Below are 1,084,655 nucleotides of genomic sequence, written 5' to 3'. Positions count from 1 at the left end.
AATTATTTGTTGAGGGACTACAAAACAAATCAGTGGAATGTTTTTGCTGCAGATGTACACTACTGTTCAACAGTAGTGAAACATAAACAATCTCTGACCTGTATCTTTTCTTAATCTTTTCTGACATTTCCAAAAATGCCTTGTTGGCTTGTGAGGAAAGCCAAAAGCTATATTTTGAGATGTTAGAAAAAAGTTTAACTTTAAAAACAACAAATCACATTTATCGCATAACATGTATACAGCATGTACCTCAATAGATTGGGGTACCCTTATTTTCAATAATGTTCTGTGACAGAACTTTCATTTTTCACATAAATAATAATTATTCCATTAAATCACTTTAGTAGGGGCAAAGCAATGTCAACCTCTAATGTTGCACTTGTGCTCACTCATTCATCCTGAATGAGAGAGTTGAGCACAGAGGGACAATCCAACAACTGCTTCAAGCAATTTATGAACAAATCTTTGATATTCTTAGTTATTACCTTTTAAATGCATATGATTCTTGTTTACCCAATAATCTGTGCAAATTGTATTTTATTTTAAAAAATTTCTATGGAAAAACTGTTTTCCTTGGGCATGAAAATGTACTCTTGTGTATGGTTGCAAAACTATGCTGTAGTGATAGATGGCTGTGAATCTAAATTCATTGCAATTCATAAAGGAGTTCATCAGGGTTTGATTTTGGGCCCTTTACTGTTTAGTGTGTATACAGCTCAAGAAAAATTAAGAGACCTTTAATAATAATAATAATACATTATATTTATATAGCGCTTTTCAGGGACCCAAAAACGCTGTACAAAATTAACAGGAACAGAATCAAACGAACAAACATATATATGTATTGGCAATCATCTCGTGGGTGTCTAGGGTCCAATGATTGCTCTGCATGGTCGTATAAAGGCCAAGGATCATGAAGTCTTTTTACAGGACTAGATGTACTCTATGGTGCAAATACTGTTTTATCATGTTGTTCCAATATATCAGGTTGATAATGCCCCCATACACATTTCTATACAAATTCAAGGGCAGTTTGATGTACACCAGAAGGACGTCAAAACGCCTTCCATGGCCTTCCAAATCACTATCATTGAACCTCTATAGGGAGTTCTGGAGCACAGTCTGCAAGGTAGATTTCCACCTCCTTCATCCCTCAAAGAACTGGAGGATTTACGTTGTGAAGTTTGTGCGATATCCCACTACACAGTTCAGGACTTTTATGACAGCATTCTACTCAGGATTGGAGCTGTTCTCAAGGCAAAATTCAGCCCAACTCATTATTTCCTTGATATTAACATATTGTTGGGTGTTTCTGTTATTTTGTCCACCCTCAATATGACTATTAATAGTTTTGAAACAATAAGTACCTAACTTTTAGACTTATTATGGACTAAGGAGCTCCTGGCAAACATGAAAACGATCCCAAAAATAAATATGTCAATTATTGTGGTTTAACTCTTTCTTTCATAAATGGTAAGCCTAGCAAGCCTACAGTTTGGAATGGTTTGCTACGCAATCTATTTCAACAAATATTTTTAATGGAAACATTGGTAAACTGCCAAGCCTTTCGGCTCTTCAGAATGCCAGCCTCAATATTACATTTTACTGCTGGGCAGTACTGACATTGACACTTATCCAAGATTCACAGTCTCTCTCATCTTCAATGTTTATTACTATTGGGGCCTATAGTTCTTGGCATCAAAATGCATTCTGCAAATAACCAATAATGCAAGAAAGTATAATTGGGTTTTATTGCCCTATAAAACAATGGCCCTTTTTAATTAAGTGACAAAACGACATATTTTTGCGAATCAATCAATGTAATCAATGTTAACATGTCATACTGTTTGATTAACTTTTGCTCAATATTAGCATCCATCTTTGTCACAGACAAGGTAGTCGCATCTTCGAGCACAACGAACAATGGCACACTGGGGCCCAATTTAAAAATGATTTCCTGATTGTTATAATGAAACTGCTTACTAAACTTTTTGTAGGGAATTGTATGGAATTATTGTCAAATTGGTGATGAAGAGCTGTTCTCCTCTTTCACATTTACTGTGCTGTGTTCTCTTAAACATGTTTGCTGTGTTGTGTGGAGCTGTGTGCGTTTTTCTTTTTCAGTTCCGTAGTGTGTGGTGAGTTAGCAATACTAACTAATGAATGGTTGTCATCTTATGATGTGTGAAGTATTACTAAGTGTGCTGTGTGTTTGCTGTGCCAACCAATCATGAGTTAGTATAGTTAACTCACCCCACACTACGGAAATGTGATAAGCTGTGAAAGTTAAGTGATACTTTTCCTGCTCTTAAGGATGACAGAGTGATATGAGTCAAGATGAAGGGCACATTGAATATACTGATGATTAATGGGGTTGTGGACAGTATCTTGTGCCAAAGCTATACCGAATATATTGGATGTATGAAGGATAAAGATACTTACCTGATTAGAACTGATTCTTGCCTTGTTCTTTCCAAAAGCTCAGGAACTGGAAGAAGGAGAAGAACCAGGAGAGGAAGAAAGAGGAACTGTACTATTTCAAGACAAGGCCTAAATTGTTGGCTACTACTGGATGAGTACCCTATGGCGTCTCATCAGATTTATGGATGGTTGTGCCCCAAGAGAATTGTTGGATGTGTCAATAATTTTGAATATAACAGGACTCAGGTCATTTTATTACTTTGGAAATTCACTGGGGCCAGAATAGAACATTCTGACAGAATTGAACATTTCAACATTATTGTAACATCTAAATGGTGTTTTCTCGATATATACAGGTGCATCTAAAACATTTTTTTTTAATATATAAAATACCATGGAAAAGGTCATTCTTTTCTGTATTGAAATCAAATCATATATTCTAGATTCATTACACATATAGAGAAACATTTCAAGCCTTTTTTGTGGCTTACAGCTCATGGAAATCAAAAATCCAGTACCTTAAAATATTAGAATAAAAAATTTATAATACAGAAATGTCGACCTGAGAATACCTCTAATCAGCTAATTAACTCAAAATACCTGCCAAGGTTTCCTAAGTATGTTTATTTATGCACTCAATACTTGGTCAGGGTTTCTTTTCCTCAAATTACTGCATCAATGCGGCGTGGCATGGAGGCAATCAGCCTATGGCACTGTTGAGGTGTTAGGGAAGCCCAGGTTGCTTTGATAGTGGCCTTCAGCTCGTCTTGGTTGTTGGGTCTGGTGTATCTCATTATTCTCTTGATAGGTCAGGCAAGTTGACTGGCCAGTCAAGCAAAGAAATACCATGTGCAGCAAACCAGTTACCAGTTGTTTTGGCACTGTGGGCAGGTGCCATGTCCTGGAAAAGGAAATCACCATCTCCATAAAGCTTGTCAGAAGATGGAATCATGAAGTGCTCTAAAATCTCCTGGTAGACATTTGCACTCTGGACATGACAAACACAGTGGACCAACACCAGCAGATGACATGGCACCCCAAATCATCACAGACTGTGGAAACATCACACTGGACATCAAGCAACTTGGATTATTTGCATCTCCACTCTTCCTCCAGACTCTGGAACCTTGATTTTCAAATTACTTTCATCTGAAGAAAGGACTTTGGACCACTGAGCAACAGTCCAGTTCTTTTTCTCCTTCATCCAGGTAAGACGTTTTGGATGTTGTCTCTGGTTTTTGGAGTGGCTGACACTAGGAATGCAAGCCCCTGGACACGTCTGTGTGTGGTGGATCTTAATGCACTGTCACCAACCTCAGTGCATTCATTGTGAAGCTCCCAGAAGTTCTTGAACCAGCTTTACTTGACAATCCTCTCAAGGTTGCGGTCATCCCTGTTGCTTGTGCACATTTTCCCACCACACTTTTCCCTTCCAGTCAACTTTCCAAGAATATTTTTTGATGCAGCACTCTGCAAACACCCAGCATTTTGAGCAGTGACCTTCTATGGCTTAACCTCCTTGTGGAGGGTGTCAGTGAACGTCTTCTGGACAACTGTCAAGATGAAGCTGAAGGCCCAGGGAGTTAATTAGTTAATTAGAATATTCTACTTCTTCTAAAAAAAACTCCTGGGTTGCTTTCACAGTATGTTTTGGGTCATTGTCCATCTGTAAAGTGAAGCACCGTCCATTCCGCTTTGCTGAATTTGGCTGAATCTGTGCAGACAATATATCCCTATACACTTCAGAATTCATCCGGCTACTTCTGTCACATCATCAATAAACACTAGTGACCCAGTGCCATTGGAAGCCTTGAATGTCCATGCCATCAAACTGCCTCCACCATGTTTTACAGATGATGTGGTATGCTTTGGATCATGAGCCGTTTCAAGCCTTCTCTATAGTTTTTCTTCCCATCATTCTGGTACAGGTTGATCTGTCCAAATAATGCTGTTCCGGAACTGGGCTGGCTTTTTTAGATGTCAAATCTGGCCTTTCTATTCTTCAGGTTATTTAATGGTTTGCACCTTGTGGTGAACCCTCTGGATTTGCCTTCTCTTTATGGTAGATTCGGATAATGATATGCCTACCTCCTGGAGATGTGTTCTTCACTTGGCTGGATGTTGTGAATGGTTTTTTCTTTACCATGGAAAGGATCCTACAATCATCCACCACTGTTGTCTTCCTTGGACGTCCAGGCCTTTTTGTGTTGCAGAGCTCACCAGTGTTTTTTTTTTTTTTTCTCAGAATGTTGATTGTTAATTTGGCCACTTCCTGCTATCTCTCTGATGGATTTAAAAAAAAGATTGCAGCCTATGGATGGCCTGTTTCACTTGCATTGATAGCTTCATTGACTGCATCTTGTGGGTTCACAGCAATAGATTCCAAATGCAAATGCCACACCTGGAATCAATTCCAGACCTTCTACCTGCTTAATTGATGAGGAAATAAGGAAGGAATAGCCCACACCTGTCCATGAAACAACTTTTGAGTCAATTGCCCAATTACTTAGGATCCCTTGAAAAAGAGGGGGCTACGTATTGAAGAACTGTAATTTCTAAACCCTTCCTCCAGTTTGGATGTGAATACCCTCTGAGAGACTGCACTTTAAGCACATATTCATTATTTAACTGTAACTTGAATATATTTTGGTAAACAACCAAAATAACAAAACTTGTGCCAGTGTTATTTCTGGACCTGTGTGAACTGTGTGTGTGTGTGTGTGTGTGTGTGTATGTATGTGTATATATATATATATATATATGTTACCCCAAAAAGCATTCAGGGATGCATACTTCGAAAATCCCCCAGAAATGGTAGACCACATGGGAACTTTTGGGATACTATTTTCAGCGTACTATTGTTTGGAACATACTAATCTTCTTGCATACTATATAGTATGCAAGTATGTGATTTGAGATTCAGCCTCTGTGATTTCTGTGTGGGCACACAGCGTACCAGAATCATGCCCTTTTATGGGTATTGGTGGGGCGTTTACATTTTTGTAATTGGGAACAACTGGGATGCATTGGAATTTATCATTATAAGAACATAGGTGCGAACAATTCTACGGTTTAAGAACAAGTCATGAATCTGACATAGACCATTTTTAGGACCTTTCTCAAGGGAAAATGTAAGAAACAAATGAAGGGGTTATAGCCCGGCACTAACAGCAGGGTCCCAGGAGTGGTCTTAGTGCAGCTGAGCAAAAATGGAAGAAAACAAAACTTCAGAATGGTCTAACATACTTCCAATCCCTACTTGCTCAAAATTCCAGGCTTCTTCCTCTAACCCATGGAAACTCTTCTCAAACTTCTACTCTGTTCTTAACCCTGCACTTCTTCACTCGCAATCCTCCCTCTATGCAGATAGCTTCGTCACCCCCTTTCAAAAGACAGTTGACAATATCTCCTTCACTCAGCCTTGCGGGCACACTGGTCGCTCACAGGCAGAACTTGGCAATGCATAAAACACCTTTTCCTGGCTCTTACCAGATTATAACCTGCTGCCCTTGATCTCCTCACTTCTCCAGACCATCTCAGGAGACCTTCTCCCATTTCTCATCTCCCTCATCAACTATTTGCTGAGCTCTCACTGTGTCCCAGTGGAATTCAATATGGTCAAACTCACTCCCCTCTTAAAGAAACCAACATGTACCCTCTGATGTTAGTAACTACAGGCCGGTATCCAAACTGTCTTTCCTTTCCAAGACACTTGAGCACGCTGACTCCACTGAACTCTCTTCTAGGCTGTTTGAGAGAAGGTTTAAATCCTAATTAACCCATCCAATGTGAGTATAATCTGATGTTAAAATGGGCTAGTTAATACATTTACAGTAGGCAACTCTAGCAGGTGTCTATCTGTCTTACTCAACACATTTCACGTCTTTTTCGGCTACTGACATCTCACTTAACATCATTAAAATATGAATAGTAATACCCAATATACCCAGACATACTTTATTCTGTCTACACTAGCCTAAACACCCGGTAAAGAATGGTTGACATCAGCTGTAGGTGCAGAGCCTGCATCACTGTAGCCACGAATCAGGATAACAAGGCTTATGTCCCCACATCTCAATGGCCAGAATAAGTCCTAACAAACCCTACTGTAGTTAAAATAATTCCCTTTTTGTGTATGAGCTGTTTGCAAAAAAGGGTGTAATCTCACATGGGATACATCTTTTGTCCTACTTGGTGTAAACAAATTACTATTCATTCTATTGGCCAATCAGAGATGCATATGGAAATATCTTCAAATGTGCTTTCTATTTCCCACATAATCATTATGAGCATGTCAAGAGCCAAAGTTATTAATAAAATACATAAGAACACACTGATTTCTGAGAGATAAAGGGATGATTTAAAAATACAATTATAAAGACGGCATGGGGGCTTTAATGCATTCCTCATGAATGCTGTTCCACAATGCCCCAATGGGCAACATGTCAATGTATGTGTGAAGGGGGAAACCTTTGTGTCCTTATGCACACTGCAGCAGACAACAGGTAGAAGTTATGTGAATTAATGCATTTTGCTCAACTCCATCACGCATTCAAACATATAGGTCTGGTTAGCATTTCAGCACAAATTAAATGCTGTTGATTCGGCAAACTGAATGGTTATAGTAAGACATATAAAAAGAGAAATGATAAGCAGCTTGTTGGCTAGTTGGCTTAAACTAAGCCTAGTGCTCCCATGACTGCAAGAGGATTTGTTACACCACGAATGGGGCAAAGAAGGATCTGTGCTCTTCTGATTTAACAATTTGGGATTCTCTGAATCCCAACAGTTTGGGTTCTGACACAGTGGAGAGAGATCAGCCATGAGCTAGCAGGCAATTTCTATCTGTAAACCATCTACATTAGCATAATTTCAACTCAGATTTTTTTACATTTGCACCGCCCCCACCCACACACACCCACCTTACACAGATATACAGTTGTGCTCAAAAGTTTGCATACCCTTGGAGAATTGGTATTATATGTACCATTTGTAAAGAAAACATGAGTGAGCAGGCAAAATAAATGTATTTTATTTCTTATAAGATTCACATTAAACTGTAGGTCATAACAGAATAGCACAACCATAAAACAAAACATGGCAACAAAGAAAAAAATGAACTGACCCCTGTTCAAAAGTCTGCATACCCTTAGTTCTTCATACTGTGTATTGCTCCCTTTAGCATCAATGACATCGTGCAGTCTTTTCAAATACAGTAGTTGTCTATGAGGCCCCAAATTCTTGCAGGTGGTATAGGTGTGCATTAGTCTTGGCAAAATGCCTCCAGGTCATGTAAAGTCTTTGGTCGTCTTGCGTGATGGACATTTGAGATGTCCCCAGAGTGGCTTGATGATATTAAGATTAGGAGACTGTGATGGCCACTCCAGAACCTTCACCTTTTTCTACTGTAACCACTTGATTGTCAACTTGGCCTTGTGCTTAGGGTCATTGTCGTGCTGGAAAGTCCAAGAGCGTCCCATGCACAGCTTTCATACAGAAGAATGCTAATTCTCTGCCCATATTTTCTGATAACATGCTGCATTCATCTTGCCATACATTTTCACAAGATTCCCTATGACTTTAGAGCTCACACACACCCCACCATGCCTCACAGTGGGGATGGCATTCTATTCACTATAGGCCTTGTTGACCCCACTCTAAACATAGCGCTTATGGTTGTGATGATAAAGCCTTATTTTGATCTTGTCACTCCAAATGTTCCCAGAAGCATAGCTGTGCCATGCTATTGCCAGGCATATTGTTACCAGGCTTTTTTGTGGCATTGGCACAGTAAAGGCTTCTTTCTGGCAACTCGACCATGCAGCTCATTTCAGTTCAAGTATCGTCGTGCTCCTTGAAACAACCACACCATCTTTTTCCAGAGCAGCCTGTATTTCTCCTTAGGTTACCAGTGGGTTTTTCTTTGTATCCCGAACAATTCTTCAGGCAGTTCTGGCTGAAATCTTTCTTGGTCTAACTGACCTTGGCTTGGTATCAAGAGATCCCTGAATTTTCTACTTCTTAATAAGTGATTGAACAGTACTGACTGGTATTTGCAAGGCTTTGGATATCTTTTTATATCCTTTTCCATCTTTATAAAGTTCCTTGTTACCTTGTTACGGAGGTCTTTTGACAGTTCTTTTCTGCTCCCCATGGCTCAGTCTCTAGCCTACTCAGTGCATCCAGAATTGATACAAAGACACTAATTGCAATATAAAAAGTCACATGTGTGGGGAATTTACCTTTAATTGCAATTTTCACCTCTGTGTGTCTGTAACAAGGCTAAACATTCAAGGATATGTAAACTTTTGATAAGGGCCATTTGGGTGATTTCTGTTGTCATTATTATTCACAAGCCTGCAGTCTTCACAAGTCTCCACAAGCCTGCAGAACAACGTTCCCCATTCATATTCCTTTATATTATTTTCCTTCTTTATTCATTGTCTTCTTTATCCATCACACTGTATTTGTGTGTGTACCTACGTACTTATGTGTATGTGATGTGGTCAGATGCCCGGCTGTGCCTGTCTTAAATTGTACTGGTTTGAAAGGTGGGATCTTACCCCTCTTCAAAAAACCTGCCCTCCTCACTGGCCCCATTCCAGCCCTGTATAACGGACTGTAGGAGGAGGTACCATCTCACAATTAAACATAATGCACAAGCTAATAGCAAACACCATGTATCCCCACTCGAATCTTTAAGGATAATATTTCCACTATGTTGTGTCATTTGATGAAAGTTCCCCCCATGCTTGACCTCCAGTGACCCCCACCAACCACAGTGCTATGGCCTTAACCCTCCAGCTACAGCTACGGAAAAAATCAAACCTCAACAAAAAAGTGCATTAAAAATGTGGGTGTGTGTGGTTGGGCAGCAGTGTGTGCCATGGCCAATATTGTCATTACATATGGCAGCATAATTGTTTTCTTAATCTGCATAATCTTGTTTGTTGGCCCAGTTTCAGGTATCAGGGTGAGACAGAAGCTTGGTTTTGAGGTGAGTGAGAAAAGGGTATACAACTGCTTCATGCAATTTTCCCTCGGTAAATCCGGTCAACTCCTATCCCCATCCCAGGGGATTTTGTTTCATGGGCCATGAACAGGACTCACTGTCTATACAGAATATGGGGAGTCTTGCCTTACTCTAGCCCAGTTTCAGCTGGGTGCTACAGTATCCTTCTGCGACTGCCTCCGAATTCTGAGGTTGATGGCGTCAATGACAGTCATCATTCCCTTAGGTCTGGGATGTTTTCTACACGCCTGATTGCTTCTTGCCACCTTCATCAGAGGCTCCAGGTGTCATAATTCAGCCCACACTGTTTGTCACTGATTCTTGTGGCCCCATGTATCCTCGCTGTTATTTCAGTGTGTCATGTGGGAATCGATAGAGCAGCCCCAAGGGCAACTTGACTCTGGTTCTGGACACACACTGTGCGACTCTATTGGAAGCATTATAGTCTGTAGATAGTATTTGATTCCAAAGTCACTTTACGCCCTATTAGAGCTTTCACAGCTAAGGTTGTGTCTTTGTCCTCTAACCAAGATGACTGACAGAGGCATGCCCTGTGTGTGGGTTATGGACACACATGGTGCCCTCAAATAGGGGAACTTTGTGGTGACTCATTTCTAACTTGGGGATAAAAATACACAAGTGAAAAAAGGACAATCTATTCTTTAACTCCATAATACACCCAAAATAATTGGTATAGTAATTAATATAGTAATTTCAAATCCAACCTTTTGAGTAAATTTAGAAGAAAAGTGATTCACTGTACCAAAACATACATAGCGCACTTGATATATCTAATCTCATAATCACCGAGTCATTACACTACTAGTGCCATCTTCAGTACTCTGGAAAGCAGAGAACGTTGGTTTAGAACCCTGTTGCCAACTTGTTTTATGTGTCACTTCAGGAGCAAAATCAAAATAAGCAGTTATTTAGAACCTGCAGCCATTAGAAAGTGCAGGGGTCTCAACTTACTACCCCAGTCGGTCTTTAACAGACGTTTCTGATACAGACGTTTCTGATACAGACGTTTCTGATAGGTTTCTTTGAGACTTGGCAGTTTTGTAGTGAAATCCCAAAATGAGATCTGGTTGCAAAGATGCCTTATGACATTATGATAGGTTGTACTGTAGACTGGTGTGTAAGGATGTTTGGTAAAAAATACTTTAGTGGGGACATTTGGGGAGACCATTTCCAGCCACGTAAAGTGAATCACTTAAAATGTTGCCAAACCTTAGGGTCTTTTAGTAACTCTCCCAAAAACAGAAGACAACTTTAAAAAAATGGTCAAAGAAACAAGTCAAGCCTAAGTAATCCTTTATTATTCTATCTGGGCTAAACAAATAATTGCATAGCTGATGAGAGGCTTTGCTCTGCGTTCCTGTGTCACAAACTCCTCCCCCCCACGACCCTGTCTCAGTGCCCAGTGGTAGGCTGGCATGGAACACTCACTGTTTGGCACTCTGGAAGCTGGGAGGGGTTAACTAGATCAAACAGAGACTGGGTCACTCTTCCTTCCGGCCCCTGTGGGCTACATGGGTCGAGAAATGTGGGGGTTGTCAGTGTGTGTGCTACCCACCCATGACACATTTGGATTCATACACTCTGTTGGAAAATGTGGGAATTCCATGCTATGATCAAGCCTGGTATCAACAGAAAAATGTCAATCTGGTACATATTTTCCTCCACATATATATATACTTACATAACAGGAAACCAGGCAAGCCTATTTCAGCCGGCCCGCAATAAAAGTGGCTGCCCTCTCAAGAGTCAAACCCGGGTCACACACATGAAAGGCCGTGTCGTTAACCACTATGCCACAGAGCTGTACATTCTTTGGGTGTCAGCATAGCCTCTTGACATGATATAATTTTGTCACACATTAAGATCACACCAAGTTTGAATATTTCGTTATAAACCATTAACCATTGCGTTAAACTGAGTAATGTTTCTTATTAAGTTTTCCTGCACCACAAATAGCATCTATGAACTGTCTTTTGCCACTGGCCTTTTTATCAGCTTATTAGCCATTTGTGAATTACATTGATACAATAGGTGACGATAATGGACTTTTTTGTCAAGTGAAAAGACGAGGGAATTGTGTAGCCAGCAAAGTGTTTGTCTATCCTGAACAAATCCTAAGACATAATTCGAAAATCCACCAGAAATAGTCGCAATATAACAGTAAACAATTTTGTTTTAGGCTTCCCATAACATAGCTACTGAAGGTTGTAGACCGCAAGGTTTTTGTCTATCCTGAACAAATCCTCTTTTGCCACTGGCCGTTTTAACAGCTAATTAGCCAATCGTGAATGACATTGATACAATATCTATCAATATAGGTGAAGATAACTGACTTTTTTGTCAAATGAAAAGACGAGAGAATCGTGCAGCCAGGGAAGTGTTTTGTCTATCCTGAACAAATGTTTTATTTTAGGCTTCCTATTACGTAACTACATAAGGTTATAGCCAGTGAAGTTTTTGTTTTTCCTGAACCTCAGGCATAATGTGTTTTGAATGTTATGGGAGTCAAACGCGGGACCTGTTGTTCCGTAGCCCACCTCTCTAACCAGTACGCTATTTAACAAGGGGTAGTCAGTCAGTCAGTGAGTCAGTCAGTGAGTCAGTCAGTGAGTCAGTCAGTGAGTCAGTCAGTGAGTCAGTCAGTAAGTAAGTAAGTAAGTAAGTGACATTCGTTCTTCTAGGTCGGCTCTGCTTACGCGGTCCGGCAAAAACTTAAAGGAGACTAGGCTGAAATTATTAAATTCCATTAAATTGGGGAAGAATATACAACAAACTAATGATGCGTTATTGAATATATTGTTTTTAATATGGGGTTCAGATCACAAGACTATAGAGGCATAAGACTGACAGGCAGGCAGACAGAGGGACTCTCTCTATTCTAACCCCCTCCTTCTATCTGTCCACTCCTCCCTCGGTCACCAGATGATCCTGATGTCCCACATGCACGCCCACATCCAGCACCCACAGCCACAAGTTGTGAAGTATGTAAAACCTTGTGAAAAAGTACTCACTTTTAATGCAATTCAATGCAGGACTCTTTCAGGCCTTTCTGGGGGCAGCTCCACTGTTCTACCACATTCAATAAAAAAAATGTATCCGCCACTGCAACTTATAAATTAAATAGAAATCATGTGCATGTAATTCATAACCAAAGGTCTTGTTCAAAATACTCTATAGACCGTCATGTCTTTCTACAGAGATTAACATTTGATATTCCTTCTCATGTGATTTTTAGAATTGCACGAGATGTAGGTTGAACTTAATCCCCATTGCCTTGCATTCTGTATGAATGAATTGTGAACCTGTTTATAATAGTCCTACATTTATTGACAACCCAACTGATCTCAAAGGGGTCTTGGATCAGTGAGATATGGTAATGAGGCAGGAGCTGCAAAATCACCTCATTAACCCTCTGCAAGACCTCAAAGGGCCAAATTGCCAAAGTGAGCTTTTGGAATATTCTTCCCAGGGCAGGATTGTGGACCACTCCCCTGGCAGTCCTGTCAGTAGCTGTAAAGGAGCCTTCCTAGCTCCTGGTTAAGCCTCTTCACCTGTCCGTTATACTGGGGAAAGTACACAGAGGTGACAATGACCGCAACCCCCAGCTTCTCTATGAAGGCCGTCCATTCTTTTTCAAAATAAAAGCCATCATTGAAATATATAAGGCAATATAGTTAGCAATCTAGTCTGTACATTTTATGTTTAATGTCTGTTCCAATATTGTTTGTGTCTGTTCTTTTTTACAGACTGTAATGTTAACTATATTGCCGTATATATTTCAATGATGGCTTTTATTGTGATAAAGAATATCTGAGTGCTGCCGGCATAATATCCTGCGGCTAAAATAATGCTAATGAAGCCTTGTTTGGCCATCACGACCAAGAACACAGTGGGCTCCCTCATTCTTAAATGGAAGGAGTTTGGAACCACCAACAGTCTCCCTAGAGCTGGCTGCCCGGTCAAACTCAAGATTGAAGTGTCAAACCACTGCTCATCCCCTGGCCAATACCATCCCTACGGTGAAGCATGGTGGTAGCAGCATTATACTTTGGGGATGTTCTTCAGTGGCAGGGACAGAGAAACTAGTCTGGATTGAAAGAGGAATGGAGTACAGACAGATCCTAGATAAAAGGTGGGTGTCCCTTTGGTTGATATTTGGCAATGTGTTTGGATTGATTTCGTGCCTGTTGGGCCCTGTCCGGGGTCTCCCCAAGATAGGGCCACAGTGTCACCGGACCCCCCAGTCTCAGCTCCAAGGTCTTACGCTGCTATATTATTGTGCTGGGGGAGTTCTCCACTATAAAACCTTGTAGATATAAGGAATGCATTTTAAAAATGTTCCCTGTCTCCTGCTGTTTTAAACTTAGGAGGACATGAGATCTTGGCCCACACATGAGTAGTATCTGGCTTGAAAGACCCTATGCTGTCCCTGTCCAAAGTCCTCCTGGTTGTGTTGCAGATCAAGATGATATCTGACGATTTCAGCTGCCACTGTGCTGACACCTCCCCCTCCCCCGTGTTGTCCCTGTCCTTGTCCATCTGGTCATGCTTCCAACCTGGACTAAGTTTAAATAGACTCTGGACTCAGCCCACATGCATTTATTAATTATAACAATTTGTACTCTTAATATGTTCACAGGCAAAAGAGGACTCGTCACCCCTCCGAGCCTGGGTCCTCTCTAGGTATCTTCCTAAATTTCAACATTCTTAGGGAGTTTTTCCTAGTCACTGAAATGTAACACTACTGTTGTTTGCTCTTGGGGTTTAAGGCTGTGTGTTTTGTCAAAAGATGCCAACAGCTCCCGTGAACTTACTCTGGGTTCTTAGATACTTCTTCAGTATGGTTTGGATTAGGTCTTGGTCTGAAATTGTGTTACTTGTGCCCTTGATTACCCATGGTCTAGAAAATTCTGTATTTATAGATTTCTCATCAGGCATTGGAATAATTTACTTGGTTTTGTAACTCCTATCAACAATCATTTTTCTGGGGACCACAAGGAGGTATTTTGATCATGGCATCTATTATGGAAGTCACGTTGCTTAGCAAGTACCTCTTTGCCGGCCCTATCCAAGACATTTTAAGCTAACTGTAAAGCAAGCTTACTTCACAACATTAAAAGCATTAGATTGCATAATGAAAGTTTAAAGCGTGGAATCTGGGTCAGAACGTGATAACATCTCTCTTGTGACCTCTCACCAAGGAGAAAAAGGCAGTAGAAATAGAAATGTGAACACTCTCCTTGTATGTCTTAACCTCAGCAGAGCACTAATTAGCTGTTGGAAAATCAATAGGAGCAACGTTAACAAAATAAATGCAAGGGAGGGATCCTATGATAGATTTAACTCTGCTACATTTGCAACAATACAGTAAAAGTAGTATTTTCTTTAAATAGTAGTCCTGTGATATTTCTTATGTTAAAATGACAGTTGGATGAGATGCGGTACCATAATTATGAGAGTCAGGTGGACCTTATTGTTAGGGGCATGCCGTCAACTATATTTTTTATAAAAACAATCTCTACTCATTTATCAAAACTCATAAAAGACAAACAGAAGTGTATAGTCCTAAACTCAGAGTTGCATTTTTTGGTTTCCAAGCACTAAGGCAAAAAAGATAACAATCCAAATTAAAGGGCTTATTGGTGTTTACTGGAGAGTATTAGAAAATCAGTAATCTGGGGATCATGCTTATGGGCGTTACCACTGGTAAGCCTGAGTAGAGAGCTATCCCTTGGCAAATTCAAGTGATCATAAAAAGCTGATGAAACACTTCTCTGAAAATGTGATTGCACAGCTTTGGCATGGCTTGCTTTTATTTTTGTAGCTCGGTGCACATGTTGGTAAAAAACGTGTTGATTCATTTGTTTTCGAGACATAAGATGGTGTAAGCTAAGACAAATCAGTACCTAAACTAAGTGGTGGGTTGAGTAGTGTTGGCCGATATATTGCTTGCCACTACCATTGAGAATCTCCAACAGAGTAGAAATAGAGCAATTTTAGCAAGTCTGCAGTGAATACAAAATCATCACACTCTTATTGAAAACGTGTCATTTGTTGATGTAAAGGCTAAAAGCAAGCCATGTTAGACCTTTTCACTCTTAATAAGAAAATCTAATTAAATTATTTTTGGGGGATGGAACTTGGAAAGTGCTGTTATTTTTAATTGGTCAAATGTTAACACAACAAGAACACTCCATTCCCTGTTTTATGCCAAGATCACCCAGAATTGGTGACCATCCTGTCATACAAATGAAACCTGTCTGGCTGGGACACCCTCAGTAGGTTGGAGCACATCAAAGCCCAACTTTAAAATCTCAATTTGTGACCAGCTGCATTTCAGTTGCTATCCTGCCCGGGTGCCTGACTGTTGTCGTATAGTGGGACCATCTTTGTGAGGCTTTGGGCATCCTCAAGGGCCCCAAGACACAGGACAATGGAACCTTCACAAGAAGGACTCTGATCCTGCTGGATTACAACAAGATAGAAGGCAGAAGATATGGGGTTGTGACTTCCTTTAGATTATTAATATTGTTCTTAATCAAACTGCAAATCTGTGGGAAGCACCACCCTGTCACTCTGAAAGGAGTAGGACTAAAGCAGATAAAAACGCTGATTTAAACATTGTATTATATTACATTTGTCTTTGATATTGAACTTGATAATGATTATCAACCCATGTTTGTGAAAGCAACTCTTTCGCTCTGTGTTCTTGGTTAATATAACCTGTTCAATCCTGATTAGTAATAAATTCCCAATCTGAGATAAGACCTTTACAGCTCACCGTTAGCATCAATACTCTAAAAAGACCACACTACTTTATACATTTACCTGTATTAACCTTTGATGCATTTAGCAGCTGACTGCTCTAAATTCAGATATAAACAATGGAGATGATACATTTCTTCATCACAACTCTTTCTTGATTATACAGTGTCCTGAAAATACTAACCTCAGTCAAAGTGTATTGAACCACTTATATTTGAATGTATAGCAAAAAGGAAAAACTTTGTACATTTACAGCAAATTATGATAATTGAGGAGAATTGGGCAAATACAATATCAGCCAAGTTGTGAAAATGTGTCTTATTTATAGCAACGACAAATATGTTGTTCTGTCCCTAAGACATTTAAATCTAACTACTCACGTAGTTGCTATAAATAAGAATGTATTCTCAGTTAACTCTAGTAAAAAAATAAAAATACCCTGAAACACTGATGTCAATTTCAACCATCATTGGCCACCAGCTATCCGCTCCCTAAAAACACTGTTATGGTTATGTTTTAGTGTTACTTGAAACCCACATTTCAGAAGATAATTCTGCCCTCTGGCAATGTAGCCTCTGGCAGTGTAGGAATGGAAAAATCTCTATCCTATGCACAGTGTAACATATCCAACAATGTCCTCTACTCTGTCTTCACCGTACAAAGGCCTACTATTTGTATGTGTTCCGTCCGCTGACTGTGAAAGACAATTTATATATGCCTCTATCACTACAGCGGGGTAATTGCATGACTGTACCAGCATAGCTTGTATGAAATATTGCATTTCCAGTGATTTCATCATTGCAACAGAGAACAGAGAGTGCAAAAGAATGGTCAGTGGCTAGGCTTATTTTGTTTTGCGGAATTTAAGAGGCTGTGTTACAAGAAAGTGCTCTCAAAGTAAACATGTTAAGATGTGCATTACCAAAGCAATTAAAATAGATGACTAACAACTGCAGCTTCATTGGTCCAAAAAGTTGACATATTGTTTTAATATTTGTTGTAGCTGATTAAATCAACATTATCCCAGGTTTTCGTCAAATAGACACAAATTGCCTATTAGAGCACCAAAAAGGACACGATTTTTCAGATCTTCAGTTACGAAAGACATTTCTATAAAGGACACAATTTTTTCAAATATGGCCCGAGCAAAGACATTACTGTAAATACTGTTGATTTTAAGGTAAGATTAGGGTAAGAGTGATGGTTATGAGGATACAAGAACTGGGTCTAACGTTCTTTTAGCTCATTCACAATGCAAGTCCTGCCCTATTCCTGATTCAAAGTTAAGTCAACCAGTCACCTTACTTCAAACACATTTCAACAAGAATTGCACTGTATATAAATGTAAACAAATGATACTCTATCATACAAATAATGCCCCATTGTTATTTGAATTTCATTCATTTGATCAATGGTTATGCAGTACCCAATTATTGCTCCTTCACACTTGATAAACTGTCATGACTACTTTAGTTGGAGATCAGTCTCTCACATGGAGCTGCTTTAACTCTGCAGTGTTTTTGGATTAATAAGCATGAACTGCTCTATACAGATCCTGCCACAATATCTCCATTGGTATAGTTGTTCCTCAGCTTCCTGTGTTGGTGATATCTGCTATTCTTTATTGACCCATGTCTGTCTACGTGGGGATACAGTAGCAGACCATTTTGTCAGCCCATTTGTAAGGAATGAGCCATATGGGATTGTGCTAGCCATGGAATTAGCCCCCCCCATCCTTATTGTGTTCACCTTCAGGTTTTACTCTTAACCAAAAAACCATGTCCAATCTAGTCATTTGTCTCCTTATACCATACTATCTATCCCACTGCAAGTGAGTTAGCACCTAATATTGCCAATTTCCCATTGCTTATCTTGAATAACGTGGACACATTAACCCCTGCTCTTTGGAAATGGACAAGCAGCACTATGCCCCTGAGCAGAGGATTACCTGTCTTCAATTTCTTTCGAGTGTACTGGGGTCTCAAGTGGTTTTGTACCATATCCTTGGAGAGCTTTCTGTGACAAACTTGGGTGTGGTACTGTATGGAAGGGAGAGGAATACATGCATGGGGGGCCACCCATGAAAATAAACACTGAATAAGAGGTTGTTTTTAGATTGTAAAACATATTTTGCCTCTAATAGGACACATAACTAGTTAGCTATTGGCTAAACTGATATGCTGATCAAAGACAAAACATTATTAGATGGACAATTCACAGAGCATGTAAAAAGAACTCTCAGCAATCTCAAATAAGGTTAGTCACAAATTATGTTTAGCTTTGATGGTCAAGTCCTGGCAGAATAATTCCCACTCTTGATTTAATTCCAGCACTGCTGTTTCTTGCCTTTTGAGGCCTCTGCAATGGAGAACGTGCCAAAAGGGACTTTGAGTATTCTAAACACAAGCATATAGAACCTAAAAAGGGAGCAGTCAATGTCCCTATTTAGTTCATGGGATTAACTTCAAAGCAAACAATATGTCAAACCCACTGAAACATTATGAGTACTGGAAAGAAATACCTAATACAAAGAGAAAACTAACTGTGGATTGAATATTGAGTTGCTTGGTTATATACAGGGCTATAGCAAACGTGGGAAAAGGTGGGTATGAATCACAAGGCCCACGGCTTGGCTGGGCCTCTGATTGTAATAATGTCAATGTCATCTATAAGTGAGGGGGCCCAGGCACAAATCTTATCAGGGGGCCCAAGAAACAATAACATTTCTCAATTTCAACATTTGATATGTTGTCTTGGTACTATTATCTAATAGGGTTTAAATTATTTTTTAATCAGTGTCCCAACTTGGGTGGGAAAAATGGGTTTGATGGTCTTGGCCGGAATGGACCATTGCGCTTCGTGTTTTCTGTGTGTCCTTGGTTTGCCATGTCCTTGTTTGGTCTTTCTTGTCCTCGTTTCAATTAATCAGTTTTTTTCTTTCACCTGTGTTTAGCCCCCACCTGTTTATGTTCTCCTTGTTAGTCTGTGTATTTAAGTTCCTCCTGCCCCAGTATTTCTGGTCAGTCATTGTGTTGTAACTGTTGCGTTCCTTAGTTTTATGAATTTTCTTTCACATTTTGTTTGAAAACCTTTTATTCAGCCATTGGTTTAGACCAAAATTCATAGAGGGGGTATGGTTTGGAAGCAAACAGTGTATATTTTGTCAAATGGTTGCATCGCTTTGTTGTATTTTCTGAATAGATGGCAGGTGAAAATCCACCTTTGTTTATATACAACCAGGATGTTCAATCATTTATATTGGCTAATTAGGGCAAAAAATAAATAACAATTTTCAAATAGTGCAAAAGCTCTTCAATTGAATGAAGATCAGTACTTTGGCAGGGCCACTGCAGAACATCCACCTTTTTGTTCTTGAACAACTCCAATGTTGCTTTGGCCTTGTGCTTGGTATCATTATCCCAAGTCTCTGTTTTCTGGTGGATTGAAGCACATTGTTTTTCAGTATTTTACTGTGTTTTATCCATCCATTCCTTCTACAATTATAAGATTTCCCTTGCATTTAAAATCTGTGGCACTATTTGAACACTTGTCCATTTGCTTTGTTTAACAAACTTGAAGAATGCCAAGGATGGACAAAAATAAGCAACTGTGGGAAATATTTACCAAAATGTAAGTAAAACTGGAGATACACCTACAGTAAGAAAATACATCTCCCTTACATGTTTTTGCAAAGAAACAGCAGACACTTTTGACGGTTTCTATTTTAATCTGTATTTCTTTAGACACCGGCTCAACTTGGAAATAAACAGACATTGTGTGGCTCTCTCCTATTTGCAGTTATTTTAAGATATTTAAATAATTACCTCACACTGGACTGAGTTGATGCCTCCAGATGTAGACACTTTTTTTGTGTGTGTGCAATTTGCACGTTCCAGCATTCATAGTACATGAACAGAATAGTTTTCAATTAGCGTGTTCAACATACAGTATTAGCAGTAGTTATTCTGTTAAGCAGGTGTGACACCTCACTTCCATGTTGATTGGACTGCAATTTTAACCTTATTTTTGTTTCTTTTTTCTTCTCTGGCAGATATTTCTTAATGAGGACTTAAAATACAGCATCTGTTTTTTTTTTATCCATGATAATGCAGAATAGTACCCTTGAAATCCACTGTTGTTCACCTGAGACCCTTTCAAATGTACCATTTATTCATTTCAGAGTTTACAGCGAAGTCATATATCGCACTGGCATGACGGAATTAGGTAATATCATTGTACAACCCCATTTCCACAAAAGTTGGGGCGCTGCGTATAAGGCAAATAAAAACAGAAAGCAATGATGTGCAAATCATTTATCCCTGTATTTAATTGAAAATAGTATAAAGACAACATATCAAAATGTTGAAACTGAGAAATTATATTGTTTTGGGAAAAATACATGCCGATTTAGAATTTGATGCCAGCAAAATGTTTAACAATTTTTGGGATAGAGGTATGTATACCACTATGTTGCATCACCTCTTCTAACAATACTCTATTAGCATTTGGGACCTGAGAAGACCAATTGCTGTAGTTCTTAGTGTTTTCCATTCCTGCTTGATATAGGATCGCAGCTGCTCAACAGTTCGGAATCTCCTTTGTCGTAATTTTCATTTCATAATGCACTGAATGTTTTCAATGGGTGACAGGTCTGAATGTGGTTTTCTATTGTCTTGCTGAAATAAGCAAGGCCTTCCCTGAAAAGGATGTAATCTGGATGGCAGCATATGTTGTTCCAAAACCTGTATGTATTGTTCAAAGATGTGCAAGTCACCCATGCCATGTGCACTAATACACCCCCATACCATCATGGGTGCTGGCTTTCAACTGGGCACTAATAATGAGCCAGATGGTCCCTCTCCTCTTTAGCTAGAGGATGCATTGTCCATGATTCCCAAAAATAATTTCACATTTTGATTTGTCAGACCACAGGACTTTTCCACTTAGCTTCTGTCCATATGTTGTCTTTGTACTATTTTATATTGAATAAATTAAATTATTTGCACATCATCGCATTCTTTTTTTCTTCACATTTTACACAGCGTCCCAACTATTTTGAGAATGGGGTTGTATTACCCATAGTTCTTTCTGTGTTTGTGGTGTTGGCTCATTTCTTACTGTAGGCAGCAGAATCTTTTGAATGAGTCAATATAAGCTATTAATCAATTTGCAATACTAGAATGAGTTATTTTGCTGAGGTAGAGTGCTGGAAGAGACAGAAATCACAAAGACATCTGTAAATATTGAACCGTTTGCATTGTATACATTGATCCAGAGGCGTTGCTACGATCACAATACCCACCCCTATAATATTTCTAAATAATCTGACAAATGTATCTTGAAACAATTGTATTTGTTAACTTTGCACTTACCGGCATTGAATGGAAAATATATTTTGACCTCAAGTAATTATGAGCTTTGATTATCATACACGTTAAGTTGTGAAAGCACACGGTTTCCATTTAAAATCATCCAGGTGTATTTGATTATACGCTGCTCAGAAAAATTAAGGGAACACTTAAATCACATATCAGGTCTCCAAGAAGGAAATACATTAAAGATCAAAATCTTTACTGTACATTGTGTAATTCTTTGAGAACAAAATGACATCACTGTCAATGCATGAATTTCATCACGGCAACTCATAATGTGCCTGTATGCACTCCCAACAACATTCAGGCATGCTATTGATGAGATGGCGGATGGTGTCCTGGGGGACTCCTCCCAGACCTGGATCAGAGCATCAGTGAGCTCCTGGACAGTCTGTGGCGCTACTTGGCGGCGTCATATGCACAGATTTTTCACATCTGTCACATGTGCTCATTGTGAACCTGTGAAAATAATGGCGCACCAATGGTGGACCTACCAATTCTGGTGTTCTCTAGCGAATGCCAATCGAGCTGCATGTTGCTGAGCTGTGCGCACAGGTTCCACTATAGGATGTTGGGCCCTCATGCCTCATGGAGTCAATTGCTGACAGTTTGGTCAGAAACATGCACACCAGTAGCCGGCTGGAGGTCATTTTGTAGGGCTCTGGTAGTGCTCCTCCTGTTCCTCCTTGCACAAAGGAGCAGATACTGGTCCTGCTGCTGGGTTGATGCCCTTCTACGGCCTTGTCCAGCTCTCCTTGTGTAATGGCCCGTCTCCCGGTATCTCTTCCATGCTCTTGAGATTGTACTGGGAAACACAGCAAACCTTGCGACAGCACGTATGGATGTGCCATCCTGGAGGAGCTGAACTAACTGTGCAACCTGAATGGGCTGCAGGTACTGCCTCATGCTACCAGTAGTGACAAGGACACTAGCAAAATGCTAAACTAGAGAAGAATTCCACTTGTGGTAAATTCAATGGAGTGGACATAATTTGTAAAGGCACATCAGTCTATATAAAGTCCCACAGTTAACAGTAGAATGTCAGAGCAAAAACCAAGCCATGTGTTTGAAGGAATTACCTGTAGGGCTCTTAGACTCAAAGCACATTTCTGGAGAAGGGTACCAAAAAATATCCAAGAAACCGGTGGCCTCCATTATTCTTAAATAGAAGAAGTCTGGAACCACCAACACTCTTTTTCAGCCGAATTGAGAGATCAGGGGAGAAGGGTTTTGGTGACAGAGACTGTGAACAACATAACATGTTCTTGCATAAATAGTGGCATCCTGTTGTAGCCTATGTTCCCACTAAAGCTATGTTATGTGTTGATCAGTGCATAAATTAGATATGAGCTATGCATCTGAAAATGAATTGCTACTTGTCCATGGCATGGTGTTATGACAGGCTCCATTGAGCTAGGCTTAATCTGTGTCCGCAAAACTAGCTCTAAATCAAACTGCTCTGATTGATCCATTGTATGACCATCTTGAGGCATCTCTTTAGAAATTAAAAGCCGAATGAGACGCAAAAAAGGTCAAGGACTAAGTGAGTCAGAGAGATAAGAAAAGCCTACCAATTCTTACATTATTTACAGTAGATGTCCCTGTGTATTGTCTTTTTTTGTTAGGACATTTTAAAATTGTCTGCTCTCCATGGCCCAATTAAAACAATCAGTGCATGACACAGTTCACTTTTACTTCTTATATTACTTGTGGGAGGTGAAGCTATATAGCTATAGGGGATTATACTTTAAACACAACTGTAACCATTCAATGAAAGGGGCTTCAGTTCACACACAACCATGACATTTTTCCCCAACTATGTCTCTCTATACACTCTCTGCCTCTATTTATTTTCCTTTGATTAATATACAGTAGAAACTGATTATCAATCATGCAGGACAAACTATTCAACTAAACATTCAACTAAATTAAATTGAATCTATTTCTAAACCTTACTGGAAATTTTAACAGAACCTGGATTTATTCATATTAATTGTGGGCTGGGTGATGAGTCATTGCCAGAACACACAGGCCCGCACCTGTGCACGCACACGCGCACACACACACCCCTGAGTACCATGTGTGGGTGCAATGACTTACAAATCTCTAGCTTCATTTTCGATTAGTCACCTGACAGCTGGTCTTTCCAGCTAATCCAAACCCCCTCACGCTGCCACAGAGATTGCCCTTTAGTTGCTGCAGACAGGCCAGTCATCAAAGACTAAGCGCTTGTGTCACCCTTTGTGAGCACTAGATGTCTGAGATGACATCTGGCTTCATAAACAGGTCAGGGGGTTTAGTCAATCCACCCGGAAACTCCTACAATGGCTTTGGCCCAAATGGCACCCAATTACCTATCTATTGCACTGCTTTTGACCAGGGCCCAGGGGTAATTTTACAGTGGTTTAGCGCAATGCTCTGTTTGGTAAGAGGTTACAATAACAAATATTAATATATATTAATATAAATTACTTATCAAAATGAATACGGTATTGCAATCAGAGTGTGAAACTCAACAATCACATTGCTCTCTGATATCAGCCAGAAGTCATTGATGATGGATGGCGCTGATATGGCCAATTAATCAGTCATGGATGTCATCAAATTCAGTTGTTAATGCAACTAATGTAACTCATTATGAGCCATCACTAAAAATAACTTTTTGATTCTGTGTAGTCAACTGATGGTGTAACTGGCTTGCTTATGAAATATGGATAAGGATGTAAGCAGCCCTGTTTTCAATGACGATGAAACAGAATGTTTTTTTATCAACAGCTGAATCACTAGGTCTATGTCTTGCAAAATCACTTAACAAATCATTTACATTTAGTAGGTTATTCTACAAAACAAATAGTAGCAAAGTATAATGAGTCTTAAATGTTTTAGCATGCAAACCTTTATAATTCTGAGTAGCTAATTGGCTAACACTGGGATATGCCTTGCTTCTATTCTGAGAAATGCTCACACAGAAATGTCACTACAATGACCAAAATGAGGCTGACATTTTTATTGGGACAGTGTAAGTGCCTGTGTAAGAGTGCTTCCTCCATGCTTCCTACTACTGATAAACATTGTTTGTCCTCAAGGTCAATAACTTTTTTTCTGACTAGAACTGCTACATTCAAATGTAAAATGCGAAAGAGTTGTGATTATGTTGTTAAAAGTACATCATTTTGCATCTCAGCTCAGAGTGCTGTTAGAAATCAGCCGTTTCGTATAGTGGTTGTAATAATTATTGCATACCCATTTGTCAAGGGAGAGAGAAATTATATTATTTATTGCAGCATTAGAGTCTTGTTAATGAGGTTACGGACCTGGTCTTCCTTACACAATCTCAATCTCATCTCACTCAATCTCTTCTCACTGTAATGTTAGTTACAAGCTGATATATACATTGAAGGGTGTGTCTACCTAGCAAAAATCAGGTTTCCAAGACAGTAACCCCCATGCCAAATGGTCAATGTAGTTAGTATAGCACAACCTACAGAGAGATAATCTAAACAGAGAGGTTTCTGTTGTTCTCATTATCTAGGCACATTCACCTACAATGAAACGTACATTCACATTGTAATTGTTAATGCTCAGATTCCACAGTGCGAATGTATACATTTCAATCTGTTTAGTTTATTACAATGATATGAAATGAATGGTATGTCAAGGAAACCAAACCTTTTCTGACCAAACTATCACTGCATATAATTTAATGAGATACTTAGCTGTAAAAATGAGGAACCTTTGCCTGCCACCTTTCAATATGCAAAGTAGACCATGTATGAACAGAATCTACAACTACAAGGCAGTGTTCCCAACTAATCTCTTGTAGACAGCCTTCGTGAACATAAACTGTTCCGTACATCTTTTGGGAGCAGCGATTAGCTAAAGATAGTGATCAGTGTTAGTTCTGGTTCCCTAGACAAAGGTGTTCGTTTGAATTCTGAAAGAGGATGGGAGATTTGGCCCATCAACATGCTATTTATTTTGACTTGGACAGGGTGGAGGCTCTTGATTCTGGTTCCAGTCTCAACTCCTACATATGGAAATTAATCGCGCATCTAACTATACATGACTTTAGTTCTGGGTTAACCTACTTTAAAAAACATTATGGAGCTGACCTTATTAGTCAAAAGACCAAGATCAAAAGACCAAGTGGTTAAAATGTTAAATGCAAGTGTAGAGTTATTTTAAGAAGGATGCTGTTTTGACACATACTAAATCAGATATCTAATTCAGATGCATCTTTCACTAATTGGTATTTTGGCCAATCAGATATTAGTGGGGAAAAATATATATGAATTGTGCTGCTTATGTAAATGCACCGACATGGACAAACTGCACCGTCAACGAAATGTTGATTTACATAGCATAGTTAACAGTGGTTAGCTATTCAACTGTCATTGTTTTCTAAAGAAACAAACCAACCATGGAGTATTGAAGTCATTGTTTTCCTTATAGGCACTGTCCAGTATAGCTTTTAGCTAGCTTAGTGATCTATTTCTAATTTAATGTTGATAGATATTGGGCATGAAAAGTAGCTGAATTACACAATGTATGAGAGTATTAATGATCTCTGTACGAAGGACACTAGGTAGGAAATGTGATGCCCCATTTCTGATGATTTCCACACATCCTGTCCATACCTCCTGATAGGAGTTTTCCATCTGACTGTCATAGACCCTATGAATAGACCCATGAACCGTAGGTTGGCACATACCATTGTGAGGAAACCTGTCTGTACCTGATGATATGCATGTATTTTAGTTCTATTCTCTTGTTAGAGGAGTGGTTCGTTATCTTGTGCTATATGAGGTACCGTATCACAAGCAGTTGGTATCTACTACTGAGGGGCCTCACACAACCTGATAAGCTGTGGAGCCAAGAAACTTAAGAGGGGACACTATTAGGCCATGTAAGGTTAGGATGTAGAATACACATATGTGATTGGAAGACAGCCAGATATTGGAGGGGATGTGCTTGGGCATAAATACTGTGTCCACTTTGTAATCATTGGAGAGAGATTTAAATCAGAAATGGAAGGTTAACATCATAGACTCATGCTGAATAAAGATGGATCTCCCCTGACTTCCGATTGCATTTATTTTGTTCATGGATCAAACTTGGACAGAATCTAACAATGTGTTGAATATATTGTATTGACCTTCTACCTGTTATAGGGAGCTGGTTTCAAGAACTGGGGAGTTTCGACTAATTAGTTTGTCAAGTCAGTAGTAAACAGACACCACATCTCTACACACATCACGTGCAGGACTAACCGCTGTTAAATAGCCTAGTGGTTGAAGACAGTCTGCCGCGTAGTGAACCGCGGATCGAATCCAGGGAGGGACAACACCATTCATCCCTAATCGCAAGCCGACAGAACTAGGCTTGCCCTTCAGTTTAATTCCCTGCCCCCCAGTTTAAGTTTGAAATACCCAATTTTTAACTGCCCTGTCAGTCACTTCACCTGGCGCCCGGCCTGCTGGCCAGGTTTATTATGTGCCACCTTGTTAAAGCATATCAAACAACTGCTCAAGGGTAAATTACCATGTCGACAGGGCTCTGGTGGGGGGTATTCATTTTGCTAGAGAAAGGAGTGAACAGATCACCAGCGGAGATGTCAGTGCCTCATTAGGAATAAATTAACAATTAATTTGTGGCAAGTTGGTCTATGTTGATATGAATGAACTTGAACCTGTCATGACTTAAAATAGGTAATAAAGAGGTCATTGAATTGGGCAAACTCTCCTTGTCCTTTGAATCTGAATAGTCTTCTTTGGCGATATCCTGTTAAACATTTATTCCCAAACCCGAGAAGAAGTGCTGGTGGGAAGAAAGGTTTAGAACCTTTGCAGGACTCATCTGGAAAGTCATGGACTAATTAACAAGAACTCCAACTGACTTTTTCGTCAAGTGAAAAGACGAAAGAATTCTGGAAACCCCTACTCTTTTGCTGCCCAAGGGGTTATGATCTAGGCTATATTACCCCAAAAAGCATGCACGGATGTGTACTTCGAAAAAATCGACCAGAAATAGTTGCAATATAAATTGTTTTATTTTAGGCTTACTATAGTGCAGCTACTGAAGGATGTAGCCAGCGATGTTTTTGTCTATCCTGACCCAAAAATCATGCACAGATGCGTACTTCGAAAATCAACCCGAAATAGTTGCAATATAACCGTGTTTCAAGTTTTACAAGTTTACTTTAGGCTTACCATAATGCAGCTACTGAAGGTTGTGCTTTGACTGTGACATAAGGAAAACGCAGGACCTATTGATTAAGCTTGTCAACAAGAGGTTGTGAGTCAATCAGTCAGTTAGTTAGAGACATTCGCTCTTCTTGCCCGACTCCACTTACGTGGTCTGGCAAAGAATAATTACCGTATCAGTATGTGCAAAATCTACAGTGCATTAAGAGAATTCACTAAGAAAAATGCAAAGGATGCGTTGTATACTGTGCCTGGAGAAGGCCGTATTAAAGTAAAATTGCCCAAGTTAGACATCAAGGGATATCTATCTGATATTGGTTACGGCAGTCCTTTCGGGTCCAATTTGCATAACATGTCTCTGAGTAAAGCAGTTCATTAAAATCATACCTTACCAGTGTAGCAGGGAATGTAGTGGCAAGATTGATCTCAAGACAATTATGACAATGGTGCAAAAATCTTTAAACGTGTATTTGGTTGTAAACATTTAGTTATTAATGCTCACCTGAGCTATTTGTGGAAAACCTTGTTAAAAGTTAAACTGACAATAAATCATTACAACAAATATTTGATGATTGTGAGATTATCAGATACACACTTTGACGCCCACTGGAGTTGTTTCAGACATGTATGGAAGCCTCTTATGTCCTATTCCTCTGAAATGTATTCCTGAAGAGTGGGAAATAGAGTTCACTAGGAAAATACAAGAGGATGATACATGGGAATAGATGACTTGAATAGTTTCATCCAGAAAGAATTAGTGGCCAGAGCACAGACACCGTGAAGAAATTTGCTAGGATTAGTCGGGCCAGGTAGTCCTGAAATTCAAATTTACAGCAGAGACATTGCAGGGAGCCTACCTAAGATCCAACAGGATACAAGAAAAAACAGGATACATTACCCAAGATAGGACCAATAGTAGTCACTAGATTGATTGAGAAAGGTGAGTCTGGGGACACTGTGGCAACTACTTTGCCAAGCAAAGCCCCAGATCATCGAAGGAACACCAACAGACCATTAATCATCGTGAAACAAGGCAGTATTGCCCACACAGTTCTCTCCTACCACAAAGAAATGGAAAGATCTCATCACTGACTCATCACAATTAAGTAAAGAATGGCAAAAAGACTGACATGATGTGATGATGCACCCTCTTACGGACATCAGGAGAGAACACGAGTAAGCCAGTGACTCTACCCCTGTAATAGCATTGGAGAGATGGTATCCAGTGGACAGATGGGAGACTGCCAGGCAGAGACTGCTAAGATTGTTTGTCGATCCAGTGCTTTCCATTCACATACCTCAGTCATAGGACCAGTAACACGTTGAAATCAGCCTCTGATTTATCATGACACTGCATTGGCTTCCAGTTTAAAACATACATTCACTATAGGACCATGGTGTTTCCCTACAGAGCAACAAGGAGTAATGCCCCTACCTACCTTCAAGCAATGCTCAAACACTACATCCCCACCTGAACTAGTCTCTTGGTTGTCCTACCCCAGGGGTGGGAAGTTCCTGCTCAACCCAGTCAAACCTTTCTGTTCTGGCACCCCAAAAGTGAAACCAATTTCCGCTTTAAGTAAAAAACAGCACACTTCCTGCCTATTTTCCAAATAAATTGCTAAATACCCCACAGCCTCAAAACTTGCATCTGTGGTGGATTCATGCTGGACCACATAAATGGAGCTGGCCTAGAAGAGTGAATGTCTCTTACTGACTGACTGACTATCCCTTGTTAAAAAGCATAGTGGTCCCGAGTTTGACTCCTGTCACAGTCAAAATACATTATGCCTTAGGATTTGTTGAGGACGGACAAAAACTTCACTGCCTACAACCTTCAGTAGCTACGTTATAGGAAGCCTAAAATAAAACAGTTCTGTTGGACTTTTGAATTATGCATAAGGATTTGTTCGGGATAGGCCATATTCTCTCGTCTTTTCACTTGAGGGAAAAGTCAGTTATCATCACCCATATTGTTATTGTATCAATGTCATTCACAAATGGCTAATAAGCTATTAAAATTGCCATACAGTTCATAGATGCTATTTGTGGTGGAGGTAAACTTAATAAGAAATGTTAGTCAGTTTAACACAAAGCTTAATGGTGTAATGTGTGACAAAATGATCTAGTGTCGAGAAGCTATACTGACACCAGATGAGGTTGCAGTTCTGTGGGGCAACAACTTTCATCACTTTCAATTGTGGGCTGGATGAACTTGGCTTGCCTGGTTCCTTTTCTGGTTCTCAACTGAAAGCGGGCTGCTAAATCTGGGCCCAGCATGCTTTGCGGCCACTGTAAATATTTTATAGCGGTGCTTAGACTTAATTGCTACCATGGGGAAAGGCAGAGTGGCCATCTCGTTTGCGTCAGAGGGATAGCAAGGGATATCACCGCAGACCAGAGATTTCCACAGACTAATTTAAGAAAGCTCTGTTGTTAAAAGGGACTTCTGAGCAACAGCCAAAGGGTCACAATGATGACAGTAACACAGAGGGACTGGAGCTCGTAAACATGGGGGTGGATTTTGGGTCAGATGTTAAAAGCAATGTAACAACAAAGCAGACATTATTTATGGGGGAAACAAATATGTGTGTTCTATTACTGGCTGCCCTTTCAAAATCTTTGATAGCACAACTCCATGGTGTATATTTAGGAACAAAGGTCCTAAAATAGAACTTTCTTTTGACATGGTAACGGTCAATATTGAGGGCAAAATGTACTTACAGTTGCATAAATCCTCTCTAAGTCATCACCATGCAAAATAGTTTGGAAATTATTAAAATACAATAATCAAATATTTCTGGAAATCTTAGATGCATTGATGTAGCACAGTCTGTGTTCTATTTTGGTATATGTAAATGTCTGTTTATTCACACTACTATATGTTTGGTTGACAGTTAGCTGTATGAGAGAGTACAGAATTGAGTGTTATCAATTTGCATCCCTTCAACAAAAATGACTGACTGTACACTGTATAATGTATTTAGTATCAAATCAAACATATACATTCTCGATTTGACTATAAAATGTTCAAAGGAGATGTGTATTAAAATGTTCAAAATAAAGCTGTGACAAAAGACTAAACAAGTGGCAGCTATTTCAGATGTAGTAGTATTTGTCAATTGCCGAAAATGCTTTTTAATTTTATTTAAACTGTAGTGATTATCCCTCTTAGTTTTAGTCTACTTTTAGTCGACAAACATTCACCATTTTTGTAGTATTCCATCCTACAGTACAGTAACATAAAATGTTTTTTTTCTCAGACTCAGCGACCCCCAGCTTCATATTTTATATTTTATTACTTCTAACCTATACTAGGTCAACTTGGCTATTAAAAGTATTAGACATTTGAGCAAGCAATCAGGTTATGTAGGTTATTTCAATAAATAATAAAACAACATACGTTTTTAGCATACATCTTTTTATTTTGTCTCTGTATCCAGCCTGTTGGGTTTGAAACGTCCCAATGATGTTGGGGCTAAAGTGCAGGCTGTCAGCTTTTATTTGACAGTATATTCACCCATATGGGATGGACCATTTAGAAATGACTGCATGGTATGTACATAATCCACTATTTCAGGGTGCATCACGGCTGTTTCTTTTGCGAATATACAAGAGAGCTGTCAATGTGTAGTCCTGATTCTACTATTCACATTTTCATTTGGAGTCTGTTGCTTGTGACTGACAACACAAAGGTTTTATTTCAAGGCAAGCTGGCATAGGAGGCGGATTCATCTGAATAAATCGATCAGACAGACCAAACAGTAGAAAGAACGCTCACCAGAGACCAACATTAACATGTACCAGAGTGAAGCCAATTTACTGGCATACCACCTATTTTCTATAAAATGCTGGAGGGGGTGTCATGTTTTGGGCATGTCTGCCTAACACTGGAACTGGCTCACTTCAGTGATATGACTGCAGACGACAGCAGCAGAATTAATTGTGGAGTGTACAGAAATATCTTGTCTGCTCAGATACAGCTAAATACCTGTAAACTCATTGGATGGCCGTTCATCATACAGCAGGACAATGACCCCAGACACACTGTCATTGCAACCAGGGAGTTTTTCACGGGGTAAGAATCACTGGGGAAGCCAAGACAGAAGAGTTGGGATGAAGAGAATTTTTATTACAACCAATGGCCTATTCAGGGATTGCATGTTTCAACACAGATTTACTAATGCCCAACTGAGCATTCTACTCAATGCATCCTTACTGAGAGCTGATGAAGATTTGGTTTAAAGTGCATTACTAAGGTTTGAGAAACACAATACCATCTGTAAAGAAAGCAAATAATGATAACATCACCATCTGTCAGTACATTTTTATAATGTGATGGTGATTCTAACATTGCTTCCTACTAAACAGTTATCTACTTTAGTTTCTCAAAGCACCTATAGTATAAGTACTGTAAGACTAAAGTGTAATTAGCCTCTATTTGAAGTAATTGACCCACATTTATGGACTCAATTTCACACCTTATTTATTGATCATAAATGTGAAAAAAGTAATAAACATAATATTTTCAAACAAAACATTAGTTATCTTTTCATGTGACAACACTGAATAAATTACACTTTGGTACAATGTAAAGTAGTGAGTGCACAGATTGTATAACAGTGTAAATTTGCTGTCCTTAGAGCTAAAGAAGCTGAGGGTAAAGATAATGGACTGGCCAAGCATGTCTCCAGACCTAAACCCTATTGAGCATCTGTGAGGCATCCTCAAACGGAAGGTGGAGAAGCACAAGGTCTCTAACATCCACCAGCTCTGTGATGTCAGTGGAAGAGGACTCCAGTGGCAACCTGTGAAGCTCTGGTGAACTCCATGCCCAAGAGGGTAAAGGCAGTGCTGGAAAATGATGGTGGCCACAAGATATTGACACTTAGGGCCCAATTTTCACTTTTTTGTAAATTTTCACAATTTTGTACTCACTTTTGTTGCCAGCGGTTTAGACATTGTGTTGAGTTATTTTGAGGGGACAGCAAATTTACACTGTTATACAACCTGTACACTCACTACTTTACATTGTAGTAAAGTGTCATTTCTTCAGTGTTGTCACATGAAAAGATATAATCAATATTTACAAAAATGTGAGGGGAGTACTCACTTTTGTGAGATACTGTACATGTATATGCATATTTCACTGAATTTCTTTACACAAAATGTTAATAGAAAATAAGAACATAAATCATCAATCTCCCAAATGTCTGCTTAACAGGTGAGATCAGATGAAATGGATAACTTGTGTATCTATCCTGACAAGTGTATTGTAGTTTATTAAGCCATTAGTTCTTTTCTCAAAGATAAGTGTTTGCTTTGCAATTTACTACACAACAGAGGGAACATATAGCTTGAAACCTACTGCTTGAAATCATGTTAATATCGACAATTCAACACAGATGGGGAAATTAACTTGGTGTGTGGTTTCAAAGGTGATTGGTTAAACCTGAGCTAATTTAAGATTGCTATTACAAGGTGGTTAGAATTATCCACACCTGCACCTGATCTGGCCTCGTTTAGGGGAAGATAACAGGAGCCCAGAGAAGCCAATCCGGGCAGCAGCAGCAGCAGAACTGGAAGTTGAAGTGACAGAGAAGAGAGGGGCACTCCAGCTACTTGTCCTTGTTGCTGCATTTTTTCCTTAGCGGTGTATGAGGTAGGAACACAGCCTTAAGACAACAAGTGCACCAGAGTCTGGCAGAGCTTTGCCTGCCAGTACTCATACCTCTGAAGTTGCTGATGTTGTCTCCCCTCCAGAGTATTTTTTTTCACCACTTCCTCCTCTGCTCCTGTGACATTTTAATTTCACAATAATGAAATAAAGCTCCTTACATGCTTAAGAGTATAGTATGTAAAAGTGGGGTAAAAATCCTACTTTAAGTGGATTACAGTTTATCTCAATGGTTTTGGCTTATTTCTCTAATGAGAATTATTTTTTTCAAAACAAGTTCAAATTTCTGAACTATCAGTATCTTTCTCAAACCAGATTAGAATTTCTCATTAATTTAAGCAAATTGCATGTGGTTTGGCACAACGGTCTACAATAGGCTCAATACCTGCACATAGCTTGCTGATCAAAACTGAGGAGTTGGTTCTCATTGAAATTGTCATACTCTGAACAACTTCTGAACATTCTTTCATTGTGTGCCATCACATGCAAAATGATCTATTCAATTATCAAAATCTGTCAGACATACATGTATATTCCATAAATATTTTAGATTAAATGTTTGTGATATCTGCTATATTTGCAGATAACCTGCCAGGTGACATAGTAATGAAATAGGAATCGCCAGGAGATTTTCCCACCGGTACATCGAAAACATCAGACGTGATGTTGATGAAAATCTCTTGCCAGACCAACAAGAGAGACAGGATGTTCAACAAGAAGATGGGAACTTCTAGTGTTATGTACCATGAGGAGGTGCAATGCAAGTTCTTTTACAGAACTACTGCAGGATTTTTCATTGGTGCAGTTTTTTGTCATGGATATAATTTTGTGGTGAATCTTCCGCTCACTATATATATAACTTTATATGCAAGAAATATGTAGAAATTGAATTGCAAAAGTGAATTTTCTGTTTACATGTAACACCGCTAAATTTACTGTACACACACAAACGTGCATAATCTTTGTTTACTTCAGAATTGTACAGTATTCACTTTTCCCAGTGAACTTTTATCACTGTTGAACTGGTATCTAAAAAGCTCTGTGATACACACCAGCCTTCAGCTAGAAAAAAGTAGAACAAAACTGAAATTTAGATATAACAAACATTTCCAGGGTTGAATGCCATGGTGAAAAAAACATCTAGTACCAGTACGGCTTACACAATGTGAAAATAACTTTTACTGACCCAATAACTATTCATTTTGAAGAATGAATCAAATGTTTTGTGTGAGTTACTACATTTTGCAGACATGCCATAGTGTTGTGATGTCCCATGAAACAGTTGTGACGCTTGTACAGTTTAGAGAATGTTAAGACTGTTTCAAAAATAGAGCCAATGCAATTGAGGAAAAACTGTTACCTGAAACAATAAAAGGAGAGAACTTCAAGAGGATGTAGACTTTCTGTAGGCATGGAATGTAAGAAATGTAGATTTACACTTTGCCTATGGCAAGCAAACCTAATCTGCAGATTGTAATCTGCATGTGGTGTGAAAGCCTTATTAGGGAAAATAAAAAAATAGATGGAACAATGTAACTTTAGATTTTTATTGACCATGTGTGTCAACTAGCTAATAAGGTGTTTATACAACTACTAACTTGCTGTTTTTATTATTCCTTTCCAGCCATGTAAGTCACTTTTTATTATTCCATAACTTCATGCAGAATCACTGCCATCATTCTTTAAAGAGGAAGAGTGTCAACATATCTCAAGTACAAGCCCCTGGAAATCCCAGATACACCAGCAATGCAATGCACTTTGAAAGGTAGGTATCAAAAAATACAGTGTCCAGTATTTTCCCGGGGACATTAATGGGGAGGATACACAGTGTTGCAGTCATCTTCACTATCCTCATAGTGTCATCATAGTCTTCATCACATCTCCTTTGACCCTCCCTTGATCAGAGGCACGACACGGAATATCAACAAGACCATTGATGTCTCTTGGAATAGGCTCTGCTACTTGAGCCAACTATTCACTCCCTTGAATGAAGGTGGCGGATGGCACAGTGCTCAAGAGACTATTGGAGAAGAGATGTACCAGAGATTAGAGTGTTAAGGGGCACTGGGGTTCGGCCCTAAGAGTTTAAAATCTAATCATAAACCTGTCAACATGTATTACTGTGATGGCTGCTGAAAGAAAGTACAGACTAGAATATACTGGGGACTGTTTCCAGTGTCACGGAATGCAGGAGATACCACTTGCTAAAGGTAGGCCATGATTCTTTTTTCTGTAAGAAGATGAGACATTTCATTTAGTGTATCGCAAATGTTTGTATTTGAAGGAAAATGGAATGAATAATAAAAAAAAAAAACACTAACCAAGAAAATATACAGTATCTCACAAAAGTGAGTACCCCCATCACATTTTGGCTAATATTTGATTAAATATTTTTCCTTAGGGGTGTACTCACTTTTGTTGCCAGCAGTTTAGACATTAATGGCAGTGTTGTGTTATTTTGAGGGGACATCAAATTTACACTTATATACAAGCTGTACACTCACTACTTTACATTGTAGCAAAGTGTCATTTCTTCAGTGATGTCACATGAAAAGATACAATCAAATATTTGCAAAAATGTGAGGGGTGTACTCACTTTTGTGAGATACAGTAACATTAAATTGGTCTTCAATTATAGTTGATATAAACCAACATTGAGCAATTTATAACTGACTAACATGACTATATTACATCACAAATGGTAATTAATTCCTTATACAGTGCATTACTTTCTGTCAAATATGTATAGTATATACAGCAGTATTTCATTTCAATTTGTCCTTCTCAGAAGTTTCCCCCCTAAAATACAACATACAAAACTTTTCCTTTTCTTCAGAGAAGTAGGGGGCAGGATAAGATATGTAGGGGGAATACATTAGGAGTTACAGGCTGAATTGTATTAGCTGCCGAATTGCCCGCTGTGCTCTGAAAAGCTTTCTATGCTTTTGATTTTTTTAAACCTTCCCCAGATCAATGCCTCTACAGAATTCTGTCCATAGAGAGTCCCTTTTACTTTATAGCTTGGTTTTTGCACTGACAGGCACTATAAATCTACATTTCTTACATTCAGTGCCTACAGAAAGTCTACACCCTCTTGAAGTTCTCTCCTTTTATTGTTTCAGTTTACAGTTTTTCCTCAATTGCTTTAGCTCATTTTTTGAAACAGTCTTAACATTCTCTAAACTGTACAAGCGTCACAACTGTTTCATGGGACATCACAACACTATGGCATGTCTACAAAATGTAGTAACTCACACAAAAAAATGTAATTCATGCTTCAAAGCCAAGTTATTGTGTCAGTAAATGGGCCAGTACCACCAAAATGAAAAGTTATATTCTCATCGTGTTGAGCTGTGCTGGTCAAATGTTTAGATGTTGTTCCACCATTGCATTCAACCCTGGAAATGTTTCTTATATATATACACATTTCTGTTTTGTTCTACTTTTCTGTCTAGCTGAATGCTGGTGTGTATCTCACTGAGCTTTTTAGATACCAGTTACAAGAGTGGTAAAGGTTTACTGGGAAATGTGACTTCTGTACAATTCTGTAGTACACAGAACAATTTTATGCACATTTGTATGTATACCGTCCATTTAGCGGTGTTACATGTAAACAGAAAATTAACTATCCCATGTAAATTTTTACATATGTCTTACATATAAAGTCATATATTGAGCAGAAAATGTGCCACAAAATAACATCCATGACAAAAAAACCTGCGGTAGTTCTGAAAACAATTAATTGTACCTCCTCATGGTACATTACACTACAAGTTCCAATCTTGGTGGACATCTTGTATCTCTTGTTGGTCTGGCAAGAGATTTTCATCAACATCACGTCTGAGGTTTTCCCTTGCGATGCACTGGGGAAAAATCTCCTGGCGATTCCTATTTCATTACTATGTCACCTGGCAGATAATTTGCAAATACAGCAGATATCACAAACATTTCATGTCATCAATATTTATGGAGTATACATGTATTTCTGACAGATTTTGATAATTTAATGGATAATTTTGCATGTGATGGCTCACACGATGAAAGAATGTTCAGAAGTTGTGAAGAGTATGACAATTTCAATGAGAACCAACTCATCAGTTTTGATCAGAAAGCCATGTGCATGTAGGTATTGTGCAAATTGTAGACAATTCTACTTGCTATTTAGCACACCTGTGCCAAAACACATGCAATTTGCTTGAATTAATGAGAAATTCTAATCTGGTGTGAGCAAGAATCTAATTATTCAGAGATTTGAATCATTAGAGAAATAAGTCAACACGATTGACAATAACTGTATATAGAAAGATGTAGGACTTTCTAAATCATGTCCAATGTATTTGCCACAGATACAATTGAATCAAGTTCTAGAGACATCAAGGATAATCAAAGAACAGGATGCAGCTGAGCGCAATTTGGAGCATCATGGCAAAGGGTCTAAAAAACGTATGAACATGAGATATCGGATCAGGTTTTAGTTTCAATAAATTGGCACATTTCTGTAAAAGGTTTTTCACTTTTTCATTAGAGTATTGTGTGTTGATTGATGGCAAAAATAAATATAAACAATTTAACATATTCTGCAACCTCAAAAAATCTATGTTTCTGAATACTTTCCAAAGGTACTGTATACAGGTGCTGGTCATATAATTAGAATATCATCAAAAAGTTGATTTATTTCAATAATTCCATTCATAAAGTGAAAACCCCAAATTCAGTATCTCAGAAAATTTGAATATTGTGAAAAGGTTCAATATTGAAGACACCTGGTGCCACACTCTAATCAGCTAATGAACTCAAAACACCTGCCAAGGCCTTTAAATTGTCTCTCAGTCTAGTTCTGTAAGCTACACAATCATGGGGAAGAATGCTGACTTGACAGCTGTCCAAAAGACGACCATTGACACCTTGCACAAGGAGGGCAAGAAACAAAAGGTCATTGCTAAAGAGGCTGGCTGTTCACAGAGCTCGGTGTCTAAGCACATTAATAGAGAGGCGAAGGGAAGGAAAAGATGTGGTAGAAAAAAAAGTGTACAAGCAATAGGGATAACCGCACCCTGGAGAGGATTGTGAAACAAAACCCATTCCAAAATGTCGGGGAGATTCACAAAGAGTGGACTGCAGCTGGAGTCAGTGCTTCAAGAACCACCACGCACAGACGTATGCAAGACATGGGTTTCAGCTGTCGCATTCCTTGTGTTAAGCCACTCTTGAACAAGACAGCATCAGAAGCGTCTCACCTGAGCTAAAGACAAAAAGGACTGGACTGCTGCTGAGTGGTCCAAAGTAATGTTCTCTGATGAAAGTAAATTTTGCATTTCCTTTGGAAATCAAGGTCCCAGAATCTGGAGGAAATGAGGAGAGGCACAGAATCCACGTTGCTTGAAGTCCAGTGTAAAGTTTCCACAGTCAGTGATGGTTTGGAGTGCCATGTCATCTGCTGGTGTTCGTCCACTGTGTTTTCTGAGGTCCAAGGTCAACGCAGCCATCTACCAGGATGTTTAAGAGCACTTCATGCTTCCTGCTGCTGACCAACTTTATGGAGATGCAGATTTCATTTTCCAACAGGATTTGGCACCGGCACACAGTGCCAAAGCTACCAGTACCTGGTTTAAGGACCCTGTTCTTAATTGGCCAGCAAACTCGCCTGACCTTAACCCTATAGAAAATCTATGGTGTATTGTGAAGAGGAAGATGCGATACGCCAGACCCAACAATGCAGAAGAGCTGAAGGCCACTATCAGAGCAACCTGGGCTCTCATAACACCTGAGCAGTGCCATAGACTGATCGACTCCATGCCACACCGCATTGCTGCAGTAATTCAGGCAAAAGGAGCCCCAACTAAGTATTGAGTGCTGTACATGCTCAGACTTTTCATGTTCATACTTTTCAGTTGGCCAACATTTCTAAAAATATTTTTTTTGTATTGGGCTTAAGTAATATTCACATTTTCATAGATACTGAATTTGGGATTTTCATTAGTTGTCAGTTATAATCATCACAAATAAAATAAATAAACATTTGAAATATATCAGTCTGTGTGCAATGAATGAATATACAAGTTTCACTTTTTGAATGGAATTACTGAAATAAATCAACTTTTTGATGATATTCTAATTATATGACCAGCACCTGTATGGCCATGTTTGCACCAGTTTTTCAGTGACATTCTTTACACCAGCAGGAGTCTCCAGAGCAAGGATATTGCTATAGAGAAAGTGGAGCTGGGAGAGCAGGTCAGCGGGACTGACATTCACTATACCCATGACTCATTGCGTTGGTGTACCGACAAACACATAGGCCTTGACCTGTGGGGGAGGGACTGTCATCCCATAAAGTTGAACTGTCCACTCCTGCATCACAAAACAATTAAATTAACTACCAGAGTCTATTGCTATTTAAGGGTGTGATGAGGTGGTATGTCAAATATTTTTTATCACAACATTGAAATGGATAATCTTTTCATCCATCATGTGTAAAAAGTATTGGTTTCCCATATCTTTTATGCTAAAAAGCACCGCATAAAAGGGAAATGGCAAGGACACAGACATGAAGTCAAACAAGTTGTAGGTCAGAAATGTGATTTTAAAGAATTTAAATAATTTGAAATGGACAGTCCGTTAAAAAAAAAATCAGATTTGAAAGTACCCTTACTATGGGGGTTGTGTCTGAAGGCCACAGGGGTCATAATCCACAATACGTTTCCGCTTGCCATGTAGCTCTGGGTATAGCGGTCACCCAGTTTCAATTCATGAATTTTGACAATAGAAGTTAAGCTTACTCCGTGTTAGGACAAAACAAAACAATGTATTTTTATAGATTATGAGACCATAAGCTTTCAATCACAACCCAAGTTAAAGGGAATTTTAACCAAATATATTTTTCAAACAGTATATTTACTGTAAGTTCTCCAACTTGGATGTCCTGATGAACAATGCTCACTTGGGTGAACCAATCACAAAGACACATCTAGTTAGGTTGTTAAAAGGAAAATACACAATATTTTGATATTGTTCCAGTGTCTACATTATGATGAGTGACTTGAGGTGCTCCAGACACAATTATGCACCACAGCAGTAATTTAGATTTTTTTTTCCTAGGAATGTTCAACCAATCATCTAATTAGTTGACTGAGCACTCTGTCTGATCTAACAATTAGAGTCATGTTTTATAGCGACTGTGTGTCCTCTGTGTTTTACCGATTAATGGATCACACCAGTGGTGGGTAGATGTGGTTGACCATGTTCAGTAGTCACTGGCTTTGTTCCTGTCAGCCATAACAATTTATGGTTGACTAATTGCCGCTGGCATTGGAAAGACTACAGCCTGATGAGAGTCCTTTTCCAACACTCAAAGGTACAGTAGGCTTTTAGGAAAAAAACAATCACCCAAACAGTACTTATGTGAATAATATCTCTCGCCCTTGAAACATTTTATCAATCCTCAAGGAAATGCAATATAAAATAAAGCTGTCGACATCCTCCTATATTTTGCTTTAATTTTTATTATAATCTATTTACAGTGAGTGTGTATGTTAGTATGTCCTCCAAACTCCCTTTTCATGAATAAACGACTCAACAAAAAGTCCCCAATGGTGAATTTACCTAAGGCAAATGGTGGTCAGTTCCGTAGTCCAGAGAATGACCAGTGTTTTTTTTATTACTTTAATGTACATGAATGGCTGGGTGAAAAAACGAATACCATGGTGTTGCCATTTTTTCTAGCGCGTTCGTCACAGCGCTGTGCGGGTAGCTCCCTGCTACATCTGTATCTCCCACGCTCTACATGTTTGCTGACTCCACACAAAGAGGGGTTGGAGTAGAGAACTGACTCACAGCTTTTGATTTAAAGGCTATGTCGACAGAGGTGGTCCCACACACCCACGCTCTGACACTGTTTTGGGACTGTTGATGAAGGTTGTACTGAGTGGAATTTGTTGTGATAAACTGCTTGAGTTAATGCAACATCGATACATAGATTAATGTATTTATTACATTAACGGTAACTACCGATTTGTATGTGTTAACCTTAAAATCGTAGTTTAATTTATTTAGCCATTAATTACCCTATAACATGTACATAAGACACAGACGGGCAGCGGTAAGCGGCAACTGAAAATTCTGCCGCCTGACTTTGCGTTGAAGCAACAAGAATGGTCTGGAGAAGCTATAGGTTTGGCATGTTATCTAAAAATTACTTTACAGATGTTGTAAGCTTTTGTAAATTAAATAGAAATGAAAGACAAGTAAATTGTATTGTTTTCTGTGTGTTCATTTGAAATAATGTAGTTGTCTAGGTAAGCAGATTATTTGCATTTCTCTTCTGTGTGCAATATTATTGTTATTATTATCTGTATGACGCCTCCCAGAGTTGCTCCGCCTTCTGTCGCTGTGATTAGCTGACAGATCCCTCAATCTCTGGCTAGCTGTTGCTGAGCCGAACCTAGCGTGCATGTCGCAGCCAAGTGACATCTCGCAGATGACGCAACCCAAGATGAATTACAACTTCAAAGTTGTAAAATAAAGGAAGCTACATGCTATGCTTCTACTCCCTGCTTTATACCCATCCCTCTAAGCCAGAGGTCTCAAACCGGTTCCACGGAGGGCCGAGTGTCTGCAGGAAAACCCAAAAACATGCAGACACATGGCCCTCCGTGGAACCGGTTTGAGACCTCTGCTCTAAGCATTCGTTATAGACAGCACCCACTTAGCCTCCTCCTGGCAGCTGGTTACCTCCCTCCCTGATGATACAAAACATAAAATGACACACAAATAACAATAATATTGAGGATAAATTATCTTGCACTGGTCGCGGATCCCCACGGCCAGTACAGATAAAAGCGTCTTTGCCATTTTTTATAGTGCCGATCACTGCACTGAAGAATGTCCACTTTTGGGAAACCGGCAGTGACCCTACGTCCCTTTTCCCGATTCCTAATCGACCTGGTGGAGTTATCGTTCGCTATAATCCACCGCCCACACTCTGCCTTCCCTCCCTGCTCGCCATCTTTCTATTATACTTCGCAAGCGTTGAGCATGGTATCACGTCCTCTGGTCCGATCACTCGTCAGTAGTTCGTCCGAACTCCTCGCATACCTCCGACCTCTCTCCGCGTTCCCCTCCTTCTCGTTCGGTTCCTTGTCATCCGCTCTCAGTCCTTGGGCCAGTCAAAGTCCATCTGCATTAATCAGTCGGCTACCAGGCACCTGCCGCTGTTTGTACAGCCCACCAACCACACAAACATATAGTGGGGAGAACAAGTATTTGATTAATTGCCGATTTTGCAGGTTTTCCCACGTACAAAGCATGTAGAAGTAATTTTTATCTACAACTGTGAGTGACGGAATCTAAAACAAAAATTCAGAAAATCACATTGTATGATTTTTAAGTAATTAGCATTTTATTGGATGACATAAGTATTTGATACATCAGCAAAGCAGAACTTAATATTTGGTACAGAAACCTTTGTTTGCATTGACAGAAATCACATGTTTCCTGTAGTTCTTGACCAGGTTTGCACACACTGCAGCAGGGATTTTGGCCCACTCCTCCATACAGTCCTCCAGATCCTTCAGGTTTCGGGGCAGTCGCTGGGCATAACGGACTTCCAGCTCCCTCCAAAGATTTTCTATTGGGTTCACGTCTGGAGACTGGCTAGGCCACTCCAGGACCTTGAGATGTTTCTTACGGAGCCACTCCTTATTTGCCCTGGCTGTGTGTTTCAGGTCGTTGTCATGCTGGAAGACCCAGCCACGACCCATCTTCAATGCTCTTACTGAGGGAAGGAGGTTGTTGGCCAAGATCTCGCGATACATGGCCCCATCCATCCTCCCCTCAATACGGTGCAGTCGTCCTATCCCCTTTGCAGAAAAGCATTCCTAAAGAATGATGTTTCCACCTCCATGCTTCACGGTTGGAATGGTGTTCTTGGGGTTGTACTCATCCTTCTTCTTCCTCCAAACACGGCGAGTGGAGTTTAGATCAAAAAGCTCTATTTTTGTCTCATCAGACCACATGACCTTCTCCCATTCCTCCTCTGGATCTTCCAGATGGTCATTGGCAAATTTCAGACGGGCCTGGACATGTGCTGGCATGAGCAGGGGGACCTTGCGTGCGCTGCAGGATTTTAATCCATGACGGCGTAGTGTTTTCTAATGGTTTTCTTTGAAACTGTGGTCCCAGCTCTCTTCAGGTCATTGACCAGGTCCTGCCGTGTATTTCTGGGCTTATCCCTCACCTTCCTCATGATCATTGATGTCCCACGAGGTGAGATCTTGCATGGAGCCCCAGACCAAGGGAGATTGACCGTCATCTTGAACTTCTTCCATTTTCTAATAACTGGGCCAACAGTTGTTGCCTTCTCACCAAGCTGCTTGCCTATTGTCCTGTAGCCCATCCTAGCCTTGTGCAGGTCTACAATTTTATCCCTGATGTCCTTACACAGCTCTCTAATCTTGGCCATTGTGGAGAGGTTGGAGTCTGTTTGACTGAGTGTGTGGACAGGTGTCTTTTATACAGGAAACAAGTTCAAACAGGTGCAGTTAATACAGTTAATGAGTGGAGAACAGGAGGGCTTCTTAAAGAAAAACTAACAGGTCTGTGAGAGACGGAATTCTAACTGGTTGGTAGTTGATCAAATGCTTACGTCAAGCAATGAAATGCAAATTAATTATTTAAAAATCATACAATGTGACTTTCTGGATTTTTGTTTTAGATTCCGTCTCTCACAGTTGAAGTGTACCTATGATAAGAATGACAGACCTGTACATGCTTTGTAAGTAGGAAACACTGCAAAATTGGCAGGTTATCAAATACTTGTTCTCCCCACTGTATATGACAGGCATGGTATAAATTGCAGTACTAATCACCCACATACGACTTGCACACTGCCTGCTCGGGCAGGGCGTGTCTTCCTAATCTATGCCAGTGACAGCCAATCAGGCAGGATAGGGGAAACATCAGTCTCTGCAAATATTAATAAGTATTTAGTATTTGCGTGACTCCTCTACAAAGTGTATTACGACTATGCCATTTTGTCAATGTTAAAATGGCAATTTACTTAGTTTTATGTCATGCATGTATCACGCACCCGTAGATTCCGTCTCTCACAGTTGAAGTGTACCTATGATAAAAATGACTGACCTCTACATGCTTTGTAAGTAGGAAACACTGCCGATTTTACAGGTTATCAAATACATGCTCTCCCCACTGTACCTGACCTGATGTCTGCTAGTTGTCCTCGCTCAAAGTCCACCTGGTTGTGTTGCATATCTACACAGTGAGGATAGGTGACCTGGCCACCCTTGTCTTTGTCCACCTGGTTGTGCAGCTGATCTGCTAAAAGACTCAGCCTACTTGTATTTACTGACGCCAGTAATTGGAAAATGCAGAAGTATTGGCCCAAAAAAGGTAATGTATTCTTATGAATTTCTATGAATACATGAATACAAGAATACATCCTAAGTTCTGTTCCCAGATTTTTTCATAGTCACTGTGTACCCATTCCTTTTAGAGTATATGCACTTTTACAACTGCTAATGCAAAAAGGGTTCCAAATCTGATGAACAGAAATCACTAGTGGGTGAGTGGAACAACATATAACGCACCCAACATACGGTCTGCATTACAGTAATAAATCATTTTTGATTTGTATTGAACACTGAGACAACCTATATCATGAATATTTACCAATGAGAAAGGAGAGGCTCTGTAGATAATATACACTGAAACTACAGCAAAATCATTGTTCAATTTGAAATAAGTGCTGACAAACTTTCAAGCAGTAGATGAACACAACTTACCAGCAATGGATTGGGTGGACAGCCTGGCAGGATTGATGAAACTGAGGACCAGCCTGACCCTTAACCAGTAAAATGTTTTATGTTCTAGTCCAGTTTGTTAATGTCAATCGCATGTATGCCTGGACTTGTACACCACACAGTCATTTTGGGGTCAAGGTTTTTGACTGGATGATACAAGCAGAGATCTTGTTTCACAGGTAGATGTATCCATATTTTCCACCACCCCAGAGATATGAACTCCCTTTAGACCCAGAACTTGTAGTCTGCAGCATCAGAGCTCTGAATAAACAGACAGATATGGTCACTGATGGGATGGACAGGAACAGTAAAGAGTTATTGACTAATTAATACACATGAATAGAAGACTCATTTGCAAAGTAGATTGTTATTGAACCTGTTATTTTACCTGGTAAGTTGACTGAGAACATTCATTCAGAACAATAACCTGGGGGAATAGACACAATGGGAGGAGGGGATGAATGTGCACATTGGAGACTGTTGATGATTAGGTACCAATGTTGTTTTGAGACCCATTTTATATTTAGCCATGAAATGGTTTAAAACCCATACTCATACTATCAGTGCCATGGGACCTCTAGTGATCAGTCAGGATCCCTGTTTAACATCCCATCCCAAAGACAGCAAAATGTTCAGAACACTTAAACCAACTTCTGGTCTCCAAAATAAGACCTGACCCTGCTTAGCTCGAGAGGCAAGCGAGCAATGGGATACAGAGAACTTCTATAGACAGTAGGAATGTCATGATGCCAATACCAGTGAAATTCCATGATTCTCGATACCACGATAAAAAACAAAACAATAATAATAACTTCAACATACACAAAAAACAACAGTGTCAAGTAGTCTGCTGATACTGTGAAAGGAACATTAAGATTTCAGTTATCAGCTCAATAACTAAGAAAACAGCAGAGGCTACACACACACACACACACACACCTCAACTCAGAGTGCAAACAGTAAATTTACTGACATGGTGACTGACCATTAGTCCAGTAATATATATTTAAAACACAAACGTTATATTTGATGACAGACTGAACAGTAAGGACGGTAGTCTACTACTAAGAGCTATGGTTACATTACGTTAGCCGTAACCTGGTAAACTTTAGCCATTGCAAAAGTCATATGGAACATAGTTGGATAGGCTACGCAGCAATGCCAGCTGTCTCAAACAAAAATAATGGTAATGTGTATTTCAGAATAAGAATACAAAAAGGATAACACTTTGTATACGTTGTTAATGTAACGTGAATTGAAACTCATGCACCATTAATTATTTAAATTAATCTGGATGTTTTTTTCTCTTTGAGGTGCTTCGCAAGTTGGAAGTCCATCCATCCATCCATCTTCTTCCGCTTATCCGGGGCCGGGTCGCGGGGGCAGCAGTCTAAGCAGGGATGCCCAGACTTCCCTCTCCCCAGACACTTCCTCTAGCTCTTCCGGGGGGACACCGAGGCGTTCCCAGGCCAGCCGGGAGACATAGTCCCTCCAGCGTGTCCTAGGTCTTCCCCGGGGTCTCCTCCCGGTGGGACGGGACCGGAACGCCTTCCCGGGAAGGCGTTGCGGAGGCATCCGAAAAAGATTCCCAAGCCACCTCAGCTGACCCCTCTCGATGTGGAGGAGCAGCGGCTCTACTCTGAGCTCCTCCCGGGTGACCGAGCTTCTCACCCTATCTCTAAGGGATCGCCCGGCCACCCTGCGGAGAAAGCTCATTTCGGCCGCCTGTATCCGGGATCTTGTCTTTCGGTCATGACCCAAAGCTCATGACCATAGGTGAGAGTAGGAACGTAGATTGACTGGTAAATCGAGAGCTTCGCCTTGCGGCTCAGCTCTTTCTTCACCACGACAGACCGATACATCGACTGCATTACTGCAGAAGCTGCACCGATCCGTCTGTCAATCTCCCGTTCCATCCTTCCCTCACTCCTGAACAAGACCCCTAGATACTTAAACTCCTCCACTTGAGGCAGGCACTCTCCACCAACCTGAAGTGGGCAAGCCACCCTTTTCCGACTGAGGACCATGGCCTCGGATTTGGAGGTACTGATTTTCATCCCCACCGCTTCACACTCGGCTGCAAACCGTCCCAGTGCATGCTGAAGGTCCTGGTTAGAAGGGGCCAACATGACAACATCATCTGAAAAGAGCAGAGATGAAATCGTGTGGTCCCCAAACCTGACACCCTCCGGCCCCTGGCTGCGCCTAGAAATTCTGTCCATAAAAATTACGAACAGAACCGGTGACAAAGGGCAGCCCTGCCGGAGTCCAACATGCACTGGGAACAAGTCTGACTTACTGCCGGCAATGCGGACCAAGCTCCTGCTTCGGTTGTACAGGGACCTGACAGCCCTTAGCAAAAGACCCAGGACCCCATATTGCCCAAGCACCCTCCACAAGATGCCGCGAGGGACACGCGGTTGGAAGTGTTTCCTTTAATCTCGAATGTTCGAAGGTACTGTTTGCATACTGTTTCTTGGGAATTTAATAGTCCCTGACCACCTACCTTGAACGCTGAGTACTTCCATAAACGACTCTTACCGTTTTTCTTTTCAACGTGTCGAGGCGGAGCTGCAGCGGCACTTGCTGCCACCTGCCACGTGTTGGATCCCCGGTACCTACAGGACTGTACAAAAACCAGTACCGTCATGTTTTCAGAATTGTGGCAGCGACTTGGTACTGAAGTATCTGTTCTTGTGACATCCCTAATAGACAGAACTTCAGGATGCCATTCTTATCATTCACACAAGTATTCATGTAGTCACTACCTGCCCTGCTGGACATTATTGCCGGTCACCCCTCCAATGGTGCCTGTAGACCGGCTGATCAACGGTTAGTGGGCACCAGTTCTTCACACTTCTTATCCTGGTCCATCTATCTCGTAGTGGTGTACATAGAAAACAGAGTAATTTGTAGTGTGGTCAGTATTCAAGCAATTGGCTAACCAAGAATCATGGCAAATTAGTCAATTTAGGCTATATCAGTATCTGAGGCAACTACTGTATGGACTGAATTTAATAAATATATTATTTATTGGCAGCTAGGGTTGCACATATTGATTAAGATACACGTTACTAGTAGCATTTATTATTACTACCAGTTAGATATGAGATTAACTTAGCTAACATGAGGTTACTGTGCTGTTATTTAGCAAAAACAATATGCTAACAACACACACAAGTGGCTACATTAGGACTGTACCTAGCAACTGTATCTAACATTTTGCTGTCACTTGTGTCCACAAAGTCTTGTCACGATCATTTGGTTTACATGTGACACATCTAGATAGCTAACATGCATATAATACGATAGTAATGATTTACACTTTACAAAGCAACTTTACCTAATACTCTTACCTTAAGAAAAAATTTATGTGCAACCCAGGATGTCCTCCATGCTGGCGGCATGGAAGTCTAGCTATTAGCTAAATGTTTACCCCTCCCCTAAATTCCCATTGGTCAATTGTAGTCAGCTGACATTTGGCACAAATTTTATGCCACAGTAGATTTGCAAAGCTGTAGAAACTGTTTCGTATCTGTAGAAAGTGATTTGTATCCGTAGAACGCATTTTGTATCCATAGAAAGCGATTTGCTAAAATATTTTAAGTACGGATTATTTATTACATATTCACCACTCAGGAAATACAAGTATGCAAATCTAACACACTTGTCTTTGTATTTGGTGATTTGTCTGCATAAATAAGGAGTTGTATGTCTAAAAGTCTGAAGTCGTGTATGTGTAAATATCTTTTGAAAACGTGCAAATAAATAATTTGGACAGATGAAAATTGTTAGTTCTTGTAAGTCTTTAATCGCATTCACAGATCTATAAATACAACTACGAAATGCAAAACCATGGTGTGGATTGTGATTTACACAGTGTGCAAATCGCTTTATTTACCCACAAGACATTTGGTGGTTATTTGAGCCCAGAGGTGTTTGTAGAGATTTGGGGGACCTAGCAGAGACTGGTTGAGGCCCTTAAATTATGTATTTCTTTACCTTCTGAACCATACCGACAACAATTTGAACACACCTTTCTTTATGGTTGTTTGGAAATGCCGCTTCCTAAGACACATGCATTGCTGCCCCTTTCTGAAGAGAGTAAATCAACAAGTTAAAGTATTTAATTAAGGATATATGCTGCCATATCAGCAACAACTACAGTAAATCATGTTGATTAACTACAGTGAAGCACCTAATCATGTTGTTTAACTACAGTGAAGCACCTAGTCATGTTGTTAAAGTGTAATGTTTCTAAATTATAATCAATGAATTCATATACCTTATGATTTTTCTGCCTCATTAATATCCTGGTCCTGATTCTAATGGTAGCGCCACCTCTGTTTGAGCCCATACCATAGCGGTTACGCCCATATGCAGCCATCTGGGGCAAGGCAGCGCGTTTGCGGGCAAATTCGCGCTGGAATAGTGGACGTCTAAAACATTAGCTACAGGTGTCCCATTTTTGTAAACCAATGTTTTACTAAGTTTCCTTTAGGTGTGATACCATTCACAATTATTTATAAATTAACTCCAATCCTTCATTCACACACAATCTGTGAAATTGCTTTTACGTTCCGCTAGGGACAACGGGATGCAGCTGACATTGTACCGCCTTTGCTGTTTTGACCAATCAGTTACTTATTTTAAGATGGAAAAGTAGCCTTTTGTGTTCAAGGAAAAAGGCAGGCCCAACATAAACAAAATTGAGTAGTAATCTCTGTTCATTAAAACTCACTAAAAGAAAACACAGGGTATTTGAGCAGATTTCTCTGCTAGCCTACTAGCAATTCAAGAGAACCGTGACAGCCCTGCAGAAATAGTTCATTAAAGAAAATGGGTGCATGCCATTTGTTTTAAAAATACTGTAGCAGGTAGCTAGTATTTTGGTTAGGTTATGGACTATTCTGTGTTGTAGTACCTCCAACAAGCATTCCTATTGGTTTTCCGCTGTGCTCTGATTGGCGAAGGAGAAGAAAAGAAAACGTGCTCTATTTTTCCCAGTCTGCCGTTCCACTTCAAGGAGCAGGGCGGGAAGCATTTTTTGAATGGCAAGCAATGGAGCGCTTCCGCTTTCAACAACGGAATGCCGCTTATGTGTGAATGAGGGGTGAGACCTTCACTGAGGCCCGTGTGTAGGTACCCACAGCCCGTCTAAGTGCCTATATTTGTAAACTTACATCCTTTCAAATTTCTGTAGTGTTAAAACAAACATGTGACGAGGCAATGCTTTTAAACGTCACTAACAATGGAGAGTAATTAGGGACATAGGCCTATCTCTCTGCACTCATGAAAAAGCTGTAACGCACAAATCTGCATTCCCATGTACTCAAGCTAAATGACTTGTCCAAGGCCTCATCGGTGAATGGATGGAGGCTGACAGTGAGTGAACAATGGGCTGGCATGTGTCAGACTTGATAATGATCTCTCCCTTGAGAACCCATGTTGCCCTCTGGAAAACAACTGTGAAAATGAAGAGAAAGTGATGAGAACATGGATAGCCACACGTTCTGAAGCACTTAGTGGTAACCTTGTGCTCACAACATCTGTGTAGTAGAACACTTTGTATCCACAGAGAGAAAGGTCGTAAGGCTCTAATTCATAACAACAGGACCCGTAGGGATTAAATTGCATGGCAACATGTTGGCAATGACAACTAACTACAGGTTAGGGGAATGGAACAGTGACATTACACTATGTGATAAGACCCACTGGTATTTGTATTAGCAGGGTTGACTTATTCATCAGCAATGGCTGGTGGGTGCGTGTGACTGTGTTTCAGAATTGATTTAAATAGAAATGAATTGGCTGCACTGACATGTAACTTCAGTAAAATGGCTGATATGGAATAATGGAGAGATTGTTGCTATGATGTGCCTTAAAACCTCTCACCTTAAAATGATTGAGGTGGAACAGAATATATGCATTAAATAATGCAAACTTGAGAACAGGTTTTGCATACCCAACTAATGATCCATTAAAATGGACACCATGCACTTTGTGTACATGCATTTGGAGTTAATTTATAATTAATTGTGAATGATATCACACCTAAAGGAAACTTAGTAGTATCGGTTTACAAAAATGGGACACCTGTAGCTAGTGTTAAATCCCTGATCAGCCCTGTGATATTTTGATGACTTCAATAACTATGAAAGCGGAAGTGAGTTCTCATTTTTCTTAAATCCTTTAAAAATAGAGCATTACACCCATTACAGCGCCTCAAATCGCTTCACGGCAATGACTGCTGATGTCACAAATCTGTACCTTCAGATCTGGGTGGCAGCCCATTTAAATTAATTGTGATTCTGATGCCTCAATTTCATTTACACAGATTTTTTTCACCTTCTCACTGAGGCAACACAATGGGATAACATATCTATTCGCTCAGCAGATTGATTTACAAAGTTAACCTTGAGTTCCTAGGCTAGAGTCTGTAAGCTATGCTCTGTACAGCAGATACTCTCACTCTGGTTTATGGAAAACATTATGTTGTTGGTCAGGTAAAAGTCAATAGCAGAGAAGCTTTGGTCTGGATCCTTTTGATATGTGTAACGACCGGTCACTGCCTGCGCCGTGCCGGTCGTTACATTTTCATGTTCTATGTAGTTCTGTTCTAGTTTCTCTGTTCTAGTTGTCTCATCGGTGCATAATCCGTTTATGTCTTGGATTAAAGAACCGTTGTTCAGTCTCCTCTGCACCTGTGTCCTGCTACCTCCTACATCGTGACAGAACGACTCACCGGCCAAGGACCCAGCGGAGGTGGATGGTAGAGGAACTTGGATTAAAGAACCGTTGTTCAGTCACCTCTGCACCTGTGTCCTGCTACCTCCTACATCGTGACAGAACGACTCACCGGCCAAGGACCCAGCGGAGGTGGACGGTAAAGGAACTTGGATTAAAGAACCGTTGTTCAGTCACTTGTGTCCTGCAGCATCCTACTCATCAAGATAGGCCTAGAAGTGTGGTGTGCCACTACATTTACTTACTATAAGCCGATACTTGTAAAACTGCATTATTTAAGGCTTTCCTTGTATTTACAGTGGGGAGAACAAGTATTTGGTACACTGCTGATTTTGCAGGTTTTCCCACTTACAAAGCATGTTGAAGTCACATTTTTATCATAGGTACTCTTCAACTGTGAGTGACGGAATCTAAAACAAAAATCCAGAAAATCACAATGTATGATATTTAAGTAACTAATTTGCATTTTATGGCATGACATAAGTATTTGATACATCAGAAAAGCAGAATTTAATATTTGGTACAGAAACCTTTGTTTGCAATTACAGAGATCATATGTTTCCTGTAGTTTTGACCAGGTTTGCACACACTGCAGCAGGGATTTTGGCCCACTCCTCCATACAGTCCTTCAGATCCTTCAGGTTTCGGGGCAGTCGCTGGGCATAACGGACTTCCAGCTCCCTCCAAAGATTTTCTATTGGGTTCACATCTGGAGACTGGCTAGGCCACTCCAGGACCTTAAGATGCTTCTTACGGAGCCACTCCTTAGTTGCCCTGGCTGTGTGTTTCGGGTCGTTGTCATGCTGGAAAACCCAGCCATGACCCATCTTCAATGCTCTTACTGAGGGAAGGAGGTTGTTGGTCCAATCCATCCTCCCCTCAATACGGTGCAGTCGTCCTGTCCCCTTTGCAGAAAAGCATCCCCAAAGTATGGTGTTTCCAGCTCCATGCTTCACGGTTGGGATGGTGTACTTGGGGTTGTACTCATTCTTCTTCTTCCTCCAAACACGGCGAGTGGAGTTTAGACCAAAAAGCTGTATTTTTGTCTCATCAGACCACATGACCTTCTCCCATTCCTCCTCTGGATCATCCAGATGGTCATTGGCAAATTTCAGACGGGCCTGGACATGTGCTGGCATGAGCAGGGGGACCTTGCGTGCGCTGCAGGATTTTAATCCGTGACAGCGTAGTGTGTTACTAATGGTTTTCTTTGAAACTGTGGTCCCAGCTCTCTTCAGGTCATTGACCAGGTCCTGCCGTGTATTTCAGGGCTTATCCCTCACCTTCCTCATGATCATTGATGTCCCACGAGGTGAGATCTTGCATGGAGCCCCAGACCGAGGGAGCCCCAGACCGACAGTTGTTGCCTTCTCACCAAGCTGCTTGCCTATTGTCCTGTAGCCCATCCTAGCCTTGTGCAGGTCTACAATTTTATCCCTGATGTCCTTACACAGCTCTCTAGTCTTGGCCATTGTGGAGAGGTTGGAGTCTGTTTGATTGAGTGTGTGGACAGGTGTCTTTTAAACAGGTAACGAGTTCAAACAGGTGCAGTTAATACAGTTAATGAGTGGAGAACAGGAGGGCTTCTTAAAGAAAACAGGTCTGTGAGAGACGGAATTCTTACTGGTTGGTCGGTGATCAAATACGTACGTCATGCAATAAAAAGCAAATACATTATTTAAAAATGACTTTCTGGATATTTTTTTTTTATTCCGTCTCTCACAGCTGAAGTGTACCTATGATAAAAATGACAGACTTCTACATGCTTTGTAAGTAGGAAACAGGTCGTAACCAGGAAATTCAAAATTCCGATAACCTCTAAGAACGCTTGGAATGCAGACAAACTGGCAATACCTCACAAACAAACACGGGAAATGGACTGACATACAGGTGCTGGTCATAAAATTTGAATATCATCAAAAAATTTATTAATTTCAGTAATTCCATTCAAAAAGTGAAACTTGTATATTATATTCATTCATTTCATACAGACTGGTATACTTCAAATGTTTATTTGTTTTATTTGTGATGATTATAACAACTGACAACTAATGAAAATGTCAAAATCTGTATTTCCGAAAATTAGAATATTACTTAAGGATTTTTAGAAATGTAGGCCAACTGAAAAGTATGAACATGAAAAGTATGAGCATGTACAGCACTCAATACTTAGTTGGGGCTCCTTTTGCCTGAATTACTGCAGCAGTGCGGTGTGGCATGGAGTCGATCAGTCTGTGGCACTGCTCAGGTGTTATGTGAGCCCAGGTTGCTCTGATAGTGGCCTTCAGCTCTTCTGCATTGTTGGGTCTGGCGTATCGCATCTTCCTCTTCACAATACCCCATAGATTTTCTATAGGGTTAAGGTCAGGCGAGTTTGCTGGCCAATTAAGAACAGGGATACCATGGCCCTTAAACCAGGTACAGGTAGCTTTGGCACTGTGTGCAGGTGCCAAGTCCTGTTGGAAAATGAGATCTGCATCTCCATAAAGTTGGTCAGCAGCAGGAAGCATGAAGTGCTCTTAAACGTCCTGGTAGACGGCTGCGTTGACCTTGGACCTCAGAAAACACAGTGGACCAACACCAGCAGATGACATGGCACCCCAAACCATCACTGACTGTGGAAACTTTACACTGGACTTCAAGCAACATGTATTCTGTGCCTCTCCTCTTTTCCTCCAGACTCTGGGACCTTGATTTCCAAAGGAAATGCAAAATTTACTTTCATCAGAAAACATTACTTTGGACCACTCAGCAGCAGTCCAGTCCTTTTTGTCTTTAGCTCAGGCGAGACACTTCTGACGCTGTGTCTTGTTCAAGAGTGGCTTGACACATGGAATGCGACAGCTGAAACCCATGTCTTCCAGACGTCTGTGCGTGGTGGTTCTTGAAGCACTGACTCCAGGTGCAGTCAATCAATCAATCAAATGTATTTATAAAGCCCTTTTTACAACAGCAGCTGTCACAAAGTGCTTTACAGAGACACCCGGCCTTAAACCCCAAGGAGCAAACAACAGTAGTGTTGAATTTCAGTGGCTAGGAAAAACTCCCTAAGAAGGTCGAATTTTAGGAAGAAACCTAGAGAGGACCCAGGCTCAGAGGGGTGACCAATCCTCTTCTGGCAGTGCCGGGTGAGATATTAAGAGTCCAGTTGGAATAATAAATACATTTCTCTGGGCTAAATCCAGAGTCTATTTGATTTTAGACTAGGTCAGAAGTATGACCAGGTGGACAGGGACAGCAACGGCCCCCCAAACCAGGTAATCCGCAGGTGTGGACCAGGACCTCATCTCCTCCTAAAATGTAAAACTGGAGGAGACTGAGAAAAGTTAGTAGTGCATTCCTCATATCCCCCAGCACAATAATATAGCAGCGTAACACCTTGGAATTGAGATGGGGGGGTCCGGTGACACTGTGGCCCTACCCGGGGGAGGCCCCGGACAGGGCCCAACAGGCAGGAAATCAATCCACCCACATTGCCAGGCATCAACCAAAGGGACACCCACCAACCGCAACCCCCCTGAATGAGGGCCGAGTATTGCTAGCAGCGTACAGCCCAATTGCACAAGTACGCAACAGAGAGACAACAACAAGCCAGTGACTCTTCCCCCGAAAGGTATTGGAGGGAGGGCATCCCAGTGGTGACGAGAGCCCACCTGGCAAGACAGCAAGGGTGGACGGTATCAAGCCTACTGGTCACCTTCACGCCCCCGGGCCAGGCTACACCTAATTATAAATCGTGCTGTAGAGATGAGTTTTTAGAAGATACTTGAAAGTTTGCACTGAGTTTGCATTTCTAACCTTAATTGGCAGATCATTCCACAGGAGTGGAGCTCTATGAGAAAAGGCCCTGCCGCCAGCTGTTTGTTTAGAAATTCTAGGTACAATTAAATGGCCTGCATCTTGCGACCTAAGGTTACGTGTAGGTATGTATGGGTGGATCATTTCAGCAAGGTAAGTAGGAGCAAGTCCATGTATTGATTTATAGGTTGAGAATAAAACCTTAAAATCAGCCCTAACCCTAACAGGCAGCCAGTGTAAGTACGCTAGGACAGGAGTAATGTGTTCCAATTTTTTTGTTCTAGTTAGGATTCTAGCAGTCGTGTGCAGCACTAATTGAAGTTTATTTATTAATTTGTCTGGATAACCAGAGAGATGAGCATTGCAGTAATCTAGTCTAGAAGTAACGAAAGCATGGATTAATTTTTCTGCATCCATTTTTGATAGAAAGTTTCTAATTTTTGCAATGTTTCGAAGATGAAAATAAGCAACTCTTGAGACGTATTTTATATGTTCTTCAAAGGAGAGGTCAGGGTCAAGGGTGACGCCAAGGTTTTTTACAGTTTTTTTTTACACTCTTTGTGAATCTCCCCCACATTTTGGAATGGGTTTTGTTTCACAATCCTCTCCAGTGTGCGGTTATCCCTATTGCTTGTACACTTTTTTCTCCCACATTTCCTTCTCTTCGCCTCTCTATTAATGTGCTTGGACACAGAGCTCTGTGAACAGCCAGCCTCTTTAGTTATCAATCAATCAATCAATCAAATGCATTTATAAAGCCCTTTTTACAATAGCAGTTGTCACAAAGTGCCTTACAGAGACACCCGGCCCTAAACCCCAAGGAGCAAACAACAATAGTGTTGAATTTCTATGACCCTTTGTGTCTTGCCCTCCTTGTGCAAGGTGTCAATGGTCGTCTTTTGGACAGCTGTCAAGTCAGCAGTCTTCCCCATGATTGCCTACAGAATTAGACTTAGAGACCATTTAAGGCTCTTTGGAGGTGTTTTGGGTTAATTAGCTGATTAGAGTGTGGCACCGGGTGTCTTCAATATTGAACCTTTTCACAATATTCAAATTTTCTGAGATTCTGAATTTGGGGTTTTCATTAGTTATAATCATCAAAATTAAAAGAAATAAACACTTGAAATATATCAGTCTGTGTGGAATGAGTGTATACATTATACAAGTTTCACTTTTTGAAAGGAATTACTGAAATAAACTTTTTGATGATATTCAAATTTTATGACCAGCACCTGTATATTGGACCGTGATTAGGGACAGGAGTGTGTGTGTGTACAGGTGTTTAGAATTCCGGTGATTGTGCTCTAGGGAGTGTGCTGCGTTCAAGTGATGCAGGAAGTGAGTTGTCTGCAGGCGAGTCAGGGCAGAACTGAGGGCGAGTCCTGACGGCAGACCTCGCAGTCATAATGTTTTCCTTGTGTTTCCGACATTTAGACATAGATTTGTTGACTATAAATAAAATCTAACTGTATGGACTATTGGAAATTCGCTGGCATTGCTTAATATATTGCATGGGCTGAATCTTATCCAAGACTAGGCCATTGTTCCATATTGCAGCGTGTTGCAGAACTGATGAGTTGCTTGATTATTTTTTTTTCCTGTTTGAAGCAGTCTTATACCTATTTATTTAGCAAGACTCAGAACCTGCGGTAAGGTAAAGAGGAAGTGATTCATGCTAGTGATGCTTTCCCTTAAACTTCTTCCTTGATCCTTGCAAAGTAATATGGCCTTTGTAATTAACTTGAGGATAAATACTGTTCTCTATCAATGGATATATCTTCATCTAACTAATATTTTATAATAATAATAATATCATCATAATAATAATAATATCTATATAATACCAAAAAGAGCTCTCAACTTCGAAACATGGTTAAGTTTAACCTTTATTGAAAGAGCTCTGTAATTTAGGATCAGACAAAATCTGGCTTTAACAGAGCATTTGACCCTGGAGGGCCTTTAGATGGTTTGTGTCATGTTTGAGAAATTCTACAGTAGGTATGTGAGATTTGTTTCACACATTAATGGCCAGAAGGAGAGTGGGAATGGTAACAAAACATTTATTGAAGGACTAACAAAATATATTAAAAAAATATTTAGTCATGTTTTCTTTCATTTTGCAAAGTGTCCATGTTATACAGATTATGTTAGTGACCAAGTTGTCAAAATCTTTCCTGTTTCTAAAAGACCACAACCCTGAGGAGCCACGGGGTGGGTTTTCTGTACATCATGTGGGTAGACAGGGTACTGGTAACCTGTTCAGTTATTTTATATTACACAACACCATGAACAGTCATCATGGTTTGAAGTATATATTTTGGAAGTGTTTTTACATGGTGATATTGAAACATAGAGGTTTGAACCAGAGCTTTTCCCCTGACACTATACTGGTGAAATGCATTCAAATACAAATTGAAGAATGTATTCACTAATCGCATTTGGACCATGACAGTTTTATAATGACCAAGCCGGCAAATAAGTAAGTTCATTCTTGCTTTCTGCTAAACAAACAGTGGCAGGGGCGAAGAGACACTGCTCATTGTATAACAAACTTATTTAGTGGAAAGTTGAGAAAGCATGAATTTGCTTGCTTTTATTAATGAAATGTTAATTGAAATAAGTTATTTCTTCTGGAAAACGTGTTAATGTTTGTGTTTCTGCCAACTGTAGTGAGATATCCGCTAAGGTAAGCCTACTTGGCATGTACAAAACATTCAGAGTATGTAATCCACTAGGCAAACCATGAAAGAGCATGAATTCGCTCGACAAAAAGAAAGTATCGTTGGAAAAGGTTATTGCAACTGGTAAATGTGTGTTAATGTTATTGTTTGTTGGTATGGTATAAGTTGCATAAAGCGAACGGGATGTCATGAGCAGCATTTGAGTGAAATGTTGTACTCTGCACTCCCAAGTTATACAGGTACATGGCAGAAGAGCAAGGCAATTAGTTAAAGGGATACTTCGGCCCAGATTCATATTTAGGTAAAAGCGAACGTGATGTTTACCTGTGAGGTCTGATGTAGTTATTAATTAACATGCAGTTGCTTGTAATTACAGGAGCTAGGCACAAAACACCATGTGGGACTGATCTTCAAAAATAACTATTGTTTTAAAAAGTGTATATTTAGTCTTTTGAAAAGTATTACTATAGCCTTCCCTCATGGCCATTTTGGTAGAGGCGGTATGTAACACTATGAATGTTGTAACTTGTGTGTTATTAACAGACACAGATTAAGTATTCTAATGTGAAATTCTAATTTGTTTGTTCTAGATTGAGTTGAAGGGATATTGTATTTTTATAACGTCAATATATTATTGCTAACATTAGTAATTAGTACATAAATTGGTGAGCAATTGTTAAATTCATTTTTAAAACTGTGGCTAAATCCCCTGAGCAAGTAAAGCAGTAATAAATGGCAAAGGTTGCCCCCTAGTGAATATAACAGAAAAACAGCTCTAATGACAAAGTCACCTCCAAAATTATTGGCACCTTTAATAAAGATAAGCAAAAAAGTGAAAATGAAATCTGGATTAACATTATACATATTTTAAGTACAGCACATGTCGGTCTTAAGGAAATGTATTGTTCCCTTCAATGGCTGTCTGTTTCAATAGCTTATTCAAATCTGATAACACGCATGTTGAATCTCTTCATCGTCTATCACTGTTAGAGATGAAATGGTATATAAATGTAATGTATCACGGTAATAGGGACGCTTATCAGAATTATTACACTTATCAGTATTATCACACTTATCAGAATTATCACACTTATCAGTATTATCACACTTATCAGTATTATCACACTTATCAGTATTATCGCGGTATTGTTAAAATGTGCTGGAAATGTTCAAAAAGTACTGAAATCCGCACTGAAATCATTGCACCAAGTTTCATATTGAAAAGTAACAAACAAATAGCTAAAATTAGCACCACTATGCACTTTTTGTGTGCATGAACATTGAAATCAAATTGAGAGATAAGTTTCCCTAATGCAGGTTTTAATAAACAACCTTATGTAACCTATTCAAATGTGCATATAAAAGCAACACAAGTAAAGCAATGTGCGTGTAAGAACAATACAACCATATCTAAACAAATCCAATGTGCAAGTGTTGACATTAAAATATCAACACAAAATATGTAAACAAGTAAAATGAACAGCCCTGATTTTACTTCCTTTCTCTCCTTCATGAAAACATAAGGTGCTTCTGGCCTGACATCCTGTATGCATGCATCTTTGTTCACTTGAGATTAAAATGCAAAAACTGTTTTAATGGTCATTTAAATTTGAAACGTGAATACTAACCGTTGGGGAAATCTACCGTGGTTTATCGTGAAACAGGTAACCGTTTCATCCCAAATCATTGTGAGAATAAGTAAATAAATAATAAATCAAAGGAGACATGGTTGTTGACCTTCATATACCAGGAAAACGGAATGGCAAAATAACACAAAATCTTACATATCTCATTTGCCACTATTATTAGCCCAATAATGAACCAACCGAACTGTGTTAACCTTGCCTGGAAAAGAATAACCTAAGGGCCACACAGTTGAAGAGTTACAGACCATCAGTGCTGGCTCTAGCCATTTTGGGGCCCTAAGCAACATTGTATTCCACTCCCCCTGTTGGTTGGGGGCTCCCTAGCAGTCAGAGGCCCCCTAGCAGTCGGGGGCAAAAAGCAACTGATTATGTTGCTTATGCCTAGAGCCGGCCCTGCAGACCATCTTGGGGTAAACACATCAAATCTACAATTAAACACATTTTCCTGTCAATTACCTATTTGTAAGGGTTTCCAGAAGAAAAGCCATTACTGAGTGGATGGGATTCAGGTCAGGAGAATGAAATGTTGCCAAATATTTTGGTAAACAAATCATTTTAATTGCATGGCTTTATCAAACAAAAATAGCCCCATAACATAAAAAATCCACCACCTTTTCTCAGTTTATCAACACTTAATGTCCTTTAGACAACCGCTCTATTTTCAGTTCATCTGAGCACAGCAGTTTACAGTCCAAGTACCAATGCCATTTAGCAACCTCTAGGTAGGGCTTATAATAATTTCATCATATACACCATTTGCACTTGTTCGCTATACAATTCTTACGCCCTTAGAACATTTTCACATGCATGATCTAAAGTGTAGGACATGTTCATGCCATGAATGTAGAATGCTAAGTTATGATAAATAGCAAACCTTTGCAAGAAAACTGCATTATACATACATATGCAACCTTTATAAAAGAGGCACCCAGATTATACAGTAAATCAACAGCCTTTTCTATGCATATGCAACAGCTCTACAACAAAGATGATGGTTACATTCCAGCCTCAAGAGGGCAGCATTTCACTACAAAGAGGACATAACTATCACCAGAGGCATACAAAAGTGTTGTGGGTTTTTAATTTTACACTGAAATCAGTGACATTTGCCAAAGAGATGTAATATATTATCAGTCAAATTTTAGGTTGAAAGCTATGCTGACTGAAACCTCCAAAGAACCCATATAAGCACACTGGAAATGAAATACCCCAGAAGAAAGAAACCTTGATATGAACCAGATATCTTGCATCTGGTTTGGACTAAGAAAGTTAACAAAAGTGCAGATGTAACAGAATTAAGAGCATACCATAGTCTCACGCTAGCTAAGCATTTGGTGGCTTTTTCTTTTTTAGTTCAAATGTTTGGAATGTTGTCAAGGAGGGCGGTCATGTGTGTTCCAATGCAAAAGACCACGAGTTTGTACCCTGTGTGGGGCCATGCGAACTGCTAGTGGATAAACTGTTAACAACAGCATGTTGAACGTCATGTTAAACATCAGTTTCAGAGACAAGCAGCTATAAACATTTTGGGGCTGCCGTGACCTCCTAGGATTACACCGCTGTTAGGCACATTTTGGTATGTCAGTCCTCACATTTTACACAGAGGACTGACTTTTAATGACTTTGCTGAGGGCAGGTGTTTTGCACAGGTACACCCATGAGCTGTACAATGAAACCTGACAGCGCAATTAAACTATGGGAAGGATGGGAAGAAAAATGTTTGTTCTATAATTAACAGCCACATGCGGCTATGAGAAATGAGTTAGACCCCTCCCCAAATGGCTTTGGAATATACAAAAACAGTCCTGGGGGCATCATTATTTAAAGAGGTATATTTGTGGGCATCTTAGATGCAGGACCCCCCTAAATGGGGCGTTTTGGTCAATGTGGAAAAAAACTACAACCGCACATAGTATAGTGCATATAAGACAAGTCCACTCAACAGACACATGGGTCATTATTTGAAGACATCACTGGACATGTGAAGTGCCAATTAAAGCATTTGTGTGCTTCCTGTTTTTTTAGCACCACCTACAACTCCTCATGCATGGAGATGACATTTACATTGTTTCTATAAATCGTGAAATGGAGAGCGCATCACCAAAACCAGTTAATGGTGCAATCTCTGATGTCTTTAATTAGTTACTGTAACTGCTAAAAGGTGTAATCACTTGAAAAATAAAGTATTTCTTATTATGAACTGTAACATAAATGCGACATACATATGCTGGCTTTGTCTATAGAAAACTGTCATTGAACATTGTGATGATGTTGTTGTTGTGGATAGTGATGACATCATGCTGAATTCTTCTTTTCCCTTTCACCACCAGAGGGGGCAAAGGTGTCTGTCAGATATATAGTTACTCAGTAAAAGCATGGCATTGCATATTAGTTGTTTGTTTATTCCTGAAATGCTTGTGATGATTTCAAGCCACACTTTCAGAAAATGGATGTCAACAAGTGACCAAAATATGGTTGGGAATGTTTTCATCTAGTACAGTATACTGCAGTTGTCATGAGTAGCATTTTAGTGAAATGATGCACTCTGCACTCCCAAGCATTCAAATGCATTATACAGGTTATATGGCAGAAGAGCAAGGCAATTAGTTAGGGATACTTCGGCCCAGATTCAGATTTGGGTAAAAGCAAATGTGATGTTTACCTGTGAGATCTGTTGTTGTTATTTATTGTGGGTGCAAAGAAAACATGCATTTACTTGTAATTACAGGAGCAATGTACAAAACACCATGTGGGAATGATCCACGCTGTTTCTTTAAAAATAACTATTGTTTTAAAAAGTGTATTTTTAGTCTTCTGAAAAGTATTACTATAGCCTTCCCTCATGGCCATTTTGGTAGAGGCGGTATGTAACACTGTGAATGTTGTAACTTGTTGTGTGTTATTAACAGACACAGAGTAAGTATTCTAACGTGAAATTCTAATTTGTTTGTTCTAGATTGAGTTGAAGGGATCTTGTATTTTTATAACATCAATATATTATTGCTAACATTAGTAATTAGTACATAAATTGGTGAGCAATTGCTAAATACATTTTTAAAACTGTGGCTAAATCCCCTGAGCAAGTAAAGCAGTAATAAATGGCAAAGGTTGCCCCCTAGTAAAGATAACAGAAAAACAGCTCCAATGACAAAGTCACCTCCAGAATTATTGGCACCTTTAATAAAGATAAGCAAAAAAGTGAAAATGAAATCTGGATTAACATTAAACATTTATGTCGGTTTTAAGGAAATGTATTGTTCCCTTCAATGGCTGTCTGTTTCAATAGGTTATTCAAATCTGATAACACGCATGTTGAATCTCTTCATCGTCTATCACTGTTAGAGATGAAATGGTATGAACATTTTATAAATATCGGTAATAGTGACCAAAATTATCACGCTTATCAGTATTATTGCGGTATTGTAAAGAACCCACATAAGCACAGTGGAAATGAAATACCCCAGAGGAAAGAAACCTTGATATGAACCAGATGTCTTCCATCTGGTTTGGACTAAGAAAGGGAAAAACAAGTGCAGATGTAACAGAATTAAGAGCGTACCATAATCTCATTCCATGGCTAGCTTGATAAGTCACCTACTGGCATTAACTAGTTCTACCACTCTGAAGCCTGTCATTTCAGCTGGTTAAGATGATCTATTATACAATGTATTATACATGCACAGTAGACCAAAACCCACAAATATTATTTAGTTAAAATTCCCATTACCTTGGATTGTGTCTGTAGACCAATAGGGTCATATTCTAAAATAATCCATTGACTACTTCTACCCCAGCGTGTAGTTTGACATTGGTGGCATATAATAAAACATTTTAAACTCTTACCTATACTCTCCTGGAATGTGCCTGTTGCTGACATTAAAAATGTGTTTGACATGGAAACGAATGCTTCTGACAATCCAGTGGCACGGTTAGGCATTCTTTTTACTGTAAAGGAATTCACATTCACATACGTGACAACTCAATGAAATGTAAATCAGAACCGAACTAGACATTAAACTGATCTCAGCCCAGTTGAGAGGGATGGAGATAGGAAGGAATGTGGAGTTGCTTGCTAAGCCCAGGCACTTTAATTTCATGTCATGGACAAAATAAATAAGTGGAAAATCCTCTACTAGTTCATAGTGTCTCCATAGCTGCTATTGGTCTGGACTCTCAGCATTCCTTCTTAATCTCAAACTTGTTCTAAAACAGTGTGTTATCAACTGGAAGGATAAGACACTCAAACAGTAAGAAGCCTCAGCGTTACCCTTGACCCTGATCTCTCCTTTGATGAACATAGAGGCAGGGCCTTTTCTCATTGTGCTCCAATACTGTGGAATGATTTGCCAGTTAAGGATAGAAATGTAAACTCAGTGTAAACTTTCAAGTGTATAATCATCTTTACAGCACGGTCTATGATTAGGTGTAGCCTGGCCCAGGGGCGTGAAGGTGACCAGGAAGGCTTAATACTGTCCACACTTACTGTCTTGCCAGATGGGCTCTCATCGCCACTGGGATGCCCTCTCTCCAAAGCCTCATGGGGGCGGAGTCACTGGTTTGTTGTTGTATCTCTGTTGCGCACTTGTGCAATTGGGCTGTACTCTGCGGGCAATGCTCAGCCCTCATTCAGGGTGGTTGCGGTTGGTGGGTGTCCCTTTGGTTGATGCATGGCAATGTGGGTGGATTGATTTCCTGCCTGTTGGTCCCTGTCCGGGGCCTCCCTCAGATAGGGCAACAGTGTCGCCAGACCCCCCGGACTGGTAAGACCAGTCCCAAGGTCTTACGCTGCTATATTATTGTGCTGGGGGAGTAGGGTCAGTTCTCCATCTCCACTAAGTTCTCCTTCTCCACTATAAGTCCTTGTTGATATGAGGAATGCATTTTCTGAATATTCCCAGTCTCCTCCCGTTTTGAACTTAGGAGGGCATGAGGTCCTGGCCCACATCTGCGAAGTACCTGGCTTGGGGAACCTGTTGCTGTCCCTGTCCAGAGTCCTCCTGGTTGTGTTGCAGATGGAGACGATGCCTGACGATTTCAGCTGCCACTGTGCTGACACCTCCCCCTCCCCCGTGTTGTCCCTTTCCTTGTCCATCTGGTAATGCTTCCGACCTGGACTAAGTTTAAATAGACTCTAGACTCAGCTATCCAACATAGTGACAGTCTAAAGGGCATCACATCAATAATGGTCTTTTACATGTAAGTAACATAATGAGAATCATAATAAGATACAGTGGATATAAAAAGTCTACACAACCCTGTGAACAGGCCAGGTTTTTGTGATATATCATGTCAGAACTTTTTCCACTTTTAAAAGGCCCCAAATCGAACCCTGAGGAACTCCTTTATGAACTGCTGTCTATCACAACAGCCAATCACGGAGATCGTTTAGAAACTATAAGTGTCCATTTTCATGCCCAAGGAAAACAGTTTTTCCATCATGATGGAGTGGCTGCCAGAATTAAAGGCCTTGGCCGGTTCAATAAATAGAGCCACACACCTTAGTTTCCCACCTAAGGCTTTAACAATATAATCTATAACCAGCGTGGTCACAGTAATTGTACTATGTTTTGATGTAAAACCTGACTGAAATTTGTTCAATATGTTATTTTCAGTTACATAGTTTCATATTTTATCCAGACAGGACAGCTTAGCAATAATTATTAAGGATGTTAATGTCTCCACTTTTGTGAAGTTGTAGCACGTGCGGTTTTCCAGATCTGTGGAATAACCCCAGTTGTTAATGTTAGATTAAAATGATGCGCTAGTGTACCTGAGATGAACGGAGCTGCCTTAAACAGCAAGCATGGATCTAGCTTATCAGGACCTGATGATTTCTTAGAACATTAGACCATTCACAGTAGCACATGTTCTCAGCATAACCAATGGCAAATTGTTATATACAATACAACATGGATCACAACTCTTTTGATAATAGAGGATTGTAAAATGGAATTGTGTGAAACAGAGGTATCGTAATAGTGCTTAGAGGAATTTTTGTTGATTACCTTGGAAGGCCTAGATTTCAGTCACTGTTTCAGCTTTACAATGTAATGATGGGAGAGGACCCAAGAACCGAGATTATTTGGATGAATCCCATAATTTTTAAAATACATCTACGCGACTCCATTCACTTTGCAATAGCCCTGAAGTAATACTTGGAGGGAGAACAGCCTGCTAAAACACTTGTCGCCTTTTCTAATCATAATGGGTTCTAGAGGGCAGATTGGTCACAGAGGAAGAGAAGAGATATTCTTATGGTTTCATATGATTACACAGCTCTAGGTTCCAAAAAAGCAAGACACACCATGGCATTCATGTGTGTGCGTGTGTGTGTGTGCGTGTGGGTGTGTGTGTGTGTGTGGCCCTTGTGCAAAATAATATTGTTCTGTAATGACGAGTGGGATGTTACTTGTATTAATGCTGTGGATTGAGAGCAATTTGTATGCTATCATGATGGTATCCAGGGGGATTATATTTATAATTAATTATGCTAAAACCTTTGACTGGTATGGATTCAGAGTGCATTTATGGTAACCAAATAGTGGAACAATGGTATGACTACTAAAATGGTGTCGACAAGAGAGCGAAGACATTTCTCAGTCCTTAACAAGCTATTACTAGCCCAATAGCATACACTTTCCTCGTCAGATGGTACACTTACAACCTGGTATGCTGCATTTATCACAAAACATAGCTTTCCGAGAAGCAGAGGAGCATACGTGGCTAACAAGCTGCCTGTGTCAGTTATTTAATTTATTTGAAATGTATGCTCAAAGAAGTGAAACCATTTTCTATTGCGATGGGTCATGGTGCACATTCAGCATACAGCAGACTAATAAGAACGTTTTCCATAGTAACACTATCGAAGCAGTCTAGTTATTACAAGTGCATTTACATTTTTGCTGGATAAGAGTGTTTTTGAAAGTGATCATATTTAGAATAGTGGTGAAATTAGCAAACACTTTAAATCAGTCCTCCCAGTTAGCAAAGTGTTTGTGTCTATTTTATTTGACCAAACAACTGAATATGCAATGTTTAAGCGGACTATTTTTCTTCTTCTATTAACCTGTATCAAATTGAAACAAAACGTGAAGCTAAACTATTCATTTGATGTGAGGAGAAAGACAGGTGTTGTGCACTGACCATCGTGACACCATGTTCGCGGCACACTTTTGTTTCATGGAAGAGAAAGGACGGACAGATCTGCTTTCTCAAGAATGTGCCCTGGAAATGAAATGCCTATGAAAGAAAAGTCTTGGACCGTGTGTGATTTACAATGGATGTGTTGATTGATTGAGCGGCTCACAAAAACAATGCTAATCCACATGAGAGCAAAGCGCTCTATACCCAATCCATGCTAATTAGCATTAGATCAGCAAGTCCCTCGCTGTGGGTGAACAGGGTGGGGGAAGGGGAGGGGGCTAATGCATTGTACAGTAGGAGACCCAGGTGGTACTCTACCATGAAATACTGTAATGAAGCATCTGCAAGCAGGGCTGGGGGCCAGCACTTCTCTCCCCAGTAAGCTCACCTCTCAGTGCAGATGTTAGCACATCACACACACTAGAGACTAGAGGTGCCGAGGGAGGAGGGCGGCCCAAAGGCTGGTCCCGTGGCATCATGGAAGGGGAAAGTGTAGAGGAACCACACACCATAGCTCTGATACAGTACACCCCCTCCCATCCAGTGTCAGGCTGTCTGCTGGGGAGACAGAGAGGTGGGGGCAACAGCTGTGTGAAGAGGGAGAGACATTCGTTCGTTCTTGGCAGGCCGCAGGGGACAGGTGGGTTGTGCTCATCTGAGAGAGACTGCATGTGTGAGGGGTTGAGTGGGTCATCCTGGCCAGAGCCTGGCACTTGCATCACATGCCTGAAAGCCCAGGAATGGCAGCTCTGGCTACTTGATAATCCACTTGTGACTAATGCTTGAACGTGACTGAAGTTAGAGGGTTGGAAGATATACATTTAGGGCGATAGATAAAGGAGTGTGTTGGAAGTACCCCTGATGTCAGAGGGTAGGATGATATACATTTAGGGCTATAGATAAAGGATGGTGTTGGAAGTACCCCTGACGTCAGAGGGTAGGATGATATACACTTAGGGCTATAGATAAAGGATTGTGTTGGAAGTACCCTTAATGTCAGGGGGTTGGATGATATACACTTAGGGCTATAGATAAAGGATTGGGTTGGAAGTACCCCTTTGACAGAAAATGTCAAAGGGATACATCATTAGTGTGAAAATGTTTGTGATACTGTATATTGTTTTAGCTAAAAGTGTATGCTAAATGTAAATATAATGAAGTTCAAATAAGGTTAAACAAAATAAAAAATCTTACCAATAAAGATAAACTATTGTTTTACTGTCCCATGCTCCTTCAAGAAGAACATGAGGACAGACTACTGAAACACTGTTTTTAATTTAGTAATATGAAAAAATGCAGAAGCAATCCCCTCTTCACATTAAGACCTATAAGAAGAAAGGTGTAAGAGGTTTATGCTTTTAAATCCCTAGAGAAAGCTCTTATGTCCTGGATATTACTACCTAAGAGCCTTTGTGGCTTTGTCATGTCACAAAGTACAGAGCATTCGATTGAAACAGCTCCCTTTAATCCCGCTTAGTTTAGGTACGTAAACGACAAAGGCTTAACGTTCATGACCCTACCACCCAAATAATTTTTAGAATTGATTATCTCCTGGTCGAGTTTGCCTTCAATTAGATTTGGGTGGGATTTCAATGGGTTACTTGTGAGTATTGGATGAGTGTTTGATCGCGTCAACTTCTCCCTCTCTCGGTCAGTCTCTATATCTCTGTCCTCCATTCCTCCACCTCTCTGATATTTCATACTTTCTCTTCAACTACTTTCGTCTGTGCTGTCATTTCATTAAATTCTCACACTTGGAGTATTATTCTATTCATTTTTTTATGCACTACTCTTTCCTCTCCTGTCTTCACCAAGGAGTTTTAAAGGAAGGTGAGGTGTGAGTCAGCTGCAGCCCACTCCCCTACCTTGACTCCCCCCAGCCCACTCCCCTACCTTGACTCCCCTCAGCCCACTCCCCTGTCTCCCCCCAGCCCACTCCCCTGTCTTGACTCACCCCAGCCCACTCCCCTGTCTTGACTTCCCTCAGCCCACTCCCCTGCCTTGACACCCCTCAGCCCACTCCCCTATCTTGACTCCCCCCAGCCCACTCCCCTGTCTTGACTCCCTCCAGCCCACTCCCCTGTCTTGACTCCCCTCAGCCCACTCCCCTGCCTTGACTCCCCTCAGCCCACTCCCCTATCTTGACTCCCCCCAGCCCACTCCCCTGTCTTGACTCCCTCCAGCCCACTCCCCTTTTAAAAAAACAATAATTCTGAACTGTTAAAACATTTGTTTTAGTTTATTGTTTTTTTGACAGTATGTTGGTGATGTTAAAAATAGGCCTAGCTTGGCAAAATGGGGCAACCCTTTGGTGAGGATAGCGGAGGTAAAATAAGTGAATAAAAAAGTTAACATATGGAAAATTAATTATGAGAGAATAATTTTTATTGTGTGAAAGTAAAATCATAAGTGCACAGAGAGGGAAGTATTGAAAGAAAGAGAAAGTAGAAAATATCAGTGAGATGGAGGGAATGTGAGAAAGGGGAGGTCAAACGACTACAGAGAGTGGGAAAATGTGCATTGTTGATGCTAGCTTCACCAGTAAAACGAAAACGTTACTAAACTGAGGACAAAAAGGGCAATTAAAGCGTCAGTGACCCACTCTAGCAGGTTCAAGCTCTACCTCACACAGGAAGTGGCTTAGGTACTAACAAAGGCAGTCACTTATCATCTCATGTTTGGACTACTGCAACTCACTGATGGTTGGGCTCCCAGCATGTGCCACCAAACCCCTGCAAACGATGTTGAATGCTGCCAACAGTCTGCTGTTCAACCTTTCCACTTTCACCCATGACACCCCGCTTTTCCACTCACTCCACTAGCTTCCAGTCAAAACTCAGATCTGCTACAAGGCCAAGGTGCTTGTGTACGCAGCATTCTCAGGTAATTTATATTAGTGGACTTCACCAGTCCTGCTCCAGATTCCAGAAGTGGTAACTGTAGTAGTACGTGTAAGGTCAAATCACATTAAAGGGCCTTTGTGCATTGCAAAACATGGCAAAACTTTAAATTTTTTCTCACAAATTCAAAGAGGTATGTTTACCTAAACTGATTTAGTAAACAACTAAACCAATCCATCTTAAAAAGACCCAACTAAGGCTACATTGATTGTCATCATACTTACAGGGACCAAATTAGTAGTAATTCTGTTGTTTTTCATGTTCTATTGTTCATGTTCTATTGCTGGTATATGAGATTTGCAACTGCACAAAACTAGACCACACATTATAAAACTTCTCAAAAAAATTAAGGAAACACCAAGTTAATTAAAGTTAATGGATATCAATCTGTCCAGTTCAGCAGCATATGCGATTGTGAATCAATGTCACCTGTTTTGGGTCAAATTGAAAGTAACAATAGGTTCACTGGAAAGGCAACAGCAAGACAACCCCAAAAAAGGGAATGGTTTTGCTGTTGGTGGCCACAGACAATTGCTCTCTCCTTATCCTTGCTGATTGATTCTTCGCTAGTTTCGCATTTTGCTAGTGTTGTGACCATTTAGGTTGCATAGGCAGTGCAGCTCCTCCAGGATGACACAACCATACGTGCAAGGTTTCTGCACCTTTGTGCGAGGAGGAACAGGAGGAACACTGCCAGAGCCATACAACATGACCAGGCTACTGGTGTGCATGTTTCTGACCAAACAGTCAGAAACCGTCTCCATGAGGGTGGCATGAGGGCCCAACATCCTCTAATTGGACCTGTGCTCACAGCGTAGCACTGAGCAGCTCAACTGGCATTTGCCAGAGAACACCAGAATTGGCAGGTCTGACTGCTGACTGCTGTTATGTACCGGGATTAAATCCTCAGACACATCGTCAGACCTTGTGCTGGTGCAGTGGACCCTGGGTTCCTCCTGGTGCAGGACAATGCCCGGCCTCATGTGGCCGGAGTGTGTAGGCAGTTCCTGGATGACAAAGGCACTGATGCCATTGACTGGCCCTCACGTTCCCCAGACCTGAATCCAACTGAGAACCTCTGGGATGTTATGTGTATGTATGTTATGTTGGTGCATCCGATGCCGCCAAGAAGCACCACAGACAGTCCAGGAGCTCACTGATGCCCTGATTCAGGTCTGGTAGGAGATCCTGCAGGAAACAATCCACTGTCTTATCAGGAGCATGCCCAGACGTAGTCGTGAGTGCATGCAGGCACTTGGGGGCCATACACACTACTGAGTCACATTATGAGTTGCCGTGATTAAATGAATGCAAGTTCCAGCAGCCTGCTATTTCAATCATTTACTTAGATTTTTGGTGAGAGTTTGAATCCAGCCCTCAATCGGTTGGTGATTTTCGCTTCCATTGACAGTTGTTATGTCATTTTGTTCTCAATGAATTACACAATGTACAGTAAAGATTTTGATCATTAATATACAGCTCTGGAAAAAATTAAGAGACCACTGCAAAATTCAGGTTCTCTAGTTTTACTATTCATAGGTATGTGTTTGAGTAAAATGAACAGTTTTGTTTTATTCTATAGACTACTGACAACATTACTAAATTCCAAATAAAAATATTGTCATTTAGAGTATTTATTTGTAGAAAATAACAACTGGTCAAAATGACCAAAATATATGCATTGTTTTCAGACCTCAAATAATGCACAAAAAAAACATTCATATTCATTTTTCAACTACAAAAAACTAATGTTTTAACTGAGGAAGTGTTCAGAAATCAATATTTGGTGGAATAACCCAGAATATTTATGACCGCTTTCATGCATCTTGGCATGCTCTCGAATGAGTTGACATTCGAATGAGTTGATCATCTTGGTCAGTGGACATTCGTTTTCACCCTCTGCCAGTCTGTAGCTTTATTGTTCCAAATGTCTATTGCTTGACCTTGTTCTTATGAACCACCGTCTATGAAATGTTCAGGATGGAAGCAACCTGATCATCTGCCAGTAAAGCCAGAATCAAACCCTTCTTTTCCTCACTTTTGTCATGCTGAATATTTATTTTATTTTTTCAAATTACTTTTGAGGTACTACTTGCACTGTTTTTGCCATCCTGCTGGTCCTATTGCAAGAGGATAGTGATGATCACAGCAGTGTTTTTTTTACTTTTCCTCATAAAATTTGATTTGGATCAGCAATTACCTAATCAGTACCTCATTAAGTAAAAAGAGGTTTGCCTGTGTTGGAATTTAACAAACACTGGAATGGAATGGCTGCCATACATGTAGAGATGCTGATTTAAGAAATATATTATGAATGGTCTCAATTTTTTCAAGAACTATATTTCCTTCATCCAGACCTTATGTGTGATTTAAGTGTTGCCTTAATTTATTTCAGTAGTGTATTTAAAATACATTTTTGAATTGTAAATAAACATAGTTTCATGCAAGATATATATGAATTAGCCCAAGCAGATTTTACTTCTGCCCTGTCGGTAGCAGACATGCATGCACCCTTTAAAAGATTTTGGATAAAGAACAGACCATTCAGTCTTACAAATCCTACATGTACTGGTCACAAAAGCACAGTTTGTGGGGAATAATAGCAATTTCTATCTTTTTTTTAGATATAAGCAATCACGAAATTATACTTCCTACCCAGAAACAAAAATTGTGTTACATAGTGTCATTACCTAGATTGCCAAGCTTGCAAGTTTTTATCAGTGACTTAAGGATATTTAGAGTAATTAATAATGTACAGTGTTTTTGCTATTCCCCTGGTAAGTGTTATAGGGCTGAGATGAACAATTTATCCTTTAAACTGAATCTCAAAGTAAGTTCTTCTCTGTTACTGTATAGAATGTAGATAAAGAAACATCATACATTTTCACTTTCTGTACTTTATATTGGGTTGTTTTGTATACCTACATTCTGTACATCCTAAACCTCAAATTCAAATTGCTTAGTGATCCATGCTATGTCCATGTTTAAACAATTCCATATGTTAGCTTAGTAGATTTTTAAAACATTCTCTATTGGTACGGATAAAGACCTTGTCCTTGGCCAGCCTATCAGAATTCTGATCTTCTGAATTAGTTTTGTAATCCATTAATCAGGGATTGTAGATTTATTTTCAGTTTTTGATAGTTGTTTGTAGTTTCTGATCCTAAAAAATCTGGATTATCTTGATCCCACTTGAAGGATGAATTCAGGGTGGATTTAGAAAGGTAGGTAAATAAAGAAAACATCAATGTAACTAAAAGGATGTTTACACTACGATAGTTTTACTGAATTACATTTACTTAATATATAAACAAACATTTTCTATTCAAACTATATAGTGTAGTGTAGTAGTGTAAAAGCCACAAAGCTGTTCAAGTGGATCATCACCGTCAGAGTGGTGGAATAACGAAAAGAGTTATTGGGTTATTGGGTTCATGATGTGTCACTATTTGGCCTATAGTACCCACCCAAACAAGTCCAATTTAATGAAGAATGAACATGATGAATAAATGACAAGACTATTACTGTTCTGAAAGAAATATCTACATAGTAGATTGCTAAAGTCTATTTTCTATGGATAGGCTAATACTAACAAATAGGCATACTATGTTTTCACCAGGTAAAATTAGCGGAATATATAGCAAATGCTTCACAGTCATGTGCTCCTGCATTTTATGTACTGTATTGATCAATGTACAAATAAATTAAGCACACAACCATTGGTTGTAAACCACAATGTTTGCGACAATAATTTATTGCAATACTATACACTTATGTTAGAATCCAGAGTGTGATGAAAACAAACAAAATTTGATTTGAAACAGTTCGGCCAAGACCAAATATTCTCCACGGCCAATCCTTTAAACAGTGCTGTGACGCCCCTAGTGGATCATGGACCATAACAGGCAGCTGTGCCAAGGAGATTGTCACCATAACAGTTTGAGCTGTTTGAACAACATGCCCCAAGCTGGTATGGCAAAGCAGAAAAAGAGCTGGTCGTAATTCTGGTCACCATTGTTTTTTTTGTTTTCTTTTAAAGTTAAGTTCTAAGTTAAACAGTTATTCAGTGTATCCTAATTTACTGTCTTTTTAGTACACTTTAAAACAGGTTCTATTCATAGGATTTCAGTGCAGCTTAGAATAAGAATCAACCAATCACAATGTTTAATTTGACCAACCCGTTAGAGAAATTAAGGGAACACTTAAATCACACAGATCTCGATGAACAAAATAAATGAAAGATCAAAATCTTTACTGTACATTGTTTAATTGTTTGAGAACAAAATGACGTAACAACGGTCAATGGAAACCAAAATCACCAACCGATTGAGGGCTGGACTGAAACTCACACAGAAAATCAAAGTAAACAATTGAAATCACAGGCTGTTCCAACTCCTAGTGTGACTCAGTAGTGTGTATGGCCCTCACATGCCTGTATATGCACTCCAGACAATGTCTGGAAATACTCCTGATGAAACAGCAGATGGTGTCCTGGGGTTCTCCCCCGAGACCTGGATCAGGGCATCAGTGAGCTCCTGGACAGTCTGTGGTGCTACTGGGTGGCGTTGGATGCACCGATACATAGCATCAATTTGGATTCAGGTTTGGGTAACGGGGGGGCCAGTCAATGGCATCAATGGCTTCATCATCCAGGAACTGCCTACACACTCTGGTCACATGAGGCCGGGAATTGTCCTACACCAGGAAGAACCCAGGGCCCACTGCACCAGCGTAAGGTCTGACGATGGGTCTGAGGATTTCATCCCGGTAGCTAACAGCAGTTAGGGTACCGTTGGCTAGCACGTGGAGGTCTGTGCGACTCCACAAGGATTTGCCTCCCCAGACCATCACTGACCCACCGCCAAACCTGTCATGCTGGATGATGTTGTACGCAGCATAATGTTTGCCACGGCGTCTCCCGACTCTTTCCCGTCTGTCACATGTGCTCAGTGTGAACCTGCTCTCATCTGTGAAGAGAAGCTGCACGGTGCTGGGCTGTGAGCAAATGTCCCATTAGAGGAAGTAGGTCCGTCATGCCACCCTCTTGGAGTCTGTTTCTGACAGTTTGGTCAGAAACATGCACACCAGCCTGTTGGAGGTCATTTTGTAGGGCTCTGGTAGCGCTCCTGCTGTTCCTCCTCGCACAAAGGAGTAGATACCGGTCCTGCTGCTGAAATCATATTACAGGACGCCTGGACCAATGTTGTAATACAATTTAAGACACCCCTAAAGTGAACCATACCATTTCTTAACCTTGACTATAGTCTGCCTGATTGACTCAGCCTTACTCCCAACGTCACAGTGACTTTTTTAAATGAAAGCTTATCTTGATTGCTGCAGCAATCAAGGCTTGATGCCCTTCTATGGCCCTGTCTAGCACTCCTCGTGTAACGGCCCATCTCCTGGTATCTCCTCCAAGCTCTTGAGACTTTACTGGGAGACACAACAAACATTCTTGTGATGGCACGTATAGATGTGCCATCCTGGAGAAGGTGGACTGCCTGTGCAACCTGAATGGGCTGCAGGTACCACCATTACTTCTATCAAATATGTCAGACATTTTCCCTCATTTGCATATTTTCTGACTCGCTCTGTGCCTATTGCTTGGTACTTTAGCCCAGGAGAGTCAACCCAAACCTCTATGGTAAATTTTTTTAAATAAGACAGATTTGATAGAATCTTCAGCCAAATTTGTCAGCTGTTTTCTTACCTTGAAAATTGTCTAATAGTCTAAGGAAACAGCTGACAAATTTAGATTATTGTGCGGTCTATGCCATTAATGTTAGTGAGGCACCAGCCTAGATGCTGTATGGTAGTAACACATCTGCCTCTTTGGCATTGTCTTTGGTTCTGGTATTGTGTTGGTCTGTGTTTGAGCAGAAACGATGGTCTGCTGCTTTACTGTGTGTGTTGGTCTGACTTGCTGCCAGTTTTGCACTAGGATATTTTGTTAATGACCCCTGACTACAAAGGTTGTTGTGTGTTTCTTGCCAAATGAGCTGGTGTATTGGATTGGATTTGCCATCATCTACAGACTGCAGACATTACGTTAAAGACTGAAGAGTGCGCCTGCGGAGTACTGGATTCCCTTTACACCCTGGAGAAAAAGTTGACCCGCACGATTGTCATTGTGTAATTCACACTCTGGAGACAAGGACACTAGCGGAATGCAAAAGTAGAGAAGGATAAGGAAGGATAAGGAAAGAGTCTGTGGCCACCATCTGCAAAACCATTCCCTTTTTGGGGGTTGTCTTGTTGTTGCCTCCCCAGTGCACCTGTTGTCGCTTTCAATTGCACCAAAACAGGTGACATTGATTCACAATCACTTATGCTTCCTAACAGGACAGATTGATCTTACAGGCACTTGCAGACGGGCCACGGTAAGCGACAGCTGAACTGCGGGAAAATTCTGCCTATCGTGTGTACACCCATGCAGGGCTGTACATGGTAGCCATCATGCCTGACTTTGCTTTGGTTACCATAGTAACAGCAATGCTCTGGAGAAGTTAGGTTTGGTATGTCTTCTAAAAATAACTTTACATATGTTGTGTTTTTTATAAATAATAAAAAAAAGCCAAATAAACTGTTATTTTCTGTGTGTTTATTTTAAATAATGTAGTTGTCTAGGTAAGAATATTATCTGCAATTCTCATTTGTGTGCAATATTATTCTTGTTTTAATTATTAGGCTATATTGTTATAATAGATCAACAAAATCACACATGATGATTGCCATTTAATTAACAACTAGTTGTGCATGTACGAAACTAGCCAGTCAAACCAGTATTATAAATCCACTCTTCTCCTTTTGCATCCACTTAACAACCACCTGATAAGCCCACAATGGCACCAACGTTCTTCCACAATGCTTTTTTTTTTAGGTCTGCAGAGTTCAAAGTGAAATTGTGTAAATCCGGAACAGCAATAATTTATTTATCCCCCATTTCCTCACTCGCACAGCTCCGGAAGAATTAAGAGACCACCGCACCTTTTTCTTTCCTTACCAAAAAAGTTAAAAAGGAAAGTTTTGAGTGAGGAACAGACGCGTCTCTTAATTTGAACACTTCGGTTCCTCACTCAAAACCTTCCTTTTCGACTTTTTTTGGAAAAGGAAAAAAAGTTGCAGTGGTCTCTTAATTTGTTCCGGAGCTATATATGGGTGTTATCAATGAATGAGTGTTTTATTGGTTGACAAGATGAACCCCGTTCATTAGTCGACATGGGCGGCGGCCGTTGAAGCGTTCAACAAATGTCAACTTTTGGCGCCTGGCTCTGCGTGCAAGCGGGCACAATTGCAAGTCAATGAGATAATCACCGCCATCGCGGCCAGTCTTTGGTGCTTGCAATTGGGTGTTTTAGGAGCCTTTGTGTATTTATTGCTTATGTACTAAAGACAAGGTAAATTATGCAAAACCTACTGGTATTTTTTTTACATTTCTTCAACTTTCTATAACATAGATTTTATATTAAATATATTAACATACTAAATGCTAAAATTGTCATTTAAAATATCAAAGACCATTTCTTTTAGAAATGTTTTTTTTAATAGAATGGAATTTCTGTGACATAGGCCCGGCAACTACCCATATTATCAAATTCAAAACAATTATCCTTCGTCTTATGTAGCCGATCTTAATTAGACAGCGCAGATTCACGTCTGCTATAAGAATCTGTAGACTTTAAAGCCTAATCAGCTTCAAGCTGCCGGGTCCAGGGCTGTAAAACGCCTGGCCCTTCCAGATTGTGAACCGTGCATTCTTGACTGGGTGAGCGATGCTTTCGGTACCCATGGAAACCCGATACAATAGATTAATTCCTGCTGTCTCTCTCCCTAGCCAGCCCTTACTCTAGCCACTGAAAAGCTTTATACTTTGCGCATGTACGGTCGAACTGAACAGTGCATCGACTCCAAGATGGCGTTAACACGTCTGGCTTGCATTCTGGTCCTCCTCTCAACTCACTGTAAGTAAATGCATGAGGACTGCTTTGAATTTTCGTACCTTTTATTCATTGCTCAGATACATTCTGGACATGACATTGTGTTTTTCGAATTGAGCTACTTTATTATCTTGTTTTTCGCGAGCTACAATGGTGGATCTGGGTTAGGATACGGCTGTTGTCTCTTACCCAACTAAACTCAACAAGCTAGCTACAGCCAGCCAGCTATCTTGCTGTGTTGGTGATGCTCCGATTTAAATTTTGATACATTAAATTCTGAAGTAGGTTGTCGAAGAAGATAATTAATACATTTTATACGCGCCGTGTTGGAATGTTTGATCAATCGAGAGCTTTTACAGTTATCTTTCTGGCATTTGGAAATATGTCTAGGTTCTGTAACTCTTCAAATATAGAAACGCCTAACAAAATGCCCCGCAAGCAGTTATTAACAGCTCATTTTAAATTGCTACTTTACATCTTGAAATAGCAAGAGACAATCTACTCGTTAATTGTGTTGATGTATCAAATGAAATAGCGGAGTACCCCTTTTACCGTTACTTTGAAAAGTTTTGTACTATGCAAATACATCTCAAAATGTGTTATTGTCTTTAAGGAAATATGTCTATATTATATATATTTACATATGTTTTTAAAAGTAATGTGTTTGAATTGGGTGTAATTTGCCTATACGTTAAAGCTGTCAGTATTCAGTGATTCAGCCGAGATCACGGGTTTTTCCATTGTGCAATACAGACTGACGGTCCACGGGAGGAGCCTATCTAAAAGCATCAGGCAGCGCGCTTGTGTAGAGAACTGCATCGGTTCTAAACAATTATTGTAACTTTTTGTTAACCTCATCAAAACAAATTATTTGTTTCATCTCTCCAACATTTCTTCGTCTGGACACATTTTTAACAGTTATTTAATGTTTTGATTTGACTACCTTTCTAGAAGTGTTTGATGCGATGTAGCCTGTCCCCGGGAAGCGCTTCATCGCGTTTGGACAACTCATGCATGCACAGATCTTTCCAGGAAATAACTATTAATCATTATGTTGACATTTCAGTGATTAATCTATTTTAATGTGCTAAATCAAACAGAATAGAACTGAACAAGTATTGTATTGTAGTGAGACGTTTATTAACAAAATATTTCAATAAAAGTTAATGCTATTTGCATAGTCTTATACATGCCTAGACTAGATAATAGCAGGTTCTAGAAGAGCTCAACATGTGATGGACTGGTTGTGGATTTGCTTTAAGGCTTGGCTTAACTGTTATTTTCAGAAGTGCTTTAAGCCAGTATTGAACCCTTCATGAAGACAGACACAGAACAAAGGAAGACCAGACCTCAGAGTGTGCCTTCAGCTCCTCTGATCATCCAAGTGTGTGGATTGGCTTAAGTCTCTGTGGATTTAATTAGGGATTGCGAAAAGGCTGCTTGCAAAGATGTTTTGGTGCCTTTTTCGTTGCAGAGGCCTACTGAGAATCTGATTTACAGTGTTTGAAGTGTATCCAATTATGCCAGAAGGCTACGTAGGACTAATTAGAGCAGGTATACAACTCAAGTACAGTGCTGAAATGAACATAATAAAACATTTTAGACATTTGAGTTTTGTACATGTAAACACCTGTTACTATATAACTGGATTTTATTGCTTTAATATAATATTGATTTTACTTATTTTGTTATTCACATTTGTTAGTTTTGGGCTAATTAATCACAGGCTTCATTTTTTATTGCACATGTTGCACAACTGTTTTGAATAGTTGAATGCGAGATGTAGCTATTAGGGATTTTTCAAACATAGACCTTAGAGACCAAGCTGACACTCAGGAATGGCATGTTTCTGCCAATACTTGGAAGTGCCAAGATAATTTGGGAGCTGGACAATGCTCAAAGTGGAACTGTACTGAGTCAGAAAAACATTGAGACATTTCCTTAATAGTCTAACAAGCACCTGGGCAAATTTAATCGCTTCTTGTCCAATTCCTCGTAGTGGGGAATTATAAAAAATGAATACATTGTACCTTTTATCATCTTTTTGGGTGCATTTGATCCCCACATGTCCACATAACCTGGATCTCACAAACACACAAACAGTGAAGGATAAACTGACTTCCTTCTTTGCTAATTGAGAAGCCTGTAATTTAAAGTTGAGCCAGACGACAGGTGTGTTCCACACATTTCATGTCTGAGAAGTGTGGCACTGCCAGGGGTGAAGGCAGAAGTTTTGAGCCCTAGGGAAAGTGCTGATAGTGCTTCCTCCAGAAGGTACTTGTTGTCACATCCTTCCCTTACCTCCCAGAGCTTGGGAGCCACAACTTGTGAGCAAATGTTTGAAACACTCTCTGAATGGCAGGATGTAGGACCCCCCCCCCCCCCGGGCAATTTGCATACGTTTTGACATTTCAATGGAGAGAGAGTAAACGGATGGAAAAAAATCAAACAGCACTGCAAAGAGAGCGGTGGTTGCCCACTCAGCACTAGTTTGTTTAGAGAGCATTTCCCAACCAACAGCAGTTTTACAAGAATGGTACTCCCACTGTCTGTGGTAGCCAATTGCCCGCATTTACACTTGCAGCCCTAGCTTACATTTACAGTAGAGCAAGAGAGAACATGGTGGTGTCCCTCAAACTCCCTCAAAGGAATAAAAGGAACCCCAGTGGAAAACTTAGGCTTAAAACATGTACAAGGATGTTGAGCTACTTAGCTACTAAGACCGAAAGCATGATCATTGTTTTAAAGAGACAGTCTGGAACCTTTGCAATTAACCAAATAATTGTTTATACCTTCCATTTTAGGTGGGATGTTGGACTGTATCTTTAAGGGAAGAAGAGTGGAAACTGGATTTGAATATTATGGCCTTTCATTAGATCCACATGAACTATGCTCCTAAAAGTCTCCTTTATCCTGCATTTTTAATTTTATTATCTCCTTGGTGGCAGATGCTGAGGGGAAAGTTGGAAATTAACATGCTTACGTTCCAGGAAGGACAAAAGTGCATGCTTTAAATGTCAATTAGATTACTATGTGGATGAGGTATTGAATTTTTTTTTAAAGATAGACACCCCATCAAAATGTTTTGTTTTTGTAGTAAGCCTATTTGTGGGCTTTAATGTAATTTCTTAAAATGACTGAGATCAACAATTATTTATCTTTCTTATACTTTGTTTGTAAGATATGGCATAATACGTCTGGGAGTTATGTCCCTTGTCACTATCAGGCAAAATCCATTGTTTGTTTTGCCAAGTCATTATAATGCGATGTTTACTCTGTGTCTGCTGCATAATCTTTGAAACCGTCCTCGGTCGTCTGTCTGAGTGTAGTGTTTGGGAGATTTCCTGTATGGCGATATTTATCTGTGGTCACATGATCCAAAGGCGAGGAAGCACAGGAGTGGTTTTCCTCCCTGTATTCAGTGTCTGGATTCCGACAAAACCAGCACAATAATAGATCAGGAGGAAACTCCACCAATCACAAATTGCGATGCTGTCAAAAAAACGACATATTCATTAATGAAAAAGCACAGAAGAAGTATTAAACTCTCAAATGATGGTTAGGGTACATGCTGGGAGTCATTGCCAGACAACCTCTTTGGCTTCATCCTCTGTTTATAATACTGCCACAAAAGCAATTACTCTCTATAAATAGCTAGATGCCAGAATCATATGACAGCCTCAGGTGTTTGAACACTGTTCATTCCAAATCATTGGGCTTGTATTCAAGCAACTATATATGATTCTACATGAGTCTTGCATATTCCTGACATATAATGCATGGTCAAAATATCCTTACATAAATCTTTTCTCCAATAATGTTCACAATTTACTAGGACTGTAATTCTCTAAATATGTACATTAACTGTAAATGTATTAATTGGATATAATCACCACCACTATCTCTTAGCTTGTACTCTTGTAGAATCAGCATTAAATGCATGTGTTCTATAAACATTTTGTAAGGGATTTTTCTCATCTTCTACATTGCTCTATTGAAAACAACTTTGGGAATGGTTAAACAGCACTCACAATCTATTTTTAATTACAGACGTTTATGGATGTTGTAAGTTGCAGCCCTAACTCTCAGTTCCCAAAACACGTTTATCACGAACAGCCAAACTGACTGTCAAAACACTCTCCTTGCGATAGACCCCATGAGTGATAATGAGTCCTTCACAGCAACCAGTTGAGTTCCTAAGTGTCTTTTTCAAAGGGCAGATGACACCAGTCTTGTGATTAAAAAAGACACCCCAATCATTTTGTTGACCATAACTAATCCATGCCAAGGCGTTCTCCTGATGTAGGGCCTTGCGAAAGAGGTCGATATGCCAGAGCAATGAGTGTCCTAGGTCCTTTGGAGGGGGATGTGTGATTCCTGTGAATGTTGGTGGCCATCCAAGGAACTTTTTGTTAAGGAGTATTGCGTTGAGTAAGGGTGAAGTTAGTAAGTTCACTGACTTCTCATGTTTCCATCTGAGGGATTCAGTCCAGTTGCTTTAAATCCAATGACACATTCTACAAATTATTCATCATCACAGAGGCACTCCATCTCAATTCATGCTAAATCATTCCTACAATCTTCTCAACCTCAGGAAATGTAGTCCACTGCAGACTTCCATGCCATTTTCAAATGATAAATTTTTTGGTCCATCAAAGGATGGCATTCATGTCCCCCTCAACCCAGTCAAAGCTCTGTTCTGGTATCCTAGTAGTGGATTTAGCTTCCCTGATGCTATAACAGCATGGTCCTCAACCACCCATTTTGTCCAGAGGCTCATTTTGGGCAGTTGATAGGTAGAACCATAGTAAACAGTTTCCAATTGAATATTAGATTAGATTCAACTTTATTGTCATTGAACCGTGCAAGCATAGTACAATGAAATGCAGTTAGCATCTAACCAGAAGTGCAAATAGAGGAGGGCAGAACATTTACAAGTATTAGCAAGTATTAAATATATTTATATTACCAGTGGAATGTGAAAATATGACTGATCATGCACAATGTTTTATAAATTTAAGGATAGTATGAAGGATCATATGAAGCCATTTATTATCACATAGTTGTTTGGCTCCTTTTTAAATCATAATGATAACAGAAATCACACAAATGGCCCTGATCAAAAGTTTACATTACCTTGAATGTTTGGCCTTGTCCCAGACACACAATGTGACACACAGGTTAAAATGGCATTTAAAGGTGAAATTCCCACACCTGTGGCTTTTTACATTGCAATTGGTGCCTGTGTATAAATAGTTAATGAGTTTGTCAGCTCTCGTGGATGCACTGAGCATGCTAGATATTGAGCCATGGGGAGCAGAAAAGAACTGACCTGCGTAACTAGGTAATGGAACTTTATAAAGATGGAAAAGGATATAAAAAGATATCCGAAGCCTTGCAAATACCAGTCCTGTTCAATCACTTATTAAGAAGTGGAAAATCTCTTAATACCAAGCCAAGGTCAGTTAGATCAAGAAAGACTTCAGCCAAAACTGCCTGAAGAATTGATCAGGATACAAAGAAAAACCCACTGGTAACCTCGGAAGGAATACAGGCTGCTCTGGAAAAAGACGGTGTGGTTGTTTCAAGGAGCACAATACGACTGCATTGTCAAGCTGCCTGAAAGAAGTCTTTATAGCACCAACGCCACAAAAAAGCCTGGTTACAATATGCCTGACAACACCTTAACACACCTCACAGCTTCTGGCACACTGTAATTTGGAGTGACGAGACCCAAACAGGGCTTTATGGTCACGACCATAAGCACTATGTTTGGAGAGAGGTCAACAAGGCCTATAGTAACACAATACCATCCCCACTGTGAAGCATGGTGGCTCACTGATGTTTTGGGGTGGTGAGGTCTAAAGCCACAAGGAATCTTGAGGGCAAGATGAATGCTGCATGTAATCAGAAAATACTGGCAGACAATTTGCATTCTTCTGCAAGAAAGCTGCGTATGGGATGCTCTTGGACTTTCCAGCACGGCAATGACCTTAAGCACAAGGCCAAGTTGACCCTCCAGGGGTTACAGCAGAAAAAGGTGAAGGTTCTGGAGTGACCATCAGTCTCCTGACCTTAACATTGTTGAGCCACTCTGGGGAGATCTCAAACGTGCGGTTCATGCAAGACGACCAAATATTTTGCATGACCTGGAGGCATTTTGCCAAGATGAATGGGCAGCCATACCACCTGCAAGAATTCAGGGCGTCAGACAACTACTGTATTGGAAAAGACTGCATGCTGTCATTGATGCTAAAGGGGGCATACACAGTATTAAGAAATAAGGGTATGCAGACTTTTGAACAGGGGTCAGTAAAAAAAAAAATTTTGTTACCTTGTTTTGTTTTATGATTGTGCCATTCTGTCATAACCTACAGTTTAATATGAATCCCATAAGAAATAAAATAAATGTGTTTTGCCTGCTCACTCATGTTTTCTTTAAAAATGTTACATATTTTAACAATTCTCCAAAGGTATGGAAACTTTTGAGCACAACTGTATCTTCCAGGAAAGCCTCTCTTTAGACAAGCTGTGCCATGGAAGTACACTGAAAGTCAGATAGCCCTGAGCTATCTTTTCTGTTTTAAATAAATAATTGAGCAGATGTCACTAAAGTGGGTTAAATGTTATATGTAGCTGTTAAACAGTTAAAGACCAGGCTATCACAGCTCTTTACATTTTCCCCACAACTTACCACAATAACTGAAAACCCATGGAAATCTAATTGGAAGGTTGCTAGTCTGTTATCCTATAATTCTAATATCTCTTACCATTGTGCTATTGATCTGGGTACTATGTATAATAGGTACAACTTTATTCTACTAAACTTCTATCTGCCCCTCTTACCTGGAGAGCTGCTGGGTGGGCAGGCATTGGATCCAACACTGAATGTATAGTAGTTAGAATGGGTTCAGGTGTAGCTCAGTTTGTAGAGAATAGCGCTTGCAAATGCCAGAGGTTGTGGTTTCTGATCCCACAGGGGAATGTATGCACCCACTACTATAAGTAGCTCTGGAAAAGGGTGTAAACTGACTAAAATGTAAATGTAGGTGGGGTCTGTAAACAGATCTCTTCTGATGGATGGATAGTTGGCTACAACCAAATACTTATTTCTTTATTAAATTAATCCAAAACTCAACCAAATGCATAAAGTAGGCTACTTGAATAATAGGCAAATCCATAAGGTAGGCTGTGAGGTATCTGGAGATGTTTATCTACAAACATGAATCAGGGAAGATCTGTAATTTATATAAAGCATGGAAGTTGTTTATTAATTCCACTATTAGAATATATTTTGATAGAAACGTGATCGGCGACTACATTAATTCTTGGCCTACACTAGCAAAAGCATTATATGATAACTTACCATGCCATTAGCTAGGTGTTGACAGGTTGATTCGCATACACACAGCATCTCGGGACTAGTTGGAGAAGAGGGTCACAGTTAAGGGAAGGAACCGCTGGCCTGCTTGTTCATTTGGGTTTTTGAAGGGAGATGGGGATGGGGGACGCAAGGAGAGAGATTCAAATTCCTGACAACTAGAAACTGCCCATCCATTGTAATAATGGATGTGTAGCCTACTAACGCACTGTTAAGCATGATTTATACACTAGTCTCAAGTAAAAACAAATAATTACAATATTGAAAGAAGTACCTGTGAAAAGTTGACATTCTTTTTTTTTGTCCTACCTAGGCTTCATCTTTGTCCACAAAACCATCTCTGAGTATGAATATTTTATTGTATAGGTGTCTTCTGCAGTTGGACAACTTAATAATAGCAAATCTGATTGGCATGAACTAAATTTACATGGATGTAATTACAATATAGATATTAGTAGAGACATTTAACCTCACACATTTTTTTTTCTTCTGCTTTGATTTCATTCCTAAAACGGTAATGAGCATAAAGGGTACACACTTACCCGACTAATGAGTCATCTGGCCTATGTTGATCTAAACAAACATTAAAGGAGCTTCTTGGCCACTAAAGAAGCACGGCGGTTTGATGTGATCCTTCTTTTTGTGTGGAATTGGCCTAATAGTAGCATGTGTTTAGAGTAGACATCAGATTATTTTGGGACCATTCCTATTGGTTCTATAATGGCAGAGTGGATTTCTGCACACAACTGCCTCCGTTCAAAGAACACATCCTTGCACTAGCCAATGGCCCGTGCCTTCTACAGGAACACTGTCACCAGCCAAGCACAGGCATGTTCGTGTATACAAGGTCTGACACATTTTAAACAGCTCTGTGTGTCCCCATTTAGCTGCCTGGTCAGATCGTGTTAGGAGATTGTAACCCAGCTGCGTAGTCACATGTGGGTCTGGGTAGACCGGTGTCCACTGACGGTGGAGTTAGACCTGGCCAATCAGAAAACAGCCTGGTTGACTCTGAAGCAGTTTCTAAAGCCATTTTGGTATGCATAATTTGTTGCTTCCCATGAATTATGGTCTGACATAATTGCTCAAACCGTTGTCTTGGAACGGTTTGGACTATTAGCAACTATGTATCTGTGATACTATCGGGAATGTGTGCCTTCTGATTCCCTACAGCGCTCACAGGCAATTGAACACTCATTGAACTCTACTGGGCTAAACCCCATGGAAAGAAATTGCAATTGTGATACTTTTTTCAAAGAAAGATAAAGTAGGCCTACACAACAAATGCCTGATGAATTTTCCTGAATTTTGTCAGTTTTAATTTGCCAAATGCAAGTAGGTCTCTATACTTTGTGTCATGAAGAGCTAAACAGACCTTTGTGAATTGCGATAGATTGTTCAAACATTTACTCCCAAGACTATAATGTGATGTAAAAGTTGTTGAATTTTGTATATTTCTGTGATCATTTTAACACCATGACTCACTGACTCAAAGGCTATTAAAAACAGCAAGCCAGGTTGTAACATAAGATAATTATTGTGTAACCTATATTATTAACATTTCATTATCATTTAATACATTGTGAAGCATTTGTGAAACTCCTGAAGTGACTGGAGCACCCTGCTTTTCAGCAACCTCTTGTTTTCGGCCATTAAATCAACTGCCTATAAATTGTGCATTAAGGAAATATAAAGTAAGATACAAAATGTACAGTGCTTAGAATAACATGATCAGTGAACCTTTGCAGTCAAAAAGCTTTAGTATTATTAAACACTAATCTTAATTTTTGTAACAATTGCCCATAGAAATTCAAATCAGTTTCATTCTCTGTTTTCTACTACTTGCTCCATTTTGCGAACATCCTGTGACCTTTCGATCTTCAATATTAACCCTTTACACTTGTACCTGCATATGGGTTAAAAATTGCAGATTTGGTCACTTATATGCATCTTTGGAAGTTGGAAGAACAAAATGAACAATAAAACATCAGAGTTTAGGGTCTCTGCTTTACAGTCCTGTATGGGATTCAGCTGACAGCTAATTTAATTTGAGCACTATGCACTACAAGACTTCTCAATCCGACAGAACATGTATGAGAATGCACTCAGGACTCCATTCTAGGCACACCAAAATTTATATTTCTTTGAGGGGGTGTTTTGAAAGCCTTACACTGTTAAAATCCTATTTTATTACTTAGCTATTCATGTTGGAAATGGAATACTCTTTCAAATTATACCAACCTGACACACGTTATGACTTATAATGGATGTTTTCGGGATTGTGTAAACTAAAGAAATTGTGGCATTGTGGAAATGCAGGCTTATGTTCCCAAAAAATTTAAATATGCTTGATTCAGTACCTTAACAGCACAGCTTGGAGATCTTAGTAAATGTTTACATTCAGTCCAGTGAACTGATGTTTTCACCTTTTGGTCTAAGAATCTCTCCAGAAACTCCAAACTGTTCCATTTCAAATGCCACCTAGGTTTCATTAGTAAAAAACATTTAAATTTAGTCTTTTCCATATAGGACAGTTCTCAGTGAGAACTATTTAATTGGCATATAACTAGAAATGAAATGAAGTGTTAATCACTCAATTACTTAACCCAATGTTTTTGCTGGTTTAAATTAAGAAAATGTTATGTTTTCAAGTATTGCTTTTTTGCTTTTTAGTAATGACCAAATGTCATTAGTCGATAGCAGGTAAATATATGTAGAAATAAATATAGCCAATCATAAGAACATTGTTTCACAGTGGCTTTCAGCTGACCTAGTCTTTAGCACATCCATTAAAACTTAATCAGGTAGGTGGGAAAAATCCTGAGAAAAGTGTTGGGCCAAGCATGCATACATACTTAATGAGCGGCAACTTTTTTAATGGCATTTCCTAATCCTGTCACAATGTATCACTGGGACGTGGATGACCCAAGTTTCTAGGTATTGCCATGAGTTGAACCTGAGAACACAGAAGAAACCCCGGATTACAGCATGTACTCAACACCACTACTATGTGTGTTTGAGTGCATAACCTGGGAAAGTGCCTGAGATATTTGTCAGCATGCTAGACATTGGTGAAGAGCAAAAGCGAAACAATTTGAGTCATTTTCACTGTGACTCAAAGCTTCGGCATTGTTTGTCATCACTGCAACTGGACAGTAAATGAGGCCGCAGCCTCAGACTTTGAGAGGGAGGGTAATGGCTCCCATCTGCGAAGATTGCTCCAGTCAGTTTTAGTAGTAGAGCCTATGGGGTGCTCTAACTGCTGGTGTCCCTCAAAGCTTGGTTCTTGGCGCTTTCCTGTTTTGCCTTTACATGAAGTCAGCCAGCTCGGTCATATCCTTTTATGGCGTCTATCATTGCTATGCAAATGGCACAACTACAGTAATCTGCTGGCTACACCCATACCCCACCAACGTACCCACTACGTCTCCCTCAATGGCCATAATTCAGATTCAGCTGCTGTTACACAGGGTGTCCCCCAGGGCTCTGTTTTTGGCTCCTTGCTCTTCATCATCTACATCCTCCCCCTTGATCACATCCTCCGTCACTTCAAACTTGACTTCCACCGCTGTACCAACGACACTCAGATTTACCTTAGCACCAAATATCTCACCAACCCACCTCTGGCCCACATTGAATCCTGCCTGTCAACAATAAAAACATGGATGCACAAAACCTCCTCAAGCTCAACAGTGATAAAACTACTACTATTCATAGGAACTAAATCCACGCTCACCAAAACTGGCACCTTCTCCTTCACCATTGATGACACCGTTGTCTCTCCTTCTCCCCATGCATGCAACCTAGGCATCCTCCTGGACTCCTCCCTCAGCTTTGAACAACACATAAAACAGACAGTCAAATCATAATTCTGTCACCTCTGCAATGTTGCCAAGCTAAAGGAAACCTTAATACATGCATTCATCTCCTCCCTCCTAGAGTACTGCAACTGTCTTCTTTCTGGCATCAACTCATCAGTCCATAAGCTACAAATGGTTCAAAACTCAGCAGCCAGACTTCTCCCCCAAACCAAGTCCTGGCAGCACATCACCCCTATCCTCCGGGAACTTCACTGGCTCCCTGTCCTTCAGTGCATTGATTATAAAAATTTTCTGCTCAGCTATAAAGCCCTCCATCAGCTTGCTCCACCTACCTCCCAGATCTTGCTCCACCCTACCACCGTACCTCATCATCCCCCGGTCCAATCTATGGAGCTTTGGAGACAGGGCTTTTTCAAGAGCTGCTCCAAAGCTCTTCCACAATCAATCCGTGACTCTGTTACCATCTTCATCCACCGCCTCAAGCCTAATCTGTTCAAACAAGCCTTCCCCAAGCACCTGCCCGTTCCCTTCCCTTAGCACCTGCCCGTTCCCTTCTCCTAGCCCCTGCATGTTCCCTTCCGCTAGCCCCAGCCCGTTCCCTTAGCCCCTGCCCGTTCCCTTCCCCTAGCCCCTGCCCGTTCCCTTCCCTTAGCACCTGCCCGTTCCCTTCTCCTAGCCCCTGCATGTTCCCTTCCGCTAGCCCCAGCCCGTTCCCTTAGCCCCTGCCCGTTCCCTTCCCCTAGCCCCTGCATGTTCCCTTCCCCTAGCCCCTGCCCGTTCCCTTCCCCTAGCCCCTGCATGTTCCCTTCCCCTAGCCCCTGCATGTTCCCTTCCCCTAGCCCCAGCCCTTTCCCCTTTGTCCAGTGTCATGTCTGAGTCCTTTTCTTTACATTTGTCTGTGTATCGCTCTCCTTGGCTGTTGTTTGTTTTGTACCGGTTTTAAAGCATCTTTGGGTCCCTGAAAAGCACAATATAAGTTCAATTTATTAATATTATTAATTCCCTATATCTAAGAGAGGTGGCAACACACATGTATCTGGCAGAAATCTCAGTTTGACATCAGTCCACCATCCAATTGCCGAACCTTGATAAGGAGGGAGAGTTTGGTTGGCAACATGCAGCTGGATTTGCCTTTGTGATCTATGATGGCATACCCCTTGCCACATGCTGTATTTACTTTTGCATCTTTAATGAAAGTCACAATGTTGTGTTTAATTCATCTTGTGTGCATTGTGTTTCACAGAATCATTAGGATATGTTATGCCGCATTGAATTCTGCAGTACAGACTTTCTACAGGATCTGGGTTTCTGTATTCATCCTGTGTCTTTGGTTAGGATAAACGGTAGTTGCCTTCATGGGAACACTGTCATCCGCAATTTTACATAATGAAGCCAGTGACTGCTAATTTATATTCCTCAATGTTGGTGGAGTCCTTTGTGGATATAATACACAGGCATAATGCATGTTGGTGTTATTTTGTATTACAATCTTCTGAGACTATAAAATACAAACATAAGGCACTTATTCCATCACGATTAATACTCCTTCTTGGCTTGTGTCACCAAACCGCTGCAGCCCAACTTGGGATCAACCATCCAAGGATCTTCCATGTCACTCTGCTGCTCTAGGCACAGCAGTGGCTTCCAGTTGAAGCTTGCATCCATTACAAGACCATGGTACTTGCCTACTGAGCTGAAACAAGCAATTGGCCCTTCCTACCTCCAGACTATGGTCAAACCCTACATCCCTACCTGAGCACTCCACTGTCTCTAGGCTAAACCTAATCGATTAGTCAGCTTTCGCTTAGCACAGTCAAACTGTTTGCCAGGGGATCCTGTCAGAACGTTTAGCCGTTTTTTTTTAACTTAAATACCTTTGTATGCTGAGGACTTCACTAGCACTGTATCAACTTCAGGCTGTGCTATGTGTAATTAGTGTATTTAGCTCTCTAGCCAGCTAGATTACAATTAGCATTAGTTGTAATACTAGGTTTAGTCACAATTCTAGGAGAAAATTCAAGATTGTGTTTCGGTCAGTGGTGCTGAAAGAAACAGACAGATGAGATGTGTCCATAGGCCAAAGTAACACACATCTCACTGTCTGATGGACGACTCACGACACCCATCGGCTGTGGTGTCACACGTCACTTTTGCTTTCTCAGGGCTAAACCAGAGACTTTTCTGGGGACAGCAGCTTTATGCAATGAGAAAGGGCTGGGTGTGGAAAGCAGCATGCCGGAGAAAGAGAGAATTCAAGTAGCAAACAGTCACTATAAAAGCGGACGTTTCACCCAGTTGCACATCACATTTTACAAGTAAAACATTATGGTAAATTGGTAGATGTGGAACAGCTGAATGTGAATGTGTCACATCTAGCTCAGAGAATTCCTAAACTCTAAAACAGAAAAATAATTAACTGTCAGTTTCTTAACGTTCTGGTCTTATTCTAATGTGAAATGCAGCACGGAAATCCCAAAAGGACCAGGCCATCTCTTCTGCCATTTCCTCCTGTCTCCCTTAACATAATTATACGATGGCCATTATCATGGCTTACAAGATTTCCTTAAAAGGAGCCACCAAGACCATGGAGAGGTTTCCAACAGGAAGAATGGTTGTTGGGTTTGCAGGATTGGGTTAGTCATGCAGTAATATTGAAAAGGATTGTTTGAGGCTTGAAATTGTTTTTTACAATGTGTAAAGACATATGTGTAAAGACAAATAGTTTCATAGTGTCAACGTCACAGCAGTTCATGGCAACGTTGGAGCAAATTCAGTACCGCACTAGACAAACTGCAGAGATACAAACATGAGCAAAGCAAATGTATCCTGGCAACATGGGAAATGAGACAATGAGAGATTAAACTTGTCCCTTTTAAAACCTATTTAATCCCAAGAGAAGCAACAGTAATGCTTTTGAAGTCAGGATTACAATAGATTGTGATAGAAAATTGCATGTTATTTAGTTCTTCATCCCTTTTGTAAAGCTGAAACCATGAAAATGAAGCAGTATATAGGCAGACACAACATTTATCTTGTCTCCACTTGCCTAACGCTTTGCTCTACCAATGTTCTCAATCATTACTTGATAAGGCTCTATGCATATCAACATCCAAGTTATCACACAAACAGATGCTGATAATAAGAAACAGCATTATACTAGTGCTGTGCCAATACAATTTAAAAAAAAATTTCACTATTGTAGCAATATTCTGATCTATAGATGTTTATTTATTTTGCTGTCGACAGCCGTCTTTAAAATTACTGTAGCGGTCGTTGAACGTGCGTTTCTTTAACAATAATAGTTATGTATGTATCACAAAATCTACCAGATAAAAGCCTGTTACTGTATTCCCATGGATGTCGTCATTAATAAGAAACCAGAAAAGGGTATGTTGTCATTTTACTTTTTTGTTTTATTAATTTCCTTACTCAAAATAATCGCGCCAAAGCGGCCACGACTTGGGTTGTTTCTGTTTGGTGATACGAGGTTAGAAACGTCCTTGAAAGTGATAATGATGTCGAGGTGACTAAGAAATAAACTTTGGCTACATTTTTTGTTGTCCACAACACAAAACTGAAAATGTTGGTAATATCTTTTAGATTACAACAGCAACCCTGAGGTAATAACTTGATAGACAAGCACATCAGCTGTGGAGCTCTAATGGTTGCTTGCTCAGTCTTGTAATGGAAAGCGTTGCTAGTATGGCTGTGTGGCCGGCTGACTAGTTGGTTGTTTTCTCGCGTTTCTTCCGATTTCATTCAAATATGGAAAATGCCATTGCTAACAAGACAACTAATTGTCTAGTATGTTTCGTCTGTCAGACTAAAATAAAGTTATCTACCCGCAAATCAACTTAGCTAGTGAAGATACGTTAAGCGATGAAGTATCCCTTTACAATAACTTAAGGTGAATGCTGTGGTACAAGATTCTATCCTATTACTCATTATGTCCTGCTGTAACATTGTATCTGTGTCCCATGATGGTGTTCAATCTGTACCACTGAGACAGAAAAATGTTATGTTCTCAATACATTTCCATGTGACAGAGACAGAGTGAAGAAGTAGGTATAATGTAGGGGTGGGCAAGGACCTTGCCAATACCCATACGATATATATATCACAATACACATGTTATGATTCAATAGATCATGATTCATCATGATATCACAACTGAATCCCAATACTTACTCAAGTAAGTACGCACGGCCAAGGAAAGTGTGCTTTTTCAATATTTTATACTGCCTTGATCTGATGTCAAGGGCACCAAACATTTTGTAGGTGATCTCTATATCTCGACAGTTCTGAAAAATCAGAAGTACAATTACCCAGGATGGAATATTCTGGAATGGCAGTATCAATAGTTAAGACACTGAGCTGACAGAAGGAAGGAAAGAAAGAAAGAAAAAGAAAGGAAAGAAAGATGGATAGATTTCTTCTGGGGCTTGACCTGTGTTCTATATATCTGTTATGTACTTTTCGTTTGTTGAAAAGGTGACTTATAGTCTTTCAAAGAACAATGAGAACACAGATGTGCATCTACTAAAATATTCAACACATGAAAAGAGAGACAGAATAGAGCTAACAAATAATTTATTGAGAAAATAAATAAGACTGATAGAAAACACAAGAACAAAAGCCTTTTAGGCTGGATGAATTACGTTACAGCACTCTATGCCTCAGAGTAGGAAAAACACAAATTGAACCCCAGTGTCTTTGAACCCATCTATTCCGGCTGTGGCCGGTTTGTGCCAGACCAATGATCTTATGGGTTTTTGCATTTTCACCACACTTTCAGAGGGAATCTGTGTCTCTTGGCCGATGAGACCCTTTAAACAGCCTCGCCCGAGTTCTCTCTGATGGTCATTCATGCAAAATTGACCAACCATGCAGTTTTATTTCAGATCATCAACACTCAGGATCATCCTGCATATGTCTGTGGGCAGCAGCCTGTGGTTTTAGGGCGAATATAAAAGCAAATGTTTCGATACAGACCTCCCTTGAGCTGGAAATGGCCATGCTCAGAAGACCTCATGATCAAGCACACAGATGTATGAGGCCCCACATGTGGGCAGTGAAGTTAGCTTACAATATGATCTGTAGGTTTAACCTACTGATGCCTACTTAATTTGATGTGCCTACTCGATTTGATGGGTTTTCCACTGGGTATGTCTGGACCTTTGTCCAGAAATCAGACAGCTGTTGGCCTATCAGTTGGAGTCATCATTTATCAGGGGTGGGGTTCCTGTAATTGCTATGTGCAGCTGCAAAGATTCCATCAGAATCTGGACATTCCTAAATGGCGCAATTTGCTGACAAGTGACTTCCCAGTAATTGACGGAATATTCTCCTTAGTGTGACTAATAAGCTTGGCTATAATGAATACCAGTTACCTCTTTTTTCTTCGGTAAGCCAAGTTATGCTAGAATTACTCAGATAGTACGGCAATAATACTATTATGATTTAAGTCCATCATAGAACTTCTATATTGTGTGAGACAGAAAATGAAATGAGAACAAGCATAGCAAATGACCGATATTCAAATTCTATTTGCCTTTCAAGTCAATTAAGAACAAATACTGTTTTACAATTTTGACTTGGCCTAAGGCAAACTGCATTGTATTTACCTTTATTTAGCTAGGCAAGTGAAGTAAAAACGAATATTTATTTACAAATATGACATGGGAAGAGGCAAAAGGCATCTTGGGAAGGTATGGTTGTTAGGTGGGGTTGTGAACACACACCTCAGCAGTGCACTGCACATCTGTCTATTGAACAAAGAATTTGGCTAACAATTTACTTAGACTACATATCCATCATTGGAAATCATTGGAAATAAAAATCTATGAACTGTAGGTTTTCACTGGCCATGCAATTTTCTAATGACGCATTTTGGCGATGCGATACAAAAGCGCATTGATTTTCAAATCAAAGATTGCTTTCTGGCACAGCACCTGTCCATAGCTGCCATTTTTTAAGGACATAAATTCTTAAAGATCTTACCCAACTGCTAAATACAAATAGCCAGGTATAGAGGTACAATTGTGTTCTTCATGAGACATTTCAACATGCAGCTGCATTTGTTTAGCCCAATCTTTGTTGTTACTGATAAATGAGGTTTCTTTAACTAAGCTCAGTCTACATTCTCTTTGTCATTTTTTTAATTATATTTTTATAATATATTTATGTTGAGTCCTGCACACTTCTAAAAACCCCATAAGCCATTTCCCTATTGAATACAGTAAGAGGAACCGGAACCCTTAACCTGAAAATACAATAGCATCTGTAAAACTCCAACCATTTGAGCTAGAAAAACGTAGCAAAGGTGTGAGACAGGTTCCATGGAGGGCCGAGTGGCTGCAGGTTTTTGCTGTTACCTTGTACTTGATTATTTATGTTACTAATTGGTCAGGGTCTCCCCTCACCGGGTTGTTTAGGTCTCATTTGGGCACCAGTTGAAAGGAAACGGCAGAACCCAGCATACATTAGGCCCTCCGTGTGATCAGTTGGACACCTGTGCTTTTGATGTTCTGGGTTAAAGGCGTATTTTTTCTGGTTGTGCCACTATTGAAATGTCCCTGTCTCGTAGATTGTAGCATTAAGAACAGTTTCCCTAGCTCAGAAATGGCTGCAGCTTTTGTGGGGCAATGGTAACGATGCTTCCTGGGTGACAGTGGTCATGGTGTTCAGAGGATTGCTGGTTTGAGCCCTGCGTGTGGTGGTTGGAACAGAACAGTTACATGAAGATTACTTTTATTTGTGGTTATTTTAAAAGCCCAAAAAGCAACTATATCATCTAAAAATTATAATCTCTGTGGCCTTTCAGACCTTTGGAGAGTAAATATGTTTTGGACGGCAGGCATTATTACATTTGATGGTGGTTCTATAGAGGTTTGAAACAGTCCTCAGAAATTCTCTAGCCATGTGAATGTCTAGACATGGGAATAGTGCATTATCTATTATTTAAATAATTCAGTCATTCAGAGCTTCAGGGAAGGACAAACCATATATTTAAAAAGTTCCCATCAGGCTACTGGTTTTTATATGTAACTTTCACCTTTTAAATCTTGATGTTTCCTCCTTTTTGCTCCTTTAGTTTTGAGGCAAAATAAATATTAGAGAGGTCTATTAAAGGTAGAGCGCTTCAGCTTCATCAAAAAGAACACCACAGAACACTTACATTTGATGTAAGCAAAGACAGGCAGGGGACCAAGGTCAACAGCTGTCCTCTATTCTTGCTATGAAAGCACTTTCATGGCTCGCCAATGGTGTCCCAATGACCAGGTTGCATTCTAACATTGTTCAGCAGTCCAACTTCCTGTGACGGCATGATTGTAACAGCACTGCTAGCTTTTACGCTGGCCATAAGAATGCAAAGCACGAATTGCTCTGTGTTTTTTCTATGTAGAGCGTTTGTTCGGCATTTCCCATGGAAACCTGTGGGGGATTCCTACCAAGCAGGTGATGGAGCCAGGGGTCCTATGGGGAGGTCAGTGGTAGCATGTGGCTCAGATGGTTTCCCCCTTTTCTACCACCTGTTGTTCAGCATTCTCTGCCCTGCTCCTCAGATGGCCTATGCTAACTATTTGCGTCTGGAGTATGCCTTTGTGCACATGTGTTGTTCTGAAGGCTTGTACACAGAGTCAGTCATTGGAATGGGTCACCAGGGAATTGCACACTTTGAAGTCTCAATCCTTTTCTGGTATAGGAGGGTGTTGTGTTAGACTGGAAAATGTATTTGAAATAATTCTGATCTATTCAGATATGTATCCAACCATGTGGAACTTGGGAGTCTTTGAAGTTGGTGTAGGGGTAGATTTAGAGCCTCTAATCGGAAAAGTACACTAATTATGTGATGTCAACAAACAGGAAAACCTCTGAGAAAAGTACAGTTCAGTTCACATCTACTTATACTATATTTTAACAGAGTAGTATAATTGCCTCTAAACAAGAAATGAATCCATCATTTTATATCATTTGAAGCAGGGCATTCACATAAAAACCAAGGAATATCGAAAACGAGGGTAACAAATGAACATTTGTTGTTATAGTTGACCTCATCCTGGGGCAACTTTCTCCCACTGAAAGTCTGTTGATAGAATGTGGGTGAGCTTGAAAAGTGACCCTTGTCCCTGTCCACGCCTGTCAAAATCCTGCATCACCTGTGACCGGTTGTCCCCACGGTGTCACACGCTTTGGGCGAACTCACATTCTGTACTCCCCCACATTCACTTCATGCTAACTGCTTACTAAGGAACAATGAAGCAGGCCAGAACTCCCGCTGCCAACAGTAGCCTATTTCACAGAACCATGTTTTTGGAGTTTATTTCTACAAGTATGTCTCTTAGGTGAAGCAGTATATAACTTAAATGACCTCTGGCTCCCACATTTGATGGTAGTGATTGTTAACCGCTCTAAACCAGAATAAAAGGGATGATAACTGTTTAGTCAGTAAATAAAAAACAAACAAGCTGCTGTAGGAATGCCTCACAGCATGTCTCTGTATGATTCCAGTGTCGTGTATCATTCCTTGATTTAAGGATTGTACCCTGAAGTTCATACCTTGTTGCCAGTCTTGCTACCAAATCACAGTAATGCTACCAAATCACAGTAAAATCATATAGCTGAGAGGAAATATTCTTCATTGGGTTACTCAAGAACTGCCTGGACTGTATGGCCAGCAAATGCCAGAAAGACGGCTGATGTAATTTTACCTACACATATAGATGCTTAAAGGAATGAACCTACATTTTTACCAATAGATAAGCAATCATCATGGTAGGCTAACTTAATATTAACATGTATTTTTGCATTCTGTTTTTATAAAAAATGTAAGCAGTGTCCCAACCTTTTTTGAAAGTGAAGGAGGCAGTTGTGAGATTCCAAACAGAATGATTTAATGAACAAGTATAGAAAAAACAAGGCAAAGGTGCAAAGCACATGAAATACGACAAATACTTTCTCAGAGCAAAATAATCTTCAAACCTGAGAATCAAGCAAAAGCATGGGGAACACATGCAAACAAACACTGACAATCGTTGACAAAGACTGGGGGAAACAGAGGGAACTAAATACACAGGTTCATTGGGAATAGTAATTTAGCTTCTTAGGTATTACAAAGATGTATCTTCCTGTGGCAGTGAATCAGAAGAAATCTGAAGCATTTCTGTTACAAGCTAAATGCATACAACTCAATCTGAAACTGCCCTGTTTAAAAATTTGCTACATATTCATTAATGTAGTGACATGCTTTTCGTAATGTCACTATACTAGCATCAGCATGTGTTGACTTGACACTGTGCTTTACAGCAAAGGCTATGTAACATTGCCTCCACCATGCTTGACAGATGGTGTCAAGCACCCCTCCAGCATCTTTTCATATGGTCTGCGTCTCATAAATGTTCTTTGTGATCCAAACACCTCAAACTTCATCTGTCCATAACACACATCTTCCTCTGTCTGGTGTTTGTGTTCTTTTGCTCATCTTAATCTTTTCTTTTTGTTGGCCACTCTGAGATATGGCTTTTTCTTTTCAAATCTGCCTAGAAAGCACACATCCTGGAGTCGCCTCGTTACTGTTGACATTGAGACTGGGGTTTTTGCGGGTACTATTTAATGAAGCTGCTAGTAGAGGATTGTGAAGCATCTATTTCTCAAACTAGACGCTCTAATGTATTTGTATGAGATCTTTAGTTTCTTGGCAATTTCTCTCATGGAATAGTGTAGATATTCCATTAGATGTCTGCCGTTTCTAGCTACCATTAGTCATTTACAACATTTACAATGTCTACAATGTATTTCGGATCAGCCTGATGTTAATCAACAACATATGTGCTTTTCTTTCGCAAACAAGGACATTGTAGTATAAATATGATATTGACGCTTTATTTGTAGAATTAATAAAAATAGAAGGATTTTTTTTTTGTAATTGCCTGTAAGATTTCCATCCTAATGCGCAGTAATAAAATGTAACCACTGTATGAAACAGGGTTTGTAAAGTAAAAAGAAATAGCTTCACAGAGCTTAAGCATAGAGAGTTGAATAGAAAAATGTATTGGCTTTTTTATGCGTTCAGCTGGCCTAAATGTCTATGCATTCAGCATTGCTGCCCCACCGCACAAGATGGCTTTTGTTGAGGAGTGCAGACAAAAGGCAATTAATGAGATTGGCTATGGGGGGGGGGCACTGCAGGAGAAGACAATGGGAGCATAGGGATTGTGCTTTGCCTGCTGTTTCTGTGCCGATAGCATCTACATGATTGGACAAAATGCTGCTGGGAGACCCATTATGGAGACTATGAGCTTCCTGCTCTCTTCTCACAGACTCTGCACTGTGAACACCGTTATTGTGTGGTTAAAGAGTTCTGTAAGTGACCATCTCTGTCTGTGCTTAAATTTGTTTCCACCATTGTCACATTGCCCATTACAAATGTGGCCTGTTCCAATAGGATCTAAACCTATGTAATAGATTACATCCATTAGATGAAGAGACATGAAAAGATGAAGCCACATCCCTGCTAAATGTTGCCATAGATATAAAAAAGGCTCGGTTTTGTGAAACACAAAAGTTTAGAATAGCTCAAGCGAGCCTGTGAAATCTGGCCAATGATCACGCCTCCAGAGACCGTGTCACAGGGGATGTCCTTTCAACCTAGTCCTTTTTACAATCCGCGAGCATCCTTTGGACCAGGAAGTGAGGGGGATTAAGGATTTTACCCTCACTAAGTCAACACGTGTCTGCGAGCAGTGTGACGTTATTATTCGGCTGTCAGACAAGTCTTATCTCACTGTTGTCCACTACACGTATCGGCCGGCAATCTCAACAATGACCGCTTATCGCTGTAGCCCTGGCCAGTGCGGCTGAGCCTAGCCTAGTGTATTGGCCAAATAGGGAATTACAGAGTGAAGTAACCGTTGGGGTGGTGAAAAAAGGTCTGTTAATAGTGGTGTGTAGATCTGGCTGACATTGCATTGCCGTCTCTGTGTGCTTGTGAGGAATTATCACAGATTTGTATCATGCTGATGGAAAGCCTTAGGAAATGGTTAGTATTGTAGGCATAGAGATGATGGTTGGGATGTACGTTTGTCAGGTTTGTGGGAGCTAAGGTTGTTATGAAATGATATTATACATAATGTAGTTCTTACTCTCAGGAACTGAGAACTGGGATTTAATCCAGGTACCGCCATTTATTATATTGTACATCTGTATGTTATGTGTATTGTTAGGAAAACACTGGCGAAGTGCTCAAGCAACATCCATGAGCCATTGCTTTAATTGAAACATTTTGACCATATCTTGACCAAAATGTTTCAACCAAAAAACTAAATAGGATTTCTTTTTGACACAAACATGTATTTCTTTTCCAGGCACTTGGAAAGGCTTGGTTGGAAATGACATTCCTAATTAGGATTAAGGAAGAGGTCGGTCTGCTTGGACTAGAATGTAAGGCATTTGTAGCGAGCAGGGCTGATGCCATCTGTTCAGAGTGCAGTGAGTAGCTAATTCTGGCACCCGAGTGCAACACCATTTAACAGATTTTCGTGGTAGGAGCTTCGCTCCGAGCATGGGATTGACTGTCCCCCGCCAAAGCCCATGGATCTTTTAAGCCCCTACTATGGTCTGAGGGAGCTCCCCAATTTATTTTTACATCCAAAATGTGTGGCGTGTCAGATTGTTAACACAGGAGTGTTACATCAGGAGCACCATCCAATTTGCTTTATGCCTTTATTTGCCTTCAGCAAGAAGCTTTTTTAGCATCTTACAAAGTGGCTAGCCAGGGGATTAAAAATGTGCCACCAACTAATGTTATTAACAGAGGCTGATCAAGGCTTTCCCAGCTGCCTATGAAATGGCTGACAATTCTGTACTGCCACACTTACCTGAAAGTGCAACCAATTAGCAAACTGTGGGAGCCCAGACTGGCACTGACAGCCACTATAAATAGCCACAAGTCTTCTCAGACGCAAATCTGTTATGACCCTACTGAGGAATAACTGGCTCTGATTGTCCACCACATAATCACTAACCTGCACTGACACCACCTTAAATTGCAGTTTTGTCTCCAAAACCTCTCTCTAAATCCAGTATTTAAAAATTCTTGAGTTAAACAGAAATATTTCACACCTTCGTAGGCGTTAGAGCAGCCAAAGGCTTGTTTACATTACACTACATTTTCGGAGAAGATGTACCATAGAAGATTTATTTTGTTGCGTCAACTTTTAGACATTGATATCTCGAGATGCTACCTTCTCAGGTAAAGTGCGCTGCATTTTTGAACAAGCCCCCCTGGAGTTTTGTAAGTGTCTAGACAATTGTCGGAACTGTATCAAGTTTCTGTGCAGTCACAGCTCGTTTTTCCTGAGATTGAAAAACAACTGTGTGGTACATCTCGAAAATGCTTGTGTAAATTCAGTACGTTTATCCTGAGTTTTATTCTCTCTCGTAATGTAAACAGGTTTAAGTACAAGTTAACAAATGCAAATCTTGTCAGGCATGGATTCAGAGCAATCAGTAAACTTCATTCCATTAGGCCTATAGGCCAGGAGTGAATAATTACTGGCTGCTTTCTACTGGGTAAAGCTGGAATTCTTTTGTTCTGTTTAATTTAGGAATCACTACCCTCTTTAAACTGTGCCACAAAACAAAGGTCATGCATTATGTCCGGAACCATGTGAACCACTACTGTGGCACCAGTGCAAGGGCAATATTTGAATTCAGGCCACTGTCTCGTCATGCCAAGATGATGCACATGGTTCGATGAATGTGGTTGGGAATAAGTATAAGACTATTAAGGAAATGTTTTTTTTAAGTTTTAATAATTAGTTTTATTACCACATTTTAAAGCACTTCACACCCCTTATTCAGTTATAACTGACAACAGATCACAATTGGAATATCTTTCTGTTGCTGTGTGTATTACACCCAAAGGTGAAGAGTGGAAGTTCTGTGCAGCACTCTGCAGACCAGTAGTAGCTACTCCACTTGAGGACAGTGAGTTTGTGCCAGATGCAATCTCTAACACTGATTCAAAGTGACAGGTTCCCAGGCATTCGGTGACACCGTCATTCCTCCAGTCTCTCATTGGTTTTCATCAGGGCTAGTCTGTGACCTGCGTAGACGAAGAGGACTCCCACCCTGCAGTAAATGCACAGGGAGCTGTCCTAGAATAGCAGGCGTCACAGAGCTAAGCATGGCCTATTGCAGCCACACATGCAAATTCAGAATAAATGAATACATAAATAGTGCTTCCGGGTGATACTGGACAGGGTCAGAGTAGACCTGGAAGAGATGGAATGCAAACAAGCTCTTCTGATATCCAGCCACAACTACTAAACAAGGGCAATTTTTAAGCACTCACGAAAATAGTAACTGTCTCCAAGGGTGTGTCAGTCACCCTCGGACCAGCTAATTTACTGTTTAAATGGCAACATGTTAGAGCACCGAATGTACTTTCAAAGGTGTGCGCAGTGAAAAAGTCTAAATACGTTACCTCTTATAATATCTTTCTTACTCTAATTTTGTCCCTAGCCCTATTTCATCATATTCAATTGTATCCACAACCTTGTGTCATCACCCAAAAACATCCAATGGATTCAGGTTTAAAATCACAGTAAGCTGTCTTCATACAGTAGGCATTCTGCCTTGTTCCACACTGCTCTTCCAACCAGGAGGTCATGTGGTGTAGGGCTTGAGTTTAGGCTCATCTGATGTCCTCATTTTGCTTTGTATGTGCTTGAGCCACCTGAGGAAAAAATATTTTCAAATTCAAAATTATACCTTTTTTGAATTATAAGTAGTCGATTTGGAATGTAACTAATGAATATAACTCCTTTGTGGTTGACATTAGATGATATGAGAGCATTAGTTAGTTTCACGAAGCTGCAGTAGTAGCTTTGACTTCATGCTGTGCTTTTAGAACCACCCAGTTGTTAGCCACACTAAACTTACGTTGACCAGATGCCAGTGAAGCAATTCTAATGAGTCCAACACAACATATCATTGTTTGATCATTGTTTTAATGGGGAATTAAAGGAACCAACAATTACCAAAGGGAGGGGATTAGCAAAGAGTAAATGGAAGTTTGCAGCTCTCTTGCACTCACTACACTTGGCCCTCCTTTCCAAGATCAAGCCTCATGACATTTGTTAGGCAGCTGAAGGAGTATCAGGCATTTTTCTTGAGGCTTACTTTATCTTTGCTTGAACGGCACTATTTGTTGTCACAATGGTTTGGGGGAAGACAGACTATAAAGCCCCTCCTCTACATTTCTAAACTTGGCATTTGATTGACTGCAGGCATTGTCAGCAGCAAAGTGTTCATCTTTTCAGTAGTTTGACAATCAGTTGACAATGTACTTTTAAAAATCACATAGATGAAGACAATGTGATGTATTTTCTTGCACTACAGCAGTATCCACTACCAGCACCAGCCTCCTGGATACAAAATTACTTTCCACCATTGGTAGACTGTTCAGCAATTACCCAGTTATTATAGGAGAGGGTATAACAACAATGGCAGGGCACGTCCGAGTGATTCAGGAAAATGAGGCGCTGTCTCATAACCTATTGTACCGTACAGCATACCAACATAATAGTTATTGTTGCATACACAGATGCTGTTATTGCTCCTTGTGTTTAATAATTTCCTGTTTGTGACAGTGTTCTTTTCACAGTTCCTGGACTTTGGTTCAATAAGGAGATAATTTGCAGTTTTTGAAAGTTGCTGATTTAGCATGACCAGTTTTTGAAATAATGGATGATTTTGCCAGCACTCCCCCCCAAAAAAACATTACAATACAATGATACATCCTGTAACAATAGTGGGCCAGCTGGTAGGGTAAAAAGGTTACAGTATGCCCTCTCTCCAGTTTTACAGACCTTCTCCACTGGAGGCACAGGGAACTTTTTCAGCTGACACCACCAGCAGGGATTTATTCACACCCATGTATGAGTGAGTTTTAAAGTAATTATAAAAGGCTACTTACAATACCAAGGCTATTGGACTGTGCACAAGGTATCCTGAACAAAAATATAAATGAGCTGAAAATAACTTTTCCCAGACATTTACCATTTGCAGAAAAAGCTTAATTCTATCCGATATTTATAGATTAGGGCCTCATTTCACTGTATTGATTTCCTTAAATACCCAGTAAAAAACCTTTGAAATTGTTGGATGTTTTTGTTCAGTGCATTTTGATGTAACAATGGACAGGTAGTGAAGAATTGACTAGCAAGCATGGTTGATGGTAAGTAGTAAATAAGTAAACAACAAAGGTAATAATGAATACCGCTGGTCAAATGTGTCACCATAGTTCAGTGTGAAGGAGTTGTGTACACAAGTACATATCTTGAAAGTCCAGGCAACCACTAAAATTATTTATTAGTTAGAGTATTTCAGTCCTCATTTACTTATATTTTACTTCATTTCATATTTTAGTCTTCATTTACTAACAACAATAACCAGTCACAACTGTTATTATTGTAGTCAGTACCTATGCTGAATTCTACCACTGATAAATGAGCTAGCAACCACCCATTTGTTTTTGTCCCTTTTCAGATTTTTTAAAATTTCAGGAATACATTATTGTGATTGTATGGTGCCGCACTGTTGGGACCAGTAAAAGTTGGTTTTGCACTCCTATCAATACCAACTGGTCCTAAACCCTGGATATGCATCCACCACTTGATAAACTATGGTAGACCTGAAGTGTAAAAATAGGGGCAAGTGGGGAAAAGTTGGCTGGTCCAGTCAGCTGTCAAGAGTGACCTCCACTAAGGGGACTGGAGGTCCCTGCCACTGCTGGATGACCACAGCTGTGACAACACAACCTGTGGTCAGTTTGCCTGTGAGCTCTGCCCTGAAACCAGTCCCTTTTGTCATTGTTTGTTAGAAAACATTATTTTAATGGAAGGCTTGCAAGGTCAGTTCTGTCACTTTCTCCCCACCTCACATAGGTGTGTCACTCCCAGAAAGTCTAGGAATTTGCATGTTTAGTTATAGAAAGTGCTGCAGGATTTGGCTAATGCTATGGATGTAAATATCCATTTATGAATTAATCTGCATCCAGGTAGAAAATTAGCATGTCAGGGGTAATTGACATCTTTAAGGGATATGAGTATTTTTCATACTTGATACTCCCAGTAATAATAATAAATACATTTATAAGGTATTATACCAAATATAATTTTTTGCATATCCCGCTCTCCCTAAGGCACCTTTGGAGAGTTTGGTCAAAGCCACAGAGTTACACTTTTTTGCACCAAATGTAATTCTGGGGGATTCAATCTACCATCCCTTTCGGTTTCTGATCAGATATTCTAACCACTAGAATACCTGTTCCTTTTACATAAGATCCGTTTTTCAGAGAAAACAAAACCATTACACTGAGATTAGGCTCATTTTGGTTGGACACTATCCTGTCTGACAGTATTGTAAAAGTATTTGGATTTAGTCTGATAAATGTAACTCAAAACACAATCTGATTTAGCCCGCAGATTTAATAAAAAAACATGCACTGTCAAAAACTGCTACCTAAGTTTTGATAAATATGTATAATTAATTCAGGAAATGATGTATTCTCTTTGAAAGCCTTTCAATTTTTCATATAGCCTCCCTCAGCTAAAAGTTTAAAGTCACTTTCCGGGCCAAAAGACTGTGGAAGTAGGGCTGCACGATATATCGTTTCAGCATCGACATTGCGATGTATGCATCCGCAATAGTCACATCGCAGAACGTGCGATTTAGTAAGGTAAACATATATCAGTCTACAATATATTTTTTTTTCAAATGGAAAACCAGCATTATATCTGTCTGATATAAGGTCATTTACTCTGATTTAGGGGTTATTAGATACGCAGTTAATTATTATTATTTTAAACACAGTTCGTTACTGCACTTAGTTGACATGCAGGCTCTGTTTGCGCGTGACAAAATGATGAGCGAGGTACAGGCAAAAAAGACAGAAATTGAGAATTTGGTTTCAAAAAGAAATGCATCCTCAATTACGTGGAAATATTTCGGCTACAGACAGGATGATGTTGACCAAAAGCATGTACTTTGTCGAGAGTGCCTTGCAATTGTTGCCACAACACGACCAATTTGTTCGATCATTTAAGGTGGCACCACAAATCTTCGTGTGACCAGTGCAAAGCATCTCTATGCCGTCTAAAGCAAAAGTCTGTTTCGGGTGCATTTCCCAGTATTACGCCACACAAGAAAGGTTCCAAACAGCAGAGAGAGAAATCACAGATTCAGTAACATTTCACGTCGCCGAAGACATGGTACCAGTTTTTAAAAACATTATCCGGTCGTTTGACAAGTGGTATGTAATGCCATCACGCATCTATTCTTCTCAAGTTGCCATCCCACAGCTGTACGAGAAATGCAAGGCACAAGTTGAAAAAGAGCTGTCTCAAGTGGAATATTATACAGCAACAACAGACTTGTGGTCCAGCTGGACAATGGAGCCCTACATCATTCTGACTGTACACTTTATTAATGAGGACTTCCACCTGAAAAGTTGCTGTTTGCAAACTGCATTTTCCCCAGAGGATCATACAAGTGAGAACATCGCAACAGGGTTGAGAGAAGCTTTAGCTGATTGGGGCCTAGATGAGAGTCGTCTTGTCTGTATAACAACCGACAATGCCGCGAACATGTTGAAGGCTGCACCTGAACAAGTGGACCAGATTGCAGTGCACAGACTGCATCTTGCAAGTTATACCCAATTGCTCATTCTATTTTACAACTGTTGCTATTGCTATACTGTTACCGTTACATATTATTACCTAGCAACCTGTTCTGAAATATATTTTTTTTTATGAGGTTCATACATTTTAATTGTAGAGAATGGGGCTGGGGAAGAATGAAGCATACACACTGTCAGGTTGATAGCCAAAGCTCTTTCTGAAGACATACTGTGTTTTTCATATCGCAGTATATATCGCAGAAAAACAAAATATTTCAATGTCAGTTATTTCCAATATCGTGCAACCCTGTGTGGAAGTACTTGGATGTAGCTGACCGTGTTGGAGAATGTGTGACCACTTCCAGAGCAAGGTGGTTTGGTTGCAATGCAAAGCCTTCTAGAGAAGCTTGAGGAGTGTTACACTGGACATTATTTGTCTGATCAAGCCCCGTTTAACACAATCAAAAGATCTGCAGAGCACCAAAATGCATCCCATCCGATTGCCATCGTAAAATTAGGAGAATAATGAATTGCTCCGTAGGCACCACTTGCTCAGAGAATGCACAGCCCTCCTACTCCTCCGGGAATTTAATCAATGCAGCAGTTTAAAAATAACTAGGAATATTATCTGCATCATGTGCTACTGAATTAACGTGATGTAAATGTTCACTGACAAGACATGTCAAAGCAGATTCTGTTCTGATTCAGCCAAATGACCAAGTGTAGTGTAATTGTTAATCGTATGTGTTTGTGTTTAAACTGTAGGGTATATCCTTGCACATAGAAAGATCTGAAGACTGCAACTACCAAATATTTTAAGAAACAAAGTATCTTGACATCTGTGTTATTCAAAAGTGTATGGGAGTTTCTTACACCCATTGTAGATTAGCATAGTAAAAAAAAATTGTATTTGGATGTGAAACAAAACAAAATGGTTAGCCAGAGAGCCACATACTATATTAAACATGGTACCTGGAGAAAATTAAATTCTCATGAAATACCATCACAGATGGCTGTATACTGATCAGCATTTACACATGACCAATCCTAAGAATCACTTTTCACATGAACAGGGTTTGTAATGCAAAGTAACTGGACAATTTGCTGTTGCAAAACTGAATTACATCTTAAATGTTTAGACATAATACATAGCCTAAGTACTTAGCATATAATGGGTGCCTGTTGCAAGGTTTAGTTTGTGAGTACATCATAACTGAAACCAATAGCATATGCCTGTTTATTAGAATTCTCTCACTGGTTTGACAAGAGAATGAGGGAGTTCATCAAATTGTAAAAATAAACTGGATAGTATAAGTAGAGGGCATAACATACAGTGGATATAAAAAGTCTACACAGTCTTACAATAACCTGGTTGCACACCCTCTTATAACTGGGGATGTGGCTGTGTTCAGAATTAACAAATCACATTCAAACTCATGTTAAATACTAGTAATTACACAGTTGCCATCATTTAAAGTGATCAATCAGAAACAAAGTTCAGCTGTTCTAGTAAGATTTTCCTGACATATTCTTAGTTGCATCTCAGAGCAAAAGCCATGGTCCGCAGAGAGCTTCCAAAGCATCAGAGGGATCTCATTGTTGAAAGATATCAGTCAGGAGAAGGGTACCAAATAATTTCCAAACCATTAGATATACCATGGAACACAGTGAAGATGGTCATCATCAAGTGGAGAAAATATGGCACAATACAGACATTACCAAGAACTGGACGTCCCTCCAAAATTGATAAAAATATGAGAAGAAAACTGGTCAGGGAGGCTTCCAAGAGGCCTACAGCAACATTAAAGGAAGTGCAGGAATCTTCATAATTTCAAAGAAAATCATCCAAGCCCGGCTGAAGTTTGCAAAAACAAACATCAAGTCTCCCAAAAACAAGTGGGAAAATGGGTTATGGTCTGATGAAACCAAGGTTGAACTTTTTGGCCATAATTCCAAAACGTATGTTTGGTGCAAAAACAACACTGCACATCACCCAAAGAACACCATACCCACACGGAAGCATGGTGGTGGCGGCATCGTGCTTTGGGGCTGTTTTTCTTCAGCTGGAACCGGGGCCTTATTCAGGGTGGAGGGAATTATGAACAGTTCCAAATTAAATTTTGGCCAAAAACCTTCAGGCATCCATTGATGTAGATGAAGAGGAAGTTCACCTTTCAGCACGACAACGACCCAAAGCACACATCCAAATCCACAAAAGCATGGCTTCACCAGAAGTAGATTAACGTTTTGGAATGGCCCAGCCAGAGCCCAGACCTGAATCCAATTGAACATCTGTAGGGTGATCTGAAGAGGGCTGTGCACAGGAGATGTCCTCGCAATCTGACAGATTTGGAGCACTTTTGCAAAGAAGAAAGGGCATATATTGCCATGTCAAGATGTGCCATGCTAATAGACTCCTTCCCAAAAAGAGTGAGCGCTGTAATAGGTTAAAGGGTGTGCACACTTATGCAACCAGATTATTGTGAGTTTTTTTGTTTTTATTTTCCCCCCTCAAAGATTTCAGTTTGTTTTTCAATTGAATTGTTCACTTTATAGGTCACATTAAAGGTGGAAAAAGTTCTGACCTGATTTATCTTTGTCTCATTCTTTTACATCACAAGAACCTGGCATTTTAACAGTGGTGTGTAGACTTTTTATATCCACTGTACAACTAGAGAGGTTATGTCTGATGGTGAGTTGCAGCATGGAATGGAAACTCTTTTTCTCCTAAATGAAAAAATGAAGATGTACAAAAAAAGGATGTGCAAAAGCCCTAACTAAAATACAGACTTCAAAAGTTAAAGTAGCTTGAGTGGGTAAAGCAATAGTGGGGAGAGTCAAAATCTACTTGTGTATGTATGAAAAGCAAATAGGAACCTTTGCATTCCCATCAAGATAATCATTGAGTGTTTGAAAAGAAGATATGCATTGCTTTCAGTTGCAATACTGCCACAGTTGCTTTAATCTGTCTTACACAGCTTAGCTTAATTCTACCTTAAGCTAAGGAACGTTTTTTTCCCCAGTTGCTCTTCTATTGTATTATTCATCACTGCATAGACCTGGTATATTACATTAAGATTACCAAGAAATATCACCTCATCCTCTTGAGGAAAGAGAGACTGAAAAGATATACTACTGTTCAAAAGTTTGGGGTCACTTAGATCCAGCTACAATAGTCATTTCCAACATTAACAATGTCTACACTTTATTTCTGATCAATTTGATGTTATTCTAATGGACAAAACATTATCTTTTCTTTCATAAATAAGGACATTTCTAAGTGACCCCAAACTTTTGAACGGTGGCGTATATCATGTAGATTGCCAAATCTCAGACAGGATCCACTCTTTTGTTTTCAGTTCCCCTTCGTTGAATGTAATTTCCATGTATAATTCTAATTCATACAGGGAATGGCTTTTGTCTCCAGTAGCTCTTCTATTGTATTATTCAGAACCGGAAAGATTCTTTATGTACATTACACTCAGATTATCAAGAAACAACTGATCCTATTGAATAATGAGTGATTAAAAAGAAACATATCATGCAGATTGGCCAAATCTCAAACATCTGCTCCCTGCCAGAAAGAAGAGAGAGAAATAGAGAAGGAAATGTAATGTAGGTAATGTAGGTCACAGAGGGCTTGAACTACACACAGACCTGCACACACTGCAAATCTCTGGCCATCTACTTGAATACAGTGAGGCTCCTCCATGCTGGTGTCTGGGTCCATCATGGCCCTGGGAAGAGAGGGCAAGACCTTAAGAAATTAGAGAGCAAGGACACAGGGTGACGGAGGTGCCTAATGGCAGGATGCGGCAGACAGGAAAGGAACATAGACACCTGTCCCACACTGCACAGTCATCACTCCCTTATTGTGCGCTTAACTGGGCCCTGCAGTCTTAATCAGGAAACCTCCATCTGTTCCTGTGCAAATGGACAAAGAGGAAGTAATTGTTAAGAGGATGTATTTTGAACCAGGCTTTTGTTTTGTCCAACTACCTTGCCATCCTTGGGAAATGATTAGGAATTCAGCTTCCTTCTCTGCAGACTATTGTTGTGTAAATAGTATCATGTTATCATGATTTGTCAGGGAAACTATATTTTTTACCCTTTTTATTTAGTGCTGTTTTAAGAGCTACACTGCCAAGCGTGTTTCATAAAGCCAAATAGACCTCACAACATTTTCAGTGTCAAGCTCACTTAAGTACCAAATGTGTACAAATGCTTTAAGTTAAAAAGCAAAATGAAACAGATAACAGGATAGTGTACACTAGTCCATTAGCCAGTGAAATTGCTAGCTGGGCACAGTTAATCAAAACGTTAACTTGGTTAACCGTTAATCTGTTTAGCTTTGATAATCGTTAGATTATACTTATCTGGCATACTATATGCGATTCAGCCTTACAATTATTTTCCTGTGAAAGATGGAGCTCTTTTCTTGATAATAGAAGCATTTTAGTTAATTTCCGTGATCTACAAGGCCCCCTCCTCTCTGCCTAAAACGGGTACCTCATTCGTTCTCCAATCTTATGTTTAGAGACCTACAATGGAGAAAGCCAATCACAGACCATGTTTTTTCTGAGTCATTGGTTACCAGACAACCAATAGGACCATATTATCACATACAGAGGATATAAAAAGTCTACACACCCCTGTTAAAATGCCAGGTTCTTGTGATGTAAAAGAATGAGACAAAGATAAATCATGTCAGAACTTTTTCCACCTTTAATGTTACCTATAACGTGAACAATTCAATTGAAAAACAAACTGAAATCTTTGAGGGGGAAAAATAAAAACTAAAAAACTCACAATAACCTGGTTGCACAAGTGTTGAGGTGGAAACATCATTCTTTGGGGATGCTTTTCTGCAAAGGGGACAGGACGACTGCACCGTATTGAGGGGAGGATGGATGGGGAAATGTATCGCGAGATATTGGCCAACAACCTCCTTCCCTCAGTAAGAGCATTGAAGATGGGTCGTGGCTGGGTCTTCCAGCATGACAACGACCTGAAACACACAGCCAGGGCAACTAAGAAGCATCTAAAGGTCCTGGAGTGGCCTAGATAAAAATTACAGACTTCTACATGCTTTGTAAGTGGGAAAATCTGCAAAATCAGCAGTGTATCAAATACTTGTTCTCCCCACTGTATCTGAAGTTTTGAGTAACCATGCATTTGGCATGTTGATTGTCCACCAGTGTTTTTTTAGAGAATTTGGCAGTGTGTTCGACCACCCGTAACATTCACTGACAATGTGTAACCACTCAAGGCCAGGACCTCCACATCTGGCTTCTTCACCTGCAGGGATTGTCTTCAGATAAACCAGCAAGACAAATGGTAAATCTGTGGGATTACCCAAAAAGTATAATTTCTGCCCTGAAAGTAAGGTGATAAAATCTGCAAGCTTGAACTGCAGCTTGGTGTCGTAACTGACATTAGTGCGCAAACGCTCTCCTTGGGTGGCCATTGTGCACGCTGTGGTCTTTACAGATTAATCCCAGTTTGAACTTTACCAAGAAGGTGGTTGTAAGTCACTGTGTGGCTGAGTGTTTAGCTATTGTCATAGTTGTTATCATTGTATCCCAGGGTATCCGTAACCAAAAGTTGGAAATTGGTATTCCCAGTCATGTGAAATCCATAGATTAGATTACATTTATTCCAACTGACTGATTTCCTTATATAAACTATAACTTTGACCAATGTTTTATATTTCACTATGTTGCTCAGTATATTTTTTCAGTGTACTTTCAAATGTATTTTCATAGTTGAAAATCCCTGTTCCTCTTGTGACTATTCCAATAAAGTAGATTTGAGTTGACATCTGAAGATTTTTTTGCCACATAACCATGGCTGCAAGGGCTTGTCAGAAACATTAGAGAGTTACCAAACAACCAAAACAAGGTTTTCTTTTGTGGAGCAATTATATATGCCTGAACACTTACCTTTCCTGGAAGAGAGGAAGTTGTTTAATATGTTGCAGGCATTGACAAAACCAGTTGATGTTTTAGTATATAACTGCAGTACAGTAGCTAATTGGACAACTAATTCTGTACACCTGGTCCCAATTAAGTCATCTTGTATTGCCGCCTGCCCAGCTATTCTCTCTCTCCCCCTGAAGTGGGTGCCCATGTGGCAGTAATGGGCCATGAGCACTCTGAAAACATGCCCCGCTTTGGTCTGTGACAGGGACAGGCGCTAGAAGCAGGCAATGCTGAATCACCCAGACAGGCCTTGTATCCCAACCCAGTCATACATCCATGAATTGTCTCCCTGAGACTTAATTATTTCATACAGATTTTTATGTTTTGTTACTTCCAACACCACTTATTATTTAATTCAACATCTCGAGGCAAAGCCCAAAATATGGTCATCAAAGATTCATAGCAAATAACAATGAGGGGGAACATTATAGTTTCAAAGGCCTACACTAAATATTTATTTGTAGTCCTAATTTCCATAGATCCCACCCATGAACATCTCATAAAATTTCAATCCCACTTTACTATGTTGGAGTAAAAGGGTGAATAGTAATTTTTAAATCTGTATATTTTATGTACTGTATTGAAAACACTGCTCAAAAAATTTTAATCACAAGTGAGGCCTTTCCAGACCATCACTGACCCACCGCCAAACCGGTCATGTTGGATGATGTTGCAGGCAGCATAACGTTCACCACAGCATCTCTAGACTCTTTCACGTCTGTCACGTGCTCAGTGTGAACCGGCTGTCATCTGTGAAGAGAACGGGGCGCCAATAGTGGACCTGACAATTCGGGTGTTCTCTTGCGAATGCCAGTCGAGCTGCACGTAGCTGGGCTGTGAGCACAGGTCCCCCTAGAGGAAGTCGGGCCTTCATGCCACCCTCACAGAGTCTGTTTCAATTTGGTCGGAATCATGCACACCAGTAGCCCGCTGGAGGTCGATTTGTAGGGCTCTGGCAATGAAGAATAAGTCAGGAGAAGAAGAATTTGTCAGGATGGAAAAGGAGAGAGCAATTGTCTGTAACCACCACCTGCAAAACTATTCCCCCTTTGGGGGTTGTCTTGCTGTTGCCTCTCCAGTGCACCTGTTGTCACTTTCATTTGCACCAAAACAGGTGACATTGATTCACAATTGCTTATGCTTCCTAACTAGACAGATTGATATGCCTGAAGTTTAATTGACTTTGTGTTATACTGTAATGTTTGTGAAAAGTTTTGAGTGAGGAACAGAAGCGTTCAATTTACAGTGGTCTCTTAATTTGAACCCTTCTGTGGCAAACGTAATACATAGCGCACACACACACACACCAAGGTGTTTAAACTAACGACATAAGGTAACAAGCCATTATCAAGTAATGGTCTCAGCTTACCCCATCTGCTTTAGAATGCGACCCCTGACAGCTTCGACACACGCAGTATTGGAGAGATAGCTGGGAACTGATATGACATCAAAACAAGCTGATCTTGGTGAATGACATTGAATATACACCTAATCTAATTCCCCGGTGAGGAGGAGTGTGGAATAGTCTACCAAACAAACCATGACCATATGCTTTCAGACAGACTTGTCTCCTCAGGTCACAGACTCAACTGTCTAATCTTCAGTGTCAGCAGAGGCCTGGTGAACTCAAACGGTAAATGTCTCTAAACGTGCTCCTGTCTGTTTTAATGGAGCTGGTCAGACAGGGAAGCTTGGACACATTGAGGTGCCAATCTGTGTTACTGGATCAGTAAGGTCCCTGGGGGTAGCCTCTTAAGGAGAACAGCAACAAAGTTGGAATCTGTTATCAGTTCAGTCAGCTGAAGTAGCTACTGGCCTCATTCATGACAAGCTGTATGCGCTGGGCCCAGTGCAAGGTATATTACCAATACAGGTCAAGGTGCCACGTCAAAAAGATGTCTACTGACATTTGCTAATAATAATACCAGACTTTCAAGTAAGGTATAAATGATCGCTGCTGCACTTAATTTAGGAATCCATTTGAGTGCTAATTTCCCCCCATTCACATCCCCCATTCAGGATGTATTCAGTGTAGAGTTATATTGTGTTTGGAACTCTGATAGAAACAATATCAGTTTCTCCTCCAATTTGGTGATGATATGGTAAATCGTTTTAACTTTGAGTGACGCGATTCAGGTGTATTTGTGGGCAGTGTGTGTGTCGTTCGCTGGGGGCAGCCATTTAAGAAAGCATAGCTATGTCCTTCATTAAAAGTAATTAAAAGTAATACGTAGTTTCTCTGTTATTTCTACACTTACCATGTGAATGGCCTTTAAGCTGTAGTTTAACACTGCTGTAGACCCAAAGTAAAAAAAAAAAAATGAATCATCAAACTATCTTCGGAAAAGCAGGGATAAAATGCTGTCTGAACCTATTACGTGTGCCTCTGACTTTTGACCATAGTTCAGAAGCCTCTTCTATGCTTCTGGCGCAGCACATTTGAAGGATGACTTTCAGACAGCACTTAACATTAGTTAATTCACTCTGGTATTATAACATATTTTAAAGTAAATGTTATTGAAATAAAGGTTTCTTTACTCAGATTTGCAGATTAAGCATTGAGGACTAAGATTAAGCAATGAGGGGAGCATTTGTATGCACATTTGCAAACTCAAACCCCCAGATGATAAGTAGAGTCCATAGAGATTAAACACCTGCATTTGTTGATGAGAAAATGTTATTACTGAGCTCAACCAAGTTTTGATGTAATTAATATTTGTCAGGCAATGGAACCTTTCATAACTAAAGATTAGCTGATATCTAGTTACCTGAGTTGGGGTTGGTGCTAAACTGGCAGCAGCGTGGTACAAATACACACTGGTATGTCAAACTAACAGCTCAACTAGTCCGGCCTGCTCTAAAATTCTATTCAGTTTGGCTCACTATGCCTAACGTTGGCAGGGGCACACAATGTAGTTAATTTAGGATACAAACTAACATTAACCAGGACAGCCCTCTCAGGCCAACTGACCCATCCTCTGTGACCCTAAACAGCAGCTACTTGAGCTTAAACATCATCTGAGTCTCAGGGAGACAATTCATGGATGTATGACTGGGTTGGGATACAAGGCCTGTCTGGGTGATTCAGCATTGCCTGCTTCTAGCGCCTGTCCCTGTCACAGACCAAAGCGGGGCATGTTTTCAGAGTGCTCATGGCCCATTACTGCCACATGGGCACCCACTTCAGGGGGAGAGAGAGAATAGCTGGGCAGGCGGCATGGCTGCCAATGGCATGGGAGAGCTTGCGCCGAGAAGGGCTCGCACCTCCCTGCACAATTACTCACCGTGTGTAGAAACTGAGCACCCCTTTACGTAAGCCCACATTGGTTTGCCGTGCCAGACTAAAATTGGAAGGTAACAGATCCAAGCCATGGTATGCTGGAAAGAATGAAGAATGTGTCTGGGTGTGGTTGTAGACTGGAAGCTAGAGGATGGAATGGTTGGATGTTAATTGCATTTCTGGAAGCTTCGATGGAATGATCATTTCAAAACATTCATAATGGGGTTGAAAAGAGAACTATCCAATCATTGGCCTGTAAACAGCCATGAATGGATATTGCAGGTAATGAGGTTATCAGTGTAATAGCAAAGTTGGTGTGGCCGTGTGACAAATTCTTCCTCCTCTTCTTCCCTGTTTTGCAGGCTACTTCATTGTGTTGGCAGTAATACTGAGAACAACGAATGAGGCACCATGGGCCAATGAGTTTGAATGTAAGAGACCAACATGACAATCAGTCAGACGTTTCCTATGTGACCTTGACATGACAGTAAAGAACCAGAAACAGGCAACATCCATCACGTGGTTATTCCTTTTGAAAGCCTTACATCTAATCTCCACTCATCTTCTGTTGCAGCTGTCGAACTCTCCTGTCTGATAGAGTCTATCTCCACAAACAACCCCAGAGTCGAATGGAAGAAGATTAAGAATGGGGTGCCGAGCTATGTCTATTTTGGGAACCAGGTCTCAGGTAACACAAACTCAACTTGAGTTCTTTGTCCTAATGTCAGCTTCACCAATCTGTAATATCATTTTCAAAGTGACATAAAAGGGGAAAAATAAAAATATGTTCAGATCATCTTACAAACAATTCCAGTTTAACAGGATTTGATTCAATACTCATCAGCAATTATGCCAGTATTAAGTAAATGGGAATTTGAAGCTTGTACCTTTTTCCTGTAGGGGATTTGGAGAGCAGAGCAAGGGTCAGAGAGCCTGCAACATTAGTGATAACCAATGCCACGAGATTGGACTCAGCCAGTTATCGTTGTGAGGTTACTGCCCCCGATGACCAGAAATCCTTTGATGAGATTCTGATCAACCTTGTTGTAAGAGGTAGGTCATCTTTCAAAGCAACTTCAGCAGACATCTGCTCAACATGTCATTTTGGAGAACCATAAAAACATTTGTTGTATTATTTAAGTGGGAATAATGTTGAAACTTTTAAGACTATACAGCACACCCACACAAGATCCATCAACCTATGTATTTTACTGCAAATGCATGTTTTTAAGGAGCACTTCTGCTACCTTACTGAAATTGCGTATTACAATTCTTTAATGAATCTCATGTCACTGCTAAAATATACTATATGATGTTAGTCTTAAACCTTGTAGCTTAAAAAATGTAATGGAAAACACTGTAAAAAAAACAATCATTATACCTAAAAGTTTCAATTTCCCCCATTTTACTGAAACAATGCCACATTAATGGTCAACACTGAGGCTGTATGCAGAAGTTTCCTCAACTCTTTGAAACATGTATGTGGATGCTTTCTGACCATTGCATCCCTGCCTGAATGGTGTGTTCTGGGCTATATGGGGAAACTTATGAAACTGCATCTCCACTAAATCTCAGCTAAATATGGAAAGTGTTGGCAGGGTTTGGCATGGGGAAGAAAACACGTATACACCCTCTGAGGTCTTTAATCGGGCCTAGTATCAATTATTCAATGTATTTCAGGATGTGTGCTATTCAGACCCAATCAGATGCTGATTTTGCCATTGCTAAATGTACCAACAGTGAAACCAGTGGTACCAAAATGCACCGTCCCCAAATCGGTGCCTGTAGGAAAGGCAGCAGAACTGCGCTGTGTGGAGGAAGAGGGTTTTCCCAAATCTCAGTACCAATGGTTCCGCAACAAGGAGGAAATCCCAGATGACCCCAAGACCAGCCCCAAGTTCTTCAACTCCTCCTACGTACTCAATGCTGAAACGGGCATCCTGGTCAGTGTTTGTTTGTTTGGGGGAGTCCAATTAAAATGGGTCCCTGTAGGACTGGGCGAGGCTGCAGGGAGGGTGGCCCGGCACTCAGGGGTAGGGTCGGATATTTGGGGCAGACAGTTGATGGTGTGAGGGGGCTTGAGCCACGAGGGGAATGTGCTGTCCTAGTTGGCACATTCCTGAAGTCTCTTCTCGTCCGCTCAGCCAGACAGGCTCACCCCCTGGCCACACAACCTTTACACTGGCCTCTAAAGTTTGGCCTGGCTGTCATTAACAGACTTCCAGGGAGTCACACCCCACTACATACTACATATGCTGCCAGATTAGATGTTCATATCCAATGTAAAGCCAACTAACCATCATCAGGACTAGTGTAAGAGGACCATCTTTAGCCTGGGTTAAAATGTGATGGGAGACAGCACGCAACATATATCTAATTTTGGGCATAGGCTCATAAGCCATCTCTTTCCCACATGCAGGCACATACACCAGAACGACACTGTTTATACAATGTAATTGAGCCTTGCTGTTTTTGATCCTTCGTCTGTAGAAATTCAGTGCAGTCATAAAGGATGACTCGGGAGAGTATTTCTGCCGAGCAAAGAATGACGCAGGTCAATCAGAGTGTGGGCCTCAAAAGATGGAAGTTTGTAAGTATGTCTGACAGCTGACTAAGTTGTACACATGACACATTTGTTGAATGTTTTTCACTAGTCTGGCATTTCTTTCCACTGATCCACTGATGCTTTCCTGCTGCTTTTTCTCCCCAGATGATATCAACATTGCTGGGATCATTCTGGGAGTTCTGGTGGTGGTGCTAGTGCTGTTGTGTATAACAGTGGGCATCTGCTGCGCGTACAAGCGAGGCTACTTCGCCAGCCAGAAACAGACAGGAAACAAGTGAGTAAAACCTCCTCTTTGAGTGGAGATAGGAATTGATCATGGCCTATTTAACATTTGCCCATTTACACCTTATGAACAGCCTTGACTTTGTTTCATCTGATGAACTCATGTGGGAAATAATTATTTGGGTTGGGTTGTTTTTGCAACAGCCTAAATGTCTTCTGATCAGTTTCAATTGTGTCTCACAGTTACAAAGCCCCAGCTAAAGGAGATGGGGTGGACTATGTCAGAACAGAAGATGAAGTAAGTGGAAAAAAGAATACATGGAAAATAAAATAAGAAAACAACTATACGATCCAACTTTTTTCTTGTTATTCTCTTTTTTTTCTAGGGCGACTTCCGACACAAATCTTCATTTGTCATCTGAAGAGGAATTTAAAAGGCATGGAAATGAAAGGCATTATACTTTGGATTGAACTCATTATGTTTGTGAGAAGACCAGTTTAGCTGCCACAATACTACGTGCCTTGAGCTCTCAGCACGTCTCAAACAATTCAAGTTTGCCAAAGGTGAAGCGTTTTCACAAATCTATATAACTATTAACCATTGTTATAGACACAGACAATTATTGAAACCTACTGTCATCACCAAACAACGGAGTTTGCCAAATTTTTGTTTTTGTATTACAGTAATTGCATGTTTCATAGGGTTTTAACACCATCTGCTAGAAAAAGCATTTATGTACAATTATACATTTTGAGCTAAGTTCTGAAGTAAATCTAACATGAAACATTTCTACTGTAAACCTTTGCTTCAATCCTTTGTCGTTTATATAACTTTTTTCTACCAGCAACATTTGTCAGACTATTTTTGATGAAATATATTTTGAAATGCCAATAGATGAAAGGTTTACTTTTTTAAATATTTGTAAAATACTAACACTTTTTTATTTGGTTGATAGAAAAATATGTAAGTTTAACCACTCAGTAATTCCCCTTTCCCAATCATGAAAAAAAAAAATACAATGACTTGTTTTAGCATATCAAGGTAAAGTTCTTGAATGGTCTTAGAATTTATTTACTGCTGGAATTTTCATGTTAATATTGAAAGTTTGATGTTTGTAGATAGTCCTAGACTGTAAGATGCTTCACTGGAGTACCAGCCAAAAGCTGGGAAACACAATCAGTACAATCAGTGCTGTGTATCCTTGATTTTAAGTGTCCTTCTATGCTTGCTGTTTATCTTGTACATATTGAATATACTGTCCAGGTTTTTTTTGTTGTTGTTGCTGTATGTCAGGAATACATTAAGTATTTGTAATAATACAGTTTGTTGGCTAACAATTGTACTGATTGTATATAGATAACTGTTTTCATACAGGAGGTCGTCACTGTTCATTCTTTCCTCCCCCAAAAATGTAAAACATTTGATTTAAATAGAAACAGAACTTGAAATGAAGGTTTACTACTTAAATACAATGCTTTCCAAAATCAATTTCAGACATTTACAAGATCTCTAAAATGTTCCAAGACAGATTAACAGTAATTGTTTGTAGCTAGTAGAAACCAATTAAGAGAGAAAAACTAATTTCCACAAAACATATTGGAAATGAAGGTCTCCATTTTTACATGACTAAAGAATATTTTTCTTTAGTGCCTTCTGCCATTACAATAGTAGATCAGCTTAATGGTATCAAACTGTTTTACATTATATTTTTTAACAATTTTCCTCTCAATCCTGCAAAATGCATTTTAAATTCTCTATGGTTTTTGGAGAAGAGATGAGTGACATTGGCGAGCCATTTCGAAGACAACAGTAGTGAAAGACTTCTCAACTCAAACTACTTAATCTGCTTTGTTGTGTAAATAGATTTTATTTTTGCATTGATTTGAAGGACTTTTTTCCATTGGAGTAAAATAGAGATATATTATGTATTAGTGCCTAAACATAGTGGGAATTATTCTTGCAAAAGATGCATAAAACTGGCATACAAACAAAATAAATAAATAGTTCATGAAAAAATTAAGAAACAAATGCATGTTGCTTATTTTAGGCCTACATTTAATATGAATGCCTAAAGATACCTGTAACATTCAAGGCATTGAAAATATGATTAATTTACAAGCCTTCTTCAAAACAGGCTGCATATTGTCAAATGCAGTTAAACTGGTTGGGGCTAGCTAAACCAAACAGTCAATCATGAGATTCCTCCAATCCAAGGATAAGATTACGTCCATCAAGTGTTGATATGCTGAAGGTTGGTGTTTATCACATAGATGTTCAAGCATTAAGTGTTCATTTATTCATTCGAGAACATGATACTTCTGAACCAAACTTATGTAAAACCCATCTTGGGACTGGTACAAAACCTCTGAGAATCCTTGATCTGTATGTTTATGTTTAATAAAACTCACTTCTAATACTCTGACGTGTGCTGGAGTTTCATTTACAATAATACCAAAAATATTTGTGATTTTAGATAGGACAAAGCCTTGCGAAAATTAGATAAAATGAAAATCACAATAACAATCACAAATTATTTTATTTTAGTTAAGGAGCATTCCATGTGAGACTAATTATTAGAATATTTAACATTTTATGTAATGCCCTCATTGGAAGGTTGTCTTTCATTTGCATAGGATTCTTGAGCTAAACTATCCCGCACAGATCCCTGACAGCCACAATCACTCTCGGCTTCAACTTTTCTTCATAGGATCAGGTTAAAAGCTCTTTTACTACGATCAGAGTTGCTGTAAAAAAAAAAAAAAACTCCAAACTCGATTTACTGACCAGTTGGGTATTATATTTATATTCAAGGAATTTAACAGACACTTGTAGAGCAACTTAGTAAGTGCTGAGTGCATTCTTAAGATTTTATACACTTGCTTCAGACTGAAAAATTTGAAAAAATATATATCATGTTATTGCTTTACACTTTTTGTATTGGCATTTGTCAAAAGAATAAATGAATGCAATTTGTCAAATGCATTCCCCGTTGTCTGGTTGTCCAGAAAGTGATTAAATGTGTGGCTAATGACTAGCATGCAAAGCAAGCAAATATTTAATTGTGAAAAACATTTTTATTATTTCTCTGGGATTATTTATGTCAACAGTGTGTCCAGTATCGACAAAAAGAAAATGCTATTTCTGGATCCGTCTTGATCTTTTTTGATTGAGTGGGGACTGCACGTTCCATTGTTTCGGCACAGGAGTTCTGAAACAACAAGCGAAGACTCAGGTTACATTCTGACCAATTACATGGTATTGCAGACATTTTACTGAAGCCATATAAAGCTGATTTACGGTTTATCAAATTTAAGTTTTCCAAAAGTTAGGCAAATGATGGAATACAAAATTGTAACCCTTGTAAAATTGCCAAACTTAATACCACACCTGAACTTAAAGGCCATCAGGTATAATACTTGAAAAATGGATTACAACAGACATTTCTCCATACAGATCTACTTACATATGAAACAACATTCTACAAAAACTGAAACACAATTGTTAATTTTATTACACTACATGGTGGAGCCCCCTTTGACAGACATTTCTGGTGTGAATAATATTCTTGCAACTAAGCATAACTCAATTAGAAACATGTATTTTGTTTTTGTCAAAATTGCTCAAGTTTGTTATATTTTTTTTGATCCTTTTGAAATCATAATGATAACAGAAATCACCCAAATGGCCCTGATCAAATGTTTACATACCCTTGAATGTTTGGCCTTGTTACAAACACACAAGGGAAAATTGCAATTAAAGGTGAATTTCCCAGTCCTGTGGATTTTTAAATTGCAATTTGTGTCTGTACATAAATAGTCAATGAGTTTGTTAGCTCTCACGTGGATGTACTGAGCAGGCTAGATACTGAGCCATGGGGAGAAGAAAATAACTGTCGAAAGACCTGCGTTACAAGTTAATGGATCTTTATAAAGGGTATCCAAAGCCTTGCAAATGCCAGTCAGTACTGTTCAATCACTTAAGAATTGGAACATTGAGGGATCTCTTGATACCAAGCCAAGGTCAGGTAGAAGAAAGATTTCAGCTAAAACTGCCAGAAGAATAGTTCAGGATACAAAGAAAAACCCACAGGTAACCTCAGGAGAAATACAAGCTGCTCTGGAAAAAGACTGTGTGGTTGTTTCTAGGAGCACAATACGACGATACTTGAACAAAAATGAGCTGCATAATCGAGTTGCCAGAAAGCAGCCTTCACTGTGCCAATGCCACAAAATAGCCTGGTTACAATATGCCCGAAAAACACCTTGACATGCCTCACAGCTTTTGGCACACTGTAATTTGGAGTGACAAGACCAAAATAGAGCTTTATTGTCACAACCATAGGCGCCATGTTTGCAGAGGGGTCAACATAGCCTATAGTGAACAGAATACCATCCCCATTGTGAAGCATGGTGGTGGCTCATTGATGTGTTGTGGGGGGTGACCTCTAAAGGCACATGGAATCTTGTGAAAATGTATGGCAAGATGAATGCAGCATGTTTACAGCCAGGAAGGCTCAGGCATTGGAGGTGGCTGCTCATTATCAGAATCAGGTGAAGAACCGACAACTGAGACGTAGATTTCGGGATCATCTAAATTTTGCAGCATCTACAATGCTGTCAGGTTTGCCACTGTCAACTGAACACTGCAAATCGTGTCTGAGTTCTTTCCGACTTGCTCACAGAGTTCAGATTATACACAGTTTCTACCCTCGGTAGCAAACATGAAAATAGACACAATGAGGGAAAAACATTCTGTTCCCTTGCTGATTTTGTACGTTTGCCCACTGACAAAGAAATGATCGGTCTATAATTTTATTAGCAGGTTTATTTGAACAGTGAGAGACAGAATAACAAAGAAATCCAGGAAAACGCATGTCAACATTTTAAAGAGTAAAATAAGTATTTGATCCCCTCTCAATCCCCTCTCGACTGAAATCCTGCAGTGCCCGCAAGGTCCCCCTGCTCAAGAAGCACATGTACAGAGTCGTCTGAAGTTTGCCAGAGAACATCTGAATGATTCAGAGGAGAACTAGGTGAAACTTTTGTGGCCATATGAGACAAAAATCTAGTTCTTTGGCATGACCTCAACTCGCCGTGTTTGGAGGAGGAATGCTGCCTATGATCCCAAGAACACCATTCCCTCCATCAAACATGGAGGTGGAAACATTATGCTTTTGGGGTGTTTATCTGCTAAGGGGACAGGACAACTTCACTGCATCAAAGGGACGATGGACACGGCCATATACTGTTAAATCTTGGGTGAGAACTTCCTTCCCTCAGCCAGGGCATTGACAATGTGTTGTGGATGGGTATTCCAGCATGACAATGACCCAAAACACACGGCCAAGGCAACAAGAGTGGCTCAAGAAGAAGCACATTAAGGTCCTGGAGTGGCCTAGCCAGTCTCCAGACCTTAATCCCATAGAAAATCTTTGGAGGGAGCTGAAAGTTCGAGTTGCCAAACGTCAGCCTTGAAACCTTAAATGACTTGGAGAAGATCTGCAAACAGGTGGGGGACAAAATCCCTCCTGAGATGTGTGCAAACCTGGTGGCCAACTACAAGAAACATCTGACCTCTGTGATTGCCAACAAGGGTTTAGCCACCATGTACTAAGTCACGTTTTGCAGAGGGGTCAAATACTTATTTCACTCATTAAAAATGCAAATACATGTAAAAAATAAAAAATGTGACATTCTTTTTCCTGGATTTTGTTGTTGTTATTCGGTCTCTCACGGTTCAAATAAACCTACCATTCAAATTATAGACTGATCATTTCTTTGTCAGTGGGCAAATGTACAAAATCAGCAGGGAATCAAAAATGTTTTTCCCCCCACTGCAAGTCATTTGTCGATTGTATTGATGAAAATAGTAACGTGTGATACATTTGCTGAAATTATATCTGGTGATGATTGGTATTTAATTTCGTGAATAATTATTTAGCCTTTTACATTTGTAGAATCTTAATTTTCAGTAAAATAAGCAGAGAAAATAAAGAGAGATAGGATGTGTATGCGATTTTGTTTCTCCTAAGATAAACAGCAACGTGCAACACCTTTGTTGAAATGGGAGTTGGACATTATTAAAGAATGTCTGGCATTTGGTTTCTTAAAACATTTAGATTTACATTTTAGATTAACATTTGATGAATTAGCCTACACAAGAAGCTGAATATTGAAAAACGGTCACGTGTGACGAATGTTGAATTGTCAAGTAGCCTATATTATTCATAATATGGTTCAATAATAGCCTAATTAAATGGGTCAATGTTCATGGAAATCGTGTATTTCATTTGTATGTTCATTCAAATACAGCCAAGACTATCATTCATCTGGTAATATCAAACATTCATCCATTGACCTCATGCATTCAGGGGGGGTGTTTAGCACCTGGGTACCAACGCTAAGTGCCTTGGGCTGTAGGGCAATTAAGATGGAAAACAGGGTAAAAACTGGTAAATAGTCTCTAAATAGTTTTTCCTTTGAGTTTAGAATTCTGACAACAGAACAATGTAATATACGCCTGATTAGGTTTTCAGAAAATCTGCCTCAGTAATTTTTTTAAGTTTGGAACCGTAGTCCAGTGATAACACTCCTGGCTCTATTAAAATATGAGGCTCCCTACTAGGGAGCAGCCATGTCTGTTCTTCACCAGTCTCGCCAATACTTTGTATTCTATATAGGAAAAAAATAATTGTATTGTTGACACTTATTTTTTCACGTTTTCTTTAACTCTACTTATTCACAACACCATTTCAACCTGTCTCTTAAAAATAATCAATTTCGAGTTTGGGTTTTCAAAACAGCACATACATATTTCAGTAACATGAGAGAATTACTTTTGTCCTAATAAAATTACACCTCTTTTCTGATTAATGCATTGCATCAGAAAAGAGCTATGTAGCATAACTTATTGTTAAAAAACATTTTGGCTTGTTCGATTTTCTATGTAAGTGGACATTACTTTCAGTTGAAATGCTCAAAAGTCACCATGTTTCATAATACATAGTTGTGTGCATTTGTTGTAGTGACAATTTTTCTATGTATTGAAAAGTATTGGCCTGTTTTATGCATGTTTAATCAGAGGACAAGGTTGCAGAAAAGTCATGAAAATGTCTGTGATACCCCAATCATAAAGCAAAAGAGAAACCAATGTAGAAACAAGTTACATAACATAAGAGTCTAAGGAGAAGAGCCATAGAAACAGTCGTCATTGTTTTTTTGGCTGTGACTCACAGGCAGTGCTACAAAAAACTATTTATAAAGTCACTGGTGCCTTTGATTTGAAGGTGTTTCGACTGAACAAAGGATGACTCTACAAACTAATAAATACACCAAACTAATAGTCTCAGTAGCACAATATCTTTGCTTACAGAAGCTGTGTGTGTATCATACAGCAAAAAGTACTGTTGATGTAAAAATGGCAATAGATGACTATTACATAAAAATTCCTGTAATTCACAGACATATAAAATGCACTTAATGTTTGTATTTCTAAAGACTTGTGTTAATTAGTATTGTGTATATGCTCCATAGCAGTTAATGAAAATTTTACTAATTTCTAAATATACTGTTTATTAAAATAGAATGTAAACCTGGACATGTCCTAAAATTCTAAATCAAATTGCTAAATAATCATTGGCGCAGAGCCCTCTATTATTGGGACAGCAAGCATTCCGTTTGGTTGTCTCAATACGTCCCAACTTCATATCCAATAATTATAGAGGGCAATGCATTACCATCTTAAAGCAACTACAGGTTAGCCGAGTTGAAATTTTTCAGTGACATAACTAAGAAATCATTCTTTGAAATCGCCCTTCCAAAGACAAAATGATGGGAGATAGATATGCAAGTACGTACGTTGTGGCAATGAGTTTCAATGGTGAAGGCACAAATGTTACCGCCCCCCCCCAACTAAAAATAAATAAAATTGATTAATATATAAATAGAAAGAAATGTTATCTCCCAGAAAATGTTAAAGCATGTATTTGTTAAATAGGAAATAAACTATGTCTTACTGCTGTTCAGGTGACATCAAATGAAGGACACATCCTTCGTCTCCCATCTTGGAACCTGTAAGAAACAGAAAGACAGATTGAACAATGTCCTGTCATAATCAATGGTAACATCCAAAAGTAAATGAGGCATACCTGTTCCCCTGTCACTGAAGATGGCACTGACTCCTTCCCCAAACGTAACTTCGTTTACGTTACCTGATTAAAATGGAACAGGGATATTATGTTAGGCTGTGTCCTTATTAGTCTATAATGATACGTCTAAGGTAAGCAGTGTGGTTAACCTTAGAGTTACAAAAATGTGTGTGTGTGTGTGTGTGTGTGTGTGTGTGTGTGTGTGTGTGGGGGGGGGTCCAACTTACCCTGTGGGGTGCTAATAGCTCGATCATTAATGGCCCCTTTGGGCTTCACTGTGAAAGAGGAAAAGTAAAATACTGAATCACAACTCAGATGGAACTACACAGTTCTGGTGAAAAACTAAATCTCTCATGTCAGCGGCAGTGATGTCAGGGAACCATACCTGATCCACTCAGGGTTGTGCAGACTCGGTCACTGGTCGCCCTGACCCAGCTCCTTTGCTGTGGTGGCAGACGCCTGGGGGCGAGCAGAACACCCAGTCAGAGAGGCTCAATCAAACTTTCCCATTACATATAGCTGCAGGGTGTTGCCCATAGTGGTAGAAATGGTGGTTGCTGACGTAGCAGCACTAGAAACAGGAGTATATCCATTCTAATGCCAGATCGACACATTTCCATTGGATTATACATTTCAAAGCGTAACTTCAGATGTGCCGATCTGGATTGGATAAAATCTATGGAATCTTTTTGTAACAGATTATTTTAATCTTTTGGGTCAACACTCCAAAGCCTTGGAATCAAACCAGTATTATGAGGATAGAGTACAGCATTTTTTGTATTTATTTTTTCAAGTATTCGTGTACACCACTTAGAAATAAGTATTGGTTCACCACTTAGAAATAACACTTTATAGTTCTCTTTTTTAGGGCACCAAGAGTTGTGGGGGAGGTTAACATGATCAACATGTTGTTACCTGTCTGACTGGGAAAGTCTTGGGGTGAGCAGGCCACGGTGACTGGGGACGACAGGCTGGGGGGTGGCAAAGCCTGTCGGGAGGAACCTTTTGTCAGCTGCTGGAGAGCCAACAACCTGGAAGACAGGGAGGGCGAGTTATGGTGGAGGGACCAATAATAAGCAGTTATAAAGAACAAGGTGTGGTAGATATTTACAAAATAGACACTTAGACATTTCCTAATTTATCTTCAGCTAGAACCTTGAATTAAGTCACATTTTAAATAAAGTTTATTAGTTGATGTTGTGGTTGCTGCAATCTTAAATTCTCATCTCTAATTCACATCAAAGCATGTACGCAAGAGAAATGTGGACTTGAACAGAGGTTAGGATTTACCCATCGATGCCTTCTTCACCAGAATGGTTTGATGGATGCCTGTTCAGTCTATAACTACACTCACTGGTATAGGGTAACAGCTGTAGTACTTTCTAAATTCAAGACCTCTTGGATAACTAGGCCTAGGGCTCACCGGCAGGCCTCCTGAGGAAGCCTCTCCTCCTATGGAGCCATGGGCCATCTGGGCTTCTGTCTCCAGCTCTTTCTCGTACATCTTCAGGTTATACTCCAGCTCTGCTGCGAGCTGCTCGTCCGCAGCAAAGAATTCCTTCACTTCGCCACGGTAGTCCTGCATGGTCAACTAGACAGTACAGAGAAGGTAACTCTAGTTCCATTACACACCTAAAATCATTTCACAAAGATAAAAGATCGATTTCAGGCAATTAAAATGGATTCCAAAAGAGGTGGTCCACATTCAAATTTTACTCCAAAACGTCCTGGGTTAATGAAATCATGAGAATGAACAACGCAGTGTTTTATTTTTAAATACAAAAATACAAAGGCAATTTCACTCTACTGTTTACAATTTCCATGTAGCGACAAACATTGTTCTGGGGGGGGGGGGGGCTACATTTTAAGAGGCAACAAACCATGCCCAGTTCTAACTTCCTTTTCTTACCTGGAGGTAGCCCATGAGGTCCTTTAGAACTGGGGAGCGCTTCTGTTCCAGTATGCTCTTCAAATGAATTATTATAGGAATCATGCTCTCAATGAAAACTTTCTTCTGGACCTGTGGGGGGATTGATTGAATTAATTGACTAGCAAATGGCGCCGTCTAGTGGCTCAGACGTGGGTATTAGTACGATGTGAGACAAACGAAATGCTTTCTGTTTAGGTCACCCTTGGCCAGTCATTGTCTTGCAAAAGTATTCCAACCTCTCCCATCTTACTGAATTACAAATGATGCATGAAATATCCAAGTGTAATTCGCAAAAAATATATATATATCTTAACAGCGCATACAAAAGTATTCACTCAAACGTAGGCTGCATTCAAGATAATGTAACCTTTACTTAACATTTAATAAACGTTAACGGCAGCTGGTGAGCTAATGGACGTGATATTACTACAGTTGGTATTTAATAGCGATCATGACAAATATGTATAAAACACACTACAGGTTGCAAACTTTCAATCTATCAGTTCTACAAGTGGTGTTGCATCTTTAAAGATCCAGTCTGGGTTAAAAAAAATATTAACACACAATTTTGTGCTGATGTGTAAAATGTTTCAGTTGTGCATAATCTTTAAGTAGAATATCATACCAAGCCATGAAATTCCAAGTTTTGAACAGAGTAGTATTGATCACATGGGGGACAGTGACTCACGATATAGAACACATTTCTGGGACCCTTTTGTTCTTTACAGCAACACATTTAGAACCAGTGGCTAAAACGCTCTATTCTATCAGTACTCCATGCAACAATCTACATCAACGTACCTGGGAGATGGCCTTTTTCTGGGCCACCTCCATGACAGCCTTGGCCATGGCCATCTGCTCATCCTCCTGCGGCTCGTCGCCACCAAGCCCTGCCGCCCCACTCAGAGCTGACAGCTTGATCTCCTTGAGGCTGAGGATGCCAAAGGTCTCGCCCAGCACTGCTGCCCCATCAGCATCCAGAAGCAGCTCTCCATCCACAAAGCATGCTGAGGGGGAAGCACAGACATTGTAAAAGAGGGGGACCAACTGAGAGCGCTAGTATGAGCGAAACACACACGCTGACCCATACACAGATGAAGAATGTTATTTTATTGTCAAACAAACTGTCATTGGTTCTCTTTAAAATGATTACTTTGCCTGTTGAACAAGTACCACTTCCTCCTGACTATAGTACATGCATTTCCAACACTGGGACCTGTGCTTCACCAACACGTGACCGTCCTTCTTCAAGCATTTTTACCACATATGCCGATCAAAAGCTGTACTGTACAAACGTACCGCGACAGCATGGGAAACTAAGGTGAAGAGTAAGTTAAACAATCTTTGTGCACTACTCTTACCAAGGATATTCTGGCAGATTTTGATGGTGATGTTAAAGCGCTGGGCATCTGTGAAGTTCTCCAGCAGGAACCTATAGATTCTGAACCTCTTCTCTTTATTCTGGGCTCCTTTCAGGGAGAACTTGGCTCTCTCACTTGTGGACAAAATAAAGCAGACATTTAATATTGTTTCCACATTTAGCATATTCACCCAATAAACAGAAATGTTATTTTAACAGTCCTGTGTTTCACTGAAATAGGCCCTATGAGATAAATCCTTTTCTGAAATTAGCATGTTAAAAAGTGGCTTCTGTGTTAGAATGGTGAGGGCTTTACTACAATAACAGAATATGGAAGGCATACACAGCTCATAATAACACAGAAATGGTAGAGAACAGCTGATTTGCCAGCGCTATCTTCTCTATACCTCTGACTCACCAGCTTAACCTGCTAAGGAGTATTTCAACATCCTCCATGGGATGTTTGAGACTGTTTCATTTATGATTCGAGCAAAGCATATTTTCAATCATGAAGCCTATTTTCAAACTATAGATTTCTATACCTTTTTGGCATGGGGTTCCAACCTTTCTGTTACTTGTTCTGAAACTGGTTGTTCTCAGGGCATTTTAAACAGTTAAAAAGAAAGACTTCAAAACATGGGATTCAGGGTGGTAGCAGAAAAAAAGAGAATTGTCCATAATTTTTGCCTGGTAAGTTAAGTGAGAACACAATGACTAGGGCAAAAGTTACTGGTTGGAGAGAGGATGACTGATCCAACTGACTAGGTAGCAAATCTGACCGATTAAAATGGCAATTTATAGACCTCCCTAAGTTTAGTAGGAACTGAGCCAAAAAATAAATATTAAATGGCATAGGCCTATGGGTCATTTATTTTAAGTGGCATTGCACAGAATATAACAACTGGAGAAAGGTTTAACCTCACCAGTAACACATGGTATACCAGTAAAATGGTATATCAAGCAAATTTCACAATGTGATTTAGCCATCTGAGGAGCTGATTAAAAGATCACGGACAAAATGAGTTTCAACAGATTTATAGAAAGTAATTGGTACCCAGCACCCATTATGAAAGCACTTTTTGGCCCAAAGTAGCTAGTAGATAATAACAAAGCGCTTATAACACCAAGGTTGTAGGTTCAATTGCAAATGCACTTGCTACTATAAGTCACTCTGACATTAATTAAATGTATTAATCTTGGCCCACAACAGGAGCATAACTTTACCTGTCAGTCTGAGGGAATTTGTTGTACGTATTGTGTTTCTCATACGAGTTGAAGTGGAATATGCACTCAATGAAGTGCTGCGAGAACATCACTGGATTCTTCTTGAGAAGCTGGTGGACGAGGCAGTACTCACAGAGACTGGAATGAACAATAACATTTGGTTTTGTGTTCATTTCTTGCTTTTTGCATTATAGTGTATTGGAACTGGTAACAGAATGGTCACTTACCTAGCAATGGAAGGATCAGGATCCACCAAAGCAGTAACAAAACGGAAGAATAGCGAGCCCTTCCATTTGACAAACTCCTCCTACAAACAGCACCATCAAGGATGAATCATTCTACTTACTGCCAACAAGTTTGTTTTCCTTTGGCAAGTTGCATGGGAAAAACTAGACAGACCGAAGTCGAATTTCAAGGGTTATTGTTCATCAATAACAACTTAAGAGGGCAGATTTGATCTCAAGGAGGATAAAATATAAATTGTAATGGTGATATATTCAATTTATAGCTGCATAGTCTAATATATAGACATGACTATGGCAGGGCAATCATTTAATAAATATTGTTAGACTATTTTAAAAATCAATAATTTTAATAATTTAAGTACATTTTAAAACTACAAAGACACCACACACACCCCCACCCCCACCCCCACCCACACACACCCACCCACACACACACACCCACCCACCCACCCACCCACCCACCCACCCACCCACACCCACCCACCCACCCACACCCACCCACACCCACACCCACCCACACCCACCCACACCCACCCACACCCACACCCACACCCACACCCACACCCACCCACACCCACCCACACACACACACACACACACACACACACGACAAGAAATCTTGAATATAGTGTGATGTACGTTTTGGACCCAGCCCTAATGATGACAGACATGATCAAATAGCCTATTCTTACTCATTAAATTAGCAAACCAGGTAGCAATATCAAGTAAATCGCAGCGGCAAATCAGCCATAGATATGCCAAGTATAAGGATAGCCCTGTATTAAAGCAAATCAGCCATAGATATGCCAAGTATAAGGATAGCCCTGTATTAAAGCAAATCAGCCATAGATGTATCAAGTACAGGAATAGCCTGTATTGTGTTGGGAAAGTTGCATTTCCTTGGTGCTCCAGGATGGTCCCTGACAATGTAAATTAAAAACTAGCAAACCGTTGTTACCTAGGGCAACACTGGGCATGCAAAATGAATTTAGTCAAAATCTTGGGGCGGCTGGAGAATCATTCGAAGCTGAGAAAGAAATGTATTCTTTGTACAGACAGCAACAAAAACAGATCATCATTTAAATGTGATCCATTGTCATGTTGCCAAATGTAGCTTACTGTGAAAAGCTGACTGTCAGTTGTAACTCGGGAAAGGAAGAATATCAGGTATGTTTTTTTAAACAGTAATGGGTACTCATACTTACAAATCTGTGAAACAAAATGTAGGCACATGGAAAAATACACTGCATTTTTATAGAAACAAGTGGGACAATCTGATGTGCCACATCAAGGTCAAAAATATAATGTGTACAGTGGATATAAAAAAAAAAAAAGTCTACACACCCCTGTGAAAATGCCACGTTTTTGTGATGTAAAAGAATGAGACAAAGATAAATCATGTCAGAACCTTTTCCACTTTTAATGTGACCTAAAATGTGAACAATTCAAATCTTCAAGGGTGGGAAAATGAAAAAGAAAAACCTTACAAGAACCTGGTCGCACACCCTCTTATAACTGGGGATGGGGCTGTGTTCAGAATTAACCAATCACATTCAAACTCATGTTAAATAATAGTCATTATACAGTTGCCATCATTTAAAGTGACTCTGATTAATCACAAATGAAGTTCAGCTGTTCTAGTAGGATTTTCATTTTGGAATGGCCCAGCCAGAGCCCAGACCTGAATCCAATTGAGCATCTATGGGGTGATCTGAAGAGGGCTGTGCACAGGAGCTATCCTCGCAATCTGACAGATTTGGAGCACTTCTGCAAAGAAGAATGGGCCAATATTGCCACGTCAAGGTGTGCCATGCTAATAGAGTCCTACCCAAAAAGACTGCTGTAATAGTGCAGTCATAAAATCAAAAGGTGCTTCAACAAAGTATTAGTGCACACTTACGCAACCAGGTTATTATGATTCTTTTATTTTTCCCCTTCAAAGATTTCAGTTTGTTTTTCAATTGAATTGTTCACATTATAGGTCACATTAAAGGTGGAAAAAGTTCTCACATGATTAATCTTTCACTCATTCTTTTACATCACAAGAACCTGGCATTTTAACAGGGGTGTGTAGACTTTATATACACTGGTATGTGTAGGGCTTTAAGTCTTTATTTTTGTCTTTTTATTTTGTCAGTAGCCTACTTATTCTATACATTTTTATAATTTACAACCGTAGGTCATTGTTTAAGAGCGTTTGCGAAATTAAACGTATCTAAAAGCGGTACCTCTTAATAAAACACTATCTTGCAACCACCAGTAGAGCAAAGGGCAGTGTCTGTCCGATGTCTTACCTGTAACAGGTTGGTTAGCATGGTGAGGGTCTGCTTGCGGATGAGAGGCTCCTTGTCGCGGAGACAGGCCGACACATTAGGCACGTAGCGGTCCACCATGTTGGTGTAGCGCATGCACAGGTCACACATGACCACCACCACATTGCTGCGCACCGCCAGCTCGCGGCACATTTCCAACTCCCGGGCGAATGCCGGCAGGTACTTGCGGGTCAGCTCCTCGTGCTGCAGGCAGAACTTACCTGGGGAGAGACAGTGTGTTTACATTGTTCCTGAATGGGGTCACTGCCAAAAAGAAGAATCCCCAGCGGGGAGGTCATACCGAGGGTGACGACAGCATGAGCACGGACAGTGCTGGGCATGGAGGAGGGCTTGAACTGAGTCAGAGGTTGGGAACCTGCCAGCTCCTCGGATGCTTCTGCTAAAACAGGGAACAACCCAAACTAAGAAAAGTACAATGGAAAGGGAGACTGTTTATTAGTGCCTTTGAAAGGGCAAAAAAACTAAAACATGAATAGGCCGTAAACTAAACACTATCTGGAATGAACAAGGCAGGACCATAAGCTCAGCTGTATCTCGAGATCACTTATCCAAAACTAGCCAAAATTGTGCCACATCCTCTCTACTTTTTTTCTGTCACAACTCTCCCCAGGCCTTTATAACCTCACAAGTTACTGCAGAAGAAAATAATGTTTTGTGATAACAGCACAGTCTGCACAAAAATGTCAATACTGAACGAAGAAATAACAGTGTATTTAAACATTAAGTTAAAGCAAAGCCCTCTTGGGCACATTATATTACTGTCCCTCCATAACAATCTGATAAATAATTAGATGTGGTGAGTGCTAATGATTTGTCTTCACCAGGTCAAACTTTTGTCCCCATACCTGTATGGACGTCCACATTGGAGGTGAGGACAGACTGGACTAGGATCACAATACGCTTCCCCACTTTAGAAGGACAATGGAGTGATACCACACCTAGTGTGTAAAGATGCTTCACCTGACAGAAAAACAATATAGTCAGGAGATGGATGGGCAAGGTGACCCCAATTAAAACCACACAAAAGCTTCAGTTTGCCACATGCTGTGAAAGACTATTGGATGTCAGGGAGTAATTGTAGTAAATGTTAATTCCTCTCACCACCAAATCCTCATTTAAGTTCTCTGCTCCATTTTCATTCAAGATGACACCGGATAGATATACCTCGCAGAGGGAAACCAATTCTCCACAGTGTTCGTTAAGAAACTTCTGCAAATAATTCAGCTTTCAGTGTTTCTCAAACCTGTCAGTATCACCAGCCATTTTGCCGCTTGATGTATTCCAGGTAATTTAAATGTTCACCTAATAATAAAGACGTCTTAATACACCTCAAAAGTGCTAGTTAGGTATGAATTAATCTGCCAAATTCCAAGCTTTTCAACAGCAGGAAGGTTTAAGACAATTTACGATGTCTGTTACTTGCCAGTCAAGTGTGTCTGTGAGGTAGTGTCATACCATATTGAAACTAATGAAGAAGCAGTAGTTGCTAAGCAGTGTGTCATACATAATATTAGTCCTGGAATAGCTCAAATAACTGGTCTGGCTGGTTGGGAAAGCATAGTTAAATAATACAATCTGAATTAACATCTAAGAGTGTAGGATGTATTGAACATATTTAGCAGTCACACCACACCGATAACCCAAAACATGCACCTGTGTGTCGACAATTGTCTCAGCCTTTCCCAATCGACAAAGTGTCTCCACACTGGCGCTGATCACTTCCAGAGGCATGTCAAAAATCTTCAACCATGTCATTATATCCTCTGTCATTAAATATAAAATAGTGTTAGTGTTACGTCGACATATTTACAGTATACAGTACAGATAGGGTCACGACCAGATGTTTTCCAGATCATGTGATCAAGATTATAATCTGGTCACAGGTCCTGTGTCATTCCACTCAAAGCAACTCTAACACCCACCAACAATCCTGCACTTGGTGTCCTCGTTCAGATGCTCGCAGATGTCCCCAATCACGCACAGGATGTGGCAGGATGTTGTCACAGTAAAATTTTTTGACCTAGAAAATAAAACACAGTAATGCAGTTAGGTCTGGAAATATTTGGACACTGACACAATTTCTCTAACTGTCTCTGTATGCCACCACAATGGATTTGAAATGAAACAACCGAGAGGTGCAGAATTTGAAGTGCAGAATTTCAGCTTTAGTTGAAGGGGTTGAACAAAAAATGTGTATGAAACATTTAGGAATTTCAACAATCTTCATACCCTTATTTCAGGGGCTCACATGAAATTGGATAAATTTACATAATCACAAATAAAATGTTCATTTGTAATACTTTTCTGAGAATCCTTTGCAGCAATTACTGCTTGAAGTCTGGACATCACCAAACGCTCGGTATCCTCCTTTGTGATGCTTTGCCAGGCCTTTACTGCAGCTGTCTTCAGTTGTTGTTTCCTGGGTGTTTCTGCTTTAAGGTTTGTCTTCAGCAAGTGAAATACATTCTAAATTGGGTTGAGATCAGGTGATTGACTCGACCATTGCAGAATATTCCACTTCTTTGCTTTAAAATAAGTCCTAGGTTGCTTTTGCAGTATGTTTTGGGTCAACTTTGCTGAATTTGGCTGAATCGGAGCAGACAATATATCCCTATAAACCTCATAATTCATCCAGCTGCTTGTCTTCTGTTACATCATCAATAAACACTAGTGACCCTGCGCCACTGGAAGCCATGCATACCCATGCCATCACACTGCCTCCACAGTGTTATACAGATGATGTGGTATGCTTCGGATCATGAACCGTTCCAAGCCTTCTCCATACTTTTTTCTTCCCATCATTCTGGTACAGGTTGATCTTAGTTTCATTTGTCGAAAAAATGTTGTTCTAGAACTGGGCTGGCTTTTTTAGATTTCTTTTGGCAAAGTTTAATCTGGCATTTTTATTCTTAAGGTTTGTGAATGATTTGGACCTTGGGGTGAACCCTTTGTATTTGCTCTTGTGAAGTCTTCGCTTTATGGTAGACTTGAATAGTGATATACCTACCTCCTGGAGTGTTCTTGACTTGGCTGGATGTTGTGAAGGTTTTTCTTTACCAAGGAAAGTATCTTACGATCATCCACCACTGATGTGTTCTGTGGACATCCAGGCCTTTTTGTGTTGCATGTTCCTGCTATCTCTCTGATCCATTTAATTTTTTCAGCCTAAGTATGGTCTGTTTCACTTGCATTGAGAGCTCCTTTGACCGCATGTTGTGGGTTCAAAGCAACAGCTTCCAAATGTGAATCCCACACTTGGAATCAACTCCAGACCTTTTACCTGCTTAACTGATGAAGAAATAACAAAAAGGTATAGCCCACAACTGTCCATGAAAAAGCTTTTGAGTCAATTGTCCTTGTACTTTTGGCTACACATTAGAGCTGTAATTCCTTCCTGCAATTTGGATGTGAATACCCGCAAATTAAAGCTGAGCGACTGCCCATATTCATTATTTAACTTGAATATATTTTGGTAAGCAGACAAAATAACTTGTGTCAGTGTCCAGTTATTTCCGGACCTTAATGTATTAACAGTGCATGCAGCCAAGTGATTCCACAAGTCTGCATGTCAGCAAGGACAGGAGGGCTAAATAAGCAGTGCAGCAAGCTGAGGCACAGCTAAGTCACATGAAAAGAAAATGCTGTAGCAGGCCTCCAAGTTGTGAAGTGATCAATGGCACTCTTTGGTAACATCAAACTGACCACCAGAGTTTAAGGCTGTGCCTTGACAATGATGCTAGCTGACAATTGGCTGGGGAAGCTCCATTGCCAGTGAGATGGTAAAACACCACCACATCAGGTTCACACCTAGCTCTGGGCTAAAATAACCCAGTGGGCTAGCCGGCCCAACTCTGGAGCAGGAAACAATGTGACAAAATAACCGGTATAGAACAAAAGCACTGAACGTTTATTGTCCAACAAAAAAAGGCTGTACTTTCACTTAATTCACATACGCTCGTGACAAGCGCCATTACCAACAGCTACACGACAGCTCTATTTCGGTCCGTTTATTCAGGAAGTCTCTCTTGTTTACAGTCAGACACGTCCCATGCATGTCAAATTCAAAGGCATTTGAAAAAGGTGCCATAGAAATTGTGCTGTAATAGTACCCCAAATATTTCTCTGTGAAATGTCTGACCCACACTAACCTGACCAGGTCATCCCAGGCGTCCAGGATCTTGCCGTAGTCAAATAGGGGACATGAGCTAGCCACTTTGGACAGCAGTAACCATGCCCCAGCAGCATGCTCTGCCTCGGTGTGAGAGATGAGGTTGTTGATGAAGGCTTCAGTGAACTTGTTCTGCTTGGACCACACTGTGAAAGCCCTGCTAAAGTACCGGCTGAAGACAAAGAGGAGTGAAGTGTGAAAATAGCTTGTGACCTGCTCCAGCCACTAGCTATAAACTGTGCTATTGTTTGATCATCTCCACATACCCCGGAACCTTCTTTTAGTCCAGACTCCAGATTATTCTGTTTGACCCTAACTGACATACTCTTGGATGGCAAAGCTCTAATACAGCCTCTCCCATCGAAGGTTCTCTACCTGGCTCTTGCTTCAGTAACTGCTAAGGTAAGCCTCTACTATTTTACCATAGGTAACAGTCTCCTTGATGAAATTGTCAAGCCAACTAGGTGAAAAAAATTGGGTTCTGTCCCCGAATAGAACAGTTAACACCAACTGATCCCTGGGCGCTTCCCACAAGACTAACACTGCTCCAGTTTACTGTCTGGTTAGAATGTTAAAGTTCTGAAAATGAAGCATTGTCCATTTAGCAATTAAAGCTGTAAACGCTGAAGTTATGGGGTTTGCTTAAACTCTTACAATGTTTTGGTCTTTGTGGAAGAACTGTTGCAACTTCATATTTTAAGAGCAGAATTGTAGAGGAATGTTTCATTCCAATGTTTTTGTCCTACAGCCAAAAACAGAGGACAGTTGTTCTAAAAAGTAAAAGACTGCAATTGATGTGGGTATTCAAACAAATTGGTGTCTTGGGTAATCAAACAAGTAATCTACAGGTTCTGTCCTTTAAGCTTCTACTTGCAGCTAAATACCACTCCCAGACATATTAAACTCAATATTGCAACTTCAGTTAACATGAAATCCTCAAGGGCAGTGTAGTTGTGCACCTACCTGAGGTCCTGGCAGTCGTTACACAGCAGGCCCAGCAGGTCCCATGTCAGTGTCTGATGGGCGTCTCTGTAGCTGTATGAGCTGTGGCTCTTTACCTGGCTAAGAATGGTCTGCTCCAAGCACTCCAAGGCCTTCTCCTGGACAGAGCTCTCCGTGTCCACCATAGCAGGCACCACACCCCGCAACCACGCTTTCTGCACCATGTTACTCTCCGGGTGGGACTTAACAGCAAACGGGACAGATGAGCTGGTTTACTTTGAGCTTATGAGCTATTTTATGGAAGTGATTTTTTTTCCTTAACATTTTATAAGGCTTTTTGACATCATAAAAGATCAATCGATGGAAAAAATCTCCAGTATGTATTTTCTTTCCCTAAGTCAAAACTTCATGTGACACCATGTAGATAAATAATCTGAAAACGAGTGCAATGCTCGTGTACCCCCTTATTGGATTAAAAACGGAAACAGTATATTTTAAAAGAGAAATAGTTAAAAGATCGGTGAAAAATAAGTAATTTTAAACCTAGGCCTGTAATTAAAAGGAAAAAATAAAAGGCGCTTAGCGGATATACCACGAGTAGTTTATACAACCATATCAAATATAAAAACAAACGAACCGCAAAAACAAACCTTTTTCATTATTAAAATGACAACAATGTCAAATGAAGTGTCTCTGGACTCCGATTACTAAATTTCAGCAAGCTGATCCGATTTCCATGGAAGCCTAATGATTTTGATTTTAAAAAATACTCAGGGGCGAGTTGCGAGCGCATAGGGGGTTACGGTTAGTCCAGCGGTTGAAAACACCCGTTTGGGCGGCTCGGAGAACACGGGGATGCGCCTGTATTGGCGGGGGAATCTTCTTCCAATTAGCCTACCTTCCACTAGTCCGTTGGATTTCTATTCAGCGGTGGTAGAATATCCCGCAAAAAATTACTCTCAGTAGCACTTTTCTATGCTCCCGGTGACTTGAGAGTCGCAACGTAATGCTATATCCCGGTTTTGTCAAGTAACATTGTTGGCATATTCTTAACACACAGCATATGCAGTGAACATGATAATTTTTTCAATCAAAATTATCACAAGCCACGCTTATTTTTGCTTGCTTAATCTTTAATTGGATTATACCGCTGTAGATAATTCAGAGGGTTCCCCACCCATCTAGTTACATTTTGTTCTCAAAACTAAACTGAAATTGCCTACGTCGATCAAATAACAGGCCGTCCTTCGATATCTTAAAAATAGCTCAGTTTGTCTGTGGTTTTTTCAAACATTCTTACGTTTGAGTCAGTCTGCCCGACTCATTGGAGCAGCTTGCGACAGCCAGCGTATGGCTAGCGGCTAACACTAGCCAGCGAAAACTAGCTAAACAATAGTTGGCTTGCTCAAACGACAAAGATCACAATATAAAAATATATTGCGTTATTCCTTTGGTGTCTAAGAAATAATTTCATTATAGTTCTCACCAGTGGCGTAGGTTTCATTATACATGAGTGGGACATGTCGTCGTCGTCCCCCATTTCTTGAAAATGGCATTTTGTCCCCCCACTTTATTAAAAGAACAGCATTAGAACGGTGCGGAGGCAGGACAATAATTCCTAATTAAGACTGGCTTTTAGAACACGCGTAGGTACTTAGCTTTGAGGAGGTTGCTGGAAAGGTCATGTGCATGGAAATCATGCGCATGGAGATCGTGGAAGCTGTCGTTGCTACTAGCAACTGACATCTGGCACATTAAAGTTCAGTAATTTCAGTGTCTCCCAACCGTTTTCAGTTACTGTACCCCCAAAATGCTTTTGCACTGCTTTCAGTACCCCTGAGGTACCCCCTCATGTTAATTTCACTAGTAAGTCTATGGTGTCATGAGTGTTTTCAAGTACCCCCTGTGGAGAGGCCAAGGACCCCCAGGGGTCCTAGTACCCCTGGTTGGGAACCACCGATTTAGCTGACACTCTCTCTAGCTAACTACCTCCCGTAACATGAATGGTAATGACCTGGCAATATTTTTTTTTTTACTGCAACCGTGGTAAGTGTGGTTTGCAACAAACATTATATATTAACTAGTTGCAAAATAAATATTACAGCTTGCTAGCTAACGTTTTGTTCGCTAGATAGCAAATAATCTAACACTTGTCCACTCACAGCTAGCACCGAGATGACACCAGCCAAGAGACTTAAATTAGACATACAGTCATTTGTTCTATGCAAAGACAAAGTGAGTGCTACAGCTAGCTATATATGTGACATTACAAGATATAACTAGCTAACTAACTAGGTTAATTGTAAATCTCTTGAAAAGTTAGCTAACGTTACATGTTGTTCCCTATACATAGATAGTTGCATTTACAATTTTAACCCAATGTGGATCTTACAGATCAAACATTGCCATCAGGTTCTGCAGGAATCAGTCTAGATCAAGCCATTCATGTCATATTTTGTACTGCATTTTAGCAGGATCAGATGGTGACCATGACAGTTCTCCATCACAGCAGGATCAGAGAGCCAGGGAGAAAAGGTCAATCATGGAGCTGAGGTGAAATGTTGATACATAGCATTAGTCTATAAAACTGGATAATTTAACCAAAATTATTTGTTATCATGTGTAGCCCATATCTTGAATGTTCACATTAATTAGCAGAACCTGAAGAATGTTTCATCAACCAGTGTAGTCATGCCAGAGGGTTGTGGTGGAGCTTGGGTGTTGAGGTTGTGAAATTCAAGTACAGTACAGGCAAAATTTACATATAGGTCACATTATGTCACCCACACTAAGAGCACACATTCTAGACAATATCTTTACTATGTAATATTAAATAAAATGGCTGAAGGAAGTATTTTTCATGTTTATTCTAGCAGAATCAAAGAGTTGTGTCCACCAGTGCACATACACCATATGGCCAAAATTGTGGACACCCAACCATCACACCTATATGAGCTTGTTGGACATCCATGTGCATTTGCAAAAAATATTTGTCCCCCTCAAATTTGAACTCAAACCTACGCCCCTGGTTCTCACCCTATGGTATTAGTTCACCTGGGCAGAAGTTGGACTGTTACTGTTGGCCCAGGCCAGATGGCATTTTCAGTGGACCACTCAGACATGACTATTGAGGCCTACAGGAAATTAGAGTCTTAGCACATGAACAAGAGATTGCAGATGTTGCACCATATCTGGGGGTGGTGGAAGGAGAAGCAGTGGGGCAGTAACCCTCCAACAGACAGACAACTACTCACAGCCAGGAGGTCCATGAGACACTGCAGGGCCTTCTTCTTAACGGAAAGGGCGGGGTCACGGGTGCGCTCCGACAGCACAGCCAGGGTCACCTCACTGAGCATGATCACATTGTGTTTCAGTAGTCCCGTTATCGCCTAGAAACAGTTCAAGTTGGTAAGATTATAGACAGTAGGTGTTGTCCTGCATGCAAACCTTGGATTTGTGGTTCTATGGTCCATGGAGCCCGGTACATCAGGGCTGGATCCAAAAAAATAAGAAACCAGGCAAGCCTAGTTCAGCAATAGTGTTGCCATCTCGAGATTCGAAACTGGGTCACCCACATGAAAGGCTGTGCCATTAACCACTACACCTGAGCTGTACAATTGCTGGGTGTCAGTATAGCCTCTTGGTCTCTACCCTGAACAAATCAGATTTTGCCACTGGCCATTTTAATAGTTAATTGGCCATATGTGAATGACATTGATACAGTTAAATTGACTAACGTTTCTTAACTCCACCACATATGTATTGCGTTTTCCACTGGCCGTTTTAACAGCGTATTAGCCAGTAATAACTAAATTCCTCTACAGTATCTACTAAATTACTGGAATAATAATAAGAATTGAGCAATTGCTAGCGAGTCTGCCAAAGCTATTTCATTTCATGGCATAAGAAAGTATTTTTTTCTTTCATGCCAAAACAACATACTTCTTGATGGGCATCAGTGCGCAGAATATTATACACACACACACACACACACACACACACACACACACACACACACACACACACACACACACACACACACACACACACACACACACACACACACACACACACACACACACACACACACACACACACACACACACACACACACACACACACACACACACACACACACACACACACACACACACACACACACACACACACACACACACACACACACACACTAACTGGTATCTAAAATAGTACAGTGTTGAATAAAGTTGTAGATAAATGTACATTATAAAATGTATGATAGGAAGCAAAAGTAGCTTGTTTTAAGATGTTAAATTACATTGGGCATCTACCTGAAGGATTAATTCAGTGTTTCCCAGTACTGGTCCTGTGGACTCCAAGGGATGTGTGCACTTTGTTTTGTCGTAGCACTCACACACTTGATTCAAATGAAAGACTTGATAATAAGTTGATTACATCAATCAAGTGCACAAGTGGTAGGGCAACATTTGAATCAGGTGTGTGAGAGCTAGGGCAAAAACAAAAACCTGCACCCCCAAGACCAGGATTAGGAAACACTTCCCTAACCCCAGCTCATTGGTTAGGTCATTTTAGGGTTGTTGTTTAGGAGATGTTGTTTAGGAGAATGGTTTTTAAAGTTGTATGCTTCTATTTAATGGAAACCTCAAACCTGGAGAATGTAATGTAAATATCTCCTTTGTAACCTTTGATTGCCCAATTACATAAGCATATTTACTTCCCATTTATAACAAGCACTTTCACTGCCCATGTAAGACATACACCAATGTTTTTCCTCTTTATTTCAATCATAGAAAGTAAAATAATAATATTAATTACAGGCCAACAAACCAGATATTATAACAGTTTCCACGCTACAATGTGTGAAGTAATCTATGGAGTTAGATATCTGCCAAAATGTTTAGCATACCTTTGCTTTGCAAAGTCTGATAAGTAAGTTTTCAGTTGTTACATGTACCCGTCTACCTCAGGAACCTCATGATATCCCTGCATTTCAATTGCATACTACAATACCTTACACCTCCAACATGCTCGATTGCACAGTCAGAATTGCCATTTGTGCTTGCATTTGCCTCATTGCACAACTATTAATTTCCCACATGTACATACCTATACTTAATACTTTTATACATTTTCTGACCTCCCCTATTTGCCTTCATTCCTCATTTAGAAGTGCCATTTTCACTGTATTTGCCTTCATTGCACATCTATACATTCCACTAGTGACATGCACGATACTTAATACTTGTAAATTCCCTGCTCTCTTTTATTTGCACTTCTGGTTAGATGCTGAATGCATTTTATTGTACTGTACTCGTACTTTTCAATGACAATACATTTGAATCTAAATCTAAAAATCAGCTATGGACTTTTATTTTGAACATGAAACCAGGAATCACAATGCTATGTTTAGAGCACTGGTCTAGTTGTCCAACTTATTGCTAGCTTTACAGTTCAAAGAGCTACGTTCGGATCATATCTTCGCAGGTGCCAGATAACTGACAAAAGTTTGTATGTAGAAAAACATTCGGTAACAAATAAATGGAGACGTAAAGTATGAATTTAACATGTAAAAAGTAATAAAAGGGTGTTTGTATGTTCACAGATCTAATTTCAGGCCTACGTTTCTTGTTTTACATATGAATTTCATTTTACGAACATACCAATTTACGAATGTCTTTTCTTACAATCCTAACAATACGTATGCATAACCTTTTGGCAGATATCTAAATCCATAGTAATCAATTGGATGCTCTAAACAATTCTGACCAGCAGGTTCCACTAGTGTACACTGTGTTGAAGTCTAGTAAGTAACCTATTTTTAATATTATTGCCTGGAAAGCTTAATGCATCATAAAACATTGTAAAACAAGTATCAAATGTTCCAATCGCATAAACGTATACAGTTTCAGTTAAGGCTTACTATAGCGTAACTATGTTGTTAAGCCAGCAAATGTGTTTGTCTATCCTGACCCAAAAATCATGCACGTAAGCTTACTTCGAAAATCCACCAGAAACAGTCGCAATATAACTGTAAACTGTTTTATTTCAGGCTTACAATAATGTATATACTAACGGTTTTAGCCAGTGAAGTTTTCGTCTAGATGGAATAATTCATAATGCGTACTTCACCTGCAAGGAGATACGAACTCAGGACCTATAGATCAATAGTCCGCTTCTCTAACCACTACGCTATTTAACAAGGGGTAGTTCAGTACATCACTCATTCAGTAAGAGACATTCGCTTACACGGTCCAGCAATAATACTTTAATAATATTCATTTAAGTAAGTAATTATTTAACACGATTTTTACATAGATAATCAAATTAATATTTTGGTACAAACATACATCAACAACAAGGTGGGGGCCATTTAAAATGTTAATCCACAGGACCAAATAGCTGATTTGCTCAGCCAAGCATTGCTGTACAAAAACTCCTTTATTGCTATATGCTATTTTTATCTATTGACTGGATTGGGAATGGGTATGCAATCCAAAAGCTGTTTCAATGACATACAAGTGGAGCATACAAGAATTTAAGGGATGTCAAGCCAACTACTGACACAGTATACTAGGTGTGCCAAAATCATTATATATCCCACTTAATACTTGTAATTCTCAGAAAGTACACTTATATGCTGGTAAAGCCAATAACTCAAGTCTGCATTACTGCACTTTCAAATAAATTATACAGACAGATATTCAGCTAATAGCCCAATTACTAGATACTGGTGCTGATCTGCACTAAGTTAACAGACTGGAGCGGTCTGTGAGTATATTTACCTAATTGAAAGGACGGTTGTAGAACAGTGTTTTTTAAACAAAAGTAATGGAAGTACGCACCTGCAGAGCAGACTTCCTCACATTTGTCTTTGGGTCACTCACACGGCATTTCAGTAAGGCCATTGTCTCTTTTGCTAACCAAAAAAGAATAATAATAATATTTTTCCGTTAGCTAAAATCATATCCCACTTAACAGTAACATATCAAAAAAAGCATCAACATGTCTTTTTTACTTACATTCAAAACTTGCATTTTCATTATTGGTGATCTCAATGGTCTTGAAAGGTAAAGTCTTGAATGTTTTTTGGGTTGTCTGTGAGTTTAAAGAGCCTTAAAAAAGAGAGGAGTAGGTCACATTTTTTAAATTGCAGAGTGAAATTAAGGACACACAGTTAAACTCCATTGTAGAGCTTACCATTAGAACCGTCACTCTCCAAGACAGTCTGTGCCGATGCTAAAATGAAAAGAAATGACAAACACTTTACTGATGTGCCCTTACCTACCTATTAAGTCTCAGAGTAAAATATAATCCTTACTGTTTTAAAAGGTGGACTCTCAAACTCAATTACATATGCAACCAAATATAAAGACCCTTGAACTTCACACATGAACCATATGCAGATCAAAGAAACAGACAGACCAAAGGACATGCATTGGCTTCATTATAAAAATAATATATCAGACTCTGAAGAGAAAATAGATCAGCAGTTTATTATGACAGTAGTTATCCAATTTAGCCCTTTTATTAGCATTTTAAATTATTTGAAATACCTGTGCAAATTGAAATGTGTTTTTTTGCATTATTCATCTTGAGACATCGGAGATTAGGTCACAGCAAATCGACATGGGAGAAATTGGATTTAATGGAGTTGCTCAGGGACACAGACTGATTGATTACATTGCCAGCACGGGGATTCGAACTACACAGGATTTAGGTTCCTGGGTCAATGCTCTAACCCCTAATCGACCTACTCTGTAAATGTGTGTCTGTGGGACTCACTGGTGGAAAAGAGCTCTTTGACGCAGCGTGTGGCATTCATGGAGGGCAGCTCCAGGCACTGGGCCAGGCAGGTGAGGGCATGGCCCCGGACAGTGGGTGATGTGTCGGAGCGACGACCAAACACCATGTTGTGGACCAGGAACTTGTGGGGCAGGAACGAGACCAATTCTGGGGCCAAATTCTCATCCCCTTCCCTCTCTGGCTGCTCCAGCAGAACCATGGCTATATCCAGGGCAAACATTCGGTATGTAACCTGGGGTAGATCAATACGATTAAACAAAGTTCAGTTCCAGCTCAAAGCCCAAATAAGTCATAGGTCAGAGAAAGTACCTTTGCGTGTCTGGAGTAGTCAAACAACCACTTGATGAACGATGCATAGCCAGCACAGGGCATTTTGGTCAGCAGCCTGGCCACGGCCTGGGCCCCATGCATACGGTAGTCTGTCTTGTCCACCATCTGTAAACCCATGTCAGTTGGAAGTTCTTATCTAATGTAATGGCCAACCCAGTCGCATCAAATACTATTGTCTTTTCTGTAAACACAGATTGCATTTTAGAGTAAAGCTGGGTTTACCCGGAAGCATATGTGCTGCAGGAGGATCCGTAAAACGGGCAGTGCCGGCTCTTTCAGCTCATCAACAATGTGACTATAATGAGACACAGAGGGAGAGATTGGTTACAGCAGATAGGTGGAGGACGGAGCCCAGACCCGGTCAAGCATCACAGAAATGTACTGAGACTGTAGCCTAATAAAGAGAAAATGTCAGGAGCTTTCCATAGACCTTATTGCAGTTCCTCTAACATGGCAGAGAATGCAGCGAGCAAAGTGAACAGAAAGGGGAACCTTGCGCCTTTTAAGTGAAGAGGGGAAGAAGAACTTGAATATAATGAACAGATGCTGAGGATATGCGGTTTCCAAAACATCTATAGCCTGTGTCTCTGAAAAATGTATAAACCCTGCTACGTCAGGGCCTGTGTTGGATTCTGTCAGCTCCAACAGACTCAACAACACCAACATATCTATGCAGACAGAAAAAGTACTTTCCAGTTTATTAAAGTAACACTTTGCCATGTTGCAATAATGACTGTAATATCAGTTTGAATATGAACAGAAAGTTACAGATCATGTAATCAGATTCACTTAAGCTGTTTAAAATGGTCAGGAAAATATATTTATTAGATGAGGGCTACCCCAAGCACATTCCTCTCCTGGTTGATCACCTTTCGTAAGTGATCAAATATTTAGTATATCATTAACAATAATTAACATTTAGCCTAATTGCAAATAGTCAACATTACCTTTGGCTACATTCAACTTTGCATTACCAACAAAAATAACAGGTGTATATACCCCGTGGTATACAGTCTCATAAAAACGGCTATCAAACTATCAGCATTCAGGATACAAACCCCAGAGATGCCTTATTGCGAATAGAAAGCGGTTAACAACCCCACTAGAGCGATAGAAAGTGATGTTGTAACTGTGATATACAGTCTTATAAACCACACCTGTCAGCCAATCTGCATTCAGAATTTAAACCACCGGTTTTATAGTTTCATTTCACTTCAATTCAAAGAAGTAGAATCATTAATGGGTTAAATAAATTGTTAGAGTAATGAATAATCACTGCAACAAAAACCTGAAATTCTCTTTTAGTGGGTAGCAGACAAACAATTAAGAAGAGATTCTGAATTTTGCGTCAGGTTAATTAGAAGCATAACCAAAAGCAAATATGAATCAGATCTGATATCGGACAATACGTTCATTATTGGTAGGACTGTGCACAGACCTTTCCAGGAGCCTGGGCTGAAATTACAAAAAAGGGATCACAGGATAGAGTTGTGCTAAAAAGCTTGCATACTCTTAGAGAATTTGTAATGTGTACCATTTGTAAAGAAAACATGAGTGAGCAGGCAAAACATGTCTTATTTCTTATGGGATTCATATTCAACTGTAGGTCATAACAGAATGGCACAATAAGAACAAAACATTAACTGACCCATGTTCAAAAGTCTGCATACCCTTAGTTCTTAATACTGTGTATTGCCTCCTTTAACATTAATGACAGTGTGCAGTCTTTTGTAATAATTGTCTATGAGGCCCTGAATTCTTAAAGGTGGCATAGCTACCCATTTGTCTTTGCAAAAAAACTCCAGGTCATGCAAGTCCTTTGTCTTGCATGAACCGCACATTTGACATCTCCCCAGAGTGGCTCGATGATATTAAGGTCAGGAGACTGATGGCCACTCCAGAACCTTCACCTTTTTCTGCTGTAACCACTGGAGGGTCAACTTTTCTTAACTTAGGGTCATTGTTGTGCTGGAAAGTCCAAGAGTGTCCCATGCGCAGCTTTCGTGCAGAAGAATGCAACTTGTCTGCCAGTATTTTGTGATAACTTGCTTCATTTTGCCATCAATTTTCACAAGATTTCCCGTGCCTTAAGAGCTCACACAGCCCCAAAACATCAATGAGCCACCACCATGCTTCACAGTGGGGACGATATTCTGTTGACGCCTTTCCAAACATATCGCTTATGGTTGTTACCATAAATCTCCATTTTGGTCTTGTCACTCCAAATTAGTGTGCCAGAGGCTGAGGCGTGGCAAGGTGTTCTCAGGCATATTGTAACCAGGCTTTCTTGTGGCATTGGTGCTGTAAAGGCTTCTTTCTGGCAACTCAACCATGCAGCTCATCTTTGTTCAAGTATTGTCATATTGTGCTCTTTGAAACAACCACACTGTCTTTTTCCAGAGGAGCCTGTATTTCTCCTCAGGTTCCCTGTGGGTTTTTCTTTGTATCCCGAACAATTCTTCTGGCAGTTTTGGCAGAAAACGTTCTTTGTCTACATAACCTTGGCTTGGTATCAAGAGATCTGCGAATTTTCCACTTCTTAAGTGATTGAACAGTACTGACTGGCATTTGCAAGACTTGGATATCTTTATAAAGATCCATTAACTTGTTACGCAGGTCTTTTGACAGTTCTTTTCTGCTCCCCATGGCTCAATATTTAGCCTGCTCAGTGCATCCACGTGAGACCTAATAAACTAATTGACTATTTACACACAGACACTAATTGCAATTTAAAAAGCCACAGGTGTGGGAAATGCCATTTTCACCTGTGTGTGTCACCTTGTGTGTCTGTAACAAGGTCAAACATTCAAGGGGATGTAAACTTCTGATAATAAATGGCTTTATGTGATCACTATGCTTAAAAGACAGTTTCTGTGCATCAGTCATATTTTCAAAATCCATGGCAAAATGTCACAAACTATGCAAGGTTATGCAAACTTGAGTGCAACTGTAAATGCCGGCAGTGGAACGAACAGTCAGCTTCCGCAATGTGCATCATGTGTCTGGGCTAATGACACGTGACACGCTTGTACAGACGAGTCGAAAGGACACCAAGATATACGTTACCTAGCATCAGACCTAGCGTACTTTCAATGCATTTGTTAATAATTACATACAATACATGGACGTGTGTGTGTGTTTTCCAAGTGAATCTGCGGCCCCCTGATGACCAGTACATAAATTCTGTGGCCCCCACCACCATCCAAGTTGCCCATCCCTGGTCTGGAGCCTTGTAGTCGAAAGAACGGTTTAGGCGATACAGCATCTTACCACTGTTATTGTTTTCAAATATCTTGCCAGGTTTCCTCATTATTGTAGGCGCAGAATATTGAAATATGGTCCCAAAACTAGCATTTCTTACCAGACAAAATGGACAGCCTGGTCCCGGGCAGCAAGAACAGCTTGAGTGGGCATCATGAGGGAGGGCTGGCCACTGTCTCTCTTGTCCATCATCAAGATGACATACAGGATCCTGTGAAACACCCGGCTCAGAGACTGGAGAGGAACAAAATGCTTAGCACAACAATAAGAAAAGCAGAAACATTTATATTTTCATATTAGGCCAAAAAGCCAACAATTGTTTTGTGTGAAAACATTACAGTACTAAGTAGCAGGGCAGATAGCAACTAGTGTTATTTTTCGTTGTGTTGCAAATGCCTCACCCCTTTCTCATCTCCATGACTGGGGGAGCAGAGTAACCACAGTCCGTAATAAGCCAACTGGGGCAACGACTTCATTCCATCAATTTCCCTGGTCAAAGATCAATAAAGTTTTTAGGAAAATATACAAGTTTAACACAAACATTAGGTTTCAGATAAATTTTAAAGCGGCTAAAAAAGCATATACTGACTGTCTGGCACCAAATGTCAGTTCTCCAATGACAGGTTCAAAGTCAGTCAGCTTGGCAAACATCTAAATTCAACAAAGAAGTTTATGTTTTGAATGATGTGATTGCTAAAAAATTTTATATTTAAATATTAACTGAAAGCTTAAGAATCTTAATTAAGACAGCTCACTTTCTGGACATGAGCTTTTGCTAAATGACAAAACTTAAATATGCAAGACAGGAGAAAACAACCTAACCTAGATAAAATAATAATCCAGCATTACCTGTACACAGTTTTCTGCACTCAGTGGCTCATCCTTAAGTGGGAATTTGAGGAGGAGATGGAGAACGCTCTTCACCAGTAAAACAACTCCCTCTCGCATTTTCAGTAGGTCCTGGGGAGACAAATGGACCTCCTCTTCTTGCTCCTCATCCTCATCAATTTCCATCTTGTAGGTGACAACCAAGACAAACATCATTAGAATAAACATAGAATGTAACCTTTAAATGGACCTGAACACAATGGATTATTGGTGGTATATCTTCAAACCTCATCATTGTCTCTATCATTGTCTTTTCTGTGTGGTTTGGATCGTTTCCCATCACCCTGAGAGCTCTTCAGGGGGTCTTTCTTGCGCTTCTTGACTGAGCTCTGGGGCCAGCAGTGGCTCACAGTGTTCAAGCAAGTGTCAAAAAGGATTTGGTGAAACACTTTGTTGACCACACTTCCTGTGGAAGACACAAAAAGACCAAGACAGAGAATAGTAAACATTCACAGAACGTCCAGAACAGATCCTTGGCCAATAGAAGTCTCAATCAAACATGTTGACAATTCTAGGGCATAAACTTTTTTTAGCACCAAACTGACCACCTCAGTCCAGGTTTGAGCCTCGACTGTGCTATCAGATGACATTTGGCTGGCAAGCTCCATTTGCATTGCAAGTTGCCCAGCAATTCCCAAGAGGCAAGGAAGCATTGTCAGCAACAATTTCTGGATCTCGCTGTGCTCTTGCAACTCCTTCAATTGATATGGGAGCTTGCAAAACTAAGGTTCAGTTACCACTACAACTGCCAGGCCTTTCAGATCGCCAGTATCACTAGAGCCAACACATTCATGCCGTTTCCACCTTATGCACTGAGGACATACACAAGAGCGCAATGAAACATCTATTTCAGGGTCCTTCATCTGACTCCATCTCATTTAAATCTTGCAGCCTCTGCAATGTTGTCACAGCATGTCCATTCATTGGGTTTGGTTTGCCATGGGGAACGTTATAAATTATATTTAGCGACCAAATTGCTCACCAGATTATACACACCATTCAACCAATACTCAATCATCTTTCATCTGAGGGTATCATCCATTGACATCATTCATTCAGTGAAGGGTGATTAGCACCTGCGGGTGCCAACGCAAAGTGGCGCGTCATTTTGGCAGAGAAGGTAGGAATACAGGGTAAATTGCACAGGTAAACGGTCTCAAAAAAAAAAATCTGTTAGTTAGTGTAGAATTCAGAACAATAATAATAACAAATAACAAAATACATCCATTTTGGAAAATTGAAGGAAGGTAGGAAGGTAGCTTTCAAAATTGCAGATGTATTTTAATTACAGACTCCAATGCAAATTGGCCTAGGCTTTTGTCAGACCTAGTGTAAATTTAACACACCAACACACAATTTAACCCACATGATATCCTGGTTAGAATAGTGCAGAAAAAAAGCAAACTGTGCTAAGACAGAGCTCCGCAAAGTCTTAAACTCTCCTGAATCCACAGGGAGCTGTTGAGATGGGGCAAACGGATATGATGACATTTTGGTAGGGAGAATTAACGTCTTCTCAATAAACAGAACTTACCTGGGATTCCCAGTAGCAATAAGTAAAGGGAGGCTGCCTGTAGAGCATTGATCCTTTGCTGAGCATTGGCTGTATGGGACTTCCCCCCCAAGACAAAGTATGATAGAACTGCCACCAGAGACTTGACCGAGATCCCGTTGTCACCAAACACAGTCCAGACACTCTAAAAATATAATCACAGGTCTTCTCAACCAAAACAATCTTTTGTTATAATTATTAAATACGTATGTTCTTATTTTCATAGTAAACATACATGTTGCATAGGTAATACTGTGTTATCTCAATCAAGACCAGTAAAAAACGCTCTTAAAACATGATTGATACTATGAGGAACAAGCACTACAGATTAAGGGCAGGAATACATTTTTTTGCAATTGACCCTTTGAATAAAGTAATTCTTACTGGTGATGCGGCATCAGTTCCTTCAGTGTCAGTCACATACGGTATTAGGCGATTATACAAGGTTTGGAATTCCACCGATCCATTTTTAATGGCAATTGCAGCATCTAGCGGTTCCGTTTCAGTGAATTCAAAATCCCAGACAGCATCAACCCATCCTGCACAAAAAAGAACAATGAATATTAGTACCAACTCTTCGAACAATGACACAATGGCTGACTCGACAACCAACTACTGTAGCCATCTGTGGGTATAGTACACTTCCTTTCCACGGGGGGGCACAAGGAGCAAACAGACAATGCCATGTTGAGTGCAATACAGCCATTCATGTTTCCTACTATGGTGTCCATGTCTCTGTGTAACATAACTTGGTATCAGAAGTAGGACCAACAACCACTGTGTTCACAAATCAGTGACTCTGAAGATGTAGTTGGCCATCTTGTCATGTTTTGAAGACATGTTAAATGAGACCAAAAGAGCATGTTACATATAGGGCTGGTTTCACAGACACGGGTTAAGCAGAGTCTAGGACTTTAATTTACATACACTTGTACCACAGTAGTGAAGCCAGTTTTTCTTCAAAAGAACTGCAGAAAGACACTTGCAAATGCGAAAGCCAGAATGCAAAGAGTTAAAAGCTTCAGCACAACATTCTATCAGGACAAATCCTTATTATAGTCCAACAATATCTATTTGAAATGTGTACTTTTTCAAATGTTTTTCGTATCTATGCAGCTAAAAAAATTTAAGAGAACAGTTAAATCGCACATTCTTGAAGGGAATATTGGGGATTAGAATCTTTAATGTTGTGTAATTCATTGAGGAAAAAATACATGACAGTTGATGGAAACCAAAAGTCACCAACCGATTCAGGGCTGGATTCCAAACTCACACCGAAAATCAAAGTATACAAATGAATTGACAACCTGTTCCTACTCGAGTGAATTTCATATCACAGCAACTCAATGTGACTCAGTAGTGTGTGTGGCCCCACGTGCCTGCAGGCACTCCCAACAACGTCTGGGCATGCTCCTGATGAAACAGCATCATGGGTTCCGGGTTGATCTCTTTCCAGACCTGAATCAGGGCATCAGTGAGCTTCAGGACAGTCTATGGCTCTACTTGGCGGCATCGGATGCACCCATACATAACGTTGTGGAATCAAGTCAATTGGATTCAGGTCTGGGCAACGTGAGAGCCAGTCAATGGCAGTAATGCCTTTGCCTTTCAGGAATAGCTTTTACACTCTGGCCACATGAGGCCGGGCATTGTCCTGCACCAGGAGGAACTCAGGGCCCACTGCACTAGCGTAAAGTGAATTTATCCTGGTACCTAACAGCTGTCAGGGTATCATTGGTCATGCAGGATGTCATTGCAGGCAGCATAACGTTTGCCATGACGTCTCCAGACTCTTTTACATCGGTCACATGTGCTCAGTGTGAACCTGCTCTCATCTGTGAAGATGACACCTGCCAATTCTGGTGTGCTCTGGTGAACTCCAATCGAGCCGCACGGTGAGCTGGCTGTGAGCACAGGTCCAACTAGAGGACGTTGGGCTCTCGTGGAGTCTGTGTCTGACAGTTTGGTCTGTAAAATACACACCAGTAGCCCACTCTGGCAGTGCTCCTCCTGTTCCTCCTCGCACAAAAAAGCGGATAACAGTCCGGCTGCTGGGTTGATGCCCTTCTACAGCCCTGTCCAACTCTCCTTTTGTAATGGCCTGTCTCCAGGTATCTTCTCCATGCTCGAGACTGTACTGGGAGACACCTTGTGACAGCATGTATGGATGTGCCATCTTGGAGGAGCTAGACTACCTGTGCAGCCTGAATGGACTGCAGGTACTGCCTCATGCTACCAGTAGTGACAAGAACACTAGCAAAACACAAAACTAGAGAAGAATCAGGAAGGATATGGAGAGAGCAATTGTGAGAGGTCACCACCTGCTAAACCGTTCCCTTTCTCAGGGTTGTTTTGCTGTGGCCTCTCCAGTGCACCTGTTGTCACTTTCATTTGTCACCAATATAGGTGACAATATAGGCAACACGCTAGAAGCTATGGAATAATGGCCACAAATAAAGATGGCCAGATTACTAGCGGTACTGTGTGAACATTTATAGTGGGACGGTAGGCCCACGCCCCCCCCCCCCCCCCCCCCAAATAACTGATTTGTTAGCAGTTTTGCTAACGTTGTCGACCCATATCTTAATTTAGCTGCAAACGTCACGTCCTCGATTGGAGAGAATGGTTTGATAATATCGTCACTCCAACTAGCTAACTTAGCGAGTTAATTGCTTACAGCACTACATTGTTTTAGATGACACCAGCAGAATGACAGTCAAAAAAGGAGTGTAATTAGGCCCTTCTTTAGAAAAAGTTAATAGAAATGTCTAGATTTACATTGTTATCTACCGTAGGTTTCATTATACATGAGTGGGACAGGTCCCCCCCACTTTTTGAAAACAGAACAGTATTATAAGAGAAGCTCAAACACTGCTTTAGAATGGCGCGGAGGTAGGACAGTAATTTGTAATTAAGACTGGCTTTTAGAATACACATAGGTACTTTGCTTTGAGGTGGTTGCTGGAAAGGTCATGCCCATGGAGATAGATACCGAAGTTGAGTGCATTGCTACTAGCAACTGTGATAACTAGCTCTGTGGTTGCCAAACCTCACCTGCCTCCTGAACTAGCTCACCTGATTCAACAGGTAAGGGTTTGTTAATGAGTTAATCAGTTCAGGTGTGCTAGCTCCGGGATACATCTAATAGATGGAATTGCTGTCGGGGGGGGAAATTATTTGTCATCATGTGTAGCCCATATCTTGAATGTTCACATTTATTAGCAGAACCTGAAGAATGTTTCATCAACCAGTGTAGTCATGCCAGAGGGTTGTGGTGGAGCTTGGGGGTTGAGGTTGTGAAATTCAAGTACAGTACAGGCAAAATGTACATATAGGTCACATTATGTCACCCACACTAAGAGCACACATTATAGACAATATCTTAACTATGTAATATTAAATAAAATGGCTGAAGGAAGTATTTTTCATGTTTATTCCAGCAGAATCAAAGAGATGTGTCCACCAGTGCACATACACCATATGGCCAAAAGGTATGTGGACACCCAACCATCACACCTATTTAAGCTTGTTAGACAACCCATTCCAGAACCATGTGCATTTGCAAAAAATATTTGTTCCCCTCATATTTGAAATCAAACCTACACCCCTGGCTAGATTACACAGACAGCTGATAATGATTCTAATAGAATATGTAGAAATAATTACCAAATTAAGCAATCATACTTTCTCTAAACAGCATGCGTCAATTTTTATAACAAGAAAATGAAGACCGTTGCTCAAAGCAGCAGCAGCAGCAGGATAGAATAAGAAACAGGGTCACAAGTAGTGACGGCCAAATGAGGCTTCATTAGCATTATTGACAGCAGGCTAATATGCTGGCAACTACTTTTGTTTCAATAAGAACAAACTAAAGTATTAGTATTGCAAAATGAATGCATATAATTATTGGAGAGGGAATATTTTTTCTTGATAACGCGATTGGGTTAAACAAATGTTTTTGGCTGCAGTTTTTGGACGCAAGTGAAATAAGCGCAACAGTATGTTGACTAAACAACCTAGCCCGGATATACATCTGCCTAATAATTGTTTGTGATAAGAAAAGGTTCCATAGTTAGTAGCTATCCAACCAGGCCAATGGTACTGGCTAGCTACATTTATAACAAGGAGGACACCAGGAAAAAGCTATGGTAAATTGTTTTGTGTCTTGTAACAGTTGGAACAGTTAAATAACTAGCTATTTAGGGTTCTGTAGTCTTACTTGGATAGTTAGGATGGAGAATAAATGGCTCTTTCAACCACCTCTATGTCTAGCCCAGTAGTTAAAGTCAAGTGATATACAAGGAGCATGGTAGAGTTAACATATATTACATTTATATTTATTCATATCATGCCCCAGTGACACATTTCTTTAAAGGGGTTGGTGACAGTATGGACTGAAATCCCTGTAGTTATTTTGGGAGGGGAAAAACACTTTATTATTTGCTCCATACCAGACATTGTGCATCTGTTGTGAGTGGGACAGCTAAATAACTCCATTGTAATGTGCAGGCAACCCCAGCAAATTCTCCATCAGATACCTTCCTGTATTTGAGATGCTGCTGGACAAGCTGCCTTCCATCAGTCAGGTGAAGAAGCTCTCCTATGTGAGGAAGCGAGGGCTAGATTTGCAACAAAATGGCAAAAACAAATGTGTTGCCCTGAGCCCCCTTTTCAAATAGTTTGTATTACTACCTTCAGAGAGGGATTGTATGAATGCATACTTTGGTTTAAGATTATGAGTTGTGTCCTGATTCAACACCCTGTCAACGTGTGGACTAGTTTTGATGGACAGCAAATGGACATCAGTTCCCTGTGTCAATCAAGTCCTTCAACTACTCAAAATGACTCCAAATTGCAGCATACTGTTCATGTGAACTGTGAAACACTATTAGTTTCACATTGACCCTATGTTTTAGGTTTCCCCCTCCACTGTACCCTTTTAAGATAATTTGTGTTCTTTTATCGCATGTGGCTTTGGCTCCAAGGCGGTGGAAAAACTCAGCAGCAGGATGAACTTAGTTTCCAATAGTATTATTTATAGTATATTTCTAACTATTGATGAGGAAGGGGTGGGCAGAATTATCTATTATCACTCAACTGTGTCAAATCGACAGTCCCTTTTGTTACAATCCCTTGTAACAAGTTCAATAAGGTTTGCTGCAAATGTAATTACTCTACAGATTTTTTCTGCCCTTAAGGTTGATTTAAAAAGTAATGTCTTTTTAATTATGACTGCTTATATATTTGTTTAATGTTGTCTATTTGTTATTCTTAATGCTTATACTTGCTGCTGCCTATCTTGGCAAGGATTCTCCTTAAAAACAGATTTTTAATCTCAATGAGCCTTTTCTGGTTAAATGGTTAAAAGTGTTGGAAACTATTATTGAGGAAACCAATTTGAACACTTTGTAGCCCTTTTCTTATACTGTAGGAATAACCTTGTGTGTGAGAATGTAACATTAATAATGAGTTTGAGTGTAACATGTGAAGATAGTGTAATGGTTAGTTGTGCAGATTGGTTGCCATGAAATGACAAAACAATCAACTAAAAGCAATAATTTCCAGACTCAATGTATGCCCATGTTTTGTAAGCTATTTTACCACAGATTTACTTGCCGAATGTTGTCTGCTGTGCCTCTTAAAATTGTATAACTTAAATTAACGCATACTGGCCATACTGCATAGCTATGTTTACATTATGATTTTGGGTTAGTTCTATTCCACAGCTAACTAGCTAAATGTTAACATGCTGTCATTTGTATGTGTCAGCTTTCTAGCCAGCTTCATCTTAGCCTGTTAGATATCTAACATAGGTGCACAAGATGATTGTTCAGTGAATACAATCGACACGTCTTATATATGGAATTTGATAAAGCAACTTCAAAGTATGCATAGAGTAACAAATAAACGAGTGGCAATTTTTATCAGAAAGCAAATATATTGGGTTATATTTTTACTTGTAGAAACCCAAATACACAATAGCATGTCTACTTTTTAGTGTAAACGAACTGGAGCTGTTGATGTTGCCCAGTCTGGTTGACCAATAGAGATGCATTTTCTCTCTTAAACCCGCCCACCGTGAAATTAGTGTCAAAAATTCGCAACCGCAAAAAAAAAAAAACTCTAGAGTAAAATCCAGGGTCATGTAACCAAAGATAGAAAACAAATATATAGCTTTTAGGGCAATCAAGTTAACAAAAATATTTCTTCAAAAAAAGATTTGCATTCATTTTTTATTTGTTTTCGCATTTCAAAAGATTTAATTGGCAATATATATATTTTTGATCTCAATACTTTTTAGTTAATGTTTTGCTTTCAATATTAATTTTGTTTGCAATACTAATACTTTTGTTTGTTCTTATTGAAACACAAGTAACTCCATAGGCAACACTTCTCCATTTTGTTTATCACAATAAAGGCCATCATTGAAATATATAAGGCAAAATAGTTAATCTAATCTGTAAAAAATAACAGACAACAACAACATTGGAACGGACATAACACATAAAATGTTTCAAGTCTCAATTTCTTCCGGAGCTGTAGATTGAAATATTTAAGGCAATCTGAGTTTGCGCTGCTAGCATAATATCCTGCTTCTAGAAGGTATTGAAACCTCGAATGGCCATCACTAGTCACAAGTAAGTACTTATAATAGTTTAGTGTGATTTTAACAGTGAATGTTACACAGATTAACAGCCTATCAGTGTAGCTAGTAAGCTGATGTTAGCTTAAGAAATTTGTTGACAACTGTACATGCATCAAAAAGCAAGAATATTACTGTACCTGTACTGTTTGAATAAACCTACATAATTTTAACTACAGCCATATAGTGAGGATACGCAAGCATGCATCTACTCATACATTGACAGGGCAGGGGTATGGATTGGTGGGTTAATAAAAAATTAAAAAAGACCCACCAATGATCAAACCAAACCTACGCCTTGAGTAGTGTTACTATCTGCTGTACTGTACTACAAGTTAGCTCCTCAAACATACACACAATCCGAATATAAATACAGTATTTCGAATGTCTGCTTATTGAAGTGTAATATCACTGTCGATACGTTCACGTCATTGGAGTTGGTAAGTCTAAATACTGCACTGGCGATAGTGTCGACTTTGCAAATGTTTGGGTAAACAAGCCAACTAAGAAGATAGTTACATAGTACGGTAGCTAGCAAAGCCAAACAACACCGTTTTGGAGCATGACATCGTTAACATCTTATGTGTTCCAATGTCGAGAAAGCTAAGCAATCAAATTCCTATAAAGACGTTAATTAAGACTTACCAACTGAGACTTCTTTCAATTTTAAAAATTCTAGTGCATGTATCAACTCCATCTTTGAATAAACCCGCCAACAACAGTGCAGCCCGCTTGATTTACGTCTTCTTATTCTGCTTTTGATTTTGGGTGGCAGATCGCATATACCGCCACCTACTGTTTTGGAGTGTGATGTTTTCCAATGACTCAATGTGGCACTCAAAACTGCACCCATACCGCAACCTGCTCAATACCACTTCCTCTCTCCTAAGTCCCACAATTTCCATATCTGCCCCCACAGACCTATGGCACTAAAAATGCCTCCCTTTACTACCTCCACCCCACTGTCTCTCCCATAACTCAATCCTGGGACCCGGACATCTTCCTCCTGCCTCCTCGCAGCACTTTTCGCCACCATATCAGCTTCTTTATTCCCCTCTAACCCAGCATGAGATGGAACTCAACAAAACCTCACAACCACTCCCATTTTCTCTAATACTAGCAATATCCACACCATCTCACCCAACAAGTCTTCCCTTTACATCATCTTCGTCTGAGACAAAAGAGGAAATCGAGACGCCTCAGATTCCTAGATTAGTGATAGTGTTGATGGGCATCAGAGCACAGAATATTATTCCCACACACACACACAACATAACTGGTATCTAAAATAGTACAGTGTTGAATAAAGTTGTAGATAAATGTACATTATAAAATGTATGATAGGAAGCAAAAGTAGCTTGTTTTAAGATGTTAAATTACATTGGGCATCTACCTGAAGGATTAATTCAGTGTTTCCCAGTACTGGTCCTGTGGACTCCAAGGGGTGTGTGCACTTTGTTTTGTCATAGCACTCACACACTTGATTCAAATGAAAGACTTGATAATAAGTTGATTACATCAATCAAGTGCACAAGTGGTAGGGCAACATTTGAATCAGGTGTGTGAGAGCTAGGGCAAAAACAAAAACCTGCACCCCCAAGACCAGGATTAGGAAACACTTCCCTAACCCCAGCTCATTGGTTAGGTCATTTTAGGGTTGTTGTTTAGGAGAAGTTCTTTAGGAGAATGGTTTTTAAAGTTGTATGCTTCTATTTAATGGAAACCTCAAACCTGGAGAATGTAATGTAAATATCTCCTTTGTAACCTTTGATTGCCCAATTACATAAGCATATTTACTTCCCATTTATAACAAGCACTTTCACTGCCCATGTAAGACATACACCAATGTTTTTCATTATAGAAAGTAAAATAATAATATTAATTACAGGCCAACAAACCAAATATTATAACAGTTTCCACGCTACAGCGTGTGAAGTAATCTATGGAGTTAGATATCTGCCAAAATGTTTAGCATACCGTTGCTTTGCAAAGTCTGATAAGTAAGTTTTCAGTTGTTACATGTACCTGTCTACCTCAGGAACCTCATGCTATCCCTGCATTTCAATTGCATACTACAATACCACAGAATTGCCATTTGTGCTTGCATTTGCCTCATTGCACAACTATTAATTTCCCACTTGTACATACCTATACTTAATACTTTTATACATTTTCTGACCTCCCCTATTTGCCTTCATTCCTCATTTAGAAGTGCCATTTGCACTGTATTTGCCTTTATTGCACATCTATACATTCCACTAGTGACATGCACGATCCTTAATACTTGAAAACTCCCTGCTCTCTTTTATTTGCACTTCTGGTTGGATGCTAACTGCATTTTATTGTACTGTACTCGTACTTTTCAATGACAATACATTTGAATCTAAATCTAAAAATCAGCTATGGACTTTTATTTTGAACATGAAACCAGGAATCACAATGCTATGTTTAGAGCACTGGTCTAGTGGTCCAACTTATTGCTAGCTTTACAGTTCAAAGAGCTACGTTCGGATCATATCTTCGCAGGTGCCAGATAACTGACAAAAGTTTGTATGTAGAAAAACATTCGGTAACAAATAAATGGAGACGTAAAGTATGAATTTAACATGTAAAAAGTCATAGAAGGGTGTTTGTATGTTCACAGATCTAATTTCAGGCCTACGTTTCGTGTTTTACATATGACTTTCATTTTACGAACATACCAATTTACGAATGTCCTTTCTTACAATCCTAACAATACGTATGCATAACCTTTTGGCAGATATCTAAATCCATAGTAATCAATTGGATGCTCTAAACAATTCTGACCAGCAGGTTCCACTAGTGTACACTGTGTTGAAGTCTAGTAAGTAACCTATTTTTAATATTATTGCCTGGAAAGCTTAATGCATCATAAAACATTGTTTCCTCATCACTACGATGAAGTATCAATTGTACCAATCGCACAGAGATTCTGTCTGGGCCACAATACACACTTCCTTCTTCTCCAAAGCAATTTCCACCGCTAGTACGTGAAGCAGTAGAATATGCTCTGTCGTGCCTCTGTGTTGCCTGGACCTGATCAGGGGTTCTGGTCCTGTGACAGTTGTGTCTTGAAGTGTGACGTCTCTGCAATGTCTGTCCCTCTAGACCTTTATGGCTTCTGGTAGCAAGGTTCAGGTGCCGCTTCCCAGGTGCATATGGCCTACACACCTTGGTGCCTTTGGTGCTTTTGGCTTGGGGGTCGGATGGTCTTGTAGCCTTGCCCGTAGGTGGTTGTGGCCCCTCTTTTTTGGAAAGGTTGTCTCGGCCCCTCATGTCAATATTCCATGTTTTCGGCTTTGCAATACTGGGTACTGTCCCCATAATTGCGTTGAAGTGACTGACCAAAAGGGACATTTTGGATATGTATGTAACTTTCCCTGAGGGTGGCAAAGGGGTACCACTGTTTTTGGTCCCCACGCATGCGCATATAGACATTTGCGGAGCGCACGGTAAATCTCTATCCTGAGCTTGACCTTACACGCATGCGCTTCTGAAGAGGAAGCTCTACAGCGGACATTGCTACACTACACTGTAGCATTAGGAAACATTGAACAATCGCTGCATTTAGTTTCGTATAGGTCAGCATAGTAATTCCAGTGGCAAAGAAAATCAGTCGTTCCCGTACTAAGCATTTGACATAGGCTTGTTACGTGGGGTCTTTGTTGTATGCTTACATGCAGCATACAGTATTGCTGAAAAGGTATAGGCTCTGAAACAAGGTGCAGTGATGAGCTTCTTTAGTTTTGGTCAAAGTGCAGAAATCGATATTGTTTTGAATGACGCCGAGACAAGAAAGAAAGCAGAACATAAGACGGAGGATGGGAAAAAGGACAACTATTTTCTGTTCTATGATGGCGAAACAGTATCTGGAAAAATCAACGTAACACTCAAGAATCCAGGGAAAAGACTCGAGCATCAAGGCATCAAAATCGAGTTTATTGGGCAGATTGGTAAGTCAGTGACACTTATAGGACAACATTTTTTGTCATTGCCCAAAAAGCATAAGTTAGAACAATACATAGATCATGGCGCGATAAATAATTAACTTGGATGTTCTCATCTTAGTTGTATGGATTATTAAAATTAGCGTTATTTTCATGATTGGAAATAGTTGCATCTGTAACACGAAGTGACAGCCAGATCAGTCTCGTGACATTCAGGGTGTTCTATTTATTTGCACCGGCGCCCGAATAGGCGTGTTTTCGAATGGGACTGACTCCACCGCGTAAACCAGGTGCGCGGTTCGATGACCACCGGCGAAGTCGGTGAAAATCAGTTGACGCATTCGGGCGGGGAGAAATGAAAAGGGGTTCTGTTTGTCAAATTGATGGCATGTTGCTGAAAAGCTTTTTCTGTCTATGCAATGAAAAACATAATATAAATGGTTCTAATAGAAATTAGGCTTTTGTTTCTGAACGAAGTTGACAATATCAGGTACGCAGATTAGGTTACTGTTTGAATTTGTAAATGCGGTCACTATTTTTCGCTTTGACATAGCCCATTGTAGCCTGAGCTAATTTAAGTCTGTGATCTTCAGGCTGTTACTCCAGAGGATTGCGTTCTCTTGATTATACATTGCATCCATTAACCCAGTGTTTCCCAATCCTGGTCCTGGGGACCCCAAGGGGAGAATGTTTTAGCCCTAGCACTCACACTTCAGATTCAAATGTTGCCCTACCAGTAACACACTTGATTGACATAATCAACCTATGTTGTGTGTGTGTGTGTGTACAGCACTCTATGGCAACAACATGCACCTATTGGGGTCCCCAGGACCAGGATTGGGAATCACCTCATTAACCACTGGTGGTATCATAAGCTGATGAATCGACTCATTAATTAATGTGGTTAGCTGATACACAAAATACCAGTTCTGGGATTCTAAGATTTGTCTGGCCCTAAATTAATTTAAAGCAAAGGAATTCAGGACTGTCCTTAGGGTATTTGATCTGTTTCACAGCTAACACAAAGTACAGACATTACAAAGGTCAGACATCATAAAAATACCAGAAATCCACACAAACACCATTGATTCCGTGAAATTGAATATAAAACAGTGTAATCATTGTATTGCTGACATTAAGAGAATCTTTCTAAGAAAGAAAAGTTGCTACTTTCCCTTTCTACCAATGGCTTCTGTGTATTCCAATTGTAAAGGGTTGCCTAGCAAATACTAACTGGGGTCTTGACTCAGAAAACAGAATGCACTCCTGGGGATTCCAGAGTGACCTGCCTGTTGTTTTGGATATTGTTGTTTCCGAGACTTGTAGTTCCCCATCGATTTCCCATTTCGGTTCCCCCCGTTTGCTTCTGAGAACAAACGGCAGTTATATGTGGGCCCTGCACACTTGTTTGTGTAACCCACTCCATGCCAGTACCGGCATGGGAGCCAGCACTGGTGGGAAGGCTACAGGTCATTTTGCATTGTAAAGTTGTGGTGAAGAACGGGCCTGAATCAGTGGGCTCCGTCGTGTGTTGTTTTAATTTTGTGTGTGCAGTCCCCCAATAGAAGTGTTGCACCTCATTCCCTCCCTCAGAGAACCATGGTTAAACGCGTAATCCCAAGTTTTTTGACCCTCCAGGTGTTTGCAGACAAGGTTGAGGAGCCACATCTTCCACCCTGCTCTTGGGTATACATACTGCCAACCTCCCTCTACTGCTCGAGTGATGAGTCCGGCATACGATGCACTGGAATTGAAGAGCATGTATTGGGTGTAATTTTGAATTTTGCTAAATTGTCAAAACAAGAGAAGGGTTGCCAGAGTTTAACAGAATGGAGAGTCTGAGTTTGGGCCTGTGGTATGTCACAGTGTGATAACAGCTTCCCCTAACTAAAGTTTTTTAAAACTGAATACACGGTCATTGACTTTTGAAGGCAGGTACATAACATGATGCTCATTGTGGTAATTTTTTGCTCAAGTTAGATAAAATATCCACTCTACTCTAGTGTTGTGTTTTCGGATTGTTGTTACGCTGAAAGGTGAACTTCTGTCCCAGTTTCATGTTTCTTTCAGATAGCAGCTGGTTTTCCACAATGAATTTCCTTTACATTGCTCCATTAGTTGTCTCTATATTCTGAGAAGTACACTCACGGACAGTAAGGCATGTAGCCATGCTGTAACAGCAGAAGTAGCTTGGTTAATAGAAAATAAATCACCAGGTTTGTTTACAGATTTAAAAAGAATAAGTCTGCTTTTTGTTTTGTTTTCAGTGTGAAAGGTTCAGTGTATTGACTGCCTTTCTTGCGTGGGATTGGTTAAAAATGTGTCAAGCAACACAATTGAGATTTAGTTTTGTGTCTTATCTTGAATAAATAGGTTTAAGTTTCCACCTTTTTTTCAAAATCATCAAGGTGCACAAATAAAAGGTACAGCCAGCCGTCTCCAACAGGTAAAGATGATGAATAAAATAACAAAAGGAAAGCCACTGAACTAAGTATGTGAACACTGGGATACTGTCCAAAAGAGAAGGTACAACACTTACAACTCAGGCTGTTTCAATACTTTGTGAGAGAACAAACTATCGTAACTTAGGGCAATCAGATAGTAGCAGTTGTCGGTGTTGACACTCCATATAACTAGTCAGTGACAGGCAGATGTCTTCAGTGGTGTCCTCTCATTGGTAAAAACACAGCTCTCTGGTAACAACTACTGCAGTCCTCTTTTGAACACAAAAGCAATCAACAGCAAGTGCAATCATTTATGCTCTCCCTATATTCACTAGGATGGCTGATGATCTGGCATGCACAAGAACATTGGAGGAGAAGATGTAGTTGCTATCCAGGCATATATCAGTGGTATTTGACTGTGAAAGAATCTGTTCGGGGGAAACCATAGTAATCCAGAGCAGAGAGCATCCACTGCACAGGCATAGCGATTTAAAGAGCCAATAAATTAAGAGCAAAGCAGGAGCAAGGCAGAGCCTAACTAACCTACACATAACCAGCTGGTGCTTTTACCCACATGTTTAAAACACCCCCCTTGTTAAAAATGCAGTTCAAAAAGAGAGCAAAGACTTACTAAAAAATAGGCCCACAGCATAGATTCTTTATTGGATCCTTGTAATAAACATTATTGTACTGTATACTTATACTAAGTATGCTGATATTCAGAAACCAAATTAGTAGTAATTTCTTGTATTACCATGAATATTTTTATAAAACCTGTAATTTATTTGTAATCGTACCTCTTGAGATTTACTTTCACCATTGAAAACTGGTGACACTGCCCTTTGAGGAAAAGAGGTTGAAAAGTTGTTGACATTTCTGCTCACTAGGTAACAACCGTTTTTCTTGTCAGAGCTGTATTACGACAGGGGAAACCACCACGAGTTTGTGTCTCTGGTCAAAGACCTGGCCCGACCTGGGGAGCTAACGCAGTCCCAGACCTTTGACTTTGAGTTCACACATGTGGAGAAACCATACGAGTCCTACACAGGCCAGAATGTCAAATTACGGTAAGAACTTGTAAACAAGCATCAAAAAGCATCACCAACAGCACAACATGAAACATCCATGAACCAATAGGATTGTTACATTGGCTACATTCTTCTCTTACTCCACCAATTGTGCTCACTCAAATACAAGCGTGTGTTTTTGAATAAATCATGCATGCACCATTTGCACGACATAGGGCTTAATCAATTATCTTGTCATACAATTTGAGTTCCATTAAATCACTTTTTCATCACCTAATAACTGTGCTATTTTTTTGTTGTTTTTAACAGGGAATTGTAAATGGATTGCATTTGATTTGGCCATTTTGTTAGCTGATTTTCTGTGATGAGATGCTTTTGTCAGAAAGTATTGACCTATTAGGCATAACATTTTTTGATTAAACAAATCTGAATTGTTTTGTTTGTGTAGAAATAATACTGAAATTCTGAGTTGACACCCATGTCTCCAGTGTAAATCCAACATGTCTTTATTTAATTTGTATCATTTGTCCTTTGACTGTAATGCATGCAGTGATATCAAAGCATTTGTCATGCAAGAACGGGACTCCTATCACCATTATTTTAGGTTTTATGTATAGTTTTATTGTGTGTTGTGTATTTATACCTATGTGAGTAGATTAGTTGATGTTAATTTTTCTTTCTAATTTCAGCTACTTTCTGAGGGCAACGGTAAGCCGGAGACTGAATGACATCAGTAAAGAGATGGAAATTGTTGTGCACACACTCAGCACATACCCAGAACTCAACTCGTCTATTAAGATGGAAGTGGGAATCGAAGACTGTCTACACATTGAGTTTGAGTACAACAAGTCCAAGTATGATGCTGTTACCAGGGCTTATCCTATATTAAATGAATTGATTATATATAATCAAAGTCAGTATTTGGAGAGGGACACAAGTTTAGGGTGTTTTGGGTCTGTGCTCCAGTATGTTAAAGCACAGTCTCAGCTTTATGCTTTAGGGTGTTTTCATCCACATCGAAGGCACCATTTAGAAATGACTGCACATTTTGTACATAGTCCCCCAATGTAAAGGGGAAGTTCAGCTTGGGGGAGCCCTTAGTTGGTTTTTATCATGTATCAGATATTTCTGGGTCAGGAAGATTTGTTTCACACCTGTTTGGGCATAAAGAGTGCTGGAATGGGCTTTCCACCCTTAATGATGCTCCAAGTCAGGTTTTGTTGCATTTCCCAAAGCCTTTGTGTTCAGTTGAATGTACGACAAGTGCTTGATTGAGCCATTTAATGGTCAGTCTTTAATGTCAATCACCTGACCCTCATCCAAGTGAGTACGAGTTTCAAAGTTGAAGACAAGACTGAATGCAAAAGTGTTAAGTAACAAACAAAAACCGAAGATGGCTGCAGCATAGACCTCCCAGTGCATCACCAGACTTTAGGCACTCATCGGATTAAATGGATTTGCAACCATCTACTGAAAATATGCAGTACTGTGCAAAAGTCTTAGGCCCCTGAAAGTCAAACTAAGGCCATTTATTTGGGTAGTATGCATTTGAATAAAAAAACGAAACAAACATACATTAATATACAAATATTTTTTTACCATCCTATCAGGTGCCTGAGATGTTTGCACATCTCAGTTACACACCTGAGTTAATTTGCTGTGCAAACATCTCAAATTTAATGAGTCAACAACAAAAGTTGAATACTTTTTTAATATATTCATTAAAGTTAATCACCCATTTAGATTAAAAAACTGCTTATGTCACATTTAGCCGCAATGGCTGCAAAAAAATGCCAACTGATCAGTCTTGCACAGTGCCATTGAGGGATTTTTACCCACTCCAAGCAGAACTGCTTTAATGTACTGATATTTCAGGTTCTTCCACAACATCTCAGTGGGGTTTTGATATGTACTTTGACTATTCCAAAACATAAAATGTTTAGATGTTTAACCATTCAGATGTTCATCTTCTTGTATGTTTTGGGTCATGTTTTTAGTTCTTGACCCAGAAGTGCTTTGGCTTCAGCTCACTGATGGATAGATTGACTTTCTCTTGTAGAATTCTCTGATACAAAGAAAAATGTATGTTGTTTTCCAGTGATGGCAAGTTCTCCAGGTCTTGATGCTGCAAAGCATCCCCAAACCATGACACATGAATCACCATGCTTTACCATCTGTCAGAGGTTATTAATGTGGAGTGGAGTGGAGTGGAGTGCAGTGCAGTGTTTTTTTTTTATAGGTATAACAGGATCAATGTCACCCAATAAGTACTTTTTTACTCTTCTGTCTATTGATAACTGTTGCAGAACTCTTGTGGATCATCTTCCACATTGCTTCTCTGCCACAAGTCCTATTTTTGGCCAGTGTTGTTCTGATGGTGAGGTCATGAACACTGACCTTAGCTGAGGACTGTAGATCTTTGGATATTATAGGTTTTATTGTGACTTCCTGGATTATTTTGTGAATGGCCACTGGGAAGTCCCAAACTTTCTCTATTTAGTCAATTCTGTTGCCCCAGTTGTCACAAAGTGCTTTTACAAAACACCCACCCAGTGATATGGACAAATAACTGTTTTCCATGATATTTTGATCATAGCATGACTTAGATGTGTATCCTGTGTGGTAACAACTTTAACCTAATGGCAAAGGCCAAAGTTAGTCTGTTTTATAATGGGCTGGGCTAGCCCAAATAAGGCTGGATTGTTTTCAAGGTATTCAACAGGCTAAATAATAATACTTTGTTGGGTACTTTGATTGGGTAAAATAAATTCAAACCTGAGGATTGCATCATTTGATTACATATTACACCAAAGAAATGAAACAAACACCTATCATATGGTGTAATTTCATCTCTCAAACTATTTTTATGTATTACTATAACCCACAAAAAGATCTGACAAAATGTAATGTGGAAGAATGCAGAAAATCTGAATGGGGCCTGTAATTTTTCCTGACACTATTTGTTTTTTTAATTATTATTATTAATTATTGTTATTGGAAGGCCTGCAATATTACTGTTTTTGAAGATGTCAAACATTGCTTTAACTTCTTTTAAATTGGCAAAAGTTTTTATATAATGATTTGTAAGCTATTAAAACATAAAATAACATTTAAATATGTATTTCACAATATTGTATTTACACTGGCCAGTGTAAGGTAAGCAAAACTTTAAGTAGTTTGGACAACTTATTGAAGCATTGCTTATAAGCATTTGATAAAAGTGGCTAGTAAAGCAAAACCAATATGTGCATTTCTGTCGCTTCCTGTCCATTCTTAGCAAGAAACTAATAAATACTAAATACTGTTATTATTTTAACTGTCCATTTAACACAGGTACCACCTAAAAGATGTTATTGTGGGGAAAATCTACTTCTTGTTGGTACGGATCAAGATCAGACATATGGAAATTGATATCATTAAGAGAGAGACCACGGGAACTGGCCCAAACGTGTACCATGAAAACGACACCATAGCCAAGTACGAGATTATGGACGGAGCGCCAGTAAGGGGTAAGTGGTAATGGCAACCAGTAGAGATTGTGTAGGCAGCTACAAAGATTGTTTTTGAAATTGAAAATAATTTCCCATCTTGATTATATTGAGAGACAGCTGAATGTAAACATGTTTGATTTATTGGAATTATTAACAAAAGAAATGTGGGGGGCAGTGAGAAAATAAATCGCTGGCAGGCTCCCTATGGTAGAAGCTGATGGATGGGGGGCTCATTGCAATGGATTGAATGAAACCGTTTGTTTGATACTTTTCTGCTATGTTTAATACTTTTTGGTACCTTTCTCCTACCATCCTCAATGGTTGACAAGCCTGGATTTATGCAACTTATGGCTATTGGGTGTGGACTGAAAGTATCTGATGAAAATGATGGATCTTAAGGTTATTATAGCTGGTGGTGGTGGGGAGATTTAGGTAAATTAACCCTTTCCAGCCAGAGCGGAATGTTCCATTTCTTTATTGATCAAGAGCTGCTGTTGGATTAATGTGTATGAATTGGCATGGTGACACACTATTTGAAAACATGATACATCTAAAGAAAGCTTAGAAACAGCCCTTTCAAATCATATGAAACACTATAGGAACCCAATCAAGGAACTGGTGATCAGTTAAGAAATAATACCTGTGGAAATATTATGAATCCAATATGCTGACAGGCTGCCATGCAGCATGTATGTGATAAGAAAAGGTAAGTGTGAGGAATGTGCAGGAGCTGCAGTTCCCAAAAGTAACTGCGGGTGAAGTAGTTGTGACTGTGCCGATGGCTGGTTGGCCAGCAGTACGAAGCAGAGCCAATGGGGAGCTAAATGAAAGGACCAGAAGGAGTTGAGGAAGATGAGGCGAGGCGAGGGTGGAGTTGATCTTACATAGATAGATAAAATAGATAACAATACACTTCAGTCTCATTGTTTCATAAACCCATAACACATAAACAAAGGACTTACTGAAAACCCTTTCACATGTTCCTTGTGTCTAAATGGGCTCATCATACAACCATCAGGGGAAGTGATACAGTAGTGGATAAAAACATATATATATATATACATATGTATAATGGCCAGGATGGAGAACCATGTCAGACTGATGACAGAACCTGTTGCCTTGTTTGTAGATATATTTTACATTGATGTCAGCTAGTTATGTATAATCAGACATGCTCTTTCTACAATGTCGTCATATATAGAGAAATAGCCACATATTCATTCAGAATCTGTGTAAGTGGATTGCTACTAGAGCAGGCCAAATAACTTCTGTCAAGCTAATTTAGCAAACGTCAAACTGGTAGTCATTCAGCACAGAAATCTATCTAGTGACACTATTAGTAAAACATTTTAATGAGCAATTTTATATCTTCCTTACCTCAAATGATTGACTTCGTTTGCACATCAAATCTGCAAAAGTAAGACTCCAGATCCACTCTTCTGACTGGTCTAAAATCGCCTCAGGAAAATGTGGATTTTGCTCCGTCACCTTTAGGAGCTGAATAAAAAAGGTTTCCAGCCAATAATGCATTAACCAATTATGTCAGTTTGTAGCTTATGTCGTCTAGAATATATGGCAGTTTTCAAATTAAAAATATGTGATTGGACAGCAGAGGAACGAAGAGTAAAACCATCGGAATTAGGATTCCCGAAATTAGAGCGCTGCGGCTAGAAAGGATTAAAGTTAATAATTACCTGACATGCCTTGCCTGTAGTCTGCTTAAAGGGCATAGAAACCAATATGTAATGTGGTTTAACTATCCCTTTAAATAGTATGGGTTTTGTTTTTCAGGAGAATCAATTCCTATCCGACTTTTCCTGGCTGGCTATGAGATGACTCCTACGATGAGGGACATCAACAAAAAGTACTCTGTGCGGTATTACCTCAACCTGGTACTCATAGACGAGGAGGAGAGGCGCTACTTCAAACAGCAGGTATCTACTGGCAACAAACCGCTAGAGACAGCAGACTCACGTTAGAGATGGAATGGTATTGCTACTGTAGATATGAGCTGATTCCTAACAGAGGTTGACCAACTATGGTTTTTCAAGTCTCATTCTGACATATGCAGCCGATTCTTTAAAAAACATGTTTCTATTTAAAACAGTTTATGCCCTGTGGACTTCACTGGCCTGCTGTGCTCGATTTAGGTCAGTGACTAATTGCACCAACAAATGTCGGTAGAGTGTTAGTTTTTACACCAATCTTTGTGTTAATAATTATATTTTAGAGGTCTATACCGACAGGCATTATAAGGTCAGAGGTTGCCTTATGCCTACATGTATTTGTTCCAGTAAAATGTTTTATGTGAGATACTATACCTTTGCCTATTTTATCTGGTTACTAATATATGCCTATGGTATTACATCAAATACTTTAGTCTTAGAACTAAACAGCTGTGCATCTTGATAGTTGAGAAATAATGACCAATGTCTGGGAAATTCTAATGAGAAAACACAGAGAGACTGTAGATTCTTAAAACAATTACATTTTTATTATGGTTTAACAAGCTGTTCTGCTGATAGCGGAATAACAAGATGTCTACAGCCCTTGAGATGTTAGCCATAGCTGTACTTATCTGCTGTAGGCATGTCCCGTTCAGCAAGGAGAGCAGAACCACACACACAGTGGCCCTATACATGTCATTAGTATGGATATGGGAAGGGGATACAGGGCATGCATATCCATATAATAACCAGAAAGCACCTACTTAATTTATCTGGCTTGTCTGATGAAAATCGTACACATACCCTTTACACTAATCCAAAGGAAATACAGTTTAGAAAACTTAAATGGAGGCAAATGTAGGCTACCTGGTGATTTGATTGAGCGTTTCATATGTCAGAGACCTGGTTTGGTTTGCATTTGGCTGTGTCCAAGTATTCAGAAATTATTCTTAATATATTTTGGTGAATTAATTGTTGGATGTGTTAGGAAGAAATTGTCAGGCCAGTGGATTCAAGCTTTGAGCCACTGCTTTGTTCCTGCAGATCAAAAATGACAACCACTGGCTTTATAGTCTTTTCGCTAACTGTGCAATTACCTAATTATAATACTACGTTTCCCCTTGATTGTTTTCCTCACTGTGGTGGAAATCTAATTAATTGCATCTCTCACCCTCTCTACAGTATCTTGCAATGTAAACAACTGTTTAGGTTTTGTTAAACCAGCAGTCTTTTGGCAAAGTTCCTGAAGGCCATGGTATAGGGGTCATTTCATTATAAGGTAACATTGCATCATTGTAGGCTAGAGCTCATATTAGCTTTAGAAGTCAGATTATTTGGCTAGCTAATCAGCTAGTCATATCAACCAAGGGAAGCAAGCTAATGATTGTGACAATATTATTATTATTTTAAGAAACATTCGTTTCATACCAGCTAGCTAGCAACTTTCCCTGACTTATCTAATTCTAGTTGTTTGGTTGTTCTGACCAGGGGTCACACTTCTGCACAGTCGCATGGATTGCTATTTAAAGATGGATTTGACGGGGATTTGTGGCCGCTTGTTGTGAAAGTGGCACTGTTAAGACAGAACAGGTCTCAGAAAACGGTTTACTATGTTATGTATGTCACTATGTGCCCCATGTCATCATAATCTCTTGCTTTCAAAGCCTCACATCAACTCAGATTTACTGCCCGGCTGATCAATTGGACAACCTCTAGATCATAATGCTTGCAATCTCCGCTAGATCATTGTTAATTTAGATTCTGTGTGTGAGTGCTTTGTAACTGAGGTTGTCCTATCATATTCCTATATAGATGTTGGTTGTTTGTTTGTCGGTGCAGTTAGGTATTGTTCTGTAGGATGCGCAAGATTTCTTTTTCCCAAATGTTTCTTGTTGGAAAAGTTGAAAGACTTGCTGCGTTGTTATCCAGGTGGTGTCAAATGAACACTACAACCTTCTATTTCCTTGCATAGGAGATCACTCTGTGGAGGAAGGGGGACATAATGAGGAAGAGCATGTCTCACCAAGCCGCCATCGCCTCGCAACGCTTCGAGGGCTCATCCAGTGCCGAGAAAGCCCTTGCTCAGGCCCAGGCTAAGGAACAGGAACAGTAAACCTCAGCATAGCTTACATGGGATCTGTCTGTGTGTTTCACTGCGTCTATGAATGTGCTTGTATTTTTCAGACCATTATTTGACTGTATTTCTACCCTAGCACCGTCACAATCTCATTACCAGCCGTGATGGAACCACTTTCTCCAGCAAATGCAGCTGAAAAGGGATACACATTTAGATTTTATAATTCAGTGTTTCAAGAAATTAGGCATTGTCAAAGTATAGTTTAATTTCTCATCAAGCTTTTCTGCAGTTCTGATTAGCTTATCATGCTTTGCTCTTCTCTGTTGTTCAACAAGCAAGTGAGGAGGCTGATTACATCAGTGTCCTATCAGTTGAACTCCCTGAATGTCCAAGTTTGCAGTTAGCTCTAAATGTATTTTATTCATCCTTCAATGTGTGTACTTGACTGAATTTATACTTGGGATATTGCTTGTCCACAGCAAAAGTAAAGAACAATCACTGGAGGATATCTTTCAAAGCTTGGATACACCTTGCATTTACATGTGGACTGGTCAAGATGATCAAATCTCTATTTTGATCAATTCCACCTGCGTCCACCTACTGTACATGGAATTGGTCTGCAACATTTTATTCAGCAAAATGTAATGCAAATGTAATTAAAAACTTGCTTAGGGAAAATGTTTCTATTGTTGTTAAACAATGTACAATACATTTCATTCCATTATAACATTGTGTTTCATTCCATTGTCAAAAATAACATTTCATGGATGTTATTTCATTATAATTAGATGAAATATGTTGATGAATCTTTCCTTAATGTATTTTATTATCTCTTAAGCGCTATAAATGTTTGCGGTTCGTGTTGTCAGTTACACTGACTGGTGGCTCATGTACTTTAACATTGAACACATTTGTTTTACATTGTTTGGTGCCCTGACTGATATAACCGTTTAATTGGTCTTTAAGTAAAATCTCCATCCACCCAGGGTGACGGTCATAGCAAAGAACAACTGGTGCGTAAAGTACAGATTTTGGTTGACATGATCTGACTAATCACGCAACTAACCTTTCCAACCAGATATAAAACCCAATTTAATCCCAGTATATGTATGTGCAATACTTACAAATTATGCAAATTCACTCTACATTTTTAGGGGGTTTTCATGGAAAAACCACCAAGCAGACTCCCAGCAAAAAATTTAATTGCTTTGGTTAGATTTACTCTGGAGTCAATGCTTGGTAGTCACATTTGGCAGTAGTTACAGCTGTGAGGGTTTTAGGGTTGTTCTTAACAGAGTTGTTGTGGTGCCATTTTCTTAAAAGCTTTCTAAAATGGATTTAACACTGCAACAGTGTTTAAAGTGTGGGAACTTTTAAATAGATGTGGTTGATTTGGATATACTCTCTACCATGCCATGGGGTCTTCTAGAAACAGGTATAACATTTCATGCAGTCTTTATCTCATAAAGTCACTTCTGAAGGAAACTGGCAAAGGGGTTGAACACTTGCCATATAATTAAGACTTCTCAGTTTGTTATTTGTAGTTAATAAAAAAATATTCTATACTTGTCACTGATATACAACCCCGTTTCCAAAGAAGTTGGGACGCTGTGTAAAAATGCTAATAAAAACAATGCAATTATGTGAAAATAATTTATCTCTATATTTAGTTGAAAATGGCAGAAAGACAACATATCAAATGTTCAAACAGATTTTATCTCAGTAGCACATTGCAAAAAAGTTGGGGCATGTTTACTACTGTGTTGCATCACTTATTTGAACAATTCTCTGCAAGCGTTTGAGAACTAAGGAGACCAGGTTGACCAGGTTGTTTGTTGCCCTGCTTCTCTGTTCTTTGTTTGTACTGACATAATGAAAACAATTCTAAAAAAAAATTATAATAAAAAAGAGAACTAAGGAGACCAATTTTTTGCGGTCTCTTTTGTCGTATTTTTCGTTTCATAATGCTCCAAACGTTTTCAAAGGGTGACAGGTCTAGACTGCAGGCAGGCAGTTTAGCACCCGGCCTCTTACTGTGGAGCCATGTTGTTGTTATAGAATGTGCTTTGGTCTTCCCGAAAAATATGTAATCTGGATGGCAGCATATGTTGCTCCAAGACCTGTATATATTGTTCAGCATTAATGGTGCCTTCACACACAAGTCATCCATGCCATGTACACTAACGCACCCCTATACCATCACGGATTCTGGCATTTAAACTGTGCACAGATAAGTCGAATGGTCCCTCTAATCCGGAGGATACGACGTCTATGATTCCACAAAATAATTTCACATTTTGATTCGTCAGACCACAGGACAGTAATGCACTCTGCCTCTTAAATGTGCTCGGTCCCAGTGTACGCGGCGACGCTTGGTCCCTTGCGTACAGAGATTTCTTTGGATTCTCTGAATCTTTTAATGATATTATGTACCATAGATGATGACATCCCCTAACTCAAATTCAAAGTGGGCAAGAAACAACTTTTCTCAGTTTCAACATTTGATATAATGTCTTTGTACCTTTTTCTATTGAATATAGGGCATAAATTATTTGCACATCATTGCATTCTTTTTTTATTTAAATTTTATGCAGCATACCACATTTTTGGAAACAGGGTTGTAGATCAGTGACAAAAAATCTAAGTTACATTTTAAGTCTGGATTGTAACACTACAAAATGTCCATGAAGAATGCATGCCGCTGGTGTCTCCTACCTACATTTTAGTTCTAAAATTCTATTAATCCATATTTGGATCATGTATATCAAAGATCTCTCAATAATAGTCATGGTATACCCCTCTAAAACGGAAATAATAAAAATACCTGATGCATCAGCTTTGGTCAGTTATAGTAAATTCATTGAATTAAATCATTAAATGGATTGGTTCTCAAATTACAGTACATTCAGAAAGTATTAAGACCTCTTGACTTTTCTCACATTTATTTACATTACAGCCTTATTCTATGGATTATATTTTGTTTTTCCTGATCAATGTACATTTATTAAAAAAAAAACAGAAATATATCACATATAGATAAGTATTCAGGTACAAGTCTGTGCTCTGGCTGGGCCACTTAAGGACATTCGCAGATTTGTCCAGAAGCCACTCCTGTGTTGTCTTGGCTGTGTCCTTAGTGTAATCCTGTTAGAAAGTGAACCAATGTCCCAGTCTGAAGTCCTGAACGCTCTGGAGAAGATTTTCAACAAGGATCTGTATTTTACTCTGTTAATCTTCCTCTCTATTCTGACTTTCCTACCAGTCCCTGCCTCTGAAAATATCTCCACAGCATTATGCTGCCACCCCAATGATTCTCCATAGGGATGGTATTGGCCAGGTAATGAGCAATGCCTGGTTTCCTACATAAATGATGTTTGGCATTCAGGCCAGAGAATCTTGTTTCTCATGATCTGAGAATCCTTTAGGTGCCTTTTGCCAAAGTCCAATCGTGCTGTCATGTGCCTTTTACTGAAGAGTGGCTTCCGTCTTGCCACTCTGTCATAAACGCCTGATTGGTAGAATGCTTCAGAAATGGGTGTCCTTCTGGAAGGTTTTTCCATCCACTGTCTGATGGAATCTCTTTCAGAGTAACCTTTGGGTTCTTGCTCACATTCCTGAACAAGAGCCATCTTCTCTGGTTGCTCAATTTTGCCAGGTACACAGCTCTAGGAAAAGTGAGGAAATGTAAATATGATATCTGAATTTGCAAACAATTCTAAACCTGTTTTTGCTTTGTCATTATCAGTGACTATGTGTAGATTGAAAAAGATTTAAAGAAGCATTTTAGAATAAGGCTTTAACATAGCAAAATGTGGAAAAGATGAAGGGTTATGAATGCTTTCTGAAAGTTCTGTACGTAACTTTCACATTTGTTCAATAACAAATGTCAAATCTGTCATTTATAATTCGTCCCTGTATTTATATTTGTAATGTCTCTTGAATAATATTTCTAATTTGACACTGAATGAAATGACTACATTTTTTTCTTTGTTTCACAAGATATCAATTTATACATTTTCAATGTATGACAGCTGAGCAAGCATACATTGAAATAATTTATTTTCCTTGAATGATGGTGTCTGCATCTTATGGTTGGTTGTTGGTTGTCCTCATGTACCTAAGACTCAGACTAAATATGGAATAGAGTGCTATTTGGGACACTATCTACTGCCTACTTTTTAACATCTCACTCAAATTTGCCTCTCAGGAAATATGTTAATATACAACTAATTTAAAAACTGTGGTTACTTTCAGTATAAATCAGTCAATTTACATTCGCTATCAACATATCCCAGTGTAATTGGTCCTTAATGACTCGCTATTACATTGCTCCTTAACATTTCGTTGTTGTGTTGATCCTTAAAGTGCTTGATTAAAAAAGAAAAAAACATTATGAATAACATTTACAGTTAAGGTTAGGCAAGACAGTACTGGCGTTAATGCTCACCCTCCATCCCCGACCACACAAGGCCACACGATACAGCCACTCCATTTAACTATTAAAATGTTAGTAACTATCAGTTTCTGATGTTAGGTAAATGGCACTTCCCATATGTTGACACTGAAGGCAATCATAAGTCATTAAGGACCAATAGCACTGGGATATGTTGATATTAAATGTAATAGCACTGTTGATATGTTCATGCTGAACATAATCGCGGTTTAGAAGTTAATTTCATATTTATATAATTCCTGTGATGCTGGGTTGGGCTCACCATAGCCTGGTTAAGAAGTGAAATGGCCCTTTTAATGCTTTTCATATAAAATGCCTGTTAGTAAAATATTGCATTTGGACACTGTGTATCATTCAAGATAAACAGTATTATATATTGTATATTTTATACCTACATTAAAATAGGTTTAATTTCATTTACTATATGCTTTCTAAATTCTAAACAATATTTAATGAATTATCTATATGTGCTTAATTAAAAATAAAATATATCAACTCATAGTCCTCATACTAATTCTTAGAGCTCCAATCTGCAAATGGATAAATAACAATGTTGTTTCTTCCACTTATTTTGGTACACTGAGGGATGACATAATGTAACCTCTCTCAAATGCATAGACAATGCTCCAGATCCAAGGACTGACAGTTTGTTTTATTCAATTGTTTGTAAAGAATGACAATGTCTTATTTTTGGCTTGAGTTATGTTCTTCAAGTCCAGGGCTGTAAACAGTATTTTTTAATTGAAAGTGAACATTAATATTCCTGACTGTAGCTTTAAGTATATTTACAGCAATGTATATATATTTTTGTGAAATGCCTCTATCATAAGCTGCAAGGTACTAGCCTGTTTTTAAAGGGAATGTTGGTAAACAGAGGGAAGCTGTCGGTGTAATGCTAAATGCTAATACGGTATACAAGTACACATTGTAATATTTTCTGCCTTTATAGTTGTGTATATGATTAATTTTTTAAATTGTATTTCTCTGATTAAAATTATCTAAAATTATGATGTTTTTATTCAATGGCTGGTTTGCCCATCTCATGAAACACTACATGATTACTAGAGTAAGGCTACACTAGAAACTTGAAGGGGAAATTCAGTAGCAGCGAGTAGGCAAGTTCTGGAATAGAGCATGTAAAAGCATAAACAGGATAGATATGTGTAGAACATCATCCTGGGAGGCATAGAATCTTCTGGATCTTTACTGAAAATGTTACTATTTCAAAATGGAAAGAGAAAAAAGCATCCACTCATGGCCTAATAAAAAATATGGTTTATAATTATCATATATTAAAAATCACAAATGTTATTTTGACTTAATGTGTAAAGATCAACAAAACAGATGCTTTATAAGACACAAACTTAACAATATCTTAGATTTTGTAGAGGTTATCAATAAAGTGGGTGGATTGCAAAGTAGATTTGGTATACATTTTCCCAAAAATGTAAACAAAATATCAATACATTTAAATAGGAAGTTAGCAAAAATTGGTAAGATCCTGCAAACTTGGAAGAATAAACATGAAAAGGAACCAGGCAAGCCTAGTTCAGCCAGCCCATGATTAGAAGGTTTGAATGTTGTTGCCTTCGCTGGATTCAAACCTGGGTCTCCCATGTGACAGGCTGTATCTTTAACAACTATGCCACTAAGCTATATGTGTGTCCGTATAGCGTCTCGACATTAGAACATTTTGTCACACATTAACACCACACCAAGTTTTAATATTTCGCTAGACCCCATTAAGCATTGTGTTAAACTGACTAACGTTTCTTATATAGTTTACCTCCATCAAACATAGCTTCTATGAACTGTATGGCTTTTGCCACTGGATGTTTTAACAGCTTATTAGCCAGTAATAGGCTTACTAGTATCTACTAACTGTATAGTCATAAGAATTGAGAAATTTCTAGCGAGACTGAAGGATGTACTTTACACTGCCAGAGCTATTTCATTTCATGGCACAACAACACTCATTATTCTTTCATTTGTGAATGACATTGATGCAATAACTATCAATATAGGTGATGATAACAGAGTTTTACTTCAAGTTAAAAGATGAGAGAATCGTGGAAAATCCTCCTCTTTTACTGCCCAAGGGATTGTGATCTATGTTCATGCTTTTTTAATGTGCTATGTTAAAAAAGCATGAACAGCTTTTTTCCCGCAATATAACCGTAAACAGTTTTATTTTAGGCTTACTATAATGTACTTACTGAAGGTTTTAGCCAGCAAGGTTTTTGTCTATCCTGAACAAATCCTAATTAATAATTTGTTTTGACTATGGTGAGGCTCCAACACCGGTCCGCTGCATGGCAGTCCACATCTCTAACCACTACGCTACAGTATTTAACAAGGGGTAATCAGTCAGTCAGTCACTCAGTAAGAGACATTTGCTTTTCTTGGCTGGTTCCGATATGCGGTCCGCCAAAATGTTTCTCCCGTCCAAACTGGATTTCCAGTAGATTATAAAGAAAAACTCACCCCTAGCAAATGTCCACTTCAGATGGATTGATAATAGTCCTTTTTAACATTCCAACCTTTCTAATTTGTGTAGGGATGGCTACAATTACAAATTCGTTCACCAGAAAACACAATTAATATAGCAAATCATTACTCTGACATACTAAAGTGGGGGGGGGGGGGATTCTGTGAGAAAATGTATACAAATTTTATTAAATTCATAAAGGACATTGTAAATAATGACAAGTAAGCAGTTAAAAGTATACGACAATGTATTTTCAAAAGAAGGAGAATACTCAAAAAGGAGAATACTCATAAGTGTCAGGTCCTGGCTGGGGGCTTCTAGGCATCTCTATACGCCTAAGGGCCTCAGTCTGGACCTGACCACAGAGGTGCCTCTATGCGTCTATGTTGGTACTATTTTCTGTTCTCCCCAGTTTGAGGCAGCTACACCTTGTTGTCTCTAACTGGGGACCCAATTTTATTTGCCCTTTTGAAGCTTTATTTTGTGGATCATTGTTTGGAGTTAGCTTTGTGTTTGCTGCCCTTGTGTGGTTTTGACTCTCGTATTGTTTTTACAATTGAAAGGATGATATCCTCACAGCACTTTACATCCTGCCTCCCTCAAGCATGACAATAAGACACATTACGATAACAATTAGTCTGCCAACAATTTAAAACTATGAATGGTTTAGAGGAATTGGTATACATCGGGAAATGTATCTGTTTCAGTTGAGGTCAAAAGGGTGAACAGTTAAATCATATAAAGAACATGTCAGTTGGGAACAGATATTTTATACCAATACCATGGCATTGAGTCTATGCTCTAATATTTAAATCAACAATTTTAAATCAATAAGCACATTCCAATTAAAATGATTACATAAAATTCTATAAAAACAATATCTATGGGGAACAGAAGAAGTTGACTTGTGCAGGCTCTGCCAAGAAGAAACTGAATCAATAAATCACCTCTTCTGATACTTTTTGGTAAGAGTAAGCTACTTCTAGTGTCTTCTCCGTTGAAGGTATGGAGTGGGGTTAGATAGCAAAGATAATTGGCGATAAAGAATTAAAGAGAGATTACAGGAGTAACGCTCTAGTCTAACCAACCTAGCACGCCATGTCACTGGAAGGCTTCAATATTGCATATCAATCATCACTCATCACATGTAAACTTGCTACTTACGTGCTTCACTCCCTTAAGTTCATTGAGACATGTTGGCAGTGTTTAATTCCCTGACGATCTTTGGACTGTTGCCTGGTGTAGGGATGATGTTTGAATGTCAGAGACTTGATGGCCATTTAGTCTTGGTACACAAGACATTCATTTTTTTGGGTTTATTTTGCATTAACCCCATCACACACTGATAATAATGTTAAACCGGTCAACCCAACAAAATACAGACCTCTGTGCTAGGGAGAGATAGGCAGATGGCATTGCCATATGTGCCTGTATCACTATCAGGCTCCGTTTGAATCTATTATGTGAGTATGTGTTTTAATTCCAATGCTGAAGTATTTTAAAAGTGGAAAGGGTTTTCAAGGGGGATTTCCTCTCCACGTAGAATCAGATTAAAACCAGTCAGAGATTAGGGACAGGAAACAGGTCAGGGACTGAAGAAGGGGTTGGGAGGGTGCATTTGTGTGTGTGTGTGCTATTATTATCTGTATACAGTGTCAAAATGTGCAAATGTTAAAAGGATGACTGGCGAGGGAAAATTAACAGTTATGTTTGCAATATTGTGTGTGCTCCACTGGTTGCCCTTTTCTCGTGTCAACAGGATTTCACACTGCAATATTTAGCAGATATCACAGTTTATTAAAATGACAGTTATTTTGTGGGTCTATGTAATCTTTGGTCATGTATTTCACAGGAGATTAGGAAGTACAGCTTTCACCTCATTTTGTGGACAGCGACCCAAGACCAGCTGGCTAAGGAGGCTTTTCTCCAGGTTAATCTCTCTGAATATGATGGCTTTGTAATTATGGGTGATGCGAACCCTTTATAAAGCACGACATATGTTTATAGATGCTTTGTAACACATGTAATGCTTATGAAGGTGTCAAAATGCATCTCAGCATAACATCATTAAAAGGAGGACTTTGTTTTAGCAACTTGAATGAAAAGACAACATTTGATAGTATGGAAGCAGTTAGAATTTGGGACATGAAAAATGCAAGCATCTCCACGGTAGTCTTGACCACTTGTATGCAAAAGAGTTTATTGACCTTAGAAAATATCTTTGTTGTTTCCGTCCCTTCACACACCTCTGGGAGAATCAGGCTGTAGCTAGTTGGGGGTTGCTGTAACATGGACTTGGTTAGAAACCTACAGGTTGTAATAAATGCAATCAAAAGTATTTTCTCTGGTTAAAAATGTTGTTTTATTTATCTTTTTAGGTATGGGTGAATATTTGTTCAGGTTTTGTTGCTTTTTTAAGATTTGTTGTCAGGCATTTTGTGGTTTTTGGATTGTAAAGACTGGAGTCAAACCCATGTGGCAGCAGTACATCTACACTGAAGGTAGCAGCTTAGACCGCTGGACAACCCCAGGATTTCCTTTACTTGTTTGTCACCGCTTAATTTAGGAATGCCTTATAACTTAAGTTTATGCACAGTACAACCTAAGTTTTTTCATTTCACAATGTGAAGCCAATTGTCAACTAACTGGTTCATAATTCTTCCTGGAGTTAAATATTATTAATAGGCTTTGCTCATTCATTTGCATAATCTAATGCAAGTCACTGTGTTTAGGTATATTATGCACATATAAAATAGTATTACACTACAACACAAATGTTACAACATACTATGGAATATAGTGTGATTATCTGTCAGTCATGAGTCTTTTAAGCCTGGAGTGCAAAACTCTGAACACACTGCAGTTCAACAGTTTGGCCATGAGATGGTATCAGATACCACACATTATGCACACCATTTCCATAATAATTCCATGTTCCATGAATAACATTATACAACAAATGGTTATAATTGTTTAGAGTTGATTGTGATGTGAGGATGAGTGGCTGTGACTGTGGTAAGTGCCTTACAGATAAGCTGCAGGTTCATTTCTGACCTGCAGGAAGCAGCAGGGAACCTCCCTAGTCGAGCAGAGTCACCATCCTTTGTGCAAGGGCTCACCTGTCTTCAACGTTTCCATCCACACCATCTGGAAAATCTCTGGAGCTTCAATCCTGCCCCTCAAGTAGTATTTGGTATATATAATACTGTTGAAATTAAATGCTGTATTCTTATTTGTTTGACAGATGTTGAGAAATATTAAATTAGTAGAAAATATGTCATTTATTGGTTTTCTGCTAAACCTCTTGACATGAAAGAATACAAATCATAAAGCCGGTGTCCAGCCATCATTAGGTCAAACTAGGCTAATGTTTCTGCCTCGCAGGATATTAGGCCATGGATGACAAAGAAGTGGATTAGCAGCAGCCGTTTGGAGAAGATATTGCATGTAGGCAAGACCTACTGTAGACATGAATAATGATAAATATATAGTGAGTGTATAGCTTGTTTAACAGTGTACATTTGCTGTCACCTCAAGATAACTCAACACACAGCCATTAATGTCTAAAACGCTGGCAACAAAAGTGAGTACATCCCTAAGTGAAAATGTCCAAATTGGGCCCAACTAGCCATTTTCCCCTACCCAGTGTCATGTGACTTGTTAGAAGTCTCTTCTAAAGATGATGCACAAGAAAGCCCACAAATAGTTTGCTGAAGACAAGTAGACTAAGGACATGGATTACTAGAACCATGTCCTGTGGTCTGATTAGACTAAGATAAACTTATTTGGTTCAGATGGTGTCAAGCGTGTGTGGCGACAACCAGTTGAGGAGTACAAAGACAAGTATGTTTTGCCTACAGTCAAGCATGGTGGTGGTGTCATCATCTGGGGCTGCATGAGTGCTGCCGGCACTGGGGAGCTACAGTTCTTTGAGGGAACCATGAATGCCAACATGTACTGTGACATACTGAAGCAGAGCATGATCCCCTCCCTTTGGAGACTGGGCCGCAGGGCAGTATTCCAACATGATAATGACCACTGCCTTGCTAAAGAAGCTGAGAGTAAAGGTGATGGACTGGTCAAGCATGTCACCAGACCTAAACCCTATTTAGCATCTATGGGGCATCCTCAAACGGAAGGTAGAGGAGTGCAAGGTCTCTAACATCCACCAGCTCCGTGATGTCGTCATGGAGGAGTGGAAGAGGACTCCAGTGGCAACCTGTGAAGCTCTGGTGAAGTCCATGCCCAAGAGGGTTAAGGCAGTGCTGGAAAAGATGTTGGCCACACAAAATATTGACACTTTGGGCCCAATTTGGAAATTTTCACTTAGGGGTGTACTCACTTTTGTTGCCAGCGGTCTAGACATTAATGGCTGTCTGGTGTTATTTTGAGGGCACAGCAAATTTACATTGTTATACAAGCTGTACACTCACTACTTTACATTGTAGCAAAGTGTCATCTCTTCAGTGGTCACATTAAAAGATATAATCAAACATTTACAAAAATGTGAGGAGTGTACTCACTTGTGAGATACTCTGTATATATAAATTCAACACCCCAAGACAGCCCTTTAACTTTGTCTAATAAGCAATTCGGAGAGATCTAAGCTATTTGTTAAAAGTTTTCCTTGGAAAAGTCAACATCTCTTGTTTTTTTCCCTTGTTTTTTGTCCCTGTGTTACACTACAGGCCTGTATGGCCATTTCCTTTATTACTGAGAAAAAATGTTGAACAAGAGTCGATACTTGAGTAATTCTGAATATTCATATTTCTTTAAATTGCTGACACTTAAATAACGGACTTTCTCTGGTAGGCTTGCCAGCACAATTGAAAACAAATCCAAAACATTGTACTGGATGCCTTGTGCAAAGTGGATTTTCTGTAGTCTCCTGTTTCTTGTCTTTCAACTTGATATAGAGTATGCCATCTCTGAGTGAATACGAGTTTGTTGCCAAATCGTTTTCTTTCATGGTACGTCAAGGTTTCATGGCAAGCTTTATGTTTTGCAAATAGCAATTGTATAGGGTTGAAAATATAGTTTCTAGTTGTCAGTTTCATAAGACAAAACAAAATCAGACATCCCACAAATTGTCATTCATGTAGTTAGTTTTATTTAATCCAGGTCATTCATGATAAAGTCACACCATTGGATAACTAATAGTCTTCCGAACACTAGGGGCACAGTGTAGCAAAACACAGAATAGGTATGTCATTTCACAAGGCAGAAGAATAAAGCCTGCACAGTGAAAGACAAATGTGCTTGCTAGGTCTTGTGAGGAAGAAATGGAAGAGTGTACGCCAGCTGAAGGTACATTTTCTCAGGGCACACCTGAGAGATAAAAGTAGTACAGAACTATTAGATGGTCTTAGTAATGCTAAACAAAATGACAGGGAGAGCCCACAACAGTTTCTGTACAAATTAATGGAGTTGAAACAGTGTGTTTTGATGCATCTCAGCAAAGTGGGAGAGATTTCCAGTATAACAAGCTAGTGCAGGGAGTTTTACAGTTACACTAGGTGAGACCTGAAACCACACATCCAACATGAGCATTACAGATTATAAAATAATCTGTAATTTAAATAAAACAGTCAATTAGTGAAGACAGAGACAAACACACCTAAGCCCTTTACACAAACAGAAAACAGTCACCATGAATGCAGTACAGCAGGATGCTGACAGACAGTGTTACTGAAACTCAGGCAGTAGCCAATCGTGGCTCTATACAAGAACCGATAGTGCAATTTCTGGTCTATTAGCCTAGAGAAAGCCTTTTTACCTTCAGCACGAGAGGATAACTGTACCATTCCATCAAGCTCTTCAACTGCCAAAGATATTGAGGCAAAAGTGAAGTATAAGAATTGAGTCCCTCTTGAGGTTAAATAGTTAGAGTTAGGGTTACCTCCTGCTGCTAACCATCCAAAAGGTCCAAGAAACCAGCCAAAACACGTGTTCCTCAGCTGAAGATGCATGGTTACTTGTCATCAGAACAAGCCATGACTAAAGTTTCAACTTATTAAAAGCCTATTATCAGCCTGTCACTTTGAGGTCTCTGCAGCTAATGGGAAAACTGTCATTTGACAGATGGATCATAGCCCCCCTGGAAATGAAAAGTAACATATTGGGTATAGTGGAGATCTTTGTGCCAATGCTAGTTAGCCAAAGCTGTGAGACCAACCTTCTGCTAGGCTTCAATTAAAGAAGATTATAAAAGGACAAGTCATTAAAGAGATTATAAAAAGGGAACAACAAATCGATAAACGATACCAGGTTACATGACTTGTTGTCCAAGGCAATGATCAGAGAAGCATACTGCCGAAGTACTAGTCTCAGCGGTTAATGAAATGACACTACAGGAGGACCATACAGACCGGTCTTATTGTCCGAAGTGGTCAGACTGTCCAGGTGAGGTGTCATGTCAGATGTCGCGCCAGTGGAGGAACAATGCTCTTTGAACCAACCAATGAGAACCGACCGTAGAGAACCGACCGTGGATCAAAACTTGTAAGAATTCCAATCCAAAACCCCACATTTCATTAGATTTTCTTACCTCCCAGAACGGTACTAGGCCACCTTAAAGACATTACTGATAGTGGAGTTATGTTGCCCTCAGCTTCTCAAAAATTTCAGCCATGTGTGTTCAGCCCAACTGGGATCAGCTAAAGACACAGGCATGGAACCAGAGCTCCTGAGAGATCCCAAATACAGGAGAAATGGCACACACTGGTCGATCTTATACATCTTTTAGATCACGAACAGAAGATTGTGCGACAAATTATTTGAGGGATTGGGTGTTTGCCAACGGCAAGTGCTATATTGGCTGCATTCCAGGGTTACAGCGGAGTATTAACACTACAGAACTGTCTTGTTCAGCAAGTATACAAATCCATCCCAAAACACTTTTATAGAGAGGTAAAGGAATATGTGAGCCATCTTTTGGACAGAGGCTGGTTCAGGAAATCTACGACAGCCAACTCTTCTCCTGTGGTATGTGTACGCAAGAAAGACCAAAGTTTCCACCTTTGTATGAGCTTAAATGAAAGACCATCCAAGATCGCCGTCCGCTATCACAAATTCAGTATTTGCTGGATAGCCTGGGGAGTCATTCATGGTTCTCAATACTGGATCAGGGCAGTGCCTATCACCAGGGTTTTCAAGGGTTATCAATAAACCCTGAGGACTGTTTGAATGGGTGTGCATTCCGTTCTAGGTATATAGGATGCATGGTCTCAGGAGACGGAATCCAAATGGACTCAAATTGGTACTCTGGACTGATGAACACCAGAATGTGGTGACAAAGTTTGTGGACATGCTGACCTTCCTATATTAGCATAGCTGACTTCAGAGGTCAGAATTTGGGTATCTGCAAGAAATTCCAGGATTCTCTGTATTATGTCCCTACTGTACCTTTACAGGTAACAACCCACTGACCTATATCCTTTGTACCACCAGGTTGAACACAATTGGACATTGGTGAGTGGGCGAGCTAGCCGACTTCAACTTTTACATCAAGTACCGCCCAGGAAGGATGAATGCTGATGCTGATAAGCTGTCCAGATTTCCAGTCGATCTCCAGGAACTTATGAGTGAACATACTGAGACACTGCCCCCAAAAGTGGTGTCTGTAGTGTGGCAAGGAAGAAACACAGTGTGTGTTTCTTGGGTTGCCATGTTACAATTCAAAGGTGATGGTGAACAGCCAGAATTAATCAACAGCACAGCTAGGGTCACACCCAGTGGTAGGCCTGAAGCAGCACAAAATGACAACCCAGCAATCAAAGAAATCATTGAACTAAAATGAAGACAATGGACTCCAAACAAACAAGAGAAACAGGAGATGAGAGACCCAGTAATTAAGTGGAAGAGACTGGAAATTCAAGATGGGATACTTTACCAGAAGGCAGGACAAAACACTGGTGCTCCCTAACAAACTGAAAATAGTCACACTGAAGGGGTTGCAAGAGGACATGGGACATGTCCATTGTGGGTGGATTGATTTCCTGCCTGTTGGGCCCTGTCCGGGGCCTGCCCCGGGTAGGGCCACAGTGTCACCGGACCCCCCTGTCTCAGTTCCAAGGTGTTACGCTGCTATATTATTGTGCTGGGGGATATGAGGAATGCACTTTCTAACTTTTCTCAGTCTCTTCCAGTTTAAAATTTTAGGAGGAGATGAGGTCCTGGTCATACTAGTCATACTGGCAAATGCCTGTAAAACCTGTAATGCTACCAGACGGAGGCAGGTGTTGTGGCTCCAGTTGCAGTGTGCACCACTTTATTTGATAATGGGGTCCAGCTGAAGTATAGTCAGAAGTAAAGGCTGGGGTCATACACAGGAAGGCACAAGAGGGCTTGGCAGGTCTTTGGGTCACAGGCAGGCAGAAGGTCAAAACAAAGTAGTCCAACAGACAGGCAAAAGCACAGACAGGGCCTAGATCAGGAATCGGTGCCAAAGGTAGATTGGGCAGAAGCAGGTTGGTACACAAAATCCAAAACTGTAGCTAATCCGAAAAGGGCTTAGTAATGATACAGCGAACAAACAATCAATGTGCACAGGAGATGTCCTCGCAATCTATCAGATTTGGAGCGCTTTTACAAAGAAGAGTGGGCAAATATTGCCACATCAAGATGTGCCATGCCAATAGATTCCTACCCAAAAAGAGTGAGTGCTGTAATAAAATCAAAAGGTGCTTCAGCAAAGTATTAGTTTAAGGGTGTACACACTTATGCAACCAAGTTATTGTGAGTTTTGTATTCATTTGTGTTTTCCCCTCAAAGATTTCAGTTTGTTTTTCAATTGAATTGTTAACATTTAGGTCACATTAAAAGTGGAAAAAGTTCGGACATGATTTAACTTTGTCTCGTTCTTTTACATCACAAGAACCTTACATTTTAACAGTGGTGTGTAGACTTTATATCCACAGTACCATACAAGGGGATTTTGTAGGATAAACCTTTCTTATTGGAGGATACTGGACTGTGTAATGGTTGACTATGACCACTGACTGCCTCCTATGTGTCCTGGCATTAAAGACTGTGTTAACTTTATAATTATTGAAGAACATGTAAGAACTATGGAAGATCAACATCTTGGACTCTTGCTAAATTAAGATTCTCCCCTGACTTTGGTTAAATCAGTGACTCTGTTCATGTATCAAAAGTGGACAGAAGCTAACAACATCCATGCCACAAACTGTTTGCCCTCCTACCTTCAGGCAGATGGTAGAGGTCTCATTGTAACCACAACAGCAGGCTCAGAAAGAGTTTCTTCTCAGCTACAGTTACCATGCTGAACTCTGTAACTAACACTATGCATACTCACCTGCCCACCGCTAAGTACTGCCTCTCAGGGACCTTGTTGCTCTACTCTCCTTGTACGTCTGGACGCTACTCTGACACTGCTGTGCAAAGTCTGATAAGGACGTTTTCAGTTGCTACATGTCTATCTCAGGATCCTCATTGCTGTTACCCCTGCATTTCAGATGCACATAATACCTTCATTTGCCTTCATTGCACATTTAGAATTGCCATTAGTACTTGCATTTGCCTTCATTGCATTATAAATCCCACTTGTAACGTACATTATACTAAATATTTGTTCATTTTCTGCCTTCTTCTACTTGCACTTCTGGTTAGATGCTAACTATTTCATTGTACTGTGCTTGTATTGTTCAATGACAATAAAGTTGAATCTAGTCTAAAATAATCTTAAGAAAAACCCAGAAGTCAAACATTCGCAGAGAAGTGGGCCAACAGAATGTGAGCAGCGTACCAGATCGCTGCTGCCAACAGTCAGAAGTAATCTGGTAAAGACAAGAGGCAGTATGACAAGACCAGTAGAGGTGCTACTCTTTAACCAGGTGATCAAATTCTATTCAGAGATCTCTCTGAAAGAGGAGGTCCAGGAAAATGGCATGCCTATTCGGAGAATGTGATACATTGGTACAGCCAGAAAGGGGCACCTTCCTCATGATCATTGATGCCCCACAAGGTGAGATCTTGCATGGAGCCCCAGACCGAGGGGGATTGACCATCATCTTGAACGTCTTCCATTTCCTAATAATTGCGCCAACAGTTCTTGCCTTCTCACCAAGCTGCTTGCCTATTGTCCTGTAGCCCATCCTAGCCTTGTGCAGGTCTACAATTTTATCCCAAATGTTCTTACACAGCTCTCTGGTCTTGGCCATTGTGGAGAGGTTGGAGTCTGTTTGATTAAGTGTGTGGACAGGTGTATTTTATACAGGTAACGAGTTCAAACAGGTGCAGTTAATACAGATAATGAGTGGAGAACAGGAGGGCTTCTTAAAGAAAAACAAACAGGTCTGTGAGAGCCGGAATTCGTACTGGTTGGTAGGTGATCAAATACTTACGTCATGCAATAAAATGCAAATTCATTATTTAAAAATAATACAATGTGATTTTCTGGATTTTTGTTTTAGATTCTGTCTCTCACAGTTGAAGTATACCTATGATAAAAATTACAGACCTGTACATGCTTTGTAAATAGGAAAACCTGCAAAATCGTTAGTGTATCAAATACTTGTTCTCTCCACTGTATATATTCCACAATACTAAATTGTTTTTGTTAATTTTGTAAAAACCACTACATACATTCTAATATAGTTATTAAGAGCATTAATGAAATATAGTGGAGACTGAAGATGACTAATTTTATTACTGTAAAACCAACTTATAGATATACAGTAAGTACATTGTTAGAATGTATGCTTAATGTTTCTGACTGGAACAATGTTCTCCATGTTAGATAGTGTTTAGACACAGAATTTGACATATTGATAAAATCTATCATATTGGCAATATGTAAGACTAGCTAGGCCATTTTTATTTTTGAGTCTCTCAATTTAGAATGTTGCTACTCTTTTATCTTTATAATGACTGATCGTTCTCTCAATGACACCCCAATAACATTGCTTAAGTTTTATGTAGAGGAGGGGGAGTTGTGGCATGTCTTTTTAATGTCTAGAACTAGAAGTTTCACAGGCTCTCCCCATTTGCCCTAAAGACTGGAACATCCGTTTGTGGGGGATGCCACTGAGGGTGGATTAAGAACCTTAGTCACATGATGCATTGAACCATTTCTCTCGCGCGGTCAAACGTGGTGTGCTCACATGCTTTTATGGGTGTGAGTTGTAATATTACCCCAGGACAAGGGGAGGTGTGCAATCTTCTGACCAATCACAGTTTGCAAACGTAAGTGAAACAGAACAAAGCTAGAAATGAAATCATATGCGCAAAACTGACAAAATCCCTCTGTTGAGTTGAAACACCCCCCACCAAAAGAAACAAATGTATGCAATCCATGCACAAATGGTGACCTTATACACACCTTCAAGTGGATGCATAAACTAACCTTTAGTGTAGGGTTGATTCTTGACCAGGGGAAGGGGGAAGGTTGGGAAAGAGGTTTGACAATGGAGTTAGCAAGTTGATACATGACAAAAAGAGGGGTGAGTATTGAAAAGGAGCACTTATGCTTTTTTGAGGTAAGGGTGAGCTTTGAGATGGAAGAGTGACACAATTCCAAATACATACTGTTTTCTGTAGGGGGCTTCTGGCTCTGCCTCCTTGCTTGTCTGCTCATGCATATTAGAGAATTAAGGGAAAAAGGCAGAGAGAGGAGGGAGGGTGAGGAGGGAGGCGTGGACAAAGGAAGACCAGGAGAAGGAGGAGGGGAGAGCAGAATGATGATTAAGGCAGCCAGGCAGTGCAGCTAGCCAGGCTCTCTAGGCTGCTTATTGATTGGAAAACAACGGGCTGCTGCCGGCTGAGAGAGATAAGCAAGGGGGCTGTGTGGGCTAGTGGAGGAATACGTACGGACAGAACAGCACCGGCCATTGTCTGTTTTCTTTTTCTCCAGTCTCTGTGATTGCTGCCGTTGTGCCAGAGTTGGGATTTGCAAAGGAAGGTGACGTAGTGCAGATTTGTTGTGCCTCGGACTAAGAGGGATTGGGTCTTTTTTTCTTTGTCATATTTCTGGAGGCCCAGTTGCTGCAGGTAATTTATTCTTCAATCCTTCTCTACTTCCACCTAACCCCTCCATCATTGTTTTCCTTGATGTCTTTCTCTCCTGTGTATGGTACATGGCATTCACATCCATCCTGTGGTCCCCTCCCCCTCTCCTCAGAAGGACTGATGACATTACAGTACAGTCTACAGTCAGGGCTTGGAGTCCATCTTTACTATAGCACCATGCCTACCGAACAGGCATACATTTTTTGTAACTGCAATGCAAAATATTATCTGAATGTTCAACGAATGTTCAAATTAAAGTGACTTTTATTTCTGCATCACAGCCAAATCAGTTATCTTCCATAAAGCGTGTGGGTCTGGGCAGTCATGTTCTTAGAAGCCAAAGACAGTAATAGATGTTTACCAAACATATTTATGTTTACCAAAGGAGTGTCATCAGCAGGCAGTCACGCAGCCATATAAATACTTGTATTAGAGGATGTGTTTGTATTGTGAATGCAAACACATGATGCACCCATTGCTGTATCAGTAGAATTGAAATGACCCAAATGTGTCAAAAAATTATACAAAGAAATGCTTGTTTTGCTTTTTCTAGCTATATCATCCTATGGAATGAATTTATGACAATACGTTTGGCATCACAAAAAAAATGTATTTGTTTCTAGTCAGTGTGCTTGCTGTTTTTTATTGCTGGTTTCATATGGGGGCAGTTATGGTTTCTGGGTGTTTTTTGCCCTCTGCCAGAGAACAAAACAGTTGAAGGGTGGCACACCCATACACCTGGGTCCATTGGTTAAGGTGAAGGACACACACACATACACACACACACCCACCCGCCCATACATATATTATTACCGGTACTCAGCCTGCTTTGGTAATTTTGACCCATCTACCAGAATGAAAATAAATCTTTTCTTTCTATCGACCAAAAGATATACACACATGGCCAAGAAATAACAAATGATGGAGCCATGAAAAGCATACAAGTATCTAAAATTGTCAGACAATTCATTTTAATCGCCTAATAATTCCTTTGAGAATATAGTAGACAATGTCTACCTGTAATACACATGCAACTGGAGTTAATATTTCCACATGTGCATTGTTGTTTCCAGTCTTTTGGATTGAAACAAAATGGCACAGTATTTCTATTTTCATATGCCAGTTGTCAGTCACATACATAATGGAGATGGGGGATGATTCATTGTGGTCTCTGTTGAAGGGGATTGTGGGGCTTGTAGTCATTTCCTTGGCTGTGCTTTTTAAGTCAATTAGCATCTTATTTAAAAAGCTTTCTCTGAGTAAGAGCACTGATCTATTATATTCACCAGCACTCATGCTATTTAGATTCTATATGAATACAGACCCGTAGTCTTATCTGCAGAAAATAAGGGTGGGTATTAAGGGTGAGTGAGACAAACAGAGAGACAGAAGAGAGGCTGAGAAATACTATTAGGCTTTTGATGAAGCGGCACTTTTCTGAGTGATGTAGGGAGAAGAGTCTTACACAAGCTTATTTAAAATTGATTCCTCTCCACTCCCTTCCCTGACTATAGGCAAAGATCCAGGAACAGCTTTGGAACATTTAACCTTCACTACGGTAATTGCACTGCGTCAGAACTTAGCTTGAAATATAACTGTTTTTCCAATTGTACTTTCTGAATTATCTATATTCCACAACACTAAATTGTTTATGTTAATTTTGTACAAACCACTACATACTTTCTAAAATAGTTATTTAAGAGAAATAATGAAATATAGAGGGATTCATAATTGCAGATGACTACCTAGGCCATTTCTATTGTTGAATGTTTCTCAACATAACATTTGGCTGCTCTATTGTCTTTGTTATGACTGGTCATCCACTCAATGATATTCCATTAGCGTTGCTTAAGTTTTACATTTCAACTTTCAACTTTATTTGTCACAAATGTAAATTCGTTTTGCAGTAAAACATGAGACAAAAAAACTAAATTCACACTTTCGGTTGGTTTTCCACATGGTTATTTCAAATGAAACCCCTGGACCTAACAATGATACACACACATAGTTATACTAATACATCTGAGGTGACCATCAACATCCTATAAGTACAGTACATAGAGTACTATTCACCCACATCAGCAGCAGCAAAAAGTACAGCAGGTAAGTGAGGTTTTCTGTGCATTCTGAAATACACTGAACAAAGTTATAAACGCAACACTTTTGTTTTTGCCCCCATTTATCATGAGCTGAACTCAAAGATCTAAGACTTTCTCTATGTACAAAAAAGGCCTATTTCTCTCAAATAATGTTCACAAATCTGTTTAAATCTGTGTTAGTGAGCACTTCTCCTTTGGCGAGATAATCCATCCACCTCACAGGTGTGGCATATTAACATGCTGATTAGACAGCATGATTATTGCACAGGTGTGCCTTAGGCTGGCCACAATAAAAGGCCACTCTAAAATGTGCAGCTCCATCACACAGCACAATGCCACAGATGTCGTAAGATTTAAAGGAGTGTGCATTTGGCATGCTGACTGCAGGAATGTCCACCAGAGCTGTTGACCGTGAATTGAATGTTTATTTCTCTACCATAAGCCGTCTCCAAAGGCATTTCAGAGAATTTGGCAGCACATCCAACCGGCCTCACAACCGCAGACCACGTGTAACCACACCAGCCCTGGACCTCCACAACCAGCATCTTCACGTCCAAGATCGTCTGAGACCAGCCACCCGGACAGCTGCTGTTACAATCGGTTTGCATAATCAAAGAATTTCTGCACAAACTGTCAAAACCATCTGCATACTCGTCATTCTCATCAGGGTCTCGACCTGACTGCAGTTTGTCGTCGTAACCGACTCGAGTGGGCAAATGCTCACATTTGATGTCGTCTGGCACTTTGGAGAGGTGTTCTCTTCACGGATGAATCCTGGTTTTCACTGTACAGGGCAGATGGCAGACAACGTGTATGGCGTCGTGTGGGTGAGTGGTTTGCTGATGTCAGTGTTGTGGATCGAGTAGCCCATGGTGGCAGTGGGGTTATGGTATGGGCTGGCATGTGTTATGGACAACGAACGCAGGTGCATTTTATTGATGGCATTTTGAATGCACAGAGATTCCGTGACGAGATCCTGAGGCCCATTATTGTGCCATACATCCACGACCATCTCCTCATGTTGCAGAATGAAAATGCACGGCCCCATGTTGCAAGGATCTGTACACAATTCCTGGAAGCTGAAAACATCCCAGTTCTTGCATGGCCAACATACTCACCAGACATGTCACCCATTGAGCATGTTTGGGATGCTCTGGATCGGCTTATATGACAGCGTGTTCCAGGTCCTGCCAATATCCAGCAACTTCGCACAGCCATTGAAGAGGAGTGGACCAACATTCCACAGGCCACAATCAACAACCTGATCAACTCTATGCGAAGGAGATGTGTTGCTCTGTGTGAGGCAAATGGTGGTCACACCAGATACTGACTGGTTCCTAGACCCCCCCAATACAGTGAAACTGCACATTTTAGAATGGTCTTTTATTGTGGCCAGCCTAAGGCACACCTGTGCAATAATCATGCTGTCTAATCAGCATCTTGATATGCCACACCTGTGAGGTGGATGGATTATCTCGGCAAAGGAGAAGTGCTCACTAACACAGATTTAGACAGATTTGTGAACAGTATTTGAGAGAAATAGGCCTTTTGTGTACATAGAGAAAGTCTTAGATCTTTTAGTTCAGATCATGATAAATGGTGCAAAAACAAAAGTGTTGCGTTTATATTTTTGTTCAGGGGAATTGAATCAACAATGTTGCTGAAGAAAATACTGGTAAAACACAGGCAATATAAACATCTTCATCATAACCCCTCAACATCATCACTATCATTGTCATCCCTAACCTACTTTCTCATCTTTCATTCATTCAAAAGGGTGGTTGTATCTGTTAGTCCTCACAATGAGGAATTCATTAACTGCTGTTAACCACAAAGCCCGACTGCCATTTTGGCACCATTTGGGACTGTCTTCTCTAGTCCATCCCTATTTGGTGAGGACTAATTTTGCATTTCAAGAGTTCCTGCCACATTCCCATGTATATTTTAATGGTCAATGTCCAGTTGCTATTACTATTTAGCCAAGATTCTATCCAGCCCATCACAATCACAACTCATCACCTTTCTGACTAGTTTAAACTTCATCACTATGTACTTTACAGTTTACCCTTCACTCACTTCATTTCTGTTTTGTACAATCCAAATATACAGTAGTATACAATGTTCACAACAGGGATGATTTAGCAATTCAACTGGACATTTTAAAACACCTGTGGGTATCTTTGTTTCATATGCATTTTACTATATTTATATTTATTTTACATGAAAATACAATTGTATAGGTCTATCAATGCATTAGATGCATAATTGTGCACATCCCACTTGTAATAATTAGTTGTAAGCACATTTTCCTTGAGCAATAAGTCTGTTTGGATGGGTCGGTATTAAACTAACACATCTGGATTTTGCAATTTTATCCTACTTGACTTTGCAGAATACTTCATGCTCAGTCAAATTGCAAGGCAAACTATGGTATATAACAAAAATATGTTTTTAAGAAAAACCCATTTACAGTATTTATTCACAAAATTAAAAACAGCCATTACATGAAATACAATCACAACATGAAATGTGTTTTGCACACTTACAAAAGTGTGTGTACTTTCACACTTACTCTCTTACACACACCTAACCATACACACCCTATCTCTTCCTTTCACACACACTGACATATGTCTGCACATTGATGTGCTGGGTGCTTTCCATCCCTGTAGAAGTCAGATCGTGTCAAAGTGATATACCAGTGGTTGTTGAGGTCCAGTCCTGGCTGATTCTGTTCAGAAGGATGTGTGACTGGGTATATGGTCTTTCCTGGATGCAGCAGTGCACGGTGCTCAGACACTGTGTAGTGGAGGTGGTGGTGCTTCTTCACTGCTGCCAGTGCCTTGAATCTGGGTGTCAGGAAGCCTAGCCAGTCATAAGAAGGGACAAAAGTCTCATCAGAATCTCTGTCAACAGGTTGAGGTATGTTGACCCCTATGAATTTGCTTGCTATCAGCTTTCTTGTTTAACAACAATCATCTCTATTAGCACCAGATGTTTTCAGCTAAAATAATACAGAAACACAGTCCAATTTATTTTTTACTTTATTAAAATAATTGAACTAACTCCTTAATTACATTTAGCAAACTAGAACTTGAACACACTATGGGCTACAATCCCCTTAAAGGCACAACAAGGACATTTTCTCACTTTCTCTCACACACACACACAACATTTTCATTATCCCCTTGTGTGATTACTAGAAGTGACTGATATATTGATATTTGTGGGTTTTCATTGTTCTCTTCTGTCCTGATTAAGTTATGAAATATGATGCCGCCCACCTGCTTGACAGTAGCGACTGAATCTTTTGGGTGATGTGCGGAGTTGGCTTTGAGTCAAACATATCTGTTGAAATTAAGAAGTTCATAATTGCAGAGACAACGTGCAAATCTGAACACAGATACAACCCCCATTATAATTCTTTTTCAGCCAAATTTGGCTTTTAAGTTTTTCAGTTAAAGGTGCCGTTTCTAAGATTACCACCACACAAACGCAGAAAAACACTAATTATAATATAAAAGTCTATGTTGTTTCCTAGGGATCCTTTCTCTGTCCTTTTCTTTAAACTGGGGACACCCACCATGGAGGCCCCACTTGTGTGCCTGGACGAAGAGTTCGAGGACCTCCGGCCCTGCCAAGTAGATGACATGGACCGAACTGTGCCGCACAGACGGCCCACGTACACTGTCCCCTTGGCCCCAATCACCCGTGAGGAATTCTCAGAACTGGAGAACTTCTCTGAGATGATGAGCTTCAAGTCCATGGAGGACCTGGTCAATGAGTTTGATGAAAAGTTGCATGTCTGTTTCCACAACTACAACACCAAGACGGAAGGCTTGGCACCTGTGCGTAACCAGTCCCACACCGAGGAGGATGAGGAGCGGCTGCAGGATGAAGAGTGAGTGTCAGCCATGACCTTGGTGTTTTTTAAGGTCAAGTCTTTGAATAAAAAAAACACACCAGCACAAAATACAAGAAATTGTATAATTTCTAGAGTAAGAGATAAATTATTATTATTTTTTAATTAATATTACATTTAAATGCAAACATGTAAACAATGCAAACAATGCAAAAATTCCTGTGCAAAATATTCTAAACTCTACAAATGTTAAAGCAGAAAACACCTGTGCCCTGAAAGCCCGGTTCTGGTGATGTCCCTGCACAAAACTATGTGCAGCAGAATACAGTCTTTGTATAAAGTAAAGCTAAATCAGAGTGGATTGTCATAATCCAGAAACTATCACTTTTCAGGCCTAAAATGTACACTGACAATATCACTAGCTAATGACACAAGTATTATTTATTGAATTTAAAGATTGCACATGAAAAATATGAACAGGCTTATATTAGTCTGCTCTGCCTTTGTCGTTCTTCACAACAAGACTGTACATGGCTGGATGTAGTCGTACCAATGCAGTGTTGCTATACGATGGAAAATATCGGGGGACTATGAAACGGCTCTCGAGACACTGAGATGTATGTATTACATTTGTTGACCCAACTGAATGACCGATGACCACATACTTTCCCAAAATACAGTTATATTGTCACAGAGTCATAACACATCTGTATTTATTTCCGGTGGTATTATGATGGATTTGATTATACCTTCTCTTTATGTTGCCTGCCCACAGTTCATGAATTATTCAATGTATTTTTATATGCTAGGTTTGCTCTATTGGTCTGTCTGCTGTTGCTACCAGCATGCAGCTGGCACTCCCATTTGCCAAAGGCCTCTGAAACAGAAACGCAGACATTCTCACATTGGCAGGAAACAATCCCTCTCCTTACAAATAACTTATAAATTATAACTGGGTATGCCTATTCATCGAGTGAAGGATAAAGGATAATATTGCAATGACAATGATGTTATGGAATGCTATTAGCATTTGGGGATGCTCAAAAGCTAGTGTTTTGCACACAGATGATCTAAATACACTTCAGATTTAGAAACCATATCATACAGCCTCTGCACCTTTTTCTTTCCTTTCCAAAAAAGTTGAAAAGGAAGGTTTTGAGTGAGGAACAGAAGCATTAAATTTGCATTAGTCTCTTAGTTTTAACCCTTCTGTTCCTCAATCTAAACCTCCCTTTCCAACCTTTTTGGTGCAGTGGTCTCTTAATTTCTTCCAGAGCTGTATACAGTATATTGATGTTTCTAACCCTACTATTATACAATTTATTTCAGGTGGAAGAATGATAGTTCATAGATCCTATAGTAAATCAGCCCCATTGCTGGAATGAGTCATCAATTTAAGGACCAGATGAATTTAAGTTTGCAAACTTATCTGACAGTGCTGTACCAGCTTGTTCCTTCTTGGCAGATAGAATGACGGCTGGTGTGTGTGTGCGTGTGTGTGTAAAGCACAACATTCATGACCTCTGAGGTCATGAGTCTAGATGAATGGATGCTTTTTTCGTGCATGGTGCATGGCTGGGCAGCGCCACTAAAAGGGTAGGGTGTGGGTGCCCTGCCAGGCTGGGGGAGAAACAGTGAAAGGGACAACAAAGGCAGACTTCAACTCCGGTCATTTTCAAACGGCTAAAGACTTGATTGGAAAGACGTTCTTATAGTTCGAGGAGGAACTGTATAATGCAGTAAGGGGCTATTTTCAGCCTAACTTCTTCAAATTGGACACCTGGGTTTTCTTTTGTTTGGTGATATTGTGTATTGCAGAGTTGAGTACGTTATGTGGGATTTCATTAATTATCTTGTCCAGGGGCTTTATTCTTGAGGCAGCTAAAAAAATGAGGGGAATAAATTCTATACATATTTTCAGACAGTTACAGCCTTGCTGATTTACTGATGACTCTGAGTGCTAGCTTGTGTTGCGGTGTTTGATATGTCCTGTTACAAGATGTGCTGATAGTGGTTAAGTGTCTTTACTTTGTATTTACTTAGCATTTGTTTCCTTGTGTATTTTTCTGTTGTGTTGCAGGGTTGTTGATTAAATGTGTGTGCGTTTGAGAAGTTCCTGTATCAGTGTTGGCAGTTAAGTGTGTTTGTGTCCGCTTTTTTGTGGTGTACTGTGTATTTCTGTTGTGTTGCAGTGTTGTTGATTAAATATGTGTGCGTTTGAGAAGTTCCAGCATCAGTGTTGGCAGTTAAGTGTGTTTGTGTCTGCTTTTTTGTGGTGTACTGTGTATTTCTGTTGTGTTGCAGTGTTGGTGACTGAATGTGTGTTTGTCTTGTCAATGTTTCAGTGTGTGGGATGCGCTGACGGATAACTACATCCATTCCTCTGTCTCCAGCTGGGACGAGCCCAACTCAGAGGGATTCAACGGAAATCTCTCAGATCAGGAGGTAACACTCTCTATTATGCCACATGCTTTAGGGTCAGCCAAGAATCATGTTTATCATGTTTCATTTGGAAAGACCATGATTCATCAGTCACCTGTAGGCACAAATATATGTGGCACACAATGCCAAGTGGTCAAACAGACCAGCTAATGTAGAAAATATTTTTTGTGTGAATTAAATTGTGAGAAGAATAATTAAAAGCTTTAGATGTAAATATTTTTCAATTGGTAATTTATGCAAAGTGTATTAAAAGGCTTCATTATATCAGTATTTGCAAAACTATATTGAAATATTGTAACTGTCTGAGATAATGGGGATTGAAATGGGGATTGCTTAATTGTTTACTTTGAAAAAAAAATTGGACCGTGAAAAGCTTCTAGCATTAGAAGTGTTGAATAAGATTTCTAACTACTTCATCTAAAGCTTATTGGACCATATGCACTGACCTCTTATTTTGCACTGACTCAATGAACAAACAACTGGCCTCTACCCACACGTACTGTACTCACACACAAACTGACATTCCAACACATTCTTGCTAGTACATACTCAGACAAACACACACACACGTTCACACAAATTACATAAGCAGCAACTTTTCTGTGTTTAATATCTATCCTACTGCCTAGTCACTTTAACCCACCCATATACATATACCCCAACAACCCTGTACACCTGTACATGGCATCTGTGCTAGTACTGCCTGGATTATTTGTGTACCTATTTATAATTAATATATTTCACATTGATCTTTTCTTATTATTTTTACTGCATTGTTGACAAGGGGTTTGTAAGTAATTTCAATGGCAAAGTGCTTGTGGTATATTTGGCACATTTAAACAAAACATGAAACAAAACCAGAAGAATGGGCTTGTGAGAGGGGATGAACGGGTGGGGCTTAATAAATGTTTTTCTAATGCTAAGACACTGATCCTTGTTAGTTTCCAATACTCAGAAATTAAGCTATCACAAATGTTGAGGGGTTTCCATGGTTTCTCTTGCTTTGCCTAGATTCATGAAAAAGAGGAGGAGGAGATGAACGAGAAAAATGACAACGCCAAATGCCTGAGCGAGGAGCCTCTTATCACTGCTGATCAGGTGACTAGATTCACATGCACGTTTGGTCAAATGGGAATAATGGCAAAAAATCGAAAATGTGTCTGGGTTCATAAATCCTTCCGGTGTTGGACGGTCTGTTAAAGTGAGCAGCTCCCGCACTGAGAGAGAAGTCAAGCTAGACTGAAGGTTATTTCATCAGGACGCTAACAGTTGCATAGAAAGTCTAAAGACCATCCATTTGAGTGTTAACTAAATACTGTTTTGACCAGCGACAATTTACACATTCTGGTTGTCTACAGTTGTCTACAGACAACTTAGAATAATTTTGAATGAACCATTATCCATTTTATCCATATTTTTTATTTAGGTCAGACATACAAAATAGAATTCATATATGTCCTCTTTACTACATAATAACAGTGAAAGCCAAGGAGGAAAGTATAGAAAGATTATATTTCAAGTACCATTTTGCATTATAACATAGGCTTCAGGCTATATGAATAATACATGCCAGACAACCATTAGCAGTTTACCTATTGGTGATGCATAGATTCTTTGAGTGTCATAAATTGATTAATCTACTTTACCTTGTACCTTACTTTTCCCTCCATCACCCCTTCCCAATTCCAACCTCTTTGACCAAGGTCATTGAGGAGATAGTTGAGATGATGGAAAACTCTCCGGACCCTGGTGAGACAGAAGAGGAGGATGAGGAAGAGAGTAGACACTCCTCCAAGTCGAACCCATCCCTTCTTGAGGAGATCAGACACTTGTCCCAGGCCTCCAATAACAACATGCCCTCTTATGAAGGTAAGTACTCAAACAAAGGTTGCCTAAAGAGTTTAACACCAAGTTTTGTATGCAGTTCCAAGAAGTTGAATGAACAGAAATGTGCTAATTTGATCAGTTCAAGGTCCACTAATCATCATGGATGGAAACTTATTTTTCAAACCAATTTTCTGTTCATACAACAGATACATTTTGTGCTTAAAGAGTGAATGTAGTGTAAAGAGTTGAACTTGGTCCAAATCATCAATTAAGGGCTCCGGTTTGTAGTTTGTCACCTGTAAGATGCCTTTCAAAAAGAGCAAGGATTGCTCCAAAATGACTTTGTCATCCTGACTATAAACTTGTGTTTGGATCAACCAGTTCCTTACATAGGATTCTATGACTAATACTAGGTTCCTAGGTTTAGGCCAGGTTACAGGTGAAGCTCCTTAGCTCAGTTCTTGTGGTTGCCTTTCAATCCAAAAATGTTTGATGTGATTTCCTCCCATATGTTGATGTTGGATGTGATGCTGTGAGTGTATTTGTGTATCTCGGCATTGCAGTTCTGAGTTGTCCATTAGTTCCCCAGTGTCCTTCTCAGTCAGTGTTCTGTACAGTGCAATCCATAAGTATTTAGATAGTGGCACAACTTTTGTTGTTATACTCCAACACTTTGGAGATGATATAATGTCAGCCTTGTTTTTCTATTTAAAAATAACACTACATTTTATACATAGCCCCCCCCCCCTTTTAGGGATAACAAATGGGGGGGACTTGGCATTACAGCTGTTTCTTATTTGACAGGTGTGTTGGTTTCCATCCTTTGTGCATTTTCTTGGGAGGTCATTTTCTTGTCTTGATTGTAGGCTTTGCATTTTCATTTGCAGTCGACAGTGCCTGACAATATGAGGAACAAAGGAGTGTGAATGCAAGTGAAGTTGGCCATGATGATGTAGTTAAATAAGAAAATAATTATTAGAGATTTAGCCAGAAAATGCAACTGGCATACCAACTTATCTGTGAAATAAGGTGGTGTCGTGATTTGGGTATGTGTGGTTGCCACTGGAATAGATGTCATTGACTGAACTTTTCCGGCATGACTACAGCCAGTCACCCTCATTTCTCAATCCACACCAGACACTGTATGAAATCAACACATTAAATACTGAGCTATATTTTATGCTAAAAATGTAATCTAACGATAGCCCTATCTGGATTTAGCTAAATGGCATTAGAAAATATGGTGTTGTTAAACTGGTGTATCTTTAAATTAATGGGGCCAAGAACTTTACCAAAAACAATTACCTATATGTGGAAATTCCACGCAAATCCACATAGACATAGTTAATGGACCACAATAGCCAGCCCCGTTTATGGCCCTTATCAAATTATCTTCAAAGAGACTGAGTCAATTAGTCTGATGTGACAATTTCGCCCTGAGATCAAGGCTAGCGTACAATAATTTCATACAGGCATTCCTCTCTCTTCAGGCCTGAGTCTGATGCCGAGCTCAGCCCTGGTGGAGCTGCTGTGCCGGGTGGAGGCAGCCATCAGGGAGTACTCAGAGGAGCTGGTCACCCAGCTGGCGCGCCGCGACGAGTTGGAGTTTGAGAAGGAGGTGAAGAACACATTCATCACGGCCCTAATCGAGGTGCAGAACCGGCAGAAGGAGCAGAGGGACACAGGCAAGCGCCGTCGCCGGGGAGACAAAGCCCTCAGTCTGCAGGGTAATGCAGTTACCGCAACCGTGGTTGGTGGTACTACTACTACAACCCCCACCCGGACAGACTCGAAGCCCGCCACCATGCCCATCAAGGTTAGCCCCGTGCCAGGGAAATGAGGGTGGGGTGGAATGTGCAAGCACTTATGGGTGTGTGTGTGTGTGTGTTAATGACCATGAAGGTGCATTTCAGACAGCTCTCCTGAACTCTCTACACCACACATTGATATGGATAATGGGCCTATAGTAGAGGCCATTAGTTACTACTTAACTGCACTTACAGGAAGACAAACAGACACAGTAGTCAAAGACGTACCCATGTTGTCATAAAGTTACAGGATTGACCATTAATCCATATCCATGGAAAGTATTTAGAATGCATGACTAAACAGAGGGAGCTCATAGAAAGTATTTATAATGTTTTTAGAATACATGACATGTTTTATACTTTTATATTTATACTTACTGGTTGTGTCTGTCTTTGTTCCAGCGTTTCAGTATGGAGGGCCTTTCCAACATTCTGCAGACAGGCATCAGACAGACTTTTGGCAGTAATGGGACAGAAAAACAGGTGAGGCACTTAAAATAATCCACCCTAAACCACACATTCCTAAAATGCATATTGTTAAATAAAACCTATAAGAACAATACATGTTGTGATATTTTCCTGATAAAACAAGAAGTTAATAAAATTCAGAAAAGGTGAAGAAATGTTGTTCCTGAAAAACTCCCTAGTTGCTCAGGCGTTATTTTGGGGTCATTGTATGAAGCAGCATCCAGTGGGTATCTAGGCATTTGCTTGTACTTTAGCAGTCAAGATGTCTCCTTACACTTCCAGAAGGAATTCTGTTGCTGGGACAGTGATAGTCCTACATGTCCAAGCTGTAACAACCCCAGAGATTTGTTTTCATGCAGTTGATTTTAGGCCGTTTTTTTTTACTCATCAGTATACAATACATTTCCAGGACACTGCAGGCTTTTTTTGGAACTTAAATCTGAAAAGGTTGGATCAGAAGCATCTCTACCATTTCAGACAAGATAATTCTATTCTGGTATAGAGTGTTCAATAAAGTTTCCCTCACTACTATGAATGTTGTTGATTGGTGTGCCATGTATTGTTCCTACAAAAAATAAAAATATGTTTCATAGTAAATATCTTGGTAAGTCACATATTAATAAACCACAAAGTACTTTTTCTAAGAGGGTGGTCTGCACCCGGGCAGCTTGAGATTATTTCATGGGCAGTTCTGGTTCCCTAGTGATGGATGTTAGTCAAAAGAAATGCCTGTCCTTAAACGTATTCTGCATTCAAATAGCTGTTGTGTGACCTTATGATGTACAACTATGTCATAACAATAGATATACAACTATGCTGTAACCATAGATATACAACTATGCCGTAACCACATGTTTTTGAGGCACGTTTGTCTGAAAGTATATACAAGTTGGCACCATGAATTGTAGCAATGTCTGATGGTGACGTGACATCTTCTGGGATGTTTGTGGTGGACACATCCATGTCTACATCCAGGAGAATGTTCCTAATCTGAATGATATTTATTTAGGCATTTTTTCGTAGTGAGCATTCTGTGTTCACCCACTGTAAAGATCTTAATTGGCCATCCAAATCGTTCGAGCTCACCAATACTTCCTCTTACTAATTAAGTACCCAACTGTTGTTTCTGGTAAGTGTAAGGTTTTCCTATTGTTTTTATTAATATGTGCCTCATTATGGCTTCCTTGACATTCATTGGCACCTCTTTGGTCCTCATGCTGACTAACCAACAGACAAACATAGAGCAGATAATTCTGACTGGACAATGACAGCTCTCTTATGCCTAAAGAAATTATGTAATGGAAATTACCTGACTACCAGAGACAACTGAAGCCAATTGCCCCAATTTTTTTTTTTTTTACATGACATTGCTGTCATTATTAAATTGTAAAACCAATATGTACACAGATACCTTAAAATAACAGCTAAGAATCAATACTAATTTCAAAGTTTTGGTGATTAATTCCAAACTTTTTTGATGTATAGAGTCAAAAGATGAAAAATGCTTCACTATCCTGATACTTACATAGGGCACTGTAGAGAGTCAGATAAACCAACTGCTCGGTAGAGCAGTTAAAATCTCCAAGTTGAAAACCATTTTCAACTTGATAGAGACTGCGTTTGTTGCTCAATGCTCTGGTCATCAGGTTGTTGTGGCAGTGTATCTCTCTGCAAGCAGGGAGACAGTGAGGGGAGATAGAAGAACTGCTCTGCATTAAGCTGGCTGAGAGAACAAGGATATTAATCTGAGGCACACTGCATAATTTGAGGACATTTTAACACAATATATGCTCTATCATGAAGATAGAGACAGATGAAAGCATACTACACAAGTATGCATAATTCCATCTATTGGCTGATTTGGCAATGTGTGTGTACAGGTCATTGTTATTATAGCAATGAAGCATTACTACGCAACTGATTTTGAAGATGGATTAGAATTGAAATTATATGGAAAATGTACAACAGTCCAAGTACATGTATTAAATCTACAATGAAGCATGTCAGTTCAACACTGTTACATTACTTCTCGTTTGTTTGTTTTTCAGTATCTAAACACAGTAATTCCATATGAGAAGAAAGCAACTCCTCCAACTGTGGATGACCTTCAGATGATCACGAATAGTAAGTTGGCAAAAGTAAATTTTGTTCAGATAGCGTCAAGATTTTCAAGTAGGCTATGATTCAGGTCCTCAGTTAACATTGACAATGTGGAAAGAACTCTCCAGAACTATGCCAAAACCACGTTTAAAGGCAATTATTAGACACCCTTATCCAGAGCACTCTACAGCACTATAGCCATTAGGGTTAACTGTCATGCTCAAAGACACAATGACAGCTTTGACGCCTTGCTGGTTTGGGGATTCAAACTAACACGTTTCTTCCCCTCCCCCAGTTCTTTACGCTATGAAGGAGGACAGTGAGAAGGTGCCTACACTACTGACTGACTACATACTGAAAGGTAACTGTTTGATGAGGTTTACCAATACTAAAGATTCAAACAACGCTTCCTACCTTATGAAAGACTATTCAAAGGACAAGAAGATGTTGCTACATTCGTTTATTACATAGTATGCGGATAAATTGGTACCTATTTGTTCTTGAAGAATATATCTGACAATATATCTGACAATATATCTTAGCCAATTCACACCCCAAATATATGCTTAATTGATGCCAATGTTTGTAAACAAAGTAAATGTAAACCAACAATGTATAGCCTCAAAACTTGGTAGGACAATAATTTGATACATTGGACCAGTTAGTCTATAAATCATATAGAGCACATTTACTCAGTGCACATTTACTCATAGAGCACATTTACTCATAGAGCACATTTACACATAGAGCACATTTACACATAGAGCACATTTACTCATAGAGCACATTTACTCATAGAGCACATTTACACATAGAGCACATTTACTCATAGAGCACATTTTTGCAAGGGATGCAATTCTATTACAATAATTATTAATAAATAGTGAAAAATCACATTTAATTAGTATAACAATAAAATATCAGTAGACACACTATTAATGCATGGAAATAAATAGAAATAGGCAATATATAGAAAACAATGAATCAATTGTCTTAAAATGTATTAATCAAACATTTAAACTTGTTTCCTGTCCAAATATATGTAATATGAAATAATACTGGCTAATAGAAAAATTCTAATTTGATTAGCACAATTTCTTACTTTTCTCCAGTTCTTTGTCCTACTTAAAGAATTCAAGCCATTTGCTGCTGTCTGACGGAGACTTCGTAGAGGGCTTCCAACCTGGCAACCCTCCACCTTTCCCCGTCCAAGCTGCATGAGCTCCCCACTCTTTTACTGTCAGCCATGGATTGTTTCCATCTATATCATTGTACCCTACTCAATTAATTAAATAACTGCCTTTTGCTGAGCTCACCTTGTTCTTCCTGCACTTAAGATCTGTCCAGGGCCAAAATGGCCACTGCCTGAATACTACTGTATGGGGCCTCTGTACCCCATTGAAGAACTAATTTATCTTTACTGAGAGCATGATAAGCTAATACTGACCACACAGTTATACAGGGATATATTTTTTGTTATTTTGTTTTACTATATCATGTTATTTTGGCCTTTTGTCTCTCTACTTATGTCACATTGTACAGATTGAGGAGTTATAGGTGCATATTACATAAATCTGGATGAAAAACCAAATCTTTTAAAATTAAAACAGCCATTTACCATTTTTGCCATGTTACCTAGTTCTGTAGATTGTTACTAAGGTTGCAGTATATTTGAATATTTTATTTCAGCCAATAATTTTGAATATCCAGTGCTCTTCTGACTTCTGATAATTTATTTTTATTGTGATCCAATATTTAGTATAGGCCATCATGATACTGTTATTTGATTCATTTTATACATTCATTTAATGAATAATCAGTGTATCACCGCAATCTCTCACATATAATGGAGTTTTCATTGTCACTGATGAGATCGGCTCATTTGAATAAGCCAAATGATTTCCTTTGAGCCACGTTGGAGAATATTACATTGTTAATTGCAAGTTCAAATAAACATGCTACCCCACAACTGGATGGTAGGAGTGTTTTTTGTCTTTCCATTCTCTGCTTACTCAATTGAGTTTACATCACCAGAATCTCCAGTAGAACTTTACTTTCCAGCTCTGTACTAACATCGTAATATGTATGTTTTTTCCTCAGGTAATTAACTACTTATCATCATTAGTAGTTACAATGCTTTCCACCGAATACTTTCCTGAAATCCCGACCTGCCTATAACGTGTTACCTGGAAACTGACATGGTAAATTTGATGTATTTATTTACACAGTTATCCTTTTACATTTCCTAATATACTTACTAGTAGTTACATGGATTTATCTTTATTATGGCAGCCCATCGTGTGTAACCTGGAGATACAAAATTGCACAAAATAGTAATTGTCATGGTCTTAATGTATGATGAAGCACCATCATGATGAAGAACGATGAGTTCGGTGGCATTTGCTTGTATTTTACCAGACAAATTAAGCTTCTGCCGTTTGCAGTGTCAACATGACTAAAGACAAGTGAGCCAGATACAGCCATATGTGCTGAAGCCATAACACACAGATAAACTGGTATGCATTTACATTCTTACTTTTAATTAACAAACAGACCCTTATTCACAATCACTTACTATAGTGAGGGCATACACTTTCATACCGGTGCCCAGTTGGAACTTAACCTTCAACACTGGCTTTGTAATCACAATGCTCCACCAACTGAGCTAAAACCAGTGGTCCTTTTAATAGTACTGTCATTGTAGAATCTAGCTATAGAGTCAAGTAATTGAAATATCCCATCTCGCTTATGGCGTTACTTGGTAACAGACATGGAAGTATGTGTTATTTGGTTACAGACATGGAAGTATGTGTTACTTGGTTACAGACATGGAAGTATGTGTTACTTGGTTACAGACATGGAAGTATGTGTTACTTTGTTATAGATATGGAAGTATGTGTTACTTGGTTATAGACATGGACGTATGTGTTACTTGGTTATAGACATGGAAGTATGTGTTACTTGGTTACACACATGGAAGTATGTGTTACTTGGTTACAGACATGGAAATATGTGTTACTTGGTTACAGATTTGGAAGTATGTGTTACTTGGTTACAGACATGGAAGTACGTGTTACTTGGTTATAGATATGGAAGTATGTGTTACTTGGTTATAGATATGGTAGCATTTAGGAAAAATGCATCATTACCTGTCCCCTGAAAGAAAAAACACACAAAAGAAATGATATGTGGTCAGATGACAAATAAGGGTGAAACAGCATTTTTTTAAATAAAGTTCTAAATTGTTTGAGAATTGTATGAATTTGTATAGTTCAAATACTGTTGTTTTTGAAACTGTTAAAGGCTAGCAGATTTTCTTTTTCATTATGTTATTTATTAAGTTTTTCTCACAGCTCCAGGCAAAATATGTCCTGCGGTGTGACATGACATTACTATAAAATGTAAATATTGAAATATTATTAATTTCAAATACAAATCAGGTATGTTTTAAGTTTAACAAGTATTCTTAAAGAATGATCATTAAAATTCTGCATATTATTTTTTTTCACAGCTGTTTTTCGATTATATTCTTTGCTTGTGCCATCTTTTACCACTCACTCCAGTTGAAATATTGTGTAAAATGAGAAAAAAATATTTGAAAATGTTTTTATATATATATATATTGTTATATTTTGCAATGTTTTCAAATGCATATAATTATTTAAGCTAGTTAACATATAAAAGTCATTTAATTGTGTTTGAAGTAATGTCACACCACAGGACATCCCGTCACACCACAGGACAAAATTAGACACTGTATGAATATTTATGGTAAAATGTATTGAATATTTTTGTAACAAACAAATTCATTTTCATCTATATTTGAACAAAATTGAAAATGCATCATTTATTTTATTTAGTGTTTGAATTTAGTGAACAAGAGATACTGAAATATTTACATTCAGGTATCAAATCAGACCTTATCAGGCAAACTTATGTGTTGAACATGAGCCAGTCCATATTCGTTAATTTCGCAACTCGACCATGGGGCTCAGGCTCCGTAATCGTACCAATTATGTCACTCCGTGAGTAGTAAATGGTATCTTCTTTGTCCGGCCACTGGAAGGCATTCTTGTTTCCATGTTGAACCATACAGTTCACTTGTATTTCCTCTCCCTGAATATTCAACACTTGGCCCACATATCGCTTCTCATCATATATTACTATGATGAACTTTCCCACTTCACACACTTGGTCTTGGTCACTTTCAACATCTTCATCCAAGAAGGACGGGGTAGGGATAGGGGTAATCTCTTGAGCTGGACTGTCACCAGTCATCGTGACTTTTGTGACCTTGAAGCAGCCACACACTTTTGGGTAGCTGCAGAAGCAACTTACTGCCCTATGAAACACCTCCCCTGGTGTTGTAGAGAAAATCATGCCATCAAGCATTGCTTTTAGCTCTTTGTTTTTTCTTTCCAGCCTCTTAATTTTTGCTGTCAACTTGGGTGGACTAACCTTTTGGGGGAGACTTGGAATTGGGGAAATGGAACCAGCAGGAGATGAACTGGACTAACGGACACATCAAGTTCTTCGGGTGATGGGGGAGTGATATCCAAAATGCTTGCCAGATCCTTCTTATTCTTCCTGTTCCTTGTCTTTGTCTTCTTCCATTCCTCACGAAGCTTTGCTCTCTTATGTTTTGGGAGGCTGGTTATTTTTCGTGGTCGAATTTCCCCTTTAGATTTTTTTTCTTGATATCTGTTGATGGAACAAAAACAACTGTTTTCTATGTGTACGTCTTAGAGAATGTTTCACCAACTCAATTTCCCTATTATAAACTTATTTACTTCCTCCTTCTCTCCCTAAGGATCTCCTCATGCCTGGCTTCATCCTGTGCTAACCTTTCCCGGTACCTCCTTGTCGTTTCTTTGCTCATGCCTAAAAACTGACAAAAATCACTTTAAAAACAATGATCGGTGACTGTTAACATACATATACAACAAACAAAGGAAGACAGATATATATTTTTTAATATATATATAGGTATATTATGCATAATAAAGACATATATATTTGTTTAATATATGTATAATACAGGTATATTACATATAATATTTACAATATTTGTTTAATATATATAGAGAGACAGAGATATATTTATGTTTAATATAACAAGCATAACAGACGAGAATCTAGCTAGACATCTGACTTAATTATGTCACACTACAGGACGGGCTGTCACACCACAGGACTCTTTCACCTTTGCGGCCATTTTGAGTCATTACTATACAAGACTGATCTTGGGCCTTACAATAACTGAATAAATTAATTGTTTTAAACCTGAATATGATTCTTTTTTTTAAATATTTATATTTTTTCTCGAACTAGATCAGTCACACCACAGGACTATCAAAAATGGACACGTTCATGGTCTGACAGAAATTATGAAATGTATCAAATTAATAAGAGATTAACACTCACCTTTTTCCCTCCTTAGATCATCCAAACATCTGGGGAATTCCCTGGTAGGGGGCTTGATTAAAAGACCCCTATGGCTGTCCATGTAACAGCCAGTACAAAAATCTAATATCCTATGTCACACTGCAGGACACCATTTGTGTTTCAAAACTAAATGTACTGTAAATATTATTTTAGTAATTTTTTATCATTTTGAAAACATAAGTTAATCAAGTAAATACATACAAAATAATGCCAAAGCATTTATTAGCTGCTCCAAACATATCTGCTTTATTTGATTAATATTTACATTTGATGAGTCATCAATGTTACAGTCACACCGCAGGACATTTTGCTAATTACCTTGAAATATGAACAACACCAAATACATTTTACGTCCCAAAATCATAATACGGAAATAAAATGATGTTTTATGCCCCACTGGCAAGTGTTGTTTTAGTTGAGAAATGCAGTTCAGTAAACATTTACACTTAATTACAGAAAAAACACGCGTCACGTCATCTGCCGATGTGTCCTTGTGAATGCAAAGAAAACTACTATGACATGACAGAGCCCAATTCCCAATCATAATATTACATAAGTGTGGATAGAGAAAGAGATAGGATGGACAGACATAGCATAATGATATTGATCCAATATAGTGCATGTGAGGCCATTGTTTTTTTAGCTGTAATACGTGTACAAGTAACACATAAAATGTAATTCTATTTGACTACAATGACAACAAAAACATCACATCAAAAACTATTTGTTTTGCCCAGATACAAAAGCCCTCGATGAAACCTTCTTAAAAAATATCTCAGATTCGATGTGATTCATGAAACTGTCGCCGCTGGTCGAAATGAGCGTAGATGTCGCCGTAGATTGACAAACTGGATAAAGCCATGGACGCGAGCACGCCCTGCACCTGTCCTTATTTACATATGTGGGTGTGGCGATCATTTATTCCGGTGTGGCGATCAACAGCCTATGAACTGACAGATTTCAACATAAATAGCTTGAAACCGCTAATTCATCATTCATCATTCTCCATGACAAAATCAGCGCAATTACGGAAAACTTTCGCGTCTCAGCCCAGAGTCGAAGCAAACTCTGCCATCATTAGGGTAACTGCTCGAACCAGAACCACTGGTTATTTATCCTCTCACTTGTCAATTTAAGACTTGTTAGCTAATCATGATGCCAGCCACCGAAATGATAACGACCATTTATGCTCTCTAAGCGCATGTCGATACGGCTGAGTGTCTTAGGAAAAGCAAGGCAACGCAAGTTTCTCTAGTGCATTACACACACAAAGGCATTTCAAACCTTACAAACGCATGAACAATAGAAGAGAAAACGCAGAATAAAGTGAATTAAAGAATACAATATTAGCCTACGGTAGTGATACAATATTTAATATTGTTTTATATAACCTATTATTATAATTGTTGTGGTTAATTGTTACTGAGGCTTTTTTTTCGTGATAATGATGGTCTTATTGCGAATCAAGCATGATCAAAATGTTGATGTTGGATTACACGGTCTCCGACCAGACGTGAGTTTGATCGTAAGTATATGACAAATATTGATGAATACCAGCTCTGTAAAATGATCGTACGTTCATTTGAAGATCAAATTTGATCGTGTGCACGGTTCATGAATGAGGGCCATGTGGGTAAATGTGCCCTTCTGAAACTATAATATTCAAATTTCAACATGTTTTAGCCCACAAACAGAATCATGGTTTTGACTTTCTCTTTTCAGAAATAGCCTATGAGGTAGCAATGTAGGCTACATCATCTTGACCAAAGCACTGTGAATAACTGCATATATTATTATCCAATGGTCAGGAAGCTTTTTAAGACCACAACCAGGACTGGGATTTAGAACAACTGAGTTTTTAATTCTTGAACTATTTGAGACATATATTTTCTATGCGGTAATACACTACCAAATTAATTGAAAACGTAAACATCGAAGTATAACACCAAGTCAATGAAACACACACATGAACGTCTGGAGACGCCGTGGCAAACATTATGCTGCCTGCAACATCATCCAGCATGACCGGTTTGGCGGTGGGTCAGTGATGGTCCATACCATACGCTGGTGCAGTGGGCCCTGGGTTCCTCCTGGTGTAGGACAATGCCCAGCCTCATGTGGCCAGAGTGTGTAGGCAGTTCCTGAATGACGAAGGCATTGATGTCACGTTCCCCAGGCCTGAATCCAGTTTTTTTAGACAGCATTATGATTTAAACCCTTTACTGATGTGGATAATCAAGCTAGTGAACGCCTACCTAACGTCTGTTTCTCAATGTAACTTTACATGGGTTTTAAGATGTCATGTAGGCGGCATAGTGACCACGTGTACACGTAAAGACTTGCTCACGGCGGTGTCACGATGGGTGGAGTCTGCCATATATATAATATCTATTTAAAACACCGAAGCAGCTCAAATTAAATTTGTAACGGCAAAAGGAGCTGCTATCATTTTTTAGATATTAAATAATATTTGTATAGGTCAAATCCACTCAAAATAGGCTCAATCATTTGTGCTCCTTTTGTGCCGATAAATGTTTGTTGTTGCGACTGCTTTCTTATGGATAGTTACAGAGCTATAGTGGAAAGAGTACCCAAAGAGAGTAAAGCCAGTGCGCTATCCAGTAGGAATGTAGGTATGTACCAAAAACTGTAGTAGCACAAACATAATATAAATGATTGATCCTATTTTGAGGCACTTTGGAGCATGTTGTGGGGCTGGTGACAGCTAAAATTAAATGACTAATATATTAAATGCTGCATCAGCATAAACGAAACTTTTAACGGCGAACTAAAGCATACGACATTCACTCACGGCGACGTAAAGCCAAAGGGAATCACTGACGGCGACGTTAAATGGGAGCAAGTTGACGGTAGCTCGCTTATCTACATGTATATGGCAGAATCCACACCCCATAATAATATACCTCCTACTGGATGCGAGAAAAAAATCCTGGCAAACCCGCCTTGTAAGAAAAGAACGGTAAACTGCACTCCATTAACAAGGATTTAAGATGGCACATAGAACACATGAAATCTGAGGTGGCGTTTTTATATGTAAAAAAACTGGTATGGCACAAAACCATTTCAAAATATAGGATACATACCAGTAAATCAACAAAATTCCCTCTTGTTACTGATGTGTATTTAACACATAAACAAACAGCGTGGCTCCACAAAACACTTAACCACAGAGCGTCTTGCTTTCTACCAGGTGTTGTAGTACATACTGAAGAGAGAGAGACATTCTTGTGTAATTGCTCTAGTCTCTCACACACATGTAAAATTACCACTGTCACATTTACAAACCTAAATTAGGAATGCAACCAAGCTCAGAACCAATGTGCCTACAGGGCCATACGCAAACAGCAATCAGCTAAACTCCACTGAAGGTCACAACGAAGACATCTTTTTAGGGATACAGATCCATTCTATGACAACAACCTTAATAGATAAACATGGAAACACTGACACTCGTCAACATCTATATCAATCGATCCAGCACAAAAACATGACCAATGCACGGACCAGCACCACAAAGGCAGGATGATAAAATATGCTTTTAATCACCAAGGCTGAGGGCTCACTTGAAGAGAAAGGTGGCACGGCGGTTCTTCCTCTGGGCAAACTTTTCGATGACTTTGGGAATTAAGTCATGTAGCTGCTGAATCAGCTGGCTTTCGATGGACAACATGGCCAATGTGTTGAGTCGCGGCTGTCCCATGGTATTGCGAGTGAAGGTTCTTACCCTCTTCAAGATGGAAAAGTTCCCCTCTGACTTGGATGTCGTCATAGGTGTTATTATGATTTTCAGCAGAGTGACGGTCTCAGCAAAAGCCTCCTCTAGGTTGTTCTCATGAATAGATCTTAACAGAGACAGGGCCGTCTTACCAGTGTGAAGCTCAGTGTGGCGGTACAGAGTGGTCAGCTCAGACTTCAACTTTTCCTCGTTTCCAAGAAGCCATCGTTTCACTCCACAGTCAAGCTCAGATGTAGGGAATGACAGGACAAATTGTGGGAAGAGCGGGCTGTCAACCAGCTTGGCAGCGATAAGGTGGTCAATTTGTGAAAACCTCTGCTCCACCTGGGAGATGACTGTGTCGCATGCCTCCTTCATCACCGATGCTGTGTTGCTTACTCGTCAGCCTGGCTCGTCTGTTCCATTGTGAAAGGTGGCAACCCATTCATCAGTTTGCTTCCGCATATTCTGGACATTCTCCTTGAAACACGTGAGTGCACTGCTAATCCCAGATGCATCGATGTATAAAACATACATTTCTGGCATAAGGAAGAAAAAAAATTCCAGCAGCTACAGAAAGGCTCTGTCCCTGAGTTTTTTTGACAGGCCATATGCCTCACTTATGGTGGCCTCATCCCATCCTGGTTGTGTGCGTATGTCCTCCATACACAGGAGCAGCGCTGCGTGGTTTTCCCAAAATGCATTGACACTTTTAAAGTTCCATCGTACAGAGGGTGGCCAGTTGTGGAGTGCCTGAGAAAAAGGTGGCAAAAGCAGTTAAATCTGCAAAAAACAACTTCAGGATGCTTATCCTTGCTGAACAAAGTTACTGCAAGGTCAGGTTCAGCTGGTGAGCATAGCAGTGAACAAACTGGGCATGTGGGTATGTCTCCTTCATTAGCGTCTGTACCCCTCTGACGTTTCCACGCATTACAACTGCTCCATCATAAGACTGAGCATCAGCTTTTCTCAGTGGTTCCAGCACACCCTTGATGCTATTAGAGAGGCCAAGTCCAGTTTTATCTTTGACTTCCACAACCTCCAAAAACCTCTCTGTCACTGTATTGTCAGTGAACACGTATCGCAACAACCACCATTTGTGATTTACAGGAGATATCAGTTTGGCAACAGATGATGTCTTGTCCACTTGCTTGGCTATCTCCTCCCTGTACACGTCATATATACAGTTTAACGGTTCGTTTTGTACAGTGCTAGATGTCCCTTTGAAGATGTGCTGAGCATCATAGATCCTCTGAAGTCTCGAATTGCCCTCATACATAGTCTCAAAAATGCATCTGAATATTCCAGGACTCAGGGAGTCCACCGACACATCGTTCCCTGCAGTGCGGTTTCATATTTTCCACACAGTTTAATACAGTTATGATCCGAATGAGAACGTACCTGTTTTCCTCCACCTGTTTGTTATGCTGCTCAATGGAGTGCCTGTATGCACTGTCAACTTGGGCTGCCACATTTACCCTTCCTAGCAAGCCCAATTTCACAGCATTGTCCAGATGACTCCTGCTGCTCTCATGTTTTGCAATCCTCTCAGAAAGAGGTTTCAAATCTTTGTAACCCGTCCTCGACCATGTACCATCTCCACTAAACAGCAGACATGGAAAACAGAAGTGTGCCTTCTTTTGAATGCTAACCGTTAGCCACTACTTCTTCACAAACCACTCCACGTTAAACCTGCGGTTAATCTTACAAGCAGTTTGAGTGATGACAATATCCCGTGGCTGATGGGCAACAAGTTGCTTTACATCAAGTTTCTCCTCCAAATAAAGGGTTTCAAACCGGTGCTTGAGTATGAAATCCACTTTATTCATTTTCTCAAGTTATCTGGCGTTTGTGAAGCTAACAAGCTAGCTAAGACAATCTACCCTCCTTGCTCTTCTTGCCAACTAATGTTGGCGCCAGACAGACAAACAGCCAATCAGGTCTGAAATACGAAATGACACTGTAGTGGGTAGTGGGTGGCTACTGGCTGTCAGCCCCACTTGGCCTAACATTTGTGTGATCTACGTTGATCACGCTAACATTCTGAGCATGCATATTAATATTTCCACACGTACAATGTACATTGCCTTGTGAGTGAGAGGCTAGCCCCACATTCACGCTTAGTCTATGGCCTACTAATGCGAATTTGAATCGTCAAAATGCAGTCTGAAGCAGCAAAGCAGGGACCAATGAACATGAAATAAAATCCTAACACAAATTATATGCAATTTAGGAAGATGCTATATTCATAGATAATAAATTATAGGAAGTAATCTTTGAGAAAAAAAATTTCTGTTTCTGTCAGCGTCCCTGCGCCACATACCGTCCTGGAGCTCACTGTTGCCCAGATCTATGACATTGTAAAATTCACAGTTTTTACCCCATTTTGTTCTCAACGAATTGCACAATATACAGTAAAGATTTTTATCTTTAATATATTTAGTTCACCGAGAAATGATTTGTGTTTGGCGGAAATCTCAGAGGGGGACAGGGGGGGCATGACCCCACCCCCCCAATATATAAATGTAAACGTAACTATGTAATTTCAATAATAGTAATAAGACGCAATGAAAGCACTTGTACTGATTATTGACACTTAATAGCGGGTTTAAGTTAAAAACATTGTGACACCGTGCCTTTTGCCTCACAGTTGTTTGATCCACTGCCCCCCAGCCCTCAGCAGTGGCACATTGTGCAGGTACAGTACATGTGTGGGAATCTGACAATGTGTCGTTGGTGGTTGACTTTCGGTATGTAGGTCAAACAAAGGATATGTTTCTTTACTTCTACCACTCAATACAATAAAAAACATTTATAACCGTCACCAGACTTAATTTTCTCTGCATTGAATTACAGGTCACTCGTTATGTTAGCTAGAGGTTAGCTGATGTTTGCTAGCAAGCTACAGTAACATCAACCAGCTTTTGCAGCTGTTTGAATTTGAGTCAATGAGAGAAGCTTGCAATGTGGTGTATATAGTGTTCCTTAGCTGGCAAGGAGACAGTGTTCGTGTCTATAGTCTGAAAGACACTCAATGCACGTAGCTAACGTGAGGTTAATCTACTAAGTTAGTTTCATGTTAGTAGGCTTCGCACACAATAGCTGCATTTGCAGAGCTACAGTACCAAGAAAACCGATGGTGCAAACTAAAACAGTATTACAGCACTATTTTTGGTGCCCCAAAAAATTGCTCTTGAGAAAATGTAATGTAATTGTCCCCTCCAACTTAATATCAGATTTTCGCCGCTGAGTGTTCCCTTAATTTTTTTGAGCAGTGTAGTTGCTTAAAATAAGTAATTAGCAGTTACTAATCCATGTTTTGAATACATGATGTACAACCATGGATTCTTGGCATTTGTAATGTAGGTTTTACTCCCAATGTTTGTAATGTGTCTAACACATTCAGTGAAGTGTCTACTGAATTTTGGTTTCTTCCTTCAACTTGTGTCTAATCAAGACCTATTTTACCAGGTGAGGTGAGTTAAAATATATTACCATCAGTAAAGTACAAAGGATTAACTACCCACAGATAGTTTGCCCTCTGTGCAAAAATAAATATATTTCATAGCCTCAACATGGTGAAAATTCTAATATTGACATCATGGATGGTTAGTCAACTTTGTCTATGAATTTAAGTGTATACAAATCTCTAGCTCCATCCCTCATTTTTATCAAAATAGGAAGGGATATTGCTTTGTTTTTGATGCCCCCTGCATTTGACCCCTGCACCATTATGATGGATACATTGTGTTTCTTTAAGAACATGTGGATTGGTTCAAAGCATGTCACTAAATGTCAATTGTCAATTATAGTCAATTATTATAACTCATTGGTGGCAGCCGTAAATGCTTAGTGCTGCAATGTTATTTATAGGCCACAAGGTGGCGATATAGAAACAATTCTTTCCTATTACTTGATTCCATGAATAAAACAATACACTGATGTCATGTTAAAATTCAGCCACATTGTTATAAGACCACATATCTGCAGGCGGAATAGTCATTGTTAGTCTTCCTGTTGGAGGTATTATTTCATCATACACTTTAAATTGCCTTCTCTAGGTCAAAAATCATAATTATACACTCTTATAACCATTTCTTTAATATTGACATCCATGATATATAAATATCAATAGAAAATAACTTGCTTTCACATAAGATAAAGGAATGCATGAACACAACATATGTCTATGGTTGCATATATATACATACATACATAAATCACAACTTTGGTAATCATTGAGTGTTATTGTGTTCCATTGTCATTCACCACAATAAAATAGCTTGTATTCATGAAATGTTCTGTATTGTTATCCTTTGGGGAACAAATTGTGGTTCATCTCTGAAAATGTCGTCCCAGTTCCTTTGTGCTTGGCCACAGTGGCTTCCTCTCTCCGTAGAGAGTGGACATAACAGGATGCACAAACAGATACATCCGGTAAACCATCTGGCTCCATGTTCTATAAATGGAATGCTTTCTGGTTTGCTTCACTGGATACACTTGCAATGGCTGCTAGTCTACCCATCATGAATATGTGCATCTTTTAACAGTGACCTGGGCATTTTGGCTGACCAGAAACAGTCATCCTACATTTCTTGACCATCAAAGCCCTGTTAATGCACATGCATCAGATAACTACTGCTCCAGAAAAAATTTAGACCACTGCACCTTATTCATTCCTTTCCAAAAAAGTTGAAAAGGAAGTTTTTGAGTGGGGAACAGGGAGGAAGGGTTAAAATTAAGAGACCACTGCAAATTGAACGCTTCTGTTCCTCAAACAAAACGTTCCTTTTCAACTTCTTTGGAAAGAAAAAAGTGCAAGTTTTCCCGGGAACTGTATATTTAGGACCAGTTATTAAATCATGTTTTACATTTCCCCTTTTTCAAAACAAAATATGCCATGGAACATTTCTATATAGCTGATCTAGAAAGATATTTCTCAGAGCCATGGTACTGACAATAGGTATTTGCCAGGGATGAAGATGTTTATTTGAGGTGGAGAGATGTAATAATCTGGGACTATATCATAATTACAAGGTTGTCAAGTGTGCAACACTTCAGCTCTTGGAGCTCGTACAATGATTCTAATTCATAACCTAAGGAAACTCTTATCCTGCTTCACACAGTCATGTCTGAAAACAATAGGCAAGACAAGGGCAAACAACCTGCTAGTGGAGTCCAAAGTAAAGTCTTTATTGAAAGGAACTATAGTTTTTCAGTGGAAATCAGTCAATTGAACTACAGGGTCAAGTTGGTAATGATTTAATGTATAGTTGACGAATAGAATCAGATGCGCTAGTTTATAGTTAAATGTGAAACAATTTCTATTCAAGTTGTTAAACAGAATTCAGACCTGCATAATTACATTGGACATTTTACTGAGGATATGAAGTCATAGGCTGGCTGTTGGGTTTCTATTCCCTCCAATGTAAACTCAGTCATATTTTCAAATGTTGAAGTTCAAATTGAACCAAATTGTCTGCTTTCATGACTACTGGTTTCAATTATATTATGAGGCAAACAAAAACTATTCAAGTACTTTATTACATCAGCACTGCATGAACAAGCTCAATAACTCCAGCTAACCAATTCTGAAGAATGTTTTACAGTTATTTTAGCCAGTATGCTAGCTAGCTGTTGCCCAAGCAATGCAAAAAAAACTTCAGGGGAGTATCAGAGCCAGAAAGAGAAGCACCTTGAAAGTATGTTTGCTGTGTGCTAAAAGTGGACACATTTGATTGGTCTGAAAGTTTACTTCCTCTAGTTTGTTGAGTGTAGATCATGACTCCAAGTTTAAGAAGATACACAATACTCTTTAGGGATGTGGCCCTCAGAACAGCACACCTTAGGTTTAGCCTACCACCAGATCAAGCTAGCTGGAATTGTGGTTCTCAGGTCAATAGATTCTCTGGTTGCGTTGACATACATAGTGGGTGTTTCTGAAGTAATATGAAAATAAGTTAATACTTGTAAAATGTTCATGCTAATCACGCTTACAATGCCTTTGGTAGCCATACATTTTTACTAACTGCACAACTTCTACTGCAACATACAGTATAGCCATATTTTTCATCCAAATGTCTCAGGCTTAATACATTTCATTGGGAATTGTTTATGAACCGAAGTTTTCAAACATTGACCCCAATTTTCAAATACATTTAAGTTACTAAGTTTTATAACTCAGAACCTCTTTTGCCTTTCTGGTGTGGTATGCAGCATTGACATTTGTATTACTTTTGTCTATTTTTGAATGCAAATGTTTCTATGTTTTCCCTGGGCTTTACTCCTGTAAATTATTTTGATCCTGAAAAACATTCCAGTTCTTACAAATTACAAGCAGACACATAACATGGTTCTGCAACCAAAATACTTGAAAATACAGAGGACCAAAAACACTGCACTCACTGCACATTACCGGCCTCAGTAATGACTGTATAATCACCTCTTCATGTTGACACATTTCATTTGATTGACTAAATTTGTCAGTGTTTTGTATTTTTAATACTGTAAAATCTTCCCATGAAATGCTTACAACAGGTATATTTTATAAATAGGTATATTTTAAGTGCTGTGTCTGTAGAGAATTGGCATAACATTTGACCCAGCTTACTGCGGCGTAAATGCAACCTCTCATGTGTCAGCGACAGGCCATTGCCCCAGGGAGAATCAACTGGCCCATGGCTGTAAAAACTGGGCTGTTGAACCCAACCAAGCTGCTAGCATTGAACGCAGCTCAGCTGAAACCCCTTGACAAGGCCTACCTGCCCCCAGTCAAGCCTTATCAAGTGGTAGATAAAAGGGCCCCAGAAAAGCAGCAGAAGATGGAAAAGAAAAGAGCGGAAAGCCATATCCCACCAAACATTTTGCTTTTCAGTTTTGTTTGCTTTTCCTGTCTGCTATTTTTGTTAATGAAACATCTCCATGGCCCAGAACACTGGCAACTGCATCCTTATATGCAGGTATTTTTACATTAGTCCACCTTCCACCATATTTGTCACAATAATATACATGTTTGAAAATACATTTAAATAGACAAAAGAATAAAAGTTATAATATATACTTCGTGTTGCACAACTAATTTGGTACTAGTATTAATATCTATATATTTAGCAGGGAACTAAAACAACTTTGATGCACGTTCACAGTTGATGTAACAGCTTGTCCTCTCCCTGTGACAGAATAGAGTGTCCTTGGTAGGATGTGGTAGTTAGGAATAAATACAATCTCGCTACAGTAAGACTCCAAAAAAGCTGCACTGAAAAATAGTGTAAAAAATACATTGACAGTTCAATAGAAATAACAAGAAACTGCACAAATTTATGAAATCCAAATCTATACATAATTTGCATATATAGAATATAAAAAGCATTTAAAAAAAAAAAAAAGTACTTTGTGTAATTCATTAAATAATAATTGCCTTATGTAGCAACCCAGTCGGTCTCTTTAAGGTTTTACCTATAATTGTAATGCATTTTGACTGGTTAAAATGCTCCACCTTCTCAAAGACCCATTCAAGCTTAAATGCTTACATTAAAAATGCATTGTTTCAGTTGAATCTTAATCTTTTAAAAATAGTAGACCGATGAAGGTCTGAACCGTGTTACACCAGTGAGCCAGCCTGGTTCTGAGCTGGCACCATGATTGGAACCCCTCCCATCCGGGAAATGTTGGATGCCGTCACAACAGCGGGCAGAGGTGGTGGGTGCGGGGCCGCAGGCGCTGCCTGGTTCTGGGTATGGATTTGAGGGTGCTTGGATCTTGGCACCGGGCTACCGTTGGCACTGGGCGCTGCAGAATTAGCCAGTTGACTGCGGGGCAGGGTTGTAGCCGTGCTGTAGCCATAGCCTGGCAGGGCTTGGCCACGGGTGGGGGTGGAGGCACCCTGGCGGGATCCGGGCCGGTGACCGGTGCCTGTGGCAGTGAGGATGGAGGCGGTGTCGGAGGGAGGGCGCTGGGGATACTGCTGCAGTTGTTGGTGGTGGGACAAGGGCTCCCGCTGGTAGATGTTGTTGGAAGTGGTGTTGATGGAGGACAGGGTGCCATTCTTGGAGACCACATCCGAGCCGGAGCCACCGCTCTTCGCCCATGAGACGCGCTTGGGTGCCTGGGCATCTTCCCTGGGGACGGGGGGTGGGAGATAGATGGGGTGAGAGACAGGCTGACATTTATTAGGCACAGGCCACCATGTCTTAAACGGGAGGTTGTTTTAAAATGCATGCGTGCGCATGCTGTGGGTGTGAAGGGGACGTCTTACTTGATGTCGTTGGCCAGGTCCTCCTCAGTGTCTCTCTTCCTCTTCAGGAGGAAGATGAGGAAGAGGATGATGAAAATAAGTCCAAACACAGAGCCCACAGTGGCTCCGGCTATCATTCCTGTGTTGGTCGCTGGGGAAACAGAAGATTAACAGAAATCATTAACTTTCACTTGATAAAATAAATACTTGAACACTTTTTGAAATTCTTAAAAATGTAGCAAAAAAACATTCTTGTCAAAACAAACCACAAAATAATCTTATTTTTGTACATTAGTTTCATGCTTGGATTTACTCTGGACCCAGTGCTTTCTCCAACCGTGCATGCACAGCAACACGCTTGCATGACTAGGCAGAGATCACTTCTAAATGATTTGCTCTGGATATCAGCAGTTCTGGTTGTCAGCGTCATTGTCACATGCAGGAGAAAACCGAATCAGAAAGCGTATTTCCTGTATTCTGACTGGTTCACATACATGTAATGCATAATGCGTGGTGTATGTCCAGTGTTGCATAGCACCATTACATCTGTACATACCGGTAACGACCTCCAGGTTGATGTAGCAGGTCTCTGCGCCAGCCGTGTTGCTGGCCGTACACACATACTTCCCAGACATTTTGCTGGTCAGGTTGCTCAGCTTCAGCGTGCCTGCTCGCTCGTCTGTAACACATGGAGCGAATGAGACGTGCGCGTACTGTACCCAGCAGCTTGGGAAAGTGTTCACGCACACTGTACTTCCCCCACATTTTGGGTTATTCATAACAGACCTTACTATCTTGCAGAAAGATAGTAAGGTCCCCATGAAATATTCAACGTTTACAATAAATATACCATGTATGGTTAACCAAACAGATTTGCTCAAGATGTTAGTTCCTAAAGCTAGACAGCTAGGTTTCAGAATGCAGTTCTTTACTTACTGAGCATGGGAGAAAAAAAGACTGTGGACATGGGGCTGGTCTTCTGCCACTTGTACAAGGGGACGGGCTTGCCTAATTTGGATTTGCAGCTCAATGTGACGTTGCCTTTCAGAATTGGTTTCCCTGACAGCGAACACTCTGGGACAGAAGGAGGGACTGAAACATAGGAGAAGGTATTATCACAGTTAGCTGACCATTTGTGATGGGGTTAGAGACATTATTTGAATAATGAATGAAGTCATGCATTTGCCCTTTAAGAGGCATGTACATCTCTTTTATTGAGATGTACATGCCCACATCCACACAAACATGTTGCTGTAAGAATACAGGGTGCTGTATGACTACACAAAAAGGGATTCGTTGTTCTTACCTTTGACAATGAGGTCAAGCTCTCCAGTCAGGCCAGTGGCCCCAGGGATGATGACCTGGCAGGAGTAGTGTCCGGTGTCCAACTCCTGTGTGTTATTTATGTACAGGGACAGGTTGGCCGAAGGCATGGTGGCCATGAAGCCAACACGCTCCGAAAACTGTGAGTCGCCAAAACTTACAGCGTCTGGGGTATATGAGATGATCTGTGAGGGATGGATGGAGGGAAAAGGAGACATGAAGATTAACCCTTAACAGAGATTTTAATTAATGGAATATTTAGTGAATTCGAGTAGAAAAAAAAAAAAGGACTAGAGTACTTAAAAACAACAGAATATTATATGAATGACGTTTGAAGATAATAAATCGACATTGTTTTTAAAATCATATAGGTGTTCCTTCTTGGTACAGACAAGCAACACAGATTTTCCCTTTGGGGCTAAAGACAGCACAAGCCGATTTAGAGTTGAGATATGGGCCCACAACTCAGACTCTGTTAAGTTTGTGTCTCAAGTCACATAACTGGGCCTTTAGCCACAACAGCTTGCTGTGTTCAGGCCAACAACAGCAATCCACCAGCAACTGCTGGTGAGTGGTACTGAAGTGGAATGGTAACTATCAGACTAAATCTGGATTTGTTGGTCTTTGTTGGATCCCCTATGGGAGCTGACCCATCTGTATACTGATGAAAAATAATCTGTAATAAATAAACCCAATCATATCCCTAAACAACACTGCAGATGCAATTAAGTGTGGCGATGAATAAAGGAACATGAGAAAGTTATTAAATGTACTCCATAAATCAACTCCAGGTGGTAATAGAAAAAAAAAAGTATAATATTAACAAACATTTATAGTGTTTACACCCTACCCCAAAATCAAAACTCTGACTGAGTGGTTTAGTACCATAGGCAGGGTACTTGCCAATATTAGTGGGCATTTCAAGTCTTTTCAGTAAGCTGGCAGTTCTGGCTCCACACACCTGAAGAGAATCTCTCATTTGGTGGTTTTGCAGTATGGACATACACTGAATATTTTTTTAAATTTTGTGAATCTTTTGCAAAAAGTGACGTTCTTCCTGCTACACAGAATCCCACCGTTATTTATTTTTTCCAATTCACATGACAGAATGAATTCAAGCAGTAGCCATCGAGAATTGAACCTTGTGATTCATGAAGTTTGGTCATTGCCATTACACTTGACTAAAACTGGAGTTGTATAGCAGCGTGTTACTAATTCCAGAGGAGGCATTCCTTAATGGCTGATGGCAGCGCTGGATGCTCGATGGCTCTATTGTAGCTTTTAGATTATGGTTGGAAAAAGCCCAAAACAAGCTATTATTGTTATACTGCATATAGAGTTCCGGAAGAAATTGAGACCATTGCACCTTTTTCTTTCCTTTCCAAAAAATTTGAAAAAGAAGGTTTTGATTGAGGATCAGAAGGGTTAAAATTAAGAGACCACTGAAAATTGAACACTTCTGTTCCTCACTCAAAACTTTCCTTTTCAACTTTTTTGGAAAAGAAAGAAAAAGGTGCAGTGGTCTCTTAATTTTTTCCAGAGCTGTATATAGCAGATGAAAACAGAATGGAAAGACTGAGTATATACATATTTACAGTTCAATATAGAGCACTGCCATATACAGTAACCACCAGACTTGAGGTGAGCGTATACATTTGCATAGTCTTTGGAACAAAGAATATTTCCATGGAGAGTTAAGTCATTGCCCCAGGATATTCAAGAGCCTACCCACTAATTGGTCAAAGAGACATACATATATCCCAAGTTGAGAAATACAGTATACGTTTCTCAGGAACAGCCTTTAATCAACACAATCAGCACCACTACAAAATAAATCCAAAACTCTCACCAGTTTGGTGTTATTTGCCATAAAGCTCCAGATAACGGTGTTCTTGCTAACGCTGGAGCTGGAGGTATACCAGGCCGGCAGCACCACCTTCTGACCCTTGATCACCTCCATGCTTTTTACTGGAATGTGGACATCTGTCAGCACACCTGGAAGAAGAAAGGGTCCAGAAGGGGACAGAACAGAGAACTTCAAGTATCAATAGGTATAATGTATGTACAAAGCAACAACAGTTAACAACTCTAATTGCCAAACTAATGAGAATATAATCAACTCCTTCGGCTCTACTGTTGTGGATTTGCAGGGGTTAAACTGCACAGTTGTATCATTTTACAGACGAGCCATAATGAACAAGTCATTTTACAATAACAACATTTATTCTAAAGTGAAACCTCCAGCAAGGCTTTAAATTCATTAATTGGTTCACAGCATTCAGGCCTGAACTCATTTTGCAGCTTATTCTGCTGCTGTGGGCCAAAATCACAGGCAAATGCTCCTCAAGTGGTAATGGTGATATGCATGCTTAGAAACAGTCAATATAATGCTAAGTAACTGTGGTGGCAGAGACTTTACTTAGGACCATAATCTAAAATGTGTGAACTCTGTTTTACATGGCCAGGTGTCCGTGGTGGGCAATCTAGTCCATGTGGGGTCTGTCAGAGACAGACTGCACTGTCTCCAAATGTCCATGTGGGGGAAGCAGATAACCAGAAACTGGAACTGAACACTGACAAGCTCAAACAACAAGAGGACCAACCACACATCGACGTCTACTATACAGGAGTACAGTTCCTCAAGATTCATTAAGATAACAGGCATTGTCTGGGGTTCAAATGAAAACACACACAATAAAATCAGGGATGTATTCATTTAAAAAATAAAAAGACATATGAACCCTGAGCCAAGTGATTCAGTGTGTTCAGTAGCGTGTTCATATACATGACTACAGGGGGTATGTGTTCAACACACGGTTTCTAGAATTAACAGAACAAACAATCTAACGAATGTTCCGTCATGTGAGGCAGCTGGTGAGTGTCTGTGTTTGTTACTCCCCTCCCCTGTGCGTCGTTAGGCAGCTGGATCTCCTCTTACTCTCATCCCTCAATCCTTACGAAGACGCCTCAGTAAGGAGGGGAACAAACCAGGTGAGGGAGGCGCAACAGGGAACCGCAGTCTACAGTGACCTGCTGTTATTAAGCAGAGAAGATCCCTTCTGTCTTTAACCAACCCTCCCTCCTCATACAGCGCCCTACGCCAGGGTGTTAGCTGGCCTTTTCCTCTCCCACTGCTCCCCTGCTTGAAGTGCAGGCAGGAAGCACCCAGAAGACCCTCACGGGGGAAAGAAACTACAGGTTTAGGAGGCTGTGTGTTTTATGTGTTCATGTGGTGTATAACGCAGCTACCTGAGAGCATGGCATGCTTAGTTCTGACATAAAGAGGAAAGGTGAGCGAGGGCTTGCTGCTTTCTGCAGCATAAACAGAGAATGGAGTCTACCGTCAGATAAACCTTCTAAAAAAAAAAAAGTCTCTATCACATCATTTGTCAAATTCACATTTCTGATTCCACTGGAATTTCATTTATTTTCTAATCTTAGACTGTTACACAAATGTAGATGAAAACAAACATGTATTATTGGACAAGTTCAGGGAGCATGTCCATGCCCATTTCTGTATTTTTAAAAGCACTCATAATAGGCAGTCATAAATAAACAATATTTCCACAATCCTTCTGTTGCTTGATCTTAAAGTTGTTCATGTCACATTATAAAAAGGTATTTTAAAGCAGCTTCCAATATATTAACAGACTAAGTAATATTCATGTAGACACTTAATTGCAGTCCCAACATTCCATCTCTCTACCCCAACACAGCAAATATGATCTTCAACTGTATACACGCAACAAATGACAGTATCCCTTTCAGTACAATGGGAAATAAATGAAAACAAATCCTTATCCTTGGAAAAAGAGAAGACATTTTGAAAAGAAAGGGGACAGAGGTAGTGAGAAGTTGGGATGAAGGGCAAATCCTCGCCTGTAAATATCCTAATCATCAATGAAGACTCAGGACATACGTCTTGTATGCGGAGGATGACTGTTGCTCTTGACTGTTGCTCATGTAAGCAGGCCTTAATTACAGGAAGGGTTGTCCCTTGTTCAAACCCTCCAGAATCCCACCAGTAGATAAAGCTGTAGCTTGTGCTTTGACGGAAGTGCTGGTTTACATAATGTCTCTTCATGTTTCAAACTCAAGCTATGTGAAAGGAGGGGAATTTCGATAAGAATCAAAATAAAAGACGAACGCAGATCAGAGCTGAGCAGGGGGTTGGAAGAAATGAAAGAGAGCGGGGGAAAAAATGATGTGATGATTACAGTTCTGAGATCAGAACTGTAATCATCAAACGTGCTCCTATCTTCTGAAGAGGAACTCACTACAAAGAGAGGCAAATCGACTCATGAGGACGGGCGTAATAGTGCAGTTCTAAATGTTGATGGAGATAAAAAACATAAAACACAACAGACTCCATGGAAAAGTCACCCAGTCACACCCGCACCACATTTTGTAATCACAAAACAAGAATAAAGGGATGGGCAACATGGACGCTCATTTTGTTGTTCAGCTGCACTGTGTTGTCCATTCCATGCATTAACGAAGGAGGGATCAAGGTCTCCAAATCAATACTATGAGGACTAAAGGCTGAAACAAAGTGACTTATTCCAAACCTTAGTCTACAAACTGTCTAAGCACGTTAGTGGTTCTGTCTATTTATTGATCAGGATCAAGGAATCCAAGCAAAGATTAATGGCCCACACTGTGACTGGTGGATTGATACAATCCAAAGACTGCATCTGATAGAAATTTTATCTAAACTATGTGAGATATGACTGGAATTCTGGGGCAATGATAAATCATGCAGAAGCGAGGGAAGCAATTAATCTACTGTTGCCCGTCAAAACACTTCTCTATAACCACATGCACACCATCTTATCATGTGGGAGATGAGTCCCTCTCCCAACCATGTCTTCCAGTATAACTAAAAGAGACAGTGGCCTTAAGAGAAACATTTCGGCCCCATCTTGCCTGAAATCTTCTTTGGGCTTCATTTAAAGCCATTGCAAACATTTCACAAAATATCTCAAATAAGTAATAACTGTTTACAAATATAATAACCGTTTACAAATGTGGACAAACACTTAAAATCGTGATCCACGCTATAAAGACTTGTTTCTGATTATAAAACCAGTAAAAGTAATGGCACATATGATCACAATACCATATAGGGGTATGCTGATTTTGCAAGGCCATATTTCCAACTATATTTCCCAAATAAATCACACCCAAAAACATATCCATTTACGTCGCACTTAGGGCGACCACATTTTCAAACCCCCAAACCAGGATCCTTGCGTAACCGCACGTTAATACACGCGCACATGTATGCGCTTATGCACGCATGATGTCGGTCATCATGCGTGCTTGTGGTTGGTGGAGCTTTGATGAGATGTTGCTTTGCTACGCAGTTGTACGCAGCGGTTTGTTTGGCTCCGACTCCTACATGGAAACATTGTAGTATTATTATTAGCCTAATATTATTATTGTGGTGAAAACCGGGCCAATTTGGTAGTGAATGTCAGAAACCAGGACATTTTAGTGTTTTACAGATATTTGTCGGGACCCGGGACACCCAGCTTGAAACCAGGGCAATCCGGGACGTCTGGTCACCCTAACTTAACTCCCCAGACCAGACTGACTCACCGCCAAACTGGTCATGCTGGAGGACGTTGCAGGCAGCATGACATTCAGCATGGCAACTCCAGACTCTTTCACGTCTGTCACATGCTCAGTGTGAACCTGCTCTCATATGTGAAGAGAACAGGGCGCCAATGGTTGGACCCGCCAATTCTGGTGTTCTGGTGAATGTCAATCCAGCTGCACAGAGCTGGGCTGTGAGCACAGGTCCCACTAGAGTGGTTTCATGTCACACTCATGGAGTCTGTTTCTGACAGTTTGGTCAGAAACATGCACACCATAGCCCACTACAGGTCATTTTGTAGGGCTCTGGCAGAGCTCCTCCTGTCCCTCCACACACAAAGGAGATGATACAGGTCCTGCTGCTGGGTTGATGCCCTTCTATGGCCCTGTCCAGCCCTCCTCGTGTAACGGCCTGTCTTCTGGCATTGACTCAATACTCTTGAGATTGTACCTAACTTTAACCCTTACCCTAAACCTAACCGTTGTAAACTGTTGCTTATCAACAGATAGTATTACTATCAACAAACTTTCAACAAAAGCGTATCAATAGAACATCTACAATGGAAATTGGTTATACTTTCATTTTATATTCCCAAACTTTAGTGAAACATATTCTGTTCTACTGCAAAGCAGTCAGAATTCCTTATACAAAGAAAAAATCTAACCCTCACAGCCACTTCCTTTATATTGTGCAGACAGGAAAAACCTGGGCTTGCTGATAGGGGTCTGAGGATCGGGCTGTGCTCAAGAATTAGCAGGCTCTGGCACAGAAGCATAGGTCAAACAGGAAGCAACAGGCAGGAAGGTAGCTCGTCATACATAGCTGTGGATACCTGGTTCAAACATTGCATTGCAGGAAACGACTTCCTTTCAAGACGTGTGGTAACAATAGCTTTACGATCATGGCTTGTGATGTCATAGGATGACACACTGAATGACACACTCATTTCTTAGATTTAGTGTAGGAATGGGGGGGGGGGGGGGGAAGTTGGCACTCCAACACACCTAAACCAGAATTTCCAAGAAGAAAATCTACAGTGCATGCTGAGAATGTACTATGTGAGTTACTTAATTTCAAATAACATCTCCACCCAAACCCTTTGACATATAATTAGCATTGTTTTTTTGTATAGCAGAAATCTCAAAAGGCTCCTAAATCATGCAGCTAACCGTAATAAGATAAGCATATGGTGTCACAATGCATGACTGTTTTAACATGGACAGATTTTTCACTATGGACCTAGTACCCATGTAAAAGTACTTTTTACTTGTGGACAGCAAATTCAGGTCTTTGGGAACAGTCCGGATCAATTACTGCATATTTTGATTATAATTGTAGTTACTGGCAATTTTTTGGGTTCATATCTAGGTGGGTGATTTAGATTCCTCTTAAGTAACATATCAAGTGATAATTACTAAGATTTGATGTCAAGTTTATAGGCCCTTTATGGACCCTTGTCTGACTTCTGTTTCCAAAAGGTCCCTCATTCTAATCCTCAAACCACCTAGGTGAAGGCTATCTGGTTCCGTCCCTGAGCAAGGCATTTGAGCCGAATCGTTGCCACTTCCCCTGCAACATTCCCCGTCAGGTCATTGCTGTTAATGACAATTGGTTGTAAAAAAAAACTTGCCCAGTTAAAATAACGGTACATATATTACACAAATATTTTTTTTTACAACGTAAGTAGCCTAACTAACTTCTTTCTACACAATGTCATAATTTCTCTTTCAACTTTTGGTTCTGATCGGGTCTCTAGGAACTGAAAGGGCACGTGGCAGATTTCCCCTGCTACTTTTTGGTAGGGGTCTGTTTTTGTCCGCTCTCCATTTTGTATTCATCCATGTTGGGTCGGTGAGAAAGTCATGGGTTTATTTTGGAACCAGTCCATCATTTTGAAAGGGACGTCACAGTATTAGATGGACCATGTCAGAGACCCAACCTCAACATAACAGAATCAAAAGAAGAATTGCTGCAAGAAGGTTAGAAGAATACAACACAGGATATAATAATATAATACATGACAGTCTACTAAAGTGAATTGTTTCAGTTTAGTCTATGGGAAGAAAGAATACACAATTATTTTAAAAAGCAAAATGTTTATTACTTTTCCCTGTATGCATTTTCCTTTGTGTTTACTTCAATATAGTGTTTCCTTCCTTACAAATAAACAGTGTTCAGATTAATTGCTTTAAACAATATTCTCAGCTAAGTCCTGTAACTTGCCTTATGAAACATTTTATACAGCGGTGTTCTTGTGTTCGTACCTTAGCCTCTCTAGCTAGCTAGCTTCAGTGCTTTTCCTTCAGTCCTGTTCAGCTTAAATCTAGGACATGAGCCCTTGGACCACACCTAAGGACTACCAGGCCCGAAAGACTCGTAGCTGTCCTCCTGGTCCTCCTGGTTGTGTTGCAGATCAAGTAGCTGATGATACCTGATGATTTTGGCTGCCACTCTGCTGACCATTCCTCCCCCTGTTAGTTGCTCTTTGGGGTTTCAGGCTGGGTGTTTTGTAAAATCACTTTGTGACAACTGCAAATGTAAAAAGGGCCTTATAAATAAATGTGATTGATTTTTGATTGAAAAATGCTAATAAAAGGTAGCAAATCTGACCGTCTATGCAGAGAATTTGGCTCATGAGTGATACACTATTTAACTACAATTGTTGCATTCTCAAATGTAGTCAAAATGATTAGGTTCAATGGCAACTATTGTCTTGTTAAAATCTAGGGTTTCTGCTCTACAAAACTGCACTACTAGATTTTGCCCCAAAAAATATAGTATGTCGTTTTCAATAATGGCCAGGTGGATCATGACGAGATGTTAAGTAGCTCCAATCAGGTCGATATGCACATTTACGTTGCTATTGTGGTCATATTGCGATAAAATTATTTAAATTGCATTGAGTCCGTACAAAAATCCAGATTCCTGACCATAATATTTATAGATAAAAAAAACGTGTTTTACAAAACACTACAGTGCATAAAACATTCATGGTCGACAGACAACCTCAACTGCTTCCTGTAAGCCTGCATGTCTCAGTTTACAGTGAAGAAACGTAGCCTATTGTGGTGTTGTAACGCAATGGACCGGAGCCCCTACAGCACAATCTGATCTGTCCAGGGAACCCATCTGACTGACAGCTGGGGACATCAATCTGCACAATACTGAAAGGTGACAGGTGACACAATCCTCTCAGGACATGCTGGATTACAGCCATAATGAGTTCTCCCCACCCCCACCTCAGATTATTTTCCTTCCCCCTGCCCATGTATGATGGAAAGGAGCCCCCCCACATGAACATGTCTCAGCCGGGACATCAATCCACTGGGTCAATATCGGACAAGCGTGAGGGGTTGTACATGTGAGGACTGAGATGGTGAAAGCATGGCACCGGATTTAACGAATAGCTCACCTCCAGTTCCTTGAAATGGTGAAAATGTAAACATGAAAAGGACACGTTCCAAAAGGACAGAATTACAGAAGTCAGGACATTATACAGCAACGTCTTTTTCTTTCATGGCATGTTTGTAAAGAGAAGGTAGTTGTGCCAGATTTGTCTCACTTGCCTGGGACCAGCTGGCGACGTACTCGGGGAGATATAATAAAACAAAAGGCATCTAAAGTTACATCCTGGACATATCCAAGGACAGAGAGTTCAGTTCCCCTCTGCTGGGAGGCAACCTAATGAACCAGTTGTCTGGGCTGTGTGTCTGTTCTTCTGAACACGTTTTGGACGCGTGTTTCTCCAAGGGGTGTACAGTGATCACTGCCCAACAGTCAGACTAGACATGGTTCGTGAACGCCTATGTACAGTATCTGAAAGGCAGATCAAACAACCAGCCCAGAACCTCAATGCAACCTCTGGTCTGGACAGAGGTCCGTAGTGGTTACAGGGAAAGAAGTTAGAACAGTCTTTAGACCTCAGGGACTGTTAAAAAAAATGCCAGCAGCAGAAAGAGTAGTCTTTGAAGGCATGAGAGATTTGGGGTGTATTATGCATTAGCAGACAGGATCACTGAGACGGACCTCAGAGAGGGGGCTCAGGTGAATCCTATCAGTGCCAGGACAGAGCTCAAAGCAGACAGGACTGTCCCACTGTACTGACATCAGCATAATCACTTCCACAGTGGCTAATGCCAATGGGAGAGCCAGATCACAATACATTGTTGTAAATGCTCTGTGGCACGGGTGTCAGTCTTATTCCACAAAGAGTGACAGAGGGTTGTCACTCCTCCTTTGTACATTGATTACTTCCAAACTCCCTTCACCTATTTGTCTAGGTCTCAGTTATACACGAAAGAAAAAAAGAAAAACAGCAGCACTAGGCCCTCAGTGGAAACAGATTGACAGCTGCTGGCATGTCTATGTAGCCAAATGCTCATCTATCCATTTCCCCAGCTATCATCGGTAGACTACAAAACTACAATTACTATGCTAGAACTTAAACGGTTTCAGACTGATTACGTTTAGCTACACTAGATGACCATGATCAAACTGTGCAGAAACATTAAGAATTCCAATGAGGTGTTTAACATTTCAAGAGGCTTGACTTACGCACAGAGGGGATTCAATATGAAAGATAAGAGGAAGTGAGGCATTAATCTTGTTTTGACGTGAGCACTAAAAATGGCTCGGCCTAGGGTAGAAATACTAATTGGGGCTGTTTAACATGCCAATAACGCCCAGAGACCTAATCTCTTATGTCACTTATGAGGTACATTTTTTCTCAGACAATAAAATGTGGGTTACCAGATTAGAAAGGTGTAATGCCACTGGAAAGGTTTTCATATGAAGCAAAGGGGGGAATAAAATGGAAAAAGAGATTTGAATTAAGAGGCTATATATATATATACATACATACATACATACATACATAGAGTATATATATAGACACGGTATGGTTGTTACGAAAAGCCAAAATTAGAAACTCTACAATCTCCAGTGCAAGTGAGACAGGCGGCAAAGCGTCACTGGGCTGGATTACATTACGCTCTCTCAGAGGACTTAGCAGTTTTCCCACACCCTGTCATATCACTTTAGTGACGGTATCTGTAAACACACCGGACAGAATCAAACAGAGGGATTTCAGCTCTTAACCCTGGCTTAAACAAGCCCATGACAAAATATGCCCCCCACCCTCATGACATACAGTCAGTGAGTGCATGCATTTGCACACTTTTCCTGGCCCCACATGGGAATCGAACATGCCCAGTCTGTGTAAAGCTGGTAGACCACTTATAATGCAGGGATAGCATATTTGGAAGAAAACATTAATCTTTGATTGAGTTCTGATGTCTTCCTGACACAAAGGGGTGGTGTCCTCTCAATTGGAACAATTGTGTGTTCCCTTGGGAAGGGGTCATGCAAAACAGATCTCTGGAGAGTTGCACGTCTTTAAACAGACATCCTACTTCCTGTAGATTATTGAGGTTTCCTCCCTAAAAAGGCCATATCCCACTGAGCACTCTGCTTTTCTCCTTACCCACAGACTAAATGGGAAATGACAGCTTTGGATTTGTGGTAGCCAGTTGTGTAAACTAAAAGATCTACCAAAGATTATTTAAAAGAACACCCAATCCGTGACAATCATTGGATTGGGAGGAATTGTTTATGGAAAATAAAAACATTTGCTCAATGTCACAGATCTTGGGCCGACATCCAACAATGACAACGCAGCCAAAGACAAATCTCTGAGGCCCATGAAGTAAATATGCGAAGAGTATGAGGAGTGCAAATGCCCAGGGGCAGTAGAGTTGGACCTTATTCTGATGGAATGAGTCATGTGGCAAGTTAACAGATCTAATAGAAGGAACTCATACCTGTAGTAATGTGATGGTGTGGAAGGAATGATTGAAAATGCCCAATGCTTCTTCTACAACCACTAAGAAAGCAGCACTTTGAGAAAGCAGCCCTGTTGTTGTTAATACTTTGAACACATTCCACAAGACTTCAAACCTGACATTATGTCATTTCTTTCCAAATCTGCAAACAAGAACCTGGTCCGATTGTTATGTTTCACATGCTCTGGACATGGGATTTCCACTTGGAAGTCTCACCTGCCTACAAGGTTTTCGGTGTGGCTACCATCCATTTGCACAGTAATGTTGCTCTGACCTAGAGAAAACAGTGGTATTGGTCGGAATTGCGTAGTTTACAGTCAAGCCCACCAAAAGCATTTTCTTAACTTAATTGAGGACTCTGTCACGAGGGCTTTGTTTCACATACACAATTCCGCTGAACCGTCAGAAAGAGATAAGCAATTTGTCAACTGACTAGGCCACTTGTCAGCACAACTGCAGTCAGAAATGAAATGGCCTTTCGATGTCTATTGGGGTACGAGTGACATTTTAGCAAATTAAGCGTCTGAGACATCCCATGTCAGGTAAATATACACATATCTATTAACCCACTTTAAATGAGGATTTGTATTCAAGGTTACACGGTTTAAACCTGCAGGGTCGGTAAATACCATTACAAACAACACAAAGTAATTGATATTTCACCATTTAATGTTCTGGAACCCTTGAACCGCTATAGCTATAGACTCGAAGTCTGATGCTTGTGAAACAAACTGGATTAAACAGGGCTGATTATCAAGCGAGCAAACACACGCACGCATACACACGTGCACGCGCACGCAGTGTGTGAAAGGCTGCTGACACCAGCAGGGGAGTGAGCGAGTGTTGATGCAATACGATCCCAGTCTTGAGCTTCTGGAAAAGGAAAAGTAACTTGCTCTACTCCCATTCAGGTACAGCAACCTGTTTCTAAATGAGGCCACTGTGTCCAGGCCCAGCACCTAATAGCCTGTGGCTCTGTCCCAAATAGCCTGATCAGTCCTGTCAAAAGTAGTCACCAAAAGTGAATAGGGTGGCTCCATTTGGGACCCATTCTGTGGCAGTGAGACCAGTCCTGAATAATGGGCAAAAGCAGTATTTTTAGGATCAACTCCCTCCCTTCCCACAACCTGCCAGGACAATAGACACGACTTGAATTACCCCCCTGCCCTACACTACTCATTGAAATCCATCCCCCTACCGACCCATTCTTTTTAACAGATCTCAACACAGGGGACCAGTGTCAGGAAGGACGAGGTGTGGTGCTAGGCTGCAAAAGCAGGTTTCCGTTAACTATGGAGTTTGAAGGTCAGTTCTGTAACTGACCACATGAGCAGATTTCTGTTCGGTTCAGAGTTGGGATTCGCACCAGACTTTATTTTGCCATGCTTTGACAAACATAGTGATGGAAATAAATCATGACAGGAATTTCTTGTAGTATTCTCAGTTAGAAAATAATGATTTGCAGTTCACAGTTCAGCATGGTTAATGAATATTCAAATTCTAGCACAGTGAATTATTAACATTATTCTGGCCCAAGTTTACAATTCCACTGAAAATTCTAATGTCATTAGACAACATAAATGTGCCCCCCCGCCAATTTTAGCTTTTTAATTTCAGTAATAAGAAGGTCAAGTAGAGAATCCTCCAGGCACAGTTCCTTATGGTAGCTTGTGCTCATCTGAGGACGGCTCCTCCCTGTTCCATCAAAGAGGGAATTTAACTTCATTTAAAAAACAATCGAAGCTTTTATATATTTGGATATATTAGGCAGCAAGTGAACATTCTGTCCTCAAAGCTGATGTGTTAGAAGCAGGAAAAAATTTTAAGGATCTGAGTGATTTGACAAGGGCCAAATTGTGATGGCTAGACGACTGGGTCTCCAAAACTTCAGCCCTTGTGGGGTGTTCCCGGTCTACAGTGGTCAGTAGATATCAAAAGGGGTCCAATGAAGTAAAAGCGGTGAACCAGTGACAGGGTCATGGGCAGCCAAGTCTCATTGATGCACGTGGGGAGCGAAGGTTGGCCCATGTTGTCTGATCCAACAGACGCGCTACTGTAGCTCAAATTGCTGAAAGAGTTAATGCTGGAACTGATAGAAAGGTGCCAGACCACACAGTGTATCGCAGTTTGTTGTGTATGGGGCTGCGTAGCTGCAGACCAGTCAGGGTGCCCATGCTGACCCCTGTCCACTGCCAAAAGTGCCTATAATGGGCACATGAGCACCAGAACTGGACCACAGAGCAATGGAAGAAGATCGCCTGGTCTGATGAATCACATTTCCTTTTACATCATGTGGATGGCCGGGTGTGTGTGCGTTGCTTACCAGGAGAACACATGGGACCAGGATGCACTATGGGAAGGAGGCAAGCCGTTGGAGGCAGTGTGATAGATGTTCTGCTGGGAAACCTTGGGTCCTGCCATTCATGTGGATGTTACTTTGACATGTACCACCTAACTAAGCATTGTTGCAGACCATGTGCACCCTTTCATGGCAACATTATTTCCTGATGGTATTGGCCTCTTACAGCAGGATAATGCACCCTGCCACAAAGCAAAAATGGTTCAGGAATGGTTTGAGGAACACAAGAATGTTCAAGGTGTTGACTCGGCCTCCAAATTCCTCAGATCTCAATCCAATCGAGCATCTGTGGGATGTGCTGAACAAACAAGTCCGATCCATGGAGGCCCAACCTCGTAACTTACAAGACTTAAAGGTTCTGCTGCTAACGTCTTGGTGCCAGATACTACAACACACTTTCAGAGGTCTAGTGGAGTCCATGCCTCGACGGGTAAGGGCTGTTTTGGCAGCAAAAGGGGACCTACACAATATTAGTCAGGTGGTCATAATGTTACGGCTGATCAGTTTATAACTTTGACAATCAGCAATTAATTGTGACATAATCCGCTGTCAAATATGAAAAACAAGTGCTTTATAATGTGCAGCATAAGCACATATTCCTCATGAATCATATAGAGAGTTCACAAAGCATTTAATAACGTAGAGGATTAAAACATTAAAACACCAAGATAGTGGGTGTGATTCCTGGGCCCACACCTATGGCAAGGTGTGTGTATGAATGACATTACACCAGTATACAGTGTAATTCTGGCTCACTAATAAGAGATTACTGTAAAACGTTCATAGGATGGCTCAACCATTTCCCCTCTTGGGTGCATCGGCATTCAGGGACTAAATATTGTTCTCATTCAAGGTGACTATAGGGTCCTAATGGTATTTAGATGGCTTGATGGACATGCAATGCCTGTGTGTGCGCGCGTGTGTGTGTTTATTTGATAAAAATATCAACCCAGCCACCAGTGAGGTGTCTGGGGCTTAATTACAAAGTTGCTCATTATAATATGGCACAGGATGAGTGTCATACGATGTCATATTGTCATGATGTCATTCAACTGTGTTTAATGACACATTTTTACATTGACAAACCCTTTGTAAACCATGACATACGTGTGTTGCTTTACAGTCCTGAATCAACACAGTTACCCCCTCAGACACCAGCCTTCAACATTTCATCACATAACACCCCCACCCCACCCCAAATGGGTTTCTGCATCTACGACAGGACTGTCATTAACCGGTGCTTGTGAGCTGTCACAGAACAGCAGTCCCCTGTGTTGAGAATGCATTGTGTCGCAAATTCAGAGATGTATTTATTTGAGGCAGAAAGGCATACTGTGTTATCCAGGGTGGGATCGGCGCATGGCTGGAATTGTACGCCGTGGCGGAATGGAGGAGGAATGTTCCGGGAGCTTATCTGGGACTGCCAGGCTGCCGGGAGGGGAAGTGGAGTGTCAGAGAAGAGAAAAGGGGGCAGGACACAGAGCTTTTCTGCTAATAGACAGCCCAGGGGAATCTGCTCTGCAATGGAGCATTTCATTTTTAACCTCCCCCGTATCTGCAGGTTCAAACGTTCAATGGAAAACTAATTCAAAAAATGCCACCAAGAGAGTGATATGTTAACGGTTGGCTTGGATTGCTGGGAACGTCAAATCATTGTGCAAGACTTGTCAACGTACAGTGCATATTGTATGTCACGACACCCTCCTCCGTGACATGTGTGTTATGTGTGTTTCGGTGGTCTCTTTGCTGAATGAGTTTCTCCCCTGTGCGCTTGATTCTGTCTGTGTGCTTGTTGTCCTTTTGTTCTGGTCTCCCCGGCGACGAGAGAGGGGGCGGGACGTCTGCACTGAGGTGTTTTCTATGCCCAGAAGCTCCCTATCCACAACCACTTCTTCCTGCTCTGCTAATAAACGGCAGTATTTAGGAGAAGTCCTGACGTCCTGTCCCTGCCGGATCATTAAGTCACCTCAGTATGTTTACTGTGTACCAGCTTAACTCCGTGCTTCGTTTGTGCCCCGTCATTTCTTGTTCGCCTGTTTGTACCGGTCTCGTCATTCTGCTCTCCGTTCCCCACCCAGACATTCCTGGCCCGGGGACCTCACTTGCCTTCCCTAGATTTTCAGACCTGCCCTGCCACGCCACTTGGTTACTCAACGGCACAACTCACCTGGGAGATAGGACACGCTTCGCCACGCCGCTGGGATAACTCACCTGCTTCACCTACTTGGGACCCCTGACCTCCGCACCTTGACCCTGCTATTCACCCCAACCCTCACTACTCCCAATGTTGTTGTTGGTTGTTTGTTCAATAAACATTCTTCACTTCGCTACGGTGTCCGGTCTGTGTTTGGGTTCAGGCCCTGAAACTCTGACACTGTATGTAATGCCAAGTGGTATCCGGTATTAGTTTTACAACAATTGATCGAATGTATACGTTTCCATCCCTTAAAGTATTAATGGGGAGCGGGGTGAACAACTGGTCAGTGAATCCTAGGTAGGGACCTTAACCCTGATTAAAATCACAGCCTTCTGAACTTTTGATAACAGAATAAATTGTGTACACATTGTACCAGAAGGGAAAAACGCATAACAATGTTGAGGCTGAGTTTTTTTTTTTAAATAGGGTTAAGAGATATTTTATTTTTGTAAAAACCACAAAAGATATATAAAACTGTGTCTTACGAATGTACTATCATACCACATCATGCAATGCTTCAAAACTAGAATAATTATCAGAAGGGTGTACAGTGGATGTAAAAAGTCTACACACCCCTGTTGAAATGACAGGTTCTTGGGATGTAAAATAACTTTTTCCACCTTTAATGTGACCTATAATTCTTTTACATCACAAGAACCTGGCATTTTAACACGGGTGTGTAGACTTTTTAAATCCACTGTATGGCTACAGAAGTGCAGTTTCTTACCAAACACAAAGTACATTCTGACCCCCCATAAAATTCAGTAAGAGAAAAAAAGCAGAATTGTAATAGAGGTGTCAGTTCTGTATGTTCAGAAGAGCTTTTGGACAGTAGGCATGTTCATTTCTTTTCCAACAAATTATTGAAACTATTAAAATAAAATATATTTCTTTACATTTGAACGATATCTTATTTCATATAGAAATCTAAATAGCAAGAAAATAACTGATTCAACAAATGCTGTTCTAATTAGTTGGACTTAATTTCAATTAAAAACAAGCTCAATGTGCCACTTCTCTAGAGATAAATAAAATAGACAATATATACTGTGGAATTAACCAAATGTGAGGATGAGGGCTTCATGTAGTTGTAGTTTCATTAATAAATCTAGTTCAGTGGAACATACTTAAAAATGAACTAAAATGACCATAATTAATTGCGCACTAGGACACAGTTGTACACTGTGACATCGGCTAAATCGATCACTATGCCCTAAAGATCTGTAAGGATTAGAATGGATTACAATGAATTGTACACTTTACAAAAGTCTAGGGCAAGGTGGAGCACTTACTAGATTGCTTTCACCTTTGAAAGCCTCTCAGATTTCCAAAAGTGCAGGTGTGAGGTCTAGGGGGTCGACTGATAGATGCTCCAAGAAATACAGTTCTGCAAAAACCAATCAATGTAAAAGTATTTTTACTTGTTAGACCGGCTTTTATAAATGTCTTTTTTTTTATTGTTATTTTGGATTGTGAGGTAGAGGTTTAGCTTTGTGTTACTCTGTAGCAGCAACTAATGGTCTGTGGTAATGGACCCATTTTGGGGTTCATACTTCAACATCTTTGTTTTCACAGTTTTCCACCCACTTCACAACGATGTCAGTAAAATGCAGGTCTCTCCTCCCTCATGGCTCAGGGAGGAGAGAGCGATACACAAAGCAAAGAGAGAGAGAAAACAAACACCCTTCAAAGCCTCATGTGTGATTTTCTTTAAGACCAAAAGGAAATCTCAATATATTTTATAGAAAGTAACAGGAAGTGCAGGAAGTACACCAGTATACAACAGTACGGAGAGAGAAGGGCGTGGTGCAGGAAGTACACCAGTATACAACAGTATGGAGAGAGAAGGGCGTGGTGCAGGAAGTACACCAGTATACAACAGTATGGAGAGAGAAGGGCGTGGTGCAGGAAGTACACCAGTGTACAACAGTATGGAGAGAGAAGGGCGTGGTGCAGGAAGTACACCAGTGTACAACAGTATAGAGAGAGAAGGGCGTAGTGCAGGAAGTACACCAGTGTACAACAGTATAGAGAGAGAAGGGCGTGGTGCAGGAAGTAAACCAGTGTACAACAGTATAGAGAGAGAAGGGCGTAGTGCAGGAAGTACACCAGTGTACAACAGTATAGAGAGAGAAGGGCGTGGTGCAGGAAGTAAACCAGTGTACAACAGTATAGAGTGAGAAGGGCGTGGTGCAGGAAGTACACCAGTGTACAACAGTATGGATAGAGAAGGGCATGGTGCAGGAAGTACACCAGTGTACAACAGTATAGAGAGAGAAGGGCGTGGTGCAGGAAGTACACCAGTGTACAACAGTATAGAGAGAGAAGGGCGTGGTGCAGGAAGTAAACCAGTGTACAACAGTATGGATAGAGAAGGGCGTGGTGCGGGAAGTAGGTCATTTTTGACTGGATTAAGTCAAAGTAAAATGCACCACCTAGGTCACGCACAGCCAAACTGCTCTTTTTCCTCTTACCGCTGTCACTCTGACCAGTGATTAACAAATTAGTGCAAATCCGTTCATGATAATAATGATCATGTTCACTATATTCTCTGAAGTCTGAGAAGAAGAAAAAAAGAGACCCTGAAACAACACAATGTACATTTTTAGAAACAGAAGAGTTTCAGAATATGATCTTTGGGAACCGATAACCTCCACCAGTCTTTTCCCTACTGGCTGAATGGGGACTGCAGTTGTGTCAAAAGCATCAACGGCAACCTGAGATGCTTGGAGGCTACATGGCCAACCACATGATTTATGTATGGTTAGAGATGCAAGGGGCTCGACAGTGGCACTCTGAGGGAATTCTTCCTCGTGCTTACAGGTATTGATATTGTGTGCAATGTGCTACCATTTTAGATCAACCACTTACGTTGGGTGATTGGGACCCAAGGATAGCACTTAGGCCACATAATGGACCACAGCCTCCTCTCCTGTATTACACAGAGAACGAGAGAACAAGAGAGAGAGAGAGAGAGAGAGAACAAGAGAGAGAGAGAGAGAGAACAAGAGAGAGTGAGAACAAGAGAGAGAGAGTGAGTGAGAACAAGAGAGAGAGAGAGAGAGTGAGAACAAGAGAGAGAGAGAGAACAAGAGAAAGAGAGAGAGAACGAAAACGAGAGAGAATGAAAGCAAGAGAGAACGAAAGCAAGAGAGAACGAAAGCAAGAGAGAACGAAAGCAAGAGAGAATGAAAGCAAGAGAGAACGAAAGCAAGAGAGAACGAAAGCAAGAGAGAACGAAAGCAAGTGCGAGCAAGAGAGCAAGAGAGAGCGATCTATCAGGGAGGTTAAAATGATCACCGAAAGCTGCAGACGGCAACACCAGACAGTGCGTGTTATCAAAATAACAAATGCTATTAATAATAGACAGCAGTTCCTCAACTACATGCATACACTGTCCTTTTAGATGTCACAGTGTCGCGGGGACCTCTAAAAAGCTTTCCTGTTCCTTATGCTCAAAGTGTCTCGATTGTCTGGGATGTTTTACACTATGTCCATCCTCTTCGAGTGAGTAAGAGCGAGTTCTGAACTCATACAGCCTACATAGGGTCTGTAATTACTGGATGGCCACCATGACAGCCACATCCTCCCTTCCCTTCAGATGTTGGCAGTGGGTGTAGCATGGGTCGGCCCTCCACATCATCCCCTGGGGATGAGGCACAGTCCCCCGTGCCCACACTAACCAAACAACTCCCTGACGGAAGGATTAGTTGAGAAGAGGGTCGAAGATTAAGTTGACACAGCCAACAAGCTGGATCCTCAGAAAACCTTCAAAACCTTCAACCTTCTTCAATCACTACACCACAGTGCTATACCTTTTCCCAGTGTCGGTATAGCATCTTAACATTAGATTATGTCACACATAAACATCACCCCAAATTTGAATATTTCGCTAGACACCATTAAGCATTGTTAAACTGATTGTTTCTTATAAGTTTATCTCCACTACAAATAATATCTATGAACTGTATGGCTTTTGCCACTGGCCGTTTTAACAGGTTATTAGCCAGTAATAGGCTTACTAGTATCTAACTTACTACTTGGAATGGTCATAAGAATTGAGCAATTGCCAGCAAGACTGAAGATTAACTTTATACTGCCAAAGCTATTTAATTTTATGGCACAACAACGTTTGCGTTTCCTTCATTCCTGAATGACATTGATATGGTAATAACTAAACTTTCAAGAAATATATAGGATACACCAGTACTTAACACGTCTGCTGCAAAGAAACTAGCAAATTGAAAAATGCATTATGGATCATTACTACCATTTTATCAGAGGAGACATTTACAGAAAAGGACGCATCAATTCTGGTCTGGTGGTCCTAATGACAGCACAAACGGGTTAGAGTGCCATTTTATAATTAATAGTTTTGGTCAGACAAGCTAATGCTAAAAGTAACAATATATGCCTAGGCCCAGAGATCATAGGCTACTAAATAAATCATGTCAATAACTATATGTAACTGACTGCACCTCTAGGACACAACTATCCTTCCTACTGAACAACAAACTACCCATAGGTTGTCCACTGGAAAACAAATGCAAATGGACAGCATTATCGCTTTACATTAAACAGATTTGAATCTACTTTGATTGTTTTGGTTTCATAAAAAGGGTATACTGACTACACTGGCATAGGCAACTACCCAGAGGTGGCTGGGCCAGTCAAGCATGGAATGGTCAACAGTCAGAGGCTGTCTGCAGCCAGTGGAGAGTGGAAAATGTACGTCTATCCCCCAGATGAAATGGACACAGGGACAAAACTAGAACAATTTAGAAGTGCTAGTTATGTTGTAAATTAGCTGGATTAGGAATTTGCCCATATTGAAGGTATTAATTGCACACAAGGTCCCGCTTTTAACCCTCTTTTAAACATTGCATTACAGATTTTTCCACCTTGTCAGCTCAGGATTGATACATAATGTACAAAATTTTAATTGCAACACTTCATAGATTTGACTGAGTCACACAACAAAAAACCTGGATTTATCCCTGAAGAGCCCAAATCCATTGAAGGAGCATTTGCCCACAGGAGTTGGGTCAGGACAACGGGCACGCAAATGAGCTTCCCCAAGGCCGTTTCTGCAGAGTTCTTTGGTTATGTAAACCCAGTTTAAACAGCGGCCCAGTTGCTGGTCTCAGATGATCAGCATGTAAAGAAACCACACGGAGGTCCTGTGAAGGCATGGTTGTATGGTCTGCAGTCGTGTGGCTTGTTTGCCAAATTCTCTAAAACGACATTGGGGGCAGCTTATACTAGAGAAAATAACAATATAACCTTGATGCTGACTAGCAACTAGTGGACATTGCTAGTCAGCATCTTAATTGTGCGTACCCTAAAAACCTGACATGGCATTACATTTGTGTGAGAAAAATGCAGTTTCCCATGGACTTTTATCATCTGCAACACAAGGTGAACCTGTATTTGGATCATGCAGTTTAACCAGCTTCTTGAAATGCAACACCGGTCAGTCAGATGGATTTACATGACAAAGGATAAATTCTCAGTAACAGGGATGTAAACGCATTTTTACACAACATTAGAGAGAAATAGGCTTTTGGTGTGTATGGAAAACATCTAGGATATTTTATTTCTCCTCATGAAATGTGGGATAAACTCCTTAAATGTTGCGTATTTCTATTTATTTCAGTGCAGCGACATTTCGGTTCTTGGCATAAGGCTCCTAACCACTAACCTACCTAACATCTGGCTTATCGGCTCTGAGCAGGTTTCAAAGTGTCTGAGCTTGCTGCTGCTCACACTACTTCTCCATGGCTAAGAAAAAACACATTTTCACTTCAAAAACCAAAATGTGGCAAAGAGGTAATACCTTTCTCAAAATGGTATTCATGAGGCACTTGCTCTGGTAGAAAGAAGGATTATGAGATTACGTTCGTAAAACATTTAACAGCTCTGTGGGTAAGTATTCTTTAATTTATTTTACTGGTAATGACATACACATACCTTTCACCAAAATCTTGGTATTCTGGACTAACCAAGGGAGTAACTGTCCACATTAAAGTCAGAGGGGATAAGGGATGAATAATTGAGGGAAGCAAGATAGGCAGTTGGATCCAAAGTTTGTAGGCAGAGGCTTGGAAAAAGAGAGAGGAGGTTGTGGTAGGATGTTATGTCCTTAAGAAGTTTAGGTTTTCCTACATTTTGGCTGAAAACAGCTGTACTCTGAGCAGGCCACATTTTACTCAGCCATAGAGCAGAGGTGAGGTAGAAAGGAAGGTAGAAAGCAGACAGAGAAAGTCAAAGGAATGAATGTAAGTTGGAAGAGCTTGACATGCTACCACAGAGCTGTGGGTTTCATTCCCACTGGGGACCACAACATTGTATGGAAATGTACAAACTAACTACTTTCACTCCAACATTCATGTAACAGCGAGTAGGGTTTGAAGAACGTCTGGAGGTATAAGGGAGCAGAATCTAGCAGCTGGGAGACATCCTAGAAGAGTAGACAGTAGTGTGAGATTGAAAATTGCAACGGCACATTACCATCTGTGTAGGAGCTCAGTGAATTGTGTTGGTGGAGGGATAGAAAGAAAAAAAAGAAAAAGTAGTGGTCAGAAACCTGGAGAAGGGTTGCCGTGAGATTAGTAACGGATCATCCTCTAGGACACCAAGCAAGTGGGAGTATACTGGGATAGGGTGATGTCAGGAGGCATGGAGGGGAAACAAAATTGGGGAAATAAATGAATCAAAGCAAGGTGTCAGTAGGTTGAATTAATTTAGTACAAGGAGGGGTGAGCTACCTCAACTTCCATTCACTCCATCAGGGGACCAGGTAACTTCTACCAGGCATATCTATGTTGATGCTAGGGACTTAGAAACCAAATGATCTACTGATGTGCACATTCACACAATACATAGAAAGATAGAGCAGAGAGTCAGTGCTTATTAACATGTTTTATCGAATTACTTCCAGACAATCTAACCAAATCTAAAGAATGTGTGTAAAGCCTCAATCGTGTGAGCTAAAGACAAGAGTGAAAGCATGGAGTCTTGACTATAATACTGCATTGAGTAGCTAAACTAGCATTAACATTTTAAATACAGACACCAGTGGTTAATCTTATAGCCCCATGACAAAGATACACCAACGTATTTTACACTAGGTAAAGGGATCTTTTCTGCTTATGCATTCTCATGTTGGCGCCAGTCTACTGGTGAGCACGGCCAATTATTAGGTTGTCTGAAATGTAACCGCTGTACAATATTAAATGCAGTTAAGTATTCTATCCCTTTGTGTAAGGAGAACAATAACAATACTTTGGGTGGCCTTATAGACTGTCAGCACAGACCTTAAAGCACATGATTAAATCCTGCATTCTCAAAAATAACAGGGTATGAACTGGGCCGGGCGAATCAAGGGTGAATCTGTGTCCGTCTCTCTCATCCACCCTCCACCATCATAAGATTAAACAGCAGACACTACCCATCCCCCTAATATTACAGCATCACACACACACACACACACACACACACACACACACACACACACACACACACACACACACACACACACACACACACACACACACACACACACACACACACACACACACACACACACACACACACACACACACACACACACACACACACACACACACACACACACACACACACACACACACACACACAGACCAGCTTTGTCCCATTCTCAGATTCAAGCCCAGAGAGCTAATTTGCAACTCCACAATTCCTGCATAATCCCATCCTAATCCTCACAGGCTCGATTAAACAGGCAAATCTCCCGCGCAGTATCTCCCTGTATCTTCTTCAGTGTGAACTACCTACTGTATTTCAAGACTGAGCACTCAAATGGGGGATGTTTTGCCTTTCCTAAAATACAAATCCTATAACACCACCCTTTATCAAAAATCTGTGAACTTAACCTGTAGAATTTTGTAAAAACAAAACTGGACACTCACCATGCCCTTCAGAATTTCTGGTTGCTATATTATTTCCTACGCTAACAAAAACCAAAATAACCAATTAGAGGGCCAATAGAACAATCAGACCTCTTAACGTGCCAACAATTAACTGCAAAACCAAACCATACATCCTAATGTGGATCATCTTAGAATGTTCAGGTAAGTCTCCTACTGCAATTTACATGGTAGAAATATCTTGATAAGCTTTTTTCTAAAGGCAAATGCAATTTAAAACCTTTTTTGAGGGACTTTTAGACCTAAACCACCTCTAAAATGATTGGCACCCTTTATAAATCTAAGCTAAAATGGCTGGTGTAGTGAAAACTGGAGTGGACGATTCAAATGTAAGTATAGCCTATGAAATAAATGTAGCCTATTTTTGCAAACTATATTTCAAACTGAGAAATGTTTATTAAAAAGGTTTCATTCCAACTGTACTTTTTAATCAAACAGCATTCAGTGCAACAGTATGGTTTTGTAATGTTGGCAATAGGCTTCCATTTAAACAGCTAACTTGAAGGCTAACAAATTTGAGTGAAACATTGTATTGTAAAAACAACATTGTTTACAGTGACTTTACAGTTTACTGCAACTCAAGAAACATCTATACAATGGGATGGAGAAAACAAGAACCTATGACAGGGGTACCCAAACTTTTTTGGCTGACGACCCCATTTCAATATCAAAAAATTCTCGCGACCCCAACCATGTGAAGGAAGGTTATATAATCGTATTTATTTTATTTGAGGCTATGAGAGTCAATTGTAAAACATTCTCCCTCGACCCCATTTTCATATCAGGTGACCCCACATGGGGTCAAGACCCCTAGTTTGGGAACCTACGACCACAACACAGCAGCTGTGTGATATTTACAGGGGATGAAAAGCTTAATTGATTGTGACAGTCTATGTAAAATATTTACATTTGGCAATTTAGACATTAAGCCATCACTTATCCAGAGACAATTACATACGAGCCAATTGCATACATCAGCCTTACATCTTACAATAGGTTCCATGAGATCTTGTGAGACCACATAGTCAGGACACTCATTTAAAGTTCTTGTTCTATGCAGGGCAATGTCCCCGTCATTGGGATAAAATTGGGATTTCATCTTTAGAGTAAAGAGGCCCTATTACCTCCAATGTGAATAGAATGTAATAACATTTCCATGTTGAAGAAAATTATTTTTTGATTAGGCCAAAACATTTTTTAGATTGCTTGGGTATACTAATGTTCACTGTTAAGCCTATGTCTTAATAAGCAAGCCATATTCAAAAGATAGGATGAACATCAGGATGAAAATCCATTCCATCCTGTGGTATTTGAGTTAATAACGCAGAAGCCTATATAAATCTGAAAACAACCACACATTTAGCCACGGTGCACGTGGTCAAGCCTCAAATCACCTACAACTTAGTTATTATTGAAAACCCAGCCTTTCAGCATTGGCGCCAGGTACAGCTCTGGTTGTTTAAGTACAAAAGACCTTTCAGGTACACCCCCTAACCTATGGCATTAACACCAGCCCTACGATTGAGCACCACACCAGGATTATAATGAGAAAGACACTGGCAGGACAGACAAAAAGGGAGGATTCCCATACCTCTGTCATTTCTGGTGGCAAAACACAGGAAACATGAGGAAGAGTAAGGATGAACAAGCGAGTCATGCCAGTGGAAAAAATGAAGGCAAGATATGATACACTGAAGACACTAGAGGACTTCTCTCAGTCACAGGATGGCCTAGGAAGAGCAAATTCCTGTGGAGTTTCCCTCACACTTGGTCCGGAGGCTTTGCTTAAGGATGCATGTTTTAGACTTCAGCCGAGCACTACACAGCATTCAAATAAATAATGAAATAATAATAAAAAATATTGGAAAATGAATAATAGGCTGTTACGTTTTATAGCCCAAATGAGTTATCACCCACTCTGGCTGAGTGGACACCGGACACCCAATAAATACAGTGTTGAGTAATAAAAATATAATTAAGAGGGTCCAGGGCACAGAGTTAGTGTGGAAAAGTCAAACAAGATAAAAACTGAGTGTCCCATCAAACTGTGCTTAATGCTGGGTTAATGGACATGAGTCCGATGGAATGTAATGCCATGGGAAATCAATGGCGGTAATGAACAGACACTAATGAACTTCCAAAACATCAATGACCACATTGAGGGAATGCTTTCAACAGAGATACCATCAAAATCACAATGACTAACCATTAAACGTAGTCTTCACACAAGCCATTTAGCACATCAGAAAGCAGTTGTAAAGTACAAATTAAGCATTATTTGCAGCGGTCTAAACCTACTGTAGCAGAGTAAAAAAAACCATTTACCTACTGAATTTATATCAAGAAATTGTATTAATGGGCTCGTGTACATTATGATAAAATCTCCCAGACATTTCGAAGGCTTGAGGTGCCAGATTATTTTGTTATGTCAACTTGCAGACATCACAAGAAGCTCAAGACACCCACTAACAAGGCAGTGTGCTCCACATTTCTGTATAGAGTCCATCCATAGGATTGCAAGTGCATAGACACTGAACTGTAACACGTTTCTGCACAGTGAGCAGGCATATCGTTTGATTTTCCTGAATTTGACGGCCAGAATCTTTTGCAGTACACCTTGAACATGCCGGTGTAAATTCAAACGCTATGGAAAGGATTATGTAAACGGGATAGGTCTATCTGGCATTTGATTCGCTCTCTCGTAATGTAAACAAACCCTAAGTTGTATAGATGTTGGTTAACATGCCCAAGTTATATACGTTACATTAAATTCATGCTAAACTAGGCGGCTTCCAATCCAAACGTAATCCTAATAGAGTCTGTTTAAAGATGTGGAGTTTTTTACTGAATTCTAAAGACATCCAAAGAAAATACTGTGTGATACAGCACTGCTTATGTAGGCTACTTTAAAGGCATACAGAAAAAACAGAAAATAGGGGACATTATTCAGTTGCAAGCAGAAGGGAAACCAAACACACAGGAGGACAGGCAGAGGAGGAAGCACTCAGTCTGTGGGGTCAGCTGGTTTATAAATGTTGTTGTGAAAGAAATAAGAATAGAGAAATGAAATGCATGTGTTTGGTACATAGAACTTGCACAATAACAGTAACTTCTGGTAGCCACTACATATTGTTGTAATGAACAGAGTGCAATCAGTTTTTTTCCTGCGCATCTGGCTCTAACTTAATGGTTTATGTGAAAACATGATATGACTCCATTCGCGAAATATAAGACACTGAGGAACCTGTAGTGTCCACCAGAATTATTGGACCCACTGGTAAAAATTTGAAAAAACATGACATTTTTGTTTGTTTATAAGCTTGGCCTTATACTAAAAAGATAAATCTCTAATTTAAGTCAAATGTTAACACATTATCATGTAATCCCTCATTATCATGTAATTTCTCATCACATTATCATTATCTCAATGAGACTTTGGTGTGAAAATATAAAATAATAATACTGATGACATAGTGGAATACTGAGGTTGTCACGCTGAACAAATTAAATTTGCTTAATTTAATTCACATTAGTGATAATGGTGGAATTTTAGGATGTTGTCCTCTGTCCAGCTAGGCTAGTAGATGGGGATTGTGTTTATTTTCATTGAAAATTATGCATAGCCGTCTCTTCTGGGAGTAAAAAAAGTACATAAAAGTAGGTTTTTCGGGCCTCCTTGTATTTCTCTGATCGGTCTCCCTCTTGGACTCATTGTAGTCTCCACCAATCAGATTCCTCTTCTTACTCTTCTCGCCTGACTGTCCTCATTGTCTCCTTCCTCTCATGTCCTTTCCTGCCCATCTTCCTTGTCTACTTCCTCTCCCTATGTAATTTCCTGGCCATGTTCCTTTCTTATCCACTCTGCTTCATCTACTCTTTGGTCTTGGTACTGTCCTTAATGCAATGATATGAAAGCTGAAAATAAAGGCAGATATGCTTTGAAAAAACACTTAATATCAAGCAACATATACCTTTTAATGTTTCCTATTTCAATTAGGCTTAAGATGAATGAATAGGAACCTTAAAAAAAAAAATCAACAATTCATTTATATGGTTGCTTCTCAACATGGTACCACCATTGGGTTTCTCACTCAAATAACTTTACTAGTAATTATATAGGCTACATATTTTCCAAATAAAATGTTCCACAAACACATTAGTTTTGCAGACACATTAGTACAGAGATGCAAAAGGAAGCAAAAACTCCATCCCCCAATATATTTTCCCGCTAGACTCCTATTCATACCAACTATCACAGTGGTGTCAATTTGAGAGCCATTCACAATGGTAATTGTCTTAACTCAATAATCTTGAATGTATACCATCATTGCCACATAAGCCAGATCTGCTGTAGATCAAGAACCATTAGTCTTAGCGCAAAATAAAGCAACAAAACAATGGGCATTGTCACAACATTTCACTCTTTCTCAGGGCTAAACTGAGGACATTTCTAGGGACAGCTCTAGGCAAGTATGTCTGGTCACAGCAGACAAATTGCAGTCAAGTCGACTAATGCTGGACTAATTTAGATCTAGTTATTTATAGTCCCTACAGAATACATAGCAGTTGTTTCATGACAAAATTTTGTCATTAGTCACATCTTCCACTGATGAACCAGTTCTCCTAAAATGGAGATACTTGCCACAAAGTAAAAAGAGTGTGCCTATCTTCAATATTTCAAAATGTTTTAAAATCACACAGATCCACACATGGTCATCTTCATGTGCCCAACCATGCACACACCCAATGTCTATGGAACTCATTATACACTCAAATCTAATAAAAATCAGGTCGGTTGTGTCAGCGATTTCATGTGCGTACTCACAAATGCACATTAATATCTCTTTAAAGCTGGTGGGGTTTTGTTGACGAGTGCAGACAGAAATACACACTTCCAAACTTAAAAACAACTTAAGCGTTTCCTTTAGCGAGAGCCAGGGAGATGACATCTGTACAACACCATTAGATTTATTAAATATTTGAAAAGGTTTTGAGGAAAAACCAACCCACAAGGTTCACTCAGCGTTCCAATTTTATCTCAAGGCTGAAGTCACTTCTGCCCAGAACTAAACAGTATGATTCAATTAGATTAATTAGATCAAATCTAACAGATGACAATAACAGGGAGGTATACATAGCGAAATTGTGAAATGGATGTCATCTTTTTAAACCTTTCTACATGAGGAGCAAATTATAAATGCGGGTACGCCACACTGACACTTGAGGAGGCCTTCCATAAGCAGTTTGAAGGGGGAGAGCAGCACCTCCAAGCTATCATCAAAATAATGACATCATAAGACTCCGAAGCACTGTTGTGTAACCAAAACACCCCCATGGATGAAATCCTATAATTACACAACACAATGGAAAGGCAGAGGACAGTGAGGGAAGGAGAGAGCAAATAAAAGGTTAAAGCCACCAAGTGGATGCTTGCCTATGGATCTATATATAAAAACACACACACACACACACACACACACGCTTGTTCTGCTTAATAATTCGTCCTAGTTCTAACCTCATGGCTGATCTGAGATGTGCTGATGAGATGTTTGAGATTCAGCCTTCTGGAGAGAGGAGTAGGGCTTGGGAGAAAGAGAACCAGATGAGGCAGGAGAATGTGGTGGGAGGTAAACCTGTCACCCTTGGGGTAAAACTCAGCTGGGCAGGCAGAAGCACAGGTCTGCTTTGGGACAGGTGAGGAAGACATGCAAGATGCTCCTGGCTATAGAGGTGCTGAACTAATGAATATCTGTGGGTGTGTGTCTGTGTGCAAATTGGTGTAGTACACAGACACATGGGATTTAGAAGGGCTGAGGGAGTGAAGAACAGCGCTGTCACCCTTGGGGCAGTTCTCAGCCCGCTTTACCCACAGTGACTCTAGATCACTTGCTCCGCCTCACTAGGAAAATGCTTCATCCACTCTGCCCTGAAGGGATACACTTAATAGTGTGGATATAATGACTTTTTCCACAAGGCTGGCTGCTCCGGGGCAGCAACAACATACACAACTACTGTGGGTGGTAAAGGAAATGTAATTATCAAATTTGTTAGAGAGGTAATCCACCCCCAGAAACACAAATCATAAAACTCCTATTAAGTTAATTGAAATGTATATTCTATCAGCGGGGGAACTAACTTTTTGTCACCATGACTAAACAGAAAGGTTTCAAATCAAGCAGTAACACATCACATATTTATTCTGAAAAACTGAGCAGGGGAATAAAGTCTATCAAGTGACACAGCTTTTAAAACAATTCACTGCACTCCCGATTTCTAAACCCACTAGTAAAATTTACGGCCACACTTGTCCAGAGCACATTAATCTGTCTATATTGTCACAACAAATAATAATTAAATATAAATATCCTTAAAGTTCACACTGCGCTGTCAGATTAAAATACTTCATTCAACTACAGTTAAGCAATGCAGTGCATATTCCTCACCATCCCCCAGATTCCACACTCCTGGTCACAGGACTATCATAGATTGGGACTAAAACAGTGATAGACACTATCTTTACCTATTTGAACATGGGATTTTGTAACTCCTTAATTGATATTTTAGTTTAAGAGATTCTACTCCATGTAACTACCAAATCTTGATGGGAGATTAAAGTGAAATTAACATAGCATATGAACATTAAGACAGTTGCAGACATTCAACATTATAATGCTACACATGGTAACTACCTGAAAGTCTCACCTGAATGATGTAATTGGCTGATGGAGCCTAGTCCAAAAATAATAAAGCAAGCTACAGCGACTTGAAAAACATATTCCCACCCCCGTCCGACTGTTGAAGGAGCATTGTTCAGGCTGTGAATTTGAAGGAAAATGATGACCAAAGAGTATTCTATGGAAGTGAGTGATAAAGAATTACAAATGCATTAATTAGGAAGATTTTTTTAAATGATATCCAAGTGTTTGGATATCCCAGTAAGCAGTTTGGACAATAATCTCAAAATAGAAATTATATCTTTCCCACCACCCAAACAGAGCCTAGAAAAAGCTTTCCTTCAAAACTCGGGAATTAAATAAGGACACCCGGGCAAAAAGCAACAGAGAAAAACAATCACTTTGAAGAAGCTACAGAGTTCAGTGGCTGGGCATGGTGAAATGATACACTGATCAACCATATCAAGAGCTCTTACACTGGTCTGTATGGGACATGACAGCTAGTTGGATGAATATCATAGAGCTAAGTGGGCTGCAAACGTAGCACATGCCATGTATAAAGACAAACCGGCCCAACTGTGAAGTACACAAGTGGAAATGTTTTCCACCAAAACAATGGAAATGGCATGGCATTGGCAACGATTTCTGTGGTGGAAAGCTTGGAAGTTGTGTAAGTAATTACATTGTGGGGCTGTTAAGAAATTAATTATAAAATATTGGACAAATATTTCTTGGTTACATCATAGTTTTTGACTGCGTGCCAATGACAACATCCTTCTTTTCCTAACTGGTGTGGGGGGCCTTCAGTCCACTATCCCAATGACCTCTTTACCACATCTATCATGCTGTTGGGATGCTTCACATCAGCAGGGACTAGATGGAGCAAAATACAAGAAAATGATGTTCTGATAAATACTTCCCAACATAAAACCAACGTCACCTTACAAAAACTGATTACTTTGATTAATTTCTTTGTATTGAAGATAACTGAATTGCAATGTACCATTTGTCATTTAGTTATGAATGAATTAGTCAGTGTGAATACTGTAAACATTAACATTCAATGCAAAAAATATTTTACACAACTTGTTTGAAAAATATTTTAAATAAAATAATTAACAAAACCTCTATTTTAATAACCTATTTCCTATTTTACAGGAGGTGGGTTTTAAACAAATGTATATACAATTAAGCCCAAAAGTATTCATACACATGCCACATTTTGAGCCATAGTGAATTTTTATTTGACCAATAGGTTTCTTCTGGCCGGAAATGACATAAAAAAGTGACAAAACACAGTTATACATTGTGCTGGAGATACAAATGAATAACGTAACTATATTTTTTTTCCCATTTCTACAAAAAATGCCATGTCCAACATTATTCATACCCCTTGAAATTGTGGCACATTTATGAGAAAATGCAAGTATCTATACCATTTTAAATGGTCTTGTAATTTCCACCATGAGAGAGCATTCTAATCACCTATACAATGAGAACAGCTGAACAGCAGTAGTTCTCTAGTCAGTTGATAGCCAACTGCAAGTCATGGCTAAAAACAGAAATAGTTAAGTTGTTCATTTGTATCTCCAGCACAATTTCCAAATAAATAAAATAAAAATTCACTATGGCTCAAAATTTGCCATGGGTATGAATACTTTTGGGCTTAACTGTATGCAGGACAAGCAAATGGTAAGAAGCAACATACTCTATCTGGTTTTTGGGTGTCACCACATAGGTCAGAGTTTTTACAAAATATGTTTTTTTTTACATCTTTTCTTATCAGGCAATACAGCTCCCATACCATCAGGACAAATTGCAACTCTACTGTTGAATTACCTCACATTTTGTTGAATTACCTTCGGCACGTACAGAGATGGGTAAAAAAAGAAAAACAGCCCTGTTCCCTGGCCCTTTCACTCTGAATGAACTGCAAAAGGGCATGAAAATGCTGGAGCTTGTCCCTCTGAATGGATTAAATGTAGAACAGACAATGATGTGGGGGCTGTCAATATTTTCAACACCTCTAGTTGCACCACACCTTCCAAATCAATCTCCTTCCTTTCTCAATGAGTAACTTGAGTTTTAAAAAAGAAGCGCTTTGAGTTTGATTTGTTTTGGAACTGTGAATGCTGCCATTTTGGATAGATCTCTCTTTGAAAATAGTTTCTCAACAAGACTAAACTTAAACATTAAATCAACACTAAAAATAACATTGTTATTCTATTACAAATATTAGATGTTTGGCTAATTATTTCTGTGTGTTTTACATTGTTTAGTTTGACAAGGGAAAAAGTTAAACCCAACAACAGACCTCCAGATCCAGAAGGTCCAGATAAAAAAAACAAATATCTGGACCTTCTAGAACATGCCATTTACATGGAGAAAGAGACCAAAGGGGGAGGGAGCATGTGTCTTTAAGGGCATCGATAGGCCAGGCGCAGAGTGAGACTTGGGAAAGTCGCCCACTGCATTTCTCATGACCCCTGGCCAGCTTGGAGTCTGCTGTTCCTCGTGGGACAGTGCATGCCAGGAGTTGTAGAGCAGAGCAGCCAGGAAGTGACGTCCTCCTGGGGCTTCCACCAGGGGGATGTTCTGTGAGGCAGAAGCCACTAGTTGGACTGAATCTGATTTTAAAAGGTTGTCCCCTTCCCCTGGCTTGCCCACGTTCACTTCCCAGTATAGTCTGTGTGATTATCACTGTGGGTTGAAGGGTAGCCAATTAAATCTATAGGTTGCCCATTAAATTATCAACATATTTTGTGTCATATCATGCTTGGAGCGACTGTTCAAAAACATGGTTGTGATAGACTGTGACAGACATACAGCCTCTGCAATGAAGACAGTTCCTGACGTTAGTACAAATGATGCAGGTGTCTCACAGTCTACAGGCAACACATCATTTGTATTCGGTTCAACTAGGAACATCTTGGTCAACCAGCAACATATAACCAAAACAATTCATGTGCTGACTGAACGGTATGAGACCTAGAAACAAGAGAGAGTTAGCCACGTCAGATGAGGGAATTGCTTGGACAGCAGGCCCATATCAGTGTCCACAAATATAAGAATATAAGAGAGCTGGCTGTTAAAACTACAAAAGTAAAATGTAATTTCAAAACGATAGAAGATGCATTGGTGTTGTTGTGATGGAGTTCATTTTGCATCCTGCCTCAAACACTGACAGGTGAGGGACCTTGCCCTCATGCACTTTACTTGGCGGCAGGAAGAGCATTGTACAAAAAAAGCAGCATGGCTTGACATGGAGGCCTATGAGCAGAGCATGGCACAATCATAAAATTGTCATGGATTCATTGAGTGTTTTTTTTAAACAGGTAATGAGGAAAGTGTTAACTTCACAGCAGCCTATACCTCCCTGGCCAAAGAACATCATGATGCTTAATCAAATAAACTAGCCTAGGCTAGATAGGAAATGTAAGTTCAATTAACAGAACTGAAACCAAAAAAGTAATTGCAGGTCGAAAATCTAATTTAGCCTAATAGTCAACCCAAAGTATATGATTATCTTTTCGACTATGTTAAATACAGTATCAACATATAGTTCATTCCTGCACGACATGTGAGATAAAACAACTCATTTCAGGTATAACATCTCAGTCGTAGCAACACTATTTTGGCTATATTGCTAATTATTGTCACATCCCTGACCACAACTGTGATCAACACACAACAACCCAGGTGAACTCATTCCCGAGGTTCCACGATGTGTATCACGATATGACATCCCTGGTGTGACGTATATGTCAGAGGCAATACAAAAGATTACAACAGCCCATGTTCCAGATTGGACAATTCTCATTTGACCTTGTCAGAACAAGTGACATGGGTTGTTGTTCTTTCTATCATTACATGTCACAACAGTCCAGATAAATCCATAATCCCGAGCAACAAATTAAAAGCATACCAGTGGCTCAAGTCCCACAAGGGACCAGCGACTCCAAATTGGGCCTGTAATCCTTGCTCTACACACAGGGCCTTTGGAAAGCCTCCAGTCCATGTTAAAGAAATAACCAGAAAGATAAGGCAATGTTGATGTAACTCAGTAGTCTTAAAGGGTGGGGAACTCAACACTACAGCAAAGAAAGCGAACGGAGGAAACAGACTAAAAGCAAAATGAACAAAAAGCTTTTTTCAAGTGTAACAACACTGGTACAGCTTTCCTTTGAAAAACAAGTCCCAGCACATCAAGAAGCGAGAGCAGGGTTTGTGATAAACACATTTCAGTAATGAGATTCTGTAAAGTACTGGAAACATCACAAGGTCATTTAAACAATTAAAACACATAACATAATCATGTACTCAGCCAACTGAAATGAGACAAACACACTTTAAATTAGCTAAAGAAAAATGATTAGGCTCAGACATGACTATCCCAATTGATTTAGGGATCTTGGATCAATGTTACTAACATGTTGTGATGGACCTATGACATGCGATTACTGTATGTTTTATAGCTCTGTTGGGGGCTGTGTTGAGAGAATAGAGAGTGTGGTTAAAAAAAAAAACATTTAAACAAACCAAGCAAGAAGCTGTGATGAAAAGAACAGTGCTGGCTATTGGCTTGATAGCATCTTAATGGCATGGGCTGCCACTGCTTGCTGCGCAGCAGTGTGTTTATAATATTCATTAGTCTAATGTAGCCTACTTTATCTCCAGTTCCAAGACACATGTTTACCCAACTTCAATAGACCACCCCCCATTACTCAAACTACTGATTGAAAAGGCGAAAACAACTTCAGGTCATCCTGTTTTCAAGAGAAGACACCTTCCTTTTAATAACAACTTATGAATAAGCACAACCAATGCATGGTGGGAGAAGTGAGCAATCTTCCTGTCAGAAAAACACTAGATCATTTCCTTCCACTGCTTAGTCCATGGGGTATAGTCCTGAATCGAGTCAGGAGCCCGCTGCAGGTGAACCGGAAATAAATCGTGCAATGTGCATATATAAAAATATATATATTTCAACCTGTGGGTCAGAAACGAAACATAAAGAAAAAAACAATTTATTTCTGTGATTGTGAGACAATAAGCTACAACGCAGTGAGGAAGATGAGAAGGATCTATCCCAGGAACAATCCTCTGCCCTCACATAAGAACTGTCATACTAGCTGTATGGCTTACTTTTCAGCTGACATGAAGTCACCTAGTTAGCAAGAACAACAAAAATTAGATTAAATATCATGAGTGAAGAAGACTGTGCCCCAGCCACACATGCAAAATCACTGCTTGGACACATTTGGGGGGTTTGTGGATAATGGATACAACCTACACCAAGTAGAAGCAATTAATTGCCATTTGTTAACTAGCTGGAAGATTTAAAAAAAATGTCATGCATGAGTATACGGCATTGTAACATTAAATGGTTTAAAGAAGCAAGCCCCCAAATACAATTATTGCAGAAGACTGGAATTGAGAATATGACTAGATGTCTGGAGGCAAGAACACATTTGATGGTTTTCAGTAGGTAACGGTTTTGTTTTCAGTAGGTAACGGTTTTGTTTTCAGTAGGTAACGGTTTTGTTTTCAGTAGGTAACGGTTTTGTTTTCAGTAGGTAACGGTTTTGTTTTCAGTAGGTAACGGTTTTGTTTTCAGAAATTCTGTCCTTCCGTCTGAACAGATGTAGCCAAAGCAGTCCATGTATGGTTCTAAAAGTGGCACTTGGAGACAACCATGTCACAGCACTCAGGGTAAACCTTCGGTAGTTTATTGGTGAGTCTGCTGAAGTAATTAGGGGAAAATTATATAATTTGAGATATACATCATAATATCAATGAATTAGGAGTCCAGCTACTCCATCTTCTTTTGCACTTCATACTCAAAAGAATGAGGACAGATTGCACTTAAGTGTATTAACAAGTCAATCTATGTAATTACCCACATTTTAAATCATATTTGGCAATTCTAAACCTTGGTGATATGAAATAAGCTAGGGTGAGATTGCCAGCATCAGCACTTATGGTTGTTTTGGAAACAAAACACTTAAAAGGGCATGGGATCCTGAGACAGATGATTTGGGAAATACAGATAGGAAGTTGTGTCAAATTCCAAAGCCATACAAACAATAGAAAATGATAAACAAATGACTTTCTAGATAGTACATTATCATTAAAAACTAAATTAGTAACATTAGCAGGTTTTTTCTAAATTGTAAACAAGTAAATAATGTCACTAGTATAACCTAGGGTTAGGGTTAAGACTGCTAGAATGCGTGACAGATGGATCAAGGCTGCTCAACAGTGTTAACCCATGGTACAGGCAGTCTGTCCATTATTCGATTGCCGGCATAATTATGCTTAACACACGCGTTTGAAATCTATGGAAAACGATTACTCATGTCAAGTAGGAGTACGTCTATCTAATTTCAGGTGTAATAAACATTATTACAGTTATTAGATTTTGTATTCTTATTCAGAAGCACCACGAACATTCTTTCATGACTGTTTTCAGAAAAAAACCTTATCGGTTGTTTTATGAAAACACCACAATAGGCAACTGAGGCAACACTTCCAAAGAAAATGCTTTAAAATAATTGTCTTACCTGGAGAAGCCAAGAGAAATGTAAATGACAGCAAGGTGCCAAGTTTCCTTGAAGTACACATCTCCATAGCTCAGCATGCACCTTCAGTGTGACCCACAGTCGCAGTTTCAAGTCTTAATGTATACAGTCTTCTGTTATCTGCGCGCAAATTCGCCTTCGGCACTGTGAAGTCTTTCAAGTATAGCTTCCTTGAACACCCAGAGAAGACGAAGGAAAGATAGTTTACAGTGGGAAATCATGTGACATTACCCCGAATTAAAAAATCTAGATTCCAGCAGAATCAGTTGGAGTTAATATAATACAGCCTCACGTTTGGAATCCAGCGTCCGGAGTGAGGAATTATTCCAGTAGCCTATTTCAGCAAGTGTCCAAGCCGGGAAAAAAGATGTCTTCATCGACTTTTCCTTTTACGTTTTCGGGTTTAAGGTTATTCCAAAAATGGATATTACTGTCCTCGTCAAAACCAGCGAAAGTTGTCATTGTGAGAAACCTACGGCCAGACACCACAATGAGCGACACCTGTGCTCATTTGCACCGCCCCTTTCCGAAATTCGGAATCCTGCGCGCATCCCAGCATACCTGGTGCAGTGGTTTTGGTACCAAATACAACATTTCTACATAAATCTCACTTTACTGCATATACCACATGACACAGGTTTGTATTAGCTGATAAAAAGTGACATTAAAACCATTGCTGGAGGCTAATGGAAAGCATTTTAAACATATCTTTTAATTTAGGGCCAGATTTTAATGCATTCTAAGGTTTTGTATATTTTAGAAAGTGTAAGGTTAAAACGTGGAATGCATCTCAATGGCCAAATCCAGAGCTAACACTGCCTGTCACCGTACTTCAATGTCTTCACCCATCCAACTTTTTTTTTTTGGAGTAGATCATCCATGAGCGAGCAGACATAATCTATCCGTAAACCATCCATATTTGCATAATTTAAACTCTGCCTTTTGAAATGAGTGCACACCTACTCCCCTCCGCACACCCACCTCAAACAGACAAACCCACAATCAAATCAAAAAGTAGAATGAACAGTGCCAACCCCTGCACCCCAATCCGCAGTCCCACAACCTAGGAGAAATACAGACTCAAGGGGGGCTGTAAGTTCCCTCAGCTATCACAGGCCTGAGTTCCACTGTACCTGTGTGTGTGCTTACCACGACTGTGCCTGTCTTAGTTTGTAACGGTTTTAAAGGTTGGATCTTACCCCTGTTTAGATAACCAGCCCTCCTCACTGGCCCCATTTCCAGCCCTGTATAACGGACTGTAGGAGGAGGTACAGTCTGCACAATTAAGCATGTTGCACAAACTAAGAGCAAACACCATGTATCCCTCCTTGAATCTTCAGGGATATCATACCACCTCCCCAATGTTGTCATGCCTCCTGAGCTTGACCTCCAGTGACCCACACGAACCACAATGCTATGGCCAACACCATCCATATACACTACCATTCAAAGGTTTAGGGTCACTTACACATTTCCTTGTGTTCGGAAAGCATATTTTTTTTGTCCATCGAAATAACATATATTTTTTTTATGTAATATCTACATAGGCATACAGAGGCCTATTATCATCAACAATCAGTCCTGTGTTTCAATGGCACGTTGTGTTTGCTAATCCAAGTTTATCATTTTAAAAGGCTAATTGATCATTAGAAAACCCTTTTGCAATTATGTTAGCACAGCTAAAAACTGTTGTGCTGATTAAAGAAGCAATTAAACTGGCCTTATTTAGACTAATTTAGTATCTGAAGCATCAGCAATTGTGGGTTCAATTCCAGTAACAAAGAACTTTCTTCTGAAACTCATCAGACTATTCTTGTTCTAAGAAATGAAAGCTATTCAGTGTGAGAAACTGCCAAGAAACAAAAGATCTTGTACAACGCTTTGTACAGTTGTGCTCAAAAGTTTGCATACCCTTGGAGAATTGGTAATATATGTACAATTTGTAAAGAAAACATGAGTGAGCAGGCAAAACACGTCTTATTTCTTATGGGATTTACATTCAACTGTAGGTCATAACAGAATGGCACAATCATCAAACAAAACATGGCAACAAAGAAAATAAAATAACTGACCCCTGTTTAAAAGTCTGCATACCCTTAGTTCTTAATACTGTGTATTGCCCCCTTTAGCATCAATGATAGTGTGTAGTCTTTTGTAATAGTTGTCTGTGAGGCCCCAAATTCTTGCAGGTGGTATAGCTGCCCATTCATCTTGGCAGAATGCCTCCAGGTCATGCAAAGTCTTTGGTTGTCATGCATGAACCGCATGTTTGAGATCTCCCCAGAGTGACTCGATGATATTAAGGTCACGTCACTCCAGAACCTTCACCTTTTTCTGCTGTAACCACTGGAGGGTCAACTTGGCCTTGTGCTTAGGGTCACTGTCGTGCTGAAAAGAACATGAGCGTCCCATGTGCAACTTTTGTGCAGAAGAATGCAAATTGTCTGTCAGTATTTTCTGATAACATTCATCTTGCCATCAATTTTTACAAGATTCCCTGTGCCTTAAGAACTCACAAACCCAAAAACATCAGTTAACCACCACCTTCCTCCACAGTGGGCATGGTATTCTGTTCACTATATGCCTTGTTGACCCCTTTCCATAAACCATAAAGCTCTGTTTTGGTCTTATCACTCCAAATTACAATGTGCCAGAAGCTGTGAGGCGTGTCAAGGTGTTGTCGGGCAAATTGTAACCAGGCTTTTTTGTGGCATTGGGGCAGTCAAGGCTTTTTTCAGCTAATTTTTTTTCAAGTATCATAGTAGTGTGCTCCTTGAAACCACCACACCATCTTTTTCCAGAGCAGCCTGTATTTCTCCTGAGGTTACCTGTGGGTTTTTCTTTGTATCCTGAACAATTCTTCTGTCAGTTTTAGCTGAAATCTTTCTTGGTCTACCTGACCTTGGCTTGGTTTCAAGAGATTCCCGAATTTTCCACTTCTTAATAAGTGATTGAACAGTACTAACTGGCATTTGCAGTTAGTAGTGCATCCACGTGAGAGCTAACACATTCATTGACTATTTATACACAGACACTAATTGTAATTTTCACCTGTGTGTTTGATATTGTGTGTCTGTAAAAAGGCCAAACATTCAAGGGTATGTAAACTTGTGATCAGGGCCATTTGGGTGATTTCTGTTATCGTTAGGATTTAAACAGGAGCCAAACAACTATGTTATAATAAATGGCTTCATATGATCACTATCCTTAAATAAAATACATTTCTAGTCATATTTTCTAAATCAATGTGAATTGATTTCTGCCAGGGTATGTAAACTTATGTACACAACAGTACTACTCCCTTCACACAACAGCAGAAACTGTCTCTGACCAAAATAGAAAGAGGAGTGGGAGGTTCCAGTGCACAACTGAGCATGAGGACAAATACATTAGAGTGTGTTGTTTGAGAAACAGACGCCTCACAGGTCCTCAACTGGCAGATTCATTAAATAGTTCCCGCAAAACACTTGAGGCTACTCCGGGGTGCTGTCTTTCTAGGCAGAATTGCAAATAAAAGGCCATATCTCATACTGGCCAATAAAAATAAAAGATGAAGATGGGCAAAAAAACACACACTGGAAAGAGATAGATTGGAAAAAAGTGTTATGGACAGATTAATCTAGGTTTTGAGGTGTTTGGATCACAAAGAAGAACATTTGTAAGATGCTGGACAATGATCTACCACAGGTCAATCACCCAGAGCACAGCTCCAAACTATGTAAGAACTATTTAGGGAAAAAGCAGTCAGCTGACATTCTGTCTATAATGTAGTCATCACATCTCAACCCTATTGAGCTGTGGTGGGAGCAGCTTGACTGTATGGTACGTAAGAAGTGTCCATCAAGTCAATCCAACTTGTGGGAGGTGCTTCAGGAAGCATGGGGTGAAATCTCTTCAGATTACCTCAACAAATTGACAACTAAAATGCCCAAAGTCTGCAAGGCTGTTAATGCTGAAACAGAGGATTATTTGATGAAAGAAAGGACACAATTATTATTTAAATTTAAAAACATTATTTCTAACATGGTCAGTGATTATATTTACTATTCATTTTGTTATATTTCCTATTCAAACTAATTTCATGTATGTAAGTAACCGTACTGTTTTTAATGGTAGTGCATATACAACTTTAATTTAATTATGTCCTACCCATTCATCTTCTTCAAGCTATTAATGACAAAATAATGTGATATTTCTCCATTTCTATTTTAGATGTGAGATACCTGCCATGCAGTACCATAGGAATAGTATGTGGCCTTGGATCTCATAGACAATATTTAGATCCTTCCTTTTACACCAATTTGTGTAGTCTTAATAACAAAGAGCTGGCCTTGCAATCAAGACCTACAAAGCTTTTCATGCAATGGACAGATTGAATGGATGAGATGATACAACGCAGTGTGCAATATAACCAATTCCAAAATGATTTGGTCTTGGCTACCTCTATGTAGGCTACAACATTTTTCAAAAAAGGCAGTTCTCTTTTCAGTCTCTTGAAACTGCAGTTCATGTTCTATTGCTCATCTGGATTGCTCAGTTGGCTAATGCAAAGAAACAAGCCTCAGTGGCTAGAGCTGTGGCAGCCCCCAGCACTTACCAGACAGCATGGAAGTGGCGATTGTAGACAGTCCCAGCCCTCGAAGGTGTATACCTCCTTATTCTGCTTTCTCCAAGGCTGCTCGGTTGCCATGGAAATGCTGGTGAGGCTAATGCAGAAAGACTGCTCAATTATTACAGGCCGACAGGGCTTACTTCTGTGATTACATCTGACATGGCTCACTTCTGTGATTAAATCCAAGGCTACTGGGTTGCATCTACAAATAGGTACAGTAGAGAAAAAGTCTACACACCTCTTTCACAGTGATATACTTTTTTTCCTCGCAAAAAATCTAAAAAGGAATAGATTAAAATTGTTCTATCTATTCCCCAACATAAAGAACATTAAGCCATTTACTGTTTTACAAAGTTTATATATTTCTTCTGACAAAAATGTCTTGATTACCTATGTCTTTGCAACCCAGAGTTCTTGCATGTTCGAATCAACTTAGGCAGCTATTTCAATTGTGAACCATTTTGAATAAGATTATGCACAGAGAAATTACCATTGTTTTTGTCAAAAATGGCTAAAGCTTAACTTAAACTTAGACAGCTTCAGTGTATTCAAATATAATCTGCTATTTCACAAGCAGGTTTAGCACAGGACTTATTATTATAACACTCAAGAACGTAAAATACTTATTGAAAGGAAAATTTGATGTTTTTTGCCAATAGAATTTGTGTAGTTACAGTATCTTGTCAGAAAGTAAAAACTATCCCACGGGTCAGAGGAATGAGATGGGTGTTCCTCGAACTTGGTTATGGGTGTATCTCAACATCTGTAAATGTCCTAAATTACATAATATCCCCTTTAGACAAAGAGCAGTATTAGGAAGCAGTTTTTATTGATGCCTTGGCTACAGACTTTGATTCTGTCAACCACTGCATTCTCATCAATAGACACATCAACCTACAGTACTCAGAGGACAGTCTAGCCTGGTTTATATTCCTCTGACCATGTACAATCTGTCAATTCTGAGGGCCTACTGTTCAGAACTATGACGAAGAGTGCTCCTATGTTTATATTAACGCCGTTGCCCTTGCGGCTGGTAACTCCCTCATCCATCTTTTGATGCCAACAATAGATAGTATTGAACTAGTCAACTGGCACCTCATTGAATACTGCGCTATCCACCATACATAGCTTATAACACCATGCCTGTTTTGTCCTCCATCGACTCTTCAATATAAAAACGTATTATCTTTAATACCACAACCTGCCTGCCACCCAAAACATCCTTGCCCTCAATGGGACTGAGTTGGAATCTAGACAAATACAAATATGTTGGCATTTGTTTTGACTGTTCATACACCTTCAATACCAGAATCACCCACCTTCATTCTGAAGTTAGATATAGAATCAGTACCTTATTCTGCAACATGCCATCTTTCAATCACAGTTAAGTATGCCCTTGTTAAAATGACTATCCTGCCAATCCACAGCAATGACAATGTAGTCTTTATGCTAGCTGCCAGAAAGTGTAACCTACACCCCTTCAGCAAATCGTGACCTTTATTCTACGGTAAACTGTCAGTCCTTACATATATACGATGTCAGACTTACTGGTACCATCTTATTTACAAGCCCTTTTAGGTAAAAGCCCCCTCTATAGTAATGCCAGTGACACTATAGAGTGGCTTTCCAAGAGTGTTTGGGTGTTCCTGAAAGGTTGAGTATCATTCTTGACATAACAATGATGGAAATATCGAAGGCAATAAACAATCTACACACACTGTTTTTAGTAGATTTTTCGTATCTTACATTTGTCTATACATATGTGTTCACATTTGGAAAATCTAATGATTTCATGTTTGATCAGTTAATTCTCATACATCTGCTTCATGAGGCTTGACTTGTATTGAAACTTCCTGGGTCCTTATGTTGTTGGACACCAGCAGGAATCTCCAAATGCAAAGCCAATAATAAACACTAGACATCAACAGCTCTATTAGGCACTAAAGATGCAAACAAACACTTAAACTGACACATCTGAATAAGGAACAGCTACGAAACCAATGGGCCTAATACTTTAGGCACACTGAAAAGGAGGTACAATGAACAAAATGCGATTGATTTTCTCAGATTCATCAAAATATAACTTACAGCCTCCACTTTAACCCTATAATCGCTGTATTATTTCAAAGCATTGGATTAGAGAAAAGTAACTAAGTATTAAAGAAGTATTACTGCCCTTAGAGCCCTGTAGTTCGAAAATGGAGGACTCCATCTGAACCTTACCTGAATTATAAATGGACAGACGAAGCAGCTGGTATAGTCTACAATATGTAGGCTATACCAACTGAAGGTATAAAAATAAATAGCAGGTATGTTGTTATTAAGGCCTACTGACGGTCACCATTGACAGTGGTTACATTTAATGTGACAGATGCTGGAATTATGAAGGATATGTTGTTAATGGTGGAATATGATATCTGTAGTCACGCTTCATTTCTACAGTCTTCAGCCCAACTTAATACCTGATTGAAATATCATATTCAAGGTCTGAATGTGTACAGAAAGGTCTTACAACTTTAAAACAAGTTATGTTTACTTTTGTGTAGCTCAGAATCAGTCAGATTGGGCAAAAATAAATGCTGACTGTAGCTTTAAGTTATAGCTATCTGCTGCCATCTGGTGATCAAAGTGGTGCATGAAACATTAACAGTCCTACCAAAAAGGTTGATCAGAATAGGACCCACAGAAAGAAGCCTGCCGTTACAGTGATCCTCTTAAAGTAAAAAAATAAAACTAATAATACATTCCGCTCTAACCAACGAGTACACTGAAACTATTCAGTAAGTGGCAAATGATGGTCAGTGCCCCCCGTTTATTGTTTTTTCAAAACATGTAAACATACAAGACTGTGACCAGGAAACAAAAATACGCAAAGACACCGTGTTAACCAATAAAAAATATATATATACCAAAACATTAACAGACTTCTTTGAATGTCATATGTTCGCAAATGCTGGAATGCTTGACAACATCAATATATATTCTTAAATATATATTTCTATATAGAGATAAATTCAATATTTTATATTCATATTTCCCTTGTCTTTTTAACTGTTTCACGTTCCACACATTATCTTCACCCCAGGATCTTTTTCTGGCACTTTAGACCTGACAATAGACATCCAAATTCAAAGAAATGTAAAGGCAGTTTTTAAACAAGCGCACATACCATCTTGTGATAAATATATATCCACTGCTATATCCTTGAGGTAGGGAAATGCATCCAACACTGACCATTCCCGCTCATGTTCCCTGATAAGACAGAAAAACTGCAGACCTGGTTCAAAGACCTTTTGAAATATTTTAAATATTTGTGTTTGCTTCAGCCTGCCTGGCAGTTAAAAGAGGTGGGGATTGCAGTTTCCTATTCTTTTGGTTGCATTGACCCAGACAAGCTTGATGAAACCTTGCTCAAGTATTTTAAATCATTTCAAATAGTATTTAAACTCAGCTCTGCGATTAAATTAGGGGAAAGATATACTGCATGTCCCTCTGGCTCTCAATACTTGTGGTCATCCTTCAGTTAACGGAAGTTAAAACAACATGCGTTACAACGTCTCTTTGTTGTACTTTAAAGAGTAACCAACTGCAATTTCGAGACACTCCACTAAGGAGCCAGCAGAAAGGAAATCAAGCTCCACTTCAATGAATTTGATGTAGATGGCTGAGCGTTCAGGGCCCAAGGAGAGGCCCTCTTCCCTGGCCTGCTGCCCGGTGCCACCGCAGTTCCCCTGGAGGAAGCGTGTGATGGCGGAGGGCTCCTTGCGGCTGTAGTGTTTGCCTGAGCTCTGAAAGTGCTGGAACAGGCACTGCTGTAGGGTCCTGTCCTCCGCAATGCCGAGGTAGCAGTAGGTCACTTTGGCCCCTGTCCTCTCTCCGTTACCCACACGCACCCCCAGCCCCAACGCACTTTCAGAGCCGGACCCACCAGAGCCCGATGACCCGGAGAGAGGCAAGCTCTGGTCAGAGTCTTGGAGCTGCAACGGAGAAGTTGGGGCCTCATCATCCCCTGTGTAGTCCGACTTAGCCGCCACCTCCTCGTATCCTATGGTGTACAGGCCGTAAGTCTTGGGGATGCCCCCTGGCAGCAGGTACTGGGAAGTCCCGTTGCTACAGCCCGCCACTCTAGACTGGGCTATGGGGATCCAGTCGACCTCCATGTGCAGCTCCAGGCAGCGTGCCTCACTAATAGTAATGTCAAGGAACTTGTAATACACATTCTTCCAGTTCATCTTCTGCACTTTGGTCATGATGACACGGCCCTCAGCCTTCTCCGGGTTAAAGTACTCTCGCAGCCGCTTGCCCAGTGGGACCTGAGAGCTGATCTCGGCATAGTGGTAGCGGATGTCCTCACGCCAGCGTGTGTTGTAACCGACGCCGAAAATGGCCAGCTTGTTGGAAAGGTGTAGTCGGGAAAAGTCGGTCCATGTCTGGAAGTGTTCCCACTTGACCTGCACAGACTCCAGGATGCGCACCACATTCTGCATGACCTCTTGTTTCCTGAGATGGACAGAAATACAAGAATGGTCAAGATGAGGTTTGAACTAGTGGAGTTTTGGTAATGAGAAGAGAAAGTATGATGATATTTTATTAAAACAGACAGACAAAATCAATTATACTTGGGTGAAATTGGCTTCATATTGGGAAATATTTGGATATAGAAATAAACTGAAATGTGTTGTTGGCCATTCTCCTTTATAGAATTGCTTTAGTTTGTTCCGATGGGTTGGATGACGCTTATGGACCGTGATTTTAAAATACTGTCATAGATACTGGGATTGAGGGCAATTCTAGTACACTCGCCTTTTTGTTTTTGAGGCACTCCAATGTTGCTTTGGCCTTGTGTTTGGGAGCCTTGTACAGCTGAAATTCCTCCCAAGCAGAATTTCTTTGGCATTTTCTCTCTAATTCTCTTGCAGTATTTTCCTGTACATTTGTCAGTACAAGATGCCCATGCCCTGCTGATAAGAAGCATTCCAACAGCATGATGCTTTCACCACCACACTTCACTGCGGAGACAGTGTGTGTAGAGGCATGAGCAGTGGTAGGTTTGCACCACCTCACTTTGGCCAAAAAGCTCTATCTCAGCATGATCGGACTAAAAAAACCTTTTCCTGTAGTGTAACTTTTTCTTAAATCAGCATGGCAGCCATTCCATTCCATTAAATTCCAACAAAGGCACACCTCATTGTACTTAATGAGGTACTGATTAGGTGCTTACCTGAACCAAATCTAATTTAACAAGGAAAAGTATAAAAACCACTGCTGTGGTCATCACTATCCTCTTGCAACAGGACCAGCTGGATGCAAAAACAGTGCAAGTAGTACCTCAAAGGTAATAAAAAAAAACTATTCAGAATGACAAAAGAGTTAAAAAGAAAAGCTTTGAGTGAGGAAAAAAAAGGGTTCAATTCTAGCTTTACTGGCAGTGGGATACAATGAGCGTCAGGTTGCTTCCATCCTGAAAATATCAAAGACGGCGGATCATAAGAACAAGGTCAAGCAACAGACATTGGAGACAACCAAGCTTCAGACTGGTAGAGGGAGAAAACGACTGTCCACCAACCGAGATGACCGCCAACTCATTCAAATGTCACTCAACAACCGTAGGATGTCACAAGTGACCTACAAAAAGAAAGGCAAACAGCAGCTGGGGTGAAGTGCACGGCGAGGACGGTTCGAAACAGGCTCCTAGGGGCAGGGCTGAAGTTGTGGAAAGCTAGAAAAAGCCCTTCATCAATGAGAAGCAAAGAAGAGCCAGGCTGAAGTTTGCCAAAGACTGTAAGGATTGGACCGTAGAGGAATGGGGTAAGGTCATCTTCTCTGACCAGGTCAAATTTTCAGCTTTGCCCAACACCTAGTCGTCTAATGGTTAGACGGTGACCTGGAGAGGCCTACAAGCCACAGTGTCTCATACCCACTGTGAAATTTGGTGGAGGATCGGTGATGATCTGGGGATGCTTCAGCAAGGCTGGAATCGGGCAGATTTGTCTTTGTGAAGGACGCATGAATCAAGCCAAGTGCAAGGTTATCCCGGAAGAACACCTGCTTCCTTCTGCTCTGACAATGTTCCCCAACTCTGAGAATTGGTTTTTCCAGCAGGACAATGCTCCATGCCACACAGCCAGGTCAATCAAGGTGTGGATAGAGAACCACCAGATCAAGACACCTGAATCACAAGGACACCTGAATTTTTGTTTATCATATCTCATGTGAAATTGTATTCCCAATATCTAGAAACAAAATCCCCAGATTTGTATCCCATCTCAAGCAGCCCTAATAGACACATTTCATTGTATTTCATTGCTACACAGTCTCCTCATGTATAATTTATTCTATTAAAAAAACATACTGCACTTGCTTCGAGGGCTCAGGTTGAAGCTGCAGGACTCTGGCATTCTTTACCGGCTGTGTTTCCTCTGAGGAAATGAAAGAAATGTGTGTTTTATTAACATTAAAATAAACACATAAAACACTGCCTGACAGGCTTAGAAAACATATTACTCCTATGAAACTCCTGCTTTCCAGATACTGAAGAAAGTCCACACATTACTGACATGGCTTCCAAAAATATCTCATATTCCCGTAGTCACCCTTATCAGCTCCCTTGACAGACTTAACCACTCATTTAACCAGAATAAGACTGCTGACCCCATCATTATTGCCCACTTTTGTCATCATTAACAGCACTAACCAGTCTCCATCTCTCCCTCCTGGAAGGCAGAGGCCAGCACCTGGTTGCACCAATCTTCCTGGGAGAAGTCCTCCATTGTGCTGCCATCAGACTCCATCTCCTGGTACAGACCACTGCTGTTGATGAGGACGGGGGCACATGTCTGGGAGTCCCAGCCTCCCTGGCCAAACACTTTCTCCAACTGCTCGATGGAGTAGCTGCTCTTCCTCTTGCCAATGCCGTGCTCCTTCACTCGGCTGTAGCACCGGCGCAGCGTCTGGGGGTCAAAATGGATGTGCGAACATCAGAGAAAGATCTTGAAGTTAGTGTTGTTATCTATTAAGTGATCTATAGGAAAATACTGTTAGAGCTAAACATTTTTGCCCATAAGCTGTTGGAGGCTGGTGTAGTCAAGTGGGCAGAACCTAGGAAAGGAGGTGGGCAATGCCAAGCACAAGCTAACAAGATCGTATTAGGCAAAATTGCTCTAGCATGTTTCCTTTAGGAAATATCAACTAAGTGAAGTGTGCTTGTGTAATAACTCAATCCTTTATTTTATCCCCTGCCCTCCTAAGATATGCAATAAAAAAAAACTTTGGAGATGGGTAAAAAATATAGTACACTCTGTTTCGAATACAAAGTGAGGATGTATTGATTCCAGAGTTATTAAAAGTGAAGATGTATCTTACATCCAGAGATATTAAATGGTGGAAGCATCTTTGACAGCCCTCATTTATAGCTGTAAATTATTTGGAATAATATTCAATCAAATGTTTACAACTCTTAAGGCAACAGACATGCATTGCTGTTGACAGAAATGCTCATGCTCAATAGATTTGGTTGGCAATTATTGATAGGTAGCAATATTCAAGCTGTGTCTCTTTTTAACCAGATTAAAGTTTGAAGTCAGACCTGACAATTCAGGTAAATTCAACCATTCTTGGAAAGCCAATCTGGTTGTGCCTGCACTGGCACAGAAATATTATACTCTTTCACTCTGATATTAAAAACAGGTTTTTCAGATACACACACACACACACACACACACACACACACACACACACACACACACACACACACACACACACACACACACACACACACACACACACACACACACACACACACACACACACACACACACACACACACACACACACACAGGTACATCTCAAATAATTTGAATATTGTGGAAAAGTTCTTTTTTCCCAATATTGATGATTACGGCTCACAGCTCATGGAAATCAAAAATCCAGTATCTTAAAATATTAAAATAAAAAATGTATAATACAGAAATGTTGACCTGAGAAGAGCACTAATCAGCTAATAAGCTGTAATCATTAAGATTGAAACAAAAAAGGCTTGAAATGTTTCACGTTATGTGTAATAATGTACAGTGGGGAGAACAAGTATTTGATACACTGCCGATTTTGCAGATTTTCCAACTTACAAAGCATGTAGAAGTCTGTCATTTTTATCATAGGTACTCTTCAACTGTGAGTGACGTAATCTAAAACAAAAATCCAGAAAATCACATTGTATGATTTTTAAGTAATTAATTTGCATTTTATTTCATGACATAAGTATTTGATACATCAGAAAAGTAGAACTTAATATTTTGTACAGAAACCTTTGTTTGCAATTACAGAGATCATACGTTTCCTGTAGTTCTTGACCAGGTTTGCACACACTGCAGCAGGGATTTTGGCCCACTCCTCCATACAGACCTTCTCCAGATCCTTCAGGTTTCGGGGCTGTCGCTGGGCAATACAGACTTTCAGCTCCCTCCAAAGATTTTCTATTGGGTTCAGGTCTGGAGACTGGCTAGGCCACTCCAGGACCTTGAGATGCTTCTTACGGAGACCCCCCTTAGTTGCCCTGGCTGTGGGTTTCGGGTCGTCGTCATGCTGGAAGACCCAGCCACGACCCATCTTCAAAGCTCTTAATGAAGGAAGGAGGTTGTTGGCCCGATCTCGCGATACATGGCCCCATCCATCCTCCCCTCAATACGGTGCAGTCGTCCTGTCCCCTTTGCAGAAAAGCATCCCCAAAGAATTATGTTTCCACCTCCATGCTTTACGGTTGGGATGGTGTTCTTGGGGTTGTACTCATCCTTCTTCTTCCTCCAAAGACGGCAAGTGGAGTTTAGACCAAAAAGCTGTATTTTTGTCTCATCAGACCACATGACCTTCTCCCATTCCTCCTCCGGATCATCCAGATGGTCATTGGCAAACTTCAGACGGGCCTGGACATGCGCTGGCTTGAGCAGGGGGACCTTGCATGCGCTGCAGGATTTTAATCCAATATCGGCGTAGTGTGTTACTAATGGTTTTCTTTGAGACTGTGGTCCCAGCTCTCTTCAGGTCATTGACCAGGTCCTGTCGTGTAGTTCTGGGCTGATCCCTCACCTTCCTCATGATCACTGCAAGATCTTGCATGGAGCCCCAGACAGAGGGAGATTGACCGTCATCTTGAACTTCTTCCATTTTCTAATAATTGGGCCAACAGTTGTTGCCTTCTCACCAAGCTGCTTGCCTATTGTCCTGTAGCCCATCCTATCCTTGTGCAGGTCTACAATTTTATCCCTGATGTCCTTACACAGCCCTCTGGTCTTGGCCATTGTGAAGAGGTTGGAGTCTGTTGGATTGAGTGTGCGGACAGGTGTCTTTTATACAAGCAACGAGTTAAAACATGTGCAGTTAATACAGGTAATAATGGAGAACAGGCTTCTTAAAGAAAAACTAACAGGTCTGTGAGTGACGGAATTCTTACTGGTTGGTAGGTGATCAAATAATTATGTCACGCAATAAAATGCAAATTAATTGTTTAAAAATCATAAAGTGATTTTCTGGATTTTTGTTTTAGATTTAGTCTCTCGCAGTTGAAGTGTACCTATGATAAAAATTACAGACCTCTACATGCTTTGTAAGTAGGAAAACCCGCAAAATTGGCAGTTTATCAAATACTTGTTCTCCCCACTGTAGAATATATATCACTTATTTATTTGCATTACGGACTTAAGGACAAACTTTTCCATGATATTCTAATTGTTTGAGATGCACCTGTATACATACACACACAGAGAGACACAGACACACACACACACACATTACCATTCACAAGTCTGGGGTCACTTAGAAATGTCCTTGTTTTCCATGATAACATACAGTCATTGACAAGGTTAGAAATAATGATACTTAATTGAAATGACAATCTTTGCTTTTGTCAAAGAATCCTCCATTTGCAGCAATTAGATAATTTGAAGATATGTCACTCAATGCTTCCTGAAGCACCTGCCACAAGTTGGATTGGCTTGAAGGGCACTTCTTACATACCACACGGTCAAGCTGCTCCCACAACAGTTCAGTAGGGTTGTGATCCGGTGACTGTGCTGGCCACTCCATTATAGACAGAATACCAGCTGACTGCATCTTCCCTAAATAGTACTTGCATAGTTAAGAGCTGTGCTTGGGGTCATTGTCTTGTTGTAGGAGGACATTGGCTCCAATCAAGAGCCATCCACAGGGTATGGCATGGCATTGCATAGCCTTCATTCTTCAAGAACCCTCTTACCACGTAAAAATCTCCCACTTTACAACCACCAAAACAACCCCAGTCCATCACATTGCCTCCACCATGCTTGACAGATGGCGTCAAGCACTCCTCCAGGATCTTTTAATTTGATCTGTCTCACAAATGTTCTTTGTGATCCAAATAACTCAAACTAAGATTAGTCTGTCCATAACACTTTCTTCCAATCTTCCTCAGTCCAGTGTCTGTGTTATTTTGCCCATTTTAATATTTTCTTTGTTATTGGCCAGTATGAGATGTATTTTTCTTTGCAGCTCTGCCTGGCAGGCCAGCATCCCAGAGGCACCTCTTCACTGTTGAAATTGAGACTGGTGTTTTGTGGATGCTATTTAATGAAGCTGCCAGTTGAGGACCTGTGAAGCATCTGTTTCTCAAACTAATGTATTTGTCCTCTTGCTCAGTTGTGCACTGGGGCCTCCCACTCCCTTTTCTATTCTGGCCATTTTGAGCTTGTAATCAAAACCCACAATTGCTGATTCTCCAAAACACAACTAGTCTAAAGGATGTCAGTATTCTTGCTTCTTTAATCAGCATAAGAGTTTTCAACTGTGCTAACATAATTGCAAACAGGTTTTCATAATTGCAAACAGATAATTATCAATTATCCCTTTAAAATTATAAACTTGGATTAGCAAACACAACATGCCATTGGAACCCACGACTGATTGTGGATAGTAATGGGCCTCTGTAGATATTCCATTAAAATGCAACCGTTTCCAGCTGCAATAGTCATTTACAAGGTCTACAGTGTATTTATGATCAATTTCATGTTATTTTAATGGACAAAGAATATGCTTTTCTTCCAAAAAGTGACCCCAAAGTTTTTAACGGTTGTGTATATATTTGCTTTGAAGGCAGAAAAATAGACTGTGCAGTGGGTAGGTGGACATATTATTCACTTTAAATTAATAGCTAGGCTAGTTAGCTAGATACAGTAGCTATAATCACATCATCAAATGGCATAGAAAGCTAGCACTGCCAACAACCTGAAGATGGCACAACGTTTTCTGGAAAGCAACAGCAGCAAGCATCTAACAAATTGATACCTATGTGATAGATGAACATGCTTACTCTGTCCCCAATTACCTTCATCCTCTCCCTGCATTGGGATGGGGTCCTTTCGTATCCGAGCTCAGCTAGGGCTCTTGAAACCCGTTCGTACATAGCGGGACCAGGAGCTTTTCCAGAGAAAACAGTGCCTGCAACCTCCAGCTGCTGCATTCGAGCCTCCGTTAACCTTTCGTTTCCCCACACTGCTATAAGAGCGTTTGTTTCGGATGGGGTCCACGACATCCCTCGGCAAGCAGTGAAGCTATTTGAGGCACAGGCCGATCCACTTCGGCCTGCGCTCCCAGAAATCGACAAACCTACGTTAAGAGGCGAAAACCGATTAGGTGTTGAGGGATTGGAATGATATTGATTGCTATCGCTTAAATCTCCCGATTCTGGTGATGGCACTTCTGTTTTCGGTATCTTTAACGGAGTCGATATCTCGGGAGAATAACCAGCATTACTGGGCGCCGCCATCTTGCTTCTGTTGCTAAGGGGAGGGGATGGGATTTGACGTCTTCCGTTAGGACACGCCTGGTGAAAAAATGTATGACGTTCTTTGCGCAACTAGAATTGAGTGGGAATATTTCGTGTGTTCTGTCAGTTCAGTCGTCCTGGTGACCCCTTCCCAGGTACCTGGTGTTGACGGAGTGGCATGCTCTGTATTTCTGTTATACATATATATTTTGTTGTTTGGTATTCTGTCATTTGTATTTACCTGGCCTTAACCAGGGGAGTAGGTTTGATTTCAAATGTGAGGAAATGTAATTTTTTTCCCCTCACATTTGAGGAAAACCATGCACACGGTATTGGAATGGGATGTCCAACAAGCTCATATGGTCACCCGACTATCACATCTATATATAGATATACCCGATAAATATATATATTTAAAAAATTCTCAGGAAGTCGCTTGTAAATCACATTTACTGCATTTGGTGTGCACTGATTGACACCACATCTCTTTGATTATGCTAGAATAAACATGAAAAAAACTGCCTTTAGCCATTTCATTTAATATTACTTAGTTAAGATATTGTCTGATGTGTGCTCTTAGTGAAGAGCTACTACACAGACCTCTTTATTTCAATGTGTGTGTGATCAAAAATGTCTTGTAGTACTTTAGACTTGTCCTGTGGTAACCCTGTGGTACATATGGTACTTCAAATTTGTGTCATAAAGTACCACAGGAATATTAACACCTGCTGCAATGACAAGAATACAACAGAAAGGTCATGTGGTAATGTAGAACATTTTCTTTTATTGTGTGGTACCAAATATTTTATGTGGTATATTACCACAGAAATAAAAAATAATGTGGTATAATATCATAAGAAACATAAAATCTATATTGTAGTTTAAATAGAAAAATCTTGTACTTTGTAAAGATGCACAGTAGGTTAGCAGGATACTGGATGTTTTGTGCCTTATTATAATTAATTTTGTTTTTTAAATGTAGTGAATATGTATATATATATATATATATATATATATATATATATATATATATATATATATATATATATGTATATGTGTGTGTGTGTGTGTGTGTGTGTGTGTATATATATATATATATATATATATATATGTATATAAGTATGTGTATATGTGTATATATGTGTATGTATGTATGTGTATATGTATATATATGTATATGTACATATATATATATATATATATATATATATATATATATATATAAACATGCTTTAAAGATAGTTAAATGTTACAATGTAGTCATATGTTTTATTACATGAGCTATTCAATTTTATATTCAATCCAAATGTATAATTTACATTTTATTTATATAAAAACATACAGCATATAATATTATACAACTATTTAGATAAAACCATTTGGACTAAGTAGTTAAACAAAATAACGCCCCATAACAATGTATTTTATGAAACCAAAGTTTTTTTTCCACAACACTGTCAACTGTACACCTTGATCTGGAGAAAAATACTGTTGTATTTCTAATGAATATTTAAGAATATGATTGAGTGCCAGTGTGGACAACGGCGTTCACCTCTCCATAAAAGGTAAAGTTTGCTCTTTTGAATGCATTTTTGTGAGGACAATGCTATAAAACCATGCAAAATTCACATGAATGAAGGGCAATTTGCATGCTTTTGGTTCAGGATCTTGTCAAACACTGCATTGATATGTTCTTGAAAAACATCAATCAGACTCAACATTGTTGGCAAGAGGCACAACATATGTTTTTCTGTCAAGGAAAAGTACTTTTCCAACATTTCTTTAGTTACCGTTGGTTGCAAAAGAAAGTGAACAGAAAAAACAAGCAGACACCAGTGCTGATAGTACGGACTTGCTACCTCATTGAGCAACATGAACATGGAGTAATAAAGCAAAAATGATTTCCATTCTGTAGCCTTCCAGTATTGTCGCTCACTGAGGGATCGTGGGGCACGGCTAATTTCTCTAGGTGGCCTTATGGATAGCCTTATGGTTTCACATATCTACCTAAGTACCATGGGTTCAGATGGTATCGAGGGTCTAACCAAAGTGTCACCATCTGTTTCACCACACCTAGCAGTACACAATCCATATAGTCGGGCATAAAGCCTTTGACTATTTTAAAGAGAGGAAGAAAAAGTAATTGGCATGGGCCCTTAACCCCATTCACAGGAGCTTGTTGGGTAAAAGCGGTGATGGAATCATCTTTCCACTGTGCTTGAGTCCTAGGTTCAGGCTCAGGCAAAAGAAAAGGGTATGCATGGACATGTCCTGCTCCTTTGCTGACCATTTCCCCAGGATGCACACACCAGTCGCACCCAAACTTTCCATTGAACTGGAGTTTTTAATTCTGGGGTGAGCAACAGAGTCACAGGCACTTGTTAGGAAAAATGCCAGAGAGTGGATGACTTGATGTGTGGCAGCACACTTCCATGAGAATCTTTCTCTGCAAGGATCTTTGCCTCCTGAATGATCTTACTGAATACAGTGTCAATAGCTGGCTTGTGTTTTCCAAACCACAGTGCATTGAAAAGAACATGCTTTTTCCGAAGTTCTGGAGGTAGTTCATTTACCACAACTTGAACTGGCCAGATAGAGTATCCTGAAGACTCAAAAACTGGTACTCCATCACAGTTCCACAGCAAAGTTTGGTCGCTGGATTTTAGTTTCTTATTATGAACCAAGTTCTTCATCTCTGTCCCTTCAAAGATGTCTTCAAGGGCATTTCCATCCTTGAGTTTGCATTTTTCTTTAAGCTGTGATGTGATTGGCAAATACAATTTAACCTTTTTTTTATACTCATCTATATTACAATTTGCAATTTACAACAGCTCATTAGGACAAACCCCTAGATCAATATTACTGATGTGAGTATACTACACTTGTGACAGTAATAATACATTTCTGTCTCCTCTATTATCTTGGAAAACTTCTGTTAAAGCAAAAACTTGGAAGATGGTAGTAAAACTGGTAACAGTATATTTAACAGAGAAAGCATGTTTTGAAATGCAACACCACTAACATTGCCACAGGACAAAGATAGTAATAATTAAATGAGCCTGCTTCTTTAGAATGGCTGCTGCACTCTGGATCTCGGCCCATCTCATTGATGTTGTTGAATTCTTCTGACAGTTCAGAGGTCTGCTATTGGAGCAAAAGACAATTTGCTTTAGTGTTTCTGAAGTACTGACCTGTGCACTAGAAGGAACATTTTCTCAATACATAAAAAGAAGGCTTGACAGAGAATCTTTTACAATGGGGAATTTTGTTTATTCTATTTCAGTTTCATAAAATCTGAAACTGGTAAACCATATAAAATACATCAATAGTCTAACTTCTACCTCTTCCAAGGCATCCACCCAGTCAGAGTCATGGTCCATTACATCTCTTGCTTGAGTTTGGCCCTCTTCATCAATCTATTGGAAAGTAAATTGACTACATTGTTTCTACCAAAATAGACTTATCACATTGGCATAGTGTTTAAAAGCTAAAGACAGATTTGAATTCTAACCTATTGTATAACATCTACATCAGGTAAACCAGTCATTGTGACAATATCTCAATATTTGTACAGAACCTATACCTCATCTATGGAATCCATCCACTCTGTGTCATCATCTAGCCAGTCTTTTCCACTGTCTGACCATGCCAGTTCTTTATCCTGCTCTCTTTCCTCTGTCAGTTGAGGGTCTTCTGTCAGTTCAGTTTCCTGCTATAGGATAAAAAGTAGATATGAAGTCTGTAATTTGCAGAATTTGGCAGGCACATCTTATTCAAAAAATATCATATCTTAGACACTGCTTGAAAGGATGTGAAGAATGTTTAACACATTTAATCCAGTGGTGCAACAATACCAATAGTCCACCAAATTTGTTGTACCTACCAATCTCAATGGATTTGAAGATGACCAATTATGTTGAGTTTGGCAAGGGATCTTTACGGAATTCTCTCTTAGATAGACTTTATATCTTCCCCTTTTCTTCTGTGATTCCTCCTGATTATTTTAGAAACAATGTTAAACATCATATAAAATGTATTTGCTATACAATTATACATTTTAAGAAATTAGCAGACAATAATAAACTAGACTTTCTGTTCCTTTCTGTAAATTTTTGCAGTTAGTTTTTAGCTGCCATAAGGTTAAAACAACAATGCTCAAATTAGAAAGGTGTAGCTTGCTAGTAGAGTATCTATTGCATACTTATAAATTAAAGCATACCACTGCCAGTTGGTTTGGAGATAACCAATTAAGTTGAGTTGGGCGAGGTATCCGTGTATTCCCTCTTAAATACATTTTATATCGCCCTCTTTTCTTCTGTGGTGTCTCAGGTTCCTGATCCTGATCCATGACGAATGCCTTAGTCTTCTTTTATACATTCACAAATGGGATCGCAGTCAAGCCTTAGTCACAAAATGAGCGGGAAAGATCGCGTGCTTTGAGTCACGAGACCATTTCTTGTTGACTAAACAGTTTGGTTACAACTGCTGCTGGAAATTCAATGGTCTGTCTTGGTCAACTGTAGGATGTTTAGTGTTTTGAATTGTTTTGAGGTGGGAGAGGTAGAGATAGGCAAAACCACATTCATTGAAGGCTATGATGAAATTAAATTTAAATATAACAATAAGGAATGGGACTCTTCTACGGAGGTACAGGTGAATTGGCCCAGCGGAAAACTGGGGACAACGCCATACGTGGCTAGGATTATTTATTTTACAGGTAAAGTTCTCTCGCTAACCCAGCCAGACCGCTCTAATTACGAATCCTAAATCCTAATTCTTAATATCTCTGCTGTACAATCACATATTTCTTATCTGAAAACTGCCTTAAGTACTTGACAACATAAGCTGCAAACTGATCTAACTAATTAGAGCATTGTCAGCGGGAATATTTTTTATTCAGCCCCAAATGTGATGGAGTAAGTGGCAATTTTAGGCCATGGTCAGAAGAATGGATCTGGAGTCTTACTTTTGCAGATTTGATGCACAAACAAATTCAATCATTTGAGGTAAGGAATATATAAAATTACTTATTACAGTGTTTTACTAATAGTGTCACTTGATAGATGAAATTATTTAAAAATAAGTAGATTTTCAGCGCTTAACAACTACCACGTTGACGTTTGCTAAGTTAGCTTGTAAGAAGCTTTGGCCTGCTCTAACTACAGTAGCTACCCACTTACACAGTTTCTGAATTAGTATGTGGCTATTTCTATATAGGACGATGTTTAAATGAATAAAAAAAATTGTGAACAGCAATGTGTCGATAACAAAGCTAAGTTTGTCACCAGTTTGTGAAAGTAAATACACTAAACTTAGCAAGTTATACTGTAGCCGCAAGCTAAAAACTGAGCCAGAATAGGAGATAATTCACTTTCTTTTTCACAGTGCTGGCTTGCTTGTTAAATCTTGCTTCTAACGTTTTGCATATCTAATTTATGAGGTGTGTATCATGTAATTGCGTCAATATGAAGTAAATATTGTTTTAGAAAAAGCATTATACATAATTATATTTATATAATTAAAAGCATTATACTTTTAGAAAAAGCATTATACTGATTATACATAACTAGCTGCCATCAATGTAAAATATGCCTACAAGTCAGGCAACAGTTACAGTCACCTTCAGACTGATGTGGTTTTCTATTCTTGCAATTATATTTCTACTACACAGTATGACACTGCTACTGTACTTAGATAGTTTACTATTACATTACTTAATTCAAATTGTGCTCATGATAATTTTATGATAGTTTTTTTTCCACTTCATCACTTTCCCTGATGCTTTTATCCATGAGATATGAGCCAATTTAGACACAAGCAACCTGTGAAAGTGTTTTCAGTGTTATAGATTCATGAAACAAAGAAACTACAGTGTACTGTTATATATCTTGTGTGTCTAGGTAAAGATGGATGGTGGTGTTGACACTTGCTTACATCCAACTGATGGCTGTCCACCTTTCTTCCTCCACTGCCAGCTACCCAGCCTCTCTCCCTGATCTCCCACTGCCCCATCCAAGACAAACTCCACCCTCCAATTGCCTAATCTTCCTCAACTACTGCTGGTCTCTTCATTTAGGCCCTGTTTCCTATTGCTCGCCAACCAGCCATCAGCTGCACAGTCACTACTTTTAGCTGCAATTACTTTTAAAAACTGTAGCTCCTGGATGTTCCTCACACTTATGTTTTTCTTTCCTTATTACATACATCCTGCATAGCAGCTTGTAAGCATATTTGATTCATAACTCTCATGGCTTTGACATGTTAAGGGCTTGTAAAAATACTAAATAAAACTTGGAAAAAGTGGCTTTTAAAATTTGGACATTTGTATGAATTGTAATGAATTTAATTGTTATATAATGCAATCTATTTGAATATGGTTATGCTATTGAGATAAATGATATGAGACAATGTATTCCCCAAACCTTATTATTTTAATAAAATTATTATATTAATATTTTAACTTGTTTAAATCTTTCCTTATTATGGAAGACCAAATGCTATTTGTAAGAGATTTTGGTGCAGATCAGTCTTAATAATCTATTTAGAAAATAAGGTTCTAGTCAGCGAACATTCCATAGAATCTTCGAAAAATACCATTGGCCACTTAAACGGCTGTTACTTGTAAACAGTGACAGGTATTTCTATTCTGATTTCAGATTTTTAAACCTTACAAAACAAAACTCAGTATACGTTTTAGTCTGTCTTTAGAAAGTTGTGTAAATGGCAGTTTGGGAAAAGAATAATAGATTTTGTCCAAAATAAATATTTCCACAGGTATTATTTCATCATCAGTTTATTTACTGGGTACTTCTAGTTCATATAGTATGTCATAGGAATTTCAATATCACTACCAAAATTTGCTGCAAGTTTACAGTACTCTTTTTAAACTGCTGCCAGTGTACAGTATGTATATTGCTTTATCTTCTCGATATATTTTTGCTGTATATATTTGTAGTGTGCTATGCCACCATTCATAAGTTTATACACTCATATGTATCTGTAATATTCAATAATTTTACCACATTGCTGCTAGTTTACATTAAAAGAAATAGCAAAGAAACACTAAATTGTGCATACAATATCAGGGAATGAATATGGGTAATTTTTTACCCATGTTGTGCATTAGAAGAGTAGTGATACAAAAAGTAAGAGAGGAAAAATGAAAACAACTATTTGTTCTGATCAAAAACATGTTAATTGAGGAAAACCTGGAATACTGAATGAAGAAGTAAATGTATTGCAAAGATATGGAAAATAAAACTGTCAGATAATTTTTGACCCATGTTGTGAATCAAAGGGTTAAAAAATAAAGATCTATGATATGGACAAATTAGTGACACGCAGGACAATATTATTTATATTTATATATTAATATTTGGTTGTACATGCATTGATCAAGATAACTACAGTTAAAAAGTGCTTGTAACCATTAGCAAGCTTTTCTACTACCCCGCTCTTCAGTTGCAAACTGCTCCAGTTAAACACTATATTCTTACTATTGAATACCTCACCCCAAAAGACTGATCAGCTTAATTCATGATGTCTTTAAGATATTCAAGTGCCCTCGTCTGGCAGGGTGGCTCCTCACTGTTGGGCAGAACATCCTCAATGCTTTCCATAGTATCTACTGTACCATCTGGTTTAGGCACATTGTGGCCCCCTGCCTCACAGCCTTACTTTTTCCACCATGGAGACAATGGAGGAACATGTCCATCGTAAAAACCTTTGACTATCTGTAGTTCACAACTAAAACCATCAGCCCAGCTGGGTTATTTGTGATCGGGCCAGTGCCCCCTGGTGCCGACAGTTGTGTACTTGAAGGCTCGCTGCCACTGGTTAGAGGCCCAGCCATGCAAACATTTCCTACTTGTGCTGGAAAAGATCTCTGGAGACCATGTGAAGTATATTGCTTCATGCTGTCATGTTTTATGCTTCATTTCTAGACCTTTTTCTTTGACTGACTGTTTTATAAGATGTCATTTTAAACGTCCTTTTCACTGCCACCTTTGGATTACCTGATATAAAGTATAAACCCTGACATTCGTTTCAACTCCCCAAAGTGGTCCAACAACATTATGAATACAATTTATATTACTCTCGCCAAGTAGATTGACTTCGGTTGCCTAGAGAGGGCTACACATTCTAGTGTTTTTCACTGTAAAAGTAACAACAGAAGCTGTGTGCAAGGTGCAAAAGAAAACTGTTGGTCTCTCAAACCAGAGGCCAAATAACAGTTTACGGTATATAAGTACACACAAGTTCACTGTCAACACATTAACCTGTAAGTTGTTGTTTCATTAACAAGCAAATGTTCATGGCATGTGCCATGTCACAATAATTTCATTGTTTGGAATATATTCGTTTCATTTGATATATAAAATACTTTTTTGTCACTTTCCAAATTCTGGACTATACTGGATATGCCATTGGAAGATCTGAATTATGCACCATATATGCACATACATAAATTATGGTGATTGCTGTATTTATACTCCTTCAGGATGTTTGAAGGTGCTTTTGATATAAGCTGAATGGTATTATAAGCTTTGTGGTGTCATTAGAATTTTGTTTGGCATGCTCAATGGTCATTCTGTTCATGAGTGTCTTTATTAAAATGGTAATGTATTCATGAGAGATGGGATTTGATTGAGAAGGAGGGACAATATTTTACTTGTGAATATTATAATTGTAATTTTCAATCAGCCACCATTTTCTGTTTGTGAAGTGGACGTTGCAGGTTTTGAGGTAGATATGTTTTAAAGGTTTCCTGCTAAAGATTGCATTTTTCAGCATGGCATATCCATTTCCCAAGCCTACTCAATCCATTTCCCTATGACCATAGAAAGTCTAAAATTGTCATAACATGCACTTATTAGAATAATACCCTTATGTATTTAGCAGAATCCAAGATACAAACACACACATTTGGCATGACCTGATGTCACCTACTGTATATCGTAGCTACCCTCCTTTATCTCCCTTTTATCTCTTGCTGTCACCAATTTATGAGATATGTGGTCTTCCACCTACATAGAAGCCTCCACTGGCCTAACTACAGTACTTAATGGTTACGGCAGGTTGATTAAAAGGCAGTTCTTTGTATTCTTTTTGAATGCTGATGTTATTATCCTAACACACACTACCTTTCAAAAGTTTGGGGTCACTTATATATTTCATTATTTTGGAAAGAAAAGCTAATTTTATGCCCATAAAAATAACATAAAATTGATCAGAAATGCAGTGTAGACATTGGTAATGTAGGAAATGACTATAATTGCTGGAAACTGCAGATTTTTCATGGAATATCTACATAGGCGTACAGAGGTTCTTTATCAGCAACCATCACTCCTGTGTTCCAATGGCACTTTGTGTTTGCCGATCCAAGTTAATCTTTTTAAAAGGCTAATTGGTTACAATTAGCGTAACGTCTCGTACAACACTGTGCACTACTCCATTCACAGAACAGTGCAAACTGACTCTAACCAGAATAGAAAGAGGAGTGGGAGGCCCCGGTGCACAACTGAGCAAGCCTCATTAAATAGTGCCCACAAAACACAAGTCACAATGTCAATAGTGAAGAGGCTGTTATGACAGGTGTTTTGAAGGTACTGGCCTTATAGACCAGGAGTTGCAAAGAAAATGTCTGGGATGCTGGCTTTCTAGGCACAGTTGTAAAGAAAAAGCCATATTTCAGACTGACCAATAAAATAAAATATTATGTTGGGTAAAGGATCAGATACACTGGACAGAGGAAGATTGGAAAAAAGTGTTTCTGAACAAGTCAAACTAATCTAAGTTTGAGATGTTCACATCACAAAACATTTGTGAGACACAAACCAAATGAAAAGATGCTGAAGGAGTGCTTGACACCCTCTGTCAAGCATGGAGGAGGCATTGTGATGGTCTGGTGGTGCTTTGGTGGTTGTAAAGTGTGAGATTTGTCCAAGATAAAAGGGATTTTGAAGAGGGAAGACAATGCAACTGCCTTGCCATACCCTGTGGAATGCACTTGATTGGAGCCAAAAAAAGATTTCAAAGATGAAATAGCCTATGACTTTTCTATAGAGTCACTGACACATATACAACACGTTAGGAATGCTTATGAGATAGTCCGACAAGAATAAAAACAGATTAAAGAAGCAGGATGACTTCATGATGTTAGATAACCCATCGGCTACAGTATAGGATACATTTTTGTTGGACCAGCCTTTAACAGATGATGTATAATTTCAGCTGTTGGTGGCAGTACTCGTTGCTTGTCTTCACTTACAATACTGCTTTTACTTACAGACAATGTTGCTTTTCAGCTTCTTATACAATATTATATGGTTTGCCTTAAGACCGAACACAGATGTATTAAAATGACACTGTACAGCTTACACATATTTCCTTATACAGCGCCGGAAAAAGTTAAGAGACCACTGTACCTTTTTCTTTCCTTTTCAAAAAAGTTGAAAAAGAATGTTTTCAGTGTGGAAGATAAGTGTTCAATTTGCAGTGGTCTCTTAATTTGAACCCTTCTGTTCCTCACTCAAAACCTTTCTTTTCAACTTTTTTGGAAAGGAAAGTAAAGGTGCAGTGGTCTCTTAATTTTTTCTTCAGCTGTTATATATAGTTATATAGCGAAGGTAAATCATACAAACATACATACAAACGCCCAGGGAGGTGTGAAAATCTGAAAAAAGTTAACTTTCCATCAGGGTTACAGGTGAAATTATAACCGGAACTTTCCATTTAACACTTCCTGTTATAATCTCACCTGTAACCCTGATGCATCCTCTGCCTCTCTTCCTACCTCTCTGCAGCTGGCAGTTTCCCCTGCCTCTTCTGCCTCTCTGCTGCTTTTACTAAAATAACATCTAATATCCATTCTCAGCACCTAATGTAAAACTGAAATTATTAAAAATATAAAACTACTTGCAGGCATAAAACACTTTCCATGTACTTTATGTAATATAAACATTACGTTGGACTTATATTGTTTTTCTGTGCAGTCAGACATCAGTTGGTAAGTTCGTTACATGTCTGGTTTGTCTACTAAGTGTTTGTGAGTAAGCCTTGTCATGGTTCAAAACCTACTACTACCTAGCCACCTTTGCAATGGTTAGCTAGCAAGCTAGCTCTGACTAAAGCACCAGTGCAGTTTAGACTTAAAGTTAGGCATTTAACGTTAGCCAATGCTAACTATTATCATATATACAGCTCTGTGAGTACAGAAAAATAATAGTCAACATATTTTATTCCCTACAGTTTGAGAAAATTAAATCTTACTTGCTGCTAATCATGTTCTTGATGAAACGCAGATCAGGATCTCTTGGACGAGTGATTGAGTTATGTTAAAATAAACTGACTACAGAGACATGAGGGAGGAAAGAATCCAGGTTGTTAATTGGATATTGCGGAAAGCTTGCTGATTTTGAGCTGTCAACCAGACCTACTTTTGCAACTGATTTTGTTACGCAAGTCATGAATTATATTTCTAAAAAGAACAGTTTGCGATGTTGCAAATTATAATACCAAAACTAAATGTTTTGGTAGGGACAATTCGTGCTTCCATGGCTTTGGTAGGGACATGTCCCTATATAAAACTATGCCTATGCAATGTAACAATGTAAAAGGCGATTTGGATGTCAAAATTGTTGTGCAGTGCAGAACCATGTAGATTTATTTGCAACAAGGGAATTACTGAAGGACTTGTCTCAGTACACGTTTGAAGAGAGATGTGTCACCTCCTGGCAGGCTTGCCATGCCAATGAGATCCAATGCCCTCTCTCCCTCGTTTGCATCACACAGACACCTGTTTTGATGTGTATTGTCTTCACCTTTTTCCCTGATCACTGTTCCTATTTAAGTTCCTCCATTCCTAGTGTGTCTTGTCAGTCTTTGTTTGGCACATACAATACCTTATGGTTGTTCTGTCTGATCTTGATTTTCAGTGGTTCTTTAGTTGTAGTTATAGTTTGTTTATTAAATGTTCTCCCTGTGCATGTGTTTTGCCATATCAATCGTGACAAGAAGACAACATATCAGTGCCACCAATGGCGGATAGGGGTAGTATTCCATTTGACCACAAAAGCTGGGGAGGCTTCATTTGGCTAAATTTTTGTATACACAAACATATTCTGGTGAGAAAAACACTATTATCCCACTTTTATTGCAGATAAATTATAGACTTTTTCTTGCATTACAAAGAACAAACTCTACACAAGGGCCCTTTAACACTAGGACCTCCAAGCCTTTCAAACGAACATTAACAGCCAGAGCCAAATGCAGTTTTTTGTCATTAGCATATGTATCGGCCCCTATTAGCATTGGGGGTGCACGACTCAATACCGTTATTGCAATATCACGCTGTGCAATATCAAAACATTTTTTTTTAATTGAAATATATAAGGTAATATAGTTAACAATCTAGTCTGTACATTTTATGTTTAATGTCCGTTCCAATGTTATTCTTGTCTACTCTTTTTCACAGACTATATTGCCTTAAACCTTTCAATGATGGATTTTATTGTGATAAAGAAAATCTGAGTGCTGCCAGCATAATATCCTGCTGCTAAAATAACGCTAATGAAGCCTTGAATGGCTATCACTAGCGAAACAAATCAAAGGAGATGGATAGAAAGAGAGAGAGAGTGAAGCGATTAAGAGGAGCGAAAGAAATGAAAAAATATAGAAAAGTAAGAGATGAGAGGCTCAGGGAGACAACCAAACACCGGAGATGGAAGTCGACACGTTAGTGGCCAAAAAGTTACATGATAGACTGTAACTGTCATTTTTATCCACGTCACAAAAAGCATTACAAAAGTATAATCCAAAATCAATATAGCCATCTTGGCATTCAATGGAGTCAAGAGTTTGAAGAGTGTGCGATAAAGAGTGAATGAATGTCCAATATCAGCTATAGAGGCAATGATTCTGAAATGCCTTTGCACTAGATTTGAGATCTAATCAATTAAAAAAATCTCAAATGATGTATGCACTTCCAAGAAATACAATAAGCACAAGCGTTCCTTTACTGTAGAGACTAAACTTGGGGGCATATCCTAAGAAATTCAACTAATCTACAAGTACAGTGCAATGAAATGCGGTTTGCATCTAATCAGAAGTGCAAATAGAGGAGGGCAGAAAAATTACAAGTATTAAGTATAATGTACATACAAGTGGGATGTATAGATGTGCAATGAAGGCAAATGGCAGTTCTGAACCCAAATTTGCCGCACGCATCTGGAACTCTAAAAAGTTGGACAGGGTTAGCAGGTCTGCTGTACCACCAGTACAACATGTCCTTTTGTGTAGACATGGTCTTTATTTATTTATTCATGTTGTACCAGTCCAGTATGACTGTCAGTTGACATAAACCCTTGTGTTCTAAGAAAACATGTTTTCATACACTGAAAAAAAGTATAAATGCAACACTTTTGTTTTTGCCCTCATTTATCATGAGCTGAACACAAAGATCTAAGACTTTCTCTATATACACAAAAGGCCTGTTTCTCTCAAATATTGTTTACAAATCTGTCTAAATCTGTGTTAGTGAGCACTTCTCCTTTGGCGAGATAATCCATCCACCTCACAGGTGTGGCATATCAAGATGCTGATTAGACAGCATGATTATTGCACAGGTGTGCCATAGGCAGGCCACAATAAAAGGCCACTCTAAAATGTACAGTTTCACTCTATTGGGAGGGTCCGGTGGGGTCCAAAAACAGTCAGTATCTGGTGTGACCACCATTTGCCTCAGGCAGTGCAACACATCTCCTTCACATAGAGTTGATCAGGTTGTTGATTGTTGCCTGTGGAATGTTGGTCTACTCCTCTTCAATGGCTGTGCGAAGTTGCTGGATATTGGCAGGACCTGGAACACGCTGTCATATACGGCAATCCAGAGCATCCCAAACATGCTCAATGGGTGACATGTCCGGTGAGTATGCTGGCCATCCAAGAACTGGGATGTTTTGAGCTTCCAGGAATTGTGTACAGATCCTTGCAACATGGGGCCGTGCATTATCATGCTGCAAAATGAGGTGATGGTCGTGGATGAATGGCACAACAATGGGCCTCAGGATCTCGTCACGGTATCTCTGTGCATTCAAAGTGCCATAAATAAAATGCACCTGTGTTCGTTGTCCATAATACACGCCATAACCCCACCGCCACCATGGGCCACTCAATCCACAACTTGGACATCACCAAACCGCTCACCCACACGACGCCATACACGCTGTCTGCAATCTGCCCTGTTCAGTGAAAACTGGGATTAATCCGTGAAGAGAACACCTCTCCATAGTGCCAGACACCATCAAATGTGAGCATTTGCCCACTCGAGTCGGTTACGACGACAAACTGCAGTCAGGTCGAGACCCTGATGAGGATGACGAGTATGCAGATGCGCTTCCCTGAGACGGTTTCTAACAGTTTGTGCAGAAATTCTTTGGTTATGCAAACCGATTGTAACAGCAGCTGTCCGGGTGGCTGGTCTCAGATGTTCTTGGAGGTGAAGATGCTGGATGTGAACTGCACTTTTTATAGTGGCCAGCCTAAGGCACACTTGTGCAATAATCATGCTGTCTAATCAGCATCGGTGGATGGATTATCTCAAAGGAGAAGTGATTACTAACACAGATTTAGACAGATTTGTGAACAATATTTGAGAAAAATAGGCCTTTTGTGTACATAGAGAAAGTCTTAGATCTTTTAGTTCAGCTCATGATAAATGGGGGCAAAAATAAGTGTTGCATTTATAATTTTGTTCAATGTATGTTATGAATCTATTTTGATGGGTTTTCCCATAACTTGTGTTTCTACATATGTTTAAGAATATTAAAATGAATATCGATTTCGCAATATTCATGATCAATATCGCAATATCACATTTTGTCAATATTGTGCAACCCAAATTAGCAAACACATTCTCCACACATTCTTCAGCATCACCATCCAGCCAGAACATCAGTTCATGTACTGGGTCGTCATCAAACTATATTGAATAGTCTAAAAAATAATGACTCATAGAATTTGTTTGATTTAAATGGTTAATAAAAAATAGGTCTCATCATACGAAAAAACTAAAAAAATAAATAAATACATAGAACGATTTTTTCTAAGCACACAGGCTATAGTATTTTCGTCAGGTTTTTATGCTCTACAAATATATGAAATTAAAATGTCACAGTCCATTAGAATGTATTTTTCATTTTGATCTAATTTTGGTGATAACAGACATTATTGACCAGTTTGTGACGATCAGAGGATATCTGCATGAATAGTCATACATAGGCATAAAGCACGGTTGCTTGATTTCAACGGCAATGCATAATTCTAGTCTCCTAGATTACTGGCATATACGATTTGTTTACAGGTGACATTAATAAGTTATCGGAAAATGACGCCTCTTTGCAGGTCTCTCCTGGGGGTTGTAGTGGGGCTATCAAGTTGATTTCAACACCAATGCATAGCTCTAGTCTCCTTGATTACTTGCATATAAGATTTGTTGAATTGGTAGTTTGGGATTGGTAAATAATATCATTGATGTTTTGTGAATAATTATTTTGCCTAATACATTTTTAGAATATTAATCTTGAGTAAAATTTGCAGGGAAAATTCAAAGAGACACGATAGGATGTGTGTGCATTTGAGTTTATCTTTCTCTCCTAATATAAAAAATGTACCGTGTAATACCTTTGTTGAATTGGTAATTGGTGATTGGTAAAAAATATCCTTGGTATTTCATTTTGTAAATAATTATTTAACATAATTTATTTGTAGATTTACATTTTAGATTTACATTTGATGAATTAGCCTACACAATAAGCTGAATATCCTATTGTAACCTGTGATAAGTAGCCTATCATTTGTATTGTTTCAATAATAGCCTAATTAAGTTTTTGAATTGTCATGGAAATCTTGTATTTCATTTGTGAGTTCTTTCAAATTCAACCAAGTCTCTGATCATTCTTCTGGGAATATTACGCATTCATCCTTTGAGGTCATGCATTCAGTGAGGGGTGATTAGCACCTGGGTACCATTTGGGTACCAGCGCTAAGTACGGTGGGCTGTTGGCAGATTATGTCAAAAAACAGGGTTAAAAAAAAAAAACAGGTACAGTAGATATAGTCTATACACCCCTGTTTCTTGTGATGTAAAAGAATGAGACAAAGGTAAGTCCTGTCAGAACTTTTTCCACCTTTAATGTGAAAAACAAACTAAAAATCTTTGAGGGGGAAAAAGAAAAAACTCACAATAACCTGGTTGCATAAGAGTAAACACCCTTAAACTAATACTTTGTTGAAGCACCTTTTGATTTTACTGCAGCACTCAGTCTTTTTGGGTAGGAGTCTATTAGCATGGCACATCTTGACATGGCAATATTTGCCCACTCTTCTTTGCAAAAGCGCTCCAAATCTGTAAGATTGTCCTGTGCACAACCCTGTTCAGATAACCCTACAGATGTTCAATTGGATTCAGGTCTGGGCTATGGCTGGGCCATTCCAAAAGGTTAATCTTGTTCTGGTGAAGCTATGCTTTTGTGGATTTGGATGTGTGCTTTGGGTCGTTGTAGTGCTGAAAGGTGAACTTCATCTTCAGCTTTCTAACAGACGCCTGAAGGTTTTGTGCCAAAATTGCCTTGTATTTGGAACTGTTCATAATTCCCTCCACCCTGACTAAGGCCCTTGTTCCAGCTGAAGAAAAACAGCCCCAAAGCATGATGCTGCCACCACCATGCTTCACTGTGGGTATGGTGTTCTTTGGGTGATGTGCAGTGTTGTCTTTGCGCCAAACATACCTTATGGAATTATGGCCAAGAAGTTCAACCTTGGTTTCATCAGACCATAACACATTTTCCCACATGCTTTTGGGAGACTTGATGTTTATTTTTGCAAACTTCAAGCTTGGCTTGGATGTTTTACTTTCTAAGAAAAGGCTTCCGTCTTGCCTACCCCATAGTCCGTTCATATGAAGAATACGGGAGATTGTTCATTTTGCTTCAGGCCTCTTGGAAGCCTCCCTAAACAATTTTCTTCTCGTCTGTTCATCTATTTTGGAGGGACATCCATTTCTCTGTGGTGCCATATTTTCTCTGTTTGATGATGACTTTCTTCACTGTGTTCCATGGTATATTGAATGCTTTGGGACATATTTTGTGCCCTTATCCTGACTGATATCTTTCGTCAATGAAATCCCTCTGATGCTTTGAAAGCTCTCTGCGGTCTGCGGTCTGCTTTTGCTCTGAGATGCAACAAAGAAAATGTCAGGAAAATTCCTCAATTCACGTAGGCATTTGGCGGTCCCACTGTTAAGAATTTATCGGATTGACAATAAACATGGTTTAGAGATAAAAAATAGTTTTCTCTCAACAACATCACCTAAATTAAGGGTAGGAAATCATCTCATATCTGAGTGTACAATCAAGCTGATAAATGACTTTTTTATTTTATTTTATAGCCTTTTCATTGTCATCTTTGCTATGGGAGCCAATAATTATGGAGGGCACTGATAAAACCTAGGATATTTTCCCTGTAAAGTTCAGAAGTCCAGGGTCACCGATAATTTCAAAATTTACTGAAAATGTAATGTCTTAATTTGATCTAGATTTATACATTTCTACAGTTATCAAATGTTTGGCTCTACATTTGGAACTGTTGATACAACTCTGAGATAAAACCATCTGACCCAGGATATCTTAACCACCTGAAAAAAGTCAAATTAACCCAGAACCTAACCATAGAATAGTCAATGGAATGTTGTCGTGGAAAACTTTACTGTATTACAGTGTAATCATATTGCTTATAACTAAGGTAAATGTAAACTATAATCACTGAACAGGATGGACCTAGAGCAGATAAGTACAGCTATGGCTAACTTCTCAAGGGCTGTAGATGCCTTGTTGTGATGATCTTCACAGAACAGCTTGTGAGACATAGTCTAATCATGCATGTGAAGGGGACACAATGGGCTGTTCTGAATGTATATAGGCCTGAGCTCAACGTTTAATGGAGAGCTTTTGACCTGCTTCTGCTGAGATTGTTAACTGCTCCAGGTTTGTTTAAAAAAAATAAGAAATAATGGCCTGTCTCCCTTTTTTAATTAGAATTTACACAACATCATAAGGAGCGAGCTAGTACAGGAAATCATTGATTAATATTATCTATAAGTATGCTCTGTTTGAGCAGATTTTTGCATTAATCACTTTGTTCTTTCTTTGTTCTTCGCACCACCACAGTTAGAAAAACTATGATACAAAGGGAACAATGGAACAGAGTATCTTTTGCCATTGACTAGTTTAGTTTAAAAAGGTCTTGATATTGCATGGATATTGGTACCTCCTTTTAAAGCAAAAGGTTTAATATCTCAGCCTGGCAGATTTAATATTTTAACAGATTCAGCAAAATGAAAATGACTGCACACAACAAATCAATTCATTCTCATCTCACTTCCCAATTAAGTTAGACAGTCACACTGAATTCTCCTGCATATCTTCAAATAATAGACTCCCTCCAACCCTGTCCAGTCCCGTCCCCCCTAACAAACAAAGGCCAGCGTATCCCTTGATCCACAGTGTCCCAACGAGAATTAACCTTGGCGGTTTCCCACAGCTGAGTCCAACCTTTTCCTCCCCGAGGGAGCTCCAGGCCCTAGGCTAACCTCCCACAGAACAACAGAGGCCCAGGTGCTATCCCCTAGTCAGAGGTGGGGGTAATTTAGCCTGGCACACCAAAACACACGCGACTCCCTCATCAGGGAACTTAGGCTCTACATTAAACACTGTCTCATTAGCTTGATGTGGACGAGGCCAGAACCTAATGAGAGCCGTTGTCATGACCAAAAACATCTGATCTCCACCCGCTCATGACAAAACAGTCAGGTAGCTTAGGGTCAGGGCCAAAGTCATGTTATTTTTCTATTATTCAGAAGGATTGAGGAAGCTTGAGCTGTTAGGGAATCCAAGTTCAAGTCATTCTGGGCTGAATAGGTATTGAGGCTTTGTTGTGTTGGGGGTGCAGAGGTCATGTTAGACACCTGGCTGTCTTGGTTTTAAATAGGTGTGTATTTTATGAACTTAACTCATTCTTATTACAGTTTTTTTCAAACGTTTTGGTTAATTTCTCAAATGAGATTTTTTTTTTTAGAAACAATAATTTCTTGCTTACACCAGATTAGAATTTCTCATTGATTTAAGTAAATTGCTTGTGTTTTGGCCCTTGTGCAAAAGAATAAGTACAATTGTCTACAATAGGCACAATACCTACATGAATATGGCAAACTGATCAAAACTGATGAGTTGATTTTTAGTGAAATTGTCATACTCTTCAGAAATTCTGAACATTCTTTCATCGTTTGAGCCATCACATGCTAAATTATCCGTTCAATTATCAAAATCTGTCAGACATACACTCACCTAAAGGATTATTAGGAACACCATAGTAATACTGTGTTTGACCACCTTTCGCCTTCATAACTGCCTTAATTCTACGTGGCATTGATTCAACAAGGTGCTGAAAGCATTCTTTAGAAATGTTGGCCTATATTGATAGGATAGCATCTTGCAGTTGATGGAGATTTGTGGGATGCACATCCAGGGCACGAAGCTCCCGTTCCACCACATCCCAAAGATGTTCTATTGGGTTGAGATCTGGTGACTGTGGGGGCCATTTCAGTATAGTGAACTCATTGTCATGTTCAAGAAACCAATTTGAAATGATTCGAGCTTTGTGACATGGTGCATTATCCTGCTGGAAGTAGCCATCAGAGGATGGGTACATGGTGGTCATAAAGGGATGGACATGGTCAGAAACAATCCTCAGGTAGGCCGTGGTATTTAAACAATGCCCAATTGGCACTAAGGGGCCTAAAGTGTGCCAAGAAAATCAGCTTGAATCAGTCGGCCCATTCTCCTCTGACCTCTAGATTCCACAAGGCATTTTCGCCCACAGGACTGCCGCATACTGGATGTTTTTCCCTTTTCACACCATTCTTTGTAAACCCTAGAAATGGTTGTGCGTGAAAATCCCAGTAACTGAGCAGATTGTGAAATACTCAGACCGGCCCGTCTGGCACCAGCAACCTGTCCACGCTCAAAATTGCTTAAATCACCTTTCTTTCCCATTCTGACATTCAGTTTGGAGTTTAGGAGATTGTCTTGACCAGGACCACACCCCTAAGTGCATTGAAGCAACTGCCATGTGATTGGTTGATTAGATAATTGCATTAATGAGAAATTGAACAGGTGTTCCTAATAATCCTTTAGGTGAGTGTACATGTATATTCCATAAATATCTATGACATGAAATGTTTGTGATATCTGCTATATTTGCAAATAACCTGCCAGGTGACATAGTAATGAAATAGGAATCGCCAGGAGATTTTTCACCCAGTGCATCACAAGGGAAAACATCAAATGTGATATTGATGAAAATCTCTTGCCACACCAACAAGAGAGACAGGATGTTCAACAAGGAGATGGGAACTTGTAGTGTTACCTACCATGAGGAGGTGCAATTCATTGTTTTTTCAAAACTACCGCAAGAACTTTCATTGTTGCAGTTTATTTGTTTTCATGTCATTTTGTGGCAAATTTTCAACTCACAATACAGCTCTGGAATAAATTAAGAGACCACTGCATCTTTTTCTTTCCTTTCCAAAAAAGTCGAAAAGGAAAGTTTTGACTGAGGAACAGAAGGGTTAAAATTAAGAGACCACTGCAAATTGAACGCTTCTGTTCCTCACTCAAAAATTTCCTTTTCAACTTTTTTTGAACTTTTATTCTTTATATATAAGAAATATGTAAAAATGTACATGCAAAAGTGAATTTTCGGTTTACATGTAACACATTGCTAAATTCACTGTACAGTGAGGGAAAAAAAATATTTGTTCCCCTGGTGATTTTGTATGTTTGCCCGCTGACAAAGAAATTATCAGTCTATAATTTTAATGATAGGTCCATTTGAGAGACAGTGAGAGACAGAATAACAACAAAAAAATCCAGAAAAACGCATGTTAAAAATGTTATAAATTGATTTTGCATTTTAATGAGGGAAATAAGTATTTTATCCCCTCTCAAGAGATTAGGAACACACTCTTAAAGGGAGTGCTCCTAATCTCAGCTTGTTACCTGTATAAAAGACACCTGTCCACAGAAGTAATCAATCAATCAGATTCCAAACTCTCCACCATGGCCAAGACCAAAAAGCTGTCCAAGGATGTCATGGACAAGATTGTAGACCTACACAAGGCTGGAATGGGCTACAAGACCATCACCAAGCAGCTTGGTGAGAAGGTGACAACAGTTGTTGCGATTATTCGCAAATGGAAAAAACACAAAATAACTGTCAATCTCCCTCAGTCTGGGGCTCCATGCAAGATCTCACCTCGTGGAGTTGCAATGATCATGAGAACGGTGAGGAATCAGTCCAGAACTACATGGGAGGATCTTGTCAATGATCTCAAGGCAGCTGGGACCTAGTCACCAAGAAAACAATTACACACTACACCGTGAAGGACTGAAATCCTGCAGTGCCCGCAAGGTCCCCCTGCTCAGGAAGCACATGTACAGGCCCGTCTGAAGTTTGCCAATGAACAACTGAATGATTCAGAGGGGAACTGGGTGAAAGTGTTGTGGTCAGATGAGACCAAAATGTAGCCCGCTGGCATCAACTCAACTCGCCGAGTTAGGAGGAGGAATGCTGCCTATGACCCCAAGAACACCATCCCCACCGTCAAACATGGAGGTGGAAACATTATGCTTTGAGGGTGTTTTTCTGCTAAGGGGACAGTAAAACTTCACTGCATCAAAGGGACGTTGGACGGGGCCATGCACCGTCAAAACTTAGGTGAGAACCTCCTTCACTCAGCCAGGGCATTGAAAATGGATCGTGGATGGGTATTCTAGCATGACAATGACCCAAAACACATGGCCGAGGCAACAAAGGAGTGGCTCAAGAAGAAGCGCATTAAGGTCCTAGAGTGGCCTAGTCAGTCTCCAGACCTTAATCCCATAGAAAATCTGCGGAAGGAGCTGAAGGTTTGAGTTGCCAAACATCCTCGAAACCTTAATGAGCTGGAGAAGATCTGCAAAGAGGAGTGGGACTAAATCCCTCCTGAGATGTGTGCAAACCTGGTGGCCAACTACAAGAAACATCTGACCTCTGTGTTAAGTCATGTTTTGCAGAGGGGTTGAATAACTTTTTCACTTAAAATTCAAATCAATTTATAACATTTTGTTTATAACATGTGTTTTTCTGGATTTGTTGTTATTCTGTCTCTCACTGTTCAAATAAATTATAGACTGTCCAGTTCTTTCTCAGTGGGCAAACGTACAAAATCAGCAGGGGATCAAATATTTTTTTCCCTCACTGTATACATACAGATGTGCATATCCTTTTTCTGTGCACTACAAAATTGTACAGTATTCACTTTTCCCAGTAAACTTCTCCCACTGTTGAAACTGGTATCTAAAATGCTCAGTGTGATACGCACCCGCATTCAGCTAGACAAATAAGTTGAACAAATCTGAAATGTATATATAACAAACATTTCCAGCGTTGACTGCCATGGTGGAAAAACATCTAAAAATGTTGACCAGTACGGCTCACACAATGAGAAAAAAACCCCTCTTAATTTTGGTGTCACTGGCCAAATTACTGACACAGTAACTAGGGTTTTGAAGCATGAATTAAATATTTTGGGTGAGTTACTACATTTTGCAGACATGCCATAGAGTTGTGATGTCCCATGAAACAGTTGTGATGATTGTACTTACAGTTTAAATTTTTTAAATTTTAAGAAAAATTTGCCTAAGCGATTGAGAAAAACTGTAATCCAGGGATGTCATCGTCTGAGAGAAGAATGGAGGAAATGAATGATGGATCCCTAATGGTCATTGTCTTTGATCCATGGTCCCACTTGAGGCCTCACAACAGGCCCCCAGTGAGAGGAGCACCTGAGTGATCAAGGGACCACTCCGTGGTGTGGGGGATGAGGGGCCTTTTTGCCCCTAGTGGGCAGGCATTTGACCTCAGGCCTGTCCACAGTTCAATACGCCATTATCCCTGCAGCTGTCCTAACCCCTATCCCCTGCTCTGCCCTAAACAGAGCTCACTCTTACTGGCCACTTGGGCTTACTGGGAGAGAATTGTGGTGTAAATGGCTGCAGACCCTTTAATTCTTCACCTCAAAAAAACGGCAGATTCATTCAGATGCATACAGTCAATGTCAATCCTGATTTTTGATCCAATGTTGTTTTAATGTCGCTCTATGATACCTGAAGTTAGACTTGGGCAGGTCATTATGTGAGGAATAGAGTGAAAGTTGATGACAGTCTGAACTAATTAATCATTCTTGATTGCAGGCAGAATCTATTCTGTCAGGGTAGCTCTGTTTTCCTCCATGGGGGTTTAGCACTCTTTGTGTCCAGGTGACTGGGTGCTATGACATTTTAGAAAGAGGTGAAAGGTCTCTGACCAAATGTCAACATAACCGGGGGCCCCTAGTTAGGCAGATGGCTCACTGCCTCTGTGACCACTGTCCAGAAATTATGATTTGGGAAAATATCGCTATCTGTTAACTCCCAAAGATTAGATCAAGTACTATTCATCTGACAGTAACAATTTGGTTCTTTGTCTTACAGTTTTTCCTCAATCGCTTTGGCACATTTTTTGAAACGGTCTAAACATTCTCTAAACTGTAAGTACAATCGTCACAACTGTTTCATGGGACATCACGACACTATGGCATGTCTGCAAAATGTAGTAACTCACTCAAAACATTTAATTCATGCTTCAAAACCTAGTTATTGTATCAGTAAATTGGCCAGTGACACCAAAATTAAGAGTTTTTTTCACATTGTGTGAGCCGTACTGGTCAAATGTTTAGATGTTTTTTCACCATGGCAGTCAACGCTGGAAATGTTTGTCATATATACATTTCAGTTTTGTTTTACTTTTTTGCCTAGCTGAATGCTGGTGTGTATCATACTGAGGTTTTTAGATACCAGTTTCAACAGTGGGAGAAGTTTACTGGGAAAAGTGAATACTGTATAATTATGTGGTACACAGAGAAAGGATGTGCACATTTGTATGTATAGAGTAAATTTAGCAATGTGTTACATGTAAACCGAAAATTCACTTTTGCATGTACATTTTTACATATTTCTTACATATAAAGTAATATATAGTGATCTGAAAATCCACCACTAAATGACATCCATGAAAACAAAACACTGCAACAACAATAAAAAATCCTGTGGTAGTTCTGAAAAAACAATGAATTGCACCTCCTCATGGTAGGTAACACTACAAGTTCCCATCTCCTTGTCGAACATCCTGTCTCTCTTGTTGGTGTGGCTAGAGATTTTCATCAATATCACATCAGATGTTTTCCCTTTTGATGCACCGGGGGAAAATCTCCTGGCGATTCCTATTTCATTACTATGTCACCTGGCAGATAATATGCAAATACACTACACTGAAAATCAACTCATCAGTTTTGATCAGCAAGCCATGTTCATGTAGGTATTGTGCTGATTGTAGACAATTGTACTTATTATTTTGCACATGTGCCAAAACACATGCAATTTGATTAAATTAATGAAACATTTTAATCTGGTGTGAGCAAGAAACGAATTGTTCAGAGATTAATTTATTATTTAGAAAAAAATTATTCTAATTTGAGAAAGGAGGCAAAACGATTGAGGATAATCTGTAATACCTACCTGCCCTTATCATATTTGTAATTTTAGTATTTCAGCAGATACAATTATCCAGAGCAACTTACAGAAGCAAATAATTAAGGTTCACTGTCTTGCTCAAGGACTACATTTTCATTTTACCTGTATAGGGATTTTGATATACAATTCTTTCAGTTATTGTTCAGATGATCTAACTGCTACTCTCTCTGCTGTGTTTATAACCCGTTATTGTCTATGGCTCCCCAATGAGGTGATATCTATCCATTTGATTTACTCTATTTTGACAGACTGGATGTTGGGAAGAGAGGAGAGTCTCATCATATCTTAGTTTCTCTGCCAGGGTCATGACCCTGATTGCCACTGGACAGCAGCTTACTAGCAGAGAGTAACAGAGAAGAGGATGATCCACACACACTAGAGATCAAACCATGTGAGTGTTTGTGTGTGTGCGAAAGGGTTCGTTGGTGACAGCTGCTCCCTATTAAAGAGGAGTCAATACATGTCTTGCCTTATCACAAAGGTCTTGGTAGAACGATGGCTGTGAATGAGCAGATTTAAAGTTTTCCTCAATCGCTTTGGCTCAACAGTCTTGACATTCTCTAAACTGTAAGTGCAATAGTCACAACTAGACAGTGAACAAAACATTCACCACAAAATGACATCCATGCAACTATAAAATAATATATATATATATTTTTTTATAGTTCTCTGAAAAACACTATTGTGTACCTCCTCACAGTACCCATTTTCTTGGTGGACATCCTGTCGCTCTTGTTGGTCTCGCCAGAGATTTCCGTCAACATCACATCTGATGTTGATATTGTCTTGCAATGGTATTTTGCCAGTTTAGCAGACACAAACATTCCATGTCATATATATTCATGGAATATACATGTATGTCTGACATTTTGATAATTGAATGAATCATTTAGCTTTTTTGCATTTTGTGATGGCTCACATGATGAATGTTTAGATGTTGTGAAATATGACGGTATGACAATTTCACTGAGAATCAACTAATCAACAAGCGATGTGCATGTAGCTATTGTGCAAATTGTGAACAAGTGTACTTTTGCATACACATGCCAAAGCATGTGCAATTTGCTTAAATTAATAGGATATTCAAATATGGTATGAAAGTAATTGTTTTGTAAGAGTAATTGAATATACAGAAAATGTAATCTGTGGATCTGACTTTCACATTGTTTAGAGCTTTATTGAAAGGAATTAGGAGATGGTAGTATGCCATTTACCAATGTCTAATAAATAGTTGGCACCAATAAAATATTTATATATTTCTATATCTGTGAGATAGTGACAGACCAACAGGAAATTGAAAATAAACACATCAGACCATCACTTAGTTCCCAGATAGAATAAACGTCAGACAATCACCTAGCTCCCAGGTAGAATAAACATCACACAATCACCTAGCTCCCCAATAGATAAAACTTCAGACAATCAACTAGCTCCCAGGTAGATAAAACTTCAGATAATCACCTAGCTCCCAGATAGATCAAACATCAGACAATCACCTAGCTCTCTGGTAGATAAAACTTCAGATAATCACCTAGCTCCCTGGTAGATAAAACTTCAGATAATCACCTAGCTCCCAGATAGATCAAACATCAGACAATCACCTAGCTCCCTGGTAGATAAAACTTCAGATAATCACCTAGCTCCCTGGTAGATAAAACTTCAGATAATCACCTAGCTCCCAGATAGATCAAACATCAGACAATCACCTAGCTCCCTGGTAGATAAAACTTCAGACAATCACCTAGCTCTCTGGTAGATAAAACTAAAAGAGAGCATGGTCTTCAGACTACTGAAGGGTGCACGTGCATCTGCCCTCTGAAGGCATTAACACACCACATTAATCAAAGGCAAAGGGGAGACCGGGAGGGGAGATGAGATGAGGAGAGACACATAGGGCTCCGCTGGGTGCAAAAGCAACCCCTCTGTTCCCCGACCCTTTTAATTAGACTCACAGTGGGGGCACATCGCTGAAACATGTGCCACTCGCCTGCCCACACACAGACACACACACATTTTTGGGATTTCCTATTCCTATACAGACTTAAAAATTGTATTCCATTCTTAAACATATTTTCCCTAAACTGTAAACATATTTTTAAAACTAACCCCAGTTGTTACTGTTACCCTTAACCTAACCTCTATGTCTTAAGTTTGCCTTTCATAGAGGCCTGTAAAATGTCCCAACAAGGTCGAATTGTACTAGTTTCATTATCCTTGTCATGGGGACTGGTCCAAGTATAGTGAATTGCAAGTATAGTGAATTCAGAACACACACACACGCACACACACATACACAAACACAATCACATATAAGCACACACTGCACCCAATGTTACTGTATCCATTTTGGGGTGGAGATATAATCCTTGCAGTAATTGCATTGTGGTGTGTTAGTGTGACTGTGAGTGGCTTGAAATACCAATGTAGCCACTTGAACATCAGAGGGCGTACTGTTATTCTTTCAGAGGTTATTAAGTGCTGCTAAGGTCAGGAAGTGCCTATGGATTCCCCATCTAATCCTCTTTATTTTCTACTAGAGAAAAAACATGTATTAATCATGAGTGTTCTTAATCCCATTCCTTTGGCTTATTTAAACAGGACCATTAGTTTGTTAGATTTGTCTACACCTTTGGGGATGTTGGATCAAGTGAGGAATCCTTTTTTGCCTTTGTAACTTTGAATCATACTGGGGTATAAGTGGGTATCGACACATTTGAAAGATAGTGAGTATATCCTTGAAATTCTGTTTATCACAGTCATTTTGATTGAGCTGATGCCTAATCTTCCTAATTCATTTTTGAAAAAGCTGTGGGAAAAGTTATTTGTACAAGGTAAAGGTCATTCATTCATTGGCATTTCAAAAAAACTTTGAAAATAGTTGAATAAATGATGTCCATAACACACCAAACTGTGAAAACATTAAGGGGTTTGAATACTTTCCAAAGGCACTGTAGGTTGAGTAAACATAGAGGTTTAAGAGAATGAGAAATGAATATATTAATGTACAAGGATATGCAGTGGATGAACATAGTATTTATAGTATTTAGTTTCAGTGGATATATATATCTAAAATGGTGTGAGTTGGATATGAGTGCAAATATAGTATAGTGCTGTTATTAAGGTATAGATCTCTCTCACTCTATCCCTCTAACCTGCATTTTGGAGGCTACCCCTGTATTTGATCATGGTCTTTCAGAGCCTGATGCAATGACATCTTTCAACCTTCCACCCTTCAGTGCTGGCATCTCCATTCATTTACATGGACTCTTCATTTACACAAAATCCCTCATTCTCTCCATGTATCTTTCCTTTGTTAGGAAGAACCCCCACATGAGAGCAGACTGCGTCGTCCATCACCCCTGCCACATCGCCCTGGGACCAGTCGGTCGGGCCACAGCCCAGCATGCATATTCAAGCTGAAACTCAGTACTAGCCCCACTAACTCCCTAAAGCAGGATAAATGTGGCGTGGTTGAGGGAAAATGCGGTCCTACTTTATGTACTTTTCTAAACCCAAATGTGCTAATAAAGAGTGAAAATATTCAATGCTTTAATGGCCCCCCAGGGGCAGGCTAGGTGATTAAAGGAGGGCGTCTTTAAATGAACAGTTATCACTCATGGCCAGAGAGGACACAGATGTATGTGTATGAATTGTTATCTAGGAACACAATTGCTCATGGTTAATACTATAGGTCAGTGCTTCACAAACTCTTTTGCGGCCTGGAACCCCTTTTGTGATAGGAAATTCACGCTCAATATCAAAACCCCTCGAGGGACACCCTCATAATCAAAACCTCTTGAGTGAGAAAAATAGGCAATGACAGTGAATGGCTTAATGAACCAACTTTGACGCCTTGGGATGTAACATTTTAAAATCCTACCTCTTGAGCCTTTCGTTGGCTTGTGGAAGTCTCTAACGGAAACAGAGCCAAGAGAGCTGGCTCACCCAGAAAAGGACACAGAGATTAGCTTAAGCAATTCTTACTCTTCTAAACATATTCATGATGATTTAAACAACGGCCAAGTAAAAACATTTTGGGAGTCAAATGCAATTCCACCTCACCCTAATTTGGGCCTGTGCCATGAAAGTGAATTACAGAAGGTCAAAACTGGTTGGCAACTCCAGTACGTCTAGTGTCACTCATGGTTGTATTGATGGCATGTGTCTCCATAGAGGGATGCCATCATCATACTGTAGATATGACCACACTATGTGCTAATCTAAGGTTCGATGAAGCATCAAATCTTTACAAGGGCCTCATCATGATCTCAATTAAAAGATCTACAGCCTAATTATGCAGTTCTTCACATTGGGCAGGAACATTGTGGTTAAAGGTTTTGGGGGAGAAAGCCCTTGTCGGGTGGGGGTGTCGATGATGAAATGGAACACACCCTGTCCGTCATTGTGTGCTGTAATTATCCTGTCAAATGCCTTTGTGTCTGTGTGCATAAATGCATGCTTGTGTCCTCAGCTGGCATTAGAGGCCTATCCCACAGCGAATTCTCAAGAGAAAACACTGTCACTGCCTAAGAATGCATGAGCCGGACCAACTACATACCCACTTTTGTTTGTCATCTTCCCCATAATGCCGACTTTTCAAGACAAAAAAAAACATCACCATGGCTAGATATAACTCCCTAGCATGGCTCTGCGTTGTCTTCTTGAACTTCATGAACAAAACAAAAATAAGGCGGTCACACTCAATCGATCCAGTGCACAGCCCATTTCTTCTTGGAGACATGGTTAGAGGACTTGTGTTCCAGCATGGACATTGTCACTGAAGGCCGCGTCATCAGTCAGTCATGAAAGATCTCTCCAGGTGACTTGGTTGCATTGATACACTTCAACACGGAAGTGAACGCTGCCTGTGCTCAAGCAGACGTTAAAATGACACGAATGCACAGACGAGACGTCTTTCCTGCTTTTACAAATGCTCTTACATCATCAGTCCACTCAATGAATACAAGAGATTCCAGGGACATCACATCAGATAAATGTGCTGTGTGTTGCTGTCCCCACAGCAAACCTAAACAACTCAATCCATCATAAACTGTGACCGTCTTTGATCTCAAACTCAAAACGAAAGCACTCCTTATTAGTTTCTGCACCAACCGGGCTGCTGAACTAATGGTTTCAGTGTGACAGAGATCACAGAGGGGGAACCGGTGGCAGGGCTCAGCTCATACCAAGAAAGGACCAGAGGCGGCCGGAGCCAGACTAGCCAGGCCTTTCATTTATCCAACTCGTAAAGGGCCACTTGTCTCTCTCCTAATTGCCATGTAAACTCTATCAAGCTGGGCTTATTGGGGACGGAGGCAGGGGGCTGGCCTCATCTGAAGAGCTTTGTTAAGCTAGCAGGCCCCTATTCCACTTCCCTTCCCCTGAGGACCTGCGGTGGGCTGTGAAATGGACATCAGATCAGTTGCAGGCAGCACAGCACAGAATGGGGGCGGGTTAGTGGGCTTTGTGAGATGGATTTTTTATTTTTTGCCATCCTGGATCAGATCATACTTTCTCTTTTCGAGTCGTAAAAAGGTTGATGATTGTATACAATCATTCTGATCTAGATACCACAATGACAGTTTTGTTGTTCTTTCAGTAGGATTGCACCTTGCTATGCACTTTATAGTTTCTGATACCACGTCATTGCTGTCAATGGAAACCAATCTGTACATTTTATTTGAAAACAACATGAAGTAAACAAAGAAGTAAACATATTATAGAGCCTGAATACAACTTTGTCAGTAATTACATACATTTACTTTACATTTCTCAATAAAATTATTTACCATGTTCATAGAAACATCACTTTAACAACAACCATTGATTTTCTTGGTTGAAGTAAGATTATTTTTAGTTTGAAACTCATCACCTTAATTACATTGACATTTACTGGTTATGGTGCCGTTCATCCTGAATGAAACACTTTAGTGGTATCACGATACTGTAGATTTTCTGGGATCAAAAGTCTTTAGACCGGTGAATATAGGTTATTATCTTTCCGGATCGGGGCAAGGGTAACCAAACCTTATCACTACCTAGTGGATCAGAATCGAATTGTTCCATAAAAAATAACTATCATATTTTATACTATTGGGGTAATACATCTAGTTTATATCTGAAACAAATGTCACCTAAAAAAAACAATAACGCTGGTTAGACCAGATTGTAGGGCATTTTAAGCTGTGACACCACATGAAGCATGAAAGATGGCATTCTTGGATATATATTATGTAGTAATTGTTTAATGTCGGCTCTAATTTAGCTAATTAATACATCATGTTTTGACAGTACGTAACCACATTGCATTCTCTTTAAATACTTAAATCATATTTCTCCAATTCTGTCCGAGACACTTAGCATTGTGTAATTCAAACTTATTTCAAGTGCAAGACATACTATTATAGTAGGCATCATGAGAGACGTATTATGTAGTGTACACTGTAAACTGTCCAGTACCTTAGAAAAAGTATTCAAACCTTTGTCCATTTCTGTCATATTATTATAATGTGTATTCTGTTTGATATTTTAGTGACTGACACTCAAAACCCATTAATGGCATATGTTCTGTGTTGGGCGATATTTGTAAGAAAATAGGATGCTTGCTTAGTTTTAACAAGATGTCCAGTCCCTGCTAATGAGACAGCACGATGCTGCCACCACTATTCTTCACTATATGGATGTTGTGTGTTGATGCATGGAAATATTTGGTTTGAGCTATAAATTGCACTTTGCACTTTGAGTTTGGACCAAAAACTCTTGGTCTTATCTGATCACAGTCAATCAATCAAATGTATTTTATATTTTAATATCAGCATTTGTGACAAACACCCAGCCTGAAACCCCAAAGAACAAGTAACAACAAGATTGATGTACTGTGGTTAAGAAGAACTCCCTAATAGGGTTGAAATGAGGGTAGAAACCTAGAGAGGAATCAGGCTCTGAGGTGTGGCCAGTCCTTTTATGGCTGTGCCAGGGGTGAACATTTTAGGAGTAGATATTATAATAATTAATATGTGCATGTGGGCTGTGTCCAGAGTCTGTAAAACATTATCCAGGTCATCAGCATGACCAGATGGACAAGGACCAGGACAATCGGGGGGAGGAATAATAAGCAGAGTGGCAGACGAAGACAGCACCTTATTCTGCCACACAACCAGGAGGACTTTGGACAGGGACAGCTGTGAGACTTTTGGGCTTGGTAGTCCTGAGGTATGGTCTAAGGGCTCATCCTCCTCAGTTTAAATGGAACAGGACACAGGGAACATTTTGAGAGTGCCTTCCTTAGATTTACAAAGGAATTAGAAAGTAGAAGGTGAACTGACCCTACACCCCTGGCACAATAATATAGTAGCGTAAAACCTTGGGGCTGAAACAGGGGTCCAGTGACACTGGCCTTCTCCGAGTGTAACCCTGGACAGAGCCCAAAACCTTCTCCAACATCTCAGCTGGGTCACTCATGGTTTCAGATGATACTTTTGATTAACAGCTTAACAGTAGGCTACTCCACTCCCAGCCACTGAAATCTTTATTTTCTTCAAAATAATTGTTGGCCTGTCTGTGGCTTCTTATGTCTCCTTGTTTGAGCACTGAGTGTTAAGGGAAAGCCTTTTCTTGGCGGTGCCTAGGGGGTGTGATGCAGCTTTCATTTTCTGATTATTGATTGAAATGTGCTCACTGAAAAGTAGTAATTCTAATCATAATACATGTTTTACCAATCTCAGAAATCTGTAGAAATGTGTCGTCTTTAGAGCATTTTTTATCTGTGCAAACTGGATCTTCCGCAGCACAGTTTGTTAATCCAAGTTTATCATTTTAAAAGACTATGTGATCATTAGGAAAACCTTTTGCAAATATGTTTGCACAGCTGAAAACTGATTAAAAGAAGTGATAAAACTGTCCTTCTTTAGTCTAGTTGAATATCTGGAGCATCAGCAATTGTGGGTTCAATTACATCCTCAAAATGTCCAGAAACAAAGAACTTTATTATGAAACCCATCAGTGTATTCTTGTTCTGAATGAAGGCTTTATAATGTGAAAAATTTTCAAGAAACTGTAGATATCGTACAACGCTGTGTACTACTCCCTTCACAGAACTGCACAAACTGGCTCTAACCAGAAGAGAAAGAGGAGTGGGAGGCCCCGGTGCACAACTGAGCAAGAGGACAAATACATTATCCTCAACTGGCAGCTTCATTAAATAGTACCTGCAAAACACTAGTCTCAATATCAACAGTGAAGATGTGACTTTGTGAGCTTAGTATATACCTAGTATATACAAAACAGATGTGTTATATTACATCCTTTTTCAAAATGTTATTAAATTTAACAGTTTTCCCTTCCTACTCTATAAAATGATTTACATTTTGACAGTTTACCAGAAGTTTCTAAAAGTTTTTGGTGAACAACCGGACGGTCACACAACCTCCACAAAATGACTTTAGGCCATCACTTCTGTGGTTTTAAAAATGTTCCAAGGTCTGATCATTGACAACATAGTTAACCAAGCGAGATCCAGGCAGTTTTTATTGGGAGGAGAGAAATTAATGGGAAAAGTAAATTGAGAAGGAAAGGTTGACAATGAGTCTACCTCATTTTGGTGTCTGTTAATCATTCCCAGAGCCCCTCTGGCCCCAATAAGGTGTCTAAAAGAGAATAAAAGAACAATTTGGGCTTCCCCAGCTGTGAAAAGCAAACCCATCACAAACACAATAGCTCTGTAGCAGCCACAGTAATTCAGTGTGTGATCACGGACACACCCCTCTCTCGCTGTTTCTTTGTTTAAGTCTGCCAACAGCCCCCCCCCCCACAATGGCCAGATGGGTAAATCCATAATGCAAGGGAAAAGGTCGCATCCAGAACCCCCCTTTTTTTGCCCGTGCTCCAACATGGCTTTCATAACGCCCCATTAGAGGCCAATGGGAGCCCCCCTCTAGTCTAATTAAGCTCAGCTTTGTCGGTCCTGTGCGCAATGGCTCACCAACCTGGGAGGAGGCCCCTGCACCTGGTGTTGCTACCTGTTACTCAGCCCAGCTCATCAGCCCTGCAGAGATGGACCCAGCTGGCCAAGCCACTAGCCAGCCAGGCAGCGCTGAGTTTGGTATGGGGTGGGTCCGTAGCTGGTGATGCATGATGGCTGCGTATGCAGTTGTGTTAGTGGCCTTTTGTGGTCCGTTAAATGTTGTTTTAGGGAAGTCACCCTTGACAGGCGCACATGCTCGCTTATAGAGGCATATACCCTGGCTAAGGCTACGTGCACAGATTGTGCTCAGTCGGCCCGTACCAGGCGATATAATCGTACTTGTTAATCTCACTTTGTTTTGTTTCATATGTTTTTGTTTGATCATGGTTTTTACTCATTGTGAGATTGTATTTATTTAGCATACCAAACAAATAAAAATATTGTTCGCAGAAATAAGGAACCAATTTTGACTTCCAGGCTCCACACTCATGTAAGTTAGCGCAAGGGATATGAATGATCTAATATGTGAATGAAAATGCATGTTAGCCAGTATTTCAATCATTGCATTTGCATCGGATTTGTCAGGTTTATATTCAAAACATCATATCATGAAAAGTACACTTGGTAAATCCGAGTTAATCAGTGATCAAGACTTTGGCATAATACTTTCCCAAGGTTCTCTGACCTGGAACTCGTAACTTTTGCAAGTCTCACTTCAAACAGCTGACAGCAGAGTGGGAATGCAATCCAACTAAAGGTCTGTCCCCCTTGAAATATCTAGGCTGCCATATAATTCATATGGTTTAAAAATCAATACACCACAGACCCTCTGGCATGCTACTGTTTTTTCTTTCTAGTACTGATTGGAATGAGCTCAAATCTGACACATTCAGGGAATTGATTGCAAGAAAGCAGCCCATCTCACTGAGTCGGGAAGGTTGTTTGAAACTAGCCATATTAAGTCTTGTTGCAATAGATTCAAAATGCCTGTCTGGAGAAACACTTGAAAATAGGAGAGAAGAGCTATGAGCCATTTTGATGTTAGGACGTCAACCTAAGTGAGACAGACATATCTGCAGTTTTGCTAAATTAGCACATTTGGTTTGGAAGGGGAGGTGTTCTAATGCATATTTAAATGAGTGCTTTGCATTTTTCAGCAAATTACCTTTTTATGAAAAAAGAGAAATACCCATGGGAGAGGGTTGGGGCAAAATTCATGAAATGCAAATGTCAGACGGGTATGAATGAAAGGGCGTGCTTTCCAACTTAATATCCATGGTGTCGTGGCTAATTGTGTCTTTGTTGTGCGATTACGCAGAGTTTGCCTAGGGTTTAGAGTTACCACAGTGGGCTGGAGCCAGAGTTTTGTTTAACTTCCTCCCATTGTGGCCCCAAGTGTACATTGGGTCCCTGGAGAACAGCTAATCCTTAGACCAACAACATATTGACTCTGTCAACCTGTCATCTCCTGGCCTCCCTTAAATGCCATTTTCAAAAAGAAGGACATGGGTGTTACCAGAGCATAGCTCTGATTTTGAACTGCAAAGGTTTGCAAAGTTTTAGTTACAGGGTCTGTGTTTGAATGATTTTAAGCAAACAGTCAAGTTTAGATTTGTGACAGGATTGGAAAGAAATTAGGTATTTTATCAGGAGACATTGGCTACCATGCTCTGGGTGGCTTTTCCCCTCTTGCCTCCAAGCTTAACATGAATGCATTGAGGCACCAATTACGCCACCCTGGCATATGGGCAGCGCGGGAGTGCCACTCTAATGACGGAGAAAGCCAACTGCTTGCCAGCCGGGGGTCAGTGGCCCTGGTGTTTTTGCCAAAAAGGCCCCCAATTATGAGGCATTCCCTTCCCCAAAGGCGGTTTTGGATCCAGCTGTGAGAGGGCCAAGGACCCACATGCACGACACACCTGCATCCTGATCACAGCATGGGACAGTCTGTCCGTTGCCACCTACATCCAGCTGGGACCTTCTGTTCTATACTCCTGGAGCTCCTTAGGGGGGTCAACTGCAGATGTGAACAACAGAAGTCTTGTCTCACTGAAACTCACTCGTGTCAGTAGACAGTCATACTGTATCTCTGGGGGAACAGGCTGTCATGATAATCACAAAGCCAACAACAATGGATTGTTGTGTTGGCTCACTTGGTGTAGTGACATACAAGTGTATCCATTAGATTTTTTATAGACATACAGTTTTCTTTCATCATTGACCCGTTCTGTCTAACCATTCATATGAAGAATTCCTTCAAAATGCTAAGGTCCCAAGTCTAGACACAACAAACAAGGCTTAGGTGAGTGGTGGATATTTACAGACCTGGTGATCTCAGCAGAAGAGCATTGAGACTAAAGACTTTGCAGATGTCAGTAGAAGGAGTTCATTGCCATTGATTCCTTAGACAAAACCTCATCTCACATTTTCTCCCTGAATTTCTCCCTGTATTACCATCGTTTGAGATGGATCACCATTGTCCCTTTGCAGAAGAATGCCAAGCAATGCCTACTAAATTACTATCAAATTACTGTAGCCCTTACAAATCAATGACCCTAAAATTATTAGAAATCATATTAATTGTATATATACAGATCCACACAGGTGATGCAATCTCTATTACAATCTTAATTAAATGTACGGACTAGAGTATCCATTTGGGTATAATAGACATTCACATCGTTGATCCATGTGCCATTTAAGACATTCATATTAAGTATTACTTATGATGGCTGAGCTACTTTAATATTCTAATTATTTGAACCTCAATCTTCATTACTCTCTATTATGTGAGTACACTGTACCACTGTCATAAGATACATGTTGTATATATTTAACTAGTTAACATTTGGGGTGGTAAGTTGCCCAGCCATGTGCAAACCCTGAGGAACAGAGTGTCTCCTCACCAGGCTCCACACTGCATAAAATAAGCTTCTCAATAGTTTACACAAAATGACAGTGGGTTGTTTGGCTGATTTGAGGAGACATGCTTGAGGAGTCTTAATAGCTCAGCTTGTACTGTAGGAGTCTGTATTTACTATGGTTTAGATCCCCTTCATTGTTTGTATGCAACAGATTCAGGTTGTTGCGAATATGCAGATTCACTAAGCTGGCATTTTGTTGGACAGACATCATTTGCTGGATTTCAGCTATAGGTTATTATAGCTATTTTGTTGTTGAGTTTCCCCTTTCCCCACAGTTCCCTTCTGGGCCTTGCCACATGGAAAGCTTTGTAGAAAAGGCTAGGAAGAATTAACAAAGTTGGCTAAGGGCAGCATTGCATAATGGGCGTTTAGAGAAGCGGCAGTCACTAAATCTCCAGTTACTTCTTGTGTCTTCCAGTAGTCGACGTCCTTTGTTTAGCGAAAGCCTGGGTGCGTCCTTAAGATATGTGTGTAGGCATATTTGTTTCTATTCTTGCAAGTGTTTGTAGACAATGTTAACACCGTATTAATTAAATGCTAATTAGCCTTTTTCCCCCCCGCAAATTACTGCATTCTAGCAACTGTAATCTTGCTAGCTCTATTTTTGTTTGTTAGCTTATTTCTTCTAGCATTGGATGTGTGCTGTACAACATTCATATCTTAATTGTTAGTTTGACCTGAAGCTAAACATATATTGCTGTATTAGCTAGTTTCTGTGCATGTTGTTTGGTGATTTTGTACAGGTGTATTCTAGTTCATGCTGTTCTGTGGGGCTATGGAGTCTTGTTTGCTCCTTCAGTGGTGCTGTTGTGGATATGTTGTTGTAGCCATGTTATTGATTATAGCTCATGCAGTATTAGACTGGTTTTAAGCTTACACATTTCAATCATTATTGCATTCACTTTCTCTTAGTTTTCAGAACCACACACACACAAACACACACAAATAATTGTCAAGCAACGTACCAGGATGTCCATGTAACATCACTGTCCTATTGTGTATCCTGGTTTGTTTGAACCTTCATTAAACCCCTCAACTAGAGTCATACCTTTCCTGTCATCTGTGCCCTTACCAGCACACAGGAGCGAACACATTCCAACAGGTCCACAACTACAGGCACTAATCCCAGTCGGATCACAGTACAATTGCCCTTGGGGGCCCAACAAGCTGTCCAAAGCCCAAGCAGCGCCGTACAATCTCTCCAGAGGCGTCCAGCAAAAGCCTGCAAAATGGCGCTGTGAAATGAAGCCCGGGTCTGTAATCAATAGGACCTTGAACAGCTTCTACCTCCAAGTCATAAGACTGCTAAATTGGACTGCTGAATGGTTCATTAAATGGCTACCAGGACTATTTGCACTGACTCATATTTTGCATCGACACTGTTGACATGCATTGGATTCTACCCACGAACACTGTACCCTCACACATACAGTTGTGCTCATAAGTTTGCATACCTTGGCAGAAACTGTGACATTTTGGTATTGATTTTGAAAATATGACCGATCATTTTGAATATATGACTGATCATGCAAAAACTCTTTTATTTGAGGATAGTGATCATATGAAGCCATTTATTATCAAGTAGTTGCTTAACTATCTTTGGGGGATATCCAAAGATATTCAAAGCCTGGCAAATGCCAGTTAGTATTGTTCAATGACTTATTAAGAAGTGGGAAATTCTGGGATCTCTTGATACCAAAGACAAGATCAGGTACACCAAAGAAGATTTCAGACAAAATTATTTGGGATACAAAGAAAAGCCCACAGGTAACCCCAGGAGAAATACAGGCTGCTTTGTAAAAAGATGGTGTGGTTGTTTCAAGGAGCATAATACGACCATACTTGAACAAAAATTAGCTGCATGGTCGAGTTGCCAGAAAGAAGCCTCACTGCACCAATGTCACAAAAAAGCCTTGTTACAATATGCCCGACAACACCTTGACACGCCTCACAGCCTCTGGTACACTGTAATTTGGAGTGACAAACCCAAAATAGAGCTTCATGGTCACAACCATAAGCGTTATGTTTGGAGAGGGGTCAACAAGGCCTATAGTGAACAGAATACCATTCCCACTGTGAAGCTCACTGATGTTTTGGGGGTATGTGAGCTCTAAAGGCACAGGGAATCTTGTGAAAATTGTGGGCAAGATGAATGCAGCATGTTATCAGAAAATACTGGCAGACAATTTGTGTTCTTCTGCACAAAAGCCGTGCATGGGACGCTCTTGGACTTTCCAGCACGACAATGACCTTAAGAACAAGGCCAAGTTGACCCTACAGTGGTTACAGCAGAAAAGGTGAAGGTTCTGGAGTGACCATCAGTCTCCTGACCATAATATCATTGAGCCACTCTGGGGAGATCTCAAACGTGCGGTTCATGCAAGACGACCAAAGACTTTGCATGACCTGGAGGCATTTTGCCAAATGGGAAGCTATACCACCTGCAAGAATTTGGGGCCTCATAGACAACTATTACAAAATACAGCATGGTGTCATAGATGTTTAAGGGTGCAATACACCATATAAAGAACTAAGGGTATGCAGACTTTCGAACAGGGGTAATTATTTTCTTTGTTGCCAGGTTTTGTGATTGTGTCATTCTGTTAGAACCTACAGCTGAGTATGAATCTGAATCCCATAATGTGAATCTGAATCTGCTCATTCATGTTTTCTTATTTATTTTTTTACATATATTACCAATTCTCCTAGGCTATGCAAACGTTTGAGCGCAACTGTGTACTGACATTTCAATACACACACAGGCACACACTACTTATGTTCTCACACAAAGAAGCACACACATGCAAACTATCATCACGCCCACACCTTTCATTATGTGCCCTGGTGCTACTGTACATTATCTAGATTGGTGCCTAGTACAGTACACACAGTATCTCACAAACGTATCTCTCAAAAGTGAGTACACCCCTCACATTTTTTATTATATCTTTTCATGTGACAACACTGAAGATGTGACACTTTGCTACAATGTAAAGTAGTGAGTGTACAGCTTGTGTAAATTTGCTGACCCATCAAAATAACTCAACACACAGCCATTAATGTCTAAACCGCTGGCAACAAAAGTGAGTACACCCCTAAGTGAAAATGTCCAAATTGGGCCCAAAGTGTCAATATTTTGTGTGGCCACCACTATTTTCCAGCACTACCTAAACACTATTGGGCATGGATTTTACCAGAGCTTTATTTTGGTTTCATCAGACCACAGGACATGGTTCCAGTAATCCATGTCCTTAGTCTGCTTGTCTTCACCAAACTGTTTGCAGGCTTTCTTGTGCATCATCTTAAGAAGAGGTTTCCTTCAGGGACGACAGCAATGTAGACCAATTTGATGTAGTGAGCGGCATATGGTCTGAGCACTGACAGGCTGACCCCCCACCCTTTCAACCTCTGCAGCAATGCTGGCAGCACTCATACATATATTTCCCAAAGACAATTTCTGGATATGATGCTGAGCATGTGCACTCAACTTCTTTGGTTGACCATGGCAAGGCCTGTTCTGAGTGGAACCTGTCCTGTTAAACTGTTGTATGGTCTTGGCCACCGTGCTGCAGTTCAGTTTCAGGGTCTTGGCAATCTTCTTATAGCCTAGGACTTTTTTATGTAGAGCAACAATTATTTTTTCAGATCCTCAGAGTTCTTTGCCATGAGGTGCCATGTTGAACTTCCAGGTACCAGTATGAGGGACTGTGAGAGCGATAACTCCAAATTTAAAACACCTGCTCCCCATTCACACCTGAAACCTTGTAACACTAACAATTCACATGAAACCGGGGAGAGAAAATGGCTAATTGGGCCCAATTTGGACATTTTCACTTAGGGGTGTACTCACTTTTGTTGCCAACGGTTTAGACATTATTGGCTGTGTGATGAATTATTTTGAGGGGACAGCAAATTTACACTTTTTATATTTACACAAATGTACACTCACTACTTTACATTGTAGCAAAGTGTCATTTCTTCAGTATTGTCACATTAAAAGATATATTTAAATATTTGTGAGGGGTGTACTCACTTTTGAGAGATACTGTATGAACCTGAAATGCCACATACCCCAGTACATCCACTCACCACAGGTACTCCCTTAATGTTCTACAGTACATATGTACCTGAAATACCACATACCCCAGTACATCCACTCACCACAGGTACTCCCTTCACATTCTTCATTGCGTATTTATTCCTCATGTTATTATTTGCATTTTAATTTGATCTTCTACGCTTTCAGCTTCATTGGAACAGGACCTGTAAGTATTTTTAGTTACATTTAATTATGTGTTGTTTCTGAAGCATGCGAGATAGAATATGATCATCTCGGCCTTCAGTGCAGTAAACAGGTTAAAATCATATTGGAGAAAACAAACAAAACACAACCTATTGTTCTCACTCATTTTCTTGGAGGCTTCCAGAATGTAAAGTTGAGTCAATAGACGACTGCACTTTGTTGCTTCTTTACTGAGTCAGACTAATTGTTGGAGGTGCCTAGGGAGAAGATGAAGAATGGTAATGAGAGTTCGATTTTGATTAGGTTTTCAAGCAGGGAAAGAAAATAAGCTGGACTCTATGACGCAGTCACTGCAGTCTGAGTTCCGAATTTAAACACTGCCACTCAGTAGGAGAGCTGGGGAAGATAATATATATATATTTTTCTATCACTTCAGTGACCAACAATTTTAACTGTAGATAAAGAGTATCAAGGCCGGACAAATGACAGTGTGATCAAGATGACCTGGCAGCTATAGCCTGTCATAATTGACCTTTTAAACTGTAATTGTAATAATATAATGACTGCCGTCACATTATGTTAACGACAAAATACCATTGTGTTATGACAAGTGACACAACGTTGATAGCTTTACATTTAATAATAATAACACAGGGGGTTTTAAAGCACTGTTTAAGAAACCCAAGGACACTACACAAGACACTACAGCAATAGAAAATCGCTAACGAAAACAAGAAACCACGATAACAGAGAATTTAACTACAAGTTAGTGAAAACCAAGCTATGCTGAGGGAAAAGCCAGGCTGAACAAGTCTGTTTTGAGTCATTTGTTGAAGTTGGTGAGAAAGTCCCCCCCAAAAAAAACTCTTGTATTAGAATAGTCTAATATCTACACTGCTCAAAAACATTAAATGAACACCTAAATCACACATCAGGTCTCGATGAACAAAATATATTAAAGATCAAAATCCTTACTGTATCTGGTGTAATTCATTGAGAACAAACCAAAATCACCAACTGATTTAGAGCTGGATTCAAACTCACACCGAAAATCTAAGTAAACAATAGAAATCACAAGCTGTTCCAACTCATTGCGTGACTCAGTAGTGTGTATGGCCTCCACGTGCCTGTATATGCACTCCCAACCATGTCTGGGCATGCTCCTGATGAAAAAGGTGAGCACAGGTCCCACTAGAGGACTTCAGGCTTAAACTGTAAAGCAGTTTAAGCTTGATCATTTGATTTCATAAATGTTTTTGTGTGACAATATAATGATAAATGTTTAGTTAATGTTTGTCCTAAACAAACTTAAAAATCTGCTATATGGTCAGTGCACCTGTTCAATCTGTCAACCTACCTATTCATGTGTTTTGATGTCCTGTTACTGTACTTAGTGTTATTTAATGCTTTTTTTTTTCTATTCCCTTGCACAATGGGCACATTATTAGATTTTTTTATTTGTATTTTTTTGCCACAGAACAATTTTCTTTTTACCTGTTCCACCTCAATTGAATCGTGGTCCGCGCTGAGAGGTGCTCTGGATCAGGTTTTATTCATTGACCTCTGTATTTGGCTCTGTTTATTCTTCTCTCAGTCCTGACCAGTCTTCCTGTCACCATCTCCAGATCCTTCAGGTTTCAGGGCTATCGCTGGGCAATACAGACTTTCAGCTCCCTCCAAAGATTTTCTATTAGGTTCAGGTCTGGAGACTGGCTAGGCCACTCCAGGACCTTGAGATGCTTCTTACGGAGCCACTCCTTAATTGCCCTGGCTGTGTGTTTCGGGTTATTGTCATGCTGGAAGACCCAGCCACGACCCATCTTCAATGCTCTTACTGAGGGAAGGAGGTTGTTGGCCAAGATCTCGCGATACATGGCCCCATCCATCCTCCCCTCATTACGGTGCAGTCGTCTTGTCCCCTTTGCAGAAAAGCATCCCCAAAGAATGACGTTTCCACCTCCATGCTTCACGGTTGGGATGGTGTTCTTGGGGTTGTACTCATCCTTCTTCTTCCTCCAAACACGGCGAGTGGAGTTTAGAACGAAAAGCTAAATTTTTGTTTCATCAGACCACATGACCTTCTCCCATTCCTCCTCTGGATCATATAGATGGTCATTGGCAAACTTCAGAGGGGCCTGGACATGCGCTGGCTTGAGCAGGGGGACCTTGCGTGCGCTGCAGGATTTTAATCCATGACGGCGTAGTGTGTTATTAATGGTTTTCTATGAGACTGTGGTCCCAGCTCTCTTCAGGTCATTGACCAGGTCCTGCTGTGTAGTTCTGGGCTGATCCCTCACCTTCCTCATGATCACTGATGCCGCACGAGGTGAGATCTTGCATGGAGCCCCAGACAGAGGGAGATTGACCGTCATCTTGAACTTCTTCCATTTTCTAATAATTGCGCCAACAGTTGTTGCCTTCTCACCAAGCTGCTTGCCTATTGTCCTGTAGCCCATTCTAGCCTTGTGCATGTCTACAATTTCATCCCTGATGTCCTTACACAGCTCTCTGGTCTTGGCCATTGTGGAGAGTTTGGAGTATGTTTGATTGAGTGTGTGGACAGGTGTCTTTTATACAGGTAACGAGTTCAAACAGGTGCAGTTAATACAGGTAATGAGTGGAGAACAGGAGGGCTTCTTAAAGAAAAACTAACAGGTCTGTGAGAGAAACATTTATTTTATCTTGTTTTAGATTCCGTCTCTCACAGTTGAAGTGTACCTATGATAAAAATTACAGACCTCTACATGCTTTGTATGTTTGAAAACTAGCAAAATCAGCTGTATGTGTTTGAAAGAACAAATCCATTGGCATGTAGTGGCTATGAGTTTGAACCCTATTATATGTACAGTTTTGTTCCTGTATTCTAGCCTTGGCGTGGTGTAATTTCACATCACACTTCACCCTGGACTTACAGTATCAGCCAGAGCACAGAGCGTACAGGCTGCATCCTAATCAGTCATTTGACACCATTGGTCTTCCATTTCTCGGCTCACCACTCCCAACCAGAACTTGGCTCCTTGTCATTTGCTGGGGACAGAAATGCTCCATATGAATGAAAGAAAAGTGGCACATATCTAAACTGAGAGTGATTAATAGGGTACACAGCAATGTTTTGGCATCAATATGCCATCTTCAGGTTTGACCTGTCTTTACAAAGGGCATTATTGGCACTGCCAGTGAAGGAGTGCTTGTTGTAGAATAAGAAGCCATTTCTGCATGTAAATTTCGACTGTTGGGTGATATGGTTGTTCAAGTATGACCTTTCAGGGCAAGGCTGTTCGAGGGCCAAGCAGGTTTGGGTAAACCTTTTGAAGAAAATAATTTAATATTTATTCACATTGTATTTCATTTAATATTTATGAGTTTAGTTAGGCCAAAATAAGGTTTGTTGGATGTTAGTAAAGCTGTGGTCTCTGTTCAGTGAAGGGCTAGTTGTACACTGGTTAATGTAACTAAAGGTGGTTGAGTTTCTTACTAGGAACAAATGGGGCATTATTAATATAAACAGAGGGTCTTCCCAACAATCAATCCTTGACTGAGTCCCGTAGTCAGAGATTTAATTGGCAGGACTTCAGATTAGACACACTGCACACAGTCTGAGAAGTACAGTCGTTTTCATTCGAGGCTAGACAATCCTCTGAGAATCCTAGGTTGCTGAGTCTATTAATTAGAATGAGATGGTTGACAGAGTCAAGGGCTTTAGCCCAATCAATAAAAACAGCTGCACAATAATGCTTGCTGTCTAAAGCCGATATGATGTTGTTTAGGACCCTCTGTATTGCTGAGGTACACTCATGGCCAGCTCTGAAGTCTGACTGCCCCAGAAACAGAACACTGTGGGACTCAAAATGGTCAGTTAGCTGTTTGTTGAGCAGCTATTGAAAAACTGTCGAAAGACACAGCAGGAATGAACCATGCCTCTAATACTTGTCTAGTGTGTGGACCTTTTTGAAAAGTGAAATGATCCTGCTGGATGACTGATGTTTGTAATGAGAGGTTTACTGTCTCAGACCCAATTGCCTGGCTGTTAGAGACAAACAGCAGGCAGCTGGGGAACAGAGTTACAGAGGAGTTACATGTGTTACATGATGTAACTATGCATTTCCCTTCAGTCGGTCACTCAATACAACCGACAGACTGCAGATTTATTTAATCATCACCCAGGCTGGCTTAATGGACACCAGACCAGGCCTTCTGTGACAGCCAACCCAAGGAGCAGGGGGTAAAATAACCCTGCCAAAGCCGCTGGGCAATACACAACTACAACGTCACCTATTCACTCGATCAAGGGAGTGACTGGAACTCTTGTCCCCTCACAGCATGCTAGATGCATTTGGTTTGAGACTTGAGAAAATCAGGAAACAGAGTCTGGGCTAGTTACTGTTAGTTTGATATGTTTTATAAGATGGCTGCTATACAGTCTATAAAAATGTTTCACACAAAGAACTGGGGAGCTCAAGCATGACCTAAGATAACAATCTTGACCATCTGTCACTGAATAGGTGAAGCTGCATATTCCATGGGGCATAGCCTTTCAAGCAACTGCAGCATAGCAGTCTATGTCACTGTTTATTTTTTTACCAGTCAACCAGTTAGCCAGCAGAAGAATAGTCAGTAATGTTAGCAGAGAAACTTGAAAACATACAAACTTTAGCTCACAATGCCCAAAAGGTTGAACCCAGTTCCCCTAAGTGAACAATTCATTGGTGGCCAAGATGACAAATTTTTGACATCTCTATATCAAATGCATTCATTGTTCTACAATGAAGAGCAAAGAATCAGGGAAGTGATGGACAAGGCTTAATTCATTACTCCTGGAAGGTGGGGATCTTCCGGTTGGCTGGGTGCTTTACTGGACTCTGAGAGGCGTGATTCTATAAATTGTTCGGATGAATGTACATTTACCCGAAGGGCGTTGTGCCAAGTAACCAACCAAAAGGGAACATTTACCTTAATAAGTCATCTTAATTGCATTCACCTTTGAAATGGCATTTTATTAATGAGGTAAAATTATTTGTTGGTTTCAAAATTATTGCAACTGTGTAATTCATTTTAAATTTGTTTACATTTTATATAAATCTTGCCTTAGCATAATTTTCTCTGGTTATATCCATGTGATGGATTTACAATTGGTTCATTTCCAGGACAGTTTATCATTCAAAGGTTTGGAAGACAAAGACGTGTCTTGTAGCAAAGGCAGGAATCCTTCTCAGACATGTAATATGATTCCAAATGGGAAGATTATGCTGTATGTGTGTTTCCCAGTGGGTGGTCATTGTGCCTGCTAGAAAATTATAGTTGGCTGTGGAGGATCTACTTTCAAGCAGATGTGTGTGTGTGTGTGTGTGTGTACATGTACACAGACAGAAGTCCTCAGAAGTAGAGTAACCAATGGCAATTATGGCAAAGTAAGGGCATTTTGCCGTTCCTCACTTGTGAAAAAGCTTTTCTGCTTGGGTTTAGGGTTACAATTAGGTTTAGAATCGGGGTTAATGGTCAGTTTTAGGCGAAAGAATCACAAGTAAGGTTTTTGGGTTAAGGTTAAGGTTCGTTTTGAGGTTTGGCATTTTGGTCCACAAAAAGGTCGCAATTTTAGTATTGGTTTATTTCTGCGAATGCACACTAAAGAAAGATTATTTGAACTGCAATACATGTCTTTACTGTCTACTATTACCTATAGAGATAATCTATACAATGCTTTCACCTCACCAGCCACTATGAGGCACCCCAGTCCCCACACTGGTGAATTGGTGTGAAGGCTGAGTGGTGTAGAGATGTGATGATGCAACGCCCATTTGCAAGTAGCCTGAGAGGCTATCGATCTTACGTGTGGGGTCCATACCGTCCCCATATTGTCTGCTGATTAGAAGCCTACGTGGAATATTCTGGCACAGCTGTCCCATGAATGGAAGACCCCTTAAAATTAGGGGTTCCGGAAAGTTACCCGGGTAAAGGGTGTCACGCCAACTTTGTAGCAGGGACGGCTCCCATTGTCCCCGAGATGGAGCGAAACAACAGGGGATCGACGGGGGGGGGCTCTGCTAATAAGAGTCACACTATGTCTGTCAGCTGGAGGCTGCACCACACACATGGGCACCGTTCTATACACAATACACAATTTATTATATCCACACTTCTCACATCCGCACACACACACCCCTAAATGAGGCATGAAAAAACACTAATACCAGGAGAAAACATACAATTCATTCCAAATAGGTTGGCTCACACACGTACACCTTTATTATCTCTTAGAAACATAGAGCGCACGTGTGTAGCTATCTGCATTCACATGCACTCACAGCCCACATTCATGCATACACATGCTCACACTCGCAGGCAGGCCTTCCTGCATGCATGCACGTGCATAATACTTCACACAGTGTGTTCCTCGGTTGTGCTAAGCGGCGCTACATCCGTTAGGTGTTATTAGTTATATATTGACATCTATCAAATATGTGAGTAGATACATTTAAGGTCAATATATCAATATATGTATAGAAGACGTAGCAAGATTAAAAGACAATGGATGTTGTTTTGTTAACCAACCACTTTCCTTAGATGTTTTAACGGCATATGGTACACATAATGACAAACATTTTGAATGTTGCACTTATGTACAGTCCTGGACTTGCAAATGAACTGTACGTTTTATGGCAAAATCCTTACTGGGTGGCCAATTAAGAGCTAAGAATCAGGATTCTTGTGTTTGACACCGACACAGCACCGTTCTAGATCATAATACATAGCTATACAATTTATCTTACTGAATTTGATTACTCTGACCAGAAAAGCCTCCTACTATTATGTAAATGATGTGTTGAAAACATTGTTTGGTATGTAATATATTATGCTAATGAACAGTCTCAGACAGGAGTAATGAACGGGTTCTGGCTCGATGTAAAGTAATACTGTACTAGAAAGGTCAAGTACGAACAGACATAACAAGTAATCATCGGTTGTTGTTTGTTTATTTTGCATACTGTGTGTGTGTGTGTGCATTCATCTATGGGTGACCGCCTGTGCGTGGGTGTGTGTGTGTGCGTGTGTGTGTGTGTGTGCGTGTGTGTGTGTGCGTGTGTGTGCGTGTGTGCGCGTGCACGCACATCCAGTGACGTGTCAAGACAGAGACAGTGTATTCTCCCTCTCCCCTGTGCCTCCAGGGATGATTATTAATCCAATAATTAAACATTTATTGCCAACAGCACCTGCTCTCTCTCTCCCCCGGACCCCCGGGACCCCATCACACCATTCCGGGAAGCTTGAGGATAGGAAGAGGGGAGAAGAGGGAGGGAGGGAGGGACAGGGGCTCCAAGAGGGAGGGGTGAAAAAAAGAGCAGCAAATCCAAAGGGTCATCAGATAGAAGCTGGATTCTTTCACAGCGCGAGGTGTTTCTGTGACAGCAGACGCTGTGTGAAGTTATGTGATTCCAGAACAAAAGGAGAGCAGGAGGAAACAATCCGATACACTCAGAGGAGGAGAAAGGAGAGAAGAATAGAGAGCAGGGTGACCCCGATGGGGAGTCTGACGATTCGCAAGAAAAGTTGTTTTCCCTTTTTTCATCCAATCTGCTTCTTCTAACATCTGGAATTTTTTATACAAAAAAACATTTTTCTAAAGAGGAAGACTGCTAAATTAGCATTTCATCTAACATAGGTAATAAGTGGACATTGATTACAATTTGAGGACCCTCATTTAATAGTTCTTGTAACAAGAGAGCGTGAGCCAGAGTCACTCAGAGTCTTTCATAATAGAGAGGGACGCGGGTCCCCTCACTCTTTGAGAGCTGTAGAGGCAAGATGCTGCGCTACCTGATCAAGACCCTGCTGCAGATGAACCTTTTCACAGACACCCTGAGAGACCCATCCAACAGCAGCGACCTGCTCTTCAACCTGTCCTCCATTCCCTCTTTCAATACCTCCCTGCTGCTAGACTGGGGCAACTTCACCGCGAGCTTCAACGGTGAGTGGTGCTTCTTTCCACAGTCTGTATTCTGATATATGTGTGGGGCTTTGTTGAGTGGTAGGAACATAAATGGTAGTGTTATCATACAAGCATATGTAAAGCCATCTTCTACAGTGACTGGACGCTTAGTCGTACATTTCTCAGTGGTGCCTCTTTCTGCTTTTTCAAAGAAGTTTTATAAAGTGTGGTGGGCATGGCAGCTTTTCTGAGTGGTAATAAAAATGTAATGAAGTCGATCCCTGAAACTTGTCTAAGACTGACTATGACAGAAGTACTGTTTCGCTCTATGCGATTAAAAGCTACTGAATTTGAGGGAGGGCTGGTTGTTAAAATAGGTAAACTCATTAAAGCATGTGTAAAGTATTAATAGCTTCTAAGAATGACTTCATAAATAACTAAATGACTGACCTTCTGACAAGATATGTGTGGAGAGAAAGATTTGAGAAAAAGGAGAATAAGAAATGTAATCTAATTTAAACTTTTTATTGATAGGTATTTTAAAAGGAATTTATATTTCAAATATTTTTTTATGTGAACTCCGCTATTATTTGGTTTACATGATGATGATGTATAGATTGTAATTTCTTATTAACAGTTTATATGAAGTGTGCCTAACTGAATGTGCAATAAATGATTAAGGAGGATGTGACAATGCTTTTGTTGAGCTGCTGTCAGTGAACGGTTTGAGGAGAAGGACTGTGACATTTGGAATGCACTCTGCAGCAGAACACTGGTAGTTCAATTTGCTGTCTGAGTTATTTGCTGTCTGATGTGAAATCGCCTCAAGCTTTTCACATCTGCTTTTACAAGCAACTTATTCCTTGGAGCTCATTTTTGTCTGCATTAGATATTTTGTTAGCAACTTTCTACCTAGACATTTCGCATGTTTATCCATATCTGTTTTATGACAGATAGAAAGGGAGCCAGATAGACCCCTCAATGTATGAAACTGAAACATCAAGTCGTCCTTTCTGCTGCCCACAGAAAGAGGATGCCTAGATTGGCTCTGCCTGCCTGCTTTCCTAGGTTCTGTCCTGTTGGCCGCACTAACCACCTATTCGAAACTACAGCTTCTTAGGCTTGGTTTGTTATAAAAATTATAGTTTTTTAGTCTACATGTGCATTATCTTTTTGTACGAAAGTTTTTTGTACATCAATAAACGTCAGTCAAATGCATTCTTCAATAAATAAGGCATTAAAAACAACATATATATCAGGGTATGAATAGAAACATGTCTAAAGTCCAATAGGTCTCTGGATATCATGCAATCTTGTCTTGATCTGCCTGTGTGTTGGGTTATATTTGTGCGTTTGTATACTAGCGTTGTATAGCTGGGTGATTGTGTCCAGTATGTGTTTTACCAGCAGGCAGCTAGGCAGACAGTGAAATGGGAAGCTACCGCTGTGACCGGTTCCTCTGGCTCCTGTAATGAAGCGGTAGGGTACGGGGATGGGGAGGGGAGAGTTGGGGAGGAGTTACGTGGAGGGAGGGAATATTGAGTTCACCTTGATGTATCTCTAATGAGCTCCCCCGCTTCGACTGCATGTCGCGCCAATCAATACAGTAATAGTTGCCAACACACACAAACACACACCTCCACTCACGCCTCACAGCTCTCATGGTCATGGTCATGGGGAAGTTACTGTATATAGGCTGTGTCTAGGCTATATCATGTGTTATGGTTGGTTTAAGTTGCAGCTTTTTGCATTAAGAGAACTACACAGGGGAGTTGAGAAATTGCTGTTGACTGATGTTGACTCATACAGTTTTATCTTTGCAATTAATGTTTTGATCGACCTGGCATTTTTCCTTACGTTTTTACGCATAATCTTTCTTTTTTTCTTTACGTTTTACAGGGTCTCAAAACACAGAGACTAATAGGAAAACAATACTTACACATACCTAAGAGTGAGTTAAGCTGACATGAATGCTTAAAGAATACAGACCAGAAAAATGCAAAGCAAAAAAACAGACTAAAAACAAAATAGGCAAGAAAGGTAAATGTTCAGCTTTTTCTTATTACATTTTGACAGTTTTCTGTCTGGACGTGATTGCCACTCCGGAGTGGTGGTGTTTTGATGGAGAAGACCTGGCATCCAACCATTGAAAAATATTTTCAGTAACAAAAATGTTTTGTTCTCCCCTGAACACTGGACAGTTTGAATAATAGTATTTTTTGAGTGTGTGTGTGTGTTGCACAGGAGGCAGCAATTCAACGGGAACGTGTGGGTGGTAAATTTGCTTTTGAAATGCAACCTCCCTATAAGCCGCTTATCTCAGCAGTGGACGCAAATTGATAATGCTGGAGTCCATAGCCTCTCTCTTTCCCTTTCTGTCTCTTCCTTCTCTCCGTCCCTCGGTCTCATCACACAGCCGTAATGGAGTGCAGATAGAGATGGAGAGACAGCCCACTCTTCTGTTGGAGCTCAATGAGGGAGGACTGTGCCCACTGCCCACTGCTGAGGTAAATAATCTATAACCAGGCAATTGACGGATGTCAGCACTGCAGATTCAATCTGAAGAATTGATCAGACATGCCCCTTGTTGAATTGAGCTCATAGCCAATGTGGTGGATTCGTTTCAGAGCCGTGAGCAAACTGAATTTGAGTGATCACTGGACAGTCTATATTGATAGTTCTAATGTGTGGATCAAGAAGATTCTCTCCAAAATAACTATAGCTTTACAGATCAATGGCCAGTATTTCCAGGTTTGAAGACATTACTGAGAGACCCATCACACTTTAGCAATGGTGTGATCCTTGTTTTAGTAAACCCTCCAAGACAAGAGTAACTGGACAAAATGGAGAGTAACAGAGCCAAAGAATGTCCCAAAATATTTATAGACCTCAACAACACAGCATGAAATTAAAAGAAAGGAATAATGGAGGCTCCTGTTTTGAAAGACTCTGCTCTTTCTCATTGTCTCCTTTTCTTCTTGTTAGTTACCACAGCCAGGTCTGGAGCAACTGGGACTGGTCCAGCTAGTCTTTTTTGTGTGAAATCCGCCTGGCTTAAAGTATGTCAATTATCTTCTGTTCCATCTCTCTGTCCTTCTGAGCCGATTGCCTTTGTTTGACTGTGTTAGCTATGTAATTCTAGTCTTTTTATCACACGCACAACTACTCCCACGATTCAATGGGCTTTGTTCGTTTTGCACATTCAGCAATTTTGTTGGTTGGTGCTCATACGTCTGGCATGGCATGACTTTTGCAGGCAGAGATAGCTCTATTTGAGGAGGCACACAGTAAATATTGACAGCTTTTGACTGTTTCTGGTGACTGCTTTTTCCTATTATCGTTCAAGCACGTTATTTCTGCTTCTCTAGCAATTCCTGTGACCTTCAGAAAGTATGATTGGCTATCTGCAATAGCTTTTGAATGTGTGAGCTCAAGTGTGTCGGTTTTTATAGTTCATATACTTGGTTGTTCATTGATATAACCTAAATGGTAATACCTCCTGTCCAGAGATATCCTCAGGTTGCTAGTTAAAGGATCCCATAGAGTGTGGAGAAGGAAATTGTTTTCCGTGTTAAAACCTCAGCTCTGTTGGAGTGTCATCCCTGTGGTCTAATTAGAGAGGAGTTTGTGAAGATGAGGTGGTCACTGTGTGTGTGTTAGTGTGTGGGAGTGTTTTTTTTTATTGTCTATGTGAAATTGCATATGTTCCTGTATGCTAATTCCTCTGTGCTAATTGTTGTGCTCCACAGGGTGAAGTGGCCTCCCCTTTGCTATTTTCATCAAGTCAAATAGTTAGGTCATTCATTCAACATGTTCATCTGTATGTGTGTGTATGAAAGTGGGAATTATTAATATGTGTGTACATACACTACAGGTCAAAAGTTTTAGAACGCCCCCATTTTTCCAGTTTTTACATCTGTTCAAATACCAGTGAATAATTGTAAAAGTTAAAAGGGTAAGCAGTAAAAAGCCAGAGCTAAAAAACAGTTTAGGTTACCAAAAAGTAATATACATTTCAGCCTTATAACAAAAAGCCTTTCTCAGGGAACAAGTAATGGGTTGAAAACATACAGCTGTTCGGCTGCAAAGAAAAATAAATTAAGCATTGCTAAAAATTCCTACAGGTGTCCCAACTATTGTAGTAGTAAGAAAGCCATTGCTAAGATGGCAGAATAAGAAGAGGCTTGTCTGATTAATAAAAATGTGAAATCTTCAGTTCATCACACAGTGTTTTTGTACTCAGTCAAGTAGGTGAAAAGATGGTTCCTCGGTGTATGACTGTCAAACATGAAGGCGAAGGAAGATGGTCTGGGGCTCTTTTGCTGGATCCTGAGTCGGCGACTTGCGACCCTGAACCAAAACGGTTACTACAGCATTTTGCACCGCCATTTAATAACCTCTGGTGTACGACTAGTTGGTCAAGGGTTTATCCTACTGCAAGATACTGACTCAAAAGGTAGCTACCTCCAGACAACACTTTGCAAAAACCCTGAAATATATATACAGTGATATATACAAGGCTATATTTTCCCGAATTGAGTAAAGAGACCGCAAAATACGGAGTGAATATGCTCCAACCACAACTGTCATTGACTTCATATCATGAGAAAATATCATGAAGGTATGCTTGATGGCTTTCCAGTGCTCTCCCTCCCAAGTCTCACTCTGGTGTGGCTGGACCTGGGATCCTTTCCCTTTTCTTGCTTATCATCAAGTGCCCTTTGGCATTGTTGAATGACGCGAGTAAGTTCGGAAGACCGCCACTTCGGAGACAAAACCTCATATGATGTTTTATCTTCCTCGCCACTCTCATCATCTGACATCAGAGACACAATGGCTCCCTTGATCACCCGGGGTGAGGATCTTCTCCGCATCTTCACTCTTTTTGTATAGCTGAAACAAAAGTATGCAAGGAAATGTTTGGATCAATGTCATAGCAAAAAAAGGTTGCAAACTAGCATGTTTGTTCAGTTGAAAGTACAAAAACGGCCATGCCTAATTGCCTACTCGTCTGCTGTAGCCTATTTACACCTCAAAAAGCATGTATACTAAGTATAAAACAGTTTACCCGGTTGCAGCGGTTGATAAGGAGTTTCTTGCATTACATTTTGTCCGTGCTGCCCTCCACCTCAATCTTCCATTTCGTTTAGATTTTCAAATGCCCTGTTGCAAGCCTCTGTTGGAGTAGTAAAACAGGGGTGTAAAAACTGTGCGTATACAGTAGTATCCTTTATTAATCTATGTACTTGTTAAAATATGCATTGCCCAGCTGAGATTGCCATCCCTTACAGCCTGCACAACTGCCGCTGTGACGTCTTTGTTGTGCAAGGTGACCTGAAACCAAAATAATTAGGAATTTGTATAAATACGCTCAAAGTAACTGCTTTAACCACATCAGACATTCAGTCAGGTGTACAATGTAACGAGACTTCAAGAGCTTGAGTGATAGTGCTTGCAATGTAAGTATAACATGTCAAAACGTTTTGAATGGTAGTCCGACGTCTTTGTTGGTGGTGCCTGCTTGTTGGCGTCTCTTTTGGGCCGGAGACCATTGATGACCCCTGGATCCTTGTCTCATTCGGTCAAAATAACTTTTCTCTGGGGTGCCGATGGAGGATTCCGAGGAAGGCATTGTTAGTCAGTAACTGCTACGACCTACTGGTCTGAAATCCAAATTTTAGTGGTTTTAGGGGTCTTCCCTAGAGAAACATTCAAAAATATTTATAAGACTCTTAACCATCAATATTTACACAATCTGATACCACCTTGTTGTTGTTTTTCCAACTACATCATATTAAATGTTGCTCCAGGACCATCTTTGCAACTGACCTGTAGTTAGTTGGTTACCCCAGTCTGAAGACATAATATTCCCCTGCCACTCAACCTTTGACCTAACCCTAACCTCAGAGACACCTGTGCCTAAACCTAACCTCAGTTGTGCCACCGTTAATAATGATGTCGTAGGAACAACACCAACACAGTGATATCAGAAATGACATCAATATTCGCTCCTATTCTCACTCACCTCTATGTCGCTCTCCCTGCCCTGTCGGCATCCTCATGCACTCACAAGCTCTCCCTCTCTCTTTACTCTGAACGCACCAGAGTGAACATGATGTATACTATCAGTAAACAAGTGGTGTTTCTTGTCATGTGGTTCAGGAATGGATTACTAACCATTTCGTATGAATGGCAATCATTATTGTATCAATAAACATCTACTCACCTCTTAAGCTACTGTATACTTCTATGACAGACACTCATTTTGTTATGTGCTGTACACAGGGCTTAGCTGTAAAAGAGACCCTAATTTCAGTCTGGCTAAGCCTTGTCCTGTTGTTTTTCCCAATATTTTAAGGCAACCTACAGAACTTTTGTGTCTATGCCTAGTTATATAGCAAAACAATATGTCATTATACTTCCAATATTATAGAATTTCTGCACAAGTCCTGATATATTCAGACACAGCATACGTTAGTATCAATGCAGTATATCATCAATAAACTTGATATACATGGGAGACATCTACATTTTGGCAGAGATGATATTAGCTCATATTGTGACATTGGATATGAGAAGTGTTCGTTACGGTTGAAAACAGTTGACATGAGTAGTCAAGATATGTCATTATACTATCAGTATTCCAGAAATTTCTGAAATCTCGATACCTTCAGACACAGCTGCAGTCCATATCAGGATGCAGTATATCATATGCATGGTACATTGTTCATATCCACAAACTTTATATGAACTTAAGACAAAAAGGATTTCAGTATTTCTCCGGATATGATGCATAAGTAATGTAATCTGCATATGCACTGGAAATGCCCGTATTCTCTGAAATATCATGAAAATATCATCTTAGTTTTGACCTTTTTGCACAGTGCAAAAAGAACTATTTCAGGAGAAATGAACAAGATGTTAGGCTTCAAATCATGGAATGGCCAGCACATTCTCCAGATTTAAAACCCATCGAGCTGGTTTGGAATGAAAACAGCAGAAGGGTGAAAGTAAAGCAACTTACAAGTGCAACACATTTGTGGGAACCTCTGCAACAGTGTTGGAAAAATCTTTCTGAACATTATTTGATTTCCATTGTAGAAAGAATGCCACAAATGTGTTTGACTGTTATATCTGCAAAAGGTGGCTTTCAGTTTCAGAAAGGTGCACGTTTCAAGTTTCAAGGTATATTTGTCAAATGCACCGAACAACACAGCATCATCCTGCACAATGAAATTCTTATGACATGGCACCCGACAAACTACTTATCTAGAGTTAAAAAGAAGAGCATATAAGCTAAAATATATTTAGTCGGAAAATAATAATATAAATAAAGCGATAATATACATTACACTGTACACTAGCAGCAATTTAAAAAAGAGTACTGTAAAAATCTGGGTAGTATTATTGTTTATTTAGATATGGCAAGTATGGAAGTAATATACATAACAGTGTGAGCTAGCAGCAATTGGTTATTGAAATATTAGATACATATGAGTGCAATAAGCTTTTGAGTGGTTGCATAGCACACCACAAGTATGTAGTGTTTACTTAAACAAAACGATTACATTGTATATTTTTTTGTCTCCAGTTGTTTATTTGCTCTACACTTTCAATTCAGAGTACATTATGACGTGTAGAAAACGGTGTGTTCTAAAATTGAGGTGTTCTTTTGACCAGCAGTGTACATATCCAGAGAGAATATATATGCAATCTCTTTTTACCCTGAATACAATAAATGTTTTGAGATGTACAGTGTCATGTAAAAACATTTCTTGGTTTGTTTTAACTCAACGTGTTCCTTCTGCAGCTTTAGAAGACATCGAATTTAACATGTAATGGTTAGAACTGAACCTGCAGCGCCTTGACACCGGGGCTTTGCAGTCAGTGTAGTGTCAGTCAGAGTCAGTTTAGTGTCAGTCAGTGTAGTGTCAGTCAGTGTAATGTCAGTCAGAGTCAGTGTAGTGTCAGTCAGGGTAGTGTCAGTCAGAGTCAATTTAGTGTCAGTCAGTGTAGTGTCAGTCAGTGTAATGTCAGTCAGAGTCAGTGTAGTGTCAGTCAGTGTAGTGTCAGTCAGAGTCAGTGTAGTGTCAGTCAGTGTTGTGTCAGTCAGTTTAGTGTCAGTCAGTGTAGTTTCAGTCAGTGTAGTGTCAGTCAGAGTCAGTTTAGTGTCAGTCAGTGTAGTGTCAGTCAGTATAATGTCAGTCAGAGTCAGTGTAGTATCAGTCAGTGTTGTGTCAGTCAGTTTAGTGTCAGTCAGTGTAGTTTCAGTCAGTGTAGTGTCAGTCAGAGTCAGTTTAGTGTCAGTCAGTGTAGTGTCAGTCAGAGTCAGTGTAGTGTCAGTCAGTGTAGTGTCAGTCAGAGTCAGTGTAGTGTCAGTCAAAGTCAGTTTAGTGTCAGTCAGTGTAGTGTCAGTCAGAGTCAGTGTAGTGTCAGTCAGTGTAGTGTCAGTCAGTGTAGTGTCAGTCAGTGTAGTGCGGTTGTGATGAGTGCCTGTAAGGCGGAGCGCTGACTGGGCACACACTTCCTGAGCCAGAGTGTCCCGTCGTGTCTTCTGAGTACCTGAGTGTCCCGCCGTGTCTTCTGACCGAGTACGAGATGTTAGACCGCACAAGTCTGTTTGGTGGCAGTGCGTGTAAATTGTGTTGCACTGAATGTAACTGTCAACCCCCCGTCTTTACCTGGCTCTGGCCCAGCTCTGAGAGGGAGAGAAGAACAGAGAAACATTTCTCCCGGAACATTTGTCCAAACGTCTAGTTTCATGTCTGGAATTGCAAATCAGTGGAAGAGAGACAGACTGGGTTACAGACAGACAGACAGACTGTCTAAGTCTGTTAGCTCAGTAGTGGCGCCCCACTGGCACATCCCCACTTCAGTTTTTCTCATTTACTCACTGGGTGTGAGTGGTCAGGGTTGCATAATTAATGGAATGCTGGAGAGCTTTTGCGAAGCCCAACATGTTTATTCATACTGCAGCCAAGGAGCGGAAACGCCAGGTGTCCTCCTCCTCATCTCCCGCTCTCTCAAAGCCTGCCATTACCCACGCTAAACTGGCACACAGGAATCCAGCACAGACACAAGCGTGCTTTTAAACACACGTGCCAGATAAACCGAGGCTGCCATCATTAAGTCTGACCTTTCACAGTCGACTGTTGCCAGTCCTGATTCTCTGCACGAGGCTGGGCTCTGGGACTTTGTAGTGGGCTAGAAAGAGAATACCTAATAGTGAGACCAAATGGCTGTTGGCTGCCTGGTCTGGCAGGCCCCATCGACCAACGAGGCTCTACATTTCTCCCTCATCATTTTTGTCAACAGAGACCGATAGTCATGATGAAGCTGAGGGAGCATCACCTGATGTTTCGTAGTCACGTTCAGGTTTAAATATTGCAGGTTTGCCCCTTCCAAGCCAGACAGATTCAACAGCCACAGAATGTCTGACACAACTGACATTTGTGAACACGTTAAATACTGCCACATACAATAGGCTATAGAGACTGCCTCATCTGTCCAGCGAGCATGGTGCCATTTTAACACAGAAGTTGTGACAGTGGTCCCCTGTTGGTGCTAACCTGTTGCTTCTTCTCATTTATTATGGTCTGGATGTGCTCTGGTCTTTTATACTCTTAGTAATATCACAGGACACACAGGTTAGGCAGAAAGCAGAAGAATGAGAGCATGTCTTCTTCATCCTTGAGCTTCCTTCTTCCATCCCAATCACTCCCCTTCATCTCTGTGTATATTAACATCTTCTACTCTTCCTACCCATCCTTCGCCTCCCTCCATCTTCTCCTCTTCCAGACCCTCCCTCCCTCCCTCTCCTCTGGCCGGTCCTCCTATTATCTCAAGTCCAGAAAGCTGGAAAATGACTGTCATATCATCCCTGTCTGTGTCCCAAATGACACTCTATTTCCTATGTGGTGCCATACATCTGACTGCATTTGAGACTCAGTTCCGTTCTTTATTTGTGCCTCATCTGCCTCTCCGTCGACCGCGCCACTAACCCTGACCAGCTAATCCCGGGGTCTTAATCCTGCCATGATGATGACATGCAGAATTATGTACATAACCTAATGGGAATGCAAATGAGACGGCACCGCCACTGCATCTGCATGTGCGAAGTGATAGTTAGCTGGCGGCACGCAGGACGAGACAGGACCCCGGCAACACGAGCGGGTTAGCTTTGCATATGCTAATGCACGTTTCAACGACTTCCTCAATTACAGAGAGGATTGTTTGAGATGTTGGAGGGGCGGAGTAATGTGGTGTCCCAAATGGCTCCCTGTCCTCTGTGGAGTGCACCTCTTTTGAGCAGAACCCGAAGGGACGGCGCCTAGATTGAGAAGTTATTTAGCAGAGACTGCGGCGCGGTTTATTCAAGGCTGCTCAGGGTGTTAGCGTGGTATGGTGACAAGCAATCAGGGAGGTGTACGAGTGCTGCTTTAGTGATTGTGAGGAAGAAGTCGCCACTTCATCTTGTTTAAGGGGACTGTAAGCTTGCCCAAGCAGGGGGATGGAATGCATCTGTTTGGGGTGATATTATGTCATTGGGATTTGACAGGATGTGTGGGGGTTGTGTTGCGAACGGTAGCTACGTGCCCTACAAATATTGTGACACCTGTTTACACACACAGTATATTCTTGCTTGCTAGAAGGTGACTCTATTATGGTCATTGTCTTGCTGCAGTTTTTGAGCTCCTGTCAATAATTTCATCGATATTATAAATTGAGATGAACACTCCTTCTCTCCCTCCCTAGTGATTCTCTTCACTCTCATACAGCCTATCACTATCCCCTAGAAATATCCTTTGCTGTCATAGTGCCTGTAGTTGGTGTTAACATTAGGTTTGTGTATTCAATCAAACGATATGTACCAATTACCAGAGTCACTTTATGTTCACTGGTCTGGCTTACAGGGACGTTCTTATCCACGTGGGAGCTACCCAACAAGCAGGAAATCAATGAACGTGTGCTGAGTCAATTAAGAGTACAGATGACGCAGAGGTCGCCGGAGGGGGCGTGCCCTAGCACCCATAACACAGGACACGGGGGTTCATTTATTTCCCATCCTGTGACATGTCGATGAGTTACCTCCCCCCAGACCTCACCACCCGCGGCAGTCAGGTCAAACAGCACAACGCAGGGCTATGAAAATGAGCCTGGGCTATTGTCTGTGACATCTGTCCCCTCCATTGTTATTCTAATGCCTGTAATCAGTCATGTGGTCTTGTGTCGGCAAGGGTACTGCAATGTCCATGTTTGTACCTGGGCGGTCGTCCAGGTGGGACAGAGTAGGAGTTGTTCGGACATCCCAAACTGAAAGTGCTTGGATTACCTCTGTAGAAAGAGTTATAATTCATTATCGTGGTAATTGTGACGATACTGAACAATAGACTGAGCCCCACTGGCAAAACCCTGGTGAATCCCAGTGCAGGGGGCCTAGTGTGGCCCCCGTGTAGCCCCACTGACAAAACCCTGGTGAATCACAGTGCAGGGGGCCTAGTGTGGCCCCTGTGTAGCCCCACTGACAAAACCCTGGTGAATCACAGTGCAGGGGGCCTAGTGTGGCCCCCGTGTAGCCCCACTGACAAAACCCTGGTGAATCACAGTGCAGGGGGCTTAGTATGGCCCCTGTGTAGCCCCACTGACAAAACCCTGGTGAATCACAGTGCAGGGGGCCTAGTGTGGCCCCTGTGTAGCCCCACTGACAAAACCCTGGTGAATCACAGTACAGGGGGAGCAGAATAGCAGCATGTGAAAGTAATCACATGTACACAGAAGGTGAATGTTAACAACCTACATGCCAGTCTTTAAGAAAAGAGCATAATTGTGGCTCTTTATAGAGCTGTCTGTTAAAAAGGTTAAACACAATATACAATCCGGGAGTTGGCAACAGTCCACCCCTGGCCAAAACGGGAAATCCCCAGGCCCTCACAACTTGTTTTTATTTCTTAGTTTTTTTATTGAAAAAGTCCCAGTTTACACCTCAAAACTTCTATGTCCTCATAGACCTTTAATTAAGTTTCATTCATACCCAGAAAATAAGTACTAGATATTAGAAAATTGCAAACGAGGCTCTCTGGGTAGCATGTACAGTTTTTGCATCAGGCACTAATGCACAGGTGGGACTGGGTGGGCAGTGGTTTTGACATTATTTTATATTAATAAGAATGCACACCTTTTAAGGAGAGGATAAACGCAAAAGAGGGCATCCAATGTGTCTCTGCCGGAGGAGGTGTGTGGAATAAACATGGTATATCATAATTTGGCTTGAAACAAATTTAAGTATTTCTTGGATAACCTAACTGAAAACAAAATGGATGTGTGCATTAACACAAAAGTAGATGGGGTATCTGTTAAAATGAGCATACGTTAACATGAGTTTAAAATGTATATTTACTATGGATATACTAATTTGCATGTTAGCAACCGTCCAAGGAAAGCTAAAGTGAGCAAACCAAAGTCGTTTTCAGATGGTTTGCTTATCCAAAGTTTTTGAATATAAACAAGCAAGGCAAATACACCACATTTACACGTAAATGTATTTTCTAGTTTATATTGATATTTTATTATTTTTCATTTGTTTATTTTGATGTTGTGTATAGTTTGTCTATTTCTGTTCATTTTGTGTTATATATGCTAACCTCCTTTACCAGTTTTGGCAGCAGCTAACAGGGATTCTAATAAACTAACTTTCACAGACCAGTGGATACAGCCTTCCATAAGACCATCACCTATTGACTTTACCACCCAAAACATGGAAACGAGATTCTGATGAGCACATTTTTTCTCAGGCAAAAACACAGATTTTGCCTGAGAAGTTGCAATGATAAACCCACAAGGTCAAGGGAATCTTGGTCACTAAAACTTATACTCCAAACAACCCAGAGAGAAATCCATAACAAATCTGCTCTCGAATAAGTTAATGAAGAATTCAAATGGGATTACTTCATCTTTTAGAGACAGTTGCGGTAAACGTTTGTTAAATGTTAAGCTGGTGTAACAGCTCATCCATGACATGGTTTGTTCAGCGTTAATATGGTCTGCATATGATCACTGTCTCTGTTCCTGTGTGTCCGTCACACTCCTCTGGCTGCATGCGGCTATTGATTCATTAGCCAACAATGTTAATGGCTGGTTGATTTGCGTAGTGTGTGTGTGTGTGTTTATCTGTATCTGTGTGTCGGGAGGAAGGGAGGAGAGTGTGTGGACATGATTAATCACTTCAGTGCACCAGACGGAGAGCTGTGTGTGTATGTTTGGAGAGGGAGGCTACCCTGTGGAGAAGGGATGCATTGCCAATCAATAGGCATTTCCCAGTTAAACACTAATTAACTCATTACAGAGCAGTACTGTCAGGATCATGCCCATAACCCCTCCACCTCTCTCTCTCACGCGCATGCACGCACGCACCCACGCGCGCGCACACATGCATACACACACATGGACGCACATATCCTCTCCTCTCCACAGCATTCTTCATCTTACTAATGATGAAGGGTCTAAATGTACTGCAGCATGCATAGAAGCAATCATCGTAATAATAATCACACTTTTAATCACCAGTGAATGAGTGACACCCAGACCAAGAGAGACACAGTGCAGGGCAACTCATTAGCCCTATAGAATAGATACATTCTGGAACTTTTTGAAATGTCTGTGTCAGTAACTGAAATGCTATGCTTTACACAACAGCGGATTTGTCAGGTAAAAATATACTTCTGATTGTAATTATGCCCTGTAAGGAACCGGGTTTGCTGGGATAAAGTTCCCCTTAATTATGAAATAACGAATGAATGTTAATGCATGGAAGACATATGCTGGTTGGATGGGAAACATTAATACAGATCTCATAACAGTGACATAGTAGGACCGCCTCTATCTCAGACAGTCCTGTTGAGTCCTGCTGAGACTGAGGTTGTCCTTAAATGAAGACACAGCATATGTCGCCATCACGTCTGTCCTAAGGAGAGTAACCACCCAGGGAGTGAATGAGACATGCAAAAATGTGTATACGATTCAGTTAAGGGATGTGAATAACGGTCACGTAAAATATGTAAAGGCTGCCATCATACACAATTTATACAATAAAGATAAATCACATGTAAATGTAATGGATCGAATTCTGGCTCTACTTTGTTAGATTAAACACAGCGTTTCTGTTTTGGCTGGCTCCCCTGCTGCTGCCTCCCCAAGCCTGCTCCCTGGTGGTGGGGGAAGGGGGCGGCATCTCTGGCCACTGGGCTGGAGGAAGAGGAGGGGCAGAGGAGGAGAGCAAAGGGCAGTTGCACTGAGGCTGTAGGGAGGGAGAGCGGCACGCTGATTTGTGAACAATGGATTCACAGTGCAAAGGAGTTTCACATCCATTTCCTATTATTACTGAGTAGATAGGGGAATGGGGACAAGAAAGCAAGAAAGGGAACCGAGCCAAGAGAGGAATACAAAAGAGACAGGAATACGGAGTGCTGCAGGGGCCATGAACCCGAGAGGGAGCATGGATGGAGGTGGTGAGACCTGTATATATCCTCTGTAGAGCACAACAGAACAACCCCCCATTTACTGAGATCGTACATGCTTGTTTGCCTGAGGATGGGAGAAAGAAGGTGAAGCCAGGGGCACAGATAAGGGGAAGCGAGAGAGGGAAAGGCGAGTACCGCCTCTGTCTGGCGCCTGATAGAAATGTAATAAGAGTATTAGAATTGGCAGCTCTGCTTGCCAGCCCTATTAGCATAAAGCTATTTATTAGGCTGATTTCCCAGGCTGAGAGCAATGTCGCAACACCGACAGAATCCCACAGAAATGCCAGGGTGAAGGGCATGTTGCCATGGTAGCACAGGGGGCAGAGGCGTGAGGGGGAATGCTCGCTGGCCGTTTGCAGGTGGAGGGGTTGAATGAAGACACCAATCAAATTCATGGACACAAATCTCTTTTACTCACAATTACACACACACACACACACACACACACACAGAAAAATCCACTTCACACTGATGTGCATCCCTAGTCACTACTTACTCTCTATCCCTAGTACATCCTGTTAAATGTATTTGTTTTAACAGTATATTTATATTAGGGAGATGTTACTTACTTTAGTTTCTTGAAAAATGCCTATTTTGCAAACACAGTATTTTGCTACAACTACTATAATGTATATTCAATAAAACCAACGTTTGTATTTCATTTCACGCCTTTGAAATTAAATACACTCTGTAGCATTTTGCAGACACTTTGCTTCTTACACCAGAGTTCATATACGCATCCAATGGATTGGAAATGGATGACATGTATTTTTCCTATTGGCAAATTATTGGTTAATAGACAAAAGCCTGGAAAATGAATTAAATGAAATAGATCTTGTCTCAAATCATCTGCATGTAGATGTACAACTTGTCTTACTTGTATTCCCCATAATATAACATTGTAATGGCTTATTGTTTAAAGACAGTGGTTACCTTCAGCCTGCCACCCATAACAACATTTAATAGGGTCTGTGTGGCACTGAACTACATAATGTTAGGTACAACATGCTCCTGTCTGACAAGCTTGACAGCTATCAGATCATAAGGCTTTCTGCAACTTCTGCATTGACCAGGATGTAACAGCACTTAATAATGGCAAATCTGATGCCTTAAAATAAAAATATTAAAAAGGATATAACAAGCCTATATATATTTATATATATCTCCGGACCACTGCACCTTTTTCTTTCCTTTCCAAAAACGTTGAAAAGGAAGGTTTTGAGTGAGGAACAGAAGGGTTAAAATTAAGAGACCACTGCAAGTTGAACATTCTGTTCCTGACTCAAAACTTTCCTTATCAACTATTCTGGAAAGGAAAGAACAAGGTGGTCTCTTAATTTTTTCCAGGGCTGTATATATATATATATATATATATATATATATATATATATATATATATATATATATATATATATATATACATTCACCTAAAGGATTATTAGGAACACCTGTTCAATTTCTCATTAATGCAATTATCTAATCAACCAATCACATGGCAGTTGCTTCAATGCATTTAGGGGTGTGGTCCTGGTCAAGACAATCTCCTGAACTCCAAACTGAATGTCAGAATGGGAAAGAAAGGTGATTTAAGCAATTTTGAGCGTGGCATGGTTGTTAGTGCCAGGCGGGCCGGTCTGAGTATTTCACAATCTGCTCAGTTACTGGGATTTTCACGCACAACCATTTCTAGGGTTTACAAAGAATGGTGTGAACATGGAAAAACATCCAGTATGCGGCAGTCCTGTGGGCGAAAATGCCTTGTTGATGCTAGAGGTCAGAGGAGAATGGGCCGACTGATTCAAGCTGATAGAAGAGCAACTTTGACTGAAATAACCACTTGTTACAACCGAGGTATGCAGCAAAGCATTTGTGAAGCCACAACACGCACAACCTTGAGGCGGATGGGCTACAACAGCAGAAGACCCCACCGGGTACCACTCATCTCCACTACAAACAGGAAAAAGAGGCTACAATTTGCACGAGCTCACCAAAATTGGACAGTTCTAGACTGGAAGAATGTTGCCTGGTCTGATGAGTCTCGATTTTTGTTGAGACATTCAGATGGTAGAGTCAGAATTTGGCGTAAACAGAATGAGAACATGGATCCATCACTTGTTACCACTGTGCAGGCTGGTGGTGGTGGTGTAATGGTGTGGGGGATGTTTTCTTGGCACACTTTAGGCCCCTTAGTGCCAATTGGGCATCATTTAAATGCCACAGCCTACCTGAGCATTGTTTCTGACCATGTCCATCCCTTTATGACCACCATTTACCCATCCATTTTACCATGGCTACTTCCAGCAGGATAATGCACCATGTCACAAAGCTCGAATCATTTCAAATTGGTTTCTTGAACATGACAATGAGTTCACTGTACTGAAATGGCCCCCACAGTCACCAGATCTCAACCCAATAGAGCATCTTTGGGATGTGGTGGAACGGGAGCTTCGTGCCCTGGATGTGCATCCCACAAATCTCCATCAACGGCAAGATGTTATCCTATCAATATGGGCCAACATTTCTAAAGAATGCTTTCAGCACCTTGTTGAATCAATGCCACGTAGAATTAAGGCTGTTCTGAAGGCTAAAGGGGGTCAAACACAGTATTAGTATGGTGTTCCTAATAATCCTTTAGGTGAGTGTATATATATATATATGGCTGTGTGTTGACTTATTTTGAGGGGACAGCACATTTACACTGTTATACAAGCTGTACACTCACTACTGTACATTGTAGAAGTGTCATTTCTTCTGTGTTGTCACATGAAAAGATATAATCAAATATTTGCAAATATTGTGAAGGGAGTATTCACTTTTGTGAGATAACTTTTTTTTGTATATAAAGTATCTTTTTGATTTCAATATTTGATGCAACGTATGGTTTCTTAAGCCATTCAAAATGGTGAGGAAAGACATGCTAACCTAAACTGCTGTGTAAACATTTGATTAATTTCCTATCTGGATGTAACTGCATCATGGTTACCTAATGACTGTCTCACACATCCCTTCTCCCACCCGTAACAGAAATATGTGATATCCTGTAGGTACTAAATGTAACCAATGAATAATGTGTGTCGCTCTCTAAAAGACCTCTCTAAAATTTCTAAATGTAAAATGATAAGAAGACAAAGTTACTTTTAAGCCTTGTTAAGACAACTGGTCCCGGTCTCGCCTGAAGCAGGGGAATCCAACTAACGTAGAGCCCTATAAAACCTACTTTCTCTCTATTCTGACTAACGTAGAGCCCTATAAAATCTACTTACTCTCTATCCTGACTAATGTAGAGCCCTATAAAATCTATTTACTCTCTACCCCGACTAATGTAGAGCCTTATAAAATCAACTTACTCTCTATTCTGACTAACGTAGAGCCCTATAAAATCTACTTACTCTCTATCCTGACTAATGTAGAGCCCTATAAAATCTATTTACTCTCTACCCCGACTAATGTAGAGCCTTATAAAATCAACTTACTCTCTATCCTGACTAACATAGAGCCCTATAAAATCTACTTACTCTCTATGCTAATGTAGAGCCCTATAAAATCTACTTACTCTCTATCCCGACTAATGTAGAGCCCTATAAAATCGACTTACTCTCTATCCTGACTAACATAGAGCCTTATAAAATCTACTTACTCTCTATCCTGACTAACGTAGAGCCCTATAAAATCTACTTACTCTCTATATCCTGACTAAAATAGAGCCCTATAAAATCTACTTACTCTCTATCCTGACTAATGTAGAGCCCTATAAAATCTACTTACTCTCTATCCTGACTAACGTAGAGCCCTATAAAATCTTCGTACTCTCTTTCCTGACTAATGTAGAGCCCTATAAAACCTACTTACTCTCTATCCTGACTAACGTAGAGCCCTATATGAATATGTAATGATATAATGTTTCATTTTTAGTTTGGCTTGTTTTCAGGATGATCAGATGAGAATATTCCTAACTCTACATTCTTCCTGCTGTATTTATTACAAGAAATCTGACTACTGACTGAAACTTCGGCACTGAGGGGCCTCCCCGCCCTTCTGATCTTTTGCCACAAGAGGGAGGCTGTGCTTGATAGATCAGTCTCAACGCTTGGTATGTTTAGTGTTTCTTTCTTGGTTTTGATCACTACGTGCGTGAAGTCACTTCAGTTTTAGGGATAAATCAAATGTTTTGAAGATACATTACATTATTCATGGAAATACTCAGATGCCCATTTCCTAATTGAATTATGATATGTACATTCCATATCTCTCCTCTCTTCTTTTGAGTTGTAGAATGGATCAAGGCGTGGGGTTTGGGGGCGGATGAGGAAAGCTGTGTGTGTGGGTGTTGTTATGGAGGTGCATTGTCTTAGCCTGCCTTCTCTCAGCCTCTTCTCCTTAAGGGGCTCCTCAATTAGCATGTGTGCCAAACAATTTACCCCGCCAATTAAGAACTGCGGTAGTGCCCACAGGGAGAGGCAGCAGGGGAGTGGAAGCATCATCATTCTCCCCCTGAACCCCTCTCCCTCCCTCGGCTCTCCCCTCCCCAGTGCCTGATGCTTTGCATCTGAAAGATCCTGCTGCCAGCTAGAAGACCCACACATGAAAGTAAATGTCAGGGGCAAAGGGCAGCTCTGATAGCTGCTCATCAAAGCTGGCCATTCCCTGGGTGACATTTTGGAGAGGAACCCCACACCCTGCCTCTATTTCTTGCCTCTAGTCTGGACAGAAGGTGCTGGAGTTTGGTGGTGGAATACGCTACTAGACCAAGCTATCCAACAATTCTTCTGTCGCAACGTTTGAGAATGAAGAATAGGAACATAGAGGTTTATTGATTTGTTTACTGATGGCAACTTTACTATTAGATTATTATTAAATGCTGGGAATTATGTTATATTAGTCAATGTTACAACCTGGTCCTCAAAGTACTCGGCAGACTGCAGTAAAGTGACTGTGTTTTTCGGCTGTGGTAATATTTTAAGTGTACTTTTTTTTAAATTAATATTGATAATACCAGGTCAACCTGCTCCTCTGAATGTTATAAATCTGAGATGAGGTCTCCCTCTTGTGGCAATGAAGTGAACAACTATTTAGATTGCAGCATAAAATTAGAATCCCCTTTATTCGCTGATTGCATTCACACATACTAAGAATTTGATCTAGTGTCAAATTGGTGTTAAACTATGTATATGTATGCAGAGGATAAACGCTACTTCACAACAGTACATCTCATGTTGTTATCAATTTGTTCTGGAAATAAATGTAATTAATTTAAATACAAAACATTAAATTATCTATTTCAGAGTGGTGTTGTTTACAGAATTTATGGTCCCAAAGTAATATCTTACTCTACGCAAATAAATTCCAGCTGGTCAAACTGCCCTTTGATCCACTGATGCATGTCCTGCATTGTCACCAAATAGACACTTGGTGGTGCTAGAGCCCTCCATTCCCAAGTTCCGTAAAATAAAGAAGTAACTCAATTATTTATTTGGTTAAAATTATGTTAGTATACATTTGTGTCTTTGATATTTCAGGTAAAACTATTTTTTACTGAGTATACTGAATAATAAAACATATTTACAGTATAATTGCAAAATACAACCATTTCAAATATTTTACTGGGTTACAGACTGGGTTATCAGTCAATTTAATTTATGGATGTCCCTTAACTGGACATACAGATATGTGTGTATGTAACATTTCTTTTATTGGAGATCATGAAACAAGGGACACAAACTTTACCGTACATGTTGCTTTTATACTTTGGTTCAGTGTAGATTGGATATAGTTTTAGATTTTGATTACTTTTAAAAATAACTTCAGTTATGCAAAGTAGCTTCAGCTGAACGTATTCCATTGTGAGAAGTAATTGGTAGCTTTTTTGGGGTATTTATGCAGGACCCAATCACCTGGTTCAAGATTATGAAAATACTGCCACCCAGCAGCCACTAGAGGGCAATGTAAGTCTACTGTATTTGATGACATTAGCAAGCAGACCATGGCTTATGCTATGCAACAATATACGCTATATAGATGTGCACAAAACTTAATTAACAAATCAAAATCAGAAAGTATACGAATAAAGCTATGCACTTCACATAAACATAAACATTTCCATGGATTTTCAAATCCATCATTTTTGAAAAATATTCGTCATTTGGCACTTAACCATTTTAAATTCATATGAAAATAGCAGCGTCTACTCTTAAACAATTTAATGTTGTATACATCTCAGCTCTTTCATTCGTGATTAATGCTGTAGGACTCAACATCCTTGTACATAGTACGCAAAGGTGACATAGGCCTCTTTCCGAATGTAAGGAGCGAGCAGGATTTCCACAAAGTGCTTCTGTGAAAACATATGTATCTACACAAGTGAAACATGTCTGACTTGACTGATCAAGCCTTTTTTTGAAGACGAATGTGCCTGCTTTTAATATTAGGTTGCATGTTACACAGTTTTTTTTTCCCTTGTCATTTATTTTGTGCTAAACATTATGCTAAACATTATGCATACTGTGCACACTTGTTTTTCTGGCTAAAAGCAGGTAAAACACAGTGTGTGTGTTCACAGGCGTGTCTCTTTGTGTGTGCGTGTCAGGAGCACAGCTGGTGTGGTGCCCATTTCCCATCATTCATTTGGGCTGACTAGAAGGTTTTGTTGGGGTGCGCCATGATGGCAGGTGAGGGGGCGTGTCTAGTCTGAACCATACGTTGCACTCATCAATCCCCTCTGTCCCCAGCTCCAGCCCAACCCTGTCTGTCCTCTGTCACTACACTGTCTGTCTGGGAGGACTGCGTGTGTGTATCACTCTGTCACACACTCTGTCCCCTGTCTCTAGGGGTCCCAGGGGCAGCGTCACTTTACATCCCTTTTATGCAAATCTGACCCCATCTCTGCTTCTTGCATAGGACCAACCACAGGATGACAATGGACTACACCCAGTGACAAAATATACTTTGTCTTTGTGTCCCTGTATTTTTCACTCTCTTATATTATGAAATGCTCACCCAATCATTTTCTCTTTCTCTTCCTGTGTACATTCATTTATTGTGAATAGATCCTGCCTTTACCTCAATCTCAATAATCGGTCATGAAAGGGAGTATATAGTACACCAAACTGCAGTAGTTCCACTTCTTGGCATTTTGGATGTGCTTGGACTCCGACTGCTTCAGGCAGTTACTCACAATTTTAGTTTTGGTCTGAAGGTGTTACAGAACCTTTTCATAATGCGGAAGTAATAGTAGTATTATGGTGTTTCACAGTACTACATACGCTCCAGGGTTTTGATTGGCTTCGAAATTAATAGATCTTTGGAAATTGTCCCAATATTCATGTTTTTCTCATCTCTTTATGGAATTTCATGTTTATCTTATTTACGAAGATGATTCTGCATAAATAAACACACATCCAGCCTAAAATGAAAGGTTTAAAGCGTAATTATTAATAGAAGTCTTCGAAAATACATTTTAAGTTACTAGAAGGTTAACACAACTCCAAAAGTCTCTGACATGGCATACAGTACAATTCCTGGTAGTTTATTGGGAGAATAAACAGTAATACACCACCCCTTTGCAAACATAATTGTAATACGTGTGGGTCTATAATGTACAGAAATGGCATCAAAAAGCACAAACTATGTGTGTATCACATGAGAGAGAGCGACAGATTGACAGAGAAGGCAGATGTGTTTAGCAGTGTTGATGTGGGACAGGACACAGGAAGGACAGTGCCGTGCTCTGGGTAACAAGATATTTTGGGCTCCATTCAATTCATCACACCTGCACTCCAGGCATCCTGGACAAACACTCCATCCTTTCTGGGAGCCTAATCCCTCACTACATCCACCATCACCCACCACCGTCAATGGGTCCCATGAGGCCGTAAGTCGGGAAATGGCAGCCCTCTTTCTTAATCAGCTTCCCAAACAACAGTAGTGTGACACCACTACAATCAGCCCCGTCCGTCTCCATATAAGGGGGCTCGTTTTGACAGCGCACCACCAGGAAGTGCTGTGACATCCTGTTCCGGTTTGTCTGTTTGTTCAGGATGTGTAACTTGGTGTATAGGAAGATTTATGACATCTCCTGTCCAGTCGGCCCAAGCATTACCCTTTTTCTCCTTTTTCATGTCCAGCTGCTAACCCTTTCCTTCGGATGGGTTACGCTCCTTATTTCGGAGAGGGAAGTGAGGAATCAACCAATGATTCTATGATAGATTCTGCCGACATTGGGAAATGAAAGGGTTTGGTTGGTGGTTCAGGAAAAATGTAATGAGATCCTTGAAAGCTATTACGTTTGATAAAATATGGTCTTCCCAATATGGGGGTGATACAGCGCAGGGGGAACCCACAGATAAATCAATACAGTAAACTGGGATTGTGTAGGAGAAGACAGTCTGGCAGAAATATTAACAAAGCTTTATAGAAACACAAGTCAAAGCCTATGAAGGAGAAAGACTGGAGGGAAAGAGCGATGCCGATAACATTAAGAATGTTAAATATAGAACATTCAGGAGAACTGGTGCATTTTTGAATAAGGTTCAAGGGTGACAATTTTGGCAATAACTCTTTCACGCATTGAAATGCATTTTACAATGCAGTAATTAATAAATAAATAAAAATAGTGTGTTAAAGACAAATAACAGAAGTGTTAAATCAGTCATAAATTCCCCTCAGAAAAGAATCAAATCTTGTGCAACAGGGATAGGAACATCTTTTATTGTCAAACCTATGTGTAACTGCCTTCATGTGTCATGTTTGCAATTCATATAAAACATTTGCATTATTCATATAAAACATTTGTTTCATGGATCTATTGAACTTTCCATGTGACGTTCATTAAACCGTACTTCAGTGAATATAACAGGCTTTTACAATAAAATATTTACACTTAAAATATCAAAGGGATACAAAACATACGCTTCATGGGATAACCCAGTTATTTTTGAGTTTTTTATGGAAAATGGAATAATGAGATGGGGGTTAATTTTTTGATGTGGTGTATTGAGAACTCATTGCGTTTTATTCATAAGCACTTTATTCTACTGGGTATATTGTAGGGAAAATGCCAATGTGAAATATTTAGTTTTGCCATTAAAAGGCCTGGAAGATTGTCAAGACTCATTTTGTACCTTCACCATTCTCTCCTTCTCTCTTTCTCTCAGTCTCTCCGTTCCTCCCTGACAACCTGGTTCCTCTCTGACAACCTGGTTCCTCTCTCACAACCTGGTTCCTCTCTCCCAGCTCTCTTTCTTATCTACTGAGTCTCCCTCCCCACCTACTATTCATCTGTTCAGCCGATGGATCTCTCTCTCACCTCTTTGTACAGTATGTCCTTGTTTCCTTTCCTTTCCTTCACACACCTCCTCTCCCCTTCCCAGTTCCTTCTAGTTCTCTCCTGTAATGACTTTAGAAATCCCCCCGCCGGCAGACACAGATTCCCAGCAGGGCTTGTGAGTTGTGTAGCCTGTCTTTAGAGCTAGACTGCAGTTCAGACAAGGGAATGAGAGAGAGTTATAAAATGTTAAAGCCCGGTTTATTCCGAGAATGGCAAACAGGGTGCAGCGCTGAGGTCAGAAGGGGGTCAGTAGATATATCCCCGATACACACAGTTAACTGTAGAACCTTGAGCGCACACACTCTCTTCTGTTTTTGTATATGGACACATGGACGGACACACTGTCACTAACATACTCTCACATGGAATCAGAGTACATTTACAAACCGGCTGATGGTGGAGGAGGTGAGGACCCTGAGAATTTGAATGCTTCAGCCAAACGAACAGGTCATGGCCTGGTCTTTTATTGAGTTCCAGGTTGTTTCTTTTACCACATCGGGCCACAGCCTAGTGGAATAATCCCCATCTGATTGGTGTCATTTGCAACCTTGCGATGCGTTGTTGTAGGCAGAGTCTTTGCTGTAGAGTGAGCAGCGGATGGGAGCGAGCATGGATCCGGCAGCGCTCCATTCCGGGGGCATAAATCACCCCTATCTGTGCGAGTGGTGTCCTGTTGAACAGGACGTCGGTGACCCGCCGGCAGACGTTGCTGGACACCTTCAGCTCGGAGAGTTTGTGTGCTTGTACTTTTGGGATGTTGGTGTTCGACGGCCCTGAAAAACCAACAGCCCCAAATTGTATTTTTGCGGAATTGTTTTGGTTGTGGAGGTGTTGAACAAGGTAGTGGAGGCCCAACATTTCCATCAAGATAATAAAGTTTCAACAATACATCTATCTAGTTGTAGGGAGATAGTGGTTAGCAGTTAACGGGCAGGAGGCGTCTTGAAGTGGGAGCATCCTCCTGTCAATAGGTGCAGGGCAGATGGAGAGTTACTGAGGGCCTGAGTGTGGGGAAATAAGCTGTTCATGTGGTGGGAGTTATTTGTTTTGAACTGACCTGAACTGTCAACTCTTTTTTTGTATTATTTGTGTGGAACCAGCAGGTTTGCTTATTCTAATCCATGGTTTCCTCACACGTATTAATTGTAGAATGGTAGGGAATAGATTCACAGTCAGAATTCAGTCTATCCATTATAAACTGCATTCAGTGGCTCTGTACATACGCTACATAGTGAGTGGAAAGGAGAAAAGGATGCCTCCCCAGCATATAGGAGACTATATGTCCTCCAGGTAGTGTTTGTAACATTAGACAGACAGACAATCTCCATTCAAAAGCAACGTGGGTCAGGATATAACCTCCTAGATCCAGAAGATCATAAAGGACATGAAGTCAATAAATAAGGAGTGAAACTTGAAGCCTATGCAGGCATGCCAAAAGGATGAACTGATCATCATGACTAAATTCCTGTCCTTTCAAATGTGCCAAATGTAATGAAATCCTACTGACTGTTTACTGCAACACAGAAGGCACCATTAACTACGTGCAATAAATGACAAGCAGATGCCACTAAAAACCCGAACTGCATACATAACCTGAATGAGAGGCAGAACAGCAGACCTGGTCCGATCAGGGTAGTAACAGGGCTTGACTTGGGCCCGGAACGGTCCAGAATAGCATTCCGTTACTTCAAATTTTAGGCAAACAGTTCTAGTACCTTTCTTTAGGCAACGGAGCCGTCTGTGTCCTGGGATAGGCTACGTTAATGGAACAAGCCTTATTAACACATACATTTTAATGAACATAGTCTAATGTGCCATTTGTCAGTTCCGGCACTTATTTCATCCCAAGTCAAGTGCCTGGTAGTACTGTACTTCAGTCCAAAACACTCTAGTCAAAGAGATATGCTTTGTGTGCTGGTCTGTTGCATTGGGACCAGAGGATCAGCTACAACAACATGACTGCCTCACTGCCTGGCCCGTGCTGGCTGGCTATCAGGAATAGGATTGTGTGCTCAGCATACATGTCTGAGATATAGAGATTTGAAAAGAGGGCTGTTGGGTGCCGAACCAAACAAATATTGCTTCAATACATTTTAAGGCGGGATAAAAATCTATGTGTACTGTAGCTGGAAATATTTGGACCAATAAAAGTATTCTTAGGCAAAACAGATATACAGGGTATTCCTAATCTAATAATATCTCCAATGCAAATTACAGGTGGTAGGTGGTAAACCAGTACTAATGGTTGTGACACAATCCATAATCCATTGCAAAGTTCTAGTTGTTTTTACATGACAAAGTCATTGTGCCTATATTAAACCATGACTTTGACTTGACTATTTCCTAAGAAGGGCATCGGTGCGAACACGAAGGCACAGAGACTATAACAAACTGAAAAATGTTGTTCTATAAACCCGTATGAAATATATGGTCCTCCTCTTTCATTGAGAAGAACAACACTGACACGCACGTAATCTGAATGACAATACCACGATCCGCAGCCATATGTGCTTCCATCTGGCTAAGAGGTCACGTTTGCCACACAGCACCGGGGTGGATTTTACAGAGTCACATGCCTCGTTTGAAGTCACAATATGCTAGCGGTTATGGGGTTGGGCTGGTGACGGAAAGGTTGTCGGTTCAAATCCCTGAGCTGACGAGGTCAAGCATCTGCTGTTATGCCCTTGAGCTGAGGACCACGATAGCTTTTGTAAGTACCTCTGGACAAGGCCAGGCAATATGACTGATTAGATAACAAAATTACCGAATACAGGAGAAACAAAGGAGATTGGATTGCTACTCACCAAAATGGCTTGCCAGCTCAATAATTTATTGAACCAAAAAATAAGACTTTTCAATAATATGCATCTGATTCAAGAGGCAATGATTCATTGATCATTTAAATTCAAGCAGTGTTATCATCACCTATTATGGTTCCAATTAGAAAAACATTTCCATAGTGAAGTGGGTTCTTGGTGTTCCATCAGGAACACTGCCATTCTATATGAAGACAAATTGATTATGCTGGGAGGAATGATGGAGATTGATTTGGGAAGTTACACTGGCAAGTCTTCATTTGGGTTCCTCAAATGTGCTTTCTTTTCCCGGTACTTACCAAATCAATCAAGGCCCCTTGTTTCGCCTTTCTCCTTCCTCCTCTTTGCAATCTCATTCAATCCAATAGGGGTTTTGGTAGCATGTGTTAATCAAGACATGGTAAATGACGTGTAGGGGATTGTGGAGGGAACAAGGCATTAGAGATTGGCAAGGTCACCTTATGTTTCCCAGGGAGCCTCTGTATACAGCATAGATAAACCATTAGTGCAGCCTCCACCAAACGCCATCAACATTGGCTAGTAGTATTCCATAATTTTAAATATCATCTCCTTCCCGTTTACGTTATTGTAATTGATGTAAAACGTAACGGAGAAGTGCAGAATGTTTTGCTTTGGATATAAATCGTCAGAACCGGTTTAGTATGTTCAAGTATTGGTTACCAATAAAAGAAACAGACAAATGCAAGACTATAAAGTATATTAGAAGACAAACACTAAAGAAGATTTCAGGAGTCATTGCCATTTAATTCAGGAAAAGCTCCTCTAGCCCTCCAATAACCCCATTTACCTCCTCTCCCAACATTACACCCCCACCACCTCATCATTTCCTTCTCTGAAATGAAGTATTTAGGAGGGTATTTTGTTATCTGTCTGGCTGATAGGCTGCTCCCAGGCAGAGAGAATGGCCTGGCACTACTGTCATCTGTTGCTTATCTCCTACCTCAGTGCTGCATTGAATTGAAGTGAACCACAATCCCTCTCTCTCTCTCCCTCCTTTCCTCCTACTTCTCTTTCCCCCCACCGATACATCCATTTCATTCCTCCCTCTCAACCACCACAGCCATACAAACAGAGGCAAGGAACACCTAGCTCTGCTTGGCAGGGCAATGGTAATTAAAGGGTTAAAGCCTTTTGTAAGCCAGTAAGTGGGGGGAGGGAGGAGGGGGGAGGTCATTGCTCTCTGGTGACACTTAATCAGCCCGGCAGAAATGAGGACGTCTCATCTGCCCCCTCACCTATGTTCTCTCCCCCATCGCACTCTGTAGTAGACTACGTGACTGCACTAAACAAGGCATCCGTAAACAAGTTGTCCACCGCAAACGACGTCCTGCCACTCTGGGCCAATCCAGTTCATTAAAATGCTGGAATTCTCTTTCACCCGAGTTTGGTGAAAATCACCCTGCAGACTCACGTGAAAGATTTCATCACTAGAAGTTAAACGGATGATTCACATTATTACATTTTGGCCTGTTAGCAGATGCTCATATCAGTAGCGAGTTACAAAAAAGGCCCTGACTTCAAGATGTCTAGGTCGGACAACCACACAATCCAATAGTAGTAAGTACATACCAGTCAATGAAGTTGACAGTAAAGTCAGTGCTAAAACGAAGAGAAGAGGAGGGGTGGCATGGTCAAGAGACCAGGGGTGGAATAACAAAGGACCCACCCAGGGACATGCTACTTCACAGGGACGCATCGCAGTCGACAGGTAGCCTAGCGGTCAGAGCAGAAAGGTTGCTAAATCCCCAAGACGACAAATTGTAAAATCTGCCATCCATAAGCAGTACAGTGAACCCTAATCGCTCCAGGGTAAAACATGTCTAATTGCCTGTCAGTGACTCCACTCTCTGAGGGAGTCTCGGGTAGAGTGAGATGTGCAAAAAATACATTTCCAGTTCACGCGTATGTATAGTAGAAATATATATTAACATCTGCTATACTGCCAATGAATGAATCCGGCCAAACAGTGGATTTTCTGCACACCACTGACATTTTGTCCAAACTGAGATAAAATTAGAGAAGACAGAAGGGTGGAAAAAGTTCCAGGTAACATAATGGACGGAAAGCGTCTGGCTGAGGCCATAACTAACCAGACCTCTATCTTTGAGTTGAGTAGAGGGGACGTGAGCATGTATCACACAACAAGGAGGATTCAACAGGGAGAGGGATGGACAGCTCTACCAACCAACCGGAACGCTGAGATGCTGTAGTAATAAGAACACATTTAGCTTTTTTACATCAACTTTCACAACATTGTGTTGAATGTAAAACCAAACCAAAAAAAATCGATATTTAGCGTATTACTGATAAAAACAAACGTGATTTAGAGTATGAATTTAATCACATAAGAACAAGCCAAAAGTGACAATAAGATGACTGTACATTTACACGAGTGGTCAGTGGTAAATTATGCCAACACCCCAAATTACAGCCAATCTTTGTTTGTGGAAGACACACTTTGTTGTGAGGATGTGGCATTGGCTTACAATGCTTGGGAAAAGGAGAAAAGCTATCTAAACACACACCAAGCCTTGGATTGATGGAGAAGCAAAAAGAAAAGATGTTTCTGTGCAGGGGGGCAGCCATTAGACTTCTGAGGCTCAGGAGCCAAGATTGGTCTAAATTGCTGGTACTTTGCAGGCACAGGGAGATTCGATGTTTTTGGGGCCCGCAGGGACAAAATGAAGTGTGCACATTAGCCAGGTAGCTGAAGATGGCTAGTGACACTAGGCTAGCTATAGCTTCATCACAGGGCTCCATCCCATCCTACTTATCCAGGGCAAGAGGCTTCTTCTCCTGGGTGCGTTTCATCGCTCCTTCCCTTCCTTTAGACCCACAATCAGACCTGCAGGGATTGAGGAAATCACCCAGAACTAAAACATGCCTTGCTTGGGCAGCACCGCTCTGTGCCTTTCTGTTTTTCCTTTCCTCTTGAAATGATTTAATGTCTGGAAGGGACATTCCCTTTATCCCCTGCTGTGGTGCGCTCCCTTGCTTTTCAGAAAGAAGCATTTTGCAGATATTAACATGGTAATGAAGGGAGGGAGGGAGGGATCAGCGCTGGGGTCACAGGGTTTTAGCCGTGGTCAGGGAAGGCAAATGAACGAATGCCTGCTGAGCTTTGAAGTGAAAAGCTGTGTATCCACTTCCATCCAATTCCATTAACATTGTGTGTGTGTGTGTGTGCGTGTGCGTGTGAGTGTGTTTGCCTTCAAATAAAAAATGGAATATGTTGGAATCATGTGTGTGAGTATGTGGGGGTTGTGAATGTGTGTGATGTTTGTGTAGGTGTCCATGTGCCTGAAGCACTCTTTTTGACAGATGTGTGCAATCCACTCATCACGTTACAATCCATCTAACTTACAGCCCACTTATGGAAACTTGCACAGTTTATAAATGTGTAATCCTTTGTTGTATGTCCACTGTTGTAGGTGCGTTTTATCACCTAACTACACTTCCCTGGAAGTGGCATCACCCATACGTGTTTAAAAGGCCATACATTACAGTGGTAGCAATAAATAGGGCAATGAATAGATTGTAATTCTCAAGTAGATTGCCCGCACCACTACCATTACACAGCCATAATTGCCACCACCACTCTGCCTGCCACTGCAAGTGACAGCTTGACAACGGCTTTCTTCATTAACACTCACAACATTGTCGGAATGCTCTGGAATGGTCCGTAGGGGTGCGCCTGCCAATTACATGCACACACTTGAGCCTGCATTCTGGGGGCCTGTTTTTATGGATAGTGCGGAAGTGCATGCCAGATGAAATCCTATTAACCCAGTCAAGTCAACCTGGCTATAGTGCTACGTCTGGAAATTGGTAATCGCATTGCAAGAGGCTAATTCCTTCCCCACCCCAAAGGTCAATTTTGACATGAATAGCATGTTCCAATACACAGCTACGGTGGCCCCCAGGGCTATGTCGGGAAACTGAATTAGCATGGCTATGCATTTTACTGGCTGAGTTTCAAATAAATTCCCAAACAACCTAGTTTAGTTTAATGGACTGACACATGTGGCAGCTTATTTCTTTGCCAAGCATGCGTGGCAATGTGACAAGAAATCGACAATAGTAAAAGGTAACCAAACTGGATTTCTGCGTAATGTAACGGTGTGCAAATAATACAGTTGATCACATATGCGTGAATGGGGAGTTTTGTGTGCACCATATGTTGTGAGATAGACAGCAGGGGATGCACGCTGGAGACCCACACAAATACTTAAGGTTTTTGCTTTGGTCATTTTCATTTTCTATCTAAACAAGTCCTTCAGTGGGCAGGTTTTATCAACCTGCTGTGTCAACTCGAAAGCAAATGTATTTCATAATATTCTACCCTCTGCGTACTGAGAGTGGTAAGTTGTGAGGACTGTAGCTAAAGCTAATCCAAATAAACCTTTTGTTGTTATCTCCCTTCCTTTCCACTTCCTCCTCGGGCGCCTTGATGGATGTCGTTTCCTGTCATTCTGCGTTCCGGCTAAAGGTAAGTCATTTTATTGTTTACAACTAACATTTAATTTTAGGCTTAACTAATTCAATGATCAAGTTGTCAATTGGCCATAAAGCACCTACAGTACACAATATGAAAAATATAGCCCAAAACTGTGTAAGCAAACACATGCACACACATGCATATGCACACACCCATCATTCACTACCCTGGGAGGAAGGGAGCCGGTCAGCCTATCAGTGCTTGGCCATAGAATCTATTCCATCTTGGAGAGACTAGAGTAAAAAAAAAAAAAGACAAGTGGCCTTAAGTATGAAATTTTTATTCTTCCGCCCTTTGGTCAGTGACATTACAAGGTTATCCAATATGGCTTTAGATTGTTGTTGGACAGTGGAACCTGGGGGTGCCATAGTGCTTTGTTACTCAGACCTGGTGCATTATGTTAGGGAGGGAGGGAGAGAAAGGAGATGATGATGATGTGTGTGTGTGTGTGTGTGTGGAGGTGAGTCTGCATACATGTGTCTGTGTCCCATCTCCCCAGTGAAGGACAGCCACAATCAATAGAGGCCATTAATGTTGCATGAGAGCTGGAGAAGAGGCAGTCAACATTGAGGTCCTTCCCCCTCCTCCTCCACCAGGCACACACAAACACACACAGATACTGAAAGATGACCCCCATAGTCACTGTTCTACTGAGGAAGGTCACCCGCGAATTCAAATGCAGACTTCCATCTCAGCTGCAGACAGGGGAGAAGTCTAACTCTATCACTCCCACTTTCTCCCCTGTTAGTATCTTTAAAGGGATTGTCTAAGGCCTGACATGTCAGGCTCGGTCTTTCTCCACTTCTCTCAGAGCTCCAGGATTATATGTGGCTGTGGAAATAAGATTAGATAGCGTACATGAGTAACCGTTTTTCTGTTCAGGCTTCTTGATATTTTTAATTGGGGACTCTTAAGTGGGGCACCGGTCTAAGGAACTGCATTGAAGAGTTTAGGTGTTCCCCAAAATCTAGGTTCAAGCCTTGACAGTGCCACAAGCTGGTGTACGACTGGGTTCCCCTGGGACAGTGTATATAGTGGAGGAATGGCCAGGGTCCAGGTGTCAGGTGTCATCATCACACACTCCTTACGAGTGTCTGCCACAGGTGGGACAGTGCCTGCATGGGAACCGAGGGACAATTCTGCACTGAGAACAGTATTCATGCACGACGAACATAATGGAAAAAGTATTTGTGTAATCTATTACAAATAATATTTTTTACAGTTTTTTGGGAGATGTTAAACCACCAATATTGATTGTGAGATCTGAAAGCAAACCTTCTAATCCTAAAATTCCTTTAACTTGTCAGAGGACAGACCATCTACACATACAAACTGATAACTTCCTGAAGATTTTTTTCTAAACCAGGCAATATGGGTTTCCAATCCCTTCAAAAGAAGAACGGTGATCATTGGTGTTGAAAGAAGCACTAAGGTCAAATAGCACAAGGACAGAAGCAGAGCCTTGGTCTGACTCCATTAAAAGGTATTTTACCACCTTCACAAGTACAGTCTCAGAAACATAATGGGGTCTGACCCTACATGCACACTGTCCGCTCACTAGAGCTTCAAAGAGGCTCGCTCTCATTCATTTCCAATGAGACCCAGCGAATCACGGCGACAGTGGGCGGAGCTACTCTCGGAGGCAAAATCTCCCAGCGACAGTTGAGAAATGTTCAACTTTATGCTAATTTCCAGAGAGCAAGTAGTGACGGAGTTCAGCGACTACCAATGCCAGGGCAGATGTTCTCTGCAATGTGAAGTCTCTCTTTTCTACTTGCTAGCTTAAAACTCACTCGCTAGCTCATAAAATTGATTGGAAATGTATAATTGAAGTCCCTGGTTTGCCCATTATTTATGATGCTTCTCTGGCTAGAAATGGATGCATGGAAGGTTTCAGAGATCGTTGGGATCACGGGTGAGTGATAAATGCATAAAATAAGACTAAGTAAATTGCCATTTGAACAACACATCATTGTCTTGGCATCATCGTAATACATTTTTAGTTGTGGAGTCACACAAAGAATAAATACTTATTAATATTTGCAGAGACAGGTGTTTCCCCTATACTGTTTGACTGGTTGTCGTCAAAGCGACAGCTCGCCAGAGATTAAGCGGCTTGCGAGTTGAGCGAGCGGACAGTGTGCATGTAGCATTAAACTGGACTAGAGCATTTGATAACCATTATTTGTCTTCCGGAAGGCAGTGAGTTAATGGCAAACAGCTTTTACTTAGATTTCTGAGAGGAACATGAGGTTCAATATTGGTTATTTAATTTATCCAGATCAAAGTTTTCAAAACAGTTGGGATGCTTCCTAAAATGCAATTATAACAGAATGCAGTGGTGTGCAAATCATGTATCCCTATTAATAGTTTTCACATGATGTCGTGGCATATGGGAACGCCTACTTCGCGGGCAAAACAAAGTCTCCTTCCATTGGCCTCCATCGACTCAACAACCTTTACTTGTTATACTTCAAAATGCCAGATTGTTGCAGTTCCATTGGATGCTCTAAATGCATATACGCAGATCAGCCATAACATTATGACATCCTGCCTAATATTGTGTAGGTCCCCATTTGCTGCCAATATAGCCCTGACCCGTTGAGGCATGGACTCCACTAGACCTCTGAAGGAGTGCTGTGGTATCTGGCACCAAGACATTAGCAGCACATCCTTTAAGTCCTGTAAGTTACGAGGGAGGCCTCCATGGATCTGACCTGTTTGTCCAGCACATCTTACAGATGCTCGACTGGATTGAGATCTGGGGAATTTGGAGACCAAGTCAACACAACTTGAACTCGTTTTTGTGTTCCTCAAACCGTTCCTGAACCATTTTTGCTTTGTGGCAGGGTGCATTATCCTGCTGAAAGAGGCCAATGCCATCAGGTAATACCGTTGCCATGAAAGGTTTGCTCATTTGTCTACAACAATGCTCAGGTAGGTGGTACGTGTCAAACATTATATGACAGGACTCAAGGTTTCCCAGCAGAACATTGCCCAAAGCATCACTATGCCTCCACCGGCTTCTTCCTATAGTGCATCCTGCTGCCATGTGTTCTCCAGGTGAGCGACACACACGGACCCAGCCATCCATGTGATGTAAAACAATACGTGATTCATGAGACCAGACCACCTTCTTCCATTACTCCATGGTCCAGTTCTGATGTGCCCATTGCAGGCGCTTTTTGCAGTGGACAGGGGTCTGCATGGGGGCACTGACTGGTCTGCAGCTACGCAGCCCCATACACAACAAATTGCGATGCAATGTGTGTTCTGACACCTTTCTATCAGTACCAGCATTAACTTTTTCTGCAATTTAAGCTATAGTAGCTCTTCATTTTGGATCGGACCATGCATCAGCCTTCACTCCCCATGCATCAATGAGCCTTGGCTGCCCATGACCCTGTCACCGGTTCACCTCTTTTCCTTCCTTGGACCACTTTTGATAGGTACTGACCACTGCAGACCGGGAACACCCCACAAGGGCTGCAGTTTTTTAGATGCTCTGACCCAGTCATCTAGCCATCACAATTTCGGCTTTGTCAGTGTCACTCATATCCTAACGCTTGCCCATTTTTATTGTTTCTAAGACATCAACTTTGAGGAATTTTCACTTGCTGCCTATTATAACCCACCCACTGACTGGTGCCATGATATCGAGATTATCACTGTTATTCACTTCACCTGTCAGTGGTCATAATTTTGTGACTGAAAGAATGTACGCCACCACAATGGATTTGAAATGAAACAACCGAGATGTAATTGAAGTGGAGACTTTCAGCTTTAATACAAGTGGTTTAACAAAAATATAGCAGGAGCATGTTTACCACTGTGTTGCATCACCTCTTCTTTTAACTATACTCTGTAAGCGTTTGGAACTGAGGAGACCAATGGCTATAGATCACACACATCCAATATTGGTTATCAGCCTTGTCCCTTCCTACAGAGATTTCTCCGGATTCACTTAATCTTTTTATGTTATTATGTATTGCAGATAATGAGATCCCCAAACTCTTTGCGATTTGACGTTATTCTTACATTTTGCACTATTTGCCTGCACAGTTTTTCACAGAGTGGTGAACCCCTCCCTATCTTTACCTCTGATAGACTCATCCTCTCTGGGATGCTCTTTTTATACTCAATTGTGTTACTGACCTGTTGCCAATTAACCTAATTAGTTGTGAAATGTTTCACCAGGTTATTTTCTTTTTAGCCTTACACAACATTTCTAGTCTTTTGTTGCCCCTGTCCCAGCTTTTTTGAAACCTGTTGCTGGCATCAAATTCAAAGTGGGCATATATTTTTCAAGAAACAACAATGTTGTCTTTGTACTACATTCGATTGAATATAGGGTTTAAATGATTTACACATCGTTGCATTCTGTTCTTCTTCACATTTTACACAGTGTTCCAACATTTCTAAATCTGGACAATAGAGAGCAATTTATTACGTTCAGACAAAACACCACGTATGAGTTTAACCATTTATTAGAGAACCAATCTACAGCCTTCTGCATGCAAATCTTGGCATTAGGTTTTGCTCCTTTAGGGTAACACATTACCATCACATGGTCATGTATACGATACATCTGTACCACAGTATCATACCTTTGATAATACTTATGTATTTCCCACGGCAATGAGCAAGGTACACGGTTCTGCCCCCCCCACGTGGAAGACAGAATCAAACAGGTGAAGGCAGGGTTGGTGGGTGGGCGTGCACCTACTTGTACGAGCTCAACACCGACTGAGTGAGTACCCTGATGGTTAAACAGACAGGTTTACAATCTGACATGTGATAGGAGCGATCCTGCATAATTTCGATACAGGCGGACAAAGCACGGGAAGTTACTTGATTAGTTGGAATGTAGGGTCCTACTGACAGTTGGGCAGTTTTGAAATGATTAGTCTTTTAGTTATCGTGTCAAGCAATACCTAATGAAAATGTTCAGGTGTCCCCATTGATCATAGTGCTTGGAAGTTGTTGTTTTTTTGTAAGATTTATGTCTGGACTAATTGCCGGTCACTTTCCTGGGTGCATTTAGACGTTTTTTTGCGGGTCCCTGTTTTGCTGGAAGGCACATGAACTTTAAAGGAGACCCAGATATCTGACACTGGGTTCGTCATTGCCTGCAGTGTCACGGGCTTGATATTACTGCATACGGTGGAAACATCAACATCTATGGGCTACGTCCATGCTTGGCTGCAACATTGAGTCAGACCTCAGACAATTCTCTGGTTTTCTTTCTTTTCTCCACGCACTTAATGGTACCACAATGACACCATTTTGTTCATATCGCAGGCACCACATGTCAATTACCTGCCCAGAAAAAGGATAATCACCTGCTTGAAATCTAGTTGTAACTACATTTTTGAGGAATAAGTCAATTATCCAGATTTTCTTGTCAATTGCATACCTAAGACACGTGTGTATGTCAAAAGATTTGAGTACAAATGGAGCATTATTGGAACAAAGTGCAGGGGTGACTATACATTTCACCACCTCTGTATACTATAGATATTATATCAGGGCAAAGAGAGGGACAGAGATGGTTCGTTAAGAGGCCCAAGGTGACAGTTAAGAGGCCCAAGGGTCCAGAAATGTGAAAACAAAAAGTGGCCCTTTGCGGCTCTCAGTTTGTTCCGTAGGGCACTCTGGACAGCTGTTCTCCTATGGGTCCTCACCACGGTCTGGAATGAAAACGGGGGAAACACATTTAATGTGACTATCTCACAAAATGGAACTTGCGTCCAGATCGGTGTTCATGAGAGGCAGGTGTGGAAGGGTGGGGCTGGCCCTCCCAGCTGCCTCAAATGTTCCCCCGCACAGGCTCTCCCTTTTCAGTCAAGTGACTCTTGTACCCGGTGGGGGAGAGACACTGATGGGATCGGCACACTACTCTATATACTGTCTCTATATCTGTATGATCACAGCTGTTCTACTGTATATCACTCACCTTGCGTGACATGTTCCTGCCAGTATGACTTTAGCTGGAGAGGGGAATGGTGTTTCCAACTAAAACAAAATGACACATTTTGTTATAGTTCGAAACAACATTCTCCTCTCCAGGGCATTTTTCATGCGCTATCCTAAAGGCCCTTCTCATAAGTAATGCATAAGTTGCCGTTTCTAATACAATCAAACTCATCCTTCTAAAAAAGCATTTCCCTTCTTAATTTTCTCTTAATTCTGGCCCCTCATTCCAATATGTTTTTTTTTTTTACGAAAACCGTGTCAACGAATGTGCCCGTCTCACTTCACGTTTCGTTCCATATCTTTCCACCAACATATGTTATGTAGAAAAGTTTGGTTTATTCTCCATCTAATGTAACATTTCATATGCATGAATCAGCGTTTTAATCTGTCAGGTTGGAGGGTGGTGCTATGGTGTCTGTGGCTGATTCCCACTGGGGGAAAGCGACTGGGAGATCTGATGTTCAGCTCCATGTTCTGAAGCTTATACTTATTGGATTTATTTAGGGTTCGTTGCTTGCTGGCTGTTTCAAAATGGGACAGCACGCATGATGAGCATCTCACACGCAATTGGCGAGATTGATGTGTGCCGCTGACACGAAGAGCAGGGAAAGAGGGAGGGAAAGGGGGAGGGAAAGAGGGAGAGAAAGAGGGAGAGAAAGGGGGAGAGAAAGAGGGAGGGAAAGAGGGAGAGAAAGAGGGAGAGAAAGAGGGAGAGAAAGAGGGAGGGAAAGAGTGAGAGAAAGAGGGAGAGAAAGAGGGAGAGAAAGAGGGAGAGAAAGAGGGAGAGAAAGACGGAGTGTGAGTGTCTTGGAAACAGCAAAACAGGCCCACTTTAAACACAACACAAAACAAAACAAGCTCAATCAGACTCATCATGTCAGACAGACAGACAACACAGAGACATGCATTACAAGTCTACATGCAGATTGATTCTGATTTGTACACACAAACACACACAAACTGACACACACACACACACACACACTCACACAGAGACTCTGGAGGGAGAAATATGTTTTGGAGACAGACTTTGTATACAAATCTTTGTAGAAGCAATGCATTCTGCAGTACAAAATGGGGAAAAATAAGCATATGCTTCTATCCATATTTTTTTATTATGCAGCATATTTCCCTATAGATGTAAGGCTATGCATAATGAGCTGGGATGGTATGTTGCCCTCAGTTCTCCCAGGTGTCTATTTAAAAACCCACTGAAAGTGACTGGGATGGATCCATTCCCGATGAGATTTAAAAAAGTTTAGCAGCATAGCAGAAGGATGACTCAGGCTCGGTATATGTACTGTAAAAAACATATCACCTTCTAAGTCACTCCTGTTGTCTAGCTGCAGGAAGGAAAGAAAGGGGGATGGGAAACAGTGAACAAGTTAATTGCATCTTTTAATTGAATCCCAAGTGTATTTAGAAGCCCATAGGTGATTGGAATCAAAAAGCAGTGTCGCCTTTGTTTTTCCATTCTCTTAAATGCTTCAGAAAATATACGACTGGAGCAAAGGATTCTGGTATGTTTCAGTTATGAGATGGTTGTATAACAAAGTTGCTACCTATTTCTATTTGGCTGTAGCCCTCTACCTCAATTTCTACCTTCATCTATTTCCCACTCCTTCCCTACTACTGTCCTCATATCCATCCTTTGGGCTTTCTTTCTCTATTACTTAATTTCATCCTTCAAATTTCGACATGTCTTCATCGGGTACACAGGACACAGCTGCAGCTGTAAAAGTGTACAGTGAAATACTTCGCAGCCTTGTCCTTCCTACTTACCTTCCATCTTGTCTGCTCCCTCGGCTTCTTTCTTCTTGTGTAACAAGCCCACCTTTTCCCCTCTCCCTGTCCCTCTGTTTTCCTCTGTGTCCCATCCCCCTTCCTCTTCCACAGCAACCTACTGCTCTCTCTCTCTTGGTTCAGGCCTAATTAGGGAGATGCCTTCCTGATCAATAGGTCTTCGTCTCGGGAGAGCAAGCAGCCCAGCCAGTATGGTGTTTGAATATGTGTGAGCCAAGTGTGTGTGTGTGTGTGTGAGGAAGAGTATGGAGACAACAGGGTGGATTGGAGGCAGTCCACCTTAGGGACAACAAGATTGTTAACAAAAACAAACACACACACACACTCCTTTGTACTCAACATGCACAGACCACTGCAGTGTGGACTCCGAAGACACATGCCCACAATGGTTTACAAGTTCCTTATCTCCATGGCCCTGTCTGTCATTTATGCAAAGGGATTTGTGTAAGACAAAGAGATGTTGTAGGGTTGAGCAGCTAAAGTGACGCCACACTATCTTATCAGTCGCTTATGTTTTGTCGCTGCTGCTGAAACTGGGGTCTGAAGTTGTGGTGTGGCTCAACTTTTGGCTCTTTAGTTCTATTCCTTTATGTTTCAGAGGTGTCCTAGACCACAGTATTTGACCAGTAATTGCCCTAGAAGGCTGGTAACACAACATAGCTGTGTTGTGTACTGAGTACTGAACAATGTACTGTATCTTTTTCTAACTCTATTTTCTGACTTTTTATTGTGCTGAAGTTCTTAACATTTTACTCTTCTGGCTCTGGAAAGTGTTGGTGTAATTCAAATCAATAATGCATTTTCATCATTATCAGCAAATTATTTGTTTTCACAGGTAAAGACCATGGTTCCATGGTTCCATCCATGTAACTCAGTTGGTAGAGCAGGATGCTTGCAAAGCCAGGGTTTTGTGTGGATGTCTTTATCAGTTACCAAATAAATCCTACATTACCTCCTACCAAAGCAATGCAGCAAATCTGAATTGCATTTGGTTTCAGTGTTGTAGACAACATGAAGACAGAATGCCCAAAATCAACTCCAAGTTCACATTAAATGATATACAATTTATAGTGGCATATCAATTTTAACTAGCATGTCATTAATTAGCATTTCTGAAATGTCAGTCGAAATACACTGCTCAAAAACAGGAACACGTAATCATCACAGTATAACACCAAGTTAATTAAACGTATCGATATGTCCAGTTAGGAAGCATAAGCGAATGTGAATCAATGTCACTTGTTTTGTCTAGTCAACGGTACCCTGACTGCTGTTAGTCACAGGGATGAAATGCTCAGACCCATCATCAGACCTTACGCCAGTGCAATGTGTCCTGGGGTCCTCCTGGTGCAGGACAATGCCTGGCCTCATGTAGCCAGAGTGTTTAAGCAGTTCCTGGATGACGAAGGCATTGATGCCATTGACTGGCCCTCGGGTTCCCCAGACCTGAATCCAACTGAGAACCTCTGGGACATTATGTATCGGCGCATCCGACGGCGCCAGGTAGCGCCACAGACTGTCCAGGAGCTCACTGATGCCCTGATCCAGGTCTGGGAGGAGATCCCCCAGGACACAATCCGTCGTCTCATCAGGAGCATGCCCAGATGTTGTCAGGAGTGCATACAGGCATGTGGGGGCATGTACAGTAAAAACGTTGATCTTTAACATGTTTTGTTCATTGAGACCCGATGTGTGATTCATGTTTTCCCTTAATTGTTTTGTGCAGTGTGTTAATATTTTCAGCTAGTTGCTTATGTAGATAAATACAACCCCCTATCATCAGCCACCATCCCCAATTATTAGCCACATTACTATTTTGTTGAATTACATTATATCTCCTTTTTATTGGTGTTACAAATGACAGATAATAGTCTGTCAAATGTAATAGACTGTTACAACCTCGTTTCCAAGTTTTGGGACTCTGTGTAAAATGGAAAAAAAACTAAAACAGAATGCAATGATGCAATAGAAAATAGTGCCAAGACAACATATCAAATATTGAAACTGAGAAATGTTATAGTTTCTTGAAAAATATAGGGTAACGTGGTAATCTGCCCCCTTAAGAACATTGTCTACTTGCGGACACAAAAATGAAAATGTTGAGGGATTTGGTGGATGATGATTACGCTTACTGTAGGAGAATAAGGGAACCAAATGGATGTCGTTTATGCTTTTTTAGATATTTGATGAAATGTGGTTTTTAGAAAATGTATTTATTTTCTTTGTACTGGGGGAAAGCGTAGCGCTGTACAGTATGTCTTTGCATCATAATACACATGTTCACTGGAAATGACTGAACTTCCGTTGTTACGCATATGCATGATGGATTTGGTCTGGCCAAGGCGTTAACTGTTTGCCATCACTCCTCGCATGTTGAGGGAGGCGCTATTTCACAAAAACAGTTAAGTGCCTGTAACGATGAACTAATGAGGGGTCCGAAGCACTCGTTAATGTAACGATGAACTAAAGATGGGGAGGGGTTCACCGCTCTGTGAAAGACTGCGCAGGCAAATAGTGCAATAATGTAAAAACAACGTTTCTTAAAATAAAATTGCAAAGGGTTTGGGGATCTTATTATCTATGGTGCACAATATCATAAAAAGATTCAGCGAATCTGGAGAAATCTCTGTATGCAAAGGACAAGGCCGAAAACCTATATTAGATGGCCATGATCTTCAGGCCCTCAGAAACCATTGCATTGAAAACAGACACGATTGTGTGAACAGTTTGTCGCTGCATCCACAAATGCAAGTTAAAACTCTACCATGCAATGAAGAAACATTATAAACAACATCCAAAAATGCTGCCGCCTTCTCTGGGCTCGAGCTCATTTAAGATGGACTGAGGCGAAGTGGAAAACTGTCCTGTGGTCTGACGAATCAAATTGAAATTATTTTTGGGAACCATGGACACCGCATCCTCCGGACTGAAGAGGTGAGGGACCATCTGGCTTGTTATCAGGACACAGTTCAAAAGCCAGCACCCATGATGGTATGGATGTGCATTAGTGCACATGGAATGGGTGACTTGCACATCTGCGAAGGCATCATTAATGTTGAACAATATATACAGGTTTTGGAGCAACATATGCTGCCATCCAGATGATATCTTTCAGGGAAGGCCTTGCTTATTTCAACAAGGCAATGACAAATAACATTCTGCAAGTATTACAACAGCATGGCTACGTAATAAAAGAGTCCGGGTGCTAAACTGGCCTGCCAACAGTACAGACCTGTCACCCATTGAAAACATTTGGTGCATTAGGAAACAAAAAATACGACAAAGGAGTCCTTAAATTGTGTGCTGGCATCAAGTTCAAAGTGGGCATATATTCAAGAAACAATAACATTTCTCAGTTTCACCATGTGATATGTTGTCTTTGTACTATTTTCAATTAAATATAGGATGAATATCAATGTCCAATCCAACACAAATATATTTATTTGAAAATAATGTAATTCAGATACTTCTAATGATGTGACCTTCCAGTCATTGTAGATATAAACATTTAAAATACTCTCCTCAGATACATTTCAAGGTTCCTCAGATACATTCCATGTTCTAAATACACTGTTTTTAGATAGCATTTGATTAGGAGTGGCCAAATCAATAGTCTGGTACATTCTGAGAAAAAAAGAACGCACTGGTGAGCTCTGCAACACAAAAAGGCCTGGATGTCCACGGAAGACCACAGTGGTGGATGATCATAGGACCCTTTCCATGGTAAAGAAAAACTCCTTCACAACAACCCTGCCAAGTGAAGAACACTCTATTCAGGAGGTAAACATATCATTACCCAAGTCTACCATAAAGAGAAGGCTTCACGAGAGCAAATAAAGAGGGTTCACCACAAGGTGCAAACCATTCATTAACCCTCAACAATAGGCCAGATTTGACTTTGTCAAAAAACATCTAAAAAACCCAGGCCAGTTATGGATCAGCATTTTTGGACAGATGATTCTAAGATCAACCTGTACCAGAATGATGGGAAGAAAAAAGTATGTTAAAGGCTTGGAACGGCTCATGATCCGAAGCATACCACATCATCTTTAAAACACGATGGAGGCAGTGTGATGACATGGGCATGCAGTGTGATGGCATGGGCATGCATGGCTTCCAATGGCACTGGGTCACTAATGTAAATTGACGATGAGACACAAGACAGAAGCAGCCCTGTGAATTCTGAAGTGTATAGGGATATATTGCCTGCTCAGATTCAGCCAAATTCAGCGGTGTTGATTGGACGGCACTTCAATTTACAGATGGACGATGACCCAAAACATCCTTCCAGTGGATCTGGATCTCTGCACAACCAACAGTCTTTTTTAAAAACGTTTCTATTTACATGCCCCTTGTTTTTATAGTCCAAACTGGCAGATAATTGGCTAATTTAATCGCTGGCAAATTCTCTCCAGTGAGGAAACTGAAATGTGCCGAATAAACATGCCATCTGCTTGCATGCTGTGGTCTTATTGTATTCTGAAAAGAAGCCAGAAAATAGCAAGTTAAGTCAATGGAGGTTGCAAAGCTCACCATTAGCGATGAGCAGATCAATGTGATCTGCTGTGACAGGGAGGTCCATTTCCAGTGACGAAACCAAAACTGAACTCAATATTGTCCGCAAATTCTAAAATCAGATGTTCCTCAGGGTAACCCATTTGAGTCACTTCTTCCCAACTCAGTGTTCAACTGGCCTCAAACAGGCTGTCTGCTCTGCTGTGTTCAATTGTCTTGTCTACGTCAGTGTTCAACTGGCATGAAGGAGCCGACAAGGTCTGAGGCAGTTTGGAAGATACTAATATTTAGTCTTTGCTATTCTAAAATGCACAACATTAAAACCAAGCAGCTTTTCTTTTTGTGATTAGAAGAAGGGTTGTGGAGCCCTTGAAACACAACCCAATTTGTTTGTGCAATGATTGGGTCTATAGTGGTTTCTACTTTTATTTGTTTCTACTTAGTAGACATTTCACACAGGTAGTTAATACCCCACACTTGCATCATGTCTAAGGCCCTTATTAGAAGGAGGAAATCAAAACAAGTGTTTCAATACCCCAGGACCAAAGTTGAATAGCCCTTCTTTAGTGTATTTCAGCCATTGTAACCAATTTGACTGTTCAGTATGGGCCATTTGTCTCAAAGGATGACCTGTCAGTACATAAAACATAATAAGCTGTGTGGTAAAATATCCACACAATCAATTTTGTTTCACCTTTACTTGGTAACAGTGTTGCAAAAAGGCATCAACCAGTGGTGATTACATCTACTTTTAACCAGTTGCAAACATTTTCATGTTAATTTCAAGGGTGAAATCTGAACAGCCAAATTAAGTCAGAATTGTAACTCATTTTCAACATAGACCTTCCTTGTATAAAACACATGTAATCTTTCATATTATATCCACTGTAAAATAAAGGAATAGGAATCCAAATGCTGTGCAGAATTACCTAATGGGAAATTGACCCATCTACAGTTATCCATTTAGTTTCCCACTAAGGGTTTTAACCAAGCTTGCTGCTTAGCTGCAATCCAGCATCGCAGGAATTATGCAAATATGTAACTAACTTGTAAACCTTGATTAACTTCAGTATGAACATACAGTGGGGAGAACAAGCATTTGATACACTGCCGATTTTGCAGGTTTTCCTATTTACAAAGCATGTAGAGGTCTGTATTTTTATCCTAGGTACACTTCAACTGTGAGAGACGAAATCTAAAACAAAAACACAGAAAATCACATTGTATGATATTTAAATAATTAATTTACATTTTATTGCATGACATAAGTATTTGATCACCTACCAACCAGTAAGAAGCCCTCCTGTTCTCCACTCATTACCTGTATTAACTGCACTTGTTTGAACTTGTTACCTGTATAAAAGACACCTGTCCACACACTCAAACAGACTCCAACCTCTCCACAATGGCCAAGACCAGAGAGCTGTGTAAAGACATCATAAAATTGTAGACCTGCACAAGGCTGGGATGGGCTACAGGACAATAGGCAAGCAGCTTGGTGAGAAGGCAACAACTGTTGTCGCAATTATTAGAAAATGGAAGAAGTTCAAGATGACAGTCAATCTCCCTTGGTCTGGGGCTCCATGCAAGATCTCACCTCGTGGGGCATCAATGATCATGAGGAAGGTGAGGGATTAGCCCAGAACTACACGGCAGGACCTGGTCAATGACCTGAAGAGAGCTGGGACCACAGTCTCAAAGAAAACCATTAGTTAAACACTACGGCATCACAGATTAAAATCCTGCAGCGCACGCAAGGTCCCCCTGCTCAAGCCAGCGCATGTCCAGGCCCCTCTGAAGTTTGCCAATGACCATCTGGATGATCCAGAGGAGGAATGGGAGAAGGTCATGTGGTCTGATGAGACAAAAAATAGAGCTTTTTGGCCTAAACTCCACTTGCCGTGTTTGGAGGAGGAAGAAGGATGAGCACAACCACAAGAACATCATCCCAACCGTGAAGCATGGAGGTGGTTTTATGAAATTAAGTATAATTTCCCTACCATTGGAAACTGGTCGCCAGGGGCATTGATAGATAAATAGAGTGCCTGTTTGCTACAGTAGTGTGGTGCGGTTGGGGATGGTGGGCAGGTGTTTTCGCCACTGATGTTCAGTTCCGATGATTATGAATTTGATTCCGGTGAGATTCTTTTTTGTTGGGGAATTGTGTTGTTAAGGCAGGAGTTTTCTGGTTTTGTTACCTTTCCCTTAACCTTCATCCTAACCCAAACCTCAGAACTGTGATGCCTAATCTTAACCGTAACCAGACCTTAACATTATTCCTAACCCTAACGTCAGTACCTTCATGCCTATAGACAATAGTCAATGTCATTGAATAAATCTATTCCTGGTTGTGTTTTCCTTGGGTGCATCTCAACCATATAAGTTGGCTTCCAGGCATTTTTCCTTTTAACTTTGCATTAGTGTACCTATGATGAAAATTACAGGCCTCTCTCATCTTTTTAAGTGGGAGAACTTGCCCAATTGGTGGCTGACTAAATACTTTTTTGCCCCACTCTACCTACTATATGTTTACGTTCAGATTTGTTTCAGTCTGGATGTGTGTGTATGCTTAAGGCCAGGCACCACCCTCTACTTTTCCTTTACTCTTATCAGACTGAAACCTTACCAGTTGCAAGTATTCAGAAATACACGATTTCTTTGTATTACAAGTTTTACTTATTTAACTATTCAAATATTCAAATAAGGCCTACAATTTCACTAATTTGCATATCCCAAGAATACATTTTGCAACACATTACTTTCAACTAGAATGTTTTTGGTTTTTCTATTGTGATAAGACACCCAATGGTCAGACTTTTACCGAACAGTTTATTAAAATATTGTTATTTCATGAAATAATTTTTAAAACAATATTCATATGTATGACATATGCATATTTTGCCTATATTTACATATAAAATGACATTTAAAATTTAAATGACACAAGATATTCAAAAAAGCCTCTGTATAAGTCTGGCTATAAGACCTAAGAACCTGTGTGTGGGATACTGTGAATGTATCTCCATTGAATATACATCGGCATATGCAAAACATGCCATCTTAAGAAAATTGTTGGCATGAAATGTTATGCAGATATTCAAAGGTGGGTGAACTGGGTGAGAATGGGGGTCTTGTGCGTAGTTTATGTTACAGGCAACATCAGAGTGAGTATCGTTGCAGAGGCCATTTTGTTGCTTGGCAGAACTCCATTGGCGTAGCGTGGTAACGCCAAGCCGGGGTGCAAGCTGTCCTTACAGGCCACTGACAAAATGTTTACGATGTGGTATATACTCATGTAAAGCCGATACTGGTGCAGATAATACTCACAGCCGACATCTGACTGTGATAACCATATATAAAAAAAAACACGATATAAACCAAAAAACACAACAAAGAAATTATAGAGGTCCAGCATGGGTGAAAATGTGTGGAGAGGCCTTAAATATCATTTGGGAGGAACACTTCAAATATGTCTTTACTGAAACAGTTTGCAGTAAAAGAGTGGACCAAACTGCTAATATAGATGTGCAGGAAGCTCATTCATGGGTATAGCAACGTCTTTTTTACAATTATTTTGGTCAAAGCCTACGTCCAATTTTTCTGATTTAAAGGGATATAATAGGCAGACCAAAAATGTTTGTCAAATGCAATGCATTTATAGAGGCATGTGCTTTATTTGAAAATAATGCAATGGTGCCGGTACTTTTGGCCGTGACTGTGCAAATACTATTTCTTTTACAATGTTCTTCGGTGCCATAGCAGTAATGGTCATTTAAACAAAAACATTATAAACGTTTTTATCAGTGTTCTTCCCAAATTTTTCAACAGGGGCCACTTTAGTAGATAAGACATGAGTGTGAGGGCCACCACAAGACAAAATAATCAATCCTTAATGCGATGGTGGACACATCCCAGGCCATCTGGGGCCACGGCCTTGCAATGAACAACAGTATATACAGTGACATGTAGCATTCCAACACCAATCTCTGTCATCTAGGCACAGACTGCTCCTGCACTTCTTCAGCTAATCTCCCACATTACTTGTATATTCCCGCAATAATATACAGCCAGAACATTTGCACTTTTGTGGTAAAATGCCATGTGCTTAGCTTACTTTCACACCTTTCAAGATGCACCTCTCTTTTTCACAAGGACCGTCAGATGAGGTGAGTGTACAAGTTATTCATTTTGCATACATATGCACCCACACAATTTAGCCTAGCCACCAAGGTTGAACTGAATCCATTACTTACGTAGAGATGTGACTCTTTCTCGCTCTGTTATGTACGCATTAGCAAAGGATGGCTCTCGATGCCCCGAAAGATGATGAGCTTTAATGTTTCCCCAGGCCCCGGCATTTTAAACCTTTTTCCTTCTGTTGTTGATTTCTCACAGTCCCCTGCCCTGCATACTTCTTTATTGTGTCTGTAAGCGATAAATGCTCTCACACTCCATGTCGACCCACACCCTGCTGTCTTTTCACAAAGTACCGCGCTGACTGATACTTCCAGTATTCAGTTGAGTGCCCCCTTCAGTTCCATTAGAGATGATCGTGGAGGGTCTGTTATAGCATACAAAACACTCTCAATGTTTTTGTTACAGTGTCAAGAAGTTCTCTTGATGTGCATTAGCATTTCATATCTACCACTACTGTACCCACTAAGACCCACTGAGAGGGTGGGTCATCACCTCCATTTATTTTATACATTTGTCACAAAGTGCTTATACAAACACATCATCTAAAACCCAAAGGAACACACTGGCTAGGAAAAGCTCCCTAGAAAGGCAGGAGCCAAGGAAAAATCCTAGAGAGGAACCAGGCTCAGAGGGGTGTGGCTGTGCTTAGTACCATTAGCACTATTAAGGATGAATTATTAATTAAGATGTTCAAAATGCTCAGAAGTTAACATAAATACGTTTTCATAGCTGAACATTCAATTGCAAATAAACTATTTCAGTGGTGGGTATTTAATTAATATATTTAACATAATTCTTCATCATAACTGAATATCTTATACATTTGGTGTTAATATATTTTTATGAATAAAATGCGTGTTAAGAAACCTATGTACAATACTGTGCAAAAATCTTAGGCACCCAAAAATCTAACTAAAGTCATTTGTTTAGATATTAAATGCTTATTTGTAAACAATGGTGCTGCCAGTTGGAGCTGGAGTTGGCCCTTGGAACAACAATATTCCACAGGTGTGAAATACATTGTAATTTGCTGTAATTGTTGTGCTGTTTTCAGAAGGTCACCAAAATATGCAGTAGGTCACCAAGAGAGAGAGAAATTGCAGGACCAGAATATTTTGTTTGGGTGATGAAAAGTCTACTCATTGCAGAATATCATAACATCATATACAACTGATTCATTGTTCCAAATAGGCAAAGCACCTAATATTCTTCTTTCTTTCTTTTCTATATAAAAGCATTACAAATTAGACATTAAAATAATTGTAATAAGTAGTCCTTAAGAACATTATAATCTTACTCTTTACGTTCTGTTAATTAGACAAATGTTAGCTTGTTCTTTGATCTCTTTGTGCTATAACAGCCAACTTCTATGGCAACATAACTGTTATATATTATAACTTTTATAAGTTAACAAGACAGCATGAACACACCTGGGATCAGACTGGAGCATTATGGTTACCACCAACAGCCTGGTCTGTGGAGCTGCCTCCCCCACCAGCATCAATGTAGGAGGATTAGGAGGAACCAGGTCAGCTGGATCTCTGCCAGACAGTGTTTGTTCTCTGTGTGTGTGAGATCTTCTTCATCCTCATCTTCACAAATCAGATCCTTATCAAAAGTATTTTCCACCAGGCAGTCCATGGTCATCTTTATCCTGCTGGCCTTTCTCAGCAATGACTCCTTAGCATATTGTTGTATGGCTAACATGTTGAAAACTTGATGAATTGTGTTTGCAAGTGGACAAGGTTATATTTCAGTTTTTCTTTAATGTTTGAGAAAACGTGTAACATACTTCCATAGCTAGGTTTTTACCTGAAATCATATTGGTTGTTATGCCTGTAAGTAGGATGTGCTATTTCTTTTGTTCCCCCTCATTAATTCACTGGTGGAGCAAAGGCCGCTTATTTTTATGCGGAAAGATACATTCCAGAAAAATAGTTTTGAGTTAAAAATATATAATTAGTCCTGTTATTATACATTTGCTGCTCCAGCTTTAGCGTTCTAAAATGCACCAGCTAAAAAATGCCCTGTAATGAAGCTGCTTTTAGGCAGCCTAAACAAGCAATGGCAATGCAGACTAAACAAGCTAACTATCAAGATTTAACATAATTAAATGCTAATACTTATCATTGCTATGCAGATGACAGTCAATTATTTTTCTCCTTCCCCCATTCTGACAATAGTACCAACAAAATGTTTTTCTTGACAAGCAGACACCTCTTCTTGGATTTCAATCCAACACTTCAAGCACAACCTCAACAAGATTGTGCTGCTCTTCCTCCGAGGGAAAGCTTCTCTGCCCTGTATTGAACCTACTCCAAAGACCTCTCCATCACCGTTGACAACTCAATGGGATCTCATTCCCAGAATACAAAGACCAATGGCATAACACCCTGTCATTGGCGTGACACCCTGCCGCTCTCTGGAAGAAGGTAGTGACTTGCTCCAAAGGATCATGCTCTACCTTGCCTCACACAGGAATCAGCGCTGGTACTAATCCAGACAATTGTCACCTTACGTCTGGACTTCTAGAACTCACTTTTTGTAGAGCTTCTTTCTTGTGCCAGCCTGTCCGGTTGGCTGCAGCCTGCCAGGTTTTCAACCTTTCCCAGTGTCATCCTGTTTATCTGCATGCTCCACTGGCTTCTAGTTGAAGCTCACATCCACCAAAACAGGGGTTCCTATGGGATACCGCTCCAAAACGGGGGCCCTGTGACTTTTAGTAGTATATATTGTGTATATGTAGTCATGTGACAAAATAAGTATACTCTCTTGAAAGTCAGCAATTTTCACAACATGATACCCAGATACCTAGCCTGAATTTCCTGAGGTAGAACATTTTTGCACCCCCCTACTTTTATCATCACATAAAATAGCAAAAATTAGATGAACTGGCCTCCACCATCACCTGACCTCATTCCAGTTAAAATGGTTTGGGATTAGTTGGACCGTAGAGTGAAGGAAAAGCAGCCAACAAATGTTCAGCATATGTGGGAACTCCTTCAAGACTTCTGCAATCCAGGTGACTACCACATAAAGCTAGTTGAGGGAATGCCAAGAGTGTGCAAAGCTGTCACCAAGGAAATTCGTGTCTACTTTGAAGAATAGAAGATGTATTTTGATGATTGAGCTTTCTAATTGTGACAAATACCAGCTGACAGGAAAGTGTACATGTGAAGTTTCCACTATGACCACTATTGGTGTTCTTGTTTTGATTTTGTTTTGAGTCCAATGGATTTGTCCTGTCTAGTTCACAACAACGTAACAGTCACTGACCTTCAACATCTAGGTTGAACAGGTGCTCTAAAATGTTTAGCTCTTCAAATTTCCTACAACCTATTTATACTTAGTTGGGTACAATCCAAACTTAGTACAATATACATTTTCTCTGGCAGTTGTTTATATGTTTGTCTGGGGTTTGTTTGTTAAATCCCATTATCCACCCTGTTGACCATTCATCCACCTCAACAGATGGCACATTTTTAACAATCAATTATTTCTTACAACGTGGTGTTTTTGCTCTATCCTCTAACTCGATCAAGCGGATAGGCATTTTGCTTTAAGGAACCATTAGTGGTTTTCTATCCCAACAACATCACACTAATACCAAACATGTAACACAACCCCAAGGGACTGTGTCCGACGAGCTGACGCTCATTGTCATGCTCAGTGGGTCAACGTCATGCCCCCATCCCAGAATGCAGCCATTATTCAGTTGGACGTTCTGATAGACCTTGTGTGCTTTTTCGTGATAGACCCATTCACCCTAAGTTCAACCCAGCTGACTCCCTCAGAGTGATAGGCAGAGGCCATTGTCTCCTGAGCAGCCAAAGCCATGACGCGCTAACCGCTATCCACCATATCTGCCTTGAGTTTCCTCCAGGGAAAGACTCTACTTTTGTCTCCCAGGCCAAGGCTGTTCCCTTAGGCACCACACATCTCTGGCTGGGCTGAAGGTGTCATAAATAAAGGGACAGGGCAGCCGGAGAACAGCAAAATGGGCTCTACATCTTCCATCTCTCCCCTCCCTCTTCTATTTCCTCCTCATAGGCCACTGGGGCCATTGTAAATCAGTGAGAAACCCGAGCCGTGGGGGAAGAGAAATACAATCCAACATTAAAGAGGGAACCATGCCCCAGAAACCAGACCTGATATCATGATTAGAAGGACAGGGGGAGTGTGGGAGACAAAGGCAGGGACAGGCATGAAGAGGGAAAGGCATAAAGAGAGGTATACATACATACATGTGTACACACACACACACAGACACACACAGAAGAAAGAAGAAAGCATCAGCTGGCGATGGCTTTAGCTATGACAACATGACCACACAAATCTGGGGAGGAAGGGTAATCCAAAAATAATTGGAAGTGAACAAAATATATTTTTTATTTTCCGCTTGTTGTTGAGGGAAACAAAGTCATTTACAGGGGCTTTTGGTCAAAGCACTATTCCATAGCAACACCGTACCCACCCCTACCAACCAACGTCCTTGTATTCACAGGAATAAAGGCCCCTTCCTCTCTTTCAGTACAATGACAGAAAATATGTGTGAAGGAGAAGTGATGTGTGTGTCTGAGTGTGTTTGTGTGTGCATGCTCATTTTGGCTGGGTGCATTGTGTGTTGGTGTGTGCTCTCATGTGACTTCCCGGTCTTCACTAAGGACTTGTCTTACCGTCAACACACAATTAGCCTTTACACACGCTACACTCCTGCGCGAGTGTGTAAAAACACCAGCCTAGAACATAATTGGTCCAAATGTACTAAGGCATCCCCTGGCACACAGTGTGTATATATAGTATAACATTCCCTCATATGTTGTTTATCCATTTTGCCATGGTATTTTTATTCAGTAGTAGCTCATCTGTCTCTCTTTCTGTCTCTCTGACATTTTTCCACGTACCATATGGCAGCCTCACACACCACTAAACAAGCTTTTGCTATGTTTTGCCCTCTATCCGTGCTACAATTCCTAGATGCTTACCCATCATCTCACATTTTCCCCCTGAGCGGTTGAAGGGGACTGTTGACAGCTTCCAAAAGAGGTGAGGAGGAGAAAGTAGTAGAAGTAAAGCTCTTTAAAGTACAGTACTGTGCAAAAGTCTTAGGCACCTGAAAAATGAATTAAAGTAATTTATTTGGATAGTAAGTGCGTATTTGTAAAAGTCATAAGTCATATTCATGTATTTATATATATTACCTACATTTTTATTTTTATGTAAACACTAGCCAAATAAATGGCATTAGTTTGACTTTCGGTGCCTAAAGCGTCTGCACAGTACTGTTAATTGTAGCAGAATCATCTTGATGTTTTATTCAATTCAATAAATACACTTTTAATTAAAGGGTCCCTGTTTTGGCAAACTCTTTTTAGTTTCCTGTTAAAGATTTTACCATCACACCAATTAAACAACACTTGGATGGGACCAGCCTGATCATTGTGTTCACTGAAGCCTCAATCTGGGTTCATAAGCATTTTCTTTTGCTCATTCTATATATTCTCACATTTCTATTCACACTATGTTTTGAAATCTCCAGTGTTAAAGGCAATGACATAAAAGTGTCAAACTGAGATCTGAAAAACCAGAAAGCATGTTAAATGGCTATGGGGAAGATAACCAATCAAAAAATCATAGATAGATAGAGCAATGGATGCAAGGACTTAATTACCATTCATGAGATAATATAGCTTATATAGAATTATATAGTTAAAAAAATAAATTGTTTATTTAAAATGACATTATTTGCAAAACAAGGAGTGAAAAAAATATTATAATATATGTTGATATGCACAAGTTAATTCTAAGTTCATGAGTTATTTTTAAGTTATTGTATATTCTTCCCAAATAAATGGAACATTTAGAAATAAATGTCAAGTGTGTAATGTATTGTTTTTAATAACCTTCTTTCATATTCCCCTGTCAAATTGTCCCCTGGCAACAAATTCATTAAAATACTAATTTGAGTCCTGCTTGTGGATTAGCTGAGGGCATCTGCAGAGGGAGATGCAGTTGGTCAGCACCATCAGAGTTTCGGACATTCGAAATTGAATATGGTTGCCTTGTCTTGTTTGACTCTAACCACTCTTTGTAGAGGCTTCTGCACCTGTAAGCTCAGCCAGAAGACTGGAAAATGAATTCCCTCCAGCACGTAAGAATTCTGGTATAGACCTCCTGGTTGAGTGAGCAGCATGATAAGAACCAGAACAGCCTCGGATGTACTTCAGAGAACATCCTTTTTGAGATCCACTGTTTGGGGTCCGTAGGGAGTTACGATGAAGTAGGATCTACATCACAAATTGGATATTACTCAATTGGGAAGAAAATGTAATAACCAACATTAGTTCTATTTCCGTGTGTATCAGAAAATAAATGAACATTGGATGAATGCAGCCTTTGTTGTTACTTCCTACAATCAGAGCCCAAAACATTAAATTGCCAGATCCACAGACAGATAACTACTCACCAAGTGATTGTGATGAACACCTGTGCGTGTGGGTCTCTAGTTTCACAGAGATGTGAATATCTGTTTTGATATTTCATAAAACCTGGTCTTTAGATCCAGCAGAATCAAAGAAAAGAATTGTGAGAGATTTTCTTAAGGTCAGAACGGCTGGTACATGCTGTTGCTGATCCCTGAGCGCGGTGCATTGGTCTGAATCACTTCCTCGCGGTACAGCTCTGTTATTATGGCAGGAGTTCAAAATCCCCGGGGTCCCGCTGAGGGCAGTGCAATTGGCTCAGTACCGTCTGAGGTTGTTGGATGGGATGTAGGACAGGGCTGCCTTGCCTTGTCAAGGTCTAGAGACTGCTTGTAGGAGGTTGCAAGATGAACTGTGGTTGTTGGCTGGGGTATGTAGACTCCTACCAGTGTGTGTGTCGACAAACACTTCTTAGTTGAGCGCACAGGGTGATAAGAAACAGAACGTCTTGGTAAAAAGGGCATGTATATTTGAAGGACTCTTTGTATGTATATTTCGATATTCAACACTTGTTGAAGATGTTTCAATGAGGTTAAGCCATAATAGCCAATTGGACATGGGAGGAATTTGGTTGGGAGTTTAGAGATGAAAATAGGTTGTATAAATGATGGTAATTCTTTTATCAGATGTTGTTGGTTGTAACAGCACTGTTTAGAAAATACTTTAGATAGATAGGTATTATGTGCTATTGTGATACTCGTACATATTTTCAAGGACATAACATAATTTACAGATAAAAATGAATATGTCGCTACTACAAAACAAACATCCAGGTACAGCTATTACTTTTCTACCACCTTCAGCCCTGACAAAGGTAGACCATCTTGAACGGCTGTTTCTCAATTGTACTCGACATACCATAATTAGAAGCCTGAGAAACCCAGCCAGCCTGTTAACATGGGGACAGAACCAAAATCAAAATAGGACCTTGTATAGCAGTTAGAGAAAAGGTGGGCATCTTTGTGAGAGCAGCTTTTCCCCAGCACGGTTAGGGGAGTGTCGGCTATAATTGCTGCCGTCTTCCTCTTCGGAGCCCAGAAGCAGACTGTGGGAATTGGAAGAGTCATTTCATCTCCAGGGAAACAGGGAGTTCAAATTTGACCAGATAGTTGAGGGAAGGAGGAGCAAGGGGATGTGGAGCGTGTCATTAGAGCCAGGGACCTACACACAGTCTGGGGCCAAATTACATAGCATGAAGTCCCTTGCTTCTGCCTTCTCCCTCCTGCAACAGTAGAGCCAGGCGGCCATCAAGAGTGAGCCTGGACATTTAGGCTCAATTGTCACTTATGGTCAACTACAGTATAATCAACAACACATCTGCTTCGTCTGACCTCATACTTTCTAAGGGTCATCCTGAACTTGGATGGTTTGCTCAGTTATGTACAACCACAAACGTACCAATGCCTTATCCAAAATAATCTCTCTGGATCAAAAACAGGATCTCACCCAAAAACACATTCTAAATGTAGATTCAAAGACTCCACAACCATCTGCTAAGAGTACTTTCCAGTGCTGTGTTCGAAGGACAAACTTCATCCTTCCATATTATACAATTCAAGGATGACCATTTTAATAAGAATAATATCCAGTGGTGAACCGTGGCTATTGGAGCTAGGCCCCCAGTAGCACAAAAAGATCTGACATCATACATATAGATAGAGAACTCGGGTGCCTGTGTATACAGGGCATGACTTGAGACCTTTCTTATGCAGACCTATGTAGGGGAAGCAATTCTTAGATGACAGAGTCAAACGGTCCCTAAGCCTCGGCTGTGGCTCACAGAAGCAGCAGACTTACACAATGGCTGCAAATATCAATAGCAGGAACCACGTTACAAGAAAATACAATTGTGACATTTCAAAGAACCATTTGCCAAAACAGTCACTCAAATAGTGGTGGGATAAATTCAACCACACAACTACCCACATTGTGTCAAGACCACGGACAGCATATGCTGTCAGGGAGATTAATGTTGCGCTGTATTCGATGTCCAGCATGCCATAAAATGCGCCACAACAGAAATCTCATGTACCCAGTACTTCATATTGCCACGTCGTTACCTTTGCTTTTACCACAACACAACCACTGATGTAAAGTTCAAATCATTTTTTACACATTATATTCAAAATGATGTGAACGAGATAGCAACAAAAAGCAATCTGTAGATGAAACACTCACCATTGTCACTCACCATTATGATTATGCGTGCATTAATGTGCGGTGCACAAGGGGTCCTGGTTTGGGGGTTTGAGAAAAACAAAGTCCATTCTCCTGTCCTTCTTGAAGTTCATGTAGCTTGTCTTTTGATTGAGTTCAAAGCCAGGGCTAACAGTCAGGTCATCGCCATCCTTATATACAGTACACTCACTGCAAAAAGCTAGCCAGCTAGCTAGGCTCAAGAGGGCTCAAGCGTGAGAAAACAAGATTAGGCTCGCTGTTGGCTCTGAATTAGTGACACAGACTTAGGCCCTCATACAACAGTTTGTGATTGGTTGATTCTACTGTCATCCCAAAATGCTGCTCTAATTGACGTTAATGTCAATGATGTTGACTGGTGTCTTCTATTCAAAACCTGAGGGCCTAGCCAATGAGCACTGAACACAACTAGATCATTTCTACCAAGATACTACCAAAGAAAACCTCTGACTCTATTTTTTTCTCTTGGAAATTAACCCTTATTTTTCCAACACTAACTGAAGAATTTCAAGAGGAATATCATTACAATTAAGACAAAAAATATTTCTATATAAAACTATATATAGATTTGTATCTATCCTTAGGCCCTCTCTGAGGAAGTAGAGGCCCCTGGTGGTTCCCCACTGATAATAATATAATGAATAATAATGAATCACATTGAAAGACAAGAGGTTAATGTCCCTTTTGGCCCTCAGGTCGTCTGCCATACCATCATTTGGTCGGCAAACGGAAGCCTGGGTGGGGTCTCAGCCCCTTTTGTATTCATCAGTCTCCCTATTCACCAGAAAACATGGAAGAACAGAGTTACGTTCTTCAATTCACAGCCCAGCAATTAATGTTGGGGGCCTCACGGAAGAGTCTCAAAGACAAAGCTACCAGACACAAGGGAGAGTGAGGCAGTAAAAGAAAGAGAGAGAGACCAAATCAAGGAGAAACAGGAAATTGGCCATCCCCAGGACAGCATCCACTGATTCCTCTCATTCTGTACACATCCTCCCTCTCCTGTTCTCTGCCTCCTTTGGGGTGATTGGGTAGCAGCCAATCTCATTGAAAGGTAGATCAATGAAGAGATATATTGTCATTTTCCCATGCCACACTCTTAATCAATTAATCTATAATAGAATCCATGGAACCTCTTAAAGGGCCAGCGGCATCATTAATGTGGTTGCTCATTACAATAAATGAGAGACAGAGAGTAACCGATTTGTAGGGGATTATTTAAAAGTAATTTCCATTAATTACAAAGACATATGTGACATGCATTTCTATGCAGACAAGTTCAGCTAGTCTGTAGAGTTCCTATTCCTACTACAAACAATGCTCTGTGAGTAATTATTGGGACTAGCCACTATAATTATCTTACCATGTCTCTTCACAAAGTTAATGCACTGAAAATGACTGGGATCAGTCCATGGCCACACAGTTGTGGCTTACCGCACTGTATGTTGTGGATGTTATCTTAATGCACTTGCAATTTTGTGTCAGCTAAAAGGCTTTTCATCCCAGTCGAGAAAGTCTGTAGGTTAAAGGTATTTTAAATAAGAGTCTTAAAATGACGACTGGATGAGTGTCGGCTTCCGACCAAGGAGAAGTACCTTAAAGACACTGGGCTCTCTCTGAAGAACCACAGGCACAATTCGATTTCTGCACCCCAAAGATATTGTCTGGGGTAAAAAAGCCTTGGAAAGCTATAATCCTTACAGACATTTGGTAACAGAGAAATGCCAGAAGGCCTTAGTGATGCCATATGCCCGCAATAATGTGGACATTATAAAAAGGTAGAACAAGATATCTTTTTGCCGGACGCATAAGCTGTGCCGGCCAAGAAGAGTGAATACCTCTTACTGAGAGCCTGACTGACTGCCTGACTGACAGACCACAACCCCTTGCGCAGTAAATAGAGAGGCTTCCACGATTCTCTCGTCTTTTCACTAGAAGATAATGTCAGTTATTGTCAACTATGTGGATGGTTATTGTATCAATGTCATTCATAAATGAAAGAAAAACAAACTTTTTTGTGCCATAAAATTAAAAAGCTTTGGCAGTGTAAAGTTCATATTTAGTCCCGCTAGAAATTGCTCATTCTTATGACTATTCCAAGTAGTGAGTAAATACTAGTAAGCCTATTACTGGCTAATAAGCTGTTACCAGTGGCAAAAGCCATACAGTTCATAGATGCTATTTGTGGTGGAAGTAAACTTAATAATAAACGTTAGTCAGTTTAACACAATTCTTAATTGTGTCTAGCAAAATATTTGGCGTGAATCCAACGAGGGCCACAACATTCTCAGGCAGCGGAAGAAATAGCAGTTTGGCCTCACGTTGGAGGCTGGATAGGTCCCAATGCACCTATCGGCTTCGTGCAGCCTGCTCTCCAGGACATTTTCTACACATAGCTCTGCAGAAAGGTGTTGGAGGGTTGGAGCTCAGCCACCAGAGCCACAGCCTGTTTACACTGCTGTCATATAGCAGTCAGACAAGTGCTGGAGCATCGCTAACAACACACAAAATCTGAAAGAAACATCTTTCTCCAGCGCATCAGACTGTTAAACTAACTGCCTATCTACCGTGCACTCTGACCCACCCCGTAGAGTTTGTCTACACACACTCTCCATGAACACACTCAGCACAATCTCCATGTACACACTCAACAAACCCTCCATGTACATTGTAAACACACTCTGCATATACCCTCTGAACACAGACAAAGACACTATACAGACACATTCACACTTGTTTAACTCACATACTAGAGTTCCTATGTTCAACCAAGGCACAAGCCTTTCTCAGCAATCTTATTCTGTGAAAGTGACTCATAAAACTCAGAAACTTGAGGAGAGGGATATTAGCTCCACATCTGATGAGCAGCAAGACTCCAGGATATTGGCAGATCTGTGCCACGATGTGTAAATAAAAAAGCAAACCCTGCCTCTGTGCTTTTCCCCACTGCTCACACTGTCTCTGTCAAGTCTGCATTGTTTTCCAAATTCAATGAGGGTGTCTTCCAACCATGTTTCAGTGAGACAAATCTGGTTAGCCTTGATATGCCCATTGGAACATAACATTAGCATCTAATTTATTAGAGGGATCCTATGTTTTTGAATAGTGTAGAAGCATATATTCCAACTATCAAGCCTCTGAATGGTCAATACAGACCTTAAGGAGTTGCAATTTGTGCAATGCCATTTTTACGCCATGTGAATGGAATTTTCATCAGCAGCGCGTTTATGTAGCTTGAGAATTATCACTGGCCGTGTCATATCTTACAAACTTGTGGGAGCACTGTTGACACTTGATTGTAATCTGATCTGACTAGAACACAGTATCCATTAAAGCAGACTATTTCAAATGATAACTAAATATACTTTCAGCAACTATTGAATTGGTCAACCAAACAATAAGCTACCCCAAACTCTAATGTGTTTAGCGGCAACAACATGTGATTACAAGTTATTGTGAGATTTTAGAAACTGCTGTTACCCACTCGCTTGGCATATGCTTTTTTTTATCCATGACCAAAATATGACTTTCTATTTTTGGCTGATGTCAGTAAATACGTTCAAAGAGCTTATCAGCCTGAACATTTGGATAATGTTTTAGCAAGTATATTCACATTTGCCACATGAAGTAGTATATATATTTTTTCCAAGGCATATTTTTTAAGTCAGATTATTTCACATGGAGATGTTAGAACAGAGAACGGGTCGGTATCTAGTCAGAGCGCACTTACATTCCCTAGTGACTACCTGCACAAGCCAGACTCCCTCTCTGGAAGACACGTTGTTGGCTGTTCCAAAAACCTCTGACTCCCCAGGCAGATCCATGCATGTAAGGTCTGTAGAGGTCTTAAGTCTTGCCTTACTCTTCAACTGGGGCTTCACCTGTTTTTTTTTTGTTGTTCTTGCCACATGCCAAAAAGTTCAACCTTGGTTTCATCAGACCATAACGCATTTTCCCACGTGCTTTTGGGGGACTTGATGTTTGTTTTTGCAAACTTCAGCTGGGCTTGGATGTTTTTCTTTGTAAGAAAAGGCTTCTGTCTTGCCACCCTACCCCATAGCCCATTCATATGAAGAATATGGGAGATTGTTGTCACATGTAGGACACAGCCAGTACTTGCCAGAAATTCCTGCAGTTTCTTTAATGTTGTTGTAGGCCTCTTGGAAGCCTCCCTGACCAGTTTTCTTTTCTTCTTTTCATAAATTTTGGAGGGACTTCCAGTTCTTGGTAATGTGTCTGTGATGCCATATTTTCTCTACTTGATGATGACTGTCTCCACTGTGTTCCATGGTAAATTATTTTGTACCCTTCTCCTGACTGATTCTGATGCTTTGGAAGCTCTCTGAAGACCATTTTGTTCAGAGATGCACCTAGGTTAATGTCAGGAAAATCCTACTAGAGTTTGAATGTGATTGGTTAATTCTGAACACAGCCACATCCCCAGTTATAAGAGAGTGTGCACACTTATGCAACCGGATTATTGTAAGGTTTTTATTTTTCATTTTGCCCCCTCAAAAATGTCAGTTTGTTTTTCAATTGAATTGTTCACATTATAGGTCACATTAGAAGTGGAAAAAGTTTAGACATGATTTATCTTTGTCTCATTCTTTTACATCACAAAAACCTGGCATTTTAACAGAGGTGTGTGTATGCTTTTTATATATATTAATATATATATATATACAGCTCCAGAAAAAAATAAGAGACCACTGCACCCTTTTTCTTTCTTTTCCAAAAATGTTTTTTTGGAAAATAAGTTTTGAGTGATGAACAGAAGGGTTAAAATTAAGAGACCACTGCTAATTGAACGCTTCTGTTCCTCACTCAAAACCTTCCTTTTTGACTTTTTTGAAAAGGAAAGATAAAGGTGCAGTGGTCTCTTAATTTTTTCTGGAGCTGTATATATATGGACTAATCACCTTAATGTAGCTGTTTGCTTTTTATTGTTGTGGACTCAGTATTGTCACTTTAAATAGACAGCTCAAGGTCATTTTGCAATATTTTTTAATATGCAGGAATACACTGGAAGGTTGGAGGAATATTGAGTCCTGTTGTTCAATCTGTATCCCCACTCTTCATTGGCCTAGCTATTCCTATTATTAGTTTTCTTTTATCTCAGTGTAGCAGCATATCAGCATATCATTTGTGTGGTATTGAATATGATTATTGAAATATCTGATCAAGTGTAATGATGTTGAATTTGAATCCATTATTTTAGAAAAGTACAAAAAAATACAGACACACAAACCTGATCAAATAATTGGTAGACATAACCCTTTTGTGTTTCCATCTTAAAATTCATTCAAAATCTTGATTGTTTTTATCTGCACACATTATCTGTCTTTCGGTTGTTGCCTTCGGTGCAAACTAATAACGGTCAAATTGGAACCACAAGAAACTAAAATAAAATCCTTCGAAAGATGAAGCACTGAAGATATATCCATAACACATTTACCGACAATCTAGCCAACTGAAATGAACTGACATAATTTCACATTTAGAGCAGCGTGTGAAATGTAGTCAAGTATTATTTAGACCTAATGTTACCTTCAGTCTCCATGGCAATCACAGGTTGATTTCTCTGCCATGTGTGTGGACACCTGAGTTGATGGATAGCAGCAAGAAATAAGGCTTGGCACAGACGGATATGCAGTATATTCAACACTGTGACCCTTTGTGAAAAGGTGAACATTCACAGCCTAAAATAACACAGCTTCAATGTACTGTAAATAGACTGTGGATCAACTTGGATTATGACGGAAAATCCTAAAAGCAAAATTGACTAGTGTAACTAGGGATACAAAACAATATATTCTGACCTTAGATAATGTATACGGTTCCAAGTTGTGGATGCATGTCTTTACAGTAATCATTACGCATGGTTAACCTTGTTACACAAACCCATTACAGTCAGACGAATCTTTTGCATCCTGGCCAGTTTGCTATCTATTAACAATTTTCATAGAATATCATTTTGTTCATCTGAAGGCTCATCTGAAGTCCTTAATTGTCTGTTTATTACATGTTGTCTACTTGCACTGTCTCATTGTAATTCCACCCACAACAGCCCACAAAGATATGTTTTGATTGCTAATGACAAAAAAAAAAAGGGATAGTACGACCCCAATTGTATTAACCCTTTATATTAAAAGTTGGTTATTTTACTTTTGCTATACTACACTTGTTAATGTCCCTGCATCATACTGTCTACATTCTGTATGCTTCTACTACACGTCCACATCCACTGTAATTCCATTTTTACCATGTAATGTACAGAAATGGCTGGGATTTTCCCAGCTTATGCTTCACTACACAATCAAGACATAAGTAACTATTTACTTGAAATATCTTATGTTTCATTAATTCATTCATACTTTCTTTTGTTGCTACAGATACAACCAGCCATTTTATATATTTATTTATTGAACTAATGTGGAAATATAAACAAAACATGTAATTCCTACTAGTGAAAGCTTGCAGATGTTATTGTGTGTGCCTTGTAAGCCTATAAATACACTCACCTAAAGGATTATTAGGAACACCTGTTGAATTTCTCATTAATGCAATTATCTAATCAACCAATCACATGGCAGTTGCTTCAATGCATTTAGGGGTGTGGTCCTGGTCAAGACAATCTCCTGAACTCCAAACTGAATGTCAGAATGGGAAAGAAAGGTGATTAAAGCAATTTTGAACGTGGCATGGTTGTTGGTGCCTGACGGGCCGGTCTGAGTATTTCACAATCTGCTCAGTTACTGGGATTTTCACGCACAACCATTTCTAGGGTTTACAAAGAATGGTGTGAAAAGGGAAAAACATCCAGTATGCGGCAGTCCTGTGGGCGAAAATGCCTTGTTGATGCTAGAGGTCAGAGGAGAATGGGCCGACTGATTCAAGCTGATAAAATAACCACTCGTTACAACCGAGGTATGCAGCAAAGCATTTGTGAAGCCACAACACGCACAACCTTGAGGCGGATGGGCTACAACAGCAGAAGTCCCCACCGGGTACCACTCATCTCCTCTACAAATAGGAAAAAGAGTTTGCACAATTTGCACGAGCTCACCAAAATGGGACAGTTGAAGACTGGAAGAATGTTGCCTGGTTTGATGAGTCTCGATTTCTGTTGAGACATTCAGACAGTAGAGTCAGAATTTGGCGTAAACAGAATGAGAACATGGATCCATCATGGCTTGTTATCACTGTGCAGGCTGGTGGTGGTGGTGTAATGGTGTGGGGGATGTTTTCTTGGCACACTTTAGGCCCCTTAGTGCCAATTGGGCATCGTTTAAATGCCACGGCCTACCTGAGCATTGTTTCTGACCATGTCCATCCCTTTATGACCACCATGTACCCATCCTCTGATGGCTAATTCCAGCAGGATAATGCACCATGTCACAAAGCTCGAATCATTTCAAATTGGTTTCTTGAACATGACAATGAGTTCACTGTACTGAAATGGCCCCCACATTCACCAGATCTCAACCCAATAGAGCATCTTTGGGATGTGGTGGAACGGAAGCTTCGTGCCCTGGATGTGCATCCCACAAATCTTCATCAACTGCAAGATGCTATCCTATCAATATGGGCCAACATTTATAAAGAATGCTTTTAGCATTCATATGTCCCACATATGAAATATAAATATAGGACTGACAAGTGAAGGGTGTTACCAGCTTGCATAGTGATCGAATTAACGACTAGCTAACGTCCCAAAATATAAAACGAAAAGATAAAATGAACAGCTAGGTCACCTCTGTATCAAACATGATGAAGCATGAATACGCAAATAAAATATGTACTGTACATTTACACACACAATTTAGGGTGGAATGTGCCTATGTTACTGTTCATTGGAAGCTGCGCAATAAGCAGGATGAACTCCTCCGTGAACGTTGGCTTATATCGCTTTCTGAACATTATGCTACTGTAGCCTTTTAGATCTTTATTAGGTGTCCCGTGTATTAATCCATATGCATGCCATAACTCACTATTAGCAAATCAGCAACAGGCATTCAACGTTTTTTTGCTACAGAATGTATGGAAGAGTGATTTTGTGTGTTCTGTTTGTTAGTACTACTACCACCAGCAGCACCATCCCTGCAAGTCTAATTGGATGGGTGAATCTGATCCTGTACTGCTTCACATGAAACCCTGAAAGTCACACTCATCTGATTTAGCATTTGTAACATCCAGCGATAATTTACTGGTATGCAGAGCATGGAAACTGACCAAGAGGTAGAAATGGAAAACCACCCCATTAACGAAAGTCGGGGGCCCATGCAGATCCAATCGCATTGATGGGCTGTCGGCCGTAATATGACATCTAATGGTGGAAAATGTGTCTTCATTGAATGAGTAATTTTGCTGACAGCTTGGTCATGTGTTTGATTGGCCTGATACTAGGCGCATCTGTCATAGGCAAACTAAAATGTAATTAGGGACTGTGTCGTCATGTTTTATTAAATAATGCACTAGAGCTCAATTAATCAGTTTTCACAATTAAGTTAAACATGCAAATGCATGGAACATGAGGGAGATATCAATGGAATTCACATTCAGGGGTGTTTTCCTTGGTGTTGTTTTGTTTCAAGGGGATGTATTTCAATCAAAATGTTATTAGATTAGATTTTGAAGATTGTCTCATAATGCATGGGTTTGCATAGTATATTAAGATTTTACATAAGAAACCTTGTGAGTTAGTGAAATCTTAATCACTGGCCTACCACAGAATGCCAAGAAATGCTGATAACATCCCAATTCCTGCACCCAGCGGTGCAGTGTTTTCACATTGATATGCACAGGCAGCTCAGTAAATGCCATCTCCTGATGCATTTCGATGAATGTCAAGCACTGCGTGTTCACTTGGGTGTTTTGCGATCCCTCATATTTATTTGGCCGTGCAGCACTATATCCAATCACTTTGTGTTATTGCCCACTGCGGTATTCGATGGGTCCTGCTATGTTCCGCTCTGTCATATCTCATCCTCTGCCGTTTCCTCCAGTCTCCAAGCACATGGAATATTGCCTTTCACCTTCCATCAAGTCAAAACACAGCCCTTGTTCAAATAGATTGTGACATTTTCTTAGTATTGTGGGGTTTGTTTAGATTCTGGAATGGTCAGTTTGATTGCTTGCTTTGTGTAAATAACATAATATACCCATTCAGTGTGAACACCATTGTGTGAATGACGTTTTCAAATGTAAAGCATACATGAATTTATTCCACCATCATGTTATTGACGCCACGCTCCCAAGGTAAATGAAATACACATAGTGCTGAATAACGTATGTGTTGCTGTGTGAATACTGCGAATCAACATAACCCAAAGGAATTGAAACCTTTATTTGAACTCTTATTCTTTAGCAAGTATTTCTTACCTCTGATCAACTCACATGACAGTGATACATTTTGATTTGAAGAGGTAATCCTGACACTTAGCTGACCCGTTTCACGTAATGATTTGACAACAACACATTTTATAGATCTCTCTGCAGCACGGTGTAGATGCATATTTTATTAACAATAGGCAATTGATTTTATACTATATGAATGGCTAATGCAAATATTAAAGAAATAGTAAAGAAATAAATATATTTTACGAAGATAACTTTGTAAATAACTTTTTACAAAGATCCAGTGCAGAAAAAGTACTATGCATTTCATTTAAAAACGTTAACCCAATGTTGATCTTCAGATTATTTTTTATTTTTTTATGAGCCAAAACATTATGACCACCTGCCTAATATGCTCTTGGTCATCTGTGTGCTGCCAAAACAGCGTGGACCTGTACAAGACCCAAAAGGTGTCCTGTGGTATCTGGCACCAAGACATTAGCAGCAGATCCTTCAAGTCCTGTAAGTTGTGAGGTGGAGCCACTGTGGATCGGACTTGTTGGTCCAGTACATATCACAGATGCTCAATCAGATTGAGATCGGTGGAATTTGGAGGCCAGGGCAACACCATGAACTCTTTCTCATGTTCCTCAAACCATTCCTGAACAATGTGTGCAGTGTGGTAGGGCGCATTATCCTGCTGAAAGAGGCCACCGCCATCCGGGTATACCATTGCCATGAAGAGGTGTACCTGATCTGCAACAATGTTTAGGCAGGTGGCACATGTCAAACTGACATCCACATGAATGCTCAGACACAGGTTTTCCCAGCAGAACAATGTCTTGAGCATCACACACCCTCCACTAGCTTGTTGTCTTCCCACAGAGCATTCTGGTGACTCAACGGACTCACCAGGCGACCTTCTTCCACTGCCCAGTTCCAATGCTCGCGTGCCCATTGTAGGTGCGTTCGATGGTGGTCACAGGGATCATCATGGGCACTCTGACCGGTTTGCAGCTATGCAGTCCCATACGCAACGCTGTGCAATGCACTGTGTGTTTTGACCCATCATTATTCACATTGTCTGTGACTTGTGCCAGATTTGACCTTCTGTTTGTTCAGAGTTTGGTCCAGACGGGATTGCCTTCGTTGCCCTCGCGCATTGATGAGCCTTGGGCACCCAACACCCTGTCACCAATTTGTGGTTTGTCCCTCCTTAGACCACGGTCAGTAGATACTCACCACTGCTGACCGGGATCCCCCCACAATCCTTGTCGTTTCAGAGATGCTCTGACCCAGTCATCTGGCCATAACAATTTGTCCCTTGTCAAAGTTGCTCAGGTCTTTTCTCATGCCCATTCTCTGGCATCCAACACGTTGGCTCCGCTGCTAGCGTACAGTGTTACGTATATTATTGCTTTGCCTTTTTTTGCTATGTTTTTGCTTTATTTCTTTCCTAATTCTCACTAGGTAGTTGTCAGGTGTCATGTCACAAGAATTTCATTGTGCAGGATGACGCTGTGTTGTTTGGTGCATTTCACAAATAAACTTTGAAACTTTGGATTGTTCGCTTACCATCTAATCTACCCAGACCTTGACATGTGCCCTTGTTAGGGGATTATCAATGCTGTTTGCTTCACCTGTGAGTGGTGATAATATTTTGGCTCATCAGTATGTATACAGTTGTGATCATAAGTTTGCATACCCTGGCAAAAACTTTGACATTTTGGCTTTTATCTTGAAAATATGACTGATCATGCACATCCATTTTTATTTAAGCATAGTGATCATATGAAGCAATTTATTATCACATAGTTGTTTGATTTACATACCCTTGTGTATGAATAGTCAATGGGTTTGTTAGCTCTCACATGGATGCACTGGCTAGATACTGAGCCATGGGGAGCAGAAAATAACTGTCAAAGGACCGGCATAACAAGGTAATGGAACTTTATAAAGATGGAAAAGGATATAAAAATACATCCAAAGCCTTGTAAATGCCAGTCAGATCTGTTCAGTCACTTATTAAGAAGTGGAAAATTTGGGGGTTCTCTTGATACCAAGTCAAGGTCAGGTAGACCAAGAAAGATTTCAGCCAAAACTGCCAGAAGAATTGTTTGGGATACAAAGAAAAACCCACACATAACCTCAGGAGAAATACAGGCTGCTCTGGAAAAAGATGGTGTGGTTGTTTCAAGGAGCACAATGCGATGATACTTGAACAAAAATTAGCTGCATGGTCGAGTTGCCAGAAAGAAGTCCTTACTGCGCCAATGCCACAAAAAAGCCGGTTACAATATGCCTGACAACACCTTGACATGCCCAGTAACGTTTGGCACACTGTAATTTGGAGTGACGAGACCAAAATAGAGCTTTATGGTCACAACTATAAGTGCTGTGTTTGGAGAGGGGTCAACAAGGCCTGTAGTGAACAGAATACCATCCCCACTGTGAAGCAACGTGGTGGCTCACTGTTGTTTTGGGGGTGTTTGAGCTATAAAGACATGGGGAATCTTGTAAAAAGTGATTGCAAGATGAATGCAGCATGTTATCAGAAAATACTGGCAGACAATTTACATTCCTCTGCACAAAAGATGCGCATGGGACGCTCTTGGACTTTCCAGCAATGACCATAAGCCAAGTTGACGATCCAGTGGTTACAGAAGAAAAAGGTGAAGGTTCTGAAGTGGACATCACAGTCTCCTGACATTAATATCATAAAGCCACTCAGGGGAGTCTCAAACATGCGGTTCAAGCAAGACAACCAAAGACTTTGCAGGACCTGGAGGCATTTTGCCAAGACAAAAGGGCAGCTATACCAACTGCAAGAATTCAGGGCCTCATAGGCCCTATTACAAAAGACTGCACGCTGTCAATGATGCTAAAGGGGGCAATACACAGTATTAAGAACTAAGGTTTTGCAGACTTTTGAACAGGGGTGAGTTCATTTTTTTCTTTGTTGCCAGGTTTTGTTTTATGATTGTGCCATTCTGTTATGACCTACAGTTGAATGTGAGTCCCATAAGAAATAAAAGACCTGTTTTGCCTTCTCACTCATGTTTTCTTTACAAATGGTATATATAATACCAATTGTCCAAGGGTATGCAAACTTTTGAACAAAACTGTATTAGATATTCTTAATTTGCCTTGTGGAAGTATAATTACAGAAACAACAAATTATGCAAATCAACTCTAGCCTACTGCCCAAGTAAGTTTCAATTTTGCTTACAAAAGCTGTAAAAACAATATTTCTTATACTGTAAGAAATGAATATACACGTTTTCGCTAGCTTCTACCATTGATCGTCTCTGGACTTGAGGGATGATTGGATCATTGAACACTAAAAAGTCTGTGTTTAAGGAAGCACTTTTGTATGCATCCAATATCATTTCTGGTGAATAAGTGGTGTGAAACACTATAATACTACTATCACGGCAGGTAGTATGGACATTTTGTTTAACTATAATGTCAACATTTTGCATGGTTTCTTTAAATTAATATAGTTGGTTTCCCTTTGATTTTGGTATTTGGCTGTGTGTTGAAAATATCAGTGTCCAGTTTAGCCATTGTGCAGGCCTGACGCCACAGCTGGGTAAAAGGGGGCATTGCCCGTCCAGATAGAGTCTGTGCCCCCTCAGTTTCCCCATAAACACTGCAAATGGTATATGAATTAGATATTCCCCCTCATTTATGAGAAATGCCCCATCAGTCATTTCATCCTGCAGCCAGGCCCCTTACACATAGTTAAGCACTTCCCTTCTGACGAATGTCATTCATGTGAATGGAGACTTCCACAGCAGAGAGTAATTACAAGGCCCCCTAGTGGAAGAAGTATCTGTAGTACAACTACGCTCTTTGTAATGACATACTTGCACAGTGTACATGGCTTTTAGGGGCTTTAGGGGTGTTTTGGGACATGATTGGTTGGTAGAAAAAATTAATTAGCCTATGCCAATCCCCATGCCAGGGGTTCTCACGTTTTTTCTTTTGGGTAAAGAAGGCCAGTTTAGACACTTTTGTGCACCGATTCTTCTAGTTTAATTTGCGGAGTGATCTTAGCATGAAATTGCTAAGTGCGCAACGTGATGGTGCAATTTGTATAATGGTTTTTCGATTCGTTAAGTCATGCGAAATATATATTCACTGTCTCTTTAAGAGTGTTCACTATATAGAATACTGCAGGGGCTAGGGGGTGGGGGCTTCAGCTACAAGAGCGTGTTTGGGATAACGGGAGTTGTAATTCAGTTCATTGAAGAGAGGAGGGAATTGGAAAAAGGGGTAGAGAAAGGATTGAAGACTCACAAAACAATTAAGCTGTACAAACTCTGTCAGAAGCATAACGTTTTGTTGAAGAAGTTGGCTCTTAACATAGAGACTGCGTTTTGAAAATTGCTCATCAACAATGCGGTTACAGCGTCAGAGAAAACTAAGAAAATAGAGGATATTTTTCTCCTGCCGACAGTGTCCAGATACGAAATTGTGCCATCATTCCGCGTCTTTTATAGGACAAATACATCTATGTCATAAAAAAATGCCAAAAGCATTTTTCCTAAAGTTCTTATTTAGGCTTTTTGATCTGTTGTGATGTTTTTTTGGTGGACATTGTCTCAACGCGTGGGGTTAACTTTACAAAGTTGTCGGCTGCTTCTTCCGTAGACTTGGAAGACAATACCTCAATTTGGAAATATATAAAAATATTTTTATTTTTTATTTTATTTTAACTCTTTATTTTGGATAGCCTACCTGACCAACTTTTGTATGCGTTTGAAGAGGTTTTTATCATACCAGAGGGTAATGGAGTTTCGCCTCACTTTGGATACCTTAACGTTTTATTTCGCAGTTTTTGGACTTGTTTTTGGTAAGTCCATTGCATTGCTAAATGAGATTGCCTATACATGATCAAAGTGTGTTAAAATTGTTCTCGGTGCATTAGCCAGGAATAGGCGACATGTGTGGCTTATATGCGCACATGTGTTGATGCTGTGACAGACTGAGGCGCAAATAGGAATTAATCTAGTAACAGACCTATAAAATGTGCAGTTAAGAAGCTATTTTGATGTTCAGGCTTTGATTGGTGTATTCTCCTCAAAATATATGTTTTTAAAAAGTGTGTAATAGTCTGAGCTAGTCAGTGTCAGCAGAAGCGCATCCTCGAGCTATCCGTTTCACTGCATAAACGCAGACTTGGAAAATGCATCCGTAATGGAAGGCATCTTTATGAGTCCACCTTGACAACGCATGAGCAATCAAAGAAATAGCTTTTTAGAGATACCATTGGGAGGGACACCACTTAATTTCTGTCATTGTTAAGTCTCATTAGAGAAAATGGATGGCTCTGGGACCTTGGCAACATGTTGACCTCTTGTTTGATTGTGTCTTCAAGATCCGTATTCTTAAATATTTGTCAGTTTAGAGGGCTAATAAAAAAAAGTTTTTAGTAATACAGATATAGGCATACAGTAATATGATAAAATTACAGTGACATTTATTATTTTGTTTTGTCACAGATTTGTTTTTTCATAGACATGGATTATTTACACCTGTTCAATATTAAATATGTTATCATTACTTGCTATCGCCTTTGTAGCCATTTGGGACTATTCCTGGCTGCACACAGATACCAGTGTAACAAGAATCACTGGGATTTGTAGCTTCCAAAGGTAATGTGCCTTGAGCTCTACCCAAAAAGCTAGCTGTAATGAGCCTGACATTGGCTTAGAGTATGAACCCATAAATCTTAGCCAATCTGAGAAGTCCCTCCTTCAGTTAATCCAGTTGCTACTATGGGACTACAGGGGGAAATTAAACATGCCATCATTCGTATCTTTGTCAAGTCCCATGTTCCTGTTATTTCTAATATCATTTTTGCCTTTAACAATATGTTCAGTAAGTACAAATATGATGACCTGTCTTCACGGGTCATTTTCACTATGTGCTGAATGTCACTCCAGCTATTGTCCATCACCTTTTCACACCTGATAAGAGCCTTCAGCTGGAGTCAGTTTCATGGCTTGATTTCTGTTTGTCAGTTAGTCAGACTCTCAGTCAAGCAAGTTGTTAGTTTGTGAACCCAGTTCCCAGTCTCTTGAATGGCTTAATGTGAGAGGGACATGTGTTTGCTCAGGTTCTGTAAAGTGACTGGAAAATGGCAGCAGAACAGCTGGCCGTTTTCTCATGACTGTCCCAAACAGGCCTTAATGCCTGTAAAAATACTATCTTAGGGGTCTATAGTTGCCTACAGTTTATAGTCTGAACATTATAAATAGGTGTTCAACAATTATTTCTTTAATGTTTTTTCTATTATCATTGGAGCCATTAGCAAGTAACTACAGTGTGGAGAGAATTAAGTATTAGCCTGCAAGTTAAGTGAACAAACATGATGAACTGCATAACTACTGTTCTGTTATTGTATGACATGAAGATAGACATACATTTAACCGCTACATTTGTCTGGGTTAGTCTGACATGCCCCTTAATTCCCCATAGTGTCTATGCATCTCTGTCATCTCTGTAACTCAGTGAGTCATTTCCTAAATGGTGACATGAATGACAGAGATTGTTGGACGGTAACGGGGGTGACTCACTAGCCCACCATAGATCAGGCTGTTCCTGTTTGTTTCTTGTAAACACTATTATGTGACTGCTACCACCTCATAGAGTATAGAGCGGACAGAGAGTGGCATCCAAAGTGAATACACTAGGCACCTTAATCATCCTGTTTCGGGTCTAATATCGCCACTTTGAGAGGATCTGGAAAGTTCTACAGACAGCAAGATATGCCATGAGAATGAAATGCAGAAAGAAGACAGGGGGAAACAGGAAATCCACATACACAATCCTCTCTGTACCTTCTCATCTGTTATCAAATAGATCCTAACTGTTGTCTCTCTTCATCTGTTATCAAATACATCAATCAAACTGTCAATATCTTGGAAGGCATTGGCATGAACTTTCTCCCACAGCGTGGCAGCTCATCAGATGTATGAAGGTTGTCTCCTAATGGTCAACACCTCAGATCCGTTATCATAAATATAAAATAAAATACCCTTCAAAGGCAGAAATCCTTTCAAGGTCAGTTAAATCTGAATAACATATTCATTTTTCTCTGGCCTAAAATAAGGCACCCCGACCTCTTTACCACTGCCAGACAGAGCTGAAGTATTTCCAGTTCACCCTGGCATCAAAAGAAACCTAACAGACCACAGGGGGTGCCTTTTAGCATTGGCTGCTGACAGCATCTCTCCCCAGACATTGAGGAGCTCCACCACAGCTGTCAGAGGTGAAAATAGGGCCACGGGGGCCTCAACAATACCAGGGGCCATGAATGTGACGGGCTCTTGGGCCGGGCCCCAAGTCACAGACAGGTTAATGGCTGGGGGCATTTGTTCCAGTGGTCCAGTTGTTTTGGAGACATTGTGGGGACGTTGATAGAATGTTATGGAGATGCTGTACCCCTAGAGCTGGTCACACACTGAAATATAGACACATTGTTATTTATTATACATTTATTTTTAAACACTGTGGTGATGAAGACATCATATTAGATCTGCATATGATTGCATGGACTTTAACGCAGTGCTCCGTTTCAGCACAGTGTCATGGTCTTATCTGGAGACATACTGGTTGGATTTTTGCTAAGTGATCTATTGAAACTGTCCCCTCTGAAGGACACTTGAAAAAGCAGTGGCTCACTGCCATGTGTGCACTCCCATCAGGAGCTCTCCGTCTAATGACTCTGAGCACACACACACACACACACACACGCACTCTCTCTCTCACACACACTTACATTTAGACTTCCAGACCTGACAACCTGCTAGCATTTTGCATACCTTGCAAGCGATAAAAAAACGTATTACCCCGCTGCCAAGATTTTACGTGCACCTGCACTAAGAATGTGCTGGGTTCTGACACTTTTGGTTTGCTATCACCAATGAAATAGCCTTACCATCAACATTTATGTACCTGAACTGGAGTTTATTTGAGGCCTAGAATGCAGCGCGTGCATGGATTTTTTTTGATCCATGCTAGAGTGTAGGCATGAGTGCACTGACTTGCAGTGGAACTTGTTGGGATGATTGAGTGTGCAATGCTGCATGGAAGGAAACAGTCTGGTCAAAAGATATCTGTTCTGGTAATGCTGCCCTTCGCAGAAAACCCCTAAAAGCCATGTACACTGTGCCAGTATGTCATTACAAAGAGCGTAGTCCTATGTCCTGGGATATAGCCATATGTCCACAGGCCGCTAATGATGCATTAAAAGCCTAGTAATCAGTTTACCTATGAGAAGGCATATTGAAATAATGGCAACCAGAGACTCGTAAAATATGTTGCAATGTGACTTTGCCTCAGCGCTTTCCCATCAGGTGTGGCACTTAGTTATAGGTAGATTAAATGTATTTACACAAAGCGAGGGAAAGCCTGTCTTTTCTCATGAGTTGTGAGCTCAGAGGCTAGTCACATCAGATCTTTTTGGAGTCACCAATTACCAAGCACTCAGGCATTCTGACAGGATTATTAAGCATTCTGAATCAAACAGTTAGGCCTTCTGAACATCATTATTAGGTTAAAAATGCTATTTGCTTATGGCTTGTGCAGTGTGTTGTGTGTTGCAAAGCTGGATGGTGCTTCCCCCGAGCTGAACTTCTAGTCATAAAAAAATATTTAAGGTTGGCAAGTCTGCTTGTTGTTGATTATTTCACTTGACTATACTCACACCAGTAAAAATAGTCTCTTTTACAGCTAGTAGCTATTGCTTCATTTTCATGTTGCTCAGCCGTTACAGGTTATTTGATAGAAATGTACAAGAAGTAATGTATAATTTCTTATTGCCTTGTTTACTGACAATATTGATTTCCCTCCTGCCATCCAATCTGGCATATAGTAAAGAGGAATTTGGCATAGGATCAGACTGTTCTCTTCCCCTCCTGAGCCTGTGTCCCTCCGCTAAGTGTTTAAAAGTCTGTCTTAAAGATAGACACAGCAATAGGTAAAACAAACAACCTCATTTGTTTTTCTCTGTTTACCTGCGAAAACAAGTATTCTCCTAGGCAAAGGACTTGTCTGTCTGTCATGTCATCCAGACGACCAGACTTCGCAGATTCAAGCTTTTCAAAGGCTCAGCATGGCAATTGTTTGATGATTCATAATTTACTGTTCTCGGTTTCTAAGGTACCTAGTTTCCTGTCAGAATAGAGGAGAATTGAATATACTTCTCAATGTTGGCATCCGTCATTAGGATGAGTTCCTGTTTTTTCCCGGTAGTCTCAAATAGGAATTTCAATGTGTGAGAAGTAGTCAAATAGTTTAACATCTTTCTCCACAGAATTACTGAAAATGTTCACCATTTCCTGTTGTGCCTATCTTTTGTCAGTCAAACCGGGTTGTGTATGGTAAAGCAGCGTTGTCTGTTTGGAATGAACCATAAGGGTGTTATCTCTGTGGTAAAGGTTGCTGATTTAGTGTAAAACGTGCTTTGCTGCTTCTTTTTGTAACCTGGTTTTATTGTTCCAGTAGGTGCCCAATGCCCAAAGGTATCGAGGTTAGGCCTCTGACCTGAACTGCTGTCTATAACAGAAAAGACTCAAAGAATGTATGATTGTTTTTAGAACAAGATTTGCAGCCAGACATTTGTTATCCCCCCACCAACCCCTTACTACACCATTTAATATCTCCCCTAATAACATCCAGGAAGTTCACATTGGTCCCTTTTCCTCTGCTGTGGTGATGTAGGGTCTGTAGGTCCGACAGGATATGATATCCCTTTTAGATAGGATCTGTGGAATTGGCGCAGTGTTTTCTTTAGAAAAGAGGTCAGTAATTATTATTTGGTTGGGGTTTATACATATATAAATGTTTACTCCAAATATAAGCACATTTTAGGTTTTACATAGACATTTCAGTAAATGGGAAATCTGACATGTACATTTATCACAGTCTTTGCAGCAACATAGCCCAGGGTTTGGAGCCCCTGGCTTGCATTATTTGGTTTGCTAATAGCAACAGTATCTAGTACATCTGGGCTTGAAATAAACACTTGTTTTATTTCACAGTTTGGTGTGCTTCATAAGTATGTAGTATTTCATGAATGAAATATACTACTGTTGGATAACCATGTTGGGTTTGGGTACCTTTCCTATCAAAAGCCTGCATATAATTAATTCACTGCATTGTCAAATTGCCTGCATTCAGGCTGTAAATGAATGGCATATGAGTTAGAGCCAGTTGGTGCACACGTGTGTGTGTGTGTGTGTGTATGTGTGTGTGTATGTGTGTGTCTACAGTACAAGTATGGTCTTTAATCCAGAGGAATGTTAGACTGGGGGTTGGCACTGCATAGGACAGGAAGCTGATAGTATCTCCCCCAGCCGTACTAGTGGTGGGAGTGAAGGGCTGGCCTCAGTGGAATCCCCAAACCAGGAGCAGACCCCCACCCCTGTTGTTGCCATACAGTCAGGTCATAATAGTGGTGGGGGTGAAGGGCTGGCCTCAGTGGAATCCCCAAACCAGGAGCAGACCCCCACCCCTGATGTTACCGTACGGTCAAGCAGGGGATCTGATGTTGCACACACACAGTCCATTTATTAGCAATATGCCTTCTACTCCCCTGAAGAAATGGTTAAGCAAAGGGGGGTGGTTTCGTGTGTGCTTGTGCATTAATGTGATCATCTGGCAAAGCAGCGTCAATATTTCACTGATTCCACTCTCGTTCTCTTCTCACATTCCCTCTCTCACATGGACTTGAAAGAGTTAAAAGGTTAAACTCTGACAGTAGCAGAAGGAGTGTAGCAGGTGTCTGGATGGTAGGTCAAATTGCTGAGTTGCTCCTGTTCTCTCAAGCCTCTCTCCCCAAAGTATTTTTTGGAACTTGCACAGAAAATCAATAGTAATTGCTGGGAGCTACCAAAACCAAGCAAGACAGCAGTTAGTGGATTTATGATTGCCCTGAGAGTGTATTTTCTGAACTACTTCTAAACCAAAATGCAGTAATGATTGCAAAGAGACCATGTATATCAAGCAGTAACACTTTTTAATTTAAGGTTTCCCTGCAACTTGCCATGTGGTCCAACATTAGTCAACATTTGTAGACTTTATCATCATTTTACACATTTGAAATACATGATTGTTATTACATTTATTTTTATCAAGCATTATTGGACACAAACGTGGAAAGAGATTGAGGAGAGAGTATTTTCTGAAATAGCAGTGGGCTGGCTTTGAACCCATTCTACAACTGTATATGTGCACCAGAGGCAATGGCTTAGACTGCTTTTCATTCAGATTTGACATTTTGTTGAAACTATGTCTGTCTTCCTTAGCCATTCTTATTTCCCTCTTAAAGACAGAATGGGTCCCTTGTCTGGAAACTGATAAGCCCCAAGAGGGAGAAGGGACAAGATAACGCCGAACTGACTCCACACCCTTTTACTCCCTTGCAACCAACAGTAGCTCATTTATGGAGGGCTAGCTTTACAACACACAGTTTGTATTCTCATGCAAGTGCCTCATTTTGCTGTCCCCTGGAGTAGGCATGTGAGAGAAAAGACTCACTCCTGCCCCTCTCCTTCCAGTTTAACTTAGGGAAATGTATGCCCATTTGCAAATCAATTGCCAGGCTTTGGTGAAAGAGAAGAGGAGTTGGAAGAGGGCTGCTGTAAAACAACAAACTTCAGTTTGGAGAGATGGCAGGGCTGTCTGGTTAAAAGAATTGAAGATGAAGGGAAGAATGAGGAAGTGGTTGGTTTTCTCTTTCCCCTAAAGCTTTTTTCCCCCACTCTCTCCAGTTTATAACCCTATTTAAATGTGCCTATGATATTCAGCTACAAATGTCTTAATGTGATCAGTTCGCTACAGCATGAAATGAATCCTGCAGCAACCAGAGATATATTTTTTATTCTGAATATAATAAGTGGAAAATAGTAGGGGTTGATACATTTTTGGGGGCAAATCAGATCTGACATTTTGAAGTGAAAATGACAAACTTTAGAAGCCTTTTTACATTTTGAATACAATACAAGTCTGCATTCCCTGCTGAGTAGGACAATTCCTGCCACAAGAAATTATGACACAACTTCTTTATAGTAGCCACTGCTCTGAAATTACAATGTAAAAGGATCTATCCTGTGGAGACTACAGTATTATTTAGAGAAATACAGGAATTGGTTTGAAGAAGGGGTTAGCTTAGCTGTGATTTCAAAAGCCAGTGCATGGATTAATCTTCTCTTTTTAGCCTCAGTGGGTGACAAGGATTTTAGGTACTGTGTTCTGAAATGCAACCCAGGACAGATATATTCTAAAAGAAAATCCTAGCTCCAACTGAACTAAGATGTCATCAGGGTCCAGATATATATTTGACAAAAGTTATATTTATGGATTTTGACTATCAAATCGAATTCAATGCAAAGATATAGAATTAATAGAATAGTGTTCCCGTTTCAAAACAAGGTTTGTTATTTCATTTCATTCTATTGCTTGTAAGGCATGTTCCTTTGGTTGGCAAAACACACAGTCAGTCCCAATATAATTTAATATGAATTAACCCACCAGTTATCCTCACGACAAACCTGTTCTTACCAACATGACATGACCAGAATCTTTACACATGACTAGAATTGCTCACGTATTACATACATGATTAGTCTGACAAAATATCTATTTACTAACCACACTTAGTATTGTAATAAGCGTTGTAAGAATGACCACTGTTGATCAAGGCGTCTCTTCAGCCAATATTACAACACACTTTACTAGTTGTCATTAGTGCAGTAAATTTCCATTTAAATTTGCCAACTGTACACGAGTATTGTTTTATTTTTCACCCCAATTTGACGTTTGAGCATACTTTCTTGATAGAATGCTTAAGTATCTACCTTTCTGCTTTCTTTTTTAGTATACTCAAAGGCTGGATATTTTTTTAAAATACTGTTTATGTTATGTTTTGTATTTCTAGAAAAGTGCATACCCTCAGAAATGTATTATTTGTAATATAACATGTAATGTAATAATATAATATGCAACAGAATTTAGTTTACTTGGAAGATACTTTCCCCCACTTGGCTAGGCAGAGATTGATGATGGAGATTTAAAATTTAACTTGTTCCTATCCACAGGAACTTAATGTAGAGAGTAACATTTATTATTTAAATGTTATGATATTTGTGCAGTTTGTGGGATGATGCTCTAAATTGCTTGTCTTTTTCATTTCTCAAACAAAATGTTTAAGATGTAAATGACCTTACATGCAAATTACTTTCCTGGCCCGTCTCACCAGAATGTCGGTCAAATGAGTACTTAAGTGATTTGTGAGAGTTGGGTGATGTGCAGATTGGGTTTTCTTTCCCATAGAACTAGATCAATCTGCTTAGTGGTTAAAAGCCCTTTCTGATGGGCATGGTGAAATAAATAGTGGAGGGAGTTGGCAGGGAGATGAAATAGTGGCATGCCCTCTTGTTTCAGACGACAAGGTCAGACTATCCCACTCGCTAACTTGAAGAGGTGAAAAGGCACAGGGTCAGCATTTTCTCATTCTCCATTATAGAAAGACATTGAAATCAGACTGTTCACTTACCAGGTTCCTTTCTCTTCACTCTTTCTCCCTGTCTTTCTCTTTCCCTCTAATTCTATTCCACTCTTTTATCTTTTATCATTCCTTCCTGTATCCTTCCCTTCGCTCTCTCTTTCTCACTCTTTCCTTTCACTTTCCCGTCTATAAATCCCTCTCATTCCACTCTACCTGTCACTGGCTTTCTCCCTCTTTCCCTTTCCTACTCTCTGTTTCCGTTTCACTCTTTGCCATTCTGCGCTGCTCAACTGTACTGATGTTTGGTGATAATCCTGATCATGCTTAGTCTGGAATTTGTTCCTGTCATTTCAGGGCTTACCCAACGAGCATGAAATACTCAAAACACTCTCATCCTTGCAGCTAATCAGTCACGATAGGTTGCTGTGGAGACTTAGTGGGCATCACAATATTGTATGTAATATTCTCAGAAAACTCTTAGTATGATTTTTGCAAGATTAGCATAGCGACCATAATGTAATTTCAGGCCAAACTTAGGAGTTATGTAATCAACACATTGTCCATGCGTACATTGATGACTGGTAAATACAACCACTTTATAATAAAGCATTCCATGCTTTTATAATCACATTAGTGTGGTGGGGTATAGTTGAGCAGTTGTCTACACATGGCAAATCATTGTATTAGAGTCCCGAAAAGAATGTACATTACAGAAAATATAAGCACTCTTTTTTTCAGTACCACCCAAATTGAGTCGCTGAATGCAGACTACAGCTCAGACCAATTAAGAGTCACACAGATTGTAGAGGGCTACTAAATAAACATCCCAGCGGCACTGGTTCTCCCAATGATGAAGATGATGATAAAGCCAACAGATTTTGTATCTTAAACTGAGCTAGTTAGCAAAATGAGCAAAAGGCAAGCACCAACAGATTAAACTGCAATCCATAGATTGCAGTTTCCAGTCATGACTGGCAGCCATTGCTAAATGATATGGTTAGAGGTGCCAAAATCTTTGTATTGATTTTGTTTGTAGCCGTAGTACAATAATAACAAGTTCTATCATTGGCATATGCTGCGTAAATTGAAGCAATCCCGACTATGTGCTTGTCATCAGATCTGACTGTGTTATGGGGTTAAATTCCTCTGATATTTAATTTTAGAATTATTTTGTGTCTGTTCAGACAGAAGAAATGGAATAAGTTGATTTGAAATACGTTTCAAATATAATCAGTTATTAATTTTTTTAAACCAAAGTTAATGGTGCTACAGCACCTCCAGCACTCGTACAACAGACCAACTTTCTACAGTTTCTAATCAACTCTCCTATAGTTTGTCAACTCCTCCACTTTCCTGGGGCACTGAACTCCATCTCTTGGTCAGCAGTTGGCATTTCTAAACATTTGCCAGATATTTAGCATGGCACTTCATTCTCCTTTAAAAAATGTAACATAACACTTAGCTCCATTTCTCTTTAAGTCCTTGGTTGCTATAATACAGTACATTAGTTCCCTTCACCTTTTCAAAACATTTGGTAAAGTATCTACCCAACTGTTCCGATCAGCCATGTCTACAATATTCATGGAGTAGCTCGAAAACCTGTCCTTCTGGGTTTCAACCCCCTAACTAATGTAGATCTGTTCAATCCTTTGACTTTAAAAAGACAACACACTAAAAGAAACATCTGTTTTTATTTTCAACTACATTTCTATCCCAGTTATCTGGAGTGTCAGATTGTTACCTGGTCATCTGTAGGCCCACGTAGGCTATAACAAACTGCTGGAATGGAGGTCATCTGGGAAAGGCCTATCATTCTCTGTGATAAGACCTATGATAAGGCATGGGTATTCAACTCTTGGAATCAACACGTTTCTTCTGGAAGAAGGTAATCGGTTTAAGTGATGGTTCATTAGTGAATGCCGTCATCTTGTATCTCCTCCGTCCACTAAAAGCATCCTTCCTTTGACTTGGTAATCCTGTGACCCTGGAGGACACGTCTGAGTAAAGGCATTCGCCCCGTGGATACAAATCCGCCCTCTTATCTGTGGTTATCAGACACGTTTGAACCTACGTTGTGACACCTGGCCCTGTAGAGAGCACTTCAGAGCCTCAGCAGCTCCACACTCCGCTGCCGGCGGGCCCTCTGAGCTGAGCTGGATTGGTCCTGGCGGGTCCCTGGGTTAGAGACCAGATGCTTCTGGAAGGGATGTTGAAGGGCCCAAAGAGGCCGCTTTTCCCTCTGGTCTAAGGATCAGTAGCCCAGGGCAACAATGGAAGATTGCCTTGCATGGGCTGGCGTCGTTCAGATGCGACATTAAATGGGTGATCAGATGGGACATTAAATGGGTAGCAGCTTGCTACATTCCCAACCTGGTGCTTATGCCATCATGTAGACCTAATGATCTCCCTTATAGGGGCTTTGTGTAAGGTTTTACTGTACTACTAACATAAATAATAGAACAAATGACCAGAGGACATTTGCAGTTATTTTTTTTAAAGTTGATGCTTCAAATATTTTTTACAAAGTTGTTCAGAATCCCTGAGATATTTCCCATTTAAACTCTCTTGGCGGTCTGTCTATCAGTTTGCATTGACTTTTCTGGTCTCCTAAGGCAAAGGGAGGCGAAAACTAGTCCGTTAGAAGTTGTATTCTATACAGTGCACACACTCCAGCAACAAAACCTGCTGAAATATAACCTGTCCTCGTGTTTTCAGAATCTAGAAGTTGAATGGTAAAGGTGTGTTCTTCGCCTATGTTTGAGTGTCCAGAGGTACAGTTGAAGAGCTGTTGACTAGTTTGTTCTGTGGTGCCACCCACTGAGCTCTTTTTTGGAGTGTCTCTCCTGTAAATAGAGGCCGTGTTTGGGGTGGAGTAGCAATCTGAAGCACCATAAACGGTGCAGTTCTGTCACTGCGGCATGGGACCGAGTACTGGATACGCCTGACAGTACTGCTGGAAAGTTCCGGAAAGGTGTTGTATATTGGCACATCACCGTTCGGGGTTTGGATGGGGATGGTCTAATCTCATCGTGCCCTAGTGGGTTGTCATTGGAGGAGCATTCCCATCCATTGGCATCGGTCCAGGTTATTCCTGGCTTCCACATAATGATTAGTACCAACCGCCCCCTGTAGAACCCTGTCCAACAGCGTACACACTGGAGCATTCAGAATAAAATAGTGTATATGTGTGTGCATGTTTCCTTACTTCAAATGATTCTGTTCTGAAAATATGCTCTCTCTCTCTTGCGCTATTAGTTAACACCCTATCTGGTATAGTGTATTGTATTAACCCCTTCTGAACTCAGAGATGGGCGAACATTATATAACAATATCCAAAAAATCACAAGGCAGAACACGCCATTAACTCTTTCTCAGTCTTTCGGTTGTACATGACAGTGATGAATGGGGTACACAGTCGACCTACTTGGTTAAATAAAAACAAACAGGGAAATAAATATAAGAAATGAAGTCAAGTCACTCACCCAATTCCTTTCAATCCCTTGACCCCCGCACGTCTATTCCAGGATCCCGGCCCAGGCTGGAGGATGCCCCCCCGCGGATCGTGGAGCACCCCTCCGACCTGATTGTGTCCAAGGGAGAGCCGGCCACCCTCAACTGCAAGGCGGAGGGGCGTCCCAGCCCCATGGTGGAGTGGTACAAAGACGGTGAACGGGTGGAGACGGACAGGGAAGACCCGCGCTCTCACCGCATGCTGCTTCCCAGCGGCTCCCTCTTCTTCCTGCGCATCGTCCACGGTCGACGGAGCAAACCGGATGAGGGGGTCTACGTGTGCGTGGCGCGCAACTACCTAGGCGAGGCAGTGAGTCGCAACGCGTCACTGGAGGTGGCAAGTAAGTGCCTTGGCTGCTGTCTGCTGTTTTGGCTCTCGGGGTCAGAGGGTGGTGTGTTTGAGCCGGTGTGGCAGATTTGGCTGGAGTATAGCACTGACAGAGAAGCGAGGCCGTCCTCCGCCGATTGGTTTATTAATGCAAATCAGAGATGGCTCAAGCAAAATACTGGGAAGGAATCCTGTTGCTAGGTCAGTCGATGGTGGTTGTTTCCACTTGTTAGCGCCCCGATATATTTTGCACACACAATATTGAAAACCCTGTTCGAATGGAAAGCATTGGAAATTGGTTCCTATCAGCTTTTCACAACAAGACGCTGCTGCTATCTGCTCTGGTCTAATGAAATGTGTTTGGGCCAATATGATTTCACTGTGAGATAAGCTGATGTGCTCTTGCATTAGAATTGCATTTTATTTTTATTGTAAAGGCTGGCTTTTCCCCATAACTGCCTATCCTCACAATCCTTCAAATAAGCCCTGAAGCCCAGAAACGGTGGTTTTACTGACAGTGTTGTACAATTCAGCGCTTTCATCCATGCATTTTTGTTCACCATATATTCGGTATAACTGCTGAAGAGTAAGTGAGCAATATTATCTTGGAAGGCTACTACACTATAAACACGTTTTCAAGCCTAATTTCCCTGCTTCCAATTCTTCCAGAATGAGTCCATTGCATGTTCTGTGGCAGGCTTGTTAGGCCTGCTTGTGTCACCTGAACGGGGAGCGTAACTCAAAGGGTGACCTTCTTACCTTGTCTCGCTTTATGTCCTAATGCCACAATTTGTTTTTATGGCTTTGGCTTCCAGCAGGAACATTGGTGTTGTGGTCCTGAGTGGCATATTTGTCTCTTTAGCGAGGTGTACTTTGGCCAGTAAAGCCTAAAGAGGTAATGGTCTGTTCTAGGGGAGCATGCTGCAGAGAACACAAGACCTAGAGAGCTGCGGAACAGGGCACTTTGCTGTGTTTTTGCAAGTGTGTGTGTGTGTGTGTGTGTGTGTACACCCAACAGGAGATTTTCTGTGCCCTGGCCCAGTGTCGGTTTACAGCTGAGGTGGCCTTGAGAGAAACTGCTCTCCTCGCCAGCTGTGGGCGCATGCCAAACTTGCCAATGTGTGGGTGCCCGATATAAGATTCTGGACAATTGGTGCCAGGACCCTCGGTGCCAGGAGAAAGAGCGTGGCATCGATGTGGCATGGTGGCGGCCTGTCAGTGGTGGTGTGCCCCAGTTAGTGAGCAGAGAGTAGGAGCCAGCTGGCAAGTGGGGGGGGGGGGGGGGGGGGGGGGTCACTCACAGGTTCAGGGGGTTTAACCTCTAAATGTCCCATCTGCTGCCAGCGGGAAGTATGCATGGAAAGGCACTGAGCAGCACAGTTGATTGGTGGTCTAGAGATTAGACAGGTACTGTCTCAAGGGTGCGTGTGTGTGTGTGCGTGCTAATGTTTCATTCTATCTACGCATGTGTGTGTTAGTGTTCTAGTGTGCATGTGTGTGCGTGTTTGTGCGAGTGCTTTTGTGTTGTGCACAGTGTCCACGTCACAGGTCCTATCCCATTTCATGGACTCCAGAGCCATGTTTAACAGCATGTAACGTGTCATAGGAGCACAGTGGATCCAGTGTTTGAGATTCAGACGGCCTGGCCCCAGGTCTTTGACGGTCAGTCCATTGTTTGGTGTTTTATAGTTTTGCTCTGACGGTTTTATCGCGCCCTCCGTCTCCACCACCGCTTTTATGGTTCATGTAAAAGGAGGAGAGGGGAGGAGGTGTTCCAGGGAGACCAGGGGACAGACTGCCCTGAGACACATTTAAAATAAGGCTGCCTTGGCGGGGGGAAGGGGGGGGGGGTTGTGGGGATGGGTGTTCCCAAAAAGAGCCATTACGGTCAACTGGAGGTCAGCGGTGGTTTCCAGAGAAACAGGTGAGGGCAGGATGGCAGCTGCCCCCTGGCATTCTGGTAATAAACAGGTGAAGGGAGGATGTGTCGACATTGTCTGGTGTCGTCCCCACACCACCGCGCACACACATGCATACCCTGCGCATGTACAGATGTCCTCGGCGACTTCGTGAAAATGTATGTAAGCGCATAGGCTACACGTGTCAAGAACAGATCACGTTGGGGTCACCCTGACAGAACGTCTCATGTAGCCTATTAATCAGACCTGCCCGTCCTCAAATGCACCCCCCCCCCCACCACCCCTCCCCTGGATTTGGAGGTTTTGGGGAATTAGGAATGGCAGGAAGGGGGAACTTGGCAGATAAGAGTGTCTGAGTTGCACCCCTCCCTTTTTGAAATGGCCAAGCTGCTGCAGGTCAGTCTGTCCTCAGGCGGCTCCAGGCTGGTTGCCCTCTCTGTTATTAACCCTGGGTGTCAGGGTCAATGGGGCCACGTTGCTCCAGAGCTGCTTCACGCTCCTGACTAAGCACTTTCCATCCTCACGTCCAGCTGGGAGTGGAAATACAGACCTTAGCCTACAGTCGCAAACAGATAAAGGATGTTTTCTCGCAGCAGTGCCATCAGTGGTTCTGAAGCAATTTGTCACCTTTGATATACTTGCTTCATTGTTTTCACCTATTTCTAACCTCTCTTTAAGAGATCATTAAAAATAAAATTGAACTCACACGAGCGGTGATATTTTCATTCAATTGGTTCGTGCTTTTATTGTGAAAGCTTCAGATTTTCAATGATCTTGCCGGTCACGTCTTTGTGTGCATTGGCGCCATACGTTTTTTATGGTTAGTCTACAGTAAGTTGTGACAAGTAACATTATTTGATTTGAGATGAATTTCCGCTGAAAGTGCCCTCTGGGACTTTGCTGGATGATGTAGTCTCCCTTCAGTAGTTGACCTCTCCGAGTTGGACTGTATCTGAGCTGAGCTGTCTCTGAGCTGTCCTGTGTGTCCAGGCTTCACTAATGGGATCAGTAGGCTTGCCTTCAGGCTCGTGGAGGCTAAGGACAGGCCAGAGGACAGGACCAGGGGGGCTAAACACAAAAGGAGGTGAGGCCGGGCCCCTCTGGCTGGCCCCTCTGCTCCCCTATCTGTCTGGTAGTCATCGATCTGGGCCCACTGGCCAAACCTGTTCTACTCAGAGGATCATGAATTAATTAGACCAGACTGGGGCTAATGAGACCGAGGTAGTGCTGGTGGCTTGGGGCTTGTGTGTGGGTGTGTCTCTGTGTTTTTGCGTGTGTGTGTGTGTGTGGGTGTCTCTATAGAGAGGGAGGATAGAGGAGATGGTGTGCTCAACAAGTGATGTGGTTTTTAAATGCTGACTGAAATCATTGATTTGCCAATTAGAAAAAAACACGTTTCGTTCTTGGGTTTATGGTTCGATGTGACAATTACTGATGTCTCTTGGAGCTACAAAGCCAGTTTGACAATCTCAGAATAGTCCCAATAAATCTGCCATTCATTTTCACATTTGATATTTGAAAAAGTTGTTTTGTGTAGTATTTGTCAAGTATTTATCTGAACAAATCTGATGTGCTGTCTCACTGTCTTTGTTCTGTCCTTTGACTGTCTTTGTTCTGTCTCTCTCCACTGGCTTTATAATCCCAAAAGCTGACCTTCATGTACGTTGTGACGAACTCAAGTACGCAAATCTCCCCAAGCTGCTTTAGAACACTGATTTCTTCGACCACCATTATCCTACTCATACTGGAATAAATGTTTCTGGCTAATATCAACATCACATATGCCGTTATTTCTACGAGAAGTTGGTTCTTGAGTTCAGTTGACCTTAAGAAAATGACCCCCAAACCCCTGTCACACATAAATGTGGGCACAGACGCGCGCACACACACACACACACCATTCACTCTTGCCCTTATGCTAATGAGCAGTGGGGCATCTGCAGGGCCATTGTGTGCCCTGGGTTACGGCGGGAGCATGCTGACTAACCCCGGAGAACAATAAAAGCCTGATCCGACCGTTGTGACTAATCAAGCTCCATTATCTGTCATTGCTACAGATCAGCAGGTCGGGCGGCTATACGCCACACTGTGTCACCAGACCCTCCCACTGACCTCAGCCGTCTGTCTATCTGTTTGTTTGTTCCCAAACTGTTATGCAAGGCTCGAAGTGCTGGGCCAGGTATTTATCATACGAGCTCTCAGTCGATTTCTCTCTAATAAATTGTAGTCCCGTAACCCTGTTAAACTGTGGTGACAGTATTTTTCAGATTTGTTACATCTGAAAAGCACGCTGTTTGAAAACAGATCAACTCCCATTAATTTCCCCTGAAACCAATGGGGTCTGGCTCAGTGGATATGTTGCTGTTTTCAGGTCCAACCGACAGCTTTGACATGTTGTGGAGTCTTCCTTTTCCCCAGCATTTCATTTCAAAGTCAAATGTTTGCTTGCCAGACTTTGAACGTTTTACTGATGGACCCATTGAACTCTGCCGTACGAGAGGACAATATGGTGTGTGGTTTTATTATAAAAGCATTTGAAGGGATTTGAGTGACCCTGTGCAAATGCTAAATAACCAAGCAAACAGACTTTTAAACTCACCATTGATTTTTACAAGTTGTTTTTGTCTTGCCTGAAATTCACCTTGAGATGACCTTAGTCAAATCCATCTGCACAGGACCTGTTGACAAGCTGGTTTTGCTGACCCCCCCCCCCCCCCACACACACACACACACACACACGCTAGAGAGGAGTTGTAGGGGAGAGTTTATGACCATGGCACATGAATGGGTACTTGGAAAATATGACCCACACTTGGGTGGGCAAAGAGTGAGTAGAGTGTGCACCTTTTACCATCTGTTCTTGGAACCAAAGGTTTGTCAGTAGCCGTCACGCTTTCCAAATGTCCTGAATGGTCAGAGACAGCTGACACATCCAGTCCTAACTGTCTCTGGGATGAGACAAAAGTGTCAGAGATTACTGCCCTTAGTGTCACTCAACAACAACCGAAATCAATCACACTGTCAGGATATTGAGGACAGCCGACATGGTGTGGGCAGTGCCTGCAGTGAGGACCCATGTTTGTATCCGGTCGAACTGACCGGACGCAGCCAGAATGATACAGAGATGATGGAGATGTCCATGTGTCTGTTCTCTGTGGAAACTGCTGACAACGAACATAGCAACACACAGCCTCTAGTCCTACAGTATCTCCAATAGACAAGTGTGATAACATGTACTTCAGTTAAGGCAGAAAGGCTAGAATGAGCCAGCTGTAAGGAATCAATGGGACGGAAGAGGATTCAAGTGTGGGAACGCACTATGTTACTGTGAACTAGGGGCCATGCAGAAATAAATAGCAGGTTCATACCCAGCAGGCAAAGGTACAGGTAGGGGCGAGGCAGTAACTAGGTGGAGGACAGGCAGGCATCAGACACGGGCGAGGATGGTGGAACCAGGCAAAGGTACAGGAGTGGCGAAGGCTAAAGACGTAGTCGGTGAGAAAATCAAGGGTCGTAGTCCAATCTCCAAAGGTCTCTGTAACGATAGGGCCGGCACAGACCAGCAAACAATCTCTCACGAAAGTCTGGTGGAGACTGCTGGCTTAAGTACTGTGGCTGGAAGGAGAGAACAAGCACCAGGTGATCACAATTAGTATTCAGGGGAATGAGATCTGCCAGAGTGGGCGTGGCCAGGTGCCTGTGTGAGTGACAGTAACCTCCACCTCCACAGGCGGCACCTGAGGCCTGAGGAAAACGGCCGGAGGACGACCCCGCGGGCGAGGAGCGGGGCGATCCGGATGAGCACGATGGAACTATCGGATTAGTAGGCGATCAAGGAGGGATAGTTGACTACCCCTTGTTAAATAGTGTGGTTAGAGATGCGGACCTCCAACCAATAGGTCCTGTGTGCGAATCTCATCACAGTCACAGCAAATTATGCATGGATAGACACCTTCAGTATCTATGATACAGTAAGCCTAAAATAAAACTGTTTACAGTTATATTGCAACTATTTCTGGTGGTTTTTCAAAGTATGCATCCGTGAATGCTTTTTGGTGCAGGATAGACAAAAACTTTGCTGGCTACAAGCTTCAGTAGCTACTTTATAGCAAGCATTAAATAAAACTGTTTATATAGCGACTATTTCTAGTGGATTTTTGAAGTAAGCACCATGCATGTTTTTTGGTGATAATATAGGCTTGATCAAAAACCCTTGGGCAGTAAAAGAGTAGGGGTTTCCATGATTATTTTGTCTTTTCACTTGACGAAAAAGTCAGTTATCGTCACCAATATTGATAGTTATTGTATCAATGTCATTTACGAATTAAATAAAAAATTAATTGTGCCATGAAATGAAATAGCTTTGGTAGTGTAAAGTTCATATTCAGGCTCGCTAGAAATTGCCCAGTTCTTATGACTATTCCAAGTAGTGAGTTGGATACTAGTAAACCTATTACTGGCTAGTAAGCTGTTAAAACGGCCAGTGGAAAAAGCCATACAGTTCGTTCCATACATGCTTTTTGTGGTGGAGGTGAACTTAATAAGAAACGTTAGTTTAACTGAATGCTTAATGGTGTCTAGCGAATTATTCAAACTTGGCGTGATATTAATGCGTGACAAAATGATCTAATGTCGAGATGCTATGCCGACACATACATGTAACACTGTGGTTTAGTGGTTAAAGACACAGACACTGATGTGGGAGACCCTGGGTTAGAATCCAGTGAGGGCAACAACCTTTATCACTTTTATTTGCGGGCCGGATGAACCGGGCTTGCCTGGTTCCTTTTCAGTTTTTTCTTCATGTTTTCTTTCTCTGATGCGCTGTTTTGTTCAGTACCAGACTTAATCTTTTGTCTCTAGTCCAGCAAAAATCATATGGTGATGTAACGTTAGGTAGTAGAGCTGATTAGCCATCATGGCGAGGTGAGGTTTCCGTTCATGCCATGTGAGTTCCACTGCCTTGATTATGCAGTCTCCTGTCAGGATGGACATGGTGTAATGTGAGCTCATAGAGTTGACTAGTTAAACTACTGGTTAACATTTTTCTTTTATTATGTCAAATAAATGTTATCAAGAAAACTTGAAAATAAGCTTAGAAATATCAATTGTTTTCTATCAAATTATATTTTTCTTATATTTTAAATAAATAAATAACATTAGATTGTTATAATGTGGTTTACTTTTTCAGTAAGCCAGTGTGGTGGACAAGTTCACGCATAGAGCTAGACCTCAGCAGCAAGATTCTGTGTACTAAACATAATCATCACAGACCTGTGCCCAAAGTTTACAGTGGAGGTGCAGCAGTCTCAAGATGACAAAGTGTGTTTTTATCTTGAGAAAAAAAGAATGATTATGTTATGGTAATAAGTGTATGTCTATCACGGCCCTTATCCCAGACTAGACCTACTCCCACTCCCAGACCTAGTCCCAGACCAAGACATTGTCCTAGACCTAGCCCCTGAACTAGTCCCAGACCTAGACCATGTTCTGGACCGAGCCTCTTAACTAGTCCCAGACCTAAACCTTGTCCCAGACCTAGTCCCAGACCTAGCCCCAGTCCCAGACATAGTCTCTGACTCAGTCCAGATTTTACCCTTCAGATTTGTCTCTGCTTTTGTGTACCCATGAGTCATACTGACTATGTTCAGAATATTTTTTCCTCCAGTGTTGGCTCCTGGGAAGGCGTGCATAGATACTTATGGGATTTGGCAAGTTGCCTCACATTGCATGATGGGCACCAAGAAAGCATCCCAGCCCACACACATTCTGTGACTGCATGACTCAATGGTATTTTAGATCACTTTACAACTTGGCCTAAACTTGAATTGAGTTTACATAAAGGTGGTACAATCAAAATACCTATCATTGTTATTGGAGGTAAGGTGCAATTATAAGCGGCACCGATTCTGCTGTAAACGAATCAGTGTCCAAGGGAAAGGAAACTGTTCGGTCTGTAACCTTTTGTTGTTGTAAAAACCCACAGCTGTGGCAGTTTCATCATTAAGTATTCCAGCATTTTATGTTTTGTTTATGTGACCTATATGGCAATGTTATTGTTGTACAGATTTTAGCGAATAGCTGGTCATCAACTCTCTGTTTGTGTGGAATAGCAGTACATGCTCAGGGCATGATCAATCAAAATATCTCACCAACTAAGCCCTTTCCTGCTACACCGCTTTCATAACATGTCCCCTGGCTGCAATGATTGGTTGTTTATTTTGAAAGGCCTTTTAGCACCCTTAAAATATCCCTTGGGATATTTCCTCCTCGGAGCACCTTTTGAAAGCTAATTTTAAATGATTAATCAGACTTTTATTAGGAAAAAGATAACTTCATAATGTCCACTAACCACAGTTGTCTGACGTGTGCGGGTTGCGGATAGGACCAGGATGACCAGTGCTCATGTCATTGTACTGGGGCGGTGAAGCAGCTTTACGTTTTTCCAGATGGCTGAAGTACAGTAGATGGAGCAGAGAGGGTCAGTGGGGGGAGTTTGGGAGAATGGGCACAACTGCCCCCTTTTGGACAATGGGGTTCCTCATGGCCCCACACCCCCCTCTCATAGGAAAAGGCAGACCATTACTAGATTAAAGTAATCCTCTTCACGGGCAGACAATGTCTCTATTAGCTGGCCACACGCATGAGATTAGACCACCTCAGTAATGGTCTTATTGTTGAGGGTATCTGCATACAAAAGGACAGAGCTTGGGGGCCAAATGGGGCAAGATCCCCCATGTCATAACCCTGCCATCAGCACTGCCGAGTTTCCTCATTCGCCAGCGCCCTCCTCCTTCTCAACACGCCCCTCTCTTTGTTTTGGCTGTTCAGTTGTTTTGTGTCTAACCTTTTGTCCACTGGGTGTACGCTGCTTATACTGCTCCTCGTGCGTACTGCAGACACTCAAACACTACAACACACATACAGACACTGGCTACTCTCATACACACACACACACTTCAGACATGACGTACGCACTGACTCACAAACAAACGTAGCGTTAGCAATTAACTGTGGCCTGTCTTCCACAACGCTTTTCAAGTCTTAAGAGTTTGTTTTTGATAAATCATTTCATCCAAGGTTTTTATTCAAGATATTTGCACTATGTCTCTCATTCTGAGTTGTCCTACAAAGCTATCATGACTAAATTATTGCGAAAAATTCTTAGACTTGCCAAAGCCACTTAGCGTGAGACTTTTTCATTGCTAATTCATTCAACTGTGTGGGAAGCTGGGCTGCATCTCTCAAATTAAGCAGAAGTAAGTAAGTACTCTGCGACCGTTTGAATATTTAATTATGTGCTGATAAGAAAGATATCCACCATACTGTTTCAGACTGTACTTAATTTGCATTAAAACAATTTAATGAAAAAATAATGAATCATTGTTAGGGATTTAGTTAAATTCTTGAGTTGCCCTTCCAGGGCGAGTTAAGATGGTCTTACACATTTGGACATTTACGAACAATTCCATTTCCATTGTTAGGATTTAATTCATTTCCCTCTCATTACTGGCATTATCTAACATAGTCACCAAAGAGAAATGCTGTAGATAAAAAAAAACAGAGTGCTCTTATTGTTATTAAGTACAGAAATCGTTTCTTTTCTTAGACCTAGTTGTTACGTGCTATAACTTGGTGATGTTTTTACATTTTCAGACAGTGACAGCAGACATCCAGATTAGGACCCTATTCTCTTTATAGTGCACTACTTTTGACCAGTGCATGTTTGGAACATGGCTTCAAAGCTGACTTCAGAACAGCCAAGTGTGACAGAAGATATGTTGGAGAGGGTTTCTTGCCTGGCTGGAGACATGCTGCCCTATCACTCTCCCTTTGAACTGTGGTGCTCAGCTAAGCCTGGCAACCAGGAGCCAGGCTGTAGGGAGTGTAACCTAAAAACACCCACACAGAATGATGAGCAGAGCCAGACTTGGACCTGCAATGTGGAGTAAAGTATTGCACTGAGAGGACACTTGGATTGGATGGTATCACACTCCAAGGAGGTGTGTATGTACAGGTATTTTATTTTAGGGACCAGAAAGATTAGTGACCCATAGAAACTGTCGGCAGTCTGAGCAAGGCAGTTTACCCCATGTTCTCCAGTCATTATTATTATTATATTATGTGTTATTAGTCATATTTACCTGGTACCCCATGTTCCCCAGTCATTATTATTATTATTATATTATGTGTTATTAGTCATATTTACCTGGTACCCCATGTTCCCCAGTCATTATTATTATTATATTATGTGTTATTAGTCATATTTACCTGTTACCCCTGTTCACCAGTCATTATTATTATTATTATTATTATTATATTATGTGTTATTAGTCATATTTACTTGGTACCCCATGTTCCCCAGTCATTATTATTATTATGATATTATGTGTTATTAGTCATATTTACCTGTTACCCCTGTTCACCAGTCATTTTTATTATTATTATTATTATTATTACATGTTATTAGTCGTATTTACCTGGTGAAATAATAGATAATATACATTTTGTTAAATGAGGATGTTTTGTCATTCTTCACATGTTTACCTTGTTCAGAGTGGGGGATTAGATTAGGGTGCAGTGTTCCGTCTAAGCTGCGTGTGTGCACAGCCATGCAGCTCCCGTAGGTCTGGCAGAATGGCCGCCCCGCACAGGTTTGAAGTAGGTCTGGCAGAATGGCCGCCCCGCACAGAGTTTGAACTATAGAAAACCTAAATGTAATTAATCACATAATTATAGTATCAGAATAAAATTTCAGCGCAACTAACCATGATAACAAATCTAACTTGCCATGTTCCACTTGGTCTGTGATTTTGTTGTCGGCAGAGCAGGAATGCATAAACCTGTGCGCCATAGCCAATTACAGCTGCAACAAGGCTATATGCAAATATTCCATTTGCAACATGGGTCATTTCAGTCACTGAGGAGCGGTTTAAAATATACTGTAGATAATTCGCTAAAAAGCACTTGTTAAAGCCACAAAAGTCCCCTGAATGTTTTACTGCAAATATGTACGTACCGCGGTAGTCCTGTATTTGGGAACATACCAGTCCTGATCAAACAATTATGTACAGGCAGGCTCTCACTCCCCCTCAGTAGCCTACAGTACGCAGGAACTAAGCCGCAGCGATTAGTTACAAGTGAAAAGTAGATAAAGCCTCTCAACATTTTTATCTTGTTGTCAAATTTTGCTAGCAACAACCCTGGTCACAATGCAGATACAGTAATAGGACCTGAGCCCATTTCAGAAATGCCTATTCATTTGATTGACACATGAGATGAGATGGTAACTGGATGACATGAAGTTCAGTATAAAGAAACTGGATAGTAAAGAGAGTCATTCTTCCACTTAACTATTTTAAAGTGAAATAGTGTGTAATCCCATAACCAGAGGTAGAAAAAAATTATGTTCATTTTATACCTGATATTTGACTACCAAACAATTTATTGGCTAATTATATTATTAATTTCTTGAACTTCATCAACAGTCAGCCAAAAAGTAAGCCAAAATGTCTATGTCATGGAGTGTTTTGTCTCAGTATAGCCCGTTTTCAAAAACGAATAGGAAGGATTGCTATACTTGAGGAGTTTTACATATATTATTATTGCCTATGATTCAACCCTTTAAAGTACTTAAAGTGATGTATTGTAAAGACAGTCTTGATTAGTCGTGGCCAAAAGTTTAGAGAATGACACAGAAATTAATATTTCACTTTCAAAACGTACAGGGATTGGACTTCTGAGGACTGGGGTAAAGTCATTTTCTCTGATGAATCCCCTTTTCGATTGTTTGGGGCATCCGGACAAAAGCTTGTCTGGAGAAGACAAGGTGAGCACTACCATCAGTCCTGTGTAATGCCAACAGTAAAGCATCCTGAGACCATTCATGTCTGGGGTTGCTTCTCAGCAAAGTGAGTGGGCTCACTCACAATTTTGCCTAAGAACACAGTATTGAATAAAGAATGGTACCAAAACATCCTCCGAGAGCAACTTATCCCAACCATCCAAGAACAGTTTGGTGATGAACAATGCCTTTTCCAGCATGATGGAGCACCTTGCTCCAATGTTGGGTCCATGGCCAGGAAACTCACCGACCCTAATCCCATTGAGAACGTGTGGTCAATCATCAAGAAGCGGGTGGACGAACAAAACCCCACAAATTCTGACAAACTGACAAACTGCAAGAATGGGCTGCCATCAGTCAGAATTTGGCCCAGAAGTTAATTGATAACATGTCAGGGCAGATTGCAGAGGTCTTGAAAAAGTAGGGGTCAACACTGCAAATATTGACTCTTTGCATAAACTTAATGTAATTGTCAATAAAAGCCTTTGACACTTATGAAATGCTTGTAATTATATTTGTAAGTATACTGTAGTAACATCTGACAAAAATATCTAAAAACACTGAAGCAGCAGAAATTTATATTTGAGATTGACTTACATTGTTTATGTCTGCATAATATCGTTATAATGTATTTTAGTCGTTTATTTTTGTATGTGGCGGGCAACTGTGTTACATACCTACAATGAAATCATGAATAATGTAAAATAAATGTAGCTGAATCTAGGCCTACCACATAAAGGATACTGTAGGCTACATGATGTAAATCAAAGCCTTTTCGATATAAAAAGTCTATAGGCTTTGGCCCTTTTATAGGCCTAACCTATGCTCAGACAGCCACAGCAGCTGCTCTAAAATTGTAACTTAAATTGGGTACAACCTAAGGGCATAGTTACATTATGAAAAGTAGAATTAAACGCTAGATAGAATTATCTTAGTTTGCATAATCATTTCCATAGAATTTGAATTTACGCTGGCACGTTCGAGATGTACTACGTGGCTGTCAATTGTAGGGAAATATGAGCCATATGTGTCCACACTGCTCAGAAACTGGATACAGTTCAGACACAATTGTCTTCATACTTCATACACCAAGGGGGCTTAATTGAAAATGTGGGGGATGCTATCTTGGAATCTGGCGCCTCAAGCTATCGATATCTGCAAATTTACACATTCAAATTATCTAGCGTCTCAAATTGTTTTCGATATATCTTGGAAAATGTATCATAATGTAAATAGGTTGGACAGAAGTTTTTATTTTCCACACAGGACAACAGACATTTGCTTGGTAAATGAAACATTAGAGGGAACATAGGTTAGGAGTACAATTGGGTTATCGTTAGAAGAGGGGGTTTGTTCATGTTAAGGATCAAAGTGGGAATTTGTTTGTGTCTTGGGTTAGAAGGGGATGTGTATTACAGTAGTTTATTTGGAGGTTAAGAAATGGGGATTTCTCTTTTAAGGGTGAGAAGGATGAGTGTGTTATTTTGTTTGTGGAGTGAAAAGGGGGAATGTGTTTGTGTGCTGGGAGTTTCTGCAAGCCTGTTAATGAAGCCTTATACCTCTAGCTCCATATGAGGCCTTGCAGGTCATTCACCCTTCACATTCTGTCGCCATACCATCATTTATTACTCCAATTTGTCGCCCTGACACATCTGGGTGTGAAAGGCTGCCGAGGAGATCCAGGCACAGGCGTTTATGAGCACTTACAAAGCCCGGAAATGTTGCACCTTGACAGCTCAACTAATCCATCTCCCTCATCCCACTTCTCCTGGCCTCCACCAACTATTTTCATGGTGCTCTGAGCCACCATGTCATGTAATGTTGAGTTACAGACATTATTTGTATTTTGGGTTCTATTGTGCTGCTAGTGACATTTGACGATGTACCCTGGACAAAGCTGCAACCTTTTTGACACGCTGTAAAGAAATTAAAGCTACGTAATTGGAAAATTGAATTCGATGACAGTTTTACCTTATATCTACCCAAACCAACACATTATTTTAACCAACATGCAAACGCTGTTTGTTGATCTACAATTGACTTTGCTTTTCTGTCTGTCTCATGAAGTAAATAATGTTTCATGCCTCGTCACCACCGCCGTGGGGCCAGCTGTCTTTCATCCATCAGCCGCTCAAAGGCTTGTGTTTTCGGGGTCCGACCGTGGGGCTCTGGGGCGTCTGTGAGGGGAAGGGGAGGAGCCCCCAGCTGTTGACTGGACTCAGGTGACGGGCCTAACCAGGGGGGGAGACTCTGAATGAGCTGCAGAGCAAGGACAGGCATGCTCCGCAAACATAAAGGAAACGTATTTAAATGAACACGTCATATATTACATGTTTTACGTAATAAATAGTAATTAGCATGTATAGTATATTACATGCATTTAGAATGATCTAAGTTGGGGCGGTATAAAATAAAGGAAGAGGACAACAACAAAAGGAGGTGGTGAGGGGAGAGAACAACACCCCCGGGTTCCTGTATCTGTCGGCTGGACCCTTCTGGACCCTCCGAGCCCCTTCTCATTTCCCTATCATCCCCAAGGCATCGTCTGTTGGGGTACTTCAGTGCTGCTTCCCCAAAGTCGTCCCAGAGTTCCCTGCTTCCTTCAACCAGTCTCATTATCCAGAGTGGGTTTTTCTTTGATCCCTATCGTGAGTTTGGAGATGATGAACCGTCAAGGGGAGAGTGTGGTGGGAGGGCTGTGTGTGTGTGAGTGTGTGTATGTGTGTGTGTGTGTGAGTGGGGCTCTTGTGGTGGGACAGATGTCCAGGCCGCATGTGCATCTAAGCACCAAGCAACCACCCTCTCTTCGTACACACACACCTCCCCCCTCAAACCAGCCGTCCAACTCATCCCATCATGCCCCCCTGCACCGCAGACACACACACACACACACACACACACACACCCCTTCATGACAGCTGTGGTCCTATCACTAGGACAAACAGGGCTCTCTGTCTACATCCCAACACTAACAGCCCCTCCACCATGAAGAGTAACTAGAGATTGTCTGCCCCCCCAGGTAGTCATTTTTGCACAGTGGCGGACAGTACAGGGTTATCACGTTGCCTGCCTGTCTAAGTGGGATCGCTCGTGAGTCTGCCTGAGAGTGTGAGCCTCGCTGTCACTAAATGGGTGTCAGTGGCCCACGTGTGTTGGTGTCTTAAATAAGAATGTACAGGTCAAACCACAACTGTCTTTAAGCCCAGTGAAAGTGTAGAGGCCAGGAGACCTTAGGGCCCCCACGGAGAGGCCCCAAAGGCATACCATCTGCAGCCCGCCCACCACCCCCCTCCCACTAGTCAACACTCAGGTTTATTGATCACCCCCACCCCCCCCCCCCCCACCCCGCCAGCCCAAGACACCGAATCCCTCCAGTCCATATACATCTGCCTATGTGTTGGATGGGGGGGTCGAGGAGGGTTCTATTGAATGTTAAGAACTGGAGACGGGCTTAGTCAGCTGTGAATAGACTTTCATGTATAGACGAGTAATATATTACAGTTTCAGTGTGTTGTTCTGAAAAGGATCTCAGGGCTCTGGAGAGACGGTACAGGTGTGTATTTGTAAGGATATGGTTTGGCGTGTTCTATATCAGTCCAATGCTTCAGGATATTATCGTTCAGGGATTAGTGTGTGTGGAGGCCTTGTTGGCCTGCCATCCGTGTGTGTGTGTGCGATCCACGTCTTGGTGTACATCTGGGAAACCGATATACCCAGAAAGATAAACCTAAAGAAAGGCTGGACATTCGGTTGGGTAGGTTTAGATATTCCCAGTCAACAGGGGTCGCGTTATCAGTGAAAAAACAAAAAAGATTGTCTTTCATTCTGAAAACACATGTACATTACAAGTGTAATGACCATGAGATTACATTTCAAATGGCAAGTTCCAACTTTTTATTGTTGAACTTTTTGTTGAGTTATTCCGAAAAGTCTGATCTTGCAAATCTTACGTTGCTCATGCCTTTCTGCACAGTGCGAGGCGTGTGTGGTTGAAGAAGAGTTGCATTTTCGTTGTTAGTTTAACTCGTCTCTCCTGTAACCTTTCCTAGTCTAACACCCAAGACTAGCTAGCAGGGTATTTGAAACATATGCTGTCATTTAGTGACTAGATGATTTAACAAAGTTAACCAAAATGTATTTTCTTAAGAACTCTGCAAAACATTGTCTGACTTTGTTTTGCAGGCAGGTAGTCCTCCTCATTAATTAACCATGTCATTCAAGCTCCTGTAACAACAAATGAAATCACATGAATAATAAAATTTCGTTTGTAACATGCAAAACGAGTAACATCTACAACTCCGTTTCCAGAAAGTTGGGACGCTGTGTAAAATGTAAAGAAAAACAGAATGCAATGATGTGCAAATAATTTAAACACTATTTTCAATAGAAAATAGTACAAAGACAACATATATAAAATGTTGACACTGAAAAATTTTACTGTCTCTTGAAAAATATATGCCCACTTTGAATTTGATGCCAGCAACACGTTTGAAAAAAGCTGGGACAGGGGCAACAAAAGACGGGACATTTGGTGTAATGCTAAATGAAAAACCTGGCGGAAAATCTCCCAACTAATAAGTTTAACTGGCAACAGGTCAGCAACATGATTGGGTATAAAAAGAACATCCCAGAGAGGATGAGTCTTTTAGAAGTAAAGATGGGGAGGGGTTCACCACTCTGTGAAAGACTGCGCAGGCAAATAGTGCAACAATTTAAGAATAATGTTCCTCAACGTAAAATTGTAAAGAGTTAGGGGATCTCATCATCTACGGTACATAATATAACCTACAGTACATAACATCATTAAAAGATTCAGAGAATCCAGAGAAATCTCTGTACGCAAGGGACAAGGCCGAAAACCAATATTGGATGGCCGTGATCTTCGGGCCCTCAGGCGGAACTGCATTAAAAACAGACACGATTCTGTAGTGGAAATCACTGCACGGGCCCAGGAAACCATTGTCTGTGAACACAGTGCTGCATCCAAAAATGCAAGTCAGAACTCTACCATTCAAAGAAGAAACTGTATATAAACAAAATTCAGAAACGGCACTGCCATTTCTGTGCCCATCATGCACCCCGGCTCGACATCACCACGTCATGCCGGTGGTACAGAATGTGGTTAACCGGAGATGTGATGCAACACAGTGATCAACATGCCCCTGCCCGGCTGTTTTTCAAATGTGTTGCTGCCATTCAAATTCAAAACGGGCATGTGTTTTTCCAAAACAATAACTTGTCTCAGTTTCAACATTTCATCTGTTGTCTTTGTACTATTTATGTATAAACTATATATACGTGATTTGCACATGATTGCATTATGTTTTTATTTGAATTTTACGCAGCGTCCCAACTTTTTTGGAAACAAGTTTGTTAAAGGAAATCCTCCTGAAATAAATAATGATCGATGCATATGCAATGCTTGTGATGTTTTCTCAGCCCTGTCAATCAAGTACAGTCGCAATAATAAAGTTCTTATTATATAACTTTATTATAGCAACTAACATTTAAGAGTAATAACATTTTATTACTCTAACCTGTGATTTAAAATAGACGTAAAGGAAACTATGTTCACACAGCATTCTGTAAGCCTATTTATTCCTACATTCTAGAGCACTGACTCCACCATACTTGTTTGTTAAATTCTAACAATGGTAAAGTGTTTAAATCACAGAGTGTATACATTTTGAAAATGCAGACTTTTGACAGCTAATGCACCCCTGCCAGTTAGGGTTAGGCATTAGAGCCAGGTTCAAGGGAAAACCACTACTTTGTAGTATTTGGGTAATTTTTTCATTGCCCCTAAATAACGGGAGGGATTTTAGACATATGCACCGCAGTATATTGGATATGTTGTGCCAGGAAAATGTAACTAACGGCGTCTATGGTTCATGGAACCTGCGGTCTGGTTTTAAAAGTCATGTTCTGTGGTAATTATTGTGGCCTGTGTCTTTAGCTGATTGCTCAATCACCCTAGTGGCGAGTGGATATCCTTGTCTTTGTTCTATAGAGATACTGGACTCTGTCCACAACATGCAGAACTTTGTAGAAACTACAGCCTGATGAGAGCCTGACATCCTTACGTGTTGGTGTTAGGTTTTTTGGTAAGTAGTTTGGTTAGGGTGCATTTTAAGGTTAAGTTTAGTATTTGTGGTTAGGGTTAAAATAGGTAATAACATCTGGTGTGTGTATGTATATGACAGTTGTCTTATATTGGCTTGAGATTTAAGAGGACAGAGCCTGAAACCCACATCCAACAGAGCCTGAAACCCACATACAACTGAACCAACAGAGCCTGAAACCCTCATTCAACAAAGCCTGAAACCCACATACAATTGAGCCAACAGAGCCTGAAACCCTCATCCAACAGAGCCTGAACCCCCCCATCCAACAGAGCCTGAAACCCTCATCCAACAGAGCCTGAACCCCCCCATCCAACAGAGCATGAAAACCCCATCCAACAGAACCTGAAACCCACATAGAACAGAACCTGAAACCCACATAGAACAGAGCATGAAACCCCCATCCAACAGAACCTGAAACCCACATAGAACAGAGCCTGAAACCCTCATCCAAAATAGCCTGAACACCCCATCCAACAAAGCCTGAAATCCTCATCCAAAATAGCCTGAACACCCCGAAACCCCCAAATAACACATAGCTCTTCTTGCTCTCTAGCCATGTTTTTTCTCTCTTTCTTTCTCCCTTTTCATCAGGCTGATGCCATCCTTCTCTCTCCCTCTCTGTCACCCCTCCCCGTTTCTCTCTGAATATGTAATAATTTTTCTCACTAAGAACACACACACTAGCTTCGTCCTGAATGTCTGATTAATGTTTCGACGAATTTGCTGAATGTTTGATGAATGTTTAATCACTACGATAAAGTGGATTTTTAATTAAAAGGCAGCCGCCTGCCTACCCAGAGCGTATATGTCAAATTAGGAGCACAAACGATGCGGTGGCGTATTAACGAGGTCCTGATATTCAGTAGCATCATTGTAGTGGGAACATTAGAATGTTGACACATCGCATAGTGATCTCTGGTGAGTGTCATTCACCGGTCAATACTGAAAACATTGAAAAGCTTAGGTGAAATTGTTGTCTGGCCTGGTCATTATACTGTGATGATTATGGGGTATATGTGAGCAACAACTGGTTGTATACTCATACAGTGTGTTGGAAGGTAAAATCCTATTGGAAAGGGAAATGGGATGAAGGGACAAGGGAAAGATGATAGGACAGAGAAAGTTCACATTGCGGTACTGCAGTTTCACATATTGAAGCTCTAGGGACGTGAACCTTTGTAGAAATCCCAATAAGACATGGTCAACCCAAGTGAGACTGACCTCCTGGCTCATGGGTTACGTATATTGTTGATTTTGTTGACTGTGCTGCTTTTTGTTTTTCATCTATGAGAAAATAACATTCAAAATCAATAGAAGGGATGTGTTTGCACATTGAGTAATAAGCTCAGACTTGGTTTGTCATTTTGTGTGACTAGTGGATTTGCCACTAATGTAGACCAACAGCTACACTGGCTGAGGGACGCGTGCTGACAGCTAACTCAAACAGACGTGCTGCGTGATTGTTGACTCTGTAAAAGCACTCACTTAGAAACAGAAAGGGCTTCAGGGATGAGAAATTGATTTTTGTTAGTTGATAGATGGAATAAGGTTTCCTTCATTTGGGTATACCTCTCTCATGAGGTGTGTCTGTGTTTTTCCGCCTACTAATTGAAGTGGACCGCGCAGGCCCAGCGGTAGGGATTATGCCTGCCTTTGTTGAGGGGCTTTCCCCGAGGGGCGTCAGCGCTGGAGGGTCAAGGGTCACTTGCTTAATCTGCCCCCCCAGGGGCTTTATGGGGTAATCGTTAGTGCCTAATCAACTTTCTGTGGAGCCCCTTCTTTCAAAGCTGCCTGCCAGTCATGATGTGAGTCCCAAATGGCCATCTATTCCCTATAGAGTGCACTACTTCGGACCCAATGGGCCCTGGTTAAAAAAAGCACGTACTATATAAGTACATGGGTGCCAAATGTGATGCACCCCTTATAGCAGAGGCAAGGGAGAAGATTCCAGGGGACCCAAGAGCAAGGGCCCATTGCATTGATTTGGCAATGAAAGTTTTCCTCAGCCCTGTGGCAGCTCAGTCTATGACCAGGAAGTAGCAATCCAACCCACAAATCACGTCTTGAGTGGACGGAGTAGTTTTGATGGAGCACTGTTTTGTTCTGGGTTATATTGTGTGAACTGGTCTGTATCGATTGGGCTATATTTCAATGTTTTTAGGGGGAAATGTCAAAGGTATACCAAACCATATTGTAGTAGCAGGAGAAAGATAATAGTCTGAAGATAATGGAAATTAGAGAAAATTGGATTTTGAATAATGATTCACTAGAAGGGTAGGGTTAGGAGTTAGGGCGATACCCAATGTACATGTACAATATAGATGTATGATTACAGTCATTGTTATGAGGTATAGCCACTACAAACATCATTCAGGAAACAAAGAGCAGTTTAACTTCAGTCTCAACACTTCAGAAAACATCTTTGCTGTTTCTTCGTAACACTGTTAGGAGGAAATGAAATACACAAAACATCCCCATTTTCTGCCAATCTGACACTCTCATCTAGCTGTAAAGAAACCCTTTATGGACACACATAGAAGGGACGCCACGCTAACATTGACATTTGGAGAAATTATCACAGTGAAGAGAGGGGCACATGGACTGACAGAAATTGGCATTGACAGAAATGCGGAGTCCCCTGTGAAGTTCCCATTAGGATGGTTATGGTGCATTGAGAAGTTCCCATTAGGATGGTTATGGTGCACTGAGAAGTTCCCATTAGGATGGTTATGGTGCACTGAGAAGTTCCCATTAGGATAGTTATGGTGCCCTGAGAAGTTCCCATTAGGATGGTTATGGTGCACTGAGAAGTTCCCATTAGGGTGGTTATGGTGCCCTGAGAAGTTCCCATTAGGATGGTTATGGTGCCCTGAGAAGTTCCCATTAGGATGGTTATGGTGCACTGAGAAGTTCCCATTAGGATGGTCATGGTGCCCTGAGAAGTTCCCATTAGGATGGTTATGGTGCCCTGAGAAGTTCCCATTAGGGTGGTTATGGTGCCCTGAGAAGTTCCCATTAGGATGGTTATGGTGCCCTGAGAAGTTCCCATTAGGATAGCTTTGGTGCCCTGAGAAGTTCCCATTAGCATGGTTATGGTGCCCTGAGAAGTTTCCATTAGCATGGTCATGATGCCCTGAGAAGTTCCCATTAAGATGGTCATGGTGCCGTGAGAAGTTCCCATTAAGATGGTCATGATGCCCTGAGAAGTTCCCATTAAGATGGTCATGGTGCCCTGAGAAGTTTCCATTAGCATGGTCATGATGCCCTGAGAAGTTCCCATTAGGATGGTTTTTGTGCCCTGAGAATTAGTTGGCTTCTCTCCACCTTCATTATTTGAGCCATTGTCATTAATCAGAAGGCTCAGAACCACCCTGCTGGGTGTGACATTGCGGGACATTAGTACTGTAATTTAGCCCCTAATGAACAGTGGGAAGCACTCTAATTTACACATGCGTATGCAAATTCACACACAACTGCTGAAGCACTGTAATAAGCATGGCACACAAAAACCCACAAACAAAACGAACAATTTGCTCGCACAAAATAATTGTACACAATACCATACGGACTGGGCATTGTTATACACAGTCCATACGGTACATGTATTTACACACACTCACCTATAGGAACAAGGTACAGTATATGTGTCTGTCCTACAGGCCACCATAGCAGCCCCCACACAACACCATCCACTATCTATGTTCTGAGGGCAGATATAAAAGCAGCAATTACAGGGCCTTCTCTCACCGGGAATCTAGGAGATTGGTTCCTTTAAAGATCTGTGGATTGAATTGAAAAGGAATTCCTAAGCTGTGCTATTGCCCAGTGGAACCATAATTCATTGCTATAAAAAACTGCAGTTGCCGGGTACTGAAATGGGACCTACTGTCGCTGCCTATTTAATCAGTTTTAGGGTACTGAAATGAAACGTTCCATTGCTCCCTGTTAAATCAGTTGTGCGGTGCTGAAAATGGGACCTTCTGTTCCCTATTAGATAAGTTGTATGGTAATTCATTTCTATAAAAACTGCAGTTGCAGGGTACTGAAATGGGACCTTCTGTCGCTCCCTATTAAATAAGTTGTAGGGTAATTCATATCTATAAAAACTGCAGTTGAAGGGTACTTAAATCAGTTTAGGGTACTGAAATGGGACATTCTGTAGCTCCCTATTAAATCAGTTGTAGGGTACTGAAATGGCAACTACTGTCTCTCCCTATTAATTCAACTGTAGTATGTAACAATAAGACATACCTGTGAATGTTTTTTTGCCTTGAAATGAGAAGGCTTTTCTGTATCTAACAAAACCATAATTAATCGAGCAAGAAATGTGTAGGGTATTCACAGGGTATTTGGTGGAACACTGATGCTCCCTAATTAGGTACTTTTTTATTCGCCACAAAAGTTGGAATCTCAGTCAACATGTGTTTTTCTTTCTTCTTTTAGCTGCTTTTTGCTATCATAAAGAGAAATAGTGGCGTGTTCAGTAATTAGTCTTTCATAATTAGCTAAGTAAGATGAGAGGAAAACACTTTTTCTTAGCTTGCTAAGGGGTACTGGTACTTTTCAGAGTGTGACTTTTCCACTGAATATCTAAATAATAGACGGTAAAGAGCTTGGGAGCTGTTGAAATTAATATAGGGTGATGCCTTCAACTTGCCTTCAGTTTTCTGGAATATTTTCACACTCATGGGGGGAGGTTCAGTGAGGACGTAGTGAGAATGTCTAGCATTGATATTACTTATGTATGTTACTAATCAGGACATCATAATGTATGCGTCCCCATAACGCTCTCACACGTTAATAAGTCATCCACCATCCTTTATGTCTGAATCTCAAATTCACTCATAGTTTAAAAGATGAGTGGGCAACTTTAGAAATTAACTTCAGAATGCAAACTCCCCACCCCCCATTTTCACAAGTTTCCCATCGGCTCACAGTAGGACAGAATCTATATTGAAAAAAGTATAGGGAGGGTCCATTTTACAAAAGGGGTTTTTGCGGTTGAGATTTGAGAAGGACCAAAGCCTGGGGTTAGACAGTGATCCATCTCATAGATCCCCAGCCCACACTCCCTCCAAATCTGTGAAGTGGCTTATGCCTGCTCAAACATAAGTGTGGCTTGAGGTAGACCCCTGTATGGCAAGAACTCACCTTGGAACTACAAAAGACAGGATCTCAGTTGCAACCTGATAGGTAAAAAGAAAGAACAAGGAGAGAAAATAGAGGCCTTCAGGTAGAAACCGCAAACAGGAGGCTGAAGAGGGATTGAGGGGATGACAGGGACGGATGAGAGGAATGAAGAATGTGGGGTTGCAGTACTGACCAAAGAAACCTTACATGCAGAGTGAGAGAGATAGTGGCTTGTTATGTTGTTTTTCTGAAAACCAAATTACAACTTGCAGTTCCAGGCCTGTTAGTCTGCCATGTATCAGTTGATTTGCTATCATGCAGGATTTGAGTTAATCTGTCACTAAGAACGGCTTCTACCTCATCCATTGAAACTGAGTTCTATCCACATTTCCCGTGTCACCAGCTACTTGTGGCCTCAGAGAAAATAAACCAACAAAAAGTCCACTCCACTATCCTTCCTGATATTAATACAATGATACAGGCTACTGCCTTTTTCTAACAGGCTCCACTCACTTTAGTTCAATCAATAGCAACAGATTGGATGGAGTCCTAAGCAATATCACAAAGACCTTCTGCTCATAAAGTTTCTCCTCATAGCAAGCCAGTGTGGTGCTAGCTGAAGGGCATAGCCATGCAGCAACAGAAGATTGGCACCGAGTGGAATAACGATTGAGTGTGTCAATTTGGAGAGATACGGAGCCACGGAGTACAGTAAATGGAAGTTGTGAAGCGGTGCAGAAGTACCGTATCTGATGAACAGTAATTAAATGGGAATACAGAGGGAAGAAGAAGCGTTGATGTTTGATTGCATTTGGGCTGTAGTTTTGGAGAGCTAGCTGAAAAACAGTGGTTGGTTTTTGTTGGTAAAGTTGTGTATGCGCACGTGTGTGAGTAAGTCACCTGGCATTGGTCGTGTGGTTTTGTATGTGGGTGTGCATGCACATTATGTGTGTGTGTGTCTCTAGGTTCAAGTGGTTACATTTTACAGCATGTGTCTTGAGGTGTGTGTTTGTGTGTGTGTGTGCATGTGTTCGCGTGTGTGTGAGTGCACGCTGATGTTTCGGGAGTAGAGCAGTTTGAATAATTCACACATTTTGTGTCAGAAGGAGCCTGTCCATTATTGATGCCTCAAATGTGCACACACACACACACACTCACACACATTCAACACTGAGTCAATGAAGACCATAGGGAGTCTCCCAAGCTACCAAATAACCTGCACACACACACACTCACACAAACTCAACACTGAGTCAATGAAGACCATAGGGAGTCTCCCAAGCTACCAAATAACTTGCACACACACTCAGACCACATGGACGCTGAACAGACACAGACACACACACACACACATACACACACAAACAACAATATTATGATTGGATTCATATCATTATGCCAGAATTGAGGGCTTTTGCATTCACACTAAGAGGGACACTTGCTTTTTGAATTTCATCTGTTTTTCATTCATTAAGAAAGTGAAGCTGAGACTTGATAACAGAGGCAGAACAACCCTTCATGACACACAGTAACTACTTGCACAGAAAATGTATCCCGCATGCAGTTACCTTGTATATTGATGAATATTTTAGACTATTTTTATATTTTAACGTAGCCGCCCAAGGAAGCTTTGTGTCTCCCCCCAACAGAGGGAAAAGCAGAGATGTAATTCCTGTCAAAGTTATTAGTTGTAATAACGCAATGCGTAGATAGTCAGGGCTTGATTTGGAATTGTGCAGTGGACATAATGTTCTTCCTCTCATTCCATTTGCATTAGTGCTTCATTGGGAATAAATACCTAGACTGAAAAAAGAAACAGTTGCTGTATGATAACGACACAAACAACACCCCCTCCCCGTCTCTCTTCCCTGTAGTCCTCAGAGACGACTTCAGGCAGACGCCCAGTGATGTGGTGGTGGCGGCGGGAGAGCCAGCGGTCATGGAGTGTGTCCCGCCACGAGGCCACCCGGAGCCCACCATCTCCTGGAAGAGGAACAACATGAAGGTCAACGACCACGACGAGAGGATCACTGTGAGTCCCATGTGTCAGGTCCAAAACTAGCAACCCCGTAGATGACAATAAGCAAAATAACTTTAGAAAATAAATAACATATTTTCTGTAAACGTTTTCAAATGATGTCCCAATTTTTTTGCGGTGGCGCTTTGGCACTATTTTCACTGTGGTCAATCAAAAGTCTTCCTACAAAAATCTTCCTGGAACACATTTATTCTTACATTCAAAACCACTGATCGGGCTTTTGTATGGTTAGTTCATCTTTCATCACACAGTTGTTTCAAATGCTAAGTTTTATTTTATTCATCAATAGCAAACAATGCCAGACACATTTTTCAAAATAACCATTTCAACTGCTGAATCTCATCTGATACAATATATCACGCTGTTTCAAAATTAGGCAGCACCCTTATTGTAAACTACCAATCAAAAATCTACTGAAATTACTGAATATTTTGTGGAGTCCCCTATTTAAGTTAAGTACTGGACAGATTTATACAATGTGATCTCATTGCAGGTCGTATAGTATGTAGCCATACATAATGTTATGTCCCTGGATATGTACTTACTTATGAGCGGTCAGTCAGTTTTATGTATACATGTTAACGTACTATGTATACACTCACCTAAAGGATTATTAGGAACACCTGTTGAATTTCTCATTAATGCAATTATCTAATCAAGCAATCACATGGCAGTTGCTTCAATGCATTTAGGGTTGTGGTCCTGGTTAAGACAATCTCCTGAACTCCAAACTGAAAGTCAGAATGGGAAAGAAAGGTGATTTAAGCAATTTTGAGCGTGGCATGGTTGTTGGTGCCAGACGGGCCGGTCTGAGTATTTCACAATCTGCTCAGTTACTGGGATTTTCACGCACAACCATTTCTAGGGTTTACAAAGAATGGTGTGAAAAGGGAAAAACATCCAGTATGCGGCAGTCCTGTGGGCGAAAAATGCCTTGTTGATGCTAGAGGTCAGAGGAGAATGGGCCGACTGATTCAAGCTGATAGAAGAGCAATTTTGACTGAAATTACCATTTGTTACAACCGAGGTATGAAGCAAAGCATTTGTGAAGCCACAACACGCACAACCTTGAGGCGGATGGGCTACAACAGCAGAGGACCCCACCGGGAACCACTCATCTCCACTACAAATAGGAAAAAGAGGCTACAATTTGCACGAGCTCACCGAAATTGGACAGTAATGTTGCCTGGTCTGATGAGTCTCGATTTCTGTTGAGACATTCAGATGGTACAGTAAGAATTTGGCGTAAACAGAATGAGAACATGGATCCATCATGCCTTGTTACCACTGTGCAGGCTGGTGGTGGTGGTGTAATGGTGTGGGGGATGTTTTCTTGGCAAACTTTAGGCCCCTTAGTGCCAATTGGGCATTGTTTAAATGCCACGGCCTACCTGAGCATTGTTTCTGATCATGTCCATCCCTTTATGACCACCATGTACCCATCCTCTAATGGCTTCTTCCAGCAGGATAATGCACCATGTCACAAAGCTCGAATCATTTCAAATGGGTTTCTTGAACATGACAATGAGTTCACTGTACTGAAATGGCCCCCACAGTCACCAGATCTCAACCCAATAGAGCATCTTTGGGATGTGGTGGAACGGAAGCTTCGTGCCCTGGATGTGCATCCCACAAATCTCCATCAACTGCAAGATGCTATCCTATCAATATGGGCCAACATTTCTAAAGAATGCTTTCAGCACCTTGTTGAATCAATGCCACATAGAATTAAGGCAGTTCTGAAGGCGAAAGGGGGTCAAACACAGTATTAGTATGGTGTTCCTAATAATCCTTTAGGTGAGTGTTTATAACTGTGTTGGTGACAGAACAAATTAGAAGTAAGATTACAAAAAAGTTAAGGTTAGGATTAAGGTTATGGTGTTAGGGTTAGGTGTTAGGATATCTAAGGCTCTGTGTATCTAAGCGAAAACTGTCCTGGCACTACCCTTTCGATTAATGTGTTCCACGAGTGTGTGTCACAAACAGTTCGATGTTTACAGACATCTTAGTGCCGTCTGTTTCGTTTAGGGCGCCCCACCTCAGTAAAAAGACAGCAAATGGCGCTTTCTGGTAAGGCATTTACTGTAATGGCTGATATTGCCGGGTTCACAGGATTCTGCTGGACGTAGTAAAAGATGATGTTAGCTAGCACAAACATAACGGAATCATGCAACGCGTAATGACATTACTAAATTCATGAAAGACCTGTATGGATTTACTGAAATTGCATAGTGTTGCTGTAAATTAGAATGTGTACTTGGTGTACTGTATGTACCTGGTAAAATAAACACAACATTCCCTCCACCCCACTTCACAGACTATGTGGTATGCAACTTCCTTTTTATCTCCACACTTTCTTCTTGCAATTACTGTGGTACACTCTTTTCATCTTTCTATCATTCTAATCCCAAAGTGCTGGAATATAGCCAAAAAACTTTCCAGTTCACTCTGGCTGCACACATGGTGTTGTTGCTCCCCACGTTGTCCAGCTACTTACATTTGACCGATGAGGTTTTGGCCGACTAACGCCTTCCGTGTTTTGGCCGACTTAATGCTTTCCACATCAGTTTCTTTTGAATAATGATAATAATATTGCTCAGAAAAATTGTTCAGTTTGCAAGTTGTTTCCTCTCAGATAGGAAAGGGTCACAGTGATTGACAACCAGATTCATATTAATAAAATCAAACAAAATGGATTTAGCTAAAACACTGAAATAATTGACAATTTAAAGATAATGTCAATATCCATAATTAAATTGAGTCTTCATATGAATCTTAACAGTTTTAGTAGATGATAATAATTATACCATAGTGTTTACCTTTTATATAAATGATCATAAAAAATGTATGGTAGGCAAAATACTGGTAGTAGTAACCTACCTAAAATATGTTGTGTTGTTAAACTGCGGAAAATTACAGGAAATCAGCTTCAAAACAAACAAGAAAAAAAAATCCTAGATCTCTCAAATAAAAGTAAATCAAATGTGGAGGTTTAAAACCCTTCAGTAATGTACAATCAGGTGAATGGAATTGCATTTATTTTTGAGTATTGTGAATGATGGAAATGAATTGATTATATGGCTTTTTTCATTTAATCTCTTTAAAGGTGTAATGACAAAAACAGCACTCAGATACGCTACATAATACCATCCACACATTACTCACAATACAACCACTTTTCTAATTAAGGGGCTTTCGTAATGTATCGCACATTCGTCTATGTGGAGCTTCTCTCAATGTCAAGTACAAGCACATGAATAAGATGATGTGTCGTTTTTCTAGGAAAGGAAAAGGGAGAGGGGGGTGGGAGAGGGACATGGACTGGGGTGAGGTGGGGGAGAGAGAAAGACAGAAACAGAAAGAGGGGGGTGGGAGAGAAGGGGGTGTTTGAGATGGTTCAAGAAAGGCAATGAGATGCTATTGGTGTTGGAGAGAGAGATTCAGGGAGGAAGAGAGCCAGAGAGAGAGATAAACAGACACAGATTACCAGATAATAAACGCCTAAAGATGTTGTTTTCTCAATATACGGCGTGATAGTGAATGGGCTTGGGGACATGACAAGAACATCATCAAGCCAACATCCTTCTGTGGTGGATTGTAAGGGGACACTGACGGCTTGCTAACATGCTTGTTTATTCCCCATTCATATCCCTCTGCTCTCCTAATCTTTCTCCCTCTTCTTCTTTCGGTAGATCCGTGGAGGAAAGCTGATGATTTCCAACACAAGGAAGAGCGATGCTGGCATGTTTGTCTGTGTGGGTACTAATATGGTGGGGGAGCGGGACAGCGACCCGGCGGAACTAGTGGTGTTTGGTGAGCAGAACTGTTTTTTTGTAATGTCCCCCCCCCCCATTTTCCACTTGTACTCTTTCTCTTTCCGTGTCTCTCTCACCCAAACTCTGTTCTTTCTCTGACCACGTCTGTCTCTACTCTGTCTATCTGTCAGAGCGGCCCATGTTTGTTAAGCGTCCAGTGAACCAGGTGGTGTTAGCTGATGACACAGTAGACTTCATGTGTGAGGCCCATGGAGACCCTGCACCCACCATCCGCTGGCGGAGAGAGGAAGGAGAGCTGCCGCGTGGCCGGTGAGGAGAGAAACACATACACGCACACAGCATTACATTAGCACTTAGCACTGGTCACCACGTATCAGTTAGGGTGAATGGAATACCAGTTAACGTTCCACATCACGCTGGTCTATTGTCGTTGCAGGTCCGAGATCCGCAGTGACCACAGCCTGCATCTCACCCAGGTCCGGGCAGAGGATGAGGGCACCTACACCTGTGTGTCCGAGAACAGTGTGGGCAAGGCCGAGGCATCAGGCAGCCTGCAGGTCCACGGTAAGACCCGACGTAACACATATGAAGGTGGACATGAACACAGGGGCTCAACTAAATCTCCCATGGGGTCCCCCAAAGGCTACAGTGCATGCACACGCATACCGGCCTCACTCAGCTGGACATGGTCAAGCGGTTTAGTTGTTGTTTGACTGAACATAAGGATGGGGAAGATGTGTCATCTAAACAGCTTTGACTGTGGTATGACTGTTGGGGCCAGATGTGGTGGTTCCAGTATCTCAGAAACAGTTGACCTCCTGGGATCTTCCGAGAATATTGCAATAAAAAACATTTCTGTAGGTGAAAACAAGCTTGTTAATGAGGGAGGTCAGAGGAGAATGGCCATACTTGTTTAAGCTCACAGAAAGGCCACAAATAATCCAATAACCACTCTCTACAAGTGTGCAGAAGTGCACTTTTGTTCACCAATGTGCAACACAATCAGAATTTAAGAAATACCAATTGACCGTATTATGAAATCTAAAGCGTACCTAAGCTGACTCCACAAACATTGGAGTGACTTCAGTTTACGCCTACTACCTGGACAGTCCTCTGATCTCAGTCCAATACAGCACCTTTGGGATGAGAGGTTTGCAGCATGAATGTGTGACCGAAAATACTCCAAGGACTGTGTGATGCTTTCAAGTCTGCATGGACCACAATCCCTAAGGAATGTTTCCAGCACCTTGAATCCATGCAGAATAAATTCAGGCTGTTCTGGAGAAAGATGGATCCTACACAATACTAGTATGATGTATTGAGTAAAGTGAGTCTATATATGATGTGATCCAAAAATGTATATGTGCGTATATATATCCAAAAGTATTAACTACAAATATTGAATATAATGGGAGATCCCGTTTTCTGCAGACAATGCCTACAGTACGCTGTTTGTCTTAAACTTTTGTGCCTTCAATGAAAAAAGGCATTTGTTAGTCCCATGATATATCTTCATCATGCTCTCCAAAGCACATATTCAATGTATTTAATAATTCTATATATAAATCCTGTATGGGGCTGTCTGAACACCCACTTAATGTAATACTTAGCCACAGATACAAGGGATTGAGCTCAATTCCATTTTAATTTAGTAAATTCGGAAGATAAAAATGTTATTCAAATGTGGAATTCATTCAGGTTATTTCAGTTTTACTTCTTGACTTGACTAAATTTAAAAGAAATTACTTGATCCTAAAATATACTACATAAAACGACATTTCAAACTAGGAGATACTAAATGTTATTACATTGGACTGCCCTGCTCATGAAATCATCGAAGTCTCACCCAGTCTCATTTCCATTCATCTCTTTTTTCTCCATCTTTCTCCACTCCAGTGGGTCCATTCAGTAAGTACACCATTTCATCTCATCTCCCTGCATGTGGATGTGTATGTGTGTGTGAGTGGGGAGGATTGATCTGATTGCTTGCTTCACGTCCATGTGGTGTCCCTATTGGGCATAAAAGAAATGCCCTGTTTGCTTTCATATGATTGATGTGTCAATGACAGAGGCAAAGTCTATATGCATTAAGTGCTGCACCAACCCTGTCAACTTATACTGCTGCTATACCATATATAGGCATGCCTCAATATCAGCAAACCAGTCAGCTTTGAGATCATTTGTAATATTGTCTACACTATAGTCTGTATTGTATCCTCTATACAGGAACATCTATTAACACCTCAACCATTAAGTCAGAAATAATAGAAATATAGAGCCTGCCAGATACCATGCATGTTTATGTGTCTGTGTGGGTTCATTTGTGTATGCACACTAAGGCACAATTCATCAAATAGGCTAGTGGTATGGGTTGACCTCAGGTATTTCCACCATCATTGGCGAACGACTTAGGGCTGCTAGCATGATGGTGCTGAAAGATGAAGGGGGGGGGGTGATCTGTACCAGCTCAGAAGGGAAGGTGACGGGCTGGCAAGTTTTTTTCTGCGGGGAAGTCCAACTGTAGCTTTAGCGTCATATGTAAAGGTTGCCCTTTACCACATTATCTGGAAATAGAAATCTGACCACGAGTCAACATTTGTGGACAATTTAACAACTTTTCTGCTTCCTGGTAGTTCAGATGGGGTTTGGCTACTAGTTTCGACACTAAAGCATAACCCTACTCAAATAGCAGAATATTAAATACCCGCTTCCTTGCTAAATCTCCATACACTGTTTCCAGCAACAACACAGACAACTAACTTTTAAGACACCAAAATCCATAACCGTCAAGCAATGGAATAAATCAGCTACTCGTATATTACTTCAACTTACAAGTTTGAAATTATACATGGTCTAAATTAAATTATGTTTTTTGTAACAGTCCAGTGACGCAGTGTTTTTTGTAACAGTCCAGTGTATGCTATTTTTGAAATAACCCAGAATAATTCCCTCCTCATGTATAACAGAGCCAGAGTTATGAAAGGAATGTTTTAGCAATATATTTCTTCAGTGTGCGCATGTCAAACTATCTTGGAAGGGCAACATTTAATTTTAAGTGAGTAAGCAGCAATTTTGCAAGATACAACCCTGTTTCTAAAAAAGTTGGGACGCTGCGTAAAATGCAAATAAAAACAAAATGCAATGATGTGTAAATCATTTATCCCTGTATTTAATAAAAATATTGTACAAAGCCAACATATCAAATATTGAAACTGAGAAATGTTATTATTTTGGAAAAATACATACCCATTTTGAATTTGATGCCAGCAACATCTTTCAAAAAAGTTAGGACAGGGCCTGTTTACCACTGAGTTGCATCACCTCTTCTTTTAACAATTCTCTAAGCATTTGGGAACAGAAGAGACCAATTGCTGTAGTTTTGAACTTGAAATATATTCCCATTCTTGCTTGATATAGGATTTCAGTTGCTCAACTATTCAAGGTCTCCTTTGTCGTTTTTTTCCATTTCATACTGCTCCAAATCTTTTCAATTGGTGACAGGTCTGGACTGCAGGCAGGCCAGTTTGGCACCCAGACTCTCTTACTACGGAGCCATGCTTACTACAGAGCCATAATATGGGCAGAATGTGGTTTGACATTGTCTTGCTGAAATAAGCAAGGCCTTCCCTGGGAAAGACATCTGGATGGCTGCATATGTTGTACCAAAACCTGTATATATTATTCAGCATTAATGGTGCCTTCACAGATGTATAAGTCACCCATGACATGTGCGCTAATGCACCCCCGTACCATCACGGATGTTGGCTTTTGAACTGTGCAATGATAACAAGCCGGATGGTTTCTTTCCACTTTAATCCGGAAGACGCGGCATCCATGATTACAAAAAATAATCAAAAATGTTGGTCAGACCACAGGACAGTTTTCCACTTCGCCTCAGTCCATTTTTTAAAATATGCTCGGGCCCTGAGAGGGTGTCAGCGTTTCTGGATGTCACAGACAATGGTTTTTAGAAGTGTTCCTGAGACCATACGCTGATTCCAACTACAGAATTGTGTCCATTACGGCCATCCAGTATTGGCCCTTGCGTCACTAGGTTTCTCCAGGTTCTCTGAATCTTTAAATTATATTATGTACTGTAAATGTTGAGCTCCCCAAACATTATTCTTAAATTGTTGCACTATTTGCACTATTACACAACTTTTCCAGTCTTTTGTTGCCCCAGTCCCAGGTTTTTTGGTTATATATTTCAAGAAACAATACAATTTTTCAGTTTCAACATTAGATTTGTTGTCTTTGTACTATTTTCTACTGAACATAGGGTTTAAATGATTTGCACATCATTGCATTCCATTTTTATTCATATTTTACACAGCATCCCGACTGAAAAAGTGGAAATGTTAAATTAAATGGTCACAACTTTAAGGAATTGTTGAAAAACAATATTTAAACCATTCACAATAGGAAGTGGGCAGGTCCAGTCATCCATCTACGAAGATAAAACATTTTATCATGTCTTCGGCACTGATGTCTTAAGAATTAGCATGTCCTAAGAATGATGTAGTTACATCAGACTGAGGACATGGTTTATAAGTCTGTTGGAGGGGCAGAGTTGTATGGGGATGTGTCAGAGAGGAGAGTGGGGGCGAGGGTAAGAGGGAGCTCTACAAAGAGAGAGAGAAGAGACCACAGCACTATCAGTCCTGTAAGCATTTAACAGGGATTACTGAGTTAATATGAAACAGATTTTTATCGGTAACACATCAGCATGCAATGTCAGTGCACCGAATTTCACTTTCATCTTCCAAATTGACTACGGATAGAACATTTTTGGGGCTTACAATAACATGAAGGCAAGGGTTACAGCACAAAAAGATGCTGTTTCTATAGCTGCTGTCTGTAATTGGGATAATTTTAACATTTTCTTAAAGTCCTCTCAAGCAGAATTAAAAAAAAATAAACATTTGTAGTCCTCCTTAAACGGTGAGTGTGTCTACAAGAGTGCATGAGACTTGTCTGTCTGTGTCACCATACATCTTTGACAGCTGCCTGTCACTCAAGCCCTGAGGATGCTCTCTCCCTGAGGACACAGCTATGTTTTCTTCTTATCTGGGGGGTGTGGGTGCTGAGTTTGTTGAAATGGGCTACACTTATACTGTACACACAAACGCATGCACTCGGCCACTGTACGTACTGACCACCTCACAGCTGATTTCTCTCTTCCTCTGACCACCAGTCTCCTTCCTAATGAACCTTCATCAATTATCGTAAAGAACCGACACCCACTGGCTAACATCACTAATTACATTTTTTTACCGTGTTTTTTTATCCCATGTGAGAAGGTGACAGTTCGTATCCCACGAGACAAGGTTAATGCCTCTCCCTTCTCTGCCTGACTCTGAAGTTCAACGATATAGAGCTGCCCCGATTATGGATAATTTATTGTTGCCATAGGCAATGTGTGAAATAACATGTATCCTCAAATCAAGCAGCACTATTGTTGTTCTTGAGATGACTTTCGGGAGGGTAATAGTACCAGTTTAAAGCTCAGTAATCATTCTAAGATAAAAGCAACTGAATTTATTCTTAGTTAAGATTTGCTCTTAGTCCTATAGACAAATGTCACCCTGGCTCAGCCCTGCAAATGGTCAATACTACATTAACAACATTGTGTTTTTGTCATGAATTATAATAGGTGAACTATTCATGTCACCAACAATAGCAAGCATTTTTAAAATTCACTGTTAGAATCAAGACTTTTACTTAATTTGTATTTTGTATGCTGATACTGTACCACAGTATGACCTGCGTTGCCAGGATGTAAGGTGTTGTTTACTTAAGCTCACACACCCAATCTTAAAACCTAACCATGAAATATATATGTTTTGTGTAAAAACTCAACCTGGTGTGTTGTGGACACAGGGTGTGTTGTCTTGGTGTTTGGTTAGCTATGGTGGGGTTTTGATCATGTATTTGTATGTGCGTGTTTGCGTCTGTCTCTGTGTGCACAGGCCTAGGTTACGTAAGAGGTTTCTGTTTCTTGACTGTTTCAGAGCTTGCATCAGCCATGAGAATTGGATCAAATCAATAGTAGCTCATGCCCTGGAGATAGCAGCTGAATGGCGGAACATCGATTATGCTGTTTGTTGGTGGTTACCTTTGTTTTCTAGCAAGCTGTTCTGTAGCTCAAAGCTGAAAGCCCAAATGACAGTAGGGAACGTGAATCATGTTTGACCTTTTTGACACCTGAGGTCGGCGTGTGGCTTCTCATTTGACCCCTGGACACGACTCTCTATGACCTCAGCCAAGGGTCTTCTTTGCTGGTGATTTATCTCGTTGTTGCCGTGCCAATCACGTATGTCCCACTTTGAGAAGTGTGAGGGCTCAAATAGGGAGGACGAAAAGCTTTTAATAATACAAATAAAACATGAGAATTCCATAGCGCTTTTCAAGGACCCCAAATTATTTAGTTCACTGTGACTGTTGGGAATGCCAAGGCCTGTATTGGTTGGATTAGTTCAAATAAAATCAGTGTAGGATTTGTTTGTGGAAATGCTGTCATGCTCTGGGTTTACTGTATTCATGTGATGTAATTCAGTAACAACTGGGGATGTTTTCAGACAGATAATTGTCTCTACCTGACAACACTGCTGTGCATTATACCACTGCTTGCACTAAATGTAGTTTTTCATTTGAGAGAGCGGTAAAAAAGCGGTAAATTACTGGAAATTCCTGTTCCTAGTGTATATTGTGCTATTTATCAATATCAGATTATATATTATTTTTTTCACCCTGCCCTAGATGCAACCAAAAACACTTTTAATGTGCTATTTTAGGACCTCTCCCCTCTGTTCTTTTTCTCGTTCCCTTGTCCCTGTTGCTGCCTTTCTCCGCGCTCTAATTGAGTGTGAAATAAGAGAGGGGGATCAGGCAGAGAGATACCAAATCAATTAGGCCCTACTAGGGCAAAGGTGACATCATTATACATTCAGTCCCTCCATGCAAAAGGAGCCAGTAGCTGGCAGTGAGATCAATAGCAATCAAGAGGCTGTGTGTGTCATGGAGAGGATTGTAAGGATTTAGCAGGGGTTTAGTCCCTTCCCCCCTATTTTATTATTTTCCTCTTCAAAGACTTCAGATGACCAGGTCCTGGATCAAGAAGTTATCCCCCAACCTCCAGTTTTCTGCCTCACTGACTGGGTAGTGTGGAGAGGCAGAAGTGGATTTTTTATTCTCCAGTATTCTATGGGTGCTAGCTGATTAGCATCTTGAAGAGCAGGCTCCAGTGACCCAATAGGGAACAGAGACCAATGAGAATTAAACAAGCTGACAATTATCCTGGATCACGTTCTTGTGAGGAATGCTTTGAAAAACCATTCACATCCTATTAACTGTAGTTGCTATTGGATGGGTTTTTGACATGAGCACAATTTATTCTTGAGAGGGCTTCAAAACACAAACCCATGAAAACTTGTAATGCGTGTGGACATGTTTTCTTTTAAGCATGACTTGAGAGCATCTAGTGTTTCTCTTGATACTCCTGATATATTTGAAGGCACTTGATCAATATTTTATGTGGTCCTGAATCTGTCTTTAATTGAGTATTCTCAATTAAACGTTTCCCAATGAAGCAATGTCTACTAGAAATGAAACTGTCCTTGAAATCCACCACAGACTCTTAATTGCATCTCCATTTTGTCCTATTTTGACATTTGTGGTATACTTTGTCAAAACAAATACTGTAAACAACTAGATATCCTTACAAAAATACAGCTTTGTATGTGTTACGTTGACCCATAATATTCAGAGACTGGATTCTCTGGGAGATGTGGTTTAGATGTTTGTGTTTTCCTTACTCTAAACAGTATTCTGTGTGTGTGTGTGTGTGTGTGTGTGTGTGTTTATTTGTGCCCCCATAGTGTTTGTTATGTAGACAGGAATGAGCTGTTATCATCATCATCACACAGTGTTCTGATGGCCCCCTAAGCCTTCCACACATGTATAGTGTCTGTGGTGACAGCTTGGAACACACACACACACATTGCATGCACACCAGACACACTGACATTACGACGGGTTCACCCACACAGGGACACACAAACACACCCGGACGCATACACCCTGACATAAAGGAATGGGTTCACACAGTCCAGCAGAAGTAACAGCGTACACATCATCCCAGATGTTCTAACGCAGGCCGCTTCTCTCTACAGTGCCCCCTCAGATTGTGGTCCGGCCACGGGACCAGATCACTGCTCAGGGTCGCACAGTGACGTTCCTCTGTGGCACCAAGGGCAACCCTCCGCCTGCTGTGTTCTGGCAGAAAGAAGGCAGCCAGGTAAGAGACCCACCAAATGCTGTATCTCAGGGCAACAGGTCACCTGACTGTCCTACCACTCCACTGTGAAAACTGATTCACTCTGTCTGCACGGCTCTGGCAGAGAATGACTGCCACGCATAATCTAGAAAAGGTAGATTATATTGAATCAGTTATATGCTTATAGATTCCTTTGCGTTGTGCACATTTCAACATATACCGATATCAAGCCTAAAAGCCCCAAGGGCCTGCAATAAGATGTTGAAGCACAGTTACTGGAAAAAACACTCAAGATAGGCCGGATCTAGGAAGAGAACTAGAGAGGAACCAAACCAGTACTCTTCTGGCTGTGCCGGGTATAATAGTGCATGGCTTTTTAAAGTTAAATCGATCATTAGATCAAAAATGGATATGGCTTTTCATAAATGACTGACAGTGTGACTGCTGGAGAAGAGAAGAGTGAAGAATGAATATGTCTATGGCCAAATGCCTCACATCGTCTGATGCTGCCTCTTAGGGACAGCATGGTAGAGCGCAAGTAAGCCAGTGACTCAGGCCCCATAATTAGGTCAGAGGCAGAGTATAGTTTGTCCCTATGGAGAGAGGTGGTTCGTCCATCTGATGCATATTCTTGGGCTAATTTAAACTCAATCATATGACCTATTAAAAGAGAGGAGTTGTCAATCGACTTAAAGGTTGAGATTGACTTTGCCTGTCTCACTTAAATCATCAGATAATTCCACAAAAATTTAGCTTTATAATATAATAAAGCCCTGACTTCATGTGTGTCTAAATTCTATGTACAGTAAGAGTCATGTGTCTTAACATACCTGTAGGCCTGTGGGACGGGACAAATTCAGAGATGCATGTTCTTATAATACTTTGTAGGTTAACAGTAAAACCTTGAAGTCTGCCCAAGCCTTAATATACTATCAAATGTGTTGGTGCTGGTCAAGATTAGCAGTGCTTTGCCCTAGTTGAAGAATAGTTATTGTCTTATTTGCCTAGGGAGAAGTGCATTGCTGTGTTTGAACTACAGGATTCCTGTGTAGGCAATTTTGGTACTTTGCCATGTTTCATCAAAATGCGCAACTCTGTATCATCTGCATAGCAGTAAAAAATTTCAAATGTTGAAAATGTTACAAATGTACAAAGCCAAAATATCAAATGTTGAAACTGAAAAATGTTATTGTAAAAGATGTAAACCTGGTATATCACTCAACTTATTAGGTTACTCACTGGCAACTGGTCAGTAACATGACTTGGTACTGTGGCCAATGGACACGCATCGTCCTTCCGTCTATTCCTAGCTCCCCCTGATCAAGACAGCTGGCCGTGGTTATGCGGTACTTTTTGATATTGTACCATACTGTCTTTTCAGGCTAACCAAGATACTGCAATGCCATGGCATCTTGGGTGGTCCCACATTTTTGGTCCACTGTAGCTCAAGTGGCAGAGATTTCTACTTGCAACTCCAAAATGGAGTTTAGATTCTTATTTAGGTGGTTAACATATTTTGTTCTGACATCCTTGGGTAGGTGGAGGGAGTTTGGAAGGGCATCTAGACATAATTGGGCTGTCTGAGAATTTGTTGTGCTTCTTTTTAAAGTCCTTGTTTAGGGTGTAAATGGATTAGTTTTTGCGACTATAAACATAATGAGATGGTAGTCCAATATATCCGGATTATCAGGACAAACTTTTTGATCCACAATCCAAACTCGATGCTGGGTAGGATTGTGGCAATATGTTTGTCCTGAGGACATGTTGGACACAAATGATTTGGATATATTCTGTCACCACTATGAGGTCCAAGAGGAATTCAAGGAACACTGAGGTACGCTTGTATGTGGCCCAAGGGGTCAGTAAACAGTACCAATGAAAAGGGAGTAAGTTCCAAGTAGAACATGAAGCATACATTTGCCATGTTCCACTTCACATAGTCTACTTTTTTGTTATAAGGCAATATATTTTGAAAATACAATGTAATACATTTAACAAAATAGTCTGTACAAACCAGTCTGTACATAATTAGACAATTTATAAATACCGGTATGTACATTTTATTAATTAATATTGTTCTTAAAACATGTTTTTTAAACCTATATACTTTTCCATTTATAATTCTTTGCATTTGCTCGAAAACAATTTGCTATCTTGAGAAAGAATTATACACATTGTGATGTATTGACACATTTTGAAGGATTCGCCATTACTGTACGATTGTGATGTTATTGTTAGTGCTGCTGGCACAATCCTAGTTTTTTTTTATATATAGTGTTATTGAACACCTTCATTTTGAGACAGAAATACCCAAACAGAGTTCCATGCTACTGGATTTAAATTATGCATTTCAAATGCCTGTAAACAGGGCCGCATTTGTGGTTTATTTCCTACCTCAGCACAAGGCCGTAATTATAATATACATTGGGGGAACACATTCCACTGAATATTCAAATATGCTCAAAATGTCCCCCCCAATATATTGATATAAAAAATATTAATAAAATAAAAACCACGCACCACCATGGTCCAAAACAATAATTAGCAAATGTAATCATAATCATAACTAAACTCAACAAATAGCCATTACACTACAATTAGTATTACTGTGTACTTAAGTTCTGCATGTGGTTTGTCCAAGTGGTGTTGCCGTACACCAGCAGAAGCAATTGCTTTAGTGCTGTGAGTAGGGGCAATCATTAATGTCAAACAGTTTACTGTCTCTCTATTTCATTATTTTCAGTTGTATTAAAAAGTTGAAAACTAAAATGTAGTATGTGCTACGTAAGCTGTATCACTGTCGATTGTGCTAGTTTTAATGACAATGTCAATAAGTAATTTTGTGCTGGAACTGTAGCCTAATTGTGGAAATAAATAATCCTTTGCTAAAAAGTGTCAGTAATTGTATTTGGAAACATATGTTTTTGGTGAAAACGGGATGAAAACGAGTGCTAATCAATCAACCATCACTAACTTTAGCTATCTTAGCTAGGTTACCTGGAAAGTTAATTAGCCACACATTCAGCCAGCAACCAACAATGGTGCTCACAGGTGTTTTCAACTAACGTTAATGTCTTTTATTATGTTATATTTGTCAGAAAGCTAACGTGAAGTCTGAGTTAAGTGTCAGTCATTCATGTTGCGCTGCATGTAATTTATCTAGACAGTAGTAGCTTTCATTTATTGTATACTCGTATAGTACTGTATACAGTGGATATAAAAAGTCTACACATCCCTGTTAAAATGCCAGGTTCTTGTGATGTAATTATTACAGCACTCAGTCTTTTTGGGTAGGAGTCTATTAGCATGGAACATCTTGACATGGCAATATTTGCCCCACTCTTCTTTGCAAAAGAGCTCAAAATCTGTCAGATTGCAAGGACATCTGAAGAGGGCTGTGCACAGGAGATCACCCCACAGATGTTCAATTGGATTCAGGTCTGGGCTCTGGCTGGGCCATTCCAAAACATTATGCTTTTGTGGATTTGGATGTGTGCTTTGGGTCATTGTTGTGCTGAAAGGTGAACTCAAAAAAGAGATACATCCCAGACCCAGCAATCAGCTGCAGACACTGGTAAAATGGGCTGCTTCAATAAATTAACTGCCGAAGAGCTTGTTAAATAGCTAGCATCTGCTAATTTTATACTTTCTGCTCTAATATCAAATCACAAACGTTATCATAAAATACACACTATAATAAAGCATTTCGCTCTCATATTTCTCCCACGCATCACCATTACCACGACAACGGTGTAGCTGACAGCTTGACACATACACGTGCACACACATACACAGACACACAGTCCTGACATCTCGAGCTGCTCTGTGACAAGAGCACTGGGTATACTATGAAGCAATTTGAATGAACAGAAATGCCCCAGCTAGTGTTTAATTTATGTTAAGTGAGTTAGATCACTCAGATGGTCACGTAGGCAATGTATTATTTTGAGACAAAACAGTAATTAGTACAAACCAAACCAATACTATATTTTACGGGTGGCAACCCTATATGATTACCCTTTTTAATATTGTCGGCTCATCTGTATGTCTTTTCAGATTGGTCTTGGGGCATTTTTGATTGACAAATTCGTGGGATATATTACAATATGTCAAGGGTGCAGTAAAAGTTAGAGGGGCATTTTGGTAAGGGGATGGTGGATTGGCGGAAACATCCCTGACCTTCACTCCAATGGTCAACCAGAGGTGGATTTTTCAAACCATAACTCATATCTCAACCCCCAGTACTGAGATACCTAATGATAACCAAACCTTTTTTGTAATATAATCTTAACCCAAACCTTAACCCAATCCTTAGCCCCAGTGCTATGATTCCTAACAGTAACATTACACTTAATTCGTAACATATCATATATTTGTGTAAATTAATATAGGACACGTTTTTATTAGCATTTGTAACATATGTAATGTTTTAGCAGATTTGTAACATATACATTTTGGTAGCGCTTTGGAATGTAACGTAATGTAACATTTCTTACTAAATCGGGTGTCACAAATTTAGATTTAATATGTGACGTATTTCCCTGAAACCGCATTGATCTTTTATCTAGAAATGCATGTTTAAATTCTTTTCCAGAAAATGCATTGTTGACTATGGGCAAACAAGCATAATTTGTACACCAATTCTTCTGTGTTCACAAGTGTGTTTGTGCTTGTGGTTACACAGTGGTCGCAAGCTTCAAATCAAAACCTTTTCAGGTCTGTGTATCAAAACATTGCAAATGGATCCCAGGCTTTGTAGGCTATACTCTAAATGTAATATACCATCTAACTATTTCTCTTGATTTTCCATGCTGTGTTGGAATTCTAATTCATCCCGTCCTTGTAGTCACTCTACCCTGTAATGCACAGAAATTTTTATTAAGGTTTTTTGTTAAACCAGGAACAGCTACAGTGATTTGGAGATAGAATAGCACCCGTTTCGTACTAGCTAGTTTGCAATTGACATCAATTACATTGTCAACAGTCACAAACAGCAATTCCTATTGATGCCGCTCCATGTTCTGTTTGAACAGGTGTTCAACACTAGTGGATATGCCCCCCCCCCCCCCCCAAAAAAAAGTAATGTACATAATCGGCTTTATAAAACACAGATTACCAGTTGTTTTCAAAATGTCTATTCAGCATGGATTTAGCAGGCCTCTAATTCTAAAATCATGAATCTTTTTCTAATGTTAATCAGTATAGTTTCTTTATTGTTAGATATTTGATAAATCTATTTAAAGCTTCTGAAACGTATGGGTACCTTTGGTGTGCGTTGGCCCAGGGGCAGTCGCCCCTCTTGGGAGGTCAACCCTGGTTGTACGGTGTCATTCGTTATTCCCTGGGTGGATTTATAATTTTCGAGCATTATACCAGGAGTATAGACAGATACCTGTGTGTTTGTGTGTGCATCACAGTCTGCAGCAACATGTTGAAAGGTCTGGTGGGAGTGTGTGCGTGGGAGCCTGTAGCACTGCTCTCAGGGACAGATGAAGGAAAGAGAAGAGCAAAATAGAGATGAGAGATAATGAGAGATGAAGAGAGTCGACTTGAATAGAGGAAAAAGGGGTTGGTATAGATGGTGGAGTCCAAGGGAGAAACAGAAGGGAATAGAGAATTGAGGGATTTGGGTGTCAAGTAAGAAAACCTATTTTTACCAATGGGCAACATAATTGCGGAAATGATCCTCTGAGAAAATCAATGGTACAAAGCTCATGTCTATATCCTAAGATGTTCCAATGTTATTAGAGTTTTAGTACATCAGATGGGGCAAAATTAGACTGACCAAAGTAGGCGAAAATCAAGAAAATGTCATCCCAAAGGCCTAACTTATGAAGTAGCCTATTTCTTACTTTAAGACAGACCATGACATTTTTTCTAAATTAAATTCACCCAGTCCATGTCTTAATTATTAAAAGCAAATAAATGTATTCTATCTGTAGTAGAATAACTTTATATCCGAATGGCCATGAATATTTGCTGATGACATTGATTTTGGGACATGACACATTATATTTTACTGAACACTTATTTTGATCCATTACAATTTCTCAGAAAACTATGCATACCTCTGTAAAATGTAAATTGATATTCTGAGCGTACGCCAAACGCAAGCCCTTTACATTTAATTTTGCTTGTTTCATGCTGATTTAGCTTTTTTCTGAGCCGCAAAAATATAAAATGTGAAAGACTATGACCAGAAAATGTGTTTCATATCATAAGGGAGTGACATTTCATCTCCAAAGAGTGTTTTCACCCACTCTGGGCGGACAGGGAGGACACCCTAGAATATGAATGGAAAAGTAGATAATGGCAGAAAGAGAGCAGGGAGGATTGTATGTGGGAGTAGAAGGTGCAAAGAGGGAGACATAGAAGGAGAGAGAGGGAGGAAGGGAGTGCTCACCCATATGTAGCCCTGCCAGGGCTGTGTTAGATAACACTAAACTGCCTGGCTCTAAATAGCACAAGACCCAGGGAAAGAGAGAGAGCATAACAGAGGGCTTCTCTTTGGTTTAACTGTCTCTGGGGAGGGACATGATTCCCCCAACCTCCTTTCCCCCGTTCTTGAAAAAGAGCTCAGAGAATTAAGGAAGTGAGGGAGGCAATGCAATGGGTGCCTCTGCAGGACCGCTAGGCAGGATGGGGAGTAAGTAGCCTTATGACCTCCTATTTAGGTATTGAATTGTAATGAACATTAACATTGATTCCTTGCACAAAAGTGTTTCATCATGTGTAAATATATATATATATATATATATATATATATATATATATATATATATATATATATATTTGCAATGATGTTTGCGAATGACTCTTTTTTCCCCTTATGGTTACAAATCATGCTGCTATGATTGCACATTGATGCAGACCAGGGCCCGGTTTCCCAATAGCATAGCATTTACGATGGTTTAACGATACATGTAGCCTTAAGTGGGACTTTGTTACGACAGACTTACGCCTGTTTCCCAAAGCACCGCGTAGGTCGCTCTTTATAAAGTTAATCGTAAGTGCCATGTTACGGCCGTTTGGAATGGAATTAGGACATATTTGGGGCTAAGAATGGAATTATGCCATGAATATATTTTGAAATATAGCCTATTGCATTTTGGTAGAACTTGCTTACTTATCAGAAGCATTTAATATCGCTGGCGATGTATTCAACTACTACTTCGGTATCAATAAGAAAATGTTAAACCCGAATAAGTAGAGGTATTTATGGCTTGACGAAACTGTTATTTGCAACCAGGGGGTTGACTTCAGCCAACAAAATCATATCTCTGGAAATTGATCACGTGACATCCAATTATCAATTCCGCCGGTAGCTATATAGAATATAAGCCACATAGCAATCAACACGATTGGTTAACTGGGAATATAAAGCATAGTGAGAAAAATCTATTCTAATTGTTTGGAATACAAATGGAACGCAATAGAAAACATGCATTCTGGCATGTTCTTCTTGACGAGGTAGAGGCACCAGCACCTATCCATCAAATAATAGTAGCAGTACGATGCGGGCTTTCATACTCGTACAGTTAATTTTGAACACTTTTTCTTAAATAGCCTAATTGTTTTACGTACGTTTTTCTTTATCCTCAGTTGACCAGTTGTATTCAGTTACATTTAAATTCAGTCAAGCACTTATTTCATTTGTCTAAATAAATGTGTCTAAATCAAAACTGTTTTGATACGTTTTATTCGTTTTATTGCCTTGATATTAACTGTTTGCGATAATTCCTCATGTTGAGGGAGGCGCTATTTCACAAAAACAGTGAAGTGCCTTTTAAGATCGGTTAAGATGGACTAACGAGGGGTCCGGAGCACTTGTTAATTACCGAGGGATGTTACGTGCCACTTAAGTAACGATGCTTTCGAGAAACGCACTGATAAAATAACGAGGCACTTACGTGCATCTTACCATCATCTTAGTGCTTTGGGAAACCGGGCCCAGGGGGGTTATCAATGATTTGTGTTCCAATTCTTTGTAGGTCTGTGGGTTCTGTGCTTCTCTAATGTGGTTGTACATTTTGCCGGAGTTGAGGAAGTGCAGCTTTGATTCCACCTTATTATGTGGGCAGAGGGAACAGTCTGTAAGCAGGGCATGCTTTCTCATGATGTCGGTTGATTGTAATTGTACTGGTATTTCTAGGCTCTGTAAAGTCTGTCCTGCTCTTCTATCCCTCTGTTTAACACTCTCCTTGAACCTTTCTTCATTCCACTCCTCCCACCCCTCTCACTCCCACTCGCTCTTTCTTCCCTTCTCTCGTTCTGCGTTTTACCCCACCCTGGCTCAGCAAGCCTACTCCCAGTTCAAGCACTGTTTTATTGCAGCACCAAACAAAACAATGTGTCACTTTCTGTTTGGAAGAGCTGGGATAGAGTGCCATCTAAAACTGTGTTCTGCTCTTCGTCTGACATTTTAAGCCTCTGCCACTCTCTTGACACGGTGCGAGGGAATCATGTTGAGCACCAGAACAGTTATTTCACTGTCAAGAGTCATAGTAATGTATATTCATGTGAAGTTGCCTTGCCACCACACACTCAAAAGAAGTGCAATAATGGTTTTGGGTTCATGTGTGCAGGATCTTCTCTGTGGTTAGCAGCTCTACTTCCCACACTAAAGTAGATTAAAAGTATGACTGACATAGGGACTCTTTAGTAAGTGATTTACGAAACCTGAAGACCAGTTACGCCAACCTCAACCCTTTAAGCTAATCATGTTCATATTTACTGTTTTAAACATGAACTTATTCAACGTTAAAACATTAACTTATTCACTATTCACTGAATTGTGATTTGTCTTTCTTAACTTTTCTTCTTTAACAGAAGCGTGTGTGGTCATGCCTGAATTTCACCCATCAACTACCAGGTAGAATAGCCAGACAATGGCTGTATAAAACCAATTGGTTCGTCAGGCAAAACTGTCAGTTGCGACAGTCTGCTCTTAGGTTCTATTCACCTCACCATGTTAACTCTGCATTAGCAATCTCAAGCTTTTTTAATATTCTGTGAAGTATTCATAGGTGTGCCCATCTCTTCACACTTTGCTTGACGCATAAAATTCTGTTTAGGCTTTTTAGATTTTCTGTTGACTGTTTTCAATCAGGTTTGTCATTTCGCACTGTTAACATGACCAAATGATGGTAAAACAAGCATGGTGTAATGAAGGTGGCATTACCTGGACTGACCCGTTTCACCCTACCTGCTGTGTGATGTTGTGTTTCCTGGCTCCCCAGATCCTATTGTTCCCCATCCAAGAGGCTGCCCAGTCAGGCCGGTTCTCTGTGTCTCTGAGTGGGGAGCTGACCATCACAGATGTCCACAGGGAGGACTCAGGATACTACATCTGTCAGGCCATCTCTGTGGCCGGGAGCATACTCACCAAGGCCTTGCTGGAGGTGGAGAGTGGTGAGTGTGTGTGGAAGGACCCACGCAGGCCTGTTGTATGACCAATAGACGCTCTCCAAAGTATTCACCCCCCGTGGACATTTTCAAATGTTATTGTGTTGCGACATGAAGTCAACATAAAAATACATTTTATAGTATATAGTCAATATTTGGTACATTTATTTTATTTATTTTATTTATCCTTTATTTTACCAGGGGATGTCCCATTGAAATAGTAAAATCTCTTTTACAAGGGAGCCCTGGGGCAACAATTACACAAATTACACAGAATCACAGAAACAGTCACAACAACAAAATCGATTTACAAAACATGTGAAATTATTAAAAATAACATAAAGGGGTTATTTAAAACATGCGCATTGTTCAGATTTGGATTGCTTAAGTAATTGTTTAAAATTACTTGTTTAAAATTAGATAGCAATTACAGCCAATAGTCTATTTGGATACGTTTCTACCATCTTTTCACATCTAGACACAGCAATATTCCCCTTTTTCAAAATTGCTCAAGGTCTGTCAAGTTTACGGGGACCTTTGATGAACTGCATTTTTTAATCCTCCCTATATTCTCATTTGTACTGATGTTTGGGCTTTAACTGGGTCACTCAAGGACATTCACAGACTTGTCCTGAAACCCCATCCAGAGTTGTTTTGGCTGCGTGCTTTGGGTCATTGTCGTGCTGAAAGATGAATCTTCACCCGAGTCTGAGCTCATATGCACTCTGGAACAGGTTTTCTTTAAGGACCTCTTTGTATTTTGCTCTGTTCATCCTTCCCTCAAAGCTGACCAGTCTCCAAGTCCTCTCCCAGCACAGCCGTGGAAAACTGTAACTCCTTCAGAGGACAACCTGTTCCAGACAGATTCACAGCCATATTCTTTTCATTCTTCATTTTGGACTTTACTGAGCTCCAGGGGATATTCAATACCTTGGAAATGTTCTTATATCCTACCCCTGATTGCTGCTGTTGAATAACCTCATTACAGATACGCTATTAATGTCCCTTTGTCTTAATGATGTAGTTTTTGTTTGCAAGTGCACTAACCAACTGTGGGACCTCCCAGAGACAGGTGTATTTAACCAGAAATCTTGTGAAACACCTTAATTGCACACAGCTGGACTCCATTCAACTAATTATGTGATTTCTAAATACAATTGGTTGCACAGCATCTTACACAGGTTTCACTGCAAAGGGGGTGAATACTTATGCAATCAATTGTTTTCTGTTTTACACAATCATTTTTTAAAATAATTTATTTACGATTACACAAACAGTGTGTTACGTGTTGTACATCAAGGTGTCCGCACGGACACGTCATGGACAGATTGGCACACATTCATAACACACGTGCTACAGGCGGATCAGTCAATCGTGTATATGACAAAACTGTGACAATGTTCACCTTTCATAACACTGCCGTTAAAGATTTGACCCCTACAGTGCCATAAACACAAGTCATGCCTACGTATCCCCAATAACCATCTGCACTGTCACCACCTAGTTTGTAAGGACAGTTGATTACCCCCTATGAGTCACTATTACAAGCGCCCATTAAAACCCTACCAAACCCATTCCAGTGCCTTCCTTATAGACCCACATACTCCGTGACAAGATCCCTGGGTCAATAGTAATGGACTAGACAGATTATATGGTTCCATATGACCTATTTCCCAGTACCTTATGACTACGTTTAATTTTGACATATTTCATGGACGGCTGGTTTGACCCTTGCCTATCCCTCCACCGCTCTTCAGTCCCTTCAGAAATGCTTAAATCCAACTAAATTAAAACTCTTCAAAGCCATCCCAAATTAAAAACCGCTATCCACCACAGCCCACCAAATAACCTAACAGCAGGAGGTAAGACAAGATGTAATCAAAAAGAAGTCGGAATGACGCTGTTCAAATTAACCTCACCAGAAACATATGTTCCCCTCGTAGCGCTGCATGCATTAAGAACAGGAATAAACTGTTGTTAAGGGCAGCTGTGCTCTGCATGAGCCTCACGAGACTATAGCTTAGCTATCTTATCTACTGAAACGTAGCATACAGACAACAATATAAGGAAAACTGCCAACAGCTCATTATTGGTTTCTCAACTTCTTTTTGTCAATCACGGTATTTGATATCATAAGCCAACTATATAATTAGATATTACATTTCTGGTTGTTCTAGAAGGATATTAATATTAATGTGTCGATGGTAATATTCATTCTGAGGTAAATTGTGATTTACGATTTTGGTCTTGGTAATATCACACTAATAAAACAGCATTTGAAAAAAGAACTATATATATATATATATATATACAGCTCTGGAAAAAAAAAAAATTTCCTTTTCCAAAATGTTGAAAAGGAAAGTTTTGACTGAGGAACAGTGTTCAATTTGCAGTGGTCTCTTAATTTGAACCCTTCTGTTCCTCACTGAAAAACATTTTCGACTTTTATTCCAAAGGAAAGAAAAAAGTGCAGTTGTATTTTAATTTCTTCCGGAGCTATATATATATATAGTATCTCACAAAACTGAGTACATTTTTGTAAATATTTTAATATATACTTTTCACGTGACTACACTGAAGAAATGACAGTGTTCCCTCAATGAACTGTAGCTCCCCAGTGCAGGCAGCACTTATGCAGACCCAGACCATGACACTCCCACTACCATGCTTGACTGTAGGCAAGACACACTTTGTACGCCTCACCTGGTTGCCGCCTCACACACTTGACACCATCTGAACCAAATAAGTTTATCTTTGTCTCATCAGACCACAGGACATGGTTCCAGTAATCCATGTCCTTAGTCTGCTTGTCTTCAGCAAACTGTTTGCGGGCTTTCTTGTGCATCATCTTTAGAAGAGGCTTCCTTCTGGGACGACAGCCATGCAGACCAATTTCATGCAGTGTGTGGCATATGGTCTGAGCACTGACATACTGACCCCCACCCCTTCAACCTCTGCAGCAATGCTGGTAGCACTCATACATCTATTTCCCAAAGACAATTTCTGGATAAGACGCTGAGTACGTTCACTTGTTCTGAGTGGAACCTGTCCTGTTAAACTGCTGTATGGTCTTGGCCACCGTGCTGCAGCTTAGTTTCAGGGTCTTGGCAATCTTCTTATAGCCTAGGCCATATTTATGTAGAGCAACAATTCAGATTCTCAGAGAGTTCTTTGCCATGTTGAGGGAGTGTGAGGGAGTATGAGGGAGTGTGAGAGCGATGACACCAAATGTAACACACCTGCTCCCCATTCACACCTGAGACCTTGTAACACTAATGTGTTACACGGGGGAGGGAAAATGGCTAATTTGGCCCAATTTGGACATTTTCATTTAGTGTCATTTCTTCAGTGTTGTCACATGAAAAGATATACTCAAATATTTACAAAAATGTGAGGGGTGTACTCACTTTGTGAGATACTGTGTGTATATATATATATATATATATATATATATGTATTTAATTGTGAGGCTCCATTGAGCCACAGCAGTGTAAAGCATACTTCCATGAATTGCCAAGCTTACCACCATAGTCTGGGTTTGGGCGTTGACTGTGCCATTGGCTGATATAGCTCCATGGTGTGATGCATATTGTCCAAGCATAGCACAGGGTAGGAGGTGGCATCATCACAAGGATTTAATATATAATTATAATCTTATCTTTTTCAATTTAAATAAAACGCAGAAATCTTTGGTTGTAGCAAGTATATATGATGGGGATGGAAATCTGCAAAAGCTAACTGTCATCCTTTGAGTGAGTGGACTTACATCCAGATCTGACTTGGACTCAGTGGGCAGTATGGAAAAAGGCAGAACCCCTTGATGTGGATGCCCAAGAGGAAGACATGCTCCTGTCTTCGAGATGGGTTGTGTAGGTACACACAGTATCACACAATCTATTGGTATCTGTGGGACAAAGTACCTTAATAAAAAAAAAAAAAGATTTCTATTCATAAATAATTTCTATTGTGCAGATTCCATTTAAGTAGGTTGAACTACCCACTGAAGGTAGGATAGAGCGGTAAAGTGTTAAAGTAGAAACAGATGTCAGCACACAGTGGTGTTTAATTGACCGCCTACCCACTGACGGACGGAGGTGTCTATATAGTGTATGGACATTTCTAGTCTATTCCCAGATTCTATGCGTCACTACAGGGTAAACACTCTGGGATTCACTGCCAAGAGCTTAACTGTTGACTACAGTCTACTGTATACCCCATACTACTTTCATCCTATAACGCTTGATGCGAGTCAGTGCAGAGAATGCCGAGGCACAGAAAAACATAATAATGCTGCCTATCTGACTGTGTAATGGACATTTTTCACACACAGTCTTACACATGAACACACACTAACACTTGGTTCTTTTATCCCATTTCCAGCCTCTATGTATATTGCAGTAGGTCACGCAGACATCGTAATTGAAGCCGTTTTCACAATAGGCAATGTAGCAGAAATAGAAGCCACTTAGTTTGTTGTGAAAGATCTTTCCCTTCTGAGACGTTTACTCATAAAAGTATCTTCTTGGACTTTTGGAACAGAGACCCATAGCTCAAACCCAATCTCAGTGTGTCACTATCCCAGAAGTCATGTCCTTGGTTTTAAAGTCACAACTGTTTGATATTGAAGAGGTAATAGAAAATGCCAAGGTAATTAACTTGTCAATGACTAATTCATGGTTATATTCCTCCTTAATACCATTCGGCACATGATTTCCAGGTCTAGTCACAACATTGAATTATTCAGCAGTACTTAGGCTTGTTAAACCATAATGCTCCAGTCTAGTGGGAGAAAGCGATTTGAAGATGTTCTGGTAAATCAATATAGGCAAAACACCCCGGTCCTGTCATTGTCATACAGCAGGTAAACATGTTCTGACCAAAACTGAATTTGACATTGAAAGGAAAATTCTGCTACATTAAAAATGTACATATTGCATTTTCTATCTTGAAATTAGTCTGTGGATTAGAAGTGACTCTAATCTACACTGCTTTGTTAAGATTGACAACAAATGCTAGTATTGGCAATAAACTAATTGATTTCAAACTGGTAAAAAAAACACTCAAGCAGAAGAGACCTGTCATTGATTGGATGTGAAATGTCTGAGATTTGTAACCTTGCTTATGTGTTGTTTTTTTTACAGCTGTAAAGCTGTTTTTACACTGGTACTGGCCTGCTTTTAGTAATGTGTCAGCTGTTAATATACATATTTTCCACTTCTAATAGCATTACTGGTGGACACCATCCTGCAAATATTTGGATTAATTAAATAGTAATCACTGTCAAATTAACATTAATGTATACTGTTTATTAGTTGTTTAATGATCTCAAGTATGACTATCTTTCCAATTGCAATATGTTTGTACTCTGTTATGTTGAGTATTGTCTTTCTATGGAGTTCACTCTACACCTCCATAAAGCACTCTCTCTTTCCCTGCCTTTCTTTCTCTCCCTCTACCTCCCCCACACAGTACCCTCTGACCGAGTCCCGCCCATCATACGCCAAGGGCCATTCAATCAAACTCTAGCACCTGGCTCCACTGCCCAATTGCAGTGCCACGTAATGGGCAACCCTCTGCCCAGCATTCAATGGGAGAAGGATGGCCAGAGGATCCTGGGCAATGAGCGTGTGAACCTCATGGAGAATGGCACGTTACAGATCACAAACCTGCAGGTAATCCCCAAAGACAATGATGAGCACAAAATGTTCCCAAAGACTATTATTAATACAGAATCTTCCCAAGTATTCTCTTTCCCTCTTCCACTATAAATGCCATTTACCCAGCATGTAAGCATATTCGGTTAAAGGTGCAGTCTGGTACTTTTGCAATTAACAACATATAATTTTAAAAATAGCCTACCATTTTGAGCTGAATGTGAATATGTTGTTAATATAATGCATAGTCTATAAGTAAAATCATATGATAGGAAGATGAAAGGAAGTAGTTTTGGTGACATTTTCAGTAGGGGTTAGAACAAATAGTCGAATTGTCGACATTTCGTCAAGGGTGGCATTTATCGACAAGTTAATCTAATTTGCGAAAGTTACAAAAAAAATCTGTATTACCGATAGACTCACTTGGCAGCAGTAATGACAGGTTGTTTCTTATAGACTAAACAAATCTGGCTAACGGCCAAGTACAGGAAATTATCACAGCTAGCAAAAGCATACCTGTGCATCTCGGCAACATCGATAGCCTTCCGGGTGATAGGGTTTTCTCGGGTGCGGTCTGATAAGTCTACAGACTAATAAGCCTACCTGTCAACTCCCGGAGCACGTGGACATACTAATTTTTCTAAACAAGAATAAATTAGCATAATAATATGGACATTGCCTAATGATTCTTTATATTTTTGTTAAGATCTTGCATCTGTCGATGCGCTAGACAGATTTTGTTTGGTTTTAGTTAATTAATTTTATATAATTAATTCCTATTAAGCTTCCTTCCAATTATATTTTTTTATTCACTGGAGCGCATCAGTAGGTTTGGTTGATTTAATGCAGACTGTAACATAAAGGGAATGTATATTAAAAAAAAATTGCTGGCTAGATGATCTAATACATTTTGTATTTTGTTGTTATGCCCAGAAATCATTGAAACAAAGACATAAGCTAATGTAAGGCAATTCATACATTTCTCTGTGCTAATGTTGAATTTACATATTACATTATATTTACATTCATTTTTTTTCGCTTTTCGCTTTTTTTAGCTGAGGAATTATCGATAGTGAAAATATTTGTAATGCACAATTTCCTCTCCATGCACTCTGAGTTTCATTATGGCCAGAGATCAGAGCAAATCTTTGTACATTAACACAGAATTCAATTCAAGGAATAATTCAAATCAAGGAATCAAAAATACCTGAGCGTTATATTCCACTCAGCATTAATGCAATTTACATTTAATTCCAGCAAAGGAAACTGTCCTCAATAATGATATTTACTCATTGACTGGCATGGGTCAAACAACCCATCCACTCAGACACATAATGCCAATCTAATGATGCAGTTATTAATATTACAATATTGGACTTCTGCAGTGGATTTTTTGTGGTTTATGGGTGACTCAGTGACTTAGCAGTAATTAGCTGTCGCGTTTCTGTGGTTGCCAAAAAGCTCAGCGGTGATGCATAATGGGTAAGGTAATGAGCAAGTGGGGTCGTTAGCTGTCGTTAGCACTGGCATGTGAATGGTAATGAAATCCATTCTACCCAGAACCCTCTGGGGTTACGGACTGCACCTGCGGGTCACCAGAGTGTGTGGCAAGCTTCAGGGCCTGCTATCGCGTTAATTAGTTGATTGTCGGGGCCACAGTGATTAACGATCGCCGTGACTTTAATTAATTCTATGTTGAGATGGTGAAAAAAAGGAGGGAATGAGAGTCAGAACAAGAGTGCGAGAGAGAGAGAGAGACAGAGAGAGAGAGGGAGCTCAATTCAAGCATCACTGTGCTCCTAGCCATTTAACAAACACTGTTTGAATGTCCTCCTCTTTGTTGTAATCACTCTATTCCCCCTTTTATCAGGGCATTACTCCTTTAACCAAGACAGAGGGCACAGGAAGTGGATTTCAGGGGAAGCATGAGAGGAAAGAGGGGAGGGTGTTGTTGGGGGGAACAGACAGATGGTCTGTTTGTTCCTCTTTGGGACTGAAGAGATGCCCATTACCCTGTGACCAGAGCCAGACATACCTCCCTGAGGAGAGACAGAGGGAGGGAAAGAGGAGGAGCAATAGGGAGGGAAAGAGAGAGAAAGACAGAGTGTAAATGGGGGGAAGAGTAGCCAATGCCTCAGGAGTAACCTAGGGGGATCCAAATAAAATACTAAATGGGGAAAAGAAAGGGAAAGAGAGGAAGAAAGAAAGAAAGGGGGATGTTGGGGAGGAATTAAGTAGTGAGAGAAAACAGAATATTGACATGAATAGATGGAGAGAAACAGAATAATATATGATACAGTACTGAGAAAGAGAACTCAAGAAGATATCAGAACAACGATGAAGGGTCGAAAATAAAGTCATTCCACAATCAGGAAAGAGCTCAGACATTTGGCTCCCAGTCAACGCCCCTCCTTCATGTATTTTTTACAATCTGTTTAGCGCAACGCCCAAAGCTGCCAACCATGATTAATTGTCAAACGCCCGCCTGTTTACTCCTCACTCCTCTCCCCCAATCACCAGGCAGAACCCTGGGCATGTCGCACAGACAGCCACATCATTGGCTGCCAGACAGATCTATTCAGAGTCTGATGGCCTATAAGAAGAAAGAAAGAAATGTGATGTGCTGTTGGACTTGGAGTCACCTCTCCTGCCTCTCTTGGGGCTTTTAGACAGGGCACTTAGACTTGAATAATCCAACGCCACTATGACTGGCCACACACACCCACACGCACACATTCACATATACACCAACATTCAAATACACACACATAATAGAGTGACGTTGTGGATGGCAACCTAGCACCAGCAACGGTATGATAATCTTTATTGCATTCTGTTAGCTCAATGTGTCCTTTCCTTGTGTGCTTTGTATAATTCATTAGCTTTCATTGTGAATATGAGTGGTGTTAAATTATACAACAAGGCTGAAAAGCTTCTGTGTGTGTGTGTGTGTGTGTGTGTGTGTGTGTAGCCCACTAACCTGCAAGCGGTTGGCCATGAGCTGTCACCACCATTAGATCCTTGTCTGCAAATGAAAGTCCCTACATCTTCCACTGTTGTAAACAATTTCTAACCCTTGTCTCGCTCCCAACCGCCAAATGAAATTTTAATAGACACAGACACAGACAACACACTTAGTCTCAAACAAACATACACAAACACGCACACAAACACACACACACAAAGTTTCCCATACTACAAACTCACACGCACAAGCCTTGTCTCAGCAGATAAAGGTCAACTTTAGATATTCCTCCATGTGTTCTAAAAAAAGAGTGCTATTACAAATAAAGTGAGTGCTATTTCATTTGCTAGGGCGTCGTGTTGACTTTGTCTTTTTGCAGAGGCCACGCTAGTTTTCCCTGCATTTGTCATTCCTTCACTTCACCCATAGACATTTTACGACCCTGGACAATGTCATGTACTTATGTGAAACTGTGAGATCCCATTGCGTGCGCACACTCAGGAGGAATTAACACTGTATTTTCAGCCTGCATTGGTGGTAACTGTTAGGTGTTCTGTTTGAAGCACAGTCAGCCACAGAAGTACCTTTGCAGAACCCTTCATAATTCTGTTCAGAAAATGAAATAGAGCTTCACAATGAATACAATATTTCCACCACAAGACAACATCTGTGGAAAACTGAAGAATGCCTATTTGTTGCTACTTACTAAAAGTCTCCTTTGAAATATTCTGTGTTCTGGTCTTCCATTGTCAAAGATATTTGTAATGTCAAAATCAGGGGGTTGTACAAAACAGTCATCTGCAAATGTTATCCATATGCAGAGTATCAAAGCCATGAATTTATGAGTAAAAAAATTGCTGCTTTGGCTGTGGTCCAATTCATTGGTTTCTGAGAACAATCAGAATGGTTTGACTATTTTTGGATAGCCAGACAAAAGTTTTACTTTGGTACCACTGTGGTACCAAAGAATCAGTGTGCAGATATCAACTGTCTCCGAGCAGAAGTGCAGACCTATGATTGGGTTTTTGTGGAGCTGTAGCTTTTCAATGAAAGGGATTAGCTGACAATGTTACAGACATTCAAAAACATACTCTTTTACTTTAAAAATAAAAATATAACACAAAAGTACATATGGGTATTGGTCTTTGGAGAGTCACCATTATAAATAACTGTTGGAGACTACAGATAATCTGTAGATTGTGGGCAGATGTTCATGTTGACTGGAAAGATTTGCCCAGGAACACTGAATGTAAAGAGGCAAAGGTGTTGTGCTTCAGTACATGTTTACCGATGTTAACTAGGACCTTTCTGTTCATGCCAGGAAACTGACTCAGGGGCCTACACCTGTGTGGCATCCAGCTCGAGTGGAGAGACAACATGGAGTGGAGTACTCACATTGAAAGGTACATTTGTGCACTTCCCTATAGACCATTAGCATGCCTCTCTGACATCTGTATAAAATCAATATTGGCCATAGGAATTCTACTCCCTATTGTAATACATAGAGTTCAGGTTTACATTTTTGTTACTCTTTTGCCGTCTTCCAACAACAGCTATAGTATATTAGTAATGGTTGCAAGGAGATGCACAATCACCTCACTTCTGTCTCTTCTTAAATAAAGTTGGATCTGCTTGCCATTTTCAGAGAGTGGAGATTGGTCTGTCCCCCAGGCATCAGAACCCTTCCAGCTGCCCGGACCACCCCAGAAGCCTGTAGTCACCGACGTGACCCGCAACAGTGTCACCCTGACCTGGCAACCCAACGCCCATGAGGGCGGGGCCGCTGTCACCTCCTATATCATTGAGGCTTTCAGGTGGGTGGACTGAGCTCATATATTATGGAGACCTTCAGGTGGGTGGAGTCAACTGCTATATCATGGAGGACTTCAGGTGGGAGGGGTTAGCTTCTATATCATGGAGACATTCAGAGTGGGTGGAGTCAGCTTCTATATCATGGAGGCCTTCGGGTGGGTGGGGTCAGCTTCTATATTATGGAGGCCTTCGGGTGGGTGGGGTCAGCTTCTATATTATGGAGGCCTTCAGGGTGGGGGGAGTCAGCCTCTATATCATGGAGACTTTCAGGTGGGTGGAGTCAGCTGCTATATCATGGAGGCCTTTGGGTGGGTGGGGTCAGCTTCTATATTATGGAGGCCTTCAGGGTGGGGGGAGTCAGCCTCTATATCATGGAGACTTTCAGGTGGGTGGAGTCAGCTGCTATACGTTAGACTGGTAATACGTTGCCTAGAGTAGGCTCCACTCAATGCCCGGTTGAGGTGGAAAACAAACAAACTTGCAACAGCGTAAACAAGACAAACTAGCTAGGTTAGACTAATAACACTTTTTATGCAGAAGAGTTGCTGTGTAGTTGGTTACACCGACAATAAACCCTGATCTCAAATCTGTTCCCCTGCTATGTCCTAAAAAAGATTCATATTTTCTGTGCATCTTGTGTGTTCTATGGTAGGCATAGATTATTCGGTCGAAACAGATGGACGGGAATCATATCAGCTCTTAGGAAAATAATTATATCTGAAAACAAAATATACTTGCAACTGTATGTGTGTGGGTGAGCCCTGCTGCCTCATGCCTAGTTCACCAGGCTCATGTCATGACGTAGTTACTGTCTGAAGACTTAATGTTGCTAAAATTGTGTTTGGAGTGTATGTGCACATGTATATGTGTTTTCCTGTGTCCCACCGACACTTCAGCTTGTCCTCCAATAATGTGACCTTGGATTTATTACAGCGAGTATTGGGAGGCCTTCTGGAGGAATATTTACAGCTCAAGCAGCTTTTATTGCTGTTGCCTAATTGTATAGGTCGGCTGTAATGTCAGTCGCCTGCTGCCCCAATTGCTGGGCTGGAAGGGAAAATAAAAAGAGAACAGATGAAGGAAAAATATATGTCTGAGCAGGAGTAATAGGACCATGCCACAGAGAAACAAACAAGGGCAGACAGTAAATTAAAAGCTAGCAGCAGGAAAAATAGGCAAATGGCACCACTGAAGGTCAAAGAAGCAAGAGCAAATTTCCCTTTACCTTCATTTAATGTGTTGTTCACAAGACGGATCTCATTATTTCAGATCAAAACTGTATCATTATGCAAATCTTCTCACACATAGTTGTTAGAAAAACAAGCCAATTTAAAATGACAAAATCAAGAAACTGAACAAAAAAACCTGTCCCAAACACACAGCTGGCATGATTGTCATTTACCAGATGCGTTCTGGCATGCTGTGATGATGCATCGTGGGTAAAAACCTGAGTCGGCTAAAAATAGCCCCGCCATCATTGCCTGAATCTGTCACCAGGCTTGGGAACGCAGTGCGTCAAATGAGCGTGGCAAATGGCAAAGCACAGTTGAACACATCACTTAATGACTAACGCGGCTAAGCCCCAGCAAACAGCTCAACACTGGCTCCACAGTTCTCTGGGCTCCGATACGATTCTCTGTAAAAAGACATAGGAGTCTTTTTTTTGTCTTTACCAAGTTGTATTCTCTGTAAGATGATGGTGAAGTTAAGTTTATGGTCACCATTGAATGTGGAATTGGAAATTACAAATAATATGACATCACTGTGTGTGGTCTCCTACTCTAGCCAATCAGCAGGCAGTACATGGCAAACGGTGGCCGACCTGGTCAAGTTGGAGAAACACACAGTCGGTGGTCTCTTCCCCAACACCATCTACCTGTTCATAGTGCGAGCTGTCAATGCCTACGGCTTGAGTGACCCTAGCCCCATCTCTGAGCCCGTCCGCACTCAAGGTCAGTACCTGGTTGTTAGTGCAGTGTTAAAAGTATATCTGTGATAAAAGTGGAGAAAAACAATCTCATTTTAAAGCCTTACATTATGAAGGCTTCAAACTTGTGGGCTGTTCAACCAACTTATGGGCTGTTCAACCAATCATACTGTATATGTGAGATAAACTACTGGGTTTTTATTGTTTTAGTTCTTTGTGTATTGATTTTTTTTGTTTGATGATGGTGTTTGCAGATGTGAGTCCTACCGGACAAGGAGTGGATCACAGGCAGGTCCAGAGAGAGCTGGGCGAGGTTGCTGTTCAGCTACAAGAGCCTGTCACTCTCACGGCCTCCAGTGTGCAAGTGTCCTGGACAGTGAGTACCTTACTGTCCTGGTGGAGACCACAAATAGGGACAGTAAAACAATGAAAAGCTGACCCTTCACTGGCCATTGAGGAAACATATTATTATATGACTTAGGTGGAATGATTAGTGTAAAAGGGACATTTGCAGTTAGAATTATAGTTAGGGGTTACATTAGGTTTAGGTTTAGTGTTATGTTTAAGTTTTTGGGGTTAGGTTTGATTTTTGTTAAGGTTTAAGGGAAAATAGTATTTTGAATGAGAATCATTTTGGGTTGACCGCAAGCGTAGTGAAACATGTCTGTGTTTAGGTCTCTTCACAGTGCCCGTGGTGTCTTGATGTCTGCTGTAGTTGTGGATGGAATGGCGTTCTATGTGATCACGTCTCTCTACGATACTGTCTGTAACTCCACCCCTTCCCGTACTCTTCTGGGTCTCCCTTCTTTCTCGCCTCCCCAGGTGGACCGTCAGTCCCAGTACATCCAGGGCTACCGTCTCCTCTACCGGCCCGGAGGCGGCACCTGGCAGCTGCAGGATGTCAAGGCCCCATCAGAGAGGCTGGCCGTGATAGCTGACCTGCTCAAAGGCACAGAGTACGAGATCAAGATCCGGCCCTACTTCGATGAGTTCCAAGGCAAGGACAGCCGACTGCTGTTGGTCAGAACTCCAGAGGAAGGTAAGACTGGCGAAAACCTGAAAACTATTGACAACGCTCACAATTACTGTCCTTGTTGAGACTTTATCCTTGACTTACTGTCTTTGTTGTATGGAAGGGTGGAAAACTTACACAGAACTTTCATGTTTAATTTCAGCTATAATTTGTCATGAACAGTCATTGCTGTCTAAAATATTCTGCCTTGAATTTACCCATTTAGTCTTTTATTTGTATTCTTTTCAATTACTTTGCTTGTCTTGGAAGGCATAATGCAGGCTGCTTTTTAGTTCTCTGACTTAATAAAGCCACAGTGTTCAAGGGCCTCTATCATTGAAACCTCAGAGCAGTTGAAGCATTTCAGTCTCAATTGGTTTGCAATTCCCTGTGTGACCTTCATTCTGTGTCATCAAGACAAAGCACTATTCAGTTCAATAACCACTTCATGGAATTTGATGAGTTTGACATTTATATTAAACTCCAATCACATTTTTGCTATCTTGCCAAATGCACCCATTTCATCTTTTCTATGTATATTAAAATTAAGTTGGGGCTCTTTCACACCTTGCTCCTCTTTCCCTGCAGTACCCAGTGCTCCTCCTAGAGCTGTCACCGTGGTAACAGTGAAGGTGAGCAACAGCTCCAGTATTAATGTGTCCTGGGAGCCTCCCCCTGCTGAGATGCAGAACGGAATCATCCAGGAGTACAAGGTATGCTGACTGTAGCGAGAACACCATTATTGAATCAGTCCAATGACTAGAAAAAGCAACATGGACATTTCCTATTAATAGTTAAACTCCATAGTTCATTTAGGATTCATTAAAACAGATATTGTACTTAGACACAGAGGGGTAACTAGGAATTGTTTCGATTTTTTTTAAAGCAAGTACAAGAAACTAAGAACAGTTGACAAATACATTCTTAACCAAATACCATGCTTCCAAACTTAAAACAGGGGAGGAAAACAGTGTCAACGGGCACAACTAACATGGAAGCCTCTTTCATCTCTCACACCAACAGGTGTGGTGTGTAGGCAACGACACCCAGACCCGCTACCACATCAACACCACTGTGGAAGGCACCGTCCTGTCCACCGGGCTCAAGGGGCTGCTCCCCGGCATCCTGTACCAGGTGGAGGTGGCAGCGGTGACCAGCGCTGGAGTGGGTACCCACAGCCGACCTGTGCCAGTCCTTATCAGTGAGTCTCCGAAAAACACAAATCACCTCCAGGATATCAGGCAGAAGGACAATAATGGCGGGACGCTAAAACCACAACACACATTGTTTAATGAAACAGGCGCATATTGATCACTTGTGAAGCAACATTTTTAGAGGCTGTCTAATACTTACACCTGAATGGTGTATTATTTGTAGCCTTTTAAACCCCACTGACATTTTGTCTCACATCACGTAAACCATGCAGTGTTAGAATATTCACAGGGTAGAGGAGTTTTCCACTGAAATCCTCACTGACTTGCCGTTTCCCCACAGAGCTCCCACAGGAAGCCCCATCAAAGCCCGGTACCGGCAGGGGCGAGGAGAGTGACGAAGGCGTTGTGAGCCTGGCCGAGCAGATCACTGATGTGGTGAAGCAGCCAGCGTTCATCGCCGGCATCGGTGGAGCCTGCTGGGTCATCCTCATGGGCTTCAGTATGTGGATCTATTGCCGCCGCAAGAAGAGGAAGGAGCTGAGTCACTACACAGCTTCATTCAACTACACGCCCGCAGGTATCTCACGCACCTCTTATACACCACGTAATGTTGTAAACCATATAAATGTTCTCCTGTACTTTACAAGGACAACTACAGTATTTAACAATATATTGACTTCGCCAAACCATACTGCACCACGTCCTCCTCCCAACATTACAGATGGAGGAGCCCAGTACTGTTGGTTACCTATTCTACTGGCTAGTTAGATGTTTTCACCTGATGTCCCGGGTTTAAATAAGGCCCTATTTGGAGGGTTAGAATGAAAAGCAGCTATACTCTGGGTCCAGACACATGGAAATGAGAACCTCGGCATTTTAGTATTTTACCATTCCATTCACACCTAAATGCACGTCTCCTTTCTGCTGCAGTTGGCTTTCCACACGGAGAGGCGTCTGGGCTGAATGGACGGTAAGGATGCTTGTGCAGTATGTTATTTCAAATAGATTTGACTATTGTTATTACGAAACCTTCTAGTAAATCCATGTTGTGTGATAAGAACTCAGCTATGGATTGGCAGATAAAAACAGTGTTTCATGTCTTAGGCCTGGCATGCTGGGTGGGAACATGGGCAACTATCCGTGGCTGGCAGACTCTTGGCCAACCACCAACCTGGTCCACACTGGCAAGGAGGCAGTGAACTGCTGCACCACCAAACACGAAACTGAAGAGAGATACTACAATGGTATGAAACACAGCCTGATCATGCTCACCGTGACAACCAGGGATGATCTCTGTGTATCAGTTCTGCTCATGTGAAATCCACTTGTATGACAGATTTGGGTGTGAATCCCCTCTGACAGCCCAACAGGTTAAATTGTTGAGGTTCCCAACCTAGGGCCCGCACCCTCAAAAAGGTGCCTGTGATTTCTGAGCCCTGGGCCTTACCTGATTTGAGGGGTAAATATATTCTCTTTCATCCATTTTAAAGGGGGTGTCATGAGCAAACAAACTTAAAGGAGATATCGTAATGTTCTCCCAGCTTGTGGAAGCCAGCTGTATTACAGAAACACTGGTACACATTTAAATCAACTCTCCTCTTATAGCATACTCACTGTACTCACTTTAAATTTTAGTTTACAAGCTTACAAACGAAAGCAATATAGAGGTAGATGGCACAAAGTTTCTCTACACTATACAGTGTTTGTTTTGTCACAGCAGATATTAGATGACCTTAATGTTGGCAACAAGGAAATTACAATGGGATTCTGTTTGCCATGTCTGTTCATGTTCCTCTGAGTAGAGATGGTTGAATGTCTTAATGATATCGATGGAAAAGAGGGAGTAGGTCGTTTTCCAATTGGACCAATATAAATTATACATTTTACGATACAATTCTGTACGCATTTCTGGTGAATAAATGTTGTAAAACATATATACTGCAGATACATTAGAGAAATCTTCTGATAATACAATGTCATTTTTTTTTATTATGGCCATTTAATGGAACCGCCCCAAAACTTCGATTTCACTCGAATGCAACTGCTGTTTAACCAACACAACTAACTGAACGTCACTGTCAGTTAACTGTAAGCCAGATAAGTATTCTGTGGGGAAGAAAAAAACAACACTACGACACGTATCCCACAATATTATTGTTGGATTTGTGGGAATCACTACGACACATTTTTTGTGTGGTGTGGTCAGTGACTAAAATAACAAAAGATGACCCCAGTTGAACCTGACTTCTTCCCTCTGACCTACTCCCCACCAGAAGCGGGTATTTCCAACTACCTGAACCAGACTGAGAAGTACAGCACCGGTGGCTCTACTGAAGGCCCAATCTACAGCACCATTGACCCCACTGCTGAGGATCTACGGAGCTTCAACAGCCCCTACTCCTCCACCACGCCTTACGCCAGCACTCCCATAATGCCCTTCACCAACCAGGCGCACCAGGGATCTCACAGCCCTACCGAGCAAGACGGGGGCCACTGGATCACTCAGCCTGCCGGTCCCTCCTCCCAGTATGCTCAGCCCGAACGCTGCAGGATCGAAAGTGGTAAGACTGTACACAAGACTGTGGGTCCGATGGTTGATGTTTAATGGGTGGGGCACGAGGAACTCAAAAATGACATTCACATGTATTGAATGTCAACATATTAAGAGAGCAAGCAACACATAGCCATAGCTAACCTACTACCTAGCAAGAAAGATGAAGTGGTTACTTACCTACTGTTTGTAACAATGAAAAACTTACCAGCAACCAACAGGTGGGTTGTCACTCCAATTCAGTGCCATTTGAACTTGATTCCTTGGTGAAAATATAACTTCTGAATTCACCAAATGTTAACATTTAGTCAAGCAATTCAGCTGTTCCAACACAGAATAAGAATAAATGACAATATGAACTGCCCTCTGTGACAAAGTCACCGGACTGACGGTAACAAGGTGGGCAATGAAATCATAGATCCAGATAAATCCCTCTGGTGCCAGAAGAAATAGAAACTTGTGTGACAGTTGAATACAAGCTTCATAAAACATGTAGGTCCGTAGCAAAATGCTGGATGTAGGCCTATAGCAAGCATTTCAAGCATTTTTCTTAAATTCTCTGTGTGGCCTTTATGAAAGTTCTCATCATTTAATATATAGGCTTTCAAATGTAATATTTATGAACAGTTTGTACGTAAAATATCCTTGGGCTTTTTCCTGGTACATCACTAATCTATGTATTTATGTGTTCATGTAACTCAAGCCGGTAAACCCAAGCAGAAGTCCATGGGTAAGGCGGTGAAGACCCCTTCTCTGAACTGGACCGAAGCCCTCCCACCGCCCCCCTCCTCTGGGGAGCTGGAACAGTGCGTGCTAGAGGAACTGCCAGTGGAAGAGCACGAGGACATGGACCTAGGGTAAGCACGCAAACACTACCAAACAAAATGTTGACCGTTTTCAATTTGCTCAGGGTTAAGAGAAAACTTCATCAATGTACCATGACACGTATATAGAAACATATATAGACCCTTGGTGGCCCCGTTCTTCCTTTTCCACCTTCCCAGGTCTGATGAGGATGAGTGGTGCCCGCCCCTTCCAGAGAGGACCTATCTCATCGAGGGTTGTGACGACGGTGCAGCTCCTCCCTCGAAGGTTGACGCCTCCTCCCCAGCCACCTCCTACAGTCACCAATCCACCGCCACACTAACGCCATCGCCCAGAGAGGAGAGCCGCCATCCTCCCCACGACGCAGCACGCTTACACCACCTCGAGGGGCATCTGCACGCACGGTATGATCTGACAGCAAACTTAGTAACATTCTTAAAGTCACACCAGAAATATACTGATGAACACTGGTAACAGTTGGACTGTTGCCATACTAATGGTGACAGCAGTGAATAATAAAAATCTATTTATAATAATTGCCTTGGTGCTGTAATTTCCCAATACCATTAACAGATAGCATTAAATTACGTACCCTAGCATAGTAAAGTAAGAAGCCTGTCATTGCTTTGCGGTTCTGCAGTAGGTTACCTTGCGGTCCTGTCCCGGTGCCCAGGGCTCCCAGCCCACCCTTCACACAATCAAACCCCAACCTCTCAGCCCAGAAGCATGGTGAGAGCTCTCAAGGGGGCACACCGCTCCGCAACGGCCTGGCCCACCGCCGAGACCTCAGCCAGGGAGTAGCGCTGAGTGCCGACAATGTCAGCTCCACCACACCTGGTCAGTGATGCTAATTCCTTGCGCTCACAATGTGAATGTCCCACGCACAAATGTGCATACAGAGATGCATTCAAACCTATATGTACACACACACACACACACCACATTATTTCCATACAGTATTTAAGTTCTATAACACCCAAACAATCTGCTGAAAATGTATTGTTTTCTTTGTACAGTGGTTTAAAGGATCCATCACTGTCTTGTAATGTTGTCTTTGTCACCGGTCTACAGTACGAGCTCGGCCTTCCCCAGCAGACAACACACATACACCCCCTGGCCAGAAGTCACGAGTGAAAAGAAAGAACCTCAAGAGCAGTGCTTACAGAAGAGAGGTGCTCACCAAGGAGGTGAGAGTGTGTGCGCGTGTGTCTGTGTTCGTATGGATGGAAAAACAAACATAAAAATCAATAAATGTGTGTTAGGCAGAAGCATAGATCTATGTGAAATGTCTCACATTTTAAATGTATATGGAAAGGATCCACAAAGCAGACCACACAACAAAATGTTTACTTGCTGCTCGGTAATGAAAAATGTTTCTTGTGCTTTTCCGGCAAGGTCTTTAACTTTAACTCTGTTGTCCATGTGTGTTCTCTTCCAGATCTTCCTACTTTAACCCTGTTGTCCATGTGTGTTCTCCTCCAGATCTCCCCCCTCCACCAGAGCCACCCCCAGAAGACAGAGGAGTCCGTGGCCCATCTGGAGCCGTAGACTATGGCCATACATCCCTGGAGAGAGAAGCTAACCCCGGGACCTTGTCTTCCATGGAAAGGAGAGAAGGAGAGAGGAGCACCCCCCACAGGAAAGGACCGGGACAGCGACGCCAAGATGGTGAGTGGTGCAGATACTGAAGGGTGTTCAAACTCATATCACCAGAAACATGCACAAACAGCCAGCCATAAGCATTGCATTAGCCTGTTAACACTCACATACAAATACAGTCACTCAATCACCTGGAAAATACTTAGATGGTTTAATATTTTTCTAATATAATCTAAACATCCTGAGCTTCATTGGCTGCATCCTGAGCTTCACTGGCTGCATCCTGTGCAATGTTCCCTCAAATTACACTGTGGAATACAAATACACTGTGGAATACTATGAGCAACATCAGACGTGCACGCTGTGGCCACATACCAGTATCACACCTGTCCAAAACCCGAGATCATAGCAAGTTACATGGCTTATTAAAATAATCTAATTACAGCAGTAATTTCTGTTAGTTTACTTTTAATATAAGTTATTTGGCCCACTTAAAATGAAAAAGACAAAAATCTTGTTGTTAATGAGCTGTGTAGTATGTTATATGTCAGTGTGAGGGTCATGCTCTTGAAGAATTGAGACATGTACACCTTTCAGAGATAAAAGTTTGTTCACATTAAAACATTCACTTTTTGCACAATGACGTGTGCTGTAGCAGAAACATGTGATACAGTGTAAATTCCTGTAACTCTTTGTCTATAAAATATATAATTATACAGTTCTTTATTAGCGTTTCTACTACCCACAAATTATCTAGTAGTAACTACATTTAATGATTAATATCCATAAATCCTTAAAATTCTTAATAAATGACACTAGAATAAGCACAAAGCTGACTTAAATTTCACCTTATTTTCACCTCTCTGTCCTTCTCACTTCACCAATAGTTGTGCACTTTGTCCAGGTTGACGGCCCCGTCTGCTTCTTGCTTTGTCTTTAAGTGCGTCAGCTGGTCCAAATGTGCCACTTCAACATGATTTCTGGATGCTGTTTTGATATGATTCATTAAAAATAAAGCCTCTTTCACAATCTGCACTGGAAGCTTGAAATGTAGCACAACTATCCCCAAGCTGTGAGACCTCCTTCAGCTCATCGCATCTAAGTGCTGCAGCCACTATATCTGATAATGTGCTGATTGACCATTGTTCAAGGTTTTGCTTCATTATGTACTTGAATTCAGCATATTGACTGTTAATGGCCTCCATAGACTGTGGGTAGTGGAGAATGGCCTCATACTTCTTTGCCAGTGTAGCAATGTCTGCTGATCCATAGTCAAAACTGATATCTGAGCTCAATGCTTCAATGTCAAATGCAGACCACTACTTTAATTCATCCTGTGGAAAACGAGCATCCAAGTGATCACAGAGCTTACGAATAGAGTAATCTCACCAGTATTTCTACCATCAGCTGATGAGGTCCTCAACACCTCTTTGACACGGTCCTACTGACACTCTGAACATCCTTCTCCTTCAAGTATTGGGAACGCAAATTCACTTGCAAAGCAGTGCCCTTCCATCACAGTCAGGTTGCGTCTCTGATAAGAAAGGCAGAGTTGTGCTAGCTGGCCCAAAACATCTCTCAGAGCAGTTTGAGTAACCTTGAACTTTGAATTACTCTGTTTTTTGTAGCAGTACTTTGCCACTGGATCTCTGTTGTCACTGAATTCTCTCTTGCAGTATTCTTCAAGCAGTGTAGTTCCTCAGAACAGCTTTCACAGCTTGGTGCCGCGACAGCCATCGCAATTCGTTCAGAGGCCTGAATGACAGAGTATCCCCATCAAGAATTTGCTAGGTCCTCCATTTTGCCCCTCTGAACAGTGGACCGATAGAAAGTGGAATATACAGTTCTAAGAAGAGTTTCCACATCTCACATCAAAGACACATCTTTCCAAGCATCATCAATGCCCAAGTCTTCTCTATGGGTCACACAATGTTGTTCAGTTAGGTGTGGTATTTGCCGCTTTAATAAAGCTGTGCTTTCCTAGCATTACTGAGGCGCCATTGGAGGTCAACATCACCATTCTCTGCATGTCCAGTCCATGCTTGGAGTAAAACTGAGTTATTGCCTGCACAGTGTCCTGAGCAGTGCATGCAGTCAGCTGGATGACGCCGCCGAACATAGTTTTATAGTTGACGTCATTTTCCTCCCTTTATTTAATACATATGACTAGCATTTTGTGCTATGTCTGTGCTCTCATCTACTATCAGGGTATCCCAGGGTGCATTTTTAACATTGCACCTCGTCTCATTCTGCACTCTCTGGTTGATTGAGTTCGCCAGCTTTCTGGTATACTCACATACTTTGCCATGTGATCGTGGATTTGTTGAACCGACAGCATTGATGCATTCATTTTGAAGGCGAGTAGAATATTGTCGATGAGAACTTTAACTTGCTCAGGGTCAGATTTATTTTTGTGTGACAGCTTGTTCCTCTTCTCTCTGTCTTTTGCGCTCTCCCGCAATAATGTACCAATCCCCTTTCCCATCTTGAGTCTTCATACAATTCCAACAGCATTCAAATGACTTTTCTGCTGAATGTGACGCTTGAGTTAGTCCAACTTCCATTCAGTCCACATTTTTCCTTCCCAAAACTCGCTTGCTACTTTGGCTTCGCAGCATGTTTTGCAGAGCAGACCTTTCTCACTTGAAAAAATCTCACTTAGTTTCACCGATTGTTCTTTTGTTTGCACACACTCCGACAGCCATCATAAAAGAACTACATTTCTTTTTTACTTTGGCTTGGTGAGTGGATGTGCCACTGCCTGTTCGTTTCACCATAATAAGGGGTTAGTAGCATTTGCTTCTCTTAACTCCGCCGCACTGTTACCTAGCTGACCTGCAAAACACCCGCGTCGCGTACACACTGGCAGGGCACATACACATAAATGGCTGTCAATGACATTGATTGGATGCGTAAGTGAACTTCATCATATAATTGGCTGGACACCTGTACATTGCAAACTGGTACAGAATAAATTGTTATGTGTTTAATTAATTTACAGTTAATGTTGGATTTTATTTTATGCACTGCATAGATTTTCTTGTGCGCGGAGAACGCGCAAGTAGTGCGCGATTGTTCAAGCGCGCAGCTTAGATAGAACATTGATCCTGTGCTTCATTGGCTGCATCCTGAGCATAAAAGCACAGATCTTGAAATGTGTGTTTTTATTTTGTAACTCATTTCTACATCCCCACTACTACCTCTACACACTGCTTGTCTAAGGTATTACATTACATTATTGGCACTGTTATTGTGTGTTTTGTTATGTTTAGTATTGACCAAGAAATGTCTGTCTAAAAACATTGAAGAATTGGAGCAATTCCCTCCCAAAAAGTAGACCAATTTGCCAATGGCTGTACAACCAAGTTATAACTCTGGCGTGTCTGGAGACTTTAGGTCATTATTCTTTATATTCACAATATTCTTTATGGACCCCGAAGTTAACAAATATTACATAGTCTCTGCAATGGTAAAATTCAATAACTAAATGTCCAAAAGTAGGAGAGCAACTTAATTTTTTTTACAAAAACCAAAAAGAAAAAATGTAAGAAAAGTGCAGGCACATCTATACAGCCATATCTGTACATCATGTTTATGAACACGTTCACACATGCCCACAGGTACGCATGCGCGCGCACACACACACACACACACACAAAACAGACAAAAAAATCGGATTTGGATTAAAGACACTGACACATCCTCACCTGTACACTGGCCGACATCTGAGTTGAAGCGTGCATCCCAACCAAAAAACATTCTCAGGCCAAGCAGTTAGAAGTGTTCAACTGATACGTTACCCAATTGGAAGCATTACAAATTGCAGATACAGATCTGTGATCCCTCTTTCATCAGTAAAAAAAAAGGAAAATCTCTGACCCCTGACCCCAACCATCCCCATCTCTTTCACAGATGAGGACCTGATCCCATATGGCAAGCCCTGCTACCTGACTGGCAGAGGGAGTCAGATGTCCAGTAACTGCTCCACCACTGGAAGCTCCTCGTCGCGGGGTTCCACGGGGTCACGAGGAGGTCACGGCTCGGGCAGAAAACGCAATGAGGTGAGGCAGTGAAGGATTCTTGTTAGTATGAGCCAACATATCTACTGGTTTTGAATGGAGGGATGGTTAGAATATACTCTAGAATACAGTAACATGGTTGGTTCTAGTTCTTTGGTTCTGTGATATCCACTAGTGTTATTCAAGGGTGAGAACAGATAATAGCGTAGGCCAAATAGTGACCTCCCTAAAAAATATATATGAATGGAATATTCATTTTCATACTATAAGTAAGATACAATGGCTGCAAGAAACGATTGTGGGCCTTCACTTAAAAAACATAACAATAAACTACACTGAGACCAAGTGTACTGTTAAACATAACAGTATTTTAAGAAAAACAGATAAAACAACATGTTCCAAACCAGGACCAGAAAAGTCTCTTAAACTGCAGACATGTAAAATACAAACATGACAAAAAAGAAAAAAATTTGGTAAGAACAAAAAGTTCTCAATTAGACTTTTTTAAATGCCCTAGAGAAAGTTACACAACAAGCACTCAGCAAGCCATTCAAAGTAAGTTTGAAGAGAAACCTCCAGCGATGCTTTAAACCAATTAAGAATTACAAAGCATTAAAGCCTGTGATCATTATGTAGCAAATTCCACTTCTGTACAGCAGGAAAATTTAAATCTGTCTTTCATAGCTCTGAGGTTACTTTAGGTTTACCTAGTCTTATACATAGTTTCACAGTGATATATTCCTATAGTGCCATATATGCTGGATGTTTCTACAAGTGCTTTTAAAACATAAGAGAATGCATCTCACTTCTTATATTTAGAGACCCATCATACCTTCTGAGACAAAACACAGTAATGAGTCGTGAAGTTGTCTGTGGTGATGAATCTTAGGGCAGAGTGGAAGACAGCAAGACAGTAAAGAGACTGTATGTATATTAAATCCTTGTAGTCTAAAACAGACATAAATGTAGTATGGACTGTTTCTAATGTCAAATGACAGAATCTATAATTGTAAAGGATTCAAATGTGAATCTTCAATTTCTTTACTAGTCAAACAAGATGCATTTTGAAAGAAAACATCCAAATACCACTATCTGTTAGAAAAAAAGGGCAGACATTTGGAAGCACTTCAAATGTCAAGTTCTGTTAACGGAATGCAATGTTTCCCCTGGCAAATATAGCATTTGCCACCACAAATTGATGGAAAAATACTACAAACATCAAAACACATCTGAAAGCGCATCATCCCAATATATTCACAGAGAAAATCAGTGGTGTGGTGCCTAAAGTGGGTATAACCCAATTTATCAACTATCTAAACTTATTTTCCTCTTGTTCTTACATTTCCAACTAATATTTTCATCCATGTCAATTAAAGTACTCAAACAATAATGCGAGTGCTGTATGCATCTGTAGTGGCTAATTACATTCCATTTACAGATCCATACTATGCACAACGTTGCGCTTAAAATGTTAATAAATAATAGAAGGCTATCGATATTGTTAACTAAACGTTATATGTTCCATCAGCCTTACTTTACATTGTATATAGTAGCCGTAAACTATTTTGACACGTATCAGTATGGAATTAAGGAGTATATACGCAATGCCTACTTAAAAAGGTGTATGGACCCACTACAAGATTAATAATGACGCTAGCTAGCTACAGTATTTTGTTAGAGTTGTTCTATTCATACAATTGAGATTTTGCAATTGATTTCATTGGACAAATACATGTTTATGATTTAGAGTAGTTTAAATATATTTCACCTCACACAATCAGTGAATGTTTTTACATTCATTCTTCTACCTATTTGAGAATAGAATCATCCAATAATGTTTATGCAGAAAGATTTGTTGGTAGAACAATTTATGTTTGTGTACTCAGAAGTCAGTGAAATGTTTATTATAGATTAATCAGGCAATACTTTTGATTTGACTAAAATGTGACTAAAACTAAGAGCATTTGTTGACTTTTGACAATAATTATACTAAATCATTATTCAACTATACGAAATTTGAATAAAGCAAAAGATGTTTAGTTTTTTAAAAGGTGCTAAAATGTACATTGATGTAATGCAAGTCTACGTGATGGTATCCAGAATATAGCATGCAAAATGCAGTTCAGTATTTGGACAGTATTTTGTCATTTGGATTGAAGCATTTTGGATTTGAAATAACACAGTGAAATAAGGCTGTAATTCCTACATGGTTCACCGTTTATGTATGTAGATACATTGAATTTAAAAATGACAGTCTGCACTTAATTCTCATTCATTGTTAATTTAAAAATCCAATGTGCTCAGTACAGGGCCAAAACAACAAAACGCGTCAACGTCCAAATACTTATAGACTGCACCATATACACCGTACACAGTAGTGGTTATGAGTCTTGTGTTGGTTATCCAGCCTAATGAAATCACCTACCTCACTAAAAAGGAGTGAACAGTGTCAAACGATTAGTGTATTTCTATACACAAAGCAACAGAGTTACAGGTATTATCCAAAGTCTCCAAAATGTAAGCACTGTAACCTTGTCTAAAACAGAGTTAATGTACATTTAGATGATCCATTTCAGACAGAAAAGAGCGAAGCAGTACATTTACCAATGATTCTAAAAACCCTAGCTACGCAAGACAGATATATATTGGCCAATAGTTATAGAGATTACAAGCATCCCATCCTCATGGATTTGTAGCATACAGTCGGCAGCGCACAAGGAATAATTTACCCCTCTAACAAACATTGGTCTTTCTTAATCAAGAAAGGCTCAGCTCAGTATCCAGCACATGTATTCAGTTTCTTCATACAGTTCATTGCATACATAATAAAATAGGAGTTATGTGTGTGTTCAGCATTAGTGTCATACATAACTGACATGAACTGGCATTCACTGGCATGGACATTTTAACAAGTTTAGTAAAATGACAAACCCTGTGAAACATATAGAAATGTATTTATGTCTACTGTTCTTCACAAATACTGTCACTTTTATTAAAAATATGTTTGTCCTTAAATACACAATCCCCTGCACAGTGTGGAGTAATGTGAGGCCAGGCCTGTGGTCCCCTGTCTTGCATTACACTGCAGGATCGCTGCTTTAAGTGCCGTCTCTGTAGACTCCATCCCTAGTGAAGTGGCAGAAAAGCCTTTTAAGTGCTTACAAGCTGTGTGTGCACGCAATTCCTCAGGGATAAAATGACTAGTAGAAAAAGTTTAAAAGAATATATTTTTACATATTTTCCACTTTACCGTAGTCACCCTACAAATCACAGATTGGTTCATTGAATTTTCTTTGAGCTCTTGTTTACAATAGTAATGTATTGTACACTGTACGTGCTACTAGCCTTCAACCGACACTGTTCGTGACCAATGGACCTTAAACTTACAGTGAAAAATGTAGTGTCTCACAAAAGTGAGTAAACCCCTCACATTTTTGTAAATATTTGAGTTATATATTTTGACAACACTAAAGAAATGGCACAATGCTACAATGTAAAGTAGTGAGTGTACAGCTTGTATAACAGTGTACATTTGCTGTACCCTCAAAGTAACACAACACTTTAATGTCTAAACCACTGACAACAGAAGTGAGTACACCCCTAAGTGAAAATGTCCAAATTGGGCCCAAAGTGTCAATATTTTGTGTGGCCACCATCATTTTCCAAGCACTGCCTTAACCCTCTTGGTCATGGAGTTCACCAGAGCTTCACAGGTTGCCACTGGAGTCCTCTTCCACAACATCACAGAGCTGGTGGATGTTAGAGACCTTGCGCTCCTCCACCTCCTGTTTGAGGATGCCCCACAGATGCTCAATAGGGTTTAGATCTGGAGACATGCTTGGCCAGTCCATTATCTTTACCCTCAGCTTCTTTAGCAAGGCAGTGGGCGTCTTGGAGGTGTGTTTGGGGTCGTTATCATGTTGGAATATTGCCCTGCAGCCCAGTCTATGAAGGGAGGGGATCATGCTCTGCTTCAGTATGTCACAGTACACGTTGGCATTCATGGATCCCTCAATGAACTGTAGCTCCCCAGTGCAGGTAGCACTCATGCAGCCCCAGACCATGACACTCCCACCACCATGCTTGACTGTAGGCAAGACATACTTGTCCTTGTACTCCTCACCTGGTTGCCGCCACACACGTTTGACACCATCTGAACCAAATAAGTTTATCTTTGTCTCATCAGACCACAGGACATGGTTCCAGTAATCCATGTCCTTAGTCTGCTTGTCTTCAGCAAACTGTTTGCGGGCTTTCTTGTGCATCATCTTTAGAAGAGGCTTCCTTCTGGGACGACAGCCATGCAGACCAATTTGATGCAGTCTGCGGCCTATGGTCTGAGCACTGACAGGCTGACTCCCAACCCCTTCAACGTCTGCAGCAATGCTGACAACACTCATAAGTCTATTTCCCAAAGACAACCTCTGGATATGACACTGAGCACGTGCACACAACTTCTTTGGTCGACCATGGCGAGAACTGTTCTGAGTGGAACCTGTCGTGTTAAACCGCTGTATGGTTTTGGCCACTGTGCTGCAGCTCAGTTTCAGGGTCTTGGCAATCTTATAGCCTTATAGCAATTCTTATAGCCTAGGCCATCTTCATGGAGAGCAACAATTCTTTTTTTCAGATCCTCAGAGAGTTCTTTGCCACGAGGTGCATGTTGAACTTCCAGTGACCAGTATGAGGGAGTGTGAGAGCGATGACACCAAATGTAACACACCTGCTCCCCATTCACACCTGAGACCTTGTAATACTAACGAGTCACATGACACCGGGGAGGGAAAATGGCTGATTGGGCCCAATTTGGACATTTTCACTTAGAGGTGTACTCACTTTTGTTGCCAGCGGTTTAGACATTAATGGCTGTGAGTTGAGTTATTTTGAGGGGACAGCAAATTTACACGTATACAAGCTGTACACTCACTACTTTACATTGTATCAAAGTGTCATTTCTTCAATGTTGTCACATGAAAAGATATACTCGCATAATATATAGATATATAGATGGTTTACCTTTCACATAATCTAAAACACATATAGATATATTTGCATAAATGTGAGGGGTTTACTGATTTTGAGAGATACTGTATGTTACTGTAGTTGATTTATTTTTTATTGTTGTCAAATATGAAATATACAGTATCCATTCCTAACAGCCTATCATCAGATCTAACTTCATAGTTTTTCAGCTGTTGTTTTCCATCCCCAAACATCTTGCCTGGCTTAGCAGCCAACCCTCTAGGTGTTTACTGAGTCATGTCTTACTTCTCCCATAAAACGGATGACTAGTGTTTTAAGTTATTGCAAGATAACTAAATAGGATTTTTGTCTTGGTCTATAAATATTGTGATGGTTTTTAGTCTAAAATGCAAGGACAACCCCTCCAGGGTTGTTATTCCATTCTGATGAGGTTTTATAACTGGTTTGAATTTAATACATTGTGTTCTATTCAAAACCAGCAATGTAGCCTGACTGTGATTTTGTTAGAATGATCCTCAATACAGGTTTTATGAGATCTCCTTACTGTTATGTGCAGATGATTACTTAGAAAAATCTGTCTGTCTGTTGCAGGAAATGAGATAAGTGGACACAGGAAGACTCTCATGGAAAATAAAAAACACCTTTGTCATTCAACGTTCCTTTGATGCCTCCTGTTTTCTTTCTTCCTTCGAAGCAAACAGTTAAATAATGTGTAAAAGAGAAGACCAGTGTACAAAGAACAATTAAAAACAACAGACTTTCATCCCTTTTCTGATATTATCATTATTTATGATTATTTGGGCTTGTCCCACATTCATTGTACATAGCCATCTCTGTACTGTTTTTACATGAGCTCTAGTTACAGGGAAAGAAAAAGTATATTGTATTTATAAGGGAAAACACAAATGTAAAAAATTTTCATTATAAAATGTACATGTCATGAATGTGCCAACCTCTTTTTGTATAAATATATACTGTTGGGAAAGCATAAAGACTATTGCACTCTTGTTGTGGAGGAGAAACAACAAAAAATATGAAGCACAATGTGTGTTGTTGTCAGACGGCCAGCCGGACAGCTAAACTGCAGTGGTCTTCGTCCTCTCAGGGCGCCTCTGCCTGTCTTTTGGATCCTTATTGCCTGTGGTCCGATGAGAATGTTGTTCTTTTCTACGTTTTTTTTATTTCATTTTTTACAAAGAAAGCTTGTTGTGAACCAATGGTTAGATGAAATGGTGAAAAGATTGTAACTGTCACTTGAGGGAGTGTTGCTGCGATTACGCGATGACTTGCGTACTCTGTTCAAAAAACCAAAATGTTCTGTCGACTAACTTTGGAAGTCTTGTTGTTTTGTTAAAATAAAATGCATTTGTTGAACAATACAGTGGGAACTTATTTTTTGCCAGTAATGCTAAGATTTTTTATAATAAATTTGAATACACAACAAATAAGAAGCAGTCAAATCATCCTATGACTCATTTCTCCAAACGCAAAACATCTTGAAAAATTATCAGATGGAGTAAAAATGCTAAAGATTTCCTGAAGCCTTTGACTATTCATAGTAGATTCCACCTGGTTGGCTTTGCACAGAGAAACATGAAATTACCAGTTTGAAGGAGCTTCATAGTTGTGTCCAGTTTTTGGACACAGCTATGAGTGAAGAATAACTCACTCTCTTCTCTGCCCACCTGAGACATCAAGCATAACCCCAAGGTGCTCTGTACACACTACAGCCAAGTTAGTCAAACAGTCTTCGGAAAGTGTTCGAAACCTTAAACTTTCTCAGCATTTTTTGTATTATCGACTTAATTTGTTTTGCAGTAAAATCGACACACAATAATGCTGAGTTTAGCGTCTGGGTGGTGTGATGGGAAGGAAAAGGGAGGGCTGGGTGGTTAGGGCACTATCAGAGGGACAGGCTTAATGTGTGGTATTTAATGGAGGTGTGTCGTCACTGGCCTCACACTGTGGTGCAGTAGGTGGTGGGGTATGTATCATAAAGAAGGATGCGATCTGCCAACACAATACCAAAGATGAAGAACTTGACTCCAGTCACAAAGTACACAGCCCCTAACCCTACATCCTCAACCACTGATTAACATGTACATCATCACATCGGAGTGTATTTGCGAGTGCGAGAATTTCTAGCCCCCTCAGTTGAAATTGTAGCTCCCTTTGATTTAGTTGATGCTCCCAATCAAAAATCAAATCCTCAAATCAAATCCCAGCTGCAGCTTTTCTGTCTAAAGACGATAATCTAATACCAACTGGTACAAAGCACTGTTATTGCTTAATTGATTACGTGGCAAGTTAAAATGTAAATTTGTGTAAGTGTATTGTGCCATATTAGAAAAAATGCTATATGCCGACGCAGAGGCATAGGTTTCATTATACATGAGTGGGACATGCTTCTTTGCACATTTAGAATTGGCATTGTGCTCGCATTTTTGCAGTTGTTACACACACGTCTTTCTCAGGGACCTCATTGCTTCTATATCTGCATCCCAATTGCACATTGTACCTTACTACATAACTCCTTCATTTGCACATTTAGTATGCCATTTGTAAATGAACAACTATTATCCCAACAACTATTATTAACATACACTATATCTAATACTTGCCCTCCTCTATTTGCCTTATTGCACATTTACTGTTGCCATTTGTACTGCATTTGCCTTCATTGCACATCTACACATTCCACTTGAAATATACACTCACCTAAAGGATTATTAGGAACACCATACTAATACTGTGTTTGACCCTCTTTCGCCTTCCGAACTGCCTTAATTCTATGTGGCATTGATTCAACAAAGTGCTAAAAGCATTCTTTAGAAATGTTGGCCCATATTGATAGGATAGCATCTTGCAGTTGATGGAGATTTGTGGGATGCACATCCAGGGCCCGAAGTTCCCGTTCCACCACATCCCAAAGATGCTCTATTGGGTTGAGATCTGGTGACTGTGGGGGCCATTTCAGTACAGGAAACTCATTGTCATGTTTAAGAAACCAATTTGAAATGATTCGAGCTTTGTGACATGGTGCATTATCCTGCTGGAAGTAGCCATCAGAGGATGGGTACATGGTGGTCATAAAGGGATGGACATGGTCAGAAACAATGCTCAGGTAGGCCGTGGCATTTAAACAATGCCCAATTGGCACTAAGGGGCCTAAAGTGTGCCAAGAAAACATCCCCCACACCATTACACCACCACCACCAGCCTGCACAGTGGTAACAAAGCATGATGGATCCATGTTCTCATTCTGTTTACGCCAAATTCTGACTCTACCATCTGAATGTCTCAACAGAAATCGAGACTCATCAGACCAGGCAACATTCTTCCAGTGTTCAACTGTCCAATTTTGGTGAGCTTGTGCAAATTGTAGCCTCTTTTTCCTATTTGTAGTGGAGATGAGTGGTACCCGGTGGGGTCTTCTGCTGTTGTAGCCCATCCGCCTCAAGGCTGTGCGTGTTGTGGCTTCACAAATGCTTTGCTGCATACCTCGGTTGTAACGAGTGGTTATTTCAGTCAAAGTTGCTCTTCTATCAACTTGAATCCGTCGGCCCATTCTCCACTGACCTCTAGCATCATCAAGGCATTTTCGCCCACAGGACTGCCGCATACTGGATGTTTTTCCCTTTTCACACCATTCTTTGTAAACCCTAGAAATGGTTGTGCGTGAAAATCCCAGTAACTGAGCAGATTATGAAATACTCAGACCGGCCCCTCTGGCCGAACAACCATGCCACGCTCAAAATTGCTTAAATCACCTTTCTTTCCCATTCTGACATTCAGTTTGGAGTTCAGGAGATTGTCTTGACCAGGACCCCTAAATGCATTGAAGCAACTGCCATGTGATTGGTTGATTAGATAATTGCATTAATTAGAAATTTAACAGGTGTTCCTAATAATCCTTTAGGTGAGTGTACATATAATTAATACTTGTACATTTTCTGGCCTCCTCTATTTGCAATTCTGGTTAGACGCTAACTGCATTTCGTTGTACTGTATTTGTACTGCTCAATGACACTAAAGTTGAATCTAATCTAATTATCTGTTAATTAGCTATACTATTATTAAAAAACTATAAGAGAATGTTCCCACTCGTTACATGCTGTACTTAAGAAAAGCATCTTGTCCCAGGTGCTGTCTTGGATCGTATATTTAATAAAGGTGCGTAACCAGTTTAGAGACATACGTGACGGTTCATACTTTCAGTTGCGTTTTTATATGTACAAAATTGGTGGGGCAAAAACCATTTCAAAATATAGGATACATACCAGTAAAGCTACAAAACTCCCTCTTGCTACTGATGTGTTTATTTAACACATCAACAAACAGCGTGGCTCCACAAAACACTTAAAAACAGAGCGGCTTGCTTCTACCAGGTTTTGTAGTACATTCTGAAGAGAGAGAGACATTCTTGTGTAATTGCTCTAGTCTCTCACACACATGTAAAATTACCACTGTCACATTTACAAACCTAAATTAGGAACGCAACCAAGCTCAGAACCAATGTGCCTACAGGGCCATACGCGAACAGCAATCATGCTAAACTCCACTGAAGGTCACAACGAAGCGGAAAGACAACTTTTTAGGGATACAGATCCATTCTATGACAACAACCTTAATAGATAAGCATGGACACTGACACTCGTCACCATCTTTATCAGTCGATCCAGCACCACAAAGGCAGGATGATAAAATATGCTTTCACTCACCAAGGCTGAGGGCTCACTTGAAGAGAAAGGTGGCACGGCGGTTCTTCCTCTGGGCAAACTTTTCGATTACTTTGGGAATTAAGTCATGTAGCTGCTGAATCACCTGGCTTTCGATGGACAACATGGCCAATGCGTTGATTCGCGCCTGTCCCATGGTATTGCGAGTGAAGGTTTTTACCCTCTTCAAGGTGGATAAGTTCCCCTCTGACTCGGATGACATCATATGTGTTGTTAAGATAATTTTCAGCAGAGTGACGGTCTCAGCAAAAGCCTCCTCTAGGTTGTTCTCATGAATGGATCTTAACAGAGACAGGGCCGTCTTACCAATGTGAAGCTCAGTGTGGCGGTGCAGAGTGGTCAGCTCAACTTCTCCTCGTTTGTAGGGAATGACATGACACATTGTGGGAAGAGCGGGCTGTCAACCCGCTTGGCAGCGATCAGGTGGTCACTTTGTGAAAACCTCTGCTCCACCTGGGAGATGACTGTGTCGCATGCCTCCATCACCAGCGCTGTGTTGGTTACTCGTCGGCCTGGCTCGTCTGTTCCATCGTGAACAGTGGCAGCCCATTCATCAGTTTGCTTCAGCATATTCTGGACATTCTCCTTGAAATGGGTGAGCGCACTGCTAATCCCAGATGCACAAATGTTCCGTTTTTGCAGAGTGTTATATAAAACACCACCAAAAAACATTACAGCAGCCGCAGAAAGGCTCGGTCCCGGAGTTTTTTGACAGGCGGTATGCCTCACTTATGATGGCCTCATCCCATCCTGGTTGTGTGCGTATGTCCCCCATACACAGGAGCAGCGCTTCGCGGTTTTCCCAAACTGCATTGACAGTTCTACTTTTAAAGTTCCATCGCACAGCGGGTGGCTGCTGCTGCTCAATGGAGCGCCTGTATGCACTGTCAACTTGGGCTGCCACATTTACCCTTCCTAGCAAGCCCAATTTCACAGCATTGTACAGATGACTCCCGCTGCTCTCATGTTTTGCAATCCTCTCAGAAAGATGTTTCAAATCTTTGTAACCCGTCCTCGACCAAGTACCATCTCCACCAAACAGCAGACATGGAAAACAGAATAGTGCATTATTTTGTATCCTAACCATAAGCCACCTTTTCTTCAAAAACCACTCCAGGTTAAAACCGCGGTTACTTTTACCAGCAGTTTAAGTGATAAAAATATTCAGTGGCTGATGGGCACCAAGTCGCTTTACTTCAAGTTTTTCCTCCAAATTAAGGGGTTTCAAACCGGTGCTTGGGTATGAAATCCACTTTATTCATTTTCTCAAGTTATCTGGCGTTTGTGAAGCTAACAAGCTAGCTTCGAAAATCCATCCTCCTCGCTCTTCTTGCCAACTAATGTTGCCGCCAGACAGACAGCCAATCAGGTCTGAAATACGAAATTACGCTGTAGAGGGCTACCGGCATCAAATTAGTGTGATCTACATTGATCACACTAACATTCTGAGCATGCGTATTAATATTTTCACACGTACAATGTACATTGCATTGTGAGAGAGGGGCTAGCCCCACATTCTTGCTTAGCCTATGGCCTACTACTGCAAACTCGAATCGGCAGAACGCAGTCTGAAACCAAAATCCTAATACAAATTATATGCAATTTAGGAAGACGCTATATTCACAGATAATACATTATAGGAAGTAATACAATTCAAGAAATAAAAATAACATAATTTTGTTGCAGTTCTTTCTGTTGACAACAGGTGGGGCTGCCCCTAATGAGCAGTCGCCCCTGCATACTTAACACAGCTGCAGAGAAGTACAGTAATGATAAGAAATGCATCATGCGCCATAACATCATCCTGAAGCCACAGACTCTTGCGAAACTAAAAGTGTTTTCCAAGTTACTATAGACAGACATTTAGCAAAACGTTTTTCCTATATAGCATTTAACCAGTGGGGATTTCTTTAAGACTGCAAGGGAAGCTCGGCTTCACCTATCCGCAGGGTGGCTGGGCGATCCCTTAGAGATAGGGTGAGAAGCTTGGTCATCCGGGAGGAGCTCAGAGTAGAGCCGCTGCTCCTCCACATTGAGAGGGGTCAGCTGAGGTGGCTTGGGCATCTGTTCCGGATGCCTCCTGAACGCCTTCCTGGGAAGAGACCCCGGGGAAGACCTAGGACACGCTGGAGGGACTTTGTCTCCCGGCCGGCCTGGGAACGCCTCGGTGTCCCCTCGGAAGAGCTAGAGGAAGTGTCTAGGGAGAGGGAAGTCTGGGCATCTCTGCTTAGACTGCTGCCCCCGCGACCCGGCCCCGGATAAGCGGAAGAAGATGGACAGTGGGGAGAACAAGTATTTGATACACTGCTGATTTTGCAGGTTTTCCTACTTACAAAGCATGTAGAGGTCTATTTTTATCATAGGTACAATTCAACTGTGAGAGACGAAATCTAAAACAAAAATCCAGAAAATCACATTATATGATTTTTAAACAATTAATTTGCATTTTATTGCATGACATAAGTATTTGATCACCTACCAACCAGTAAGAATTTCATCTCTAACAGACCTGTTAGTTTTTCTTTAAGAAGCATTCCTGTTCTCCACTCATTACGTGTATTAATTACACCTATTTTAACTTGTTACCTGTATAAAAGACACCTGTCCGCACACTCAATCCAAAAGACTCCAAACTCTCCACAATGGCCAAGATCAGAGGGCTGTGTAAGGACATCAGGGATAAAATGGTATACCTGCACAAGGCTAGGATGGGCTACATGACAATAGGCAAGCAGCTTGGTGAGAAAGCAACAACTGTTGGCGCAATTATTAGAAAATGGAAGAAGTTCAAGATGACGGTCAATCTCCCTCGGTCTGGGGCTCCATGCAAGGTCACACTTCGTGGGGCATCAATGATCATGAGGAAGGTGAGGGATCAGCCCAGAACTACACGGCAGGACCTGGTCAATGACCTGAAGAGAGCTGGGACCACAGTCTCAAAGAAAACCATTAGTAACACACTACGCTGTCATGGATTAAAATCCTGCAGCATACACAAGGTCCCCCTACTCAAGCCTGCGCATGTCCAGGCCCATCGGAAGTTTGCCAATGACAATCAGGATGATCCAGAGGAGGAATGGGAGAAGGTCATGTGGTCTGATGAAACAAAAATTGAGCTTTTTGGTCTAAACTCCACTTGTTGTGTTTGGAGGAAGAAGAAGCATGAGTACAACCCCAAGAACACCATCCCAACCGTGAAGCATGGAGGTGGAAACATCATTCTTTGGGGATGCTTTTCTGCAAAGGGGACAGGAAGACTGCACCGTATTGAGGGGAGGATGGATGGGGCCATGTATCACAAGATCTTGGCCAACAACCTCCTTCCCTCAGTAAGAGCATTGAAAATGGGTCGTGGCTGTGTCTTCCAGCATGACAACGACCGGAAACACACAGCCAGGGCAATTAAGGAGTGGCTCTGTAAGAAGCATCTCAAGGTCCTGGAGTGGCCTAGCCAGTCTCCAGACCTGAACCCAATAGAAATCTTTGGAGGTAGCTGAAAGTCCATATTGCCCAGCGACAGTCCCAAAACCTGAAGGATCTGGAGAAGGTCTGTATGGAGGGGTGGGCCAAAATCCCTGCTGCAGTGTGTGCAAACCTTGTCAAGAACTACAGGAAACGTATGATCTCTGTAATTGCAAACAAAGGTTTCTGTACCAAATATTAAGTTCTGTTTTTCTGATGTATCAAATACTTATAGCCTGCAATAAAATGCAAATTAATAACTTAAAAATCATACAATGTGATTTTCTGGATTTTTGTTTTAGATTCCGTAACTCACAGTTGAAGAGTACCAATGATAAAAATTACAGACTATATTGCCAAAGTGGGAAAACATGCTAAATCGGCAGTGTATCAAATACTTGTTCTCCCCACTGTAAGTACTATTTCATTTTACACATTCTACAGGCGACATTTTTAAAAATGCTGAGCATCTGATTTCCTTGCAAGTCGTGTATTGGAAATGCTTTGCTATTTCGTTGTCTTGCAAAATTAATAATAAAAAAACGTTGCTGTGCTTGTTTGGGTGTATACATTTTGGCTAAAATACTGACAGACAGATCTGTAGACTATTTGAAATAATGATGACTTTTTATCCTCATCCTTTTATGTTGTTAAAAAAAAGCTAGACTGCATTAAAATATTGTATGGCTTGATTATTTTTTTTAAAATACTCATACATTATCACAACATTTTCTGATTTTGTTTTAATTATTATTCAACAGAAAAATTAATGGAGCGAATTTGGAGTGGAAATTATTTTTCCATTGAGCGAATATCGATTTTGAGCAGAGCGGTGGGAAAGACGTGGAGTGGAGTGAAAGAGTGAGGGAGCAGAGCGTAACCTTCGCTTGAGAGGTTACATACTATGGCAGGTATCAGTTCATGTAATATTTCTTCAAAAGTGAACTACATTTGTATTCAACATGTGCCATGACCAAACGTGTGCGTTGTATTCAGTGTGTGACTGTCAAACCTCAGATGGACAAAAATACGGTGATGGTCGGGGTCAAATGTGGGCGGAGTCAAACGTTTGACGTTTGACATGGGGGTACTTGCATAAGAATGGTGTGGTGGCATTAAGCAATTGCGTAATTCGAATTAGACTGGCTTTAGGACCACACGCAGGCACTTTGCTATGAGGTAGTTGCTGAGTCTAGTTGCCGTGGAGGCTACCGTTGCTACTAGCAACTATGAACTCGGGCCCATAAAAGTTCGGTTATCTAGCATTACCTCTAGATAACTACCTCCTATAACGTATGCATGGGGTAGATATTTCGGTTATCGATCAAAGAATGTTTTTTAAACCGGCAACCTTGTTTGGTGTGGTTAGGCTAACGTTAAATATGAGCGATAGTTGCAACATATATTAGCTTGGAAAATAGACTACATTATATTAAATCAATGTCTATGTTCACCTCACTCACAGCTAGCAACGAGATGACTCCAGCCAAGAAAATACTTAAGTTAGACATACGGCCAGCGTTTTTTTATGCAAGTTTACATACAATGTCAGTCCATAACTTATCACAATAACTGCCTGCATCTAAATGTAGCCCATGTAAATCTAAATAGAATCTTGCCATCTCATATCGTTTTCCTGAATAAGACACCAAGGACAATATCTGCTACGTTAGGCTACTGTATAAAACACGTATCAGCCCCTATATCTGGACAGCTACATGGTGTGCAGGCATTTAACCCATTGTATCACACCTAAGCTGGTCAAGGTATTGTCCTTTGATATTTAGGCTGAAATGTGGTTAGAATGGGGTTCAGGTGGGTGCCTATAAACATTCGATTTCCTGAAAGATGTTAGCCACAACCAAATACTTCATAAAGTATCTCTATTACATTTCCCCCAACTTCAACCAAATGCACAAGGTAGGCTACTTGAATAGGCAGTCATAAGGTAGTCGACATCATGGTGGAGATGTTATATACAAATATTAAATCAGGGTACATGTAAATGTAATTCTCGCTGAGCATCGTTGTTTGCTAATTCCACTATAAGAATATACTTTTGTGGAAACAATAATGCTTAGAATAGCAAAAACATTAAATAGTTTGCCATGCTACAAGAAAAGTGTTAGTAGGTGAATTCATGCAACGGAGCCATGGCTAGCATTCTCGTTTGATGGGTTTTTGTAGTGAGACCGGGGTGCGGGACGCATTTCCTCACATACATTGCACAAAAGGATGTGCCGCCTACTAACGCGTTTTAGGCTGTTGTTAAACTAGTGCCGAGTAAATACGATTCACGACATGTATGCAAACTCTCAAATTATATATTGAAAAAAATGCCTGTGAAGTAGTGATGGCCATTCGAGGCTTCATTAGCGTTATTTTAGCAGCAAGATATTATGCTGGCAGTTAGCACTGCTAGCATAAGATATTATGCTGGCAGTTAGCACTGCTAGCATAATATCCTGCTGCTAGAAGAACGGCCATGAAGCCTCGAATGGCCATCATTACTGTGAAGCGCTAATAAAGTTACCGGTAAACAATAAATGCGTGATAATAGCGTTATCCCGTCAGCTCCCGCTGAAGTAAGCTCGAATGTGCCGAGGTTAAAAAATAAAATAATGCGCAGGCGTTAACGCGTTTACTTTGACAGCCCTAGATAATGTGTAGCCCATACCTTGAATGTTCATATTTCTTAGCATAACCTGAGGCATGTTCAGTCTCATGCCAGATTGATTTGTGAAATTCAAGTACAGTACAGGCAAAATGTACATGTTCATCACATTATATCAGCCACACACACAGATATACAGAGGTCTGTAGTAGCTATTCACTAAGAGCACACATCCCAGACAATATCTTAACTAAGTAATATTGAAATAAATGGCTGAAGGCAGTATTTTTCATGTTTAGTCAAGCAGAATCAAATATATATTGTGTCCATCACTGCACATTCATCATATGGCCAAAATATGTGGACCCTCGACCATCAGACCTATAAGAGCTTGTTGGTTGTCCCATTCCAAAACCACGGGCATTTGCAAAAAATATTTGTAATCAAACCTACACCCCTGTACAGACAGGTGACAAAATAAACAAATAACTGAATAAATAACTGGAGGAAAACATTATGAATCCAGATGCTTCATACAGATGTACTCCATGATACAGTTAACGGTGGTCTCTGGATAGATATGGAATAGTGAATACAAATGATACATTGTGTGCGCCACAGGATGTGCAGTCCTGTTAGAATGCGGGAAAGGCACTGCTGAGCAGACTCAAGCAATGCAGTTTAAAGGCAGTGTTCTTGGCTATGCTTTGAGGAACATGATGCATGCTTTCCTCTCTTAAAAGGTCCATTGAGGGAGCGACTGGGGACTGCATATATTATACTATAACACAGCTGGATTTGTATGAATCTAATTGTAGTAGGCCTTTGTGTTGTGGTTGTTTGGACCGTCATACTGTTGGGTTTGCTTACTGATCATCTAGCCTAAACATAGATGGTAGCATTTATCTGATACTGTGTTTTATTGTGTTGGTCTGTGTTGTTCTGCTCACTTTAACTTTTCAACATGAACTGCTATTTAGTATTTTTGTTTTCATGATTACATGCTACTTTCAGCATTTATTTGAATTATTATTTTGGTACCCTTTCAATCTTCAAAAATATATTGCCAATAATGTATTTTTAGTTTGTTTGTTGTCTATAGTGCTTAGCTGATATAAAGCTATACATTTCACAAATCTCTAAATCACTCAGTGGTCTCACAGTGGAACTATGTATCTTCTGGTAGGGTGAAAATCAACAGAATTCAATACATATTCATTGCTAGAACTGATGAAAAATGCGCCCCCTTGCTGATTTAATTTGCTCCCTCAGTCACTTGATCCTGCAGCTGGGCCTGTGTGTATTGCCTGTTAACTGTTGTTCCAGGAAAAGCAGCCTGTTAGACACCAGGTATTTACTGACAGTCATGTGACCTTCTTTATCTCTTCCCGACCGTTCTCCCAGTCTGTTCCCTCTAACTTACATTAGTAAGGCTCTGGCGTTTTCTTGGTTATCAGATCTTCGTGGTCGATATTCATATTTGACTCACCTGTTACCATTCAGTACATCAACTCCAGTGCAGGGTTCTACAGTAACTATCCTCACTAACATACACACAGGTGCTTTTCACTGTCAAACAACAGAATAAAGTGGCAACTCTTTTACCCTCTAGAAAATACACAGTTCACCCATGATCATCTGTCAGTGTTTTTTGCCCGACACTCCTGCATTGGTGATACCCATAGAGAAAGCATTAGAAATCACTGATATGGATAAAATCAATGTCCCAGTGTGGCCTAAACCCCATCAGGTGATAAAATTTTATTTCTGGGGAAATTCTATTTAGAAACTCCAAACCTAAGCCCCCAACTGTTAATGCGGAAATGGAAAATCAACTAGTTTTACTGTTGATTTGACTTAGAAAGCCACATCAATCACCAGCCACATCAACTTTCCATTTTTACACCTCCCACGGAACCCCGCACCCCCAAACAGATCCTATTAAGACTACTACAATTGCTGTGAAAACAACAACTCACGTCAAAATCAAATCACATTTTTTCTCCACTAAAATAACATCAAATTGAACAGAAATGCTGTGTAGACAATTGTGTTTAGAGCTAATTTGCATGTGCAAAGTTTCCAGAAGAGTTTATTTCTTACAACTGGATAAAATCTTATATAGCGACTTATCTGTAAAGGCCTTGTACTTGTCATCATTAGAAATATTTTTACTTGTATGGACACTCTGAAACATGCCTTTTCATGCAGGTTGTAAGTGCTGGAAACGGGTGATTTTTAATGGAATATCTAAATAGGCATACAGACGTCCATTATCAGCATCCCTTGTTCCAACGTTATGTTGTGTTTGCTATTCCAAGTGTATCATTTTAAAAGGCTAATTGATCATTAGAAAACCCTTTTGTAAATATGTTAACACTGCGCTGATTGAATAAGCAATACAACTGGTTTAGAAGCAATTTAGACTGGTTTAATATCAGGAATATTAGCAATTGTTGGTTCGTTTACAGTCTCAAAATGACCAGAAACAAAAAACTTTCTTCTGAAGAATAAAGGTTATTTAATGTGAGAAACTGCCAAGAAACTAGTACAACCCTGTGTTACTCCCTTCACAGAACAGAAAAAACAGTCTCAAACCAGAATAGAAAGAGGAGTGAATGCACCACTAAGCAAGAGGACAAATACGTTAGTGTCTAGTTTGAGAAACAGACGCCTCACAGTTCCTCAACGGGCAGCTTCATTAATTTGTACCTGCAAAACACCAGTCGCAACGTCAACAGTGAAAAGACGACTCCGGGATGCTGGCCTTCTAGGCAGAGCTGAAAGACAAAGTCATATCTCAGACTGGCCAATAAAAATAAAAGACTAAGATGGGCCAAAGAACACAGACACTGGACAGAGGAAAATTGGGAAAAAAAAGTGTTATAGACAGACAAGTCAAGTTTGAGATGTTCAGATCACAAAGAAGAACATTCGTGAGACACAGGCCAAATGAAAAGATGCTGGAGGAGTGCTTGACACCATCTGTCAAGCATGGTGGAGGCAATGTGATGGTCTGGGTTTGCCTTGGTTTTGGTAAAGTGGGAGATTTATACAGGGTAAAAGGGATCTTGAAGAAGGAAGGCTATCACTCCATTTTGCAGTGCCATGCTATACCCGGTGGATGGCAGTTGATTGGAGCTTATTTCCTCCTACAACAGGGCCATGACCCAAAGTACAGCTCCAAACTATGCAAGAACTATTTAGGAAAGAAGGAGTCAGCTGCTGTTCTGTCTATTATGGAGTGGCCAGCACAGTCACCAGATCTCAACCCTATTGAGCTGTTGTGGGAGCAGCTTGACCATATGGTACATAAGATGTGCCCATCAAGCCAATCTTATGGGACGTGCTTCAGGAAGCATGGGGTGAAATCTCTTCAGATTACCTCAACAAATTGACAACTAGAATGCCAAAGATCTGCAAGGCTGTAATTGCTGCAAGTGGAGGATTATTTGACGAAAGCAAAGCTTGAAGGATACAATTATTATTTACATTTAAAATCATTATTTCTAACCTGGTCAATGACTATATTTCCTGTTCATTTTTGCTATATTTCCTATATAAAATCATTATGTATGTTTTCTTGGAACTTAAGGAAATTTCTTAGTTACCCCAAAGTTTTGAACAGTAGTGTGAATAACATTTTCATTTAAATAGTTTCTACCACTGGTTTGGCAAGTGGAGGGCAGGCTGGTGGACCAGATTAATCATGACCAAAAATGCCTGCCAACTGAACAAATGATTTTCCCGTACTGTGGCCTTCAGTGACCAGCCATCTGTCCCATGAAATCCTTGTATATTTCATGGTTATATGTTGCATACCACTAGGAGCACAGTTTCACCAAGTACAATTCTGGGTATGTTTAAATGTACTCATCAAATGAAGGACAATCTGATTCTGATGCATAAAGGTGCATAGCTTTCTTGATAAACCCCACTATATTGTACTATATTGTAGTCTACATTACGAGGCACTCTTAAGGCTAATTGTAGATTAACAATATATTTGTTTATGAAATATTTCCTTTACATTCATTCTCCTACCTACCATAATTACAAATAGTATAAAATGGATCATCAGTTGAGCAGCTGAGAGGAAAGAAATATGCTCTTTCTCCAGCAAAATTGAGTTACAATAAAAAATAACTTACATTTAGATGCCAATGTGTTATTTAAAATTATAAGATGAAAAGGTTATTTACAATTTCAAGATCATCATCAAAAAGTAGGTCTTTGAATATCCATGTATAAATATCAAACTTGCTTCTGACTGGGTAGCCTAAATTTCACACATTTGGTATATGTGGCCTTTCTCTTTCTGTGTTTCTAGTTGAACATCCAAAACATGTTTGTGTATATATTTATACAGTATATTTTAATTACAGATAACATTTCACTTTGATAAAATGCAATATAAAAATGTGTCAAAGCGTTATAACATGACACAAAACAACAAACTGTCTCATATGAAATCAGTCCGATTCAATACAATGTCCCACAGTCTGCACTGATTATTGTAATTTTTATTCCACTGTCCCATAAATCCTTGTTTGTTGTTGTAAATGGCATTTTCCAAACATGGATTTATTTGTCCCCTTCTGTTCCTTTCCTCTCCATCAGCCCCGGCTCCTGTTATGTATACAGTGTCTTGAGAGCCTAAAAGATTTCAGTGTTTTTAGTTTTCAATGTAAAACAAAAATGCCATCAACAAGCTCAGATGCATTCCTATGTGGTTAATCAGTGCAATGAGCTAACCAAAAGTACATTCTACAGGTCTCATGGCACAATACGCACCTTCAGGCCAACTCATGAAGCAGTTATTGCTGAGCTTGACAGACAACCCAAAACAATGATGTATGAGTGAAAAGTACTTCTACCACACTGTTGGAGCGATGTTCATGTACACTTAAACACTGCGCCTGATCTACAAGGACAAATATACGGACAGTATCTCTGATACACTACTGTAGCTTAATGGCCTTTGGTACTAAGACATAGAAAGGCCTTGCTGTTCACCCTCAAACCTAACCTCACTTACCTCACACACTCATTGGCATCCTGGAAGGCCCCTTACCATAAATCATCCAGCTCATTCATTAGGCCAGTGTCAAGCAAGGAACGCCCACTCGGGAAAGAGAGAGGGAATAGTCTAAGAGAGATGGAGGGATGATGAGGAGTTGTGGATGGTGTAGAGTGAGTCATTGAAATCCCTGTCCCGTCCAAAATGTCACACTCCAATTTCCATGTTAATTGCGTGGCAGAGAAGAGATGGATGCTTTTGACTTTTGGGCAGACGTTCTGTATGCAAAAGGGGTCACCAACGAAGCCATATGCAGTCAAGAAGATATGTGAGCAGAGATAAAGAGATAGGTAGATTTGACTGTGAAATCTGTGACAGTCGAGCTTGGTATCAATGTATTATACATTGAGAAACATGAATGAATATAAAGTTATGGGGATTGCATTCCAGTTTGGGGAATTTGTTTGAAGAGAAAACGAAAGAAGAGAGAAAAGGTCTGGAGCGCCAACAGAAGGCATGCTCATGTGGTCATGCTAATCTATAGGCTCTAATCACACAATGCATAGGAAACACCCCCAACAAACCCAATATGAAACCACCAATCAGAAAAGTGCTAGAGAAAAAGTGTCTGCCAACAAATTGGACCCTGATGTCCCCATAAAGATAATGAAACCAATAGTTATTTTTTATTGCCTAGACGTAACAGACATTTAGAATAGAATGTTATGTGGTCAATTTGAAACAAGGAGGCTTGTGATCAATGCAACTTTCTCCCGTAAAAAAACTTTAATTTTGACACCCTAAATGTGATGACTGAACCTGTTCATATAATTGACAGTTATTTTCAGCCGGAGTGAGTGTGCTACAAACCACGGTGGTTTCTGTGGGACAGCGCCACTGATGCATTGCACTCGAGGATCAGGTTCTTGTTCTCGTCATAATACACTGTAACAAATACTGTATTTGGATTGTTTTCCTGCTTCAGGCTCAAACTCCCTCGCTTTTTTCTCCACACATTTTGCAGATGTGCCAATAACATGGAGAATTTTGTAGAAACCTATTATAATATTTCAAGTCATGAATAGTTTTCCAGTTCTCTATCTGGTGCCTGCTGTACAGCTTTTTGAGTTGCTGTCCCTTTTAGCTTGTTTGCTTAGCCTACACGTGTAGCTTTAACACTCATTCCCAAACACACTAACATTGGTGCACATCTTGAATTAGGTTACAGACCAGTTAACTAGTAACTGGACCCGAAAGTTGATTTCAGCCAGGCTGGTCAGCTAGGCATAAGACTCCTGTACAAAAGGAGTGCAGCAAAATCTAGTTACTGGTTTCATAGAATACTTTAGAAAAAACACCTGAAGTAGGAATTCATGAAAAAACAAATGTATCAGACTCATACTTGTATTTATTAACAAGGCCACAAATGACAACAGTGGGTTAGTTAATATTAGTGTTCAGTAATGCATAAACATTTATATAAAAGGAATAATTATTCTTCATCTACAGTGAGATACATATTTGTCCAGTCCTACTGAACTTGTTCTTACAAAAGAAGAACTTTACAGCATGTTAAAAACAGACTTATTTACTTATTGCTTTACAGACCTTTCAGCAGTTACTTCAGCCCAAATCCTAACTTGTGCTTGCCTGAGACATTTATGAAAGTGAAGGATTGATGGCAAAGGGGGATTTGAACAGAAAGTTCAGTCATGCACATACATCTGAAGTTAGTTTACTTCCAAGTCAAAAGGAAGAGAAATTAAACTAAATCTGAAACAGAACATAACTACCTCTCCTGACTTATTGTCTAAAAAGGTAAAAAACCAGTGCAGTACATATTTTCCCTGTTTTCTTGATACCACTTCCACACCATGAGGTTGAAATAAACACTGGTATTGTGAAAATAATAATGCCCTTTTTTGTGTAAGCTAGTAAAAAAAAGGACATATATATAATTGAAATTGCCTGTTCAGGTGGGATAGAACATTTACCTACTTTGTAATGTCACAAATTTGATCAGTAGTATATTTCTGACTTATCGGGATAAAGGGGTGGGCTCTGCTATCAGTCAATCAGAAATATGTACTGTATGTAAATGTTTGTATTTGTATCCTCACATGCACATGATCAGACTGTCTATTTCAACGGCCAAAGAAGGCTCATACATTGATAAACATTTTGGGATAAAAAAAATAAATACAAATTAAATAAGCACGCACAGTGATATGTCAGATAATTTAAAAAGAAAAATTACAGACTGCAGTTTTAGCTTATAAAACAGATGTAGCACAACAGTAATACAAATGACAGAACTTGATGTTGTTAAGTGAACAAAGATGATGAAAGGAAAAGAGGCTAAAAATGGATTGGAAAGTCACAGTGTTCATGGTTCATTAAATAAATTGTGTTGCATATATTTACATTCTATTGAAAGTGAATGATCAGTAAATGGGCTGTACAAATTAGCTCCTGTCGATTTGGTCTATTGCAAATTATTAATAAATGGTCGGTATAAATTAGCCCCTCTTGTTTTCAATATGCTGTAATATGAGAGGATCATAGCATGGTTGAAGCAGATTAAACGCTGTGCTCACCACTGTGCAGTCAGTAGGTTTTAACCAGGCTTAGTGGATCATAGCCCTTGGAAAACTCAGAAACATATAATAACTGTTTTACAGTGTCACTGCAAGCATAACACTCTGCGACTAGTTGCTCTGGAACAACCTGGTAGGACGTTATCTGACAGAATTTTAATGAAAATGTTTTTAGTGGAGGGTTTTGTTATTCAACTCCTGCAGAGCCCTACCCACACCAAGTCATATGGGGAACACAAAACATAGGAGACACTATAAAAATACAAGATGGCCACTCTAGTAATTACATTTTAAAAGTAGACACGGCACTGAGGTATTGTGGTAAACCTAGTTTAGGCAGCCAATAGTGGTCAGGACAGGAGTCATTAAAAGGTCAACTCCATTTAAACCCCCGGTCACATTATTACTCATGACTGGTAAACCACTCGGGGAAAAGGCTTTTCTATGATGACCTAGGTAATAAAAGAAAATTGTAAATTAAAGTTGCATTCTGGGAATATTTCGATTAACAAAATCATGTTTTTAAAACTCCCCTGTTGGGCTGTATGTATAATATATTTATTATATGAGCATACTGTAACAGTAGAATCACTGTCATGCCTGTTAACCATGACATTCCAAGTTTGAAAGCGAGTAGTTTTGATGAAGTGGTACAAATTGGCACATACATAACATATTACACACTTTTGACTTGACAGCATCACTTTTCCAGCCAGTGGCCAAACATCTTGGTTTGCATCTTCAAATGCATGTCTTGACAATGACATGGATTTGATCAACGAGTCATCGACATTAAATCAATCATCGCTGTGAGGTCGTCTTCAACTCCCCTTGTCCCCCACGCCCAGCCCCTCCTGTGGCTTGACGATCGTCACCGTGACGATCACTGCGGCGAAGAGCCCAGGTGTTGCAACCTGGGGGTGCTGCTGCCTGGGAGGGGTACATGGCTCGGTATTGTGCCTCCATCTCCTCAACCCAGGCGGTGCCCCAGTCCCAAATGGGCATGGGTTCCAGCTCCCCGAAACACTCCCCTCGAGCCGTAGGGTACAGGGCACTGAGGGGCGATGCTGGAGGAGAGAAGTCTGGAAAGGAGACGGCGGGACCCAACTGAAGTTAACACACACGCCATCATACAGGACATATCATCAGACTATGACAGAGAGATATGATGAGAATTGACTACCGTATGGTGAATGGTGAGATACTGATATGACAATTGACATGGATAGAAGAGTGATGACATCTCACACTGTCTCTCTAACCCTGTGTCACAGTGTGTCGGTTCTGAGGGCTTGCTGTCTAATACCTTGGTTGTATCTTTGGTAGTTCCTTAAGGTTTGATTCTGGGGCCGACTTTATTCATTATTGCCAACGACACTGACCTGTATACAACTGGCCCCTCAATGACACCTGTTCTGACCACCCAACAACATTGCTTTGAAAATGTTCAACATTACTTCTTTGTCCTCCACCTATTCCTCAATTCCATAACAGAAATGCATGCACTTCATCAGAGATAGAATATGCTGACATAAAACTGACATGTCTGCTCTATGGCAAAAGTAATACAATATTTAGCGGGACACAAAGAGAGATACACATAGCTTAGGTAACACATAAATATAAAAATATTAATATATCTTCAATAATTTATTGAAATTATTGGAGTGCATTTCATAATAACATTCACACCAAATAACTATAAGACCACTTACAGTTTTTCCCGATTGCTAACAAGCACCGATCAATACTGAAGTTACATTAACAAAACTCTTCTCACAGTCAGCAAAACAGAAGTGTATGTGGACCAAACTGTGGATCATTTTTCATTGCCTTCACACAAAATGCATTCAATTAACATATTCCCCAAAATCCATGAACTATCCATGAATCATTCTCCACCACCTACAAAACAATATACACTCACCTAAAGGATTATTAGGAACACCTGTTCAATTTCTCATTAATGCAATTATCTAATCAACCAATCACATGGCAGTTGCTTCAATGCATTTAGGGGTGTGGTCCTGGTCAAGACAATCTCCTGAACTCCAAAGTGAATGTCAGAATGGGAAAGAAAGGTGATTTAAGCAATTTTGAGCGTGGCATGGTTGTTGGTGCCAGACGGGCCGGTTTGAGTATTTCATAATCTGCTCAGTTACTGGGATTTTCACGCACAACCATTTCTAGGGTTTACAAAGAATGGTGTGAAAAGGGAAAAACATCCAGTATGCGGCAGTCCTGTGGGTGAAAATGCCTTCTTGATGCTAGAGGTCAGAGGAGAAGGGGCCGACTGATTCAAGCTGATAGAAGAGCAACCTTGACTGAAATTACCACTCGTTACAACCGAGGTATGCAGCAAAGCATTTGTGAAGCCACAACACGCACAACCTTGAGGCGGATGGGCTACAACAGCAGAAGATCCCACCGGGTACCACTCATCTCCACTACAAATAGGAAAAAGAGGCTAAATTGGACAGTTGAAGACTGGAATGAGTCTCGATTTCTGTTGAGACATTCAGATGGTAGAGTCAGAATTTGGCGTAAACAGAATGAGAAAATGGATCCATCATGCCTTGTTACCACTGTGCAGGCTGCTGGTGGTGGTGTAATGATGTGGGGGATGTTTTCTTGGCACACTTTAGGCCCCTTAGTGCCAATTGGGCATCATTTAAATGCCACGGCCTACCTGAGCATTGTTTCTGACCATGTCCATCCCTTTATGACCACCATGTACCCATCCTCTGATGGCTACTTCCAGCAGGATAATGCACCATGTCACAAAGCTTGAATCATTTCAAATTGGTTTCTTGAACATGACAATGAGTTCACTGTACTGAAATGGCCCCCACAGTCACCAGATCTCAACCCAATAGAGCATCTTTGGGATGTGGTGGAACGGGAGCTTCGTGCCCTGGATGTGCATCCCACAAATCTCCATCACTATGGTGTTCCTAATAATCCTTTAGGTGAGTGTATACACAGCACATTTTCTCAGTTCTCAAAACTGTTAAAAACACATTCCAAACAGAATGATGGCAACTGTTGTGCATTTCTGCAGTAATCAGATTGAAATATAAAGAAAATGTTTCATATTTGTTAGAATATTTTAATAATAGAATATTTTATCAATCCAAAAACAGTTGATTGCAGTTTCAGCTGAAAACCTACCCATGTATTGTACACTGTGCTGTACCCTTTGATTCAGCCTGGCAAAAACATGCCGCAGGGGAAGAAATGTGATTGGTCATAGAGCCAACGTGGATGTCCCAGTCCAGAGAGGAGCTAACATCACAATGTGTGCAGCACTATCCAATGATGGGTTTGCTGTTACACAAACCACTCATTGGCCCCTACAATACAGGAAGGCTAGTGATTATACTATACTTGTTGATGTCTGTTTGTTATTATTGCAGCCCTGGAGTTTCGGGAAATTCATTTTTTCTTATTTTTCAAAAGTACAGCTCTGGAAAAAATTAAGAGACCACTGCACCTTTTTCTTTCCTTTCCAAAAACGTTGAAAAGGATATTTTTGAGTGAGGAACAGAAGTGTTCAATTTCCAGTGGTCACAATTTTAACCCTTCTGTTCCTCACTTAAAACCTTCCTTTTTGACTTTTTTGGAAAGGAAATAAAAAGGTGCAGTAGTCTCTTAACTTTTTCTGGAGCTGTATAATTTAGTATAAGCAAAGATATAGAAAAAATTAAGGATATTCCTTCAAATTGCTGCCTTTCTGATTCATTCTGGTTCCGTATACAGTGAGGAAAAAAAAATATTTGATCCCCTACTGATTTTGTACGTTTGCCAACTGACAAAGAAATGATCAATCTATAATTTTAATGGTAGGTTTATTAGAACAGTGAGACAGAATAACAATAAACAATGACCTGTGTGTTTTGGGTCATTGTCATGCTGAAATACCCATCCACGACCCATTTTCAATGCCCTGGCTGAGGAAAGGAGGTTCTCACCCAAGATTTTAACGGTACATGACCCCATCCAGGTCCCTTTGATGCAGTGATTTTGTCCTGTCTCCTTAGCAGAAAAACACCCCCAAAGCATAATGTTGCCACCTCCATGTTTGACGGTGATTGATGGTGTTCTTTGGGTCATAGGCAGCATTCCTCCTCCGCCAAACACGGCGAGTTGAGTTCATGCCAAAGAGCTACATTTTTGTCTCATCTGACCACAACACTTTCACCCAGTTCTCCTCTGGATCATCCAGATGGTCACTGGCAAACTTCAGACGGGCCTGGACATGCACTGGCTTGAGCAGGGGGACCTTGCGTGCGCTGCAGGATTTTAACCCATGACGGCGTAGTGTGTTACTAATGGTTTTCTTTGAGACTGCAGTCCCAGCTCTTTTCAGGTCATTGACCAGGTCCTGCCGTGTAGTTCTGGGCTGATCCCTCACCTTCCTCATGATCATTGATGCCCCACGAGGTGAGATCTTGCATGGAGCCCCAGACTGAGGGAGATTGACCGTCATCTTGAACTTCTTCCATTTTCTAATAATTGCGCCAACAGTTGTTGCCTTCTCACCAAGCTGCTTGCCTATTGTCCTGTAGCCCATCCCAGCCTTGTGCATGTCTACAATTTTATCCCTGATGTCCTTACACAGCTCTCTGGTCTTGGCCATTGTGGAGTGGTTGGAGTCTGTTTGATTGATTGTGTGGACAGGTGTCTTTTATACAGGTAACGAGTTCAAACAGGTGCAGTTAATACAGGTAATGAGTGGAGAACAGGAGGGCTTCTTAAAGAAAAACTAACAGGTCTGTGAGAGCCGGAATTCTTACTGGTTGGTAGGTGATCAAATACTTATGTCATGCAATAAAATGCTAATTCATTATTTAAAAATCATACAATGTGATTTTCTGGATTTTTGCTTTAGATCCCGTCTTTCACAGTTGAAGTGTACCTATGATAAAAATGACAGACCTCTACATGCTTTGTAAGTAGGAAAACCTGCACAATCGGCAGTGTATCAAATACTGGTTCTCCCCACTATATGTAATGATCCCTGTTGTTAGTGTTTTTTAACGCCAGTGTGTTATGAGTGACAATGTGTGTTTCTGAGTGAGAATTGTTGCCAGTGTTATGGTTGAACAAGCTTATTTTGAGACATGTATGAAGTGTTTTGGTGGTTTTAGTGAGTTTTGGAGGTGAGATTAACTGTTTGGCAAAGGTGCATGTTAGAAACGCAGACTGTGAAGAGTTTTGTTCTTGTGGTTTCAGTATTGACCAATGCTTGTTAGCAATCGAGAAAGACTCTAATATGAACATACTTAATGAATAAACAAAATTGACTTTCAGATAAAAGTTTGGTGAGTAACGCAAAGGCACCGTTCAAATGTGTGCAGACTTGTTTAAAACATTGTTCCATTACTTTTGTTTAGCGTATGCCACAAAAGCTGAGCAGACATCTTTTGTTTAGAAAATGTTGGATTGTATAACTTTATCCGTACAGCAACCTTACCAGCTACCACAACTGTGTGATTCTGAAATTACTTGAATCAATTTCTGTGTTATAATTACCTTTGTTCACATTATACGAAAGGCCATGTTGCTTTGAAGGTATAAGAAAACGACTGGCTGAATTTGGGTACTTCCTGTTTTACTCATTTGGCAACATTGGCAGGGGTCAAAAGCCTTATTGACGATCAATTATAACATCCCTGATACACACACACACACACTTCCGTAGAATCTGTACCAAAAGCAACACACAAATTAGCAAATATTAACAGACAAATGCAGTAAAGTTGAATCAGTCGACTCCACATTTGGCTGATTGATTAAGTGCTAGTGAGAATGATTCCTTGTTAGCTCGATTTGCTGAGAGGTCCTTGCCACCGCTGAGTTTCTCTCTCTCTGTGTGCCTGTCTTTCTGTATCTGAAGATGCAGTAGATGTGATTGAGATGAGTGTAAGTGCTGTGCTGTGAAGATGTATTTGTCCTCATTTTTGACAGTTACATATTTGCCAATTTAGTGTTATAATATTAGATTTAGGTTGAAGAAATTTTTTGAAGAAACTTTTTTATTTTTTGACGTAGCCAAAAAACATTTTATGGAACTGAGAGTCTTATTGATTAGTCTCAGGGGTTTCAGCAGACTGCTTAAATGAGATATCCCTAATTTTCACCCACTTTTTGGAAGCTGAATTACAACAACAGCACATTCATAACAAATCTCCCCTCAGTTTGCTTTTGGTGGACAGTCTCTTATGGACAAAGAAAAGGTGTTTTAGATGGCACCTAACCTATTCATTTCTTGTTTTCTCACTATTTCACAGGAGATCATAATGGAATCAGACTACACTAATGTCTGCTATAAGTCATTATATACTCTGCTGTTAATTGGACTTCCAGGAACCTTTTTAAGATTGCCTGGTAAGAGTGCACCACTCTGTGGTAGTTGGTGGAAAAACATCTCAATGAACATGTTAAATATGATTGGCTACTTTTATGCAACTATACTCAGCAATATAGAGCACCCATCATTATTATTGAATAAAGTTTCTCCAAATCTTGCCTGAGTAGGATGCTCCGCTCATGGACTCAGCAGCCACGGTGGCCAGCATGTGGGCAAAGTTGGCGTCGTTCATGAATGAGCCGTCTGATGAGCTGATGAGGCTGGTGCGGGCACTGTTTTCCATATTGCCCTCTGACACAGAGCCCCAGCCGTTCCACAGCGACCCCTCCCATTCGCTGCAGAGCGACGAAGGCGTGCTCTGAAACCTGGACGGCCGTAAACCCATTGGCTGAGACTCCTGGTCATCAGTCGTCCCGTCTTCCAGTTGGTCAGAGGGAAGGGGCCCACATATGTAGCCCAAGGTGGGTGTGGGAGAGAAGGGGCGGGACAAGGAGGAGGGAGGAGTGTCCGACATGTTGCTGGAAATAGTGAGGTAAGGGCTGAATTAAGTAAAAGCTAACAACACTGATTGAGAACATTTAACACTACACAACAAAAACACTTGTCAGTAATATTCATTCATCAATGTAGTGAAATAAACAGTGTGTAAGTATCTCCCTTTAATCAATGACACTGATTGTAACCCTCTCTCCCTGCAACCATACCTGAGCCTCCCAGCCCTGGGGCTGAGCTCCAGGTACTGAGTGAGGTTATCATGTGAGGTTATCGTCCCATCCTGCTCCTCATCCAGTGACAGGCCATAGGAGGCTGTGGACAAGCGGCTGTAGGAGGGGCAGCCAGTGTTGCTGGTGGGGGGCCCGCGGTGACCAGAGGCAGTGCACACAGACTGGCGAGACCCGGCATCTACCGTAAGCTTAGTGGACCTGCTAGACCTACAGTAGATGTGAAGGATAGACAGTCCAATTCACAACTAAATTCAAGACCTTTACAAAGTGACTTTCTTCAGGAGTCAGTCGGTATTTAACAATACGGTTTTAAGACAATATAATCATTGCATAATACAGTAGGTAATATTAATTATCTGAGGAATAAAACAAAATGTACCTAAACATGTACTTTGAGTATAAGAGGAAATCATGCAGGGAGTCGCACTTGATTATTTCATATTGTTGAAATGTAAATTGTCAAGTACATAGAAATGTTAAGTGGGTGTTGATTGCCATTCAATTAGCATCATCATCAGGGCTAAGAGTAAGGAAGAAGTACAATGGTTTCCCCAGAGGGCGACAGGAAACCAGTGTAAGCCATAGGGTTCTTCTATAATGGAAGAGGAAATTGAGTGAAGCAGAGCATGTTGACTCATTAGAGTGGGGAATGGGAGGAGCTGTGTACAGATTTTTGTCAAGGAGTGGCCACAGGAAGTGAACAAGGCCGTCCTGTGACAGAGCGTGAGAAACATAGACGTGGTCTTGCATCCCTTAAAGTAGAATTCCAGACACTTGTAGAACATTTGAAGGGACACTGAGGCTGTTCTAGAGGTTTGTTGTGGCCCAACAGCCTATAAAGGAGCCCTATTTATGTTGATGATTCCTTTATTTGAGCTGATATCTGTGCAGTATGTGCCTGACAAAACCAATCATCAACATTCCACAGGGAACGTATTCATATAACCCCACAGTCACTGAACAATTGAACAGATGGTACGTGTATTGAGCTCAGTTTAATGAGTACTGTCACTGTGTTATGTGTGCTAAGTGTCATCAGTAGTCCTGATCTTGGAACCGGGGCGGGACGTATTGAACAGTGGCACCGAGAAGGAGCGAGTTGAATGAGTAGCCTTGACTCAATCCTATGGGCATGTAGACACTGGGCATGTGGTGTGTTTCTCACCCTTCCTCTGAACTGAGGCTATATGTGTCGGTCGTATCGTCCATGGGCAGTGGGGGTGGTGTCGACAACATGTCCACTAGTTGCAGTGAAGCGGAGTAGTGCAGGATGCGGGGCGACGCCATGGGCTTGATGCACTCTGAACGACCACCTGGAGGAAACAGACCCACACAGGCACCAAATGAAATACAAAGAACTATATTCGAGAATAGTTGTTCTGGTGTGTTGTTATTGTTTTAATGATAACCCGCTAGATGTAAGAAACTGAGTACCAGGCCCTGCATTAGTTGAATCAAGGGTGCTACTTCTGGGGTAAAAGGATGACCACATGTCTGGGAAAGACGCTGCGTGAGAGTCTCAAGAGTTGGAGAGTATGCTGTGTCATTGTGCATGTGTATAATGTAGGTGTTAAGTGTGAATTAATGTGTGTGTGTCCATGGAAGTGCATGTGTGTGCAAGTCAAAACAAATGTATTAGTGCATAATCGGGACAGTGCAGATGTCATGTCAAACTTAAGGCTTGGTTGACAGTATCTTAACCAGTTCCATCACAGAACTGCATAGACTGAGTTACATATTCCCAGAGCACACAACTCAAATAAAATCACAATGCTATGCTCTGTTTGTGTAGACTGTGTTAGTGGTTAAGTGTGGTATTAGTACCTGGTGGGAGCTGGCTGAGCCTCTGTCTGTAAGGCACTTCCCTTACAGCCAGTGCTTGGCTCCTTGGTGACACCATAGGGGCACTGTTCACAGCATGGAGCTCTGGGGGAGGAGACAAAGTATGTGACTCAAAATGTAAATACTGACATTAAAATAATGTAAGGAGGGCAAACTGATATTCACCTCGCTTGTAGTTCTTTTCCCACGACTCCTTGAGCACACCCATCTTGGGTTGGGCAGGGGGCAGGGCCGGTCTCCATGGCAACACCTGGCCATCCTGGCAGAGTGTGGTCTTGATGACGGTGGGAGGTTGGGAAATGCGCACGGTCTCTGTTCCATTCTGAGAGGAAAGTGAGGAGGTGTGGCAGTGAGGTCTCTTGGGGCATCGGGCAGGGCTGTTGAAGGTCTTGAGGCCATTTCCCGCCAGATCCACATAAAATGTCCCATAGACACCACAACTGTCGGCCACGATGGGAACAGCCGAGTCCAGGGAGCCGGGGTCCTTCTTGGCTGTGATGGGCAACGCTAAAGTAATAAGAGAACTATTTTGAAATTCTTTATTATTGTAATTGTTTTACATCATGTTGCAGCGATAGCTAAGGTCCCCCTATTATCAGCCGTTTCTGGCGGTTAGAGAACTAAATCAATTCAAGTTCAAACTGCAGATTGAGGAGCACTTCAGTAAGAACTCCGAACCCTGACGCATGTAGCAGGGCATCCAAGCCATCACAGACTACCAACCAAAGAACCCTACCCCCACAGTGACATCTTTCTCGCTGACAAGTTAAACAGGTTCTACGCCCGCTTCGACAGGGACAACAAAGAGCCAGCCATTAAAGCTTTTTTGGCGGGGATTTTTTCCTAAAGATAGCCGGTGAGTGATGGAAAGGATGTTTGACCAAACAACAACTATAAAAACATTGGTTTAATTTAGTCAGCTAAGTAGTAAGGTGTCAGGTGTTCATTTCAATAATTCAACTTTTTAATACCGTTTTCGGGCATGTATGGACCTGGTCCATTCAACTAACGCACAAGTTATAGCTATCGACGTTAGCTTTGGGTCAACAGGGTTATCAGGATAGCTTGTCTGTAATACTAGGCTATTTTATTACAGGGATCTTTTTTATATTCTGTGCTTTTAATATATTTGTTTCTGCATTATCAAGGTGTTGTATGATAAAGTGCAATCTCATGTTCACTGCATCGTCCGTGTTTTCACCACTGTCAAAAGCTAACTAGTAGAATACCGCTCATCACCAAGAAAATTAATGAGTTGTCCGGTCCACCGCTTGCTGTCTGAAACCCCCTATAGCAGTAGAACAAGCCAGAAGTAATATAACTGGCCAATACATTTTTGGTAAATAAATAGCTGCTTTTCAAGTCCCATCACCACAGTCACTTCTACCCACGGGCCAACTGAACTAGAGTTTTTTCTATTTAAGTCATAATAGTCACAGTAAGACCTGCTGGAAGATGATTCTAGTAAAGCAGTAAAGCAGAACTCACGGATTTTCCTGAAGCCAGGGCTCCCCTGGCTCTGAGCCCACAGGCCCTGGGACTTCTCCTCACTCTGAGCCGGTCTCCACACACCTGAAATCCAAGGAGAGTCTGGTGCTGCCATTCTGCAGAGACATAGGTCAATCAATTAACCAGTCAATCAATACCATGTACAGTGCTCTCCATGAGTTTTGGGACAGTGAAGCATTTTCTTTCATCAAAAGTCTGGATTTAAAATCAAATGGTAAAGAAAAGAGTCAATATAGAACCTGACTTTAATTGCGGGTTTTTGTGCGCACATTGATTTTACCATTTCAAAACCTTTTTACTCAGCAATTGCAAACAGACTGTTAGGCCAAGAAAGCCTCTGCATGGGGAAAAAAATGGTCACCATAATAAAATACTTTGAAAAATTAGACATGGATGTGTCAGCCCCCACAATCTACACAAGACTTCACAGGCAGAACTACAGATACAATGCAAGCTGCAAAACCACTTGTCGCCTTGAAAATAGTTTTACAGTTTGGTTATAAGTACCCGGGTCACTTCCATCACTGAATACAATTAAACGTATTTGGAACATTCAAGAAAGATCTTGTCTGCTAAAATAAAAGCAAATGGCTGCCCTGGGGATACCAAGACCCTTACAGTAAATATAGTTTATCAATACCTCATTATTTCATTTCAAATATGAACTTAAAGGCAAAAGAAGAAAAAAATGCTTCACTGTCTGTATAATTACAACAGGCATGGTCTTTGGAATGGTTACAAAGTCAAAAGTTGGAGACACAAACAGTGGATCAAATCATATTAAACAATAACAAAAGGAAACATAGCAACAGCAATATGGACATACCTGTGTTTGATGATGAGGTCCTCACTGGCCAACTTGTACAAACCTGAAATCCCAGAGTCACATTCACTTAGTCTGGATGATTCCCCAAAGATGGAAATCCATACAGAGGAACATTGAATATGGTAATAGAAATCCTGTCATTCAACACTACCATGCTATCACATCCCTAATAATACTTCTTAAAGAGCATTCCATATAAAAGTCCAAATCAACCAATCTAGATAAAATTACATCTGCTATTATACAACCTTGTGACATGTAAAACATGTAGTGTTACGTTAAATAGCCTCAGAATGTCTTGTTTCAGCCAAATAATATACATCAAGTAGCCAGTGCTAATCATCTATGCATGACAACATTGTGAAGAGAACCTATGAATAGCTGATGCTATACTGAACATACAAACATCTAAGCTAGTCCCCACTCCCAACCTAAATAGACCTTTGGCTGTGCCGTTGCCGCATCCTAGCTGTTTGCTGGGCCGGGTGTGGCGGCGGTACAGGCAGGCGGCTGTCACCATCAGGGTGCACCACAGGAGGGCGCCAACACTCCCAATGAATGCTGGGTCTCTAAGCACAGACAGGACGCGAGTCAGATTACTGGGTCCGTCTGACTCGGGGGCCTGGTAACTCTGGGAATCTGCAGGAGGGAGGGAGTCTATGTTCACAAAGGCAGCGCAATTCAGATTTTTTCTTATTTATCCCATCAGATAAGATCTTTTGTTAGTAATTGGGCTGCTTGTGTACTGTAAATGCAGCCCATGTGTCTTCATAAACACAATTACATACACAAATACAGTTTTATTCCAACCTTTCAAACCATACTGGATGCATATATCAACCCACAGCCTAATTCAAATATTTTTCCTGCGCCAGTGGAAAAGGGGACCACATATACTGAACAAAAATGTAAACAAAACATATTAAATGTTGGTCCCATGTCTCCTGACATCAAATAGTGATCCAAACTACAACGTAGTTTATCCTCATGTTAGTAACCAATCATCCCTTGCCAAGGGTTATCCATCCACCAGACAGGTGTGGCAGGAATGTTGAGTTATATTTTTGTTCAACTTGTTGTTACTGACCTATGACCAGTCTATAGGGGTTACTCTGCACCCCAATGCCAGCTCCATTGACTGCTGCCACCCGGATCCAGTACTGTTTTCCAAGGTCCAGAGCAGTTATTTCCAGACTATGGGTCCCACTGTCCACTGTCCAGTTCAGGTATTGAAGCTTCTCTGACTGCGCACACCACACCTGGCCGGGACACACAAACGGACCTCAAAGAGGGAACCCTGGGAAGCATTACAGACAACTCTGTGTGTGCAAGTGTGATCAGAACTGTCTCAGAAACCACTAAAGATATTATATTTATCATGCTGGCACTGACAATTAGGACTCTCTAAGACATTGCTGATGATCTTATAGCAGACAGCTTAAAAATAACTGATGTAACCTGAAAAGGAATATTGTTAAGAAATACATTAGCAATTTTTTCTGTTGAATTGATAATCCAAGAATACAGTAAATATTCCTGGGTCGATTTACAGTTTTGACTTCAATGTGCTTGAAAGTCTACTGTGTGCAAAGACATGAATGGTCTTTTTACACGTAAGTAACATAATGAAATAATCATAATGTAATCGAGACTTATGTAATTTCTTGTCTGTCCACCAGTGAGCATGCGTTGTTTGTCTGTTCATTAGTATTACACACATGAAGACTGCCAGTGGGCATGCTTCCTCTGTCCATTTCACATCTATTGGCTACTGTCAAAATCTCTGTCATTGTTAGCAGCCTCTGATCAAGACACGGCCATGGTGGAAAGTACAACTGATGTACAATGAAAGCTTTTCCAGTCATTGACTGTGTATGACAAGTCACTGAAAATGTGACGTGGCAGGTTGGTCACAAAGTGACGTGGGGGTTATATAATCTTATAACATTAAACAGGATTGGGCACTGAGAAGCAAGACACAGCATGTATTTTGTCTGTATATCTGGTCCTTATTCTGCTCAAGAATATATATTACAGTAATGATGTGTGTGTGATTTAGCTCATAAATGTGGTGAACCGACAGACGATTGTGGTACTGTAATGATGGTATCCATTGGGATCATTCTTATAGGAAATTATCCTTAAACCTTTTTTGGCATAGACTCTGTGTGCATTTGTAATGACCAAACAGTGTGACTTAACAAAACGTCTTCCATGCTCTCAAAAGAGTTGTAAAATACATTGCGGTGCACATAAGAATACCAGCTGACCGGGTTACTTTTTCAAACTAAAAGTTTTTGTTTTGCCATCTGGTTCTTACCTGGTATCCCTGAATGATGCCGTTGTGAGTTTCATAGGGGGGAGGCTCCCAGGTCATAATGACCGTGTCATTGTGGTCGGGGGTCATTGTTATGGATATGGACTGAGGTGGGGCGCTCGGCACTGTAGGAAGATCAACGTGTAATGGGAATGTAATAACCACACATACACACAGCCCTTCTTGATTCTAGTAATTGTTTTTAATCGTCATAGCGCAAAATGGTGCACACAACCGTCTTTTTTCACTGAAGCTAGATTACCCCTGAGCTACAATATCCAGGCCTAAGACATGTAAGTATTGTCATATTTTCTAGTTCAGAGTTGATAACCAACCCAAACTGTTTTGAACTCTTACCTGTCTCAGGTATCCGTAGGTGCCTGGTGTTGCTCTCTCGCCCATACAGGTTGCTGCCATAGGGACGCACTTTGAACTCATACCTGTAGCCCCTCTTGAGTGGACCAACTAGGGTTTGAAAGTTGGGTAGTACCACCCTCTTAGCAGCCCAGTCCGAACTAGCAGGCTGGAGAGAGCGATAGAGGACCTCAAAACCATCCAGGTAGTGAGGCTGTGTTGGAAAAGACTGGAGCTGAAAGAAAAAGAAAACAATTTTAAAGGAATATTTCATTTTTTGCATATTACACTTAATTTTAACACAATTATTTTGTGTTGGTGCATCACCCATGCTTCTGTAGGATTTGCCCTGTGCCACTATGGTTATAGAACTTAATTTTGGAAAGGACGGAAATGCCAGTTAATTAATTTGGAAAAACTAGATCAATTAAGGCTGTGCATCAACACTGACAAACTACCTTGCATTCACAATTTAGATGAAAAACTACTGAGGAGAGTGAACAATATGGCCATTTGTTTTTTGCCATGTATTTAAACTGAGCTAACAGAAGATTTTTGTCCCTTGACTTGGACGGAAGCCAAGGTCATTCCACTTCCTGAAAATTTAGCTCCGTTGACTGATTTTAACAGCTGACTGATCAGTCAATACCTGATTCTTAGCAAATTGTTGGATTTTGTATTTTTTTACCATATACAATCTCTATTGAACAAATCTCTTTCCGCATATCAATAGAACATTTACTGCACTGAATACTGTTTTATTCTTTGAAAAAATTAAGAGACCACTGCCCCTTTTTCTTTCCTTTTCCAAAAAGTTGAAAAGGAAAGTTTTGAGTGAGGAACAGAAGTGTTCAATTTGCAGTGGTCTCTTTATTTTAACCCTTCTGTTCCCTCACTCAAAACCTTCCTTTTTGACTTTTTTGGAAAGGAAAGAAAAAGGTACAGTGGTCTCTTAATTTTTTCTGGAGCTGTATATCAAAGAATAAAACAGTATTCAGTGCAGTAAATGTTCTATTGATATCAATAGTTTCAGTAAAATACTTTGTAGTATAGTACGTGCATGTAAAGTAGTGTATAGTATGTGCATGTAAAGTTGTATATAGTATGTCCATGTAAAGTAGTGTATAATATGTGCATGTAAAGTAATGTATTGTATGTGAAAGTGTGTCCTTGTGATGTGGCTGATCTCTCTACCTTCCATTGTACTTTAGACATGTTGGAGTTTGGAGACAGCACCGTCACGTTCTCCAGAGCCACACGCAGTGCCGACAACTCTTTGTGAAGTTCCCTCTGTCTGGTGCTTAGGGCTTCTGTGTAGGATGGTTAAAAACATTAACAGTAAAACATGCTGATCATGAATTCAAGTTTCCTTTTGGCACTGTGTTATAAAAACAAATTTCATTTCTTTAATTTCCAACTTCAATTTCCTGAGGGGAGTGTAGCGGAGAGTGTTTATATACAAAATAAACACTCTTCATTACACATTCAACAAATGCCCAGCACATAACGTAGCAGTAAAGGCCCAAGCTGAACGGACTCACCCTCCACCAGTAGCTGTGCACTGGCAGTGACCACCCCCACATCATTGACAGCTGTGCAGGTATACCTCCCAGAATCCTGTGCCGTTACAAAGTGGATCTGGAGACTCTGGTCTGGATTCACTAGATACCTACAGACATGACACCAGCACAACATTCAGTACAGCTGTACTGTGTAGAAGCTATGGTAAGAGAAAACCCCAGGAAACAGACCAATTAATTAAAACCCATGTTAACGTCTTTCATATTTTTGATGTGTTAAACCTCATTTCAAGACATGCACTTCAACTGTCAAGGACAGTTTTTAGTCTAATATACGAACGCTTATTAATAAGCAAATAAGTGAAGAATCACACCTGCCATTGGGCAAAGTGCCCTGCTCACGGCTCCACTTCACAGCAGGCTTGGGATCTCCTTTCGCTTCACATGAGAATTGGGCGGACTCCCCTATCTCCACCGACACATCCTGAGGCTTCAGCACCAACACAGGCTTCGCTGGGGATTGGCGAAATAGGAGCAAGTATAAAAGTATGGTTATTGAAGTCATATCTCTATGCATTTAACTGCAGTCCAATCCTGGTCCCTATTTTTTGTAGCTTAACATTTTTTGGAGCATATAATAACTTTTAAACATTGCTGTTGCCAACCCAAACTGTGGTGACTGCTGTTTTCACATTGTCATTTCCAGGACATTTTGAGTGACAACAACAGATGCCTAAGCAGGTCAATGTAATAAGATGATCTAATCAACACTGGGATTATTTTCAACTATCTCAGCAAACCTTCCAACTATTGCTTTTTCTGGCATGATTTCGACACCAAAACACAACAAAGAAATATTACTTACAACCCGGTTCCAAAAAACTTGTGACGCTGGATAAAATGTAAATAAAAACAGAATGCAATGAGGTGCCAATCATTTAAACCATATTCAATAGAATATATTCAATAGAATTTGCCCGCACAGCCTTTCACAGAGTAACAAACCCCTCCCCATCCTCACTTCTGACAGACCCATCCTCTCTGGAATGGTCTTTTCATACCCAATCATGTTGCTGACCTGTTGCCAGCTGACCTAATTAGTTGTGTGATATTTAATCAGGTTTAGTTTTTAAGCATTACACAACTTATCCAGTCTTTTGGTGCCTCTGTCCCAACTTTTTTGAAATGTGTTGCTGGCATCAAATTCAAAATAGGCATGTATATCCCCCAAAAAAACGTTTGATATGTGGTCCATGTACTATTTTCAATTAAATACAGGGATAAATGATTTGCACTTCATTGTGTTCTGTTATTATTTGCATTTTACATAGTGTCCCAACAGTTTTGGAAATGGGGTTGTAAATAAATAACAGAATACTACATATTTGAAATGTGACAAATAAACTTACTCATATTATGGTATTCACCAAATGTAAAGTAAAATTTTCAATACTGTTTCACAGCTTTGTCATTCAATCTTTTTGTTACTTCATATGAGTGAGTGTCTGAAGTCCTTAAAGTAGATGCACATGACAAGATTACATACAGTTCTTGACGTACAGTATAAATGCCTTAATTTCGGGTAGATTTATGGCAACCTCAGAAAGTTTCCAGTAACATGTCCATGTCACCCTACCTAGGACAGACAGGCGGGCGGCCCTGCTCTCTCTTACTCCAATAGTGTTTGAGGCCACACAGATGTACATTCCAGAGTCATTCTTCTGGGCAGGGGCGATGATCAACTTTCCATTTAGCTCCTATAGGTCACATGGGGAACCATACAATATGTCAAAAAAAGTTTATTCCAGAGGATTACATGCTTTTTGGGTAAAGAGTAGGAGTCTGGGGGAGTCATTAATGTCTAAATCAAATCTTTGTAAAACAGTGCGCTCTATTGATTACACAACACATTAAGAATAATTAAGACAAACTGATGAGTCAAAACATTATGACCACCTGCCTAATATGCTGTTGGTCCTCCATGTGCCGCCAAAACAGCGCTGACATGCCGAGGCATGGACTCTACAAGACCCCTCAAGGTGTATCTGGCACCAATACATTTGCAGCAGATCCTTAAAGTCCTGTAAGTTGTAAGGTGGAGCCGCCATGGATCAGACTTGTTGCTCAATCGGACTGAGATCTGGGGAATTTGAAGGCCAGGGCAACACCTTGAACTCTTCATCATGTTCCTCAAACCATTCCTGAACAATGTGTGCAGTGTGGCAGACCTAGGGTGGCCCTGCAGAACATGCCCAGAGCATCACACTCCCTACACCGGCTTGTCATCTTCCCACAGTGCATCCTGGTGCTGTCATTTCCCAGGTGAACGGCGCACACGTACACAGCTGTCCACGTGATGTAAAAGAAAAAAGCACTCATCGGACCAGGTGACCTTCTTCCACTGCTCCAAGGTCCAGTTCCAATGCACGCCCATTGTAAGTGCTTTTGACAGTGAGCGCCCTGATCGGTCTGCGGCTACGCAGCCCCATACACTGCAGGGTGTGATGAGACACATTCCTCCCGTAACCACCATTAACATTTTCTGTGACTTGTGCCACAGTGGACTTTCTGTCGGTTCGGACTAGACCAGATTGCCTTTGTTGCCCTCACACATAGATGAGCCTTGGGCACCAAACACCCTGTCGCAGGTTTGTCCCTCCTCAGACCACTGTTGGCAGGTACTCACCACTGCTGACCGGGAGCATACCACAATCCTTGCCATTTCAGAGATGCTCTGACCCAGACATCTGGCCAAAACAATTAAAGGCCCTTCTCAAATTCGCTCAGGTCTTTACTCCTGCCCATTTCTCCTGCATCCAACACATTGACTAGGAGAACTGATTGTTCACTCACCATCTAATCTACCCAGACCTTGACATGTGCTCTTTTTAGGAGATGATCAACGTTATTCACTTCACTTATGAGTGGTCATAATGTTTCGGGTTCATCAGTGTACATACTGTTGATCGAAGACTGTCTCAGGTTGGTATAAATTAAATGTCAACTTGTGTCACGTTCAGAAATTAAGTGGATTAATTCAAATATTAAATAAAACTTAAGTTTTGGAAATCAATTTCCTACACTGAAATGCATAGCCTAACAGCTATCCCATGGTCTCTTCCCCCCGTGTAGATATGTTTAGACATCTCTCACAGTGTAGTGTTGGTCGGTGTTATGGATGGGGACCCCATCCTTCCTCCAGGTGACATTGGGTTCAGGGTGGCCCATCGGTGGGCTGCAATTCATCACCACCACCTCCCCCACTGCCACCTCCATATCACTTGGCTGCACCCGGAAGTCCTCTCGCAGAGCTGGAAGAGCACAGCATAGAAAAGGTCCATTCACAAACAGTGAGTCTGAGGCTAGCTGGTGTAAGGCCATATCATTACATTGCATTAAATGATCAAAGTACGTCTATACGCCTACAGTTCATTAACAAAGCCTGGGAAACCTGTGTTGCAGCACAAAACGCAACACAGCTTGACTTGGCTTCCCCTAAAAGTTTTGCCACAGAAAACAATGAAGAACATTAATGTCACCCAGATCAAGTAATGAGGAAATGTTCAGTGAAATCTGAAAGGATAGTTACAGTATGTTGGTTTCAGCCAATTAGAATTGCACAAATTGTTAATGTCCTGCCCTTAATTGACAGATTAGTCAGTAGAAGTTGCGAGCAGCATTTGAAAGACACCTCATTTTGACAGACCTCGCTAGCTTGATTTTGCTATACTGAACTGTTAAAATATTACAATAACTACCACAATAATTAAGAAATATAATGTACTGGTCTAGTGCCATAAACTGCTGGAAAAATATTTCCACTTTTGTTCAGCTAAATATCAAGGACAGTTGAATAAAAGTGAATTATTAAACTGTATGGCTAACAACCAGTCCAGCTATACCTACAAAGGTTACGATTATCAAAATATACCTACATTGGATATATCTGCTGTTTTAACTAAATTGTTTCTGATTTGCACCACCAATTTAACTGCTCCAGGGAAGATACCCTAAACTCAGGAATCCAGTGCTCTCAAGTTGACCCTATTGTGAGTGCAAACAAAGGCTGGGTGTCAGTGGTCAATTACCAGAGTGTTTGTCCTGGAGAAGTGGGTAAACATCAACAGTGGGCTCCTTAGTAGTCACACAGACAATACCCCAGCCTTTTCCTTCATAGCTTGTTCACCAACTTTTTAAATACAAAGCCAATTTGTTCTCAGCTATTTTTATTACATTGCTAATACACAAACTCATGTCCCTCTGAAGCAATAACAGTATTGAATTGCAGTACATAACGTAATAATGATGATAATCTCCAGACCCACCAATATACGTCCATCAACACTGAAAGACGTACCTGCGATATAAAGAGAGGCATTGCGGCTGGTGGCCTTGCCCGCGCTGTTTCTTGCCATGCATGCGTACACGCCTTCGTGTGACTGACTCCGTCTTCCTGGCGTCACGCTCAGGAAGAAGAGGCTGCCCTCCGGCAGGACAATGGGCTGGGATTGGCTATCCAGCTTGGCCATCTCCAGGGGCTGGCCATTACGGAGCCACTGGATGGTGGGCTCAGGTGTGCCGTCAGCACGGCAGGACAGTGTGGCGGGGCTGCCTACCTTGACCACCACATCTGAGGGGTGGTGGACGATCCGCGGGGGCACCTCAACCCCCTCTGCCTTTAGTCTGGACCCTGAGGAGGACAGTGGAACAGTGGAACAGTGGACGTTAGATTCCATTCTGCTTGATGTTAGCTACTTGTCTCTCTGCCAAATGTTTGCTTTACAAAGCCATCCAAATCTAATTCTTTACCAACATGTAACATTTTTATTCAGCTTTATTTGGACATGGATGTAGCATTTTGCTATCTCACTACATCTGTTCTAACTATAATATGCATATATTAAGTACTATTGCCTGAAGGTCAACATTTTAAATGTTACAAGCCCAGCTTCGACGCGATTATCAGGCACTATCTATTTAATGATTTATTTGGTGATTTTTCGCCACTGGCTGTAAAAGGGACTCTGTTGATGGAGCAGCATCTGTGCCATGAAACAGCACCTGTGCCTTTCTATTACCTGCAATATTAGACTATAAAAGAAGCATCCAGCGATCATACATTGTCTATTCACGGTAGGCCTGCCAATAACAAGGTCAACCTGCAGGTGGATGCTGGATAAAACTGCCAAGTGGTGAGAGTAGAGAGCTTTTGGCAACAATTATGTTAAAATGGTCACCAAGCACAAGAGCTTTAGTGTGTTAACTAGCTAAAAAGATTGGTTAACATTGAGTATTTGTCTCTTGCCTCCTCCCAGTTAAAATTAAAGGTAGTGGTGAGATCTACAATTGACTTCCGTAACAAAATTGCTGGCTGAAAACAGAGTTCTGCCCCTCCAAAAAGATTTGTAATTAACTAACTTCCTTCATGGGACTTGCCCCCCCAAAAAGCCCAGGCTGACCTGCTGAAGACTGATGCACCATCCAAGCAGGACAGATGATGTTATTATATCAGTGAAAACCGACAGAGTCTAATGCCTTTAGCCTCACCAAGGTGAAGGTATCTCAGCAGGCTGTAAGCTATCTGCTTAATGATTGGTCCCTACCAGTCAGTGTAGTTGGCTCAGTTTTCCCCATTGAGAGTGCTTTTATCTAGGTTGAGAACATCCAAAATTAGTGGTGTTGGCCTTGCCAATCTTACTGGAATAAAGACCTAGCCCTTTTGTGTAATTGATTAAAATAATGAATAACTCTCGATATGGAGCTATCACAGTCAATTAACTAAGCACTGAGCATAAATGTGATGTGAGTAAAACCCTGACTTAAGCTTGATGAATTTACTGTCCTAAATGAGGTCTACCGTTTATAGTCTTTGTGGGACCTATACAACTGTCTTCACAGAGTTCCAATAAGACCTCTTAATCATGGCAGAAAAGAAAATTGGGAGTTTTTTACCTAGCCTGGAATGACTAGCCTAGAAAGATTGCGATTACGGCGATCTACTTTTCCAAAATGTTTTTTGGTACAGATACAAAGTTAACTTAAACTAAACATTCCCCAGTGAAGCAGTGATGAAAACATCACAATAATTAAAAGAAAAACAATATGAAACTGCACAAAACTGCCAGGATCTCAGATCAATGGAGAAACTCAAAAGTTCTTGAATTCTGCTTGACTTCACTATAGCTGGTCTAGATCCTGTTCCAACTAAACTGCTGCCTTGATGTCTACCAAAGTAAAAACAAATGACAGTAAAAACAAGAAACCAGGCAAGCCTACTTTAGCCAGGCTGCAATAAAAGGTGATGATCATTCAATGGAGTAACCACTACTCCACAGAGATGTACCTGTTGAGTGTTCGTATAGCATTTCAACATTAGATAATTTTGTCACACATTGATATCACAGCAAGTTTCAATAAGTCGCTAGACACATTAGGCATTGTTAATCTGACTGACATTTCTTACAAATCCTAAGGCATAACATGTTTGGACTGTGAGTCGAACACAGGACCTGCTGCTCCGTAGTCTGCATTTCTAACCACTACACTATTTAACAATAGTCAGTCAGTCAGTCAGTCAGTCAGTCAGCCAGCCAGCCAGCCAGCCAGCCAGCCAGCCAGCCAGCCAGCCAGCCAGCCAGCCAGCCAGCCAGCCAGCCAGTCAGTCAGTCAGTCAGGCTCCGCTTATGCGGTCTGGCAAAAATCCTTTACTAATAAAACCATAACTTGAAACAAAACATTTTGTTTTGTTTCAAGTTAGCCTAGCCTAGCCTGCTGGCCAAACTTTCAGATCTGCCAATCCTCAAAAGAAATTATGAAAAAAGCTATTTCTTGGCAACTCAAAGCCTTCCAGAAGACAATTAACATACACATAACACTTCAGTCTGATATTAGGCCTGAATCATAGTACTGAGAACGAACTCTAAGTAACATTTTCAATGGCAAAGGGCCAAGGCTCTGCATTTGTCCTTATGCCTCTTGTTCTTGGTGCCTTCAACACCACTGATCCTAAACTTCTTAAGGAAAGAGACCTGGTTCACATCTATCAGAAATACAGTATATTAGTTTGTATCTGTGGATTTTCTGTCCTCAAAAAATCAACAATATGTTCCATTGTTCCTTGCAGTTAAGTTTTGTTTTCACTATACAGTTCTTTCTGTAAATAAAGATTATCTTGGAGTTGTACATGTAGTTAAACCGAAAACTAAAATATCTACATATAATTCAAAATGTAATATTAAACATTAACACTGCATGTTTTGTCCAGAAGCCAGGTCTGTTTGTGCTCCAATCAGCTTCTTTATCATTGTTGACATGCTTAACATTCCTGAAAAATGTAAAAGGTAAACATAGTATAGCTTATATATTAATTCTATATGATAATGCAATGTGTTCTATCAAGGACAACAATGATAAACAAATATAATCAGCAAATTCTAGCTTCATATGCACTTGTTTCCTGCTGACCTTGCCTCTGTTTGAAAGTCCACTGAGGTTGGAGGAACCTGATACTTTACTCCTTCAGCCCCCCAAAATTTAGAAGGATGTGAAACAAAATGGAAATGTTCTCGCCTATTTATTTTTTAAACCCATAAGATTACAAGGTGGCAGGGAAGGTACCTTTGTACTTCTCATCCAATGGGTTTTGAGAAGGAGACGAGACAAGAGAGGCTGTAACAAATCAAGGACAAATAAGTAACCGGTCAAGCAAGCTACAGTATATTATACCAACAGCCTGTCCAGAAACAACCATTCATTTCTACCCTCTAGTCTAAACACTTGTGGAGATTGGAGACAGATTGTTGGGTACTGACATGGTGAGCACTTCACCTTTCCTTCTTAAAATGTATAGACAATTTAGGATTCAGCAAGTCTCTTAGGTTTGGTTTGGAATTGTTCAGATGTTTTTTCCGGGAGACACACCATTACTGATCTTGTGCTGGGCCTGGATCCAGACTTATTATCCTAATAATCCAGTGTTATCCTACTGATACCCACAGCGTGGCATTACAATTTACAGCAACTCAGTTTGGTGATCACTGATACTATGTATTGAATTGAGTCACATATTGAATTTTTTTATCATACAGTAAGACTGTGAGATTATATTACATGTTTTAATTACGTTTCCTTTTTTCACACTTTTTATTCCAGTTAAGATGTGCAACCACCAAAATCTAAAATGCATCACACATATGTTGGGCATAGATTGTTTCCTGACTATTCTGTTAATCCAGAAAACGTCAGTGTTATGTTTGTGAATCAGCATCCCCCGTTTAGTTTGTTCTTGTACAAGCACTGTAGTTTGGCAAAAAGGTCCACATTCATTTGGGAGTTTTGATGTTGTGGTTATGCTGGCTAGCTCGCAAATGTGAGAACATGTTAGTGAATAAACAAAGCTATTTCTAAAGAACAAGTGTCCTTCCTACAAACATTACAGTCCATGAGTGTGGCATAGCCACAGATAGCATTGGAAACCAGATGGCCAACTGGAAGTACAAATGTGAAGCATCCGGTTGTTATTTCCTCTACCCATGGGAAGAAGAAGCCAAGTAGCTGGAAAGTGGGAACATATGGAGTGAGAGGGAACTCTGCCACAATTTTGGAAATGCTTTCAATTATGAATTATCTGATCTTACTACAGTGTATCTTTTCCAGAGAGTAAATGTGTTAAGAAAAGAGTTGACAATTTGTTTGAAAAGAAGAGTGGACAAAAGAAAAGTAGTCCAGAGCAAATTGAGTTACTGAACAGGTAGGCTTCACAGATTAAGTGCCACTCACAGAAAAAAATCCAATATATTCAAGGACATAATAGCATCGAGCGACCGTGTGCTTGGCTCTTCTCACCTACTTATAAGTTACGCCCACTTAGCTTAACTAACCACCAATTTAAAGCAACAGCTTGCTTGCTGAATTTCTCTCTTTCCAGTGAAAAGCAAATTTTTTGCTAAGGTAGCTAGTACTACAATCCTTGGCTTGAGCGAAAAAACCCATGGATAGTTTGCTGACAATATTACAAAAATAGTGTTGTGCAATAAAAAGGCAGATGGTTGTGCTGTAAGCATTTTAGTATGTTAATATAATTACACTTACTTACTCCTTAACGGACACTGTAATGATGTATAAGACAACAAATTACCATTGTGCACATTTATTCATTAATCACTAAACATTTGGATGGGAAATACTGTTAGCCATCTCATTTTGCCCTAAAGTTGTGCAATCAGGAGCAAACATCCTGACACCTACAGTGCTTTGTGGTAGGTCAAACTACAGTACCACACCCCTACGGTTTGGTCTGACAAATCGGTAAGATAACCAATCTAATTTCTTTCAATTTTAGCCAGATGGAATCAGTGTAGCAAAACAGAATGGAAGTTTGAAAGGTTGTTCTACCAACTAAAACATAGGATTTACAGTGATGGGGAGCATGAATGAAGAAGAGTGTGACTAAGATGCTAAAGAGAGCAGATGCTGAAAGCATTTGGTCCAGGTTCCTTAAATTCCAACTGAAGTAATTTGTGTGGTTCCTTTTTTCAAAATGGAGCAAAGGTACCCTGAAGAGTCAGAAATAGGGGGCATATACAGCACAGTGTACACCACACCTAGAAGTAGCATCTGTTCCAGAGTCAGCTCATATAAGTAGGAAAACCCACCAAACACAGGCAGAAACACCAACGATTTCTTTGTCTTGAGGTCAGCAGGATTGGAATCCCCATTTATTTTTCAGTTGTTTCATGGAATTGGATGACCCCAAGTATCAGGAAGTGGGGGGATAATGCTGTACTTCCTGTATAGGACAGGAAGCTAAAACATTTGCAAGGCCTATTCACTACTGTGGCACTACAGAATGGAAGAAAAGCTCATTTACAATGACACAATCAAGAAGGCTCAAAGGGAAATCAGTCACCTGGGCATAGAGCACAGGGCAGTGGCAGTGTTCTCATGCTATTATTGGAAATGTCCTTATTGAGTACTAGTGGCAAAACATGCCAATCACATAGAACAATATGAGAGGGTCTAGGAAGAATGATATACATATTGATAAATAATGCTTACACTGTAGCTATGCATTATTGAGTACATAGTGCATCTGTGCCTGTGTTGATTTTGAAGCTTTACTCATGCATGACTTAGCATGTTTACAAACTGAGAGCATTGTTGTGTGTTACAACATTACATAAGCTAAATTTGCTAATGTAAATGCACACCATGGGCCTACTCCTGATCATACGATAAGGCATTCTTGGCAGTGGCTTTCTATCAAAAGTTTGTATTGTTTCAAATAGAGCTATTTCCTGAGGAAGAGACTTCCCAACATCCTTCAATTATTTTTGTATGTATGTAGTATTGTGAGATGGGCTGACTTAACAGGCACTACAGGCTACATCAAGTTTGAATTTACTGAACAACTGAAAAGTAGAAATAATAAAATATACATACAGTTTCCCAGCTTTCCAGAGTTGCCAAGCAAACAAAATACTTAAAAGGACAAAATTAACAGATTGGCCTAAAGCCTAGCTTTAGAAAGCTATTTTTATCCATAAAAACAGTGGCTTTATGATACTGGCATCTTAATGTGTAAACTATTTTTGAGATCAACTGTAGAGAATTAACTTTTGTAAATACATGACATTGGCCTGACATAGACCAAGAAACAATAACGTCGCCACGCAAATATTAAAGGGTAATAGGCTACACGTACTATATTAGGAAAGCATTTTAGTAGATGGATATTAATACATTTAGTAATGCTGTAACTTAGCCTACATTTTATTTCATTTCAATGCCTCAGATATTGTTCACAGGTTTATATATTGCCAATAAATGTTAATAATAAAGTATCATGTAAAAATAAAAACATTACCTGCAAGATTGCCAAGAGTTACGAAACATATCAACATATGTCTTATGAACACCTGCTCCTTCATTGTACAGTCTATTTTAGTTGCCAAAAGAGTCCAAGCGAAATGCTTAATGCGTTCACCAATATCACTGAAAACGCGTTTCCTGTAAACTTATACGCATGAAGTCAAATTCTACTGGCGGGCGTTCCTTCTCAAGATATTTCCATTTTTACTTTATTTGACATTCCTTTATTGATTACTGCTTCATCGAAATCTAAGACAGTGCTAACGCAATTAGGAACAGTCCGTATTGACTAAGCAAAGAGAGAAGAGGTAGGCAAAAGGGGCAAACCCACCCTAAAAGGGCGACACTCCCACATTTTAACTAACTCCGGACTACAAATTAGTCTTTCATCGCAAGGGGAAACTGCCCAGGTTTGTCACCAACTGCTAATCATTAAAAACATAAGTGGGATAAATGCCGAGGAATAAAAGCAGTGACACTGCATGAAAAATGCACAGGATATAGCCTGCGGTCTACTTTGAACATTTTAAGACAGCGTAGGCCTATCATTCTTTTTTGAACAATAATAAGACATTTTAATATTTAATAATTCATTACATTCATTTAAAAGTTCCCTTATTTAAGGTGCCAATTCATGTTATCAACTCAGGTAGCCTAAAGCAATGTTGATCCTTACACGCTTTAATTGGAGCTATGTTTGGTTTTCTGCATCATTTGAATGCTTATACAGTCGTCCATGTGGACTAGTTTTCAAATCCCATGTTTATGTCGAAAACGAAGTACCCAGCAACTGTTCTATCAACATGGCATGGAGAGCCAGGAAATGTGGAGGCTCCCATGTTTTCTAAACAACTGATGGAAATTACATGATCTAATCTGTCATGAATTCAAAACTATTTTAGAATAATTGCAATGATGTCAATATTTCTGATAGTTTATCATTGAAGTGTTACATTTATTTGAAAAATAGGATGTTGCATAGTTTTTCAAGAGACACATAATGGAATGGAAATGCAGCTCATAAAAAGAAAAGAAAAGTGTGAAACATTTTAAAACCGTAAATGTGAAATTAAAAACATTGCATAGTGAATATATTCCCGGTAAAAATGTATGCAGTCCAATGACAATATGTCACACGTTTAAGTTATTTCAAAATGCATGAAAAATGAAAAAAGTCTATTTTACACATATCCACAAATATTTTAATATTTATATGCATTGTTGTGTTGAGAAAAGCAATTTAAATTTCCACAAGCTCCAGTCTAGAGGATGGTTACAATACATGTGCCCAGACCACAATACCATGGGTCCTGGATAACAGGTCAATTTGCACATTTTCTTTCAGTCAGAAGACTGAAAAGTCACATTTTAATTTGGCCAAAACGAAAACTGCATCTCACTTTTCCACACTGCTACAAAGTCATCAACTTGTAACAAGCTATATTACAGCAAAATTTAATCAGATTTTTATTTTGCCAAATAACAATGAGGCCTAGAGCATGGCTGTGAGTAGAAAGGAAAACAAGTTCAGGAGCTAATAGTAACTATATACCTATTATCCAAGATCCTGTGCAAACAGGGATCCCAGAGAGAGAGAGAGAAGAGGAGAAAGTTAGAACTACCACTGGTAGTTCATTCCCTCTCCAAGAACACATAAATAAAGTGTTGCTTAGTGAACCAGCTATTGTGTCTGTGAAAAAGGGCCCAGTCGAAGTGACAAACGCTTTTATTGATCCAACAACTCAGGCTTGATGGCCTCTGCATCGGCCAGCTTTCAGCTAGTAACAAAAGGTTTTGGAGAGGCTGAAGGAGGATGGCTTGCCCTAAACACAACGCATGGAAATGATGGTGGGTTAAACATGTGCTGGGGAATTGCTTTATAATTGACCTCTTTTTATGTTATAAAGTCTCCAAAAGTCAATGAAGGGTTGGAATGGGTGAGAGGTGAATTAAATTAGAAAAATTAAGTGCTAATAGAGAGAGAGAGAAATATTAAAGGGTCACTACATAAAATGTACTGAAAATGTAACCAATCAAACCAATCTAGTGTTAAATAATTTATAGATACAGTTCAAAGTCAAAAAGTAATATAGCTAAGGGTTTCTTCAGAGGTACTTTTACTTCTTCAAGGTCAGTTCAAATATTCTCAAACAGAACTCACTTCCCTAAACATTTCCATTAATATATTCTCAGGTATGTCCTTAAATATCAAGATGATTCAAAGTTTTGTAAATCTAAGCATTAGAAAGAAAAAACAACAGGGGAAATATGCATTGTGGATCAAAAAGTAAACCTGTTACAAATATGCTATTAACATATAGAGAACATGAAGAGATTCCAAGTAAACTATTTGAGCAACAGTTGTTTGCCATTACAAACACTTTGGTTTTCAACAGTATTGTATTTATGCCAATACAGCTGCCAGACTAAAGTCTTGGGAAAGATCATGTTTTTAATCTGTAAACTTTCCTTCCATTGGTACAAATGCAAAGGGAATGTGTTTTATAACAGTTTGAAGAAAGGATTGCTCCCAAATGAAATTGTTAATTCAACCTAAAGTTACAACTGTTCATTGTTTTTATATATATTCATTATGTATATTATTACATATACATACACATATATAAAAGTATACATAACTTAAACTATATATATATATATATATATATATATATATATATATATATATATATATATATATATATATATATATATATATATATATATAAATATTTTGGTTTATTGGATTTAAAATATATATGACCTATTCATTATTTTATTTGCAAACTTTTTGATTTTTTACGCTACTATTATTTAATACATTAATAGTCAATCAAATAATGAATGTGCTACCTAATCAGTAATGCAAGATCAAATAAGATGCCTAATTGTATCGATGCATTATTAATGAATTGTGTAGCCTAACTGCACAACGTCTATCATGCAATCAACTGCTTCAAAACAGCATACCATTGATTACTGCCTGTTTTAGTAGCATTACCACGCCACAGCTCAACAATATGGATATGTTAAAGATTTCTCATAAAACATGTTTCAATAAGGTCAGGGGGCAAGGAAGGGAGATGCTTACCTTTTCTCCGGTGTGGCTTGTCCCTATGAGGACGATGTTCTACTTGATGACGGACATGCTCCTTGACCTGTGTCTTGGACCTCTCAGCCAATCCTTGCTCAGGTAGACAAGTGCATTGGCACTGACAATGGCGTGATCCTTCTGCCCAGGTATAGAGACAGGTCGCCCAGAGCAGCCACCTGCCAAACTGCATCTTCTAGCTTCTGTGACTTCCCTATCTAGATGACACAGCTCCATACGCCAAAGTTCTTAGCCTAGAGCACCATTTCGGTAGACTTTGAACCCCAACATGCGCAGCTTCTCTAGTCTTTCCCCTGACAACTCTTGGACCTCCCTCCGTTAAATTATTTGGAAATTGTGATAAAGAATGTTTTTTCTTTATATTCCTTGCACCCCGGCTTTTGTGCTGCCCTTCCCTCCCTCTTTCTTTTTTGCTTCTCTCCTCTCCCTTTGCTTTCAGTCTCACCCTCTTTCTCTGTGCCTTTTTTTTCTTGAGGGTGGGGGGGGGTGATTGAAAAACAAGTTTCAGGCCCCATGCTGGGAGAGGAGCGCAGGGAAAGGGACCAAGGGGTCCTGTCTTTTCCAACAACATCTGTGTCATTCGTTCTGCATGGAGGTGGTGGGGGGCAGAAAACAAGGCCTGGAGGGGGTGGAGGGAAGGACGAGAGTTTGGGGCAGAGGGGAGGATACAGAAAAGCCTGTTTTACCAATGCTAGATCAGTTCCATTAATCAAGTCACTGATCAAGTTCAGCACAATACCACTTACTCCCCTCCACAACATCAAAGGGATTGGATATGCATCTCCCCTCCACTCCCATTGGTTTGTCCTACGAAATTATTGCTTCCAGATCTACTGACTAAAGTAGGCAGGCAGTATCGGTTACTCTGTGCTCCCCCTTATTGCCCAAAGTGCTTTAGCCCAAGGTTTGGACAGAGTGTTTCCAAACAAGTCTGACCCTTTTCGATACCTCAAAATGCATCAATGCCAAAAAAAGGGCAGGCCTTTCTTGGAAGATATTCATGCTTTTCAGGCAAGTACTATTATTATAGGCCATGAAAAACAAATGCAAGATTGAACAAAACTAGACATCAAGCTGGTGAATTCTCAATTGTCAAGGTGGAGATAATTCATTTTCACCGGTGACAATTTCAATTTCTGGAGCTCATGTATCAATTATCCATCCACAGGAATGTCAGTTCCCTTTGATGGGAAATCCATGAATGGGAAAAGGAGGCACAAAGGGGCCTTTTCCCCTCGCTGTCTTCCTTTAACGAGGCAACTCAAACACCCATTACCCACCCCCCACTAGCGCAACTAGCCAGGCAAATTTGTAGCTGCCTGCTCGCACAGTATGGGCCCTCGTTCATCATCTTGGCTCAGCGATCACAATCAGGCAAACGTTTTTTTTTTGTTTTTTTTTACAATGACCTTGTCGAAAACGCTCTGGTGGATGTTTCACCAATGTGTCTTTCCCCATTCCAGCTGGTTAGACTAGCGAGGCCTTGGGGAACTGTGACAGACCGTTCTAGGCTAACACATCTGACCTGATCTTGTATTTTATTCCAGCAATGTGTTATGACTGGCCTTTTCCTGACCTGATACAAGTACGACACATAGCTTGCCAAAGAGTAAACCACATTAAACAGAAAAAATAGGGGGCTTCAAGGTCAAACTCTTGAGTTATCAATATTATTAACTATCTCTATTGCTTTGGAGGTTTTTTGATAGCCAGGTGTCTTTTGACGCAAACAACTTGGAAGATGGGGATTGCTGAATAACAAAATGTCTGTGGTGGTGTTAAAATGACGGACTACATTTTTATAGCCTATATCTTAACTTTAGTGTAAGATTTCATGTTTTATTTGTCATATGAACAAAAAAATAAGGTATGGGCCCCCAGTAATTAAACAACAATAAATAAATATATGTAAAATAATAAATACAGGAAAAAGGACAATACAAATGAAATTGAGGGCATGCAAAGTAGTAAGTATTTGTAGTATGTAAAAATACATTAGGTGAGGTTTATTTATTGAAATTGTTCTGCAGTAAATAGTAACAGTCATAACATTAGTGAATAATGAAATGGAGTCTGGTAGCAGTAGGTACAGTGGGGAGAACAAGTATTTGATACACTTACAAAGCATGTAGAGGTCTGTCATTTTTATCATAGGTACACTTCAACTGTGAGAGACGGAAAAACATTGTATGATTTTGTAATTAGCATCTTATTACATGACATAAGTATTTGATCACCTACCAACCAGTAAGAATTCCGGCTCTCACAGACCTGTTAGTTTTTCTTTAAGAAGCCCTCCTGTTCTCCACTCATTACCTGTATTAACTGCACCTGTTTGAACTCGTTACCTGTATAAAAGACATCTGTCACACACTCAATCAAACAGACTCAAACCTCTCCACAATGGCCAAGACCAAAGAGCTGTGTAAGGACATCAGGGATAAAATTGTAGACCTGCACAAGGCTGGGATGAGCTACAGGACAATAGGCAAGCAGCTTGGTGAGAAGGCAACAACTTTTTGTGCAATTAATAGAAAATGGAAGAAGATGACGGTCAATCTTCCTCGGTCTGGGGTTCCATGCAAGATCTCACCATGATCATTGATGGGGCATCAATGATCATGAGGAAGGTGAGGGATCAGCCCAGAACTACACGGCAGGACCTGGTCAATGACCTGAAGAGAGCTGGGACCACAGTCTCAAAGAAAACCATTAGTAACACACTATGCCGTCAAGGATTAAAATCTTGCAGCGCACGCAAGGTCCCCCTGCTCAAGCCAGTGCATGTCCAGGTCCGTCTGAAGTTTGCCATTGACCATCTGGATGATCCAGAGGAGGAATGGGAGAAGGTCATGTGGTCTGATGAGACAAAAATAGCTTTTTGGTCTTAACTCCACTTGCCGTGTTTGGAGGAAGAAGAAGGATGAGTACAACCCCAAGAACACCATCCCAACCGTGAAGCATGGAGTTGGAAATATCATTCTTTGGGGGATGCTTTTCTGCAAAGGGGACAGGACGACTGCACCGTATTGAGGGGAGGATGGATGGGGCCATGTATCGCGAGATCTTGGCCAACAACCTCCTTCCCTCATTAAGAACATTGAAGATGGGTCGTGGCTGGGTCTTCCAGCATGACAACGACCCGAAACACACAGCCAGGGCAACTTAGGAGTGGCTCCGTAAGAAGCATCTCAAGGTCCTGGAGTGGCCTAGCCAGTCTCCAAACCTGAACCCAATAGAAAATCTTTGGAGGGATCTGAAAGTCTTTACCTAGCGACAGCCCCGAAACCTGAAGGATCTAGAGAAGGTCTGTATGGAGGAGTGGGCCAAAATCCCTGCTGCAGTGTGTACAAACCTGGTCAAGAACTATAGGAAACGTATGTTCTCTGTAATTGCAAACAAAGGTTTCTGTACCAAATATTAAGTTCTGCTTCTCTGATGTATCAAATACTTATGTCATGCAATAAAATGCAAATTAATAACTTAAAAATCATACAATGTGATTTTCTGAATTTTTGTTATAGATTCCGTCACTCATTTGAACAGTACCTATGATACAAATTACAGACTTCTACATGCTTTGTAAGTGGGAAAACCTGCAAAATCGGCAGTGTATCAAATACTTGTTCTCCCCACTGTATATGAAGTGTGTGTATGGGGCAATATCCTACTATGTGGTTCCATTTCTGTCCTCAGCAAAATGTAATTAATTTAGTGTAAATTTGAGTAAATGGATTCAAATGGCTTGTTAATATGAGGGCAATCTTCCTTTCTTTTAAAACACAAATACAGCTCTGTAAAAAATTAAGAGACCACTGCATCTTTTTCGTTCCTTTCCAAAGAAAGTCAAAAAGGAAGGTTTAAAATAAAAAAAAAAACAACGGCAAATTGAATGCTTCTGTTCCTCACTCAAACCTTTCCTTTTCAAAATTTTGGGAAAGGAAAGAAAAGGTGCAGTGGTCTCATAATTTTTTCCAGAGCTGTATATTGATCCTGAAAAGGCATTATATGCATTTATTTATTGAATGTATTTTGCCACTTTGTGTGTTACTTAACAACCTCTTTGAGAAATACAAGACACATTTTTAATATCAAATGCAAATAAAGTACTGATTCTGAAACACAATAATTGTAGTTTAATAATTATTTGATGAAAATAAAGAACATATAGTTGTGTCCCCCTACAGGGTAGAAATGGCTTGTGATCTCATGTGAACAATCGGTCTACGTTTATTCGGATTAAAGTACCTGATTTTGATTTATTTATTTTTTGTGTCACTGCATTGTAGGAATGACCCCGTGTGTGTGCGTTGAGGGGGATGTTTGTGTTGTCACTCCAGTTTTAGTGTTGAGCAGTTCTAATGACTTGCAAATAGAAGCTGTCTTTGGTAGATCTCATGCTCTGGTGCAGACCCTCTGTCTGATAGTAAGTGGATGAAATGTGTGCTGGGATGAGTGGTGTCGTTGATAATGAGGTGGATAAGGAATAATTGCTGTGGAAATATATTTCATTACAACCTAATTAGCTAGCCAGTTTATCTGTTTATTCTAATATGAATCATGCTATTATTAAATAATACTACCATATTATTATTCCTACCTAATTAATTACCACCTGAATGAGTTTGGCTTGTATACAGTTCTGCTCATAGGTTTTGCAGAAATTGTGATATTTTGGTCTTTTATTTAAGCATAGTGATCAAATGAAGCCATTTATTATCACATAGTTGTTTGGCTCCTTTTAAAATTATAATGATAACAGAAATCACCCAAAAGTTTACATACCCTTGAATGTTTGGCCTTGTTACAGACATACAAGGTGACACACACAGATGAAAATGGCGATTAAAGGTGAATCTCCAACACCAGTTGCTTTTTAAATACCAATTAGTGTCTGTGTATAAGTAGTCAATGAGTTTATTTGCTCACACGTGGATGCACGGAGCAGGCCAGATACTGAGCCATGGGGAGCAGAAAAGAACTGTCAAAAGACCTGCATAACAAGGTGATGGAACTTTAAAAAGATGGAAAAGGATATAAAAATATATCCAAAGCCTTGCAAATGCCATTCAGTACTGTTCGGGGATCTCTTGATGCCAAGCCAAGGTCAGGTAGACCAAGAAAGATTTCAGCCAAAACTGCCAGATGAATAGTTTGGGATACAAAGAAAAACCCACAGGTAACCTCAGGAGAAATACAGGCTGCTCTGGAAAAAGACGGTGTGGTTATTTCAAGGAGCACAATATGATGATACTTGAACAAAAATTAGCTGCATGGTCGAGTTACCAGAAAGAAGCCTTTACTGCCCCAATGCCAAAAAAAAGCCTGGTTACAATATGCCCAACAACACCTTGACACACCTCACAGCTTCTGGCACACCGTCATTTGGAGTGACCAGACCAAAATAAAGCTTTATGGTCACAACCATAAGCGCTATGTAGGAGAGGGGTCAACAACGCCTATAGTGAACAGAATACCATCCCCACTGTGAAGCATGGTGGTGGCTCACTGATGTTTTGGGGGTGTGTGAGCTCTAAAAGCACGGGTATCTTGTGAAAATGTATGGCAAGATGAACACAGCATGTTATCAGAAAATAGTGGCAGACAATATGCATTCTTCTGCACAAAAGCTGTGCATGGTATGCTTTTGGACTTTCCAGCATGGCAATGACCCTAAGCACAAGGCCAAGTTGACCCTCCAGTGGTTACAGTAGAAAATGTGAAGGTTCTGGAGTGGCCATCACAGTCTCCTGACCTTAATATCATTGAGCCACTCTGGGGAGATCTCAAATGTGCGGTTCATGCAAGATGACCAAAGATTTTGCATGACACACCAAACTGAACTAATGCATCCAGTGTCTTTTGATCGTTTTAGTCTCTAGAACTTCATGTCTCCAGAATTGATTATAGTCCACCTTTAGCAAATTCAATTGATTGACCACACATTTCACAGCACATGTCAGAGCAAAAACCAAGCCATGAAGTCTAAATAACACTCTGTAGACATCTGAGATGAATTGTGTTGAGGCCTAGATCTAGGGAAGTTCTAAAAAAAAATGCCAAAACATAAAAAATGTGTACAGTAGGCTCCGCCATTGTGAAATGGAAAACATTTGGAACTACCAAAACTTTTCAAAAAGCTGGCCTTGGCAAGAAAGGCTTTGGTCAGAGAGGTGACCAAGACCCCAATGGCCACTCTAATAGACCTTCAGATTTAATTTGCAGAGATGGGAGAACACACCAGAAGGACAATTATCTCTGCAGCACTCCATCATTCAGGCCTTTATGCTGACATATGACATGCCACCTGAAGGACTCTGAGAGCATGAGGAATACATTTATCCATCTGATGAAACCAAAATCAAACTATTCGACCCACATTCTAAGGGCCTGCCTGGTGAAAACAAGGTACGGTTTATCATCAGGCTAATACCATACCTATGGTGAAGCAGGGTGGTGGGAGCATCATGCTGTGGGAATGATTCTCAGTGACAGGGAGAATACCTGACCGAACGTTCCCTGGACCTCAGATTGTGGCACAATGACAACCAGAAGTACACTGCCAATAAAATGCTGGACTGGCCTCAGGACAATGTTCTTATGCAGCCCAGCAAAAGCATGCGTATCCTGGAGGGGCATTACGGAGTATTTTTTTAGAAAATACAAGCATGGTAAACATTGGTAAGGAAGAACGTTACTTCTCATCGAGCTAGTTAGTTCTCTTCTTAATACAATTTATGTTAATTTACAGATTTGCTTTTTACCACTCATTTGAAAATGCAATGTCTCTAGAATTTTGAAGAGCATCTGAGTGGACACTAAAAGCACCTGTACATTCCATCTCTGTGTCTGTACGCGGATGAAACACTGAAGTATAGAGATCTAAAGAAACTATTCTAAATCATAAATGATACTCATGTTTGACTGCATTTTTGTGGCTAGTTCAATAAACAAAAAGTAGCATGCCAGATACACAACAATCAGATAAATATGGCCACCACAGTCAAAGGGCACTAAGAGCAAAGGAAGCGAGGGAGACATCATTGAACTTACTCTGGAACCCACGCTATACCCCCTCTTTGGATATATACTATTAGGCAGAATTGCACTGTTGTTTTTGCACAACGTTGTTGTCAAAAAACAAAGGTGTTCAGAGTCCGCCACTCAAAAGCACAAGTCTCCGCCCCAGAATACTATGTTGACTATGTAGCGCCCATTACAGTTCGGAGTTCTTCGGTCTGATTATCCAAAATGTATTATGTAAACAGTAAAACCAACAGGTGTCCTGGCCCGATCATCTGATCAACATTTCTTTCCATTAGACTACAGTGAGCATGTGTCAACACATTTTTATCTCAATCTTTATGACCATAGTCTTTCTTAAGCCTTTACCCAGGAGGTGGTCTATGTTCGGACACCTCTTCCAACAGCGACCCCAAAATAGCCACGCTTTACCCCACGTTGGGGTGTCGGGTCCAAGCTGCCGGGGGGGCAATTGGATAGAACTTTGACCTCTAAATTGGGCCTTCATCTTCCCTCCGGGTGAAGCAGCTTTGGGGTAATCCCCTCCTGAGAGAGGAGTAAGAGGTCGAGGCGACGTCGGGTCCTGGGACTCGGGATTTGTTCCCGGGTGTGTGGGGCGCCGACAGCACTCTCTGGCAACACACAAAGGGAGTAATGGAGCGAGACCAGGGAGGTAGTGAGAAAATCCACACTCCTCAGCCCCAAAAATACACCGTCTGTTGCCGGGGAAACCCAGCACCAAGCTAATTTCTACCTACATTTATTTTTTCCAGCTATGGTGAAGCAACCAGCCAAGCCAGGGCAGTGAGGGGACTTGCCAGAGTTTTGGATGTCCACAGAGTTCCACTTGTTGGTTAGGGAACCCTAATTCAAATTTGGGCTCAGGAAAGATTCAGGGGAGGCTCACCCATTCTTATTGCCTTTCCCCTGTGCCCAAATTATTTTTATCACTGGTGGTTTGCGTAGCAAAGGGCCCCAGGTTCAATTTTCAACTTATTTCGTATTACTGGGGCTTGCTTAGGCCCTAGGTTCGATCTATGACATACTTCTTATTCCTGGGGCTTGCGAAGGTCCCATGATCGATCTTATACATAGTTATATTTATTATTATTAATCTTTTAAATGCTATTCATCACTGTTTAAGCTAGAAACTCTTAGGTTACTTGTACACAACTTATAGAAATACTTTTGTGTCTCCAGTGGTATTTCTTAATTTACTTTGATGGGATACTAACAGTATCTCTTTCTTTTGAACCATTTGAACTACAGACCACACCAACTTTGTTTCATATGTTTAGTTTATCTTAACATGCTTAAACGAACCATTAAATGTTCAAGCTAGAGACAACAAAGTTGGTGTGGTCTTTTCTCTTCCTCTGTTTCTTTGATATTCACCGTGGTTGAACAATTGTTCCATTACCATCCATATCTTATTTTGAAGTGGATCCTAAATCTAAGGTCAATACTCGTACTGCCAAACCATGGACTTGTCTCTATGGATGGATGCTCTGACCTTTCGGTAAGGATGTTGGAGTAGTGATAGAGGATTGTCAGGGTTAGCTTGAGTGAGTAGAAAGACTTAGTGAAACTGGCCATATTGCACAAGGGAGGATGGAGGAGGTGTTGGTGGTGTGAAAGGAAGGCAGGAGTTCTGCTTCAGTGGACCTAAATACAGCATCTAGTGAGGAGCACCATCCCCTTCCCCTCCTTTTAACCCTCCCCTGCTTCAAAACTAAGCACCCACTCCCACATCCTGGGTTTTACACACACCTCTTTGCCCCCACATATCTCTCCAGTCTCCCCCATCTCTTTGTATATCCAGCTGGCTGCTCCACAAAGGCTCTGGATCGAAGTCCCAAATGAGTCTCAAACCCCCAGACGCTTTGTTCTGCCCATTTTCCCACTACCTAGAGGGTGAGTTTGGTAACAAAAATGAAAAAGGGATCAAGCAAAAGAAAGAGGGAAAAAGTCCAAAGAAATGCACTAAGATCTGCTAGAGTACTTTGGACTTGTGATTTCCACAGGCCTTGAAGTGTCAGATTTGGAGCAATATTGTGACCTTGAAATATCTTTTGTTGCAGAAAACAAACTACTTTCAAAAGACAATTTCAATGACAACCCTCATACATTCCAAAAACAAAACAGCCTGATTTAAACATGTAGGCCACATTGGTTGACATCACCCCTACCAGGTAAATCCCATCAAACCACTGTCAAAACATTCTACCGCTTTATGACATTAGTTTACCCCTCTATAAGAAGGATCATGTTTTTTTGGCGATCACGCGGCCGACTACAGGCCAGGAGCCCCCCCCCCCCCCCCCCTTGGGTTAAATGATTTCAGATCCATGCCCATCACCACCACCCTCCGTTTCCCAGCCTTTCTGAGAGGGACCTGTGGTGGTGGATGGGCCGGACTGTGTAGAAAAGGCCTCTGTGTGGATACATGGGCTGGAACTAATAGGATTGGTTTTGATTCATTAGATTCTCTTTCATCATCCTGGTTGGAATTTCACTGCACGTCCCTTTGGGCTCAGTACTTTAAACTGGGGGATGCGTCTGTAAGAAGCCAAGAGGGGGGATAAGCAATTGTAATTGAGACCCTAGATTCTAAAAAGCTTCATACTCTGTGGAATCATTCATGGTACTATCATAATATTGCCAACATGCAACAGTATAAGATAAAGAACAAAAGACTGATAAAAACAGGAGCAAAGACTTCTTTAGGTTACTATATTGAAATAGTTCAAATTAACCATAAACGTTCCCTTATGTTTGGGGTAGCAAATGGAGGTGTATCACAGGAAACACATTTACCAGTAAACTACCAGAATCAAGGATTTTATGTAGTAAATGTAATCTAGTGACAAGATGTGTAGTGGCCCTTTTGGGTATAGTAATTTCTCTGGCCTCTGTTATAATTAAATTACAGGGGGAAATGTAATTGAAAAACCCATAGAAAATTGAAAGAACATACTCCTATTTCACAATGTTAATATTTATTTGCTGTCAGTGTTTAGTTGGAAGAGACCACCAAAACAATGACAACAGTACAGAGTTCATTAAAACGTTAATCAATTTAAAAAAAGTCAATTTTCTCTTGAACGATATTGTCTATTAGATCTTCCATGACAGCTAAAGCTTAGTAGCAATAAATTTGTCATACACTAGGTCTGTAACTAATCCTGAGGTTAATAATTATAGTACTTCTGAATGGATTCCTTATAGGATGTAGTTTATGTCTTTCAAGGTAATACAGAACTGGCCTCCCAGGGACATAACTTTTGATGTTGTGTTGAAATAAAATATACAGAAACATACCATCTACTTTTAGAATTTCTGAAGGCATTTTCACACAGTACAATGCACTCTTTTGATAAGCAATTACGCAGTTTTATCAGAGACCGAAATTGCATGAGATCAGAACAGTTTTATCGATGGGTTTTTGAGATGATCTTTCACCACTGTAGTTGAGTGTAGATGCAATCTGGTTTAAATGACAGCAAATGTGACAGAGCACAGAAGGCACCTGAAGTTAACACACTCCATATAAATACGCAAGGGGGCTACTGACAGCTCCGTCTTCATTCAATTAGCTTGACTGACTTGAGAGACTTCAGGAATCAGACAGCTATGACGAATGTTATCAAATATGATATCTTAGTTAAGCCCAATGAATTAAAACCCCACCCAGTGACATCTAAACGAGGAAGACAACATGTTTAATGCATATTCATGCTGGGTTCTGCAACAGAAGAACTTGCCCTCCAATCTTTATTTATTGCATTTTGATGCTGGATAATTTAATGAAAAGTATTTATTTTCATATTATTATTTTACTTTTTTTTTAGCATATTTAGCATCAGGAACCTTTTAAGAAAGTAAGATTCCCAACACTGTACTGTGCAAATATTCATTTGCAGTAGAAATAAAAGTTGAGTAAAACACATTAGAAAAACTTTAATTCATCCTCTGAACCTAACGATAAATATTTTCTGTTAATATAAGCGCTCACCAACCATTTAAATGAAAACAACATGGTATGACTGGCATGACTACAAAACATCCAAAAATGGCACCTATAAGAGGGTGACTTATTCCTTTAATTTTGGTTGGCCCCAGACTCCCTGCAACAACAAACAAGTGTTGCCCACAGAAAACATTGGCCCTGCCTGTGTTTTGGCCCAGATGCCAACCAGTCCTGCGCTCCATTTCACTAGGACCCTCTTAGTTGGCCTCTTCTCATATCCAGCACTGCACATTGGGCCTTAGCCACCAGTCTAGTGGGCCAATTTGGCCTGGCCACTCCACACTAGTGTGTTTTCAAGGGTTTGGCATAGACGGCTTCCAGAAAATGCAGGGGCAGCAGGCCGAACAGAGCAACCAGGAAACCCACGCTGGCCACCGACAGCAGGACGTATCGACCAATGAAGAAAGTGTCCACGATCTGCAGGAGGAGAGAGATAGGGTTGTGATGTTCAGACATGTATTGAACGGATTCATCAAATACACCAGCCTTGATCAAAGTCCAAACTAATGATGAGGACAAGATTGACTACTGACAATAATAAACAGCTTTCGCCAATGGTGACACCACAAGTGTTTATTAATTTCCTTGAATAGTGCAATAAACATGACATCCAGCAGCCAGGACTTTCAGTGAGCGGGAACAACTAGAAAGATTGTTTCTGCACCCTTTCCCTTGAATGCACGTCTTGCAATCTGAAGCTTTTGGTCAAACAACCATCATCTGAAACATTAGTTGTTCTTAAGATTGTTTTAAACGGTGTGCAAGTGTAATTGATAGGAGCATTTTAATGTAGGCTAAAAGATATACCGAACAAATAAGGAAAAACAACATGCAACCATTTCTAAGAGTTAGTGTCCATCTGGTAGACATGAAAGCAGAAGTTTTGTGAAGAGCACACTTCTCCAGCATGCCAGTGAAGGTAAGCATTTACCCAATGAATTTGGTTTCCTATTTAATTCAATCAGGTCAAGACTAAAGCCCTAGGTGACGATGACGAGAACACAGCGGAGCATCCCTGAGATTATTTCAGATTTGTTTGTGCAGAAATTCAATGGTGCACACCCCACGGTTTCACAGCTGTCTGGTATCAGGGACCTTGGGACCCACGCTTCACATTTTGTCTTTATATTTGTGTCATTCTCCGATGTGTACCGACTGCCTCTGGACTGGTTACCCGAACTGATGACAGTTTGAGTATGCTTGTGTTAACACTTCCTCTTTCTTCCAACAGATGTCACAAGAGCGCCACAAAATCCCTGGCTCCAGGAAATCAGAAAGCAGGGCCCTTCTGTCCAATACAGTCAGCTGAACTACAACATCATGACCGTTGTTGCACCACAAGTTCACTTTTCTAACAGCTATTCTTTTGGTACTGAAGCAAACATGGATGAGGTCAAGTAATGGACACGGCAAAGGAATGTCAGCCAAGAAGAACATTACAAAAACAAAGGTCACTATTAATGTTTGATAATTTACTGAACCCCGCAACTGAAATGGATCAACTAAAGATTTGTATGGTAAAAAAAAAACATCAAGTCCAATCTTCCTCAAAAGACAATAACTACAAGTACGCCCATTTACCGAAGTCGAATATTACTTATTTAATATAATACATTGTTCACAACATCAAGGAGGACTCTATCAAGGAGGGCTCCATCATCTTGGTTAATCCAGAACACCCAGTGAGCATGTATGTGGATCCCTATGACTTCAGTACAAGGTTACCCATGGACCGTTGCTGTTGGGTTTATCCTTTTCCCAGTTGGAATGAAACAGGAATCCTGAGGGAAGAGTCGAAAAGAAAACCAAAAAGCACATTTCCCTGCAGACCTGCTTCACCATACGAAGCCCAAATCTTACCAGGAGGCAATGCAGTGTTCTCTCATTTAACGCATCTCACTTTGTAATTTGCCAATTAGCCACCAAGCAGAGCCCAGAGCTGGGCCCATGTTTTATTAATGTGGCATCGAGCCGCATGGTACTGGGGCCCTGTCTGGGGCTGGCCTAATTGGCACTGTGATATTTTGCTTTTGTTTAACAGCGAGAGGTTAGCCGCTTCTTTCACATTTACAGACTTGTGGTCACACACACACACAAATGCACATTTGCATACACACAAACTCCATCATTCACATGTATATATTTTCTCTCTCTTCTGGCTCAGTTAGTAGTGCATACCTACTGCGTTAGTTGACATGGAGGCAATGATAACAGGACTTAATGTTCAGCAAAGGTTGGTAATCATTTTGGGTAGCTAGATCAACTCTCAAACTATAACCCAATTTCCAAAAAAGTTGGAACTATGCATAAAATATACATAAAAATAGAATGCAACGTGCAAATAATTTAAACCCTATATTCAATAGAAAATAGTACAAAGACAAAATATAAAATGTGAAAACTGGGCATTGTGTTTCTTGAAAAATATGCCCACTTTGAATTTGAGTCCAGCAACATGTTTCAAAAAAGTGGGACAGAGGCAACAAGACTGGGAAAGTTGTGTAATGCTAAAAACCTAAACCAGGTGGAATATCACACAACCAATTAGGTCAATTGACAACAGGTCAGCAACATGATTGGGTATTAAAAGGTCATTCCAGAGAAGATGGGGTTCACCAGTCTGTGAAAGACTGTATGGGCAAATAGTGCAACAATCTAAGAAAAAAAATTCTCAGTGTAAAATTGCAAAGAGATCTCATCATCTATGCTACATAATATCATTAAAAGATTCAGAGAATCTGGAGAAATCTCTGTATGCAAAGGACAAGACCGAAAACCAATACTGGATGCCCATGATCTTCATGCCCTCAGGCGGCACTGCATAAAAATTCTGTCATAGAAATCACTGCAGTGGCTCAGGAACACTTCTGAAAAACATTGTCTGTGAACGCAGTATGTTGCTGCATCCACAAATGCAAGTTACAACTCTACCATGCAAAGAGGAAACCATAAGTAAGATCCAGAACTGCCTCCTCCTTCTCTGGGCCCGAGCTCATTTAAGATGGACTGAGGCAAAGTGGAAAACTGTCCTGTGGTCTGACAAATCACAATTTTAAATATTTTTTGGGAATCATGGACGTTGCGTCCTCTGGACTAATAAGGAGAGGGACCAATCAGCTTCTTATCATCGTACATTTCAAAAGCCAGCATCCGTAATGGTATGGGGGTACATTAGAGCACATGGCATGGGTGACTTGCACATCTGTGAAGGCATCATCAATGCTAAACAATATATACAGGTTTTGGTGCAACATATGCTGCCATCCAGATGATACCTTTTTCCGGGAAGGCCTTGCTTATTTCAGCAAGACAATGCCAAACCACATTCTGCACACATTTCAAGAGCATGACTAAATAGTAAGAGCCTGGGTGCTAAACTGGCCTATCTGCAGCCTAGACCCATCACCCATTGAAACATATGGCGCTTTATAAAAAGAAAAATACGACCAAGGAGACCCCGAACTGTTATGCAGCCAAAATTGTACATCATGCAAGAATGGGAATACGTTTCACTTTCAAAACTACAGCAGTTGGTCACCTCAGTTCCCAAACGCTTAGAGTATTTTGGTAAAAGAAAAGGTGATGCAACACAGTGGTAAACATGCCCATCCCAACTGTTTTGAAACATGTTGCTGGCATCAAATTCAAAATGGGTATGTATTTTGTTGTCTTTGTACTATTTTCAATTAAATATAAAGAAATTATTTGCATTCAGTTTTTATTTGCATTTTACGCAGCGTCCCAACTTTTTTCGGGTTGTAGTTACGTAGCTAGTAATATTCACATGCAGTCGAAGTAGCATAGCACTCTAATACACTTATTGCTTATTTTAAAGTTGGCAACACAAACAGCTCAGTTAAAAAAGCCTGTCTTCCGCCAGAAAAGGCAGACATGCTTATTTAAACAATAAACACCTGAATGTTAGTGCTGTGCATAGGCACTGATTTCCAGATTTTATGGTCTTGATTTGATTCGGAATACCACTATTTCTTAAGAGAGACTCGCGGAGATTGAAGGCTATGAACTGCACTGGGAACCCTTTAGCTTGTATAACATGGCAGATTACAAAAGATGAAAGATAAACATGGACGACCTGGCTCAAAATATTACATTGAACAATTTATTTAACAAATATGAATAACCAAAATACATAGCTTCTATTTTTTTGTACAAAATATCAATAATTTAAAATAAAAAGTACCTAATTTATAGACCATGAAATGAAATAATGGCAAATTAGCTAAGGCTCTGACTTGTCTTTGAAAATAATGAAAGTCTTCCAGAAAAGTGCACTTTAATAACAATAAATAAAGAATAATAATAGTATTGCGAACACAGTCACTGATAATCTAGAACTCTGTGGCTAGCCGTTCGAATTAACAAAACAGTAATTCAAACAAACAATAAAATGTAATTGAGTTCACAAGCCTTTTTTTTTCTGCAAAACATCACGTTTATGTTTTGACATAAATGTGTCTATCATCAATAATCAATTAACTGCATTCATTATTATACCCTGGCCTGCATCCAATTATCAGTTATAAACATGTCTACATAATGCTGCTGGCTTAAAATTTTTATTGTGCGAATATAAAAAGAACAACTGTTGGTTGGAGCACTTAGTTGGAGGATCACATTTGAAACATATGATGCTGTAGAAATCCCCTGCAAACCGTTTCGAATGAACGATACAGTTGAACGAGTTACTAAAAATAACTTGTTACTCTCGAGTTAGTAAAAAGTAGCTCAAAAAGAACAAATCGTTCACGATCTGCACATCTCTAGTGACAGCAGAGATGCTGAGATTGCTGGCTGCAGCTCCAGGAACCTTCCTAGTGTATTCAGCACACCATTCCACCTGGGCACCATGTCAATCAGCAACTTTGGCATCTCTTCAAGCTCGTGGCAGGCTGTAGTGCTACAGAGAAAAAAAGTTACAAAGCCCCTCACCCGACCAAGCAAGTGTGCGATCGCTGGAAATTGGAGAGCAGCCTGCAAGACTAAGTTTAACGTGCGTGCGTACGAAACAGCCAAAGTGACGCAGCTTCATCAATGCCACAACATGTATCATACTAGCAGCACTGTCCGAGTCAATGGCTGGCTCTCTCTCTAACCTCCCACTCATTTAACACCTCCAAAAAGAAGGTGTTTCTTGCTCACACACACAAGCTTTCTCCCACAAACACTCCCTCCCTCTGCAACACACACTCTCTCATACGCGTGCGCGCACACACAGAGGTGTATGAGTGCTCAGGGAATAGTATCACTACCATATAGTAAATACTGGGCATAAATTGTTGTCCAATTATTTTTATCGTAATTTCTGACATTTTACTATGGTAGGAGACTATGATTGATGTACATTGTATAGGCATGGGATGCATTGTCATTCTATATATTTCTCATTTGGTTACCGTCACTTTAAGACAGGTGGTGAACAGCTGTGTGATTTGCTGTAACGAAGTGGGTGTCTGGGGTTTTGGACAGTGGTTGCATAAGATATATGTAAGAATTACTTTACTTTGTCTAAGAAGTTTTCTTTAACATACTCTGTTAACAGTGAAGAAAATAGAATAAACACCATACATTTTATTATTCGTAACTACATGGAGTCCTCTGAAAGTCTTTCCTTTATATTACCATGCACATGAGTCAAGGAGTTGTTGAATGATCATTTTAATATACATTAACCTCTTCAATTAAATAAATTTACATTAGCATCTATAGAATGAAACAGAAGGTTTGAATTTTTTATTGAATATGATTTAATTATTTTCTTTTTTTAATAATAATAAAAATAAATCCCACCGGAGTAGTGCTGGTTCAGGGGTACGGGGATGGGCAAACAGGGCTGATGGGCCTGTTGGGTTTGGCATCAGGCAGGGGCAAGAACAACTGATTTAGTATCAATAGTTTGCTAAAAGTATGCCTGCATTGATTAAATGTCGGTTAAAAGAGGAACGAAATGTAAACACTCAGAATTTTCTGTGAAGATATCAAAAAAAACTAACGTTAGGGGTGCAAAAGTAGCCTATTTGACTATGGACTAAGCTAACAGGTTCATTTCCACCACTCATGGTCTACACCCACCTCCCTTTTGTGTAACATACTATCCGTCACCCTCTCTTTTCTCTCTTTTCGTTTTTCTTTCTTAATATTTAGTAAGTGGAGAAATCCTCGATGGTCCACCGGTACTTCTCACACGCAATTCACTGCTAGCAAGTACCGTTCGCACCTGGTTTGGAGACCGGACCATTTCATGTGGAGGGTCTCTGGATGTTATCTTTTTGCCAAAAACAAGGAAATAGGATAAGTGGATGGGATAACAATTTAATGTATTAATTAATATTTTAATGTTTTAATAATTAAAAGATTTTTTTCACCACATGTTCTAATATATTTTTTTCAGGGCCCCTTGTCAGCACACACATTCTGTCTTGCGCACGCCGCACACCCACCCGCACACCCACCCGCGCACGCACACACGCACCCACACACATTCTGTCTTGCGCACGCCACACACCCACCCGCGCACGCACGCCCACACGCGCACCCACACACCCACACACCCACACACGCACACGCGCACGGCCACACGCGCACCCGCACGCCCACCCGCACGCCCACACACTCTAACTGTTTTCTGCGTGCAGCTCATTTCATATTTCCAATGTGTCTGGCTGTGGAAAGTAGTAATCTGTCAGACGGGGGTTGACTGGTAATGGATACAAACTACTTTGACTCATCAGTGTACGGAGTTCAATAGAGTTATGTTGAACGACCACTGAGTGTGGTTTCCAAAGCGACATATCGTTCATTTCTGACTCCATCCGCTGGCCAGAAACCAAATAAACTATGTTCCACGGACGTCACCAGACTGTCAGATCCACATGGTGCACTGCTGCTGTTTTACCCAGCACAATTCATAAAACGCTCCCAATGTTGCACCCGTGGGCTCTCATTTCATTACATTTCACACCATTTCAGTGGCGTTCATGTCAGTTTGAAAAACACTTGGGGTTGACCAAAAATCAAGCAGAAATAATTAACTGGTCCAACCTAGCAGCGGTGACACAATTTGCACCCACCTCTGCTGAACTCCTAATCAGAATTCGGTTGTGTACAGGTGTCTTTTATACTGATAACGAGTGGAGGACAGAGGAGCCTCTTAAAGAAGAAGTTACAGGTCTGTGAGAGCCAGAAATCTAGCTTGTTTGTAGGTGACAAAATACTTATTTTCCACCATAATTTAGCAATAAATTCATTAAGAATCCTACAGTGTGATTATCTGGATTTCTTTTTTCTCATTTTGTCTCTCATAGTTGAAGTGTACCTATGATTAAAATTACAGCCCTCTCTCATCTTTTTAAGTGGGAGAACTTGCACAATTGGTGGCGGACGTAAGACTTTTTTGCCCCACTGTATATTGCGACTATTTCGGGTGGATTTTCGAAGTACGCATCTGTGCATGCTTTTTGGGGTAATAGTCTATTGATCACCACCCCTTGTGCAGTAAAATAGGAGTTTCCACAATTCTCTCTTTTCACTTATATTCAGTTATCTATATTGATAGTTATTGTATCAATATCATTTATGAATGAAAGAAAAACTACCATTGTCCCATGAAATGAAATAGCTTTGGCAGTGTAAAGTTCCTCTTCAGTCTAGCTAACAATTGCTCAATACTATAACTATTCCAAGTAGTAAGTTAGTAGATACTAGTAAGCCTATTACAGGCAAATAAGCTGTTGAAACGGCTGGTGACAAAAGTCATACAGTTCATATACAGTGGGGAGAACAAGTATTTGATACACTGCAGATTTTGCAGGTTTTCCTACTTACAAAGCAAGTTTTCCTACTTACAATTTTTATCATAGGTACTCTTCAACTGTGAGTAACATAATCTAAAACAAAAATCCAGAAAATCACATTGTATGATTTTTAAGTAATTAATTTAATTGCATGACATAAGTATTTGATACTTAATATTTTGTACAGAAACCTTTGTTTGCAATTACAGAGATCATACGTTTCCTGTAGTTCTTGACAAGGTTTGCACACACTGCAGCAGGGTTTTTGGCCCCCTCCTCCATACAGAACTTCTCCAGATCCTTCAGGTTTCAGGGCTGTCGCTGCGCAATACGGACTTTCAGCTCCCTCCAAAGATTTTCTATTGGGTTCAGGTCTGGAGACCGGCTAGGCCACTCCAGGACCTTGAGATGCTTCTTACGGAGCCACTCCTTAGTTGCCCTGGCTGTGTGTTTCGGGTTGTTGTCATGCTGGAAGACCCAGCCACGACCCATCTTCAATGTTCTTAATGAGGGAAAGAGGTTGTTGGCCAAGATCTCGCGATACATGGCCCCATCCATCCTCCCCTCAATACGATGCAGTCATCCTGTCCCCTTTGCAGAAAAGCATCCTCAAAAGAATGACGTTTCCAACTCCATGCTTCACGGTTGGGTGGTGTTCTTGGGGTTGTACTCATCCTTCTTTTCCCTCCAAACACGGCGAGTGGAGTTTAGACCAAAAAGCTCTATTTTTGTCTCATCAGACCACATGACCTTCTCCCATTCCTCCTCTGGATCATCCAGATGGTCATTGGCAAACTTCAGACGGGCCTGGACATGCGCTGGCTTGAGCAGGGGGACCTTGCGTGCGCTGCAGGATTTTAATCCATGACGGCGTAGTGTGTTAATAATGGTTTTCTTTGAGACTGTGGTCCCAGCTCCCTTCAGGTCATTGACCAGGTCCTGTCGTGTAGTTCTGGGCTGATCCCTCACCTTCCTCATGATCATTGATGCACCACGAGGTGAGATCTTGCATGTTCTCCCCACTGTTCACTGCATGATCCAATTAAGCAAATAAAATCCCATCATGCTCTGAGGCATGTGGTAAAAAAATAAATGCAGAGTAGGCCCAGTTGACCTCAATTTGGATTAAGACGGTAAGAGGAACAAATCGATATGGCTCTGAAAGAGGTTCCATTATTGGGGCACGGATGACACTGAATGGTTTGATGAGTATGAAAATTATGTGAGTCATATGATATGGCCTTGGCAGTCACCACATCTCAGCTCTCTCTGCCCACCTTCATCAAAATAGCAAATGAGGGAACATGTTTTGGAAGAATGGAGTTCTATCCCTTTACTAGAGTTCCCCAGACTCGCATAAACTAAGGCGCATTGAAGCAGTTCTGGCAGGTCGTGATGGCCCAACACCTAACTGAGAGACACTTTTGGGGTTTTTCCTTTAATTTGTCACTGGTCTGTATATACACACCTAATAGCCAGAGTGTAAATCACAGAAAAATAAGGTGTAATTTCATCATTGAGGAAAAGTTGAACCTATTTCAAAGACAGTGTTCTACAACATAATTGTGCTATAACCTTGTGTTTCAATTCATAATGATTTTTGGTGCATTGATAGTTAGTATTCCAGTTAAAGAAAACTGACAACTATCTAGGCTACATGTAGCAGCAGAATAAAAAAATTCAAATACTGCTTTTTTACTTTAATTTAGATATGGACTAGAAATGACGTACCCCACTGGTAGTCTTTTAAATCAATAAAATGCTTAGTGTTTTTATTTATTACACATTAACAGGATTTTAAACTCAAGTCAATACATATTCTACCACATAAAACGAACTACATTAACACTTAGCTGTGGAAAGGCAAAGATCTTTATAAAGTATTAAGACAGAACAACAGCACATAATGAATGTATTCACATAAACTGAATGCATAATGAATGCATGCAGTCAAAAATAGATTGTCTGAATCTGAATCATTGGGTGTGTGTGTGTGTGTGTGAGCTGATCTTGCCCAGGGGCCCTAAACTAACAGGAAAAACCCTAAGCCTACAGCACCATGTCTGTGTCCCAAATGGCATCTTTGTCCCAGAACCTTGCCAAACCAGCGCACTGAATAGAGAAGAGGGTATCATTTGAGACACACACCAACTCTCCTTGTAATTCTGGTTTTCCCATGAACAGAAACTGGCCCGGCTGGCAGTGTTGTCTGTGGGGTGGCTGCTTTGCGGATCTGGCTGAGTTATTTGGCACATGGTGCATGAGGAAAGTGCTGCAGTCTGTTTGTGCTGCACTGCTGTTGGGGAGAGATAAACCAGACCCGGTCTTCACGACAAACACAGCACTACATGTTCCAACTGCAGCTCTGCAGCCAGGGCCAGCAGGCCACACTGCCAGGCCTATATGCATGGACCACAAAACAAAAGCCATGACGATAAAATAAACTGTATTACAGTTTACTCGCTGGAAGAAATCCATCTGTGATGTTCAGAGGAATGATTTGATGAACTGACTGAGCTCAAACACTCCATTCATATTCCAAAGATCTCCACTTGCCATGAGAAGAATTCTTGCCTACACAGCACTGTAGTGATTTAGCAGGCAGGAACTCTGTGCAATGTTCAGTCTGTGTGGTTAGTACCCCCTGCTCAATTTGAATATCAATATTACAAAACACATGACACCAGAGGCTGCCACTTCTGAAGAGTTTTTGAACCCCTAGGGTCTTAACAACAGTCTTCTTGTCTCACAGGGCTACTATTGAGGCAGCAAGCTGCAGTGTAGTTGCATTTGCATGTGTGTGAGGTATGTTATTAGTGCTCTTGCTTACCTCCATGTCTTTGAATGGTGACAGGGCCTCTGAGCTGCGGGGGAAGAACACCAGGATAAGAGTGGCTACTAGAGCCAACAAGAAGACAGGGATGACCCCTAACCTGTTAGTTAGAAAACAATGCAAATAGTTTAAAAATAGGGCTGTCAAACTTAACATGTTAAAGCGTAAGATTATTTTATGAATGCAATAATATTAATTGGCATTCATGTTCCTGAATAAAAAGTCAAAAATCAACTGGCGTCACTACAGCACTCAAATGAATCCTCTATAAAATGATACCAGAAAACATAGCGGACTAGCTAACGCCAAACTGCATATGCTATATTGTTCATGTTCAAAAAACCTAACTACTAAGTGAACACGAATGTGTAGTAATACGTTTCATTTATGCCCAGAACATAAATGTATGAATTTAGCTTGTGTTTTCTAAGCCACAGTTATATACTGTATTTCGTAGAGCATTCGCCAAACTAGTGACATGGATGAATCTCCAGTAGGGGCTACATCCCTCAGAGCGATGCGGACGTCCACCACGGTCACATGGACGTCCTCGCTACGGGGAGCCCTCGGGTGGGTGTTTAGCAGGACGGACGACCGACGAGTGATGTTGTGCTGGATGTTGAGCCGGACGGACGGGCGATGAGGGATGTTGAGCAGGACGGACGGGTGATGAGGATGGAGGGCATGGTCCGGACGGACAAAGTGGCCTGGACGTCAGCATCCAGCTCTAACTGGATGTACAGTGAAGCAAACTGGATGTCTTGTCTATGAGCATATTTTAAAAGTAATAAAATGGAGAAAGAAGCGATCATCAATCAAATTATGACTATTATCCAATGACAATGTATTCTTTCTGTAAAGATTATGCTAGAAATCAGACTAGGCTGCACTGTTTCTTCTATTGTGGGAAGTGTTTTGTTTTAGGCAAAAACGACACTGAAGTCTTAAGATGTTTTACTATGATGTGTTTTATACCACAAATAGTCGATTTAATTTCACTTTGTAACAATAAGTCTTAGTTAGGCTATATTTTACAGTGTTATGTATATTATCGATTTATTTTTACTACGTACCGACATCTTACTACGTAGATGTCGGTTACTATGTGACAAGAATTTCTTTGCGCAGGATGATGCTATGTTTTTCGGTGCATTTGATAAATAAACTGAAACTTAAACCTTAAACATTCTCACTATACCGAGAAAAACATAAATTTAAAGATAACCTGTCTGTCAAGTCCCCCTTTATTTAATTATTTCCCACTTTTGTCATGTCAAAATAATGAATAATTTCTACATATCACGTTTTAAATAAGACTCAATTTTTTTTTCATTTATTTAGAAATACAAATAGAAATACAAATTCCCAACAAAACAATAATTGTAGTGTTATTATTAACAAAGAAATGTAAATACAATTGCACAAGCCATTGTATATCAGTGTCACATGTTTTGGGGCACCTGAAGGTGACAACAGGTACACTGGAGAGCCAACAGAAAGAGAACTCACAAAACAATAATGGTTTTGCAAATGGCCAGACAATTGCTCTCTCCTTATCGAACGTCACTCGTACGTCCTGCTAAAACATCTACTCGAGGGCTCCCCCTAGCGAGGACGTCCACGTCGCTCAGAGGGATGTAGCTGCCTCTGAATCAGTGTGACATTTTCCATTTGACAACAAAAGCCAGCGCTTTCATATAAATTCAGCATTTTTGGATGTGCTTTTATGCACCCAAAACAAATTATGGTAAGTAAATCTTGTGAAACACTATCCTTCCGCTTTTAATTTAGATTAAATGGTCATGTATTTATATTACAATGTTCAATTTCTACATAATGCCCCTTTAATATCTCTGAAATACATAATTTGTACAGTATAACCTAATGTATGGTCTCAATAGGTCTTTGTCAAGCGTTTGAGGTGGCACAGTCCTGGTGCCATAGAAGTTCAGTCTAAGGTCAACAATATATTTATTGCCTGTATCGTGGAACCTATAGGGTTCAGTCAGATGGTCTGACTCAGGCCTCTTGGCAGAGAGTAAATGTAGTAAGCTACGCAGGGTAATATGAAAAAATACACAACTTACTTAGTTGGTCCAGTAGCTCTCAGGAGGATCATGGTCAGGACGAGAGCTATAATCCAGCAAAGGACAACGAGGAAAACTCCAGTGCCCACGCCCAATACCGTGCCAGCCATTCTTCACCAAGCCAAACTATTAGCCTGTCCAGCTACAGCTGTTTACTAGTGTTATCGGTCAAGCAAAGTTATTCGCATGAAATTACATTTCTACAAAATTATTTTCATCATATTATGCCAATCGGTTCGTTTAGACCTGTTTTACAGAAGTTGTTGTCTGGTTTGGTGAAGTTCAAGCTAGCTAATCGGCTAGCTCGTGCATTGAATACATGTGCACGCGTGCTGGTTTTTAAGACCGCTTGTATAACACAAAACTAAGGCAATACAGAGCATAGATGCAAAAAACCAAGACCCCAATGTTGTGCACACTATGTGCGTTTTTTTAGCAACCATCTGACTTCCGTGACTACAAATAACCTTACATTTCATAGGGTAGATCACTCCGGTAGGGAGCCATACAAAGTGGGTGTTACTAGGTGCTATTATGCTGGGAAGTGTAGTGTATTCTGACGCTCCGATAATCCTGGGTTGAATGTCTTGTATTTGCTAGATTCAACCAACGAAGCATTGACTTGGAATGCTATCTTTTTCAATAGTAGGCAATAACCGCATCAAATCCAATGAATGACGATGACTTAATTACCACATTAATCACAGGCTGCCTCAGGAAAGTTTTTGGGATACATCCCCAGCACTGACACTTAAATCGGCCTACAAAAATTGTTGCCTATTGAATAATAAAGATTTGTAAAATATTGCCGCTTTAACATTGGAATAATGTCATAAAGAATAATTAGAATAATAGCCTTAATTGAACAAACCGAAAACTATTTTCACTGGTGTGACATCATTTCACAATATATCAATTCTCTTTTAATGTCTAATGGTAACAATTAATGTAGTCCGACGTTACTGGCTTCTACGAACGTCAAGATGTAATGTTTGATATCTGTCGACAGGGGGCCAGCAGACTCCGCGGTTTGAATAAATGGAGATACACTGGCCGGGGTTTGTGCGGTGGGAGACAGTGGAGGTGTTGGGAGGGGGGCTATGAGGAGGCAGAGAGGGGATGGTGGGAGGGGTCTTACATGGTATACGTCACTGCTTGTGCAGGGGAGTATAGGCTGTGTTGTCAGCCTAGTGTCAGTCTGATGAAGATTGGCATTCAGGTAAGCTGTCATTCATTTTCAATGTCAGAGCATGGAGCAGGCTAACACTCCAGCGTCTTTTTTTCCTCGCCCTCATTACAAAAGGCAGCACATTATTCATACAGACAGGGCCATGCTAGGGAGAGGGAGAAAGAGAGAGGGAGAGAGAGAGGGAGAGAGAGAGAGAGAGTGCGAAGGGGGGTGGGGGGGAGCAGAGAACAAGAAAGACTGGGAGAGGGGAGGAGGGAGAGTGTGTGAAAAGGAAGGAGGAGGAGAGGAAAAGAGAGAACTGAGAAGAGATACATTTTTGTACTGGATGGAAAGACTGGGGATTTTTTTGCTTGATGCACCGTTTGGATTAATTAAAATAGCCTAGGCTATATGTTTGGTACGTTATTATGGCATTTAGGCGTTTTCTTTTTACGAAGATTAGTGTTGTTTTCAAGGAATATGAAGAATAGAGCAATGTTTTGGTTGGAGTGAATCGAAGACTGCACCAGACAATTATAGACTGCACGTAAACACGCTTCCCGCGCGACAATGGATTCATGTTAATTGAAGAATGACTTATGAATTAATTACGATGCATTTGTTTGTAGTTGGTTTATTAGTTCGGCTATATTTTAAAATGTGTTGACTGGCTTAGGTCTGTATATTTCAAGTATTTTCATTGTTTTCATATTTACATATGTTGTCTATTCTTAATCTATTTAGCAACTGGAGGATTGATTTTAAACTTCATTATCGATTTTGTCATTTTCATAAGCTTGTGTTATGGATGGGCTACGTGGAAGCGATCTTCTATTTGGTTAGGCAAAACAACTTTTGCTGTCAGACCAGCGTTCTAAAAAACTAGTTCTACCAATAATTAAAGCTATATACATACATTTTTGTTTAGCACCAATATCCGATATTCACTGTAAATATCTGCTATTTAATTTCATATAAATATAAGGAAGGATGGAAACAATGGTCACGCGTGACAAATGGGCTAATTTAAAAACCTATTTAAGTTCTAGGCGTTTTCTTCTTGGATGTATTGCATTAGGTTTTTCGTTATGATAGCCTTTATTTCCAGCATAATCATTCACAATTTGTCTAAAATACACATTTCGTTAAGAAGTCAGATTTTGATTTTCCAGTCAAATCTTGCAATAGGCTGAGTATTGCAGTCCTATTTAAGAGTATGTCCTGTGGTTCAGATTTAATTACGTGGATGTCTTGGCAGTAGGCACTATCCAAACCACTGTTCTATTTGTGTTCACATAGGCTACGGTCACATTTTGGTTTGCATTACATCTGGAACAGCATGTTATTAAAAATATATATATATATATATAAGTCAAGTGACTTTACTCCATGTCAGAACATATTATTCAGTGTTTGCCACTTTAGCTATCTACCTTTCTAAAAGGATTGCAGTATGATATATCTAAAGGGAATTGCTTGTGGCTGTCAGCAACTCTGACTTCAGTGTTTACTTTTCATTGACGAGGCATACCATGCAAGACTGAACATTTGTGCTCTTTGCGTGACACGACTCAATGCAGTCGCTACTTTCTATTTTGGATAGCTGATTTATTCCAGAACTGGGCTTGTAGTGGGCTAGGTGCTTGACAAGAACATACAAATATTTCCACATAATTCACCATCGACTTCAAATGAGATTCATGTATCCATAATGTATTTCCATGCACGCCACTTCGTAGATTGTAAATATTCAGCATTTATTTTTGTTTGAACTTTAATGCTGCTGTTAAACATCATAGTGAGTTTTCATCTAAAATAAAAATGAATGCCGTGTATTTTTATATTCAATATACCATTACGATTTTTTTTAGACAAAGTAGGTCTAGCTAAGGCATTATTTGTATTTTCTCCTGGATCTGTATGAACTCCCTTTTTGACATATATATAGTTATATCATCACGTTTTGTGAATTCACTGATTTCAGATTTATATACAAGGAATTTCAGATGATGTGTGTGTGTGTTTGTGTATATATATATATATATATATATATATATATATATATATATATATATATATATATATATATATATATATATATATATATATATATATATATATATATATATATATATATATATATATATATACACACACACACATCTGATCTGAAATGTGTGAATTGACAAAATCATGATGATATAACTTATTTTGGCAATAACTTATTCCATACTGAGAACATGATTCAAAGCATAGAGCTAAATCAGAACCCATCTTATAATTTGAGTGGTCTTTAAAATGAAGTAATGTACATGCCAAGCCATTGAAGACATGGAATGTATAATATATCTGCTACAAAGAAACAAAGACCTATCTTTTTGTAGGTCGGCTAATACTGGAAGCTACTCAACTAAGGGCCAGTTAAATCATCTTTTAAAACGTCTGAACATCCTTATGGTATCCTGCAGTGTCCAGTGTTAGTATTGTGCATGTTGTATTCACAGTACTAAACACAGACGGTAAAGTGCTGAGCCCGTGGTATAACGGTTCCATATCCTGGTCACTATGTACAGATACTGATCCCAGCCGGACACCGGTGCTCAATCCCTGAATCCACCTTCTACGCTGTGTCTCCACGCTATATCCCATCTAATACAACCCGTCTGAATAAAGCAAAAATGCTGAAAAAAAATGTATCTTTAAAAAAGAAAGAAAGTGCAATAACATTTCTGTGGCAATGTAAACTCAAGACACACAGCAGAAGCTGTTGACTCAGGAATTTAGTTTCTTATGTAACTACCACATCTGGGACAGTTGTAAACACCTCAGTGGACTACACTTGATTTAACTTCGACTAGGAACATAAACAATACTTTCTATTAGTTTTTGTTGCTGTTCTGACAGATTAATATAAATTATAGTGTCCTTAAAATAAATGTCAGAATTTAAGCAAATCAGTTAAAAATTGTTCACACATCTGGAAACGAGAGTCAAATAACACTATTTTAAACATTATTTTTTTATTTTTTAAATGTATGTGCTTTATTTACATTCCTCAAATTTACAGTTGTAATCACACGCAAGCACACATACATTTGCACCATATGTATTACAAACCCCTTTTTACACACACACACACACACACACACACACACACACACACACACACACACACACACACACACACACACACACACACACACACACACACACATATCAATTCCTTGTCACAAGCAACTCATCCTTAGTGTTTGTGCTTTGTTATGTACCCCATAAGGCTCAACATGTTGGGAGATAGGGATATTGACAATTTAGATGCTCCAATACCCTGCTGGGATCGTAATTGACGATTTGTGTCATGGGACAAGCAGCCCAGGGGTAAAACTACAATACAAAACACCAAGACATTATTTGCATATTCCATTCCCCACTTCATGGGTAAATTACATTATTAGGGGTGATGCTGTGCTCTCCTGCAGCTTTTTAGGGATAATCACTAATACAGTGATTCAGTCGCACTAAATGAAGGAAATAAACAGAGAGAGAAAAGCATATGTTATTAACCAATTTGTGCATTTATGTATGGCCATAAAGCAACTGAAAAAATTGAAGCAATGTGCAAATGCTTTCTACTCCCTTGTCTTAGCCTCTAATACTATCTCCTTCATAAAAAAAAAAATATATATCTTATTCTCAGAGAAAATCATGAAAGTTTTTCAGGTCTTGTTCTAACTAATAGCCCTATTTCCTAATCTCTTTCTTAGAAATCAGACAAAGAAATAGAGGAGAGGAAAAGACAATGAGAAACCCTAATTGTTTGGGTCTTTTTTTGAAACACCCAGCATAGAAAATAATGTTTGTTTTGGGAATAATTCATGAGGCTTTAGTCGGCTCTGTTTATTCCTTTGGAGCGCACCACTCTCTTGTTCTATCCCTTGGAACATGTGCTGTATGGGGCCTTTTTCTCTGCAGCACAGGCCTCAAAAGTGTTGCACCCCCAGCACATGTTGAGGCAGTTGGGATTCATTTTGTGGCCCTTACATCAGTGGCCCTCAGCGGCTAGTCCTTCTAAGCTTGCTTGATCCCTATTTCTCTCCTGAAGAGAGTCAGGGCTTGCTTTAGCTGTCAGAGAGCTCAGTATAAGGATGACCCTGCACTATGTTATACCTTACCTATTGCCCAATTCCCCACTTTTGCTGTGTTGGCTTCAGTTTGTCACTGGGGACTGACACAGAGAGAAAAAAAAAACGTATTTGCTTGATTTATGCCCCGAGAGGAGTGGTGGATCTATAATATCTGCAATATTGTTTGCATCATGAGCAGTTAGTTGATCCTTCACTGCTGCTTGCTCAGAAAATAGACAGGGCTATAAACTTGCATACACAATACCTATAGGCTTTTGAGGATTACCAAAGCAAATACTGAAGACGGCAGGTGTGAATTTATTTATTTATTGTATTTATAACAAAATGCTTTCTAATATCCACAGATCACCATACATACTATCTTTATGGTTCTGGTGAGGTTGTCAAAACAACCCTCAAGTTCTCGAGATCCTATTAAGAGTATATAACTAACAGGACAGTATGTCATTAATAAAACAAAAGTTTCAGTCAATTGATAATGGTTTTTCCATCATCAATTTGATTGTGTCATGTTTTTTTGAATGACAAAATTAAGTAACAGCACAGAGACAGTCTAGAAACTAAATGCTCAGAAAACAGAATGTCACATTTTTATTGTGTGTATAGTGTTAGATCATAGTCAAACAGTGCATTAAGGTATTTATTGGCAACAATAACAATGTTATATTACATAAACTAAATAGGCCTTCATCCTCATTATTATTCATACCAAAATCAACACATTATTTTAGACTGTAATTATTATGATTCAACAATCAAAAGCTAAATCAAATTAGCAGCAGCTTATTATTAATTCTGCATTTAAAGACCTTTAACAAGACTGCAAACCTCTTTTGTGCCTTTGCTTCTTATCTCTGGTGGAATGCAGATAATCCTAATAAATTAATATAGCCTCACAGAGAGAAATATGAAGCCTGCAAGTAAATCCTGAATATATTATTTTCAAGAGCCCTAGTAACAGCTGAGCGGAGGGAGGTAAAAAATATTTGATTTGGACTTAACAGCAAATCAACGCAAATACCCCCCCCCCACCCAAGAAAAAAACTGCTGTGGCTGCTGCATATTTCTTTGCTTCCATTCTCCAAAATACATAAACATATTGGCAAAAATGGTATCCGTACAGTTGCGAAAAAATGTAACACAATTGATGGGACTAATTAAATGTAGGTTAATACAATACGTTGATGCAAGAGAAATGTAATTCACAAGAGCCAGGACATTCCGTCCAGTTTTTACAAAACTTAGAGCGAGTTACTCCTCAGTAGTAGCCATGTGCCAAAATAGGGAGTTTCCTCTGCAGTTATCTAGATGGAATTTGCTTATGTTGATGACTGGCAAAAGAGAGTAGTTGACCATTCTTTGAAAAACAATATGCAGCCCCATTGAATGGTTGTCATTTTGTCCTATGAACTGCCCTCCCAGTTTGCTGAAAGGACATCACTCAGTCCTTTCTGTCACTTCATGTTTATGTGTATTTTTCAGTTCATTATATTACAGGACATCATTAGTTTGGTGGAGAATATTTTTCCCCACTTTATTGCTTTTTAACATTGGTGTATATTTGTGTTTCCTTCCTTGCAAATCATTTGTGTACCTTGTTTTGTTCTCCCTATGGGGCCCAGAGAGGTTTAATAACAAAAGCCAGTCTGACTTAAGAAATCGAGGACGTTATTCTCAAAGACTTTGTTATAGCAGCAGGACTGCATCAAAAGGCTGAAAGCATTGCTTAAGTGGTGAAGTCAGAACAATTTATTGTAATGTGTTATAGTGGTTATTTCACCACAAATTACTTTAATTTGATCCAACCCCTTACTGTAAAAGGTCCATGTTTGGGGAGTGCAATTTTGTTTCTCCATGGTAATGGTATGTCAATTTTTTTCTTATATTCTGACCAAAAGACTTAAAGGAGTAAAATGTTATCCTCCAAAAATACAATTTATGTTGTGGGCAATGTATACAACATATAGCCCATAGCTAGCTCTATTAGCGCCTGAGCCTATGAACTATGGTTTTGTGCATTGTGCGGGCTGAACTCATAGATATCCAGGTTATTTTACAGATGGAAGTAAGCTATTTTGAAATTCAGCTTCTCAATATACTGTATACTCCATTGTTAATACTATCCTTATTTCACATGCCCAATGATTAAGTATCTGAAATATAGTGCTATATGCAATTAACAGTTAACATATTAATTAAGTAGATCTCATCACATGCAGTTCTAATTTTATAACAGATACATTCATGTAGAAATGACCTGCCTTCCAAATTATGGAACCTCTTTCCTTTGATAATTAACATTGATTTACAGGTGGTAAAAACACAAGAACACCAGATAACTGCTGCCGATTCATGTAAAATGTATACTGTAACAGTTTTTTATGACTTCTGTTGAGAACAAATTTGAGAAGCCATAAACTTAGTATACCAAGACAACCTTATCTATCATTGCTTTTTGTTAATTCCCTCTTTCCTGCTCTCACTTCATTAGTTTTAGAACATTATGAGGCTGGCACTCTTGACAATGGCAGAGTGTATGAGAAAATTAATCTGAGCATGAGAAAAACACTGGCTGTATATCTCAACTTTAAAGGTTTCAATGCAGGATTGCATTGAGGATCAAATCCTTAGCAATTCACTTTTAATCAGTTATGTGGTTTCTGTCCCTATGCTTCTGGTGTATGTTCTGAGTATGCTTGAATGATTATTTTGTATTTATCAGTTATTGTAAAGAATCAGAATAGGTTTTCACTCAGGTAATGTGAGAATGTAATGTTATTGCTAGTTGCTCTGCAAGTTGGTAATGTCTAATTCTTACTTTCGATGCCTTTGTAGAAAGATCATGCTTAGCCCTAGCCATGCCTCAACTACACTCCTGTATCCCAGGAGGGCTGGTGACCAAAGGGTTCTGGGTTATGTGGGAGCAATGATTTCCTATAAATAGTGTAAGGTAGGACCGAGATGCTGATCTGAATTCAGTTTTGCATCCCTAACCTCTAATGATTAGGGTTAGGCTTTCAAAAGGGTGAGTCGATCTCTATGTAAGAGCGACTTTACCCAGTACAAGTTTTCACCCCTTAACAGGAAACTCTTATTGGCCCGTTCGAGATCTCATTGAACTTTGTGTCCAATAATGTCATTCAGACTTGAAGTGTAGCAAAGCCAGAGAGTTCAATATGAAATCCAAACCAAATGCAAATAAAATGACTATGTAAGAATATTTAAACTAATATGTCTTGATTTGTAAGGACACTCACACATTGTGTGAATGAAAGCTGTGTGATGAGTGTGTTTGTAAGCCCATTTTAGTCTAACTACATGACAGTTTTGAATTAAGTTGTGTTTTCATTTATTAACTCAACATGCCACTGCTTTTGTTTTATATTCTTTCGCATTTGTTACATTTGAGGCAATGCATGAAGTTATTGCCTTTCAAGTCAGAATGTAAACAAGAAGATGGCAGATTTATTAAGTGGATGAAGAGGCTCTGGGAAATAGTGTGCATTCTTGGGATTATCATAACAGAGACAGACTCTAAAGGAATCTGCACACAGAGCAGTTAAGCAACAAAAGGAAGTTGTTTTACTGTCCATTTTAGTTCCCCCGTGTTCGTTATATCCATTGTAACAAAAGATAAAGACAATATGGAGATTACTCCGTTTTATGTATGTCAATTTCCCCAGTTCTGTCTTCATAGTTTTTCATAATTCTCAATATACAAGAGAATGATATATTTTTTGTAAAATTATTAAACATTTACCATTACCTTCGTATTAAAACGTGTGACCTGGCTGCATCCAGTGCACATATGCTGCTACAGTGTGGGTGCATACAAGTTATTGATCTCTCCACAAAAAAAAAACTCTACATTATCTTACAATAGTTTCCTGTCCAATTTTCTAGATGTTAATTCAGGGACTCAAGTAAATTATACGAGAGATAGTACTCCTTTTCAACCTACTATAGTCTTGTACTGAGAATTTCTCCACTACAAAGGCTAATCCCATTTTGTAACTTCTGTCCATAATTGGTTACCACTCTTTTATCTTATTATCAGTGTGTGCATAATTATTGCAGTCATCACATTAGAATATGGCATGCATAATAAACAGATTCAAACTGTGTGCTGGGTAATTAGTATGTTAGGATATGTGCCGTGATATAAGCTTTGCTTTCCTAATGATCCTATTGTTCCCGCTGTCCCTGAAAATTGAGAGTTACTGATAGACATTTGACATGGTTAAGTAAGCAATGTATTTCATCATACTATTTTATTTCTGTGTACTTTGCTCTTGTTGGAAGATCCAGCCAATACAAAAAATATACAAAATAGATATGGCAGAGAGCATTGATAGACACAATTTTCTTAACTCAGTTTGAAAACCCAAATGTTCTACGAGGAACATAATGCGTTCATAGCGCCACTCTGGGCCAAGAAAGTTGGGATGCTAAGAACGGTGTGGTTTTGATCCAGAGTAAGAACTCCTTGCCAAGTTAAGGTCCAGTGGCTGAATCCTGAAATGACCTTTGAAGTGATCACTTGGCTGTTTGTTGTGTCAGGATATGGGAGGTAGGTTTGGGTACACACTACAAGGGTTCACATCCACAATCCATCCCCAGGTGGCAGCACCAACTGAGGCAGGTGCTTTGCCAAGCCATAGGTTGTTTAACCAAAAACATGTTTTCATGACAGCAATTTGTTGATTGGATAAAAATGCTTATGTTAGTGATGATCAAGAAGCAACTTGTTTTACAATACTTGCGTATTACTTTGCTTTGGCCTTACAACAGCATACAGGATGAAACGGCACAGCATCCACTATATTGTGATGAATATATATACGATAACATTCAAAAGTGTGGGGTCACATAGAATTTTTTTTGCATGAAAACATACACTACCATTCAAAAATGTTCATCAATTAAAATAACTTTGATCAGAAAATCACAAAATGATCAGAAATACAGTATAGATATTGTTCATGTTTTAAATGGCTATTGTGGCTGGAAATGGCTGATTTTCAGTTAAATATACAGAGGCTCATTATCAGCAACCATCACTCCTGTGTTCCAGTTGCATGTTGTGTTTGCTAATCCAAGTTGATCATTTTAACGGCTAACTGATCACTAGAAAACCCTTTTGCGATTATGTAAGCAAAGCTGAAAACTGTTTTGCTGATTAAAGAAGCAGTAAAACTGGCCTTCCTTAGACTAGTTCAGTATCTTCATCATCAGTGTTTGTGGGTTCAATTGAAGGCTCAAAATGACCAGAAACAAATAACTTTCTTCTGAAATGTAGTCTATTCTTCTGAAAAATTAAGGCTATTTCATGTGAGAAATTTCCAAGAAACAGAAGATCCCGTAAAACGCTGTGTACTACTTCCTTCACAGAACAGAGCAAACTGATTCTAACCAGAATATAAAGAGGAGGGGGAGGCCCCGGTGCACAGCTGAGCATGAAGACAAATACATTAGTTTTCGGGAAAGTATTATGACCAGGGCGGCATAACCTTTAACCCCGGAACAAGGCTCTCTCCTAGTACAGACTTGACTGACGGCTGTTCTACCTTCCCTCTCATTGTCCTGATATTATTGGCTCTATATCTTTAATTCTTAGTTTGAAAGTAAATTAAAATTAATAGTGAAACGTTGTGGTCATTTCTTACAAGTTACTACTCAAGTTACTACACAAAGAATAAGCCATATCTCAGTTCCCAATAAAAAAAGATTAAGATGGGCAAAAGAACACAGACACTGGACAGAGAAAGAACTCTGAACTCTTTTCTTTCGAAAACAAGGACATTTCTAAGTAATCCCAAACTTTTGAATGGTATATATACACTCACCTAAAGGATTATTAGGAACACCACCCTTTCGCCTTCAGAACTGCCCTAATTCTACGTGGCATTGATTCAACAAGGTGCTGAAAGCATTCTTTAGAAATGTTGGCCCATATTGATAGGATAGCATCTTGCAGTTGATGGAGATTTGTGGGATGCACATCCAGGGCACGAAGCTCCCATTCCACCACATCCCAAAGATGCTCTATTGGGTTGAGATCTGGTGACTGTGGGGGCCATTTCAGTACAGTGAACTCATTGTCATGTTCAAGAAACCAATTTGAAATGATTCGAGCTTTGTGACATTGTGCATTATCCTGCTGCAAGTAGCCATCAGAGGATGGTACATGGTGGTCATAAAGGGATGGACATGGTCAGAAACAATGCTCAGGTAGGCCGTGGCATTTAAACAATGCCCAATTGGCACTAAGGGGCCTAAAGTGTGCCAAGAAAACATCCCCCACACCATTACACCACCACCACCAGCCTGCACAGTGGTAACAAGGCATGATGGATCCATGTTCTCATTCTGTTTACGCCAAATTCTGACTCTACCATCTAAATGTCTCAACAGAAATCGAGACTCATCAGACCAGGCAACATTCTTCCAGTATTCAACTGTCCAATTTTGGTGAGCTCGTGCAAATTGTAGCCTCTTTTTCCTATTTGTAGTGGAGATGAGTGGTACCCGGTGGGGTCTACTGCTGTTGTAGCCCATCCGCATCAAGGTTGTGCGTGTTGTGGCTTCACAAATGCTTTGCTGCATACCTCGGTTGTAACAAGTGGTTATTTCAGTCAAAGTTGCTCTTCTATCAGCTTGAATCAGTCGGCCCATTCTCCTCTGACCTCTAGCATCAACAAGGCATTTTCGCCCACAGGACTGCCGCATACATACATACACATACAGTGGGGAGAACAAGTATTTGAAACACTGACGATTTTACAGGTTTTCCTACATCAGGGATAAAATTGTAGACCTGCACAAGGCTGGGATGGGCTACAGGACAATAGGCAAGCAGATTGGTGAGAAGGCAACAATTGTTGGCGTAGTTATTAGAAAATGGAAGAAGTTCAAGATGACGGTCAATCTCCCTCGGTCTGGGGCTCCATGCAAGATCACACCTCATGGGGCATCAATGATCATGAGGAAGGTGAGGGATCAGCCCAGAACTACACGGCAGGACCTGGTCAATGACCTGAAGAGAGCTGGGACCACAGTCTCAAAGAAAACCATTAGTAACACACTACGCCGTCATGGATTAAAATCCTGCAGCGCACGCAAGGTCCCCCTGCTCAAGCCAGTGCATGTCCACCCCCATCGGAAGTTTGCCAATGACCATCTGGATGATCCAGAGGAGGAATGGGAGAAGGTCATGTGGTCTGATGAGACAAAATAGAGCTTTTTGGTCTAAACTCCACTCGCTGTGTTTGGAGGAAGAAGAAGGATGAGTACAACTCCAAGAACACCATCCCAACCATGAAGCATGGAGGTGGAAACATAATTCTTTGGGGATGCTTTTCTGCAAAGGGGACAGGACGATGGGGCCAACAACCTCCTTCCCTCAGTAAGAGCATTGTAGATGGGTCGTGGCTGGGTCTTCCAGCATGACAATGACCCAAAACACACAGCCAGGGCAACTAAGGAGTGGCTCCGTAAGAAGCATCTCAAGGTCCTGGAGTGGCCTAGCCAGTCTCCAGACCTGAACCCAATAGAAAATCTTTGGAGGGAGCTGAAAGTCCGTATTGCCCAGCGACAGCCCCGAAACCTGAAGGATCTGGAGAAGGTCTGTATGGAGGAGTGGGCCAAAATCCCTGCTGCAGTGTGTGCAAACCTGGTCAAGAATTACAGGAAACGTATGATCTCTGTAATTGCAAACAAATGTTTCTGTACCAAATATTAAGTTCAGCTTTTCTGATGTATCAAATACTTATGTCATGCAATAAAATGTAAATTAATTACTTAAAAATCATACAATGTGATTTACTGGATTTTTTTTTTAGATTCCGTCACTCACTGTTGAAGAGTACCTATGATAAAAATGACAGACTTCTGCATGCTTTGTAAGTGGGAAAACCTGCAAAATCGGCAGTTCTCCCCACTGTATCTAGCAACTTTTGAACTGTAGTGTGTAGTGTGTATGTAGATATACACACTACACCAAATGTCACAGTGTGTGTGAGACACTGTGGCTTGTAGGCCTCTCCAGGTCTCCATCTAACCATTAGATGACGAGGTGTTGGGCATAGCTGAAAGTTTGACTCATCAGAGAAGATGACCTTACTCCATTCCTATATGGTCCAATCCTTATGGTCTTTTGCAAACTTCAGCCTGGCTCTTCTTTGCTTCTCATTGATGAAGGGCTTTTTTCTAGCTTTGCAGGACTTCAGCCCTGTCTCTAGGAGCCTGTTTGGAACTGTCCTTGCCATGCACTTCACCCCAGCTGCTGTTTGCCATTCTTTTTGTAGGTCACTTGATGTAAGGTTGTTGAGTGATATTTGAATGAGTTGACGGTCATCTTGGTCAGTGGACAGTAGTTTTCTCCCTCTGCCAGTCTGTAGCTTTGTTGTCCCCAATGTCTGTTGCTTGACCTTGTTCTTATGAACCGCCGTCTTTAAAATTTTCAGGATGGAAGCAACCTGACACTCACTGTATCCCACTGCCAGTAAAGCCAGAATTGAACCCTTCTTTTCCTTACTCAAAGCTTTTCTTTCAACTATTTTGTCATCTGGAATAGTTATTTTTATATTCAAATTACCTTTGAGGTACTACTTGCACTGTTTTTGACATCCAGCTGGTCCAATAGCAAGAGGGTAGTGATGACCACAGCAGTGTTTCTTATACTTTTCCTTGTTAAATTCGATTCAATCAGTACTTCATTAAGTAAAATGAGGTGTGCCTGTGCTGGAATTTAACATACACTGGAATGGAATGGCTGCCATACATGTAGAGATGCTGATTTAAGAAACATTAGGAGTGGTCTCTTGTGTGGTCATAAAATTAGAATATCATCAAAAAGTTGATTTATTTCAGTAATTCCATTCAAAAAGTGAAACTTTATTATATTATATTCATTCATTATATTCATTCATTACACACAGACTGATATATTTAAAATGTTTATTTCTTTTAATTGTGATGATTATGACTGACAACTAATGAAAATCCCAAATTCAGTATCTCTGAAAATTTGAATATAACTTAAGACCAATACAAAAAAAATATTTTTTGAAATGTTGGCCAACTGAAAAGTATGAACATGAAAAGTATGAGCATGTACAGCACTCAATACTTAGTTCGGGCTCCTTTTGCCTGAATTACTGCAGCAATGCGGCGTGGCATGGAGTCGATCAGTCTGTGGCACTGCTTAGGTGTTATGAGAGCCCAGGTTGCTCTGATAGTGGCCTTCAGCTCTTCTGCATTGTTGGGTCTGGCGCATCGCATCTTCCTCTTCACAATACCCCATAGATTTTCTATAGGGTTAAGGTCAGGTGAGTTTGCAGGCCAATTAAGAACAGGGATACCATGGTCCTTAAACCAGGTACTGGCAGCTTTGGCACTGTGTGCAGGTGCCAAGTCCTGTTGGAAAATGAAATCTGCATCTCCATAAAGTTGGTCAGCAGCAGGACGCATAAAGTGCTCTAAAACTTCCTGGTAGATGGCTGTGTTGACCTTGGACCTCAGAAAACACAGTGGACCAACATCAGCAGATGACATGGCACCCCAAACCATCACTGACTGTGGAAACTTTACACTGGACTTCAAGCAACATGGATTCTGTGCCTCTCCTCTCTTCCTCCAGACTCTCGGACCTTCATTTCCAAAGGAAATGCAAAATGTACTTTCATCAGAGAAGATAACTCAGCAGCAGTCCAGTCCTTTTTGTCTTTAGCCCAGGCGAGACGCTTCTGACGCTGGGTCTTGTTCAAGAGTGGCTTGACACAAGGAATGCAACAGCTGAAACCCGTGTCTTGCATACGTCTGTGCATGGTGGTTCTTGAAGCACTGACTCCAGCTGCAGTCCACTCTTTGTGAATCTCCCCCACATTTTTGAATGGGTTTTGTTTCACAATCCTCTCCAGGGTGCAGTTATCCCTATTGCTTGTACACTTTTTTCTACCGCATCTTTTCCTTCCCTTTGCCTCTCTATTAATGTGCTTGGACACAGAACTCCGTGAACAGCCAGCCTCTTTAGCTATGACCTTTTGTGTCTTGCCCTCCTTGTGCAAGGTGTCAATGGTCGTCTTTTGGACAGCTGTCAAGTCAGCAGTCTTCCCCATGATTGTGTAGCCTACAGAACTACACTTAGAGACTATTTAAAGGCCTTTGCAGGTGTTTTGGGTTAATTAGCTGATTAGAGTGTGGCACCAGGTGTCTTCAATATTGAACCTTTTCACAATATTCTAATTTTCTGAGATACTGAATTTGGGTTTTTCATTAGTTGTCAGTTATAATCATCAAAATTAAAAGAAATAAACACTTGAAATATATCAGTCTGTGTGGAATGAATGTATACATTATACAAGTTTCACTTTTTGAATGGAATTACTGAAATAAATAAACTTTTTGATGATATTCAAATTTTATGACCAGCACCTGTATATACATACACAGTCCTCTGTATTCACTCCTCTGACCAATTCTCTCATATTGACCAATTCTTTAATTCTACTGAAATATAAACGGTACGTTGACATTTCTTTGTTTGAAATTTCCTTTTAAAACACAGACCCTTAAAATAAATTATGGTGACACTGGTTTTATGTTGTAAAATATTTTGCCAAAAAAAACTTCAATATGTTTGATAAATGTACTGTATATGTTTCTCTAGGTTTTCTCAGTTGACTAGCGAATTGCAAAGTATATCCTCAACCATGATCAAGAAAAACTTTCTAAAGGACTGAAGGCACAGCGATCTTTAAAGACATAAATTAGGAGACAAGCATGAAAAGATTTCAAAGGCCTTCAAGACATTTATTAATAAGTGGCAATTGAATGGCACCAAGACCCTGCCTAGATATGTCTGCCCTTCCAAACTGTGTGAGTGAACAAGTAGGAGACTGATCCGAGAGGTTACCAAGAGGCTAATAGTCAGGGGTATATACAAGGACACTGGAAGCAGATGCAAGGATTCAGCAGAACGTTTTCAAGAATTATAGTAAAATGTTTGACAGACCAAAAAAAAAAAAACAAGCAATCATCTCAATAGTAAGGAACAAGATATGAAATGTCTATGAACAAATGCTTGTAAGACAAAAACAATGACATTATGTGACAAAGACTGTGAGAACAGAGGGATACATATACTCAAGATAATTAGGGGAATGGAAACCAGGTGTGTGTAATGGGGAAGACAAGACAGTCCAGAAGTGCATGATGAATAGGGTGTTGGGCTGATGACCAGGGAAGTGCAGGAAAAGGGCATTGGGTTGATAGCAGCTAGAAGACTGGCGACGCAGAGTGTCAGAGCAGGAGGTGAGGAGAGGCAGATATGATACCAATGGCAACTTCTACTGGGCTGTACGTTTTTATAGCCAATACTGTACTAATTGTGCATGAGACAACAACATAAGAAGCACTCCAACAATATGGCCTGTGTGGTAGGTTGGAAGCCATTACTCCTAAAAGTCCACCTTAAATCCTTTTTTAGGTCTTAACCCATTTGGCAAAAATGTTGTACTCTGGCAAAACAAACACTGAGCTTTTTGGCCTAAAAGCAATGAATTACATTTGGTGCAACACCTATAGTGCATAATCACACAAAGTACATCATCCATGTTGTTTCGATTAGTAGTGGCAGCATCAAGTTATGGGGATGTTTATTGTCATCAGGGACTGAGACATTTGTCAGGATAGAAGGAGCAATGTAAGGAAAAGTCCTTGAGGAAAACCTATCTTCAGCAAGCTGAAGCTGGGACAGAAGTTCCTCTTTTAGCATTACAACAACCTGAAGCACACAGGCAAAGCTACAGTGTAAGGCAGTGTTCATCATTGCAAGGCACACAAGCTGCTGGCTGCCCCTGGTGGCCCTCTGATGATTTTCTTGTGTATGTTTTGGTTTAGCTGGTGTGTAGCACTGCCTTATCTCGGGCTGCACATTGTTTGACATTGGCCACCCCACTTCACCAATTCTAGGCAAAATACAAACAGCAAGATTAGAATGGAATAATAGGCATCCAGCGCCTGCAGGTTATAGCAGTACTGCACAAAAGAAAATAAAGTGTTACCAGTCTCAAATGCATTGGGATAAAGCGCTGGATAAAACCTAAACTAACTTAGGCATAGCTTATGAATGATTTTGTAATCCATGGGAAATATCCGCTTAGTTGTCCATATCTTTCCTATATATGACACGGATACAATATACAGGAACAAAATAACATTATCTAGAGTGCCAAGCTAGCTAGCTGGTATATAGTAAGCTGTGAAGGCTATCTAGAGACATAAGCACATTGTTTCTGCTATTCCACCTTTAGATGTAGGCTACATATTCCTCAAACTCAGGGGTGGGGGTTGTGTGGTTCTCCAATTATGATATAAAATTATGTTTGTATTTTTATGTGCATTTTTAGACTTTCTATAGGCACTGTAAATTCGCAAAGTGGTAGTGTTATTTTCTCTGCCAAACATAGCCTGCCTCTTTTTTCAAAAAAATCTGACAAGCGCAAATCAACATGGGCCCTCTTGATACTGCAACGCTGGAATGTTCTGTCCCCATTGAGTCTTAGAGAAGGTCTTAGAATTGGTCAGGACCCCTGAATATTTGATCTGGGAGTAAACTTTCTACCTATGTTTAAGCCAATCTTGCATGCATGCAGGCAATTTGTCAGTTCCTCATCTGCCTAAGCCTCTTAGGTGTGATGGCTTCTATGATAACTGTTGTACCCCTTGGGCTAGTATGGATTTGCCCATTTAAGCGCTGGATCTATTTCAGACATCATAACAACCTAAACAGAGTAATGCAAGGGTCCTCTTTGTGCCTGAGGGGCCCTAGCCTGATGAAGAAACCCCAGCTATTACTACAGGGGGTCCTCATGGGAAGAATCACCTCACAAGGTGATCATGACAGATGCTTCTCTCTGGGGATGAGGCGTGCTGTGCAAAGTCTACAAAGGAAGGGTAATGTGTTCAGTGGCTCAAAGTGCAACTAATATACATTTTTGTGTAGCTGTTGGTGGTCTTTTTCACAATCTCAGCCATTTTTGCCTGAAGCTAAGGGGCCCATCAATTGCCGGTATGGGCCAACAAAATGGGGCTGGTAGCATAAATTAACAATCAGATGGGGACCAAATCTCTCTGCTGATTAACCTGGCACAGTCCATACTGAAATGAGTAGTGTGAGGTTGCTTTTGCTAACGGCTATGTCTTCCTGGTTGCATCATCCTGATGTGGGTCTTCTATACATGGAGGCTCGTACCTCCCCAGGATTGTCTCCCATATTCAGTGTTCAGCAAGGTTGATGCGAAAATCTATGCTGTGCGAGAAATTACATATTGTTGCCCCTTTTTTTTTCCACGAGGGACCATGTGCTCTATTAGGAATGGATGTGCCAGACTATATGTGGCCTCAGGCTGTTTGTGTTCCCTCCCATAGACCTGATTTTGATGGAGCCCAAAGTGTTTTGTCAGTCAGGCTATGTTCCTAGTTGACATCTCTTTGGTCCTGTAAGAACCTTTTGAACCAGGCAGTTACTTTCACACTCTGATAATAAATTTGGCTGTGACTTTTGACATACTATGAGGATTTCTCAGGTGCCACTCAGGGGTTTCACAATTGGAAAACTTCCATAGGGTATTGGTGTAGTGTCCTTTGTGTTCTTAATCACAGTCTATAGTTCTTTAGTTCTGTATCTCACTTGCCCCAGTCAGTTTTAATTCAGGAAGTAAACTGGAATGACATTTAAATGATAGAAATTAGAGCAAGTATTATTAAATCAAAAATCTCTTCCTAGGCTGACAGCTATGACAAAGCTGTCAGCCTTTGTAGCACACAGCCAGTTCTTGACAGAAATTCCTGCAGATCCTGCAGTTCTTTTAATGTTGCTGTAGGCCTCTTGGAAGCCTCCCTGACCAGTTTTCTTCTTATTTTTTCATCAATTTTGGAGGGACTTCCAGACTTCCAGTCTCTGTTGTGCCATATTTTCTCCACTTGATGATGACTGTCTCCACTGTGTTCCATGGTATTTCTAATGCTTTGGAAATTCTTTTGTACCCTTTTCCTGACTGATATCTTTCAACAATGATATCACCCTGATGCTTTGGAAGCTCTCTGCGGACCATGGCTTTTGCTCTGAGATGCAACTAAGAAAATGTCTGGAAAATCCTACTAGAACAGCTGAACTTTACTTAACTCTGATTAATCAGAGTCACTTTAAATGATGGCAGGTGTGTAATGACTTCTATTTAACATGAGTTTGAATGTGATTGGTTAATGAACACAGCCACATCCCCAGTTATAAGAGGGTGTGCACACCTATGCTACCAGATTATTTTAAGGTTTTTATCTTTCATTTCCCCCCCCCACTTTTTATATCCACTGTACATTTTAGTAATTTAGCAAATACCTCTTATACAGAGTGACATACAGCTATTACATTCAGCTTAAGATGGGTAGATGGGACAACCACAAAATACAGTAAAAGTACATTCATTTTACACCATAATAAAGTAGCTATGAGCAAAGTCAGTGGAGAAGGAAAAAGTCCACTTTTTCAGTTTTTAACTTTGACACTCTTCAACCTGCTGCACCACTATCTCATTTTAACAATAAACTTGACCGGTTTCACAATATTTGTTTGGATGATTTGGAAGGTATTTGCCTAGGATGGGTATGCCATGTCACAATAGTTCATCTGTTTGTTATGACACAATATTAACAGGTTGAATATCAATAGTTGAATCAGCATAGCCTCACACAGCTGCCTGATCCCACAAGCTTACATTTAAAAGCTACATGGATATCTTGTCGGGATGAGTAGGCTTACGTTTTGAGCCGGCTACAGTTTAACCAGGCCTATCAGCACACTTTCATGAATTTTAGGTGTGGTCTAGTTGATAACGAGTACTAACCCAAAATGGTTTTTCAGGAATGTTCAGCAATATTACACCTAATACTTAGTTTTTGTGAAAAACCTTTTGATGCACAAATGTTTGTGACAAATACGGCAATAACCATTTTCAGGCATGTTAATAAGCTACACAGAGCTGCTTGTTTAATTGCTGTCGCTCGATATACAGTACTGTTTGTTGTGGTGAATTATGGCATTTTGGCACCATGTCATGTGCGTTGTTGGTTTGAATAGTTGAAGGTCGATCCAATTGCTTTTCAATTAACATTGGAAACACCCCATACCCAAACGGTTTGAATCTCAGCCGGACCAGGCTGTTATCTCTATAGCTTTTTAAATATAAGCTTGCGAGATTGGCAGTTGTGTGGGGTTAGATCCAGCAAGCTTGCCAGAGTCATATCAATATAACCGCCAGTCTCTTACCAGAGTCATAACAACACAACCCTCAGTCTCTTACCAGAGTCATAACAACATAACCACAAGTATGTTACCAGAGTCATAACAACATAACCACCAGAGTCATTACAACACAACCACCAGTCTCTTACCAAAGTCATAACAACAGAACCACCAGTCTCTTACCAAAGTCATAACAACAGAACCACCAGTCTCTTACCAGAGTCATAACAACACAACCCTCAGTCTCTTACCAGAGTCATAACAACATAACCACAAGTCTGTTACCAGAGTCATTACAACACAACCACCAGTCTCTTACCAGAGTCATAACAACACAACCCTCAGTCTCTTACCAGAGTCATAACAACATAACCACAAGTCTGTTACCAGAGTCATTACAACACAACCACCAGTCTCTTACCAGAGTCATAACAACACAACCCTCAGTCTCTTACCAGAGTCATAACAACATAACCACAAATCTGTTACCAGAGTCATTACAACACAACCACCAGTCTCTTACCAAAGTCATAACAACCTAACCACCAGTCTAATTCATCATGACATTCTATAGACAAGGACCAATCACCATTCTTCCTCAATCCTGGTACGGTTAGATTTGAAACAATTATAAGAAGCCCTGGCACAAAAGGCACAGTTGAGAACACTATTTCAACTAATGATGATCCCCTGTCCTTTGTCTTCCACTTGACTTCAGTTCACCTCTGTTTAACTTTATAATGGTGCCCCTGAAATAGTTGAGGGCTCTGTCCTAAAAGCTCAATGTAAACAGCTGCTGTGTAGTTCAGGGAGTGTGGGGATGAACACGGCAGCCAGAGTGGCCCACTGCCATGTCTGTGCTATAATAACAAGGCCTTAGCAAGGTGTGGAGAGAAGCCTTTCCACAGGGACAGCAGTTTTGGATGGTACCCAGTGTTCTCGGAGTACAGTACATGGCCCTTTTCCCGGGGTTTGCTCAGGACAGTCAGTTGTAAATGGACATTGTCGCCCCTGAATGCTGATCTGGGGTCAGGTGTGTTTATTTAATCTTAATAGGTAAGGGTAGGAATGGGGGGAAGCAGCGCAGCTTTACTGGACATAAAGTGTCCGGAGCAGGATGTTCTGTGTTTGTCTGTGTGTGTGTGTATAGCAGCCATTCAACAGGCTGGCTTATGTCCCTGTTTCCCTGCTAACACTCTGCTGTGTTGGTATTTATAAACTGTAGACATTTAATACAGATTGCAGTGCGCCTCTCAGGTTTCCATGCTCTCTTAAAGATAAATTGTCCTTAGAAACACACAGACAAGTGGCTAAACTGTAAACTGTGAACTTTATGTGCGCACATGTCACATCTTCATGGAGTTTGTGTTGAGCTGGTGCACATTGACCCATTGAGTACCGGCACCTCATGTTCTTACAAAGTATTGTTTCGAAAATATTGTCCTTATCGTTAAACTTGAAACAAACTCAATATTCAGATGCGGTAAACTGATGACGTAGGCTAGATTACCCACACAGGTATTACAAACACAAAGGTTTAACTAGATTATGCATGAGTTTAGAAAGGGTTAACCTCTTCCTTCCCACTCAAAGAGAGAGAGAGCTCTTGAAAAAACACAGGCTAAAGGTCAGACAGTCAATATGATTTCAAACACTGATGGGGAATTTTGCACTGTCTTGTCTTTCCAGGTTCTTGCCCTTCTTCCACTTTTAGACAGAACAGAATGCCTGGGAGCTATTGTGGGTCTATTTGAGCTCAATGGAAAGCAGGGAAGACACCACTAGGGGGACATTGTTCTTGTGTCCCTCAACATACGTTCAAATCAGCCAACCTAACCTGAGCTTGAGCTTTATTTTGGTGTTTTAGAAGCTAATTTCTGACAATTCTAGACATTTTGCGAAAGGGTGGAAAACAAAGTTTGAAGTTTTTCCACCCTCTACACCCAATTCATCCTCCAATCTGAGGAACCAGATGAACGCTGAATGTGTGTCTTCTCCACTGTTCCCCGGGGTGTGCAAAAATAAGAACCCAATTTTTCTTGCTTGTAAGAGATTTTATTTCTTTGCAAAATAATTGTTTTGGGTAAGCCACTCTTATATCTAAAACTATAAGTATGTAGAAATTCTAATTAACCTACACCTTTCAAATAACTGCAGTTCTTCTGGTCTGCATCATGTTGTTGATGAGGAAAAAGGCCTGAAAAATGTGACCCTCCATTGCAGCATGTTTCGATATCCCAGTATGGTGCAGGAACCAAAAATGATTGCCCACCCCTGACCTTACAGCACCTCCCTTCTTCACCCTCAGCTACACCTAATGCACCCCACTGTTTTTTAGGTCTAATTTCTACAGTCTTTGGACCAAGAGCTTGTCCCAGTCTGCTGGGAAGTGCTGGTTGGCCTGGGCTGTGTTGTGCTGACACTGGTCGGAGCTGTAGGACGAGTGATGAGGCTGATGATATTAGGCTTGGATTGTGGGTATGGGGGGCTGCCAACAGGAATATTGGGCGAACGAAGCTGGGGTATATTGGGATAGGGCCTTCAATGACTAAGGTTGAGCTACACCTATAGAGCTGAGTCTGTGGTGGTAAGGACTTGACGTAGATCTGGGCTGGCCAATAGACAGGTTGCTTCATCCTGGGGTAAGCAAGCAAGCAAGTTTATTTATATAGCACAATTTATACATGGAAGCAATTCAATGTGCTTTAAAATGAAAATAAAAAAATAGTCCAATTGTCAGATTTGTTACAATTCTCCAACCCGGCAGTCTCCACATGAACTTCAACACCCTTGCACTCCAGTGCTTGGGTGAACCCGTCGGTCCCTTTGTGTCTTACTTGGCTCTCTCCAATTGGACATTTATGCCATGTTTGTACATGCATTTTATATTCATCCTCAATTAATTACAGTTCTCATAACTGTTTACTGGTATCGGTATCTCAATCCTCGGTATCTCAATCCTCGCGCTCCAGCGCTTGGATATACTCGACAGTCCTTTTGTGAGATAATACCCTACATCGATGTCTAAACAGCAGCACAATAACTTGTATTATCCATCATCGGCAAATTGTTACACTGAGGTTAGCACTAGAACTTGCCTTACAGAAAAGAATGTGGTAAAACATAGCAGAATAGAAATAGAATAACAACAAAATAATAAAACATTAAATCAATGAGAGAAATATAAAATACATCATTCTCAAATGAAAACTATCACATCAAAACAACATCATAATAAAAAAACAAGAATAATAAAATAGAAACAGAATAAAAACGGGATAAAAAAATAGGAAGCTATAAAAGCTATAAGGCTGAACAGTGCAGTTAAGTTTAAGTGCTCAGTCATAGGCGTCTGAAAAGAGAAGTGTTTTTAACCTAGATTTAAAAATGTATACATTTGGGGAATGTCTAAGATCTTTTAAGATCTTTAGGGCCTTAGAATTTAGCTCTTTATTAAAACTAGTTCTTTTATTTTTGGTGCCAAACACAGTAATCTCTGTTATCATTTTGGTTCATCCAGGTATGTTTGTGCTCTGTGCAGTGACAGAGTGAGTCTATTGAGCTGGTGTCATATTGTTTGAGAGACCTATATATTTGAGTATCATCGGCATAGCAATGGTAGTTAATTTTGTTGTTCTGTAGAATTTGGCCCAGAGGTATCATATAGAGATTGAACAGAAGCGGTCTGAGAACTGATCCCTGGGGAACTCCGCATGTCATAGCCTCCCTATCAGATTCATGATTACCAATGGTGACAAAGTAACTCCGGCCATCCAGATAAGATCTGAACCAATTAAGGACTGTCCCGGAGAGTCCTACCCAATTTTCCAGCCTATCTAGAAGTGTTTTATGATCTACGCTGTCAAATGCTGCACTGATATCTAATAAAACCATAACTGTTATTTTATCCAAATCGCTATTCATCCAAATATCATTTAAAACTTTTATGAGGGCCGTTTCAGTTCTGTGATGAGGTCGGAAGCCTGACTGAAATTTGTCCGCTTGCATACACAAAATTGCTGAGTTGATTGAAGACAACCTTCTCAGTGATCTTGGCTAAAAAAAGAGATTTGATACAGGTCTATAGTTGTTCAGTATAGATGCATCCAGTGTTCTCTTTTTTAATAGGGCCTTAATGGCAGCTGTTTTTAGAGACGTTGGGAAAATGCCTGATTGCAGAGAGCTATTAACTATTTGCTCTAGGTCCATTGTTATAGAGTACATTATTTTTTTTTAAGTCAGATGGCAGTGTGTCGAGACAACATGTGGAAGCTTTAAGATTTTAGGGGGTTTGTAAGGTAAGGGTAAGCTAAAGACCATATTGTGCATTTGAGGCCAGCCCGAATGGGCATGGTTCAGATCACACAAGTTATGTGTGGTAGCAAGAGAGCTCCTTCATTTTTATTAGATTAGGGAGGGAGTGATGGAATAGCATAAACTAAATGGATTTGTTAGAACATGTCATATCTTATAGCATTTAGCAGCATTTTCCCATATCGTGACGTTAACAATATGGTTACTCTCTATGAAAATCATTTTGTAACTTGCTTCAGCTCTTTGAAAGTTTATTTTAGGCCAGTGGAAGAAGCTTCAAATGTTTTACTTAACTGAAGATGTAAAATATAATACAAGCTAAATATATTAAAATATCTGGTCTGATGATTTTTGTAAATGTCTAACTACTTATATGTGGTAGTTACATTACATATATATAATTAATTACAACTAACTAAACTCAGACTACAACAGTTTTACTCATACCAAATTAGAAACAAACAAAGTGTCTTGCAAAAGTATTCAGACACCTGTGCTTTGGAAATTCCCAGTTTAAATAGATGCCATAACGAGGACACAATTATTTCACATTTAGCCTCCACCTGTAAACCATTAAAGTCACATTTTCTGGATAGAAACTCACTATTGAAGGATCATTATTTAGACTGTAAGTGAAGACAAAAGAGCATTATACAGAAATGAGAGATTAAGTAACACAAATGAATATATTAGGAAATGTGCACAAAATAATAGCATAGTGTTTGGATGTCCCAGTGAGCACAGTTGGATAAATAATCAAGTTTCCGAAGCACTGTCAAGAAAAGGCTGTCTCTCAAAACCCATAGCAAAACTCATAGCAAAAGCAAGAGCTTTGCCTAACACAAAATTCCTTTAAGTAAAGAGAAATTATAGTGTGTATTCCATTAATTAAATCAATGGGTTCAACCATATATTTCAACTCCGACCAGCATGCAATTGTCCTGATGACATATTTATTTGAAAAACATTTACATAATATGCAAATACTTTCCTATTCACACTAAATAACAACAAACTCTCATTGGGCCAGAGGTGTGCCTTGAGGCTCAACACATGCAAGCGCAGTGCATTGCTTGTCTCCTGTTGTGGAAGGCATAAAAACTTACTAACTATGTTGTTTTCCTGGTAACTGACATGGAGCTCTTCTTCGAAGTTCTGTTGCTGGTGAAAGTTCTGTTGTGCCAGTGTGGGATTTTTCTTATTGTGTATATCATAAGTATTATTACTGTGCATACTGTATACATACAGGATTTAACATTAATATATTAGGATTCACCCAGCCCTAGTGTGTTCATGTTAACATACTGTACATCATCCAAATGCACTTCTATTTTTAAGCTTTAGCCATTATGGCAAACCTTTATGTTCAGACTTCGGAAATAAAAGAAACTTTGCAGCAGAGCATTTTTGATAGGTACTGCACTGACTGGGTATAAAATAAGTTTCATGAACAATAATATATTGTGCAAAACTGTAGTGCTGTAGACTATTAACTGCTTAGTTACACCTTTGTATTATGAATTGGCTAGCTGAAGCCAGACGTTGATATAATCAAAGTGTTTGTTTACATGATCAAACTTCAGAGATGCCGCTCAATTTTATAGCACTACTTGGAGTATTTAGATTGCTACTTTAATCAGTAAGGTCACTGAAGAAAGGTCCTTCCTTAAAGGTTAGGTAACCTTATCCCCAGACTAAGACAGTTTCTGCTACAGATGGAAAACCTAATATTTCTATTATACCACCTGTCACATCGTCAAACCTATATTAGATTAGATTAAACTTTGTCATTGAACAGTACAAGTACAGTACAACGAAATGCAGTTTGCGTCTAACCAGAAGTGCAAATAAAGGAATGCAGAAAAATGTACAAATATTACGTATATGTTTATACAAGTGGAAATATAGGTGTGCAATTCACAAATTGCAGAAAATTTACAGGTATTAAGTATAATGTATGTACAAGTGGTATAAATAGTTGTGGCAATTCTCAATGGCAATTCTGAATTTGCAATTGATGCAAATTGATGGAGTAGGGTAGCATGTGCAACTGAAATGCAGGGATAGCAGCAATGAGGTTCCAGAGGAACATGTGTATGTAACAATTGAAAATGCAAGTACAATATAGCGCTTTCACATACCCATTGCTTTATTTTAGTAACCTAATGCACATCCAGACTTTTCACAGTAGCTGGAAAAGGTCCAGACATAAGAAGAATGTCCACGCACCATTATACTGCTCATAAATATACAGTTATATTAATATATGCACCATTTGTAAAGGAAACATGAGTGAGCAGGCAAAGACATATTTTATTTGTTATGGGATTCACATTCAACTGTAGGTCATAACAGAATGGCACAATCATAAAACCAAATGGCAACAAAGAAAAAAATTACCTGACCCCTGTTCAAAAGTCTGCATTCCCTTAGTTCTTAATACTGTATTGCCCCTTTAGCATCAATGACAGCGTGCAGTCTAATAGTTGTCTATGAGGCCTGGAATTCTACCAGGTGGTATAGCTGCCCATTCGTCTTGGCAAAATGCCTCCGGGTCATGCAAAGTCTTTGGTCGTCTTGTATGAACCGCACGTTTGAGATCTCCCCAGAGTGGCTCAATGATATTAAGGTCAGGAGACTGTATTGGCCACTCCAGAATCTTCACATTTTCTGCTGTAACCACTGGAGGTTCAACTTGCCTTGTGCTTAGGGTCATTGTCCTGCTGGAAAGTCCAAGAGCATACCATGCGCAGCATTCATGCAGTAGAATGCAAATTGTCTGCCAGTATTTTCTGATAACATGCTGCATTCATCTTGCCATACATTTTCACAAGATTCCCTTTGCCTTTAGAGCCCACCCCCCCCCAAAACATCAGTGAGCCACCACAATGATTCACTGTGGGGATGATATTCTGTTCACTATAGGCCTTGTTGACCCCTCTCCTACATAGCGCATATGGTTGAGACCATGAAGCTTTATTTTGATCTCGTCACTTTTGTGTCAGAAGCTGTGAGGCCTGTCAAGGTGTTGTCAGGCATATTGTAACCAGGCTTTATTGTGGCATTGGGGCAGGCTTGTTTCTGGCAACTTGTAGATACAGCTAATTTTTTTCCAGAGCAGCCTGTATTTCTCCTAAATTATTGTGTGGATTTTTCTTTGTATCCTGAACAATTCTTCTGGCAGTTTTGGCTGAAATCTTTCTTGGTCTACCTGACCTTGTCTTGGTATCAAGAGATCCCCGAATTTTCCACTTCTTAATAAGGGACTGAACAGTACTGACTGACATTTGACTATTTATACACAGACACAAATTGCTATTTTAAAAGCCACAAGTGTGGGAAATTCACCTTTAATTGCCATTTTCACCAGTGTGTGTCACCTTGTTTGTCTGTAACAAGGCCAAACATTCAAGGGTGTGTCAAGGCCATTTGGGTGATTTCTGTTATCACTATGATTTAAAAAGGACCCAAACAACTGTGATAATAAATGGCTTCATATAATCACTATCCTTAAACAAATACTTTTTTTTTTTCATATTTTCAAAATCAATGCCAACATTTCACAATTTCTGCCAGAGTATGCAAACATATGAGCACAACTGTATATCAAAATATTGGAATCATCATACAGCTCTTTGGAGTAAGTGGCTGGGTATCTGTGAAAGCACTTTGTAAACTGCTGATGTGAAAAGGGTTTTATAAAATATATGCGATTGATTGAATTTGAAAAGTCAACATACCTGTATATACCAGCCCGGTCCAGTCGTCATAGTAGGCCTATGGTAAGTTGCATATATAGGCCATGAGTTATAAATGTAAAACAAGCAGTCGTTACAGGAAAATAACTTCTATATAAAAGGTTCACTTGTATTTGCTGAGATTGTAATCTCTTCTTTGATGTGCATGGACTAAGCCTACAGTATATCATGAAGGATGTTTTATTCTTTTCCAAAAGGAGAGCTGCATGGCCAAAAAATATATACCTGACTATAATGCAGCGATAAAAACAGAATGTAATCTTTGGTGAAAGATTTCCTTCCAAACATTCTCATAAGCCAAACTGTTTTTAGAGTTTTGATTGACTTGGCTATTACATTAGGTAGGGCAAACACAAAGAAACAGCTGTTGCTAAGGAGGGGACAACATCTTTGTTTTTGTTTTCATCTAATAAAAATTCTATGTATGTAAAACAAAGTTCACAGGCATGACATGCACATTACTTTTGTTCCATAAACATGGGCAATGTGTTGGATCAAGGCTGGATATGCTGCCTGTCTGCTGTAAACGTGGGGTAGAACTATATAGGTTGGTTGTAAATAATCCCTGCCTGCCCTGCTTGAAATGAGTCCTTTGTATCACAATTTTTTCATATTTATGTAAATCGGTGGAAATGTGTAACACGTTCTTTAGGATCCAAGTTGAGCAGACAGAGTGAAGTAGAAATCAAACCAAATCCAGATCATTTTAAACATACAAAATAAAAATCATGGCAATCAGATCTAGCCATCCCCTCACAAAATAACATTGCCGGTACTGGTACATGTTGTCAACTTCTTTTAGCCTACCTGAACCCATACAAATTAAGACCATACATACAAACCATGTATGAAACACAAGAAAACACAGGATGCAACACATTCTAGCATTCAGTCGTCCCATATCTTTAATGTCCCATTTTTCTCCCACCAAAGGTTCTGCATGACTTGTTTCCAGGATGGTCCACACCTCTAGACTACATCACTTCCTGTCCGTGTCTGCCTAGAACAGCAATCAAACTGAACTTAATTACAGACAGGTGGACTATTCAACTTGTCACTATTCAGGCAATCTTTGCACATTAGTTAGAAAATGGCAGAGTGCTGGCTTTAACAGCTTTACAGTAGCATTGCCAGCCAAAATAGATTTCAGATTATTCTAAGTGACATCAGGGACTGATTGAGTTCTTTGGTATTACTGGCCAAGGGGCATTAGTTATTGCTAGCCTGAACTACAAAGCAACTTCTATTTTGAGTAATATTTCGGTTCTAATCATATGTATTATCATATTTGCCTTCATTGCACATCTATACATTCCACTTACATATACAGTCATGTGAAAAAATTAGGACACCCCTTTAAATATTCAGTTATTCATTAAGAAATGTTCTTGCATGTACAGCCTGTTTCAAGTCACCCCACAGCATTAAGATCTGGGCTTTGACTAGGCCATTCCAGGACTCTGTTTAGGGTCATTGTCATGTTGCAGGGTCCAGTTCCGCTTCAGCTTTAATTTTCTTACAGATGGTCTCACATGTTGCTCAAGCACCCTCTGATACACTGTAGAATTCATGATGGATTCTATGATGGTGAGCTGGCCAGGTCCTGGGGGTGTGGGGGTGTCCTAATTTATTCTTCACCAGAAATTGCATGTTTATTTTATTACTTTTTACAGAAAGTTTTTAAAAGTATTTTCCTCAGTTTTACTTGTTTAGTTATATTATTTTAATCTCTCAGTTTTGTTAAAATTGATATTAAATATCCATATGTCTAAAATCACCATAGTTCAGACATTACACAAACGTTGCTAAAAATTATAAATTTTTTGATCCATTGCTATTGCAGAAGCAATTATGTCCATTTTAACGGGATTGCATGTTTTCAGTTCTTAGGAGGATAAGAGCTATATAGACAAAGGGATGAATTAGAATCCAACCTGACTCATCACTTTGCTCAGGGATATATATAGCCAGTGAATTCCCTTTCCTGTTTGGTTTTTCCCCTGTTTGCTCATGAGGAGAGGAACATTCTTCTTCTGTCAGATCTGACTGGAACAGAGGGGAAATCCATGTTTGAAATAATCCACTGGCAAGTTTGTGTATATCCATGTGTCCGGTGCTTTGTCTGCCCCAGCTGCCTATATCAGTGGCTTGCTCGTTAAACATTGGTTCAAACCTCTAGTGACGCCTTAAAGTGTCCTGTTACTCCCTGTAGGAATACCTGCTATTGTCAGCCAAAGCTCCTTCACCCCCCAAGAATAGTCTATAGTCATTACCCTTAAACAACACTTAGGCCTACTGTCCTGATTGTAGTCTCTAATGTTGATCTTAACTCCTAATGTAGATGCAAATGAGTTCTGTGCAATTTGGATGGTAAAGTATGTACATAACAGAAGAAATGTGTGATGGTGAAAGAGAATATTGTTTGCACTGTAAGGGTTCTCCTCACATCAAATTGCTTGATTGCTAGATTGATGCCAAAACGCATACCCTTGAAATGATCACTGAATGTACTGTAGTAGTTGATACCTTCTAAAGTCTGATAGAGTCCTTGGTATAATACTTAGTTTTCATTTGTCTCGTCAGCACCCTAAGCAATCCCCTCAAAGTGAGGGATTTTAAAGTACTTCAATTTCTGTATGGCCGGAGGAAATAAATTTTTTAAAAGAGTTCTATATCCTGTTTGACAATGATGTGTGATATTCTGGAATACAGCTGTAAGGCTTGACAAAATATTTAGGTTTCATTGTGTGTGTGTGTGTGTGTGTGTGTGTGTGTGTGTGTGTGTAGAAACCATTGTTAGGATTTTATATCGACATTTAGTTTCAAGCGTGGGGTGTCAAGTTTATGCATTGGTTTTCTGAGTTTGGGTGCATGTGCTACCGGAACTCACTAATACAAAATTAATTAGCTTGTCCATGGCCTACATTTTAGTGTAGAACAATGTGGCACTTTTGTTCTTGTGGTTTATGGAAATGAAATTATGGTATAATGTCATTTTTGTTATTAGAACAGAGAGACTATGAATATGAATCAGTTCACTGTTGTCATAGTAACACGAAGCACTAAACCTCCATGCAGCTGTTGTTATGGCAGGCTTTGAACAGCTGGGGGGCTATTTGCTCGCTGCTGCCAAGGGATTGTGGGAAATGAGTCCTTTGGTTCTTCCTGCTCACCTTGACCTTCCTCCTCTTAAGAGGAGAATGTGGGGATCTTTAAGAGGTCCATCTGGAATATTGTGTAAGGAATTTGATTATAGAATGTTTTAGTTAGGATTATTACAGGTACTGAATATTATCTACTCTGAATATTTCCCTAAAACTTGAACAGACTGATTTATATTACTGGACAATAATGCAATAGGTAAAAAACTATGCCAATTGGGTTGGAACGTTTCCTAACCTGTGATTACAAACAAGATATCGAGTGCGTCCCATTACTTGAGAACCAATGTTGTCCTGTGACTGCATTATTCGTTTTTTAAAATCCCTCGCATGGAATACAGCACCTTGTTGTTGGAGTAACGAGGCCTCTGTATCAAAAACAAGATCCCCACTTCTTCCTCCTGACTCTTCGTCTCACTATGCAGGAAGGCCCAGTCTCTCCGGTCCTCTCCATTTGGGGGCCAGCCAGACTGACAGCCCTTAGCCAGGCTGGGGATGGTGGTCTGCTGTGGTGGTCTGCTGCTCCAGGAATGCTAATGCTTCCTCTGCGGTTTATGAGGAACACAGTGATTAACCCTCCAGCCCCCCGGAGGGAGCCTGCTGCTTTGGCCCCGCTCTAATTCACTTTGACGTCAACAGGAACAGTGTCCCAGGGTCTCTGGGGGGTTGTCCTGGAGGAAGAGGACTGGGGGGGACTCTTGGTGCAGCTTGGGCAGGCCGGGGCCGTTGAGCCACCAGAGAGGAAGGCCACTGCTGGCCTCGGAGCTTAGAGGAGGCTTCCAGCGGGATTACAGAGCAGGCTAAAATGTTTTCTTTGTAGCTGGAGGAAACCCGAGAAAGGCCTCCCCTTCCAACTCCCCTCATCCTTCTTTAGTGACTGTTGTGTTGGTGAAGTGAACAACCAAAGCTATGGGCTTCATTGTAAAGCATTCTCTTCTCAGCTTTCCTGAGCACTGGTCTGAAATAAGTCTATACCTTGAAACCAAATTGTACATGGTGTCATCATGACACTGTCATGCAACATCCTATCTAGTAATTTTACTTTTTAGTGGTCTTGAAATAAAGGAAAGAAATAGGCTATTGAACTGCTATAGTCAGTAAATCCCTGTCATTCCCTGTCGGTTCTATATCCAGTCTCTTAACTCCCTAGTCTATACCTCACACACAGTCCTGATTGAGCCGTGCAGGTCTTGATAAACATAGGCCAGCCAGAGCTCAGGGTTACAGTAGCTGCTGGAAACGATAGCCTGCTGGGAGGCGCCCTGCACTCCCACTGACAGGAGGTACAACTAGTCGGTCAAGCGAAAGATCAGGTGTCCAACCCCAAATGTGTGATTGAACTTAAATATGTTACATGTGCACACTGACTGACCGCAATGCACCATAACTCCTCAAATCACTTTGAGTCCAAGAGTCTATGGAGGTTGAAGGTATTAAGGAATTTATCTCAGATTTAGCTCCTTGAAGCCAGGCGTTTCTACATTTAACACACTTATTACTATCATGTGGTGGTATTTTCATGCATGTAGTATTGTAAGACAGTAAATGCTCTTTCTTATGATACCCTTGTATTAATCTAAGTGCAAAGTTACAGTCAATGACTTTGGTTACATGTGTGTATAGAAGGAAGATATACAGTCAACTGAAGTAGTACCCATCATAAAACAACACATTGTTTGTGTTGTTTTTTGCAAGTGAATGCAAAAAACAACACAAACAATTAGTCATATTTTAGGCTCAAACAGAAGGGGGAGCCGTATACTTTTATTTCAACACAACAATTTCGGAAGCAAAATATTTTATTGTTTTATTGAGTACTACATTTTGTTCTGCAAAACATAAGTTTCAGGAATATTGGCACCCCTAAAGTATTTAAAGTAGAACCAAACAAAGTGCCATCTGTTGAAATTCTATGCTTTTTAGTTGGTTTCAGACTTGTATTGATTCCTTGCACGAAAGAAGCCTTTACTGAACCAATCCACAAATTGCTGCACCTGAACTTTGCCAAGTGTTATTGGAACCTGGATTAGCTCAATGCTGCGGGACCATAACATCAGTGTTTTACAATGGCCATCACAGTCTCAGGGCTTGAATCCGACTCAATATCTTTGGTCTGAATTGAAGAGGGCAGACACAAATCTAAGACTATCAAGGATCTTGAAATGTTCCATATGGAGGAGTGGTTCAAGATCCCTCCAAAAGTGTTTGCCAACTTTGTCAGACTTAGTTTTTCAGCAAAATATCATACTACTTCTTAAAATGTTTTGTGTTTGAGAAATTATTGTGTTTAAATAGTACATGGCTCCACCTTATATTTCAGCCCAAATTAAAATGTGTTTGGGTTGTTTACTTTTTTCATTCACATTTGTTAAATTTCATAATGGGTGCCAATACATATTGAGTTTACTTTGTCCCAAAATATGACTTGATATATGTATACCTACACAGAAATATCCATGTGTTTTGCAGAATATGTGTGGAGGACCAGACAATAAAGCGTGAAGAACACACAACGACAACATTGACTGCTGCTGAGTTGCCAAGGGCAAACTATCTGTAAGTTCTCCCATCACCTTTTCACAGTTCTGTAATATGGAAGTGAGACTTGAAGCTTTCATATCTAGAGTTACTGTTTATTTAGCAAGTGTGCAAGTGTAGTCTTTAGGCATGTGTTTTTTAAGCGTTAGTATCTGAAGGGGTGTTAGCAACATATCTTAACAACATATCTGCTACATCTGTCAAACTACCTCTTCAGACCCATCCACTAAAACTGTACAATGAAGTGTGACTCCTACCTTAAACAAACAATGCAAGCCGCTTTGATTTACCTCATCACATTTAAGTTGAGCTAGCTCAACTGCATTATTTTCTTAATGCTCTTCCTAATTCCATAACTCCGTTGTATTTCCCAATTTGACTTAAGTTCATTTTTCAAAGTTTGGGTGTTGCTTTTTCCTCTTCATGTTTTTTAATAGCATGTAGATTCACTCTAGAAACACTATTTGTGTCTTTAATGGCTGAGCGGGCCAGGACGGAAATGACTGGAGTTGACATGTTCTAAGTAAAGCTGTGGGGGCAGTTTGAGGCGAGGGCTTTACCGTGACTCTGTAATGGCAGGCAGCAGGGAGGTGAAATCATTTTTATTGTTGGGGGGGGCTGGGAATAGGATGAGAAGGGAGGGTGGAGGGCAGAAACAGAGAGAAGTCTCATTAATTGAGTGCGAAAGCAGCTGGGTATTCCGAACCATTTCACCCCACAGCAGCAGTGCATTGGCGCTGCCCGTCTCCATGTCCTCTCAGTCCTAATCGCTCCCAGCCACTTCCTTCTTTCTCTCTCCTCTCCCGCCTGGATCCTTCAGTGCCCTGCCGAGGATTGTTTTACGCTTAATTTTGTTAGACCTAACAAGATTTTGCTAATTAAATCTCCTCCTGGCTGGAGCCACCATCTCGCCTGTCGTGCAGAGCGATTGTTGGTATAGATCTTTTTAGACAAATAAACATTTTCATTGTGAAGGCATAGGGAGAGGGGGGGCTATTGAGGGAATGAGTTCTGCGTTACTTTTCCCGCTCCTCCTATTTCACGTCGAGCTGCTTGACTGCACTTTTGAATGAGGGAAGAGGAAGTCATCTGAACCCGACACCACTGTCTCTCCTCAGTGGAATGACAGCCTTGAGATGATAGTCTCTTTTAAACCAATGGCTTCCAACCTCTTTCCCTTCCATTACATAATCTCCTTCTTTCAATGACCGGATAGAAATGATTATTCTGGCAATTTCATTCTGGATTTCTAAAAACAAAATCTGTAAAACATTATTTTATTTTTTTACAGAAAACATACCAATGATATACTCATTCTAAAATGGAAAGGGGTATGAATACAAACACTTAATTCTCAAGGTGTGGCGAGGTCTCAACATGCCTTTGAAGGGCCTTGACCTACTATTGTGGATACCTCCTCAAGAGACTCCACAACCATTGTGGTAGCAGACTTCCTGTTTCCCATTTGGGCCCTACACACCCATTGTCAGGCCTTATAGTCTCTCTAGCCAAAGGCTTCGTTGTATCCCCCATCCACCTTCTGCCTCCGGTCCCTGTTACCTTCCCAGCCCGCATCCCCCTAACTCCCTCTCAGGTTCAGCTCTATCAGACCTTTGCCAACATTGTGGGTGGTGTGGGCAGGTTGCCCAGTCCTGGCAGAGATGCCTCCTGGGGAAGGTTTGTGCTTGGTGATCAGGTTTCTTCACCTGTCGCTCAGCTTAGGGAAGAAGGGAGTCAGGAAAAATGCCCAGGCATGTTTTTTTTTTTTTTTCCAATACAGTGTAGTTATTTTGGTAGAAGCATTTATTCTGAGCGACTTACGTTAGTGAGTGCTTACATTTTCATACTTTTGTGTACTTCCCCATGCAAAAGCCACTTGGGCCTTGTCATTTTCAAGGGTACTGGACCCCAATGTTCTGGACATTTTCATTTCATTTCCCCTCTTATTTATTACAGTGGAAATAATTGGTGGTAGGACATCCTTAACTTTAGCATGTGACTAATAACTAGCATCCCAAAGCTAGATAGCTGTTAATGTTTTTTTTTGTATTCAAAGATATGTGGTTTATTTTGCTGTGTTTGTATAAAGCCATTAGATTACTTTTCTGTCCAAAATGTATGTGGCATATGAAGTACCGTGTCTTGCACAAGCTCAGCATGGTTAGCATAGCAATTCAGAGATGGAAATCCTCCTCATTAAAAAGATTACATGTAATGTTCAGTCTCAGATGAGTGTAACTAAGTTTAATTTAGATTGAAACACCTGACACTTCTCACTGTCTGTACAGATGATTAAATACATTAAGCTGCCATTTTCAACCCTACAATGAATTACAATGTAAACCATAGAGGAAATAATTTACCCTTCACTGCCTGTGTAAATATCAAGCCACATTAGTGTAGAATCTGTTACATTGTGAGAATACAGTGCCAACAGAGATGACGGCAAGTAATAAGGCCTAAATGAATTAGCTGTCATGGATAATGGAACCAAATGCGTTTTACATTTAACTGAACAAAATGGAAAATACCTATATTGTCCAGCAAAAGTTTCAAGTTCACCTTTATGCCTTTCATCATAACTGTTAGCACATTAGCTTCTCCTTCTCTGGTCCCATCTTTCTTGCCATCTTTACCTCACAACCCAACGTTGAAAACACCATCTCCTCACCTTGCTAGAAACCCAACCCTGCTCTTGTTACCTCACCAACCCTAATTCTAATTATGTTGATTTAACTTATCCACATCCCCCTCCTTCTTCCATCCCTCCATCTGAATGGAGGCTTATTAGTTTAATATTTTTTTTATTTATTCCCCATTTCTTGGGGTCCCTGTCGGCATTTCCAATTACTCTCACCGCGCGGCTGTAATTGCCTCCATGCTAATGGCCGCCAGACAATCGTGCTAAATGAGGTGAGGCCGAGAGGCTGCGAGCCCGACTTCATTAAGAGCTAATGGGATTTTATTGGGGGGACTGAAGACCCAGCTCATCAAAAAGGGGACGATGGAAGGAAAACAAAACAGATGGAGAGAAAGAGCCAAAAGACTCTGCCACGTAGCTCCCTATGTAGGCAGCAAATCATTGTATAACTCCCACCTTGCCCCACAACCCCCACCCAATCCCTGTAAAAACTGTCATATTATTGAAAGATAAGGCTGATTTGGAGTCTAAAATGTTTTAAAAGTGGTCTACGGGCTTCCACTTACGTCAAAGTATTTACATTACAGTAAAGTCATGGCTGCAGGGAGAGATTTGGATTGTTAGGGTAAAAAAAAACGTTCTAATATTACATGTAGGCCTATTTCAAAAATAATTAGCATTACAGCATACTGTTGAGATGAGTATTAGAACCAATATTTGTATACAAACAATAGTTCAGGCCATTATAAAGGCATGCAGATTTGACAATATTTTGAGAAGATGTTAGCTTGCTTCATCTCACTCCTTGTAGTTGCGTGGGTGCCTGTGAGCTCAATCATGGTAGATGACCGTAGAGTGTTTTCCCTTCAGTGTGGAAGAATTGCTGTGTATTCTTCCTGGTCCAGCCAGCACCATGATAAGAATCACAGCATTCGTTGTGCTTCTGAGGACACACACCTTACTGACCTGAGTCCGCTGGGAGATGGAGTGATATCCAGTTAATGACAAATTGGATATTTATCTTCTTACGTACCGTACAGTCAAGCTTCTCCCACAACAGCTCAATAGAGTTGAGATCCGGTGACTGTGCTGGCCACAAAGCAAACTGGGAGTTGTGCTTTGGTTCACTGGACTGTTGTAGGAGGAAATTGGTTCCAATCAAGCACCGTCCAGAGGGTATGGTATGGCATTGCAAAATGGAGTGATTTTTCTTCAAGATCCCTTTTACCCTGTACAAATATTCCACTTTACCACCACCAAAGCACCCCCAGACCATCACATTGTCTCCATCTTGCTTAACAGATAGCATCAAGCACTCCTCCAGCATCTTGTCATTTGGTCTGCGTATCACAAATGTTCTTCGTTGTGATCTGAACACCTCAAACTTAGATTTTGTCTGGTTTTGTGCCGATCTTAATCTTTTCTTTTTATTGGCCAGTCTAAGATATGACTTTTTCTTTGCAACTATCCCTAGAAGGCCAGCATCCCGCAGTCCCCTCTTCACTGTTGATGTTGAGACTGGTGTTTTGCAGATACTATTTAATAAAGCTGCTAGTTGAGGACCTGTGAGGCCTCTGTTTCTCAAACTAGACACTCTAATGTATTTGTCCTCTTGTTCAGTTGTGCACTGGGGCCTCCCACTCCTCTCTCTATTCTGGTTAGAGCCAGTTTGCCCTGTTCTGTGAAGGGAGTAGTACACAGCGTTGTATGATGTCTTCAGTTTCTTGGCAATTTCTCACATGGAATAGCCTTCATTTCTCAGAACAACAATAGACTGATTAGTTTCAGATTTTTCTTTTTGTTTCTGGCCATTTGAGCCTGTAATCACAATTGCTGATGCTCCAGATGCTCAACCAGTCTAAAGAAGGACAATTGAATTACGTTTTTAATCAGCACAACAGCATTCAGTGGTGCTAACATTATTGCAAAATGGTTTTCTAAAGATCAGTTAGCCTGTTAAAATTATAAACTGATGGTTGCTGATCATGGGCCTCTGTAGACTAATGTAGACACTACATTAAAAATCTGTTGTTTCCAGCTACAATAGTAATTTACAACATTAACAATGTCTACACTGTATTTCTGATCAATTTGGATGTTCTTAAGGAAATGTCTGAGTGAACCCAAACTTTTGAACTGTGGTGTATATTTAAATTTCTACGGGTATATGAGTAAAATGCAGTTGGTCTTTTTTTGCTACAATGTATTCCTGTCACGGCTTCGGGGTTTGAGGAGCAAGGAGGAGCAGGAGAAGGCGTGGTGGAAGGATATTTAATCGTATCCACTCGAACATATACAGCGTAAGCTGAACAAAGCGTAGCACAGCTCTACACACAGGTAGAGACAATCACACACAAAGACAGGGGGAGCAGAGGGAACATATATACCGGGGGAAACAGCGATGATGAGGAACAGGTGCACTAAACGAGACACAGGTGAAATGTATTATGAGACGGTGGTGTCAGAAGGCCGGTGACGTCGACCGCTGGGGCCCGCCCACTGCAGGGGGAGGTGAACCAGCAGAGGTCGCAGTTGTCACAGTACCCCCCCCCTGACGCGCGGCCCCAGCCGCGCGACGACGCCGGCCTCGGGGCCGACCCGGGGGGCGCGGAGCAGGGGGGTCCGGCCGACGCTGATGGAAGTCGCGGACAAGGACGGGAGCCAGGACGTCCTTCACCGGAACCCAGCTCCGCTCCTCCGGGCCGTACCCCTCCCACTCCACGAGGTACTGGAGGCCCCCCGCCCGGCGCCTCGAGTCGACGATGGAGCGGACAGAGTACGCCGGGGCCCCCTCGATGTCCAGAGGGGGAGGGGGCACCTCCCGCACCTCACACCCCTGGAGGGGACCATCCACCACCGGCCTGAGGAGAGACACATGAAACGAGGGGTTAATACGGTAGTCGGGGGGAAGGCGTAACCGATATGTTACCTCGTTGACTCTCCTCAGGACTTTAAAAGGCCCCACAAACCGCGGGGCCAGCTTCCGGCAGGGCAGGCGGAGGGGCAGGTCCCTGGACGAGAGCCAGACCCGGTCGCCCGGCCGATACACCGGGGCCTCCCCGCGGTGGCGGTCTGCAGAGGTCTTTTGACGGCGGACAGCGAGCCGGAGGCGGGATTGTACTGCCTCCCATGTGCCCGCTGCCCGCCGGAACCAGTCGTCCACCGCAGGGGTACCGGTCTGGCTCGGCGTCCACGGCGCCAGGACCGGCTGGTAGCCCAGGACGCACTGGAAAGGCGTCACTCCCGTGGAGGAGTGGTGCAGAGAATTCAGTGCGTATTCCGCCCACGGCAGAAACTCTGCCCACTCCCCCGGCCGGTCCTGGCAGTAGGACCGGAGGAACCTACCCACTTCTTGATTGACCCGTTCCACCTGCCCGTTGGACTGGGGATGGTAGCCCGAGGTCAGGCTGACCGAGATCCCCAGGTGCTGCATAAATGCCTTCCACACCCTAGACGTGAATTGGGGACCCCGGTCAGACACAATGTCCTCGGGCACCCCATAGTGCCGGAAGACGTGTGTAAACAGGGCCTCCGCGGTCTGTAGGGCAGTAGGAAGGCCGGGCAGGGGCAAGAGGCGGCAGGACTTCGAGAACCGATCCACAACGACCAGGATGGTGGTATGGCCCTGGGAAGGGGGGAGATCAGTCAAAAAATCAACAGAAAGGTGGGACCATGGTCGTTGTGGAATGGGCAAGGGGTGCAACTTGCCCACCGGTAGGTGCCGGGGTGCCTTACTCTGGGCGCACACCGAGCAGGAAGAGACGTATACCCTCACGTCCTTGGCTAAAGTGGGCCACCAGTACTTACCGGCCAGGGCGCGCACTGTTGGCCCGATGCCAGGATGACCGGAGGAGGGAGATGTATGCGCCCAGTAGATGAGGCGGTCGCGGACAGACGCCGGCACATACGTACGGCCCTCAGGGCATGTGGGCGGAGAGGGCTCGTCGCGCTGCGCTCGGGCGATGTCCGCGTCCAGTTCCCATACCACCGGTGCCACGATGCATGACTCCGGGAGCACGGGAGCATCATCCACAGGCCTCTCCTCCGTGTCATGCTGGCGGGACAGCGCGTCAGCCCCGACGTTCTTACTCCCCGGCCTGTAAGTGAGAGTGAACACAAACCGGGTGAAGAACATAGCCCACCTTGCCTGGCGAGGGGTCAGCCTCCTCGCTGCCCGCATGTACTCCAGGTTCCGGTGGTCAGTCCAGACGAGGAAAGGGTGTTTAGCCCCCTCTAACCAGTGCCTCCACGCCGACAGAGCTCGAACCACGGCCAGCAGCTCACGATCACCAATGTCGTAGTTCCGCTCCGCCGCACTGAGCTTCTGGGAGAAGAAGGCACAGGGACGGAGCGTGTTACGACACCCCGTCCGCTGGGAGAGGATGGCACCGAGCCCACAATCGGACGCGTCCACCTCCACGATGAACTGGAGCGACGGGTCGGGATGGGCCAGGACCGGAGCGGTGGTGAAACGGTGTTTCAGTTCCACAAACGCCCGCTCCGCGTCCACGGTCCACCTCAACCGGGTCGCCCCCCCCTTCAGAAGGGAGGTGATCGGAGCCGCGACCTGGCTAAAGCCCCGGATAAACCTCCTGTAGTAATTAGAGAAGCCTAAGAAACGTTGCACGTCCTTGACCGTGGTTGGGGTCGGCCAATTACGCACGGCGTCAATGTGAGGCTCCTCCATAGCCACACCTGTGCTGGAAAAGCGATATCCCAGGAAGGACACAGACGACTGGAAAAACAGACACTTCTCGGCTTTCACGTACAGGTCATGCTCCAGCAGTCGAGCCAGCACTCTGCGCACTAACGAGACATGTTTGGCGCGGGTAGCAGTGAATATCAAGATGTCATCAATATACACTACCACTCCTTCGCACAACAAGTCCCGGAATACGTCGTTGACGAAGGACTGGAAGACTGAAGGAGCATTCATCAACCCGTACGGCATCACTAAATACTCGTAATGGCCAGATGTGGTACTAAAAGCGGTTTTCCACTCGTCTCCTTCCCGGATACGCACCAGGTTATAGGCACTCCTGAGGTCTAATTTAGTGAAAAAGCGGGCCCCGTGCATCCTCTCCACCTCCGCAGAGATCAAAGGGAGAGGGTAGCGGAACGGAATGGTGATCTTGTTCAGCGCCCGGTAATCGATGCACGGGCGCAAACCACCGTCCTTCTTTTTCACAAAAAAGAAACTCGAGGAGACCTGTGACTTGGAGGGCCTAATGTATCCCTGTTCCAACGCTTCCGTAACGTAGGCGTTCATAGTCTCCGTTTCGGTGCGAGACAGTGGATACACGTGACCCTTCGGGAGTGCGGCTCCGTCAACGAGGTCTATCGCACAATCCCCCAGCCGGTGTGGTGGCAACACAGCAGCCTTGGCTTTGGAGAAAACCGTAGCCAAGTCCCTGTATTCGGGGGGAATGGGCACGGCGGACGCACTGTCTGGACTCTCCACCGAGGTCGAGCCAACGGAAACACCCAAACACCTACCCTGGCACTTCCGCGACCACCCCGACAGACGTCGACTAGACCAGGAGATGACGGGGTCGTGTAGGGATAACCAGGGGAAACCTAAAACTATTGGGAATGTGGGTGAGTCGATTATGTGAAAGGATATGGTTTCACTGTGTCGGTTGTCGGTAACCAGGAGGAGGGGAACAGTGCAACTCGTGACCAGACCTGACCCTAGTGGCCGGCTGTCTAGAGCTCTCACGGGCAGGGGGGTGTCGAGGGCCTGGAGGGGTATGCGTGACCGCAGGGCAAAAGACTTATCCATGAAATTTCCGGCTGCGCCTGAGTCTACCAGCGCCTTACACCGGGAGAGCCGCGGAAAGCCGGGGAACCTAACAGGGACAGTGCACATAGAGAGGGAAGAGGTTAGTGGTGAATGTGCATGTGCTACCTGGGGTGATGCGGAAGTGCCCTGCCTGTCACCTCTTGACTCGGGGAGGGAGGTGCGGTGCGGCGCGGTTGTACGGCCTCGTTTCCTCTTGGAGGCACTCCGCACCTCTCCTCCCCTACACCTGCCCGACAGCGCAGCCGCCCCCAGGGCCATGGGGACGGCGGCGTCTGGTTGGCAGGGTGGAACGGGCGGGCCTCTTCCGGGACGTCCTCGGGCAGCTAGCAGGTTGTCGAGACGGATGGACATGTCCGCCAGTTGGTCAAAGGAGAGGGACACGTCTCGACAAGCCAGCTCCCTCCGGACGTCCTCGCGAAGGCTACACCGGTAGTGGTCGATCTGAGCCCGCTCGTTCCACCCCGATCCCGCTGCCAGGGTCCGGAACTCCAGAGCGAATTCCTGCGCCGATCTCGTCTCCTGCCGCAGGTGGAACAGTCGTTCACCCGCCTCTCTCCCTTCGTGTGGATGGTCGAACACGGTTCGGAAGCGGCGGGTGAAATCGGCGTAGCTGCCCTGGGTGGGCTGCTCGGTGTTCCAGACGGCGGTGGCCCACTCCAGGGCTTTTCCGGATAGGCAGGAGACGAGCGAGGTGATCTTCTGAGCCTCGGTCGGCGCAGGGTGCATCGCCTGGAGCGCGATGTCCAGTTGTAGGAGGAATCCCTGGCAGCGGTCCGCCGCCCCGTCGAAGTCCCTGGGCAAGGGGAGATGCAGTGCCCCCATGCTAGGCGGCGAGGAAAGGGCAGGCGGAGAAACGGCCGGTGCTGCGGGGGTCTGCTGGCTCAGCTCTAGGCGCTGTACCGCTTTCAAGATGTTGTCCATTGCCGCGCCTAGGCTGGCCAGCATTGTTGAATGTACTCGGACCGCCTCCGCAACACCGACCTTGCCTGTGGCTCCTGTAGGCTCCATATCCTTGCTGTCTTTCTTGGGTGTGTGATTCTGTCACGGCTTCGGGGTTTGAGGAGCAAGGAGGAGCAGGAGAAGGCGTGGTGGAAGGATATTTAATCGTATCCACTCGAACATATACAGCGTAAGCTGAACAAAGCGTAGCACAGCTCTACACACAGGTAGAGACAATCACACACAAAGACAGGGGGAGCAGAGGGAACATATATACCGGGGGAAACAGCGATGATGAGGAACAGGTGCACTAAACGAGACACAGGTGAAATGTATTATGAGACGGTGGTGTCAGAAGGCCGGTGACGTCGACCGCTGGGGCCCGCCCACTGCAGGGGGAGGTGAACCAGCAGAGGTCGCAGTTGTCACAATTCCAGACATATCATTTACCATAACACAAATGTTATTTCACTTGCAATCTTATATGACTGTGACTTACACCGACTAATAAGATAATATCCTAGTTTATATCCTAATTTGTTTTCTAGTTTGTTTTCTCCTACTGTGCAATATATCCTTAAACTAACTAATAAATGACGTAATTTTAAAAGAGTGCAAACAACCAGACTGAATAAAAACCTGGTTTTAACCCCATTGGGGCATTCAGCTTGTTTTACAGAAATAGAGGTGTATTAATGCATCAGCTCAGTGGGAGATATGGCAGCGCTTGATGCACTTAGAAACAAGGACCTCTAGTACTCAACTCAAAATGAGGGCATGCAAAGTGCTACAAGAATAGCTTTTTCAACAGCAATGTTTGGTTTTGTACATCTTGTTCAAGTGCTCAGTTTATAGAGTGCATTTTAAAGGGATATGTTAACTTCTTCACAGTGCAGATCATATTTATGGGATGGGGATTAGTGAGTGATGCATTTAGTACTGTATGTATATATTTGGTAGTAATGCCCATGAAATGGATATGAACAATCCCTTTTCTGTCACCAGTCTGCCCTTGATGTGCATGCGTAGCTGGCCCGCCATTTTAGGGAACCTCAATAGGGATGAATGTATTGTCAGGCTTGCAGTTGCCCATATTTTAATCTTCCAAACTGACTGACTTGCCCAAAGCAAAGTCCATACTCAAAAGACAATTGAACAATTCAAAGTTTCCTGGCTCTAGAAACTTTTCATCCACATTTCCTCGCCTTCACGAACTGTACTCAGTGTCTGTTCAGGGTGGCTGTTGGCCTAGGCCTGGTCCTGGTAGTAACAGCTGTCCTCCAGCTGCCAGTAGTTCCTGCTGGGAGGAAAACAGGCCCAAACCTCCAGGGTCAGAGCTGTGGTATGGCGGTCTCCACGGCAACCGGCATAGAATCTAGAGCCCTGAGAACAATCCTGCCTCTGAGAGAAGAGCTACGCTCCGGCTAAGCTCGCCTCTGAGCTCAACACAGGGGAATGTGGGCGCTCCCTGAGTGGGGGGACCGAGAGGGGAAAGAACGGGGAGGAGAGGGAGGGATGGATGGGGAGATGAAGAGAGGGGGTGAGGGGTTGGGAAGCTTGGTTTTAGCCCTGACTAAACAGTGGTTTTCATGTTATCCCTATCCCCCCCATCCTTCCCATCCTCTCTCTTTTGCTCGTTCTACAACACCTCACCTTCCTCAGTTATTTCACACAGGGAATGAGCCTATAGTGGGAGCCTTCTGTTCCACCTATAGAACTCACAAGGCAGCGTTCAAATGACTGCATGGTGTAAAAAAATACTGCCTTGTGTGTAAAACTCTACTGCCTTGAGTGTAACACTAACACGTGTTGCTTAGTTTGTTATACATGTGCTGTATTTTACAGATAATGCTAAACAAGGTATATTCTATGGAAAGTCAAGCTCTTCATGTTGCAATTCATGTTTTTAAAGCAGAGTAAGGTTATTCTGTTTGATTTTAATCTGGTTAAGATAGGTTTGTTGCTCTGACTAGTTGTGATTTGTTGCTATACACTTTGATTGTAAACAGTTACAATCACACTATATGCTGTGGACCTGAACTCAAAATACAATTTTATTTTATATTTTTGTGCTCATTCAAAAATGAGCACGTTCCTTAAGCAAAAGCATATTTAAGATTTAAATCAATAAGCAACTACTGTTACAATTTAAATCAGCGACACCCCTATCAATCTTTTCATTTATCTACTTCTGCAACTAACCAGCTACTACAATTATTACTGGAGCATTGTATGGACTGCATTGATTTGGTGAATTTTCCAACCAGCATTTCAATTTATTTCAAAACCTTAAACAAGCTACCTAGCACACCACATTTTCTTTAGTAAATGTCCTTTCTAAATGTTTTCAAACATATGATAAATGGTCATTATCTGTATGTGTAATCAAAATGACTAATAATAAGTGCATGTAACTTGCTTTACACAGCTCTCTGAATACATGACATGAAAAAGTCTCTTGCACTAGATTGGGGGTCCCAACCTGTATTTCATCCTGGACCGGCATGCTACTTATGCTCTTTGAAAAGTTTAAGCTGAATGTTTGTTCCTTGACACTGTGCAGTGTAACCTTGGGACAATGTTTGAATGTCTGAGACATTCTGAAGCTTTTTTCACAGAGTTGTTTTACGGTGTAAGGAATGGATTTGCCTCATTTATAAATGTATATTACTGGAATATCTGTTTTGGGATTGTTTTATTATTTAAGTGAAAGATGAAATGCTTCAAATGTTCCAAAAATCATATATGTAAATTATTTTAAGGTGAATGGAAACTGAGTTCAGATAATTGTTTGTATTGTTATGTTCCCAAAAAAAAAGGAAATTATTGTTCTTGTTTTATGTGTCTAGGCCTCCAAGCTTTAACAGTAGCTTGACATGGACAGTATGACAAACAACAGTTGACGTTGAGGGAAGGAAACAGAATGCTAGTTATTTAACTCAAGGTCACCACTTTTTGCCCAGAAAGAAACACACAAAGAGTATACTGATCAAAAAGAGAGGCCCCTGTCGTTGCACCGTCAGTTTCTATGGTAACAGGCTCCCTGCGAAAAGGTCATCGTCAGAGGCAGCCTCAGAAAGGCACAAGAGGATTATGGGGGATTTGAAGAGAGAATAAAATCTGTTTTATTCTGTTAAAAAAATTAAATATTCTGCCTTAGAATATCTGTTCGATGATAAAAACATAGTATTTGAATAGTGCAATTACATGGCTCAAAACGACAACAGCCTCTCTTTTTTTATTATTATTTCTTTATTTTCTTTTGATGTCAGAATTGAAAAGGGAGTATGGTCGGCAGTCGCCTGCCGCCCAAGCTTTGTGCTTGCCGCTGATACGTACCCGCCATGCCCCCTCAATCACTGGCGGCTTCTTCCGCACCCCCCCCTCTCAAGTCATTTTAATTAACTCAGTCTCGCTGGCGTGGCTGGCAAAGATAATTGGAGTGGGTTTTGGATGCCATTTACTCTAAATGTCGCCTGTTTCTTCCTTTTCCTTTTGGTCTGCCTCGTTTGGTCTGGATCTGCCTTTCCCCCCTCATCTTCTGGTGTGGAGGCTGATGGAGCTACGGTACCTACCGTACCTCCCCTCTTCTCTCTGTCTTTCACTCCCATCTTATATTTAAATGTGAAATGCGGTTTAACCTTGTCTGGTGCATGGCATGCCGCAGAGAAGTTCCTGTGAATTCCACAAATGGGCCAACACTGCAATTTATTTGAAATGGCAAATCAGACGATGGCAATTTATTTGAAGTGAGAGGACTCTTTTGAACTTTTCTATGAAAAGTTTCAAGAAAACTGAAAATAGGGCAGATACTAAAATGAAAGAGCTTAAATGGCCAATATGTAAAATGTTTTACTGTACTACTCACATAAAAATAAGCAAAAATGACCTGTTGAAATCTGCAGCTAATATTTTAAGTTAACTTGTAATCTCCTTATACTTGCTTTACAGTTGCAGTACTATCTTTCCCACCCTAAACCACACTGGACTGACTAGTAGCAGACCGGTCTCATTCGGTAAGGGAGGACGAGGAAGAGACAAGTCATGTTGTTGTTAAGAAGCAGGATTATACACAACGCCCCTTAAAGAATTTTTACTTAAAGGGATAGCTTGTCCAAAATTCTTATTTTTCTCAAAGTTTACTTAGCAAAAGATCTTCCAGAACAGACGTAGAGTCATTTTTTCAAACAATCCATTATTCAGCTCTGTCCCAGTCTGTAATTAGCGTTTTTAGCATCGCCCAATTCCATGAATAGAAATTTTTCGTACCCCTATCGCAAAGCTGAATTGCAAGTAGAAAACTACTACAAAACACTTGCAGTAATCTGTTGTTGTAGCATGGATATTTTTTTAAAAACTGTACACTGTACACGAAACAGACAGCAGAATTGGCTTAATTCAGACTGGGGCTAGCGAACTACGTCCTATAGCCACCATACACAGCATCTCTTCTTTGGCCGTGATCTCACTGAGGTGTGTGAGGACTTTAACCTCAACAAGCTATGTGAAGATAGGTTGCTTCGCCTAGCTTTTTAAAATAGCTGCTCCAGTAGTTTACTCTTATTCATAGTATTGCTATATTTATTGCAATTTTTTTGCTTTATATATTTCTTAATTCTTACTACTTAGATGTCATGTGACATATCACAATAATTTAATTTTGAAGGATGACAGTTATTCAGTGCATTTGATACATTTTGCAAGTCTGGATTTCCTTTGTTATTAAGTATCGATGTTGACTTCTGTCTGCTTGTGGATCTTGAGTTAATTCAATTCTACCCACTCTGCAATTGGGACAACACCTCTGCCTTTCCCGAGTCCTATTGTGTGAGAATCAATGGAGCAACTTCGCCAACGAGACATACAATTTCTGCCAGAAACATTTTAATACAGAGGATTGTGCCCCACGTTCACTTAGAAGAGGACTAAAGGCAAATGCAATTCCATCGAGCTACCCTGTTCAACCTGTGGAGACAAGACAGATTGTAAATAACATTTCTGATTGCTATGTTATAATACACAGAGTATACATTGCCTGCTTTGAGATATAGGGGTATGTACAGTTTCCATTCATGAATTTGTACGATGCTAATAACACTAATTACTGACAGGCAGAGGTGAATAATGGATTGTTTTAAAAAACGATGTGCCTGAATGACCAACTGGGGGTAAGGGGACGGTCACTGAAATAAGATTTCTGGACAAACTATAACTATAATAAGCAAAAATATCTGTGAAATGTCACTGCTTTGACAAACTGGAAGTGAGGCAATTCAATTATTTTCATATTTTCAATGAGTAGTTAAGAGCAAATAGTTACTTGGGGGAGCTTGTCACGACAAATTGTGTTGATGTGAGGTTTTCAGCATGACGTGCTTTCAGACAACAAATTGGTTTATTGTCAGTTTAATTCACATTATTACTACAAAATGGGGTTAGAAACAATAATAGAAACTTTAATAGTACTGTCACCTTTTTTCTTTCTACATCAGTTCTATGCAGTGTAGGGCATTGTTGAGAGTTTAGGAATTGAGCAATAAGTAATACATGGTGTGCAATGAGTTTTAACTGCACACTTCCTTCCTTTGTCAGTGTTCATTTAGGTGCTTGAACAGTTGGCTTTGGTTGGAACTCATTGTTAACTTCAATTTCTTCAATCAAAGCTAAAATTACACCAGTATCTATGAAACATTTTCAAATTAGCTACACAACAATCAGGTACACAAAAACCTGTCATGATCCATACTGCCATCAACGAGAACGATTTACTGGATATTTGATAAGGTCGCAAAAAAAAAATCTCACCTAGTTCAAATTCTAGACGGCAGATCAATGCCTGACAGCAATGAGAACTTAAAACAAAATTTGTTGGAGTAACAGTTTTTATGAAATGTGTAATTTATTACTGTTACATGCTAAATTCTCCCAGTAGGAAACCAATGTCATCCTACCAAAGTCTCAATCATAAACTGGCCACCCAAACTTGTTGCTTAGCAACGACACATTCAATAATGTTTGTTTGCTCATCCGAAGAGCTCTGCGACCTACTGTACCTTACCAGTTAGCTCAAATGTAGCCTATTTTCACCATCCTCTACTGGATTCCTTGTATGTCTTCATGCTGCATCAAGGATTCAAACAAATGGACTCAATGAATTAGAATACTGTGCAATTTGGGGGCCTGTAGGACTTCAGGTCGTGATTGTGGTATACCAAAAGTGCACAGGGCCCGGTTTCCCGATAACGTGACACTTACAACGGTTTAAAGATGCACATAGCCTTAAGGTGGACTTTGTTACGACGGACTTACGCCTGTTTTTGAAACAATCACGTAAAGTACGACGCTCTTTATAAATTGCATCGTAAGTGCTACCTTACGGCTGTTTGGAATGAAATTATACCGTGTTTGGAATGTAATTAGGCCATGAATACATTTTAAAATACAGCCTATTACATTTCGATGGAGCTTGATAACTTATCAGAAGCATATCACTGGCGATGTACTTATGCCGCGTTCCATTTACCTCGGAAGATGGAACTGGGAATGACGTCACATCAAAGTTAACCCAAGTTGATCACATTCCAAAAGTCTAAGTCAGAAAACAAGATGGACGCCCCCATTAGCCTTTGATTTGCTTGCCCTTTCCGAATATATACAGTATCTCACAAAAGTGAGTACACCCCTCACATTTTTGTAAATATTTGATTATATCTTTTCATGTGACAACACTGAAGAAATTACTCTTTTCTACAATGTAAGTAGTGAGTGTATAGCTTGTATAACAGTGTAAATTAGCTGTCCCCTCAAAATAACTCAGCCATTAATGTCTTCTAAAGATGATGCAAAAGAAAGCTCGTAAACAGTTTGCTGAAGACAAGCACACTAAGGACATGTATTACTGGAACCTTGCTTAAGAAGCTGAGGGTAAAGGTGATGGACTGGCCAAGCGTGTCTCCAGACCTTTGATCATCTGTGGGGCATCCTCAAACGGAAGGTAGAGGAGCGCAAGGTCTCTAACTTCCACCAGCTCCGTGATGTCATCATGGAGGAGTGGAAGAGGACTTCAGTGGCAACCTGTGAAGCTCTGGTGAACTCCATGCCCAAGAAGTTTAAAGCAGTGCTGGAAAATATTCACAATATACTGACACTTCGGGCCCAATTTAGACATTTTCACTTTGGGGTGTACTCACTTTTGTTGCAAGCAGTGTAGACATTAATGGCTGTGTGTTGTGTTATTTTGTGGGGACAGCAAATGTACACTGTATTACAAGCTGTACACTAACTACTTTACATTGTAGCAAAGAGTCATTTCTTCAGTGTTGTCATATGAAAAGACATAATGAAATATTTTCAAAAATGTCAGGGGTGTACTCATTTTTGTGAGATACTGTACAATGGTTTTCATTGTGTAGAAAACATTTTTGACCACTTTTTAATCGCCCATTCTGTAAGCGGTAACCTTACCTATAACCTGGACAGGCGAGTGCTCTTCAGAATATTGTAACATAACTTTAAACGTCATTTTCCTATATAATTTATAACACTAGTTTGCTAAATGGCATAGTGTGCTGCCATCTTGGATTATGAACTCAGGGCTAGTGGGGTTGCTTCGACTTTCCAAGTTGAAATTCCGACTTGAGGGGGCGTTCCAGTTGAAACTTCCAACTTGGAACTCGGAAATTCTGACCTCCGAGTACAAATGGAAAGCGCCATTAGGCATCAATAGACCCATTTGGAGTGGACTTAACGGTTACGTCACTGATGCTTGGTGGTGACAGAAAACTGCCAGGTACAAGTGTAGGGAAATGGGCAAGTTCCTCGGACTAAAGGAAAAAAAATATTGTTGTGCTGTTGGATGTCAGCAAAGAATGCAAAAAAATATGGCCTTCATTTTTTATAGAATACCGTTGTCAAAGCCACCCTTTGAAGCTAAATGCAGACTGGACTGATGAAATCATCTGGAATGCTTGTCTCTGCATGCTCATTTCAGTCAAGGTTTTGGTCCACTGTTTATCAGACATATAATCAATGATGTAGTTACTGTAATAACAATAAATTAGTAACCACAGCAACCACAAAGCTGACATTCTCAGTAGGCTATTTCACCATGGTAAACACCTTGAACCAATGTTAACAACATTAGCTAGCGTGTAAGCAGAATTAGCATTCAAACAAACCAAATTGCTCATACTTAGGCAGTTTAGCTTACATCACTCAGTATTCATGCAAGCATTTAATGAATGAAAGGGGTATACGGTATTATTATATCTGTGACATGACATTAACTCTTCAAAATAATTGGAGAATGTGTACGGATGATCTAAATGTTGAAAAGAGGTTTCTGTCACTTTCTGCCACCAGTTCTGATCCGCCCAAAAACTGCTCCGACCACTTTATTGATTCTAGTTTTACATACTTTTTTCTTTATCCTCAGTTGACATTTGCATTCAATTACAATCACATCCTCTCACGCACTTATTAGGCTATATAATTTGTCGAAATAAATTTGTTTAAATAAAGTAACTCTTCGAAACTGTATAGCTAGCAACAATAAGTTGGTTATATGTCGTGGAGCTCCGCCCCCTAAAGGGGTACTGAAATGCCGCCATCTCAGCCCAGTCCAGTCCAGTCAGCCCAGTCTGCTCTGCTCGGCATCTCCTTGGCAACGTGTCCCCGCTCAGGGTACAACGTCCGCGTATGCAAATGGCGGGTTCCGCTCTCACTCAGGTTCTTATGGGCGAGAGCGCAGCATCATCTATATAGCAGGATGGCTCAGTGGTTAGCGTCCTCAGCTCTTGATCGGTGGACTCGGGTTGGCCTCCTGAGACGGCACTTGATTTTTGTCCTCATCCCTTTCTGCCCCTGCCCTCCTTGGGCCTTGTCTCTTCCTCTCAGGTCAAGCGGTGGTGAGGGCAGAGAGGGAATTCTCACCAACGCCCCCCAACTCCTTGCTCTTCCTCTCTCAGAGCATTATTGGGAGTGGTGTTGGCATTGTACCATGTCAGCCTGGCTCGATCGAACGATCAAGCAGGGTTATCTGATCCAGTTTCGCTCGGTTCCACCCCCCTTCTCGGGGATAGTGGAGACAGTGATGTCATCACCCGACAGAGCGTCCGCTCTACTGTCAGAAGTGACGGAATTGCTGAGCAAAGGAGCGATCTCCGAGGTCCCGGAAGATCTCAGGCAGGACGGCTGGTTCCCAAGAGGACGGGAGGAGTGAGGCCGATCTTGGATTTGCGCAATCTGAATGTGCACGTAGCCAAACGACCGTTTCGCATGCTCACCGGTTACGCTCTAGCCCCACGCACCTACTCCAAATGTCTGGAGGTGGCACTGGAGCCCCTACGCAGAGAGGGCATCAGGATTCTGGCCTATCTAGACGACCTCCTGATTCTAGCGTCGTCCCTGGAATTGGCCAGGACGCACACTGTCCAAGTGGTGTCCCTTCTCACGCGACTGGGTCTCGCGGTGAATTGGAAAAAGAGCGCGCCAAGGCCAGCCCAGCAGGTTTCTTACCTGGGCCTGGTCATGGACACATGCACGATGAGAGCATGCATTTCGGACATGTGGGCTCTTGATCTGCTCTCTGCCCTCAACCTGTGCCGCCCGCCCTGCAGGCGCCCGGTTCGCGCCATCATGTCCCTGCTGGGCATGATGGGCGCAGCACACAGAGTAGGTCCCCTGGGCCTGCTGCACATGCGCAGCCTACAGGCTTGGTTCGCTCGCCAGCGGGTCGACCCGGTGCGTCATCGGAACCAGACTTTGTCTCTGCCAGTTCGCCTACAAGGGGACCTGAACTATTGGAGGGACCCCTTGGTTCTCACTCTGGGCGCTCCGTTGGGCAGGGTGTCAGAGTGCGTTCAGGTTTTCACAGTCACCTCTTTCCACGGTTGGGGCGGTGTGTGCCTGGGTCGAGCGGTCGGGGGCGTGTGGCCTCCCGGCTTGCGCCACATCAACCTGCTGGAACTGGACACGGTCTTATTGGTGCTGATGCATCTCTCAGACCTGGTCGAGGGCCGCGACGTCCTGATTCGCTCAGACAATAGGGCCACAGTCGCTTACATCAATCGCCAAGGGGGGGTCATGTCTCCTGCTCTCCACCGGTCGGCGACGCAGCTTTGGCTGTGGGCTCATGCCCATCTCCGCTCCCTGACTGCTTCTCACATTCCGGGCCGTCTGAATGTGGGCGCGGACAAGATGTCTCGGGGCGGCCTCCTTCACGACAAATGACGTCTCCCCCCAGATATCGTCTCCCTCATCTGGCAGAAGTTTGGGGAAACTCAGGTGGACCTGTTCGCGTCCAGACGGAACGCACACTGCCGCCTGTGGTTCTCCCTGTCCCAGACGGATCGCCCCCCTCCACGTTCGTGCACCACCCCTGGCCTCAGGGCCTCCTGTACGCATTTCCTCCGTAGCGCTGCATTGCACGTCTGCTGGCTCGGATCAAAGTGGAAGGGCCATCCTGGTGGCACCCGACCGCCCTGCGGCTATCTGGTATCCAGAGATGATCCAGTTGCTGGCAGACCGGCCGTGGTCGGTTCCGCCCAGGCAGGACGCACTGTCCCAAGCGGAGGGCTCGATATTGCACCCCCCATCGTTCTCAGGAGCTCTCAGGGTCTGGCCCCTGAATGGGACAGGCTTTTGAACAGGGGTTTGTCCGCTGCCACTGTGCGCACCATCCAGGGCGCTAGGGCAGTGTCTACGTCCAATTTGTATTCCTCTCGCTGGAATATGTTTGTGTCGTGGTGCACGCAGAGATCCTCGGACCCTTCGTGTTGTCCTGTGGAGGAGATTCTGTCATTTCTGCAGTATCTCTTTGATATGGATAGGTCTCCTTCGACCATCCGCGGATATGCATCGGCCATCTCTGTGTGTTATCTCTTTGATATGGATAGGTCTCCTTCGACCATCCGCGGATATGCATCGGCCATCTCTGTGTGTTATCTCTTTGATATGGATAGGTCTCCTTCGACCATCCGCGGATATGCATCTGCCATCTCTGTGTGTTATCTCTTTGATATGGATAGGTCTCCTTCGACCATCCGCGGATATGCATCGGCCATCTCTGTGTGTTATCTCTTTGATATGGATAGGTCTCCTTCGACCATCCGTGGATATGCATCGGCCATCTCTGTGTGTTATCTCTTTGATATGGATAGGTCTCCTTCGACCATCCGCGGATATGCATCGGCCATCTCTGTGTGTCATGAGGGTTTTGGTGGAAACACGGTTTTCAGCCACCCTCTCCTTCGCTGTTTTCTTTCGGGTACGCGCCGTCTGTGCCCTGACGGCCAGACTGGGCGCTCCTCAATGGGACCTTGCTACGGTGCTGGGGGCTCTCTGCAAACCCCCGTTCCAGCCCTTATAGCAGTGTTCTCTCAAGTTGCTCTCCCTTAAGACGGCCCTGCTTATCGCTCTGTGCTCTGATAAGCAAGTGAGTGATCTCTGCACGCTCTCTGTGCGCCCGGGGTGCCTGGCTATCAGAGAAGACTTGGGTCACGCTACGTTGAGACCTAATCCGTCCTTCGTACCTTTCGGTCGAGGACTATCGACTTACAGGCCTTCTTCCCTCCTCCGCACGTCCGTGAGAAGGACAAGAGGCTTCACTGTCTATGCCCGGTGCGTGCTCTCGCCCTTTACGTAGAACGCACCAGGTCTATCAGACTGACTCCCCAGCTGTTTGTTTGCTATTCGGATTCCCAGTTGGGTCGTCCGCTTTCCAAACAGCGTCTCTCCCACTGGCTTTGTGACTGTATCACTTTAGCCTATGGCACATCGGGTTCTGTGGTTCTGGAGGGTCTCCGTGCGCACTCCACACGGGGTGTTGCCGCCTCCTCTGCCCTTTTCCACGGGGTTAGAATGGATTACATTTTTCACCTCGCTTGAGCTCAACATCCCTTCTCCCTGGGTTGGCCTATGTTCATGGGCCTACACTAGGGGGATTCCATCATTACGCATTCGATCATCCCTTTCTGACCTTGTCAGCTGTCGGGGTAATTTTTGGCTTGGGGTTTTTGGTATCGGTTTTTACTGGATCCTGTGAGCTTACTGGTGTTCCGGCAGGGAGTACATTTTTGGCTTGCTCGCTCCGCCGTGAACCACTAGGAGCTATAGCTCCTCTAGGGGGCGGAGCTCCATGACATATAATGTTAGTTACCTAATGTAACTCCGGTTATATGAGTGGAGCGGAGCCCCCTAGACCTGTTACCCTGCCGTCTCACAAGTTATGCTGAATAATCTCTACGCTACCAAGTATTTAGGCCATAGGCGGAAAACCCGGGGGAGACATGACCCCCATCCCCATCCTGGTGGTAACTATGATTTGTCCCCCCGGTATATAAATATAAATTACAGTTTCGAAGAGCTACGTTCGGGTCATATCTTTGCAGATGCCAGATTACTGACAAATGTTTGTATGAAGAAAAACGATTTATTAACAAAAAAATGGAGATGTAAATTAAGAATTTAACGTGTGAAAAGTCGTAAAAGGTTTTTTGTACATTCACAGATGTAATTTCACACTTACTTTTCATGTTTTACGTCTGACCTTTTTTACGATCACTCCAATTTACGAATGTATTTCCTTACGATCCTAACAATACGAATGCTTAACCTTTTGGCAGATATCTAACTATATAATTTTGTGCAATGGCAGACGTAGCCAAAATAGTGCTGGTTTTAATCTTGCTTATAGGACTTTTTACATGTTTACCCAAATAGTCCAGTTACTCTCCCACTTTATTGAGGAGCAGAGGCGTCAGAATGCGCTACGGAGGTCACTGCTACATCCAACACCCACGCCATTGTTGTTAGCCTACTGGAACTGGTAATAACCTTTTTTCAGGCTTCTGATTAGCCAATGTGGCTGTGAGGTTAGGGTTATATCGTCACCTGTTGATTTGGCATGCTCCTAACTGTGCTTGACAGTATGTTTTTGTGTTTTCATGTGGACAGAGATTTTTTTAAAACAGTGCATGTATGGACAGTATTTAATTTTTTTATTTTTTTTTAAAGATACCAATGTACATATGAACTAGGCCTTAGTGCTTTGGGAAACCGGGCTCTAGAAGAAGGCAGGGCGATTTGGCTGTGGACCATCCGGGGTATCTGGTAGGGATGTCAGATGGCATTGCATCTGTATTAAAACGGTATAGCATCTCTTCATGGAGGGTCGGTGTGGTTATTGGACAAAAAACACACTCTCTGTCAAACGTGTAGGTTTAATCAGAAACCTCCTGGTTGATTGAGAAGTGTGATAAGAAATAGAACAGTATGCCAGGGTTTGCTTACTATACTGCTCTTTAGGCTAGAAACAAGCTGTAAAAAGCACAATAAAGATAAGCCTCTAGTATACACAGGGACAACTTTGTTTTGTCTTTATTGCCAGGTTATATGACATTTATTGGAGCAGATGACATAAAACTGTTCTTTGATATTCAGTCATATTTTCCAATTTTAAAATGCCACCTACTTTTAACCATGGTGAATTCTACACATTATGCATTATTTTCGAACTGATTGGAGCTATTAGGGCAAGTACCAGATAGCCAGAGTATAAACCAGAAACATTTGCAGCTGCCTTGACATGTGGAAATGTTGTACAATACACCTGAAATACAACAGAACACTGAAATACAACAGAACACTGAAATACAGCAGAACACTGAAATACAACAGCTGAATAAGAACATACATTCATCCACTACCAAGATTTCCCATCACATAGCTTTGATCTACTGCAGTATGTATTTTAGACTGTTGTGTAAATCTTTAGTTTTCTCCTTGTTTTGGATCCTTTTTCCCTTCAGGCTTGTCCTCAGCATGTGAAAGGCTTGCTCAAAGGTCTCATGTATTAGGATTGGATAATTGACTTGGCCAGTCAAGCTCCCTGTCTTAAAAAACACTTGTAGGTAGCCATGATATTGTGTATTGTGGTATATCTGATATTGTGTATTGTGTGTATCTAAGCAGGCAATTAGTTTCTTCAGAATTCACCTTGCTGCTGCTGTCTGCAGTTACGTGACCAATGATGACAAAGTAGCCAGTCCAAGAGGCAGCCATACAGAGCCCAAAACAATCCCCCCAATACATTTCACAATTAAAAGGAAGTGACAGCTCCGGTTTGCATGCACTAACGATGCAAATAAACATACCTGCTGAAAGAAACTGGTTGCAAGCAAACATACCTGCTATATAAGAAACGTGGTTCCCTGGTATACATCAAAATACATGTCCTCAAATTAAAGCTGACATTATGCACTTCAACATTCTTCCATAATTACTATAATGTCAAATCTACAGTGCTGAAATACTGAGTCAAAAAAAGAAAAACATGCTACTGTGCAAAACCATTTGGAGCTTTTGGAGTTCACTGTATTACACAAACTAGCTAATTGTTACAGAAAATGTAGAAGGTTTTATAGGCGTCACTTTATATATGAGTGAATGTGTCCAAGAACACCCCCACCTAATGTTGCACCCCTACTGACTTAACGCTACAATTAATTTGGCTAGGAGTTTGAATTAGGCGGATTTAGAATATATTTTTTAATACCCTTAGGGAGGAGAGGATGAATGAGCCAATTACAAGGTTGGACTTTTTTGTTGGCCATGATGATATTAGTGCCAGATTGCAAAAGTATCCAGGACACTGGGGTTAACACACCTACTCTTACTGTAAGTGCAATGCGATCTTTAGTGACCATAGAAATTCCAGACACCCATTTAAGGCCCCATCTAAAGGCTGACATCCTTCACAAGGCAAGTTCCCCGGTCTGCCCTGGGGCATTGGGATTTGATTTTCAGACCAGAGGGAAGAGTTACCCCTATTGGCCCTCAAGCACCACTTCCAGCAGTATCCGGTTTCTCATCCAGTGACCAACTAGTACAGACGCTGTTTAGTTTCAGAGGCATGCCAGTAGTGGGGTGCAGGCGCTATGCTACGGGTATACAATTATTTGCAGTACATAAGACCAACATAACTACTGTTGTGGAGCACATCAAAGTTGTGTGCTAGGAAATTTGGGGAAGGCTTATATGAAGTAGCCACTGGGTTGCTCATGTGAATTATATTTCTAGGCTTTTGATCGATCTCTACTTTTTAAAGTAATACTAAATTTACATCAAAGTACCCAGTGATGTATAATGTGGTGCATGCAGTTTAATGTTTGCAGTGTGTGGCATTTGCGGTGTGTGTGTGAGTGTTAAGTGTGTGTGAGGACTCCTCCAGGCGGTCCCCTATCAATCACAAAGGGCCTGCTGCTGAAAGGGGGCCACAGTGGCCCACCCATCCAGCCTGACCGCTCGGGGGAGATCCAATGTCCTCAGAGCTCTAATGCACTCCAGATGTCCTGTTGGCTGGGTCTAGGACTGAGCTACAGGGAGATGGCAAGAACTATGAAGCTATGGGCATTAGGTACTGTTTAATGGGGGCCAATGGAAGGAAATCAACTGAAATGAGCAGGCTCTATCTAAACCTGATCATTACAAAACAATTTCCATTCTAAAGATTTTCCACCTTTCCTACAGCCTAGCAGAGATAAGATCCGTATGTTAAGACCCCGGACTAAACTAGGTTTTGTAGAAACACACTTGTTTAACTGATTTCTATCATGTAGTTTCATACCCTCTTCCCCCAGTCATCACACAGTATTTGGACTGTCATTTCAGATGGTGCGTGTGCTTGCCGTTCCCAGCCACACCACCGCCCACGGAGGCTAGGTGACACGTCACAGGGACCACAGGGCTCTGGCTATGACCCAGATAGGTCACCTTTGATTACCTTATCGGAAATAGTCTTGTAGTTGTCAGGAATTAGGGACTTTGGCCTTAGTGTTTTATTTCGTGGGCCTCCTGTGTATTGGCCTGTATTATCCTGGAGGAAAACTGAGGCGGACAAAGGGACTTGTTGATTCACTTTCAGCAACTCACCAGTTCCCTCTTCTGATTGTTGGCTTATATTTGTGATGCACGGAGCATCTTCTTTTCCCCATTTTTTAAAACAGCATTGGTAATACCGAGTCCCCATTCCCATTCTGTCTGAGGTTGGGTGCTCAGTTCTCTCTCTCTCCACCTCTATCTTACCTTCTTTCTTACTTTAATCTATGTCTCTTCCTCTCTTCCACAACCCTTCTATCTCTTTCTCTAGTTCTCTTCTCAAACCCCCTCTCTCCCTGGTCTTCCCACACATGCTCCCCTCCTCTCCCTCTAGCATTGGAGAGAGGAAATGTAATATTGGATTGTTTGGTGTTTCCAAGGATTCCATTCAGCTGGGTTTCTGCTCCGACAAAGACAAACATCAGCTGTCGGTTCCAAGAGCAGCAAACACCATCATGTCCCTCATTATTTCTCTGCTCTCATTTCGATGGTCCATACAACTTTTTATTGCCTCTTGCTTCCTGGTTTATGTTCTTCTTGCTCTTCTTGCACTCCATGAGTCCTTAAAACTCTTCTTGCACCCATATGTCCTTAAAATACTCAATTCAATTTCTTTCCTACAATGTGTTTTCTTTTTTGAATGATGGTGGTAATATCATAATTAGAAGACTATTGGGAATGGTTGGTTACTGTTAATTTTACACTAAAAATAAATCTAGATAAAGAGATAAAATTTGTGGAGCAGTTCTGTGTTGCAGTGTATGAAACTGGAGATAGGGATAATAGTCGTTTAATTTCCAATTATTTTGAAGGGAGCGCGCATGAACTGGATTTCAATTAGCTAGCATATTCAGTGGCATAGCTATCTTTCAGACTGCACAAATCTCTCATTCACGTCAATTCAGTGACACCCTTTGGTTTGCTCAAAGGTCCAACCCCATATTTAAATGGAACACCCTTATGAGGTTAAGGTCTTTGACAGTACCATCCCTTCATTTCTTCCACACTCTATAACAGTCTGACCCGTTGAAGGTGCTTCATCCTAGGCTACCCAAACCTCCTCAGGATTCTGCTGACAATCACGCCTGACTGTCCCAACCTATTCATTTAACACTGTACACTCCTCCTTTGCCTGCCCGTTTCATGGGGAGGGACAGTGTGAAGGAGGGAGGGAGGGATCTGGAATCTAATGCACCCCTCATTGCCACATGTCTACCAGGACAGCTATACAGTGTTCCTAGGCCCTCTGGCAAGGCATTGCTCTGCCTGTACTTGAACTTATGCCTACCTTGTCAACTATTTATTTAGCCTTGGTGCCAGGATATTCACTCAAACCTGTTGTCTATTCGGGCCCCTCCAAGGTACAACCACTACCTGAAGTTTAACCGGAGTGACACGCTCACTCACGTCTGCCGATAAGAAGGTATCCATCTTGAAGAAGCCTGGCAGATGCAATAGCAGATAACCCACACAATGTTCCCACTGGGGTATCGCCTGTGAACATGAGAGCAGAAGAAGAAGAGAGAGAGTGCCGCGGAAACGATTCAATGACAGCTAACTCTTGTAGATTACACTCCTCTCACCAAGCTCACGAGTTCCAATTTCAGGCAGAATTTCTGGCCTTCAATATTCCGATTTTTATCAGCTTGCAACTGCTGCGTGTCAACCGCGGGATACATTGCCTGCTCTGCCTTGCGTACGGCTAATAACATCAAGATGCTGGTTTAGTCAGAGCCGGCTTAGCACAACGCATAGAAAGAAAGCTATGTGACATGTAGGAGGATGCAGTGAAGGTGTCCAATTGGAAGTCCATCAAAGTACTATTTTGACTGGATTTGAAAGTCTTTGATGGGCGGAATGGAGGGAGGATAAAGCTATTGCTTACTCATACCCAAAGGAGGGCTTAGCCTCCTTTAGAGTTTTAAAACACAAAGGCACATATAAGCTATAGGTTTTATTAGACTTTCTTTAGATTAATGTATTTTGTTCTGACAGACAGGGCATAGTAAGTCTGACTGAAAATGTAATATTCTATATTCTAGCTATTTTTATTGGGGTCATCAACAAAGATCTGGAAAAGGTCGGGTCACTGTAGTTTACCTGCTGGATACCAATATTACATAAGTCAAGACAAATCATATCAGAGCTTTTTCACCTTTAATCAGATCTTGTAACTAAATATCTAATTGCTACAGTAGCAGAAAGAAAAGTTGCATCTAAAAGGTAAGAAAAAGCTTTACAGTGGATCCTTATGATATTGTCCACATGAAGTGTCACAGTAGGGTAGTCAGTGATGGGTGGAGGGTATACAGTATGGTAGTCAGTGATGGGTGGAGGGTATACAGTATTGTAGTCAGTGATGGGTGGAGAGTATTCAGTATGGTAGTCAGTGATGGGTGGAGGGTATACAGTATGGTACTCAGTGATGGGTGGAGGGTATACAGTATGGTAGTCAGTGATGGGTGAAGAGTATTCAGTATGGTATTCAGTGATGGGTGGAGGGTATACAGTATTGTATTCAGTGATGGGTGGAGGGTATACAGTATTGTAGTCAGTGATGGGTAGAGAGTATTCAGTATGGTAGTCAGTGATGGGTGGAGGGTATACAGTATGGTAGTCAGTGATGGGTGGAGAGTATACAATATGTATAGTAGGGCTACATACATGTGAAGGACAACCACAGAATTATGTAGCCCTATGAATATGTTTGCTCATTCAGAGCAGAGAAATCGTGGCAGACTTATAAGAAAGATCATAAGAATTAATCAGAGTTGTCCTCAAAAAGGCAGTTCCCTTTCATATATTGGACAAACAGGTTGGTTGGGCAGGAAAGAATTTGAAATGCAAAACACACAAACCATACAGATAAACAATGGGTCTCTGGGTCAACATAATCTAGGTATCCTTCAATTAGTCCTTCTGTAAAGTACTATTTCCCTAGACTTAAACACTGCACACCATTTCTCCAACATGAACGTACCACTGGCCACATCGAACTCAAAAAATGTGGCTGATATATTGGACAATGGTATAGATTAGAGATTAAGACAAAGGAGGAGCAACTTTTTTTCAGTCAACATAGCAGAGAAACATGTTTTTTTCTTGTTGCAGGACAGCTGTACCTTGTTTAATTTGATAGTGCCAGTACACAAAAACGTGTAATGACATTTCATCAAATTCTTTAATGATCAGGCACTCCAACCTTTAACGTACTACTGTCATACAACCATTTCATTTGAGATGTTGCTGATCATCCTGATATTTTGCTGATCATCTGTAAATAGCCCTGGCCATTATAGTTAAGGCATATATTGTTTAGATTTTACTGACATGCTACAGATATGCTTTTGAAATGTATAGTCAAACATGGTTTGTTGAGATGGAATATAGACTTCCTAGTTCATTTGAATTCCACTGAAAGGCTAAAGAAATGCTGTGTGTATAGTAATGAGTCTAGTAAGTAGAATACCCTTACAGGACTTGTTGAAAGTCAACAGACATGCAGATGACAATCTTCTTATTCCAAGTAGCTCAAATATTCCAACTGCTCTCATGAAATCTTTGGCCGAGGGACAGGCGTTGTTGTAAACACAAACTAATGTACAAGAATGGAAGGTTTTGTTTGTAAAGCATTTACTGATGAATTAGTTTATGGCAGAACATTTGAAGAAAATACAATTTAGTTTACTAAAATCGCATACTTTTTATGATTTGGATGATAACTAGACTAACTCATTGAAATAACTAAGACTGAGTTATATTTTAGTCAAAAGGACCACACAAAATCTAAAAATAATACTGCTAAAGCAATCACAGTGAGTATGCAAACCTTTGGCCATAATAAAAAGAGAATATGTCATTTTGAGTGTGTATATACATTGGCCAGACATTGGCAAAAACAAGTTAATAGTTGGCTGATGTCAATTATGACAAACTGTAGAACTTAATATGTAGGCATTCTAAACACATCTGGACAATGTTCAAATGTTCTCCATACTACATCTTCCTGATGTATGATGTGTGTGTGTGCATTTATGAACATTTCTTCACAAATGTTCACCCTCAAAACAATCTACATTGAGCTGTAATTCCCAGCATGTGCAGTTTTGTATTATCGCATCCATGTGGACATGTACCTAACATTTCCACCAAGATAATACAAATCGGAAAAATCAAGGTTAATATAGGCAAGGTTAAGTTTTGGCCTAAAATGTAGGTTCTTGTGGTTAAGTTAATGCTAGGGGAGGGCTTGGGTCTAGGGCAGGCAAATAGGGAACAGGGATTCTGTTTGGCCAGGGTTGGGTCTCAGCTCCCCATAAGGCTAGAAAGGTAAACGTGTGCGTGATAAAAGGATGAATGCTAAGTAGAGAGACCAGGCAAGGTTAAGGAGTAGTGTTGTGGTTATGGACGGGGGTGGGAAGGAGGTAGAGGGGACGGAGAGGAGGCCTTCCTGCTGCCTGGCCAGGTTAATGAGGTGGATTGGGAGTAAGCGGCCCACTGTGATGCGTGGGCATCTTCCTAGCCCGGGGGCCATGTGGCCAGAGGACTGCTGTTGGGCCACACGCCTCAGGCTGTCTGGTGGGTGAGTTAGCGGAGTCCATTTATATGTCATGACGCTGTACGTACCTTACCGAAGGGGTGTGTTGCGTGTGTGTTTGTGTGCATGTCGAAGTGTGTGAGCGTACTGCTGTAAATGTTTGATACTATGTGTCTGTGTGCAGAAGTGTGAGCGGTGCCCCCCCCCCCTTACCCCAGCCTCATTTTTGCGTGCCAAGTCCTTCCCTTTCACATGTTCCATACCCACCAAGACCTCCCCACATCCTGACTCCCCTCACCTTTTGCATTGCAAATTTTACCCTACCAATGACCATTGATTGGATATCCATATTCAGAATGCTTCATTTATTTCTTCATCTGTGCTACTGTAATGACTCAGGACATTAAGATGCATGATTATTTTTGCCTAAGTTTCACCTCAGACACAAATGTTATTCATTGCATATCCAGGTCATCTTCAACCTCATTGGAATCTTGGTAAAAACATGTATGAAATGGGAAAAGTGTGGATTTTAGACTAGGAAATGGCAGCCCTATGGCTATAGCAAATGTTGTGGTTGTAGCCATTCAGTGTTCTTATCCTTCATGATCCTGAATGGGTAATTTAAATCAGAGTATCGACTTTAAGCTGCCATAAGATCAGATTCTGAGAAAACCGACAGGTTTCAGTTTTTAAGTCTGGCATATTATGCAGCATAAAACAATGTGAGATCAATGTTTTGAAATGTAATGCTGTTGATAGGTTTTCAGAATGTATGTGTTGGAAACATTCCAAAAGATGATTTCCGTAAGTCATTTTTCGTTTAGCAGAATGTGAGAATATTTGAATGAAGAGTGTGTGTGTGTGTGTTTGTGTGTGCACGCTATAAACACTCATTTACTGCAGGCATCACTTGTTTTCTGTTTGCTGGAAAACTTAGCAAAGCTCTGTTCAAGATCACTGAATCACTGTGTTTTAAACACCTCAGTAAAGAGTTATTTACACATTAATCACTCAGGCTAATTTCTTATCCACACTTCTTATTTCACAGTTTGTGTTTGGTGAAGGAGTCTAAATATTACTGCACAGTGTAATGAATGCACACGTTAAGAGAGAGGTGGTTGGATCCAAGAGCAGAGCGCAGTTTTATTGGTAATATAACAACAAATCAAGAAGCAGGCTGGCACGTAGTGGTAGGGCGGGCACAAGGTCGGTACACAGAAATCAAATAGGAGCAGAAGTACAGAAGGGGTAATCCAGAAAACGGCAGTCAGAAAAAGTAGGCACAGGTCAGAACACTATGAATGTTTATAGTTGCACTAATAACAAACAATACCACACAAATGGTAATGAGACACAGACCTTAACTAAATAGGAAACACAGAACAAACACAGGTTGTCCTGAGAGGAGAGTTGCATTCAGTGACGCCATGGCATTGGCTAGGGACAGAACTGGAGATGGACCTGAGAGGAGAGTTGTGTTCAGAGACACCATGGTGTTGGCTAGGGCCAGAACTGGAGATGGACCCGAGAGGAGTGTTGCGTTCAGGGACACCATGGTGTTAGCTAGGGCCAGACCTCACACACAGATTTGTTAGAAATCTGACGCTTGTTCTGTATTGGCAAAAGAGGAACATAAATGTTTGTGTGTATGCCAGTGTTGTTTTCCTTATTTTTCATGTTAGTTGACAAACATATTTTGTTCTCAGTGTCTGACTGACTAGTAGTAAATGGACTGGGCAATAGATATGTTCAGCAGGGGGAAGTATGCACCACATTCAGGATACACAGCCCACATCGGCTGGTGAGCTGCGATGATGACTGTTGGTGGTGAAGGAGATAAGCTCAAGTCCAGCTCTGCCTCCTGTATTACCCATGCACAGGTCAACTTGACCACAAGAGGGAGATAGGTGAAACATCTAGGTGATTAGAAACAAGTAGATGGTCATGCATGGTAGGGTGTGTATAACGTGAATTCTTGAGCTGCATTTTGAAGCAAAATGTAAAATTAAAACATTGTTGGTATTGTGAAATTCAATTTAGGCTGATGGATTGGTTCTATGCTTGGCTAAACTAGCAAGTTTGTTTGGTTACCAAAGCAACTACTTTTGCCTGCTAGTATTTGACAATATCAGTTGATATTGTCAAATATCGACAAATACATTAAATTATAGCCATGGTATAAAAAGGATAAGAACTCATGGCTGGAATATAATGGAACTACATGGAAGGTCAGTTTCACTAAGCTAATGCATTCTTGAACACATCTTTTACATCATGCATTATTTTCCAGATATTGTTCAAGTTAAAGGTGATGACTCATGGTTTTGTCCAATAGCAGTAAATGACCAGTGCTGCTAACTCAGGTCGAGGTATGAAAAAAAACGTGTATGTAACCGTGATGGTATATACTCACTTTCAGTTTAGATTTATTTGGGACAAGATTATTTTTAAGCAGCCTCTACTGCTCCTCCTGGAGTGAAATGTAAACCCAGAAGTGCTTTGACAACCACTTGCATCTACAGTGAAGTTTACTTTATGCCTTCACGCTAAACACTACAGCCAAGTATCTGATCTTGTTCATTCATCTTTTTTTCTATTATATTTGATTGTATAACCAGCTATAATCAAAACCTATCTGAGAATAAGTTTAAATTCTTAGCTAGCTTGCCACATTGGTCCTAATTGCAATTATAGTATGGCACTATATCTGGTGTGAATGTGTGCAATTTGTTTGCCTCCAATATGAAGGAAGACAGGTTTTTGTTTTTAGTGATGTTAGGCTTACTGTGTAACCATTACTGAAAATTTATTTAATTGTATTTAGTCAAATTCTAGTCAAAGATCACTAGCCTAAAAACCAAAATGACCATAGGTGTTTATGTGCATTGTGTTTGTGCATGCGTGCTGCACATGGGTTTGTGTGGTTAGCTGCATGTGTTGTAGAAAAAGAAAGAAGGAAAGATGAAATTGTGATATACATGCAAATGGGTATGTTACCACACAGTATGTAAGATGCAGATAACATGATGATTAGAGCCAGCCAGATACATGAGCAGCTAGATACTGCAGTGCTTTCACCTGCCACAGCCAGCCTCATCAATAGCCCGAGCACCCTAGGTGCTTGTATAAATTAGCCACCATTATCAGACAAGCTAACGATTGTGGTCAGGGGTCATGTCAAGAATTATTGATGACATCTTTAGCTTTTCCTCAGCCAGGCCTCTCAAAGAGCAAGAAGAACCTGGTGGGAATACTCGCCGATCAAAGCCAACATTTCAGCCACCGAACAAGGGTCTTGTTAAAAAACCTCTGAAATACAACCTTTCATCCTGGCAGCACACAGAACTAGTGTAGTTGTATTTGGGAACCTTATAGTGTGATAACCTTGGTCTCATCCAACTTATCGATTCTTCCCTTAAAGAACAGACACATTTGCTTATGCAGCTTATACTTTTACAACATTTCCCAAATTTCCTGATTACAGAGCCCAATGTTGCCTGACTACATTATGATCTGACGTGACCTGTAAACACAGTCTAAAGCGATCATCAGATCATGAGACTGGATATGGATTTTATATAAATACTATGGGTAAACAGTGTTCGGCCACAGGCTTTCAAAGTCATATAGTAAAGGTGCCTGGTTGGAAAATTTCATTTGAAAAAGGAGTGGTACTGTAATATTATGTAATATGAATCTGATTGAATGGTAACAGTGTCTTCCTTTGTATCTACACTCCTACCAATTAAGAAAATATTTATATCGTTTTTTGAGCAGTTGTTTGACTTCTTTATCCTTGCCATTACATTTTGACATCAACAGCAATATGCACTCATCAATGATACTTCTCGGTCCATTGATGCTTTTCGAACATTCCTCTTGATTAGAATAGTATTACAAATCAGTCAAAACAACTGTTTACACTGTGATAACTTCAAACACAATAATACAAAACAATAGTCAAAATAACAATGTGCCATAGAGTTGCAGTAACCAGTCCTGACCAGTCCATGGTCCAGGTGGCCGAGGTCCTTCATATGGCATACTGTGTACGGCAGGAAGGCAGGCAGCGTTCCCCGGAGTCTACACTGGGTTCACCACATTTGAGTGTTATATTTCACTCCTTAAAAATACAGGTGCTGTTTATTGGCTCCTTTGTTGTTCATCTCTGTATGTTTGTGAGTGTGTTTGATTGTGTGTGTGTGTGTGTGTATGTGTGTGGATGTGGGTGTGTGTATGTGTGTTAGTAGGTATGTTCAGTATTTGTTTGTTTGTGAGTATGACTGGATTGTATGTACAGTATATTTGTGTATGTCTGTGAGTTTGCATGTAGGTACAGTCCGTGTGTGTGTGTGTGTGTGTGCGTGCGTGTGCGTGTGTGTAGTACTGTACTGTACTGCATCCCTCCAGGCATTGGAGAATTGCGAGTCTGCCGAAAATACTGTGCAATAATTGGAATTGCTTTATCTCTTAGTCTCATCAATTAATGTGCCAAAAAAAACCTGCTCCCACATTTGCAATTCAAATGAGAACCGATAACGGAGAGGATGCCTTTTAGCTGATAGGAGATCACAAACTAGGAAGAGCAATCAGTATACAAATCATATTTATTTAGCTATGCAAATGGAGACAACAAAGTTGATTGGCCTTAAAATCCTACTTCTACTAATCCTGACCCTAAACCTTACACTAACCCTAAACTGAAATTATACGTGCCAAGAAAAACAGAAGTCCCTTGTTTGGTTTTCTTAAAAAAGCAACCTAACCTTAAAATCCTAACCTTAAACTGTAACATTTGCCCTAAACCTAAAATGTCCTTCTTTATTTTTTGGAAAATTAAATAAATTGAAAAATCAATTGGTGAAATCTGGAAAAATTTCACCAATTGAAAAAAATTTTAATCACAGTTTAGGGCTATTTGCATCCCAAATGTATAGTTCAAAACACAGCCACACACACATAACATCCTCAGATTGTATTATTTTGGATTAAAACTCCTCATGTCCGATCAGAGCCAGGATCAAATATGAAGATGGCTATTCAGAAATGCCTTTTCAGGGACGCAGTTGTCGATGAAGGGCTGATTATCATTAGCAGGATGATGTGTTAAAAGCTGCATTGATTTAAGTTGGGGCTAAGATGCTGGATTTAAAAAATCTGATTTGGCCACTAACATTGGTGCAAGGCCTGTGTCCTGGGATAGGATGAGCTCCCTGTTGGAGTATTCCTGTCCTCTCGTTAATCCTGTCTGTGTCTGGGGAAGAGATGAATATCCATTCAAACACTTCCTGTACTGTCTGGTTGTCTGAGTCTGTGTGCAGTATTTTGCAACCCATCAAACTGTAGACACTATTTTTAATCACAGTAGAGCATGAACATTCTTTACGCTAATGGTAACCGGGTATGCTAAAATTGGCAATTCTTTTATCCTAACAAACAACATATTTCAACCTTTAAAAGCACCAAGATAGTTTTAATCCTGATTAGAAATTGTGGCAAAATTCTGATATTTTTAACCATTTTGTAACACCTATTAAATGTTGTAAATCCCCCAAAATATGTTCAAACATTTATTTATATATATAAAATATATATATATATAATGGCCACAAGTAGTTATATATATATAATATGTATAATATAGCTACTTGTGGCCATTAATCATTGAAATTGTCGTGTTTCTATAACATTCAGAGGCTGGGAAGTTGCAGTTTTCGCTCATCCTAGTATGACCTACAATGGCCTCGATAGGTGTGCTGGTGCGAACTAAATATAAGCTATAAATTTGGAATAATAAGTGTTATCATTTCACTTACAAGTCTGCCTGAAATATCTGACTCTCTGCTATACATACATGCATACATACATACATACATACATACACACATAAAGTGGGGAGAACAAGTATTTGATACACTGCTGATTTCCTACTTACAAAGCATGTAGAGGTCTGTCATTTTTATCATACTGTGAGAGATGGAATCTAAAACGAAAATCACAGTATATGGTTTTAAAAAATTAATTTGCATTTTATTGCATGACATAAGTATTTGATCACCTACCAACCAGTAAGAATTCCGGCTTTCATAGACCTGTTAGTTTTTCTTTAAGAATCCCTCCTGTTCTCTACTCATTACCTGTATTAACTGCACCTGTTTGAACTCGTTACCTGTATAAAAGATGTATGTCCACACACTCAATCAAACAGTCTCCAACCTCTACACAATGGCCAAGACCAGAGAGCTATCAGGGATAAAATTGTAGACCTGCACAAGACTGGGATGGGCTACAGGACAATAGGCAAGCAGCTTGGTGAGAAGGCTGTTGGCTCAATTATTAGAAAATGGAAGTTCAAGATTACGGTCAATCTCCCTCGGTCTGGGGCTCCATGCAAGATCTCACCTCGTGGGGCATCAATGATCATGAGGAAGGTGAGGGATCAGCCCAGAACTACACAACAGGACCTGGTCAATGACCTGAAGGGAGCTGGGACCACAGTCTCAAAGAAAACCATTAGTAACACACTACGCCGTCATGGATTAAATCCTACAGCGCACGCAAGGTCCCCCTGCTCAAGCCAGCGCATGTCCAGGCCCGTCAGAAGTTTGCCAATGAACATCTGGATGATCCAGAGGAGGAATGGTCTGATGAGACAAAAATAGAGCTTTTTGGTAAAATTAATAAGAACTTAATAAGAACTCTAGTTAGTCAGTTTAACACAATGCTTAATGGTATCTAGCGAAGTATTCAAACTTGGTATGATGTTAATGCGTGACAAAATGATGTCAAGACGCTATACGACACTTAATAAGTGTGAAGTTCTGTGGTAAAGTAGCTAAAGACAGCCTTTGATATGGGCGACCCTGGTTTGAATACTGTGCGGGCAACAACATTCATCATTTTCAATTGCAAGCTGACTGAATTAGGCTTGCCCCTGGTTCCTTTTCTGGTGTCATTGAACATGAGTCATTGAACATGAGTCATTGAAATTGTGTAGCACAACATTTCTAAATCCTATGGTACTTTTATTATGGAAATGCTTTGGAAAGACATTTCAATATTATTGTAATACAAAAAGTAAAATGCTTACTTACCTTATTAACGGTTATTTAACCATGTTTAAATTAATTGTAAACACGGTATGTCAAAATGATCAAAAAAGTGATGATCAAAAACTTGTCAATGCTTGTCAAATAATTAACTCATTTTAATATAGCCAACTGTATTTTCTCCATTTCAACTGTATGCACCAGTAATTGGAATCTTTGTTAGACAAGATTATTTAGAAATTGTGCAGTAGTTGTCAAGGTTACTAGAGGCTCCTCCCTTATGGAGTAGTAGACATAAATTAACATTTTCCAAAAAGCGGCAGGATTCCATTTACAATCAGACAATGTGTTTACATGGAGGTCTGACTTACAATACAAGAATACTTACTGGTTCAGGTAATGTGGTATTATGAACAAGTGCAAACCACCATTTGGTTAATATATTTTAGTCTATATCTGCTGTGCTGGTAATTTTTATAAAGAGGGAGTCTAATAAAATCCTCTCATTATACTCATCCTGCCTGAGTCAACATCCTTGTGTTTGGAGAGAAATAGCAGGCTGACAAGATCATAAATTATGGGAATATTGGCAATTTGTTTTTTTCCCCCAATTTGGCACAATTCGTTTTGTGCCAATTAATACAACATAAGCAAAATATGGCTCCCATTGAAATCATTGGTGTTAATATATTTGTATTTCAAACTTAACTAATAAGTAAATGACAAATAAATTTTCCTTTCCATAGCCAAAAACTATTTTTAAACACAATGTCTGACGGTGAGTTGTCCTTTCATGCTTTGTACAGCTTAAAGTAAAATCTTCAATCTATAAAGATTTAAGATGTATCAAGTTAGCTAATGTAGCCTTTGAAAATATGTCTAGATGTTAGAAACTGAGAAGGACAGGTCAAGTTTCTGTACGCTACTTTGGCTGATTCCAGCAAAAAAATCTCTCATTGTGTAAAAAACCTATCATATACAGTTTTCTGTCACTTTATACAGTTTTTCTCTCTAATTTCATGACATCCAATTGTGACAGTGACATACCATCAAATATGACATGAGTTTCTCTGTACTCAAGTACATATTTGGTTACCCTGAAACACCTCTGATGCTTAATGATTGTTTTTCTTTGCTTGACCCATGCAACATTTCAACTGTGTATTACTTGTTATAGATAAGACATGAACCATGGGTTGGATCTATGTCTTCTATACTTTTCCTGAAATGGATATGATTATCTGCAATTAAGGTAAAAACCTTTAAGAAGTTGCTTGAAGCTTATTCGGGTTCTGGTATAGCTGATTGCACGGATCCTGTGTATTCCATGTCTCTTTGCTAAATATTACGCCTGTACAGTAAGCTTGTTAACTCAAGTTTTCACATAGCGTTTATTTATAAAGCAAGGCTTAGCTCTAGAAGGTCTGTGCACCCTCCCACACAAAAATCATGAACAGTTAAAATCAATCGCAGTTTGAATTTGTTGGATCTTTTATATTCTCTTAAAGGGCAGGATTATCATCTCTGATTCTCTAAATGATACTATTGTCCATTAACTTGGATGTCTGAGGTACTAAATATCTTGTCATGTAAAGGTGTGGGTGGTTGTTGTACAAAATAAACTGGGCAGCGTGTGTACTCTATAGTGTTTGCTACCTCATCAAAAAATTCTCAAAGACATACACAGTGGGGAGAACAAGTATTTGATACACTGCCGATTATGCAGGTTTTCCCACTTACAAAGCATGTAGAAGTCTGTAATTTTGATCATAGGTACTCTTCAACTGTGAGAGACGGAATCTAAAACAAAAATCCAGAAAATCACATTGCATGATTTTTAAGTAATTAATTTACATTTTAATGCATGAAATAAGTATTTGATACATCAGAAAAGCAGAACTTAATATTTGGTACAGAAACCTTTGTTTGCAATTACAGAGATCATATGTTTCCTGTAGCTCTTGACCAGGTTTGCACACACTGCAGCAGGGATTTTGGCCCACTCCTCCATACAGACCTTCTCCAGATCCTTCAGGTTTCGGGGCTGTTGCTGGGCAATACGGACTTTCAGCTCCCTCCAAAGATTTTCTATTGGGTTCAGGTCTAGAGACTGGCCACTCCAGGACCTTGAGATACTTCTTATGGAGCCAATACTTAGTGCCCTGGCTGTGTGTTTCGGGTTGTTGTCATGCTGGAAGACCAAGCCACGAACCATCTTCAATACTCTTACTGAGGGAAGGAGGTTGTTGGCCAAGATCTCGCGATACATGGCCCCATCCATCCTCCCCTCAATAGGGTGCAGTCGTCCTGTCCCCTTTGCAGAAAAGCATCCCCAAAGAATGATGTTTCCACCTCCATGCTTCACGGTTGGGATGGTGTTCTTAGGGTTGTACTCATCCTTCTTCTTCCTCCAAACAAGGCGAGTGGAGTTTCAGACCAAAAAGCTCTATTTTGTCTAAATCAAACCAATTACCTTCTCCCATTCCTCCTCTGGTTCATCCAGATGGTCATTGGCAAACTTCAGACGGGCCTGGACATGTGCTGGCTTGAGCAGGGGGACCTTGCGTGCGCTGCAGGATTTTAATCCATGACGGCGTAGTGTGTTACTAATGGTTTTCTTTGAGACTGTGCTCCCAGCTCTCTTCAGGTCATTGACCAGGTCCTGCCGTGTAGTTCTGGGCTGATCCCTCACCTTCCTCATGATCATTGATGCCCGATTGACCGTCATCTTGAACTTCTTCCATTTTCTAATAACTGTGCCAACAGTTGTTGCCTTCTCACAGCTGATTGCCTTTTGTCCTGTAGCCCATCCCAGCCTTGTGCAGGTCTACAATTTTATCCCTGATGTCCTTACACAGCCCTCTGGTCTTGGCCATTGTGGAGAGGTTGGAGACTGTTGTTTGATGAGTGTGTGGACAGGTGTCTTTTATACAGGTAACTATTCAAAGAGGTGAAGTTAATACAGGTAATAAGTGGAGAACAGAAGGGCTTCTTAAAGAAAAACTAACAGGTCTGTGAGAGCCTTACTTACTGGTTGGTAGGTGATCAAATACTTATGTCATGCAATAAAATGCAAATTAATTATTTAAAAATCATACAATGTGATTTTCTGGATTTTTGTTTTAGGTTCCGTCTCTCACAGTTAAAGTGTACCTATGATAAAAAATGACAGTCTTCTACATGCTTTGTAAGTAGAAAAACCTGCAAAATCAGCAGTGTATCAAATGCTTGTTCTCCCCACTGTATAACAACATCTCTGATCAAATAACAAACAAATCAGAGAAAAGTATGGTCATTAGGTATATTGCTGGAGTCTTAGAGTAACACACTTAACAATATTAGAGCTCAATGACTGAATTTAAAGTGCATTTTAAACAATGAATTATGCTTGACATTTTTCACATACCAGGGGTCCATGGTAATAATCTAAGGCTTTGAGTGCTCCTCAGCCAACATGATTAGGTGGCATGACCTCAGTTTTCTAATAGGACCACAACTATATATTTATATGAATAGCTGAAAGTGACTGTATAAAAAGCTAGGTCACTGTATACATATAAGCCACAGGCACATAGAGCATTAGACACCTGCTGAGATGAACCTGCTGTGTTTACAGAAAAGGTTGTGATGCAGGTAGGGGGTCCTTATGTGCATTTGTGTTTGTGTGTGTGTGCATGTATATATGTGTGTGTTTAATAAAGGTTTATTTTGCCAATCACCTATCTGGCACATCTAGAGGAAATCACTCGTGAATATCAGATGCAGCACTGGACTGTCCTCAGGCTGCCGGGATAACTCAATGCAATAGACTCTGCCGACCACTCAGTCTCACATTCTGTGTAGCAGAACTGCTGGTTTTGGGGAGGATTTTCACCTCTACTAACTTTTGGCAAGGATACAGATTTCACCATCAAAAAAACAAACGCTTTGGTATTGTGCAAGATGGAAAAGTGTTCGCAATTCATCAAGTAAAAACTCTTCAGTCGTTAGCATAACAGTTAATTATTTCAGGTTTAATCGTATATACGGAGGAACAGGTATCATGAAAAAGTACCCGTACAGAGACCAACACAAAATAGTGTCATGACCGTTGTTCTAATTTTACATGCCAAGGTTCAAACTTATATTCCTTCCCAAATGTACAGATGACGTACAAGGAATAGTTGCCACCAACATTCTTGGGTGTCCATGAAGACTTGTAATTCTTATATTTGGGATAATGCTCACAGGCTGACAGTGTTTGACCTCCACATTGCAGGGCCTCTCTAAAACCAAGGCAGAGCAACTAACAAGATAGTGATCAGTGCCTGCAGTCATGGTCCACCTGTTGGTATGGAGGATGCCATTTCTGTACCTATAAGTGTCCTGATATCGATTATCCTTTAAATGGTTTGAAGCTTTTAATTTACAATGTCATTTTAAAAACACCTCTCCTTGAACTGCCACCTTAACGTGGTGGAGGGGTTTGAGTACCCGAGTGACCCTAGGAGCTATGTTGTCTGGGGCTATATGCCCCTGGTAGGGTCTCCCAAGGCAAACAGGTCCTAGGCGATGGGTCAGACTAAGAGCGGTTCAAAAACCCCTTAATGAAGAAGAAAATTGTGTGTCCTGTGACGTCGCCCGGCATGGCGCAGCCGGGGCCCCACCCTGGAGCCAGGCCCGGGGTTGGGGCTCGTTCGCGAGCGCCTGGTGGCCGGGCCTTTCCCATGGGGCCCGGCCGGCCAAGCCCGAACGAGCGACATGGGGCCGCCCTCCCGTGGGCTCACCACCCACAGGAGGGACCATAAGGGGCCGGTGCAGAGAGGATCGGGCGGCAGTCGAAGGCGGGGGCCTAGACAACCCGATCCCCGGACACGGAAACTAGCTCTAGGGACGTGGAATGTCACCTCGCTGGCGGGGAAGGAGCCTGAGATGGTGCGTGAGGTTGAGAGGTTCCGACTAGAGGTAGTCGGGATCACCTCTACGCACGGCTTGGGCTCTGGAACCACACTCCTTGAGAGAGGATGGACTCTTCACCACTCTGGAGTTGCCCATGGTGAGAGGCGGCGGGCCTGGGTGTGGGTTTGCTTATAGCTCCCAGCTCTGCCGCCATGTGTTGGAGTTTAACCCCGGTGAACGAGAGGGTCGTTTCCCTGCGCCTACGGGTCGGGGATAGGTCTCTCACTGTTGTTTGTGCCTACGGGCCGAACGGCAGTGCAGAGTACCCGACCTTCTTGGAGTCTCTGGGAGGGGTGCTGGAAAGTGCTCCGACTGGGGACTCTATCGTTCTACTGGGGGACTTCAACGCCCACGTGGGCAACGACAGTGATACCTGGAGGGGCGTGATTGGGAGGAACGGCCCCCCTGATCTGAACCCGAGTGGTGTTCTGTTATTGGACTTCTGTGCTAGTCACAGTTTGTCCATAACGAACACCATGTTCAAGCATAAGGGTGTCCATCAGTGCACGTGGCACCAGGACACCCTAGGCCGCAGGTCGATGATCGACTTTGTTGTCGTTTCATCTGACCTGCGGCCATATGTCTTGGACACTCGGGTGAAGAGAGGGGCGGAGCTGTCAACTGATCACCACCTGGTTGTGAGTTGGATCCGATGGCGGGGGAGGAAGCTGGACAGACTCGGCAGGCCCAAGCGTACTGTAAGGGTCTGCTGGGAACGTCTGGCCGAGTCTCCTGTCAGAGAGATCTTTAACTCCCACCTCGGCAGAGCTTTGACTGGATCCCGAGGGAGGTTGGAGATATTGAGTCCGAGTGGACCATGTTCTCCACCGCCATTGTTGAAGCGGCCGCTCGGAGCTGTGGCCGTAAGGTCTCCGGTGCCTGTCGAGGCGGCAATCCCCGAACCCGGTGGTGGACACCGGAAGTAAGGGATGCTGTCAAGCTGAAGAAGGAGTCCTATCAGGCCTGGTTGGCTTGTGGGACTCCAGAGGCAGCTGACGGGTACCGACATGCCAAGCGGACTGCAGCCCGGGTGGTTGTGGAGGCAAAAACTCGGGCCTGGGAGGAGTTCGGTGAGGCCATGGAGAAGGACTATCGGCTGGCCTCGAAGAGATTCTGGCAAACCATCCGGCGCCTCAGGAGAGGGAAACAGTACCCTACCAACGCTGTTTACAGTAGAGGTGGGCAGCTGTTGACCTCAACTGGGGATGTCGTCGGGCGGTGGAAGGAGTACTTCGAGGATCTCCTCAATCCCGCCGTCACGTCTTCCATTGAGGAAGCAGAGGATGAAGGCTCAGAGGTGGACTCGTCCATCACCCGGGCTGAAGTCACCGAGGTGGTTAAGAAACTCCTCGGTGGCAAGGCACCGGGGGTGGATGAGATCCGCCCTGAGTACCTCAAGTCTCTGGATGTTGTGGGGCTGTCTTGGCTGACACGCCTGTGCAACATCGCATGGCAGTCGGGGACAGTGCCTCTGGGATGGCAGACCGGGGTGGTGGTCCCTCTTTATAAGAAGGGGGACCGGAGGGTGTGTTCCAACTATAGGGGGATCACACTTCTCAGCCTCCCCGGGAAAGTCTATGCCAGGGTTCTGGAGAGAGGAGAATACGGCCGATAGTAGAACCTCGGATTCAGGAGGAACAGTGTGGTTTTCGTCCAGGCCGTGGAACACTGGACCAGCTCTATACCCTCTACAGGGTGATGGAGGGTTCATGGGAGTTTGCCCAACCAGTCCACATGTGTTTTGTGGATTTGGAGAAGGCATTCGACTGTGTCCCTCGCGGCATCCTGTGGAGAGTGCTTTGGGAATATGGGGTCCTGGGTCCTTTGCTAAGGGCTGTCAGGTCCCTGTACGACCGAAGCAGGAGCTTGGTCCGCATTGCCGGCAGTAAGTCAGACTTGTTCCCTGTGCATGTTGGACTCCGGCAGGGCTGCCCTTTGTCACCGGTTCTGTTCGTAATTTTTATGGACAGAATTTCTAGGCGCAGCCAGGGGCCGGAGGGTGTCAGGTTTGGGGACCACACGATTTCGTCTCTGCTCTTTGCGGATGATGTTGTCGTGTTGGCCCCTTCAAGCCAGGACCTTCAGCATGCACTTGGATGGTTTGCAGCCGAGTGTGAAGCGGTGGGGATGAAAATCAGTACCTCCAAATCCGAGGCCATGGTCCTCAGTCGGAAAAGGGTGGCTTGCCCACTTCAGGTTGGTGGAGAGTGCCTGCCTCAAGTGGAGGAGTTTAAGTATCTAGGGGTCCTGTTCACGAGTGAGGGAAGGATGGAACGGGAGATTGACAGACGGATCGGTGCAGCTTCTGCAGTAATGCGGTCGATGTATCGGTCTGTCGTGGTGAAGAAAGAGCTGTGCCGCAAGGCGAAGTTTTCGATTTACCGGTCAATCTACGTTCCTACTCTCACCTATGGTCATGAGCTTTGGGTCATGACCGAAAGGACAAGATCCCGGATACAGGCGGCCGAAATGAGCTTTCTCCGCAGGGTGGCTGGGCGATCCCTTAGAGATAGGGTGAGAAGCTCGGTCACCCGGGAGGAGCTCAGAGTAGAGCCGCTGCTCCTCCACATCGAGAGGGGTCAGCTGAGGTGGCTTGGGCATCTGTTTCGGATGCCTCCGGAACGCCTTCCTGGGAAGGTGTTCCGGTCCCGTCCCACCGGGAAGAGACCCCGGGGAAGACCTAGGACACGCTGGAGGGACTATGTCTCCCGGCTGGCCTGGGAACGCCTCGGTGTCCCCCCGGAAGAGCTGGAGGAAGTGTCTGGGGAGAGGGAAGTCTGGGCATCCCTGCTTAGACTGCTGCCCCCGCGACCCGGCCCCGGATAAGCGGAAGATGATGCATGCAATTTTAAAAACATCAGCGAAGTATCTAAAGGGTGTGTGTCAACCCCAGAGACCAACTCTGTAAGACAATTAGCTCCCCAAGGAACTCTACTGAAATCCAACTCTGGACAATAGCAATTAGTCAACTGAATGGAGGTTTAATTGGACACTGATTGGCTTGGTGTCAAAACTATAATCATATCTGGTAGGGAAAACAAAGGTACCATTCCCTTATTGTTATGTTGTTGAGTCCAATTATAGTGTTACCTATGATGCTCCATTGGATATTGGATATACATCTTGCACTGGTAAATGAATCAGGCTTATGTGTGTGTGAATGAGATGGTGAAGGGAATGGAGAGAGAAACAAAGTATGTACGTAAAAGACAGCAAAAACTGAAATAGAATAGAACGTTTAGTATCCTTCCCATCTCCCACATCTTAATCGTAGCACCTTGTGGTTGCCTAGTGCAGCCATACACCAGACAACTACCACTCACTTATGCTCAACACAAGACACTTTTTATATCATATGCAGCAAGTAAATCTTTTTGTAGATTTTTTTTATTTGGAAGTGGGTTTTCTGCTGATCTCTGTAAAAATTTTTTTACATGTTTTTCATTAAACGTGTTATCAGTTATCACCCTGTTAAATGACAAACAATCAGGTATTTTATTATTTAAATATAAATATTCATTTACATAATTTAGATTGAAAAGGAAGTTAGAGTAGCTAGGAAAAGCTTCCCACTGAAGCGGATAAGGAGAAATAAAAAAGTGGCAAGGTTGCTCTCGGATCAATATTGCAAACGGAATCCTACGGCCCGCTTTAAAAAAAATGTATGAATACAGGCTCTGATCTTGGGCCAGTCGATAAAGTTGCCACTTTCACCAACCCCTGATAAATATGAGGATGTATTCTGACATAGTATTTGTTTTCTCCCCCTGCAGGTCTCCATGTGTCCCCTGCACCAGCACTGACAATGATGGCCACTCAGAACGTCCCTCCACCATCGTACCAGGAGAGCCAACAGGTCACCTGTTCCTTTAAGGCTCAGCTCAAGTCAAAGCAGTTCAGGATATAAACAAAAAGCATTCTGTCCTTAGTCAAATGGAATACCACATAATCAGCTTTTGGTAGAAGCTATCCCTACCAAAACCGCAGATCCAGGACCTGCTTCTCCCTAACTAGATCTTAACCATTGTCGCTAAAAGAGAAAATGACCATAGACTTACAATTCAACCTCACTCTCATACTTGCACAGCAGCATACTCGAGCAGGAAGTGGAGCAGGTTCATAAGAGAGCCCCCCGCAACACCCCCCCACCACTGTCTCCTTCCTCCCGGAGGATTAGTGCCAGGGGGAGAGCTCCCTATCCGCAGTCAGTGCTGGCAACAACATGCAAATGAGAGCTAGTTAAGTGTGAAGAAGCTAATTTATTTCCCATTTGGGGCTGGGATTAAGATTTGAAGCTTGCTACCCAAACCAAGGTTGGTGAGGGAGGGATGAAGGGGGAAGCGGAGGAGGGGCCCCATACATTTCCTTCTCTCTGAAGGTTGAGGGGGTGAGGGCAGGGGGCCTGGGCAGAGATAGAAAGAGGTAGAACGAGGAGGGAAGTGGGGGTAGGGGACCCACAAAACTGAAGAGAGGCATTGTACACATCCACACCACCATGTCACAAAAACACATTCTTCTTTCATACAGTAGCCCTTGCAAAAAGCTCAAGCCTGGCTGTCTAACCACTCTCATGATGTTCATATTATTTGTTAATGTTATATATATACTGTGTGTGTGTGCATATGTTAGAGATAAGTGGAATAAAAATTCCAGTTCTGACTACTCTGTGTATTGCCCTTAACTGTGGTTCTGTTTGCTGTGCCTTCAGATGACGGGTACCACTCAACAGAACTCCAAGGCCCAGCAGGTTCACATTCCAGCTTCCTCTGCAGCAGGGAACACCCCTGTCAGTGTGACCCTTGACCCCCAGGCCCAGCTGGAATCAGACAAGCGGGCCGTGTACAGGTAAGATATCATTTCTAAACATACTACCGAAAAGGGACAGAAAGAAGAAAAGATAATAAGGTAAGACCATTGGGGTCCCAGGAAAGAGAAAAGGCTTTTGACTGGGCTTTGAACTATAACAGCAAAATAGTATAGTTTACTGAAGTTATCGTTCGAAATGCCTCTGTCAACAAGATTCTTAGATTAAAAGATTATTAGTGTGTATAATTCACAATTCAGGCATACTTACACATTTTAAATCAAACCAGGAAACATCAGCATTAGTTCTTATATTACAATATGTTGAGTAAATTGTCACAGTCAATTTGTTGTGATAAGCAAGGAAATATTTGGATTCAGGTGGATTTAACATATATTAATTGTTTACCGAGAGCATGGGTTACAGCATCAGCATGGGTTACATTTTGACCCACAGATATTTAAGCACATTCTCATCTCTGTCTGTCAAGCAAAAACATGCCTAAAAACCATACAAATATATTTTACCTCATTTGGGATCCTGACACTGCTCGCTTACAATTTGCCACTTATTTCTAGGATTATTTACAAGGTGGAATCTATCAGTTATATTTAAGTTTCCTCCCCCAAAATAAAATAAATAAATAAACATAAGTAAATAAAATAAATAGACATTTTAGTCAAACCAGCCGCAAGCCAGATTTTGTCCGCAAGCAGTATTTTGGCCTGGACTTGGCAGTTACAGTCAAATAAAATCCAAACGTATGTACATTTGGTAAAACACCCTCATCTCAACTCATCACTTCAATATTAATATACTTTCATAATGGGCTAATATTATGTATTTATGAAGTAAATTATTTACTGAACACACTACCATTTTCAGCTAACTCCATGATGACATTGCATACTCTTTGCTCGGCTGGCTGCCCTAGCTCCTTGTCTCTCCCCTTGTGCAGTTATCCGCTGCTCTTGTCTGAGTGTGCTGTTGGCTCTGCAATTGGCCAACTCGGGCCCCTTAGGCAAGTGCTGTGAAGGCCTTGCCAAGCCTGGGGCTGAATTTCTAAGCTCCTCTGAGATACAAGGCTTCTCTTTGATGTGAGCAGCCAGCCTGAAGGGAGCTGTGGGTGCTGGAACAGACAGCCTCAGACCACCCTTCTGAAAACACACTCACAGGCGGACTTGAAATCATGCTCACACACACACACGCACTCAAGCCCACATATATATACATACATATATACACATACATACCTAGGGTGTGCTTGAGTGCGTGTGTGTGTGAGCATGATATATACTTGATATATATGATATCAAGCACACACATGGCTTGCTATATATATACTATATATCATATATATATCATATACTATATATAATATATATATATATATATATATATATATATATATATATATATATATATATATATATATTATATATAGTATATGATATATATATAGTATATATATATATGTATGTATATGTATGTATATGTGTGTGCTTGAGTGCGTGTGTGTAAGCATGTAACATACATGTGTGTATATTCTCAACCCCAAAAAAGCTTATCCTTCCCTGTTTCATATTGTTCTACTTCCCTGTCACATTTCAGGGTTTGGAAAGTTTTGTAGCAAGCTATTAGTATTTAGTTTTGTTGTAATTAATCCAGGAAGTCTGCACCATCTCCGTCTTATTAATGATTGTGTGCACGTCAGTTCTTTTTGCTAATTGTCTGGATAGTGAGTTTTTTGTGTGCTGAGCTCACTAGCTCCTCCATTCTCCTTGACGAGTTGTCTCTTAATTATTACCGGCAGAATCAATGTGTGATAGTTATAATTAGCCTAATGAGTTATGAAGCTCCTGATGAAGATCTGCTGCTTTTGGTTTGTCTTATTAACAAACTAGCAGGTGGTCTGTTTTTCACTGGTCACTCCACTATGCCCAACTGAAAGAGGTTCAGCCCACTTTTAAATGGAATCACTGGAGACTGCAGTTTGTATAATTATTTTTTATGTAAAGTATTTGCGATGTGGGTTGGGTAAAACAGCAATGTTGTTTGGAATTGTTAAACTGTAATACAACTTAACTGTTTCTTTTATTATTTTACAAGGAAAACAGGAATGGATATCTCAACTATCTCTGATGTCATATATGGGGATATTGGGGAACAGTTAATATGTAGTTAAAGGGCATCTCAGCCTTGCCAAAACCATGCATGTTTAAGGGTGGGTATTGGCAAGTACCTTGCAATACGATATAAATCACGGTACACATTACGATTCAATACATCACAATTCATCACTACATCACAACTGAATCACAATACTTACTGAAGTGCTAAAGAAAACCTCAAATAATATTAGGCTATAATGGACAATCTTTAGCTAATCCCCATGAGCAACCCCTAATAAAAAAAGAACCACTCAATTAGAAATAACTTAGAATGTTTAAATGTAATCCTTGAGAGCCCTACAGAATTGTAGAATGCATAATAGTCAAAAACAGTTTTACTTAACTCTGAGCAAGCCCATGGTATCTCTAGGATAGAGCCAAGTAGTGTGTAACAAATTGATGTATGATGTAAGAAGGATGTATGCAAAAGTTTGCACCAGTAACAAAACACAGAACTGATGATAGATTGAATCCAGAGGTTTCAATACTGATGATGAAGCTTGCACCATCAAATTGGATTGAACAATTTAATTTCTATCCTGAGAAGACAGACATCATGTATTTCTCTAAAGTAAATACATTTTAACCGTAAAGGGATAGTTCGTCCAAAAGTCCACTTGCAAAACGATATTCCTGAATACACATTGAGTAATTTTTTCGAACAATCCATTATTCAGCTCTGTCCCAGTCTGTAATTAGCGTTATCAGCATTGTCCAAATTCATAAACTGAAACGGTTTGTACACCTATCGCCAAGCTGCATTGCAAGCAGAAGACAACACCAAAACATTTCAAACTACATGCAGTAATCTGTTGCGGTAGCATCGATTATTTAAACTGTACACTGACAAAACAGCTAGTGGAATTGGCTGAATTCAAACTGGTACTAGCAAACTATTTCCTATCCATACACAGCTTCTGTTCTTCGGCAGTGAGGTCATCGAGGTGAGCGTTAACTTTAACCTCAACAAGCTATGTGAAGATAGGTTGCTTCGCCTAGCTTTTTAAAACAGCTACTAGTTTACACTTGTATATTATTGGTATAATTCTTTATATATTTCTTAATTCTTACTAAGTAGATGTCATGTGCCATATCACAAGAATTTCATTGTGCAGGATGGCACTGTGTTATTCGATGCATTTGATAAATACATACAATTTGAACTTCCGGAATTCCTTTGTTTATAAGTATTGATTTTGACTTCTGCCTCCTTGTGGACCTTGAGTTGATGAAATTCTACCCACTCTGCAATTAGGACAATACCTCTGCCTCTCCAGAGTCATATTGTGGGAGAATCAATGGAGCAACTTTTCCAACGAGACGTACACTTTTTGCGAGAAACATTTTAATACAGAGGATCGTGCCCCACGTTCACTTAGAAGAGGACTAAAGGTTAATATAATTCCATCAAGTTACCCAGTTCAACCAGTGGAGACAATAATTTATTTCTAGCTAGCGAATACTTTCGTTTAATGTGTATACACTTTCTTCCCAAATGAACACATGGATTGATACAATTGTGAACAAAACTGACCGGTAAACACTGGAAGAACCATTTATTTGAAATGAAAATGTACGGTTTCCATTCATGAATTTGTATGATGGTAATAAGGCTAATTACTGAGGACAGAGCTCAATAATGGATTTTTTTTAATACTCCTGTGTGCCTGAAGGACCTACTCAGGTAAGGGGACTGTGACAGAAATATGATTTTTGACAAACTATCCCTTTAAGCTTTTAAACCAGTTCCTCAATGTGTGTTTTCATAGAGAGCTTAACATCTCACGAAAATCCAAGGTACTCACAGGAAGGAAAACATTCTATAACAGAACAGTCAAGGAATTCCAGCTACACTCGGATAGTGTGTTAACATAACAGTCAGAAGTTTTATGCAGAAGTTTCTTAATTGCTTAGAAGTCTGCCAGTCAGAATTAAAAGCTGCTAGCTTTATCCCAAACTATATATTTTTTAATGAATAGCATACAATATGCCTGAAGTGAACCAGGGATTGAATCTCTTCTTGACTGTTATTCTTTTATATGGAACATGTCTATCAGCAATAGAAGTAAAGTTTGTTAGTGCTAGAAATGCAGTCAATGTCGCTTTGATAAAGGTCTTGTAAGAAAGCTTACTCGCAAATATTTCTAAAATGTCTTTTAGTCATAATGCAAAGTTTGGCTCTCTGAATTCTGAAAGCACCGGTCACTAATATGTAGTAGAAATACACCACTTGCCATATACTTCTTTGTCATTTATCAATATGTAATGGCTAAGTATAGACTTAGGATTCTTTAGATTAGCCTGTGTCTGTTTAGTTGTCAGCTCGGTCAGGTATTAATCAACACAAAAAATCCCCAAGGATAATAACTACAGATTATATAAATTAGGCTAATACATTGGTTAGCTGGTTTAGCATACCTGTCTTAACAGAGGATGGGTGGTATACAACAGTAATGGGAGGAGTATAATCTTTCCTTAATTTAAGGCCTATGGCTAGTGGCTAGCTAGCAATTCAAATTGTTTAGGAATAGAGATTGACTTTAACAGAGACTGAGAGATGACTTTTTTGGATAAAGGGCAACACCTACAGAAAGACATAAATACACTGTAATAATCTAAGAGCAATAGCATCATGAACATGTAATGAAAAGGATTTTGCTATTAACTGACATTTGTGCTGTACTTTACTAATCATAATAACCTTCTGTTCCACATTGTAAATATGTTCAGTCCCAGGCCTCTCTGCATCTCATGCATCTGAGACACACACTCCAAAAATAAAAGATGACCATTGATGAGCAGGCCAGGTGATGCAGGAGGTGAGGTGTTGGCATTTTTCCATTCATGGGAATATAAGCATATGTCAACTCACAGCCCTTCATCAAAGATATACAGGGCGAATACACATGCACACACACACACACACACACACATAGTGCACTGATTTTCACTATCAAAGTGAATTACGATTTGATTATTCAACTGAACTCTGATCAAAGGGAGTTAGGTACATGCACCATATGTAGAAGCAACCTGCAGAAGGCAATCCTTGTAAACAATGCACTTCATCATCTTATGATGTGCTGTTGACTGGAACCGGGGGTTGAATGGGAGGGTCTGTGACTGGGCGACATTCGTAATACACAGCCAAGTGGTAAATTGCATTTGGTTCACAACCCAAATTACTCGACTACTTTTAAAGTATCTACTTGGCAAATTAATTGGAGTTCTACTTGATTTATCTGGGTATTTTGAGTTAAAACCTTTCACTCAATATACATTACCTGTCTTTGTTGTTGAAGGCATCTTTTGCATCAGGGTAGAAACCTAGGTCACTATCTGATATTTTGTGATGATCTATGTTATTTTACCTGTTGTCTGACAAGTTCTAAAAATAGTAGGTGAACAGTGAATTAAGTTATTATTGGAAGTCTTAAACCATTGCTATTACATTGCTCGACATAATGTTTGCTCCATCTGGTATGTTTGAGCCCTGGTACAGTTGACAGAGAGACATGCTAGCAGTTCATGACAAGGGGATGAGTCTGCACCCAAATTCTATTGACTTTGTCCAACAATATTTTCCAATTTCGTCAACATCTTTCAATTACTGTACAAACATAACTTGGGAAATAAATATTGTTCTTTGGAAGCTAATTCTTGTCTTAACAGATGTATAGAGACTGAAGCTTTAGACTGGATTAGATTAAGGCCATGAATGGTTTAAACAACCTACTGTGACATGTTTTTTCAAGTGACCTTGCTTTGTTATTTCTTTGTTTGTTGCTCCTATTTTACTGTATTAGCTTGTCATACGGAGGTATGACAAGCACCTCTGTGAAGTTGGCACCCCATAAAAGGAAATAATCTCCAAAACTATGCCATTCGTTTGTGCTGCGTTTGTGCTGATTTGTGCCGTAAAAACTGACGTTTGTGCTGGTTTTGTTTTTGAGATATTGAACATAATTTTTTTGGTTGTGTTATGTCACTCTCCACCCCATGTCATTCAAAGCGCTCCAAACCGGTGTCATTCGTTTGTGCTCGGTTTGTGCTGATTTGTGCCGTTAAAACAAACACTATCTATTTCCCGTTCACAGATATAACAATTTTAATTCGGGAGCTGTGACGTCATCTCTCCACCCCATTTCGTTCAAATCTCTCCAAACCGGTGTCATTCGTTTGTGCTGCGTTTGTGCTCGATTTGTGCCGTAGAAAGAACCATCATACATTATTCCACTCTTTAGTTTAGACAAAATCTTTGCAGTAGTGACGTCACGCAAGCAAGCTGCGCTCTCCATCCATCTCGTCTACAAACCTGTCTGGTTCGTTGTGCTCGCACAGGGCCACAGATGTCATTGTTCTTTTCTTAATTAGATAAGGAAATGTTATATTTTAGATTTGTGCTAGATATTGACATTTGGTATTTATCATAGGCCTAATCGTCAATGCAATATGATATGTAGGCATAGCCTATATAATATAGCCTACTGTCACTATACTCTGTGTGACTTTGCCAATAAAAAAAAAGTTCAATACCTCAAAAACAAAACCATTGTTTATAGCCTGCGGCACAAATCAGCACAAACGAATGACACCCATCAGCGCGCAGCTGATCACCATCACTCATAAACCAGCTGCAGCTCATTCAGCTCATCCATACTCACTGTGTTGTCTGCTTCTCCTTTGTCATATCGTTGTTTGGTGCATCGTTCGTGTGTGTGTGTTCAGTTATCCTGTTTAATGTTGAGTCGAGTGTGTAGCCTACCTGTTTACGCTCCTGATCGTCTGTGTCTTCACTTCTGCTGGATTATTCACCTCATCACTCTTCATCACGACTGAGCACTTCATCACCATCACCGGCCATTGAAGTCCCTGTGTCGCCATCATCATCATCAGTGTTTGTGGACTTATTGTGTGTTATCTCTGGACTATATAGCCTACTACATTAAAACTTGAGTCACTTGCATCTTGCTTCCGCCTATTTACCTTGACAGTCTTAATAACTCGATCAAAAAAAAGTTCCTATAGGCTTATCTCAACATACAACATCATAACCAAAGAAATAATGTTCAATATCTCAAAAACAAAACCAGCACAAATGTTTGTTTTTTACGGCACAAATCAGCACAAACCGAGCACAAACGAATGACACCTGTCTTGGAGCGATTTGAACTACATGGGGTGGAGATGACGTCACAGCTCCCGAATTAAAATTGTTATATCTGCAAAGGGGAAATATATATAGTGTTTATTTTTACGGCACAAATCAGCACAAACGCAGCACAAACGAATGACACCGGTTTGGAGAGATTCGAACGAAATGGGGTGGAGAGATGACGTCACAGCTCCCGAATTAAAATTGTTATATCTGTGAACGGGAAATAGATAGAGTGTTTGTTTTAACGGCACAAATCAGCACAAACCGAGCACAAACGAATGACACCGGTTTGGAGCGCTTTGAATGACATGGGGTGGAGAGTGACATAACACAACCAAAAAATTATGTTCAATATCTCAAAAACAAAACCAGCACAAACGTCAGTTTTTTACGGCACAAATCAGCACAAAACGCAGCACAAACGAATGGCATAGTTTTGGAGATTATTTCCTTTTATGGGGTGCCAACTTCACGGAGGTGCTTGACCTACACATACACACACATGGACTACAGTGTTAATGTTCATGTATTCACCAAATGTCTTTGTAGTTCTACAGCTCCATAAGAAATTAAGAGACCGCTGCACCTTTTTCTTTCCTTTTCCAAAAAGTCGAAAGGAAGTTTTGAGTGAGGAACAAAAGGGTTAAAATTAAGAGACCACTGCAAATTAAACACTTCGGTTCCTCACTCAAAACCTTTATACAACTTATGTCGCTGTTTTACCTTCATAAAAAAAAAAATCCAACTACAAAAGTAAACAAAGTAATTTGTTTGCAAATATTTTTGTACAAGTGTGCAACCTAATTTACAACTATAAAAAAATGTATGTAGCTGTTTTACCTTCATAGGAGCTACTCTCAGAGAAAAAATCTACCAGCGACAGTTGAGAGTTAAGACCATAGATGTCTATGGTTAAGACAAATTTCCAGTGAGCGGGAAGTGACGGAGTTCGGCAACTACCAATGGCAGGGCAGATGTTCTCTGCATCTTCAAATCCCTTCTCTTTTCTACTCTCTAGCTAAAAACTCAATGCTAGTTTAAATAAACGTGTAATTGCGGTGTCTGGTTTCCCCATTATTTATGATGTTTCTCTGGCTTCATGCAGAGATATCATTTTAAAAGAAATGATGCATGGAAGGTTTCAGAGATCGTTGGGATCACGGGCAAATGATACATGCATAACGTAAAACTATAAGTACATTTATATTTTAACATTGAAAAATCATTGTCTTTGCATCGTCGTAACACATTTTTAGTTGTGGAGTCACGCAAATACTAAATACTTATTAATATTTGCTGAGATGGATGTTTCCCTATACTGGTTGACGCTGGCGTAGTTTAGGAAGATACGCCCTGCCCGAGCGAGCAGTGTCTTTGCTAGTTTAGGTTCCGCGACAGCTCGCTAGAGTGATTTGCAAGTTGATCGAGCAGACATTGTGCACGTAAGGTTGTCCCCACAGTCATAGAACTTCATTGTTCATTGTGTTCAATGCATACCGTTTTGCTCATTACAAGAGCTAGGTTTTATTATGTGCTAAAGCACAAGGCCAAGGGCTGTGTATATATTCTCCCAACTGCACACAATAGAGATATATAATTTTTTTCTAAGGCATCCCTCTCCCTGGCCTGGTTGGTTCGATCAGAGTCAATATGATGTCCGAGTGGATTCCAGATTGTTGAGAAGCAAAGAGTAGTATGCTCTTTGCAGTTTGACATTTGTCACATAGAGGAGAGATATCAGGAAAGATTATTTCGTTTTTGAGTAGTGTAGTCTACAATTTTGAATTGTTGAAGGCAGTGTCTAGAGTTGATTTTACATATATGAATGTACTCTCAATCTATCCTCTGTTTAAGATGGATATTTAACTTCAGAATTCCTCCTCCCATTTTGCATCAATAGAATCTGTTGAGGGTGCATTGACAGATTGGACACAAGTTTTTTCTGGAAAAAAGTTATTTCTGGGAAGATGATAGGGTTCCAAATGAAAGAAAGCAAACATTCCCCTGCATTTTAACTTGCTACTCAGTAGTCAAGCGCCATTGTCTTTTAGTGGATACAGCTGCAACTGGGAGTGAGGGGAGTGTGTGCTGGTTTATATGGGAGAAGTTGGGAAGTTTAAACAGAAAGTGGGCAGCAGCCTACGTAGAGCAAAGGTTTTATGGCACAAGCAAGAAGCCCTACTAACAGTTAGTTGCTATGGGAGGATAGTTTAGGTTAATTTGATAAATAATAAAGTAACCAGCCTATCAAGCCATATCACCAGCAGTCCCCTTTCTTTTGCTGTTTTTCCATAAATCATTATTATATTTACATTTAACTATAATACGTATTGTGTATTCAATGTCTGATCATTGTAACAATATTTTTCTGTAAAACTCAAATAGATTTAGAAAATAAACGTGTATTCACCCTTGATCTAGAGGACCACAAATTAAGTGAATGTATTCAATTATCCAGTCAGAATTCACAAACACCCACATGACCTTATTACATAAACAGCAAGTATTTTTATTTTCAATGACCTAGGAATAATGAGGTTAATGGCATTGCTCAAGGAAAGCAACCAATTTATTTTCTGTTTTCAGTTGTGATCACATTAAATTCCAGTGGACAGACAGATTTACATGGAAGCAAGGAATCGCATCATACATGTGTTTGTACATGAGAGAAAACTCTGAGGCACCGGGGTGAGACAAAGGCACTGGGTTATTTGCAATATTTGCATTTTGTACATCAAATCTGTTTCTTTCATGACAGAAACTTTGGTGACGCTTCACATTCTGCTATCTGCTGTGTGTTGCAGATATGCTATGTACGAGCCCTAATGTAAAACATTAAAATAAAGAGTCTGGAGGAATTGGGCCCCAGAACACACGCCCTGCTTGCCCTTTTGGTAATTCAGCACTGTTAAGGCATCCCGTATCGTACACGGCGGGATTGCTTTTAGTTTGGCAGAGCACAGGGATTGTGGGCACCATACTGTTCCTGGGGTTTGGTAATGCACCATAAAGTCTGTTTACCTTCCTCGCTGTGAAGCTGTCGACGCCATATCGGCTCCCAGCCATTCCTGCCATCCTAATGGCTAGTGCTGTTAGATGGTGCAAAAGCTAGTCACCCATGTTCCTTTAAAAGGCTTCCCTTCAAGAGGTCAGCGGGCTTCTGTTAAATTGCGTTAAAAAGAGGAGTTAGAGGAGTTTATGTTTGGTAAGGTTAGTCTTTCTTTTTAATGAGGTTCCTTGCTATTTTACTTTTTCAAAGAGGAAGAGCTACACAATATTTGTGAGGGAAATTAGCCAGATTAAACCTGACTTGACAGTTTAAATGGGCGAATACAGAGAACTAGCTTGAAATGAGTAACATGAAAGAAGTGGCTATAAACTGGATCAATGACAGTAGCACGCTCTGATGGAAGGAAGGTGACACCATCTGCCTCTAACTCCCATGGGCCCACTTGATTTCTACAATCTGACAGTGGCTGAGACAGAATACAAGCATTAAGGCAGACATGCACACACCACACACATACACTTTTAACCATGTAACACATACCCAGATTTTCCGTGTAGCAGACACAGCACCCTGTGCCAGCTTTGCCAATATACCCCGCATTGCAGCTAATAGAGGGAGGATGGACAAGGATGTAAAGAGAGTATAAGTAGACAGAGAAAGATGGATGAGAGGGACGAGGAGGAGGCGTGAAAATGACAAGAAAGAAATACGGGGGCGAAGTAGTGAAGGGAGGTTGGATGCCAAGACAGAAAAAGAATTAGACATCGAGAAAAAAGAGGAGTAGTCATTGACATGCATAGATGGGGGGTGTCGGCAGTTAAACCCAAGTTGGTGTGTGTGGGCACGCGTGTGTGTGTTTCTTTGTGTATGTCTCTGTGCATGCTTCCTTGAGTAGATGTCCGCGCTATTGTGAGTGGACGGGGTGTCCTATGTGGGATGGGGGGGATTGTTGAGGACAGACAGCGTGGTTCTTGTCAACTGGGTTCAAATATAGTGGCGGGCATACGGTAAGACTGATTAGGATGGCAAACACGGTGGACATGCCGAGACAGCCAACCACGCCCCCCCCCCCCCCTCATCTTGGGTAAGCTGCCAAAAGCTCCCAAACAAAAACTGTGGCAAAGAACAATTGAATAGGAAAACACGGTTGCTTTTCTTGTGGGTTGTCACTGTTTTGATATAGGTGAAATACAGGGTGCTTGTATTTGTCCTGTTTCACATATTGGATTGTACAAATATGTTGTTGCGGAGTGGAAAAGTGTTTTTCCGCTCTCAGGCATTGCTGAGTGGGGTTACAACCAAAGGATCAACCATTATGAATGGTTGACCTGGAGACTGCCTTACACCGGACAGATTGTCTTTCTGTATCACAGGGATTTATTGTGATGTTTACAGAATTACTCCCATTGTTCATGAAGAATAAATAACCCACTGAGGAAATAAGTATGCGCAATTATAAGTATAGATCAAAAAGCCAAGACATTTAAATGACACAACCCTACCTAATTATAGGAAGGCCACAAACCTGTATGAAATTAAAATTTAAAATGGTGTGGTTCAAACCCTGAATGCTGATTGGCTGATAGCTGTGATATATGTGAGCAATATGATACTATGGGGTGTAGTGTATGGCCAAAATACCACGGCTAAGAACTGTTCTTATGGACAAAGTATCACGGAGAGCCTGGACCCAGTGCTTAGCAGTGGTATAGTGGCCGTACCCCATAACCTCAGGTGCCTTATTACTTACATATATCACAGCTATAAGCCAATCAACATCAGGATTTGAACCATACTGGCAATATATGACAAACCCTTCAGGTGAGATTATACCATGTTTGTGTTTGAAATGGCACTCTTTTATCTCATGCACTACTTCTGATTACTTCTTTAAACAAGGATTAGGGAGCAAATCAGGGATGAGTTAAATTCCAATTTTATTTCAAAAATTTAAACAATTCAAGTAATGGAATTGGAATTCAATAATACTCATTGATCAAAGGAAATGTGTTCAATAAATTAAATATTACAATCATTGTTGTTATCATTATTTAACTGTAGAATTCAATTGTAAACTGTTAACCCTAAAAACATCTAGCCTAACATATGATATTGTACTGGAGTTCAATACTTTGACTTAAAGTCCTAGTTAATTAAATTAATACACATAGTATTGAAATTTGTTTTTATTACTTTTAACGAGTATCCCTGTTTAGCTAGCCTGTCTGAACAATGACACAATCAGTCTGAAAACAAAGGAATTCAAAATAATAATTGTGACAGTTTGAGAGGGATAATGTAATAAAATTCTTGAAAGTGACCTAACATTAGATTATTATTTGTCACTCTCATTGACTCACCGTACATTTATCTTAAAATAGCGACGTGGGACAGCCACATAACTCAGTTTCAGTAAGTAGCTACATTTTCTTTCTCAATACATATCTCTAACAACAAAGTCAGTGCTATAATGTAGAATTCAGAGGATTACATCTCTGAATTCAAAGACAATAAACTGGAAGGAGAGAATTGAAGTAGAATTACATTTGTAGAATTGAACCTAAACATGGTGCTAATTTTGTGCTGTGTATAGAGCTCCATTTATTTTGGACACCCCCGTGCCTTTCATTCACATAGGATACTGCTGATACAGTTTTTTTTATAACCATTCCCCATCCTTTAGGTGATGTATCCCACACGTGTGATTCATGGACGACTGTTTGCGTTGGGGTGTTTTCTCATGGCTCGGTCTGTGCATGAGAGACTTTGTGCTGAATGACTGCCCCCTCACAGCCCCGTCCTGTAAATGGCAGTTTTATGGCCCGAGTTACGATCCTCCAGCGGCAGTCTCCACTCCGTCGCACTGCAGGTAGAGCCTGGCTGCTTTTTGGTGCCCGGAGTGGGCTGGTGGGTTGGGAGCTCCAACCATGAAGACGGCAGATATGGACACACGACTGTATACTCACACCTGACGTCCTCTAATGTATATAGCAACTACAGGATGTCTAAAACTCTGTCCATATTCAGATAACCTTAATATACAGTATCGTGTCCTCTGTGAAGCATTTTCCCCCACATTAGGCTTTGCACTCCTAAAGTAAAAAAGGAAAACATTGAACAATTACAATGAAAGGGAATATTTTAAGCTTTTTGTCACACGCATGCCAGTGAGATCCAACGCCCTCTCTACCTGATTTGAATCACGGACACCTGTTTTGTTTTTATTACCTTCACCTGTTTTTCTCATCACTGTCCCTATTTAAATTCCTCCTTCAGTGTTTGTGGTTGGTTATTATTTACTTCTCGTGCCACTGAAACATGGTTGCTGTTTTCGCATGTAGTCTTTGTTACTTAGTTCTTTTATTAAAAGTCCTCCGTTCTCCCTGAACCTGTGTCCTGTCTTCTGACTACAGCATTACACGTTTTTCTTAATGGTATTTGTGTACATATCTGTTTCACCATTCAGAACCTTAAAATATGTTAACGATTTTATCATTATACAATAAAGTCAGGGAGCCATGGACATCAACCAGACACTAGAATTTCCTGCCACCTTCAGTTGTTTTTGCCTTAGTTGTCATCTTCAACAAAAGAAAGGCATGCTAGATTGGATTTAAATCTGGAGATTGAGTTCCCTCTGAAATGAGGATTAAATGTATTTACTGCTGTTTATTGCTTTCCACCCTTGTTTGTTCCAATTCTATTCCACCAGCCGGCCAATTTAACCATTTATGTACACATAATGTCCAGGAGTTGTGAGTAGAAGCCCCAGTGTGTCATATCTCCATTGTGTGTGTCTGAAGTAAACAAGGCTGAGGAAGGGGAAACAAACAAACCGTCTGAAAAGCAGAAACACATTACCTGTTGGGGGTGTGTGTCAGGTGGCACAGTCTCACAGTGTTGAAGCATCCATCACAGTCTGTGTCCAGGGATCCCATTGGGCCGTGCTTATTGGACAAAATTGCACCAGGTGTGGGACCATCATCAGCAAGGATCTCCTTGAATAGTCATGCTACAGTGACTACCTCAGGTGGATCGGGCGCCAGGAAGATGAGATTGTTAGTTGAGTAAGAGTGACCTCACATACTCTCATTGATCTGTCTGACTTCCAGGTTGGATGAACAGTTAAAAAAAAAAAAAAGCAGAAGAAGAAAGCAACTCTCCTACTCCATTCAGAGAGCAATTTAAGCAAAGTCGTAACTACAATTGAAGGGAAACATTGTGGAATAAATCAATAGAATGCTAGCGGCTTTGAGAATGGCAGCTATTTTACGCAACATCACAACAAATTGTTGAAATAATTTTTTCCAGACATTTTAGGATTGTTTTTATTGTCTTAGATCAGCGGCTAGTTTCATAATAATTCGACGAGTTGAAGACCTGCCACTGCATAGGACCTGAAAAACAAGCCTTAATGAACATATTACCCTCATGCAGCCCATCCGCCGGATCCCCTCCTCCACTCCTCTCCACAATCTTCTCCTTCTTTATCCCCTTTTCTCTGTGTGCGGGTTCACTTATTCAGATCTATCTCTCCTTCCCTTTCTCTCTCTCTTCCACACACACAAACACACCCTGGTGATGAGGCCGGGGGGACTGCAGCTCGGCAGTGTGCGCATGGCCGTCTGTTTAGTATTCGTCTCACGTCTGGCTGAGGGAGCCACATTAAATTGGGATCAGGCAGATTAGAGGTCTAATATAGCGGGCTATTAAAGGCTGCAAATGAGAGCCATGGGTTCCAGCCAGAGCAGGGGCCCACTCTCCCAGCAGCCTAGAACAGATCTTGGCTGCATGTCCCCCTGCCTACCTTCTCCCTCACACCACAACCACACGCGTGCACGCACACATGTACACACACAAGCACACATACATCACTAACATAGAGACACACCGGGAGGTCCATTTTGGTCATGTTTTTTTGGTGAAAGTTTGAAGTAATTGTCATGTTTCTAGTTATGAGGTGGTGCCTCTGATGTTTGGGCTTTAACAAGGTGAGATGTGGAAAGATATAAAGGTTGATTGGTACTATAGATCACTTGATGAAGGGGTTGCATTGTTGGAATAGATTTAGGATACACTTTCAAAGGATTTGTCCTGGCATTTTGGTGATTATGTTTATATCTGCTCTGTTTGATGTTCTGTTGTTTTCTGTTTTACTCTTGTCCAGTCAGTTAAGCGCTAGTTGTACTGCAGTGAACATGCATTACAAACAAACTATTATCATTGTTATTCATTTAATTATTAGTGGTATTACAGCCAACAGGTTTCTTAAGGTGGCCTCAGGATTTCTGAAACACTACTAACTGGAGATTACATGCAGTTTATCTGCCCCCTGATTGAGCCGACATATACAGTGTTCATTGTGAATGCAGTTTTTGCAAGCATGTTATATTGTCTTTAAAGGAGAGCGGTCAATAAAGCAGAATTGGATTGAATCCTGACCACCGTTTTTGAAAAAGATACACATGCTTCAAACATGCCAAAACCCACACAGCGCAATTAACATAACATTTTCTTTGCTCCTGGAAATAGTCTCTATATAGCATCTGAGATACAGATAGAGATGTCTGTTTTTCTGACTTCTCCTTCCAGACATCCCCTCTTCCCACTGCTGGCCCTGCTATTTGAGAAATGTGAACAGGCCACCCAGGGCTCAGAGTGCATCACCTCTGCCAGCTTCGATGTGGACATTGAGAACTTTGTCCACCAGCAGGAGCAGGACCACAAGCCTTTCTTCAGTGAGGATCCGGAGCTTGACAACCTGGTTAGTAGCCTGCATGGGAGCCATCTCAAAAGAATGACATGGCTTTATACCATCTAAATCTAATGCTGCCTAACATTGAGGAGTAAATTCTGTCGTCTTAATGGAGCTTTTTCACGTTGAGGATATGCGATACGTAGCTCAATAGTCTAAAGCAAGGACAGAGGGTGTTTTGGTAGTACAACCCTTGTTGAAACACTTGTTGGCCCTCGTTGCGCTTTTCTTAACACCATCCCAGCTTGCAAAACAATCAGATACTCTATCTTTGCACAAGTTATACACATGGACATGCAAACTCATCATGCCAAAAAATATATTTCCGAAGACCGTTTCAAAAGACCATGGGCTGTAGCCCTGGAAGCACAGGCCTAGCAACATCACTGGTCTGATGTGTCTTCTTTCACTTTCAGGAGACGTCTGACTTATCTGATGTGACCTAACTAAGTTAAGCACCTTTGGTCCCTCTATTGGTGGAGGAAGGCATTGCATCTCTAATACGTTTCTTCTATATTCTACTCATTTTTCATTTGTGTTTTTTCTTGTGTGCACTGTTCCCTCATATACTATCAATTAGCTTTTTTCTTATTTTTTCTCTTTCTCTGACACACACAAAAACACATTCTTTTCTCCTTTGTCTCTATTTCTATTCACGGTTTCTTTCTCTTCCCCAGTCCCTATCAAGATTTCTCCCTCTCACCCTTCCATGACAACTAGCAGTGATTAGAAATGAGAGACATATAGAGAGAGAAAATGAGGAAGGGAAAGGGAAGGTGGGCTCTCATCATTACAGGGGTGCTCGGCCGACAAGTGGTGTGGCAGTCAATTAACCCTGCATCTGTGTGCTTTACGAGGTGCCGGTCGAGGGCTGGCTCTTGCAGACACTAACTCTTCCACAGGACAGTAACACTGGAGCAGACTGGATGAGACGGGACCCAGTTATACGACTAGCGGTAATTGGAAGATTCATCCCCTCCTTGGCAGAGCACTTTTCCACCCCATTCTGGTGCCCTTGAGTGATGATTTTGAGGGAATTAGTACTGGGAGGGGAAGCCTAAGTTGGAGAAAGGACAAAGATTGGATCATGGTAAAGGATATGAAATAGCTCATGGATTTGCACATTAGTTAGCAAGTGGATTATTTATGTCAAAGGCAATCTGGGAATGTTCACTGACCGACTAAACCCAGACAGATCGTCTGTGAGGCACTGTCCAACAGTCTACCTCAGTCATTTAGCCGGCAGGCTTTTGTTCTTTCTCTCCTCCGAAGGTGAAGGCCATCCATGAGCTACATTTACACATTGTTTTAGCTGGAGAAAGCAGCAATGGACTTTGCTGAAACTGAGCAAGTATAGACTAGCATTCAGGCTAGCACGTGGCCTCCTTTGTTAACCAGTTTTTGAGCCTGCTTATTTTCCTCTGTCTACTCCTCAGATGGTCAAGGCCATACAAGTGCTGAGGATCCACCTCCTAGAGCTAGAAAAGGTTAATGAGCTCTGCAAGGACTTCTGCAACCGCTACATCACCTGCCTCAAAACCAAGATGCACAGCGACAACCTGCTCCGCAATGACATGGGTGGGCCGTACTCACCTTCACACACGTCACTCAGCCTGCAGCAGGTCAGAGACAGAAACACTTCGTACTTACTCTAAACAGACTGTATTTGATATGCACTTTGAGGGAGCCAGCAAGGGGTTTCAGTTTTCTTTCTATTATGTTTTTGTCCAAACAACATCTTTCAGGACATTTATCTTCTATATGCAGCAATAAAGAACGTATGTGCTATTCAGCGCTATTCATGAGATTTCTATCTGCAGCATTTAGTACATGCTGAAAATCTTTTTTTTCCCCCTCAACCCACTCATTGGTTACCTCTCTTTCTGTCACCTCTGACCTAATCAGGATCTCCTCCAGACGTCGTCTCCTTCCATGACATCAGTCTCCAGCTCTGTCAACTCCTCTGGCATCATGGTGCCCACCGGAAACCTGCAACAAGGCAATGTTTCCATGACTACTATCAACTCCCAGGTGGTGTCAGGTGAGAAGACTTTCCACCTTCTACAATCCAGTTGTATGTAAAAATTGCCTTACTTCCCATACTTTTTGACAATGGTCCCTTATGATTACTTCTTGGATTACTTCAATAGAAAAATAATAGCTGTAATCATGACACGTTGCATGACAGATTTATTTCTTTAATATTTTGCAAACATTCTAATTTGAACCCAGTTGCGCGACTCAGTTGTTGTGTGTGTGATCATGTGCGCAAAGGAGGGTGTGCATAACAAGATTAGGGACCGATGAAGCGGTAGTTTTAATTTTCTCCGTTTTTTTACCCGTTTGACCCGCTCTCAAATACATTTTTACTGTAGCCACCTCAACATCATACAGGTAGGCCATGTGATTCTGCTTGCTCTGGATCTCAGAAAAGTGGTAACATTGGATATCATTGGCTAACCAATATCATTGGTTATCACGTTTGCGTGGGTAAAATATATTTGAGTGTGGGTCACGATTGCGAACGTGCATTTGCGTGCCTGTGGTTTCTGCATCGTTTTGACAGTGCTGGTGATTGTCGAGCAATACATCAGAAAATTGCAGATTTATTGTATGTGCGAAAAGTGACAAATATCTCGATTTTTATATAAAATAACGTCAATACCCTTTTTGACCATTTATTTTTCAAAAATGTTTTTTACACAAATAGAATAGGCTAAAACATCATTAGATTTTGGGTTATGTTCAGACAAAAAGTCTGATTCTTGAAGATCAAGGGATTAATTGGAATAACTGAATATCTGACTGACCTTTAGCGTGTAATGTAGAGATCTAGCCCAATTATGCTGAAGTAGAAAACAATGGTTTAGAAACCCTTTCAAAAGTACTGTACATGACCCATAAGGTAAAATGTTAATTAGGTTTTTGGCCAGCTATGTAAACTCTAACATTGACTGATCCTGCAAAAGGTGTTCATGAGGCATTGAGTCCATTGAGACAACTCAAAATCAAATTCAATATAGCCTATATACCTGAAGAAGAGACTAGTCAATTAAAACTTTCAATCTCCACTACTTTTCCTTGTGCGCCTACATTTTCTTTGTGTGCTCCTATATTTTTAAAATTTAGGAGCACATGTGCTCCTTGTAAAAAATGCCAGCTTAGAGCCATGTACCCAACCCTGCAGGTAGGTCATAGCATATCCCAAATTAAATAAAGGATGTTCACGTATAATTACAAATATACATTTAGTGTTAATGTAGGGGTTCTATATCACTCAGCAGTGTGAATATGGGTTTCTTGTCATTGTGTATGGCAGAATGTTACCCCTCCCCTCCGGAAATCCCTTTCAACCCAGAATCTCATTGCAGCTTTCTCTAAGATCAAAACATACTCAAAGCTCAAAGTAACAGCCAGGATTAGAGATTCTAAATTAGTGCTAATTAGTAGCAAAACAACAACCCCTTCTTCCAGGACCCCTAGGTGAAAAAATACATGTTTTGTGCTGTCCTTGTTTACGTGTGGATGATGGTATTGTTGTGGTAGAGGGACATGATAAACTACATTAGGGCTTACTGCTTTTAACAGAAGAACAATTCACCAACGTTTTATGACCACAAAATATCCCCTTAGGTGGCACCTTGTATCAGCCGGTTGCCATGGTGACGTCGCAGGGGCAGGTGTTAACCCAGGGTCTCCCCCAGGGGACTATCCAGATCCAGAACTCACAGGTGAGGTTGCCAGTAGCTTTCTTAGTACATCCTCTCCCTGCTTTGTCCACTATTCAGTCCACCACCACAATCTCATCCATCCCCATAATTCAAGATTCAAAACCACTCCTACTAACACTGATTGTTAAAAGGCATTGACCACTTCGGTAAACAGGGCGCCCCTTGTTTCAATGTTTGCGAATGCATCATTAGACGAAAAGCAGTTTTGTTTATTAAGTCTATTGCCAACACTTTATTCCAATTAATATCATAAAGGTGTTAAGTATTGTAAATCCTACCATAAGATGTGCAGTGTAAATGAATAATGAGTGACAAATACTCTTAATGCAGTGCAATAACATTTATTTGGCATACTATTTACAGTACCTGCCATCAAATGGCAGACCTATCATTTATTACCATGTTACGACACACCTGGCATGAAATATGAATGTTAGAGTAGTAGAATATTAACTAATATTTCATTATTAAACCAAAAAGGTTCCAGCACACTTCGCAAAGTATCCCTTTTTTTATGAATGTTTCAGCCTTTATCCTTTAATTTGCTGACATTTCCTCCCTGACACAATGTTAGCACAATGTTAGCATCATTTTAGCACAATGTTAGCATCATTTTAGCACAATGTTAGCACAGTTAACAAATGCACTGCACTGCGCTGCATCCTTGTTGATTTTCATTTCAAATCTAACGAAACTCACAGAAAGCTCTGGATCATAGTATGCAAGTATATCTCCCCTTTAACCCTGGCAATTCCTACCCAGGTGGTCCATATCTAAATCAGACCACCTGTATACTGGCCTCTGGAGCAGACTGTGGAGTGCTGTGCTCTGCGGCCGTATTAGACAGCCAGTGTCAGCCAGGCAGGTAATTCTGTGTTTGACAGACAGCGGCAGCCTCGGTGAATACCCAGGACTCAGCCGATGCGGCGCTCTACACGTGGGCTGGGAATAGAGTGCAGCCCCATAGCTACATCACCGACAAGCTCCCGGTAATGATACCCCGGCTTGGTGCCGCCAATTAATTCAACCCCGCTTTCCCGGAACATGCATTCCCAGGGCCGAAGGGGATAGGGGGAGGGATATCCACGTGACACTTAGCTGCAACTGTAATGAGGAGTGTGTGTGTGTGTGTGTGTGTGTGTGTGTGTGTGTGTGTGTGTGTGTGTGTGTGTGTGTGTGTGTGTGTGTGTGTGCCTCTGTGTCTCTGTGTGTTTCTTAAATATTTACATCAAAATCAGCCTGGAGTCTTTCCCTTCTCATGATTTTCTAATGCCAGTGTCTGCATGAAATTAATCAAATTAGTGTATTGTATTTATTTGTTTATTTACTATTGCGTTTTGTCCTACCAATGTATACACACAGACGCAAGGCTTATATTTTCTGTCAGGGAGACTTAAGGAAAGCATCAAACATGTTACGGTTGAACTAGGACATTGGAGCAGTTAATTGCGGTTGAGTACTGCCTACCCATATAAACTCGACAGACATATCGGTGCTTTTTCATGATTTCCTCAACCACCCACCGAGTTTGCACAAAACTCTTATCAAAGCCAAACTTTTAACTAGAAAAGGAGATTTTTTGAAGTAAATCTGGTGAGCTTGCTAGTTTTGCAATATTAATGCTTGTAGAATAATGGCATGGTGGTTGTGTTGATGGCAGATTTAATGGTAATAGTTAGAACGGTATTAATCAAGTTGTACTAGGATATGTCACTTGTGTAGAATGCTAAAGACTGCATTTCGCAATTGAAATCAGGACAGCAGAGTCCCTTATGCTTTTCTGAAAACTTCTCGGGTCAGCTAGCAACTTTTAACATAGTTTTGGCACTTGATTTGGCAGCAGCAGAAGAATAATAATAAGCATTAATTATTTTCAGTTGTTCTTTATTTTCAGTAAGCACATTTCATTTCAAGCTTTTTATTTCTACTGCCTGGTTTTTCCACACTTATCCTTTTTTTTGAGACAGACTTCTCATCTTAGATTTCTTTTTCATGTACCATCTCAGGTCTAAGTCAAGTGTGTTGCAAATCAACGTTCCTTCCTTGACTTTTATTTTAAGTACCATTACTAAAATTGGGTTGCTATGGCGATGGTGAAGAGGGCGGTTCTGCTTGTGCCCTTGTGAAAGGACAGATAATTGGCACTCTCCCTTTGTTACTGTGGCAACAATAACACCCCAACCCTCTCCATCCTTTTCTTCCATTCAAGGTAAACCTGGACCTGGCTTCACTTTTGGACAATGATGACAAGAAGCACAAGAACAAGAGAGGGGTCTTGCCCAAGCATGCCACCAACATCATGCGCTCCTGGCTTTTCCAGCACCTCATGGTGAGCTACCAACATTTCAGTGTTCACATTGAAGTGTAGGCACTCTTATGTATCACCATGTTGACCACTAATATTTAAGTATGAACTTACAGCTGCTGGCTGACAAGTGACTAGAAAGCCCCCATGGGCGGTGCAAATAGTTCAGCCTTATTTGGGAGTGGGGAGGCATCGTCAGCAGAGATTTACTGGTATTATCACTGTCTAGAAGATCCATTAAAAGGCATGGGTGCCTGCTAAGCTAACTGAGGTTATCAGATGAGTGAAAGTGTCCTCACATGTGTTTATGAATGTGACATACTGGTTGGAACAGTGTGGAAAAATTAAGGAGTGCTTGCCAAGGATGAAGACTTCCCACAATATCTATCCCAAATCAGTTAGGATCTGTTGTGTTGTGACAAGTCCATAGATACAATCTGATGTAACAAAGTTGGCCATTTACATAAAAAAAAAAATATATATATATATAATATAAATAAAAAGGATTTCTTAAAAATAAGAGTTTTGTTTGGTGTGCGAAAACAAGGAACCCTGATTAGCAAAAAATTGGACAGCTTCATAATAATTGGGGTGAAGGTTAGTAGGTGAAAAGTTAGGGCTGGCTTTCTGTTGGTTTTATGTAGACAGTTGTCACAGTGACATGCCAAACATTGTTGTCCAGCATCAAACGCAGGAAAAAGTATGCATGACATCAGCAGCCTGATGATTGGTGCTGCATCAATTAACCCATTGGTTTAAAATTAATAAGGTAGTTAATTTTTATATACCAAGCCAGGCAACTAAAAGTAACTTAATGACTTTTAGTTTTGGTTCATTTTTAGTTTGTTCAAATAATGTCCAGCACATTAGCTTACAGTATCTACAGTAACTCCCCAATCCAGTACCTATCTTCAATCCCTGCCATCCCTGGCATTCAAGATCCAAAAACATCTGCACATCAACAGAAATAAAAATCTTAGCATCAACACAAATTATTGTTAAAGGCATTGATCACCTAGTAGTGGCTTTCTTTGTTCCAATGTTTGTAAAGGAGCCATTAGAGGGACAGCATTTAAATGTTTTTAATGAATTGGTAACCCTCTCTGTCATATAGTGACAACGTCTTAAATACCATAAATCCATAAGCTGTACAGTAAAGATGGATAATGAGTGATGAACTCCAAATACTCTAATACTCTCTAATTTGTATTTACTATTACAGTCAAATTCATTAATGACAAAAACATGTTTTGTTTGTTATATCTAAACCGACAATTGCAGCAATAATCCACAATCTAATTAATGCTGTTTCGCCAGCAACATCAAACAGCATTCTGGTTGTCTACAAACATGTCGATAGAGAAAGTATGCACAGGTTTTTAGTGTAATAGCTGTGAATAACTGAGGCCTCATCCACACAGCACCTATAGCTTCTACCCCACACGCACTCTAGCTAGATGGAGGCAATATCATACTAAAAACATAAATAATAATAATACTTTTTCATATTTATAGTGTTTTTCATAGAATTTCTCAAATCGCCTGCATTGTTAAAAACAATATAGGTCATCGTAGGGGTCTTACAGCCACTGGACTTCTCTTTCATTCTATGTGGAGCCCTGGCTGATGCCTCAGCAGCTCTGGGCACTAGAAAGCTCAACAGACCAAGTTCAGAATAGTAGCCAGTTGCCCTCGCTACGGGCCCTTTGCATTTTCACCTGCGATTCCTCTGTCCCCTATGTCTCTCACACTTTAGGCGTCCCCACAAATAATGTTCTGAAAATTCAGAATCTGGCAGCCAATATGGATCGTTCCGCCCTCCGTCCAAATCTCCCTGATGTTTAGGGGTAAATGAATGAGACTGAGAAGTGAAGATATGGACTATGGATGGGAGATGCCAGTGGCTTTGCACTCTTCATTCATATACTCAATGAAATGTTGGCTTTTCTGTTGGTGTGCCAAATATCCTGTATCTTTCCCTTTTGCAGCATCCCTACCCAACAGAGGATGAGAAAAGACAGATTGCAGGACAAACAAATCTCACCTTATTACAGGTCAATAACTGGTAAGATTTTAAAACAACTACTGTAAATGCAGTGAAATGAAAGTTATATGGCTAAAGTATGGATGAAATCATTAGACATATGTGAGTGTTCAGAAGGAATTTTGATCAATTCAAACTTCAATGCTTTTTACTACCTGATGGTTATATATGATATATTGGCGCCATCTTCTGGTATACAAAATGCTCACAGTGAGCTCAGTGTAGCTCACTTGGTAAGAGCGTGGCAATTGCAACATAGAGTGATGCGTTTTAATTTCAATGTGGGCCAGGAAAAGTATGAAAATATATGCACTCTCAAGTGTAAGTCGCTCTGTATAACAGCATATGCCAAAGTACTTCATGTTTCATGGACACAACAAAATGTTTCACTTTGTGTCTCTCTTTGGTCTCTTTTCACTCACTTCAATCCTCTGTCTCTGTTTATATGTCTCCCATTCTCTCTGTGTCTCTCAATCTTTCTCTGTCACTCTCTCTTTTCATCTCTAGGTTTATTAACGCTCGCCGGCGCATTCTCCAACCTATGTTGGATGCCAGTAACCCAGACCCAGCTCCTAAAGCTAAGAAGATGAAGTCCCAGCACCGGCCAACCCAGCGATTCTGGCCAGACTCCATTGTGGCTGGAGTCCTGCAGTCACACGGACCTCATTCTAACAACACTGACAGTATGTCCAAACCTATTACAACATTTCAATGCTCCCAGCAAAGATAGCTCTGGTCAACATGGTTTCCATCTTCTTTCAACTTCCTTTTTGCTTCATTCAACCTTCATAATTTTGTATAAGCGTACATGGTTAGTGTGTACATACTCCGCCTCATAGATTTAAAGCAATGAATCAGTGAATACACCCCCCCCAAGAATATTGGCATGGGTTATAGGGATTTTATAACGGACAGTTCATTCCTACAGTTGAATGAGATAAGAAGAATTAGAATGAGGAGAATTAGAGGAAGTCGTGGTGTTTTAACCACGTGCTGTCTCTTCAAACAGACCCACTAGGCTTGGACAGCCTCCAGCCCCTGTCCTCTGACTCAGCCACCCTGGCCATGCAGCAGGCCATGCTCGGGACCACCGACGACTCCATGGACGGCACCGAGGAAGAGGAAGAGGAGGAGGAAGAGGAAGGGATGGAAGAGGACGAGGAAGAAGAGGAGGATGAGGAGGAAGAGAGTGAGGGAGGGAGACACATGTCCGGCGGGAGTGGAAGAAGAGGGCTGGGCATGGAGCATAGAGAGGGAATAGAATAAGAAGAAGGGTCCGAGGACAACAACAACGATTGTGTTCATAGTTACCAAACAGACAGAAAAGTGACTAATGGGATCTCTGATAACAAACACTGATTTCTGTTGCACAACTTTTTGTTATGTGCGCAATAACACATTCGACCCGGCCCATACACTTCAAAAAAATGCTTGGCATTCTGGATGAGCCACCTTTAGGTTTTGCAGGATTTGGGTCGCTTTGTTGGGTTGTTTTCTTGAGAAAGAACATGGTTAGGTTATTGAGACATGACCCAGCCGGCCAGATCCGAAGACTGGGGATGCTTCGTAGGCTTTCATTTTGGCTACCTGTGGGAGTAGATGTAATTCCAGTAAATCTGTTATGTTGTCTTGTTATTACATATTTCAGTTAAGATTGACAGTTTTGTAGCTTTACTGAGGCTTACACAAGTTTATGATTTCCCTATGAGCCTATGCAAATTCCAACGTTGGTATGATTATCATTTTGTAACAATTTGTAAATAATAATAATGTTATTATTGTCATTTTAATATGTAATGTTGAAATTTGCAGTGTACAAGCATAACATGAGGAACAGAATTTTCATTTACTCTCACTGGAGGCCAAAATTTATATCTGAAAGCCACTCCCCTAATAAGCCATAACTCACTGAAAACTGTCAAGCCAGCATTTAAGTGAGTAAAAAAATAATGAAATTATGCTTATATTAACACGTTTTTGAGTAATGCCAAGATATTAAAGTTGCAGTGCAGTCTTAGTAATTCTATTCTCAATTCATCCCCATATGTTTAACAAATCACTGTGTGTGTTTGTGTAATACACACCGCTGATTGGCTGACAAGATGGTCTAGTGCCCTCCCACTTACCCCAATGAAAAGTCTGAAATTCTGTTTCTTATTTTTTTAAATAGCTTTTACTTAAAGTGCGGAATGATCATAGTTTTCACAACTTTAGATTACAAAAACAGTAAAAGCATGTCATTGAATGTTTGAGCTTTAGTGTTGGGTACTTAAGGCAACCCAACTGGGTTGGTTAAAATAACCTAACCTGTGTTCTGTCCAATATTTACCCATTGCTGGGATGTAACATTTCCCAAATTGAATAGTTCTGAACCCAGCATTTTTGAGGTTTTCTCTCTCCACCACCCACGCCTCCATATAAACCCATCAGTTGACTGACTTGTTCCTTGATTCAAGACAGAGACTAAATGGGCCTCTTGTCTTTTCTACCATGAATGTCTGTCTAGAAACTACAGATTGGTCCCATCAGACCTCTTAAGACTGAAGAGCCTATATTAGGATGAGGCTGAAGGTGTCCTAAAATGATTACTATACTGTGTGTGGACTAGCAGGACAACAAAATCCTCTTATGTTTTATTATGGATGAAATAGTTGACAATGAAAATTGTCATTGTATTGGGTTCCATGCTTTGGTATCATCCATGCCTTAGTCTATTCAAGTGACTCTGTGGTTCTCAGGTTGACTCTATAGAATCCATAAGCCCGACACTATCAATGTTTTCCACTGTTTGTTTTTTTTAACACTGATGACAAGCGATTCTTTGCTTCAGCAACATTTATGTTTTTGGGCATGATTTAAACATGATTTGCATCCAAGAGCAAAAACTGTTTTCTGTAACCAGTGTATACTGACAGCACAAAAGTATGTATATATTTTTTTTTTACACTTCCGTTACGTTGTTGAAGGATTGCATATTTATTCTTTCTCTTATAGCTCTCAGAAGTCGGGTCAAACCACACCATTTTATAGAACGCGCAGAGTTATTGTTGTGACATTTTGGAGGTATTGTAGTTGTGTGAATCTAAGTTACTAATGGCCAGTCAAGATGACAACATTTCTAGACTGGAGAATATTTTGAGGATTCACAGAAAATTGAGGATTCACCAAAAAAGAAAATGAGACATTTTAACACAAACTTAATTGAAGGTTTTAACTGCCACTTTAAAATCATGAGCCCCTCCAACTTGGACCTCTTAACTAATTCTAATCAACACATTTGTGAAGCTTTTTTTATTTCACAAACAGAATGGGTGTATTTTGCAGTTTGAATAGTGTATGCAATTCCTTCCCAGAGGTGCCAAAATTGAGTTTTTCAAATCCTCCTAGGGTCACATGCATGTAATTGGATTTCTGTAGTGTCTGTAATAGTGGATTCCAAAACACCATTTGCCAAATAACTTTACAATTTCCCCCAACAGCATATAGAGTCTTTAAGTCAAAATCCCATTGACCGTTAAGGGCCTTGCCTTTTTAATGTTAAAAAACACACCAAAATGTAGACCTTTATATAGGGCTGTCACTCACACAGTTATGATAGTAAGTACAGTTATTTCAACAGTAACGTTCCGTCTTCGGCCATTGCATGAAGTAGGAGAGGAGTGTGAGATGGGTACTCAGCCAATAACTGTACACGTTTTTGCAGCACCTGTCCAGTTTCGGGTAGAATCCATAATAGATACAGGTTCTGATGGAAAAGTGGTCAACAGCAAGCATGCCCAAGAAAGTTTTAAATCCAACTGTTCGTCGCTACCCCCACCTCCCCTTAATTTCACAAGATGGATGACAACATTTGGACGCTCACTGTCTTTTCAACTTCCTGTTTGCAGCAGCGTGTTGCCCAGCTGCCAGGCTGATTAGTTAGGCCAGGGATGCCCAACACTTTAGTTTTTTAAATATTATATGGCACTCATCTGCTGTGCTCAGTATGACAGTGCTGGCATCAATCAATTGGGCCCTGCTCAGAGGTGCAAGTGACCAGTGTTTCATCAGAATAGTCTCCTATTAAAGATACTGCGCAACATGCTGTTCCACCAGGTAAAATGACAGGCCATGGTAAAACTAGCAAGGTGGCTAAATACACAGCAAGACCTATTCCACTCTGGTCCACAAACCTGGGTTAAAAAACACTAAGTGAAGGGATCAAAGTACTCAATTCACAGAAATAATCTTTGGGGGAAAAAATCATATTTTAAGGAGAAGCCTGGATATTCAAAGAGAGCAGTACCATTTCGAGAATGATTGTCTTTTATGTGAAGGAAACTGTGAAGGCTAATTTCTTTTTGTGCTAAATGAAATCCACAAAATGGAGTCACCCATTTTCTGATGTGATGTCTAGAAAAGAAAATCCTATTTCTTGAATGTTCTTTGGTCTTTGTGAAGTATGTTCTTCATTATGAATTTTCTTGATTGCTTATTTTTTAAATGGTTCTTCCAGAGCAAGTGACGATAGGGACAGGTTTAATTTTGTTTATACACATTGTTGTCATAATCTATTGTGTTTCAATAGACCATTTTTAATAATTAAAAGAGATAAAAGCTACTAGTTTGAGTATCTTTTCTGAGGCAGAAACATTTGTATACATCCAGTTGTGTGATTTTGACAGTAATCAAACATCTTCCACTTACTTTGTACATATTACAGTTTTTCTCAATCGATTTGACACATTTCTCCAAACTCAGGTAACTGCTCTCATAACAGTCAACACCGTGATCTGAACACTTTGTAATTGTCCTAAACAGATTGGAACTTAAATTAAATGAAGGAAAATTGACAAATCACATGCATAATTTCCTCAAAACAGCGTGCACAAAATTCTCAAATGTTTTCAAAGTACCTCATAAACCCAACCAAACCTTTTTATATCAGGAAAAAATAATTGCAGCTCTTTTTATTGATCTTTACAAAAATCACAAACATTTGTGCACCATTTTCCACATTCTCAGTTGCAAATGGTTTGTTTCCAATCAGCCCTGAATTGATATCTGATGAGTTAATAATACACATAGCACAAGCAGTGCACATTTCCTAATTGTTTACACATATGTCTTAATTACAACAGCTAGAAAAGGGGAAAAGAAAAACAGCAAAGAAGAAGAATGAGATGCGGACGAGGTTTAAGAGTGAGAGGTGGTGGACAGGGCGGAGGGAGAGGAACAGTTGAGGAGGTAGAATGAGATGACAGGAAAGGAGTAGAGGGTATAGGAAGAGAAGGATCAAGAAGAGTTGAGGATGTAGGAGAAGCAAGAAGAGTTGAGGATGTAGGAGAAGCAAGAAGAGTTGAGGATGTAGGAGAACCAAGAAGAGTTGAGGAAGTAAAAAGTGTTGAGGATGTAGGAGAAGTAAAAAGAGTTGAGGATGTAGGAGAAGCAAGAAGAGTTTTGGATGTACTGTAGGAGGAGAAGAAGAGGGAGGAGTAGAGGGAGAAGAGATGCATAGATTGGAGGGCAATGGTTTAGTGGATAGAGCAAGAGAAGAAAATATAAGAAGACATGGACAGAGAGGAAGGTGAGGACAAGGTGTGAGAGGAAGGAGGAGAGGTAGAAGGACAGGGTACAGACATGTTTCAAATGAAATCAGAGCCACCCTTATTGACCATGTCATAAATCATAGTCTCTCCTTGAGAGAAGCTGGGCAGAGTTCAGTCCAACATTAACAGATCCACAGTGGCTTCAATTATCCGCACATTTCAGAGGGTAAGTAACTATGCCATTCTACTTCTACAGTGAGAGTCTATGTAGCCTTGTTTTACATAGTTCTAGTTTTGTACTGTAAATGTTCCTGCTTGTCCAAATATTATTCAGAAGTGAAGTTGGAAAACATTCAAGTGGACAAACAAGCCAGAGAGTAGACCCAGCAATTGTTTTTTGCGTTAGGTGGTAATTCGCCTTATTCACCCACGTCACTTCCTTTAAACCAAAACGAGGCTGTGGGGTACGGAAGTAACGTTGGCCTGCCCATCTGTCATAACGTTACCCATAGACATAATAAAGAGTAGACGCTGCATCGACCGCTACTGCCTACTGGCGCTGAGCCGTGGGACCGCCATCTTGGACCGGTCCGCCACTCCACTCAATGTAATCTGTTTTGGCAGGTAAAACGAGCTGTCAGCGCATTTAATTAATCATACCTCACTGAATACCTTACTGATTTTCACGTGGGTTTTTTTGCTGCAAAGGTCATACATGTAGCTATGACACAGTACACATGGTTCGGCGTATTTTAATATTCATAGTTTAATATTCATCAAAACTGTGAACATAATCCCCAAAAAGGGAGAAAAACAGGAACATTTCCAGTTTGACTATCATTCTGATTGAAACACCTAATGTGTAAATAGTGGCAGTAAAGTCAGAAATATATATTTCTCTCTCATTTCACAGCCCCCATCCCAAAATACACACATGGGTCCCAGTCTAAAATAGCAGGATGAAATGAAAAATGACAGTTTTTATTTAAACTGCACATTTACTTTGTTGAAACTCCCTTGAAAAGTCTGCAAACTTAATTAATGTAGCAATTTTCAAAACACAGTTACAAGTGCTTTTCAGAACCCAGAGGGAAAGAGATCAGGGCTAAGACAATCACAAGGACATAATGTAAAGATAAACTTCATTATACACAAGCTCACAAACCCAGTGTAAGGCAAAGGAGACCAACATTTGGATTCCTGGAGACATACACCATGAGGCTAGAGTTCATGAAACACAAAGAAACAGAGGTATTTACAGACCCACCAACACTTACAGCAGAATTCACATAAAATGTGACAGACCACTGTTTTCAGGCAGTTTTAAGCCATTGCTTTCAGTTTCAGTGTTAATCTTGTCAGAATGATGACAGATATGACAAAGATACTATGTGTGATGAGTAAGGTTAAAGTACAGATATAAAGCTTAGAATTAGTTTTGGGATGCTGGAATTTAGGATTAAAGTTTTGAATTGTCGTGGAACCACACACATGCACATGCTCTAAAACCTCTGAAAGAGGACAGTTCTTCCTCGTGCTCCCTTTCTGCAGTTCAAGAGAGGTGAGTTTGGTAATGTGGTGCAGCCTTATTTTGAGAAACACAGACACAACCAATGACAACAAGTCAGAATGATGGTTGTCGATGCCAAACTGAGTCTCCTCAATGTGTTCCCCAAGCAGAAAAACATCCCCTGTTCCAATCTCCTCCCGGACCATGTCTGTGACTGTCGACACCTTAGGAGATGGCATTGGTGAAGCTTGGCGGATCACCCTCACTGCAGCACTCAGCACCTTATTAAAATAATAATAAAAAAAAATACATATATTTATATAGTGCTTTACACAGGTGAGACACCACACCGAACCATCAGGCGGCTGAAGATGGCCTGGAAGTGCCGATGGATTGTTATTCCAGCCTCCTTATATGGAAAACAGGCACACAATAAATACATTACTCACAAGACAAAGATATTCATTAGGTATATTTTCAAAATTGTAATTAAAAGAACACCAACCCTACCTGACGCTCTGATTGAATTAAATAGGAGCTCCAAGGGATCTTGGCTGAACCTGTAGGTGAGCACATACCGCTGAACTAAATAATAAGCTTGTTTGAAAACCATTCTACTATCAGATGTTCTGTTGCCTTTATTTTAAGTGGGGTGGGTATGAGAAATGAGAGGTAACTTACTTTTATTAGGGTGAATTACACGTAAAAAATACACAGTGTTGGGCAAGTTACTTGGAAATTGCAGTGAGCTAAGCTATTAGTTACTCTGTCATGAATAAAGCTTCACTACACAAAAGCTACCACCCAGTCAAATGTAGCAAGCTAAGTAACACAAACACAGCAGTAGGCTAGTTCATTACATAGGAAGCTACTTTAAGTTGTGCTCATTTCACATGACAAGAAAATTAGCTTGTGTGGCCAAGCTACTTGGTAAATAAAGGAGTTACTACTATTGAAAAGTTACTTGATTCTGGAAATAGTGAAGCTACCACCAAAATACTAAGTTACTAGCTAAGCTAGTACTGCCCAACAATGATAATACCGTCTTTTATTTATATAAATATATAATTAGCTGGCCAGTGTTATACCAGTAATATTTGCTTTATTTCTACAATATCATTCTTGAGTCAGTTGTAATCTAAGTCAGTGTTATAGAATATGACTTATCAAGTCTCAGTTCGCTGGGTGAACATAAACATAGCCTAGCTAGCTGGATACGATTTCAGTACAGTAATATCAAAGATCCTTGCTCCTTCTCAACTCTCTGGTAATATTCTAGTCACAAAATACAACCAATAATACGGTAATGTTAAATCTTACTTGTGAAAGGTAATCCCCCGAGCCCTGCTTTCGATGGTCCGCCGATATGAGCAGAAGTATGCTCCACAGTGCTCTGGCATCGTTGCTTCTGCTGCTACGCAAATAGGCGTATGACCGGTCAAAGATGGCGGTCGTATTTCTCGCGCCCCAGCAGCCAATGCGGCGTCTACTCTTTATTATGTCTATGACGTTACCTACAATGCCGCCGCATTGTTGTGTTCCCAAATGTACATCTTCAAAGAGAAAGAAATCCTATACAAGTCAAACATTCCATCGTTTCCCAAAAGATCCTGTACTTTGCCGTGAATGGATTCATAATATAAGAAGAGATCCCGGTCGCCATTTCAAGGTAAGATATTAACATTAGTTTACGATGCTAACGTTAGCCATATTTATGTTAACTGTCATAGAGATAGCTAGCTAAACCTTCTGGCTAAATAGACATGACTTGATTAGCCACGAACCGGTCATTTTTAAGTTATAACAAGCGATGGGCTGATTCGGGGGTAACGTTAAGCAAGTAGTTGCTCTTTTTACTAGCCTGGTCAGCTAACGTCCTGCCATGGGTAGCGTGTCTTACAGCAAAATATAAACAAGACGTGATCTGTGCCTGTTTATGATAATAACCATTGCTAATCTAGACCATGTTAAGCACACAACTATGTATAAACAGTGGAAAAACAGCAAGCGTATTTGTTCTAGCAGTGGCACCACTCCGCAAACCGAGCAGTTTATCCACAGTCATGATACCTGAATGTTGTAAGGTGCCTCGTTTTTTCGCATTGAGCGAAAAGACTTAGCTCTCACACTGACTGTCTCGCTCCTCTTGACTGTAGGCAAAATAATTTATTGTTAACACTCAAAATAACAGTCAGGCTGGTGTGGTTAATATATCTTAACAATGCTTTGCATCAGCTTGTAATGTTGTCACGTCCTGTTGTTTTATCTAGCTAACAAACTAACTTCAACAGTAACGTTAACTAATGCTGATTTCAGAAAAAAGCTGTGATCGTCCGTGCATTACCTTCCACGTCATGCACATATCCCTCGATCCAGTTGCTGTATCCTTTAAGCAAAACAGCCCGGGGAATCATGCAGTCCTTATTGGCCCATTTTTCGACATAGTCCACTGTTATGTTGGGAAGACATGAAAGATTTGATGTCCACAAAGGTATGGCCATGATGATAGACGCCCGCTGCTGCGCTCTGTCAATGAACTTCCGGTTAGAGTGTACCCCCCCCCCAGCCTCGTTTTGGATTTCAAGATGGAGGCCCGGTGAATAAGGTCCATGAACCTTTAAACAGATTTTCCGAAACAGCGGCCCCACATGGCCAGTCAGTGCCACACACCACGGGCCACTTTCACATCTCATTCCGACCACAGACAGGTTTGGTGACAATCGGACAAACGGTTGCTGTGAAACTCACTTGCTTCCTCGGCTATAGATCATCTCTGCCAATTTTGGGAAGATTGGACAACATTTGCAACCTGTAAAAAAATTGGAGCTTTAACAGGAAGTTGAATATGGCGGAAAAACAAGATATTGGAGCTCGATGTTCCAAGAGGCAATTTTGTCACATTGTGTGATATGATTTGGGATTTCAGCTCAGAGAAGCACAAAGATATTTCTATTTGAAAAGCTCAAGTTTGACGACACACTGTAGTGCCCCCCAATGGCCAATCTTGCCCAAACATTTATTGGTTGTTGGGGGCCTATAAGACTTTCAATTCATCAAGTTTCATGGCGGTCAAGCATTTCTAAAAGCTTTAATTGATAGCTTGAATTTGATTGTTCCGTTGCGGTCACATGGTTTGGAATGCCGACTCCTTATTTGTTGTAGTACAAGAACCTATTGCACTCATGCAACTGAACTCGTTTGGTTGAAATATCTGTTTGCGTTTGGGAGTAATGAGCCATACACGTGGCTTTTTGGTATTGCGCCCCCATATGGCCGATTAGTGCCAAACACGGCAAGTCTCCTCTGGTTCTCCTTCCGAACATGCATAGGAAGTTTGGTGCCAATTGGACAAATGGAGGCTGAGATGCAACCTCACGTATAGAATGGCGGCATTGCCGCCATTTCTGTTTGGCTGTAACAGGCAACAGGCTGTAAAGATTTTGAAAATAAAAAATCCACCAAGTATCTTTTGTTACGCTTCGCCTGTAGATCATCTCAGGCCAAGTTTCGGGAAGAATGGACAAAATGTGCGACCTGTAAAAACCTTTTTCAAAGGTTTTTCACAAAATCCAAAATGGTGGAAAATCTAGTTAGGCGCAAATTAAAATGGCCTCTAGGAAGGTTGTTCAGCACGTGGTCATGCATCATATGACAGTGGTTTCATGTCTCTAGGCCAAACACAGCTTGAGTTATAAGCGTTTGGAAATCGCGACTTTGACCAGATGGTGGCACTAGAGGCATTGACCAATGGACACCAAAATCTTATTTATGAGTTTTGCAGAACACTCTATGGATGTGCCAAGTTACAAAAAAAGTTAGCCAGTAGAAGTTGGTAAACTTGCATAAACGGCGGAAGAAAGATAATAATAATAATAATAATAATAATAATAAATTAATAATAAAACTAAATTACAATAGGGATCAGGGACCTCTCTGCATAGTGCTGCATAAAGCATCCCCCATATTTTAGGATGGTGTTCCTTCAATCAATCAATCAAATGTATTTATAAAGCCCTTTTTACAACAGCAGTTGTCACAAAGTGCTTTACAGAGACACCCGGCCTTAAACCCCAAAGAGCAAACAACAGTAGTGTTGGATTTCAGTGGCTAGAAAAAAAACTCCCTAAAAAGGCTGAATTTTAGGAAGAAACCTAGAGAGGACCGAGGCTCAGAGGGGTGACCAGACCTCTTCTGGCTGTGCCGGGTGAGATATTAAGAGTCCAATTGGAATAATTTATAAATTTCTCTGGGCTAAATCCGGAGTCTATTTGATTTTAGACTAGGTCAAAATTATGACCAGGTGGACAAGGACAGGAACAGCAACGGGCCCCCCAAACCAGGTACTCCGCAGGTGTGGACCAGGACCTCATCTCCTCCTAAAATGTAAAACTGGAGGAGACTGAGAAAAGTTAGAAAGTGCATTCCTCATATCCCCCAGCACAATAATATAGCAGCGTAACACCTTGGAACTGAGACGGGGGGTCCGGCGACACTGTGGCCCTACCTGGGGGAGGCCCCGGACAGGGCCCAACAGGCAGGAAATCAATACACCCACATTGCCAGGCATCAACCAAAGGGACACCCACCAACCGTAACAACCCTGAAATGAGGGCAGAGTATTGCCAGCAGCATACAGCCCAATTGCACAAGTGCGCAACAGAGAGACAACAACAAGCCAGTGACTCTTCCCCCAAAAGGCATTGGAGGGAGGGCATCCCAGTGGCGACGAGAGCCCACCTGGCAAGACAGCAAGGGTGGACAGAATCAAGCCTACTGGTCACCTTCACGTCCCTGGCCAGGCTACACCTAATTATAAACCGTGCTGTAGAGATGAGTTTTTAGTAGACTCTTGAAAGTTTGCACTGAGTTTGCATTTCTAACCTTAATTGGTAGATCATTCCTCAGTAGTGGACCTCTATGAGAAAAGGCCCTGCCGCCAGCTGTTTGTTTAGAAATTCTAGGTACAATTAAAAGGCCTGCATCTTGCGATCGTACGTTACGTGTAGGTATGTATGTCTGGATAATTTCAGCAAGGTAAGTAGGAGCAAGTCCATGTATTGATTTATAGGTTAAGAGTAAAACCTTAAAATCAGCCCTAACCCTAACAGGCAGCCAGTTTAAGGACGCTAGGACAGGAGTAAGGTGTTCAAGTTTTTTTCAATTCTTCAATTGAAAATTAGCAGCACTAATTGAAGTTTATTTATTAACTTGTCTGGATAACCAGAGAGAAGAGTATTGCAGTAATCTAGTCTAGAAGTAACGAAAGCATGGATACATTTTTCTGCATCAGTTTTTGATAGAAAGTTTCTAATTTTTGCAATGTTTTGAAGATGAAAATAAGCAACCCTTGAGACATATTTTATATGTTCTTCAAAGGAGAGGTTAGGGTCAAGGGTAACGCCAAGGTTTTTTACAGTTTTTTGGGTTACCACCATGCAGCTGTCGGGGTTCACAGTGAGATCTGCTAACAACACTCTTTGTTTCTTGGGTCCTAAAACGAGCATTTCTGTTTTCCTTGAGTTTAAGAGCAAGCAATTCTCTGTCATCCATTTCCTAATATCTGGAACGCATGCTTCCAAAGTAGCTAATTTAGGGGCTTATCCATGCTTCATTGAAATATACAACTGTGTGTCATCAGCTTAACAGTGAAAGTTTACATTGTGATTTCGGATTACATCACCCAGAGGGAGCATATATAGTGAGAACTATAATGGGCCCAGATCCGAGCCTTGAGGAACACCAAAGCATACCTTTGACTTGTCAGAGGATATGCCATCCACACTAACAAACTGATATCTTTCAGATAAATAAGATTTAAACCAGGCTAGAACGTGTCCACGTCTCAGTACTATGATGGGATCTGAGTATTTCATAAATGTTATTTGTCTTTAGGAAGGCATTCAGTTGTTGGGAAACACATTTGTCTCTTTGAGAGGAACGGGAGGTTCGATATTGTAATTGTTTAATATGTTGGGATCCAGATTAGATTTTTTTTAGAATAAGCTTAATTTCCGCTATTTTTAGTGAGTTTGGTACACATCTGGAGGAAAGGGAGCAATTTATTATGTTCAACATTGGCTGAACTAGCACAGGAAATAACTCCTTAAGTAATGTTGTTGGAATCGGGTCTAGCTGAGAGTTTGTGGGTTTAGAACTCATTAAAAATTTAGTAAATGTGTTGAGCGATACGGTATCAAAAAAGTGTCCCCATTGACATCTGGTCAGAGAGGTTCAGGACATTTTTAGGACAACTGAGATTTTGAGGACCATAACTATTTAAGGAGGAGTCAGTTATTTGTTTTCTAATGGTGATGATCTTTTCATCAAAGTAGTTCATGTATTTATTACAACTAAAGTGAAGACCCACTTCACTTGCTAAGCTTTGCTTTTTTGTTAACTTTGCAACTGTATCAAAGATACATTTTTGATTGTTTTTGTTCACCTAAATCAGGTTGGAGAAATAAGCTGATCGAGCAGACGTGAGTGATTTTCGGTATTGTAGTGTACTTTCTATCCAGGCTAGTCTAAATACTTCCAACTTGGTGGAGTGACACTTTCGCTCCAATTTTCTGGAGGCTTGCTTAAGTGCTCTAGTATTGTCGGTGTACCAGGGAGCAAGTTTCTTGTTGCGTATTTCTTTTGTTTTTAGTGGTGCAACTGTATTTAGATCCTCGATTTGATCGTTTACAGATTTATTTACTCTGTCATTAATGAGCGAACTTGTAAGAATATCAAGGAATTTTTTTGTAGTCCGAGAATTTATAGTATGGCTTTTGAAACTCATTGTTTGCGGAGTAAGTGGATTTCTTGTTTTAACGGTAAATGTAATAAGACAGTGATCCAATAATCCAGGATTTTTTGGGGGAAATTATTAGATCTACAATATCTATTTCTCGTGACCGGACTAAATCTTAGGTGTGATTGTGGCAATGTGTTGGACCTGAGACATGTTGGATAAAACCCATTGAGTCAATTATGGCTTCAAAGTCTTTTTGAAGAGGATCATTGGACTTTTCCATATGAATATTGAAATAGCCAAAAATTAAAATACTAACTTTCTACCATATTCTCCTTTCCTGATTCCAATTGAGGAGCTCTTCTCTTGGATGTGAAAAGTATATGATCACAACCCTTACAACCAAGTAAGTCATCTTCAAGCAATGGAAGAGGCCTGTGAAGAAATTGAAGCACTAGCATGTCAAGGATGGATCCAGCATTTACCAAGTTTTTTCCCATTATGCATGACTCGTGAAAATATATTCTGTGATGTTCATGAAATTTTCTGGCCAGATGTAATTGAGGCTGGATCAATAAAGTTAACTGATTCAACGATTGCAGTACATTAATTCATTTATTTACTTATGTAATTATCTACATATAAAAAAATGTAGGGGTAGAAAACTCATTGTTATACAACTGAACTCCTCATTGAAGAACACAAAAAAAAAAAAAACATTCATTTATTCTACAGCTGAATTTTTTATCAACTCAACCGACAACACACTTGTAGTTTTGATGTTAGTATTTATTTTAAATAAATGCATTGCTAGAATAAAATGCAGTGCTTCATTATGCAGTGAATGTTGACCTGTTTCGCCAACATAAGAGTGTGTTTAGTTTGCTGTGTTAACTGTTTTGAGAGCAGTTACATGAGTTTGGAGAAATGTGTCAAATAGATTGGGAAAAATTGTAAGACAGCCTTAGTCTCAGCCTATCACTGTCACTGTAAGGGGATAACAGTGAATTTTTGAAGTTTACATCATAACATCAGTACAGGATCATGACAGTGTTATAGCCCCACCCTCCTCCCTGTGGCAAGAATGGGAATTGCAATTCCAATAGCAGTGCAATGTCATATTTCAGTAAATGTATCTGTAATAATGGTGAAGTGGTTATTTTATCTACATAGCTCAGGCTGTACACTGTTAAAGTTGTGAGGAAAAAAAACATGTTGTCATGAATGTGTGGCTGTTGCTCATTGTTAAGTCTTGCTCTATTGCTCCTGTTGAACCCAGTCAAATCCCCTGTAGCATGCTGAGAGTAACCCAATGCTCTGGGGATCCAAATAACTGCTGGGCCTCTGCTGTTCAACCGGGAAAGACCACTAGAGTTAACCTCGCCAGTATTAAAGAATAACCACAGGTCTCCTTCTTAACTCAAATCCTCCCCCAGAATAACCTCACAAATTACAGATGAAGCACAGACTAAGCAGCCTCAGTGTAAAACAACCTCCCACATCTTTTTTGTCTCTCCTCTACCCACTGGTTGGTAATCAAGCCTATAGTTTAGCCTTGCTGGAGTACCAGACAAATCCATACCCACTTCTTCATTGTGGTGACCCATGTAAGTAAAGATTATCACTACACATTTTGCTGAATATTCTAGAATGTTAAGATATTCAGTAGATGTCTGGTATACATTGATTTCAGACATTCTGCTGTTCATCAGTATTATAGACACACACACAGAAACCCAAACATTTGTATTTCTATCCTTTTTACATTCACATACCCTATTCTCAAGCAACAATCCTAACCCTAACTAAAACCTTAAAATAACCCTAACCATAACTTCAGTAGCTTAATCTTTATGCCTACACTCAGGTGCCTGAACCTAAACCAAGCTAGTAATATAACCCCAATTCTAGCACTAATCCCAAATGTAAATTCTACCCTAAACCTAACCTGTAAGCGGGCAATATATTCTTTTTCCTGTGGAGATCTGGCAAAAACCTTTTGGGGATAAGAGACCTGGAATAGACTATAGATCTGGATCACACACACACATTCCATGATTGCTGTAACGTTACCATTAGGCGCTATGGCAAATGATTCAACATCATTACCATTCATCTTGTTCCTCTATGTCCTAGTAGCAGAACTGAAATAACTACAGCAGGCAGGGCCAAACTGTACTCGCCATCCTCCGTATGAGCTTCAGCAGCCCTGGAGCCAGTCTGAGATATAAATAGGAGGGAAAATAACAGAGTGAGAAAAAGCCACTGGTGCTGAGGCCTTGTTTGAAGTGTGTCTCCGGTTGGGACCTCAGTGGAGAGGCAGGGCAGTGTGACATAGGCACACAGACATAGACATACAGACATATGCACACAGACATAGGCACACAGACATAGGCACACAGACATAGGCACACAGACATAGGCACACAGATATAGGCACACAGACATAGGCACACAGACATAGGCACACAGACATAGGCGGACACATATATATGTGCACATTCATAGACAGACACACACACACACAGTCACCCCCACACCCCTTTCACCCCACACACACATCCCCATACAGCAGTCACCCCACACCCCTTTCACCCCACACACACATCCCCACACCCCTTTCACCCCACACACAGTCAGCCTAACACCCCTTTCACCTCACACACACATCCCCACACAGCAGTCACCCCACACACACATCCCCACACCCCTTTCACCCCACACACAGTCACCCCCACACCCCTTTCACCCCACACACACATCCCCACACTGCAGTCACCCCACACGCACATAGTCACCCCCATACCCCTTTCACCCCACACACACATCCCCACACCCCTTTCACCCCACACACAGTCAGCCTAACACCCCTTTCACCTCACACACACATCCCCACACAGCAGTCACCCCACACCCCTTTCACCCCACACACAGTCACCCCCATACCCCTTTCACCCCACACACACAGTCACCCCAATACCCCTTTCACCCCACACACACATCCCCACACAGCAGTCAGCCCAGTAGGAACCACCACCTCCATCTGGGAACTAGCACACAGCAGAACTCGTCCCTTGTAATTAAAAAATAACATAGAAGCAGAGGCCCGGCCCAGCCCAGCCCAGTCCAATCCCAGTCTCTCATTTAGCAAGGCCTACTGGACTACTTAAGAGCCTCGCCAACTTAGCTCTGGCCTTTAGAGGGTCATTTGGTTTCATAGACTCACTGGATTCCCACACTGGAGTTACTGTAAGAGCAAGTGGATTGAAGGTAAAGTGGAAGCTGTTTTTATATTTATAGATGTGGAATGTAAATTATTGAAGGCCTTTTGACATGGACATAGAGGTGTATACAATATGTGATATTTATTATGGGACTTTGGTTGCCATCTACACTGGTGTCAAAGGAAGGCATTTCTGATACATTTTTTATTAGTTATGATGAACAACAGTTAATACCAATTGTATTTCTCAGACTGGATATTGCAACTATAATGCTAGTTGCATTAGATAGTCAATCTGAAATCTGTGAGAATGATTAAACAAAAAACCTTAGGAAAAAATAGAAAGTACACTCTAACACTATACAGGGTAGGAAGAAAAGGCTTTCCTGGTGATAACCCAGAAGCTCTTGGTTGCCATTTGCTATTAGATCTCAGTTCCATTCATAAAACTCTTGCTGCCAGTTTGGATTTAATTCTGAATGCTCAAATACAGATCTGTACAAGGGTAAATGTCAGTGCTGTCCATGGACTGAGGTTGAAGTCAATTCCACATTTCTGTCAACATTTCCTCCAGGCGTCAACATGTCCATTGCTAATGCGGCCGCCCAGGCCATGCTGTCAGATGCCCTGCTCCGGGATGGTCCAGGGGGCAGCCACACCGCTCACCTGGAGCTGGAGCTGCCACTTGACAGGGTCATCAAGTTTGTGTCCGTGGGGCTGCCTTTGCTGTTAGTGTCCATGGCCTTCGCTCGTGAAATCTCTATTGGTCAGTGTCTTCCTGTCTCTCGCTTCGTTACTCTTTCCAACAGTAATTTTTTTTTATTGGCATGGTAAACATTTGTTTTCATTTAATCAATCTATCTATCTCCTAGTTCTTTTGTTATTAAACATATTCAGCATGTTCTCTGGTATGATTTACTTTCTTGTCGTTTTGACTGTTCCTTTTCCTTTATTTTCTAATTCTTAATGACTCTTCACCATTGTCTTTTCACTTTCTCATAATTTTAGTCATTCATTTCTACTCTGTGATTTTTCATTTTGCTGTGCATGAATGAGAAACTATGACTGTTTTCTCACTACGATAGTTTTATTTAGATTACTTATTTTGTAGTGTGAATGAGCAACACTATAATCGTCACACATCCAGAGGTTACTTCCGAGGTTACGTGAGACATTTTCCGGTCAGATACTCCTCTCAGCTATTGAGCTTTAAAGACGATGTCTTAGCAATGTCTCCATGTATGAACAGAATCAGAAAGAAATTAAAACATCTCACACTGGAACCTCAAAAACAGTTGACAGACAGACCTATATTAGTTACAAGGTAAACATAGTGAGTTCATACTCTGGCCAATAACAAAATGTGTTGCCTCTTGTGCACGGAGTGTTCATCATTACAGAATCGAAAATTGTATTTCCATATTAGTTAAAAATGACATTTTTGAGCATTATGAGACCAGGCAGTGGTATCAGACATCCACCTGTCCAGCCCAGCGCTGAGGCAGTTGCACTGCCCTCTACTGGACTCTAGGGATTGTACGCCACAAACAGGAATTGAACACCTGGCAACATATCCTAAAACATTCCAAAGGAAGTCTTAACGTTTTACAGCATGAATAAAATCCTCATGTTTTGACATGGCTAGCCTTGTTCCACTTCCACCATCATACTAACCCACCAACGTGAGTAGTAGTGCCACACAGAACACGCTACAATAAGGCAATCTTATTTTCTTGTTAAATTGGCATTGAGCAAATTATCATCTTTTCATTGAGTTGGCCTACTGTATAATCAGCTGCTACGTATGCTAATTGGCTGTTGGGAGCTAAGAGCAGCAGTGCTCTATTTTAGTCAGATGAGAAGATATTTTAATTAACTGGAAGATGTTGCAAAACTGAGATATGTCTTGGAAAAATTGCATGGATCTTGGCCCACCTTATCTAGCTTGTTTTGTTGTCTGCTTTATCTTTCATTGATTGCACTGTCTAGTTGTTGTCTGTTGTGTGCACCTGCTGCAGCAATCAAGATTCCTACCAACAGCTACAAATAGCAGCTGGGGGAAAAGGAGACTGTGGACAATGTGTAACAAGAAAGATAGGGATGGCAATAAGGGTTCTTTGTCAAACTGTCTGTGGTAGCAGGAAACATGCTCTTGTAGCTGTCTCTTTTGCTTTGCAACCAAACAGTTTTGTAAGACAAATTCCATTTAAAATCATCCGTGTCCAGACTTAATTTTTTTCAAAGGAACTTCTATTTTTGTGGGGACCTCAACATTCCAATTCGAAATCCTATTTTCCCTAACCCATAACCCTAAACATAACACTATCCTTAACTACTCAATCTAAACTCTACTCTAAATTCTAACCCTAACCCAAAGTGTAAGTTTTAAAAGAAACCTTACTCCTAAGCTGAAAATAGGGACTGGAGAAATGTCCATACTGTACATAGTAGAATGTTCCTTGTTTTACAATCCTTGTGAAGCGATTTAGTCTCCACCAAAATAGTTGGTAAACAATGCAAACATACTGTACACACACACACACACACACACACACACACAGAGGATATTATTAGTTATCTGTAATAATTCAGCATAAGCCTACTCCATGTCCTGTCAGTAAATTGATGGTTGGGTGTACTTATTTTAGGAGACTCTCACAGATGTTGAGGCTGTCTTTAAGAACAGGGTGTCTTGTATTTAACTATGTGTTTCCTCTGAAGTGGAATGGGCACACCCATTGCCCTGCCCACACTACTGTTGGAAGAAGGGAAGGGTGTGGACCACTGGTTTTTTGGTTCAGTGTATTTATATTCATCTTTTATATATACATCTGTAAAAGACTCACACATTAGGAGAGTAATACCACCCTGTTTTAAAAACAATAATTTATTATTATTGACATAATATATTGTTCTGGAACTTTTTAAAAACTCTCTCTGTGGTGTTTCTGTGCAGGCGAGTACTAGTACCCTCCATAAGTACTGCTTCAAAATGTTGCTGTACACTCCAGTGCATGTAGAAATACAATTAAAGGGGGAATATGAAGCCAAAGTACAGAATGTCACCTTTCAGTTTCTACACTGTTGAATCAACTAAGAATAATAGACCTGTCAGTGTTCCACCACCCCATTTTGTGAGCGTGTTCCTATTTAATAAACACATGCTCATAATAGATACAGTAATAAAAATAGAGAAATAAAACAATGTTGTAGGAATAAAGTTACATTAATCAGATATATAATATCAGATCCATATGAACAAAAACAAAAATACATGCAGCTTCCAAATGAATGAATAGGTATCTAGGTTGAAATCCTTGGTAATGTTAATCTGTTTTGAAAGTTAGTTAACGTTGGAAAAGGTAGCCAGCTGTGTTTTCACCTATGACAGTGGGGGAGCATCCCATCCTCCTGGACCTGGTGTGCACATTAATGCATCTGTATGTCTATGAAAATAACATTTCTGACTGAACTACTGCCACTGTTGAGCTAAAAATAGTTCTGATTTCTATGTATTTTTTCTTCTAGGCCCACAGATCAGTTGTTTTCCCCCCAACAACTTCACAGCCAAACAGGCAGCATATGTGGACACATACTGCTGGGACTCCCTGATGCACCATGAGTTTGACACTGATGGAAACTTTGAGGAGCGATCTCTCTGGGTGCACAAGGTACAGTACGTACTGGTGTGTCATAATGGAGAGACAATTGCACAATCCACAATGGGAAATGTATTGCAATACTCAAAGGGTGGATTGTTTAGTAATGTGACAAGGAAAAACAATGTCATCTTTAACCATCCCTGATTTCATATTCTCCAATAAAACATTGCAATTTGCCCCCACTTGAATGCAATGCATGAATTCAATGCAAAATGTTTTCCATTTCCATCATCAACACACAAGGACCTACGTATAACAGAGTGTATGTCAGCTGATCATGCAGACTTCAGGGATTTAACATGGCAAGGAGCTGGATAATGAGACTAACTGAAGTGGATGAAAATCATTGCTATATTGGATAGATTTTGTGTATAATGGTATTTTGCAATGTGTTCTAAATATTCTTGATAGAAACCCTGCTGTTTTAAAAGGGCAATTTAAAGAATTCTCCTGAAATAACATTGTTACTAATTTGACAGGACATGGAGAACTTGAGATTTCTGTTTCTGAGAGCATTAACAATTCATTACCCATTCCAGCCATGTCATTTTAGAGGGATTCTATTAATATGAAATAAACAGTTCTATAAATACTGGGCTGTCCAAGGACGATGGATCACATGCTCATGGTTATAATGATAGCTGTGCATCCATTTGTGTATTTTTGTTTCTTTTGGTACAGTCTTTTCAGATGGGGTTGAAGAAAAGCTGTTTTTGCGTGTCTATTTCTGTATGCTTTTGTGCATTTGTGTGTACAGTATGTGTTTGCATGAATGTGTTTCTACGCACAGTAGTACAATACACTCTTTTGGAGTTTAATGTGAGTAGATATATAAAAGATTCTCTGCATAGTTTTACATAAAAAAAATTAAATTCTTGGTTCCTTATTGTTGCAATTAAGAGCAACAACTAAAAGTAATTAACATTTATAAATAATAAATTGTATAAATAATACATTTTTTAAATAATGTCACTGTAAATCACTCGTGTTCTCATTTCTCTGTCTTCACTTGTTCATTCTACTTCCCTGAACTCCTCGCTTTCTCTTCCTTTCATATTCTCCCCCCCCACACAGATGTTTCCGTACTCTCTGTTGGCCATGGCCATGATGATGTACCTACCAGCCCTCATCTGGCGTTTCCTGGTCATACCGTCGCTTGGCTCCGACCTGCTTTTCATCATTGATGAGATGGACAAGTCTTATAATCGCTCCGTGCGATTGGCTCAGAGCATCCTAGACATGCGTCAGAACACCCAGAACCCCCTTACCTTCCAGGCCGAGCTTGAGAGGTGAGTGTGGTGAGGCAGATCGTAGGATAGAGACATTTTTATTTATTTATTCAAACCTAATATAATCCTTTATATTATTATTTCTCTAAATGTGACAGTTAGGAAATACAATATGTAGGGGCTTAGATGTTGGGCTTTATTTGCAGTGTGAAAAACAATAATATTCTAAATATTTTTTTATCCTCCATATCCACTTACTATCCACAGTATTCACATATTTTCCTAAGCCTGCCATTCTTTGTCTCATCCAAATAATCTGCCACATCACGCTGATTATGCATTTTACTCTGTGTATATCCCTACTTACTTATCAAAAGAAATCTGGATAGGGCTTTTTACATTAAACTTTAACGAAAAATAACATAAAACTGTGAGCCAGCTGTTCTCTTACCCATTTCATCCATGGTCTCTTCTAGGGCCAAGCGGAAGCGTTACTTTGAGTACCCCTTACTGGAAAGGTATATGCAGAGCAAGCACAACTCCTACTTCCTGGTCAGCATGCTCTTCCTACGCGGCTTCCTCCTGCTCACCTTCATGTCCACTGCCTGCCTCTACCTCATCTACTTTCACCTGTCCGCCTTTCTCCAGGATGAGTTCAGTTGCTTTGTCCGCACCGGACTGCTGCGTGATCAAAACTGGGTGCCTGAGCTTGTCCAGTGCAAGATGACAGGCCAACTGGTCTTTCAGGTGATTAGCGTGGCTAATGGCGCTATATACATCCTGCTGGTGCCTATTGTGCTGTTCAGCTTGGTCCGTCTCTTCTGCTGGGATACAACTTTATTGTCAGTCTACGAGGTTCTCCCTGCACTAAGCCTTAACAGTGGTCGCAAGCTGGGATGCCCACTAAATGACCTCAACGTTCTGCTGCTGTTTCTGCGTGCTAACGTGGTGCATCTGCAGTCTTACGGCCGGCTCAGGGCTGTGTGCTCGCTGGCGCCTCCACAGATTGGGAAGGGGAATGGCGTGAAGGGAGCAGGCATGCTGACCGCCGAGGAGATCGAGGAGATGGCAGAGGCAGCGCAAGAGATGCAGGAGGAGGCGGAGGAGTTACAGGAAGATGGGAAGCTTAACTTGGTGGATATCATGACTATCTTGGGAGCAGCTCGAGGAAATGTGGTCAACTGCACCGAGTCCAGGCCTCTTGTGGAGGAGAATATGAGTCTGGGTACCGTAACTCTTATCTACACACTCAAACGTGTTCTGCTAGTGGGATTGTTTGTCTATATTGTTTGGGATGTTCAGAAAATTATAAAGTGACGGAACTCTCTTTGGGATACTACAGGAAAGGGCGGGACAAGGCTAAGCAGTTAAAGCATCTGACTAGTAAACAAAAGGTTGCTAGACAGCATCACCAAGCCAGCAAAGTGAAACATAAGTTTTTCTTGCATTCAGCAAGGCAGTTAACCTTCTGGATGAGAGTGTGTACTAAATGACTAAAATGTATATATGTAAAATTAAGTTCAAATAGATTAGTAAGCGACTGTACTTTCACAAGATACCAGAGTAAAATATTTTAATTAAACAGCTTATATACTCTTACTGAATATTGGATGAGAAGGTAGTAATAGTAAAGTACCACTCTGGTAGAAAGCAATAATGAACATCAAAACCAAAATATTAGGTGTAGTAAATACACATGTAACCACTGTATATGCAACTTTTTATTTTGCGCAAGTGTTAAGTCATCATTTGCAAACAGATACACTAAATGTATAGGGAGCTCTTTTTTTTTGCTCACCGCAAAATAAGAGTTATCCCACACAATTCTTTATCTCACAAAAGCCACTGTCCATAACATACAGTATGTTCTTTGTAACTGTGATACAAATACGCTTTACACAAATAATATTTTCCACAATTTATTTTTATTGTCATAGTTCCAGTAGGTCTCATATTATTTGTTTGAGAGTATCCCGCTTGACCAAACAGCCAATAATTCTAAAAGAGGCTTTCAGGAGCTAAAGCAAGAGAGCAGATTCAATTTGTGGTCCTTCCCACTCCTAACTCCCCTCTCTGTCTCCTTACAGAGCCAAACCACCAGGGGTACCATGAGTTGAAGGAGACTGCATCATGTAATCATTACTAAACCACCAATGGACTGAACCATCAATGTGATACCAATCTGGGGATAGAGGGGAACCAAACCTGCACCTTTGTTCACAAAAATATATTTTGTCCAATCACTTCGGTAAAAGCTGTTATGTTACTGGTCCAATTACAAATTATTTGGCTCCTTATGTAAACAGAACCTAACCAGGTTTGGAAGAGTTGTAGGTTTGGAAGACTTTTAACCCAGAAGAGAAATGAAGGAAAGGGTTTTGATCCAATTGTTCCACAAAGCCTCTATTAGAAATAAAAGCTTGGTTATTCAAGGCGTTGCTCATTGTGTGACTGCGATTTTGTGTTGTTAAGACTCAACCTCTCACATCCTGTTTTCCTTTATGGTAATGCTATTTACTGTAATTTGTGATTTGTCAGCAGGTAAAGTGTGTTAAACATAAATGTGTTTTTGTTGTATGTAAATTAATAAAACTGTAATAAATAAAGTTGATTTTAAGACTGTTCTTAACGCAACAACTGCTGTAGGACATTTAGAGGTTTGGTTGACAATGCATTTTAAACAAAATGCCTCTGAAAATTGAAAAGGTTTGACCAATTAATACAATTAAACAGAATTCAAAAGTTCTTACTCTCTGAATTTGTAAAATGTTATTAAGGAGACAAAGCTGATATGAAACATTTAGAAAGCTAAATGGATTTTGAGGATTACAGGAGCACCAATCTTCTTTCTGTCCAGACAAGGACAAAGGCATCAATAAATGCATGACAGGACCTGACCTAAAATGTAGGTGTTCATTTGAGCATCCATCAGGCACTACAAGTCTACAGAGAAATCCCATTTGACAGATGTGCATCGGTGGCACCAGGCTGTCAAATCTCGGTCATGTGGTGATGTGTTGTTTTTTCATGTGAAACATCACCCTCTAGTGGTCTGGAAGAGCAATGCATCTATCATCAAGAGCTGTGCCATACAGTATTAACCAAGGTTGTTGCGTGTGTGCAGGACCGTGTGTTTTAACTCCCATCCACCCAGATGCCAGTCCGTCTGTTCAACCCCTGCTCAGACGAAGGAGCTGCTACACAGGGCAGGTTAAGTAGATTAGATAAAAAAGTTGCAAATCACAAAATGTAAACAAACTGTACCAAACCATTTTCCTCACCAGAGCATCCTTAGAGAGTGAAAAAACAATAGTCACTTCAAATTTAGAACTTGATCATGTACTTTACCATGTACCCCCGCACACACAAACACTGCTATTTAGTAGAAATATAGACAAGACTATTAATGTAAAAGTCAAGAATGTCAGAGAATAAAACAAAGGGAGGAGAGAATGACAGCACTGTTTGTTTTGTTGCATGTTCACGCCATAGAATCCAACTGCAAAAACGTGGAATTTGTTACTAGTAACAAATGAATAGTTACTAGTAGTTATTGGAATAGATATATTAATCGTGATGTATAAGGATACAATATCTCACAAAAATGAGTACACCCCTCACATTTTAGCAAATATTTGATTATAACTTTTCATGTGACAACACTGAAAAAATGACACTTTGATACAATGTAAAGTAGCTTTTATAACAGTCTAAATTTGCTGTCCCCTCAAAATAACTCAACACACAGCCATTAATGTCTAAATTGCTGGCAACAAAAGTGAGTACTAAGTGAAAATGTCCAAATTGGGCCCAAAGTGTCAATATTTTGTGTGGCGACCGTTATTTTCCAGCACTGCCTTAAACCTCTTGGGCATGGAGTTTCATCAGAGCTTCACAGGTTGCCACTGGAGTCCTCTTCCACTCCTCTATTACGACATCATGGAGCTGGTGGATGTTAGAGACCTTGGCTCCTCCACCTTCCGTTTGAGGATGCCCCACAGATGCTCAATAGGGTTTAGGTCTGGAGACATGCGTGGCCAGTCCATCACCTTTACCTTCAGCTTTTTACTCTTTTTACTTCTCACCTGGTTGCCACCACACATGCTTGACACCATCTGAACCAAATACGTTTATCTTGGTCTCATCAGACCACAGGACATGGTTCCTGTAATCCATTTCCTTAGTCTGCTTGTCTTCAGCAAACTGTTTGCAGGCTTTCTTGTGCATCATCTTTAGAAGAGGCTTCCTTCTGGGACTACAGCCATGCAGACCAATTTCATGCAGTGTGTGGTATATGGTCTGAGCACTGACAGGCTGACCCCCCACCCCTTCAACCTCTGCAGCAATGCTGGCACCACCCATACGTCTATTTCCCAAAGACAACCTCTGGATATGACACTGAGCACATGCACTCAACTTCTTTGGTCGACCATGGCAAGGCCTGTTCTGAGTGGAACCTGTCCTGTTAAAGTGTTGTACGGTCTTAGCCACCATGCTGCAGCTCAGTTTCAGGGTCTTGGGAATCTTCATTTAGCCTAGGCCATCTTTACAGTGGGGAGAACAAGTATTTGATACACTGCCGATTTTGCAGAAAAGCATCCCCAAAGAATGATGTTTCCACCTCCATGCTTCACGGTTGGGATGGTGTTCTTGGGGTTATACTCATACTTCTTCTTCCTCCAAACACGGCGAGTGGAGTTCAGACCAAAAAACTCTATTTTTGTCTTATCAGACCACATGACCTTCTCCCATTCCTCCTCTGGATCATCCAGATGGTCATTGGCAAACTTCAGACAGCCTGGACATGCGCTGGCTTGAGCAGGGGGACCTTGCATGCGCTGCAGGATTTTAATCCATGACGGCGTAGTGTGTTACTAATGGTTTTCTTTGAGACAGTGGTCCCAGCTCTCTTCAGGTCATTGACCAGGTCCTGCCGTGTAGTTCTGGGCTGATCCCTCACCTTCCTCATGATCATTGATGCCCCACGAGGTGAGATCTTGCATGGAGCCCCAGACCGAGGGAGATTGACCGTCATCTTGAACTTCTTCCATTTTCTAATAATTGCGCCAACAGTTGCTGCCTTCTCACCAAGCTGCTTGCATATTGTCCTGTAGCCCATCCCAGCCTTGTGCAGTTCTACAATTTTATCCCTGATGTCCTTACACAGCTCTCTGGTCTTGGCCATTGTGGAGAAGTTGGAGTCTGTTTGATTGATTGTGTGGACAGGTGTCTTTTATACAGGTAACGAGTTCAAACAGGTGCAGTTAATACAGGTAATGAGTGGAGAACAGGAGGGCTTCTTAAAGAAAAACTAACAGGTCTCTGAGAGACGGAATTCTTACTGGTTGTTAGAATCTGTCTTGCACAGTTGAAGTGTACCTATGATAAAAATTACAGACCTCTACGTGCTTTGTAAGTAGGAAAACCTGCAAAATCGGCAGTGTATCAAATACTTGTTCTCCCCACTGCATGTAGAGCAACAATTCTTTTTTTCAGATCCTCAGAGAGTTCTTTGCCATGAGGCTCCATGTTGAACTTCCAGTGACCAGTATGAGGGAGTGTGAGAGCGATGACACCAAATTTAACACACCTGGTCCCCATTCACACCTGAGACCTTGTAACACTAACGAGTCACATGACATCTTGAGGGAAAACAGCTAATTGGGCCCAATTTTGACATTTTAATTTAGGTGTGTAGTAACTATTTTAACTATTGGAATAGTTACTAAAGTACTAGTAACTTTAAAATAGTTAGTACAGTGGCGGAGCTTAGCTTTCTCTCCCGTGGGTGCAAACCTTTTGTCTGCAGCCATAGCATATACACACTTCTTACTGTTGTGTATCAATATAGTACAGTGAACGCATGTGAATAATTACAAAAGCAAATGTTTAAAAACTACCAATAAAGAAATGATGTGCCCGAGACAGACGTATGAAATTGTTCTGATTGGCTGGTTATTCAGAACCATGTTACTTAACTTCAGTCAATATTCAGTTTTTCCCCCAAGACAAAATTCTAATTGTATAGGCTTACGTTACTTCCGAAATAAATTATGAAGCGAACACATCAAACAACATTATCTTGTCCAAAGTAATAAACGAGCAGCAGACAATTTGGACAACGATTTTGTGCGGGAGAAGAACGATATTCCCTCTGCTGCAACTACCAGCTCTGCTTGTGCACTTTACTCAGCCGATGACAAGAGTGCTCCCTCGGCGGAAGATGGTAGCGATTCGGTTGACAAAGGAAATATTATCCAAGAGATTTTGAAAGCAACCGGATCCTCTGTGGTATGGACTTGGTACCTCCATTATATCAGTAAATTAGGTCTTTTTGCCTAAATCAATTTGTCAATGTTGTGGTTTGGCAGTATTGTCAGTGTTGCCAACTCCTCAGTAAGGAAAGTCGCTATTGGCTGTCCTAAAAGTCGCTAGAAGTCGCTAAATGACGTCATGGCCTAATCTGCATAATTTCCCATCAGCATCATGAACAGATTTTTTTTTACATACAAAACTCTCGTTGGGGAAAATAATATACATGCATATTTACAAATGTTGTCCATGTACAAGAAATAATCACCTGAGCAATAAAACAAAGAACAAATAAAAAAAGGGGGCGCTATTTAATCAAAAAGCTAGAAAAAATATAAACATTTAGACACACAAGGGGAGATATCATCATGGTCCTGGATTAAGAGAACTGCACCAACTGCACGTGATGGACACTGCCTGTAGGAGAGGAATAACATCGTAGGAGAGACAAAAAGTGAGTAAAAACATCCTAAATATGTTTAGAACTACAAATTAACTTTCTTCTGTCGATTCACAGCGGCATCCGCTGCTCGTTAAGAAGAGTAAGAACAAGTCTCTGATAACAGCACAAAAAGTCGCTAGATTTGTCGCTAGTCGCGTTTTTGGAAAGAAAGTCGCTAAGGGGTCTGAAAAGTCGCCAAATCTAGCGACAAAGTCGCTAAGTTGGCAACACTGAGTACTGTACTACCTGTTAACTAGCTAAGGTTTTCTAGCTAACTTACTGTTGACCAGAGCGTTGCTAGGATTACAATACATTCGCCCTCCCCCCCATCCCCCGCCCCGGGACAGAAAGTACAGGGATTTGAATGTACATGAGGAAAATGTCAATGTTCATGTTAGCGGCCTACACGTCTACATTGTCATAACGCGCGATCGGAATTATAGATTAATAGAGCAGGGGCTATTTATTTTTTGGGGTCAATTTGAGACCCGGGGCTATTCATAAAAGATCTGCAGCTATAGCCCTGCAGCTATATTTATCAACAAGTAAATAACATTTTCGAAAGTTACAAAAAAATTATCTGTATTACCGATTGACTCACTTGGCAGCAGTAATGACGGGTTATTTCTTATAGACTAAACAAATCTGGCTAACGGCCAAGTACAGGAAATTATCACGTCTAGCGAAAGCATACCTGTGCATCCAGGGCAACAATGGGTAGCCTATCTGTTGAAAGGATTTTCTCGGCTGCGGTCTGATAGTCTACAGACTACGTAAGCCTACTCGTCTATCACATTTTGATAGTTTTTTGTTCATACATTTTATTCCTAATTTATTCCTATTAAGCTTCTTGCCAAGGATATTTTTTCCGGACCGCATAAGCGGAGCCGGCCAAGAAGAGCGAATGTGACTGACTGACTGAAACTGACTGATTGAGACTGACTGTACCTTGTTAAATAGCGTAGTGGTTAGAGAAGCGGACCTGTAAACTTTTGGTCCCGAAGTTCGTATCTCCTCACAGGCGAGGCGAATTATGGATCATGAATTGTTCTGTATAGACGAATACTTTGCTGGCTAAAACCTTCAATATCTACATTATAGTAAGCCAGAAATAAAACAGTTTACGGTTATATTGCGACTGTTTCTGGTGGATTTTCGAAGTACGCATCCGTGCATGTGTTTTGGGTCAGGATAGACAAACACATTTCCTGGCTACAACATACAGTAGTTATGTTATAGTAAGCCTAAAACTGTATCCGGTTATATTGTGTTTCTGGCATGGAAAAGTTAATTTTCAGTCTCGTTAGAAATTGCTCAATTCTTATGATTATTCCTAGGAAGTTAGTAGATACTAGTAAGCCTATTACTGGTAATAAGCTGTTAAAATGGACAGTGGCAAAAGCCATACAGTTCATTGACGCTATGGTGGAGGTAAACTTAATTAGAAACGTCAGTCAGTTTAACACAACGCTCAGTGGTGTCTAGCAACTGCTGAAACGTGTAGTTAAAGACACTGCCTCTCATGTGGAAGACTATTGAGAGCAACAACATTTAATATTTCTGATAGATTCCACGATTCTCTTGTCTTTTCACTTATGAAAAAGTTAGTTAACCTCACCTTTACTGATAGTTATTGTATCAATGTCATTCACGAATGAAAGAAAAAAGTTTGTTATTTTCCCATGAAAGAAAATAATACATTCTTATGCCAGGGAATGAAATAACCTCGCTAGCAAATGCTCAATATTTATGACTATTCCAGTAAGTTAGCAGATACCGGTAAAGCTTGTTACTGGCTAATATGCTGTTAAAAATTCCAGTGGCAAATGCCATACATAGATGCAATTTTTGGTGGAGGTAAACTTAGTAAGAAACATTAGTCAGTTTAACTGTATCAATGTCGTTCATGAATGGCCTATTAACTGTTAAAGCAGCCAGTGGCATAAGAGGCTATACGTTTCTCAAACCCTGGTCCATAGACCACTCTATTATTTTTATCTACTGATTTTTAATTAATTGCTCATACATTTCAAACAAACAGTTGTAACAAAAAAAAACATTGGAAGTATGTGTCAGCAGTGGCAGGACATCAGCATGATTAAGTGCCAACGTCGTCAGAAAAGCACATTACTAGCTCCAATCTTGGCTAGCAAGTGAAAGTGACAGCTCGTCGCCTCACAAAAGAAACATTTCCGTCTTGACAACTTTTCTATAGTCTGACATACGAACTGAACCGGACAATTAGCTATATAGTTAGCTATTGTAGTTTCCATATGTGAATGAAATGGTAAGAAACGCGAAAAAACATTCAACTAGTTAGCCGACGAAACAGCTAAAAACGGCAACGTATTCAATTTCAAGACTAAGCAACCTTTCAAGCTTCACAGCTGATGCACTTGCCTATCAAGTAATCACAACTATTGCCATCTAAAATATATTACCAACATTTCACAGCATCAAATATAGACAACAGCAATTATACTATATCCGCATTGTATTTGTTAATCAACACTACATCATTATTGCTTTCAAAGAGCAAGGACGTTTCCAACTAACACCAAGCACAGAAACAGTCTCTTACAACGTAAAAAGTTGTGGCCGCTTTGCAGTTAACATTTTGAAAAGAAAATACAAAAAAAAGTCAAATGACAACATACAGTTTTTCTGATATATTATTCATGACAACATCCACGGGAATACAGTAACACGTTTTTATCTTTGGTAGATTTTGTGATATTTACACATAAAGAAACACAGCTGTCTGTGGCCCCTATGGGAATCTAAAAGAAGGGTCAACGGCCGCTGTGGGATCAAAAGGGTTTTAACAAAAAAAACAATGCTCAGCAAGTGAAGTGGGTCTTCACTTCAGCAGTAATGCATTAACCTTTTTGATGAAGAGATCATTACCATTAGAAAACAAATGACTGACTCCTTAAATAGCTATAGTCCTCAAAATCTCAGTTGTCCTGAGAGTGTCCAGAAAAGATCCCTAACCTGGTGTCAATGGGGACACTTGAATTTTTTGACCCTGTATCACTCGACACATTCACTAAATTTGTAATGAGTTCTAAACCCACAAATTTCCAACTAGACCCGATTCCAACAAAACTACTGAAGGAGCTAGTGTGCCAATTTTGAACCTAATTAATTGCTCCCTATCCTCTGAAATGATCCAGCCATACACACCTACACGTAAGATTGCAAGATACAGGCCTTCTAATTGTATCTAAACAAACAGCTAGAGGCAAAGCTTTCTCTCATTGAGCTTCACTACTGTGGAATGATCTGCCAATTAAGGTTAGGAATGCAGACTTCAAGTTTCTACTAAAGACTTGTCTCTTCAGCATGGTCTATGATTAATTGTAGTCTGGCCCAGGGGTGTGAAGTTGAATGGAAAGGCTTGATACTGTCCACCCTTGCTGTCTTGCCAGGGGGGCTCTCATCGCCACTGGGATGCCCTCTCTCCAATGCCATTCTGGGGCGGAGTCACTGGCTTGTTGGTGTCTCTCTGTTGCGCCCATTGTGCAATTGGGGTGAACTCTACTGGCAATACTCGGCCCTCCTTTCAGGGTGGTTGCGATTGGTTGGTGTCCCTGTGGTTGATATGCTTGGCAATGTGGGTGAATTGACTTCCTGCCTGTTTTATGCTGCTATATTATTGTGCTGGGGGAGTAGGGGCAGTTCACCTTCTCCTTTGTAAATCCTTTGTAAATCTAAGGAATGCACTCTCTTCCCTTGTCTCCTGCTCCATTTAAACTTAGGAGGACATGAGGTCCTGGCCCACACCTCCCGAGTACCAGGCTGTAAAGACTGTTGCTTCCGGGCTTTATATATAAATAAATTGATTGATTAGACAAACAGGGATGAGAAACAGAGTGATGCTAAGGCAGGCTGCAATTTAGGAAGGGACAGTAACCCTAAGAGGAGGCAGGTTAGTGCTTTAGTAGTGTAATTAATAGGTTTTGTTAATAATAAAGGCCAGTGTATGTTTGCCTAATCTATTGAAGTAGTGAAATCCGTAGTATCTCATTGGTGTAGCCCTCCCCATAGGCAAGCAATTAATCTGCAATCCCAGTGCTGACCATTCAGGGGAGGTAGGTAGCTGAAGAGAGTTTAACAATATTTTACCACCCAATCAGGACTTTCACAGTCACAAGTTTCACAGTCACAAGCTCCCCCCTAATGTCCACCACTGACACAACTGCAATATCCCTCCATTATGTAACAACATTGCAAGTACAGAGAGATCAGGGATACATACTAAGAACAAACTGTTTGGAGCTGCCCATTCATGTACATTTACATCTTTGCAATAGGCCTCCAGGCCATGCAAAGTCGTCTTGCATAAACCGCACGTTTGAGATCTCCCCAGAGTGGCTCGATGATATTAAGGTCAGGAGACTGATGGCCACTCCAGAACCTTCACCTTTTTCTGCTGTAACCACTGGAGGGTCAACTTGGCCTTCTGCTCAGGGTCATTGTTGTGCTCGAAAGTACTCTCTGATAACATACTGCATTCATCTTGCCATCAATGTTCACAAGATTCCCCATGCTTTTAGAGCTCACTTTTCTGTGGTATTGGTGCAGTAAAGGCTTCTTTCTGGCAACTCGATCATGCAGCTCATTTTTGTTTGAGTATCGTCGTGTTGTACTCCTTGAAACAACCACACCGTCTTTTTCCAGAGCAGCCTGTATTTCTCCTGAGGTTTTCTTCTGTCAGTTTTGGCTGAAATCTTTCTTGGTATACCTGACCTTGGCTTGGTATCAAGAGATCCCCGAATTTTCCACTTCTTCATAAGTGATTGAACTGTACTGACTGGCTTTTGCAAGGCTTTGGATATCTTTTTATATCCTTTTCCATCTTTATAAAGTTCCATTAACTTGTTACACTGGTCTTTTGACAGTTCTTTTCTGCTCCCCATGGCTCAGTATCTAGCCTGCTCAGTGCATCCACATGAGAGCTAACAGACTCATTGACTGTTTACACACAGACACTAATTGCAATTTAAAAAGCCACAGGTGTGGGAAATTCACCTTTAATTGCCATTTTCACCTGTGTGTGTCACCACGTGTGTCTGTAACAAGGTCAAACATTCAAGGGTATGTAAACTTTTGATCAGGGCCATTTGGGTGATTTCTGTTATCACTATGATTTAAAAAGGAGCCAAACAACTATGCGATAATAAAAGGCTACATATGATCACCATCCTTAAATAAATGATCAGTCATATTTTCTAAATCAACCCCAAGATTTTACAATTACTGTCAGGGTATGCAAACTTATGAGCACAACTATTTTGCAGCCTGAAGGTTGCTTAGAGATGCAACGTTTTCACAATGGGTGATGCAGGGGAGGGGAATCAGAAAAATACACAATCAATCAAACTTTGTGCAGTGGTTTACTGATTATGACATGCAGTTTTCACTGCACCTCTGCCACTGCCGCCTTGAGGCCTTTCAACAAGCTTCTCCATGTGACTGTAGCCCATTGATTCTGACTGCAGTGACAGTGCAAAGAGTAAACCAGAAATGCATTCTGTTCAGCTGTGATATCAATATATTTTTTAAATAATGCAGCCTCGATGTTTTGCACAAACCAACTCTCACAAAAAAGCTAAAGAAAATGGTTTATATTTTTGATTAAGGTTATCGTTATCGTTCACATGATCTTTCTTCACCTTATAATGTCATTCTTGATGTTTATTGACACCTTCTTGGTCAAAAGATGGTCAAAGCCAAATGGACATACAAAGCCTTTAATCGGGCGATATTGATGTAAATTATGTAATGGAGCAAATCTGAGAAACACTTGTCAAGCCAACTTATCCCAAAATATTGGTGCCCTGAAATAGGGTGACTATTTATGAAAAGCATTGCTTCAAATGGTGAAACTAAAATGTACTCAAATACCATCAATAAAAACAGAGAATATGTTACTTCATAATAGTTGTTTTATTATAAATCCAAACATACGGTAGAGATAAAAAAATAAACAATGAGTCACTGTCCCAATGCTTAAGGAGGACACTGCATATTTAAATTCTCATGTACCAATAGTACAAACACAGAGCAATGGCTGGGTCTGACTGGCACCCAAAAGCCTCGGCAAATGAGAGGACGAGCAGAGGCAGACTCCACCTCTCCCTTAGCTTGTGAAGCATTGGTCCCTTTGTGTGTGTCTGTGTGAGTGAGAAAACTGACTCAGAGGACTTGGTTGCTGCTTGCTTCCGCAAATTGCACTGGATTTTTATCTCCAACAGCATAGAGAAAACCAGAGCCAAAGTAAAACCTCCACAGTTCTAGATTTAGGAAGGGGAGCAAAACAGCCCTGTTCCTGTTAAAAGAAAAAAAGAAAAAGAAAAGATACAATAATACAAGAAGAGGGTAAAGAAGAAACATAAGTGTTCATTGGTGTCAATAGATTGCGAAATGTATAATTCTATGTGTTTCCTCGTAATGTCATGGGTGGTCGCTCTACTTGTGTTCCCAGGTAAGACTTCTCTTCCGCTCTTTTTCTCTCTCTCCATTTCCTGCTTTCTGGCACCTATTTTGTTGCTGATGTTGCAATGTGATGCATTATAGCAGCAGAGATCTGTTGGCCTCTCTCTCCTTCGCTCCCAAAAAAGTTCTTGGAAATATTTAGGTGAAAAACTATGGAAGTTGGTAAAGGTATTTTACTAGGAAGCTTTTGTGTTAGTGGTCCTAATACAAAAGCATTGCTAAAACTGCCAATTCCCATGTTTTTTGTGTGTGGATAGTACAGGATAGCAGTGATGTGCAGATTAAAGATTGTAGATGAAATGTTGCACGTGTTAGGAATACAAAGTGAACTATTGGATGTGCTGACCTTTTTTTTTGTTTTTACGTTTAAAACACTCACCACGTCATTTAAATCACTTCCAAAGCTTGTGGTTTGAAATCCACAATGTAGGTGGGAGGTCCATGCTAGATGGTGATGGATTGAGAAATCCGCCAATAAGAACCAGCAGTCAGTCAAAGCTGTGAGCTGGAAAACCTGCATTAGAGTGTAAATTAAGTACAGAATTGTGCTGCTCTTGAATTTCCTTTGTTTTTCTGTTTCTGACTAAGCAATACTTCTCACTGAAAAAAAACTTTGATTGAAGTCACATTCTGAAAACATGGGAAATCAGACATTAATAGAGATAGAAAACCAGTTGGTGGACAATATGATGTTTGTAGTAATGACACTTTTGGTTTGGAGCTGGGTGTTTTGCTGCTACCTCACTTTATTAAATGTCATATCCTGTTTTCACCCAGGAGATTAATATGGATAATTTAGGGGCCATTCATAAATAGCTGTTTATATCCTCCAGGATAATGGCAATACTTTTTCATACCATGACTTCAAGGTCTAGGTTGTGTCAGTTGGAGCTGTACGTTTTTGAGTGACATAACACTCAAAAACATTCAGCACTCATGTTGATAATCAACAGAGAAAATCAACAGTGTGTGTGTTTTATAATGGGAAAAAGGGCTGATGTACATTTACATTTGATTTGTTTTACTTATGGCATTGAATAAGCAGTTACTGGAGAATATAATATTTTTCAAGATACGCCTAAAATATTAGTAGTAGTAGTTATAGAGTGGCCTCTGATATTTTTGTAGCAATTTATTGCTGTTATATATGAATTGTAGAATAATTATTTATTTTATTATATAACTTGTTTCTCTAGGACATATATTTTATAAAATTACAAATGTATTATGGATACATGGTGAATGTACAGTATTCATTTAAATAACTGTAGCAGATATTATCCACTTTTGATCCGTGGAAAATATATTAAAACCAGAAAATTAGGGATCAACATCTTTATTAAACATATTAAATAATCATAACTCATAAAACATAGTCAATTACTTTGAAGGCAATTTTACGACAAGTATACAAGTATTTCCAACACAATCTCTTAGATATGAATGTGTACCTAGATGTGATAATATGGACTGCCAATTACATGTTCTGGTTTATGTATATGGGTTATGTATGGAGACCCCCAAATGTGGATAAACGTGGAAGGAAGAGCTGCAGTACAAACAATGTTTAAGTGTTAAGGTTTGCTAATAATCCAGTATGATTCATGTTAGGATTGGGGTAACGTTAGACAACAAAAATGGTTAAGGTTAGATAACACGTCCGGTGTGGTTAGGTTAGGGATTACTGATCGTGATACGAAAGCACAATCATTGGGCAATCATTTATGCCCTCTCCAGAAACGATTCCCTAGCAAAACTTTTACAATTAAAGCTACATGTGTGTATTACTGCCCCTAACGGTGGTACTTACTGTACAAAACGTGCAAACGTATGTAAAAGACGGAACTGTTCTATTGTTGTATAATTTACTCATCCAATATGCATCTGCTCCGGGTATTCATACAGATAAACACAGGTAAACATTGCAGTCTGAATACTGATCTTGATATTCCTCACGTTACTCCTCTGCTTGGGTTGAGTGAGAAGTTGTTGTTCAGCTTTGGTTAGCAGGAGATTTTTTAATCAGTTCTGTCCATTTCCAAGTAAGATTCTTGGTTTCACCTGAGGTTGATGTGGGATCAGGCGAGATCTGTGCCAATGTCAGGAGTTTCCTTCTTGATTGGCCGCCATACTACATGGCTGTGTCTGATCCATGGGGCACCTAGCGCCCTGTGGTGAAGAGTCCCTGTTTATGGGGTGTTGATGGATGATGGATAAATTAATTGCACAATCAAGGAAGCCAGGTCATTGTTCTGCTTACAATAACCCCTGCCCTGGGTTAACAAAAATGACATACTTTCCTTGAAATATAGGGATGTTATTAACAGAACATGCAGCTATGAAAAAAATAAAGAGACCACTGCACTGTTTTGAGTGAGCGTTCAATTTGCATTGTTCTCTTGATGTTAACCCTTTTGTTCCTCACACAAAACCTTCCTTTTTTAAAGAAAAAGGTGCCGTGGTCTCTTAATTTGTTTCGGAGCTGTACACTGAATAATTTACAATACAAGACACACTGGTCAAAGCATGACAGTACTCCAGTTCCAAACAGTTCTGTTCTGACAAGTTGTAGACAGTAGGTCATGATTTGCATTACAAAACATTTTTACCATCCTTTTGGCAAACAAGCACATACATTCTTCTTTCACAGGGTTAAATGTTTCAAGCGTAGTCACTAGATTAGATTTTATGTTGCCAACAAAGATATTTCAAAGTTATCTCTGTGTTCCAGTGAGTCCTCCACTTTTGGAATTGAGAGAGGGAGCCCAGTTTCCAGGAACCCATGTCCTTGGCCACAAGCAAGTTGCATATGTTTCCAAAGCAGTGGGCGTAGGCTTGTTGCCATTCATTGTTTGCAGGCTTGTAGACAATCTTTTGAATAGCTGACTCCAGACAATAGTGTTAAAATAAGGTAGTGTAGTAAGGCTAGACTTACTCAAGTGTGACATCACTGGACCTGCAAATGGCATTCTTCAGCCATCAGACGAAGCAGGAAGATAGAAACACTGCTGTGTACTGTAGATGTCTAGCTCAATGTGAGAATTTGGTATACAACTGAAATGCCCTCTTTGATTGTCCCCTAGTTCAATGGATGAATTAATTATATTCCACTGTAATTACAGCTATTGACATTTTCATGTTAGATGATACACCGTGACACTAAGACCCTTTGGCCACAAACAGCATGTTAGGAAAGTCTACTGTGTTTGTCTTTCCAGTGCTCACTCATAGTCCACTCAATTCCCCTGCACAACTGAGACTTTCTTTGAATGACATTTAGTCAAATATGTTTATTTTGGTAGAACCACTGTACAAGCATGATTTGTGTGCTCTGTCCCTGCAGTAGCATCCCTATTACTGTACAGAGACAGTCACAGCCCAGAGCAGGTCATGTCCTTGTCAAAGTTCATCAAATCTTTGTAATAAACAACACAGTGCAATGCCTGCTTACCATCTCATGAAGGACTCCAATTTCTGCTAAGGTCAATGTTGCATCCAAGTTTTTGGAATCAATCACTGTTATTGTGGATTTTATGAGATTTGGCGTGGATGTTGCTTCACTGAATCTACAAAACAACCCTATTTCCAAATATCAAATGTTGAAGCTGAGAAATGTTATTCTTTTTGGAAAAATTCATGCCCATTTTGAATTTAATGCCAGCAACACATTTAAAAAAAACCTGGGACAGGGGCACGATTACCACTGTTGTATCACATCTTCTTTTAACAATACTCTGTAAGCGTTTGGAGACCAATTGTTGTTGTTTTAAAAGGGAAATGTTTTCCCATTCTTGCTTGATATAGGATTGCAGCTGCTCAACAGTTCGGGGTCTCCTTTGTTGTATTTTTCGTTTAATAACGCACCAAATGTTTTCAATGGGTGACAGGTATGGACTGTAGGCAGGCCAGTTTAGCACATGGATTCTTACTATGTAGCCATGCTGTTGTAATAGGTGCATAGTGTAGTTTGGCACTGTCTCGCTGAAATAAGCACGGCCTTCCCTGAAAAGGACATTGTCTGGGTGGCAGCATATATTCCTCCAAAACCTGTATATATTGTTCAGCATTAAAAGGTGCCTTCACAGATGTGGACTAATGCACCCCCATACCATTTCGGATGCTGGCTTTTGAACTGTGCACTGATAAAAAGCTGGATGGACCCTCTCCTCTTAAGACCCGAGGGTGCGGCATCCATGATAACAAAGCCAGATGGTGCCCTTTCCTTTTTAGCCCGGAGGACGCGGTGCCTGGAGAAGACAGCAGGGGTTCCAGATATTGTTTATGTATGGTTTCTCCTTTGAATGGCAGAGTTTTAACTTGCATTTGTGGATGCAGCGACATACAGACAATTTTCGGAAGTGATCCTGAGCCCCATGCAGTGATTTACACTAGAGAAGCGTGTCTGTTTTTAATGCAGTGCCTGAGGGCCCAAAGATCACAGCCATCCAATATTGTTTTTTGGCCTTGTCCCAAACAAATTTTACGTTGAGAATTATTATTCTTAAATTGTTGTACTAATTGACCGCCCAGTCTTGGGATGGTGAACCCCTTCCCATCCTCACTTCTGACAGACCCATCCTCTCTGGAATCATCTTTTATTACCCAATCGTGTTAATTACCTATTGCCAACTGACCTAATTAGTTGTGTGATATTTCACAAGGTTTCGTTTTTTTGCATTATACAACTTTTCCAGTCTTTTGTTGGCTCTGTCCCAACGTTTTTGAAACGTGTTACAGGCATCAAGTTCAAAGTGGGCATATACACCAGACAGCCATAACATAATGACCATTGACAGGTGAAGTGAATAACACTAATCTCGTTATCATGGCACCTGTCAGTGGGTGGGATACATTAGGCAGCAAGTGAACATTCTGTCCTCAATGTCGATGTGTTAGAAGAAGGAAAAATGGGCAAGCATAAGGATCTGAGCGACTTTGACACGGGGAAACAATAAAACAAAACTTGGTTCTCTGATGGTTACAAAGGGGTTATTACATAAACAGTATTATTGCTACTACTATTTATAATAGTGATGTATTTGACTTCACAGAGCTTTTCTGGACCCCCAACATGCTTTAAATAAGATGAAAGCTCACCTCATTCCCCACTCTAAGCCCAATAGTTGCAAATGAGGAAAACTGTCTAAGCATTGAGCTTTACAGTGAGGGAAAAACAGAATAACAACAAAAAATCCAGGAAAACGCATGTCCAAAATGTTATAAATTGATTTGCGTTTTAATGAATGAAATAAGTATTTTTTAAGTAAGTTTGATCCCCTCTCAATCAGAAAGATTTCTGGCACTCAGGTATCTTTTATACAGGTAACAAGCTGGGATTAGGAGCACACTCTTAAAGGGAGTGCTCCTAATCTCAGTTTGTTACCTGTATAAAAGACACCTGTCCAGAGAAGCAATCAGTCAATCCAAACTGTCCACCATGGCCAAGATCAAAGAGCTGTCCAAGGATGTCAGGGACGTCAGGGACAAGAATGTCAGGGATGTCAGGGACAAGAATGTAGACCTACACAAGGCTGAAATGTGCTACAAGACCATTGCCAAGCAGCTTGGTGAGAAGGTGACAACAGTTGGTGCGATTATTCGCAAATGGAAGAAACACAAAAGAACTGTCAATCTCTCTCGGTCTGGGGCTCCATGCAAGATCTCACCTTGTGGAGTTGTAATGATCATGAGAACGGTGAGGAATCAGCCCAGAACTACACGGGAGGATCTTGTCATTGATCTAAAGGCAGCTGGGACAATAGTTACCAAGAAAACAATTGGTTTCACACTACGCCCCAAAGGATTGAAATCCTACAGTGCCCACAAGGTCCCCCTGCTCAAGAAAGCACATGTACATGTCTGAAGTTTGCTAATGAACATTTGAATGATTCCGAGGAGAACTGGGTGAAAGGAGGAGGAGGAGGAATGTTGCCTATGACCCCAAGATAATCATCCCCATCGTCAAACATGGAGGTGGAAACATCATGCTTTGGGGGTGTTTTTCTGCCAAGGGGACAGGACAACTTCACCGCATCAAAGGGACGATGGACGGGGCCATGTACCATCAAATCTTGTACCAGAACTTCCTTCCCTCAGCCAGGGCATTGAAAATGGGACGTGGATGGGTATTCCAGCATGACAATGACCCAAAACACACATCCAGGGCAACAAAGGAGTCGCTCAAAAAGAATCACATTCATGTTTTGCAGAGGGGTCGAATACTTATTTCCATCCATCATCTTCCGCTTATCCGGGGCCGGGTCGCAGGGGCAGCAGTCTAAGCATGGATGCCCAGACTTCCCTCTCCCCAGACACTTCCTCCAGCTCTTCCGGGGGGACACCGAGGCGTTACCAGGCCAGCCGGGAGACATAGTCCATCCAGCGTGTCCTAGGTCTTCCCCGGGGTCTCCTCCCGGTGGGACGGGACAGGAACACCTTCCCAGGAAGGTGTTCCGGAGGCATCCGAAACAGATGCCCAAGCCACCTCAGCTGACCCCTCTCGATGTGGAGGAGCAGTGGCTCTACTCTGAGCTCCTCCCGGGGGACCAAGCTTCTGACCCTATCTCTAAGGGATCGCCCAGCCACCCTGCGGGGGAAAGCTCATTTCGGCCTCCTGTATCCGGGATCTTGTCCTTTCGGTCATGACCCAAAGCTCATGACCATAGGTGAGAGTAGGAACGTAGATTGACCGGTAAATCGAGAGCTTCGCCTTGCGGCTCAGCTCTTTCTTCACCACGACAGACCGATGCATCGACCGCATTACTGCAGAAGCTGCACCGATCCGTCTGTCAATCTCCCGTTCCATCCTTCCCTCACTCGTGAACAAGACCCCTAGATACTTAAACTCCTCCACTTGAGGCAGGCACTCTCCAAGCCATCCTTTTCCAACTGAGGACCATGGCCTCGGATTTGGAGGTACTGATTTTCATCCCCACCGCTTCACTCTCGGCTGCAAACCGTCCAAGTGCATGCTGAAGGTCCTGGCTTGAAGGGGCCAACACGACAACATCATCCGCAAAGAGCAGAGATGAAATCGTGTGGTCCCCAAACCTGACACCCTCCGGCCCCTGGTTGCGCCTAGAAATTCTGTCCATAAAAACTACGAACAGAACCGGCGACAAAGGGCAGCCCTGCCGGAGTCCAACATGCACAGGGAACAAGTCTGACTTACTGCCGGCAATGCGGACCAAGCTCCTGCTTCGGTCGTACAGGGACCTGACAGCCCTTAGCAAAGGACCCAGGACCCCATATTCCCGAAGCACCCTCCACAGGATGCCACGAGGGACACAGTCGAATGCCTTCTCCAAATCCACAAAATACATGTGGATTGGTTGGGCAAACTCCCCTGAACCCTCCATCACCCTGTAGAGGGTATAGAGCTGGTCCAGTGTTCCACGGCCTGGACGAAAACCACACTGTTCCTCCTGAATCCGAGGTTCTACTATCGGCCATATTCTCCTCTCCAGAACCCTGGCATAGACTTTCCCGGGGAGGCTGAGAAGTGTGATCCCCCTATAGTTGGAACACACCCTCCGGTCCCCCTTCTTAAAAGAGGGAACACCACCCCGGTCTGCCATCCCAGAGGCACTGTCCCCGACTGCCACGCGATGTTGCACAGGCGTGTCAGCCAAGACAGCCCCACAACATCCATAGACTTGAGGTACTCAGGGCGGATCTCATCCACCCCCGGTGCCTTGCCACCGAGGAGTTTCTTGACCACCTCTGTGACTTCAGCCCGGGTGATGGACGAGTCCACCTCTGAGCCCTCATCCTCTGCTTCCTCAATGGAAGACGTGATGGCGGGTTTGAGGAGATCCTCGAAGTACTCCTTCCACCGCCCGACGACATCCCCAGTTGAGGTCAACAGCTGCCCACCTCTACTGTAAACAGCGTTGGTAGGGCACTGTTTCCCTCTCCTGAGGCGCCGGATGGTTTGCCAGAATCTCTTCGAGGCCAGCCGATAGTCCTTCTCCCCGAGTTTTTGCCTCCACAACCACCCGGGCTGCAGTCCGCTTGGCCTGTCGGTACCCGTCAGCTGCCTCCGGAGTCCCACAAGCCATCCAGGCCTGATAGGACTCCTTCTTCAGCTTGACAGCATCCCTTACTTCCGGTGTCCACCACCGGGTACGGGGATTGCCGCCTCGACAGGCACCGGAGGCCTTACGGCCACAGCTCCGAGCGGCTGCTTCGACAATGGCGGTGGAGAAAATGGTCCACTCTGACTCAATATCTCCAGCCTCCCTCGGGATCCAGTCGAAGCTCTGCCGGAGGTGGGAGTTAAAGATCTCTCTGACAGGAGACTCGGCCAGACGTTCCCAGCAGACCCTTACAGTACGCTTGGGCGTCCAGTCTGTCCAGCTTCCTCCCCCGCCATCGGATCCAACTCACCACCAGGTGGTGATCAGTTGACAGCTCCACCCCTCTCTTCACCCGAGTGTCCAAGACATACGGCCGCAGGTCAGATGAAACGACAACAAAGTCGATCTGCGGCCTAGGGTGTCCTGGTGCCACGTGCACTGATGGACACCCTTATGCTTGAACATGGTGTTCATTATGGACCAATAACTGAACACCGCTCGGGTTCAGATCAGGGGGGCCGTTCCTCCCAATCACGCCCCTCCAGGTGTCACTGTCGTTGCCCACGTGGGCGTTGAAGTCCCCCAGTGGAATGATAGAGTCCCCAGTTGGAGCACTTTCCAGCACCCCTCCCAGAGACTCCAAGAAGGTCGGGTACTCTGCACTGCCGTTCGGCCCGTAGGCACAAACAACAGTGAGAGACCTATCTCCGACCCGTAGGCGCAGGGAAACGACCCTCTCGTTCACCGGGGTAAACTCCAACACATGGCGGCAGAGCTGGGGAGCTATAAGCAAACCCACACCAGCACATCGCCTCTCACCATGGGCAACTCCAGAGTGGTGAAGAGTGATCCCGACTACCTCTAGTCGGAACCTCTCAACCTCACGCACGATCTCAGGCTCCTTCCCCGCCAGCGAGGTGACGTTCCACGTCCCTAGGGCTAGATTCCATGTCCAGGGATCGGGTTGTCTAGGCCCCCGCCTTCGACTACCGCCCAATCCTCTCCACACCGGCCCCTTATGGTCCCTCCTGTGGGTGGTGAGCCCACGGGAAGGTGGCCCCATGTCGCTCGTTTCGGGCTGAGACCGGCCGGGCCCCATGGGGAAAGGCCCGGCCACCAGGCGCTCGCGAACGAGCCCCAACCCCGGGCCTGGCTCCAGAGTGGGGCCCCGGCTGCGCCATACCGGGCGACATCACAGAACACAAATTTTTTTTCATCATTAAGGGGGTTTTGAACCGCTCTTAGTCTGACCCGTCGCCTAGGACCTGTTTGCCTTGGGAGACCCTACCAGGGGCATATAGCCCCTGACAACATAGCTCCTAGGGTCACTCGGGTACTCAAAACCCTCCACCACGTTAAGGTGGTGGTTGAAGAAGGTGGTTATTTCAAAATGCAAATCAATTCATAACTTTTTGGATTTTTTTGTTGTTATTCTGTCTCTCACTGTTCAAATAAACCTACCATTAAAATTACAAACAGATAATTTCTTTGTCAGTGGGCAAACTTACAAAATTAGCAAGGGATCAAATAGTTTTTCCCTTCACTGTAAATAAAACTGACAAAATATTGTTAAAATTCAATTTTATTTATTTCTTATTTAACTGCGACTAATTAATTTAAATAATCATGTTTTGCACTGGAAAATATGTGATATTCCTTTAAATAAAATAGTTTTCTTTACTATTTATTTGCAATTGCTTGCTGAGTTGACATCATATGTTATTATTAGTAGCACTGCCAGTTTCAGAGAAATTGGGACAAACATCTGCAAAAATGGATATGGACTGATATGGACCTGAAAGGCAAACTGTTGGCCATATTTCTCAACAGGCAAGCTATACTGTATATCCCTAGCTTGAAAGCTGCTCATATAAAGCTCCAGAAAAAATTAAGAGATCACTGCACTTTTTTCTTTCTTTTTCAAAAAAGAGTGAGGAACAGGAGGGTTAATATTAAGAGATCACTGCAACTTCAACGCTTCTGTTGCTTACTCAAAACATTCCTTTTCAACTTTTTTAGAAAGGAAAGAAAAAGGTGCAGTGGTCTCTTAATGTTTCCCAGAGCTGTATCTGTCTCTCACCACTAGCCTAGCACATGTGCACAGTTTGTGTTATACCAAGGGCAACATTTTACTAAATCTCAACAAAAATTGGTCATTTAATCTATTTAACAAAAGGTTTACTAAGTAGTCAGAATAACTTCCTCCCTGATTAGCAAAGTTGCATGCATGCTGCAATGATCTAATGTCAAACTTACTTACTGTTTGTCCTGTTTTGCCTTATTTATTTGACTTGCTGCAACATAGTAGTTTATTAGACGTATCCAGTTAGTGGGTAGGGTGGAAGTGGGAAGGGTTGTTGAGGAAATGGAGGTAATATGCTCTTATGTCAGTACACTGTTATTTGTGTTTCCAATACAAACTTGATATTAATTACTTCTTCTCACTGTGAAACCTCATTAATGTTGCCTTAAACTCCCCTGAAATCGTGACAAATACTTAAATGTGAATTAATAGGTGCTAAAATACAAAACTGTAATCCTTTAAATGGTGCAGTCAAATTTTTCATTTAAAAAATGTCTCCATTTCTGTTTTTGGTGGGAACCCATAATATTCATAGTAAGGAAATTAGAAGGGATGCATTGTATTTTCTTACCAGGAAATCCTCCCAAACTGGACAAGGTGCTAGCTGTAATTAATACTCAGGAGGAATTCAAGCGCAAAGCACATCAGGCTTGATTAAAGAACACTCCACAAGAGAAAGCTGAAGTCTTGGTCGGGACGCAGGCAGGGGGTCATACAGGGAAACACAGGACGAGAATGCAAAGGCACAGGCAGAGAGAAGGAACGTAATCTAGGTAAGTTGGGCAGAAACTGGTCGGTACACAAGGAATTCAATAAATAATGGGTAATTCAAACAGGCTGAGTCGTCACGAAACAAACAACACCTCACAAACGAGAAGGTGAACTGAACAGAACTACATAGTGGGGCGAATGTGACACAGGTGAGTAAACAAGTGACTAGAATTCCTGGTGATTGCGATCTAAGGAATGAGGTGCATTCAGGTGATTGGGAGAGTGAGGTGTGTTGATGGGATTGGGAGGTGCGTTCAGCTGATTGGGAGAGTGAGGTGCATTCATGGATTTGGAAGTGCGTTCAGGTGATTGGGAGAGTGAGGTGTGTTTATGGGATTGGGAGCTAGTTCGAGGACCTGAGCTGGAGGCGGACATTACACTATCTACATAGTCTGTAAAAGCACTCTGTGAAAACTGCTGATGCAAAAAGGGCTTTAACATATTGTTCTCCATCTTTAAAGCAATACAAGTTTGTTTGTTCCACTTTGACATAGGAAATGTACTATATTTATGAAAATGCTTTTTCATTATAACAAAATCTCTAAGATTAGAAATTATAATTCTGAAAAATTATAGACAAATAAATATAACCATATTATTACAAAAAGACAAAGCTTACTTGGTAGGAATGGTAGACCAGCCAGCCAATAAAAATTAGTCTTAAGGCCAGCTTTAAAAACCAGACAGTATGAGCAGCCTTGAGATTGTCAGAAAGTGGGTTCCAAAGTCATGGTTCATGTGCAGAAAAGGCACGGTTGTTCATTGTGCAGAGCCGGATCCTGGGTGAATGAAGCGGTTTGACATATCAGTATGGGTGCTATTAGATAGTAGGCCTGAAGTGTAACAATAACTTTACGTTAGGCCTAGGCTATAGAATAATTTTCTTGCTTAGTCGAGTCAACATGAAAGATGGGAGCATTGCAAAAAAAAACATTGAACTGACTTATCTTAAATCATATTCTTCTCTTAATATAGGTTAGAACATGTTTTGCTGTTCAACTTCAATTGTCAGCAGATTATGGGCAATATAACGTTGTCATGAAACAAGTAATGTTGCATAGTAATAAGGACCAAATATTATTGGGGTGTTTTTCAGCAGTAGGGACTGGGAGACTAGTCAGGACTGAGGGAAAGATGAATGTAGCAAAGTACAGACAGATGCATGATGAATCTTGCATCTGTACACAGAACCTCAGACTAGGGCGAAGGCTCAACATCCAACAGGACAATGACCCTAAGCAGGCAGCCAAGACAACACAGGAGTGGCTTCGGGACAAGTCTGTGAATGTCCTTGAGCCAGCCAGAGGCCTAACATCTCTGGAGACACCTGACAATGGCTGTGATGCGATGTTCCCAATCCAACCTGACAGCCTGACAGTGCTTGAGAGATTCTGTAGAGAAGAATGGGAACAACTCCCCAAATATCGATACAGTCTCACAAACAATTTGCACATAAACATTAAAAAAAAGTTATGTTTCGTAAAAAATGTTGTGTTAGTGTGACCTATTTGTGTGACAATATAATGCAAGTCCCTCACCAAATGGAACCATATCACAACTTGAGAAATATTCCTCTCTTTGTGCAGGTGCGATCACAAGTTCTGTCTTTGATGATGTTCTCTAAGGGAGAGATCAGAATTTTATGTGATGAGCCACGGAGGGAAATGGAGGAGGGTCATGCTTTTCTAATTTCAGTCTTGGGGAGCGCTTACAGTTTTTTTATTAAGTCCAAGGGATGATCATTTAATTTTATAATTTATTACATTTCAGGAGCCTACTATATCTGTCAGACATTTGAAATGTAAGCATTGACTGGCAGAATATATCTTATTACTCTATTACCTTTCTATTGTCTATTCGATTAGTCTCTCTTTGTGCATGGAGTATCCAGATCTTGGATATAGCGCAATTTATTGTGGAAAAAAAGCTTGGAAAAACAAAAACAAAAAAACCTTCATGGCATCTCAGAATTACGGAGGGAGTGCAATTGTCCTCTACTCAAGAATTTCAGAGTATCTTTGCAGTCTGTTTGCTGTAGATGTTCTTGATGAACTTAAAGAGTCGAAGAGAGATGTTCCATTGAGGAAAAACTGAGTTGAATAAATTGTGTGTTTGGGGAGCAGGGTAACATAATTTTGCCTAGGAGGAGTTTTCCTCTTTTTTCCAATGTCATGTAGAAAGGGAATGGTTTCAGGATTGCTTGCTGAACCCCGATTATGGCATTCCTGTTTTAATATAGATGATTATCAGGGACACAGCTTGGTTTGTTCTTCCTTTCTACAGTCACATTTGAAGACAGAAGATGGGCTAATGTACTGTTTGTGGCTGCTGTTCATAATGCTGTTCATTATGGCATAAATACAGTGGATATAAAAATTATACACACCCCTGTTAAAATGCCAGGTTCTTGGATGTAAAAGAATGAGACAAAGATAAATCATGTCAGAACGTTTTCCACCTTTAATGTGACCTACACTCACCTAAAGGATTATTAGGAACTCACCTAAAGGATTATAATGTCCTGTTCAATTTCTCATTAATGCAATTATCTAATCAACCAATCACATGGCAGTTGCTTCAATGCATTTAGGGGTGTGGTCCTGGTCAAGACAATCTCCTGAACTCCAAACTGAATGTCAGAATGGGAAAGAAAGGTGATTTAAGCAATTTTGAGCGTGGCATGGTTGTTGGAGCCAGACGGGCCGGTCTGAGTATTTCACAATCTGCTCAGTTACTGGGATTTTCACGCACAAACATTTCTAGGGTTTACAATGGTGTGAAAAGGGAATGGTGTGAAAAGGGAAAAACATCCAGTATGCTGCAGTCCTGTGGGCGAAAATGCCTTGTTGATGCTAGAGGTCAGAGGAGAATGGGCCGACTGATTCAAGCTTATCTCCACTACAAATAGGAAAAAGAGGCTACAATTTGCACGAGCTCATCAAAATTGGACACTTGAAGACTGGAAGAATGTTGCCTGGTCTGATGAGTCTCGATTTCTGTTGAGACATTCAGATGGTTGAGTCAGAATATGGCGTAAACAGAATGAGAACATGGATCCATCATGCCTTGTTACCACTGTGCAGGCTGGTGGTGGTGGTGTAATGGTGTGGGGGATGTTTTCTTGGAAAACTTTAGGCCCCTTAGTGCCAATTGGGCATCGTTTAAATTCCACGGCCTACCTGAGCATTGTTTCTGACCATGTCCATCCCTTTATGACCACCATGTACCCATCCTCTGATGGCTACTTCCAGCAGGATAATGCACCATGTCACAAAGCTCAAATCATTTCAAATTGGTTTCTTGAACACGACAATGAGTTCACTGTACTGAAATGGCCCCCACTGTCACCAGATCTCAACCCAATAGAGCATCATTGGGATGTGGTGGAACGGGAGCTTCGTGCCCTGGATGTGCATCCCACAAATCACCATCAACTGCAAGATGCTATCCTATCAATATGGGCCAACATTTCTAAAGAATGCTTTCAGCACCTTGTTGAATCAATGCCACGTAGAATTAAAGCAGTTCTAAAGGCAAAGTGGGTCAAACACAGTATTAGTATGGTGTTCCTAATAATCCTTTAGGTGAGTGTATAAAGTGAATAATTAAATTGAAAAACAAACAGAAATCTTTCAGGGGGGAAAGATAATAACAATAACCTTGTTGCATAAGTGTTCATTTCTAAAACATTAGATATACCATGGAACACAGTGAAGACAGTCATCATCAAGTGGATAAAATGTGGCACAACAGAGACATTACCAAGAAGTTCCTCCAAAATGTATGAAAAGATGAGAAGAAAACTGGTCAGGGAGGCTTCCAAGAGGCCTACAGCAAGTTTCTTAGTTTCAACAAAGAAACTGCAGGAATTTCTGGCAAGTACTGGCTGTGTGCTACATGTGACAATAATCTCCCGTATTCTTGAATGGGTTATGGGGTAGGGTGGCAAGACAGGCTTTTCTTACAAAGAAAAACATCCAAGCCAGGCAGAAGTTTGCAAAAACAAACATCAAGTCCCCCAAAAGCATGTAGGAAAATGTTATGGTCTGATGAAACCAAAGTTGAATTTTTTGGCCCAAATTCCAAAAGGTGTTTTTGGCACGAAAACAACACTGCCCATCACCCAAAGAACACCATACCCACAGTGAAGCATGGTGGTGATAGTGTCAGGCTTTGGGACAGTTTTTCTTCAGCTGGAACCGGGGCCTTAGTCAGCGTGCAGGGAATTATGAACAGTTCCAAATACCAGAGATGTCCTCGCAATCTGACAGATTTGGAGCGCTTTTGCAAAGAAGAATGGGCAAATATTGCCATGTGAAGAGGTGCAATGCTAATACACTCCTACCCAAAAAAACTGAGTGCTGTAATAAAATCAAAAGGTGCTTTAACAAAGTATTAGTTTAAGGGTGTGCACACTTATGCAACCAGGTTATTGTGAGTTTTTTATTAAATGTTTTCCCCCCTGAAAGATTTCAGTTTGGTTTTCTGTTGAATTGTTCATATTATAGGTCACATTAAAGGTGGAAAAAGTTCTGACATGATTTATCTTTATTTCGTTCTTTTACATCACAAGAACTTGGCATTTTAGGGGTGTGTAGACTTTTTAGGGGTGTGTAGACTTTTTGTATCAACTGTATTTGCAAATGTAATCATGAATACGATTCAAGTAAGAGCATTGAAGATGGTTCGTGGCTGGGTCTTCCAGCATGACAACGACCTGAAACATACAGCCTGGGCAACTAAGGAGTGGCTCCGTAAGAAGCATCTCAAGGTCCTGGAGTGGCCTAGCCAGTCTCCAGACCAGAACCCAATAGAAAATCTTTGGAAGGAGCTGAAAGTCCGTAATGCCCAGTGACAGCCCCGAAACCTGAAGGATCTGGAGAAGGTCTGTATGGAGGAGTGGGCCAAAATCCCTGCTGCAGTTTGTGCAAACCTGGTCAAGAACTACAGGAAACGTATGATCTCTGTAATTGCAAACAAATGTTTCTGTACCAAATATAAAGTTCTGATGTATCAAATACTTATGTCATGCAATAAAATGCAAATTAATTACTTAAAAATCATACAATGTGATTTTCTGGATTTTTGTTTTAGATTCTGTCACTCACATTTGCAGACTACCTATGATACAGACTTCTACATGCTTTGTAAGTGGGAAAACCTGCAAAATCGGCAGTGTATCAAATATTTGTTCTCCCCACTGTATGTTTTTTATGGTTATTAAAAGCACTCCAACATCTCAAGTTTGATCCAAAGTACATACTAATTATTATTGACCTATAAATGTGTCAATAACTGTGCTTTTCTGGCCAGCAATTAGATTTTGACCAACACATTTTACATCAAATAAAAATATGAGCAACCCTCCATTGAACTTCAAAATCCTTATTTTAGCCTTGATCCAAAAAGTCAGATAGGTATTTCATTCTCAGCCTGAACCCGATCACAACCAGGCTGGGCCTTATATTTTGATAATGTAGTCAGACTGGGCCTGCGACAGTGATAAAAAAAAAAAACACACCAACAAATAATAATAGAAACTAGTGCTCTCTCCGATAGCTGCAATGAAGACATGCAGTTAATGCAGCATTGTGCATTTTAAGCTGTGTGTGTCAGCTGGTGGCATAGTTGTTACAATATTCATATTTCTATAGATGTTTGGAAAAGTAAAAACAACGCAGATTTTCAGGCACAATGAAAACTTTAAGTTAGAATACTTTTTTTGTTTTTGATATATAGCCAATCTAAACTATATGGTTGAATATTTCCATTTATTTGAATTATTGGGAATATTATTGAATATCTCCACTTATTGGATCAGTTGTTGGTACAGTGGGTCTGTAATATAGGCTACATTTGCATGGACATTGTTGAGCAGAAGAGTTTGTCTTTGAGACCAAATGTGCTCAATCAATTTTTTTATTTGCATTTCAAACGGGGAGGGTCATGTTTATTTTCCGAAGGCTAGGGGAGGGTGATGTGTATATACATTTTGCTCGGGGAAGAGTCAAGAATTCTCATATTTTCGGGGGGCATCCTCCGGATATCCCATGTCATAGAAAATGCGTCCCTAAAGAGAGAGGGAGTGAGAGGTAAACGAGAGTGATAAAAATAGAGAGGGAGGGAGGGGGAGGAAGAATGTATTAATTCATTTTCAGGCACATTGGCTTTTCAGTCTATAATGCCAACTCATGCCATCTCATCACCTGCCCATTCTATCAGCTACCTAGCAACCTGAAGTATGGTCCTATAACTAAGCCCATGTTAATGCACCTAATGCAAAGATTTAGAAACATGTTTTATTTTTAATTTTGGAGGCTCTTCAAACTAAATGTATTAGAAAAAATACACTAGCTACATGAAATCTATTTGGGGGATTTAAATAGCTGAAAATCTAAGAGCTTTGTATCTTCCCTTTGGTTTCTCACACCAGCAGCAAATGACCAAGGTCAACATAGTGAGGTCCTTTTGAAGGGCACAGGGTGTACACTGTGGTAAAAGGCCTAGGCATTAAGCTAGTGGGCCTGGCCCTCACCATAGCATTTTGGTCCCAGCCCTCTAGCTTTTGACATTGCAGGGATGACTGGGAAAGAATGTTGTGCATGGAATGTCCTTCAGCCACTAATATAATATGAATACATAGTTGCCGGAATCAAAATGTTCATTACGCGTAAGAACTCAGATGAGAACACACACACGTTCAGCAGCACGCACCCCCTCCCCACATAACCATCCAGACAATTGCCAGCTGCATATGCACACAGTCTAGCCACATACACACAATGCTTTCAGGGTAACAATTGTGTATGTGACTAACAGTACATATCTTCTCAGGGACTCATGACACTTCTGGCAAAGTCACGCAGAAATAAGGGCACATGACCACCTGAGCCAAATACCACATTTCTTATCTGCGAAAAAAGATTAAAAACATGAATATCCTGTTTTCACTCACATCCACAACAATGCGCAATGCCGTTGTTGTACAAGGGATATCTTGAGAAAATAATAACCAGATATTAAATCCCTCCTTTTTATTTATTTCAACTTTTGTGGCCAAATATGTGTACGTCCCTTTGCTGAGCATTTGTCTTTTGCCAGGATAATCCATCCACCTAACAACAACATTGAAATGGCTGCATGTTGAGTTTATATTTTAGTTATGATCAGAGTTTCATCACAACACACATTCCAACATCAAACTCATTCAGTGCATTAACATGTGAATGCTACACCCTTGTTTTTACTCGAGAATTAAACAATATTAACATCTATGTCATCTAAGTATTTGCATTATTATTATATGTTTTTTTCAGAGAGGGAGAGAAAGTATTGACATGCAAGTGCTAGCTGTGTGTTTTTCTTTTTTCCTCTTTTCAGGACCAGAATTCACCAAAATGTACACAAGTACTGACTTGTGTACAATTTACTTTGACATACAAATAATGTTTTAATTACATATTTAATGAGCCTTTCATGAATATGTTTGCTTTATAACCTTTCCTTATTATCTATGCCGTCACACAATTGCACCTCAGAGGTCTACTGTGATTGATTTGGTATACTCATAAGATAAAACATTATTTTGACATTATTAACCTCAATGGGCACTGGCACTGGCAGGCTTTTGATAGATATTTACGAAATTACACTAATAAAGTAACATTATTGACTATTCTAAAACGGCTGCTTGACATGAATTGATTCATTGTGAATTTGTGATAAAGCTGTCATGTTTTCAAGCCTATTAATGAGCAGATTAACCACTTTCTTTGGTTAGAAGATCAGTGATCATAATCAAATGTTACCATGTGCTTAGGCAACTCATCACAAAATGTGATGTCTTTAATAGTTTTTCTGCAAATTCAGTTTTGATTTGGTAGAATCAAATTTTTTTGTTCAGGTTACCTACTGAAATAACATTGTTAGGTGAATTTCAGATCTTTTATGTTATGTTCCCCTGTGGTTTTTATTTGGTTGTTAGTAAATTTACGTTCTATGAACGCTACATCCATGGGTTTCTCTTTGTCAATATAAAAGGAAGGAGGAGTTAGTGTTAGGAGAAGTGCCCCTAACATTAAATCAGATAGATATATACAAGACAGTTAAAAGACAGTTGTATGCCACCTTGATAACCATTGCAGTTCACTGTAAATGTTGGGAATATTGCTGCCAGGCTGTTATAGTACAATGTTTTGAGGTAGGCTAATAAAATAGAGATTCATCCTAAAACTACAGGAAATATTTATATAAAAATTTTAGGATTTAGCATATTCACATATATATTAATATATATGCACTGTTTCGCCTCAGGAGAGGGAAACAGTGCCCTACCAACGCTGTTTACAGTAGAGGTGGGCAGCTGTTGACCTCAACTGGGGATGTCGTCGGGCGGTGGAAGGAGTACTTCGAGGATCTCCTCAATCCCGCAGTCCCGTCTTCCATTGAGGAAGCAGAGGATGATGGCTCAGAGGTGGACTCGTCCATCACCCGGGCTGAAGTCACTGAGGTGGTCAAGAAACTCCTCGGTGGCAAGGCACCGGGGGTGGATGAGATCCGCCCTGAGTACCTCAAGTCTCTGGATGTTGTGGGGCTGTCTTGGTTGACACGCCTGTGCAACATCGCGTGGCGGTCGGGGACAGTGCCTTTGGGATGGCAGACCGGGGTGGTGGTCCCTCTTTTTAAGAAGGGGGACCGGAGGGTGTGTTCCAACTATAGGGGGATCACACTTCTCAGCCTCCCCGGGAAAGTCTATGCCAGGGTTCTGGAGAGGAGAATACGGCCGATAGTAGAACCTCGGATTCAGGAGGAACAGTGTGGTTTTCGTCCGGGCCGTGGAACACTGGACCAGCTCTGTACCCTCTACGGGGTGTTGGAGGGTTCATGGGAGTTTGCCCAACCAGTCCACATGTGTTTTGTGGATTTGGAGAAGGCATTCGACTGTGTCTCTCGCGGCGTCCTGTGGAGGGTGTTTCGGGAATATGGGGTCCTGGGTCCTTTGCTAAGGGCTGTCAGGTCCCTATACGACCGAAGCAGGAGCTTGGTCCGCATTGCCGGCAGTAAGTCAGACTTGTTCCCAGTGCATGTTGGACTCCGGCAGGGCTGCCCTTTGTCATCGGTTCTGTTCATAATTTTTATGGACAGAATTTCTAGGCGCAGCCAGGGGCCGGAGGGTGTCAGGTTTGGGGACCACACGATTTCGTCTTTGCTCTTTGCGGATGATGTTGTCGTGTTGGCCCCTTCAAACCAGGACCTTCAGCATGCGCTGGGGTTTGCAGCCGAGTGTGAAGCGGTGGGGATGAGAATCAGTACCTCCAAATCCGAGGCCATGGTCCTCAGTCGGAAAAGGGTGGCTTGCCCACTTCAGGTTGGTGGAGAGTGCCTGCCTCAAGTGGAGGAGTTTAAGTATCTAGGGATCTTGTTCACGAGTGAGGGAAGGATGGAACGGGAGATTGACAGACGGATCGGTGCAGCTTCTGCAGTAATGCGGTCGATGTATCGGTCTGTTGTGGTGAAGAAAGAGCTGAGCCGCAAGGCGAAGCTCTCGATTTACCGGTCAATCTACGTTCCTACTCTCACCTATGGTCATGAGCTTTGGGTCATGACCGAAAGGACAAGATCCTGGATACAGGCGGCCGAAATGAGCTTTCTCCACAGGGTGGCTGGGCGATCCCTTAGAGATAGGGTGAGAAGCTCGGTCACCCGGGAGGAGCTTGGAGTAGAGCCGCTGTTCCTCTACATCGAGAGGGGTCAGCTGAGGTGGCTTGGGCATCTGTTTCGGATGCCTCCGGAACGCCTTCCTGGGAAGGTGTTCCTGTCCCGTCCCACCGGGAGGAGCCCCCGGGGAAGACCTAGGACACGCTGGAGGGACTATGTCTCCCGGCTGGCCTGGGAACGCCTCGGTGTCCCCCGGAAGAGCTGGAGGAAGTGTCTGGGGAGAGGGAAGTCTGGGCATCTCTGCTTAGACTGCTGCCCCCGCGACCCGGCCCGGATGAAGCGGAAGAAGATGAATGAATATATATTTTTTTTTTTTTATTGTATTTGTTTAATGAGCTATGTTAGATTACATTTTCCATGTCTATCATCTATTACGTCTATCATTAGCTGTGTTTTAAAAATATATATGAATTGTAACTTCCCTCTTTCTATTCCTCTTTAGTACTGTTTTAACAAGTTTGGTAATTACATTTGAATGTTTAGAAAAGGAGAGCAATCAATTTGATTCACTAAATGACTACCAGACTTGACAACAGTCACGAAGTGAAGTGATTGCTGGGAGTATGAATTAGTTTGGTGAAAATGCATTTGTTTTTAATTGCAGTATTTTGAGAAGTAAAATGCAAAAAGCTCATACAGAATTAGATAATTCATTGAATTGATCTGTGATAACAATTAGACTGTTAAACAAGCTGTAAACATTTACCAGCCAATGTTAAGCATTTGCTTCAATAAAATAATTGCTTTCAAATAAAACATGAATTTTAAAAGTGTCACTCTTCTGACTTCTAACAGCGAAAGTCTTTGTAATTATAAATTAATCGAACACAGGCTGCAATCAGCAGTAATTATGGTATAAATTGCAATTTGCCTCTGATTGCCTCTGATTGCTTCCCTATAAACGAGGAATATCCACTTATTGAAACATACTTTATAGAGAAACTGAAATGATGACTGCACAGAGGTGTCAGTAAACATTCTATTCTGGTTGAAAGTTGGAGACGCATCATGCTGTTTCACAATTTCCAGACAATTACAATGAGGTAAAAGGTTCTTATTTGGGGTTGGACATTGCATTCTATTTTCTTTCTTTCTTTAATAATTTTTAACAAATAATGTAAAACAGGTATATCAATTAATAATATATGTTTTAATTGTCTTTTGGTTTTCATTTCAGTTGAAGTAGTGCTATATTTGTTAAACTAATTTGTTTAAAAAAAAATGTTTTGAACCAGAGCATTTACATTAATGGATATACAGTATTTTATATTATAAATCTTCTGGCATAACTCACTGCTACTGTAACATGGCAACTGGTAAACTTTCAGACAATAAAAAATGAAAGATGAAAGAATTCTGCTCTGATGCAGAATGTTGACAATTGTTTCCCTGACCACTATAAATGTTGTGTGTTTACAGGTAGGTGGCATTATGCATTTTTATTTTTACTTAATTAGTAAGTCACAATATTAATAAAAACATTTATGTACTTTTTTAGGAGAGGCTGGTCTACACCCATGCAGCGGAAATGTAGGTCTCACGAATGCTGCTTGAGATGATTTGATAGATCTTTTTGCCTAGTGATGAACCTTACTCCGGGTTCAGGGCATTTCCTTACAGGTCAGTGGATTTTTTAAATTCTCTAGGCCGTGACAGAATCACGGTTGGGGCGCCATAGTCCATACTGAAAATACGTCTGAAAATAATGTAATTATCAATTGACTCTATTACATCTTCATCACTATTGTTTCTTAAATAGATGATTATATGAAATCAAATTAATTTAACATTTCCTGTTTAGTCTGTAATAAAGTTCTGCATTTCATTCCAAAAGAATCTGCTCATCATAAAAAATAAACATGAACTCCTCAATTCCATAAAAATCTAAAGTATAATCAGGATCTTGAATCAAAGAATTCAAAGGATTTATTCAACACAGTTGACCTTGTTATTGATACAGCAATCCTCTGTGCTTTCTGCCATTGTGTGTCATTCACCATAGCTTTTCTTGAGGATGTTAACATTTTCCAACTAATACATTTGTGTTAATCTATGTTGCTAATCTCTACCAAAGCAGACTAATAAACAGCCATTTCCAAATAGCTTGTTGGCTTGGAGGTTACATATAATTAATGCTTTGGAGATTTGGTGACTCAAAGATTTTATTAACTTCTTTAGCTGTATTTAGTTAAGAATTTTAAGGTGACTTGTTGTGACTGACTTTATGAAATCATGACCATTAAAATCCCTAAAACTAACAGTTTTTCCCCTCTGTGCTGCAGCAACCGGCCATCAGAGGTTATATGACTATTGTATGCTCATGTCTAGCTGCCTTAAAACTATTAACTAGATAGGTGCAATATACAAAAGCAAAGAAAAGCTATTGAAAATGGGTTGAAATAGGCCATTCCTGTTGTGAACCACTGAACCAAAAGGGCATTGTATTCTGTCAAAGTTGTAGCAAAATCTACCATAATATACCTTGAGTAACACTGACATCTGCTGGGATAATATGGAAACAGAAAGGAAATAAGTCTATGTTAAAACACTAAATACAGGTAGGTTAAAATTTACATTTAGTCATTTGAGAGAATCAATATTATTATAATATTTCTCTCCCTTTTCAGGTAAGAATAATTGAAACCCATCAGCTGTGTGTCAGGTCCTGGCGGGAGTGCCTCTAGGCATCTATATGCGCCTGGGGGCCACAGTCAGGGCCTGACTGCAGAGGTGTCTCTGCTTCGGGACCCTATTTAAGTTTTCATTTTGGTCTTTTGTGTTTGTGCTTCATTGTTTGAGTTTTGTGGTTCAGATCATGGTGTACCTCTCCTTATGTTGTTTTTTTGGGAACTAATAAAAGGAATGACTTCCCACTCCTACCCTGCACCTTGTGTCAGTACTACAGTGAATTAGTCCACATCCCCCTGTTGGTGGAGAGTGTGAGATATTTAATCTCTCTGTAATAATGATTTCTGTGATAATAATCTCTCACTGTTGTCTCTGACCTTAAATGTTGACCATACATTATACAGTTGACAAAACACATTGGTTTATATGATTGGTCTGTAAAGGCTAGCTGCTAGAATGTCAAACAGACCAACCTGCTAAAGTTAGCCGTTATGCTGGGGCCAAAAACATGACAAAAGAGACAAAGTTGTTGACCGAAGAAAGCAGGCAATGACACATACAAAACATTTCTACTCATATGAAAATGCCCATCTAAGGTGTTGCCTTAATCATGAAGAAGATAAAATGAACTGAAGCTTTGGTTAATGTAAGAGATTCCATAACAATGTGTCCCATGGACACCAAGGAGTAAGGATGACAGTTGGAGAATTGCAGAAGTTTGTTGAGTCTTGCTGTCACCAAGTCTCCAAAATTACAATTAGACAACTTCCATGGCAAGAAGCAGAAGAAAGTCTCTACTCTCAATCAGAAATAAACGTTAGTGAGTTTAACATCATTGGAACTTTGATAGGAAAAAGGTTATGTAGCCAGATGAGAGACAAATACAACTTTTTTTTTAATACAATGGAGAAAGTTTTTCCTCTAGTGATTGTAAAAAAAGAATATACACGACCAGTCAAAAGTTTGGACACCTACTCATTCAAGGGTATTTTTTTTTTTACTATGTTCCACATTGAACAACCCCGTTTCAAAAAAGTTGGGACGCTCGGTAAAATGCAAATAAAAACAGAATGCAATGATGTGCAAATAACTGAATCCCTATATTTTATCCAAATAACTGAATCACAGGGCCGGCTCCAGGCATGTCCAGCTACGAGGGAGCCCTCGACCGATAGGACCCAAATCAAATTTTGCTTAGGGCCCCCAAAAGACTAGAACCGGCAATGCAAAGACAACAATGTTATTGTTTTTGGAAAAATATATGCTAATTTTGAATTCAATGCCAGCAACAGGTTTAAAAAATAAATAAACTGAGACAGAGGCATGTTTAATATTACGTATGCATCTCCTGTCCTTTTAACAACACTGTGTAAGCGTTGGAGAACTGAGGAGACCAAAATGTTTTGAATGTTTTCCCATTCTTGCTTGATATAGGATTTCAGTTGCTCATTAGTTTGGGGTCTCCTTTGTTGTATTTTTTGTTTCATAATGTGCCAAATGTTTTCAATGGGTGCCAGGTCTGGACTGCAGGCAGTCTAGTTTAGCACATTTTAACTTCAGAACCATGCTGCAATTGTAATATGTGCAGAATGTGGTTTGGCATTGTCTTGCTGAAATAAGCAAGGTCTTCCCTGAAAAAGACAATCAGTATATGTTGCTCCAAAACCTGTACATATTGTTCAGCATTAATGGTGCCATCACACTAATGCACCCCCATACCATCCCGGATGTTAGCTTTCACACTGTCCGCTGTTAACAAGTCAGATGGTCCCTTTTGTTTATAACCCGGAGGATGTGGCGTCCATTTTTCCCAAATGAAGATAGAAAAACTCAAATTTGGACTGATCTGTCCAAAGATTTTGACTGGTAACAGAGGAAACTCTGGGTTTTCCTTTCCTGTGGCAGTCCTCATGAGAGACAGTTTCATAGTGTTTGATGATTTATGCGACAGCTCTTGATGAAACGTTCAAAGTGCTTACAGTTTTGACCGACCTTCATGTCTTGAAGTAATGATAGAGAATAATTTCTCTTTTCTTAATTGTGCTGTTCTTGCTACTACTACTACAGTACAGTAATGATGGTCTTCTGTATATCCACCCTAACTATATCATAACACACAGGGCTCACCAATAACGATGGCCTGGGGCCAGTAAAAAGTCAATTTGGGACTAATAAAACTAGCAAGTTACTGTCCCGATCGGGCCACTGCAAAAATAAAAATATACATTATCGCATTATAAACATCCTCTAGTTGTTTTGTAATCTGGCGCACGCACAAATAGCTATCTTGCAGCTCCTTTCGCGCTGTGTTGGCTAGTCAAAAGTTGAGCAGTGATGTGACGCGTGGCGGTCTGGTATTGTTTTTCAATAAAACATTAAAAAAATTGCGCGAGACACTCAATTGAAGGAGGCAGCGAAGGATAACTGCAAGCTCAAACGAAAGCATTTTTTTTACCTCAGTGCAAAAAATTGTTTACCTGTTTCAAATTTGACAGAACTCAGATGCACCCGGCTCGACAGCAGCCAGCTATTTCAGACCAGTCATCTAATCAAATGGTTATAACGAAAGTTAATGAGTATGGCCCCAATTTATTAAAGATTTTGTTCCCTGAGAGTTGCTGTGTGGCCCTCCTAGAAATGTATATATGTAAAAGAACTGTCTTCCCATTAACAGATTGTCATTAGAAACTCTTATAAGTGGCCATCCATGAGTTTATTCATGCATTTGGTGGCTGAGCATATCTGTGTGTGTTTTATCAGGTGCCATTAAAACCTAATTACATATACGTGGTATTTCTGCATGTTGTTGTTACTGTTATGAATTTGGGAGCCAAACAATTAGGGCTAAAATATATTGCTCATAATGTGTAACCTTATCTTTGATTAGCTAGGCTTGTGTCTTCACACAGGTGACCAAAGTTTCACATCCTCACTCACAGTCTTCACATGAATCTCTTAAATGTTTGCCTCCCTATTCAGCCTGCATATCAAATGGCAAAATATTCCCTATAAAGTATATTACTTTTTAGAAGAGTCTTATAGGCTCTGATTAAAGAAATGATATTGTTATTCGGAACCAATGAGGCATTAAGTACAACAGAGAAAACTTGCTATACTTCAATAAATGATAAGGAGAAATAGATTAAGGGCCTATTTCTCAGACTTGTTTTGAGGCTTTCTTATTTGAAGGAGCTGATGAGGTTTGATTTAAAAACAAAATCTGTTCATTTCCAGGGAATTTGATTAAATGAAGATAAATAATTAACATTCTAACATGTCAGTGGTACAGAAGGCTTCAACTACTATCATTTTGTTATGGAAGGCAATGCAAAATTAAGAAAACTTCTTGGAGAAGTGATGAAAAACACAGTAAAGTCATAAGACAGGGAAATGTTTGAGCTGAGATTTCTACGACGAAGTGTTTGAGCTGGTAATGGCCGTTTGGATAAATCTTTCAGTCCCAAGGAGGGCAACAAAGAAATCAATACATATCTCAGATTGTTAAAATCGGTCAACTAGACAGGAAAAAATTATTCAAGCAATGAAGTATAGGGTGTCATCGGGGACATCAATTCAACAAGGAAAAACATTTGTTCCATTTGTTTTGTAGATAGGGCAATATGTCACAGGTCTATATGTCACAGTCCAGAATGAATGGAAAAGATAGGCACCCCATATATTCGAGATTTGTGGTGCTTATCTTTTCCATTCATTTATGATTGGTTAATCTTGACCTTATGCTACCATTACATACTAAAGCAGAAATACAGGTTTTCTGTTAGGGTTTTGGTGTGGGCAATGAAATGTAGTCCCCAGGCTGTAATTCAACAACCAAATCCATTTTTCTCCTGCCAAAAGTCCATCCAGCAACAGCAACTGTTGATCCAGCCTGTCTGTCTGTGATTGTATTTTGGTTCCCGTTTCCTATTTCTAGTTTATCATTGTATGATAAGGTCACCTCACTTCACTTCACCCACAGCAACCAACTCCCATTTGCTTTACTGCTGGCTGCCATGCTATTATCAATTTGAAATGTGTCCAACAGACAGTACTTACAGCTGTAAAACAGTGAAATACACACAATTGAACAAATAAACGTAGCTTTTTACACTGTGAGCTAAATGACCAATAAATATATTCTCGTTGCTTTTATTAAGAGGGTGCCTATTAAACCTCTTTTCTGAAGCTTTCTGACAGGAAGAGGCCAATCTTTTATGAACGATGCTGAAACAAGTCTAAAGCTGTGAAGGTTTTTATTGGATAACAATTTAATTCAATAATTGTCTGACATATTTCTATGCTCCATAATGTTAACTGCTAGGAAATCAAAGCTTTTTTAGGTGCATGCAGTACTCTGTCCTCCAGAAAGTCACTCGGGGTGTACGGCTTGGTAATTCTTTGTTTCTGTTGTTGCTTAGAATTGGAACAGGATAATCCCTAACAATTCAAAATACTAACTTTCATGACAGGGATATATGGATGTGAAAAACAACAACATTAACTTTGCTCATAGTTTGGTTTTTATTTTTGGTACTAGAAATTACTACAGGTAAATACTGTATTAAACACATTCATGCATGCCTTTTTATTTCACACCTATGTTGGACAACAATAAATCTTGTTGTGACAGGGTTCCTCATGTAGATAAATGTAATGTAGAAGAAACAAACAGAAAGTAAATAGAATATGACCTAGTTGTTATAAGAGGGGAGAGCCATGGGACTAAAGTATTCTGTTTCTTTGCTGACATACATCCTGGTTAACCTAGAAGTACACTTAAAGCAACACAGGGAACTGCACTAAAAAGTTTAGCTTACATAACCTTTTTATGAAAAGAAAATCATAGGCTTAAGTAATCCTCTATACAATTTGGTGCATTGGTATACAATACTTCTTTATATTCCCCAGAATATATAGCTACAGTTTATAGGCTTGTTCAACTCTGCTAAATGTTTGCAACATAATGTAGTCCAAAAAATATAGCCTAGCTGCAATTTCTAGGATCTTCTCCCACTGGCTTGCTCCACACAAATACACAGAGTACAAAAGCAGTAGAAGCAGGGTGTGTGAGCAAAAGGGAGAGAACCCTAATTGCTTATTAGGTTGCTCTACAGGTGCTGGTCATAAAATTTGAATATTTTATATATATATTCACATTTTCTGAGATAATGAATTTGGGATTTTCATTCGTTGTCAGTTATAATCATCACAATTAAAATAAATAAACATTTGAAATATATCAGTCTGTGTGTAATGAATGAATATAATATACAAGTTTCACTTTTTGAATGGAATTACTGAAATAAATCAACTTTTTGATGATATTCTAATTTTATGACCAGCACCTGTAAATAAGAACATCTGCTAAATTAGTAAAATGTATTTATGTAGCTGATTTCATGGATCAATTATAACCAGAACTCCTCATAGGAATTCATTTAAATCACCAACTGCACTCAAAACGCATTATTTTACTTTAAATGTTACATATTATTATTTCTGGCATCTTCCAACCAGTCACAATAAGCATAAACCATAACAGAATTAACAGCAGGCAGTTAAGTCTTGCTGGGATACCTAACAAAAATATGTGCATCTTTTTTACAGTTAATTTTGACAGGACAAATATAAAAAAATGTTTTAATATGATTCTTAAAATAGCAGTGAGTTGTGTTTTGCGCCTGTTATTTACGTCCAGTGTTGCTCTTTGGGGTAGTAGGGGAGGTTGTGTGTAAAAGTCAGTGTTACAGTATAAAGACGACTATACAAATAATTAACCTAGTAAGTCAAAATTACAGAATACAACACACAACCAAGGTGTTGATGATGGAACTTTCCCTTAGTTAGAATAGTTCAGCAAGAAATTGCCACGTATTAGTTTAACCAAATATTGCAAACATAGACACAAATCATTTTACAGGATTTGGCGTTAGGTTTTGCTACTCTGGGGAAACTCACTGCAAACACATGATCAGGTATACAATACTACTAATAATATCACACCATAATATCCTTAATAGCAATTCCCATAGGCAATCCCCATAGGCAATGACCAAGGTACAAGGCAATGACCAGTTCTGATCCCCCTGTGAAAAGCAACTACAGAACCACACAGGTTGATGCAGGTTGGATGGGTTCAGACATACATGCTAGTAAGACAGGCACGCATCAGTGTATGTAACCCGATGATTAAATATTCAGTATGAAATCTGATACTGTGGTAGGAGTGATCACTGGTGTTAGCCCGAAACGTCACTAACCAATGACCACTCAGTTTTCATGTCTGAACTGGCAATGCTAATTGCAAATGGCATCTTTAATAGGATTTAGTTAAAAGTGCATGTTTAAAACACAAATTTAATTGAAAAAATGCATCACAGTTAATGACAACTTAATCGCAGGCTTCAAATGTTTGTGTTTTTTCATGTGACATAAACAGTTGGTATTTGGGCTGCATGTCATGATCATGTTTAGTGAGGACTATGAGGGGCCGTACTCTCACATACATACATTCTCCTTTCACATACATATATTTTCACTCTCACATACATACATTCTCTTTTCACATGCATATATTTTCCCTCTCACACATACATACATTCTCCTTTCACATACATACATTTTCACCCTCACATATTTACATTCTCCTTTCACATACATATATTTTCACTCTAACATACATACATTCTCTTTTCACATGCACATATTTTCCCTCTCACACATACATACATTCTCCTTTCACATACATACATTTCACCCTCACATATGTACATTCTCTTTTCACATACATATATTTTCACTCTAACATACATACAGTTTTTTCTCCCATAAGAATATATTTTTAACTCACACATTCATACATTTTACTCTTATATTTCTATATTTTAACTCACACAAATATATTTTTCTCTCATATTTCTAAATATAACATACATATTCCTACATTTTTTATCTCATGCACATGCAGTCACAATTTTAAATAATATATGTATATTCTTCTCTCACATACATATATTTTCTTTACACATGCATACATTTTCTGCTTATATACATATATTATGTAAAATTGTGACTGCATGTGCATGAGATCAAAAATGTAGGAATATGTATGTTAAATTTAGAAATATGAGAGAAAAATATATTTGTGTGTGAGTTAAAATATAGAAATATAAGAGTAAAATGTATGAATGTGTGAGTTAAAAATATATTCTTATGAGAGAAAAAACTGTATGTATGTTAGAGTGAAAATATATGTATGTGAAAGGAGAATGTATGTATGTGTGAGAGGGAAAATATATGCATGTGAAAAGAGAATGTATGTATGTGTGAGAGTGAAAATATATGTATGTGAAAGGAGAATGTATGTGAGAGTGAAAATATATGTATGTGAAAGGAGAATGTATGTATGTATGTGAGAGTGAAAATATATGTACGTGAACGGAGAATGTATGTATATGAGAGAGGGAAAATATATGCATGTGAAAAGAGAATGTATGTATGTGAGAGTGAAAATATATGTATGTGAAAGGAGAATGTATGTATGTGAGAGTACGGCCCCTCATAGTCCTCACTAAACATGATCATGACATGCAGCCCAAATACCAACTGTTTATGTCACATGAAAAAACACAAACATTTGAAGCCTGCGATTAAGTTGTCATTAACTGTGATGCATTTTTTCAATTAAATTTGTGTTTTAAACATGCACTTTTAACTAAATCCTATTAAAGATGCCATCTCTCTTATGAGAGAAAAAACTGTATGTATGTTAGAGTGAAAATATATGTATGTGAAAGGAGAATGTATGTATGTGTGAGAGGGAAAATATATGCATGTGAAAAGAGAATGTATGTATGTGTGAGAGTGAAAATATATGTATGTGAAAGGAGAATGTATGTGAGAGTGAAAATATATGTATGTGAAAGGAGAATGTATGTATGTATGTGAGAGTGAAAATATATGTACGTGAACGGAGAATGTATGTATGTGAGAGTGAAAATATATGTATGTGAAAGGAGAATGTATGTATGTGAGAGTATCAGAATGAATAATGTCTTATATAGCCCCTCATAGAGGACTGATACAATTTTACGAAACCATGTAGCCCACAAGTTGTAATTTCCAGGGGGAGGGCAGAGCCAAGTAGAAGCTAATGGGATTCTATTGGGCAATAGTAACATACAAGTATACACATTTACACATACACATACACATACACATACACATACACATACACATACACATACACATACACATACACATACACATACACATATATATATATATATATATATATATATATATATATATATATATATATATATATATATATATATATATATACACACACACATGCATATATACACACATGCATATATACACACATGCATATATACACACATGCATATATATATATATATATATATATATATGCATGTGTGTATATATGCATGTGTATATATATATATATATATATATATATATATATATATATATACACACAATTATTTTAGATTTAACTTTTTATAACACAGAACTGCTCAGGTACTTTATTGGAAAGCTGCAGAATGCCAGAACTGTTTTATCCTGCTCCCAAGGCTTCCTCTGCCCAGCCACTGTGCTTCCTTTCCTTGTGGTGAGTGGAAAGGATGACCTGATGTTTCAGATTTATATATCAAATGGGCTTTCTGACTCTGTGTCCATATGTGCTTTCTATTTAGCTTGCCACCAAAATGTGCAGTGTAACTGATCATGTTTAAAAAAAAAATTGATATTGGATAAAATCTGTATAAAATATTGAAATCAGTTGCCAAACCAAGTTTATGTAATGTAAAATTGTGTTTGCCAAGCGAAGTGTTGCCAGTTATGTAGTTCTCCATGAGGGGACTGTTTCTCGTACATCAATAGAACATTAGCTGCAACTTGTTAGCTAGACTGTAGAAAAACAAGCAAGTTTTTTCCCATGCAGTGGATCCTTCTGGTCTGGAGCATGTACTGCTTTTGGAAAGTCCGTGGCCACTGTTGTTCTTTAAATCTTCAGCTCGCCCCCAAATGAAATAGAAATGTGTACATGAAAATGAATGCCTTATTCTTTATATTAGTTATATTTGTTTTACTGACACTGTGACTGCATTCAGTCAGCTTCTGAGAAATGAACCCAAGTGCCTAAGGAATCTGCTTGACCAGTATCAAGTTGATGTTCTTCAACATTAACAATTATCCAATTCTTATTCAGTGGCACTTTCTCCACTTAATCTTCCACAGTGTAACAGTCATCTTGTGAGTCTCGAGAAATGATCTGCTCTGTATCATTTTGTACTATTACTATAACATGCTGGCAAAATGCCCAGATAATATATTCAATATAAATATATTTAAGTGAATCATTTTGTAATATAAAAATGTTTTGTACAATTGTATGGGTAAACACATAATATGTACTGAACACATAAGCCAAACAAATGTCAGGGGTGTACATAAAGTATACTGTATGTACAACGATGTTTCCAAAAGGTTGGGACGCTGCATAAAATGCAAATAAAACAGAATGCAAGGATGTGCAGATCATTTATCCCTATATTTATTTGAAAATGGTACAAAGACAACATATCAAATGTTGAAACTGAGAAATGTTATTGTTTTTTTTTTAAATACATGCCCATTTTGAATTTGATGCCAGCAACACGTTACATACTTACCACTGTGTTGCATCACATCTTCTTTTAACAATACTCTGTAAGCATTTGGGAACTGAGGAGACCAATTGCTGTTGTTTTGAAGGTGAAATGTTTTCCCATTCTTGCTTGGTATAGGATTTCAGCTGCTCAACAGTTCGGGGTCTCGTTTGTTGTATTTTCTGTTTCATGATGCTTACATTTTTTTTTATTATGGGATAACAGGTCTGGACTGCAGGCAGGTCAGTTTAGCATCCTGACTCTTTTACTACGTAGCCATGCTGTTGTAATACATGCAAAGTGTGGTTTGTCTTGCTGAAATAAGCAAGGGCTTCCCTGAAAAAGACATTGTCTGGATGGCAGCATATTTTGCTCCAAAACCTGTATATATATTTCAGCATTAATGGTGGATTAATAATGTGCACTAATACACCCTCATACCATCACAGATGCTGGCTTTTGAACTGTGCACTGATAAGCTGGATGGTCCCTTTCCTTTTTAGTCCGGAGGACGTGGTATCCATGATTCTCAAAAATGATTTTGATTGACTTGCATTTTCTGTTGAGAAACGTTATTCTTAAATTGTTGCACTATTTGCCTGCACAGTCTTTGGGGAGTAAAACCCTCCCCATCTTTACTTCGGAAAGACTCATCATCTCTGGAATGATCTTTTAATACCCAACTGACCTAATTAGTTGTGTGATATTCCATCAGGTTTAGTATTACATAACTTTTCCAGTCTTCTGTTGCTTCTGTCTCAACTTTTTTGAAACATGTTGCTGGCATCAAATTATATGTGGGCATACAGTTTCAACATGTTGTATTCATACTATTTTCTATTAAATATAGGGCTTTAATGATTTGCACATCATTGCATACTGTTTTTATATACATCTTACGCAGCGTCCCAACATTTGTGGAAACAGGGTTGTACACATATGCAAATATATTTAATTAAAACGTTTGCCAATGTATTATTATACTACTACATAGTATGTTTAGCATATAGGTTGTTATATTTATTTTGAAAAGGCTGCATTTCAAATATCAACAGTGGTATCATTTTATAGACACATTTATAGACATTAATAAATAAGTATAATATTTCCTTTACCTCTCTGTTGCACAACAAACTGAAATTCCAACTCAGCCCGGTAGTAACACATGCACTGATTCTCCATTCCGGCACATTATACAGCTCAAACCTGTAGTCTCCAGGGATCAATTCTTAATTCCCATCTTGGTCTGTCTCCATGTCTGACCTAGCAGCTGTGGAGTAATGTTATGTAAATCACAAAGCACAAGATTGCCATCTTCCTCGTCTAACGAGGAGCCTGGCCATTTGAATTTCACACCTATCATTTCCTCCCTCTCTCTCATCAGTGGGTAATGGCAGTCTGGAACAGCTTAATTGTCTCAAACTGAGCCCGGATTAGATTTGGTACTTAAGACAAAACAACACAATCAAATTGCAAATCTCATATGAACTGGTAGGTTGTAGGGGACTAGCATGGAAATGAAGATGTTGTGGTTCAGAATAAATGTTGGAATATTTATATCTTGAGGGGTGTTGCTTAGAATACGGGGGAATCCTCTGTACAGGAAACAATTGGAAGGATAACAGTGGGTAGGCAATTTGACTTACATTGCCTTTAATGGAAATACCCCATTTCAAATATATAAATGGAATATGATTTTCCATTATTATTTGGTTTATTAAATGGCAACAAACACAGTTTGTTCATGGTATGACACTTAATATGGATTTTTATATTATTGTACAGCCTATATTATTGTAATTTAGCCCAAAAACTACAGTAGAAAAACACGTATTGACTTGAATCTAGTATGGTCAATCTAGTATACTTTCAGTCATATGCTAATAGACTGGGAAATGTGTTAGAAATATGTCAGACTTTTAGAACAAAATACACAAAAATATTGCCAAGGCCATTTATATAGTGTAACTGGTTTAAACATCTACATATCGCCTGATCATTCATCCTTATGACAGCTAGTATATTATTGCAATGGGGACAGATTACAGACACACTAATCCAAATCAATGTTGCTGTTTCAAGGCTGGCTACTGAAGGACTGAAATGTGATGGAGTGAGTCACACAGAAATATAATATTATATATATATATATTAAGAGAGAGAAAGAGAGGAGGGAGCAAGAGAGATATACTTGTTCCTTCCTTTGCCTCAACAGAAAATTACCATCTGTAGCTAAATAAAAACACAAAAACGTATAACATCACATGTGCCATGCAGAACAGCACCATTTTGTCTGCACTTGTGAATTAGATGGATGTTAGATAAACACTGTAAATATGTGCCAAGCTCTACTCTAGTGCAAATATGCAAATCCTTCTGAGACCTGTGGTGCTTCTCAGGGCTTCAGACTGTAATTAGTTGACGGAATCATAGTTAGGACCTCAAGCTTCTGGCATATTTTCAAATCCATGAGGCGAATATCAACTCATCTCAATTAGATGGGGTAAAATAAGTAATCTGTGTTATCATATTAGAGAAATTGTTACAATAAAGAAACACCTTAATTATTTTTTATTGCTTGTCTTCAGGTGTGAATATGTTTGTGCTATCATAGGGTGGTCATTTGTGCCTTGTAATGTATCCTACAACATAAGTTGCTCTTGACTGTTTGAGTTGTAAAACATATGCGAGTTAAATGTTGTCTTTGGTTTACCACTATCTGCATATAATGTGAGCTAGATGAGGTCAAAATTATTGTGCAATAACTGTATGTTGTGTATTGGGTATGTGTGGAGGATGGTATGAAGTATTTCACTACTTTTTTCCTACATTGTCCCTCAGGGCCACATTACTAATATACACACAATTTTTATTTAAGCAATAAGGCACGAGCGGATGTGATATATGGCCATTATACCATTGGTGAGAGCTGTTCTTAGGCACAATGCAGTGTGGCGTGGCTGGACACAGGACTCAGCTGTGGTAAATTGGCAAAATATCACATACCCCAGAGACCCTGTCTTATTGCGATTTTGAACCGGTTACCAACTCACTTAGATCAGTAAAACGTACTGTGAAGGCATACCAGTGGTATACGTTCTCATGTATCACAGCTATCAGCCGATCAAAATTCAGGTTATATCAGCAACCAGTTTATAATTCAGTGTATGTGCTGGTTGCCAACATACTTCATTTGACCACTGAAGCAAGAGAAGGGATTATTTCACAACACAGCGCCTTAGAAATGTCAACAGCCTACAGGACATAAAAATAAAATCTGTACTTGCAGCTCATGTTTGAGCCACTGGAGGGCAAAGTAACACCATGGAAGCTTCAAGAAGCTCTGGAAATGACCTATTTTTTCAAATGCAGAGCTCTGGTATTTGTGTATGTGGCGATAAACATTCAATGTTATTACCATATCCTTAGTGCAAGCCCTAATGCTGCTGTGTCATATCAAAAAATCCAAGCATATGGCCAAGCAATGTCCCTGCATCAAATGATGCTAAGGTACAGACTACATGAAGTCAATAAAGGGGACTGAGAGCCAAAGCCAGGCTTTTAGATGTCTGTGCTCCTACTAATTACTGGCTTTGTAGTAACTGACATGCATGTATGCCATACATCAAAATGGATGCCGAGGGTTTTCGTTCTCCCCCTTCAACATCCTATCAGTTGGGTACTTGGGAGACCATTTGTGGATACTTAACTGGATTTAAACTCCATCTACATGGCCATAAATAATCCACCTCAAGTATCCTCTTACACTTCAAAGAGATGCAGGCTGAAGAGGAATTTTTTGCTTTTACTAAGGGGGAAAGGACTATAAATAGTTTGTTAGAGAGATACATCCAGTAGGTTGTGTGACTGTAGGCTATTCCACTCCGAATGCTTGCTTACTCTCAAAGGGGTACAAATCTGTCCCTTAGGGTCATTTGTGTGGCTCAGGGCTAATAGTTTGCATCTTCCATGAAATCTTGATGAACCCCAAGCATCCGGATGAAGGCAAATTGAAATGTCTTCTAACTAGCGACTGCCTAAATCGGGCTACTGACGGTGTCTGCTCCGCTGGGCCCTACTGTAGCCCAGACTGAGGGAGAGGAGGTGTGAGCATTAACTAGGGCAAAGAACAGACTACCAAGGGGTGGTCCAGATTAGACAGACAAGATAGAAGGCACCCTTGGCGTGTGGGAAATTAAAATGGAGGTTGGACGTTGGGGTGGTGCTGGGGGTCACTGTAGGACATGAGAGGACTGTTCGTTCTATCAAAAATATTAAAGCTGCATTTACACAGGCGATGCAATACAGATATTATTTTTTTCCAATAATAGCTATTTTGGCCAATTACATTGGACCTTTTCAAATTATCTTTTCAGAGCTAAGCTGATTGACCAAATGTTAAATTTATGATTTTTTTTAAATCAGAATCAGTCTTCCTGTCTTAACACATCCATCATTTTTGGGTATGTGTAAAGCACATATCAAGTAAAGATGATTGCTCCAGGACAGCTGGTTCGATGAGAATGAACATAATTTGCGTCTTTGCAGACACAAAGAGACTGATTTGTTTATTAATCAGCCAAACTGTATTACAAATGAACAATTTGGCAACAGTGTTTTAAAAAATGATATTAATAAACAGAATAAATAGAACACTTGCTCTTGAGGAATAGCAAGGAATGACTACACTATTACATTTGGGGTTCTATACAACTTAAAAGTGTTTCTCAAGGCTAGCAAGATGCAAGAGAATATTATGCATTTAATAAAAGCAACTCTAAGATAAAATGAATTCAATGTAGCACCTTTTGGTAAATTAAATTTATAATGCAAAAACCAGGAGTAATTTCAGCATCAATACACAGGTCAAGAGGAAGCTGCTGTTGATGAAATAGCCTAGTAATATGCATTTTATTTTTCTACTACGTAAGGTACTGTAAGCAAAGTTGAGTATTTAATTCAAATATATGATTAGCTACTTTCTAAAAGGGTTTTTGCCTGAACCTGTAGGGGAACTGAAAAACAACATTATATACAGTAATTTTGCCTACAAATTAAAAATAAATAATAATAAATCGAAAATTTGACTGATCATGCAAAAATTATTTAAGGATAGTGATCATATGAAGCCTTTTATTATCACATAGTTGTTTGGCTCCTTTTTTAAATCATAGTGATAATAGAGATCACCCAAATGGCCCTGATCAAAAGGTGACATACCCTTGAATCTTTGGTCTTGTTACAGACACACGTGGTGACACACACAGGTGAAAATGGCAATTAAAGGTGAATTTCCCATACCTGTGGCTTTTAAAATTTCAATTAGTGTCTGTGTATAAATAGTCAGTGAGTTTGTTAGCTCTCACGTGGATGCACTGAGCAGGCTAGATACCGAGCCATGGGAAGCAGGGAAGAACTGTCAAAAGACCTGCATAACATGCACGATGGAAAAGCATATAAAAAGATATCCAAAGCCTTGCAAATACCAGTCAGTCCTGTTCAGTCACATATTAAGAAGTGGAGGGGGTTCTCTTGATACCAAGCCAAGGTCAGGTAGACCGAGAAAGATGTCAGCCAAAACTGACTGAAGAATTGTTTGGGATACAAAGAAAAACCCACAGGTAACCTAAAGAGAAATACAGGCTGCTCTGGAAAAAGACTGTGTGGTTGTTTCAAGGAGCTCAATACGACGATACTTGAACAAAGATGAGCTGCATGGTTGAGTTGCCAGAAAGAAGCCTTTACTGTGCCAATGCCAAAAAAAAGCCAGGTTACATATGCCCGACACACCTCACAGTAATTCTGCAATTTGGAGTGACGAGACCAAAATAGAGCTTTATGGTCACAACTATAAGCAGAATACCATCCCTATTGTGAAGCATAGTGGTGGCTCACTGATGTTTTGGCTGTGTGTGAGCTCGAAAAGCACAGGGAATCTTGTGAAAAGGTATGGCAAGATGAGTGCAGCATGTTATCTGAAAATACTGGCAGACAATTTACATTCTTCTGCACGAAAGCTGCGCATGGGACACTCCTGGACTTTCCAGCACGACAATGACCCTAAGCACAAGGACAGGTTGACCCTCCAGTGGTTACAGCAGAAAAAGGTGAAGGTTCTGGAATGGCCATCAGTCTCCTGACCTTAATATCATCGAGCCACTCAGGGGAGATCTCAAACATGCTGTTCATGCAAGACGACCAAAGACTTTGCATGACCTGGAGGCATTTTGTTAAGACAAATGGGCAGCTATATCACCTGCAAGAATTCGGAGCCTCATAGACTACTATTACAAAAGACGGCACTGCTGTCATTGATACTAAAGGGGGCAATACACAGTATTACGAACTAAGGGTATGCAGACTTTTGAACAGGGGTCAATTCATATTTTCTTTGTTGCCATGTTTTGTTTTATGATTGTGCCATTATGTTATGACCTACTGTTCGTGGAGGAAAATCAGCATGGCAGACTGCATGTGCCATGTTAGGCAGTGTGATGTGGGGCTACATTGCGAGACAGCCTCTAAAAAATTCGCCTTGAGACTCAAAGCGCTGGTGCTTTGCCATAAAGACAAACTAGATCTTTGCAGTTGAGCTCTCTTGTTTACAGTCCTGTGTAGGGAAATAATACACTCAAGCAGGAATGCTAGACGTCAAAATAAATCTACTTCTGATAGTTGGTGGATACAGAAAAACATTAATATCTCATAGGAGTTGATTCAGCTTTACAGAAGAATAGCAATGGCAGAATACAACATTCATAGTTGTAAACAAGCCAACCTGGATTCAGTACTTTCTTTTCTTGCTATTGTTTTGTACAGGCAGTCACAGCCATGCCAGATCAAATTGAACAATGATATGGTGATAAAAAGTAAGGATGTCATGTTATGGGCACAAACTCTTCCTGCCTAATGGTCTGCACGTGTATTTTTGCTGTGCCATTATTTGTTTTGCACTCAGTGATGTATTGCAGATTGCCAACAGGGGGAGCCGAGGAGCTTAATTACATCCCTTAGGCAGGAGGAGACTGATCGTGAACACATCCCTGCACAAAGGACTGGATTGGAGGACCAACTGATGCTAATCAACAGCTAATGACTAGTTGGGGAAAAGGAACCATTGGGCAGCATGAGATGAACATGGTAGAGGTTTTATGACCACAAGGGCTGTGAACACCAAGTGTGGCAAGTAGTGATGGGAAGTCAAGGCTTTCTGAAGCATTCAAGTAGTTTGTCAAATTGGGACAAAAAACTGTTAATTCTCACAAGGCTTTTGAACTCACTGGACAGTGGTGTCACCTGCAGGTCAGGAATAAATATCACGTTTAATGCTTATATAGATGTATTTCCTATAATATTATTCAAGACTTTGTGGCGTAATGGTTAGGTGGCCGCATTGTGAATGGGAAATAGAATGCAGGTTCGTATCCCACGTTCATCTTGCCTTCCCAGATAGATTTTTTGAACTGTGCATCCATTCTAATGATTTGAATTATTAAGGCCAGAGTGTCATAAGATACACTAAATGAAAGTAATTACATGACCAACAATAAACAGTATTGTTATAACCCAAGAAGTTTACTAAAGTTAATCTGGATTCAATCTCACACCACTACATTAATGATTATGAGTCCACGACGCTACCTGTTGCACCAAATGCTGGATTGAAATGCCAACAACCCCCCCCCCCCAAATAAGTTATGTTTTTTTGCATTTATCTTCACCCCATACCAAACACTTTGACTAGTCTGTCTCAAACCTTCTTTATTTCAGTGTCACAATGTTTGAAACACAAGCGCACACTGTGACTAGCGTTTCGCCCATGACGGCTGACTCTGACTTACATGGCGCAGAGGGAGCGGTTACTGTCACAGACCTCCAGGGTTTCTACTCGATTCTCATTTCGGAAATTACAGCTCTCATAGCTGTTCAGCTGAGATCGTCTATTGAGGCTGCTTTGGCACCTGCTATTGTGGCGGCTCTGGTCCTGTTCTCTTCTGCTCCGGATGGTATCCGAGCCGCTGCCAAGGACCAGGTCCACCGTATGAATGCCTTCAAACACCACCTAAGTGGTTACAGTTACCGCAAAGTGTCCCTTGAGGAATCGGTTGCCTGGCTGATCTGAGAACCAAAAACTGGTGGACAAGACTGACGACCCGGAGGCCCGCTCACGTCGCTGCAACCTTCGGGTAATCAGAATTCCAGGGTAGTTGGAAGGTGGGGACCCTGTGGGATTCATGGCTGATATTTTCTTTTCTATTGAAGTGTCGGGTTCCACTCTCGTTCCTGCTTGCCTGAAATTGGACAGGGCTAATCGCAAAGGCCCTCCCCCAATGGGTGGAGGCGACAACACTGGGCCCAGGATTTGTATAGTTTCCAGGACATTTCCAGGACAAGAGCATATCCTCCGAATCCAAAACAGAGACCTACTACTACCGGGGTCCAAGGTGTTTATTTTCCCTGACCTCACATCGGGTGTCGCTAGGAGAAGAGCTACATTCCTTGACGTGAAACGCAACCTATATAAGAAGAAAGTCTAATTCTGTCTCCACTTTCCCGGCCGTGTATTGAAAACGTAGGGGAGAGGCTGCAGTTCAATTCTCACAAAGAAGCCCAGCACTGGTTTGACTGCCACTTGAGTTGCTTTGGGCACAATGTGACCTGGCCGGATTAACTGATTATTGTTGTATTCTCAGGTGCAATTTGACTGCCTTTTTCAGCCTTCAGTCAGCTGCTATGTGTTGTTGTGCTTGTCCCGAAGCTACCGGAGTGGTAGGATTCCTTTTTTTTCCAGGGTGATCACTGTAGTTTCGCACAGCAATGGTGCTAGGCTTGTGTAAACTTTTTTGTCTGTTTGTATAACCGTTCTTCTCTGTCAGGGGTATAATGTGACTTTCATTTTCACCCAGTTATTCCTTTGTGACAAATTCGCTGGCTGTATCACACATAATCGGCCTATGTTCATGTGCACTGTTTGTTGTGCTGCCTACTCTGCTGTTCTGGAATGCTATCTGTTTCGATCTGTTGCGAATGCTATGGGGCCTTTCCACATTGGAACGCTAGCATGCACTGTAACTGCGTATGATGACGACCTGCTGTCTCCATTTGGAAAGGAGACAATGGTTTTGGGTGGGAGTTATGGTTGGGGGGAGGGAAATGTGTTTATGTTCTTGTTGTTTTTTGTGTTTTTTCTTTTTTTCTTCTTTCACCGCATTCTCTGTTTACTTTGCAAATGCTTGGCCTGTTTTCTCATATTTTTCCTTTCATTATTTTATACGGCTGGAGGAACTAGCAGTGGTATCACTGGGCTATGGGGCGTTCTTCTCTAAGGTTTTTATCTAGGAATACCAAAACAATGAATACTCCTGTCAAGAGGTATATGCGGATGTGGTATTTATGCACTTAGCATCACTTAAGGCTACAAAACTCCAAGTTTAGTCTCGTCTTCCATTCACAGTTTAACTCCAAGCCCACAGGAGTTACACTGTGACAGTTTAACTCTCGGACAGTAATGGCATGTATTTAGTCGTAACGGGCATCATCTTGTACACACCAGTAGTTTTGGTCAATGTATATGCTCCCAACTTTGATGTTGAATTTGCCAATGAGGGGTTGAGGAAAATCCCTTCTCTAAACACAGATCTGTTAATATTTGGTGGGGATCTGAATTATGTTGTTGATCCGGCTCTGGACCACTCCAAACTCAGAACTATGACAACCTCTGCTATGTCGAAGTCCTTTTCAGATTTTATGTCTGAGAATGGGTGTGTGGACACCCCCCGGGTGCATCACTCTCTCGTACTGACAATTTTTTATTGACCGGGCATTGCTTTCAAATGTGACCTCCTCTGAATGTATACCCATTGTAATATCTGAAAACAGTATCCTGGCCCTTGACATAGTCTTGTCGGAATAACCTCGTTCTCCTCCCTGCTGGAGGTTTAACTCTTCTTCTATCTGATGTGGCCAATTATCAATGGAAGTGACCTAATTTTCACTTCCATTGATATATTTATTTTATCAAATCAGACTGCCTCTACTTCAAACTCTCTTTTGGGACTCTACGATGACCTATCTATGAGGCGTGATTTCAAACTTTTCTCATGTAAACAACGCTTGAAAGACCAAGTTAGAGGAACTTTCTAAAGCCATCTATACACTACATCACCAATATGCCTGGATGCCATCTCCAGAGCTTATGAGTTCTTTAAGAAATGTCACACCAATTTAGCACCCTTGCTATTGTCTATGTACAATGAGTCACTGGACTATGGCTCTTTGCCACCGACTCTTAAGAAGGGCAAATATCCTACTTCCTGCTCTTCATTCTGGCCCCAAGCCTGCATAGTGTCAATTTGGAGGTGCTGGCTAAAGTGACTAAGTGTCTGGAATCATATCAGAGGAACAAACTGGCTTTATTAACACTAGAAACGCCAAATGCCTACGCCAATTGGCATTTGAATTTGTAATAAAAATAAAACTGCCAGTTTGAAAGCTACCTCCTTCCATGACTTTTCCTAAACAGGCGTATATTACATTGTTACATTGATCATTCAAATACTTAATTAGGCTATTACTGAAACATAATACAAACGATACAGGGTCCTTATTACACATTACCATTTTCCAATAAGAGATTCAGCTTATTGTGTAGGCTAATTCATCAAATGTAAATCTAATATGTAAATCTACAAATGTATTACTCAAAATAATGCCAATGATATTCTTTAACAGTCACAAATTACCAATTCAACGTATTATAAAAACCCGATTCCAAAAAATGTGGGACACTGTACAAATTGTGAGTAAAAAAGGAATGAAATAATTTACAAATCTCAAACTTATATTTTATTCACAATAGAATATAGATAACATATTGAATGTTGAAAGTGAGACATTTTGTAATGTCATGCCAAATATTGGCTCATTTTGGATTTCATGAGAGCTACACATTCCATAAGAGGCCGGAAAAATTAAATGTACAGATAAGGAACAGCTGGAGGACCAATTTGCAACTTATTATGTCAATTGGCAACATGATTGGGTATAAAAAGAGCCTCTCAGAGTGGCAGTGTCTCTCAGAAGTCCAGATGGGCAGAGGATCACCAATTCCCCCAATGCTGCAGCGAAAAATAGTGGAGCAATATCAGAATGGAGTTTCTCAGAGAAATATTGCAAAGAGTTTGAAGTTATCATCATCTACAGTGCATAATATCATCCAAAGATTCAGAGAATCTGGAACAATCTCTGTGCGTAAGGGACAAGGACGGAAAACCATACTGGATGCCCGTGATCTTCGGCCCCTCAGACAGCACTGCATTACATACAGGAATGATACTGTAATGGAAATCCCAACATGGGCTCAGGAATACATCCAGGAAACATTGTCGGTGAACACAATCCACCATGCCATTCGCCGTTGCCGGCTAAAACTCTATAGGTCAAAAAAGAAGCCGTATCTAAACAGGATCCAGAAGCGCAGGCGTTTTCTCTGGGCCAATGATCATTTAAAACGGAATGTGGCAAAGTGGAAAAGTGTTATGTGGTCAGACAAATCAAAATTTGAAGTTCATTTTGGAAAACTGGGACGCCATGTCATCCGGACTACAGAGGACAAGGACAACCCAAGTTGCAGCCTGCAGTCCAGATCTTTCACCCACAGAAAACATTTGGCGCATCATAAAGAGGAAGGTGCGACACAGAAGACCTAAGACAGTTGAGCAACTAGAAGCCTGTATTAGACAAGAATGGGACAACATTCCTATTCATAAACTTGAGCAACTTGTCTCCTCAGTCCCCAGACGTCTGCAGTCTGTTATAAAAAGAAGAGGGGATGCCACACAGTGGCACACATGGCCTTGTCCAACTTTTTTGAGATGTGTTAAAGCTATGAAATTTGAAATCAACTTATTTTTCCCTTAAAGTGATACATTTTCTCAGTTTAAACATTTGATATGTCATCTATGTTGTATTCTGAATAAAATATTGAAATTTGAAACTTCCACATCATTGCATTCTGTTTTAATTCACAATTGTACAGTGTCCCAACTTTTTTGGAATCGGGTTTGTACATTACTGTTTTTATATTAGAAGAGAAAAATAAACTAAAACGCAATTTTCTCTGCTTATTTTACTGAATATTAAGATTCTACAAATGTATTAGGCTACATAATTTTTCACGAAACAATACCAATTCAACAAAGGTATTACACTTTACTGTTTTTTATTCGGAAAAACATGAAATGGTTTTATAAAACAGTTTTATTAAGAGAGAAAGAGGAATTGCGTACTTGTTTACATTCATTTTCAGTTGTTAAACTTACATGTCTACCTTGGGAACCTAATCAAATCTAATGAATAGCATTGGAATAGCAAAGATATCAATGGGTGAATGGGCTCAACCCAGTCACACCTATGCATGTGAATGAAGTGTAATGATGAAGAATGATGATGAGGAAAGAAACAGTATATAATCTGAACTCGGTGAGCAAGTCAGACACAACTCAGACACACAATATACAGCGTTTAGTTCACAATGGCAAAACGAACCCGATGATTCGACGCCCTGACAAAATTTCGATGAGATGGAGTCAGATGGAGGACCAGAAATAGATCCTGAAATCGACATGTCGGATGGTGGGTCTTCTGATTCTGATATTGATCTGCCACCGCAAATGCCTGAGCCTCCTTGTAAAACAAAAAGAAATGAACCAACGGTGAACCCAAATGCCACTGCAAGTCAGGAGTCTGGGTTGAACGGCACAATTTGTGTAGAAAAGAGCAATGAGAGCACACCAGGAAGACAACCTTTGCAGAATATCCTCACAGAGAGTCCAGGCACAACAATACAAACCAGATGACATATTGGCAGCGCACTCAATAGTTCTTTGTTTGTGTGACGTGCAGATGCTGCAGCACATCAGAGATTGTACTGTTAGTAGAGTGCACAGAAAAGCATTAATTGCACTCTTGTATGTCTGTGGCGCATACGGTGGGAAGAGCATGAATTTGGTGTCATTTTGGTCTGATCGATATGGGATTACTTTTTCTGAGAGACCATGCCACGCAACCACTTCAGAGAGATGATGCGACACCTGCGTTTTGACAAAAAAGAGAGAAGACTACGCTTGGAAATCTACGTTTGCTGCAATCTCAGATACCTGCAATGTCAGATACCTGGAAAAATCTTTTAAGAATTATATTGCTTGTTACAAGACAGGAGATAACATAACTGTTGATGAGCAACTGTTCCCAACAAAAGCTAAGTGCTGTTTTACCCATTACATTTTGGTTAATTGCTGATGTCGACACGAAGTACATGCTCAATGGCTATACACACCTGGGGAAGGATGAAACTGATGGTGAAGAACACAAGCCTTCTGGGAACCATGAACAAACCGAGATGGGAGCTGCCACCCTGCGCACAAAACAATACACCAGCGGAGCTCTACTCCACAACAGTGATAGAGAATGGGAATGCTACGCTGTAATGTACAGATGTAAGAAGAACAAGAGTGTTTGCCTTCTCAGCACCGTGCATCCAACTGTCGCCATTAGCAGTGGACCCAAGAAAAAAACTGAGACACACAACAATCACTCAAAGGTCTGTCTGCCTAATAGCTTTAGCCTTTATCTACCTTGCCCAAATTATGCTCACTCAAACCCCCGAAGCGGTGTGCTGACTGTGGGGCAGTTCAAGTTTAAAGTTCAAGCGAGATGCCTAAATGCATGAGCTCACATCATACAAAACAATTGATATATGAACTTTCTTTATTTTATCAAAATGTCAATTTCGTTATTCATGTAGGCTACTCGAAATCATCCTTTGGTCTTTCTTTTACTGTAATCAAATTTACAAATACAATTATTTTGATCAACTTCATAAATGTTATTTCAACAAATAGGCTGTAGTCTGTGTTATTCATTTTTTGAAATGTATCATGTTTATCAAGCAACCGTACTTTAGGCCTATGTAGGTTAATCATGCATATATCCTTTGATTGTCGCAAACTACTCGATAATGTCTCTTATTTTACCTTTTACATAATGAAAATGAAATCTAAATTCTAATGTATAAATCCTTTAATAATTTAAGTTATTTGTTTGTACATTTGTAGGGCATGATAAACTAATGTAAATACTATAGCCTGTGTCCTTAGAAATAATGGTTCTATGTATTCTTTTTTTTGGTCCTTTTTTTCATATGATAAGACCTTCAATACAAACACATAATTGTTTTCTAATTCATTAACCATTTTAAACAAACATTCTGTAATTCATAAACTATTGTATAAAGTTTGATGATGACTCATCAGATGAACTCATTATCTGGCTGGATAATGATGCCGCGAAGGATAATGTCCATGCTAATAGGGATGATTTGTATGTAAATTACATTTATTTTATTATTTTCTGCTCTGGCAGATACCGGAGTTCTAAAAGGCTTGGCGGTTCTAGTGTTAAGGGTAGATACTCCTTTTTTAACATCCGGAAGTTGTTCAATATTATCTATTCCAAACAACTCTCCAAATGTCCTGAGGTAGTATTCTGTCTAGATGCAGAGAAGGCATTCGGCATAATTTAATGGCACTACCTTTTTGCTGTTCTTTAGAATTTTGCATTTTGGGACAAATTTGTCTCATAAGTCCATCTATTGTATACGTCTCCCCAGGCCAGTGTCTGTACCAATGACACGTTCTGATTATTTTGCCCTTGAACGTGGGACAAGGCAGGGTTGCCCTCTCTCCCCTTTGTTATTTGCCCTTAGCTATTGAGCCCCTTTAAATAGCTCTATGTGCATCTTCCTCTTTCCAGGGTGTGCCACGGGAGGGGGTTGAACATAGTGTAACAAATCATCAGCATATAATGATAACCTATGTCGTTAACCCTGCAACCAGCATACCTTCCATTCTCTATTCTGTACTTTCCAATCAATCCAGCAGTGCTGCAGCTTAAGCCGACTGACTTGCATTTCCAAATTAGCTGGTCTGGTTTCATTCACATACCTTGGAATGAAAGTAACACATTCACTCCCTGCCATTTTCTCATGCAAACTTTGCTCCTGTTCTTGTAAAAATTAAGTCTGACATTCAGGGATTGGCTAGCTAACCGCTATCACTTACAGGGTGGATTAATGCTGTTAAAATTAATAGTTTGCCCAAAATTCCTTTATTTATTTCAAGTCCTTTTTTTAAGTCAATCAATCAGACTGTTAAGTTACTTATCTTGGGAGGTAAGGTAACCAGAGTCAGTTGTTCTTTGCTTCAGAGATGCAAATTTAGTGGAGGGCTGGCACTACCCACATTTTTGTACTACTACTGGGCTGCTAATTTTCAGAAATTGCCATTCTGGTTGCCACCTTGAGGTCCTGTATTTCTAAATATCTTCCCACTTTGCTCTGCTGTTCATTGCCGGCACCCCTTCTCGCTATTCTGGCAATCATGTGGTACTTTCCACACGTAAGATCTAATATCATTTTCTTTCTGCATCGGCTATGGGCCCTTTTAATAAGAACGTCTTCCCTAATAGACACTGCTTTCTGTCTCTGGGCAAGGACTGGTATTACGACATTCCAAGATCAGTATGACAATTGATTCTTTTCTGGTTTTCCCACTCTGGTTTCTAAATACTCTCCACTCCCCCCTCACTTTTTCTGTTACCTGCAAGTCAGGCACTGTGTCTCCTCACAATTTTATGGCTTCCCCACCCAACCCCCGGCCGAAAATGGGAAAATATATTGTCTTTACCACCTCGACAGAAGGGATTAACCTCTCAGATCTACAGTGGGGAGAACAAGTATTTGATACACTGCCGATTTTGCAGGTTTTCCCACTTACAAAGCATGTAGAAGTCTGTAATTTGTATCATAGGTACTCTTCAACTGTGAGTGACGGAATCTAAAACAAAAATCCAGAAAATCACAATGTATAATTTTTAAGTAATTAATTTGCATTTTATTGCATGACATAAGTATTTGATACATCAGAAAAGCAGAACTTAATATTTGGTACAGAAACCTTTGTTTGCAATTACAGAGATCATACGTTTCCTGTAGTTCTTGACCAGGTTTACACACACTGCAGCGGGGATTTTGGCCCACTCCTCCATACAGACCTTCTCCAGATCCTTCAGGTTTCGGGGCTGTCGCTGGGCAATACGGACTTTCAGCTGCCTCCAAAGATTTTTATTGGGTTCAGGTCTGGAGACTGACTAGGCCACTCCTTAGTGACCCTGGCTGTGCGTTTCGGGTCGTTGTCATGCTGGAAGACCCAGCCATAACCCATCTTCAATGCTCTAACTGAGGGAAGGAGGTTGTTGGCCAAGATCTAGCGATACATGGCCCCATCCATCCTCCCCTCAATACGGTGCAGTCGTCCTGTCCCCTTTGCAGAAAAGCATCCCCAAAGAATTATGTTTCCACCTCCATGCATCACGTTTGGGATGGTGTTCTTGGGGTTGTACTCATCCTTTTTCTTCCTCCAAACACGGCGAGTGGAGTTTAGACCAAAAAGCTCTATATTTGTCTCATCAGACCACATGACCTTCTCCCATTTCTCCTCTGGATCATCCAGATGGTCATTGGCAAACTTCAGACGGGCCTGGACATGTGCTGGCTTGAGCAGGGGGACCTTGCGTGCGGTGCAGGATTTTAATCCATGACGGCGTAGTGTGTTACTAATGGTTTTCTTTGAGACTCTGGTCCCAGCTCTCTTCAGGTCATTGACCACGTCCTGCCGTGTAGTTCTGGGCTGATCCCTCACCTTCCTCATGATCATTGATGCATACAAGGTGAGATCTTGCATGGAGCCCCAGACCGAGGGAGATTAACCGTCATCTTGAACTTCTAATTATTATTTATTTTCTAATAATTGCGCAAACAGTGGTTGCCTTCTCATCAAGTTGCTTGCCTATTGTCCTGTAGCCCATCCCAGCCTTGTGCAGGTCTACAATTGTATCCCTGATGTCCTAACAGCTCTCTGGTCTTGGCTATTGTGGAGAGGCTGGAGTCTGTTTGATTGAGTGTGTGGACAGGTGTCTTTTATACAGGTAACAAGTTCAAACAGGTGCAGTTAATACAGGTAATGAGTGGAGAACAGGAGGGCTTCTTAAAGAAAAACTAACAGGTCTGTGAGAGCTGGAATTCTTACTGGTTGGTAGGTGATCAAATACTTATGTCATGAAATAAAATGCAAATTAATTATTTAAAAATCATACAATGTGTACCTATGATAAAAATTACAGACCTCTACATGCTTTGTAAGTAGGAAAAACTGCAAAATCGGCAGTGTATCAAATATTTGTTCTCCCCACTGTATTTGGTTATTCTGTCATTGGACAAGCATTCCACGAACAATGCTAAATCTGCCTCGGAGCAGGAGATGGGCATGGAATTCACACAGGATTGGTGGGATGAGGCGATTGACAGGGTAATTCTCCACTACATCTTGGCCGTATACAATTTAAGGTTGTGCATAGGGCAAATTTTTCCAAGCTGAGGCTAGCTGAAATCTATCTGAATGTAATAGATGTCATGTTTCCCCATGTGACTTTAATCATATGTTCGTTTTAAGTTTTCCCCCAGTGTTCCAGTGCTGTTGTTTTAAGGAATTGGCGTCCTTTTATTTAATATTTTTATTTCACTTCAAAAAAAATTATTCAATGTTTTATTATTTTTATATTTTATCTATGTGACTTTAGTGTCTTGGTTTTGTGTTTGTGTGTCTTATAAAAAGAAAATAGACTGCTATGTTTTATCAACTGATCAATGGCATATTGCTAAATGTTGAACAAATAAATATAACTGGCTGTTGTCATTTTTCCCATTCCTGTGCATCAAATGGCTAGAGTACCATTCCGGTGGTGCCAGTCATTTAGTAAAAGCATTAGATTACATTTGCATCATTTTCACACTCTGGTCAAAAGTGACATGCAGTAGTTATTGCATTCATTTAAATACTTCTTTCATCTTGGTCCCCAATGGGAATCAAATTCACAACTCGGGAGTTGGCAGTGCCATGCTCTACCAACTGAGCTACATAGAACTATTTGGGCACAGTTGGGTGGTTAATCACCATTCATTGATAACTCTTGGCCTGAACTTTGTCTTCATGGTGCTCTCTTCTGCATATTCACTTGCTCATTCAACAACAGCTAATATTAATGGTGTTTTCCACTCTCTATGATTTGCTTTCTGTATGCTGAGTTCATATTTGGGTGGGAACTGGGAACTTTGGATATCTCTGTCTGGCTGATACATTTTAAAATCAGCAAATAAGGTTTTAAAATTAATACATGTATCTCGTGGCATTCGAATTCCCTTACTAAGCATGACTTGTGGGGGGACAAACTCCCTGATGTATTTATGCTTCTCTTATTGCAAATTAATGTTATCTGAATATGTTTTAGTTCACATTAGAATCATGCTTATCAATTTTACATTTAGTTTGGAGGGCCAAGTGAGAGATGTGGCAATTGTCTTACATATGTGTAAAAATGGGAATAATTGCTCACCTTTTTGTTGCATTACCTTGTTACTTTGGCCTCAGTCATGTCACCTGGTTTTCAGGAAATGTAGTCTTCATATCGAGCTTCTTTCTTCTACTGTCTCCAATTGCTTGATGTAATCCTCTTGCATCTTATCCTGGTTTCCATTGTGGGTAGGTAATTCCTTTTTTACTTATCTGAAGTTGTGGCTTGTTCTATTTGTGAGCTTTGTTTTATTAAAATATTTTTAGAGGGTTCTATTTTGTGATGGAATATGCTAGTTCCAAGGTCAACACTGAGATATACACTGATGAGCCAGAACATAATGACCACTCACAGGTGAAGCAAATAACGTTCATCACCTAAAACAAGGTCAAGATCTGGGTAGATTAGGTGGTAAGTAAACTATCAGTTTTCATAGTTAGTGTGTTGGTGCAGACAACTCCAGACAATTGGGTGAGAGCATCTCTGAAACAGCAAGGCTTGTTGGGTGCTCCCAGTCAGCAGTGGTGAGTACCTACTAACAGTGGTCCGAGGAGGAAAAAAACAGAAACTGGCGACGGTGTTGGGTGCCTAAGGCTCATCGATGGGCGAGGACAATGAAGGATATCCCTTCTGGTCCAACCCAACCGTAGGTCTACTGTGGCACATGTCACAGCAATTTTTTATGATGGTTACGGGAGGAATGTGTCACAACACACATTTCATCACACCCTGCTGCATATAGGGCTGTGTAGCTGCAGACCGGTTAGTGCACTTGATGACCCCTGTCCACCATTGAAAGTGCCTACAATGGGAACGCGAGTGTCGGAACTGGACATTGGAACAGTGGAAGAAGTTCAACCGGTCCAATAAATCCTGTTTTCTTTTACATCACGTGGACAGCCATGTACAGTTAGGTCTGGAAATAATTGGACACTGAGAAGTTTTGTTATTTTGACTGTTTACCAAAATATATTCAAGTTACAGTTAAGTAATGAATATGGCCTTAAAGTGCAGTTTCTCAGATTTCATTTGAGAGTTTTCACATCCATATTGGAGGAAGGGTTTAGGAATTACAGCTCTTTCATTTGTAGCCCCCTCTTTTTCAAGGGACCAAAAGTAATTGGACTGTTGACTCAAAAGCTGTTTCATGAACTAGTGTGGGTTATTCCTTTGTTATTTTTTCATCAATTAAGCAGGTAAAAGGTCTGGAGTTGATTCCAGGTGTGGCATTTGTATTTGGCAGCTGTTACTGTGAAACGACAACATGCGGTCGAAGGAGCTCTCAATGTAAGTGAAACAGGCCATCCCTAGTGACAACAGTGGTGGATGATTCCCATCGTAAAGAAAAACCCCTTCACAACAGGAGGTAGGCATATCATTATCCAAGTCTACCTTAAAGAGAAGAATTAATAAATACAGAGGATTTTACCACAAGGTGCAAACCATTCATAAGCTTCAAGAATGGAAAGGCCAGTTTAGACTTAGCCAAAAAATATCAAAAAATACGAGCCCAGTTCTAGAACAGCATTCTTTGAACAGATGAACCTGAGATCAACCTGTACCTGAATGATAGGAAGAAAAATGTATGGAGAAGGCTTGGAGCGGCTCATGATCCGAAGCATACCACATCATCTGTAAAACACGGTGGAGGCAGTGTTATGGCATGGGCTTCAAATGGCTTCAAATGGCACTGGCATGGCTTCAAATGGCACTGGGTCACTAGTGTTTATTGATGATGTGACAGAAGGCAGAAGCAGCCATATGAATTCTCAAGTGTATGGGGATATATTGTCTGCTCAGATTCAGACAAATTCAGCCAAGTTGATGGGATGGCGCTTTACTTTACACAGCTGGACAATGACCTAAAACAAGTTTTTTAAGGCAAAGAAGTTAAATATTCTGCAATGGAGTCAATCACCTGACCTCAACCCAATCGAGCATGCATTTCAATTTCTAAAGACCAAATTTAAGGCAGAAAGACCCACAAACAAACAACAACTGAAGACTGCTGCAGTAAAGGCCTGGCAAAGCATCACAAAGGAGGAAACTCATTTGGTGAGGTCCATGTGTTTCAGACTTCAAGCAGTCATTGCCTGCAAAGGATTCTAAACAAAGTATTAAAAATGAAAATGTTATTCATGATTGTGTTAATTTGTCCAACTACATTTGAGCCCCTTAAATAAGGGGACTGTGTATGAAAATGGCTGCAATTCCTTGAATGTTTCATATATTATTTTTGTTCAACCCCTTGAAGTAAAGCTGAAAGTCTGTACTTCAGTTGCATCTCGGTTGTTTCATTTCAAATCTGTTGAGGTGGCATACAGAGCCAAGATTACGAAAACTGTGTCAGTGTCAAAATATTTCTGGACCTAACTGTACATGTGCGCTGTTTACCTGGGGAAGTGACAGCACCAGAAAGCACTGTGGAAAGACGACAAGCTGGTGGAAGGGATGTGATGCTCTGAGCAATGTTCTACTATTCAACCCTCAGTCTGGGCATTCATGTGGGTGTCAATTTGACACGGGCCACCTACCTAAACACTGTTGGAGACCAGGTACACCCCATCATGGCAATGTTTTTTCCTAACGGCAGTGGCGTCTTTCAGCAGGATGATGTGCCCTACTACACTGCGCATGTTGTATGGAAATAGTTAGAGGAACACAATGACGAGTTCAAGTTGTTGCCCTGGCCTTTAAATTCCCCAGATTTCAATCCAATTGAACATATGTGGGATGTGCTGGACCAACAAATTTGATCCATGGTGGCTTCCCCAATGCAGACAAGGCTTGTGCTAGAGGTCTACGATGGCTGGGAGCTGGACACCAGTGATGTGCTGGGCGGTTTTCACCATCCATTGCAGGGCCTTCTGGTCGGCCACCAAACCACACTGTGGCATAGTTCATGAGAATATATCTTCAGTTTTTAGCTATTCCACTGAATTTCTCTATAATAACCAATACAGCAAAGTGAAAACCATTAGTAGACATTTAGTACTGAATTCACATGTCCGAGTAAAGTGTAACACAGACTGTGATTGAGAAGGCAACAGCCTACAGTCCACACCAGCTCCATATCTAAAATGTTCTTGTCTCCTTTTTTAATAAGACAAACCTGAAGATAAGTTGTCTCATGAGGTTTGAGGCTGGCAAGGTGTTTATCTGCCTGTCAAATTGTATTCAGTGATATATAAGGAAGACAGAACATACAGTAAAAATAAAGGGGAAAATCAGTGGGAAAATATTATTCTTACCAATGAATAGAACTCCGAAAATACCATTGCAATTCCATCATTTTGTATCTCCTTACAGAACAACAAGAACAAAACACAGGGATGACCAAAACTCATCCAAAAACAATCTTAATATAAATTTCTTATTTCTACATGAAATGGAGTGCAAAATGTACAAGCAAAATCTAATTCAGTAACACATTATTTTGAAAGTCACAGTAGTGTGTCTGCAGATGCTCTACAGATTATCTACTGACTATCAGTTGCTTTCTAACAATCTGCTAACCCTTACCCTAACCTTAAGTTTCATCCTAACCTTGACCTAAACCTTCTAAACATAACCTTAACTTAATATATAGTTTGTTAAACATTTGTTGATAGGACTACTATCTATAGAACATCTACAGATGGAAATTGGGAATCAAAATAAAGTGTAACCTGAAATTCCTAAATTTTCCTCTGAGTGATGAGTTCATTTACTCACTTGACTAGATAAACAACAAATACCCTCCCTTGTTGAGCAGGTGTTGCCGTTAAACATACTTCAGGGAACATACTAAATAAAGATAAGTTGTCATGTTTGTGTACTGAGGGGTAACCTGTAAATAATGCCATCCGCATTGATGCCTCAAAACCAAAGAGGTAGCTGTGCAAGCATATTCCAGCTCTGTGGCTCACATCCCACTGGCTTCCCCAGTCTGGCCAACAAATTCCCTTATCTCAAAGAATAACGCTTGTCTCACATCTGGCATATCACAGAAATTAAAACTTGCTACCTTGCTACCTTGTCCAACAGTATTTTTGTGAATATTCCAGACTTGGAATTTACCTGTCAAAGCTGGCTTAGACGTTTAAGTCGTTGCCGTCACACTGAAGGGGAAGAAAGATTATGTTAAAGTTCAGAGACGGTAGACCAAATTATTGCAGAGGATTAGCTTTGCAGACTGTCATCTTTGCTACATAGCCCCACAGTCAGCAGCCTGTCGACATGGACTAACGGCAACCTCTGATTTAGGGTGTGTTAGAACATCATAGTCTAATGTAAGCATGTTCACTGTTTACCCCAGGCCAGTATCTGGAGTTGCAAAGATTAATCTACAAAATAAATACATATAAAATTGTTTATATGCTTTTATACAATTTTACATTTAGTTAAATGCATTCCATTGTTATACATACATTGAGACCCATGAGAATTCACTATTGTTACACCCATCAAGACTTCAGTGGTACACAAAACACTGAGTTTTGTTACTCACAGCTGTACATAGTCTTTTCTCACCAAAGAAATATGATGAAAGACCCGCTGGCTATATTTGTACAATAGAGACAAACACATCATGGGTCCATCATTGGCCGGTGCAGGCAATTTACAGTTATAAAATACATTAACAATGCATCAAAATAAAATAATTTAATATTTAAAAATATAATTTGCCAGGACCCCCCTTTCTCAAGAACATGCTAGTATACTGAGTGTGTGTGTTATATATATATATGTGTGTGTGTGTGTGTGTGTGTGCCTTGAAAATGGATTCAGTCCTTGACCAATTGTATAATTTTATTGAATTACAGATGCTACACTGAAAATGTGGTCACACTGATATGTATTTTAAAACATGGACATTCTGAATCAGTCCTTGTTAGGTGACATAGGTTTTTTTATTGCATAAATTTTAAATCCCTGTGCTGAGTAATCTCCTAGTTTACACAGTTGAAACTGGCTTAATTGTCCCTAAAGACTGGATGCTAATGGTTACCTTACCATTAGCATCCAACAGTGAACTTAAAAGTTGCTGTCATTTTCTGGATAAATACCCAACATTGAAGGATCATTGGTCACACTGTGACTCAAAGACAATAAAGACAAGAGAGCATTTTACAGAAGTTACAGATAAAGTAATACAAATGTATAGATTAAGAAATACATAAGAAATAGTAAGTGTTTGAGCAGAGTTGCAGTTACACTACCCAGGCACTACTGAAAAAAGGCCATCCCTCAAAGTTCAGCTCTCAAACAAGAATACAAATTCACTTAATAGGAGCTACAGTGTTCAATGGCTGTTAATGGAAAAATGGTGCAGCAATGAACAATTTTAAGAGTTCTACATAAAACTGGCCTGTATTGGAAGGTGGCCAGAAAGAAGCAATTACTCCAAAAATACTAACTATTTGTACCACATGTAATTAACTGTTACATGAGGCACAAACAAACTGCCCATGCCTCTATACAGACCATATAATTTTTGACACCCTAAGACAGAAACGCCATTCTGTCTTCTGGTACAGTTTTGTGTCAAGCATCTGCTGCTGCAGGACAAAAAGCAGCCCTTCTTATCTTGAACAGATACATCTCCCCTATACTCCCTTTAAGCTAGCTGGGGCTGCGGGTGGGTGCAAACAATGTTATCCCAAAAACATGAAATTACAATCTGGTTCAGTTAGATAACTAGCAAGGTGTAATGTCATCGTCTTATTAATAATTTTTGTTGATGGTCTTAATGGACCTAGTCCATTCAAGCAACACACAAGTAGAGAGGCTACTGTAGTTAGCAATTATAACCATATTAGTTTTTGCTTGGGGCAACCAGAGATGAAAAGGGCTATTTGGCTACAGTAGGTTGATTAGTTTATCTATTCAGCAGCTGGATACCTCTTGCTGCTGTAATGCACTTCTAGCCCTTTCACTGTGGCATGTGTAACATATGTGGAAAAAAGCTGAATTTGCAATATGGATGATTCTGAAGCTCAAAAAACAAAAATGTGTTAACAGCTACAATTGTTCTTCTAGAATTAACCTTTTCAAACTGCATGTATTAATTAAAATATGTTTACTGTAGCACAAAACATATTTGAAATGCATTCTCCCCATCCTCCTCAAACGCTTGTATTTTGTTCCATATTGGTTGATAATAAATACATTGATTGGACTGTAATTTATGGCATAGCTTCAAACTAGAATATAATAGTGTTGCTGTCTCCAGGGCTGTGGCACATACGTATGTAATTGTTAAATTATCTCAAGTCTTATACTGTGTGTTGTTGGTGCTGATGTCATTAAGGTTGAATCCATTAGACCTCATTAGCTTACTCTACAGTATAGTGCCAATTCTATTTAGCAAGGTTGTGTGTGCACTATGCATTGCATACAAGCTAAATAAAAATAATCTCATGTAGTATCTTCCACTTTCATTCCCATGGGTCTTCAAATCTAAGATGGTGATTGCAAATACTTAGTTTGAGTTGATATACTGTACAGCACAATGGCTGTCTGATTGTCAATTACTCAGCTGTAGCCAAACTGTTTGGCACACTAGGATGGAGATGTGTTTGCTGAAATCAATACAAACTGGTTACCAGCTGGGCCAGTGAAGTTGGACCATAACAGTATTTATTAAGCATAGGCGGTGAGTCTCATTGAGTAATGTCAAAGTAATATCAATATAATGAAGTAGATATAAAAAATGACAGGCTTGCATTGCATTAGTACTTAATATTTAATTTAATATTGAAACCAGGTATGTTGAGCTGGAAGCTCCTCTACGCCACAGCTGACATCTCCAGTCAGTGGGAGAAACATTTTGTTTATAGTTTCAACAAATTTCTCCTTTGGTTCTCAAACATCCCTGGAAAGACTGGAAGAGAGGAATATTCGCTTGAGATCTCATGAAACATGACAAGCTGTTTATAATCCCCAGAGGGATCAAAAAGGTAGTGTTCCGGAATGATTTTGCTTAATGAAAGTGAGCAGGTGAGATGAGAAGACAACTACATGCTTCACCTACACCCCAGATTAATATTCTGATATTACTGACACCATCAATTCAGATGTCAATCAACCCCTGCTGGGCAATTATAAGATAGGAAAGGCAGATCAAGCTCTTGCTAATCTAATGGGAGAGGACGTTGGCATTGGAGAGAAAGAGAGCAAGAGAGTATGTAGGGGGATTAGTGTGATAAAAAGATAGGTAGAGGGACAGAAGGACGAAAGGAGACTGAGATAGACAGACATAAACACCAACAGAAAGAATGTGTTAAAGAGTGATTACTGTCATTGACAACAGTAGCTAGCTACAGAATAGTGTGTAGGGACAATGATAGTATTTTAGCTATACCCTGGGAGGATAAGGCATTGAACGGGCATGGTTCTGGCAGATTGGTGCCACTGAGAGAATGGTAGCCCAATTGTACTGCAGTGCACTGATTAGCAACGTATTTTACACTTCCACTAAACTCTTTGGCCATCCCGTCACAGTCTCTGAATTTAATCAATAAAAATAATCAATTTGTTGGTTCTTTTCCTTCGTGGAAATGCACAACACTCCAGAAAATATTAAACCTGACATTCACTACAATGTCTATGGCACAAATTGCACTCAGCAAAATGTTCCTTTTGATTTCATGAGCACACTTCAACTCCAGTTCTTGTTGTTGCAGTGGACTAACTATGCTGAAAGAATGGACTGGCTCTACCTGTTTGCTGGTGATCCACTGATACCAATCCTGGTTAGAGGGAAATAAGGCAGCCCATGAGTGCAAAAGCAACAGACAGATCCAGCACTAATGGTGGCTATCACTTTTGCATCCCAATGCAAAAAACAAAGGGCTTCTTGGCATCAGACCAAAATACTTGACTTGACTGGAAAGTGGGTTTTAGGACAATACTAATGTATCCATGTTGTGTCTTTGGGTGAAAAATGTTTGCTAATGGAAAGTTTGATGCTGTGAATTATTACCTAAATGGATGTATGATTTCTGTCGTAATTTGTATCTGTTCTGGTAAATTACATAACATTTTATCAACCTTGGTTTGTAGGTCCTCTCTAACGACTGGCCCGCTTCAGTATGTAAATCCCAGATGCTACCCTGAGTATTTGGAATGGTTAAGTGCTACAATATATGTTAAGAAAGGTATCTAAGAAAACTCAAGTCACTAAATTATTATGCTTAAAATTGAGGACATCACTTGAACCAACCCCTGTGATACTTTTTCAAACAAGCTGCTCTAGAGGCCTAAAGAGAAAAAGGGTTCTGCTCTACTCGTTTGAGCAAAACAACAAAGTGAAGGTAGTTATTTTTTAGAGACTTTAGAGAAAATTATTATTTCATCACTAAGTTGGATAATAGATTATAGAAAGCAGAATTACAGATGTCTGAAATGAAAATATGTATAAATTATTACATTATGCAATAAACTGCATTTTGGCCAGAGGCTTGGTTAGCAAGTGGTTAGCTTAATCATTATTGGATCAGGTTGCATTATACTGGTCCTGTCCATATTGCCATTCTTTAGTTTGTCAGAGTTTAACTAGTACTGGTTCTGGTTTAATTACAAAAAACATAATCGACTGAGAAAGGACTGCATACTGCGCCAATGATTTGAGTAATGTGTCCATAAAAAAAGATTGTGCTTTGCGGTTAATAGGTTTCTATTTCCAACTAAGCTAATGAGTGACCTCGAAAAGCAATTTACAGCAGAAAAGTGGTGTGTGTAAGCTTGTTTACATTGGAAATGTCTGATTTTGAAATTGGTGTAGCCTGAACATGTTAAATGCAGTTTGTTCCGTGTCTCTAGCTTGAACCTTTCAAGAGATGCTTTTAGAGGGTTAATTAACACTAATTATGCAAATTACACTAATTAATATGGTCATTGTTGCTGAATGCTTAAGAAATGTAAGTTGGGATAACCTTATCATGAGAAAAAAAGTTGGTTTAGTGTCCCAGTGGCTCTCATTTTAACCCATATTCATTCATGCTATTTAATGTCTATTGCCAATTATTCAAATAGTAAAAGTTCAAAAATAACTGAACAAAGCTAAGTTGGGCCAGTTAGAACACCTCAAAATTATGTTTTTCATGTTTCTGTTCACACATGCAGTAATTTTCAATGTTAGTGTGACTTTAAACTGCAACTGCTAGCAACCATGGCAAATTATTACAGCTAGTAAGTGACGACAGACAGACGCACGAAATCAAGTGCTGTTGTCTCTGTAAATCTCTCCTATTTTTGCAAATTGAGCAGCAATATACCATGTTACCATTTACTAGAAATACTTTTATTTTATTTTTGAATCATTACACAAGATATTTCTTTATGTTTTTTATTGTGTAAAGAAAATCGGATTGGCAGCTAAAATGAGTGGCTGGTAGATTTTTGTGAACCAAATCGTTAACTTGATGCCCTGCCTAGTTGAATTGAATACTTTTAAGGCTGCAAACAAGTACAGATATGACAAAACATCAGTATTGGCATTGGATGATTGTGGAATACAAATATCAGCTATCGTGTCGGCCAACAATTTTGCATCACTGCATTCCTACTTGATGCATTGGTTAGCTAGCTTAATTGTTTAGTTCGTTAAAAATTTATTTATTTACACAAACAGGAGTTTCATCTTAATATAACAGAAAGTGACTGGTCGCATGGATTCAAATCAATCTTAAGAATATAGAAAACTAGTGCAGATTCATTGTTTCCAAGCTTGTAGCAAGCAAAAGCTAAAACAATCAAAAGGAGGTATTTTTCAAGAAAACTTGCTGACGGGCAGGCAGACTAATATTCTGTGTTTCCCCTACTTTTTTCCCCCCAACATTGGGTCTGGGGATCTGGGCCAACACGCCGGCATCAACGACATAAAAGACTCAATGTGTGAAATGCTAAAACATCCTCATTGTACACTTGTCTCTCTTTTTTCATATTAGTTGTTCTCTCTACAATAAAATACTTAAGCTCTAACCATTTCTCAGTGTGCTCCACCTTATTATAGTCTTATAAAAATAATTATTCTTATGTAAAGTATTATTTAAATAGTAATTTGGTTTTTATTTTCCCCACAATACTATATAGACACACAGCAGACAAATACGAAAACATTTTAGTCTTATTGTTGCTGCCAAATGTATGTAATGTTTCAACACAGATGTTTATTTTGAAGGCATTATAGATATGGCAAGTAAGGCAATAATATACACCGATCAGCCATAACATTATGACCACCTGACTAATATTGTGTAGGTCCCCCTTTTGCCGCCAAAACAGCCCTAACCCATCGAGTCATGGATTCCACTAGACCTTTGAAGGTGTGCTGTGGTATCTGACACCAAGACGTAAGCAGCAGATTCTTTAAGTACTGTAAGTTGTGAGTTGGGGCCTCCATGGATCGTACATGTTTGTCAAGCACATCCCACAGATGCTCAATTGGATTGAGTTCTGGGGAATTTGCAGGCCAGGTCAATATCTTGAACTTGCTGTTGTGTTCCTAAAACTATTCCTGAACCATTTTTGCTTTGTGGCAGGGCGCATTATCCTGCTGAAAGAGGCCAATGCCATCAGGGAATACCTTTGCCATGAAAGGGTTCACATGGTCCACAACAATGCTTAAGTAGTAGGAGTGTAATGGTACGCATATCTATACCGTTCAGTACAGGAAGTTTAGTTTGGTATGTGCTGTGATCCGAATGAATATAGACTAATCTTAACTACATGCATTACTTTTTTGAATGTGGAACTAAAATTCTAAAGTATCAATTTCTCCCTGGATATGGATTTTGGAGCTGTAACTTAGCAACTGAAGCAGCTTAGCACATACTACCTCATCACCATCATCATCATCATCATCTTCCGCTGATCCGGGGCCGGGTCGCGGGGGCAGCAGTCTAAGCAGAGATGCCCAGACTTGCCTCTCCCTAGAAACTTCCTCCAGCTCTTCCGGGGGGACACAGAGGCGTTCCCAGGCCAGCCGAGAGACATAGTCCCACCAGCGTGTCCTAGGTCTTCCCCGGAGTCTCCTCCCAGTGGGACGGGACCGGAACACCTTCCCAGGAAGGCGTTCCGGAGGAATCCGAAACAGATGCCCAAGCCACCTCAGCCGACCCCTCTCGATGTGGAGGAGCAGCGGCTCTACTCTGAGCTCTTCCCGGGTGACCGAGCTTCTTACACACTACCTCGTAAAAAATATGACAAGCCAGATGACAAACCCTTACCTTTAAGGTCTCCCTTTGGGAAAACTTCACAATGAAGAAAAAATGTAAAGAGATGCTGTAATTGCTGCTAGTTCACATTGTATATGTATATTTTAGCTTTATATTTTACTTAATACTTACTGCATAGACGTCATGTGCCATGTCTTAAGAATTTCACTGCTCAGAACAATACTGTTTCATTTGGTGCATTTGACAGTAAAACAGACTTTGACTTTGATGTTTTGTTTTGCATGTCTTTTTTCCACTGTACCGAAATCGTACCGAACCGTGACTTAAAATCTGCGGTACGTACCGAACTGTGACGCGTACTGTTACACCCCTATTAGGTAGGTGGTACGTGTCAAAGTGACATGCACATGAATGGCAGGACCCAAGGTTTCCCAGCAGAACATTGCCCAAAGCATCACACTGCCTCTGCCAGTGTGCCTCCTTCCCATAGTGCATCCTGGCACCATGAGTTCTCCAGGTAAGTGACGCACACGCACCCGGCCATCCACATAATGTAAAAGAAAACATGATTCTCAGACCAAGCCACCTCCTTCCAATGCTCTGTGGTCCAGTTCTGTTGCTTACGTGCCCATTGTAGGTGCTTGTGGCAGTGAACAGGTGTCAGCATAAGGCACCCTGACGGGTCTGCGGTTACACAGCCCCAAACACAACAAACTGCGATGCACTGTGTGCTCTGACACCTTTCTATTGGTACAAGCATTAACCTTTTCAGCAATTTTAGCTACAGTAGCTCGTCTGTTGGATCGGACCACACGGGCCAGCCTTTGCTCCCCACTTGAATCAATAAGCCTTGGCCACCCATGACCCTGTTGCCGGTTCACTGCTTTTCTTTCTTGGACCACTTTTGATAGGTACCAACCACTGCAGACCAGGAACACCCCACAAGGGATGCAATTTTGGAGATGCTCTGACCAAGTCGTCTAGCCATCACAATTTGGCCCTTATCAAAGTCACGCAGATCCTTACACTTGCACATTTTTCCTGCTTCTAACACATCAGCTTTGAGGACAGTATGTTCACTTGCTGCCTAATATATCCCACCCACTGACAGGTGCCATGATAATGACCCCTGCCATAGAGCTACAAACCATGTCCAAGCACTAAATAATTAGACCTCTACTCTCTCGATTTCTTCTTTCCTTTCCCCTCTATCCTCTTTTCTTATTCCCCCCTCTCCATCTATTCTCAAGAGTTGTTTTGAACGCGATCAGGGTGCCTGTGTTCCTGGTTCACCTCGTCTGCATACAGCATGTTGGTGGCTCTGACTTGAGTGCAATCTGCGTTTCTCAAATTGCATGCAGAAATTCAGTGGGGAGAACAAGTATTTGATAACCTGCCGATTTTGCAGGTTTTCCCACTTACAAAGCATGTAGAAGTCTGTAATGTTTATCATAGGTACTCTTCAACTGTGAGTGACGGAAATCCAGAAAATCACATTGTATGATTTTTAAGTAATTAATTTGCATTTTATTGCATGACATAAGTATTTGATACATCAGAAAAGCAGAACTTAATATTTGGTACAGAAACCTTTGCAATTACAGAGATCATACGTTTCCTGTAGTTCTTGACCAGGTTTACACACACTGCAGCAGGGATTTTGGCACACTCCTCCATACAGACCTTCTCCAGATCCTTCAGGTTTCGGGGCTGTCGCTGGTCAATACGGACTATCAGCTCCCCCCAAAGATTTTCTATTGGGTTCAGGTCTGGAGACTGACTAGGCCACTCCAGGACCTTGAAATGCTTCTCACGGAGCCACTCCTTTGTTGCCCTGGCTGTGTGTTTCGGGTCGTTGCCATGCTGGAAGACCCAGTCACGACCCATCTTCAATGCTCTTACTCAGGGAAGGAGGTTGTTTGCCATGGCCCCATCCATCCTCCCCTCAATACGGTGCAGTCGTCCTGTCCCCTTTGCAGAAAAGCATCCCCAAAGAATGAGGTTTCCACCTCCATGCTTCACGGTTGGGATGTTGTTCTTGAGGTTGTACTCATCCTTCTTCTTCCTCCAAACACAGCGAGTGGAGTTAAGACCAAAAAGCTCAATTTTTGTCTCATCAGACCACATGACCGTCTCCCATTCCTCCTCTGGATCATCCAGATGGTCATTGGCAAACTTCAGACAGACCTGGACATGCGCTGGCTTGAGCAGGGGGACCTTGCGTGCGCTGCAGGATTTTAATCCATGAAGTCGTAGTGTGTTACTAATGGTTCTTTGAGACTGTGGTCCCAGCTCTCTTCCGAGTCATTGACCAGGTCCTGCCGTGTAGTTCTGGGCTGATGCCCCACGAGGTGAGATCTTGCATGGAGCCCCAGACCGAGGGAGATTGACTGTCATATAGAACTTCTTCCATTTTCTAATAATTGCGCCAATAGTTGTTGCCTTCTCACCAAGCTGCTTGCCTATTGTCCTGTAGCCCATCCCAGCCTTGTGCAGGTCTATAATTTTATCCCTGATGTCCTTACACAGCTCTCTGGTCTTGGCCATTGTGGAGAGGTTGGAGTCTGTTTGATAGAGTGTGTGGACAGATGTCTTTTATACAGGTAACGAGTTCAAACAGGTGCAGTTAATACAGGTAAATGAGTGGAGAACAGGAGGGCGTCTTAAAACCCTCTGAGTACTACGCTTAAAATTTTTGGGTGTCACTACTTTTATATTTGGGCTTAAAAACAATATGTAATGAAAATCGATCATTGTGTATTTGGCATCAAATTATTCCAAAGTACCTCAGCTAATATAAGCATGCATGTTAATGTTCTTATAAGGTAGAGTTCTAGGGAAAAATGCACAGAAAAGTAAATAATTTCATAAGCGAAATCAGATTTTTTCTATATATCTCTCTCTCTATATCATTGAATTCTGAGCATAACACACCCATACGGAGTGATACTCCCAATACAAATGTTCTCTGCAAACACAATGCACATTTGTGTAAGAAAAGGCTTCACAATGAAGGTGAACAGAAAAATGAATTTGCCTTTGCCTTTTGTCCAACACGTTTTTGACAAAAATGTTCATTGAAATCAGCCCAAAAACCCTTTTGAAACTGTTTTGCCATTACACAAACACTTTTCAAACCCTTTTTTTGCACAAAAATGTATTGTATCACAATAATGTGAACAGAACAATGAAATTAGTCACCTTTTGTGCAAGCAGTCCAATATGTTTATGACAACCATAATTATGTCACTATTTATAATTGAAATCAGACCACAAACAGCCTCGTGGAACTGTTCTGCCATTCCAAAAACCCATTTCAAACCCTTTTTCTTACACAAATATGCATTCTATCACAATAAAAGTGAACAGAACAATTAAATAATTCACCTTATGTGCATACAGAACAATATGATTATTACACCCATAATTATTTTTCTATTTATGATTGAATTCAGACCACACACAGCCATGTGGAACAGTTCTCCCATTCAAAATACGCAAAGCCGACAATGCCTATAATGATCACATTTGTATTACATTATTTCATGATAAATAGGTTAATACTTACCAGACTGTTCTTGCGTTAGCATTAGCCTGTTGTTAGCATTCATCCTTTGTTGTCCGGTAACCAGCATTTGATAACCGTAACGGACTATGACTAGATTTAGTAAATGTTTTTTTTCGTTTTGCCATTTTATACTAATAATAATACTTCTAAAACTGTTGAAAACACATCCTTTCTTTGTCTTTTCGACAAGTTAGCGTTATGCAAGGACAATGCTAAAACGTTCGCTAATGCTAAGTTAGAATGCTAGCTAAGCTGACATACTGCTACAACCTCTTCCACAGGCATATTGAGCAAATGAAGAAAACGAAACTTATGTCCCACCTAGCAACCTTAAAAAAAAAAAAAACTTAAAATAAATATCAGATACCTTCCCCTGATTGGGTAAAATAAACTATTCTGCATAGCAATAGCCTTCCATTGGATGCTGTCACCCAACAGCCCATCCATTGGTCAGGTGCACAAGGGTTTGGCTGCATTTGGACAGGATGACGACAACAAGGAAATGTGCCATGTAAACACAAATAGCGTCTGTGTTTTCATCGGAAGCTCGTGGAAACAGCAAAGAAAACAGAACCTCTCTATCACAAACTGTTTTGAAAATATGTAATACTATGCAATTGTTATGCAAATACGTCCAATGCGTGGCCGCTACCGCCAATCTGTCTTCAGGGGGTTAAAGAAAAACTAACAGGTCAATGAGAGCTGGAATTCTTACTGGTTGGTAGGTGATCAAATACTTATGTCATGAAATAAAATGCTAATTAATTATTTAAAAATCATACAATGTGATTTTCAGACCTCTACATGCTTTGTAAGTAGGAAAACCTGCAAAATCGACAGTGTATCCAATACTTGTTCTCCCCACTGTAGCTCAACTTGCTTGACATGGGGAGAAAGAGTTTGCCATTGCAGGGTGCCACGGTAAACTGAAAGCAGCGGAATCAATGGTATAGATGCATATGAGTGTAATACGCTTATGAATGGTGGCATAGCACACTAAAACTATGTAGTGAGAATTGAAAAGAAACTTATATTTACAGCAAAAATATAGCAAATGTTTTTTTTTTTTTAAATAGCAGCAGTTTAAAACAGAATAGTAAATTAGCAGCAATGTTGGTATTGAATATTATAGATATGGCAAGTATGGTTGCTGCCGAATCTCTAAAGTTTCCAGCATGAAACTAATCTATTGTAACCGACTGTAGCTATCGAGTTGTAATAGTTGATTATAGCTAGCTAGCTTCTTCCCTTTAGTTGTCACTCAGATGGCTACCTTCTTTATATCAATGTCACAGCCACTTTCTGACAGTTCAACACAAACGTGTGTGTGCACAGACACAGCCAGTTACTTTCTTAGACCTCACTCCAAGGCTTGGTGTGAGGTCAGGTGCAGGACGCTCTTGTTCTGCTCTGATGTTCGTGTAATGTTATCATCATAGTATATGAATTAATGTGTATGTATATTCATGAAGTAATACTTGCTTTTCTGGATTTATTTATCCTGGGGATCATTGCTTGAAAATGTAAGTTGTAGTGTTGTTCAATTTCATGTATGAATTGTATGAATCTGAGGAAATCTTTCAATAAAATGTATTTTAATCTAAAAGAAAAGTAAACTGTGTGCGATTGTAAACTGCGTTCCACTTGAAATACTCCTCTCTCTTTCCTTTCTTGTCTTGTAGTTTAAAGGGCACTATCTCTGATTGGAAATCAAACTCCTGCCTGGTCTGTGGATTGATCAACAATCAATTTGAATAGACAAGTTGAATTGCTATAGTTCTCTGATCTATTTTGCTGTACCTGCTGGTATTACGATTAGTGAGAATATGCTGTCTGTTCGATTTGGGGAAATGGCCTAAATATATAATATGCATCTGTTAATGAACTATAAAATCATTGTATTATGTCTCTGTGTGCATTAATTAAGATTAGATTCAAATACACCACACAGCTAGAAAAATGAAAATAAATAAATGCTAAATATGTTGTTCAATTCAGAAAATGTATCCACATATAAAAGAGGAAATAACGTTATTTTGTTTTTAAACATTATCTTTAGATAATCTCACCTAGTTCATATTTCAATTACCCTTCTAGGTTAGAATGCACAAATCATCAAATGCATCATAAACAAGTACTGGGAGGACTCACACTTACAGTCTTCCTCTTATAATCGATGCACCATAATAAAGCACTGGGAGGAAAGATGTTGTTGCCTTGCACAGCCTCCTGATCCCGCAAGCGTACATTTAAATTGTACAGTACAGGGATATTAGTCTGGTTATGATGTTTAGGATTAAGTTTGGATCCGGCTAGCGTTTAACTGGAACAATTAGTACACTTCCATGAATTATGGGTTTGGTCAAGGCAATGATGTGTACTCACCCAAATTAGATTTTTTAGGAACATTCAGCAATGTTAAACCTAATGCAATGGTGTACTGGCAAAGTCCTTTGAGGAAACTCTGCTGCCCTGTTTGTGTTGTGCTGGTATACAGTAAGGATGGAACGGTACATGGTATGTTATCGAAACCGTTCGGTATGACCCCTACGGTTCAATACGCCCATGTGAACTGCGGAGTTACGATATGCCGGTCATTTTTTAAATAATTTGCAAAACATGCTTATTGTGCTGCAGACTACATGTACATTGTAGATTCATATCCACAGAACCAGACGTGTAGGTTGTGAACAGGTAAGGCAGGCAACTGCTTGGGCCCCCAGGCCGTTAGGGGACTCCTGAGGGCTGACAAATTTTACAGCAATGTCTCAAAATGTGGCAATCACAGTGACCACAATGCCCCCCCTTAAACAACTAACGGACAATTTGCAATGACATCTCAGAAGGAATCCTCCCTAAAGACACCCCAGGAACAGAGGGGAAACTTAAAACAATATTCTCTCAGCTCCAACATGCCAATGGCGAGCACTAGCGAGACAGAGAAGCAAATTTGAAGAGGCACCTCCGTCTTTCCAATGTACTAGTTGGGAACATTGTGGATTCAGCATTCAATACGATGATGAAGATAGGCAGACCGTAAACAAAGTACAGTCTGCAAGCATTGCTTTGCCATTGTCGGCTACTCGAGTGGAAACACTTCTAACGTGTCATTCATACCGAAACCGTACCGTTGCTGTGACCCACAAACCATGAAACCTACCGAACCATGGGACCACTGTACTGTTGCATCCTTTGTATACAGTATACCAGACACAACTGTGATAGCCTTCAAGATGTTGGAATGCGTAGAGGCAGGAACAGTAGGATTGTTTTATGTTTTATTAATTCATTAACCTTTATCCTGATTTTCAATTATGCCTTTGCCTCATCACTCTTTATGTATCTGAGAGTCAAAAACCAAGATATGCAAATCTTGCTAAGCTGTTCAGTTTCTTATCACACTACTTACTCAACCAAGAATTACTAACTGGCACACACACACAGGGATGAGATAGAATTCCCTACTCAACAATCACAATTGAGCTTACAGGTTAGAGCACGATGAGACTAGGCAAGCCTGTCCAACATCCACCCCACCAAAACCTGACAGTTCTGAACCAATTTGTACCACCCATTGAGACAAGCGTTATGCCATAACTAGTATGCGAACTCCTGGTTGCAATTATGTAGTTATACTAAGAAGCCAGTGACTTAGACCACTGCAGCACTCAAGGGCTTGTAGTTTTCTTTTTACATATGTTATTGGAACCTTCAGGTCCAACGCTAACAATGTTTTTCACTGGCCCTATCGGGGGCAGTTGGTCTGAAAGCTACTGGCCCAGACTGTATTTTTACTGGCCCGAACTGAATCAAAAAAAATAATAATAATAAAATGCAATGCACATAATTACTTTTTATTAAATTATTATCAAAATATTAGTTACTATATATATCATTATCATCTTTTCATAAAGATGCTTGCTTATTTTATGTGACATAAAAGCATGAATATAAAATAATTGAGTTAGTTAACTGGCTTCTTTGGCAGGCGTACAGTAGTTAACCTGACATTTACTGTCGACAAGCCAAGTCCGTATGGTTTCTCTATCCGTATTCAACAGACTATGTCATGGCAGTAGTCTGTGAATGGTTTAACAACATTATAGGCAGTCCTAATACGTTTTTCAATTTAGCTATGTGTCACCTCATTCATTCGGAGCAGGCAGGCATTCATTACTGCAGCCGCAGGGTTGTCAACATTGTCCGAAACTACCTTTTTGGCTCACGTGCCAAGGGGGCTGGTAGATAAAACTATCCCTGGCAAAGCATATTTTTTTCCAGAACATATACATCATTTCAGTACAAATTAGTTGTTTCTGCTTTTATCTTTAGCATATTGGCCACACAGCTCGTCAACATATCCTCAGCATCATATAGTAGCCAGCCTCTTGAAACTCCTTTATCTCCAAACTTTCAATTCTCACAAAGCATAATTTTTCTATGTGATACTACAAACAAGTTTTTTATGTACTGCAATAATGTCATCCCTTTACACCAGTGTCTCTTCCTTGTCAAATGATTTGACAATGCTTAACATAATTTCCAAATAACCTAAGTACTCCGCCTCAATTAACCATTCTCTAAAACTGTTCATGAATTGCCTCCCAGATTTATAACACAAACCCTCTCCAAAGTTAATGAGCAAAATATAATTACCAAATATAATATAAAATGTTTTTTTATATATTAAAACCCTCTGGGGACTGAGCAATTAATTTTTTCGGTTTTCACTATTCTTACATTTGGGCTTATAAACAATATGTAATGTTTATGGATCATCATGTATTTGGCATCAGATTATTCTACATAACCTTAGCCAACCTTTTCATTTGCTAGAATACACAACAATTACCTTCCCCTGATTGGGTAAAAGAAAAATGTTTGCATAGCAACATCCTTTCTTTGGTCGGGTGCCCTAGGGGTCGGTTGCATTTGGACTGGATGACGACAAACAAGAAATGCCCCACGTACTGTAAACAAAACGCATACAGCTCATTTCAGCGGAATCTCAGGACAAGAGCAAAGAAAACAGAGTCTCGCTATCATAAACTGTTTTGAAGATTTCATTTTTACTGGGATTTTACTGGGATGTCCTCGCCCGCCCCCAAAGGTTCTCTACATGAACTTAAGCTCTAACTGTATCTCAATGTGCTCAACCTTATAATATTCTTTACCATATATAGTATTATTGAAACAGCAATTTGTTTAATTTATATTTTACCCCAGGTAGTTTTTCCTTTTAAAATGTCCACAATATACACTACAGATCGCATACTTTAAAACTATGCACTACAGATCGCATACTCCGAAAACCGGATGTCTTGTTGTTGCTGCCAAATCTATAATGTTGCCTGCATGACGTTAATCCATTGTAGCTATTCGTGTTGTGACATTTAGCTAGCTAGTGTCTTACCTTGGGTTGTCGCTTAGACGATGGCTACCTTCTTTAAATCAATGTGACAGCCACTTACTGACAGTTCAACACGAACGTGCACTTTTCTCTGACCTCACTCGCTATCTTGATACTCAATTCAAATTTATTTATAAAGCAGTATTTATAACAGCAGTTGTCACAAAGTGCTTTAAAGAGACACCCGGCCTTAAACCCCAAAGAGCAAACAACAGTAGTGTTAAATTTCAGTGGCTAGGAAAAACTCCCTAAGAAGGCCAAATTTTAGGAAGAAACCTAAAGAGGACCCAGGCTCAGAGGGGTGACCAGTCCTCTTCTGGCTGTGCTGGGTGAGGGTGAGTCCAATTGGAATAATTAATACATTTCTTTGGGCTAAATCCAGAGGCTATTTGGTTTTTAGACTACGTCAGAAGTATGACCAGGTAGACAAGGACAGGGACAGCAACGGGCCCCCCAAACCAGGTAATCCGCAGGTGTGGACCAGGACATCATCTCCTCCTAAAATTTTAAACTGGAGGAAACTGAGAAAAGTTAGAAGTGCATTCCTCATATCCCCCAGCACAATAATATAGCAGCGTAACACCTTGGAACTGAGACGGGGGGTCCGGCGACACTGTGGCCCTACCCGGGGGAGGCCCGGACAGGGCCCAACAGGCAGGAAATCAATCCACCCACAGTGCCAGGCAACAACCAAAGGGACACCCACCAACCGCAACCCCCCTGAATGAGGGACGAGTATTGCCAGCAGAGTACAGCCCAATTGCACAAGTGCGCAACAGAGAGTCAACAACAAGCCAGTGACTCTTCCCCCGAAAGGCATTGGAGGAAGGGCATCCCAGTGGTGACGAGAGCCCATCTGGCAAGACAGCAAGGGTGGACAGTATCAAGCTTACTGGTCACCTTCACGTCCCCGGGCCAGGCTACACCTAATTATAAACCGTGCTGTAGAGATGAGTTTTTAGTAGACACTTGAAAGTTTGCACTGAGTTTAAATCAGCCCTAACCCCAACAGGCAGCCAGTGTAAGGACGCTAGGACAGGAGTAATGTGTTCAAATTTCTTTGTTCTAGCTAGGATTCTAGCAGCCATGTGCAGCACTAATTGAAGTTTATTTATTAATTTGTCTGGATAACCAGAGAGAAGAGCATTGCAGTAATCTAGTCTAGAAGTAATGAAAGCATGGATAAATTTTTCTGCATCAGTTTTTGATAGAAAGTTTCTAATTTCTGCAATGTTTCGAAGATGAAAATAAGGAACTCTTGAGACATATTTTATATGTTCTTCAAAGGAGAGGTCAGGGTCAAGGGTAACGCCAAGGTTTTTTACAGTTTTTTGGGATACGACCATGCAGCCGTCGAGGTTCACAGTGAGATCTGGTAACAATGCTCTTTGTTTCTTGGGTCCTAAAACGAGCATTTCTGTTTTCCTTGAGTTTAAGAGCAAGAAATTCTCTGTCATCCACTTCCTAATATCTGAAATGCATGCTTCCAAAGTAGCTAATTTAGGGACTTCTCCATGCTTCATTGAAGTATATAACTGTGTGTCATCAGCATAACAATGAAAGTTTACGTTGTGATTTCGGATTACATCGCCCAGAGGGAGCATATATAGTGAGAACAATAATGGGCCCAGAACCAATCCATGAGGAACACCAAAGCATACCTTTGACTTGTCAGAAGATATGCCATCCACACTAACAAACTGATATCTTTCAGATAAATAAGATTTAAACCAGGCTAGAACATGTCCACATAGCCCAATATGGGTTTCCAGTCTCTCTAAGAGAAGGGAGTGATCAATAGTGTCAAAAGCAGCACAAGGGTCAAGAAGCAACAGGATTGATGCGGAACTTTTGTCTGAGGCCATTAGAAGGTCATTTGTTACCTTCACGAGTGCAGTCTCAGTACTATGATGGGATCTGAAACCGGACTGGAGTATTTCATAAATGTTATTTGTCTTTAGGAAGGCATTCAGTTGTTGGGAAACACATTTTTCTTGAGAGGAACGGGAGGTTCGATATTGGCCTAAAATTGTTTAATATATCGGGATCCAGATTAGATTTTTTTTAGAAGAGGCTTAATTTCCGCTATATTTAGTGAGTTTGGTACACATCCGGAGTAAAGGGAACAATTTATTATGTTCAACATTGGCTGACCTAGCACAGGAAATAGCTCCTTAAATAATTTTGTTGGAATCGGGTCTAGCTGAGAGTTTGTGGGTTTAGAACTGATTACAAACGTAGTAAATGTGTCGAGCGATACGGTATCAAAAAATTCAAGTGTCCCCATTGACACCTGGTCAGGGAGGTTCAGGACATTTTTAGGACAACTGAGATTTTGAGGACCATAACTATTTAAGGAGGATTCAGTTATTTGTTTTCTAATGGTGATGATCTTTTCATCAAAGTAGTTCATGTATTCATTACAACTAAAGTGAAGACCCACTTCACTTGCTAAGCTTTGCTTTTTTGTTAACTTTGCAACTGTATCAAAGATACATTTTTGATTGTTTTTGTTCACCTCAATCAGGTTGGAGAAATAAGCTGATCGAGCAGACGTGAGTGACAGGCCTGGCCCTATTTCTGGGAGAGTCCCAAAAAGAAAGTCAGTTATCTACAAACTCTACCTCCTGCGACGGGCAGAACTCTGTTTTCAGCCAGTGATTGAGTTGCGCAAGTCTGCTGTTGAGCTCGTCACCACCCCTAGATGGGAGGGGGCCAGAGACAATTACTCAATGCCGACACATCTTTCTAGCTAGTTTACACGCTGATGCCATGTTCTGCTTCGTAACCTCTGACTGTTTCATCCTAACGTCATTAGTGCCAACGTGAATAACAATATCTCTGTACTCTCTATACTTGCCAGTTTTAGACTTCGCTAGCACCAACCCCAGATTTGCTGATTCTTTAGTCTAATACTGCGAGTAATGGAATTGCCGATGACTAAAGTTTTTAATTTTTCAAGGCCACCGGTAGAACATGCCTGCCGATCATTCCCCTCCGAAGACGGCTCGGGCCTTGACTCCGACTCCAGTGGGGAAAACCTGTTGAAAGTCTCAGTTGGTTTTAGAAAATTCAGATTTAACTGGTCGACGGCATTTCTTCCCAGTGACCAAGAGAAAGTAATTGCCCGGCTGCAGGAGCTGTGCCGGGGGCTTAACAAAACTATAGTTTCTTCCTGGGTGGCACTGACGCAGTTTTTTCTATTTCTACACTAGCACAATCCTTGCCAGACATTTGCGTCAGAAGCCGAGCCTCTAACTGTGCTATCTTTAACTGAAGACGATAGTTCTCCTCCGTGTTGTTGCTACAACAATTACAGTGATAAGGCACTGTAATGATACTTAGCCTCGGGTGTTCAGGGGTGAGTAGTTCCATTAATTATGTCCAAAAAGAGTCCCGGTGTAGTAAAGTTGGGTAAGATGTCAACAGATAAAAAAATATTGCGTTGGTAAAACTCTTAAAATAGAATTTTGACCAATTAGTTAATATAGAGTAAATTCTCAGCGCCGCTCTCTGCTGCTCTGGTTACAATAAGAGGGAAACGTTAGGTACAGACATTTACTCGCCAGTGTGGTGGATAGCCTTCTGAGATATACTCGACAAACATTAAATCTAACCATATTTGACGGAGGTAAATTGGTTTATATTCGCACATTCAACAGACATTCGCCAATAGCCATTTACAGTTTTAGAAATCAATAACTTATTAATTGATTGACATATACACATCAAGCAACGTCTGATTTATTCTATAAATGCCTGGCATACTTTTACAACCTTTGTTTTCAATAGAAATTGTACTTGGTTCATATGACTGTCAGGATTTTATTTATGCTGTCCAAAATCATCAGAGATGTAGGCTACATCATGTAAATCAAATAAAGAGAGACACGTGAAACAGAAATGTAAGAAAAGTTAACATGCGTAAAATGTTATCCACACAGCTATGGACCCAGCAGTAATGCTACCGGGCCCATAGCACCGGAGAGAAAAGTTGATAGGCAAACAGATTCACAGACACTCTGAATAATAAAATATTCAGCTTCAGCCATACTGAAATTATTTTGCAGGTATCATTTAAAAATTAAGATACATTTTCCACCCTGACTGTAATTTAAAATTGAAGATTTAAGAATGCATTTAACTTGGATAGCGTTATTATCATGGTGATTATCCTATGAGCACACCCGGTACCCAGTGCTGATAGAGTACAGGAGTGTTATCTAGTGTGTGAGTAATGTGCCTGACTTTTAGCTGTGAATAAAGATCGGGGGCTGGCAAGAACTGCAAGCCACAGTGGTAGGCGTGCCTGACCTAAGTGTCCTCCACCGCAGAAGAAGGTGGAGAGCCAGTCTGAGTTCGCTCCAGAACCAAATAATGCATCCAATCCACCTCCACATGTAGTGCTGGGTTAATTGACTGGCCAGAGCAACGGCAGCTTGCTGGTTGGCTGAAAACTGGAGAGAGTAAAGAGTGTGGGTTGGCTGTACTTAAACTACTACTGCCCTCTGAGTGGCTCATTAATTAGCTATCTAACTAAATGAAGGGCTTTCTAAACATGGGAGCCAAACACAGATGAATCATTGTGAGGCCCGACAATGCCAGCCTTAGTGCCAAGCCTTTGTCACAATGTTTTATTTGAATGGGGGATTATTGTGATGTTGAGATGTGACATACACGTACTAGAGCTGTCGTGAATGTGTCTGCTCTTTATTTTATTGTCAAACAATTAACTCTCTTAGAAAAGAAGAAAGCTGTTGCTGGCACAAAATGGAGAGGCAGCGGCCTCCAAATCCAGCTGAGAGAAAGGTGATGTCTGTGACATAATCGCTGAGGAGCATGACTTATCTCAAACACACGTTCATGTTGGCGATCAGGCAGCCAGTGGGGATATGCCAGAGAACCTGAAAGAGGCTTACAGCACCCACTGAGCTAGGGATGTGTCATTTCAGCAGACAGAGGTTTGCTCTCCCCTTTCCTAAAGAGAACAAACCATCAGGGTTTAGGGAAATGGTAGAGGCATGCTGAATCACCACTCACACTAACCAGCCTTTACTCAAAGCAGGGGATTGTATGATGGAAAAAAAGTGTTAAGCCAGATAAAACACATCATGTTGTGTAAATTTTCTGAAGGGTCTGCACTGTACAAGGTGCTTCCCAAATACAGTAGGATTGTATGTCTTGATGCATGGAAGTCTGATGCGAACCTACATGTCTGTGGCCTTGAAGTATGTCAGAAGGATATCCTAAATTGTGCTGATCTATTCTGGATTAAATTTGTTCTACGTTGCAAGGGGCTTTCAGCTGAATTTCAATCCCTTTCTCCCTTCTCTGTAAAATGGATTTAATTGAATATTAGTGGCAGCACAACTAGCATTCAGGCTGCCTGAGTGCAAATCAGGGGTCTCTCTTCTAGACCATTTCTCTTATTAAATAGAATAGATGCTGCCAAGCAGCTGCTTTCATCCAAAGTGACTTACAGTACATTGATAACATAATCGTTTTCTGTGTACTTTATATGATCCCTATCCACAATCCTCACACTCTTACCAACTAAGTCATATCCACTCTGCACATTCTAAGTGTCCAGCTGACGGGGGTTGATAAAATAGAGTGATAACTTCTTAGCGTACATTTGCGGTAATGCACACCACTTTCCAAGAAGCACATTGCAGCTGTTTTTCCATAGCTCCATCCTTAGTGTACATGATAATTTGATAGCAACATTACAGAGAAAAAGAACATTGCAAAGCTATTATTTCTTGCAACTATTTCTATATCAAAGCATTCATATAACCAATATAGAAAGTCCCACAAACAATTTAAATGAATTAAAATGAATCAATAGACATGACAAACCAGTTGATAGCTCTCACAGTATAGAGCTGCTGTATCTGTAATATCTAACGAGTGCAATGAAATGTGAATGCCACTCACTCACTATGGACAGCATTTTTTAGCCTTTCATGGAAGATGGAGCACTAGACTACACTAGTAATGCTTCATTTGGGGTATTATGTATGTTGATTCATTTGTTTATTGTGAAGACTCTTTCAACTCAGAAGAGAATGACATCAACCTGCAGATGGCCTACCTATCTTATGGCACAAAAGTGCATAAAAACGTGATATCAGTTTGTCAGAATAAAGCGTGCAGTCTTTTAAAATGTATTAAGAAGAAAGATGAAAAAGCTAGAATTAGAAACTTAAATAGAGAATGAGTATTTAGGCCCTTAATGGTTTATCTTTTTAATTTGTCTATTCTTCTCTGTATTCTCCTCTTCTTTTGTTTTACGTTTTATGTCATAGACCTGATTCACTCAATATATTATAGTAATCCCCACTTGTGTCCAAAAAGCTGCAAATATGTTTTACTTTTTAAAATAGCACTCACCCATTTGTGAATAGAGCTGTAAAGACTGCATCACTCCAAATACAAAAGGGTGGCCAACAATATCCTTTCAATGCATATAATATATAAGATAATACAGAAAAATGCAAAGAATCCCTATGATAAGTTTAATCATGTATGGTAAAAAAGGAAAGCCTGAATTGCAATTATGTATAATATGAATTCTAAAGTATGCAAATGTCATTCTTCCAATTCAAGATAAATTATTAATACTAAATGAATGTAAGTGATACTGAATGATGTATGTCTTTGACAAAGTCTTATGTGGCTGGTCATTTGGATATTCAATTAACATGTAATGGTTATTAGAATCTCTTTCAGCCTACGGAAAGGCTTATAGTCCATGAGTTATAATCTTCCAAGTATTGTCAAGTCTTCCAAGGACAAAGTCTGCTCTGAGGTCAAGCTTGATTTTGTTATCTATCTCAGTTTGGTTTATTAAAACCGATAGTAAAGTAGTGAGAAAGACTGGATCATCAATGGATCACATGCCTGGCCTCGGGAAGAGTTGTTCAGTGGGGGTTGCTGAGAAGTAAAAAAACGAATCCCTTTATATTAAAGCATATATTACTCTGTTTATACTATATCAATCAAATTTCAATCAATCAATCAAATTTATTTATAAAGCCCTTTTTACAACAGCAATTGTCACAAAGTGCTTTTACAGAAACATCCGGCCTTAAACCCCAAGGAGCAAACAACAGTAGTGTTGAATTTCAGTGCCTAGGTAAAACTCCCTAAGAAGGCCGAATTTTAGGAAGAAACCTAGAGAGGACCCAAGCTCAGAGGGGTGACCAGTCCTCTTCTAGCTGTGCCGGGTGAGATATTAAGAGTCCAATTGGAATAATTAATAAATGCATGTGGGCTAAATTCAGAGTCTATTTAAATTTAGACTAGTTCAGAAGTATGACCAGATGGACAAGGACAGGGACAGCAATGGGCCCCCCAAACCAGGTACTCTGCAGGTACTCTGACCAGGACCTCATGTCCTCCTAAAGTTTAAAACGTGAGGAGACTGGGAAAATTCAGAAAATGCATTCCTCATATCAACAACGATTTATAGTGGAGAAGGAGAACTTAGTGGGGAAGGAGAACTGATTCAATCCCCCAGCACAATAGTATAGCAGTGTAAGACCTTGGAACTGAGACGGGGGGTCTGGCAACACTGTGGCCCTACCCGGGGGAGGCCCCGGACAGGGCCCAACAGGCAGGAAATCAATCCACCCACTTTGCCAGGCATCAACCAAAGGGACACCCACCAACCGTAATCACCCTGAATGAGGGCCGAGTATTGCCAGCAGCATACAGCACAAGTGCGCAACAGAGAGACAACAACAAGCCAGTGACTCTTCCCCCGAAAGGCATTGGAGGGAGGGCATCCCAGTGGCGACGAGAGCCCACCTGGCAAGACAGCAAGGGAGGACAGTATCAAGCCTACTGGTCACCTTCACGCCCCTGGGCCAGGCTACACTTAATCATAAACCGTGCTGTATAGATTTGTTTTTAGTAGACACTCTAAAGTTTGCACTGAGTTTGCATTTCTAACCTTAATTGGCAGATCATTCCACAGTAGAGGAGCTCTATGAGAAAAGGCCCTGACTCTGGCTGTTTGTTTAGAAATTCTAGGTACAATTAAAAGGCCTGCATCTTGCGATCATAGGTTCCGTGTAGGTATGTATGGCAGGATCATTTCAGTAATATACTATACAGTGCCCTCCACACTTATTGGCACCCCTATTAAAGATGAGTAAAAAAAGGTTATAAAAAAGGCCCCTTTTGGTGAATGAGCTTAATGTGAGCTTAATTAATTAATTCAAGTAAATCTGTTCTGAGAAAAATATCTGTAATCAAGAAATAATTATTTCTATCAAAACCACATGTGCTACAATTATTCGCACCTCTGCGTTTAATAATTTGGACAACCTCCCTTTGCCAATAAAACAGCAAAGTCTTCTCCTATAACATCTAATGAGGTTGGAGTACACAGAGCAAGGAATCAGAGAACATTCCTCTTTACAAAACCTCTTCAGATCATCCAGGGTCCTTGGTCCTCTCTTATGCACTCTCCTTTTCAGCTCAGCCCACAGGTTTTCAATGGTGTTTAGGTCAGGGTACTGAGATTGTCATGGCAGAAGCTTGATTTTGTGTTCAGTGGATTGTGTTCAGTGGACCATTTTTGTGTTGATTTGGGTGTTTAGGATCATTGTCCTGGATCAGGATCCATTGACGACCCAGTTTTGGTTTCCTGGCAGAGGCAGCCAGATTCAGATTCAAAATGACCTGGTATTCCATGGACTTTGTGATGCAGGGTACCCTACCAAGATTCCCAGGGCCTTTGGAGGAAAAACAACCCCAAGACATCACAGAACCTCCACCATACATAACAGTGGGGATCAGGTCCTTTTCGGTATAGCTGCCCCTCTGTTTACGCCAAACCCACCATGAGTGTTGCCAAAAAGCAACATTTTTGTTTCATTTGACCATAGCACTCGGGGCTAGTCAAAGTTCAAGTAGTTTTTAGCATACTCCAGGTGCTTACAATGGTTGGGTAATTACAGGAACAACTTTTATCTGGCATGCCTTCCAAATTATTCATTAGCATGGAGGTGGCATCTAATGGTAGTTTTGGAGACTTTATGACCCAAGTTGTTATTGTCCTCTGTAAATCTCCAACAATGATCTTTGTGGGAGTTTTGCCTCTCTTACCATCCTCCTCACTGTACGTGGGGGCAAAATAAACTTGGTTCCTTTGACAAGTTTGTAACAGTTCCAGTTGCTTTGAACTTATTTAGTATTGCCCTTTCAGGTGAGAGGCTATATTTTATAGCCATTCCCTGAATTATGAAGCTTAACACACCTTTCCCTCATTTGATTTGTGTGTTCTCTTATCTTTCCCATGTTGATGTATAAATAAGGGAATATTGCCTCTGTGTCACCTCATATTAATACCCCAGTGAAACAAGAAGTCATTGATCCTGCTTGACAGTTCCTCAACCCTCTGATCAACCTAAAAAAGTACAATCTAAATGGAAAAAATGCTTCAGTTACATTTTGTTCATAAGAATTTCTAAGGGCACCAATAATTGTGGCACACGTGGTTTTGTTAGAAATACAAATTTCTTGATGGCAGATCAGAACACATTTATTTCAATTAAAGATTGTATGTTTCTAAATCTTTTCAGTGTGATTTTAAACTGATTCACCAAAGGGGTGAATTTTTTTAACCCTTTTTTACTCATCCTTACTAGGGGTGCCAATAATTGTGGAGGGCCCTTCATAAATATTTCCATAGTGTAATACAATTGTGTGTTATTTTCTTGGATTTCCATCTCCAAGACAATGTAGCAGTGTCCAAAAAATGCAATTCCAGTGGCACTGACACCGTGATTAAGATGAAGGATAGTCTACTTACCATTGATGGCCCATGCACTCATACCAATAGGATAAACCTAAGACAAGATGGTTTTAAAAAAACGGTTCTCAGATTTTCCTGGAACTTGGAATTTGTTTTCGCGTTTACCTATAGATTCTTAAAATTTTCAGCAGCAGGGATTCTCATTTCAGACTATGTTTGTCCTATGATTGTGACTAGGAATATGTGAAAGACAAACTGACCGCCCCAACTAACCACTGAAATAGAATTTATAGATGGCAGTTCCCATTCAAGTCAGGACAGACAGCCATTGCTCATGGGTTTAACAGTTAAAATGTGTTTGAGGTGCCCAAACTGACCACAACAAAACAAGCTGTTCTATATTTTGCACGTTTCACAAATTGCGTCATTACAAACTGTGCAAGTTATAAAACCTGATCCAGAGCTTTTTTTTTTATAAGCTATTGATCTCTAAATGATGCTTGCAGGTGCAGTCTTTTGGCTGCAGTGTTTATGTCATATCATTTTTGGAGAACTATTTCTATTTATCAGAGGGCACTGCACTCCTGGTTTCCACAACTATGACCACATGTCCATTTGGCCGAGGGGAATGATGTTCATAGTCATCGACTCACAAGCTGTCAAGCTGGTTGATACCATGTCAAAAACACAGCCTACGGTATTTCATCACATTGCATCACCACCCTCACCACAACAATGTTTTTTACAGTCATGAAAAAGTGAAATGGTGTCATCTAAGCCTAACATGTAATCTAGGACCGTGACACTTTGTATGCGCTACCAGATGGTAGATATGACACCATTAAGTGTGAGGTGTGTGTGCTTTTCTGCCATGGTGCAAGTGTCAAAGCGTCACTGTATTGGATCCAACTCCCTGGATAGGTACTGAATGCTTTCCCTCTCTCTACTGGTTAGTCGTGGTTAATGATAAAAAATAATTTAAAAAAAATGAATTTCAGTCCTTAGTCTATGATGGGTGCCTTGTTATTGTCTCACATAATGATGGAATTCAGTAGATCTATTTCTATGGTCATCATTGTATTTATATTTCTTTACCATATAGAACGGTTTTCAAGCACATTGGGATTCCACTTAAGTGCAAAACAAAAAAACTATTAATGCTTGTGGTGTTTGCATTGCAGAAAACTTCACATCAGTTTAATATACTCATCATTGGGAGATAATATTGTTTTTAACCTATTGGCTAGTGAATGTATACACACTCCGCTTCTTCAAAATGTAAAACATGACAAAGTGGATTATTTTAAAATCCAATTGTCTGAAATCTTAATTGGCACAACATACAAATAATCCAACATAACAATTCAGTTTGAAGTATAAAAGAAGTAGTGAAAGGGTTGCATAGATCACTGCCACTGGGCTTATTCTGCATCAGAAGCATCACAGCATCCCAAGCAATAACATCATAACATGGCAGACATCAGTAGATTATAACATTCTCTTTTTTAAACTTTTTCTTTCTACTGTGAGTGATGGAAAATAAATCAGCCTCAGGAACATAAACACATTAGGTTGATGATCAATTGATGTTTTGTACACAAAGCGCATGGCTAAATTATCTAATTAGGAATTGTGCAATCCGTCCAACCATCTGCATTTCTTTTCTGGGCCTCATGCCAGTCAAGCTTATTTGCCATATACCACCCTTACAGCGGGGTATTTGATACACTGCCGATTTTGCAGTTTTTCCTACTTACAAAGAATGTAGATGTCTGTAATTTTTATCATAGGTACTCTTCAACTAAATCTAGAAATCCAGAAAATCACATTGTATGATTTGTAAATATTTTATTAGCATTTTATTGCATGACATAAGTATTTGATCACCTACCAACCAGTAAGAATTCCGGCTCTCACAGACCTGTTAGTTTTTCTTTAAGAAGCCCTCCTGTTCTCCACTCATTACCTGTATTAACTGCACCTGTTTGAACTTGTTACCTGTATAAAAGACACCTGTCCACACACTCAATCAAACAGAATCCAACCTCTCCACAATGGCCAAGACCAGAGAGCTGTGTAAGGACATCCAGGATAAAATTGTAGACCTGCACAAGGCTGGGATGGGCTACAGGACAATAGGCAAGCAGCTTGGTGAGAAGGCAACAACTGTTGGCACAATTATTAGAAAATGGAAGAAGTTCAAGATGACGGTCAATCTCCCTCGGTCTGGGGCTCCATGCAAGATCTCACCTCATGGGGCATCAATGATCATGAGGAAGGTGAGGGATCAGCCCAGAACTACACGGCAGGACCTGGTTCAATGACCTGAAGAGAGCTGGGAGTCTCAAAGAAAACCATTAGTAATACACTACGCCGTCATGGATTAAAATCCTGCAGCGCACGCAAGGTCCCCCTGCTCAAGCCAGCGCATGTCCAGGCCCGTCTGAAGGTTGCCAATGACCATCTGGATGATCCAGAGAAGGAATGGGTCTGATGAGACAAAAATAGAGCTTTTTGGTCTAAACTCCACTTGCTGTGTTTGGAGGAAGAAGAAGGATGAGTACAAACCGAAGAACACCATCCCAACCGTGAAGCATGGAGGTGGAAACATCATTCTTTTGGGATGCTTTTCTGCAAAGGGAACAGGACGACTGCACCATATTGAGGGGAGGACGGATAGGGCCATGTATCTCAAGATCTTGGCCAACAACCTCCTTCCCTCAGTAAGAGCATTGAAGATGGGTCGTGGCTGAGTCTTCCAGCATTACAACGACCCGAAACACACAGCCAGGGAAACTAAGGAGTGGCTCCGTAAGAAGCATCTCAAGGTCCTGGAGTGGCCTAGCCAGTCTCCAGACCTGAACCCAATAAAAATCTTTGGAGGGAGCTGAAAGTCCGTATTGCCCAGCGACAGCCCCGAAACCTGAAGGATCTGGAGAAGGTCTGTATGGAGGTGTGGGCCAAAATCCCTGCTGCAGTGTGTGCAAACCTGGTCAAGAACTACAGGAAACGTATGATCTCTGTAATTGCAAACAAAGGTTTCTGTACCAAATATTAAGTTCTGCTTTTCTGATGTATCAAATACTTATGTCATGCAATAAAATGCAAATTAATTACTTAAAAATCATACAATGTAATTTTCTGGATTTTTGTTTTAGATTCGTCACTCACAGTTGAAGAGTACCTATGATAAAAATGACAGACCTCTACATGCTTTGTAAGTGGGAAAACCTGCAAAATCGTCAGTGTATCAAATACTTGTTCTCCCCACTGTATATGTACAGTGCCCCTCACTAATATTGGCACCTGTTGTGGAAATTCTGAAACCTGATGCATTCTTACTGTTTAAAGGACTGAGTTCCACTGTTTGGATTTGAAAATGAATGTGTTAGAGAGGGATCTGGTATTTGTCCTAGGGGGCATTCTTGATTGGTAACAGTAGATTATAGGGTTAATCATAGGGTTATATAGGGTTAATCATAAATCTGTAGGTTGTCCAGATGCTTTAAGTCCCCCTCAAGTGTTGAGAAGGTAACCCAGATGCGGGAGGACAACATGTGACTTGTTTGAAACCTAGGACATGTGAAAGAACAAAGGGAATGTGTTTAATTGATAAGACAGATGGGCAACTACTTACCACACACCTTTTAACTGTAATAAATATGGATTGTTCATGTGTTAAGTCAGAGACTCCTCGGACGATTATGTTTGTAAGCGTTTGACGCGTCTCTCTTATTTGCAAATAATGAATAAACTGTTATATTGTGCCAAGAGAATTTTGTCTCTGTTTCTTACTCCTTTAAGAGACGATCGATGGAATTGCCATAACACACCCCTGGTAAATATGTGCCATATGATCCATGAAAAAAATATCTTTGCTATTTATCCTATTGGTCTTTTATTCAAAACATATATCACAAAAAAAAAAATTGTAAAGTAAAAAAGCTAACCCCAACCACAATTACTGCCATTCCTAGACATTTTGTTGAGGAAATTCATAAATTCACCTCAGTGACTAGGGACACTTAAGTGGTGAGCCATTCCTGTTTCAATGGGGAATACATTGGGTGCTGATATTGCTTCCAGAGGTAGTTTGGAACACTGAGGTATGCAACAGATGATAGGCGATTTGTATGTGCTACGCGCTTCAGCACTCGGCGGTCCTGCTCTGTGTGTTTGCATGGTCTAACACTTTGTGGCTGGGCTATTGTTGCTCCTAGACGCTTCCTCTTTACAATACTAGCACTTACAATGGATCAAGTCAGATCTAGTAGGCCTAAGAACAGCTCTTAGATATGATATATTGGCAAATATACCACACCCCGTTGTGTCTTGTGGTTTGATGCTGTTATAAAATATTTGCACTCTGATAAAATATTTTAAGGGGGAGTATATATATTATTCACATGCACTTTTTAACCTGTTTTTACTGCTATAGTATATACTATTAAAATATTTTACACTGTAGATTTCCATATCTTTTCCATATAATAACTATACATTTTGGTCTGTCTAAATGGGCTGCCATTGGATGGCGCCACCACAGAATTGCCACTGTTTTAGCTTTCATTAATGTTTGTCCTTGATTAGTTCAAATTTAAACATTCTTATGGATTTTTTGTTTGCTGCAAAAACACATGTTCTGTTCCTCAAAACCAATAGTTGGGTTATAGATGTTGGATCAATTTGTTGGTGTTATTCTCTGCCTTTTGGGTTAACAGAAATCCAACATTTTAATGCTATAACACAATGAACATATTTTTTTTATGGAGAATGTCATATTTAATCACACATTAAATAAGAAATGTATTATACTCATTAAATAAGAGCTTTATTTAGGCCTACATACATGGTCACTTCTAGTCTATGGTGAATTAGAAAATTAGCACTCGACAAGTCTTGGTACCTACACAGTTTCCGAAAAGTTGATATCAGAAAGATTTCATCTGACCTTGCCCTCATGCTAGCAAACAAGAGTGAAGACAAGCATTCCATGCACTACTTGGTAAGTGTTTTCAGTGAGGCAGCTGGATCTGCTGGAAGTGGCTGTGTGTGATTTATTGAATACCGTATTATGTTCTTTATTTTGGAATGGCTCTAACGACTGACATTAGTGCCAGCAGAGTGCCGAGTGATTGTGCTCCAGCGTCAGTCCAACTATGTCTGGAGAGAAAAATGACAGCCAAAGCACTAGAGATGGGTAATCAATACTGTATTTATGCTTCATGAGGAAACAACATCACTCACTCTTGAGCCCAACAGCACTATTATCGATACGCCTCTCAGAATTTTCTGAGGAAAGATAATGACCACTTCTTTATTTAAAGTATAAAAACAACATGCCTGTCAATAGTTCTGGGGGTCTAGTAGGAAATACAAACTAGGGCCATATTTGTAAAACATTTGCCAAAGTTCAAGGTAAGAAGATTTGCATTAACCAACTTGTAGTCACTGAAGATGTTGCAAGTAGTATAGTGCAACATTTCAGCTTCTCACATCAGGTAACCAGTCAAATGTTGCCTTATGGTAAAAGACCGGGATTGACTACTTCCGTGGCCAAATCCTCAACAACCAATTACAAATCTTGACGTTGACTACTTGACTTGATTGAACACTTTCTCATCAAAACACCCTCTACAGTACAATGCAGTCAGAGTCAGCACTTTTAAATTAAATGAAACACAATAATGCATAATGAGGTGGCCAATTTCAAAGTCCATTGTTATAATTCCTGAAATGTAAACATGTATATGAACAAAAACATTCTCCTATCCAAACAATGAATAGATAAATAAACACCCTAACAAATATATAATCCCAAACTGACTTATTTTGTTTATAGTGATGGTCTTTCGTTGTGTTCATATGAGATCATTGCATGTTCTATAGGGAACCGTAATGATCTCAATTCATGCGTGTACAGGGTAATCATTCACAGAGCCTTCTCCCCCAGCAGCAGCGGCCTGCCTCCTAGAGATCCGAACAAGTGTAGCTTTAAATGGCAGGAAGGCTCTCTGTGTTCTAAGCCATGACTAATTTAACACCAAAGCCTACAAACACTCCAAAGTAATCCCTCCAATCTTCCTATGCACTCCACAACCTTTGATGAAAGTCAATGAAGATCAAGGGGATCTATCAAGTGGTTTCCAATTTCCCAAACCTAATATAACAGACAGGCATTCTTCAAAGGAGCCTTGCGTCACTGCTTGGCTCGCAAGTTCATCGTGAACAGGTCCACGTTCACAACTACTCAGTTCTGCCGTATGACAAGTGGGGTTATGTTTGCCACATTAGATTTGGGCTTCTGTGGAAAATCCATATTTGAGGAGGGGCAGAAATGTGTCCTAATTAAATTGAAAGGTATGGGATACAGCTTGCATTGTAATATATGCAATTGCATTGCAAAATGATATTGATTCTACAACATTAATTTACCAGAAATTATTTTGGGTGCACAAAAAAGCTCATTCCAAAATGTTGAATTTCTATTGTTCAAAGAATGCATATTGCCTTTACTTAAAATCTGCTTAAGTGAGAAAACAAGTAGTGACCTACAAGTATAGGAAATCAGTGTGCCAAACTTTTTTATATAAAAAATAAATAAATGATGTTTTTACTTACTTTTGTTAGTTGGTCGATCAAATATTTAAATAAAACTTGCAACAGGTGAGAGTTGTTTTGATTGTGAACAGTTGTTGCTGTAATTCAACTAACTTCCACAATATGAAAACAAATTGGGAATATTACCTTTAAGATATTCTCTCCCAACCAGAGGAATTCTGATTTGGAAAACCTCCCATGGCCAGAGCTAATACAAAATTTTCAGAATAGAAGACGGAATTGAAAAAGAATGGAAGCCTCAACATGATTATCTCTGACCTTCGTACATGGTCTCAGTATCTGCTATTGCACATTCAGCTCATGTTCCACAGCCAGATGCCCTATTGCCTGCCTTAAACCTTAACCATTACTCCTAATATCCTTGCATCTTTTACCGAAATAATCTTGGTAATCTGAACAGAGAGACTGGCAGAAGTAATGCTTTTAAAAAATACCAACAGATGCTTAGTTGGACCGATTCAATCTTTCACTAAATGTTTCTTTCTCCACCTACAGTAGATATAAAAAGTCTACACACCCCTGTTAAAATGCCAGGTTTTTGTGATGTAAAAGAATGAGACAAAGATAAATCATGTTAGAACTTTTTCCACCTATAATGTGACATATAATGTGAACAATTCAATTGAAAAACAAACTGAAATCTTCGAGGAGTTTGTAGACTTTTTATATCCACTGTAAATTGATTGCTCATTCTTTAGGTATAACTGTTAATCAATCTATGCTATTCACAATACTGCTTCTTCCCTAAATAGTTTTTGATAGTTTGGAGCTGTGCTATGGGTGATTGTTCTGTTATAGGAGAAAATTGGCTCCAATCTAGTCTCACGAGCCAACACCTCCAATGTTGTCTGGCCACCTGTGAGGTCTGGAAACCATCCTATTAAAAAAAGTTGTCTCTGACCCTCAGTGGCAAGATTTCTATTTAATGTTAGTTTTCACAAAACCTCCACTCACAGGCTGATTTAAGGCAGGTTTAGTGGGTTTTCACTATTTCTTCGAACTGGATGGAACACATTTCCTGAGAATTTTAAATTCCTAACAAGTTTGCAACATACATCAGAAAATAACCAAAGATGGAGTAAAAATGCCACTTTAGAAAACCCATAATTTGTTACCGGTCTAATTATATCTTCTAAAGCAAGTGTACAATCCAGTTGCTATGATGACAATTTACCCAGGAAAAGGTTATGTTTGTTTTTTCAAAGACTAATGTGGTGCAACAAAATCCTAAAGGTATTCCGCAGGCCTAGTGACAAACCAGGTTTAAGGGGCTAGCCCCAATCAAGTGCCATCCACAGGGCATGGCATGGCATTACAAAATGGAGTGATAGCCTTCCATCTTCAAGATCCCTTTCACCCTGTACAAATTTCCCACCTTCCCACCACCAAACCACCCCCAGACCATCACATTGCCTTCACCATGCTTGACAGATAGCTTCAAGCACTCATCCACTTTGCCTAAAAAACAAGCCTGGAGTCGCCTCTTCACTGTTGACACTGACCATGTTATCTAATGAAGCTGCCAGTTGAGGACCTGTGAGGCATCTTTTTCTCCAATTAACCACTCTAATATATTTGTCCTCTTGCTCAGATGTGCACCAGGGTCTCTCATTGCTCTTTCTAGTTTGGTTTGAGCCAGTTTGCGATGTGAAAGGAGTAAACACACTGTACAAGATCTTCAGTTTCTTGGCAATTTCTCGCATGCAACCGGCTTCATTTTTCAGAACAAGACTGCCAACATAGACTGCTGAGTTTCAGAAGAAGGTTCTTTTTTTCTGGCCATTTTGAGCCTGTAATCGATTCCATAATTGCGGATGGTCCAGATACTCAACTGTTCTAAAGACACAATTTTATTGCTTCTTTAATCAGCACAACAGTTAATAGCTGTGCTAACTTAATTGCAAAAGTGTTTTCTAATGATCAATTAGCCTTTCAAAATGATAAACATGGATTAGCAAACACAATGTGCAATTGCAACACAGGAATGATGGTTGCTAATAATGGTAGATATTCCATAAAAAGTCTGCCATTTCCAGCCAGAGTAGTCATTTACACCATTAACAATGTCTACGCTGCCTTGACGATCAATTTGATGTTATTTTAATGGACAAAAACATTGCTTTTCCATTGGAAAACCATTACATTTCTAAGTGACCCCAAAATTCTGAATGGCAGTGTACGTTCCAGAGGTATCCTCTCAGAGACCTATAGGTTTCCTCCAGTCTGTGATGCTGTCTGCATGTTTCTGCGAATCACACTCTGTACACTTAACATAATCGGCAGATGGAAGACTTCTACACAGAAGGGAGAGGGAGTCTGAGTCCCCGTAGCCACTACACAGATAAGGAAATTAAGGTCACTTGTCAGCCCTCATCACAATGTTGGTGTATGTTATGCAAGCAGCCGTAGCTTTGTGAGGATGAAAGTAAAGGTCATTCACAAATTTTTTGTTACACAGTATCACATGCTGAATGCAGATTATTATGCAAGAACGTTATAGCGCACATTTTCTATACATCATTCAATTACTGCATAATGTAGTTTCTGACAGAAAACACCACATCTTAGTTTATCCATTTATTGTGGTACTATGCACAGCAATGTGCACACAAAGTCATGGAATTAGGTTCTGTTCCTCTGAGGCAACTCACTGCCATCAAAGGATTGTGTCTATGATACTGCCAACAATAACATCACCTTAATATTATTAACTGTATTCCCCATAGGCAGTGAGCAAGGCACGCAGTACCAATCCCCCAACAAAAAGGAGGAAATGGAGGCTGGGGTGGTGGGTGGATTTGCACCCGCATGCTAGTACGACCGTCAGCATATCAAACTGAGTGATTAACCTGACAATTAAACAGACAGGTATGAAATCTGACATTGTGATCTGAGCGATTCAACGTCAACTGGTACATAGCTGACTTCAAGTTTCCTGACTGAAATGGACATGCTAATTTATATTAAACCTCCCAGAAATCAAAAGGGAGTTTGTCTTGTGGGTGCCATTTTAAGACCTATCATTATCTAATGTTAATATCACCAATATTAACAACATACACAATACCTGAACATATCCCTAGGGGTTATTTAATAATGTAATGTTTAACTGGATTTTCAAGGAGAAATCAGATTTTACAATCGCAAGTGTGTATTAAACAATTAATATTATTTGTGTTTCACACAGCAATTGCTGTAACATTAAGTGACATTCAAGGCATTGATTTCTTCTAAGATGTTGAGTGAATCAGACAGAAACTGGGAACTGGTGTAGCCTTGACTGTATCTTCAAGGTCACTGGATTTGAGACATCTGTGCCTCCGTATGACTTATATTGTATCGCTGTTTTTATTTTTTATATGTGATATATGGTCATATTCAACTCTTCTCTTCAAAAAGGTTAATTAAAATTATGTGGTAGCCTTAAAGGACATTTCCCTGACTTGGTTTGTGTACAGTATAACACAGCAAGTTGTTTGTGTTGTTACAAAGCTGTGACAGTGGATATTTTTTAACCCACATATTGGAGTATTTATAGAACAAGAACATACTCTATTTTTCCTTTTGTCAAATAAAATTTAATTCTGGTTTGCAAGGACACCCAACATTTATTCAGAAGGACACAGCATTACAGAATGTTAAGGTAGAAAATGTAGCTTTGTGTAAAACTTGGATGAACAATTCCATCACTTCTATTCAACATTTAACTATAACATTGCAATTCTGATGAACTGCCCTTCCTTTCAGCATTTATATATTTTCGTCTACATGCATGTGTCACAAATAGATAATTTCTCTGTAGTCAAGTACTTTTTGATTGACTGCAGTTTTTGAACACAGCTAAGTTTTCCCGCTTTCTCAAGTCACTTATAGAAGGGAGATCACTCTGGTTAATTATTGTAACAGTTTCATTCATCAAATATAACTGAAACTTTCAATTGTAATTTGTTTTATCAATACCATATCTTGGTATCATTTTATTAACATGCATCCTCAGATATCTTAAAAAAACACGGCAATAACTTTAAATAATAATTATTGTTTGGTACAGTGCATCAAATTAATGAAAACAAGGTCTAATTTGGCAAGTCATCATGACAATATTTTTTCAGTAATAATTGTTTTGAAGCCTGAAGAATAAATTAAAAGTGACTTAACATTTGTCATTTTTACTGCTGAGTTATAAGTGCTTTTTGACATTGGTTTAAGTTAAAGGTGCTATGCAACTTAATGCCACCTATCGGCAATGAGTTGTATTATTGGTCCTATAACTCCATTAGGATCTGACATTGTCATTACTAAGAGCAAACTGACCGGTTTGAAGCATTGTCACCTCCAACTGTCGACGCTGGAACAATGAACAGAGACTTTGATTTCATACAGGGTTAAAGTGGATGGGCCCTTTGCATAACTACAGAACACAGAATAAACAGCTAAACCAATCAAAATGTCATCTGGGCTATCTATTGCGTTAGATGCATTGCCACATTTTTGAGACTTGTTGATGGATATCTTGTGAAAGTGAAATCCTAATTGTGCTAGCTACCGCTAGCTGGAACAATAAGATGCACACTTCGACCAGGTTGCACATAAATAAATCTAGCTAAAAGGCAATATAATTGCTTCTTCCAAGCAATATTCGTTTATGCATAAGGTTTAGATCAGATTCAGATTAGATTCAAATTTATTTACAAAAAAACGAAAATGCAATTAGCATCTAACCAGAAGTGCAAATAGAAGAGGGCAGATGGGGGGTTGGGGGGGACGGGTGTATGGTTAATGATGGGTCACAGAGTTTCAGTTTCAAGGTTTATTTGTCAAATGCACCAAACAACATAAAGTGATGGTATGGCACCCGACAACTACGTAGTGGGAGTTAAGAAGAATATACAGTATAAGCAAAAATATAGCCAGACAAATAATAATATACAAATAAAAAAATATATACATAACACTGTACAATAGCAGCAGTTTAAAGAAAAAGAGTACTGTACACTAGCTGCAATCTGGGTACTATTTTTTTACATTTAGCTATGGCAAGTATGGCAGTAATATACATAACAGTGTAATCTAGCAGCAACTAGTAGAATTATTAATTATTATAGATACATATGGAGTGCACATGGTCTGCAACAATGCTTAAGTAGGTAGTATGTGTAAAAGTAACATCCACATGAATGGCAGGACCTAAGGTTTCCAGAGGTGGGGGACTCGAGTCACATGACTTGACTCGAGTCTGACTCGAGTCACAATTTTCAGGACTTGTGACTTGCTTGATTAAAGTATGAAAATGACTTGACTTGACTTTGACTTGAGAACAAGTTACTTGAGACTTGACTTGACTTGAAGTGGAAGACTCGACAATGACTTGAAATTATAATAAACAAACAGCAATACAATTATTTTATATGTTGTGACATCAGCAGCACTAATCAGCGTATGTGCCTTTAACGCTGCACAATTCAAACCGCGCCAAACATGGCAGACAGTAAAGTTAGTCGAGCTCCACAAATTGTATCGTTTGGATACAAGGACTTTGAACTGGACCGTGTGAATAAAAAAAGATTTGCCAGATGCAAAATATGCAACAACGTCAAATTTCATTCGTCATTTTAAGAACCACAAGGAAAGGTAAGAAAGTAATCTCTTTATATTCAGTTTCACTAAGATCTATAACGATTAAGTAATGAATTAATCTTTTGTTTGTCATAATTTGGCCTTGGTTGCATATTTTATTTTATTTTTTCTTGTTAGAAATGTGACCATTATCATTACAGAATACGTCTGGTAAATAGATGTAAGGGAATTTGACTATAACAGTGGCATAGCCTGAATTTTAATGTTGATGGGCATCTTAAAATGAGCGGGCATGTATATTATTACACGTAGGCCATAATGTCTGTATTAAATGTGCGCATTTTAAAGTGTTTGTGGACTGCGTGTGGAAACTAAAAAGCATTGTGCTTACACCATAACAGTTAACTTTACTGCATGAAAGGCTAACATGGAGGCGCCGATGTGATTACTAGCACCTAAACATTTCGAAGAGGTTTATTTTTTTTACTCATACAGACAAGAATCATTACAGCGTAATTACATATTAGGCAGTTTTTCAGTCACAATAATTAGTTCATAAGGTTGTTATTATTAGCCCTTATTACATGTATTGGCTGAATTCCAGTGCAGAATGCGTGTTATTTCTTCAGACCGTTGCCGTGAAAAACAGCGCGTTGCTATGGACGCAGCAGGATTCTAACCAGAGACGGAACGGACTATTTTCTTTAGAGGAAGCAATACAATCGTTTTTAAATCAATAAATTCCTTTTGAAATCAATATTTTGTGTCAAATTATTGATTTATTTGGTAGGTAGCCATGTAATAAGCGGGATAAGTATGCACTCATACTAATAGAATAAACAAGAACATTGAATGATTTTCTACATAGTACAATTGTTTCTCCGTCATCATCAATCTAGTAACTTACAGATAGATTTCCTTCAAAATCTGGCCAACTAGCTAAATGAGGTGATGTAACCTTCTTGTCAAGTAGAATGGTGGCCAACTCTGCATTACTGTTCACACAAACTTCAGCTATTGCCATCAAATGCAAAATTTTGCCTGGTTTGTCTCATGCTTGTGTTTCTTCCGCATATTTTAGTTTCTGGAGCATTCGGTGTAGGCAACATGAACCCAAACAAAGCTTGTCATTGGACTTCACCTCACACACCTTCGAGGAAGTACAGGCCTACGAACGTCCCGGCCTTCTACGTTTTACTTGCAACCATAGCACAGGGGATAGTGTCAGTCCTGATGTTAACTGATAGTGTCAGTTTTTTAACGTTAACTGATAGTATGTAAAGGTTATTATCTAATATTTTAAATGGAAAATGCTGCATAGGGCACCTTTAAATAATCCAAATCGTTGGGGTTGAGTAAATATTTTCATTACAAAGAAAATACATCCCTTTGTCTTGTTTTTTTGTTAACTGTAATATTCTAAATTTCTTACATAAAGTGCTGCTTGAAAGTATGTGAACCCTAGAGGGACAGTCATTATTTTTATTTCACGTAAACTCAAAATAAAGGACACAAACAAAAATATATGATATATACATAGTTTAATTGTTTAATAAAAAAAGCGTATTTAAGAAAAACTTGATTTCATGCGCAAAAATATATGAACCCCTTCATTTATTGACTTGTGGCAACTCGATTAGCAGCGATAACTTGGAGTAAACATCTCCTATAGCCAGTCTCATGCCATTTTAGTTTTTAGGGATTTTTGCTCACAGAATTTGACCAATTCAGTGAGGTTTGAGGGGTGTTTGGAATACACTTCCCACTTCAGTTCCTATCAGAGCACATTGACTGGATTAAGGTCAGGTTTCTTACTCTGCCAATCCAAAATACAAATCTTCTTTCTCTTGAGGAAGATTTTGATTTGCTTGAATGCTTTGTGTTGTTGTCTTGTTGGAAGACCCCTTTTTGGCCCAGCTTTAACTCCACTGATTTGTTTTTCAAGAATCTCCTGGTATACCTGAGAATTGATTGTTCCCTTACTTATGCATAGTCAAGCACAGATGAGGAAAAGCAGCCACAGTTCTTGACAGTGATGGGTTTTCGACAAACATAAGGGTTGTGATTGTGACTAAAAGGACCCTGTCCAGAGAATGTACTTCCAGAATAATTCAGGTATGTCCGGCAGTGTATGGCAAAGTTAAGACAGGCAGTTTCGTTCTTTTTTGATAGCAGAGGTTTCTTCCTAGCAACCTTGCCATAAGTGCCATTTTGATTCAGTGTTCTTATTGTTGAAGCAAGCACAGTAACCTGAGATGCAGCAAGGGAGGTCTGCAAATCTCCAGATGTTATATTTGGGTTGGCATTTACCTGATTTATTAAAGTTGCTGTCACGTTTCATGTCTCCATTTGAAAATGATTTGACTCACAGTGGAGTGAGGAAACTCTTTTTGAGATGGTTGTATGGCCTCCCCCAGACTGATGTGCTCTTACTACTCTGTTCCAGATGTTCTTCGAGATTGCCTTTCTTTTCAGTATGGTGTGTTTTGCATTCTCCTGTATGTTTTGCATTCTCTAAACTGACCAAGTTTTTTGTCTCTACCAGAGTCCCTCCCAAACTCTGTTTCACACCCAGTAATTTACCAACTTGATTCTATTTACTTGATTTAACCAATGCAATTTGGTGTTCATTTAATTTTTACCTGCAATTCCTTTTTAATTTAGTTTTTCTAATCCACACATAATGTCCTGCAAACCAACATAACATAACTTTAAATCTTTTATGTCATAAAAATGACAGAAAATTATTAAATAAAGGTTTTATGGTGATTATTTAAAAAGTCTGTATTGCCCAGGGACAGCCCCGAAACCTGAAGGATCTGGAGAAGGTCTGTATGTCAAGAACTACAGGAAACATATGATTTCTGCAATTGCAAACAAAGGTTTCTTTACCAAATATTAAATTCTGCTTTTCTGATGTATCAAATACTTATGTCTTAAAAAAATTAAAAATCATACAATGTTAAAAATGTATAGAAATTACAGACTTTTACATGCTTTGTAAGTGGGAAAACCTGCAAAATCGGCAGTGTATCAAATACTTGTTCTCCCCACTGTATTGGCACATAGTACAACCTTTTCGGTTACCCATTTTGGCTTTTCATCACAACAACCAGTGGCCAAATATCAAAGAATGCATCTTAAACCAGCACTATATAATAAATGTGCATACATTTGCATAGGTTAGAAAAAAATAATTATGAATGTACAATAACTCTTAGGGCCTATTCACAATAACAGAATTATTACATTTACATTAAGATAATAAAATTGGCAGTCCTGACTTAATGGACTAGACAAGTAATTATTAGTCTGTTTAGTGGATCAGAATTCCTGGAATAATGCATCATAAGAATTGCTCTAAGATGTTCTAAGAGAGACTTACAGTTAAATAATTAATTTAAAGATGACTAGGAGGGACAAACATAATCTAGTAGTAGCATGTAGACCTTAATTAATGAAGTAACTATCAGTATATTAGTGCTAATATGTAGTGAATGAAAGGAAACAGTGTGTTTCTGTGTTGTTTTTGAACAGTTTTTTTAAACATACCTTTTATGAATGCAGTAAGTTAAATACGGAATGCATTCATAATGATTCAAAAAAAGGAAGAATCATTGCACTGTATTCTCTTACATGCTTTGTTGTTTCATCATATCTAATTAATTATTTCAAGGCCTGTTCATCAGTGCTTATAATTCACTCAAATTAATAGGCTCAAATGTTATGTTTTTATTTTATTTTAGAAACTGACATCAAATGCATATGGAAGTAGTTTATGATACTTTATCAGGATAGCAGAAGCACTATACCGTCCTCTTGGACTACTCAAAAGACAAACGAGATTTAACCCCATTCTTGTACTCAGTTCCAACATTATTCCATTGCCCATTGTAATTGCGCCCCCCAGTCTCTCAAATGGTATAATAGTGCTCTTCAATTGGTTGGTTTAATATTACATAGGAGGACATCACAATACCTTAGTGGGCAATTTGCCTTGTTGCGGTAATATTTGCTTGAAAGCAATAATAGTTTATTTAGTTAATTTAATCAAAGTTTATTCAATCAAATATGGAAATGCAAGTGACACTTAGAGAGAGATTAAGTTCCATCTTCAAGAGTAAATAACTTCAAACTTTGGCAAATGACTTGATTCACTTACACATAATAACGTAAATTCAATTTGAAAGAGAAGATCTAATATCATTACCTGATTATGAGCAATTCTTCTAAGTTAAAATTGTCTAAAAGAATTGTCAGACAAATTGATAATTGTCAATTGCATGTCACTGAGGGCATTAATGGCTTTTCACTTCACTGACCTTTGGTTGGGATACTGTTTATTATTGTTTCAGTCTACCTCCTATGCAAAGAGGTGGCTATGCCACATATTAGAACTAATGCATGCAAAATACCGCATTTATACATTACAAATTCAAGAACAATCAGGAAGAAATCAGACCTTACATATGCACATACATTATTGATTTTCTTTAGACAATTTCCTCAAAATATGATTTTTAAACTTCCTTATTGATGCCATATTCAGTATTGAGACCAAGGTCCAGACATTCTTTGACTTGGTTCAGTATCAGTGATACTGTTGTTCAGGCGTATCCAACTGTTTTCAAGCATGAGAGATATTTCTTTGTTATTATTAAAAAGGTTGCCAACTACCAATAATGTCTAATCCGGTGTGTTGATTAGATAGTATCTGGACATTTGCAGTGTCTGATATATGTGATCGACCTGTTGGAAAACCCTGCTTTAATTAGTATGCATTTGATTCCCTCCTGGGATAGTAATGTAAAAGTCAGCAACTTCCGATACAGGGTAAAGGCATATTGATGTCAAATATTTACATTGGATACTAAGTGAATATTAAAGCAATGGATAATTCAGAAGGAATGTAATTGTTTAAAAGCACCAAATGCTTAAATAATGAATGTATTTGTGCCAGAATACACTGAAGTAATGTACGTTAACACTTGAAATTCGAAAGAGAACAGTGAAAGGTCAATGCAGCATATACTTGGAGCATTCAATGTATGTGTGTCATGTTTGTCATTCTAAGACGCCAAAATGTACTATGCTGGACTGTGATAAGTATGAATGACTAGTGAGAGCCCCTGTCCAATGTTCAGTGTCAGTCTAAATGTCAGTGCATGCATAAATACATTCATGAAAACATCAATAGAAAGAAAGGTGCTTTTATAATTTCTATAAATCTATTGTTTGTATTATAAGAGAATCTACATAAAACAGCCTATTGTGAGAATATAGAGCAGGGGTTGGCAAGTAAGTTTGGAATCGGGACAAACATTTTTAAACCACTAGATGGTGTGCAAGAAAAAAGTCATAGTATAATTGATTTCATTGATGAAAAATGCAATTAGAATTGCCTGTTACAGACTGTTACAGTCTGTAACTGCTTAGTAAGCTGTGGTTAAATCCTGTAGGACAGTCAGAAACAAAAAGTCACTGTCCGGGTTTTGTGCTGGATTAATTAATACAGAGAATGACACGTATGCCTAACCCAGCAAGTGTCTTCATTCAACAACTTGCAACACAGACTGCCTTTCTAAGACACACATACACTCACCTAAAGGATTATTAGGAACACCATACTAATACTGTGTTTGACCCCCTTTCGCCTTCAGAACTGCCTTAATTCTACATGGCATTGATTCAACATAGAATCAAGTGGTGCTGAAAGCATTCTTTAGAAATGTTGGCCCATATTGATAGGATAGCATCTTGCAGTTGATGGAGATTTGTGGGATGCACATCCAGGGCACGAAGCTCCCGTTCCACCACATCCCAAAGATGCTCTATTGGGTTGAGATCTGGTGACTGTGGGGGCCATTTCAGTACAGTGAACTCATTGTCATGTTCAAGAAACCAATTTGAAATGATTTGAGCTTTGTGACATGGTGTATTATCCTGCTGGAAGTAGCCATCAGAGGATGGGTACATGGTGGTCATAAAGGGATGGACATGGTCAGAAACAATGCTCAGGTAGGCTGTGGCATTTAAACGATGCCCAGTTGGCACTAAGGGGACTAAAGTGTTCCAAGAAAACATCCCCCACACCATTACACAACCACCACCACCAGCCTGCACAGTGGTAACAAGGCATGATGGATCCATGTTCTCATTCTATTTACGCCAAATTCTGACTCTACCATCTGAATGTCTCAACAGAAATCGAGACTCATCAGACCGGCCCGTCTGGCACCAACAACCATGACACGATCAAAATTGCTTAAATCACCTTTCTTTCCCATTATGACATTCAGTTTGGAGTTCAGGAGATTGTCTTGACCAGGACCACACCCCTAAATGCAATGAAGCAACTGCCATGTGATTGGTTGATTAGATAATTGCATTAATGAGAAATTGAACAGGTGTTCCTAATAATCCTTTAGGTGAGTGTATATGGGAAATACATAATGGATAAAAATAACTCAAGAAATAAAACAGGACTTGAATAAGCCCATTAATGGCCTGTTTGAGTCATGGTTTATTTCCTCTTTCCATATTGTGAATAATAAATGTGTATCACTTTAATTTGCTTCTTTGTTACATATCGGAGCCTAGCTTATTGTAATAATTATTTGACGTAGTTTTCTTTTACTCCCAGAATTATTCCTTTGCATCTTCACATACTACATTGCATTTTTTGTATTGTTTGCATGCTGGAGGTAGGCTACGCCATTATGCTTTGTGCAAAGCTAAACATTTAAGCTAGCTGTATACACAAAATGGCACTATCAAAGAGTCTAAAGAGGAAAGTTGACAACAAAAAAAGACATCAGCTTTGCAAGAAGACTGTAAAGACAACTATTCCTTCATCCTACCTAGTTCCGTGAATGCAAAGCTGATGTCTTATTTGCACTGAAGTGTGTCAAGTAAGCCACAATTGAATGCACTTGAGAACTTTTCAAAGTAAAAACTCTCAATTCAACTCCAAATAAAGCATTGTTGCAAAAAACATGTGCACACTTATTTTGAAGAAGTGTGGAAGTGTTTATGTGAGTAAATGTTGCTGTCATGACTCATGATCTATTTCAGCACCAGCCGCTGTCAAAATAATCATGCCGTGGGCCAGATATTTTTGCTGGCAGGCCAGTTTTGTCCCGCGGGCCGTCTTTTTCTGAACTCTTTAACATAATAAAACAGTATAGCAGGGTTAGCACCGACTTTTCAGGGATAGCCCCAGAAACGTGGTGATAAAATATTCAGAACAAAACTATAGAACGTCCCACCGGGAGGAGACCCCAGGGAAGACCTAGGACACGCTGGTGGAAATGTCTAGGGAGAGGGAGGTCTGGGTATCTCTGCTTAGACTGCTGCCCCCGTGACCCGGCCCCGGATAAGTGGAAGAAAATGATGATGATAAATAATTCTACTAGATTTTTGTGTCACTCATTTACTTTATCATAAACCAACAGGCTATGGCCAAAAAATGACAGTTCTTGTTCATAAGTTTGCATACCCTGGCAGAAATTGGGCAATTTTGGCATTGATTTAGAAAATATGACTGATCATGCAATAATACTATCTTTTAAAGTGATCAAATGAAGCCATTTATTATCACATAGTTGTTTGGGCTCCTTTTAAAATCATAATGACAACAGAAATCACCCAAATGGTCCTGATCAAAAGTTGAATGTTTGGCCTTGTCACAGACACACAAGGTGACACACAGTTGAAAATGGCAATTAAAGGAGAATTTCCCACACCTGTGGCTTTTTAAATTGCAATTAGTCTCTGTGTATAAATATCAATGAGTTTGTGGATGAACTGAGCAGGCTAGATACTGAGCCATGGGGACCAGAAAATAACTGTCAAAAGATCAGCGTAACATGGTAATGGAACTTTATAAAGATGTAAAAGGATATAAAAACATATCCAAAGCCTTGCAAATGTCAGTCAGTACTGTTCAATCACTTATTAAGAAGTGGAAAATTCAGGGATCTCTTGATACCAAGCCACGGTCTGGTAGACCAAGAAAGATTTCTGCCAAAACTGAATAAATAATTGTTTACCCACAGGTAACCTCAGGAGGAATACAGGCTACCCTGGAAAAAGACGGTGTGGTTGTTTCAATGAGTAAAATACGACAATACTTGAACAAAGATGAGCTTGCCAGAAAGAACCCTTTACTGGACCAATGCCACAAAAAAGCCTGGTTACAATAAACCTAATCTTTCATTTAGTGAAAATTGTTCAAAGACATCAAGAAATAATAATTTGATTCAAAACCTGTGGCATACTAGTTGAGGAGACTTACTGTACAGAAACAGAAACAAGGTACATGCAGATACAGGAGTTTTTAGTGGGAATTTGGGCATGGTGATATTTTCCAAAATACCTTATTGGAATGGACTGATTTAGATTAATAACAGACCACAAAATAGTAGTCCCTCTGATGAATAATAAAAACCTAAATGCAATGCAATAAGATGTCAGAGACTGACCATATTCGAGGGAACAGCTGAATATGAATGGCTGGTAGTGTCAGACACACTATCACTCAGCTCGCTTAGCAGGGCATGAAGTCAGCTGATGTCAGCAGGCACATCAACATGGTTATTGACAGCTTATCCATGTCACAATACAAGCTGGATAGGATCAGAGAGGATACATAGACAAACAAACAATTACAAGTTGTACAGAGACGAATTAAACAAGGTTGGCCAGACCATGCTAAAACCAGGGCTGGAAATTAAGCTAATTTTAGAACCACTAGTCCGTCAGTCGAGTGAACTTTTGCCGATTTATTTGAGGGAGTTTTAAATGCAGGGACTAAGATAATTGAGTCATCAGCCCTCGTAATATGAGGCTCATAATCAGTCCGCCAGACTTGCCTTAAAACAGTCAGAACCTTCGCAAAGCCCTGTACCTTGGTTACTGTAGCTACAACTGTAGAAGAGAGCAGCTATACGTCACTTTCCTCTCATCCGAACGACCACGCCCCCTATTGGGGGAAAGCTAGCACTGTAAAAGCGTAGAAGGCAACAGCATAAAATCTGAAAAATTACTGATACCATGCCTAAAAGCTGCTGCGTTGTGTTTTGCACGTCGAATAAGAGAAAACATCCTAGTTTACCCTTTTCTTTATGTAACCGGAAGGTACAGGCTTAGACTACGCCCATAGCCGCCACCACCAGATGGTTAATAGGGAGCTCTTTCAATAGTCAGATGGTTCTCTGTGTGAACAACTAGTTAACACGCAGTGCGCTGCTAGCTATGAAGTGCTGCATTAGTGAACGCGTGTGACAACGGTGCGAAGTTTCTTGTGCAAACAGAGGACATGGTGCTAAATTTTAATGTTTATTGATGTCACTGTTTTACAATACTGACTTAAATCTATTCTGTAACCATCCATACCTTTTATAGTATTTGCACTTGAGCTTGTTGTTTCGGTTACAATAAACTATTTTTGTATAAAATGAATACTGGTCTGTGCCTCTAAATGATCAAGGAACCTGAGTACACTATCTACATGTTACATTTACTTCCCAAAAAAGCGAAAGACAGCAAAAGAAGAGATCTGTGGCTTCAGGCCATCCGCAGAGAGGGTAAATGGTCAACTATGGGACCGGTTCATTCAACACCTTTATGTCTGTGGCAAACACTTGATCACAGGTTAGTTAATGATTCTAAAGTAAACAGTTATAATGTTAAGTCAAAGAAGTGAATGTTGATGCTGCATTGAAAAAGCAGTACATAGAACATTCTGAATATTCACTTCCCTGAAATTATTTTATGTCATGATTATCGTCATAATAATCCCAATTCAAAATGTGTCTAAATGCTGATTGATTTGAATCCTTACATCGTGCATGTGAACTTAATGTGATAGGGATGAGGATGGAATTATTAATTGTCCACTGTAGCCTACCTTATATAGTGCAGAGTGTTAGCTAGTTAAATTCCTAAACATGTTTAGCAATTTCATTAGTTTACAGTAACGCCACATTGAACAGACTATAGCTACCAAAACAGCAAAAAAAAAGTGACAGATGTCATAAATACATTACCTGGAGATTCCTTAAGGTAGTTTTATATATCAAGATATGACACCTCCGGCCACTTGGTTGGGTCATTCCTCCACTTTGATGGAGGCAGACTGAATGGACACCCCTATTTCTTGAGTTTCTCTATATATAACGTTGCCCATCGGCAATGACATAAAATAATTGTTTACCCTGACTGACCATAGTGTTTGTGGTCCTAATAGCTAAAAAGCTCTATGGGTTTCTTATTTCGTATAAATTAATTGGCAAAGACGTCTGATTTTGTATTCACCGCCAATCAAATTAAATGGGCTGTTTACCCCCAAAAGTGGCAGGAGCATGACGCGAAGGTAAAGTACCCGGATGGGCTGTGCTCATCTATTGTACTATCTTTGGCCATTTTATCAGTTTTTAGCATAGACTGTAAAAAAAATGGACGACGCCCTTTCGCTCTTTTCCATTGGTGAAAACTGAAGCCGCCAGTGTCCCGATACGGCGCTGACATCCTGCGTCTGCGCAGATAGCGATCTTGGGACCAGTTCTGCGCAGTAGTTATGCGCAGTAGCGAGCAGGAAGTAAAGCCGTAAAGCCGCGAAATCAACGGCCCCACCCCTGAGCCCCGCCCTCACTCTTCCTCGCAGAATGCGCATACCGTAATCAATCGCAAGTCCAAGTACAGTACAACCTTTGCTTGTTAAACCTAGACGATATGTTATAGCCTAACTTACATCATGTTTAACCTTAATTTAGAATAGGCCTAATACAAAAATAATTGGTAACTTCTAGCTAACGATCACCTGCTAGCTATTAACATGGCTATTAACGAGGCTTGTTGTCTTTTAGCTAACGTTAGCTAGCCCATTACATTTATTTACTAATTAAATAGCTTATAAATTTAACTTACCAAAAAAAATTCAAAGATCGTTTGGAAATGATAGATCGGTTAGCACAATGTACTGCAGAACAACCCATTATGTCCGTGTGAAATTATATCAATTATAGAAATTTAGAGATTAAATGTAAAGCTCCAATCTCCTCAGTCCTCCGAAGATCGCGAAAAAAGCCCGATGTCGCTTCAGTGGCTCCTCGGCTCAGATAGCTGTCAATCACAGCTGTGAATCACGACGTCACACCACCGTTTTTAGAGCATTAAATAACTAACTAAAAACCAACTTATTTTAAAAACAAACTCTTGAATTTATATTAGCGTGATACAAACTACAGTAAATGACAGAAACCAGCTTCGGAAAAACGATATTTGAAGGGTAATTTAATTGTTTAGTTGGTCTCGCGTCCCATTGAATAACATGGGGAGGGCGGGGTTTATGACCTATACTGGGACCACTCACCAGGGGGCGATCGAGACGTTTTGGCTTCACTTTTCAGGGCTTGTGCGGCACGCTTGGTTTTTAGCTGTTTCTCAATGTCAAGGAAGGATCCTTAGAAGCCAGAATTTGGAGGATGCTACGTCGTCGACGTCTGTCGAAGGACTGTTCCAATGTCGAGGATCCTCCGAATCCCACCAAGGACTGAGTCCATCGTTCGGAGAATTTCTCTTAGACGGCAAAGGATGCATATGTGTATCCTTCACGCTCCTATAATACCCACAATCCTATGCGCACGGCTTTGCCAGCTTGTAAAAAAAAAAATGTCAGACCTAAGCGGAGTGACGGGGCAATATGCTTTTAAATGTAAGTATCTTTAGTTTCGTGATTAACGTTACCATACCTTTGTTAAAACGGTAGTACATAAAAATAAAGTTAAACATTTAAATGCCAGTACAAATTGCTATTGATAATTAGCTTAATACCTCACGAATAGAGGAAGGGTTCAGTTTTGCCATTTATTAATATAATAATAATATTTAATAATATATAATATTTGTTAAACTATTAAACATATCATAAAAAAACTGATTTGCAGGGGGGGGGAGAGACTTAAACCTGTTCCCTTTTGCTGGTTCATTAACAGCATCTGTTCACCTTGTCATTTTTACTTCATATAGACTTTTTTTGTTGATCACAACAATCATAGTAGTGATTTTTCTCCATATGGTGATGACAAATAACGTTAACTCCCATGAGTTTAAAATTTATTGACATAATATAATAGCGGTTGTAAAAAAAGAAAACATTGCTAAATCAGGAGCTGACATTAGCCTATTAGTGTAACATTACTTATTCACCCTTTATTCACGTTTTAACGTCACTTACCATCCCACGTCTTTGACGACAGAGGTGGCGACAAATTAGCCTCCTCCTCCTGCGGGCAGCCTGACGCCGATGCTCACTCACCAACTCCTCCTCCATCTCAGCAAAGATGCTGTACAGCAAAAAAATCAGCAGCACATCCATTGTCCACTGTTGAATCGCAGTGCGGGAGGTGGGCTGAAGGCGGGACAAAGGCGGGCCTTTTCACTGACGTAATGACGCAATGACGTGCACTTGGTAGCCTGTTCCATTGTACGTGTTCTTCGAATGCTAAGGAGGAGCCTGGCCTAGCCTCTGAAGCATCCTTCCTTGGAAGGACTAGTCCTACCAAGGAAGGATCCTTGACATTGAGAAACAGCTTCCGTCAGTACTTCTGTTCTTGTGAACTCGTTTGACGTCATCTTTCATGGCCCAAGTATGGTTCCATCCAAAGAACGCAAGTTACCAAGAACGCCTAAAATTCTAAAATGTTTTACATTTAACTAAATGTGAGATTTTGTCCCTTAAGGAATCAGTCATCAAAACTGTTTGTGGTATTGCTGTTAAAAAGATGGTTACTTAATTAGGGATCAACATATCTTGTGATAACAAAGTAATGAATGACTCCATTAGGAAAAACATTTACTCATGGCTTTTAAGAGATTTATCTCTCCAAGGTAGAGTTATGTTTTCTAAAGCAGAGGGATTATCCTGTGCCTCATACCTCTTCTCCTCCCAAAACCAGATGCATAGCATTAGATAAGCTGCTATATAATTTCATTTGGAAGAATAAAATCACACAAAATCAAAAAAGAGGTTATAACTAATAGATTGAGTGATGATGGATTTTTCTATATTCAACCAGACTTCAAAAATCAATTGGATAAAAAGATTCTTGACAGACATATTTTGGCATATGATTCCATAAATTGGGTGGAATGGCCTTTTTGCTCAATGTCCATTTGATGTGGGTAAACTTCCTGTTAAATTAGCAAACTATCATAAACAGGTTCTTATGTTCTGGTCCTTACTATATAATCATAACTTTTCACCACACAAATGCTACATCTGGAACAATCATGACATAGTACATAGAAACAAAACGCTCTTCCTTCATAATTGATTTTCTAATAAAATCACCATAGTTGGTCAATTAATTAAGAGTTCAGGGCTTTTTTATAGCTTTGAGGAATTAAGTAGCCAATACAACTTACTTCTGCCTCACCAGGAATTTGAAAAGATAATTAAAGCTATCCCAAATGGGTTATTAACCTTGTTAAAAGAGCATTTGACATTTAATGAACACACTGCAATAAATTTGGACACTGTCAGGATTAATGGAATATACTTTTTGGATTAAAAATTCAACAGCCTGATGATTAGAGAACTTTTGAACCAAAAGTATATCCCAGCATCTATTTATAAATGGGCCTCTTCTTATAACAATATAAACTGACAACATTTTTGGAATGATCCATATAAATATGCACTCACAAATAAGGAGAAATAAGCCTCTTACAAAATCCTCCACATATGTTATCCTTGTTACCAGCTTATATCAAAATACTTTGCTAATGTAAATATAAATGTTTGTACAATGGAGATCGAATCTATTGAACACCTAGTTTGCAACTGCATATATAGTGAATTTTTCGGGATAAACTTAAAAAACTATTTAAACAAAAAATGTTATACATGCATTAAGCTTACAAATGTTGATATTATTTTTTACTTTATTTTTCATCCATAAGAGTAAATTCATTAATTTAAAAAACCTTTATCATTTATTTACTCTTGAACTAAAAAATTATATGGATTCCATAAATTGGCTTATCAGGTAAAAAAGCTGGAAAATGTAAAGAATAGCTACTTTCAGCAAATATATTACAATTGTAAACAAACCCATTGTGTTGTTTTGATAAAAATAAGAAATACAATTATTTTCTTCTTTCTTATAATTTTCTTCTTTTCCAATGTATGTTAATCAAGTAAAGTTGTAACAATTTAATTTAATTAAAAAATCTGCCTGGATGCATGGGTTGGTGACTTGTTCAGCGAGATCGCATCTGATATCCCAGAAGTCATTGCAAGATGTCAGGAGAGCAGGAAAAAGTTGCATTGTAGTCGCTGAATATTTGCTTGTTTTATTTTATAAACGGCAAAAAAATATATTTGCTCCGACTTTTCGATCAACTAGCAAACGTTATTCAGTGCATTGGAGAGGCTTGTTAACGTTAGCTAAGTTAAGTAATTACAGTATTGGTAGAGGGGGGCAGCTTTTTTAGAGTTACAGTTGATTTTCACTTTCAAAAAAAATTCATATACAAATGTCATATCATATGATTATGGCTATAGTCTCCATACAACCTTCTGCCATTCATATAGGCTCTGTGCACAAGCGTATGGACAAACTTCCGCTTTAGCCAGATGTCGGCATATCAGTTTCCGGTTTACTTAAGGCCATCACCCGCGTCGCCCAAAATTTCAGTTTTTAATAGATGTCTCCATGACCTGCCTAAAATAAGCATTAGTGATGTCCATCGAATTGTTGATGCCTGGTCCCCTGCTCCAACAAGCAAGCGGAACAAGGGATTCAAACTCTACGTATCAAGTTATCTGCACAACTACGAGGGTAAGTAGTTTACTGTGGTGTGCCGGCCGGCTATCGGCTAAGCTAGTTAGCGACATGTTCCTTTTTAGTGTAGTATTAGGCAGGACAATAGAATGCATAAAAATTCACCCTAGCCTCAAAAACGGCAAAAGAATGCTGGCTGAGCTGGAACGCTTGCGTGTCCCCATAGCAAGTGAATTGAAACGAACCTTCGTTCAGCCTCTTCAACCTGAATGAAGCTTAAAATTCCATAGCCTCAAAAAAGCACCAAAACAGGTCTCCTCTATTATTTTACTACTGTAACCTCATTTCACAAAAAAAATGTAAAATAACAACTGGCATAGGAAGTACATGGAAGTACATCTGGTCCTACATGGTATTAATTGCGCTTAAACCTGCGTTATGTGGAAGTATATAAAAAAATCGCCTTTTCTGACTATTTCAAGTCTAGCGTTTGAAGTCATTGAATGGCGCAAGCCATATTTTATTAAAAAGAGGACATTCTCCTGATTAAAATGATGCCCCACTTGTACCTTTAAACTTAAATGAGTCACGTATGTTATATTTCTTTTTTTTTCGTACAACAGCATCACTCATCTTGTTGTGAGTTTAAGTGTTTACTAATGAGTATTAGTAAGTAAACCGGAAACTGCAATATCGACTTCTAGACAAAAGCGGAAGTTCCTCACTACGCTGGAGTCAATCAAATGTTCAATCAAATGTATTTATAAAGCCCTTTTTACAACAGCAGTTGTCACAAAGTGCTTCAGAGAGACACCCGGCCTTAAACCCCAAGGAGCAATCAACAGTAGTGTTGAATTTCAGTGGCTAGGAAAAACTCCCTAAGAATGTCGAATTTAGGAAGAAAACCTAGAGAGGACCCAGGCTCAGAGGGGTGACCAGTCCTCTTCTGGCTGTGCCGGGTGAGATATTAAGAGTCCAATTGGAATAATAAATACATTTCTCTGGGCTAAATCCAGAGTCTATTTGATTTTAGACTAGGTCAGAAGTATGACCAGGTGGACAAGGACTGGGACAGCAACGGGCCTCCCAAACCAGGTAATCCGCAGGTGTGGACCAGGACCTCATCTCCTCCTAAAATTTAAAACTGGAGGAGACTGAAAAAAAGTTAGTAGTGCATTCCTCATATCCCCCAGCACAATAATATAGCAGCGTAACACCTTGGAACTATTCACATTAATATTTTATTGAGGGACTAGGAGGAGGTTACAGCCCTCTGAGTGTAGGGGTATTGCGCTATAGCCAAGTACACATGCATCTCAATCCAGATAAGCACGTTCTCTCTCCTCACGATCTTGCAAGAACGTTCTTCTCAAGGACACAAGTACGTTCTTAGCGTACTTGGAATTGATAAACAGCCTTTGTCTCTTTACAAGCCACGAAACACGCCAATCATTTTAAAATTAGTTTAGCGCCAAAACAGTAAGGATGCGTTCAGTAGACTGAACCTGTGCAACTTGTTAGTGTGTTTTTATATATTTATCATGATCACTGTTAAATACCACCAGTAGTAATATCACATCCACTAGTCTACCAGCTGCCGTTAACGTTCAGAATGTAAAGTGAACGTTATATTATTCCGAATTCAGCCTACGTTTGAGTGAATACTTTTGTATATTTTTTTTGCTAATTACACTTGGTTGGATATTTTTGGGTGGCTTGCAGTTACAAAACTGTTCTCTCATTCTAAGTGGTTATATAATATTGTGCACAGACTAACATGAATTCCGGAAAAAATATAGAGAAAACATCTATAAACCACTAGCCCTGTTTGTTACTCTGTAAATAGTTACAAACAGGGCTAGTAACATTTTACCTGGGTAGTGGCTGGTAGTGCCAAAAATCCTTAAGATCCACCACTGGTTAAAACTATACCAGCATCAGCAAACAAGTATAACATGACTTATAGGGCGACACCTGCAACATCACCGAGTGTGAGTCCGGCTGAGCAATTAATGGGAAGGATAACACTGCCAGCCAGTTCCCTAGTGAATGAGACAGAAACTCAAGTCAGCCCAGAGCTAGGAATGCAAGCGCAACAATGTTCGAACCCACAAGCAAGCTTATCTACCCACTAAGGTTAGTTAACCAACAGGTCCGCCAGCGGTAGCGACTCAATCCAGTGGGATAATCAAACCATTTGTGAAGCAAAACTTACAACAAAACTTTAATGGTGCCAATAATTTTGGAGGGTACCGTATTTCCTGTTTGGGTTTTTGCTGTGATAAGATGCAGATTAGCTTGTCAAGATATACTTTGGAGGATACATGCCTCTGTCTTCGACTCTCTTCATCTTGTAGGGATTTGCAGCAATATGGTTGTTGCAATATGATAATAATTTCTGATACACAAAGCAATACGTCTGCGGGAGTGAGTTTGATATTCGGGGGAACACATTTTATATTTTTTGCAGTGTTCTGAAACAGAAAGGCAAAAACAAATATTATTGGGGGAGTCCAATTCACCAGCTTTTTACATTGATGCATAGAAAATGGTTCCTTACTCTCCAGATAAAAATATTTTCTGTGGAGACAAATAAATAATGTAGTTTTAGTATTTGCATACCTGTTGTGATTGCAGGATAGCTGTCAAGTCATATTTGACGACTGAGTAAAAGCCAGTCTCTTGAATATCCCATGGGGGACTGGTGTATGCTAAACAGGCGGATATTCAGGCTAATTTCCCATTGCTAACATTTAAGAACATGTCAAATTCAATTTCTGTCACTGATATACACTATATGGTCAAAAGTATGTGAACACCCAACGATCACACATATGAGCTTGTTGGACATCCCATTCCAAAACCAATAATATGGAGTTGCCCTCCCCCTCCCCTTTGTAACTATAATAGCCACCACTCTTCTGGAAAGGCTTTCCACAAGATTTTAGTGTGTCTCTGGCCAGGGCTCTGTGAATTCCTCCACACCAACCTTATCAAATCATGTCCTTATGGACCCCACTTTGTGCACAGCGGCACAGTCATGTTGGAACAAGAAAGTACCTTCCCTAAACTGTTGTCACAAAGTTGGAAGCACCCAATTGTCTGAAATGTTTTTGTATCTTGTAGCATTAAGATAACTGGATTCACTGGCACTAAGGGGCCTAGCCCAGACCCTGAAACACAGCCCGAAACTGCTCCAGAGTCCATTGGTGGTGTGCTTTAAACCACTCAAGCCAAAGCTTGACATTGCACATGTTGATGGGAGGCTTCCGTACAGTTGCTCGGCCATGGAAATCAATTTTGTGTTCTTGTGCTGATGTTGCTTCCAATGGCAGTTTGGAACTCTGTGCTGAGTGATGCAACAGATGATAGGCGATTTTTCCACCCTATGCACTTAGGGGTGGAGCCGAACCCGAATACGGTATTCGGAAAGGCACAAATAACGTGGTTTTTACAAATACTTATTTCAAACAAATACTTAAAAAAATATTTGTATTCGGGAACAAGAAAACCGTTATATCAAAAAGCTGCATTTTCTCATGAGACCACAGTACATGCCTGGATGAGTGAGTGAGTGACGTTCAGTCGGGGGAGGGGAAAAGAATAAAAGCGGTAACTGACACAGGCTGCTCCACACATCTCCATTCTCCACACAGCAACAGAGAGTGCCCTGCTGAGCGAAAAAACTTAACTGCGTCACAATTTTGTTTAATAGATTTTTGTACCTTAACTGGGTTCCAAAGGCAATTTATAACTTTCAGGAAGCGGAGTTTGATCGGGATATTATTTCATTACGCTGCAATCGGGTGAACCAGCCCTAACGCAAAAAAAACCCTGGAATTTTTACGCCTATTTTGAATTTTACTTGAATACAAATACAAATACTTTTCCCCCCTTAACAAATACAAATGCTGGCTGCTTTGCACACCCCTACTATGCACTTATGTGGCAGCTCTGCTCTGTCAGTTTCCATAGGATATCACTTTGTGGCTGTGCTGTTGTTTCTCCTAGACCAGGGTAGGTCAAACATTTTGGCTCGGGGGCCACATCAGGATTTTCCAATTAAATAGAGGGCCACATTTATTTTGTATTGGTTAATCATAAATTATTTTTGCAGGCCAGAAAATGGCAATAATTAAAACATTCATACAGTAGGCCCATAAATTCAGATTCAGATGTATAAGAATGGGTTGGTGAGCTATGTTCCATGACCCAGCCAGATGGGTCGTGGCTGGGTCTTCCAGCATGACAACGACCCGAAACACACAGCCAGGGCAACTAAGGAGTGGCTCCGTAAGAAGCATCTCAAGGTCCTGGAGTGGCCTAGCCAGTCTCCAGACCTGAACCCAATAGAAAATCTTTGGAGGGAGCTGAAAGTCCGTATTGCCCAGCGACAGCCCCGAAACCTGAAGGATCTGGAGAAGGTCTGTATGGAGGAGTGGGCCAGAATCCATGCTGCAGTGTGTGCAAATCTGGTCAAGAACTACAGGAAACATATGATCTCTGTAAGTGCAAACAAAGGTTTCTGTACCAAATATTAAGTTCAGCTTTTCTGATGTATCAAATACTTGTCATGTAATAAAATGCAAATTAATTACTTAAAAATCATACAACGTGATTTTCTGGATTTTTGTTTAGATTCCGTCACTCACAGTTGAAGAGTACCTATGATAAAAATGACAGACTTCTACATGCTTTGTAAGTGGGAAAACCTGCAAAATCGGCCGTGTATGAAATACTTGTTATCTCCACTGTAGTTGCGGGGGGTTGCGGGTTTGCGGTTGGTGGGTGTCCCTTTGGTTGATGCCTGGCAATGTGGGTGGATTGATTTCCTGCCTGTTGGGCCCTGTCCGGGGCCTCCCCCGGGTAGGGCCACAATGTCACCGGACCCCCCCGTCTCAGTTCCAAGGTGTTACGCTGCTATTTTATTGTGCTGGGGGATATGAGGAATGCACTACTAACTTTTTTTCAGTCTCCTCCAGTTTTACATTTTAGGAGGAGATGAGGTCCTGGTCCACACCTGCGGATTACCTATTTGCATGTATTGTTCACAGGTCATGCTCAAATCATCTTGAAATTACTTTATTGAGCTTCACAATCAACCCTAGGTACTTTAAGATTGTGTTAAAATTAGTTACAATTCTAATATTATCTACTATATGTCATATTGTAATTTGAATGAAGTATTCCTTAAATTAAGATTAATTAACAATCTGAAAAATACAGTTTTGATGTTATTGTATGTTTATTGTACACAAAATGTCACTCTAATCAGCTGGGGATATCTTCAAAACAAGTATTTCACAGAGACATCCCACCAACCTGGTAACATACACTAATTAAGACCACATATCTTAGCTTTGCTGAGATCAGCACAAGGGGTTTTAATTAAAAAGCCATTGAGTTGGATATGCACATTGTACACGTAGACCATCCTCAGGTTGCATCACAGGCTAGATATAGTTTTAATTAACTCTTATCTTAGCCCAATTTTTCTGGCTCGGGTCATCATTATAATTCCCCCACTAACGACCTAAGAATAAATTGAACAGTGCCTCTGTAAATCCAAGGGTCTGTGTGCCTGTCAAAACAAACAGTGACCCCTATTTCCCTGGCTCCTTCCAGCCAATCAATCCTCATGCACACAAATAAGCATATTTTAGTGGATGCAAATAATAGGACAATTCTTTCGGTGTAATATATGGTCTGGGAGCCCTTGGATGTAGTTCTATGTATGCAGGACAGAATGTGCACGTTTCCAATAACAATGTTCACTTGTCCTATCACAGAGATGTGCACTGCATTGCATAATAATTTGAAGCGAAGATCCTGAGGACACATAAGTGCTTATAATAATAACATTGGTTTTTCCTCTAGATTTTCTCTTCCATCAACCGGAAGTAGCATTTTTATTTTATCTGCCTTATGCAAAAACAAATATACTTGCATTAAATTTCACCAAATGGCGGCCTGGTCCAGTCAATAAAAACCTGGTACTTAACAAAGACAAAACATTTAAGGGGATGGTGAAGTTCAGGAAAAGCTCAGCTGTTATTTTGGCTATAATGTATTTCCCAGACACTTGGGACAAAATTCACAGAAGGTCTGGTGAACTCTTGTTTCAAACATTGCATAGCCTATTAGAATACCGTCAGAAATCGGTGGCTAAATAGCCATTGGCTAATACAGTTGGTAAACTTGAGCAACCAACCTCCCACACCAACCCCCATTACAGTGGGGAGAACAAGTATTTGATACACTGCTGATTTTGCAGGTTTTCCCACTTACAAAGCATGTAGAAGTCTGTAATTATTAGCATAGGTACTCTTCCACTGTGAGTGGCGGAAACTAAAACAAAAATACAGAAAATCACATTGTATGATTTTTAAGTAATTCATTTGCATTTTATTGAACAAATATATTTGGTACAGAAACCTTTGTTTGCAATTACAGAAATCATACATTTCCTGTAGGTTTTGACCAGGTTTGCACACACTGCAGCAGGGATTTTGGCCCACTCCTCCATACAGACCATCTCCAGATCCTTCAGGTTTCGGGGCTGTCGCTGGGCAATATGGACTTTCAGCTCCCTCCAAAGATTTTCTATTGGGTTCAGGTCTGGAGACTGGCTAGGCCACTCCAGGAGCCACTCCTTAGTTGCCTGGCTGTGTGTTTCGGGTCGTTGTCATGCTGGAAGACCCAGCCACGACCCATCTTCAATGCTCTTACTGAGGGAAGGAGGTTGTTGGCCAAGATCTCGCGATACATGGCCCCATCCATCCTCCCCTCAATACGGTGCAGTCGTCCTGTCCCCTTTGCAGAAAAGCATCCCCAAAGAATGGTGTTTCCACCTCCATGCTTCAAGGTTGGGATGGTGTTCTTGGGGTTGTACTCATCCTTCTTCTTCCTCCAAACACGGCAAGTGGAGTTTAGACCAAAAAGCTCTATTTTTGTCTCATCAGACCACATGACCTTCTCCCATTCCTCCTCTGGATCATCCAGATGGTCATTGGCAACCTTCAGACGGGCCTGGACATGTGCTGGCTTGAGCAGGGGGACCTTGCGTGTGCTGCAGGATTTTAATCCATGACGGCGTAGTGTTACTAATGGTTTTCTTTGAGACTCTGGTCCCAGCTCTCTTCAGGTCATTGACCAGGTCCTGCCATGTAGTTCTGGACTGATCCCTCACCTTCCTTATGATCATTGATACCCCACAAGGTGAGATCTTGCATGGAGCCCCAGACCGAGGGAGATTGACCGTCATCTTGAACTTCTTCCATTTTCTAATAATTACGCCAACAGTTGTTGCCTTTTCACCAAGCTGCTTGCCTATTGTCCTGTAGCCCATCCCAGCCTTGAGCAGGTCTATAATTGTGTCCCTGATGTCCTTACACATGTCTCTGGCCTGTCATGTCTGGATGTTCTTCAACTATCGAAGCATGCCTGGACTTCTGGTAAGGATGCTTCACTGAGAAAGTGTTAGATCACGTTCAACTATACATAGAACATTTTAATGTCCTTTTAAGGACAGTTACGCAACATCATTATCTGCTCAGCTGGTTGCCCCTTAGCATTATGTCTAATATAGCAAAATACTGTAGGCCTATGATAGAAGCTGGTAGCTAGTCATTTCAGACCAATGGTTTTACCACAAGTACACATGTTTAGCCTGATTTGTTTAATTTAAAACATAGTTTGTGTGTAATCTGAGATCTAGGCAACAAGAAAAATACAGTAAATATTTGTGTTTTTTTATTTAATGTATTCAACAATGTCCTGATAGTCCTGATAGTCTTACTCAAACTTGTGGATTACCAACAATTTGCTAAATGTTACAGTAAGGGTAAGTTTAGTATACGGGTTAGTGTAGGGGTTCATGTTTAGTTTTAGAATGCTGGTTAGTGTAGGGGTTCATGTTAGCTTTAGGATAAGAGTTAGTGTACGGGGTTCGTGTTAGGTTCATGTTAGGTTTATAATACGGGTTAGTGTAGGGGATCATGTTAGGTTTAGGATAAGGTTTAATGTTAAGTGGGTCGTCAATTATTGCAGTTTTACTGATCGTCCATAAATAGTCTGTAGAGCATTGGGCAGCATTGTCCAAATGAAGATTAATACACTGAGCTTTTATTTATTTTTATTGCTATTGTGTAGTGGTTAACTATATCTGACATTCGATTTTGATTTAGAAAAAATAATTTGGTCTAGTCAAAATGCCACCATTTTCGTGGAAAGACCTTCATTACGGTTTAGGCAACCGATTGACCAAGTATTTATAGTGTGTTTTTTTTTTTTGCCTTTATGATGCAGACTATGATTTCGTTTCAAGGACGTATTCATCCTAGCCTATCACTTGCTTGATCACCCACTGGGGCATTAAAAAAGCAAGAGTGTGTATGATGCGTGGATGGCTCTTATAGTTTTATAACCTGCGCGGAAGAGAGCACTGCAGTCTAGGCTGCGCGCGAGGCACACATTTATATATTAGTAATTTTATTTGATTCTGCGGGATTGACTGCCTGGTGGATTTAGTTGGTATCTAGGCTACTCGACAATAACCCAAAATAGGGATACACTACTGTTTTAAGAGTATTCTTGTTTCAACAGTCACTGCAGTGTTGAGCTGTAACAGGAGAACTACCCAAGTGGAGACTTTTCTGATGCATCTTTGCGCGAGCAACCATCTGGCGATTACAAATAACATACACAGAGCTGTGGATACGGTGTACATCAGCATTCCGAAAACACACAACGCTTGTCTCTCCGAAGCCTCTTGTAGATGCTGGAAATTTGTTTGAGATATCCAAGAACAGATTACCGAAAGCGCAGATACAGCCTACTTTTTTGATATTCGAACGAAAACACGCAGCATTTTCACCTTCCATTTGAGACAAATAGAGGTCGACCATCACAACAGCGTCTTGGCTGGAGTCGATTTTCTGTTGCTTCACCATTTTGCAAGAAGGAAGGAATATTTGACATTCAAGTTTTTGTGGAAGTTGCGCACTTACGGAAAATGGGCATTAGTGGTTGTTTTATCGCGCCTTGGAAATGCCTTGTTTTCGTCGGTCTAAGACTGTTATTCCTTGTACCTGCAGGAGTGCCAGCGAGGAGCGGTGATTCTTTTTCAAAGGACAACATCACTGTTAGACAAGGGGACAGTGCCGTCTTAAAGTAAGTCATTTAATTTGTACCTCATTTATTGCTTTCAAAGTCATTCGTTTTGTAAATCACGAGATATTGCGTTGGGGCAGTCAATGATAGTCGACGGCACGTGCTAAAATGTTTTGGAATGAGAAGTGCTATATCCACTAGGTACATTGCAAGCGTTATGTTTAGGTGCGTGATTGTGTTGTTTTTTCTATATAATTCAACTCGGTCTATACATTAACAGTCTTAAGCAAGAACTATAGAATGCAAAAGCCATACTTGCCTTTAGTTTCATAGCACTTCAACGTTGGTTCATTTAAGTCTTTTAATTGATGCTTTTGGCTGAGATACTCAGAGGTCGGGATGTAGGGAGGGGTAGGGTGGCGTTTTCAGCTTACTATAATGCAATGTTAACTGTTGTGGTATTGTAAGGACAATGATTACGATTATTCAGTGACAGAAAGGAATAAATTACACTTCCATTATTTGTAACTACTTGTGCCTGGAACCCATACACAATGTATACATCTCTCTCACTCTCTCAGAGAGCCATGGATCCTATCTGAATCTCCTAATTCATGTTAGCCATAAGTAAGGGGGGCAGGGTTGACAAAGTCTGTATTCATGAATGGGGTGACTGAAGAAAAAGTGGATCTTATGTCACATCGCAGCCTTGTTTTGCCAAGTGCCTGGCACCATGCAAAGTAGGAGACATTCTGGAGAATTTGAGTTGCCCGTGGTAGCCCCTCCTGACACTCACTAGAGGCTTGTAGAGCGATCCTTGGGAAAGCTTAATTTTGATTATAAAAACATATATATATGTATGTTGTATCTGCTGTTATAAGCAAAAAGCATTTTTAAAAATGCATTTTTTTTACAAAGCATTCAGTTGAAATTGTGATCTCGTCCAGAAATGTCTTGCTGCAAAGACGAGGCTGTGCCCTCGTTGTCTGTTATTTGGAGGAGTAACATACAGACTGTTACAGTATATACATTTGGACTTTGCCTGTATTTTGAGTTTCTCCCAAGAATATTCACTTAAGGTGCGTAACATATCTACACTTACTATTCACTAACCAGTGAAATACAGAATATGTTGTAGAGGTTGAAATTGCAAGAAAAACCCTTATTATTGCTGGCCAATCAGCTGCCTTTATTACAAATATTTTATGACCAGTATATGCCCACACCAGAGCCGTTGAAAAAGAGAGTTGCGACACATTATGATCTCGCCGCCACGCAGTCACGTGGTTTATGTAGCTCTCAATAGTTCCAAACAGAGCTGCGCTGTCAACCAGTTTGAATGAGTTTAAGCGGGACAGACAGCAGCAGCTATATTTGCAGAAAGTATAGGTAAATATTGACGCATAATGTACATTGCTTATTATGTTTACGCTAACATTAAATGCATACAATATACTTTTTTTTGGGGGGGGGGGGGGGGTGATGGAAACAGCATTAATACGTTTTTGTGTTTAATTTTGGAGGGAAATGGACTCCCATAACATAGAATACATTTACACCAACGACTATATTTGCAGCAATGTTCGGTAAATATAACTTCATGAAATGAAACCGGAGATATAATTACTGAGTGAATTAACTATGTTCCTAAATACGACTCATAACTGTTAATGGGATTGATTTCAGTATGGCAAATGTACCCATTCATCCTTCCTTAATCATAGACTTAACCATGTATCAGAAAAAACACACACAAAAAAAGAATAATACATCCATACGATATGATGTACAGACTAGTATAGGCCTACTCTTAAGTATAAATATGTACACAACTAACCCTAACCCATTATATATATATATATATATATATATATATATATATATATATATATAAAACATTTAATGTTAGCGTAAACATATATATATATATATAAATACACACACACACACAATCATCTATTATCTTCCAATAAACATTACCTAAAACTGGCTACATAAAACAAAACTACTGACTAGATTCATGAGAGGTCGGAAAATGTGTTTAATAGTCAAAATTACAATAATTTCATCAATTTACCAGCGAGCGTACTTAGGAAGCTCCTAATATTAATGGTCCTCAGTGCTGGAACTATCTGTGTTTGGAACTATTGGCTGCTCCACGACACGTGTTACTTCCGCATTCCAAAGTTCCTATGGCGGTCTATGGGAGTGTCCCACACCATTCTGTTGTTTGGGTATGCCGTCACCAATTCTTCACAAAATAATACTTTTTAACATACTTCATAAACATTTTTTATTAGTTAATCATTTAGAGAAATTACTTTGAGAATTATTCATTTTTATCCTCCAAACAACATGAATTCCAGGTTTTTGGCCACTCATTTTACAAGTGGCGCTGTCGAGACAAAATCGATCCCTGGAAATTGTATACTATTTCATTGTGGCAGTGTGTGCCACGTTGTCAAAACCCCTACATTTTTTATTGCTAAAAGATTTAGGATAGTGATTATATTTATAGACACTGCATGTATAAACAACATATTGCACATCCAGCCCAGAAAGTGTGGTGTTTAAAAAAGGTTTGTTATTTGAAAAAGTCATTTTGTTATGTTAGTTTGGATAGTTAGAATCAGCATAAAGTCAGTCACTTTATTTACTTAGTACTTAGTTGACTTTGTCTACATGCTTTTTTCCAAATTGTATTTTTTATTGAAATTCAGACAATATAGAAAAATTACATGGAAACAATTATAGAGTTCCAAGAGCTGTAAGTTGGTTGTACCTTTTCCTTTTGTAAGGGTCACTGCAAATAGATATTTATTGTAGCCATCATTAAGCTTGCTGCAGCAATTTGTCAGACTCTTCAGCAGCAATTGGGTAATAACTCTGTTTCAAAAGGGCCTCCACCAACTGCTGTTTTAAAATGTTGGTTTTGGAATTGATACAGATCTGGATACTTGCCCTGCCAGTCCAGAACAGTCCAACATCTTTACTTAAAGGTCCGGTAAACATTCCACTTCAGCCAACGGAAGGAATCAATTGCTGGGATTTTTCTAGACTGGATCGAAACATGTACCTGTATGGTGCAACGGTGCTGCTCACTAATAACAACATTTAGAATTCTCCTCTCAATGCAAATTATCTCATATGTGTTCTCGTGTCTGGCATAGAGCCTATAGTAATAGTAGTTCTTCAGGAGTCAGGTAGAAATTGATTTTATTTATAGGGAGCCATGGCAAGCATGCAAAAGATTTTAAAGCAAGGAGTTCCTTCCTGACATTTTCAGTACCTTTCTGACATTAGCGCTCTTGTTTAACTACCTTGGCAACAGTCACATGATTTTCCATGTAAGTATTTTGTGCGCTTATACAGAAACAACTATTTCTGTATATTACCTTTTTGTCTTTTTTCATAGCTACTGGTATTCAGTGTTTGCATGTACATCTCTGATCTGGAGAAGGTTACTTAAGGTTGTGACACGTTTTGCACTGCACAAAGATTCACTGCTGTTGTTGTTTTTTGACAGTTGCTATGTGCGATTGTTTGTGTGGCATGGACGCGTTAATCATATCTATGAGGATTAGGTGTACACTGTATCTGAACACTGTGTTAAACCTTGGACTCCAAAACGCCTGATTATTGTCTTATTTCATGATGTCTTGCACATGTTCAAAGGCCTTCTGTATCAAAAGCAGCAAAGCAACCACACAAAATGATCAAATCTATCTTATCTTTGATAGTAGGCAGTAAGGGTGGGAATTCCAGGGGAACTCCAGATATTATATTATCCTGTGACTTTGGTTATTATGATTGTGTTTTGCGATAAACTCAGTATTATCATTGAATATATTACATTTCATTTTTCACTTTTCATATTTTTCATATTTATTTCTCATTGATAATCATGCACGTGAGGACAAACATAGCAAAAATTCACTACACATCCTTATAAAAAACGTTTAATCAACTAATTTCATTTAAAACTTGTGTTTGTGCGTCTGAACACTATGAACAAGTGTTAATTGAACACATCTGAAGCAGGGTTGTAGTGGAGGGTAAACAAATGCCGTTTACGCACATTTTAATTTGTGAAATCGTTTTTACTCTCATCTTCATTTAATTAATTATTGTTTACCTACTTTTTACTGCATTCCCAGCATTGCTCAGGCACGCAAAATATGCTCATTTTGTTGGCCTGTGTATGCTCGATTTGCCTTGCAAGCTTACACTGATTCATCTATCCAACAGAAAACTCGGCTCATCCGCTTGCAAGCTATACACTGATGATGTAGAACTACCCACTCCGGCTTAGAAGCTGTGAGAGCTGGTGGCAGCAATCAGTCCCACTAAGACAGAGATGATAGACATACGAAACTTTTTCAAATGTCCATTAACTCCTGCGACTTCCTTGTTTTCACCTCCCCACAAAAACTTCAGGCTCTTGGATAAGGATGTATCAAATGGTAAATAAAGTACTGTCGTTTCTGATATTTTAGTTAGTTGGCTAGCCACCTACAGTAGTTAGCTAAATGCTGTAGCTCTGTTTAAGTAGCTACTGACTGTACTAGCTAGTTAGGTAGCTAGTAAACTGGCTAACTACATGTGAGAGACTGAAAATGAGCTATATATAGCCACCTACAGTAGTTAGCTAAATGCTGTAGCTCTGTTTAAGTAGCTACTGACTGTACTAGCTAGTTAGGTAGCTAGTAAACTGGCTAGCTACATGTGAGAGACTGAAAATGAGCTATATATCAAAAAATATACTTCTCTATTTATTCTGTAAGTATAATTATCATGACCGGAAATTATAAAAAAAAAAAATTGCTTCACAGACAGTAAAGAAACAGTCAGGGGGAAAGAGAAAGAGCACATTTGGTGCAGAAAGAGAGCGGAGAGGTTAGTGGTTTCCTAGTGTCAATTAATTATGTTTTTTTGATAATAAAGGCCTTCATATTTTTATCTAATCCAATGAAGTGGGAAAATTAAGGAAATGTAGTAAAAAACCTATAGCCTTCTTTAAAACTTTTTTTTTTACAGAGTAGTGAGATAGACAAAGAAGAAGCAGGCCATGATGTTGAGATGTTGTGTTCAGTTCAGATTATCTTTTTAGATTAATAACCTCATTAATTACCTACACTAGGACTTCCTGTTTAGTAGACATGCATCAAATACAATCAATTGATCCTGTTTAAAAAAAGCGGATGAAGATGAGATGTTTAAAAAATGTAATAAATTTTCAATTATATTGATGAATGATTTGTTGTGCTCAAATTATCCAGAGTAATTCATAGTTTACCAACCTTTTTCCTTACTGCTACATCACTGATCTGAAGGGAACTCATTGGCTACTTACAAAACTTACTTAGATGCAGTTATTGAATAAATAACTGTCAATAAGAAGAAAATTGTAAAAGAAATATAATTTTACAAACTAAATAAAAAAACAATGTATGCACTCATTAAAAAACGTAACACGTAAACACAAATATTTCCTAAAGAACAAAAGTGTTTCTAGTAAAAATGTATGTGGTGTATTTCTACCCAATTTCCAGAAAATCTTTTCAGCCAGCATTTCACATATCAGATATTTTATTTACCATGGTGATGGTAAATTTGTATACCATACTGTAGCAATTTTTATCACACACCCCAATGTTTTTTTTCATTAAATGCTTAATTTGGTCATCAGTAAACAGAGCTCTGATCTGTATTGCCAAAGAGATTAAGTTGCATTTAATGGGTCCAAAGAACATTTCCCCTGGGATTTAGAGTGCGTTTGGTGGGTTTTTGTGAAGATCAATCAGGCTTCTTTGTGCCACCTTGAGCAGTAGGGACTTTCCATGTTTACCAATTACCAAAGAAGTTGTTAAAAACACCCTGACTACAATCAATAAATATTAAAAATACTTTATGAAATCAGCAGATTAACAAGGAGACAGGGATGTTCACATTCACCAATGCTTTTCACTCTTGCCATCCAACCTCTTGCTTAAACTTTAGGTCTCATGTAGCACATTGTTATAACACTAAAGACACTCAAAATATAATTCATCTGTATGTGGCTGACATTCCCATTTATGCAACTGAGCCTTGGTTCAGTATCCCAGTCTTTGCCTTGGTCAACTTATTAGTTTATTTCTCTAGATATAGATCTGCCCTTACAGATGGTTAACCAAACGTGTTTTCCAAATTTAAATTCATGCAGGAAAAAAAGACCAACTCAAACAACATTTTTGAGAAACATTACAATGTCCTTGCTGGGAACAATTAATGACAACAAAGATATTCCTCCCCCAATGACTTAACCCTTTCTAGAATATCCATGAAGTCATACCTAATTTTTACAACAGGATTCAATTATTGTAATGACTGAATCTGAGAGGAGGGTTACAGGTTCCAGAAGCGGAGCATTTGTATGATTTATTGGAAGTTTGACAGCTCCAAGCAAGGGCAAGGCTGAAAGCAGAGAGGTCAAAGACAAAAGGTCAAAACTGATGGCTAACACGAAGGTTCAAAATCACAAGGCAAGAGCAAAGTCGAGATGGGATATCGAAGTATGATATAAGGAGTGCGCTAAACAAAGGCTCAGTAAGTTGGCAACAGACAAACAATATCTCACAAAGGTGTACTAAATAGGAACTACTAGAGAGCAGGTGAACAGAAACACAAGTGAAACTCATCAGGACTAACAGAGGGTAGAAGGCTACATTCAAAAACAACAGTGAAACAACTTTACAAAACAAAAACAAAACATAAGAACAAACATAGGCAAACCCCAGACCTCACAATGATCAACTGACTCATCTGGGATTATAAGTCACATAAATTTAAGTCCAAGCTAGAGAGAGGATTGGCTCTCCAACATTGTATATTTTATTACTGGTCTACTAACAACTGCACTGTCTTGTTTAGGCTTGATAACGCTCTGTCTTCCTCCAGCTGGCTTAGGCATGAAGAAATAGTGTGAATATTGCCACCTTTTTTCTTTTGGAGCAGTGTTCCTGTCTTCTGTCACTCTTAAAGAAATCACATTATAATCATTATCCCACGATACATAGTGCTTTCTGTATCTGGAAGCAAATTAAAGGGCATTTTGAGCCTTGGCCAATGTAATTTGTGCTCCCATGATATCCAAAACCCACCCCTTGTAACCTTGACAATATGTTTTTGTGATGGAGAGACGATCTGTATATAAAAGAGCCTTTGCCTCTTTTGAGTTGCTGCGGTAAACCTGCAACCATTTCAGAAATCGTTTTTTAGATATCTACAGATTACAGACTGTGTTAGAAAACATCTTGCTGCATTTGTAAATGCTTGGCCATCTCTATTTGATGCGTAATGCAAAATGTGCACACACAACTGTATGATGCATTTCAATCTGACAACTCACCCTCAAACACTGCCATTAAGGCAGGGTTGAAGTTTTCAAAATGTCTGCAACAGACTGGGAGGATAGCCTGGAACACAGCCATACTTCTTCAGTCAACTCCAGATATTGTTTTATATTCATTCAAGATTCTACACTGATTACATATTTAAAAAAAAAAAAAACTTAATTGGATATTTCCAGACAAAGGTCATAGCTATTTGTAGGCGAAGGATGCCTTATTGCTGAACAAGAAACTAATTCTGATTTTAACTTTGGACTGAATGTGGGTGATATGGGTATTGAATGAGTATGAGCAGTCTAACCCTTTAAGGAGGTATTTGTATGTGTCGACATACAGTATACTGTAATAGTTTTAGTTATCATGTAACTATTACCAAATCATGGCATGGATGTTACATACTGTAGGTATGTAAATTAAGGTTGTCTCCCGCTGAAGTGCATACATTGTTTTTGTAAAACGTAGTAGGTGGAGGTCAAATTTGGCATGTTGAATGTTATTAAAACAGTGTTATATGGTGGACATCAAAGCATATAATGAGGGGATTTTCTGGAAATTGAGTAGTAAGATTGTTGTATATAGGATAACGTCTTGGCATAAAGGTGCTTGTTACCAACAGCAAGTGCAACAATATTAATATTCAGAGAATTTGGTTAGTTTAAGTAAGGAACATTCATAGTTATCGGCAGAGGTAAGGACAGCAGTCTGCCAATGTGGCACATGGTGGGATACATGGTCAGATTCAAATTCGTGGCCAGCCCTGACAAAGGGACTGTTGAGTGGTGAGTGTGTTCTCAAATGTGTGTACTGTAATGAGCTGAGCATATCTGACATTGTTCCAAAACCTTTTTTAGTTTAAAATTGGCAGTAATAAATTAAAACCAGTTAATAATAAAGTCTTAAATTACATACACAACTATGGCATTTATCAGATAATTTCTGTTATTTGTAATTAGTCACATCTTATTGACTTGCTTGTCAGTTGACTCTCATAATATTGTAAGAGAAGAAAAAATTAAGAAAATTCTCCTCAAACAACATAAAGCTTAAAGGAATAGTTTCACCTAGATTTAAGGGAAATAACACTTACCTTGAGTTGTTCTTGGAGGAATATGAAGTCATTTCTTACAACAAGCCATTATTTAACTGTCCCAGCTTGCAATAAGCATTATTAGCATTGTCCAACTTCATGAATTGAAACTGAAAGCAGCATTGCACGTGGAACCTACTCCAAAACACTTCCAACTAAGATTAGTGGTGTTGTTAATCTCAAACAACATGTCATCCTCTAAATAATGTTTTACTTTTTGCTATATCTTACTCATTTTCAACTGAACTAAAACTTCCTATGATTACCTGTCAGTTTTGTTCACAATGGTATCAATCACAATGGTATTAATCACCCAGGCCAACCACCTAGCATTCGCTAGCTACCAATTACATCATTACAGAGTAAAAGAGCCTGTTTGTGGTGGCTTCAGAAAATATTTTGCATAGTGCCAGTTTGAGGTCACCAAATTCTGCCAGCTGTTTCATCAGTATGCTGTCAAACAAATCAATGCTAGCTTGACAATTTTCTGGATTTATTTTGAAGTGTGTTTAGTTTCCATTTGCAATGCAGCTTTAGTTGCTTGGGACACACAGATTCAATTCATGAATTTGGACAATGGTAATAATGCTTATTCCAAGCTGGGACAGAGGTGAATAATGGCTTGTCATGTAAAAGGAATCCATGGGCCTTCAAAAAAAACTCAGGGTTAGCGTTTTATAATGAGTTCAGGATTGCCAGATTTTAGTGACAGTATACCGCAAATCACCCGTGGACTCCACAAAATAACAACCCAAACGCTATTTTTACTATACAACCCTATTTGTAAATCAACCCGCCCAATACCATTTTTGCCTGCACACACCAATTGTGCGGGAACTCTTTGGCAACACTGAATGAGTTGCCTTTTTTGTGTTCCGATGCAGCACCTAATGCAGGCCCTGGGCTAATGCTTTGAATTAGATTTGATTCTCAGGTGATCTGTAGAGGTGTAGAGTTACACATACTTCATAATCTGCTTTTTTTGGTAATTTGAAAGGAAAATAGATGACATAATTTGTAGTACATCTGTAGCGTAGCTGTTCCAGTGTGTAATCGGATCCCAGTTCGAATCGGCAAATACATTTACACATAGTCAGAATTTTACTTGGTATAAAGATACTGCAAGTGATAAACAGCACATTACACAAAATCCACTTGAGTCACTATACATTTAGGTACATTCTAAATTGTATGCTTACGTTACATGTTATGTGCCCATGTTAAGAGTAAAGCCCAAATCACACCACAGACGAACGTCAACGGTGTCATTATTGTGCATGTAAAAAAAAGTGGCCAATTCAGGCTACTGCAAACGTTTTCCTTTGTTTATTTAGCTATATTGACACCTTGCTAGGAACTTGTTGGAATTCGTGGTGAAAAGTATTTATCATGGTTAAGCTGTGGTTGACTTGGGCCTTCTAATTTTAGGCAGATTTCCGGTTCCTTTTGTAGGGCGTGCCATATTAACACCTACATTTTCATTAACATAGTCCAGTGTGCATTTTGTCTGTTCCTGCGCTTATTTCATCCAAAGTCAAGGGCTGTGAGTTAGTGAGTGTTCAACTATTTGTAATTCAAATATAACTTGATGATTAGTTAGCTTTTAAATGGGATAATGTTAACTAAATTGTCTTCAATGTATTAATTTAACAGCTGAACTACAGCCTGTTGATTGGATTCACACATGTTCTTCTTGAAATTGATAATTCTGTCAAGCTAGCTGATGCATGCATACAAGCTAGTGCAAATGTACTAACTACATATGCAGCTAAAAGTAAATACTCACGAGATGACCTGGAGAGTATTGAATGAAATGTACGCCAAGCAATTTCCTTATTTGGTAGGGCACACTGAGTATGTTCAGTGTTTTATATCAGCTAATTTCAGCAAGGGATGTGCACGTAGACACAAGACTTATTTTAAGCTCCCTGACACCGTTGAGGTCTTGGCGCTGTCTGTACTCTTTCATTCATTCCCATGCGTTCTGTCTGCAGTGTATTTGCGTGAGTACGCAGCTCATATGACTTGGGCTTAAGAGCAGTGAGTGAGAGTGTATTCTACAATAATTTAAGTTATTTACATTTTGGCATGGTTAATGCATACATCTATCTTAATGAAGGGAATAGACAACGTTTTAGAAGTAGAACTGTGGTTAATTTACAGTTAACAGGAGTTGATTTTTAGCAGGAGTTTTGATCATAACATGTATTAAACTGTGTGGAAAATGTGAAACCACACTGCAGGGGCACGACGAGTCGGTGGACTCCCTGAATCCTGGAATATTCAATTGCATGTGAGGGTGATTCCAAACTTCAGAAGCACTATGACACTCAGCCCCTCTTCAAAGGGACATCTAGCACTGTACAAAACGAACTATTAGACTGTATGTATGAAGTGTTTAGGGAGGAGATAGCCAAGCAAGTGAACGACTCATCTTTTGTTGCTTTACAGGCAGATGTGACAACTGATGTCTCCTGTAAATCACAAATGCTGGTTGTGTTGCGATACATGTTGCCTGACAATACAGTGACAGAGAGGTTTTTGGAGGTTGTGGAAGTCAAAGATAAAACTGGACTTGGCCTCTCTAATAGCATCAAGGGGATGCTGGAACCACTGAAACTGGGAGAAAAGCTGATCGCTCAGACTGTAGTGAGTGGAAACGTCTGAGGGGTACAGACGCTAAAGAAAGAGACATACCCAAATGCCCAGTTTGTTCACTGCTATGCTCACCAGCTAACCTGACCTTGCAGCAAGTTTGTTCAGCAAAGATGAGCATCCTGAAGGTGTTTTTTGCAGATTTAACTGCTTTTGCCACCTTTTTCTCTGGCACTCCAAAACGTGTTGTGGCACTTGCTGAGGCAACACAGAGATGCATTCCAAGGCCGCCCGCTGTACGATGGAACTTTAAAAGTAGAACTGTCAATGCAGTTTGGGAAAACAGTGCTGTCCTGCTCCTGTGTATGGAGGACATACGCACACAACCAGGATGGGATGAGGCCACCATAAGTGAGGCATACGGCCTGTCAAAAAACTCAGGGACCGAGCCTTTCTGTAGCTGCTGGATTTTTTTTTTTACTCTGCAAAAACGGAGCATCGATGCATCTGGGATTAGCAGTGCACTCGTTTCAAGGAGAATGTCCAGAATATGCGGAAGCAAACTGATAAATGGGTTGCCACCTTTCACGATGGAACAGACGAACCAGGCCGACGAGCAACCAACACAGCACCAGTGATGAAGGAGGCATGCGACACAGTCATGACAGCGTGACAGCTCGCTCTTCCCACAATTTGTCCTGTCATTCCTTACATCTGAGCTTGACTGTGCAGTGAAACTATGGCCTCTAGGAAACAAGGAAAAGTTGAAGTCTGACCTGACCACTCTGTACCGCCACACTGAGCTTCACACTGGTAAGACGGCCCTGTCTCTGTTAAGATCCATCCATGAGAACAACCTAGAGGAGGCTTTTGCTGAGACCGTCACTCTGTTTAAAATTATCATAACACCTTTGACGACATCCAAGTCAGAGAGGAACTTTTCCACCTTGAAGAGGGTAAAAACCTTCACTCGCAACACCATGGGACAGGCGCGACTCAATGCATTGGCCATGTTGTCCATTGAAAGCCAGCTGATTCGGCAAATAAATTACATAATTCCCAATGTAATCGAAAAGTTTGCCCAGAGGAAGAACTGCCGTGCCGGTAGACGGTGACAAGTGTCAGTGTGTCCATGTTTATCTATTAAGGTTGTTGTCATAGAATGGATCTGTATCCCTAAAAAGATGTCTTTGGTGTTGAGCTGATTGCTGTTCGCGTATGGCCCTGTAGGCACATTGGTTCTGAGCTTGGTTGCATTCCTAATTTAGGTTTGTAAATGTGACAGTGGTAATTTTACATGTGTGTGAGAGAGAAGGAGAGCAATTACACAAGAATGTCTCTCTCTCTCTCTCTCCAGTATGTGCTACAACACCTGGTAGAAGCAAGCTGCTCTGTGGTTAAAAGCGTTTTGTGGTGCCACGCTGTTTGTTGATGTGTTAAATAAACACATCAGTAGCAAGAGGGAGTTTTGTAGCTTTACTGGTATGTATCCTATATAAAAAAATCCCACCAATTTTTTATATATAAAAACCCCACTGCACACATCACAGTGAATGTCAAAGCTAAAAACAACCATCAAGTCGAAAGAACCTATGTAAACATCTGAAACAGAATTTTGAAAGTTGCATTACAGATCAATGAAAAATTTAACTCAAAATGTCTGGAGTCCTATATTACACTTAAGAAAATAATAAAAAAAATGAATTGACCAAAAGCAGTAAGCAAACTGACTGGGCAGTTGTTAAGGCCAGCATTGGGTGCTGTATCATTTTTAGGTGGTAGAATTAATTTAGCTTCCTTCCACTCTGTGGACACATTCACTGCTTCAAGCCTTGGTTAAAGTTATGGCGAATCAGGATGGCACTACAACCTGCAACTATTTTTAATAGTCTCTCATCAAGTCTATCCATACCGGGTGACTCATAATAATTGATACAGACAACACAGGGCTTGAAGAGGATGAAAAACAAGTCAGGAGTGCATCATTTCAACAGTGATGTGACATAATTATACCATCCCTTGTTGAGGCAGAAGCAAAACCAAGTGCCTTTGGATTTATTGCAGAGTTCAGATATCTGCCTTGTTCAGTTGGAAGCTGATTGTACCTGCTGCTTAATTTAGTATAGAGTCATTCAACTTGATTTCCATAAAGCAGAAAATGTAAGCCATCTTTGCATTTGAAAGTAGAGTATTTTATCAATTTTGTTGCTGAGTGAATGCACATTGGGGGGTGAACTATCCAGGAAGATATGGCCAGTGTACCTCATGGGCACTGTTTAAGGCCACCTTCCTGAAAGACATTAGTGATGCAGCATGTTGCGCTTCCGCTTTTACTTTTATGAGGTTCTACCAGCTGGATGTTACAGCTTCTTCACTGGCACATACTGACATAATTTACCTGGTCCCTGAGGGATAATATGTAAAAATTCATAAAGCTTGTCTGTGGTACAGTAGTAGGCAACATCCTGTAGCTGATACATTATGAAGTATTTGAAAGAATACGCAACATAACCACAGTGACCCTGGATAAGTGTCTTCCTAAAGGTTAGAAAGACGTATTATTAACCCCTCAAAACAGGAACCTCTTGGTTGCTCTAGTTGCTAATAATAACAAGACTGCAGCCTGTATACCTGCTGTATTACAAGAGTTTGGGCCTTTAATGACAGTATGTTATAAACAGGTGCAATGAATAGTTCGTTTTGATAGAATTCCAATACTCAAATGATGACCCAAACACTGAATATCCTTAATTTGTGTGAAATAGATACAGAATATAAAATGCCCATTCTGATAATAATCGACGCATGACATTTGGCAGTTTGAGGCATTTACAAATACAAGACAGGTACATCCTTTTAAATGTAAATCTGATCCAAGGAATGAGCAGATGGTTGCCAGTCTCCGGTTCCCATTATTAGCTTGGCTTGATATGAGTTATCATTTTTTATGAAGCCAATTACTCAGACTAACATAAATGAAGTGTTGAACATGCAGAAGCCCCACACACCCTGGTGTTTAAATGAGGGTTTCATTAGCTTGAGCTGCCATTTAGAAGGACAGGGCTCTACAGTGGAACAATTTCCCTCTGATATGCAACTAAAAATGTATCTGCTTGAACATGATGCTCCTGTAGTTTGAATGTTTCAGCTTTTTAATTCATAGTTTGTAATCTCACCGATATATACTATTGCCAATATACATCCTGCAACTCAACTAGCTGATAGTATCCTAGCTTAGGAAAAGGTGTTTCGAAATACTTCATGGGAATGAAAGGGCATGTAATGTCCATGCAGCCAAAAGGACGGGTTCCCAGTCCTCACCATCCCACATATTCTAGTCACCTTATTTCTGTGTTGCCACACCAAACATTTCCTTTTGTGTTTAATTCTTACAGAAGTATGGTAATTGTTCAGAAAAATTAAGTGACTTTTTTGTTGATAAGAACAGTAGTTAATTATGATTTACTGGAAGTACACAGCAGAGATTGACATGGGAATGAATTCTGTAAATACATTTCCTATAATGTCCCAATGCTGCTAAATTTATATAACATACATGTCATTTCCTGATAAAAAAAAATACATTCCTCTCGTACCGCGCTCATTAAGGTAGCCTTGGTAAAATAGTTACATGTATTAGGGTTGTGATCATAAAGAGTGAGATCTTTTTAAAAAATCACTGCCGACGTTCAAACTGGTGTTTTGCGAGTACTATTTCATGAAGCCCGTTGAGGACCTGTGAGGTGTCTGTTTCTCAAACTAGATAATCTAATGTATTTGTCCTCTTGCTCAGTTGTGCACTGGGACTTCCCACTCTTCTTTCTATTCGGGTTAGAGCTGGTACGTGGTTTGTGCTTTTCTGTGAAGGGAGTAGTACAACACGTTGTACAAGATCTTCAGTTTCTTTGCAGTTTCTCGCATGAAATAGCTTTAATTTCTCAGAACAAGAAAGGACTGAGGGGTTTCAGAAGAAATGCATTTCTTTCTGGTTATTTTGAGCATGTAATCAAACCCACAATGCTGATGCTCCAGATAATCAACTAGTCTAAAGAAGGCCAGTTCTGTTGCTTCTTTAATCAGCGCAACAGTTTTCCAGCTGTTCTAGAATAACTGCAAAAGGCTTTTCTCATGATTAATGAGCCTTTTAAAATGATATATTTGAATTTGCAAACACAATGTGCCATCGCAACACAGGACTGATTGTTTCCGATAATGGGCCTCTGTACACCTATGTAGATATTCCATAAAAAATCTACCGTTTCCAGCTACAATAGTCATTTACAACATTAACAATACTATTTTTGATCAATTTGATGTTTGCTTTAGAAAACAAGGACATTTCTAAGTGACCCCAAATGTTTGAACAGTAGTGTATATTATATAAATAAAGATATATATATATATATATATATATATATATATATATATATATATATATATATATATATATATATATATATATATATATATATATATATATATATATATATCTTTATTTATTAAAACACTTACATCCAAAATAAATGACCATAGTTTTGACTTTCAGATGCCTAAGACTTTTGCATGGTACTGTGTGTTCATACTGAATAACCATATTTTCCAAAATAGTTACGTATGTACAGAATTCCTGCAATGCTTATGTACCAGTGCCTCCAGGATTTTTGCAGGGGATGACAATTTTAGTGTTATGGAGATTTAAAAATCAAACCAATAATTGCCTCAAAAATGTACCTTAACAAAAAAATACCATAACAAATTCATTTATCTAAAAATAATTTTACAACACATTAAATAAACGAAGCAAAGTCTATTGGGGAAGAATGGGTGAGTTGGTCAAATGGGGAATAAAATCCAACTCATACATTGCATAAAGACAAACAACACATGTTATTTGATTATTTGATATTTTTTTATGAGAAAGTTAATTAAGACCCTGATAAACCCAAACAATTGGTTAATGTGAAATCATTATTTTAATGTTGCCTTCAAAATTACTGTTCATTAGCTGCTAGGCCCTGCACTTATGTTTTGTTAATTTAGCCTATCTGCATTTTAAATGTACATTAAACAGAAGGAAAATAATGCAATGGAAGATCAATAGATTGATTTCTTAATTGCAAGTTAATTGCAATCATAAATAATCATCCCTTTGTCTTGATTTCCTGATTCGAAATAGTACCAATTACATGTCTTAATTGAAATTATTACACAGCATGATGAGGAGCTGAATGAAATGTGCCTGAAATCATTCCCCTGGTAAGTCAGCATTCTCCCTCCATCCTCCCTCTCTGTCAGTGAGTAAACAAAATTCTCAAATAAAACGAAATCATGGAAATCGATTTAGGATTAATATTTCCCTTTAATTATGAAAAGGAAATGAAATACAGTTAATTAAAAAGTAAAGAAAACATTGGGCAGCACTGCTCCCTTTTCCTGGTCCAAAAAGTGGAATGTTCATGAATGTTCTTAAAGAAAATGACCCTACCTAAATCCAACTGAGCATGTTTCACTTTTTGAAGACAAAAGGCAAAAATGCCCTGAAACAAACAAAAGAAATTGAAGATGCATGCAGTACATGCCTGGCAGAGCATCACCATTTAAGATATCTGGGGATGTCTTAAACAGTCCCAGGCTTTAGACGGTCATCAAATGCAAAGTATTTGCAACTAGGAACTACATATTTTGGCTTTATTTAAGATTGTTAATTTGTATGGTTACTTTTGGCCCGCCAAAGTTGGGTGACTATGTAGAAAAAAGGCTGTACCTCCTACATGATTCAATCTGCGCTTTAACCTCTTGTTTAATTTGAAATCCAATTTGCTGAATTACAGAGCCAAAATAGCAAAAAAGTTGTCACTGTCCAAATACATATGGACTGCACTGTACTTGAAACTAAAGTGAAACTGTATGTGTGTGTGAAGCTAACAAATTAAGAATGCTTTCAGAGTTTCTGATGGATAATTTTAAAGGGGATTGTACAGCATGAAGATGTAATGGTGTTACATTGGATTCTTACTGACACCTACTCTAACTTGACATCCTGTCAACTCACCTCAATCAGGGCATGTCCATATTAAAGTTATTTTGAAATGCTCTCTAAGAACCTGCTGTGAAGATGTGAAAATCCTTTGCATTCTACTGTGCTTAATACACTGAAATGAGGCAGAACAGAAGGCAGAAAGAGGTGCTTGTAAACCTTTCTCTTACACTAGAGCTGCACAGATAATAGTAAATAACAGTTTTTTAAGTTGTATAACGTTCACATTCATCTTGTTTTAATAACAATAAACTTGTCTTTTATTCATTACATTATAGTGTCTGGTAGAATAGAGAGTGATGATTATTCCTATGAGGAAATTTGTTTTTGCATCCTAGCAAAGATCTAACAATAACTAAATACATCCCAAAATATAAATGCACAAATTCAACAGAAAAAAATGTAAGTGCAGAATACAATACCCACTATACAATGCTAGTGCAGCAGTAAATGGAGCTGCAGTTCAAATAATAGTGTTTTTTTTTTTTATCTGGTTTAAGTCTCAGAAGCCTTTATTTTTGCATAGCAAAGTCAAAAAATAAGGGATGATGAAGGTATCTTAGAATGGATTGAGCCTTTCATATACCATGTGAGCAAAGCCAGTTAAATTATTACTAATAATATTACTGCTATATTCTTCAAAAGTACCATTCAGAAATTTTGTGAACTGTTATTACGTTTAATATAAACATATCCCCATTGTAATTTGTCCTTAAGAACTCGCTATTACGTTGCTCCTTAACGTTTTGTTATTATGTTGATCCTTTACATTATCGATTAAAAAATGAAAAATATCTCATTACATTTATATTTCATTATGGATTTGGATGGATTCGGGCTCAGCCCGAACGAGCGACATGGGGCCACCACCCACAGGAGGGACCATAAGGGGCCGGTGCGGAGAGGGTCGGGCGGCAGTCGAAGGCGGGGGCCTAGACAACCCAATCCCTGGACACGGAAACTAGCTCTAGGGACGTGGAACGTCACCTCGCTGGCGGGGAAGGAGCCTGAGATTGTGCGTGAGGTTGAGAGGTTCTGACTAGAGGTAGTCGGGAACACCTCTTTGCATGGCTTGGGCTCTGGAACCACACTCCTTGAGAGAGTATGGACTCTTCACCACTCTGGAGTTGCCCATGGTGAGAGGCGGCGGGCTGGTGTGGGTTTGCTTATAGCTCCTCAGCTCTGCCGCCATGTCTTGGAGTTTACCCCGGTGAACGAGAGGGTCGTTTCCCTGCGCCTACAGGTCGGGGATAGGTCTCTCACTGTTGTTTGTGCCTACGGGCCGAACGGCAGTGCAGAGTACCCGACCTTCTTAGAGTCTCTGGGAGGGGAGCTGGAAAGTGCTCCGACTGGGGACTCTATCGTTCTACTGGGGGACTTCAACGCCCACGTGGGCAACGACAGTGACACCTGGAGGGGCGTGATTGGGAGGAACGGCCCCCCTGATCTGAACCCGAGCGGTGTTCAGTTATTGGACTTTTGTGCTAGTCACAGTTTGTCCATAACGAACACCATGTTCAAGCATAAAGGTGTCCATCAGTGCACGTGGCACCAGGACACCCTAGGCCGCAGGTCGATGATCGACTTCGTTGTCGTTTCATCTGACCTGCGGCCGTATGTCTTGGACACTCGGGTGAAGAGAGGGGCGGAGCTGTCAACTGATCACCACCTGGTGGTGAGTTGGATCCGATGGCAGGGGAGGAAGCTGGACAGACTCGGCAGGCCCAAGCGTACTGTAAGGGTCTGCTGGGAACGTCTGGCAGAGTCTCCTGTCAGAGAGATCTTTAACTCCCACCTCTGGCAGAGCTTCGACTGGATTCCGAGGGAGGCTGGAGATATTGAGTCCGAGTGGACCATGTTCTCCACCGCCATTGTCGAAGCGGCCGCTCTGAGCTGTGGCCGTAAGGTCTCCGGTGCCTGTCGAGGCGGCAATCCACGAACCCGGTGGTGGACACCGGAAGTAAGGGATGCTGTCAAGCTGAAGAAGGAGTCCTATCAGGCTTGGTTGGCTTGTGGGACTCCTGACGCAGCTGACGGGTACCGACAGGCCAAGCGGACTGCAGCCCGGGTGGTTGTGGAGGCAAAAACTCGGGCCTGGGAGGAGTTCGGTGAGGCCATGGAGAAGGACTATCGGCTGGCCTCGAAGAGATTCTGGCAAACCATCCGGCGCCTCAGGAGAGGGAAACAGTGCCCTACCAACGCTGTTTACAGTAGAGGTGGGCAGCTGTTGACCTCAACTGGGGATGTCGTCGGGCGGTGGAAGGAGTACTTCGAGGATCTCCTCAATCCCGCCGTCACGTCTTCCATTGAGGAAGCAGAGGATGAGGGCTCAGAGGTGGACTCGTCCATCACCCGGGCTGAAGTCACAGAGGTGGTCAAGAAACTCCTCGGTGGCAAGGCACCGGGGGTGGATGAGATCCGCCCTGAGTACCTCAAGTCTCTGGATGTTGTGGGGCTGTCTTGGCTGACACATCCTGTGGAGGGTGCTTCGGGAATATGGGGTCCTGGGTCCTTTGCTAAGGTCTGTCAGGTCCCTGTACGACCGAAGCAGGAGCTTCGTCTGCATTGCCGGCAGTAAGTCAGACTTGTTCCCTGTGCATGTTGGACTCCAGCAGGGCTGCCCTTTGTCGTCGGATCTGTTCTTAATTTTTATGGACAGAATTTCTAGGCGCAGCCAGGGGCCGGAGGGATTCAGATTTGGGGACCACACGATTTCGTCTCTGCTCTTTGCGGATGATGTTGTCGTGTTGGCCCCTTCAAGCCAGGACCTTCAGCATGCACTTGGACGGTTTGCAGCCGAGTGTGAAGCGGTGGGGATGAAAATCAGTACCTCCAATTCCGAGGCCATGGTCCTCAGTCGGAAAAGGGTGGCTTGCCCACTTCAGGTTGGTGGAGAGTGCCTGCCTCAAGTGGAGGAGTTTAAGAATCTAGGGGTCTTGTTCACGAGTGAGGGAAGAATGGAACGGGAGATTGACAGACGGATCGGTGCAGCTTCTGCAGTAATGCGGTCAATGTATCGGTCTGTCGTGGTGAAGAAAGAGCTGAGCCGCAAGGCTCAGCCCTTCTAAAATTCAAAACATTATAAAGAATTAAAAGCTGAAGGGAAAAAGCACTTGCATAAAAATCCCTTCTTGGTGGTCAGGGAGCCGGAATGGCTCAGTTGGAGGCAGCGCTGGTAAAGAGGAGGTTCTAGGTGGTTGGTCTGGAAGCTGGGTGCAGTTTTTGTGCCATAGGTGGTGCCGTTGCACTGGTGGTGGTGATGCTGCTTTGGTTTGGCTGTACCGGGTGAAGGTCTGGTGTCACTGATGATGGTGCTGGATGGTCCAGGAGAATTAATGCTGTAACAAAACCTTAAGGAGCAACATAATAGCAAGTAATTTAGGACCAATTGCACTGGGGATATGTTGATTAATTTATGTTCATACTGAACATAATCGCTGTTCACAAAATAGTTCCATATGAACGTAATTCCTGAGAGGTAACATGGCCTGGGCACATTACTATCGCAGCAACTACACTTGTACACTTGTTGATATTGTCAAAGGCTTAGATGAGATAGCTGCATTGCTCTGTTTGTTGACCTTCGATACAGTTGATCACATAATCTTATTGATAAAGCTGTTGTCATGGGGCCTGGCCAATGACAGTTGCTTCTGGTCTCAAAATTACCTTTTTGACAAAACACAGGCTATTGTAGCTGAATTAAATGTAAAGTCTTGTATTCCACAAAAGAGGTTATACTTTGTTACATTTTGGACCCTATATTGTTCACTAGAATTTACTGAAATCTGTAAGAAATTGTGCATTTCATTTTTTGCTGACGAGTCGACACAGTACTATACACTATGGTTCCCTCTCTTGCATAAGCTGTTGGTACTAAATGCAAATAAAACTACTACTAATACTACTTATAAAGTAAATGGTACTTTTATAGAATCATGGAATGCCATTCAGAGAAATCTTAGGTTACATTTAGTGCCTATAAGACATTTGACCTTTTTTATAAATTATATTGTCAATTGTGATTGTTATTGTTATTCTTAATATTGGTTTATTTACATGTTGTATGTGTATTTGTAGTTGTAAAAGATAACTTGGTCTCACATTAGAGTTAAGAAAGCTAGGTGACACAATCCCACGGTGAGAGATTGTGTCACTGAGACACTGCCTTGATGTTAGCAGAGAACGACAGGCTGTTGACTAGGGTCACGCCAAGGTTCTTTGCACTCTGGGAGGGGGACACCGTGCAGTTGTCAACCATGATGGACATGTCCTGGTGCGGACAGTCCTTCCTGTGGAAGAGCAGCTCAGTCTTGTCAAAGATAAGCTTCAGGTGGTAGGCTGACATCCAAGACAAAATGTTGGCACACAGTGATATGTGTTTTACCTCCAGGGGTCCTAGTACACCTGGGTGGGAACCACTGACCTGGTGGAAGGTAGGAAAGAGAAATTATGTTTCTCTTATCTACATAGCAGTGATAGGAAAGAGTCAAGGACTTGTTGTATGGAGAGAAGAGGAGAGGGCATAGAACCGAGCCTTGGGGAACACCAGTAGTATAAGGGTATGCAGCAGACTCCTATCCTCTCTGTGTCACTTGTGGGAGGGCCATGCCAAGTAGGATGCAATCCAGCAGTGTGCAGAGCATCACACTTAGGTCCAATAGGCTGGAAAGGAGAATGTGATGGTTCAGTATTGAAGTCAGTGGATAGATCTAGGAGGACGAGAACAGTGGAGAGAGAGTTAACTTGTGCACTGCGAAGAGCTTCTGTCAATAAGTAAATCAGTATTGGTTGAGTGGACTGTTTTGAAGCCTGACTGTTTAGGGTCAAGTACGTTCTGAGAGAGGTAACAAGAGAGTTGGTTGGGGACAGCATGTTTCATCTTTGAAAGGAAAGACCAAAGGGCTGCCGGCCTGTTGTTTTTTACATCAGTGGGGTCAAGTTTTCGTTTCTTTATGAGGGGAGCAACTCCGGTCATCTTGAAGTCTCCAGGGACACAACCAGTGCTCAGGGATGAGTTGATGAGGGAGGTAAGGAATGGGAGGTCTCTAGAGATGGTCTGGAGAAGGGAGGAGGTTGTTCTACATGTGAACGACCTCCCAAGGCTGAGTGAATGAGGTACCAATATGAGGTCTTTAATGAGGTCATCAACCTTATTTTGAAGGTGATTGACAAAGTCATCAGCAGAAAGGGAAGATGCCGGGGATGCAGGTGGAGGGTTAAGGAGTGACGGGAAGATGAAAAAGAGTTTCCTGGGGTAAGGGGAGGAAGCTAGGGTGGTTTTATCAGCAGGTAGGGAGCTAGAGAAAGTATTGAGGAGTGATTATAAGGATGCTAGGTGATAATTTTGTTTTCGCTCAGCTGCCCAAAGCCCACTTCTCTGAGCTTGCAGTGATTCATTTAGCCACAGACCAGGAGAGGAGGGCCTAATTGAAATAGACAATGGGATGGTGGAGGGCATAGTTGGGTGGAAACCGATTGTTGCAGGTTAAGACATGGGTGGAGGCTGACAGTGTAGGTTGGAGAAGAGAAAAAGTGAGAAGGAGACAAAGTAGGTGTCTGGAGTGTGTTAGTGGTGTGATAATTCGACATACAGCTAAATTATAATTGCATAAATGTAATTACAAAATTATATTTATTAGTTTGACATTTCTTGGAAAATACTCTGAAATGTAGTTTATTATGCAACTCATTGGTTTAACATTGGGAGATATTGTGATGTTACGTGGTGCTAAATGGAGTCCTCTGGAGTGTGCGTGAATAGAAAAGGGGTGTGAAACCAAATGCTTTGAAAACATAACATCCATTTGTTCCCTACAACAACCCTAAGCAAGGGTAACTCAAAGTACAAAACAAGTTGTCAGCTTACGTCTTAAGTCTCAAACAAATTCCAGTATGGTGTCTCATTCCTAACCAAAACACACTGTGCCATTTCACACTGTTCTCCTGTCTGGCTGCTTCTAGGGGTAGTAGTCCTTTTACTGGAACCATCTTGACTTCCAGGAAGAAATGTAGGACCCCTCAATTAACAAGCCCCTCGTGACATCACAATATTGTTTAAGAACTGATATGTATAAGTATTCAACCCCTGTGCTGTGGAAGCTCCCATTTTACACTGTCAAAATAAATTCCCATAATGAGCACACAGTAACCCTACTATTGGCTTCCACCTGTAAGCCGTTAATGTTTCTGTATTCACGCCTCATACATTAATATTTGGTCATTTCTATTTATTTCCCATGTTTTACTGTCCTCCCAATTTGTTAAAGTCCGGATTATGGTCTTGTTTCTTGGTCATGGTCGAAATTTGACGTTTTCTTCAAGCACATCTTGCCAAGTCTGTCTGATTCTTATCAAACTGCTTTCTCAAACCACAAAGCTTTTTGCTGGTACAGACAAGGTTAAGGCTGCCGCATTTCCGAGCTTTACAACAATGATTGGGTTCACAGTCACCGATCTACACAAGCTGTTGGTGCAGAGATTACCCACCTGCCCACAGCTTAAGTATTCAATCCCCACATATTAATATTTTGTAGACACCTTTTGCTGCAATTTGGGGTTGAATACTATGTACCAGCTTTGCACATAGTTTCAGAGAGAGTTTGGCCCATTCTTCTTGGCAGATTTGTTTCAGATTGTTTAGGTTGGTTGGATAAATAATGCCACTCATTCACAATGTGATTCATATTAGGACTTTGTCTATACCACTGCATAGGCTTTGTTAAGTTTGCACCACACATCGCTTTGAATCTCTATTTTGCTCTCAACTGAGTACAAAACCTTTTCCCACATCACAGCTGGGATGTCAAAGTGATTATTGGCCTCTTATTAAGTCTCTCTTATTTTAGCACTGATTATTGAGCAACAGCCTGGGTGGTGTTACGTAGATTCCATTTCCTAATTATTGATACAGCTGTGCTTACACATCTTTTTCATAGTCTATGCATTTGTATTATTTTATCTTTTACTTCTGTAGAATGCTTTAAGTTTCCTTCAGATTCACAGTGTAACCAATTGTACTTCAACAGTGGGGTTTTTATTCCTCATGTTTGAGGAAGGAGTATTGTATTGCTGTTGGGAGTGTGTCATCATATTGGTGGTTATGTTTTGTATGTGGGGAGTGCTTTCATATTTTGGGAAGGGGTGATGTATTGAATTGGGAGTGTGTTAGGGGCAGTATATGACTTGTGAACACAGCTAGACAGCTGAATAAATCTCTGAAATGAAAATGAGGTCCAACATGCTTAAAAACTGAATGTCCCTTTACATAACTTAGAAAATAGGACATTATTTGGGCCGTTCTTGCTACCTTGCCCTGGGTATGCTTTATAGACACCCTATTTATCTCTTCATCTCTTTTCCACACCAACTGTTTCAAGTAATTTTTTTAAATAGGTATCTTCCCAGACACCTGACCTCTAGGATGTTTTCCGATATGAATCGAATACGGAAGCAATGGACCTTTTAACAAAATACTTGGTGGTTTCCTCATGAGAATTCAACAAATACCGAAGTCAAACAACAACAATAATACTAATGAAATGAGGGTATTAACAAGACGTGAGTTCGCAGCAGTAAAAAACAAAATAGTCTGTGGATTTATGAAATGAAGAAGTAGTCTAGGAACAAAAGTGTATGTGTGTGTGTATGTGCAGTCAGCCAGTTCCATTGAAGTGTTGAGCAGTTAATAATGGCATGCAAATAGAAACTGTCTCTGAGCATGTCGTTATGGGATCTCATGTGCTGATACAAACCCCCTACGTCCGACGGTAAGCAGATGAACATTGTGTGACTGCAGCGTGGTCCTTGATAATTCTGTGAGCCTTCATCAGGCAACGCTTTGAATAGACGTCTGAAATGGGCCTTGTGGCTGTATTTGGAGGAGATCCTATTTCAGGCTGTGGTCAAATTAGTAGAGGCACTAAAAAACATTTTATTGGTTCGTAGATAGCTCTTTGACAAACACTGAAGTGGAAAGAGCTTTATAAACAAAATTTGACAGTTTAATAAATTTTTTATCAATAACCAGGATTTAATCCCACTTTTGTATGTAAGTAAATAACATGTAGAATAAAACATTTCACAACTTGGACACTAGATGGAATCAGCAAATTTGTAAACTTTCCATATGTCGAAAATGTAAAACACTAGGTAATGTTGGATCTTTTTGTGTCTGTGAAATGTTTTGTGCAAGTAATGATTGTGGAAGCCTTAATGTGGATACATGAATATTCTAACCCTCAATACATTTTTGTTAAACAAAGATATGTTTTCTGGTGCAGTGTTGAATAGTTACTTGTATGTATTTAACCAAGTCATTAAAAATGAAAAATCTTTACACAATTGACAATGGTATCTGATATTATGTGCCAAAAGACAATGATTTAGTGCAAACCAAAGATCACTTACAGCTCCCTGCCAGGATTGAGTCTGTAGATACTTTTTTGTTATTTACTTGACCAAGTTATTTTATCAATTTTTTCTTGATGAGTTCCACCTATTTATTTTATCAAAGATAACTATGGTAATTAAGGAGTACATCTCAAACTATGCAGCCATTTATTTTCTTGATCTTTTGGCCCTGACTTACGCACGGATTACCTCAGAATAAACAAAGACTTTAAATGCTCCAGCTGCTCTCTTTTCCACCTGACTGAGTTTTCTGATAGTCCGGGAGTTAATTTCTCTGAAGTGGATATTTGCACTTTCCCCTCTCGCTCACCTGTCTGTGTCTCCTTTTGAAATCAATGCTATCAATGTCCCTTATCCATTCAATCTTAACATTGTAGTCAACTCATTTCCTGACAGTGGCTCAACAACCTCCTGACGCCTGTCTTTTTTCCACCTCTTTCCACTATTTTCCACTTTTAACCTCATAAGGGAGGCAATGTGTTTGACCGATGTTCCCCTACCCAGATGGTAATACACCATTGCAGTCTTAGTTCTCTCTCCCCTACTGTACTTTGCTTCTGTCCTATAATCTGTCTCATATACTAAATCATTCTCTTCTGATTATGTCTCTTCAACCCTACTCTCTTCCCTCACCATATCTTTTGACTTTTACTGTCCCCTTTCGTTCGACTGGGAGTAAAACAACATTTGGAATGACCTATCATACTTTCAGTTCTTCCTCGCTACAGTCTCTTCCTGTCTATCAGCTAAAAATGTTTGGTAACTTCAAATTTCATTGTTCCTTTAACTCCAGGAAAGTCTGCCACTTTCTCTTCCTATTGAGTCCTCTGATTTCTGAGAGGGACATAACTTGTCTAGGATTAACCTATTTTTCCTACTCATATCTGATGACATCCTGTAACTTATGATGTGCAGTCACACTCTGACTTCAATGTGGTCAGAATTGCTCCCCCCTTCAAGAAACCAAAACTTGACCCCATTGACGTCTAACTACAGGATGGAATTTCTTCTGTATTTCCTTTACAAAACATCTGAGGGTCCTGTCTCTGACCAAGTCTCCTATTTTCTTTCTCAGAATGATCTCCGTGACCCTAACCAGTCAGGCTTCAAGACAGGTCACTGAAGCAAGACTGCTATCTGTTGTGTCAAAGTCGGTCTATATGCTGCCCAAGCTGACCCTCTCTCCCATTTTCTTTTTTAGATCTGTGCCCTGCCTATGACACTGAATAATCAGATCCTCCTTTCCACCCTCTCAGACCTGTGTATCCCAGGAAATACACAATAATGGATAGCATCCCACATGCCAGGCTGCCCCTACCATACGACGTGTAGTGGGGCTGTGTGAGCTCAACGTTCTCACTACTGGGATCCCCATGGGCCTTGGTTCTACACTGCAAAACATTTAGCAAATGGAACAAGACAATTTCACAATTTTTTGGGAAATATTTGCTTGAAATAAGTTAATAATCTGCCAATGGGACAAGACAAATTATACGATATTCAAGGCATATTTTCTAAAAATGGTATATTCTAGCTTGTTAAGAAAAATTTACCTTATTTTAAGGATGGTTTGATTTTTTAACCTGAAAACAAGTTAAATATTCAGTGGGGAGAACAAGTATTTGATACACTGCCGATGTTGCAGGTTTCCCCACTTACAAAGTATGTAGAAGTCTGTCATTTTCATCATAGGTACTCTTCAATTGTGAGTGACGGAATCAAAAAAGATAATCCAGAAAATCACATTGTATGATTTTTAAGTTAAAATTTTGCATTTTATTGCATGACATAAGTATTTGATACATCAGAAAAGCTGAACTTAATATTTGGTAAAGAAACTACAGAAATGTTTGCAATTACAGAAATCATACATTTCCTTTAGTTCTTGACCAGGTTTGCACACATCGCAGCAGGGATTTTGGCCCACTCCTCCATACAGACCTCCAAATCCTTCAGGTTTCGGGGCTGTCGCTGGGCAATACGGACTTTCAGCTGCCTCCAAAGATTTTCTATTGAGACTGGCTAGGCCACTCCAGGACCTTGAGATGCTTCTTACGGAGCCACTCCTTAGTTGCCCTGGCTGTGTGTTTCGGGTCGTTGTCATGCTGGAAGACCCAGCCACGACCCATCTTCAATGCTCTTACTGAGGGAAGGAGGTTGTTGGCCAAGATCTCGCGATACATGGCCCAATCCATCCTCCCCTCAATACGATGCAGTCGTCCTGTCCCCTTTGCAGAAAAGCATCCCCAAAGAATGATGTTTCCACCTCCATGCTTCACAGTTGGGATGGTGTTCTTGGGGTTGTACTCATCCTTTTTCTTCCTCCAAACACGACGAGTGGAGTTTAGATCAAAAAGCTCTATTTTTGTCTCATCAGACCACATGACCTTCTCCTATTCCTCCTCTGGATCATTCAGATGGTCATTGGCAAACTTCAGACGGGCCTGGACATGCACTGGCTTGAGCAGGGGGACCTTGCGTGTGCTGCAGGATTTTAATCCATGACGGCGTAGTGTGTTACTAATGGTTTTCTTTGAGACTGTGGTCCCAGCTCTCTTCAGGTCATTGACCAGGTCCTGCCGTGAAGTTCTGGGCTGATCCCTCACCTTCCTCATGATCATTGATTCCCCATGAGGTGAGATCTTGCATGTAGCCCCAGACTGAGGGAGATTGACTGTCATCTTGAACTTCCTCCATTTTCTAATAAATGCGCCAACAGTTGTTGCCTTCTCACCAAGCTGCTTGCCTATTCTCCTGTAGCCCATCACAGCCTTGTGCAGTTCTACAATTTTATCCCTGATGTACTTACACAGCTCTCTGGGCTTGGCCATTGTGGAGAGGTTGGAGTCTGTTTGATTGATACGGTGTAACTGTTTTGGGTGTTATACGGTGTAATACAGTAATACAGTGTTATACAGTGTAACTGTTTTGGGTGTTATACGGTGTAATACGGTAATACAGTGTTATACGGTGTAACTGTTTTGGGTGTTATACGGAAAACTGAGACATCTGTTCTTTTTCAATACTGAACAAGAAAATGGTTAGTAGGGGAGAGTGGGGTAATACGAGCCTGTGGGTTGATCCAGTTGACCTACCCCCTCTATCTAGACAACTGTACCCAATTTTTGCCATGTGATCATATAATCAGGAATAACCCAGAATTTTCCAACTGGCAGTTATGTTGAAAAGCTGCATTGGGTACCATGTTTTTTTTACCCCAAACTTTTTTTTTATTGTCAAAGTTATTTTTTCATGTCACTGCATGTCACTGTTAGTGTTTACAGTGTACTAGGACCCATTGGGGTAATTTGCCTATCCACAGGGTGTACTGGTAAAATGCATGGGAAAGTGTAACTTAGGGGAACTCTGGTCTGAGTAAGTGTCTGTTACTCTTAATGGGTCTCACCCATTTTCAGAATCTCATCCAGACTGGCCTAGTGCAGCACACACCAATACCATATCATTAAAGTGATGCGAAACATATTCTTACACTCATCTTTTCTCTCCCATTCACTTTGAGGTGGTGAAAGAGTGTTGCAGATATATTTTCAGTTCTACCTCTTCTTTTCAAACTGTCCACATACATCTTGGTATCAATCAAACAAGTCACGTAAATAATTATTTTATTCTTGTCCATATTTCCCAGTCTCCATTTGCCTTGCTGCAATGATGCTTGGAATACTTTAGACTTGCAGTGGACTGGCATCTAGATTCCCTTGCATTTGACTCTCTGGCAGCCTATACTTTGCTTATCCTGCCAATATATGACTACCCCATAATTTTCCTTCTCTTTTACACATTTATATTCGATATCTGAATTTTGGATGTTTCTTGACATCCTCACCATTTTCTAAATAAATATGTGTAAAGAACAGATCCACCCCTGGATCATTTCTGACACAGTATCTAACCTCAGAACTGTGATGCCTAACCTTAACTGTAACCTAACCCTAACAATTATTCCTAACCCTAATGTCAGTACTGTCATGCCTAACCTTAACACTAAGTTAACTTTAACCATTACCTTAAATGTAATTAAATGTAATGAGGCATTTTTCATTTTCAATTGATTACATTAAGGATCAACATAATATTGAAATGTTAAGGAGCAACGTAATAGCAAGTCATTAAGGACCAATAATAGCACTGGAGATATGTTGATATTGAATGTAATAGCACTGCTGATATGTTCATACTGAACGTAATTGCGGTTTACAAGTTAGTTGTATTGTAACGTAATTCCTGAGTGGTAGGCCTACGGTTAATTGTGGGACCTCCAGGAGTGTAATTGTGGGAATGCCCATAGACATGTTCAACCTTTTGTGAGAATTTGCAGTGGGCATGTCAAAATCATAATAATGTATTTAGTTTATATATCACACACTTCAGATGAGGTTACACAAAAAGGAATAACTATTAATAGATGTTTTATTTCATCTTTTTAAAAGTATTTTAAATATATTTATTAAGTTCTGTTAGCATTGTGAATAGGTAATGCAAAAAAAATTATGTGTGGTTTCTGAATGCATTTTGGCTCTGGTCATGCACAGAGAGGTACCACGATTTAAGTCAGAATGTTAGATGCCAGCAAGACACTTGGATGGTTGGCTGCTTTTCTCCCAGCACTGTTATTCATGAGGTAGATAGCTAGCTAGTACCAATCTAGGTAATTTAACTAGCTACATGTACCATGGGAAAGTGCAAATTCAATCAGAAGTTGTTAGACAACAGACATTTTTCTTTGTGGTTGAAATCTGTTGAACGGAAAGATGACAAAACTCATTGTGTTCTTTGCAAGAAGTCTTTCAAACTTCACACTATGGAAATTAAATCTATGGAATCCCATATGTATTGTGATGAACACACAAACAACATAAAAGCAAAACGCCTCCAATAAGCACCCCACATTTCTTACTTCTGTTTGGTCATACCGCAGACAAGAGAGTTCAACTTCTGGCACCTGGACCCGTGAGCAAGCGTGCCCAGAAAGAGGCATCACTGACGGGACCGAGCACCACACACTGTGCCGCTTGCAAAACCTTGATTGGCCACACACAGGAGGGAATTAAACAACATTGGAGGGAGATACAGTAGCCTACTTCACTATCAATGCATATCAGTGCCACTGTCATGTTCCCCTGTCGTCACATGCAAATACGGAAGCACCTCAAACAGCTGCTTGTTTTGGTGCTCATCAACCACTATATCCAAAACAGCAATAATTAATTTCTCCTTCATTTTTACGCTGGTTTAACAATGTTGTCAATGATTTGATTGGTTGACAAGATGAACACTGTTCATTGGTCGACAAGGGTGGCAGCCGCTCAAGAGTTCAACAAATTAAAACTTTTGGCACCTCGACTCGTGAGCCAGCGTGCTCAGAAAGCGAGACCGCTAACTGGATTGTGCACCACGCACCGCACTGCTTGCAAAACCTGCGTTTTGTCACCCGCTGCCCTACTCCAATAGAAAGTCTATGAGACCTTCCAGAGCATCCACGGCTCCTCTGTAAAGGCCTTAATTGAGTCTAATTGGTGTCCTTGTGTATTTTCTGAGTGGGGTGTTGTTGTGAAATTGGTCTTAAATGGAATTTGAAGTGGCATTAAAAAATACTTATATTTTGCTGATACCCTGTGGATAGAAAAATTGTGATACTATGTAAATGTCAGTCTTCGTCAAGACTGTACATTTTTTGTGACAACAGTTATTAATATACAAATAGTTAAATAAATGTCACTGTCTTCATTAAAATACTTTATGAGAACAGTGCTGGCTGCATTTACAGAACCTTTACAAAATGTGAGGACCACTAACGGGGGTTATTGTGAGTGTGGTGGGAATTGTGAGTCACTGGGGAATCGTGGCGGGAGTGTGATGAATTGCTGGATACTTAATGTTTGTTGGACATCTTATATTGATACTTGCACCTAGATTGTCATTACAGGACCACCAAGACCATATTTAACGTTTATCTAGACTTGTTTGTCACTTTCAAAGCTTTTTGAAATTCAGCACAACTGAGAAGGCAATGAAAGTAATTAGCCATTTCCATCTGTCATATCACCCTTTCAGAGAGGATAAAACACCCTCTTTACAAGAGATGAATACATTAAACAAAATCGGTGTCTTAGACGAGCTAAATAACAAAAGTGTAAACAAACCTGAGTTGACCTTGCTTTTAACCTTGCTTTTATAAAAAAATGTAAATAGGCTTATTCCCCCAGCAATTTATGGCACTCGAGACTATTGGAAGAAATGAAGCCATTAAACTTCAATATCATGATTATACATGTGCATTCACTTTGTTCTTGGTGGGATGAAAAGAAGCACATATGCCTTTTGAACAGCATATTGACTAGGAGTAGGGCATAATTATGACACACTGTGACTCTTATCTGAGACCACATTGTGTTGTGCTCTTTAAAGAAACTGCGGATGTACATGCATACTGTTCCCACTACATAGCAGAGAATAAATTATAACTGTGACAGTCTACCAACAACACAGCCCATAGGGACAACATAAACTGACTTCACCGTTTTCCTTTGTCCTCTAGTCTACCTTGACTGTAGAATCCAATGCCCCTCACTTGCCATTGGAAATAATGACGGTAATAAAGGGCATGTTGTTTACAGCGACCCCTCTGACTCCTGTATTAAATTTACAGAAATGGCACAGAGGCAATATGTGATCTTCCTCAGAGGTCAAAGGCACTGTGTCCATCACTGTGTAATTAGCCCAGAGGTGTCTTTTTAGTCGGTGAGTCAAGACAATCTAATTCTTATATTGTTTTTTTTTAAATAACCATGAATGGGTTATATTTAGGAGGGAAATCAAATGTTTTCTTTCATCTACGTCATGCCATCCTCAAAATATTCCCTCACCAAGGGGATGTTATACACAGTGTGGAAGAAGGATTTCTCTGGATGTAAATGACATTGCGTCTCTACAGGGCAGGCTATGTAATGTATTTCAAAGAAGTATATGCAGTGCTATCACACCCTTACGTATAATGGTTGTGCTATCTAGGAACAGATTTTTTTGTTACTTTTGTTTGTTTTCCAAAAAAGTCTGCGCATTGTAATGAACATTTATGTAAAATGTTAAGCCCATGTAAAAAATATACACCCTCAGTATTTTTCACAACTTTTGCCTATTAATCCAGAAACTAATAACGAATGAGAAACGTCTTATCAGAACGACTCAAGGTATTTTTTCATCCAGCAGCCAGCCAGGATGATATACTTTTAAGTTGCCGCCCCCTGCTCAGTGTGTCAGTGTGAAAGATTGCCAGAGCATCCCCACAAGCATGATCTCTCTACATCAACAACAGTGTGACAGAGCTTTTACTTTTCCCCTTGATGATATTCCTATCTTGAAGAAATTCCTGCCCAAAAGTGTTCAAGAAGAAGGAACAAAGGGAGAATATCTATCTGTAGTTATCTGTAATATTTCATATGTTTTATTCACCATTGTGCAGGAAAAGATAAGCATCTCTTTTTGGGGAATAACCACAGTAAATAACATGGTCATTTTCCAATGTGAAATGCTTTTGGAAAGTGCCCTCTGATGGATTAATATCTGAATAGAGACTGATAGCGCTTAATTAATAATTTGGACGGTCAGATTTTGGTGGCCTGTTGGATGTAAGATATCACATTGGTAGAGCTGTCTATTGCTTTGAGGGTTCCTTTGGCTTTAAAGTGCTACAGAAAATTAAATATGAATGTAGAAAGTAACCTTAAAGCCAAGAAACAAACATTGCATATGACATCTAATGAATGATTATGTTCATCTTCTGACCTTAGTACTACTTATTACTGGGACACCATGCAATTTTGTGCATTTGCAAACACATTTTTTGAAAAACACTCAGGGCTATATTTTTGATACAGTGGGGAGAACAAGTATTTGATACACTGCCGATTTTGCAGGTTTTCCTACTTACAAAGCATGTAGAGGTCTGTAATTTTTATCATAGGTACACAAAAATCCAGAAAGTCACATTGTATGATTTTTAAATAATTAATTTGCATTTTATTGCATAAAATAAGTATTTGATCACCTACCAACCAGTAAAAATTCCGTCTCTCACAGACCTGTTAGTTTTTCTTTAAGAAGCCCTCCTGTTCTCCACTCATTACCTGCATTAACTGCACCTGTTTGAACTCGTTACCTGTATAAAAGACACACTCAATCAAATAGATTCCAACCTCTCCACAATGGCCAAGCCCAGAGAGCTGGGTAAATACATCAGGGATAAAATTGTAGAACTGCACAAGGCTGTGATGGGCTACAGGAGAATAGGCAAGCAGCTTGGTGAGAAGGCAACAACTGTTGGTGCAATTATTAGAAAATGGAAGAAGTTCAAGATGACAGTCAATCTCCCTTGGTCTGGGGCTCCATGCAAGATCTCACCTCGTGGGGCATCAATGATCATGAGGAAGGTGAGGGATCAGCCCAGAACTACACGGCAGCACCTGGTCAATGACCTGAAGAGAGCTGGGACCACAGTCTCAAAGAAAACCATTAGTAACACACTACGCCGTCATGGATTAAAATCCTGCAGCACACGCAAGGTCCCCCTGCTCAAGCCAGCACATGTCCAGGCCTGTCTGAAGTTTGCCAATGACCATCTGGATGATCCAGAGGAAGAATGGGAGGTCATGTGGTCTGATGAGACAAAAATAGAGCTTCTTGGTCTAAACTCCACTCTCTTTGTTTGGAGGAAGAAGGATGAGTATAACCTACAACCCCAAGAACACCATCCCAACCGTGAAGCATGGAGGTGGAAACATCATTCTTTGGGGATGCTTTTCTGCAAAGGGGACAGGACGACTGCACCGTCAAGAACTACAGGAAACGTATGATCTCTGTAACTGCAAACAAAGGTTTCTGTACCAAATATATTTGTTCTGCTTTTCTGATGTATCAAATACTTATGTCATGCAATAAAATGCAAATTAATTACTTAAAAATCATACAATGTGATTTTCTGGATTTGTTTTAGATTCTGTCACTCACAGTTGAAGAGTACCTATGAAAAAAATTACAGACTTCTACATGCTTGGTAAGTGGGAAAATCGGCAATGTATCAAATACTTGTTCTCCCCACTGTATATGCAAGCTGACATACTGTTTGTTTTGGCAGTGTCAGAGGGGGAATTCAGCCTACTGCCACACCAACTTAATGCCTTGTAAAAAAGATAATCAAATTTTTACAAATAAGATAAATATTTGATCTCTTAATATTGGTCCCAAAACGTGATGATTTCATTTACATTTAATTTGAAGAAAAACATTTAAATAGTAATTATTTGTTCTGTGTAGATTTTTTAACTCCTTACATGAGTGTCACAACTCAATAGACACCAGAATACTTCTTTGTCTGCCAACAATTTCATGAACAGAAATGAAAATATTGGTTACAAATGTAGAAAAGGGATCTATAGAGATGTAAAAACAATCATCGCTAATATGACTTAGAAAATGCCAGTTAAGGTGATTTGAATCACCTTAATTGAACTAAGGTTCAATCAGATGAGCATCTAATACTGTAGCTGCTCATTTGAAGTAGCATTGCCTCAGTCTACAAAACTGTGCAAACACCCAGACGTTTGCCCAACTTCATTCTGTACTTGTGATCATTCTTCAGGAAGAACTGGTATCTATGAGCATGTCAGATCAATTGATGTATTGGCATACATTCACTCTTGTTATGCAACATCCATTCTCCTTGGATATGGCCTTATTTTCAGAATTTAGACTACACTCTTGTATGGAATGTTCCGTATTGTTTTTTCTCTCTCACCCATTTTTATTTGAAGATGGGAAACAGTGCCAGATGAGGCCCAGCAAGTCTAAATCCACTAGAGCTTTCACATCCCTTTTTTCTCTCCCAACTATGATGGAGTTAACAGTACAAATGTATATAGCTATAGTTTGGCTAGTTAATTTCCAGCCAGCTTATTGGTTTGTTTCAAACTCATTTTGAAACAGGAAAGATGCAGAGGCCATACTCTGTGTTCAATCATTTTTTACTTGTCTGTCCAGCAAAACCATTTAGAGGGCCGGTGTGAATAGGCTGTGAAGGCACCTCTGGAGCTTCATAAAAACATGATAAACCTCATCAATCTTTTTGTACAGCCATCAAATGGGGACAGATGTTCCCATGTTTAATCAATTCCAATTGAATGGACAAAATACTACATGTGTTGGATCTTTTTCTGAGCATTTAGAGATGATTGTCCTTGTAAAGTGTCCTCATACAGATTTTGTAGACCTTTCTCTTCACAATTTTTGTGTTTACCTTAGTATAATTTTAAACATTTGTATTATGAAATTACTATATTAATCTAGAAAATGAAATATGTTTGCAGATTTTAATGCAGATTTTCAAAAATGGATGCTGAAAAATATTTCCTCTGAATAATGCCCAGGTTTGTTTGCAGTTAGTTGCCGGTAATGAATTAGATTACATCCCTCCTAGCCCAAGTCATCTTCAGAAACACATTTTGTTGAAGGGGCGTTTCATCATAGCACAACAACATAATGTGTTAATAATTGATGTTAGCAATAATACATTTCTTTCATGAAAAATACAAGATTGCCTCAACACAATCTTGAATGAGCCAATCTGAATTTCTTGGTAGAATCTACTTCCTCTCTGTTGGTCTGATCATACAATTTCAGAGAGAACTTCCAGACATTCCATAGCTGATGTAGATCGCTAATGCATAAAGAAGAAGCAGTCAGCTGGTATTCTGTCTATAATGGAGTGGCCAACACAGTCACCAGATGTCAACCCCAGCAGCTTGACTCTCATTATTAATTGTACTCACCTGGCTTAAATCAGTGTTTGATTAGAGAGTTGAAAAAACGTGAGTGGAACTAGCTTCAAGGTCCAGAGATTAGTTTGAGGGGTATAGAGTTTGTAAAATTTTAAGACAATTGGCAGCAGCTCTGCTATCCCGGCTGTAGAAGCTGTTCTCCTATTTGATGGCTTAACTTGAGACACAAGGTGTTGGAACGGAGTGTTTAAATTATGGTTAAGGTAACAATGCGCTGAGTTTGGCAAGAACAGCAGATTTATGTTTATTTTTTGTAGTTTTTCAGTTAACCAGTAGAAGCTCAAGCAATGGGGGCCTTTCCTTTTTGATAAAATTGTGGCTAAAGTCAAATGTAATGTTTAGTCTTGCTTCAAGGTAGACTGTCTGAAATTATGGAAATGCAGAAAATATACAGTATAGTGAATGCATTTCTGCAAAAAACTGAAGTGATGCTTAACTTCTCAGCTGTTTTGATCTTACTGTACCAGTTTGAAGGAAACCTGTTCTCCTATGCAGACACAGTGTGACTAAAGTATAGGAGGGCAAAGTCTAGCATCTCGTATTCTGGCATTTAAATATCTGCGGTGCTGCTCTTGGCGAGGTCATTTTGCAGTCTAGTTTTAAGGTGACCTTGCTTTCTGTTTGGAATATTTTCTCTGTAGTCTTTCAATATCATGTGCAGACATGTATCTCAAATATCCATTAATAATGAATACTGTCCGATATTGGAATTAAAACTAGTTCAAACTGTGGCAAAGAAACAACAGTCCATTTGGCCAGATGTGATGGGAAACTAATACCATAGAGTCAGATTTTTTTTTATTTGGGATTATTTTGGGATTGCGGTCATTAATGACTAACGTTTGACTATATATTATATAACAAAACATTATCAAACATAGTTTGGGCATTTGATGAACTTATCCAAATATTGTGTCAGCACAGCCACCAATCAGCTGTAATCTTTGAATTAGACGTATTAACACATTATTATTGTTATTTTTAAGTCAAGTTTAGCCATATGTGGACTTACTATCAAATACATTATTTGATAGTTAGCAACAATAATTACAACTTGTAGATTGTTAATTGGCATGTTATACCATGCCTAAAGTAAATGTTTTATTACTCTTTATAGTACTACTAGCCGAAGATGCACTTGATGTGCTAGAGGCTACATGTAAAGTTAGAAGACATTGATTTTGATAATAATCCACTTCAGTGTATGGAACATATTAGTGATGCATTGTAGTAGCAAGTCTCTTGACATGTGCCTCTCGTGTGCAGAGTCTAATTTGCCCCTATCTTCTAAGGACAGAACTCTCAATCACTGAATCACCCTTGTCCATTTTCATAGAGCCTTTTTTTTTGCTGTGTCTCACACAGTTCAGTGGTGAGTCACCACATCCCCTGCTGTTGTCACTTTCTCCCAGAATGGTTGTCGGGCTGCTACGCAGCAGATGTTTTAAGTGGACAGTTGGCATTATTTTGCTAGGTTATTTTTTAATTTAACTTTATTCACACAGGGGAGTCAAATGGTGACTTAGGACTATTTTACAGTTGAACCCTGCTAAAAGCAATAAATACAAAATACATTTACAATAACACATCTTCAGGAGAAGATGTGTTATTGTAAATGTATATAAAACAACTTTTATCACGCAATTGAACTGCCTTAAAGGCACCAGGGTTTTTAACTTTAGGTCACTCTGCCAAACATAAGCAGCTTAATCAAGCTCTGAATAAGCCTGGAGTATCTCTTGGACCAGCCAGTCCTGTGAGCATGTTTGATAATAGCTGTTTTTTTTTACTGAAAGTGAGATAGATCAGCAGGTTCTGCAGGAAAGCCTTATACACAAACATCAACCAATGTCTGGCCAGAAAAGTATGTGATTAGTTGTGATTAAAATTGAAATATATACAGGGGGTGCACAAAATAAAGGAAACATCTATTAACATCAAGGACCTAGTGTGGTGTAAGGCCCTCAGAACAGCTCCAATACCTCTTGGAATCCGATTGTAAGACAGGCTGACGAGACCAATCCATGCCATCACCCTTGGATCGCCCTCTAGCCCACAAACATATTCATGGCATGGGACGAAGATGGCTCTGCTCTGACATCTGCCTTAGGGACATTGTTGTGATTGTTGTGTTGTTCGTGCATTACTGACTAACGGTGAGTTACCGTTAGAGTAATAAATATTCTACACTTCTGGTTCAATTAGTAATTGTAGTATACACTGAAGTTACATAATAGTTTGTTTGTGCCCTTTTCCACTGTGAAATCTGTGTGATTTCCTGAGTTCCTGAAGTTCAGTGCTGTTTGCAGTGTTGAGAGGTGTGCTTAATTTTATATGCATTCAGGGAGATGTATATCAGGAGGACAGTATGTGAACATGAGACAGTGTGGTGCCTACCGGCAGTTCACCCTTCATGTGTACAGTATCTCACAAGTGAGTACACCCCTCACATTTTTGCATATATTTGATTATAACTTTTCATGTGCCAACACTGAGGAAATTAAACTTTCCTACAATGTAAAGTAGTGAGTGTACAGCTTGTATAACAGTGTAAATTTGCTGTCCCCTCAAAATAACACACAGCCATTAATGTCTAAACCGCTGGCAACAAAAGTGAGTACACCCCTAAGTGAAAATGTCTAAATTGGGCCCAAAGTGTTAATATTTTGTGTGGCCACCATTATTTTCCATCACTGCCTTAACCCTCTTGGGCATGGAGTTTCACAGGTTGCCACTGGAGTCTTCTTCCACTCCTCCATGACAGCACCCCAAAATATTATTCCAAATGTTGCAAGTAGAAATGCACAACATCACTTTAACAGCATTATCACTCACAATTTTCTCACTGAGGCAGATTCAATGTTTTTTTTTTTAAGATTGTCCATTCTTTTATGAGTATTTACACATGTTTGGAATGAGTTAATGTATTTGGAGAGTCAATCTGTAGATGCTGTACAAACTGACAGATCAAAAGACTAAGTGACATGTAAGTAACATGTCAACAATCTGACAACCCTAGTCTTAACTCTTAACCTAACCATAGCTCTTATCGTAATCCATGTTTTAATCATAACCATAACCTTAACAAGCAGTTGGCTATCAACCGGTCGTTTGCTGATGGTTTGTTGATAGTATAACTGTCAGTAGAGCAGATGGACATTCGGTTTCTCTAAAAATATTATTTGGGGGTGGGGGGTATGGCTTTGGCTGTCATGATAGCAATTCTGGGTTCTAATGTAAATGCTTGATGATATCAGTTATGTATTCTTGTTCACCTGAGTGCCACTATAACTCATCAATAAAAGCGGACATGATTAGTACTATGGAATATCGAATAATTTGACAAATCCTTGTCAACAAATTCAATTTTCACTTGTACCCACAACGGGGTTAACCGAAAATGAATTCTGACATTTAATCTGCCATCGTATAACCTCCAGTGGAAATTGAGAAAATGATGTGTACACACAGAAATACACAAAGGCCCGCACCGCATATGTTTTCACTCCACTGGCCACGCTTGCTGCCATCAATCTTAGTATGCAAATACTGTACGAATCCATCAGGCCCATTTTGTACCATCACCACTGACAGCTTTAATAGCTGCATAGAGCATGATGGTCACTCAGAGAGAGAATGTTCAGGATGTGTTCAGGCTCAGTGAAGGGATGCCAACCTCTGTCTGTCTTACCTGAAGCCTCACAACAGAAGTGCAAAGCCTGGTATTAACTTTAACTTAAACTCCAAGGTTGAGTGGGTCTCTGATTGACCAAAGAATAAGTTCTCAGGGAGACAGCTAGTTGAGTGGCAGCCTTGGAATAAGGCTATGCATAAAGCTGCACAATGAGGGGAATGTGGCCTTTTACCACAGCCTCACTGGGTTGCTTCTTGGAATTTTCCACTTTCATTTTCAGAAAGAAAAGGGAAACAGTCTGGGTTTTGTTATACATAGTAAATAGAAGAAGCACTGTTTAGGTCAAGATGGTCTGACCAGTTCAGCTAATTAAATCAGCAGTGATAGTTTTTTGGGTGCAGGTAGGGCCCTCTGCTGCCTCCATTCTTGATTATTCTTAAAAGATTGCATTTTTACATGTCCAGTTATTAAAATGTGTTAATTCATTGAAGATGAGAAATTCCTCTGTCTCTACCCAAGCAAGTTGATTCTTATTCCTGTATTATAACTGGAAATGCTAAGATGTTTTACACTTTTTTTAATCAAAGTAGAGTTCTTATTTGAAAGAAAATGTAGTCAAATAGGTCTGGTTCAGGCAGGGAACTGTTCTCCAAACATTTCTACTAGTTAACTGTTAATGTGACCTTAGAAAGGGTAGTCTAGGTTTTTCTCTATGGGAGTGCATAGTGTTCTTCACTTGGCTGGATTTTGTGAGGGGTTTTTTCTTTACCATGGAAAGGATCCTACAATCTTCCACCACTGTTGTCTTTGATGGACGTCCAGTCCTTTTTGTGTTGCAGTGCTCATTCTTTTTTTCGCAGAATGTACCAAACTGTTGATTTGGCCACTCCTAATGTTCCTGCTATTTCTATGATGGATATTTTTTTTTAATGGCTTGATACTTGGCCCTGTATTGTTTACACTCTTTACAAATTGATTGATGTGTACCTATGATAAAAATGACAGACCTCTACATGCTTTGTAAGTAGGAAAACCTGCAAAATCGGCAGTGTAACAAATACTTGTTCTCCCCACTTTATATGCATGCTGCTAGAACTACTATAAAACCCCAGGATTAGGTTTTCCATTGTGGAAAACATATTCCATGTTTTATTACAAGAGTTATTTTGAGCATATGTATGTAAGTAGAGAGTAGCATTTCCTGATATTTGTTTATCATGCACTATCGCAACAACGTCTCATTTAACATAAATGTATTTTAATATTATAAATGATTGAACCAGGTCACATTTCGGTTTCCTTATGTATTTTTTGCGTGGGTTGTTGTTGTGAATTCGGAGGAGCATTAAAAAAGTTTTAAAACATCTTAAATGTAACTTCCTGGAACCTGCAGATACACTATGGGGTGTCTTTAGGAAGGTTTCCTTCATATACTGGTGGGTCGGGGTGTTGCTTTTACTTACATTTCTTTTGAGCTTCTTGGTTACTGTGGTCTTGCTGCACAAAGCATGGGCCAGAATTTGTGAGAGTAGGTTAACTGTCTGTACTCCCACTCATTACTCACTGAGCGGTCCTCTCCATGCAGGCAGTGGTGTTCATTTACTCGTTCTACTGAAAACCAATGCTCACTCTGTATTTGCTCAATATATTTTGACACCATTCCTTCTGCAATTATCTAGGCTACCATTTGCTTGAGAAGAAGCACTGAATTGCATTTCATATGCTTTGACAAAATATAGAAAGGCAATCAAAGAAAATAACCAAATGATGCACGCTCCTCTCCAACTCCACTGCGCTCTGGCTCGGCTCTGTTCGATTAATCCATGATGTCATCAAATGGCATTGATTTTCTTCCTTCAGATATTTGGTGTTGTGCACATGTAAACAATTGATGATGTGATTCTGAGATTTTTCTTCATTATTAATCAGATTGGAACATTGTTTTGAGGATTATCCCCCACCCCACACAGAAGACCTAGGTCCAATAGCCACAGTTTGCTACTGGCAGATTAATATCCGATTGCCTGCATTTACTAGGACAGAGCTCAACACAATGATAAACAATAAGGGTCCATAAGATGGGTGCAATAAAGGCTTCAGGTGCTCTATTTTCTCTGACATTATTATTGCACAATGATAAGCTATTACTGGGCACCAGCCATTTGACTGAGTGTAAAATAATCTTCAATTTGAGCCTTATGGTTTCCCCGCCGGGCACAGGAAATAGCTGTTGTTCTGTCCGAGAGAATGGCATCGCCTGTAATTAAAGGAAAATGAGTTCTGCTTTTTGACTCAGACCGCCTCAATTTTGGCCAACTGCACTGCAGGTAGCAGTCTAAGGATGTCTGTCACAAATGTGTGTGTGTGTGTGTGTGTGTGTCTGATTGCATGCGTGCATGCATGACTGTGTGTATGTGTGACTGAGAGAAAGAAAGTGGAAAAAGTGTGTTCAAAAGTTGATTATGTTTTGGGCTCTCTATATGGATGACAATCACAAACTCATTCTGCCCTGGAAAGAATTCTAGGAAAAAGCAGCCAGTTTTATTATTAAAGCCTTCTGAGGGACCAACCTTTTCTAGTGTCAGAAAGCATCACAAGCAGATAAAAAGTATCACAAAAACATATCCACCTTCTCACAAAAAATGTTTGGGAAGATATTGGATATACACTGTTTCTCAAAAGTGTTTGGCCCCTTGGACTGTTCCTCATTTTATTGTGTTACAATATTAGGACATTTTGATCATCATCAGGTCAAAGTAATTAAAAGTACAAAACAGAAAATAATTGACTGTGTATGTATTCACCCCCTTTAGTCATTATTTGGTAGAGGCATCTTTGGCAGCAATTACAGCCTTGAGTTTATTTAGATAAGCTTTGCACATCTCAAGCCAGCAATTATGCCCATTTGTCTTTGCAAAATTGCCCAATCTATGTCAAGTCAGTTGGGGACCTTTATTGAGCATACATTTTTAACTGTTTCCACGTATTCGTCATTGGATTGAGGTCCACACTCTGACTACTATGGTTTTGAGTCTATGTTTGGGGTTACCATCCTGCTGGAAAATGAATCTTTTCACCAGTCCCAGGTCTGTTGCAGACTTCAACAGGTTTTCCTCTAGGAATTCTCTGTACTTTTCTGAATTCATTTTGCTCTCTATCTGTTGGGAATTTCCGCAACAAACTTTCATTCTGATGTTTGTGAGTTTTATTGCAGTCAGAGGCAAGACAATTATTTACGGGAAATTGTTGTTTAGACAGGCGTTTCTCACTTTTTGTAACCTCAACCAAGGTTCAACATTAACGATGGCCTGGGGCCAGTAAGACCTAATGTCGGGCCAGTTTGACAAAGACATCCCATTAGGGCCAGTGCTGAATTTCCCCATTTAAATTCATAGCATCGTATTAAAATGTTTGCTTTTCATCTGTCACTCTTCCCGCTTCAATTTTCGCTTGATCTCACATTACAATGTGTATGTGGCGCTTTTTCTCCCCCTAGGTGTGGTACAGTACCGGTGTCGTCTTTTTGACCAATAATATTCGATGGCTCGACTGTTTTGACCAATCATAGTTAATTCTAGAGCAGGACACATATGGTATCGTACGAAGCAAAGCAAATACACTCATTTTTGTTTTTCTGGTTCCATTGGTCAAAAATGATAATGGCAAGGGACACGTAGTGCAGTTCATGTTGTGCGTTCCTAACGACAGCCGATAAGGCAGGGTCGTTTATTAAGGGAACAAACAAATACTGAAAACCTGCTCTTAAATCCATGCAGCATGCGGTGTGTATTGTGGCCAAAAGGGCTGTTGACAACCCCGCGGCTGCACAAATGAACATCTGCCCACTCCGAAGGAATGAGGTGGTACGTTTCGTAATTGAAAAATTAATTACGACCGCCATCATGCTGTGAAGAGGAAGAACACATTCACAGACTACGTCCATGACATAGTCCGTTGAATATGGATAGAGAAACCATACAGACATGGCTTGTTGACAGTAAGTGTCATGTTAACTACGCTTCTCTAAACACTTGCTAGCAGTGACACACAAAAAGCCAGTCACCCAACTAGTGCAAGTACTGTATTGCACCATATATTACCATAAATATATTAACTCAATCCTTTTATTTTCATGCATTTGTCACATCAAATGTGCAAGCATTGATATTGATATTTCTAGTAGCTAATATTTTGATAACCATTTATTAAAAAGTAATGATGTGCGTTGCTACATATTTATATAAACAGCAATTTATTGTATCAGCTCTCATGTCTCATATCACATGCAAATCTGTGCTATATATCAATACTCTTATGATATGATATTTACATACTATATATCTGTAAAATTCAGCGAAAATTCAGTCCGGGCCTGTAGATTTCAGGCCTTAACATTCAACCTAACCCTAACCTCAGTATTGTGATGACAAACCTTAACTCTATTAGTATTACTAATCCTAATGGCAGTACGGTCATGCCAAACTTTAACACTAAGTTAACCTTAACACTAGAAGCTGTACATAGGTAAACATGATCAATTTCAAAGAATGCATAACACATAGGCTACAGCCTATTCGTAGAAATAAAATTGATAGATCCAAGGATTTATAGCCTCTCTTCAAGTAAAAATATTACAGTGTATTATTCAATTAATTGTAAATTTGATTAGCAGAGTAAAAGGATGATCAAAGGATGATTTACAGTAGCCTACACTGTCATGGTGCCTCCCGTGATCACGCCTCCCTGTCACCGCCCTATTAGCCATCACTGTACATTCTTCTGGCTACTAGCACCACATTCACGGAACACCCCAGACTCTCCAATCGTACGCACACATGTTCCTCATCACATCACCCTGAACTTCCCATCATTACACACAACGGATCTTCACTCCTTCAGCCTACAACTGCCCTTGTGTTTGTCAGAGTCTTTGTGGAGATTTGTCTACTAGGTGTTTGTTGTTTTTCTCGCCTAGTGCACTTGTTCCTTTGTATCAATTCTAATCGTTTCGGCCTTCATTGTATTACGCTTTACTCTTTTCAGCTTAGGAAACCCTTGTTTCACTGTTGCTTACCACACCATGACATATATGAATTACCAAATTTAAAAATGTAAATTCGATTAGCAGTGTAAAAGGATGATCAAAGGATGAGTTACACTAGGGTCTGGAAGTGGCATTTGCAGTCGCTGTTGGTTTGTTTCTTTTTTGGGAGGAGTCTCAGGCATTTGAGTTGGCGGCTTAATATCAGAATCAGATGAAGCCCCGACATCCGAAACGTCAATTTCAGGATTTATTTCTATGTGACGCCATCTCATCTAAGTTTTGCAGCACCTGCAATGCTGTCAGGGCGTCGAATCGTTGGGTTCTATTTGCCATTTTGAACTAAACGCTGTAAATTGTGTCTGAGTTGTGTCTGACTTGCTCACCGACTTCAGATAATATGCAATTTCTACTCTCATCATCATTCTTCATCATTACTCTTCAGTCACATGCATATGTGTGTCTGGGTTGATCAGGGGGTTATTGCCCATTCGTCCATTGATGTCTTTGCGATTTCATTGCTATTCATTAGATTAGATTAGATGTAACTATTTTCATTGAACAAGCACAAGTACAGTATAATGAAATGCATTTAGCATCTAACCAGAAGTCCAAATGAAAGTGCAAAACCTTACAAATGAAACAATTAAGAACAATGTATTTTATAAGTGGAATGTGCAAATGTATGAATGTGCAAATTGAAGGTGCAAGGTCGTATGTGCAACTGAAATGCAGGGAGAATAGCAATGAGGTTCCTGAGGTAAACATACATGTAGCAACTGAAAAAGAATGTAAACAACATACATACACAATTTCAGAAAATGATTTACAGTAGTCTACATGAAAATATAGAAAAGTCATTTGTCAATTTTATTGATGAGAAACATTAACGTGTAATACATTTGCTGAATTGTTAATTGGTGATCGTTGGTATTTCGTTTTGTGAATTATTATTTAGCGTAATACATTTGTAGATTCTTAATCTTCAGTAAAATAAGCAGAAAAAATTCAAAGAGCCATGATAGGATGTGTATGCGATTTTGTTTCTCTCTCCTAATTAAAACAGTAACGGTGTAATACGTTTGTTGAATTGGTAATTGGTGATTAGTAAATGATGTCTGGTATATTGTTTTGTGAATAATTACTTAGATTTACATTTTAGATTTACATTTGATGAATTAGCCTACACAAGAATGCTGAATCTCCTATTGAAAAACTTGTGATATACAGTATATGTTGAATTGTCAAGTTGTGTATATCGTTTGTATTATGTTTCAATAATAGCCTAATTAAATTGATGAATGGTCATGGAAATGTATTTCATTTGTAAGTTCAGTCAAATTAAATCTGGGAGTATCGTGCATTCATCCACTGATGTCATGTATTCTGTGAGGGGTGAATTAGCACCTTGATACCATTGGGTACCAACTTTAAGTGCTGTGGGCTTTTGGCCGATTAAGTCAGAAAACAGGGTAGCAAAACAGGTAAATAGTCTCTAAATATATGCCTATTTAGGAAAAGTAATTGAAGGAGGAGGTTGTAGCTTTCAAAATGAGTTTTATTTTGATTACAAACTCAAATTCCAATTCCCGTAGGCATTTGGCGGTCCTAGTGTTAACTGTTTTCATTTTTTATCTATTTTGTTAATGCCTCACTATTACATTGCTCCATAAAATTTCACTATGATGTTGGTCCTTAAGGACCAATAGCACTGGGGAAATGTTGATAGAAAACTTAACTAAACCGATTTATGTTCATACTGAACATAATCGTGGTCTTTCAAAACAGTTCCATGGTAACGTAATTCCTGAGAGGTACGATTGAATTGTTCTTATATCCAACCACTGATTGGTAATTTTGATAAACTTAGTCTGAATTTGTTTTGAATATTCCTTTATTTTTATCATGACATTTATATTAGGAATTTTGCTAACTTGCACCACAGCTCATTCAGGTTTGTCATATCAAAGGTGGCGAACACTTATGCAACTAATAATTGTATGTTTTATATTTGTAATTGCTTTTAAAACAATTTGTTGATTTTTATTTAGACTTTTTTGTGCTGATCAATGACAAAAGTTCCTGTTTGAAACCATTTTGATTTCTTGTTGTAACACATTGAAAGGTGGACATGTCTAATGAGGTGAGAATACTTTTTAGGGCCCCAATTGCCATGAGTGGTGGAGGTAATGTTATACCTTGCTTTCAACGCTGTGACTTGATGGAAATGATGTGCTGAATTATGAAAAGAGTTTGTGTTTAGTTATATGTAGTCACCAATCTAGTTTGACATTTGTTCTTGCTTTTACTTATGTCATTCATGTAGAAACAACCCCTGCTCCTTGTTGTAGCTAGCTAACTATTTGGTTAGTCTGTCAGGCTACCAAGAAAAGTTGTGTGGCTGTGAGTAAGTGCTGCACTGTCAGAAGGAGAACAGGAAGCAGAGGGAGAGGAGAAGGATGATGGAAAAGAGGACGAAGATGGAGAAGAGTAGGAAGAGGGAGATGCGGAGGGAGAGGTGGATGAAGGAGAGGATGAGGGCAGATGTAGGAGGAGGGAGCATACCAGGAAGGTTAACAAAACTTGTCTAAGACAAGAAAGGAGAAATCAAATTATATTATTCAAAGTTACATTTTGTTGTGTCAAATTAAAGAAGAGTATTTGCTCTTTAAAACAAAGTACACAATAATTGTAATTTAATTGTAAATTGTTTGTTTTGGAAAAATATATTTTATTTAGGGAATTCTCAGTAATATACAGCAGCATTCTAGTTTTATATTGGGGTCTAAATTGAGAAGCATTTCAAATACTTCTGTTTTGCAGATACAATCCAACACTTTAGCTTTTTCTTGGCCTCTGTGAAGAGGGATTTATACCTGATCATGGGCTCCTCCTCTACAGCAGGGAAAGAGACTTATGAGCTTTTTTCTTTTGCAGGGACACCTAAGCTTGCCAGTGAATGATGGCTTGTCGTTGTTTTATGCAAATTCCTTCAAATACCTTGATGGAGGCTGAGACCCTGACAGTGTATTTGTGTATGCTAGCATTGTTATCCTTGAATGTCTCCTACTTGTAGTGTCAAGGCAGTCCTTTCTGCACTGTCTAAGGATCACATGGTATGAGTTCCAAGGAGAGTGTTTGTGGCAGTGCAGTAAGCACCTTTAATAGGGCCGTAAACATGGTCAAGGTTACATCCATGCTTGCTTTTATCTGAGCATTTTTTGTGTCTGGCTCGTGATTAAAACCCTCAATGATGATCTCTGTGTAATTAGGGTATTTGACTACTACCAAAGCTATCTTGTCTGCCAAAAGCTGTTGTGCAATGGTAGCACAGGCACTTGAAGCGATGTAAACTCCTGCCAAAATAACTGAGCAAAATTCACCCAAACGAATTATTAGGTTTAGCAGTGTATGACATAGATTTCAGGGGACCTATCAATCATTGTGTAAGCAGAAATCCATGTGACTTTGATTAGTTCAGAATAAAAGCAGTTGGAGGACTCAATTGCTTAGTGAAATTGAAAGCAAAGAATCCACTATGGGGGGATGGATATGGTTTTAACAATTCAGGGGATGGATATATAAAAAAATTCAAAGGCTTTGTCCATCCACTGGAGCACAGTTAAGACCATTATTAAGAAGTGGAAGGTGTATGAAATCAACCAGACCTTGCAAAGATCAAACCATCTCTCCAAACTGGATGACTGGGCTAGAATGTGACTGATCTGAGAAGGTACGAAGCTTCAGGCTTTTATCACAAAGGGCTTTAGGCCTTTATCACAAAAACACTGAACGTGTGCATGTAACCAAAATATCACAAGCACTCCACACATCTGGCTTCTTTATTTATTTTACCTTTATTTTATCAAGAATTCCCATTGAGATCAAAAATCTATTTTAAAGGAGAGACTTGGCCAATGCGGCAGCCGTATAAAAACAGAACATTTACAACATGATATACAATTAATACACAATAAAACAAAAGAACAGCTATTCAACCACAGTGGCCTCTCAAGAAAAACAACCACATGCCTCCGTCACCAAATTCTTTGTGATTCCCATAAATTCATCATTGGTCTAGTTTTAGATCTTTTTGAAGATGAGGCAATTTGGATACCCGGTAAGGATGTGAATTAGACAAGATTTTACTATCAAAATAGTATCTGGTTAACCAAAATACGTGTTTTTAAAGACTGCCGATACAACATGAGCACTACTACATAATGCACGAAGGAGTGGGTGTTGTTCTCATTCGTGTGAGATAAGAGCGACTGCGGGTATGGAGGAAGCCGTGTGGGTGACACGCAAAACTCATCTACAGAACTACAAGACAATATTTATCAACACATAACATTGGGAAGAGTCTTGGGAAGCTATTTAGCTAAGCAAGCCATCTATATTCTATTTGCTTAACTCACTGTTTTCTGCACTCTCAAATGCCTTTTGATTCCACAGCCGTAACTTTACATAGGGTTTAGTGGCCAAATATTTTTAGGTAACATTAATTCAGTTAATATATTCAATTTTCCCTTGAATTAGGTAACTTTCAACAACTTGCTAACATTTGCTTGATTCTGTCTGACTGGACCCCACCACACTTCTACCGCTTTGATTGACGATTGTAAACAATCACATGTGAAGGTGCGTGTGTTATAAAACCAACTTAAAAAATGCATGCGCCCCAATACAGTGAAACTACACATTTTAGAGTGGCCTTTTATATCAGCATCTTGATATGCCACAACTGTGAGGTAGATGGATTATCTCAGCAAAGGAAAAGTGCTCACTAACACAGTTTTAGACGGATTTGTGAACTATATCTGAGAGAAATAGGCCTTTTGTGTACATAAAGTCTTAGATCTTTGAGTTCAGCTCATGAAAAATGGGGGCAAGTGTATTAAAAGTGTATTAAAACTAAATTAATTTCGGGTATTCAAATATTCAACCCTTTGTGCCCATTACAGTGACAGACACAAACAATATATAAGCATTGTAAGAAAAGTGGAATGGCTAACAGGAGCACTATGCCAAGACCCCTATGGAAACCAACACTGCTCTCAACTAAAATCAACCACACCGGTGAAAAAACCCCTGAAAGACCAGTCAATGCTGACAAATGCCTTGGCATCTCAACTTCGACAGTCAAGTGCTATAACGAGGCAATAACGAGGGACATCAGTGTTTTCTCATGTGAAATCAAAAAGGAGAGAAGCCAGTCAGTTGAGTTTGTGGCAAAACCTTTTACAGTGCTTGCATATTATTTTGTCTTCTGCTGCATATTATAACTCATAAAGTAGAACTGAAGTGACCTTCATTACAAGATGATTAGTTAAAACATTTCAAAATGCACCTGCATTGTTTTGCATTTTGTGATTTTCAGTTGAATAAAATATCATTTTCCTAGTCCTATTTCATTATTGAAGATTTCTTTAAAATAGTGTGAAATATCGTCTCATCTCGTTCTAGTGAACTCAATATCGTGTATCATCTCATGTCGTGAGCTAAGTGTATTGTCACACCTGTAATATATAATATATCACCATAATCAATCACAGACAGAAAAGTAGCTTCCACATGTTTTTTTGGCATTAAAAGGAAAGCTAGATTTATTTCTAAAATAAAAGTTGATCTTCATTTTAAGCTTCCTAACTAGATTAGCAAAATGCACATTGAATAATAGCTTGTTGCCTAACCACATACCCAAGTACTTATACGAGGGCATCCTTTCAATGGATTTACCATCAGGCGTAAGAATGCTAAATTCATCAAGCAACCAACTGTAAGAGAGTTTTTGAAAAGACCATACACTTAATTTTCTATGAATTTTCAAACCAATTTTAAACTCATCAGTTTGTAATGACTGAAATTCAGTCTGAAGCTCTTGCACCCCCTGTACTACGGAGAGAGCATGTGTATGAATGTCAGTGTCATCAGCCTAGAAGTGCATTTCTTAGAAGTCATTTATAAAAATAAAGAACAGAGTAGGTCTCAAAATGGAACCCTGGGAGACCCCTTTAGTTATCGCAAGAAAATCTGATTTGTGGCCCACTGCGTGCACACTCGAGTCTGACCTACAAGGTATTTTCTGAATGATTTTACAGTCTAGTACCAAAACCAAGATTTCTAAGTTTATTCAGCAGCAATTCGTGGTCCACTGAATCAAAAGCCTTGGATAGATCCACAATGCTATAAGACAGCACATTGCTGTGTTGTGTCCAAGGCACCAATGAGATCATTTATCACCACCATAGCAGCAGCAATGGTACTGTGGCCAGTTCTATAACCAGACTGAAAATAGTTTAAAATGTTATCAATTAGAAACTGTTTTAACTTTATATTTACCTCGGATTGAAGGATCATAACCAGGACTGAGAGTTTGGGGATCGGACATTAGTTGTTCATCTCGGAGGGGTCGCATTTTTAAATTGCAATTAGTGTCTGTGTATAAATAGTCAATGAGTTTGTTATCTCTCACGTGGATGCACTGGGCAGGCTAGATACTGAGCCATGGGGAGCAGAAAATAACTGTCAAAAGACCAGCGTAACAAGGTAATGGAACATTATAAAGGATGGAAAAGGATATAAAAAGATATGCAAATGTTGGTCAGTACTGTTCAGTCACTTATGAAGAAGTAGAAAATTCAAGGTCAGGTAGACCAAGAAAGATTTCAGCCAAAACTGCCAGAAGAGTTGTTCAGGATACAAAGAAAATCCCACAGATAACCTCAGGAGAAAAACGGTGTGGTTGTTTCAAGGAGCACAATACGATGATACATTGAACAAAAATGAGCTGCATGGTTGAGCTGCCAGAAAGAAGCCTTTACTGTGCCAGTGCCACAAAAAAGCCTGGTTACAATATGCCTGACAACACATTGACATGCCTCACCGCTTCTGGCACACATATTTGGAGTGACGAGACTAAGTGACGAGACCTAACCTTAATATCATCAAGTCACTCTAGGTAGATCTCAAAAGTGCGGTTCATGACCTGGAGGTGTTTGCCAAGACAAAAGGGCAGCTATACTACCTGCAATAATTTGGGGACGCATATACAACTATTACAAAAGACTGCATGCTGTTATTGATTCTAAAGGGGGCAATACACAGTATTAAGAACTAAGGGTATGCAGACTTTTGAACAGGGTTCAGTACATTATTTTCTTTGTTTCCATGTTTTGTTTTATGATTGTGGCATTCTGTTATGACCTATGGTTGAATGTGAATCCCATAGGAAATCAAGGATGTGTTTTGCCTGTTCACTTATGTTTTCTTTACAAATGGTACATACAGCTCTGGACAAAAGTAAGAGACCACTGCACCGTGTGTGCACCCCAGAGCTGTAGGTTCTGAAAAATATGTTTAAATAAAGCTAAACTGGCAACAGGTAAGTGTATTTTTAATATTTTAAGTCTGTCATTTTGGTAACAACAGCAATCTTGTCATAAAAGTTACTTTTGTCATTCAAAATATATTTTTAATGTTTCAATTTATTCCAAAGTGAAGAATATACCGACTCATACAGACCTATGGACTAGTGGGATTTAAAAATAACTAATAGGCTTAGCGTATTATTATTATTTTTTTTTAATGATGCTGCTTGTAGTAGAAAACTTTGAATTTCAGGAAAAACAGTTGGATTATGCAATATGCAATTTCCCACTTTCGAATAAGCTAGAGATGTACTGAAAACAGAAGTGAGTTTAGTTTTTCATTTGACAAAAATCATAATTCTTTGAAACACATGCTGCAGACATCGTTTCCAAGCGTTCATAAAGGCAATACACGTCAGAAGTTCAATGAAAGTTCTAAATATTTTAATTGACACACAGACATTCTTTTCACAATAAAATGGTCGGCCAAAACCAATGCATGTGTTAACAAAGTTTACTACCGAACAAGTAAGTTTACTTAAGGATTTACCGTATCATTGTGCATGACTACTACTCTCAATGATTTATGCACTTTGACTAATACCCAATATCCTCTGCTGTTAGGGTTGCCAGCTAAAAAGAACAGAAACATATCAACAGAATCATGGAACATTAATAGAAAAATATGTAATGTGTAAATATGTATGTTTGTAAATATACACTTCATGTATTCATTGGACAAATATTTTTATAATCGTAAGTAAATGCTGTGTCATTGTCTAGAAACAACACTATGTTTGCAGCAGCTATTATCTTTATAAATGGTTTAATACTGCTTGTCATTAACCCAATGGTTGTCAACTTGAAAAGGCAGCCAAAGTCCGATGCATTTAATACCTTGAAGCACAAGGCTTTCACAGCTTGTAAATGGTTTATAGCAAACTCTATGATTATCTTCGGAGTAAGTAAAATAACAACGGTGATTGGCCATCTGCTTTCCTGAATAAAAATCATAGTCTACCCGTTAATGGTAAGAAATTATGTGTAAAGCAAATAATATACAAAGCAGTAGTGAAACATTCTAACTATCTCTTTCTGAGCATATGATTTGGAGCTCAGACAGAAAACATCACAGTAACTGGACAGCCTCCTTGATGATAAAATAAGTCAGTACTTAGCATGCATCCAAACACAGATAAATGAAGAACAAGACAAAAAAAACTAGCGGAACATATTAAAAGCCCTGGCTGTTTCACTGTGGAGGTGTCTGACCCTATGGAGGACAATAAACCTGAAAACTGTTAGTTGTTTAACATAATCACAAACAGACATGGCAGTTATACCACTGTAGAATATTGGTATAAACTTGAATTAAGTACAGGGAAATGTGTCATGACAACAATACTTAGTCATGATAATTAATCAAAATGCTATGGATAATATATTCGAGCAGGACAGAAACAAATATACACATGCATTCATATGATCAGGTATTTCTACTCCCACTACTACCATTGTTGTTAGAGTGTAAAATAGTTTAACTTAAGCACTCAAAACAGGTACATACACTTAATGGCCACGCCTGACTGTCACACCTATATGAGCATCCCTTTCCAAAACCATGAGCATTAATATGGAGTTGGCCCCCTTTTGCAGATCTCACAGCCATCACTCTTCTGGGAAGTCTTTCCACAAGATTTTGCAGTGTCTCAGCCAAAAGAGCATTCGTAAGGTCAGGTACTGATGTTGGACAATAAGGCATGACTTGCAATCGCCATTCCAGTTAATCCCAAAGGTGTTCAATAGGGTTGAGGTCAGTGCTCTGTGAAGGCCACTTGAGTACCTCCACACACACCAAGCTCGTCGGACCATGTCTTTATAGATCCCGCTTTGTACACAGGGGCACAGTCTTGCTGGAACACCCAATTGTCAAAAATGTATTTTTATCCTGTAGCATTAAGATGACCCTTAACTGGTACTACAGGACCAAGCCCAAAACCTGAAACACAGACCCACAACATTATCCCTCGTCCAACAAACTTTACAGTAGGCACTTTGGTAGGTAGCGTTCCCCTGGCATCCACCACATCCACATGTATCCATTAGACTGCCAGACAGTGAAGCATGATTCATCACTACAGAGAACAGGTTTCCACTGTTTCAGAGCCCAGTGTCAGTGTGCTTTCCACCACTCCAACCAACGTTTGGCTTTACACATGTCAATGTGAGGCTTGCAAACAGCTGCTTGGCCATGGAAACCCATTTTGTGAAGATCCCGATGCACAGTTCTTGTGTTGATGTTGCTTCCAGATGTAATTTGGAAATCTGGTGAGTGATGAAGCAGATGATAAGTGATTTTTACATGATATGTGCTTCAGAGCTCGATGGCCCTGCTCTGTGAGTTTGCATGATTTACCATATTGTGGCTGGGCTGTTGTTGCTCCTAAACGCTTCCATTTCACAATTATAGCACTTATGGTTGGCTGGGGATGATCTAGTAGGATATTTTAGGAACTGACTTGTGGCAAAGGTGGCATCCTATGACAGTGCAACATTTAAAGTCACTGAGCTCTTCAATATGTCCCATTGTACAGCCATTATTTGTCTATGGATATTTCATGGCTATTTGCTGGATTTTATGCACCTGTGAGCAATGGGTGTGGCTGAAACACCTGAACTCAATAATTAGTAGAGTTGTCCACATACTTTTGGCCATATAGTGTATTTCTATGAAGAGTGACTGCTGATGCAGAAGTGAAAAATGAGATGCAAAGAGGCAGCTCTATAGGTGTACAGAAGTGCAAGATGAAATCAAAGACATCGAAGAGAAGCTTGCTGTTTTCTACAATTTACCTGAGCGCAAAAAATAATTCATTTGGACTTTCCTAATAAGTTGTTGCATAGAGAACCATGAAAGCAGCATGTGCAGTCTGTAGCTATTGCTGATAGCTTAGTAGCACTGCTTTTACTATCGGGTATGATCCATAGGAATGCAGTGTAGCACTAAATGTCCAATACCTTCTCAAAAAATCTCATGTTTTTTGTGTCATTATGTGTGCATTTAACCCCAGCAAGCGAATTGAATATCAGCAACCAACTTCCAAAAGGGACAGTAAACATGAAAAGTTTTGTTTAATTACCTCACAAGTGACCTGTGGGATGTTGTATGTTTGTACTGCATGACTGGTTTCTTTAACAGAGTTAAGTTTATAACCATGTCACTAGTATTTGCTTTAAAGTAGTCAACGTGCATGGTCCAGAATGAGTCTTTTCTATGTATTGATATCAAGTGACATAATATTTATGTCCAATGAAAGGCTAAAACAACATTTCATCCATTTAACAAATGATACACCTGTTTTTAATTCCTTGAATACATATTTCAGGGTTATGGGGTCTATATTTCTAAAACATACTGCTCAATTTTATTAATAGGTATGTTCTGTTTATGTGCTTGTCAAGCATTACCTGAAAAAAGTATATAGCAACTTTAAAACTAAACTAAAATCATCTTGCACCTCTATATTACCAATGAGTCAAGATAAGCAAAGCAAGCACTTGTAAATCTAAGTTAAGGGCAAGTAATATTGCCATAAAAAATGTATTAGTTCTTGTTGTAATGTAATTAATAGATAACGAAAAAACATTTACCCAAGCAATATTGCCATTTAGAAAAATATTAGTTGTTGCTGTTGTAATGTAATTAGTAGATAACGAAACAACATGTACTCAAGAGTTATAAGAATATTAGTCCAATGAAACAGATAAACTCTCCAATTTACAAGTTGAACTGAGCATTGCAGTGATTTGATTTCTTTTGAGGTTAATCTTTATTAATTATTTTGCAATTTTACAGGTAACAGAATGCAAACCACATATTTTCTATCAACGTTCCATGACAGGTTTCTGCTGTCATGGCCACCTGTTCTCTTTCTGGTCTTTGAAAGAGGATGCTGGGTAATTAGTCAAAGTGGAAACCACAAAGCTTGTAGTCATGCGCAATGATATGTTAAATCATGTATTGTGTTTGTTGCAAACTGACATCTGTTTTTTTTTTTATGATCAACAATTTGCGTTTTGTAATGTGCTACTCATACTTGTAACCTTGATGCAAAGTAAAATCCCTTGTATTTTCTAAGTGGGGGTTGGGACTTTTGGATAATTAACACTTTACATTCTGTGTCCATAGGCAGAGGTCCCGCCTTCTGTCAAAATTAGTTTAGATGTGGCATATACCTTACCTCTCTCTAGTAATGTTTTTTTGGAAGCACGTATTTGGTGTTGTTGATGTCAAATTTATGTTCTGTGTTGATAAAGCGTATAAGGAAAGACTGTAAAAGAAAAAGGGAAATGTGTCATAGCAGTCCAGCAATTTGAACATTTGTGATCCCATAACAGGAGCCAAATCCAATGTTGTGCTTGTTGTTCCTGAGTTTTATATAAATATAATTTTTTACTGAGATAAAATATTGCAATTAAGGATGATCAAATCTTCAGATATCTTGTTGGTGCATAAGGACCAGAATTGGATGAATCTGACACACCAGCCTAATTTCTTAGTGATAAACAAATGTGAACATTTTGTTATTTAAATGTGACATTTTTTGTTATTAAACACAACAAATGTACAGTACTGAACCTTTTACAAACAATAAAGTTGATATGATGAATGTGAACATATAATTATATGATGATGATTTCAAAGTTGGTTCCAACATATACAGTTTTGCTCAAAAGTTTGCATACCCTTGCAGAATTGTTAATATACACTCACCTAAAGGATTATTAGGAACACCTGTTCAATTTCTCATGAATCTAATCAACCAATCACATTGCAGTTGCTTCAATGCATTTAGGGGTGTGGTCCTGGTCAAGACAATCTCCTGAACTCCAAACTGAATGTCAGAATGGGAAAAAAAGGTGATTTAAGCAATTTTGAGCGTGGCATGGTTGTTGGTGCCAGACGGGCCAGTCTGAGTATTTCACAATCTGCTCAGTTACTGGGACTTTCACGCACAACCATTTCTAGGGTTTACAAAGAATGGTGTGAAAAGGAAAAAACATCCAGTATGCGGCAGTCCTGCGGGCCGACTGATTCAAGCTGACAGAAGAGCAACTTTGACTGAAATAACCACTTGTTACAACCGAGGCATGCAGCAAAGCATTTGTGAAGCCACAACACTCACAACCTTGAGGCGAATGGGCTACAACAGCAGAAGTCCCCACCGGGTACCACTCATCTCCACTACAAATAGGAAAAAGAGGCTACAATTTGCACGAGCTCACCAAAATTGGACAGTTGAAGACTGGAAGAATGTTGCCTGGTCTGATGAGTCTCGATTTCTGTTGAGAATGAGAATGAGAACATGGATCCATCATGCCTTGTTACCACTGTGCAGGCTGGTGGTGGTGGTGTAATGGTGTGGTGGATGTTTTCTTGGCATACTTTAGGCCCCTTAGTGCCAATTGGGCATCGTTTAAATGCCACGGCCTACCTGAGCATTGTTTCTGACCATGTCCATCCCTTTATGACCACCATGTACCCATCCTCTGATGGCTACTTCCAGCAGGATAATGCACCATGTCACAAAGCTTGAATCATTTCAAATTGGTTTCTTGAACATGACAATGAGTTCACTGTACTGAAATGGCCCCCACAGTCACCAGATCTCAACCCAATAGAGCATCTTTGGGATGTGGTGGAACGGGAGCTTTGTGCCCTGGATGTGCATCCCACAAATCTCCATCAACTGCAAGATGCTATCCTATCAATATGGGCCAACATTTCTAAAGAATGCTTTCAGCACCTTGTTGAATCAAGGCCACGTAGAATTAAGGCAGTTCTGAAGGCGAAAGGGGGTCAAACACAGTATTAGTATGGTGTTCCTAATAATCCTTTAGGTGAGTGTATGTGCCATTTTTAAAGAAAACATGAGTGAGCAGGCAAAACATATGTATTTTATTTCTTATGGAATTCACATTCAATTGAAAGTCATAACAGAACGGCACAATCATAAAAATAAATAATAATGGCAACAAATAAATTAATAAACTGACCCCTGTTCATAAATGTCTGCATACCTTTAGTTATTAATACTGTGTATTGCCCTCATTAGCATCAATGACAGCATGCTGCGTTCATGCAGAAGAATGCAAATTGTCTTCCAGTATTTTCTGATAGTATGCTGCATTCATCTTATCAGTTTTCACAAGATTCCCCGTGCCTTTAGAGCTCCCACACCCCCAAAACATCAGTGAACCACCACCATGCTTCACAGTGGAGATGGTATTCTGTTCACTATAGGCCTTGTTGACCCCTCTCCAAACATAGCACTTATGGTTGTGACCATAAAGCTCTATTTTGGTCTCGTCATCCCAAATTACAGTGTGCCAAAAGCTGTGAGGCGTGTCAAGGTGTTGTTGGGCATTATGTTACCAGGCTTTTTGTGGCATTGGCGCAGTAAAGGCTTCTTTCTGGCAACTCGACCATGCAGCTCATTTTATTGTTGTATTGTCCTCCTTCAAACAACCTCACTGTATTTTTCCAGAGCAGCCTATATTTCTCCTGAGGTTACCTGTGGGTTTTTCTTTGTATCCCAGACAATTCTTCTGGCAGTTTTCGCTGAAATCTTTCTTGGTCTACATGACCTTGGCTTGGTATAAAGAGATCAAGAGGGTATGTAAACTTTTGATCAGGGACATTTGCGTGATTTCGGTTATCATTATGATTTCAAAAGGAGCCAAACAACTATGTGATAATAAATGGCTTCAAATAATCACTATCCTTAAATAAAATAATTTTTTTTTGCATAATTTCACAATTTCTGCCAGGGTATGCAAACGTATGAGCACAACTGTATTATCTGAAAGGTTAGTTCATGACCCTTTACAAACGCTTGTCAAACAGTCTATAACCTGTCAGGGTTTCTCTTTTAAAGCAATTTAACTAGATATTTCTAATATTACACTGAAGGTTCAACAAAAATGAACCAATTGCTGCCCTGCTATTACGCATTATCCCACACTAGAGACATGAGCATTTAAAAAATTCACTATGGGACATCAGCACCACAAGTGAGCCTGACTGATGTACCTGATTAATAGATATCAAATATTGGTGAGTGTATAATATACATTCATTTTTAATAAATAATTTAGAATCAAATGATGAATGATATGTGGTCCAGGTAATTTATCTCACTTTTTAATGATTACAATACAAATCTGTTCTAACAATCCACTGTGGAAATGAGATCTCTCATAGAGTGAGAGGCTTTACCCTCCGTGTCCAGAGGCTATGCTTGGTTGTTAGTTCTCAGACCTTCTCGCCAACCGTATTAATTCAGATTGATTAAAGATAAAGAAAAGGCGATAGTATCTTCAGGATGATGGACAGCTACGTATCAGAATTCGATCAGGTTTTCTTATGTGGGCCACACATTCACCACAGTGATAGAGTCTGACTTCTATTAGTTTCTGTTCCTGGTAGACACTGCAAGTAATACTGCCTCTGTTACGCTTGTTAGTGATATGTTTTCTGCACTTGATGGAAAACTGCATCCCTGCTCTCTGGTGGAATGTGCGTGAAATAATTCACATTCTTGAAACTGAAAACAAATGTTTCAAGGCTGAACAAGAAGGTAGTCAACCCTGGCTTATGGAAAAGGAAATTAAATTGATAAGCATAACTTCTGAATAGATAAAGAGAATGCAGGTCCCCTAGTACATATATTGTCTTAATGCAAACTTCTCTATGTTCACTGTAAGTATACTATCATGTAATATACTTTGTATACTTGGCCCTTTAAATCAGTGGATCATCATTTTTCTTATAGTATTTATTTTATATTTAATCAACCTTTGGACATGGATTTTTTTGTCTGCAGGTTTAGGTCAATATATTGACAGGGTGAATACCAATTTCAAATAATTTACATCTCACTCTGGCCTCAAACACAGGCATAAAATAGTAAACGCAAACTTGGCACATTTAAATTAGTAAAGTATGTTATGTTTGGTGTTATCTAGTTCCAAGACACTTCCTCCCAAATTCATGGAAAGTCTGTGGACACTTGCTTCAAAGTATTTCCATAGCCCGCAGAAGAATACCACCAGAAATCGGTGGCTCAATAGTCATTAGCTCAAGCAGCAAACCTGAGCCACCAATCTCCCACTATAGTCTCCTCTGTATGTATTCTGTAGGCCACAATTTATATTCCCCCTCTATAGCCGTTGGATTTGCTTTTAATAAAGTAGAACTGTAATATGGGGGAATAAAGTTAAACCCCTTCTAATGCTACTGAATGGACAGGTAGGAAGATTAGTGCAGTGAGAATCTATGACCTATGTGATAATTAAATGTCTATTAATCTGACTCCATATTGTTTTTAAACATAAGCAATCATAAATGGCCATAATATGCTGGAAGTTCTTAGAGAAGGAAGTTAATCTTTCATCACAAGCCAAACATTAAAAAAAACATGTTTCATGGCCTACGTTATCCTCAATGCTCCTCATCAGTCAAGTCAAGAAAACAAGGGATGGTGTAGCATCCCGGAACTCAGGGATGATCAGTCTGGTCACATCGATTTTGGCTCTAACCAGAATAGAATGATGAGTGGGAGGCCCTGGTGCACAAATGAGCAAGAGGACAAACACATTAGAGTGTCTAGTGTGAGAAACTGGTGCCAGTCACAGGTCCTCAATTGGCAGCTTCATTAAATAGTACCTGCAAAACACCAGCAAATCCAGGATGCTGGCCTTCTAAAATGAACTTTTATCCTGATTATCTTGATTAGGCATTTCTCAATTTGCTGCATTGTTTTACCAGATTACCAGATTGTGTAGTGTTAAATGCTCGGCAGACCTTTTTCATAATCGTTCTTAAAAACACGATCGCATCTAACTTAATCTCAAAGAAACATCCGGTCATACCTCTACTTTATAGACATTGCAACCAGAATACAAATCACAGTACTGTAAGCCCATTGGCTAATTACAGTCGCTCTTTGAATGAACTTGACTTCCTGTGCACAGATAAACAGATGTTCTGTTATAAACTAAACATACACTCCAACATCGCCCTTATTATAGATGACCAAAATGGTGTATTTTTTCTAAATAAACACAGTTATTGTTGACCATCATAACTGAGGCAAGGGTACAAACATATGATGTGGCCTAATTTTATACTCCAGTGAAAGTCATTGAAGGACACCATATAGTTCCTTAACACTGAAAGACGTACTTAAGTTTTAATTTTAATGTAGATTTTATTTTGTTTATTGTAAGGTTCTCAAACATTTTTACATCTGTTGGGGATTTTTCTGTGAGCAGTTTTATTTGTATATATAATAGAGCTTTCCTACACTTTTTTCCCCCCTAAAATGTAATATATTAACAGTATTAGTAATTTTCTAGAGACTTTTTTGGAAGTGTTTATAAAGGGTGCCAATCATTTTGCAGGTGACTATATATATTGCATTTTTAAATACAATGCGTATTACTATAAACTTTTTGGCCAAGGGATCTGTGGAATAGGTTTATATATTGTTTGTAAATGTTCTTGATTAATTTACAGGGTTTTTACCTGCAACACAAATCTCTGTATAAACAGAATGGTATTACAATGGTATTATAAGATCATTCCAGAGAAGATTGGTCTTTCAGAAGGGAGGATGGCGAGTGTTTCACCACTCTGTGAAAGACTGCATGGGCAAATAGTGCAACGATTTAAGAATAATGTTTCTCAACTTAAAATTTTGTTTGGGGATCTCATTATCTATGGTACGTAATATCATTAAAGTGTTAGATTCTTTCCATTTTTAATCCACAAACAAAATTAATGCAACTGGTAGTCTGGGGAGAATCTTTATTTAGCATGAGTCCAAGATGTTGATCTTACATAGTTCTTACTTGTTCTCCAATAATTATAAAGTTAACACAGTCTTTCATGCCAGGACACATAGGAGGCAGTCAGTGGTCACAGTCAACCATTACACAGTCCAGTATCCTCCAATAAGAAAGATTTATCCTACAAAAGACCCTTGTATGGTGTGTTCCAACCTATGGTCCATGAGCCTATTCATAGAGCATATGACAGTTACATGGACAACTCCTATCAGGAGGTATGGACATGAGGTATGGACAGGATGTGTGGGGCCCATCAATAACGGGCATCACGTCCTATCTATTGTCCTTTGTTCAGAGTTAGTCAGCACTTATGTGTTGTTTTAAGTTTCATATCCTATCAAAAGGATTCAGAGAATCTGGAGAAATCTCTGTACGCAAGGACAAAGCCGAAATCCAATACTGGATGGCCCTGATTTTCGGGCATGTTTTGGTACAACATATGCTGCCATCCAGACGTCTTTTTCAAGGAAGGCCTTGCTTATTTCAGCAAGACAATGCCAAACCACATTCTGCACATACTATTACAGCATTGCTCCATAGTAAAAGAGTCTGGGTGCTAAACTGGCCTGCCTCCAGTCCAGACCTGTTACCCATTGAAAACATTTGGTGCATTATGAAATGAAAAATATGACAAACCAGCTGAAATCCTAAATCAAGCATGAATAGGAAAACATTTCACTTTCAAAACTACAGCAGTTGGTCTCCTCAGTTCCCAAATGCTTACAGAGTATTGTTAAAAGAAAATGTGATGCAACACAGTAGTAAACATCCCCTGTCCAAACTTCTTTGAAACATGCTGCTGGCACCAAATTCAAAACGGGCATGTATATTTCCAAAAACAATAAACATTTTCAGTTTCAAAATGTTATATGTTGTCTTTGTGCTATTGACAATTAAATATAGGGTTAAATGTTTTGCACATAATTGCAGTCTGTTTTCATTTCAGCGTACAAACACTGAATTTTTTGGAAACTTGGTTGTAGTTTACTCATCCACAGTTAAGCATTAGCAATGTTGCTAGTTCTTTACAGTTATTAATGTGTTTGCACATTTTAATGAACTCTCATTGAAGCACAAGTGTAATTAATATTATACAATTTGAAAATTCCATTATTAATCAATTGGATATGGAATCATTTCACATAATGTAAAATGCTGTTATTGGCAAATTAATTGGTGTTTGTGGGTTTATGAATCTGTGTCAATTGTAATGCATGTTTGTGTGACTGATGCACAATTTATGTGCATGTAACACTGTTGCAATGTTACACTGTGACAGACAATTTGAGAACCTTTGACAACAGTCATCAGTCGACTTAATCTCACACAATAGCCACTATCATGTGATGTCATCCAGTATATTTATTTTACCCCCTTTCTCTGTGGTATCCAAATGTAGTTTCAAACTTGTCTCATCACAGCAACTGCCAAAGGGTTCAGGCGAGTGAAATGCTTTCTCCAAGACAGGTTGCACCTTACCATTCTTTCTATTCTGGATTATCATGTGAGATCCCTGTTGCTCGACTAACAACATCAGTTACCTTGCAGACGGCCAACCTACCAGTAAGAGTTGCTAGAGTATGATGAGTCAAGGAAATTCAATGCCGCTACCCACCCTGGTGTTTCTGGCCCCATGGGACAAATGGAATGCTTGAGGCAACATTCTAGACTGTGGTGTACCTCAACACTGTAATGGATTGATTTACGCCCTATCATCCAGAAAATCTAACATGAATAACAATGAAGTGTCATTGCTGCATTGCATTAAAGAAATCCAAATACCAATTTTGAAAAAATATCAAAATAATAAACTGATGTATTCTGTCTCTGTCTGAGGCTTATGGTGTCATTGTCCAGCTGAAACTGTTGGACAATGACACCATAAGGACAATGACACTGTTGGACAATGACACACCTTCACTTCACCATATATCTAGTATTCACTACTATACATCCTCTTTACTATGCCCTGTAGATCCATATTATTATCAGCTAAGACAAGTAATGCTGTTTTCCACCTCTATGCTCCCATGTCGGAATGGACTGATTGTTGTTTACTAACAGCAAATGTGCTTTTAATTTCTTGATTGCTTTTCTTAGGATGCTGTCAGACCTTAAGTTGGCAACCTTTTGTGTTAGAGTAGAATGTGGATAAGGTTTTATATTTGTACATGCCCAATGCCCCCTTACTGATTGTAGTATAGAAAGACCATTGTATAATGTACAACATCGATTTCAAATCTCACACACAGATACAACTGACTGTACTCTGCAAAACATTCCAAAATGTGAAACTTTATTCTGTTTCTGGATGTATTGAAGTGTGAGTTTCTGCTATGAAATGCAATCCCCATAGACCACAGTGCTGAAATCTGTGCCACTGTCATCTGCATTTCAAACTGCTATTTTGAGCTAATGAAGTGGAGGCACAATGTTCCCATCCTTACAATCCATCACCAACTGTACTCATGTATTCCTTTGTAGAATGAAATCTGACACAATCTTTTTAAGGGTTATTTCCAATTGGTGCAACCAGTAATAGGGTTAATGAGGGTTATTTCCAATCTGTGCTGTTGTACAGTGTTACAAGATAGAATAATTGATTAAATTCTTGTGTTAAGTTTGACTAAGGGCATATCATCAATCCATTTTCTGTGGTGCTGTCTAAAATATACATCAACACATTTTATTGCCAAGAATGCTATGTGTCCATGGTGTGATGAAAGATCCCCATTTGGTAAGCAGAGTGGCACATTTTCTTCTTTTTAATAGGTTGGCTGCAGAAGAATAGAATATGGCCACATTCTCCTGCGGGTCAATGATCCACTTGACTAGTTAGCCATCGTCTTTTATTGGCTGACATAAATAGAATGCTAATCAACTCACCATGAGTGTTGACACCAAAAACAGACGAGAAATGCTCAGACACTCAACTATATGCTTTGGGGTTAGTTGTGATCGAATAATACTGTAGCTCAGAATCAGTTTTTCATGTTGCATTTTGCAATGTGCACAGTGTGGAGCTTGTTAGTCCAAAGTGACTATTGGGCCTTTTTTTTCCAAAATGGTTATATGGCAAATAAATGGGAGTGTTATACATTTCAGGACTTGATCCTTTTGAAAGGAAGAATGTATACTCTCTTATACATTCCTATTCACTACTTAAAGAGCTAAAATAATTAAGGTTAATGCTTATGAGTGAATAATTTGTATGAAAAGAACCCAGTATACTGTATTTTCATGGCATTTTCATCTTTCTTCCATGTCTGCCATGAGGGAAACTGTAGTTTGATTGAATCTATTGCTTCATCATTCCAGTTATGGAATTCAACTGTATATTTTGAAGTTAGTAGTTAGTATTCTGACTTACCTTTTGCAAACACACATGGTGCTTCACAGGTGTGGCATCCAAGTGGACACTGAATAAATGTAACTAAATCAATGAAAATGAATTTGATAGTTTTGTAGTACATTTATATAACCTTTAATAAAATTGTGTCCATAGACTCATTAGAAGAAATGAAGAGAATGGGTTCAGAATATTGGATCAATTATCTAAAGCAATCTCAATAGCACATACTTGCATAATTCTCAGAAACAAAACCCTGATGATGTTTAATATTTGGGCTGGTAACATATTTGGGAATGATAACAATAATAATGACAAACTATGTACATTTACGTACTGTGTACAATAGTTTGATTCATTCTTAAACTTGAACCAATCAATTCCACAGCCCATGGAGAAGAATACTGTACATAGAACTATAATAGGGTGAATAGAATGCAATATCCTGGTTTATTGCCTGTGCTGATTAAATGGTCAAGTACAGCAGCATCTGGCTCATAATAATGTTATAGAAGACAAAGGTCTACTGTATGTATTGAAGAGAAAAAAAAAAAATCTACCCCCTGGAAAAAGCTGTTGTGGGAGAGCCTGCAAACATCTGAAGGGAAAAGTTTGCAGGAGGTTTCACTTCACATGGTTGTTCCCAATTTGTCTCCATGCATTGAGGTAGAGGTCCGCCACCCTGTCCTGACAGGAGAAAGGAGAAGACAAAACATTGCATCAGTTTACTTTTTTTTCCTGGGCCCTAACGTCAAAACTACTGCAATTCTAAAATGTATACCAAATTAATAACGTGATGGTGGGCCTTAATGTCAGAAAGAAATATCTCAGTTGTGATTTACAATTTTTTAACCAATGATTGATTTAGAAAAAACTGAATATGAACAAAAATATGACCTTAAGAGAGTTAGTCATTTGTGCACTAATGGAAGTTAAAAACCCAGGTCACTGCCGAAGTCACTGCCGAAGTCACTGGCTACACCAGTGTCATACCTGGAAGGGTCCACATGTTCTCAATAGGATTTAAGTCAGGTAAGGAAGGGGGCCAGGTCATTATTCGGGCATCTTTGAGGCCCTTGCTTGCTAGCCAAGCAGCGGAGTACTTGGATGCATGTAATGGAGCATTGTCCTACATAAAGAACATGGCATTCTTGAATGCTGAGGACTTCTTCCTGTACCACTGCATGAAGAAAGTATCTACCAGAGACTGCCAGTAGGTATGGGAGTTGAGCTGGACGTTTTTGTGGGGGGGGTTTCCAACCTGAAAAGATCCTACTACCTCTTCCTTAATGATAGCAGCCTATACCAGTACCCCTCATCCAACTTGCTGGCGCCTGACTCAAAGTGTTGCCCTGTGCCCATTAATGATTCAGCCACAGGCCCATCCATCTGGTCCCTCAAGAGTCACTTTCATTTCATCTGTCCATAAAACCTATGAAAAATCTGTCTTCAGGTATTTCTTTGCCCAATCTATACGCTTCAATGTGTGAATCTTTTTCAGTGGTGGTCTTCTTTCAGCCTTCTTGACCGTGGCCATATCTCTGATCACTTGACACCTTGTACTTCTGGACACTCCAGGTAGGTAGCAGTTCTGGAATATGGTGGCACTGGAGGATAATGGGTTCCTGGTAGCTTCACATTTAATTATTCTCAAGTCTTTTGCAGTTAATTTGTGTCTTTTCTACTCCAAACATTTTTTGCACCGCAGTTGACTATTCACAACAAAACGTTTGAGTGTCTGGTGGTCACGCCTCAATAGTTGAACTATTTCTAGAGTGTTGCATCTGTCTGAAAGGAATTTTACAATTTATTACTTTTCAGTTAAATCTCTTTTTTGGCCCATTTTACCTGAGGTCATGAAGCTGCCTAATAATTATGCACACCTTGATATAAGGTGTTATTCACTGTTGCCACACCCTCCCTCATTACACAAATACATATCACCTGAAAATGATTCAATCCAATGAGCATTCAAGTTTATATGGTTTGGAGTTTGAAAATGTGCATAGATACAATAATATGATCAGAATACTTGCATAATAATTGTGCATGCAGTGTATGTCTAAGAACACAGGCCATAGTATTTTATTTTGTTATCAGGCCCTACAAATGTACAAAATGAAGATTACACAGTACTTAAATTATTCAAAAATTAATCCATTAGAATTTAGTTTTCATTTTGATCTCATTTGTACAAGGTAAAATAGCAGACATTGTCGACTAGTTTGCGACGATCAAAGGATATCTGCATGAATAGCCGTTCATAGGCCTAAAGCACGGATGATTGATAAACACAGTACAGTTGATAAATAAATGAAAGGTTGATTTACAGTAGCCTTCACTGTCACAGTGCGTCCCATGATAATGCCAGCCTCTGGCTGGTAGCTCCTCATTCACAGAACACCGCAACCTCTTCACTATTACACACACCTTTTCCTCATCACATCACCCCAGACTTCCCATCATTACGCACGCCAGATCCTCATTACTACAGCTTATAACTGCCCTAAATGTATTCAATTAATTTCTCTTGGCTTGTAACAGGCAATGCAATTCTTGACAAAACCTTTCCAGGTATCTGAGATTCCAGCAAACTTGTCCGTTTCCAAGCGTAGTCTTCTTGTCTCCTTGTTGTCAAAACGCAGCTGTTGCATCATCTCTCTGAAGTGGTTGCGTGGCATGGTCTCTCAGAAAAAGTTCACCCCAAATCGATCAGACAAATATGACTCCAAATCCATGCTCTTCCCACCATATGCGCCGTGGACATATAAGAGTGCAATGAATGCTTTGAGTTCATCAACAGACATGTCCCACACACACTCTCCTTTTCTGTGTACACAGCTAACAGTGCAATCTATGATATGCTGCAGCATCTGCACATCAAATAAACATAGAAATCTGTCGAGTGCACTGCCAATGTATCCTCTGGCTTGTATTGTTGGGCCTGGACTCTCCGTGGGGATATTCTGCGAAGGTCGTTTTCCTGGTGTGCCCCTCAATGCTCTGTTCTACCCCTCCCAGACTCCTGTCTGTGGCATTTGGGGTTGCCGTTGGAATTGGAGGTGGATGCTCATTATCAGAATTAGATTTTCTGATCCTCCATCTGATGTCATTGCTATTCATTAGATTAGATTAGGTGTCTTTATTGTACATCATAAGTACATTGAAATGAAATGCAGTCAGCATCAAACCAGACGTGCAAATAGAAGAGTTTTTTTTTTTGTAAGTGAAACAATTAAGAACAATGTGTATTAAAAGTGGGATGTATAAATGTGCAAATTAAAGGTGCAACGTGGCAATGCAGGGAGAACAGCAATGAGGTTTCTGAGGTAGATATGTACATAACAACTGAAAAAGTATGTAAACAACATGTACACAATTAAAAAGAATGATTTACCGTAGCCTACATGAAAACATAGAATACTAATTTGTCAATTGTATTGATGAAAAACAGTAACGGTGTAATACGTTTGTTGAATTGATTATTGGTGATCGTTGGTATTTCTTTTTGTAAATAATTATTTACCCTAATCCATTTGTAGAATCATACTTTTCAGTAAAATAAGCAGAGAAAATTCAAAGAGCCATGATATTCTCTCCCAATAAGAACAGTAACGGTGTAATAAGTTTGTAGAATTGGTGATTGCTAAAGAATGTCTGATTTTGTTATGTGAATAATTATTTAGATTTACATTTTAGGTTTACATTTGATGAATTTGCCTTCACAAGAATGCTGAATCTCCTATTGAAAAACAGTAAGGTGTGATACATACACTCACCTAAAGGATTATTAGGAACACCTGTTCAGTTTCTCATTAATGCAATTATCTAATCAACCAATCACATGGCAGTTGCTTCAATGCATTTAGGGGTGTGGTCATGGTCAAGACAATCTCCTGAACTCCAAACTGAATGTCAGAATGGGAAAGAAAGGTGATTTAAGCAATTTTGAGCGTGGCATGGTTGTTGGTGCCAGACGGGCCGGTCTGAGTATTTCATAAACTTTCATAATCAGTTACTGGGATTTTCACGCACAACCATTTCTAGGGTTTACAAAGAATGGTGTGAAAAGGGAAAAACATCCAGTATGCGGCAGTCCTGTGGGCGACAATGCCTTGTTGATGCTAGAGGTCAGAAGAGAATGGGCCGACGGATTCAAGCTGATAGAAGAGCAACTTTGACTGAAATAACCACTTGACTGTTACAACCGAGGTATGCAGCAAAGCATTTGTGAAGCCACAACACGCACAACCTTGAGGCGGATGGGCTACAACAACAGAAGACCCCACCGGGTACCACTCATCTCCACTACAAATAGGAAAAAGAGGCTACAATTTGCACGAGCTCACCAAAATTGGACAGTTGAAGACTGGAAGAATGTTGCCTGGTCTGATGAGTCTCGATTTCCGTTGAGACATTCAGATGGTAGAGTCAGAATTTGGCGTAAACAGAATAAGAACATGGATCCATCATGCCTTGTTACCACTGTGCAGGCTGGTGGTGGTGGTGTAATGGTGTGGGGGATTCTTGGCACACTTTAGGCCCCTTAGTGCCAATTGGGCATAATACTAATGTATTAGTATGGTGTTCCTAATAATCCTTTAGGTGAGTGTGTGTATATAAATATGTATATGTGTGTGTATATATATATGAGCTAAACTGTTAAACTAAAATGCTAAACTGTTTGCAAGTGAAACATAAGTCTCAATGAAATATTATACAATTGAGAACAACATTGTTGGTATTGCAGTCGAAAGTTTCATGCCGAGCAAAGCTTTGCTCTCGTTGCAATCTTCAGTTTTTCAGAATATTTGCAAGTAATTTTGCTTGCTATTTTTTATTTTTTTTTGCTTAATTTGATTTCAGATTACAAATGCAAGAATATATTGCTGAAGCAAAAAAAGAAATACGGGCATAAATACTGTATCATTACAAATAAACCTGTTTGTTTTACTCATCCATTTGTTTTAGATCTTGGTTGATCTGGGTGTCACGACAACTTTGCCCTAATTGGTACCAATCTGCCCCAATGAGTCCAATTCCATTGATGCACAAAATACACACATTATAAAGAATATGTAGATTTAATCAATTATTTTACATCACAAAAGCTGTAATCCCTTAATACCTCAGTGTCTGAAGACGGTTCATGAACTAAAACAAGACTTAAGAAATGTTATAAACCGCATGATTGGAGTCTTAATGTCTCTGTGAGATTAATGGGAAAACAAATATGTATACAATATGCAGTATATGTGTGCCTCTTTGGTGAATGTCAGGAAGGTTCGGGTATGAAGTTTCCAGCCTTTCAATTCCAAAGTAAAGCTGAAGTAAAATCTAAACTGAGCAAAGAACTGCACTGATTTTATAAATAAAAGTGGAATAACAACAAATATCTAAGATTTGTCTAAATGTATAGATCTCTTGAAGTAATTGTCTCTCTGTGCACATTACTCTGTCCCTAAAGGAGAACAGATTTGAGCTAGTGCCAATGCAGCGTCGTTTTGTCATATTGTTCTCTCCCCACTAATGCAATTTGATAGACCTTAGTGAAATAACTATTATTTTGGTGAAAAGCGGATGTTCTGTCACAGCTGCAACACAAAATTGGGGAACCCCAAGTAACTGTGGTGCGTGATGTATACATTTTATGTTATCAATGTAATTTTTTAGGTTTTAAAGTTTACCATTTCTAATATCTCCAAAGATGGCTTGTGCAGTAATCCCTTGAGCTGTTTATATCATCACTTTTGCCTACATGAAAAAACATTTGCAGTTTCACCTGTGAAAACAAACAGGGGACTAAGTATAATTGCTCTTCATTTCACATGATGCCAAAGACTGACATCTAATAGTAGTAGTATTCAGGGTAGATACAGGATTATGGTAAGTATTTTGAGCTTGATTGTCATAAGAGGTATTTTGTAGCCTGGCACAGTCCCTGGTCCTGTGAGATTACATGAAATGGACACAAATGCTGAGTGCATTTCATGTAAACTTGGTGGAAAAGCAGCTTTGCCAGGACAAGTATTTTTAACCCCATCTGAATGTAGTATGATTTTTTTTTCCACTGAATTTAAAGACTCGTCCTCACGTCTCCTGTTATGTGGTCATTGTGAATTCACGTACATCATGAACTTCATGTTCGTTCTCACCCTGCCAAGAAGACATCTTTCATTGGAGAAAAACTGGGGTGCTTCAAGGGAGCAGTGTTTCCTTATTTTACGTGCTGTGTAACCTTCTGTTAAGTGAAAAAAGTCAATTAAATTGCTAATGTCCCGGTATACCTGAGGGTGTGAAGGTCTTCCCAGTTGATTTGCCATTCTGCATAAAATAATCCACCAAAGCATTCAGTTACCTTGAATGAGTGAATCCACTACTGGTATTAACAATGGCTAAAATACTGTTCTGCTTTGCCATAGTTAACCATTAATAGCCAGGAGTAACCTGAATAAATGTTTGATCATGATTATGTTTCACAGTAGTGAAATATTTGCCGTCAAACAATTCTGGGGAATTTTTTGCTATTTATCTACATTTTCACTTTTGCACAGTTTAATGAATGACATGGCCCATGTGGTAAATGGCATAAATGACATAGCTCTATTGGCAAATTTTATATTTGAGATGGCCCTTGTGGCAAATTGAATATTTGTATATAGCCCTACTGGAGCTCTGATGGCTGTGGTGCACATGTCTCTGTCAGTTACAAGATCAATTTACATGAGCTCTAGCTCTACCTACAAAAAAATCACAGAACTATCAAGTTAGATTCCTTATTATGGTTTGTTGCACTAAAAAGTGATCTGATAGTTAATCATCTCTACTGAGCAAACACATAGGGCGTTTCATTTTGTGGGTCTGTGCAGTTTGCCATTTCTTCAGTGTGGCAGACCTGGAAGAACTGCAATTTAATGGACATAACAAACTTAGAGGAAACATTGTTTCCTCCCTAATAAAAATCTACATTTTCCTAAACATCCTAATGTTCTGTTCATGTATTTATTCTCTCTACTGTCTTAATATATATATTTTTTAAAGATCTTAAAACACATTTCTATCCATATTATTTCAATGGTTTATGAAGTTGTCCTTCATCATTTTTATTTTACAATTACATTTTATTTATTCATATGCATTATCTGTCAATTTCTTTTTATTATTTTATATATATAAATATATTTATTTGCATTTCTTTACATGCATATATTTTATTTACTCCATATAATAACATTGTGCAATAATGCCTTTAATTATTTGAGATTAAGTGGGTGAAATGTATATCCTGCAGCTATTAACACACATTCCGAAAAGCAAACATTTCCTATGGCCTAAGAAGACTAATTTTGATAAGAAGAAACAAACAGCATGCATCTAAAATATAGAATATGCATGTTTGACAATTCTGATTAATCCCAATCCGTCTCCCAAGTTGGTGGGGAGATTTAACACAAGAACCAATGGAATGCCAAATCAGGGTACCGGGTGCCATGTAGAGTGAATAAGCACACTTTCAAACTCTGATATCCAGTTACTGTATGGCTGCACAGCGGTGGGACTTGAGTCTAGCAAAAGCCAATCATGTATTGTCTATCAAACCACACCTACATTGTAATTAAGTCTATAAAATATAGCCATAGGCTAAAGTTTACTTACATAAGTTACATAGGTTAGAGTTATGTGCAAATACAGTTGTGCTCATTAGTTTGCATACCCTGGCAGAAATTGTAACATTTTGGCAATGATTTTGAAAATATGACTGATCATGCAAAACAAATGTCATTTTTTTAAAGACAGTGATCATATGAAGCCATTTATCATCACATAGTTTTTTGGCTCCTTTTTAAATCGTAATGATAACAGAAATCACCCAATGGCCCTGATCAACAAACTGAGATTAGGAGCAATCCCTTTAAGAGTGTGCTCCTAATCTCAGCTCGTTACCTGTAAAGAAGACACCTGGGAGCCAGAAATCTTTCTGATTGAGAGGGGATGAAATACTTATTTCATTCATTAAAATGCAAATTAATTTATAACATTGATATGCGTTTTTCTGGATTTTGTAGTTATTCTGTCTCTCACTGTTCAAATAAACCTACCATTAATATTATAGACTGATCATTTCTTTGTCAGTAGACAAACATACAAAGCAGGGGATCAAATACTTTTTTCCCTCGCTGTATGTTTGGATCAGTGTCAACAAGGCCTATAGTGAACAGAATACCATCCCTTCTGTGAAGCATGGTGGTGGCTCTCTGATGTTTTGGAGGTGTGGGAGCTGTAAAGGCACGGGGAATCTTGTGCAAATTTGTGGCAAGATTAATGCAGCATGTTATCAGAAAATACAGGCAGACAATTTGCATTATTCTGCACTAAAGCTGGGCATGGGATGCTCTTGGACTTTCCAGCAAGACAGTGACCCTAAGCACAAGGCCAAGTTCACCCTCCAGTGGTTACAGCAGAAAAAGGTGAAGGTTCTGGAATGGCCATCACAGTCTCTTGACCTTAATATCATTGAGCCACTCTGGGGAGATCTCAAATGTGCGGTTCATGCAATACGACCAGAGACTTTGCATGACCTGGAGGCATTTTGCCAAGAGGAATGGGCAGCTATACCACCTGCATAGACAACTATTACAAAAGACTGTCATTGATGCTAAAGGGGGCAATACACAGTATTAAGAACTAAGGGTATGCAGACTTTTGAACAGGGGTCAGTTCGTTTTTTTCTTTGTTGCCATGTTTTGTTTTATGATTGTGCCATTCTGTCATGACCTACATTTGAATGCGAATCCCATAAGAAATAAAAGACGTGTTTTGCCTGCTGACTCATGTTTTTGGTTTACAAATTTTATATATATTACCAATTCCCCAAGGGTATGCAAACTTTTGAGCACGACTGCATACGTGAGGTATCTATCCAAATTTGAGTTCTGTTCATGAAACAAGTTTCAACTTAAAATTTGTGAAAACATAAATGAATCACTAATCACATGAAATATATAAGTAGTAATTACTGTGATTAAGTGTGTTTAGATCTCCCTAGAAATTATACAAGGTACCTGTAAATATGCAATATTTCTGAACGTTAGCAAGACTTCATAAAAAAACAATTCACAGTTTCTACAAAAATATCTAAGGGATGCTAAAGACACCCATTTCATGGAATGATGAACATGCCCTAGAGCCAATTCCAAATATAGGATTATGTGTATAATGAAGAATCACATATAAATGCTGACCTATAAATATTTTCTACTTTTTCAACAAACACTGTTACATAAACAAGTGGTATCTAGACAACATGTGAGGCAAATCAGATGCAAAGTCTCACAAACCTTATACCTAAATACAGAACATAACGCCAACCCCTTCTGCTACTGACAGATCTAGGGGGAAGTAGGATTAGACAAGTGCCATTTTCACATTTCAAGAAAAGCCAATAATTCAGTTTTCTTCTTTCACTTCTCAACTTCCTCAATCAGCTGTATTCTCTAGACACCTTACCCGTCCAGTAGAGCATATGTCTTGTATTTTTAGTTGGACTAGATATGGCCGGCACTTGACAAATGGCACTGTCATGCGGTGTTGTCTGTTCAATTGCTCATATAGGCATTCCATCAGTCATCCTTTGGAAATAAAAAAATCACAACTTTCTGTTTAATTTCAATGTTTTATTTTACTGTCAAACTAAATATTGATTAGCAGATATTATTATTTGCACCCTTGGAAAAGATAAGCAAAACAAAAAGGTAATGGAATAAAATGTCATTGTTATTTATCAGCTAAATCTTACATTCTAAATATGAGAAATCTCACCTTTTTTTTAGGGTACAATTGTTGAACAATAGAACAAATTATTTGAATTAATATTATTCTTAAAAATGTGTCTCAGTTATCAACACCCCAGCAAATTTAAAAAAAGTTATAGAATTGTAGTAGTCACACCCATACTAATAAGGTATGTGGATGTATTGCCAAAAGAAAGCCAATAATTTCATCAAGGCATAAACATCAACATCTCACTTTACGGGAACTTTGGAAACAGGTTCTATGCAGGGATTACAACGTGTGATCCAAATGGCAGAATAGCGAAGTTGAGCCCCAATACCTTTGCTGATGCAAATTTGAAATACAACATTTGATGTGAGACCTGACCCGACAAAGTGATTAAAGGCAAAATATGTAATTTTTCCCAATTATTTTGCCCTAGAAGAATTTTTCTATAATTCTTGTTCAGATGAAGAGGCAAGCTGTTTTGAGTCTGTCAGCAGTGAAATTTGCTAGTGTCTGTCCCTATGAATCACGTACCCAAACAAGGATAAAGCCTGCCATCAAAAACATGGAGACACCATGTAGATAATGTCCTGACTGTTCACCCCAACACCTTTTACCCCCACAAGGCTGAGCTAAGGTGTGTCAATACCCTGTTTCTCAAAAAGGCAAGACAAAGTCCAAATTACTGTATTTCTAGGCTTTAAAGTTAGTGCACACTGCTTTCATGTTCTAATTGAACAAGACTATTAAATCTTGCTGGATGCATAGCGTGGATACACAGTTAGCCAGTTAATTTGTTGGCTAACAAACCTTCTAGGCTACTCACGATGCTCATTGTGGTGGAAGTGATTGACCGAAATCTCCAGTTAAAATGCATGTGAAAACACTAATATACAGCTCTGAATATACAGCACAGACCGCTGTGAAATTATCAGTTTCTCTGGTTTTACTATTCATAGGTATGTGTTTGAGTAAAATGAACAGTTTTGTTTTATTCTAAAAACTACTGACAACATTCCTCCCAAATTCCAAATAAAAATATTGTCATTTAGAGTATTTATTTGTAGAAAACTGGTCAAATTAACCCAAAAAAGCTGGTCAAAATAACCCTCAAATAATGCAAATATAACAAATTCATATTCATTTTTCAAAAACAAACTACTAATGTTTTAACTTAGGAAGAGTTCAGAAATCAATATTTGGTGGAATAACCCAGATTTTTAATCACTGCTTTCATGTGTCTTGGCATGCTTTCCACCAGTCTGGGTGACTTTGTACCACCACTGGTACAAAAATTCAAGTAGCTCGGCTTTGTTTGATGGCTTGTGACCATTGCAGAGGTTTTCAATGGGGTTCAGGTCTGGAGATTGGGCTGGCTATGACACAGTCTGGTAGTCCTCCATCCACACCTTGATTGACCTGGCTGTGTGGCATGGAGCGTTGTCCTGCTGGAAAAAACTATTCTCAGAGATGGGGAACATCGTCAGAGCAGAAGGAAGCAGGTGTTCTTCCAGGATAACCTTATACTTGGCTTGATTCGTGCGTCCTTCACAAATGCAAATCTGCCCGATTCCAGCCTTGCTGCAGCATCCCGAGATCATCACCGATCCTCCACCAAATTTCACAGTGGGTGCGAGACACTGTGGCTTGTAGGCCTCTCCAGGTAGGCCTCTTCTTTGACTCATTGGAAAAGATGACCCTACTCCGTTCCTCTACAATCCAATCCTTGCCAACTTCAATAAAGGGCTTTTTTCTAGCTTTGCATGACTTCAGCCCTGCCCCTAGGTGCCAGTTTCAAACCGTCTTCGCCATGCACTTAACCCAAGCTGCTGTTTGCCATTCTTTTTGTAGGTCACATAATTTCCTCCTGTGGTTTTTGAGTGACATTCAAATGAGTTGACAGTCATCTCGGTCAGTGGACAGTCGTTTTCTCCCTCTGCCAGTCTGTAGCTTTGTTGTCCCCAATGTTTGTTGTTTGACCTTGTTCTTATGAACCGCCGTCTTTGAAATGTTCAGGATGGAAGAAACCTGACGCTCACTGTATCCCTATACCAGTAAAGCCAGAATGGAACCCTTCTTTTCCTCACTCAATGCTTTCCTTTTCAACTCTTTTGTCATGCTGAATAGTTATTTTTTCATTCAAATAACCTCTGAGGTACTACTTGCACTGTTTTTGCCATCCAGATGGTTCAATTGAAAGAGGATAGTTATATACTTTTCCTTGTTAAATTAGATTTGGTTCAGGTAATCACCTAATCAGTACCACATTAAGTAAAATTAGATGTGCCTGTGTTGGAATTTAACAGACACTGGAATGGAATGGCTGCCATACATGTAGAGATGCTGATTCAAGACAAATATTTAAGAGACCAGGAGTGGTCTCTTACTTTTTTCCAGAGCTGTATATATTTGGCTAAATGTAAATGGTGTAGCATATTGGTGTAGCAACTTGGTGATGGACTGATTTCATGCTTCTGTGTGTGATTATTGTGGGTTAGCATTTGACCAAGGTAATTAATCATGATATTTCACCTCTAATGTACAAAATATATAGAGTTGTGCTCATACGTTTGCATACCCTGGCAGAAATTGTGAAATTTTGGCATTGGTTTTAAAAATATGACTGATCATGCAAAAAAAAAAAAAGAAAATGTATTTAAGGATAGTGATCAAATGAAGCCATTTATTATCACATAGTTGTTTGGCTCCTTTTTAAATCATAATGATAACAGAAATCACCCAAATGGCCCTGATCAATAGTTTACATTCCATTGAATGTTTGGCCTTGTTACAGACATACAAGGTGACACACACAGATGAAAATGGCAAAAAAGGTGAATTTCCCACACCTGTGGCTTTTTAAATTACAATTAGTGTCCGTGTATAAATAGACAATGAGTTTGTTATCTCTCAGGCTAGATACTGACCCATGGGGAGTAGAAAAGAACTGTCAAAAGACCAGCGTAACAAGTTAATGGAACTTTATGAAGATGGAAAAGGATATTAAAAGATATCCATAACCTTTCAAATGCCAGTCAGTACTCTTCAATCACTTGAACAGTACTGACTGTAAGAAGTGCAAGATTCAGGGATCTCTTGATACCAAGCCATGGTCAGGTAGACCAAGAAAGATTTCAGCCAAAACTGCCAGAAGAATTGTTCGGGATACAAAGAAAAACCCACAGGTGACCTCAGGAGAAATACAGGCTGCTCTGGAAAAAGACAGTGTGGTTGTTTCTGGGGCACAATACGACGATACTTGAACTCGTGCATCAGAGGTTAATGTAATTCTTAAGATTCTTAAGAAGTTTGGTAATTTAATTGCTGTTGATATATTATTCTCATCAGCACATCACTGAGTGATAATGGCCAGGATAGGACAGCACAGCCTACACCAGAGCAGCACAAAACTTCACAGGCCAGGAGAGTGCAGACAGATCAAGCCAGCACAGCTCTGAGCGGGACAGATCAGCAAAGCTCAGGACAACACATAGACTGTACTCATCGATGAGAGCACTTTTTGCACGATTTTTGGTTTGGCTGTCTACCTTAGAACATCTATTCACTGGACAATGCAGCAGGAGTCACTATTGTGTTGCTCAACTGCCGTCTGATGTATGGCCTTAATGATACCTTCTTTAAAGAGTACCTAATTCAGTGCCTAGTTGGATTCCATTCAGAGTTCTTCGGTGTTAGGCAGAAAGACCGGGGCACATAGAAGATTTCCATATCTGATTGGCAGGCATTGGCAAAATCGTCAGCTGGAGTTGTACTGTCTTTATAATCAGTCACCTAAGAACCTGCAGGAGCTTCACAGTAATGTTTCAGATTTAAGTGTTCTCTTGAAAAGTATTGGTCTGGTCTTGGGGGTAAGGTGAGTGGCATTATCATATAGAACTGTTAAAGCAGTCATGGTCAATGCATGGTGCACTTTATCATCACTTCTTAACTGCCAGGGAAGATCAAACACTGAATTTTATTGAAAGATCCATGAATGAGGGCCTGGCATCCTTAACCAAGCACTGGTGGAAGGGTTGGACCGGGTGGTAGGTGAGTTGAAGGGGGTTAGGGTGGAACAAGAGGTGGAACTGGATTTAGATTTTTAATGAATTCCAAATAGTCAACAAATTAATTGAATATATAAAGAGAGTATTACAATTTCAGTACAACTGTCAAAGCTTAAAGTACTCTGGAGATTTGAGATGTTTGCAAGTGCATAGAAGCATGTAGAGTTCAGGAATAAATGCAAGAGCCTTTCCCAAACGTTCTCTCTGGTTATATCCTAAAACTCAAGTTGTGGGGGTTTGTTAACTGACCTAAGGAAAAAACAGTCCTGTAGAATAGACTTATCAATCAGTTACCCCTTCTGATCTGTTTCCTCTGGCTCTTCCTATGACCTTTTGTCCCTGCATTCCCACTTTACAGAAATATCTGTTACCCATAAACATTCCAATGACAGCCTACTAAGACAGAATTACAAGAACATAGAAAACATTTCTATACTGACTAAGAAAGATTAATTTAACTGGTAACTAAATTGTGGACTTTACATTTTTTGGTTCCTTCACTAGGTGGGAGGGATTTGTACCTGAGGGATGGGGGAGGGAAGTATCTTCATTTTAATGTTCTTGTTGTCTTTGTGTTATCATTCTTATTCCAACTTTTTCATTTAATTTTATTAGCTTTTTAGTGTTTGCATTCCAAAACTTGAGTAGGAGCTAAAAGCAGGCAATTTATAATTTGAGGTGTACCCTAATGTACTGTGGTTGTCTGAACCATGCTGGCAATGTCTTATTGAGATATGTTCTTGTATTATCCAGACAGGTTATATCAAAGTATATACAGAAAGGTGGGAGACATCTTGAAAGTTGAATTTGGGGATTGAACCACGGTCTCTGGTAGGGAACAGTGTATGTGCATAGACCCATAGGTGTGTTTCCACTAGACAGACAGATGGACGGACAGTCGGTATACTGTACAGCCTTTTGACCACGATAGTAGAAATAATGTGTGTTTACAAGAAAGCCTTTTGACCACAATAGTGAAAGTAATGTGTGTTTACAAGAAAGCCTTTTGACCACAATATTAAAAGTAACGTGTTTACAAGAAAGCCTGAAACATCACACAGTGCCATGTCTTCAGCTTCAGCACTGGGATCAGTTGAGGGGAAACTAACAAATACAGCAGGAGTAAAAAAACACTACAGTATTAGGTACTCTGCTCAGGGTCTCTGAGCAAGTGAGAAAAACCTAAAAGAAAATGAGCAAAACTAAAAACTAGAAACAACTTAAAAACTGGTTCTACCACTATCATTCAGTCCATTTCACCCAGTAGCTCCATGCCCTGTCTTGGCTGTCGAATGGAGACAGAATTTGACATCGCCTATGTCTTTTAGGAGTATTGTTTTCTGTTTCCATGTAGCCCTATGACCTTCCCACCTGTGCTTCTTATTAAGATATAGGGCATGGTGGATGCTGGGTCTCACTGGGTCATATGCCTCTACCTGTTTGCTTGAGTTTACTTTCTGGCACTATAACTTAAGATAACACTGTTCGCCATATGACACACATTGGCCCTCATTTATCATTCTTGCGTAGAAACGGGCGTATATGTTGGCGTAAGATTTTGCTTACACTCCTCTCATCGCCTGATTTATGAAACTCTGCGTACCTTTAAAATCCAGGTGTACGCAATACCTTCCCTTGATAAATGCCGCGGATGAAAACGATCGTCATTAGAATAACACGCCCCTATATATTCAAGTCTCCGCTTCCCCCACGCCCTCATTTTACGCCATGGACACACGGAAGACGGCAAAAAAGAGAAACTTCTCTGACGTGGAGATTGAGACGATCACCAGGGAGGTAGAAAGAAATAAAATTGTTTCATTTGGCAGTTTAAAAAGCGGAATAAAAGATGATGATGTGATGTGGAGTACCATTCATTCACATTAATAACTGCATGACAATTTGTAATATTCGTCTTATTATTTCATGATATTTATCAATGACGTTTATTGTTATTTAGAAGAAGAATGTCGTTATTATTATTATTTATATTATTGTCTAAAAGAAGAAGAATGTCATTTTTATTATTTTGTCAGTCTGAATTATATTTTGGTAATTCAAAGCCTTTTATTACTGAACCCAGTCCATGCGCAACTGCCGGGCCTAACCCTGAAACGTCATGTAAAGCGCACAGACTCGCATCTGAAGGAATACATGTAAGTCAAATGCTTTGGTAAAGTCACACAAATGAAACTTTGAAGTCCATGTTGCACAAAAATAAACACTGAAGTTTGTAATTATGTTGTTGTTTTTTTTTTTACAGTAGGTCATAATATATCACATCTTTTAGTTTGTCAGTGCGTTAGGATTTTCTTTTCTGCGCTGTTAAGGTTTCATTTCTCTCCGCCATGTCCATGTGCAATATTTTGTTGTCATCCATCCACCAAAGATCACTCCAAATATAACTATTAATACTGTTTTATTTTCAGTTTACTTCTCTGCACTGGCATAACATCAGTGCACGAGGGAACTGCAGCAGGGGCTGAGTATACGGCTACACATTTTTTACTTGAGACAGGTCAAAATAAAAGTCCCGTCTTTTCACACATGCGCACAATTAACTATTGCACAATTTTGGGTATACAACAGTCAGTATCATAATTAAACAACATAATATAACATAAATGATGAGAACATATAACTCAACATGCGCATTTCCGCACTAACTCAAAACGTGCGTACACCACCTCCTGAGCTGGCGTAGGATTTGAGAGTGCCGTACGCCAACGTCCATATTGATAAATCTCAAAGTCACCGTGGTTTTGGGTGTACGCCAGGTGTACGCTGGAAATTTGGTGTACGTACTTTTGATAAATGAGGGCCATTATGTGCAGATTATGTGCAGATAAAATATGTAAAAGACAAACAAATCTTACGCCAACATATACGCCCGTTTCTACGCAAGAATGATAAATGAGGGCCATTGTGTTGGCAATGTCACCAAATATTCACCTGACCAATAAGGTTGACCTAATAGACCAATCCAATGCAACACATAGAGTTCAGTAATGATGAAAGGTCCAGTATATAATTGCAAATGCCCAAATCAAGCTCATATTGATTATTGATGTTTTAAATCTCCTTTCTCATTGTCTCCTCCTCTACACATACAAAAATTGACAGTGCTGCGAATAGGCTACTTATTTCAAACAGATTCAAAATCCCTTGTTAGCATACTTCTCTTTAATTAAAACTGATTGTACTTTTTCATCACTATGTCAAGCTACGTTATCAGATTGTCCTCCCTTTCCCAATATCCAAGTTTTTCCTCACTTATTGGGGTTGTGTCTGAATATATTACTAATGATCAAATATATGCTCTGTCCTTGTCTTCGCAATTCCTATCAGTGCTCATTGGAGGCGGATGGTCAAGAGAGGGACATCTGGTCCTTTCCACTAAGCCCTTTTAAGAGAATTCGAGGAAACAAGGATGGAGGAAGCAAGAATTTGTTTTCAGACCCAGCCTGGACTCCATCATGTTTGTCTTGCCAGGTTGTGGATACATCATTTATATGTCTCTTCTTTCTGAGAGAGCCTAACAAAGTTGCTACCATACATTGCAGCCAATGTAATGATGGTCATCAATCCACTTAGCATCTAGAGCCAGGCTATCATTTATCTCTTGGCTTGGGCCCTGGGAGCAGCCTGGGCTGCTCACAATAATCTGCAATCACTAAAAGTCCTCTGCTGCGACTGGTGACCTATCCATATCCAGTCGCAGTCCACAGATAAATAATACGACTTTACACATTACCCTTTTTTGTAAAACATGGGGCTTTCTATCATGCTGACAGAGAGATGTAGGTTTTCGCTGAAAGCTTTTTCCAAAGTTATGTTCTTGTAATGATTATATAATTAACAATTAAAGGAACACTTGTTGTACTGCTGTGGAAACAATTGTTCTACAAGGCTATATAGCTATAGAGGATCTTATCATCTGTGAGCCAGTGTTTGTCCCACTACTTTTCCTTTTTGCCACTTGGGACTAATACATATCATGTTCCTACTATTACCAATATTTCTAGTTGTCAGTCTTGCGGACACGTATCATTAGGATAACTGCTGTTATTATTTCTGATAGGGACATAAATATAGTACCTGTAATGTTAAAGTCTGGAGTTATTTTGTATGTCACTCTCAATGATCAGATCTCTCTTTAAATTGGGTTTGTGAATATTGAAGCTGATTTGATGAAGCAACAATTTTACCAACACCATGTACAAAACAATTTTTCTTTATCAAACAAACACTATATGTTTATGTGCACCATTAAATGTTATGCTGGTTATGCTGATGTGCTCAATTGTCTATTTTATTTATTATCTCTTCAAGGCATTTCCAGACTGTATCTGCATTTGGCTATTAATATTGTTCAACTATATAGATTTCCCTATAGTGCTATTAACACACTGAAGCATGCTGGAGTCGATCAGTTTGCAAAGTTTAAACTGCAAGGATGCTCTGCAACCAGATATTAAAGTGACACAAGGGAAATGAATACATGAGGACACCAAAATTAGTCTAAACATTTCATGAAAATCAGTTTATACTGTCTATTAGAAAGCAAATGAACTCAAATTGATGCTGCTGTCACTGCGAGTCATCGTTTCAATCAGGATAAAATAATAATGTTGGAATGGGAGACAAAATTACAGCTTGCAATTCCAGAGTAAACAACATTGAAGCATAATATGACTTCATCAGGTACTAAAACCATGTAACATAATGAAATGTAAATGGACAATTTGACAGGTCTTTATACATTACAGCGTTGGGTTGTCATCGGAATTCTATTGCCAGATTGCGTTTGGAGTTAATCGCCACACAATCAATTTAGATAATATTTGCCTGTATTATTGGCAAAGTATGACATTTATTTTTAACAATTGCTTCTACTACTGTAACTGGCAACCCAAGACCACATCTGCATGCCCTATGCTATCAATGTAGGCTATTTAAATATGTTGAATCAGACATACCAACAAACAGCACATTTAAGTAAATGTCCCAGTTCACATAATATTTTTATTAAGATATACTTTCCAACATTGGTGCTTTTTTTTGGGATAGACAAGGAAATATGGAAATGAGACTCATTTATATTTTGTTGAAAGAGGATTATGCATGATTTGAATTCATGCTGCAGCTGTACATGTACTCCTGAGGCAGCAACTTAGAATACTGGACCGCCCTAGGACATAGAATGTTAATTCTCAATAGTTCCATATTTACCTTTCAGGGAGACAAACAGTACTTTAATATGTTGTATTTAATTCAACTTGCTGTAATTAATCTGAGATGAGTGTGAAAGACAGCCCTGCATGATAGCCTTTAACCTACCATTCTGGAAATGGAATTTAATTTGTTTATTTGCTGCATTACTTACTGGGTTATTGTTAAATGCATAGCCTTCAGTATGATTTAAACTAAATACTGTATTATGTCCACCTTATTTTTGAATGCTTTTGAATCACAGAGCCCAATGTTGAAACAATCTGTAAAACCTAATCTGCGCTCATGCATTATCAGAATTCATATTCAAAACAAAATTGTTTTGTGTATATAAAAAATGATTTGCAACAAAAATTGTTGTTTCAACAACCCTGTTGTTTCCATTTATGCCAAAACGTCTCCACATACTGGATGGATAAATTCAACCGAAAAAAATCCAACCTATGCACCATACAGAATGCACTGCAACTGTTCAAAATATATGTAGCCTACATTCGGTATATCAAACATAAAGCTCTAGTTGTGATCAAAGGCAAGGACACATCAAGTGGTTATGCTGATTTTTAATTTGAGTGTACTTAATCTGTGTTAAACTTTTAGATAAGGGTCTAGGCACACTAATATATTTTTGGTTTCTATATTTTATAGCACAGGTATCATCAATAAGATAATAAAACATCACATGCTATAATCATGTGTGTAGGGATAGAGAGAGATAACTAATTACTATTTCTAACATGTCTAATACAATTTCACATAGCTCCACATTAACTCAGACATTACAATAATATTTACCACAGAAATTACTTAACTAACAAACTACTCCTATCGGGTAGTGAGATCAATTAAACCTATAGGGGATTTAAAACAATTCCTTGGACAAAAATATACGGTTGTCTAGTCCACAAACTTTAACAATTAGTGTATACAGTTGTGCTCATAAGTTTGCATACCCTGGGAACATTTTTAAATTGTTGGCATTGATTTTGAAAATATGACTGATCATGCAAGAATAGTGATGATGATGAAGCCATTTATTATCACGTCTGTGTATAAATATTCAATGAGTTTGTTAGCTCTCACGTGGATGCACTAAGCAGGCTTCAAATTCTGTCACACTGTAATTAGGATTGACAAAATCAAAATAGAGCTTTATGGTCACAACCATAAGCGCTACAGTGAGGGAAAAAGGTATTTGATCCCCTGCTGATCTTGTGTAGGTCTACAATCTTGTCCTTGACATCCTTGTACACCTCTTTGGTCTTGGCCATGGTGGAGAGATTGGAATCTGATTGATTGATTGCTTCTGTGGACAGGTGTCTTTAATACAGGAAACAAACTGAGATTACGAGCAATGGTCCTAATCTCAGCTCGTTACCTGTATAAAAGACACCTGGGAGCCAGAACTCTATCTGATGGAGAGGGGAGTGAAATACTTATTTCACTCAATAAAATGCAAATCAATTTATAACCTTTTTGAAATGCTTTATTCTGGATTTTTTTGTTGTTATTCTGTCTCTCACTGTTCATATAAACCTACCATTCAAATTATAAACTGATCATTTCTTTGTCAGTAGACAAACATACAAAGCAGGGGATCAAATACTTTTTTCCCTCGCTGTATGTTTGGATCAGTGTCAACAAGGCCTATAGTGAACAGAATAACATTCCCACTGTGAAGCATGGTGGTGGCTCACAGATTTTTTGGGGGTGTGTGAGCTCTAAAGGCACGGGGAATCTTGTGAAAATTAGTGGCAAGATTAATGCAGCATGTTATCAGAAAATACTGGCAGACAATTTGCATTCTTCTGCACTAAAGCTGCATATGGGACGCTCTTGGACTTCCCACCACGACAATGACCCTAAGCACAAGGCCAAGTTGACCCTCCAGTGGTTACAGCAGAAAGTGGTGAAGGTTCTGGAGTGGCCATCCCAGTCTCCTGACATGCCAGGATGTGAAATTGTGCATCAGAGGTTAATGTCATTCTTAAGATTCTTAAGAAGTTTGGTAATTTAATTGCTGTTGAGTGGCCATCAAAGTCTCTTGACCTTAATATCATCGAGCCACTCTGGGAAGATCTCAAATGTGCGGTTCATGCAAGACGACCAGAGACTTTGCATGACCTGGAGGCATTTTGCCAAGATGAATGGGCTGCTATACCACCTGCAAGAATTTGGGGCCTCATAGACAGCTATTCCAAAAAACTGCACTCTGTCATTGATGCTAAATGGGGCAATACACAGTATTAAGAAGTATTAAGTGTATGCAGACATTTGAACAGGGGTCAGTACATTTTTTTCTTTGTTGCCATGTTTTGTTTTATGGTTGTGCAATTCTGTTATGACCTACAGAATGTGAATCCCATAAGAAACAAAAGACATGTGTTTTGCTTGCTCACTCATGTTTTCTTTACAGATGGTACATATACACTCACCTAAAGGATTATTAGGAACATCTATTCAATTTCTCATTAATGCAATTATCTCATCAACCAATCACATGGCAGTTGCTTCAATGCATTTAGGGGTGTGGTCCTGGTCAAGACAATATCCTGAACTCCAAACTGAATGAAAGCAATTTTGAGCGTGGCATGGTTGTTGGTGCCAGACGGGCCGGTCTGAGTATTTCACAATCTGCTCAGTTACTGGGATTTTCACGCACAACCATTTCTAGGGTTTACAAAGAATGGTGTGAAAAGGGAAAAACATCCAGTATGCGGCAGTCCTGTGGGTGAAAATGCCTTGTTGATGCTAGAGGTCAGAGGAGAATGGGCCGACGGATTCAAGCTGATAGAAGAGCAACTTTGACTGAAATAACCACTCGTTACAACCCAGGTATGCAGCAAAGCATTTGTGAAGCCACAACACACACAACCTTGAGGCGGATGGGCTACAACAGCAGAAGACCCCACTGGGTACCACTCATCATCACTACAAATAGGAAAAAGAGGCTACAATTTGCACGAGCTCACCAAAATTGGACAGTTGAAGACTGGAAGAATGTTGCCTGGTCTGATGAGTCTCGATTTCTGTTGAGACATTCAGATGGTAGAGTCAGAATTTGGTGTAAACAGAATGAGAACATGGATCCATCACTTGTTACCACTGTGCAGGCTGGTGGTGGTGGTTTAATGGTGTGGGGGATGTTTTCTTGGCACACTTTAGGCCCCTTAGTGCCAATTGGGCATCGTTTAAATGCCACGACCTACCTGAGCATTGTTTCTGACCATGTCCATCCATTTATGACCACCATGTACCCATCCTCTGATGGATACTTCCAGCAGGATGATGCACCATGTCACAAAGCTCAAATCATTTCAAATTGGTTTCTTGAACATGACAATGAGTTCACTGTACTGAAATTCAGATCTCAACCCAATAGAGCATCTTTGGGATGTGGTGGAACGAGAGCTTCGTGCCCTGGATGTGCATCCCACAAATCTCCATCAACTGCAAGATGCTATCCTATCAATATGGGCCAACATTTCTAAAGAATGCTTTCAGCACCTTGTTGAATCAATGCCAACGTTCTATCAATCTGGTGTTCTATCCATGTGTACAATAGTTTTCTACTATGATTTGACTGTGATTGTCATTTTATCTCATTTGTGATTAATGCCTTGCCTGATCACATCAACTCCCAGGAGACTCGGGACAGTCGAGTATGTGTCTGTGAAAACATTTCTGGTTGTTATCATGTGGCTCCCTCAACCAAAAATTCAATAACATCCTTAAATGCTGAAGGGAACAACTTCTCTGCTCTTCTCTTTTTGTGAAGCTGAATACGAACCCTCCAAACCCAGACAGTGCTGGCCCAAAGATATTTATATTATATAAATATTAATTAAAAGTAAGACTTTGAACACCTACTCATTTATGGGTATTTCTTATATTTTTTCTATCGTTCACATTGTAGAATGATAAAAAAACACATCAAAACTATGGAATCATGTAGTAACCAAAATACATTTCATATTGTAGATTATTTTGTGTTCATACCCTATGCCTTAATGCTTTTAGCACTCATTGCATTCTCTCAACCAGTTTTATGGGGTAGTCATCTGGAATGCAGTTCAATCAACAGGTTTGCCTTGTTAAAAGTTAGTATGTGGAATATATTTTCATAATGCGTTTAAGCCAATTAGTTGTGTTGTAACCAGGTAGAGTTGGTATACAGAAGACCATCATTATTTCTGTACTTTAGTAGTCCACATTATGGCAAGAACAGCTCCAATAAGCAAAGAGAAATGACAGACAATCATTACTTTAAGACATGAAGGTCAGTCAATCTAGAAAGTTTCTTCAAGTGCAGTCGCAAAAACCATCATGTTCTGTGATGAAACTGGCTCTAATGAGGACAGGCACAGGAAAGGAAGACCCGGAGTTATCTTTGCTGCAGTTCATTATAGTTATCATTCTCACAAATCGCCAATTACCTGCACTTCAGATTGCAGCCCAAATAAATGCTTCACAGATTTCAAGTAACAGATATTAACTGTTCAGACGAGACTACGTGAATTAGGCATTCATGGTCGATCAGCTGAGGGCAAAAATGCTACTGAAGGACAAATGTAAAAAGAGACTTGCTTGGGCCAAGAATCACTACCAATATACATTAAACCGCTGGAGATCTGTCCTTTGGTCTGATTATTCAAAATTTGAGATTTCTATGGTTCTAACTGCCATGTATTTGTGAGACTCAGAGTGGGCGAAGTGATGATCCATGCATGTGTGGTTTCCACCATGAAGCATGGAGGAGGTGTAATGGTATGGGGGTCCTTTGCTGGTGACACTGTCTGTGATTGATTTGGAATTCAAGGCACACTCAACCAGCATGGCTACCAAAGCATTCTGCAGCAATTTGCCATCCCATCTGGTTTGCGCTTACCAGGACTATCATTTGTTTTTCAACAGGACAATAACCCAAAACACACCTCCATGCTGTGTAAGAGCTATTTGACCAAGAAGTAGAGTCATGGTGCTGCATCAGATGACCTGGTCTCCACAATGGCCCAACCTGAACACAATTGAGATGTTTTGGGATGAGCAGCAAACTATTGCACAGCAAATGTGGGAACTCCTTCAGGACTGTTGGAAATATTTTCAAGGTGACTAATAAAGAAAAACCTTGAATGAGTAGTTGTGTCCCAATTTTTTTGTGATTTCTCAGGCACCTAGGAGGGACAAACCACAAATCGGCGACAGGGTGTTGGGTGCTTGTAGGTATGAAAGGCTGTCCCGTCTGAACCGACAGATGTGTACTGTGTCACAAGTCGCAGAAAATGTTAATGATTGTTATGGGAGCAACGTGTTACAACACACAGTGCATCACACCCTGCCGTGTATGAGGCTGTGTAGCCGCAGACCGGTCAGAGTGCCCATGATGACTCTATCCACCTACAATGGGCACACAAGTTTCGGAACTGGACTGTGGAGCAGTGAAAGTTCCCCCGGTCCAATGTGTCACGTCATTGTCTTTAACATCACATGTATAACCATGTACCAATGAGCCATGTTCCTGGGGAAGTGATGCCAACAGGATGCACTGTGGGAAGACGACAAGCTGGTGGAGGGAGTGTGACGCTCTGGGCAACCCTGGGTCCAGGCATTCATATGTGGACATCATTACAGAGCAGGTGCACCCCTTCATGGCAATGGTATTCCTTGATGGCAGTGGCCTCTTTCAGCAGGACAATGTGCCCTGCCACATTGCACACATTGTTCAGGAATGGTTTGAGGAACATGATGAAGTAGAAGTTGATAAGTTCAAGGTGCTGCCCTGGCCTCCAAATTCCCCAGATCTCAATCCGATTGAGTATCTGTGGGATGTGCTGGACCAACAAGTCTGAGCCATGCGGCTACACCTCACAGCTTACAGGACTTGAATGATCTGCTGCTGATATCTTGGTGCCAGATTCCACAGGACACCAGGGGTCTTGTAGAGTCCATGCCTCGGCGGGTCAGCGCTGTTTTGGTGTCACATGGAGGACCAACTGCATATTAGGCAGGTGGTCATAATATTTTGGCTCATCAGTGTATATGATCCAAGTTCCACTGACAATTATACCTCAGGTTCTGATATTATTTTTTTTTATAATAATATATTTCTCAAACAATCCTCCTCACGATACATTGGGGTTGAATACACTCCTCTTTAAGGCAGGTTTATAACTGCTACCATTAATTTAATTGCCCTAATATTTGAGATGTATTATTTTCTTTTTTGATTAACAATTTGTTTTTCATTTGCATTTTATTACCTTAAAGGTTAGATTTGTCTCAGATAAAGTTGATACAATTTAAACCAGGTTACTTAAGCTGGTGTTATGTTAGGCAAACTGTCAGACTTTGAGATGTTATAAATAATATTATATAATCCATACCAGGTACACAAGGGAAGAGCAAGTTAAATTCCTCATAAAAATGTGCATGGGCTGGAACACTGTCATTCCTTCAGTATTTAATTTTCTGGTCACTGTATGTTCTCATTAAAATACTCTGGTTTTATGCAATATTAATGAGCACAAAGTGCATTAGTGGTGTAAGGCACACCCTGCCTGTGTTCTGCTTGCTTAACCAACAAACATCAATCATCTTGCCCATCTGAGCGTCTCCAAAATAGGAGACTCTAGCAGTAACCTTGGCCGGATGCAAACATTTAGCATATTTAGCATATGTTGAGACAAACTACTCCCGCTAAAAGAGAGCCTTCCCTCCTTAGTCTGGAGGTTGGATGTACAGTTTGTGGCAGATGTTGCTGCTCTGTTCTCCAGTTCCACACTTTTCCAGGTGTTAATGTTTGCCACTGCTTTAGTGTCAATGTATGTGCTTATATTACACTTATATTACAATCCAGCCTGCTTCTTATTCAGCAGTTTTGCACCAAATTACCTTTCACAGGTCCAAATGTTAACACCAGGTTAACACTTAAGCAAACAGGTCCTGATAGACAAGCAGTCAGACTTTATTTTCACTGTAACAAGTGGTAACACAAGCAGGAACAATGCCATAAAAGTTTGCTGTCTGATGTTTAGCATTTTTGCATATTTTGGCATGCAATGTTATCAGACCAAAATCTAATATTAGATAAAAGGGAACTAGAGAACAAAGAACATAAAAATTTGATAACATTGCTGTGGCCCAAAATGTCACAGTGTTATTACCTTTAACCGGCACAGCCAGAAGAGGACTGGCTACCCATACAAGTATGTCTCTTCTCTTGGTTTCTTCCTAATTTTTGTCCCTGCCATTTTTTTCTAGTCACTGCGCATCAATTATTGATATTGTTTACTTTTTGGGGTTTCAGGCTAGGTATCTGTAAAAACACTTGTTGACAACTGCATATGCAAAAATAGATTTATACAATACATTTGACTGATTGATTCTGATATATTAAAGAAGGTTATGCAAAACCCAATGCTACATGACTTATTGGTCAGTCACTCACACCACCATGGAGTAATTTTGGCCCGCTCCTTCATGCGGAACTGCTTTAACTCAGGGACATTTGTGCGTTTTCAAGCAAGAACTGCTATTTCAGATCCTGCCACAACTTCTCAGTGTGCTTTAGCTCTTGACTTTGACAAAGCCTTACCAACATTTTAAATCTCTTCAAACATTTTGATGTAGACTTGCTTGTGCGTATCGGGTATCGGAAGGCAGTCAAGACCAGCCACCATTCATCTTCAGTTCACCAACGGATGGCTCAATGTTCAAGGTTTATTTGTGAAATGCACTGAACAACACAGCGGCATCCTGCACAAATAAATGATTGTGACATGGCACCTAACAACTATGTAGGCTGTCAGGATGGCCTGACATTCTCCTGTAGAATTCTCTGATCCAAAATAGAATTAATTCTAAACTGAAATTATATGAGATGTTTATAAAATGTAGACTATTAATTAGCATAATTAGAGTAATGTTAATTACCCCTAAAACTGTATCTCTTGAACCATTTTAGCAACAGGGACTAAATCAATGTTCCACATGTTTAGGATATCCTACTGAAAATTATTTGTCTAACTTGCAGAAATTGCTTTAGCTTAAGCTAGACAGACAAAACCAACTTTCTAACATGTTTACGCTATCCCAACTTTTCTCTTTTTTTGTAGCTATGCTGTTCATTTTAACACATTCATCTGGAGGGATCTGTGTGTATTTTGTTGGCATTTCCTCATATGTAGCCCGCAGTCAGACTAATATCCTTTCTTAAAACCATGACACAAAGTAGAGTTCTGCTATACTATACATGTCACCCTGCTTGCCAACTCTGAATACTAATTATGCATTGCCATAGCCACCTGATTCACTCCTGTTAAGTTGATCTGTTTTATAATAAGAATGTGCATTGGACATGATATTATTATCCAAATAGTGTGTGTTATTATTTTAATGGTATTCGGTTAAACGAAAAAAAAAAAGAAAAAAATAACTACTGATATTAGCCGTCTATATAAGCCACAAAGGAGTCTGCTCTATGGTCGTTTGTGTGAGAAAAGAGCAAGCATTATGCAGGAAGCCATGTGGTAGACACACACAATTCAACTACATTACCAGAAGACAATATTTATCAAGATATAACACTGAGTTTATTGGATGGATGAGATTAAACAAGCTAGATATCTAAGCTAGCCAGCTATATGCAGTAATGCTTAACTCACCTATGTGCTTAACTCACTTAACTCAATTAGATTCCACAGCTTACTTTTTAGTATTCTCTATTAAAAGTATTGTCTTGTATTAAAGTATACTTCTAATTTAATTTGCTCTTTACCTGTAAGACGTTATTCTGAAAATCAATACACATCAGACAAATCAATAAAATCTGTTATAGACAATTGGGTCAAATATATATACTGTATAATCAACCAAAAATGTAATACACTTTGAAACCCTTACTTCCCTACGATAACTTTTGTCTGTACAGTCAATAAGTTGTCATTAAGTATAATAAGATAGAGACTCTTTGTTTTTGAGTAAAAATATCAACACATGTACCTGAAAAGTAGCCAAGGTGATGTGCATTTTCACTGAACATAGCTTTAAAATGAGTTAAATTTGAAATGCCATGTAGTAAGAATATATATGCATCACACAGCTTCTGATCAATTTGTTAACAATATAACATATCTAATGATAATTTTTAAAGCAAAACCTTAAACAAAGTTGACATTTGATGTTAACAATAAGAGTTGACCACCCGTAGTTAAAAGACATCAACATGCCTGATTCAGAAACTTTTAAATCCATATTTAAATTTTAGAACAATTATGTATTCCTAACAAATACATCTGAATTACAGATCATTCATGAACTTCATTCATTCATCATCTTCCGCTTATCCGGGGACGGGTCAGGGGGGCAGCAGTCTAAGCAGAGATGCCCCTCTCCCTAGACACTTCCTCTAGCTCTTCCGGGGGGACACCGAGGCGTTCCCAAGCCAGTCGGGAGACATAGTTCCTCCAGCATGTCCTAGGTCTTCCCCGGGGTCTCCTCCCGGTGGGACGGGCCCGGAACACATTCCCAGGAAGGTGTTCAGGAGGCATCCGGAACAGATGCCCAAGCCCCCTCAGCTGACCGCTCTCGATGTGGAGGAACAGCGGCTCTACTCTGAGCTCCTCCTGGGTGACCGAGCTTCTCACCCTATCTCTAAGGGATTGCCCAGCCACCCTGCGGAGAAAGCTCATTTCGGCCGCCTGTATCCAGGATCTTGTCCTTTTGGTCATGACCCAAATCTCATGACCATAGGTGAGAGTAGGAACTTAGATTGACCGGTAAATCGAGAGCTTCGCCTTGCGGCTCAGCTCTTTCTTCACCACGACAGACTGAAACATCGACCGCTTTACTGCAGAAGCTGCACCAATCCGTCTGTCAATCTCCCGTTCCATCCTTCCCTCACTTGTGAACAAGACCCCTAGATACTGAAACTCCTCCACTTGAGGCAAGAACTCTCCACCAACCTGAAGTGGGCAAGCCACCCTTTTCTGACTGAGGACCATGGCCTCGGATTTGGAGGTACTGATTTTCATCCCAACCACTTCACACTCGGCTGCAAACCGTCCCAGTGCATGCTGAAGGTCCTGGTTTGAGGGGGCCAACACGACAACATCATCCACAAAGAGCAGAGACAAAATCCCCAAACCTGACACCCTCCAGCCCCTGGCTGGGCCTAGAAATTCTGTCCATAAAAATTACGAACAGAACCGGCGACAAAGGGCAGCCCTGCCGGAGTCCAACATGCACTGGGAACAAGTCTGACTTACTGCCGGCAATGCGAACCAAGCTCCTTCTTCGGTCGTACAGGGTCCTGAAAGCCCTTAGCAAAGGACCCAGGACCCCATACTCCCGAAGCACCCTCCACAGGATGCCGCAAGGGACACAGTCGAATGCCTTTTCCAAATCCACAAAACACATTTGGATTGGTTGGGCAAACTCCCATGAACCCTCCATCACCCTGTAGAGCAGTGGTCACCAACCTTTTCAAGCCTAAGATCAAATCCCAAGTCCGAATGTAAACCAAGATCTACCACTTGCAAAAAATTATGAAAAAAACGAGGCCACAATATAGTTTGACATTCTTTGTTGCTTGTTAGTCACTAGCAAAATACTTATTATACAAATAGTATATATTATATATCTCTCCGGCACGTTCTGCGAAGATCACGGGTCAGTATCATCAACTTCATCTTTGCAGCCGACACATTTGTTTGTTAATAAACAATTAAAACGTCTCATTGAAATATTTTACATATTCATAATCATTACTTTTACTGGTTCTTTGAGACATCTCTTAGGTGCCGTTTACATGAACGCGTCACCACTCCATCAGAACCGAAAACATAGAGAGAGCTCTTCATATGTAAACTAGGCTATTTGATTGGACAGCCTCTCCCTCCCCTAGACACCATTTACTGCACACAATAGGCTCACACATGGTGCATTTAAATTAATAAATAATAATGAATAAAAATATATATATTTTTTTCTCTGATTTTGAAATCTCTTCGCGATCGACTTAAAATGCTTCCAAGATCGACTTTTCGACCGCGATCGACGGGTTGGTGACTCGTGCTGTAGAGGGTATAGAGCTGGTCCAGTGTTCCACGGCCCGGACGAAAACCACACTGTTCCTCCTGAATCCGAGGTTCTACTATCGGCCGTATTCTCCTCTCCAGTACCCTGGCATATACTTTCCCGGGGAGGCTGAGAAGTGTGATCCCCCTGTAGTTGGAACACACCCTCCGGTCCCCCTTCTTAAAAAGAGGGACCACCACCCCGGTCTGCCATCCCAGAGGCACTGTCCCCGACCGCCACGCGATGCTGCAGAGGCGTGTCAACCAAGACAGCCCCACAACATCCAGAGACTTGAGGTACTCAGGGTCGATCTCATCCACCCCCGGTGCCTTGCCTTACAGTGATCATCTGATGGAGGCGCATTATCAAAAGAACCACTGGGAGTCATTTTGGCATCTTCTGTACAGCTTTGTCCACAGCTTCCTCGTCAGAAGTTGCCCAATTTGCGGCATTGGGTTCCTTGTCTGCCCTGCATGTTTCCTTCTGTGCCATCTACTTCTGCCTTCCATACAGGGTTGGCATTTCGCAGGGCCTTGTATTGCCATTGCCTTTCTGCAGAGTTTACAGTTTCCACCAATATGGGCCTTAATTCTGTGTACTGACCTCAGACCAGATATGCATGTCTAAAAATTATTATAATAAAAAAGTATTGAGAGATTCACTGTAGTATCACAATAACAGATTCAACAAATAATTAACAACATAAAATGATTTTGTGTTAATTCTAGTTGATTGTATTAATCAGGAGCCAAAGACAGACAATAATGGGTGGGGTGGTAGTCATTTAGTTCATATTTTATGTGTTTCTATGTATAAATTCTGCCTAAAATTTACATCAAGCATTATTATTAGTGAATGTTTAATATAATTAGAATTATTATTTAAAAATGATTCAATAAAATATTTTTCAGGGGAAAATAACTAAAGCATTATCTGGGAGATGCAAAATGTACCCCCAATTATTGAACTAGCCATATATTGCATAATTCTGACTGACAGGATCACCACACCAGTACCATGCCAATTTTGTGTATCATCAAATTTGTGACTGGAACTATTATGGTAGTTAGAAGAATCATGTTCAGGTCAATTTATTTCAACTAAAGAAATACAATGATGTAACATGCTAACAGTCAATAATGACGATGTTGCCTTGGTGATTACAGAGCCCATCTGGTCTCTTCAAAACTTCATGAAAGACCACTTTGCTATATTAACCCCTATTAAATTTCCCTTAGGAGCACATTTGTAACTATGACATTTGGGGATCTCTGTATAACTATCTGCCTCAGCTCTGATTCCTGAATGAAGATTTGAGACCACATCATAAGTAACACTTATCACCAAAGGACACATGGAGGTATGCATGGGTGCACCACCACATCTTTTTGATGGAGGCCTCTGGATACAGAATTGATAGGCCCCGTAAAAACCTGCTGGATGTCCGCTCCAGTTAAACAGATTTATGGTGTAAAAGCTCATACTGTAGTCATTAGGGATGGATGGAGAGACAGCAACATTGGCTTACAGACATGGCTGTCTTCACTGCTGCATTCAAAACACAATCTCAAAATGACATAGTTGTTTTAGAAACAATAGTCTGGGAGCTGAAGGAAGCCAAGGGAAAAAGAGCGTAAAGAATGCTGTCATTGCCAAGTGGCATCACAGTGTTTCTGATGTCACTAGCTCTTTTTACAACTGGTTGTAACATTAATCTGCTGTCCTAATATTGTGCACATTCTGATTGTGCCCACATATGTTGATAGGTGTAGACAATGTGAAGACGCATTGTGAACTGACTGTGATTCGGTTTTCTAGGCCTCCAGAGTTATTCAGAGCCACTTCTATAAAAGAAAGTCTGACAGCAAAAGTGTTTACATTTGTCCAACATGACAGTTGTCTCAGGCCCTCTGAAAATATACCGACCAGTTAGGATACAAAGTTATCTACAATTCCTACTGAAATAGGATAACGGCCTTCATCAGAAACCAAGGCCTACTGGCGCTGTGGTTGGATGCCACAGTACAACTGAGATTTAATATCACATGATACCATACCATTTAGGATAAAAAGGTTTCCCATATCTTAAGTATACTATTTTAAACAAATATGGAATGGCTGAACTCAAGGTACATTTTATTCACGGTTCATTTGGTGACATGTGTGGGGCATGGACATCCTCATGGCAAGGTAACCTTCACTGAGCGCTTCATACACTTGTTTTGTAATGAGAATAGTATAATTTGTGTGTTATTAAATATTGAAATAATAGTGGTATAATAATGCAGTGGCTTGTCTAAGGCTTGTCTATTTAAACATTCAGATTTAAAGGTACATCTGGATAATAAGGAGAACACATTATAATTGCCTTACGCTTGTGATGAACTGCCTTCTGCTGTGACTCAATAATTTTCTGCACATTTAATTCTGTTATTATTTTCTATGCAAATCTTTGAAAATACTAAAACTAGAAGGCAAATAGCTATCAGAATATTATACAGCTCTGGAAAGAATTAAGAGACCACTGCACCTTTTTCTTTTCTTTCCAAAAAAGTCGAAAAGGAAGGATTTGAGTGAGGAACAGAAGGGTTCAAATTAAAGAGACCACTGCTAATTGAACGCTTCTGTTCCTCTCTCAAAACTTTCCTTTTCAACTTTTTTGGAAAGGAAAGAAAAAGAGAAGTGGTCTCTTTAATTTGTTCCGGAGCTGTATATCCAAAATAATATGTAAAATAACATACAGTGGGGAGAACAAGTATTTGATACACTGCCGATTTTGCAGGTTTTCCCACTTACAAAGCATGTAGAAGTCTGTAATTTTTATCATAGGTACTCTTCAACTGTGAGTGACGGAATCTAAAACAAAAATCCAGAAAATCACATTGTATGATTTTTAAGTAATTAATTTGCATTTTATTACATGACATAAGTATTTGATATCAGAAAAAGCAGAACTTAATATTTGGTACAGAAACCTTTGTTTGCAATTACAGAGATCATACGTTTCCTGTAGTTCTTGACCAGGTTTGCACACACTGCAGCAGGGATTTTGGCCCACTCCTTCACATTGACATTCTCCAGATCCTTCAGGTTTCGGGGCTGTCGCTGGGCAATACGGACTTTCAGCTCCCTCCAAAGATTTTCTATTGGGTTCAGGTCTGGAGACTGACATGGCCCCATCCATCCTCCCCTCAATACAGTCGTTCTGTCCCCCTTGCAGAAAAGCATCCCCAAAGAATTATGTTTCCACCTCCATCCGGTTGGGATGGTGCTCTTGGGTTGTACTCATCCTTCTTCTTCCTCCAAACACGGCGAGTGGAGTTTAGACCAAAAAGCTCTATTTTTGTCTCATCAGACCACATGATCAGGTCTGTGAGAGCCAGAATTCTTACTGGTTGGTAGGTGATCAAATTCTTATGTCATGCAATAAAATGCAAATTAATTATTTAAAAATCATACAATGTGATTTTTTGGATTTTTGTTTTAGATTCCTTCTCTCACAGTCAAAGTGTACATATGATTAAAAAAAAACATACCTTTACATGCTTTGTAAGTAGGAAATCCTGCAAAATCAGCAGTGTATCAAATACTTGTTCTCCCCACTGTATTTCTGTATGCATAATGTCAAAGTTCAGTGTAGTGTAGCCTACACTACAAGGGACTCATCAGGCTACATTTTATATTTATTTGTTATTTATTCATGAAACCATAGTATTGGCGTACCATGTGGCACAGCGATCTGTCATTTTTTGTTGCACTAAAATGACAACCACAGTCTAGGACGAGTGACTTGGAAACCCCATGGGCAAAGCAAAGGGTAAAGCAGACATGCACATTCAGTGGCAGTTTTAGTGATTTCGGGGCCCTAGGCAGAGATTGGTTGTGGCCAATACATCATCTGTTTTTTACCTATTGTTCTTATCAAAGCAATACATTTTGAAGAAACAATATAGGACAGACCATTTGAGAAGCTTAAGAGACAGGGATTTGGTCTCAAATTGTGTTGAAAGGCATGATTTTATTTGAGTATAATTTTGAGTAACTTAATCAAGTCTTTAGACTTGATTGTATTATTTTTTAATTGTATTTCAGTTTTAAGTTTCATGGGGCTCTGGGCCTTCTAAGGCCTACCTTGCCTAATGTTATTGTTCGCCACTGCGAAAATAACCATAGATAATCAGTGTTCAGATCATTTTGATTGGATAACAACAACCACATGCTATTTTGAGATGTGACCTTCCCTCTTTCATGATGCAAATATTTTTTGGTCAGAATCCTTATTTATGAATTTGACGAAGTATGTTTGGTATTTTCTGAGAAGGAGAGTTCACTTGGGTCACAAAGAAATACAATTCAGCTTGGCATTGTACTATAAGATCTATACTGGATGCATGAGATCTGAACTAAGCAATATTTGCAACATTTCAATTCTAAATGCAGCTGTAATACTCATAACCTATACATGATTTGTTGCGCTTTAAACTTTCTGTAAACTCTTCACATCTCCATGTTTTACAGTGGAAACACCCATGTAATCCTCTCTTGCAATACTGATTGAAATGGGTGAACAAAGAGAACACAGTGAAAGTGACAGTTCGTGCTCTCATCGGTTCACATTTCCACCCACCATTGTACTGCAAAGCAAAAGCCTTGACACCGGGAAACAATAGCTCTGACAGCTATCACAGATTCCCTAACATTAATTGTGATAATAACAGTAACATGCAATGAGATTGTGTACACATCCAACACTGCTGACCTTGCTCTTGAATAAATGAATACCCAATGAATAATTCATCATAATTATTTGTTGTATTATTTCCTGCCTTGTTTTCAGCGAAAGAGTAATACATATGCCACAACCACGCGTGACCTTCTCATGGAACAATTATGAATATTTAATAGAGTACTTTTTTATGAACAGCGATGCAGAGGAGGTAAAAGCCAAATGTAAATGTCTCAGCACAACAGAGTAGGTTTTTTATCATCTTATATGTGGTTTCAAGTATTTGCAAACTCAACATTTCACTTAATGTTTAAAGTTGTCACAGGTGATATGTGATTTTTGATTAATGTGTTAATTATTTTTATGATAACACGTGGGTGTGCATTGATGGCTATGTTGTACAGTTGAAGTCAGAAGTTTACATCTTAGCGAAATACATTTGCTCAGAATCCCTGACATTTAATCCTAGCAGAAATTACCTGTCTCTGGTTAGTTAGGATCACCAATTTATTTTAAGAATGTGAAATGTTAGAATAATAGTAGAGAGAATGATTGATTTCAGCTTTTATTTCTTTTATCACATTCCCAGTGGGTCAAACGTTTACATACACTAAATTAGTATTTGGTAGCATTGCCTTTAAATTGTATAGCTTGGGTCAAACGTTGTGGGTACCCTACAACAAGACTTCCTACAATAAGTAGGGTTAATTCTGTCTATTTCCTCCTGACATAACTGGTGTAACTGATTTTTAGGCCTCCCTGTTTGCACATGCCTTTTCAGTTCTGCCCACAACTTTCTATAAGATTGAGGTCAGCGCTTTATGATGGCCATTACAATATGTTGACTTTGTTGTACTTAAGCCAAATTACGAAGTATGCTTGGGGTCATTGTCCATTTGGAAAACACATTTGCAACCATGGTTTAATTTCCTGACTGATGTCTTGAGATGTTGCTTCAAATATTTTGCCACAACATGAAGAAGGAAACATAGGTTTCCTTCTTTGTGATGACATTTATTTGGTGAAGTGCACCTGTCCTTCCTGCTGCAAAGCACCCCCACAATATGATGATGCCACCACTGTGGTTCACCATTGGGATGGTGTTTTTTGACTTGCAGGCCTCCCCCTTTTTCCTCCAAACATAAAGAAGGTCAATATGGCCTAACAGTTACATTTTTGTTTCATCAGAGCACATTTCTGCAAAAAGAACAAACTTTGTCCCCATGTGCAGTTGCAAACCATATTCTGTCTTTTTTATGGTGGTTTTGGAGTGGTTTCTTCCTTGCTGAGCGGCCTTTAAAGTTATGTCGATATAGGAGTTGTTTTACTGTAGATATAGATACCTTTGTACCTGTTTCCTCCAGCGTCTTCACAAGGTCCTTTGTTGTTGTTCTGTGACTGACTTGCACTTTTCGCACAAAAGTATGTTAATCTCTAGGGGACAGAATGCATCTCTTTCCTGAGTGGTATGACGGCTGCATGGTCCAATGGTGTTTATACATGCATACTATTGTTTGTTCAGAAGAACGTGGTACCTTCATGCGTTTGGAAATTGTTCCCAAGGATGAAACAGACTTGTGGAGGTGTAAAAAATTTTTCTGAGGTCTTGGCTGATTTCTTTTGATTTTCCCATGATGTTAAGTAAAGAGGCACTGAGTTTGAAGGTATGCCACAGATACAACTCCAATTGACTCAAATGATATCCTCAGAAACCTCTAAAACCATGATATAATTTTGGGTAATTTTCTTAGATGTTTAATGGCACAACTTGTAAGTGAAATAATCTGTCTGTAAACAGTTGTTTGAAAAATGACTTGTGTCTAGCACAAAGTAGATGTCCAAAACGACTTGCCAAAACTAAAAAGTTTGTTAACATGAAATCTGTGGATTGCTTGAAAAATACGTTTTAATGATTTCAACCTAAGTGTATGTAAACTTTGTTTGAAAATGTTTGACGCCTGAGAAAGACAAAATTGTTAATATTACAAGTGCATGTACTGATTTTTGTGTGTTTAACAGAAACAGGGATTGTGTGGATATTTGGATATTTTTTATATACTGTATACATTAAAACATATGACACAGCATTGAGTCTTCTCCTATAATGTTTGATGAGGTGGCAGAACACAACCATTCATCCATACAGAATCCTTCCTTTAGAGTCCTTGGACCTTAATTGTGGTCTCTTCTCTTGCTGCCCATGATTTCAGCGGGGTTTAGGTCAGGGGACTGGGATTGCTATTGAAATGTTTCATTCCGTGGCCAGTGAGCCACTTTCTGGATGTAAGCTTTGGATCATTGTCATGCTGAAAAATCCAATGACGACCCAGTTTTAACCTCCTAGGACAGGCAGACAGATTTTGCTCTAAAATCTGTGCATGCTACCATGTACTCTAACAAGGTTCCCAGGGCCTTTGAAAACAAAACAGCCCACACAACCCCATATCCACCGGCATACCTTACAGTGGGGAGTTAATTATGTTCTCCATGACCATACACTTTTATACGTCAAAGACAACACTAGTGTTTTTGGCCGAAAGGCTCTATTTTTGTCTGACTTGACTATATAACCTAGGCCCTCATTCATTAAATGTGCGTTTGAATGAAATTTGACCTTAAAATGATCATACGATCATACAGAGCTGGCATTCATCAGTGCTATCTTTGTCGTATCCTTAGGATCAAACTCACGTCTGGTCGGACACCATGTATGCCAACATTAAAAAATAAGATAACTCTTGATTCACAATAAGACCATATTTTTCACCAAAAACCACAATCATAACAGCCTCAATAACAATAACCACAATTATAATAATAGGTAATATAAAAGAATATGACAAGGAATATAACACACAAACGTACCACAGTATTAAATAGTGTATCACTACTGTATTAATGCATTATTCATTTATTTCATTTTATTCTGCATTTTATATCACTTATTTCTGTCGTTCATGCGTTCGTAATGTTTGAATTGTCTTTGTGTATGTAATGCGCTAGACAAATAAGCTTGCTTTTCCTTTCTTTTCATCAGTCATTCAGGCGTTATAGTATCGACATACTTGGAGATCATAAATGGTTGTTATAATTTTGGTGCCTGGTATCTAGCTAACCGGTCATAAACTGACTTGTGAGAGGAGAAATAAATCAGTGTTTCTGGGTCAAGCAGTTACCCTAATGATGGGAGAGCTTGCTCTTCTAAAGGATTCGGCTCTGGGCTGAGACGTGAAAGTGTTCTATAACTGCGCTGATTTTGTCATGGAGAATGACTAATGGTTAATTAGCTGTTTCAGGATATAATTAATGTTGAAATCTGTTAATTCATAGGTTGATGATCACCACACCTACCTAAATTACGTGTGTGTCCTATGTAAATAAGGACCAGTTGTGACAGTTTAGTGAATCACACTAAACTGATCATATGTCTCTTCCCATGCTCGAATCTGAGATATTTTCTAAGAAGGTTTCATGAATAAGGGCCATAGTTCCAATCAAGATTCTAAGGATGTTTAGCAATCACTGAATTTTGTCTTGAGAGTAGAGGCTTTATTTTAGCAAAACCAAATGGTGTTTTTACATGGAAGAGGCGTTTAATTGTAGTTTTGGATACCTGGTGATGCTTGGCAAATTGTTTACCTCTCAAACCATCCAACAATGGAATAAGGACCACACATACAGATGAAATGCATGCTGTGTCCTGCTTCTCAGCACCATTAAATCCTATGAAGGCCATACAAATATCCCTCTCTTCTATTCCACTGTGAAATATACTCGAAAGTATTTTTATACTTATACTTTATATGTATAAAATTATATTCTTGGTGTGGTGTCTGTAATCGTCATTGTTTGATTTTTGTGTTGTTTGATCTTTCCCATGTTGATAGATGTCTTAGGGTGTTAGGCCAGTGTCACTGCATATTTATACTCAGGTAAAACAGGAAGTAATGGATGATCATCTAATGGCTAAAAAACACACTTGAATATTCACACATATAAATAAAGGAGAACCGATGGGCAGCGATGGTCAGCACCGTCAACACTGTCAATAGCGCATTAAATTATCAAGTACATTTTTCTCACATTCATGCACACTACTGTGGTAAAATGATCTGAAACATTGACAGAAAATAATGGCTTGAAAGTGAATCTCTGTCAAATGTTTCAAATGCAGGGTGTGGACAGAATAACATAAACCCATAAAAATGTATTTATATCCAGGACCTAATAAGGGTAGTTGCTCAATGTACCAAAATCACAGCCAAAAAATTAACACAGAATTTAACCAACACCTCAATGACCCAGTCTCAACAAAAACTGTACATTGTGAGAGTCACAAAACTGGAATTTATGGTAGGGCTGCCAATCAGAATATGCTGGTATCCGAGGCCAATGTACAAAGATGCATTACCAGGTTTCTCTATGCTGCAAACACTGTTCCCTCATTATGTTCCAGTATTCCAGGATGATAGTGACCCCATACACACTGCTAAACAAATTCAAAACTTGAACACCAGAATTATGTCAAACTCCTTCTATGGCTTCCCCAATCACCACATCTGAACATTTATAGATCTTTTGATGATGTCTCTTTAACAGTTTAAAAGCATTCAAAATAGAATAGGTCTACAAAAAGTCTCATTCAGTGGTGCAAGAAAATAATTGGTGGTTGAAAAAAAAATTCAAACTCATTTTACTTTTAAATGTTTAGGCTATATTGTAATGGAATACAATTAATACCAATACTACTACTACTAAAAATACATTCAACAGCTTTTACCACTGCAAAACCGGTCTTGCTGCATAGAAAACCAAAACAAACACACACACACACGCACACACAAATCTGACTTTAAAAAAAACAGGCATGTGTGCTTTCTTAGGCAGTGTTACCTGACCCCAACAAACATCCCTATTTATTAGTCTTGTATTTACTGGGACAATATTTTACATGTCTTATATATCCTATGTGCAGTACTGTAACACAAAATTCATATGTTTTATTTCCAAGTAAGTAGGCTACAGAACTCTGTAAACTGCATGATGTGAATAAATAATTCGAAAAATCACAAACCTTGATGCGTTTTGAAGACAGTAGGTGTGTGTGAAAAATATTTGGGCAAACCAAACTTGTAAAAAGATAACATTATTGTGTGATAATTTTGTTGTTTGCTCTATAACGCCACACAATTGCATTCATGCTCTCTATAAAACCCTAACTATAGGAAAACCAGAAAAACGGTGTGTGTGGTTGTTTTAAAAGATATAAGAGGGGAAAATAATGAACCTGTTTATTATCGAGAGGGGTCAGCTGAGGTAGCTTGGGCATCTGTTTCGAATGCCTCCTGAACCAACATTTAAATGGCGCCTCAATAATAATGTATGGGCCATATTTTATTCACTGTTCTGCTTGAATTGTGACCACAAACTTGTAGAGATCAAAGGCAAGGATGTTGGAGTGAGTTTCATTGTGGGAGAGAAATAAATGTTTGCAAAGGGTTGTTATTATTGTGGGTGGAACCAATTCATTTGTTTCTAACAATGGAGGGGACTTGTCCTCCCTGCTCCTACACTCTTGATCAGAGAGAAAATTAAGATCCAATCACAATTTAGACACAATGCGGTGAGCATGCACACATTTTAATACCAGGTGTAATTGCAACAAATGTAACCCTTTTTTTGGAATGTTATCCTTTCCCAATTTCTCATAGAGATAATGGTGTACACAATATAAATATGGTAAGAGTGTTCCCAGTATCGGCTTCCCTCTTGTTCAAATGAATGGTTAGAACATGCTTTTCCACAGGGCCTGGTTACCACGAGAAATGTATCATGGTAATTGGTAAAATGTGACAATCTGCTTGGCAAAATATTACGTATGTCTAGTTTTTTTTTTATAGAATGCAATAAATAACTACCAATTAAGACTAATTTGTACATTGATGTAGGATACGCATACAACAATCTATTCTTTATTACAAAGATGCTAGTCTATTGAAATAGTTATGAAATAGTTCAGCCTCACTGAAAGTTATCCTCTAAGAAGTCTGTTCTTTTGTAAATGTCCTGGGGACTTCAGCCTAGCGCTTACACAACTTGATTCAAATACTCAAGGGCTTGGTGATTAATTATATTGGTCTGGGTAAAAAAGGTATTGTTAGGTATTGGTCTGGGAAAAAAACATTTGCATCCCCAGTAACTCCACTGAAGGACAATGCTAACCAATCTTACTTGAGAGAGCCCATGGGCTTTCATGATCAAAACGTTAGATAGAATAGAAAAGTGACATCCTCACACATTTTTTTTTACTAGATTGGGTTTGAATACTGTCAAAATAAGCTGGAATGCTCACACTCATTTTCTGTCTCTCTGTTTCCTCACAGATGTATTGTGGACAGCAAGGTATCACGGGTGGCTTGGCTCAACCGGACCACGATTCTTTATGCAGGCGCTGAAAAGTGGTCTCTGGACCCTCGCGTGGTCCGACTGGAAAACACACCCATGACAGAGTACAGCATAAAGATCCATAATGTGAATGTTCACGATGAGGGACCCTACGTGTGCTCCATCCTCACTAGCAACAAACCCAAATCATCCAAAGTGCATCTCATTGTTCAAGGTAATCCCCTTTCTATCAGATTCTGTTAGCTTTTCACAGTTCTCCTGTGGTTTGTTTTGAGTTTTGTCAAGATGACCTGCATTTATATTGCAGTCTTTGCTCTGTAGTCTGACTGACATTAGTGTTGAATTTACAGATGGTTTATTTCAATCTGTCTGTGATGGTTATGCAATCGGAGATAAGGAGAAGAAAACCTCCTAGTTGCCTTCACAGGGATGATGTAATTAACTGGAACTCGCCAAATCTGACTCCCTGAGATGAAATTGGAATTTAATCTAGGTTTAATTTCAAATCGTTGATAGATATTGATTTGGAGACACAGCAAGTTGGAAAATACAATGGCCCTGTTTCAGTGCAAGGCAAGGGCTTGCTAAATCAGCTGTCGATAGTTGGACTTTTGTTATCATTTAAAGTGAAATCAATTTTCCTCACACTTCAGTTTCCAAAAACAATTAGGACTACTGCCCTTCGCCAGCTTTCGAGGTAAAGATCATGTAGACACATTTATTTTACATTTAATAAAAACTGAATTAGATTAAGTAACAACAGCACTGTCGCATATACTATTGGATCTTTCATTTAGAAAGGGGCTATGCCACAACACTACAATAGAGAGTCATATGCAAAGGCTGTTCATTCATTACACATTTTTATTTTGCCCTGACATAAATTAAGGGGAAACATAAATGAAATAATTGGCACCCTAATTATATTCTGGTACAAAATGTTATGCGATCAAATTAGTATACTTAGTATACTTGCGATCAAATTATATATAGGTCTATATATATATTTTAACTATAACAAATCATTAATGTGGATTTTGGCCACACTGTACTCTATGATTACTGTTAAATATGTAATTAACCTAGTCTTGTGGTTTTGAAGTAAAAGCTTTTGGCAATGATTTATTTTAATTCTACCTCATAATATTTCCGCAACTCACTATCCGAATGCAAAAGGCTTTGGTTCATGTCGGATAACGAAAAGTAACCCTGAAACAATAAATCTGTTAATAAAATGTAATTATTTATCTTCTCCATGTAATCTGTAATTATCTTCTCTGTGTACTTTTTCTCTAGCCTCCTTTGTATTCATGACCAATTAAGATACTGCGCAACATTAAAGATGGTATGTAAAACATGGCCAAACTTGTCATACTGTTTTTGTAAGATAAGACATTTCTCGAGACCAGAACTCGGTGAATTTCTGTGTGACAGTGAATTTGACACCCTCAGTGTCAGGCCCTCAGTTCACAACAACCAACACAGCACTGCAGCCTTCCATCACACCTCAGCTATTAATATTTCATGCTGTGTTTAGCCATGACATGCTTCACAAAAGAACTATTTATAACATTTTTTGCTGCATGCTTAAAAATGCACTGCTCCGCCTTCACTGACACCCTAGCTATTTATACAACACAGGGATGAGGTAGGTGTAGAATTGTGCTAGTCTCCTTGATAGTTACTATACCTGCAGTACAGTGCTTTTGGAAAATATTCCAACCCTTTCACTTTATCCACATTTTTCTGTGTTATAGAATTAATTTACATGCATACATACATAAATACATCTTCTTCCGCTTCATCCGGGGCCGGGTCGCGGGGGCAGCAGTCTAAGCATGGATGCCCAGACTTCCCTCTCCCCAGTTACTTCCTCCAGCTCTTCCGGGGGGACACCGAGGCGTTCCCAGGCCAGCCGGGAGACATTGTCCCTCCAGCGTGTCCTAGGTCTTCCCCGGGGTCTCCTCCTGGTGGGACGGGACCGGAACACCTTCCCAGGAAGGCGTTCAGGAGGCATTCGAAACAGATGCCCAAGCTACCTCAGCTGACCCCTCTCGATGTGGAGGAGCAGCGGCTCTACTCTGAGCACCTCCCGGGTGACCGAGGCACTGTCCCCGACTGCCACGCGATGTTGCACAGGCGTGTCAATCAAGACAGCCCCACAACATCCAGAGACTTGAGGTACTCAGGGAGGATCTCATCCACCCCCGGTGCCTTGCCACCGAGGAGTTTCTTGACTACCTCTGTGACTTCAGCCCAGGTGATGGACGAGTCCACCTCTGAGCCCTCATCCTCTGCTTCCTCAATGGAAGACGTGACGGCGGGATTGAGGAGATCCTCGAAGTACTCCTTCCACCGCCCGACGACATCCCCAGTTGAGGTCAACAGCTGCCCACCTCTACTGTAAACAGCATTGGTAGGGCACTGTTTCCCTCTCCTGAGGCGCCGGACGGTTTGCCAGAATCTCTTCGAGGCCAGCCGACAGTCCTTCTCCATGGCCTCACCAAACTCCTCCCAGGCCCGAGTTTTTGCCTCCACAACCACCCGGGCTGCAGTCCGCTTGGCCTGCCGGTACCCGTCAGCTGCCGCAGGAGTCCCACAAGCCAACCAGGCCTGATAGGACTCCTTCTTCAGCTTGACGGAATCCCTTACTTCCGGTGTCCACCACCGGGTTCGGGGATTGCCGCCTCGACAGGCACCGGAGACCTTACGGCCACAGCTCAGAGCGGCCGCTTCGACAATGGCGGTGGAGAACATGGTCCACTCTGACTCAATATCTCCAGCCTCCTTCGGGATCCAGTCAAAGCTCTGCCAGAGGTGGGAGTTAAAGATCTCTCTGACAGGAGACTTGGCCAGACGTTCCCAGCAGACACTTACAGTACGCTTGGGTCTGCCGAGTCTGTCCAGCTTCCTCCCCCGCCATCGGATCCAACTCACCAATTGGTGGTGATCAGTTGACATCTTTGCCCCTCTCTTCACCCGAGTGTCCAAGACATATGGCTGCAGATCAGATGAAACATCAACAAAGTCGACCATCGACCTACAGCCTAGGGTGTCCTGGTGCCACGTGCACTGATGGACACCCTTATGCTTGAACATGGTGTTCGTTATGGACAAACTGTGACTAGCACAGATGTCCAATAACTGAACACCGCTCAGGTTCAGATCAGTGGGGCCGTTCCTCCCAATCACGCCCCTCCAGGTGTCACTGTCGTTGCCCATGTGGGCGTTGAATTCCCCCAGTAGAACGATAGAGGCCCCAGTCGGAGCACTTTCCAGCACCCCTCCCAGAGACTCCAAGAAGGTCGGGTACTCTGCACTGCCGTTCGGCCCGTAGGCACAAACAACAGTGAGAGACCTATCCCCGACCCATAGGCGCAGAATTAATTTATCATCAAAATAATATACATATTTTTTAGAGGTGTCAATCTACACACAATACCCCATAATGACTAAGCAAAAACACAGGTGTCTCAATTTATTAAAAATACAAAATGGAATAATTTCATAAATATGTACAGTGGGGAGAACAAGTATTTGATACACTGCCGATTTTGCAGGTTTTCCTACTTACAAAGCATGTAGAGGTCTGTTATTGTTATCATAGGTACACTTCAACTGTGAGAGACGGAATCTAAAACAAAAATCCAGAGAATCACATTGTATGATTTTTAAATAATTAATTTGCATTTTATTGCATGACATAAGTATTTGATCACCTACCAATCAGTAAGAATTCCGGCTCTTACAGACCTGTTAGTTTTTCTTTAAGAAGCCCTCCTGTTCTCCACTCATTACCTGTATTAACTTCACCTGTTTGAACTCGTTACCTGTATAAAAGACACCTGTCCACACACTCAAACAGACTCCAACCTCTCCACAATGGTCAAGACTAGAGAGCTGTGTAAGGACATCAGGGATATAATTGTAGACCTGCACAAGGCTGGGATGGGCTACAGGACAATAGGCAAGCAGCTTGGTGAGAAGGCAACAACTGTTGGCGCAATTATTAGAAAATGCCCTCCCTCTGCTCAAGCCAGTGCATGTCCGGGCCCGTCTGAAGTTTGCCAATGACCATCTGGATGATCCAGAGGAGGAATGGGAGAAGGTCATATGGTCTGATGAGACAAAAATGTAGCTTTTTGGTCTAAACTTCACTCGCCGTGTTTGGAGGAAGAAGAAGGATGAGTACAACCCGAAGAACACCATCCCAACCGTGAAGCATGGAGGTGGAAACATCATTCTTTGGGGATGCTTTTCTGCAAATGGGACAGGACGACTGCACTGTATTGAGGGGAGGATGGATGGGGCCATGTATCGCAAGATCTTGGCCAACAACCTCCTTCCCTCAGTCAGAGCATTGAAGATGGGTCGTGGCTGTGTCTTCCAGCATGAAAATGACCCGAAACACACAGCCAGGGCAACTAAGGAGTGACTCCGTAAGAAGCATCTCAAGGTCCTGGAGTGGCCTAGTCAGTCTCCAGACCTGAACCCAATAGAAACTCTTTGGAGGGAGCTGAATGTCCACATTGCCCAGCGACAGCCCAGAAACCTGAAGGATCTGGAGAAGGTCTATATGGGGGAGTGGGCCAAAATCCCTGCTGCAGTGTGTGCGAACCTGGCCAAGAACTACAGGAAACGTACAATCTCTGTAATTGCAAACAAAGATTTCTGTACCAAATATTCAGTTTTTCTGATGTATCAAATACTTATGTCATGCAATAAAATGCAAATTAATTACTTAAAAATCATACAATGTGATTTTCTGGATTTTTGTTTTAGATTCCATCACTCACAGTTAAAGTGTACCTATGATAAAAATTACAGACTTCTACATGCTTTGTAAGTGGGAAAACCTGCAAAATCGGCAGTGTATCAAATACTTGTTCTCCCCACTGTATTCAGAACCTTTATTCAGTACTTTGTAGTATCACCTGACAGTGACCACAGCTTTGGGATCTTGATTGTAAATAAAATAGTTGTAAATTTAAAAAAGTCAGATATCAATCAAGGTGGACGCGAGAAAGCGATATGCTGCTTTCCTAACCTCTATCCAAACTGCTGGAGGTGGGCAAAGTGTGACAGATAAGTCTGCCAGTGACTAGCAATCACTGGCATCATTTGAGGAGATCTGAGTGGAAAATTCCTAGATCGGGACACCGACATCTCAGTGTGGGATGGTTGCATCTGGTCATACTTTGGGGGGCCCATTGCTGTCCCTGTCCTTGTCCATCTGGTCATACTTCTGACCTAGTCTAAATTTAAATAGACTCTGGATTTAGCCCACATGCATTCATAAATTATTCCAATTGGACTCTTAATATCACACCCGGCACAGCCAGTAGAGGACTGGTGACCCCTCTGAGCCTGGGTCCTCTCTAGGTTTCTTCCTACATTTCGGCCTACTTAGGGAGTTTTTCCTAGCCACTGAAATTCAACACTACTGTTGTTTGCTCCTTGGGGTTTAAGGCCGGGTGTTTCTGTAAAAGCACTTTGTGACAACTGTTGTTTTAAAAAGGCCTTCATAAATATATTTGATTGACTGATTGATTGATTGGATTGATTGCAGTAAGTGATCATTTGCCATTAGGCTAATCATAACATTTCCCAGTTCAAAGCATGTGGGCCTAGGACTTAGCCGTTATTTTCGCTACAGAACAAGGATTGGCAGTGGCATACCGGAGTGAGGTTGCGGGGCTCTGCAAGTTTGGGAGCGTTCTGTATGGAGTGAGGACTGTACCAGGTCAGCGGTACAGCCTAGGCTGTCTTGCAAATGCAAGATCTGTTAAAAGAAATAGCAGCCTAGAAAATGTGGCCAAGAAAGTATATACAATTTCAGAAGTTTTATAGAAGATCAATGACTCTTGGAAAGACCTTGTATTAAAATTATTGTTCCAAAGTGAAATGCATTTTTTGTTTGGCGCTGCATAGCAATATCCTGTAACTTCTATATTTTGGTATATATCTCCAATTCAACCACTTGGCTGTGCATACACATGGGTTGAAATTTGCATAGAGATATGAACACTTTTCCATCAAGTTCAACATTGATAAATGACAACCTTTGCGTCAAAACTGGCGTACTCATAGACACACATATTTGGGTTTACGCATGATTGATACCTGAGGCCCCAGGATTTGGGCATTCTTTCTTGTAAACAGATCTCCCCACAAATGTTTAATGAGGTTCAAGTGTGGGCTTTGGCTCAGCCACTCAAAGATATTCACAGACTTGTCCTAAAGCCACTCTATAGTTGTCTTGGCTGTGTGCTTTGGGTCATGGTTGTGCTGAGTTAGGAATCTTTGCCTCAGTCTGAGGTCCTGTGTTCTCTGGATCAGGTTTTCCCATATGTATTTTTCTCTGTTCCTCCTCCCTCAATCCTGACCCATCACCCGGTCCCTGTTGCTAAAAAGCATCCCCATAACATGATGCTCCTACCAACTTGAATGGTATTATCCAGGTGTTGAGTGGTGTGTTGATTTCACAAGAGGATGTGCAGTACATTCAAGCCTAATAGTTTGAGTACCAAAGAATCATGTTCCATATGCTCTCTGAATACTCCAGACAGGATGCTGTATGCCTTTTATTCCAGAGTGACTGTTTTCAAGATTTTGTCCATCTGACAGGTTCTACCATCTATGCAAAGAAACACTGAATCTCCATTGGCCATTGGGTTCCTGGACACCTCCTGGACACCTCCCTGACTAAAGCCTTTCTTGCCTGGTAAATGAGTTTGGTCAGACGGCCAGCTCCAGGAGGAGTCTGTGGCTTAAAACTTTCTCCCTTTCACCATAATGGAGCTTACTGTTCACCTGGGAACTTTCAATGCCTTAATAATTCTGTTTTAACCATATCCAGATCTATGCCTTGAAAATTATTTATTGGAGGACTACAAACCAAGCCTTGGACTTCATGGCTTGGTTTCTGATGTGATATTCACAAGTGTGTGAGATTATATATATGGGTCTATACTTTTCTAAATCACGTCCAATAAATTGACTTGGCCACTGGTGGACCAATCAAGTTCTAGAGTTGGATGATATATTTCAAGGATGATCAAAGAACACAGGATGTATTTGCACTGAGTTAGGAGTGTCATTGCAAAGCATCTAAATTACACTGCTCCAAAAAAATAAGGGAACACGCAATCATCACAGTATAACTCTAAGTCAATTAAACTTCAGGGATATCAATTTGTCCAGTTAGGAAGCATGAGTGATTGTGAATCAATGTCATCTGTTTTGGTGCAAATGAAAGTGGCAACAGATGCACTGGAGAGGCAACAGCAAGACAACCCAGACAACCCTGACTGATTCTTCTCTAGTTTTGCATTCTGCTAGTGTGCTTGTGTCCTACCTACTGGTAGCATGACGCAATACCTGCAGCCCATTCAGGTTGCACAGTAGTCGCACAGCTCCTCCAGGATGGCACATCCATACATGCTATCACGAGAAGGTGTGCTGTGTCTTCCAGTACAGTCACAAGAGCATGGAGGAGATACCAGGAGGCGGGCCATTACATGAGGAAAGCTGTACAAGACCATCAACAAAAAAAACTATCTTATGAATTAGCAATGTTAGTAGTACGATTAGATATAGCTTGTGTAAAGTTTGATTTCAGTAGAAGAACAAGTAGTAATAATAATAAATGAATTACAAGTAGTAATACTAGTCTACTTGTCATATGTATTACTTATTCATTATTATCTTTGTACCTGGCTGGCACCAATACAACCAGCCTGTAAATAATGACGAGACATTAATACATTTTCAACACTGTTAGTTAGAAAGACAGTGCAAAGGTGTGTGTATTAAAAAAATGCTTGAAGGAAATAGGCCTACCTTTGTATTGGGAGCATCAAAAGTTGAAATGACATTTTGTCATTTTGATATTTTATTTTAAAACTGTATTTTCCCTGACAAGAGCACAATCACTCCACGGGGATCCATTAGGGTTCTTAAAGGATGTCATAATTTTCTAGATTAAAAAACAGCAGTTGAAGGATCATTGGTCAGGCTGTGAATTTGAAGTATAATGAAGACGTGCAATGGCGATACTCGAAGAAGATGGCATGCGTTGTCTGTCTGCATGATGTGCATCGCGGATGGCTCTACCAAATATTAATGTGTGGGTGTTGAAAATACAAACAAAAATATCTTCCCTTCTTAGTCACTTTAGTCACCAATTTTGACATATGAATCCCTGTTTCAGTGCAACAATTTCCAATGGATTTACGACAGATTAATGTAATTGCAAACCTAACCTTTAGGCATCAGAGCCAAGCAATTCAGATTATTTTCACATTGGTCCAACCAAAATGTCACAAGGGTCAGTCTGTCTGAGGGCAACCTCAGTTAGCCATACAGGCATCTAAGGCACCACCTGAGGCAGTTACTAGAGCATATTTTGAACAGGAATTCCCTACTAACAATAATTTCCCGTCCCCAGATGATGCTGACCAATTTGCTTCACCCATGGGTCATGACATCCACCTAGCAGCTTACTATGTCTCTTTTGTTTGAAAATAATTCCAACTGAAACATTTCATTTAGCAAAAACCTGCATGTACTTAAGAGAAATACATTATTTTAATTGATCAGTAGCAATTTAGAAGGGGACAAATAACAAAAAAGAATGTAAAGTACACAATGCCCAGACAGAAATACTCAAACATTTAGCTTTTTCAATTTTAGAGGAAACAAAACAGCATTGAAACAGGACTTCATACTTAAAATGTGATTTTTCATTGTGGAGTTTGAAATGTGGCTACAATTACCTCTCCTTAGTTTATAACTGATAGAAATGAAAATCAGTTTGTGTTCACAACAAATCCACTTTCACAGTCTGTATGCCCCAAAACTTTTGCTAACATCCCAGGCCAGACTGCATCTTCTTCTAGATACATTCTGCCATATAGTGTATGTGAACTCCAGACCATCACATGTATATGAGTTTGAAGGACATCCCATTCCAAAATCATGGGCATTAATTGGCCCCCGCCTTTGCAGCTATAACAGCAGCCACTCTTCTGGGACGGCTTTCCACAAGATTTTGGAGTGTCTCAGTGGGAATTTGTCCGTATTCAGCCAGAACAGTATTTGTGAGGGCAGGCACTGATGTTGGACAAGAAGGCCTGGCTTGCAGTCGCCATTCCTATTCATCCCAAAGGTGTTCAGTGGGGTTGAGGTCAGGGCCCTGTGCAGGTCACTCAAGTTCCTCCACACCAACCTTGTCAAACCATGTCTTGATGGACCCTGCTTTGTACATAGGGGCACAGTCATGCAAGAAAATGAAACGGCCTTACCCAAACTGTTACCACAAATTTGGAAGCACCCAATTGTCTAAATTGTCTTTGTATCCTGTAGCATTAAGATTAGCCTTTAAGCATCATGGGCTTCAGCACTCGGTGGCCTCATTCTGTGAGTATGCATGGTCTACCACTTAGTGGCTGGGCTGTTGTTGCTCCTAGATACTTCCACTGCAAAATTATAGCATTTACAGTAGTCACTGAGCTCTTCAATACAGCCAATACACATTGTACTGCCAATGTTTGTTTATGGAGATTTCATGTGCTGGATTGTATGCACCTTTAAGCAATGGGTGTGTCTGAAACACCAGAAATCAATAATTAGTAGGGGTTTCCATATACTTTTGGCTATATAGTGTATTTCAGAAATGTTTTGTTCAACTGTCAGTCACTGTAGGATCACATTTTGTTTAAAAACATAAACAAAAACCTTTTCAAATGATGGAAAGCTATAAGACAACATCACTACAAATCCAGAAGTCCATGCTCAAAAAGGCTTCAACTATCTTAGCTAACTAATGACTAATGCCTTAGTGTACTCATCGCAGTTTGGGTTAGGTGAGGCGTACATTCGATTTCCTCTGATATGGCCCCAAGCTTGGAAAGTAATGAATAAAGTAGTCAGCCAACCAGGTAGGAACTCCCGTTTATAGCAGGAGAGAGAAAGATCAGGAAGTCTATGGGGACAGTACTTTTCTAGTGGTCCTTCTGCCCCCCACAGCCCCCTCCCTCTGCTACTGCCAATGAAATGGATATCCATGTTAACCTGCACAGAGGAATGGCCTCCAGTGGCAAACATCAATCACCCGAGTAACCTTGTTGACTAATACCCCCAGGAATAAGGGACCTGCTTTCAGGGTGACTGTACAGAGATGCTAAAGTTGAGCAAACTGCATTCAGGGGACACTACCAAAAGGAATATGTTATCTAAGGTAAAGCTTTTTGCTGCATATCTTAGTAGTCTTCTTCCAGTACTACAGTTGATGCATTGGAAAAGAGCTGGAATGTGAGACAGTAGTCAACCAGTTTAAATTTAAGAGCATTCAGATTGAGGGATGGAAAATATGCAGGTTTTTAGTCTTTCTATACAAGGGTTGTAGGAGTGGGCATGGACATTTAGTAAATGTTTCAATTTGTTTATTCATTATAAAAAAATGTATCATTTCATTTTATTTTTGGTTTTGAATTAAGGTAAATTAGCATAGGTTACGTTACACATATTACATGTATTTGTTGCCACTCAAATTGATAGCAAATGTGTTTTTCTTCCAATACGCAACAATATTTTATGGTTGTTTCAACTGTCCTCTAACAGAAAATGACCACAAATGGCATTCCGGATGCGATACATTTATGGCTTATTTGGTGGATTGTTTCAAAGTTTTAAAGAGTTGGAGACCAGGTAAAAGGCAACCTACTGTTTGTTGTCCTTCTTTTAAACTAAGGCTTTTGATTTTCCTCAAAACTCTTGAAAACTGAATGATAGATGTAATTTTATGCATGGTTTTTATCATGCTTAGTAACAATGTGTGGGAAATCTTTGGAGGCATGAAATATGAGATGCATTTAATAACTTCACTAACAGAGAGAAAACAAAGCAAGTATCTTCATTATCTTCTGAGCAGACTGCAACTGTGTTCTAAGAGACACAACCAACCTATTGGATCTCAACCTTTTTAATAACATGGGGTAGTCGTTAGGCATTGCATAATTTTCTCAGTAGAAATATATGCAACTTGTGGGCAGTAACTTAATCATACCCACATTGGCATATTTACACTAGCATACAAATATACTTTTCCATTCCTTCCATTGGGAAATTAAATGGCAAAATGGTTCTGGGTCCAAGGAAAATAGAGGGACACCTGTTTTCCTAGGAAATATTAATAATATTCATTTCAAATAAACATACCAGAAACATTCCGTAGCAGGTTTGATGAAAACTTGGTAAATTTCACCCAACATTTACACTACCATTCAAAGGTTTATCAGTTAGAGTTTTCCTGGTTTTTGAAAGATAAAATTTTTTTGGTCCATTAAAATAAATCAAATCAATCAGAAATACAGTGTAGACACTGTTAATGTTGTAAATGACTCTTGTTTCTGGAAAGAACATTATTTTTAATGAAATATCTACATAGGCGCATTGTGTTTGCTAATCCAAGTTTATAACTTTAAAAGGCTAATTTATCATTAGAAAACCCTTTTGCAATGGTTTAGCACAGATGAAAACTGTTGTGCTGATTACAGAAGCATTAAAACTGGTCTTTAGACTAGTTGAGCATCTGTGCATCAGCAAATGTGTGTTCGATTACAGGTTCAAAATGGCCAGGAAAAAAAAGTATTTCTTTTGAAACTCATCAGTCTATTCTTGTCCTGAGAAATTTCTCAAAGAGTCTAAAGATGCTGTACAATGCTGTGTACTGCTCCCTTAACAGAACAGCGCAAACTGTGTTTAACCACAATTTCAAGAGGAGTGAGTGGCCCTAATGCACATCTGAGCAAGAGGACAAATACATAATTGTGTTTAGTTTGAGTAACAGACGCCTCAGGTCCTCAACTGGCAGCTTCATTAAATAGTACCCGCAAAACATTAGTCTCAACATCAGCAGTAAGGAGGCGACTTAGGGAGGCTGGCCATATTGGCAGAGTTGCCAAGAGAAATCCATTTCAGGCCAATAAAAAGAAAAGATAATATGGGCAAAAGAACACAGACACTGGACAGAGGAAGATTGTTCAAGTGTTATGGACAGACAAATCTAAGTTTGAATTGTTCGGATCACAAAGAAGAGCATTCACGAGAAGCAGACCAAATGAAATGATGCCAGAGGAGTGCTTGACACCATCTGTCAAGCATGGGGAGGCAATGTGATGGTCTGGGGGTGCTTTGGGGATGGTAAAGTGGGAGATTTGTACAGGGTTAAAGGGATCTTGAAGAAGGAAGGCTTTCACTCTATTTTGCAAAAACCATACCATACCCTGTGGATGACATTTGATGGAGCCAATTTCCACCTACAACTGGACTGTGGCCCAAAGCACAGCCCCAAACTGTGCTAGAACTGTTTTGGCAAGTCAGCTGGAATTCTGTCTATAATGGAGCCTGACCATGTGGTACGTAAGAACGGCCCATCAAGCCAAACCAACTTGTGTTAAGTGCTTCAGGATTTCTAACTTTGGTGGATTTCTAACTTGGAGTACATAGTGTGAGGATTTTCATATCTCATAGTTATCACAAGTTATCTGTGGCTTCCATTACCTGTAAACGTGATTCGGTGAGTGCTTCAAGACAATGCTAATCCGTTTAGCTTTCCCAGCAGTGGTCATCCACTTGTAAATGTGAATAGACCCAGACTGTAGGGATGCTCAGCATGGCATTCGCCACTCATACTAGACATAGTGGGGAGCCTTTGAATTCTGATGGCTGCTCTGGTGCGCCCCCAAAACATGTGCTATCTCCTGAGAAAAATGTCACACACAATGTGATGTGTCAGGGGGCAGGCGTGGTTCAATTTAATTATAAAGCTCTCTAAACGGACTACTGGATAATCTTCTATGGTGTGTGACTCTGTGTTTTTAGATTAGACCCAAGCCCTCTCTAGCATGAGGGGCGTCTGAAAGAAAAAGGATTGTCCTCGCAATTCAATGCACATTGCCCTAATAAGCTTTCATTATTATATTGAGAGGAGCCTCTTCTGTAGCCCTTCAAAAGCAAGTAACGAGGCTTTTGAAATATTCAGGCAACATTAGGAGAATTGAAATTGGAGCCAGCTTCTATGCTTTTGTCGGTGTAACATATTAAGACGTGAACTCTTTGTTGATTTCTCACATACTGGGTTCTTAGGCTACTGGTCGGTTTTGCACTGCCTTTATGTTTTCATTTTCTTAATGATATTGATGTGTGCAACGGGAGTATTTAAAGCTATTTTGCCAATCATTATTTCTGTTTTTATCCAGAGTCACAGATGTATACCTATTCATGTATAGTCAGGTCTCTACAAACAAGAAACCAGGCAAGCTTAGTTCAGCTGGCCTGCAATAGAAAGTGTTGCCACCTCGAGATTCAAACCTAGAACGTGAGAGACTCTTGTCTCTATCCTGAACAAATTATCTTTTGCCATTGATAAAGTTAAACTGACTAACGTTTCTTACTAAGTTTACCTCCACCACAAATAGCTGCTATGTATTGCGTTTGCCAATGGCCATTTTAACAGCCTATTAGCCAGTAATAAGCTTTACCGGTATCTACTAACTTACTGGAATGACATAAGAATTGAGCAATTGCTAGTGAGTCTGCCAAAGCTATTTCATTTGATGGCATAAGAACATATTTTTTTATTTCGTGGCAAAACAACATACTTTTTTCCTTTCATTCGTGAATTACATTTAAACAATAACTATGAATAAAGGCGACGATAACTAACTTTTTCATCAAGTGAAATAATTAATAAATGTTGTTGCTCTCAATAGATTCAAACTTAGTTCTTCCACATGAGAGGCACTGTCTTTAACCACTACGCCATGACATTACACTTTTCAGCAGTCACTAGACTCCATTGAAGATTGTGTTAAACTGACTAACGTTTCTAATTAAGTTTACCTCCACCATAGTGTCTATGAATTGTATTGCTTATGTCACTGGCCAATTTAACAGCTTATTAGCCAGTAATAGGCTTACCATTATCTACTGAATAATCATAAGAATTTAGCAACTGCTAGTGAGACTGAAGATGAAGTTGCAATATAACCATAAACTGTTTTATGTCAAGCTTACTATAATGCAGATACTAACAGTTTTAGCCAGCAAAGTTTTCGTCTATATGGAATAATTCATAATGCGTACTTCGCTTCACCTGCGAGGAGATACGAACTCAGGACCTATAGTTTACAGGTTCACTTTTCTAATCACTACACTATTTAACAAGGTGTTCTCGGTTGGTTGGTCTGTCGTTTGGTCGGTAAGTTGGTAAGAGACATTCGCTCTTCTTGGCCCGTCTCCGCTTACGCGGTCCCGCAAAAAAAGAGTTGTACAGTGTATTTCAGAAAGTATTCAGGCCCCTTCACATTTTTCATATCTTGTTCGCAAATAAATATTGTTTTGACATTAATCTACACTCAATGTCAGATAATGACTGTGGGAAAACACATTTTTAGAAGTCTGTGCAAATGTGTTGGGAATTGGAACCTGAAATATTGCATGTTTGTAAATGTTCTCAACATTTGCGATGACTGTCCAAATTGAACTCAGTTGCATCCTGTGTCCTTAGATCATCATTGAAATGTCTTTAGAACTTAGTTAGGGTCTGTGTCAGAATCAACTGACTGGACATGATTTAGAATGGCACACTTCTAAATAAATAAAGTCTCACAATTCAAATTGCATGTTTGCAAAAACATGTTTGTTTGCAAAAACCAACCCATGAAGCCCACGATTGTGGGCTCCTTCAATGTGAAATCATAGAAGTTTGGAATGATCAAGCCTCATCAGAGAGTGGGCTGTCCGGCCAAACTAAATAACTAGTTTGGTCAGAAACATGCACACCAGCATCCCACTGGAGGTCATGTGGTAGGGCTCTGGCAGTTCAAACGGCAAAGTTAGAGAAGAATCAATCAGGAAGGATAAGGAGACAGCAATTGTCTGTTGCCACCACCTGCTAAACCATTCCCTTTTTGGGGGTTGTACTGATGTTGCCTCTCCAGTGCACCTGTCGTCACATTCATTTGCACCAAAACAGGTGACATTTATTCACAATCGCTTACGCTTCCTAACTGGACAGATTTACGTCCCTAATGTTTAATTTACTTGGTATTACATGATGGTGATTATGTGTTCCATAAATTATTTTGAGCAGTATAAATTATGAAGCATGGTAGTGGGGCATCATGCTATGGAAATGCCTCTCAGCGCCTGGGACTGAGGACCGGTCAGGTTCTAGCAAAAGATGAACGGAGCAAAATACAGAGAGGTCCTTACAGAGAAAAATATCTTGAGTAGCTTTACGTCAAGACTGTGAATGCCCTTTTATTTGGGTGTGTTGGGGTGAGGTTGTTGCTGATTTATCAACAGCGCACACTACACTTCTTCATAATATGGTTGTTCGATATTCCAAAATAAAAACTATTCATAAATTAGCCAGCAGGTATGTGTGTTATGGGGACAAGTCACTTAGCTTTGCTAAATTGTTCCTATTATTCCATGATACATTTCCATTGTCAGTTTGTTTACTACAAGCTTATTATTTTATTGTTGGAAATACAAAAAGATACAGAGTATAACAACACATTTTGTTCATTACAGATTAACATGTATTCTTGAATGGTTACACATGCTCATGGTCTTGTCTTGCACTACAAACAAATCTTCTGCAAGATGTTTAAGTTGTGAGTGATGAAAGTGGACACCATCAAAAACCATCATATCTGGAAGAGGCATATCTACTGATTAATTAGAGAAATATAAGTCCAAATAATTAGAATTTGCTAAAATGTTAATAAGCATATTGCTTTGTTAATGTGGTAAAACGCCATGGTTTCTGTCAAGTCAATTTGGTGCCAGACAATATGACTGGCAGCTTTTTCATTTACCTGACATTTCAGGCTACTTGTAACCTCCTATTTTCAATGTAATTATTTCAGTCTGTCAAGAAATGTCATTAGTTTTGCCCAATTGATGATCTACCTAAAGTATCGTGCGTAAATTGATTTTCTCCATTCCCACCAGAAGTCATCATAACACACTGTTGAAATACCAAAATCATTTGTAAACCAATATTGTTTTATGGATAGGTCGGAAAACACGCATGAAACATTCAAGGAAACTAAGATAGCTTGATGTTGCTAACACTTCTTTATGAATTAAATGTATTTCATACGGTCGTTTTTACATCAGCAGTTGTCACAAAGTGCTTAGACAGATACCCAGACTAAAACCTCAAGGAGCAAGCAACAACAAGAAAATGATACACAGCATCTAGGAAAAACTCCCTTATAGTGTCAGAACCTAGGATGAAACATTGAGTGAAGTTAGACTCTGAGGGGTGGTCAGTCGTGAGGATGAATCCACAGACTAGTGGAAGAGGAGATCATTTTAGTAAATATATTTGAATAATCCCTCGTAGTTCATCTTTCAGGGTCTCATGTGGGGTAGAGTGTTTGCTGCGCAGCCGGTCTAGTTTGCAGTGTGAAATGCTGTCATCATGGGTAATGCAATGTCATGTTATACAGTTTTTTCCCCATCCAGACAATTTGTTTGGCAGCCAATACTTTTACCAGCTTTTCAATTGTTATTTTGGCTCTGTACTCCAGCACTTTGGATTTGATATAAACGTTAAATATATATGTTAAAATACAGATTCAACTTTAGAGACTGCTTTCATCAATGTCGGATCAACCATTTACAAATAACAACGCGTTTTGTGTATAGTCCCCCCAATTACAGGTATCAAAAGTGTGTTTGTTTGCATAATTAGAGGGTGCACAAGAAACGTGTTAAGTTAGTTGCTGGTACTGACAATACCAGGACCAAAGTGTCAACTTGGCACTCAACAACCGCACAACTCAGTAGCAAGTGCATTCTACTCAATTCATTAGTTATTATTGTTGGAAAGAAGAAAATACAAAATATAAGCATAACTAATGTAGGAAGTGTTACTTTACAAATGCTACAGAGTTATTTAGGCACAAAGGTAGGGTATCAGATGTTTTTTGAAAATTGGCAGGTATTCTGCTCTCCTATCCTCAAGGGGAAACTGGTATTTGTTAATAATAATCTAACCTTATTCCTAAATGAAATTAATCCCAACTCCTAACGCCAGTCCCTAATGCCTTGTAATTCTAAAACTATCCCCAATTGTAAGTTTTACCCTTAACTTACTCTTTTCCTTAATGGGGCTCAACAACCAAAATTGTCAAGTTGCTTATGGAAACATCTTTTCCTGTAAGACCTGGATCACACACACATAAACATGCATGCAAGCACAGAGGGCCATTCAAGTTAGTGGATTCAGCTCACAAGTTAATGTCTGAGTCCAGCTCCTGAACTCCATCAGTGACCGGTTGTAATGGAAAATGGTGTTCATGCCACACATCTTAATGCATTAAATCATATAAAATGTCACCTAATTGCATTGATTTGTTTAATTAATTACACTGAATCGTTTATATTTTACCTGAATTTCATGCTCATGCTTCGAGTGTAAGATTGCACTAGATACCTACAATGCAGTTTTTTACTGCCTTTTTGCTTATCTTAATTAAGATTGCCAATAATCTTGTAGGGCATTATATTTACATATTATCCACATGAAGTATGATGTAACACATGCAAATACTTCCATTGAGCAGATTTTTGGGTTGACATTTCATATGCATTTGTAAACAAATATCTGCATTTTGTTCACAGACAAATGTCTATGCATCTGCCACAGACTGGATACGTGCTGTTTATGACAGCAAATGCAATTACCTAGTGCATGCTGATGGCTTTTCACTGAACCTCTAATAATGTTAGAGCAGCCAAAATGACCCAGTTTAACGGGGGTGATGAATCAGCGGTCCATTCCACTGCCATAAACGCAGCCCCATTAATAACATTATTAGAGTGGAGGGGAAGTGGCAATCGCCATGCAAACCCACTGTTATGTTCACTCAGCATGTTATGCACAAACAGCTTAGCTTCCATGATCCCCTGGAGGTGGTAGTAGGCAAGCAATTATAATAAAGGCCACACATAACGCTATTGCAAATGCAAAGATTTAATATTACATTAGCGTTCAGGGGGCTACTTAGTTTTCACCCTCTGGGTTTCTGGTGGCATTTCTCAGGGGCAGACAGGAATTGAAGTGGCATTCACAAGCTTGCTTCTCTAAAAAAAAAATGTATTCAAGGGGATGCTGTTGATCCCTATATCACCAGCTCTCTACTACAATTCGTTTAAACTACTGTGCCTTCAAAATCTATTTAGACCCCATCCCTTTCTCCACATGTTGTGTTATAGGTGTATTTTGTAATTAATAAAATTAAAAACTACTAAAATGAAATGTGGGGGGAAAACACATTGATTCTATCAAAATGGCGTAGATTTGAAAAACTTTGAAAAACTTTTAAAATACTGAAGACCCCTCTACCATTTCAGATAGAGTTGAGAGGTACTATTAGCTGAGAGGCATTTTACCACTTTTATTTACACAAAGTAATAAAAACAGTGAACAGCACCCCCTTAGAACTGCAATTACAAACTTGCTGAGGTATAACATATCACCTTCCAGATCACAAATCAAGCTTATTGGCTACCATCTGTGATCAATTGTAATGACTGATTAGTTCAGAATAAAAGCAGTTGTTCATAGAGGACTACACTGCTTAGTAGAGCAATTTCAAAGCAAAGAATCCACTATGGGCGGAAAGGTACTTTCAAAGACCAATGAGATAAAGTTGTGGAAAGGCACAAGTCAGTGGAATGATACAAAAAGATTTTTGTCTATTCCTTGGAGCACAGTCAAGGCCTTTATTATAAAGTGGAAGGATACCACCCACACCTCGAATAGATCAGGCCCTCCCACCAAACTGGATGACCAGGGAGAGAGGAGACTGATCAGAAATGCTACCATGAGAAGCTACCAATGGCAGCTTTCAAAGAGCTTCAGACCTGTGGTCTGCAGCGGAGCAGCTGCTGTACCAGGCAGTAATGCAGCCTGAGAGGATGCTTTCACTGGTGTACCTGTAGAAGTTGGTGAGAGTTTTTACAGGCATGCCAAATTTCTTGAGCCTCCTCAGGAAGTTTGGGGCAGTTTTCACTGCTGAATTCGCTAGTCTGGACCAAGTAAGTTAATCTTTGATGAATAGACAGAGAAACTTGAATTTGGAGACTCTCCACTTCAGCTCCATCGGTGTGTATGGGGGCATGACCCCTACTCTGTCGCTTCCTGAAGTCCACGATCATCTCTTGTTTTAGGCGTTATCTATAGGATGTGAGGAGCAAAACCAATTTGTGATCTGCCTTCCCGAATGCATGGCGGGGGAGGGGTTTGTAACCATTTCGTATTTGTGAATAACAATGGTCAAGAATCTGATCGCCCAGGTAGGATATTAAATGTGCTGGTGATATTTTGGTAGAACTTTCCTCATACAGTATCTGCTCTATTGAAATCGCCAACAACAATAGCAGCTGCCTCAGAGTGGGCGTCCTCTAGTCTATTTATTACTCCATATAGGACTTCCAGTGCTCGCATTTTATCCGCCTGCGGGGTATATAGACTGCTGTGATCAGAGATGGGCAAAGATAAATCAAAATGTTTTTTAAAGTAAGATACCAAATACCTTAATTTTAATTATATCAAAATAAATGAAAGCCACACCATGTATCAAAAATAAACAACTGTTTTTCTGTATTTTGAAAATACTAAAAATACTTTTACAAGGGAGCATGAAATCTCTTTGCAAACCTTCCATCTATTGGCCTGTTTGATCTATCCCTTCACCAGTACACTGACTCAGTTGAGCAGAAAATGTTTGATAGCAACAGCTTTTCTCTGTATAACGAGTCATGCAATAAATCTCACATGCAACCAGTTAACAGATCTAATATTTTTATATTCCCGTGACCACCTATATAATGGTTAGTTTTAAAGTAACCAACAGTTTGTTTAAATAATGGTTTGCTAATGACTCATAATTGAATCCTAATTTAGTTACTTGGTGTTTGGTAATGAAGGACCTACTTTGCATCAGCAACACTGACTCAATGACAAACAAGTCATTCATAAGACAACTGATGGCACCTTTATTCATAGCAAGTAGTTTCTAAGTAATTAATCATTTGATAGTTAGTCATAAATACATTGCTCAAAAAAGTCTTGATGAAGGAAATGTATTAAAGATCAAAACTTACTTTGATTTGAACATATCAACGGTCAATGGAAACCAAAACCACTAAAAGATCAAGGGGCGGATTCAAACTTACACCAAAAATCAAAGGCAACTTATAATGTGACTCAGTAGTGTGTACAGCCCCCACGTTCATGTATGACAACATCTAGGCAAGTTCCTGATGAGATGGCGGACGGTGTCCTGGGAGATCTCCACCCAGGCCTGGTTCAAGGCATCAGTGAGCTCCTGGACCGTCTGTGATGCTACTTAGTGGTGTGGGATGCACCAATACATAACATCCCAGAGGATCTCAACTGTATTCAGATCTGGGGAACGTGAGGACCAGTCAATGGCATCAATAATGTCGTCATCCAGGAACTGCCTACACACTATGGCCACATAAGGCCTGCACCAGGAGGAGCCCAGGGCCCACTGCACCAGCGTCTGACGATGGGTCTGAGGATTTTGTCCGAGGACCTAACAGCAGTCAGGGTACCGATGGCTAGCACGTGGAGGTCTGTGCAACCCTCCAAGGATATGCCTCCCCAGACCATCACTGACCGACTGCCAAAACCGGTCATGCTGGTTGATGTTGCAGGCAGCATGATGTTCACCACGGCGTCTCTAGACTCTTTCACGTCTGTCACATGTGCTCAGTGTGAACTTGCTCTTATCTGTGAAGAGAATGGAGCGCCAATGGAGGACCTGCCAATTCTGTTGTTCTCTGGCAAATGCATAATGCTGGGCTGTGAGAACAGGTCTCACTAGAGACAGCGGGTCCTCATGCCACCCTCATGTGGCCACCTTAACAGAGCTTCATGGTTTCTCTGCAGTGACGAGGGAACCTCGTCAATTCTGCAGCACTCCATCAATCAGCCCTTCACGAGAGATGGGATAGAAAGAAACCTCCTAAGAAACGACATATGACATTTCACCAAAAGGGCTCTGAGAGTGAAAAAATAGGTAACATTGATTCACAATTGCTTATGCTTCCTACCTGGACATATTGATATCCCATGAAGTTTAATGTACTTGGTGTTATACAGTGATGATTGTGTTCCCTTCAATTGTTTTTGAGCAGTAAACTGTGTTAGGCAATCAGTCATGCAATGGTATGCAAAATCATGATCCTACTAAACAGCTACTTGAATTTGGGTACAATTATTTAGCAATCAGAACTTGTCAAGGAGTATTAACCCAACTCCAACCCCTGAATCTATTGAGAGAATATAGAAATAGAGGACAAATACACATTAGTAGTGTAGTAAGAACATTTATTTTAACTACAATAGAGCATACTACAGAACAGAGGCCTATACTATGAAGCAATTTCAACATGCCCAGGATTTATTTTTGTTAGCTGGCTTCACTAAACCTAACAACCGCAGTCCCATATAAGCGGTGTCACGACAGTGGTTATCAATTTGTTAAATCAACCCAGGTTTTCCCAATCTAGTGATCTAGTTCACGTAAAAGGGGCGGTGTTTGCAATATATGTCCAGTTGCAAACATAGACCAGTCTACCAGGAGCCACACATTTCATTCATGAGTAGCAAACAATAATTTTAGAGAAATATGAAGAATATGTAAATATATACACTCACCTAAAGGATTATTAGGAACACCATACTAATACTGTGTTTGACCCCCTTTCGCCATTCAGAACTGCCTTAATACTACGTGGCATTGATTCAACAAGGTGCTGAAAGCATTCTTTAGAAATGTTGGCCCATATTGATAGGATAGCATCTTGCAGTTGATGGAGATTTGTGGGATGCACATCCAGGGCACGAAGCTCCCGTTCCACCACATTTCAAAGATGCTCTAGTGGGTTGAGATCTGGTGACTGTGGGGGCCATTTCAGTACAGTGAACTCATTTTCATGTTCAAGAAACCAATTTGAAATTATTCGAGCTTTGTGATGGTGCATTATGGTGCATTATCCTGCTGGAAGTAGCCATCAGAGGATGGGTACATGTTGGTCATAAAGGAATGGACATGGTCAGAAACAATGCTCAGGTAGGCCGTGGCATTTAAACGATGCCCAATTGGCACTAAGGGGCCTAAAGTGTGCCAAGAAAACATCCCCCACACCATTACACCACCAGCAGCAGCCTGCACAGTGGTAACAAGGCATGATGGATCCATGTTCTCATTCTGTTTACGCCAAATTCTGACTCTACCATCTGAATGCCTCAACAGACATCAGACCAGGCAACATTCTTCCAGTCTTCAACTGTCCAATTTTGGTGAGCTCGTGCAAATTGTAGCCTCTATTTCCTTTTTGTAGTGGAGATGAGTGGTACCCGGTGGGATCTTCTGCTGTTGTAGCCCATCCGCCTCAAGGTCGTGCGTGTTGTGGCTTCACAAATGCTTTGCTGCATACCTCGGTTGTAACGAGTGGTTATTTCAGTCAAAGTTGCTCTTCAATCAGCTTGAATCAGTCGGCCCATTCTCCTCTGACCTCTAGCATTGATATTTATCTTTTCATGTGACAACACTAAAGAAATGACACTTTTCTACAATGTAAAGTATTGAGTGTACAGCTTGTATAACAGTGTAAATTTGCTGTCCCCTCAAAATAACACAACACGCAGCCATTAATGTCTAAAACGCTGGCAACAAAAGTGAGTACACCCCTAAGTGAAAATGTCCAAATTGGGCCCAAAGTGTCAATAATTTCTGTAAATGCGTGGGAAGTTACAAGGCTTATCAATATCCCTGCCCCATCATTCAGGCACAACTAGATCTGACTATAATAATAATTGTGCTCTCCATCTTTCATTTGCAACCCTGGCAGTGTTAAGCATCTTGGGAGCAAATAAAACATTTATATAATAAGTAAATAAGTGAAATATCAATGTGCATTTGAAAGGACTCCATGGTGGGGAGAAAGACAGTCCAACTGTGACACCTGTGCTGTGTGAATATTTCTGTGTGCGCTAAAAAGGAATTACCTTTAATTGTCCAGCCTAATGCTCTTTATGAAATCCATTGGTGTCCATTAAACGTTGATTCTGTGGAATGACTTGTGATTAACAAAATCGCCTTCACTCCAGATTCAGAGATTTGTACAATACAATACAATACAATACAGTTTGATAAAATTATAGGAAAGATATGCTGCTTAAAAGTTGATAATCTGCTCTACTTAGTTCTGAGAAAAGAGGCTTGAAAGATTCACACTTGCCAGACAGCTGGTCTTTGTTTATGCCCATTCAGCATAGTTCATACCCTCTTAAGCCTTAACCCCACCCAGCTATGTAAGTATTCAAATGGAGACACTCTAGCCTTGTGCTAAACTGGTCTGGTTGGTCTCTAATAAACACATACTATATTGAACCAAATGATAATCACACACACCTGGATGAATGACCGGTCAATCAGGTAGCTTGTTATCAAAATAAGTGACTTGCTCACTTTTGTGAAGAAAAGCCAGCTACCCAACGAACAAGCAAGAAACCAGGAAATACTAGCCAGTTGGTAAGTTAATATTGTCACCTAGCTAGCTAACAGTAACATCAGTTGCTATAGCTAGATAACTAGCAATACAAATAACTTTGACAACTTTTTGAAAAGGAATTATCTGTTGCTAGTGAGCTAACATTCGACTTAAGGCTAATTTATACTTCAATGTCAAACTCGTCTGCGTAGGGTCTGCGTACACCGCGGCGAGCAGCCCAGGCCCACACAGGCCGCATAGGCTACGCGCACCAGCTCAAAAATCTAAAAGGGCATAGCTACGCGTATGTCAGCCACATACATTGGTTGGATTGCGGGGGGAGGGGTTTACACAGAGTAGGGATCCCTGCGAAATTCCTGTATTATGACTATCAACGATGACAACAAAGATGAGCCAACAACAATGGACTCTGTAGGCATGGTTCAATTCAAGGAACTTTTGTCCAAACAAGTTTGCTGTTACCAGCATTGGTACTACCCTTCGTCGAAGTTGTATAAGAATACAGAGGGCACTCACAATTCCTGGAAAGAGATAGTGGCTCTTTGCCTACATTTTCTCCTAACTTGCTAGAAGAGGTGGAAGCTGATTAGGGACAGATATGTGAGAATAAAGAAGAAATTGAAAAGTAGAAGTAGTGATGCCGCAGGTAAAAATGTACCTGCGTATTATATAATGCTTTCTTGGCTGTCCGGGCACATAAAGCACTGTGAAACCAACTCCAATTTGATGAGGACACAAACGACGTATGTGTTGTTTACCTCTACTACAATGTCGGATAACTGACCAGTAAAGATTAAAAGATTCGTTTTAGTAACACAGATTTAAAAAACAAACTAAACGTATTTTGCGTTTTCCTCAATACAGAGTTACAACTTACGGACTGTGAGTAAATGAAAATGTAAGTCACGTTGCCGGATAAACTATACTGCATCGAAGAACTAAAAGTGTAAACTGAATAGTAAAATAAAAAGGCAACTTTAATACACCGATATTGAGACATACGTTTTAAGGTTACTGTACATAGAGGAGGCTTATTACTCTTTATTTTCAGTAGTCATGTAACCGCAAGCCTAAGCACCCCCACCCCCCTTCAGGTTGAGTAGCCCTGTTGAATAGTAAAATAGTAAATATGTGACATAATAATATAGTAACATAGTATAATATGTTGGCATTGCAGATGGAATATAGCAGCACGTCTTCAGTCCTAGAGCCACCTGAAACTGACCTGATACAGCTGTAGCTTTGCCAGCTGTATCAACTGACCCAAAGGCTGAGGACAGACCATCACTAGAACGTGCCATGTCTGAATATCCAAATTACCGAAAACCTGTCCATCTAAAACAACCTAGGAGTGTCTCTCCAGGTAAATCCTCCCTTGAGTCCTTTTCATCCTATTCGAGAGCAACAAAGAAAGAGAGGAAGGACAATGACCTAACAGCTTGACTTCACCTCCTGGATCAGCAACAAAAACAGAGGCAAGAGAGACAAGCCAAGTTCACTGCAAAACTTGATGATATATAATGGGGAGAACTAGTATTAGATGCATTGCCAATTCTGCACGTTTTCCCACTTACAAAGCATGTAGAAGTCTAGAATCTTTATCATAGGTACTCTTCAACTGTGAGTGATGGAATCAAAAATAAAATCCAGAAAATCACATTGTGTGATTTTTAGGTAATTTGCATTTTATGGCATGACATAAGTATTTGATACATCACAAAAGCAGAACTTAATATTTGGTACAGTTTGGTGCAATTACAGAGATCATATGTTTCCTGTAGTTCTTGAACAGGTTTGCACATACTGCAGCAGGGATTTTGGCCCACTCCTCCATACAGACCTTCTCCAGATCCTTCAGGTTTTGGGGCTGTCGCTGGGCAATACAGACTTTCAGCTTGCTCCAAAGATTTTCTTTTGGGTTCAGGTCTGGAGACTGACTAGGCCACTCCAGGACCTTGAGATGCTTCTTACGGAGTCACTCCTTATTTGACCGGCAGAAGCATAAATCAGCCATTACCCCTTACTCTTATACATGTAGGAATGTTTCACAGCAGACTGAATATCCTCTGATTACATACAAAGGCCTTTGTTGTTTGTGTTTGGTCTGTTGACCTTATTTACAACGTGTCTTTTCGCTACCGTTCACACTCAAGGCGTTCAATACTCCAAGAATCTATGCATCTTTCATTGTCGCGATCATAACTGCCATGGTTGTCCTTTTCTTGCAAATGTAATCTGCGGACAGTTATTTTATACGAGACTAGTCAGCGTTTTCTTTTCACAATTGGCACTGCAATGAAATGCCTGAACGTTTTGAACAGTATCCAAGTCTGGGATTTCCTCATCGTCGTTCAAGTAATTGCATCATTGTACTCCAGAAAGTATCTCACAACTTGAGATTTGTTGATAATATCAGTTAAATTCAGGGCAGCGATGTGGTTTTTGACAAACCCGGGGTTGCAATTCTAGTTTTTTATTAAGTCACAGGAAAGTTCACATCTTCACAAATGCATTTCTGCAAAAAATAACTAATTTCCCAGAACATTTCTTTCTTCTTAAAAATGTCTCTCCTGAAAAGTAGTAACATACACCCTTGTTCTGGAATACTGTGACGGATCTACATTATTTATAGATGATTTAGTCAATATACGTTATTGTCTACCTGCTATCTCATAAAAGCCCTCTTTAATAGAGTGCGTGGGCAAGTGGCCTGCAAACACAACATATTTTTCAAATAGATCTGTTGGAGCAAGAACCACATTGAGAATTGCTCGGCAGACCGTGTTTTCGCTTATGTTCTCAGCATCACCCACAGCACACAAAACTATATGTGACAACAAAAAAAACGTAACGCTATGCATAGTCTGTGGAACAGTAAGTGCATTACTTCAATGTGTCACACTGGCAACATACGGCTCAAGAAGCTGTGAAAGATAATTTCCTTCTGCTGAGAATCGATATCTTTCATAAAGATACTCATCAGGGAACGCCAACAATTTTTGTCGGTTTCTGAATATTCGTGCTTTTCTAAGAGACCCTCTCACTATCCGCGCACTGAGCTCCACAGTATCTTCGAAGAATGGTGACGCAAATTTCTATTGAGAATTGATTGGTCAGTAGGCGCTGCTTTTATATGTGTTAATCTGTTCTCAAATAGAACCTGCTGGGCAGGTTAGGTGTGCAGCATTAGATACCATGTGCGATGTAACCCGGTAACAAGTGAACCACCCTTATGACACAGACAACCCAGGGTTCAACTTGAAGTTAGCTCTATAAACCCAAGTCCTGTTGTGTAGTATGCCTCAGGTATTCCAAATCATTTCAACATTTCTACCAAAAACAGTCAAACTTATGTGTGAGTGAGAGAGTAAGCGTGTGATTGAGTGTTAATGACAACAAGGCACGTGTGTGCATTTAACAAGTTACACCATACCATGACATTATAATGTAATGTTGTATCACACTGAAATGCTTTATATATTTATTTCATGCACAACCAATGAATACATAGGCTGAAGGTAGCAAGCTTACGTTAAGTGATGGGTACTACTAATAGTAACTTGAATGTTATGTAAATTGGTAAACAATTTAGCCTAGGCTATTAAAATGAACACCAAAACGTAATATGAACTGTAAACAACTGCAGCAATTAATGCACAAAACTATGGAAAGCTGGCAACCTACAGTACACGTTTCTCACCTTGACCTTCTTCTGATATGGATCAATTTTATGTTCTGAACAAAGCAAATTACTTAGTATAGGCACCAATCAGAGGCAGCATTTTTATGATATCATCATGCAGACCTCAATGTATTTTACAGTATTTTTAAACTACAAAATACAACACACTAAAGTATTTTGATAAAAAAAATATGAATACAATTTGTATTTTAAATATGTATTTTAAATAAACAATAAATACTGCCCATCCCTGGCCGTGATAATAGCTGAGCTGAATTCCCGCAGAAGGTAGTAGGGCTGTATCTTTACAGACAGTAGCTCTAGGTCTGGGGAACAGTGTGTTGATAGCACTGCAATATCCATTCCATAGCGAGAGTTAACCATAATGTAGACCCTTCTGCCCTAACATTTACCTGACTCCAACGTTCTGTCTTGCCAGTAGATAGAAAAGCCAGCAGGGGTGAGGCCCGAACACCATGGAACCAGCCATGTTTGCACAAACGCCAAAAACAGTTTGCAATGTCCCGTTGGAAGTTAATCCATGCATGTAGTTCTATTTTATTGTCCAGGGATTTAACATTTGCGAGTAGAATGCTCAATAATGGCAGATTGCAGTATATCTTGTCTGAGATCTGCATTGGACACCGGCACGTTTGCCCCTCTTCTTTCTTCCGTCGGAGTCTTAGTGAACAGATCGGCGGCAGAGCAAAAGACCTGCAGTAGTCGCTCCGGTGAGCAATGTAAAAGTCTGTGTTCAAAGATGAACGAATGTCCAAAAGTGTTCGTCGATCATACTGTATGAACTATTTGTATGTTAATGACGAGAAACAGCATTCGGTTCTGGCTGATACTGTTGGTCTGAAAGGCCTGGCGGTTCTAGTGTTAACACCTTTGCTGTGAAAGCTCCCAGTCTACCTTCGTCCTCCATCCGTGAACAGTTTAAGTTTTTGTAAAAATAATAGACAATCCATGTATTAGGGAAAAGGTACAAAATAAAATCGAAGTGTTTCTACATCCCAGTGAGCGCAGTTGGATCAATAATCAGGAAGTGGAAGCTGCATCATACGACTCAGTTATGGCCAACCACAGGCTGTCCCCCAAAGTGCTCAGTCAAGATGGAGACAAATGAGAGAAGTCACAGAGAGGACAACAATCACTTTAACCCTCATCCTATCAACATGTTTAACATACTTAGACTACCAACTGGGGTCAACCTGCGGACCCCAAGAATAAACTACTTTAATAAACAACCATCATAGCAAAATGTTAACTTATTTTTTCTTAAAACATTATTAGTTATGTAATCAAATAATTGATTATTATTTTAGGAAAGTTACAGTTAATTTGCATATAGTGTTAAACGAAAATATAGACTTTTCTTTTGTACCAAGTACAATCCACATTAGTATTTAAAAGCTTATTTACCATCCTTTGATTCTGGTATCATTTAGTTTTCAGTAATTTCAAGTAAACATTATTTGTATTATATTTTTATGGTGAAACCAACCAGGGTCATTTTTACCTCAATATAAAATAATTGACATTAGGGTAAGATTATTTTCAACTTTACTCTCTATGAACATGTATAAGTACAATACAAGAAAATGCAGTTAGCATCTAACCAGAAGTGCAAATAGAAGAGTGCAATAAATGTACAAGTCAAGCAATTCAGACCAATATATGTTGTAAGTGGGAAGTATAAATGTGCAATGAAGGCAAATGCAAGTGCATTGGCAATTCTAAATGTTTCAATGAATGCAAACTGAGGGTGCAAGGTAGCATGCGCAACTGAAATACAGGTATAGCAGCAATGAGGTTCCCAAGGTAGACATGTACATGTCCAAACTGAAAACGTCCTTATTAGACATTGCAATGTAATGTCAGAGTCCAGACGTACAAGGAGAGTAGCGCAACAAGGTCCCTGAGATGCAGTACTAAGCGGTGGGTGGATATGGTTAGTGCTGGGTCACAGAGTTCTACAGGGTTACAGTAGCTGGAAAGAAACTGTTCCTGAACCTGCTGTTGCCTGAACATAGAGACCTGTACCGCCTGCCTGATGGTAGGAAATCTGTGTCTGCTGCATCTGTGTCTGTCTCCTTCAAAATGACTGACAGTGCCCCTACCCAACCCCCGATAGTTTATGATACTTTAAATTATGACCTATGGGAACCATGAACTCAATAAATAGTTCCATTTATTAAAACTGCATAGGCGAAATTGGGTGCTTTTGACTGGGGTCCCCAAGGACCCCAATAGATTGGTATTTTTAAAAAGAACTGGAAACAGAAACTGAAAACAATGATATGAAGTAATTGGGAAAATTGATTGACAAGTCATGAAAAATTTGAATTATTAGAATAAAGCAACTGTGCGATATGACAAAAAGTATAAATCTGGGGTCTTCGGGTACCCTATTCGGTAGGATGAGGGTTAAACTCTGCAAAACATTGGCCTTTATTGGAGGGTGGTAAGCGAGTAACAAAAAATATCTGATAGTATAAGAATGACCCAGCTGTGATATGGGGAAATGTTTTGGGGTCATTGCTATTTCTGGGCAAAACTCGATACGCTATGTGTTGCCATGCCTCAGCATTGCTCATGCCTCAACACACACCATCTCTACAATGAAGTGTGATGGTGACAGTATCATATTGTGAGGGTGCTTCTCATCAGCAGGGACTGAGCATCTTGTTAAAATTGAAGAAATATTGGATGGAGCAAACAACAAGTGAATACTGCTTGGGAGGAAATTCTCATTTCTGCACGGCAATGATCCCAAGTACAAGGCCAAACTGGCAAAGAAGAATGGGCCAAAATCACTCTGACACTATTTTCAACACTGTTTCTTATGTAATTACCAAAAGACTTAATGTCACAGGGCAGGGCATGAGGCACAGAGCAAGCATAAGAAACATAATTTTATAGGCTCTGTGCACAAGCGTATGGATGAAGTTCCGCTTTAGCCAGATGTCAGCATATCAGTTTCCGGTTTAATTAAGGCGATCACCCGCGTCGCCCAAAATTTCAGTTTTTAGTAGATGTCTCCATGACCTGCCTAAAATAAGCATTAGTGATGTCCATCGAATTGTTGATGCCTGGTCCCCTGCTCCAACAAGCAAGCGGAACAAGGGATTCAAACTCAACGTATCTAGTTATCTGCACAACTACGAGGGTAAGTAGTTTACTGTGGTGTAAGCTAGTTAGTATTGTGTTCCTTTTTAGAGTAGTATTAGGCCGGACAATAGAACGCATTAAAAAGTCACCCTAGCCTCAAAAACGGCAAAAGAACGCTGGCTGAGCTGGAATGCTAGTGCGTCCCCATAGCAAGTGAATTGAAACGAACCTTCGTTCAGCCTCTTCTAACCTGAATTAAGCTTAAAATTCCATAGCCTCAAAAAGAATATATATAATTTATTATTATTATTATAATTATTATTATTATCTTTGTATTTTCGTAAGTTATCTCTTTGATCTTACTTATTATTATCAAAGAGGAACCTTTCATTTTGCTGTGTAGATTGTGTTGCCTTATTGCATTTATGTTCTTTTTTGAAGAAAGTGGTGAAAGATAGTTTTTTGCAAAATGATCCGTAGGTCAGATTCAAAATTTGCACTGGAGGCATCAGCATAAACAAATTGACCACTGTAGGGAACCTAAACATGAACATTTCTGGTCCTTTGGACACATGTGGAAACACTACAGTGATCCATTTATTATTTTTTCCAACACTTTCACTTGTTATGAAAGAAGTGAGAGCATCAATAATAGATTTGGAGAACATAGCTGGAAGAATGCCTTTGATGTGTGGGCGGATGTCAATGGATCAAAATGGCCAAAATACATGGTCATGATTTTGAAGGGAAAAGATTCCATTCATGTCGGATACAAATCAAATATTAATTGGATCGAAATACATGGATTTCAACTCTTCTATTATGGTTTGTGATTGTCCACTGCAAAAAGTAGTTAAGGTTGCACAGACATTGCAACTGTGGAATCAACACACTGAAACACACCCAACCGCATGTTGCCATGTATACAAACATTTTGCTCTGCAGAACTTTCTGTGGAAATTATTTTACTGTGTATTTCATACTTGGTGTAAAGACGTAGTTACACTATACCTGCATTTACATCAACATGGATAGTGAAAAATATTATCAATAATTTCCTAAAAATTATGTTTCATAATGATGATACTGTATCTTGACAGATAAGATCCTCTGAGACCTCATCAGAATTTCTTGGGGATTCTGTTATTTCATAGAGCACCCTGCTGTAAAACCTGGAATATCTCAATAATCTCTGTCTATCTTTAGAATCCTGTAATGTATTACTTCCGCAATTGCTTACACTACAGTTTCTATCTACATTGGTAAGTTCCCTTCATTTTAGGTTGGCTAATGAGTAAATTGTTTAAAAGTTTCCATTTGGTGTCATCCATTTTATACAAAATACTGGAAAACCTTCATATGTGGAAAATTGTGAAGTAAAACCCCTAAAGAAATCCCTTTTTAACATGTATTCCCGCTTTAATAGACTTGAGATTTCAATTAATTACCACTTGAGGAACTGAATTACCAACTGAGGAAAGTGTATCCTGGACTGACTACCATAATGGCCATGCGATTAAGCATTTTTTTCATTGCTTAGCAACCACCATTATCAAGCTCGAGGACTTAAGTCACCTGTCCTATGATTTGGAGACAAACAGAGAATAAACTAAAGACAAATATGTTCCTTGTTTTACATTATAATTTACTAAATATTTCAGTGTAACAGTAGGGTACACGTTATTTTCTTTTAAAAAAATTTACTAGGCACATTAGTAAAATACAACGCAGGAGATTCCATAGAAAGTACATTAATGTGGTTTTATGTTTAGAAAAATGTTTTACTCGAAATGGAATTGGACCCCTCCACTTTCTCCGCATTCTGTGTTTCATAGACTGAATTTGTAATTGATAAAATATAGACACCTAGTGCCTCGTAATGAAATTGAAGGGATCTGAATCGTTTCCAAAGGTACTGTACCTCTACATACATTTTGATTCCTTGTTCACTTTTTGAGCAGTTTTACTGACTGAGAGTCATAAAGATTACCTGTGGATAACCTGGCTCCAAGCATCAGTAGCTGCATACAATACACCAAGCAAACAAGCCAAAAGGAAAATACAGCTGTATCAGCTGAACTGTCTATGGAGGAAGGAAATTCACCCCAAATGCGGTCTTGTTTACATGCCTTTGAAATGCAAATCCACTAGTATGGAACACCATTTGGGTATTGGCATCTCCAAATGAATGTCTTAAATAACACTGTGTAACATGTTTATAAGCCTATTGACCAATGAGCATTTGAATATGAACTATCTTCATGGCAAATGTCACAGTGATTAATCCATACGTATGTAATGAGGCCAGGACTCATTTGTGTTGCATACATGTAATTGCAGAAAAGGCAGGCTACAGTACTTCGGTCGTGGTTAGAAGGAAGGAATAAAACTCCCTTTCCCTTCCTCAAGATAGCTAGGAATGTTTGCCATACGAGATCATGTTTTAACTGGGAAAGCTGGCCAGAAAAAATCTAGCTGATGATGGACAGAATACGATGTTGTCCCAAACAACAACAAAAAAACATATCAACTGTAACGGTCCAAGCCTGAGAGGACTGTTCCACTTCGTGTTTTCTGTTTATCCTTGACTTGTCTTGTCCTTGTATGGTCTTTCCTGTTCTTGTTTCAGTTAATCTGTATATTCCTTTCACCTGTGTTTAGCCCCCACCTGTTTTTGTTCTCCTCGTTAGTCTGTGTATTTAGTTCAGCCATTTTCTCCCTGTCCCTGTTCGGTCATTGTGCTTGTCATGTTTTACACACCCCTGACACCCCTGACACCCCTGAGTATTTTGTAGTGCCCGGCACTCTGTTTTGCTTTCTTTGCCTTGTGTTCATTAAAAGAGGAACGCCTCCATTCTGTGCCTGCCTCCGTCTCCCTCTATGAAACGTGACATCAACGACATCATCTGTTTCATTTACATAGCAATGTAGCAAGGTGTCATCATTTCAATACTCACAATTTGTAATGAGTCAAGTTGTTGTAATGGCAAAGCGTACCAGATGATCGCCAACACAGGATTTGGCCAATGCAGCAGTGTGCACAAAGTGCGAGGAAGTTTGTGGACACAAGCTAAGACAAAAGCAGAGAAGAAATCAATAGAGACTGAAACTGGGGCCAGATTCTCAGAGCTATTTAAGAGTGAGAATAACCAACTGACCAGTGTTTCATTTGCAATTAATGATATTATTTTCCTTCCCCCTAAAAAGCTTTTTGTCATCAAAATGAAGATAGAGAGGATCTGTATAGGGTTTTCACATTATTATATCCAATAAACGATCTTGCCATTGTTCAGCTGACATTGTTTCTTGAACTTTATAATATAACTTCTTGTGAATCTGAATACTCAATCAACCTTTTTATGAAGGCCTTTATTCAATAACTCCTTTGTTATTTTATTTTTCCTTTGTTGTCATTGTACTGACTAATTTTTATTGTTTACAAGTGTGTGGTTGTTCACCATTCAATTTAAATAAAAGTTGAATTACATTTTGTTTTGATATTGGATCATCTTTTAATGTGGGGATACACAGCTCTGGAAAAAATTAAGAGACCACTCCTAATTTTTCTTAAATCAGCATCTCTACATGTATGGCAGCCATTCCATTCCAGTGTCTGTTAAATTCCAAAACAGGTACACCTCATTTTACTTAACAAGGTACTGATTAGGTAATTACTTGAACGATCTAATTTAACAAGGAAAAGTATAAAAAACACTGCTGTGATCACTATCCTCTTACAATAGGACCAGCTGGATGGCAAAAACAGTGCCTCAAAGTAAATCTGAATAAAAAAAATATTCTGCATGACAAAAGAGTTGAAAAGAAATGCTTTGAGTGAGGAAAAGAAGGGTTAAATTCTGGCTTTACTGGATACAGTGAGCGTCAGGAAGACCGCGGTTCATAAGAACATGGTCAAGCAATAGACATTGGGGACAACAAAGCTAGGGTGAAAACGACCAAGATGACTGTCAACACCAATGTCACTCAACAACCGTAGGATGACATCAAGTGAACTACAAAAAGAATGGCAAACAGCAGCTGGGGTGAAGTGCACGGCAAGGACGGTTCAAAACAGGCTCCTAGGGGCAGTGCTGAAGTCATGCAAAGCTAGAAAAAAGCCCTTCATCAATGAGAAGCAAAGAAGAGCCAGGCTGAAGTTGGCAAAAGACCATAAGGATTGGACCGTAAAGGAATGGAGTAAGGTCATCTTCTCTGACGAGAGAAGCTTTGCCCAACACCTGGTCACCTAATGGTTAGACAGAGACCTGGAGAGGTCTACAAGCTACAGTGTCTTGCAACCACTGTGAAATTTGGTGGAGGATCGGTGATGATCTGGGAATGCTGCAGCAAGGCTGAAATCTGTCTTTGTCTTTGTGAAGGACGCATGAATCAAGCCAAGTACAAGGTTATCCTGGAAGAACATCTGCTTCCTTCTGCTCTGACAATGTTCCCCAACTCTGAGAATTGGTTTTTCCAGCAGGACAATGCTCCATGCCACACAGCTGGTCAATCAAGATGGAGGACCACCAGATGAAGACCCTGTCATGGCCAGCCCAATCTCCAGACCTGAACCCTATTGAAAACCTCTGGAATTTGATCAAGAGGAAGATCGATGGTCACAAGCCATCAAACAAAGCCAAGCTACTTGAATTTTTGTGCCAGGAGTGGCATAAAGTCACCCAACAGCAATGTGACAGATTGGTGGAGAGCATGCCAAAACGCATGAAAGCTGTGATAAAAAATCAGGGTTATTCCACCAAATATTGATTTCTGAACTCTTCTTTTGTTATTGAAAAATGAACATAAATTTGTTTTCATAAATTTTGTTTTCATAAAATGAGGTCCCAAATGGCATATAGTTGGTTAAAGGTGGTTATTACAATTCTTGATTTCTATTTCATGTCCTAATCAATCAACTTATTCTTAAGTGGGTCAAATAATCACCCTATACATGGTCTTTCAAAAACAAAAAATTATAATAATCTATAATTCGTGTTTAAACTTTTCTCTTTGAAAGGGACTCAAATCACTGTAAAATGATTATATTATTATTTTGGAACAACTATTGTTATACTTTAAAAACTATTTTAGAACGATGTAATGTACTAAATACACTCACCTAAAGGATTATTAGTAACACCATACTAATACTGTGTTTGACCCCCTTTCGCCATTCAGAACTGCCTTAATACTACGTGGCATTGATTCAACAAGGTGCTGAAAGCATTCTTTAGAAATGTTGGCCCATATTGATAGGATAGCATCTTGCAGTTGATGGAGATTTGTGGGATGCACATCCAGGGCACGAAGCTCCCGTTCCACCACATCCCAAAGATGCTCTATTGGGTTGAGATCTGGTGACTGTGGGGGCCATTTCAATACAGTGAACTAATTTTCATGTTCAAGAAACCAATTTGAAATTATTCGAGCTTTGTGATGGTGTATTATGGTGCATTATCCTGCTGGAAGTAGCCATCAGAGGATGGGTACATGTTGGTAATAAAGGGATGGACATGGTCAGAAAAAATGCTCAGGTAGGCCGTGGCATTTAAACAATGCCCAATTGGCACTAAGGGGCCTAAAGTGTGCCAAGAAAACATCCCCCACACCATTACACCACCAGCCTGCACAGTGGTAACAAGGCATGATGGATCCATGTTCTTATTCTGTTTACGCCAAATTCTGACTCTACCATCTGAATGTCTCAACAGAAATCGAGACTCATCAGACCAGGCAAAATTCTTCCAGTCTTCAATTGTCCCATATTGGTGAGCTCGTGCAAATTGTAGCCTCTTTTTCCTATTTGTAGTTGAGACGGTGGGGTCTTCTGCTGTTGTAGCCCATCCGCCTCAAGGTTATGCGTGTTGTGGCTTCACAAATGCTTTGCTGCATACCTCGGTTGTAACGAGTGGTTATTTCAGTCAAAGTTGCTCTTCTATCAGCTTGAATCAGTCTGCCCATTCTCCTCTGACCTCTAGCATCAACAAGGCATTTTCGCCCACAGGACTGCCGCATACTGGATGTTTTTCCCTTTTCACACCATTCTTTGTAAACCCTAGAAATGGTTGTGCGTGAAAATCCCAGTAACTGAGCAGATTGTGAAATACTCAGACCGGCCCGTCTGGCACCAACAACCATGCCATGCTCAAAATTGCTTAAATCACCTTTCTTTCCCATTCTGACATTCAGTTTGGAGTTCAGGAGATTGACCAGGACCACACCCCTAAATTCATTGAAGCAACTGCCATGTGATTGGTTGATTAGATAATTGCATTAATGAGAAATTGAACAGGTGTTCCTAATAATTCTTTAGGTCAGTGTATATTTCAGTGTGTTAAATTGGATGCAATTATTAGATTTAAATGACATTACATACAAGTATACAACATTTTAAAATTACTGGGTACATTTTCTATACTACTTTGTGTCCAAAATTACAGCAATTTAAGTATACTGGTTTTACAGCTGCTTGGTGTAAACTGTTGAAATTAGAATGAGGACAAATGACAAGTGTTTCGAGCTAATTTGAATGTGCAAAGATTGAGGGGTTTCTAGAAATGTCAAGAGCTGACTCCTTACGACTGGATAAAATCACAACTTCTCTGTACTGTCCTTTTAATTGTCATCATTACATAGATTTTTTCTAGTATTGACACTTTCTGAAACAGGCCTTTTCATGCAGTAGTTTTTGCTGTTGGACGTGTTTGGACCAGGTCCATTCAACTAATGTAAAAGCGACAATATACTGTAGCTGCTATCGACATTATGTAGTTAGCTTCTGGGCAATGGGTTTAGCAAGCTTGTTTGTTTATTATGCTATTGTGGTGATTTTTTTATATAATGTGCTGTTAAGCTATTAAATTGAGTTCTGCATTATCACGGTGTTGTAGGATAAAGTGCATGCCCATTTTGACTGCATCATCCATGTTGTCACACACAGACAAAAGCTAGCTAGCATTTTCAACAGAAATTAGCTTCTCCACCATTTTTCTCCAGAAAATGTTTCTATTTTCCTGATTGACGAGAGGGGTTCACAAGTGCTGTTGAAAATGAATGAGCCACCCAGTTTACCGCTTGCTGTCTGAAACCAACTATAGCAGTAAACCAAGCCTGAACTAATACAGCTTACAAATACAATTTAAGTAATTAAATAACTGCTCTTCAAGCCCCCTTCCTGGCTTACCACAGTCACATCTACATGCAGGCCTGCTGAACCAGGCTTGACTTGTTTTTCTTTCTTGTTCAAAGAATTAAAGAAAATATTTAGGGAATGCAATTAGAATGTTCTGTGGTAGGTTGGTTGATATTGCATAATAGGGACAAATTGTATGTTACATATTCATATATTGACTGTAGTATTATTATGTTGTTTATTGACTAACTATGGCTTTCCGGATTGCCCAGCAGAGCTATGTGTAGCATTATTTTGAATGAATGGCACAATTTACCTGCTACCAGAGTAAAAAAAAATCGTAAATTGATTTTGTGTCAACATGTATTATGTATTTTCTTTCTCTTTTAGTACCTGCAAAGATCACAAACATATCGACGGACATCACAGTGAACGAGGGCAGCAATGTTACTCTCATGTGTTTGGCCATTGGACGACCAGAGCCCAGCATCATATGGAAACATCGCTCAGAAAAAGGTAAGATGAACCCTCAAACAATCTCTTTTCCAACCTTTGAGGTCAGAACATAACACGGGATCAATCAATGAGTGGCTTATCTATTCTAGAATTCAATACCCTCTAGGCATAGAGATTCAAATTAGCTGTGCTATGAATGTTTTAAGAGATTTGCAAATGGGTAAAAAGGTAACAGTAGTTTTACATTTGATCATTTAGAATCTGCAGAATATATATTAGTTTAGAATCTGCAGAATATATTCTGCAGAATGTATATATAAATAGGAAATATAATGTCATTTGACAAAATAGTAAGGTCGATATTTGGGGATGCTGGCTGATAATAGGGGCTCATATTCTTTAGCTATGTCGCTAACCAACTAGCTGAAAATATTAATATTTACATTTCAGAAATGCTAATTAATGACATGCTAGCCAACATTTTCATGTCACTAATAATTTCTTAACATTGACAATTTCATCAAATGATTACTCGGTACAAGAAGATATATTTCAAACTGCTGTTGGCTATGCCGGTAATATGCTAGCTATGCTAGCTAAATAGCCTCATGTTATTCCAATGCCACTTTGATAAAGTTGTGATTGGACAACAACAAGCTAAGCATGCCAATTCACGTTGAATTAGATTTGAACCAATTACCGATAAGAAAATGCTTTTATAAACTTTAAGAAAGATTGTCAGTTTGTCACATGCCTAGATTTCAGAGCAGTCACTTATTTGTCCAATACATATCCACTTTTCCATTCTACGTAGCTATAGAATTTCCACCAGTGCCTTGCTCTACCTTGGAGTGTCTTTTAAAATGTTTTAATAAGATTTGATGTTGTTAAAATGTTTTTTATAATCTTAAATATTGAGAAAGTTGTTAATAAAACATAATGACCGGTACTCACTATCGGCAGATACTCAAATGTCAGGAAACAGAAATGCAGAAAAAGTATTATTGTGCATCCCTAGTTTTATGTCTGTATAATCAGGTCAGCCTAAATGTCAATGAACAAATTTTAAATATACAGTAAATTCTTAGTACATGAAAGGCGTGTGTTTGGCATTGCAAAATATTGCTTTCCACATCCAACATCTGTAGCCTACTATTGCTGCCAGTTAGCTGAATGTCAGGACAGCTCTTAATTTAATAAAATGGGTCCTGCTTTAAATTGTATTCTTATTATGAAGTCTCTGTAAAGCATCTACAATATTCTCATGCACCTTACATAAAGATTCTATGAAGTACAGTCATGTGCAAAAGATAGACACCCTCTGACAACTGTTGTCTTTTCCTACATTTTTAAACATACAAACATTTTAACAATTTCATTTTGACAATTTCATTTTAACAATTTTGAGAGATGGAGTTAGAATAACAACAAGAGTACTGAAGTAATGTCTTGTACAAGCAATTTGTATTCTGTACAAATTCCAGTGCACATTTATATGGAGTAGACTCTGGACCTTTTTGGACATTCCATGTGGTTCTGTGGGTTGTCTATTGAATTATTTTGATTACGTTGTTATTAAGAATTCACTTAATATCTTAACTCACTTAACATCTCGTTGCAGAGGCAAGTTTTGCACACAAAATGCTGTTGATTCAATCACATTGACATTTTTTATTTTATGTAGTGTAAACTAATAGAGCAAAATTAGTTGAGTTGAATCTTGTGCGCCATACGGACAGTCTTTATTCCTTCCACGCTACATACTGGGAAGAGTTCTGTGACCATTTGTAGATCCGCCTAATCTGTGGAAGACCAGACGAGTTAAATGGAAATTTGGCTATACATTTATGTCATTCTTTATAAAGGGGTTCATAAATGTGACTTAACTCATGTTAAAACCATGTTAGAACAATGCAAAATAAAACATTCCTTGAAAATGTTCAGTGTCTTTGGGTCCCTGAAAAGAGCTATATAAACATAATGTATTATTAGTATTATTATTATTATTATTATTATTAATTGTCCCAGACATAAGGAAACTGGGTTTCTTCTGGAACAAAGTTATATGTTCCTTTGTAAACATATACTATTATAGTATATTTTATAGTATACTATTATAGTAGTATACTTCTTTGCTCTAACACACATACAGTGAAGGTACGCCGGTCCATCAACATCTATGTTACCATAGAGTAAACTGTGGATCTTGTAATAACTATCCCAACCTATGTATTGGCATGCATTGCCTTTCTTTTCCCCTTACATGTTTACAAAATTTGCATTAATTTGTGTTAAGAATTTCAGGACCTTTGAATAAAAATACATTTTATAAAAAAAACTGGTTTTCTAAACAGCACATGATGTATGTATCTTTATCTATCTTATTTGTCTATCTATCCATATTTGTGCACATTTCGGTTTTATTTTTACATTATGTGCCAGTAAAAGGCATATTGCCTTTCACCCATCTTTACAGCAAATGTACTAAGTTTGACTTTATTTCAATAGATAGGCTTGTGGGCATCACATACTGTAGCAAACCAAAACCATTGTTCTGTTCCAAAGTATTTGGTGAATCTATTTATGAGTTTGAGTGGACATGTCTTTTCTACTATCTTATTGAAGTCCCACCTTTCCTCCGATTTTAGCATTATGAGTAACTAAGTAAAGAGTTATCATGTCAACGAATAACATCTTTTAAATTGAAGGGTGGGATTATTAACATAACAAATAAGAAAACCTGTCAGCTTTTGGCAAATCAACAGCAAAGAACATGAAATTAGCATAGCCAGTTCAGCCAGGAAACCTGAGTACTAATTGGTCAGCAACGCATCATTTTATGCAGTATCGCTCTTATCACATGTCAGATTGTAAAACTATCTATTTAACCATCATGTTACTCACTCAGTCAGATGCTAATGCTTGCACTACAGTAGCATACGAGTGCATGCCCACCCACCACCCCTGCCTCCACCTGTTCTGTTTGGCGTTTCTTATGGGGGGGATCGGTACTGCGTAACTTGCTCATTGTCATGGGAATTGCATTAGTAATATCAAGGTCATGTTTTTGTTGGTACTATCGTATATGTGATCATTTGATGTTAATGAATTACCCTAGAGGAGCAGAACCTAATGCCAAGACTTGCATGTAGAGGGCTGTGCATAAGTTTTCCAATAAATAGTTAAACTAATATGTGGTGTTTTCTGTCTCGATAATAATATTAGTTCGCTTGATTAAATAACATGCGTTACAATTAAAAAGTATTTGTGCTAAGGTGTATTGAAGAAATGAACGTCTTTGTTTAAATATTTTCATATCATAATGCCAATGGCCTATGAAATGTTAGCAGGGTTGCTAACATTTAACTATTTTGCTTTTTTTTTCCATTTTTGAAAATCAACACACTTTATTTTGAGAGGTAGTATCCACAGTAGGGCATAAGAGTGCCAGTGGCAGCATCCTCAATATTAACTATTTATTTAATTGCCATTACAGACACCATAGACAGACAGTGGCAACAAAAGCAGCAAATATTAGGTGATGAAATCAGTATTGTGAAAATAATAAATGTCTTTGGCTGAGAGTGTCGGTTAATGTCAGGGAGATGCAGAGATGGCAGGTTATCTTACTTGGCATTTATGTGCAAGCTCTAATGAAAGAAAGAAAGATGTGAGGGATGTTTGGCCGCCACAGAAAGGCATTCGCATTGGCATGTGTAAGAGCTTAAATATGTTCTGGAGTGACATTTCCACTGTTTTCTCACATTTTGTCTCCATCTCTGTCACTTCTGATTATGGTCCTCTTCCAAAAAGAAAGCATTTGGTTTAAGTATTGCAAGAATTTCTGGATCAGAAAACAGGAGTTTAGCTAAAATAAGCTGAAATGGAATGACAAATGTACTTTCTGTATAGGGAGAACATTGTCCAACAATAGAAAAAAAAATAAATATTATTCAGATTCTCACTGAATTAAACAGCCCACACACAGTTCCAATCAAAAGTTTGGACACACTAATTTTTGTAGTTGTGCTATTTTCCAAATTGTAGAATAATAATAAAAACATCTATGAAAGACATTCTTCCAAGCAGCCACCCTTTGCCTACTTTGCACATTCTTTGCATTCTCTCAGCCAGCTTCATGAGGAAGGCACCTGGAATGCATTTCATATGACAGGTGTGCCCTAACATGTTAATTTGTGGAATTTATTTCTTTAATGCATTTGAGTCAATCCTTTGTGGGTTGGAATACAGACGACCATCATTGTCTATACTGTAGTAGTCGATAATATGGCAAGAACAGTTCAAATAAGTAAAGAGATATGACAGTCCATCATTGCTTCACGACATGAAGGTCAGTCAATCTGGAACATTTTGATTATTGAAGTGCAGTCCCAAAAACCATGAAGCACTGTGGTTTAACTTGCTTTGTGGAACGACACAGGAAAGTAAGACCCAGAGTTATATTAGCTGCAGAGGATAAGTTCATTTGAGTTACCAGCCTCTGAAATCAGCAATTAACTGCACCTCAGATTGCAGCCCAAATAAATGTTTCACAAAGTAACAGTCAGATCTCAACATCAATGGTTCAGAGGAAGCTGCGTGAATCTGACCTTTATGGTTGAATTGTTACAAAGAAACTACTGCTGAAAGACACCAATAAGAAGATGAGACTTTTAGACATGTAGTCTGATGAATCCAAGTGTGAGATTTCTGGTGCAACTGCTGTGCTTTGTGAGATGCAGAGTTGGTGAATGGATGGTCTCTGCATGTGTGGTTCTCATCGTGAAGCATGGTGGAGGAGGGTTGATGGTGTGGGGTTGCTTTGCTGGTGACACTGTCTGTGATTTATTTAGAATTAAAGGCCCAGTCAATGTTGTCATTGGTTTTTAAAAGATAAATCAATCTGGGGGATTAGTGGACTAAGATTTTGAAAGATATTATTACAGTCTACTTTCGAGACCTGAGAAGAATATCATTTAGAATAAAACATGTAGACTTCATTTTCTATGATTTTAGAATCTTTCCTTTCCTCACCATTTACTAAAAGACTAGAGATGCAATTTTTTTGTTGTCGACTTTTTTCTAGATTGAAAAAATATGAGGAGTTCTTTTCACCTGATTCAATCCACCTTGCTCTCGATCTCACAAACGCTCCCTGTGCTTTGTCAAGGTAATGTTGATCTAACTTGTTCTGCAACTCAACTAGTCTGCTCTTTTCTTCAGAGGTTAAATTGGTGTTGCTACAGCATGCATGTATTTATTGTAATAAATTGCTTTCCAACTCTTTATTTTTTTTAACTAGTACTTTACTAAACTGAATACTTACTTCTCTAATTCGGAATTTGATGAATTCCCATTTATTACTATGACCAATAATCGCGTCATCATTTTGAATTTCAGAAATTGTTTCTCGGATTTTACTGCAATATTCTTCATTTTGTCCACTGCACCTTTTACTTTCCTTTCCAAAAAAGTGGAAAAGAAAGATTTTGAGTGAGGAACAGAAGGGTTAAAATTAAGAGACCACTGCAAATTGAACGCTTCTGTTCCTCACTCAAAACTTTCCTTTAAAAATGTTTGGGAAAGGAAAGAAAAATATGCAGTCTCTTAATTTTTTCCAGAGCTGTATGTTTGATAACTGTTAATACTACAATATTTTTTTTTATAAGTAGGGAGTTTCTGCAGGGCACCCTTATGAACAAACAAAATCAGGGAATCTCTGCCCACTGGAATGTATAAAAGACAAGGATGTCAGTGTAAGCTAGCACCAATAATACAACACAATGATGCATGGTACACTGAATACTGAGTTTTCAAAACAGATGCTGAAACACCTGGAACAGCCATGTTCAGTGCTATGTCATCAGAGTAAATGTGAAATCTGCAGTTTTGTACAAAGGTACATATGTGATTTATATACTAATTAAACAGGAAAGGACCCAAAGCTGAACCTGGGGAACTCCTTTTTTAACTGCAATACATTTAGATTCAAAGCCATCCGTTACAACAGCCTGAGTTATATCACTACGGTTGTTTTGACACCATGAGCAGTTATCCACTGAAATACAGAACAAAGAAAGTTTCTTCAACAAAATGGAATGATCACCTCTATTGAATGCCTTTGACAGGTCAAGAAAGCAACACAATTTGTTATCCAAAGCTTTGACAATATCATTTACAACCAATGCAGCCACTGTAGTAGTACTATGTCCAGGTCTGAAACAAGACTTTTTTCATTCAGAATGCAATTTTCAGATAAAAAGAAGCACAGCTTTATATTTAACAATGACTCCAGAATTTATCAAGGCAATACAATTTTGAAATTGGGAGAAGAATGTCAATGTCATTTGTTTATCCACTTTTATGAAGTGGCAGCACATGGGTGGCTTTCCCAGAGAATAACCCCAGAGATTAGTTAAAATTATAGATATGGAGATATATAGATTAGCGGTGCAGTAATAACCAGCCATCCTTAATGAATTTTGTCAGCCCCAGTGCTTTTCTTAGTGTTGATAGCCAATAAAGCATCGTGGACCTGTTTCTATGAACTGATGTAGCGAAAAACCTTAGCTATTTACATTAGTGTCTCTGCATCAACTATACAATGTGCTCTATAATTTATTCCTGTTTAAATATATTATCTTTCAGTTGGAGTAGGCATCTGAAAACTCTGAAAACCTGCAGCATTAACATGGTGATTAAAGGCATCAACAATGCCACTTTTATAAGTGATAGCTCCAGATTACAACATTATCTGTTGTGGTGATGGAGTGGAGGTGGTGTTCTTCAGAGTTTTTGCAGCTTTCCAGAATTTAATCAGATTCATATAACAATCTAACTGTGTCTTCACAAATTAGTCAGGTTTACCCCTTAAAAACTAGTTGGTTTTTTTACATACATTTCTTAATTGATATAAGATCTACCAGTCAGAACTTCTGTTTTTCTACCTTTAGCCCATTTATTTCATAAATAGCATCTACCAAAAGATAGTCATCATCATTAGCAAAAGCAGTAATGGCGACACGAAGATGTGTGGTAGACAAATCCGCACACATAGATCCGCACCTATACATTTCCATTCCAGAAGGTTTTTGGAAATATTGTTTACCTCTCATGATAGTTTTCAGAAAATTTGACTTTATGTTCTAGAAATGCTATACATGTAGTTGCTTTACATGTTTCTATCAGTTTTCTATAAGGCGGCTTAGATTTTCAAGTGCAAAATTAATACCTGCCACGGGACTGGAGTATTTTTTAGATAACACATTTGAAAATATATACAAGAAATGGAATGAAATGTGATGTACTAGGCTAAACAAACAAGAGTTGTAGAGTTTACATTGGTGTCAGGAACTGTTACTGAAGCAGCTACTGAAGCAGAAAAATACATCACATGTGAAGGAAGGCAAGTGACAGTACAGGAGAGCAGCACTCATTGGGAACAATATGAACAAAATGATATTTTTGGTTACTGCAGGTGTTATTTTACATTCCAAATCCAAGGTGTCTGGAATAGCCATCAGTTGGTCCATTAAATTGGTATATGATTGCACTCAATTCATGTTTTATCTTAATTTTGTGCTCTACAAGCATGTAGTCTCACTGCAAGCACTTCAATTCATCAGGGAAACCCGTGAATTATTTAGTGCCATTCAATTCATCCTTGGCTGGCAGCCTCTCTAAAAAGATTTTAAGATGAATGAGGAAAACAGTGCATAAAAGACAATGGAATTCCAGGCCAAATGGGTCATTGTGGGTCACAAATTGACTTGCTATTTAGGAGGTTACATGTGTCAATTTGTCTAAAACATCATACTGGGTATTCCACATTTAAACCAATGGTAAACTCAAACCTAATGCTGATTTGTGCTGTAGTGTGTGGCATGCAGTCTATATAATTGTTGCAGCACTGTCACAAATCAACAGCTTGGTATTGTTTAGTTTTTTTAATGCTCTCTTTTGTCTTGAAAAGTATTTGGGCCACTTGTCCACTCTCCTATCCAATGTTTTAACATATTTTTTCATGACACATCATCACTGAGACAGAAATGATAGCAGCTGTCAAACAAGCAGTCTCCCTGAGACATATACATAATTTTTCTGGCAACTCAATCAACTTTTTTTGTGTTTTAATTTGTGTATGGGGGGTGAATCAATGGCAATTTACAAAAGATCCAACTTGAGACTTATGGGTCTTTGCCCTCTAATTTGACAGTGACAGCTCTTTGGCATTTATTTATTTTTAGACTTGGGGCTGATCATGTTGAGTGGCAATTAGACTGTTATAGTGGGAAAACTCTATTGAATGCAATTGCTGTGATAACAATCTTCTGTTTGAGATCACAAAATCTTGGGGAGTCAAGTCAGAATGCTGGCATGTCTCTGAAGCTGACCAGGGATGGTACTGGTCGGTCGCAGGATGGGAGACCAGATGCTGCTGGAAGTGGTGTTGGTCTAAGGAGACCCAAATAGTTTGGTATGTATTGCGGTTTTTGTGTTTATAGTTCAGTTGTTGTATAGCCAGAAAGTTAAATGCCATTCACAATGGTCAGCAATGTTTTTACATTATTGTTATATATGGGGCTGCGTTCATAACAATGTGGGAGGTAGAAATGTATTAATTGTGAAGTTGTAAATACCAGTTGGATGCATTCATGTGAATATATTCCCTGTGTTACTATTTTTCTATCCTTACATTTGCAAATTATGGAGTAAAAAACATAATATATGAATAATGTCCTGTTGCATCTAACTGCCAAAAATGCTCTTATAGATAATTTCAGTAGTAGCTGACATCAGAGATTACCATGTGTGAGAAGTGGGTTTTAGATGAGTTTCCCTCTAGTAATTACCAGTTGAAGGGACATTCAAGTGGATTTTTGTTGTATATGTTTAATTTACACTTCCCACTTGATTACAAATGCATGATGACACTGCCTCCTTCAGTGCAAGATGTGCTCTTGTGACAATAAATGGTGCATGTCTGTAACACGGTAGGCTACTTCACATCTCACTCCTGGGTCATTTGATGGTCTATGTCTGTTAAGTGCAACAAAGGGCGCATTTGTCAATTCACTGAAAACCTTGGCCCTTCTATATAAAGCAAGCAAGTGTTATTTTTTTCCCTGATAGGGGTGCAAACACATGCTAAAATCACAACCGCTGCATATCCATGTGTAAGAAATCAGCCTTTTATACATATGGTTACTTTTGGTAATAACAGCTAAGGGAGATAAATCCATCATTTATTATCGCAGTATAGTCTTGTTGGTGCTCAAATTCATCTCACAGGAAAAATGGCAAATACACTATTTTACACTATTTTACACAGGGGTGTGGCTACCCAGAATTCAACAGAGTACTATAAGCGCTTTGGCTAATTACAGTCGCGAGGTTTGACAGAACGTGACTTCCTGTTAATGGATTCAAAACATCGTTCTGTTGTTTTCTAAACACATTTAATAACAAAGCATACATCCATACGATAAATCCGCACATGGCTGTATAGCTTTCACTGTGCAATTATCTGACATGTGGCGGGGAGCTCCATAGGGAGATGCATATTGGCCAAGCATCGCCCAGTACAGGGGATGTCATCAACACCAGACATGTCCTTGACCAGACAGCTCCCTCAGATCGGTTGGGCGCCTTTGGAGCTAACCGAGTTTTTCAATCAAGTGAGCATGTCCTCTTACAAGCTGATTTGATTGACTTCTTGCTTAGACGTGCACTGTGGCTCAGCAATGAGACAAGGGGCGTCACAATATTGAGGTGGGGATAAAACAATTATAGGGAAACAAAACATTGCGAGAGCCTACTGTTAACGTTTCTGTCTTTCCCTGACTATTTTAAACTACTGGGAACTAAAATAATATATTTCCTTAAATTTGAGATTTAAACAATGATGTATCATACTCCAATTCTGGTTTACCAAACTCATCACTAGTGATTTTATTATGCAAATGTTTGTTTTAATTTAATTCCAGTGACTGTGCTCCTACAACTGAGGTCCCTGTACTGAACGATTTGTTACAAATGTCTACCTTTACAGCCCTAAAGGGCTTTAATGGGGACATTGGTCTTCAAAGGTTGTCTTCTGACTGGGATGTTAAAGTGGGTGTCACTTTCTATTGTGACTTTGTGGTCACTAAACATCTCATGGCACTTTTTGTAATAGTCTAGGTGTTAACCCGGATTTCCTGGCTAAATTCCCAACCTGGTCTTAATACCACCATGGGCACCTAATCATCCCGAAATTCTAATTGGCTCATTAATCTCATCCCTCATTAATCTCCTCCCTTTCCCACCAGAATTGTTCTCCAAACATGGCTGTACAAAAGGGAATATGTTGTTAGTCAACTTATCTACATGTAGGGGTGGACATGGGTTTTGTTGTATGATGTGTGTGAGGTAAGAGGTTTAGCCAACATCTTGTATATCATTAGTGAAAAGGTTGGACCTAGTGTAGTCATTTTTGTTGTCTTGGTCAACTTTTTACATAAGATCTTAGAGTGCATAGAGAAATACACTGTTACAAGGAAGTGCATTGGAACACCAATACCAATGGTAACTGAGCTGCCACCAATTTAGAAGTAATCTTAAGTGTTGCTAGAGTATTAAAATATATAATTGTGAGATATTTGGAAAATTGCATGATGTTGTGTAAGCACTTCCTTAACCCTTTTACCACCCTCTGACATTTTTGTCCTTTTTGCTCCATTTTTGTTTGTTGATTTGGTGATCATTTTGTCTGTGTTACAACTAGGGGCATGATTTTTAACTCTTACATGTCTTTCATACTCTTTTTACAAATTACATTTTTATTTCACTGCCATTACAGTATAAAACCATGCTTTCTGTAACGCAAGCATTCCATTTTGAAGAAAAGTAGTGATATTTGAAATATTTACTGTATTCCACCACCAAGATTGTTGAATCTGGTAGAATACAGTAAAAGTGTGTGTGTGTGTGTGCGTCTGTGGTGGAATACAGTAACATTTCAAATATCACAACTTTTCTTCAAAATGAAATGCTTACATTATAGAATGTATGGTTTTATACTGTAATGGCAGTGAGATATATATATATATATATTTTTAATGGAAGTCAATGGGACATTTTTGTCCTCGAAGGTGTCAAGAGGGTAATAAATTTGAGGAGGGCAAAAGGGGTTGTTATGTTATGCATTGTAATTTGACGTTTTATGCTCTATTGCAGTGATAAACATCTGCAGTGTTGTTTTTGGGGTTGTTGGAACTGGGTTTTGACCTGTTTTACATAAATTGCCAAAGAGTCAATTAATTAAAGTGACAGGTGAATTTAATAGTTAGAGAGTATACAATTACAGTACAAACATAGACATTCTCTGGAGATTTGAGTTTGCAAGTTAAGATACATGCAGTGATAAAGATAAAGCAAGAGACCCTTTCCACAACCTGCTTCTGTGCTTCCTGGCACCATATCATAAAACAGAGTGATCTAATCATGGGTGTAGGTTGACCTTGTGTCCTGTATTCAGACCCTACTTAAACAACTTTAAAACATTCACATTCTTATGGTAGCATATGATCAGACACACCCTGTAGGCTTGTTAAGATATTGAGTGCATATTTATAAATGGCTATACTATATAATGAAAAATTATTTAATATGTAAATATGCAAATAAACATATTTCTTTCAGGAAAACCAGTTCCTTGAGGGCTAAAGGAAAAACAGATCTTAGATTTATTGTCTGCTGTGCAAAGTAACATCTATTTAATGTAAAACATAATGATTAGTATTTATAGTGAGATGATTGAAAGTTGTCGGCTGAGTCAACAGAGAGCTGCAACCTGAAACCTGCATTTTTGCTTGTTTGATTATTGAACTGTTTTTATTTATTACATTACTAAATTATCCCATGATACAGTTAATCTATGGTTTCGCACTGCATTACTTCTTGCTATTGTTATAAGATTGTACCAGTAGTCCTGTTTTGGTGGTTCCAGTCTCTCAGACTCTACATGGAGCGCTTATTGGCCTGAGAAAGTGGTCGGTATATTCAATGATGCAGAAGCTTCATCTACTTTGCGCTAGTTTGTGACAGTAATAGATAATAGATAGTTTGCAAAAGACTTCTGGACTAAAGTAGCTAACCTTACCAATCAGTTGTAAGAGAGCCTTAGTTGAAACCTAATGCAGGAGGATTTGACATTTTTAGACAAGAGCATGAATGCTGTCCAAGTGTTTTAAATCTCTAGCTTTCATTTCATCTTGCTTTAGTTGCCTGGCGGGCAAAGGGTCTCAAGAGGGACCTTTGGACCTCTCTGCTAATGTTGTTCAATGCTGTTTAGAATCATGTCACTGGCCATAGAAGCTGAAAGCAGAGGCTATCTACTAATCAGGCTATACGGGAATTGTAAGAGCCGGGGAGAATTCATACTTCCAAAAATATGCCTTGCTGATGACCTTCGTCCTCGGGGGTGGGTGTGTCGTACTGTTATGCATACTGTTAGAACGGCAGCTCTGGACAGGGTTTAATTGAGCTAATTTAGTCTTTATTAGTAACAAAAAACAACTAATTTACTCTGATACTTGGGTCTCTCTGGGTGGTGGCACGGAACATTCCAGCAGGCTCCTAGCATTGCAGCATTTGGCTGCAAGTTTACTGAAAATCCATGTGCATAACTTGTAGTCAATTATGAGTTTTTTGGAATCAAAGGACATTTGGGTATACACCCAAATTTTCTGGGAGCCTGGATTATATATCAGTAATACAAGGCACTGAGGAAATAGATTGAAACCAATCTTTGTATAAATAATCACTGGCTTTAATTTTAACTGCTTAATTTGCATTTTTCTACCACTGCTTCTAATGGTGATGAGGGTAGTAATCATTTAACTTTACACTAATAATTACATACATTCTGAGAGTTTTCAGACATTTTCCACATTTCGTTAAGTTACAGCCTCATTCTGTAGATTAGATTTCTTCATCAGTCTACACACAATATCCACTAATCATAGCTAAAACAGGTTAGGTTAAATTAAAATGTATAATAAAAAACAGAAATCTCGCATTTATATAAGTATTTAGACCCTTTTAGTTGCATCCTGTTTCCATTGATCATCCTTGTTTGAAATATTTGGATTGTTTGGATGTTATGGATGATCCTCGTTTGGAGTCCACCTCTGTTGAATTCAATTGATGTGCCTTCCATTCTTAAATGGAAGATGTTTGGAACCAACACACTACCAAGAGCGGGTCATCTAGCTAAACTGAACAATTGGAGGAGAAAGGCCTTCGTCGGGAGTTCCTGTGTGGAGATACAAGTACTTTCCAGAAGGACATCCATCTTTGCAACACTCCACCAATTAGGCCTTGGTGATGGATGCCACTCCTTAGTAAAAGACACATGACAGCCTGCTTGGTGTTTGCTGAAAGGCAAATAAAGGACTCTCAGACTATGAGAAACAAGATTCTCTGGTCTGATGAAACAGATATTGAACTCAAGCATCACGCCTGGTGGAAACCAAGCACTGCTCATCAACCTATGCCATTGGCGTAGTGTGGTCATGCCAGGCCAGGGTGTAAGCTGTCCTTAGAACCCCCTCAGTCTACCCCCCCCATTGAAAAATTATGATTGATTAATATGGAGAATATATTAATGTAAACCCTAGCCCATCCTGGCGTAGAATAACCAACGTCTGACTGTGATAACTACATAGAAAAACAGAAGTACGGGCCCCCCACCCACCACAGGCCCTGATGCAGCCACACCCCCGGTAGCCAAACCAGTGCCCTATGCCATCCCTAAGTTGTGGCTTGGTGGCAGCATAATGCTCCGGTTTGTTTTTCGACGCCAGGAACTCAGAGACTAGTCAGGATCAAGGGAAAAATGATTGAGGAAATTACAGACAGATTCTTGAAAACCTGCTCCAGAGCGCTCAGGACCTCAGACTGGGTTGAAGGTTTGCCTTACAACAGAAAAACAAACATAAGCACACAGCCAAGACAACACAGGTGTGCTTTAGGACAAGTGTGTGAATGCCTTTGATTAGCCTAGTTAGAGACCGGAGTGGGACCTGATCGTTAACTCTGGTGGCCCTGAAAATGGCTGTGCATTGACGTTACCCATCGACAGTGCTGGATAAGAAGCGCTGCAGAGAAGAATGGGTAAATCTCCCAAAGATGTGTGCCAAGCTTGTACATCTTCTCCAAGAAGACTCAGGGCTGTAATTGCTGCCAAATGTGCTTCATCAAAGTATGTCTGAGGACTGTGGGTGGAATACTTATGTAAATGTGATATTTTTTGCTTGGTCATTTTTGGGTTTTGTGAGTTGATTGATAAGGACAAATATCTATTTAATTAAATGTATAATAAGGCTATTAAATTACAAAATGTGTAATGCACTGTATGAAGGCATTAGTCAGTACTGAAATATCTAGATGCAAAACTAAACGTTCTGGTGCCTATAAAGCAATTCAAAATACCTTTCATTGTTCAATGTGATTGCTTTTTATAATGTGTATGTATTTCATGTCCACATATTTGTTTTTATTATTTGCTGTAAAACAGGGCTCCGCTTTGATTTAAACGAAAATATGAGCTTGATTTTTCTGTATAAAAATGGAGATTTTTTTTTTTAATAAAATGTAATGCAATTTCAGAAAATAAATATTTAAAAGAAGTGAGAAAATACATTCTGGCAACTTTTAAAGGACAATTTACTTTAAAATTAATGGAATAATAAAATGATGCTGGCACCATGAAATTCTACTTACTGTAAAAATCCTGAAATAAGGCAAATAATATAGTGGTAAAAATGTAAATCACAATAATATGGCAATACAATAATTAACATATTGAATGATATGTTAACAACTAATTAATATATTTGGGGTACAAAGAAAAACCCACAGGTTACACCAAACCACCATACAGGCTGCTCTGGAAAAAGAAAAAAAGTGGTTGTTTCAAGGAGCACATTAATTAACATACATTCCTATTCACTCCAATGGACACATTGACTGCAATTCACTAGCTTATTTATAGTACATATTCATATACATCTGTACTTGGGCTGTCACAATATCAGATATTCAACACATGATTATCCTGGCCAAAAGAATTTATGCTAACAAAATTATCGTGGTATCTATAGAAAATTTTAAGAAAAAAAATTCTTCAACTTTGTTTAATGTGTTTTCTTTTCTCTTTTTTGGCAAATTAATTACACTCAAAATTAGAGTGTATGGAGGTGGAGAGAGTCTGTAACTACAGTATAACTGTACAAATAAAAAAATAAATGCGTACAAAAAGAACAATTACACTTAATGGATAGTGAAAAGGCAACCAGATCATAAGATCCACAAGGACTAACACCGAGAGGAGTTTTTGGAAAAATACAAAACATTTTCGCCTAGTGAATAGGCTACGAAAACACGTTATGTTGGAGTTAAGTGGACACTCCTACTAATTATTGCATTCAGGTGTTTCAGGTGCATACAATCCAGCACATAGTCATGAACTCTCATTACACCAACACTGGCAGTACAATGGGTCATACTGACAATCTCAATTACTTTAAATGTCGCACTGTCATAGCATGCATGAAATTTCTGCCCTACTAGGTCTGCCACGGTCAACTGTAAGGGAGTTGCAGTGGAAGCATCTAAGAGCAAACAACAGCCCCGCCACGAAGTGGTAAACCTCACAAACTCAGCAGGGCCGCCAAGTTCTGAAGTACGTAAAAATAGTCTATCATCTGTTGCATCCCAAACAACAGAGTTACAAACTGACTCTCAAAGCAACATCTGCACAAGAACTGTTTGTAGGGGGGTTCACGAAATGGGTTTCCATGGCTGAGCAGCTGTACGCAAGCCTCAAATCAAATGCCAAGCATCGGCTGGAGTGGTGTAGAGCATGCCACCACTGGACTGTGGAGCACTGGAAACGTGTTCTCTGGAGTGATGATTCATGCTTGACTATCTGGCAGTCTGATGGCAGTCTGACGAATCTGGGTGTGATGGATGCCAGGCTAACGCTACCTACCAGAATGCATAGTTCCTACTGTAACATTTGGTGGAGGAGGGACTTTTTAGACAACTGGGTGCTTTCAGGTTTGTGGCAACAGTCAGCCCTTTCCCGTTCCGTCCCTTTGCACAAAGTGAAATCCACATTCTTTTACGGGGTTAGTGTGGCCTGTAGAGAGGCCTGACCCCAATCCATTGGGATGATTTTAAACAGCGATTGTGAGCAGGCCTTCTCATCCAACATCAGTACCAGACCTCACAATGCTCTTATTCCTGAATGGGCACACTCCTGGGGGGGTTGCCTCTTAAACCAGGCCTGGCTTGTCACTAGGCCTGGGGAAACATATCACTTTAACCTAATCAAATTCATTGCTATACAGGTGCTCAGGAGAATAATGCCTTCAGTCCAACAGTAGCTAGTGAAGATGTCAGCAAAATCGACAAATTAAATCCCATCAAAATAATGTGGATGGCGCGTTTGTGGTGAACATATTAGTCTTTGAGAAACAAACATAACCTTTTCCTAGGTTAATCGCCGTTATTGCGACCAGATTACACACTTGCTTTAGAAGATACAGTTGTGCTCAAGTTTGCATACCCTGGCAGAAATTGTGAAATCTTGACATTGATTTTCAAAATATGACTGATCATGCAAAAAACCTGTCTTTTATTTAAGGATAGTGATCATATGATGCTATTTATTATCACATAGTTGTTTGGCTCCTTTTTAAATCATAATGATAACAGAAATCACCCAAATGGCCCTGATCAAAAGTTTACATACCCTTGAATGTTTGGCCTTGTTATGGACACACAAGGTGACACACACAGGTGAAAATGGCAATTAAAGGTGAATTTCCCACACCTGTGGCTTTTTAAATTGTAATTAGTGTCTTTGTATAGTCAATGAGTTTGTTAGCTCATGAGGATGCACTGAGCTGGCTGGAAACTGAGCCATGGGGAACAGAAAATAACTGTCAAAAGACCTGCGTAATAAGGTAATGGAACTTTATAAAGATGGAAAAGGATATAAAAAGACATCCAAAGCCTTGCAAATGCCAGTCATTATTGTTTAATCACTTATTAAGAAGTGGACAATTCTGGGATCTCTTGATACCAAGCCAAGGTCAGATAGACCAAGAACTATTTCTGCCAAAACTGCCAGTAGAACTATTTGGTGTACAAAGAAAAACCCACAGGTAACCTCAAGAGAAATGCTCTGGAAAAAGACGGTGTGGTTGTTTCAAGGAGCACAATACCACAATACTTGAACAGAAATGAGCTGCATGGTCGAGTTGCCAGAAAGAACCCTTTACTGCACCAATGCCACAAAAAAGCCTGGTTACAATATGCCCCGACAAAACCTTGACACGCCTCACAGCTTCAGGCACACTGTAATTTGGAGTGACGACCAAAATAGAGCTTTATGGTCACAACCATAAGCGCTATGTTTGGAGAGGGGTCAACAAGGCCTATAGTGAAAAGAATACCATCCTCACTGTGAAGCAAGGTGGTGGCTCACTGATGTTTTTGGGGTTATGTGAGCTCGAAATTCACAGGGAATCTCGTGAAAATTGATGGCATGATGAATGCAGCATGTTATCAGAAAATACTTTCAGACAATTTGCATTCTTCTGCACAAACGCTGCGCATGGGACGCTCTTGGACTTTCCAGCACGACAATGACCCTGAGCACAAGGCCAAGTTGACTTCCAGTGGTTACAGCAGAAAAAGTTGAAGGTTCTGGAGTGGCCATCACAGTCTCCTGACCGTAAAAAAATTTGTGCCACTCTGGGGAGATCTCAAATGTGCGGTTCATGCAAGACGACCAAAGAGTTTGCATGACCTGGAGGCATTTGGCCAAGACGAATGGGCAGCTATACCACCTGCAAGAATTCGGGGCCTCATAGACAACTATTCCAAAAGACTGCACGCTGTCATTAATGCTAAAGGGGGCAATACACAATATTAAGAACTAAGGGTATGCAGACTTTTGAAAAGGGGTCAGAAAAAAAATAATCTTTGTGGTCATGTTTTGTTTTATGATTGTGCCATTCTGTTATGACCTACAGTTGAATGTGAATCCGATAAGAAATAAAAGACGTGTTATGCCTGCTCACTGATGTTTGCTTTACAAATGGTACATATATTACCAATTCTCCAAGGGTATGCCACATTTTTAGCACAACTGTATAATAGGACTGGTAACCCTGATTGATTGAGTGGTATGTGGCTCCTGTTGCAATTGTCTGCTAAAATATAAAAGTATGGATGAGGTATAAAGATTTAGCAATTTTGAGGGAACTAAAATTGGTGGCGTGGCAGTCTCAACCTCTAGCTAGAGAAGCCACTAATATCATTGACTTCAATGAATCGCAGATGGTCGGCCATGCTTGCTTAATTCAACTTTTACCGTAGCCAGTAAGAAAGTCACGCCAAAATATCTATTATTTTCAAAACACCATTTAAGCTGAAAAGTTCGAATGGCCTATTTGCCTTGATGTTATGAATAAAGCACAGTTCTTCCAAAAGAGAATTACATTTTTCCTCCAACTTTTCTTTTCTGATATGTTGCAAGCAAGGTTTTTAGTTAAAAACTAAAAACTTTCAGTGAATGTGTTCTATCCAGTTAGAAGCAATAGTGAAACCACCCTAAGCCCACCTTCAAGAAGCCTGTGAGTGGAGTTCATGCTATAGAACTCTTGTCGCATCCAAGACAATATTGGAGGTGTGGGGGGGGGCATCCATCTTAAGCAAGCAACACATTTCCACTTTTTGTTTTCTTTAAGTACTAGCCAACATAAAACCAACATCATCATACCATACTTTATTTGAAATGTCATTGTTTTAAAATAACATAACACAATAAAACTTTACCATTTGCGATTCAGTAATATGAGGGAATTGGTTTGGGGTTTGTATGTGTATTTTCTTTACATATGGGTTAAGATGTTATTATGAAACATAATGTGACAGTCATTTTAGGGAATTATGACTAAAATATCAAATTTATGACAGAGGACAGGTATGACATCAAGATTCAATCTCTGACACAAATACAGTGCCAATGTATATTATGACCTTCACGCATTCATTTCCAATACAATACATGTTTTCATCTCCACTTGCATCAGAATATGTTTTCCAATCTTTTGGAACCAATAGCAACTACTGTTATCAGATTAGGTTGACACACAAAAGGTAAGATATGATTAGCTTGCCATTGGAAGGGCTTTTCAAAGCTGCTTTAGACAGAAACTTTTTCAATTATGGCAGAAAACAGTGGCTTTGTGGCAGACAATATACCACACATATCTGCTTGGTTGGGCCTCAAGAATGGCCAACAGATTTGGGAAATACCTTCTGCTTCATCGGTTTTAGTAAATGTAAAGTTTCTTTGGGCGATACAAAACATCAGAGTTGCAATGCATCTCAACCTAAGTGATTTGATCTTGAAGAAACAAGATAAATCAATTATCTTTAAAGCATATTGACTGCCATTTAGTATACCCTGTTTTAAGCAGTAGAATGCTGCTAGTCAATAGTCTACATATTCTAACTCATTTTCAGAAGGACTGTAGCAACATTAGTTATGAATTGCCCTTAGCATTTCCAATAAGCACCTTTACATGTAATGCTCTATGTGCATCAGCATTTTTTGGGTTGAGTTTATATGACTCCTGCTCATATACCCACACTTGAAGCACCCAAGTAATTGTCAGTTTGGATATTGATTTCCTGAGTCTTTCCTCATCTTATTGGCTTAAGTTACCATGTAAAACTCTAATCAGATCGTAACTTTTGAATAATGCCTTAGTAAATGCATTGAATTTTCTAGAAAATGTAATGACCTCTGAGGGAAGCTAAAAGAGGACCAAGTAAAATTTGGACAAAGACGAATAAGGCTAAGAGGTGGATTTGAAGATGCAAATAATTTTTGCTTTTACTACCGCTGTAAGTCATCATGTATAAGAGCATGCTACATTACTTAAACGTAAAACTGCAAACCATAAGCCATGGAGGTGAGAGGTAGGAAGGAAAAAGTTTAAAGCTAAGGTATATTACCTGTAATAACTCCCTATAGAATTTAGTACGATGAATGCTGCAGACAAGGAGTGTAAAGACTGAAGCTTTGTTAATAATTCTGTGGGTCTGCGTTTTTAATGTCATGTATGGGTATGAAGAGACATGCTCAGCATTTATAGTTGTGCAGTCTTGTTGTGTAAATAGGCTTTTTGAGCTTAGATTTTTGAGCTGGTGCACGTAGCCTATGTGGCCTGGCTATGCGGGCCTGTTCAGCTCTCCGTGGTGTCCGTGGACCCTACGCAGAAGCGTTTAACATTGAAGTATAAATCAAGCTTAAGGTATAAGAGATATGCAGGATATGCATTTGTAGGATTTTACTGAAGAAGAGGAGATTGTTAAGAGGCAAAACCAGTACAATAGGTGCATTTCCTTTAAAGTGCCTTTCACAACCCTTACTGACCTACAAAAGCTTCATGTTGTCAATCATTTTAGGTTGTTAGTAATTTCAACCAAGAATAAGTGTTAGACATCCAGTGGGAATGCATGTATCAAGGATGACATGTTATTTTGTATCAAAAGAACAAATTCAGCTGCATGGTGCTAACTGATGCCTCCATCCTAGACAAGTTTAACACATTCTACACTTCCTGGAAGTTGGACAATAATAACCCAATGCTCTTGGTGCTCCAGAAAATCAAGTGCTGTCACTCTCTGAGGCTGATGTGAGGTACCTTCTCAATGTAGTAAATACAAATCTACTGGCTCAGGTGGCATTCCCAGATCTCTAGACCCACTCTTTGCCATCCACCACAACAGATTAACTAAGGACGCCGTTACCATTTCATTATTTAAATATTCAAGTAGCTTTAACACATCTGAAGAAATGTTCTGCATTCAACTGTATTGTTCCTTCCAAACTGCTCAGAGCACTGGGACTGGATGCCACGCTTCGCAATTTGATATTGGACTTTCTGTCGGGAAACCCCTGGCTATGAGGATTGACAGCAACATCTCCTCCTCACTTACGCTTAACACTAGGGTCCACAGGGATGTCCTAAGACTTCTGCATTGCTCTTGTTTCACTGTGTGGCTCCACATCCAAGGCCACACCTCCATCATCATGTTTTTAGATGACACCATGGTTGTAGACCTAATAATCAAAACCAATATGGATATACCGATACCAGTATCGGGGCAATACTGGGCTCATGCATTTGTACTCGTACTCATAGAAATATGCCGATACCACGCACCGATACCACGCAATGGAAACATTAAGTGAATGTTTGTGTCGCCTCTGGACGCATAAGTATAGAATATAGAACTAAGTAGAGCAGGAAGACGGAGATATCAGTATTGACACAAGTGGAGTGCAATCTCTGCTCTGCTAAGTTGTCAAGAGGAAAGGAAAACACAAAAAAAACTAATTTAACATAAGCAATTTGATCAAACATCATTAGACACAACACAGCACAGAGTTCAAGGATTATGCTAATGCTAGCAGCACAGAACCACAGCAGCTAACTCTAACACTGGAGAAACGAAATAAAATGTCCAGAAATGTCCAGAACAAAATGAAAGCGCATGAAATGATTCCATGAATCGCACAGTGCACTATTGCATGAGCATCAGAGCAGAGGAACAACGTCCTACACGTTCAGAGTATCAAACTAGCTAGTGAGGTCAGAAAAATGTAACTGGCTGTGTTTGTGCATGCGCACGTTTGTGTTAAACTGTCAATAATTGGCTGTCACTACAAAGGTAGCCATCGACTGAGCAACAACTAAGGTAAGATGCCAGCTAACTAACTGTTACAATTCGATAGCTACAATTAGTGATGGCCAAACAAGGCTTTATTTGCATTATTTTAGCAGCAGGATTTTATGCTGGCAGCACTCAGATTTATCACAAAAAAAGCCATCATGGAAATGTATAGGGCCATATAGTTAACAATCTAGTCTGTAAAAAAAACCAGACAGGAACAACATTGGAACAGACATTTAACATAAAACGACAGACTAGATTGTTAACTACACTCACCTAAAGGATTATTAGGAACACCTGTTCAATTTCTCAATAATGCAATTATCTAATCAACCAATCACATGGCAGTTGCTTCAATGCATTTAAGGGTGTGGTCCTGGTCAAGACAATCTCCCGAACGCCAAACTAAATGTCAGAATGGGAAAGAAAGGTGATTTAAGCAATTTTGAGCGTGGCATGGTTGTTGGTGCCAGACGGCCGGTCTGAGTATTTCACAGTCTGCTCAGTTACTGGGATTTTCAAGCACAACCATTTCTAGGGTTTACAAAGAATGGTGTGAAAAGGGAAAAACATCCAGTATGCGGCAGTCCTGAGGGCGAAAATGCCTTGTTGATGCTAGAGGTCAGAGGAGAATGGGCAGACTGATTCAAGCTGATAGAAGAGCAACTTTGACTGAAATAACCACTTGTTACAACCGAGGTATGCAGCAAAGCATTTGTGAAGGCACAACACGCACAACCTTGAGGCGGATGAGCTACAACAGCAGAAGACCCCACCGGGTACCACTCATCATCACTACAAATAGGAAAAAGAGGCTACAATTTGCACAAGCTCACCAAAATTGGAAAGTTGAAGACTGGAAGAATGTTGCCTGGTCTGACGAGTCTCGATTTCTGTTGAGACATTCAGATGGTAGAGTCAGAATTTGGCGTAAACAGAATGAGAACATGGATCCATCATGCCTTGTTACCACTGTGCAGGCTGGTGGTGGTGGTGTAATGGTGTGGGGGATGTTTTCTTGGCACACTTTAGGCCCCTTAGTGCCAATTGGGCATCGTTTAAATTCCACGGCCTACCTGAGCATTGTTTCTGACCATGTCCATCCCTTTATGACCACCATGTACCCATCCTCTGATGGCTACTTCCAGTAGGATAATGCACCATGTCACAAAGCTTGAATCATTTCAAATTGGTTTCTTGAACATGACAATGAGTTCACTGTACTGAAATGGCCCCCACAGTCACCAGATCTTAACCCAATAGAACATCTTTGGGATGTGGTGGAACAGGAGCTTCGTGCCCTGGATGTGCATCCCACATATCTCCATCAACTGCAAGATGCTATCCTATCAATATGGGCCGACATTTCTAAAGAATGCTTTCAGCACCTTGTTGAATCAATGCCACGTAGAATTAAGGCAGTTCTGAAGGCAAAAGGTGGTCAAACACAGTATTAGTATGGTGTTCCTAATAATCCTTTAGGTGAGTGTATATTGCCTTATATATTCCACTGATGATTTTGAAAAAGAAAATCTGAGTTAGCACTGCTAGCATAATATCCTGCTGCTAGAAGAACGGTAATGAAGACTCAAATGGGAATGGCCATCACTAGCTAGCTATAATGGCTTAGCGTCATGCAGGCAACATTATAGATTCGGCAGCAGCAATAAGACCTCCGTCTTTCTTATTTTGTCTTCATAATAAAAGCCTGCGATGGGTTCTGTGTATTGTTTTTATTTTCAAAGGAACAACTATGTGAGTTAAAATATAAATTAAACAAAATACTATTTAAATAATATATTATATAAGGTAAAGAATATTGTAAGGTGGAGCTCATTGAGAAATCGTTAGAGCTTAAGTAAACGTAGAGAACTGTCCTAATATAAACAAATACCAGATTTTTGATGTTATTGTTGTTAATTTGCTTTTGCCCATTAGGTTTGGGGAGGTGATTCATGAACAGTTTTAAAGAATGATTAATTGAGCGGGAGTATTTAGTTTAGCAGGGAATTATATTAAATCAGTATCCAGAGGACTGGTCTCCACTCTGAGCCTGGTTCCTCTCTAGGTTTCTTCCTAAATTTTGGCCTTTTTAGGGAGTTTTTCCTAGCCACTGAAATTCAACACTACTGTTTTTTGCTCCTTGGGGTTTAAGGCCGGGTGTTTTGTAAAAGCACTTTGTGACAACTGCTGATGTAAAAAGGGCTTTATAAATACATTTGATTCACTGATTGAGTATTGTCAAATAATGTTAAGTTGACAAGGATGAGAGACTGATGTAAAGGGATGACATTATTGCAATAAACAACATGTTTGTAGCATCACATAGAAAAACAAGAAACCAGAAGAGCTTAGTTCAGCCGGCCTGCCAGTTTTTGTCTGTCCTGAAAAAATCCTAGTACATAATAAGTCCACCAGAAATAGTCGCAATATAACAGTAAACAGTTTTATCTTAGGCTTCCTATAATGTTGCTACTGATGGTTGTAACAGGCAAAGTTTTTGTCTATCTTGAACAAATCCTCTTTTGCCACTGACCGTTTTAACTGCTAATTAGCTATTTGTTATACAATATCTATCAATATAGGTGACCATAATGTGTTCCTCATTTAACCTATACCTTTGATGGTAGGTTTATTTGAACAGTGAGAGACAGAATAACTACAAAAAAAGTATTTCATTGAACCAAACCCAATTCAAGGGAGGCAGTAACATTTTTCTTAAGGTGTTCTGTTAAAGCAGCCACATTCCTGACATGTTTCTACAGTGACAAGTAGAATTAATCTGAAATGTTATGCCACTGATGATCAGCACCATAGAAGTCTACTGAAAACATATAAAATCTGCTGATATATCAGCAATAAATATGTTGTTTGGGAGGTTGTAAAGCTTTTTCTCAGTTGTTGTAAATCCAAACACAAATAATGCAAATGAATTATTAAATAGGCAACAAAAGCATTCCGTAAAATAAGAAGTTATATTCTTCCCGGTTCTTCATTTACAACCTCAAGCCCAGTTCTTCTCACACTGTGCTACTGAATGGGTAAAATACATTTAATATCTCTTATAGTAAGTTGCCCTAACAACTGTGTAATAACTGTAGTAACAACACACCCGATACAAATGTTTTACTATGTAACAACATGGTAATATGGTTGTTGCAGAATCACAACAAGGATTGTGTAATTAAACAGTAAATGACACATTTATCTAGTCCTTGTGGAAGTTATGATGCAATATCTCTTTGCTGTCACATTTTGCTAGTTTAACAAGCTGTTTTCAGCAACTATTTTTGTTGAAGTCTAGTATTATGTTGGCAGATTTGCTTTCAACGAATCCTTTGATGAGTTTTATTTACAGTGTATTGAACAGTGTCCTAATGAGAAGGCATATTTTCAGTGACAAATTGTGCAGTCAATCAACTGTTCATTGTTATCAGTTGAATTTCTCTATCCTATGTCTACTAGCTCACCTAATGTCAAGATGAAATGTCATATACAATCCTTAATTCTTTAAAGTGGATAGGAACACATTTTATTTTCCCCGGATTTCAAAATACAATGATCTGAATACTTTGAACAAGTATTTTAAAAACAGCTTTGACTGTAGCATGGAGCTCTCCTTGAAACATACTATAAGTGAGGGGGAGGATGACATTATACATATTAGTGTTTCTTTGTTCTGTTTAACTAATGCATAGTAAAAATCCATTCAAGGCTACCTCATCAGAAATGCTACTAGAATGTGTGCCCAACAACACCAATTTCCTTTTGACATATTTCCTTCCAAAACATTTAATTGTAATCAGCTTTGGCTAGCTAGAATCCCTCTCATGCCTCTGATCCCTTAGCCAGCCAATCACTATTAAACAATTACTTTAATGGTGTGCTTCACATTGCAGCCTCCACCATACATATAGTCTAACCTTTACACACAATTTCTCTTCCAAATTCATGAAACACCACTTATCATTATACAGCTACTGTAATGGTGCTTGCTAATCTTATGAATCAAAAGAGAAAAATATTTAGAATATGATTGTAGAAACTGTTCTGTTGAGTGAGCTTGCAGCGTAAGCAAGGATAGGGAGGTTGATTTCGAGGTAACGTTAGCTCAGCATTCATAGATACATTTGTTAACTTTAGCGAATCTCTTGAATCCTAGATTGCTCTCTTAGCTGGTATGCTATTAGCTAGCTCATAACATGTACATGGTGATTCATGCTTGCTACTGGGGGTTTCAGTGGCAACTCAAGTTTTGCCAATCAGGCTTCAATACAAGAATTGTATTCCTAATAAAGACATTCGAAATGAAGGATGCAAACAAAAACATGATGTTTTAATTTTTTAACTGAAGTGGTTTATTTAACAAAATCTCAGATTTCATGTGTGCAATATGTGTACTCCTTCATTGTATACCTTGTGGCAACTCCATTAGCAGCGATAACTAAGTAAACATCTTCTATAGCCGCTGATCGGTCTCTGACATCTTTTTTGAGGGATTTTTGCCATCTCCTTCTTACAGAACTCAACCAATTGAGTGAGGTTTGAGGGGTGTCACACATGTACTGCCCGCTTCAGGTCCTGCCACAGCCTCTCGATAGGAATAAGGTCACAACTTTGATTTGCCCAATCCAAAACACAAATCATCTTTCTTCTGAGCCATTCTTTGGTAGATTTGTTTGAATGCATTATCTTTTTGCCCATTATTATTCAAACTTTAGCCCCTAGACTGATGGCCTGACATTCTCTTCAAAAATAGTATAACTGGTATAACTTAGAATTCATGATTTCCTTGATTAGGTCCAGGTGAGGAAAAGCAGAACCAGATATTGACATTCCCACTACCACGCGTGACTGTTGGGGTTAAGTGATTTTGGTGATAGAAAGTTTAGCATTTTCGGCAAATACTGGGGTTTTGATTGTGACCAAAAGTGTCCTTTTTTTATCTGTCCAGAGAATTTACTTCCACAAACCTTTTGGTTTGTCCATGTGATCTTTGGCAACAATTGTCAGTTTAGTTATTTTTTTAAAACAGAGCCTGGTTCTTAGCAACCCCCCATGAATTCCTTTGGTACCCAATTATTTACCCACCTGATTCTACTTACCTACTTGATTTAACCAAAAGCAACTTGGCGTTGACTTATTTTTGCACCTGCACTAATTCCTTTTTAATATTGTTTTTACTAATGTGTTCCTACACACATGATTTCCTCTAAACCAACATATGGAATTGGTTACTACAAACGTATTATGTCAGACTGGTTCTGATTAAATAAAGATTTCATGGTGAACACTAAAAGAAATCAATAATCAAATCCGGCCCTACGCTTTAATCCAAAACTCTTTCCTTTATCTCTTCCCATTGTTTCTGTCAATCAATTTTACAACTTTGTAATATAAAATAATAATTGTCAGACCAAATATCATTCTTTTCTAATTACAACATTATTCTTTACAGGTGAACAAAATACCATGCAGTGTCCACCAATATAGAATGCAAACAACCTCTGAACACATTTGCAACTATAAATAGTGATAGTATAGTGAGAAAATGGTGCAATATGGTGCCATTAAAATAAAAATAATAATTTTCCTTTATTATTCTCCCAGATTGTGCTGCAGTGATTAAGCTGTACCTGTGGTGCAGCTTGCAGATGCTCATCCACACACAGAAGGCAAGGTGGCAATGTCAACAGACCCCTAGAAAACATCTAAACTTGGCCCAGATGCGGACACAGCTGTTTTTTACGGCGCTGATTAAAAATGCAGTTCCCCGTAGAGGATCCCTAGGCCCCCTGCAATAATTCTTCTGTTTTTCTGTCTGTGTCCAATTGAGTTAAGATACAGCTAGCATGGACGTTAACTTTTTCGCCCCCTACGATGCATCAATACAGACACACACTGTAGTCAGTATGGTAATACGGTATGTAACGATTCTTTCTGTATACGTGTATGCAACTATAGGCAAATGATACATGTTGACATAGAAAATGACATTGATTGCCAGTGGCGCTGTAACAAAAAACTAAAAATGCATACCTCTACCCTGTTTAACATGAATTCATAATACCTTTTGCAGACCAAGCATCACAATTGACAAGAAAAGCATAATTCATAAGCCAGTCTTATAGGCACTGAAATGTTTAACTTAAAATCACTCTGAATGGCATTCCATGAGTGTTACTCCAAGCTTGCATGAAAGAGGCAGTGTAAGTAACAATCTTGTCCCAATACAGTTGAGACTTTTGTTATCTCAATCTTTTCCAGAATGTATTTATTTGACCAAAAACTTTATTTTCTATGACAAAAAATTATGTAGATATTGCACTTGATAGGTACAATGTATTTAGAACAGATGCAGCATTAAGGAGTTCTGTGTTGGCTTAAACTTAACCCAGCTAATCTTCAAGCTGGGCAAATTTAAAGGAGACTATAAAGTCTAAATTGATTGATTAAACTGACTATTGACAAATGTTCCAGAAAAATGCATGGTAACTGGCATATTTCCACAAGATATCAACACTGATGGCCAAACTAATACATTTTAGTGAACAAACCTTTTTAAAAGACGTCTCCCAAAGCAATCTTGATTGCATTTCAACCCTTGGAGAGACTGAACAGGCACTTCCAGTATTTCCCTTGTATTTTTACTTCTATTGCAGATAAGCAGACCTTCATATGAGGATAACAGTCAATAAAAGATCCGATCCCTGCTTTATTTCTGAAGTATCTGATGCTGTTCACAAAGAAAATGTGGCGTGGGCAAATGCTAGAAAAAACACTTCTATCTTTGTCTGGCAATGCAAATGCATACTACTATGTAAAAATGCCATACCTGCAATGCCATACCTTCCAAGTTCTGGAAAACAGTAAAAACTCTGAAGACCAGTGCTGCTACCACACTATTGGACTCAGTACCTACAGTATTACTGTTCAAAATGCAATTGTGATTGCCTTTTTATTACCAATTTATTGCAGCAGGTGACATTTTGACAAAAACCTCTATACCTACAGTGGGGAGAACAAGTATTTGATACACTGCAGATTTTGCACACTTCAACTGTGAGAGACGGAATCTAAAACAAATATCCAGAAAATCACATTGTATCACATTGCAATTAATTTGCATTTTATTGCATTTTATTGATACATCAGAAAAGCAGAACTTAATATTTGGTACAGAAACCTTTGTTTGCAATTACAGAGATCATACGTTTCTTGTAGTTCTTGACCAGGTTTGCACACACTGCAGCAGGGATTTTGGCCCACTCCTCCATACAGACCTTCTCCAGATCCTTCAGGTTTTTGGGCTGTCGCTGGGTAATACAGACTTTCAGCTCCCTCCAAAGATTTAAATAATTAATGATAATAATTACAGACCTCTACATGCTTTGTAAGTGGGAAAACCTTCAAAATCGGCAGTGTATCAAATACTTGTTCTCCCCACTGTACCTCTTGAGCGCTAAAGCATATATTTTTATATTACATTCATTTCAGGGGTGATCCCTAGTCTGGAAAACTGTTCATGTGCTCCTACCACCTAGGGTGGGGACACTAATGTCCTTTTTAACTATTCCTCTCTGTATGAATTGCCATCCCTTGCTTAACCTGGAGATATTGGTACATAAACAGTTTAGTTAATTGTTTTTGGAAAATTGCATTTAAACAGATTTCAGTCAGGTTTTAGACCTGGGCACAATGCTATCACAGCATCTATGCTGGTTGTAAATTATATTTATCAAAGTATTTTTTAAGATGGGTTTCTCTGAGTTTGTTGACTTGCCGTAGGCGTTCGGCAGAATAATTCACACAGTATTATTGAAAAAGCTGTCTTTGTTGTACCTGATGGAATTATATCTACATTTCTACATTTGCTCCACTAAGGAGTTCCACAGGGTTAAATGTTTGGTTCTAAATTGTTTACTCTATGTATTAATGAAATCTGTAACTCTTTAACACTAGAATCAACCAATGCCTAGGCCATTTGGCATTTGAGTTGGTAATTAAAATAAAACTGCCATTCTGAAAGCTATGACCTTTCCTAAATAGGTGTTTATTACATTGTTCTGTTGTCAGAATTCTAAAATGTAAACTATTTAGAGGCTATTTGCATGGTGTTTTCCAACTTAATCCGCCAAAAGCACACACCACTTAGCGTTGGTACCCAGGCAGATGCTAATGGTACCCAGGCATTTATTACCCCTCACTGAATGCATGATGATGATGGATGAATGCGCGATACTCCCAGATGAATGATCAGAGCCATGCATGAATTTGAATGAACTTGCAAATGAAATACAATATTTCCATGACCATTCAAAACATTTGTTAGGCTATTATTAAAACATAATACAAACGATATAGGCTACTCGACAATTCAACATCAACTCGATAGCCCCACTAGAACCCACAGGAGAGTCCTACAAAGATGCACTGTTCACATTACCTATTTATTTAGAGAAATGGACCGCATCTTTTTATAATAACTCCTCTTGGTTTTTCGATAACTTATTCATGTCACCTATAGACAAATCTTATATGTAAATAATCTAGGGGATTAGAGCTATGCATTGGCATTGAAATCAACTAACCCTCGGGAGAGACCGCACCGTTTGCTAATCCTATTCATTTGGAGAAATGGGCTCCTCTCGGTTTTTCGATATCTTATTCATGTCACCTATAGATTGGCTGTGTAATTATAATTTATATTTATTTATAGGACCTAATAAACAAATTAAATACTATACTATAATATACAATAATACAACTTTATTATAATACTATAGCCTTAGAAATAATTGTTCTTTGTATTCTTTTCTTAATAAATGTATTTGGTATGGTAAGACCTTCAATACAAACACATTCTTGTATTCTTCAAGTTCATCACTCACTTTAAACAAACAAATTTTGTAATTCATAATTTTTTTGACTATTCCATATAGTTTGATAATGAACTGATGCTCTGGCTGGATGGTGATGCTGCATAGGAGAATGTGAATGCTAATAGGGATGATTTGTATGCTGATTATGCCAAACGGCGTTCAGCTCTGGCGAATACGGGGCGTCTGAAAGGACTTGCAGTTCTTATGTTAAGAATTTGTGCATTTCAATTTAAATGCTGTTGACAGAGTATTACATGCTACGGCTCCACCTATGAAGAAGCTTGTTTAACACCTGCAGTCACTTATGGATCACATGTTGGTACTAAATGCAAATAAGAACATGCTATTTCCTCGGTCACAGAATCTTACTTTGGATGACCCTAAATTGACAACCTAAATGGTTATTTCATAGAATGTATTGCTTACAAATACCTTGGTATTTTCTTAGATTAAAAGATGTCTTTTTAAACACATTACCTAGTTGGTTAGGAGGCTCAAGATGAAAATGTGTTTATTTTATAGGAATAAATCATGAGAATAATAAAGGAAATCACTTTTCTGTCGCTAGTAGATTATGGTCGCATGCTGTACTTAAATCTCTGAATAGAGTCTATCATTCGGCCTTGCACTCTGTCACTGGTGCACATTTTTGGACTAATCACTTTCTGTTTATATGCTTCAGTTGGCTGGGAGTCACTGACATTTAGAAGGGCCCGACATTGGTTGATGTTTCTATATAACTTGCTGACAATCTAACATCTAATCTACAAGATTAGTTGTAATAACAGCAGGTACCAAACAGGCTCTCATGACTGGAGATACCATAGGCCTATTCAGAACTGGTTAAAACTGCTTTTGAATATTTTGCCCCACACTCATGGAATGCCATTCAGTGTGATCTTGAGTTAAACGTTTTAGTGCCCTTAAGATTTTACATTTTTATAAATAACCATTTTAATCAGTTGTGTGTTTTTCATAATGCTTGTTTCATTTCCATGTCCTATGTGTTTTATTGTTGTAATACATGGCTCAGATAATAATGAGGCATCTAATTTGATCTGGGGAATTCATTTGACTGGGGTCTGATGAGGCAAAGCACATATTGATTGGTCATTGTTTTCCTCAAAGGTCATGTTTTTCAAATAGAAGGCAGGGTTAGTTGCCGGCACATCTCAGATTAAATTATGATGTTCAGGCCAGGGCCTTCTCATGTGGGCCTGAAGTAGAACAAACAGTGTGATCAATGTAGGCCAGACTGAACCCAATCATCAGAGTTCTTAGGATCTGAGGAGAAATTACTCTGTCTGTCTGAGGCTGCATGGGTGAGGAATGGGGAGAGGGGAACAATCTGGGACTTGTAGTTATCATGACCTGACTGCTGCTGTGGCTCACTCCTAATCAGACTCCTCTCAATCACTCACAGTACAGGCACAGTTCAACATCTCAGCCTGCAAACTGGTAGGGTGACATTAATTGTCCCCTGTAATGAAAATGAGTAGGGGATTGTGAATCTGTCTTCATCCATCCGTCCCTCAACCTATTGAGTTATGGCCTTTGCAAAATAACCCTGATTTACCAGATATTAGTTCTATTTCAATTGATTGAAAATACAAACTTTATATGCTCACACCCTTCACTCCATCTGACATGTCATGACATTTGGTACATACCGTAGGCCCCTACTTCACTAGGAACACATTTGCCTCAGAGAACCAGATATGCAAGAACCTTCATATGAAATTCATATCAAAACATGAATACGTTTTTTGGAGAGACAGTGGGGAGAACAAGTAATTGATACACTGCCAATTTTGCAGGTTTTCCTACTTACTCTCTTGTGAAAGACGGAATCTAAAACAAAAAAACAGAAAATATCATTGTATGATTTTTATATAATTAATTTGCATTTTATTGCATGACATAAGTATTTGAACACCTACCAACTAGTAAGAATTCTGGCTCTTACAGACCTGTTAGTTTATATTTAAGAAGCCCTCCTTTTCTCCACTCATTACCTGTATTAACTGCACCTGTTTGAACTCGTTACCTGTATAAAAGACACCTGTCCACACACTCAATCAAACAGACTCCAACCTCTCCACAATGGCCAAGACCAGAGAGCTGTGTAAGTACCTCAGGGATAAAATTGTAGAAGGCTGGGATGGGCTACAGGACAATAGGCAAGCAGCTTGGTGAGAAGGCAACAAGCTTTGGCGCAATTATTAGAAAATGGAAGAAGCTCAAGATGACGGTCAATCTCCCTCGGTCTGGGGCTCCATGCACTGGGGCTCCATGACTTGAAGAGAGCTGGGACCACAGTCTCAAAGAAAACCATTAGTAACACACTACGCTGCCATGGATTAAAATCCTGCAGTGCACGCAAGGTCCCCCTGCTCAAGCCAGTGCATGTCCAGGTCTGATGAGACAAAAATAGGGCTTTTTGGTCTGAACTCCACTCGCCGTGTTTGGAGGAAGAAGAAGGATGAGTACAACCCCAAGAACACCATCCCAACTGTGAAGCATGGAGGTGGAAACATCATTCTTTGGGGATGCTTTTCTGCAAAGGGGACAGGACGATTGCACCGTATTGAGGGGAGGATGGATGGAGCCATGTATCGCAACCTCCTTCCCTCGTGGCTGGGTCTTCCAGCATGAAAATGACCCAAAACACACAGCCAGGGCAACTAAGAAGTTGCTCCGTAAGAAGCATCTCAAGGTCCTGGAGTGGCCTAGCCAGTCTCCAGACCTGAACCCAAGCTGAAAGTCCATATTGCCCAGCAACAGCTCCGAAACCTGAAGGATCTGGAGAAGGTCTGTATGGAGTAGTGGGCCAAAATCCCAGCTGAAGTGTGTGCAAACATGGTCAAGAACTACAGGAAACGTATGATCTCTGTATTTGCAAACAAAGGTTTCTGTACCAAATATTAAGTTCTGCTTTTCTGATGTATCAAATACTTATGTCATGCAATAAAATGCAAATTAATTACAATGTGATACAATGTGATTTTCTGGATTTTTGTTTTAGATTCCGTCTCTCACAGTTGAAGTGTACCTATGATAAGAATTACAGACTTCTACATGCTTTGTAAGTAGGAAAACCTGCGAAATCGACAGTGTATCAAATACTTGTTCTCCCTACTACATGGAATTAAACTTGATGTCTTGTGTTAAATAAAAAAGTATCTAATTGCTATGTACTAATTACTCAGTACCTTAGTTAGCCTTTCGGACTGTCCATAGAACGTGTGTTGATTCTGCTGCCACAGTTGTGTTGCGTGCAGCTGTGCTCTGAAACAATTATTATTTGGCTGATTATTGTCTGGGCATGTGGGCAAGATCGCATAATCACTATTTAAATACAGTATTTGGTTTCCAGTGGTAGTTATGATCCAGTCTCATTATAGTTACTCGGAATGGGCTCAGGAAAGTTAAAGGACTTTTTATCACTGCTCATTCAACCAGAAGTTGAGCTGCATCAGTGTGTGTCAGATTTGAAATATTAACCCAACCAAAGGAAATTTGTGCTAAGCCGGAAATACTTTTTTTTAGTTCAGCTCCACTTCTCCTTTTAATTGCACTATAACACAGATCATACACAATTCAGACTGAATCTAGCCCTTAGTTGTAGAAGTGAAAAGATATATGCCTTTTCTGCATTATACTTTATAATGTTAATTAGGTACCACAGGGGCCTTCCTGTCTAGGTGTCTTATAAATGCCAATCTGCAACCAATGGCTAGACTGCTTTCCATGGCCATGTACTCAGAATGCCAAAGCCAGCTTAGCTACTGTATATTGGAAGTCTTGAGGAAGTCAAGTATTGAGGATATGTGAGATGAAAAAGTGTTAGAAGTTGTTGCATATATTATGGAAGGCTGGAAGCATTATGCAGAGCTTCCTATATACTTTTTTTTATATTATATTAATTTTGCTTATAGATAAAATCTCATCTGTATCCAAGCCTGTTCACCGGTGGTTCTTAATACCAGATGGATCTTTATTGAAATGTGACATTTGCTTTTTTTATTAGAATTCCCCTGTGGTCTCCCTTGAACAAGGTAATTTCAGTGCTCATTAAGTGGCATTATGCCAGTCCGATATTGATTCTCAGGTACAGTAGATCATTAAAATGGTATTAGTGATGATGTTGTAAATTTAAATCCGCCTAGTAATTCATGTTGTTCAAGACTGTGATTTGGAGGGAGATGTTTTTTAATATTTGTATATTGCAGGAGCAACAAGAAAATTCTAACATTATCATATTGTATTGTGCACAGGAGTGAGACAGCAGTACCTGAATATATACATTCCACTGTGTGCCTATTTTAGTCATAGCAATCCTGCAGAACGTTTTGTTAAGATACATTTTATTTGTAAAAAAAAAAGGGTATTCCAGGACTTTGAATGGTTTAGTTTTTTTCCATGTCATTTAACCAATCTACTTAGCTGCAAAGTGACACAATGGGTTTCCTCCTAATTGTGCTGTTATCTCCCAATAATTAGGGCATTGTGAAACTTAGTATGTCCATTTTTTAATACCATTTTGTTATGCTTTGCTGAGAAAGCAAGATTTGTATCACCATATATCATATTAAAACTGTCCCCATTCTGTCAATGTCTTAGAAAGCCAGGCGGCTCTGAATTGATTTTTCACAGATTTTTTTGTGCTTAGGGAGGATTTGGGTCAAAACCAAATGCGAGACCAAGCAGATGTACTCTTTAAACTAGACTCATCCAAACCACCAGAATTTCCTTTTTGTCCTCCTCCCTATACTTTTTCTGTGACTGCCAGTTTTTCATTTTTGGGGGGGTTGGGCGTGAATGTTTATTTCGGGAAGTGAAGAAATGAAGGATATCTTTTTCTTTGGCAAATATATAAGTAATGTCAGTTAGGACAGATTGTTCTGTCGTTTTATTCATATTACCTTATTAACAAATATAAAAAAAATTGCTAGTTTTCACCAAATAAATTGTTTATTTTATGCTTTTTATTCTTCATAATGTCTCCCCTTTATTTTGTTTCAGTGTAGATATTGTATCTTGCATAGAAGTGCTGAAGCTATTACGGTACTATTTTTGTGACTTAATGTCTGGATTCTAAAACTTGATATGTTTGTAATTTAAATGCATTAGCACTGTTTGTGGGTTTAGTTTGTTAAGTACTTTTTTTTTACCAAGTTCACAAAACATTAAACCTTTAGAAATATAGTCAGGAAAGTCAGTGGTTTTCTCTAGTGGTATTCAAGATATAGATTTTAACCTTGGTCTCGAGGTGACCAAGGGCAGTGACTTTAGCACTGCGCCTTTCAGGTGCCCCTTGGGACATTTTTCTTGTCTACAGTTTAGTATTTTTTTAAAAATATCCCTATGATTAGAAGGAGAAGATTGAGTTTTTCTAAAATGTTTCCATTTTTTTTAATCATTTCTAATCCCCCTCATGTTTTGCTCTCACTAGAAAAAACTACTTTTCAAAACCCCTCCCACTCCTACTCTTCTCCCTCTCCCCATTTTCCTCCCCCACCAAACTTGTCCTACACAGCCAATAGATCTCAACTCCTACCCTTCAATGTCCACAGATCCAGTCTTTCCCAGTAGTTAATCTTGTTATTATATCCTTTTGAAATACATCAATCAATTTGATTTTGATGTCTCACAAGAGTCTTGAACCTCCCAATTATATCTGCTCATATTGCCCTCCCTCCCCCTCCCTCCCTCAAAAAAACAAACAATGAAAGCCAGGAGCATTACATTGCTTTCTGTGGTCACTTAGGTCTAACAACAGTAAAAGTCTGCAGGACCAGTTGTATCTTGATGTTATGATGAGACAGCCAATGCTGGACCTCCGGAAATCTGACATTGACTAAATGTGAATATAAAGATGGATGTGTCAATAGTTGGATGTGTCATAAACCCAATGACATGCTATTGTTACATTCATATCACGATTCCTTTCCCAACTGACTTTCATTTCATACAGTATAGCTTTCAAAACCTTTGACTTTAAATTCAACTGGTGTTTTTTTTATTATTATTGGTGGCAGACTAAGTAATTAAATAATTTCTTTTTTGATAAACTGTCTCTTTCAGTGTATTGAAATGAATTGACAGTGGAGTGCAATTAATTGATTATACTTTTGTATAGTGCAAACTTTTCCGTACACCCATTATTTTATCTATAGATAAATAGAGACTAGACTTTATTTGTTGTAGTATTGGTTCTACCGCTGAAAAATGCATTTGAATTGCAAAAAAGTAGTAAACGTTTACAAAACATTACTAACTGATAATTATATTTTCTTTAATTCATAGTACAGTTATTTTTGTTATGAAACTACTGCTAACATGTCCCAATCATCATAATATGAATACCTAGCTAAAGCAATAATGCTGAATTCCAAAGAAAAATGTAAACTAAAAAGAACAATGTTTTTGCCCTCCTACCATCAAGCAGGCGGTTCAGGTCTCTTCCTTCCCACACCAGCAGGCTCAGGAACAGTTTATTTCCATCTACTGTAACCCTGCTGAACACCTGACATTTCTTTATTGTAAATATATTGTAATTTCTTTATTGTAAATATTTAATAATTTGAGATACTGGATTTTTTATTTCCATTAGCTGTAAGCCGTAATCATCAAGATTGAAACAACAAAGGCTTGAAATGTTTCACTTTTCCACAATAGTCAAATTCTTTGAGCTGCACCTGTCCTACCACATTCCAGACAGACTTTTTTAATTCTGATGTGAATGAGTCATTGAAATTTCTCCCATATCGTTTCTGCTTTGTGCTTGTAATAATTATAGAGAACAATCTTACAAAAAATCCTAAACCGGTTACAATATAAATGAACACACAGGCACGCTTACAGTTTCTCTTTCACCCACACACATACACACAAAGCAATTTGTGTTCAATGTCACACTGCATTCTTACATCTGCATGTTTCAATACAGTAACTTTTTATTCCTGTGAATGCAGGTTCCATATGTCAGTAATTTAGTGCGCCGTAAGCAAGAGGGAGTGGTGGTTACTTATTGACATGCAGTGGCCGCTATGTACGGGGATGATGGTGTCAATTACACTCGCTGTTAATTACATGCACGTTACCATTGGTTTTATGATGAGAAATATATGTAAAATAAAAACTGAAATATATTTAAGTATTCAACCCAGACAGTTCACCTTACTGATTGATAGAGCCAATATCAGCTTTAAGTATTTTGGTAAGTATGCACTACTGTAGCTTTACACAGTTTCAGAGTGATTTTGGCCCATTGTTCTAGGCAAATTTGCTCCAGGTTGGTCAAGTTGGTTGATATAGAGAGATACACAGGAACTATGTTTGTGTGTATGTTACAGAGTGTGAATGCATCCACACATACAAACACATACACTCAGAGTAATTTGTAAAATTTCCACCATACAAAAGGAGAAAAATTACATTTCAAAATATATTGAGGAATGATCTTATATGAAATGAAGTACTTCACAAACAGTTTGATATTGCCTGCATATTTTACACTGAGTTGGTTTTGCGTTGCTCAGTCATATTTTCTTGTATACAGTAAGTTTGGTTTTGCTTTTGTGTAGCATCCCATTATCTCTAGCTCCACATTGTTTGACATTGGCCACCCCCCTTGGCCCTCTCTAGCCAAAACACAAACAGTCAAATTAGGATGGAATGAAATGGGTCCAGCGCCTGCAGGTTATAGCTGTATTGCACAAAAGAAAATAAAGTGTTTCCAGTCCTGAATAAATTGGGATAAAGCTCTGGAGAAACTCTGAATAGATTCTAGGCATTGCTTTTGAGTGATTATTGAACACAGGCTGATATGGGCCTGAAATGTGAGCTGAGTTGGACATATTGTTCCATGTATTGCTCAGTTATAGATAAACTGTACCACTGGCATGACAGGCATTAAAATGGGAATTTCAAACCACATGTTGTATATGTTAGATTGCTAAGCTATCTAGCTGTAATTTTGGTGTTATTGTTCTAATGCTATCTAGAGTCATTAAAACATTGTTTCTGCAATTCCCCTTGTAGATGCTGAAGGGCTGAACTCATAAACATCTCCTGTAATGCTTGAGGTGCATTCAGTGTTTTGGCAATAGTTTAGAGCTAGAATGCATCTCATGCTGGCAAGGTAAAAATCTGCCTTTCCGTCCTTAAGCTAGAAAGATAACACTAAGGGTAACAGCCATAACCAAGACACCCTTATAATATTACTTTGGAGTATACCAAGAAAACATTCCAACCCCCCCCCCCCCCAAAAAATAAAATAAAAAACGTATTTCTAAATGTTTCAGCTGAGTGTTTTTCCAAACCAGATCTGAGTTAGGAAACCTACAATGTCCCACAATGCATTGCAGTCAGTATCCCACAGTGAGGAAAAATATACCACTGTCCCCCTGATATATCCATTGAATAGTCCAGACGTAGTTTACAGTTTTGGCAAGTGGAAGAGGGAGACATGACCGTTTGGTCTTAGTTCATAATTTTTGCTAATTGTCGGCCTCCTATATGCCTGGCAGCTGGTAAAGAAATTCACATTCATCTTTGGATGATGCAATAATTCATGCAATTATGTGTCCCATCTATAGCACTAACTTCACTGGGTGGTCCAGCTGTGGCCGTGAAGTTGGCTTTGTTTTCTTTGTAGTTGGCGAATGAGGAAACCAAACCATATGATTTTTCAGACGATATGGGGTCCAGAGAGAATATTCTATGTAATATTCTACTGACAGATGACTAAGAAATCAGTAGTTTGTCTCCGCTGCGTAGCAGCATTTTCAAGTAGCATAGAGTTGTCATAACCTTGATCTCCAGTGTTATTGGGTTGTTTCTGTTTGTTGGTTACGTAATTGCATCAACAAAAAGCTCTACAATGATCATAATACCCTCGCGATTAAAGCGATAGCTTGTTAAAAGCTCAGGATCATTAAATGTTTCTAAAATGTTGTACCTGATTACGAGGTGGATTCCTGGCAGCAGCCCTTTTTAGATTGTTTGTGACTTGGTCTTTGAGAATTAGGAGTCCTCTTGATTACTTCTAACCTTTCATAGATTTAGGAACTGGTTTTAGTTCTACAACGCTTCGTGAAATACTCTTAGTCAAGTTAGGAGCTACTTTCATTGGGAGCTCACCCATGTCAACTTAAGAATACATTCCCATTAGGACCACAGTCTGACACCAGAGGTTAAAGGCAGGTTGCAAAAAGAAATGAGGGACCAAAGTGAACATTTGACCACAACAATGTTTCTAGGACAGGTCTATTAAATGTCTGTATCAACCATTAGAATGTTTCTGCATGTAGTACTATATGAAGTACTGTATGAAGGAAGAGGTACTTTCTTGACGCAATGCTAACTTGTGTTAGTCTGAAGGCTTGGTGTTTAGCTCCTGCTATAGACATTCAGCTGCTGCTATAGACATTTGTTAGTAATTTATCAAATACTAGTGGCACATCCTTTAAACTGAACACAAGTTCTTGTTACAATGGGGAAGCGATCTTCATTACCAAAATCCCAAACTATCTCTTTATGGTCTCAAAACTGCCTAATGTTAAAAACACTATGCACACAGTGAATAGAATTATTGAATTAATTGTTAAACTTCATACTTTGCTGAGGATAAAAAAGTATACATATTTTTTGTCTGAAAATGTTGACATGCGCTATTCAAAGGATACACATGTAACCTTTGTGCAAATAATACATGTAACATCTGAATCACATATCAGATGTAATAAGGAAAAACAAATACCCTACAGAAAATCTGTCACGCACGGCTAGCTTTTGTGTGTTTGCTATGTGTCCAGTTTCATGATTAACAAGTGTTAAACATGATTAACAACATTAACAAAGCTGTTCAGCATCTTCCTTAATACAAGTTGTTTGTTTCACAACATTGTGTATAGAATGTTTCAATACATTTCCTTTAACATTCTGGGTTGTAACTGATATATGATCTACATTATATGCAGACCTTCAAAATTAGGTACTGCTGCCATGTCTACCAATGGCAAGTTCATTATTTTGTGAGAAATAGCTCACACTTTCCTAAGGCCATGGTAGAAGACATAACTAATGATTAATAAATGGTTTATAAGGATATCATATCAATCAATGGAATCATAATTAATAAATGATGAAGGTGAACACTACAGATGAGTCTATAGTGATGTCATTTCATACAGTGAGGGAGCTGTTGAATGTGTGTGTACGTGTGTGCTTCCATGTGTTTGTGTCTGCTTATGTGTGTCTATGTGCACATGCGTCTCTTTGTGCGCACTAACCTTATCAACTTAGTGGAGTGACCCAGAGACGTCTGTGTGTCATGACAGTGTCAGATGGGTTGTTGAAATCCATGCCGGGCTGTCAGCAGACGATTAATAATTCTCCAGCACATGACTAGAGTATTAACACAATAAAATGTGTGTCTGGCCAACCACTATAGTTTGCAGTGCAGAATGTGATTAGCAATAAAATAGGGCCTATCCTATAAATCAAAAAACATTTATAGGCTTAAAAAATTATTGACTGGGAATATTCCTCTTCATTGTGATTTGATCTAGCAACCTTTTGATTATGGTATAGGACTTAGTATAAACACTTATCTGACCTTTGAACTCTCATTAACTGGCCCTTGACTCTGGTTAACTGGCTAAGTAAGGACTCCAAATCCCCTCTCAAACTCAGGCTTACTCCTTAAAATCTTCCATTCCAATAGTAAGCTGCTCTGTGATTGATAGATATCTCACACAGTTTCCACTTAAAACCTCCCTTTCTTTTGTTAAATATTTATTTCAGTTCTCTGCTGTCAGTTAGTGAAACAAATTGCAAAAGACCCCTAAAACTTGATATTTTCATCACAGCTCACTATGTCCTAAACAATTTAACCAAGTTGCTATCTGACCAAAGCATCTGCCAAAGTGTCAAACCTATCTCTATATGTTTAAGGTTATATACAATGCATTCGGAAAGTATTCTCACCCCTTCACTTTTTCACATTTCGTTTCGGTACAACCTAAATTATTATTTTTTTTCACACAATATCCCATTATGACAAAACAAAAACAGGTTCTTAGAAATGTATCCACATGTTTAAGATAAAATACATTCATATAAATATTCAGACCTTTGCTTTGACACTCAGGTGCATCCTGTTTCCATTTATCATCTTTGAGGTATTTCTACCTGATTTGAGTCCATGTGTTGTAAATTCAATTGATTGCACATGATTTGGATAAGCACACACCTGTCTATATAAGGTCCCACAGTTGCCAGTGCGTCAGAGCAAAAACCAAACCATTAGGCGGAAATAATTGTCCATAAACCTCAGAGGCACACCTGGGAAAGGGCAGCAGTAAAAGTCCCCACAGGCCTCCATCCTTCTTAGTTTGGAACCACCAACATTCTTGAATTCGCCTCCTGGACAATTTAAGGCTACAATTTGCACAAGCTCACCAAAATTGGACAGTTGAAGACTGGAAGAATGTTGCCTGGTCTGATGAGTCTCGATTTCTGTTGAGACATTTAGATGGTAGAGTCAGAATTTGGTGTAAACAGAATGAGAACATGGATCCATCATGCCTTGTTACCACTGTGCAGGCTGGTGGTGGTGGTGTAATGGTGTGGGGGATGTTTTCTTGGCACACTTTAGGCCCCTTAGTGCCAATTGGGCATCGTTTAAATGCCACGGCCTACCTGAGCATTGTTTCTGACCATGTCCATCCCTTTATGACCACCATGTACCCATCCTCTGATGGCTACTTCCAGCCGGATAATGCACCATGTCACAAAGCTCGAATCATTTCAAATTGGTTTCTTGAACATGACAATGAGTTCACTGTACTGAAATGGCCCCCACAGTCACCAGATCTCAACCCAATAGAGCATCTTTCGGATGTGGTGGAATGGGAGCTTCGTGCTCTGGATGTGCATCCCACAATTCTCCATCAACTGCAAGATGCTATCCTATCAGTTTGGGCTAACATCTCTAAAGAATGCTTTCAGCACCTTATTGAATCAATGCCACGTAGAATTAAGGCAGTTCTAAAGGCGAAAGGGGGTATTAGTATGGTGTTTCTAATAATCCTTTAGGTGAGTGTATATATATATATATATATATATATATATATAACATGGATATAAAAAGTCTACACACCCCTGTTAAAATGCTCTTGTGATGTAAAAGAATGAGACAAAGAATAATCATGTCAGAACTTTTTCCACCTTTAATGTGACCTATAAGTTGAACAATTCAATTAAAAAACAAACTGAAATCTTTGAGGGGGGAAAATAAAAAATTAAAAACTCACAATAACATGGTTGCATAAGTGTTCACACCCTTAAACTAATACTTAGTTGAAGCACCTTTTGATTTTATTACAGCACTCAGTCTTTTTGGGTAGGAGTCTATTAGCATGGCACATCTTGACGTGGCAATATTTGACCACTCTTCTTTGAAAAAGCGCTCCAAATCTGTTAGATTGCGAGGACATCTCCTATGCACAGCCCTCTTCAGATCAACCCACAGATATTCAACTGGATTCAAGTCTGGGCTTTGGCTGGGCCATTCCAAATCATTAATCTTCTTCTCGTGATGCCATGCTTTTGTGGATTTGGATGTGTGCTTTGGGTGGTTCTTGTGCTGAAAGGTGAACTTCATCTTCAGCTTTCTAACGGACGCCTGAAGGTTTTATGCCAAATTGCCTGGCATTTGGAACTGTTCATAATTCCCTCCAGCTGAAGAAAAACAGCCACAAAGCATGATGCTGCCACCACCATGCTTCTCTGTGGGTATGGTGTTCTTTGGGTGATGAGCAGTATTGTTTTTGTGCCAAACATACCTTTTGGAATTATGGCCAAAAAGGTAAACTTTGGTTTTATTAGACCATAACACATTTTCCCAAGTGCTTTTGGGAGACTTGTTGTTTGTTTTTGCAAACTTCAGCCGGGCTTGGATGTTTTTCTTTGTAACAAAAGGCTTCCATCTTGCCACCCTACCCCATAGCCCATTCATATGAAGAATACAGGAGATTGTTGTCACATGTAGCCTTGGATGTTTTTCTTTGCAACAAAAGGCTTCCATCTTGCCACCCTACCCCATAGCCCATTTATATGAAGAATACAGGAGATTGTTGTCACATGTAACACACAGCCAGTACTTGCCAGAAAATCCTGCAGTTCCTTTAATGTCACTGTAGGCCTCTTGAAAGGCCTTTGCATTTCCATATTTACCTGTGACAACGTGCTGTCTTCCTAGATTGGATGGGTGGGGTGTGGTGTACCACACTGGGAGGTGTGGGGTGGAGATTCGGTAGTCAATTTGGCCTTTCCATTTTACCACGTCTCCGCTAAGTGAAGGCTTTCTTTATAGCTGTTGCTTCTCTAATATATGTCTTCGTCTGCCACAGGAGAGAAAAATAAAAAGGGAACATGCTGACTGACTGTCATTTTCTTTGTAAAACTCCCAGGATACAGCCACGTAGGTTGGGTGGCACAATTTACCATGCTGAGTGAAATGCTGCCAGTCGAATGTGTAAAGCCCCACAGTAGCCAAATTGCTACATGTATTTACTTTAAACAAATGTATAAAGAACATAAAGAATGGAAGCGCATCAATACAAATATAGTCTGTCAGCTAGCTTCAGAAGTATTGCATTTCTTTAATTTTGCAACCTTTTTGCATGTTTGATGGTAGCTATGTTTTGAAGAAGCTCTGACCCTAGGAGAGCAGTGGAAAGAGTAGCCTCCAACAACCCCCCCCCCCACCCCCAGTTCAATAGAAGTGACCTGTATGTCTTGCCTGATGGCCACCCTTACATAAATCCCAAAAGACTAGCTTAATTGGAAGCTACTCTTCCCTTGTGGATTGTGAGACAAAACAATAATGAACAGTTCATTGCACTGTCTCTCGTTAGTCCCCAATGTCATGGCTAATGGGTTGTGGGTCTCTCCAGAACAATATACCTGACTAACGTCCCCCATCACCTATCTCTCCAATTCCACATTCCCCAGCCTTGTACATCATTAGCGAGTCATGGTACACTAGCAATGCTACGCTGTGTTTCATGCACAATCACTCTATTCTCACATGTTATTAAACCAGTCGCATACCTGATGAAGCATGAAAGGGACATGTATTCCCAGTCTGTATCCCTTCCCACTTCTTTCTCATCTTTCTCCAATCCAAACTTGTGTGACTTCACATTGCTGCACAGAGCACTGTCATACTCTAAATGTTGAGAGGAAGTGCATGAACCCCTCACCGGTAGAATCCTAATTAAATATCGTTATGTACAATTAACGGACTAATATAACACCAGCACATTAATTTCTGTAATTTCTAAGGGTGAGCATGTATTGTCATGAAGGAAATGCTACTGAGAAAAGGTATGCCGTTGTGTGAGCCTTGTTACATGATGGGCATGACAGAAGTGCAAAAGATAAGATAGGTACTGTAAATTCAAAAAGGGGTTTTCACCTTGATGTTTGAATTGGTAGACTGTAGTGAAACATTATCTTCATATGCACAGTGATATGCCCAATATATTTATTCACTGTGAAAGTCACTTGATGCTATATATACAGTGCCTTGCAAAATTATTCAAACCCCTGACCACATCTTGGATTTTATTGAATTGCAAATAGTACATTAATTATTAATTAAAACACTGAAAATGCCGAAAATCAAATATTGTGATCTGTTGATTGGATGGCTATTTAACACGTGGACAATTATATTTGGTAGAGACTTTTTGCTGCCAGAATAGCTTTTGCCTTTTATTAAGTTTGTACAGTGTAGAGATGACATTTGCCCATTCATCTTGACAGATTTACTCCAGGATGTTTAGATTGGTTGAACCAAGCTTGTGGACCACCATTTTCAAATAGTGCCACAACTTGTAAATAGGATCTAGACTTTGTCTGGACAACTAATATATTCATCTTTATGTTCTTGAACCACTCCAATATTGCTTTGTGCTTGTGCTTTGCATTATTGTTGTGTAAAAAGTAGAATTTTCCCCAAGCTTCAGTTTTTTTGTAGAAGCAAGTAATGTTGCAGTAGTTCCCTGTATTTTAATGATACCCATTTTCTGCTGATCAGAAATATCCCCCACATCATGATGCATCATACTTCACTTTTGGGTTGGTGTTGAGACATGGGCAAAGTTAGGTTTGTGCCACACAGCTTTTTGAGATTTGGCCAAGAAAACATAATCTGATTTGACTAATAAAACACATAGCAAATGGTACTTTTTAGTAAGATCAAGTGGGAGGTCCTCAAATAGAGGCCCTGAGCCCCGGCAGAGCCAGGCAAGCCTCCCAGCAGCCTGGCAGAGCCAGGCAAGCCTACAAGCACCCTCTCAGAGTTAGATGAGCCTCCCAGCTCCCCAGCAGCGCTCGGCGATCTGTCATCAAGCACTTCACAGACCTTATGAACCCTGGGTTAGGTCCTGTCCTCATTAGGGCAATTTCTGCCCTAATATACAAATATTTAATTTGTAAAAATGATTAAGTGACAATTTTTTTTATCCATTTTTATTCTGAGGTACCTCTTTTACCATCTTTTTATGTCAATCTACCCTCTGGTGATTGTGGCCAAAAAGCTATATTTTTGTCTCATCTGACCATAGAATCACAAGACCATAGAAATACACTTGCATCCATTACCAGGCAGATTCATTGCAGCTCTATCTGATTTCTTTATTATTGCCCTAACAGTGGAGGTCTTTTAGAGAATGTAGCTTTTTTAAAGCATTTGCCGAATTTATGAAGGTCAACAACATTTGACTAATTAAATTTTTGTTCTCTGATCATCCCTACTGTATGTTGATAGATGAATAAGGATCTATGTCACCTAATATTTATACTCTACTTTGTACATTGAAACAGAAAGGCATGGAAGATGACTTAAGAGTTCATAATGACTCAGATGAACTTGAGAATAAATATAAATAACAATTGTAAGATTGGGTACTTGGAAAATGTGTAGGGGTGGCAGTAATTAAGACATGTTTTCAAAACATGTCTTAAACATTTTTTCTTTTAACATTTTAACTGAAAGTTCTAGAAACTAGAATCAAATCTTTCCTGTAAGCTTTTTTGCTCATCATTACCAAGTTGTGCCCAACTCTGGAGGGCACTGTACAAATGTAAATCATCAGAAGAATATGAGCAGTTTTAATATTAAAATGTTCTGCAAATGCTTATAAGTAAGGCAAAATCAAGGTAAGATTTAGATATGAGCAACTCCATAGTAACAGAATGAGGCTGAGACTCAGAATGATGCAGAGACTTTCTTTAAAAAAATTCTCAAAAATAGGTTGCATCAAAATCTCAATAACTACCACATTTTCTACAGATAATTACACACAAAAATTTACTCAAAGGGCTGTTCTGATGAACGAAAGAAAATAAAATGTTATATGTGACCAAATTTTACCTATACACATACATACATATACATTTTATTACAATATGCTGTCTTGCAAATTTGTATCACCGTGTGGTTCTGTTACCAGACTTCTCTTTGAATTATCAATATTTCCATAATATACTGTATGTTGTATGAAATAAATAGAATGTGTTTATATTCCCCACTAATCACAATAAATGTTAATTGTTCCATTACCAAGTACAAATCAAAGATTTTAGTTATTTAATTATCTGATCATTCCAAAAAATTCATAGTTATGTGATTTGTTCACAGTGACATTGCTGGAGGATTTATTGATTATAATCAACAGCTTTTAAATGGAATACGTTGTTTAAGTAATATTTATTATTATATATTTTATACCATCTGTAGCTTTAACATGTGCCAGGTAATGCAGTGTACCTGAGGCATTATTTCTGTCAACAATGGCTTGCCAGCCGGCCAGTTTGTTTGCAAATGTCCCTCTGTGCCTACAACCTCTTCTCTGTTTATGCCTCTAAGTTAAAAAACCTGAGACAACATTTCCAGACAGACAGAAAAAGATGAAACAGTGAACACTCCAGCCTATCTCAGGGGTGAGGAATTATATCAGAGTAATTATATCAGAGTAATTGATTGGCAGTCAGTAATCAAAACCTCTCAGTAATTAGACCCTGTCTGAATGATGACTGTCCTAATGAAGATATATTTGTACTGTAAAGATCTGGGGCGATTAATCTCCCAGCCCCTCATTAAAGATCAGAATGCAGAATCAAGGCTGTTCTGGAAGGTGTGTAATGATAGGTCAGGCTGATCCAGGTAACCATGGTGACTCTTATTCGTAATCTGAATGTAGGAGATTCTGCCCTATCCCCGTTGCGAGGTGACTGTGAATGTACAATATTAAAATGTAGCTGCCTTATCTTGTTTTCAACAACTGGTGATACCAATCCAAATCACTGTTTTCTCTGTATGTACATTAATGTCCCTTGATATCAGGATTTCATTCATTATTTGACACTTCACAAGTACTTTCCTTCTGAAACCCCGAAACTCATTGGAAGAATAGCCATACTTTAAAATGTTGATTGTGAATTTCTCTGTCATATTGCCGCTCTAAGAATATCAGAAAACATTCTGACACTACAAGGAAGCCATTATTTGCCCTATTTTAGTGATAGTTACAAAAATGTATTATCTTTATTGCCTCATTAATAATTCAAAATTATATGCAAGAGGGTAGGTAGCTCGATTAGTAAATTGCTACCTAACCATGTGATCCCGGAAATAATTCACTGTTTTTAACTGCAGTGTTATTGTATGATGTGCTTCTGTGATATTGTTTTTTACGATAGTGTATTCATCAACTGGCATTGCTTTACACTGTAATAGTGAACTAGTGGTTCAAAATATGTTGCAAAACCAATACAGGAAACGGACATGTTCAGCAGGAGACATTGCATCTGTCCATTGGCATTTCATACTGGACAAATTCAGGTATTATATCCCAGATTCATTCCTTGTTTCAAAATGTTTTCTCCCATTTAGTGTCTACTGAGTACAAATCAGGTCTACAATCATCCACTGGCACTTACAATGTGATTAACTTTCCATTAAGTGACTGGTAGCCTAGCGTTTAGATTAGGTTATTGAAAGGCTTCTGGTTTGAATTCCAGAGCTGACAATTTTGACACTTCATCAGTATGCCCTTAAGCAAGGAACTCAGCCTAATTGCTTCTTTAAGTTGCTTTATGGAAAGTAGTGTCTGATTAATGACACGTGAATATATGTGGCTCCAAACTTTAAGCTAAAACTTTTTTCCAGTTCTCACACATTGTTGGTCTAGAGTATAACTGATATAGCAATTTGACTGGCAAGTAATGTTGATGTTGATTTATTTTCTTTTGTCAATAGAGCCAAGATTTCAAGATGTTCGTGCCTGGTAGTAGAGTGACATAACATTGAGAGAAAGATTTGAGGTTTCGCCGAATGACAACAGAGAGTCGTACAATACCTTGGATGATGAAGCTGTTGGACATAATTGATTCACAATTCATGACTATCCTCAATCACTAAGCCTTATATTCATGACTATTACATAATTTAGCCTTATATTAGGCACATTTAAATATAAAAATGTCCTTGATATGCTACGACATCTCCAATTAACATGGTGATATGTATAGTATAATTGACAAGGTTCCTATACAATCAATGTCATGTCTGGGATTTCAACATGTCTTTTCCTTGCATGTGCTACATTTTAGCATGTTAGATTATTCATGCATAGAGCTTGAAGGTGAAGTGAAAGTGTTCAATAATACTTTGAGAAACAGTTAGGATTTATCTGAAAAAAATTCAGAGACCACTGCAAAATTATCAGTTTCTCTGGTTTTACTATTCATAGGTATGTGTTTGAATAAAATGAACAATTTTGTTTCATTCTATAAACTACTGACATTAAGAGTATTTATTTGTAGAAAATAACAACTGGTCAAAATAACAAAAAAAGATGCATTGTTTTCAGGCCTCAAGTAATGCAAAGAAAACAAATTCATATTCATTTTTCAACAACAAAATACTAACGTTTTAACTTCAGAAATCAATATTTGGTGGAATAACCCTGATTTTTAATCACCGCTTTCATGCGTTTTGGTATGCGCACCACCAGTCTGTCACATTGCTGTTGGGTGACTTTATGCCACTCCTAACACAAAAATGTAACTAGCTCGTCTTTGTTTGATGGCTTGTGACCATCCATTTTCCTCTTGATTAAATTCCAGAGGTTTTCAATGGGGTTCAGGTCTGGAGATTGGGCTGGCCATGACACAGTCTTGATCTGGTGGTCCTCCATCCACACCTTGATTGACCTGGCTGTGTGGCATGGAGCATTGTCCTGCTGGAAAAAACAATTCTCAGAGTTGGGGAACATTGTCAGAGCAGAGGGAAGCAGGTGTTCTACCAGGATAAACTTGTACTTGGCTTGATTCATGTGTCCTTCACAAAGACAAATCTGCCCGATTCCAGCCTTGCTGCAGCATCCCCCAGATCATCACCGATCCTCCACCAAATTTCACACTGGGTGCGAGACACTGTGGCTTGTAGGCCTCTCCAGGTCTCTGTATAACCAGGTGTTGGGCAAAGCTGAAAATGTAATCTTCAAAGAAGATGACCTTACTCCATTTCTTTACGGTCCAATCCTTATGGTCTTTTGCAAACTTCAGCATGGCTCTTCTTTGCTTCTCATTGCTGGAGGGCTTTTTTCTAGCTTTGCCGACTTCAGCACTGCCCCTAGGTGGCTGTTTTGAATTGTCCTCGTTGTACACTTCACCCCAGCTGCTGTTTGCCATTCATTTTGTAGGTCACTTGATGTCATCCTACAGTTGTTGAGTGACATTTGAATGAGTTGACGGTCATCTCGATCAGTGGACAGTCATTTTCTCCCTCTGACAGTCTGTAGCTTTGTTGTCCCCAATGTCTGTTGCTTGACCTTGTTCTTACCTCGTCTTTGAAATTTTCAGGATGGAAGCAACCTGACGCTCACTGTATTCCAGTAAAGCCAGAATTGAACCCTTCTTTTCCTCACTCAAAGCTTTTCTATTCAACCCTTTTGTCATGCTAAATAATAATTTATTTATTCAAATTACCTTTGAGGTACTACTTACACTGTTTTTGCCATTCAAGTCGTCCTATTGTAAGAGGACAGTGATGACCAGAGCAGTGGTTTTTGTACTTTTCCTCGTTAAATTAGATTTGGTTCAGGTAATCACCTAATCAGTACCTCATTAAGTAAAATTAGATGTGCCTGTGTTGGAATTTAAAAGACACTGGAATGGAATGGCTGCCATACATGTAGAGATGCTGATTTAAGAAAAATTAGGAGTGGTCTCTTAATTTTTTCCAGAGCTGTATGTTGGTTATATTGTTTGGTGTATTGTTTGGTATATTTCACTAAGTCCTGCTTAGAAAATGTTATCTTATATTTGTATCTCTGCTATACAGTAATAGCAGCTAAGTCCCTTATGCACTTTCATTATATTTAATATAACCACCCCTTATCAAGTGTCAGCAGTCTCCTAATTGGTTTACGCAAATAAAAGTCATAATCACCGCCTTGAAAACCTATTAGGGGCCATTGTATCCAGCAATGATTGCATATAGCAATTAGATGTGTTGACAAACATTAATAATGGTCAATGGTTTATTATTAAATCATTAGTACTCGGAAATCTCATTACAAATGGAATGTCATCCTGTTATGCAGTCATATGAATTAACAGTGAACCCTTGGATATCGAAATGTAGGTACTACACAGACATCTCTGTTCCCAAAAGCAAGCTAAAGAAGACAACAGGCAGACAACAGTCTTTAATCATATGGAAATACCATAACATCAAATAAGAGGAATAGTATCCAACAAACCATTTTAAATGACAGATATAGTAGTTGACCCAGTTTGGGTTTTCCAGTACCATGTCTGGTTTAGGAATATTATAAACGGGATCATACTAAAAAGAGAAAATATAAAGGTCAAGGTTTGCAATCTGTTACACACACAGCTTGACATATTTTGTTATCTTCGGTTTCTTAAGCTCTCTTAGAAAGTTCTAAGTCCTTTCAAACATTAACTATGAATTTCATGAGATCTAGTTAAGGATCAGAAATGCACAATTCAGTCTGTTTTTGAAACACAACCATGGACATTTTCTATGCCTGAACAAACCTCTTTATATTGTTCTTTTACAGTTAGTGTGCAATATCTTGTTAACACTTCATTTGCTCTGATCTTATTTTTTAAGATATTGCTAAGGCAACCTTCTGTTTATAGTTGAAATTACCACAATAGAGGCCTTTTTAAACCTTGAATGAACTTTCTTGCATCAGTAAGTGATCTAATGACATCAATTGTTGACATATATTTCATAATGTACAGTATTCCTAGAGAATAGTGTATGACTATAAGATTATGAAAAATACAAAGAAAATCTGTTGCCCAAAAACAAATATGAAACTTTATTCCATCCCTTTTATTTGGGGACAGATGGCCATTGTGAGGTTCTGCTTGTTAGAATTTAGGGTCCAAACTAAATGGTCACTTGAGCTTTTAAGGGCATATTGCAGAACTCATAGAGGAAATCAATGACTGTTTGGAACAGAAGAACAATGTTCTGAACTTTCAGCTTGATCATACATGCATGGCTATTCTGTATTGACATTGATTTCATTTATGGTCCTTCATGGTTAATAGTTGTTCATATAGGAAGCTCTTTGAACATTGATTCAAGATGGAGCAGAAGATGAGGTTCTTCATGTGCTACATTCATAAAAATGTATTAAGATATTTAATGTGGAGTGTCAACTACTCCGTTAGCCTAATTGCATAGTACAGTATACAGTATAGTACATTATACAGTATACCTTATAAATACAGTATAGTAGGGTTTGGTTAATAATCAACATGAAATTATGTTGGGTGCATGCAAATTTCAATTGTGGTTGTAGGCTGGAGAATGTGTTCTCTTCAAGATGGTTTATACAAGTAAAAACATCCTAGACAAGCAAGAAGTGTAATATAACTCATTTAATGTAGGGTTCCGAATAGGGTTTATTTCCCGTGGCTCCCCACCACTTAACCACAAGTAAACGACCCAACGTTTGGAATAAACAATTGTAATTTTTTTTGCTTTACTTTAAAAGTTTAGCCTGTAGGTCAAATACAGTGGATATAAAAAGTCTACACAACCCTGTGAAAATGCCAGGTTTTTGTGATGTAAAGGAATGAGACAAAGATAAATCATGTCAGAACATTTTCCACTTTTTATGTGACCTATAATTTGAACAATTAAATTGAAAAACAAACTGAAATCTTCAAGGGGGAAAAATAAAAAATTAAAACCTTACAATAATCTGGTTGCATAAGTGTGTACACCCTCTTATAACTGGGGATGTGGCTGTGTTCAGAATTAACCAATCACATTAAAACTCATGTTAAATAGAAGTCATTACACACCTGCGATCATTTAAAGTGACTCTGATTAATCACAAATAAAGTTCAGCTGTTCAAGTAGTATTTTCCTGACATTTTCATAGTGGCATGTTGAAAGATATCGGTCAGGAGAATTTCCAACACATTAGATATACCATGGAACACAGTGAAGACAGTCATCATCAAGTGGAGAAAATATGACACAACAGAGACATTACCAAGAACTGGACATCCCTCCAAAATTGATGAAAAGACGAGAAGAAATCTGGTAAGGGAGGCTTCCAAAAGGCCTACAGCAACATTAAAGGAACTGCAGGAATTTCTGGCAAGTACTGGCTCTGTCCTACATGTGACAACAATCTCCTGTATTCTTCATGTGAATGGGATATTGAGTAGGGTGTTTTTCTTACAAAGAAAAACATTCAAGCCTGGCTGAAGTTTGCAAAAACAAACAACAAGTCTCCCAAAAGCACTTGGGAAAATGTGTTATGGTCTAATAAAAGTTTAACTTTTTGGCCATAATTCCAAAAGGTATGTTTGGTGCAAAAACAATACTGCACATCACCCAAAGAATACCATACCCTCAGTAAAGCATGGTGGTGGCAGCATCATGCTTCGGGGTTGTTTTTCTTCAGCTGGAACCGGGGCCTTAGTTAGGGTGGAGGGAATTATGAATAGTTCCAAATACCAGGCAATTTTGGCACAAAACCTGCAGACGTCCGTTAGATAGCTGAAGATGAAGAGGAACTTCACCTTTCAGCATGACAACGACCCAAAGCACACATCCAAAAGCATGGCTTCATTAGAAGAAGATTAACATTTGGAATGGCCCAGCCAGAGCCCAGACCTGAATCCAATTGAACATCTGTTGGGTGATCTGAAGAGGGATATGCGCAGAGATGTCCTCACAAACTGACAGATTTGGAGCACTTTTGCAAAATAGAGTGGGCAAATATTGCCATGCTAATAGACTTCTACCCAAAAAGACTGAGTGCTGTAATAAAATCAAAAGCTGCTTCAACAAAGTATTAGTTTACGGGTGTGCACACTTATGCAACCAGGTTATTGTGAGTTTATTTTTTTATTTGTATTTTTTTCCTCAAAGATTTCAGTTTGTTTTTCAATTGAATTGTTCACGTTATAGGTCACATTAAAGGTGGAAAAAGCTCTAATATGATTTATCTTTGTCTCATTATTTTACATCAAGAGAACCTGGCATTTTAACAGGGGTGTGTAGACTTTTTATATCCACTGTATATATTATATAAAAATTGCCCCTGTTGTCACTTTCATTTGACCCAAAACAGGTGACATTGATTCACAGTTGCTTGTGCTTCCAAACTGGACAGATTGATATCCTTGAAGTTTGTTATAGTGCGACGATTATATGTTCCCTTAATTTTTTTGAGCCCTGTGTATTTAGAACAGAAGAAATTAAATGAAAAGTTGTCATGACTGAACACACCAATGTGCACAGGTGCTATGAGAGCGAAATCAATGCTTTGGGAGGATTTGTTTGGTTTGGTGCATAACAACAACAACCAGGTAGACCTCTACCAACAAATGTGACCTTTCTGCCTAAGCATAAGCCAAATGCTTACAAATGTATTTTGTTTGAATGCTCAACAAATGTTGGAAAGCCTTTTTGAAAAGTTTTATGTCACTTTACGTGAAAGGTCTTGAACAAACAATTCCTATTGAAAGTTTACATCCCGCTTTTACACCAAAAGATTTACACAAAGCCAAGTGATGTCTAGGTTCTTATATTTTTTCCTAATTAGATTCTCCAGTGTAATTAATCACTTCAGCAATACATGCAACAAAGATATTCACTGCAGTCTTTGGTATGTTAGGGATATTCACTGAATAATCTTCTACCTTTTTGCATCATCAAAGTTATTCAAGTTATCTGATACAATTCCTTTGTTCTTCTCTGTTATCACCCCAGGGATAACCACACTGCTAAGGCACCGTTATATGGTCATTTGGATTAAGTGTTACATTGCTAAAGGTCGGTGTGTGTCTACATGGATGCTATAAATGTACATACTGTACTGTACGCATGGATGTTTTCCCTAATAAAAGTGGTCCAAACCCCAAAGGTGAGTTTGCTATAATCAAGAGTGTTGCCAACTGCAAATGTGTACTCATTCCCCCCTCTCATCAACCCCCTTTGAGAACTCTGTGATTGATGCAAACAAGTCAATGTGAAGTGTAATATAGAGAGCCTATTGTTGTCAATGCTAATTCCAATAATGTAGCAAGAGCCTAACTTATCTCTAGAGCTGGAGACCAGGAGGGGGAGATGGGATGGCTCTATTATTCATTATCTTGATGCTCTTCCAGTACACCCCCCCTCCCTCCCACTCCCAAACAATCTAATAAGCCTTTACTATGGACAGACATTTCCATAATGGCCACAGGATTATTAGGGAGGCTGTTGGCTGTAATTGCAGTGGGCCTCTGGCTTTGTTTATGCTTCCGTTTCCGTAACTTAAATCAGGGATCAGTCACGCATCAGTGTCATTCATAAGCTGTATGGTGTTTATTTATATGTTTCTTGTTTACTTTCTGTAATGCAAAATTATCTGCCCCCCCACTCAACGTGTGGAACAATCACACATAAAAGAACAGGAATGAAAATGATTGCCATTGTAGGTGAAAATAGATTTCTGAAGTTGTCATAAATTGTGTCATACATTTTGAAAGGAAATGTGGCAGGAATTGCACAGCTGTTGACAATTTCCATTAATTTCCATGTCTATTGCTGTTTGTATCAAAATAGTCAATGCAAAATAGTCAAAGAAATAGTCAAATATTTCTTTCCGTTAAGAAATGTTGAGTCACTTTTGATTTCTTCTAAAGAAAGTCAAAACGTGTTAATTGAAAGAAGAAAGAATGTTGAGAAGTGAAACTGGAATAATTATGATTATGTGTGCTTATCCCACATGCCAGATGTAGCCACTGGTGGATTGGCATTGTTCCAGGAACAGGTTATGATGCAAAGTGCAGCTGCCCTACAGTCCAAGGTTCTATGTATGCATTTCTCAGTATATGGACTAAGTGCACTCGTTTTTTTGAGTGCTATGTTTCAAAACATTGCATATTGGCTATGCTTGGTATCAATCATCCAAGGAACTGATCATATAGGCATGTGTCTATTCTCTTGACAAGCTTTTGTAATTTCAGTAAAAAGACTTGGGAGAGGAAAAACCGCCCAAATTGAATTCAGAAAATCTTGCCCCTTTCTCTCTGTTTCTGCTCAATTTTAGTTTTGAATCATTCTATAAAACAGGTCTTGAGCCAGCTGGTTTTCTGTTCTACCTCATTATTAATTGCACCCACCTGGTGTCCCAGGCCTAAATAATTAGCTGATTAGAGGATTGCAATGAAAAATGGAATGGATCTGGGTTTGACATCCAGAGTTGAAAAAGAAACAAGGAGAAAAGCTTCCAAGGTTTACTTTTCTCTCAGACGTAGGAAATACAATTCAAGGCAAATGTCCTAATACAAAAAGTAAAAGACTACAAAGATAAACAACATAGATTCTAAAACTCTAAATCAAATGTGTGAATTATCCACTATATGACAATCTTAAATAAAACTGCATCATAGAAATTGTTAATAAAGAGCTTAATGTTTAACAAGCAAAAGAAAATTGTCAAAATGATTGGCACCACTAGAGCTGTCCTGAAAATATCAATAGAATAACCCCGGCCATGAATTACACTGCTCACTAAAAACATTATTATCCTTTGTCTTTATTTTACTCACTAAGCAATTGCATTATTTATATAAGATAATTAGCCTCTTTTTTTTTTTACATCTCCCTCAAATGTGCCTGTCTCAAGTTCAGCAATGTGATCAACTGAGAGCTCGAATAATTTCCACAGTTGTTGAGACAATGCTATACACATACTAATGACACCAATTCAGATGGACGTTTACTAGTGATATCAATTCAGATGGATAAGCAGACAGGCAGAGTAGCTAAACAAACACAATTTTAAGAAACGGAAGAAGTTAATGACTTGGTAATCCCATCACATAAATGGTCAGTCATAGCTTTGCGTGGATGCTGAAACTATGGCAAACTAGGAGGGTGGAAATTGTCAGCAGAAGAGGTAAATACTTATGTAATCAGTTATTTTCTGAGTTGTATTTGGAATTAATCTAGACAAATTTGTAGATTTAATTTTTCACTTTGACATTATGGACATTGTTGATCAGTGGCAAAAACCCCTAATTAAACCCATTTGGTGTCACGGCTTCGGGGTTTGGACAAGGAGGAGCAGGAGAAGGCGTGGTGGAAGGATCTTTTTAATGGTATCCTCACGAACCAATGCAAAATAAGTATAAACAGGTGACGAAGCGTCGTACAGCTCTTAGTAGGTAGAGACAATCACACACAAAGACAGGGGGAGCAGAGGGAACATATATACCGGGGGAAACAGCGATGATGAGGAACAGGTGCACTAAACGAGACACAGGTGAAATGTATGATGAGACGGTGGTGTCAGAAGGCCGGTGACGTCGACCGCTGGGGCCCGCCCACTGCAGGGGGAGGTGAACCAGCAGAGGTCGCAGTTGTCACAGTACCCCCCCCCTGACGCGCGGCCCCAGCCGCGCGACGACGCCGGCCTCGGGGCCGACCCGGGGGGCGCGGAGCAGGGCGGTCCGGCCGACGCTGATGGAAGTCGCGGACAAGGACGGGAGCCAGGACGTCCTTCACCGGAACCCAGCTCCGCTCCTCCGGGCCGTACCCCTCCCACTCCACGAGGTACTGGAGGCCCCCCGCCCGGCGCCTCGAGTCGACGATGGAGCGGACAGAGTACGCCGGGGCCCCCTCGATGTCCAGAGGGGGAGGGGGCACCTCCCGCACCTCACACCCCTGGAGGGGACCATCCACCACCGGCCTGAGGAGAGACACATGAAACGAGGGGTTAATACGGTAGTCGGGGGGAAGGCGTAACCGATATGTTACCTCGTTGACTCTCCTCAGGACTTTAAAAGGCCCCACAAACCGCGGGGCCAGCTTCCGGCAGGGCAGGCGGAGGGGCAGGTCCCTGGACGAGAGCCAGACCCGGTCGCCCGGCCGATACACCGGGGCCTCCCCGCGGTGGCGGTCTGCGGAGGTCTTTTGACGGCGGACAGCGAGCCGGAGGCGGGATTGCACTGCCTCCCATGTGCCCGCTGCCCGCCGGAACCAGTCGTCCACCGCAGGGGTACCGGTCTGGCTCGGCGTCCACGGCGCCAGGACCGGCTGGTAGCCCAGGACGCACTGGAAAGGCGTCACTCCCGTGGAGGAGTGGTGCAGAGAATTCAGTGCGTATTCCGCCCACGGCAGAAACTCTGCCCACTCCCCCGGCCGGTCCTGGCAGTAGGACCGGAGGAACCTACCCACTTCTTGATTGACCCGTTCCACCTGCCCGTTGGACTGGGGATGGTAGCCCGAGGTCAGGCTGACCGAGATCCCCAGGTGCTGCATAAATGCCTTCCACACCCTAGACGTGAATTGGGGACCCCGGTCAGACACGATGTCCTCGGGCACCCCATAGTGCCGGAAGACGTGTGTAAACAGGGCCTCCGCGGTCTGTAGGGCAGTAGGAAGGCCGGGCAGGGGCAAGAGGCGGCAGGACTTCGAGAACCGATCCACAACGACCAGGATGGTGGTATGGCCCTGGGAAGGGGGGAGATCAGTCAAAAAATCAACAGAAAGGTGGGACCATGGTCGTTGTGGAATGGGCAAGGGGTGCAACTTGCCCACCGGTAGGTGCCGGGGTGCCTTACTCTGGGCGCACACCGAGCAGGAAGAGACGTATACCCTCGCGTCCTTGGCTAAAGTGGGCCACCAGTACTTACCGGCCAGGGCGCGCACTGTTGGCCCGATGCCAGGATGACCGGAGGAGGGAGATGTATGCGCCCAGTAGATGAGGCGGTCGCGGACAGACGCCGGCACATACGTACGGCCCTCAGGGCATGTGGGCGGAGAGGGCTCGTCGCGCTGCGCTCGGGCGATGTCCGCGTCCAGTTCCCATACCACCGGTGCCACGATGCATGACTCCGGGAGCACGGGAGCATCATCCACAGGCCTCTCCTCCGTGTCATGCTGGCGGGACAGCGCGTCAGCCCCGACGTTCTTACTCCCCGGCCTGTAAGTGAGAGTAAACACAAACCGGGTGAAGAACATAGCCCACCTTGCCTGGCGAGGGGTCAGCCTCCTCGCTGCCCGCATGTACTCCAGGTTCCGGTGGTCAGTCCAGACGAGGAAAGGGTGTTTAGCCCCCTCTAACCAGTGCCTCCACGCCGACAGAGCTCGAACCACGGCCAGCAGCTCACGATCACCGATGTCGTAGTTCCGCTCCGCCGCACTGAGCTTCTGGGAGAAGAAGGCACAGGGACGGAGCGTGTTACGACACCCCGTCCGCTGGGAGAGGATGGCACCGAGCCCACAATCGGACGCGTCCACCTCCACGATGAACTGGAGCGACGGGTCGGGATGGGCCAGGACCGGAGCGGTGGTGAAACGGTGTTTCAGTTCCACAAACGCCCGCTCCGCGTCCACGGTCCACCTCAACCGGGTCGCCCCCCCCTTCAGAAGGGAGGTGATCGGAGCCGCGACCTGGCTAAAGCCCCGGATAAACCTCCTGTAGTAATTAGAGAAGCCTAAGAAACGTTGCACGTCCTTGACCGTGGTTGGGGTCGGCCAATTACGCACGGCGTCAATGTGAGGCTCCTCCATAGCCACACCTGTGCTGGAAAAGCGATATCCCAGGAAGGACACAGACGACTGGAAAAACAGACACTTCTCGGCTTTCACGTACAGGTCATGCTCCAGCAGTCGAGCCAGCACTCTGCGCACTAACGAGACATGTTTGGCGCGGGTAGCAGTGAATATCAAGATGTCATCAATATACACTACCACTCCTTCGCACAACAAGTCCCGGAATACGTCGTTGACGAAGGACTGGAAGACTGAAGGAGCATTCATCAACCCGTACGGCATCACTAAATACTCGTAATGGCCAGATGTGGTACTAAAAGCGGTTTTCCACTCGTCTCCTTCCCGGATACGCACCAGGTTATAGGCACTCCTGAGGTCTAATTTAGTGAAAAAGCGGGCCCCGTGCATCCTCTCCACCTCCGCAGAGATCAAAGGGAGAGGGTAGCGGAACGGAATGGTGATCTTGTTCAGCGCCCGGTAATCAATGCACGGGCGCAAACCACCGTCCTTCTTTTTCACAAAAAAGAAACTCGAGGAGACCTGTGACTTGGAGGGCCTAATGTATCCCTGTTCCAACGCTTCCGTAACGTAGGCGTTCATAGTCTCCGTTTCGGTGCGGGACAGTGGATACACGTGACCCTTCGGGAGTGCGGCTCCGTCAACGAGGTCTATCGCACAATCCCCCAGCCGGTGTGGTGGCAACACAGCAGCCTTGGCTTTGGAGAAAACCGTAGCCAAGTCCCTGTATTCGGGGGGAATGGGCACGGCTGGCGCACTGTCTGGACTCTCCACCGAGGTCGAGCCAACGGAAACACCCAAACACCTACCCTGGCACTTCCGCGACCACCCCGACAGACGTCGACTAGACCAGGAGATGACGGGGTCGTGTAGGGATAACCAGGGGAAACCTAAAACTATTGGGAAAGTGGGTGAGTCGATTATGTGAAAGGATATGGTTTCACTGTGTCGGTTGTCGGTAACCAGGAGGAGGGGAACAGTGCAACTCGTGACCAGACCTGACCCTAGTGGCCGGCTGTCTAGAGCTCTCACGGGCAGGGGGGTGTCGAGGGCCTGGAGGGGTATGCGTGACCGCAGGGCAAAAGACTTATCCATGAAATTTCCGGCTGCGCCTGAGTCTACCAGCGCCTTACACCGGGAGAGCCGCGGAAAGCCGGGGAACCTAACAGGGACAGTGCACATAGAGAGGGAAGAGGTTAGTGGTGAATGTGCATGTGCTACCTGGGGTGATGCGGAAGTGCCCTGCCTGTCACCTCTTGACTCGGGGAGGGAGGTGCGGTGCGGCGTGGTTGTACGGCCTTGTTTCCTCTTGGAGGCACTCCGCACCTCTCCTCCCCTACACCTGCCCGACAGCGCAGCCGTCCCCAGGTCCATGGGGACGGCGGCGTCTGGTTGGCAGGGTGGAACGGGCGGGCCTCTTCCGGGACGTCCTCGGGCAGCTAGCAGGTTGTCGAGACGGATGGACATGTCCGCCAGTTGGTCAAAGGAGAGGGACACGTCTCGACAAGCCAGCTCCCTCCGGACGTCCTCGCGAAGGCTACACCGGTAGTGGTCGATCTGAGCCCGCTCGTTCCACCCCGATCCCGCTGCCAGGGTCCGGAACTCCAGAGCGAACTCCTGCGCCGATCTCGTCTCCTGCCGTAAGTGGAACAGTCGTTCACCCGCCTCTCTCCCTTCGTGAGGATGGTCAAACACGACTCGGAAGCGGCGGGTGAACTCGGCGTAGCTGCCCTGGGTGGGCTGCTCGATGTTCCAAACGGCGGTGGCCCACTCCAGGGCTTTCCCAGACAGGCAGGAGACGAGTGAAGAGATCTTCTGGGCTTCGGTCGGCGCAGGATGCACCGCCTGGAGCGCGATGTCCAGTTGTAGCAGGAAACCCTGGCAGCGGTCCGCCGCCCCGTCGTAGGCCCTGGGCAGCGGAATGGGCATCGCTCCCATGCTGGGCGATGCGGCTTGGGGAGGTGGAGAGACGGCCGGTGCTGCGGGGTTCCACTGGCTCAGCTCTAGGCGCTGCACCGCTTTCAACACAGTGTCCATCGCGGCGCCTAGGCTGGCCAGCAAGGTTGAATGTACTTTTACCACCTCCGCAACACCGGCCTCGCCTGTGGCTCCTTGTTGCTCCATATCCTTGTTTGTTGTCTGGGTGTGTGATTCTGTCACGGCTTCGGGGTTTGGACAAGGAGGAGCAGGAGAAGGCGTGGTGGAAGGATCTTTTTAATGGTATCCTCACGAACCAATGCAAAATAAGTATAAACAGGTGACGAAGCGTCGTACAGCTCTTAGTAGGTAGAGACAATCACACACAAAGACAGGGGGAGCAGAGGGAACATATATACCGGGGGAAACAGCGATGATGAGGAACAGGTGCACTAAACGAGACACAGGTGAAATGTATGATGAGACGGTGGTGTCAGAAGGCCGGTGACGTCGACCGCTGGGGCCCGCCCACTGCAGGGGGAGGTGAACCAGCAGAGGTCGCAGTTGTCACATTTGGATTTCATGTAGTCACACCATGCACTATGAAAAATCCAAGGGGTTGAATACTTTTGATTGCCGCTGTATATATAGTATAATGGAAATTAGTATCAAACTCATTGCTGGATACTGTCACCACCCTGTGAAGTAATGTAAAGCCTTTATGACATAGAGCCCAAAAAACAGATTTTTCCCAAATTGTGAAAGTGTGGTGGGAGATTATGGACCTTGATACTAGTGTGTAATAAACTGTTTGATTAATTAACTTGTTCATAAAAGGAGTAGTATTTCACTATGTCTTTTTGGTACTGTATAGGTTATGTATAGGTTTTAAAAGGGCTGTTGTGTAGAATTGTGTAGAAGTTAAAAAAGGACCCAGAATAAAGTCTGCTCCTGTTTGTGTTCTGAAGTGATTAATCTCACTCAAGGAGAATATAACAGCTTTGTTAAATTGCTAGTTTGTTGAAACTGTGCTTACCACAATATAGTTTTCTCATTGCTCAACTGTAAGAAATTCAATTATAGGGGTTTAATCACATTATGAGTCCATGTTCTAATCCTCTATAATTACTAAACATAAATTGTAAATCTATTTACAGTTTATCAGTGGTGATGCAAGTGTTGTCCTTGGGCTATATTTATTGAATATGCCTAGGACCCCAAAACATATCACTCTATTATTGAACAATATTCCTACATAACTACAGTCAGTCATACTGACAATTTCTATCACTATTTATGCACAGAGATACTACCACCACTGTTCCTCCTACATTTTACAGCAATTTAGATTCAGCAATGCCTACCATATTGACTTATTATTTAACATTCTGTAAACTTCAAAGATACAGTGCATTTGGAAAGTATTCAGACCCCTTTTTCAGATTTTGATTTCACATTACAGTGTTATTCTAAACTTAATTACATTTATTTTTCCTTATCAATTTATACACTATACCTGATAATGACAAAGTTTATAAAACAATAAAAGACTGAAAAATCTGTTACAGTACATACAACCCCATTTCCAAAAAAGTTGGGATGCTGCGTAAAATACAAATAAAAACGGAATGCAATGATGTGCAAATCATTTATCCCTGTATTTAAAAATAGTAAAAAGAAAAAATATCAAATGCTGAAACTGAGAAATTGTATTGTTTTTGGAAAAATACATTCCCATTTTGAATTTGATGCTTGCAAGGCATTTAAAAAAAGTTGGGACAGTTGCATGTTTTCCACTCTGTTGCATCAACTGTTCTTTTAACAATACTCTGTAAGTGTTTGGGAAATGAGGAGACCAACAGTTGTAATTTTGAAAGTGAAATGCTTTCCCATTCTTGCTTGACATAGAATTTCAGCTGCTCAATAATTCGGGGTCTCCTTTGTCATATTTTTCATTTCATAAAGCGCCAAATGTTTTTAATAGGTGACAGGACTGGACAGCAGGCAGCACTCTTTTACTATGGAGCCATGCTGTTGGAATACAAGTAGAATGTGGTTTGGCATTGTCTTGCAGAAATTAGCAAGGCCTGCCCTGAAAAATACGTTGTCTGAATGGCAGCATATGTTGCACCAAAACCTGTATATATTGTCAAGCATTAATGGTGCCTTCACAGATGTGCAAGTCACCCAAGCCATGTTTACTAATGCACCCCCATACCATCATAGATGCTGGCTTTTAAACTGTGCTCTGATAACAAGCCGGATGGTCCGTGTCCTCTTTAGCCCAGTGGACGCGTCGTCCATGATTCCCAAAAATAATTTCATCATCAGACCACAGGACAGTTTTTCACCTCACCACAGTCCATCTGAAATGAGCTCGGGCCCAGAGTAGATGGCTGTGTTTTTGGAACTTGTTTATACTGTATATGGATTCTCCTTTGCATGGTAAAGTTTTAATTTGCATTTGTGGATGCAGTGACGTATTGTGTTCACAGACAATTGTTTGCGGAAGTGTTTCTGAGCCCATGTAGTGATGTCCACTAGAGAATCCTGTCTGTTTTTTATTGCAGTGCTGCCTGAGATCCCAAAGATCACGGCCATCTGAAGGAACCATAAAAAGTCAATTCTATGTTTATTTACAGTATCTCACAAAAGTGAGTACACCCCTTATTTCTTTGCAAATATTTGATTATATCTTTTCATGTGACAACACTGAAGAAATGACACTTTGCTACAATGTAAAGTAGTGAGTGTACAACTTGTATAACAGTGTACATTTGCTGTCCCCTCAAAATAACTCAACACACAGCAATTAATGTCTAAATCACTGGCAACAAAAGTGAGTACACCCCTAAATGAAAATGTCCAAATTATCAATTTTCCCTCCCCGGTGTCATGTGACTCGTTAGTGTTACAAGGTCTCAGGTGTGAATGGGGATTAGGTGTGTTAATTTTGTTGTTATTGCTCTCACACTCCCTCATACTGGTCACTGGAAGTTCAACATGGCACCTCATGGCAAAGAACTCTCTGAGGATCTGAAAAAAATAATTTTGTTGCTCTACCTAAAGATGGCCAAGGCTATAAGAAGATTGCCAAGACCCTGAAACTGAGCTGCAGCACGGTGGCCAAGACCATACAGTTGTTTAACAGGACAGGTTCCACTCAGAACCATGGCCATGGTCAACCAAAGAAGTTGAGTACACATGCTCAGCGTCTTATCCAGAGGTTGTCTTTGGGAAATAGACTTATGAGTGCTGCCAGCATTGCTCAGACCATACGCCGCACACTGCATGAAATTGGTCTGCATGGCTGTCATCCCAGAAGGAAGCCTCTTCTAAAGATGATGCACAAGAAAGCCCGCAAACAGTTTGCTGAAGACAAGCAGACTAAGGACATGGATTACTGGAACCATGTCCTGTGGTCTGATGAGACCAAGATAAACGGATTTGTTTCAGATTATGTCAAGCGTGTGTGGTGGCAACCAGGTGAGGAGTACAAAGTCAAGTGTGTCTTGCCTACAGTCAAGCATGGTGGTGGGAGTGTCATGGTCTGAGGCTGCATGAGTGCTGCCGGCACTGGGGAGCTACAGTTCATTGAGAGAACCATGAATGCCAACATGTACTGTGACATACTGAAGCAGAGCATGATCCCCTCCCTTCTGAGACTGGGCCGCAGGGCTGTATTCCAACATGATAATGACCCCAAACACACCTCCAAGACGATCACTGCCTTGCTAAAGAAGCTGAGGGTAAAGATGATGGACTGTCCAACGATGTCTCCAGACCAAAACCCTATTGAGCATCTGTGGGGCATCCTCAAACAGGAGGTGGAGGAGCTTAAGGTCTCTAACATCAACCAGCTCTACGATGTCGTCATGGAGGAGTGGGAGAGGACTCCATTGGCAACCTGTGAAGCTCTGGTGAACTCCATGCCCAAGAGGGTTAAGGCAGTGATGAGAAACAATGGTGGCCACACAATGCATTGACACTTTGGGTCCAATTTGGACACTTTCACTTAAGGGTGTTCTCACTTTTGTTGGCAGCGGCTTAGACATTAATGGCTGTGTGTTGTGTTATTTTGGGGGGACAGCAAATTTACACTGTTATACAAGCTGTACACTCACTACATTTCTTCAGTGTTGTCACATGAAAAGATATAATCAAATATTTACAAAAATGTGAGGGGTGTACTCACTTTTGTGAGATACTGTACATATTCTATGCTGAACCCATTAGTAGATCACTCTGTTTCACAGCATGGTGTCAGGAGGCGTAGATTGGAATGTGTCCCTAGATGATAAGAGGGTCTATTTTTCAGGACTTGTGATTCCTAGGTTAACCAAACTACCCCCACACTTTAGTTTTAGGATAAAAACCAGAGCAGGGTTTGGGATGTCTCTCGCATTTTCCTCAATTCTGCCTGCATCTTTGCTCATCTTTCTGCCAAACATCTTGAATCTCCAGAAAACTTTTATCATTGATACTTTTTTATCTTTGATTACTGTAATTGTAATGCAATTTAATGTTGAGAAATGTTATTCTTAAATTGTTTTACTATTTGCATCGACAGTCTTTCACAGAGCGGTCAACCTCACTCTCAGTCTCTCAGTTTCAACATTTGATATGTTGTCGTTGTACTAATTTCTATTGAGTATAGGGTTTCAATGATTTGCACATCATTGCATTCTGTTTATCTTTACATTTAACACAGCGTCACCAAACGCTGTGTTAAATGGGTTGTAATTATTCAAACTATTTGTTATGTATAATTGATATTGTTGTATGTCAGAGCAAAAACAAGGCAATGTCTGTAGAGCTCATTGAGACGGTTCTATAGTCACAGATCTAGGGAAGGGTATAAAATAATTTCTGCACTATTAAAGATACCCAGGAACACAGTGGGCTTAATTATGGTTTCTAAAAGTTAGTAAGTGGATGAAGTTTGGAACTACCAACAATCTTCCTAGAGCTGGAGAAACTGAGTAATAAGGGAGTAGTCCCTTGGTCATGCAACCTAGAACCAGATGGTCATTCTGACAGATCTCCAGAGTTCCTCTGATATTACGAGTTATTCTCTGAGATGGGAGAACCTTCCAGATCATGAGAAACAAGATTATCTGTTATGATGACACCAAGATTAAACTCTTTGTCTTAATGCAAAGCGTCACATCTGAAGGAAAAGCTGTTCAAAGTTGTTCAAAATGCATATCACCAAAAGAACATAATCACTTCTGTAAAGCATTGAAACTGGCAGCATCATTTTTTGGGTTATTTCTTATCAACAGGGACTCTGGACCTTTTTAGGATAGAAGGTAAAATGAGTGATGCAATGTACAAAAAAGTCATTTTCAGACAGCCCTGTTGCTGTCTGAAAGAAAGCTGTGACAAAAGTTCACCTCCAACCCAAAGTAAACAGCCAACGCCACAATTGAGTGGCTAAAGACTAAAAAGGTTAATGTGCATTGGTGGCCCAGTCAGAGCCCCAAAATCAATCCAACCAAAAGTACATGGCATGTCTTGAAGAATGTGGTCCATTGACATACCCCAAGGAGCTTGACAGAGCTTAAACTATTTTTTAAGGAACTGCATTTGTCAAAATGACCAAACTGATGTGTGCGAGTCTGATAGAGACCTATCAGACTCGCAGCTGTAATTACTGTCAAAGGTGCTTCCATCAGGAATTTACTCAGATGGAAGGGATGCATACAAGAATGGTTTTTTTTGTTTTGTGAAGAAGAATGATCTGTGTGGATTCTCCAGATGCGATATCTCTGGGCAATAACATCTTGTCAATAGATTGAACCATCCTCTGGACAAGCCTCGGCCAAAAATGGGTCACTGTATATAGAGGAAAATTGGACCAGCAGTACTGAACTACAGAGGAGAAACACACTTCAAAGCTGGAGAAAAGCAGAGGCCGTCCAGGATTACAATGCCTGCTCCCATCCTTCTGAAACAGCCACTGTAAGGCCACCCTTGCCAATGCCACATCACCATAGCAGAATGATTTGTTTGGTTATGACCTTTATATTTTTGTTAAGGACCACAGTCACCTACTGCACCTACTACAGAATATTGTTAGAAAATAAACTGAAAATAAATCTGGAGGGAAGAGTCATTTTGTATTACTTTACATTTGTTATTGAAAGAAAGAGATGCCTAATTAGTGATTTGTTTGTCTGTGATATATATATATATCACACATTGATAGCTAGAATATACATTAGGCCTATATCACTATATATCACTATGTGTTCATTAAAAGGTTGTCAAGAACCATTTGTGCAAAAACAATTTCCTCAAAATCATTTCATTGGTGCAAAAACAATTTCCTCCAAATCATTTCATTTCAGTTCTAATGAAGGTCAAGGAGAGGAATGAGTGAACACTTTGTGACCTATATGTGTTGTTGTAGCCCCATTAATAAAGATACATTTTAAACAGCATAAACAATACTGAACACATTATCAGAAGTAATGGATCATTTGTTCTTATTAAAACTATAATTAGAGTATTTATTGCAACATTCCAAATGTAAATAAATAATGGAATTTGGTAAATAGCTTTTTCTGACAGTTTAAATACGTCCCTCTCTTTTTCCATACTTTGCTGTCTGTGGTATCTATCATGTTAAGGAAACAGCAACAGTTTTTTTGGGTTTAGGTACACTACCGTTCAAAAGATTGGGGACACTTAAAAATGTCTTAGTTTTCGTTGACGCACTGGTTGATCTTCAGGTGTGCCAAAAGTTTTGTTCCTTCTTGTGTTTGAAAGAAAAGCAATAACATCAAATTGATCCGAAATACAGTGTAGGCATTTCTAATGTTGTAAATGACTGTTATAGCAGGCTGATTTTAAATGGAATATCTACATAGAATTACATAGGCCCATTATAAGCAAACGTCAGTCCTGTGTTTCAATGGCATGTTGTGTTTACTATTCCAAGTTATTAAGGAAAAAAGGCTAATTGATGATTAGATTTTGCAATTAGGTTAGCACAACTGAAAACAGAAGCAATAAATCTATCCTTCTTTAGACTAGAGTATCTGAAGCATCAGCAATTGTAGGTTTGATTACAGAGTCAAAATGGCCAGCAGCAAAGAACTTTCTTCAGAAACTCATCAGTCTATTCCATGCAAGAAATTGTCAAGAAACTGAAGATGTTATACAACGCTGTGTACTACTCCCTTCATAGAACAACGCAAACTGGCTTTAACCAGAATAGAATGAGGAGTGGGAGGCCCCGCTGCACAACTGAGTAAGAGGATGGTGGGTGTCCCTTTGTTTGATGCCTGGCAATGTGGGTGGATTGATTTCCTGCCTGTTGGGCCCTGTCAGGGGCCTCCCCCGGGTAGGGCCACAGTGTCGCCGGACCCCCCCGTCTCGCTGCTATACTATTGTGCTGGGGGATTGGGTCAGTTCTCCTTCCCCACTAAGTTCTCCTTCTCCACTATAAATCGTTGTTGATATGAGAAATGCATTTTCAGAATTTTCCCAGTCTCCTCCCGTTTTAAACTTTAGGAGGACATGAGGTCCTAGTCCACACCTGCGGAGTACCTGGTTTGGGGGCCCCGTTGCTGTCCCTGTCATTGTCCATTTGTTCATACTTCTGACTTAGTCTAAATTTAAATAGACTCTGGATTTAGCCCACATGCATTTATTAATTATTCCAATTGGACTCTTAATATCTCACCCAGCACAGCCAGAAGAGGACTGGTCACCCCTCTGAGCCTGGGTCCTCTCTAGGTTTCTTCCTAAAATTAGATTTTCCTAGCCACTTAAATTCAACACTACTGTTGTTTGCTCCTTTGGGTTTAAGGCAGGGTGTCTCTGTAAAAGCACTTTGTGACAACTGCTGTTGTAAAAAGGGCTTTATAAATACATTTGATTGATTGAAAGCTACATTAGAGTGTCTAGTTTGAATAACAGATGCTTCACAGGCCCTCAACAGGTAGCCTTATTAAATAGTACCTATAAAACACCAGTCTCAACATCAACAATGAAGATGCGACTCCAGGATGCTGACCTTCTAGGCAGAATTGTGAAGTCAAAAATGTCTGTCCTAGTAGGTTGTCATTGGAATGTTTATGGTTAATAGATGTTTCTGTAAGGTGGGAATGCAGGGACAACAGGGTTACTTTAAATTGCTTAGCTTGCTTGATCCTTGAGATAACACCACTGTGTCATAGGGACATTAAATTCATTTGTTACATTAATTCATTGACTATTTGGAATTAATCAAAAGTGGGTCAAATATCAGGTTCTACCAGTGGCAAAGATAAAGTCCTTTAAGATGGCCCAAAGAAAACAGACACTGGACAGACAAATCTAAGTTTTAGGTGTTCAGATTACAAAGAAGAACATTCCTGAGACAGTGTGGTGGAGTCAGTGTGATGTTCTGGGGGTGCTTTGGTGGTGATAAAGTGGTAGATTTTTGCAGGATAAAAGGGATCTTGAAGACGGAAAGCTATCACTCCTTTTTTGCAATGCCATTCCATACCCTGTGGCAACTATTGCTTGGAGCCAATTTCCTCCTATGGTTATTCATGTTATCTTTTTCAAGTTATCTTGGACCGTGCCTGGACTTGGGCTTTAGTTAATTAGACTAGGATCAGATGACAACTGTATCTCAGGACCAAGGCCAAAAGCAAGGGACAGGTAGAAGAAGCATTATGGCTCACCGGCATGTGGTATTTTGGCCGATCTAGGGAAGGGTACCAAATCATTTCTGCACTATTAAAGATACCCAGGAACACAGTGGACTTAATTATGGGTTCTAAAATGTAATAAGTGGATCCCTCACCCAAGTTTCTGCGATTCAGCAGGGCCTCAGGACTGAATTGGGAAGGAAAGTGGGTGGAGGATATAAAAAAAAAAGTTGTTTAGAAAGGAATGGTGCACCTGCATTAGTACTTTGTGCACCATCACCTTGCAAGTTAACCGCACTTAGTCATCTTCTAAAATGTTTGATGAAGTTTGCAAACAAATAAAAAGGGCTCTGACACCATTTATACATGCAGTGTCTCCAGATCTTTCAGAGTCCCTGGTTATGCTTGTGGACTCCTCTTAGGCTCACCCCACTGAACTGAAGATATATTTTTATTGTGGTTTAGGTCAGGGAACTAGGATGGCCACTGCAAAAGCTTGATTCTCTGGTCAGTTTAGCTTTCAGCACAGGCAGACAAAAGAGAAAAAAGACCCATACAATCATAGCACCACCCAACTTCACAGTGGGGATTTGTTTATTTTATGAATCACGATCCCTATTTTTATTCCAAATCCACCTCCAATCCACCTTGTGGCCACATAGCTCTATTTGTGTCTTGATGAAAGTAGTGGCTTTCATCCAGCAATATATTCAAAAAATGGATGATCTATGTACTCAAGTAAACTACCTTAAATGTAAATGTATTCAGTATATGGAGAATCTTATAATATTGTTCTATATTATTATTATAGACTTGGATGGGATAAGTGCAACAAATGCTAAGAGTCTGGAAACAATTCCAGAGCGACTAAACCAAAGCATGTATTGCTGCTAAGCCAGGACCATAGTCTGTATATAGGTTAAGGGCACTAATATGTACTTTTGTGATGTATGTGAAGTATGGGTTTAAGGAGGCAAGTAGTTACTTTGGAGGTGCTGACTTCTGCATGAAATACCAGTGTAATTTCTTCAGATATGTAAACAGATGATAAAGTCTAAGCCTAGCTAGCAAGAATATTGAAGAAATTGGTTGACTGGATATTACAGATATTACTCATAAAGTACATCAAGTTGTGATAATGACACAATGGAAGTTAACTACTAATAGAAGTTTTTTTTTAGATTTACTATGAACATGCTATCACAAACCTTTGCTGCATATCAACTTAATGACAGTGTTAATTATGCAGAGACTAAGATTATTTATTTGATTTTTTAAACCATATCAAAGGAAAAAATATATATATGGTTAATAATAACACATATATAATAGAAAAACTGGCAAAAAGTTCCAGTGTAGCGTAGGTGTGCATTTACACCAGTGGTGTGCATTTTCATCTACTGTGTTTGTTCACACCTTCCTCACTCCCACACCTGCTGTCTTTGCCTTCAATTGTGGTGATTGACATGAAAGTGAAGGTTTGCTGTTGATTATTTGACAGCCCCTTTGTTCTCTGCACTCAGCCTCAGCTGGTTTATGAGCCTTGGTTGCTAAGACAACTTATGCTGAAGCAGAAACTGCTCTGCAACCATTAATTATTCTTAATTGTTCACCAGCAGTGATGTTTTTCTGCAATGTTATGGAAAGACCATGAAACCGTTCAATAATAAGGTCAAGGATGAAATAAAAATAGGTTTCAGTCTTTGTGTAAGTCAACTTTCAGACAATTATAAAAGTTGCAAAAGACGTGTAAGCTGTGTTTGAAGGATTTGGCTCATCTGAAGTATGTTTTTGCCAGCTAACAAGATTTGAAACTATATATTACTATTTTGATTAATGTAGTCTAGTTTGTGTAATAACTAAATCCTTCCAGACTCCAGATAGCCTCACAACAGCTAACAACCGAAGGCATCTATTTTGCTTTGACAGAAGGTTTAATTTGAAGATCAACAATGAGAGACATGACCTGCTTTTGTGTAGTTTAACTGATACAACAATACTGATGCAAATGTCTGCATGAAACCTCAAGAGCAGTCTGCGTGACATTAACATAGGATGCCAGAATGTGTAGTTTTGTCACATGATTCCCCATGGAAAAGAGTTAAAAGTAGGAAAAATTGAAAAAAAGTTAAATAACAATGACATTTCCCCCTGCCTTTTGGATAGTTGCATGTCGTGAAGAATACATATTTAGGATACATATTTCAGGCTAACATTTCTAAACCTGCTCAATCAGTTTTTGAATGCTCATGTTTTTCCATCCAGTCAAACAAATATTGACTTAATACTGAATACTGTGAACACCTGGCCAAGGTCTATGCTTGTTTGCAGAATTTTTTGTTACAGCTATTTCAGTGCAAATGACCCATGGTAGTGGCACAGTGCTTGCATCGGCCATACAAATTCAGTGCATGGTAGATTCTTTTATAAAACAGAACTAATGCTAATTAAATTTTGTTATTCAAAATAATCTGAACAACTCACTGGTTAGGAAAAGTTTCAGAACCTTCTGATTGGTCCCAGAAATTGACTCCTTCTGTCTTATTGGTCAGTTAAATCAATGGGTTGGGTCAGAGCAAAAGAACATGGGTAAAGTAACATTTAGAAATGCTAGACATTATGCTGTCATACTCAAGCGATACAATCATGATTCGTTTTTTCCAACACCTCTCGTTTTGCCATGACATAAATGACTGCCATAGGGGAAGTCTCAGACAGAAAATGTAGTGCAGCGGAAGATTTCGTTTTGAGTCGTCAGGCAATAAAATAACAGTTATGGCTAACAACTCAATTTCCCCTTCATTGCCTCAATCAGCATAATGTAGATCGAAATGCATTATAAAATGTTAAATTATCTGTGCTTCCGTTTCCCTTGGCCCAGTACATTAAAGTTAAAAGCAACATCCCAGCCCAGCACAACCTTTCCAAGTCAGTCCCTTGTCTGCCACATGTACAAGCAGTAGCTGCAGAAGGGACCAGGGCTTTGGGAAAATAATGAGATCATGCTAATGTACTGTTATTGCTGTATGTGACATTTCAGCTGATTGGGAATGGGTTATCTCCAAGTAAAGGTGTCTCTCCCATTCAGGCTCAGCCCCATTTCCCCCGCCTCACACACAGACATCCACACACAAGGAAAATAACTGATACCTGCATGTTTCTTTGGCTAGTGAAAATGTAGATTCTTTACAATGTCCATTACTAGAGCAATGGGTAGAGAGTATGCCACAAGAATGCTGATGCCTAAGGACATTTTTATCGTGTGCAATGTGTGCTGACATTCAATAACATTATGTGTCAATGTTTCTGTAGTGAGATCTGCTTTTGGTGGGTACTCGGTGTTGCTACTGTTAACTCTTGAGAATTTCCCGCTTAAGTGGCCCCTGCTTTCACATCAATGAACTGGTGTAGAAATGTGTAGTGTATGATGTATAGTTTAAACATTAGCTTAATCAAAGCAGCAAAGGGCTTGAAAGGTTGATGTTTATGCATGATGGGTCTCACACCTGTTTAACTCAGCTGCAAGTACTTTTCGTGCTTGATAGACTTGTTAACATGCATTTTTGTTCTGTGTCGAATTCAAGAGCTGTGGATACAATCAACAACGTTTGAGTTATGTCGTTTTTGGTGTGGCATTGAAAAGACAGTTCTTAAACTGCATGTGTATTTTTTTATACCATATGCCACTTAGTGTTTATATTTTTTCCTATCTTTTTTCAGGCCACACATTCATCACTGAGGGGGAATATGTTGATATGACAGCGGTCACTAAAGAACAGTCGGGAATATATGAATGCATCTCCTCCAATGACATCTCCGAACCAGATGTGAGGACCGTAAAAGTCACAGTCAATTGTAAGCATAAAAACTAAAAAGGACACTAACCACCAATGCTGAGAACATTTGTTATTTGATCTATCAAAAGATGTAAAATTGTCCATGTATGTCAAACAAATGTTCATTTTAAGAGCCTATTGTTAGTTTAATATGCTACCTTGAGTATGTTTGGCAGACAGAAAACTGATTATTATCACCTTACTGATTATTAAGTATAAATGTTTTTGTTAAAAGACAGAAAAGTAATATTATTATGCCTTAACAATTCTTGTTAGTAACAATTCTTACAGTAACAATTCTTGCAAGCAGACACCAAAAGCCATTATTAATCTGCAAAGACAGTTTCCAGTGTGTTTCCTCCTGTATTGCAAACCCCCATGAAGATCAGAATGTGGTTATTATAGATTTTTGTAATAAGAAAGTTGCCTCGCTGTGTAAAAATGTATTGTTAAAAATTTATATTTGCTGGGATTTAAAACTAATTCAATAACCTCAGTGTCATTCATTCTACAGACGCTCCCTTCATTTCGAAGGCTCGAAGTACAGGTACCCCAGTGGGCCAAAAAGGGGTGCTCCAATGTGAGGCATCTGCTGTGCCTGTTGCAGATTTTGAGTGGTACAAAGAGGATCGCAGGTACGTTCTTAAACATTTTAAAATGAAGTTTTTGTGGGTTTGAAGGGTCTCAGTTTTGGCATTTGTTGGTTACTGGCACTCTCAACCATCACCCCTGACAGTGGCAGATTGTGTATTTATTTTTCTGCAAAATGTGTTTCTGTCAGTGTGTTTGAAACAAACCATCACAAAGCCATTGAAGCATGGGGAATATAAGTAGTGTAGCCAAAGAGAAAATAGTACACAGGAAACACAAAAATGTAAAGCATTTGTCTTAGAATGACCAAATGAGTTGAGTCCTGTATTAAGTTTATACCTTTTCAATAAATTCCTCTTAAATTCCTTAGACAAATAACACAGAAGAAGATTTTATATTAATAAAATGTGTCGACTTTAAGCAGGTACTGAATAATTAAGCAAGTGATGAGTTTTTGCATGTGGTACATTTTTGCAGAGAGATTGTTGACTTTGGCCAGGATACCAATTAATTCATGTTTTTATATGTGACAGCAATTTTATCTAATAGATTTCTTAATGCTCAGGTTATTAAGAGTGCAGTATTATAAGAGTGATGCATGAGACATGCTTGTTACTTAGACAAAAATGAAATACTATTTCCGATTTCTGGGACCATTCAAATGGAACCCTTTGATTTCTGTAACCAACATAATTGTTTAGTCATCTTAGAGACTGGAGTTTTCTCAAGGAAGTGTTCAGATCCAGACTCCTTATTAAGAAGAAATAAACTTCTTTGAGTGTGGTGTAGCATTGGCCGGAGCAAGGAATTTGTGTAATTATAATGTTTAAATTGTGTAGCATTTGCATGAAAAAATTGTAAACTACTACACAAATAATAATGACTTTGCTTGTAATGTTACAAAACAATCCCGATATAATGTTTTAGCAATAACATAAGCGTTTTGTGCATTAGGCTAATGCATTGGCAGCTGAACAGTATAATTGTTGTGAAACATCAGTTCATACAGTTGCAATTAATTCTGTTGAATTGGACAATTACACAATATCATCAGGATGTGCATGTGGTGTTAGATGCTGCTATATTTAGCTCTTGAGTTCAAATGATTGAAATGTGAGGTAGAGAAAAAAGATTTCAGCACTAACATTGTAATTTTATTGTAGATTTGTTTTTTGTTTTTTTACAGACTCTTCAATGGACTAAATGGCGTTAAGATAGAGAACCAAGGGAAACAATCCATGCTTATGTTTTTGAATGTGTCTGAGGAGGACTATGGAAACTATACTTGCGTGGCCATGAATACCATGGGGATAACAACTGCAAGTATACTCCTCTATGGTAAGTAAAGGTTTAGTATATGTTAGTATATGTTTAGTATATGTTATTATGTGCATTAGATGTGCAATTATAGATTCAAATAATGTGTACGGTCGTTCTTGAATTATGTCGGCATTTAGGCATGGTGTTTTGAAAGAAAGTATACTTCATTTATAAAATGTTTGTATTTATTCCAATTAATATGTGTACATTCAGGCTGAAACATAGGCTGAAAGAAACAAGCTAACATTAACTGTCAGTGCTGCAACTTGATTGAAATAAATAACTATAACATTATAACTATAACATACATTTTTTTTAATGTACGGTCGTTCTTGAATTATGTCGGCATTTAGGCATGGTGTTTTGAAAGAAAGTATACTTCATTTATTATTATTTTTTATTTATTCCAATTAATATGTGTACATTCAGGCTGAAACATAGGCTGAAAGTAACAAGCTAACGTTAACTGTCAGTGCTGCAACTTGAGTGAAATAATTAACTATAACATTACGTAAATTGGTAAACGATTTAGTCTAAGCTATTCAAACGAACACCTACTCAAATGATTTTTATGCAAAAAATTTATGGACAGCCAGCAACCTTGTTTCTCACCTTGACCTTCTTCTTCGATTATGGATTAATTTAGTATAATAAATTACTGAAACTATAGTGGGCACCAATCAGAGGTAGCATTTTTATGATGTCATGATGTAGACTTCTCACAAAGTATTTTACAGTATTTTTCAACTACAAAATACAAATCACTAAAGTGTTTTGACACAAAATATGAAGACATTTTCATCAACCCTATCAAATACAAATTACAAAATCCTATTTTAAATACATGTATAATAAATACTCCCCATCCCTGGATACATTGTCCTCTTCTCAAACAAATTACATGACAACTTCATTATTTTTATTATGTTGGTAATATGTATGCCATTCGTAGAAATACTAATGATTTTTACATTAATAAGAGACTGTAGGTAAAAAATGCTTTTCTGAAATGGTGGCCACACATAGTCAGGTCAACAATCCCTTGAAAACAATTGGCTGATACTGTACATGAATAAAACATTTTACTAAAAATTATGATTTACTTTTATTTAAATAGAACGAGGCCAAGTGTCTCTTTGGATTTAGACACAACAAAAGATTAATGGAATTAAATGTATGACGTACTCAAAGCCTGTGATAAGCTAATAGTATTTTTAATACATTGTAGACCAAGCTTTTTAACACTGGTTCTTCTGGGCCAAAACATTTCTGGTTTTAATAAAGGACTGATTCCGATGTAGAACACTGGATGATTACATTAAATACTTGGTAAAAACCAAAATCTGGAATGTTTCAGCTGGAGTTGAATAGTCCAGCTATAAACCCTTCACCCAATAACAGTTTGCCTCTGAAGAGAAAAAGGTCCTTTTATATCTTTATATCTGTAATCAATGATACCAAGGTAAAAACACTGAGGGACAAATTGTTCTAGTATACAAATAGGTATTTTAATTGCATTCTCTGTTTAATCTGATCTATGTAATTGAACAAATGTTGAGATGCATAGTTAGCAGCTGTGCTTTAACTATTCAAGGGCCCAAACATTTACTTCATTTTCACTGGGCATTACACATGCTTACTTACTGAATCCCCACTGATGCATATCAAGCGAGTGTGGAGATATACTATAAACCATATGAATGAATAAGCCTGAACAGATTTGTTTAGTTTAGAATGTTGATGAATTATTACCTATTTTAAGAGTAGCAATGTTCACTTAGTGTAAGGTCTACTGTACATGTTCCAACAGGGTTTTCATTGTCAGAGATGGAAATAGCACAATCCCTTTTAAATTTAGAAAGCAGAAGGACTTAAAGAACAACTACAGTGAATTGCTAATATGACAAGTATAATTAATTGATTTTAATGTCAGTAGCCTAGAACAAGAGACTGCACTCACCATATTAATACAGCTCCCATTCTACATTTACCTGCAGACAAATTGACAATTTTGACTGTGCACACAACGTTTTGTTAAGTGTGTTTATGGGCTGTTATGAGCTGTAGATAACTAGGGTAAAATGTCTAGTTCTCTGCCTCATCGGCTTGGAATGAGCTTCAAAAGGTCCTGACACTACATGAGCTTGTTCCTTTGAATTAGTTTAAGGTTACACAGTAATTCAAGTCTCTCTTGAAAAAGAGATTGTTAAGCTCAAATATAAAGTGCAAATAATAAAATGTAATGTTCCCTGCCTAAAGTTTTTAACAAATGTATTATTATTATTATTACTCTTTGCATTATGTTGTAGTTACAAGTGAATATTTTTTCCTTAAAATGTAGGCTTAGTTATTGAGGAATTTTGTAATGGTCTGGAAGCGTAGTGTGGAGAGTTCACAGTGCACAAATCTCTTTTTAGTCTGATAATTTGTTTTCTTGAAAATATCCCACATAATTCATAGACACAATATATGGAATTAATTCCGATGGGATGGAGCAATGGTTATAGTGTGATAGTCATGATCTTTTTCTGTAACCTAAATAATGATCCACATTGATTCATTTTAGTAAAACTGGTGGTTTATTGCTGACAAATTCTTTTCATTCGTGGTTGATAGTCTCTTGCCCTTGTTATTTCATTTTTTTTTTTACATTCAATAGGTAGAAGTTTGAGGTGAAGTTGAAATAACAGAGGGGTATTTTCAACTAGAATTCTGATGACGTTGCACAATGAATGTAGTCAGACTGGCCTGATTGCTTATTTACACTGTGCAGAGACAGGAACACAATGCAAGCACATCCACATCTGGAGCTGGTCAGGCAAATCTGCATGCATACCGATAACTATGTGCATTGAGTAACCTGGCATTAACATTGCCTTTTTGTTATGTGAATAGAAATGCACATACAGTGCCTCTCAAAAGTATTCAACATCCTTGGACTTTCCACATTTTGTTGTGTTAGAATATTTAATTATGATTAACACAAAATGTCCATATTGTCAAATATCTACAATATCTACAAATTATTTTAAATTAAGTACAAATACAAAGGAGTAAACAATCGATTGCATAAGTATTCACCCGCTTTAGTCAGTATTTGGTATAGGCACCTTTGGGAGCAATTAAAGCCATGAGTCCATATGGATACATCTCTACGGCTTTGCACATCTGGACACAGCATTTTTTTGCCATTATTCTATGCAAAATTGCTCAAGCTCCATCAAGTTGGATGAGGACCTTTAGTGAACAGCAATATTCATCTCTTTCAATATATTCTCAGTTAGTTTGAGATCCGGGCTTTGACTGTGCTACTCAAGAACATTCATAGATTTGTCCCAAAGTCACTCCAGCGTGGTCTTTGCTGTGTGCTTAGGATTGTTTTCATGCTGAAATATTAATCTTCACCCCAGTCTGTGGTCCTGTTTGCTTTGGAACAGGTTTTCTTCAGGGTCCTCTCTGTATTTTGCTACATTCATCCTTCCCTCAATTCTGACTAGTCTCCCTGTCCTTGCCACTCTCCTACATGCATTCTGGTAATTCTGGTATTTTTCGCACTGTTGTGAGGCACCCAGGCTACTGTTGCAGTAAGTACAGTGTCTCCCAGCTCAGCTTACTTTAACTCCTTCAGAGTTACCAAAGACCTTTTGGTGGCCTCCCTGCCCTGTTCTAAACAGATTCATTGTTTTACCATAATTTCCCAATTTCTTAACTATAGACTTTACTGCACTGTGTAGCATATTCAGTGGTTGGGAAATGTTATTATAGCCTACCCCTGATTGTGCATTTGAAGAAACTTATCTCGGATTTGCTTTAAATGTTCCTTCATGATGCAGTTTAGTTAGGAATTATAATAACCAACTGTGGGACCTCCCAGAGACTGGTGTAAACTGGAATCATGTGAAACTCCTAAATTGCACTCAGTGGGACTCCATTCAAGTAATTACATGACTTCTAAAGACAATTGGTTGCTCCACATCTCATTCAGGTGTGTCATAGTAAGGGAGTTCAATACTTATGCAATCAATTATTTTCTTATTTATATTTGTAATTAATTCAAAACCATTTTCATAATTTATTTTTCACTTTAACATTATGGACTTTTTTTGTTGATCAGTGGCAAAAACTCCTAATTAAATCCATTATATCATTTTATTATACAGCAAATGTCTTGGGGTGGATAGGGCAACAAGGTGGCTAAGTAATTAGTTGTAATCCCCCTACTGCCATGGTGAAAGCTATGTCATTCTATCCCTGAGCAAGACAGTTAACCCTAATTGAAACTCCCTCTGTAGCATTTCCCCAGGTCTTTGCTTTAAATAAATAAGAATTGGTTCTTAATCAACGTACCTGGTTAAATAATAGTTGAATTCAAATACTTTTGAGAGGCATGGTACAGCTGGGATTTTCAATACAAGGTTTACAAGGTTTTCGTGGGGTTTGCATGACAAAAGGTATTTCAGATGCTAAGCTTTGTTTGATGGAACATATGTTCACTTTTAAATGCAAACTGTCCTGTTCTATTCAATGTGTATTGTACATTGTTTTTGTTTGTTTTGCCTACTGCTGCAGATAATGTCTTTGCAGTATTTTCCCCAGATTATTTTCCAGGAAAATACCCTAAAGCTATCCTCCATGTTTTATGTAACAAAGTTTTTTGTTAAAGCCAATAAACTACACATATCTTTTTTCTGTAGCGGGAGAGAGATACAGTAAGAGAGCTATGCAGAGGAAGCACTGTTTTTTACATACCTTACTGGGATATTAATATCAAACTCCTTTTCCCCAACAGGCCCCGGGACTATGATGCATGATGTGAACAGGGCAGCCCTTTTGCCCCATTGCTCATACTGCCTTCTGCTGACTGTTATCTTGTTGTTCTTGCTCAAGTTTTGATGTAACATGGGCCATCCTCAGCTTCTCTCAGTACTGAACAACAACAACAAGACTCTTGGTCCCAGAAGAACAAAAGGAACAAAGAAAACCACCAATAACATCATTGGTTCACTCTTCTTTTTTGGGGGGCTTTGCGTTGGTGGTATGTCTTCTCTTGGACAAAATCCAGAAGGCGGGACATGTCTAGGGGGGTGTGGAGGTAGGGGGTTGACCTGGAGGCTGATTTGAGGTGATGGTAATACTACCAAGTTTGTGTCTCTCCAACCTTTTGTATGTAAAAAAAGGGAAACAAAACATTCATGTAAGTGTTGATAGTTGAAGGGTTTTGCCCCAATATTGAGGTGTACATTCAGATTACTGGTGTGTAATGTCCTGTTTGATCTCTGTATAATAACATAAGCTTTTTTAAGTAAACTACAAAAAAGGAAAACATGCAATGTGATTATTTAATTTACTGTATTTTTACAGTTGTATGCAACAGAATAATAACAACAACAATAGACCATTCAATATATAAACTTCAGCATAACACAGTGTCCTATCATTTCTAAGGCAGAACAATACTATATGAAATATTTAAGGAGTTTGTGTTATGAATGAAGTTAATAACATGGTGCGAATTATAGGCCTGAATGAGACAGGCCCCCATAATGCAACAAAAGTCAAACATTGGAGGATCTCTAAATAATGGTAATTTATTGACTTCTGTTTGTTTAAAATGCAGTGGTAAAAATGTTTTACAATGGTAAATATGAAAATAAAATCTTCCAAATTTAATGAACAAACCTACTTTCTGTCATGGTTTAAGCCATTTATTCATATAACAGTGGCACTTACAAGGTGAGTATGAGCATGATATCATTTGCAAACTCTGGGAGCGGCCCCAAACAATTACTTTGTTTCAAAGTTTTTAGCAGAGTAGAATTGTGTAGTCTATGTCTTATTCACAAAGCTGTGTCCTTCATCAATATTCAAGAATCAATTAAAGACATGCATTCTCGTAACATGCAATCAATCAATCAATTATTGGTTTTTAGGATGTTTTTCTAGTTTATGGTGTCTCATAAACAGTTCCAGGTTGATGCATTCCTCTGGTGCCACTGAAAGTTTTAGGTGCTGTTTAGGTCAGAGGTGAAATAGCTGGTCAAACGAACAACTTAACATGTGTGTTGTGTGCTAATCGTATCCATTGGCCAGTTAAATATTGAACTAATTAAAACTGTTTGTATGTGACAATGATGTTGATGTTGTCATGTTGGCCCCTTCAAACCAGGACCTTCAGCATGCACTGGGACAGTTTGCAGCCGAGTGTGAAGCAGTGGGGATGAGAATCAGTACCTCCAAATCCGAGGCCATGGTCCTCAATCGGAAAAGGGTGGCTTGCCCACTTCAGGTTGGTGGAGAGTGCCTGCCTCAAGTGGAGGAGTTTAAGTATCTAGGGGTCTTGTTCATGAGTGAGGGAAGGATGGAATGGGAAATTGACAGACGGATCGGTGCAGCTTCTGCAGTAATGCGGTCGATGTATCGGTCTGTCGTAGTGAGGAAAGAGCTGAGCCGCAAGGCGAAGCTCTCGATTAACCGGTCAATCTACGTTCCTACTCTCACCTGTGGTCATGAGCTTTGGGTGATGACCGAAAGGACAAGATCCCAGATACAGGCAGCCGAAATGAGCTTTCTCCGCAGGGTGGCTGGGTGATCCCTTAGAGATAGGGTGAGAAGCTCGGTCACCCGGGAGGAGCTCAGAGTAGAGCCGCTGCTCCTCCACATCAAGAGGGGTCAGCTGAGGTGGCTTGGGCATCTGTTTCGGATGCCTACGGAACGCCTTCCTGGGATGGTGTTCCGGTCCCGTCCCAACGGGATGAAACCCTGGGGAAGACCTAGGACACGCTGGAGGGACTATGTCTCCCGGCTGGCCTGGGAACGCCTCGGTGTCCCCCCGGAAGAGCTGGAGGAAGTGTCTAGGGAGAGGGAAGTCTGGGCATCTCTGCTTAGACTGCTGCCCCCGCGACCCGGCCCCGGATAAGCGGAAGATGATGGATGGATGGATGTGACAATGGATGGATATTGTTTTGATAAGGACAAGTGAGCCATCGCTCTTTGATGACGCATTGTGATTGTTTGTATTTAAATACAAAAGTGAATATTGTATACGTATCTGCATATCTATTGAACTTACACAAACTTTTCTGATTTAGGTAAATTTCTCACACTGGTTACCTAAATAACTGTCACAATTCATAATAAAAGGTTTGCAAAGAGCCTAGCAGACACTCTAGTATAGAATGTGTGTTTATCACGTAATTTACCTGTAGAGATAGGGTGAGAAGCTCGGTCACCCGGGAGGAGCTCAGAGTAGAGCCGCTGCTCCTCCACATCAAGAGGGGTCAGCTGAGGTGGCTTGGGCATCTGTTTCGGATGCCTACGGAACGCCTTCCTGGGATGGTGTTCCGGTCCCGTCCCAACGGGATGAAACCCTGGGGAAGACCTAGGACACGCTGGAGGGACTATGTCTCCCGGCTGGCCTGGGAACGCCTCGGTGTCCCCCCGGAAGAGCTGGAGGAAGTGTCTAGGGAGAGGGAAGTCTGGGCATCTCTGCTTAGACTGCTGCCCCCGCGACCCGGCCCCGGATAAGCGGAAGATGATGGATGGATGGATGTGACAATGGATGGATATTGTTTTGATAAGGACAAGTGAGCCATCGCTCTTTGATGACGCATTGTGATTGTTTGTATTTAAATACAAAAGTGAATATTGTATACGTATCTGCATATCTATTGAACTTACACAAACTTTTCTGATTTAGGTAAATTTCTCACACTGGTTACCTAAATAACTGTCACAATTCATAATAAAAGGTTTGCAAAGAGCCTAGCAGACACTCTAGTATAGAATGTGTGTTTATCACGTAATTTACCTGTATGGTTTTCTGCTTGATATATCATTGCGGATCGCAATGAGATATGATAGGCCAACAGCTTGTTTTAAGTATTTGTTTTAAACATGAATGTCAGTGGTGTAACCATTATGGTGGATAATCAACATGTCATATGGAGACAAGGTTTTACATTGTTCATAAATGATAACTGTTGAAACAATGAAGTCCTCAGTCATTTTGAATAGATTATGCAATACTACAGTGGATATAAAAAGTCTACACACCCCTGTTAAAATGCCAGGTTCTTGTGATGTAAAAGAATGAGACGAAGATAAATCATGTCAGAACCTTTTCCACCTTTAATGTGACCTATAACGTGAACAATTCAATTGAAAAACAAACTGAAATCTTTGAGGGGGAAAAATAAAAAACACAATAACTTGGTTGCATAAGTGTGCTTTTGATTTTATTACAGCACTCAGTCTTTTTGGGTAAGAGTATTAGGATGGCACATCTTGACGTGGCAATATTTGTCCACTCTTCTTTGCAAAAGCACTCCAAATCTGTCAGATTGCGAGGACATTTCCTGTGCACAGCATGTAGCAGCCCTTGGTACTTCAAAAATCACAGGAGAGTCTCGGACGGGTGCTAGAACTTTATTTCCTTTTTCTGGTTTATGCACGAACTCTGTTGCACCTTGTGACACCGTGAAAACGAATAAAGAAAATATTACAAAATAATAAGTTTGTGACAAAGCGATTTGTTATAATATACATTCATCAAACGAAACGTAAATGTATTCATCATCTCATCTCTCATCTCATCTTCATCCGATTATCCGTATCGCGTCGCGGGGGCAGCAGCTCCAGCAGGTGTATTCAGTCATTTACAAACGAAGACATGCATCACATTCCCACATGGCATATTAGCTTGACATATACAGAACGAAGTTGGCTACATCTTATATACATACTCTGAATGACATTGTGTACAAACAAACATACCTCGCTCTGCATACCAAGACTGTAAAAGTAAAAAGTGCGTGATGACTTTTATGAAAATCTTTATAGCCAACGTTGACGAGAAAATGTGTGGTTCAATTGGTGAAAGCGTGAAAGATGCAAGCTTCTAGTAAACGTGAGCTGAGCTTATTGAACTCTGAACTCTTGGAACCTGTTGACCTCATGATCTCACAGCATTACTTGATAGTAGCCAATGAATGTGCGGCAATTACTATACCTATCCAAAATCTTAAATTGTTTGTGTGTGTATACATGTGTATTAGTATTATTATTATTATTAGTATTATTTATTTTAGATTAGACTATGCCAATTTATGTGGACATTTACACAGCCCTCTTCAGATCACCAGATGTTCAATTGGATTCATGTCTGGGCCCTGGGTGGGCCATTCCACATCATTAATCTTCTTCTGGTGAAGTCATGCTTTTGTGGATTTTGATGTGTGCTTCGTGCTGAAAGGTGAACTTCATCTTCAGCTTTCTTGCCTGGTATTTGAAACTTTACATAATTCCCTCCATGCTGACTAAGGCCCCGGTTCCAGCTAAAGAAAAACATCCCCAAAGCATGATGCTGCCACCACTATGCTTCACTGAGGGTATGGTGTTCTTTGAGTAATGTGCAGTGTAGTTTTTGAGCCAAACATGCCTTTTGGAATTATGGCCAAAAAGTTCAACTTTGGTTTCATCAGACCATAACACATTTTCCCAAGTGCTTTTGGGGGACTTGATGTTTTTTTTTACATACTTTAGCCAGGCTTGGATGTTTTTCTTTGTAAGGAAATGCTTCTGTCTTGCCACCCAACCCCATAGCCCATTCATATGAAAAATACAGGAGATTGTTGTCACATAAAGCACACAGCCAGTACTTGCCAGAAATTACTGCAGTTCCTTTATGTTGCTGTAGGCCTTTTTGAAGCCTCCCTGACCAGTTTTCTTTTTGTCTTTTCATCAATTTTGGAGGGACGTCCAGTTCTTGGTAAGGTCTCTGTTGTGACATATTTTCTCCACTTGATGATGACTGTCTTCACTGTGTGACTGTCTTTACTGTGCTTTGGAAATGCTTTTGTACCCTTCTCCTGACTGAAATCTTTCAACAATGAGATCCCTCTGATGCTTTGGAAGCTCTCTGCGGACCATGGCTTTTGCTCTGAGATGCAACTAAGAAAATGTCAGGAAAATCCTACTAGAACATCTGAACTTTATTTGTGATTAATCAGAGTCACTTTAAATGATGGCAGGTGTGTAATGACTTCTATTTAACATGAGTTTGAATGTGATTGGTTAATTCTGAACACAGCCACATCCCCAGTTATAAGAGGGTGTGCACACTTGTGCAACCAGGTTATTATAAGGTTTTTATTTTAAATTTTTCCCCCTAGAAGATTTCAGTTTGTTTTTCAATTGAATTGTTCACATTATAGGTCAATTAAAAGCAGAAAAAGTTCTGACGATTTATTTTTTATCATTCTTTTATATCACAAAAACCTAGATTTTTAACAGGGATTTGTAGACTTTTTATATCCACTGTATCTATCTATACCCCACAGAATATGAAACAACAACAAACAATACTATGTGAGTCGTGAAACAGTCAGGTCAAGACCCTGGGGAGGACAATGAGAATGCAGATGAGCTCCCCTGATACGATTTGTGTCTAGATGGCTGGACCCAGACAATCCTCCTGGTAAAGAAGCCAGTTGTAGATGTCCTGGGCTAGTGGGTGCATGGGGACTGCATGTGTGACCATTTGGAAATACAGCTAAATGATCTGTTGGAGGCAACTTACCGTAGAGAAACATTTCATTACCTGGCAACGACTCTTTTAGACATTGCATTTAGCATGGCAATTGTACACTCTAAACGTTTTAATATCGTATGACTAAACTGTACATTTTAGTGTGGTGTCCTCAGCAAAAGGTGCACCTGTGTAATGATCATGCTGTTTAATCAGCTACTTGAAATGCCAGACATTTTAGGTTGATGGATTCACTTGGCAAAGAAGAAATGGTCACTGACAGGGATGTAAAACCAATTTGTACACAAAGAATAAGCTTTTTGTGCATATGGAATATTACTGGTATCTTATATTTCAGCTCATGAAACATGGGACCAACACACGTTACGCTGATGTTTTTGTTCAGTGTGGTTTAAAACAGTTAGCAGGAATTGCATATGACTGCATGAATGTTCATCCAGTATTATGCTCTAATGTCAACTGTTAATAGGAACTGCTATTTGTCAGTCTGCATGACAACTTTCTTTTACAACCCTATCTACAAACTAAGTTTTCAAAAAGGGCTTTATTTATTTAGAGGATGATTTATGAACCTTTTTTTTTACACTTGTTATTATTATTACATTAAATTAAAAGCATTATAACCATGTCATATGCAGTTCAGTTTTCCCCCTATAGTCATTTAATTGTGGCAGGTTACTGCGGCTCAATAGCAACAAAATATGATGCAAAAAATAGGGTTAACATATTGGTTTGTGTGAAAACAATTTTGGAATAATGAAAGATTTCATTGTAAAACTTCAACCAAAATGTTCAGGCCCTTAGCTTTTGACCCTGTGCAGACATGAATTACACATGACAATACTGATACTCCGGCTGCTTTCTTATTTTCTGACCGTGTTTTCACATAGTCTGAGAGCATCTGTCATAGTGGTGGTGGTACATGCCTACTCATTTCAAGTGGAGATTTTCTGTCTTCCCTCTCACTCACCTGTCCGTGTCCTCATTTGAATTCCATGCTGTCAATATCACTTGCCATTTAAGCTTAACATAGTCATCTATCGTCCACCAGGTGCAACGGGAGGCTTCCTCAATGAGCTTGACGGCTTGATAACCTCATTTTATAACGATGGCTCACCACTCACCACATACTCGGTGGCTTCAGCTTCTTGCTGTCTACTTTTGATTCATTTTTCCCTTACTTTTTCTTCCCATTCTTTTCCTTTTTTAACCTCAACCTTTCAAGGCCTCTTCCACTCACAAGGCAGACAATGTGCTTGATCTCATCTTTACTAGATGGTGTCTGTCGACTAATCTTACTGCAATCCGCCTCCAGGTCTCCCATCAGTACTTTGTCTCCACTCTTTTTCTCTCTTACAACTCTACCCACTTAGCCCCTACGGAAATGTCCATGCAATATTTTTTTTCATTGTTGCAATTTTCATTTTCTCTCACCTACTACTCTCTCCTCTATTCTATTATCTTTCCCATCAACTACATACTTTTCTTGACTCCTACTTTTGACCTATCATCTTTTTACTCAGTCCTCTCTACTCTCTCTGCCTCTATCTGCTGCAAAAGCCACTTTCTATAACTCAAAATTTCAACTTTATTCCTTGAACCCCAGGAAACCCTTTGCCACCACATCCGCAGATTACTTTGTCAAACGGTTGATGACATGTTTCAGTTTCAAGGTATATTTGTCAAATGCACCGAACAACACAGCGTCATCCTGCACAACAAAATTCTTGTGACATGGCACCTGACAACTACTTAAGAGTAAGAGTTAAGAAGAAGAGTATAAAAGCAAAACATATAACAGAATATAATAATAAAATAAAGCAACAATATACATAACACTGTACACTAGCAGCAGTTTAAAATGTTTTACTGTAAACTAGCAGCAATCTGGGTAGTATAATTGGAATAGCAACAATCTTGGTAGTATTATTGACCATTTTGATATGGCAAGTATGACAGTAATATACACTCACCTAAAGGATTATAAGGAACACCATACTAATACTGTGTTTGACCACCTTTCGCCTTCAGAACTGCCTCAATTCTACATGGTATTGATTCAACAAGGTGCTGAAAGCATTCTTTAGAAATGTTGGCCCATATTGATAGGATAGCATCTTGCAGTTGATGGAGATATGTGGGATGCACATCCAGGGCACGAAGCTCCCGTTCCACCACATCCCAAAGATGCTCTATTGGGTTGAAATCTGGTGACTGTGGGGGCCATTTCAGTACAGTGAACTCATTGTCATGTTCAAGAAACCAAATTGAAATGATACGAGCTTTGTGACATGGTGCATTATCCTGCTGGAAGTAGCCATCAGAGGATGGGTACATGGTGGTCATAAAGGGATGTACATGGTCAGAAACAATGCTCAGGTAGGCCGTGGCATTTAAACGATGCCCAATTGGCACTAAGGGGCCTAAAGTGTGCCAAGAAAACATCTCCCACACCATTACACCACCACCACCAGCCTGCAAAGTGGTAACAAGGCATGATGGATCCATGTTCTCATTCTGTTTACGCCAAATTCTAACTCTACCATCTGAATGTCTCAACAGAAATCGAGACTCATCAGACCAGGCAACATTCTTCCAGTCTTCAACTGTCCAATTTAGCCTCTTTTTCCTATTTGTAGTGGAGATGAGTGGTACCCGGTGGGGTCTTCTGCTGTTGTAGCCCATCCGCCTCAAGGTTGTGCGTGTTGTGGCTTCACAAATGCTTTGCTGCATACCTTGGTTGTAACGAGTGGTTATTTCAGTCAAAGTTGCTCTTCTATCAGCTTGAATCAGTCGGCCCATTCTCCTCTGACCTCTAGCATCAACAAGGCATTTTCGCCCACAGGACTGCCGCATACTGGATGTTTTTCCCTTTTCAGACCATTCTTTGTAAACCCTAAAAATGGTTGTGCGTGAAAATCCCAGTAACTCTGCAGATTGTGAAATACTCAGACCGGCCCGTCTGGCACCAACAACCATGCCACACTCAAAATTGCTTCTTTCCCATTCTGACATTCAGTTTGGAGTTCAGGAGATTGTCTTGACCAGGACCACACCCCTAAATGCATTAAAGCAACTGCCATGTGATTGCTTGATTAGATAATTGCATTAATGAGAAATTGAACAGGTGTTCCTAATAATCCTTTAGGTGAGTGTACATAACAGTGTGAACTAGCAGCAACAGCCATACTTTATTCACTCAGCCTAGTAAATTTTTTCCTCACACTGAACTTGTCCATGCATTAACCTTTTTTTCCTGTTCTTTCCAAATTAAATCCTGCAACTAATGATGTCGTATTACCAGACAATCTGCCCTCTTGACCAAACCCTTGTCCCTTCTCCAGACCATTATCAGCTTCTATTCCTCACCTTCCACTGACCATCATAAATCCCTCCCTGATCAGGTTCCACTACCTCTCTGACTTAAAAAAAACTAGGGACTGGTATTCTTGCTTTCTTTCCATTCCAACTCTTGACCGTGCTGTCTCTGACCAATTCTGTTATCTCTCTCAGAACGATTCCCAATACTCTAACCAGACAGGCATCAAGATGGGTCACTCAACCAAGACCGCTGTCATCTGTGTCACAAAGGCTCTTTGCACTGTCCAAGCTGACTCTCACTCCTCTGTATTCATCCTGGATCTGTCAGCAGTCTTTGACATTGTGAACCATAAGATCCTGTGCTCCACCCTCACAGGGCTGTGTGTCTTAAATACCTTTCAGATATGAATTGCAAGATTGTTTTGGTATTCTTTCCAAAAAATAATGTTTGTGTTCATAATTTTTATATTTTCATCTTTTGGACAAAGAAATGTTTACTGTTTGCTGCTTGCAAATTTTATACACACAGTGTTGTAGACCAGAATTCATTCTGAGAGGTTTGATTACCATGCTCTATTTACAGACAAAACCCTACTGTTGTTGGCTTGCTAATAGCATTCATTATTTTACTGTTTGGTATTAACTATTAACCGAAACGTTTAATGTTGTGTTTAGACCCTATTGGCTTGGTTTTGAGAACGTTCAACTAATGTGATTAAAAAGCACTAGCTAGTAACATACAGTTATGTCTGGAAGTATTTGGACATTGACACAATTTTCATCATTTTGTCTTTGTATGCCTCCACAATGGATTTGAAATGAAACAAACGAGATGCAATTGAAGTGCAGACTTTCAGCTTTAATTCAAGGGGTTGAAGAAAAATATTGTATCAAATGTTTAGGAATTGCAACCATTTTTATACACAGTCCCCTTATTTCAGGGGCTCAAATGTAATTGAACAAATTAACATAGTCATAAATAAAATGTTAATACTTTGTCGAGAATCATTTGCTTTGCCAGGCCTTTACTGCAGCTTTCTTCAGTTGTTTGTTCATGGATCTTTCTGCCTTAAGTTTTGTTTTCAGCAAGTGAAAGCGCCGACCAATCAACTTTGCTGAATTTGGCTGAATCTGAGCAGAGAGTATATCCCTATACACTTCAGAATTCATCCAGCTGCTGCTGTCTTCTGTCATATCATCAATAAACGCTGGTGACCCAGTGCCACTGAAAGCCATGCATGCCCACGCCATCACACTGTCTCCACTGTGTTTTACAGATGATGTGGGATGCTTCGGATCATGAGCCATTCCAAGTCTTCTCAATAAGTTTTTCTTCCCATCATTCTGGTACAGGTTGATCTTAGTTTCATCTGTCCAAAGAATGCTGTTCCAGAAATGTGCTGGCTTTCTTTGATGTTTTTTGGCAAAGTCTAATTTGGCCTTTCTATTCTTGAGGCTTATGAATGGTTTGCACCTTGGGGTGAACCCTCTATATTTGCTCTTGTGAAGTCTTCTCTTCATGGTAGACTTGGATAATGATATGCTTACCTCCTGGAGAGTGTTCTTCACTTGGCTGGAGGTTGTGAGGGTGATTTTCTTTACCATGGAAAGGATCCTACGATCATCCACCACTGTGGTCTTCCGTAGACATCCAGGCCTTTTTGCGCTGCAGTGCTCACAGTGCGTTCTTTGTTTCTCAGAATGTACCAAACTGTTGATTTGGCCACTCCTAATGTTCCTGGTATCTCTCTGATGGATTTTTTTTTTGCAGCCTAGGGATGACTTGTTTCACTTCCATTGAGAGCTCCTTGACTAGATGTTTTGGGTTTACAACAAAAGCTTCCAAATGTGAATGCTACACCTCGAATCAACTCCAGACCTTTTACCTGCTTAATGGATGAAGAAATAATGAAGAAATAGTCCACACTTGTCCATGAAACAGCTTATGAGTCAATTGTCCAATTACTTTTGGTCCCTTGAAAAAGAGGGGGGTACACCACTTTGGATGTGAATACCTTAAAAATAAAGCTGAGAGACTGCCCTTATAAGGCCCTATTCATTATCTAACTGTAGCTTTTATATATTTTATTAGACAGACAAAATAACAAAACTTGTCAGTGCCCAATTATTTTCAGAACTAGCTGTACTTTGTGCCTGAATAAAGGTTGTATTGACACACAGTTTTGTGTTCAATTTTATACTTAGTTATGTTTTTTAAAGCAAACAATTAATATATAAAAATATATTTTCAGAGATGTGCCAGTATAAAAAACTCAGCTATAGTAACAGCCTTGTACTGTTAGTTATAATTTTTTGTTTACTGTTAACATGTGTTATTGTTCCCTTCAGTATTAAATACTGTATCTAGCCAGCTAGGAGACAATGAGTTGCACTGATCGACTTTTGCAAGTGTCATCACTTGCTTTTGTAAATGTTCAATTTCTGAGATTTATTTGGCTGTTTTATTACATGCACAAGCATTGTCAAAATATAGAAACCAGATCAAAGAAACACCAAAGCAGCCCAGCTGCATGAAATCATTAAAATTGTATGTTTGTTGCATGTGTCACATAAAGAGAAATCTAGATGTATTTTCTCAAACATACAGTAACTGTTAAATAGTTTGTCACGTCCAAGTACATTAATGCACTGTTGTTGATCCGTAATGTGTCACCCTCTCCGCTAGTGGATTAGTAGAACACAATGTAGTATTCAGATTTGGGCAGCCACACAGCCAAGGTTATTTTGTTATACCACATCTGTGAGAAGTTATCTGTCACCTGTCCTTTAAAGCTTGTTTGATGTGCTTTATATCTAAATAAAATAAAAAATCAGTGTCACTAGATGTTGCCAGGATGACAATATCCAGTGACACTGTACTTTTATTAAAAGTTGTAACTTCCTCTTTTGTGCCATCTGTTCAGTACATATAGAGATGATACAGACACGCAAACATTCATTTAAACACCACAAAGTTGTCCTTTAACAATGTACTGTAAAATAAATCCTACGATCCTACAATACTACTGATTTTGCCCAGATGGTGAAATAGTTTGAAGAGATGGAGAATCTTATGTACCTGTAATTGGTTTTTAAATTTAGCTTACATGTAATGCTGTCCAAACAGCTTGAATCAAGGGAATGAAAACTTTTTTGTGTGCATCTTGAGGGACCCTTTGGATGATTGTCCTATTAGACAATCAACTGACGACGCAGGTTTAGCCTCCTGGAAGGGACAGACTTAGCATCACGTTGTGGAGATGAATCTCATCTGCAAGGACCAGGCATCAAGTTCACTATTAATTGAGCAAATTTCACTGCAGTACTGAAAGAGAACTGCTTCACTCTGCTAAAAACATTCCTTGGAAATAATTGTACTTTTCAGCAAGACAAAGATCCCAAGTCCAAGGCCAAAGCAACACGAGTGGCTCAAGACACAAAATGGTTGTTCTGCAGTGGCCCTGTCAAAATCTTGATCTGGATCCCATTTATAATGTGTTGCAATATCTGAAAATATGTGGTGCACAATTTCTCCAAGCTGCTGGAGCAAATCAGCCAAGAACATTTGGGCCAGAAAATCACTGTGACACTATGTGCAAAGCTGGTACATACAGCTCCGGAAAATATTAAGAGACCACTGCACTTTCCAAAAAAGTTGAAAAGGAAAGATTTGAGTGAAGAAGAAGCGTTCAATTTGCAGTGGTCTCTTAATTTTAACCCTTCTGTTCCTCACTCAAAACCTTCCTTTTCAACTTTTTTGGAAAGGAAAGAAAAAGGTGCAATGGTTTCTTAATTTTGTCCGGAGCTGTATATACCTCAAAATATTTAAAGCTGTTTTTGCAGCAAACAAATATTTTTCACCTTAACATTTAACAATGACTGATTTTGAGTTTCAATGTACATTTTGTAACTCAGTAATAAAGGATTTGCCATTGGGAAGATGTATCTTGACACCTTTTTTAAAGATTTTTTACATGATTACGATGTTTTTTTCTTCTTTTGAACAATTTTACTTAGAATTGAAGACTGGATTTCTATGATATTTTGAGATTTCTAAAGAAAATGTGTCTTCTTTGCCAAGGGGGATTGGCACTATGTTTTATTTTAGTGGCTAAATTGTGTACATTCAAATGATAAAATGTGGTTGCATCACTCCAAAAGAGTTCCAAACAATAGTAGAAAATGCCAAGCCACATGGAAGGTGGTCCGTGATGGAGCCACATTATGGAGGTCCGTGGTGGATTCTATGTTTGTTTTTATTTTATTTTGTCAGGTATCTGCTGCGGAAAAAATAACTGCCACTTACAATCATATGAAACCAATGCCAATAAAAAGATAGCAAGTCAACTGTTATTTAGAATGTGCCACTGGCTACCAAATAAATGTCATGCACTATACAGATAATTAAATGCTTGTGTGTTTGTTTATCTGGTTTTTCGGCATGCATTTGGCTTTGTCAATATCTCACCACCAGGCATTTGTTGTCTTAACAGGTCACTCCTGTGGTATTAGATAAACAACTCCATATGGACTATCGTCATGGAAACATAGGTAAAACAGACAGTTGTTTGGTTAGGATTTCATTTTCGTTGAAATTTTGAATACCTGAGGTGATTATTCCCTCGATTCTGTCTTTTGTGGTCAGACAGAACATTCTGTGTCCCTAGACAAAGGGACGAGGACACGGATGAAGGTGGATGACTGTCACCTCATTAATCATGTTTTGGTTTCCTTCCCACAGAGGGAGTATTTGCCAGATTACTCTGAACTGATGTATTTCTTTGCTCATATCACCTTTAGTTTTGAGGCACTGTTGGCCTATGTAGCCAATGAATCGTGCAAAATTAATTTAAGTCCAGCATTCACTGTAATGCTTTTGCTCCTTGACTTTGCAAAACAGAAATAAGCCACTAACTTCTGCTATTCAACTAAAAACACTCTCCCAACAAATCACCAAACATATGTTTTAATTGTATACTGTAGGTACCTGATTACCATGAATTGGTAATACTGTAATAATGTTTTCTTCTATGTAGCTTCTTCATTGAATTCTCTTGCTTTCTGTTAATTTTATGTCAGAATGTTCAGTATGCTTTCTTGAAATGTGATACCATAAATTTTTATATAATGAATATACAATTGTTAAATGAAAAAGTTTGCCTTTATTTTACTACCTGTGTTTACTCACAATCTGGCCTTATAGTAAATGTTATCAGTGTAATTTACATTTTCATTGTTAATAAGTTAAGAATTAATGACCTCATCTGTATACATTATATTTTCTTTTCCATATGAGTGGTCATTTGATTTGTGGTACTTTAATTATGCTTAACCACACCTGCTAATTATGTTACAATTTAACACCCCCCTTCTGATTTCACAGGTAAATTGTCAGTGCTCTGACCTTCACACATGTAGACATTACTAAGTCATGGTTGAATCACACAGTTTTAAAATAACTCAAATATACCACATAGAGATTACCCCTGTTAACTTCTTAAATAGACAAAATTGGTAATTGATATTTAAATAATGGCCTTACCTACTGTGATCGTGGTAGGGCCTATTGCAGTATGACAGTAATATTGTAGACATGTATTGTCTACAAAATTATATTGTATTTTTTGTCTTGTTTCTTAGCAAGGACAAGTGTGGTCAAGGAACTCCCAGTCATTTTAGATCTGTACCTAATTTGGTTTGGATGTTGTGGAGAAAAGTAAACAAATGGGATTTTTAAATCAGATCGAGTGATTACCTTCTTTGCATGGATAACTGAAACGCATAACGCATTTTATAATTTATGAAGGGAAGAATTGTTGTTTGGCTTACAAATGTTTGTGAGCTCATCTGTTTGTGGCTAATGCCTTGTTCACATTACATTTAAAGGTGCCATTTGTAAAAGATATGTTGCTGCACTACTAGCATAAAGAGAAGCATAAATGACCAGCAGACATCTATAGTTAATATGTTAGGCTAATGTTTCAAATATTTCTTCCTACAAAAGTATTCAAAGTACCTGAGGTCCGTCTATTCTTTTCCATTGACTTGTAGTCCACAAATACTGTACTCGCTTTAGACACTTGCAGTAAATATATTAGAAAGTATACTTTTTTTTTGTACCTTTATTGACCCACAAAGTTTATCATATGAATAACATACTTCAAAGCAATTTGCGTTTTCAAGGTCTCCTTGCGTTCAGATAGATCTATGCTTTTGGAGATGGACAAATATCTACATCTTGTCTAATTTACTAAATCGCTATAAATAATTGTTGGACAGTTTCTCTTTGCATGCAATTCTTACTCAGGGAAAGCAAGGTTGAGCTAGTGCATGTGCAGTTTCATCTGGTTGTATTGCTCTCTCCCACAAATGCAATTTGAAAAAACTGTAAGTCAGACTTGTTCCCAGTGCATGTTGGACTCCGGCAGGGCTGCCCTTTGTCACCGGTTCTGTTCGTAATTTTTATGGACAGAATTTCTAGGCGCAGCCAGGGGCCGGAGGGTGTCAGGTTTGGGGACCACACAATTTCGTCTCTGCTCTTTGCAGATGATGTTGTCGTGTTGGCCCCTTCTAACCAGGACCTTCAGCATGCACTGGGACGGTTTGCAGCCGAGTGTGAAGCGGTGGGGATGAAAATCAGTACCTCCAAATCTGAGGCCATGGTCCTCAGTCGGAAAAGGGTGGCTTGCCCACTTCAGGTTGGTGGAGAGTGCCTGCCTCAAGTGGAGGAGTTTAAGTATCTAGGGGTCTTGTTCACGAGTGAGGGAAGGATGGAACGGGAGATTGACAGACGGATCGGTGCAGCTTCTGCAGTAATGCAGTCGATGTATCGGTCTGTCGTGGTGAAGAAAGAGCTGAGCCGCAAGGCGAAGCTCTCGATTTACCAGTCAATCTACGTTCCTACTCTCACCTATGGTCATGAGCTTTGGGTCATGACCGAAAGGACAAGATCCCGGATACAGGCGGCTGAAATGAGCTTTCTCCGCAGGGTGGCCGGGCGATCCCTTAGAGATAGGGTGAGAAGCTCGGTCACCCGGGAGGAGCTCAGAGTAGAGCCGCTGCTCCTCCACATCGAGAGGGGTCAGCTGAGGTGGCTTGGGCATCTTTTTCGGATGCCTCCGGAACGCCTTCCTGGGAAGGTGTTCCGGTCCCGTCCCACCGGGAAGAGACCCCGGGGAAGACCTAGGACACGCTGGAGGGACTATGTCTCCCGGCTGGCCTGGGAACGCCTCGGTGTCCCCCCGGAAGAGCTAGAGGAAGTGTCTGGGGAGAGGGAAGTCTGGGCATCCCTGCTTAGACTGCTGCCCCCGCGACCCGGCCCCGGATAAGCGGGAGAAGATGGATGGATGGATGGATGTAAAATAATTATTATCTATGTGAAAAATTAAGGTTCTGTCACAGCGAAAATACAACACTGGGGAACCATAATCGATCATGATACTGTACATAACCTATATATTTTATCTTGTAATTGTCTGTTGCAGGTTTTTTCTTTTTCTCCATAGATGGCTCATGTGCTTACTGCACAATCTAAAGAGCCGTCTTTGGAGTAGATGAGACAGAATTTCTTTTTATGTGACAGAATTTTTTTTGGACCTGGTAGTCCTGAGCTGTGGTCCAAGGGCTTATGTCCTCCTGAGTTTAAACAGAACAGGACACAAGGAAAGTTAGACACCGTACTCCACTATACTATACATGTTACAATACAATAATATAGCAGTGTAAAACCTCAGGGCTGAGACAGGTGGGTACAGTGACACTGTGGCCCGATCTGAGGGTAACCCCGGACAGGGCCCAACAGGCAGTAAGTAACTCCACCCACTTTGCAAAGCATCTTACCAATGGGACACCAGCCACAACCATAAGGGCCGATTATGGCCCACAGAGTTCACTCCCATTGCAGGAGGACAGCAACGGAGAACAACAGTAAGCTAGTGCCTCTGGCCCCGAATGGCACTGGAGAGGACATCCCAGTGGGGATGAGAGCACCTTGAATACATATAGAATTATCGCAGGTATTGTTGTAATATTGTATTGTGTGGTCGTTTGGAATTCCCAGGCCTGTTTCTAAACAGCAATAAAAAGTGTGCAGAAAAAGATTCAGGAGAAAGACGTTTTATAAGAAATGCGTGAAACAGATTTGACTTTAATCAACAATTGGTGTGGATTACAGTAATACAAAACATACACTGACTACATACAGTGGAGGGGAAGTATTTCATACACCGCCGATTTTGCAGGTTTTCCTACTTACAAAGCATGTAGAGGTCTGTCATTTTTATCATAGGTACACTTCAACTGTGAGAGACGGAATCTAAAACAAAAATCCAGAAAATCACATTGGATAATTTGTAAATAATTAATTTGCATTTTATTGCATGACATAAGTATTTGATCACCTACAACCAGTAAGAATTCTGGCTCTCACAGACCTGTTAGTTTTTCTTTAAGAAGCCCTCCTGTTCTCCATTCATTACCTGTATTAACTGCACCTCTTTGAACTTGTTACCTGTATAAAAGACACTTGTCCACACACTCAATCAAACAGAATCCAACCTTTCCACAATTGCAAAGACCAGAGAGCAGAGAGTTCAAGATGACGGTCAATCTCCCTCGGTTTGGGGCTCCATGCAAGATTTCACCTCGTGGGGCATCAGTGATCGTGAGGAAGGTGAAGGATCAGCCCAGAACTACATGGTAGGACCTGGTCAATGACCTGAAGAGAGCTGGGACCACAGTCTCAAATAAAACCATTAGTAACACATTACGCCGTCATGGATTAAAATCCTGCAGCGCACGCAAGGTCCCCCTGCTCAAGCCAGCGCATGTCCAGGCCCATCTGAAATTTGCTAATGACCATCTGAATGATCCAGAGGAGGAATGGAAGGTCATGTGGTCTAGCTTTTTGGTCTAAACTCCACTCGCCATTTTTGGAGGAAGAACACCATCCCAACCGTGAAGCATGGAGGTGGAAACATCATTCTTTGGGGATACTTTTTATGTAAAACAGGGGACAGGACGACTGCACCATATTGAGGGGAGGATGAATGGGGCCATGTATCGTGAGATCTTGGCCAACAACCTCCTTCCCTCAGTAAGGGCATTGAAGATGGGTCGTGGCTGGGTCTTCCAGCATGACAACGACCCGAAACACCCAGCCAGGGCAACTAAGGTGTGGCTCTGTAAGAAGCATCTCAAGGTCCTGGAGTGGCCTAGCCAGTCTCCAGACCTGAACCCAATAGAAAATCTTTGTAGGGAGCTGAAAGTCCGTATTGCCCAGCAACAGCCCAGAGACCTGAAGGATCTGGAGAAGGTCTGTATGGAGGAGTGGGCCAAAATCCCATGCTGCAGTGTGTGCAAACCTGGTCAAGAACTACAGGAAACGTATAACCTCTTTAATTCCAAACAAAGGTTTCTGTACCAAATATTAAGTTCTGCTTTTCTGATGTATCAAATACTGCAATTAATTACTTGCAAATGAATTACTTAATTTCTGGATTTTTGTTTTAGATTCTGTCACTCACAGTTGAAGAGTACCTATGATAAAAATTACAGACTTCTACATGCTTTGTAGGTGGGAAAACCTGCAAAATCGGCAGTGTATCAAACACTTTACCTTATAAAAATAAAACACATGTTTCTGCTTCTACTGCTATTCGTCTCATCACTGCCTCAGTAACACTACTTTGAACATCATGCCTGTCTCCTTAGGTCATGTATATGTTCATATTTGGAATGTTCATTAAAATAGCCACAGGTTTTTATTTTATTTAGAACGTTTAATCTCAGATTTCCGGAAATATGCTTAAGAGACATGGGAGACAATAAGAGCTGGATCCAACCTACTTTGTAAAGACTATGTGTAGAGCAGAATATGATCTGAACATAAAAGCCAGTAAATATGACTCACAGAGGCCTATGTGAATGGTTCCACCGGCCTTTAAAAATGTTTCTGATAACTTCTGATAATACATTACATATAATGAGGTATTTATTTGACATCAGGCCTGCAAGTCATGTTGTGCTGGCGTGCCAAGAGATGTGTAATTCCTATTACAATTCAGCCTGAGTTTGAGTATCCAACTAGTGGAATTGTTAATCACCTGCATTCAAAATGACTATCAGGGTAGAGTAGATTGAATGCTGAGACAACCCAATCATCTAAAATGGAACAACCATCTCATTAACGGGTGCAACACAATTAGTAAAAGACTTGATTAATTAGAAACTATTGTTTTCTTTGTGTAGCATGCAATTAATCAACCAATCAATATACATGCAAAACACATATATTAAAACTAATAATCCTCCATATCATCCTGCAACAGAGCATGCTGGAAGTCATAATATAGTTCTGTCTCAAATCCTTGTTGCTTTCCAAATATATGTACATGCACACTTTTTTTGCCAAATAATCATCAAGCAAACTTTTGATGGCAAACACTATTCCTCAGCAACACTATTCCTCAGCAAATAACTAATTTGGAACCTGTTTTCTTCCAATAGTTTATTTATAGTTGCTTATTAATTAATTTCCTACATTGGTATCTTAATTGTATACTACTGTTACCATGCAGCTAATTAATTCCATTTTATATTAGGATGCTGGCACATTTTCTGTATCATTGTTGTATTCATTGCATGTGTTAGTTTAGAAATATAATTGTATAATCCTTAGTGTGTATGCATGTTAACACTGCTGCACATTCATAGTTCACACTTAGGGTGTTTCTATAACTTTAAGACTAAGAGATCAAGATTCAGAGACTTTCCTGAAAGCTCACACTTACTGGAATTATGAATTAAATCAAGGTCAAAATAGCAACCATTCCACCACAGCTTAAGTTATTTTATTTCCTTTCCGTAATGGAAAATGTTATTTCCCTACATGTAAATTCAAAGTTAGAATACACATGGAGAGTAAATTGCATGGAAAGGGAATAAAGGTGATTTAAACATGCATAACTCAGGTCTTTACCAAGGGAGAAGAGTAGTATTGAATGTATTGAATCATTGGAATGGAGGAGACTAACCAAACACATTTGCAGGAAGCCAGAGTTGCACAAATGAGCATTCATCATGCAAACAGATAAGACATTTAGCAACCATCTGGCTAACTAAGGTAAACATTGTTTTGACCAATACATTTTGGTCTATACTGGTCTTTGTTATTTTTGAAAAACACAGAGGCAGCTCTCCAATATCTCCAACCATCATGGTGCTTCACAATCAGGCTCTCAGTCCTCTCATTGCAGAGAAAACAAATATGAAAAATTAAAAGAGTAACAAGATTAATGTGCAAAGTTCTGTTTTACATAAAATATTTTTAAGTGACATCAACTCTAATTGCGGGGAAAGTAACACGCCCATATTCTTTTCAGCACAGATGGTGACAACTGGTTTTGATAAGCACCTCACAGATTACTGAAATTCAGTGTTCCTCGGTCAGCTGCATACTGGCCTGTGAGGCAATAATTATTGAGCCAATCAAAAATATTTACCCCGGCATTAAGATTGTCTGTTGCCTTGGGGTAGGGGTGTGTGTGGTTGTGGTGGTGGGGTTGGGAATCGTTAACTTTGTGACTTCATTTTGACACTAATTAGGAGGGGATATAACACTGTGAGAAAGTGAAGGGAGATATGTTTCCGTAGGGAGCCAGGAGGCAGACAGCTATGACTTCTCTCTGGTGTTTAAACGTCTATCATCAGCTTGGGGCAGAGTCAAGCATAACAAACCTGCACACTCTTACCACTATCGTTTACAGGTATATTTGGCTGTAGAAGAAATTATTGTCAGCTATGGAAAACACATTCTATCTCTTGTTATTTTCAAGACGTAAATTAATCTTCAGTTCATATGAGCATTCAAATTTTTATTAAAATGTGTCCTTTAAAGAATGGCGAGCTTTACAATATTTATCCACTGTTACAATTGTGGTTATTAAACCTGCAAATAAAGGGTTTCCTATTGTTTTTCCAAATAAGGTGACATATGATAAGAAATATTAAAACAACTGAGTAACATACACTTCTTCTCCTCCTTTTCCCACAGACTTCTTTTCCCCGGACAATTACATTAGTATTCACACAATTTCTGAGAACAAGTATACCTTTATGTTACAGGAAAATCTCCATCCTCAGTTTTAGAAAATTCTGAAAATGTATAAGAGTTGCCAAGAACAGGTTCCTGAAGGTTCAGTGAGACTGGCAGTTAGCCACTGAAGACATTTCCCAATTTGTGGATCATTGCTTCAAGGATTCTGTATTTAAGTAAACTTCTTATTTAAGGAATAAAAATTATTTCTTGAATAAAATGCTTTTTACAAGGCAATGTTGAAATATTGTGCATAATGAATGTGACTAGATAACATTTCTGAAATAGTGCCAACTGAAGAAAAAAATATATTTCAGGCTTGACCAAGATTTCTACATCCGTACAAAGGGCACTGTGATGGGATTCCCATTTGCACAACATTTGTACAATTTATTTAGGGGGGAAATTGAGGAATATTGTACAGTTTACAAGGGTAATCCACTTTTAGCCTTTTGAAATGCTGTTTTTGGTACTGTAATAAGTTATTCTTAGATAATAATGCTTTTAAAATAATTTTTTGTTCTTTCACACAAGAAAGCTTACTGATCCCTAAACCTGTTCCTATCAATGATCAACCCACTGTATTTTTGACTGCATATTCTCCTGTTTCTCAGACTATTAAATCTTTTATTAAAAAGTATGTTTTATCCAGACACCCATTTATGGGCTGGGTTTTTCATAATATCCCTCTATTTGCTTTTTAAAGCTTAGTAAGAGCAGATATATACTGTATGTACCCCTTGGCATTGTGTTAACAGTAATGCTATGATCAAATGTATCCTTTTCTTTCACCCTCACATAGGTGAAGAAATGCATGTCAGGGCCAGAAATTCCTGTAAACAGAATTTGCAATTTATTTCTTGAATGGCCCATGTGGCTATTGTTTAACAAAGAATTGCAGTCTAAGGGAGAATTCAAAATGTGCATTATGGAACACAAGAGCAACATTAGCACTGGTGAAGCACATTGTGTCAAGCACATGTGGCTTGACACAATCTCTGCCAGCTGAGGTACCAATGCTTGGAAATTGTAATGCCACTAAAAGGAGGAGGTGATAGAGAAGAATTGTGGTGACAAAGAAAGGCATATTATATCTATGCCACAGAAATGAAAAGCCATAGAGGCCTTAATGAGCAACTACTGATAGGTTGCTTCCTGTGAACAACAGATGTATAATCCCTATCTTACATTTTTCTTTCTCTTTTTATACCATTTCATTAAGAGGCTCTTGTGGTAAATAGCTGAAAATGGAAAATAGTAAAGACTAAGAGTGTATCCAAACAAGCTACAGTGGGGAGAACAAGTATTTGATACACTGCTGATTTTGCAGGTTTTCCTATTTACAAAGCATGTAGAGGTCCTGTAATTTTTATCCATCCATCCATCCATCCATCCATCTTCTACCGCTTATCCGGGGCCGGGTCGCGGGGGCAGCAGTCTAAGCAGGGATGCCCAGACTTCCCTCTCCCCAGACACTTCCTCTAGCTCTTCCGGGGGGACACCGAGGCGTTCCCAGGCCAGCCGGGAGACATAGTCCCTCCAGCGTGTCCTAGGTCTTCCCCGGGGTCTCCTCCCGGTGGGATGGGACCGGAACACCTTCCCAGGAAGGCGTTCCGGAGGCATCCGAAAAAGATGCCCAAGCCACCTCAGCTGACCCCTCTCGATGTGGAGGAGCAACGGCTCTACTCTGAGCTCCTCCCGGGTGACCGAGCTTCTCACCCTATCTCTAAGGGATCGCCCAGCCACCCTGCGGAGAAAACTCATTTCGGCCGCCTGTATCCGGGATCTTGTCCTTTCGGTCATGACCCAAAGCTCATGACCATAGGTGAGAGTAGGAACGTAGATTGACTGGTAAATCGAGAGCTTCGCCTTGCGGCTCAGCTCTTTCTTCACCACGACAGACCGATACATCGACTGCATTACTGCAGAAGCTGCACCGATCCGTCTGTCAATCTCCCGTTCCATCCTTCCCTCACTCGTGAACAAGACCCCTAGATACTTAAACTCCTCCACTTGAGGCAGGCACTCTCCACCAACCTGAAGTGGGCAAGCCACCCTTTTCCGACTGAGGACCATGGCCTCGGATTTGGAGGTACTGATTTTCATCCCCACCGCTTCACACTCGGCTGCAAACCGTCCCAGTGCATGCTGAAGGTCCTGGTTAGAAGGGGCCAACACGACAACATCATCTGCAAAGAGCAGAGACGAAATCGTGTGTTCCCCAAACCTGACACCCTCCGGCCCCTGGCTGCGCCTAGAAATTCTGTCCATAAAAATTACAAACAGAACCGGTGACAAAGGGCAGCCCTGCCGGAGTCCAACATGCACTGGGAACAAGTCTGACTTACTGCCGGCAATGCGGACCAAGCTCCTGCTTCGGTTGTATAGGGACCTGACAGCCCTTAGCAAAGGACCCAGGACCCCATATTCCCCAAGCACCCTCCACAAGATGCCGCGAGGGACACAGTCGAATGCCTTCTCCAAATCCACAAAACACATGTGGATTGGTTGGGCAAACTCCCATGAACCCTCCAACACCCCGTAGAGGGTATAGAGCTGGTCCAGTGTTCCACGGCCCGGACGAAAACCACACTGTTCCTCCTGAATCCGAGGTTCTACTATCGGCCGTATTCTCCTCTCCAGAACCCTGGCATAGACTTTCCCGGGGAGGCTGAGAAGTGTGATCCCCCTATAGTTGGAACACACCCTCCGGTCCCCCTTCTTAAAAAGAGGGACCACCACCCCGGTCTGCCATCCCAGAGGCACTGTCCCCGACCGCCACGCGATGTTGCACAGGCGTGTCAACCAAGACAGCCCCACAACATCCAGAGACTTGAGGTACTCAGGGCGGATCTCATCCACCCCCGGTGCCTTGCCACCGAGGAGTTTCTTGACCACCTCTGTGACTTCAGCCCGGGTGATGGACGAGTCCACCACTGAGCCCTCATCCTCTGCTTCCTCAATGGAAGACATGTCAGCGGGATTGAGGAGATCCTCGAAGTACTCCTTCCACCGCCCGACGACATCCTCAGTTGAGGTCAACAGCTGCCCACCTCTACTGTAAACAGCGTTGGTAGGGCACTGTTTCCCTCTCCTGAGGCGCCGGATGGTTTGCCAGAATCTCTTTGAGGCCAGCCGATAGTCCTTCTCCATGGCCTCACCGAACTCCTCCCAGGCCCGAGTTTTTGCCTCCACAACCACCCGGGCTGCAGCCCGCTTGGCCTGTCGGTACCCGTCAGCTGCCTCAGGAGTCCCACAAGCCAACCAGGCCTGATAGGACTCCTTCTTCAGCTTGACGGCATCCCTTACTTCCGGTGTCCACCACCGGGTTCGGGGATTGCCGCCTCGACAGGCACCGGAGACCTTACGGCCACAGCTCCGAGCGGCCGCTTCGACAATGGCGGTGGAGAACATGGTCCACTCGGACTCAATATCTCCAACCTCCCTCGGGATCCAGTCGAAGCTCTGCCGGAGGTGGGAGTTAAAGATCTCTCTGACAGGAGACTCGGCCAGACGTTCCCAGCAGACCCTTACAGTACGCTTGGGCCTGCCGAGTCTGTCCAGCTTCCTCCCCCACCATCGGATCCAACTCACCACCAGGTGGTGATCAGTTGACAGCTCCGCCCCTCTCTTCACCCGAGTGTCCAAGACATACGGCCGCAGGTCAGATGAGACGACAACAAAGTCGATCATCGACCTGCGGCCTAGGGTGTCCTGGTGCCACGTGCACTGATGGACACCCTTATGCTTGAACATGGTGTTCGTTATGGACAAACTGTGACTAGCACAGAAGTCCAATAACTGAACACCACTCGGGTTCAGATCAGGGGGGCCGTTCCTCCCAATCACGCCCCTCCAAGTGTCACTGTCGTTGCCCACGTGGGCGTTGAAGTCCCCCAGTAGAACAATAGAGTCCCCAGTCGGAGCACTTTCCAGCACCCCTCCCAGAGACTCCAAGAAGGTCGGGTACTCTGCACTGCCGTTCGGCCCGTAGGCACAAACAACAGTGAGAGACCTATCCCCGACCCGTAGGCGCAGGGAAACGACCCTCTCGTTCACCGGGGTAAACTCCAACACATGGCGGCAGAGCTGGGGAGCTATGAGCAAACCCACCCCAGCCCGCCGCCTCTCACCATGGGCAACTCCAGAGTGGTGAAGAGTCCATCCTCTCTCAAGGAGTGTGGTTCCAGAGCCCAAGCCGTGCGTAGAGGTGATCCCGACTACCTCTAATCGGAACCTCTCAACCTCACGCACTAACTCAGGCTCCTTCCCCGCCAGCGAGGTGACATTCCACGTCCCTAGAGCCAGTTTCTGTGTCCAGAGATCGGGTTGTCTAGGCCCCTGCCTTCGACTGCCGCCCGATCCTCTTTGCACCGGCCCCTTATGGTCCCTCCTGTGGGTGGTGAGCCCACGGGAGGGCGGCCCCACGTCACCCGTTCGGGCTGAGCCCGGCCGGGCCCCATGGGGGAAGGCCCGGCCACCAGGCGCTCGCATTCGAGCCCCAACCCCGGGCCTGGCTCCGGGGTGGGGCCCCGGCTGCGCCATACCGGGCGACGTCACGGTACTCAAAATTTTATTCTTCATTAAGGGGTTTTGAACCGCTCTTAGTCTGACCCGTCGCCTAAGACCTGTTTGCCTTGGGAGACCCTACCAGGGGCATATAGCCCCAGACAACATAGCTCCTAGGGTCACTCGGGTACTCAAACCCCTCCACCACGTTAAGGTGGCAGTTCTTGGAGGGGGTAATTTTTATCAGACCAGAAAATCCAGAAAATCACATTGTATGATTTTTAAATAATTAATTAGCATTTTATTGCATGACATAAGTATTTGATCACCTACCAACCAGTAAGAATTCTGGTTCTCAAAGACCTGTTAGTTTTTCTTTAAGAAGCCCTCCTGTTCTCCACTCATTACCTGTATTAACTATAAAAGACACCTGTCCACACACTAAATCAAACAGACTCCAACCTCTCCACAACGGCCAAGACCAGAGAGCTGTGTAAGGACATCAGGGATAAAATTGTAGACCTGCACAATGCTGGGATGGGCTACAGGACACTAGGCAAGCAGCTTGGTGAGAAGGAAACAACTGTTGGCGCAATTATTAGAAAATGGAAGAAGTTCAATCTCACTCGGTCTGGGGCTCCATGCAAGATCTCACCTCGTGGGTCATCAATGATCATGAGGAAGGTGAGGGATCAGCCCAGAACTACATGGCAGGACCTGGTCAATGACCTGAAGAGAGCTGGGACCACAGTCTCAAATAAAACCATTAGTAACACACTATGCCATCATGGATTAAAATCCTGCAGCGAACGCAAGGTCCCCCTGCCCAAGCCAACGCATGTCCAGGCCTGTCTGAAGTTTGCCAATGACCATCTGGATGATCCAGAAACACACAGCCAGGGCAACTAAGGAGTGGCTCCGTAAGAAGCATCTCAAGGTCCTGGAATGGCCTAGCCAGTCTCCAGACCTGAACCCAATAGAAAATCTTTGGAGGGAGCTGAAAGTCCATATTACCTGAAAGGTCTGGAGAAGGTCTGTATGGAGGAGTGGGCCAAAATCCCATGCTGCAGTGTGTGCAAACCTTGTCAAGAACTACAGGAAACATATAACCTCTTTAATTGCAAACAAAGGTTTCTGTACCAAATATTAAGTTCTGCTTTTCTGATGTATCAAATACTTATGTCATGCATAAGTGGGAAAACCTGAAAAATCTGCAGTGTATCAAATACTTGTCTCCCCACTGTAGTGTATGTCTATTGTTTTCCAAACCTTGACATTAATATCAAAATATAGCCAAGGTGCACTCCAGTCACATGATCACCTGTTAAATTTGCCAAACTTCTCCAAAATCATTGTTCTTTATGTCACCTTCTCTATATCACACTCAATCAAAACCAAAATGAGGTTCAGAAGTTCAGCAGGTTGTTCAGGTTCAGGGAATGCATTGCTTTCTTCAAAAAAATTATTAAAGAAAAAGTCTAGAATCCGTTGTTCATTTCAAACACTTTACTTTTTAGGATGTGAGACTAATAGTTATCTTTGTTTCTGACCTGCAAATTGATTGACCCCTTAAAGCCATAATCACCAAATAATAATTTGCTTTGATCCAAGGTTTATATCTGTGGTCTACATTGGCTGTCTGCTGTCTTTTCTAGACCAACCTGCCAGAATATTCCATAATGCTGAGGATAACTAGCTGAGCACATAATAACATCAGTTAACCTAATGATTCATTCATAGAGACCTTACATAGAACAGCTACCATCCAATACCTTACACAGGTGAATCGGTAAATCAGGGGTAGATTGTAAAACCTTTAAATGCAAAGTATATCACTAAAAGGTACATTTTGTAACCTATGCCACAGTCATCCAATATGTATAGTGTGGAAAACTCCCTACTGCGGACCAATACCGCGCACGTATTAGTTCATCAGTGCCAAATGTCGAGGTGATATGTTCTAAGGGTTCCTAAAATAACTGTGAAACATTGTGCGTTGTTGATTACGTAAGTCAAATCTTGTTTAATAATGCAGACATGATTATTGTTTTCCCACTGTATTGACGTTACTCTATTATTCTGTGTGAACGAATAACTTTGCTAATTAGCATCCCTTTACAGCTTCTTTCCGTAACTCGGAAAGTTGTTGCGTTAAACAGTAGAATGTTTGCGCTATGCATGTGGATTACCTATGTTACATGAGACCCATTGTGTTTTTAGGTCTTTTTGCCGGACCGCGTAAACGGAGCCGCCCAAGAAGACTGACTGACCTACCAACCTTCCGACCAACCCTTGTTAAATAGCGTAGTGGTTACAGAAGCGGACTTGTGAACTATAGGTCCCAAGTTCTTATCTCCTCGCAGGCTTGGCAAAGTACGCATTACGATTTATTCCGTATAAATAAAACAGCTTATGGTTACTTTGCCACTGTCTCTGGTGGATTTTCGAAGTACACATCCATTCATGCGTTTTGGGTCAGGACAGACAAACACATTTGCTGGCTTATAGTAAGCCTTAACAGAAACTGTATACGGTTATATTGTGACTATTTCTGGCATGGAAAAGTTCATCTTCAGTCTCACTAGCAATTGCTCAATTCTTATGAGTATTCCAGTAAGTTAGTAGATACCGGTAAAGCTTATTACTGGCTAATAAACTATTAAAACAGCCAGTGGCAAATGCCATACATAGACACTATTTGTGGTGGAGGTAAACTTAGTAAGAAACGTTAGTCAGTTTAACTATATCAATGTCATTCACGAATGGCCAATTAACTTTTAAAACAGCCAGTGGCAAAAGAGGATTTGTTCAGGATAGAGACAAGAAGCTATACTGACAGCTGGCAAATGTGCTCTGTGGTGTAGTGGTTAACGACACAGCGTTTCATGTGGGCGACCTGGGTTTGAATCTCAAGATGGCAACACTTTTTATTGCGGGCCAGCTGAACTAGGCTTGCCTGGTTTCTTGTTCTGCTATAGGAGTGATCACGAGTTCCTTGTCTAAGAACTAGTTCATTTATGGTCATTTAAGACTTCCATCGTGTGGACCGAATGTCTAATAGCACAGAAGCTATTTTTTGTGCTTTGCAATCTAAGTATTGTTAATATAATAATGATGCTAGTTTTTCTCAAAGTTACAGGAACCACACACTTATTCACACACATTCCCATTCAAACACTAACGGTCAAACACACACCCTCATAATCATCCAACGACATTATGCCAGCCTGTTAAAGAACAGTTTGGAATAAACCTAGTTTGAAGAACTTCTGAGTTTGCATCATCTTACTGACAGAAGATCTTGGTCAGTTTGGGTACAGCCAGATCAGCAACAGTGCACTGTCCTTCACATACACTCACCTAAAGGATTATTAGGAACACCATACTAAGGGGAGTGTTTGACTCCCTTTCGCCCACAGGACTGCCGCATACTGGATGTATTGTGAAATACTCAGACCAGCCCGTATGGCACCAACAACCATGCCACGCTCAATATTGCTTAAATCACCTTTCTTTCCCATTCTGACATTCAGTTTGGAGTTCAGGAGATTGTCTTGACCAGGACCACACCCCTAAATGCATTGAAGCAACTGCCATGTGATTGGTTGATTAGATAATTGCATTAATGAGAAATTGAACAGGTGTTCCTAATAATCCTTTAGGTGAGTGTATAGCACAATGCTATCTTGACTCTGCAACCCAAAATTAAATTGATCTGCACATAATATGACCCTACTGAAATGATTCTGCTAATCATTATTAAGGATTGACACGTGTGGAGTTAGAATGCTTATTAAAGAAAATAACAATTCACTGGTCCCCAAGTAAGATATGATATAGGATGAATTAGACAGTTTTTTTAAGAATTAAAACATTTGGAGGCCTAAATGTAGGTGTATTATATGCAGTATGCTAAAGGCTAAATTAATACTTAGCTTCTTAATAAGTCATGAATAATACATTTTCATTTTCAAGGTGATGACCTTCTCAACACACAATAATTGTAATTCTATATGTTAGAGAAAAATATTATGAATTATAACACCAGGTTAAAGCCATTGTCAGAAACTGCCCCCTAAAGCACAGTGTGCAGACAATGCTGTTAAAAAATCCTGATTTCCTCTATTACTGCATATTTATCACATGGAATGTTATGTACTGTGAGAAAGAGAACCCAAGTAAACACAAAATTCAATGTTTATATATTATTTTATTTTTTGAAGGAAAACACCAACAGGCCCTGCGTGTAAAAGTGATTACCCCCTTAGTTACTCAATTAATTTACCAAATTAAATTGATTATTGGATTCCGTAGATTCCAAGCTTGATTACTGCCAGCCCTGTTCAGTCTACACATGACATATATAGAACCTCACCATCAATGTCAAGTAGGCCACAAGATCTCAATGAGCACCGCACAATGCCGCGATTAAAATAAATTCTGGAAAAGAGTATAAGCTGTTGAGATATGTCAGTCAGGAAAGGGTAAGAAAGCTATTTCTAAGGCTCTGGGACTCCAGCAAACCACAGTGACAGGCATTTTCTCCAGATGGAGAAAACTTGGAACAGTGGTGAATCTTTGGCCTACCAAAATGTTTGGAAGATAAGGGCCCCGTTACGTCTGATGTAACACAGCATTTCACAATAACAACATAAACACAACAGTCAAACATGGAGGTGGCAGCCTGAATGTGTGGGGATGGTATGCTGCCTAAGGGCCTGTAAGACCTGCTGTCATTGAAGAACCATGAATCCTGCTCTTTACCAAAAAAATCAGAAGCAGATTGTCTGGTCATCAGTCTGTGTTCTAAAGGAGAATGCCTGGTCATCAGTCTGTGATCTGAAGGAGAATGCCTGGTCATCAGTCTGTGATCTGAAGGACAATGTCCGGTCATCAGTCTGTGATCTGAAGGACAATGTCCGGTCATCAGTCTGTGATCTGAAGGACAATGTCCGGTCATCAGTCTGTGATCTGAAGGAGAATGCCTGGCCATCAGTCTGTGATCTGAAGGAGAATGCCTGGCCATCAGTCTGTGATCTGAAGGAGAATGCCTGGCCATCAGTCTGTGATCTGAAGGAGAATGTCTGATCATCAGTTTGTGATCTGAAGGAGAATGCCTGGCCATCAGTCTGTGATCTGAAGGAGAATGTCCGGTCATCAGTCTGTGATCTGCTGAAGCGTAACTGAGTTATGCTGAAGGAAAATTATCCTTCAGCATAACTAAACGCAAGGTGTGGCCTAGTCAATTTCCTGAACCCCATAATAATTATAGGCTCTTACACAACAAAATTATGTGCTCAGAGAATTGTCTGAACAATACTGACAAACTTGCCAGTAAGGCCTGGGTTATTGAAAAGTCCAAGCAGGTCTTCTTATGTTTTCTACAACAGTGAGTCAATGTTGATCAACAGTCAAACTAAGCATTAAAAGGAAATAAGCCTACAAAACATATGTTAGTATTTCTGCTGGCTAAAAGCATTGCAACCACATATTAACAATGGCACGCCAATAGTTTTGTCTATTCTATTTGTCTTTATTTTCTAAATTGAAAATATAAACTTAATGAAAAAATGTATCTGCAATGTGGAAAATCCAAGTGTTTTAATGCCTATAAAAAGCAAAAGATTAGCTGCCTAACTATTGACTATTGATGGCCACCAGCTGTGCTGACTGAGGATAGACTGAGCATCGATTATGAAGTTATGTATAAACACCATTCCTTATCACTCAACATGGCTGCAGAAAGACATCCCAATTGTATATTCTAGAAAATGACCAGCTATATGTAACCCCCTAAATAAAATACTTTACCGGTAACGATGTCATCTTTTTTAAATGTCCATTTTCTTCTTAATGGTGCCGTTCTGCACTTTCTCTCGATTGCAGTGAGCAGATGTTTGCATTAATTAAATATCAGTTGAGGATGAAGTAGAACAGCAGGGTAGTGAGTGCAGAGCAGCAGAGGAGCCCATTTCTGAATAATTTGGGGGGTAAAAGACAGCAATAAACAACACAAACCTGAAAATGCAGTACACACTTAACTGTACTCCCAATATGTCTACATAGCATTTTTCCTGGTAATGACCTATTCTCTAATTAATGTCTTCGACAAGAACAATGCTCTCTATGCCTCTTTTCACATGTATAATCTATGGGGAAATTAATCAGAGTAAAAAATTGTTCCTAAGCACCATGCCATTAACATCCAGTGTTTTGGTGGTATTGCAGGGCAGATAGACAAGATTTAATCAATAAAGGTTGCCCCCATGCTGTAATGTTTCATAATTGATGATTGAAATTGCTTGAATAGTGCCACTACAGAATGTGCTCAAAAGCAAAAGGCCTGGAATTTTGCCTGGAAGAATACAAAATGAATAGACCTTATTCGAACAAATATACATCACAAATATATAGCTGTTGCGCTATTTGCAAATTACATCAATGATCACTGCCCTATTGCATGAGACACAAGGCCAAAAATCCCTGAACCCCCTACAATGTTAACGATAAACTATAAACACTTCTGAGACCAAGACTTTATCCATGACCTTTGTCACTCAAAGATTTTATCCACAAACTGCATAATGGACCCAGTGTTAGCGTTCTCCTTCTTTCCTTCAGTTTTTACCTTCATGTCTGATAAACACAGAAGAAACCTTCCATCACCTGCCTGAATGACTACTGCCCTGTAGCACTGACCTCCATCATTATGAAGTGCTTAGAGCGGCTGGTCAGAATCCACCTCAGCTCCACCCTTCCTGACACCTTGGACCCCTTTCAATTTGCATACTGCCCCAATAGATCTACAGACAATGCCACCACCCTGACTTCACATATCGCACTCTCCAACCTGGAAAAAAGCAAAGCATACATAAGGATGCTGTTTGTGGACTACAGCTCAGCATTCAACACTATTGTGTCCACTAAGCTTGTTCCTAAATTCAGGACCCTGGGACTTAACACCTGCCTTTGCAACTGGATTCTGGACTTCGTGATGAGTAGATCCCAGGTGGTGAGAATGGGCAACCTCACCTCCTCTACCCTGTCTCTGAGCATCGGACTGGTCTGAGCACATAGGGCTGCGTACTCAGTCCCCTCCTGTACTTTCTCTTCACGCATGACTGCGTGGCCACACACACATCCAACATCATCCTTAAGTTTGTGGACGACACAACCATCCTGGGTCTCATCTCCAACAACGATGAGACGACTAACAGAGAGGAGGTAAGGAACTTGGCTACATAGTGCCAGGACAATAACCTCTCTCTCAACATCTCACAACTAAGGAGATTATTGTGGACTTCAGGAACCGGCAGAGGGGGTGTCATGCCCTGATACATGGAGCTGAAGTGGAGAGAGTTACCAACTTCAAGTTCCTCATCAAATACTACCTCACCAGGTCCAGGCAAGTAGACTGCAGTGAAAACTGCCCGAAAGCCACTATACTTCCTGAGGAGACTCAAGAAGTTTGGCATGTCTGCAAAAACTCACCAACTTCTGCAGGTGCACCATTGAAAGCATCCTCTCAGGCTGCATTACTGCCTGGTATGGCAGCTGCTCTGCTGCAGACTGCAAAGCCCATCATCGGCTGTCTGCGGAGCGCATCATCGGCTGTCATCTCCCCTCCGTGCAAAGCATCTACCATACACAATGCCTGAGGAAAGCAACAACAGCCACCCAGGCTATGGTCTGTTCACACACCTTCCATCTGATGTCTAAGTACATTCAATGTACATTCAAATATTTTTACGTACCATTCATAGGCATATTACACTTATGTATATTTATAATATTCAATATTCCCACCCAAATTGTACATATTCCCGATTCTACACTCTTCAAAATTGCTGGTAGTTTACATTGTTATGTATATTTTTGCTAGATTTCTTGCTAGATTTTTGCTTCATACTGTATATTTCGCTATTCTTACTGCGTAGATGCCGTGTGCCACGTCACAAGAATGTAATTGTTCAGAATGACTCCTCTATATTTGGTGCATTTGATAAATAAAAGAACATGACTTGGAAACACGCCCCGCTAAAGAGAGGGTAAAAAATCTAACTAATCCTTGGTTCTCCTCCGATTTGAAAAGCCTCTTCCTACAAAATAATCAAGTATGGGCCTTGGCAAGGAAAACTGATGAAAAAGCTGATTGGCGGAGTTTTAGGCAACTGTGAAATAAATGGACCGAAGGAATAAAAAAGGTTATTTTCTAGACATTTTCTTAATGCTATGACAGAGTCTGCCAGTGCTTCCTCTAAATTGTAAAGATCAAGCTAGGCTTCCTCTATAGAAACCGAACATGTTCGTCCTCCACAAATGGAAAACAAATTGTGCAAGCTACTTTTATGTCGTTTATAGATTTAGTTTTAACTACATATACATATTTGTTGGAGAAATTGTGTAACTATTAAAAAACTGGATATCTGTAGTTAATTCAAGTATGTAATCCTCCAGAGTGGTATGTCAGGCATGCTCTGGTTGTACATGTCTTGTATGTAAACCTCAAGAGTACTACATGATTTCTATTTTCAGAGGTGTTCCACATACTTGTGAGAGACATATACAGTATGTATGTATGCTTCATGTAGTATTTCCACTGTGTGAAGACAAATGTGCTGTATTTGTTTAGTTTGCTTTACCTAAGGGACATTGCAGACCTTGCCAGGTCTAATATCCACTAACAACCTGAGGCTACTGAGGGAATAATTTAAAGTATTTAAAGCAATGTAAATTGTCATTAGCTATATACAGTTGGCTCAAAAGTTTGCATACCCTTGGAGAATTGGTAATATATGTACCATTTGTAAAGAAAACATGAGTGAGCAGGCATAACACATGTCTTTTATTTCTTATGGAATTCACATTCAACTGCATGTCATAACAGAATGGAACAATCATAAAACAAAACATGGCAGTAAAGAAAAAAATTAACTGACCCCTTTTCAAAAGTCTGCATACCCATAGTTCTTAATATTGTGTAGTGCCCCCTTTAGCATCAATGACAGCGTGCAGTCTATTGTAATAGTTGTCTATGAGGCCCCAAATTCTTGCAGGTGGTATAGCTGCCCATTCATCTTTGCAAAATGTCTCCAGGTCATACAAAGTATTTGGTTGTCTTGCATGAACTGCACGTTTGAGATCTCCAAAGATTGGCTCGATGATATTAAGGTCAGGAGACTGTGATGGCCACTCCAGGGTATGCAAACTTGGGTATGCACAATTATTTGAGTGTTTTTCGGGTTTGTTCTTAATCATTGAACATAAATTGTATGTGTAAACATGTATACACAGGGCCCAGCTGTAAAAGAGACCTTGGTCTCAGTCTGTGTTCCTTGTTAAAATAATGGTTTAATTATAATAACAATAATTTGGGCATGGCCAAAAGTAGGAATTTGCACTGTGTTCGGATGTGGCCACATCCAGTCAAGGACAGGGTCCATGTTTGAGTCTGTAACCAGACTTGCACTCTACTTAGGGTGTTAGCCTTTGCCAGACAACTGGCATGATTGGAGAATATTATTTGCCGAACACAATTTAGTAGATTGGAGATCTCTCAAATTGAAAAAAAAACTACATGCAGGATTGGGTCTTAGAGAGGTGTGAGTTTCACAGGGCTTGGAGACATCTGATGGGTTCAATAAAGCAAATGGCAGACTGGCAGTTCCACAGCATGGTAATGTGCATAGTCAAGCAGAGACATTGTGGCCTTTAAGATTTTTTTTATTATTGTCAGTCTTAAATATGAACACACAATCTTCATAAACAAAATACATATGAACCACATTACAGGAATTTAAATAGAATGTTATTTTTCCTTCACTTCCTTCAAACAGAAATATTCAACCACTGTGACCTATGCTGGGTAAATGACTTAACTGTACTGTATTAGGGAAGAGAGAATGTGTGTTCTAGTTATTAAAAATCTGAATTCAATTTGAGAGATTTGGTCATGCACAGACAAATATTTCTTGTGGTAACTGAAACAGAAGCGCATCCGTATACTACAAAGGTCTAGAATTTTGTTTGAATTCACAGCTTTTTCCAAAACAGAGTTGTTCCAAACGCCAACTCAAAGTCAACAAATGTAACATCACATCACAAATAACACTATACCAGGGTTATTCCTGGAGAGCTACTGTCCTGGTTGTTTCCACTCCAAACCAATGTATATGCAGCCTAATTCAGTTATAAACAGTCTCATTATTAGAATCAGGTGTGCTAAATTAGGGTTGGAGTGAAAACAACCAGGACAGTAGCTCTTCAGGATCAGGGTAGGTGCAATATAAGCTCTGTCAAAAATAATAGCTGGAAATAGGCTTTTGTGGTGAGTATATCGTCAAATGCTGTAGTTGTTGCTTTTGAAACAAAAATAACTTTTATTGACTCTACCCTTAGCATAGCCTCTCATTGTTGAGTTTGTGGTTATATGTCACTTCAGTTATTAGATTGATGTTAAACCCAGATTCCCATCATATAATTTTAATAACGATTGGAATAAAAAAAAATTCAGGACAAATTCATGATACCAACACCACAGTAGAAAACTTTACTAATTGTGCGGTACTTATTTAACATTTATTTATCACATTTAGGTCTGATGATCTCTTTGATACGGGTAATTATAACGTGGAACTGATGGTGTCAGATTAGTGCCAAATGTTCTCCATGCGGTGGAAATACCTGATTGATCAGGGAACTCAATTCACATGGAGAGAACTCAACTCATGAGCAGTGCATTGCATGAATAAACTACATTGAGTGCACAGAGCCAGTGTTGGGCATGAAAGTTACATTTGAAAGCTTGCATAAAAATCATTGTTTCACGCAATACATTAATCAGACAGTAGATATGTTGGCCCCACATTAGACATATTTAAGAAAACATCTCAGAAATATAGGCTTTTCTAGTTTGTAAAAAGAAAAAAAAATTGATTGGACAAATTGCTGATGTTGCTACGAACACCCCAAGGTAATGTTTCTAACCATCATATCCTGTTATGAATGATTGTCAATTTGTCCCAATCACAGCATGCAAATTATAAAAACAGAAACCTGACAATGTTGCTTTTAATAAATAGTTTGAGGTTTGAATAATTTAATGTACATTTCAGTTAAGTCAATGTCAGACTGGCAAGCTCACAGAGCCCAACACCAGCTATATGTGCTCAATCTAGTTCATGTACAAAACTGGATCTCTATTTGAGAGTTCTCCAGTCCCTTTTTGGCATTAACATATAGCCGTAGTACTTATTAAAAACAAATATTTGGGATACCAACAGCTAATCTGATGCATTGTGCATTATATATGACATGCATTGCAGTTATTTACAGATGCAGTATCTTAGTTTGATTATCTTCTTCTTGTATTCATTTTCTTGTACAGTAGGAAACCCCAACTTGTAGTTTATTCAAGTTTTAAAAAGCTTTCTAAAGTCTGTAGTTCCCACCTTCAGAAGTCAAACTCCTGTTGTAACAAAATATAAACCATTACAAAAATTCACATCGATGCATTGTTCCAATATAGTTTATTCCTGCTGTGTGAATCTGCCAAAGGGAATAATAAATACAATAATTTTTTTCATAACTAATGCTTTTAATGTCAACTTAATTCATATTTAACTAGCATTACATTATTTTAAGTAAAATGATCAAAATCCCCTTTTAGAGAATTGTTTTTAATGCATGTAATTTACTTTCATGCTGATAAAACGCAAATAACAAAAATGTAAAACATTGAATGTATTTAAAAATATATATTTAGATAATTTTAAACATATTTAAATATAATTTTTTTCACTTCGGTGGATTTAATTAAGATACGGCAGCTATACAGTTAATTGCTCAAATAAAGGAAACATTACAGTAAACATGTGGAATTAGAAATCTGTGTATAAAAAAAGCTGGGCAGGCTGAGTTGCCCATAATTTTGACTACTATGGTAAGACAATCTCTGTTACCATATTTCCTTCCACAGTATTTTTTGTGACTAATGCTGTATTAAGAAAAATTAAAAGCGTTACAGGTGTGATGAAGCAGGACATTTTGGGTTAAATATGAGTAAGTTGTTTGTTTTGATTGGATCTTGCCGCTTCTACAGTGCTGCTTGAAAGTATGTGAACCCTGTGCAATTATTAAATAGTTTAGAGTTCACCATGGTTTAGAGTTAATTATTTAATCAGAACCATTTTCCTCAGACATAACAGGTGTATAGCTGTCAATTCCATATGATGGATTAGAGTAAATCATTCGTTCAGAAAAAATATTAAATATTAAAATGAATTAGTTCAGGTTCCATTCCTCATTACAGATCTCAGCCAGTTGAGAGAGGTTTGAACAGTGTCTGGCATTTATGCCTGCTTCTGGTCCTGCTACAGCATTTCGGTTGGATTAAGGTCAAGACAGACTTGACAATCCAAAACCCAAATTTTCTCCTGAGCCATTCTTTGGTAGATTTGCATTAATATTTTTATTTGTTGTTTTTTTGGGCGATCCATTTCCAGCCAGTTTTAGCTCCCTGACTGATGGCCTGACATTGTGTTAAAAATCTCCTGGTGTGAATTCAAAAAATCTCATGATTCATGATCACCTTAATGATATGCTGCCAACCAGGTACAGGGTAGAACATTGCATTGGTACATCAGTCCACTGACAGGCAAATCATTGACAAATGGAGAGCATTTAACATGAGAGAAGTTGACCTAGAAGTGGACACCCTAAAACTCCCCAAGAGCCATAAGAAAAATAATTAATCAGGTAAACGCCAACCCAAAACTAATCTGGAGATTTGCAGACCTCCATTGCAGCAGGTTCCTGTGCATGCTTCAACAATTGGAAGAACACTGAATGGATATTGCTTTATTTGGTAGGGTTGTTAGGAACAAGGCTTTGCGGTCAAAAAAGAACCAAAACTTTGCCAGAGACCTGCTAGACAAACCTGCATTTTTCTGGACAGATGAGTCAGAAACTGACCTTTTTGATCCCAATTAAAACTGCCATGTTTGGTGCAAACCCAACACTGTCTAACACCAAAATAACTTTATCTCAACAGTCAAGCATGATGGTGGGAATGTCAAGATCTGGGGTTGCTTTTTCTCCTGTGCAGCTGGTCAACTGCACAACATTAAGGGAACTATGAATTTGTAGGTATACCAGGGGAATTTTGTACAGAGGGCAGTGTATGCCAGACACCCCTTCAACTTCACCTAATTGGTAGAGTTCTGTGAAAGAACTGGGCACATTTTTTTTACAATAATGTCAGACTGCTTAGTGGCTATAGGAGACATTTACTCCAATTTATCATTTCTAATGAGGTGCCACAAGCTATTGGATAAAGGAGATCCCTTTTGCACCTGAACTAATTCCTATTTAATTTTGTTTTTCTAATACGGTATACACATTTTCCTATAAACCTTTTATTTGGGATAATAATACTGTTTCTGTTTAAATAAAGATTTCATGGTTAAGACAAAAGTATCTAATAGCATGAAATGGCTCACTATATTTCAAGCAGCACTGTATAAAATGAATTAGCCATAAAACTCCCACAACTATTGTGAAAAGCATGCAGTATATTTGGCAACGGGATGAAATAAGTTATTATGAAGTTCACAGGTTACTTAAAACAGGTATAAGTTCGACCTTGATTTTCATTTCCAGTATTTTCTAAAGGGTCTCATTTTGGTGACTTTATAATTATTGAATGATTGCCAACCTGACAACTAAAACCAGTCTTGCTTGTATTCTTAAAATGTTCATCATATAGCCTTTTGTAGGTCCCCCATAATCTATTTGTGAGTTGTTGGCTATAGAGCAAAGGTGCTAACACCAGTCGGCACAGTTGTTATTTAATACAACCGTTTTTTATTTTAAAAAATCTACGAGATTATAACAATTCTGTTTGGTGAAAATGCACACCTGTGTGACTTTTCTAATCCATATATTAGAATACTTGCAGGAAAATCTCCCAAGCAATTTTTTTTGAAAGTGAAGACATTTTTGGGGCACTTTAGACAGGAGATTCATTGACATAGATCAATCTCAGTCACTAAATCCCAGCCTAGCTGGACGTAATGTTTTTCACCATCCTCAACAAGAATGACATTGCATTGTTCCAATATAGTTCCACCCAATAGTTTTTCTTCATGTTGGATGTTACATGTATATTTGTATTCTGAATTAAATCAATGCAGGCCTCACCCAGACAGGACATTTTGAACTTGCGGTAAGTGCATCAAAAAAGAATCTGCAGTAATATGCCCCATCTTATGGCAGAACCACAGCTCATTTGAACATGTCCCTTTTAAGAAATTTCTGAATAAAATATACAAGTCAGAGCTTCAATGTATGACATCTTCATACAGTACATGGCATGGTGATTTCCAGACATCAACAAGAGTAAAAAGTTGAGTATGCTTCATTACAAAATTAGGATTCATTACACATCCGACCTTTAACATCATCTTAGGGAACCAATCAGCTGTGGTTTCTCATCATTAAGGTTTGGTACTGTATCTGGTAAAGTTACACAGAACTGTTCATGAATATACAGGTGTCTGCTATGTCCTGCAACAAAAATACCATTGCATTTACACTCCCTCATTTTATTTTGTATATTGAAGCTAAAATTTTACATTAGGATTTTGTATTTCAGATGAAAAAAAAAAGTATTAGACAGTAGAGAATGTCACCAATAATACAGCTCCGGAAAAAATTAAGAGACCACAGCACCTTTTCCTTTCCTTTCCAAAAAAGTCGAAAAGGAAGGTTTTGAGTGAGGAACAGAAGGGATAAAATTAAGAGACCACTGCAAATTGAACACTTCTGTTCCTCACTCAAAACCTACATTTTCAACTTTTTTGGAAAGGAAAGAAAAAGGTGCAGTGGTCTCTTAAAATTATGTAAATTTTGATTCATATCTATTTATATATTTTATGCTGACTTGATTCTGAAGGTAAATCAGAATGGCCCTGGTTGTTCCCTGGAGAGGAGTACAGATTCTGCTGGAGGAGCCCTGTAGGTTGCCCTCTTTCCTCTGGTCTAAGGATATCCCAATGCCCCAGACAGGAAGTCACTAGACTTTCTATACACTCTTGGCTAACGGTGTTTTGGTAAGGCATGTGCAAATTATACAATATCCAATGCTATATCAAACATATAGAGCGCCTTGCAGAAATTTTCAAACTGCTGAACAAATCTCTTGTATTCCAGAATAAAAAACGATATATTGACTTTTCATTCTGTTTGAGATTTTATTTTAAAATACTGACAGTAAAAATGAATTATTGTATGATGACCTCGAATGTATGTTCGGAAATATTTGTAAAGAATTATGTTGTTTGTATTGTTAAGTATACAACCCCAACACATTAATATGTATTAGAGCCATCTTTTCCAGCATCAACATTGTCTTTTGGTATGTTACATGTTTGCACAGAGTTGAAGTGACATTGGTCCATTGTTCTTCACAGAATATTGCCACAAATTATTTAAAGGATTAAGATCAGGACAATGGTGATTTTTTCCAGCAAACATTAATACATAGTCACTATTTACACCGATCAGCCATAACATTATGACCACCTGACTAATATTGTGTAGGTCCCCCTTTTGCCGCCAAAACAGCCCTGACCTCTCAAGGCATGGACTCCACTAGACCTCTGAAGGTGTGCTGTGGTATCTGGCACCAAGACGTTAGCAGCTGGTCCTTTAATTCCTGTAAGTTGCGAGGTGGGGCCTCCATGGATCAGACTTGTTTGTCCAGCAAATCCTACAGATGCTCGATTGGATTGAGATCTTGGGAATTTGGAGGCCAAGTCAACACCTTGAATTCGTTGTTGTGTTCCTCAAACCATTCCTGAACCATTTTTGCTTTGTGGCAGGGCGCATTATCCTGCTGAAGGGCCAATGCCATCAGGGAATACCCTTGCCATGAAAGGTCTGTAACAATGCTTAGGAAGGTGGTACGTGTCAAAGTAACATCCACATGAATGGCAGGACCCAAGGTTTCCCAGCAGAACATTGCCTCTGCCAGCTTGTCTCCTTCCCATAGCGCATCCTGGT

At 40.1% G+C, this 1,084,655-nt stretch overlaps 13 protein-coding genes and 2 long non-coding RNA genes across 34 annotated transcripts; 7 read left to right on the top strand and 8 right to left on the bottom strand.

The window, feature by feature from the left end:
* Window positions 1-44,674: 44,674 nt before the first annotated feature.
* Window positions 44,675-48,704, bottom strand: LOC109615960. Its single transcript, XR_002196958.2, has 5 exons — window positions 48,644-48,704; window positions 48,056-48,161; window positions 47,829-47,913; window positions 45,676-45,714; window positions 44,675-45,548 (listed from the first exon to the last, which is right to left on the bottom strand). It is a non-coding gene; the product is annotated as an uncharacterized LOC109615960 (long non-coding RNA).
* Window positions 48,705-78,063: 29,359 nt separating this feature from the next.
* On the top strand, window positions 78,064-121,493 carry jam3b (junctional adhesion molecule 3b). Its single transcript, XM_010893993.3, has 9 exons — window positions 78,064-78,163; window positions 116,648-116,716; window positions 116,860-116,973; window positions 117,186-117,338; window positions 118,026-118,228; window positions 118,776-118,875; window positions 118,996-119,125; window positions 119,317-119,371; window positions 119,460-121,493. Exons 1-9 carry the CDS (start codon window positions 78,079-78,081, stop codon window positions 119,493-119,495), a joined length of 945 nt encoding a protein of 314 aa, XP_010892295.1. The 5' UTR covers window positions 78,064-78,078; the 3' UTR covers window positions 119,496-121,493.
* Window positions 121,494-121,845: 352 nt separating this feature from the next.
* On the bottom strand, window positions 121,846-160,649 carry ncapd3 (non-SMC condensin II complex, subunit D3). Of its 3 annotated transcripts, none has more exons than XM_010893994.4 (35): window positions 160,545-160,649; window positions 153,641-153,795; window positions 153,239-153,401; window positions 151,932-152,110; window positions 151,666-151,830; window positions 151,406-151,467; window positions 151,218-151,305; window positions 150,917-151,050; window positions 147,778-147,850; window positions 147,535-147,660; window positions 147,205-147,457; window positions 146,620-146,658; window positions 146,442-146,534; window positions 146,265-146,338; window positions 142,677-142,811; window positions 139,444-139,664; window positions 138,461-138,652; window positions 136,235-136,332; window positions 135,966-136,075; window positions 135,414-135,521; window positions 135,158-135,272; window positions 134,593-134,691; window positions 134,274-134,512; window positions 131,962-132,041; window positions 131,735-131,872; window positions 130,512-130,645; window positions 129,952-130,157; window positions 129,130-129,240; window positions 128,644-128,811; window positions 128,136-128,251; window positions 127,606-127,679; window positions 127,448-127,495; window positions 127,221-127,283; window positions 127,089-127,143; window positions 121,846-122,282 (listed from the first exon to the last, which is right to left on the bottom strand). In XM_010893994.4, exons 1-35 carry the CDS (start codon window positions 160,594-160,596, stop codon window positions 122,210-122,212), a joined length of 4,239 nt encoding a protein of 1,412 aa, XP_010892296.2. In that variant the 5' UTR covers window positions 160,597-160,649; the 3' UTR covers window positions 121,846-122,209. The 3 variants fall into 3 exon arrangements, with proteins under 3 accessions (XP_010892296.2, XP_010892297.2, XP_034149168.1); XM_010893995.4 differs by having other exon boundaries at window positions 134,593-134,688; XM_034293277.1 differs by having other exon boundaries at window positions 135,414-135,518.
* Window positions 160,650-163,408: 2,759 nt separating this feature from the next.
* On the top strand, window positions 163,409-175,580 carry vps26bl (vacuolar protein sorting 26 homolog B, like). Of its 3 annotated transcripts, none has more exons than XM_010893998.5 (7): window positions 163,409-163,873; window positions 167,222-167,378; window positions 168,029-168,193; window positions 170,673-170,848; window positions 172,622-172,764; window positions 172,938-172,980; window positions 174,749-175,580. In XM_010893998.5, exons 1-7 carry the CDS (start codon window positions 163,651-163,653, stop codon window positions 174,871-174,873), a joined length of 1,032 nt encoding a protein of 343 aa, XP_010892300.1. In that variant the 5' UTR covers window positions 163,409-163,650; the 3' UTR covers window positions 174,874-175,580. The 3 variants fall into 3 exon arrangements, with proteins under 3 accessions (XP_010892300.1, XP_010892302.1, XP_010892301.1); XM_010894000.5 differs by lacking the exon at window positions 174,749-175,580 and adding an exon at window positions 173,959-174,729; XM_010893999.5 differs by lacking the exon at window positions 172,938-172,980 and having other exon boundaries at window positions 163,651-163,873.
* A 17,871-nt stretch (window positions 175,581-193,451) lies between these two features.
* fez1 (fasciculation and elongation protein zeta 1 (zygin I)) lies at window positions 193,452-210,396 on the top strand. 6 transcript variants are annotated; one of them, XM_013134546.4, is made up of 12 exons: window positions 193,452-193,803; window positions 195,336-195,379; window positions 198,700-198,842; window positions 199,462-199,821; window positions 202,128-202,227; window positions 203,236-203,322; window positions 203,922-204,093; window positions 205,542-205,867; window positions 206,262-206,342; window positions 208,376-208,451; window positions 208,723-208,788; window positions 209,540-210,396. In XM_013134546.4, the coding sequence occupies exons 4-12, from the start codon at window positions 199,505-199,507 to the stop codon at window positions 209,554-209,556; spliced, it is 1,242 nt and encodes a 413-aa protein (XP_012990000.1). In that variant the 5' UTR covers window positions 193,452-193,803; window positions 195,336-195,379; window positions 198,700-198,842; window positions 199,462-199,504; the 3' UTR covers window positions 209,557-210,396. The 6 variants fall into 6 exon arrangements, with proteins under 6 accessions (XP_012990000.1, XP_010892306.1, XP_010892303.1 ...); XM_010894004.5 differs by lacking the exon at window positions 198,700-198,842 and having other exon boundaries at window positions 202,176-202,227; XM_010894001.5 differs by lacking the exon at window positions 198,700-198,842.
* Window positions 210,397-222,854: 12,458 nt separating this feature from the next.
* On the bottom strand, window positions 222,855-264,875 carry esama (endothelial cell adhesion molecule a). 2 transcript variants are annotated; one of them, XM_010894007.5, is made up of 8 exons: window positions 264,674-264,875; window positions 264,364-264,551; window positions 229,014-229,159; window positions 227,148-227,349; window positions 226,778-226,933; window positions 226,398-226,520; window positions 225,863-225,992; window positions 222,855-225,725 (listed from the first exon to the last, which is right to left on the bottom strand). In XM_010894007.5, exons 2-8 carry the CDS (start codon window positions 264,428-264,430, stop codon window positions 225,209-225,211), a joined length of 1,341 nt encoding a protein of 446 aa, XP_010892309.2. In that variant the 5' UTR covers window positions 264,431-264,551; window positions 264,674-264,875; the 3' UTR covers window positions 222,855-225,208. The 2 variants fall into 2 exon arrangements, with proteins under 2 accessions (XP_010892309.2, XP_010892308.2); XM_010894006.5 differs by having other exon boundaries at window positions 264,364-264,875.
* A 6,915-nt stretch (window positions 264,876-271,790) lies between these two features.
* On the bottom strand, window positions 271,791-280,789 carry LOC105024206 (myb/SANT-like DNA-binding domain-containing protein 2). 3 transcript variants are annotated; one of them, XM_020047927.2, is made up of 4 exons: window positions 280,329-280,789; window positions 275,688-275,943; window positions 275,346-275,412; window positions 271,791-273,493 (listed from the first exon to the last, which is right to left on the bottom strand). In XM_020047927.2, exons 1-4 carry the CDS (start codon window positions 280,782-280,784, stop codon window positions 272,542-272,544), a joined length of 1,731 nt encoding a protein of 576 aa, XP_019903486.1. In that variant the 5' UTR covers window positions 280,785-280,789; the 3' UTR covers window positions 271,791-272,541. The 3 variants fall into 3 exon arrangements, with proteins under 3 accessions (XP_019903486.1, XP_010892310.2, XP_019903487.1); XM_010894008.4 differs by having other exon boundaries at window positions 275,355-275,412; XM_020047928.2 differs by having other exon boundaries at window positions 280,344-280,789.
* A 2,161-nt stretch (window positions 280,790-282,950) lies between these two features.
* LOC109615922 lies at window positions 282,951-285,132 on the bottom strand. Its single transcript, XM_020047997.2, has 6 exons — window positions 285,004-285,132; window positions 284,668-284,778; window positions 284,368-284,496; window positions 284,126-284,200; window positions 283,807-283,928; window positions 282,951-283,134 (listed from the first exon to the last, which is right to left on the bottom strand). The coding sequence occupies exons 1-6, from the start codon at window positions 285,130-285,132 to the stop codon at window positions 282,951-282,953; spliced, it is 750 nt and encodes a 249-aa protein (XP_019903556.2).
* Window positions 285,133-329,063: 43,931 nt separating this feature from the next.
* On the top strand, window positions 329,064-488,989 carry robo3 (roundabout, axon guidance receptor, homolog 3 (Drosophila)). Its single transcript, XM_020048525.3, is given in 28 exon segments — window positions 329,064-329,601; window positions 412,284-412,610; window positions 437,490-437,647; window positions 441,346-441,466; window positions 441,600-441,738; window positions 441,866-441,993; window positions 449,601-449,725; window positions 458,944-459,115; window positions 464,579-464,781; window positions 469,050-469,131; window positions 469,374-469,542; window positions 471,326-471,492; window positions 471,722-471,843; window positions 472,290-472,506; window positions 473,068-473,192; window positions 473,503-473,680; window positions 473,974-474,210; window positions 474,564-474,603; window positions 474,738-474,877; window positions 475,907-476,194; window positions 476,888-477,041; window positions 477,189-477,413; window positions 477,650-477,846; window positions 478,081-478,187; window positions 478,190-478,196; window positions 478,492-478,677; window positions 482,521-482,669; window positions 488,202-488,989. Coding segments are annotated over 28 exon segments (4,338 nt in total). The 5' UTR covers window positions 329,064-329,438; the 3' UTR covers window positions 488,214-488,989.
* A 16,662-nt stretch (window positions 488,990-505,651) lies between these two features.
* On the bottom strand, window positions 505,652-535,884 carry robo4 (roundabout, axon guidance receptor, homolog 4 (Drosophila)). Of its 2 annotated transcripts, none has more exons than XM_010894013.4 (19): window positions 535,469-535,884; window positions 525,866-526,198; window positions 524,662-524,819; window positions 523,145-523,265; window positions 521,883-522,021; window positions 521,530-521,657; window positions 521,183-521,298; window positions 519,992-520,223; window positions 519,638-519,759; window positions 518,405-518,576; window positions 517,759-517,956; window positions 517,318-517,360; window positions 516,471-516,586; window positions 515,148-515,489; window positions 514,965-515,066; window positions 514,306-514,453; window positions 513,120-513,347; window positions 512,575-512,933; window positions 505,652-507,124 (listed from the first exon to the last, which is right to left on the bottom strand). In XM_010894013.4, the coding sequence occupies exons 1-19, from the start codon at window positions 535,659-535,661 to the stop codon at window positions 506,844-506,846; spliced, it is 3,531 nt and encodes a 1,176-aa protein (XP_010892315.2). In that variant the 5' UTR covers window positions 535,662-535,884; the 3' UTR covers window positions 505,652-506,843. The 2 variants fall into 2 exon arrangements, with proteins under 2 accessions (XP_010892315.2, XP_019904244.2); XM_020048685.3 differs by lacking the exon at window positions 535,469-535,884 and adding an exon at window positions 532,373-532,684.
* Window positions 535,885-545,889: 10,005 nt separating this feature from the next.
* Window positions 545,890-559,736, bottom strand: tmem218 (transmembrane protein 218). Its single transcript, XM_010894015.4, has 3 exons — window positions 559,274-559,736; window positions 557,184-557,286; window positions 545,890-546,959 (listed from the first exon to the last, which is right to left on the bottom strand). The coding sequence occupies exons 1-3, from the start codon at window positions 559,381-559,383 to the stop codon at window positions 546,825-546,827; spliced, it is 348 nt and encodes a 115-aa protein (XP_010892317.1). The 5' UTR covers window positions 559,384-559,736; the 3' UTR covers window positions 545,890-546,824.
* pknox2 (pbx/knotted 1 homeobox 2) lies at window positions 558,756-669,038 on the top strand. Of its 4 annotated transcripts, none has more exons than XM_013134619.4 (13): window positions 558,756-558,933; window positions 593,593-593,679; window positions 639,221-639,303; window positions 640,156-640,292; window positions 656,183-656,354; window positions 657,782-657,967; window positions 658,251-658,386; window positions 659,979-660,076; window positions 660,961-661,065; window positions 662,286-662,405; window positions 664,370-664,446; window positions 664,933-665,108; window positions 665,435-669,037. In XM_013134619.4, the coding sequence occupies exons 3-13, from the start codon at window positions 639,253-639,255 to the stop codon at window positions 665,689-665,691; spliced, it is 1,515 nt and encodes a 504-aa protein (XP_012990073.1). In that variant the 5' UTR covers window positions 558,756-558,933; window positions 593,593-593,679; window positions 639,221-639,252; the 3' UTR covers window positions 665,692-669,037. The 4 variants fall into 4 exon arrangements, with proteins under 4 accessions (XP_012990073.1, XP_019903930.1, XP_034149086.1 ...); XM_020048370.2 differs by lacking the exon at window positions 558,756-558,933 and adding an exon at window positions 560,472-560,492; XM_020048371.3 differs by lacking the exon at window positions 660,961-661,065 and having other exon boundaries at window positions 558,758-558,933.
* On the bottom strand, window positions 650,162-656,176 carry LOC105027134. Its single transcript, XR_829258.4, has 3 exons — window positions 655,018-656,176; window positions 654,452-654,611; window positions 650,162-653,682 (listed from the first exon to the last, which is right to left on the bottom strand). It is a non-coding gene; the product is annotated as an uncharacterized LOC105027134 (long non-coding RNA).
* Window positions 669,039-672,991: 3,953 nt separating the features above from the next.
* panx3 (pannexin 3) lies at window positions 672,992-688,913 on the top strand. 2 transcript variants are annotated; one of them, XM_020047950.2, is made up of 6 exons: window positions 672,992-673,132; window positions 681,997-682,188; window positions 684,951-685,093; window positions 686,159-686,373; window positions 686,790-687,538; window positions 688,401-688,913. In XM_020047950.2, the coding sequence occupies exons 2-6, from the start codon at window positions 682,005-682,007 to the stop codon at window positions 688,457-688,459; spliced, it is 1,350 nt and encodes a 449-aa protein (XP_019903509.1). In that variant the 5' UTR covers window positions 672,992-673,132; window positions 681,997-682,004; the 3' UTR covers window positions 688,460-688,913. The 2 variants fall into 2 exon arrangements, with proteins under 2 accessions (XP_019903509.1, XP_010897380.1); XM_010899078.2 differs by lacking the exon at window positions 672,992-673,132 and adding an exon at window positions 681,413-681,469.
* Window positions 688,914-699,207: 10,294 nt separating this feature from the next.
* opcml (opioid binding protein/cell adhesion molecule-like) lies at window positions 699,208-1,043,813 on the top strand. 3 transcript variants are annotated; one of them, XM_034293037.1, is made up of 8 exons: window positions 699,208-699,557; window positions 816,973-817,048; window positions 923,928-924,163; window positions 961,902-962,027; window positions 1,036,097-1,036,231; window positions 1,036,727-1,036,847; window positions 1,037,990-1,038,141; window positions 1,042,913-1,043,813. In XM_034293037.1, exons 1-8 carry the CDS (start codon window positions 699,497-699,499, stop codon window positions 1,043,014-1,043,016), a joined length of 1,011 nt encoding a protein of 336 aa, XP_034148928.1. In that variant the 5' UTR covers window positions 699,208-699,496; the 3' UTR covers window positions 1,043,017-1,043,813. The 3 variants fall into 3 exon arrangements, with proteins under 3 accessions (XP_034148928.1, XP_034148929.1, XP_010897375.1); XM_034293038.1 differs by lacking the exon at window positions 699,208-699,557 and adding an exon at window positions 721,798-721,837; XM_010899073.4 differs by lacking the exon at window positions 699,208-699,557 and having other exon boundaries at window positions 816,262-817,048; window positions 1,042,913-1,043,812.
* Window positions 1,043,814-1,084,655: the final 40,842 nt, after the last annotated feature.

The sequence above is a fragment of the Esox lucius genome, chromosome 7, assembly GCF_011004845.1.
Source record: "Esox lucius isolate fEsoLuc1 chromosome 7, fEsoLuc1.pri, whole genome shotgun sequence".
In the NCBI taxonomy this organism is placed as follows: Eukaryota; Metazoa; Chordata; class Actinopteri; order Esociformes; family Esocidae; genus Esox; species Esox lucius.
Note: the sequence above shows the minus strand (reverse complement) of the source record. Positions and strands in the feature narration are given on the sequence as shown.

Excerpts from the sequence above, each read along its gene's own strand:
- tmem218 (XM_010894015.4), bottom strand. The coding sequence starts at position 559,383 with ATGGCTGGCACGGTATTGGGCGTGGGCACTGGAGTTTTCCTCGTTGTC. Across the intron at positions 557,287-559,273 it reads AGAGCTACTGGACCAACTAA|GTTAGGGGTCATCCCTGTCT; the intron begins GTAAGTTGTGTA and ends TCTAACTAACAG. Across the intron at positions 546,960-557,183 it reads CACCATTCAAAGACATGGAG|ATCGTGGACACTTTCTTCAT; the intron begins GTAAGCAAGAGC and ends CTCCTCCTGCAG.
- robo4 (XM_010894013.4), bottom strand. The coding sequence starts at position 535,661 with ATGCAGTTTGGCAGGTGGCTGCTCTGGGCGACCTGTCTCTATACCTGG. Across the intron at positions 515,067-515,147 it reads GGAAAAGAACTACAAGCGAG|AGCTCCATGCTGTGAACAGT; the intron begins GTGAATATCAGT and ends CTCCTCCCCCAG. Across the intron at positions 512,934-513,119 it reads CCCAGGGCTGGGAGGCTCAG|CAACATGTCGGACACTCCTC; the intron begins GTATGGTTGCAG and ends CACTATTTCCAG.
- LOC105024206 (XM_020047927.2), bottom strand. The coding sequence starts at position 280,784 with ATGGCGGCGCCCAGTAATGCTGGTTATTCTCCCGAGATATCGACTCCG. Across the intron at positions 275,944-280,328 it reads TGAAGGTAATTGGGGACAGA|ACGCTGCGCCGGTGCTACAG; the intron begins GTAAGCATGTTC and ends TTTGACCCCCAG. Across the intron at positions 275,413-275,687 it reads GGAGGGAGAGATGGAGACTG|AGGAAACACAGCCGGTAAAG; the intron begins GTTAGTGCTGTT and ends TCATTTCCTCAG.
- fez1 (XM_010894002.5), top strand. The coding sequence starts at position 199,505 with ATGGAGGCCCCACTTGTGTGCCTGGACGAAGAGTTCGAGGACCTCCGG. Across the intron at positions 199,822-202,127 it reads GAGCGGCTGCAGGATGAAGA|TGTGTGGGATGCGCTGACGG; the intron begins GTGAGTGTCAGC and ends TCAATGTTTCAG. Across the intron at positions 208,452-208,722 it reads CCTTCAGATGATCACGAATA|TTCTTTACGCTATGAAGGAG; the intron begins GTAAGTTGGCAA and ends CCCCTCCCCCAG.
- jam3b (XM_010893993.3), top strand. The coding sequence starts at position 78,079 with ATGTACGGTCGAACTGAACAGTGCATCGACTCCAAGATGGCGTTAACA. Across the intron at positions 78,164-116,647 it reads GGTCCTCCTCTCAACTCACT|GCTACTTCATTGTGTTGGCA; the intron begins GTAAGTAAATGC and ends CCTGTTTTGCAG. Across the intron at positions 118,876-118,995 it reads GCCTCAAAAGATGGAAGTTT|ATGATATCAACATTGCTGGG; the intron begins GTAAGTATGTCT and ends TTTTCTCCCCAG.
- vps26bl (XM_010893998.5), top strand. The coding sequence starts at position 163,651 with ATGAGCTTCTTTAGTTTTGGTCAAAGTGCAGAAATCGATATTGTTTTG. Across the intron at positions 163,874-167,221 it reads CGAGTTTATTGGGCAGATTG|AGCTGTATTACGACAGGGGA; the intron begins GTAAGTCAGTGA and ends TTTTCTTGTCAG. Across the intron at positions 172,981-174,748 it reads GCCTGCTGTGCTCGATTTAG|GAGATCACTCTGTGGAGGAA; the intron begins GTCAGTGACTAA and ends TTCCTTGCATAG.
- LOC109615922 (XM_020047997.2), bottom strand. The coding sequence starts at position 285,132 with ATGGATCAGGATCAGGAACCTGAGACACCACAGAAGAAAAGAGGGCGA. Across the intron at positions 284,779-285,003 it reads CTCCAAACCAACTGGCAGTG|GAGGAATCACAGAAGAAAAG; the intron begins GTATGCTTTAAT and ends TAAAATAATCAG. Across the intron at positions 284,201-284,367 it reads GGATGGATTCCATAGATGAG|ATTGATGAAGAGGGCCAAAC; the intron begins GTATAGGTTCTG and ends ACTTTCCAATAG.
- opcml (XM_010899073.4), top strand. The coding sequence starts at position 816,891 with ATGGGCATTAGTGGTTGTTTTATCGCGCCTTGGAAATGCCTTGTTTTC. Across the intron at positions 924,164-961,901 it reads AGTGCATCTCATTGTTCAAG|TACCTGCAAAGATCACAAAC; the intron begins GTAATCCCCTTT and ends TTTCTCTTTTAG. Across the intron at positions 1,036,848-1,037,989 it reads TGGTACAAAGAGGATCGCAG|ACTCTTCAATGGACTAAATG; the intron begins GTACGTTCTTAA and ends GTTTTTTTACAG.
- pknox2 (XM_034293195.1), top strand. The coding sequence starts at position 639,253 with ATGATGGCCACTCAGAACGTCCCTCCACCATCGTACCAGGAGAGCCAA. Across the intron at positions 658,387-659,978 it reads CAACTCCCAGGTGGTGTCAG|GTGGCACCTTGTATCAGCCG; the intron begins GTGAGAAGACTT and ends ATATCCCCTTAG. Across the intron at positions 661,066-662,285 it reads ACATCACCGACAAGCTCCCG|GTAAACCTGGACCTGGCTTC; the intron begins GTAATGATACCC and ends CTTCCATTCAAG.
- ncapd3 (XM_010893994.4), bottom strand. The coding sequence starts at position 160,596 with ATGGAGTTGATACATGCACTAGAATTTTTAAAATTGAAAGAAGTCTCA. Across the intron at positions 131,873-131,961 it reads CCTGATCCTTCCATTGCTAG|TCTCTGTGAGTACTGCCTCG; the intron begins GTAAGTGACCAT and ends TGTTCATTCCAG. Across the intron at positions 129,241-129,951 it reads AGAAAAAGGCCATCTCCCAG|GTCCAGAAGAAAGTTTTCAT; the intron begins GTACGTTGATGT and ends ATCCCCCCACAG.
- esama (XM_010894006.5), bottom strand. The coding sequence starts at position 264,430 with ATGGAGATGTGTACTTCAAGGAAACTTGGCACCTTGCTGTCATTTACA. Across the intron at positions 225,993-226,397 it reads CAACCTGGAGGTCGTTACCG|CGACCAACACAGGAATGATA; the intron begins GTATGTACAGAT and ends CTGTTTCCCCAG. Across the intron at positions 225,726-225,862 it reads GACCTGGCCAACGACATCAA|GGAAGATGCCCAGGCACCCA; the intron begins GTAAGACGTCCC and ends CCCCGTCCCCAG.
- panx3 (XM_020047950.2), top strand. The coding sequence starts at position 682,005 with ATGTCCATTGCTAATGCGGCCGCCCAGGCCATGCTGTCAGATGCCCTG. Across the intron at positions 685,094-686,158 it reads GATCTCTCTGGGTGCACAAG|ATGTTTCCGTACTCTCTGTT; the intron begins GTACAGTACGTA and ends CCCCCCACACAG. Across the intron at positions 687,539-688,400 it reads GGAGGAGAATATGAGTCTGG|AGCCAAACCACCAGGGGTAC; the intron begins GTACCGTAACTC and ends GTCTCCTTACAG.